The sequence below is a fragment of the Periplaneta americana genome, chromosome 14 (genome assembly GCF_040183065.1).
Source record: "Periplaneta americana isolate PAMFEO1 chromosome 14, P.americana_PAMFEO1_priV1, whole genome shotgun sequence".
NCBI lineage: Eukaryota > Metazoa > Arthropoda > Insecta > Blattodea > Blattidae > Periplaneta > Periplaneta americana.
In genome coordinates this window covers 84324395-85477827 of record NC_091130.1, presented here as the reverse complement: position 1 = coordinate 85477827, position 1153433 = coordinate 84324395, and the positions used below count along the sequence as shown (strand labels likewise).

Here is a 1153433-nt window from a genome sequence, read left to right as displayed (position 1 = left end):
CACATAGGAGTTATTGCAGAAACAACGACGAAACATTCTAATGGGGACAGATGAAAAAGTTATTTATTTCCTTCCACCATGTTAATAATGTCAAAACAAGTGCTTGTACAAATTTTGGCCACTCGAACGTAAAAAAAAAATAATAAGTTTTCCTGAAAGAAAGAAAATACAATTTCATTGAAACAAAATATTGGAACAGATACAACAACTTTTGAGTTATTTTCCAACATATTCCAACATATTCTCTACTGAACATTTGTCATACCATGGGATCGACAGAGAGGTGCAGACGGCTGTCACACATTGGTTCCAATCCCTGGCGGTAGGACACAGCGCTATGAAAGTTGATCCCACGGTATGACAAATGTCTCAATTGCGGTGGGGAATATGTTGAAAAATATCTCAACAATTGCTGTATGTGTTTCAATAATTCTTTCCGTGTTATTGTGTTTTTTTTTCTGTAAACAGTCTCAGAAAACTTATTTTTGCAGCCCTGGTAATTGCGTTCGAGTGGCCAAAATTTGTATAAGCATTTGTTTAGACATTATTAACATATTAACATGTCGGGTTCCTCAAAAACCATAAGTAAGAAGTAAGTAGGTAAGTAAGTAAGTAAGTAAGTAAGTCTGTTTCTCGCCATCCTATGTACGTGTTGAAACCATTTTGTTTTATAATTTTCAATTTTTTCTAATACTGGAACAATATTTAATTCTTCTGCAACCTCTGTATTAGTTTTGTAGTCCATCCAAGGGATAAATCGTAATATAGCGAACGCCAGTAGGGGAAGTTATCCCCACCCATATGAAATGTGTATTCGACACAACACTCGCCTATCACGTAGAGTGTCTGATGAGCTAGTAGGAGAAAAGTGGAAGGAATCGTGGGCGGAGCATCTACGTTCGCTATATTGCGATTTGCCCCATCCAAGTGTAACCTGCTGTTTTTAACTTGTATTTCATTTCTGATGTTCTTATTCTTGATGCATCTGATGCCCTGATGATCCAATTTTCACTGCCGTACAAGAGGGTGGGGAGAGCTAGTGTGTTGTACAATTTCAACCTGGTTTTCTTTGAAGTTTTTTTATGGTTTAATTATGTTGCTTATAATTCCTGTTATTTTCAAATAATTATTTAATTTATGACTGATATATTTTTCTTTTTCATATGAAACTAAATTTTCCAAATAATTGAAAGTACTCACATGTTCTGTTATCTTATTATTAATAACTATATTTCTACCTAATGGGTTAGAACCTTTGAACGCCATTGACTTTGTTTTCTTGTCTGAGATTTTTAATCCGTATTCTGTTATGAAACTAAATTTTCTAGATAATTGAAAGTACTCACATGTTCTATTATCTTATTATTAATAACTATATTACTTCTTAATGGGTTCGAACCTTTGAATGTCATTGATTTTATTTTCTTGTCTGAGATTTTTAATCCGTATTCTGTTATTATTTTGTTTAATCCAAATACAGCGTTCTGCAAATTATCTTCCGTCTCAGACATTTTTGCCTGGTCACATGCGAATAATAAGTTATTGAGGTTTATATTTCTGGAGGGTGGAATACCTGAAATTTCTTCTTTTTCCATGTTGTTATTATTTCGTCCATGTATAAGTTAGGGGGTGAAACCATTCCGGAAGTTAACAAATGTAAATACCTCGGAATAACATTTAGCAGCGATCTCGGCTGGGGGGAACACGTTACTGACACAGCGGGAAAAGCATGGAGGGCGTTAAACTTTGTGATGAGAGTACTAAGAAAAGGCTCTGATAAATCCAAAGAGATTGCATATAAATCACTAGTTCGTCCAGTAATGGAATATGGTGCTGCATGTTGGGATACTTACAGCTTAGAACATATTAAGACACTGGAAAAGATTAAAAAACGGGCTCTCAAGTGTTGTCGTAATAATTTACCATTAAAATGGGATACACTCACGGACAGGAGAACGCGAATTCGATGATGCGCAATATTCAAAACATGCAGAGGTGAGCCTGCCTGGAGAGAAATAAGAAATAGGTTGCAGTCGCCAAATTACTCTTCAAGGAACGACCACTCATATAAATTGAGGGAAAGAAGAAAAAGGACGGACACTGGAAAGTTTCCTTTTCTCAGTCGTACTATCAGGGACTGGAATGCTTTACCTGTAGACTTACTAAAGGCTTTACGTAAGTGCAAGTTTGAACCAATAAATTATTGTCATTTGCGATAGATTAATTAGTTTACGAAATTGTATATTTATTATGTAGAACTACATTTGTATATAGATCTTTTGTTAAATTATTAAGTTTTTGTACTTTTGTGAACAATATCAATAAAGCTATCTATCAACTACTAAAGGCTTTATCATTAACCAAAAATATATTTAAAAATTAGGCTTAAGGACTTTAGTAATAGGCGGTAGTATATTATACACACTATTTAAAGGGTGTAATTGATATATTGTTATTTTAAGTGTTCTATCAGTGAGGAAGTGTGTTGTGTCAGTGAAGTGGCAGTGCAAAGTATTTGAACAGTGAAATGGTTTCGAAGTGTTAGTGAAATCAGGATAGAATCAGTACAGTGATTGAGTTGACAGCGAAATAAGTGTAGTTCCGAAAGGTACTTGTGCAAGTATGAACCTGTCACACTCGTGGGTCTTAGTTCGAACTTAGGGTTAAGATATAAATTAGATTTACTTTAAATGTTATTTTGAGTGATCATACTTAATTTAATTTAGGATGCTCCTTATTATTATTATTATTATTATTATTATTATTATTATTATTAGTATTAATTATTATTATTATTAATTATTGTTTTTATTAGTTGTGTTTATTATTAATTGTCATTATTAAGTGTAATTAGTTACCACTGCCACCCGGTATATACCCATTTGCAGTGTGAATAAATACATGCACACATGTATGTATGTATGTATGTATGTATGTATGTATGTATGTATGTATGTATGTATGTATGTATGTATGTATTCACACTGCAATGGGTATATACCCAGTGGCAGTGGTAACTAATTACACTCAATAATGGCAATAATAAACTTATTAATTAAAAATAAAATTAATAATAATACTAATAATTAGTACTAACAATAATTTATAATAATAATGATAATGTAATAATAATAATAATAATAATAATAATAATAATAATAATAATAATAATAATAACAGGGAATATCCTAAATTAAATGAAGCACGATCACTTAAAACAACATTTAAAATAAATCTAATTTGCATCTTAAACCTAAGTTCGAACTAAAACCCACGAGTATGATATCTTCATATCTGCACCAAGTACCTTTCAACATTACACTCATTTCGCTGTCAACTCACTCACTGCACTGGAACTACGACACATTTCACTGATTCTATCCTGATTTTACTAACACTTCAAAAACATTTCACTGTTCAAATACTTTGCACTGCCACTATAAACCATAAAGCTTCACTGACAGGAACACGTTTCACTTACACAACACACTTCACTGACTCAACATAATTCTTCACTGATACAACACTTCAACAACAAAATATCATTTACACCCTTTAAATATTGTGTATAATTACCGTCTATTAGTAAAGTCCGTAAGCCTATTTTTAAATGCATTTTTAGTTGTTGGCAAAGCCTTTAGTAAGTCTACAGGTAAAGCATTCCAGTCCCTGATAGTACGATTGACAAAAGAAAACTTTCCAGTGTCCGTCCTCTGTCTTCTTTCCCTCAATTTATATGAGTGGTCGTTCCTTGAAGAGTAATTTGGCGGCTGCAACCTATTTTTTATTTCTCTCCAGGCAGGCTCATCTCTGTATGTTTTGAACAGTGCGCATAATCGAATTCGCGTTCTCCTGTCCGTGAGTGTGTCCCATCTTAATGGTGAATTTTTCCGACAACACTTGAGAGCCCGTTTTTTTTTTTTATCTTTTCCAGTGTCTTAATATGTTCTAATCTGTAAGGATCCCAACATGCAGCACCATATTCCATTACTGGACGTACTAGTGATTTATATGCAATCTCTTCGGATTTAACAGAGCCTTTTCTTAGTACCCTCATCACAAAGTGTAACGCTCTCCATGCTTTTCCCGCTGTGTCTGTAACTTGTTCCCGCCAGCCGAGATCGCTGCTAAATGTTATTCTGAGGTATTTACATTTGTTAACTTCCGGAATGGTTTCACCCCCTTACGTATACAATGCGACATACAAGTATATGTTAAAGAGCCGCTCCTCTATTAATCTCAGCTGATTTTATTATTATTATTATTATTATTATTATTATTATTATTATTATTATTATTATTATTATTATTATTACAACGAAAGTGCAGTTATTTCTTTAACACAGGTAGAATATGACATAAAATTTGACAGAATTCGTCACTTCTTTCCTGCGCTCCAATTTCCGTGACATCGCAATGAGAATTTCTACAACTCTCATGCCAGTAAATGAAATTTTGACGTCATGTGCTTGATGCTCATGTCTCACGGTTCAGTTTCATACACAGAGGGTACAAAGGGTTGGGGCGTCCTTCTCAACGTTAAATCACCCTACTGTTGAGAGGGTGACTAGCCCTCTGCCTACAATAAAAGCGCGGGATTGTATATGAATCCCCACGGAGTAATGTGTTGTAATGACAAGTTTTATGATTATTGGAGCAACACGGCACCCACGCACCTGCAGTGGCTGGTGTTCTGCCCCAGAAGTCGTTAAGGGCGACTAAATATGGCCTTCATTGGAAAACATCACGAGAGAAGTAAACTCTGCATCAACAACGAATTGCTGGACCAAATCTTCAGCTTATAATTTTGGACTACAGCCTCTGTCAGTATTTGCGCATGAGCCGTCAACACAAAATTAATAACTGTATAAAATTGACAGGAATTAGGCCGTAAGGCTGTAAAGTCTAATAGTGTCAGTCAGGTTTGTAGCATGGAAGTCATTGAAAACTTAGCGACTCCGACAAAGGTACGAAATGAGGAGCGTTGATTCAAAACGCATTTTCTCCACCATCGGAGAAATTTCTGTTTGAAACGTATTTTTGTACTTTATAATGCGGGATATCGAATACATAAATAGGTTGTTTTCAAATCGTAATTTCTTCTAGCGTATAATATTGTATGGAAAACAGCAGACTGGTTCAGAAAGAGTTTTCTCTGCCAATGTGTTCGGAACAAAGTGCATCTTTACTGCAAGCAGCGCAAAGATCTTGTTTCCTGCTTGCGCATGCGTGATGGAAGTCTGCTGTTGCATATTACTACTGACAATGAGTCATTCAGTCTCCACGTGTTAAGTATTTAGTATTCTGTATGCTACATGCAATACAAAATAAATTAATACATATTATGGACCTAGCGTACACCGTTTGAGCAAGCTCATGTGCAGGTGCAGTTTCTATAAATAATTATTTTGCACAAAATGGAACACAACAAAGATTAAAAGAAATTACAAAACCGCTACAATTATTACAAACAGGTGTAATTACGAAGATAAAAGTAGACACTCATGTCAAGAACAGAATGCAACTTGGAGTGAATAAATAATAATTGAAATTAAGAACGAGATAAAAGGTAAAGGGCACATGAGTACAGAATATGCTTGCTTTATTTTATTAATATCAAAATAACCTAGATCAAAATTTATTATCGAAATAAAGTTATATAACCCAGGCTGTGATTTATTCCAGTGGTTGTATAACATTTAAGTTGAGATAAAGAAACTCGGGTGCTATTTTGGCTAATAACCAGCACACCCTAAAACAATTTTATTAATGAAAATGAAGCAAAGAGCCGGATGGACCCTACGTTGAAAACAAATACAGGATTCCGCACAAGTAGATCATGTGTTGATCAAATTAATACCTTAAGAATAATCTGTGAACAATGCAATGAATGGAAAAGTACCTTATATTTACTATTTATCGATTTTGAGAAAGCGTTTAACTCTCTTAATAGAGATTATATATGGAGAACAATAACAAAATTTGGTGTACCAGAAAAAAATTTGTAGACTAATTAAACTTATGTATGAAAATTATACTCGTAATGTCATACATAAAGGTATGCTGTCAGAAAATATAACTACTACATGTGGAGTGAAACAGGGTTGTATTCTCTCTCCGATCATATTTCTGATTATTATGAATGATATTATGGAATGGTCTGTTGGCAATGTGAGAAGAGGTATAAGATGGGGACTAAATGGTACCTTGGAAGATCTGGATTTCGCTGATGATATCTCTTTGCTCTCCCATAGTTTTGGTGATATGCAGAATAAAGTTAATACTGTACTCTATTAGAAGTAATAAAAGGGGCTCATATGAAAATAAACGTAAAGAGAACTAAAGAAATGAGATTAAATAGTAAAAAGACAGATAAAGTTATAATAAATAATAATAACATTGATACTGTTCAAGAATTTAAATATTTGGACAGTATAATTGACAAGGATGGTAGAGCCTTTGAGGATGTAAAGAACCGAATAAAAAACGAAAATAGTGCATTTGTCCAGTTGTACTCAATATGGAAATCTGATATTATATCTAGATCTACAAAAATTAAAATCTTTAACAGTAACGTGAAATCAGTCTTATTATATGGCTGTGAGACATGGAAAACAAGTAAAAGTATACAAAATAATCTGCAAACATTTGTTAATAGATGTTTACGAAGAATTTTAAAAATTAGATGGCCAGATATAATCACAAACTCAGAACTATGGAAGATAACAGATCAGAAAGAAATCACAATAGAAATCAAAAGACGAAAGTGGAATTGGATAGGGCACACAATCACGAAAGAAGATGGAGCAGTAGAAAGAATGACTTTGGATTGGAACTCTCAGGGTAGTAGAACAAGAGGAAGCCCAAAAAATACATGGAAGAGAACAGTTTTGGAGGAAATTGCTAGGGAGGGGAAAACATGGAGCGAAGTGAAGAAGTTGGCTACAAATAGGGTCCGATGGAGGCACTTTGTGAATGCCCAATGCTCCTCATGAGAAGGTACACGAGTTTGATTGATTGAGATAAAGAACATATCAAATTTCTTCTGGTAGAATAAACATTTAGTTCTTCTTTATATTTCAAACGATTTTTGTGAAGAATATCAAGTGTTTGAGCAAGTTCTTGAAAAAGAATGCAAGGGATCAGTGACATGAAGAAAGTGTTTTTTGACAAAATTTCGGCCTAACAATGTGCACATTAGGTTCAAAATGAAACCAACATTCTGCTATGATGACCAAAGAAAACACTTATTAAAGTATTTTGAATCGAGGTGTGAGAATTGAGAATATTCCTACTGTTAGGTTAGGACGACCCTTAGGACGACCCTTTGCACGTCGGCCTTACTGAGGCCTATTGTACATCCCGAATGTTATGGGTTGAATGAGGATGAGGGTGTACCAGCCCACCGGCAGCATGCGATCCTCACTCGCTCACTCAGTGGGGGCCTCCTACCCTACCCTGCTCTAAGTTCATACCACCAAGGAGACCAAGCAGCACAGGATCCATTCCAACGGCCCTGCCTTCCTTCGAAGCGCCCTTGGAAATGCTTTTAAGGAATTAATCCTGGCAGAGATATTGTGGAAGACTGGGAACCAGGAATGGTTGCTGAAATGACGCCCTCTCCCGTAAGCGGATGAAGACATGCATCTTGACCTGAATATGGCTATTGAATGAGTGAGGAAGATAAATATGATATGAAATCTAAATTCCTTTTCTACACGGTAGGGGACTATGGCAATGAAAATTCTAATCCGGCATTTGCCTAAGTAACTATGGATAACCACGTAAAAACCACAGTCAGGTTGGTCATTCCGGAAATCGAACCCCGGACTTCCCGAATGCGAGATTCCTTCTGTAGTGCCAAACATGCTATTGCGTATTAAGGTTTCAACTGAAAAAAAAACGACTTGGTGATAATTGGATGAAGATAGAAGAGTTAAAACTATTCGCTATCATTCTGCTTCAAGGGAACGAAACTGATGAATCCTTAATTCTAGATTTTGTCGATGATTCTCTTCAGTGTGACTCTCTCCATGAAGGGGAAGTTCTTCATCAAATTGCTTACTTCTTTTATATTTTAAGACCTTTGAAAAGTTCTGATATGGAGTCCAAAAGGCTTTTTCAGTTCAGGTAGGCCTATATCAGTTACTTTCATGGGTACGTCTGAAGGAACGAAGAACAATACATTCACTGTCTCTTCTCTTTAGAATCATGCATACTTCTACTCCGAATTATCTGTTATCGCGCTTTCAATTTCTTACAACTCTTCGAAACCGACATCAAGCACTTCTTTCTATCCCTCATCATAGAACGTCTTTATACTCATCTTCCTATACTGTAGAAATAGCTCGCCTCTGGAATTCGTTACCTAATGAAGTCAGGGACTGCCGGACTTTATCACAATTCAAAATTAAATTGGAAAATTTTGTCTTAGTTAATGTTTTTTAGATATTGCTAGAAGTATTGATTTGTGGTTTTTTTTCTTTTTATTTTTTAATCTAGATTAAAATTGCACGTTTCTTGTTTATGTTAGTTAATTAGTTAGAATAGAATTAATTATGATACTTAATCACTCATTTAGAGTTTGTGTGACTGCAACCTGTGTATATTTTTGTGTGGCTTTACAGTACTTTGTTTATAGTGTTTTTTTCTCTCTCTCTTTATTTCTTGTGTAGCTTTACTTTGTATATAGTGTTTTTTTCTGTTTATTTCTATTATTGTATTTGTATTCCTGGTGTTGTGGAAGAGAAGGCCTGATGGCCTTAACTACACCTGAATAAATAAATAAATAAATACTAAATATCAAATAAAATTGTTCATTTTCCTTTAACTAGTGTTGTGTTATTTGTTCATTTGGATCAAAATGAAAATTTATGCAATAGATTTTGTTTCAGAAAACAATTTCTCCGTCTAGTTGGATCAAAATGTCATTTCTCCAAAATATTTTTCAAATTTCTACTGAAACTGGTAAACTTTTGATGTCACTAATTTGCTATGTAAATTACAGATTAGTTTCTTTCCATGGTCCATACGTTATTTCTATTTTTGTCTGTTGCAGGTTCCAGTTATTTAAAAAAAACCGTTTCCTGAAAAAAAATGCTTCAGTGGAGAAAATGCTCTTTGGATCAGTGCTTCTCAAATATTTTAAAATAATTGACTGATTTTTCTATTATGTGAGCGCATAAAAAATTCTCCTTGCGACGCAAATGTAAGTTTCCTCCTCTGTACGTAAATATAAATTGATCTGGATTTTATTATCAGACTTAAATCTTCAGAGAAATAATATTTTCAATCATGCGTTTCACATATGGGCCGAAAATATTATTTGGTGTTACTCTAAAAATGAAAGAAATATGCCAAATTTCAAAGACAAAAAAAACTCAGACCAATTTCAAATAATTACACTTTGAATAACATTTCCTGAACGTTTCATTAAATCTAAGAAAAACTGCATCGGAAGAACCTGTGCATATTAACATTCTGAAGAAATAGTTTACGACAACTGAGAGAAAGTTGGCGTGTACTTGACATTTAAATGCTGCACCTCAGACACCAAAATGTGGCCGGTCACAAAGGGCTTAAAAATGGCGTAAACGTAAAGAGTGTGGCATTTCTCGAAAGTGCATGCATTATAGTATTTTTAAGCTTAAAATAAAAGAGAAATATATTTTGTACTGTACAACAACTACTGGCAACAAAAATTAAATTACTTGGCCCACTCCCTTACTGTAACTTACTGGAAAATAAAAAAAATAAAGGAATATGAATTAGTTTAAATGTTACTAATAGTTGACACAATATATTACAGAACACAGATTAAAATTGTATGAACATCTGTTGAGAAGCAGCCGAATCGGATCTCTTTTCAAATTTGCAATTACAATAGCATACAAGAGGAAAACAAAAGTTCGGCAGACCGGTATTATAGTTCAGAGACCAGTTTTAAACTAAGTCAGACTTTTGTGAGACCGAAACAGACCAGGGAGGCTAAGCGTTTGGTTTATATTGTTAATAATTCAGTAACAATATGCACTTCGCCAGCAAATTGATACGATACGCCAGCAGCATTTATTTCTCCTTTCATGTGTGAAAATACGGAGGAAAAAATGCGGTACGTAACAATCATTTCTGAACTAAATTAAATGTCCATGACCTTCCTCTGAGGTAAAGGAAGCTCATGAACAGTTTGAATTGAGAGGGAGAATATACTGTAAGAGCATAAGCTGATTACATCAAACTGTTATTCTGACATGTGAAAGACTAAATATACTTTGTATTTGTTATTCATAACTGTATTTAATACCGCATTCAGCTAATTGTGGTTTACCACACAGTTTCATACAATGTTCACTTTGTACAGTTGATACTCAGTCGATTACATGACAACATTTGATAGGATGCGTGTCGCGAAAAATAGAATGGGCAAAACACTTATGGAAAAGATCTTACTACATGCAGCTTCATCATTTAAAAAATATCGCTTGATAAATCACAGAACGTCTGAGGCTATATTTACGTGGTGATTTCGCTGTAGGAAGTTCTGACACTGGCACTCTGCATTAGGAGCATTTGGCTATCCGGGCTAACGTATCACCCTGTCTGCTCTGAGTAAATCGCCAGTCTGGTCGACCAGCTCGGTGCTCATACTTGTCCACCCTTCAGAGAACTTCTTCACCCAATTTCAGACAGCTTGGCGTGACAGGCAATGCTCAACATTCACGGGCAGCATTTCTCTATGGATATCCTTTGTTGCCAGACTCTTGCCCAGAAAAGTAGCACAATGGAGGATTGTGACGCCATCTTGCAACTGTTGCTTCTTTGTTTCGCTTGTGTACACATTGATCACCTTGCCACATAGACAATACTGCCATGTAGCTGTGATAGCTTCAGGGACCTCATTAAAAATGTAGTTCCATTTGTTACTTACTGACTCACCTGTGTATGTAACTAGATACCGTATATTCATATAAGAAACGTGTCCAAAATTAAATCTCATTGGATCACATAAATCTTCTCAGGGTATCTTTATGGCGAAAGTTTTACAGAGCACGACGTAACTACGTATATTCATGGAATTGAGTAGGTCTACAGTATTCGGATGTACTATTACCATATAGCAAAATATACAAAAGAGATGGGAAAGCAAGACCCGCGATATAGCAAGCCGAGTAGCCACGAGCCGGTCTGGAAGTTACGAGATGTTTTCCTACGGAAAAAAACTCGCATTCCTCCAGTACGCCAGTGGCGGCTCGTAGTCAAATGTTCAGGGTAGGCAAAATTTACAGAACATTTTTATGTAATTCCCGCGATTCAATGACAGCTCGCTTTCATCATGCCCCCCGAAAACTTAACTCTTGCTTACATAACAATACTGCTACATCAATGAGCCGTCTCATAATTTGTCGGTTTTTTCTAGTTTATTGTTATACTGTTGTCTTGCAACCCTTGTTGTTCAGACAACATTTCCGAAATTGGATTCAAATTCTTTTCAAGTCTCTTTAGACTTACCGAGTTACAAATATGATCTGATTCCAAGTACCTTCTTTAGATTACAATAACAAACGTGACCACCTACAGCTTAGCTTTAACTTCACTTCCTGTTAGCCATTTATGTGTTTCATACCATACTTACTTACTTACAAATAGCTTTTAAAGAATCCGCAGGTTCATTGCCGCCCTCACATAAGCCCGCCATCGGTCTCTACACTGTGCAAGGTTAATCCAGTCTCTATCATCATATCCCACCTCCCTCAAATCCATTTTAATATTATTCTCCCATCTACGTCTCGACCTCCCCAAATGTCTTTTTTCCTCCGGCCTCTCAACTAACACACTATATGCATTACTGGATTCGCCCATACGTGCTACATGCCCTACCCATCTCAAACGTCTGGATTTAATGTTCCTAATTATGTCAGGTGAAGAATACAATGCATTCAGTTCTGTGTTGTGTAACTTTCTCCATTCTCCTGTAACTTCATCCTTCTTAGCCCCAAATATTTTCCTAAGCACCTTATTCTCAAACACCCTTAACCTATGTTCCTCTCTCAAAGTGAGAGTCCAAGTTTCACTACCATACAGAACAACCGGTAATATAACTGTTTTATAAATTCTAACTTTCAGATTTTTTGACAGCAGACTAGATGACAAAAGCTTCTCAATCGAATAATAACAGGCATTTCCCATATTTATTCTGTGTTTAATTTCCTCCCGAGTATCATTTATATTTGTTACTGTTGCTCCAAGATATTTGAATTTTTCCACCTGTTCGAAAGATAAACCTCCAATTTTTATATTTCCATTTCATAGTGTTTCATACCATGAAGGATTAAATTTTCTTGCACCTTTAGCACTGACTTTATGAACAATAGAGCTTAATGCAGGAGTGGGTCGTCCATTGTCCAAAATACTTCTCTTTTCAATGTCATTACGACGCGAAAACGGACAACGTAACAGTTTACTTATTATATCAGTCATAATATAATATTATTGTTATCACTTACATTAACTATAAATCACCAAATATACGTAACATTAATATACAGTACGTACTTGCAAAAATCACATTTTCTAAAATACACTGTTAAAAAAAAACATATTTTAAAACACACTGTTTAAAAACTGTTATATTACTCGTAACAATCTACGTTCCAACTCGTGAAACTTTCAAACAGAAATTTCGCAAATCGTAGGTGTTCGATAATGCTCGTGGGTTCTCGTTAGGGCAGGCAGAATTTTAGCGCGCTGGCTTAAGCATAGAACGCATGCGCTAAGAAAGCATTTAGAATAGCGATCTCTTTTAATGCTTACTCCAGGGCCAGCTTTGAAGTTACGTGGAAGGTCGGCTAACTTCGCTTCTGCCTACCTTCTGACCAAGAGGAGTACTCCTCTTGCTTCTGACGCATCGTGATCTGTCCAGTGTATTCTTGTCGCATAAATCGAACTGCCAGTAGTAAGCAACGTCCAACTAACCCTAAAAAAATCCCATTCATAGTTAATTGAAGAATTTCTAAGCACCTACAAGAGTATATAATTATATAAGGTTTTCCAAATGTGTTGGGGTAGTTAATAAATATCCACTTTTAGGTTTTTCTAAATGTGTTGAGGTAGGCTTAGCCTACCCTGCCTGCCCTGAGGAGCCGCCTCTGCAGTACGCAGCAGACGTTCCTGCTGGTGCAGTATGTAGCTCGGATAATCTTCTCTCTAAGAGCTCTTGAGTTTCAATCTTGCTCTCGGTGTTGTTCTTGTGGTAATATCATCTTGATGCTGCCATCGTCTGCATATTGGCACGGAACAAATATGTACTCAGCTCTCCTCGCGTACTGTGCTAACCGCATAGATGCTCTCCGGCGGTTCATCAGTGGCGGATGTCCAGGTACTGCCGTCATCATAATATAAATCCCTTGACTACAGTGTACTGAATATGTTCCACCTACTTTACTTTTCAGAAACAGAGTCCGGTCACTATAAAGACCAAAACTAAAAGATGGTCCAAGAAATTTAGTCCATTACGAAACGATACAACACGAAGATCACAGAATGAATGGTTCTGTTAAAATATTCCAAACATTGTGATTTGTATTGTACAACTGTGGTTAATGTTCTGTAATACAGAAAACTTAAAGCCCCAGTAAGAGTGGTAAAAATATTCATTTGTCTTACATACTAGGTTCAAAAAGTTCCCGGAATTTGCTAGTATCATAGAAACAACGTACTTCAAACACTATTCTACAGCATTCCCTTCAAAATAGTTGCCTTCCGCAACAACACACTTTTGCTAACGAGTGTAGAGTTCCTGGAAGCCATTTTGTGAAACCCGTCTTAGTGCTCTCGTCGCGTTTGCGATAACCTCTTCAGCATTGACTCTCCGTCCTTTCAGATGACTTTTCAGACGGGGAAACAGAAAGTAATCAGGTGGTGAGAGATCAGGAGAGTATGGTGGATGATCCAAAGCAGTTATGTTGTGCCTGGCAAGAAAATTCTTTACAATAATTGCGCGATGAGCAGGTGCATTGTCATGCATAAGGAACCAGTTGTTTTCTACCCACTTTTCTGGACGTTTCCTTCTCACTGCGTCCCGGAGGCGACGGAGGATTTCTACGTACAATTCTTTCGTTACAGTACGACCTTCTGGAATGAACTCATGGTGGATAAGACTCTGAGAGTCGAAGAAAACTTCCAACATAACTTTGCCTTCGGAAGTGTCCCTAGGAAATTGTTGCTTCCGAGGAGATGTTTTCGATTTCCACTCAGATGACTGTCGTTTAGGGACTGGGTCGTACAAGTAGCACCAAGTTTCATCACCAGCAATAATTTTGTTTAAGAAATCACCATCTTCATCAGCCATACTGATCATGTCCCTAGCAAGAGTCATTCTTGTTTCTTTCTGTTCTGTCGACAACATTTTCGGAACAACTTCTGAGACACGTAATGCATGTTGAGATGCTTGTGAAGAACATTGTGTACACTTCCGACTGATATTCCGACCTCTGCTGCTATCTCTTTTATGGTTTTACGTCGGTCGTCCCTCACAACATTATGCACACGCTGAGCGATTGCTTCATTTGTTGCAGTTGTTGGTCGGCCGCTGCGTACGTCATCTTTGATGCTATCGCGGCCACCAGAAAAGCGTTTATGCCAGGCATACACTTGAGTTTTTTTCATTGCTGCTTCGCCATATGCTTCTTCCAACAATCTTAATGTCTCTGCAGGAGTTTTGTGTAACAAAACACAGAACTTGACGTTTGTACGTTGCTCTGTGGACATAATTACAAAATGCGACGAACAAACAAAACACTATGATAAACAATTGCCTAAAACTCAAAACCAACAATCGCCATTATCAACAAACTTTAAGGAAATGACATCATGAACGTTACCAACAAAACAAATGTATAATATCCCTTGTTATATATTAATACGAAAAATGGTAGTAAAATTCCGGGAACTTTTTGAACCCAGTAGTATAATACCATAGCTGCGTGACGCGTGACAACGTCGACGCAACAAAGTGGAGCTGAAGGATTCATATTGAATTACCAGGCGGACTTCTAAACGTTAAACATCTATTAAATTGAAAATACTTACACAACCAACAGTGAATCTCAAATTTTATAGCATAGCCTATTAATGAGAGTGTGCGGACAAGAATGTCATGCGAGGACAGCCAAGAGCTGCTTCTTACCTCTACACATTGCCTAGTGTCTCTGAATTCGACACTCTGAGCAAGAGGGCTGAACAACATCAAGCTTCTCACATTTATATCCTGCAATGAATATGTCATATATAGAGGCATAACCAGATATGATTACCTATCTATCGAATTAATATTGTATTTATAATTAATATTATATATTATTAATCTGTATTATGTTCATGGAACAAGCTGAGTCTAGTTGTATCAATATCACGAGGAAATGAAGTCGCCCGCATGAGTAGTCTGTAGTGCACGTGTATAAACAATCTTAAATCACGCGCAGAGGGCCACAATAACATTAACTCTCTCATCACAAGTAAGATGGTCAGAGTAAACAGCACTCATGTGATAAACTTAAAAGATGTTATCCATACATGCCTACTATTGGCTATTGATGACCTCATAGGGTGGAGTTTTTCATTTCCTCGGATAATATAAGCATGGAATTCATTACCAGAGGGGCCTTTTGCTACTGGGAGCTCTACAGTTGAGCTCAGTATTTGTATTTTGTATATATTATAATAAATATACTCTACAATTTCTTCGAGTCATCATTTCGGGACTTAGGTTCCGAACGAACCCTAACATTTACAGTTTATGTGACTACACCACATAAACCATCTTGGTGGCAGCGACGGTGTGATGATGATCGACATATTAACAACTAATTCATCGTAGAGGATATTCTTTTCAACACTTTGCTGTTTTCATCGATACCGGTTGTTCCACGACGAAGAAGTTACAACAGCCCTAGCTGCGAGCCGGTTGTTCCTGCTTCAGCTCTTCCTCTTCGGGGTGCCCGTCACTCATCAAGGTTTCCGGCACTTCCAGCCGTTGGCGACCCGCGTAGCAGCCTCACTGGACGACTGCCCTGACAACCGAAGTCCGAGGATCCACGTTCGATGGGAGCGCGCCTTCGTTCAACAGTCACTAGTTACTGGGTGAGTTTTGTCTACTAGTTCCGAGGAACGTCGTCAATCCTTCATATATCTTCCTAAGATTATAGTATATTTCACAGAATACAAAGGGCCCGTTAGATCTACAACAATGGCAGAACCAAATAATTTGATACCTGAAAATGAAGAACGCATAGCACTTCTAGAAGAACAAATAGCAACTTTGTTAAGACAACGTCAAGTAACAAATGAATTCTCTATTACTGCAGCAGCTAAATTATTTGAGAAAGGTTTCTCAGGCGAACCTTCTACCTTAACTGAATTTATTGACAATGTAGAGGCAGCAGAATCACTTGTTCATGTTGATCAAAAACCTATTTTAGTAAAATACATTTTGGCCAAAATCACTGGTAATGCTAAACGTACTTTGAACATTCGTCCATCCACTATAACGTCTTGGGCTGAAATAAAAGAGAAACTTGAAACTCATTTTTCTGTTCAAAGAACTTTTGCTTACTATACTACTCAATTGTGTCAAGTGAAACAAAAACCCAATGAAAGCATAACTCAATGGGGGGCTAGAGTGGAACAGTTGATTCAAGCCACAATTGATAGTACTGCCCGTTTTACAACAGAGTGGAGTAATGCAGAGAAACAAGGAGGACAGAATATTATTATTAAACTAGGTAGAAATGTATTCATAAATGGAATTTTGCATGATGCAGTAAGAGAAGCAGTTAAAATGGTATCGGAGAAAATGTCATTGAAAGAGGTAATAGATAGAGCAGTCATTGAGGATTGTGACCGTAAGTCTAACGTAAAAATACAGGATAAGGGCATGAATGCCGTACAGAAACGTTTCCCACAGAACGTTCAAGGAAATAGGATTAAAAGAGAAAATGTTCACATGGTGGACACAAAGGGGTGTTATAAATGCAATAAGATAGGACATTTCGCGAGGGAATGTTCTACACCAGTATGTGACTATTGCAAACGCATAGGGCACAATACAAGGGATTGTAGATCAAATAGGGGTGGTCTACGAGGAAACCGAGGATCTTCCAGGGGAAGTAACTCAAGTCAGGGAAACTAGATGTCGACACACCTGAGCAGTCGAGGCTGTGTTGTTGTACTACGCAAGACTGTCAACAACAGCACGCATTTCTAATAAAGTTAGAAAATAAGGACATAAAGGGGATGTGCACTGCATTAATTGATACAGGCTCTGGTCTTTCATTCATACTAGCTGACAAAGTACATTCACATATTTCAATTAATGTTGAACCCATGGAAGTGAAGGGGATTACGGGTAAAACTATGAAAATAAAAGGATGGGTTGATATGGAAATAGCGGGAGTTAAGACAAAATTATATGTTATACCAAAATTACCAAATTCAAACATTCATATGATATTAGGTAGAGATTGGATAAGGCAATCCAATAATGAAAGAATTCCACAAACATACTTAATACCTAAAATGAGTGAAACTATTATCGCATTTCCTACCCAAGAAATAGAAGACAGATATTGTCCTAAACAACAACTTAATGACAGAGTGTATGTCGCGGAAGGTATAGTATCTTGCACGGATAATACATTTATGGTCTCTGTAATTAACTTGTCAGAAAGTGAAGAAACCATAACTGAAGTCCCAGTATTAGAGAAATTATTGTGCAATACTCATCTTAAACCGCTATATGGAAGCGACCAACTAAAACATTTACAGCAAACTATCAGACTAGCACACGTGAAAGAAGGGAAAGAGGAACTATTATCTTTATGTCAAGAATATAATGATATATTCAGATTGCCAGGAGATAGACTAACCGAAGTAAAAGGTTTGGCACATACTATTCCAACTCCTCATATTAATCCGCATAAACCTCTGACATTAAAGAATTATAGGTTACCAAAAGCCCATCAGGATGAAGTACAAAAACAAGTAGAAATTATGTTAGAACAGGACATAATCAAACCAAGTCAAAGTCCATGGAATTTTCCACTGTTAGTAGTACCGAAGAAAATAGATGCGTCGGGGAAAAGAAAATGGCGTATCTGTGTTGACTTTAGACAATTAAATAACGAGACGATAGGGGATAGTTTCCCACTGCCAAATATTCAAGATATTTTAGATAAATTAGGAAGGGCACGATACTTTTCTGCCTTAGACTGTGCCAGTGGATATTGGCAAATTCCTTTAGCAAAGGAAGATCAGTGCAAAACAGCATTTAGTACAACTAGCGGACACTTTGAATTTAAGAGAATGCCGTTTGGATTAAAATCGGCTCCAGCCACATTCCAACGCTTCATGAATACTATTCTCTCACATATGATAGGGACACGTTGTTTTGTTTATGTAGATGATTTAATAATAGCTGGAGAAACATTAGAGGAACATCATACACGATTGCGATCTGTGTTTGACCTATTCCGACAGTATCAAGTTCAGATAGAGCCAGACAAATGAGAATTTCTGAAAGAAGAATTAAAATATTTGGGACATATTATAACCAAGGAAGGGATTAGCCCTGATAATGATAAAGTAAAAGTAATTCAAGAATTCCCTACACCCAAGAATGCTAAAGATGTAAAGTCGTTTTTAGGACTAGCTGGGTATTATCGAAAATTTATAGTGAATTTTAGTAAAATTTCCAAATCTTTAAATGATCTGTTAAAGAAAGGTAAATCATGGCAATGGTCTGAAGAAGAAGAGAAGAGTTTTCAAAGACTGAAACGAGCACTATCGGAAGCTCCCGTTCTTCAATTTCCTGATTTTACAAAACCATTTGTATTAACTACGGATGCTAGTAACGTGGCAATAGGAGCTATCTTAAGTCAAGGAATAATTGGAAAAGATAAACCGATAGCTTATGCATCTAGGACCTTGAATGGAGCAGAATTAAATTATAGCACAACAGATAAAGAGTTATTAGCCATAATATGGGCTTGTAAACATTTTCGACCATATTTGTTAGGGACTAAATTTACATTAGTAACTGATCATCAGCCCTTAAAATGGATGATGAACGTAAAAGATCCAGGTTCAAGAATATTACGATGCAGGCTTTTGTTAGAGGAATATGACTTTGAAGTCATTCACAAAGCAGGAAAGAGAAATGTGAATGCCGATTGTTTGAGTAGACTAACTTTCAATGTAGATGTAGAAAGGAAAACTTTGGAAATGGATGAGGACAGAAAATACAGAATAATGAAAGAACTTCACGAATGTCCTATTGGTGGTCATCAAGGAGTGCAAAGGACTTATGAACGAATTAAGTTATATTGTAGTTGGCCTGATATGTTAAAAGACATTACTAACTATATTAGAAACTGTAAAACATGTCAAGTAAATAAAACACAACAGGTTATTCCTAAGGCACCAATGCAAATAACAGACACTCCAGAAAACGTTTGGGATAAAATAGCACTAGATATTGTGGGTCCTTTAACACAATCACTGGACGGTAATAAATATATATTAACATGTCAGGACATGTTAAGTAAATATATTATAGCAGTACCTATGATAGACATGACAGTAGAATCTGTAACTCAAGCCTTTGTAAATAATATAATTTTACAATTTGGAATATGTCATGTAATTTTAACAGACCAAGGAAGCCAGTTCATGAGTAAGGTATTTCATGAAATATGTAAACTTCTTAAAATTGATAAAATTCATACCAGTGCATATCACCCTGAGTCAAATGGAAGTCTCGAAAGAGCTCACAAGGTGTTGGTCGAATATTTAAGATGTTATTGTACTAAGAAACAGGATGAATGGGACAAGTGGTTGCCATTCGCAGTATTTACTTACAATACTACGCCCCATAGTAGTACGAAATATACCCCCTATGAAGTAATGTACGGAAGGATAGCAAATATCCCAGGGAAGTTACAGAAAAAGGCAGGGATTCTGTATAACTATGATGATTTTGTTGCAACGTTTAAACAGAGAATGAGAATAACATGGCAAGAAGCCAGAGAGTTATTAATCCAGAGTAAGGAACATAGAGTTCAAGAATTCAATGGGAAACAAAAGGAAATAAAGATAACAGTAGGCATGAAGGTCTACGTTAGGAAAGAAAACAGGAAAAAATTGGATCCTTTGTGGGAGGGACCATACGAAGTAATGGGTTTACAAGGAGTAAACGTGGAACTGTGTAAAATAGGAGGAACAGGTCGTAAGAGATCTATAGTGCATATTAACAGAGTAAAAATATGTAAAGAGTAAGATAATGGGACCATATGAAGTAAGGGGTTTACAAGGAGTAAACGTGGAACTGTGTAAAATAGGTGGAACAGGTCGTAAGAGATCTATAGTGCATATTAACAGAGTAAAAATATGTAAAGAATAAGATAATGGGACCATATGAAGTAAGGGGTTTACAAGGAGTAAACGTGGAACTGTGTAAAATAGGTGGAACAGGTCGTAAGAGGTCTATAGTACATATTAACAGAGTAACAATAGTAAAGAATAAGACAATGTTGTTTTGTTTGTTGCAGAGCATCATGCTGATGACTCTCTATATAGCAATGATTCTAGGATACATAGGAGTAAGTGAAGGTATTAGAATACAGAATGACGAAATTTCAGGACAAACAGGTTTATATTTTAATCATGTAAATGATGTGTGGTTTACGCCATACTCTTGGGACGTAATCACGTACGTAGATTTAAAATCTGTGCAACATTTGTATGACACATTGCAAAAGGGCATTACAAGATTAGAACAAGAATGTAAAGCCATAAAGGATTTTACATGGTTTCATAAAACCGATTGTGAGCAAGGGTTGACTGACATAAGATCAAGAAAGTTTGGTGTCCAACAATTAAAAGTCACTCTAGATGAAATTATTGGTCCTAACCAGCAGAGACGCAAAAGATCAATGTTAGGTTTTGTAGGAGAAACATTTCGTATTTTGTTTGGAACCGCAACAGAAGCTGAAATTGAAACCTATAAAAGTAAAATGGATCAAATGCAGGCGGAACAATTAAAGTTTTTGCAATTAAGCTCAGATCAATTAACAATACTGAAGTCTAGTTTGATCAGTATCAACGAAACAGTCACGGAAGTAACGTTAAATGAGAAAGAAATAATAAAGAATTTTGAGACAGTTACTAATGCATGGGGAGAGAAATGGAAAGAAACGTTACATGAAAATGACGTGATAACCAAAATTAATTTGATAATTAAACATATAGAATTAGGATATCATGATTGCTTTGAGTATTACACATTGCTAATAACAATGGTAGTAAATGGAAGACAAGGAATCATTCAGCCGCAGGTAATAACTTACGTAAAAATTAAGAATCTTTTGGCTAATGCAGTTCCCCCAGAATTGCAATTACCACCTTTTTCAAACGATCAGGTTGACCAAATTCTAACTGCAACAATTTTCAAATCTTCTACGTCGATAGTTTATAGGGTAAAGGTACCACTTGTGCAAAGAGAAAAATTCAGTCTATATGATATGATTCCATTTCCAATAAAATTACCGAATAATAAAACTTCAAAATTTATTCAACCTCACACGGAATACATAGCTACAAACGCTATAAAGACAAAATATGCTTATCTAAATCAACGACAAATTGATCAATGTAAGAAGGCAGGACTAAAATATTTAGTATGCATTGAAAATATACCCATAAATTTATTCAATACACGAGACTGTATGACAGGGCTCATACATCCCTCAACTCAAGTTTATCCTGAAGAATGTATAAATGTAGAACAATACATGATGTTAAGCGAAACCATTTGGATTCCTTTGGCACCAAGTAATGAATGGTTGTATGTAACCTCACAAGTAGATGATATAACTTTTGAGTGTGACGATGAAGTGAAGGAAAAAGTGAAATTGTATAAGAGAGGTAAATTGGTACTTCCCATACAGTGTAAAGGAATAACGTCAGTTGGAATGATATTTCCAATAAAACATGAAGTAATGAACCACTCAACAACAGACATTATTCCTCTTGTACCAATGGATATAGATTGTTGTCTCACTAAAATGGAAGAAGAGGTTATTCCAAAAATAAAAATGTCACTTCCTTATCCAAATATCCTTTCATCAACCTCAGACTTTAAGTACATGGGAATAAGAATAGATGACATTCAACAACAAATTAAAAAGGAGGAAGATAAAATAGAATATCAATCTTTCTGGTATTCATACTCTACTTGGTTTTACTGTAGTACTGTGTTTGGAATTAGTATTGCATTATGCTTGTGTTGTTGTTGTTGTTGTTCTAGTTGTCGTAAATGTGGGTTATGGTTATTCAGATATTGTAATTGGCAAGATGCAATTAGGGACTGTAAGAAAGGTTGTTCATCATGCTGCAGGCCTATTATAATTAAAAATCAACAGTATGGACAAAAGACTACTGTTTGTCAAAATGATTCATATACTAGTTCGGAAGATGAACATGAAAATATAAAATTAGAACTAATACCAAAATTAAAAAGACAAGACCCTCTAATAAAGCAACCAATTCGAAACGAAGAAGTATCAGAAATGTTAGAACAGATTAAAGCTCAATCATTAGAATCACTATCATCAAACACTCAGTCACGTAGGATGACAAAATCACTTCAAGATCCAATTCACTGGACAAAAAGAAAAGTTTAACTTCACAAAGATTGTAAAACTTTTAATAAGGAGGGGCGTGTCATATATAGAGGCATAACCAGATATGATTACCTATCTATCGAATTAATATTGTATTTATAATTAATATTATATATTATTAATCTGTATTATGTTCATGGAACAAGCTGAGTCTAGTTGTATCAATATCACGAGGAAATGAAGTCGCCCGCATGAGTAGTCTGTAGTGCACGTGTATAAACAATCTTAAATCACGCGCAGAGGGCCACAATAACATTAACTCTCTCATCACAAGTAAGATGGTCAGAGTAAACAGCACTCATGTGATAAACTTAAAAGATGTTATCCATACATGCCTACTATTGGCTATTGATGACCTCATAGGGTGGAGTTTTTCATTTCCTCGGATAATATAAGCATGGAATTCATTACCAGAGGGGCCTTTTGCTACTGGGAGCTCTACAGTTGAGCTCAGTATTTGTATTTTGTATATATTATAATAAATATACTCTACAATTTCTTCGAGTCATCATTTCGGGACTTAGGTTCCGAACGAACCCTAACATTTACAGTTTATGTGACTACACCACAAATATACTTTGTCAAATAGTCTGAAGAATTAAATAGGCCTATAGCTTGATTACATATCATGAAGATGGCTATTATTTCACATTCTTTAATGCAATGTATACAGGGCTCCTACAAAAGACCTTTCCTTTTTCGAACACATGTAATTTACGTTCTATGAATCTGAGGTGCATGAAAATAGCACCAATGGAAAGAGAAAGTCAAAAAATTTAGTTGTGATAACATTGTTTTCCTAGTTTGTAAAACTGCTTCATAATAGCGCATATAAACAAATTTGTTCATTGTTGAGCGAAATGGCTGGTATGAACAATAGGAAACTTGATTTTCATGTGAACCAGTCGGTTATTAATGTTCAACAGCATTACCGAACAAAGTTTGGTGCAGATTCACCCAGTGGACCTACAATCCATAAATGGCACACTGATTTGAAGGCAAGGTTCTTCGAAAGCGATTGCGATTTCATCCGCACCGACTACAGTTGCTTTAAGCCCTAAAACCAACGACAAAGTGCTACGAAGAAATTTCTGCATAAGTATACAAACATCATCTGACGCCTTACTTTTACTATCAACATTAATGTCTTCTCCAACAAATGCTTCAATGCCTGAATTACAATCTCAATTTTAACACAAGTTTAATACTTGTGCATTCGATATAAACATATCAATATAATATCAGGTTCAAATGGTTACTTCATTATGCTCACAGTAAATTTGTATGACCCAACAGATAAATGTGCCTTGTAAACAAAATCTTCATGTTGAGCATATTAGCACGATATTTCCCAAAACTTTAATTTCGTTTTAATTCATGAAGACTTGTAATTTTATATCTACTTATGTATATTAGTTTAAGCTTTTAACTTTTGACATCGAGGGCATATATAAAAAACTGAGGTTATTATATTATGAATGCAAATTATGGTATCTGATGATGTCACATGTAGTGACGACAACGTTAATACCAACAATTAAATATGTAATATAAAGGTTTTATATCTTATGTATGATATGTAAGTCAGTGACGGAACAACATTAAATTATTTATTGTATTTCAAGGACTTATGTGAAAAACGCTTTCAAAATGAATTGTAATATTAATTTTTGAGGTTATAAGGAATCCAGAAAACTGAAGTTAAACTTATGGGACATATTTGTTTGTCAAGTAAATTATTTATGTGCTTTAAATCACGTTTAAAGAACTATAAACAATCCAGAAAATGGAAGAAGTAGCTATTAAATTGTTGCAAAACTCACAAAACATTTACCATGAGGAAATACAGTCTTTGTCGTCTTTAAGACACTTTTTCTTTATTATGAATTACGTCACAACTTCGTGATTCATCACGTATCCTTTTCAAGTTCACTGGCGTAATTAACAAGCCAAGCTAGCGTAGAACACACAACACGTCCAGCCATTGCACTGTAAAAGGCTAAGCTGAAAATCGGACGGTGACAACTATAATTTGTAACATTTCAACAACGGCAAACCGAAGGAAAACAATAGCCAGGTATCACTGTAACTTATATTTACGTACCATGTTCCATATTGGTAAAGTGCTTCATCATGTGAAAGTGAACATACAAGAACCTTGTTGTAACAACAATGCATAAACAGGTCAATAATGAGTTTAACATTTTAACATTGTACAGTATGTGTAATTTAATAATATTTTAATAATTGAATAACTGAATTTGACAGAATAACGTCAAGCTAACCACAGTGTTCTACAAGATATGGACAATATAGTAGAAGACCAATTAGTTAATAGGTTTTATTGTTAGTAATAATGAGTGTTTTTAATTATCTAAATAAAATTGTTTCTCATGTTATGTTCAAATAATAAAGGGTATACATTACATGTCTCATTCACACAGTCCATGTGCATCTATTTGAATATGTAATTAGGCAAACTTGCATACATTTGAAAATGGCACGTCAGTGCCGAAAACGTTCATGTTATAATTAATTTATATAAAACTAGATAAGCATAGACGGCTCATCTCAATTTAATATATTATTAGTAATTAACAACGTTCAGACTGCAGACTGCTCGGAATATATCGTTATTACAAAAGAAAGAATTTGGTAGAAATAAGTCCGGGCATTGTCGACCTCATGCCAGGGTATTATGCAACAATTGTGCCATGGCCTACACTGAAACAGGATCTGTCAGATAACGAACTGCATCTAGACCCCCAAAATTAATCACAGCGAGGATCAGAAAAAAGGTGATGTGTACACACAGAGAGGGGAAGCATGTGGAGGAGGGTGCTGAAGATGGTTTCCACTCCACCCCTCTTCAAGTATCCCGAGAGTGCCCCAGGGTGATTCCGAGCTAATGTTATTAGTTCCTAGATATCCCTCTCTAACAGCCCCCGCGATAATATTTCCACCCTCACTTCCTGATTCAATCAAGTAACTCTCATCTTCTTCAGCTTCCTTACGGATTTGATTCAGTGAGTTATATGATCCGAGTTCATTTAACTTGTAGGCTGCCTGATGACAGGAGCAATAAACTCCATGCACTCTGGAATGTATCGATAGGGGAAGGAAATTACTGGAGCTGTCTAACAGAATAGTGCTCATTGATTGGTTCGTACTTTTATGTAGGTTAAAGTGGCCTAATTCCGTGATACATTTTTTTCACTGAATGTCACGGAATTGGGTATCTTGCTAGGAAGTTCACCGATGCCTCAAAAGTAGACGAAAGATGCACGCTTTCGAGAAAGATATCTGGCGCTATGGTTGAACGGCAAAGCTTTGACTGACATTCGGTTTTAAAAAAGTATCACGGGATTAGGGATATCACGGAAGTAGGCAACTTTATCTTATTCAATGAGCAGAACTTTTTTTCTTTCGCTAAGCACGAACATTTTCAGTTCTGGTTAGAGATATGTACAGTAGGCCTACATGTTTAGTGTTGGTACAATTCATCTATGACAGTATGTTTGATCCGAATTTTCTCGAATTTTATGTTTTCTCGCGAAAGTCTTCATTTGCGCGTTAAACACAAAACATTTTTTATTTATTTTTTTTTTCTAAACCTTTTGACTTCCTTTTATTTACATATGTCTAGACTCATTAAAGGTACTTTGCCTGCCAGTTAATAGCTCGACCACCCCTTGGGAATACTGTTTTCGGGCTGTATGAACATAAAATAAAAATTTTAATGGTACTTGATACAATGAGTGTTTGTCAAACAACTCTATATTTCAGCACAAAAGAGGGAATTTAACCGTACCGTACTCCAGGTAAAGAATCTTTGCAAACCATTTTCACTTTAGGCCTCCTTTACAGTACATGTTCAATACTTTCTTCCCAAAAAGAAGTAATGTTGTAAAGATGATGCGAAAAACCGAAATAAGCACGTCTTCTCGTATGGTAGAATATCGTAGCCATGGGTTTTATTTAAATGATAATGACATTGTTACAAGCAGTGAGGGAAATGAGACGGTATGGAATACCGCCACTGGTTTCCATGGCCAGAAAACATACCGTTAGTGAAAAATGACATACCGTCACTGAAAAAATGTGATCGTAAAATTTTTTTTATACATTTCTTCACAGCAAAAAGTACTATCTGTTTGCTTCGTAAATCTAAACCACAGCCTTCAGGAACTGTATTCAACGTGTATTTAGACACGTTTATTTGATAAGTTCAACCCCTGGAATGCTTACAATGGTCGTATTTCAAGTATAGAAGGCTGTGGTCTGTAGTTTGTTGTGGCCATTGTTGCCAATTTGGTGACTGTGTCATTTGTTGTTGTATTTTTTATTAATAATTAAGTAAGGCACTTTAAAGCTTTAACATTATTTTAAATGATAAGTCTTAAAGGACATTGTAAAATGATCTAGCAAATAACTGAAGTAAGTTGAAGTTATTTTATTAAGAAATGTAATGTGTTGCGTAAGCTTCAAAGATTCACGTTACTGACTGCATGAAATAATTTATTGTATACATAATTTATATCTATGTTGTAAGGGAGGAGGTATGCCTTTTTTTTAAATCGAGATATGCCAGAGGAAAATCTTGGGGTAGCGTACCGCCTCTGATTTTTTCCCACTTCCCTCACTCGTTACAAGAAGTCTTCCATGAATTCGGAATATACTGCAACTTTTATCTTGCAATTTGTACAATTCACTAATTTCGAGTTGACAGTAAGTTAAGGTAATGGATGTGTTAAGGATTTAATTACATCTTATCATGCATAATTTCCTTGAACTATATATATCAAATATTATAATAATCGTATATTAATTCACTGGATAATAATAATAATATGTATGTATTTATTTATTTATGTATTTATTTATTTATTTATTTATTTATTTATTTTTTTATTTATTCGAGTGACAGGTACATAGATAATTTATCTTTGACCTAAACACAACCTCAAGATTAAAACAATTAACTTGATACAACTTAAAATTAAATCTAATAAAGGAACATAATAAATAATAATAATAATAATAATAATAATAATAATAATAATAATAACAATAATAATATACAATGTAATTAGTGAGTTTTCTATATGTATGTAATGTGTTCAAATTGAATTTCACGTCCTAGCAATTCTGGTAGGGGAGATGTGGTGGATATTACACATGACAGACGTATTATTTTATTGCGACATTATCGTGAAAATTTGATACCTTATTCAACACGAAAAAGTGAAATTTTAAAAAGTTAGGCCTATATGCGAAATTTTAAAAAAAATACCACCATAAAATAGCTACTGAGTTTGTTCACATTTAGTATCTACTAGCAAATTTATCTGGAAAAAATGTAATAAATATTAACGAAATCTTCAATGAATCTTCGTTTGAAGTCGATAACATACACTGACGAAACATTCCCAATCAAAATTCAAGACTTCGTGATTTTTATCATCATCATCATCATCATCATCATCATCATCATCATCATCACCATCATCAATGTTTGGGCCAGTTGGTCCTTTCCGTCTCAGAGAAACTGATCTTCCCATCTATTATAAGGTCTACCTATACTCCGTCATCCAACTGGGGTATAGTCCAAAAGTAATTTTGGTAATCTGTCTTCATGCATACGTTCAATATATTCTTTTCAGTCTTCTTTACATTTATCATTAAGGTTAAAAATCTTAAGTTCAGCACGTATGTCGTCAGATCTCATATTATCTTAGAGAGTAAACCCCGCAACCGATCTCAAGAATCTCATCTCTGCAGCCTCTATCTTTCTTCTGTCTGATTTATTCAAAGTCCAGTTCTCGCTGCCGTAAGTAAGCATAGGGACTGACATAACTTTATAAAATTTAAGTTGTGTGGACTTCAAAGTTTTACATCCTAAGATCCTTCTCATAGTGCCACACATTCCTTGGAATTTATTCACTTTATAAGTTACTAGCTTAAATTACCCGGCGTTGCCCGGGTTTTAAATTTTGATATATTTCTAAATAAACTGTTTGTTAGACTTATCGGAGACCTCGGCAAGGGAACTATATAAAACCAAAACGAACCATATTTACTTATGTTTTCTCCTCCCTAGTGACGAATATTAAAGAAAGTGCCACTAATATCCAAAGAAACTGACTAATCGAAATAATTCCATCTCACCTATGAATAGAGTTTTAACAACATTAAGACCTTATGCTACAGGGATATTTAAGATATTTAACATTGTGACTGATGATAATATTTATCGTACTACGGCATTATGTATTATTAAGCCTTTCTGCCCACAATATATTTAATTTCCTTCAAGGCCAAACTACAATCTGTAACGGATGGATTCTATCAAATACATAGATTTCAGGGTGATTTGCAGTAACGGAGACTATACTCATCAGAATTCACTCTCCTGGAGAAGGCAATGTAGAACACTATCACAACAGAAAATCATATTTTTCTATAAACGGCCAAGTCATTAGTGACCATAACTTATTAATAAGAGACGGGTTAACAGTAACAGTAAAATAGGTTCTATATTATTATTGCAATATTATAATATTGTAATATTATCACACATATTACTATAACTTATAATAATTGCTTAAAATCGAATGGCTATAATAGCAATACGTGGGATAAAAACATCATCTTCTTTCGTTTTTCCAGTTAATATTGCCACTCATATTACGCATCGCATGAGTTTTTGACACAAATTCTTGTTAGTACATAATTTTGGTGAGTCAATATTTCGCAATAGTAGGTCTACTATGCCTATTCAATATTAAGTAAATTATGTGGTAGCAATCCTTGTAGTTTGAAAGAATTCTAGAATTCAATTGGATAAAACAGTCTGCTCACTATCTACAAAACTGCATCGAGGAATTCATAATACGGTCCTGGCAGCGAATAGGGATTATAAAGAATGGACACTGAACGAATTTTCCTGTGTTTTGTTTCTCTGTGCGCCAGCGTATAGTTCCACTTTCAAGCACTAGAGGTTAGTGTAATAGAGCATACGCTAAGATAATAATTGAGAATAGATTTGAGACACAGGATCCAAACATCGCCTACCTTATTGCATAATCCAGTAAAGCTTTGCTTCAAATAAATTCAAGTTAACAGCTTTTCCTTATTTCTCAGTGACAAACTTGTTGTAATAATAATATTATTTTATATTTCAGATATCATAAATTATTTTATAAAATAAAATAATACATTATAAAATTAAGTATCGAATTCGTTTAATATTTGTATATAATATAATATAGGTATATGGTTTTACTTCTCGTAAGAGTTTTGTTTTTCCATTTTCAGCGCTATAAAATCATTACATATTTTAAATTGTTGTTGGGGTCAACGTCTCAACTCTCATTATAAAGGAACTCTAGAGTCTAGACATTACAGTTAATGACGGATTTATTATTTTATGGATCCAATTTATTTTATTTGAGTACGTAATGTGCCTAGATATATTAATTATATGTGTTATATTTCCGCTGTATCGACTGCTAGCTGGTGTGATGTCAGCGCCAACTCTAGGGAGAAAGCAGAATCTCACGCTTTAGCTGGCTTGAAGGTCATTGAAATCAGTCCGGCTACATCAAAGGTACCGACGCGAAGTGTCCATTCTTTATAATCTCTATTCGCTGGTCCTGGACTGCGTAAAGATACTTATTGCATGAATTATTTAGTTTTAGCCTTCGTGATGTGTAACAACAATGTAATTTAATTTCGTGTTAAAATTTCCAAGGCCTCGTGAAAGTCTATGTTGAATACAACAGACAATAATAAAGAACAATTGACTGTAGAAGATTTTGCATTTTAATATAATACATGAATATTTGATCTATTTATTTTCATTTTTTATATATTTAATTAATTTAACTTCAATTTGCACAATTTTAATGTAGCCTATGTTCTTCTCCTGGTTATGAAGGTTAAATGTGCAAACTTTGGCACATATCGGTCAAAGCGTGTAGATTTGTATAGAGAACATACATACATACATACATACATACATACATACATACATACATACATACATACATACATACATACATACATACATACATACATACATACGTACATACCCACATTGAATTTTATATATTAAAGATATCGTTTTTCTGGCAGTATGATAAATTGCACCCTAGGTAACTTGGAGTTAACTTGTTCGATTATTTTGCCTTCTATGACTATTTTAGCTCTTAAATGGTATTTACCTATGAAGGCCATAGTTTTGGTTTTGTTTCATGATTTTTATTTATTTTTTTTTTTACAAAGAATGTGATACGAAGACATAATGGCGAAAAATATCGAGCAATATATTCGGTTGCATACGAAAAGGAAGATATATTAAATATCAGGGATACACCGTCACGTAAAATACGTCACCTATTTTCGGGAATGAAATTACAATTGTGTTGGTTTGAATGTTTTATTTCTTGATGAAGGATGGGTGGAACGGAGAAAAATTCTCTCCGGCACCGGGATTTGAACTCGGGTTTTCAACTCTACGTGCTGACGCTCTATCCACTAAGCCACACCGGATTCCCATTCTGATGCCGGGTTGAATCCTCTCAGTTTAAGTTCCACCTCTTAGATTCCCTATTGCGGCCAACCCTCATGCACTGCGTCACAGATGTGTGACCGTGGCACTATATCCAACACATTAATGTGAATCCGACGGAATGAGCGCCGTCTTAAATCACTAAGCGATTATTTTCGCATATCATGTGCACCTCTGCACATTAATGTGTTGGACAATGTGTCATGGTTACACATCTGTGACGCAGTGCATGAGATTTAGCCACTAAAGGGAATCTAAGAGGTGGAACTTAAACTGAGAGGATTCTATCCGGCATCGGCATGGGAATCCGGTATGGCTTATTGGATAGAACGTCAGCACGTAGATCTGAAAACCCGGGTTCGAATCCCGGTGCCGGAGAAAATTTTTCTCCGTTCCACCCATCCTTCATCATATGATGACGCAGAATTTCTGCATGGAAATACCATATGTATTTCGGTACATCGTAATAATATGTTTTATTTTTGTTTCGTGTACAAATGAAGAGTTTGACTCTATGATAAGAGAAATAATTAATTGAGGGCATGCAATGGTCTATATTTTTTCTTCATATGAACAAATTAGTCCCATCTCACAACAGATATTTCATTAATTCACTCAAAGTGTATCGTAAGTATGCATTATCACTGCAGAACTCGCGATTATATATCAAACGGGTGGCCACACAGATCTGTTGCTGCTCTCGATGCCAAGATATTACTGACAGATGCAGCGCAGCACTGCTAATTTTATATGCAACGTCGAAGCCTTCTTGGCCGTACCAAGAAAAGGTGGCGTCATTGGGCATGTTCATACAAGTTACATTTAAGTAGTCTAGATGCAAAGACTGCCAAGTCCATTTTTTTCGAAAGTGGGCTTAAGAGTTATGCTTATTGAAAATTGTACGTGGAATCCGAATTTGCTATTATTTTCTGTCAAAAGCGGATAGAAATGTGTTAAATTACTCTTTAAAAACAAGCTTTCGTTACAAAGACAGTCACCTCCTAAGCCTATGTATGACAATAGCGGCCAACTTCACGCAAAACCAATAAGAGGCTTGAATGAGGTCATGTGACTGAGCAGGTGGTTGTGGGAGATGAAAGAACATGTTAATAATATTGATTACTTTTTCTTCGATGTAACAATATTGCAAAGCAGTAACTTTACTACCAAAGAGTCAGTGAATTTCTGCAGTGTTTTCTATTTATTATGTGGGAAAATTTTCAAATTAATTTCATGTAGTTACACTAATATAATGTACTTTTCTTAACAATAAATATGTTTCAGTTTATTCTTCAAGAGATAAAAGATATTGCAATTTTTAAATCACTCTGTATCCCTATTCAAACACATGGAGTGTGCAGTCATTTATGTTACAAAAACAGCCAACTCCCATCCTTTGTTACAAAGCTGGTCAAGTTGATTTTTATTTTTAAATTATCTCGTTATATATGGAAGGTGAAATATTTAAATTAAGCAAATTATTTATTCTAAGCTGCCAACACACTATTGAAAAAAATTCAACTTCCTAAGTTTGATTTAACTAAAACAGTTTTCGGCCTCTACTGAAAATTTTTGACAAATGGACACGGTCATTTTTGTAACTGGGCTACTCATTTGTTTATGCCTAACTATTAATAATATTATCATTCGGCTGTGGCTCATAGTGTTGTTATAGTAAGCATTTGAAAGTCTGTCATATTTTGTTTCACGACCTATCGGGGTTATTCGTTAAATGAAAAATCTGGAGTAAACAATAATATAAAACTGAAAACATTCCAAGTCCCTCAGTTCTATTAAGGACAAAATTTATATGTGTGTCTAATGTCTACCCACTTCACTTGTGTGGTTCGAGTTCCGCATACTAAAGAGAAATTGCAGGACTGTGACTCATTTTCTAGTTGCACTCCACTTCGGCGAGCCACGCTATACATGGTGTGTATCTGTGAAGAGTTATGTCGTGTACTAGGGTGAGTGTATATGTAAGTGTTCGTGTAAGTGTAGTGTAGAGAATGGGTGAGGATGATGATGGTGAGGAAGGGGGAAGGGCAAAGCCGGTGCCGGCACATAGTCTACTCCTGTCGAATAGCACCAAGGGGCCACCAGGCTTAACGTCCTGATCCAGCGGACGAATCACTATCAACAGTGCAACATTATCATATGCACTGCGGAGAGATCTGTGATTTAACCCAGGCAATTTAGTGATTAGAAGTTGTGCACCGCGATCTCTCCTAATCCCGAGGTAGAAATTCTACAGTCCACACCTCTGGAGTAACGGTTAGCGCGTCTGGCTGCGAAACCAGGTGGCTCGGGTTCGATTCCCGGTCGGGGAAAGTTACCTGGTTGAAGTTTTTCCGGGGTTTTCCTTCAACTCAATATGAGAAAATGCTGGGTAACTTTCGGTGCAGGACCCCGGACTCATTTCACTGGCATTATCACGTTCATCTCATTCAGACGCTTTACCTAAGCTGTTGATAAAGCGTCGTAAAATAACCTACTAAAAAAATAAGTTCTACTTGAACATTTCTGAATCGAACCCGGCCCGACTGGTCTGGAGGCAGATGCGCTATCATAGAGCTAACTCGGCAGACGGACAAAATATTAAAGTCAAAACATTTCACTGAAATGGCAATGTTAGCAGCAATATCCGCTACTGAACCAAAATCCTATTCTTATCCTTCCCTTCAGTGATCGATTCAGAACACTGAAACGTATTGTTAAAAGAATATATAGAGTGGAAGGCAAGTAATGAGACAGCTAAAACCAGTTACAAATTAAAAAAAATACAAAATAATTGGGTAGACCTACAACTCGCTTTGAGTAGGAACAAAAACAGAACGCGTAAAATAAGTTACAAGCCAAAAATATTACAGCCGAAAAAAAACGACCTTTTGAAAGATTACCGATGTGTACGTATGTGTATACACACAGGTGTAGTATGATGTTCAATTACAAAAATTTTTTACTCATATTTTTAAATTACTCCATGTTTTGGCACTTGTACAGTTGTTGCTTTTCGTCGGACCTCACATGGTTGGGAGCGTCATAATTGGCCTGGTCCATATATAGACTCGGTCTACACTGCATACTAAATCATGAGCACATACTAACACACGCAATCCGTCACCAGAAATCTAATTAACTTCCATTTCACCAGGAAGCGGCTATTAAACGTATAAACAACCAATTTACAGTCCGTTACTGAAACATATGTTCATTAGCGACGTCAGCTGTCGATAGCTGACTTGTGATCACAGTGCAGTTCAGTGTGTGAACTAGACATCCTTCCACTCAAGAATGTCTTGTTTCCTGTAACATGTCTAGTGCGTTGTCGCACTTGAGCTTGGATGGAATGCATTCCGAGGTCGATGGGTTTTTGGGCGGAGAAACTCTAAACTGCTGCTTGCATTTAAATAATGTCAACGCGTCTCCACATAAAATATTATATAGGATTACAGAACAGGAAGATGGAAAATAAGTGCGTGAAGAGGACATAGGTTACTCTTTGCAAATTTTACTCATTTCACAACAGTTTTGTTTTTTATCACATTACATCGTTATTGCTGTTTGTAGATTTTTCTGAACTGGAATACGTCTTTCGCCGTATCGAGTAGGACACCGTTCCGGAATCCGTGGTGAAACAAATGAAAAATGGTATAATTTCAAATACTTACTGTAACAACACTATGAGGTGTTTTCAGTAGCTAGACCATGAACCAATCTAAATTGTATCTATTATAAATGCCGTGTCGCGAAACTCGCAATTACAAATCAAACGAGTAATTGGGGAGGCCGAGACGTAGATGGGACGATAATATTAAAATGAATTTGAGGGAGGTGGAGTATGAAGATAGAGACTGGATTAATCTTGCTCAGGATAGGAACCGATGCGATGGCGGGCTTATGTGAGGGCGGCAATGAACCTCCGAGTTCATTAAAAAGCCATTTGTAAGTAAGTAAGTAAGTAAGTAAGTAAGTAATAATAATAATAATAATAATAATAATAATAATAATAATAATAATAATAATAATAATAATAATAATAATAATAATTTTATTACGATTTCTTTACAATATAGTACCCTTCGCCCCAAAAAAATTTTGCTCCGCCACAAATCTTTATCCTTAACATCTTTTTCAGTAAGATTTCTTCTAGTCATACTTCTTCTGACGTCATTCATACATTGTTCTCTTGTTTTTTCTGTTTTTCTCCTTCTCTCTGCAGCTCACTCCAGTATCACCTTCTGTATTGTTCCATTTTTCTTTCTCTGTTGAAACCATTTTAATTTTCTTTCTTCAATAACTTCAATAACGTTATTTTCTACCTCCATAATTTCTCTAATTCTTTGATTTCTAACTTTTTTCCCTTTTTGATTTTCTCGCTGTTCTCAGCCGAAAGTCCATTTCAGTAGCCAATAATTTGTTTTCGTGTATTCTGTCAAATGTCCAAGATTTTGCCCCATATAACATAACACTTTCTACCAATGATTTAAAAATAGGCTGTCGCCCTGGGTGGCACACTCGGTATAGTTCTGGCCTTCTGTACCCGTGGTTGTGGGTTCGAACTTGGCCCAAGTCTATGGCATTTAAGTGTGCTTGAATGCGACAGGCTCATGTCATTAGATTTAGTGGCATGTAAAAGAACTCCTGCGGGACAAAATTACGGCACACCGGCGACGCTGATATAACCTCGGCAGTTGCGAGCGTCGTTAAATTAAACATAATTTAATTTAAATTTTATAAATTAGAGTTTTTGTTTTATTTGAAATGTTCTTCTCCAAAGAACTGAGTTCAACATGCCAATTATACTTCTTTCCACACTTTATATTTTCTCAATTCCAGTTACACTCTTCCCATTGCAGCGTTATTACTATTTCTGAAGTAGAATATTCTTTCGTCGCACCAAGTAGGGCACCGTTCCGTGATCCGTGGCGAAACAAAAAAAAAATGGTAGAATTTCAAATACTTATTGTAGCAACACTATGAGCTGTTTTCAGTAGCTAGACCATGAACCAATCTAACTTGTGTCTATTATAAATGCCGTGTCGCAAAACTCGCAATTAGAAATCAAACGAGTAATCACAAAAGCCTGTAGCTGCTCCCGATGCCGAGATATTAGCACAGTCTAATATATACAGTCACGAAGCTCAATACGTAATAAATATGCATCCATAGATAGTTGCTAACCACTAGGATCGCTACTATCGCCTCATTATAGACAATGCGAAATAATACCGGCACAGTCTATTGTTCCTAGCACCCTCACAACTCAAGATTCGTGACTGTATATACTAGACTGTGATACTTCTGAGACACGTACAATATACTATGAGTGAACCATAGTGAAAAAATTGTTTGACCTAACACTAGTGTCGGAATATCGCTTCACATGAAAAGAAAATTTATTGTATGCCCTTTATCACTTGTATCTCTTATCATAGAACCACAGTTTCTTGTGAATAATAACCAAAAATTTCTGAGTTATATCTGAGATACACCGGCACGTAGGTTAAATCATCCGGTTTCGGGAATGAAACTACATTTGTGTTGGTTTAAATGTTTCATCTTTGTTTCGGTTTACAAATGGAGACTATAATTTCGGAATCTCGCTTCATATGAAGAAAAAATATATTGGATGCCGTTCATCACTTATATCTCTTATCATAGACTCATAGTCTCCATTTGTAAACAAGAACAAAATTGAAACATTCAAACCGAACAAATGTAGTTGTTAATACGAGACAATATAATACATAATGTAATATAAGCTATATCACTTAAAAGCTTATCATTGGAGTTTTTGAACTGTTTAACACTCAAACAAAATATGTCTATTTCTCTAAGTTATGCAATCTATTACACAACAAATATGAAGAATTATATAAATCGGAGAAAAATAATGGAAATTTTTATTTAATTTTGGAACAACAAATATTATGAGATTTGTAAAAAGCACTATGTGGGACATAATAAAATATTTTATCATGCATATTGTTATCGTAAATAATTGTATTATTTATTAATTTATATAAAACAGTAAAGTATAGCACTTCTTCTGTGTCAAGCAGCAGAAACATTGATACATTACATAATAAATGTATATGTTCCATAGCCCTATTGTGGAAAATAATTCAAACGTTCAAATAAAAATATTGTAGAAATATATATATATATATATTTTTTTTGAACTTCTTCAAGAAATTGACATGTTTAATTGTCATTAGATTCCAAATTATCGAACAGAATTATAATTTTACATGGATATTTTTTTTTGTAAGATAAATCTATTGAGGAGCCACCGGCGTGGCTCAGTCGGTTAAGGCGCCTGCCTGCCGGTCTGAAGTTGCGTTCGGGCGCGGGTTCGATTCCCACTTGGACTGAGTACCTGGTTGGGTTTTTTCCGAGGTTTTCCCCAACCGTAATTTGAATACAAGGTAAATCTATGGCGAATCCTCCGTCTCATCTCGCCAAATATTATCTCGCTATCACCAATCTCATCGGCGCTAAATAACCTAGTAGTTGATACAGCGTCGTTAAATAACCAACTAAAAAAAATAAAAATCTATTGAGGATCCAGCGCCGTAGCGCAGTGGTCTAAGGCAACGGTTCTCAAACTTTCGTATTTCGTGCCCCTTTCTTTTTTGCACTGGTTAATTTTGCGTCTCCCTCACGTATAAGATAGAAAGATAGATGAGAATAACCCAATACGCGGGAATTTAAACTCGCTGCCGATGTTATGGAGTCGCGCCTTATTATGACGTCATTTCCTGTTACCGTAATGTTCGGTGCAGATACGGATGAGTCTCGAACTTTCTGGATTGAAAATATGCGACTATAAAAGCAGCGCGTGTGCTGGTAATTTGTTAGTTGTTCCATTGCGATTATATTGTGAGTTACGTGTGTGAAGTAAATATGGATAATTTTTTAAAGAAGGCAAACGTAAGCGTCAGGACAAAGACGTTTCTATTTCATCAAAAACGCCCAGTAGGCCTACTAGTGCTAATCCTAGGCTATTATAAAATCAAAAACACGAAAATAAGACCAAGCGTTATTAAACTTCGGTTTTACAAGCACTGTAATAATTAGTGGTGAAAAAAACCTCAATTTGTTATTTGTTTCAACTCAGATCGTTAGAGAAACAGAAGTCAAATATCCATAAAGTTCTCACAGTAAATGAGAGAACATTATTGGTTTCGTACAAATAGTCAGATTTAAAGAGCCACATGCTATTGCAGAGCAACTCATTCTACCAGCTGCCATAAACATTGTTTGGTGAAAGGTATGGTAAACAACTTAAGAATATTCCTCTGTTAAACGATAAAAGTTTCTGACGAATTAACTATATGAGCCTTGTTGTCAGCATCTTGGAGCACAATACCACATTACACATTGGACAGTTTTTGGGCTCATGTTCGGTGCCCGTGGCACGATCTCACGTGAAACTTTAAATCAACTTAAACAATATAAAATTTCTGATGCAACGATTGATGCCATAGGATCTCACGTGTTAAAATCATCCTTAGCTATAATTAGTAATCATTTGTACCCAACAAAATTTTTATTGTAAATGATTTCCTACGTTTTTTATCTTAATGTCTTTTTCTTTCCAAGTGTCACAAAATTGTTTTGTTTAATTATTATTCTTTATGAATTGATTAGTAGGCCGATCTATCGAACCCTTATTTAGGGCGGCTTTTGTTTCTACAAATTATCTATCTCTGTGAATATTCAGCAGCAGCTTGAATTTAAGTTAGTTGGAAAATTATTTGACATACAACTTGATGAACCAACAGACAGTAGTAACGATTTCCATTTGATTTGCTATATAGTATTCTGTCAGGTGCTGCAATAAAGTCTTGTTATTTTGCACACTGCTATCGAGTTGTTCTGAATTACAAATGTTAGCTATTGTTAGCACAAACTTGCAGTGGAAAGATCGTGTTGGAATTTGCACTGATGGAGCTCAAGCCATGCCTGGTAGATGTAACAGTTTACAAGCACTTGTGAAGAAAGCATCTCCAGGAGTAATCTGGACACACTGAATGATTCATCGGGAAGTTTTAGCATCGAAATCACTAAATCCAGGGCTAAATTTGTTTTGGCAGTAGTTATTGATGTAGTTAATTATTTAAAAATCAGACGTCTAAAATCAATAATTTTGGCTGCTCTTTGTGAAAACATGGGAGCTGAATATAAATCATTGTTATTTTATTATTCATCCAGATGATTGTCACGCCGTAAGGTGTTCAAGCGCGTCTACGAAATGAGAAATAAAACAGCGACATTTTTGGTCAAGGATGGTCATAAGCATGCGAAAGAATTCTTACTTACTTACTGGCTTTAAGGAACCCGGAGGTTCATTGCCGCCCTCACATAAGCCCGCCATTGGTCCCTATCCTGAGCAAGATTAATCCAGTCTCTACCATCATATCCCACCTCCCTCAAATCCATTTTAATAATATCTTCCCACCTACGTCTCGGGGCCTCCCCAAAGGTCTTTTTCCCTCCGGCCTCCCAACTAACACTCTATATTCATTTCTGGATTCGCCCATACGTGCTACATTCCCTGCCCATCTCAAACGTCTGGATTTTATGTTCCTAATTATGTCAGGTGAAGAATACAATGTGTGCAGCTCTGCGTTGTGTAATTTTCTCCATTCTCCTGTAACTTCATCCCGCTTAGCCCCAAATATTTTCCTAAGAACCTTATTTTCAGATACACTTAATTTCTGTTCCTCTCTCAAAGTGAGAGTCCTAGTTTCACAACCATAGAGAACAACCGGTAATATAACTGTTTTATAAATTCTAACTTTCAGATTTTTTGACAGAAGACTACATGACAAAAGCTTCTCAACCGAATAATAACACGCATTTCCCATATTTAGTCTGCCGTTTAATTTCCTCCCGAGTGTCATTTATATTTGTTACTGTTGCTCCAAGATATTTGCATTTTTCCACCTCTTCGAAAGATAAATCTCCAATTTTTATAGTTCCATTTCGTAATATATTCTGGTCACGAGACGTAATCATATACTTAGTCTTTCGGGATTTACTTCCAACCCTATCGCTTTACTTGGTTCAACTAGAATTTCCGCGTTTTTCCTAATCGTTTGTGGATTTTCCCCTAGCATATTCACGTCATCCGCATAGACAAGAAGCTGATGTAACCCATTCAATTCCAAACCCTGTCTATTATCCTGAACTTTCCTAATGGCATATTCTAGAGCGAAGTTAAAAAGTAAAGGTGATAGTGCATCTCCCTGCTTTAGCCAGCAGTGAATTGGAAAAGCATCAGATGGAAACTGGCCTATACGGACTCTGCTGTAAGTTTCACTAAGACACATTTTAATTAATCGAACTAGTTTCTTGGGAATACCAAATTCAATAAGAATATTATATAAAACTTCTCTCTTAACCGAGTCATACGCCTTTTTGAAATCTATGAATAACTGATGTACTATACACTTATACTCCCATTTTTTCTCCAATATCTGTCGAATACAAAAAATCTGATCAATAGTCGATCTATTACGCCTAAAACCACACTGATGATCCCCAATAATTTCATCTACATATGGAGTTAATCTTCTCAAAAGGATATTCGACAAAATTTTGTACGACGTCAACAAAAGTGATATTCCTCAAAAGTTACTACAGTTAGTCTTGTCCCCCTTCTTAAAAATAGGTACGATTAGCGAAAGAATTCTACAAGTTAATTTTAATGAAGCTCTCCTACTTATTAGACATATGTGAAAAACTTAATTCACTTTATCTTCAACTTCAGGGAAATGATATAAATGTATTTGATTCAAGTGAAAGGGTCAACGCTTTTTGTAAGAAAGATAGTTATGGACTAACTAACACTTAAAACAAAACTGATTCGAGATGTTTCCCACGATATGCGAATTTATCCGGAGTTTCCCGCCGGAAGAGAATGATAAAAAAAAAAGTTTGCTAAATACAGTGGAGAGTCATTTAGAAAACTTGAGCACACTATCCGCAAATACTTTTTTCGGAGAAGATATTAAATTGTGTGACTGGAATTGGGTAATAAATCCATCTGACACATACACTTACCGGTCTATTGCTGCAAGAAGAAAAACATCTGGTAGATCTTTCTTCAAGTAGTTCAAAAAAAGCAAATTTTGTTAGTAAGTCTTCACCAAGTACTGACTTGTAATTATTCTGTTACTAAAGCAAATGCGCTTGGGATACTGTTACTTTTTTCGACTTCTTACCTTTGCGAAATTGGTTTTTCGGCAGGAGCTGCTTTAAAATCTAAATACAGAAACGAACTTCAAATAGAAAATGAGCTCAAAGTGACTATCTCGAATGTAAAACCAAACCTGGACAAGTAGTATACTTCAAAGCAGACACATAATGGTCATTAGATATATGAGGCTATCAAATGCAAAACTCGCCTTATCCAGGTAAAGTGATTTGTCAGAAAATAGGAAAAACCGTTACGGATATGGACAGTTTTACATTTGATGGTAGTTTTCTGAGCTCTATGGAAGAGGAATTAGACAAGTTTTGCACAAACCGACTATAGACCTATCAGTAGATAGAGAGCTGCAAGAAGTACAACATCCCATATGTACAGTAACTATTTTTTTTTTTTTAATTTTGGATAAGGCGAGTTTTGCACTTGATAGTCTCATTATGCCTTAGAAATGTTTTATTGCAATGCTGTCGTTTTGATTATATTTGAAATTCAAAATTTAAATTTGAAATAAAAATTAAAAAAAGAAATCTTGTTTGTTCATTTATTTGACCCCCCCCCCCTAAGGGAGCGCGATACACAGTTTGAGAACCACTGGTCTAAGGCATCAAGTCCAGGACAGGAGTCGCGTTACAGAATGCGCTCTAGTTCGAATCCTCACGGGGAAAGAATTTTCTCGTGACCGTTGCAATGTGATGAATTTGAGGAGCTAAGATAAGTCGCGAAATCCGGTTTCGACAACCTTCTATAACGTCTTGGGGAATCATCGATCTGACCACATGATACCTCCGTTCTAGTTCAATTCAGTTCAATTCAATTTATTAAGCCATTAAACATACAGTGATAGGCTTCGTCAAAATACAGAAGGAAAAAAAAAACATACATTTGAAAATACACATATAATTGAAAACAGTGAAGTTGAACTAGAATGAAAAAAACAAAACATTTTGAAACTCTAAAAATTAATGAAAACACTTCACTCTTAATGTAATATTTGTAAATAAATGTAAATAACTTTATTTATAAAAAAAACAATTTCGTATGAATTTATGTTAAGAAATTCATCTACAGAATAGAAAGGATTAATTAAAAGCCAATTGTAAAATCTAGTTTTGAAACTATTGGTTGGTAACTTACAACATTGACTGGGGAGCTTATTATATAATTTCATCCCCATGACAGAAAAATGTAATCTACAGTATGGAATATTAATTTGTTCATTATTTCTAATTTGATGATCATGTATATTGGCTACTAATGAGTAATTGTCTGTATTCTGTCGAGTGTAAAGGACTAGGTCGTATATATGTATATAACTTTATGACAGTTAATATCTGTGATTGTTTGAAAAGTGGTCGACAATGCTCAAGATAGTTTTATTGACATATATTTCTAATGTCTTTCTTTTGCAAAATCAAGACACTCCCAATTTTGCTACCATTTCCCCAGAAAATTAAAGCTTACCGAATTATCGACTGAAAGAACGAAAAGTAGCTATAGGCTATCTTAAATAATTTTGAGAAACACAAGTCACTAATTTCTTTAATAAATGTACAACTCTTGATAACTTTGTTCATTATATTCGATAAGTTTTTCCATGTTAAACTGGAGTCTATAAAAACATCTAGAAATTTGGTATAGTTTTGTATGTTGTCCTTTTTTATTGCATGATTTATGCTAAAAGTTATATTGATAGTCTTTTCTTGATTGAGCAAAAAACCATCAGATTCAAACCATAATCGTTTACATCTACTGAGGCATGTGGTCATAAGTTCAGCATCCGGCTGGTCTGCCTTGGTCCTTAATCCATGGGCTGTTCGCCCCAAGAATTAACTTAACTTAGAAGTGCAAATCAAGCTTTGAGATATAATTCCCTGTAAAGTTGATTTGAATAATTTCGAGAGAAAAATTATTCCGGGAACTATACCAGACACCGATCCCGAGTAGCTCAATTGGTAGAGCGTTGGTACGTTTAACCAAAGGTCCCGGGTTCGATATCCGTCCGCCGGAACAATTTTTCCCTCGAAATTATACAAATCAATTTTACAGAGTGTAAAGTCCTGATAGCTCTTATTGTTGAATAAAACACACGTGGACTGTAGAATAATGTGCTTTATTGTCCTTGATGTTCTAGCCGCAACAGTACACCATCATCATGTTTGTAGACGCCCTCCTAATGGAGGATTACCAACCCTGAGGTACCAAACTTGGCGAAGTGCCAACCTTTGAAGTTCCAAACATACCGCCCACCTTAAATGTATAACATTTAACACAAAATAGTTACACAAATTGTTACTGAAAATCACTGAAAGTCTGACGGCCCTTGAAAACATTGCAAAATTAACATGAATTAACATTTGGCAACAAACATAATTTACTGATAGGCCGTTTGAATGTTCCATCTTTAGTTCGAATGAATGCTACCCTAATCAGTCCATCCCTTTCTGGGATCACTTCTTGAATCTCTGCTAGCTTCCACTGCATAGGTGGAAGGTTGTCTTCTTTCAGCAACACTACTGCACCTGGTTGGATATTGCCTTCCTTCGTACACCACTTGGATCCCTGCTGCAAGCCATTTAGATAGTCGCATGACCATCTCCTCCAGAAGTCTTGATGCATCCTCTGGATGTGTTCCCAACGAGACAGGTAATTGATTGGTGACGAGGATAGGTCTGATTCAGGAGAGGACATTAAAGGAGTACCTATAAGAAAATGACCTGAACGAAGATAAGAAGGATCATCAGGATCATTTGATATGGACGTGATGGGTCTAGAATTGAGAACTGCTTCAACTTGACATATCAAAGTGTGCAACTCGTCATATGTCAAGCAGTTGACTCCGATGACTCGTCTTAGGTGATGTTTCATGGATTTGACTCCGGCTTCCCAGAGTACCCCGAAATGTGGAGAGTTGGGTGGAATGAAGTGCCAGTTGACTTATTCCTTATCAGCAAACTCTTCTAACGCCTTGCTCCCTTCTCTAGACTTCAATAATTGATGCAACTCTCGTAGTTCGTTCTTGGCTCCTACGAAGTTGGTACCGTTGTCACTGTATATATTTGCACATTTCCCTCGTCTAGCTGTGAATCGTCGCAAGGCGGCGAGAAATGCTTCTGTCGTAAAATCTCTGACGAGCTCCAAATGTATTGCCTTCGTACTAAGGCAACGAACAATGCGATATAGCATTTAACCTTGACATTGTTTCTTGTTGCACCATGTTTCATAAAATAAGGTCCGGCATAATCCACTCTAGAATTTATGAACGGTCGAGAAGCTGTCACCCTTGGAATAGGTAGCTGTCTCATAAGATGTTTGGATGTGCTGGCTCTTTGTTTGAAGCATGGTAGACATTTATGAATAATGGGTCTTACCACACGTCGAATGTTTACAATCCAATATCTTTGCCTTAAAGATGCTATTAAAAGCTGTGAACCCGCATGTAGTAGTCTTAAATGTTCTGCTTCTACTATCAGCCTTGTTATGTTTTGTTTTGGTGGAAGAATAACTTGATGCTTCTATTCATAAGACTTAGAAGAGTTATTCAGTCTTCCGCCCACCCTGAGAATGTTTTCAGAATCCAAGAATGGATTCAGATCCTTCAGTTTACTCTTCATTGGCACTGTAGAAAGAGTATTTAAATCCTTGATTTCCGTCGAGTATTCTTGAAGCTGTGCTTGTTTGATACATGACACCAGTGTGTACCGCAATTCTTCCTTTGTCAATGTACCAATTCTCTTCTTTGCTCCTCTTCTACAATTGTGAACAAATCTGAGACAATACGAGAGTACCCGTTGTAGTCTGTGTAGTGAAGAGAATCTGAATGTAATATCCTCTTGCTCTGTGTTGTCTCTTGCACTGCTAAGTAGAGTTCGTTGTTCTGGCATTGTTGTGAGGGCTGTTTGCAGGTCACTGCAACCACTGAGATGATCATCCATGTAGAAATCTCTTTGCAGAGCTCTTGAAGCTAATGGATATATTTGTGATACTTCTTCAGCCGGCATTTGTAAGCATTGTGTAGCATGAAATGGTGCTGATGATGTGCCTTCCGTTGTCTTACTTGATGCGTCAATCACTCTAGTTTCTCGCTCTTCTCCCGAATTATTGAAAACTGCATGATGTGGAAGGTAACAACTTGCCTTGTGTTCTTCCTCTTTCCTTGTATCTATTTCTCTCATGTGTCCTAACTGCTCATGGTCTGTCATAAATTTACAGTATTCTTCTTGAAGTAGCGGTTGCCCTTGGAAACGTCGCTCCATCTGTTGCAATCTATTATATGCCTCTTGAAAAGATTCTCCTACCTGCTGATGATTTGGATGTCGAGGAAGTCGTACCACAAATCTTCCAGTTAGATCTCTTGTTGTCGTTGCTACAAAATGTTTTTCACATTCTTCTTCTTCTACTGTTCTTGTTCTCTCTGGAATATCTTCTAATTTCCAGAAACGCTGTAGTTGTTCTAAGTTGTCCCTGTTACAAGTAAGAAGTGATGTTACTGCTGTAGTCGAAATAACCTCTGCTTTCGTTGCTTGAATCCTACCAGATAATATCCACCCTAGTTTTGTGTTGTGCATGGATAGCGAGTCGTTTACGTCCACCCATGCTTCTTGTCGCAATATTCGGAAGAATAGTTCAGCTCCTATCAGTAGATCAATCTTCCCTGGTTTGTTGAAAGTAGGATCCGCTAGTTTCATTCCAGATGGGATATCTTCCTTCTTGTATTTTACGTAGACTGCAGGCATCTTCCCCGTGATCTTAGAAATCATTGAGAACTTTGTATCAGCTATGAACTTTCCATCTGTTGATGATAACTGAGTATACACGCAATGTGTAGTTATCAATGGTGTTCCATTTATTCCTTGTATAGGAATTCTTTCCACTGACTTTCTTAATCTCAATCTCTGTGCTAATTCTTCAGTCATAAAATTGCATTGTGAACCACTATCAAGAACACATCTACATTGTTGTAAGTCTCCTTGTGCATCTTTTACCATTACAATGGCTGTCGACAACAATACATATGACTTTACTTCATTGTTGGTGCTGTGACATGTCTGTTGTGTAGTCACGGAATCCCTTTGTTGTGTCTCTGCTCTCTGATTTGGATGTAGGAGTGTATGGTGCTTCGCTCCACACCGTTTACAGGTCCTGGCTCTACAATCTTTCACTAAATGTTGGCCTCGCAAACAGTTCCAACAGAGTCTGTGCTTGAGAACGCAGTTCTTCTTCTCCTGCAAACTGCTACATGAAAAAGCTTGACAATTGTACAGAGAATGTGACTGGTTACAATGATAACATCTAGGTTGTGTCATTATCAATGCTTTATTCGCTTGCTTTCCTCTATCTAACTTTACTCTGTTTTGAGGTATCGAAGTCGTACCCTTTATTGTTTCTAATGCCTGAGATTTATGTTCAAGAAAATCCAATAACTCCTTGAGTGTTGACATGTTTCGATCTGCGCAGCTTAATTCCCATTCGCGCCTACTCTGAGTGTCTATTTTCTCCAGTATCAATTGTAACAATAGTACTTCGTGTAATGGAACCTCTAAAGATAGCACTTCTAAGGCATTCATATTGATCTTTACTTGGCTCACTAATGACCGTAAATCTCCGTGTGATTCCTTGCTGATTGTTGGAAGTGACAAGATTGCTGTCGCATGTTTCAACGCAATAAGTTTTTCATTGTTGTATCTCCGATAAACCATGTCCCAAGCAATTCTAAAATTTGCATCACATATTGTTAGATTTTCTACTAGTTTGTGTGGTTCTCCCTTTAGTGCAGATAATAAATAATGCATTTTTTGAGCTTCTGCTAAATCACTATTTTTTACTATTAGACTGCTAAACGTATCCCTAAATTTGAGCCAAGTGCTATAGTCTCCATTGAAACTAGGCAGACTAATAATCGGCAACTTCATTTTCCCTTCAACAATGGGTTGATTACTCTCTTGTGCAATATTATTACTGCTTTCCATTATTGTTAAAAATCTTGATTTTACTCTATCAAACTGCTCTTCAAATTCTATCCTGTCCTATGAATGATCTTCGTCTGCTATCATTTCTAATTGAACTTGACTTTCTTCATATTTCATTTGTATGCTTTCTAGTCTCATATTTTACCTTGATCAAACCCGATTCTGTTACTTCATGAACCCTTCCAAGAAATGTTTCAAGTCTAGCTAAACTAGCCTTAGCTAAACCTCTCTGATGCATAAGTATCTTTGAATCACTCATGTTGTAATTTATTTCCTACCTTGTTGATGACAATAGTTTGAATCTCACTGCCAAACTGATTGTTAGAAATACTGGCCTCAGTTGTTTCCTTAGTCAACGACCTTCTGTTGACCTGGACGTCTTGATGGTACTGGATTGCAAGCCCTTAAAGTTCAGTGCAAAGCCGCTAGGTGGAAATACTGGATTGTAGCTTCTGTAGCTTGGTGCAAGGAGTTGACAGTCAGGCCGCTAGATGACTCTCGCAGAACTGCCTTTCCTTGTACAATTCTCAGCATTCATCCTTAGCTATATTGGATTTTGATCACAAAATTCACTTTTACGTTTCACTGATTTTTGCACTGTTACCTGTGTTTCCAATGTCTCTAATACTTATCCGGTTCGCGAGGACCAAATGTAAAGTCCTGCGAAGGTCGTATTGATGAATAAAACACACGCGGACAGTAGAATAATGTGCTTTATTGTCCTTGATGTTCTAGTCGCAACAGTACACCATCATCATGTTTGTAGACGCCCTCCTAATGGAGGATTACCAACCCTGAGGTACCAAACTTAGCGAAGTGCCAACTTTTGAAGTCCCAAACACAGAGAGTTATACCAGAAAGCTTGATTTGCATAATACAAGTCCCTGTTCGTGAACAGAAAACCACTATTTAATTCACACAGAATTAGTGTGCACTCAATGTTGGTTGCTTGACGGTTGTCAGCCCACTTTGAGGTTTGTGGATATAGAGGGAAAAAATTGGATCAGCGTTTAGTAGAGTTCCCGGGTAGCTCTGTTGGCAGAGCATTGGTACGTTTAACCAAAGGTTCCGGGTTCGATGCCCGGCCCCGGAACAATTTTTCCATCGAAATTATTTAACTTAGAAGCTTTTAAAGTTATGAAATATGAAATATAGCATATTACATGCATTGCAAATAATATTAGCAATATATTTGGAGAAATACATGTCCTTAGTGAATAAAACACGTAAATATTTAAATTCTGAAATGTAATTTAACTTTGTAATCTTGATATTTTTTCTGATATAACATTTGTAAATGTTTAGAAAAGTGTAGGCTTTTGTCATATCGTTTTATGCTTCACAACATAATGTGTACTCCAGATAACAAAGTGTTTCTTTGTTCTATATTTTTATGTATAATGTATATTCGAGCTTATGCATCTTATCACTGACTTTGCCAAACGATTTTTTCACACTACATTTAATAATAATTCATCATACCGCCTTCCAGCAATTTATTCAATTGTCTTGTATTCGAGACGAAATACTTGTAATTTTCGCTTTCCCTTGAAGAAGCCTATATAATCATTTAAATTGTCTCTTACTTCATAAAATGGTGAACCAGCTAGAAGCTGGGCGTTGCTTTAATGATGCTGAAATCGACTTCTTCGTAAGGGCTTGCGGGCCACTGTTAGATCACCACCGTTGTTAACAAGGGTTTTATTTATATAGAAGATGCTCGGGGACACGCACCCTGATTATTTCCACAATGAGTTTTTTTCTCTGGCGGCACATCGAATTGAAATGAATGGATTACATAATTACCAGTCGATTATTTAAATAATACACATGTTCATCCGCTATACGTATTTAAATTAGCTGCTTCATCAATATGCGAAATAAATTTAAATACTTGATCTATATTAGAGTCCGTCTGCCTTTGTTTTGTCTCAGGATTTGCTTAGCAACTCATTCCTTGAACCTTAAGCAGACATCATTTTCTAAACGTAATTATGTCTTCTTATACGAGTTCATTAGTGCAGCGATATGCACGTTCCCGTCAATTTGTTATTCTCTCAAGCACCAAGAATATATCTTTCAAGCGACTGGTAACAAATATTACGATAAACATAAGAAATATTTAACAGCATTAAAACTCGAACTAAAAAATATTGCTTATTGGTACCTGTAATATTTCATGGAAACCACCGCTAAAATATTATAATATATACAACAAATTCAACAATGAGAAACACATGAGCTGATGTCCTAGCCAACGGCTTACACAGCATCCTATAGAAACCCATACAAGCATAATATTACCGATACGATCAATGCTACCAACACAAAACATCGAGCTTCTCAGAAACGACCAATATTGGGAACATTATTATAAGCGCCGAGGTCGAAAATAATAACAAACCAAAAGACATATCTGGAACCTCGAACGGCTAAAATGCGGGAGGCGAATATTTGAAAATATACCTACGGAGTTTAATTATACAGTAAACATTTCTGTATGCGTAACACCTACTGAAGACTGTTTCTTTGTAGGTTTTCTGTTTTTAATTTTATGAAGTAACTGTATACAGTCCGGATCTTCTTACTCTTTACTCTAAGGGTGAAACCTATCCATTTTCTCCCTATTACTACATATGCTAGCTAATAGTTTATAGTGATATCCTAGTCGTCAGGCTGAATTTTCTTTTCCCAACTTCGTTTCGAATTTTGGTACTGATAAGTACTATAACCACAGTCTAGTATATACAGTCACGAAGCTCAATACATAGTAAATATGCATCCATAGATAGTTGTTAACCACTAGGATCGCTAATATCGCCTCATTACAGACAATGCGAAATAGTACCGGCACAGTCTATTCTTTCTAGCACCCTCACAACTCAACTTCGTGACTGTATATGCTAGACTGTGCTATAACTGAGAGTTACTTTCTAATATTGTTATGTTGACAGCATCATTTGCTTTTGAAGAAACTGTTAACGTTTATGAAAAGAAAGCTGCTAACGTGTGTTATTTGAAATTTGAACGTAATTAATCATTAATAATATTAATGTTGATAAATAATTATAGATAGGCTAATTATAATAAGTAAATAATTTATAATTATATGTAATGATGTTAATGTTGGTGTTCGAAAGGTAGAGTATCTACTGATGGGTTCTCCACTCTTAAAATTGTAATCGAAAAACAGAGAGAATTTAACATGGTTAATGGATACACATTATTGCATTTATAGATTACATTAAAACATTTGATAGAGTTAACAGAGAAATGTTACTTACAGTAAAATTCTACATAATGTTGGAATACCGAAACAAATGATTAACAGCGTATCTAACTTATTCAGAAACAACTTAATATATGTTAAAGTAAACAAAGATCTCTCAGTTTGGAAGCCAATTAACCGAGGAGTATAATAAGGATGTGGACTACACCTTTTGTTATTCATAATTTACATGAATACCATGATTTAAAAAAGGAGACAGCTGCCTAATGGCAATATATCAATTACACGCAGACTTAATTTAGACTTTATGTTATATGCAGATAACCAAGTATTATTTGCTAACTCTGAAAATGGCCTCCGAATATCACTACATAATTTAGAGAAAATGACCAAGAATTATAATATAGAAATTTCATATTGTGATAAAACGGAAGTGTTTGTATTTAAAGGAAAAGATCCTATACCCAGCAAAATATGTCTCAGTAATAAATTATTACAATGAGTGAACAGCTTTAACTACCTTAGATATTCATTATCATTTAGGCCTACACATAATCTTGACATAAAAAATATACCTATCAAATTTATTAAAACATTATGCATAATAAATTCAGTTTTGAAACCATAATTGGTTCATAGGAATGTAGAAATCAGAATCTTTAAAACTCTTGCTCGACGAGTTTTATCTAACGGACGCGAAGATTGGACCATAAAAATATCTAACTCCTCAAGAATAACTGCTGTCAAGATGAAGTTCATGAGACGCACTGCAGAAGTCACAAAATGGGACCACAAAAGATATTATGATATCCTAAATTAAGTCAAAACCGAACCAATATTAGCCTACAATTTGTAAATAGACAAAGGAAAAACTGGGATGGATAGAACACGCACCCCGAAGCAAATCCTGCAGAATGCCCCTCGTGGAAGAAGAGCCGTTGGTCGCCCGACTAAGAGATGGATTGATGTGACCGTAACAGACCACCTGGTCTAATAGGTCTACTTGTTTTGGATGATGATGATGATGATGATGATAAATAATGCAGTAATAATTAATTAATTAATTAATTATAAAAAAATTATAATAATATGAACAATCATTAGAACAATATTTTTATTAATTATACTGTTGGTTTCTATCACGAATGAAATCAAGGATCATTACATTTACATTTTAAAATGCTATTCGGTTTTCTTACTAAACATTTCATTGTAGTTTAAGCAAAATCAATTTTTAGGTGAGGTCTTATGAACCGTAACCTGTTTAGTCAAACCAATGAATTTCACGTTGCCAGACAAGATGCACTTTAATATTAGATCAGCCAATCCATTAGTCATTAATATTAATTAATATTAATCGTTTCAGTACATGGCATTGTGATTTGAGCCGTTCAGAGCAAAAGTCGTGTAAGTCAAAATTGAGTAATGAGGTGTAAAGTAAAAATTCTGTAAAACACAGTGCAAAGTAGCAATTAATATGGCGTTCTTGCTACCCACTGACTACTAATAGTTTAAATAAATTGAATATTAATTGCTACTTTGCGCTGTATTTTACAGAATGTTTACTTTAACCCTCGTTACCCATTTTTGACCTACATAACTTCTGCTCTGAACGGCTTATTTCATCTAATTTCGCAATATCTGGTAAGTTGACTACACTGAATGGACGCCATATTAACGTCTCAAGAAATAATATTTCGTTAACCCCACTATATACGAAAGTTAAATGAAGTGAAAAGAGAAATTATTTTGAACATATTTTCAAAAACTGTTTCAAAAGCAATGGATATAATTATTTTCACTTGCTAGTAACAACATACTTGTAATGAATATTTATACATGCTAATAACGTTACACTTACTTGATTAATATTTTGTGTATTGATAGTGATTTTGGTTTCCAAATAGAAATTAACACAGACGTCAAAATTTCGGACCGTATCGGTTAAATATGACGTCTCTAATTAAGTGAAACCAAACCAAACCGTGTATGGCGCCGTTAAATAAGCAATTTAAAATCTTAATAATTGTTAACAAGTTCTAATATCGAGATATTAAGACGTATGTTTTCTACATTTTCAACATATATTAAATTGGAGAACAGTTTATGTGGCTACATTAAAATGAATAATGTTTGTTAATTTAATTAAAGAACCATTTTCATTTTTAAAAGCCAAAAGTCATCTAAAATGAAAAATATAAACTATAAACTCTCTCTTTCTCTCTCTCTCTCTGGAAATATGAGAGATATCTGCACGAAATAAATATTGAATAGTACTTTGAAATTGGTTAAATAGTTTGATCACAATAAATATCTTAATTCTGTATAACATTTTAAATAGAATTAAAACAACATTGCATTAAGTACCGTACCAATATCTCTGGATAAGGGTGGGGCTACTTGAATCAATTTTACTTCAGTCTCAATTCACAGCTATAGAATTCCCATTTTCAAAATTGGAACATCATTTTACATTGCAGTGAGGTGTTTTCTATTAAGAAATAGCAAATCTAGTTTTCATACGCGAGTATATTCCAAGATAAACAAAATATTATAGAACAAGTCAAAACATTGATTTTTCACAAAAGGTGGGGCAATTTGGATCAGTAGTGGGGCTATTTGGGTTGCATGTTTTGTTGCAACATTGTACTGAAGTGCAAACCCACTATGTTATAAACTAATAAAATCATAATAATATAAAAATATTATAAACTCAGAACATGAAATTACTTATAATATAGGCGAACTAAACACATTTTCCACAAGTAAATTGTTTTCGTCCGGCTGCTCCTATGCACATTTCATGGTATCAGGTTTTGCATGACTGGCATCTTATCCAGTCACCTTTTGTGAACGAATTCTTATCAAAATAATTGCCCCCGCAAAAACCACATGGTTCACTGTCATCTTCAGTCGTTTCTTGTGATGATTCTTCATCTGAACTGCTGGTTTTTACTTTCTTCTTTTTTTTTTTTTTTTTGCAAACTATCTTCTTGCCTTTTGTGGATTAGTTTCTTGATCCCTTAACAGGTGTGCTCTTCTCTAATTGCAACTTTCTCTTCGCTCTGGTTTTCTCAATATTTTCAGAGGATGTCAGATGGGAATTAGCCTGCTTTTGTCTGTTTACATTTTTCTTTATCATATGTTTCACATAATTCAAGTAGCCCCAGTAAAAATTATTCAACTAACCCCATCCTTTGGATTTACGTATAACTCACGTAGTTCCTACGTTTCGCAACAGAATGCGCTAGTTGTACCGTAAAAGAACGAATGGAGTAGTATGTTACTTGACAGCAGATAGGTTATACGGAATAACTACATAATTTTAACACTAAGCCTTATTTACTAACGTTTGAAGATTGTATGACATTAAAAACAAAGCAAATACCGCTTACCTATATGTCTTTGAAGTTCTCCTGAAGCTTGAAAAATGTAATGACTTAAAAACGCTTGAACAACACTGCCAACTGATCTGTACAAGTTCTCAATGGTAATGGCTGCCTGTATGTGCAACAGTTTGTGCGCAGTAGGCCAAATGCTTAAATTGATCCTACTAGCCCCTTGATTCAACTAACCCCACCTTACCCTATATTAACCACATGGAATTTCTCGTTTTCTTGTATCAAGAATGAAGTGAAGATTATGTTATGCCTAATAATTACTGCTATTCAGATCATTTTACATTAAATATTAATTAATGAAATTTTAAAGTATAAATTAACAAATTTAATTAATTAAAATAATTTCTGTAATGCCACTTATTGCAGCTACATTATATGAAACAGGCAAACAAAAAAAATTCTATCATTTTCAAATCTCACGAAACATTTTATAGCTGAATCTCCCTGGGTTTTTGAAATACTGATACTTTAATGCAACGTTGTTTTAATTTTTGTATAATTTTTTAACCGGGATTAGAATTTTTGTTATGAATAAATTATTTAACCAATTTCAATGTACTTTTCAATATTCATTCATTCCACTATAGTAAATCTACTTGAAAAATTTCATGGAAATATCTTTGATATATTCAGAGAAAAGAATTAAATAAAAAGTGTATGCATGTGTTAAAAATGTAGAAAACTCTCGTCTGGGCCCTCTTAAAGTGAATAAAAATTACACTTTTAAAATGTACTTCTTAATAAAAAGAAAGAGTTAAAGCGTATACTAGGCGCCATCTCAATCTTAATAATTTTCCACATTCTGCGCAGTTTGTCGCCAAATTTTAGTAGTTGTACTGTACCTCATTTTCCGTATACTTGTGCAGAGAAAACATTGTTCTTAACAAGTAACTGTGAAAATTGAAAACAGCTGTCGGAGCAGTCTGTTCGTGTATTTGTATCTCTTGGAGCCGCCTATTCGGCGGTAAACGAGTCTGCACAAGGTTGCAAGGGGCTGCCTCGTTACACTGATGGGTGTAATTATTATAATTCCAGTGTTGTTATTATCGGACCGTGCGATGCACCGCCTTCTTTAAAAGGCCATGCAGCTTAGTTACGAAGCAATGGGATGCTGCAGCAGCAGACTTTTAAAGATTTTTCAAACCTGTTTGCCACTACGGCCACCACATCGAAATGCTTGACTACCGAATCTCTGCGTCGCACAAAGTGATGACAATCGTATGTTGTGAATCATTTTTCTGTTTTAGAATAATTTAATGTGACCAGACGTCCCGTTTTCAGAACTTCTTTCCATCCTAAAAATTCTTGTTGGAACGTCTCGTTTTGTTTGAAAGTACAAAAACGAATATTGTTGAACAATGTTCCAAAATGGAATGATGTTGAAATGTGAATAGATATCATTATAAACCTATCTGGGGATTCCAATATTCAAATTCAGTGAGTTTGTTAATGTGAAATAATTTTGTAGTGCATACAAAGTCACTCAATGGAATAGAGAGCAGAAAGATGTCAAAATGAGATGGATATAAATGTTCCATCATTTTCTTCTTTCAACAATTGTCATTCAGAAACATTGCTAAATTAGTATAATTTGTCTTCTCTCTGTCTGGAATCAATACTTCCATTTTTATGTTTAATAAAACTTTATTATACAATTATGTACAATACAGTAGAGCTTAAAAATTATAAATACTGTGCTATAAAAGCACACAACAACATGTATGGAGGTTGCAGTCCTATGACTGTCCTCTGGCAATATGTGAAATAAAACAAAAATTTTATTCTTCAAACAACAGATCTGAATGTTTTTTTTTTCTTTTTAGTCTTCTTATTTGGCGAGGCGGTGGAAGTTGTTCCTGGGATGGTATTAAGCAGGTCAATTTGATGGTTAACCAGTGAGAGATGAAGTCGTATGTAGGAGTTGCGCAAGGTGAATTGAACTCTAGGCACGTGAAGTCTTTGTGTAGGTTGTCATTGCGGATGTATCAGGGTTCATCCGCGATTAGTAGAAGGAACCGGTTCTGTTTTGTCCGAATTCGTCTGATTTGGGAATTGGATGGAGATCCCCATATACCACAGCCATACATCCATATAGGTCTGATCAATGAGAAATATATGTCTTTTCAAGTGTAGCGACAGAGGTGATGAACCCTTCAACAGATGTTTAACTTGATATAATTTATGTCGGAGTCTTTTCACTATGTTGCTTATATGTTTATTCCAAGTCAATTTTCTGTCCAAGTACAGACCTAAGTACCGCACTGATTCGGCATGTGGTACTTATTCACCTTGTAGAGTGATCGATAATTTTCAGTTTTTCTTTTATAGGTGAACTGAATAACATTGGATTTGCTAGGGTTCATTTTAACTTTCCATTTGTTACACCATACATCCACTAAATGTAAAAACTGCTGCAATTTATTAGCTGCCATTTCACATGAATCTTTGCACAGAACAGCAACATCATCTGCAAACTGAGCTGTTGTTAAATTGGCGTCTCTGGGGAAATCAGACACAAATCAAATAAAGGTAAGGTCAAGTACACTACCCTGAGGTACACCTGCTTGAATACTTCTGACCAGGGATACTACATTTTCATACTTCACTGAAAATGTTCTGTTGCAGACATAGGACTGTAGTATTCTAAATAATGTGTCTGAAACTATTGGTTTTAATTTAAACAAGAGTCCCTCATGCCACACTTTATCGAAGGCTTTTTCGATATCTAAAAACAGACCAAGACAAACAGATTTTTCTTCAAAAGTGTCCAAGATAGTGTTCACTACTCGATGTAGCTGCTGCGGGCAAGGATGTGAAGGTCTAAATCCAAATTGAGTGTTGGGAATAGTGGGGTATATTGAATCTAGAAGAGGAAGAATTTTTGCCAGAATTAACAGTATGTAAAGATCAGAGAGAACATAATCGTAGGCTGACACATTGACGGCATTGTTAATTACCGAAGTTAATTTCAAACAAGTTTCCATGTTTTCTTCAATTTCTTGAAGGACAATATGAAACATCTTACGGAAATTCATTCACCATAAAATTGTGTCTAGTAGGCGTGATATGAGTAGCCTGTAAATTTGTGATTTGCGTTATGAGTAATGTAATCTTGCACTGGTTTTTGTAATTTGGTAAACAGTTAATGCCTATGTTATGTATACACTACATCAGAATTAAACAATTTAATTCCTATTTGCGGCAAAAATTAATGTTTTAGGACTAGGAGACGAAATTTTCAGCGAGGCTGTAGCACTATTAAGTCTCCAGTTTTGAACTTTACAAATTGTGGTCACATTAAATACAGTAATTGTTACTGTAAGACGGGACGTTTCATTTCTTTCTAAACTTGAACAGAAGTCTTATAAATGTATGATTTGTTAATTGCATTACAAAAGTAGTATTTTATTTAAATGCAGGTATTTTTTACAGTCGAAATTTAAAATGGACGATATATAACCGACAGACTTTATCTGGAGCTCTCTTAACAGGAACAGGTTTCTTTTACGTGCGGTAAATCTATGAAATGGGACTATCTTTACTTTTCTCCCGTAGGAAGACACGCTGAACACTGTAATAGTAGTAGTAGTAGTAGTAGTAGTAGTAGTAGTAGTAGTAGTAGTAGTACCAGTGAGTTAATTATACCAACTGGCATCTCTCGCATCCTACGTTCCTTGTACATCTATCCCTCCAATCTTCATTTCTTAATCCTCTTCTATACATTACATCCTTCTCTTCATTATTCCAGGAAAAAAACGAGGTCTTCCTATCCGGCGATTGTCCTCATGTGGCCATACCATCTCAATCTTTTAACTTCGATTGTCTCGAGCATTGTTATATCGGCTTCTGCCCTAATTCTTAATTCTTTGTTCCGCAATATGTCCGTTATTCGTAGACCAAAACTTCTTCGCCAATAATCCATTTTCATAGTTATAAAATTTTTAGCGTTACAGTCGCGCTCAAACCTCCTGACGTTTCGCGAAAGCCAGTAACATGCGAGCGCGATGTTGTCACAACTACTCTCTCCGTCTCTGTCTCTCAACGGCAGTACTTTTAAAACTGTGGAGCGCGACCCTTTACTTGAGGTTGGTTTGATAGGGAGATGCAGAAGACTTAATAATAATAATAATAATAATAATAATAATAATAATAATAATAATAATAATAATAATAATATTATTATTATCTTCAGACTGCACCGAATGAAATTAAAAGTCACAAAATATAGAAACATTAGTTGAGTCAGACGTAACTCGCTGAATTTATATCAGTTTTGTAAGTTTTACTTTTATTCGGGTTAATAAAGTTGTCGAATAACACAAAGGCGCAGTTTGATCAAATAAATTGAATGATAGGATTAATTTTAAATAGTAATTTTCTGTACAAATGAATTTATTGAATTAACATGCCCTAAATAGCATTATGTCCATGCTGTCAGAGCACATTCTTACAAAAATAGCGGTTATTATATGCCTCTGTTTCGTTTAAGGAACATGATGAATTAATAAAACGTACCTTTTGTGCTGCAAATTTCTACTCCAGTGGCAGAGCTAATGGTGAGCCAACATCGTCGTCGTCAGCCCCCTCACCATCAGTTTTACTGTCATCTGTGTCACTGTCTTCTTGTAAATTAATGACCACTGGTTCTAAAATGTTTTCTCGACCTAACTCTTTAGCGAAATCTTCCTCTTGTAATTTCACCGCGTGTTTCACGTATTTTACCCAGTCCTCAATTGTCACATTATCAAGTTCCTTATTTACAAGTTCTTCCACATCCGACATTTTAAAGTTTTGTTTCTAGCGACCTCCCTTTTCACCCGGATCCAAATTAGTTCTATAGCATTATACTGGCAATGATAAGGTGGGAGTCTTATCACTTCATGCCCCATTTCATTGGCCAGCTGATCAAGTTCATACATTTTTTCACTGCTTTTGAAAGGCAACACTTTTTCCAAAAGTTCTGACTTAGTTTCTGATAGAGAAAAACTAACACCTTTATTTTTCAGCCATTCACTGATTTCATCTTTTTTAGAGGAGGTATTTGGTGTTCTATTAAAAAAAGTCAAAAGTTCTGTTTTATTTAACGACGCTCGCAACTGCAGAGGTTATATCAGCGTCGCCGGATGTGGCGGAATTTTGTCCCGTAGAGGTTCTTTTACATGCCAGTAAATCTGCTGACATGAGCCTGTCGCATTTAAGCACACTTAAATGCCATCGACCTGGCCCGAGATCGAACCTTGGGTATGGAAGGCCAGCGCTATACCAACTCGCCAACCAGGTCGACTGTTCTATTAATGCTAACGGAATGGTACGGAGCATTTTCCATTATAATTATACTCCTTCCCTCTAGATGATTTAGAAATATGTTTAAGAACCAATCGCGAAATGATTGTGCCGTCATTTCTTCGTGATAATTACTGGTTTTCTTTGATCTGAATACCCATTTACTACCTGTTTCAGCTGAGCCTACATGTCAAACAATAAGTCTACCTCCCTTTCCTAAAGGCACTTTAAGACCTCCATTTCTATTTGAGTCTTGCCAAACATATTTCAGAGAATAATTTTTGTTGAGCCACGTTTCATCAAGGTAAAATGTGGGTCGAGTGTCACCTGATGATCTGATCATGTGCATTTTGCGCAGAAACTTCAGTCTTGCGGCAACAATATCATTCCGTTCCATTAGATATTTTCGCCCATCAATGGTTTTCCTGTAGCGGAATTCCAACCGATTCAATAATCTTTTAGTGGAAGAAACTGAACCTGAGTAATTAATTTTTTTTCTAAGCAGTACGGTTAGTTTGTCAGCTGCAGGAAATTTTCCGTTATCGTTAAAGTAAAAAATTGTACGTCGTACAATGTCTTTTTGGAAGTCGTCTAGATTTGCAACTCTTTTAGGAACATTTACAGTATATGCTTTCTAGGAGAATGGAACAATTTATCGGCACCCTGTGTTTGCGCTCTTTTAACTTCTCTGCATACTCGGGACACTAGAGAGACACCTTAAAGAACATGCCTCGGCAGTCAGTGCTTAACATTTTGAAAAGTTAAGATTTTTACGAATTTCTTCAGAAGAGTATTTCCTAAAGAAATTATAAACACTAAACACCATTTTCCGAATTTTACTGCCATATCTACTCGATCCACCATTCCCACTTGTACTGGGCTCACTAAGAGACATATTAATTGTTTTGAGAATGCCAAATTGCCAACACACGAAAAAGACATTACATTACACTTTCATATACCCTACTTTAAACAGAGCCAACTGTACACAACACCATCAGAAATCGAACTGACATTTCAATTTAGTAGTCTCTCTTCTCTCCTCTCACAAAGAGATAACTCTGTTTATATTCTGAAGAGACCCTATGTTTGAAGCTGTAAGGGCCCTTACACACGAGCGACTTTTAGTCGCCAAGGTCGACTGCAAAAAGCAGTCGGTCTGCCGCCGACATGAGCGGTTCTTCGACGGCAGAAGCAGTCGACATGAGCGACTCTGCAGTCGATACGGGCGTTGTGTGTCGTCGGTTCCGGCGACAGTTGAACTGCAAAAGGTGTGTCATTTTTCACTCGTAATATAATAATGCACGTCGACGAAGAACTAATTTTATTATTTCTTCTCCGTCCTAGAAAGAGACGTGTTAAATGCAGAAAATATTGGAAACATCGAATTCTCTTTCAATGAGCCTTTTTCACGAGCTTTGTGCCTATGAAGATAATTTTCTTCACTACTTCAGAATATCAGGGCTATCTTTCTGAATCTTCTGAGAGAAGGAAAGCTAGAAACATACTGCAGGCCACCGGCGTCATTCGGCTAAGGTGCTCGCCTGTCGATCCGGAGTTGCACTCGGGTGTGGGTTCGATTCCCGATTGGACTGATTACCTGGTTGGGTTTTTCCGAGGTTTTTCTCAACTGTAAGGCGAATGTCAGGTAATCTATGGCGAATCCTCGGTCTCATGTCGTCAAATAACATCTTGCTATCACCAATCCTATCGACTCTAAATTATCTAGTGGTTGATACAGCGTCGTTAAATTACCACACACACTGCAGTCTCAAAAAAGGAGTAACTTATCTTTCTGACAAAGATAAGCTTGACAGATCAGGGAAAGAAAGATGCTGCTAATTTTGTGAAGGAAATTACAATTACTACACCGAAACGTGCCACAAAATAAAAAGAGCCTACATGTCAGCTGTTATAAAGTCTATTCCACTAACTCTTGAGAAAGCTTTGCCTCTTGTTACAAAATAAATATTTTACCTCTAACTGCTGTACAAAGTTTGATCATAATCTGATGATAGAAGGAAACTTATTAAATTTGTTTAATTCACCCCAATAATGCGATAGTTTCCTTTGCACAAATATAATTGGAGCTTGTACACAAAACAAATATGTTACCCTTAACTATCGTACAATTTTGATGAAAATCTGTTTCGTATGAGAAAATGTATTAATTTTATATAAATTCACCCTTACAATGGGTCAGTTTCTTTTACACAAGTATAATGAGAGTTTGTATACAAAACAAATATACTGCCCATAACTACTGTGCAAATTTTAATGAAAATCTGCTAGATAGGAGAAAAGTTATTAATTTCCTCTAAATTCACCCCTTCTCTCAAACGTAACAAGAGTTGCTATACAAAACAAATATACTGCCTGTAACTACTGTACAAAATTTCATGAAAATCTGTTAAATAGGAGAAAAGTTAATAATACGAGTAGTTGTTAGTTTTCTATAAATTCAGCACCTATAAGGGGTAGTTTCCTTAATACAAACGTAATCGGAGTTTGTATACGAAACAAATATACAACCTATAACTACTGTACAACGTTTCATGAAAATCTGATAGATAGAAGAAAACTTATTAATTGTTCTCTAAATACATCCACCGTAAGTGTAGTTCTCCTTGTACCAACGTAATCAGTTTGTATATAAAACAAATATACTACCCGAAACTATTGCACACAGTTTTATGAAAATCTGTTACATAGGAGAAAGTTAATAATTTTCTCTAGATGCAACACATAAGGGGTAGTTTCCCTTATAAAAACGTTATCAAAGTTTGTATAAAAGACAAATATACTACGTGTAACTACTGTACAAAGTTTCATGAATATCTATTAAATAGGAGAAAAGTTATTAATTTTCTCTAAACGCACCCTTTATAGCGGGTAGTTTCGTTTATACAAACGTAATCAGAGTTTGTATACGAAAAATGTACTACTTGTAACTACTGTACAAAGTTACAAGATAATCTGTTAAATAGGAGAAAAGATATTAATTATATCCAGCTAAATGTAATGTTTTGAATCATTGCGTGTCGCTGACCTTAGCGGCTAAAAGCCGTCCGTGTGTAAGCAGAAAACGCTGCCGCCCGTCGCGGGGACCGACTGCAAGACAGCGGCTGCAGTCGGTCTGCCGTCGGGGTCAGCGCTCGTGTATAAAGCAACCGGCGTTTTCCATTTAAATACATTACCGACTGCATCCCCGCGAAAAGTCGCTAAGGTCAACTGCTTTTTGCAGCCGACCTTGGCGGCTAAAAGTCGCTCGTGTGTAAGGGCCCTAAGTTTATGGTTCTCAAAATTCTTACATATAAACATTCCTTATCGCATCGCAGCTGTATAAACATCGTCCACTACTTCATTGCTGGAAGTCAGCACAAAAGCAATGAGACAGAGGCAACTGTGAAGGAAAAAAATTGAAATCTTACGAAATTACGATGAAAACAGAAACAACTCTCTGATTCATTAGAAATCCCATCATCAACATTAAGGACAATAATAAAAAATGTCTGCAGCTGCGACGTCGGAAGGATGTAAGCGCAGGAAAGTGAAGGTGATAAACATGAGGACTTGGAAACACGCACGCGACAAATAACTATAAATTACTTTTTTTCGAAAGAATTGAGTACAGTATATATTGTAAATGTCTTTGACGTACAGTATAGTAATTACATAATGGAGTATGCTGTATTACCTTTCATGAATCATGTATTTCAATAAAGAAAAATGCTAATAGATAATGTATATAAGTCAAAATTAGTATACCCGTCTAATACGCGGTCCCGATTAATACGAGGTTAACACGCGGTCCCGATTAATATGAGGTTTACACGCGGTCCCTTGAACAGCGTCTTATCGGGATTTTACCGTATTAACCCATAAAATTGGAACCACAGGGGGTAGAAATGTGATTTTTGTTTCTATGTGTTCAGAAAACATTAAACATTCATCATATATACATGCAGGCTCCCAACAGCATACCAATTTTCCCAGCGCACTTGTTATTTGATTTTGAGATTTCTAAGCGGCGACTATGCAGTGGGTCTGCGTAGCCCATATGTTGCAACGCAGCACTGCCGCTATTGGCTATCGCCGATAAGCAGACACACCTGCAAACGTCAGGAGGTTTGAGCGCGACTGTAGTTTCCGTTATTTCCCCAATTCAGAACCCTATAGGGCAGTAGTTCTCGAAGTAGGGGTGTAAGGACCTGAGTGGGGTCGCAAGATGATTGGCAAAATAAGATAAAAACAACTTATTAACATGCATTTATTTTGTATTTAGGATTAGAAAACACATTGAACATAAAAATAGACAAAATATATTTTAGTGGTTATAATGCAAAAAATAATTAATACAATAAAATCCTTGCTCTCCAGAAAGCAGCTTTTCAAATCTGGACTCTGTGTTCCATACAAATGTATATACATACATACATACATACATACATACATACATACATACATACATACATACATACATACATACATACATACATACATACATACAATGACGGAAGTAGCCACGAGTTGACTTCTAGCAGAATGTGATGCCCACAAGTGGCGAGGTAACACGTTAAAGTACAGAGTGTCCAACATGCCCGACTGTGCAACAGACCCTAGTTTACCCTATTGTAATAGTTCTTTTTGAGAATTTATTACAATTATACTGACGTGGGCGAGAGAAGAACCGGTTTTGTGCAACAACTTGTCCAGGAGCATTCCCTTAATACGTTGACGCAAAAAACCGATCTTCTCGCTCAGTAAAATTGTAATAAATTCTCAAAAAGAACTATCACAATAATACTCATATCACAGTATTACCATCCTTTACCCTAAATACAAGGTTGCAAACAGTATGCAAAATGTAGCAATTTTCATAACAAACACATGCGCCTACGGATGATGGACAAAAATATGTTTAACTCATCTTGTCAAAAAAAAAATAAACTCACGACCTTTTCGTAATAACTGATATAACATAAGATGTGACTCCAAGATTTGAATCGCGAATTTCTGATCCAGCTGTTAGATTGCTAACCACTACACCACCGAAGACGAGGTGTATAGGAGGATAAAGATAATATTGGCTTTGATGACGTGAAGGATGGCTGTAGTGGTGATGCTCTCTCGTTACTCCAGAGACAAATTGTGTTGAACTTGGCGTATTACAGTTGGAGGTTTTCCGATCACTGATGTTTGAGAGGTGGTACAGACAAGCACGGCCATCTCTCAAGGACCGAAAAGAAGGTTTAAAAAGTCGCGGAACACGGTACTCTTTATCATGTACAATATCTGATGCGGACAGATAAATCAAAGGAATCGTGTAGGAATGCGGGTGCGCACCGACTCGCAGTTTGTCATTGTACAGTTGCGTGTTGCACTTCGCTAGGCGTACTGCCCTATATTTATGGGTGTCCTGTAGCGGATGGCTCATTTCGTTAATGGACTACGCTTTTGTGACATTGGTTTTCGGCTTTGCCTCTCACTACGCACTTGGTTCCTGAAACATGCACTTATCATTATGCTAGTTACAAAGGTTTGAAAGTAGCTGTGCTTCTTCTTTTAGATCTCCAGACTTTGAAGCCAACGTTTAACATCTTCTAAAGTACATTCTGTATTATTTGACGGAAGTTTATGAACTGTTTGGTTATATAGCGTGATAGAACTGATGTTAGCGAGAAGTACTTTAACGAGACAAGTTGAAGAAGAAAACTAGAAGGGTACAAAACTAAATGTTATAAATAGAGCCCGGATGTTTGGCAAAATGCCTTTTTTACTGGGTAGAAGAAAATATTTTCATAGATATGAATGTGATTTGGAGTAAATCAAAGTTATAGGGCCAATTTTTATTTTGCCTAATTTGCTTTTTTAAAGTGTTTCTTACCAATAAATGCCTTTTTGTCATTTAAAAGCAATATTTCTTATTTATTTGCAATTTTCTAATTATTTGTAATGTAATGTGATTGAAATTTAAATATATGAAAGAATGACTCACTTTAGTAACAATAGTAAATAAAAGTAATTTATTTCGGTGCTTAATCTGGTAATAATCGTGCTTTAATAATATTGGTGTAATATGAATAATGATCGATAATCCACAGTTACAAATATAATATTGCCATGTCTTCACGATACCAACAATCAGTTTTATAATTTCAAATATTAAGCCCGTTCTCATAGAAGTTGTCACGTAGACACATTTTAAAATCTTATTGTTACAATTTTGTTCTACACGTGTTTATTATTGTAGAGACAGAAATTTTAGTCAGGAACAGCCAGTTAATGTCGGGTGACAGAAGGTATCAGATCGGCTAGCTAGAATGTTTAAATTCAGTAAACCATTGAAAAGTAAACTTCATGCTAACGTTAATGAATTTGGTGTCCATGTGTTTTCAACCGATGGAACAGTTTTGTTATGTAAGTTTTCTGAAAAGACAGTTAATCACGAAAGAAAGTATTTTATAAGTCAAAATATGTCACCTATGAAGTAAAAATGTGAGTTATGTTGATATAATTTAAATTTATTGCTAAAATATTGTGACAGCGACGTGAGATTCGAACTCACGACCAGCGTCCCGCAAGAGAGCAGATCGCGCGGGCTTCACGGAGCACTGATGGACGGCGTGGCGGAGAGAGGGGAAAGGGCCTACGCGGCGAGGGAGATCGCGCGCGCAGCTGCTTACGGAGTAAAAGGGGAACGGACCTTCCCGACTCTTCCAGAAGCCCGTCGAAGTGGAAAAATCGCGAATTCGAAGTTGCTGTGGTTATAAATTACGGACACGAAGGAGTGTGTGTGTCATTCATGATTAGTTCAGTCAGCAAGCCAGTGAACAGAGCAAGTCAGTCTTGTGTACCGCAGTTCGACTTGAGTGTGCGTCCGCAACTGCGTCAGCATCCGAAGGCCTGAGTTCGAGTGCAGTGGACCGCAGTTGGAGGGACCTGAGTTCGAGTGCAGTGGACCGCAGTTGGAGGGACCTGAGTTCGAGTACAGTGAACTGTCTCTGAAGGTCTGTGGTTCGAGATACTGTGAACTCGAGTGACTGAGATAGAAGAACAGTGAACTGTGAACTGATAGTTCTGATTTGTAAATAGTGCTTTGTAAATATTAGTTAAGATTAACAGTTCATTGTTGTTCGTAATAGTCCAAGTAAATTGTCATAGCCGTCAGTGGAGTGCTATAACGAATACTGTGTTGAGTGAAAATCCTATTGTTGACGAGAGCGTTTAAGGTGAATTGTAGAAAGGAATTATTGTTGTGACGAATAAATTACATTGTTGTTACTAATAAAATTTACAATATATTATGCCCTTTTAAATTTTACAATGCCTTTTTCAAAATTTATTGTGCCCATTTTAACTGTTATAAATGCCTAAACATTCGGGCTGTAGTTATAAAATATATAGTCATGCCAATACTGTTGTATGAAAACGAGGGTCAGCAAGAGTACTTACATCAAGATACAAGCGGAAGCAGTGGAATTCTTTCATCAAGAAGAAGGATGTACAAGACTAGAATACACCTCAAATTAAATCATAATAAAAAGTGACGGAGGATTTGAGGAAATCCCTACGATTGCGTGCAACGTCCATATAGGAATTAGGATAATGGATAAATACAGTTTGCTGTAAGATTTAAGTGTGCCTAATAAATGGAATGAAATAAACTATGAATAACAGTCAAGCTTCCAATAATAATAATAATAATAATAATAATAATAATAATAATAATAATAATAATAATGCATTAAACACTATATGTTATTGAGAGGGAAAGTAAAGAACGGTTTCTGAACCATTGGCTATAGAATTAACAATTATTTCAAACTGGTATAGGCTACTGATTATTATAAGTACTTGACAATATTCCTTAAGTATTGTTATTGTTTCTGCATCTGTGAGTAATGCCAACCTCATATTAACTTTCAGCACCTAGTTACGCATGTATTGTGCACAACAGAAAAATATAATTTTTTTTAAGTATATTGCAACCTCCCCAGATATTAATCAACTCTTCCAGGAGGTAGTGTACACAAACTGGAAGTATTATAACTGTGCTGATTTTAACAGTTTATTCCTTTGATAGAGTACAACTACGTATTGTTTACACCAACTTCTAATGAAGTCAGATCACTTCATATTATGCACAGGAATCATGCCGTCAAGGCACTAATAACGTTCCGTTTACTAACGTTCTGTTTATCAGAATGACCCACTGTGATACATTTTTGGAAACGTCTTGACGAGCTTAATTGAAATATTGAATAATAAAAACATAGTGTCATTTAAATAAAACGAATAATTAAAATAGTTAAAAATGGATGAGAATAGGTTAGCAAAACTCGCTTTTCATACGTTACGCACGTAAAGATCTAAACTGAAACTGAATGATGATGTGTAGATGGCGTGATAATAATGATGGCGATATCTCCATTTAGATTCGCAACAAACTTCAGGACTGTATACTCTAAGTTTGTATAATGTAATTTGACACCCTAGCTGTGTTGCAGTGTCAGTCCTGCAGGCCTACATCAGATCCAGAAGCAGCGCCGTCATTTTCTTCTCCTTCTCTCCTGAATAATTCATCCTGTAACAAGATCCATATAAAAAGCGGTGAATGTGTTGGAAAACTACATACATATAAATTGCGTGCTGACGAGGATGTATGCCACATAATAGCCGAGCGGGTGAAATACGACTATCAAATATCACTCAGGTGACTGGCTGCCTTCATCGATACGGGATGGAATGCCTTACCGGCATCAGTGACAGCCTTCGAGTCTACGCAAGATGCCAGATCCGCTTACTGGGGAGAACGCATTCTTACAACAGCACTGGGGACCGTCTCCTACATTTCTTCATCGGACCAATTTGTCCCCCTCCCCCAAGATTCTAATACGCTTATATACTGTGTATATATAGCCTATATCGACATTTTTTCAAATATTTAAGTCTTCGCAACACTGAATTTTGTGTTTAGCGTGTTTTCCTGAACTTCTAATAGAGCTGCGGTTCATCACCGAGCAGACTGAGGCCTTCACTCACTATATGCCGGGTTCGTTTCCTTGGGCTAGTGATGGCTGTCATGCTAACCACACGATACGTGACACCTAAAGGTGTCCATCATCGTGGCTGAGGGCTTAGTGAATCTAACTCCGAACCCAGCGGGCCCGGGTTCGATCCCCGGTCGGGACAAGTTGGCTGAATATCAGGTAACTTTATCAGGCGATTGGAACCCCATTCAACTTCGCCACTTCCTTTCCTACCCTAGCATCCTTTCGTTCGTCATCCCCTCACTTCTTCTGGTTTTCAGATCGCTCTACAGGCGGCCCTCCGAAGCTGCTGGCTCTCTCGACCGGCCTCCGTGGATTGTATTCAAGTGATGATGGATAGCTTCTGCAACGGAACCCGGGGGGAGGACTTCCGCCTCGGACCGTTAAGGGAGCCTTAGGTGGGGGGGTTGCCGAAGCAGGAGTAGTACATGGACTCTGTTGGCTGTAGGGACCGGTCGTTAAAGGGGTCAAGTGTTTAGGTCGGTGCGCATAAAGGATCGGTGGGCACGCAACTCATCCCATATCGGAGGTGTACAATAGATCTCAAGTCGTAGTGAGTGTGATGTTCCTTCCCTCCCTCCTAAAAACACCTAGAGGTCACCCTGTCCTGCTTGATTCAGGTTTCACTCTTCTACTTTCCCCTCTTACTAAGCTGGACCTATGTATCTATTGGAGGCTGCGTCTATCTTTTGGATTTCTTCTTAAAATGTTATCTGTTCCTCCTATGTAAAAGCTGCTCAATGACTGAAACAAGTGGCCTATTGACTTGGAGCTCACATAATTTCTTCCAAACAGCCCTAAACCTCTCTGAAATGAACACGAGTCACACTTTTTGATATATTTCCCCTCCCTTATTTCTTCACCATAATCATCATTGTCACAGTCATCACCATCATCATGGTGGTCGTTTACGCGAAGCCTGGTAATGGTTTTATGTTCGGTTTCATTCACATGTCTTGGTTTACTTTACCACTTTCATGGCACCAGTCGCCCTGGGCGGCACAGGCGGTATAGCGCTGGCCTTCTGTGCCCGAAGTTTGCTGGTTCGATCTCTACCCAGGTCGATGGCATTTAGGTGTGCTTAAATGCGACAAGCTCATGTCACTAGATTTACTGGCATGTAAAAGAACTGAGGGACAAAATTCCGGTATATCGGCGACGCTGATATAACCTCTGCAGTTGCAAGCGTCGTTAAATAAAACATACTTTAAATTTAAATTTCATGGCACCATTTCATCGACTCCAAATTAATTGCATGGCTAATTCAGACATTAAATAAATAATAGATTATTACTATTATCATTATTTTGTTGTTATTATTATCATCATCGTAATCATCTTCATCATTATATGATATATACTATGAATATACATATATATTATTAATATATTACCACAAACTTAAACAAGCCTGCTTGTCAAATTATCATGCTTATTATACGAAAAATGTGCTATTTTTCTTCCAATAATAATTCAACCTAAGTTTAATACCGAATATAGTCTAGGGAATCGCTTTAATTTTAGTCCAAAACTTTACAATTATATTATTAACAAAATTATCCTCACCTAACATTAACGGATGATTTTGGGTTTAAGAAGGAAATGTACAAATCACTTTTGGAAACTTTTGGCTTACAGAAAAATTGACTCTTAAGAATGCTGTCTGCATTTTTATATTATAAAAGTCTTATTTCTTTTTATAATGTAGGCCTACACTTTTTATATTTTATAACATATTAATGTGTTTAATTTTTAGGCTATAAATTATTTACTTGTGCCTTTTCAAGAACACTCCCGAACACAAGCATTGGCTTTTACGGGAGCGAGCTAATTCTAAATTATATACGAGTAATTTTACATTGTTGTAAAAGAGCTCAATAAATGTATTATTATTATTATTATTATTATTATTATTATTATTATTATTATTTTTATTATTATTATTACATATTAGCATTTACAGCATTAGTAATGGACTTGAGCCATCGGGGTAGCTCCTTCGGTTGAGACGCTTGCCTGCCGATCCGGAGTTGCACTCTGGCGTGGGTTCGATTCCCACTTAGGCTGATTACCTGTGGGTTTTTTCCGAGGTTTTACTCAACCATAAGACGGATATCAAATAATATATGGCGAATATTCGGCCTCATCTTGCGAAATAGCATCTCGCTACCAACCATTCATCGACGCTGAATTTATTTATTTGTTTACTTATTTATTTATTTATTTACTTATTTATTTATTTTGCTAATATTTGTAACATAAAATATAATATAAACAGAAAAACTAACCTCTTAATTGATACAGCGTCATTAAATAACCACGTAAACAAATTAATTAACTTTCCTGTGACTCATAAAATGATAAACTGTCAATATGTTTACTAAATACGGCAGGATATAGTATACGTAGACCCCTGAAAAAATGTCAATCTAATGTTTCAGTTGGAGTGTAGGCTTTCACGGCCGGCGTCAATAGTAGAAAAGTTTTCCGGGCTATGAGGCCGTGGTCTGTTGGTTGTGAGACAACCAACAGACCACGGCCTCATAGCCCGGAAAACTTTTCTACTAATGTTTCTGTAACAAAATACAGGATTATGGAATGATGCGTATGGATTAAATAATTATTTTTATTGTAGTCGGTTATTTGAAGGCGTTACATCAACTGTATGGTTCTCTAACGTCGATAGCGAGACGGTATTGTTTAAATATGTGACGGACTGATATCTGGTTGGGCATATTTTGACCTTTATCCTAAGTGCATTGCGAATATGAAGTAAGTCTATATCAGCTGATTTTAAAGAGCCATAAAATCCTTAGCATGGCTTCTTCCGAGACAGAAACAAGTATGGGTTCCATGTCGTAGATTTACGGCACGAGAAAGAAACTTTTCCCTAATAGAGGGCTCCAGGTAAAATTTATCACAATTTCTCTCCCATTTTGCTCCACCGTTGTGGCTTTGGAATTAGCGAGACTAACTCCGAACCCAGCGGTTTCGGGTTCGATTCCCGGTCAGGATGAGTTGCCTGGGTGAGGTTTTTTCGGCGCTTTTCCCTCTCTCCTATGGATGAATATCAGGCGATTGGAACCCCACTCATCTTCGCCACTTCCTTTCCTCCCTCATCAACCTTTCCTCATCATTCCGTCTCTGGTTTTTTAGATCACTCTACCGGCGGCCTCCCGAAGTTGCTGACTCCCTCGACCGGCCTCCGTGGAATGTAGTTCAGCGATGTTGAATGGCTTCTGCAATGGCACCCGAGGCGGACCTACTCGGGGGAGGAGTTTCACCTCGGACCGACAGGGGGCCTTGTGGGAATTTGCCGAAGCAGGAATAGTATATGGATTCTGCCGACTGTAGGGACCGGTCGTTAAGGGAGTCATGTGGTTAGGGCGGTGTGCGTAGGAGATCTGTGGCATGCAACTCATTCCATATCGAGGGTTAGTGCAATAGATCCCAATAGGTCGCAGTGTTGGGTCATCCGTGCCCTCCTCAGTTAAATTCCATTCTAGTCCATGTTGAATTTCGACGATGAATAATTTCCGCTGTTGACGCCTACATCATATGTTGGATCTTTCACACTGTTGTCTTAGAATCTAGAAATCTACGAAATTTTTGATCGCTCATTAAAGTTCAAATTTCTATCCGATATATTACGTTTCCTGTTAAAACTTGCTGCTCTATTTTTTTTTTCTGTTTACAAATGGGGAGTATGGATCTGTGATAATAAAGATAATTACTGAAGTGCAGCCAATGTATTTTCTCTTTAGCGACATTCCAACGTTAGTTCCAGCTCACAGCAAATTTTTCACTATCGTTTATTCAAAGTGTATCGCAGGTGTCTCTTATCACTTTAACATTACAGGTTACAAATCAAACGAGTGGTAGCACAGATCTATAGCTGCTCTCGATGCCGAGATATAACTGAGAGAGCCGCTCGGCTAATTTTATACGCAACTTCGACTCTCTCATTCCGTCGTAATAGACGTGTTATTAAAAAGGTTGTTCCAATGCGGTAGCAAGGGGAGGTGACGTCATGGGACGTGCTCATAGTTCATAGTTTTGTTACAGTAAGCGTTTTAAATTCTACCATTTTTAATTTTTAATTATGGATCCTGGAACGAGTAGCTATTCTTTGTGTGGGGAAGGACGTCTTGCCTTGAAAATGCATTATGCTTTAACCTGTTGGTACTCGCCGGTAACTTTTGTAACAGATCAGGCGGAAGTGCTTGTTTTCTAGGTATATTTCTGTCGTCGACACTTCCTCGGCTGACGTTCTGCCAAAGGTCATCCCGCCAGGAGAAGCACTGATGCAAGTCCAACATCTCTGTATATCCATCCTGTGCTTACTGAATGAAATACAGTAGTTATAACTTGACGTATGTACCAGATGAAATGTGCAGCTTGTTATTGGTTCCCAGAGTCGACGGCAATTCGGAAGGCGGTAGTCTGCTAGCGTTTGCTTCGAGAGAGGCAGATGGAGAGAGCAAGGCAGCGTACAACATTGCCACATCGTACTTCACGCGCACATACAATATAAATAGCGCAGGAGAGAATTGAAATTATCCAAAGACAATAATGACCTTAGCCGTTGATTACTGTAAGCATGACACCAAACAAACCGTCCTTCCTTCACTAACAATATTCTTTGCACGTTTTTCAATCCCACACCACATACTTCTATAGTCGTTCTTGCGCGTTAGCAACGTTGCAGTCAGCATCAATATGGCCGGCAGCGTTCTGCTCGTCAACGTTTTTAAAATAGTTACACACCTTAAACACTATTTTCCGCGCCTGCCTGTGCAATACTTGTCTTTTTACAGTATCTTCTTCCATTTATTTATCTTACATATACACAGTAAATGTTAGTTTTACTTATTCAATGTATTGAAACACTCACACGTGAACAAAAGAACTCTGAAAGTACTTGTTATAGACTGATTGTGATTGGTTCTACTGTACAAGTTCGTGACGTCACACACCAGAAATGCTACGGCGCGTGTAGTAGCTGACCGCCTTGCGAAATGCCGTCTAGTCTAGGTTCACTTAAATTAACCTTCAGATCAAATTCATTTAGATGTTCTAAATGTAGTGAGTTGGAGACATGACCATGAGGGATTATGAAAAAATTGAGAAAATGGAGAGAAAAAGGAACAAAATAAGGATAATTATAAAATAATAATAATAATAATAATAATAATGATAATAATAATAATAATAATAATAATATCATTATGGACAAGTTAAAAACTTGTCAGCCTATAGCAGTGGTTCCCAATCTTCGAGCATCACTGACCCTATAGAAAGCCCATACTTCATTTTGGCAAATCCCTTATGATGTTTTGCATAATTTAGACCGGAAAATACGTTTTATTTTTTTTTTTAATTTAATATTTCCGTAATGTAGTAAATTAGGCCTAACCATTCTCAATAAATTTTTAGCCGTATTAAATTTTAGGTTTAGCTTTTGAATATAATCTCAAATATCAAAGGAGTTAGTTTGTGTTTTACGTCTAATACCTTTGCTGTGAAAAATGAAACCAGTTTTTAAAACTCACCATGAGATTGTTATTGACATTGTTCATAATGCCTTGCAGCTGTCACTTTTACGAAGCATGGTTGTATTGTAAATACTCGAAGTCACATGTCTGGCTCGACTTTAGGTTTAGTATTTTAATTGTTCTTCAAGAAGACTAGAACAAAATTTACATGTGTTGATGCAAATGGCATTAAGTGTTGTAGGCTACTGTAATAAAATGCATCGCAATACATTAGCGTGCACTCAACAAAAATTGCAATATAGGTAGTCATTATAAGAAACAGAATTTTAAGCTCGATTCAAAGCTTCTATTTTTCCTTTGACGGGCATACCATTTTCAGTTTCTAAGGAGGGATTTTTCATCAAATTGTTTATTTAATTTCGGAAATGAAAGTATTCCATTAATGTTAATGTCAGTGCATCAAGATACTTACTCTTCGAAATTTCCAACTAGGCCTATATCGGAAGAGAGATCGTTATCATTTGTTGCTAGGAAATCACAGAAAGTGAGAAATGAATCGAATTCTCGACTGTCAACTCGGTGAGACAGTAAATTTAATAAAAATTGTTTGCCATTGCATTGCTTCAGTATTATCATGAACGGTGAACACTAATTTGGACTCTGAAAACTGGAATTTTTACAATTTTTAAGCTTCGGTCATATAATTACAAGTAGTGTTTTCTAAGAGGGTTACTGTTTCTATGGCTTTAAAATTTTTTACTTTTTCTTTTTTCAACAGCTTTATGGTTTCTATTGTTTCAAAAAGTCACTTTTTTTTTACAAAAATCTATGATATTAAATTTTTCACTTTTTCTCACCATGATTTCCATGGTCTGTATGGTTATAAAATGTCACTTTCTAACATGCTATGGTTTTTTCTAACAGTGCTATATTTTCTATAGTTTAAAAAATCACTTTTTTCATTTTTTTTTTCAGGAGCGCTATGGTGTTACAAATTTTACTTTTTCAACAGCTCTATCGTTTCTATGAATTTAAAAATTCTTTTTTTTTTTTTCAACAGTGCTATGATTTTAAAACTTTCAAGTGAATAATTTCGTATCACCTCTAAATTTACTGTGGAATATATTTTATTAAGTATGAACGAAGAAATAAGATATCACTAAGATAGAGAGGGAAATTTAAATTAATTTGTAGAGGGCATAAACTTAGTCAAAAAAAGAGACGAAGGACAAGTGACCAACTTTCCTAGAAATCATCCTGAAAATGAAGATCCAGCATATCCGATTGCATATTTAGTTTTATTTCATTTAGACATGTATTTTGAAAAGTAATTGAGGAAAGAGCTGCGAAACTTGGACTCTCACTTTGAGAGAGTAATAGAGATTAAGGATGTCTGAGAATAAGGTTCTTAGGAAAATATTTGCGGCTAAGAGGGATGAAGTTACAGGAGAATGGAGAAAGTTACACAATGCAGAACTGCTCGCATTGTATTCCTCACCTGACATAATTAGGAACATTAAATCCAGACGTTTGAGATGGGCAGGGCATGTAGCACATATGGGCGAATCCAGAAATGCATATAGGGCAGTGGTGGGCAGATCTTGAGATACTATCCGCCACACAGAGGAGAGTTTGTGTGGTAGAGGAATGCACTTCACCCCTTTCATGTGCAGTGGCGAACTGTAAGAGAGACATAATGTAAGTTATGAGCACACATTCTCTCTGCCGTGTGTTAAGTATGCTTTCATCAATGTTTTACAATTAAATTAATTGTACACATTTTATTACAACAAGTTGATATAAAAATAAATGATAATTACCTTAAGATCCATTCTGACTGAGCAATGTCCGAACATTCATTAAAGCTAGTGAATACACTATCAATTGGGAAATACTATATTTTAATTGCTCATCCATCAGATATGAAATATCTTCTATTCTTCTCCCTATAGTTAGTACGACGAGACAAACTGATGAGGAGATATATCACTCGCTACACTTATTAAACATGTTTTAACAAATTCCCCGTCACTAAAAGATTTCAATGATTTTGCGACTTGCCATGCAACTGTGTAACTGGAAAGAATTTCCTTTTGTTTTTGAAACAAGGCATTCGCGTCCTTTCTATTCTGGTTACTTAATATTTTGGTTTTTAATTTTTTCAACCTGCTCCGTATGTTCCGGCCCTATAAATTGAAATAAAGAGAATTAGAAAAGATAGAGCGAAATTTTGTTTAAAAATTTGTGAAAACAGAAAAACGATCTAGCTAATATTATTATTTTAGCTTATTGTGTAGGTATTAAACTTCACTACAATTACTTACCTGCAATTAAGCTGTGATTCTTACGACATTGTTTATAATGTCTGTGTATATTGCTTCTGTGGTTCCTATAACGATTTTGTTGCATAGTAAGCATATCACGTTTTCTCCATAAGCACAACAGAAGAATTTTTCTTCCCAATCTACTTGGAATGGACGTTTATGAGTATTCAACATCACAAAAACAATCCGTCACATCGACTAAGGATCGCTTACAGAGCGGGTGGAAGTTAGTGGGAGGAACGTACACCCTTCCCACTTCCGGATGTGATCATGATTACCAGTTTGCCCGCGTCTGATATAGAGTGTTAGTTGGGAGACCGGAAGGAAAAAGACCATTGGGGAGGCCGAGACGTAGATGGGAGGATAATATTAATTTGATTTGAGGGAAGTGAGATATGATGATAGAGACTGGATTAATCTTGCACAGGATAGGGACCGATGGCGGGCTTATGTGAGGGCGGGAATGAACCTGCGAGTTCCTTAAAAGCCATTTGTAAATAAGTAAATTGAAGAAACAGTATTATAATTTGCAACATGGTATAGGAATTGACTTATTACGAAGAGCATAGTCTATATAGTGTACCGAGAAATTATGTGCGCAGGTTATAATTTCGCTGGTTGTCAGTGACACATTCCGTCAGAATCTCACACAACATCGTTCTGCACATACATAGCAACTTTAAGTCACAAACTGCCGTGCTCTTCGGAAAGAGGGGAAGAAAAAATTCCACTGTGCCGCTGAAGGAATGGAGAGGAGACAACTTTGCACTAGTTCTCAAGACGCCCTGATAGTTGTGAAAGGGCCGCCGCCCAGAATCGAAAAAGTGCTGGCGGGAGTGCTGGTAATTACATTTCCTTGTACTTTGTCTGCAGGAGGGAGCGCGAGATGGCGAATGTTTAATTCTGTTATTTAGCTTCCTCTTCACATCCAGGACAGCAAGAGTGCAACAATCTCATGTTAAAGTTCGTGAGAGTCACCTGAAATTAAACTCCATTAATTTGCGACATACCAAGAACGAAAGACTGCCACGACGGAATTTGTGCCAATATCCTGGAAATTTATTTATTTGAGAGATATAAATTTAATTTAAATAAGATTTCAATATAATCAATTCAATGAATATAATGTGATGAACTGCTATGTCATATATTTAAAGACAATATTTTGTTCATACTCAGTATCTATGAGTCTTATTCTCATATCACAGGGACTGACGCACATAAAATAGTCGTCTAATATACAAGTAACAGGAGTTTCATAGAATCCCTGTAGTTGCTTGTTGCGTGAAGCGTTCATGTTCTCTGTTGGGCGTTATTGAGGTATTTAGATTTTTAAAGAATTGATTGGTTGTTATTTATATATAATGTGAATATGGTTGAGAGTGAAATAAATGTGTTGTGTTACTTAAAGTACAAATGGCTCGCAGGTTTATTGCTGTCCTCACATAAGCCCGCCATCGGTCCCAGTCCTGTGTAAGATTAATCCAGTCTCTATCATCATATTCCATCTCCCTCAAATCCATTTTAATATTATCCTCCCATCCACGTCTCGGCCTCCCCAAAGGACTTTTTCCCTCCGTTCTCCCAACTAACACTCTATATGCATTTCTGGATTCGTCCATACATGCTACATGCCCTGCCCATCTCAAACGTCTGGATTTAATGTTCCTAATTATGTCAGGTGAAGAATAAAATGCGTGCAGTTCTGCGTTGTGTAACTTTCTCCATTCTCCTGTAACTTCATCCCTTTTAGCCCCAAATATTTTTCTAAGAACCTTATTCTCAAAAACCCTTAATCTCTGTTCCTCTCTCAAAGTTAGAGTCCAAGATTCACAACCATACAAAGCAACCGGTAATATAACTGTTTTATAAATTCTAACTTCCAAATTTTTTTGACAACAAGCTAGATGACAAAATCTTCTCAACCGAATAATAACAGGACATTTCCCATATTTATTCTGCGTTTAATTTCCTTCCGAGTGTCATTTATATTTGTTACTGTTGCTCCAAGATATTTGAATTTTTCCACCTCTTCGAAGGATAAATCTCCAATGTTTATTGTTCCATTTCGTACAATATTCTGGTCACCAAACATAATCATATACTTTATCTTTTAGGGATTTATTTCCAAACCTATCGCTTTACTTGCTTCAAGTAAAATTTCCGCGTTTTCCCTAATTGTTTTCGGATTTCATCCTAACATATTCACGTCATCCGCATAGACAAGAAGCTGATGTAACCCGTTCAATCCCAAACTCCCTCTGTTATCCTGAACTTTCCTAATGACATATTCTAGAGCGAAGTTAGAAAGTAAAGGTGATAGTGCATCTCCTTGCTTTAGCCCACAGTGAATTGGAAAAGCATCAGGCAGGAACTGGTCTATAGGGACTCTGCTGTAAGTTTCACTGAGTGAGACACATTTTAATTAATCGAACTAGTTTCTTGGAAATACCAAATTCAATAACAATATTATACAAAACTTCTCTCTTAACCAAGTCATATGCCTTTTTGAAATCTATGAATAACTGATGTACTGTACCCTTATACTCCCATTTTTTTCTAATATCTGTCGAATACAAAAATCTTATAATTAGTCCATCTATTACGCCTAAAACCGCACTGATGATCCCCAATAATTTCATTTACATACGGAGTTAATCTTCTCAAAAGAATATTGAACAAAATATTGTACGATGTCAGAAAAAGTGATATTCCTCGAAAGTTACCACAGTTAGTTTTGTCCTCCTTCTTAAAAATAGGTACAATTGTGGCCTCCTTCCAATTTTCTGGTACAACCTCCTTTTCCAAAATAGCAAGTACAAGTTTATAAATTTCATTAGATAATGCGCTTCCACCCTTTTGTATTAATTGTGCTGGAATGTGGTCGATACATGGAGACTTGTACTTTTTCAGATTATCTATCGCAATTTCGACTTCTGAAAGTGTGGGTTCGAGTATAAATGGCTGAGCAGTTTATATTTGAATTTCGTCCCGTTCGTTTGTATTTAGACTATGTACATGTGTTGTGTTATTAATGATAATTTTTCTTCATTTCTTAATTGCATAATATATGTCATGCATCGGTACAATTATTAAGAATGAAATTATTGTATTTCATCTTCGCATTCCTAACAATCCTACCCATCCAATCATTGCCCAAATTGTGACTGATTCACACGTTGAACGTGTCTCTTCAATAATTCGAGGTTTCTCTCTAGCATAACAGTGACAGTTGTGTCCATTAACACTTCTGTTCACGTGGAACTCAGCTTCATCAGCAATGAGTGTAATGAGAGCAATGAGTGACTTTCCAAAGAGTTGCCGATTATGCTTGGATGTGAACGGTGAGCAGTTTGAGGCAATAAAGTGACTGTGGTTGGTATTGTTGTGTATTGTTCTTTAATTTGAAGAATTGCCTGTCCAACGTAATTCTCATTTCCGGCAACCATATACTGTCATCACACAAAGCGATCAAACCTGTGGTCATATTTCTGATTCATCTTGTATGTTAAATTAATTATTTCTCTCTCTAAATGCTACGCTTTATTAATCACTAGAACCCGCATGTATAGGCGTGTATAACAGTTAAAATAGGCAGGCAAAAATAGGCAATCAAAACGTAAAAAAAAAGCACAATAATCTTTGAAAAAGACATTATGAATTTTAAAAAGGCATAACATATTTCAGCAATAAATTTAAATTATATCAACATAACTCATTTATTTCGTAGGTGACACATGTTGACTTATAAAATACTTTTTTTTTTTCGAGATTAACTGTCTTTTCACAAATCTTACATAACAAAACTGTTCCATCGCTTTTAAACACATGAGCACCAAATTCACTACGTAAGCGTGAAGTTTACTTTTCAATGTTTTACTGAATTTAGGTATTCTAGCTAACCGATCTTTCCTTTTGTCACCCGACAATAACTGACTGATCCTCACTGAAATTTCTTTTTCCTACAATAATAAACACGTGTAACAAAAAATTTTAACAGTAAGATTTGAAAATATGAAAGCAAACAATTGGAAATGCTACGTGATAACTTCTATAAGAACGAGCTTAATATTTAAAATTATAAATTGTGATTGTTGGTATCGTGAACACATGACAATATTATATTTGGAACTGTGGATTGTCGATGATTATTCACATTAAATTACAATTAATTATAAAATTGCAAATAAACAAGAAATATTGTTTTCAAATGACAAAAAAGGGCATTTATTTGTAAGAAACACATTAAAAGGGCATAATAGGCTGAATAAAAATTGGCTCTATATCTTTCATTTACTCCAAATCTTATTTATATTTTTGCAAATAATGATTTACTTCCATTCAGTAAAAAAAGGAATTTTGCCAAACATCAGGGCTCTATTAATCACCCTAATTTATGTATGAATAATAATGATTTTTCAAATTAAAATTAAGCTTAATATTTCGCTAAGTTTTTACACGTTATAAACATTTCAAGAGAATCTTTTCCAAGTCCACCTGATACTAAAATCACAGTTCTATTTTAACATGACCCTCTTGTATAAATATATAAAACACCGTAATGTTGTTGGTCTTTCCTATATAAAAAACGACATCCCGGATGCCTGGGTAGTTTCTTTCAGGAAATGCTGCAATGCACATATCCTCTTAAAATATAAAGAGAAATGACGATGAATCTGCCAACATAATGAGTATAGGTTGCGGATTCCATTTGATCAGCATAACCTGAGCCATGAATGAACTAACGAATGCATTGCGGGTGGCATCGAAGCAACTCCAAAAAGGGGGAATATTGTAATCTTTCTTACATCGTTTCTTGAGTGGTACGCAGAAAATCGTTCCGCGTTAAAAATCAAGAGCAAAGAGATGACTTTGTGGCCGAATGGGTTATTATAGATTTAGGATTGTGTCTGGGAACCAATTAATCAAGGCAAATAATTTAAATTTATCGGAGTGTCCATATCACTTAATGGAGAATAGTTACTTACGTAACAAAGTACTACAGAAATTGATACTTGTACATTAAAGGCAATATCATAGTTGCTACGTAGAATATTTTATTTTCTAATATGCCGCATTTACTTATTTCTTATTAAAATAAGTAACATAATTAATTTTTGTTACTCAGTACGTAAAGTAGTTCCTTTAGAGACAGATAACAGTCCGTAAAATGAACTATTACTTGTAGGAATCAATCCTATAAATTCATTATGAAACAATTTTATTCAAGTGGTCGCCTTAGTAAAATTGATATCGGAAATACATGTTAATAGGCAAAAATAGAAGGCTATGACGTGAAATATGCATAAATATTAAAAATAAGATTAAATTTTGGTTCAATACTAGTTTTAGGAACCACTCTGCGGAGTGTGTACCAAAATAGTATATTGTGACACAAGTGTGGTAAGTGCATTATAGCGGAATCAAGGAAGCAGTTTGAAAAAACGAGGCGAAGCTGAATTTCTTCAGTTTCTGAGATTGTGTTAAGGGGTTAGGTATAGCTTACAGCAGTAAAATGTTTTGGAAATATTCAACAGTTTTTTTCCTCCATTACTGTAGGCTATATTGTACAATCATGATAATTGGTATGTGTAAAACATTGTCCTTCTCCTATATGAAAAAATACTTTTACGATTTAAAAAAAATTATTTATGTATTATTTCATAATTCAAAATGGTGGCAGTTTACTGTGCAGTGACGAAGCTTTTCCCTCATAACTCATAAACTTGTTAACTTTTTCATGTTCTTTCTCTTTTATTTTATTGCTGAAACTCATGTTTACAATACCATGCTCTTTCAACTACATTATTTAATAAATAATATTTTTTATTTTGTGTTAGAAGAAAATACTGATATTTGACCATTTTTTAAAATGTATTTAATTTTTATCAGACAATCTATCAAAGATATAGATCTGATCTTGCACAGTATTGTAGATATGACATGCATAAATACACACAAAAAATTTCACCATAGAATGTTGGATAGTTTTTTACTTATGTGGGAAACGTTTCATCACTGCACCAGAGCGTTTAGAATAGAAAGTGTGGTAACTCGGCAAGGGTCTAATGGGACTTTTAAACCAAGCCCCTACAGTCTCGGCTGCGCGAAACGAGGAAACCGGGGCAAATTGAACGCTGCGCTTGCCGCCATATTGTTGGAGAGCAGACAAATAATAGCAGTGCGTAAATCATGCAATTTAACGCTGTGATGATCTAAAATTGACATATTATGGCCATTTTCGACGTTTAACGTGAAATTAGGACGAAATAAACATATTCAAAGTTTCATTGATATGTGTTAGAACATTAAAGAAAAGAAAATACGTATGCAGCAATTTATAGAAAACATACTGATACATCCATAAATAGGCCTACACAATACACATTATAGATTGTATAATTTTACGATAATCAGAAAATTGTTAGGTTTTAGAGAATCTAAAATTATATTAACATATTAACTCTTAGATCACAAGACATAAATATATGCACCTTGATTACACAAGTTCTTGTTATAATCAAATTCCTAAGTGAAATAAATATGCGATAATCAGTATAGACTTGTTAAGTTTTAGAGAATCAAAAATAAATTATATTACCGGTACTTTCAGACCACAGGACATAGATAATCTGGCAAAATATAATGTGCGAAGGTAGCCAAATTACATTGAATTCATTCTTCAATTAATAAAGGGAATGCTATCAATTATAAAAAGTATCAGTACCTAATACATTGCAAACAATAGGTAACGTGAAGATCTAAAAACTAAACAATCACTTTATGCAAGATAAAAAACCACATACTTTTTATGTGTGGATTTTTTACATATTGTATTTTTATTTTAAATAAATAAAATAGATATATTATCATTGCTTGCGGAGTGATGGTACATAATTTTTATGCACATATGCAATATCAATAAGATGCTATTCCTTGCTTTTGTTAATAAAATATATCCGGAAAAATGTAAAAGAGTTATTTATAGGTGAACTCTGAATCATAAATTCACAAAGGAGGCTTAGCTATTATAGCTATTTATTTATTTATTATCTGTATATTTATTTATCCATATATGGATCTTGAATGAAAGTTTATTATCTTGCAGATAAATTCATTTACATAATAAAAACAAAAAGTTATCTTTCCACTAATGTTTTAACATCTGATGTGTAAGTCTAAATAATTTACTCAGTGGGATTTCTCTACAGTCTGATATACCTGTACTAACAATTAAGTATTCTTTATTGTCGTAAACTACTGATTGATTTTTAATGATATTGATATTGTAACAACAGAGATAATATTATTCGTACCTTTTGCAAATAGCTTGGAAAATTAAACAGGGATGGTATTATCGCCGCGCTCTCATGGTTAACATTCGGCAGGTCTTTGAGCGGCCTCATGCGTTCGGCAGGTCTTTGAAATTTAATTGTATTATTGTTTTCAATTTCTTGTGTCGCGCTCCAATCACTCGCCTCAATTTCAATAATGCAACCAATAAGCTGCTTCAATTATTATTAAATGACACTTACTTGTCTAATCCACGTAGACTAAACCCGAGGTTGCAATGTCTTGTGCTGAGGACTAACATTAAGGTATGTGATTAAAAATTATTATTAAAGAGTTATTATTAAGAGTTAAGAAAGCCAACGTACTCGTATATGAAATAATAATAATAATAATAATAATAATAATAATAATAATAATAATAATAATAGCCATTTAACAATATAACAAACTAGTGCTTATTCTTATCGAGAAAGTAGACGTGACAACGTGACGCTTAGAGTGAAACCTACAGAGCAACAATCGGTCGGCAAAATTATTTTTTTAAACCACACCGCACGTTATTGTATGATGCCGACATGTTAAGCATGAGTCCGCGGCGATAATATATCATCTTTCAAAATTATATTGCCATTACTTTCACACTATTCACTAAAAACACCCGAGACAAAACAAAGGACAAGTATGACAATCGTGTTTACCGCTCTATTTCTACCAGTAGCATGGCGGCGTAAACATGCGCAGACTGGTTTCAATTTTGGACAGCACACCAGCGCTCTGTGTGAGTCTAGTATACTATTATAACGTCTTTGTTTTAAACCCCCTAGTGTCGCCACGGCAATTGAGCGAAACATTGGCGTGGCGATCGTTCTAAGACTGCAGTTTTCCTCTTAATACTGTGGACAGAGCAGGTAGAACTCGTTCTGCTATGGAATTAAAGAGATATTTCTTGTGGTTTTCGGGTGATTTTTATTGTGCCGTTTATGTGAGAGAGTAGTAATAAGCCTAATTATTTTGTTCTTGATGCAAATCCGATCATATAATCTGTAAGGAAGAGACGTTTCTTTTATCCACCCAAAGCCTAGACTATTTTTCAGAACTGGTGTAGAGCAATTCCACGAAGACGGAAAACTGTATGCTCGTTATTATATCTGTAATATCCATTTTTCTGAAGTTTTGATTGTAAGAGCCGACAAATTTATTATTGTCGATAAAGAGGTAGGACTTCCACGCAAGAACTGGCGACCAAAACCGTATACCATAACACATATTTTCCCAAACTTGCCTCGATATCTTAAAAAAAGAAAAGACGATAAAATATTCAATAAGTGGAAATCAATCCTTTCTCATAATAATGTACCCTTACCAAATACCATCTGGCTATGACCAATTCTATTGACGCTAAATAACCAAATAGTTGATTTTTTTAGTTGGTTATTAACGACGCTGTATCAACTACTAGGTTATTTAGCGTCGATGAGATTGGTGATAGCGAGATGAAGCCGAGGATTAGCCATAGATTACCTGGCATTCACCTTACGGTTGAGGAAAACCTCGGAAAAAATCCAACGAGGTAATCAGCCCAAGCGGGGATCGAACCCGCGCCCGAGCGCAATTTCAGATCAGCAGGCTAGCGTCTTAAACGACTGAGCCACGCTGGTGGCTAGTAGTTGATACATCATCATTAAATATCCGAGAAAGAAAATAATTGGATGTGACACCCGAAAATTAAAAGAACACCTTAGCTAATCTTGCGCTTGTGTGCAGTTATGTGCCATTACTCCACACCAGAATGCCCAAAATTATGTCTAGTTACATTGACCGTAATTCCTTGTAGTGAATGAACCCCAGATCAGCATTTCAGCTGTTTAGTGTGTTTCTGAAAATCGATACATTTTTTAGAATCATAAACTATGGTGGGTTCGAGGGAAGTGAAAATACAAAACAATTCACAAGGTGAATGAACGACCTTGCAGATACACTGAACTCAAAGACTCCCCCCTCTGCCCTGTACAAAGGATCCTAGCATTACACGATTTTAGAAAATATATTACACGTAACTGGCAATACACAGATCACGTTTGCCTAAGAAAGAATCCTTGAATTATTTAGAGTGACAATGCAGAGCACTCACGAAATATATTAATTCTTGTGGAATAGTAGATTTAAATATATTCTCACAGAAAAAATTTAACCAGGATCCTCTAGAGCGACATTTTGGAATGAGAAAATGAATATCTTGTGATGATCACCATAGACTTTCTACATCTGAACATTTTTCAATCTATGTGCCAGTTAAAAAATGTGCTGTAATCAAGTGCTAATTGTGAACTCCTAATTGAATCCAAGCACCTAGCTTCTACTTCATTAAATATACATGTTTAATTATTAATTATATTATTTTTAACAATAGCACTTTAGTCGTAATTAACGTAAAAGTTATTTCGGTAACAAAAGTACAGTATAATGCTACTTTGTGTCTAGGCGACAACATAATCTCGTTTACAATTTTATTACATTTGTTTATTACGTTTTCACATCATAAGAGGTTTCTAATCGAGCATATGAGAAAATAATACATCTCATAGGAAAGTTGTTAATTTAGTATTCTCCAATAAGTAGCATACAACTAGTTAATACAGCGCTACTAAGTTTTAATTTTACAAACACAAAATAACCTAGGTATTTCAAAAGATCAGAACTTACATTAGCATAGATATAATATCGAAGCTTAATGTATGAGTCTAAGTTGCACGTAATATTTCTTATTCTCATTAATTACGTATAAACCAGATACATCTGCAATTAATGACTAAATAGTAGATAAAAACTATTGGTGAAAATAAAGTGTCTCCTTTATTATATTATATTCTTTCTTGTGTATAAAAAACTATAATTTCATGTCAATGCGTACTTTATAATGCCATAAAAATGTTCAGTTTTGCGAAGCTGTACTTTTTTTTTTTGCGTATTTCTGGCTGAAGCTGGCACTATGTTCCATTTTTCGGTTAATTATTATATTTACTATTCAGGGTTGTGTTACATAACTCACAATTTGCTAATGTAGTAATATTACCTTTTTAAACAAGTAAAATATTGTAACAAAGTACTCTACAATGCATTCTTATCTAATGGGTTATTTTTTAAAAACCTTTTGCATTCGCTCGAATAGCGATCCTGAAACTGGGGATGGAAAACAAAACTAGCGCCACTCGGAGACGAACCACTGAAGCAGAGGAAGTAACGTCACTTTCCCTTCTACCCGCTCTGACTGCACAATGAACTGAATTTTGAAAAAAAAAAGTGTACTTTTTTTAAACCGTAAAATATATATATATATTTTTTTTTCATATAGCAGAAGGACAGTGTTTTATATATACTAATTTTCATTATTTTACAATATACAGTAATGGAGGAAGAAAATGTTGAATAGTTCCAAAATTTTACTCCTGTAAGCTGTACCTAACCCCTTAAACACTTAACGCATGTCTATCGCACATTATTTTTTGGACGATCGTCATTTAATATTATATGTTTACATTGTATACATTTGTTTGATAAGTAAAATTTTTCCTATAAGAAGGTTATGTACAGTTTCCCTGGAAAAGGATGAGATGATTGAATATTCATAAGTCTCAGATGTAAGACACTGCGCATGATCGGAGACCAGAGCACTGATACACAAGATAACGAATATTGAGTTACTTAAATTCAGGCTATTTGGTTTGTTAGTAGCATCGTTCCGAAATTCATTTCAAAAACTACAAAAAATATGATAATATTACGTAAATAAAAGATAAATATATACATAAATCGTGTAGTTAAATCGACAATGGACCTTCATGACTAGATCGACACTCCGCACAGAAAGGAACACTTTCATGTCGTTTCAATAGCTCAGACGGTAAGACTTCTGCGTGTTGTGTAGAAGAGTGTGAGTTCGATCCTTAGTCTACACAACGATTTTTTTTGGTCTAAATAACGTTGAAATAGCTAAGTAACGTTGAAATAGAGTTTTACAAAGTCCTGAGATTAAGTGTTAATGATCGCAAACAATACAAAATTACAAGTTATAATATTATAAACGTTAATTTAATGAATGCATTTATACACACATATACAATGTAAATGCATATAATATTAAAAACTAACAATTAAAATGAAATTAAAAAATATATGTAATAATGGACAAACTTTTACAAAGGTTTAGAGTCCTTAGGTTAAGTCATTTGTTAAGTAATTATTACAATATTTTATTAACAGCTGTAGCAATGTGGTGTCATAATTTGGGGTTTGTTTACTTAATGTAATTAGATTTAATTTGATTAGTTTCGCAACAATTGGACTTCCTGTTATATCCTATTATTTAGATATTTAATTTAGGGTTGATTTATTAACTCTTACTATGCAAGATGCCTGTTATTTCAATAATTCTATATCACGTTCAATAGTCATTGTCTACACTAAAGTATTATCGTCATCCCTCATTTCTCATCGTAATGGCGAACCGGCGTGACATGAGACAGCGAGTTATAGCTCTAGTTGAGGCTGGATATGGGGCTAGATCTGCTGGCCGTTTGGTCGGTGTTCCTGGAAGTACAGCCGCGAGGTGGGTTCATATTTACCAAAATTTAGGGGAGGTCGAAAATCGCCCTATTCCTGGGCGTTCGCGGATATCTTCATTGGAAGAGGATGCTCTCTTATTCGAGACAGTTCGTCAGGACCCCTTTCTGACTGCAAACGAAATAAGAGCAGCATCTAACTTTCCCGGCTCTTCACAGACTGTGATCAGCAGGTTGAGGAACCCCGGTATTAGGAGCCGGAGGGCTGCGCAAATGGAAATATTGGGGGAAGCACAAGCTGTCGACCATCTTGCCTTCGCTACCAATCGAGTGGATTTCGATTGGAGAAATGTAATTTTCTCCGACGAAACAATCATCTCGAGTGATTACGAAGGTCCTGTTCGTGTCTATCGTGAGGATGGTCTTCGACATGATCAGCGCTATGTGCACCGACGTGAAAGATCGGGGCGCTTTAGCATATCGTGTTAGGGGTTGATGTCTTACGATGGACCTGGCGTTATAGAACGCATCGATGGCCGGTTTAATGTGGGAACTTACGAGCACATTCTGGAAAATATATTCCTTTCCTCCGCCCGAGAACGTTTTCCCGAAGGAACATTGCTGTTCCAGCAAGATAACCATCCCGTGCACTATGCTGCAAGCATTCAAAGATGGTTTCAAAGGAGACCCGAGATCGAAATCATTAATTGGCCTCCGAAGCCACCTGATTTGAATGTCATCGAAAATTTATGGGCGGAATTGAAAAAGAGAGGGATAGCCACCTATGCCCACCGACGCCCTCGAAATCGAGACGAATTGTGGGATCAAGTTGTTGACACCTGGGAAGATCTCGCCGGGGATCAGAACTTATTCCACAATCTCGTGACATCCATGCCGGATCGACTTAGAGCTGTAATAGAAGCTGATGGCATGTGGACAAGATTTTAAGTTAACATGTCTCTTTTTGTTTCTTATGATTTTTGTTTGAGGAAGAATACTTTTAACTTCCAAGTAAGATTTATTTATTTTTTGACGAGGTTCAGCCCACTTGTAAGACCCAGAAATTGGGCATAAATTATTCCATATTTTTCGACAAATTAGACAGTCGAGGAACTCTGAACAAATTAATTACACCTCAATAAAAAAAAAGTTTTACCGGGATCGAACACGAGATGTTTCGGTCATACAGTGGAACCGACACGCTACTATATGAGCTAACGAGACAAGACAGTGACAGCAGCAGTCCAGAATGTAGATCCCTTAGCAGGCATTTGCCATTCGGTACAGTGAAGCAATGATATTTTGTGACTCGAGCTATGTTGTGAAATCCTGGCCTTAAATGGCTGTCTATTCGTGATCCTTATTCTGGTCCTTGTCCTTGTTGTGGTCCTTGTAACAATTCTTGTACTATTTGTCATGTTATATATCGTGACGTCGATATCGAGTGAACCGCGCTGTAGAACTTTAACTTCCGACGACCAAGAATCGTCTCATTCTTTTTCAGGGTAACTGTACGTCGCGTCGTTGCCAAGGTAGAAGGCCTATGTCGGTATTTGTTTTTAACTTACTGCACACTAGTGTGCTAAGTAGCTATAAGAGCACTGTGATTTCTTTTGTTGCATAGCAAACAGAACTTGCGGTATTGCCATCTTAGGCCTACGAAGCATGTAAACAGCAATAGTAAGTAGGGAAAAAAAGAATGATCATCCAGAAATATTGTATGTAACAAGTACGTGAAACATTCAACGCCTCGTATGCTATTACTCACTCGGCTTACGCCTCGTCCATAAACATCAATACTCGTCCGCTAAGACACGTTTCACGTAGCCTACAGTTACATAAATAACTATTGAAGAAGAGACATAAGAGAATATTGAAAAGAAATGACTGACATTGTAGTTGGATGGAGAACATTTGTTCGAACAACTGGATAATACGCACGGTAGAGCAATGTCGGTAGTCGACGTTACTCGCTGGCCACTAGTTACCGGGCCGTGTCAAACAAAAGACAATCGAAATGGTGGTAGTAAAATTCGCTACTATATTCTTAAATAAATCGCTCCATTAGTCAAGTGCAAGGTTTATGCAGTACAACGACGATGTTTTGAATGCACCAAAAGAAAATGCGTATGTAGTAAAATGTTAAAGTAGGTTATGACAACGAAATAAATGGAAAAAAGATGTGTTTCACGGAATATCATTTAAATAACGGAAAGTAAATTTCCGGTTAATGTTCGCCAAAGCGTTAAGTACGTAATTATGACCGCGTTGCAGTTTTATTTGTGGGATAGAGAAAATACCTAACCTTTTACGAAAAAAACGGTTTAGGGGCCATGAAATTATTCACCGCTTTAATTATATTATTGTTTATCAATTTTACGAAACAAAAACTGTCATAAATGCCATGACCGACTAGAAACATCGATACCGAAGAGATAAATCCATTCGGCCGTAATGAAACAAAAGAAAATGCGAGAGAGATTTTAGTTCGAGATAAAATGGACACTGTTAGTAATTGGAGATCACTTGTAAGATCTGTCTTAATCTTCTATGTAGAAATGTCGTCCAAACAAATTGGTGGTCCAGGTAAAAGACATTTAAATAGATGAGAGTAACAGTGGTGCTATCTCTCAGTAATGTTCAGAACGAAGGAGGCAGAGAGAAAAAGAAGCAAATTTCTCCTTCTAACGACACCACAGACCAAAGTTATGTTCTTATATTGGTAAAATTGTGTATTTAGTTAAATTTGGTCGTAACCGTAACGGCACGGTTCAAAGCTACCGTGCTAATTCTCCAGTTTAGTTCATTGAGTTTTGTTGATATCAAGAAGGTCGTGAGCGTTGTTTTGGAGAAAATTGTTGAAATATTGTTTCGGAGACAAGTGAAGACTTTGGACGTTAGAGTCCGGTAAAGGAAAATAGTACCATACGTAAAGTTTTACTTTCCGGAATGGTTTGATCAACGTATGCCAGTAAAATAGTGACATAATATGAAACAAATAGGTATTCATCATAAAATATCTACATTCCACAACGTAAATCTATGTGATAATTTTAGAACACTTCGTAATGAAACGAGAAAAGACACACAAATCAAATTATATGAAGTAATGGCAATTTCAGCATCACCAGACCTCTTTGGAAGTAACATATTGGACATCGAAGAAGAAAGCAGCAGAAATGCGAATTCTTCGAACTGTACTCGGAGTGTCACGAATATATAGGCCTAACATACCTAGGCATATAAGATATTATGTAATTATACTATTAATAATCTAAGAGTCGGCAGTGTCCTGCTGATACTTATCACAATAATGCATATGAACGAAGGATGAGCCAGACTTTCTAAATGTATTAATTATTGGGCATCAGTAGAGCCCGGGTATTTAGGCATTTATAACAGTTAAAATAGGCAGGCAAAAAAGGCAATAAAACGTAAATATAAAGACACGATTATCTTAGAAAAAGGCGTTGTAAATTTTAAAAGGCATAATATATTTTACCAATAAATTTAAATTATATCAACATAACTCACATAGCCTATTTACTTCGTAGGTGACAGCACATGTTGACTTATAAAATACTTTTTTTCGTGATTAACTGTCTTTTCACAAATCTTACATAACAAAACTGTTCTATCGCTTGAAAACATATGGGCACCAAATTCACTGACGTGAGCATGAAGTTTACTTTTCAATGGTTTACTGAATTTAGGTACTCTAGCTAACCGATCTTATACCTTTTGACGCCCGACAATAACTGACTGTTCCCCACTCAAATTTCTTTCTCCTACAATAATAAACACGTGTAGCAAAAAACTGTAACAGTAAGATTTGAAAATATGAAAGCAAACAATTGGAAATGCTACGTGATAACTTCTATAAGAAGAAAGCTAATATTTAAAATTATAAAGCTGGTACCGTGATGAATGACTATATTATATTTGTAACTGTGGATTGTCGATCGTTATTCATATTACACTAATGGTATTAAGGCTTGATTATTAGCAGATTAAGCACCGAAATAAATTAGTTTTATTTACAATTATTAGTAAAGCTATTCATTGTTTCAAGTATTTAAATTTCATACACATTACATTACAATTAATTAGAAAATTGCAAATAAACAGAAATATTGCTTTAAAAGACAAAAAAAGACATTTATTAGTAAGAAACACCTTAAAAACGCAAAATAGGCAAAATAAAAATTGGCCCTATCACTTTCATTTATTCCAAATCACATTTATATCTATGCAAATAATGATTTACTTCCATCCAGTAAAAAAAGGCATTTTGCCAAATATCCGGGCTCTAGTCATCAGTCTGAGAGGCAGCTTGAAGCAGAAAAATATTTTTAAATAGAGATTTTCGTTAATGGCTATGATCATATACAAACCTACTTATTGTGTACAATTTCTGAAGCCAGACGTCTTACTTCTTTGGATTATAAAAGTGATCTTGTCTAATTCTAATGCAAGAAACGGAAGTTTGTGTCCTTACGTGAATGTATATTAAGGGGGGAGACGGATGAAATTTCGACCATTTCTGGTCAAATATACTTTTTCGTTTTAGTGCAAAAAATAAACAAATAACCCTCCAACCTTAGTCTTTGTGCCACCAAATTTTGAGGAGTCTAATTCACTTTAAACTGCCAGTAATGACGTCACATTTAAATGACTGCCCTCTTTAAATACTGCACTATATATTCTTACTTTGAAAATAATTTTTCGACCCCTTCCACTTCAGCACATTTCTACATAGGGGCTATTCAAATTCTAAAAAGTTTTACAATTTTAAAGCTATCACGCTGAATTTTTCTGCGTGCTTTATAAAATATGGTTAATAAAATAATTATAGTACCCGAATTTTTATATTTAGTAATTTTTTGAAATGGGAAATGTCTAACACGCAATAAAATCGCTAAAAATTATGACTTGAGCAGGTAAATAAATGCTTTCTTTATTTCTTTCTTCTTTCTTTCTTTCTTTCTTTTTCTTTCTTTCTTTCTTTCTCTCTTTATTTATTTATTTGTTTGTTTGTTTCTTTATTACTTTCTATCTTTCTTTCTTTCTTTCTTTCTTTCTTTCTTTCTTTCTTTCTTTCTTTCTTCCTTCCTTCCTTCCTTTCAGGACAAATTTTTAAATTATGCATATTCAGTATTTTTCTAAATAGATCACATATTTGTAAAATATATAAATAAGATATCTACGAGGAGATAGATTTTGAAAATACGCCACATTTTCCAAATAAAACTGCTTATCTGTCCATATATGACATTTTGTAGCATGTATAAGTATTCCAAGAGAACACATTAATTAATTCATTCATTCATTCATTCATTACAGATTTCTGCCCAAGGGCAAGTCTTTCACTGCAAACCCATTACTCTCCAATCTTACCTTTTCTTCGTTTTCCTTTTAGTCTCTATATACGATCCATGTATCTTAATGTTGTCTATACTCTGATATTTTCTTCTGTCTCTAACTTTTCTCCCGTTCACCATTCCTTCCGGTGCATCCTTCACGAGGTAATTATTTCTTAGCCAGTGACCCAACCAATTTATTTTTCTCTTCCTGACCAGTTTCAGCATTGTTCTTTCTTCACCTACATGTGCGAAAAATATATTTTCTAGTTCACATTTTGTAGAAGAAGAATTTTCAAACAGTTCCTCCTTTAAATACTTCATTTTGATAACTTTTCAGTACTAGTTTACGAAAAACTGTAGCCTAAACTATTATACCATTCCCAATAAAAGAGCTGAAGTAATAGCTATTAAGGTAGAAATAGCCAATGAGGAAACGTGATGTCGCCTTCATAACATCTATTTGTTATTTTTTATAAGTAGGCTATATAACATTACTCCGGAATCGAAGCTTAGCACCTTATGTAAGACGATGCAACTCCACCACACAGAATCACGGCTTTAAATGGATGACTTCCATCCTATTCTAATGCCGGAAGTAGATGTAGCCCTTCTATCGACCTTGCTTTTAAAAAATGTGAAGACAATAGACCGTGTCCGAGGAACTAATAATCCTGTAAAGAGAGTGCACATGTATTCCTACTCGAATATAATTACAACGCCTGTAATGGGTGGGGCATATGGCACGAATAGGAAAAATCAAAAACATTGAGCTATTCACAGAGGTTGATTATGGAGGCGAACATAGCATTTGAGATGGGCTGTTAGGATGTAAACTAGATCGATAGATAGAGGCAACAAACCTCAGGGTTCTTAGGAGACGAGGAGTTGCAGGACGAATCAGAGATCCCGGAGCCAATTATTGTAAAGAAAGAGAATGCCCGAATTTTGAAAACCGAGATAAGAGATTCCCCGGTTCCCCTTGAAGTGAGAGCATTAAGATTTTGGAGCGCAGTCTTTTGTTTCCGTGTTGGCTGCGGGCTGACACGGGAAACCTTTCCATGCCGCCGCGGGGCTACAAGACCTCGTCAGCTAATGAGACCATCTGCCTCCCCCAAGACGTTGAGAACCTGCAACCCGCACAGCGCGCACTCTAATTGTCTGCTATCCACCATTTTGTTGCACGTACGTGCTATTTTGTATTTTTTTTTTATTATTATCCGTTCAGTTAATAACCGGATGTAGTTAATGTTACATAGGCTATTCGTTTATCAATGTAGGCCTATTTAATTTTATTCACTTTTTGTAAGTGTAAGTTCACTTTATAAATGTTTGATTATTTTCAAGTTCATCTTTCTCTTTTTTATCTCCCAGCCAATCCACATTTCATGCTCCTACATTAAGCCTTTAGTAAGCCTATTCATTTGACGTTATTTTCCGAGATTTTTATTACCTTGAGAGGGCAGATTTTGAGTGGGAACAGGCTGAAAGCCTATCCTTGAAAACGAAAAAGTGGGAGAAGCTATTCGTTTACTGACTTTTATAGTATTTATTTACTTTCATCGTATATTTCTTCACATTGTTATAGATTATTAAAATCCTATTTCAAGATTTTCACGGATGTCAGTGAACATAGCCTATACAAGGTTAGTTAAAAGTCCCGCACCACCTAAATAACTTTTGGAGCATGTGATTCAGTGACATGAAACTTGGTATGTGGGGATAACCATATAGGTACTAAGAACTCAATAATGGTATTACCGAGTTATTTTTACCGGAAGTAACTCCAACTCTCTTATTTTAAATGGACAACCCAACATATATTTTTTTATTTATGAATAGAGCTCATTAAGATCTTTTTAAAAAATTAGCCACACTTGATACTTCTGTACAAATTCAGTGTTGCTAAATAAAAAAAAAATAGAAAAGTGTAGGTCTAACGAATAGGCTAATACGAGTAAAACGCTTCTTTTGTTTACTGTGATTTGACTGTCCTCTGTTTATATTCGTGGAATATAGGTAAAACGCTCCTTTTGTTTACTGACATCTTATTTAAGGAATTGAATGTGACATTCTAGTGTGGTAAATAATCCTGTATGATGTTGAGCGAAAGGAAAAGAATTCAAATTTTAATGATTTTTGGCTATGGAGACAGACAACGATCTCATCGAGAGGCGGCGAATTTATTTAATGGTATGCATCCGGATCGCAATCCAGTTCCACAAACAACAGTGACAACGAACGTAAGGAAATTCACTGAAACTGGAAGTGTAAAGGACTTAAGTTACCAAAATCAGGTCGCTCGAAAAGTGCAACTGATGGTAATACTTCATTGGACGTTTTCCTACGTACGCAAGAAAATCCATAAGTATCTACTACAAATTTGGCGTTAGAATCTAATATAAGCCAAAGTTCCGAGATGAAAATTCTTACAAGCGCCAAGCAACATCCTTATAAAATGCAACTCTTGCAGGAACTTTCAGAGGACGAGGACAGAAGAATGCAGTTTTTTTTAAATTTTATTAACGATGGAGCGCATTAACAACAATCCGACTTTTCTTGGACAAATTGTATTCCCAGATGAAGCCACATTCTACCTGAATGGATTTGTCAACAGACACAATTGCCGATACTAGTCAGAAGTAAATCCACAATAAATGGAACAGAACCACACGCAGTAACTGGGCTGGTATGATTGGTGGCCATATTATTGGTTCTTTCTTCTTTAGAGAAACTCTAAATTTATTCTAATAGATACTTGGATTTGCTTCAAAATCAAGTAGTACCGGCCATTGCAAACTTGTTTCCACATCCAGCCAACCATCGTCTACCCAGAGATGACATCTATTTCCAACAAGATGGAACTCCAGCTCACTATGGATAAAATGTTCGTGAGCATTTAGACCAGGGTTTTCCTCAACGATGGATTGGTAGGAGATATCACATAGAGTGACCAGCTAGATCCCCATATTTGTCGCCTTTGGACTTCTTTTTGTGGGGTCATTTGAAGTCAGTAGTATATCGAGAAAGACCCAACAACTTAGAAGATCTGGAGCATCGAATAATGGAAGTGGTGCAAGATATTCCTAAAGCCTGGTTAAATCATTCCTTAAATGGTTTCTATAATCGATTGACACATTGTCAAGCAGATCAGTTGGGTGTTATTGTGACATTTAGACTTTTAAGAACTTCACTCTTATTTTCTTATTTATAAACATTATGAATATGACTAAGAGTGAAATAAATGTAATACAATGGAAAGGTTCAGAACCACAGTGGGCCAAGCGCCATTTACTAAAACCGTAGAAAACAAGGGTTAAAATGAAGTTATTAACATAATTCAATGGAAACATATAGCAAGTAATATAAAGTATACACATTAAGACTAAATGATATGCCAATCTTCATTAAACTAAGGTATTCACTTAACTTTAACCCTTGCTTTCTCCGTTTTTAATAAATGGCGCTTGGCCCACTATGGCTCTGAACCCTTCAATGTATGTGTTGTATTATTGATTATTTTTCCTTTATTCCATTATTAAATGTAGGCCAATATCATATAGCCTACCTGTACAAATATTTAGAAAGAAATCGCTGTATTTCATCTGAATGATCCATTGCTAAGCAACTGACGTTAGGCGTTGCAATGTAGCCTATAGACCTATAACATTTTAATAATTTGACACTCGAACATAAAAACTTCATGTTTTTTTTATTGGGTTATTTTACGACGCTGCATCAACATCTAGGTTATTTAGCGTCTGAATGAAATGAAGGTGATAATGATGATTGAAATGAGTCCGGGGTCCAGCACCGAAAGTTACCCAGCATTTGCTCGTATTGGTTGAGGGAAAACCCCGGAAAAAACCTCAATCAGGTAACTTGCCCCGACCGGGATTCGAACCCGGGCCACCTGGCTTCGCGGCCAGACGCGCTGACTGTTACTTCACAGGTATGGACTAACTTCATGTTAAAAGCACAAAATACTAGATCAGTGGAAATTGGCTTTAAACTTTTCTTTCCATCATGTTTTCTCACGTAACTTAAAGTAATAAATTAAATTTTAAACACAAAATCTGCGTCTCCAAAAATTATTTTACGCAGAAACTCGAAAAATTTTGCTCATAAAGAATTAGGGCATACATGTATGGAGTTTCTACATTTCACATGGTGATTGTGTTTAGAAAAAAGTTTCAGATTTTCCAACGTTTCAGAACTACTTACAGTGTCTAACGTCCGGTTCCGTTAAATTGGGCCCCTAACCCGTTTTCCTCGTAAATTTGCTGCCCACCACCTGGAGAGTAGTACGTACATTGCGGCCCACCACCTGAATTGTATTACGTGCATTGCGGCTCACCCAATATATGTGTATGTCTTGGCCATGGCAACATTTTCCTTCCCATTTTTCAGACTTAGGACTGTCTACATATGCGCAGTATAGTTAGTTAATGGGGTTTAAAAAAAGGTGCGTCACGTATAATGGCTATTTGTGCCCTTACCTACAATTCATTCAGAAACAAAAACATAAATAATACCATAAGATCAATGCTAACATTAACAAAAACTTTGCCACATTAAACATGAGGTACACAAATAAATGCTTTACCGACAATGTGATTCGTAAAAAACCATAAAAATGGGCAGTTCTTGGACGCTAGCGTATGTGTAGGTATGGTTAAAAATGTGTCATATGTATTTTTCTCGTCAATAAGTTAAAACATTGAACCTTCTCGTCAGTAAGTTAAAATGTAAGATTTTCATATCGGTAAATTATTAAATAATAATATTTTCTTTCAATTAAAATAAACCATATCACTTTTGAACGAATAGAAACGTATAGCATACTGATTCAACGAGTGCAAGTCTAGTGCAGGCTTTTGTCTCGTAAATAAGCATGGTAGGCCTACTTAAAAATTCTTGCTTCTCGCTTACTTTTCTTTTGTTCTTCGATAGCGAGCTCCGCAAAAGTAGCCTGTGTGTCAAATTGAACTTCATTTAAGATTTCTATCAAAAGATATATTATATTAGGGTGGGGAAATGAAACCATCCTGCTTATTTTTGGTTGTAATGCTTCGCAACAGTTCGTAGTTCTTGATAATGATGACGTAAATTCGGCCCAAATTGAAGGTGGAAATGTACCTGTAGAAAGGATGTAGTTGCTCTCAATCCATCAGTTGTTCCACCCAATCGTCATGTGGTTGGTTGGCAAGTAAATAAAAAACGAAGCAATCTTCTACCTCATCAGAGGACAGGCAAGAAAGACAGAAAAGTGATTTTAGAAATTTACTGAGGTGAGAATCTCTATACATTTTAGCTAGACCAAAGTTTTGTATTTTTCTGAACAAAGCTTGAGGGCCAGTTGTTTATCTGCTAGTGGAGCTGAAATATACGTGAAATCCTTACGTCAGAGTGATACAGTACCGTGCCTGAAAGGTAGGGGTCGATATCATATACGGTATCGCATTCTTGTCAAAGCTGCTATTCTGTTGACGAATTCGAATACAGAACTCAAGAAAGATCGATTCTCACCACAAATAAATTAAAAACCATGCATGATCGTCCATTGTGGTAGTAGCAACAGCAGTGACATTAGTTTTTCACTATAGGACTTTCTTATTTATTTAAGATTGTTTCCAACTTCTGAAACTACAGTAAGTTATAATATTCGTGGACACAAGAGAAAGAGACAAGAGTACATTCGAGTCAGAAATGTCCATGTCTTCAGCCTCTCTTCATTTTCATAAAGGTTCCACACTCATATTTGTAACGGAGCGCCGAATGCCTGCTCTGTCAGGGATCGGGTTCTGACCCCGTCCCACTCGAGCGGCACACGTGTCTACTGATGTCTCGGGGAGAACAGCTACAAGATATTCATGAAGACACACAAAGCAACACGTGCTTCATTTCATTCCGCCCGACAATTGAGTGACTTAGAGAGAGAGTGGGCTAACAGGCCCACAAGAACAGACGCGGTCTTGGTTCGCCCATTTTCATTAACCATTTTTAACAAAAGTTAATGATGTAAAACCAAGTAGGCCCTATAGCAAAGGCGAATTGTACAACACTCATAAGTATGCCGGGTTATTAGCAGCGAAATTTACAGTCTACCGCCTTCTTTGAGATCACAGTGATAGCTCAGTATGTATCCGACAGAGTGATATCGGAGAGTTCCCATGTTCGAGACCCGTTTAGTTTATCATTTTTGTTTCAATTTCTTACCGTGCATTATATGCTTTTAACTACCACTGTGTTCATGTAAGGAATTGTTTCTTCTAAGTATAAAGTAATACAAATGTGAGACTTTTATTATTTTCTTAATGCAGCACCTTAATGTGGGCAACTCTATCTCAAACCGGACATAGGGCGATTGATTTTAAAGGATGACTAAGTACACAGCATGGTATCTCCCGGGAAAGGAATGAAGCTGTAGATACGGTGTCGTAGATTTATGACGTAAAGAGACCCTGTCCCTGATAGAGAACTCCAGGAAAAAAATATTGTCTCTTTCTCGTTTTCGTTGAATTTCGACACTAAATAACCTATGACGTTGAAAGCTTGAATGTATTACTACAGGGACATCATTTTATTTTTACTACTATGTCTAATATTAACCTGGCTATACCTTTGGATTAACGGTTGAGAACCGGAAACACCGTTTGCTACCCCCTTCCACGACTGGAGTTCGATGATACTGGCGTAAAATACAAACAAATCACTCTATTAGGTATAGGAGGGAAGAAAAGTAGTTCATTCATTTACGTAAACTAGGAAATATCGCGATTTTGAGTTTGATAATTTTCATTAGGTTTTTGTTTAATCGAAATACAGTACTGTATTAACAATAAGTGTTTTTACTCACGAACTGAGCTATCTTCGGACGTATTCATTATGCAGTGTATATTATATATTTACAGCACATTAGCGTACAATATAGAGAATGAAATTAAATTGAAAAATAATCATAATATGAATATTTAAACACAGTTTTGAAAATGGTGGCCGTTCATTTCGATACAGGCTTCCGTTCTTTTGTGCATATTATCGCACTATAGACTATTGTACCTAATTCAAATTACCAGTTTCGTCCTTGTACTAGTAACTGATGTTGAAATAATTCTGTAACTCCTCTATAAAAGAGTGCCTTATGTACTGTAAATTCAATCTTTACTTCTGTCCTATCTGAAATGATAAAATTACTCAGACATGCTATCTGCTGTCCGTCCAAGTGGTTTTGTCGCAGGGTCGTAGAAAGGGGGGAAATCACGTGACAGTTAATTACTTAACGAGGCCCTTTTATTTAAGTTATTTTAAACAGTTGTATAATATTACGTAGACATCCAGTTCCTAACAGAAATTAATGTTTTCAGAAAAAAAGCTAAGATAGCCCAGCCACTAGCCTTTACAAAGGGGCGAGCAGAAGCGGGTGGTGGTAACCGGGATGCAACGTAGGCAAACGGACGACAGTACTTGTGCGAAAATATGATTCAATATTGAAAGCTCTTTCGTCACTGGAAAACGCGAACATATTTCTGGAACGTACTATACTCACTAACTCAGTACTGTTTACTATGACCGTAAGGCGACTTTGACTGCATAGGCGGCCTTGGTTCTATGTGGAGGACAGTTGGAAGTTTACTAGTAGAGGGGGTGGGAGTGAAGTACATTCAGAAACTCAGGTACAATAATAATTGAAATAAAAATAAAAGGATGTCCCTGTAGTATCTTCACCACTATGCGTTTTTGAAAGATAGTCTATCATTGTATCTTCTTATCATTGTATCATTGTGAGTTACTCGTTTCAGGTAATTAGTAAGTTGTCTCATAAGTAATGTCGGTTATTTAATTTTGGTCTTTTATAAGATTTTAATTATTTTCTTTAGTTGGGCAACGCAATTTAATACATGACGCTAGAATTATTATTGCGTATTGTGAACATGTTAATACAAAGAATATAAACTGGAGATGATAAATATTGAGATTATAATCCTTCTAGAGCACTATTGGAAAAAAGTTATAAAATTGCAGCAGCGGTTCGAAACATAAATTAGATGAAGTCGAGAATTTAGGTGTGGTTAATTAGCGCGTAGTACAGCGATGGTTTCAGCGTTTCAATAATGGAGAAGAAGATATTAAGATTTACAACGTCATAGAAGACTTAATGTATGGAATATTGAAATACACGCAGAGTTTTGTAAGGAAATCCACAAAAAATAGTACTCTTGGTTGTCAGAAGAACCTGGTGCTTCAAAAGGAACAATACATCACCACATTAAGACGATTAGGAAAACATACAGAAGTTGTAGATCTGTACCTCATGAATTGACATGTGAACGGTTTCAACGCAGCGTGAATATATCTTCAAACTCATCGCTAATCTCATGGATTGTACATTTATCAGGAAAATTGTTAGTCTACATGTTATGAAAAATGAGTTATATTACCGAAACCCTGAAAACAGTGGCTCGATTCCCGACAGCCTGCCAAAGTTGTCGTTAAACAAATTCGGTTCAGCCTCAAAATAATGTTATGTGTCTGGTGGAATTTTGAAAATGTGATTCACTGGCAGCTTGTTCCAAAGGACATGCAGTCGCTGCGGATCTTTATTCTCAACAGCTAAAACGAGTTCACGAAGTTTTGAGAGAGATATTTATATGGTATTAATTATTAATTGATAGAAAATTCTCTTGCAACAGAGGCAATGCGTGACCCACATACCGCTTGAACAACAATGGAAGGAAATTCAGAAATTGAGACGAATCGAACTGCTACCATACCCGACATAACTATAGCTCTGAGTACCATCTATTTCGATCCTTGGTCAACTTCTTGCGTCGAAATTTGAAAACCGTTGAAATGGGCATCATAGAATTCTTCGCATCAAAAACCAGAAACTGGTACCGTCGCGGAATGACAAACGTCGCTAAAATGTGGCTGAAGAAGAATCTAATGACTTCGAAGGTTAGATTAATTTCTTGCTACAGCACATACCACCTAAAAATTTTGCTTCAAAACCGACATCACTTATGAGTATTGAGTACGAGGCGCGTCCATAAAGTAACTTTCCCACTCGCCTCACAGCTAGCAAACCATATGTTGTGCGCAGCGAATGCGTGTACGTGATAGAGTAATGTTCTGGCATGGCGCATGCGCTAGCGGGACTTCCCAAGTGCTCTCAGTAGCTTCGTTGCATTGGTTGAAGATGGACGTTCATATTGCAGTTCCCGCCGAGTGTGAAATGCGATCAGTGATAAAGTTTTTGAATGCACAGGGCATAGCGCCAATTGAAATTGATCGTCAGCTGTGGCAGGTCTATGGGCAAGCAGATGGTGCGTTGCTGCTGTAGACTATTTTCAGCAGGACGACAAAATGTGCATGACGAGGAGCGCAGTGGGAGGCCAACCATCATCAATTCATCACAGACAACCTTGTGGAGCAACGTACCATCTGCTTGCTCATGATGTTAGGCCCATAGACCTGGCACCGAATGCTCTCAGTCTCAGTAGCAACTTTATTAACTCCAGGAATAGTACAAATTGACCAAGAAGTGAAACAAAGAAAAACATTCTCCTACGAGTAAAGACGAAAAAACTGCCTGTTAAACCGGGAAGGCTGTCATTCTAACAGTTTGCCTAGAACCACAGACCTATTGCTGCAGTGCTACTGTAGCCTCGTCGTAAATGTTCCGAAGACACTCCAAGCGAGATGGCAGGACGTTGAGGTGGTCCAGGTGCCCCTTCTGCATATGGGGAATCTTGTTGTTCTTCCCGTCATTAACTTTCATTATTTCAATAAGATTGAACTACAAAGTGAGGAAGACGTTGTTGAGCTTGTTGCGTGTCAGCTGAGAGAAAGCTGTTTCAATTGCGGCGATCAACTCATCAGTAGTTTGTGGAGCTGACTGATGCTGGAGAGACTGAATTTCCCGGAAGTAGCCCAGATCTAAAACATTCATATCCAGACTGTTTGGCGGTTGGCACACGAGTTCCAAAGTGATTCCACTGACTGCTGCAGCGTCCATCCAGGTGGGGTCATTGGGAGCGATATGCGGACGCGCATTGTCCTGCTGAACTGACACCTGAATTCTCCCTGTGCGCGGTCCAGGAGGCCATTTTGCATTTATTGCTGGGGTTAATTTGGTGATGAGCATGGATCCACTTTCCAAAGATTACCGCCCCCGTTGCCAAATGCAGCGTGCTGTTCTTTTACTGACATGAAATTTCTCGGCCGCACCTGTTATGGCACCATTCTTCACTAAGTCAGCCGTAGTGTTTTTCAACAGAAACTCCTATAAAGCCTGCCGTTCGTTCTTGCTACCCCTGTCACTCACTACCGCCAGTTGTGTTCCCAGGATGTCCATGTCTGTTCAAACGTACGTACTCACTGCAGGAGTATGCTCTACTAACGATTTCCAGCTTGCTTTGCTACACTGGTTTGTATATAGGACCATACCGGTGAGTTGAAAACCAATACCCACTTTCGGTAATTTTCTGGGTGGTATGTGTTGCTTGTCTCAATAAGATCACGTTATTGCTCTGTATAACCTTGTACACTGATCTACTGTGCTTCTCCTCATGCGTGCACTTCTCTTTTGCCCCGTCGTCTGTAATTACTGTAATACCATTTCGGCGTACCGGACAATTATTATGGGACAGAGGGAGTATTCAATTTATAGTATATAGAATTAATCAGTTAAGCTATACAAAAATATACAATACATAGTAAACAAACTAATTCAATTTACAAGCATATTATAGTTGAGCTATACAAAATTTACATTTCCATGAAGTAAGATAATTCAACTTAAAAGCATAAACAATTCATCAGTTGTATAGAAGGTATGAGTATGTAGAAATTTGGTTAATTCTGTTCTAAACATTTTCTCATGCTCCTCCACAGCTTTAAGATAATTAGACAGTGCATTGAAGACTGTAATACATGGTTAGTGAACTCCTTTTTTTATAACAGCTTCGACTAACAGAGGGTAGATAAAGATTTGATTTATGGCTTGCATTAAAATTGTGAATGTCTTGATTAGTGCTAAATGCATCTGGGTTTTTAATATAAAACATCGTTAAGGAAAGAATATAGGCTACTCACAAAGTAAGGTCAAAATTTCTAAATTTGGAAAATATATTTACATGATGCAAACCAAGATTTCAGGTATAACTCCCTGTAAAGTTGATTTGAATAATTTCGAGGGAAAAATTGTTCCGGAGCCGGGTATCGAACCCGGAACCTTTGGTTTAACGTACCAACGCTCTACCACTGAGCTACTCGGGAACTCTAACCGACACCGATCCAATTTTTCCCTCTATATCCACAGATCTCAAAGTGGGCTGACAACAGTCAAGCAACCAACTTCGAGTGCACACTAACTCCGTGTGACTTAAATTGTGGTTTTCTGTTAACGAACAGTGACGTCACTGTTCGTTAACAGAAAACCACAATTTAAGTCACACGGAGTTAGTGTGCACTCGAAGTTGGTTGCTTGACTGTTGTCAGCCCACTTTGAGATCTGTGGATATAGAGGGAAAAATTGGATCGGTGTCGGTTAGAGTTCTCGAGTAGCTCAGTGGTAGAGCGTTGGTACGTTAAACCAAAGGTTCCAGGTTCGATACCCGGCTCCGGAACAATTTTTCCCTCGAAATTATTTACATGATGTCTTTTTTATGCACACCAGCCATTATTCTCATAGCTTTCTTTTGTAAAACTAAAATATGTTTAGCTACAGACGAGTTGCCATGGAATATCAATTATATTTCATTACAGAATGAAAATATGCAGAGTATGACATATTAAGCATTTTTACATCACGAATAGAATTTAAAGCTCTTAATGCATAACAGCAGAGCTCAATTTAAGAGTAATACATGCTATATGTGTTTTCCATTTCAAATGATTTTCCAACTCTAAACCAAGAAACTTTGTGCTTATAGATTCTTTGAGATGAGTTCATTTTAATCTAACAACTCATTGTAGGAAAACTGAGCAACATTGTGTGTACTAAATGTGACTACACTGGTTTTATCGACATTAAGTGCTAGTATATTTGCATGGAATCATTTATTCATTAGATTCAGCACTGTATTAGAAGTGTTTATAAAGTGATCGTTTTGTTTGCTTGAAATAATCACACTTCTTTCATCAGCAAATAAAATGGGCCTAATATTGATCCTTGGTGAACTCCATGTTCAATATTTCTAAATTTTGATACGTAACTTTGGGACTATTTGGTATATTTATTTCTATCTTTTGTTTTCTATTTGATAAGTAAGATGTAAACCAACTTAACGTTTCATCTTTAATATCATAAAACATAATCAGATGCTTTAGCTAAGTCACAACAAATCCCTCCGACATGTAATTTCAAATTTAAAGAATTTAGTACTTCATCCACCAATCTAAAAGCAGCATTCTCTTTCGATTTTTATTTTCTAAATCCAAACTGTTCTAAAACTAGTATAACCTATTATACATAACTTTCTCAAATACTTTCGAGAATGTTGTTAATAATGATATCGGTCTATAATTAGCAAGAGTACATTTATTTCCCTTTTTGTATACTGGCTTTACTTTGAATCTTTCTGGAAAAATAACACAATGCATTGACAAATTGCATAAATACGAGGCGCATCCAGAAAATAAGTTTCCCTATATTTTTTTAAAAGAACACACACTTTCAGGAAAACATTTATTGGCAACAGGTACAGCAATGTTTCAGCTATTTTTCAACATGACCACCATCAGAATTGAGACACTTGTATCGTGGGATCAAATTTTGTATCCCTCTGTCGTAGAATTCTGCCGCCTGTGAATGGAACCAGCGTGTGACAGACGTCTTCAGCTCTTCGTCGTTGCAAAACGCTCACCGGAGGACAGGAATTTCTTGAGGTTCAAGAAAACGTGAAAATCGCTGGGAGCAAGATCAGGACTGTCGGGTGGCTGATCAAACATCTCCCAGCCAAATTCCATCAAAACAGCTGCTGTGCGCCGAGCCGTATGTGGACAAGCATTGTCATGGAGAAGCACAACACCTGCAGTAAGCATTCCACGCCTCTTGTTTTGAATGGCACGTCGCAATTTTCGCAGTGTTTCACAGTAACGGTCAGCGTTCACTGTTTCACCTCTTGGAAGGAAGTCAATGAGCAGAATGCCCTTCCTGTCCCAGAACACCGTGCACATCATTTTCCGTACCGACCGTCCTTGAATTGTTTGAATTTCGTCCTGACCGGAGATCCACTATGCCGCCAATGCATTGACAGCTGCTTGGTTTCCGAGGTGAAGTGCGAAATCCAAGTCTCATTGCCCGTGACGATCCTGTCGAGGAACTCGTCGCCGTTATCGTGATACCGTTGCAGAAATGTCAGTGCTGCTCCTACACGTTGATTTTTGTGTTCGGCTGTCAGGTTTTTCGGCACCCACCTGGAACACACTTTTTTGAACAGCATGTGCTTAGTGATAATCTCATGCAACAAGGATCGCGATATCAATAATTTATTGATATAAATGAATTCTTCATAATTACTTTTCCACCTTAGTCACATATTTCAATAAATTTGATATTACATCCTTTTTCAATTCGAAAGTAAGTTTCATCTTCGTGAAACTCTATTACATTGGTGTTGCAGAAAATAATTAATGCCACATTTAATATTTGCTTCTTCGTAAATAAATCCTATGTTTCCTTAACATTATTTAGGTTTGACGTAGAGAGAAAATTAAAGAAACTAATAAACAGTGTTAAAAGCGATTGTTAATGTCAATAATTGATGCCCCACAGCCTTATCCACAACCAGTGTCCAATATCCATAAATGCACTGCTTGTGTATCAACCAATGTGATAAACATTATTGACGGTAGCAGTAGTAGTCTAATAGTAGTAGTAGTAGTAGTAGTAGCATTGGTTGTGGTAGTAATAGTAGCAGCAGTATTAGTAAGAATAGCAGTAGCAGCAGTACTAATAGCAATAATAGTAGCAGTAACAGTAATAACAGGAGTAGTCATATAAATAGCAGTAGTGTCTGTAGTACCAGTAATAGTATTAGTAATAGTAGCAGTAGCAGTAATAGCATTAATAGCAATAGTGACAGTAGTAGCAATAGCAACAGTAGTAGCAGTAGTATTAGTACTTAGTAGGCCTAGTAGAAGTGGTTAATAGTAGTAGCAGTGGCAGTAGTAGTACCAGCAGTGGTGGTAGCAGCAGTAGTAGTAATAGTAGTAGTAGTAGTTTTAGTAGCAGAATTAATAATAGTAGCAGTAACAGTAATAGCAGTAATAGTGGTAACAGGAATAGTAGTACCGGAAGTAGTAATAGTAGCATTAGTTAGTTAGTAGTAGTAGTAGTAGTAGTACCAGTATTAGTCATTTAAGTGTGCTTAAATGCGACAGGCTGATGTCACTAGATTTAGTGGCATGTAAAAGAACTCCTTCGGGACAAACATTCCGGCGCACCGGCGACGCTGATATAATCTCTGTAGTTGCGAGCGTCGTTAAATAAACCATAATTAAAATAAAAAAACAGTATTCGTAATAGTAGCAGTAACAGTAATAGCAGTAGTAGTAGCATTAAGAGTGGAAGCAGTAATAGTGGTAACAGGAATATTAGTTGTAATAGTAGTACCAGTAGTAGTAACAGTAGCATTAGTTAGTAGTAGAAGTAGTAATAGTAGCAATAACAATAATAGCAGTAGTATTAGCAGTAAGAGTGGAAGCAGTAATAGTGGTAACAGGAATAGTAGTTGTAATAGTAATAGCATCATTAGTTAGTAGTAATAGTAATAATAGTAGTACTAGTAACAGTAATAGCAGTAGTAGTGGTAGCAGTAATAGTGGTAACAGGAATAGTAGCCGTAATGGTAGTAGCAGTAATGTCAATAATTTAGTCAGTAACAGTAGTAGTAATTAGTGGTCCTGGTGGTAGTTATTAGTAATAGTAGTAGCAGTATTAGCACTGGTAGTAACATCAGTGATAGTGACAGTAATAGTAGTAACAGTAACAGTAGCAGTAGTAGTAATAGTAGTAATTTAACTACACATTCAACTGCAGAGGTTATTCTGTATCGAAATTCTATGTCGCCGAGAAGAAGCCGACAAATTTTGCCTTAGTTCCCTGTTAGGAACATGTTTCTCATATGTGCCGAAAATCTACAACACGGGACTCATAGCTTTATTTACTTCCCTCTGGACTGGGTTCGAACCTGCAAATCTCGGATGTAGCGGTTAGTATTGTAACCACTAATCCACCGCGCGCGGACAGCTCCAAGTCTTATAACCAGACATCGGATTCTAGGGCAAATGCCTATTTTGTTTCTTTAGGAGAAAAGTAAAAATAATGATTAATATTTGTGTTTCATGGAAATTGAAAGGTATTCAAAGAGTTTTATTGTGCCCTAAAATGCCCTAAAACGGTTATTAGAGCCTAATTTGTTAATATTCGCCTAAAAATGCCTAACTCACTGTAAAGTTTCGCATTTTACTCTTACTTTTTATAATTTATACATGCATTCACTGCGAAATTTAAGGCATTTAAAAAGTGGAAAGTTTGCTTCACACCGGCCATGAAACCATTGATAAAGAAACAAAATGTTTTGAATCTCACGACACTCGCAATAGATTTCACCGAATTTAACATGTTTGGAGGCATAAATGCCGACAAAGAACCAACCTTAGTTTTGAAGCAGGCAACAATCACAACATGTGCTGCTACCGATTCAGAGATATACTATACTATAAAAATGACTGTTTTCGGTCTGAAACCGATTAGCTGTACTGCCCTTCAGAGTGTCATAAAATCACAATTTTTGGAGAAAGAGTGTTTTTGAAATATTTATGAAAAGTCGTAAAACTGCGAATTAGTAGGGTAAACCGTTACAAAATATTTAAAAGAATGGCCCTCCTAGTGTTAACGCTACCAGGAAATGCAACAATAATGTGGAACTTTGTATTTTTGTCCAATTGAATCTCAATAACAACGGTTCATTTGAATGCTCGTTAACAGTTGCTCTTTCCCTCACCTTATTTGTGTTGAGAAGTTTTGAGCGGTAGGACGTTTTCCTGTGAAATTTAACGCGATAATGCCGAAAAATATAAGTGCAAAATCTACATTGATCCGGCAATGGCTAACAGAATATTCAGAATTCACTTATGATGGAAAAATAATATTCTGCAAGATTTGTAGCAAACATGTGTGTAACAATAGTTGAAATATATAAATTCTATTAATTTTAATGAGTAGGCCTATAATATTTATACATTGACTGAGCTATCCTGAGGTATAATTCTTTTTAAGACCACTACACTTTAACCTTTTAAATTCCGATAGTTAAAGTATTTGCAGGTCATTAAAATTTTGATTGTTCGAACCCACTAACTTTGTGATAGAAATACGGCAATACAACAATTAGGATTTTATTTTAATTCAGTTCACTTTACATTTTTAGATTTCGCAAGAAAAGAAGTGCCACCTAAAGCAGCATGTGCAAGGAGCGGCTCATAAGGCTAAAGCTCAGCAGAAAAACCAACTGCAACAAACTTTACTAACACAGCCTACTTCATCCAATCTCAGCAGCAATTTCTATGCTGATTTAACCAGAGCGTTTGTTGCTGCTAACATTCCCTGGAATGCAATTGAAAATCCGGTTTTAAGACAGTTTTTACAAAAATACTGCAAACAAAATATCCCATCTGACTCGACCCTAAGAAAAAATTACTTAGACAGAATATACAATGAAACTTTAGCTTCCATTCGGGAGGATATAGGTGATTCTTACATATGGGTCTCTGTGGATGAAACCTCAGATCCTATGAATAGGTATATAGCAAATATGGTAGTAGGAAAACTTAGTCCTGATGGACCTTCGATTCCACACCTCGTATGTGTTAAGGAACTTTCGAAAGTGAATAGCCAAGCCATTGCTTATTTTGTAAATAAAGGCCTACAGTCTTTATACTCAGGTAATATAGACGATTCTAAAGTTCTGTTGTTTTGTACTGATGCTGCCTCATACATGGTTGCTGCAGCTCCACTTCTTAAAACATTTTATCCTAACCTCACGCATGTAACCTGTCTAGCACATGGCCTTCACAGGGTTTCTGAAACAATCCGGAATGAATTTCCTCTTGTCAATTCGTTTATTTCTAACACAAAAAAATGTTTTTGTAAAGCCCCATCCAGGATTTCAATATTCAGAGAGAACTTTCCAGATATCCCACTCCCACCTCAGCCGGTTGTTACACGATGGGGAACCTGGATTCAGTCAGTGGTGTATTATTCTAAGTATTTTAAAGAAGTGGTCACAGTTATTGATAAATTACCTGAAACTGATAGTGCAGCGTGTGTGAAAGCAGTGAAAGATTGTCTGAATGACTCACGAGTGAAAAACGATATTGCCTACATAACATCAAACTTTTCTTTCATACCTGCAAGCATTGAACAATTAGAACGTGAAAAACAATCTCTTTGTAGCCAAATAGCAATAGTAAAGGAAGCTCAAGTGAACATACATTCTGCTTTGGGCGAAACTGGGAAAAAAGTTAAAAATAAGTGGGACAACGTATTAAATAAGAATGTAGGATTTTCATTGTTGGAAAAAGTATCAAGAGTGATATCGGGGGAAAGTGTAAATGTTCCAGTAAGTATTGATGTTTCTATTGTACCTAATTTAAAATTTGCGCCTCTCACACCAGTTTCGGTTGAAAGAAGTTTTTCTGCTTTCAAAATGATTCTCAGTGACAAAAGGAAAAGGTTAACTGTGGAGAATTTAAAAATGAGTAATTTTAATATCAATAATCATTATTTCATTAGTTTCAATATATTAAATTTGTGCAGCTCTGTTTATAAATATAGTATAGTATTCTTTTTTAATGTTTAAACATACTTTTTTGTGCGTATTTTAGTGTATAACTAAAAATTTCAGTGAAAGAAATAAGTATGATACCTTGATGTGCCTAAAATGGCTATTTTCATTAAAATAGAGCCTAATTTTATAAATTTTGAGCTAATTTTAGGCGCCTAAAACTTCAATTTTTAGTGCCTAAAAATCCGATGTCTACTTATAACCCATATTTGTGGCTTAGCTCGCTTTCTCGCTGATCACATATGAATCACGTGCAAACTCGGGCGACTTATGTTGTATCACCAAGGAGTCCAGTGGATGATGGAACCACTCCTAAAAGAGAAGCTGGACCCTTGAATCTTAGATATAAGACCGCTGTTTTCCTAATAATTTATGGCTAGATATTTTGTTCTTGGTGGCATAAATCATAGCTTCTATGCGGAGGATGTGGCGGGAGTGGCAATGAGAGAACACGCCGCTTTCTGTATGTATTCCACCTCGTGCTCTTATATGGTTCGTCATTTCATGCACCACTGCACTGCCTAATCTTTCTTGAGCTGTCTCATATTACTTATGAACAGAGATCATAATAAGGACACTAGTGTGTGTGTGTGTGTGTGTGTGTGTGTGTGTGTGTGTGTGTGTGTGTGTGTGTGTGTGTGTGTGTTGATATTACGGTGAAAGTCTAAATCCATCTAAATCTCGAAAATATAAGTCATTTAAATATTTTACATACCACGCCAAGCATTAAATTACCGCCCTTTAGGAAAAAGATATTTGGGCAGTCCGTTGAAACGATGGAGTGAGACCGTAACAGGCCACCATGCTTAATACGTGATAGGAAGAAGAAGAAAGAAAAATAAATATTTTGCATTTTGATCGATCAATATCCGAAATACTGCGACGTTTTTGGGTTTATGAGGTAATTATGAAAGTTGTTACAATTTATTGGCTATATTTCGAGGTGACTATTAATTATGTGTTGCATTAAAAGCTCTGGGCAAGGATTCATTAAATGATCAATAAAATAGATAAATTTACAATAAAGTACATAAGCAAATTAAGGAGCTCAACAGTTGGTTCAATTTCTTATCCTAGACCAATTTCTACAGAACTGGCAATAACCTTAAGATCTGGCTGTGGGTTTAATTGAAACTGAATATTGCTCAAATTGGAAATTGGCTTTATGGCCCATGTGTGAATATCCCAGGCAGCTCGAGAACTTGTCTATCACTAGTAATTATTTTTAAGGTAATAAATGATCTGCTTATATGATATTCAAATGTAAACATTATGAACTAATTAATTTTTCCTTTTAAACTTTATAATATATAGCCTACATTAATCAGAGAACGTTTATATGTGTGACGAAGGTAAAATGTCTTCATACTTCACGCCATATCAGAAACAAACTCAGGGATTATAAAAGTACCCAAACAGGGTCTCACTCTTTATCTGGGAAGAATAACAAAAGAATCCCGCTTAATCTTTCCGTTGTTATACTGTAACTGGTCTAGTGGTAGACAGCCGATGATGAATTGCACTCAAGATGTCGCGAAGGTCGGCCGAGTGAATCTCCAAATTAAGATCATGTAACCGTCCAGTTGAATCAAGCCAGTCTGTCCATTTAAAGAATGCAGCTGTCTCTAACTTTATTATTATTATTATTATTATTATTATTATTATTATTATTATTATTATTATTTCCTTCTCCTACAGCGTAGCAGCTTCTCGGACTAGAGATTCAGCGGTAGAGATTTCTGTCTACCGCAAAGAGACTGCATATATGACAGTTGTCTTGAATTGCCTCGTGTGTTGCCAGATGCGGAATTGTACTGATGATACGACCAGAGTTCCAATAGGATCGCTGTCTACTGTTCATTCTTAATTCACATACGAAGATGGGAGAACGGAACAAAAACAGAAAAGATGACATGAAAATTATATTTACTTTTAACACGTTACGTTTATATTCGACCTATAACAATAGGAAAAATTAAAGAAATTTCCGGATATTCAAGGTACTAATGATATATATATATATATATATATATATATATATATATATATATATTTGTGCACTTATTATAACTTTTTGTTTGAATAGGTATTGGAATTTTTGTTGAGAATTATGTTAAAACGAGGGACTAACATGAGTGCAGAGATTTGGTGCATGTAACTACAGTATGGTACAAGACACACGTGACATCACAAAATATCCTATGGGATTTTCTTCGTGTTTTCAGCTAGACTCTTCACATACAGCAATTGAAGGGGTCATAGCCATGGTGGCCAAACGCCATACATTAAAAACGGAGAGAACAAGGGTTAAAATTTAGTGCTTAACTTAATTTAATGAAACAAATAGCAAATAATCTAAAGTATGCACATTAAAACTAAATTAATGTCAATCTCCATTAAATTATGGTATTCACTTAACTTTAACCCTTGCTTTCTCCGTTTTTAATAAATGGCGCTTGGCCCACTAGGGTTCTAAACCCTTCAATTATCTTACATATATAGGTCTAATTACAGGTCAGAAACTCAGCAACTTATTCTTCACACACGTTTTATCTCAACTTGAAGTGCAAGTGGCCATTAACCATACTCCGAATTTGTCAAAAGTAACCAGTGATAAAATGTGTTGTATTACCAAAAAAGGTTTCATATGCCGCATATTTCGCAAGTGTTTATCACCACAAGCTATATGGTTAGTGGAAACGCACTGTAGGCCTACTTGTAAACTGTTGCGTGTCTCGACAAAGGCTCTGCACCACTAGCCAATGTATAAGAGTGATGTGAGCATTTCTTTGGTAAAATATCTTGTACTGTGCTCTCTACTTATAATTTATTTTTCTTTCGTGACGCCGCTACGAAAGAAGATCTGAATAGCCTATAATGAGAAATATTAGGCAGTGTGGGAGATTGAGAGATATTGGGTCGAGCTGGACTATTTAAATACAATATGCTGTAAGGTCCATGTGGATACCTTACAGGGAATCGTACGACTCCATACCGCTGTAGAACAAGCAAGTAGCACATGCGAAGAGCTTCACTGTCACTTCTTAATGGATTCGGCCGCGGCCGGCTCTGTAGGAGGAGAGAACGTCACTCGTGCCTTCGCTCCACTTTCCAAAGAGACCATCTCTCTCACCCGTGAAATAATAATTAGGAGCAATGTCCACTTGTCATCTTCATAGGAATGTCTATGCGAATCATTAACTATCTGGGTATAAGCCCTGGGTTTAAGTCATTGGCACCTGACTTACTTACCCTACGGCTTTCAAGGAACCCGGAGGTTCATTGCTGCCCTCACATAAGCCCGCCATCGGTCCCTATCCTGTGCAAAATTAATCCATCTCTATTTTCATATCCCACTTCCTTCAAATCCATTTTAATATTATCTTCTCACCTACGTCTCGGCCTCCCCAAAGGTCTTTTTCCCTCCGGCCTCCCAACTAACACTCTATATGCATTTCTGGATTCGCCCGTCCGTGCTACATGCCCTGCCCATCTCAAACGTCTGGATTTAATGTCTTAATTACGTCAGGTGAAGAATACAATGCGTGCATTTCTGCGTTGTGTAACTTTCTCTATTCTCCTGTAACTTCATCCCTCTTTCTATTCTCCTGTAACTTCATCCCTCTTAGCCCCAAATATTTTCATAAGAACCTTATCCTCAGACACCCTTAATCTCTTTTCAAAAGAATAATAACAGGCATTTCCCATAGGCCTATTTTTCAGAGGCTTATTGTGTCATTTCGTAACAAGCTGTTTTTTTTTTACGGTGATGGGTTGTTAACCCTTCGCCCAACCCCCAAGATGAGGACCACCCTCTATCGGCTGTCCACGACTGTTTATTCAATATATTCGCAGCGACCTCCATATCTGGAGCCGTCTCCTCTGACCGCAACCTGAGGACGCGCCATGCCGTGGTGATTGGGACCCACAATACATGAGCAAAGAAACATTTTGGTGCCATCTTCCTTCAATTTTACCTCTTTTAATATTAAGCAACAAATTGAAACAATAATTGTGTTAATGCGTGAGACAAGAAGCTCTGTTGTCATTATTATTATTATTATTATTATTATTATTATTATTATTATTATTATTATTAAATATATATATATTTTTTTTTGATTGGGAATATGTTAACTAAAAGTAAAGTAAAACTTACAGAAATAAATACTGGTAAAACAATTTACATCAACGATTTTTTCCTTGCTTTGGCCTTAGAAAATCTCAAGAATGTTTGTTTTCAGTGTTACATTATTATTAGAGCACATTAACACAAGTGCATTCATTTTACTGTTCCCAAGTATTGATAATTTAGTATTAGAATTGAAAGCCCTCGTTGTGCAGTGCAGTTAGAAACAGGTAAATGTGAAGAAATTTCTTAACACAATTTCCAAATTAGGGAAAGTATTTTGGAGGTTATCATGTCTAATATACGAATACACTTCAGATATCGTTGTCAATATTTCTAGCTTGACGTGTATCTTGAAATGAGAGCACTCGTTCCTAAAATCATTGTTATTGTCTTATGGATAGCTTTGTGCTGACTTCACCGAAGCTTGTAAATATCTTGGTTTGCCATATCAGGTGATAGAAGAAGAGACAACATTTCAAAGTAATTTGTCACTACCTCATATGCTTTTTTTCTTTTTGACAAGTCAGCTATTAATGAGAAACAGTCGCGAGTTTTGTTCTTCCATCTACTCGTAGAGTGTTCCCAATACCTAGCCCTTCATCATGAAACACTATAGCTTTCCTGATCTGTGTATAATTTGACGTTTCAGATCCACAAATAAAACCAAAATATATTTTTCATAGTATTCGAATTCATCCTTTTTTCATTCAAAAACCCTTCTGAAATTGGAAGTGCTTGATAGCTGCTATGAGATGATTGTCTTTTGTTGTAAACTGTTGCTGCGCTTAGTGATTCTCTCTAAAATAATATATCATCTCAGAACTTAGAAGGAAAAGCAATTTCAGAATTATTAAACTCGAGCTCAGGATCTTGAGCTTCCAATCAAAATCCTGCCTTAAAAATTCTTACTCTTCCAACCCCTAAATTTTTGCGCCCTAAGCATTTGCCCAGTCTGCTCAGCTGTAAAACAGGGTAGTCGTGACGAAGACTATTGGGTTTTCAAATCTTATTGAGCCTTTGTTTCTCTGACAAGAAATCGGTTACAAATACCATCCTCAAGAATGTATCGCTCAAAGTGCAAGAGGACGACCAAGTCCAAAAATTTATACAACAGCATAAGAAATTTCATATAGGCCACTGAATGATTAACTGTTTCTATAGCTTGCACAGCCGCCAGTTAATCGAAAATTAAGTTCCACTACAATGGCTTTCACTTTCTGAACCGATGAAACAGAAATTAGTTATTTCAGTGACAGGAGAGTGAAGGCAAGGGGACAGGGAGACACAGAGGAAGAACCTAACATTTCACTGGGGTATATCGTAAAAAGGTTACCTGCTAGGGATAAATTGAAGAGTTCAGAGCCATAGTGGGCCAAGCGCCATTTATTAAAAACGGAGGAAGCAAGGATTAAATTTAAGTGAATACCGTAGTTCAATGAAAATTGACATATCATTTAGTTTTAATGTGTATACTTTATATTACTTGCTATATGTTTCCATTGAATTATGGTAATAACTTCATTTTAACACTTGTTTTCTATAATTTTAGTAAATGACGCTTGGCCCACTATAGCTCTGAACCCTTTAATTGGCAGTATGATCTGGGAGACAGTGTAGCAAAACCAGACCATGTGAGTTCGAAGTTGTTTTTGTGTTTGAAAGGTGCGTGTATGTGTGTCGTTAAATTATTTATTAACATTGCTACGGTTAAACTATTACCAAAATCTTTCACAGGCCTAACACTCCCATAGGACACTTGGTAAAGATTGCCAGCTGTTCAGTATACTTGCCTTTTTTGAAGTTCATTTAATGCTTTGCCTTCCTTGAGAAGATATTGAATTTTCACCAGTTATTAAGCAGACCCCACTGAATTTTATGATACACATAATAGTTGTAATCCCCTGGTAGAGGGGAAGAGAAGGCCTGATGGCCTTATCTCTACTAGGTTAAATGAATAAATACATAAATAGGTTACTGGGATTATTTTCTCTGGCTTGACAATAATTTACAACAATAAAGTCAAAATTACTGAAAATCTGCAATTGTTCTTCGTCTGGTATCATTTTCTCAGGACTAAATAAAAATGTTATAACATTGTTCATTAGTAGTTTGACATTGCGAGTGAACGTTTTCTTGACATAAAAGCTTATAATTTTTTAAATTTATTAAATGAATATTTTGTAACAATTATCATGATTATTAAATAAAAAAAATACCTAATAAAAATTTATGTAGAAAAATTTCTCCTGCAATGTCAAACTAGGCCTACTAATAAACAATGTGTACAAAATTATCTACTTTTCATAAATAGTTTTTGGGGAAATGATACCTAGCGAAGAACAAATGCAAATTTTCAGTAATTTTCACTTCAGTGTTGTAATTGAAGGGTTCAGAAGCATAGTGGGCCAAGCGCCATTTACTAAAACAAGGGTTAAAATGAAGTTATCACCATAGTTCAATGGAAACATATAGCAAGTAATATCAAGTATTCATACTAAATGGTATGTCAATCTTCATTAGCTATGGCATTCACTTAACCTTAACCCTTGCTTTCTCCGTTTTTAATAAATGGCGCTTGGCCCACTACGGCTCTGAACCCTTCAATTGTTGTCAGTCAAAGAAAATACTTCTAGATACTTAGCGTGGCTATCAATTTAAGTCAGCAGGGTCTGTTTACCGTCGCAGTTTTGGAGAAAATTCAATCCCTTTTCAAGAAGGTAAAGCATGCTTAACAGCTGGCAATCTCTACCAAGCGCCTTCCAAGTGCCTTTACTGTATTACTGTTGAGAACTTAGGAGTGTAACTACAGTACGTATTTCACGACATGTGGCAACTTCGTTCCAATGACGAAGAAAATTCGTCGCTTCCGATTTAGAGACAAAGACAAGTGTTATCCGATACTCAACACCATTGACCTATTGAATTCTGATAGCGCAACGGTTATACGCAAGCTTGTTGCGATGAAAGTGTTACATTCAGATCCCGATGATTATAGTCATTGATTTTATTCGAATGTGTCGGGGATCGAACCACGTTTCTTATTAGAAGAAACCAATAATTCAAAGGCATGTCCTCAATGTCGTTTGATGTCTCCCTTTTGTTTTACATACACTTCACTGAAGAATGTGATAGGCAATGAAGTTAAAAAACGAAGTCGAGAAGCTCGTTCTACGAAGGCGTGACTGGCAACGCAAACCCAGAAATTTATTTGCGAGACACGATACGGCTTGAAAGTGCCATCCACGCCTGCCAACCTATTAACCGGCACATCATGACCTGAGAGTGTTGGCGGACCTCTTCATCAGAGAGACCCACCGCTGTGCAAACACGACAATTAGCAGACCTAAAGGAAAAAGCATTCAACTCCACCGCATTCAGAGGAGGCGGGCAGTCACACGCACAATGTAGCCTAAATAATTATACTCCCAACACAAAACGCAATCTTGTGCTTTAAGTGGCGTACACTTGCTACACTTTTCATGCCGTGAATACTAACTCTATTTCATGTCACGGCATAACGCCATCTCTTCGACGTATATTTGTTTGTATATGAAAATTCACAACTCTCTCACTGTATTATTATTATTATTATTATTATTATTATTATTATTATTATTATTATTATTATTATTATTACACAAAATGATTCGCAGTTCTATATTCGTATATCGGGTGTTCCAAAATCGAGCACACTGGTCACATTGTGTGATTCCTTGATGAATATGAAGACGAAAATATTAATGACAAAATTTCGTCCAAAGAATTTTTAATTACACAATTGGGCCTTATTGCGTAGCATAGAATGTCTTAGTTTTCCGTGATGTCATGATAGCCCACGTAGAGCAAGCATTGTCTTAGTACGTAAAGAATTAAGGTTTGGATTTAAAGCAACGTACGATATCTTGATCTACGATCACAGGAGTAACAATGAGCTACAAAAGTAGTAGCTGTCCACTCAATTTGTTTGTTATAGGGAGAGTTGCCGAAATTGGACCGTTGCCTAAATTGGACCGCAGTTGTATTTCCATAGATAGAAGTATTTGGAGCACTTCAGTTGGTACCACTGCTTGCTAACGCTACCTAATATTCATCTTGAAGTTGAGTGAGCTGCAGCCATCTTAGCGAATAGGATTGCTGTTAATGTGTTTTGGTGTTTTCTCTTACAACTTTTACGCTACGGATCTTAAGTTTCTGTATGCAGTGGAAGTAAGTAATAACAATTTTTATACTATACATTCCAAATATTTTTCATTGCCTACTATCTGCGTGTATTAAAACTAGTTTCTATTTTCATGTGTTTGTTTAGTATCGTCTATTTGCACACGTGAACAAGTTCCTGGATTGGACTGATCCAATTTAGGAAACTGTTAGTATTTTTTATTTTTCAACATGAGTATAAAGCATTATATTAGGGTCAACGTTAAGAAAAAGTAATGTATTGGGGGATTCTGTGTCTTTATGTTTCCAAGATGTCAAAAAGGAGAACCTACCGGAAATGAAATGATACTTTGAAGATGGCGGTAGCAGCATAAAGGAATGGTGACTATGGACTCAACGAGTGTGTTCGCAAGTATGGAGTGCCATAGGCTAAGCAAAGAGACATCCTGATTGTATAAGTCCTTCGGAAGGCAAGCAACCTTGAATTGAGATATGGAAAAATTATTTCCGACCACATTCCCTTGTTTGAAGAAAGGTTTGATGGGTTGACAATCAAAGATGTGCATAAGCTTGCTTTTGATGTCGCAGAAAAATATGATGCTCCCTACACCTTTAACAAGGAGAAAACAAAATGTCGGAAAGAAGTGGTTCTGTGCTTCTATGAAACGAAACTCAAAATTTTCTTTCCGTCACCCAGAAGGGACATCAATGGCCCGAGCTAAAGACTTCAATAGGGAGAGTGTTAATCAGTTTTCCAACCTGGAAAAAACTGTCACAGCAAACACTGTGTTCAACGTTGACGAATCTGGGTTTACAACGGTGCAAAAGAGGCAACAGAACGTTATAGCCCAGAAAGAGAAACTCCAGTTCGGAGCCATAAGTGGAAAAAGAGGTGTAAACACCACAGTCGTCTGTGTTGTCAATGCGGCGGGGTTCTTTACTGCCATTGGTAATTTTCAAACGCAAGAGGAAATCATGTCAGCTTTTTATTTTTTATGTCTACGTTTTCTTACTCACAGAAGTTTCGTAGACACACAGGGGACTTTCCAGTTCTATGTAACATTTTTGCTCTTTTTTTTTTTTTTTTACTTTTATGTGAGTTTTCCTGTAATTTTGTAACCAAGACAAGCAACTAATATAAAACTAATTCAGTGCAAAGAGATATATTCTGAGTGTAACAATCAGTTTGAATGCAATAATGTTTCTGTAATTAACTTATCTTGTTTTTCTTTAATTTTTCATTAAAGTTCAGAGAATTGTGTAACTTCTTTCACCAAATGTTAATATCTGATACATTTTAACGTAAAATTTAGTGCATTAAAGATATTTATAATAAATATCCTTCTTCTACTGATTTGTTTACTATTACTAGTGTATTTTTGAGAGATCCAAATTGGGACACTATGAGTCCAAATTAGGCAACCGGTTTCCCAATTTGGACCAATTCCATGATTTTGGTTTTGCATTTTTATATTTATTAAGAATTGTGTAACTTAAAATATAACATTATAGGATGAAAGTACATAGAATGTAGAATTTACTAGAACATATTTTGATTTAATTTAATCATTATTAAAGACATGGAATTAAAAAACAAACAACTGGTCCAATATAGGCAACCTTCCCCTATTTTTTCAATATATTGGTACAGTCCTGCTACATTGTGCAATTACAAATTCTTTGGACGAAATTTTGTCACTAACATTTTCGACTTCATTTTCGTCCTGGATTCAGAAAATGTAGCCTGTGTGCACGAATTTTTAGACACTTGTATGTCGCAGACGTTCGCCATTCACAACAGGTAAGCCATTCCTTTTTTCGCATTTGCTTATAATTCTTTAAATGTTAATTAATACTTACGAATTTTCTTGTTGTCTGCAGACTCTGCAATATTACGTTTTATTATTTAATTGTATTCTTGATTCTTTGGAATAACTTGGGGCAACGACTACTAGTGTAAATGGGACTAAAATATTACATCTTGAATTTCTATTACCGTTATAATAATAATAATAATAATAATAATAATAATAATAATAATAATAATATTAATAATAATAATAATTATTATTATTACTTACTTACTTACTTACGGCTTTTAAGAAATCCGGAAGTTCATTGCTGCCCACACATAAGCCCGCCATCGGTCCCTATTCTGAGCAAGATTAATCCAGTCTCTACAATCATATTCCACCTCCCTCAAATACATTTTAATATTATCCTCCCGTCTATGTCTTGGCCTCCCCAAAGGTCTTTTTCCTTCCGGCCTCCCAACTAACACTCTGGACTCATCCATACGTGCTACATGCCCTGCCCATCTCAAACGTCTGGATTTAATGTTCCTAATTATGTCAGGTGAAGGATACAATGCGTGCAGTTCTGTGTTGTGTAACTTTCTCCATTATTATTATTATTATTATTATTATTATTATTATTATTATTATTATTATTATTATTATTATTATTATTACTGTATTATTATTAACTTATTTCGGACAGATTTTTTGTCTTTCGTCGAAAGCTGATTAAAATGATGTTGAGAACTCCAGTTGTAGTCAGGAACATACAAAAATCTTCAGACAATGTCGGAGGTGTTGGAAACAGCTTTTTGTAACTTATGTGCAAAGTATAGCCTACTAATTTTACATTATTAGGTAGTCAAAGGGGAGATAGCAATGGCAAAAGAAATTTTAATAGAAAACGGAGCATCTTCTGCGGAACTCTGGTAAAGGGATAAAGGAAGAGACTAGTAAAGTGTTTTGTGTGGAGTGTGGCATTGTGTGGGGCGGAAACATGGTCCGTATGCGGGGACTAAGAAGAAGGCGGAAAAAAGGGAAGATTAGAGACTGCTGGGTTTGTAGTGAGAGAAAACTATGAATAAATAAAAATGAATTATTGTTATTATTTATCACTGTTATTAATTAATTAATTAATTAATTAATTAATTAATTAATTAATTAATTAATTAATTCATTCATTCATTCATTCATTCATTCATGGTGTTCTGCCCAAGGGCAGGTCTTTCACTGCAAACCGAGTTTTCTCCAGTGGTTTCTGTTTTCTGCCTTCCTCTTAGTCTCCGGATATGATCCATATACTTAATGTTGTCTATCATCTGATATATTCTTCTGCCCCGAACTCTTCTCCCGTTCACCATTTCTTTCAGTGCATCCTTCAGTTGACAGCAGTGTCTTCTCAGCCAGTGACCCAGCCATTATTATTATTATTATTATTATTATTATTATTATTATTATTATTATTATATCTTGTTATGAAATTTATTTCACGCAATATGTATAAACACTTGAATGCCTGAACTCTTGCTTCGTCTCACTTGTAGTGAGACGCCGCGCCAGGGGAATGCCCGGTACATAATTACACGCGGATTGTGGCGGGGACAGCGGGGTGGTCACAGGGCCCGACTTCCAAATTGGCGGTTGTATTCCAGTTCCAACAACCTGCACAAAATAACTTAATGAAGCCAATTGCCCCTTCTTCAGAGCTGACGTTACGTCTAAATCGTTCGGATCCTGACCTCCAATTACAGAGGCAAACAAGTGAGTACCAAGACAAATGACTGATAATCTATTGCATGCCGATCCCACCAGGGGCGCCTGTGAGAATTCAGACTCGCTCTTAAGATGATCTGCTAATTTGTCAGCTCGGAGGATGACATGACGCGCATCCGTAATGCGCTCCGATATTGCGGCACTTCAACGTCATTTTCTCATACAGTAGGTAACTTCCAGGCGTTCTTAAATGTGGAGAGTTTCGTCGTAATCGTGGTTGGAAGGGAGACGAAACCGCACTAACAAGTAAGTGCTGCTTTTTCTTGGAAGCAGGTGTCGCATGTTGTGGTTTACATTCATTTCGTTCCTACACTTCGTTGATATTCATATCGTACTGCACATCATTTCATTTTTACGTAAAATAATTTTTTTCCCGTTACCGAGTATGAACCTATGTTCCGGTATCCATGGTGAAACAAGAACTAGAAGAATTTCAAATGCTTACTGTAACAAAACTATGAGCCACTGTCGAATGCTAATGTTATTAGTAGCTAAGGGAACCAGGTAGTGATTAGGGGTCAAATACCCGATGTTTTATTTTGTTTAAAAAAAAAGTCTCTCTCTCTTTTTCTCTTTAAAACAATAGGTATAAATATTGTGGGAGGGGGTATTTTTTGCAGATAAGCCCTTTAAATAGCCTCTTCAAATTTGGCGCTGCATGTAATTCGTACATTATTATTTTTTTTTTAATGCAATTTTCCATAAGTTTACATTTTTGAAACTTAAGTACATTTTTTTCTAAAACTACTGAATCAATTTACATGAAATTTTTAGTATTTTCTGCACCCTGTGTTCTGCATAGTAGACCTACAGGTAAAAAAATATCACACATATAACATGAGAAAAAAATTTATAGTCAGCTCCAGATATAGTGAACCTCTGCAGACTTGCATATTTCGTTCACTATCTCCGAAGTTCACTAAATCCTAAATATCTCTCTCCTAAACTTAAATGACAGTAATGAATGAAATTGCGAACAAGAAAATATAATACTATACAGTAATTAAAATATTTCATTTTTGTGGAATGGATTACACTGTATACTGTTACAGTTGATTTACTTAAACTATGCTGTCGACTCACGTCCGCTTGCAAAAGACCACGTTCAATGTCACTTATAATATTCGCCTTATTTTTACGCTCCGACTTTTTTATACAGTACATTCACTGTTCGAACACTAAAAACAGACTGATAAGATAGAAATGACAAACGCTGTTATGGTGTGACTGCTTACTCAGCCTTGGAATTTCCCGGATCACTTAATGGAAACTGGGAGGGGGTTGATGAGTTTGGAAGCCATCGGAATCTTACCTTCATTTATGCTCTGGACATAATGTCCGTCCCCTTTTAATAAAATAAGGCAGTTTCATTTTCCGTTATTTTGATGCTATCCGTCATAATGGAAATGTTTCTGAGAACAAGAGGCAACCCTTTGACGGTGGAGGATTAGAAATAACAGAGTAGTGTACGTGAGAACAGAATGTCAACCCTTCGACGATGGAGAGAGGCAAGGTCGTCACGCGTTGCCTGGGTTTACAGAACAGGTCATTATTGTCTAGGAATCACTAATCCTACCTTTATCATTTGACTAAAGGCATAAGAAACTTAGAATGTTGTTCTCAACACATTCCTTCAATTTTATACAAGAATTTTATAGAAACTGGGTGACGTATTCTACATGACAGTGTATCCCTTATATGGCGCAGAATTTCTTTTTTTTTTTCTAGTTCGGCCAAAGCTTATGCATTCTAAGCTTATTAATTAAATAGGTATATTTGGTGAAAATTTTATTTTATTGTATTTTATTATTGGTAGCCATGAAGTTATATGCAATTTTTTTTCTGGACGATGTTTTATATTTTTAGCAGTCCGTACGCGTATCCAAATCTCTTGTGCAGTGATCCAGCTGCCAACGTAATAATAATAATAATAATAATAATAATAATAATAATAATAATAATATTTGAACGATAGTAATGGTACACTTTTGGTTGGCACTACCGATGAAGCAAAAGCTTGTGGCCGGGAGTGAAGTTTACATTAAATAATTAATATTACAAGTATAAGCCTGCACTAAAATAATTATTTAATTGTTCAATTTAAGTAATCAAATATATGTAAGCAAAAGTAAAGTGATGAATATCAAAATAATAATACAAGAAATAATAATATAAGAAATACAATGAAATCACATCAGGTAAAACACAGAAGAGTTGGTTAACTAGAAAGTACAAGGGGCGATGGCCTCTTTAAACAATAATAAAATAAAATGAAAAGTGTTAAATAATACAATTGTAAAATAAATACAAAATATTATGCAATAATATAATGGAGTAATATATTATATAGTCTACATAGATGATATTTTAGTTTTATTTGATTTATTGAATTTTGAAAGATTGATAACAAAAAAGTATATATTTTTTCACAAAAATTTCATGTAAGAGAAATAGGGTAAACATTGGTAATTTCGTGGCAGTGCTTATTTCGTGATACTTTTTCTTTGCTCTTTTGTGAACTAACCAATATTGTTACAAGATCCAAATTTCCGCCAAGGGATTGCATATGTTGTCCAGTTTCCAGAAACATACAGCTAAGCTTTGTGTGACTATTGTAGTTGCTTCAGTGAGCTTTTATGTTTGGAGAGAGCAAGTTTTCGTCGACTTCTCAGGCGTACACATTTTGTGAATGTTTGTAATTACATTACAGGCTTATTACTAAAGGTAAGCATATGATAGTTGGTACAAAGATTTATTGTATCTTCATGAAATTTTAGGAAATGTTTTTGGAATTTTAGATATATCTGTAGTCGCCATATAGGCTTAGCTTTACTAATAGAAATCTTAGCTGTTTGAAGCGAAATTTTGTTGAGCATTAAGTGTTACATTTTATACTATTTTAAAAATTGTATTACAATAGGAATTTTAGAAATCTGAAGACAAGATGTGATAACAAAAAAGGAAACGGAGACGCAATGGGTTCAGTGTAGTTTCTGTTTGAATTGTTATCATGCTAAGTGTCAATGATAAGTGCTAGATGACTTACTTGCAAGAATTGTGACAAGGTGGAACATGGCTCCACCTTTTTGGACCGGAGACAGAGGCAGATAATGGGGTGGTATCATACAAATTCACCAAAGAAATAGACATTCAAAAGTACACCTTCGGCAGGAAACGTTATGGCTACTGTGTTTTTCGATTCAGAAGGACTCTTGCTTGTGGACATCATGCCACACGGAACCACCATTAATTCTGACGGGTATGTTGCAAATCTTAAGAAACTTCTAGTTCGACTGAGTCGTGTTCGACGACATCGGGAGAAGCAGGATGTTCTGCTATTGCACGACAACGCACAGCCATATGTCAGTCACAAGACCACAGACCAGATCAGAAAATTCGGATAGACAACACTGAAACATCCGCCTTACAGTCCTGAACTGGCACCGTGCGATTACCATCTCTTTGGTAAACTGAAGGATCCCTTCGCGGAACGAGGTTAGAAGATGACTCCCTTGTGCACGCTACTAAAGAGTGGCTCAGACGTATTGGTCCAGACTTTTACCGTGCTGGTCTACAGGCCCTCGTTCTTAGGTTACATAAGGCAGTTGAAAGGGACGGGGATTATGTGGAAAAGTGACATTTTGTTCCTTAAGGATGCATCTACATTCTGTGAAAATAGCAAAGCTGTAGGATAAAAATATAATTTTTAAACAAACGTTATGCATTACTTTTGGAGTTACCCTAGTAATATGGGCTATAGTAAAGTCCGCAATAAAAGTGTTCACCCTTTCAGGGCAAAGAAGACCCCTTTTCAATTTCAATTTTTACTTTGATTTCATTCTTATTATGTGTTGATATGTATTTCTATGTTTTCTTGGCATGAATATTAGGCGGAATTACTATGTTTGAAGTCTTGTAACAATAAATGAGAATTTCATTTAACTTTAATAAATTTTTCCACAATTCTTCTACCTCTCACGAAATTAGGCTATCAATGCAATATCACGAAATTACCAAGGTTATCACGAAATAACCAACCTTTCAGCTTAAGTTGTAAAAGTGGTTTTTGGCACATATTCAAGAACGTATCCAATCTTTTATGTCTCCAGATTTATACAGCAAATTATCTTCTTTCAGATGAAAAAATCGGAATAAGGATAGATTTACATATTTGCATTTTAAATTAGTTTTCATGAAATTATCACGAAATTACCAATGTTTACCCTATAAGAAAATGAAAACTATCAAAAAAAGGATATATATATAATAGAATACTAATCAATATTTAAAATCAGTTGAAGTGCTTGCTTTTTAAATAATTTTTTATTGGAAGATGCTAATTTTGAATGTTTTTAATGAAGTTTTTATACAATCTCGGGCCGAAATTTGAGCCATGCCTTAGTCCTGCTTCAGAATTGCATTTGGGTTCAAACAAAGGACATGATATAATTGTGTCTTCTTGTACTGTAACCATGGTCATAATAGTTATTATTTTTGTGGTAATATTTTAATAGGGTGTATATGTATATTTGTTTAATATTCAGAACATTAAATTCCTTATATATGACGCTTATATGATAATCCATTTTTTCTTAATACAGATTTTTATTATTCTCCTCTAATAATATTAATGGTATGAGTGAAGACTTCATTGCCCCATTCCAGCCTATAATGCCATATTGTAGGATGGAATGAACTAAACTCAAATATATTTGTCTAATGTTATTTTTTCCATAAAATGTCTTAGTAAAACAAATTTATAAATTGTTTACTTAGTTTTAGACACATAGTTTCTATGACAATCCCACCATAAATATTGGTCTATAACAATAGCTAGGAATTTTACTTGGTTTGATTTTTTTTATTTTTGTGGATCTACAAATTGTTAACTGAGAGCAATTACTGTCATGGATAACTAAATTTTGGTTTAAATTCATCGAAGACAAACCTGATTTATTTATGGTAAACAGTATTGATGTAGTTTTATCAGTATTGAGCGAGAGGAGGTTTGTATCTAGTAATTTAATTGAGTTTGTGCTTATATTTGCAAGTTTGTAAACTTCCTCTCAATCATTACCAGTGTATATAGCAACCGTGTATATAGTCGCTGGACTCGAGGTTCAAAGAGTGAAACTCGACCGAAGACGGTGGACTTTAAAGGGCAGTAAAACTATTAGCATGCTTTCCTCCGTAAGGGAAGTATTATACAGGTACAGGTTCCGTGTCATAGATTTATGGCATGTAAAACATGATCCCTGACAGATATTTCGGCATTAAAATATTTTCTATACTGGATGATTAAGGAGCTCCGATCTGGTTGCGAAAAGAACGATTTGGCCTTAACAGTCTCCCGTCTGATTATACTGAGATCGACGGTAATTACCGTCTTCAGCACACCTGTCGAACTTGTCACTCACGACGGCCAAATTGCTCCAATTTGTGTGCATGTTGCTTACTGTTAATTCCAGTTTTGACACTCTGGATAATGATGCAGTGCGATCTGGTCGTTTCAACAAGCGGCATGGGTTTGATCCTTGACAGAACTCCACAAGCGTGATGGGAAGCTTTCTCAAAGTACAACGATAGGATTATTACAGTTCCTTGAGTGATTGTAAGAGCTTTTCTCTTGGAATCAGGAAGTTCTTTCATTCCCCTTTTCAATTCGTAACAAACACTGACAAAGGATCGCCCATAATCCCAGTGTTGACAACTTTTTCCTTTAATAATTTGAAAGATGTCAGTCGCTGTGATGTTACTAGAGAGTGTGAACCGTATTGTAGCACTTAATATTTTTGTTTGTCGATATGCGAAATGCTGCATTTCTTTCAATCGAGGTTGCATGATGAGTATGGATATAAATAAAATTAAGATATATTTTTGTGCCCAATATACAGAGTGTTAAAAAAAAGTGTCTAATATTTTAGGAGGTGTTAGTATGCATCAAAATAAGAAAAAAAATATCTAATAAACATGGGTCCTACTTTCTGAGTTCTGAACACTTGTTCATAGGAGATGCTCAATGTGACGTCCATTTATGGCAATGCATTTTTTTGCCCTACAATACAGCAGACTACCAGATAATCATACCGTAGTTGATACCCCAGGCATGGAATACTGATACGTCGCAAGGAATACTGAAAACAAACGCTTGGTTGCGGATATGAGCGGGGTTCAGCAGAGATGGTGTTGTGAATTTTTCGTAATCAGCATGTGTGCGCTGATGAAAATTCCCATGCACTTGAAGAAACAAGGCATTCAGCACCGATTCTCAATCAACGTATGGACAGGTATTCTTGGCGAAAGATTAAGGGTCATACGTGCTAGCACAGACATTAACTGGCGCTCCTTATCAGGACTTCTTATTAACGTATTACCTACTTTGCTGGAGTATGTGCCATGTCAGCAAAGACTACAGATGTGGTTCATGCATGATGGCACACCAGCACATTTTTTCCGCAATGAGCGTGAACATCTGACGCTGACATTTCAGGACCGCTGGATTGATTGGGGAGGCCCCACACCTTGGCCTGCTCGTTCCTCAAATCTAAATCCCCTAGACATTTGGTTATCAAGAACAACCAGTTCAGTTTCAAAAAGTGTGTGATTCCTTACGCCGAAGAGCAGAGGAATGCATTGCCATGAATGGACGTCACATTGAGCAGCTCCTAAGAACAAGTGTCCAGATCTGAGAAAATATATGTTGTAGGACCCATATTTATTAAATATTTTTTCTTCTTTTGATGCAAGAATATTGGATACTTCTTTAACACCCTGTACATGCCGATTTAAACAAACATGAATTTTGCAATAGGCAACATTTTGTGAATGCCAAGTCTGAGTAGCAGTCAGATGGTTTGTAGAGGCGGACGACACAAAGCGTGATGTTAATTGCACTTCAAAAGTGCGCCTGCCATGAAATTCCGGAATAAATTTATATATGTTAGGAATGGCTTTTATCTTAAGGCCTGACACAATTTCATTCGTTCCTTCAGCGGCAGGAAGGAGGTAATGTTGGCGCTAGTCGTAAAGTGAGATTGTGAGCTGTGCAAAACTATTTGTCTGCTTTGCTAAGACAAGGCTGCTAGTCTACTGGCATTTTATCAAGACATTGACAATTCTGATTTAATTTAATCCAGCCGACTGTTCAGCATGTAATAGTCTAGTCTTAACATACCAGTAGAGTTAAGAGTATTCACGACTTCAAAAAGTATTTATTATTTTTTTTTTTACAATTTTATATTGTAGTAAGATTTAGATCAAACAAAACGGGATTCGGTGAATTCAGTATACAGATATGAAATATTTGAACAACATATAAAGATTTTCAATCAAGAGCGTCATTTTAATTGGAGGGCAAGATTTTTTGGGAATACCTTTCACATGGCGTATTCCCTCCCTATTACATCGGAAATGAACTATTGTCCATACCGTAAACTTGACTAAACTTGGCCATAAAACAAAAGAAAAGGGGAGGGGAATTGAAACAAATGATATCAGGTGGACTGGACATATTTTTTAAGTTAATTATTTTTTCTCCATATCATAATTAGTTTTGATTATTTTTAAGTCAGAAGTAGGCCTATGTCTGATATCATGTTTCTTTTATTCTACGGTGAGGTTTAGCGCACTTTACAGTATATTTCCAGTTTTCACACATAGGCCTAGCTTTAACTTCTTGTCCTACATATCGATGGCTAAGAAGTGATACCTCATATCTACTTAAATTTTCACACAGAGTTAGTGTGCACTCAATGTTGGTTGTTTAACGGTTGTCAGCCCACTTTGAGATCTGTGGATATTGAGGGAAAAATTGGATCGGTGTCTGGTAGAGTTCCCGGGTAGCTCAGTTGGTAGAGCGTTGGTACGTTTAACCAAAGGTCCCAGGTTTGATATCAGGCCCCGGAAAGATTTTTCCCTTGAAATTATTCAAATTTCTTCTTTTACTTCCTTGAAAAAGATTATATTAAAAACTAATCAATAAATTTCTTCATGCGCTTCTTTCAGCAAGTTGATTTTAAATAATTTAATATTAAACTAATTTCTTCTTTTACTTCAACAAGATTTTATTAAATACTAACCTATTGGAAGGAGTCCATAACTGTACATATTTTTAAGAAGAGAATAAGACTAACTGTGGTAACTTTCGGGGAATATCACTTTTACTGACGTCGTACAAAATTTTGTGAAATATTCTTTCGCGAAGATTATCTCCGTACATAGATGAAATTATTGGGGATCATCAGTGCGATTTTAGGCGTAATAGATCGACTATTGATAAGATTTTTTGTATTCGACAGATATTTGAGAAAAATGGGAGTATAAGGGTACGGTACATCAGTTATTCATAGATTTCAATGGATTAATCTTGCACAGGATAGGGACCGATGGCGGGCTTATGTGAGGGCAGCAATGAACCTACGGGTTCCTTAAAAGCCATTTGTAAGTAAGTGACCAATAAATTTCTGCATGCTCTTCCTTCATCAATTTGACATTCAACAGCATCTGAATAACTTCGTATTGCTCCTCCTTTGGAAGTTCATTATCAACAACTCTTGCACGTAATTGTAATTACTATGAGCACACGTGAACACACTCTTATAATTAAACATGATTGATTCGTTAATCGATTAAACAGACAGGTCCAACATCGATAGAGCGATATAGGTGATGGATGGTGACTTATATGGATTCAGGATGACTGACAAAGCAATTATCTTGTAATGGATTAATTAATAAGCTTGCAAAGAAATCGGCTCTGTTGAGAGAACTTATTTTTTCCCACCCTGAGAACAACTGGTTCTATACCTCTTCTACGCACTCACGTCATGCAATGCATTGAACAGTCTTGCCTTCCGAGAATTATTCTCTTTAGTACAGATTTATTGTGTTGTCTTTTTATGGACTGTACTTCCTGTTCAAGTTGTTGTGGCAAGTTTAGCCTCTTACAGAATTACTGACTTAATCAGATAAAAAACGCAAAACTGCTTATCTAAATTCTCAGCCATTAACACAATATGCGAGGTACAACCCGAAAGTTACTACCGTTCGCAAGTAAGTGATCAGCGTAATTACGTATTTGAATTGCTCATTTCCTGCTATTTAAACAGAAAGTGCAAAAATAAATTTTCAGGGAGAGAATGAAATCACGTTAATCATATTTAAAACAATAATATTACTTTGTTATTAATGGAGAAAAATTCGCTCCGGCGCCCAAGCTCCAACACGGGACCCTCAGTTCTATACACTGGGTGCTCTAATCACTGAGTTATGTCGAGTCTTAATCCATAGCACCAATCTATATAAAGATTAGTCTTAAGTAATTAATTTATATAAAGATTAATCTTTTATCAAACCACCAATCGATTCTTTACATTGGTTTTGGTTATCACATTTTTATGAACAACCATTATCATATTGTTTTCGAGAAAAAAGGGTGATACGGGTGGTATGATATAGCTTAAATGACATAACCACTGAATGAAAACGAAACTGGCGAGATCACATTTTGAGAGTTGACAAGGATAGATTGCCGAAAGAGATTCCAGTATATAAACTAACAATATATAAAAAAAATTGGATAATTCGAGAGCAAGACGACATGTCAGTTCTCCTGAAGACTGGACGGTCCACCTGGATTATCTAAAACACTCACACTCATATTTCACACACTTTTACATTACAGTTTCTTAGTTGGGCACTGTTCACGACGCAAAATTTTTTCTAACGACTCATAACTATGATATTTCGAAGAAACTTGAAGAAAAGCACACACACACACACACACACACACACGTTGTCTACGAACTCAAGTCAATGGAAATAATAAATGTAGCTCTAGTAGTTTCCGAGATACTTACTTCTAAAATTAGGTTGCAGAGGCATGCAGTAGCAATAGACAGTCCTCGATGTGTGAAAAATGGAAAGAAAAATGTTATTTAGATTCTATGCTGATACCACAGTCTAGTACATACAGTCACGAAGCTCAATACGTAGGGAATATGCATCCATAGATAGTTGCTAACCACTAGGATCGCTACCATCGCCTCATTGCAGACAATGCGAAATAGTACCTGCAAGGTCTATTGTTCCTAGTACTCTCAACAACTCAAGCTTGGTGACTGTATTTACTAGACTGTGCTGTTACTGCAAATACACTTTCTGCCATCGTTCAGTGAGCCATAATATCATTTCCTACAATCACAGGAGATATGGCATGCTTTGAAGGTCGCATAGCAACCGATATTTCCTCAAACAGTGTTCTGAAAACCTTCACATTCTACTGGAACACCTTGTATAATAAACGTAGGATCTGTGTTTGTGTGTGATACCTTTTTTCAATTAATTATATCATGGTCTTCGGTCAATTTCGAGAAACACTACCCTACATCAGAAAGGAAGCGAGAGATGAACACATTGGCTACATATCTTAAGATTTTCACGAGAGACTTCCTGTTGAGTAACTTTATTCGTATCTTACACAAAATTTATAACCGACCCAGAATAAGCGCACGTTTAAACACGCGAAATTTAGCGAGTGCAGACAACCAACAAAACACGCCCCCCTCGAGAGATACACCAGGCGCACACAGTGCGAGTCTTATCATTTGAATAATCGTGCGTGCTCGTAATTGGCTTCTCCCGCTCTGCTTTCACTTACGGATGCAATTTATTTCTTGGTACAGGCTTCTTTATGTCCTGGAGGTGACAGTCCAGGAACCACGTGACCTGGTCTCCAGACTTTTGTTTCAGTGCGGATGCTACCATCTGTTCTCCAAATGTGAAATAAAGGCGTACTTAACACAGTTCTTTCTATAACGTTTTGTTCCTTTCACTATTTCTTACTGTTTGTTTTGTTCTGTAGGTCGATTTTAACGCCCGCATGCTAATACAATTAGAAACCCATTCTATGACCCGCCTACAAGCACTTAACCTGCAGCAAGGACTTATTTAACGACGCTATATCAATTTTAACAATCAAACATAAATTAAGAGTGGAGGGGGAACGAAAATAATACCCGGTTTGCACATTCTTCACGTGAACTTCTTCATTTTTATACGACATAAATTAGAAGCATTTTTGGAGGTTTCAATGAAAATTGTACGAGGATTAATAAACAGTACTCAAATTCAGAGATAATTCCTATTTTTATGGACATATTCTTACGCAAAAGTTATAATACAGACGTTTACAGGAGAAGAATGAGCTCAGAAACAAATTCAATACAAGAAATAGGCAAATGAATAAATCAAATGAACGAAAGAAACATAGCAACCAAGAGTAATAGAAGTTACATAGTAGCAAAGAAGGGCAGTAAGGGACATATAAATAATAGTAATGAGTTAAAGGATACAGTAACCAATAGTAATGGAAGACATTGTTACAGTCAACAAGATGAACATAAGATGAAATGTGCAGTGCGGTTCGTAGGTTGCAGGATTTAAATTACTTACTCTCGTCCAACGTGACACCGTCGGTCGTTTGTTTAAGAGGATTCGCGACACGAAAACAACATTCGAATTTGAGATAAGCAGTTGAAAGTAACTAGAACCCTACTGAACAAAATGCGTTCCGGTATTTATTATCACCAGTAAGCGCAGATTCTGTTAAAGCTATCCGAATAAATTTCGTGTATAGTCCTAAGATACCAGCACGTAAATAAGCTAAAAAATTTAGACATATTTACGGACACAATGAGGGAACGTGGGCTCATGAAAATCCACATATCATTATTAAACAAAAAAAAATAATAATAATATGGGTTTACATTAAACCAGAAAAATCCCAGGCTACGACATGCACCATCAGTAATGTCACAAACAATAGTTCTGTACCCTATAGACCTACTGTATTGTTAAAAATCTAGATCATGGATGTCCAAACGCCTATAGAACCAGGAGATATTGCACGTCAAGCATGCTCTGCTAAGGTCAATAACTTTCCATATAAAATAGAAAAAAACGACCTTAAAGAATGTGCGCTGCGGTTTGCTTACGCCAAGGGTTACCTCGTACGAGTTACAATTGAAGGGTTCAGAGCCATAGTGGGTCAAGCGTCATTTATTAAAGGCGAAGAAATGAAGGGTTAAAGTTAATTGAAAACCATAGTTTAATGAAGATTCACATATCATTTAGTTTTAATGTGCATACTTTACATTACTTGCTACAATGTTTCATTGAAATATGGTATTCACTTAATTTTAAGCCTTGTTTTCTCCGTTTTTAATATATGGCGCTTGGCCCACTATAGCTATGAATCCTTCAATTGGAATCTGTGATCTAGATGTATACTTTGACGAAAACTTGTGTTGGAACAGTCAGATTACAAATATTCCAAAAAATGTATTTTTATTTTTCGAGTTCCTAATTCACATAAAACATCTCGTACCCTTCTCTCTGAAAAAAAAATCATTATCCAGACTCTGATAATACTCTTATTTGATTATTGCGATGCAACTTCAAAATTATCCATAAAGCTACAACGTGTCCATAATATATGCATATGCAACATTCGGAAATATGACCATATTTCGCCATACTTCGAACAGCTGTTTCTTCATGACTTGAGAACCGCAGAAAACTACACTCGCTGTGGCTGTTGTATCAAATTATGCACACTATTCCAGTCTATCTGTCATTTTGGTTTCAGAATCTCTCATCTCTTCACAACTTTGGCACCCGGTCTCAACAAGAAAGTATTATTCTTACACCTAAGCATAGAACATGCCGTATTCTCAATCTTCTTTTTAATATATCAAATGCAACCTCTCATGAATTGCATCTTCGTCTCCTCAACTTTCAAAACCACCGTCTGAGTCTGATGTAATGGTTGCTTTACATTTCTGTGGTGTTACAATTAAAATTCCACAGAGTACTATATATAAAAATCTTCTTATTTTATCTAATTAATAAATGTTCTATATTTCTATTAAAGACAAATTTAAACTATATTAAGAGAAGAACTAAGTCACTTTTGGGACGCATTCAGACATAAATGTTGGAACGTTTTCACATTTTTATTCTCTCATCTGAATGAGAAATCAAACATCTGAACATCTAGTTTAAAATACAGGAATCTCTCTAATTTACCTTAATTATTGAATATTCTACATCCTGCGAACATTCAGATTTACTTAAAAATTTCCCTGCGTCCCATTTGAAACCATCAACACTTTTATAGCCAGAACATGGTATCAATTAGTCCAACGTTAATTCCGGCATTCATTCAGCAGAATTCTGAGGTCTTTTCGTAAAAGGAATTAGGTACAGTTCAATAGAAACAGAGAAAGGATTCACGAGGGGAATTTATTTTATTCCAGGTAAATTCCTCGTAAGTTGAAAGCCTACCTACAACCATTTAGCACCTTCCCGCGTACATAATAGCAACTAATTAGTGCAGCCTCCGTCCATAAAATATCAAATATATTTAAATGGCAATAAAAAGAATATTCTGGAGATTGCCACGCCGGTCACGGACTAGCCTGGTTATTCCTCGGTAATGACGACATTGTGCGCACGGACGGGCGGAGGGCGCTCCCAGCTGACACAACTGTTAATTAATCCGTGGAGATGTTCATTCACAAATTCCGGAAATATGTGACCGGAATCCTACATGAATAAGTTCGGTTTTCAGTCTCACCTGCGGAGAAGTTGGATCAGGCACACAAAAGCAGTTTAGCTTATAAAACTATGGACAGTCACGTACTGCGTAGGGAACATCTCGTCACAAAACAATGGCAACGCGTTTCTGTCAAAGATCGCACATTTTTTTTTATGAAACCTGCACTGCAAACTATAGAAGTCCTCAGATTCATGGGTTTGTGTGTTACAGCCGAAGTACTTCAAAGATTAGATAGTGAATTCTGTGCTAGTATTCAAACGAGATACTAAATTTATCCACAAAACAATTGAACTGAGATTGGACATATTTACTTCCGTCTATTAGTCGTAATTTCGGAACAAAGTATTCCCGTAATTATTTATATAGACCTTTTTAAACTAATATATATATACATATATATGTATTTATTTTTATATATATATATATATATATATATATATATATATATATATATATATATATATATATAAGATTGTTAAAAGGTAAATTCCCATTTTGAAATGGTAATAAGTAGGCTTAGTACTCCAGCTACCTAAAGACTGAAGTTATAGACACATTGGGTATATAGTACGCCGAACATAGGTAATGGAACTGATAATGATATAAACAAACAGGTCGTCTATTAATATTTGATGAGAAAAATTCGCTCCGGCGCCGTGGATCGAACCCGGATCCTTAGTTCTACGTACCAAGCGCTCTGACTACTGAGCTACGCCGAATTCAATCCACATCACCAGACCGAACTCCCCTCCTTCGGTGTTTCCCTTTGACTGCAAGTTAGGCATATACGTTGACGTTTTATGTTCAAGTCAACTGCCATTATAAAAGGGGCGCACTCAACTGAGTGACTGTTTGGCTGGAATTCCGTAGTTAGGAGTGACTGGAATCCGGTTTGACTTAGTGGATAAAGCGTCAGCACGTAGAGCTGAAAACCCAGGTTCGAATCCCGGTGCCGGAGAGAATTTTTATCCTCTTCACCCATCGTTCATCATATGGTAATGCAGAATTTCTGCACAGAAATATATGTACTTCGGTTCATCACAATAATGTAATATGCGAAAATAACCACTTATGATTTAAGACAGCGCTCATTCCGTCGGATCCCGACCACTTAGTCATTCGTAATGAGAGCACTTCTGCACATAGTGTGTTGAACATTGTACCACTGTCACACATCTGTGACACAGTGCATGAGGGTTGGCCACTAAAGGGAAACTAAGAGGTGGAACTTAAACTGAGAGGATTCAATCCGGCATCGGAACTGGAATCCGGTGTGGCTTAATGGATAGAGCGTCAGCACGTAGAGCTGGAAACCCGGGTTCGAGTCCCGGTGCCGGGGAGAATTTTTCTCCGCTCCACCCATCCTTCATCTTTTTATTATTATTATTATTATTATTATTATTATTATTATTATTATTATTATTAGAGGAAAGTGCCCTAAATCGGACTCCTCCCCCTAAAGCGGACCCCCGGTCTCCTGGCTCTGCATTCTCCTGAATTCTAGCAGAACTAAGTGTAAATAATAGTTTAGGCTTCTACCACTCTGTAGCGGAGCACACACGTCGTCCGCTTCACTTGTTGCTTATCAGTCTCCCATTACGTGTTTTGACAGTGGAAAAAGTTTTTACATTGTGCTACATTTTTCGTTTTTTCTCCTAGATATTGGCAGGTAAACCACTCGACCTATATATATTCTTAAATGGTAAGGTTTAAGGTTATTTCTTGTCATTAAACCGTTTAATTTAGATGTTTGATTAAATATCTATTGAGTTAACAAAATGTTGGCTATAGTGGCGTAAACCGGACCCCCTTCAGTTGCCTAAACCAGACCCCTTATTTTTTCATGTTTAAAGTCTACCTGTATTTGTACACACTCTTATTCTCTTGGGATTCTGTTCCAAATTTCAAGAGGATAATGGGGAAGGAAGAAACAATCTTTACAGCGTACCATTCAGGGTAGATCCAAATGACCTTCTTCACTCAGTGGTTTCGACACTTCATCGAGTTTGCCAATCTTAAAAAGGAAAAACCTGTGGTGTTGCTCTTGGATGGCCACTTTAGCCACACACAGAATATTGATCTGATCAACTTGGCAAAAACAAATCATGTTACCATTGTGTCGCTGCCATCTCAGTCTTCACACAAACTACAACCTTTGGACAAAACTTTCATGGGTCCCCTCAAAGTTCACTACAGCAAGGAAATCAGGCAGTGGTTTAGGCACAATGAACATGCTGTCAGTGGACGTTCTGTCACTACAGCAGGAAATCAGAGCTTTCCAGAGAACAGAGAAGAATGTGATGTGAACAAACCCCAAGTTATTTGACCCGAATCAACCATCAACATCTTCGGCAGGTCAGGGTATTTCTCTGTCATCAGCTACACTTGACGATCCTCAGGGTTCCACAGCTTCTAAGACAAGCCCGTTTGACATCACTCCCAATCCAAAATTAAAAAAAAAGAGGTTCTCGAATAGGGGGCGAAAGACCTGCAGCTTTACGGTCATCACATCTGCATCTTATAAAACCCAATTGGTTGAAGTTAAAAAAGCTAAAGACGACATGGACTCTGAACAACAAGCACGGAATCGTGCTCAAGGACGCAAAAGCAATCGCGGCCAGGGACGTGGTTCAGCAGTACAGCCTTCAAGAAAAGGGAAAGGGCTCGTGAAAAGCGTCTAAAATTTGAGAAAAATGTGAAAGAATCAAGCACGAAGATGAAAACAACGTGACCACTGGAATATATGAATTGGATCTTTTCTCAGGCGTTTCCTCATCCAAAGATGATGTTTGGTGTGTGTGTTTTGTGACAGCAAATTTTCGGAGGATTCTAAAGGGGAACTTTAGGTCATGTGCGTTATGTCCTGGGACTGAAAAGGACATGAACATGTGCGATTTTTGCCGCTAAACGATTTAATTCTGTTGTACGTTTTGTGTAACTTTTTTTTAAATACATACTATATCTCTCTTTAAAAACTAAAACCTGAATTGTAATATTATACTTATACTTTGTAACTAGATTATGCTTTCTCTCATTTAATACCTTTTCCCAAATTTGTTTAGTGTTATTTTTATTATTTTTACAAGGGGTCCGATTTAGGCAACTATTTTTCAAATCGCCAAAGTGTAAGGTTATTGAAAATAATTTTTTATACTAATTTTTAATTATATTTTCTAAAAGTAAAATGTAAATGGTGCATAACATTATAAAGTAAATATTGCATGCCTTTAAAACATAATTTTTTACTATTTTATATTTAAAAAAAAAATCAAAAACAAAATAGGGGTCCGGTTTTGGGCACTTTCCTCTATTATTATTATTATTATTATTAGTAGTAGTAGTAGTAGTAGTAGTAGTAGTAGTAGTAGTAGTAGTAGTAGTAGTAGTAATTATAAGGTACCTGAAAGTAATATGACCACCGTAATTTGAATTCATTTTTTTGTGACTGTGGTATTCCCTAAATAAAACGTTCGTGTGTTTGCATGGCCTTTGATTCTTTATGCATACACAGACAAATAATTCAAGACTTTTCTTCAAACCAGAGTGCTTTGTATTTTTTTTTTTTAATCTTACATTGTGCAGGTAATAACCCCATATGAAGGTAATATGGCAGAAGATAGAAAATTCACATTGATTTGGAAAGAAAAAAATTTATTGGTGATTAATGAAGTTTGAATTGAAAATAATGGTTATGGTCTTCAAAAAATATTCCCACAAATAATTTGTGACTATATCTATAAAACATTGCAATTTGAAAAAAATGAAGTTAACAAAGCAAAAATGAAAAATTATATTATAATATATACAGTATGTATATATATATATATCAATGGCTATATGTGTGACAAATGAATAAGTCTTTTGTGAGTCCAACACTACGTGCACATCTCAAATTGCACATAATCGCATATCCATGTGGCCATATTACCAGCATCCAAAAAATCAACTACTATATTTTTCAGTTCAATATGAATTCATTTTAAATAACCATAAGATGTCTGTAACTGCATTGAACAAGTTGTAAAATGCTCATAGAAACTATAATTACCAATTGCTTGAAAGGAAATACAAGACAAACTTACCAACAACAATATTACACCGTTTTAATCTGTTGCCACAGATCAAACAAAGAAGACCCGTGGAAGCAGTTTTGCTATTATCCACTAATGTCGCTGATTATGTACACTTCCTAACACGTGGTTCGACATACTAGCACTAAATTTTGGTTGTCATATCACTTAGCTATAGAACAGTAATGCTACCATATGATCTGCATTGGCCATATTTGCATCATATATCTTAATAGCAGTATTTTTAATGTACAAGTGTAATGAGCCACCAGCTAGCTCAGGGCTGGGCATCGGGAGCGTATCCAGACTCTAAACGGGGACGCTTAATAATCATCCGTAACTGAATCATCGCTGCGCGGTGTTCGGCGGGGAAGAAAGGGGATGAAGAGAAATCATATGGCTCCCCGTGAGAGAGTAGAATCCGCTCTGCTGCCCAGCCCTGATGCTAGCTCATGGGAAATAAACGCTACCTACTCCTAGGATGAATCCCTCAGAATTTTCTTTCTTGAATGCATAAGAATATGGATAATTCGATAAAGTGATGGAATCTAGGCCCTGCAGACAGTGTGGTGAAATTCAAAAACACCAGGCGCGAATTAGCTGTACGCCTTGCTCCACGTTACCTTCTTACAACGCTGTAGTCAGTGAGAGAACGTGGCCACCCCTGACGTGGTATTGGCGGTGCGGACGCTCACAATCATGCATACACTAATAAGAGAGAACCTTGCCTATTTAATTATGACGTCCATCCAATTAACCCGGCGGCCCTCCCGCGGCGGGCGACGAAATAAAATAAAAGTAACAGCGACCTGCCTTTTAAACTAGTCGAGGAGGAGCAACACCAATAGTGTGCCGAGCTATAGCGAAATTTCACTACGCGCAGCGGAGCTTGAGTCTGGGGAAGATGTTGCGATGATAATAACCGATAACCTTCTGAAATGTAGAGGAATTTTCCAAAATCAATATTACAAGCTCAAATTTTGATATTTTCTCTGAAATATCCAACATTATAGATTTTCTATAAACAGTATTTATATTGAGGGAAACTAATATGTTTCAGTTTTTGTTTTATGAACATAAAAAAGAAATTTTGTGTAATTCCAGTCTTCTCCGAGATATGGCACTAATACTTACACTCATCAGTATAAATTATTATTACTTACTTACTGGCTTTTAAGGAACACGGAGGTTCATTGCCGCCCTCACATAAGCCCGCCATTGATCCATATCCTGAGCAAGATTAATCCAGTCTCTATCATCATATCCCACCTCCCTCAAATCCATTTTAATATTATCTTCCCATCTACGTCTCGGCCTCCCCAAAGGTCTTTTTCCCTCCAGCCTCCCAACTAACACTCTATATGCATTTCTGGATTCGCCCATACGTGTCACATGCCCTGCCCATCTCAAACGTCTGGATTTAATGTTCCCAATTATGTCAGGTGAAGAATACAATGCGTGCAGTTCTGTGTTGTGTAACTTTCTCCATTCTCCTGTAACTTCATCCCTCTTAGCCCCAAACATTTTCCTAAGCAACTTACTCTCAAACACCCTTAACCTATGTTCCCCCTTCAAAGTGAGAGTCCAGTTTCTCAACCATAAAGAACAACCGGTAATATAACTGTTTTATAAATTCTAACTTTCAGATTTTTTGATGATAAAAGCTTCTCAACTGAATAATAACAGGCACTTCCCAAGAAATTATTATTATTATTATTATTATTATTATTATTATTATTATTATTATTATTATTATTATTTGGAAACGTATTATCTAGCGAAATTTATAAACTTTTACTTGCTATTTGGGAAAAGGAAATTGTACCAAAACAATGGAAGGAGTCCATAATTGTACCTATTTTTAAGAAAGGGGACAAGACTAACTGTGGTAACTTCCGAGGAATAGCACTTTTGTTGACGTCGTACAAAATGTTGTCCAATATTCTTTTGAGAAGATTAACTCCATAGGTAGATGAAATTACTGGGGCTCATCAGTGCGGTTTTAGGCTATTAGATCGACCATTGATCAGATATTTTGTATTCGACAGATATTAGAGAAAAAATGGGTCTATAATGGTCCAGTACATCAGTTATTCATAGATTTCAAAAATACATATGACTCGGTTAAGGGAGAAGATTTATATAATATTTGGTATTTCCAAGAAACTAGTTCGATTAATTAAAATGTGACTCAGTGAAACTTACAGCATAGTCCGTATAGGCCAATTTCTATCTCATTCTTTTCCAATTCACTGTGGGCTAAAGCAAGGAGATGCACTATCACCTTCACTTTTTAACTTCGTTCTTGAATATGCCATTAGGAAGTTCAGGATAACAGAGAGGGTTTGGAATTGAACGGGTTACATCAGCTTCTTGTCTATGCGAATGACTTGAATATGTTAGGGGAAAATCCACAAACGATTAGGGAAAACACGGACATTCTACTTGAAGCAAGTAAAGACACAAGTTCGGAAGTAAATCCCGAAAAGACAAAGTATATGGTTATGTCTCGTGACCAGAATATTGTACGAAATGGAACAATAAAAATTGGAGATTTATCCTTCAAAGAGGTCGAAAAGTTCAAATATCTTGTAGCAACAGTAACAAATATAAATGACACTCGGGAGGAAATTAAACGCAATAAATATGGAAATTATCTATTATTATTGGCTTGAGAAAGTTTTGTCATCTAGTCTGCTATCAAAAAATCTGAAAGTTAGAATTTATAAAACAGTTATATTACCGGTTGTTCTGTATGGTTGTGAAACTTGGACTGTCACTTAGAGAGAGGACCAGAGTAAGAATGTTTGAGAATAAGGTTCTTAGGAAAATATTTGGAGCTAAGAGATATGAAGTTACAGGAGAATAGAAAAAGTTACGCAACGCAGAACTGCACGCATTGTTTTCTTCACCTGACATAATTAGGACGTTTGAGATGGGCAGGGCATGTGACACGTATGGGCGAATCCAGAAATGCATATAGAGTGTTAGTTGCGAGACCGCAGAGAAAAAGACTTTTGGGGAGGCGGAGACGTAGATGGGAGGATAATATTAAAATGGATTTGAGGGAGGTGGAATATGATGATAGAGACTGGATTAATTTTGCACAGGATAGGGACTGATGGCGAGCTTATGTGAGGGCAGAAATGAACCCACGGGTTCCTTAAAAGCCATTTATAAGTAAGTTTTTATTATTATTATTATTATTATTATTATTATTATTATTATTATTATTATTATTATTATTATTATTATTATTGCTACTACTATTACTACTACTACTACTACTACTACTACAACTACTACTACTACTACTACTACTTTTTGTCCAATGACAGGAGCCTTAATTTGTCGTTTTTCGCCCAGACTTTAAGAGTGTGTTCATAGATGTCACTATTGCCGAGAAGCTTAGACTACTTAGTTCATCAGAGATTATCCAGAATCCACCATAGGCGATGGGTCCATATTACACCCGTAATGAATGATTATGGAGAATAAAATTGTTGGGATGCATAAGGGAACCGGAATATCCATAAAAAAACACCCTGAGTTGCCTGGACCACGGTTTGCCCAACACAAATTATAAGTTCAAGTATTTGAATCTGGTCCCCCTGGTTGGACACCATTATGGCACTGAGACACTGTGCATCATGGCGGTTACAGTAGAAATTATTAGACCAATATTTTTCCAACATTACACACGCAACTAATAAAAACAGATGCTTTTAGTTTCTTTTATCGAAATCAGTTATAGGCCTACATTTTTATTATTATAAGAATCAATGAGTGCTTGTCAAATATGACTTTTTCCATTTTAAGCTATATTCAATTGTAATTCATAAATAACACTCTGAATAATAACTAAAAAGATTTGTTTAAAATAATAATGTATTTATAAAACAAATTTAAACTGTGTTGCAGTAAAATACAATCATTCATAATAACTTATATTTCTGCTTATAAGAAGGATTTTTTTTTTCAAAATTATATCAGTAAACATACATGATTTACAGCTCTAATTTTCTAACAGTGTAAATTATAGCAGAAAACACAGTAATTTCTATTTCTATAATGCCGTAACATATATTTTTAATTCCTTCTAGTTCATTCATGCAGTTCTGCTTTAGTCAAATCCGTAAGTTCACTCACTTGTCAGCCAATTCTCCCAGTTCAGTCACTCAGTCAGCTTGCGTCTTGTGAGGATTGCATTAGCTTGTTCACTCTGAGTGATTTTCTTTCCCACCTTATACACCATTGTATCAGCTCAACATCTGCCACCTGATAAATCTCATAGCTCCAATTCCAACATTAAGCTGCTTATGGACGATGCGAGATCGTGCAGTGTAACCCGGTCTGGGGCCGAGTGTGAAGGAGACCTTAATGAAGGGGTGAGCAGGTACAGCACCCTGCCTGCATCCGGGGAACCGCCCGGCCCGGGCGTCTTGTTGTCGACCGAGAATTCATTAATCGCCGATAATCCAGCGGAGACCCGCGGTCAACCAACTGTGAAACTCAGGGACGCAGATCTGTCTGCCATCATTTCTGAACATTCGAATATTATAATTTACAGAAGAAATATTGGCGGAACGTACATAGCAATTTTTGCACGTATATTTCACACCAATTGCAGGATGGATGCTCGTTGTGAATTAGTTGCTTACAGATATTTCTTGGCGATCATTCTGGTTGCCAGAGCGGTGTACATATTGAAACAGTATCGACATAGGACTATGTCGTCCTCCTGACTAGCTATGAAGGATAACTTGGATAGTGACCATAGCCCTAACATAACAGTGCAACTCCATTGTTCTCCTATTTCCCTTGTTATCCTCGTAGTTCTTTTTCTTTTCTTTACTCTTCCTTGTTCTTCTTGTTCCCTCATTCTCGCTGCATTCTCCTTGTTCTCATTGTATTCCTCTTGCTCTCCTTCTATTCTCCTTGTTCTCCTTGTATTACTCTCGTTCTCCTTGTATTCCCCTTGTTCTTATATCCCCTTGTTCTCTCTATATTCTTCTTTTCTCCTTGTATCCCTTTTTCTCTTTGTATCCCCTTGATCTCCTTACATTACTTTTTTATTCTTGTATTACCCCCGTTCTCCTTTTATTCCGCTTGTTGTGCTTATATACCCCCTGATCTCCTTACATTACTCATGTTTTCCTTATGTTTTAGTTGTTTTATTTTACGACGCTTCATCAGCTTCAATGATTATCTAGACCTGAATGATATGAAGGTGATAAAATTAGCGAAATGAGTCCAGAGTACAGCGTCGAAAGTTACCCAGCATTTGCCCTTAATGGGTTGAGGGAAAACCCCGAAGAAAATCTCTACAAGTAATTTGTCTCATCCAGGATTTGAACACGGGCCCGATCATAACACGGTCAGACATACTAACCGTTACTTCACAGAGGTGGAATTTTTCTTATATTTCCTTAGTCCTCATTGTCATTCCCTTATTCTCCTTATATTCTCCTTTTTGACGTAGATTACTTAATTTTCAGAGTGGCGTGATTACAGCCGCGCTCAAACCTCCTGACGTTTGCAGGTGTGTCCGCTAATCGGCGAAAGCCAATAGCAGCAGTGCTGCGTTGCAACATATGGGTTTATATCACCATTTCAAGACAAAACAAAGATCTTCAGCTTGCTGTTCAGTATTGACTAACGAATGTTACAATGAAGTTCTCATGTTAGAGCACATTTTAACTCTTTCAAATAGAGAAAACAATGTGTCTATTCGAATGGGTTTCCTGGAAAGGCAAAGAAAGGTAAAATATTTCTTTAAAATATTAGTAAAATCCTGTGGATGTTTTGTTGTGATATGAATATGTTCATAAATTTGGTAGCCCCTACATCTGTCCAACATAACTACTAGTGCCATAAACTTAGAGGACGCGTTGTTGTGCATCTGAGTGACTCTTTGAGCGTATTCCGAATCTCAGCGCTAAGCAATCTGATGGCATCACGGTGTTCTGAATTTCAGCGATGACATAACTGATGCTCCACCGGTGTCGCACCGGTTCCATCAGCTTGGAGAGGTGGTGGCAGTATCCATCAGCCGCCATCAGTGAATCTGATTGGTTCTTGTATAGGGCGGGAATTAGCAGACGAATGACATCGTGCTCTATTGTAGGTATCCAAAGAGTTTGTAATACTTACTAGAGACACATACCCGTGAGTGGCAGACAAGAAAAATGTCACAGATTGAATCGGCTAGCATCCGCCATTAAAGGGAGTCTTTGCGGCGCGAAATTCGAAAACAGTACCACAATACATTGATGTAACCTGGTGATAGACACTGTTTTAAACATCTTTTACAAAGGATGAGTCTTGATGAAATAAACATGAATGACAGAGGAGCGCTATCTTTATTAAAGTATTATAATGATTCATCTTTGGCGATATTCTAAATAATAAATTAAATCACCATATACGCTCGGGATAAGTATGTGAAATATTGAATAGTGGCAATGTCAACATTAATTTTCAGCATTACTAGTATTGTTTCAAGGACATAATAATGGATATTTACTGTAATATTTAAAATGATCTATATTTCAGTCCTTTCATGCAAAGGAAGAGGAAGGTATATGGGGCTTAGAAAATATTTAGTGGTGAAATATGAGATCATAAAAATTCTGGAAACTGATTTAAAATATAATGAGAATAAATTTTATCACAAAACGACCTATTCATTGTGTAGTTGATGACCATCAAGTTAGAGGTCAGTACAGACTTTTTAATACAATAATTAGTAGCGGTAATAGTAGGCCTAGGAGCAGTGGTAATAGTAGGCCTAGCAGTAGTGGTAATAGTAGGCCTAGAAGTATTAGTAATAGTAGGCCTAGTAGTAATGGTAATAATAGATCTAGTTGTAGTAATAATAGGCCTAGTAGTAGTGGTAATAGTAGGCGTAGTAGTAGTGGTAATAGTAGGCCTAGTAGTAGTGATAATAGTAGGTGTAGTAGTAGTGGTAGTAGTAGGTCTAGTTTTTGTGGCAATAGTAGACCTACTAGTAGTGACAATAGTAGGCCTAGTAGTAGTGGTAATAGTAGACCTAGTAGTAGTGGTAATAATAGGCCTAGTAGTAGTGGTAATAGTAGGCCTAGTATTAGTGGTAGTAGTAGGCCTAGTTTTTGTGGTAATAGTAGGCCTAGTAGCAGTGGCGGCTGATTGACTGAGGCAAGTGAGGCCGGGCCTCAGTCACTTGGCTTAACTGAAATCAAATTTTGTGTTTTTATATAATATATTAGTTATTTGAATGAAGCATATATCGCTGTAGAAGCATTTGAAAACTTTGATGTATATAGAACTGTTTTGCAGTAAAATTTGTTCCTGAGGCCGGGATCGCTCGTGCTGGGTCTGGCTTGTGATGTATGTAAACCTGTTTTGCAGTAAAATTTGTTCCTGAGGCCAGAATCGTTCGTGCCGGGTCTGTCAATGCATTTCATGTCCTTTCGCGCGCTTTGAGTTTACGCTTAAAACGTTGTAGCTGAGGCACAATTCGGCTGGCCTGGTCAGGTTTCACTCGTCCCATCCATGGGCCGGCCTCAAGGGTAGAGTGGGGTGGGAATAGCAGTGGTGACTTGTTTTCCTAACTAGGCCATAAATAACAAAATTCCAGCTCTTTGGCAGGCAGAGACCCACTCTATTCTTTTCCCTTATGTCCTAGTTTATGACATAAGCGAGGGTGTTCTACTATTGTACTTCGTAGTACAGTAGTGAATCTGGGCCAATGTTATATATTTCGGGAAAATATAAACAGAAACAAATGAGAGAAATAATGCTGGAGAAATTAATTCATTGTTAGAGTGTCCTTTTTCGAAAAGAAATAATACTGAAAGAAAGGAAGTTTTAAATAAAGAGAGAGAGTACCGAGATACCTACGACATCGCTGATAATTTTTCTGACACATAATCTTAAAACGCGAGTTTCTATTTCATCCTGGTATGGGCAACATGAATGGTTATGTGGTAATGTGAGGCAAAATAGACTTCTCTTGGCCTTGTTTGTTGCTGTCAAAGCAAAAAAATAAAAAGAAAAGAAAGAAAGGGGAATTTCAACACATAATATGGGTTGCTTCATAACACTGAAACAATCACTGAAACTCACAGCATAACAGCTTATTTGGTGAGTGAAATTATTATTTTTCATTGATAGTAATAAGAATAGACTAATAATAGTAATAATAATAATAATACAGTAATAATATTAGTAATATAATAACAATAATAATTAATATCATAAACAAACATTTCCTATAGGAAGCACTTAAACTATGTAGTTGCATCTGGCCTCAGGATTTCGATCACCGGCCGCTACTGCCTATTAGTAGTGGTAATAATAGACCCAGTAGTAGTGGTAATAATAGGCCTAGTAGTAGTGGTAATAGTAGGCCTAGTATTAGTGGTAGTAGTAGGCCTAGTTTTAGTGGTAATAGTAAGCCTAGTAGTAGTGGTAATAGTAGATCTAGTAGTTGTGGTGATAATAGGCCTAGTAGTAGTGGTAATAGTATGCCTAGTATTAGTGGTAGTAGTAGGCCTAGTTTTTGCGGTAATAGTAGGCCTAGTAGTAGTGGTAATAATAGACCTAGTAGTAATGGTAATAATAGACCTAGTAGTAGTGGTAATAGTAGGCCTAGTATTAGTGGTAGTAGTAGGCCTAGTTTTTGTGGTAATAGTTGGCCTAGTAGTAGTGGTAATAATAAGCCTAATAGTAGTAATAGTAGGCCTAGTAGTAGTGGTCATAATAGACCCAGTAGTAGTGGTAATAATAGGCCTAGATAGGCCATCAGCTATATTTTCACTAATTTCTTTGCATTTAATACAACCAGAAACATACTATACAAAACGAAAATTACATGATTAATTCATTTATTGTGAAACAAAACAGTTTTAGACAGATATAGTCTGAGGATTTTCTTATGCACTCTGCTATAATTCACTGTAATGTGATGGCACCTAACGCTTACATGCTTTGTTGAAATCAACCTTATAAACCTGATTAATGCGTTTCTGGAAAAACTTTATCCGAGAAATATTCCGACATTCTGTCAACACATTCAAAGGAGGAACTGCATTTGGAAATTTTTTCCAAATATTAAGATATGCATGCTTTCCTGGGCATCCTACAGTAGTAGAGTAAGGGAGGGGATTGTGGAATAGGTCTGGTAATGTCGGATAATCTCGGATAACATATTTCTTTTCCATCGAATGGTGCAATCTGATGTGAAAATAATGTATTACGTTCTCTACAAGTAGACGAAATCTGCATGAATAGCCATTACTGTTGAGTGCTTCACTGTGTGTGAATAGCGTGTTTTCAACATTTCTGCAAAAAAAAAAAAAAAAAAAAAAACTTTTTGAGGGTAAGTAATGTGATTTATTCGTTACAAGTTATTCTTATATTTACACAACATGGTGTGCACTGTTTGATATACCATAGATTAGGCTTCTTAATTCTCTAATTGCAGAAATGCTATCGACAACATGTTTCATGCAGCTGGCTTGTTTTACTGTTTGTGAAGAGTCGGCCAATGTCGGATACTAGCTGAGGACAATGTCGGATACTTGCCGAGGGCAATGTCGGATACTAGCCGAGGGCAATGTCGGATACTAGCCGAGGACATTGTCGGCTGTCTTTTAATGCTGCTCGCTACATAAAAGCTGCCTTAAACCCATTTATATGTTTTCTATAACAAACCACTACATTTTTACTCGTGGGTATTTTTAATTAATGTAAGTATTTAATTTTCTAATTAATCGAATATTATGAAGTAACGAATTGTTTCTTCTTCTGATAGTTTTAGATGCCTAAAGTAAAAGAAAAAAGAGATTCAGTCTAAAAAAAATGGAAGTCTGAAGATATGATAAATGCCATTGTCGCAGTACGAGAGAAAAGAATGAGCTATCTTGCTGCTTCCAAAAGATTCAATGTACCTTGATCAACATTATTTGATTATGTACGGTCCAACTCTGAGCCCATCAAAGCCGTTAAATCGAAACTTGGACGAAAACCAATACTCCCAGCTTCACTTGAAGAGAAGCTAGTTGACTATGTGATAATGATGGAGAGAAAATATTTTGGATGAACCAGAAATGATGTTAAAAGGCTTGCATATCAGTTGGCTAAACAGAGCACTATTGTAATAGTTTCCGATATGCAATATATTATTTTAAATGCATTATCATACCTCTTACATAATAATGTCTAATGTATCCGACATTAGCTTCCCATTCTGTCAGTGATGATATTATTTCTGTTTTGTCTTTGCAAGTTATACAGCAAATACATATTATGTAAATTACCTAATACTTATGTACAATCTGCAGGAACCCCAAGAGGCTATTATAATATTAAGTAATTCCAGTTCCATCTTTTTTCAATTACCTTGATTTTGAAACATCAAAATGGTATCCGACAATACCCTCCCTTACTCCAGTTATGTTCGAACAATTATTTGCGGCGCAGGATTTCACCATTTTCTTATTATTTCCCTTCAAGTGTACTTATATTTATTCGTACTCCTCAATAAGCATGAACTGCTTGCACTCCTGGCAAAGCATCAACTCCCTTTAATGGCGGCCGAAAAGCGGTTCAATTTTGTATGCGAAACTAGCGCCGTTGGTGTCTCTAGTTATATATTACAAACTCTTTGGTTGTATCATGGCGGTGTGTTTTGCTGTATTGTTAGTAATGTGCACAACTTAAGAAAAATATGTTAATGGCTTATGAACGAACATGATACTACTGGTTCAAGAAATAAATTGTTTCTGCTCTCTTTTCTTTGAGCGAGATGACAGTATGGAAATGTCACAAAATCTTGCTAGCGTAGCACAATAACAACTTGTACAGCAGCCATGATAGCCATTGAACCTTCCAGAAGTTTTGTTCCTACTCCGCTGCAGCGTGACGTCATTGATGTTCACCGGTCCGGTGATATTAGAAATACGCTGTTTTACAGACAGGTAAACAAAATCTTTACCGTTATGAGTTCTCTGAAACAACAAAACCTGGCCTCACACTCAAAGGAGAACATAAAGAAGAATGGACGGGAATTCTGCCCAGTGATACAGTACGGATGTGCAACCCTCGGTTATTGTAGCATCAGCCGCAAGGCCACCGCTTCGATACCTACAATGATGTCTGATATGCTGTTACGTTAGAGTTCTACTACATTTGAACTGGTAAGATGACAGAAAGGCGTCGATCTAAATGATGGCTTTGTGGAGAAGTAAAGATGGGGAGTCGCTTTTTTAGTGCGGTATATTTATTTCTGTGTCTTTCTTTTCGTCGTGATATTAAAATATGCTCGTAACTTCGGTAGAACCCTCGTACATAAACTTTTTAGTACCATAAACTTAAGAGGAACACGATGTTGTATAGTTTGGGAAACTGTTGCATAGATAGTAAACAACACTATTACGACTTGTTAAACGTGTCGCTCAAATATCAACAAATATAATTTAAATCTTAAATAGTTATATTAAAAGAGTTGAAGTCAGTATCAGAGTATATTTTTCATAGGGGCCTCTTATATGTACAGGAATGCGAACTGCTTCAAACACGTTCATCATCTTCGTCTGTATATGACTTCATTGTTTAATATGGCTCAAAATTTATAGCCACAAACACGTAAACCGTGAACGAACATGCACACACATGGCACATCCATCAGATCGTACCTGGAGAAGATCCGTGGAATGTAAATAAATCCACCATGTTCAACGTGTCTGTCGCAAAGGATGTTCCTTCTCTTTGCATCTTCAACAAAGAAAGTTCCTTTTGCTTGACCTAGCCATGCAAATATACATGTGACTATCAAGTATATATAAATAAATCACAATTCTTAAATTTCCACCCAAGAATTCGTGTGGGAAACTAAACTGCGAAACAAAGACGGGAGAGCAGATGGAATGGATACTCAAATTTAAATTACCACAGATCTAATATTATCGGTTACTATAGCGACAAGGGAAGAAATTATTGTACCTTTTTAATGTTATGTTTTTCTTAAATATCTTTACTTCAGTTTTGTTTGTGCATTACATAATAAAACACTTTACTGAATAATTGTGTGAAAAGATATTTTAAAATTATGCGAAGCAATAATAGTAGTCTGGCTAGAATTCGTCACTGAGCACGTTTTCTTTCCAATTTCTTTTAATTCCGCCGATTCATTTCCATTCAAGGATGAAATGAAAGACATGACTGAACTTTACTAGCTATTTTGTATGCACCTCCACCAATTGTCCGTGGTGGCTTTGTGGTTATTTTCTCAAGACATTTGAAAAGCACACATTTCCTAGATTTCTGGGTCCTTGCACCGTGTCACATATGTAGAAAATTCCACTGTTTCGAAGCTGCATATCAGAGCCATCATCAATAGGATAATAGATATATTCTCTATTCTTTGTAATGAAACCGATAAACTGATATACGATATTTTGCAGCTGCTTACGCATGCTACATAAACAAAAAATTGTTACGAAGGTGAGGTATGTATGTATGTATGTATGTATGTATGTATGTATGTATGTATGTATGTATGTATGTATGTATGTATGTATGTATGTATGTATGTATGCGTATTTAGGGGAGAGTCGGGTAGTATCGGACATCGGGTAATATCGGACAGTGCGTTTCTTTCATCTACCACCATATGGCAGTACCTGAATTACATGATTACGTTTCTCTATGCGACATCACAGAAACGTAACCATGTCAATCAGGTACTATCATCGTGTGGTAGATGAAAGAAACTCACTGTCCGATATTACCCGATATCCGATACTAACCGACTCCCCCCATGTATGTGTGTATGTATGTATGTATGTATGTATGTATGTATGTATGTATGTATGTATGTATGTATGTATGTATGTAGGGTAAGGTTGCGTATATCGCACCACTTTAGCATTTATAATTTTTATTGAACAATACAATTTTTATTTTCTGCATTCCTTTACAGAAATACGTTCCCAGAACATTTAGCGTTCATGTAAAAAAGAATCCTTGAATTTAATTTAATATTTTTTTAAGTAGAATGACATTTTCGAAACACTTGTCAATAGTGCCATGTAGGCAACTAGTTTCCTAAATAGCACCTGCGGTTTCTTAAATCGCACCTCTTTAACTGCAGGGAACAGGATGAAGGAAAGCTTTTAATATTGAACATATTGAACAGTATTTAATATGAATAATCTAATAAATGCAAATTACAAGTTTATTGAAATTAATGAAAGAGAATAACGCATCTTCAAATGAAATTGAAAAAATAGAGCATAAATTACCTAACATTTAAACTTCCTGAATGCGTTTTTTATTGTTACACATTTGCCATGTGCTTCACCAGGCAGTTCAAACTGTAAACTGCGTCACCTTTTCTCCACGATTATCTCGAAGCCACCTAAGAACTGCTTCATGATTTAGCTGTCTGGAATGGTGTGAAGATAGAAACATCTAAAGGCTGGGCCTCTGAGTATTATGATGAGGAAACTGAAATAGGGTCACATCATTTTACCGAGATAATCTAGCTTCTAAATTTTTGGAATGGTTCGTATAGGTGGAAATACAGAAGCAGCACTTTTTCTAGGGCAGGTTTGAGTGGCAAATAAAATGTTTGAGCTATTCGACAAATAGTTCACCCTTGATGTATCCAGAATCAGAGCAAACAAATAACGATCCTGGAAGAACACCAGCTGGTTATGTAGGATGCATTGTTTGACATTTAAAAATTTTTCATAGGTGGCACAAAATATCTGATGCGCTTGTACAACACACACTTGTTGTATTAACGCCCTTTTCACCACTTGATATTGCACCCACCTGATGCATTCCTCGTTCAGTTAAAATTTTTTTGCCTTCTTTTGTACGGCTAGAATTGCTGCAGTTGCTCATATCGCACCGGTGCGAATTAGGCACCTACAAAGTGGTGCGAATTAAGAAACTACGTCATAAGTTATTTCCTTCATTCTAGCCTATAATCACCACATGTTCGAAAATCGTACTAAGTTAAATGTTCTTTAATATTTCTTTAAACCAATAACATCTTAAGATTATGGATTCCTTTGCATACAAATCCGTTATTTAGTTACAAAATGATAGCTAAATATACATCCACCTGAGCGATTACTGTATATTAAATACTCTATCACCACGTTGCTAGCACAAAGAAATGGCAGAAATCAAGTGACATGGTGAAAGTTCATATGGTAGATTGTAACAGTACCACTAGATGCTACACTACTACAGTAACTTGTTTTAAACTAGCAGTGGTGCCATTTAGGAAGCGGTGCGATTTATGCTACTCTACCCTATGTATGTATGTATGTATGTATGTACGTATGTATGTATGTAAGTATGTATGTATGTATGTATGTATGCATGCAAGTATGTATGTCAGGAAATCATTATGACCTAGCAGATCTATTGAGCTTACTTTACAGCACCCATCGGCAAATTTGTACTCACGATGACATCACTGGACGTAAGCCCAATATATGATGTAATGCCAATCGAGAAGTATAGAGCACTCTGTTCCGATTCCAGTGGCGGAGTCTCAACCCAATAATCTGATGTAGACTACAGAATAACGATTTATAGATGGACAGATTACATTTTTTTCACCTTTATTTTTACTATGCCACAAATACCTAGGAAAATACGAGTACATAACAATTTGCCACCCTTAATACAACTCGTAAATTTTCGTCTGCTAGTCACGATATTTGTTTAGATTTTACAAATGTTCGGAAATATATTGAATATACCTATAGGTTTTCAAAATTTATCCGCATATCATCAGCTAAGTACAAGATCTCATTATAACAATTTACTCATTATACCCTACCACAAGACATCTTTATATTCTTCATCCTATACAGTTTCAGTTGCTAGAAATTGGAACTCGCTTCCGAGTGATATAAGGGGTTGTTGGACAATAGCTTCATTTAGGTCAAAATTACATAAATTCTTACTTAACAGATGAATTGCTGATTAATATTTGTTACTTATAATGAAACTAATATCTGTCCATTCTTATTATTATTATCTTTAATTTCTCTAAATAGATTTACAAAACCTCTAATGGCAATTACATTAATATTCTCATTATAGAAATAGAAATATATATATTCTCCCTGTAACATAGTCCTAGTAAGCTTATATTAAATTAATTTTCATCATTTTACTAGCTATCTCAAATATTAAATTAATTATAATTCATTGAATTAAATTAGCTCATAAATTAAGTTACTACTTTACCTTATAGATTTATCTAAATTTAAATAAATGTGTAGTGAAGATTATTGCTGGAGAACCTTTTAAGTGTAGTGAAAATATTTGTAATTTAAATTTATGTATTGTATTGATTAAGGCTGGTTGAGTGGAAGAGTGGAAGAGAAGGCCTTATGGCCTTAACTCTGCCAGCGAAAATAAAACATTATTATTATTATTATAGGATAGCGACTAATAACTCGTTAGTCCACTTAGTAGACTTTTTTAAAGTCATATTTCGAGACCTGTTTGTTACTACAGATACGAGTTGTTTTAAGTTCAGTTTCATTTCTTCTATACATTTTTTCCATCCTTGGAATAAGTCTTCTCCTATTGTATTTCCTTTAAGTACGATGACATCGAGCAAATATTCTTATACAAAGGGATCTTTCGTAACTCCGCGGGTGAACATTACCAGTTCTACTATATCAATATTACCTAAAGCGAGAGATTAGACCACAGTTTGATGTTCCACCTTTGATTTTATTTCTCGTTCAGCTAGTGTTTCAATATCCTTTAACCTCCTTTGTATTATTCGTGTGGATAATTTCATACTGTTAAAACATCATTCGGGATAAATAATGTTAGCAATTTTATTCAGAGATGTTTTAATGAACTGTCTGTCATTATAACACTTCAATGATTTTGCGATTTCCAAAGCAATAACATAACTTGCATGAAATTCCCTTTCACTCATATCTTGTTTCATCACATTTTAGTACCGGAACTATTATTTAAATTTAGTTTTTTTAATGTTTTAATTGCTTTGCCCCATCCAGCCCTACGAAAATAAAATTATTTTTATCCTTATTTTTTACTGTATACAGTTTCGTTTTCGATATGTTCATGCTTACCTATGACTTCGTGATAATCTTATGACGTGTCGTAATGTGGATCGATGTTTGATTTATAAGTGCCTATTAGAATTTTAGAACACAAAGGGCGTTTACATTGCCACCAAATGTACTCGTTCAACAAATATTGTTCCTCCCATTCTTCCTTAAACACATGTTTCCGAACAAACGTTGAAGGTTTTGAGAAAGACGCAATCTAAATCTAATCAGGTAACCCACCATTGATAGATGCTTGTGTACTGGCGTTTAGGGGAGTTGGACGAAAGGGAGGGAGTGAAACAAAGGCAGTTTACTGCGCTGCCCCTACGACGTCACTATTGCTAGTGATCACGATTAAATTTTTGCCGATTCCTGCTTTATAGCTCAAGTGTGTCCAACGAAAGAATAAAGTGATGTAAACACATGCACGTGGCATTAAGATCTCTGATTTCCTCTTGGATGCATTATAGTTTTCTGACTTTACTGATCCTCTTTCCTTCCATAAAATATTCCTAACGAAATGTTAACGTTTTATTTTGTTACATGTTTCTAAGATCGTTTTAAATGTTAAATAAACAAATGTATCAATAAATATATATAATGTAATAAATATATAATAATAATAACAATAATAACAATAATAATAATAATAATAATAATAATAATAATAATAATAATAATAATAATAATAATACTTTGGACCATCCGATTCTGAAATAGAGTGAGAAACTTATTTTTTCTAGACCAATGGGTCTATCATTCCTTTTAAAATGATGTATCTGAAGATAAAAATAAGTTGTGCAATTTCAAATTCGAAAGTGGAAGTGGATGGGATGAAGGGGTACAACAGAAAATTCAATTAGCAGTGATTTTGAACTTACTCTTGAAAACTAAGTCGACATGTTTTTTCTCAAAAATGCTGTCCCCTGTACATCTAAACTTATTCAAGATAGGAAGTTTTGAAATGAATAGGCTACATGGTATAAATATGTACTGTAGCATATATATAGTCCTACAGCTGATGTAAAGAATATAAAAAAAAATATTCTTGTTTGTTCATTGTCATGTGAACAGATCTATTGCTATTGTTAAAATAATATATTGTCAAGAATATATTAAATTTAACAACAAATATTTTACTACACATAATATGAGTTTGCAGAGGTCACAGCTTACCAACACGTGGGGCAGGAAGAACATAATCTGTGGGACTTTGAAGGAATGATGAACACATTTACTTTACAATTATTATTTAGATTATTCCGAATCGAGCTTTACTACAGAAATGGGAGAACTGGAGCCTATGTCAGATTGTGATTAATGTAATTTGCAATATTATCCATGTAAGTACAATAAATTATTAACTACCTTAAAGTTCCTCAGAAGAGTACGATATAAGTCATAATTATTGTATCTAGCCTGTGTAATACTTAGCTAAACATAGCTTACTATACTAAAGGATATTTTGTATGCCCTTTTCACCACGTGCTTCGGCGAAGTGATACATTTCAAATTTTAATTGGCACTCTGTGGTTTACATCACTTTATTATTTCAATGGACGAAGGAGAGGCGCATTCCCAACTCACACCAGCTGACTACACTAAGGTTCGTTGTATGTATATTTTTTTAAATAACACCATTTGTTGCTAGATCAGTTATCCGTGTCGTCAATCGGCATTCGGGGAATGCTAGGTAATGATTATGGAATAGAGATCGAAAGGAATGATATTGATACCTAACATGGGAAAACAGGAGGATTCCAACTGCTATCTTGTCCGACACAAGTGTCACTATGGATTTTTCAATGAAATTTCCAAGGCCTCACCGGGACTCGCACCCGTACTGCTTGCGTGGAAAGCTAAATGTCTGGCCACTCAGCAACAGTTTAGCCCCTTTACCATGCTGCGAATGACATTACCGTTTCATGTTTTTAAAATTCTATTTCCAACTTCAGACAGAAGTAAAATCTCCTTCGAGTGAAAGTATTTGCCTTTGGATGTGCTTTGAGGAATGTCAGAAGATCACAAGCTTATAGTTTCGAAATGTCTCCAAGAACTTCATATCTGTTTCAAATGTAGATTCAGAGAGTGCTCTCTCTTCTTTCCTTTTCATAGGCCTAATTTTAGATAACAGAACCACACTTCTTCCAGAAAATCTAGAGACAATACTCTCTTTCTATTTTAGGCAAGAAAACACTAAGTAGAATTTAATTAATTTCGTGTCAAAAATTATTATTGTTGTTGAGTGTTGAACAGGGATGGAGTTTTGCTTTTATGTTTTTTTTTTTTTGTTATTTATTAATCATTAATTTTTGCTGAACCGTTTTTAGATTTCTTAATTAGACTACAAATTAGTATTTCAATAAAAAAATTTAAAAAATAAAAAAATTAATAAATAAATAAATTGTGTTTTTTAAAATATTCCTAATGTATCAAATAGACTTAAATGTGCTTGTAATAAGCCTATAATTTCAATTAAATGTGCTAAAAATTTTATTTTATTACAAAAGGCTTGAGGTAGTGGCAAACGAAACGTTTTTTTTTTTTCAGAACTTTTATCGTCATATCAACAGACTTTTATTTTCATTCACCAATTAATCGTGCCCTTAATAATTAGAAAGTAACTCCTGCTTCTTATAAAAGATAATGTCATAAATGGAATGGTGCCCCAAACTTTGATGGCACTACAACACTCATTATTTAATACACTAGAAGTACAATGCTCTGAGCTAAGTACATTTAAATAAATTATTTCCACTTTTTAATGCACTTCACAATGAAATATTTGTAGAGATCTTCTTGATTAAAACCTCTGTCAAGTTATTGCTGTCAAGTCCATGTCTTTCAACGCAGCCAATTTGTAGAGCAGGTTTTAACCCGTTTTCCCCTATTTTCAGAAATGCCCTAGTCTCTTTTATTACTGCGTATGAAATGCACATTTCTGTCATGTGTGATATTAGCAGCTTACAGCGAAGTAAACAACTCTGCAGTTAAGTAAAGTACCATATCGTCTCGTGATCAAAAAGTGTGGGTCGCAACACGTTCTGGCCCAGCTCTCGTTATCTTATAGGCGTGGTTTTGATGCCGTAATTAAATTTATTGGTTATTATTTGTAGGAAAATACTCGTAGAGAAATGTAATTGAAATGTTATACTAATGGTAATGATATTGCTGGATATCGGTGGGCAGAGTGACAAATGTTTTGCCCTGAGGAAAACTGGTAAGAAACGAGTGGTGGGCGTAGATGTTTAAATTTCCTGCCGTGGTTTCATTCCTTTGGCAAATTAATTCATTTTCCAAGGATCTTTTCAATATGCTGGTTTTATCATCATTTCCCACGTATACGTTCAGCAGATCGAGATATTTCATAAGCTAGAACTTGAGTATTGAGTACAGTTTGTCGAAAATATATCTTCATTTGACTAAAATCGATCAATGCTGTCTACTTAAAAATAGTTAATAACGTCTAAATACGTGAAATTTGAACGTAGATGTTCACTTCGTTTCTGTCAATACAGATCCTTCCTTTCCCTACTCCAAGCACGTGGCATTCTTTCTAAGAATCCCTACATTAATATTACGTGGGCAGAATCTCAAAATATTGCAGGATAAAGCACTCTGTTTAATTTAATATTTTGTTATGAAATACGGTTCCAATGTTCAAGCAGATCAAGCTTTCAGGTATAACTCCCTGTAAAGTTGATTTGAATAATTTCCAGGGAAAAATTGTTCCGGGGCCGGGCATCGAACCCGGAACCTTTGGTTAAACGTACCAACGCTCTACCAACTGAGCTACCCGGGAACTCTACCAGATACCAATCCAATTTTTCCCTCTATATCCACAGACCTCAAAGTGGGCTGACAACCGTCAAGCAGCCAACATTGAGTGCACACTAACTCTGTGTGACTTAAATTGTGGTTTTTGTGTTAACGAACAGTGACATGTATTATGCAAATCAAACTTTCAGGTATAACTTTCTGTAAAGTTAATTTGAATAATTTCGAGGAAAAAATTGTTCCGGGGCCGGGCATCGAACCTGGGACCTTTGGTTAATTTTTTTTTTTTTTTTTTTTTTTGTTAGCTCCTACGTTTCAGGATCATTTTAAGAGCTATTACATTTTGTTGGGAGAATGAAATGAAATCGGAAATTCATATTTTAGATTCATGGAACAGTTTCTGCAGGAGTAGGTTCCTAGATTTTGGCCTTCATAATGTTTCAACAATGTTATTTTTACTTCTGTGTCATAATTTCCATGTCCTCGTGAAAGTCGATGTTGAATATAACAGACAATAGTAAAGAACAATTGATTGCAAAAAATTGTATTTTAATATTATACATGAATGTTTCATCATATTTAGTTTTAGTTTTTATTTGTTTAATTAATTTAACGTTCATTTTCGCAATTTTAAAGTAGTCTCTTAATAATATATCTCAACTGCGACCGAACACGAGCGCTGCTCATTCGGTCCTCAGACTTTGTTAATATTCCCGTATCTCCTTTTTTATATTGATTGTATTATTTTATTTCTATTTCTCTTATTGTAATTATATTCTGTATTCTGTATATTTAAATTTAAATAATAAATAAATATAAATAAATTTATCTCCAGGTTATGAGGGTTAAATGTACAAACTTTCGCACATATCGGTCAAAGCGTGTAGATTTGTGTAGAGAACATACATACATACATACATACATACATACATACATACATACATACATACATACATACCTACATACATACATACATACATACATACATACATACATACATACATACATACATACATACATACATACATACATAGGCCTACATACATACATACATTCACTTTTATTATTTAAGGATATACACTATATATACTGCCAAAATAATGTAGACAGTACATATCGGTCTATTGAAGAACACATACAGTGAAGTTTAATTAATTGTTATATTTGTATTCTTCATTTGTAAAATACCTTGTTTCTAAGATTAATAGCTTAGTAGTAGAATTATTTGCTTACATTTCGGCTGAACGTGAATGGCAGTGCCAATGAACTTGCACCCAATACACACCAATACACAACAGAGACACAACATAGTAAAGAATTTGTATGGAGCATAGGTAAGTAAACATGTAGGTATAAACAAACGACTGCTTTAGCGTACGTATCTGACAAAGTACCTAAATAATGACTGACTATTCCTATTTTCTAAAAGTTTAGAGTCAGAAAACACATTCTTTTCTCGAAAAACTTTGACTGTTATAGAAAAATATTTTTTTTTTTTTTACTTTTCTTCTTCAGTTGTTTATGCACTACTAGAAGTAATTTTAGCAGTTTCTATCGTTTATACTATGTGTAAACTTCCAAAACAAAAAACTTTACATGTTATATAAGCTTTCAGATGTGTATTGTAGAAATAAAAGCAAGAGCACTATTTTAAGTGAATAGGTCATGTGATCAGAGCTTCATCAGAAAAGAAAATTAGGAAAGTCACTGAAAAAACCGCCGGGAAGAAAACCACTGGGATAACTGCATATGGGATATTTCGACTATATAGAGAAAAATTTGCAAACAATAGGTAAAATTGTTTGGAAATATATTTGCTTAGATTGAGTAATCTGGCGCAATGTTGCTTGCTCTGCATCAGTATAGAATAGGTTCTGTGAAGGATCACGAAATCAGCTGTCAGTATGAAATATAAGGCACAAGATGTAGCTTCCGAAAATAATATAAAACAGGTATTTTCGTCAGACCTACTAGACACGATACCGTGATGCAACACTTCTCATTCGCTAGACCTTTTGAATGAGTAGTAGTAGGCCTAATGGTATTTTATTTAACTGCGTATGTTTTCAGCACCAAAATTCAACTGGGCGAGAAATTATAGACAAATTTTTTTCTGGTGCCTTCTAGCAGAGGCAGGCTTCTTTAGCGTGCCTTAAATCTATGACACAGGCCTCCCATTTTTATTTCTCTTCCGCAGGAAGATATAAGTACCTAAGGATTTTATTGTTCTTTGAAATTCATCGATCTTTCTAGAATTTGAATCCACATACTTTGGACCCAACGGTCAGAATGGTAACCACTACGCCACCAGAAACGACTAACAGTAAGCCTACAGATCAAATGAAGAGTTCAGAACCATAGTGGGCCAAGCGCCATTTACTAAAACCGTAGAAAACAAGGGTTAAAATGAAGTTAGTCTCATAATTTAATGGAAACATATAGCAAGTAAGTCCACATCTGTGCAGTAACGGGTAGCGCATCTGGCTGCGAAACCAGGTGGCCCGGGTTCGAATCCTGGTCGGAGCAAGTTACCTGGTTTAGGTTTTTGCGGGATTTTCCCTCAACCCAATATGAGCAAATTCTGGGTAACTTTCAGTGCTGGACCCAGGACTCGTTTCACCGGCATTATCAGTTTCATCTTATTCAGACGCTAAATAACCTGAGATGTTGATAAAGCACTGTAAAATAACCTACTAAAATAAATAATAAAATGATATAGCAAGTAAAATAAAGTACACACATTAAAACTAAATGATATGTCAATCTTCATTAAACTATGGTATGCACTTAACCCTTGCTTTCTCCGTTTTTAATAAATGGCGCTTGGCCCACTATGGCTCTGAACCCTTCAAATATAAAAATTATTTTTTCTACGATAGTGCGTGAAGTGCAATTTCACGCACTGTTAACAATGTGTGAAGTGAGCCTTTTCATCACCAGTTCATGAAGTGAGTATAGTGTACGTGAAGTAATAATACCAGTGTGTGAAGTAAGCAGTGTGCCTGAAGTAATAATTTGAGGCTATAGAAGAAAAAAACATTTTATGGTACATATTCTTAAAGTGGGTAGTATTTTGACATTCGTGTATTTGAGAAATTCGGCAAGCCTCGTTTCTCAAACCTACACTTCACGAATTTATATCATAAATGACTATTTTCAACCTTCCTTATCGCACTGAATTACTAGTCTATTAGCATATAATACAGTTACAGTTCATAGTAGACACAGATATATTGTAGTTACATTGTAATACAGCAGACCATTCCAAGTGGGCAGCCCCCGTGATGCCCCGTGACTGCTCTGGATTCGTTGGAGCCGTGCCAAGTCCCGGAGAGAGACAGCGAGTGAGTGGGAAAGAGACTGAATATCAATCGCTGAGAGGGTTGCACGCATGCAAGGGGTAGAGTGAGCCATTGAGGTACATATATGGATTGCACATTTTATGAAACATAGGAAGAATTGAAGAATTACAACAATTGGCCATTACAAAATAATGCAACAAAATAAAATTGTCCTTTTTTCTGTAGTTAGGAAGACAATAATGACATTTTTTTTATTTTTTTCCCTCTATTAGGGAATATTGTTTGAGCAGAATGAATGCGTAATACTGCTTCCAACGTAACATCGAACAAGCATGATCTAGTTTTTCTCTTATTCAGGTTCATGACTGAGAATATGTTCGCAAAGGTGTAAACAGGCAAACGTAACAATTAACTTTCATGTCAATGCGTGGATAAACGGAAACTCGTTTTGTTCCAAGTTCTTATAAAACGCAACGAGGCCTCCTGGAATATTGTAATACCTATCTTTCAAAATTGTGTGACACTGAAGCCTATCAATTCTCTGTCTGGAGCCTGCTCAACATTTACAGAAAAGGGCGTCATAAAAATGTTCACAAAGCTCCTACACGCGGTGACAGATTGTTTGTGTAGACAGACTAATTGACTCAAATAACGTTACCAGGAAAGGACACAATAAAATTATCTCTGAAGTTGAAATTATGCACTCCTTTACAAACATTCCTTCCGTAAAAGGCCGGCTGCTTTTGGCGATATCTAGGACAACAATATAGCTTGCATGGACAGCTCTTACGGAACAATGTGATGCCAAAGAAGGGTAAAATTAATTTTTAATGACTTCGTCACTATACAAAAAATACATACATAGTTAAACGGACAGAACATTTTTTAACACTTTAACAAACTTTTTATAATACTTCCCATACATTGTTGACAACTGTTCAAAATAAACTTACTATAACCATTATTTTAATTATATTGTCTTTAGAATACTTAGGCCTAATTAGTTGAAATGATATTTACTCCGTCTTAAGAAAACTGCATTTCGATCTTTAGTTTCGTTATTACTGTCTTCCTCTCTTCGCCGATAATGTGAGCGTGGGTATCAGAATGTTTAACTTCAAAGTTACGCTTAATGTTGTACGTTTTTGCCCGTATATTGATATGGCATATTAATCATTAAACATTGTTGTCATCAGAATAGACAAGATACAAATCCTTCCAAGAGCGGTTAAATCCTGAACCGACTGTCGAACGCACTTCTCTTCATTCTTATTCAAAATGGTTAAGCACAAACGATAGTACACCATATGGATGAATGAATGACTGATGGAACGCATAATCCAGCAATGCCTGCAGAATATCATCGAACAGACGAGAAGAGTTGATTCGTACACGACCACAGCCGCAGCGACAGAGAGGAGTGGGGATCCGCCCTGGACAGACACAGGGCAGCGTCCGGGCGCCCTAGCCCTCATACTCTGTGTTGGAATGGTCTGTAATACAGGATCCGGCAGACAAATGGGAGATTTTAAGGACAGTATAACTCTCACAGAACAGTTGAGGGAAGACTGATTGCGCGCACCTTCTGAGCCAATAGAATGCCATTTAGTTGTTATTCATATTATTATTATTATTATTATTATTATTATTATTATTATTATTATTATTATTATACTTACTGGCTTTTAAGGAACACGGAGGTTCATTGCCGCCCTCACATAAGCCCGTCATTGGTCCCTATCCTGAGCAAGATTAATCCACTCTCTACTATCATATCCCACCTCCCTCAAATCCATTTTAATATTATCTTCCCACCTACGTCTCGGCCTCCCCAAAGGTCTTTTTCCCTCCGGCCTCCCAACTAAGACTCTATATGCATTTCTGGATTCGCCCATACGTGCTACATGTCCTGCCCATCTCAAACGTCTGGATTTTATGTTCCTAATTATGTCAGATGAAGTATACAATGCGTGCAGCTCTACGTTGTGTAAATTATTATTATTATTGTTATTATTATTATTATTATTATTATTATTATTATTATTATTATACTTACTGGCTTTTAAGGAACACGGAGGTTCATTGCCGCCCTCACATAAGCCCGTCATTGGTCCCTATCCTGAGCAAGATTAATCCACTCTCTACTATCATATCCCACCTCCCTCAAATCCATTTTAATATTATCTTCCCACCTACGTCTCGGCCTCCCCAAAGGTCTTTTTCCCTCCGGCCTCCCAACTAAGACTCTATATGCATTTCTGGATTCGCCCATACGTGCTACATGTCCTGCCCATCTCAAACGTCTGGATTTTATGTTCCTAATTATGTCAGATGAAGTATACAATGCGTGCAGCTCTACGTTGTGTAAATTATTATTATTATTGTTATTATTATTATTATTATTATTATTATTATTATTATTATTATTATTATTATTTGATTTTCTTCTTCAGTTGTTTATGCTGTACCACCAGTATTTTTGGCAATAAACTACTATGTACCCTCGTACAAACTTATACATGAGCTGTCCCCAATTATTCAGATATAGAGGCCAATATAGTGTGACTTGCCGTAATCGTAGATATTATAAAAACATTTATTACAGTAAAAAAAAGTATTAAAGTGTTTATACGTAGTAAATTACGCTCTTTCCTTTTGTTGATGCCTAAAAATAGAGAAGGCTGTGTGCGTCTTACGTAAGCGTATTGCTTGCAACATGTCATTACTGACACAGGCCTTGAGAGCGGGAAACCTGTTATTTATCCAAAGATAATTCTATTTTATATTAGTCGGTCTTAATTAAACACGAGGCATGCGCCTGACAGACAGCTAGATCCAATCAACTTGTTACGAGATCTAAAGCAGTCAACTCCATGGATACTGACAGCTGTATTGCACGAGACACATCGGGATCTCATCCCGAGTTCTGCTAATGCTGCAGATTTGTTTTCTTTTCAGGGAAATGTCACATCATTTCTGTGTAACATAATGATTGTCTAATAAAATCATCACAATGTTTTATAGTTGTCGTGTTGTAAAAACTCGAATTCCTTCTGTGACATGAAATACATCCCAACATAGCCTTCAAGTTTTGCTGTGTTGCCATATTTGACTTTCTTGTATAATAATGAAATAAAATTTCCAACATTTTTATTTTTTATAGTCGCTTCAAATTGGCAGATTAAACCACAGTTAATGGAGGCCACGACGTTATGTATTGTGTATATACCTATTAAAAAGTTTTTCATCAGCATCAAACATTCAATACTGAATCGATTGGTATTTTTAGTAGGTTATTTTACGATGCTATATCAACATCTCAGGTTATTTAGCATCTGAATGAAATGAAGGTGATAATGCCGGTGAAATGAGTCCGGGGTCCATCACCGATAGTTACCCAGCTCGTATTGGGTTGAGAGAAAATCCCGGAAGAAACCTCAACTAGGTAACTTGACCCGACCGGGATTCGCACCCGGGCCACCTGGTTTCGCGATCAGACGCGCTAACCGTTACTCCACAGGTGTGGATATGATTAGTATTTATACAGATTCTATGTATACCGTTACTTTAAATATCTTATTTGGCTCTTAAAGGACGCATGCATAACGCTTTGAAAAATTAATAATTATTCATTAAAGAAATTTCCTTTCAAATTGGCACATGCCACATCATAAAGTTAGCCTATATAATTATGTATTTTGTCAAGATATGTGTGTGTGACTAGTGCCTATCCACTTCACTTGCGTGATTCGGGTTCCGCATACTGCGGTTAGAAGGCAGGAACTGTGACCATTTTCAAATTGCATATCACTTCGGCGGACCACGTAATGCATGATGTGTATCTGTGAAGAGTTATGTCGTGTACTATGGTGAGTGTATGTTAAATGTTCGTGTAAGTGTAGTGTAGAGAATGGGTGAGGATGATGATGAAGGTGAGGAAGGGAGAAGAGGAAACCCGGTGCCGGCACGTAGCCTACTCCTGTCGAATAGCACCAAGGGGACGGCCAGGCTTAATGTCCCCATCCGACGGACGAATCACTATCAACAGTGACATATGCCTTCCCTTCATATTTGAGATTTAACCCAGGCATATTGGTGCACAATTTAGTGATTAGAAGTTGTGCACCACCATCTCTCCTAGTCCCGAGGTAGAAATTTTACAACAAAATTCCTGACTCCGCCGGGAATCGAACCCAGGCTGGCTAGTCTGGAGGCAGACACGCTATCACAGAGCTAACTCGGCAGTTTGTGTCAAGATGTTAGATCTATAGATATTATCTAAAATTTCTTTACTCTAATAAAACAATCTAAGAGTATCAGGAACAAAATTACATATAATTAAAATAACGTAATGACTTGAGTAATCAGTGTTATCAGATACGAAGAATAAATAATATATATGTTATTTTCGAAAATTAGAAATATAAACATGTAATATGTTCTATATGCCGGCTAGTATCTCACTACCACAAGGTTTCACTGACATGTATTTTTATTATTTCCTTGAAGTAGTAAGTCTCTTGATTCAATATGTTTTGTAATTGTGTAGACTAGTACCTTATCACTACATGGTTTCATGGATATGATTTTTATTAGGTCTCTTTGTTGTCTTGGTTTAATATATTTTATAGACAGACTAATATCTCATCACTGCATGGTTTCATGGATATGATTTTTATGATCTCTTTGTTGTCTTGCTTCAATATATTTTATAGACAGACTAATATGTAATCACTGCATGGTTTCATGGATATTATTTTTATTATCTCTTTGTTGTCTTGGTTCAATATATTTTATAGACAGGCTAATATCTCATCACTGGATGGTTTCATGGATGATTTTTATTATCTCTTTCTTGTCTTGGTTCAATATATTTCATAGACAGACTAATATGTAATCCTGCATGGTTTCATGGATATTATTTTTATTATCTCTTTGTTGTCTTTTATAGACAAACTAATATATTATCATCACTGCATGGTTTCTTTTTTTTTATTTTTTTATTGTGTTATTTTACGACGCTGTATCAACATCTAGGTTATTTAGCGTCTGAATGATATGAAGGTGATAATGCCGGTGAAATGAGTCCGGGGTCCAGCACCGAAAGTTACCCAGCATTTGCTCGTATTGGGTTGAGGGAAAACCCCGGAAAAAACCTCAACCAGATAACTTGCCCCGACCGGGATTCGAACCCGGGCCACCTGGTTTCGCAGCCAGACGCGCTGACCGTTACTCCACAGGTGTGGACTGCATGGTTTCATGGATATGATTTTTGTTATCTCTTTGTTGTCTTGGTTTAATATATTTTATAGACAGACTAATATGTCATCACTGTATGGTTTCATGGATATGATTTTTATTAGCTCTTTGTTGTTTTTTATAGACAGACTAATACGTCATCACTGCATGGTTTCATGAATATGATTTTTATTATCTTTGTTGTCTTGGTTCAATATATTTTTAGACAGACTAATACCTCATCACTGCATGGTTTTACACATAAATTTAATTATCTTGTTGATGAAGCTTTTAAGTCTCCTGGTTCAATATGTTCATATGATGAAAAATATTCTGTCATGGCATGATTTCATGGACAGTTTTTAAATCTCTTCATTCATTATTTCCAAAACTTTGTATTCCTGAGCAATGTGGCTGTGTTTTATCTTGATGACAGAATTTTTTTTTATCTCTTACTGGTAGTAATATTTGAGCCGTTCAGAGCAGAAATGGTGTAAGTCAAAAATGGGTAATGAGGGTTAAAGTAAACATTCTGTAAAATACAATGCAAAGTACCAATTAATATTCAATTTATTTAAACTATTAGTAGTCTAGTCAGTGGATAGAAAGAAGTACATATTAATTGCTACTTTGCGCTGTAGTTTACATAATTTTTACTTTAAACCTCATTATCCAATTTTGACTTACACCACTTTTGCTCTGAGCGGTTCATTTTAACAACCACTTTCAACTGCATAGATAATTCAGACTCGAAATCCAATTTGGACGAGAAATTGAAGACAAATTCTGCTTCGAGAGCACTGGTTCTTTCACGTGCTGTATGTCTACGACATGACACCCGCAAGTTTACTTCTCTTCAGAAGGAAACCATGCAAAATATTTTATCGTCCTTAAAAATTCATTATCCTCGGTCGGGATTGAACCTATGAACCTCGAACCCATAAGTTAGCATAGTAGTCGCAAGGCCATTATGAAGACTTAAAATTTATTTTCCCATATGGTTAATCTTGAGACTTCAGTTATCCTTCACGTTTCAAAACTCACAAAACAAAATAATAACAATTTGATAGGACTTAAAAGAACAAATTTCGAGGTTAAGATAAAAAAAGAATGTTTCTTAAATTTTACTTATTTGTTTGTACGTTGTTTGTAGGCGGAGTTGTAGTCAGGTGATCTGGAAGCATTAATGACGAGAGAGGTTCAGCAACCTGACAGCCGCACCTCGGGACACAAAAAGCCACACAGCGTTTTTCCAGCAAGCGTCCCATAAACAATGTGTATACATATTTAACTGGCTGCTGCCATTCACAAGACAAGCGCAGCAACAAAAAGAGAAAACTCCCTAGTTTTTAGACTAGCGTAATAGCTAATAAATAGCCGAGTTTGACCGTTATGTGGCGTCATAATTTATAACTGTACACGCTCATTCATTCATCCATTACACGGACGAAATGCTTAGTACGATCTTGTATACATTTGCTCAGCAAGGAAAAAAACAAAGTGCTTAAAAAGTGCAATCTAGTCCGAATTTCAGACAACCTCGATGTAAAGCAACTGTAGTCCGTTTTATTCAGTTTTTTCAACACTTACCTATGAAGATGTAATTTAATAACTGAAATCCTGTTACTAAAGTAGCGCTTTCACAATTACAATGCAAAAAATAATAATAATTCAATCACTAGTCAATAAATGCACAATTTAGTCCTGTAACTAAAGCAACTTTTTAATTATTGAAGCCGTTACTAAAGCAGCGCTTTCACAATTACAATGCAAAAAAAATACTTCAATCACTAGTCAATAAATGAACAATTTAATCCTGTCACTAAAGCAACTTTTTAATAGTTGAACCCGTTACTAAAGCAGCGCTTTCACAATTGCACTGCAAAAAAAATAAATATATATATATATACTTCATTCACCAGTCAATAAATGAAAATTTAATCCTGTCACTAAAGCAACTTTTTATACATCTTGATTACACAACTTTTAACACTGTATCACTCCGGAATATGTATGATAAGACTTTCTTGTGTTAAATTCTAACGTACTTTGTTTACATGTTTCGACCTTTTTTGGGACATCCTCAGAACTGGTCGTTGTTGGTCTTGGCGTCTCTTGTTTTGTTTCCTGTGAGGGTGTGTTCGTGTAGTATAATGTAGAGTCAAAGAGTGTGTGTGTTCTGAAATTGAGTTGTGTGTTGAGAATTTCGTTGGGGTGTGTTTTCGTGTGTCTGTATATTACATATTGTTCTAGTGTGTTTAGTTTCTGGCTTTTTGGTTGGATGCAGTGGCGTATACTGGTTTAAGGGCCTGGGCTACCACTGACCCTATTATTAGACAAAATATATTTTAAAGTCCCTATAATAAAATTCCTTACCTATTTATATATGAATTCCAGACGTCTTGATTGGGACGAAAATGCTTTGATGACTTCGTCATTGAAATTACAGTTGGGCCGCTTGCGAAGTTTCTGTAGAAATGACTTTTCAATGGACATCAGTGCCAAGCCGGATAAACGTTCTTGTGTATGAGTTGATCTACAATAGGATTTTATTCTCTTCAACGCAGAAAATGTTCTTTCTACCGATGCTGACGTAGCTGGTATTGTCACAATTAATGTTGCCAATTTAAGGACTTCAGGAATAACTTGGTTCAGCTGGTTTTCATATATGGCAGATAATATTTCATGGATAGGTTTGTTCGAAAAATCAAAGACTTCCGCTGAATATATTACACTTAATTCATTTTTCAAACGTACTTGATCAAAGTGACTGTTATAGGACTGAAATAATTTGTTTAGTGCCTCATTCGGGAAGTTTTCTCCATAAGCAGAAAATTTTTGAGAATCTAGAAGATATGTGAACTGAAGCTTTCCATAATCAGAAAATCTGTCAGTAATTTCCTTGTGCATACGATCTAGTATGCTGTAGTACAGCTGCCTGTATTTCAATTCATCATTTCCTTTTCTTCGCTTTAATGGTGGTTCCATTGTATTGGCTGAAGAATTTTCATTTTCCATATTACTCCATATGGACGGAAACCCACTACGTCTGAACTCGAATATAGTATTTTTTAACTTTGATACCTCTTGCAAGCAGTATACTATGTCTAGACTTATTGTCTGAAGAATATTGTAGAGCACATCTGTATGTGCGAACACTCTAGCATAGACTTCAAGAAGAAATATATTCTGAAACTGTGTGAATATCCTTGAGCCTGCACAATTACATCATCAACCCAGTTTTCTTCAGAGTCATTACAAATGATATTTTCAAAGAAAGCAGTCAGTTGTTCTCTGTATTCCTTTACTGTATTTACAAGCCGAGATGTAAAATTGCATCTAGTTGGCGCTACTTTTGGGAGTTTCTTTTTCATAAATTCTTGCGTTTTCTGATCTTTTAGGAGATGATGAGAAAAATGCAGCTAAACCCGACAGTGTTTTGAAAAAAAAAATGCGGCATTCTGGAATGGATGAAGTAGTTTGTTGCAAAACTAAATTGAGAACATGGCTGTAACAATGGACAAATAGTGCTTGAGGATACTTTCCTTGAACTTTTGTTTTTAAGTCATTAATATTTCCCGCCATAACTGAAGCACCATCGTATGTCTGTGCAATTAACTTATTGCCGACATTGTATTCTGCTATAACACCTTCCACATCCTGAAACCAAGCAGCAGCAGCAGTTTTGTGAATCCTATAAACCCTTCTTGAACATTGGCAGTACTATCGACGTATCTTAAAACAGTGGGCAATTGACTCTGATTAGAGCAGTCACTTGTTTCATCAACAACAAAGGCCGCAAAAGGTGCTTCTTCTATTTCAGATTTTATGTACTTTATCATAACCCCACTTATAGCAAAAATTAAGTCATTATGAATTGCGGGAGGAGTACCACGAAATACTGTTGAACTCTCAAGATGATTGGCCAGTAAATGGTCAAATTCACTTAAGGAACTTAAATATCCAATATAATTTTCTCTATTGTCTGATTCCACACTCTCATTATGATCCCGAAAAGCCAATTCTTGTTTTCCTAGAAAGCAGACTGCGTTAATAAGACGCAGTAAAATCTCCCGATTTTTTTTCCACAGGAGCATTGTGTTAGTTGATATGCAGAGCTTTTTGCTTATCTAGCTGTAAATCAACTCTTGTCTTCCCAAAGTTTGCAAAGTTCATGCTACTACAAATATGAGCTTTTGATTTGTCGTGTTTTAGGACTGCCGTTCGAAGGGAGTTCGTATCAGAAAACCCCTCTTTTGACCACACATTTGTTTCGCGGCTAAATAACAAACATGGCCAGCAAAATAGTTTAAACAGTTTAGAACTACCACACAACCAATTCCACTTACCATATGATGTTGAAGTGAAATGGCGTGTGTACTCACGCTGTTTTTCTTTTACGTCCATGGACAAATTTAACTCAGGAGTTGGTCTTTCCATTTTCACAATTTCAACTTCCTCGTTGTATGTACGACGGTTAAAAGGCACTTAATAAACCTCCTATTACACAGTCATTTTCAACACAAACCTCTCCAGAAACTTGTTCTGCCATATTTTTCACAATATCACTTAATTGGGAAATTAAAAACTTAATAATTCACAATTAATATAACTCTTAGACACTCGAACAAATCACAAATTTAAAATTCTGCACTGCAAGAACACAATCACATTCCTGAGCTAGCGTGCTAAGCGTATTGCTGCTTCGCGCCTGCGAAGAAACCGATCACGAGAGCGGCAATTCACCCGCCTACACTGCACGATGGAAACAGAAGAGAGCGGGGGGATGGGAGTTGTGCGAAGGACAGCGTGCTCGGTACGGTCACAGGCTACCTCACGTAGCAAGCGGTTTCTCCAGCGATGCTGCCTTGACAACTTGTTTCTTTTCGAAAGCAGAGAGCGCATATAAATCTAACAATTACTTTAATTTTAATTACTGTGGTAAAACTAATAATACAAAATTATTACATTATGTTATATTATAAACTTTTTCTTTTGTAATTTCCTTGGGCTACCGCCGGTAGCCCCGGTAGTCCGCAAAATACGCCCCTGGTTGGATGTGTAATATTTTCATGTCTGTGTTGATTTCTCTGTGGGTGTAGTTAGCATTTGTGATGTGTTCTGAATATGTGGAGTTGAACCCATTACTAAAGCAGCGTTTTCACAATTACAATGAAAAAAAAAAGAAATACTTCAATCACTAGTCAATAAATGAACAATTTAATCCTGTTACTAAAGCAACTTCTTAATAATTTAACCCGTTACTAAAACAGCGCTCTCACAATTACAATGCAAAAAAAATTATATTTCAATCACTAGTCAATAAATCCCGTCACTAAAGCAACATCTTAATAATTTAAACCCGTTACTAAAGCAGCGCTTTCACAATTACAATGCAAAAAATACTTCAATCACTAGTCAATAAATGAACAATTTAATCCTGTCACTAAAGCAACTTTTTAATAATTTGAACCCGTTACTAAAGCAGCGCTTTCACAATTACAATGCAAAAAAATAAAATACTTTAATCACTGGTCAAAAAATGCGCAATTTAATCCTGTCACTAAAGCAACTTTCTAATCATTGAACCCATTACTAAAGCAACGCTTTGACAATGAAGACGGATAAAATAAGAAAATAGTAATGCCTAATATACGAGACTAAAATCTGTTCACTCTAGTGTGCTATACTTTATTTCATCCAATACTGGTATCTAAATTTAACTTTAAATTGTACACCTTTTCTAATGTTGTTTGTGAAGGCAACCTAGGCAGTTGCCTAGGGTGGCAATTTTCTGGGGGGGGGCGACATTTTCTCTCTCTCTCTCTTTCTCTTCCTTTTTTTTTACAGTGAAATTTGTTTTAAAACACTTGTTGGTAAACCTTTTTTGAAGTTTGTTCTTGAACACCTTGTGGCAGTCGGGTATTATTTTGTTATCGCATTGTCGCTGTCGCGGTGAGAGTAAAAGGAAAGTATGCAGCTGCGAATTAGGCCTATATTGTAATGCCGGTATCATGTTATTATACGATCAAACTGCTTAAATTTAACTGTTTATACAAACAAGAATTCATGTTTAAAATCAAATTGGATGTGTGTTTATTAGTAATTTATCGCCATGAATAGTAACCATAACTCTCAGTTACATTTCCAATATAATTATATCATGAACAATACTACGAGTATTTAAAAACGTTCCATCATGTGCACAACGGTATATAATTCTACTCGTATTTCTAGTAGCCCAAAAACTTACAAATCGTCTGAAGTAAAAATTAGCCGCAAACAGGGTTACGGAGTAGCCCAATCCGCCACCTTTGCCCAACCTGGCAATCCTGGTCTGCTCATGATTTGGAGGAGAGGAGCGGAGATTAAGAAAAAGAAGGATAAAGAAGAGCACAAGAAGTAAGAGAAGTAACTGAACATCAGGGGCATAAATAATGAAGATATGTATAAATAGTAGAAAAGAAGCCCAATAAGCAGGGGAAGAGGAAAGAACAGAACAAGACTGACGTCGAGAAACGTGAGTTTGAGAAGAAGAAAAGGAGGAGAAGAAGAAGAAGGAGAAAAGGGAAGATATACGAGAAGTTAAAAGGACAGGAAGAAAAGGTGGCAAGATGGAAGAAGAATAAGGAGACAGAAGAAGAACAGAGGAGAAAGAAAGAGTGGAAGAGAAGAAGTGAAGAAGAAGAAGAAGTAGCAGATGGGCGAAAATGGGATCAAGAGAACGTGAGGAGTGTGAACTTGGAATAAAAGCGCGTAAGGAAGGTTGGAGAGCACATGGGAAAGAAATAGAAGACGAGGACTTATCAAAAGAATCTAATCTATTAGAACAGGCGATCTAGACATGTCGGTATAAACACACAAAACGCCATGTTAACGTAACAATTGTTGTGATTGCCAATTTGTTGGCGGCGACCTTGTCGGTAGCTGTTGTTCCAGTCACGAGTGTGGAAAATAACAACGTGGAATGCTGCTCGGCCTAACGATGGGCTATTCCTGTCCACAAACGACTGTTGCAACACCCCATTAGCCTTCTGATCCTCGTGTGAGCGACAAACAAATAACCGTAGGAATTATGATTCATTTTGCAAACATTCTACTACTTAAGCCAACACTCATTCTGGAACTGCTACCATTTGTACGTTACACCATGCGACGATGAACAATTTTTGTAATATACTTGACTCAAATGAATAAAAAAATCAATAAGCTAGGTCTTTACATAGCATAAATAATTCATGAGCATCTTTTCCCATATTTTCTATTCTTGTCATTATTCTTTAATAATTGCTGTATGCAGAAGTCTGTTCAAATTCCTCGAATTGCTGTTTCACAGAAAAGAATCTGGACTGATTCTCTGCCTTACAAAAACTAACACCTTCCCTTCATGTCCATGTGGAGGGAGAGTTGCCACATTTATGAATAAACTGAAGTAGAAGTCATTGAACGGTCGAGGGTCATTAGGAATGCCACAACTGTGCAGCATGTGAATGGAAATGGACAGAGTTCTTTCAGTAGGAAATAAGTCTGTTAAGTGGGCGTTCAAAGAAGTCCCAGAACTGCACACGAAGAAGTTGTACGAACTATACTAGTGGTCTATACTTCAATTTTTTTGGAAGGTTTCCGTATAGTCATTTCTAAAGCAAATCTAAGGTCGTCTTTACTCTCAATATATTCAATTTTCATCTGTTTTATAAATGTATCACTAAAATTAAGTACAGACTAGGTAAAGAAACGAGAGATGGAGTTCAAATTAATTGCATTTCATAACAAACATGGCTAAACTATTTTCAAAATATGTGGACTGAAGACAAGGAACAATTGCTAGTAACACATTCAAATAATACAGAAACTGAAGATACGGTAACACGATGGAGAACTAATAATAGTTATTAAAAATATAACAAATAATAAGGCCTCACGAGAAGATACAAATAATGTGGAACTGTTTAATTATGCTACACCACTGTTATTACAAAAGATTTGAAGACTACATGGGAAAGAATTACTGTGCCACAGTGAAGTTAATGGTATCGGTATCTAATTCAACAAATTACTACAAACTTTAGTGTTGTTCTTATCAAAACTAGTAAAAAGAATAATTATCATCACAGTCATCCTTTCCTTAATTTTCACTACGATCAGCAGTAAATTTTGCAGTGATATACTGAATTAGATCATTATTTCACCCTTAAGAGCAATGTGACATTCATCTTTGCTCCCCTGGTACTCTTCATTTCTTAATTTCCTTAACACAGTTTGGAGTAGAGATGAACCACCTGCAAGATGCAAGTCTATAATAATTCCAATTCATAAGAAAGATCATCGGAAAGATTGTGAAAATTATAGAGACATCAGTTTATTAAATTCTGGATACAAAATTTATATAAAATATAATTAAGAATAAACTTAATAAACACTATTCGGACAAAATTAGTGAAGAGCAGAATGGTTTCCGCAAGGACAGATCCTGTTGTGATGGTTATTTCACACTCAAAATTCTAGTGGAGATACGCAGGGAATTTAATATGAGAACTCAGTTTTCGTGGATTTCAGAAACGCATTTGACAGAGTTGACAGCAATAGCTTACTTGAAATTCTAGCACAAATTCTAGCACATAATAATATTCCACAACAATAATTTCTATTATATATATATATATATATATATATATATATATATCGTCATTGTTCCTGCAATAACTCATATGTGCAAAATATTAAATTTTTCAGTAGGAAGAGAAAACACATTTAATTTATTCTTCTATGGCTGTAGTGCAAAGGAGATTTTGAATTCTTATATTTTCGAGAGAAAGAAATCGAATTACATGTAGGAGATTTTATTATCTGCTGTATCACTATTTAAGTTATTTAATAGAGCAAAAATCTGAAAATCGATAAATATGTCACATAGGGGTTATTGCCGGAAAAACGACGATATATATATATATATATATATATATATATATATATATATATATATATATATATATATATATATATATATATATATATGTGTGTATATATAAACACTGAGATATCAATTCAAGGTGAAAATTTATTATCTGACTGGAGATCAATTAATGCTGGAGTTCGCCAAGGTTGGGTTTACTTACTTACTTATGGCTTTTTAGGAACCCGGTGGTTCATTGCCGCCCTCACATAAGCTCGCTATCGGTCGCTATCCTGAGCAAGATCATTATATTATTGATTATAATATATATGAAGCAATTTTGGAAGATTGGAAACTGAAGCTTTGCGGCAAAATACCAATAAAGAGTCATTTTCTTTTAGACCCTTTAAAATCAGGATTCAGAAATGGCCATAGCACTTCTACTGCTTTGTTGAATGTTACTGAGGACATACGTGTAGCCATGGATAAACGACAGGCTACTGTACTAGTTTTATTGGACTATAGCAAAGCCTTTGATTCTGTTGACTTCGATCTACTATTGACTAAACTACAAACGCTACACCTTTCTGATAGTGCTATCACCTGGATGTACTCCTACCTTACTGGCCGCCAGCAGCGTGTCATATCTAATAATCGTTTCTCATCCTGGCGTACTGTAGATACAGGAGTTCCTCAGGGATCAGTATTAGGCCCCTTGCTCTTCTCTATTTATATAAATGGAAATTCTAAATCATTTAAGCACTGCAGATATCAAATATATGCAGACGACGTTAAATTGTATATTTCAGCCCATCCTGATGCACTAAATGATAGCATTAATAGTCTCAATGAAGATCTTGATTCCATCTCTTTCTGGTCTCAACAATTTGGGCTTAACCTAAACGCATGTAAATCACAGGCTATTCTGTTCGCAAACCGTAGATTAATTCCTGAAGTCAACGACCTGAATATTCCACCTGTGAAACTGAATAAAACAATCATCCCGTTTAGCTCTACCGTAAAAAATCTCGGAGTGCATTTCGAATCTAATCTCAGTTGGGATACGCATATTAAATATACATGTAAGAAGGCATTCTCTATTCTCCATTCACTAAAAAGATTGTATTATTATCCATCTAAATTAAAACAGACGCTGGTACAGACACTCATTCTACCTCACTTCGATTATTGCGACGTTTTGTTCAGTGATCTCAGGATTGATTCCGCTCAGAAACTACAGCGTGTTCATAACGCGTGCGTCCGCTTCATTTGTAATGTTCGATACTATGATCATATCTCACCTTCTTTCGAGAAGTTATCATGGCTTAGGTTACATGAGAGGAGAAATCTGCACTCACTTTCTCTCCTATATCGAATTACGCACACTTCATCCCCCTATTATTTATTCGCTCGTTTTCATACTCTCTCTCGCTATCATAATATTAATACTCGATCACAACGCGATAACACGCTAGAAATTCCACTTCACACATCATCTCTGTATTCCTCATCTTTCACTGTTGCTACCTCTCGTTACTGGAACTCTCTGCCGCCTGAAGTCAAGGGCTGCAGAACATTGAAATCTTTCAAATCCAAGTTATAAAATTATCTTATGACGAGTTGCCAAACTAACTTACTATTATGACAAGTGTTGTATTGCATGTTTCCTCGTATTCACATTTTTTTTATGTTCTAGTGATATTTAACTTATTTTATATTTTTGTTTTCATATTTTCCGATAACGGTATATCTCTAATGTGATAAGTTGAGCTATATATAATCATAATTTTCCTTACTGTGTGTACTTAAAAATATTGTATTCATTGTATGCTTTGTACTGCACTATTTTATTACTACTAATTATTAGTATTATTATTACTATTAGGCCTGTTATTATTATTGTTATTATTATTGTTATTATCATTATTATTATTACTATTATTATTATTATTATTATTATTATTATTATTATTATTATCAATAATTGTCTTATTTTTTTATACTTTGTATGCCTCATTTATTTTTGACTTGCTGTTCACATTTTATTATGCATTTTTCTTTCTTTCTCTATGTTATATATATGTCTGATTTTTTCTTACTTGTTGTTTACATTTTATTATTATTATCTTGTTCAGTTTTGTGTGTAAAATTGTAGTGTACTTTGTAAATTTGTAGTGTTTTTGTAACGCAGTTTTTACTCCTGGTTGAGTGTTAGAGAAGGCCGTATGGCCTTAACTCTGCCAGGTTAAATAAATCATTATTATGATTATTATTATTATTATTATTATTATTATTATTATTATTATTATTATTATTATTATTATTATTATTATTATTATTTTCAAATCAGTGCTATACTTTTCGCTACTAGCACTTCAGAAGATGATTTACAAAAATCGCTTCATAGTCTCCATATAATTTCTGGTCAATATAACATGGAAATTTCACATGATAAAACAAAAATTATGTAATTTTGTGGAAAGACTCAATTCAAAGTAAAATATGTTTAGAAAACAAAATTTTGGAAAGGGTGAATGAATTGAATTATTTAGGATACAACCTATCTTTTCAGTGTGAAAGGGATATCTTCAAGAAAATCAACAAATGCACTAAAACTATGAGCATATTAAATATTGTTTTCAAGTCTACTATTGTTCAGAAATATACCCGTTTACGTATGTATAACATTCTCGCAGTTCTCTCTTATGGAATTGAGGCATGGACTTTAAGAGTCCATGATATTAGCAGAATCACAGCATGTGAGATGAGATTCATGAGGAGTACTGTGGGATACACTAAATTCGACCACAAGAGGAATGATGATATCATGGAGGAACTCAAGGCCGAACCATAGATGGAATACATTTGGTGATATCAAGAAAACTGGAAAAATCACGTTAACAGAATGAGTAACAACAGATTTCCAAGGGCAATTTTAAATTATCGACCGATGCGGAAAAGATCCATTGGCAGGCCTCAAAAGAGATGAACAGAAAACAAGACCGTAACAGACAAATCGGCTTATTTACGAGTATTTAGCGGCTTTTATTTATTTATTAGTTAGTTTATTTATTCATTTATTTATGTATCTCTTTATTTTTGTGGCTCACTGCTTGCTTCTTCCTTCTCGGTTTCATGACTACAACTTTACGGTTTATAACAAGTCTCCGGCGTTGCTCAGTGGGCTGAGGCACTTGTCTGCCGATCGGGAATTGCGCTAGGGGTGGGTTCGATTCCCGCTTGGGCTTTTTCCGAGTTTTCCGTAAGGCGAATGTCAGGTAATCTATGATTATTCTTCGCTCTCATCTCGCTGTCACCAATCTCATCGACGCTAAATAACCTTGTAGTTGATACAGCGTCGTTAAATAACCAAGTAAAAAAACACAATTGCAATTGCTGTACATAGGCGCGTCTAGGAAATTTCAACGCAAGGTTATGTGTGAAACTTTACTTCTAGGGTGAGTCATCTCTGACAGCCCTACTGAAAATAGACAACTCTGCATTTCACTGTGCGACCAAGAAAACGGCTCAACGCTTGGTGCATTGAGTTTCATGTTTTGCATCTTGATTACAATAGTAATTATATCCATGAGCAGGCTTAAGATAAGATGTGTAATTCCTAAGTTATTGATTGTTGTCAGCTTGCCAGCGATGATATTTTATTATCATTATTATTTTCTTTGCTTATTTTATACTTTATAAAGTATACTTGTATTAAAACAATAAAATTATACCCCTGGCAGGGATGTTAATATGAATTTATGAGAGGCGGATAAATTTCCAACAGGGAGGGAAATCCCCCTGTATTACACCGTGTAGCCACGAAGTGTTCACTCAATGGAACTGCAAGCGGTAGTGATTTGTCATTTAAAATGTTCATGTTCCACAGAACTTTGTCAAATATTCCGTGCTTACCACATTAAAATATGCTCATACATGATATAATATTCCAACCCGTACACTTAAGCTGAAATGGTATGCAGGCGTGCTATTATTGACTTTTGCATTTGTAACCTGAATATGGGTGATGTGTTTACTGAATAGACTATTAGAGAGATTGCATAACTTTGTATAAAGAAGTCACAGGTGACTCACACACATAGTAATAGTAGTAGTAGTAGTAGTAGTAGTACTAGTAGTTGTATAAAGAAGTCACAAGTGACTCACACACATAGTAGTAGTAGTAGTAGTAGTAGTAGTAGTAGTACTAGTAGTAGTAGTAGTAGCAGCAGCAGTAGTAGCAGTAGTAGTAGTAGTAGTAGTAGTAGTAGTAGTAGTATTAGTAATGTCGAGCCTATGATTCAACACTATCTCGCTGTTCTTACATTCAGGCGGTCCGAATTCGATTCCCGGCCAAATGGTGATGGAATTTATGATGGACAAAGCAGACGTTGCAGAGGGTTTTTTCTCACGTTACTCCCTTTTCTCATTTCACCAACACACTCCACCTCCCCCTCATTTGGAGTATCACCTAATAGTAAAAATAGATAGGTTGGTGTGAATTCTTGGGAGCAGTACCTGTCTCCGACGTTGAGTTAGGAAGGATATGTCCTCATCTCACCAAATATCATCACGCTATCAATTCAATAGACGCTGGATATAGCCACTGTTGGGGGAAAGGAACTGGCCACACTACCCCATTATCTCCTGGCCTAGTTGCCTCATGAATGATGCCTTATTGTGTTACTTATGAGTAGGGCCCGAATGTTTAGGCATTTATAACAGTTAAAATAGGCAGGCAAAAAAGGCAATAAAACTTAAAAAAATGCACAATAATTTTTTAAAAAGGCATTATAAATTTTAAAAAGGCGTAATATATTTTAGCAATAAATTTAAATTATATCAACATAACTCATATTTACTTCGCAGGTGACAGCACAAGTTGACTTATGAAATAACTCACATATTTACTTCATAGGTGACAGCACATGTTGACTTATAAAATACTTTTTTTCGTGATTAACTGTCTTTTCACAAATCTTACATAACAAAACTGTTCCATCGGTTGAAAACACATGGGCACCAAGTTCATTAACGTAAGCATGAAGTTTAATAAATTTACTTTGCAATAGTTTACTGAATTTAGGTATTCCAGCTAACCGATCTTATACCTTCTGTCGCCCGACAATAACTAATTGTTCCTCACTCAAATTTCTTTCTCCTACAATAATAAACACGTGTAGCAAAAAATTGTAACAGTAAGATTTGAGAATATGAAAGCAAACATTTGAAAATGCTACGTGACAACTTCTATGAGAACGAGCTTAGTATTTAAAATTATAAAGCTGATTGTTGGTATCTTGAAGACATGACAATATTATGTTTGTAACTGTGGATTGTCGATCATTATTCATATTACAACAATATTATTAAAGCACGATTATTATTAGCAGATTAAGCACCGAAATAAATTAATTTTATTTAGTACTATTGTTAGTAAAGTTAGCCATTGTTTCAAATATTTAAATGCCTTACACATTACATTACAATTAATTAGAAAATTGCAAATAAATAAGAAATATTGCTTAAAATGGCACAGAAAAGGCATTTTTAGTAAGAAACATCTTAAAAAGGCACAATAGGCAAAATAAAAATTGGCCCTATCACTTAGATTTACTCCAAATCACATTATATCTATGCAAATAATGATTTACTTCCATCCAGTAAAAGAAGGCATTTTACCAAACATCCGGGCTGTACTTATGAGGTTCAAACCTATCTTCTGACAGTTGACAAAGCAACAACAAATGAGTGTTTAAAAATGTAAAATAAAAGTCTATTTCGCCTGTCCAATATCTTACAACTGATCATGAAAATTGATACAGACTATTGAAGTCTTATCTTAGAAAACATTGTAGTGGTATCGAAATCTTACATTTGTATTATTTAGATATCTCCCAGATTGCAAAGTCCCAGTGTGGTTTCAGTCCAAATCTAGATTTTTCTCGGCCCACCTCTCGATGAAAATGAGGTGGCAATCTCTAGAAATGGAGTCGATACAACACTTGGCCTTAACCTACGACAAATAAAACAAAAACATTGATACGTATAAACGTTTATGCAGTATGAGGAATTGGAACCCAAGAGTATGGTTTGCGGGTATCTAAGCTTCGCGGTTGCACGGTACCAAGACATCTTGATACTACATGCCTACACGGAATTTTAATAACAGATCTTAATAACGCGCAAGCCCCTTTTTCCTCGGAAAGTTGCTCACAAATACAAACACATTTCTACTTTGATATTTCTGCTGCACGCTTTTTCCTTCCTTTGTGGGCAAAGAGGAGTCATTCAACATACTGAAATGCGCTTAAATCCATTGTGTAACGATAACGTACAAGCTTGCTCTCACAATGGGTAATGCAAAACAAGGAAACGCTAATTAATCTGAGCGTGGGCTTATTTGCTGTGTAAATGGTGCTGGCAAGCGAATGGCCATACCGATGTCACGATCACAATAATTATTAACTTCCCGATTCCATTTTATGGCGGTAATTCAGTAACAAGTAACTCTAAAACGCATGCAGCTCTCCCCTACTGAAACCCAAGCCACTTCATCCCACCCAGTCTTCGAGACCATTTCAAACTTGGTAGAAAACTAGTACAGTAGTCCAAACCTACTGTCAATCTGAAGATATAGTCCGGATCAGCTTACTTAATACCGTGTGAAACCTAACCATTTACCCCCATTACTACATATGCTAGTGAATTAGGGTGATTTTCTAGTTTGAATTTTTTTATTGCGATGTACCGAAGTACATATGATATTTCCGTGCAGGAATTCTGCGTTATCATATGATGAAGGATCGGTAGAGCGGAGAAAAATTCTCTCCGGCACCGGAATTCGAACCCGGATTTGTAGCTCTACGTTCTGACGCTCTATCCACTAAGTCACACCGCATTCCAATTCCGATGCCGGATTGAATCCTCTCAGTTTAAGCTCCGCCTCTTAGTTTCCCTTTAGTGGCCAACCCTCATGCACTTTGTCACAGATGTGTGACAGTGACACATGTCCTACACACTAATGTGCAGAGGTGCACTCATTACGAGTGACTAAGTGGCCGGGATCCGATGGAATGAGCGCCATCTTAAGTCACTAAGTGATTATATACGCATATCATATTATTGCGATGTACCGAAGTACATACCTATGATATTTCCGTGCAGGAGTTCTGCGTTATGGTGGAGCGGAGAAAAATTCTCTCCGGCACCGGGTTTCGAATCCGGGTTTTGAGCTCTACGTGCTGACGTTCTACCCACTAAGCCACAACAGAGCAACAGACAATTAACAATTAGGGCTAGCTGGTATACCGTAGGCCTATAAGCATGTGAGAATATCCAGTAACTGTTATTTTTAACTGGTTTATTTTACAAGCCTTTATCAACTGCGATGGTTATCTAGCGTCTGAATAAAATGAAAGTGATAATGCCAGCGAAATTAATGTAGCCGAATGTTTGTTGGCAATGGGTTGACGGAACACCCCGGAAAAACCTCAACTAGGTAGCCTAGTCTGTACCAACCAAATGTTGCTCTTATTATTCAATTTATGCTTCTGTGTGTGAGTAATGCAACCTTGTATCAACTTTCTATATTTATGCATGCATTGTGCACATGATAGTTTTGCGACTTTTTTTTAATATACTGTACTCACTTACTTACAAATGACTTATAAGGAACCCGTAGGTTCTTTGCCGCTGTCACATAAGCCCATCATGGGTCCTTATCCTGAACAAGATTAATCCAGTCTCTATCATCATATCCCACCCTCCTCAAATCCATTTTTATATTATCCTCCCATCTACGTCTCGGCCTCCACAAAGGTTTTTTCTTTCCGATCTCCCAACACTCTAATGTATATGCATTTCTGAATTCACCCATATGTCCTACGTGCCCTGCCCATCTCAAACTTCTGGATTTAATAAACCATATAGAGTGGTACGATGAAAGGGTAATGGAACGGAGAAAAATTCTCTCCAGCGCCGGGATTTAAACCCGGGATCGGAATCGGGAGATGCCTGACATTTTCTTTGATTGAAAATTTAAAATACTGTTCATTTAATTTTGAATTTCATATTGAAATATCAAAGTCTGGAAGGTATTTTGAAATTATATTTTCGATATTCAACAGAAAACATTCATTCTTGTTTATAGATACAGGTTTTCTTCTTACCTGCACTGTAGGCATCTTTCTCCGATTGGCGGGTAAGATGGCAAATGCAATTAACACATTTACAGATATATGTATTTTGCCTGAACTTGGTTTGATACATGTATATATCAAAATTGACTTAATCTAAAGCTCATGGACACTTTCTCACTCGTTTATCACTACTTAGCAACACAGTCATTGCACATATTTTATTGCCGTGTACGAGACTTGTGAAATCACTTATTGCAGACAATGAATTCAATCCAGTACATTTTTTGTCATCATATTGTTTTAGGAGGCGTTTAAGGATACGGTAAGAAATCCCATATGCTTGCGATGCTCTAAAACAGTTCATACCCTCTGTTATAACATGTTCCATCGCAAGTTGAAGACTGCCCTCAATCCACTGACTTCTATCAGAGGATCTTATGTGATGTTTACACATTCCCTGCAATAAAACAAAAATTAAAACTCTTGCAACAAGTTGCCATCTTACCCCGAAAAAAGTGATCATCTTCCCCAAATATGGGGGTAAGATGCCTAGTGCTGTGACGCAACCTAAGATGACGGTACGAGGTCGTTGGTTGTTAAGAATACAAACTTTAGAAACTCTACAACAATATCCATTACAAAGGTTTCACAGTTATTACCAATTCAAGGATATATTAAAATTGTAATATACCTTTGCACTTATTTCATAGCAGAAAAATGAGCTGTTTTCTTACTTTTCTTCTTCTCACAACAAGAACACGTGGCAAAATGAGTTAGCTTCCACTCTACAGACATTCAACTGTCTCAGTGATCATGAAGACATGCGCATGGCGTTCTCTCTTGGAAGAATGTGAAACTGCAAAGAAATAAGCATCTTCCCCCAATAGCCATCTCCCCCCCGATTCACTCTAATAAAGTGTAAGACTTACTTGTGAAATACATGGAATCAGAACTCAGCTGCACCATGTAATATTAAAGAAAAATCGTTAGTAACGTTTCATTTGTAGTGGGTATCACAGGCCATTGCCGTTCTCAATGAAGTATCGCGGGTCACACATTACTTACTATTTTATGATCACATTCATGAAAGCTTATTTCCTTAAAACAATCTTGCACTGAATGTATGCGCTGTACATTGTGACTGTTATTCTCAGCAATTAAAATTAAGGAAGCTGATAACGAGGTTCACAATTTTGAATAAATTACTAGATACGTGTAAGAAGGAGCCTTAGTTATTATTGGCATTCTCCGAAGCAATTCTGTTTCATTCCCAGAATTCTGGTATAAAATTACCGTCGTTTCCAAAGTCACGGTACCCTTCGTTTTACGTAACACCATTAGAGCGCTTGCTGGTGTAATGATAAATAATCATGTCTTAGTCAATACATGTGATTGGATGACATCGCCATGTATCCGTGAAAGAGATCAAGTCCGGAACGTAATGGTCCATATTTCAGGGATGCACAAACTTTCCAGTTTATCCTACACTAGGTGTCACATTTTAAACGCATGGAATGATTTTTTTTAGTTGGCTACTTAACGATGCTGTATCAACTACTCGGTTATTTAGCGTCGATGGGATTGGTGATAGCGAGATGTTATTTGGCGAGATGAGGCCGAGGATTCGCCATTGATTATGTGACATTCGCTTACAATTCGGGAAAACCTCGGAGAAAACCCAACCAGGTAATCAGCAAGCACCTCAGCTGACTGAACTGCGTCGCTGGCGCATGGAATGTGATCTGACTTAAGATAATAGAAACAAGTTCCTTGAATTTGAACGCATTTGTTGAGAATGTTACGCAACACCGATTTGAGGAACACTAGGTTAACAGACATGGGAAGGCAATAGAGAGATTTTGCTCTAAATTGTTTATTGATACGAGTAAGAATAGTCTTTGCCCAATTACGAGAGATTGGAAACGGTAAAGATCAGTGGCGAATCGTTATATATTTTGTATATAGGATATGAGATTGACGACTGATGATCAAGACAGAAACTAATATTAATAAAAATAATATAATAATAATAATAATAATAATAATAATAATAATAATAATAATAATAATAATAATAGTAATAATAATAGAGCATGCAAAATCAATACAACTACGCCTATGTTAGTCTTTGACTCACCATTCTGGAACTGGCAACTTATTAGTAGTGAAGTTCGATTCTCCTCCCCTTTTTAGTTACGAATATGGCTCCAAAGTCTTTGTACTGCCCGATGTTTACCGATGTTCCGTCGTACGTTTGCACAATTAATTTCTTGCTACAGTTAAATTCTTCTAAATGATCAAATAGACTACAACTTCAGGTATTCTTTCGGCTGTCCTGTCATCTGAAAGTCCTGTTAATTCTTGTATTTATTATAGCTTATTTAATTTATTTTTATGTAATTTTGCTTTTTATTCATTTTGTTTTTTATATTATATCATTTTAAATTATTTAATATTTCGTTTATTTTATTCTTTTAAAATGACCATTGAACTGCATTGAAGGAGGCTATAAGAGTACTTGAAAATTCTTATTGTAGTCTCTGAGAGGGTCTCCACCACCCAGAAACAAGGGTCTTAGTATTAGGATGCATGGACATATTCTCAAACGCGGTTAAACTCAAGGTGTACCGCCTCTCGCACCCTCCCCTGTCCGCTAACTTCACTGGATGGTTCCTCGGAAATTATTTCTGAGCTGTGCAGTGGCGACAACTCACGACAGAAAGTGGAAGCTTAAAGGAAATTAATACGTCGGGACGCATTGAAAATCAAAATCTGTAATTAAAATGTTTTCTATGCTCAGAAGCATGGAATTAAACTGTAGGATCATCCTCATATCCTTCATGGATGAATCGCCACTGGTAAAGACAACAATAAAAATGGAAGAACTGCTTCAGATCGCCGCATTTTGAGGCACTGACTACGATTTATTACAGGATAAGACATTAAATAATATTAACAAAAGAAAAAAAAAACATTAATTTCTTTCCTCTTCTGGACAGACTATAGACCTAGGTTACATCTTACAAGTAAAGAGTCTCTACTTAACATACCTAGTTTCTCCACTAAAGATAATAGGTAATAATATATTTTCTGCTGCAGCATTTGAATTTACAAACTCCTCTTTTTAAAACTAAATCACTATTACACATAACGACTTGCTCGTCTACAAACATGAGGCTTGAAATGAAGTGTCCTGTGACTGTGGCATGTATATGTAGAGCAATGTTGTTCTCTTTCACGTCCGCGTCGCCATCGTGAGGATTTTTCCTTGGAGTGCGAATGTCATTTTGTTGGAGAACGTGCCGCGCTGTTTTAACGAAGCCATTCCGGATGAAAAATGAGGGCTTCATTACCTGTGATTTGCATAGGCGCCGGCTGACTTATAACAAAAATGTGACGCCCGCAGTCAAACATATTAAAATAAAAATGAAATAACAATAATAAAGAAAAACTTTATGGACTGGCTCGTGAAGGCAGTTTGCCACACGAAACGAGTGCGCCATTTTCATCAATTTTAGGTTATTTAAATCGTTGTATCTTCTCTCTCACTTTGTCTTCCAATTGCAATTTAACACAAACTAATGATCTCCTGGCGGCTTCGTGTGCTGCACTCTCTGTATCACAAGCGTCATATCTTAACTAGAACATTTAAAGCGGTACAATTTGTTTTTGTAAAGAGTGTTAATCACTACGCCGTTATACAACTCATTTATTCCTGATCCTTCTGCTATTAATACAGTCCCCCACAATAAGATCACAGAGTTTCAAATACAAAGCTCCTAAAAGTGAGCTTCGCGGTTTCCAACACGTGTAACTTACGTTTAATGAAACTCAGATAATTAAAATTCATATCGATAGACAGAGAAACTCAGAAAGTTTGTTTTAGTACATCACACGTGATAAGATTGCTGCGTACTCGTATTAACTTTGTTCATTGTTGAGACGAAATGGCTGCTATGAAGTAGGGATGGAAGGTTATTCGAAAATAACCGGTTATCTGTTAACCGGTTATTTTAAAATTAATTTAACCTGAAGGAGTTTAACCAATCTAAAACAGTTATTTCTATTTAACAATTTCAAGTCATCAAATAAGTCAGGAAAACAAAATGACACAGTATTTTCAATAGAAATCAAAAAACAATTTGCAATCAACTGTAAACCAGCAAGAAGATAGTTTAAAGAACGTCATTAAATGCTGAAGATCATCAATGACTCCCTAAACAAAATACAAAATATAAGAGGATATGAAATTGCATTTTGGGTAGATCAAAAGCAGCAGGAAAAATAGGATTCAACATTAATAACAGCAAGACAAAGTGGACGATACAGTCCAGAAATACCCTAATATCCAATCAACAGATAGGTTCAGAAAGATTCGAAACCACGAAGGATTTTTAATATCTTGGGTCAGTAATAACCAATGATAAAAAAGAGTGGACAGATATACAGACACGCATGACGAAGGGAAATCAAACATACTTTGCATTATTGGATATCCTGAAATTAAGATTTGTACATAAGAAAACTAAATTTCGAATCTATAAAACAATGATTAGAACAGTACTCTGTTATGGATGTGAAACTTGGGTAATGAATACTAAGATAGAATCGGCCTTAGGTGCATTCGAAAGAAAGATATTGAGGCGGATAGTTAGACCAGTTAATGAAAATGGACAATGGAGGATAAGGTATAACCAGGAAGTAATGGAACAATATCGAGATATGAATGTAGTGACACACATCAAACTCCGAAGATTGGAATGGACTGGGCATATCTACAGAATGGAGAACCAGAGGATACCTAGGAAAATAATGGAGGGAAGGATATATGGTAAAAGACCGATAGGCAGACCGAAGGATAGATGGGCTCATGCAGTGAGAGTGGATGCTAGACAAGTTTTGGGAGTAACGGCATGGAAGAGAACATCACTGGACAGATCTGATTGGAAGAGGAGAATAGAGGAGGTCAAGGCCCGATTTGGGCTGTAGTACCATAGAAGAAGAAGAAGAAGAAGAAGAAGAAGAAGAAGAAGGAGAAATTGCATTTAGTTAATTACATCACGTACAGGATTGAAGGTAAGATAATTAAAATTAACACAAACTGTACAATTATTACAATAATCGTGACTATTATACATTTCGACGGGTAATATATTCTCCTATAACCAATAAATACTTGAGTCAAAGTTTCTCACCGTATGGACAGAGAAAATCTACGACAATGTCAAAGTCCACCTGTGAAAGTGATTGCTACTGGGAAGCGAGAGACCAAATGGGACAGTGATATAAACATATCAATAACCTATGCTTATGCCATTCGAGAAAAAAAAGTTTCTCGCCATTTGAAATACTCCCAATAGGCCTACCCGCAGAAATATAAGCCAACAGACAAAGTCAGCAATTAAGATAAGCATGTATTATTGACACTGATTCGATGTCTAATTTCATTTTGCTATTGTCGTCTACGAGACAATTTGTATGCAAGGTTGACTACATACAGTACAATAGACATAGGGCCGTATTCATAGACATTCTTAGCGCGGGCTTTCGGTGGATGATCAGCGAACTAACGTTCTTCGTATTCATAAACGAGTGTCAGCGATATGATATGATATGAATCCTGTTTAGCACACTCGTAGCGCGGGCTAGCGAAATGTCTATGAATAGCACCCATAATGTCCGACTGACATTAAATCTGAGATAAACTTAAAGTACATTATTTGATTTGGTGCATATTTAGCCCTAAAAAATAACCGGTCGTTCGGTTATTGAGGAAAATAACCGGTTATCAGGTTGAACCGGCAAGCAAAAATAACCGGTAATTAGCCAGTTAACAGCATTAAAATAATCGCTTATCAAAATAACTGGTTATTTTTGCCCATCCGTACTCAGGACAAAAAAGCATACTCTCGCAGAGAGAAAGTCACAGCATTTTGTCCTTTGGTTTTAGGGCCTGCAGTTATCTATCACACTGTCAACTTCGGTATTGGAGCTCCTTGTTGGCACTAGTGGTAGATTTTCGCGCATTACGTGAGAAACTTTCACGGGCACGCAGAATTGTTTCCTCGCGGGCGCCCGGTTGATTTCCTCTTACAAATAATGAATCCCATTGCCTTAAAATCGGAGTACCACTTGCGAATTGTAGGTCCAGTGGGTGGTTCTGCAGCAATCCTTCTTTGCAAATGTCATTGGATACTAATAACCAGGGAACGGATTTATATGGACTAAAAATATATGAAATATGTAAATATATATGTAGTTATTTTTACCAAAATATGGAATTAAATATGGATTTTTACCAAAATATGGAATTAAATATGGACTTAAAATTATAAAAAAATGACTATGTACGTTAAATATTGGTACATTTTAATCAAACTAAACAAAAAATATAATGGACGTACCTTATCTTCCAATGTAGTTTCAACAAAACACAATTTTTATTGTCTGTTACCATAACAATAGGTTACAAACATTTCTTTCAAGTGCTGAAAAGTGAATCTTCTTCTATTGTCTCTGAGGATAGATTTATACTGACTAAAAGAGCGTTCGACGTCACAAGAAGTAACTGGTACATAATTCAATTTCACAATGTCTGCTGGGGATAAGTCCAAGTTAATCTTCACTGTTGATTCACCACTCATCACAGCAACAACCTTTTGTAGTTCTTCATATCCAGGGTTTTTTGAAAGTACAGTGTCCACCTTAGCTCTTACTGCATCTGCAACTTTACCTCTACCACGATTCAGTTGTTCCACAGTACTATTTATAATTTCAAAACTTTCAGATAGTGAAAGGTGCCTATTTTGGAGACTTTTGAGCGTTTTTATGATGCATGAAAATGTATGCTGAATGTGAGCTAAGTCATTCTTCACACTTATGTCACAGGTAACTGTTTTCGCAGTATCAATTGAGACTGCATCTTCAGAGTCCAATGCAAGGAGAACATTGTTAATAGAGTCTATATGTTCGGCATAATATTCAACAGCTTCTAGCCATGTACCCCATCTAGTTAAAATTGGCTTTGGTGGCAATGGAATTTCAGGGTACATTTCTTTCAACACGTTAACTCTACTGGGAGCTTTGAGAAATACTTTTTTCACTGATGAAATCAACAAATCTACTTTAGGGAAATTGTCTCTGACCACTTCTGCCACACGATGAAATGCATGCGCCACACAAGTAAAATGAGTCAATTTAGGATATACAACAGATAATGCTTGTCCAGCTTTGACCATATAAGGGGCAGCATCGCTAATAAAGAATAACACATTATCGTACATAATACCCTTTGGCCACAGGATACCCATAGCTTCGTTGAACAGTTTAACTATAGTTTTGTTATTGCACTTTTCTAGAACATCACAATGTAAAAGAATTCGTTCAGAATATTGTTCACTTAACAAACCGATAACTACATTACCAACAAGTCTACCTTCTTTGTCGGGAGTCTCATCAATGGAAACCCAAATTGAACTATCTTTAATTTCATCTCTTATCTTCTGTATTGTCTCATCGTAGATGGATGGAGCATACGTCTTCCTAAGTGTTGACTCATCCGGGATTGTATGTTGAGTATATTTTTCAAGGAATTCCCTGAAGACCTTATTCTTTAGTTTGTAGAGAGGAATATCAGCAGAGATGAGAGAACGGCACAGGTCGATGTTAAACTCAGATCTTACATTCGATGTTGTTGGTTGTGTTAAAAACAATTGTCTCTGCTTGGAATTTAGTTGTTTGTTGGCCTGATGTTTACTAGTTGTAATGTGTTGTTGCACCAGGAACTTTTGTGTAGATGATACTGCACACTGACACAAATTACAAAATAATATTTTATTGTCAGTTGATAAACCATCTTCTTTAAATTCTGAAATGTAACTTGTTAGTTTTGATTTTAAATTGACTGAATGACGTACTTTTGGCATATTTACCGTCTTTATAGTATGATTTACAAAACTGAACCTATGTGTACTCTGACTGGCATTTAACTGTTGAGCTGCACAACTGAAGTCTGTTAAAAATTTTAAATTAAATTAATACAGTTTTGTAACTTACTTTCCCATTGTTGATAGGACTGCTAATTTTCAAATAACTCTGATGTTAAAGGGATTACTGAACATGTGTTTAAATCTCTATTGTTGAAATGTATTTTTAAAAGTTAATGGAATTTTGTTTTGTTTTATTGTTAAACCTAATATAATATGGACTGTTTTATATGAAATATGGAAAATATATGGAAATTAACGAAAATATGTACTAAACTCTAAAATATGGAAAATAAAAGTAGGATTTTTCAACCCTACACATTGTGAAACATAAAGATAATGCAAAATATAAATTATATTAGCTTTATAAGTAAATATGTATTTACACATAAATCCTTTCCCTGCTAATAACTAACTGGTTGTCATGAAAATCAAAGATGCAGAAAGCTTTTCTGTTCTCTATGGTAGACTAGCAATTTCACCTCAACAATGAACAAAAATGTTATTGCGCTCCAGTGTTACCACATGTGATATACCAGTATTAAAACAAAACTTCATGGATTTGTCTTTGTGTCGGTATGAATTTAAATTTAGAGTTTCAACGAACGTAAGTTTAGTAAGTTATGTATGTTCCAAACCGGAAAGGTCATTTGTGGGAGTCCTTTATTTCACCAACTGTCGTAACAGTTTCATTCATCATTCAACAGTTTCAAACACTTGTACACGTTAATTTCTCATGAACTATTCGTACATCTTTCCATGTACTGTAGGTACAAGTTTGTTCGCATCTTGTACAGCTCTGGACTTAAGGTCAATACTGTTTTGTTGCAATGTTAAAGCTCACTCCTTTATCTCAAAATACAAGATCTTCAAATCTGTTGTACAACGATGCTGTATTAACTACCGGATTATTGAACGTCGATGGAATGTTTTATAGTAGCGAGAGCAGAATTGAAGATTCTCCATGGATCACCACACATTTGCGTAATAACTGGAGGAAAGCTTCGGAAAATTCATATAATTAATGAGCCCAGCGGGATTTGAACCGACACTCGAGCACAGCTTAGATCACGAGTCCATTTCATTATCCTTAAGCCACGGCGGTGGCTCAAATTAAAGTCAGTGTCGATATCCGGCTGTCAGTAATGTAGTACGTCAAAATTTAGACTAATCGACATTTCCTTCTTTATAACTGTAACTCCAAAGACGATTAGTCGAACTTAGGTACTGATATATAATATTTCTATTTAAGAAGACATTTAATATTCCTGTCTCCTCCTCTAGGCTTCCGAAAATTCACAGCTAGTAATAAACTCACTACCAAAAGGAGTGACGAATACCGACCAAAAGGACAAAGACGGCCACGATGACCAGAAAGCGGCAGAATGAAGATTTCAAATCGAGACTACTAAGACTATTGAGTGCCATACATGACAATGCTGCTGCTAATGGATGAAGATGATGATAATAATGATAATGATAATGAAAAGGAAAAGACGATGTCTTCGGTATATCAACTGATCGAATTCTAGACTTTTAACAAGTGCTGTTGATCGATAAAAATATTTAATCGACCGATTTAAAAAAAAAAATTAATATATCGTACTGGAATACACAATTATTGTTAAATTTAACTTGTATTCGGTGATAACACGTAAGTATTAAATGCTGTGTATCTGTATATAATGTATCCTTATATTACCAAACAACTATTTTAATTATATTTGCTAACATATTTATTATGGGACTTATAGTTTATTGTGTCAATTTTTCCGGCAATTTTTGAGACAAACATAAATAACAAAAAGAATGAAGACTCACCTAGTTAATACTGCTTCATCCATGATTTTAAACATATGAGTGCATTCACGTGCTCCGAATTAAGTGCCGCTCTGCGTTTAGTAACAATGTTTCCTGCATCACTAAAAAAAAAAAGCACTTCTCCACGACCATTCAATTTAAATTCTAACCTTTCACAGAGTTTACCTCTCAAATTCTCATATGACATAATGGAGTTTACACTTTTCACAGATCACATAAAACTGATTTTTTTTTTCCTTTATCAAACTAAAAACACAACCTTCATATACAAACTCAGTACAGAAACTGCAACTGCAGTCGAAACAGAAGACTGGCCCCTATTGTAATCGAATTACCAGATTTTAGAAAGAGAAGAAGATAGTTACGTTCTCACTTGCACATAGTGTAGACATGGTTATTTTATAAGGGATGAGGGGAACGTATCCCAGAAAAGTATGTATTTCATATGCTAGAAAGATGAGTTGACAAACAAGGTGGAAGTTTCCTTGGAAAACCATAAAACTTAGAAAGGGTTTCGCATTGTGTTCTCATATCTCTATCTCTTTCTGAAGTTTTTGTACAAAGATTTTCCCTACGCTACCTGCTTTGCAGTTAGAAAATAACAGTACTGTTGTGCTTTTAAGTAAGCAATTTCCGAGAGAGGAATATTGCCGGAATTTTTAGTATGAGTTTGTATTAACAAAACAATAATTAATATCAACTACAACCGATTAATTTTAATGGACTCGATTATTCGATTAACTATTTTTGATCGATTAATCTTACAACAGAATCTCACAACACTACTTTTAACAGGGATTGTTTTTCTGCGTACTACCCGAGAAAAATTGTAACAAAAATTCGCTGGCAAAAGTACAAAACCTCGTAAGTCCTGGGAAACTATTTTTTTTTCAGGAATTCAATAAAACTGTTTGTGTTAAAGTTTTTTGAAATAGGCCTATTTACAAACGTATGATTTATAAAACTATCTTAGAACCAGTTTACAACCTAAGATGTTTATAAAGCATCGTAAAATAACCTACTAAAATAAAAAAAAAATTTCACATCATTTTATGAAACATACCTTTGTTCATATGCCAAGCAAATTTAACATAGAACAATTTTATTGCATTCCTAAAAATGTTGGTCCTAGGACTTACAAAGTTTTGCACTTGCCAGCGAATTGCAACATTGCCCTTATGGCAGTTGCGTCGATGCCACTCAGAATGGATTTGTTATTTAAAGAACTTCATTTGTTCATTCATGGCTCGGGTTATGTTTGTACTAAAACATTAATCTTATTATGTTGGCGGATCCATGCTCATTTTTTGTTAAGCCTATGTGTATCGCAGCATTTCCTGGAAGAAACCATCCACTCATCAGGATGTCGTCTCTTAGGCCTATATAGGCAATTCTAACATTAACGATGACCTAATAACTTAAAAAGTATTAATGAATTTTATAGCTTCTTTATTTCAATGATTTACATCTTTATGCAAGGCGAGCCGTGTAAAAAACACACATGAAACAAATGTGTTAACGTTTGAAAGCTCATACACAAATGAGAGTGATTAATAAATTAGGGTATTATAAAGGCAGAAATAGTTAATTTAATAGAGGTCTATACCTAGCCTAATTCTAAAGTAAAGAGTGTCCCACAAAAAACGCAATATTTAAACTGAGCGCCTCAGTCGGTTTGTTAGGTTGCCGGACCTGAAATTTAATCGACTGTCATCTGTTTGTATTGCGATTAACGATTGTCATTGTCAGTTGTCGTTTATGTGTATTGTTATCAGCTAAAATGGAGCGATATATAGTGAAAGCTCTTAAGTTCGACAGAAATCAAATTCGACATTCTATAGTTCGACTGCTTATGTAGGAAAATTAGACACGCCCCTATACGGGCACTAAGAAATGAGTTTGCCATTTGAATGGGAATTGGTTCTGTGTCTTCTAGTGATACTTCTGTTAAAGGAAAACAGAATATTTTATTAATTAGGACATCCATATCAATCACTGATTTTAAATTAATGAACTCCTCTTTTTCTATTTGAGAATTGTGCTGTTTGTGAGAAGGAACTGTCGAAACCCACTGTGATACTAAAAGCGCATACACAAGTCTCGAGGCGGGCAGGAAATGCAAGTACAGTACTGCATTCCTTTATGGATAACCAATAAGAACATGTATTCATTTCACCTGCCACACCCACTACCCTTATTGGACAGAACTTTCAATTCTGTTTTGTCGAACTTAGAAGAGTTCACTGCACGTAGGATCCTTGCTTCCAGATTCTGAACATGCATTTTAAGTATGGTGAATGTTATGCAGAAACCGTTCGAAGAGGTCGTGTAATTTTAGGTAGGCGAAATGCACCTAACATGTCAACAGTGACAAGGAAATCTGAAGATACAGAATCGACAGAATATATCAAATCACCCGTTCTTCTCGTTCTCGTCGATCAGTATAGAATGTCGCCCTCGTCAGACAGAGCGATGCTACGAGGATGATAACACAGTTTTTAGGGCCGCAATTGCAAGAATTGAATGTGGAAGACATATGATTCCAACAAGATGGGGCAACCAGCCACACTGCCGTTGAAACAACAAGAATGCTGAGAGAAAGATTCCCTGGTCGTCTCATCTCTCGCAACGGCGATCAGAATTGGCCACCGAGATCGTGTGATTTGATATCATGTGACTATTTTGTGTGGGGTGTATGTTAAGTCTTGTGTTAATGTGAACAATCCACGAACCATCCCCCAACTCAAGGCAGAAATTAGACGCGTCATGGGTGAAATTCAGCCGGAACGTTGTTTTAGAGCAGCGGTGACTATAGCGAGTGTCATGATTACATCGTGTAATCACAGACCAGGCCTGCAGAACTCGTAAGTAGGGGAAATATGACGTCAACCTCACTCCACTTCTTTTGGGGATGATCGACTTCCGTGTAGAGTTATTTACCTTCTCTTGTCGTCAAAGGTTCATCAGTGGCGCCATGTAATTTTCAAAAAGTATTGTAATAAATTCATTGCTTTTATAATGCGTTATCTCGTTTCAAAGTTTACAATTATGCTAGATTTCCTGTCGGTAGTTTCTTTGAGATTTCTTTGCGCCTAACCTGTTTTAGATTTTCGAAAACTGTCCTCCTATCATCACCTATGGAAACAAATTTATAGCATTTAAGTAATGAAACTTGAAAGTCACTATTAATTTCAATTCAAAATGAACACAACGAGTGACGTCCTTAATTTTACAGTATATAAATAAATAATCAATATACAGTTCGAACTTACCCGAAAGTTTGTGCATTCCAAAAATGTTATGTTTTATTTAACGACGCTCACAACTGCAGAGGTTATATTAGCGTCGCCGGATGTGCCGGAATTTTGTCCCGCAGGAGTTCTTTTACATGCCAATAAATCTACTAACATGAGCCTGTCGCATTTAAGCACATTGAAATGCCATCGACTTGCCCGCAACCTTGGGCATAGAAGGCCAGCGCTATACCAACTTGTCAACCAGGTCGACTGTACATCCCATAATTCGTAATATGAACTTTGTTGAAATGTGGTTTAATATTGAAATGACGAGTGGAAATAAATTGGATGGGACAAAGTAAACAAGCAATTCTTTCGTCTTCAACAACAAAATAATCATATTCCCATTTCCTTTGGAAGTAGTATTCCTTCACGGGTTTAGATTTTGCCATGTTCCAGTTCTCTTTATACTGCAGTACGAGTATTACTTGTTTGTTTGTTTGTTTACTTATTTACTTATTTTCTTATTTACATACTTATATATTATTTATTTATTTACTTATTTATTTACTTAATTATTTGCTTATTTATTTACTTATTTACTTACTTTCTTACTTACGTACTTATGTACAGTATACGAGTATATATATATATATATATATATATATATATATATATATATATATACATATTTATTTATTTACATATTTATTTATTTACTTATTTACTCATTTATTTATTTATTTATTTATTTACTTATTTACTCATTTATTTATTTATTTTATTTTATTTATTTACTTATTTATTTATTTACTTATTTATTTATTTATTTTATTTATTTTATTTATTTTACTTATTTATATATTTTATTTATTTATTTATTTTATTTATTTATTCATTCATTTATTCATTTATTTTATTTATTTATTTATTTTATTTATTTATTTTATTTATTTAATTATTTATTTATTCATTTATTCATTTATTTTTTTATTTTTTTATTTTATTTATTTATTTATTTTATTTATTTATTTATTCATTTATTTATTTATTCATTGCTTCATTTATTCATTTATTTATTCATTTATTTATTTATTTATTCATTTATTTATTCATTTATTTATTTATTCATTCATTTATTTATTTATTTATTCATTTATTCATTAATTTTTTCATTTATTTATTTATTTATTTATTTATTTATTTATTTATTTATTTATTTATTTATTTATTTATTTATCTGGAGTGCGTTACAATGTTGAATGGCAGCATTGACATCCTGTCATATAGCTATCACTCACTTATCAACGTACAATTTATTAATCGTCCTATTACTAGTAAAACCAGTTAAGACCAGTAATACAAGTTTTGTAAAAACAGGAATTAAAACTTTATTAATGCACGAAAAATCATAATAAATTCTTCAAATATAGTTTTTTTTTTTTTTTTTTTTTTTTTTTTTTTTTTTTTTTTTTTTTTTTTTTGCCTGCATGCAACATTTCGGACTTATTTCATTTTAATAGAATACAAAGCACGGAAAGACAAGTCGGAGACTGTACTTAACTTTACACAAAAAGGGGATTTAATCGGCTTTGCTAGTAATAGGACGATAAGTTATATACATAGGTAGACCTTCTTACATTATATGCACACACATAAGTTATATTTGAAAATTTATTTTACATGTTTTTCAATTTATTTATTTCCCTCATTCATTTTTTCTTACTTTCTAAAGGTATGTTCTTAAGAATTTTATTATCTGTTCATTTGTAATTCTTGATAGCGTATTGTATACCTGCCGCCGCGAATGAATGTTAATGCAGCCGAGCGTAACTAGAACGTCATGACCGCACTGGTAGAAAAGGTGGGCGAGGTAAGAAAGGGGAGTATAGCAGTCGCTCTTAGGAGCTACAGTTCTGCAGGCCTGTCACAGACATTCAAACGAGTACGAGGAGTTTCCTGTACATTGCTGTGTGTGTCATTCACATACTGAAGGCAAGCAGTGGCGGTATCATGTAGCTCTACAAACTGTGTCTCTAGAAGTAGTAAGAGGTGGTTTCGTAAAGAATGAGAAAGAGAACTTTTTGGTTGTTCTGTCGGACTTTGCTCAATTGTTCAATTAGGAGTATATAGGAACATTAATTTCCACGCTGAATAATGTATATTATTATTATTATTATTATTATTATTATTATTATTATTATTATTACTGGCCGCTAAGTATGTGTTTCTATAATTCTTCCGTACGTGCTTGAATATTGATATTTTTAGATCTTCTCCCTAGAAGGATAAAATTATTAGTTTTTATCTCAGTTTTAATCTTCTTAATCTTTAGATGAGGGTAACTATTTATTAGTTATTACTGTGAAAATAGTTTTGTAGAAAAACTGATTCAATATTACGTGCCAACGAACTGTTAAATGCCAGGAATTGACAAGTCTTAAATCATAGCCAGGAAGAGAAATATGACAAAAATAAATGTAAGGAAGTCAGCTACCTAACGGGGTTTGAAATATCTCGTGCTCTAAAGCCTTTTAATAGAACAGAATTTCTCAAAAGAGTAATGATTAAACTAGCTTAAATAACTTGTCCATAAGAAGTTTTTAATTTTGAAAAACTACGAATTTCTCGACCAAGTATCGAGAGAATAATTTAGAAAATTCCTGATTATAATCAAGAGGAAGGTTAAAAAAGAAGCAAGAAAAATCGTATAGAATATTATTTACTGGCTCTTGATGACAGGAGTGACATTACTGATACAGCAAAGCTTGAGATTTTTATCCGCGAGTTTGATCCAGATGTTAGTACAGGAACAACCACTGGTTGTAGTTTTCATGCCAAGTACCTTTCCTCCTTACTTCATAGGCTGTCTGTCGCATGTAATCACCGCTGTTCAATTTTTGGTCAACGTTGCTCTAGAATCGTCGGAAATTTTGTTCAAAGAGTGAATGTGTGAAGACGAAGCAGTGGAGGACATTTGCCTGATATTTTGTTTGATGTTTAATCACAGTCTTTGTGCTTCTTATTGACATAATAATAGTATCACTTTACAATAAATGATGTGCTTTATTATTAAATTATACATTGCGTTCTCTATGTGACACTCATTAGTTAAATGTAGCAATAACAGAGTTTACAAATTAATCCAATTCTCTATAGTGACATAGCCTGTTATCCATTTCAATTTCAAACAACTCATTGGCGTCATATTGATGTCTGAATCGTTTCCACTATCAACTGTATTGTTTGTTGTCTAGAGACTAGGCCTTATAAAATGAGGAAGCCATTGCGAAGTCGTTAACGAGAAGGCTCGCCATGTTAAATTTAAGTGCGGGGAATATAAAGGTAGAAATGAAAATAATATAAAACTTATATTCAAAATCTCAACCAGGCCATGCTCTCAATAACAATAACGAAAAGCATAAACAATATTTCACACAATTATAGGGAGTCAATGAATTCTCAACCCTTTTTTTTTTATTATTATTTTTTTTTTATTTTTTATTTATTTTTATTTTTTTTTTTATCGGAGGCTTGGCAGAGATCTTCTTCTCCATTTTCATTGAACAATATAAACCGGCCTTAGTAACTGAAACGACCTGGATGAATAAATCAGGAGACTAAAGACTCCGATGGGGCGCCACTGCATTTTGCCTAGAACTACGAAAGAAAGGTGTAAAAAGTTGGTAAAAGTTGCTCAGTTGAAGACGTATCTATCACATTCTCCCCCAGGATAAGTAGGAGCAAAGTTGAAGGAAAGAGCGCAGAGCGGCTCTCGTAAGGAATGCAGTGGCGTACAATTAGAGCGCTTTGTCTGGCTGTATCAACTTAATTGCATAATGCTGTGTAAATGTTTCTGACAACAGAATGGGCTTGATGAAGGAGACTGCGATCGCAATTATCCACGCACAGGGGTGATTGCATCCCCCCTTCTCTGGTGCCAATGGTTCGTGGGGGCGAGAAATTTTTACACTACACAGTGCATAAATTTCTCTTTTATAGCACAACAGAAGAATTTATCAACGGTACGTGCCTGCTGCGTAGGCCTACTGTCATCTACTACTCACTGCCGGTAGAGTAAAGTTGCCTAATGCCGTGATACTCCTAATCCCGTGATACTTTTTTTAAACTGAATGTCAGTCAAAGCTTTGCCGTTCGACCATAGCGCCAGACATCTTTCTCGAAAGAGTGTATCTTTCAGATACTTTTGAAACAACGGTGAATTATCAAGCAAGATATCCAATCCCGTGATAATCAGTGAAAAAAACATATCACAAAATTAGGGATATCACGGCATTAGACAACTTTACCCTACTCGTCAACGTAATTATAGGCTACACCATCGACCCAGGTCTATGCTTTTGGAAAAGAATGAAACCGCGTGTGCTAGAGTTACGAAAAGGAGTGCAAGAATTAATATACAATAAAACGTCGTTATAACGAACGCCAGAATAACGAAATATTCAGTATTACGGAAAGCGGCGCGAGAAATAATATACAGTAAAATGTCGTTAATACGAGCGCCAGTATGACGAAATGTTCAGATTACGAAAAGGAATGTGAGAATTAATATGTAGTGAAATGTCGTTATAAAGAATGCCAATATATTGAAATATTCAGTATTACGAAAAAGGGGAACAAGAATTAAAATACAGTAAAATGTCGTTAATACGAGCGCCAATATAACGAAATGTTAAGATTACGAACAGGAGTTTGAGAATAATTAATATATAGTGAAATATTATAACGAATGCCAATATAATGAAATATTCAGTATTACAACAGGGGAATGAGAATTAAAATGTGACCTGTTGCGCGAAAAGGGACATAAAGTCGTAAAAGGCAATTTTACAGAAGAACAAAATAACGAATTTGCGGTGTAAAAACTGCACTTCTATGTTTTGACATCTTGCGCTACCTGTAGGTTTTTTTACATACTGAACTAGGACGTAGTTTTACACAGTGCTTCTTAAATACCTAAATCTTTCTTATAGTTGCTAAGAAAGCAAATGAAAACTTTAATTGCATTTTTCTCGAAAAGTGCACAATGTAATATCAACATTCAATAAATAATATTAGAAACTATAGCACCTAGAACCGTGATTATTTTTAAATGCTCAGAATTTCATCCTCTTTTTGAAGCCACAAAAAAAGAAAAAAAAAACCGACTTTAGGTCCCATTTCCTGCAACTAGTCACAAATACGGTAAAATATAGTTAATACGAGCGCCAATATAACGAAATGTTCAGATTACGAAAAGAAGAGTGAGAATTAATATATAGTGAAATGTCGTTATAACGAATGCCAATATAATGAAATATTCAGTGTTACAAAAGGGGAACGAGAATTAAAATACAGTAAAATGTCGTTAATACGAGCGCCAATGTAACCAAATATTCAGATTACGATACGAGGTGCGACAAAATTAATATATACAGTATAATGTTATTATAACGAATACCAATATCTAAACTGAATAATCAGTATTACGAAAGTATTCTGTATCCTTACCTTTATCCCATATAATTTAATATTAAAATACTTCAATTTACGAACAAATCAGTTGAATATATTTATTTCGCTTCCTTGCCGAAATAATCTACATTTAATTAAAAAAAATTAAATATAGACTACAATTCGTTAGCTAATAGGGATATATTTCATATTATAGTAATACTCTAATTACGTAGTGGCCACATGGTCCATCTAATGTAGTCTAATGTGGATATTTAGAAAAATAAAGCGTGTGAAATGGACAAACGGAATAAGAAATAAGCTGTGCTAGAAAGAGTCCGTGAAGAAAAAATAAATGTTGAAACTGATCAGGAAGAGAAAAATAAATTGGTTGGATCATTGGCTAAGAATAAACTCCCTAATGAAGCATGAACCCGAAACAATGGTGAAAGGAGAAAAGTTCGGGGCAGAAGAAGATATCAGTTAATAGACATTAATATATCTGGGTCGTCCCGCGCCGTGGCGTCGCGGTCTAAGACATCCGTCTTGGACTCGCGTTACGGAATGCGCGCTGGTTCGAGTCCTCATGGGGGAAGAAATTTTCTCATGAAATTTCGGGCAGTGTATGGGACCGGTGCCCACCCAGCATCGTGATGCACTTGGGGAGCTACGATAGGTAGCGAAATCCTGGTTGCGAATACCAGCTATAACGGCTGTGGGGATCATCGTGCTAACCACACGATACCTCCATTCTGGTTGGACGATCGTCCACCTCTGCTTCGGCATGTGGGCGTGAGACCAGCAGCCGGCTGGTCGGTCTAGGCCCTTCACGGTCTGTAGCGCCACGGATATATATATATATATATATATATATATATATATATATATGTATGTATGTATGTATGTATGTATGTATGTATGTATATCTGGTAGTATGCGGAGACTAAGAGAAAGGAGGAAAATAGGGAAGATTGGAGAATGGTGGGTTTGTAGCGAAAGACCTGCCCTTGGGCAGAAAACTATGTGAAAATGAATAATGCACGAATAGTACAGCCCTGGGCGTAAGAAGGGAAGTGAAAAGAACGGAGAAACCCACGACCATGTCCTTTTTGCTTACACCACCTTATAAACAAACGCGCAGTAAGGCTCTGTGCAAGTGTGCATTAGTGGTGGATTTTAGGCGACCAGTGAGTGCCGGTAGTTCGTAAAAACTATGATGCCCGTCTGATACTCGTACAACCTGTCACTGACCTTCCTGCCTACTCGTACTGCTTCAAAACATTACTATCTCAGCCGGGGAATGTGGAGTGTGGAATTAAGGGGTGGTCTGCAGTGACTCAATCGAGTTATTAACGTTCTGGCCTCATGTGGTATGTCTACTATGGTGCACAATGTCTCTGAATGTTATGTCCTTCTCTTTCATGCAGTTCTTTCCTTGCTTTCTCCATTTACTTTCCTTCTACCAATCACAGCTCACTAATTTCACAATATGGCTTCCCAAGCGACATGGCTCCTCCGGTCCTACAAAGTGCTTCATGAAACTTGAATTTTGTATTTTTTCCTCTGACTTCCTCTAAATTTTTCTTTTCTAATGCAATGCAAATTCAGCTTTTATTTTACTTAAGGATATTTTCCAGACCTACATGTAGAATATGCGAAATTTACTACGTAAGTAGAGGTAAATGAACAGGCATGCTTTTTTCTTTAAAAGAATAACTTATTTGGATGTAACGGAATTTCACTATACCGAAGTAATTCCACCTAAGATTTCGTAATAGTGGTATTTTACTGTATTATGGTAGTGTGCAAATTGATTGCAACAAATTTATTCTTTCACAATATAGCTTTCCTTAAGCGCTACATGTTCCAAGTCAAAGTAAAGATTAATCTGGAAGCCTATACGAGGTTCACTTATCTTCCATCATGATTAAGAATGTTTTTAGTTTCGTTGTGAAAATGATTTCAAAATTGAGATTTCATATTCCCTAAAGATATTTTTTCCCATCATATGTTTACGGTGAAAAAAATTGTCTGGTTGCAAACTTCATCAAGTTGCTTACTTCACAGCAAATTCATTAGATATCAACCTTAGAGAGAACCTGTGGTCAATAATCAATTTATTCTAAGACTCAGACCAATTTGTTATTTTACAATAGGTCTATCTGCGTGAATGACAGGGAATATAAAGTTGTGGGAGATAGATAATATATGTCAGAACCATGTGAAATCAATATCACAACCTATCAAGACGTTACCTAATTAAATCTAAAGACAACCACATTGCTTTTAGGATGAGGGTAAAATATAATATTTGCGAGCAAATAGAGAATTAATTAAATTTTTTAACTAATTTCCTGACTACTGTAGAAGCCTATATAATGTAGAATTACGTAAGTATACATAAATCGGTTCATGACGAAATGGTATGCCTACATCTTCTGGCCGTCAAAGACCATTCTTGTCTGTCCTGTCCTCTCCTCTTGCAACATTTTATATGAACAAACAGGATGTCCCAGGTATGCATGTTCACGTATAACTGCAATATTAATTATTAATAGAAAAATTACAAATATATATTTGTAAAGCTGAGGGGAAAAAGACAATTTAATGAAATAAATATTCATTCATAGTATTCTGTCCAGGGCAGATCTTTCACTGCAAACTCATCATTTTTCAGTCTTTCCTATATTGTCTTCTTCTTAGTCTCCGCATATGATTCTTAATGTCGTCTATCATTTGATATCTTCTCCTAACTCGAACTCTTCTCCCGTTCACCATTTCTTCAAGTGCATCCTTCTTACTTATTTACTACAAATGGCCTTCAAGGAACCCGGAGGTTCATTGCCGCCCTCACATAAGCCCGCCATCGGTCCCTATCCTGTTCAAGATTAATCCAATCTCCATCATCATATCCCACCTCCCTCAAATCCATTTTAATATTATCCTCCCATCTACGTCTCGGCCTCCGCAAAGGTATTTTTCCCTCCGGTCTACCAACTAACAATCTATATGCATTTCTGGATTCGCCCATACGTGCTACATGGCCTGCCCATCTCAAACGTCTGGATTTAATGTTGCTAATTATGTGAGTTGAATACAATGCGTGCAGCCTTCATTGGGTAATAATTTCAGAAAGGTATAGCACAGTCTTACCTGTAGATACAAAAAAAAGTACCGATCTCCTGCAGAGTGGATTTATGTAAGCTTCGGAGAGGGCCTACTTCACACGACGAAAAATCTATCTATTTACAACCATTAAGATAGAGTATTTTTACGTTGCACCTAATTTACCCTTGTACATAGCATTATTATAAATTATTTATGACACTTTGTCTATAAACAAACAGAAAACAAAACTAAATTTAAAAAATAAAACAGAGTGGAGTCTTGAACTCGTAACCCCTCGTTTACTACGCAGCCATATTACCCTAGACATGGGTTCGAGACAACAGTCTCATTTGGAACATTGACAACAAATTATTGGAACTCTGCCGCTGCATAAGAAATTCGTTGACATGTAAACTTAAGCTCTTTCGATATCAACCAAAGTTTTCCGAAGAAAACTCTGGGTATGGCAGCCAGTCATTTCTTTTTTCGGTTAATATGATGTAATAGATAACATACAAGTTACAACTCTGTAGCTTGCCCCCCCCCCCCAGTGTCATAATTGCAAGTGATTTTGCCAAAATTCAGTAACGCTACACTCAACAAAACGTCAGAGAATTGACAATTGTTAATATGACATTCGTCAAAGAAAATGTAAGAAACATTTGAGAAACTGAAAGATTTTGTTACATCTTGCACTTTTGTAATAGTAATTAATAAATTCGCTTGTAAATCTAATAGCTGCTTTCTTATCAGGACACCTTATGTATTTATTATTGTGACACTTTAATCTATTTTTGTTTCTGCCATCATCTTCGCATTATAGACGAATATTGGAGTAAATGTCTTTACCATACTCCTCAAAACCAGGAAATATCAGTTTGATATTGGTATATACAGTATTCATATATGTCCCGCTCCGCAACGTCGTGGTAGGCACCATGCTTGAGCTGACGTTACTCAATGGGCGTAAGTCCTCAGGTGGAAGGAATTGACTCATGAAATTCTGAACCCAGTATGGGACCGATCCCCATCCGGCATCGTAATGAATTTGGGAAGCTACGATAAGTAGCGAAATCCAGTTTCGAAAAACACCTGTAATGGCTTGAAGGGGTCATCGTGCTGGCCTCACGTTACCACTGTACTTGTTAGATGATCGTTCAATTTTGCTGAGACACTTAGATGTGAGGCCAGCAGCCTAGATCATATATAACAGATAGCTCATCCCAATGTTAAAATCGGTTGCACTTTGAAGAGAACAACCGCCAGGATCGCCACCCGTCCGCCGTAAACAAACACGAGATGACAGTACAGTCGCTAATGCAATTCAAATGGGAGTTATGACGTGACTTCTTATGTAACAACTAGATGGCAGCATAGTAAACATGACAAAAGGTGTTACCGTCAAAGCCTATAAAGCCGAGTTATCTGGGAATATTATGATCTAGGCCAGCAGTCGGCTGGTCGGCCATGTCCTTTCATGGCCTATCGCGCTACAGATTAAATTAAATATAGTCCATGTAGGACCTATAACATGTTTCAGTGTTCCACGCAACTGCCGACACTAACCCAGAGCATTTGTCTTTGTGGTTCTAGCCTGCAACTGCAATCTGCACGCGCGACGCTGCCGCTTCAACATGGAGCTGTACAAGTTGTCAGGCCGGGTGAGCGGGGGCGTGTGCCTTAAGTGTCGCCACTTCACGGCCGGTAGGCACTGCCACTACTGCAAGGAAGGCTACTACCGCGACCCCACTAAGCCCATCACACATAGGAAGGCGTGCAAAGGTATGTACGATCCGCCACTGAAAGACATTCACCGGATGGTATGTAAAAAGGTATGTATGAGTTTTCGATACTAAAATCTATTACTCTCAAGAACGTGTGAAAATACAAGAGACTTCGCTGCAACAGAAGTATCACTCAAAGGAAGACCTGTAAAAGTATATACGAACAATACTAAACGACATTTCATACAAGTTGAGAGGATGCGAAAACATTTCTTTCCCCTTCTACTTGCCCTGAGTTCGTCAGTAACAGACCGGTAGCTGTTACCTCTTATACCTGCACCCCCTAAGTTGTACACACAAGAAAATAAAATACTATATAAAGTACATAAGTGAATATAAAGTACAGTGACACAGATGTTTGACAATTACATGGTTGAGTATATTTTAGTGTCGTTCTTACAATATTTTCAACTAATAATATTATAGTGAGGAATGTTAGTTTGTATTATGAAGTCAGGGGGGAGTGACACAGTGCAGACTGTCCCATTGTGTGTATTGTAGAGTAGCAACTAGCGGTGGAGAAAACATTTATCTTCTGCTCTAAGTAGCTTTTTAATATGCCAGTTGATATAAACAGCTACAAAATGAAATATAGACGCTTAGTGTAGACTTTCGAAATATAGGTCACCAGTAAACATTTTCAATAATATAATTTTTCACTATGTTGAAAGTTAATTAGGCGAACGCTAGCAAGATCGATATTAGCATCTTCCCCTTCACTAATGGTTGAGAGTGTGAGTAGATGAGAAGGCCTATCAACCAAACTGAAATGGGGAATAGGACGGTATTTGGACGGTGTTCAAATATATAGAGTGAACTGTAAGTAATGTCATTAATTTCAGGGGGATGTTCTTTGAGATATTAAAAAAAGTTAAATACAATTTTGCTCGTAATTGGTTTCTTTTCGAAAAAAAAAATTGTTTTATATGAAACATTTAATAGCGTATTTTGGAAAAACTATTGAATTAATTCCTAATATTCTTAGTCAATTTAAGAGAACAGTATATTATGATAATAAATGATTGAAAGAATGTGCAGGAATTTGATCCGAACAAATGTAAGTTTTCGTTCTACAAAGAAATTTGTGCACTGTGACAACGCTGTGAAGGTTATTTACCGTAAATAAACTGTTCTCGTATGGATAGACAATGAGGAATGTAACATAACGAAATTGCTTTTAAGGATAGCTCGGGAAATTTGAATTTTTGTATGTAAGTTTCTCAGTTATTACTTTACAAATGAAAGTGGGAGGGAACTATTTCTAATTGTCTGAAGGGAATAGTCGTAATACGACAAACAAAGATTTTTGTAATAATTAAAAATTAGATTTGTATAATGTAAAATATTTTTTATTGCATGTGTTCACCAAATATTTAACTAAAATTAAATCGAAGAGTTAAAAAATTTTGTTTATTACTTTAACGTAAAATAAGGAAATCGTATTTTAATTTTTTTCATTTTGAGTTTTAAAGGTTTTAAATTTGTATAACGTGAAATAAACAGCATTATTGTTTACGATCTCTGGAATATTCAATTGAAATATGAGTGTAAAATATTTCTTAATCTTTTGAATTTAGTTTGAAATAAGCGTATATTACTGTCTGTGTTCTCTGAACACTTAATTGAAGATGATTGTAGAGTTTATTTTAAATTTTTCAATATTTTGTTTAACGTGAAATGAGGATTATTAATTGTTCTTTCTCTAATACAGTTTAAACACAGAAATGAAACGGTATATCATCTATATTTGTTCACGAGTTTAAAGACAATGTGCATGGCAATGACCTTCAACAACCTATGTGAAGGGGTTTTTCAGAATAACACAACTTAATGTGTAGCCTACTTCCTGCTGATTGCAGCGTTGCGCGATCTCATAATTAATGCACATTTAAAATGCACGTTTTTCTGGAAAACTATCAAAAATAGCAAAATGGTATTAGAATTTTTGTTTCTCTTCACTGAAGGAATCATCCACCAGAATTAATGACATTACTTATGGTTCAACCTGTATGTAGGCCTACGATTTGCCATTGCTACAAACCTGACACACAGTAAGACGTGAAAACGTATGTACGAGCCACCGCTGCTAAACCTGCATTCACTGTGACGCGTATACAGTTACGAGTTGACGAGATGGCTTGCAGAGTATAAGAGGCGGGAGCTGTTACTTTTATCTTATCTGCGAAACACTGACGGGTGTGACTTCTGCCACACACGTGTGTATCACCCATACACAATGCATTTTCATTCAGTAGCCTGTTTTATTGCGAGTGTGATGAAGTTAATATAACACTACATGACAGTGAATAAGCAGAATGTAAGTACCGTATAGATTAAGGGATAGAATGAAAAATGAGGACATCAGAAGGAAAACGAACATAAAGGACGTAGCGGCACTAGCAAGTAAGCTGTAGTGGAAATGGGGAGAGGGCACATAGCAAGGATGTACCAAGGATGATGGGCATACGCATCAACAATGTGGGACAACCGACTGCGGAAGAGAGGAACAGGGCGTCCGCATCGAAGATGATAAGACGACTTCGTGAATGCAGCGGGGAAAAGGTAGACAGCACTAATCAGAGACAGTGATTGGTGGAAACACATGGGAATAATCTAATCACACTCTGAACACAGTGTTATAGAAGAGAAAACTATATGTAAAGCAAGAAATGTTAAAGTGAAGAGTGCATATAGGAAGTTTAATTAAAGACCATAACGTTAGTAATAGTTAGTATTATCTAATTCATTAAATTCATAGTCAATATTGCAGTAATGGGGTAAGACACTAGACAACAACTCTCATGGATGGACTCACCATGAGAGATCAACGGAGCCACCCTATCTTGAGTAGGAGACCATTACCCAATAGGGACCTACTGGCTCTCTCACACTTTATCAAGAACCATATTCCACAATATTATACTGAGTGAGTTTTATGTCCACCGACAAACTTCAGGGGGTGATTCCTGACTGAAAATGGAGCACAAAGTTCATAACGCCTTCGCAAAACTGCGCTGTAATGGTAACTAAGTAACACTGTTCAGTGTAATTTTATGTTATGAAGAATGGTTTCCCTAGCAACAAGCTTGTTTGTGTGGGAATTCTGTCTTTCAAGGCCTAACAACAATAATTGTAAATACAGCAAAAAACAAGACCGTCCAATAGTAATATACGTTAGAAGAGCGGTATGTTGACGTTTTCATGGTCGAGGAAAAGATTGAAAAAGCGAAACGTAGTTGAGCTTTTTTAATTTCCGAGAACATGAAAACAAACATACCGCTCGTGTATCGTACATTATTTTGTGCGAAGATCGTTTATTACATACCTGAAAGACGAATTTCTAATTAGTTGCAATGAAATCTCCAGCTTGGTTTCTGTTCAATGACGGCAACTTTTAAAAACTAAAATATCTATCTTCAACATTGTTGCTATAAAATGTTTTCTGTGTTTACTATATTCCAGCAGGTCGTGATATGCGTCTGTCTTTTTTTTCCCCAGTCCATAAATGCGAACTTAAAACAAATGGTAAGGTTATGTAATGATTTATTTTTCATTTTAATATTTTAACAATATTATTTATATAACATATTGCAGTAATAACAGCGGCATCTGGAATCTTGTTGATTTTTTCACGGCTTCCTTAATGTAACTTGCATTGCAAATGCAGTAACTTTTGCGGTGTTGTAGAGTTTACTTAATTTTTGCAAATATTTAAAAACAATAATTAACAGTGCAATTTAGGTGAAATTGCAGTGGTAAGTTTCCAATTTATAATTATTACTATGTTAAACGTCTCTAAAAATAATATGTTAAAAGCCTAAAGCAGAAAATGAATATGGCGCTTAAGCGGTAAGAAGAGGGAAATTGTTATGTGTGTTACGTTGGGAATACTGAATGTGGTATTTCACACTTACCGCGTATTGGTTCTGTGCGGAAAACAAGCAAATACATGGGGGCCATAGAAGTAGAGCTCCATGCTTTCATTTTATTTATTTATTTTATTGGGTTATTTTACGACGCTGTATCAACATCTAGGTTATTTAGCGTCTGAATGATATGAAGGTGATAATGCCGGTGAAATGAGTCCGGAGTCCAGCACCGAAAGTTACCCAGCATTTGCTCATATTGGGTTGAGGGAAAACCCCGGAAAAAACCTCAACCAGGTAACTTGCCCCGACCGGGAGTCGAACCCGGGCCACCTGGTTTCGCAGCCAGATGCGCTGACCGTTACTCCACAGGTGTGGACTCCATGCTTTCATGACCTCGGCACTAGAATAAGGTGGTGTGGTCGGCACCACGCCAACCGGCTTTGACATTCGGTGAAAGACCAGGTACTTAACTTCAATCCTAGATCATACATATAACAGTTGCTTATCCCTATGTTAAAATCCGTAGCACTTTGAAGAGAATAACCGCCAGGATTGCTACCCGTCCGCCGTAAACGAACACAAGCTGGCAGTACAGTCGCTAATGCATTGTTACTGTCAAAGCCTATAAGGCCGAGCAATCTTGATATGATTTAGGCTTCATTGAGGCTGAGTGGACGCCGAGGGTATTCTAGAAGTTTCGGCAACAACGAGAAAAATCTCGCCACCACCCGGGATTGAACTCTGTACCTTGCAATCCGTAGCTTGTTTCTCTAACAACTGAGCTATCCTGCAGCCAATCTAGACTTATAAAGTAAAAATTTGTCTTCTTCTTCTTGTTGTTGTTCTACAAACATTACATCTCTCGAGTATTCCGACATCAGTGGAAGCCATGTTGTCACTGTCTGTGGTGTCAACCCTCATAAATATCTTTAACCTCCAGGCTTCTATTGCACGAGCTGTTTTGACAGATGGTGTTTTTACATCTCTGTGAGTGTTTATACCAGCTGTATTTTTACGTTCAAATTTTTACTACTCTCAGATTTTAATTTCATATTATTTTTACGTTCAATTTCTTACTACTCTCAGAGTTTACTTTCATATTATTTTTACATTGAATTTCTTACTACTCTCAGATTTTGCTTTCATATTATTTTTACGTTCAATTTCTTACTACTCTCAGATTTTACTTTCATATTATTTTTACATTGAATTTCTTCTTAGTCTCAGATTTTACTTTCATATTATTTTTACGTTCAGTTTCTTACTACTCTCAGATTTTACTTTCATATTAAAGAAAATATTGTAACTTTAATACAAAATAAGAATGTAATTTTATTGTTTCAACAATAAACACTTTCTATAATTGAACGTAAACACTTCCGTCAACAAAGGGATTTGCACTTCACACAGCAACACAGTATTCGTTATTGCACTCCACAGACTACAATGACAATTTACTTGGATTATTGAGAGCAACAATGAACTGTTAATCTTAACCAATGTTCACAAAGCACTATTTACCAAACAGAATTGTCACTTCTCAGTTCACAGTTCGTTTGCCTGGCTAGCTCTTCTAGCTCAGTCACTCAAGTTCACAGTATCTCGAACCCCAGACCTTCAGAGACAGTACACTGAACTTCGAACTCAGGTCCCCCAACTGCGGTCCACTGCACTCGAACTCAGGACTTCGGACTCTCACACAGCTGCGGACACACTCAAGTCGAACTCCGGTCTCGAAGCTGGCTTCACTGCTACACAAGACTGGCTGGCTTGCTGTCCACCGACTATAACACAACTGCTCAAGTTCACTCGCGTGTTGTATTTATAACTAAACCATAGTTTCTGGAGACTACGATTTCGCGAACAATTGACAGATGCCTAGAAGATGACGCCAACCCAGTCCTCTCTGGATTTCTCCCCTCAGTCACCAGCTGCTTACTTCCCCCTCTCTCCCGCGGCCCAGCATGCCGCCGTTTCTCCTCTCCTCTCCACGTCGCTCGACGCCCTACCAGTGCTCCGTGGAGCCCGTGTCGACTCCCGCGCGACTCTTGCGGGACGCGTGTTCGAGTCTCGATGTGGCTGTCACAATATTATGCTAATGCAGCACATTAGACACTAAGTAAGCGGATTAGGGTACTCCGTCTGACTTATGTCCGTCTGTTTTTGTAGAGGGACTTTCTTTCATATTCCATATCTAATTTACGAGTCAATTATCTGCCCTCCCAAGCCAAAAGGGCGTATCTCAGATCTTGAATATTTTTCAGGATTGAGAATTTAGTGAATGATCAAAGCGCGCCTACTTTTAAAGTTAATTTATTGGAATTTTCGGCATATTCATTATTGAAATATATTCAAAATATATAGAATATAATTTTTAGACTAATTAGCTTACAATTTTATGTACAATTTGAGATACGCCTAGTTTGCTAAGTATTAATATTAATTGTTAAAGATACTGATATGCTTAGCAAATTAGTCGTATCTAATATTGTACATAAAAAACCAGTAAGTGAAATTAATTCTGCTTTATTTTATTAATTATTTTTTTTATTTTATTAAATTACAACACATACTGCATAGCAGTATTGAAAAAAATACTGCAATCTAAAACAAGTATTACCTAGAAAATTAGTGAAGAGACAGGAATTAATTTACCAATCATTCTGTTAATATATTGATGATCAAAGATAAAACATTGAAGTTGAAAATAAATGTTTGGTTATATTTACTAAGGTACACAGTTCACCAAATACTTCTACGTAAATTACTGAGGTAAATAAATTAACTAAATAATAACAAGACACTGAAAAGTTAGTTTATACCAAATAATTGATACTTGAACACAATAAAATTTTAGTCATCATTTACTGTAAGATTCTCCCAAAATGTTAGTCTGTTTTTCATTATTCCACCCAAATTGCAAATTATGGCACTCTTTTTTTAAGCAGGGAATCCAAGGGATTTTCGTTGCTGCTGTGGTAACTGTTCCTTCCTTTAGTTTATTTTTCCAGTCAGGAAATTTATGTTGAATGATGTACCATCAAAGTCATTTTTGTACTGCATACTGCATGATTATCTGGAAACCGATATTTCAACCATATCATGCAGACAGGTTCTTGAATGAATCAGGTTCAGTTTATATTGTGATGAGTAGTCAGACCAAATGAAAAAAATACTGAAGCTCCATTGGCAGTACCTCAGTCTGGTAAGATGCTGCTTTCACTGCATCTACAAGGTATGCAAAATCATATACTTTATATCCACGTCTTTTCACTGACTGTTCTACATTGTGATGAAAGGATCAGCAGCCTGTTTCAAAGTATCTTATCAAAATTTCGTTTGAATTCACAATGTAAATCAAAAATGAAAAGAATGTCCAGTTTTTGTTCTGGGCTGTGCAGTTGTCAAACCATAGAGTAATTTTTGAACAATCTATACTTGAAAAAATTGTAGAAAGTGCTTACGATTTCTTCTTTGCTTCTTTTAAAGAGAGCCTCGTGCCAGACAGCTGCAAACAGCTTGCACAATTTTTGTTTTCTCCCAACAGGAACGAAGCTCTCATGTAGAGAGTCAAACACTTGTGAATATAGCTACCTTAAATGTATCCAGTCTTGGCAACAAGATAACTTTTTGAAGATCTGCACAATAAATTATTTTGTCAAGCTCTTCCATTTTTTCAGCATCTTCTCTGTATTTGGCCCGAGATTTTGATGCTCTCTCAATATGTGTTTTCCACATTTTACAAGTTTAAAAATTAGTGTCCAAATTTTCATTGTGTGGCTATTATTATACACATTGAAGATATCACAATTTTCACATTCCTCGTGCCCCAGTTTAACAAAAGATATGTCCATTTCACTGGCTACCATTCGGTACTTTTCATATGAACATTTGTGATTAACATTCTGAGTAATAAAATCTTGGTGCATGGCAGTCAGATTTATATCACTTGGTAAATAAAGACGATTAGGTGCATGCTCCCTCCGATAATGTACTAAAGTGATACAGTAGGAGTAAATGAATTTATGTTTTTACGAATAATTTCATTGTCCATTCTGTTGTCTCTAAAATATTTGTGCATATGAACTATCAGTCCCATAGTGATAAAAATAAATATTATGTTACTTACGTGGTGATTATAATGGCGTTTCTAAAATAAGATTGAGTAGAATCAATATTCTGCGTCTTGACTAAGATTGAGTAGAATCAATATTCTGCGTCTTGACTACATAACAACTAACAAGCAAATGAAAGTTGAGACATGTTTTCAATTTTAAGCTGGAAAAATTAATCGGAACACACCTTGTATATTAATTTTCATGATCATCAATGAATTAATTATAAGAACTAGGTTTAAACGATGGGAAATAAGCATTCGGGTAGTGGCGATTACATTGCTGAGAACGGATTAAAATACGAAGGATTTGTTACTAATGCAGTTACGTCTAATTTGACTAGAATGGCAAATAGGAAATACTAAGCGAAAAGAACGTATGTCTGAGAAACGGCCTTTTTGCTTAGAAAAATGAACTTCCGCCAAATTCGCTTAGGAATTTATATTAATTTTGAGATACGACTTTCATTAAATCACATTTTAAAGGCACAATTCATTGAGAAACGGCCATTTCCTTTAGGAAATAAATATATTAGCATTCGAGCTATCCAATTATGTCAAAAACTGATTTTCAGAAAATCCTTGAGATACGCCCTTTTGGCTTGGGAGGGCAGATTTATCTTGATGATGGGAATGAAAATAAGAATTTTAGGAACAAATTTAATAGCTTTTTATTTGAAATAAAGAACACAGAATGACCATGAACTCGAAATCTATACTAATATTCTTTTTATTTTGTTTCTTGCATAAGATGAAGAGATAAGTGACATTATTATGTCCGGTACCTGTTAAAATCCTATGTTTCGGAGAAATTAATTATCTTTTCATTGGATTGCATAGGTATGATTTCATTTATGCTCGTCTTTTCAATAATAATTAGCTTAAAAAAATAAAATATAAAGAGTAATATCATTCGCAATATGGTAAAGTAACTGAATTACTGGAAAACTCGTAAAATGTATAGATCCCTAGCAAGAAAATATTTGTCACCTTTTGTAGCATTCACTGTTTTATTTTTCATCATTATCTTCTTCTTCTTTAAGAAGGTCTAGGTCCTGATTTCTAAGTTACAAAACAACTTAAAAATATTGGTATGTCCATCTCTTCCTTAGTCATCTAATCGGCTGGTTCCTCTTGGTCTATGTTGAAGTGCTATTGTACTCATAGGTAGACTCTCTTCTTTATACTGTAGGCCTGTAGGCCTTCTCCTGCATATTTCTGTATCTGTAATAATGTTTACAATCCCAATTGTCGACGGATGTCATTTATTTCTAATACGGTCCCTTCTGGTCACTCCAATCAATGGTCTCAAAAATCTCAATTGAGCGGCCTCAAGTCGTCGTTCGTCATTTTTGTTTAAAACCGAAGATTCACTTCCACATAATAGTGCTGGTTCACTTTTACGCTATAGAATCTCAACAAAACTTTTCTCATTTGTTTGCTAAAGTTTCTTCTTAAGACGAAATTGATATAATTTTATTATGCCTTTGAATATGTTCGTCTATTTTCTGTTTTCTCTCGTTGCTTAATAAAGGGCCCAGATGCTTAAAGGATTTCAGCTGTTCAAAAATTTTGCCACATATAAGTTATTATTATATTTCTTTCAAAAGCCACAGTTTTAGTTCTTTCGATCGATATACGCACGTTGTACATAGCAGCTATGTGTCACACTGTCATGGAAGATCCTTGTAGTTCATCTTACGTGTCCGAGATTAAAATCTGATCATCAACGTATATGTAAATCTAGTCTTTCAGGTGAAGCTCCCTGTAAAGCAGATTTGAATAATTTCAAGGGAAAAATTATTCATCAACGTATAGTTTGTCATTAAAGTTTAGTCAATTACCCGGAGACAGGTTTGAACTTCATAAGTGAAACTAAGAATGCATTACACATGAGGCAACTAAGTCAGGAAATAATGAGATAGTGTGGCAAGTTCCTTTCCCCCCGCTGAATTGTAACATGTTACATTAATCAAATTTCAGAAGTATACAAACTGTTCTTGCTCTGACACATCGTCAATTGAGATGTACTACGTGATGTAGGTTAAGTTGACTAATGCCGTGGTACCCCTAATACCGTGATACGTTTTTAAAAATGAATGTCAATCAAAGCTTCGCCGTTCGACCATAGCGCCAGGCATCTTTCTCAAAAGATTACATCTTTCGCCTACTTTTGAGACATCGGTGAACTTCCTAGCAAGATACCCAACCCCGTACATTCAGTGAAAGAAACGTATCACAGAATTAGGAGTATCACAGATATATAATATATAATTTATTTCAAGAAATAGTCTGCCCAGGCATCCTGGGTTGCCAAAAACACAGAATAACACACATATAAGAATAGTAATGATTACAGTAAGATAGATGAGCCAAATTTAAATGTGAACTAGGAGCTTAAGTTTAAGAAATAATAAATTTGTACATATATTTGTAACAATCACACACTAACGAATAGAAAAGGGGGGGGGGGTATTATGATATTCCGTATAAATGATTTTTCAGAATTGCCACAGACCCTTTAATGGTTGAAGTAATTATTTTTGGAATGATGTCATGGATTCCAAATGTTTTGATAGTGTTTACAGTTGATCGTGGGATGGTGCCCCTCGCTCCGATCATTAAACCATGTACTTCCCAGGTGCCTTCCATCTGATATTTTTCTCGAAAATACGGAATAGTAGGCTCATAAATTTGTTGTTTTTCTTTGTTGACCTCGGATGGTTGGGTCTGGCTCATCTCAAATCTAACAGTTGGGTCCAGTATAAAGCCTTTACTATTAGTCTTGTCTAGAGCCACGATGTCCGCTCTTCTAATTCCGCCGCCTTCAGACGCAACGCAGTGCACCTCTTCATGGACATCGAAGGATTTGTTTCTAAGGGCTTGTGCTATTAGTTTTCGGATGTTATGATGGCGTGAATTTCTCAGGAGTTCTCCATGCTGACAGGATCCTAGGACGTGTGCTAAGGTTTCAATCTCGTTGCAGTATCTGCAACGGAAACCGTCCAAGGATCTCCCATGAAGACTTCTCACTGGTGTTACGTTAGCATTCATCTTAATTGCGTCCCGCCATTCAGAGGAAGATAGACCCTCCTTAGAAAAAATCCATTTATTTCCGGGAGTATATTCTTGAAATAAAATAACACCTTTTCCTTTATGTGGAAGCGCACACCATTTGTCGTACTCTTGTTTCCTAAGATTTTGTCGTAGTTTATGGACATTGATGTTACTTATATCCAGATCTTCAGGTGGAATTTTTAACTTCCTGGAACATACTTTCTTTTCTGCTGCTATGTTCCTTGTAGAAACGACAAGAGGATTGAGGTTCTCAATAATGTGTTGCAAATATTGAGATGCTGTAAATATGCTTCCCATTGAGCTTTGAAAAGGCTGAGACCCTTATATTTACGTTCGGTGTACAACATCGCGTCGGGCGTGTCTCCTGGCAAACATAAAATTTCCTTCACCGAACTTTTAATTAACTTATCCACATCTTCGAGAAACCGGTCATAAAGCTGGTGAAGGGGAGCATTTTGAAGAGGATAAACAAGTATAGGCCAAATATACATATTTAAAACATTGAGTTTTTGTTCTGGTTTCAGAAGATAAGTAGATGTTAAAGCTTGGATCTTATTATTTAAATTATTGATTACTTTGGCAATGTCAAACTTAATTTCATCAGAAAAATTAATCCCAAGGTATTTGATTCGTTCATCTCCATCAATACTATTAACAATTGATCCTCCAAGATTCAATGTCGTACTACTTAATTTTCCTTTCTCGATAACGATGGTTTGAGTTTTAGATTCTTTTAGACTTAATCCGATCTGCTGTAATGACCGTTTTGTCATGGTAAATATTTCAGATGCAGCAATTGTACTTTTAGCAACAAGTGCAATATCATCCGCAAATCCTAATGTTACTACATTATTTAGATCCGATACAAGGTCATATCCAAATTCTTCAGCCACACTAGGCTCGGATAATTCATCAAAAATGTGGTCTATGCTGAGATTAAAAAGCATTGGGGAAAGAGGAGCGCCTTGCATAACCCCTTGTTTAAACGGTATGGGTTTTGTTTTATGGATTCCAACCTCTATCTGGGTTTCATTTCCACACTGTAAATTTATAATTAAATCCTGTAATTTTTGGGGAAGGGCAGAATTGTGAATGACAGATTCCAAATGCCGATGTCCAACAGTATCATAAGCTTTATGCACATCAAGAAACAAGATGGTGACATCTTCTTTTTCAATTTTGGCCTTACGAAGAACTGAATTTAATATAGAGGCATTAATCTGTGCACCAGCAGTAGATACAAATCCTCGTTGGTTTTCATTAAATTCTACGTATTGTTGCATTCTTGAACAAAGACGCCTCTCCAAAACTCTTCGAATTACTGAACAAATGGTTATAGGTCGATAATTATTTGGGTCCTTTTTTTCTCCACCTTTATATATAAGAACAGTTCTAGCTTTCCGAAAAAAATTAGGTACCCAATTGTGTGATAACATTTTAGTTCCTATTAATGCTAAAATTACTGCAACTTTTTCACATTTAATAGTTCGCATCAATATTTTATCTGGTTCTGCAGAAGTGTCAATCGAAATACCTTGCATAGCTTTAAGAATTTCTTCCTTACTAACAGTATCCAGAAATTTGTTGTTAATATCATCTTTGTCAACTTCAGTAATATGGTTCGGATAATTATCCAAGTGATGGTGGTTTACATTATTAAATTTATTATTAAACGTAGTTTCAATCTCATTTACCGGAATACTTAAAGGACATTTCTTTGGTTCAAATATTCGACGAACTGCTTTCTTTCTTTGGTTATAATATAGGAATTGTGTCACCTGGTAATTGTATTACCAACTTTACCCTACAGATCAGCTAGAACCTCAGTCAGAGATATAACGTATAGTAATGTTCCTAATTGTTTTTACGATTAATTCTCAAGCTTTTTTTGTTATCCATTTTCCACGATTTCACTTTACATTAAATAATATTGGCGATAAACCAAGATAATCAAAGATCCATTCAAAATATTTCTTTTTGAGAGTTTATTTATTTTTAATGTTCAAATCATTTTACTGTTGCTTTCATGACAATCTGATCGAAAAATGTAGGTTTATGGAAGGAAAATGAAGAAAAGGGTGTTTCAATTTGATTCTATAGCTGGAAGCAGCCGTGCGTAGACATGATATAGAATGATTTGAACTTTTAAGTTCTAGATATACATAATATATTGTAAGCACTTCGTATTCTAACTGGTCATATGGAAATAAATACATATTTTATCTGACTGTCCAGACACCAAACTGTAAAAGCACAACTCCGAAAAGTTACGCAAGCTCAGGTTTATGCTTGTCATAGAGAAAATGAAGTTATCATAAATTAAATACCGTAATAGTTAGCTGTGACGTCACTAGAATTACAAACAGGTGGCTTGTTGGGAGTGTTGTATTTGCTAGTTGTATTAACATTGGCGGGTCATGCACTTCTTGTAAGAGAGGTTTGTCAAAGGTTTCAGTGTTCTGACACCCTCGCACAAGTCATAACTACCCCACCCTCCTACGTCACAAACTTGGAGCCCAACCCTTCTCATTCATACGAATTCTGCACACAAAGCTCAAGGACCTGTTCGTTCTAAGCTTTTACAGTCTCATCATCAATGCGAAGGGAAGAAGAATAGATTTTCATATTCATTCGTTTTGTCTTCCAAGGTTTAAAGTTGTTCCTGCCATAGTTTCTTTGGTTTCCTCACTCTTTTGGTTCCTATGGGCTGAGGCAGCTGTAAAGATACACTACATTGTTCCATTCTCTGTAAATGGATACCCATGTCTGATCTTTAATTGTATGGTTTCGAGAATTATACTAGTTCCTAATTCCATTAGAATATTTTCATTTCTCATATTATTATTTCAAGTAGTTATATTACCGGTCTTTCTATATGGTTGTGAAACTTGGACTCTCACTCTGAGAGAGGAACATTGGTTAAGGGTGTTTGAGAATAAGGTGCTTAGGAAAATATTTTTTGGGCTAAGCGGGATGAAGTTACAGGAGAATGGAGAAAGTTACACAACACAGAACTGCACGCATTGTATTCTTCACCTGACATAATTAGGAACTTAAAATCCAGACGTTTGAGATGGGCAGGGCATGTAGCACGTATGGGCGAATCCAGAAATGCATATAGGGTGTTAGTTGGGAGACCGGAGGGAAAAAGACCTTTAGGGATGCCGAGACGTAGATGGGAGGATAATATTAAAATGGATTTGAGGGAGGTGGGATATGATGATAGAGACTGGATTAATCTTGCACAGGATAGGGACCGTTGGCGGGCTTATGTGAGGGCGGCAATGAACCTTCGGGTTCCTTAAAAGCCATTTGTAAGTAAGTAAGTAAGTCTATGGCTTCCCAAGTGTCTCATTAGCTTCATTCCTACTCTGTCAATTCGTCGCCTTTGTTTAGTTGTTATCATTAAGTTTTCGGCTCCATAGAGAAATGCTGGTACAATCATTATTTCACAGAGTTTTAGAATAGTTTGTTTTCCCACTTTGTTCAATTTGCTATGTTTAATTATACTAATAAACTAACAAAACTGTTTATTTCAATTTTTATATTAAATGTCGCATCTCAAATAATTAGAAATTATTAACCTGTTTTAGGATTTCATTTTTAATACTTACTTTTCTTCATAAGTAGGCTTCGTATTCCAGCTACCTATAAACTGGAATGAAGTTACCTGATTCGAAGTATAGAGTCATTCCACGTCAAATCGCACAGCAATAAAACACGACCTTCTCGGAAATGGTCGATTTTTTTTTTCATGAATTCCAGACATCAAATAAGGAGACCCGTATTTTTTTATTTTCACAATTATTAATTATTTGTGTAGTTATGAATATTTGAAGTTACGCAAATTATGCGCGCACTGTTACATAAACTCGCTTGGAACTTTGTGTCTACATATAATTGAGATTTTCGGTTTGGCGCATTTGAAAGACGAAATAGAACACTTTTTATTACTTTAGACCTATCACAAATAAATTTAAAATTTGGCCTATTTTTTTAATCATTTCTTTTTCAAAGCAAAATTACTATATTAAATAGCCAAGTTAAAAATCTGAAAAAAATATAGACTTGTTCGCTGATGTATTATCTGTAAACTACTGCATTTATGAATATGGGATCGGCACCCATACATTTATAACAATTTATTTTCCGGAGGCATGCACGCGCTCGCGATGCCCAGCTAATGAACTGCTTGCAATCATAGGCTAGAAGGCTGCCCGTGGAAATTTCCCGTTGCATCTGATGTCACGATACTAATCATCAAATGATTAATACCTTAAGGAACAGTAAATATCTTATCTAAAATTATTTTATTATTGTCTGCTCAGGGGGAAGCCCTTCACAGTTTATACTGTAATATAGCCAAGTGTTTGATAATAGCAAGACTGGGTAAGGCAGTAAACTTTATGGCAGTAAACAGATGGCATGAGAGAAAAATAATCAGTTTGGGTTTGAATTTCGCGCAGTGACGTGACTTCTATACAACATGAGTGATGGTAAAGATCGCGTAATATATAACAAGTGTTTAAATCCATTTACCTTCCTAATCACGCTTTTAAAAAGAAAAGTACACTAAGACGCGTAAGTCGCGACTTATTGATAAAGCTCAATTTAAAGGAGTCTTTGAGTGTGCAAATATGTGATTTGTTCCGTAAAAATCAATCAATTTCCGCATAGGTCAAGTGAAATTATATGTGAAGCGGGTAGTTCTTGTGATATTAATACACATGAATCAAATGAAAGTGCGGACAGAGAAAGTGATTATCCCAGTATTTCTTCTAGCAGTTCTATGGATACAGTGCTAGAAATCAGTAATATTGAGGAATTAAACAAGAGTTTGATGTCAATAGAATCCCCTATCAAGAAAAGAAAGACACAACAAAACGATACCCCCGTGAAAAGTTTCAAAAGTAAAAGGCTCCCTAGCATGTTAAGATTTTTCATGTAGAAGATGCATCATCATCCATTCAAAAGTCAGCCATATTTTATTTTTGACGGAATGCAAAGAAAGTACAACCTGAAAATTACATAGTTATTGCAGACTTTTCTGAAAATTATTAATTTGTAATACAAGATTCAATACAAGGTGTGCATTGGAACATATGCCAAGCCACAATACAGTACAATTTTAATTTTACTTCCTACTTTATTTTATTTTATATTCTCTTATAGGCCTATTAATATTATATCTGAACTGTGACCGAACACGAGCGCTGCTCATTTGGTTTCAAATTTTGTTAATACTACTGCATCTCCTTTTTTTATATTGATTGTATTATTTTATTTCTATTTCTCTTATTTGTAATTATATTCTTTATTCTGTATATTTGAATAAATAAATAAATAAATAAATAAATAAATAAATAAATAAATAGATAAATAAATAAATAAATCCTTTCGTAGTGTATTTCAAAGGAGATACAGAAATTCGTTACAAAAGTAATGTCATCTCAAAAACCATGAAACATGACACCGATCCCTTTCACTTTTTTCAATCCGAAGCAATCAATTTCTTAAAGCAAGAATTCAACGATATGAAAAAAATCATCTACTTTTCCAATGGATCAAGTTCACAATACAAAAAAAAAAGAATTTTAAAAATAATTGCTTACATGAAGACGATTATGGAATTAGTGCTGAATGACACTTCTTTGCAATGTCGCATGGTAAAGGTCCATGTGTTGGCATTGGAGACACTGTTAAAAGACTTGCCAAGAGAGTTAGCCTATACAAGATCCTATAACAACACCAAAAAAACTGTTTGATTAGTCACAAAAAACATTTCTAACGTGTCATTTATATTTTGTCCATTCAATAAGCACAAAAACCACACTGAAAATTTGCAGGCCAGATACCATAATCTAAAACCAAGAACTGGTACATTAAAATTAAATTCTTTCATTCCGTTGTCAAAAACTGAAGATTTAGTAAAACAATTTTCTTTCAAGAAAGAAGGTAGGCGAATGAAAATTTAAAATGTGAATGAAATGAAACATTTGAAAAGAATAATGTACAATTATTTGAAGATATCATAATAAGTAAATTAGCAGTGTTTCCTCGAGTAACTTGATCCGTACTGGGTGTAATGTTGCAACGTTGAGTCAATTATCCAGCGCCGATAAACCTCTTAGCGCGCTTTAACGCTTCCCGTCCACTGCTGCTGCGCCGACCGCTACACATTCTGTCATAAATAATTAAATTTCCATTAAACTATTGGAGATCCCATTCTGATTTTTTCTGGAATTATTAAGAATACTTCAGTGCACCTAGTAGGCATTTTTTTAGATTTTTAATAGGGCTATTTCACATTGATATATAGGTATGTTTTAAAAATTGAATTATAAAAAAATTTTTGAAATAATTATATTAAAATTAGTTAGTAAATATTTAATAAAAGACAGTACTTTAAGCTTTTAAATGCATTTTAAAAAAAAATTTAATATCAATATCGTCAGAAATATGACGCTTTAAATGTTGGATTGTGTGACATTTTTAACGAATTTTAACATGTAATATTTTAAAAATATGTGGACTTAGGAGGAAATAAAAATACACTTGTTGGTTTATGAGACCCATAGAGTTGGTAAAAAAAATATAAACGCAATCAGAAATATGAAGGTCAAAATTTGTATAATTTTGTGCGATTTGACGTGGAATGACTCTATAAGCTTATGTAACGTCACAGAGCTTACGTTTGTATACAAAATAGTTACTCATCCTCTGTCCTCTTCCTCTAGAAAGTCAAAATCGGGACGCAGTCATAGTGAGTAGTCTTATCGATCACTACTCTTACTAGTCGTATTATTTAAATAACTACATCTTTGTTGTTGATTGAAGGTTCATTGCAGAGGTAAAATGCCTTAGGTAAGACGCTCAAGCGTGTAATATTGCAGGACATAGTTGAGGATATTTGAACTAATATTTTCACTGTCAATATAAACAACATTACATAAAAATTGTGTAAAGTAAACGTAAAAATGACAAAAAGAGTGAACTGAAAGGCACTGCAATGTCAAAAGGCACAGAAAGTGTGTTGAACGTAATCAAAAAGAACCAGTACCATGAAAATCTGAAAATTATGAAGGTACTAACTCTACGTTTAGCATGGATTTGTGTAGTCCACTATGATGTTCAGTACCAACATCTTAATTAATAAATTAAATATTCTACATTTTAGGGAATTCCTAGAAAAGTACATAGGAAATTAGTGGGGTTTCAGTGATGAGCGACATGGAATATCATAATCAAACACGAAGAAATATCAGAAAGTAGGAATATCTTGTAGTACATCATGCAATAACGTCATGTGCTATTGAGAGAATTTCCTGCAATGTAAAATAATATCAAGTGACATTCGCATATGTTCAAGTTCCGTAACTTACGAATGCACGTTACTATTCACTGCAAAGATCACGACGAAAATGAACATCACGGCTCAAGCATGTGTTTGCTATTATAGCTTCAGAACGTCGGAAGTTGACTGTACTCCACTAACACGCAGTGACGACCTGTTTGTTTATATCCTTATCCGTTGCATTACCTGTGTTCAGCGTACTGTATACTTAATGTGCATTTAACTTCAGTCTTTAGGTAGCTGAAATACGAAGCCTATTTATAAGTGTTCTTCTTGAGATTCACTTTTAATACTTGTTACCTATTAAAATATAAAACTTTCTAAAACTTCATAACTTTGAAACGTCGAAACGGTATCGTCCGATTGCATACAAAAGTGGTATTTAATGTTCTTTGCTCGCGTACCTCCAAAATATATTTATACCTTCAAGCTGCATTGCAATAATTGTAGGCGAATAAGAATTAACAAAAGACTATGATGATGTTGCAGTACTAAACATATATAGTAGTGTTAATAGTAGTATTGTTATAGACAGTAGTTATTGATGGAATAATAATAATAATAATAATAATAATAATAATAATAATAGTAATAATAGTAATAATAATAATAATAATAATCATCATCATCATCATCATCATCATCATCTTTATTGTCATTGAATGAAAAACTTCACTATGGACGTTGTCAGTGTTACAATCTTAGATAATTATACAAAACATAAAATTTAATTATTAAAATAATGTGGATATTTATCACATTATATAAAATAAAGTTAAAAGTACTATATTTACTAAATAAAAGACAGTATGAAGTACTAATTATCATATGTTTAATAACTAATTAAGTATACTATAACAGAGGTTTAATAATAAGCTTTAAAAATTCTCATAAAGTAGTGCAATTTGCTCTTGTTCATTATTACATTTAAATGTAAATATTAATTGATTCACCACTAAGTTTCATTCAAAATTTCACTACTAAAAAAACATTAAGAAACAACAACCATAACATTTAAAACTAGTAATGATTTACGTAAAATGGTATTTAAGCAACGCAAAACAAGAGTTTTTATTATCGCTGATACTTTTTCAGCTATTATTTTGGCAGTATATTTACAGCCAATGTTCGGTAGGCTTGTATCACTGCGAGTGTTACAATCTACAATATATGGATATTATCACTGAGGTTTTTCCATTCTTCTGAGTTTTTCATACTTTGACGCAAATACCCGTTTAAAATCACAATACAGCACAATATCTGCTTGTCCATGTGCAGGCCTACACATACAGCATTATTTAGGACCGTCGCAACACTTCTTCTTTAGATTTCGTACAGGTGCCCAGAGGTCCATAAAAGATCAAAATGATCAGCCAGATGATGCATACTCCTCACCAATTTAGTCTGATATAAGCTACATTAATGAGTCGAATTGCACCGTGTAGCATATTTTGAATATAGAAAGAAAGCTTTTCCGTTAATTATTGCTACAGAGTACAAGACCATCACATCCCTTCCAATAAATTGCCTTCAAGGTTTCCGTGGGGGGTAATTAAACGCGAGACTAACTAACTTGCGCTGATCGCCTGTCCGGGGCATCAGGGCTGCATAAACTAAATCTGACAGCATAATTAAAGAGCAGGTGCCCCACGGCCGCTAATCCCCATTCACACTTCCGTGCGTGAACGGATGGGTAGGGCCTGCGTTCCGCGGGTCTCTCGCTGCCACATTTGTAGTTTCCTGTTTATCAGAAAGCAACAAATATCGATAAAATCGGTATCGTGTGGATGACACAAGGCTATTTCCTCTTTCATGTTTACTACGCGGTCTTTTCAACAGTTCACTTCTTTATCTTACTGCCAGCGGTTCTGTTAGAAATTATATAAATTGAGGACGTAGCTGCAATAAGGGCCCATACTCCAAAGTGCTGTTCTGAGATACATAAACTTGAAATTTCTAAAGCAGTGCACTAAATGCACTAACAAATGAATATGAAACTGCTGGATAAGAAGTTTTGTGTTTTTTACATAATATAACAGAAATGCTGAAAGCATTTTAATCCAATTTCATATATTTAAAGAGTAATGTATGAAAGTAATGCATGTAATCGGCCCCTTTTCTGGAGAATGTACTTTCAATTAAACAATAAATATAAACTGTGTGTATTCTTTATAAAAATGTATTATTTTATATTTTATATAAAATATACAAATATTATTATATTGAATAAGCAGTCGCGGACAGCCGATGAGGGGTGGTCCTCCATCTTAGGGCTTGGGCAGAGGGCTAACAGCCCATCACCGTAAAAACAGCTTGTTACGAATCCTTCAAATAAGCCTCGGAATGGGACTGATTCTCTGGCACGACCACAGCAAAGGAATAAGATTTTGAGATTTGGTACTTGGAATGTTACAAGTCTATATAGAACAGGAGGGGTAACATTAGTAACAACCGAACTAGCTAGATATACAATAGACTTTGTGGGAGTACAGGAGGTTTTGTATTATGGGGAAGGAAACGATAATCACCAATTAGGAACAGGATTCTTTATTGAATATAGATGAATAAAGTTTATTCATCTATTCTATACTAATAATAAATCTGTAGTCGAAATTGTTCTGATAATTTTCGATTTTCCAAAAATAATTGGTTCTAACATATATAATTAACCACCCTAAAACCGAAAATCGCTTTTTTTTATTTTTGTTTGTATGCCTATCTGTCTGTCTGGATGTTTGTTACCTTTTCACGCGATAATGGCTGAACGGATTTCGATGAAAATTAGAATATAAATTAAGTTCGTTGTGACTTAGATTTTAGGCTATATGACATTCAAAATGTGTTATTTAAAAGGGGGGTTATAAGGATTGCTGAATTAAATAAATCTAAATATCTCGCTTGTTATTGATTTTTGTCAAACATATCACATAACAAAAATTTCTTTAAAAATCATTTCCGATAAGTTTTATTCTTTGAAAAATTTTGATAAGACTGATATTTAATGAGATAAATGAGTTTTAAAATTAAAATAACTGCCATCTAAGGCGGTGTAATGAAATAAAAACAAATGACTTCGTCTATAAGGGGCCTTGGACAACAACAATCGAAAGCTATGAAATATAACCTACAGAGAATGTTTCTGTGTTTGTATGAAGTACTATCGGAAGCTAAATTAACCGATTTGTATAATTAATTATTATTTCACCATTTGAAAGTGTAGTTTCTCTAGATGGACATAATGCTACAATGTTATTACAGTAACTTCTGAGTGAATTGAGGACAGGTAAGATTAAAATAGCTTCTTATGCACAGAAAACTTGATAGGCTATTTTGTAAATTCGTTTCCTGTATTTCTTAAAATAATGTTTATGTAAGGTACATCCGTTATCAACACACTTTTTATATAATATAATAACATATAATATAATATAATATAATATAATATAATATAATATAATATAATATAATATAATATAATTTAAGTTATTTGAAGGGTTCAGAACCATAGTGGGCCAAGCGCCATTTACTGAATACGTAGGAAACAAGAGTTAAAATTAAGTTATTACCATAATTCAATGGAAACATATAGCAAGTAAAATAAAGTATACGCATTAAATCTAAATGATATCAATGTTCATTAGACTATGGTTGCATGTAATAAAAATTAGGAAACATATTAAAGAAATTGTCATTGCACCAAATGAGTGCTCTCTGGACCAAAATGATCGCATTTTAATTATTTAAATACAATTTAAATTAAGTAACATATTAAACGATTTATCCTTCTATCAAACACGAATGTTCCCTGGATCAAATGTCCTATTTTAATTATGTAATTACTTTATATTTATTCCTAACGGGTGCAGCGGAGCGCACGGGTACGGCTAGTAAAATAATAAAATTCGGTTGAGGAGCTTTTATCATCCAGTCTGTTGTCAAAAAATCTGAAAGTTAGAATTTATAAAACAGTTATATTATCGGTTGTTCTTTATGGTTGTAAAACTTGGACTCTCACTTTGAGAGAGGAACATAGGTTAAGGGTGTTTGAGAATAAGATTCTTGGGAAAATATTTGGGGCTAAGAGGGATGAAGTTACAGGAGAATGGAGAAAGTTACACAACACATAACTGCATGCATTGTATTCTTCACCTGACATAATTAGGAACATTAAATCCAGACGTTTGAGATGGGCAGGGCATGAAGCACGTATGGGCGAATCCAGAAATGCATATAGAGTGTTAGTTGGGAGGCCGGAGGGAATAAGACCTTTGGGAAGGCCGAGACGTAGATGGGAGGATAATATTAAAATGGATTTGAGGGAGGTGGGATATGATGATAGAGAATGGATTAATCTTGCTCAGGATAGGGACCAATGGCGGGCTTATTTGAGGGCGGCAATGAACCTCCGGGTTCCTTAAAAGCCAGTAAGTAAGTAAGTATAAAAATATTATTAATAATATTTATTAACATTTTTTAGAACTTGAGATATTTTCCACATAACATAGCAAATAACGAACATTTAGAAAAGTTAGAAATGTTTTCAAAACAAAATAACGAATAATGAATATTTAGAACTTATGAATTTTTTTCACACAAAATAACAAATCACGAACATTTTGAAAAGTTAGAAATGTTTTCCAAACAAAAGAAGGAATAGAAGTTTATCAAACAAGGTAACACATCATGAACATGTTTTTCATACGAGGTAGGACATTATTTTTGTTCATTCCACATCCATATTTTCCACACGATTTCCCTCTTCACCTCTGTCATCACTTTCACTCTCCTCTTCATCTTTATAGTCTCAGAAGCTTGGAAAAGACTTATAAAATGAACGGCTTTCCTCTTTTACATATGGAAAGAAGTCTCTGACATCCTTAACTTTACTTTTCTTCAGTGGAACTCGAGACGCTGATTGAAGATCCAGTCTTGGAGGGCAGTCATACATTTTTAATACGACCTGATGAATCTAGTATATCTCCAGATACCATTATATCAGAGAAATTAATTATTATTTATTATGCGTATATATAATTAATTCTACTTTTCATAGCGAATAGCTTCCAGGTTTAGCCATGTATACTCAGTCATTACTGAGGAGTGCTTCATTATTACAAGATAGTATAATATCGTCATTATTTACATTTGTTACGCATCAGTAGTGTAACAGAAATTTCGAGAAAAATGCAAAAAACTTTTTTTATTTCGTAGCTAATTATTACCTTTTACTTATTTTTTTCCGATTCAATTAAAGATCAAGACAAAATAGTATACCAATTTTTAAAGTCGTAACAAATGTGGAAATATCCAGAAATTAATTTCAAATTTGCAAAAAATGAATGGTTATTGATATCAATTATTGAATTACTTGTTATGATAATGATTTCATTCACAAAATGCCCTAGTATTTATACATTTTTCTGTAAGTTTCATCTGAATCAGATTAATAATAATAATTGTTCATAAAATACATTTATTATTTATTAGATTTGTTTTAAATATGTTTCACTACTCAGAATCCTACTCCTCAAAATCACTCTCATCGTTTTCACATAAAATCTTAATATTAAACCTTTTTTCTATGATATAATGTGTAACACTTTTATTAAGCCGCCAATGCTTATCTACTACAATAGTCATTTACATGAGTAAGATTTTTACATGAACGTTTTCGATACTATTTTTTGTATCATCTTGAGATGCATTATAATTATCAATTAGTTATTAAGTTTGTAAATGATTGAAAACCTAGCCATTGGTGTGTGTGTTCTGTGAACTTCCTTTTCGTGATTGAGTGTGTGAAACATTTATGGATGTCGCTTGTACTTGTGTGTCTACTAGTAATTAGTGTTAATAGTAATACTAAGCTTACTTAATATCAATCAATTTCTAAAATGCAATATAAAACTTATAATATAACAACAATATAAAAATATAAAAACTTTTATAAAAGAACACTTGTTTGGTCGCTTTTGTTGTTCTGTCGTTTGAGTTCTATAGTGTCTTACCGTTGAATAGGGCGACTATAACTGTTCTTTCATTGTTTTGAATGATGACGTTAAGAACTTCATAATACTAAAAACGCTGAATCGTTGTGTAAGAAGCAATTTGTAGAGCACTTGTTTAAATCACTTAGTTTGTTACGAAGTAGACTGGAATAACTTACTAATTATTAGTTTCACTTTTGCACTGTGTGTTGTTGTTGTTGTATAAAAACTTTATCTGCTTTTCACTTGTCAAGTAACCACTATTGTAGTAGATAAGCATTGGCGGCTTTAAAAATTAAATTGTTACACATTAAATTATAGCAGCTTATCGGTAACAAAACAAAAATGAAATTGATTTTTTCTATAAGTTTTACAGATATTACTGATACATGGATCGTAGACGGATACTAAGAAAAAGTGGAAAATAGGAAAGCTAGGAAAATGCTGGGTTTGCAGTGAAAGACCTGCCCTTGAGTAGAATACTATGACTGAATTAATTAATGAATCCTTTCTAAAACTACGAGGCTGATTTGTTCCTCCGTCCTATCTGGCTTTTAAACTGTTTGTGGCGAGAAACAATTTCTGAGAATGCATTCTTCGACGTCGTCTGAAGAAAAGTAAAGTCTCTGAAGAAAGTAGCTTTTCGTTTATGCCTACATACATCCGGAAATGCATGTGCTAAGTCAATTTTATACTTATTCTTATGGATATTTTTAGCCTCTGAATTTGTTGTGAGTATCAGACTTTAGTTCAAGGCATAATTCTGTAGATATTAATATTAAATAAATTAATCTTGTTACTCTAGTATGGCTATTGCTATGCCAATTTAAAAAATATAGACCTATTGATGTAGATATCACTAAATCCTGAAATGTTTATCTGAATACATTTTTATTTGGAAGAACAACAAACTAAATAATGATCAATTATTCTAACACAGACAATTTTGGAGACACACTGCTTATTCTGTGATCCTATACCATTTTACTTACCATACCTTATATTACGAGTATTATAAACAAATGGACGAAAAAAGTTGTCGATTTTAAATTGAAGTTCTGAAGAGAAAACCAATAGAGTGCGTTTCTAGTAAATCACTATTATGTGAGTATATGAGCCGTTCAGAGCAAAAGTGGTGTAAGTCAAAATTGAGTAATGGGGTATAAAGTAAAAATTCTGTAAAATACAGCGCAAAGTAGCAAACTCTCATTACAGAATGTTTACTTTAGCCCTTATTACCCATTTTTTACTTACACCACTTCTTCTCTGAACGGCTCATATAAACTTTAAAGTATTTTCACACTGCTACACCTAAAAATAAAACAATGTTATAGTGTATGGGAGTGTATGCTATACATATATGGCGCATCTATAATGTTACTAGTATTGTCAGAATTTTATCCTGGATGTCAAACGTAATAAACGCATGCACCAGACATTCGGCACGCTGTAAAACGTCGTTTAACAGACAACAGAAACGCGTGGTTTGAGGAGCCACTTGTCAGCAATTGAGTGAAGTGGCTGATGGATGGCGGACACACACGCTAGCCTGTCAACGCTCAAGCACCTCGATAGAGTGTGAGGTCTCTACTTCTACTGTACCTGTGCAACCGACGAAGCTCATTCAGTGATTCCTCAAAATACAAAATAATATGATTACAAACCACGACTGTCTATATGCGAATACCACAAATGCAAGGAATAACAAAAATGTAGGCCTACAGTAAGCGTCTTCTGTAAAAATTAGACACAGGATGTTCATTCATTCATTCATTCATTCATTCATTCATTCATTCATTCAGTGTTCTGCCCAAGGGCAGGTCTTTCACTGCAAACCCAGCGTTCTTCAATCTTTCCTATTTTCTGTCTTTCCTCATATGATCCATATGTCATCCATCATCTGATATCTTCTGCCCCGAAATCTTCCCCCGTTCCAGTGCACCCTTTAGGAGACAGTTTCTTCCCAGCCAGTGACCAAGCCAATTCGTTTTTCTCTTCCTGGTCAGTTTCAGCATCATCCTTTCTTCACTTACTCTTTCCAACACAGCTTCATGTCTTATTCTGCCTGTCTACTTTACACGTTCCATTCTTCTCCATATCCACATTTTCAAATGCTCCTATTCGCTACTCTTCACTTCGTCGTAATGTCCATGTTTCCATCCCATACAATGCTACACTCCACACAAAGCACTTCACTAGCCTCTCCTTAGTGCTTTTTCCAGAGGTCCGCAGAAGATGCTCCTTTTTCTAGTAAAGGCTTCCTTGGCTATTCCTATTGTCCTTTTGATTTCCTGGCAGCAGCTCATGTTACTGCTTATAGTATACCCCAATGTTGGCATTTATTTTCATTCCATACTGCTCACAGCTGTCATTTAGTTCCAATAGCATATCCCTTATTATCATCTCTTCTTCTGCTAACAACGCCATAACATCAGCAAATCTTATACACTTTATTCTTCTTCCTCCTACCATCACTCCTCCCATGTTCTGAAAATAGTTGTTCACTAAATCCTCCAAGTAGATGTTGAACAGGGTAAATGATAAAGGTCATCTTTGATACACTCCTCTCCCTATTTCGCTTCCTTCTGACATTTCTTCTCCTATTCTTACTTCGACCCGTTTCATATAAAGGTTACTGAACAGTCTTCTCTCTTTCCAAACCACGCCAATTTTCTTTAGGATCTCCATCAGTTTATTCCCCATCAATAAACTGTCAAACGCCTTTTATAGATCCACAAATACTATAATATATACACTTCCCTATTCTTCTCTAAGTATCTTTCAACACATTATAAATGGTGCAATAAAGTAGGTTAAAATGAGCAATTAAAGCCTTAAAATGAAAGGACACTAAAATACGGTATTACCTATGTTAAAAATATGACTGTCTCCAAAATGATGTATACTTGTACATATATGATTTTGTAGCATTTCACTTCTTTATCACGTTGCAAATAATAATAATATTACCGCTTATAGCTTGTTTCTTTGCTTTGTTATTAAAGAGACGTGAATAAATGAACTGATTTAATATGCGTCAGAAAAGCAGATATTCCACTTCATTAATTGCATGATCTATGTTTGTGTGTCATCAATTATAATTAAACAAATTGACGTGAAATTGCTATTATTATTATTATTATTATTATTATTATTATTATTATTATTATTATTATTATTTTTATTATTATTATTATTATTGCTATTATGTTCTACTCATTCCGTATATTTTTCTATTTACTAAAGCGACATTACAGGCGATATATTGACTTTCTTATATAGAAAGAGTTTATAATGTCGTTCGAAACATTTTGCTTCCTTTTCAAATTTAGTAATACTGTCACCAATGAATTCTGTAAAAATACAACTGATAATGACGAAAAGGGTTTAGAAAATAAACTTGCAATATTTCTGCACTTGTGTGGAACTATTAAAGAAAGACACTATTACGCAATAAAATTAGAAGAGATGCAGTGATGAGGTCTTATGAGGTACCTCCTGGTAGTTCACCTCTAACATCGACAGTGAAAACTGGATACTGAATACAGTAGATCCGGTAAAAGGATACTAGAACCTGCAGAAGCGTTCTTCTTGACAAATATCAGGATACAGTTTAACACCGTAGTAAGGAAAGAATTTAAAATATTTCATTTAATTGACGAAATAACAGACACAAAATTACAATGATTTTAGCATAGCCTTTAGACCGGATGAAGTCGGGATAACTGGTCAAACAAATAATATTAATTTACAATATAAACCTAAGCGAAGACGTATTGTCGCGTTGGGCTTGCTATGGCCAGATGGTAGGAAAAGCTTTGAGTCGAAATAGGCTTTTTAGCTTAACCTTATAGTAGAAGAAGAAGATGACGAAAAGAGTTCACAAATAGTGTCTGCTAATCACCCAAACAGTGTAAAAACACAGAATTATATCTCAACGAAATGTGTACCTATGCGTAAGTAATAAAATTCTGCATGTAACAATTTTCTCTTAGGAAATAGTTTTCACTTAGGTACGAAATAGGCATATACGATTTCATAACTTAGATTAATAAAATTATTAAAATAAACCGTTGGCTTTGATTTGGTCTAATGAATTTGTTACCGGTAGTCTTTTTTTTATTTTCTCACTGGGGAAATTATTGTGGTGGTGTGAAAACAAATTTCAAGATACTCTCGAAAATCCACTTCTTCCACGAAAACAGTATCATTTTTACGAGGCGTCATGCAAGGGACACCGTTATAGCCAATATTATATAATATCGCGACTAACCATATGCTCGAATAATTAACTGAAGATAACATATTTGTAAACATTATGGCAAAAAAATTAGCCCAGACCTGCCACCTCTTACAGTTTTGGGTTTTGTCTGTGACACCGCAATCATTGGGAAGAGTAGAGAAGCAGCTATAGACCTAACACGCATAGCTATGCACAAAATTAATTAATGAGATAGGCCTCGAAGTAAACCCAAGAAATGTGTTGACATTCGTATTGAGAAAGGAGAACTTGTAGATATAGATGTTAATTGTCGGATAAGAGTATTGAAACACGGAGAATCGTCGGCCTCGGTAGCGTAGTCGGTATAGCGCTGGCCTTCTGTGCTCAAGGTTGCGGGTTTCATCCCAGCCCAGGTCCATAGCATTTAAGTGTGTTTAAATGCGACAGGCTCTGTTAATAGATTTACTGGCATGTAAAAGAAACCCTGCGGGACAAAATTTAGGCACACCGACGACGTTGATATAACCTCTGCAGTTGCGAGCGTCGTTAAATAAACCATTTTTATTTATTTATTTATTTATTTAGTAATTTATTTATTTAGTTATTTACTTATTTAATTATTTACTTACTTACTTATTTACTTATTTACGTATTTACTTACTTATTTACTTCTTACTTAGTTACTTACTTACTTAGTTACTTACTTACTTATTTATTTATTTACTTATTTATTTGTTTATTTACTTACTTACTAACTTACTTAGTTACTTATTTATTTATTTATTTATTTATTTATTTATTTATTTATTTATTTATTTCACAAAATACACAAGCAGTGAAGCTTAAATGTGAAATAAAAACCGTTACCAATTACGAAGAAGCCATTTACCTTCAGAAAGGCGAAAATGTGCAATATCGAACTGGAATTCGTTCATCATGATTCATATAGAGTACAACTACCTTTTTTCAGATTTCCAATACCTTTATTCGTATGAAACAAACATTTACCTAACATATTCTGTTGTCTAGCAAGCAGCAACAAAATACTACAGTATATACCCTGGGGGTCCATGAGTGATATTAAAGGGATTCGTGTGTTTTTGATATTTTAACCAAGTTTAACTTTTTCGCAACATTCTTGCTGGAATGCTATTTGTTTATCTCAGACTTTCGAGACATAGAATTTAACAGGAATGAGTTCGCCTCACGTTGAGACTCCTCTTGGCTTGCATGTCTAGCGGAGGGAGATTTTTAGTTTTAATCTTCAGGATCCAACTTCAGGATAAGACTGAAGCAACAATAAAGAAATTAAGTTTCTGATCTCGGTGAGTTATCAATTGAGAATTCTATTCATTTCCCCACTCTCAGTGACTTTCTATCAAACATAATATTATTATTATTATTACTATTAATACGAGAAAAATTCGTACCGGCACCGGTAATCGAACCCAGGACCTCTCAGCTCTGCGCGCTGAGTGCTCTTTCCAACTGAGCTATGCCGGGACACGATTCACGGCGCCGGCCGAACCCCTCTCGTAATGCTATTACGGCCTTACTACCTGCATTTGAGATGATAAAAGTCATATATGCAGGAGCGCATATTTAAATGACTTAGCTTGAACTATCGTTCGCTAGCTTTGGAAGTATAAAAGATATCTTCGTTGATTGACATTAAAATTAATATAATATTGTCCTTTCTACAATGGAAAAACACAATTGTATGAAAAATCTCTTATTGAAGACAAATAACAGTTTGTCCGTTAAAAAAAATGAAGAAGGGCTGTTAGAATTATAGGAATTATCTTCTGATTCGAGCGCAAAAATCGTTTTCTACAACGATCCAATTTTATCGGATTTAAATAAAATATTGAATGTTATCTAGATCAGTTTAGTTATATCAGAGTACATTTTTATTATGGCCTTGGTGAAGAACAAATATAGAAATAAACTTGACGAGATGGACTTGCGCCTTTGAGTGTCCACAATTGAGCCAGACGTCGCAAAGTAAACAATCCAGCTCGCTGATGACCATATTTTTTTTTATTTAATAGGAGGTTCTTTTACGACGCTTTATCAACATCTTTGGTTATTTAGCGTCTGAATGAGATGAAGGTGATAATGCCGGTGAAATGAGTCCGAGGTCCAGCACCTAAAGTTAACCAGCATTTGCTCATATTGAGTTGAGGGAAAATCCCGGAAAAAACCTCAACCAGGTAACTTGCCCCGACCGGGAATCGGACCCGGGCCACCTGATTTCGCGGCCAGACGCGCTGACCGTTACTCCACAGTTGTGGACGGGGATAAACCATATGGTAATTCTAGAAAAAAAAAAAAGTTTAATTTTTCATAGCAAAAACATCACCAAAACATCAACCGTCCCACTAATGACTTTATGCTAAGTCTAAGATATTGGTTTCATTTTTCAGAGCTAAGGCATAATATAACGTAAAATAACTTTCCATGTATGCATTTTCACTACTTTCAGATCATACTTAAAAACTAAAACTGAAATTTAATATGGCTGTCAATTTATTAAGGGGGTTTAATTCACTGCGGTATGCAAATGTATAATAAGTAGAATATGGTTACCAGAGTGAGTTATACACAACATTTTGGGGTCCGCGAAAATGAAATATGAGCTTTAAAGGGTTCTTGACATTCAAAAGTTTGGGAACCACTATGTATAGCCATAAACAGAACTCGCCTGCAGTACACGAAAAGACTCTGCAAGAGAAATAGATGAAATGATAAGAATGACTTATCCGTAGAGATGCTGGTAAAGCGGTTTCCCATTATAAGACACCAAATTTATTTGTGGAACAACGCAATAATGATAAAGTAAAAGAAAGGAGAAAGAGTGTGCAAGGAAAACCACATACCCACACAAGCCTTTCAATTGTTATGCGAAAGCGTGTAAAATGGGTCATAATTGTGAACAAAGAGTAAGCGAGTAGAGGCGATAAGCAGTGAAGTGTGCGAAGAGCTGGAGGGTGCAGATAAGGCGACGCAAGGCAACCGTCTCGCCTCCATATTCATGCCGCTGCAAGCCACAGATAAACAATGCAACATCGATTAGAAGGGGCTCGGAGATGCCCTGCAATGGCTCTTAGAACATTTTGCTAACAAGAATACCAGTTATACTATGTTGGCTGAGTGCTAAGCATTTAAGCTTCTTCTCCTTGCACTGTTGTTTTCTCAAGTATCGCTACAATTTGTGGAGAAGGACATTACTAGTATATACCTCAAATTAAATGACTTTAAGGCTTGTCACCGACATGCAGACTATACATAGTAGGATATATCGTTCCTCATTACATCGAATCTATAGAAACTAGTAGCTGTTGTGGATGTTGAATTCATTGATTTCAGGCGACAGAGCGACGTTCCGCTCGGTCATTTTTCCACCACCCATTCGTCCTAATTGAGTTTCCCCTCGTCATCACCCGATGTCCACAGGTAAAGCGTCTTCTCGCTGGTTGCCCTGATACGATATAAATCGTCATTTGTTTGCCGGTGAGACACGGCTTCTCCTCAGAGGTAAGGTGCCCATGACTCGCCACGACGGCCCGCATGGCTACTGCTGGAGCCAACCGGTACCACCTCCGAGGAAAGCCTACTTCACATGCGAGCGACAACTAGGCAGAAGAAATTAAACAATGTAGGTTGGAATACAGTGAAATAAAATGAGGAATATAGGGGTTTTCGTGTTTTCCCAAGTCTCTGCAGTTAAATGCCGGGATGCTGTGAGTTACAAACGCCACGACGCACTTCCTATCCAATTCTGTAATTCTTAATTATTGTGTTGCCTACGTCAGCAGCCACCTTTTGGGACATACGAGCCATTTGTCCGAAAAACAGCGTAAAACTAGCTGAACCACCTTCCTGTCGAAAGACAAGAGAGGTATTTGTGGGTAACCGTGCAGAATACGTGGAAACGTACAGGAAGAAAGAAAGAAAGAAAGAAAGAAAGAAAGAAAGAAAGAAAGAAAGAAAGAAAGAAAGAAAGAAAGAAAGAAAGAAAGAAAGAAAGAAAGAAAGAAAGAAAGAAAGAAAGAACTCTTCTCAAACGCCATAAATCTATGACACACCTGCCTTCTAGCTTCAGTTTCTTCCGAAGAGAGCCATGCTAAGGACTTTCATCGCCCTCAGCCGGGTTGGAACCCGTGAATCTCGAATCCAGTGACAGGCAATGTAATATTCCATATTGGTATAGAGCGACGTCTTGATATTATACATTCTTTAATTCATTAAAACTATTTTTGAAAACATATTTTATGGACAAGCATTGTAGCTGTTGCAGTTAAGCTTTCTTGTGTATGTGTGTTTTTTTTTTTTTTTTTTTTTCCATTTCATCAATTAGACTAGAAAATTGCAGCCTATTCCTAAAGTCTGTTTCTTTCTACCTATAACAGAGTATCCTGCATGTGATGGAGAAATCTAACTCTACTGCTTCTATTCTGTATATGTTACAATATTTTAAATTACAATTTTCACAATCATACATCAATATAGAAACAGCAATTACTTTATATAGTCTGATTTTCATTTATTTTCAATCAGTGTCGCCAACCAAGGAACAAAAAATTCCCCTATATCATATTAAAAATCCCCCTAAAATTATTCAGAAAACCCCCTAATTTTTTAATTTGTACTTGGAAAGAAGCAACATAAAAATTAGCAAATGTGATTATACATACACAATTGAATAGAAAAAAATTATCCATACCTCATCAACACTGACATGCAATAGAATAGAATACTAACAATACAATCTTGTCTTACACTGGTAGACGATTTCTTGTGAATTTGATTTTTAAGTGTTTACGTTTTCATTAGTTGCACATTGTGTTCCAATATGGCATCCAAGGAAAAAAGGAAGATAAGTTGAAAAATATTCAAAGCTCTGGGAGACAAACCCATTGTTGAAAGGTGAGTTAATATTTTGTATCGATTTGTGTTACAGAGTTGATATTTAATACCTGGTAGTACAAAAAAGAATTATTTATAGTACAAAAAAAGAATTATTTAATTTCTTATGTGCAAGGATTTTTAATTATTAAAATAAGATATATATCCCAAATATATATATCATTAAAAATTATTTATAAAATAAATTGATAGACCTGAGAATTGTAACATAAAAACATGCGTCATTTTAAATTAATGATTTAATAATTTCTTTGGATTTCTCATAAGTCATCGTCGCATTACGAACCTGTTGGCTCCTTAGCCATTGGGACAACAATGTGTTGCATTTTCTAAGTAGGCCTTTTGCCACAGTACACTGAAAGTCCATAACACTTGCACCTTGCTGAGTGCCGACTTTTACTCGGACAAGCAGACTCGTAATTTACGAGTAGTTTCAAACTAAAATTGTTATTCATAGCTCACGGGACTGGCAATTGTTGCGTTTAATATGTAATATAAAATGAAATCTAATTAAGAAAACATAGATGTGGAATATAAAAGAAATGAAAATCAGTTGTATCAAAAATATCAATTTAGAGTGGGGAAATTTTTTAACTGCATTTTACAGTAATGTTCTGTAGGCCATGACTTAAGCAAGACAAGGAGAAAACGTGTGCAACTCGACGACGGACGGGAGAAAGCGTAATAATATAGGCTAATACGAGTAGTAAAGAAAGCAAGTGAGAAAATATGCTTGTAAGATCATGATGTTCATTGTTGAATTACACAACACAGTAGTTTCACTATAATTAATTTTAAAAATAAATCCTAATGACATAGTTTAGAAAATCATCCCAAAAAAACCCCCTCTAAAATTTATCTTTCCCCTGAAAATACGCCTTTTTATCCCCCCAAACTTCCCCCTCGAAAAGTATTTTCTTCCCAAATTTGGTAACACTGTTTTCAATGCCGTTTCATTATTGTTCTTATTGTTCTAAAGTAACATCAAAAACTTTTTCTTTGCTTTTTTAACTTACTATGTTCTGATTGTACCTATGCAGTGTAAAATATTATCATGGCAACTAAAACTTGCTATTAAGCAAATCCTGCATAGTATAGTCGAAAAACAAGGTACAATAAAAATGTAAGGAAAAAGTTTTTGATGTCACTGTGCTCTGGAGTTTATTCATTTCAATGATCAAGTCTCGTTTCGCATAGTATGAAACGTTATAAGGCATTTAAAACCTTTTATCAGTTCAATTTCTGCATTACGTAAATTTATCATCTTCCCTAGGAATGGTATTGTTTTTTATTTGTTTTTTCATGTTTTAAGATTGGGACCTATATTCTTCTCCAGTACATTCAACATTATAACTTTATGTTTCGAGATAGTTTTCTGATGTACAAAATAGCTTGATAATCTGAAAATAAGATTGTATTTAAAAATAAGATATTAAAAAAAACTTCAGGTTTAATATAAAATTGGGTCTTCGATACTTTCGCTATATCGATACTCTCGATATTTGGAAGTATCAAGAGCAGTCGATACTTTTGGGAAAAAGGACTCGATACATTTTAGTAGTTCTCCTTTTTTTTTTTTTTTTTTTTTTTTCAACTGTGGATTGAACTTCCACTATATCTAAGTTTATGGGATCATGGAGTATATCCATCTCTGTTCTGAATTTTAAAGAAATATGTTCACCAATCGAAAATATTTTCATAACAGTAGGTTGTACAATAACTCTTGCCACTAATCAACTAAAAATTTCAATAGTCGTAGGGTTGAAAAATCACTTATTAGCTGTTACGTAAGAGGAATTTTATTAGAGGTACATTATATCCTAATGTAAACAATGTAATATAGCCACCATCCCACAAAATTGTTCCTGTCAGGCACAGCTGGCGCCAGCATTTTTGGTGTGTGTCCTAGAGTATAGTGCCCAGTTTGTGAGCATGTTGCTAGTGCAGCTGAGAATGGTACCACTTTCTATACATGTCACATCAGCCATTTGCCAAACATAGTTGTCAGATTGACTACGGTAAAGGTAAGACACTAGCACTTAATGTTCCCATTACTTATTTCACACGCCAAAAACGGTAACGCGGACTGTATAAGACGTGTGAATGAATTATTCCTTATGTCTAAAATTAACAAGGTGAAACTAAATTTTTACTCCAAATGTGAAATTACTCGAAAGGTGGATAAAATTGTAATAAAGCACTTCTCAAACAAACACACTAACTTTTAAAGTAAAATTATAATACTGAGAAAACGTATTATCGATAATCTCAGTTAAATGATTTGTCTTTTCTTGCAGCATCATTAATATAAATTCAAGAGAGACGTAGAGACATTGGAAACTTTTGTTTTACGACTCGAATAAAACTAACAATTTTATTGTTTGCTACAGCTCAATTGTGAATACACATACCTATAGTATCTTTTTCTTACAGTCATTGTATTGTACTATTGACACGATATGTTGGGAGAATTCTGTATAAATAGGCTTGTTGTTATTGAATACAATTAGAATGCACTCTGTACAATGAGAACAATAAAATGAAAGTAATACTGTAACACAGCACAGTCTGACAACGGCACTGCAACTGCAGACGAGAAAAGTTGTGCTTCAGTATCGCTTTATCTCGCAGGACGGTCCTGTGGAAAAACTCCAACTGCCTGCTTCAGCGGGTCCTAAATCTAGCGAGCAGAGACGATTTATCAAGGATCAAGAAGACCCTTTCCTCGAACTATCAAGCTGGATTAAAAGGCAGTGGGTGTGAAGTATTTTTAACAGTTCCCACACTCGCCGTCTGGTGTGTATCATTAAAACGCAATGAATGTCATTCCCAAGCTAAATAACGTCTATATTTCTAAGAAATCTTTTCTTCCTTTATATCCCCTACATCGGGGGTGGGATTACCCCGTCACTGCTCTTTATGAATTACTACGAAACGGGGCCAATGAGAACAAGTTACTAGTTGGTCCTTGGAGACCAATTCTGCATAATTATGTTGTTTAATATTCATCTTCTTTTTATAATCTCGCCACGTGTTGTTGCTACGCAACAGTCGCGCTTCATTTATCAACTTGTGGGTCACGATCCCTATCTGAGTTAAAGGCTGAAACAAGTTGGTAATTTAAAATAAATAAGTTGGGCTTTTCAGCAGTATGGTAATAATAATAATAATAATAATAATAATAATAATAATAATAATAATAATAATAATAATAATAATATTTATTTATTCTGAAGAAGTTAAGGCCATCAGGCCTCCTCTTCCACTTAGCCAGAAACAAAAGAAGCTGATACAATTTTACAGACTAATATATAAAGAACGCTAATAAAAAAATTATATAATCATACAAGCACAAGTTGAGTAAAATAATGCAAACATACTAAATAATAATTACAAAATAATATAAGGCTAGAAGTAATATTTTCTTCGTCGATACGAAAGTAAGGTAGGTGTATCAAACAAGTCCCACCTAAAGTTTGGGATCATCTATGTTCTTAATGGTATTTGCAGTGGCGACTCGTGATATTTTTTGTATGTAGGATATGAGATTGACGACTGATGACCAAGACAGAAACTAATAATAATAATAATAATAATAATAATAATAATAATAATAATAATAATAGAGCATATGCAATTAATTTCTTGCTACAGTTAAATTCTTCTAAATGATCGAATACAACTTCAGATATTCTTTCGGCAGTCCTGCTACCTAAAAATCCTGTTAATTCTTGTGTTTTATTATAGCTTATTTTATTTACTTTCATGTAGGCCCTAATTGTGGTTTTCATTCATTTTATTTTTTATATTATAGTCTACCATTTTAAATTATTTATTATTTCGTTTATTCTTACCTTTTAAAATGACCAATGAACTGCATTTCAGGAGGCTGCAAGGGTACTTGAAAATTCGTATTGTAGTCTCTGACAAGGTCTCCACCACACAGAAAGAAGGGTCGTAGTATTAGGATATACGGTCACATCCTCAAACGCGGTTAAAGTTAAGCCATACCCCGCCCTCCACACCCTCCCCTGTCCTGTCCATAACTTTACTGGTAGAAAAAATAGTTTGCTATGATATTTGGATGGTTCCTCGGGAAGTATTTCTAAGGTCTTAGATGTGCAGTAGTGACAACTCACAACAGAAAGTGAAAGTTTGAAGAAAATTATTACGTCGGGACGCATTAAATCTGTAATTAAAATGTTTTCTACCCTCAGAGGCACGAAATTAAACTGTAGGATCATCCTCATATCTTTCATGGAGGAATCGCCACTGGGTTAAATATGGGAAATCGTTATTTTCTATGTTCACAGTTGAGTTACTACTCTCTTCGAAAAATAAATTCTAAATGTATATGTTTAAGATTTCGGTCGTGGTAATTATTTCAAAATTAGTTATCATATGGGCACAGGTTCTAAATAAGCTCCAGGACTGTCTTCACCGTTGTTGATCACAGAGATGTTTGGAGATTCATCACTGTTAATGACTGCTGAGGTTAGATCAGTGACATCATCAGAATTATCAACTTCTGCCTCTTCGTCGGATGACAGGCCTAGTACATCTGCATTTGAACCTGAGTTTCCTTCAATAGGAAACAGGTAATTATAAATTCATGTTCCTCGAATAGGTAAAAATAAATTCATGTTCCTCGAAACCTTGCAATCAAATTATCTGAAATCATTGCTCTGAGCCAAGCGGACGAAAACAGTTCACCAAATCTTGAACGTGTAATCGTTCTGATACTTCATGCACCAAACAAGGCCCACCAATAGAGACCTGCAGTTTTTCTTCACTTTCTTGCTTACTACTCCCTTGCCACCAATTATATCTTATATCTAATTATATTATCTTCAAAAGGAATAAAACAGCTTTCGAAAAATGTATAATACCTGAAATATTAGTTACAAATGGTTGAAGAAATACGTAAAAACTACACTTTCCATAATTAGCCAGACAAACAACTTAAACACAGCAACATACATTGGCGGGAAATCAGTTACAGCTATCATGTGATATTAGCACTGTTAAATGTGGACTAGTAGAGGATCCAATCACTGTTGTCATCTAGCAGATAAGACATAATGTACTTTTAGCACAAGAAGGGGTGGGCCTTGTTTGATACACTTACCTTATTTAGTTTTCATCATCAGAGTCATTCCTCCCAAGACCTTAGCACTATTCCAACAATAAATTTCATAACAATTGCATTTTGCAATGCGGATTCTGTTGCACCATTACGTCTCAAAATATTGTTTCTGTTCACCAATGCATCAGTATTGCAAAGTGGAAAGTTAAATAAACCTAATAGTATTTACAGTTGAGACTGTTACTGCATGGCAAATAATTATAATAGCCTACTACAAAGTTTCTTAACCTTCTTGATGATGAGGCCCCCTCTTCTTCATTTTACTTTAGTACGGCCCCCTGGCCTAAGATGTAGAATATAACAGTGATTCTCAACAGAGAGACCGCGGCCCTTTGGGAGAGCTAAAGTGTAGTTAAGGGATAAAATGGGTGAAATATCTGTTTTTTACATTTTTAAGCAAGAGACAATTTGTTCTACACAGCAATTTCTTGTTATTAGTAATAATGTCCCCTAGCTTAATTAGTAGGCCTATCAGTTTAATACATTTTGAGTTATTACATATTTTTTTATTGCTTGACTTTTTCAAAATCTATATAAGTTACAGGCTTAAAAAAATATACATCATCATTTCATCTTTGACATATATGTTATGATTTAACAGCTCGGCTACAATTTTCATTTTGAATGTATTATAAGTGACCTGAAAGTTACTTAAAAATTAATTTTTTTAGTGTTCAGATAATATATTTTATTTTTTACCTTTCAAAATATTTACTTTATACAAAAAAGACTGCAGTTTTGTTAATCATAATTTCAGGGCATTTAGTTAAAATTTCAATTCCTTAGCATGAAATATTTTGCAAGCCTATAATATGTATTTTAATGTGAGTAAATGCAGCAAAAATAAAACTGTGGAAAAATTACTTTAAAATGCCGATTTCCTGTCACGATAATCCGTTTATTTTTTACCTTTCAAAATATTTACTTTATACAAAAAAGACTGCAGTTTTGTTAATCATAATTTCAGGGCATTTAGTTAAAATTTCAATTCCTTAGCATGAAATATTTTGCAAGCCTATAATATGTATTTTAATGTGAGTAAATGCAGCAAAAATAAAACTGTGGAAAAATTACTTTAAAATGCCGATTTCCTGTCACGATAATCCGTTTGTAACTGTGAAATACAACTAAAGCATGAATTTGGAGGCCCCTTAAGTTGATGAAATTGACCAAGATATAAATACAAGGCCAATGATCATGCAGTGTATAATTTTCTGAGTACAGCTGTGTATTGGATATTCAAATCTACGAAACTTGAGGTGGTTAGATGACATTATTACCATTAGAAATTAAATATTATTATAGTTAATATCATAATGCGTCTATTTTTCATTAATTATACATATTAATGCTATACTGATGATATGAAAGTGAAACGTTTTGAGGCTATGTAAGTAAATGTATAGAATATCTTAATTAGGTCTTCATTTCTATAATTTACTGAGTGACTGCTATATATAACTACAAAACTTAAGTAAGATAATAATATTGTTATTAAAAATCAAATATTCTTATACTTATTAAACCAGTGGGGTTGGGTCTTTTTCATATACTTAATGGCGGTGTAGTGTAGATATTGATAGCCTTCAGTATTGGCTCGAGAGAGCGCAAAAATTACAGTTCCTAAGGAAAGATAAAAAGTATTACTTACTGATAAAATAAGAGGCCTAGAAAATTTTGTAGTCTCCAGATAATTTCAGCAAGATCTCTTAGTAGGATAAAATGATTTTACGCTCTACATTTCAAGTTCTACATGCAGCAGCTATACGAAAATGCTATTGTTCGAAAGCTTAGCAAACCTGACATTTTTTTTTACTTTTGCCTACAATCCACAATGACCTGAAATAGCTACTGCTATCGTCCTGACATTGATACTTGCGTTTTCGCGTTGAAACACAAAAACTGAAGTTGAATAGGTTCAAGAAAAAGTATTTGGCCTAAAAAAATCCATTGAGAGGGAGTATGTTTCATTATTATGGAAGCAAATAACTATCAAAAAGACAAGTATTCTTCATTGAAAATAAATCTGAAAAATTTTTATTTGAACGCCTAACGAACTTAGTTTGCAGCAGAATTTGCTGCACAAGCCACTAGTTATTTTATAATTGAGTGAATTTCATCACAAACTGTTTCATTTCACTTTTTTATTTCAAATTCAAAAACAATATTTAAAAGACACAACTTGCTGAAATTATGTGTATGGTTGTTCATACATGTCACTAGAGTGTTTTTGCTTTGTTTTGTCTTGTTTACTTCACTATTTGATGTATAAATTAGCACAATATATCACACAAAAAATTACACCACTTGCTTCTTAGTTGAGAAAGTCCTCCTGTTTCTTTTTCTTTTATGTTTCTCTTCAGGTATTTCACGCTTTAACATCCAACAATAATCACCAAGCACACTGATGCTCCCCCGTCCCTAGTACCTTCTTTCGAACTCCTGCAGATCCTTGTGAAATCGTTCATCTTAGTCTTAGCTGAAAAAACAGAAAATGTTGATACTCATGTTACAACCAATTTCCTTGTATGCTTCAAGCATGTTAACCACAATGTTTCGGTAATTAGAATCCTTGTTACCAAGAAATTTTAAAACAACTTCACAAAACAACATCCATGCTGATTTCTCCTTTTCATCCATACTGTTTTTAAATGCTGCACCAGACATGTTTTCTTATGTCAGGACCATTAAATATATATCTTCTTTCAATTTGCTTCAGATAGTAGTGGAAATTTCTCACATATATACTTAAAACAGCCTCCTTCCTTATTTAAAGCTTTTACTAGTTGTTTCATTAAGCCAAGCTTGATATGGAGAGATGGCAGCACAATTTTAGAAGAACTCACATGGCTTTGGCACACAACATTCTTACAACCAACTTCCAAATTTTGTCGAGGTGGCCAGTCTTTCATAGTCCAGTGATCAACTCGTGCCCTACTATCCCAAAGGCAAAGAATGCATGGAAATTTGGTAAAACCAGATTGTTGACCCAGCAACACAGTAAGAACTTTGAAATCATCACAAACTTGCCAGTTGTGTTCTTATAGTCTAGTCGCAATAACAGCAGTTGCAAATTTGTGTATGATTTTTTGAGGATCACTGAATAGGCAACGGGCACTGAACCAAAAATGTTTCCGTTATGGAGGAAATCCTTTAAACTTCGCTTGGAAGCATTAATGAATAGTCTCCATTCATTTAGGTCATAGTTTGGAAGTCCAAGTTTTAGCATAAATTCTTTCACATTACTGCAATATACAAGATTATCATCTTCGGAGTAAAAGTATTTAAAACCTATTTCACGTTGTCACTAACAATAGAATGATGTTTGTTTAAGATTTTCTGGTCGCACAGGGATTGGTACAGGTAAAATGGCTGACCGAACAACTGAATACACGATTTGATTTTTATGTTTAGAATCGTACCCCTTCACATCACATGAACAGAAGTAGCAGTCATTACGATGGTTTGACTGCTCTCTCCAAACCATAGGTACTCCAAAGGATAGCAATGGTCTTCTCCAATTGATCAAACGACGGAAGTTCTTCAGTGCATACTTTACATACGTTGTGTGGTGCCCAAGCTTTACTTTGGTGTCCAAGTTTGATTCCAAAATAGGCATGATCTATAATATCTATAAAATCTATAATATTACACCTCTGGTTAGAAAATGTGTATATCCTACATAAGTTATATAACAAAAGTGGTCTGGATTATTTAGACATCCTCGATGCAACATGGTAAATACTTTCTTTCTGAACTAAAAACTTTCAACATTCTATTCCACAATAAAGCTTCAAACTGATTTCGTTTCGTTTCCAGATGAAACGCAGGCTAATGAAATGTGAGAGAAACTAGACGAGTTGAGTTCAGTCTCTCACCAAGAAGTGGCTGACATTTCTATCTTTCACAAATAAAAATAATGACAAGGCTGCACGTTATTTCGCCCTAACTTCCTTATGTTCTTGCACCCCCTATCTGCTAAGAAACATCCAGTGTCCTTGGTTTTCAATATAAACACCTTAAAAATATGTTGAATACATTTGGTTTTCATATCCTAACATACTAACCTACATATGTTAAAGTATTACAGTTTAAATAATTACGCTATAAATTGTCGTAATATATTATAAGAAAATTAAAATAACAAAAAAAAATGGTACGTGATAGGAACTTTTTGGCTTTGAATTTGATTTCAGCATGCTAAAAATACCCTAAAACATTAAAACTTTGGAGGCAGGAATTTCATCGCAGACTAGTGTTATTTTTTGCAAAAAAACATGTAGAGAGATGACCAACATTTCGCCCATCTACTCCCTCAAAATATTAAATTCCCCCTTCAACGTTAAAGAAGGCTGGCGCCGCCAGTAGAGTGAATATACAACGTAGATCTTCTCATACTTTTTACTACAATCATAGTTAAGCCTATTGGACAAAACATCATTTCGAAATTTTATATAATCCCTTTAGATAGAAACTTGACAATTAAAACACAAAAACAAAGCCTTGTATTTAATTGGTGACAAAAAAAGAGAAGAAATTCGGTTTCGACAGTGGTACGTGTGTACAGGTTATCTCACGCGCGCGATGGCGTGTAAACAGAGGCTCGAGAGCGAAGCAGCGCCGCTTTATATCATCCGGTTTGACGTATTCTTGGAATTCCTCGCGTTATCTGTTTGTTCGTGCCACGAGGTGAGGCGCTCGGGATCCTCACACCGGGTGGCGCCCAACAGCTTCTTCGCACCCTCCAAATTCTTACCTCTCACGCTTCCATCCCCACAGGCTCGTAGCTATACAGATATTTGTGTAGTCCTCTTCCCACGTTTTACATTTCTCATTATAGGGGGTATGTGAAATGCATTCTATTTTCGCAGTGAAAGAATTTTAGATCTTAAAATAAATAAACTTCCCAACAATCCAGCTGTATTTTTGCACTCAAGAAAGTTTTAAAATGCTATAATGTGAACAAATCCAAGTAATAACATTTCCAGTCAGCACTCATTAAGAAGAAAATACATAGTACAGTATGGCAGGTCAATATATATACAATTACTGTAACGGAATAACATATGTCTCATGAAGGAGAGAAATATGTTCAAATTGAAACTACAAAATTTCTTTGTTGTTGTTTAGTCAATTGTCCGACGACAGGTTGAACCTCACAAGTAACATCAACAAGGCATCACTCATGAGGCAACGAGGCCAGGAGATAATGAGGTAGGGTGGCCAGTTTCTTTCCCCCTCCAATGCATACATTACCGATTAGCTACATATTCCACTAATCAGACTTCAGATGCATACAAACAATTGTTCTTGCTCTGACACATATCGGCAAGTGAGATGTAGCCTACTGCCTGATCATAGATGTACATATCAGCCAGAATCTCAATCAGAGCTAGGACTCAGATTATGTTTCAAAATCTCAAAGGGCAAAAGTTAATCTCAACTATCAGAACATGTCAGCAAGCGGAATCTCTCTAACATTACAAAGCAATTAGAGAAATTTTAAATAAAAAAAAAAAATATTTTCATTGAGTATCATTTCAAAAAGGAAAGATAATTCCGAATGCAATTTTCTGAATGAACGATTTTCCGAACTGCGTTATTCCAAAATACAAATTTCAAATGGATGGATTCCAGAAATCCAAATTTCTGTACGGAACATTTAATGAATATTAATTTATCCGAATATAACGTTTTCGAAACCATATTCCGATTTTTTTTCCTGAGATGTACCGGTATTATTTTGACTTAATATTCGGCTTTCTTTGACTTTTACTACAAGTCTTTCTGTGGTTTTGCTTTGCCCCCCACCCCCCAAGGAAACGGTTCTCTCTCCGCCTATTTTCACCTTTTACTATAATTGTACAAGTCTGTTTAATATATTTACATCCTGCATACACGAGGCTCCCGGTTCTAAACGACTCCCATAAAAACCTTTCCAATTTGGGCTGACGGAGCTGAACTCGATTCCTGGTGGCCTGGAAAACATTATCGAGAATAACTTGAGAAAGGAAGCACTTATTGTTTGTTCGAGGCTCCTGATCAAGTCCCACCCCAGACTATTTTAAGTCAGAATCACACCTTTCCACACAAATTCTTGCCCTCGTCCCTTCTTTCATCCTATTTTAGCTAATGGAGCAGAACTCGGTATCTGGTAATCTGGAATAAAGTATCAGGAGCGACGGTGAAGCGGCAAGCATCTATTGCCTGTTAGAGTCTCAGGATCAAGATCCACCTGCAGCTCATCTTATGCCAGAAACACCTCAATATCCTGTGTCGTGGTGAAATTCAATTCGGGGTATTGCGAATAACACTCACGCTTCCCAACAACATGCCGTCAGGACCGAACGGGCAATATTTTATTAATCACCTTACAGCTAATTGGTTAGTCTTTTAAATTGAGACAACTCATCCTGCATGTGGTTTACCACGGCTTTCCTAAGGTGCTAAGGCAAATATTGGGATGTGCCATAAAAGCAATAGGCCGCAAACCTACATTTCTCTCCCTTCAGAAATTTCGTCATTTTTTCCAAGTTAAATCCTTTTAAAATATGAGCCTTGGCTTCCGTATATTGCCTTCGGTACTCTGGGGCGAGTCTACTCGAGCGTCACTCGTTCAAATATAAGACTCGGATCCCTTCTCTTACGAGAATTGCGGCGCCCACGCTCCACGCTCGATTTGAGATCCTTTAATACCACAGTCTAGTATATACAGTCACGAAGCTTGAGTTGTGAGGGTGCTAGGAACAATAGACTGTGCCGGTAGTATTTCGCATTGTCTGTAATGAGACGATATTAGCGATCGTAGTGGATGCATATTTAGGCCTACTACGTTTGAGCTTCGTGACTGTAGGTATACAGTGTTTTTCAAAAATACGGGGCATAATTTCTGGTATGTATTTCCCACATGTAGACAATCAAAATAGTTCATTACAACATGTGTCCGGAAATGCTTCATTTCCGAGTTATGGCCTTCACAACATTGAAATTCACCGGAACGTTTTTCTTTCCGCAGGTCGTTGTCATTACAGAAGATGTTCAAAATGTCCACCCCCTGCTTGAATATAGACCTCACATCGATGTCTCATTGACCTGCGAACACGATCCCAAACTCCAGGAGTATTGCGTATGTCCTCAGAACATGCCACAATTCGATTCCGAAGGGATTCCAAATCAGGCACCGGAGACGAATAAACCAATGATTTTAAATGACCCCACAAGTAGAAATCGAGAGGGTTCAGATCAGGTGAGCGTGGAGGCCAAGCAATTGGGCCACCTCTACCTATCCATCGATCAGGAAACCTTCGATTCAGGTACCGGCGAGCCGTAAGACTGAAGTATGCTGGAGCGCCATCATGCAAGAAGTGAATGTGTTGACGATTGATCAGTGGAGTGTCTTCTAAAACATGAGGTATGGTGTTTTCCAGGAAGTTTGTGTACGCCTGCCCCGTAAGTCTGTTTACAAATACATGGGGTCCAACTAATCGATCACCAATGATACTGGGCCACATGTTGAGGGAGAACCGCACCTGGTGGTGAGATGGAACAGTTGCACGTGGGTTTTCATACGCCCATACATGCTGATTGTGGAAATTTGTTATGCCATCTCGTGTGAACTGTGCTTCATCTATAAATAATACAAAGGCAGGAAAGTTCGGATTTACACCACACTGCTGCAAGAACCACTGACAGAACCTAACTCGTGCAGGGTAATCTGCTGGTGACAGGGCCTGTAAACTAAGGTGGAGTGAAAAAATTAATTTTAGAATTTAAATTCGGCAGGGCTTTCAAAAGTTGTCATTTAATGTCAAATGATCGTGTACGAAATTTTTTGGATTTATTTTAATATTTAGATGCGCCCCAGAGGCTTCGAAAATTTCCTTATAGCTAAAAATAAGAAAAATGAGCTTTTGCTTTATTCTTATTACTTAATTGATTATATTATCTCATTTTCAGTTTGAGAGAGGATATGGATCACAGTCGTAGCGAGATATTGGAAAGGGATAAGGGTACCCCAAGTACAAGGAGCACAGCAGAATGCCCAATATCTGACACTCCAGCAAAAATATCAGAAAATGTTCTTCCCACCAGTGCTGATGTACTGAGAAACTGTTAACTGTGAGATGGAACATGAAACTTGATATTCATTCAAAAGAACCAGGCATCAGTGCGTGATATTGCAGAAATAGTTTCCATAGATGTTTAGAAGATGTGGAGGAAAGCATCTATTCCTCACATTACTCACAAACGTGTAGTTGAAACATCATTCAATTACACAATAAAAACAGAAACATATTGAAACCATTCAAAGGTAGAGAAAGTGATACGAATTACAAAACTAAAATTGAAAACTACTGCAAAACTACTAATTCACAATTATTCGATACTGCCTTTTGCAAATGTACAGACTTTTCAAAATGCAAGTGTCCAAAAGACAAAAAGATTCCAAGTAATGAGCGAGAGTTCATTGTTGACTAGAGAACCATGAGGAAAATGGTAATTGGTGGTATTGACCTTAAAATGACCTGGCATATTAAGAAAAAAAGAGGAACGAAAGGTGAAGGAACAAAGGAGATTGGAGGTGAGTGTCAACAGAATAACCAATAAGTATTGCGTCTGAAAACAGTTCAGGATTAGAAGATGGGGAAGGAAATAAAAGTAGAATTAAACCAATAACCTGAATAAAGAAAAATCAAATGAGACTGCATCTTCCAAACTTGGTAAGGCGTGCCCTTTCACATCGAGCAGCTGCCTCTATTGCTAGTGCTCTTTTGCAAGACATTGGCGTTGGATATGATGGTGAGACAAGTAATGTCGATTGTATTAAAGTACGCAGAGAAAGGAAGAAGTTTGGACAGAAAGCTATGGAAAGATTTGCTGAAAATTCCCGCCCTCTTAATGGGTTGTACTTCGATGGAAGAAAAGGTCTTAAAACAGTTCAAATTAAGAAGGGTTACAAATTCCATGCATCTACTCAATTGGAAGATCACTACATACTTGTTCAAGAACCAGATTCAAGATACATAGGTCACATTACAGTTCCAAGTGGTGAATAAAAAGTTATCTTACAAGAGATTTTATAATTTTTCCGTAAACAGAATATTTCCTTAGAAAATCTCAAAGTAATAGGATGTGATGGAACAAATGTAAATACTGGAGTCAAAGATGGAGTCATACGTCTATTAAAGTGGAACTATATCGGCCTTTGAAATGGTTTTTTTGTCTTCATAATAATCACCTGCCCTTAAGACATTTATTTCACAGAATGGATGGTAACACAGTAAACCCAACGTCTCTGCCTGGACCAATTGGGAAAGCAATAAAGAAATGTGAAGATATTTCCCTCATAAAATATAATCGTATAAAGGTAGAGAATTTCCCACACATAGTTTAAGAAGTAATATCTGATCTAAGTACACATCAGAAATACCTGAATGATGTATGTCAAGTTATATTAACTGATGTCTGTTCCACAGAATTATCGAGGAAGCCAGGACCAGTCCTTCATTCCAGATGGTTGACTACAGCAAGCAGGATAATGAGACTCTATATCCGTAAGAAAAACCTTCTGAGAAACTCATAATACTTGCAACATATGTTATTAACCAGTCTGGTTTTCTATTAAAATGAAGCCAAAATCAACAGAAGGTTCACGTCACCTCTGGAAACTGATAAATCTGTCTCGATATTTACCTAAAGAAATAAAGGCCATTATTGATCCAGTTATTCAGAGAAAGAGCTTCTTTGCTCATTCTTAAAACATTCTTTTATCGACAATAACTGATGAGAGAAGAGATATTCAGCAGCTAGCACTCAGAAGAATTATAGCAGCAAGATATTCTTCGAAATCTTTTACAAGGGTAAGAATGTTCCGTGTTCCAGAAGTGAATTTTTAAGCTAAGTATTACACCGAAATCATCCACTGGCAAGAAACACACATGAACCATCAGAACAAAGAATGTAGAGAAGAAGAGGAAATATTACATGTAATTCATTCACGACAGGAGATGAACATTGACATACTCAAATTTCCATGTCACACTCGAGCGACTGAGATTTATGTTCACCTTATAACAGAAACATCCAAAAGTGTTTGTGGGGAAGACAGTCGACATGGTTTTGTTCTTTCAGAATTACAATCAAGGTCTCTAATGAAATCATTCAATACAAAGTCTGAATATACTCCTTGAAATTTGGGAAATAAGTTGCAAAACATTACACAAATTGATTCACTAACTAAATATGGTATAATGTATTCACTTACTCATTTGTAATATCCACGTTTGTCCAAGGGCTGTCATAAGAAAATAATTATTTCATTAAAATTGAATTCTTCTTTTTTTTTTTTTTTTTTTTTTTTTTTTGAAAAATGGGCATTTTAGTAGTAATTACCTAAATTTGTATTTGTAAGTGAAGTATATGTATTAGACGTTTAAAATGACTTGAAATATGCTTTGAAATAGTAATTTGTAGACTATTATAAAAAAATGTTTAACCGTTTGATGTTCCGATATTTGTTCTGTACTTCACAGCGCATGGGGCGCATCAAAGAATTGAGATAGAAACTTGAGATTTTAAATGAATAATAGCTATATCAATACACAACTTTTGCACACCCTGCCGATTTGAAATTCAACAAAAATGTTTCCCTATACTTTTCACTCCACCCTACTGTACACGTTGCACATGATAAGGATACAATTGATACTCTTTCAACAGTCTCCAGACAGTCGTATGAGGAACATAGATTTGCATCGCTACCCTTCGTGTGCTGATTGAAGGAGTCATGTTCACAGCCTCCAGAATCTCCTCCTGTACTTCTGGAGTTGTAGATCTTGGTAGTCCTCTTCCCAAACCAGGAGAGTTAAATTTTCCATACTCTCACAGACGGTAATGGAGACGTACAAATGTCTTCCGATCTGGACATTGTCGCTGTGGGTACCTCTCCTGGTACAAACGACGAGCCAGCGCAGCATTGCCGTCCGCCTTACCGTACATGAAGTGTATCTCTGCCAGCTCTTGATTTGAATACATGTCGCACAGTCTAACGCCTACACAACACTGAATGTAACCTTCGCCTAGGAATGAATTGTCAGAGTGCCCTCTTAATGTCTCCTTTGACGGCAACAACCTGCAGAAAGAAAAACGTTCCGGTGAATTTCAATGTTGTGAAGGCCATAACTCGGAAATAAAAGCATTTCCGGACACATGTTGTAATGAACTATTTTGATTGTCTAGATGTGGGAAATACATACCTGAAATTATGCCCCGTATTTTTTTTAACAACCTGTATATTAGACTGTGTTAATACTGTTTGCGATCCTGACCTGTTGCTGTTCTGTCGTGCTTCTCCCATTAGGTTACTTTCATGTTTTACTTTCCCTTCAGAATTCTCCAATGTTTCTTCAATGGAACGGTGAAAATTGGAGTGAGACTAGTGGCGAAAAGGCTTGGAGCTCATACAGACACTTTTTCTGAGCCCCAATTGAAAAACTTATGTTTTTAAAGTTCTTCAAATATAATGTGAGTTTTAGTATAGCCGGTCACGTCCTGTTACAACAAATATAGTTCGTAAAGGTTAATTTCTTCAATTTGTTTCAGGAAATGTGTACGCTTTCTTTGCAACTAATATTTTCTTCGTAGATTATCAACTATCCAATCAAGAGTAATAATATTCGTGTTTAAGCAAGCACATTCGACTTAAATGTATGCATTTGCTACACTAATCGGGCTTGTGTTGTACATGACATTTCACAATAAATTGGAACACGCCAACGTCAGCTAATCAAATGTCGTCATAGTTTATTTCTATAGATCGCCAGTGGCACTGCCATCGTGATCTATACCAGGCCGTAATGCAGGTTGTGGGACGTCAAATACTCTACAATGATAATACCGGAAAGTTCACGGTAAAAGTGGCGAATGACTCGCCAGTGCTATCTAGTGACAGGGATTGTAGGCAGCGAGGATGATATGACGAATAGCGCGTTGAACTGTGATATGAGCTTTATTCTTCAAAAAAACACATGATGTCCTAAGGATTATTCTCATTATAGTTGTAGCCTACACAGTGTCAGTTAAATGTGAAAATGTTTGTACTATGTTTTGTAAAAAATATGCCTAGCAAAATTTGCTAGACCTTTCTTCAGATTTCCAAAAGATAGAGATTGGCAGTAGTCATGTAAACACCAGTAGAATAGTACTTTTCTGTTACAGGATGATGCTGCTGATGATGATGATGATTATAATAATAATAATAATAATAATAATAATAATAATAATATTATTATTATTATTATTATTATTATTATTATTATTATTATTATTATTATTATTACTGCTTCCACTACCGGCACAAGTTATTAGCGTTTATCTTCTAGGTGTACCATGCTCATATAGGTAAACAAACGCAGACAGACTTTAGTTAATGAGGTTTAATAGGTCGCGTCAGCTATCGCTATTTGCGTCCTTATCTAAACTTCTTTAAAAAACAAAACACAAACGATATCATAAGCAAAATGTGAGCACTAACTAAAAACGCTGTCAACAGTTCTAGACAAACGTTTAAAATTAGACGGATAGAATATATTATGTACAAAAATCACAAAATATATTCGGATTACTTTTGATTATCGGACGTCAATAACCATGATTCCAAACAATAGGGTAAAGTAAAAAATAGGGTGTAATAAATTGGAAAAGTATATCGAAGTTTTAAATCAGTCGTAGGACTGCTAATTTTTAATACTCTGGTTTTAATAACAGACTGAAGATAATAGTTATTCTTTCACTGAATTTAACAGCTCCTTCTTCCGAAAATATGAGTCAAAATATAAGCACACTGAAAGAATCGCGAAGGTCCCAAATAAACATATTAGATCTTGCATTGAGGAAGCTGCGGGTTTTCTGATATTAGACAGAAACGACAGACCATACTCCTCCATCGTGTAATTAGATAGTGCATTAGCAATGACATATTCTCTATGTTAACTGAAACAGTTACTAAACTGCATAAATATACTTTACATTGTTCATATAAAACACAATTTCTTTATAGCCTAGTTCCTCCGTATAAAAATTGAAATCTGTACTTGTTTTATCCAAATAGTGTGTCTTGGGATGCGTAACATAAAAATGTAAATTGTTGATTTTGTGAAGAAAGTGGACTCATGTTTTTTTCATAATAAGTGAGTCAGGTAGTTATTCGGACAAATAATTTGCCTAATCCTATGTTTTAAAGGCATTATTAATATTTCACTAAATTAAGATAATTTGTTTACGATGCAAGAAATCCTAAAAGATAAAAACTGGCTCAAGTGGAGATGACAGCTCTAAACACAGCAAGTCCAAATGGCGATTTAATTAAAATTGTTCAAGATGATGAATTCATTAGTCACAAGTGTGCTTGAAAAGAAGGAAATGGGGTAACGATATTCCAGTTACGATAAACGTTTTGCCGCAACATTCCAATAATGTTCACCTCAAGACGAAAGATATCGAAGAAGAAAATTATGTTTACCAACAGTTAGATCTCTCAAAAATTGACTTCATGAATTTGATATAGGCCCGGTATAAATCGCACCATTCTACAATTAATTATTAAAAATAAAATCCGATATTGGACCATTGAATGAAAAGGTTGTAACTATTATTGTTTAAGATGAAATGCCTTTGAAGAAAAACATAACTTATAATGCTAAAGCAGACACTTTGAGGGATTCGTTTAATTAGGTATAGATAGGCATAATCAACAGACTTCAACGGACGTAAAAATTTCAGAAGTACCATTTGCAAACCAAGCACTGGTTTTCATTATTCGAGGCATGTGCAAAATTTTAAAGCAAACTACGTATAAGTTATTTTCTATCAAATGATACAATGCCTGTAGAAATCTGAAAATCACATCTGCTTGATGTAAAAGATAAAATACAAGATACAGGCTTTATCCCTAAGCAGCGACTGTGCTAGTATCTTCACTGATAAATATTTCAATGTGCTGGTAAATCGTTACATCAAAAATAAAATGGATAATCATTAGCCAAGGAACGAAAGTTTCTAAAGTCATGCACAACTTAATCATAATTACATTTGAAAATACGAGAATTGTTCCATTTCATTTCTACTCCAATAACTTTGTAACTTCTTATTAATTTAAAATGTTGTGAACCTTGTGACTCTAAATAAAACTATTGATTTGCATCTTTTATTGACATCAAATGAACACTTCTCCGTTTTTCCTCTCGTAACCTAGCACGCCGCAAGGAGTGTGTAAACAATCCAAGCCGCTAGATAGCAGCACAGTCACTTTTCGCTGCCGCTTGCAATGCTAAACCGGCAAGCTTTCCAGTATTATTGTTATAGAGTATTTGGTGACGTCACTTGATGAGTCGGGCTTTTCTATTTGAGTACACGGAGCTGAGTGAAATGTATTACTTTAATGCGTGTCGGTGGTCAATTTTATTTAGTGTAATGTGTGTATAGGCCTAAGACACGTTCACTTTTTATTGCATAATATGTTGCAGAAATAATTACAAAACTGTGTTATTTTAATGTGAACGGAGTTTTACATGTTAACATAACCTGTTTGCATCAACATTTTAAGTTTGGAATGGAAGCTATTTTGAGATTTAATAAAGAAGAATTAGCCTATTTATATTGTGATTTTAATTTAGCACATCTATCTTCCTTACTCGTAGATAGAAAATTTACCACAGTCCCTCCTATGAAATTAGTGCACGTGCGGTTGTGTTACTTCATCTGGTAGGTTAGATAAATAGAATTCAATAGAACCCAGTATAGTAAGGAACAAATAAATAATACAATTAAATTGTTATTCAATGTAATGTGTGCATAAGTTCCATATATTTGTTGCATAATGTGGCAGGAATAATTATGAAACTGTGTTATTTTTATGTGAAGAGAATTCATCATGTTAACATAACCTATTTGCGTCATTTTTTTAAGTTGAGAAAGCTATTTTGAGGTTTAATAAAGAAGAATATATTTAGGATAAACTTTAGAACACGGTTATCTTCCTTACTTATAGGTAGGAAATTCACCACAGTCCCTCCTATGAAATGTACATACAGTTATATTACTTACTAGCGCTGAGGTATAGTTCCGGTAATTTCTGAACTGAAAACAGTTGCATTTATTTTTTATGGAGATGCATTTGATCCTCTAAGCAAGGCATAATAAAAGCCTGAACTAACCGAACTATTTAGTATATGCAAGGTGTATGAATACGAAGGGAACTACCTCAGCGCTAGTTTAGCCCTGGTAACATATTAAACTAATCGGACTGGAGTACCGTATGAAACGAATAAATACAATTGAAGTGTAGACAAATTGCAAGTTATACGTAGCGTTATGCTTAATTATAATGCATATGCGAATGTAGAAATAAGGCAAGTACTGATAGAGTAAACATAACCTATAATTTCAACACATCAAAATATGCGTGCGATGCAACTGAAAATTGTTGAAACGTGCATAAATGAATGTGCAAGAATTTCGTAATGAAGCGTGCGTGCTTTATTTCAATTAATTACAATACTAGATACTGTAACAGTAATGAAAACTATAAGGTATAAATTTTCATAATATACTATATGTATCTCGCTTTTAGTTCAAATTGTGTATATTATCAAACGTCGTATTATTTATAATGTAGATTATTCACACATAAAAAGGGTGCAATAATTTAAATTTAATAAAACAAATACGGTAAACTAACAATAATGGATTAGACAAGAGTAACATCAGTAACGCTGCACTTAGGCCTAATCACAATTTACTTTACATGCCAGTCAATGTTTCACGTTCACGTGTATATTATTACCAGTGGCGGCTCGTGGGTATTGAATTCAGGGGGGGCTGCATGCAAAAATAAACCAAGCAACTTACTTTATTTAAAGATTAGTTCCATGCGCCTTGTCTTGTAGGCTGCAAACTTTTTAATCAAACACTTATTAAAATCCGATATGTCGTTTAACATAATCTTTACAATGGAAAACATAGCTAATGCGGTCAGTCTCTCTTCTCTCATCGTATTTCTAAGATAGGATTTTACTCTCTTCAAACACGAAAACCAACGTTCTGGTTCGGAAGTTGACATTGGTATGGTGATAGCTATGCGTAGTAGTTTCACAACTTCTGAAAATGAGACCTGCAAGTTCTCAGATAGAAGAAACTGCAAGAGCTTGACTGCGTCACTGATATTTCTGAATTCTTGTTTCTGATACAACACAGTGATTTTCGTTTTTAGTTTGTCTTTATCGAGCACTGGGAAAAGCTTCACACATACATTTAGATCATTTTCAGGAAATGAACTTTTGTAGCATTCAAATTTTTCTTGACACAGAAGAGAAGATAATATCAGACAATCTATGAACTGGAATCGGGTGTTACCTTGTGCGATAATGAGGTCACACACTTCCTTGGCTGCCGCAACCTTGTCTGAATCCCTTCGACCTTACGACGCTTTTTAGGGTTTTCATTTTCACAGATCTCGCTGCTCAACTGAGCAGTGTTCCGTATTGTCTGTATGGCATTAACAAAGCTTGATATGCAGAGTCGACCTCGGTAGCATAGACGGTTGCGGGTTCGATCCCGGCCCAGGTCGATAGCATTTAAGTGTGTTTAAATGAGACAGGCTCATGTCAGTAGATTTACTGGCATTTAAAAGAATCCTGCGGGACAAAATTCCGCCACACCGGCGACGCTGATACAACCTCTGCAGTTGCGAGTGTTGTTAAATAAACCATAATTTAATTTTTTTATATGCAGATTTGAACCTTAGAAATATCTAACTGGCGATGTTGTAGTTGGTTGTATATCTACATGATACATCAATAAAAGAAAAAAAAAACTGAGCCAGAAATTGAATTCAGGATCTTCAAGAGTACGCACCAGGGCGCTTGCCTCATTTATTGTGATGTTGTTAGATGTTTCAGATTCCATTATGGTTGAAAACATTCTAGCAATGGCTCCTTCTTCTCACGAACGACATTTACTGTTCTTATTTAAAACTCCGTCTTGCTGCCCCAGCTGATGGAATTGTCTTTCAAACACATTAATTTAATATAGACTGTGTGGAGATCGAGAGAAGAAAGCAGGGATACAGGATACATTAGCAAAAAATATGCGAGCTTTGTAGGGTATTTTGTTTAGCGGCTCTTTCCATTATGAGATTCAACTGATGGGCACTTAATTTCACATTTCTCCTGAATTGTTAGGGTACTGAACTGAACAGACTGTAAATATTGTACAGAATTAAACATTGTCGCACTTGTTATACTCACAACGTTAAAGAAAATGTATTTAAAACTGCGCGCTACTGACAAACTGCTGCAAATTTTGCAGCGCCTGGTAACTCTGGATTCATGGCAAGGGGCTAGCAGGGGGAGGGGTAAAACTAGCGCGCAAAGCTTCCGAGACGAGACTGGCAGCTCCAGGGGAGGAAGTGGCTTTACCCTATAGTCCTTGTCTCTGTTTTCGCTGTGTAGCACTAGGGGAGGAAGTGACTTCACTAACGATTGCGTGCTGCAGCTCCGCAGCCCCCCTTCGAAAGCCGCCCCTGATTATTACACATATTTACTGTTTATAACACCAAAAATTCACTTAACCACATAAGGGGGCAATATCTAATCGAAATAAAGGCAGATATTACACATACGAACTTTGCCTGCAACAACGTAATTTTCACGCCAAAAATAATAGTATACCTTAAGTTGCAAGTGAATTGTGTCTCAAGTGTCTCACAATCACTGTTTAAAATTTTACTAACGCAATTGCACTGCATTTCAGAGAAATATATGTTATTTTTCATGCACTGCGACTAATTCATATGGTTGAAAGACCGCCCTTCGCGATCAGCTGTTAAGCGAGTCACGTGGTCTGCCTTACGGCCTGTATTAGATCACGATGGCAGTGCCAGTGGTGGTTAGAAAACAAACGAGGAACGAGGGACTATGCTGTGAAGACATACAACTTTTTGATCACTCTGTACAAGTTCAAAAAAAGCTGATGGTGATTCCATTTGTGGCTGCAGCGAATTTGAAATTCAGTTATATCCCGGAGTCCTGAACGCCGCCCCACTCTGTGGCCTTGGACCTTGACAGACAGTTGAGAGGAGAGCAGCTTCTGCTTCCATTATTTTTCTTAAAGAAATTCCTTCTTTTTCTGTCTTTTTCTACCTCGTTCTCCTTTATTATTTCTATTTCTTTTATTTTCTTCTTCATTGCAAACCATTCACAAGAATGCACTTCAAAATAGTGTAAATTACTGGGACGTTGTCAATATTTTCACAAGTCCAAAGGGAAAGAATTTGGCCGGCAGCTGCTTGCAAAGCGAGGCTCTGCATTTGTTGTGGACCTCATGACACAAGAAAGCAACGTGGTTATAGCAAGACTTATAATCAGGACTAAGATTTCAATGAATTTGCATCTTTTCAGCGTTAAGCTATACGAGTATTTTAGGATGTACTTCTAACGGAATTATCTTTCAATTCTTGTCATATTTTGTGACAAGAGTCGTTCTTTTATTTTAAATCGTTTTGGCATTATTTATTTTTTAAGCAAAAGACAATTATTATATTTAGCAATTGCGTCTACTCCTTACCAGAATATTGTACGAAATGGAAATATAAAAATTGGAAATTTATCTTTCGAAGATGTGGAAAAATTCAAATATTTTGGAGCAATAGTAACAAATATAAATGATACTCGGGTGGAAATTAAACGCACAATAAATATGGGAAATGCCTGTTGTTATTCAGTTGAGAAGCTTTTGTCATCTAGTCTGCTCTAAAAAAATCCGAAAATTATAAATTATAAAACAGTTATATTACCGGTTGTTCTGTATGGTTGTGAAAATTGGACTCTCACTTTGAGAGAAGAACAGAGATTATGGGTGTTTAAGAATAAGGTTCTTAGGAAAATATTTGGGGCTAAGAGGGATGAAGTTACAGGAGAATGGAGAAAGTTACACAACGCAGAACTGCACGCTTTGTATTCTTCACCTGACGTAATTAGGAACATTAAATCCAGACTTTTGAGATGGGTGGGCATGTAGCACGTATGGGCGAATCCAGAAATGCATTTAGAGTGTTAGTTGGGAGACCGGAGGGAAATAGACCTTTGGGGAGGCCGAGACGTAGATGGAAGGATAATATTAAAAAGGATTTGAGGTAGGTGGGACATGATGATAGAGTGGATTACTCTTACTCAGGCTAGGGACCTATGGCAGGCTTATGTGAGGGCGGCAATGAACCTACGGGTTCCTTAAAAACATTTGTAATTAAGCAATTGCCTCTAGACAATTTTTATATTTAGCAATTGCCTCTTAAGTGACGTTAAAGATAACCACTACATATTAAATCCAAGTGGCATTGTTCTTTGTAAGTATGCTCCGTTGTATCGGCGGAAATGGAAAGGAGCTTTTCAAGGTATAAATCTTTATTGATTGGCAACAGACAATATTATTCTCATATGAAAATAATACGAGTATCTACAACACAGACACACTGTTTCATTCAAACATTCGCAACTCGTTTGGTATTTCGGATTATCATGCAAAAGCAAAGATATTTGTACAACTTTTGTTTAATTTTCTAATATTTTTCTGGGCGTAAATTCACGGGAAAAGTCCGTGCAGTAAAAATGTAAATAGTATATTCTAAACACTAATTCAACGTAACGCCATAATTAATAATTTTATTTAAAATTTATCTATTTATAAGAATTAAAGAATCTGAAGACTATTTTTAATATTAATTTGATAACCACAAAAAGTAAATAATAACAGAAAGAGAGAAATAAAGATAATTAACTCAAAAGGACAGTACAGTAACAATATTAAAAAAATACACGTCCCTCTCCGTTAATGTCCCAAAACATATCTAAACTACTGCATTTGGATTATAATACAATTTACACATAACGATAAATTGTATAAATACGAGTATATGTATAGGCCTATATTTAATTTTAGGGTTTTTTAATGAATTTTATTAGTTCATAACGGCATTTTTATTTTGAACTTTTGACCGATTTTCAGGTACTATAAGCCAAAGTCGACTTATGATAGATTCATTGATTGGCTGGTTGAATTATTTATTACAGTGAAGATTAATTAATGATCAGTCATTCTGTAGAACGGTTTAAGCGGACACAACTTTTCATTATTTTGTCTGTAAAACGCGTAGTCATAGATTAACATATCAAACTACTGTTAAAAAGCATATTGTTAAAAAGCTCAGAATCAATATCAGTCAATATTTTTTAGTCATCAATTGTCATGTTTTCGAGCTGCTGACTTGCTGTACTTTACACCGAGACTGTTGTATATGAAGGGTCCAGGGGAAAAACGTGCTAAGTCCAATTTTATCAATTTTTTGTTTTGGATGCCATGTAATATCTCAGGCAATAGAGATTTCAGTGGTTTAATTGTACAGAGTAAAAACTTGATTAAGACAGAAATATTTGAAAAATGATAACTCAGAGACAATAGAATGTAATGGACCTTGAAACTTTAAACTTGCTCTCCTGTAAAAACAGTAAAATGTGAATTAGCATGTTCTTCCCCTGGACCCTTCATATGCATTAACATATAGTACGGTAGCTTCGGACTGAAGAACAAAAACCGAAGCGTGGGAAAATGTGAAATGGACTAGGCTCAATTTTCTCACTCACCAATGTTGCCAATTCAGCGATTTTCCCGCTAAAACTGACATTTTTCAGTGTTAGTTTAGCGGGTAAAATTTACGAAATCTGTATTACTGATATAGATATTTAGGGGTATTTTTAGCACTTACAGCGACAAAATAATCTTATTTTACATTGACAGTATAGCAATTTAGCGGTTTCTGCACTGTTTCACAGCGGCTTTTTAAGAATATTGTTGGCAACACTGCACTGCACAAGCTGCAGAGCTTCTCACTACGCTGTTAAAAAGCTGCAAGACACCGAAGAATAGCAACATAACAAAACTTCGCGAGGTGATGGGAGACGTAAAAATATGAGGGCCCCTTTTCCCTTTTATAACTTTTAATTGCAAATTTCAAGTGATCGTCATGTGTATTTCGGTAGCAATACAATAATTGATTATTTTTATTAACTGTAATAATAGTAATAATATAATAATAAAATATGTAATCAATTACTGATTAACGTGATTAATTTCACTGATTCTAAAATAAATCTCCTGTTTTTCCTGTATTAACTCATAACTCCTGGATATTACAAGTCTGAAACGATGTCGTTCTCTGTGAATAAAACTGCCAGTCCAGACAATTTTTAGCGATGTGGTTGTCATTAACTTCAGTTCCAACATTCGCGTCTCTGCTTCTTTTCAAATGCTTGTTTTGTAATTCATTTAATCTTCGATTTTCCTTTTATATCTCTGCTTTTCTTTTTCCTTCAAGCGCAGCGATAGGGACTTCTATTTCACAACACGATCTCTACCCGAACTTTAAGAAGAACAGAGAATTGCTAACAACAGATGATATTCTTGAAAATATCTCCGTGTCTAACACCTACAACGACTAAAGAAGTTAGACATTTCTGACACTACTCACAGTTCGAGATCTCTGAAAGCAGCAGGATTGCTGTCTAGTTTAGCCATAGGCCTATTGTTTCATCATCACAAACGGCACGGATTAGACGTTCTTGCCTGTTTCGGTTTTCACAAAATTTTATTTGAATTGAATTCTTCTCTCCAGCGGTTTCTAGGTCTGCCAACATTTTGTTTTCCAATGGGTTTGTAACTATATATTTGTAATAGTATTGTAAATGGTTCCATCTTAAACACATATGTAAAGCAATAGTCTCAATATGTATTCGACAGATATTGGAGAAAAAATGGGAGTATAAGGGCACAGTACATCAGTTATTCATAGATATCAAAAAGGTATATGACTCGGTTAAAAGAGAAGTTTTATATAATATTCTAAATTGAATTTGGTATTCCCAAGAAACTAGTTCGATTAATTAAAATGTGTCTCAGTCAAATTTACAGCAAAGTCCGTATAGGCCAGTTTCTATCTGATGCTTTTCCAATTCACTGCAGGCTGAAGCAAGGAGATGCACTATCACCTTTACTTTTTAACTTCGCTCCAGAATATGCTATTAGGAAAGTTTAGTATGACAGAGTGGGTTTGGAATTGAACAGATTACATCAGCTTCTTCTCTATGCAGATGACGTGAATATTTTAGGAGAAAATCCACAAACGATTAGGGAAAACACGGAAATTTTACTTGAAGCAAGTAAAGCGATAGGTTTGGAAGTAAATTTCGAAAAGACAAAGTATATGATTATGTCTCGTGACCAGAATATTGTACTAAATGAAAACATAGAAATTGGAGATTTATCCTTCGAAGACGTGGAAATATTCAAATATCTTGGAGCAACAGTAACAAATAGACTATAAATGGCATTCGGGAGGAAATTAAACGCAGAATAAATATGGGAAATGCCTGTTATTATTCGGTTGAGAAAGTTCTGCCATCTAGTCTGCTGTCAGAAAATCTGAAAGTTAGAATTTATAAAACATTTATACAGTGCGTTCGTAGCTCGGCCGGACAGTTCCGCGGCGGCCTTGGACTGGGTGAAGATTAAAGATTGGCGCGTCTTACCCCAGAGTAGCGCTGTAGCTACCGCTGACGCGCCAGTCAGTCGAATTGGATTTGTCATGAGCAGGGAACGGATTTATATGGACTAAAAATATATGAAATATGTAAATATATATGTAGTTATTTTTACCAAAATATGGAATTAAATATGGATTTTTACCAAAATATGGAATTAAATATGGACTTAAAATTATAAAAAAATGACTATGTACGTTAAATATTGGTACATTTTAATCAAACTAAACAAAAAATATAATGGACGTACCTTATCTTCCAATGTAGTTTCAACAAAACACAATTTTTATTGTCTGTTACCATAACAATAGGTTACAAACATTTCTTTCAAGTGCTGAAAAGTGAATCTTCTTCTATTGTCTCTGAGGATAGATTTATACTGACTAAAAGAGCGTTCGACGTCACAAGAAGTAACTGGTACATAATTCAATTTCACAATGTCTGCTGGGGATAAGTCCAAGTTAATCTTCACGGTTGATTCACCACTCATCACAGCAACAACCTTTTGTAGTTCTTCATATCCAGGGTTTTTTGAAAGTACAGTGTCCACCTTAGCTCTTACTGCATCTGCAACTTTACCTCTACCACGATTCAGTTGTTCCACAGTACTATTTATAATTTCAAAACTTTCAGATAGTGAAAGGTGCCTATTTTGGAGACTTTTGAGCGTTTTTATGATGCATGAAAATGTATGCTGAATGTGAGCTAAGTCATTCTTCACACTTATGTCACAGGTAACTGTTTTCGCAGTATCAATTGAGACTGCATCTTCAGAGTCCAATGCAAGGAGAACATTGTTAATAGAGTCTATATGTTCGGCATAATATTCAACTGCTTCTAGCCATGTACCCCATCTAGTTAAAATTGGCTTTGGTGGCAATGGAATTTCAGGGTACATTTCTTTCAACACGTTAACTCTACTGGGAGTTTTGAGAAATACTTTTTTCACTGATGAAATCAACAAATCTACTTTAGGGAAATTGTCTCTGACCACTTCTGCCACACGATGAAATGCATGCGCCACAAAGTAAAATGAGTCAATTTAGGATATACAACAGATAATGCTTGTCCAGCTTTGACCATATAAGGGGCAGCATCGCTAATAAAGAATAACACATTATCGTACATAATACCCTTTGGCCACAGGACACCCATAGCTTCGTTGAACAGTTTAACTATAGTTTTGTTATTGCACTTTTCTAGAACATCACAATGTAAAAGAATTCGTTCAGAATATTGTTCACTTAACAAACCGATAACTACATTACCAACAAGTCTACCTTCTTTGTCGGGAGTCTCATCAATGGAAACCCAAATTGAACTATCTTTAATTTCATCTCTTATCTTCTGTATTGTCTCATCGTAGATGGATGGAGCATACGTCTTCCTAAGTGTTGACTCATCCGGGATTGTATGTTGAGTATATTTTTCAAGGAATTCCCTGAAGACCTTATTCTTTAGTTTGTAGAGAGGAATATCAGCAGAGATGAGAGAACGGCACAGGTCGATGTTAAACTCAGATCTTACATTCGATGTTGTTGGTTGTGTTAAAAACAATTGTCTCTGCTTGGAATTTAGTTGTTTGTTGGCCTGATGTTTACTAGTTGTAATGTGTTGTTGCACCAGGAACTTTTGTGTAGATGATACTGCACACTGACACAAATTACAAAATAATATTTTATTGTCAGTTGATAAACCATCTTCTTTAAATTCTGAAATGTAACTTGTTAGTTTTGATTTTAAATTGACTGAATGACGTACTTTTGGCATATTTACCGTCTTTATAGTATGATTTACAAAACTGAACCTATGTGTACTCTGACTGGCATTTAACTGTTGAGCTGCACAACTGAAGTCTGTTAAAAATTTTAAATTAAATTAATACAGTTTTGTAACTTACTTTCCCATTGTTGATAGGACTGCTAATTTTCAAATAACTCTGATGTTAAAGGGATTACTGAACATGTGTTTAAATCTCTATTGTTGAAATGTATTTTTAAAAGTTAATGGAATTTTGTTTTGTTTTATTGTTAAACCTAATATAATATGGACTGTTTTATATGAAATATGGAAAATATATGGAAATTAACGAAAATATGTACTAAACTCTAAAATATGGAAAAATATGGAAAATAAAAGTAGGATTTTTCAACCCTACACATTGTGAAACATAAAGATAATGCAAAATATAAATTATATTAGCTTTATAAGTAAATATGTATTTACATATAAATCCTTTCCCTGGTCATGAGGGAAAGACGTCTGTGCGCGTGTTGTGAGTAAAATTGTGTTGTCTCGTGGTGATAAAGTGTCTATTAATAATAGTTTAGTACACTTTAGAACAACGTTTTATTCTCTATGATGCGTATGTGAAATTCTCTTCTGCAAGGAGGTGGCGAAGAAAATTTGAACGTCGGTTTGCAGGTATTCGAATTCCTAGCAGGTCAACTATTCATGACCTTGTCAAGAAAGTCAGACGTACAGGATTTTTTTCGAACAAGAAACGTGTTCATCAACGCCGTGTACTGACAGAAGAGAAGCTTGATGAAGTAGGGTCCCAGTTAGAGCACTCACCCCGCAAATCACTGCAACGTTTAGCACAAGAGGTTAACATTTCCAAGGCGTGAGCTTTTGTGACAACGAAACTTCTGAAACTAAAGCCGTACAGGGTAACTGTATTTCATGCTTTACAACCACAAGATCCTGTAAGTAGGGTTAAATATTGCAATTGGTTTTAGCAGTCCGTTCATAATGGCGACGTGGACCCACTTTTAACATTCTTCACTGATGAAGCATGGTTTCATCTTCACGGTCACGTTTCTACTCAGAACAATAGATACTGAGCAACCGAAAATCCCCATGAACTTCCTCACCAAGCTGCAAAGGTTGGGGATTGGTGTGCAGTGAGTGCGAGTAGAATTATTGGTCCCATATTTTTCGGCACAACAGTTGATTCACACGTTTATGTAACTTTACTGTTGAATATTTTTTTTCCGCAACTAACAAAAAATGAACGATTGAGTGGCTGGTTTCAGCAGGATTCAGCTATAGCGCACACCGCTGCGAATTCTATGCATGAATTGCGAAGTGTGTTTGGTGACAGAATAATTAGTAGAGGATTATGGCCACCTCCTTCCCCTGACCTATCTCCATGCAATTTTTATTTATGGGGAACGTTAAAGAATAAAGAATAAAGTGTACGCATCAAATCCGCACACGTTACAAGAATTGTAGGACAACATCACGAGAGAAATACAGGCAATAAATCAACATGAACTTTTGCGAGTGAACCAGAATTGTTTTCTCAGATATAGAGAATGTGTTCGAGTTAAAGGTCATCACTAGAGACAGGATTTTCATCCACTATCAAATCGTAAAATATGCATGCATCCATGCACTATCAAATAGCCAAATATGCACAATGAGAAGAAAAACATTGAATATATGCACTATCAAAATTGAAACTTACATTTTATTTTCGAATGGCACAATGTACTACTAACAGTCTTCCAAATTTCTAAGATATTGTTTGCCCTTGATCCACTGTGTCACAAGACCTCTTGTTGAACATTTAGTCGGGGGCATTACAACACTTCACAGATCACCACAGAATAAAAATACAGTAGCTAATTCACAAAACACATGTACATGTAGCCTACTACAGATCTACCTATCTACCTTTCAAAATTAAAGGCATGTTACGGGAAGCATGTTAGTGCCATTGTCACCGAACTACAAAGTATGGGAGGGAGCACAAGAGGCATCCTTCTAATAATAATTTTAGCCTCAGGGTAAGACTTGTATAGAATAGAACAGGAGTGTGGAATTTCAGTGTGACAATCCAATGATAGGATTAGCTGGTAAGGTTCAAAGTCCTCAGGTAGAAACCCTGCAAACCGTTAGCATTTCACTTATATTTTTCAGTGCATATATTCAAATATTGTAAGTTCAGAAATACCAAAGTCTACGAGGCAACATTCATAAAATGCAATATCATGCGATTAAATATAAAATATGCAATGAAACTATAAAAATGGACGTAATATCCAACATAAATCTCAAAATATGCGTCATTAAACTTAAAATCTAAAAAACATGCATTATGCATGAATTTAACATTAAAAAAGATCAGAACATACAAATATGCACGGAAAAAGTATACATATTTCGAATTACTAAGCAATGAAACGGATATTTAGCAAGGTTATATAAAACATGCATTTGCATGGAAATCACGTCTCTAGTCATCACTTTCAACATCTGTTGTGACGCAGGCAAACCTGCTGTTAGTAGAGTAGTTAGTGTTCCGTACCCATGACTTGCTGGTCATTTACGTGTAACTCTGGCGGTATGCGCCGATCTTCACCCAGTCCAAGGCCGCCGCGGAACGGTCGGCTGAGCTACGAACGCACTGTATATCACTCTACTGGAAAATGATCTATCGGAAGACTTACGAAAAGATAATGAGAAACCATAGAGACCGCAACCAACCACTATAGGTCCAAGGCTTGACCTGATGATGATGATGATGATGATGATGATGATGATGATGATGATGATGATGATGAATGGAATTGTGTTTCATACATTTTTCCAGTGCTGTTTTAGTTTAGTTAAATAGCCTACTAAACTTTTTTACTCAACTCTTTATCTGAACAGAACTGTTCACCAGTGAATATGAATTTATAAGTGTTGCATTCAAGTGGTATTTAAGCGTTTGAGTTTAAAAAAAAGTTGGAAATAGTGTGAAGTGAGCCAATTGAAAATGAAGATGCAGTAGTACAACGAAGAATAATCAGCCAAGAACTGAATATGGTAGTCTATAATTTAAAATGCAGTACCTACAAATTCAATTAGAATTTCAGGTTATTGTTTTCTCAGTTTCAGATGTTATTAGTCAATAGTACTCTTTATCTCGAACATCCAACTTAAAGGAATTACGCCTCAAAACCAGACATATAACTCCAAATAGCCCTTCATTGATTTGGACAGGAGCCCAGTTTCACGCAATTGGCGACACGCAAGGAGTTTCTAAATCTTCTGTGTGTCATTTTGTCAGAAATGTTGCAAATGGTATAAATAACATCTTATTCTGTGACCTTGTTATGTGGCCTAATAATGTAAGTGAGGCAATAAACAAATTTATTGAAAAAATGAAATGCCATTAGCAGCCTATGTGGTGCAATAGATGGAACGGTGATTAGAAGAGAACATAAACCAACTTTAAATTTGTTGATCGCGATGAGGAACATTCTTTATATATAATGCTGCTATGTGGTCCTGAATTTTCATTTTATTTCTGTAACTCTAATTGGCACCAACTCTCGCAAAGTTATAGAGCTTGTCATTGGTGGTGATCTTAGGCGGAGTTATGGGGAACATGGGGGGGCCTGGCCCCCAAAACTTGGCCGAACTCTTTTTTTTTTCTATTAACATTAGAAATGATAGAACAGCTGGCTACGGACTGGAAGGCCCGGGGTTCGATCCCAGGTGGTGACAGGATTTTTTTCTCGTTGCCAAACTTTCAGAACGGCCCCGAGGTTCACTCAGCCTCCTATAAAATTGAGTACCGGGTCTTTCCCGGGGGTAAAAGGCGGTCAGAGCGTGGTGCCGACCACACCACCTCATTCTAGTGCCGAGGTCATGGAAAGCATGGGGCTCTACCTCCATGCCCCCCAAGTGCCTTCATGGCATGTTACGGGGATACCTTTACCTTTTTAACATTAGAAAATATTGAATTCAAAAGTTTTTCTTGCTTTTGTTTATGATTAAGTTTGTGTGCTTAAACTGACGAATTAATGTCTTCAGATCATGTGTCTGGACTATGGCATTTATTTTAAATTTCTGAATGTATAATAATTTCTATACCTCATTTGAGGAATGGAAGCACTTTAATGTTTTTATGTTTTTTGTAACAACCTGTACTGATATGTTAGAACTCTGCAGGTGTTCAAGCAACCACATGGAGAAATATGAAGAACATACTGCACAACAATGCAGAAAAAAGAAAAGTGATCCCGATATAATGTGTAAACTTAAAGACTAAATTAAATAAAATAATTAGAATTTACATTTCATATATCTTGCTTTTTTAAATAAACAGATCAGTAAATGTAAAATTAGTCCACCGCTGTGGAGTAATGGTTAGCACGTCTGGCCATGAAACGAGCGGGCCCAGGTTCAAATCCTGGTTAACGTTTTTCGATAGTTTTTGCTCAACCAATTGAAGCAGAACTGCTGGGTAATTTTCGGTGTTGAACCTCGAACTCATTTCGTCATCATTAACTCACATATCATCATCCATACAATAGCCCGGGTTAAGTTCACTATGCGGCGTGCTGTACTTGTACAAGACCGCGACCGTTCGACTACTCAGTCATTCACAGAATAGGAGTGGTAAGCACAATAAGCCTTAGGCTGCAGTGCAAGCCTTCGTACAAGAGGAAAAAAAAGTAAAATTGTATATTTTGTTACAATTTTACTTAATGTTTCAATACCTTTATTAAATAATCATATTCCGATATTACCAAGGCCAAGCTATAACGGGGGGGGGGGAGATAAATGATGTCCCTCATAATCTCGTTATATCGGGATTCTATGGTTTTGTTTGCCTCCCCCCCCCCAAGGAAACGGTTCTCTCTCCGCCTATAGTGGTGATTCCAAATTAAACAAAAAAGTCTCTCAGTTTTGCCCATTTTTCTTGTATTAGCTTCTATTTAGTGAAGTACAACAACATTTTCCAAATATAATCTGTATATTTTCCAGCATTTTTTGTAAAATCTTATTTGGTTCACAATTTCATTGATCTTGGCAGCCACATCCTACATTAATCTACTGAAGTAAACTTTTTACTGTGATAGAAAATATATATTTATGAAACACAAAAATGAACTAATGTAGTATAGTAAACTACTGGTGTATTAGAGTTTTATGAAACAGGCCCCTGAACTTCTCACTGGGGTTATGGATCCATTAACACAGCTTCGGACTGGAAATAAAAATCCGAGGCCAGGAAAGAAGTGAGATTTTTATTAGTGCAATTTGCATCGACTACGAAAACAAATCACAGGCCTGAAGACGTTGCCAAGCCGCACCTAATCCCAGGGCTATTAAACCTGCACAGTTATCTTCTAAAAATTCCCCTCTCGTTTTTCGAAAAAATCAAGTTAAAATATGGAAATATGTAGCGGATGTTCGCTTATAAAATTACCTTGAAATAAAGTTGTGTTGGGAAGGGAGAATAAATTTATATTTTCTATTAAATTGGAAGGGGGATTCCTTGATCGAGTGATCCCTTTGTGTACGGCGGGTATCGATTTATTGACAGAGCAAGTCTGCTGAATAATTAGACATGCACGACCCCCGGAATTTGAAATGAGAGCACAGTGACAAAGTCCACCCCCTCCGACCCTCCGTTATGAGTTTTCAGCCTCGGGTCTTGAAAGGAAGAGGGCTGATCAGTATGTCGCACCCTCCCCCCCCCCATCCACCAATCTCTTTTAAATTTAAAACAGATTACATCGCTTGAACCGAGTTCTGTAAGCAGCCTTCCATTTTTCTATACCTTGCTTCGGTTTGAAATTAGAATCTTGGAGATAAGGAGAACGGGCGATACGTTTAATAACGATGTAATCAGGTACCTTACCCCAGACCGTAAGTAACACAGACTCCGAAGATTTAAGCAGGAATATTGAAAAGGTTTCATCCAGTTCCTGGAATATAATAATAATAATAATAATAATAATAATCAACATCGTTATCATTATCTAAACAAGTATGGGTGTGGAATCGAATTATACATGATTCCACACCCAACTACCGAGCCTCTCGGTTTACTCTCTTAGCTTCACATCATAATCGTAATACACGTTCACAGCGCAATCTGTTGCTATCAATACCACGTCATCAGACATCTCTGTACTCAAGTTCTTTCTCAATAGCCATGGCCAACTCCTGGAATTCGCTGCCGCTGGAAATTAGGGGTAGTCTTAGTCCTCAGTTGTTTAAAATTAGGTTGTTTAGAAATATTTTAAATGCACAGATTTAGTTGTTTTAGGTATCATTTTTATTTATTATTATTATTATTATTATTATTATTATTATTATTATTATTATTATTTTAAGTTAATACTTATTTTGTAGGCCTATATATATTAAGTTAATTCTTGTATACCGGTGTGTATTTTTTTCTATGTGATTTGATCCTGGTTGAATGGAAGAGAAGGCCTAATGGCCTTAACTCTGGCAGGAAAAATAAAACTATTATTATTATTATTATTATTATTATTATTATTATTATTATTATTATTATTATTATTATAAAACCCAAGGCTCGTTATGGTCTCAGTGAGTCATTCTCGGTTCACCTATTTTTTTGGACGGCCTGAAGAACTCTTCCCTTGGAGACGATATTGAAGCATGGCTTTTAGAAGTCTATTCCGATTCATTTGTTTGACATGGTTTTTCCACTGCAGCTGGTACTTGTTTATAAACTGTGAGACTGGTTGTAATTGAAGTTCTTGCATGGTATCCTCATTTCTTTTGCGGTCCAAGCTGCTACATCCTGGTGTTGCTCTCATAAATTTAATTTCACATGCCGTTATTCTGCTGATATCCGTACTACTACTACTACTACTACTACTACTACTAATAATAATAATAATAATAATAATAATAATAATAATCCTTAAGAAATAACGTCGGAAAAGAGGCAATGCTTAAAATTTGCAAAATAATAAATATTGAACATGATATACGGGACTCAATTGTGGACAATACATAAAAGTAATAAGACTAAGGGATTGGTGGAAATTGCAGAAATGCATTTCCTGAGAGATCAAGTTGGAAATGTACTAATCATAAAAAAAATAGCAATAAAATTGAAACGTAAAACAGTTGGTGTCACCATATTAAACGCATTGGTAAAGAGAGAATATCAAACAGTATAATGCAGCTTCAAACCAACAGGATTAGATGCCCAAGAAGGAGGTGGGAAAGCCCCTTGTGAGGCGGAAGAACCGTTATTCCATACCGGTGGGCAATCATCTCGTACTCTATGCACTATACAGTAGTACCACAGTCTAGTATATACGGTCACGAAGTCTGAGTTGTGAGGGTGCTAGAAACAATAGACTGTGCCGGTACTATTTCGCATTGTCTGTGATGAGGCGATAGTAGCGATCCTAGTGGTTAGAACCTATCTATGGATCCATATTTACTACATATTGAGCTTCGTGACTGTATATACTAGACTGTGGTAGTACTTGTTTCCAGTCTTCGAAACAAATAAACTGAGGTGCCGTATTGTTGTCCTTTTTATCCTAGGTGGCTCGAAATTCAAAGTTTATTTACCGCTTTAAACATGTCATCAATATGTACAAGTATAATAGCGGAGATGATACACTCTTGAGTAAAAATTTGGACCATGTCTAAATTTCACATTTCAAGAAAATGTCGATTTAGTTCATTGACTGGTTTATTTGATATATTATCAATGGTATGCGTACAAAAGTTAATTTGTTAGATGAAGTAAACACTAAGTAACATTAGAAAAATATAACTATAAACAAAAATGTTTTTCATTGCTCGTGCTGGCACAAAATTACTGTTCATCTTATTGTTAAATGTCAGAACTTCAGGATAAAATCGGACCATGTCTAGTTTATGCATTTCGACTGTTTACAATACACAATTTGCATGTTGCATAATATTAAACTATTAATTTTTAAAAAATTCTTTGCGTTCAACATTTTAATTATTGGTTTCATCAATTTCCTCCCAGAAATCGTCTTGTGTTGCAAGCTTCTGAAAGATGATGTGGTTCACAGATGGTATGTAAGGAAGAAGTTGCTTGAGATCCTTCAGTTTAGCTTTTGTGAATTTTTTCTCTTCTGGATAAAAAATAGTGGGTTTATCCCCACTCTACCTCTGATTTAGGTTCTGGCTGATATGTACATATATTATCAGGCGGTACGTCTCACTTGATGATATGTGTCAAAGAAAAAACATTTCTTCGTATGCATCCGAAATCTGATTAGTGCAATATGTAGCTAATCGGCGATGTGTGCAATGGAGGGAGAAAGGAACTGACCACACTAGTACCCTACCCCATTATCTTCTGGCCTAGTTGCCTCATAAGTGGATCTATATTGATATCAATTGTGAGGTTAAGACCTGTCTTCGGACAGTTGACTAAACAACAACAACCCCCATCTAACCTAATTTCTTGTACTCCCACGAAGTCTATTCTATATCTAGCTAGTTATTTTGCTACTAATGTTACCCCTCCTGTTTTATAAAGACTAGTTACGTTCCACGTACCAAATCTCATAATATTTTATTCCTTTGCTGTGGTCGTGCCAGAGAATCAGTTCCATTCCGAGGCTTTTGTAAGGTTTCGTAACAAGCTGTTTTTTTACGGTGATGGGTTGTTAGCCGTTCGCCCAACCCCCAAGCTGGAGGATCATCTTTATCGGCTGTCCGCGAGTGCTTATTCAATATATTCGCAGCTACCCTCCATATCTGGAGGCCGTCTCCTCTATCCTCAATCTGAGGACGCGCCATGCCGTGGTGATAGGGACCCAGAATAGTATAGTATAGTAGTATTAATAGTAGTCTATCAGTAGTAGTAATGTCAGTGACAACAATTTTAATAGCAACAGAAGCAGTAGTATAACAGTGATAGTTGTAATAATAGTAATAGTAGCAGTCGTGATAGTAGTAGTAATAGAAGAAGAAAAAGAAGAAAAGAGTAGAAACAGGCTGTGAGTCGAAGTGCCGCGCCGGCCCCTGGAATTGAACATCAGGACTTGGAATACGAAATGAAATAGGCAGCATTTGATCAGATAGATTGAAAGTGTCTCCGAGGACCTGCTCTTTCGAACAAGCGACTCCCAGGAAGAGACGAATTAATAACAGTGAATATAAATTACTTAATATCCATGGCATTGTTAATTAAAGTTACAGAAACGTCGAGGTGAACCCCACGAGGGGGCGCTTCTCTTACACTGTCATCACCACAAACAACCCCCATCACCCCACTCGGCGGTGCGACTGCAATATAAGCGAAGTGACTGCGTGCAGGAGTGGCACTTCGCACATGATAAGTCCGCTTGCTTTCAGAACCTTTGAAATATTTGCTGTGAAGCAGAGAAATGATAGTGGCAAATGAAATTAAATTATTAAGGGACTTTGGCGTTGAAATTATCAAAAATAGTTTTCTTTTAGAGTTTTATGCAGTTTAGGGTCCTAAGTGTAATTTAAACGGACACTTCTGTAAGGAACTATAATGGGAGTTGTATGAGTTTTTAGGCTTTCACGATGACTGTGATCGAAATAATTGGGCTTTTGGGTATTCCCACGTGTCCTGGAACTTGACTGAGCTCAATAGTCTAGATTAGCCTCGCGTAACGAGTCCAACAATGTATAGTGTAGGTTTCAGGACACGATGGATTACCCAAAAGCCTAATTCAAACTATAATGAGAGTTATTTCTTGAAACGATTTTTTTAAATAAACAATTTTTTTTCAGATTTCCATGTTTTTTTTTTTTTCAAATAAAATAACTAAATGTTTCAGATTCCACGTATACTTTTCTTAAAAATTGTCACAACTATTACAGCTATTGTTCAGAAAATGTTCACTATGTTAAATTAGTTTATTAGCACCATAATGCTACATTATGAAAATATATAAGAATGGATAATTAACACTATTTGATATTTTACTTACTTATAAATGGCTTTTAAGGAACCCGCAGGTTCATTGACGCCCTCATATAAGCCCGCCATCAGTCCCTATCCTGTGTAAGATTAATCCACTCATCATATCCCACCTCCCTAAAATATTTAATTTTACTAATTGTTTTCTATGCATATATCGTAAAACATACAGAACATTTCAATAGGTCTGTAACTCTAACTACAGACTCTCTGAAGCTTTGTGAATGTCTCCAAGTTTGGAACTAAATATTTAAGAGAGATATATTAGATCGCAATCCACTGTCTTTAACAGCCAGTTCCTCTTTAAGGAAACAGCGGAATACAGCAGACAACAGAGAACTTTCTGTCATTTAAGGGAGAAAATTATGCAAGTAGGAGAACTGGAATCACATTGCCATATTGTTATAGAAAGAACAATGGCAGTAACCTAAGCGCTTATGGAAATCAAACTTCACTGAAAACAGAAAAAGATAAAAGTAATGAATCAAGAAATACAACTTTAACCTCTGGGACCACAATCAGTATATGGAGAAAAGCTTTAAAAATGAATGTTCTTTAATAAAATGTAAATATGAAATATTGTGTCCAGAAAGCTTAATGTAGTCTACACTTGAGCTTTATTACTTCATATTTAGTGTTACAAATATTAGTTAGTTACTTGTTTATCAGATTCTTCTACCATTGGCAAGAAGATAACACTGTTAAGTGTTTGATCTTTTATAAGCTATATTTCAAATGATTTCAACATAGGCTATGGGGTGGGGCAGCATTAGTGAAATTTATGTTAATAACAAAAACTAAATGGCTTTAATTTCAAATATAAAAGGGCTATATCAGAACCTGTAAATTACATAGGATATAAGTTAGATCAGCCTACATGTACAGGGTGGAAATGATATAACTGCGTAAATTGGAGGCAATATACCGTAGTACGTTAAAATAAATAAAAAAAACTGTTATGTGTTTTGTAATTAAGTGAATGGTTAATTAGAAAATTACGCATAATTTGGCAACAGCGTATCGCCGGATGACATACGAATACACACGAACTCAGGTCTTCATAGTAGTATTCCGTCCCTTAGTCACTGCCCTAGAGTTGCCAGACTTCCTAATGGCAGGAAATAACGATATGTGTTGATCTCTTTATTTAATTTGCAAGAAATCCGTCCAATTTATAAAAAAAAAAAATACTCTCTCTTTCGATACTTCCAAAATCTTAGGCTATTATTGTTTTCTCATAGCCTACTCAATAATTTTCCTTTCTGAGATTTACGTGATATAATGTGAGATTCATGAACTTCTACAAATTTAGCAGGTAGGAAGATAATTATTTACAGCAACTGCATAACAAACTTCCCTACAAAATTCGTAACAATCGACCAGACCACTGTGGTAGACTAGTACTAAATTCACAAGGAGTCATTTCAATTTTGCCAATACATGTAGACTAACCAACAACAAATAAACCATTACACTTTCTAATTGCCAAGTAGAGTTATCTACCCAATGTATTAACACAAAATGAACTTCAAGTCTTCCTTTCTAATTAGAGGTATAGACGGCACGCTCAATAAGAAATTTCTGTGCATAGGCTATCTTAAAAAAATATACTACCACCATTACGATCCGAAGATCATCAACTACGAAAACTTAAAAAAACAAGGCTTGGTCACACTTAGCCTAGTACAAGACCAATTATTTAGTCTTGACAGCCCAGCGACGCGAAAGAGGGGATGTAGTAGGAGTAGTGGGGAGAGTTCCGGAGTAGAGATAAGGGCGAGCGGTCAGCATAGGAATGCAGTACAGCTTAACTGTACTGGAAACACATTCGCATGCGTGTCATCCGATCGCTCTGACTGCAGGCGACAGACTAACCTGAACATCCCTTGGCGTAACGTAATGGACTCGCCTGACCCAGGCGCACATTGCCGGCGACTGTCAGGACTAAATAATCGTACTGTAGTTACGAAAGAAATTCAACAGGGGATACGGCTTTTGTTAAGGGGCCATTTGCTGAGCTTTGGCCAATTATTTTTTTTTATTCTTTTAAATAGGATGCCAAAAATCGGCGGTCCTTGAGAAATATTTTATCGCTATATCTTTATTCTAAGTTATAAATTTCGTTGATTATATATAAGTGGTTATTATACTCAGAATACAAATATTATTATAAACTTTAAAGAGATTTTACTGCAGATCAGTGTTTTTTTTATTTTAACTTACCAGAAATAAGATATTATCTTTTAAATGGCTAGACCTAAAGTAATTAAATTTTGCACACATATTCACAACAGGTCTATGAATGCTATTGTTTATTGTTATTAAAATAACATTGACAAAAATACAATATTAGTTCTTCCCTGAAGGAGTAAAAAACTCGTGCTCAGGGAGATATCTAAACACAAAGATAAACACAAAGATAATTTTTTGACACAAACTGGGTCAAGAAAAAAAAATTACAGGAATAAATTAAATTTAAAAATACAATTTCAATTTTAACAATTTAAGTCATACAAATACATATACATATTAAATCAATATATATTCTTTAAAAATTAAATTCCTAACGCTATTTTTTAAATTTCTGATACTAAAATTTTCCAAATTTGGGTATTTATCAATTATTTTATTGTATAACCTTGGACCAAAATAGGTACCATGGCTCAGAGCTGTGCTTGTGAAGCACTTTGGTTTCTCTAGTCGTATAAAATCGGATCTTTTAGTTCCATATTTATGATGATACAATTTGAATTTATTACGGTTTTTATGTATGAAGATTAATAAGATAATATAATAAATCTGTTTAATTTTCAAAACATTAAAATCAGTAAACAAAAGCTCAGATGAGTAATCAATTGATATTTTAATAATTCTTTTCTGAATAAGTATTAGTGGAGTGAGATTAGAATTACAAGCATTTCCCCACCCTAAAATTCCATACTGGAGAATGGATTGAAATAAACCAAAATAAATAAGACGTAAAATATTAATTGGTAAATATGACCGAAGTATAAGAAAGATATAAATTGTTTTACATAATCTATTGCATAAATATGTAATATGTTTGTTCCATCGTAAGTGTTGGTCGGTTGTAATGCCTAAATACTTAACTTCTGAGGATTCGGTTAATATGGGACATTCACAATTTTGAGAAGAACAATCTGAATGATGAATTTTGAGCCTAAAGGAAGATTGAGGAGACTGAAGACCACTGGACCTTAGTGAAAATGGAACAACAGTTGTTTTGGATGTGTTTAAGGAAAGAGCGTTTGAATCAAACCACTCTTTAATTACCTGTAATCCATTATTCGCATTAATATAAGTGCCTTCCCAAGATTTTTCACCAAAAAGAATTACGGTATCATCCGCATATGAATATATAACCCCAATATATTTGCGTAAATGAGTTAATAACAATTCATTTATATAAATCAAGAATAAAATTGGACCCCTACTTTTATGTTTTGAGTAAAACTAAATTCATTATCAGTTTTAGTTACTTGATTTCTGTTATTCAAATATGACTTAAATAAACTTAGAACATGACCATTAATGCCTAACAAGTTTAATTTCTCTAATGAAATATCATGATTAACGGTATCAAATGCTTTTCGAATATCCAAAAATATACCCAAGCATTTATTCTCTCGGTCTAACTCACATACGATTTTGTTTGTAACACATGAAATAGCGTCATCTGTGCCAAGTTTATTTTTAAAACCGAATTGATTTGAAGAAAGTATGTTATATTTGTCCAAATAATTTAATAGACGACTTTTTATGCATTTTTCTAAGAGTTTAGATATACATGAGAGTAAAGATATTGGTCGGTAATTGTTCATGCATTTTTTATCTCCTGATTTGAAAATAGGGACAATTATAGCATTTTTCAATTTATGTGGAAATTTAGCATGTAAGAAGCACAAATAAAATACATGAACAAGCGGTTTAGCCAAGAAAATACTGAACAGTTTAAATATTTTGGAGGGTATAGCATCTTCACCAGGGCTTATGTTATTTTTTAATGAGGAAATATGTTTAATTATTTCATTTTATGTTACAGGGAACAAAAACATAGAAGACTGTAGTTGTTTCATATTATTACAAAAATTACCACTCTTCCTAGTTCTTATACTAGAAGCAATTTCAATGCCAATATTTGAAAAATAATTGTTAAACTCCTGAGCTATTTCAAATTTGCCCGTAATTAATACACCATCTTTCTTATACAATTCCGTAATATCGTCTTTCACTTTCGGTTCTAAGTTAGTTGCCTCTCTAATTGTCTGCCAAAATTTTTTAGGGTCACTTCGATTATTTTCTAGTTTTTCGGAATAATAGCTAATTATCCTGGATTTTATAACATTTGTTAGAATATTTCGATATTTTTTGTATTTATATTTAAGTTCAGTATTGAAATGGTTCTTTATGTACTTTCTTAGCTAGTTTATCTCTAGTTCGTATAGACCTCACGATACCAACTGTGATCCAAGGCTTTATTTTTTTATATTTACTACATTGTTTAATAAATTTATTCGTAGTATTTTTACTAATAACCGTATTCAAAATTTTATAAAAATTATCAAGACTAATATCAGGATTCTCTCACTTAATAACATTATCCCAAGTTTCATTTTTTATGTCAGATAACACATTTTCATAATCTATTTTTTTAACACATGTAGATAAATCATATTGCACAAAAGTAGTGTTATTAATGAAGTTAATGAGAGCAAACTTACAATAATGATCTGTCAATGCACTACAATAGACTCCAGAATCAAAAGTGAGAAAATTTGTACAACTTAAAAAAAAAATATGATTAAGACACGATAACGATAACTGTCTAGTGATTGCATTTAAAAATTTACTAAAACCAAATTCCTGTAGAATATCCATATATTTGAGGCCAAAATTGTCTAGCCATTTTTCTAGGATTTTAATATTAACGTCACCAATGAGAATGTGTGTTTTAGAATCGTTATACCGTTGTAAATGACGTTCTAAATCATATAAAAATTCTTTTTTGCTTAAGTTAGGGGATCTATAAATAGCTGTTAAATCAAAGGACATATTATTGAATTTAAATTTAAAATGTAAACTATTACAGTTTACGATATCTGCATCAATTAATGCTACATCAATATTGTTTCTGAAGTACACCACTAAACCATCACATTTATTATATTTACAAGGTTTAACAAATTTTCTATACCCATTAATGTCAAAACCTAAATCATTATTAAGCCATGTTTCCTAGAGTATAATAATATCAAAAGTAAAAGAAAACTGTTGTAACAATACACAGAATTCGGAGTAGTTTTTATTAATGCTACGGATATTTAAATGAAATAATTTTAAATTGAAAAAGGAACCATTGTTAATATAATTGCAACAAGAATATAAATCATAAAATATTTTAGAAGGGCTGTTGTTAATATAATAACTTTCAAGAAAGTTAAAAACGTTATTGTTGTTATGATCCATGATGATAGTTATATATAATATTACATGCAACTAGGCCTAATTCAAATGTAGAGGAAAAAGGGATTCAAATTCACAAGTTATCCAAATCATTGTAATGCTACATTCATTTACGCATATGATTATTATGAAGAAAACTGTGAATTTTATTATGTCGGGCAATGAAGTTGAAAAAAAAATAAATATTCAGAGTTATTTTTTTTAAATAATGAAGTATACTGACCGGGAAGAAACCAATGCAACATTTGATGGGGAGTCTTAGCTTCATTTAAACCAGGGCTTCACAAATGCTCAAAATTGCACGCGCGCAAATAGCCGTTCAACGGTGCGATGCACGGTGAAACGAGGAAGTACTGCTGTGAGGTGTCCAAATACATCTTCCGCGATTATTGCAGTAAGTCTGGGAGGCGGAAGTAGACGGCGAAGCCTGGGTCGAAAGGTTACGCAGTTCAGCGATCGATCTTATCTTGTTCTAATCTTCAGAATAGTGCTGATTAGATAGATAAAAATTACGTTTGTTATGTTTGTTTGGGCTACATTAGATAAATAAAATCTTAGGTCTCCACAACTAATTGTGTGGTATCGATCACTGAACGGAGCTTAACTTTGTTTACTTTAAGTGCTCAACTTGTATATGTGAACGATTTTTTTTCTGTCCTCAAGTGTACAAAAACAAAATTGCGGTCGAGTATTTCAGATGCTAATTTAAACCATATTCTCAGGGTTTCTGTCAGCCTACTATTGCTCCTGATATAACTGGTATCATCGCAAAAAAAAAAAAAAACAACAACAACGAAAGAAACATCAATAGACCACGTTTACTGTTATGTTTCTGTCAATAAAAAAAAAAACATTTAAGTTACCTCAACACACTTCCTGTCAGTTATTACTTAATAAAAACAAAAATTGTAAATAAATATGCGACTTACATTTATTTATTTGTTCACACCTGTGGAGTAAGGGTCAGCGCGTCTGGCCGCGAAATTAGGTGGCTCGGGTTCGAATCCCGGTCGGGGCAAGTTAACTGGTTGAGGTTTTTTCAGGGGTTTTCCCTCAACCCAATATGAGCAAATGCTGGGTAACTTTCGGTGCTGGACCCCGCACTCATTTCACCCGGCATTATCACCTTCATTTCATTCAGACGCTAAATAACCTGAGATGTTGATACAGCATCGTAAAATAATCCAATAATTTTTTTAAATAAAATAGATCTATAAATTGTTTTAAAATAAAGAATACAAGAAACTTTGTGTGCACATATTATGTCAACATACAAATTTAAAAAAAAAAAAAAAAAAAAAAAAAAAAAGTGAACACGTATTTTAGCAATATCTAACTGATGTAAAATTTTCAAAAAGATATAATGAAAATTTTAGAAATTACAAAAATTCAGTAGTGCGTCATTTCAATTTAGCAAACAAATTTTGTAAAAGGTAAGAAACTAAAGAGGCAATGAGCGAGAAAAATATTTTTCATAATTTCACTTCCTAAATGAACTCACTGCTGATACCGGCTTCCTTCTTCGTACGATAAAATTTAAAGTCTGTGATGTCAGAATCATAAAGAAGCCGTGTGCTGACCCTGCCACAGGAAGTGACTGTTGGGACACGTTGAGGTGCCTGGCGGAATGCTACTCAGCAGTTTATACCCCATTAAACTCTGTACGGACTGCGCCGCCCCTGCTGAGAATGTTTTAATAAATATGGTTTGTTCAGCACGGCTTGACAACGCATAAGCGTAACACAGACTAGAATGCTCGCATTCAGTCGCCTACTGAACACACGTCACGTTCAGTTTACATGACGCAGAACGATCGACTCAACTGTATGATAGCCATACAAACTGGACGCTTGATCAACAAGGTGCCTGCCTAAATGATTCTTCGACTGACTGATCTATGAACCACTGGTTGGCCGCTTGATCTACTGACTGAGGCGCCAATTGGCAGATATCCAGCTGAGCCTTTGATCGGTCGATAAACGAATCACTTGATCGAAAAGGACGATCAATCCATCAAGAGACAGCTTGATCGAAAAGGACGATTGACCTATCAACTGACTATTCGAATGATGATTACGAAGGGCCCACGAACTGACCGTTAAATTGAGAAATACGACTGATCCATCAACTGGCCACTCTATTGAAAATTGCGATTGATCCATTAACTTACTGCTTGATCGGGAATTGCGATTGATCCATCAACTGACCACTTTACAAAGAATTACAATTGAACCATCAGGTGATGACTTGATCAAGAATTACGACTGATCAATCAACTGACCACTTGATCGAGAATTACGATTGGTCCATCAACTTACCACTTAATCAAGAATATGGTTAATCCATCAACTGACCACTTGCTCGAGAATTACATTGATCCATCAACTGACCACTTAATCGAGAATTATGATTGACTCATTAATTGAACACTTGATCCAAAATTACGATTTATCCATCAACTGACCACTTGACCAAGAATTATGATTGAACAGACCACTTCATCGAAAATTATGATTGACATATTAACTGATTCAGACTTAAGAGTGACCCATCAACTGACTACTTGATCGAGAATTACGATTGATCCATCAACTAACTACTTCATCGAGAATTATGATTGACATATTAACTGACTACTTGATCGAGAATTACGATTGACCCATCTACTGACTACTTGATCGAGAATTACGATTGATCCATCTACTGACTACTTGATCGAGAATTACGTTTGGCCTATTAACTGACTACTTGATCTAGAATTACGATTGATCCATCTACTGACTACTTGATCGAGAAATTATGATTGGCCTATTAACTGACTACTTCTTGATCGAGAATTACGATTGATCCATCTACTCACTACTTGATCGAGAATTACGATTGGCCTATTAACTGACTACTTGATCGAGAATTACGATTGATCCAGCTACTGACTACTTGATCGAGAATTACGATTGGCCTATTAACTGACTACTTGATCGAGAATTACGATTGATCATCAACTGAGAGTTTGATCGAGAATTACGACTAATCCATCAACTGAGTGCTTCTTCTTTAAGAACAACAGATTCATCAACTGATCATTTAATCGAGAATTACGACAGATTCATCAGCTTACCACTTGATCGTAAAGAGTGACTGCTAATCAACTGATAGTTTGATTGGCCAGCTGACCGATCGATCAACTCACTGCTTGGCCTTAAAGGAAACCGATTTGTCAATTGTTCGCTTCATCAATTATCTGGTCGACCCGCGAAATGATCGATCGACCAATAAACTAATCTTTTGGTCGAAAGCGACGATAGATCATCAAACGAATATTTGGTTGACCAACCAATCTACATTGTAACTGCTTGGCCGATTTACTGAGTAACTGACAGATCGTCTAAACATTTGACCGAACGATCTATCGATAAGCTTTAATGAAACAAACGAATGAACTGTTGACCGATCTATCAACTGACTTCTGAACGCCCAAATGGTTAGCTGTCTATAGGTACCGTAAATTAATAAAAATACCAGCCAAATGACTGCAGATCCCAGTAGACTAATGAGCCCTGTATACCTTGCTGAATTAAATACTTTACTTTTGTTCAGTACTCCTATATATGCATACATGCATACATACATACATACATAGATATTCTGCCCAAGGGTAGGTCTTTCACTGCAAACCCAGCCTTCTCCAATCTTTCCTATTTTCTGTCTTCCTCTTATTCTTGGCATATGATACAGTTATCTTAATGTCGTCTATCATTTGATATCTTCTTCTGCCCGAACTCTTCTCCCGTTCACCATTCCTTCCGGTAAATCCTTCAGACGACTGTTTCTTCTCAGCCAGTGACCCAACCAATTACTTTTTCTCTTTCTGGTTAGTTTCAGCATCATTCTTTCTTCACCCACTCTTTCCAACATAGCTTCGTTTCTTATTCTGTCTGTCCATTTCACATGCTTCATTATTCTCCATATCCACATTTCAAGTGGTAGGCCAACTCCTATAATTGTCTATTTATGTTTACAGTGGAAGCTCTTAAGTTCGACATCCTACAATATTCGACTGCTTACGTAAGAGAATTAGACACGCCCCTATGCGGGCACTAAGAATGGGTTTATTTTATTGGGTTATTTTACGACGCTGTATCAACATCTAGGCTATTTAGCGTCTGAATGATCTGATGCCAGTGAAATGAGTCCGGGGTCCAGCACCGAAAGTTACCCAGCATTTGCTCGTATTGGGTTGAGGGAAAACCCCGGAAAAAACCTCAACCAGGTTACTTGCCCCGACCGGGATTCGAACCCGGGCCACCTGGTTTCGCAGCCAGACGCGCTGACCGTTACTCCACAGGTGTGGACCATTTGAATGGGAATTGGTTTTGTGTCTTGTAGTGATACTTTGGTTAAAGGAAAACAGAATATTTTATTGATTAGAACATCCATATTTAATCACTGATTTTAAATTAATGAACTCTTCTTCTTCTATTTGAGAATTGTGCCGTTTGTGAGACGGAACTGTCGAAACCCACTGTGGTACTACTGTAGAAGCGCATACACAAGTCTCGGGGCGGGCAGGAAATGCAAGTACAGTACTATATTCGTTGATGGATAACCAATAAGAATTTGTATTCATTTCACCTGCCACATCCACTACCCTTATTGGACTGAATGTTTCAATTCTATTCAGTCGAACTTAAGAGAGTCCACTGTACTTATTTAATTTAGAATCGGAATAGTTATCATGAAGCTTTTCGATAAAAGTAATAAGAATATTGTCCTTTTCAGCAGGGCAGACATAGCAATGTTCCTTTAAAATAATATAAGAGAAAACAGTTGTCGCTTCATTTATCTTCATAATCATTTCCTCAAATAAAAATAATAACTTTTAAACATTGTGGATAGTCTAATGAAAGACTGATGTCTTCCCTATGCACAGTGAGGGTTTTTCACAAATGAACACGTTATTTGAGAAACCCCTCATATCGAAAATCTTAAAATTTTCAGGAGAGATAAAAAACTAAATATTTCCTATATGAAAATAACTTAATGGAAATATATATTTTTCCCTTAGATTTACGGTGTAACTACATGTTTCAAGTTCATAATTGAGGTTTTAACACAAGTCAGTTCCTCAGAAAAATTATTTAAATATTTGGGACATGAGGGCTTTCTCAAATAAAAGATTAAATGTGGGAAGTTATGTCATTATTATTGAAGTAGAATGCGATTGAAGGTATTGTATTGTTATAAAATATCAATACACCTATTATATGGGGTACAGCAATGGGATATGACTGTTTTATAGCCCTGTTGTGGGACACTCAGGACGAATTAAAAGAAAACACAGATACTGGAAGTAATCTAGTACAATGAAATTTATTAATGTCTGTTACTTTTTAAAAATTACATTTCGTAAGCAGTCTCCACGGCAACGAATACATTCCTGCAATCTGCTATGAAAGTTCTGCATAACTCGCCCCAATAAAATAGGTTCGATGGCACTAATTTTGTTCCTTATGTTTTGTTCCAGCTGGATAATGAAGCGAGGCTTGTTGCGATACATTCTACTTTTGAGATAATCCCAAATGAAGTAGTCAGCTGCAGTCAGGTCAGGAGATCTTGGCGGCCAGGCAATGTCTCCAAATCGTGAAATTATTTGTCCTGGAAACTTGTATCGCAGTCAGTTCATTGAACCATGAGCATTGTGCGCTGATTACTTCCTATGGAATTATCTCAAAAGGAGGGTGTATCGCAACAAGCCTCGCACCATCATCCAGCTAAAACAAAACATAAGGAACGAAATTAGTGCCATCGAACCTGTTTGGGGCTAGTTATGCAGAACTTTCATAACAGATTGTAGGAATGAGTTCGCTGCCGTGGAGGCTACTTACGAAATGTAGTTTTTTAAAAGTAATCAAACATTAATAAATTGCATTGCACTAGATTACATCCAGTATGTGTTTCCTTTCAATTCTTCCCGAGTTCCCCACAACAGGGCTGTAAAAACCGTCATATCCCACTGCCACACCCTATATTTTGATGTCTACAAAAATTATTGGTATCAGTCAATAATACTGTGAAAAAAAAGTTGGTTGATAAGAATTTTCTATTAATCATCCTTAGGTAATGTCTTACTACAGCACTGTCCAGTTATATCAAATCATACAAATGCTACCAACATATAAATATGTAACTTTTAACATTACTTATTTACTTATGGCTTTTAAGGAACCCGGAGTTTCATTGACGCCTTTACATAAGCCCGCCATCGATCCCTATCCTGTGCAAGATTATTTCAGTGTCTACAATCATATCCCACCTCCCTCAAATCCATTTACGTCTCGGCCTCCCTAGAGGTCTTTTTCGCTCCGGCATCCCAACTAACAATCTATATGCAATAAATTCTAGATTCGCCCATACTGTTACATGCCCTGCCCATCTCAAACGTCTGAATTTAATGTTTCTAATTATGTGAAATGAAGAATACTACAACTTCATCCCTCTTAGCCCCAAATATTTTCCTAAGCACCTCATTCTCAAACACCCTTAATCTATGTTCCTCTCTCAAAGTGAGAGTCCAAGTTTCACAATCATAAAGAACAACCGGTAATATATCTGTTTTATAACTTCTAACCTTCAGGTTTTTTTAAAGCATACTGGATGATAAAAGCTTCTCAACCGAAAAATAAGAGACATTTCCCATATTTATTCTGTGTTTAATTTCCTCCCGAGACATTACCAACATATAAATATTAAATGTTGTAACATTTTGAATGCTATTCCAAAATCACGGAAAGTAATGTAATTGAGAAAACCCTCATGTCCTGTAATTGAGGGGTTTCTCAAATATATGTATTTTTCAACAGGCTCTATATGCTACAAGAATGGCGCTAAACTTGAGGAGTTTCTCCATAAAACGATGTATCGACCCCTAAAGATATTATATGATCCTTATCTCAATTTTGAAAAAAAAAAATGGACATGAGGGGTTTCTCAAATAACCTGTTCAAATAGGCCTATCGCAAGGCTTTAAGATAATGGGGCAAGAATCGCAGGGGAGGACGATGTATTCGGAAGATACCTCCTGCACGGCTCGCCTGCTTGTCAATTCTTCTTCAACTGCTCGTTTTCAGAATTCAAAAGGGAAGCAGGGCGAAACGCTCCCGGTTGCTCGAGCACCCTTCAGCTCATTCATGTCTCGACTGATCCCGGCAATTACACGGCCCTTGTGCCCTTCAAGAGAGTTGCCTAATCCTCTTGAAATTGTATTAATTATAACTCCGTGTCTCTTACTGCCTCCTTACCTGCGGACGATAGCGCAACTCTGATATGCAAGATTCCCTCCCACCTCCTGTCTGAGATCATGTTCTTTACTGAAGACTTTCCTCAAGTGCTCAGCATAGTCCTCGAGGAAGCGAGCATTACTTGACAATGAAGCAATGGTAGAATGAAATTCGCAACTAAACCCACACAAGACGCGTAGTTGTCTAACCAATTTCAAGATTTTCACACAGTGTTTTAATCGGTTATTTAACGGAGCTGTATCAACTATAAGTTATCCAGCATTGATGAAATTATTGGTAGAGAGATGATATTTTGTCAATAAGAGTCCAAAAATTCGCCATGGCATTACTTGACATTCGTCTAATATAATAATAAATTGTTTTATAATTTCATTCAACAACTTATCAATTAATACAGAAAAAATGTTCTATTATTTCACATCACAAGATTATATATCCACAAATATTTACGATTTCTTTGAAAAGCATCTTCAGGTAGAGAGACATAAATTGACAAATTGAGCATAAGTTAGGTGAAATACAAGAAGAATATATATATACACACATTATAAATAAAATCAAAACTGTTTAAAAACTATGATATAAAATGTGGTTCTAAGTCATTTTAATATGATAAAACAATTTGTAAAATTTTTTAAACTAACAGTCATGTGAAGTGGTGAACACACTATTTGAATCTTTTGAGGTTAGGCTATATAACAAGTTTCAATCATAAAATTGTATGTATGGATTGATAATTAAAATTTAAAACCATTAGTGATACCATGTTCAGAAGAAGAGGTTACAATTATTGGTATTCTGTAAGTTTGTTAATCAGTCACTCGAATCGACGAGGCATATGTATATGATTGAAACTTGTTACATAGCCTAATCTAAAAAGATTCAAATAGTGAGTTCACCACTTCACATGACTGTTAGTTTAAAAAGCTTTACAAATTGTTTTATCATATTAAAATGACTTAGAACCAAATATTATATCATATTGTTTTTAAACAGTTCTTATTTTATGTATAATCTGTGTATATATTTCTTGTATTTCACCTATGCTCCATTTGATAATTTATGTCTTTCCACTTGAAGATGATAAAAAAAAAATAGAAAATATTTGTGGATATATATTCTTGTGATGTGAAATAACAGAAAATTGTTTCTGTATTAATTGATAAGTTGTTGACTGAAATTATAAAACAAATTATTATTATTATTATTATTATTATTATTATTATTATTATTATTATTATTATTATATATTTCAATTTGTCTGAAATATAAACCTCAATATAACTTTAAAATTCGTTTAATAGTTTGAGAAAAACAGGAGAAAGAAAAATCAGGTAATCAGCCCCAGTGAAGTTCGAACCCACGCCAGAGCGCAGCCTTGGAGCGAGATTTCAGCTGGCTATCCCTACAAAGTCATATTTATACAACAATTTGTAATGCATTTGAATATGAGATTGGTAATCAATTTAGAATGTTGAAGAATATTCATATACGAGTATTACAACAGTATTGTAAAATCTTTGTTAATGTATGTAATTTTTGCTTGCAATAATAAACTTAAACAAAAAAACTGAAAATAAATTATTAGTCTATATTTCGTGCAAAAAATAATTCCGGTATAAATTGACTTGTATAATGAACAACATCCAACCGGTTGATATATACAAAAAGAGAGACAGACAGATGGCATTCTGAAACTAATGTTTCGATATTAGTGACGATGAAAACTTTATTTTTCCACTAAAATATGTATTTAATTGGATTATTATTACGTCACCACAATATCTTCTCTTACACTTCATAAGAAAACCCGACGTCGTTTTATGCTGGACCTCTTCTATTCAGGAGTAAATTATAACACACTCATGTTTCCCTTGTTTCTTTTTCTTCTTATCTTATTCCTTGGTCGTACAGCACTCAGGCGTCCACCTGCATAGTTTACCCACGCAGTTTAGATAACGTGTGAACTTGTACCCATAAACAGATGCCTTAAATGTTCAGGAGCTCTCAAGTTGTATGTACTGATGCATGACTTCATCAGAACATGATAATTATGTGCAGAAATTTATTTTTCCTGTTGATGTTGCTTACAAAAGGGATAGTCGGTGATGTCCATAGCTTACATCGTATCGTAGATAAAAACACATAGGGTGCTATTCATAGACATTTCGCTAGCCCGCGTTACGGGCGTGCTAAGCTAGCCCCGGCTATCGACTGGTTACTTGTACGGGATTCATATCATATCGCTAACACTGGTTTATGAATACGAAAAACGTTAGGTCGCTGATCATCCACCGGAAGCCCGTGCTAAGAATGTCTATGAATACGGCCCATAAAGGCATAAGTGTATTTTATGAACTTTTCAGGAGAACAAACTAAAAATCGTCTTTTCTTCTTTTTATTGTCTCACTGGGTTTTGAAAATACTTTAAATGTTCTAATTAAAATGTCTTTGAGATATTTTTGCAAAATGTGGTTTTCTATATTTTAAGATATTGAACTTAATCACTTACGTCCATATGTGTTTTTATCAACATCTAAAATCCTGCACTTATATCTCGGGCATTTAAAATTGTGGTTAAAATTATTTTCAGTTTTCCTCTTTCACTTTCTTTTTCATAATACCTAATACGTAGCCTACATGGTGGAGAAATACTTTCTGTTATGGTTTAAATATTTTCAGCAAAAGTCGTCTTTGAAAAACTAACTGAAGGTTCTATTTTGTCTGTAGGCTAATTAGAATAAAAATATAAAACATTTTATCCTGTTTTAACTTTTCGTATTACTTTTTGTAATGAAGTTGTGTAAGGAATAATCTGTCTGGATACAGAATTGCGCATCAAATATCATTCTTATAAGTTGTGAAAGGAACAATCCGCTTAACATAATTGCGCGTCAAAAATTACTCTTAAAAGCTGTGAAAGGAACAATCCACCTGTTCACAGAATTGCGCATCAAACATTATTCTAAAAAGTTATAGAAGGAACAATTCGCTTGTTAACAGAATTGCCCATCGAACATTATTCTTAAAAGTTGTCAAAAGAAGAATCCGCCTGTTTATAAAATTTCGTAAACAGTCCAAAAAATCGCAAAGGCCTAGTATGAAACAAGAAAAAAGATAGTCTAATTCGATACTTTTTGCCCAATCTCGAAATCCTGGTCCCAATACACCATTTGCACTGAAAAGCGCCACGACAAAGGTGCACTTGTTCTATTGCTGCTCTGAGGTGGCGTTTCCCCCGCTCAGCCTCTGGCATGCAGCTAACATCGACTGAGTAGGGCGCTTTATCAAGGAAACCGACCAACGATTACAGAAAGCAATAGTAACAATTTGCTCTTGTGCAATCATCTCGCAGCGCGCTGTTTGCCGAGGGGCGGATGTGTGCCCCCTCGAGGGAGTGGGTTAAAATAAAAGGTCATCCTCTTTCTTTCCCACGTCTTCCAAGTGCGTTACAAGCGCCTACTGTCGATAAACATCCGATTTCGTAGCGTAAGCCGCGATTGCAATATATCCTGCTCACGGTGGGAATAATTTGACAACAATAATTTCATTTTCAGTTTGTGTAGAAATTTTTTCTTTATCTTAGAGATATCAACAAATGTTAATTCCATCTGTACCATTACAGATATATTGCTTTTTCTGACATCAGCTCTTTCTGTTAGTCCTGCCGTATTTTTCTGTTTCAATAAGGGCAGGAACGATATTTTTTATATAAGAAACTACATTAATTGCTGTTGACGTAATCATATTCAAACCCGACGATTATCATAAAGATTATAATCATCACCACCAAAACTTATTCCCCTTCCGACATAAAAGTCTTTCCATTTCTGTTGTATTTTTGATGTGAAAACCTTTTGTATAACAGCAATGTCAATGTCAAGGGGAAATGAAAGGAGAAACACTTTTAAAAGTACGAGAATACGCTACATTTACAAGGGAATCTGTGGCAGAGAAAAACTGAATTTGTGAACTCCAAGCCTGTTGGTCACTTGTCTCACCCAGAGTTTCGCCGTTCCACTGAAGAAACTTAGAGAATTTTGATGGGGAAAGCCAAAAATGGAGATAACCTAATAGCTACCACATGAGGGGGAAGGAGAAGCATGACAGAACAGGAACAGGTCAAGATCACCGAAGATGTTATAACTCGGACGGTAAGACCACAATTTAAGTCACACGGAGTTAGTGTGCACTCGAAGTTGGTTGCTTGACGGTTGTCAGCCCACTTTGAGGTCTGTGGATATAAAGGGAAAAATTGGATCGGTGTCGGTTAGAGTTCCCTAGTAGCTCAGTGGTAGAGCGTTGGTACGTTAAACCAAAGGTCCCGAGTTCGATACCCGGCTCCGGAACAATTTTTCCTTCGAAATTATTCAAATCAACTTTACAGGGAGTTATACCTGAAATCTTGATTTGCATAATACACGTTACTGTTCGTTAACAGAAAACCACAATTTAAGTCACACGGAGTTAGTGTGCACTCGAAGTTGGTTGCTTGACGGTTGTCAGCCCACTTTGAGGTCTGTGGATATAGAGGGAAAAATTGGATCGGTGTCGGTTAGAGTTCCCGAGTAGCTCAGTGGTAGAGCGTTGGTACGTTAAACCAAAGGTCCCGGGTTCGATACCCGGCTCCGGAACAATTTTTCCCTCGAAATTATTCAGATCAATTTTCATCGCCTTTCTGGTTACAACAATCGACGTAAAATTAATTTCAATAACTGACAAAGCGATCTCGTGTGTACCACTGCTTTGAAACATTTAGCATTCACAATACGTTGAATTTGGGCCATTATTTTCTGGAACTGTACATCAGCCATTGAAGTATTTAGTAACATGGCCTGCAGAAGTATTTACAGAAAACCACTATCATTTTCATTAAAACTTCTGCATTTCATAATAAAGGCATCGACCGTCGCTTCAGATATTCCCATCTTTTCTTTTTCAGTTCTCCCTAGTCCATTTTTTCTTATTGAACAGCGAGTTCTGTATATCTATCGGCAACCATTCGTCTGACACGTTCTACGCCTTTATCTTTTGAATTGCCATAACACAAAGTACTCATACATAGCTATAAAAACTGCTGCGGCTATGACGTCAACCACGTACTTAGTACTGCATTATGGTTGGTGCAGCAAGTTACGATACCACGGCCAGCACACGCTTTCAAAACAACTCAAGTCCATACAATTCGCCATTCAAGCGGAATGGAAATACTTTTCAATACAGGAATGCACTTATATGGGACACGAGATTTCAATCAAGTGACCCACAATATGTTCCGCTTAATGGAACTTGATCATATATTTTCATCACACCCGGGACCCGCACATATTCATATTAATTAAGAATCGGAGGGTGCTGTCAGAGGGGCCACGCCGCGCCGTTCGTCGTCCTTAAACAACAAGGAGACATACAAGCTGGTTACAATGAATTTTGATAGTTATACCTACATAAGTTATTTTTTTCTACTTAGCTCACCAAAGAAGTGTCTGTTGTGAGCTGTCCTAAGAGTACGGAGAATCATGGATCTGTTCAGAGTCCTATTCGACAAAATCCCTCCTGTGGCTGGGTGGTCTGACCTCCAACCTATCACGCAGGCGGCCCGGGTTCGAGTCCCGGTCAGGTCTGGGATTTTTCATTGAAACATCCATAGTGACACTTGTGGCGGACAAGGTCGCAGTTGGGATTTTTCTCGGAGTTTTTCCGTTTTTTCCCATATTCGGCATCTACATAATTCCGTCATCAATTCTCCATTCCATAGCATTCCCCGATGACCAACTGGCGACACAGGAGGGTACAGGCCTAGGGGTGAGGGAGGGTTGCCTGCTAGAAACGTGGATACGCAGCGAACTTTAGTGTAGTCAGCCGGTGTGGATTTGGAAATGCGGCTAGCTTGAGGGTTAGAGCAGCCATTTCATTCCATTCTTATTCGTCTAAAGTATGAAATAATAATTGTAAAGTTATCAATGTAAGATCTAGGAATTGTATTGTGTCATAAAATAATACAGGATGTCCCATTTATCTTGTGCACCTATTATAACTTTTTGTTTGAATAGGTATTGGAATTTTTGTTTTTGAGAGTTATGTTAGAACGAGTGGCTAACATGATTGTAGAGATTTGGTGCATGTAACTACATTATGGTATAAGATACACGTGACGTCATCAATTTTTCAAATAGCACTACATACTTTAATCATGTTAAATTGATTACACACATTAAGATGAGTTCAAAAATGTATCACAGTGTCACCTTTCCAATCAATAACAACAACAAAATGCAAAATGAATGCAATCAGAATGTGCCATTTGTTGTGGTGTCCCATGTGTCTTGTGCATTTACTTATACAAAACGAAAGACGACTGACGTCCGTACACGTCGTGTGTTTGCTGTCTTAACATGTAAATAAACCACAACAACTGTTGACGCCATAATCCAGGTACAGTGGCCTGCACATTCTCCGGACCTGTCATCACTCGACTTCTTCCTGTGGGGAACTGTAAAGGACAGTGTGTACCAGAATATTCTGACAACACCAGACGACATGCAGCAACGCATTCGACAGGCTTGTGTGTCCATTCAGCCAGCAACATCCCTGGCAGTGATACGGTCTTTCGGGGAACGCCTTCAAATGGGCATTAATGTGAATGGTCACCATTCGGAACATCTTCTGTGACTCTAAAAGCATAACATTATCACAACAAGTACGTTTTTGTTTCGTTTTGTTGTTATTAATTAGGAAGCTGACATTGTGATACATTTTTGAACTTGTCTTAATACCTATCCAAACAAAAATGTTATAATAGGTGCGCAAGATGTATACTAATTTTGTAATTTTTGTTGCTATTAAGTCGTCTCATGAGTATCAGTTTAGTGTTTTGAAAATTTTAATGGTTTTCTTCAGTTGGGCAATGCAATTTAGATGACGCTTTGGTTATTATTGCGTATTGTGATGTTAATACAGGGAATATAAAATTGAGGTGAAAAAAGTTTGAGGTTAGGGTCCTTATAATTCTCTACTGGGTACAAGATTATAAAGCTGCTCCCATGGCTCCAAGAATATGTGACGTCAAGGGTGAAGATGTCGTTAGTGAGCGTGTAAGCAAAACGATGGTTTCAACGTTTCAGTAATGCAGGACGAGACATTAAAGATTTACAACGTCCTGGAAGAGCTGTCTGGACTATTGAGAATACACGCAGTTTTTCTTTTTAAATCCACTCGTTGGTTGTCAGAAGAACTTGGTGCTTCAGAAGACACAATACATCGGCACATTAAGATGCTTAGAATATCATACAGAAGTTGTAGATCTGTTCCTCATGAATTGAAACCTGAAGAGACTCAACAGAGAGTAGATCTATCGTCAGCTTATTGATAATGCCATGGATGATAGATTTATCAGGAGAATTGTCACATGTGATGAAAAATGGATATATTACCTCAACCCTGACATCTCAAAACAGTGGCTCGATCCCCGTCAGCCTGCCAACGTTTTCGTTAAAGAAAATCGGTTCGGCCCAAAGTAAAGTTAAGTATGACAGTTTGAAGAAGTGATTCACTGGGAGTTTGTTCCAAACGGACATGCAGTCGACGCGAATCATTATTCCCAGTAGCTGGAATGAGTTTATTACGTTTTGAGAGAGAGGTACCCGGTATTTGTTAATCGAATTAGAATTATCTTGCAACAGGACAATGGAGACCCAAAGTACCTCGAACAACCATGGAAAAAATGTAGGAACTGAGAGGAATCGAATTGGTATCACAACCGACATGTAGCCCTGACCTTGCGCCTTCAGATTATCATCTTTTTCAATCTATGACTCACTTCCTGTGTGGAAAAAATTTCCAAAACTTTGAAGCCGTTGAAATGGGTATCACCGAATTTGTCCCATAAAAACAAGAAACTAGTTCCGTCACGGGTTAATAAACAGCGCTCAAAGTTGGCTCAAGACCATAGAATCTAATGACCTTTACTTCGAAGATTGGATTACTTTCTTGTCACAACACACTCCAACTAAAATTTTGCTCCAAAACCGACATTACTTATCAGACTGTATCTGTATTATTTAACGGTTACAAATGATGTCATACCGTAATTTAGCTCTCTTCCAAGGATTTGAAATAAGTAAGCACTGTAGTTAGTAACCGATGTCTATCTGACAGTATTTTGCATCTACATGTAGTGTGTTCTAACCCAGCGATGCCCAACCTTAACCGCAAGAGGAGTCGGCGGATTTACCTCCACCCTCTCTTTCACAAAGCTACTACGCATTCATGTACTCATGACGTCACAAACTTCTCTTATTACAGTGGCGGCTTCAGTTAATTTCAATGTCATTATTTTGTGATGGAAAGAAAATCAAATAAGCATCTTGAACACCTTTTCTGTTAGTGGCTTTGTTGGCACTGTTTACTTCCAACCAGTTCGTCAATGTTTGCCACAAAGGCTGAACAACAGAGTCTTAAAAGGTAGACCGAATGTTCGTGCCCTATTCTGTTACGAGATTGGCTTTTTATTTGATTCATTCTCGAGAACATCTGTTCGCAGATATATGTGGAACCAAAGATTGTCATTAAATTCGCAGCAAACATTCGCAATCTGGGAAATGTTTCCCTGGGTAAAGATTTAAACAAATCCCAACCTTCTTTCTGAGAACATTTCGTGGCTGTAGAATTCTGCAAAGCAACTAGTTCCATTTGCAGATCATGCGGAGCATCTTTGCAAGCAAAATTGAACGGGTTGTTAAAAAGACTAATTTTCGCCTCTATTGTTTTCAAGTCTCGAAATTTGGACTCGAAAGTGTCATGTAGTTCCTTTATAATTGTTACATATTTTTCTAACAGAGTGACATTTATTGTAAAAATTGATTCCAAGGAATGAAAATGATATAAGTCGCCAGTTTCCAGTTGACTTTGCCATACTGTTAATTTTGTCATAAATGTATTCACTGCGTTAGATAAACTAATTACGTTTTTATCTTTCCCCTGCAAACTCATATTTAGGATATCAAGGTGATGAAATAGATCGGTCGAAAAAGCCAGGTCACACAGCCATTCTTCTTGAGTTAGTTCTGGAACTTCATGGCCCTACAAATAATAAATATTATAAATTATAACAAACCAGTTATATTTTAGGGGTACGTTATAATGGATACTAAATATGAGTATTTTACATTTTTATGCTTACTTTTTTTTTCATGAAGTTATTTTCGAAGTGCCGTTTAATATTATATCGTGAAACCCACGATAAATGAGTTTTGCAAATAAGACACTTGACCGTCGTTTCCTCTGCAACACAAAAATATTCTTCCTCCCACTCTTTCTGGAAAATGGTATGTTTGGTTGCCTTGGAACCTGCCATTACAGTCAGCCGCCCCTGAGTGAATAAAATTAGGGGAAGTGGTTCATCCACGGTCATGCCTCCAAACGAAGGAGGTGGGGTAAAGCCACGCTGTGACGTCATTAGCTCTTATGAGAAGGGGTTGGGCATCGCTGTTCTAACCTATAGACCTATAGATCAGGGATACAGAACTGGCGAGAGAGGGATGGAAAGCATGGGGAAAGCGTTGGTTCCCCATCCACAGTCCACAGTCCACCGGCGTTGAATGACGTCACTGTGAACCGTACCCAATCACATAACACAGACACTGAATACAAATCCCTTCCCCTACCAAGTCAATGACGCGGGGATGGAAGGAAGGGATGAGTGACGTATTCCGATGAATGACGCAACGCCACAATTGGCGCCTGGTTTAGATGTTGCCCCTCCCCGGTTAAAAATGTATCCATTTATTCCTTCTCTAAATATGGGGTAAGCTGCAAATCTAATTAACTTACTTAACCATCACTTTCACTTCTATTACAGTCCCACATAATTAAACCCTTCACTTAAATATATTCTAGAAATTGCCAATAGCACTTAAGGGAGGAGGTGAAATTTTGGCCATTTTCGATCAGAAATCGCACTTTTTGTGTGTGAAATATGAATAAGCAATCTCTTATTTAGCTCTATTCGTTGATAAAGTTTCAGTATTTTGCGGCGCTTGAAAATATAAAAAACACATCAAAATTAAATGGCTGCAGTTTTGAATATGAATACCATGCGAACTTTAAAAGCTGTTCTCTCACATTTTTTTCCAGTAGATTTTCTCTTGTTCAAAGTGTAATTACTCGCACAATTATTGTATGTTCTATGAACTGTGGTTAATGAATTCCAGTTTCATTTTTTTATAGAGTTAACATTTTTAGTTAAAATAAATAGGACGTACTAAGTTGACTCTAAAAAATTAAACTTTCAAAATGCGTGAATAAGATATATTTTTTCATCATACCTAGGTTCAAATTTGAAAATTTGGACTCTATATTTTTATACACATATCATAGATGTTGTAACACAAAATTCAGGCATGACAGCCCTACTTAAATTTTGCATTTTGAGGTAGATTTTGAAAATATGGATATATTAATTTGAATAAGTCATTATTCAGATGAAAATAATGAAACTTATGTGGATTATTTTATATAGCAGGAGGATTGTGTGTACAAAAATATGTAGCTTTAAATTGTAGAAAATAGAAACTGCATCTATAATTCACTTTAAAATGATCATTTTTCTTTCACAGACTTCTTCACCTGAAGACAAATATAGACCAAATCTTCTAAACATTGTGACTTTTCATGTACTTATCCAGCAATGAAAAAATTCCTGTCTAGAACCTTTGTGAATAATGCATCGAGGTTTTCACGTTCATTTTGAGCTAAAAATATGTAATTTTCTGGTCAGCTTTGAAGGCAGAAAAATTCCGCAAATGATGTTCATATTAAAAGTACTGTACACGAAGTAGATGAAAGGAACAAATCATTTTTAAAGTTGTTCTCAGAAATCTCATTGCAAAATGTTTGTTGTTCACAAAACTTATTTCCGAAAAGTCCACATTTCATTTCTATGTTATATTGCTACTGCTTTTGTTTTACGTTGAATAACGTTATTATCCGAGGGTCACAAGGACGAAACAAACAGATTTTTGCGTGACACTGACGCCACTCCGCCTATGAATGGTAATAACTTAATACTTATGGCGTAAGTTTATAAGAACTCATTATATGTAGGCCTAAATGAAAGAATATTTAAAGACTGGTCCATCAAAAAATGATGTTTATTTTCTTTTCCTTGCTTAAACAATTACCAAAAAACGTGTAATATATTTTTTTTCTTAATTTATAGACTTTAACCGCTTGCTACGGCTAAATCTAAAAGTGGACTAAGAAATACTGCAAGTGAAATACGTTAATAAATGCGATATTTTCAATCATGCAATCCGTTTTGACTAATCTCTTACAGTTTTGGAGTTACGACTATTTTTGTTTGGTTTAAGAAACTGCTATGCTGACATCATGGTCTGCTATATGAGACTTTAAAGAAAAAGAAACATGAAGAGAAAGGTAATTCCCAATCTTGTAGTAATGTACCCAAACCAGTAAAGACAAATGCCGTATACATACGTGACTATAAACAACGCAAAGTTCAAGGGAAAAACGCTACAAACATCTACGTCAACTCTCCCTACACTATTTTAATTTCAGGGAAAAGTTGTTTGAATAATAATAATAATAATAATAATAATAATAATAATAATAATAATAATAATAATAATAATAATAATAATAATAGGCACGACAGCCCATGAAGAACTATGACCGACCAGCCGGCTGCTGGCCTTACGTCCACATGCCGAAGCAGACGTGGACGATTATCCAAGCAGAATAGAGGTATCGTGTGGTTAGCACGATGATCCCCGTAGTCGTTATAACTGGCTTAGTTGTTTGAATAGAGAATCTATATCGTCGTTGTTCCTGCACTAACTCCTATGTGACATATTTATGGATTTTCAGATTTTTGCTCTATTAAATAACTTAAATAGTGATACAGCAAGTAATAAAATCTCCTATATGTAATTATATTTCTTTCTTTAGAAAATTTAAGAATTCCCAGTCTCCTATGTACTACTGCCACAGAATGAATAAATGTGTTTTTCGTCCTACTGAACAATTTTAAATTTTGCACATAGGAGTTATTACAGGAACAACGACGATATGTAATGTTATTGAACGTTAGTCCTGGAACGAAGTTTCCTATTTTTTTTAATTACTGTACCTGACTACATTTCGAAATTTGATATAGCATTTCCTAGTATTTGTTTCAGTTTTAATCATACTGACCTCCAATCCTCCTTCCACTTTTGTTTGGTATCTGTCGTCACATAATTGAAACGTCGAGAACAAATTGTTATGAAACAACGTCGATCTTCTTTTATCTTGGGGTCGACCACAATGTAATAAATGAAGATCGGCGTTGCTATGAGCTTTACTACAGCTCCAGTGTAGTCGTGAGTCAACAATGACGGAAGGGGACAAAACGACAAAGGGGGAAGAGATCACATGTCCGAGGGGATGAGGGATATGTTAATAAAGTGTGGCAGTTTCTTTAATAAAGAGCGGCCGGCCGGCGCGGCGCGGTGTGCCAGTGGGGTTCGTGTTGTGCCGGGGTTTCCACCAATTACAGCGTGTGACGTAACAAGCACCTGGCAGGCGTATGATGTTTTGATTAATTAACGTGCTTCTACATAATGGTAGAGATTAATGCGTTCCTGGTAGACCATTAAACTGCGGGGTGGTCTTTTACTTTTTACGTAAAAGGTGGCCAAACTGTGGCCACAGACAAGCACGCTTCGAAACTAAACCCAACGGTGTAATTTGTTTTACGCTTTTCCTTGTAAAGGGCAATCACAACGAAAACGTTGTGGGCAAGTTATTTAATGTAACCAGTCACAATGATTTTCATTAAACATTAACATGAGAAGTTAACGAAAACGTGAACGCAGAAGCTTGCAAATTCCAAAAATTGCTACAGAATGTTTCTCAGTACTGTAAATTCCTTGTAGAGAAATTATTGACACATATAGAACGTTTGCTGGATTTGCAGTGAAAGACCTGCCCATGGGCAGAACACTTATGTATGTATGTATGTATGTATGTATGTATGTATGTAATAATAATAATAATAATAATAATAATAATAATAATAATAATAATAATAATAATGATTTATTTTAGCTGGCAGAGTTAAGGCCGTAAGGCCTTCTCTTCCACTCAACCAGCAAAAAGTGTATATACATATGCATGAACTTACAAAGAATCCAACAATTTGATTGAGATGAGAGTTACATGTATACAGAAGTTATTTACAAATTAAACAACAAAATACTATGAACTATTAATTAAACACTGAAATAAACTGTGTAGCAGAATTAAACTAAAATACATAGAATGTTAATATATTTCAAATAATATTAGATAATAGAAAGAGATTATTACGAGACAATTAAAATACAGCACAATCAGGATGATGTCTAAAGAAAAAAGTAACAATGTAGTCAGTGATAGTTTAAATCAGTATGATTGGAGCGAAATGCTAATAAGGTTATCTTTTAAGCTGTTCTTAAAGGTGTATGTATGTATGTATGTATGTATGTATGTATGTATGTATGTATGTATGTATGTATGTATGTATGTATGTATGTATGTATGTATGTATGTATGTATGTATGTATGTATGTATGTATGTATGTATGTATGTATGTATGTATGTATGTATGTATGTATGTACGTATGTTTTTGTGCCTTTTTTGAGCAGCATGTTCCATTACAAATGAGAAGCAATGCTACAGGCCTAGGTTTACCTTCAAGTACATTAACGATTTACATTATATATTATTACGTTGCTATTCTACTGTAGGTTAAGTATGTCTAATTAATTATTAGTGTAGTTCATCTACGATGTGTTACTGTCAAGATAATATTGTTACTTCTTAGTATAACTTATTTCCCTATTCCTAACATATTAAGTACTAGAACCTATTTACATATTCTAGCTTTTAAATATTTACAGTATTTACATATTTACTATTTTTTTGATGAGCCTATTTTCAAATAAATTATATTCTCTAATATTCTAGCTTATTTACAGAATATAATTAACCTATTCGACCTATTATCACTTAATTTTGACTTTTAACCTCTTTATCTTCCCAAATAATTTATCCTTATATATTAGCCAGCTTATTGTAGTTGTTCAAAGTCTATACTATTTGCAAACTTTATAAAATATTTTTATGGGCCTAACTTTTCACTAATTTTGCCTTGACCACAGGTCATTTCCCACCACATTTATTTTATGTATAGACTGACTTAGTGTTCCTCTTTCCTTTCCTAATTTCGTAGTCATGTATGTATGTATGTATGTATGTATGTATGTATGTATGTATGTATGTATGTATGTATGTATGTATGTATGTATGTATGTATGTATGTATGTATGTATGTATGTATTTATGTATGTATGTATGTATGTATGTATTTATGTATGTATGTATGTAACGTTTCTTTTTCAACATTAGAATTGTTGACAATAAAAAACCATAGTACGTATTGTCTTCTCCTTGAAACATCGACTAGCCCTATAGGCTTCAGGCAAGACAAAATATATTCTTCCATGTATAGACTGTATCAGAAATACGGCTATACGTTTGATTGCATTGTGTGATGACAGTCTTGTTGTTACAGGAGATATGACATTGCTATTCGAAAGGCAATTCTTCAAATTAAACAAGTCACTTACAACAATGTCAAAAAATCTGAAAGTTAGAATTTATAAAACAATTATATTACCGGTTGTTCTTTATGGTTGTGGAACTTGGACTCTCACTTTGAGAGAGGAACATAGGTTAAGGGTGTTTGAGAATAAGGTGCTTAGGAAAATATTTGGGGCTAAGAGGGATGAAGTTACAGGAGAATGGAGAAAGTTACACAACACAGAACTCCACGCATTGTATTCTTCACCTGACATAATTAGGAACATTAAATCCAGATGGACAGGGCATGGACAGGGCATGTAGCACACGTATGGGCGAATCCAGAAATGCATATAGTGTGTTAGTTGGGAGGCCGGAGGGAAAAAGACCTTTAGGGAGGCCGAGACGTAGATGGGAAGATAATATTAAAATGGATTTGAGGGAGGTGGGATATAATGATAGAGAATGGATTAATCTTGCTGAGGATAGGGACCAATGGCGGGCTTATGTAAGGGCGGCAATGAACCTCCGGGTTCCTTAAAAGCCAGTAAGTAAGTACTTACAACAATACTGACCAAGTCACTTTATTGCCTCAAACTATTTACCATTCACATCCAAGCGTAATTCGCAACGCTTTGGGAAGTCATTAATTGATTTATGAAACATGTCCATTGGAATAGGAGGAATTTCTTTCTCAGTTGCTATTTTCAGCATGTCGACGTCTTGCTATTTCCCTGCATAAACCTTCTCCATCAAATAATCCCACAACCAATAGTCACAGACTGTGAGATCAGGGGAACGGGCTGGCCATTCTGTCGGTCCTCTCCCTCCTACCCACGTATTATACAAATCACGATTCAAAATTTCCCTCGCCGCAATAGCATAGTGAGGAGGCATGCCATTCTGTTGGAACAAGCAATGTCGTGTTCAGCACTTTGCATTATAGGCACCACAATTGCATTAAGTATATTACAATATCAGCATTAACAGTCTCATCGCAAGATTCTAATTCCTAACAATCCTTCCCATCCAATCATAGTCCAAACTGTGACTTTTCCGCATCTATAACGTGGTTCTTCAATAAGTTGAGGCTTGTCTCTAGCAAAATAATAACAATTGTATCGTTTAATATGTCCGTTCACATTAAAAACAGCTTCATTAGAAAAGTGTCATTTTCTTAACCAATGTTCGTCATTTGCATATTCCCTTACAACAAATTCAGTTATTTGAAGAATTGATTTTCCAACAGTAATATCATACTTCCTGTAACAGTAACACTGCCATCACACCATGCAATCAAACGTATAGCAGTATTTCTTATACATCCCGTAGTTCAGCTGTCATCAGCACAGTGCACCCTCGGACTAGCGTCTCTTGCCCGAGGATAAAACATTGTACTAGCGTGCAACTGTGGCTGCAGTTGGGTAAGCTTTCTATCCCTCCCTTCTGCATGACGGTGCATATTCCAATACACTCCTTACACCTTACCCATTTCAGCAAGTGCTGACGACCACTGCCGCAGTTGAATTCGTGGTCCCGAAATGGGTTCTTAAGGCCACATGCAGGCGCGGTTCCTGTATATTCGCGTGGTCGCATGTGCACACCCTAAATATTTTACGCTCACCATCTGTTTTGGGATTCGATTAAAATTTTAAAATATTTTGCAATTTAACAACATTTTTACAATATTCCTCGTTCGATTCCACGCACTATGGCAGGATCCATTTCTATTCCAATCACTATAGGGCTCGCAACTTGGGACTATGCGAACATATTTAGGTATGTTTGCGGGCAGCGGGTAAAGGAGGGGTAGTACAGCAACAATCCTCATTCAATCGCATCCCTTGCCAGAATCTCCTGCGCGTACGCAGCTTCTCAGACGCGTTTGGCATGTATTCCCTTCTCCCTACACTCCCCTCACCCACATTCACGTGTTTGAATTTTACACTTTCTAGGGTTCGGTTGGCAGACATGGCTCCTTGCTTGCGGGAAGTAAGAAAAATAATCACTTTCATACATACTTTCTTCAGTGTATTGGAATAAATCTACAGATATTACTTCGTGGCCGATTGTACTAATAAAACTATGCTTATTTATGTAATAGAAAATTTTTAAAATACACTAGTGAAGTTTGGATGTCAGACGAACATTATATTTTCTTTTTAAATATAACAAGTTTTGACGTAATAATTGTCATAGCCATTTCAAGATGTCAATGTCACAAACTGACAAAATATAATCAAAGTCACATGCAGCTTAGCGTGGTCTGTGCTGGTGTTGTTTGATGCTTTCTGGCAAATAGTATTGTTTACATTGTGATAGTTTTACGTGTAATAAATTAATAATGAATTCGGTTCAAAAATTGAAGAAAAAACATTTCGGTAATTTAAGTTTGGAAGAAAAGTTGGAAATTAAAAGTAGGGGAAGACCCCACCTTTAATAAATTTGATTCAGACGAGCAAATGCAATGATAGAGATATTAATAGAAAATTCAATCCTGAATTTTATAGCAAATACGAGTGGCTCTGTGGTTGTGAAATTACGAACCGATTGTACTGTTTTCCTTGTTTGATGTTCGCGAGTGAGAAAGATGGCACATGGACAAATAATGGTTGTAGCGATGTCAGGCATTTGAAACAGAAAATTACAAAACACGAAATGTCTAAAGCGCACAAAAATGTACAGCTAGAATTGAGTGTTTTAGGTAAATATGAGATAAGGCAATAATTGGACACTGCTTTTCGAAGAAATATTCAACATCTAAATGAAGAAATAACAAAAAATAGATACATATTGTCAAAAATTATCGATTGTATAAAGTTTTGTGGTGCTTTCGAACTGGCTCTTAGAGGACATGATGAGTCGGAGGGGTCAGTCAATCCTGGCATTTTTCGGGGACTAGTAGATTTTACTTCAGAATTGGACTCTGCTTTAGAGGAATACTTGAAAAACGCTACAGTATTCAAGGGTGCATCGAAAGAAATTCAAAATGACTTTTACTGCAGTGCATATTTGAAGTCTGCCAGGATGAAATAAAGGCCGAAATCCAAAGTGCTGATTATCTTTCGGTAATTGGTGACGAAACGACAGATGTTTCATCAATGTTTCAAATAATGATCGTGTTTCGATACGTACTATCAAGTGGCAAACCTGTAGAAAGATTCTGGACTTTCTAAATCCCTCGCGACAGAACGCACCAATGTTGTCCGCATGTGTGAAACGAACATTGGAGGTTGATGTTTCTGACAAGAATAATGTAGTAGGACAAAGTTATGATGGAGCTAACGTCATGAGTGGTTCTCGGACTGGAGTTCAAACTCTAGTAAAGCAGGATTATCCTTTTGCTTATTATGTGCACTGTTATGCACACAAACTCAACCTCATCATGCCCCATGCTTCTAGCCAGAATAAGGATGTAAGGATATTTTTTGCTGACTTGGATGAAATTTCAGTTTTCTTTTCAAATTCGCCCCAAAGAGTCGAAGTTCTGAATGAAATTGTAGGGAGAAGACTTCCTAAAGCTTCGCAAATAAGATGGAATTTTCATTCTAGGACAGTTGAAATAGTACATGAACACAAGGACTCTTTAATTGAGAGCCTTGAAAAAAATCGAAGAAACAAGCAAACACAACCCTACAATAACACAGGCAAGAGGAATGCGACTGAAAATGGAAAAATCAGTATTTCAGTTTTGGCTACAGATTTTTTATTTAATAACGCCGCACGTTGATATGCTTTACAGCCAACTACAAAAAAGAAACATTGACTCAGTGTCAGTTCAGACAGCAGTATCTTGTTTCGAAGATGCTATAACGACCATCAGGGATAAGATTGACAGTGTTGCCAGCCAGCCTGAATTCCAAACAGGAGCAGAAAAGCGACGCAAAGAGGATGTTAAAATAACAGAAATGTTGCTGCTAAGGAAGTGTGCGACGTCATTATTAATCAGGCCAAAGAACGTTTCTTCTTCACCGGCCATATTGCATCACCAAATCTATACGCCTCTGAAAATTTTTCTAAATTCAACCATGCATTTCCAGAAAGATGTCTCCAGGAGTCCTGTGACGCATATCCTTTCATCGAGAAAACAAGGCTAAAAACTGAATTGGAAGTAATCTATATGCGGGAAGATTTCCGAAATGTGTCTGCTGCTGTAGATTTGTTGGCATTCTTAATTGAAAACAACGTGCAAAGAACATTCAGTGAAACTTTCAAGCTCCTTAAAGTTCTCATGACTATGCCTATGACAACGTGTGAAGCGGAAAGATGTTTTTCAACATTAAGTCGCGTTAAAACTTTTCTTCGCAGCACAATGTCGGAGGAACGTTTAAGTGCATTGGCCATGTTGTCGATCGAGAAGGAACTGGTGAGGAGCATGAAAAATTTCAATGAACGGGTGATCGACACATTCGCTGAGAAGAAGGACAGGAGGATTAACTTTATTTACCGACACCTTATGTAAAGGTATGTACTACAATCATTAGTTATTATAATTTTGTATAGAAGGTAATACATATGTGCACACCCAATGTGAAAGCTCACGAGCCGCCACTGGCCACATGCTTTATGAAGAGGATTGTTTTTTTTCTTTTATCGTCGAAATTTGTTTGAGAACATCGTACAAACTATTTCACCTGGGAGTGGTCTGAGTTGACTAAGACTGTATCCTAAATATTCTGAATGATTTCAGCACTCTTATGGAGGTTACTTTTTTTTAAGAATTACATTTCTTTATTATGCTTTCATGAACTTTGGACAATTCTCGGTTAGTAGTAAGCACATATTCAAGGTCTACAGTTACTGTTAAGTTTAGCGTACGTGAACGATATCGCAGGTGGGAAGATAAGCCTGCTTGATCAATATTTATTTACTTATTTATGCGTACTCCCCTTGTGTATGGAAATGGATTCGTTCACATTGTTGACTTTATCGGATGTGACGTAAGAACTTCCATGGCGATTAATATAATAAACATAACAAATACGAAATACAAAAATAGAATAAATAGTCTACATCTTAAAATAAAGTACAAATCAGAATAAAATTAACAATAAACACTACTGAAAAATACTTAGGTCTGCAGAAGAGTCGAAAAATTACATAATATAATAAAAGGGATTTATGCAAGATGGTTTTCAATCTGTTAAAATGTTCAGCATGTGCCTGTTATAGCAATTTACTGAACACAGCACCTGCAACAAAAACCATTTTTTGATTTAGAAATATAATTACATCTCGTGCTGTGATTGTGAAGTTCAGATCTAATATAATTTTATTGTTGAATTGTTAAATGTTGAGACTTTCTTAAGACCTAATATACAGTTAAGTATGTAATTTACAACATTTGACTTTTTTATGAATAAAGATACATTTTCCTCGGTGGGACTATTGCGATGATCGTTCAACGATGATCTTGCAACGATAATCGTTGAGCACTTTTCTTTGTAATTTCTAGAGTCGCGGCAGTCGCTCGGAGGAAAAAAGCTCCATAGAAAATACAAAGGAATAGTGCTCAACGATTATCGTTGCACGATCATCGTTGAACGATCATCGCAATAGTCGCACCGAGGAAAACGTACCTTTAGAACCTACAATATGCATCGTAAGGAAAACTTGTCAGTATTCGTATTGCCACTTTTTAAAAATAACTTTGGATACAGCACTGCTATTCTCTTCCCCATATCCGAATACCCTAAGACAGTGGCCGACAGCACTCGCTGAAATGTGCAAAGGGTAAGCGGTGCTGTCCCTGTGTACCGTCATGCAGCAGGAAGAGGTAGAGAGCATACCCGCTAGCAGCTACGAGTGCACCATGGTGCACTGTGTTCTCTGCGGGTAAGAGACGCTAGCCCCAGGGTGTTCTGCGCTGATGACCCCTGCCCTAAAACATTACACTATAATAAAACGCATAATATGAGTTCTTAAAAAATGTTTGAGGCATAAGAGATTTTAACTGTCTTGAAAAAACAACTTACATCTCTTTCTTGGGAAATAACGAGCATGTCCAAATATCAGCCGTTCCATCGTAGTTGAAGCATGGCCTTGTCATCTCGCGCAGGTTACATGGGTTGCAGCACTTGGAAGTCTTGCGGAGTAAACACATTTTCATCTACAGCGCATCCAAGGTCATGCTTCAACCACCGTGGAACGGCTTATACCAATTTTTCGCTTTAAGAAAATAATACGGGAAACGTGGAAACCCTGAAACCGATTTTTTCAGCAACACAATATTTTACTATATAATTCCTTAAGTAGAATTTTTAAATAAGCAAGATCGATGACTAGGTTACCAGGTACTTAAGCGAAACAGACAGTCATAGCCTAATCTTGAAAGAAAGGTTTCACGAAACAAGGTGGACACCGTCGTCACTCATGGTGAAAGCCATGCGATGACCAAACTTCATTTCCTTGCCTGCAGCCTCCCTTTCTGTGAGGAGCCACTGAAGCATGCCACCATCCACCTCAACTTAGCATACAAAGCGATCACGAGAGTCTTCCTGGCAGGGGATAATCAGCTCTCAGCAAGTCAAGTGACAAGCAACCCCACACGGGCTCGCGAGATTCATCCGACACGTCATTGTTTAAATTGTCGTTATCTGATACATGTAACTAACAATAACGTGAACTGGTACGGCCACATATTTGTACGGCTGGCTTGGAGCAGGTGGCGAGCTGTGAAGAACCGTTCACGCCTGCTTCCAGATGACCGAATAAAATTACCATCCAAATCTAAGAAGCAGCCCACTTGGGTAAGTCCGTCAATATGCTTTCGACTTCAAATAGCAAGGCAATTCATACAACATCACACCTTCAGAAGCCAATCTCGGTGGTCTAGTTATTAACATGGGACAGCGTCACTGCCTTTTGAGCTAGAAGCTTTGAAAGTGCCACAGTTAATTTTACATCTTCCTCGTTTGAAAATATGTTTATTAAACTTAGAACTTCACTATGCAAATATTATAACCGTATATCAAGTGACTCATGCTGCAAACAATTATGCAGTCTTCTCTCCTCACGAATGCATTACTTCAAATAAACACAGAATTCTCACTTTTTATTACTAGCTGAAGATTCCCATATAGGGTAAAGATCTGTTGCATTCAAGTAACATAGCTTACAAATATAAATGTTCGAATGTGAAAAGTTTAGACTTTTATATATGTCGTTTAAAACATCTAACCAAATTTCATTGGCGTTCAAAATATTTAATAACTGCCGGTATTTCATTTAGAATTCAACGCATTGGTAATTAATTCAATTGCCATTCAAAACATCTCGTGATTTAATTAAATCGATTGTCGTCCAGTTCAATTCGACTGCCGTTCAAAATATTCGTATCTGAAATTCAGTTATTATTCAAAACATATAGATCAAGTGAACATATGCTCACTAATTATATTTCCATTCAAAATATGTAGTTATCAGGCTCAATTAAGTTATTATTATTCAAATAATGCTGTGATATTGTTACAAATTCAATTGTCACACAAAATATCTCGTCATTAATTCTAATCGATTGCCGATTAATTCAATTCGACTGTCAAATGTCGTGTGAAACATTTGATAATGAATTCAAATGTTATCCAAATCATGTGGTAAATTTTCATTGAAAACATCTGCTCACTAATTCCATTGTCATTAAAACACCAATTCAATTGTTATTCAAAACATGCAATGCAAAACATGTGGTACATGACCAACATTCAAAACATCTCGGTGATTAAATCAAGTCTACTGTGAACTAATTATGTTCGACTGTTTAAAACATTTGGTACCATTAACTAATTAAATTATTATTCAAAACATGTTATGACTAATTCAATAATTATTTAACCCTCTGGTAATTTATTCAATGATTACTCAAAACATGTGATGATTAATCCAATTGTTATTTAAAACATCTGGAAATTAATTCAAATTTACTCAAAACACGTGGGAATTGTCATTCAAAATATATGGCAGCTAATTTATGTCTTTCAAAACATCTCGTGATTAATTCAAATTTATTGTTGATTATTTCAATTCGACTGGCATTTGGAATCTCTAGTAACTACGAGTAATTCAGTTACTGCTCAGAACGTGTCATGACTAATTCAGTTGCCGTTTAGTGTTACGTTGTCATTATCAGTCAAGTCCATTGTCTTTCAAAACATAGCCACCTTAATTTTCATTCAGAAAATACAGTTATTTCGGATCGAGTGTCGATTAATTTAATAATATTCAATTGGAATGTCCTAAACATCTGGCAACTCTTCAGTTCCAAATATAACATCTGGTAATTATTCAATTGTAATTATAAATATCTGTTACGTTTGCATTTGTAATTCGATATATTATATGGTAATTCTTCAGTTGCAGTTCAAAATATATCGTAAGTACGTAATTCAATTTTCATTCAAAACATCCCGTGACTAATTCAATTTGATTTCGGATAATTACGTTACAACGTAAAGTGTTGCTTTGTAACTCTTCAGCAAGCCAAGTGAGTCCATGCCTTACATGCAGCAGATACTGCCTGATGCAGTATTAGTCTACAGATCAAAGTTCTTCAGGGTCTACTCTAAACGTAAATGTTGTACTACCGTTTGGAAGTAATTCCTCATCCCTTCTGCCTGTAGTAATCCCCTATGACAATAAGTCGAAACAAGCGTGTTTATATTGTCTACATGCCTAGCTAATGAGGCAAATTGTAGCACCACAGATAATTGTATCAAGAGCGTACTCGAATAGTCTGATATACGTGCTACCGAAGTACAGATGATAAGCTATGTTTGAAAGCTGATTTTCTTTGTTATGTTTGCATTAGCAGATAGTCTTCAGTAGCAAATCTTTAAAGCGTGTGAGTTTTCATTTTGTCATTATTACACCATGTGTTAAGAAAGTACTGATACATCTACTTTGTGATACATTTAAGGCAAGTGTGTATTTTGTGCACCTCAATAACGAAACATGGTTTCTCTAACGATGACTCTTCCTTCTGAAGTATGTAACACTGCATTTATTTTCCATGTAAGATTTGCAAAGTCCGTTAGAGGCAAAAATAAGTTTCAAATTCCTTTGTGAAACCACATCTCGTCTTATGATTTGCTAACCGCACAGCTATTACTGTAAGGCAAAGATAAAATCTCTGTTTACATACAATTTAGGCATACAGTAAGCAGAAAAGTAAGTTAGAGTTGCCATGATTCCTTGACCTCGGCACCAGAAGCAGGTGATGTGTTCAGCAACAATCGAAGCACCAAATTATTTTATAGGAGGCCTAGTGGACCCAGAGTTCATGGCGAGTAAATGTTCGCCACTCAGGATTGAACTCGAGAGGTATATGTAAAAATCATAAAATATTTGGAAGAACTCTTCTCGGGTTCTCAGCTAGGTGTGTTGGATAGTTGCTTCAAAGCTTTCGAATGACTATCTCTGCCATCTTCTTCAGGGAATGAAGTGTCGTCGGCTCTTCTGTATAGGGCGAGGGGAATTTTGGACCAAGAGAGTCCCCCTTCTGAGATCCGTCACCTACGCGAGAAGTTCCAACAGAACAACTTCGGCAACAGGGATATCAGTTTGACCCTCAGAAGGGCCTTCTCTGACAAACCACCCGCCGAGGAACAAGAGGAGACGAACGGCATAGCATACATCTCGTTCTATGGTCCCTTCTCGGGCAAGATTAGCAGACTGCTAAGAAAACACGGGATTAAGACCATCCACAAGCCGCCCTCAAAGATTCAGAACTTGATGTACAAAATACATTGTGAGTGGAAAATGCTACATTGGGCAGACGGGACGCACCATTATGGGTCACTGCAAGGAACATCAAACCAGCATAAAACTGTATTACCCCGATAAGTCGGCAGTAGCGCAACATAACCTGGAAACGGGCCACAAGATATATTTCGGCGCCACTACCATCTTGGACAAGACATCAGGTTATTGGGACTTGGTCATCAAGGAAGCCATCGAAATCCAGCTAGATGGCAATCATTTCAACAGAGACGGGGGCCTACAGCTGAGTACAGCAAGGAAACCTGCCATCAACACACTTCGACCACCAGCACACGGCAGGCGATCAGGATCAGGAACAAACTCCTGATTGGCCACATGGTTCGACCAACCAGAACGCGATTGGCGGTTGGGACAAAGAACTAACAGGAAGCCCTACTGACGTTTATATACCGGCTAAACATGGTCCCATGACACTTCATTCCCTGAAGAAGATGGCAGAACTACTCATCGAAAGCTTGGAAGCAACTATCCAACTCACCTGGTTGAGAACCCGAGAAGAGTTATTCCACATGAAACGCAAGTAAAGCCTCAAGTCATACATAAAATATTTGTTAGCAGTTTGTGCAGCCAAAATATAGTCAGATTCGTCAACTCAAGCAGCTGGGCACATGTGAAACTGGATGATATGTGTATGGATGTGAAGACAGCTCTTCTGTTATGCCCATTTCTGACACCAATATTTTGTTGTGCCCCTTTCTGACACCAATATTTTGTTGTACTATATTAATTCAGACACCAATATTCATTATACCATTTCTGACACCATAATTTATTGTTAAGCCCTATCATATCTGACACCAGTAATTTGTCGTGGCGCTTGCCGCGACAAGGGCGGATGGCTTATCTTCGAGATAATCGCGAGTTATAATCTCTATCAAAATAACACAAACTAATCAAGCACTGCGTATACTTTATAGACTGTTCTTTCTTGTGGATAGGAAGGATTCCTACTATGAATGTGATCTCAGGTTTTCGGAGTAATTGCAAGTGTAGAAATTCACTAGTACTACGTTTATTAATAAAAATATCAATTTACTACAAAATAAAATATTGAGTATTGACTGATTTGGAAAGTATGAAAATTTCTGTTAATTCTGAAATACCAAGATAACTAGTTAAATGAAAAGTTTAAAGAATTATCTGATGATTTTACTTACAATAAATATTAGGGCGAACCCTAATGCTGTCCAAAGGTGGTGCCATATTCGATGCCATTTTCGGAACTTCTTACTGGACGTCGGGAGCGCTACTCCGTGACCGCAATCTTCACCAGTAACTAATGACCGCGTTTTCGACGTTTCATGTCCTTTTATAAACTCTTGAACCGCGTCCTTTGTGACGTACCAAAGTGACGCCACTTAACCCGCGGATCCTCTAAAAGGAAGGTGTTGCACTCGCCAAGCACCACACTTCTAAGTAACCATTCTTTATATCGGCGTTTCCGGTCGTTACTTAAAACAATATGGACTCAAGGAACTTTCACGACTGAATCTGTTTTTGACTTGACCAATGGAAATTCAGAGTTTAAGAATCATCGTCAATTAAAATGTCTCGTTAGGGAAGCTATATCTTCGCTAATAAGTCAGCTGAGTTCGCGATAAACTGCAAGATGCAAAACGTACGCGTTTCTGCATGTTCAAGGATTGGACTGTGGTGACGTTAACTAAACTGTGCTCTGTAATCTGTCGAAACAGGAAGTGAGATCTCGCATTGTAAAGCATGTATTAATAATACTATTTCGTTACTTTAAATTAAAATGAAAATATATTGCTTATCATAATCCCTGGGCACAACACTTCCATGCGAAGTGGTGACACTGGTGGATAAAAAATGGTTTGGTTGTCGGATTACGTTCTGTATTAAAAATAACAACTTTACCTTTGCACTAAAATTAAACCATTATTGAAACATTGCTTTGTGCACATTACTTAAATATTTCCTACACCCAAAATATTTATGCCATTCATGAGTTACATCAGTGAGTTGAAGAGGAGTTTGTTGGTTGACTGTACTTACGATGGAGGCTATTGTAGCAGAACTATGAAACGTACCATAGTTCTTATAGAATAACTTGTAGCCAAGCAAAATGGTTCTAACTCCTAAACCGTAAGAGATGGATAAAAACTGATTGCATTATTGAAAAGGTCTCATTTGTTAGTGTGCATATCCTACTTACAATATGTCCTGATTCAACTTCTATGGTTTAGCCATAGCAAGCGATTGGAATTCTGTAAAATTAGGAAAAATATTACATGTTTTTGGGTTATTGTTTTATTATTATTATTATTATTATTATTATTATTATTGTTATTATTATTATTATTATTATTATATTGTTTTATTTAATCTGGCTGAGTTAAGACCATAGGGTCTTCTCTTACACTCAACCAGAAATAAAACTACTAAATAAATAACATTACAAATATAGTACCATGTTGGGAATAAAATAAACATCATTATTGGATTGACCAGTCTCCACTCTTTCATTTTCGTACAACATGTTCCTATAAATATTCCATAGGAGTTAAGTTATTAACATCCAAAGATGAAGTTGCTTCAATGTTAGCGAAAATCTGTTTCATCCTAGTGACCCTCGAATAATGTCATTTATAGTTAAAACTGCGATAGTATCTCCTTTGACCACAAAAAATTGCAACTCGGACGCGACGGGATTTGAATGAACTGCCCATACAAAAAACCTTCAAGTAAATTACCGTGTTGTGTGGTCCATGTGCACTCGGCATCAGCCTTCCAAATTGGTGTGAGAATTCAGGTGATCAACCTAACAATTATTTATAGCCCCGCGTTCCGGCCACGCATTAATTGTTGTGATTGGACAAACGTTAATTAACTTCATCCAGATTTCTCTTGTGTTAAATTACTTAGTTACGAGACAACACACACAGTCCACCTGGAACATTTCTGTTTGGAATCGTCTTTCAGGTTAAAAAATAAAATAAACTCAACGGGGATAAATGCTTCTTCTAATTCCAGTTCTCCTCTGAAGAATAAGAAGTGGAATTCGATTCCCGGTAAGAGATTGAAGATTATTCCCACTCAGAAGGAATGAGTGAGCGATTTGGTCGAACTATAGCTTTTGAGACTCGCCTTTGGAAGATCCCGAGTTCAAACCCCGTGGCAGGCCAATCTAACTGGGATTTTTCATGGTTTCTCTCAGTCACAAAGGCAAATGCCGGATTGGAAATTTGCATACCATGATTCATCACCAACTGAAACATTAATCAAAAACCTAAAATGAGTTACATGTACAGAAATCATATATAATAGAAACAGAAACTCAACAATAGTAACAACGGTCTCCTGGTATACTCAAGGATCCTAAACATGCGATATAACCACAGATGTTAAAGCGTATATACAAGGTGGAAGCGATATAACCTTGCGCATTGAAAGGAGGGATAGATTACATGAAAATAAACAAAACATCTATTATAAGTTTTGAGATTAAGTATTGCAAAATCAAGTGATTGCTTTGGCCCTGGTTTTTCTCGACCAATTTTAAAATCTCTTCTTTGAAAACAATTTCATCAAGTCATTGTCGACCCCGATTGCGAAATTTTGGAATTACGCTGCCTGTGTCACTGACCAGCTAGCACACAGCAATGAGTAATGAATGAACGAATGAATGCTGGGTGTAGGACCCCCTCTACAGGGGTGGCTCATGGGTACTTGCTTGGTGAGCCAATCCAAGCGAGTTGTAGATACTGTAGTGTCACGGTTTTTAACCGTGTTAAACTTCAGTAGTCTGAGCACTTTGTCCTTTGGTCCTTTTATGCACTGTCCACATATTACTCACACCAGCACTTTGATAAATACTGAGATTACTATTTACAATATTTTAACTAGCACTTTTACAAACACTGACTTTACTATTTACAATATTTTGACACGTAGGCCTACCTATGTTTGGTATTTTCAAACTAGCACTTTCAAAATCACTGAGTTTAACTATTTACAGTATTTAATTTTCTACCGTAAATATTTCTGCACAGTGTTGAATGGCACGTGAGTTTCATTTCGTCTCTCCGTAAATTAAAATCATGTCCAGAGATTTCAAATTAGAAAATCTGGGCATTGCGATACTCTAAGTTGAATGGCAACTTCAATTAAGTTCGAAACACTTACTTCCACTAGATAGGCCTATTCACGTAATACTGGGACAAGACGACCTTGACTACCAATTATACCCTACCCTATCGAAAGAAAGTCGAGAACAGCTGATCAGTGTTGCCAAGTCTAGTATTGTTAGTCAGGCAACATATTTGCAATACTTTTTATTTAATTTACTTGTTATACTTAATATGATCAATTCGCTCTGCAAATCTGCAGGGTTATTTCAGTTCTACCCTGTGAAATGAGTATATCTTGAGTTTGTTCCTTGTTGTCTTACTCGGTTGTGTCCCGCGATGCTGTCTACATGACCATGGCCAGCTTGACAGTATGTACGCGTAAGTGTTGACACATGATCCTCAAAACGGCGAGGACGAAATGGGGTAGAGTCCAACTCTTGAAATACAGTAGATGATGACGATGATATTGATGTTGATGATGATAATAATAATAATAATAATAATAATAATAATAATAACAGGCCCAAATAATAATAATAATAATAATAATAATAATAATAATAATAATAATAATAATAATAATAATGTGCAGTTATATCTCCACATTTTAAAATGATGGACAGCCCTGGTGCCCATCTGAATATTAGTATTTGCATAGTATTTATTGTTACATACCACAATACAAAATTAATATACAGAACATAATATATAGCGCAGACCAGTCTGAGCAAGCTTGTGTTCGGGGGCAGTTCCTATTAATAACTATTTTCTACTAAAATAGAATAGCCTATAACAAAAATTCAACAAAACTGTATATTATATTATACTTCGGATCTCTGCACATTTATCTTGTATCACAATCATGCATGAAGTATACTATACTCTTAGGACTCAGGAGGATAAAGATACGCCTCCAAGACCACATAAAAAGGTTATCTCATACAGTACAGAGTGCTTCATAAGAGCCTACACCTGCGATGAGATGAGATGATGATGAAGATTTGTTGGGATACCATAGGGGAACCGGAACTGCCGGAGAAAACCCCTGCGTTACCTGGACCACGGGCTTGCCGAACACAAGTTATAAATCGGAACTACACCGGGGATCAACCCGGGTCAACAGAATTATCAGTCCAGCGCTCCAGTCATTAGACCACTATGGCGGCTATTATTATTATTATTATTATTATTATTATTATTATTATTATTATTATTGAGCTTATCATTATTATCATCATCAGATATCATTATTATTTTTGCAGGATTAATCATCCCCTTTAAATTGATGTATCTGAAGATTGGGGATGCAATTTTAAATTCTAAAGAGAAGGTGGGATGAAAGAGAAAAGAGAAAACTCATTCAGCAGTAGTTTTGAACTTCCCACTTGAAAATTAAATTGACATGTTTTTTTTTTTTATCAGAATTATGTTCCCTGCACATCTAAAATTGAACACTGAGAATTTTTGAAATGAACACACTGTATATTTTTTCACATGGGCAGAAATTGTTTATTCATTTTCCACATAAATTGTTTATCAGGTGAAATTACAACATAAAATTTTTATATAAATAAATCAAAAGCACGTGAAATTGGCACTAATTTGATAATCGCCCAGCTATGGGTTTCTTCCCTGTGTTAAAGTTTATCGTTAGTAATCTTTTAATGTCACTTTTAATGGACGGACTCCTGCGGTGTAGAGCCAGCACGGCTCCGATTCTGCACCCTGGCTCATTGACAACGGGAAGACATCCGTGATAACGACGGGATTCGAACGTACGGTATTATAACAGACACGTCCTATTACTTTCTACATGTCACTCAACTCCTCTCATCTGAAACATTTCTTAGTGCCTCAACAGCTGTTTAATCTCAATTTCGCCTGTAGTTAGACAACCCATTCATCACATTCGTATTGACATGAAGTGATTAAGAATTGAATACGCCGAAACAAAGAAGCAGCGCGATAGGATCGTCGGCGGTCATGTTCCATTATAACAGACAATGTAAACGTCTGTGAGTCGTGTACAACAATGAGAAGTTTCTTTAATGGCGATGCTGAACTGCAAGAAGTATGTATGTTATGTTATATTATGTTATGTTACGTTACGTCACATTACGGTATTGTTGTATGTATGTATGTATGTATGTATGTATGTATGTATGTATGTATGTATGTATGTATGTATGTATGTATCTATGTATGTATGTATGTATGTATAATCACAATTTAAAAACAAATAGCCTTCGTTCTCATCCTTAGAAACACGGTGTCTGTCTGTGTATTTTTTTCTATTTATTTCTATTATAGTATTTGTATTTCTGGTGGTGTGGAAGAGAAGGCCTGATGACCTTAACTACACCAGAAAGAATGAATAAATAAATAAATAAATAAATAAATAAATAAATAAATAAATAAATAAATAAATAAATAAGTAGTAATAAATAAATAAATAAATAAATAAATGTATGTGATCCTGGTGTAAACAAAGTAAGCTATTCGCTTTACTGGCAGACTGATTCCTCGGAACAACTGTGTAGCATTGCATTTGAAATATAGTCCCAGAAGAAAAGTATTTAATTGAAACTTTCGTTTTTATCTACATGGAACCAGTAATTTACAGTGGCTAGTTGAATAGAAATTGTTATTGGAAAATCTCAACATGAATGTAGATACAACTAATTTAGTTATGATTATTGGCGAGCGTCACCTTTGAGGAATATCTGCTGTACAATACATTACACATTTTCATCAGGGTTGCCAGGTCGTATGATAATATTATCATTTTGCACAATAATTTCATCCAACAAAGGATATGCCATTATGGTATTAAATAACCTTCCTAAAATAAAATAATTGAGGATCAACTTTTCACATTATAATTATATATATATATATATATATATATATATATATATATATATATATATATATATATATACATATATATATATGGACATCATTTTATTTTTACTAACATTTCTAATATTAACCTGGCTATACCTTTGGATTAAACGTTGAGAACCGATGCTACCCCCTTCCACGACTGGAGTTCGATGATACTGGCGTAAAATAGAAACATATTACTTTATTAGGTATAGGAGGGAAGAAAAGTAGTTCATCCATTTACGTAAACTAGGAAATACCGCAATTTTGAGTTTGATAATTTTCATTAAGTTTTTGTTTAATCAAACTACAGTACAGTATTAACAATAAGTGTTTTTACTCACGAACTGAGCTACCCATTCGGAGTATTCATTATGCAATGTATATTATACTGTCTAGAGCACATTAGCGTACAATTTAGAGAATGAAGTTAAATTGAAAAATAGTCATAGTATTAATATTTAAACACATTTTTGAAAATGGTGGCCGTTCATTTCGATATAGGTTTAGTTCTTTAGTGCATATTATCGCACTATAGACAATTGTACCTAATTCCAATTAGCAATTTCGTCCTTCCTACTAGTAACACTCATGTTGAAATAATTCTGTACCTACTCTCTAAAAGAGTATCTTACATACTGTAAATTCAATCTTCACTTCTGCTCAATCCGAAAAGATAAAATTATTCAGACATGTTATCTACTGTCCATCCAATTGGTTTTGCCGCAGGATCGTAGAAAGGGGGGAAATCAGGTGGCAGTTAATTAATTTACGAAGTCCTTTTATTTAAGTTATTTTAAACAATTCCTAACAGAAATTAAGGTTTTCAGAAAAGAGCTAAGACAGCTCAGGCACTAGCCTTTACAGAGGGACAAGCAGAAGCGGGTGGGGGAACCGGGATGCGACGTAGGCAAACGGACAACAGTACCTGTGCGAAAATATGATTCAATATTGAAAGCTTTTCGTCACTGGAAAACGCGAACATATTTCTGGAAAGTACTATACTCACTAACTCAGTACTGTTTACTGTGACCGTAAGGCACTTTGACTGCATGCGCGGCCTTGGTTCTATGTGGAGTGGGTGGGAGTGAAGTACATCCTAATGCTCAGGTACAATAAAAATTGAAGTAAAAATAAAATGATGTCCCTGTATATTATATATATATATATATATATTTATTTATATATACATATATACACAGTGAGTTTTAAGTCCACCGACAAACGTCAGGGGGTGATTCCTGACTGAAAATTGACCACAAACGTTTATATCACCATGTGTCCAGAAATGCATAGTTTCCACGGTAGATGGCACTGAAGAATGACATCAAACAAAGAGCCCTGGCACACAATACATGGCCTGAATGCCATCCATGTCATAACAGTTGTTCAAACTAGTCTCCATGGGATGCAATGCACGCTTTCACACGTCGCATCATGGATTGCCTTAGTCGTTCGAATGTTCCGGCTTGCACCAGGGTTGTTTTCAAAATTATGGATTACATGTTCCTTCACATCTCGTGAACGCACAGAACGCGACTGCCCTGCACGTTCATCTGTCTCAAAGGACCCATGCTCACACAAACGCCGAAAAATGGCTCCAAATGTTGTGTGATGTGAGTGGTGCTGTCTGTCAGGGTACGTTGGCTCGGTACATCCGTGCTGCCTCTCGAACGTTTCCACCTGCTTGGCCATACACGAACATCATCTCAGCTTTTTCCTGGAATGAATACCGGACCATTGTGCTTCTACGTTGCTTAAATCACACTATTTGCAACACTGCAAGTTATGAGAGAATGTCGTCACTGCCATCTACCGTGAAAACTATGCATTTCCGGACACAAGGTGATATGAACTTTTGTACTCCATTTTCAGTCAGTAATCACCCCCCGAAGTTTGTCGGTGGACTTAAAACTCACTCTGTATATATATATATATATATATATATATATATATATATATATATATATATACATATATATATATAGAATGATTCAGAACTTACGTTACAGAAGAATACAGTAGATAAAGGGTACTAAAATAAACATTTTTCATTCAGCAGTGGGTGTTCTATCTCGCACTAGTACGGCGCTTCACCTATTTCAATGTTGTGGCTGGTAGCCTATAATTCATTCAAGGTCTCTGATGAGTAAACTTTCAATGTAAAACAACGGACAATGACGCTTGACAACTTGTGCATTTTTTCTTTCCCTATGTTAATAATATCAAAAGAAGTGTTTATACAAATTTTGGCCATCCGACCGCAATTACGAGGCAGTCCAGGAAGTGATTTTCCTGGGGTCTGTTTACAGAAAAAAGCACAATTACATGGAAAGATTTATTGAAACAGATACAGCAATTGTTGCGCTATTTGTCAACATATGCTCCACTGGAATTGAGACATTTGTCATACCATGGGATTAATTTGTGTATCTTTATGTCATAGAAGTCAGCCGCCTGGGATCGGAACCAGCGTTTGACGCCATCTGCACCTCTCTTTTGATCCCATGATATGACAAATGTCTCAATTCCGATTGGGAATATGTTGAAAAATAGTTCAACAATTGCTGTGTCTGTTCCAATCAATTTTTCCAATGAAGTTGTATTTTCTTTCTGTTAACAGCTCCTGGCGAACTTATTTTTACGGCCTTGGTATTTGCGGTCGAGTGCCCATATTTCGTATAACACTTCTTTTGACATTATTAACATAGGAAAAGAACAAAAATAACTTTTTTTATCTCCCTCCATCAGAATATTTGCTTCTTAGAGGGATGATGTTACAGGAGAATGGAGAAAGTTACACAACGTAAAACTGCACTCATTGTAGGCTATTCTTCACCTGATATAATTAGGAACATTAAATCGAGACGTTTGAGATGGTCAGGGCATGTAGCGCGTATGGGCGAATCCTGAAATACATATAGAGTGTTAAGTGGAGACCGGAGAGAAAAAGACCTTTGGGGAGGCCGAGACGTAGATGGGAGGATAATATAAAAATAGATTTGAGGGAGGTGGGATATGATGCTAGGAACTGGATTAATTTTGCTCAGGACAGGAATCGATGGCGGGCATATGTGAGGGCGGCAATGAATCTTCGGGTTCCTTAAAAACCATTTGTAAGTAAGTAAGTATACTTATGTGAACTGGCTATGCGTTGTTGCCAAACTATTCAGACTTTCAGCCTAATTTTCTGATTTACAATGCACTTAATTACAAGACGCATAATAGATGTTTTATTCATTTTAATATATTCTATTGCCCACTTCGACGTTCTATATTAACTTCATTGGCTTTTAAGAGTATTTTTAACTCATACCAATTATACGTTTATTCTAACAACCGAAGTTTTCTAAACATCGTGTTTGTAAAACAACTGTGAAAAAAAAAATTCTGCTTATGCCTCTGACATATCATTTTAATGTGACAGTCTCGTACTGTATCACGTGACACTTGTAAGTAATGTCGAGTAACCAACAATCATCATCTTCGTTCGCGGAAGAGCACAGTTTCTTTTGTTTTTGTGAGGAAGAAAAATTATAACGGTTGGTGCTTGGTGATGAAAAGGATTAATACCCCTAATTTCCAGGTGGTAACCAACCAGTTATCTTCACATTTTTGTGCTGTGCCTATTCATTCAATGTTCTTAAACACCAGTGAAAGGCAATCCCATATTCTGTACGAAGCTCTTCTACACTCAAGGCCTTTCAGCTTTATTTTAACAGTGGGCCGTGTGGCTGAGGTTGGCGTGGCGTTGTGAATTATGGTAAACTAGGCAGGTGACTCGATGCTGCTTTACTCCCGGCACTTAACGGGACATCATGGCAGGTGTTTTGTTAATTTGAATCAGTATTAGTAGATAACAAATGACGGCCATACCACCCCCAAAGCGGGTGCGAGGGTGACGTCACAGGTGGGCGTGGCCAAAGTATTACGTCATAGTGGGCGTGGCCAAAGTATTCCGTCATAGTGGGCGTGGCAAGTGACGTCATGGGCGTGGCTAAAGTATGACGTCGCGGAGGGGGCGGGGGGCTTAAATTATGACGTAGGAAAGGGGCGTAACTTAAATTACGTCAAGGTAAAAGTGCGATGTCATGCAGGTATGTAATGGCATGACATGTTTATCTCCTCAATGTGGAAATTATGACGTAGGAAAGGGGCGTAACGTCATAAATGGCAATCTAAGAGTTCAAGGTTAAAGTATGACGTGCAGGTATGTAATGGCATGACAAGTTCATACATGTTTATCTCATCAATGTTGCTATGTGTGCAAATATAATGCTGAGTCATATCCGGCAATTGTTCTCAGGTGAAAGACACAAGTTCATACATGTTTGAAAACTGCTAGGTGTGCAAATATTATGCAAGGTCACATCCGGCGAGTGTCCAAGAATTAATCTATCACACTTAAACATATACATTCCTTTTACTTAAGATTCTAATGTAATGGTAATTTAATTGATTGGGGAATGGGTGTTGGAATGTGGGACATAAATGTATAAAAAATTAATGTAGCACACTTGTTGTGGCTGAAGTTGGAAATGGGGGAGGGGGGTAATAATTTGAAATACACACGGCATAACTTAAAGTGTGACGTCATTCACAAGTGCAGGTTGGGGCGTAACGTAATAATTTGAATTACATATGTTCATACAAGTTTGTATAGTTGAAATACACAAGTTCATACAAGTCTGAGATTTCATCTACACAATGATGTGCAAATATTATGCAATCTCACATCCGGTGATGCAATTGCTGAGTAATAACAGAAGCATGTTTTTGAAGCAACGTGTCATATTACACAAATATTGCATGATGCAAATAAAATGCAAGCTGTTAATTCACATCCGGTGAAGACGCAAGTGCTGAATAATGGCCAGCTGTCCAATGGATGTCCTGAAACTGGTTGTACTTTAAGCCAATTGTTGAGTAATTGATAAAAAATACTAAGATTCTAATGTACTGGTAATTGAATTGATAAATAGTAATGGGAAATGGAAATTGGAATGCGGGAATTATTGATGTCGTAAATGGTTGTACTTTAAGCCAATTTATAAAAAAAAAAATTAATCTAGCACACTTGTAAATTAAACACATACATTTTTCTCATATTATTCCAATATAATACATTTTGAGTGGTTTGTTTAGCATATTTAATTTAAGCCATACATTATTACCACGTGTTATATTACACAAATATTGCATGATGCTAATAATATGCAAGCTGTTAATTCACATCCGGTGAAGACGCAAGTGCTGAATAATGGCCACATTATTATTATTATTATTATTATTATTATTATTATTATTATTATTATTATTATTATTATTATTATTATTATTATGGTTCCAATTTAATACATTTTGAAGTAACATTTATTGGATTGATTAATAATTTAATACATTTTGAAGTAACATTTATTGGATTTATTTTAAGCCATATATTATTACCGAAGCACTTCGTAATATAGTAATTCCTTCATCTTCTTCTTCTCATTATTATTATTATTCGTCATAAAGAAGATTAAAGTGTGACGTTATAAATTTGTAATTGAAGTTGGAAATGGGTGAGGGCTGTTTATAATTTGAAATACATACGGCATAACTTAAAGTGTGACGTTATAAATTTGTAATTGAAGTTGGAAATGGGGGGGGGATTTGATAAAATTCTAATGTAATAGTAATTTAATTGATAAATAGTAATGGGTAAGGGAAATTCGCAAGTGTTAATTGAAATTGGAATGGTGGAATTATTGATGGCGTAAATGGTTGTACTTTAAGCCAATTGATAAAAAAATTAATCTAGCACACTTGCAAATTAAACACATACATTCTTCTCATATTATTATTATTCCAATGTAATACATTTTGAGTGGTTTGTTTAGCGTATTTAATACATTATTACCAACATTCAGAATATGACATTATTATTTAGTAATAATAATAATAATAATAATAATAATAATAATAATAATAATAATGATTTATTATAGCTGGCAGAGTTAAGGCCGTAAGGCCTTCTCTTCCACTCAACCAGCAAAAAGTGTATATACATATCCATGAACTTACAAAGAATCCAACAATTTGATTTACAGTAATTGTAGCAGATAAATCAATGTAGATGTATATGTTGAAGTGTGCAAATATTATGCAAGCTTGCTGAATCACTTCCGGCGACGATGCAATTGCTGAGTAATGATAAAAATATGTTTTTGAAGCACCTGGAATGTGTTATATTACGCAAATATTGCATGATGCAAATAATATGCAAGCTGTTAATTGACATCCGGCGTCTTATGTTACACAAATATTTTATTGAGTACAAGTAAATAATAGCTATCTGCTATGTGTGCAAATATTATGCAATGTCACATCCGACGATGAAATTGCTGAGTTATGATAAAAAACATGTTTTTGATAATGACCTTGGAGGTAATATGGCTGGATGATGAGGTGAATTATTTAGAAGTGTAATGAAAGAAGTATTGCAGTTTGGAATAATTGACATTGAACAAGTTTAGACAGCAGTGGGAGGGGGGCAAGATGATGAATAATACGCTCGAATTTATACAACTATTACACTATCATATATTTTATAAAAGATCTTTGTCAAAAAACTTTGGTAGTGTAATAGCAGCCATAGCGTTAATAATGTCTCACAATATTTATTTTTTATTTTAATTTAGATGATACTGCATCACCAGTCTCGGTTTTAGCTGAAGAAGAAGAAATCGCACAATTTAAATGCTCTGAGTGTAAAAAACAGTGACCATGATGAAGCGTGGTGAATGTTAAGCTTGATTATGAAGAATGTTCGAATTGTAATAAATGTTCTTTTTGGAAATAGTTTTGCACTGTAATTTCTTCTATGTCTTAACCATCCATTTCCATCCCACATAACCAAAGGGTTGGGTTCGTTTAGAGAATTAACCTATAACACTTTCCTTTCAAATATTAGTAATCCTTTTCCAATATTAAGAATTGGTATATAGGTCTTCAAATATTAATAATCCTTAAGAATTGGTGTATAAGTTGAGATTATTCTAAACATATATGTTACCAGAATATAACATAATTCCAGTGGTAGCTTATTGATTTGGGGGTGGTGGATTCATTACATGTTTGTATGATAAAACCTGAGGATGATTGAGAGAATGTCAATGATTAAACTGAATCTAGTCATTGGGGATGGGGATGTGCTTGGTAAAAGAAAATAGTAACAACATAAAATTATGCGTATATATTTATTCATAAAAAGAAATACAATGCATTGAGTATTGAAATATATTTTCAGTTAGTAAATCCCAATTGTGATAATGTTTTCACCAAAATTGACATTATTACCCACATTAAATTCATCAGAATGTGACATTATTATTATTATTATTATTATTATTATTATTATTATTATTATTATTATTCCAATTTAATACATTTTATTCATAAAAAGAAATACAATGCATTGAGTATTGAAATATATTTTCAGTTAGTGAATCCCAATTGTGATAATGTTTTCACCAAAATTGAAGAAATTTTACATTGTTTCTGCAATGATAGAAGCACATGTTCCTTTTCTTTTTAACATAAATAAATTAGGAAAATCAATTTCTTCCAAATTATACACATAACTGATGATAAATAATTGTTCCAAGAATTCTTTGTATAAACACAACCAATACGATGGCGCCAAGTGACGGAGTGTTTTCAGCATCCTTGCTGCAAATTGCCATGGAGACGGCGAGTTCATTTAAAATGCAGTTGTTTGTCCAAGCTTCTCGGAAGCCATGTACATCATAATAAACGTTCTGAAAAAAAACGGTGTAGCATCATACATATTGTAAATTGTATAATGTCACAGAACATAGTAACACATACTTACATTTTTAAATACATGAAAACACTTTATACATAATCCAATAGGAAACCTTGTACATCAATGAACGTCCTGAAACAAAATAAAAATGTGTAGCATGGTACTTATTGTAAATTATGTCCACAGAAAAAAAGTAACACATACTTACATTTTTAAACATATGATATGAGTTAAAGCACTTTATACATTATCCAATAAGACACTTTGAACATTGTGTTCGAACAACGCTCTTACACCCTTTTTGCACGCATCTCCTCCTCCGTTTCAATGGGATATATTGAACCAAATGATTTATACGATCATATCGAGATTCTCTGCTGTTATATGTAATCGGAGAACACGTTAGTCTCACACCCGCTTTCTTTGTGATAAACATTGCAACTGATACGAAAATGGCATTCTTGCGACATCTATGTTACAACTTGTCAAAAATCGTAATCTTGTGACATATACGTTACAGCTTGTCGAAAATCGTAATCTTGTGACATATACGTTACACCATGTCGAAAATCGTAATCTTGTGACATATACGTTACAACTTGTCGAAAATCGTAATCTTGTGACATATACGTTACAGCTTGTCCAAAATCGTAATATTGTGACATATACGTTACAGCTTGTCGAAAATCGTAATCTTGTGACATATACGTTACACCATGTCGAAAATCGTAATCTTGTGACATATACGTTACAGCTTGTCGAAAATCGTATTCTTGTGACATATACGTTACAACTTGTCGAAAATCGTAATCTTGTGACATATACGTTACAGCTTGTCGAAAATCGTAATCTTGTGACATATACGTTACAACTTGCGAAAATCGTAATCTTGCGACATATATGTAGCAACTTCGACATGTTGTTGCATTATCGCCACAAGAATACGATTTTCGACATGGTGCTGCATTATCGCAACAAGAATACGATTTTCGACATGGTGTGGCATTATCGCAACAAGAATACGATTTTCGACATGGTGTTGCATTATCGCAACAAGAATACGATTTTCGACATGGTGTTGCATTATCGCAACAAGAATACGATTTTCCACACGTTGTTGCATTATCGCAACAAGAATACGATTTTCGACATGGTGTTGCATTATCACAACAAGAATACGATTTTCGACATGGTGTTGCATTATCGCAACAAGAATACGATTTTCGACAAGCTGTAACGTATATGTCACAAGAATACGATTTTCGACAAGCTGTAACGTATATGTCACAAGATTACGATTTTCGACAAGCTGTAACGTATATGTCATAAGATTACGATTTTCGACATGGTGTAACGTATATGTCACAAGATTACGATTTTCGACAAGCTGTAACGTATATGTCACAAGATTACGATTTTCGACAAGCTGTAACGTATATGTCACAAGATTACGATTTTCGACAAGTTGTAACGTATATGTCGCAAGATTACGATTTTCGACAAGCTGTAACGTATATGTCACAAGATTACGATTTTTGACAAGTTGTAACATAGATGTCGCAAGAATGCCATTTTCGTATCAGTTGCAATGTTTATCACAAAGAAAGCGGGTGTGAGACTAACGTGTTCTCCGATTACATATAACAGCAGAGAATCTCGATATGATCGTATAAATCATTTGGTTCAATATATCCCATTGAAACGGAGGAGGAGATGCGTGCAAAAAGGGTGTAAGAGCGTTGTTCGAACACAATGTTCAAAGTGTCTTATTGGATAATGTATAAAGTGCTTTAACTCATATCATATGTTTAAAAATGTAAGTATGTGTTACTTTTTTTCTGTGGACATAATTTACAATAAGTACCATGCTACACATTTTTATTTTGTTTCAGGACGTTCATTGATGTACAAGGTTTCCTATTGGATTATGTATAAAGTGCTTTCATGTATTTAAAAATGTAAGTATGTGTTACTATGTTCTGTGACATTATACAATTTACAATATGTATGATGCTACACCGTTTTTTTTCAGAACGTTTATTATGATGTACATGGCTTCCGAGAAGCTTGGACAAACAACTGCATTTTAAATGAACTCGCCGTCTCCATGGCAATTTGCAGCAAGGATGCTGAAAACACTCCGTCACTTGGCGCCATCGTATTGGTTGTGTTTATACAAAGAATTCTTGGAACAATTATTTATCATCAGTTATGTGTATAATTTGGAAGAAATTGATTTTCCTAATTTATTTATGTTAAAAAGAAAAGGAACATGTGCTTCTATCATTGCAGAAACAATGTAAAATTTCTTCAATTTTGGTGAAAACATTATCACAATTGGGATTCACTAACTGAAAATATATTTCAATACTCAATGCATTGTATTTCTTTTTATGAATAAAATGTATTAAATTGGAATAATAATAATAATAATAATAATAATAATAATAATAATAATAATAATAATAATGTCACATTCTGATGAATTTAATGTGGGTAATAATGTCAATTTTGGTGAAAACATTATCACAATTGGGATTCACTAACTGAAAATATATTTCAATACTCAATGCATTGTATTTCTTTTTATGAATAAATATATACGCATAATTTTATGTTGTTACTATTTTCTTTTACCAAGCACATCCCCATCCCCAATGACTAGATTCAGTTTAATCATTGACATTCTCTCAATCATCCTCAGGTTTTATCATACAAACATGTAATGAATCCACCACCCCCAAATCAATAAGCTACCACTGGAATTATGTTATATTCTGGTAACATATATGTTTAGAATAATCTCAACTTATACACCAATTCTTAAGGATTATTAATATTTGAAGACCTATATACCAATTCTTAATATTGGAAAAGGATTACTAATATTTGAAAGGAAAGTGTTATAGGTTAATTCTCTAAACGAACCCAACCCTTTGGTTATGTGGGATGGAAATGGATGGTTAAGACATAGAAGAAATTACAGTGCAAAACTATTTCCAAAAAGAACATTTATTACAATTCGAACATTCTTCATAATCAAGCTTAACATTCACCACGCTTCATCATGGTCACTGTTTTTTACACTCAGAGCATTTAAATTGTGCGATTTCTTCTTCTTCAGCTAAAACCGAGACTGGTGATGCAGTATCATCTAAATTAAAATAAAAAATAAATATTGTGAGACATTATTAACGCTATGGCTGCTATTACACTACCAAAGTTTTTTGACAAAGATCTTTTATAAAATATATGATAGTGTAATAGTTGTATAAATTCGAGCGTATTATTCATCATCTTGCCCCCCTCCCACTGCTGTCTAAACTTGTTCAATGTCAATTATTCCAAACTGCAATACTTCTTTCATTACACTTCTAAATAATTCACCTCATCATCCAGCCATATTACCTCCAAGGTCATTATCAAAAACATGTTTTTTATCATAACTCAGCAATTTCATCGTCGGATGTGACATTGCATAATATTTGCACACATAGCAGATAGCTATTATTTACTTGTACTCAATAAAATATTTGTGTAACATAAGACGCCGGATGTCAATTAACAGCTTGCATATTATTTGCATCATGCAATATTTGCGTAATATAACACATTCCAGGTGCTTCAAAAACATATTTTTATCATTACTCAGCAATTGCATCGTCGCCGGAAGTGATTCAGCAAGCTTGCATAATATTTGCACACTTCAACATATACATCTACATTGATTTATCTGCTACAATTACTGTAAATCAAATTGTTGGATTCTTTGTAAGTTCATGGATATGTATATACACTTTTTGCTGGTTGAGTGGAAGAGAAGGCCTTACGGCCTTAACTCTGCCAGCTATAATAAATCATTATTATTATTATTATTATTATTATTATTATTATTATTACTAAATAATAATGTCATATTCTGAATGTTGGTAATAATGTATTAAATACGCTAAACAAACCACTCAAAATGTATTACATTGGAATAATAATAATATGAGAAGAATGTATGTGTTTAATTTGCAAGTGTGCTAGATTAATTTTTTTATCAATTGGCTTAAAGTACAACCATTTACGCCATCAATAATTCCACCATTCCAATTTCAATTAACACTTGCGAATTTCCCTTACCCATTACTATTTATCAATTAAATTACTATTACATTAGAATTTTATCAAATCCCCCCCCCCATTTCCAACTTCAATTACAAATTTATAACGTCACACTTTAAGTTATGCCGTATGTATTTCAAATTATGAACAGCCCTCACCCATTTCCAACTTCAATTACAAATTTATAACGTCACACTTTAATCTTCTTTATGACGAATAATAATAATAATGAGAAGAAGAAGAAGAAGAAGCAATTACTATATTACGAAGTGCTTCGGTAATAATATATGGCTTAAAATAAATCCAATAAATGTTACTTCAAAATGTATTAAATTATTAATCAATCCAATAAATGTTACTTCAAAATGTATTAAATTGGAACCATAATAATAATAATAATAATATTAATAATAATAATAATAATAATAATAATAATAAGGTGGCCATTATTCAGCACTTGCGTCTTCACCGGATGTGAATTAACAGCTTGCATATTATCAGCATCATGCAATATTTGTGTAATATAACACGTGGTAATAATGTATGGCTTAAATTAAATATGCTAAACAAACCACTCAAAATGTATTATATTGGAATAATATGAGAAAAATGTATGTGTTTAATTTACAAGTGTGCTAGATTAATTTTTTTTTTATAAATTGGCTTAAAGTACAACCATTTACGACATCAATAATTCCCGCATTCCAATTTCCATTTCCCATTACTATTTATCAATTCAATTACCAGTACATTAGAATCTTAATATCTTTTATCAATTACTCAACAATTGGCTTAAAGTACAACCAGTTTCAGGACATCCATTGGACAGCTGGCCATTATTCAGCACTTGCGTCTTCACCGGATGTGAATTAACAGCTTGCATTTTATTTGCATCATGCAATATTTGTGTAATATGACACGTTGCTTCAAAAACATGCTTCTATTATTACTCAGCAATTGCATCACCGGATGTGAGATTGCATAATATTTGCACATCATTGTGTAGATGAAATCTCAGACATGTATGAACTTGTGTATTTCAACTATACAAACTTGTATGAACATATGTAATTCAAATTATTACGTTACGCCCCAACCTGCACTTGTGAATGACGTCACACTTTAAGTTATGCCGTGTGTATTTCAAATTATTACCCCCCTCCCCCATTTCCAACTTCAGCCACAACAAGTGTGCTACATTAATTTTTTATATATTTATGTCCCACATTCCAACACCCATTCCCCAATCAATTAAATTACCATTACATTAGAATCTTAAGTAAAAGGAATGTATGTGTTTAAGTGTGATAGATTAATTCTAGGCCACTCGCCGGATGTGACCTTGCATAATATTTGCACACCTAGCAGTTTTCAAACATGTATGAACTTGTGTCTTTCACCTGAGAACAATTGCCGGATATGACTCAGCATTATATTTGCACACATAGCAACATTGATGAGATAAACATGTATGAACTTGTCATGCCATTACATACCTGCACGTCATACTTTAACCTTGAACTCTTAGATTGCCATTTATGACGTTACGCCCCTTTCCTACGTCATAATTTCCACATTGAGGAGATAAACATGTCATGCCATTACATACCTGCATGACATCGCACTTTAACCTTGACGTAATTTAAGTTACGCCCCTTTCCTACGTCATAATTTAAGCCCCCCGCCCCCTCCGCGACGTCATACTTTAGCCACGCCCATGACGTCACTTGCCACGCCCACTATGACGGAATACTTTGGCCACGCCCACTATGACGTAATACTTTGGCCACGCCCACCTGTGACGTCACCCCCGCACCCGCTTTGGGGGTGGTATGGCCGTCATTTCTTATCTACTAGTATTACAATACCTTCCATTTGTTACTTCTTGTTTCTGGTTGAACAACGTGGCGTAATTAAGATTCCGGTCATATCACTCTAGTTCCATGTCTTAGAAAACATACCATTACCACATATCTTCAGTTCATGTATAAAAATATTATAGCTAGAAACTGGAACAACATGAAAAAAAATCTTCTCAAAATATTAAATTTATTTAGGCAAATTATGAAGATATGAAACAAATAGTTAACTGCTAAACTAGTTGCAGCAGGTTTACGTGATTCTTCACAAAATAAGCTCTAGAGGTCCATAGTTTTGCCTATATTTAATATGCTACTAAGTAAAATACAATATATATGCGTAATTAAACAAATTTTGAACATCGTCAAGTCCTTAACTAAATGCAAGAATTAGATATCGGTATCTCAAGGGAACAAAAAAATAGTTCTTACAATGGCTAGATTCAACACTTATTACTATACGACAAAAGTAACTTTTTTCTGGCAGAATATTACATTTGTTAGTTAATATTGTTTTGTACTAGAAAAACCCATGAAGTTGCAAAAGGAGAAGAAATTAGGTAGAGAACAAAATTTATTGTTAAAACCAGCTTAAATCATTAATTTATACCACATAAGTAGACAAGACTTCCACTGGATTCGAAAGAATGAACAAAGGTGGACTAAAAACCATGTATTTTACTTTGGCTTCTCGATTCATTGAGGTTATGAGTTCAATGATTCTAAAGGGAAATTAGGAGAATTCCCTTACCCTTGGGAATCTGGGAATGCTGTTGGAATCGGTGGCTTGGATGCTTCCTAAAAACATCTCTATTGCATATTTATATTGTCTGGAAATCGCAGTTCAGTGTTAGTTATGGAAAAATTAATGGAGGGAAAAATCGTGAGAAAAAATGAAAAGATGCGATGATATTTTCCGAAATATGACAATTTTACCAAAGCATAATGCATTATTTTTGTGCTGTTTTCATTCTACATACTATCTTGAATCTTGAAAATCCTTCTTCCTATACCTTTAAAAATCATGATTTACCATATGAAAGTTCTTATTTTTTCCTGTCTCTAATCATCATGTTTAAATTCTCGAGGATGGCAGAGTTGTGATGTTTCTGGGTATGCCAGTTGATTTTTTTTTTTATTTAATCTTTTCATCTTTCACAATAACTGCAGAATAGCGATAACACAGACCTCGAAAATTTGCCTATTCAAGTCCATTATTCTTGGTACAGCACGACTCAGTTCCACACAGTATCCGAGAACTATATGTGTAAATTCAGTGGTGCACAGTGTGATAAGTACCACGTCCTGTAGTGTACCGAGTGCTCGAACTTAGCGCCGAAACTAACCAATTTTAACCTAGGCACCCTTTTGCGTATTTCTTCCTTATTATTATTATTATTATTATTATTATTATTATTATTATTATTATTATTATTATTATTATTATTAATGAAACGAAAACTTTTGTCATTTCCTACTCACGAAAAACTACTTTCTTAAAATTTAATTATTCTCTCAATAACATCAGTATAATTAAGAAAGAATGTATTAGAGACCTTGGTGTTTTACTTGAATCTAAGTTATATTTTCATTATTATTATTATTATTATTATTATTATTATTATTATTATTATTATTATTATTATTATTATTATTATTATTATTATTATTGGATAGAGAAATTAATAAAGATTTTTGTCGTTTGTAAAGAGGCGGTGAAATTTAACTCCTCCAACGTTTTGGAAAAGCTAGTGGTTTAATATTCACAGTATGTTGCTAGCGGCCTGGAAGATTTACGTTGGTTCGTTATGCTTGGATAGTGAAACTAATAATGGCTTAGTTATTATTTTATAACTTTTGCAACCGAGTGATGAATTCAACCTCACCAACGTTTCGGAACTACGAACTAGTTTCTACTTCAGATTATGTCACTAAAAATAGCCTACGGAAGTCTGTCTATTCTTTCCTACTAGGTATTTGCAAAATCGTCTACCGTGGCTTCATTGGTTTTCAGTCTACAATATTAAAGTTAGGACATTTTATTCAATATAATGAAGGCATATTGACATTGTTGCAGACACCATGATTCTCCATGTCATCTCTGAGAAATAGCCCTAACAGCAACATCTGCACATACCGTCTCAAACTTCACTGTCGAAAACTTCATTATACAAAGTAACAAGGCAACCCAGAGTGGATAACTACCGACATCTCGCCTCGGAGTTTAAAGCCTCGAAAATTCCTCTCAAAGCCGTTCTTTTCTTTCGCGGCTCAATAGATTTAAATCACAGACAGACGCGACCTGAAATATATATTGCCCATTTCCCCGACACTAAGAGATTGCAAAAAAAACAAATTATGTAGCGAGGAGAAAAGAGTTTCAGTCCTGCAAAAAGTATTTATGTGTCAGCCACATGCGACTCCCTTCGGTTTTGGGAGACGTGGTTCGCTACCCGCATGGGAATTTACCAATGCTTGTACTTTCGTTGTTAAAATGCTAGAGTAACATTCAAAAGACGGGAACCCATACTTGCACACATACGAAATTTCAAACTACAATACTACGTACTTCGGCTACTGTATTTCAATCTGTATAATGCTATGGTAATATTTACTTGTGGGCCGCTTTCAAGGGCAGCACTATTTATGAAAACATTGTCTCATTTCTCGTTTCGATGTTACAGTACGATTTAGTCCTGACAGTCCCCGGCGATGTGCGCCTGGGTCAGGCGAGTCCATTTAATTACGCCAAGGGGTGTTTGAGTTAGTAACTCGCTTGCCTTCGAAGCAATCGAATGTCATGCGTGCGGTAGAGTGGTGTGTTACCAGTACAGTTAAGCTGTACTGCATTACTTTACCGACCGCTCGCCCTTATCTCTACTCCGAAGCTCTCCCCACTACTCCTATTACTTCCTCTCTTTTGCGTCGCCGAGCTGTCAGGACTAAATAATCGGTCTGTACAAAGTAAATTGAGTCAGAGGTTGGGGTAACTTTGTACATGTTCTTAATTTCATCTCAAGCGGCTGATGTGGCATATGTTGCAATAATTTTGTATAGTTACGTAACATATTTCTTACACAGAAGTGCTGTGGAGACCTGGAAAAATCAGTTACTTGAATCGTTATTAGGAAGGGTATAGGTACCTTTTCCTTGATTTGTAACAAGTTCTGAGATGACTTCACTTTTCTTTTATTTCTGCGTCGCTTCACTTGAATGACACTTTAACCTGCCATCGATATATGACGTTCTTCTCCTCAACTTTCTTTCTTATCTCTGGAGTGTCAGGTATATTTACTGAATTTGTCATGTTGTGAAAACCTCTCTCAGGGATATAGAACTGGCGAGAGAGGGGTGGAAAGCATGGGGAAAGCGTTGGTTCCCCGTCCACAGTCCACTGGCGTTCAATGACGTATCTGTTGCCCGTACGCAATCACATAAGAGAGACACTGAATATAAATCCCCTCCCCTACCAAGTCAATGACGCGGGGATAGAAGGAAGGAATAATTGACGTATTCGATGAGTGACGCAACGCCACAATTGTCGCCCTGTTTTCCAAACCTGCTCTAACTGCTCATGCCTAACGAAGAAGTATTTATTAGTGATGTAAAATCCTCTTAAGGACAGCCATAGCGTAAATATTAAAGTTTGCAATGAAAATGCAACGGAAATCAGTTACGAAAAACATATGATGCATACCGAGTAGTCACCATCTTTTATGAAGACCAAAAATGCGATCCCAAACTGACTTGCAAGATCGCGTTTTCCAGTACCATTTAAAGGTTTCCTCTCCGTTTATTTATTTATTTATTTATTTATTCATTCATTCATTCATTCATTCATTCATTCATTCATTCATTCATTCATTCATTCATTCATTCATTCATTCATCTCCTCTTACGTGATAGCTATTAGGTTACGTCCATTTTAGACTTTCTTCTTCAAAATTCTCTAATGTTCCTTCAATGGAACGGCGAAAATTGGTGCGAAACAAGTGATCAACAGGATTGGGACTCACATAGCCCCCTTTTCTCAGCTCCAATTTCCCATAGAAAGGCGCGTTTTTTGCGAACCTTTTAAATGTTTAGCCTTCCATCCATTCATGCGATATCTACAATTCCAAAGATTTAATGATATTAATAAATTAGCTTTAAAAACAACATTACGAATTTCAAACTATAACATAGAACTTTTCATAATACTTATTGGAATTATAACTTAATCCAATAGAATTTTGTCGAAAGAATACGCAGTTTTAATGCTTGATGTTTTCACATCTTACTCGACAATCCGATTCTCGTGGAATTTTTTATTTATTTTCATTTTTATGCGAGTAATTCTACTTCATTTTATTATGTATCTAAGGAGATATGTTTTTGTTAAATCTACTGGGTTATTAGTTGTAGGTTAAGCATTACTGTGAAATTATTGTTCTTTAAAGAAGATGTAGATTTGTTATTTACAAGCTGTACAGTTACTTCTTTACTCCACACGCCTATTCTTTCTTCCTGTTTCCAAATACATACATTTAATTTATATCTCCACGGCTACGGAAGAATGGAGCACAACCTTCCTACTAGACATCCCCAATGGGGCGCACTCGAATTGCATGCGAGATCAGTGCAGGTCATAAAAGTAAACATTGAATTGCTTTCGGGGATTTCTGAACACACACTCGATTTGCATGCGCGCGATCAGGTATTGTGACTGGCCATTGTACGCATACAAGTCAAGGAGTCAACTGTGTCTGTTCATTCGCGCAACAAAAGAGGGTGAGTTAAAGTACTGTGTATGTTATTATTTTTTTCAGTTTTATTTATTAAAACAATAGCCTCTGACAAAACATGTTTAATTTATGTAGATTCAACTGAAGGACGATTCAGTCATGAAGATTGCTGTCAATGCTATGATGAGTGAAAAAATAAGACACTAATAGGCCTAGTAATTGACGGTTTTTAATTTTATTTCCAAAAGATTGTGCCTGATAATAAGGAAAGATGGTCGTGTTGAACGACACTTTGTAAGACGCACATAAAAGTTGATGACCAGTGTGTTATAATAAAGCGTATGTTGACCATAGCACGAGAAAGACGAAACTTAAAACTGTGAAATAACGACATTCCAGTTCCTAAGAAAAGTATGTTGTCTGTGTTTGTCAGAAACTAAAAATTACATTTTTTTTTATCCATAGCAGTTTTACTTAAAATAATTACAATTTTTTACTAAGTTATTGTACCAATTATATATATATTGAAATTAGGACAAATGTTTATATGACTTTTTTGCTCTGAATATCTTCGAAAATAAACTCCGTAAGGGACGGTAAATCCTCACGAATCACCCTATATGTGTGTATATATATATATATATATATATATATATATATATATATATATGTATATATATAATTTTTAATATTTTCAATACAGTGATTGAATTACAAAACTGTGAAATAAGGAAATTATATACAACTAGATTAGCAGAAGCTGCTACAGTCCAAAGCCTAAAAAATGGGAAAATGCTGCTCCCAAATTTATACCTGTGAACGTGATGGCACGCAATTCGGTTACCTCTCAGTAAACTGTGTACGCAGCTGTTCGTTTTTTTTTTCACCCTCGCACGCAATTCAGGTTCGTCACCCCAATCACTATGTTACGTGTATACGTTTACGGACAGTTAAGTCCGAAAAGCAGAGGGGTGCAGCTCATATTGGAGCATTTCTTACATGAAATAGAAAGACATCTTCCGGCATCTGCATTCAGTAGATTGCAAACAAATCGGATTCTGCTGCAAACATGAAACCCCTGCGGTGGTTGAGTGGTCAGACCTCTGACCTGTCACGCAGGCGGCCCAGGTTCGAGTTCCGGACAGGTCTGGGGTTTTTCATTTGAAAAGTTCATAGTGACACTTCTGGCGGACAAAGTCGCAATTGGGGTTTTTTCCCGGGGTTCTCCCGTTTTCCCCACATTAGGCATCTACATCATTCCGTCACCATATCTCCATTTCGTCATAATTCCATAGCATTCCCCGATCACCGCCTGGCCTAGGGATGAGGGGGGGTTGTCTGCGAGACATCTGGGTACGCAGCGAACCTTAGTGTAGTTAGACGGTGTGCGTTTGAGAATGCTCCTAGCTTGAGGGTTAGCGCAATAGACCTTAACAGTCGCAGTGCTGGACCATAGTGCCTCCCTCCTGTAAATTCAATTCAATTCATTTGAAATTTAAATTTTAACGTTTGAGTTCACAGACCACAGTACCAGTAGGATACTATACTATTCACGTTTTTTTTAATGTGTGTTAAATATGTCCTTTTATTCTACTCAACAGACGTTTAGGTAAGGAATTACTACTGACGTAATGCTGATTATACAAATGGAAATGTATTTACTGAAATTATAAATTATAAATTATTATTATAAATTATTGTGGTGAAGTTTTCATATATTATGACTGAGCTGTTGGTACATACCGGTAATATGTGTTATTTATTAGGGGTGTCAGAAAAACCACGACAATGTTGTCTATTATTTCAGCATGTCACAGAAAACCAGGGACAGAATATGCTGTGCCTAGTTCTCTAGACTCAATTAAATTACTATAGACGAAGATCACAACACAAAATAGAAGCTGTGTAACCCCTTTTGATATTATTATCATGAAACATGTATACAGTTTGTTTGTCTATTGCGATATTAGAAGGTACAACTAATCGTATTTTTCAGTGTTAGGTTCACCTAAAAACAAAACATTGTTGTATTATCCTCTGTAGGTCCGAATACGGATGTAACTTAAAGAATTACATTAATAATATTACATATATCTCAACATCTTTCGGGAAGGGAAAAATGCCAAGTCCTGGTCATTTCTGTTTGAGCCTACTACACATATTATGTATTTAATTCTTTCGCATTTGTTTGCTTAAAGCGTATCAATCTTTTCACTTTAAAATAAGCTCAGCCATAGCAGCCTATATGAAAGGTTCAACACAATAATTCTGATTATGTTTCATTTATATTTATAATTTCAGTAAATGCGTTTCCATTTATAATACAACTAAGTATCAACTCCTTATCTGATAGTCTGTTGAACAGAATAAAAGAACAAGTATAAGACATTTCATCCCCTGAGAGTTATAAAAAAACATGCCCATTCCATTCCCTTCCCAATCGAAATAGGCCTATCAAGCTGAGAACTATCGACTATTGTTACCGACTGGTGGGCTGGGAAAAGGAGGATAAAATTATAATATAAATGCTAATGGTATTATACATTACAATACTTAATAAAATTGTCTAGTATAGAAGTAAATTTCGTTACCGACACAGCAAGAGAGGTGGATGGTAAGACAGTAAATGATGTTACCGAGTTCTGATTTCAAAACGCCCACAGATGGCTACACGGTCGTCCTGGCATCTTACGTTTGCATCGTTTAAGCAATGAGCTGCACATCTTTCCGTGTGCGATCTGTGCCGAAAAGAGTATCGCTATAGGTGATAACTAGACATCGGATTTTTAGGCACTAAAAATTGCAGTTTTAGGCGCCTAAAATAAGCTCAAAATTTGTAAAATTAGGCTCTATTTTAATGAAAATAGGCATTTTAGGCACATCAAGGTATCATACTTATTTCTTCCACTGAAATTTTTAGTTATACACTAAAATACGCACAAAAAAGTATGTTTAAACATTAAAAAAGAATACTATATTATATTTATAAACAGAGCTGCACAAATTTAATATATTGAAACTAATGAAATAATAATTATTGATATCAAGATTACTCATTTTAAGTTATTGAAATTCAGTTCCATGCTCAGACTTTATTATAATTATCTGCACAGTACACCACCAGAATTTTTTCTAAATTCTCCACAGTTAACCTTTGCCTTTTGTCACTGAGAATCATTTTGAAAGCAGAAAAACTTATTTCAACCGAAACTGATGTGAGAGGCGCAAATTTTAAATTAGGTACAATAGAAACATCAATACTTACTGGAACATTTACACTTTCCCCCGATATCACTCTTGATACTTTTTCCAACAATGAAAATCCTACATTCTTATTTAATACGTTGTCCCACTTATTTTTAACTTTTTTCCCAGTTTCGCCCAAAGCAGAATGTATGTTCACTTGAGCTTCCTTTACTATTGCTATTTGGCTACAAAGAGATTGTTTTTCACGTTCTAATTGTTCAATGCTTGCAGGTATGAAAGAAAAGTTTGATGTTATGTAGGCAATATCGTTTTTCACTCGTGAGTCATTCAGACAATCTTTCACTGCTTTCACACACGCTGCACTATCAGTTTCAGGTAATTTATCAATAACTGTGACCACTTCTTTAAAATACTCAGAATAATACACCACTGACTGAATCCAGGTTCCCCATCGTGTAACAACCGGCTGAGGTGGGAGTGGGATATCTGGAAAGTTCTCTCTGAATATTGAAATCCTGGATGGGGCTTTACAAAAACATTTTTTTGTGTTAGAAATAAACGAATTGACAAGAGGAAATTCATTCCGGATTGTTTCAGAAACCCTGTGAAGGCCATGTGCTAGACAGGTTACATGCGTGAGGTTAGGATAAAATGTTTTAAGAAGTGGAGCTGCAGCAACCATGTATGAGGCAGCATCAGTACAAAACAACAGAACTTTAGAATCGTCTATATTACCTGAGTATAAAGACTGTAGGCCTTTATTTACAAAATAAGCAATGGCTTGGCTATTCACTTTCGAAAGTTCCTTAACACATACGAGATGTAGAATCGAAAGTCCATCAGGACTAAGTTTTCCTACTACTACATTTGCTATATACCTATTCATAGGATCTGAGGTTTCATCCACAGAGACCCATATGTAAGAATCACCTATATCCTCCCTAATGGAAGCTAAAGTTTCATTGTATATTCTGTCTAAGTAATTTTTTCTTAGGGTCGACTCAGGTGGGATATTTTGTTTGCAGTATTTTTGTAAAAACTGTCCTAAAAAACCGGATTTTCAATTGCATTCCAGGGAATGTTAGCAGCAACAAACGCTCTGGTTAAATCAGCATAGAAATTGCTGCTGAGATTGGATGAAGTAGGCTGTGTTAGTAAAGTTTGTTGCAGTTGATTTTTCTGCTGAGCTTTAGTCTTATGAGCCGCTCCTTGCACATGCTGCTTTAGGTGGCACTTCTTTTCTTGCGAAATCTAAAAATGTAAAGTGAACTGAATTAAAATAAAATCCTAATTGTTGTATTGCCGTATTTCTATCACAAAGTTAGTGGGTTCGAACAATCAAAATTTTAATGACCTGCAAATACTTTAACTATCGGAATTTAAAAGGTTAAAGTGTAGTGGTCTTAAAAAGAATTATACCTCAGGATAGCTCAGTCAATGTATAAATATTATAGGCCTACTCATTAAAATTAATAGAATTTATATATTTCAACTATTGTTACATACATGTTTGCTACAAATCTTGCAGAATATTATTTTTTCATCATAAGTGAATTCTGAATATTCTGTTAGCCATTGCCGGATCAATGTACATTTTGCACTTATATTTTTCGGCATTATCGCGTTAAATTTCACAGGAAAACGTCCTACCGCTCAAAACTTCTCAACACAAATAAGGTGAGGGAAAGAGCAACTGTTAACGAGCATTCAAATGAACCGTTGTTATTGAGATTCAATTGGACAAAAATACAAAGTTCCACATTATTGTTGCATTTCCTGGTAGTGTTAACACTAGGAGGGCCATTCTTTTAAATATTTTGTAACGGTTTACCCTACTAATTCGCAGTTTTACGACTTTTCATAAATATTTCAAGAACACTCTTTCTCCAAAAATTGTGATTTTATGACACTCTGAAGGGCAGTACAGCTAATCGGTTTCAGACCGAAAACAGTCATTTTTATATATCTCTGAATCGGTAGGAGCACATGTTGTGATTGTTGCCTGCTTCAAAACTAAGGTTGGTTCTTTGTCGGCATTTATGCCTCCAAACATGTTAAATTCGGTGAAATCTATTGCGAGTGTCGTGAGATTCAAAACATTTTGTTTCCTTGATCAATGGTTTCATGGCCGGTGTGAAGCAAACTTTCCACTTTTTAAATGCCTTAAATTTCGCAGTGAATGCATGTATAAATTATAAAAAGTAAGAGTAAAATGCGAAACTTTACAGTGAGTTAGGCATTTTTAGGCGAATATTAACAAATTAGGCTCTAATAACCGTTTTAGGGCATTTTAGGGCACTATAAAACTCTTTGAATACCTTTCAATTTCCATGAAACACAAATATTAATAATTATTTTTACTTTTCTCCTAAAGAAACAAAATAGGCATTTGCCCTAGAATCCGATGTCTGTTGATAACAGAGAAAATGAGAGCAGTTACTGGAGTCATTCTGTTCTCCGAAACTAGAAATGGTTGACAATGAAAAATCGCATAGAAATTATACCGTCAATGTGGTTGAAGGATGCATTGGAAGGAATAGTGAACGGGAGAAGAGCTCGGGTAGAAGAAGATATCAAATAATGCACAACATTAAGATATATGGATCATATGCAGAGACTAAAAGGAAGGCAGAAAATAGGAAAGACTGAACGGAATTTGATAAGTTGCAGGAGACGGGAAATGTTCGGGATAAAACCTAAATAAGAGTGATCGAATACTTAGTAACCGAGGAGACTTTGGTTGACATTGATTTTTAAATAGAAAATTCCCCTATCAAATCTCCTCGGCACGTATCTCAAGAAACTAGTGTTTCGCATGGTACCATGCCAAGGATTGCAGCGTTATTATAATAGAAATAGGCTAATATGACATTTCTGTAACTCAGAAACAACTACCTGATGATCTTGAACAGAGAGGCAATTATGCACATCTCAAAATATCTGTATTTAATAACATATCATGGAAATTGTTTCATTAACTAGAATGATAAGCTCGATTTGCCAGCATGTCTGGCTTACCTGCCGATATTACTACTGCGTAACGGTTCAGTGCCGATTGAATCATCCAGTACTTACTGCTTTCACTCCTCATGTGCACAAAATAACCGTTATACTGTACAAATCGAGCTTTCAGGTATAACTCCCTGTAAAGTTGATTTGAATAATTTCCAGGAAAAAATTGTTCCGGGGCCGGGTATCGAACCCGGGACCTCTGGTTAAACGTGCCAACGCTCCACCAACTAAGCTACCCAGGAACTCTACCAGACATCGATCCAATTTTTCTCTCTGTCCACAGACCTCAAAGTGGGCTGACAGCCATCAAGCAACCAACAGTGAGAGCACACAAACTGTGTGACGTGAATATACGTCACTGTTCGTTAACAGAAAACCACAGTCCAAGTCACACAGAGTTTGTGTGCTCTCAATGTTGGTTGCTTGACGGTTGTCAGCCCACTTCGAGAACTGTGGATACAGAGGGAAAAATTGGATCGGTATCTGGTAAGTTCCTGGGTAGCTCAGTTGGTAGAGCGTTGTAATTTTAATAAGTTTACCTATTCGTTATGTACGTCTAGTATATTTATACAGAAAATTAACTTACTTCATTTCACTGCCAAATGCAGCAAGAACAGGTAGCTTATTCGCAGACTTTCTTGAAACACGTATTGCATAAATCTTGAGTCTTGTTTCCCTACATTAAATGTAACTGACCAATGGTTGTTTCGCCAATGACATTGTGAGCATAGTATGAGTTGACGTTTTCTACTATTTTGATCCTTTACGCTTAAATTTCCCAGAAATAGGCTAATTATTATAGGTGGTAATTCTTCATGGCATGTTACGGGGATACTTTTTTACCTTTACATTTTAAAAATATTAAAAAATTCACATTTTGTAAACGTCTTTACATTAAAGTTCTCAGTTCCAACAAATATTTTGCATAATGTTTCCAGCGCGTTTACGGTTTAAAAGTATCTTATTACTTCAATTATCAATAAATAAAAAACCTTGAAGAAATGGATGTTTGGCAACGCTGTTACCTAAGAGGTTACGTCCATTTTCGACTTTTCCTCTTCAAAATTTTCTAGAACTCCTTCAGTGGAGCAGCTTAAACCGGAGTGAGACTAGTGGCAAACAGGCTTGGAGCTCACATATTTAGTTTCTTACAGCCCCGAACCCCTTGCAAGGACGCGTTTTGCGTACCTTTTAAATTTGTCCTCCCAATTCTCTTCTTTCTTTCTTTCTTTCTTTCTTTCTTTCTTTCTTTCTTTCTTTCTTTCTTTCTTTCTTCCCTTAGATATCATTTAACCCTGAAGATGAGGAAGCTGTTACCGTAGGTCGTACGGCCTGTATATCGTTTTGCGAAGCGTATCGTGCAGCAGGCAGTGTTTCTTTGCCTCACTGCTTCGGAAAAGGAGTGCAAGTGATATGAATTTACTGCGATGTTGTAGTTTTTCTACTAAGTCGATTCCCCACTATACTAATGGAAATACCGCTAAAGCAAAATGGCAAAGGAAAATTTACTCTGCGATGGTGTCATTGAACACTTTTCACTCTGTATATCCTTTGCTTCTAACCTCGCGTCGCTTCGTCGTATTACTTATGATTGGATGACTAACACACGTTACACAATAATCTTGTCTAAAAACTGGAATTCTATTCGCCAAATTTATTTTTAGGGCGGGGTTATACCATTCCCACAATTTCTCGCGAAACATTTATTTTTCTAGCAAAATATTTTTCCTCCGATGGCTGATGAGTTTAAAAGACTAAAGGAAAACATTTTGTGCCTGTAAAAGTTATACTTACTTACTTACTTACAAATGGCTTTTAAGGAAACTTACTTACTTACTTACAAATGGCTTTTAAGGAACCCGAAGGTTCATTGCCGCCCTCACATAAGCCCGCCATCGGTCCCTATCCTGTGCAAGATTAATCCAGTCTCTATCATCATATCCCACCTCCCTCAAATCCATTTTTATATTATCCTCCCATCTACGTCTCGGCCTCCCTAAAGGTCTTTTTCCCTCCGGTCTCCCAACTAACACTCTATATGCATTTCTGGAATCGCTCATACGTGCTACATGCCCTGCCCATCTCAAACGTCTGGATTTTAAGTTCCTAATTATGTCAGGTGAAGAATACAATGCGTGCAGTTCTGTGTTTTGTAACTTTCTCCATTCTCCTGTAACTTCATCCCGCTTAGCCCCAAATATTTTCCTAAGCACCTTAACCTATGTTCCTCTCTCAGAGTGAGAGTCCAAGTTTCACAACCATACAGAAGAACCGGTAATATAATTGTTTTATAAATTCTAACTTTCAGATTTTTGGACAGCAGACTGGATGATAAGAGCTTCTCAACCGAATAATAACACGCATTTCCCATATTTATTCTGCGTTTAATTTCCTCCCGAGTGTAATTTATATTTGTTACTGTGCTCCAAGATATTTGAATTTTTCCACCTCTTCGAAGGATAAGTCTCCAATTTTTATAGTTCCATTTCGTAGAATATTCTGGTCACGAGACGTAATCATATACTTAGTCTTTTCGGGATTTACTTTCAACCCTATCGCTTTACTTGCTTCAACTAGAATTTCCGCGTTTCCCCTAATCGTTTGTGGATTTTCTCCTAACATATTCACGTCATCCGCATAGACAAGAAACTGTTGTAACCCATTCAATTCCAAACCCTCTGTGTTATCCTGAACTTTCCTAATGGCATATTCTAGAGCGAAGTTAAAAAGTAAAAGTGATAGTGCATCTCCCTGCTTTAGCCCGCAGTGAATTGGAAAAGCATCAGATAGAAACTGGTCTATAGGGACTCTGCTGTAAGTTTCACTAAGACACAATTTAATTAATCGAACTAGTTTCTTGGGAATACCAAATTCAATAAGAATATCATATAATACTTCCCTCTTAATCGAGTCATATGCCTTTTTGAAATCTATGAATAACTGATGTACTGTACCCTTATACTCCCATTTTTTCTCCATTATCTGTCGAATACAAAAAATCTGATCAATAGTCGATCTATTACGCCTAAAACCGCACTGATGATCCCCAATAATTTCATCTACGTACGGAGTTAATCTTCTCAAAAGAATATTGGACAAAATTTTGTACGACGTCAACAAAAGTGATATTCCTCGAAAGTTACCACAGTTGGTTTTGTCCCCCTTTTTAAAAATAGGTACAATTATGGTTTTACATAATTCCAAAATTTAAAAACACTTACAAATGAATTATATTTTATACATAAAATCAAAATGTAAGATTTGTGGAAAATTCTGACGTGATAGGGACAAACTAATTTCATATTCGTAATCAGCGCGAAAACCTTGACAAGAAACACTGTTTAGTATAGAGTCAGAAAAATCCATACTGACCGGTGTTATGTTCAGTACGCAGAAGTTCGCCGTATTCACTCGTGAGCTACTACTTCCCCAAAAACTTTATAGGATGACGTCCACATTGTAAAGTGCAACATACTGTCATATTTCACTTGTTTATTCTTGAACTTTGTAGTGCTTCTGTAGTCATATTTGTTGACAATTTCAATGAACCGGACTTCTATATCCTGTGAGAATGCAGAATTCTTAGCTTGTACTAGACCTGTGCTCCATGTTAGGACATGGATCAGTCAGGTGGATTAAGCCATTTATCAGGATTCTAACAAGAATGATGCCCGTCTCAGTTTCTTTTTGTTCATAATAATATGAAGAAGAAGGTTGGCGCAACCTTTATTTATGAAATCATGTTCATCACCAGCAAAGAAAAATGTTCAAACTGTACTAAGAATTTCGCTAATTGTAAATGCAATAACAAATGTGAGGATGAAAGTGAGCCAAGTGCAAACTCCGTCCTCCAGGTGATGTCAGTACGCACATTGGGAGCAGGCCGAACGTCTTATTGCCCCTCGGGGACTTCGCGCGGGTGTTGAAAGGCAGACATCCCCAGCGTGCAGTGACCAGAGACTTGCTGAGCTTGCAGGAAGGTCCGACTCATCCCTCTCTGTCCTTCTTTTTCCTTTTCCTTACTCATTCTCCTTCATTCACTTACAGAGCTTTTTTTAATACAAGTTTCTAAAGTTAAGTTCATCACCACCTCCAGCACCATCTTCAAATCACCACCACAATCACCACTTCCAAATCACTATCGTCAACATCATCATCATCATCATCATTGAGATCATCATCTCCAGTACTATTTTGACACCATCACCACCTCTAGTAGCATTTTCAAATCACTACCACAATCATCATCTCCAAGTCACCTTCACTATCATCAAGGGCTCGGAAGTTGAAGACCTAAAAGTTAGTATTGCAACAATTCTTTTCATGTTATCGTCTGGTTTACACTTATTTGGAATTCAAAGAGTCTTTGTTCAACACATGGTATTTCAAATGAAAAGAATTGCTTGTTGTGTAAACCGCGTCACAGATTTTGTTACTTGTGGGAAGGGTACTGTAATATTCTTTTTGTTTACGTTTATTGTCGAAAAATTGTGAATAGATTTCGGAGTCAATGTTCACCAGGCGTAACAAAGTACCTAGTGATAACGAGGATTCTACCTGACATGAGATAGAGGGAATGTTTTCTTAGCTTGAACTATACTACGGTGCAATACTAACTTTTAAGTCTTTAACTTCCGAGCCCTAATCATCTCCTTCAAATCAACATCACCATCTTGAGATCATCACCACTTTCAATACCATAACGTCGTTGTTCCTGCAATAACTCCTATGTGACATATTTATCGATTTTCAGGTTTTTGCTCTATTAAATAACTTAAATAGTGATACAGCAAATAATAAAATCCCCTATATGTAATTATATTTCTTTGTTTCAAAAATGTGAGAATTCACAACCTTCTATGTATGGCTGCTATAGGATTAATAAATGTGTTTTTTCTTCCTACTGAAAAACTTTATACTCGTATTTTGCACATAGGAGATATTGCAGGAACAACGACGATATTCAAATCACCACAATCACCATCACCACCTTCAAATAACTATCACAATCTTAAGATCATTACCATGTACACCACTGTGTTTAAATCATCACTACAATCATATCCTATAAATTACTATCACCATCACCATCTTGAGATCATCACTATCGCCATCTTCAAATCATCATCACTATCACTATCTTAAAATCATCACCACTATTACCATTTTAAAATAATCATCACTATCATCATCTTAAAATCATCACTATTATTATCTTCAAATCATCACTATCCCATCTTCAAATCATCATTACCATCACCATCTTGAGATCTTTACCAGCTCCAACACCATCTTCAAGTCAACACCACCTCCAGCACCATCTTAATATTACCACCACCTCCAGCGTTGTCTTTAAATCACCACCAAAATCACCACCTTCAAATAACCATCACTACCAGCACTTTCAAATTACCATCTCTATTTTGATATAATCACTACCAACCGCGTCGGGTTGAGGGACTGGCTGATATGTATATATATTATCAGGCAGTAACTTACATCTCACTTGACGATATGTGTCAGAGGAGGAACAATAAACTATGCATCTGAAGTCTCATGTGTGTAATATGTAGCTAATCGGCGATGTGCGCAATGGAGGGGTAAAGAATCTGGTCATCCTACCCCATTATCTCCTGGTCTAGTTGTCTAATAAGCGGTGCCTTGTTGGTATCACTTTTGAGGTTCAGACCTGTCTTCGGACAGTTGACTAAACAACAACAACAACACCACCACCAACCTGCACCGTCTTGAACCCACCAACACCATCATCATTTTGATATCACTACCACTACTACTGCACAGTCTTGAAATCATCGGTACCATAGTGAGATCAACACTACATCACCATCAGCATATTTTTGCAGGCGTTGAACGAATTTTTCAGTTGACATAAAAAAAAATCCCCGTCACATCATCAAACCCATTATGTTCGTCATCATGAGTGCTCGTCTTATAACGACAGCGATGCAAAGTCTTTCGGTACGAGATTAATTTGTGCTTTAACATTTCAATACATTTTATTAGCAGCCTATTAGGCCTACTCATATTTGCCTTCCCAAGCCCGAACGTCGTGTGAACACAAGTCTTCAATTATAATATTGATAATGGTGAATTTAAGGATATGGAAGCTTTGGGTTTGAGGCGTGTCATCAATTTTTAACGTATAATATGTACCCTGCCTGCATGAGTCCATCTGTTACGGGCGTGAACAGGTGTGGTCAAGAAGCAGCAGGATGTTCTGGTTTCTTTTACTGGAGAGCGGGTGCGAACAGTCTGCTGCTCGCTTACTGATGGAAGATCAGAGTCAAAGAGGCGAATGTTCGAGATCAACTCGCACAGAGTTATCAACATTCCAGCACTGAAAAATAAACACTTGTTCGACTATCTTTCGTAAGAAACTAAACAAAACACAATAGAAGAGAAGCTAAATAACATTAAAAGTCATAACATTTATATCAATTTTAACAACAAATGTAGGTTACAAACAATTGAATAGAGATTAATGTTACGTTTCATTAAGTCCTCGTCATGCAGACGAAACATTCTTGCTAATAATTTATTCACTTCGTAATAAATAATTTCGCTACTTAAGAAGTCGCAATGATAGGCCTAGGCCTATTTCGTTTGTAGTGTATTTCACTGAACAACCATGCACAATGCACAAGACTCAGTACAATACAATAATTCACAAGCGGTCTTACTAATAAACCGTGTATGGTTTTTATACGAGACTTATGCAGAGTTGAGACGGAAAACGTTAGAAACTACTAATAAACCATGCATAAGCGATGGTTGTATAAACGGTCTGTAACTATACAATAGGAATTTATTTGCAGTAGTTATATACACGAAACCCCTTGTTTAAGCGTTGTACATAGAGAAAAAACGGCAGTCCCTCTAACAACTGTTCGTATCGACTGTCATTTTATGATGATGGTTGCCTTTTAACCACAGAAGGACAAACCAAAGAGCATAGAATAATAAGAATAATATTGCTGTAGCTTGTACTCTTTGTCCAAAATATAGTGTGGTAATCGATCAGAGCCAGTTGTACTATCGATACTTAACACGGCACACTAGAGTGCTCTACCGGATGCAATAGAAAACCTCAGATATTTTATACCTTTCGTAATGAAGTAATGACGAAACTATGAGGTAGCTGTGTAACAGTTATACTGTTATACACTACGTATGTAGTGATTGTTAGTAAAGAATTGAAACACCACTTATAAACGAGCTACTCATTGTATAAGCAAGACAGTTAAATGTCTGTATATAGAGTTTTTATAAGCAAGACCGTAGGAATATAGTAATAACCACTTTCATGTGTTAGCTAACATAAGTTGTAAATTAGGTACCTAGTTGACTATTTCCACTTTCATGTGTTAGCTAACATAAGTTGTTAATTAGGCACCTAGTTGACTATTTTCAGCTTTGTGTCAGCCATCATCAGAACTAGTGAGGACCTTGACAACTGAAGAACCTGAAAGAAGCAAGGATCTTCCTAGTTCTGATGATGGCTGACACAAAGCTAAAACTAGTCAAGTTCGTAATTTACTATTTAGTTTTTATTTTAACACATGGAAGTGATTATTATAACTATATTCTTAAATGAATTAAAAGTGTGTAATCAAGATGTGTAAGTAATAATTAACTTGCGTCCTAATGAGAAGAAGATATCTTCATTTATTTTATTGAGTATAAAATAGCTTCATGCAGATGAATTATTATATCTGACTATTTTCCACGTCCTCTCAACCATATGACTTATTTCAATTTCTTTTAATTTCTTTTTAAACAAATACTCTACTACATATGGTGAATTCAGTTTTGGTTGACCAACGAGAAAATCGATAGAATAATATCGGCCCTTCCTCGTCCCAAATCTGAACTCGTTAGCTTTTTCTTTTTTTCTTTTCTTTTTTCCTTCCATTTTTTAAAATAATTTACTTTCACTTTTTTGATAGTAGTAAATCTGAATGTTTCCACTTTTTGCTAGCAATCTTGACCTCAAGATTGTACTAACATGTTGAAATCCCACTGGTTGTTACAATATTCTACAATCACAACAAATGCAAGATTACACATAGAGTACAAGAAATTCAAAATGCTAATTGTATTTATTTTTTTATAAAATATTAGTGTTAATAAATAATGTTAACACTAGTTCATGAATAACAAGTTCAACAAATTCACTTCTTAATTGTTTTAATAAGACCATGAAGTAAACTTCAGCTAACCAGTTTTTTTTGTGACAAATCACAGCCTTTATAATGGAAAACTGCATTTACACGACAACATGAAATTCTACTTCTGAAATTATTCAGAATATCTTTGGTAACATCAGTTCCCAAATTTGAATGCCTAGATAGAGAAAAGTTTTCAATTTTCATGTTATATAGTTTGTTTGATAGTGTGTTGCTGCTCTGAAATATTCGTACATTTCACTGGGCTGTTAAAAATAATTTCAGTTGTGGGATGCTCAGAAATCAGAAAATCGATCATCACATTGATCCAAAAGAATGTTCAACATTGACACAGAAAACTGAAAGCCAATTACATGGTTTTGCCTTCAACTGTTTTCATGAAGACAATGTAGAAAGTTTCCATTGACAATGTTGGATTTAAAAATCTTCAGTCGGCTTATGACCCATCTGCAGCATGTGTGAAATGATTTGTTTCGGATTCATTTCATATGTCCGTTAAACGGCGAGTAACAAGGGGCGTCATTTCAGTTTTTGCTTGGGGAGAGGGGGGAGGACAAGATTTTTTTAGGGGAGACCTTATAGCAGGTATGTCAATTGATGCCCACAGGAGCAAGCGCGCGCTTTAGAGCAGAAAGGAAAGAGACAGACGAAAGAGGTGGTATATGCCACTTGGTCGAGGTATGTTCAGGGATGGCCAGCACTGATTCAATAGATAAAGGGAAGAGAACTTCTTAAAACTGTACCCATGTTAATTTTTAGATTTGCCTGAGAAGTATAAGTGCATTATAAGAATGTAAGTTTTAATTTTAATGCTCATTTTTGATAACTTTGATTTTTTTATTCAAAAGAAATATTTTCTCAACTTTTCGTATAAAAAATTGAAATTTTCAGGTATAAGCCTATTTATTTAGTAGCCTTACAGAATGTTTTCATAAATCCAATATACCGTATATACGTATTACTGAAGATAGTGTATTGAAAATCTTGAAAATATTCGCTTGGAAATTGTTTGTAAGGAAATGAATTAACAAAGCAACTACTGTTACATCATAAGCAAAAGATACATGCCCATGTGTTGTAATAATGTCAGCTCTATAGCTTCAGCAGATTTCGAGAAAATAATTTAATATTCTGATGATAGGAAGTTGCTCACAAATATCACCTTAAAAGCATAATGCGATAAGAGTTTTGTTATGTAATATTAGTTACACTTAAAACAGATACAGTACCTAGGTAACTTTGCTTTGTACTGTAATATTGTTTTGATTAGTTTATTGATTACTTTTGTAAGGCTAAAGATACCATCAATATAAATTCCAACTTTTCATGTCATACTCAATCTCTTTCTTTGGAATATCACTTTCTTTATGAATGATGTGTTTCATCCACTTAATACAGTATAATATTATACTACTATGGAATTTAAGTGAATATTCCTTCTTAACTCTCTATTATGTTATTAAGATTTAAAACACAAGTGCAATATTAAGAAATCAGTGTTAGTACTTTTGTTTTACAGACAATATAGATAATATTAAACAGAAAGAAGCCATATAAAAATAACGACATAAAATTTCACGTTCCGTTTGAAGTTTGTGCACCACTGTTTTCTTAATCCAACAGGTTGCTTATTCATATACACAACCCTTCCTCTTTCCATACTTAGCGCTTACTGCCCGCGCACGACGTTAAGATCAGAAAAATGCGCTTGCTTTGACATCACTGCCTTATAGGGTATTTTAGAGTAGGACATATCGTTTGGCGTACTCCCTCCCTATTTCCTCTAAAATGAACTATTTTCCATATTGTAAACTGGAGTAAACTAGACCTCTGGGATTAACTCGACCATAAAAAGAAAAGGTTTCAAAGCGAATGGCATTGTTGCTTTGAGATATTGAATTTGTTTCTTGTGATTGGTTATGAAGCTAAATTGTAAAAAGTATATCTAAAATTACGGATTTCACTTGCCCAAATTCTTTTACAGGCGAAGTCAAAATATTTCCCTTTCCCTTTCCAGGGGTTACGCCATGAAACAAAATTTTAGTTTTAAAAATTAATGCAGAAACATTGCCTGTAAATCCATTCTAAAGTATAATTCAACATGTTTCATTGTACATATGCGCGTTTTTTATGGTTTGCAGTAGTATCGACGTATTGTCTCCAAAGCTTTAAACAGGTCGTCGGTTATTAAGAAACCTGATGACACCTCTATGATATACAGAATGTCCCATTTATCTTGTGTACGTATTGTAACTTTTTTGTTTGGATAGATATTGGAATTTTTATTTTTGAGAGTTATGTTCGAAAGACGGGCTGACATGAGTGTAGATTTTTTGGTGCATGTAACTGAATTATGGTACAAGATACACGTGACGTCGTCAGTTTTTCAAACAGCACTACATACTTTAATAATGTTACATTAATTACACACATTAAGACGAGTTCAAAAATGTATCACAATGTCACCTTCCCAATCAATGACAACAACAAATGCAAAATGAATGCCACAGAATGTGTCGTTTGTTGTGGTACCCCATTCATCTTGTGCATGAATTTACACAAAACGAAAGACGACTGACGTCCGTACACGTAGTATGTTGTGTGTTTGCTGTCTAACATGTAAACAAACCACAATAACTGTCGACGCCACAATCCACTAGTGGCCTGCACGTTCTCCGGACCTGTCGTCACTCGACTTCTTCCTGCGAGGAACTGTAAAGGGTAGTGTGTACCAGAACATTCTTACAACACCAGACGACATGCAGTAAAGCATTCGACAGGTTTGTGTTCATTCAACCAGCAACATGCGGCCAGTCATACGGTCTTTCGGGGAACGCCTTCGAATGTGCATTAATGTGAATGGTCACCATTTGGAACATCTTCTGTGACTCTCAAAGCATAATATTATCACATTGAAACTACGTTTTTGTTTCGTTTTGTTGTTGTTATTCATTAGGAAGGTGACATTGTGATACATTTTTGAACTCGTCTTAATATGTGTAATCAATGTAACACGATTAAAGTATCTAGTGCTATTTGAAAAATTGATGACGTCACGTGTATCTTGTTCCGTAATGTAGTTACATGCATCAAATCTTCACACTCATGTTAGCCCCTCGTTCTAACATAAAGCTTAGAAACAAAAATTCCAATACCTATTCAAACAAAAAAGTTATAACAGGTGCAAAAGATAAATGGGACAGCCTGTATATAGTAAAATAAATATAAAAATCGATATAAAAATTTTGTAAAGATATGGATTTCATTCACATAGTATAGTCTACTTCAAATAATAGTAAAAAAAATACTGCCAATTCTGTCTAGAACTACTATAAGCCTGGTCTTCGTATATTTATTTTATACTCCGAAAAAAAATATATCATTTTTCTTTATGCTATGGATTAAAACACGAGAATTTCTAGCGGGACAAGGTATTGCCGTAAGATATGACAGTGCCACAATTTTCTGAATGAGCTCAAAAAATATTTCCTTCCTTAAGCGTTTGTAAAACTGGAATATTTCAATATTAAAGGAGAGATAACATATTTTTTATGTAGTTTATTTATTTATTGAGGGGGCTCATTTTATCCCAACCTTAACCCTCTAAACATCTCTCTTCTCAAAATTCGAGAATACCGGGACGTTACTCCCCAGGTGGAGTGGTGCCTTGGATGATTGGGATGTGCGCAGTGGAATACTTACAGAATAAATAGTGTGAATTTATAATAAAAAATATAATTAACAAATAATGAATAACAAATACATAAATAATTCAATGAGAGAAACACACAAATATGAAATTAAATGAAAATGAACGATATGCTAAATTAACCTCAAATATAACAATAAATAAGTTACAGAACCGTCGAAACTTTAAACAATATGGGCCAATATACTTGCAAGTCATAATTCAACCTAATTGACAAATTTCAAATAATAGATTCCTAACCTATTAAAAATATCTGTCCACTGGAACATTCTTACAACATGTCCAACAACACATGAGCCTTTAATATGAATATCCAGCCGTTACCACAACTCTCAGTAAATGCCCAATTAGATTTTAAGTTGCCATAAAAATGCAAGTAATAAATTCAAGATATATGTATATTGACTCGATACACTACAAAGAAATAACCTAATGTGAAACAGTCACACACCTAATCAATATGCACATACTGTAATTAATTAAAGATTGGATCTTAATTACACACAGTAACAATGTCTGTACTATCACGATAAACCTGATGCCCAAGAGAGACAGAGAGAGAGAGAGAGAGAAAGAAAGCGAGTAATATACAAACGACAATAGTTCCGAATTCGCGTACTCATTTAAATATCAAACTGGAATTCAATAGACTCAAAATTCATAAATAGAATAGTGTAGAAAGTCATGATAATCTATTTGAAACAGACTGTACTAGAATAACCAAAGAGCAATTTGACTGCAGTTTCATTACATACACTATTACGATATAGCCAATGAAGATCATTAATCACCACAATTTCGCCAGACTACCTTGGAACTTCAATTTGAGGTAACTCACCATAACTATAAAACCTCACGCAATGTCTAATACACAAACCAAGACATTATCACTAGCGAATCATCTCCGTATCCAATTCACTAAATATATCGTAAACAAATGTAAGGAAATACCAAAATAACTTCGTAATTTTAACTTAACTACTCCATGATAAAACCAATACAACCTTATACTTCACAACTGAATCCCGGAATGAAGTTAACTGTCAGAGATGTTCTCCAAACAACCTTCCACATCGAGCGTACGTTCCTAAGTAAAGTTAATTATATCACGATTCTCGGAGCAACCTTACACGTCGAGCGTAAGTACCTAAGTGAAGTTTACCAGTCGAAGACTGGCTCCTGAGCGAAGTTTACTAGACGAGCGCGGATTCCTAAGCGACGTTTACTAGACGAGAGCGGATTCCTGAGTGAAGTTGATCTACTACTAAGCATAGCCAAGAAATCTCGGTTCCCTCTCTCTCTTTTGTTTAAAAAAAAATACTAGCCGGCCAATGGGTATTTAGGTGAGAAAGTAAGAGGAAAAATGGCGCTATCGATGAAATACTATTGAAGTGAACTCTGTCGGCAAGATGGTGCATTAGATGGTTAACTGATGCGTCGAGATCGGCTCATTATTTATTTATTTATTTATTTATTTATTTATTTATTTATTTATTTATTTATTTAACCTGGTAGAGATAAGGCCATCAGGTCTTCTCTTCCCCTCTACCAGGGGATTACAACTACAATATTAAGAATACAATTACAATTATAATTACAATTAATATTAAATTTACAGATACAATAAAAATCAAAGTACTAATAGATTAACTGATTAATAAAAGCTAGAGAGTTTATTGTAAAAGTTAAGGAGAGAGAAGCATTTCTTTTATTGATTAAGTACAAATTAAACCTACTCTGCGCAGTAAGAAAATGCTTAATAAGCTTGCTTTTGAACGCTTCTAAATTCCGACAGTCTCTGATGTCACTGGGTAGGGTATTCCACAAGCCGAGAGCGAGATTGTATATGATGATAAATACGATGATGTCTTATGTGTTGGTGTGATACTCAATAATTTCTTTCTTAAACTCAGGGGAGTGGGTAATTGCTCTTTCCTTCTCCCTGGAATGTCGCCTTTGGCGAGTGAAATGTTTAAAACGAGCTCTGATCGCTTCTGTGTTGGTTGGTATACATTCACTTCCTTTCTTAAAAAAATATATCCTCTTAAAAATGTTCCTTTTCTATAAGCATTTTTTTTTTTTTCAGAAAAAGAGAGACTATACACGCATCAGAGAGTCCGTGCCCGAACTAACTACGTAGTGTGCCGCACACTGCAATTTTCTCAATCCGAGTTCACTCGATTTGTAGCCTGAAATTCCATAAAGTATGTAAGTTACATGATAAGCTTGTTTCTTGCGCCTCGACCTTCACAGTGTATTCTTCAGTGCAAACAGAGGGTTGGCCCCCATTCCTACCCATTCTCCCACGCCACGGCCAGCACGTTCTGAACAGACCGCAGTCCGTCCCGTCCGCTTCACACCGCTTCCAATTTGTCACTGCGCTCTTTTGTGCGAGATAAGTCCGACCGGCGACAATCACAGCCGGGCAACCGAGAGTTTTAAAACTTCGCTCTGTTGAAAAGAAACACATCTTACACAATGGCGCCGCGGAAACAAGATAATTTCACGCCTGTGTCGCATTGTTCTTAACAGAGCGGTTTTAGAGTTTGTGCGAAACCCACTGTCAGTGGTCCCTATATATATCGCCTGTAAATCTTTGGAGTAAAAGGCATGCGTTTGGTACTGTTCGGGCCAGAAAACCAACGACCTTGAAATAATTCAACTTTTAAAATATGTTCATGTTCATCTCCTCTACTACTGTGGGAATGGGAAAACAGTAGTGCACTCTGTACTGGGAACCAGACTCTAATCCCAGTGATGTTGATGGACACTCATCCTTCCTGTTACATCCATAGACTTCTAAGGCCCTATTCATAGACATTCTTAGCGCAGGCTTTCGGTGGATGATCAGCGAACTACCGTTTTTCTTATTCATAAACCAGTGTTAGCGATATGATATGATATGATATGAATCCTGTTTAGCACGCTCGTAGCGCGGGCTAGCGAAATGTCTATGAATAGCACCCTCGAGTCTATAGCAGGCATGCCCAGCCGGGGAAGATCTAGCCTTCAAACGACGTAAGACAGTGACGTAGAATATCTTTTATGCGTGTGCCTGCATGATATTCTGAGATTCTACTTCGTTTGAAGGTTAGATCTGTCATGCCTGATCTAGAGCAACCGTAGCGAAAATGTGATCGTGCGCCGAACCACTGTGTAACGTGCAATGTGCATAGCACCTATAGAGGGAGGCGGACACTCGAAGGGGAAGTGAAGCAACAGTCTGACTTATTAACGGATTTTCATTTTCCTTGCGTCAAGCATTTAAATGTAATTTTATACAGTATAAGGTTACAAACTAATGTTTAGTACGTGTAACGAAGAAAGAAATTAATAAGAAAACATAGGACACATTATCGCAACCTAAAATTAACTGTCTTCAGAATGTGTCTGTGACAGAGTTTAAAAATCAGGAATTATGTCACTTACTACCAGTTGTAGTTGATCACGGAGGTACGAGTATTTGTCTGTCAGTCGTGATCTAAATTTGGTTTTTACTTTTTGCATTGTTGAAAATAATTTTTCACAAACGTAAGTTGTAGCGAACATGGCTTCAACAGAGCAAGCTAAAGAACGAGGCTTCGGATATTTAATTTTTGGCAAAGATTTTAAAAGTTCTTGTCAAGTCCTTACATCTAGCTTTCATTTAACATCACATTGTAAATGTGTGAGCTAATCGCATTATTCATACATCTGCTGAAAAAGGATCGACGTACAGAGATGATGATGATGATGATGATGATGATGATGATAATAATAATAATATAATTATTATGATAATAATAATTATAATAAAATAATAATAATAATAATAATATTTAACCTTGTAATGTTTCATGAGTAACATGTAGTATAATGCCGTTTTATGTTATACAACCATTTTCCTCGTAATAATTGTGATCAAATCATACATTTAATATTCTCATCATATTGGCAGCAAAAAAAATACGTCCTCCCATCCTGCTTGAAATTTTCGTTTTTGTAGAGGTAGGCCTACATGGTTTCGAGAGAGATATTGCGACGATACGCCACTCGCAGGTCAGAGACAAATACAAATGGAACGGAGTTTGACTCCAGTGAATGAGAGGGTGGGGATTGGGGGAGGTAGGAGGCAAGAAAAATGCATAGCTATCATTGCGAGCCACAATGTGCTCGTGAGTCGCATTTTCGCCACGGCTGCTCTAGAAGGTAGAATAAAGGTGCTTCAACAAAGCACACCACAAGAAATTGTTTTTGTTCACTCTGCCTGGAGTTCATTGACCCTGCATTGTTCCAGATATCCACACCTGTGGAGTAACGGTTAGCGCGTCTAGCCGCGAAACCAGGTGGCCCGGGTTCGATTCCCGGTCGGGGAAAGTTACCTGGGTGAGGTTTTTTTCCGGGGTTTTCCCTCAGTCCAATATGAGCAAATGCTGGGTAACTTTCGGTGCTGGACCCTGGACTCATTTCACCGGCATTATCACCTTCATCTCATTCAGACGCTAAATAACCAGAGCTGTTGATAAAGCGTCGTAAAATAACCTACTAAAATAAAAAATTGTTCCAGATAATATGATTTTGGAAATATGATTTTGAGATAGTTTTCCCTTCGGTACTCCCGCCTTTTCTCTAATAGTCCTTTAATACTAGTAATGCCCCACTTTGATTATTGTGATTTTCTAATGACTCATCTCAATGTCAACAAGTCGCAAAGATAACAACGTGTTCATATTGTGTTCGCTTCGTCTGCGAGTCCGTCGCGTTGACCACATTACCCCATCCTTTCAAACTCTAAACTGACTGCGGATTAATGAACGAAATTTTCTTTTCCTGTTCTCATTTTCAAGTCCATCACACTCTACATCTACCTTGCTTCCCGCTTCAGTTACCTATCACTGTATCACAATCTATATACACGCAAGCAAAATAGTCGTATACTAGCCATACCAACACATAAGACATCATCGTTTTCATCATACACAATCTCGCTATCCCGCTTGTGGAATACTCTACTCAGTGACATCAGAAATTGTCGGAATTTAACAGTATTCAAAAAAAAACTTAATCATTTTCTTACTGCATAGAGTGCAATGCAGTAAACTGACAAGGAGAGAACACGCTCTGTATATCACCGAATTAAATCAGATATTGTGATACACTGTTTAAAGTCATACCTGGTATGGGTGGCTAATGACCCCTCGCTTTGGAAATATTGGCTATTGTGTATGACATACTTCCATTAGGTGCTTAATAGGGAAGCATTAGACTGTGTAACGGCGTAGCTCCTGTGGTTGGATGGTGAGTTGTCATCCAGGCATCCCGAGTCATTTCATTTTTTAAAGCTTGATATTATTATTATTATTGTTATTATTGTTATTATTATTGTTATTATTATTGTTATTATTATTATTATTATTATTATTATTATTATTATTATTATTATTATTATTATTATTATTATTATTATTCACATTCAGTTGTCAGTTCCTATATTCAAAGCCATGTTGAAATATGCGTGGTATGCATCAAAATTAAGAAACTAATGAGAAGTGTTTGTGAATGTGAAAGATATGTGTGTGACTGTGGACAACCTTCTTTCATTTGCTGTGCATGGTGCAGGAAATATTTATGTTTCGTGTCTTTTTATGACATCATAATGAATCGGGTACAAAATGAAATGGAATAACTGCTACAGAAATAGAACAGACACCAGTGACACATCTTACCTTCCTACATGAGCAGTATTTAATTGTTTATCCTTTTCAATACAATGTTAGTTAATTAATAATTTGTTTAAAACATGATGAAGCATTCAATACATTGAGAAATATGATATGGGTATGTAAATAGATAACTGTGATCACAATATTAATCACTATTAAAAGAAAAAAAATATAGGACCAGTTAAGATTCGAACACAGGTTGCCTGGATAACAACTCAGTATCCAACCATATGGGCTACGCTGCTACACAGTCTAATGCTTCCCTATTGAGCACGTAACGGAAGTATGTCACAAACAATATCCAATATTTTCAAAACAAGGGGTCATTGGCCACCGATATCAGGTATGACTTTAAACATTGCGTCTTGTACTTTCATCTCACACAATCTTATTCCATTCGGTGATATACAGTGCATGTCCTCTCCTTGTGAGTATACTAACTTATTGCAAATATTTCGAAATTGTTACTGTTTTGTTTCTGTTTACATTTGTACAATCGGTTACTTATTTCTAGATATTTAGACAATTTCTTTAATCACTAATATATTAGGCAGTCAATATATTGCATTAAAACTTTTTGTGTCCAACATGGTCTTATCTTTTTACTTGTATTTTTTTTATTCCCCTCTTTCTGCATTTTTTCATTTGTGCTTTTTGTATTTGTATTTGTAATTTCATTTATATTTCTTATTTACTTCTTCTCTCTCTACATTTGTTTTTTGTATATGTCTATTTGTATTCTGGTGGTGGTAGAGAAGGCCTAATGGCCATAACTCCGCCAGAATAAAATAAATAAATAATATCCATTTCGACTTTCACAACACAGCATCCTGCAGCTATTACCAGGACTTCACATCTGACCATTTAGGCCTACTTAGATTACACAAAGTCGAGGAATAAATATATTTCACTTTCAGAATGTGTAATAACTATTATGGAAAAGTTCTGCATACATATCAGGAAATCTAAGTCTACACTTCTTTTCCTAAAGTCCACACCTGTGGAGTAACGGTTAGCACGTCTGGCCGCGAAACCAGGTGGCCCGGGTTCGATTCCCGGTCGGGGCAAGTTACCTGGTTGAGGTTTTTTCCGGGGTTTTCCCCCAGTCCAACATGAGCAAATGATGGGTAACTTTCAGTGTTGGATCCCGGACTCATTTCATCGGAATTATCACCTTCATTTCATTCAGATGTTAAATAACCTGAGATGTTGACAAAGCGTCGTAAAATAACCTACTAAAAAAAATCTTTTCCAAAAACGACAGTTAGCCATTCTTATTAGAAAGGCACTTTCAATCGACATGCCGCAAACGTTCCGCTGGTGTGCCGCGAGAAAATAACAAAAGTAGAAAACGTTTGAATAATGCAGAATTGCAGATTCGCAGATTCCCACTGCGAAAGGAAACATTCAGTATACTGAAAAGTATTATTATTATTATTATTATTATTATTATTATTATTATTATTATTATTATTATTATTACTTAGCGTCAATGACATTGATGGTAGTGAGATGGTATTTGACGAGTTGAAGCCACGGTTTCGTCATGGTAATACCTGATATTCGTCTTAGAGTTGGGGACAACTTTGAAAAGACCCAGCCAGATAACAATCAGCCCAAGCTAGAATCGAAGCCACGCCCGAGTGCAGATCTGGATCGTCAGGCAAACGCGCTAATTACTGGGCTACGTCGGTGGCTCAATGTTTTTCTTTTTATTGTTGTTCATTATTGAAAAGTGTTCTCAATGGAGGGCATAATTCAGGAGAATCACAATACTACCTAGTGTGTTAAGTGTTTTGAGTTACCTGCAGCGTTGTTAAGCCAGTGTAAGAGCACTCTTCAATAATGAGAACATTAAAAAATAACAATTACGTATATTCAGAATTCTGTAAATATAAAGCTTATTGGAATAGAATGTCCGGCACATGTATTAAAATATTTAAACTATACAACACAATACAGACATATGGGCACTAGACAATGAAATGCTTGTTCTCAACTACTATTTTAAAATATAGGCTGCACTGTAATGATTAGACATCGGATTTTTAGGCACTAAAAATTGCAGTTTTAGGCGCCTAAAATAAGCTCAAAATTTGTAAAATTAGGCTCTATTTTAATGAAAATAGGCATTTTAGGCACATCAAGGTATCATACTTATTTCTTCCACTGAAATTTTTAGTTATACACTAAAATACGCACAAAAAAGTATGTTTAAACATTAAAAAAGAATACTATATTATATTTATAAACAGAGCTGCACAAATTTAATATATTGAAACTAATGAAATAATAATTATTGATATCAAGATTACTCATTTTAAGTTATTGAAATTCAGTTCCATGCTCAGACTTTATTATAATTATCTGCACAGTACACCACCAGAATTTTTTCTAAATTCTCCACAGTTAACCTTTGCCTTTTGTCACTGAGAATCATTTTGAAAGCAGAAAAACTTATTTCAACCGAAACTGATGTGAGAGGCGCAAATTTTAAATTAGGTACAATAGAAACATCAATACTTACTGGAACATTTACACTTTCCCCCGATATCACTCTTGATACTTTTTCCAACAATGAAAATCCTACATTCTTATTTAATACGTTGTCCCACTTATTTTTAACTTTTTTCCCAGTTTCGCCCAAAGCAGAATGTATGTTCACTTGAGCTTCCTTTACTATTGCTATTTGGCTACAAAGAGATTGTTTTTCACGTTCTAATTGTTCAATGCTTGCAGGTATGAAAGAAAAGTTTGATGTTATGTAGGCAATATCGTTTTTCACTCGTGAGTCATTCAGACAATCTTTCACTGCTTTCACACACGCTGCACTATCAGTTTCAGGTAATTTATCAATAACTGTGACCACTTCTTTAAAATACTCAGAATAATACACCACTGACTGAATCCAGGTTCCCCATCGTGTAACAACCGGCTGAGGTGGGAGTGGGATATCTGGAAAGTTCTCTCTGAATATTGAAATCCTGGATGGGGCTTTACAAAAACATTTTTTTGTGTTAGAAATAAACGAATTGACAAGAGGAAATTCATTCCGGATTGTTTCAGAAACCCTGTGAAGGCCATGTGCTAGACAGGTTACATGCGTGAGGTTAGGATAAAATGTTTTAAGAAGTGGAGCTGCAGCAACCATGTATGAGGCAGCATCAGTACAAAACAACAGAACTTTAGAATCGTCTATATTACCTGAGTATAAAGACTGTAGGCCTTTATTTACAAAATAAGCAATGGCTTGGCTATTCACTTTCGAAAGTTCCTTAACACATACGAGATGTAGAATCGAAAGTCCATCAGGACTAAGTTTTCCTACTACCACATTTGCTATATACCTATTCATAGGATCTGAGGTTTCATCCACAGAGACCCATATGTAAGAATCACCTATATCCTCCCTAATGGAAGCTAAAGTTTCATTGTATATCCTGTCTAAGTAATTTTTTCTTAGGGTCGACTCAGGTGGGATATTTTGTTTGCAGTATTTTTGTAAAAACTGTCCTAAAAAACCGGATTTTCAATTGCATTCCAGGGAATGTTAGCAGCAACAAACGCTCTGGTTAAATCAGCATAGAAATTGCTGCTGAGATTGGATGAAGTAGGCTGTGTTAGTAAAGTTTGTTGCAGTTGATTTTTCTGCTGAGCTTTAGTCTTATGAGCCGCTCCTTGCACATGCTGCTTTAGGTGGCACTTCTTTTCTTGCGAAATCTAAAAATGTAAAGTGAACTGAATTAAAATAAAATCCTAATTGTTGTATTGCCGTATTTCTATCACAAAGTTAGTGGGTTCGAACAATCAAAATTTTAATGACCTGCAAATACTTTAACTATCGGAATTTAAAAGGTTAAAGTGTAGTGGTCTTAAAAAGAATTATACCTCAGGATAGCTCAGTCAATGTATAAATATTATAGGCCTACTCATTAAAATTAATAGAATTTATATATTTCAACTATTGTTACATACATGTTTGCTACAAATCTTGCAGAATATTATTTTTCCATCATAAGTGAATTCTGAATATTCTGTTAGCCATTGCCGGATCAATGTACATTTTGCACTTATATTTTTCGGCATTATCGCGTTAAATTTCACAGGAAAACGTCCTACCGCTCAAAACTTCTCAACACAAATAAGGTGAGGGAAAGAGCAACTGTTAACGAGCATTCAAATGAACCGTTGTTATTGAGATTCAATTGGACAAAAATACAAAGTTCCACATTATTGTTGCATTTCCTGGTAGTGTTAACACTAGGAGGGCCATTCTTTTAAATATTTTGTAACGGTTTACCCTACTAATTCGCAGTTTTACGACTTTTCATAAATATTTCAAGAACACTCTTTCTCCAAAAATTGTGATTTTATGACACTCTGAAGGGCAGTACAGCTAATCGGTTTCAGACCGAAAACAGTCATTTTTATATATCTCTGAATCGGTAGGAGCACATGTTGTGATTGTTGCCTGCTTCAAAACTAAGGTTGGTTCTTTGTCGGCATTTATGCCTCCAAACATGTTAAATTCGGTGAAATCTATTGCGAGTGTCGTGAGATTCAAAACATTTTGTTTCCTTGATCAATGGTTTCATGGCCGGTGTGAAGCAAACTTTCCACTTTTTAAATGCCTTAAATTTCGCAGTGAATGCATGTATAAATTATAAAAAGTAAGAGTAAAATGCGAAACTTTACAGTGAGTTAGGCATTTTAGGCGAATATTAACAAATTAGGCTCTAATAACCGTTTTAGGGCATTTTAGGGCACTATAAAACTCTTTGAATACCTTTCAATTTCCATGAAACACAAATATTAATAATTATTTTACTTTTCTCCTAAAGAAACAAAATAGACATTTGCCCTAGAATCCGATGTCTGGTAATGATATAAGCTTTGAAAGATTTTTTACAGGCAGATTTTATTTAATGCAAGAACGAATGGCTTTCACTTTTCCTTGCAGTTGAAAGGTTGGTACAGATGAGCCGTTCATAGCAAAAGTGGTGTAAGTCAAGATTGAGTAATGAGGTTTAAAGTAAAAATTCTGTAAAATACAGCGCAAAGTGGCAATTAATATGTCCTTCTTGATATCCACGGACTATTAATAGTTTAAATAAATTGAATATTAATTGCTACTTTGCGCTGTATATTACAGAATGTTTACTTTAACCCTCATTACCCATTCTTGACTTACACCACTTTTGCTTTGAACGGCTCAGATATAGCCTGCAGAACGTATTTTTTTACTGTCATGCTCATGATCCATGGGGTGGCATGTCATTGTGAGAGTACAGTTGGTTTCGTAAGAAATTACATTGCCGCCTTTCTCATTCTGTTTGTCGTGAGTCATTGCAATCAGCACACGTACTTGATATCCTGTGAGTAAACAAGTATATTTTATTTATTTCCATTTATTTATATATGCATATTTGTGTTAGTGTTAATTTAGATGTTTTATAATTCACACTAATGAGGAATACGTCTGAAATTAAGAGCACTAAGCGTTCCTTCAGAACGTTTTATAGAGAAGTTCGGAAAGGAATACTTTCTTATTAAAGGGAAAAGAACACTGGATTTTGCAAACTGTTAAAAAAGTATAAGGACAGATAGAACTCGATTCTTTCAAAAGCACTATAATAGCAAAATGTAGGGCCTACATGGAAAATATTTAATTATGCAATCAAAACAGGCCTTCAAAATAAAAATCGGGCATAAAACATGAAAAGAATTTAATCGGGATTTGTGTATAATGTTGGTACATCCCTTTCAACGGTATTTCAAAACGATTCTTGAAACAAGTTTTCTTTTGATACGTTGCGAATGTGCCTTGTAATTCGGTGCATTGAATTGTGAAGGAAAGTATTTTATGTAAGTGCGCTATATTTTTTTCTTTTCTGCTCACACACAAATTATCTTATATTGTTAAAACTTGTACAGTATAATGTAAATTGAAACATGTAACGTTAGGCAATTATTTGTTGTACTAGAAATGCACTGCATATATTATACAGGGTGTTTCAAAAATAGAGGGCATAATTTCAGGTATGTATTCCTCACATGTAGACAATACAAAAAGTTCATTACAACATGTGTCCGAAAATCCTTGCTTTCCGAGTTATGGCCCTCACAACAGTGATATTCACCGGAACGTTTTTCTTCCAGCAGATATGTGCCGTGACAGAAGATATTAACAGAGGACACTCTGACAGTTGATTCCGAGGCGAAGAGTACACTGAGTGTTGTGTTTGGCGTTGTACTTGCGACATGTACTGAAAGCAGGAGCTGGCAGAAGTGCATTTCATGTACTGTAAGGCGGACGGCAATGCTGCGCTGGCTCGTCATTTGTACCAGGAGAGGTGCCCTAATCGATGGATAGGTAGAGGTGGCCCAATTGCTTGGCCTCCACGCTCACCTGATTTCAACCCTATTGATTTCTACTTGTGGGGCCATTTAAAATCATTATTGTATTCGTCTCCGGTGCCTGACATGGAATCCCTTCGGAATCGAATTGTGGCAGGTTGTGAGGAAATACGCAATACTCCTGGAATTTGGGATCGTGTCCGCAGGGCCATGAGACATCGATGTGAGGCCTGTATTCAATCAGGAGGTGGATATTGTAGCAGGAGCTGGACATTTTGAACATCTGTTGTAAAGACAACTACCTGCGGGAAGAAAAACGTTCCGGTGAATATTACTGTTTTGAAGGCCATAACTCGGAAACCAAGCATTTCCGGACACCTGTTGTAATGAACTTTTCGTACTGTCTACATATGGGGAATACATACCTGAAATTATGCCCTCTATTTTTGAAACACCCTGTATATGTAAACTTGAACATTTATTTCGTGTTCTACTGTGACTGAATGTTTACATACTGAGACAAGGAGTAACTGCATTCTCAACCTCCCATTCCCCTCGATCTACACAATACAATGGTCAGTACGTTCGTAACTTAATGCGTTTCGGTATCCTGCGCCGCAGTCTGATGGTAACTATTTTAATAATTAAACCGAATGTTTAGGGACCTACTTGAAGCCTAAAATAGAAAAGTACAAAACATTATTTGTTAACTTACACCTGCTTTATAATATTCGCCAGTACATTACATTACAAACAAGTTTATGACGATGTTTTTCTTCTTCTTATAAGTAGGCATACATCTTAACCCATTAATGCCCAGCGTATGATTAAAAATACGGGGTGAGAAATATTTTTTCATTCATTTCCCTTTGACTTCAAGTTAACAATTTTTTTCACGTAGGCAGTACATGGATGTGGTTTAAGATTCAGGCATTGTTGAATACTCTGTGATCGTTTCTCATGTCGGTATGAGGTTTCCAGTTTGGATCTTAAAGGAGAGAAAACTTTGATTGGAATAAATGTACTTGTTTTCAATATAAATTTTATCATGGATTATGAAACTAGTGCTAATATTACTTGTTAGGTATACGTGAATAATTCAGGCCATTTGGTGTACATGTATCTTTGTATAGAAGCATAGCAATTTCAGTTTCTAAATATGGTGTGATATATCATACGCTGAGCAGTAACGATATCATTTTCTGTATGTTATGTTAGATGAGTTCTCCTTGGAGCATGTGTGAAATGGACGGCAAAAAACCTACAAACTATAAGTCTAGAGCAGAGGTGTTCAAAAGTGGAGTTTTAACTCCAACCCCTGGAAAGAGGTGAAAGGGGTATACTACGGAATACTGATATTATTATCATTTCCGCACAGGGTGAGTGGGTAGGCTACTCGAGACAGTGATGGCATTTAGCTTACTGTTGTTTATTACACAATTCGAGAAACTTTAAAATATGCCATAATGAAAAATTATCCATATATCATAGGATCTATGGAAGACATGTATCAATACCTTGGCATTTTGCTTTTGTCTGGATATCTCTAATTGCCTTCGCGAAGAATGTACTGGGAGATTCGTCCTGATAGCCATAACATTCTAGTTGCAAACTGTATCACCAGAAAAAAATTTGAAACAATTCATCATTTCCTTCATTTCCGTCACAATAACACAATTGACAAGAATGATAAAATATACAAACTTAGGCCCCTCTTCAATCGTCTAAATGAAATGTTCCAGAACATGGTTGACATTGTTCCAAATTCATATTCAGTTGACGAAGCAATGGGACCATATTTTTATCATCATAGTATCAAGCAATTCATACCACGAAAAACAATCAGATCTGGGTATAAGCCTTCGTGCTTGACGACGCCTGCAGGGTACCTTATAAAGTTCGAACCGTATACAGGGAGAGTCGAACGAGCACCAGGGGTGACTGTAGGATATGCTATTACATGGATGCTTTGTGTTGGATTGCTACCTGATGACAGTAAACTGTTTATAGACAATTATTTCACTTCCTTTGGGTTGTTGTAAAAATGTTCAACAGTAAATATCATGTGCTTTGGAATTAGAACAGCTGATAGAATTGAAAAGGCACCTCCAAAGGATCTGAAAAAAATCCGCTAGAGATACTTGCCATGCCATCAAAGACACATCTAGTAATCTGACGATGGAATGACAATGTTCAGGTCACTAACTTATAGCAACAAATGCAGCAACACTAGATGTAGTTTCTTTAGGCTCATGCTCACGGTGGAGAACTAAGGATAAGAGAAAAATCATTGTTCAACAACCGAACGTTATAAAAATGTATAATGCGTGTATAGGTGGTGTGGACATGTTTGGCAAATTGAAAGGACTGGACTATGGTCCAAGAAATGATACTGGCCACTTATCAGATTTTATATCAACGGATCAGTAGTCAACTTGTGGATGCTTTACAGACAATATCAGAAGGCAATATCTTTGCTGGAATTCACAAGACAAATTGTAAAGTCATTGCTTGCAACAATACTAATGGGCATTTCTAAGACTGTAACACCTAAAGTTAGAAACAAAGTTCTCAATGAAATACGTTATTATAGACTTGATCATCTAGTTGACTGCTAAAGCACTCGGCGCAGATGTGCTTACCGTGGGAAATGTGCTAAATTTTGTTGCGTCAAATGTAATGTTGACCTTCATCCTGGTACTTGTTTTCTAACATATCATATAAAATGAAGAAAACCGAAAAAAAATGTTGTTGAAGTATCTAAAATAATAATTAAAGTGATTATACATGGATATATTGTTCAAATATTAATTCAAAATTATTTCTTACATTATAGGGGGCCTATCAAGTATTTGCATGAAACTGATATTGTAACTGCCCAGCGTATGTTATATCATACAGGTCATATCTACTATACCGGAAGAGACAAAATTGTAATTTTTGTGTATTTGTACTCAATAAGGTGTAACAATTATAATATTATAAAATTATATGATTATGAATTCCTTTTTTTTACCTGGGCATTAATGGGTTAATGTGTTATAAATGTATACCTACAGTATGAGATTAGCTTTTGCATTTTATTTATGTGGACTTCCACAGCCGTAACCGGCGGGCGTGGAGAAAAACGCGTTACTGGATATGAAGGTACACGCGTGAAGAATTCCTGGTCGCGATCACTTTCTCCGGGCCGAGATGGAACTCTGATATGCTAATGAGATGGACGGAGAGGAATGCATCAAGAAGCTTGTGGAGCACAAGTCGTTCAGAGTCGGCGATGCATATAGAAACCGAGATGTTCAGAGAAAACCCGTTCTTACAATAGACATACTGTGTATGTACTGAGTGTCTGCAATACAGTGTTCCGAGATTCCAACTACGTATTCCTGGGATATTTTCAAGCTGAAATCTTGTCATTAGCAAGAACCGATTCGCAACGTTTTGTCGAAAAAAAAAATCAGAAGAGAAATTGAGCGAAATCTTCGACACCTCTTTAGTTCCTATATTCATCACTAGAGGGCGGATGTTGATGACCTAAAAATCTACTTAAAATGATCATTAAAATGCCCTTAAACTAATGGAAAAATGACATGAAATTAAAAGAAAATGACATTAAATATTATTCACCGTACTCGCACCACTAACTTCTTAAAAATTAGTCACCTTGTTTCAATGACTGCCCTGCAAATCTCGTAGAGAGGAAGCAACTTCCTGAAATTAGGCTAAGATAAAGTAAAAGAACATGCAACAAAATGAAGGTTTTAAGGGAAAACTATAGATTTTAATGAGAGTTTACAATGTGTTTCAATCAGGGTTGATCCATGTCACTGCCTTCATTCTCCGTCTCTTCCCGCGCTTTACTTTTATTACCAAATCTTCCAGATGAGGGAGTGTGAATGACAAAACAAATTGTGGGCGCAGCGTGCATTCTTGCAATCTTTGTGTTAAAAATACTGTCTACTATAGTAGACATCCCTCTCGAACCATGTTGAGGACACAACGTCCTGTCCAGGACATGGTGAAAGTTTCCCCCTTTCCAAACATAAATTCTAAAGACATCCTCGTGCCGACAAAAGAATAGTAGCGGTCAAAGTCCTCACTTAAACTAAACTGCTGACAAGCATTTTATATTACTTCTGTTGTGTGAAGTGAAACCTTCAGTGGAATGAGGGATGGACTGTTCCAAATTATAGAACTCAAACTTCATTGTTATTCACTTATTCAGTAGGTAATTACTACTGACCTATTTATTAGAAAATGATTTAACAGACCTATCGGTAAAGAAGAAAGTAAAATGCATTCCAAATGACCTAAAAGTTCTTCAAAGTATTAAAAATGACCTATTACTTCAAAAAACGTAAAAAAATAAAAAAAAAATGCAATATAAGAAACAGTTGATATTAACATAGAAAGGATTTCTATATTAATAGGCATCGTCCTAATGTAAAAAAATAAGAATTTGACTTTTCATCAACATCCGCCCCCTATTCATCACCAAAAGGGAAAATGCCCAAACTACACGTCAGAATAGTCCACAACTGCTGCCTCCCTTATTCATTGTTCTATGCTATCAGAGACATGTCATCTTGGACGACTTGCTCTTGTTCTCCTTCTGCCGTGTGATCCACTTCTCAGTCACTGTTCTATCTTTACTTCTCATTATTGGCCTTCTGCATTTGTCATATTCTTCTTTTTTCTGTAAAACCTTTACATTTCGGAACCCGTAAGGGGGTCACTTCGCTGCTCGCCGTGTTCGACTTTCACGTTATCTACGTTTGTTCATAGAGCAGTGAACGATCAATGTCAATGCCAATGGGGGGAAATGGGAGGAGAAACGTTTAAAAGGTACGCGAAAACTCGTTCTTGCAAGGGCATCATGAGCTGAGAAAATCTGAATATGTGAGCTCCAAGCCTAAAGCCACTTGTCTCTACTCAGAGTTTCGTCGTTCCACTGAAGGAATGCAGAGAATTTTGAAGGGGTAGCCGAAAATGGGCGTAACCTAACAGCTACCACATGACGGTGGAGGGAGAAGCTTGACAGAACGGCATCAGGACAGGAACGCCTAAAGATGTCAAAAGACTGCACATTGACTAGGATTGCCGTAGTGCTCGCAAGAGGAGGGTTCCACCGAGTGACACTCGAGTGAACTCTCCCGAAGTGTAGATGAGGAGGCGAGACCTGGTATGTGAGCTGTGCGAGAGGGAAAAGAGAGTTTGTTTCCTGATGGTTAATATTATACAATCTACCGACACTGAAGTTCATCTTAGTCTAAACCACACCTTCCCCCTAATTTTCAAAAAAAATATTTCTTAAAACGTTATTTTATAGCTTTACGATACCGAGATTAACTACCGGGCGAAAACAAGAAAAAAAAAAAACCTATCGAAAAAGGGAAGACGAGGTAAAAAGAGTTAGAAACTCCAAAAACGTCCGGAAAAAAAATCGACAACATTCAGATTGCCGCGGTGACGTTTTACGTAAAATGTGTGATTCAGTCGTAGCGTAATCCCGGTGATATGTATTTTTTTATTATAATTTTCAGAATCCTTCACTACTTCAAGAGTTTCCCTTTAAGTACAATGTGTCCGGCTTATAGGCCTAGGTTTAACATTACAAACTTTTTTAACATTCGTTGCATCATATTCCGATACAAAATTTATTTCATATTATGATTAGTAGATATCTTGAAATTTATTAAATTTATGATTGCAACACTGACAACAATTACAACAATGATCACATAATCAAAATGTGCAAAGATTGAGATGTGGACACCACAACAAAAAGTTTTCTGTGTTCTTGGACTGGCTGAAACGAAATCTGTGAAGAGTGTACAACGAAATGTTCGCCGTGAATTTAACCTTGGGCGTCACAACGATGTTCCCTCCTATGTGAGCATTGTGAAATGGGACAGACAGTTAGGAGAAACTGGTTGTCCTTTGTACATTCGTGGGAACCATAGCAGCGAAAAATGTGGAAAGAATTGGTACGGCCTTCGTAAGAAGTCCGAAGAAGTCAATTCGACGCACCAGTGTAGAGCTCGGCATTCCACGGTTCATAATGTAGCCCACAAAAGATTACGTCTACGGGCCTACAAGATTTAGTTACATCAGCGAATCTGTCTTGATGACAAACGTAAACGACATACGTTTGCTGCAGACATTCTGAATAAAATTGAAGAGGACGGTGCTTTCCTGGATAAAGTGTGCTTCTCTGATGAAACAACTTTCCACGTGAGTGGGAAAGTTAACAGATATACTGTAGGCTAAATGTCTTATCTGGGGTAATGAGGTCCGTGAGGTCGAAAGAGACTCGCCGAAATTAAATGTGTGGTGTGCACTATGAAAAATAGGATAATATACCCATTTTTTCTTCGCTGAGAAAACATCGACAAGAACAAATCATTTGGATATGTTTAAAAATTACGCTGTGCCTCAATTACCTCTTGGAACCATTTTCCAGCAAGACGGGGCATCATCCCATTTTGCGGTCCAGATGCGAGAATTTTTGAACGAGTTCCCCGGTCAATGGATTGGAAGAGGAACCAAACCACTCTCTTGGCCTCCACGCTCCCCGGATATGACCCCATTGGACTTTCTCCTGCGGAGAACTTAAATCCATTGCGATGAAAGATTTATCAAGCCATCGCCAACGTCAAACCGCAAAATGTTGCTGAATACCTGGATGGAATGTAGGTTGGACATCTGCCAGGCCACTGCGGGTGCACATGTTAAAATTATTTCAAATGTAGCCTATCGTAAATGGCATGACTTTCTCTATCAGACATTATAAGTTTTTTCATTGAGTATGGCTTACTTTAAAACATACACTCGCTTAAAATATTAAACCCATAGGCCGTACACGTGATCTTATTTTTTATTCATTTCATTTTATCGACAGTAATCTCACTAGAGGTTTTGATTTATCTAGAGAAAATCAAAACCCGAGTGGGATTTTATTGACTATTACATGATTAGAAGGAAGTAATAATGGTTTTATTTTCCCCGGCAGAGTTAAGGCCATCAGGCCTTCTCTTCCACTCAACCAGGATCAAATCACGTACAGAAAAATACATACCGGTATACAAATATTAACTTAAAAATAATAATAATAATAATAATAAACATAGTTAAGTAAAAAAGAGAGATTGAATACATATACACAATCAGTATTAACTTTAAAATAACAATAATAAAAAAATATATAGGCTTAATAAAAAAGAGACTGTACATTCTAGAGACATACATTCTAGTACACAGTATTAACTAAAAAAAAAGAATTAATACATATGAATATAATCTCAGAACTAAAGGAATAGTAGAATTAGTATTATCAGCACAGCACGTGTTACATTGAGACAATGACAATTACCTATATATAAGTGTTAATGGAAAAATAAAGTAATGACTGTGTAAAATAATAATAGTAATAATAATAATAATAATAATAATAATAATAATAAATAAAAATTATACCTAAAAACTAATTCTTTGCATTTAAAATATTTCTAAACAACCTAATTTTAAACAAATGAGGACTAAGACTACCCCTGATTTTCAGCGGCAGCGAATTCCATGAGCGGGCCATGGCTTTTGAGAAAGAACTTGAATACAGAGATGTCTGATGACGTGGTATTGATAGCAACAGATTGTTCTGTGAATGTGTATTTCGATTATGATGTGAAGCTAGGAGACTAGCCGAGAGGCAAAGTAGTTGGGTGTGGAATCATGTATAATTCGATATAGCAGGCAAAGAGAATGTACTAAACGTCGATCTTGCAAGCGGAGCCAGGAGAGATATAAAGATTAGAAGAAATAAAGTACTCTAACACAATAAAGTAATAAATTGACTTACTAAAATTCTATTTATCTAATATTAGCTTCATCAAAACGTTTGAACGGAGCCGCCATTTTCATTTGACTATGCGGTAAATAAATGACGATCGCAAAGTAGTTTTATAGTACTGTATAAAATGTGCAGTTTGAAATGTTGGCAAACAAATAAACAAATGGTAGGGAGGTGATAAAACAGAAGAAAATATATAAAGATTAGAACAAAATAAAGTATTCCAATAGGCTACAATGAATTAGGTATTAATTGACTAACTAAAATTCTATTTAACTAACGTTAGCTTCACCAAAACGTTTGAACGGAGCCGCCATTTTTAGTTTACTATGCGGGAAAAAATGACGATAGCAAAGAATGTTTTATAGTACCGTAAAGAATTATCATTTTCAAATGCTAGGGAAGTGATAAAAGGAAACATGTCGGGGAAGTGATAAAAACAAATGCTGGGGAAGTTATAAAAACAAAAAATGCTAGGGAAGTGATAAAATTGTAGCGATAAACGGCCATGATTGGTTGAAACACGTCCTTTCATACCGTTTTATTGGTAAAAAGTAATACGACGTAGTAAAAATGTAATAGTCAATGTAAATGTATTAGAATAATTTTGTTTGCGTGAAAAAATATTCTAATCGATATATTCGACAGGTATGATTATATTGATCTGCATACATTTCTCTTACAGTAATGTCCCCTTTTATGTATTAGTAGGCCTAGTGGGTGCAATTTGTCCAGTAAATCTGCAAATTTTACTTTCAAAAATGTTTAATTAGTAACCATGAATAATAAAATTACAAACTTAATTGCAAAAACTCAGGCAAATTGATGCTTAAATTCAGGGGAAAGTGAATGTGCTACACCTACTTTTGGTTCCGTAGCGGCCTACATCATATATACCCAGATTACTCGGCCTTATAGGCTTTGACGGTAACAACTTTTGTCAGGTTTGTTATGCTGCCATCTAGTTATTACATAAGGAGTCACGTCATAACTCCCATTTGAATTGCATTAGCGACGGTACTGCCATCTCGTGTTCGTTTATGGCGGACGAGTGGCGATCCTGGCGGTTGGTCTTCAAAGTGCAACGGATTTTAACATAGGGATGAGCTATCTGTTACATCTAGGGTAGCGGCTAGGAAGGGCACAAAATTAGGGAGATTACAATAGTAGTACTTAGTAATAGTAGTTGTAATGTTGGTGACATAAGGGAGGCTAGTATTAGTAGATCTCTATCTACCCTGAGCACCGTGCTAATTCTCTCAGTTGTTGACACGTTACTGCTTGGTGCAAAGCGGCTGCCCCATCCGTGTTTCTGCACAAGAAACCGAGGCAGGATGTGAACCTGAAGCTCACTGCTGCGGTGGTGGCGGCGGCATGACTTTTGTTGCATCTGTTGCTGCATAATTAACTGGATTTTATATCTGCAACAGAACACCTGACGCGGGAGCAGCCGGCGTTGCAATAACGCTCAGGATGCCTGCGCCTATGCCTGTGCCTCTGATTTCTCCTCTATTTCAGAGCATACTAACCCAATGGTATACAAATTGTGAAACACGTACTGCTGTCCAGTAGTTTGCCAAGTTCATTGTTCGTATAACTATAAACAAGTATGATAATGTGAGAAGAACCGCAATCAACTCCAGAATCTGTAAAGATATTTACTGTAGGTCTTGCCGTCGTGTGCGGAAATTTAATTCCATAGACTTTTCGGAACTGAATACAAATTTCAACGTCAGAAGATTGGTGTCGCTTAAGACTGAAATGTGATAAAATATGAAGAAAATGTAAGCAAAATATGAAATCCATACCTTCAAAATATGAAGAGAAAAAGTTAAATTACTGAAAACTATACGATACGTCATTTATACTCCGTGTACTCTAAACCTCATACTGGTTACTCTGTGTCCCTAGGCCGAAGCCTGATAATGATATATGTTCATACATTGCGCAAGTATCTTTCAGCACTACACTCATTTCGCTCTCAACTCACTCACTGCACTGGAACTACGACACATTTCACTGAAACTATCCCGATTTCACTAATAATTCAAAAACATTTCAAATGCTTTTCACTATAAACTATAAAACTTCACTGACACAAACACTTCTTCACTCATACAACACTTCAAATACAAAACAACAATTACACCCTTATTACTCCGGAGAATCGTATTTACTATATTAACCTAAAAATCGCTACCCTAGATTCTATTACAAGCATATTTTAGCACGATCGCTATAACTTACGCCCTTCCACTGTAAATTTAATTCATTTCTCTGCCACTATAACTCTCAAGAATTGGAAATTTATCCTTTGAAGAGATGAAAAAATTCAAATATCTTAGAACAACAGTAATAAAGAATAAATGACACTCAGGAAATTAAACGCAGAATAAGCCTAAATACTGTATGGGAAATGCATCTTATTATTCGGTTGAGAAGCTTTTGTTGTCCAGTCTGCTCTCAAAAAAAGCTGAAAGTTATAATTTATCAAGAAATTATATTACCGGTTGTTCTGCATAGTTGTGAAACTTAGACTTTCAATTTGAGAGAGGAAAAGAGATTAAGGGTGTTTGAGAATAAGGTGCTTAGGAAAATATTTGGGGCTAAGAGGGATGAAATTACAGGGGAATGGAGAAATTTACACAATGCAAAACTGCACGCATTATATCCTTCATCTGACATAATTAGGAACATTAAATCCAGACGTTTGAGATGGGTAGGTCATGTAGCACGTATGGGCGAATCCAGAAATGCATATGAGGTGTTAGTTGGGGACCGGAGGGAAAAAGATCTTTGAGGAGGCCGAGACGTAGATGGGAGGATAATATTAAAATGGATTTGAGGGAGGTGGGATATGATGGTAGAAACCAGATTAATCTTACTCAGGATAGGGACCGATGTTGGGCTTATGTGAGGGCGGCAATGCATCTCCGAGTTCCTTAAAAACCATTTGCAAGTATTAACATATCTTAATTAACGGAATAACATTGAGATTTAACTATGCATTCATTTGAAATGAATCCCGAGTGAACTCTCCCCAAATGTAGATGAGGAGGCGAGACCTGGCCTGTGAGCTTTGCGAGAGGGGAAAGAATGAACCATCAGAAAGAGAGTTTGTTTCATGATGGTTAATATTTTACGATCTATCGACACCGAAATTCAACTTAGACTAAACCACATCTTCCCCCTAATTTTCAAAAAATATTTCATAAAACGTTATCGTATAGCAGTGATGTCAAGTGATGCCCATAGGAGCAAGCGCGCGCTTTAGAGCTAAGGAGAGCCTGAGCGCTTTACAGCGGAACGGAAATAGACAGACGAAAGAGGTAGTATAATGCCGCGTGGTCGAGCTATATACAGGGATGGCCAGCACTGATTCAATGGATAAAGGGAAGAGAACTTATTAAAACTGTATGCATGTTAATTTTTAGATTTGTCTGCGAAGTATAACTGCATTATAAGAATGTAAGTTTTAATTTTAATGTTCATTTTTCACAAGTTTGCTTTTTTATTCAAAAGGAATATTTTCTCAACTTTTTTTTTTTTTACAGAAAGTGAAATTTTCACATTTGTTTATTTAGTAGCCTTACAGGTACTAAAACAATGTTTTCGTAAATCTAATATACCGTAAATACGTATTATTGAAGATAGTGTATTAAAATGTTTGAAAATATTCGCATGGAAAATGTTTGTTTGATGTTTGTAAGGAAATTAATTAACAAAGCAAATACTGTTACATCACAAACAAAAGATATGTGCCTATGTGTTGGTAAAACGTCAGCTCTATAGCTTCAGCAGATTTCGAGATAATTTAATATTCTGATAACAGAAAGTTACGCATCATTATCACCTAATAGTAATATGCGTTACAAGAGCGGTATGTTGAAGTTTTCATGTTCGAGGAAAAGTTTGAAAAAGCGAAACGTAGTTGAGCTTTTTTAATTTCCGAGAATTGAAAGAAAACATACCGCTCGTGTATCGTACATTATTTTGTGCGAAGATCGTTTATTACATGCCTGAAAGAGTAATTTCTAGTTAGTTGCAATGAAATCTCCATGCTGGTTTCTGTTCAATGACGGCAAATTTGCAAAACAAAAATATCTGTCTTCAACATTGTTGCTTTAAAATGTTTTCTGTGTTTACTATACTCCAGCAGGCCATGATATACGTCTGTCTTCCCCCCCCCCAGGCTATAAATGCGAACTTAAAACAAACGGTAAGGTTATGTAATGATTTATTTTTCATTTTAATATTTTAACAATATTATTTATATAACATATTGCAGTAATAACATCGGCATCTGGAATCTTGTTGATTTTTTCATGGCTTCCTTAATGTTACTTGCATCACGAATGCAGCAACTTTAGTGGAGTTGTAGAGTTTTCTTAATTTTTGCAAATATTTAAAAAACAATAATTAACAGTGCAATTTAAGTGAAATTGCAGTGGTAAGTTTCTAATTTATAATTATTACTATATTGAACGTATCTAAAAATAATATGTTAAAAGCCTAAAGCAGTAAAATCAATATGTCACTTAAGTGGTAAGAAGAGGGAAATTGTTATGTGTGTTAGGTTGGGAATACTGAATGTGGAATTTCACACTTTCCGCGGATTGGTTTTGTGCGGAAACCAAGCAAATACGCACGATCTCGCACAAAAGCATAATGCGATAGCCTAAGAGTTTTATTATGTAATATTAGTTACAGTTAAAACATATAGGCCTACCTAGACAACTTTGCTTTGTACTATAATATTGTTTTGATTACTTTTATAAGGCTAAAGATACCATCAATATCAACTTATCATGTCATATTCAGTGTCTTTCTTTGGGATAACACTTTCTATATGTGTTAAATTCACTTAGTATAGTATAGTTGTAGTTATTATGGAATTTGTGTGAATATTCCTTCTTTACTCTTTATTATGTTATTAACGTTTAAAACAAAACTGCGATATTAGGCTATGAAATAGGTGTTAGTACTTTTGTTTTGCAGACAATATAGAAAATAACAAACAGAATTAAGCCATATAAAAATAACGACATAAAATTTCACGTTCCGTTTGAAGTTTGTGCACCACTGTTTTTTTTAATCCAACAAGCTGCTTATTCCTCCTAGCATACCTAGCGCTTAATGCCCGCGCACGACGTCAAGGTCAGAAAAATACGCTTGCTTTGACATCACTGTCGTATAGCTTTACGATACCGAGATTAACTACGGGCGAAAACAAGAAAAAAAAAAAGCTATCGAAAAAAGAAGGAGGAGGTATAGAAGAGTTCACAGACACCAAAAACGTCCGAAAAAAATAATAAGATCGACAACATTCAACTTGTCGCGGTGACATTTTACGTAGAATGTGTGATTCAGTCGTAGCTTGAACACCGGCGATATATATTTTTTTCGTTATAATTTTCAGAATCCTTCACTGCTTCAAGAGTTTCCCTTAATTCCTTCCCTTTAAGTACAACGTGTTCGGCTGATAGGCCTAGGTTTAACGTTACAAACTTCTTTAACTTTAACAATACTAATTTTAATAGCATTATATATCTCGCCATTTATTGCTAGCAGGACAACGATATTGAGAAAAGAGGAAGCTGGTTGACTGTAAACCCAATAGCTGCGCTCTCTCGAGTCCTTGCCGTTGTTCTGGAACATCAGCTCCTCATTAATTCGTCCGTGAGAATCCAGGAATTGACACGTCGGTATTTATGGAAAACAACTTCTGCTCTCGTCGATTTCAACACGCTACAATTCGCTCGGAGTGAAGGAAATTCTTTCCGACATATTTGCTTTTGCGTTCCTTTTGTTTCTGGGGTAATTATTGAATCCGACAGAACACGTTGGGGCCACGCGTGCGGGCCGCAGGCCACAGGGGGATCCTGTTCGATAAAACAAAAACAAAGACACGTGAAGATCAAAGAACGGACTCCGTTCACGCCCGGGGGCGCTTGTACGCGAAATTGTTGCCAGACAGTGCGGGCAATGGATGCCGACGCGTAGTGCCGAGCGGGAAGTATTACGATAATGCGTTTGCAAATTATACATACAGCGCCGTGCTGGGGGCTAGATCTCAGGCAAGGGCGGTGGACTCTTCCCACGTTCTTCCTCACAGCCGACAATGTCAACGTACTTTTTTTTACCAAAGAAGTCACGCCGAAGACAGGGGTTCAACTTCATCGAGTCAAAATTAAATCTGTAGTCGAAAAAACAAAATTTTCATTCCCAACATCACAAATACAGAGTGGAAGTAATAAAACTGCAGGTTTTAACAGTTCATTCCTTGGATAGACTAAAATAGAGAATTCTTAATACCACATTATTCCTATATATATATATATATATATATATATATATATATATATATATATATATATATATATATATATATATATATATATATATATATATATAATATGGGCGGCCGGGTAGCTCAGTTGGTAGAGCAGCTGGCTACGGACTGAAAGGTCCGGGGTTCGATCCCAGGTGGTGACAGGATTTTTTCTCGTTGCCAAACTTTCAGAACGGCCCCAAGGTTCACTCAGCCTTCTATAAGTACCGGGTCTTTCCCGGGGGTAAAAGGCGGTCAGAGCGTGGTGCCGACCACACCACCTCATTCTAGTGCCGAGGTCACTGAAAGCATGGGGCTCTACCTCCATGCCCCCCAAGTGCCTTCATGGCATGTTACGGGGATACCTTTATATATATATATATATATATATATATCAGAAAAAAATTATTTCCCCAAATATTCACACTATTTTACTCGATAAGTACTATCGATAAATTATGATTTTTTTTTTACTTTATCAATACAGAAACTAGCAAGGAATAATTTATCCCTTTTGAAGTTTTCAATAAAAGGAACGGTTTTCTTGCAAATTAAATAAAACGATTAACGCCTATCGTTATTTTCTGACATTATAAGAAGTTTTGCAACCCTGCTGCGGTTGCTATTCAAACAGAGTGCGTGTGTGTATTCGTAAGCCGGCAGCGTACTGCATCGGACTAATTTCCAAATTAATGAAACACATAATTACAAAACCTACAATAGTTTATTTTATTTATTTTAATGTATTCTACTTCTCTCTTCAATCTGCACAGTTGTATCATTTCCACCCTTATAAAACTCCTCAGTAGCCGTGGATCTGATCTAATGTATGTACAGTGGTGGCAAAAAAAAAAAAACCCGGACTGACTTTTGTAGCTGATTTCAGAGCCTTGTTCACTCCAGAGCACGATAGACTGGTAACTAAGACTTTCGTGGTTCGAATCCTGCCTGGGAAGGAAAGTTTTCTTTGTTCCTTATTCAAATGTATTCCCAATATGTTTCGATTGCTGGTGTTTGGGGAATAATAAGTTAATTAAGTAGTAAAATATCGTTGCAATCGAAAAGTATTGAGCATAAATTTGAATAAAAAAAGTTTCCTTCCCAGGCAGGATTCGAACCACGAAAGTCTTAGTTACCAGTCTATCGTGCTCTGGAGTGAACAAGGCTCTGAAATCAGCTACAAGGGTCGGTCCGGTTTTTTTTTTTGCCACTACTGTACATATATTGGAATATTTCTTAACAAGCAACGTGAGAAAAGTTTCAGTGGCGATTAAATACGAACAATTGGTAATGCTGGTTTGATCGTGTTAAAGAAAATGAATGGACTCTGAGGAAACATTACCATAGCTATCTTCTCATCACAAATGTGACAGATTAGAATGTCTGGTTTGTTTCGTTAGAAACACAAAATACGAATAGTGCTAAATAATAATAAATGTTAAATGTTATGTTTTATTTAACGACGCTCGCAACTGCAGAGGTTATATCAGCGTCGCCGGATGTGCCGGAATTTTGTCCCGCAGGAGTTCTTTGACATGCCAGCAAGTCTACTGACATGAGCCTTTCGCATTTAAGCACACTTAAATGCCATCGACCTGGCCCGGGATCGAACCCGCAACCTTGGGCATAGAAGGCCAGCGCTATACCAACTCGCCAACCAGGTCGACCATAATAATAATAATAATAATAATAATAATAATAATAATAATAATAATAATAATAATTTGTTACTACATTCACGTTTGAGATGTAAAGGTGTGCTTAATTTTCTGTAAAAAATTAAAATGTCAGTATACGTATTTATCAATAATTTATCCATTTTGAATCTTGCGTACACTACTTTTAACACTTGAATATAAGTAATTGATTAACTAGTGGACTTACTCGTGTTAATATGTAAGTCTGTGCGGTTTACAGCTGTTTCGGTGCATCATCACACCATCTTCAGAGCCTACTAGATCTCGGCGTCATCTCGAACTTCTCTGCCTGTTATGTGGGTGCGTTTGGTTGTTGAAAGGTGTTGAATAGTGGAGTCAAATAGTATGTGTGTACTCAAATTTGTCTGTGTTGAGAATTTGATCAGGGTGTGTTTTAGTGTGTTTGTATATTTCGTGTTGTTCTAGTGTGTTGAGTTTTTGGTTCTTGGGTTGCATGTGTAGGATTTCCATGAAAACAAAGAACACCTTAGATACAAAACTTAAAAAATCATCACACAATATATGAATGACCCAAAAACAGATAAATCGTTACGAAAAGCTAAATTTGAACACAAAAAAATTTAAAAACTGGGAAAGAAACTAAAACAAAATGAAATAATACACGTTAAAGCCGATAAGTCAGACTCTATAGTATTAATGAAAAAAGAAGAATACATTAACAAAACCTTAGATTTCATTACCAAAAATCAAATTACGGAATTCAAGGTTGATCCAACTGAACAGTACCAAAAACAAATAAAACAGGCTATAAAATCAGCTCCTGGCTTAATATCAACATCAAAATCTTATAAATACATTGACCAAAATCCCAGTATTCCTGTCTTAAAAACTCTACCAAAAACTCATAAGCCAACTCTGTCTAAGAGACCAATAGTCAACAGTATGCACGCTCCGAACCACAAAATTAATAAATTCCTTTTACATTTCCTAAAAAAGACTCTACCTATTGATAATAAATATACTTTGTTAAATACACAACAACTATTACAACGTTTAAGAAAATTAAAAATCAATAAACAAGATAAACTACTTTCCCTTGATATTGAAAATCTTTATACCAACATCCCCGTTGAAGAAACTATTCACATTATTACCACAAAACTAATAGAGCTCAAACTTGACCCCATTTTAGTAAAACAACTAGAAAACCTGTTACATATCTCCTTACAACAAAATTATTTCACCTTCAATGAGAAAATATATAAACAGGTTAAAGGTTTAGCCATGGGTGACCCTTTATCCGGCCTTATGGCAGAAATCTTTCTACAAAATTTAGAAAATAAAAACATCCCTAACATACAAAATCAGCATAACATAAAAAATTATTCCCGATATGTAGATGATACCCTAATCATACACAATGGCACATCATCTTCTGATTCTATAGTTACTTCATTCAATAAATTACATCCTAGCCTAAAATTTACATATGAGGAAGAAGTGCAAAGAACAATCAATTTTCTTGATTTAACTATTAAAGTAAACAAATCCAAACTCGCCTACAATATTTACCGAAAAATTACTTCAGTTGATTATACTATACATAAAACATCTAACCACCCATATTCACAAAAATTATGTAAATTTAGGTATCTCATTGACCGCTTAATAAATACTCCTTTAAGTCAAACAGCTTATACAAAAGAAAGAAAATACATAATACAACTCGCCATAAACAATGGCTTCAACAGAAACACAATTGAAAACTATATTCGAATAGAATCAAGAGACTAGGAAATAAAAATAAAACCTTCACCACATTACAACCCACAAATCCAAAAAAAGATATAATTAGATACCCAATGACATATTTTGGAAAAATTAATAATCATTTAACTTCATTTTTTAAAAAAGAAAATATACATATTACTTTCAGAACTAACAACAAAATAAATAGCATCATTCCCAACAAATTGCGTAAAACGAATAAATTCTCACAAAGTGGTATTTATCAATTAAAATGTAAAAATTGCAATAGAAAGTACATAGGACAAACCAAACGGAATTTCCATATTAGATTTAAAGAACATAAATCAGACTTCCATAATAACAGGAATAAATCTAAATTTGCTGCTCATCTTATTGATTCAGGCCACGAAATTAATAGTATACATAACACCTTAAAAATTTAAAAAATAGTAAATAATTCCCACCTTATCAACACTGCAGAAGAGTTTTTTATTGTAAAAAATCAAGACCCTAATAATCCATTACTAAATGAGCAAATACCAAATTTACGTAATCCCCTATATCACTTAATAAAATAAAATATTATCGAACAGTCACTCCTGGCATTCCCTCTCAGTTATCTGTCCATACATCATCACTCAGTCTAAAACATGTAACGTCGGGTGAAACACGCCTCCTTGTCTGGACGTAAACAACTGAACAACTATGTAAGTATAAATATAATAAACTTTTTAAAAAACGCTGAATCAGCTCACAACCTTTCAAAATTAATAATAAGCTATTAACTTAAATATTTTCAGACAAATATGGCATTCACCACGACGAATTAGACTGCGTGCTCTCCTACCAACAGCATTTGCATCACAGATTTTTCCATCCCTTTTAAATTTATACATTATATATAACATTTTAACATAGTTAATATCAAATTGTACAAATTTAATTTTAATGATATGACCTAATGAGAATATTTAGCCTTAATTGTATAAGGTTAATATCATGCTGTGCCTTCCTTGTTTTATACACTTACGAGAACCTAGCATCAGTGTTCAGCTTTACCATGTACAGTTTACCTCAAGAGGCACGAAACTTATATACTTGTAAATGCCAGCACGTGCATTACTTACTATATCATTAATTGTTAGATCAACTATCACCTAATTTAAAATTGTTTGCATCTCATGCACCTGATGATGACTTTTTAAAGTCGAAAATATTAGTGACTTTGTAATAAATATTGTGATGTAACAGATTATCTGACCTCACAAACTGAAAAGTGTATTTGACTGAAAATTTATTATATATAATTATTAATAACATTTGAGAGAATTAAGATGCCGTTAAGCCCCGAGAACGCCGCTAGAGCAGTCATGTTGGAAAAGGATGACCGTAGCTTACATTATGTGGCTCAAGTGTTGCATACATGGCCCGGTAGCTCTAGAAGAGTATCTGGAGCATGTTGACGGACATTCCTTCCTAAAATGTCCCACAGATGATCAATTTGGTTAAGATCCGGTCTGCGTGATGGCCATTGCATGAGTTGGATCCCTACTTCATTGAAGTCCTGGAGGACATATTTTGCCACGAAACTGCCACCAATAAATGATGCAAAAGGAAGAACATGTTGCCCAAGAATTTCTTCAATGTAGCGATGGGCAGTGAGACCCCCACCCTCCATAAAACAAGGTTCGTTCATGCAGTCAAACTTGTGTCTGGCCACACCATCACTGAACCGCCTTGAAATGGTGTCCTTGTTGAAAAGTTCCACACTCTATCTCTTCCATCTTCAGATCTGAGACAGAATCGGGACTCATCTGAGAACAAAACTGTTCCCCACTGTTCCTCAGCCCATTCCTGATGTTCCCTTCCAAACTGTAAGGGAGCTTGACGATGTTGTCTTGTAAGTTCTGGGCAAGGAGCAGGTTTTCTGGAGATAAGGCCAGCATCATGTAACCTCCTCCTCACAGTCCACTCACTGACATTCACACCTCGCACTTGGTCTAGTCGATTTCTGGCTTCGAACGCAGTAGTGTGGCGGTTACGTAGCATTGAAAGCGTGAGAACTGGTCATCTATAGCAATAAGTTGACCTTTTTCTACCATTCCCGGTCTTCGAGAACGTGAACAAAGTTCCCTGTACCTTTGCACTGTATGTGAAACCGTTGACGGAGTTGTATGCAACACCTGAGCCACATAAAGTAAAATGCGGCCATCCTTCACAAATGCGATTGCTCTAGCGGTGTTCATGGGGCTTAAAGGCATCTTAACTCTCTTAAATGTTGTTTAAACTGAGTTCAATATCACATAATTCTATTATAAGTAAAAAAAGAAAACTATAGTGTAGTAATTTTGTTTTAGCTGCTTGTGTTTAGGGTTGTAAATTTTAATGGCACAGCAATAAATATACAGTATCGGACAGGAAGTGGCAAAGATGGTGTCACAAACGACCCAATGGGTATCTTTCCTTCCCAAAACATGAATTAACACTTGCCTAACACAAACAGGTCCATAGAAGCACATAGAAAGGTTATAATTTGTATTATGGTTTGTTATTTCAAATTTTTTCAAGTGTTGCGGTTTTTTTTTTTTTTTTTTTTTTTTTTTTTTTTTTTTTTTTTTTTTTTTTTGCTCGGCAGTGTAGTTATAAATCAAAACATTTTCTAGTTTATTACAATGTTCCTTCAGTCAAAAAAACCTATGAGTTATGATTTAATGCCAATTCCTAAGCCTCCTAAGGAATGGACAGTGGATGAAACAGAACTAACAAGTCCTTCTCCACACGAGGAATCTGAACCCTCATATTCAAACACTGATCCAAGTTTTCCAGGGCCAGAACCAAATATACCACACTGTACTTCGCAATGTGAACTAAACTATCTGATCTGAGACATCAATCTTTCTAAAGATCAAGCGGGATTATTAGGTTCTCGTCTTCAAGGGTGGAATTTATTACAAGATGGTGTTAAAGTGTCATATCGGAAACGCCAGCAATCACTGACACATTTTTTTATGTGAGTAATTAGTTAACTTACCGACTTACCGCAGTGATGTACAAGGTCTTCTGCAAGAACTTAGAAGTAGTAACAAACAACCTAGCGAGTGGAGACTATTTTTAGATTCATCTAAGATAAGTTTTTTGTTGCATAATGGAAATATCTACCCATCAATATCCTTAGCCTATTCTTTTGGCATGAAGGAAACATATGAAAATATGGATGCAATATTAAAACTAACAAATTATGCAAAATATAGCTGGTAGATGTACGGAGACCTCAAAATGATTGGTATACCTTTAATCATGCAGTCTGGGTTTACAAAATTTTGTTGTTTTCTTTGCGAATGGGAAGCCGAGCAAAGGATAAACATTACAACATTGAGGATTGGCCCATGCGGGGGGGGGGGAAACTTAATTCCTGGAGAGAAGAGTGTTAAGAATCACAAGATTCTGTTAGCACTGTAGCATATAAAATTAAGATTGATAAAAAATGTTGTCAAGGTTTTGGATAAACATGGTCAGGGTTTTGCGTACTTGAGGAAAAAATTTCCTAAACTCCGTGATAGTAAGTTAAAAGATGGTATATTCATTGGGCCATAAATCCGAGAGATCATTCATAATAACTTTGTGGAATTGCTAACAAAAAAAAAAGTGCATAGTTAGCTTTCAGACAAGTAGTATGCTCTAATTTTCTTGGAAATGTGAAAGCTGATAACTACAAGGAACTTATTAAAAACCTGTTGAAGTCTTATCAGCGTGTGGGGTGCAGTATGTCCTTGAAAATCCACTTTTTACTCTCGCATTTAGACTTTATCCTCCCATGTTAGGGCGCGGTTAGTGACGAATGTAGTGAGAGATTTCACCAGGATAAGTTATTTCTGTCGTGAAGAGAAGGTATGCAGGAAAATCGGTACAGAACATGTTAGCACCTATTGTTGGAACCTGAAGGAAACGTTTTTGGTGGCAGTTACAAACGAAAGAGTTCAAGAAAAAATGTTGAAAGTGTGAGTAAAAATGTGCTTTTTCCAATTTTTTTGCATGAAGTTTCTTTCTAGAGCAATTCTATATTTTTTATTTCATATTTATTTACTTCAATATTTAAATTTCATTTCATGAGCAAAGAAAGAAAAATGATTTCAAATTTCGGTGTAGTATTATAAAGGAAATTAAATTTATTTTAAAAATGAAAATGAAAATCCCGGGGAAAACGAGAGCATTTCCAATTCCAGATTTGGATTCGGCGGGGTCGAATTATAAATAATCACTTATTTTTGTACAGTGTAATTGACGACAATATTTTTTTGTGATAATTGTCATCGCGGGCTTGTGATTACGATGTAACTATGGATAAATCCTTAATAAAGAAAACTGTCAAAAATAAACATGCAATGAACGGGAACAGTGATAAATTTGCTTGGTTGTAGTAGTGGCAGTGAAACTAACAGCTCATGTTCATCATCGCTCAAGTAGGGATGTAGTCGTGCCAAGGTGGGCCAGGGCGTCGCCCCGGCACTTTTTTCTGTAACCTGGGAGCGCCCTGCTTCTTTATTTTTACTTTTTAAAATAAAAATTGTCTTATTTGTTTCTTTCTCAACTTTGTATTTTATTAGTATGAATTAGTAGTAAATAGCAACGGCAATACTAGCAGTAATAATAATAATAATAATAATAATAATAATAATAATAATACAGTACTTACCTTCGCACTTCAGCCTACACAAAACACCCCACCTTCTTATTCGGCCCTTAACCCGCGCTTTTAAGTCTACATACTGTTAAAATACCCTACCCTTCTACTACACCATCCTTCATCAGTCGACTCTAATTCTAGAAATTTTTGCTGATCACTTTAAAGTATTTTCTTTGGTACCTATATTAAAGTCTCTGTGACTGTCATTCTGATTACAGTACAGCTCATGCATTAGCCTATGTCCAGACACTCTCCCACGCTTCCTACAGAGCTGCGCATGATATCGGATGAGTCTACTTACTAATTACAGGGGAATGGGTTAGCCTTTGCTTTGAACTCAGTACACACGCCCGACGTTCCCTTCTACTCCTACCCCCTAGACAGAAACGTTCCCCTACTGCGCATCGCGAGTGTCTTGACAAAATGCATGAGCTATAAGTGTTAAATGGAAAGCTCTTGTTCTGATGATGTGTCATTAGTGTAAATTGTCCACAGCTGTGGAGTAACGGTTAGCGCGTCTGCCCCGAAACCAGGTGGCTCGGGTTCGAATCCCGGTCGAGACAAGTTACCTGATTGAGGTTTTTTCCGGGGTTTTCCCTCAACCCAATATGAGCAAATGCTGGGTAACTTTCGGTGCTGGACCCCGGATTCATTTCACCGGCATTATTACCCTCGTATCATTCAGACGCTAAATAACATGAGATGTTGATACAGCGTAGTAAGTTAGTAAAATATCCCACTAAAATAATAATTAGTTTAAATTCATATTTAATTCGTCATAAAAATGTGATTATTCATTGTAGGGCTCACTGTGATGAAGTTTGTTGGAGGAACTTCTATTGGAGTGCGTTGTAGGTGGGTTAGTAAAATACCGAAGTCCTTTAAACAACCAAGGGCTGCCAATATTTAAGTTTATTAATCAATCTTGAAATACAAGGCGTAGTACAAGTGATGAAATGAAAATGATGATGATTACTCGTAGCCAAGTGGGCCACTCGTCGTCCTCCTCCGAACTTCTGCTTACTGCAGAACTACTGCAATAGTAATGATAAGTGAATGAGATCCTCCAATGATCACAGCGGCTTTTTATGGCCTGCCCATAGTGACGCTACGATGACCATTGAAGTCCGCGTGATCGCCTCTACTCCACGCCACCCCACGCTACAGTATAATCAGTGCAAGGACTGATTCTGGACTTTGAAAGATAAGCCCTCAGTCATTAATACCAGTACATACATGACTTAATTAGTAATTATCGGTCAGATCTGCACGAGTTATGAGGATGGAATACATTTTAGACTTACATTGTTAACAATGTTACTCTTAACATCAATTACAATCATATCAATTATAATCATATCAATTAGAACCATACAAATTATAATCAGCCACCGGTCGGTTAAGGTTAAGGCTGTTAAGGCGCTTGCCTGCCGGCCTGAAGTTGCGCTTGGGCGCGGGTTCGATCCCCGCTTGGACTGATTACCTGGTCGGGTTTTTCCGAGGCTTTCCTACCATAAGGTGAATGCCAAGTAATCTGTGGCGAATCATCGGCCTCATCTCTCCAAATACCATCTCGCTATCACCAATCTCATCGACGCTAAATAACCTCGTAGTTGATACAACGTCGTTAAATAAGCAACCAAAAACAACTATAATAATCTCAATTATTACAATCATACCAAATTATGTTCCTGCTGTACAATAAGTGGCGCTTATCACATCACATTCCAGAAACGATTTTTTTAAAGAAGTACATACCGATACTGTAAATGTCTTTGACCTGTTACATAATGGTGTATAAACTACTATCCTCGAAAGCTGTAATTCAATAAGAAAATGATAATAGAATTACTGTACATTAAGTCAAAATTAGAATACTCTCCTACTACGCAGATGTTGTGAATACGCGGTTCCTTGAAGAGCGTCTTGCCGGAGTTAATAATAATAATAATAATAATAATAATAATTATTATTATTATTATTATTATTATTATTATTATTAATAAGCTTTTCGCGAAGCGACTTGGTACTACTTTATTTACGACTACACCCCTAGCGTCTACAAGGATCAACAAAGCGTCAAAATAACCGGTAAAATGGATAATGTAGTTTTCAAGCATTCTGGATTAAGCACTTTCAATGGGTATTTTATAAAAAATCAAGCCATATTACTTTTTGTAAAATATGAAAATATTTTTTATAAACAGTAATTCAATTTTTCTCCGACTTTTGTACAAAGTCCTGCCCCTAGTTCGTAGTATTTCAAAGCAGTCGGCGCCAAGCGCTTATGTCTGTATGGATTACTAAAATACAGCGGGTTGGGCCATTGATTGGGGCTCGTTATCCTCCAAATTTTGACGTGAGTGAGAACTGTGAGAAAATTTTGGAGTCCTCTCTTCGGAACATGGTTCATGCAATATATGTATGTATATATGTATGTATATATGTATGTATGTATGTATGTATGTACGTGTGTATGTAGAAATCAGTTTTATTACATTAAAAGGAGTAGCAAGCAGTCCATTTAGTCCACATAGGCTATAGCTGTGCTCCTGTTCAGGTTGTCATTGCTATTCATCCTTCCCACTAATCTCTATGATCAAGTTAATGTTTCGTTTACGATTCGCTTATCCTCCAGTCCGTGATTCCAGCCCTGGACACATATTTGCCTCCCTGCGTTCCCACGCTTCTAGCGCATGGTTTGTGTTGTTAATGCAACCTGTAATCGGATGGATATTTCCAGCCGCCCTCCTTGTTTTTTACATCCCGTAAAACGCATTTCATCACGATATATTCAAATTAATTCAGAAGCTACAGTCTCGCGTTTTTTTTAAATCTCTGCTCATTGTTTTTCACACATAATTCATTTCCATACGAATCTGCTCCCAATTCAGATTCTCGGCTTAAAGAAACAACAGACGATAGAAACTTCTGGATTCAATTGTTTTCTCGAAAATTTACCAAATGAATATGATCAGACATAGCATTGTGCATGTGCATTATTTGGGCTTTTTCTTCTTCATTAATATAAACTTTTGGACTGATACAGAATAATGAAATGGAATACAACGAAACAGTGAAGAACAAATTGAAACGGAGTAAAAGGTAGGCCTTATTGATTGGAATTGAGCAGAGTAAATTCCAATAAAAGAATAGAATATAACGTAACGAAATCGATTAGATTGGAATGAAGTTATGTGCAATAGGGTGAAGCGGAATGGAATGAAATACAATGGAATAAAATGGTACGAAAAAGAACATCAATCAATCTTCTTAATGTATCCAGCTGTTTGCTAATATCAGTTTTTGTTTTTCACGAGAAATGAGGGGTATTTTGATCGATGTTCATTATGGTTGCTTGTTGCTAGTAGCCAGAGTTAGAGTGTAGTCAATATAGATTAAAAAGATTAAGTAGGATAGAATAGAATGCAATAAACTTCACGATCTTAAGTATAATACCACAGTCTAGTATATACAATCACGAAGCATGAGTTCTGAGGGTGCTAGAAACAATAGACTGTGCCGGTACTATTTCGCATTATAATAATAATAATAATAATGATTTATTTTAGCTGGCAGAGTTAAGGCCGTAAGGCCTTCTCTTCCACTCAACCAGCAAAAACTGTATATACATATGCATGAACTTACAAAAAATTCAACAATTTGATTAAGTGAGAGTTACATGTATATAACAGTTATTTACGAATTGAACAACAAAATACTAGGAACTATTAATTAAACACTGAAATAAACTGTGTAGTAGAATTAAACTAAAATACATAGAATGTTAATATATTTCAGATCATATTAGATAATAGAAAGAGATTATTATGAGACAATTTTGAAAATGCAGCACAATCAGGATGATGTCTAAAGAAAAAAGCAACAGTGTAGTCAGTAATATTTTAAATCAGTATGATTGGAGTGAAATGCTAATAAGGTTATCTTTTAAGCTGTTCTTAAAGGTGTTTGTTGTCTTGCAGCCCCTAATACTTTGTGCCAAGGAATTCCAATGACGCGAGGTGGATATTGTAAAAGATGAGGAATAACAAGATGTTCTATGAAGAGGTATATTTAGCGTGCCACAGATAAGTGATCTGGTATTTACGTCGTGGTTAGAATATAGATAAGAGAAACGAGACGAAAGGTAATTTGGTGTTGAGGTGTGCAGAATTCGAAAGAGTAAAGACAAAGAGTGTAAAGTTCTGCGTTCTTTAAGTCGGAGCCACGAGAGACTTGCGAAGGACGGTGATATATGATCATATCGTCGGATGTTGCACACGTATCTGACGCACATATTCTGAGCTCGCTGTAACTTGACTGACAGTTCAGAACTTAGATCACTTAACAAAACGTCACAATAATCGAAGTGCGGCATTACTAGGGTTTGTACTAGGGTAAGTTTTAGTTGCTGGGGCAAGAAGTTTCTCAAGCGACTCAAAGAGTGAAAGGAGGAACAGATTTTTTTTATCGTTTCTTTAACTTGAACATTCCAACTTAGATTATTATCGAAAAAGAAGCCAAGATTTTTTACGACAGATGAATAAGGGATTAGCGTGTTGTTAAGGGTAACAACTGAAAGATTACTGTTATTAAGGGAGTTAACTAAACGCTTATGTCCAATAATTATGGCTTGAGTCTTACTTGGATTAAGTGCGAGTCCGAAATTGGCCGCCCAAGTGGAGACAGTGGCTAGGTCACAATTTAACTTGTCAATCGATTCATTGATCGTATTGGGTCTGGAATGTATGTAAAGTTGTAGGTCGTCGGCATAGAGGTGATATCGGCAATACTGTAAGTTCTTTGATACGTCATTAATGTAGATAGAGAAAAGTAGTGGTCCTAATACGGAGCCCTGCGGCACTCCCGCCTTTGTGTATCGCCATTGGGAGAATTGATTATCAAGTGAAACACACTGTTGGCGGTCCCGTAGGTAGGAGTCCATCCAGCTCAAGGTATTGTCTGACAGGTGCAAAGCCTTCATCTTTGCAAGAAGCAAGTCGATATCAACAGAACCAAAGGCATTGCTGAAATCGAGAAGAGTTAGTGCCGTTACTTCACCCCTATCCATAGCTTCACGGATGTCCTCAGTCACTTTAAGTAGGGCTGTAGTAGTGCTGTGTCCATGCCTAAAACCCGATTGGTAGTCATCGAGGAGTTTGTGTTCGTCGAGATAGTTCGTAAGTTGTCCGTGTACAATATGTTCTAATGCTTTTGAAAGAGTGGGAAGAATTGATATCGGTCTGTATTGGTTTACTGTAGAAGGTGTGTTAGATTTAGGTAAAGGTTTTACTAATGCCATTTTCCAGAGTGAGGGGTAGGACCCAGTCATAATAGATGCATTGAATATATGGGTGACGGTCGGCAGAATCGCATCTATTATTTTATACAGGAGAGTGATATTTATATTGTCTACACCTTGGGCTTTAGATTTCATACGTCGCAGCGTCTTCATTACGTCAGTCGGGTTAATGTATTTAAAGAAGAATTTATCCCATACAGGTTGGGGGTAAGATCTGAGAAATTCAAGAGTCTCTTGTTTATGTAATGGTTCAGGTGGAGCAGTGACGAAATGTTCATTTAGACTATTGAGTGACAAGTTGATATTATCTACCGGAGGCTTTGCTTTTGTTAGACCCAGGTTATTAAGGTTACGCCACAATTCTTTCGCACTGACCGAAGGTAGAATAAGGGAATGTGCATGGCGTAATTTAGCATTTCTTACTGCTTGATTACATTTATTTCTTAAAACTTTGTAAGTATTAAAATCTAATTCGTCCTTGCTCCGTCTGTATTTACGATAAGCAGTGTCTCTGTCTGTCATGAGTAATTTTATGGCATCGCACATCCAAGGCGCAGGGCGTCTACCAACTCGTCTGGTTTTCAAGGGTGCGTGTTTATCGTATAACTGAATTACTAGGTCGTTAAATTTTTCGATTTTGTCGTCAATGTCTGGTAAATTCCACACTTCAGTCCAAGGCAGGCTAAGTGCATCATTGATTAATTCATCATGCTCAATATGCTTCAAGTCACGGTATGATGTGATGTGAGGTTTATATTTTGGACAATACAAGGAATATTCTAGAAAGATTATGTCGTGTGCTGAGATACCCGGCGCTGGTAGTTGTCCATTCGTTAATGCTAGCTGAGGATTAGTCGTGGCAATAATGTCAAGAAGTGTGTCCGATTCCTGGGTGTGGTGGGTAGCTGCGGAAGGAAGGATGGATATATTGTAAGACTCAAACATGTTCTTAAGTTGAACTGTAGCGTAATTACTTGAATTTAATAAGTTTGTGTTGAAATCGCCTAAAATAACAGTATGGTCATAGTGAGGCACAAGATTAAGCAAAGGTGTTTCAAGATCACTTAAGAATCCTGATTTAGGGGGTTTGTATACAACTCCAAGGAGGCACTTTTTGTTGCTTGCACCGACTTCGATGAATAGATATTCAGGATGTTCTAAGACTTCATTCGAAGACTGGTAGACAATTTTAAACGGTAAGTCCGATCGCACATATATCGCAACACCACCTCCGCGTTTACCGATTCGGTCATTTCTACAGAGGGTGTAATTATCTAAACTTACTAGAGAAGATGATAGGGAAGGCTTCAGCCACGTTTCAGAGATAAGAATAGCGTGAAGAGACAAAGGAGAGAAAATAGACTGAACTTCATTGAAATGACAGAGAAGGCTTTGAGAATTTATGTGGGCTACTTTTAAAGTGTTAGGATGCGAGCTGAAAGACGATTTTAACAGGGCACTGGTCGAAGGGACAGGTAGTGGGTTAGGGGTGGCTGGGGTGGGTGGGGGTGAGGCTGTGGAAGGGAATTCAGAAAAGTGAAAGTCGTTTGTGTGAGGGGCTGCAGACAGCGAGTCATTCACCTCGATGCAGTCAATACTGACAACTTACAGAAACTAAATTAATATAAACTAATAGTAATGCAATAATGGCAGAGATTAATAATAATATTTATATGATAACAGTAAAAGTGAATATTGCAATCCTACCACTAAAAATTGAATTACGAACTAAGGAAATGTGGTAGTGTATGATGTTATGACCTAGTGCTTGCATATTAACTACGGCAGATCAGAAGCTTTTACAACTTTGTGTTTTACATTCCCAATTTTAACAAAAATAATACCGTCTGTGGTCCAGACATTAGTCAGTCCATATCTCGTGATGCAGTCTTTTAATAGTGCATGCCGGGATTGCGTTAAGTCCTCTCTCAACGTTACACCTGAGTTTTTTAACAATTTTTTATTAGTGAACACTTCTCTTCTTTTTCGGTAACTTACGAATTTTACGATCACCGGCCGAGGTCGGTCTCCTTGCCTCCCAACCCGGTGACTCCTATCGATGTCGCTCACCACCAGGTTGACCCCGACTTTTGCCGCGACTTCGATGGCGATCTGGTCTGTGTCCTCGTTGTTGTTTTCCGGGATCCCAAATATACGGAGACTCTGCCGGCGCTGATATTGTTCAAGAGCATCCTGTTTGTCTTCTAACTTTCTTTCTAGGCTGGCGATTCTTTCATCCTTCTCACGAAGGGATGCCTCCAGCTTTTCGATCACCTCCGTGTTGCGCGCGAGAGCAGACTTCAGCTCCGACACTACAGAGTCCTTGATGAGGTTGGCAAGACCCGCCAATATGGTGGGATCGCGCCAAGACTCCTCAAACACACGCTTCACACAATCTTCAATGCTTTCCTCCTGTTGCCTGCTTTTTCCACGAACCATGATAGCAGAAATTATCAAACAACACTGGTAGAACAATAAATACAAAAAATAATATACGAAATGCGGGTACACCTCCAGAAAAAATATGCGAATGCACGAGCTCAAACTAGCGTTGCTACTCACTGTCCGCCATGACACTGCAAGCATTGTCTGTAATGAGGCGATATTAGCGATCCTTGTGGTTAGCAACTATCTATGGATGCATATTTACTACGTATTGAGCTACGTGACTGTGATAATACTTTGTATTACTTCATAGAGATCAACCGTGCCGGACAAGTTCGAGAGAGAGTGCTTACGACATAAGAGGCATAGCATCGTCAGGACATAACGATCAGATTTTGCTTTTTTTATTTGTCCTTAAATTCTTTTATAGCTGTTAATTAACTACATTTTTCTTTACTGTAAACAGTAGAACTTGATACTGATGTTACAGCGACACTTACGTCTATGTCACGGTGAATTAATACTAATATTAAGTGATTGGACTGCAGAGTGAAGATGGCAATGCAGCGACCAAATCAAGTTATTTCATTTCATTCAGTTATAATTAATTATTTTCCATTCTTTTGTATCCTACTTCATTTCATTAAATTGTGCTCTGTGCCATTTCATTATATTTTGATAATTTCCACACCATTTCTTTGCACGAATAATTTATCCCATATCCTCCCATTGTAATGTACCATTTCATTGGATTTTGATCTGTTGTATTTCACTTTATTTTAATTCATTTCACTCAATTGTAATATATTTTCATTTCACTCTGTTCTTACCTAATTAATTCTATGTTTTTTTGTTTTTTTTTAGTAGGTTATTTTACGACGCTTTATCAACATCTAGGTTATTTAGCGTCTGAATGAGATGAAGATGATAATGCCGGCGAAATGAGTCCGGGGTCCAACACCGAAAGTTACCCAGCATTTGCTTATATTGGGTTGAGGGAAAACTCCGGAAAAAACCTCAACCAGGTAACTTGCCCCTACCGGGAATCGAACCCGGGCCACCTGGTTTCGCGGCCAGACGCGCTGACCGTTACTCCACAGGTGTGGACAATTCTATGTTTCCCGATTATATTCTGTTCCGTATTATATTATTTATTTATTTCTTATTCAATTTTATGTAATGTTATGATGTACCTCTTACGTAATGCGACGACGCATACATTGCTACGCGACGCCCGGATCCGGAATTTTGCGACACTTAGAAAGACATACGGTGAAGTCATGTGAGGTTAGCAGGACACCGGACAGAACTAAAGTTCGTAGTTATGCGTTTAGTTTACCAAAACTTCATTATTTTTCTTTGATCAGTATAGTAACTGAATTATACGTTAGATTTAATGTTGGCGTTTGTATGGATTCAACTCATAGTGGTGAATTAACATTTTGACTATATAAACTCTTCCAAATTACTCAGAAGCCGAAAATGGAACACAGGTAACAGAAACACGAGGACAAAACCTACAACGCTATAAATCTGCTAGAAAAGGCTGCTGAGTAGTCCTATGTTTAGGAAGCAATGAAATTAGGACGTGATGTCACTGTTGGCATTTTCAGGTAGTCGTACTGCACCTACGCACAAGACAATACAAACATATTGTTGTACTATATTCATGTTTAATAGATTTCCAGACAGTTATGGCCGGTTTGTCCAAGTATTGTTAGAATACTTAACGACTGTTAAACCTTCAACAGTTTGTTAAATACAGTTTTTCCATTTTTTCAACACCAGTTTGGCTTAACAGATTCTTAACCGTTTGTTAACTTTAAATGTAGGATTTCAGGCCGTTAACTCATTTAACAAACAGTTAATCATGGCGGACAACACCACAGCTGTTCAGACAAAAGTTGTGAAAGTAACATGTTATGTTTCTCTTTGAGGAATGTTTAGAGTAAGGGACGGTTTCACCAAGCTTCAGTAAATCAGTCCAAATGAAACATTAACTAGTACTGAACATTGAAATATTTACACGATTACGTTTGTATGTGAACTGTGTCCGTAGAGTTCAAGCCTAGCAGCTATATGTGCCTCGTCGCGCTGTTTACGTCATGGTACCCAGATGGAGTAGTCAGTAGCGTGTTGGCTTGCCATCCCAGGGGCCCGTGTTCGGTTCTCGGCGATAACTTTTTTTTTTTATACATGTTACCTTTCTTAATTTTTATAATTTTGTGTAGTGGAACTTATTATTTCGCAACTCTGCCTCCCCTAGGAGAATTTAAAAAGCTCTTGGGAGATCAATTTTCTTCCCGAAATAAAACAAAGATAAACAAACAAATTAAAGAAAAATAAAAGAAATACACATGTGGATCTAATACATTGTCCACATGCCATCGGCGTCTATCACTGCCTGGCATTTTCGGGGCATTGAGTCCACCAGATCGCGGAAATAGTTCTGGTCCTTAGCGAAATCTTCCCAGGTAACCAGAACTTGATCCCAGAACTGATCTGGATTTTGAGGTGGGATGTCTCGATATTTGTCAATCCTCTTTTTCATGCTTTTCCGTGAACCGTCTTTATGGCGGTGTGCGCGGGGTGATTATCCTGCTGGAAAATTAAATTTCCATCGGAAAGAAAACGATTATAAATTCCAAGAATCCAGCTCTTTCGCTTCTGTTTTAAAGCCAGTGCAAACATATCTTATCGCTAGCTATAATATAATTCTAATAAATGAAAGTTAATATACCAATTAAGTTTTGTTATGTTTGAATGCACATTATGTATTAATTTACTAATATTTCTTAGGTACCGGTATGTAGTTATAATAATCACTTTCATGTCTTAAAATAAAACTCAGTTGTATGTTACCTAGTTGAAATAGGCCACTTGTTCCAATTCACTAGCTACTATTAACTCTAGATTCTATGTTACTAGCTCTTCAACTATAGCCGATGTCAATAGTGCTTCAAAATACGCAGTGAGTAAATAATAAAATGTTTCAGCAGCAATTACTTCTTTAGGATGAAATTACATATAATTTATACATGAACCTAAATTAGAGAATTTTATATGATACGGAATTCTCCTCGGGGTTTTCTGTAAGGTTGACTACACACACATTCGTGTAATTATTGTCACCTGGTGGTCATAATGCTGAGATTTTTCTAAACAGAAATTCATATTTAGCATTATAAAATGTAACCATACATAATAATTATTATTATTCAATAGCAGTCAATGCAACTTTCATTTATCAATTCTCTGTACTGTATGAATCATGGCTACTATAATAGGTTACGATTTCACACATGTTTCATGACTTACTCCATATTACAGAATTTAAATAATAATATCAGCCAATAAGAAGTTGTCTTATATATGCAAAATCATTACCAACTGCTGTTTAGTAGTTAGAATAGTATTAACGACAGTTAAAGTTAAGTGTTGGTTATTTTAAACAAAATTATGTTGGAAAAATGGAAAATATCTTAACAAAACGTTAAAAATAAACCAGCTGTTAATTTAGCATTTGTTAAGCCAAATTAAACATTACTTGGAAAAACTGGCCATTAGTATTAATATGTTATCTTAATGGAATTAATAATTTACATACGGGAATCGAACCCCGTTCGATGGATTTGTATTAGGAACGATACCTCTTGAGTCAATGAGAAACAGTAAGTGATATGGCCATTTATTTCAATAAATACATATTTCTTCACTTTCATATCGTTACTAACATTATAGTAATTGCATCAATGTTTTTCAATGCTCTGTACTGGATCTTTGGTTACATGATCGTCTTTCCCGAGATGCGTGCGGTGTGAACCAATGACATTATAGTTACTCGTACTTACCTAGACGCACAGCCAGCGCTGCTGTGCTGTACAAAATTGAATCCGTTCGCGAATCATCATCATTGTGGCAAGTGTGGCATTTAGCAGCTGGTTGTGATAGGAGTATCCAGTGTATCTGATGAATCTATCATAATGATGCATTCTTGTAAGCGTGTAAAACTTTTAACTGCAAAAATCACTTCAGGAAAGGCTCCAGCAATATTTTTCATGCCTAAATACCGATATTTAAATGCTTCTAATAGTTTGACGTTCAGTTAATCCGGGCACTAGATAACACTTCAATGTATATTGAATTATTCTACCAGCGTGTGCAAGAAAAATTGACACTCAAACTATTTCGGCAAACATATTTGTGGTTTTGTAATTTTCTTAACTTCTATCCGTTTTTCCTGTCACTTTTTCACAATAACGCTTGCATAGTATTTAATATATGAATATCAAGGGAGTTGTTAGTTTCCACAAAAATACCATAATATAAAATTATTTATTAGAGTATACATATATATATTATATTGTATTTTATTTCAACTGCAGCTGGTAGGCCTTCGTATAAAATTTTATTAATGCAATGCAATCCAGTTGTATTGGTTTTATGACTCGTAGTGTGTAGTTATTAATTATCTTGGTGTAATTTGACTCTTTATTATATTGTCATACAATATTAAGAGTCCGGATACTTATACAGGGACATCATTTTATTTTTACTAACATTTTTAATATTAACCTGTCTATACCTTTACAGAACCGGAAACACCGCTTGCTCCCCCCTCCAAGACTGGAGTTCGATGATACTGGCGTAAAACACAAATCACTCTACTAGGTATAGGAAGGAAGAAAAGTAGTTAATCCATTTACGTAAACTAGGAAATATCGCGATTTTGAGTTTGATAATTTTCATTAGGTTTTTCTTTAATCAAAGTACAGTACTGTATTAAGAATAAGTGTTTTTACTCACGAAGTGAGTTATCCATGCGAACGTATTCATTATGCGGTGTATATTATACTGTCTACAGCACATTAGCGTACACTGGCTCGCAAAACTTTTGTCCTATGAAATAACGTGGAAGTGAACTATGGGAGACGTTATGTTGGCAATATACCTACATACCCCACTCCACATGTTCTGGGGAGGGAGGTATTCGAATTCTGAGTCCTAGGTATATCGAGCTAATCGAACCCAAAACATTTTAGAGCAATAACGGTATATGTAACCTACATAAATGAAAACATTAAGTCAATTTTGCAGCGAAATGTTTAAAACATATTGTTTATTTATCTTGAGTATTATAGAACATTCCAGGATAATTTTTCATCTTTCCTGCACGTATAAATACAATATAACATCAGTTTGTAATAACTGATCTTTCACTCGTCCCATGGGTTCCAAAAAGTCGTGATCTCAATCATTGGAAAATGTTTGGGCCGAAGTTCAGCGCACGGTGAATGATACCCTGGATAACACAGGATCCCAAACGTCACAACAGTTATGGGAAATACTACAGGATGCTCGGGATGATGTATTTACGTCTGAATGCTATATAAATGGGTTGGTAACTTCCATGAGAAGAATAGACAACATTATACGATATGATGGTAACTGGAGTGGCTATTGATTATATTAATCAAAACAAATTAAAAAGGAAAGCTGTATTTCATTTATTAGCTACCATTCTTCATTACAAAAATGTTTCTTCATTAACAATTAAATTGACGAAAATTTAGTTTTCAAATAAATGTCATAAACCCAGCTGGAGTGCAAAGAAACGAAATAATGAAGTTTATCTCTGGCATACTATAATTTGATTTTACTTGAAATTAAAAATTTTCACTAATTTCCTCTCCGTTCTATTATTTATAAAAATATACAGATGGAGAAATGTTTTGCATGTTCTAAATCAGCAGTCAGCTAATATCATGTTTGGTGTTGAAAGCACAGACATTTGCTATTTTCTATATGATTTGTTTATTTTTTGTTCGTTACATCCACATTTTCGTTCCGTTACTATATGAGAGTCAATCTGCATACCTATTTTTTGTGTGAAAAATGTAAATTAAACTGCATATCCCACGGGATACAATTGACAATTAAGGTTTAAATTATAGACAGATCCATAACAATTTGTCTTAATATAATTATTTAGACGATTTTTTTAGAATATTAATCTGTCGATTGTTAGTGCCAGCTTTAATTAATGTAATTTACGTAGTGTTATTTCTATGACAACAGTCAAAGAAAATAAACTATACGCGCATCATAACGCAAAGAACTGTGGCTAGAGGAGGATCTACAATATGTCATGTTTATTCAAATATGACACACTCTTTCAGTTTAGAATCAACTAGCTTACGTGTCGTCAACCTTCTTGTTGTGAGGAGGGGTGGGTCATGGTTGGTTACCTGCAAGGAGACTACCTGCCGACTGGGGTGAGTACAAATACCAACTTAAGAACGAGGAAAACTCTACAGTATATCGGACAAAAGTTTTGCGAGCCAGTGTACAATATAGAGAAAGAAGTTAAATTGAAAAATAATCATAATATGAATATTTAAACACAATTTTGAAAATGGTGGCCGTTCATTTCGATACAGGCTTCAGTTATTTTGTGCATATTATCGCAATATAGACTATTGCATCTAATTCCAATTGCCAGTTTCGTCCTTCGTACTAGTAACTCATGTTGAAATAATTCTGTGACTACTCTACGTACTGTAAATTCAATTTTCACTTCTGCCCGACCTGAAAATATAAAATTACTCAGACATGCTATCTACTGTCCGTCCAAATGGTTATGCCGCAGGATTGTAGAAAGGGAGGAAATCACGTGACAGTTAATTACTTAACGAGGCCCTTTTATTTAAGTTAAATTAAACAGCTGTATAATATTACGTAAACGTCCAATTCCTAAGAGAAATTAATGTTTTCAGAAAAGAGCTAAGACAGCCCAGCTTTTACAGAGGGGCGAGCAGAAGTAGGTGGGGGAAATCGGGATGCGACGTAGGCAAACGGACAGTACCTGTGCGAAAATATGATTCAATATTGAAAGCTCTTTCGTCACTGGAAAACGCGAACATATTTCTGGAACGTACTATACTCAGTAACTCAGTACTGCTTACTATCTGCGGTCTTGGTTCTGTGTGGAGTTGGAACTTCATTAGTAGAAGGGATGGGAGTGAAGTACATTCAAAAACTCAGGTACAATAAAAATTGAAGTAAAAATAAAATGATGTCCCTGTATTTGTGACATTTGTAGCTATGAACTTATTGGTCTGCTAGCTTGAGCTGTCACAGAGATGGTGCCGCGCGAAATGTTCTAATTGCCCGGTCCTGTATGGTCTGCTCTGCTACTGGTGTAGGGGCTTGGTGTGAACCAAGTCTCTTACTCTATGAACAAAACTAATCTCTCCTGTGATGTCAGTCTTTTGGCGCGTAGCTTAGACAAATGACATAGAAAGACCTCCAATTCAATATATACTTTCGAGGGGCTATTGCAACGATCTTAAAGCTAAGCCAATGTGGAAAAAATCGGAACTACATCTCAAGTTACAAAGCCCGATCGGTATTAAACATTATGATTACTGGTATTTTTCATATTACTGACCAAAGGAATGTAATGATTTATTGTTTTAAGTGAAAGGTTTAACCATAATATACATATGAATATAATGGTTGAAGATTAAACTGAAAACCGCTGACAGCATAATCCTCTGCTATCAATGGGATGTATATTTCATATTCAAATGCAACAAATTTGTCAATATCTAATCCCTGACCAACTGAGCAAATTTGGCTAATACTCGTATATCTACTTTGACTCTGACTGAAATTGTAAATCAGCTATACGAAAAAGACGATTTCATAATTCAATAATAATGTTAATATAAAACTAACAAATAATGGACATTCATAATATGTAGGCCTATAATGTTAGAGGAAACACTTCTTCCGGGACCGGGTATCGAACCCGGGATCATTGGCTAAGTGCGTCAACGCTCTACCACTGGGCTATCCAGGAACGATACACAATCTTGCTTCAATTCTTCCCTTTAATGTCCACATACTTCAAGTGGGTTTGACAAACGCCACTGGCCCAACATAGAGTGCATACTTATACTGCATGACTTTTAATTGTGCTTTCATGTTTAACGCACAGGCGCATTATTATCTGATCTAGGCTTACAGGTTTAGCTTCCTGTAAAACTGGTTTGAATAATGTTAAAGGGATACCGGGTTCGATACCCAATCCCTGAATAATATTTCCTTTTAACATCATTCAAACCAGCTTTATAGGAAGCTAATCTGGAAGACTAGATCAGCATTCATAACATGTGTTTGAAACTCTCATATTGGCAACACTCATAAGTAGACAACGGAAAAAAGTCAAATGAAAGTCATGTTTACGGTTTGCAAGTACTGTACGCATAGACTATGGCATGAGGTGTGCATGCATCCCAAGTAGGTACAACACGGTACCATCAGCAGAGAGCTTTACGCGAACACCGAAAACAACTGCCAGTCTGCGTTCTCAGTGAGCCCTCATCCGTACGTGAACATATTCATTTGTGGTCAGTGAAGTGATCATAATGCCGAAGACATGTTAAAAAACATAGGGTGTATTCTTTAATACAAGAATATGGTGTCCACATTTTTAGTAGTGATACTGGTGAAACAATTAAGTGTCAGTTATGTATGAGTGCATTAAAAAAGATAACAAAACAATCGATAGAATATCACTGTAATACACAGAAACACATGAAAAATGTTGCTCATATGTTAGAAGAAAATAAGAATTCAAGTTCAAATTCCGCCTCAAATATGAAATATGACTTTTGCCAGGATTTGTGTCGAATGATAAATTGCAATATTCCATTCAAAACGTTGAACAATCCTCACTTTACAGGGTTTATAGAAAAGTACACATAATATGCCATTATAATAGTCATATCAACGTACAACCAATATTCAGTGATTATTCTGTGTGTCAATTTACATTTCCCCCGGCCTATACCTACTATGCTTACGTAAACAACAACCCTCTGACGAGACAAATTAGTCGCGTTGTAGTTACCTTCACATCCGAATGACTTTTTTCCGCTGTCTATTTATAATATAACCAATTTCTTCCCATCATTCCCATCGCAACACAGCTACCACACTCCGATCCAAAGCGGCAAACTAGGAAGGATGCAACTTTCAAGAGTTAAATCCCTCTGGCGCTTAGTAGCTTCTTATCGTGGCGTTGCTCAAGCTCAGTATATCAACAATGTTACGAGTTTCATTTAATATTTAACCTTTGAAAAGACATTTCCTTATTTGAAATAGATTTTTTTGTTTTAGTTTATAGTGGAAGTTATAGCCGATAATACGTTCCCAAATTGAGACATACAGACAATCGGTAAATTTTATTATATGAGTAATACTCCTTTATCAGTATCACATACAGTTTGTAAAGTTTACTGCAGTTCTTTTAAATTGAAATATTTGCTTTATTCTATCAGAACAATGCAGTGTAAATGCTTTTATTACAGCCATCGGTAGCTTTAAATTGTTTTCATGATGCATACCTGCGTCACTCTTTTCTCCTTTTAGCCTATAAGGGAAGTTACAACATACAATGCACTCTTAAATCAAGATTTGCAGGTAGTCAGAAACTGATATGTGCAATATTTCTTTATCAGCGTGTAATGTGCTCTCATAAAGTTGGTTGTAACTATTCCAATTAAAAACTTTTCTCGATGCGAGGGCAAGTAACTTGCTATGCTTTTCATAGCGATAGCTTTCAGCTGTTATCATGATGCACGTGTGCATCGTTTGTTTCTTTTCTTTACTACATTAAAAATTAGAATAAGAAAAACTTAAAATCCGTCAGCTGCACTTCTGTGCAAGATATATTTACAGAGGGAGAAATGTAAGCCAATAGAGTCTCTAATATTGTGGGGGAGATATTTGAAACTGGAAGTGTTAAAAATACCCAAGCCACTAGAAGAGGTGCAGGAGAAGTAAACATTTACACTGAAAGTCGTTCTAGGAATACGATCAATTTAACTTTGGTATCACATGTTCTTTTTTCTTCAGCTTTCTTCTTTTTTTTCGATATATTATAATGCGAAAAACATTTCTTGATTACTTTGGGATGTACATCTTATATTTATTTATTTCACCATCGGAATTCAGTTTCTTTTATTTATTGTTTGTATTATAATTTATCAATATTTTGTTCTTCACCTCCTTTCAATTCTGTCATTTATAGAACAACCTCCAGTTAGTTCTCCTGAAGAACTGTGTTTCTGATAATCGTTTATCGCTCACTTCCCTTCTTTAGCGAACTAATTCTCCGCACTTTAGATAAATCACAGTTCGCGTAATTCAGCTTTCATGTTTCAATCTTGTCTGAATTAGGTAACGTTTGCATTAATTAACATCTGAATTTTAACTTTCCCATTACTCCTAGTAGTCTATAGAGAAAGCATTTTAATGCTGCAAAAATCGAGTTAGAAATATCCACGGAAATACAAGTTTTGAGCAACCTCTATTTCGAAATAAATAGTTTCACGTATGAGCACTTTTTCCGTTAACTACTGGCTGTTCATTTCAAAGTGTGTCATGACGTCACTGTTGATGAGTCAGCGATTTGAAGCGAGTTTCAGCTTTTGTGTCAGAGAAGGTGCCTATTAATCAAGGCGTTCAATCTGGACTTGAGAACGTGTACGGTATAACTTGAACGTCGTAGCAACAGATGGCGGTCTGTACGGTCTACCATAACCTCCTTCAAACTGAGTTTTGCGCGGCCAAGTCGTACGCAGGGTATTTGTTATCATCGGTTGCGTACGGCAACATTCCACAATACAAATCAAATGCTCCGTGTCCATATTGACCGTCCAAGTTAATGTCAACAAATACGTAAGTAATCGTCTTAACCCTCTCCCCATATCCCGACAGTAAGAAAAAACTCACCTCAGTACATGTTTCGAAACAGTTCACATTTCTGCCACTACCGGCGTTACCGTACGTATCGGTAAGTACTCTTCTGAATGAATGCCGTACTTCTTAGGCAACTTCTCTGGCACGTAAGTAATACACCTCTGCGGAAGCGTAGGAAGATTGAATTCTCTAGGCTCAACGACTAGCCACATGACGGCATACAGCGAGCCATGACACACTTTGAACTGAACACCCAGGAGTGTATGGATTTCAACGTGAAATGTTTATGCTCCAGGCTCAAATTAATGAAATGTTACGGAAGATTCAACATACGACGTCAGTTGCTTAGCAACGGCAATGAGTTATGGCACGCTATTCTGACGTTGCTTCCTGATCAGAATCTTGCAATGATATGAGGTTTTCTAGAGAGAAAGAATTACTTTCTTGCTTGAATTAAATTTCTTATTTCTCTTATCGCAGACACATATTAAAGGAAGTCGACCTGATTGGCGAGTTGGTATAGCGCTGGCCTTCTATGCCCAATGTTGCGGGTTCGATCCCGGGCCAGGTCGATGGCATTTAAGTGTGCTTAAATGCGACAGGCTCATGTCAGTAGATTTACTGGCATGTAAAAGAACTCCTGCGGGACAAAATTCCGGCACATCCGGCGACGCTGATATAACCTCTGCAGTTGCGAGCGTCGTTAAATAAAACATAACATTTAACATTTAACATATTAAAGGCTCTCCTAAAACCAATTCAGATTAAGCTCAGTACCGGTAATTCCATTGTAAGTACTTGTACCAGTGGCGCAGTCAGAATTTGGTTTTGGGATGGGGGTTGATTTTTTTTTTTTTCAAAAACTGACTATAATACAAACGGTAACAAAACTTTAATGTGTCATTACTTACAAAGTTTCAATGAGACAGAATTTCTCATTGGAATAAACTGATCCCCAAGCCATTTGCTGCTGAGTCCACATGGACACAAATGTAGCACTTGCTTTTTCGGCAACAATGCAGTTATGCATATGCGCAATGCGTTATCACGATATGCCAGTGCCATAAAAAAACAACTTTTGAGTTTATCTTACACACCAAGTATCGCTTATTGTTCTGATGCATAAACATGACTTGTAAATTTTTCTCGCTGCAGTTCCTTCGATATGATTATACATTAGGTTTAATTTCAACGCACTTCTTCTAATGTAGGGACGTTTAGAATTCAGCATGCTTGGTTTGGCAACGCTATACGCTGTACTCTAACCTATTTCGTAGGTAAAGAGTTCCTTTGTTTAGTCTTAGCGGTAGTGTATAGTAGCGCATTTGCTTTTTTGTATAGTGGTTAGGGTATTGACGTGGTTTCAATGTAGCCCGAAAGCATTTTAGCGAACATATTTTAAACAAATGCTCTTAGGGATATAATTGCGTCTGTTAACATGTTAATATTTTATAAACGAGAGCTTTTTTAGAGTTTTACGTAAGTGTATGATACTGTCGTCCTACGTCGCATCCCGGTTTCCCCCACTCGTTTCTCCTCGTCCCTCTGTAAAGCCTAGTGGCTGGGCTGTCTTGGCTCTTTTCTGAAAACATTACTTTCTGTAGGAATTGAACGTCTATGTAATGTTTAGAACTGTTTAAAATAAATAAAAGGGCCTCGTTAAGTAAATTAACTCTAAAGTGATTTCCCCCATTTCTACTACCCTGCTGCATAACCACTTGGACGGACAGTAGATAACATGTCTGAGTAATTTTATCTTTTCGGATCAGGCAGAAGTGAACATTGAATTTACAGTGCATAAGGTACTATTTTATAGAGTAGGTACATAATTATTTCAACATGAGTTACTAGTACGAAGGACGAAACTGGTAATTGGAATTAGGTACAATAATGTATAGTGCGATAATATGCACAAAAGAACTGAAGCCTCTATCAAAATAAACGGCCACCATTCTCTAAAATGTGTTTACATATCCATATTATGATTATTTTACAATTTAATCTCATTCTCTATATTGTACGCTAATGTGCTGTAGACAGTATAATATACACTGCACAATGAATACGTCCGAATAGATAGCTCAATTCGTGAGTAAAATCACTTATTATTAATACAGTACTGTAAACAAAAACCTATAATGAAAATTATCAAACTGAAAATCGCTATATTTCCTAGTTTACGTAAATGAACTACTTTTCTTCACCCTATACTTAGTAAAGTGACTTGTTTGTATTTTACGCCATTATCATCGACCTCCAGTCGTGGAAAGGGGTAGCAAACGGTGTTTCCGGTTCTCAACCGTTAATCCAAAGGTATAGCCAGGTTAATATTAGAAATGTTAGTAAAAATAAAATGTATTTGAGGAGCATGGGATATCAAGAATAGGTAAGCACAGATTTAAATTTTCATTGCAGTGTTGCCATGCGACGAAATGAAAAATATTTGTGTACTGAAATAAAAAAATAAAATGCGACGAAATGACCGACGGCTATATTTATTTTATTATACTTTTAAGCCGAACATAGTGTATTTCAACCTACTGTGTTTCTTAGCTAGTTCCTTGAGCACATCATATTCAGTCACAAAAATTTTCTGACATTATGTATGTACAGCTGTCAAAAAAAAAAAAAAGTGGCCGCACTCGTGAACAGCGAATATTTTCAAAGTCCACTTCGGGTCGCGGCGATGTTACACGTTGCATGTGCTTGTACAAGCAGTTCCGGAACTATGAAAGTGTTCCATATCTGCTCCTCGCAGACCAGCGGTAGAGTGCTTGTTTAATGATTCAAAGGTTCTGGGTTCGGGCCTTCTTCAAGTTTTCATTTTATTTTTTAATCGTTCTTTAGCGATGTAAATGATATTCAAATTATCATTTATATCCAGTTATCGTTCTTGATGGATATCACGTTATTTATATTTTGTTATCGTTCTTTAGAGATATGAATAAAATTCAAGTCATCATTTGTATTCTGTTATCGTTTTATAACGATATGAATAATAATTATTACTATTGTAGCTACAGTATCTCCAATGGGGGTTAGCCCTATTTTACATATGTATGTTAGGGCTATAGTTTTATACACAAAAAAGATAAACGTAAAGAGAAATGGAAAAGAAAATTAAATTAGCTTACGCGATGTAAACAAAACATAAACAATCCGTAAATCAGGCATTGCGATTGTAAAACAAATATCAGTTATCAATTTGAAACTTACAAAAACATTAATAACACACATACGTAACACTTCTATAACACAAATATGCAGCTTTCCGTACCATACATCATTAATTAATACACAATAGTCACACAGACACAATCAAACTATAATTACGACATTGCGACGACATCAAGCATCCCATAACTGACTCACATACATAACAAATCAAGCATCCGTTGCAACACATACTTCAACATAGTAACCACACTTTTAAAAGTTACAAATTTGGCTCCAAGAAGAATAAATAGAACACTGTTACTAATTACTATTCTTCTACAATTTCTTAAATACATCTGTAATAAATCTGTGAAATTCCGATATGAATAATATTCACGTTTTTTATATTGTTATCGTTCTTTAGCGATATAAATAATATTCAAGTTATCATTTATATTGTTTTCCTTCATTAGCATTATAAAATAATATTCAAGTTATTTATATTGTTATTGTTCTTTCGCAATATAAATAATCTGTATTTTATGTAAGTAATTATTATAACACAAATAACCATCTTTCTTTGTAAAATAGGTTATTTTATTTAGATAATTAAATAAGTATTATATAATATCTTATATTAATTAAACAAACCGATATTTATCATTTATATTGTGTTATCGTTCTTTAGTGATACTGTATAAATAATATTCAAGTTATTTATATTGTAATCGTTCTTTAGCGATATAAATAACATAAATTTAATATTAGGTTTGGAAAAATCCAGTTGCATAATACTGCTATTAGTTTTTCTTTTTGTATTATTACATTATACTATCTTGAACCACAATAAAATGAAAAGGAGTAACGAGGAATTGAACCTGAGACGTTGACATCTAAATTCCGACGTTCGTCCGCTGAGCTACGAGGGCAAAAGTGTGGAAACATTTTCGGAAAAATTGGCCCAATCACACTCTAAGATTTTCTGATGATTCGTAGAAGCTAGTCCAGGATGCGGGGGGGCAAAGGCTAATTGAGATTTCCCGATCTCTGATAGGGTCAAACATCCTGATATAATTAATATTTAACCCTTGCCGTGATTTCGGTGAAGTCCGGAGGGCCCAATTAGTCAAATCCATTCCCCTCATCTCCACGCTTGGGCCCCCTGGAATTTAATAAGATGCGAAAGAGATAGTGGTGTGCGGAAAGCAACGGGATGTTACCGCATTTAGGCCTATCCTTTCCAAGAAAAACTGCAAACATGAACAAAGGAAGCTTTTAATAGAAGAAGAAGAAGGATCTTCTGCAGACCTCTGGAAAAAGAACTAAGGAAGAGACTAGTGAAGTGCTTTGTGTGGAGTGTGGCATTGTATGGGGAAGGAACATGGACATTACGACGAAATGAAGAGAAACGAATTGAAGCATTTGAAATGTGGATGTGGAGAAGAACGGTGCGTGTGAAGTGGACAGACAGAATAAGAAATAAAATTGTGTTTGAAAAAGTGAGTGAAGAAAGAATGATGCTGAAACTGATTAGAAAGATAAAAAGTAATTGTTTGGGTCTCTGGTTGAAAAGAATAATGGACGACATTAGGATATGTGGATCATATGCGGAGACTAAGAGGAAGGCAGAAAATAGGAAAGATTGGATATTGCTGGGTTTGCAATGAAAGACCTGCCCATGAACAGAACACTTATGTATGTATGTTCAGAATGCCTGGAATATCGTGTCTAAGAACAGTCGCTATTTGCAAAGACTAGTCAATTCCATGCCCACTCGACTGCAAGATGATCGAGATAAGAGGAAGATAGACTAAATATTGAATTGTGGCTTTTTGTTTTGTTTTTTGAACGCTTAATTGTTTGAATGTTTTAAGGCCGACGCCAGTATATTTGTTTTGTTTATGCCACGAAAGATATTTTTATTGAGAATAAAATCTTTTTTCTTTCCATTTGCAGCCACAATATCATAATGATAAAGTCATGGCATAATATATTAATGAACCTGATGTTAATTACTAAAATAATCGTAAAAGAGAAAGGAGCCATTATGTATAGTTTGGCTCTCTCAAAAACATAACAAAAAAGAACATAAAAAGCACGAGGTTGTAGTCGAACGCAGGACCTCATGAATAAGAGGCCTGAACGCTACCATTACGCTATCGAATCACAGAGAGAATACTTCAATTATAACTGTAGATATCAGGCAACGTGGTGCAACAACATGTAACGTCGCCTGTCTCCGAATTGTAGCGAAGATACCCGAAGGGAACTTTGTTTCAGGAGAGCGGCCACTTTTTCTTTTGACAGCTGTAGAATTGCTACTTTAATGAACAGGTTGCGTATTATTGGAAGTACAGTAAGTCACTGTTATAATGTTGCAGAGCTTCAATAGCGTGTTTTTTTCTTCCCCTGAGAGGTTCTGTGGAATGTTTACCTCCTCGCTGTGCCAATGCTTTTATATCTATACTAATAATAAATCTGTAGCCGAAATTTTTCTGGTAATTTTCGATTTTCCAAAAATAATTGGTCCTACCATATATAATTAACCACCCTGAAACCGAAAATCGCTTTTTTTAAATATTTGTTTGTATGTCTGTCTGTATGTTTGTTACCTTTTCTCGCGATAATGGCTGAACGGATTTCGATGAAAATTGGAATATAAATTAAGTTCGTTGTAACTTAGATTTTAGGCTATATGGCATTCAAAATACGTTATGTAAAAGGGGGGTTATAAGGGGCCTGAATTAAATAAATCGAAATATCTCGCTTATTATTGATTTTTGTGAAAAATGTTACATAACAAAAGTTTCCTTAAAAATAATTTCTGATAAGTTTTATTCCTTAAAAATTTTGATAGGACTGATATTTAATTAGATAAATGAGTTTTAAAATTAAAATAAGTGCCATCTAAGGCCGTGTAATGAATTAAAAAACAAATGACTTCGTCTATAAGGGGCCTTGGACAGCAACAATCGAAAGCTATGAAAGATAGCCTACAGATAATGTTTCTATGTTTGTATGAAGTAATATCGGAAGTTAATTAACCGATTTGTATAATTATTATTTCACCATTGGAAAGTGTAGTTTCTCTAGATGGACATAATGCTATAATGTTATTACAGTAACTTCTGATATATAATATAATATAATATAATTTAATATAATATGATATATGATATATATGATATGATATAATATAATATAACATAATATAATATAATATAATATAATATAATATAATATAATATAATATAATATAATATAATATGTAATATTATATAACATAATTTAAGTTATTTGAAGGGTTCAGAACCATAGTGGGCCAAGCGCCATTTACTGAATATGTAGAAAACAAGGGTTAAAATTAAGTTATTACCATAATTCAATGGAAACCTATAACAAGTAAAATAAAATATACGCATTAAATCTAAATGATGTCAATCTTCATTAAACTATGGTTGCATGTAATAAAAATTAAGAAACAGGTTAAAGGATTGTCATTGCACCAAATGAGTGTCTCTGGACCAAAATGATCGCATTTGAATTATTTGGATGCAATTTAAATTAAGTAACATATTAAACGATTTAACCTTCTATCAAACACGAATGTTCCCTGGGTCAAATGTCCTATTTTAATTATGTAATTACTTTATATCTATTTCTATCAGGTGCAGCGGAGCGCACGGGTACGGCTAGTATTCAATAAATGTGTAAAGAAAAAAAATAATTATTAATAATACAACATAAAATGCATTTTAAATTTCTTTCATTCTCAATCATATTCACAATTCTTACAAATAAGAATCAGTTCCTTAAAAATCAAAATTTACAATAACAGCCAACCGAGAGCATAAACTTTTCACCCAATTACAGGAATCCTGTGAGTACCCTGTCACTTTTTTGTCTACATAAAGCAACTGCTTACCAAAGTACACGAGGTGGAATCATTTTAGTATCAAAGTAAGATTCTTTATTTGCAATACAAGCAAGCGATGGTAATATGGTCCCGTTCAAATCAGGCAATGTACTCCGCCATGTTTCTTATTATATGTAATAATAGTAAGAATGAAATTGCATAGTCCCTACCAAATATAATTGAAGGGTTGAGAACCATAGTGGGCCAAGCGCCATTTACTAAAACCGTAGAAAACAGGGGTTAAAATGAAGTTATTACCATAATTCAATGGAAACATATAGCAAGTAATATAAATTATACACATTAAAACTAAATAATATGTCAATCTTTATTAAACTATGGTATTCACTTAACTTTAACCCTCGCTTTATCCGTTTTTAGTAAATGGCGCTTGGCCCATTATGGCTCTTAACCCTTCAATTATCTACAGTATTATATAATTTCCTCTTTTTTCTCATTTCGAGTCGAGTTTCTATTGCCACACGCAAAAAACAACCACAAATCTCACGAAGAACCACAGAGTGTCGCTTTTTTTTTTTTCAAGGATTCCCAGCAGTAAATGGAAAGTAACATAAAAACAATAAATTGCTATGTACGCAAGTTTGGCTGGGCAGTAAACGATTCAATGTCGGTATAATAGTTGCAAGAAATGGACTAATAATAATTAATAATAATAATAATAATAATAATAATAATAATAATAATAATAATAAAATCATTTGCAACATAATAAAGTAACTTATCTACTGAAGAGAGGAGTACATTAAGAATGCCCTTTATCACCACCATGTTCAACATCTACTTGGAGGATCTGGTAAATAACTGTTTTCAGAACATGGGAGGAGTGATCGTAGGAGGAAGAAGAATAATGGTCATAAGATTTGCTGATGATGTGGCGTTGTTAGAAGAGAGGAGATGATACTAAGAGATATGTTACTGGAGCAAAATGACACCTGTGAGCAATATGGGATGAAGATAAATGCAAATAAAACGAAGACCTTGGTCATAAGAAAAAAAATGAAGAAGGTAAATTTGCGAATTCTAAATGAGGCAGTAGAGAAGTGACAGGCTACAAGTAGGCCTACTTGGGGTGTACTGTAAGCAGTAACATGAGCTGCTGCCCCAGGAAGTCAAAAGGAGGATAGCAATGGTCAAGAAAGCTATCAATATAAAAAGGAGCATCTTCTGCGTATCTCTGGAAAAAGAACTAAGGAAGACATTAGTGAAGTGCTTTGTGTGAAGTGTGGCATTATATGGGGCACAAACATGGACATTACGACGAAATGAAGAGAAGCGACTGGAAACATTTGAAATGTAGATATGGAGAAGAATAGAGCGTGTGAAGTGGACAGACAGAATAAGGAATGAAGTTTTGTTGGAAAGATAGGGTGAAGAAAGAATGATGCTGAAACTGATCAGGAAGGGAGAAAGGAATTGGTTGGGTCACTTGCTATGAAGAAACTGTCTTCTGAAGGATGCAGTGGAAGAAATGGTGAACGGGAGACGAGTTCGGAACAGAAGAAGATATCAGTATATTAGTATAGATATAGATTAATTACGTTTTTTTTTTTCGAAAATTCATAACAAATTTTATTATCTACAAAAATCATTACATTTAACTGCATGTTGATCATTCATCTCGCATAGCCGCCTTAAATAAACGAAGAGATATTTATTTTATTTATTATAATGTCTTGGGCTGCACTGAAATTAAACGCATTATTATTTTAAAACTTATATATCTCGTTAAATATAAGTCATATCAAACTTTTCCATGGGAGAAAAGTCGGAAATATTTTTAAAGAAACATATTGTTATATTTTACTAAAAAATCAATAATAAGGAAATGTTTCGATTTAACTTCAGGGCCCCTTACAAGCTTCGTTCAAGTGAAGTCTATTCTGAATGCAATGTAGTTTAAAATCTAAGGGGAAGGGAACTTATGTTACATATAGAAATATGTTCAGCCATTATCGAGTGAAAAGGTAACAAACATACAGACATACAATCAAAAATGTCAAAAATGCGATTTTCGTTCTTAGGATAGTTCATTGTACATGTTATTATTTTATTTTTATACAGATAACTGCCTTATTCAGTTTAAGTTCCCTGTAGATTGTCGTGAATTAAAACGAGCAATCTAATTAGTGCAAGTAAAGAAATAGGTTTGGAAGTAAATCCGAAAATACAAAGTATATGATTAGGTCTCATAACCAGAACAAAGTACGAAATGGAAATATAAAAATTGGGAATTCATCTTGGAGCAACAGTAACAAATATAAATGACACTTTGAAGGAAATTAAACACAGAATAAATACGGGAAATGCCTGTTATTATTCGGTTGAGAAGCTTTTGTCATCCAGCCTGCTGTAAAAAAGCTGAAAGTTGGAATTTATAAAACAGTTATATTAGGTACTAGTTCTGCATGGTTGTGAAACTTGGACTCTCACTCTGAGAGAGGAACAGAGGTTGAGGGTGTTCGAGAATAAGGTGCTTAGGAAAATATTTGGGGCTAAGAAGGATGAAGTTACAGTAGAATGGAGAAAGTTACACAACGCAGAACTACACACATTGTATTTTTGACCTGACATAATTAGTAACATTAAATCCAGACGTTTGAGATGGACAGAGCATGTAACCCGAATGGGTGAATCTAGAAATGCATGTAGAGTATTAGTTGGGAGGCTGGAATGAAAAAGACCTTTGGTTAGGCCGAGACGTAGATGGAACGATAATATTAAATGAATTTGAGGGAGGTGGAATATGATGGTAGGGACTGGATTAATCTTACTCAGAATAGGGACCGATGGTTGGCTTATGTGAGGACGGCAATGAATCTCCGGGTTCTCTAAAATCCATTTGTAAGTAAGTGTAAATAGATAATTTTGGCCATGTTTCACGTAAGAGGGATGCACCATTAACCGAATATAATCACTCCATGGATTCTGTAGAGTAAACTGGCGCAAGATATCACTCGGAGAGAGGAGCCTATTTCCTTCCCTTCTGCAAGCTAGCTAGCGAGCGAGCGGGCGATAGTTGAGTTCACAAAGCTTGTTGTGTTCCCTCTTCCACACACCCTTCCTTTCGCGTTCTGACTAGGCTACTCATTGAATTAAGCAGCTATGACGCTAGTTGTGTAGAAGATTTGTTTTGTGACTGACTACAGATTCAACGGACGGACCTTTATTGACTTCTTGATTATCTATAAGTTATTTATTAAAGTGAGTAGACCATTATATTTATTGGTTTATATCCTATCATTGAAAATATACCTAAATATTAGACATTTTGGTCTCAACTTGACAAATGTTTTCAACTCTGTTTGTACAAAGTCATCTTCAAGACTACTACATTCCAATCTCAAAATGCAAATTTCAAACCCGACAAATCAAGAGAAAACCGTGGTGGGCAATGTGGTCGGATGAAATATTTCATTGTGCAATTCATGTAGTTACATTTGTTTATTTTTCTTTTATATTTTTGGAAAATATAATGTTCCATTTATCGAAGAAAGAATAATACTGAAAGTGGACAGGAAGAAAAAATGAATTGGCTGAATCACTGATCTACTGAAGGATACACTGGAAGGAATGTGCAAAGTAGTGAAGTTAGGAGCAGAAAAAGATATCAGTTCGTAGACGACATTAAGACATATGGTCTTATGCGTAGACTAACAGGAAAATTGGAGAATTCTGAATTGCAGTGAAAGACCTGTCCTAGGTCAGAAAACTATAAATGAGTAATGTCCCACATTTCAAAGGATTTAAAATCTTTTTTCTTTCTTTTCTCTTTCTTTCTTTTTTCTTTCTTTTTCTCTTTCTTTCTCTCTTTCTTTCTTTCTCTCTCTCTTTCTTCCTTTTTTCTTTTTTTCTTTATTTCTTTCTTGTTTTCTTTATTTCTCTCATTTATTTATTTCTCTCCTTTTTTCTTCCTTTCTTTCTTTCTTTCTTTCTCTCTTTCTTCCTTTCTTTTTTCTTTTTTTCTTTATTTCTCTTTTTCTTTATTTCTCTCTTTCTTTCTTTTTCTCTCTTCCTCTTTCTTTCTTTCTTTCCCTCTTTCTCTTTTTTCTTCCTCTTTATTTCTCTTTCTTTCTTTCTTTCTCTCTTTCTTTCTCTCTCTCTCTTTCTCTTTCTTTCTTTCTTTTTTCTTTTTATTTTTTTCTCTCTCTGTCTCTCTTTATTCTTTTCCTTCTCTCTTTCGTCCTTTCTTTCTCTCATTCTTCCTTTCTTTCTTTCCCTTTTTTCTTTCTTTTTATCTCCGTTTTACCTCCCTGTAGTTCCGACTTACAGACCACTGCGGTGTAGTGGAAAAATGGTATTGCGTCTGAATTCACACCTAACATCTACATTTTTTATATAGTATGGGGGTCACTCTGAATGTGGGATTGGCAAAACGCAGGACTACCGCACAGACATCACAGGACAATTACAGGACAATGGACAACCGCCCAGTCCCTTAGACAGAAGATCAATTTCTTCCATTACCTAAATCGGGAATCGAACGACGGACCGCTTGGATGGGCAGCGCATACGCTACCTCAAACCATCACGCAGTCATTTCTAGAGCCTGAAACCATTTTCGATTTGTATTGTTTAGTTCAGGTACTTGATCACACGTATTGTCAGAGTAGTCTCTCACTCTGCTATAGTAATGAAATTGAAACTATGGTAGATAGATACATTGCAGAGACTAAAGGAGCATTCATTTCCAACAATGTCATCGTTCATATACACCACTTCAAGGATTGGACCTATATTGTCACATCATAAATTGCTTTTGTCATTAATTTGGGACAGAACTCAACTGTCTCTTCGATATTGCCAGCATTTGTAAGACTTCTGACACACGTCACGACGTAAACAGTTTTCTCACCCCTGTGCTACATTAAGGATACAGTATTAAAATAATTTGTAAACTGGCAGCAACCCTCGAAGCATTCTTGGAGGATGTTCACCCCGGCCGCTGCCCAAAAGGGAAGCGTAATGGGCCCTTCGCTTTGAACAGAAATAACTTTTCCTACAATCCACTTAACTTCGTTGTTTGAGGAGTCTGTAAAATTCGATGCAGTGTTTGTTTGTGTTAAGTGACAGAAAGAAAGGCTTCTTATAAAAGAAGAGCTTTCGTAATGGAATGAGTTCTCTGAACACTTATTGTCTTGTGGCTTTTACTGGCGCCGCAGTCACAGAGGCCGCTATTGTTTGACATTCCGTTATCACTTCGTCTACGTGAATTTTAATTTACCTTCACAGTTAAAGCGATCTAATTTTTTTGTCAGTAAATCTGAACCAGTGTCAATAACTGGTCACTCCATGGGAAGGCCATCAGTTCTCTTAGTTATGTAGAGACTAGAATCGAGTAGGCCTATGCACCAAAACAAGAAAAAAAAATGTCTAATAAACATGGGCCCTACAACACATGCTTTCTGAGATCTCAACACTTGTTCATAGGAGGTGCTCAATGTGACGTCCATCTATGGCAATGCATTTTTCTGCCCTACAATACAGCAGACTGCCAGATAATCATACCATAGTTAGCACCCCTGGCATGGAATACTGATACGTCGCAAGGAATACTGAAAATAAAAGTTTGGTTGCGGATATGAGCGGGGTTCAACAGAGATGGTGTTGTGAATTTTCGTAATTAGCATGTGTGGGCTGATGAAAATAATCATGCAGTTAAAGAAATAAGGCATCAACACCAATTCTCAATCAACGTATGGACGGGCGTTCTTGGTGATAGATTAATAGGGTCATACGTACTACCACAGAGACTAACTGGGGCTCGTTATCAGGATTTTGTAATTAATGTATTGCCTACCTTGCTGGAGAATGTGCCATTTCAGCAGAGACTAAACATGTGGTTCATGCACCATGGCACACCAGCACATTTTCTCCTCAATGTGAGTGGACTCCTGACGCTGACATTTCAGGACCCCTGGATTGATTGGGAAGACCCCACACCTTCGTTCCTACTCGTTCCTCAAACCTAAATCCCCTAGACTTTTGTTTACGGTAAATTTCAAAGAATGCGCGATTCCTTACGTCGAAGGGCAGAGGAATGCATTGCCATGAATGGACGTCACATTGAGCACCTCCTACGAACAAGTGTTCATAGCTCAAAAAGTATGTGTTGTAAGACCCATGTTTATTAGACATTATATTCTTGTTTTGATGCATACTAGCATCTCCTAAAATAATGGGTACTTTTTTTAAATACCCTGTATATATAAAGACATCTAGTAAGGGTTTTCTACAAGACACAGCACACTAAATAAATAAAAAAAATTGTATTATAATTGTAATTATAACTATTCCTATCATTGTTATTCTTATTTAGAAAGAAAGCTACACTTGTGAAGCTAATTTTAATCAATGATCAATATGCAGATACAATATGAAGTTATTTAGGTGAACAGATGATTTCGTAAAATCTGAACAGAATATTTCATTACGTCTACAACAGTAAGATTTCAAATCTTTAAAGGAATTCCAAAAGATTTAAAAACCTTTAACAGAGAATTCTGGAATTGTTCCCCTTGCTCCAAACAAACGTCCGAAGACTTCAAACCAGACCTTGTATGTGATAATAATTTCTGAAGTATTGAATTGTATGCTTTTAAAATGTCTTCTACTTCTGATTGAGATTCTGGCTGATATGTATATCTACGTATTATCAGGCCGTATATCTCATTTGACGATATATGTTAGAGAAAGATCAATATTGTTTGTATACATCTAAAGTTTGATTAGTGAAATTTATTAGTAGTCAGCGATGTATGCGATGGAGGGAGAAAGGAACTAGTCATCCTACCCCATCAAACCTGTCTTCGGTTAGTTGGCTGAACAACAACAAATGGTCTTCTTTTTTATATAAAATAAAAATACAACTACGAAAGTGCAAAAGTGCCCAAAAAATCTAAAAAAAATGCTATTTAAAAAATATATATATATATATAATTTTATTGGGTTATTTTACGACGCTGTATCAACAACTAGGTTATTTAGCGTCTGAATGAAATGAAGGTGATAATGCCAGTGAAATGAGTCCGGGATCCAGCACCGAAAGTTACCCAGCATTTGCTCGTATTAGGTTGAGAGAAAACTCCGGAAAAAACTCAACCAGGTAACTTGCCCCGACCGGGATTCGAACCCGGGCCACCTGGTTTCGCGGCTAGACGCGCTGACCGTTACTCCACAGGTCTGGACCTATATATATGTATATAGGGTGTTTCAAAATACGGGGCATAATTTCAGGTACGTATTTCCCACATGTAGACAATCAAAATAGTTCATTACAACATGTGTCCGGAAATGCTTCATTTCCGAGTTATGGCCTTCACCGGAACGTTTTTCTTTCTGCAGGTCGTTGTCATTACATAAGATGTTCAAAATGTCCACCTCCTGCTTGAATACAGACCTCACATCGATGTCTCATTGACCTGCGAAAACGATCCCAAACTCCAGGAGTATTGCGTATGTCCTCAGAACATGCCACAATTCGATTCCGAAGGGATTCCAAATCAGGCACCGGAGACGAATAAACCAATGATTTTAAATGGCCCCACAAGTAGAAATCGAGAGGGTTCAGATCAGGTGAGCGTGGAGGCCAAGCAATTGGGCCACCTCTACCTATCCATCGATCACGAAACCTTCGATCCAAGTACCGGCGAGCCGTACGACTGAAGTGTGCAGGAGCGCCATCATGCAAGAAGTGAATGTGTTGACGATTGATCAGTGGAGTGTCTTCTAAAACATGAGGTATGGTGTTTTCCAGGAAGTTTGTGTACGCCTGCCCCGTAAGTCTGTTTACAAATACATGGGGTCCAACTAATCGATCACCAATGATACCGGCCCACATGTTGAGGGAGAACCGCACCTGGTGATGAGATGGAAAAGTTGCACGAGGTTTTCATACGACCATACATGCTGATTGTAAATTTGTTATGCCATCTCGTGTGAACTATGCTTCATCTGTAAATAATACAAAGGCAGGAAAGTTCGGATTTACACCACACTGCTGCAAGAACCACTGACAGAACCTAACTCGTCCGTGCAGGGTAATCTGCTGGTGACAGGGCCTGTACACGTTGCAAATGTTAAGGATACAATTGATACTCTTTCAACAGTCTCCAGACAGTCGTATGAGGAACATTGACTTGCAACGCTACCTTCGTGTGCTGATAGAAGGAGTCATGTTCACAGCCTCCAGAATCTCCTCCTGTACTTATGGAGTTGTAGATCTTGGTCGTCCCCTTCCCAAATCAGGAGAGTCAAATTTTCCATACTCGCACAGACGGTAATGGAGACGTACAAATGTCTTCCGATCTGGACATTGTCGCTGTGGGTACCTCTCCTGGTACAAACGACGAGCCAGCGCAGCATTCCCGTCCGCCTTACCGTACATGAAGTGTATCCCTGCCAGCTCTTCATTTGAATACATGTCGCACAGTCTAACGCCTACACAACACTGAATGTAACCTCGCCTCGGAATGAAATGTCAGAGTGCCTTGTTAATGTCTCCTTTGACGGCAACGACCTGCGGAAAGAAAAACGTTCCGGTGAATTTCAATGTTGTGAAGGCCATAACTCGGAAATAAAGCATTTCCGGACACATGTTGTAATGAACTATTTTGATTGTCTACATGTGGGAAATACATACCTGAAATTATGCCCCGTATTTTTGAAACACCCTGTGTGTATGTGTGTGAATATATATATATATATAAGAAAGATTGGAGAAAGCTGGGTTAGCAGTGAAAGACCTGCCCTTGTACAGAACACAATGAATGAATGATATACATATATTATCTTACAATGATCTGACAAGTTCATTCCATATTGGTCTTAGACGGGAGGAACCGAAGTTCGTTTGGAAAAGTCCGTTCCAGCATAAAGGGGGTGGTAGGTTGTTCAGGTTAGGCGAGAGCTTACAAATTAGTTTTCGCGTCAATGCATCCCCTTTATGCGAAATGAAACTAACCAATCAGCAATCAATCTCTTTCCGTTGAGTAGCACTCAGTGTCGGCACCCGTTTCATGACATAAATTCCTCGCAAAATAGAATATTCGCTCAAATTAAAATTATTAATTTTATATAAACTCCTAGAAGTCTCAAATTGTATTTTATAAAGTCCTGAATCTCTATCTTTTAGCACTTATAAATCCATTCCCTACTAATTATTTATATTACCCTAGTAAAAGACTCTGGCATATTTTTACTGAAATATTGAAATAATTCATGAACATACAGTACATAGGTAGCAATTTAAATATCATTTGGTTGGACTCCGAAGTCAGGTGGTTATCATGGCGCAGATTACCTCTTAAAACAATACAATAAATACAAGAAAAACAGCATTGTAGGTCTAATGAACGCATATCTATAATTTTGCATTTCCCTCTGATTCATGTCAGGACCTTCTCCAAGAATACGAATTCATCTGGGATTTACGCAATGCATTCACTTACCGATAACTTTGTTGAGCGTTCCATTCGGAAAATAATTACTCACACAGTACAAATTGAAACATTTATTGTCACTTGTAGAATTTTTCTATGCAGCAAAGTCGGTAAGAAAGTAATTTACATGAGTTACACATTTACGTAGCAGTTTCATCGCTGACTTATTTGTCCTATTTTTACTGTCCCATTATAATAAGTACCATAATCCTGCAGTTTCAGTATTGCGGAAATATAAGTGTTTAATACAGGGACATCATTTTATTGTACCTGAGTTTTTTAATGTACTTCACTCCCAACCCTTCTACTAATGAAGTTCCAACTGTCCTCCACACAGAACCAAGGCAGCATACAGTAAACAGTACTGAGTTAGTGAGTATAGTACGTTCCAGAAATATATTCGCGTTTTCTAGTGACGACAGGGCTCTCAATATTGAATCATATTTTCGCACAGGTACTGTCGTCCGTTTGCCTACATCGCATCCCGATTTCCCCACCTGCTTCTGCTCACCTCTCTGTAAAGGCTAGTGGCTCGGCTGTCTTAGATCTTTTCTGAAAACATTAATTTCTGTTAGGAATTGGACGTCTACGTAATATTATACAACTGTTTAAAATAACTTAAATAAAAGGGCCTCGTTAAGTAATTAACTGTCACGTGATTTCTCACCTTTCTACGATCCTGCGACATACATTTGGACGGACAGTAGATAGTATGTCTGAGTAATTTTATCTGTGCAGGTCGGGCAGAAGTGAAGATTGAACTTACAGTATATAAGCTACTCTTTTATAGGGTAGGTACAGAATTATTTCAACATGAGTTTCTAGCACGAAGGACGACACTGGTAATTGGAATTAGATGCATTAGTCTGTAGTGCGATAATATGCACAAAAGAACTGAAGCCTGTAACGAAATGAAGGGTCACCATTTCCAAACATGTGTTTTAATATCCATATTATGATTATTTTTCAGTTTAACTTCATTCTCTATATTGTACGCTAATGTGCTGTAGACAGAATAATATACACTGCATAATGAACACGTTGGCATGGATAACTCAGTTCGTGAGTGAAAACAGTTATTGTTAATACTGTACGATACTTACTTACTTACTTACTTACTTACTTACTTACTTACTGGCTTTTAAGGAACCCGGAGGTTCATTGCCGCTCTCACATAAGCCCGCCATCGGTCCCTATCCTGAGCAAGATTAATCCAGTCTCTACCATCATATCCCACCTCCCTCAAATCCATTTTAATATTATCTTCCCACCTACGTCTCGGCCTCCCCACTAACACTCTATATGCATTTCTGGAATCGCCTATACGTGCTACATGTCCTGCCCATCTCAAACGTCTGGATTTAATGTTCCTAATTATGTCAGGTGAAGTGTACAATGCGTGCAGCTCTGTATAACTTTCTCCATTCTCCTGTAACTTCATCCCTCTTAGCCCCAAATATTTTCCTAAGCACCTTATTCTCAAACACCCTTAATCTCTGTTCCTCTCTCAAACTGATAGTCCAAGTTTCACAACCATACAGAACAACCGGTAATATAACTGTTTTATAAATTCTAACTTTCAGATTTTTTGACAGAAGACTAGATGACAAAAGCTTCTCAACGGAATAATAACACGCATTTCCCATATTTATTCTGCGTTTAATTTCCTCCCGAGTGTCATTTATATTTGTTACTGTTGCTCCAAGATATTTGAATTTTTCCACCTCTTCGAAGGATAAGTCTCCAATTTTTATAGTTCCATTTCGTAGAATATTCTGGTCACGAGACGTAATCATATACTTAGTCTTTTCGGGATTTACTTTCAACCCTATCGCTTTACTTGCTTCAACTAGAATTTCCGCGTTTCCCCTAATCGTTTGTGGATTTTCTCCTAACATATTCACGTCATCCGCATAGACAAGAAACTGATGTAACCCATTCAATTCCAAACCCTCTGTGTTATCCTGAACTTTCCTAATGGCATATTCTAGAGCGAAGTTAAAAAGTAAAGGTGATAGTGCATCTCCCTGCTTTAGCCCGCAGTGAATTGGAAAAGCATCAGATAGAAACTGGTCTATAGGGACTCTGCTGTAAGTTTCACTAAGACACATTTTAATTAATCGAACTAGTTTCTTGGGAATATCAAATTCAATAAGAGTATTATATAAAACTTCTATTCTGATTAAACTAAAACCTAATAAAATTATCAAACTCAAAATTGCGATATTTCCCAGTTTACGTAAATATATGAACTACTTTTCTTCCCTCCTATATCTAATAAAGTGATTGGTTTGTATTTTACGCAAGTATCATGGAACCCCAGTCGTGGAAGGGGTAGCAAACGGTGTTTCCGGTTCTCAACCGTTAATCCAAAGGTATAGCCAGGTTAATATTAAAAATGTTAGTAAAATAAAATGATGTCCCAGTATATCTGATACCGAGAAAATGGTTTTGGTCTTGTTCTGTCGCGACTTTTTTCTGCTGGGAATCGAAGCATTTTTCGCCGTATTTGTGACAAAATTCTGCAACTTCACCTGCAGCGGACGTTAGAATAAATGAAAGGAAATGTTTAAAGAAGAAAAAATACTGGCAACGAGTCAATTAATGTGGCCAGGACCACAGTTTTTTTTCTTCAATTTTCCTTGCACATACGAAGATTTATTCATTCGTTTAAAGCGAAAGCAGTAAGATTAGGAAGACTTTCCTGCAATGAAACGAGCCGCTTGCAGGTGTAACCCAGTAATAAGGAGCTGTGATGGAGATCAAAATTGCCCTCTTTTTTTACCGGCCAAATTTCCCTTTCACTTTGCGCCACAGCGCGACACGCATCATCTAGTACACGCGGCTTCTTCTCTCTTTCCCTGCATCCCTTTTGAAAGATTGACTCCGCTGTGTTACAGCAATACTGACGCAAGTGCGGTTTGTTTCCGCAAAATGAAGAGTGATGACACAATTTTCGCACACAGGTAGGCGAATATTTCATTACCATGCCAGAAAAGACGCAATAACAATTATTTCGCAAGCGTGTGTTACTTCTCGTGTAGAACTCTTACGATACGATGAAACCAAAACGCACACAGCTTCGCAAATTGAAATGTTTACTTCATTAGATTTTAAGAGAAATTGGCGTCCATTGGGGGTGGGGGCAAGGGGGTGGGCCTGAGCTCCCATCTACAAGTCTACATTTACTTTTTAGGTTGATTTATTTATGTAAAAAATTAAATTATATATGTTGGAATTGCCTGTAAATCATTATTAAGAACATTGAATATCATTATCTTATTTAGCAATTATGTTGTAGGAGAGATGAAAAGACTGGCCTTGGCAGAGAGAGCTTTAGGAAAATTTTTTTATGCAAGGGAAATCTACAAATTGCCTTTTTTCTGATAAATATTCGTATTAGAGTTGTTTCCAAGAAAAATTGCATACAGCAGTTTAACAGTTTTACCTTTATTTGGTGTTTCCAATTCAATTTGAAACTTTGACTCTGTTTCACTCTTTGTATACTTACATTTTATTTTTAAAGTTTACTCGTTTTCATTATTTTCGTTTAATTTAAAACCCATTACTTTCAAGTTATATTGATAAAAGTACGTTTTTTCTTTCGTGTACAAATGTTACAATTATATTTTTTGTTAATTATTTTTCAGTCATATTTTATCAAAACTTGTGCTTCAAACTCTTAAAATATGTAATAATAATAATAATAATAATAATAATAATAATAATAATAATAATATAATAATATAATAATATATTACTTACAAATGGCTCTTAAGGCGGGCTTATGCGAGGCGGCAATGAACCTCCGAGTTCTCTAAAAGCCATAAGTAAGAATTATACACACACACACACACACACACACACACACACACACACAGGAATCAGTTCTATAGGTCATTTTCAGCAAAAAAAAAATTCATATGAACATAGGTCCGATAATAAATATTTAATTAGCTACAGCCGATCTAGTCCTGAGAAAGTAGAAGCTGTTGTGAGTAGAATGATAGGAACTCAATTAAAATATAGAAAGATTATTTAAAAGAAATACAGTATTGTATTAAGGAGAAAATAAGTATAACTTGGTTACAAAGCAGATTTTTTACTATTCCTTTTCCATTTCAACGCACTTGGCAGCATGGATATGAATCGTGCGTCCGTATGCTCTTCGAATCGCGCGCGCTGGGCTCTTAACGGAAGTTGGGGGAGGGGAGGGTCAGAGTACGATGAGGCCGAAGATCGTGCTCGCGCGACTCCGCGCGCTCATAACTCGAAAAGTACGCGTCGCAGACGAGTAGGGTAAGTGGCGTTCAATACAGATTCATTTGTTCTAGAATTATGTCTATCCGATCTTTCCTCAGAGGTGACATTTCGGAGTTGGATGTAACGAAAAATGTGTAACTCAGAAACATCGTTGCCACCGAGTCCAAGTGGAAACTGCGTTGTGTACAACAAAGAGAAAGGATGAGGATAGGCTACATCACGTGAACTCCTTTGACGTAATTCTAGGGCCTGAACCTTGCTGACCTCTCCGTGGAAGAGTGCACCACTGATATTTTTTAATTTATAGCCTTTACAGTGTGGTCAATTGAAACGAGTGGAAGAAACTGGAATGTGGCATAACCACTCGGACGGACAGTAACCTAATTATATAATTAAAATATTACGTCGACAGAACGTCATTTTAACTGGCATTTAGGCTTAGTACTGATATTTAATATAGAGTTTCGGTTTTCTTTCCTTTCCTGCATTTGGCTTCCTTGTGCTTCCCCTTATCTCTCGAGTTCAGGCATTGGTTTGTGACTGACTCCATTCACTCTGTCCTCTTCTTCATCCAGAGCTGGCTTGTTCACAACTCTATCTGGATCGCCAGCAAAGATGCATCAGTTCGTAACTGACGTCATCCTTCTAGTTTTTTTCTTGTAACATCTGTTATTTACTAGGCGTATTCATTTTTTACTGTAGACCTATTACATATTTAGTTTGTATTGTGCGTACTAGATTTATGTTGTCGCCTTAAAGTTTCTTGTGCTGATGCATATTATGCCATTGTACAGACAGCGGCAAACAAGACTTGACCCTGATAATGCGCTCTCTCGCCGCCAGTCACTCTGCTGTCTGGCGGACAGCAACTGATACTTTATACGGATAAAACTTAAGGATACTGAGTCCTCGTGGAACAGATCGTTACGATAGAATTCCTATGATAACCGTGTTGAAGATTTTTGACTTCGAACTTCGCATGAATCTCGTCCACATATCTTTGTAAATTGTCTTTCTTATTGTTTAAAAACGGAGCCCGTTTCACTCTACTTCTTAAACAAGTCAAGGACATATTGCTCAGACCAGGCATGTTCAGCGCGAGCATTTCTAGTCATTAAACGAGGTGTTACAGTGACGTAGAATATCTTTTAAACGTGTGTCTTCATGCGATTCTGAGATTTACGTCATTGCTGCACCACCTTTAAAGACTAGAAATGCCCGCGCTGAACATGCCTGGCTTAGACGGCCGGGTAATTTCCGAAAAACGTAGGCGGAATTTGTGCGGTAATTTCTTACGAGGTCTCAACAATATTCGTTGTTCAATAGTGTAGCTGACTATGGTAATTTTGGACTACAGCGGGCGACTTTTTGTAAGAACACCAACGAAACTGGCCACTGTTTGGTGATCTGAATCCAGTTGTGCCTCTCCGCAGACTAGCATCACTATGTTTCCTCGTCCGTCAATTCCTAACGGTGAACTAGCGAGCACGTTACCAGGGTCAAGTCTTTTTTGCCGCGCTCTGTAATATTTTGTAATGATAAATGGCCATTCTAATTCTAGTTACGTCCACCGTTGTGGTGTAACGGTTAGAACGTCTGACTGTGAAATGAGCGAGCCGGGGTTCAAATTCTGGTTGAGGCAGAATTGCTGAGTAAGAAGGACATTACGAATTTTATTCTATTTATTCTTCATGAGTAGACTTCGTTGAATTGCCACACGCAGCATGCAATCAGGTTGCCGATGTACGGTAGTATAGAAGAGGTGAGCGGCCTCCAGTTCTCGTAGTATAAGCATTTCATGTTAAGATATGTAAACCGGTCCAAATAGATAGAGCAGCTACAGCTAATGTACACCTATGTAAGCACTTGTTTTTGCATTACTGTGGTTGGAATAGTCAAAGCTTAACATCTCTTCAGTGCAGACAAGAATTCAATCAAACATACTACAATGAGAGTGTTGCTGTTCCAAACAATTGCCCCTGGAATATCCTTACCCCCGCAGCCAATTTGACCCGTTGGGAAACGTGGTTGGATGCTGTTAAATATTATTCAGAATATTACGGCAAAATAATAAAGGTAATTGAGGCATTGGATAGCACAGACAGTTCCGCTGTTGCAGCTGTAAAATCATTGCCTTCTGAACAGTTATTGGAAGATATTCTGTTCATTGATTCTAATTTTAAAATCGTGTCCAAAAGCATCACCCTGTTAGAGTCGTCTAAACTACAACTCTCAGAAGCCCTTAATATAGTGGATAAGGTATCACAAACCGTTATACAAAATAACAATGCATTAATTTCAGAAAAAGTGAAATATAACTTGAGAAACGTTATTGTTAAAAATTCTGCCTATTCACAACTTCGTATTATAAATGATGTACTATCGGGTCACGACAAGACGTCTGAAGTTGGTGTACTAGAAAGTAGTGGCTTTCCGTTCTTCAAATATGCACCTACTTTATCGTGTGATGTTGAACTACATTTTTCCAATATAAAAACTGTTTAAGTGACCATCGGAGTCGCTCAAAATACTGTATACGTAACTCTTCACTGCAATGCACATATTCAAGGATGATGTGAGTGTATTGCATTAAATTTTAAGAGTTAATATATCTCACTACAAAATAATTGTGTATTTACATGTACAGACATTTCCTACTTCAATGATCATTCATTATATTTCTTGAATGCAGGATACAGGTTTTATTGTAACCGCAGTATACTGCTCAATGTTTACATTAGAGGCATACTCCATCCGTTACACGTCCCCTTCTCATACAGTCTATACCGCGTGCGTAGTAAACCTTGCGATTCTCGTGGCAATTCCACGAAGTTTATTTATGAGTAAGCTCATGACTTCACAATCTAACCTTATTGGCATTAATAAAAATCAAGATTTGGTAGGCCTAATATGCTAACTCAGTACCGAGAGGAAACGGCGTTTTAACAAGCTATTATATTGAAAAAGTGGAGGTTATAAATTCTGATAAATATATACCAAAAATAATTTTCTGACTATTAAATCCTTCTACATACACTGGAATGAATATAAACAAATGGTAAATATTGTGTGAAAATCTCAATTTTACTATTTTTTAGGATTACGACATTTTAATCTAACGCCATCGAAATAGTTATTTGAAGACTATACCAAGATGTACAGACATCTCCCAGTTCTTACTTATGGCTTTTAAGGAATCTGCAGGTTTATTGCCGCCCTCACATAAGCACGCCATCGGTCCCTATCCTGTCCAAGATTAATCCAGTCTCTACCATCATATTCCACTTCCCTCAAATCCATTTTTATAGTATCCTCCCATCTACGTCTCGGCCTCCCCAGAGATCTTTTTCCCTCTGGTCTCCCAACTAACACTCTATATGCATTTCTGGATTCGCCTATACGTGCTACATGCCCTACCTATCTCAAACGTCTGGATTTAATTTTCCTAATTATGTCGGGTGAAGAATACAATGCGTGCAGTTCTGCGTTGTGTAACTTTCTCCATTCTCCTGTACCTCATTCCTCTTAGCACCAAATATTTTCCTAGGAAACTTATTCTCAAACACCCTTAATATCTGTTCCTCTCTCAAAGTGAGAACCCAAGTTTCACAACCATACAGAACAACCGGTAATATAACTGTTATAAATTCTAACTTTAAGAATTTTTAACAGCAGACTAGAGGATCAAAGCTTCGCAACCGAATAATAACAGGCATTTCCTATATTTGTTCTGCGTTTTATTTCCTTCCGAGTGTCATTTATATTTTAATTTTTCCACCTCTTCGAAGAATAAATCTCCAATTTTTATAGTTCCATTTCGTACAATATTCTGGTCACGAGACATAATCATATACTTTGTCTTTTCGGGATTTACTTTCAAACCTCTCTCTTTACCTGGTTCAAATAAAATTTCTGTGTTTTCCGTAATAGTTTGTGGATTTTCTGCTAACATATTCACATCATCCGCATAGACAAGAAGCTGATGTAACTCGTTCAATTCCAAATCCTGTCTATTACCCTGAACTTTCCTAATGGCATATACTAGAGCGAAGTTAAAAAGCAAAGGTGATAGTGCATCTCCTTGCTTAAGCCCACAGTGAATTGGAAAAGCCATCTCCCAGTTGTAGCAGATTTATTTTCTAATTCATAATTACAAGAATGAGACGTAGACTTTCGAACCCTAATCGCTATATGTATCAATATCACAGTTTAAAGAATGATATTTTTAAGTGATTTTATATCCTGACATTAGTAGGCCCTACTTATTAAACGCACATTTTTTCCAATGAAATGTTGCAGGAGTTAACGATATGTAGAAATTTCCGTGCAACGTTGCGCAAGAAAACTCTGAGGTCGCTCAAGCGGTACAGGATGAACCTCGCCTCGGGGTAATCGAGATTTGAGTGTATCTCTCAAATTGACGCCTTATCAACCAGGCTGCGGAGGACGTATTAAAACCGCGTCACGTGTACCGCCGGTAACTTGTTTCCGAGGCGGGTTCTGTACTCCGCTCACGTCCAGATTACGTCTCGTTCCGAATTTCACTCTGTTACAGAAGTTCGCTTCGCAATGTACGGGGAGGCTAGGGGGTATAACCACTCATCGGTACACTTGCACTTGTGCGAAGAGGTTGGCTCTCTCCGAGCATCGTCATTGTCACTCCAGATATTGCTACATAATAGCTTGTGCGCTGGAGTAAGCTTTGTAGCTTGAGGAGGTCTTTAAGAGCTTAGGTACAGCTTAAAAAAAATTAAATCATTTTTAAAATATGCACCAACTATTCAAGTTTCTTTTGATTAAACAAATATTTCAATACATGTATTAGTTTTAAAGTTACAAATTTTAATGCAAGACGCTACACATGGTGCCACATTTCATAATTATTTATTATTACATCTTAACGCTCTTCTCCCGCTTTCCATAATAAATCTGAAACTACTGAACAAAATTTTATGAACGTTATGCATGTTTACACACACACACACACACACACACACATATATATATATATATATATATATATATATATATATATATATATATATATATATATATATATATATTGGGTGTTTCAAAAGTTATGGTAAAAATTTTATGGATGAGAAGTAAAATACTTCCAGTAAACATGGGTCCGCTTATGAGTCTTATTAAGTAAACAGAAGATGTCTTTCTTGGAAATAACGAAACCTCGTTTATTGCAGGCTTCTTTTATTTTCACTTAACTGTACTTAGCATTGGAAAGGGTCGTAATGTACCTCTCCCAAAAAGACTCTATTTTCTTGGAAATTTCTGCTGAGAGTCGCCGTGCACTCTAACTATGAGATCACTCACTACTGTCTGCCACCTCGCGCCACAGTTCAGCTGTCGTGTGACTCCTGACGCACATGATGTCATTCAAATTCGTTATCAGAGATCGGAAACAACCCTGTAGTGATACCTGGCCACGTTATAAACGATGCTTTTAGAGATGAACTGAAAAATTTTAATATTTTATACAACATTTATTAATACAGGGTGCGTCAGAAAGAACGGATGGATTTCACATGGCAAGAAAATTGTAAAGATTCATCAAATCAAAAATTTATTGTTATCAACATATTCACCAATACATGCAGTTTATTTATGTAAAACAACATTATCCATATGATGTCCTTGGCTTTCAATACAGGCATCGAGGCGTTTTCTGATGTTCGCCATCACTTTCACAGTCATAGCTGGTGCAATTGCCACGATTTCTTCACGAATCGCTGTCTTCAGTTCGTCCAGTGTATGTGATCGATGTTTACAAACTTACGCCTTCAAATGGTCCCAAAGAAAGAAGTCGCAGGGCGCGAGATCTTACCGTAGCCTCGGACAATCTCAGTGCAATAGAATTTCGTCCAGGTGATTTCTTCTTTAATGTTGAACCTGTGATACGAAATGAAGCCTCCCACCGCAAAATTGTATTCCGAGTTGGAATCCTAGCGTGATATCCGATGTCGAAATGAGTCCTGAGTGGCGATCACAGACTCTTCATTTTTCAAAAATGTCTCTACGATGAAAGCACGTTGTACACCAGACAAACACCATGTTCTCAACTGAAACTGCATTCTCTGGGTGACCCAACAGTCGTGGTCCCCCTCACTATATCTCTCTCCTCGTTGCGTATCGATAGTTTGAAATCCATCCGTTCTTTCTGACGCACCCTTTACTAATCAAATCAAAATGACATGACTATGTAGAAGGGATAGAATCACGTAGATACCCCAAGATATTCCAGTAATACAAAGCCAAAGACCTGAGAACAGGACGACGAACAGCTGTGTAGCGGAAAGATAAATCTGTGCGTCCACTACGTTTCGTCCACTTTTTTTTTTGTCCACCGACACATTTGTCCATTTCATGATTCGTCCATTACGTTTCGTCCACTGACCATTTAGTCCATTTTCATGCTTCGTCCATTATGTTTTCGTCCACTATGGCAAAAAGTAGACGACTTAAAATATATTTCATTTAGTGAAAATGTAATTTATTTAAATTTATATGTATTGTTGAATGTGCATACTGTTTGTATTATAAACATGATTAGACATGAACAATTTTTCCTTGAAATTATTCAAATCTGCTTTACAGGAAGCTTCACCTGAAAGACTAGATTTGCATGATTAGACATCATTTTCTTCTTCCTGAAGAATTTCAGCAGGGTTAATTTTTAATCTATACGAAATTTCTCTCAGATATGTTTCCTGCCGGCCGTCGTTCTTTTAGTCTTCATACTTTGTACCTATTTCCCTAATGCATTCATGATTATTGACGCATGTCTGTCTCACTTAATGGTGCACAGACTCGCGTGTGTCCTCCCAACAATTTTATTGAGTAATCACCTGCTCATTTGATTGCTGTTCATCCAGCAAAACTTCAAAAAAGTTCCAAATTCAATTCTGTCGATACTCACATGTCAAATAACTTCTTCTTCCATCTTTGCTCACTAAGTGGAAGTGGTAGCAGTACCCATTATAATGTAACATTGGTTGTCTCCGACGTGTATATACAGCCTCTGCCATAATTTTTAATATCCAAAAATAGGAAACATAGTATATATTCATGCTTTTTAATATTCAAATGAAAATGAAACGTATCTAAGAAACAGACGACATTGATGACAATACTTTCTGTTGTAATTGTAAGTGGAAATTATGTATTCTAAGATGGACGAAAGGTTATGGACATAAAAGATGTGGGTAAAATGTATGGATGGACGTAAATTTTATGGGCCAATCGGTTGTGGACAAGAGAACGTGGACGAAAGGTAATGAACGAAACAAATTGTGGAAAAAAGGTAATGGACGAAAGACCCGCAAACCAATCTGTGGCCGCCCTTGAAGGCGAAACGGTCTAAGAAGACCAGAACATGACAATGATAATATCTTAACCAGTACGCTATTACTTGCCCCAGAGAATTAATTTATATGTCGTAAATCTATGACAGGTGACCCATAGTCTGCAAGTGTTTGGGCCCTCGACTCTCTTACCTAATGGCTAACATGGTAACAATAAAATTATTCTCTCGACGACGACTTTATTGATATGGCAAGGAGAATAGGAGGAAATGGAGGAAATTTGTAATGTTGGAGGAACCGGGAGAATCCTTAGAAAATCCCTCATTCCCCGGTCATGTGCACCAGTCAGCGTCGGAAGTCGGACATGTGTGTACGGAACTGTAATTCCTCACACCGAGTAATGGAGCGGCGTGGAGCTACCAAAGGAATACAACTCTACGCACATCATCCTGTTGCAATGCGATAGGTTACTTATTTCAACTTACGACGTCGCGGAGGATAATAGTTGCATTAATTTGCGTCTATGGTGCAGCGGAGAGCTTGAGAGCCTTTTGCTAAAAAACAGAAAGGCGAGTAAACATTTAGGAATATAAACGATACGTCAATTAGTACTTGCAAGTGGCAATCTTCCCATTGACACCCGATGCCAGGCCTCGTTAAAACAAGTTTTTCTTCTCCGGAGAGACATCAGGGTTTGTAAGATATAACTAGAGACACCAATGGCGCTAGTGTAGCGTACAAATTTGAACCTATGTTTGGCGGCCATTAAAGGGAGTTGATGCTTCGCCGGGAGTGCGAGCAGTTCATGCTTATTGAGGAGTACGAATAAATATAAGTACACCTGAAGGGAAATAATAAGAAAATGGTGAAATACTGCGCCGCAAATAATTGTTCTAACATAGCTTACTATTGTAGGATGCCCAGGAAAACATACATATCTTAATATTTGGAAAAATGTTCTAAATGCAGTTCCTTCTTTCAATGTGTTTACAGAATGTCGGAACATTTCTTGGATAAGATTTTTTTTCCAGAAGCATATTAATCTGGTTTATACGGTTGATTTCAACAATGTATGTAAGGGTTAGGTGCCATCATATTACAGTAGATTATAATAGCAAAGTGCATAATAAAATCCTCAGACAGTATCTCTATAAAAGTGTTTTATTTCAGAATAAATTACGGTAAATCGTGTAATTTCCGTTTCGTACTTCTAGTTTATTCGTGAAAATATAGCTGATGGCCACAAATTTATTACCACCACCACAAATTGCCTTGCCATCACTACTACTAGGCCTACTAATACCAAATACTAGGCCTATTAATACCAAATATTAGACCTACTAATACCATTGCTACTAGGGCTACTAATACTACTACTACTAGGCCTACTATTACCACTACTAGGCCTACTATTACAATCTCCACCACCACCACCACTAGGCCTACTAATACCACCAATTCTAGGCATACTATTACCACTACTATTAGGCCGACTATTATCACCAATACTAGGCCAACTATTACTACTAGGCCTACTCTTACCACTTCTACTAGACATTTTAATATCACAAATACTAGGCCTATTAATTCCACCAATACTAGGCCTACTAATATCACCAATACCAGGCCTACTAATACCACCAATACTAGGCCTACTCCTACCACTACTAATAGGCCTACTAATATTACCAATAGTAGGCCTACTCCTACCAATACTAATAGGCCTACTAATATCACCAATACTAGGCCTACTCTTACCACTACTAATAGGCCTACTAATATCACCAATACTAGGCCTATTATTACCACTACTACTAGGCCTACTATTACTACTACTACTAGACCTCTATTATGTCACTACTACTAGGCCTATTACTACTACTGCATTAAAAAGCCTGTACTGACAGCTATACAATTAATAAATTGTTTAATGATAAAAATTTATTCTTGTTATGTTTCAAATCAGGTTTCCAGAATTTTGATGATCTCATATTTCACCACAACATTTTCTAAGCACCATATATCTTTCTCTTCCCTTGCATGAAAGGACTAAAATATAGATTATTTTAAATATTACAGTAGATATCTATTATTGTGGACTTAAACAATACTGGTAATACTGAAAATTCATGTTGGCATTGCCATTATTCAATATTTCAGATACTTATCCCGAGTATAAACTTATATGGGTGATTGAATTGATTTTATACTATCGCCAAAGATGAATCATATAACACTTCAATAAATATAGCGCTCCTTTGCCATTCATGTTTATTTCATCACGACTCATCCTTTGTAAAAGATATTTAAAACAGTGTCTATCACCAGGCTACATCAATGTATTGTGGTACTGTTTCCGAATTTCGCGCCGCAAACACTCCCTTTAATGGCGGATTCTAGCCGATTCAATTTGTGACATTTTCCTTGCCTGCCACTCACGGGTATGTGTCTCTAGTAAGTATTACAAACTCTTTGTCCTGTTGCAATGCGATAGGTTACTTATTTCAACTTACGACGTCGCGGAGGATAATAGTTGCATTAATTTGCGTCTATGGTGCAGCGGAGAGCTTGAGAGCCTTTTGCTAAAAAACAGAAAGGCGAGTAAACATTTAGGAATATAAACGATACGTCAATTAGTACTTGCAAGTGGCAATCTTCCCATTGACACCCGATGCCAGGCCTCGTTAAAACAAGTTTTTCTTCTCCGGAGAGACATCAGGGGCGGTGCAGACCCGCAGTAAATTATACGTGTGGGTTTATATCGCATTCAGCAACCACCAATTTAAATCCTGGAACCTTTTAGCACCAAGCCACTAAAAGCTCCTTGAATGACAACATTCCTGTTGTTAACTTTGGGGTTAATGTCGCTAATACAGCCCTCTTAACTCTCTCACAATAGACCCCACTTCTACTTATTTAACAGTAGTATCGACCGAGGTTAAACACACACCACGACAATAATTGACAACATGATTATTATAGATTTTCAGGTGATTTACATGCCACATATATAAAGATACCGATATAATTATTCTATAGTTAGCATTGCACCTTCGTTATAAACGAAAGCAAAAGCGGTTGCCGTGGAAAAAAAGAGTAGGCCTATATTGGTTGATAAATAGTTACGCCATGTATGGTGATAAACAGTTTAGTTGATCTATATTGTGAATTTTAAAGAAATTGTATCAGATATAAAATCTGGTCCACACCTCTGGCCGCGAAACCAGGTGGCCCGGGTTCGATTCCCGGTCGGGGCAAGTTACCTGGTTGAGGTTTTTTCCGGAGTTTTCTTTCAACCCAAATATGAGCAAATGCTGGATAACGTTAGGTGCTGGACACCGGATTCATTTCACCGGCATTATCACCTTCATCTCATTCAGACGCTGAATATAACCTAAGATGTTGATAAAGCGTCGTAAAATAACCTACTAAAATAAAAAAATATAAAATCTGATTTTGATGGAACTGAATATCGGTCAGTGCTAAAATATTTTTTTTTTTTTTTGCTCGACAAGGACATTTATTTGAATATGGTAGGTACGCTAAGCGGCTGGGGGGATCATCGTGCTAACCACACGATACCTCCATTCTGATTGGATTCGTCCATCTCTGCTTCGGCATGTGAACGTGAGGCCAGCAGCTGGCCTGTCGTTCTGGGCTCTTCAGGGGCGGTGGCGCTATGGATTATTATTATTATTATTATTATTATTATTATTATTATTATCATTATGTTTAAGGATGTTTGAGAATAAGGTTCTTAGGAAAATATTTGGGCTAAGAGGAATGAAGTTACAGGAGAATGGAGAAAATTACACAACACAGAACTGCGCGCATTGTATTCTTTACTTGGCATAATAGGAACATTAAGTCCAGACTTTGATATGGACAGGGTATGTAGCAGGTATGAACAAATCCAGAAATGCATATAGTGTGTTAGTTGGGAGGCCGTAGGGAATAAGACCTTTGGGGAGGCCGAGATGTAGATGGGAGGATAATATTAAAATGGATTTGAGGGAGGTGAGATATGAGGATAGGGACTGGATTAATCTTGCTTAAGATAGGGACCGATGGCGGACTTATGTGAGGGCGATAATGAACCTCCGGTTTCGTTAAAAGCTGTAAGTAAGTAAATATTATTATTAGGTACACAGAGATCATTGTCTTTCGTACGTTGTCATAAAATATTGGGTTGCGGAATTTAAGATCGACCTGATTTTGTGACCACTTCAAAAATATTGGTGCCGTGCATGGTTTTATTATAGAGGATCGACGAATTAGTTTTAGGTATATGTCTAAGACTGAAAATTTCGTATAAACGTGTCTTTCACATCATACATTATGATTTGGGTATGGGAAAATTACCTGAAAAATAGATTCCTAAGGGTGCTATTCATAGACATTTCGCTAGCCCGGGCTACGAGCGTGCTAAACAGGATTCATATATCATATCGCTGACACTGGTTTATGAATACGAAAAACATTACTTCGCTGATCATCCACCGAAAGCCCGCGCTAAGAATGTCTATGAATACGGCCCTATGTGTCTGAACACTGATTAAAAATGACTCAGAGTAACAATTTTCAAGTATAATTTTCGCACCTTTGAAGAGATTCTTTTAAAATTTTGGATCATATTGTAACTACGAACGAAACATGGATCCATTATTACGATCCAGAAACAAAATAACTATCAAAAGAATTGGGACATTATGGTTATTCATGTCCAAAGAAATTTCCCATTCAAAAATCGAGAGGAAAGGTTTTCGCATCAGTTTTTTGAGACAAAGATGCAATATTTATAACAGACAACTTGGAAAGGTAAAAATGTGAAGGACCATATAATTTTTCATTATTAACTAAGCTTTGGAAAAAGTTGTTGGGAAATATCGTTGAAAAATCCCCAAAGGTATGTTGTTCTTACAAGATAATTTACCTGGTCACAAATCCCTGATTGCATTGCAGAAAATTGATAAAGTCGGCTTTGAATCGATTGATCATTTTCATATTCGCTAAATTTATTTCGAGAAAAAGGAAAAAAGTTTCCATCGTTTGAAGCAGGAATAACTTCTCCGGGAGAGTGGTTTACAGACGAAAAAAAAAAAAAAACAAACAAACAAAAAAACAAGAAAAAACAATTTTTTGAAAAGCTTGGAATTGCTTTATAACCGATGTGCTAAGTTAAATAATGATTATATTTAATAAATAAATTGTGAGGTATAACAACTTATCCATGTCAGGTCAACAAATTATCAATACCACAAAGTGTTTCGAATTCATATTCCTGCCGGAATTCTCTACTTGCCTAAATTGTTACCTCACATACATACAGCACACAACAACTCTCAACAGGGGATACACTCCTAGGGTAAAAAAAAAATTGATTTTATATTTTTTTATATTCATTTAATATCAAATCTTGGCTTTAAAGATAATTGCAAAAAATTTTGCGTGGCATTTTTTCTTACATAATAAGATTAACAAACAGTAGTCCTATCTTTAACAGATATTAAAAAATAAATTAATGAAAAATGTCCAAAAAAATTAAATATACAAATAAAAAATTTGTCTTCTTCTTCTTCTTCTTCTTCTTCTTCTTGCAGTTCAGATATTCTAACAGCTGAGCTAGGACTTTAATATGTTTATTTTAAAGCAAAAAATAAATACTAAAAAGTATTAAACATTTGGGAGTAATTTTTAATTAGCTCTTGGTACAAATTGTAATATGAAAATTATGAAAAATTCACATGTAAGGAAAAATTTTTTTCTTTTAGATCGAAAAGCAATTTTCAAATAATAAACATATAAAATTCCATCAAAATAGGGCTTAAAGATATGGAGTAATATCATTAATAAAACATAGCTATATATTTTTAAGGGTTGAAGGTGTCTGTGACCTCTTCAGCTCTTAAGCTTGTTCATACGGCCGACAATCTAGTCTAGAGACTTGGATATCTTTGTATACATACTACTGGATGATGTAAATAAATCATGATATTATCATAACCGATCATTTATCATGTCTATAGGCCTACTGTTTGTTTTCGAACTACCTTGTTGAAAATTCTTGCGTAGATAATTATTTTGCGTAATTTCGTAATAAGGGCGCTGCGTGCGCTAGCTAATTTCAAGGACTGAGATACCTCTAGTTATAACTGGCAAAAAAATAAAGCTATTTCATGTACTACATATCTCGTAAACGAACTTGACATGCAGATACTGAGTGTCAAGAAAATTCGTTCGGTATTTAGGACAAAAGAATGTAGACTACAAATGTACCTCATTCTGCTTCAATGCACTGTTGCGACTGGGCGTGAATCGCGCTCATCGCTCGGGAGAGTTGCACGTGGCTCTTCTTTATGCGGCGTGCAGCATTCAAAATTCGGTCGATTAGCGCCTCTCCTGTTTTCACCTTCCTTTGGTATACCAAGTCTTTCATCCAACCTCATAGACAGTAAAAACTCTTCAATATGGTACTCTTCTGTTCGGAAAGCGTCGTTCATATTCAGCGACGGCACGCAAGGAACTTCCATCGCACAAACCATAAACATACACAATATCGGCGTATTCTGCAGTCGAAAATATATAAGGTATCTTGAAAAACACAACACTTCCGATGACTGTACCTGTATAACTACTGTACTGTAAGTAGCTGACTGAACTGCTGTGAACTGATAAGCGATACTGTATTTGTGTTATGCGCGGGATCTGTGTCACTACATCAGATAAGGGCAGACGATTGGACATTTGTAATGTCCCATCAGCCGGTTTGTGAGGTGAATTAACTTATCCACGTCGCTCACAATGCAGATTCCAATGTCACGTCATTCATTGCGATCCGTGACCTTGTCTCACATCTCACGTCAGCAGCATAACGTTTGATTCACATTAGGGCGAGACGTTTTACCAAAAAAATGCATCTAGCTCCGCCATCGTTCGAAAACGGACCTATGTTCATATGAACTTTTTCACTCAAAATGGCCTAAGATATCGTATACCGTACTATATTTTTTATCTTTCCTCGTGAATCACTCTGTATATTAAGGATGTGAAACATTTATTCTTATTAAAATAATATATCCTAAGCTGTAGCATCACAAGCTTTGTCTATATCGTACTCTACATAACCAAGAAGAAAATTTTGTGAAGAAAAGGTAGGAGAAAACAAATACGCCGAAGATACTTCTAAACTTCTGTCATAAGAACAAAACAGGTTAACAATAGTGGCAAATTCCATAAAGTTACATATTGATGATGGTGATAGTGATAATGATAGTGAACGCTTTTCTACATAATGGTCGGAAAAACTCGTAGGAATTTAACACAAAATTCGTCTAGCTCCATTTACTTGAGGAACTCTTCGATTTAAGACTGTCTGATGAAACAAATGGACGAGCGGCCAGTTACAAAGCTGCCAGCGTGGCAGTGATCACTTTTCTGAATTGAGAGCAAGTCGCTGACTTGGATTTAAGAAGCTTTCCTTGCACTTTGCTCTAAGTAATTGTCATCTATTCCGCCTAGGCCCACTGAGAGCCATTACAGACATGCACTGCACTACATCTTCCAGCGACGCAGTGTTGGAGATGGACGAGGGACTCGAACTTTTAGTATACATATAGTTCTTTAATTCCAGTTAGAAGCTTATAACGTCCCAATGAACTTGTATACAGTATATCGTCGTTGTTCCTGCAATAACTCCTATGTGCGAAATATAAAATTTTTCAGTAGGAAAAAAAAAAAACACATTTATTTATTCTATGGCAGTGGTACATAGCAGATTGTGAATTCTTACATTTTCGAAAGGAAGAAATATAATTTTTATATAGGAGATTTTATTATTTGCTGTATCACTATTTAAGTTATTTATTAGAACAAAAATCTGAAAATCGGTAAATATGTCACATGGGATTTATTGCAGGAACAACAACGATATATAGGCCTATATATGGAAACGCCTACATATTTCTTCTGCTTTAAAGCAATATGCCTAAAAATTGGTCATTATGTTCCTCAACTATAGAGACTATTAGCGTATTCTGAATCTCAGCGGACCAGTGGAAATCAATGACATCACGCTGCAGCGAAATACGAACAAAACTGCTGGAAGGTTCAATAGCTATCATCGCGGCTGTACAAGTTATTGTAGGTGCTACTCTAACAAGATTTTGCGAAATTTCCATACTTTCATCTCCCTCAAAGAAAAGACAGAATAAACAATTTATTTCTTGAACCAGTAGTAATATCTGGTCCTTTGATATGTTCCTTCATAAGCCATTAACATATTTTTTTTTTTACGTTCTGCACATTACAAACAATACAGCAGAACATACCGCTATGGCAACAGTGCACGATATCATTTGTCTGCTAATTCCCGCCATATACAAAAACAAATCAGATTCACTGATGGCGGCTGATGGATAGGCTACTGTCACCAACTCTGCAAGCTGATGGAACCGGTGCGATAACGCTGGAGCATCAGTGACGTCATCGCTGTAATTCGGAACACCGTGATGCCGTCAAATTGCTCAGCGCTTAGATTCGGAATACGCTCTATGCAAGGGAGCCAGAACTTGTATGAACATGCATATGTTTAATTCTATTCTAATCATCAGGAAACGAGAAGCAGTTCCCTAAGTCTTCGTATCTGCCTCCATCCAGTTTAGAACATTGGAATAGAATGTGTGAAGAAGGTTCTTCTTCTTTACCACAAAGAGTATACACGATCTCATTACTGATACTCATTATTTGCATTTGGCGTCGGTGATCTGTCAGTATACCTGTCACCGTATCTGCATTGGTATTTAGTTCCAGAAGATCCTGATTGAAGTCAAAAGCGTGGTGTCTTAATGAGGAATTTAACGTTCTTTATTCAAACGACTTCGGAAATTCTTATGAAGATTTTCCTTCGGTATTGGAATCCAACATTTATACACAGTAGTAGTAGTAGTAGTAGTAGTAGTAGTAGTATCACAGGTAGGAAGTTCGTACCAAAGCAGTAGATTTCAGTTGAATACAGCGAGGGCTATAGATATCACCCATGCCTTGCATTGCTGCCGCTCGCTACAGGTGATACACAGTATGTTCACAAACAGCTCATACTGGCATTTTGTGGAGCTGTGTAGAGTCGTGAATAGTTTGAAGAATATTGTTAATTTATATTAATATATTAGATTCTGTAACAAAGTGAACTATTCTGTAGTTATTGCATTATTTAGGTAATGTAAATATTTTGCATGATTCCAAAAAAGTAAAATCATTTGTTATTAAACAATTATGCAAACAGGAGTGTGTAACACGTTTATTTCCCCCCCCCCCCCCAATCATTCTTCGTTAAATGTTGACGTCTCGTGCTGCTATGCATTCGGTTGCGTTACAGTCCAAGTTCAACATCGGAATTACGATACGAACTTCCTAGCTGCTATTACAACAGGGACGAAAAAAATTTCTTGAAAACAATTATGGGTTTAATATTATGTGCCACATACGAGGTACACTGATAGATTCACGAATAGTTGTTTACCTGATGATAGTACGATAGCCTATACTGTATCATATTTTAGATTTGCTCCGTTAACGTCTTGTGACATAGAACCAATATATTCAGAGTACAAATATTGTTGTTTTTTTCTGAACCTGAAAGGAGTATTTATTTTCATAAAATAAAAATGTTCATTGTTATTTGTTGTAATGAGGCTAGAATCATTTGTATGTTATTTTTATGTGTGGGTAAATTAACTTAAATTGGGAGTTACGAACTTTATGATTAAAAATTATAATTTTTCTACTTTATTTTATTGTTCTAAGGCTGTGGACGATTGGAGCACATGTTTGGTTACCACCCGCCTGTACATGTTAGTCGGTCTGGTTCACTGACATTGAGAGACGCTACATTACGTTTCACTCTGTAGAGATATAGTCCAAGGTCACATAACTTAACAGTTTTCATACCAACTTCCTAGCTTTAATTATTAGTAATAGTGGTAGTATTAGTAGTAATTAGTAGTAAGTGCATTATAAATAAACCTAGGCCGTTGTAAACTTGCACTTGACAGTTGTTAATTCCGTTCGCACTGTGTGGTAGCCTTCTGAACCAATCGGCAAGTAGCATTTTCTGTCAGCTACTTATGCTGCTACGCGGTTTGCTACATGCTGTTACATGGTGTTATTATCACGAGCGTAATTTGTATGTTAGTGTTATAAATATATAAATAATTTGTAGCGCTACTGTTTTATGTCGCAAAAAAAAGACGTCGTTCAGAAAACGGTAACTCACGTAAAAGACGTCGTTCAGTAAACGGTAACTCACGTAAAATACGTTCAGAAAACGGTAACTCACGTAAAATACGTTCAGAAAACAGTAACTTGCGTAAAAGACGTTCAGAAAACGGTAACTCGCGTAAAAGACGTCGTTCAGTAAACGGTAACTCACGTAAAAGACGTCGTTCAGAAAACTGTAATTCGCGTAAAAGACGTTTTCAGAAAACGGTAACTCACGTAAAAGACGTCGTTCAGTGAACGGTAACTCACGTAAAAGAAGCCATTCAGAAAACGGTAACTCGCGTAAAAGACGTCATTCAGAAAACGGTAACTCACGTAAAAGACGTCGTTCAGAAAACGGTAACTCACGTAAAGGACGTCGTTCAGAAAACGGTAACTCACGTAAAAGACGTCGTTCAGTAAACGGTAACTCACGTAAAAGACGTCGTTCAGAAAACGGTAATTCGCGTAAAAGTCGTCGTTCAGAAAACTGTAACTCACCTAAAAGACGTCGTTCAGTAAACGGTAACTCACCTAAAAGACGTCGTTCAGTAAACGGTAACTCACCTAAAAGACGTCGTTCAGTAAACGGTAACTCACCTAAAAGACGTCGTTCAGAAAACGGTAATTCGCGTAAAAGACGTAGTGAGTATCCCTTTGCGTAAATAGTCAGGCGTCAGAATTGATGTGAATGATAAGAGAAGGACATTTTCCATATATATGGGAGTCCCTTCATTCCTGGAGATTATGTAATACAGCGAACATAAAAAAAAAAAAAATTAAGCCTCTCTAAGGGGACAGTAATAAAGAACGGAGTTATCTAATATTTATCATTTGAAACAATGGAGCAGAATAGCAGATTCCGCGTAAGTTAAGGCAGCTGTTGTGCAGTCAGTGGTCATTGTGGCAACGTCGTATTTCTCGCTACCAACATTACGCAAAGCTGTCAGGTGCAAGGTTACAACGGCCTGGGCATAGTAGTAATGGTGATGGTAGTACTACTAGTAGTAGGGTCTAATAATGGTGATGCTGGTGGTAGTAATTTAGTAGTAATAGTGCTACTGCTTCAGTAGCAGCAGCAGCAATACTAGTAGAAGTTAGAGATGTCATTTCATAAAATTTCCAACTACAGTGGTTACACAGTGTTTAAATTCAACGTGGACCACAAATGGCACACGAATTTTTCACGAAGCCCTATATAATGAATAGGATTCTTTTATCCTTTTACTTGTCATCAACCTACAACATGGGATCCACAATTTTATTTTTATCCCGAAGGAAGCCAAGCTAATTATTTAATTGCTCTTTAAAATCATCGCCTCGGTCGGGTTTCAACCTGCGAATCCCAGATCCTACGTCCAGTATTGTTACCGCGACATCACCACTTATTGGAAAATCAGTAGAAAGTTCTGGTCCAATGTGAGAAATTGAGGGCCTTTCTTTGGTCAACGCTGTACTCTCTTTGTGAAAACACGACCTTCAAAGAAATTTTCGTTTCAGTCACTGAAGAATAAGCAAATAAAGTCTTCAAATCAGTTTAGTGCATCCAGGTTGATCTTAAAACATCTACTGGGATGTAATCTTGTTCTGTAGGCCTAATAATCGGTTATAATTTTCCGTCTTCATGTAAGTTGTCAGGTTCGCCTTATGTCTTTAAAATGTTTCATGATAATCATAGCGGAGGACTAAGCAAGTGAGCGCACTGAAAGTTAAGGCTGGTCCACAATAAACCGGGAAAGGAAACGACTACGAGAACAAGAACGGAAATATTGTTAAAATAAATATATTTAAATGTGAGCATTTACAATTAACTTTCACGTTCGCGTTCCCGGCCTCCGGCAAGCTTCTCGTTAATTGTGAATGCTCACATTATTTCCGTTCTCGTTCTCGTTCTCGGTTTATTGTGGACCAGCCTCTAAACATTGCACGTATTTAACTTTACTAATTAGTAATTTCTCTACCGAAGGAGCAGCATTCTATTTGCTATTCGTCGAACTTCCCATGTTGCAGAAGGTCCTGGGTTATTGGCCCTAGCTGTACTCGGCGTTGTTGTACCCGGGGGACTGCCATGGTGTTACATTATATAAGATAGAGCCGCGCTTAATGTATCTGATTGAGATAGAGCTGAACAATGCAGTTGTGGGGGTAGCGGAGGCACGGACCTTATCTACATCCCAGCGCTACTTTCAAACGAATTACTTTCACTTTCTCATTATACGAAGTGAACAAAAAGTATTGTGATTTTAATGAAAACACGCGTTTTCAGCAACCCTGACTGTGCAGCTCCACTCCCTGGAGTGCTGAAGAACTTTGTATTACAGTGTAGAAAGCAAGATAGGCGCACTTGCGTGGATAGCGGTCAATGCGCTTGCAGGTTGTGTCATGACTTATGGCGATGAAGTTTAAAGTGGAGGTGAAAATCCTTCAAAACTCGAAAGAGAGAGAATGCTGGGAATCCCGCATTCATGGCATGTAACAGTCTGTCCCTGAATAAGAGAACTCCAGAGCAAAAAGTCCCGACCAGCTACTTGTCTTGTCAAGTTATCTACTTTACATTCTTATATATTTCCAGGACGTCTTTTCAGACCAGTACACCGCTGTGGAGTAACGGTCAGCATGTCTGACAGTGAAACTAGCGGACCCAGGATCAAATTCTGGTCGAGACAAGTTACCTGGTTGAGGCTTTTCCGGGGTTTTCCCTGAATCCAGTAAGAGCAAATGCTGGGTAACTTCTGGCGCTGAACTCATATCGCTGGCATTATCATTTACCACCTTCATCTCATTCAGACGCTAAATAACCATAGCTGCTGATAAATCGTCGTAAAATGACCAACAACAATCTCTTCAGATTGCAGTTGTCTATGAGAAAATGTGTGCAATAAGAAGACAGATACGGAGCGAGATGACCTGAGTGGTAAACGCACTGAACTTCGTTTGCGAAGGTCCCGGGTTCGATCTCCGATGTCGACCAATCTGGTCGAGAATTTTTCTGTGATTTTCTTCGACTGAATATAATTAATTTTAGTTAAACAAAGATGAACGCAGAATTGTACCCCAATTACCACGAAATAATAGACATTGTATAGGGAAGACCAGGTAACTTGATACCCTAAGGGTGAAACCTAACCATTTTTCCCCCATTACTACATATGCTAGTGGATTATGGTGATTTTCTAGTTTGAAGGTTGAATTTCCTTTTGCCAACTTCGTTTCGAATCTCGGTACTGACAAATACTACAACTGGTAGTGTTTTTGTAACTGTTATGTTGGTGTTACTGTCGTACTCGTTTTATGCGGCGTCAGTACTGGCGTTATTGAAAATTTAATAGAAATAGGTTTCTGAGTCGGTTACTGGAAGATAGTGAAATTCGAACTTATTAATAATTAATTAATATTAGTATTAATATTAATACATAATAGTTATTTTATGTGTTGCGTTGTGATTATAATTCAAGAATAGTCAGATAAGTACGAATAAATATAATATACTTGGGCGTGATAATGCACGTGGGTAATCGATAGAAATATTATTTCACATTTTAATGAATTTCTTTCGTGTTTAGAATTTTATTACAATGTCAAAAAAAAATGAAATAGTGTGGCAGTGACTCCTCCAAGGAAGGAAATGTGTGGCATTCAGAGTACGCTTCAGAAATCTGTAGTTCACATTTATAATGAGTTGAAGAAAGAAGATAATGAAGAAGGAATTATGCTAACGGAGACAGCAATTACAACCAGAATAGCAAAAGTATTAGGAGTAAGTATTCTTAAGCATACATTTCAAAGTGGTATTCAGTTTTAGGAGTTTGTACTAATAATTTCATGATTGTGGTCAAACAAAACCAATTTTTAGGTTAGGCCTAGATGTTTAATGAAGTCAGTGATTTTCATATTGCCAAACTAAATACATTTAAGATACTGTAATACTGCAGTAGGTGATAGCTTAAATACATTTACAAATTAGACGAACAAATAATCAAACAGCAAGAAAGTAAATTTCCAGTTTTCTCTTTTGGTATTAAATTAACCGTTCAGATCACAATTTACACGCCACATAGGCCGAAGAAAATACAAGTCATATTGTAATTATTAACTTGATATTCCAGCAAATATTACGTGAATGTTGGCCTGTTATGGTGCTTAAAAATAATTCAGTTTTATATAATAACTATATAACATACTCTATAAAGCATAGGAACGTTGACTCTGGCTGAATAATTTATTCATGACTGGTCTAAGTAATATTAAATATGGTGTTTCTTCAGAAAAGCTACCCCATCCAAAGTACTTGTTAAGATATCACTCGAGAGGACGAGAACGCACTACTGGGAAACTAACCATTTCTCTTCGTCCTGGACCTCTCGCATGTTATATTGGTAATTAGTAACAAGTTTGAGGGAGGGACTACAACAATGCATTAGAATATACAGGTAAGTGTCAAAGGATTTTTGTGCTGAAAGTATTTGTGGCTGTGCACTAAAACCACGTGTTCATCACTATGTAAATATCACAGAAATCAATTAAACAAAATAAAATTATGCCTTCTTTGATGTAGCTTTTCTGGAGAATTACCTAAATATTAGCCTACTTAAACCTATCGTAGATCCAACCTAACATGTTGATCATTTTCTATTCATATAGCTGTAAATGTTGGTATCATGCATGAATTTTATGATATAACAATTTTTAGAAGTGTTATGTTATTGTTATTGCAGCTTGGCTTTACTACAGCTAGGAAAGTGATAACAAATTCACAGAAGGGGACCCCACTTGTGACACCAGGAAAACATAGACTACGTAAACATCCAGTGACTGATGCTGATGATTTTACGAAAGATGCAATTGCGAGATTTATTTATGACAAGTTACATAAAGGTAGGGAAGTTACAGGAATTATTGTGTTGATTTATGCAATGTAATTCTAATATTAGTCATATGTATAAAAATATGGCATAATTTTCATTTATTGTTACAGGGGAAGTACTAACAGCAGCAAAAGTTCTGGAACATATGAATGATGATTATGAAATATATTTATTTAGAGGATCCTTATCATCGGTGAAAAAAAATTTTGAAAGAGATTAAATTTCTATGGAGCAAAAGTGATCCTTATGCACATGTACGAGAAAGTGATGTTATTCGTTTTTGAGAGAGTATAGAAGAAATGTGGAGCGTGAGAACCCTAAACCCGTAGTATTCTTGGATGAGACTTGGATTTTCATGAATGGTAAATTTCAATGTATTGTGAGACATTGAGTGATTGAATTTTTTACTAACAAACAGGTTAACACTTATGTGGAATATGAAATTGCAATTAATATAGGCTACTAGTAATGAATTCAGGTGGGAGCAACATGTTTTGCAATTAATAGTTTCATATTATAACTAGAGGTTAGTTATAAAATTCTTGAACGGTTTTCCTGTGTTTAAAATTTTAGTGTCTCTTAGAGTTTCAATGTGAATTGCTTTTCTCTCTCTGTTTTTTTAAGTAGGATCACCCACTTATTCATGGAATAAACCAGGTGAAGTTTCCAGTGACATGAATGGTGTTATTCGTAGACCAACAAATGAGGATGGAAGATTAGAAGCCGGAACGAAAGGTGGATTTATACTCGGTAAGTTATATTGATTTATATTTTACATAAATTTGGCAAGAGTAATTTTTTTAAATCAGGGTACAAAAATATAAAAATTGGTGACTAAATAAAAACGTGGGAAGGCCTTTCACCAAAGAGGATCACATGTCATGTTATGTTATGTTTTGTAATTGCAATAAAAGAATAAATCTGTTTTATTTTCTTTATTTAAATGCTGTGAATTCATGTGACGTAATTATATGCCCAGGTATAATTTTTATTGCAGGTGCTGATTTAATTTTTTCATGCAATTGAAAGAAAAGTCAGGACTACCATAGTGCTATGAATGGCCCTGTAGTTGAGAAGTGGGCGCAAACACAGTTGTTGACCTGAGAACATTAGGGCAAAGCATTATTGTCATGGATAGTGCTGCATATCATAGCAGACTTGTGAAAAATCAGCCAACAACAAAATGGAGGAAAGAACAGCTACTGGTGATTGCAACTGAATATGATAGATTTGTTGTACTAAATGATGAGAGTTGATGGTGTGAAATCACCTTTTGATATTACATTACAATATTAATTTCCATACTTTACAGTTATTATTATTATTATTATTATTATTATTATTATTATTATTATTATTATTATTATTATTATTATTATTATTATTATTATTATTATTATTATTATTATTATTATTATTATTATCATCATCATCATCATTACTACTACTACTACTACTACTACTACTACTACTACTACTACTACTACTACTACTACTACTACTGCAACTGTTTCTCTTATTTCTCATGATTAGGCATACTTATAGATGTTACTTTTTTCTTTCAGGTGAAATTGAATCTACATAAGAATCCTAAGACAACAGAGCCTTGCCAATTACTGTCCTGAAGCGGCCTTGTCTTATGTGTTGTGTCTATATACAATTAATTCTTTCAGTTTCCCCCCCCCCCTTAATGTAATGAAGTTGTTGGTTGATTGATACCCAGTGTTCAGTAGTTGATGTCATTTGTTATCTTGCACTCCAATATTTAACTGGATGATTGAAAGTTGTGTAAAGTTGGACAGTCAAGACAATGATCCATATCTTCATTGAGATTTCAGAAATGGCACATGGGAGATTCTGAAATATCAGTTCTTTGTAAATATTTGAGACAATCATGGCCTGTGATAATATGAGTACTGCCACTGTAGATTTTCATAGAAGTTCAGTTATTAAATTAGGTGTATTATTTTTACTATGTATTGTACTATATTTTTGTTTCGCTTAATTGATGAATTATATATGCTGTAAATTAAATAGTAGACTAGGCCTATAGCTTAACTGATGAATTGTATGTGCTGTTAATTAAATAGTAGGCTATATACCACAAGTGATGAATTGTTTATGCTTGTAATTTGAAGTAATTTGCATGATATGTATTATCAATTTCTGTATATTTCAACTGATTGAATTGTTTATACTTTTAAATTGAATTAACTTGCTTGCTATGTATTATATTTTATAGCTTAACTGATGAATAATTGTTTAGGTTTGTCAATTTAATAATCTGAGTGCCATGTACTTCATATTTTTAGTAGAGCCACCAATGTAGCTTAGTCGGTAGACTCGTTGGCCTGCAAATTCAGAGCTGCACTCAAGGGTAGGTTGGAGCCCCCATTTGGTCTGATTAGTTGGTTTCTTCTGAGGATTTTCCTCCATCGTGGAGCGGATGCCAGATGGCCTATTGCAATTTTTTCATTTGCTTTAGAATCATTCCGATTTTTGTTACCACATTGTCATGTTCTGATCTTGTTATTCTTTTAACAGTGTGGTAAGATGCAGGTATTGATAACCTTACAGTAATTTTGCTACCTTTCAGCTACCTCATTACCTCCCACACCATAAAGTTCAGGGATCCACTGAAGTACCAGTCGTCGATGTAATTCGACCATTTTGCTTAAAATTTTAGAACACTGTAAAATATTGAGATTTCTTGCTGTTACGTCCAATACTGTAGCAAGAATATCTTATTTTGAATCTGATAGTATGACAGCTTCTCAGATTTATGAAGTTGATACTGGAGATTTTGTAAGCTTAAAAGTGTATCTAATTTTCACTACCAAAATTAGTCAGTGTTTGAAGTTAGTTAGTGGCGTTTAAAAATGGCGCGTCAGCTACTATGGCTATTCGCGCCCTTATCTAAAATCTTTCACTAAACAGAAACACAATACAATAACCAGAATGTTTAAAAGAACTAAAAAGCATTGTCAAGGTTAACATAGGGCAAACAAGTGTTTGAATATAATTCCCTGTAAAAGGAAATGTACTGGTATTGTACTAAAATACCACTACATCTATGGCTTGGTAAACAGGATCCATCTATAAAAAATACTGTATGTAGTCACTCACTGACCAGATCATTTATCGTTTCTAATGATTTTTAAAATGTCTGGAGAAGTATCACATTTCTTAACATCATCTGTTAAAGTTAACTTATATACTATTCATTTTGAAATAACTTGGGATTGTGTTTTATTAGTAAAGTTTCTCTTAATTGAGCAAGTTTGAGTTCTCCAAGTAGAGTCAAAAAGTCTGTTGGGATTTTGGCTCAGTTTATTAATATTTGTGGACTGTGATTTTTTGTTCTAGATAACCATATTATCTGCAAATGATGAGATTATCATAAGATCTATTTCTTTAGTCAGACCATCGACATTAATATTGGAAAATGTATTCCTGAAAACAACAATGTGGGAAGCCCAGATGAATCTGTCTCTATTTACATATTTGTGACAATGAATCAAATAATCAAGTCACTGACCCAGTGTAACACTTTATCATGGACACCCTAAGTTTGCAATTTCTTAAGTGATTTATATCTACAGAGTCATATGATCCTTGAAAATAAATTAAAATTGCTAAGGTATTTTGTTTTCTGTTTAAAATATCTTTAATATCTTGACTAAAATTTAAAATCTGTCCATTTGTTGAATGTAATTCTCTAAAGTCAACTCAATAAGATGAAAGTTAGTTACTAGATTCCAGGAACCAATTCAATCTATGAAATCATCTCTTCCATAATTTTGGCTATCATACTAGTAAGTGGTATCTGTCGATAACTCGAAAAGATATTAGTTGAATAATTGCTTTTCAAAATTGATGTTATGATAGATTTTCTCCAGACAGATATTGTATTTTAGATGAGATTACAAGATAAAAGTAGTGAGTTTGCTTGTTTGCCAACATGATTAAGAAAATCAGCATGTGTATTGTCTGGAGTTGGAGATGTTTTGGGTCTTATGTTATTAAATTAATAGTAATATTCAGTTCTTGATTAAATATTGTTATATAAAGTAGATTGTAAATTTAATATTTCTTTCAGTTTTTCCTTAATAGTCTGACGTACACAGATAAAACTAACAACCACACCACCAACTAATCTAATAGAAATTAAAATATAATTAAATGTAGAAAAAGTAATTAAAATTATAAATATACGTAATATACCATAACCCCCTAATTTCAACAATATACTATTTTACTCCCTTTTACAGCTTGTAGATAATTATTAATTATAGTTATTACTTATTAGCGTAATATTTATTGAACTTATTGGCTATTTCACTTCGTTTGAAAGATGTTATTGTGTACAAAAAGCATTTTTGGATGATCGTTTAATGTATAAATCTATGATTTCTGGCCATCTGTTCTGTGTAATCCATCTTTTGTATAGAATTAATAAAATACTCTTTTGGTAGTAATTATTTTATTAATTGAGTACTTAATTTTCACCAGCTGACATTTCTTGAATCATTTGTTTTTCCTTATTTAAATTTAGGACACAAGAACCAAAAAGAGACTTCACAGTTACGTATCATACATTTTTTCAATGACAGACGTGGAGATACAGAAATAATAAGTGTAAGTGTAACATTACTAAGCAATTTACAAACAAATGAAATCTTTAAAAAGGTATCTAGAAGTGAAATTACTTATGGCTTTTAAGGACCAAAATTATTTTTGTAAGTTGATTTATTATTATTTCAGTTTTAGCCTATTTGTATTATCCATTTCCTTACTAATTTCAAAAGATAATCAGAAGTTCATTCGAATTCCAACCAAAAGTCAATTGGTTATTAATTTATCTACCTTTAGGAAGTACAGTATATGTACGCTGGAATCCTTGAAGTGAAGTGACAATAATTTAATTGGTCTTGGAACAGATTTGATTCTTGAATAGTATATTATATACTATACTTTGTTGTATATTTACGTCTAGTAACCTATTAATGCTAATACTAATAATAATGTAAAGGAATAAAAGAATAGAACATAGCAATACACTTCTCATGTGATTCATTTCCTCCATTTCTCATATGTTCGCCTACGAAAATATATTACAAATTATTATTGAAACTATTTAGAATAACCTTCCAACATAAAGGTAAAGTATGGTGAGTAAAGAAGTCATTCAGTACATAGGAACGTGATTTTACTACATGTGGTGATATCTGGTAACAGTTGGCAACACTGACAAGACGGAAATATTTGCTGTTTGGGAACTGAGGAACTGAACTTACGTGATCCTCACTATACACTTGGTCAAAATGAAAGTGGCCGGCGTCTGAGAGACTAAGTTCGAAATTGAGTATATTCTTTTAGTAGTTATAATGGGGAACACAACTAAAAGTTTCCGAGAAAATAATTCATATACGAGATTTAAAACAGACAGATCGTCCAGAGTGTTTAAACAGTAAATATTATAACAAAACACTAACAGGTTCTCAAGTGGAATATAACTACCATTGCTAGTTACAATGCCATTCTGACTGCAGTAAAACTTTTAGAGTAATATATAGAGCGATAGCTAAGAATTCATGAGGTTGTAAGTTAAAATCTTTGTGGAGTTACTAAACTTTTGATGCTAGATGGAAGTAACGCTAAAGACGACAATTAGGAGCTTTCATATTAAAATGCTGTGTTAATTATTTTATTAATCCCTGCTGCTTTGCACTCTTTTGCCTAAGTAAGATTCAGTAAACATGTTGACGGTTAAATAATTGGCAATCACTAATTTGGAAGTTGTGCTACAGGGATTATGATTATTATAGTAATCTAAATCCGTGATCATCAGCGCCTAAACGTAGTAATTGTAAACAAGAAGAAAAACCATAATTCTGATGACAAAATATATGCTGATTTCCTGGAATTATTATAACCACAAATTTTTACCAATTATGTAATTATTTATAAGTAACATGAATTAATATAAGCACAATTATTTGACTATATTACTCTAAAAGGGGTTGTAAAAATAAAAGAAAGGACAAAGCAAAAAATTCTCTACAGAGATTCGAAGCATGCTGTGGAGGTAGCTCAAATCAGCGCTTTGTATTATGGAGTTCACTAAAGCGGCGCACGGTAGTGGTAGTGAATTGCGCGCCCACCCGAAGGGACTTATAAATTAAAACAACTCACCGTATAAAGAGTGATCTATGCCGCTGCATCATGCGCCATCACTGCTGCTGGTCACTGCGAGAAGCGTTTCCGCGTTGACGACCGGTGCGCGTCACACGTCTGATTTCAACTAGTTTCGGTACTTCTGATGAATCAGAATAGGGTTTTATTGCTAACATTCCATTAACTGGAACCACACAGTGAACACTTCTTGTTCCGGGAACAGTCTTGAGGCCGGCAAATCTTTGAGGATTTAGATTTTGTAACTACTTCATGTTTTTCAATGGATGTGAATGACACACTAATTCCCTGTATATTGTATTTTGACCAACCATACAGTCCTTTAGGACTTGAAATTAGAGTTCCTGGCTTTTGCAGCGAGTCGCTTAATTGTACCCCTTATACTGTCACTAGGCCCTTTACCGTGACTAGTTCCAAAGAAATGCCACTCCGCAGGTATTTGAAAACCGTGTTCATGATTGAGTAGATTAACGGAGTTTTTTCGTTCTTGTATTCGCTAGCTGCTCCATCACTGAAATCATATAGGCTATTTTAGATATTTCGGTATGTGTTTGTTTCAGGTGTTCTATCATTTTCCTTTAAAAACATGAACTGTTGCACTATCGTGAACTAAGCATTCCGAAATTATTGAAAAACAAAGGTTCTCTAAATAATTACCATCAACTGAATTTCTGTAATATACTGTGAATGGGTGTATTGTTGCTTGAGAAGTACTCCAGTGATGACCTTGTGTAGCATCCTGAATAATGAAACTGTAATTCTCTGAAAAATCACCAATGATAATGAACTTACCGGGCTTTATTTCATTTTTCAGCTACTTTAAATAATTTGCTTGGGACTTTGCAATGAAGTTGTGTATAGTATCTTGAATTTTTTAAGCCAACCAATGAAGTTATTGATGAAATTTACACAGTCACTTTTCACTAAAATCATATTGGCCCTGTTAGTTGTCGTCCATTCCTTGTACTAAATTTCTCTGTAACAATGACGTCAATATTTCTGATAGATTTCTGATAGATACATTTATAGTTCCTTACGTTCAGGAGCATATGCTTCTTCACTTGTTGAATTTTCCGCCTCTGTTCGTAAACATTCTTCTTCGCTTGTTGATTTGTCGATCTTATTTTCAGTCCCAGCAACTTCACTAATTATTTCAATTTTTGAAATCTTATGGCAAAAGCGTTCTCAAATAGCATCTCCTACCACTAAATGCGGGGCCTTCTTACACGTGCTACTTGTCAGTTTTCTTTTACAGACTTGTGACGAATGTTTTTGAAGTCCGAAAGTGTTGCAACACCACAGATGACTCCAACTTTTCGTCTTTAATTTAGGCATATTGAACACAACTTACAATGACACAACAGATCAAAATCGCCGTGTAAACTGAAGAGAAAAAATTACAATGATAGAAGAGAACAAAATCACCCTCTAAACTGAAGGGAAAATGTTGCGCTGAGATTATAACAGGAAGAGAACAAACTCTCACTTGAACTCTATGTATTAGCATACCGTTGAGCGGATGTCGCAATATCTGGAATTTGTCACATCGATCGCTAAGCACGCGTGTGGGTGTCTGGTATGAGCGCGTGACGTAATACATTGCACGCGACTTTGATCCTGAATGGCAGCATTTGCAATTCTGGTTTATTTAATATTTCCCAAAGTATTAGAGATCCCATCATAAAATTTTTGTAATAGATTAAGAAATTGTTTATCTCACCGTAAAAAATAAAGCATGGTAAAAAAAGTATTCGATTTGAAAATAATAATATATCTTTAATTTACTGTAAGTTTTAATACATGCTCGAAGTAAAAATCCATAATAATTTAGAAATAAGTTTAAATATATAGAGTCATCATTGTATTGGCACAATTTTTACGTTGATACAATGAAGCATGTAATTTTAATAATATTTTTAACAATAGTCTACATATCAACTCCCCGAATATTTCACCCTTCATTAATTTTCAATCATTGGTGAGATGAAGTTCATGTTAGGCCATTTAACTATTTATTATTATGACATTCATTTACTAAAAATACTGAAAGAATCCAGAACTTGACGTTACAAATTTTAAAATTTTGTATGAAATGACCCAACTGTAAACTACAGAGAGGTCGAGATATGACCTAGGAGTTAAAGAGACTATAAATACTTCATACAATAATGCAGATGTTTCTGCGAATCTATGTCTCAAGAGAGTGAAGATGTTTCTGCAAATATAAGTCGTACAATAATGCACATGTTTCTCCGAATCTATGTCTCAAGAGAATGCAGATGATTCTCCAAATACAAGACATACAATAATGCATATGTTCCTGCAAATCTATGTCTCAAGAGAATGCAGATGTTTCTGCAAATATAAGTCGTACAATAATGCACATATTTGTGCGAATCTGTCTCAAGAGAATGCAGATGTTTCTGGAAATATAAGTCATACAATAATGCACATGTTTCTGCAAATCTATATCTCAAGAGAATGCAGATGTTTCTGCGAATCTATGTCTCAAGAGAATGCAGATGTTTCTCCAAATACAAGTCATACAATAATGCACATGTTTCTGCAAATCTATGTCTCAAGAGAATGCAGATATTTCTGCAAATCTAAGTCTTATGATAATGCAAATATTTCTATAAATCTATATCTCATAAAAATGTAGATGTTTCTCCAAAAGTATATCTTATAACATAACAGTGCAGATGTGTCTGCAGATCATTATCTCGTGAAAAAAATGTCTTTCTTTAGGACAGTATATCGTGAGACTGCAGACTTCTGCAAAGGAAAACGTGTCAAACTCCAGGACGTATTGCAAGAATCCAGATGTTTATGTGTGTTATCATCCATTAGACTTTAATATACATTATGTAAAGAATGACTCGTATAACTACATAAATATCTCTATAGTGAGAGTATAGATGTTCTTTGCAAATCAGCATCTTGTTAAATTACAACTGTATTTGTAGACTGTCGCGAGAGTACATACGTTTATACAAATCAATATCTCGTTGTTTTGTGCAGATTAGTATGTTGCAAAATACACAAGATTTTGTACGTCAATGTCTCGTAAAAATGTAAGTAATTGTAACTCGTAAAAGTACACATTTCTCTATAGGTCATAACGCTGAAAATTTAGATATTTCTGCACACCAATATTTCGTGAAAATATATAGCTATATTTCTGCAACTTAAATGTCTCGTGAAAATGCAACGTTTCTTTATTGTATTGTATTTATTAACATTCCATGGAATTCGTATATTGCTTCACAGCTAGAATATGGAACAAGTCAAAATACTTAATACTACTATAAAGTTTTAACTTATAGTTACAGTCTAGTTGAAATATACACAGAAGAGGTTTACAATATAGTCTACTAGTACAACACAAAGTTTTAGTATCAATTTCATGAAGCGTTGTTGAATGTCATGAATTCACCTACAGAATAGAAAACGTGAGAAATTAGGTACTTTTATAAGTCAGTATCTACTGCAATATAGATGTTTTTGCATAGTGTCTAGTAAAGACTATAGATGAGTCTGCAGATCAACACTTTGTGAGAAGGGATATTTTCCTACAGGGAAGTTTCTCATTAAAGTGCAGCGTTACGATATCTAATTGAAACAAAATAGAAAATTGGATGGCAAATTCAGTAAGCCAAGAGATCTCAATGCAAAACAAATATTATGGATCACAATGTTGAACTCTGACTAAACTATGAAAACCATAAGTTTGACGGAATGCGATTCCTTTGAGAAGAACCGCATTAGTAAAAAATTACCTTATTTTAAAGTTTAAACACTGATAGACGAATTTAACACACTGCTCCTTTAGGCATTCACAAAGTGCCTTTACACACAGAATGCATATTAATGCAATTGTCTTGAGGGATTTGCACATTAAGAATTGAAAAATTCTGCCGTTTCTATCGTATGAGGCTGTAATTTAAAAAAAAAAAAAAAAAAAAAAAAAACGTGGAGCGACTTTCCCCTTCGACGCAAGGGGAAGAAATAGTGGGCTCGACAGACCATTGAATGTAGTTAAGCAAATAATTCTACTCGTATGTACGCCTATATATAGGTAGAAATACAGTCGTGATCTTTAAGCTTTCAATTGTGGAACTTCTACCTGAGATGATTACTCAAAACTAGAGCCAGTCTCGCAAAAGACAATTCATGTAACAATTCGTCTGTAGAGTCCAGCTGGGGTTCAGTCAGCTACCGAGTTTGGTCTCTGAAAAATCCTGTGACGTTTCAGTCAGATTTCACGATTTCCTCCACCCGTTTCTGATGATCTCTCTGTAAAGGCTAGTGGGTGGGCTGTTTTGCTCTTTCCTGAAAATATTTGTTGTACGGAATTGGAAGTCTACGTAGTATTATATAACTGTTTAAAACAATTTAAAGAAAAAGGCTCCATTAAGTAAGTAAATGTGACGTGGTTTACTCCCGTTTCGACGCCTTGTGACATAAGCACTCGGACGTACAGTAACTATATGACTGCCTCATTAGTCGTCATTACGCTTATTCCAATGCACTTCGTCAATTTGATACGAATTTCAATTGTCTTGGCTGAGCTCGTGCAGAGGATTAAAGCTAGGAATGCGACCACCTGTTGCAGCTGTTATCGTGCACCATGCCGCGCATGCAAAGCTCCAGGCGGATCCTTATTGTTTTCAGTCCTGGATGACACATCTCTGAGAACTCATTTAAAATTCTCGGTGACTTTACATGAGGAAATAAGCGTGATACGAGCAAGGTCCTGCATTTTCCAGGAAGAGTCTCACAAATCGCGTTGCGGTGTCAGCAGCTGTCGGCTGATGCTTAATTTCGCTCCTCACTAAGTTAAGGGTTCGACCTACAAGGCAGGCTTTTGAACTCAGTTTGATCGTGGTGTACTCCTGAAACTTTATGGAGAATTTACGGGTCGTCATCCTTCGTCATCTGTCCGCCAAAATTTCACTGGATTTCTACTTTAGTATTGGATTAGGTGTATTTCTAGATGGACTCTTCAATCTCTTGCTATGGTTCTGTTTCACAACTTCGTTTCATTTTGATATGACTTTTGGCCCTCGTAATTTTCCGCTTTCTTCTCGCGATGAAGGCGCGACTCTGGTGTTTAATCCTATGTCATACAGCCCTTCTTAACTTATCAGTCGTATCAGGCTTTAATGGTGTTGTGTTGTCTTGTTTTGTGATGGAGCTTTGTAATACTTTGTACTGAAGTGTCTTTTCGGTGTAATGCACGATCGTCTATCACGTAACATTGTACGAATAATTAGCTGTTCGTTTTATGTGGGTAGTGGAATAAAGTGACAACTATGGTCTTAAAGTGATACTTAAGGATATTGAGCAAACTTTTGAAACATAGCCTATTAAAGGAAATTTTATCTCCTATATCGAAAGTTGTACTTAATATTTTTGTGTAACTGTCCTAGAATACGTACTTACTTATAAATGGCTTTTAAGGAACCCACAGGTTCATTGCCGCCCTCACATAAGCTCGTCATCCGTCCCTATCCTGTGCAAGATTAATCCACTCTCTATCATCATATCCCACCTCCCTCAAATCCATTTTAATATTATCCTCCCATCTACGTCTTTGGGACCAAAGATCTTTTTCCCTCCGACCTTCCAACTAACACTCTATATGAATTTCTGGATTCGCCCATACTTGCTACATACTCTGCCCATCTCAAAAGTCTGGATTTTATGTTCCTAATTATGTCAGGTGAAGAATACAATATGTGCAGTTCTGCGTTGTGTAACTTTCTCCATTCTCCTGTAACTTCATCCCTCTTAGACCCAAATATTTTCCTAAGAACCTTATTCTCAAACACCCTTAATCTCTGTTCCTCTCTCAAAGTGAGAGTCCAAGTTTCACAATCATACAGAACAACCGGTAATATAACTGTTTCATAAATTCTAACTCAGATTTTTTGACAGCAGACTAGATGACAAAATCTTCTCAACCGAATAATAACAGGCATTTCCTACATTTATTCTGCGTTTAATTTTCTCCCGAGTGTCATTTATATTTGTTACTGTTGCTCCAAGATATTTGAATTTTTTCAAAAATATAATAGAAAAGTAACAACAAAAGGCAAACAATAAAGAAGTAACAACAAAGAAATTAGGTCTATGAATGTAATACCAAAAACCAACTAGACAGAAGGAAGAGACTACAATAATTTATATAAATGAGAGAAAGAGAGAAGAGCAAATCGAAATCAGGAGTTGAAGGAAAGAAAAGGAAGAGAAGACAATGACAAATAGGAAAGAGAAGACAAACGAATAACACGAGAACACAAGTAAATATGGTACATCAGGTTTAACAAGCGCAGACAGAACAACATGTTCCCTCCCATCTCATCCATATAAAACGTGTATTCTAGTTTTTGTGAGTTCTTTTTTTATACAAGTACAGTACATGTGAAAGTTGCTGTGGGTCGATAGAAGGAGCGTTATTAGGTTCAATTCCATGTCAGACGGTAGCATGAGTGAGCAATTTAGTGAAAATCGATTCTCTATTATAAGAGCAATTGTGTTCCCTTTCACTAGTCTTGTCAGTCTGATTTTATCCGCTGTAGTTTAGTGTAGCTTTTCTCTTTCCACATAAAACTAGCCGGTATTACTGAATATAAATCATTGTCACCACCACCACCACCACCACCACATATTACATCAGAGTTATTTTGTGCAGTGAGCTAAATTAAGATAAGTCAAATGCAAACGAGCTTGAAGGTATCGAGTGAAATATTTATAATAAACAGAAGTTGTAAATAATTTATTGGGTAATAATTTATTTAACGACATTTTAAGTACAGCGGCTATTCAACATGTTCCAGGAATGTGGACAAATATTTGCCCGGAGCTCTAATATATCAGGGATAGAGTTATTTTACTTGCAATAAATCTATGACATGGCCTCCCAATTTTACTTTCCTTCCCGAGGAAGCATGGTAGAATTTTATTACCCTTTGAAATTCATCGCCTTCCAGCCTGTTTGAACCACGAATCACGGGTCCAAAGACTAGGAGCTTCATCTCCCTTCTGGAGGAAGCCATGTTAAGGTGTTCCGATATATAGGGTATATAAGTTACATATTTTAATGCAATATAATCTAATAATTTTATTTAGAGTTCAGTCTAATTGACTTATCACAGTTTAAAATCAATAACACTTACAAATGTAAATGATCATTGAAAATTATACAATTGAAATGCAAACGTTTTCGCCCTTTGGGCATCATCAGGCATTTGACTCACAATATCTTATACAATTTTTACCATATCTTTGCTGTGAAATGCGTAACAGATAATTGATATTTACAATCTTGTGTGTATTAATAAACAACTATGACCATGGTTAACTCTATGAATGACAACGTGAAATTTAAATGAATATAGATATTAAAATTATATGTCATAAAATTGTAACTAAAATGTTGTATTGATATTATATTTCTTAATTATAAAATTGTGATCATTAAAACAACATAATGAAAAAGATATGATTCATATTAAACTTCATACTAGGCCAATGTACTTCTATTAGTTAATTGTTCGTAGTGCGAGCATTGATCGCTAATAGAAGTATATTGGCCTATTCGAAATTGTTTACCAATCTCATATTCAAATACATATTACAAATTGTTGTATAAATACAATTGTAACTGGGTCATCGCCGAAAAAGCAAGATACTTGAGGTCGGGTGTGGCCAATAATGAAAACTGGATAGAAGGAAAAAAATAAAAATAATCACAACTGTGATTAAACTGTTAACTGTAATTATACATAAAATTGAAAAAGAATAAGAAAAAACAAAAACAAACAAAAAACTGTACAGCTGTCAAAAAAAAAAGTGGCCGCACTCATGACCAGCGAATATTTTCAAAGTCCACTTCGGGTCGCGGCGATGTTACACGATGCATGTGCTTGTACAAGCAGTTCCCGAACTATGAAAGTGTTCCATATCTGCGCCTCGTAGGCCAGCGGTAGAGTGCTTGTTTAATGATTCAAAGGTTGTGGGTTCGGGCCTTCTTGAAGTTTTCATTTTATTTTTTAATCGTTCTTTAGCGATGTAAATGCTATTCAAATTATCATTTATATTCAGTTATCGTTCTTTATGGATATCACGTTATTTATATTTTGTTATCGTTCTTTAGAGATATGAATAAAATTCAAGTCATGGATTGTATTCTGTTATCGTTTTATACCGATATGAATAACAATTATTATTATTGTATCTCAAATCGTGGTTAGCCCTATTCTACATATGTATGTTAGGGCTATAGTTTCATACACAAAAAAGATAAGCATAAAGAGAAATAGAAAAGAAAATTAAATTAGCTTACGCGATGTAAACAAAACATAAACAAACCGTAAATCAGGCATTGCCATTGCAAAATAAATATCAGTTATCAATTTGAAACATACAAAAACATTAACAACACACATACGTAACACTTCTATAATACAAATACGCAGCTTTCCGTACCATACATCATAAATTAATACACAATAGTCACACAAACACAATCAAACTATAATTACGACATTGCGACGACATCAAGCATCACATAACTGACTCACATACATAACAAATCAAGCATCCGTTACAACACATACACTTCAACATAGTAACCACACTTTTAAAAGTTACAAATTTGGCTCCAAGAAAAATAAATAGGACACTGTTACTAATTAGCCTACTATTCTTCTACAATTTCTTAAATACATCTGTAATAAATCTGTGAAATTCCGATATGAATAATATTGTTATCGTTCTTTAGCGATATAGATAATATTCAAGTTATCATTTATATTCTGTTTTCCTTCATTAGCATTGTAAAATAATATTCAAGTTATTTATATTGTTATTGTTCTTTCGCAATATAAATAATCTGTATTTTATGTAAGTAATTATTATAACACAAAAAACCATCTTTCTTTGTAAAATAGGTTATTTTATTTAGATAATTAAATAAGTATTATATAATATCTTATATTAATTAAACAAACCGATATTTATCATTTATATACTGTTATCGTTCTTTAGTGATACTGTATAAATAATATTAAAGTTATTTATATTGTAATCGTTCTTTAGCGATATAAAAACATAAATTTAATATTAGGTTTGGAAAAATCCAGTTGTATAATATTGGTATTAGTTTTTCTTTTTGTATAATTACATTATACTATCTTGAACCACAATAAAATGAAAAGGAGTAACGAGGAATTCGCGGGTGCTCGTGTAAAGGGGGTTAAGTCAAATTGTAAGGTATGTAAACTTCTCTCCTTTGGTACTGAATAAAACCCCTTTGTCACAAAATAAGGAGTACTGTAACTACATCATAGATGGAAGAATGATTTAACCCCTATAACACAAGAAAAAAGTAATTGTGGATAGTTGAAATCTGTACTTATCTCAGTTTAGCGAAATCATACTTAACCCCCTTTACACGAGCACCCGCGAATTGAACCTGAGACGTTGACATCTAAATTTCGACGTTCGTCCGCTGAGCTACGAGGGCAAAAGTGTGGAAACATTTTCGGAAAAATTGGCCCAATCACACTCTAAGATCTTCTGATGCTGATGATTCGTAGAAGCTAGTCCAGGATGCGGGGGGCAAAGGCTAATTGAGATTTCCCGGTCTCTGATCGGGTCAAACATCCTGATAGAATTAATATTTAACCCTTGCCGTGATTTCGGTGAAGTCCGGAGGGCCCAATTAGTCAAATCCACTCTCCTCATCTCCACTCTTGGGTCCCCTGGAATTTAATAAAATGCGAAAGAGATAGTGGTGTGCGGAAAGCAACGGGATGTTACCGCATTTAGGCCTATCCTTCCCAAGAAAAACTGCAAACATGAACAAAGGAAGCTTTTAATAGAAGAAGAAGGATCTTCTGCGGACCTCTGGAAAAAGAACTAAGGAAGAGACTAGTGAAGTGCTTTGTGTGGAGTGTGGCATTGTATGGGGAAGGAACATGGACATTACGACGAAATGAAGAGAAACGAATTGAAGCATTTGAAATGTGAATGTGGTGAAGAACGGTGCGTGTAAAGTGGACAGAGAGAATAAGAAATAAAATTGAGTTTGAAAAAGTGAGTGAAGAAAGAATGATGCTGAAACTGATTAGAAAGAGAAAAAGGAATTTGTTGGGTCTCTGGTTGAAAAGAATAATAGAAGACATTAGGATATGTGGATCATATGCGGAGACTAAGAGGAAGGCAGAAAATAGGAAAGGTTGGAGATTGCTGGGTTTGCAATGAAAGACCTGCCCATGGACAGAACACTTATGTATGTGGGTATGTTCAGAATGCCTGGAATATCGTGTCTAAGAACAGTCGCTATTTGCAAAGACTAGTCGATTCCATGCCCACTCGACTGCAAGATGATCGAGATAAGAGGAAGATAGACTAAATATTGAATTTGGCTTTTTGTTTTGTTTTTTGAACGCTTAATTGTTTGAATGTTTTAAGGCCGACGCCAGTATATTTGTTTTGTTTATGCCACGAAAGATATTTTTATTGAGAATAAAATCTTTTTTCTTTCCATTTGCAGCCACAATATCATAATGATAAAGTCATGGCATAATATATTAATGAACCTGATGTTAATTACTAAAATAATCGTAAAAGAGAAAGGAGCCATTATGTCTAGTTTGTCTCTCTCAAAAACATAACAAAAAAGAACATAAAAAGCACGAGGTTGTAGTCGAACGCAGGACCTCATGAATAAGAGGCCTGAACGCTACCATTACGCTATCGAATCACAGAGAAAATATTTCAATTATAACTGTAGATATCAGGCAACGTGGTCCAACAACATGTAACATCGCCTGTCTCCGAATTATAGCGAAGATACCCGAAGGGAACTTTGTTTCAGGAGAGCGGCGACTTTTTCTTTTGACAGCTGTACATAGCCTATACATAAACATACTAAGTTAAGAATACGACATTGTTAAAGTGACAAAAAATAAAGGATAAGTATTTACATGGTTATTTTAAAAACAGTTCAAGCACTTGTTCTTTTAATAATGTATTATTTAATCATTTTAGTTTAGGATTCCTCTTTATAAAATCATTATACTGTCTTGGACCATAGTTATTAGAACTGTGCCTTAGACCTGCTTCAATCTCACATTTTGGTTTAATGAGGGGGAACGAAATACTGTATCTTCTTGTGTTGTGACATGATCGGATGATATAAATTTAGCTTGATAAGTTATTTATAGTAATTCAAAATAGTATACATATAAATTTGCTTGATATTCAGAACATTAAATTCTTTATATATGAGATGAGTTGAATAATGAAGTATTCTTCATATATATATATATATATATATATATATATATATATATATATATATATATATATGTGTGTACTAAGGACGTATGAAGGTCGTCTTTAGTTTTTTAAATCATATACTCTACTATTTACAGCCATAACTATGAAAATAATATTGAGGGAAATAAAAAGATATTCATCGTGATAAATATTCACGAATAATTTGAGTTTTTTAGTTTTCACGATGACTACGATTAGAATTAGCTTTTTGGGTATTCAAGTTCCAGGACACGGTGGAATACTCAAAAGCCTAATTCTAATTCACGAATATGTACGACAAAGTTGCTCAATTTTCCACATTGTTGTACGGAATGTGATGTACAAGTTCCGTGACAAGTACAAGTACAAGTTGGCCTGAAATTTAGGTAGCATATCCGATAATGTAAATTGAGTTAATAAGGGCAATTTAAGGCGGAATAGGTTAGGTTAGGTCTTGTTTCTATAGCTTACTTCTAGTTAGGTTGGTTTTTGTTTCTGTACCTTAGTTTTAGTTACGTTAGGTTAGATTTGCTTCTATGGCTTACTTTCAGTTGCGTTAAGTTAGTTTTTGTTTCTGTAGTTTACTTTTATTTAGGATATGTTAGTTTTGTGTCTGTAGCTTACTTTTAGTTAGGTTAGTTTTGCTCCTACATTTTACTTTTAGTTAGATTAAGTTAGTTTTTGTTTCTGTAGCGTATTTTTAGTTAGGTTAGGTTAGTTTTGCTCCTACAGTTTACTTTTAGTTAGGTTAGATTAGTTTGTGTTTCTGCTGTTAAGTTCTGCGTTTGGTTACCTAGAGTCACCAAGCATCCCGCAACAGTGTAGTTGCCTTCTGTGAGTAAGGCAGCCAACATGCCGAAACAAAACAAGAACCAAAAAGCCAGTGTAAATAATTTTGTTTCTACTGTGATTTATTGTATTACTATAATTCCTACCATTAATTAATTAATTAATTAATTAATTTATTTATTTATTTATTTATTTATTTATTTATTTATTTATTAAATTGTACTGACATACACAGTATTCAATTGCAACGTTCACTAGTAAATTAAGGATTACTTTATACAATCTGACATTAGATACGGTAATACATGGAGACAAAAAAATGACCTACAAACATTTCTAAATGAACGAAAGTTGAAACAGCAGGACCGAAATATATTTTATAAATCTCAATATTAACCCATTTTCAATTAAGGACCACTTTTGCAAAACTTGCTCAAAGAAAAAAAAAATAATAAAAAAATAAAAATAAAAAAAAATAAAAATAAAATAAATTTTACAGGAAACACAAAAAACTGAATGGAGACAAGTAGGTTATAGGCGCAACGATCACACTTTGACACACTACAATAAAGAGAAATAATTCAATTTTACTAAGATGCCTTTAACATCGTGTAGAGGCCTGCCTTATGTTAACGAATTCAGCAAAATCTCAATTTTTCAAATTTTGCAGTTAGCAAGTTTTGCAAAAACGGTTCTCAATTGTGAATATTCAAATTTCAATACTTTCAGTAACATTATTTACCACAAAACTCATCTTCATTTTGATTAGGGCCTAAATAACTCATTAAAAACTCTGTAAGTAAGAGAAAAATGACAGTAGGTTTTTACTTTTGGGATGAAAAATATTTTATGAAACAGAAAGTATCTAGAATCTTGGTGCGTTTTACTTATTTTGAGAATAACCTTCTGTTGTCCATAAGGTGGCTTTAAATAAATATTTAGTTTGTTATTAAATCTACGTGACAGTATATTTTGTACGTGAACACAGTTCTTATTGTTCAGTAGTGATGGGCGAAGTTGTTCTTTTCCCGGAACAGTTCCGACGGTTCCGGTTCCGAAAAAATACTATGTTCCAAATAACAGTTCCGAAATAACAGTCACCAGTGGTGATGAGTCGGAGTCGTTGAGTCGTTCAAACGAACGGTACAGTACCCTCCCTCTTCACCATAGACAAATAACACCATGCAGCTCACACTGGAGCACTCATAGGCATGACATAGTACACATTCTTATCTATAGATGGCACTGCAATGCACATTCGAATCGATTTTGGAAAATTGCTGTGCATGCGGACAGAACTCAAAAGCTTAATGTTAGTAATTACACAGCTGTTGACTACAAGGACAGAATACAACACTTTGTTTTCGTACATAAAGTTATAAAGACATGGTAGCCAACTAAAAAAAAATAACATAACATTTAAAACATATGGTATGTAATTTCTGTTCTCTCTATTACATAATAAAAAAAAAACAAATCATTAATTTTTATTTTTACTTTTCTTAATGCACAGTTATAATAATAATAATAATAATAATAATAATAATAATAATAATAATAGTAGTAGTAGTAGTAGTAGTAGTAGTAGTAGTAGTAGTAGTAGTAGTAGTAGTAGTAGTAGTAGTAGTAGTAGTAGTAGTAATAATAATAATAAATATTACAATTTCATAAATAAAAAAGATATATATTGGCAGTACTGAAACCTGGAAACCCCGCAGTGGGTTAGTAAAATGTTGGAATCGCATCTTTACCAAAGTGTAATTTAAACTTCGCATTAAACCTCGCTCTCCAAATCAGTACTTATATGGGTAGTTTCCAACAAATAATGCTACAACATTTTTGTCGTTCTTTGATAACAGAGAAGATAGCACAAAAACTTGTGCTTGTCAGACTTAACCTCAACAAACGACATACAGACATTGTAACTAAACCACTCATTACCATTTACGACTTTAACCTTTGTATAGAATCAGCTGATCAATGAATTAATAATAGTATGCGTACTTTATGACTTTGTAGAATGTTTATAAAACAGAATTAGTCAACTAATGGTGAAATAAACCATAAAGCGGGAATCAATATTACAGATTATTGAATACTTACTATAACATTACAGATGATTGGCCAGTCTTACAAATGTTGATATTAAAGTTCGCGCCACCGCAAGGATTTCAATGTCCATGCGCCCCCCTCCAACCACGTGAGAGTTTCAAGTACAGTGTAACTGCAGCTGTCGTTGGTTCATCGGAACAAGCTCCGACGTTCCGACTGTTATCTCGGAGTCGGAACATACCTTATGCGGTACTGCGAGCCCGCAACAGCTGGGCAAGTGAGCAGCTCGGAGTCGGAACACTGTTATTTCGGAACAGGAGGTTCCGACCTACTGTTCATTTTTGCAACAGTTCCGAGGGAGTCGGAACATACTTTGTGCCACGCGGTACTGCGAGCCCGCAACAGTTGGCAAGTGAGCAGCTCGGAGTCGGAACACTGTCATTTCGGAACAGGAGGTTCCGACCTACTGTTCATTTTTGCAACAGTTCCGAGACCGGAACAGTTCCAAAATAACTGTTGTGTTATTTTTTACCCATCTCTATTGTTCAGTGCCTATACAGGCAGTCACACGAATAAGCAGATATAAACACGCGAAACGAGTGGGAAGACGGCCTCATTACAGAATTGAACAGATCTGATTCCCAGATCGAAGCTAGTATGATCCTTGTACACCTAACTTGTGCTCAAAGTAACGAAACTCAGGACTCTAGTTATGTTAGATTTGTTTCTATGGCTTATTTCTACTCAGGTTAGATCAGTTTTGTTTCTGTAGAATTGTCTGAACTTTTATCACAGCAAACAGTATATAGGCCTATAAAATGAAACGATCATAGTAATCCATCTCCAAGGACTGAAATCTTGACTCGTTTTGTGTGCAGTCTCCTGAGGGTTACTAGTTGAGTGAGGAAAAATATGAAGTTCCTTATTGTAAACCATTCCTATTAACGTTATGGAAACAAAGATTTTCACGATTCACGATATGTAGACTATAATTAACGCAAAAATATATATATATATTTTTTTTCATATTTTGTACGATGTCCCCCACTTCATTAATAATTTCTTTAATTACCACTGAACGGAACTTACTAGATATTATAAGGAGGCAACATTGAACAAGAAACGCCTGAAAACTCAAGGCACTCATTCCATCAACATTCCAGGATTCTTAAGGGCAAGTGAAATCTCCAAATTCCACTCTTGGCGTCAATGAATTCGAGAAGCCATTTTTTCGAATGTACATAGTGAAAGTATTTTTAATCTTGCTATGTCTAATTACTTTTATATGTGTAAATTAATGTTTGGAACATGTTTCAACCATCATTATTGCTGTCTACTTAATTTGTGTTTTTTTCGCAACTTCATAGATTTTTCATCCTACAAAGAATATTCACCACAGAAGGTGTAATCTTTTGCCAGAAAATATAAAAAAAGTTACTTGTGCTATATTGTAACCAGCAAAACTTTTTTTTGTTCTCTTTGAGTGTGAAACAAAACATTGAGTTACGGTATTTATTATTTAGTTCTTGCATTCAGGTAACGATTGTATGATGCTGAAAAATCGTTCAATTGTGCATATTTATTATATGTTATTTAGTAACATATTAAATATAGACAAACTTATAGATTTATAAAGGCTCATTTTCTAAATAATGATTTAAATCTGCTCCAAATAATAATAATAATAATAATAATAATAATAATAATAATAATAATAATAATAATAATAACACTGTAACTTTTAATTCAAACAACAATAATGTAATTTTTATTTTCACAACAATAATCACTTTCTACAATTTAATTTAAACACTCCCGTCAACAATGGGATTTGCACTCCACACAGCAACACAGTATTCGTTACAGCACTCCACAGACGACAATGACAATTCACTTGAATTATTGCGAACAACAATGTACTGCTAATCTTAACTAATGTTCACAAAGCACTATTTACAAAACAGAACTGTCAGTTCTCAGTTCACAGTTCGTTTGCCTTAGCTAGGTCTTCTAGCTCAGTCACTCAAGTTTACAGTATCTCGAACCCAAGACCTTCAGAGACAGTCCACTGAACTTCGAACTCAGGTCCCCCAACTGCGGTCCACTGCACTCGAACTCAGGACTTCGGCGACAGTCCACTGAACGTTCACACAGCTGAGGACATACTCAAGTCGAACTCCGGTCTCGAAGCTGGCTTCACTGCTACACAAGACTGGCTGGCTTGCTGTCCAAAAACTAGCAACGACTACAACAACTCTCTTCGAAGGCTGCTCGCTTTTTATAACTTAAGCCATACTTTCCAGAAACCACGATTTCGGGATCATTCTCGTTACGACAATCAGTTCGCCTGGCTTCCAGCCCTTTTCCTCGCACCACACAGCACATGCCCTAGGAAGTAGATGCGTGCGCAACTTCATTTGCCGCGTCGCCCGATCCTTCCACGCGCGCCCTGCCCTCTGTGGGACGCGTGATCGAGTCTCGACGGCTGTCACAATACTTTATTGCCAGAAAAAAGATACATATTGATTTTTGTTTTATATAAGAACTCTCTAGCACCCCCAGAAAGAGTAAGTTACATACTCGTGCTCGGGGGGTATTCCACATAAGTTAATGTCGAAAGCCACTATAAGGGCAAATATTCACGAAGACTGAATGAGAAAGAGATCCATCCCGGGTCCACATGTTTTGCAGCTAAAAGCTGTAACTCTGAGTCAACACGGAAAGTCAGAAAGTCAGTAAGAGAACGAATAATGCGAGTCTCAATGCATAAATAATAAGGTGAATAGAAAACTTAACTACTCATTTGCTCTGGCTACAACGACAAGATAAGGTTTACGAATTGCTGTCTAGAAAGGAGCGCGGAAAGGCGATCTGATGTTCTTCGCAGAGTTCTTATCAGAGGAATCTCCTCATGCAGCTGACACCACGATCCATCGGGCTGTCGTTGCAGGCTCGCTGTGCAACCGTGCGTAACATTTTACAAGTCTAATCTCAGCCGATGAATAATCAGTGCCCCTGCCCCTATACAAATGCAACGTGACGCGGCACCAAAAATGGGCTCGCACCATCAGCAGAAGTGTTTATGAATTTGCACACGACAAAACCTGCGGGCTTAATCCGTTAGGTACGAGCGACCCATAACTTGCACATACCAAATTTGGTACAATGCTTGTTTGAGATTTCATACAAAGCGAGAAGACAGATCTGATTGGAATACTGGTTTTCGCTATTAATAATTTGCTTGTGATTCCTATCGGCTTAATTTATGTGCAGTGGCTGTGAACACATCCCGGCCTCGCAGACGACTGTCAACCACAAACAGCTGATGATTTAAGCAGGTAATTCCTTGAACTTTTTATGGCATACACTGCATTTTTATTTTCGTTACTATAATTTATAAGCTTTGTGCTAAGTAGAAAGATAAATATCGAGTCTGCAGGCGAGTCTGTGTAATTCTTCTGTGGTTCGTGCCTCGATTAATCCCTCCCTGCGAAAGTAAGCTTACAGTCACTCAACAAGCTCAAACATCTCTTCTTAACACCACAACACAGACATGACAATGGGTATGGCTTCTCAGAGGAACTGAGTTCGAGTCCAGCTGCATAGCAAGTACACAGTTGGATAAATTGACTCGTGGATAGTAATATGGACAAAATTCATCGGACAGTTAAGGATGTATGTATCACTGAAACAGACGGATAGGCAGAACAAAAGAACTGCGTGCTGTTTCATAACCGGGATTCTGAAAACTTATATCGGATGTTCCTAAATTTTCTGACGGATTTCACTCATAATGTCAAAAGTATTAAAAATAGCAACTTGCGGTTTTATGCATTGCAATTGTCAACTCAAAAAATGTCATTCACTTGTGATCCCTTCAATATGGACTCTTCTAGTTCAGTGATGTCAAAGCAAGCGCATTTTTCTGAGCTTGACGTCATGCGCGGGCATCAAGCGCTATGGAAGGAGGAAGGACTACGTATATGAATAAGCAGCCTATTGGATTAAGAAAACAGTGGTGTACAAACTTCAAACGGAAAGTGAAATTTTATGTAGTTATTTTTATATGGCTTCATACTGTTTGATATTATCTACATTGTCTGTAAAACAAAAGTACTAACACAAATTTCTTAATATTGCAGTTATGTTTCAAACGTTAATAACATAATAAAGAATTAAGAAGGAATATTCACATAAATTCCATAATAGTACAACTATACTGTACTAAGTGAATGAAACACATCATTCATAAAGAAAGTGATATCGTAAAAAAGAGATTGAGTATGACATGATAAGTTGGAATTGATGTTGATGGTATCTTTAGCCTTATAAAAGTAATCAATAAACTAATCGAAACAATATTATAGTACAAAGCAAAGTTACCTAGGTACTGTATATGTTTTAACTTAATATTACATAACAAGACTCTTATCGGATTATACTTTCAAGGTGATAATGGTACACAATTTCCTCTCATCAGAATATTAAATTATTTTCTCTAAATCTGCCGAAGCTATAGATCTGACGTTTTTACAACGCATGGGCACATACCTTTTGTTTATGGTGTAACAATAGTTGCTTTGTTAATTCGTTTCCTTACAAATATTTTCCATGCGAATATTTTCAAAAATTTCAATACACTATCTTCAGTAGACTAATACGTAAAAAAGGTAAAGGTAAAGGTATCCCCGTAACATGCCATGAAGGCACTTGGGGGGGGGCATGGAGGTAGAGCCCCATGCTTTCCATGACCTCGGCACTAGAATGAGGTGGTGTGGTCGGCACCACGCTCTGACCGCCTTTTACCCCTGGGAAAGACCCGGTACTCAATTTTATAGGAGGCTGAGTGAACCTCGGGGCCGTTCTGAAAGTTTGGCAACGAGAAAAAATTCTTTCACCACCTGGGATCGAACCCCGGACCTTCCAGTCCGTAGCCAGCTGCTCTACCAACTGAGCTACCCGGCCGCCCTGACTAATATGTATTTACGATATATTATATTTACGAAAACATTGTTTCAGTACCTGTAAGGCTACTAATAAACATATCTGAAAATTTCACTTTTGTATAAAAAAAAGTTGAGAAAATATTCCTTTTGAATAAAAAAGCAAACTTGTGAAAAATGAGCATTAAAATTAAAACTGACATTCTTATAATGCACTTATAGGCCTACTTCTCAGACAAATCTAAAAATTAACATGGATACAGTTTTAATACATTCTCTTCCCTTTATCCATGAATCAGTGCTGGCCATCCCTGTAAAGCTATAGCTCGATCAAGCGGCATAAGCTTATACTACTTCTTTCGGCTGTCTCTTTCCTTTCTGTGTAAAGCGCTCAGGCTCTCCTGAGCTCTAAAGCCGCCTATGGGCATCAGTTGACATGACTGCTCTAGTTGCTTGTAGGGTTTGTAGGTGGTAGTAAAGCTTTCTTTATGTATTTCGTAGGCTGTACTCCCACTACATCTCTGATTCTTCGTTTCAATTCTTCAGTGTTCGGAATTTTATTTGTGTTCACTTCGTCCTTCATGCATTCCCACAAGATGAAATTTTGTCATCACGTTCGAGATGCTGCAGCAACTAAAGTTTAAAAGAATAGAGCCGAATTTTTTAAAAGTAACACTTTATGAACTGTAATTGGTAGCGTACTAAACTCTCAGGATGACCTCCGAATCAACATTTTTTGGAATTCTCTGGGATTATTCGCAGACTCTTAAGATAACTTCATCACTTATACCAGGCCATCCACTTCTTTTCTTGTCAAGAATACTACTAGTATTTCGTGAACTTGTACCAAGCCTTAATGGTGTTTGGTGTTTTCCGCTGGTACGTCGTTTTTAAGTTTCTTTCTATTTGAATTACAGATTCCGTCATTGTAGCACTTATGGCGTATGGGTGAATCCAGAAAAGCATATAGAGTATTAGTTGGGAGATCTGAGGGGAAAAGACCTTTAGGAAGGCCGAGACGTAGATGAGGGGATAATAATAAAATGGATTTGAAGGAGTTGGGATATGATGGTAGGAACTGGATTAATGTTGCTCAGGATAGGGACAGATGGCGGGCTTATGTGAGGGCGGCAATGAACCACCGGGTTCTCTAAAAGGCATTTTTAAATATGAACTTAAAAGCAACCACATGAAATGAAATAAATACGCAGTCACAGTGAAAAATGTTTTGCCTACCTTATGAATATCATTAAAATAAATGTATTATTTGAAAATTTGTAGGTTATATAATAATGTAATTCAGGTGTTAAGGTTTTTCCATACACTTTCAATTGAAAAAACAAAAATAATTTTATTAAGAAAATGTATTAGTATAAAATAGTAGCTACTCTTGCATCTGTTGTTCATAATAATTGCATTAAAGGCATTATAAAATAATAAAATTGTTACGTAAATAAAGGAAACAAATTGTAGCACACAGTAAATGTATGTTTTCATACAATTTTATTTTTATCGTAACATGAAATCATAATTCAGAAGTGTTGGTAGGATGATGAGTGGATGATAGGTTGACGTCACTGATTCCGGCTCAAACTGTTACATGTAGGACATTACCTTAGTCACATCTTGATTAGAACATGGTTCAGTTGTTTTCATCTACAGCATTGTAATTAAAGGTCTTTAGTTTTGGTCCGAAATGTGCGGAGGCAACAGAAGAAAAGTAAGACAAACGAGAGGATTACGTGTTCAGGAGAATAAGTTGACGCAGATCCCTTGGAAGCTTGAATTTTAACCTCCTGAGACTGAGATTTTTTATGCATGTTCGCGAAATATAAATGTTAGTGATATTAAAGGCACGAAGAAAATTGTTTCGTCAACAACTATTTTTTTCCTTTACGCAGTTTTGCGCGAAAGCATGTATCATATGTGATACATTGGGTCTGTGGGAAGGCAAACCATACAGAACTTGAAATAGGAGCATATAATATTTTATTGAATATAAATGGAGTACATTATGCAATATTTACTGGAAATAAGTGTATACACTTTCTTATAATATTAAATGATATATAATTAACGCTCTTTATAAACATGAGCCATAACTCTTCTTCTAAAATACAAACACAGTAGGTGTGAAAAACAAAGTTGTAAATTGGAAGGATTTAAAGTTTTGTTACTTCATATGAAAATTACGGAAACAGTTTCTTTCTGTAGTGAAGCAAAGAAATACTTTGCACTGTGTACATCTGATATATGTCACAAATGAGCACCCTGGAAATCTACATCTTGATCTACTCTTCTGTTGATTGTGCATCATCTCAGGCATGTGAATTGCATTTTGAATTCTTGCTGCTTTAGGTGGTAGAGATTGAGTAGCCCTTCGCTTCCTTTTGGAACCAGCTTGTTCTACATCATCTTCTTCTTCAGCATCATCGCTTTCTTCCTCATGTTCCTGTTGAACCTCTCTTTCCCTTTGATAATAAATCAAATTCTCTGCAATTTCCATCTTGAACAGAAAGTAGGACAATATATCTTTGCTTGGCCATTTGTTTAATTGAGCAGCATATCTGTACTCAATCCATGCAGCAGCTACAGCTAAATAAAAAAGTGGTGCAATACTCTCACAGTCCATTTTTTTTCTGTTCCTCATTGCATACTTGCTCAAGATTCGATCCAAAAGATCTACACCACCCATATTTGTGTTGTACATTTTTACGATATATGGGCGTGGAACTTGGATGTAAGCACTGTCTTTCTTAGACCATCGCCTGCATTCTTCAATGGGTGAAACACCGCAGATTGTTGAGCCTAGATAAATTGGTCTGTTGGCATACCACTTAACGATTGACATTTTATCATCCAGCCTCACAACTTGATCATGGCAGCCTCTTCCTTCCCGTTTCATTTCATTATCTCTTTTCAGTTCGACAGACCTTGGGATTCGGTTTGACATGATTGTCCCAGTGCAAAAAATATTCCTATGTGATAGGAGAGTTTCAAGGACGGGCACTGAAGTGAAGTATCTATCTATGAAGACAGAAGAACCTGCTGGTAAAGAATCACATAATTTTAGGACGACTCTTCCCCCTACATCTAGTTTCTCAGGTACTGGAGCCTTTCCTAACACAATCTCCTTGCCTTTCCCTTCATACATTAAAAAATCTAAGGGAAGCCCACTTGTTGTCGTCATAACGAAATTTTTCAATTCTACAGGCTGAGGCTTACCCCTTACAAACTGCTTCATTCGAACTTGACCATGGAATGGTATCATTTGTTCGTCTATTGAAATCTCTTTCGGTCGAGGATTTTCAAGGCAAGCATTTCTTACCCTCTCCAACATAGGCCTCACTTTCCAAAACCTGTCTTCCTTTTTGAGGTCACTGACTGCATTGTCATCAACAATTTTGAGACTATTCCTTAATGTGTAAAATCTATCTCTCGAAATATTATCTGCAATCAAGGGGAACCTAGTCCTACGATCCCAGCACATACGGATTTTAGGGAATCCAACCAGAGCTGCAGCAATGCTAGCACCCCAATACTTCCTTATTTCCGGTCCATTAGTGTTCAAGGATCTACCCTTTAGTAAAACATATTTTCTGTTTGAAAACTCAGCCATGTCCTCAAAAAGTCATCCTTTAAATAACGTTCAAAGTAAGAAAATGGTGTCTTCACTTCTGGAATTTTGGAAGATCCGGCAGATAAACCAGTACTAGAGGTTTGGTCCATTTCTGGTAACACAAGAAACCTAAAACCAAATTATATTTAATAAGACAATGTTTACTAAATTGTTTAGATCATAAAAGAAGGTTTCACTAGACCAAAAACATGTAGGCCTACAGAACCTCTAAATCAAGATAGATCAGTAGGAGCCAACGAACTACTACTGATGGAACAAGAACCCTATTCCAAAGATTTCAGTCGCATATAATCTTAGACTTGGCGTAGCTATTCAGAAGTCACTCATAACAATTAAAATTCAAGTTTCATAACTCACTCATTTTTATGGCGCCAACGTTGGGAAGGATCTCTGCTACTTCCGGCTTGTCCAGGTGTAATTGGAGTAATTTCACCTTCTGGCACATCATTGTCTTCATCTTCATGCAAATCATCCAGCAATTCATTAGGTTCTGGAGCCCTAATATCTGCCTCATTGTCGTCATTTTTCAACTTCAACATCAGAATTGGTGGGGTCAATTTTGTATAGAAGTTCTGTAATTTCATTATTAGACAGCCCTAAAAAAATAGAAACAAAAGCTATTTAAGATAGGCCTATTCTTGTTTCAATATCGTTTATTATATGCATATTTTAAAGTTAAGTACCGTTAGTAATATTTCACGTTGAATATATATAGAATCAGGTACTCTGCCCAAAAGCAGTACGTTCCTTAGGCAAGGCCGTAGGGATGTGAACCACGACCCGCCCTAGGTATACTAGGCAATAGTGATACTGCGATGGTTTGTCTATCGCTTCCACAGTATGAAAATAAAGGAATCACAGAACACAGAGTCCTGTTGATGGAAGATTAAGTCTTTCATTGCCCACACTGGGAATCGAACCATGGACAGTTGGGTTGAGAAGACCACATCGCTATCCATATAGCCAGAAAGAAGGATGGCATAAATAGAATGTATCAAAATTAATTTAAACAGAAGATAAATATAATTTACCAAAGGAACGTTTTTATATTGTACATTCACGCTATCGGTATGGAAAGAATGGCATTACCCCAATGTAGCATATCTAATACATCGAATAAATACATACTTGTGCGCAACTGCATTTTACAGAATCAATATATCAAAATGCATATGGTTTCTGCATATAGTTAACAACATCTTTAGCATAATTCAGTTTAAAATAACGAATATAAAGTATTACTAACCTGATTTCTTAGGAATCACAGCTGCTTCCTCCATTTCGATGAAGTTACAAGTGTGTCTGCCATCTGGTGTGCAGTCAGAAGTAAAAACAAATGATTGTCGTATAGCGCGAAGTGTATAGAATAAGATACAGTAGGGGTTCGTGCACTCTCTTACGAATACAGCGCGTAAAAAAATAGAAACCTATTGTATCACATATATGATACAGTAGGTCTTAGGAGGTTAAAGGCGATTCTTTGCAGTACAAAGAATTGGTTAAGTCCTCTTTTATCTGCTCGAGATTGCATTGTAGCAGCGACGGTTTCTGGAATTATCCCCATTGTTCTGCTCTCCTAAATTTATGCGGCGCCTCGAGTAAATTTCATCGCATTATTTACTGTTTGCGCAGGCAGAACTGAAATGGCGGGAAATGCGGGGCTTCTCTTGTTACCTGCATCGTGAGAGGAGGGAGCATCTCTAGACGGCAGTGTGCAACCAAGCTACACGTTAACAATATAATCTTGGAAGAAATGGTAAATGCAAAAATTGTGTAGTAGATCAGGACTGTCACTGGCAGAAACCTGGACACAAATTTCAACGTCACATTGCACAGTGGTCGAGGAACCCTGAAAACCTGACCAAACCTTTTTCGACTACAACGAGTTAAATTGATCAGAGTTTTCGAGACAAGAATAATATTTTAGAACAAAAATAAGAAAAAAAACTTACATGAATAATGATTATAAGGGAGTACATACAGCTTCAAGGAGGCAAAAATTTAACATTCTCAGTATTATGATTTGCAAGAAAAATTACGAAATAAGCATATGAAAGTCCCATCATTGTACTTTATATTAAGAGTTATTATTCATTGTTTAACTTGCCTGTTAATACATGTTTTAATTTTTAAAAAATAGCGACTGAGTTCTATTCCAAAGTTTGGTGTATTAATTCTAACTCGACTAAATTTAAACTTTTCCACGTTCTGTTTTCTTCATTTTTAAGCCAAAGTATAGGCCTACAAATCCAATTACCGTTCATGCTTCTAGGGAAATATACAGGTTTGTTTCAAAAATACGGGGCATAATTTCAGATATGTATTTCCCACATGTAGACAATCAAAATAGTTCATTACAACATGTGTCCGGAAATGCTTCATTTCCGAGTTATGGCCTTCACAACATTGAAATTCACCGGAACGTTTTTCTTTCCGCAGGTCGTTGTCATTACAGAAGATGTTCAAAATTTCCATCTCCTGCTTGAATATAGACCTCACATCGATGTCTCATTGACCTGCGAACACGACCCCAAACTCCAGGAGTATTGCGTATGTCCTCAGAACATGCCGCAATTCGATTCCGAAGGGATTCCAAATCAGGCGCCGGAGACGAATAAACCAATGATTTTAAATGGTCCCACAAGTAGAAACCGAGAGGGTTCAGATCAGGTGAGCGTGGAGGCCAAGCAATTGGGCCACCTCTACCTATCCATCGATCAGGAAACCTTCGATCCTAGTACCGGCGAGCCGTACGACTGAAGTGTGCAGGAGCGCCATTATGCAAGAAATGAATGTGTTGACGATTGATCAGTGGAGTGTCTTCTAAAACATGAGGTATGGTGTTTTCCAGGAAGTTTGTGTACGCCTGCCCCGTAAGTCTGTTTACAAGTACATGGGATCCAACTAATCGATCACCAATGATACCGGCCCACATGTTGAGGGAGAACCGCACCTGATGATGAGATGGAACAGTTGCACTTGGGTTTTCATACGCCCATACATGCTGATTGTGGAAATTTGTTATGCCATCTCTTGTGAACTGTGCTTCATCTGTAAATAATACTAAGGCAGGAAAGTTCGGATTTACGCCACACTGCTGCAAGAACCATTGACAGAACCTAACTCGATCGTGCAGGGTAATCTGCTGGTGACAGGGCCTGTACACGTTGCAAATGATAAGGATACAATTGATACTCTTTCAACAGTCTCCAGACAGTCGTATGAGGAACATTGACTTGCAACGCTACCCTTCGTGTGCTGATAGAAGGAGTCATGTTCACAGCCTCCAGAATCTCCTCCTGTACTTCTGGAGTTGTAGATCTTGGTCGTCCCCTTCCCAAACCAGGAGAGTTAAATTTTCCATACTCGCACAGACGGTAATGGAGACGTACAAATGTCTTCCGATCTGGACATTGTCGCTGTGGTGCCTTTCCTGGTACAAACGACGAGCCAGCACAGCATTGCCGCCCGCTTTACAGTACATGAAGTATATCTCTGCCAGCTCTTGATTTGAATACATGTCGCACAGCCTAACGCCTACACAACACTGAATGTAACCTTCGCCTCGGAATGAACTGTCAGAGTGCCCTCTTAATGTCTCTTTTGACGGCAACGACCTGCGGAAAGAAAAACGTTCCGGTGAATTTCAATGTTGTGAAGGCCATAACTCGGAAATAAAGCATTTCCGGACACATGTTGTAATGAACTATTTTGATTGTCTACATGTGGGAAATACATACCTGAAATTATGCCCCGTATTTTTTAAACACTCTGTGTAATGTTTTTAATCTGCATTTAAAATTAAGGAACCCATTATAAAAGTTTTTTTGTTAATTAAAACTTCTTTCTAGACAATTTATCCAACATAACAGAATGATTCTGGTACAGATTGTAGATAGTGTTCATGTTAAAACAGAAAAAAAATTAAGAACTTTCGCTTAAGTAGTTTCAGAGATATAATTAACAACGTATTTGGAAATTGCAGTTGACAGAAAAACAGAGTAAAATTTCTCCTTCATAATTTAAAAAAACAGAGCAACATTATGCATAAAAGTCGTAACTTTGAAAGTAATATTATATTATATTATATTATATTATATTATATTATATTATATTATAATATATTATATTATATTATATTATATTATATTATATTATATTATATTATATTATATTATATTATATTGTATTGTATTATATTATATTATATTATATTATATTATATTATGTTATGTTATGTTATGTTATATTATATTATATTATATTATATTATATTATATTATATTATATTATATTATATTATATTATATTATATTATATTATATATTATTATATTATATTATATTATATTATGTAAATAACTTTTTAACAAAATGTGACTGAAGAATTGGGACACATATTAAAATTATTTTAAAAAATAAAATATTTTAAGCTGTAAAGGTGTATCTACTCCTCTTAAATATATTTACACTTTATGTACATATATTCAGAGTCATCTACCAGTTGAGGGTTATTTCAGGGGGCTAAGCACAGATCGGGATAATTTCCTTTTCTTATGTTTTTGGGCCATCTCTGTAGGTCGAAATCTTTGGGTCGCTTGAGATCAGCAGTCGAAGGAGCACATCTCTCATAGTGTCCTCTATTGATCATTTTCGAGAATAGTGCTCTCGGTACTCTTTTTATGCGCTTGTTTCTTGCCTCTTAGCCTCTTACGACAACTGCCTCTTACGATAAAAAAAAAATACTGTGAGGAATTGTAAAGGACCTATGAGCCACTTTCTTTTGACAATTCGGTCTCCTTTCGCCTCCCAGAGAATCTGTAGCATCTCTTTTCTTGTCGTTTTATAGGAAATGTCTGTAAAAGATACGAAAAACTGTATGCCTAGAAAATAAGTAAACTGCATGCTCGATGACGAGGCCTCACAAAAACGAGCAAGTTTTGTTTAGTGATTCTAAAAAAGAAGAAATTAAACTACTTTTGGAAAGAGAAACTGGAGGGCATAAGGTGGCAGTCAAATTAAATCTATAATAAAAATAATAAAATTACAACCTACTTCCAATAGTAAATTTAAATTGAAACCATTCAGGGCATATAAAGATATGTATTGAAAACATACTTACTGGCTCTTGAGTCTTGGAACTTCGCAGTTGCTAACTTGAAAAATACGGCTAATTGTGGCGCTCGAACGACCTTCTGAAGTCTCTGATGGTCTGACTGTGAATTCCATGGCTATCCAGGTAGTTTAGAACACCCCAGGCAATTGACTCCTTGATTGTTAACTCGGTGACAGGTTTTACCACGTTAGTATTTTGAGGTTTCGGCCAGGTTTTCGGGGTCTTTGGACCACTGTGCATTGTTGACATGTAACACCATCATTTAACACAGTAGAAGTTAGATAGTTAACAATGAATTTAAAAAGAAATGTGCAAAGGGTTCTCTGACTTTTGACAAAACTGCTTTTGCTGAAAATAATATTCTTTTAATGTCTTGTTTTCCAGTATATCACTTCATCTTCCTTTTGATCTTCTTAAGATATATTTTTCATTGTTAACCGAGGCTTAAATTCTAGGGTTTGGCCTGGTCCTGGTGTATTCCTTGTTATTAAATCTGAATGTTCTGCGAAAGTGGCCTAGGACTCGTATTACGGAATGCGCGTTAGTTCGAATCCTCAAGGGGAAAGAAATTTTCTCATGAAATTTCGGCTCGTGTATGGGGCCGGTGTCCACCCAGCATCGTGATGCACTTGGGGATTTACGATAGGTAGCGAAATCCGGTTACTAAAGCTAGCTATGACGATTGGGAGGATCACTGAGCTAACCACACGATACTTCTATTATGGTTGTATGATCGTCCACCTCTGCTTCGGCATTTGGACGTGAGGTCAGCAGCCGGCTGGTCGATCTGGGCCCTTAAAGGGCTGTAGCGCCGCGGATCTTTTTTTCGGTTTAAATCTGAATAAGATAGGCCTACTTTGGAAACGTTTAAAAACTTTTGTACGATTCATACACTGTTCCTTAGTTGTATTTTGTGAACTTCAAGTAGGGTAGGGTGGGGTTAGTTGAATCAAGGGGCTAGTAGGATCAATTTAAGTATTTGGCCTACTGCGCATAAACTGTTGGACATACAGGCAGCCATTACCAGTGAGAACTTGTACAGATCGGTTGGCCGTGTTGTTCAAGCGTTTTTAAGTCATTACATGCATTTTCCAAGCTTCAGGAGAACTTTAAAGACATTTAGGTAAGTGCCATTTGCTTTGTTTTTAACGCCATACAATCTTCGAACGTTAGTAAATAAGGCTTAGTGTTGAAATTATATAGTTATTCCGTATAACCTATCTGCTGTCAAGTAACATACTACTCCATTCGTTCTTTTACGGTACAACTAGCGCATTCTGTTGCGAAACGTAGGAACTACGTAAGTTATACGTAAATTCAAAGGATGGGATTAGTTGAATCATTTTTATTGGGGCTACTTGAATCATATGAAACATATGATAAAATTTACTTTTATTAGTTTAAGATGGTAAGAAAATATAAACGGAAGGAAGCCTATTTACACTGGAAGGAGGAAGATTTACGGCAAGCTATATCCAGTGTTCGTAATGAACAGTTAAGTATTCCAGTGGCGTATACTGGTTAAAGGGTTTGGGCTACCACTGACCCTATTATTACACAAAATATATTTTAAAATCCCTATAATAAAATTCCTTACATATTTATGTGAATTCCAGACGTCTTGATTGGGACGAAAATACGTTGATGACTTCGTCATTGAAATTACAGTTTCTGTAGAAATGACTTTTCAATGGATATTAGTGCCAAGCAGGATAAACGTTCTTGTGTATGAGTTGATCTACAGTAGGATTTTATTCTCTTCAACGCAGAAAATGTTCTTTCTACCGATGCTGACGTAGCTGGTATTGTCACAATTAATGTTGCCAATTTAAGGACTTCAGGAATAACTTGGTTCAGCTGGTTTTCATATATGGCAGATTAATATTTCATGGATAGGTTTGTTCGAAAAACCAAAGACTTCTGCTGAATATATTACACTTAATTCATTTTTCAAACGTACTTGATCAAAGTGACTGTTATAGGAATGAAATAATTTGTTTAGTACCTCATTCGGGAAGTTTTCTCTATAAGCAGAACATTTTTGAGACTCTAGAAGATGTGTGAACTGAAGCTTTCCATAATCAGAAAATCTGTCAGTAATTTCCATGTGCATACGATCTAGTATGCTGTAATACAGCTGCCTGTATTTCAATTCATCATCTCCTTTTCTTCGCTTTAATGGTGGTTCCATTGTATTGGCTGAAGAATTTTCATTTTCCATGTTACTCCATATGGACGGAACCCACTACGTCTGAACTCGGATATAGTATTTTTTTTTTTTTTTAACTTTGATACCTCTTGCAAGCAGTATGCTATGTTTAGACTTATTGTCTGAAGAATATTGTAGAGCACATCTGTATGTGCGAACACTCTAGCATAGACTTCAAGAAGAAATATATTCTGAAACTGTGTGAAAAAATTAAAATATCCTTGAGCCTGCACAATTACAGCATCATCCCAGTTTTCTTCAGAGTCATTACAAATTATATTTTTAAAGAAAGCAGTCCGTTTTTCTCTGTATTCCTTTACTGTATTTACAAGCCGAGATGTAAAATTCAATCTAGTTGGTGCTACTTTTGGGAGGAAAATTTAGTTAAACAATAACATTATCTTGTCAAGATAAAATTATACATATGAATAATTTTCTATTCCACAAATAATACCCCTAAGATGATTAATACTATTTTTTTTCTATTATATTTATACTATTCAATTCTATAAATTACTTCTCTTCTTGTTCATAAATTCCTTCAGTTTTCTGATCTTTTAGGAGATGATCAGAAAAATGCAGCTAAACCCAACAGTGTTTTGAAAAAAAATGCGGCATTCTGGAATGGATGAAATAGTTTGTTGCAAAACTAAATTGAGAACAAGGCTGTAACAATGGACGAATAGTACTTGAGGATACTTTTCTTGAACTTTTGTTTTTAAGCCATTAATATTTCCCGCCATAACTGAAGCACCATCGTATGTCTGTGCAATTAACTTATTGCCGACATTGTATTCTGCTGTAACACCTTCCACATGCTGATACAAAGAAGCAGCAGTTTTGTCCGAACTGACATTTGTGAATCCTATAAACCGTTCTTGAACATTGGCAGTACTGTCGACGTATCTTAAAACAGTGGACAATTGACTCTGATTAGAGCAGTAACTTGTTTCGTCAACAACAATGGCCACAAAAGGTTTTATGTTCTTTATCATAACCCCACTTATAGCAAATATTAATTCATTCTGAATTGCGGGAGAAGTACCACGAAATACTGTTGAATTCTCAAGATGATTGGCCAGTAAATGGTCAAATTCACTTAAGGAACTTAAATATTCAATATAATTTCCTACGTTGTCTGATTCCACACTCTCGTTATGACCCCGAAAAGTCAATTCTTGTTTTCCTAGAAAGCAGACTGCGTTAATAAGACGACGCAGTAAAATCTCCCGATTTTTTTTTTTTTCACAAGAGCATTGTGTTGGTTGATGTGTAGAGCTTTTTGCTTATTTACCTGTAAATCAATTCTTGTCTTCCCAAAGTTTGCAAAGTTCATGCTACTACAAATATGAGCTTTTGATTTGTCGTATTCTAGGACTGCCGTTCGAAGGGAGTTCGTATCAGAAAACCCCTCTTTTGACCACACATTAGTTTCGCGGCTAAATAACAAACATGGTCAGCAAAATAGTTTAGACAGTTTAGAAGTACCACACAACCAATTCCACTTACCATATGATGTTGAAGTGAAATGGCGTGTGTACTCACGCAGTTTTTCTTTTACGTCCATGGACAAATTTAACTCAGGAGTTGGTCTTTCCATTTTCACAATTTCAACTTTCTCGTTGTTATGTACGACGGTTAAAAGGCACTTTTAATAAACCATCTATTACACAGTCATTTTCAACACAAACCTCTCCAGAAACTTGTTCTGCCATATTTTTCACAATATCACTTAATTGGGAAATTAAAAAAAACTTAATAATTCACAATTAATATAACTCTTAGACACTCGAACAAATCACAGATTTAAAATACTGAACTGCAAGAACACAATCACATTCATGAGATAGCGTACTAAGCGCATTGTTGCTTCGCGCCTGCGAAGAAACCGATTACGAAAGAGGCAACTCGCCCGGCCTACACTGCACATGGAAACAGAAGGGAGCGGGGGACGGGCAGTTGTGCGACAGGACAGCGTGCGCGGAACGGTCACAGGCTACCTCTCGTAGCAGCGGTTTCTCCAGCGATGCCGCCTTGACAACTTGTTTCTTTTCGAGAGCAGAGAGCGCATATAAATCTAACAATTACTTTAATTTTAATTAGTATGGTAAAACTAATAATACAAAATTATTACATTATGTTATATTATAAACTTTTTCTTTTGTAATTTCCTTGGGCTACCGCCGGTAGCCCCGGTAGTCCGCAAAATACGCCCCTGAAGTATTCGTTGGGCTGAAGAAATATTCAAAATTTCATTTACAACCCTCCAGAGACGCGTCCGGAAAGCTAAAAAATTTCAAGAACCTGGAATGAGGACACCTGTTAAGGAATCAAGAAACCAATCCACAAAAGGCAAGAAGCTGGATTGCAAAAAAAAAAAAAAAAAAAAAAAAAAAAAAAACAGCAGTTCAGAATGAAGAATCATCTCAAGAAATGACTGAAGACGACAGTGAACCATATGGTCTTTGCGGGGTCAATTATTTTGGTAAGAATTCTTTCACAAAAGTTGACTGGATAAGATGCCAGTCATGCAAAACCTGATACCATGAAATGTGCGTAGAAGCAGCATGACGAAAACAATTTACTTGTGAAAAATGTGTTTAGTTCGCCTATATTGTAAGTATTTTCATGTTCCGAGTTTATAATATTTATATTATTGTGATTTGATTAGTTTATAACATTGTGGGTTTGCATTCCAGTACAATGTTGCAGCAAAACATGTAATCCAAATAGCCCCACTACTGATCCAAATTACCCTACCTTTTGTGAAAAATCAATGTTTTGACATGTTCTATAATATCTTGTTTATCTTGGAATATACCCGCGTATGAAAAGTAAATTTGCTATTTTTAATAGAAAATACATCACTGCAATGTAAAATGATATTCCAATTTTGAAAATGGGAATTCTATAGTTGTGAATTGAGACTGAAGTAAAATTGATTCAAGTAGCCCCACCCTACCCTATATATTTTTAAATCTTGTTACATATATTGCAATATGAAACGGTTTTAATGAATTTTTCTTAATGTTGATTAGTTTTTGACTAGTTTTCTTGTAAAGTATTGACTTGGAAGAAAAATTTGATCGTGTACAAACAGCTTAAGTGTTTACTGATGTAGATTTTTTAAACTGTGTTTTATTTAACGGCGCTCGCAACTGCCTCGGATATCAACGTCGTCGGTGTGCCGGAATTTTGTACCGCAGGAATTCTTTTACATGCCACTAAATCTAGTGACACGAGCCTGTCGCATTTAAGCACACTTAAATGCCATCGACCTGGGCCGGGATCGAACCCGCAACCTCGGACACAGAGGGCCAACGCTATACCGCCTGCCCCACCGAGTGCGACTTACTCATGTAACGTTAAATGTTGATAAGTAGCAAAAATAACAATTAAAGAATTTGTTTCATATATAGAAAATAGAATACCCTGCCACGTTGTGAAATAAGTCTGGAATGTCTCTGGTCCTCACGCCTTCGCATGCTCAGAGAATACACTTTATGTAAACAAGACTTCTTAAAAATCTACCATTTTTCACTTGAGTGTGACAAGCAGAAAAGCATTTCCTCTCCTCTTGCTGTGCCTAATCCATTAGCCTTCGCTTACATTTGAAAATAGCCATGTAGTTGTGTTATTCTTTCAAATTCGTGGAAAATGAACATTAATTTTCGTCGTGAAAGGGACAAATTATGCTTTGTTACAGTTGTTGACTTGGACGATCTTGACACCAGAAATACGCACACGGATTAAAGTTTGCACTCATTTCAACCAGTTTATTTTTTCAAGAAAGTAATACTAAATTCTGTAGCATTTATTGGTTCGTGACAACAGCGAAGTCATATATTAAGGAGCAGTTTCAGAATAAGCAGTTTCTTCTAGCACCTTTCGACGAATGCCTTAGAGCGTTGACTTTCCACGCCGAAAACTTGGATTAATACTTTGGAGAGTTCAAATGGAATAAAATTTGTGCTGGGCATACATGATGTTTCGTGGAAATTTTATCGAGAGATACTACGGTTTCCTTTATCATTACCATATTCTTTTAATGATCACGATCCTACTGAAACGCAAGTGCTAGTATTCGAACAGTCACTTTCAAATGCGGACAATGGAGCAATGAAACATTCACCATTAAAATGTTTATATTAAGGGGACGAACTTGTTATTGTCATACATTTTTTTTAAATTCCCTTGCTTTTATAATAAATATCAGTTATAGTTTTCAAAAATACATTTTTAATATTCTTCAAGAAAATTACGCTGTAATCTATAAGACAATTTAGTTTTATAGTCACTTAAAAATGGAAACCATATTAAGAACTAGTTAATTTTTTAGTTGGTTATTTAACGACGCTGTATCAACTACTAGGTTATTTAGCGTCGATGAGATTGGTGATAGCGAGATGATATTTGCCGAGATGAGGCCGAGGATTCGCCATAGATTACCTTGCATTCACATTACGGTTGGGGAAAATCTCGGAAAAAATCCAACCATGTAGTCAGCCCAAGCGGAGATCGAACCCGCGTCCGAACACAACTTCAGACCGGCAGGCAAGCGCCTTAACCGACTGAGCCACGCCAGTGGCTGACTAGTTTAATCTCATCACCTCCCATAGAGCAGATAATAGCCTACATAGAAATATATCAATTGAAAATTCATACAAATTATCTAATTTTTAGCGTATCGGTACTATCGTCCTATCAAACATAGGTCTAAGCATTTCAATTTAGAGATGAAATTAATAAAATACAGATTTATCTGTCATCCTGCCGTTCATTTCGGAGAAACAATTCAGATACTCTCATGGCTAAAAATATGATTATTTTTTATCTTTTTATTTTGCAGTTTTGTTGAATTTTTTTATAGGCATTCTATTTTAGTAGAAAATAGTTATTAATAGGAATTGCCCCCGAACACCAGCTTGCTCAGACTAGTGTGCGCTGTATATTATGTTTTGTAGGTATATTAATTTTGTATTGTGGTAGGCCTATGTAGCAATAAATACTATGCAAATACAAATATTCACATGGGCACCAGGGCTGTCCAGCATTTTAAAAATGTTGAGATACAACTACATATTATTATTATTGTTATTATTATTATTATTATTATTATTATTATTATTATTATTATTATTATTATTATTATTATTATTATTATAGTCCATATATATTATTACTATTGTCCATTTATATCGGAGAATTTTATTATTTCCATGAAGCTACAGCATATCTGGCACTTGAATTGAAATATTATGTAGGCCTAAGTTCTTAGAGTAAGCGTACTTACAAAAATATATTTACAGATGACTGATAGTGTATAACTGATGCAGATTAAATTTTACATTAGACAATACTGTATAGTGGTATACAGTATATGCTAAGGTGTCCAGATGTCCCAATTTGGCCGGGACAGTTCTGGTTTTCAGAGTCATGTCCCTTTGTCCCCGCCAGTTCGGCCGGGACGTTTGAATGTTCCGGTTTTCTCAAGTCGAATGAAATGACCAATGATTTGGGATTGTACTAAATGTCACTGTTTAACTTTCAACACCAGTGAATAGTTACGAATAAGTATAGACAGAGTTGAGAAGTTAGCGTTAAGTGGATGGTAAAAAAAGAACCTCGTGTTGTGCGCTTAAGACTCTTCGTTGCAATAGTATAAATATAATAATCTATGTGTGGTGATCAGTAGTAGCTTGCATAATCACTAACGACTGTATTACCACAGTCTAGTATATATAGTCACGAAGCTCTGTACGTAGGGAATATGCATCCATAGATAGTTGCTAACCACTAGGATCGCTACTATCGCCTCATCACAGACAATGCGAAATAGTACCGGCACAGTCTATTATTCCTAGTACTCTCAACAACTTAAGCTTCGTGACTGTGGTATTACTATGACTATGCGTATGTCTATATTCTAAAACTATGTCTAGTCATTCAATACTGTATTGTGTTCTGTAATATTTTTTGTGTGTCATCAATTACACAGTGGCTTTGAATGTAGAGGAGTACTATTATTTATTTTTTTAAATTCATTCTGTAGTTAACTTCAATAATATAGTGCACAATAATATTACTCTTGAGCATTGCTGGATTACACTGTGTATAGCATAATTATAATTATTACTGACAGCAATAAATGTTCAAACTACACATTTATAAATGGACGTAATATGGACATTATCTCACATGATAATATTTCTCGCATTTCATCATGTGAACCCAATAATAGAAATGAGTCACTAGTAAAATTCCTAGCATGTTACACAATGTTTAATATAAGTTTTACAATCATAACATTATTCGCTCATAAGTTGATGCCCCTGTAAGTGCAGAAGCATAGAGGAGGCAAGAAGCAGTTATAGCCGCGTGTAGAATAACATGTGTAGCCTACCTGGTTGATAAAATTACCGAGAGGAGAGGTTCATGTGGTGCAAGTAGTTACGCATTTGGTCTTACCTTCGACTCTGAGGAATATGGTTACCTTTTATTTAATATAGGTAGTAGATATTCTTCACTTAGTTACAATTTCGATCTTTCCATAATGGTGTTTTCTTTTAAATATCTACTTAATTTAAATCTAAGTGATATTAAAAGACGTCGCAAGGTATTTTTTTTGCAAATGTCGTTCTGTTAGCACATCTGTAGGTGAAAAGTATCTGTTCGATCGTTGATGCACGCCCGTGGACATGAAACATTCGGACTCCACGACGAAATACAAATTATTCTCGCTACAGTTTCATTTTTTATATCTTCGTTCATGTTTTATACTTATTGTTTTTTTTTATTAGCTACCTTCTACGGACCACTTTTCTGTCAAGTTTAAAAATTCTGGTTAATTATGTCATCTCTCATTAACAAAAATATTACATCATTGTATACTTATATATTTAAAACTAGCTGTTGTGAATGTCTGGGAAAAGTCCCGCCAACTTTAGTCCGCTATTTCTCTTGGTCCCGTTTCATTTGTGTTCGGATTAGCCTGTGAATGGACCGGTCCTTTAAGGTTTTCATCACATTGCTGGATTTCAACTTCCCAAAGTCTCTAATAGACAGGCTGACCAGACGTCCCCGGTTTTGAGTTGCTGTACCCTGGGAGAAAATGCCCCTTTTTTGTCCCCGGAAATTAATTTTGTCCTCAGAAGTTTTGAGTTTGTTTCAGTAATATACTGTATTACACGTTAAATATTTTAGTATCGTGATGAAACTGCTCCGATTCATGCACATTTCTGAACGGTTCTCGGTACGAGACAGAAGAACCAGCGAGCACAGTTTTAGTTATTCTGTACTCTTTGAGAACATAACATCTTTGTCTTCATTAGCGTTGCCGGGAAGTGTTAAAACTGCCGCAGTGTCAATTTTAAGTAGTTCACAAAAAATTAGGAATTTTGTGACGAGCCAACACGTGAAAAGAAGTATGATGCTTTTCAACATTTGAAAGAAAAAAATTCTATTCCATTTGAAAATCTTCTCAAAATAGTGTCATTAATCATGTGTCTTTCAGTCAGTAATTCATCATTTGAAAGACTTTTCTTCACAATGAACTCAATCTGAACTGATGAAAATTCAAGAATGAATATTGAAACAGTTAAAGCTTTGTTACAAGTGAAAACAAACTTTCATTTGTCATGTGAAGAAGTTAGTGTGAAGCTGTATGGAAATGAACAGATCTTTAAAAAGATACATTCTTCAGATAATTACCTGTAAAATTTGTATGTTAGAGTGCAGTGTGCACAATATTATGTGAAAGATGTCCATGCCTGTGTCAGTACTAAAATTGAATTCTTAGGGCCATATTCATAGACATTCTTAGATCGGGCTTTCGGTGGATGATCAGCGAACTAACGTTTTTCGTATTCATAAACCAGTGTCAGCGATATGATATCATATGAATCCTGTACAATTAATCAGTCGATAGCCGGGGCTAGTTTAGCACGCTCGTAGCGCCGGCTAGCGAAGTGTCTATGCATAGCATCCTTAGTGACTATAATTATGTATAGGAGTTAGGTGTGTCCATGCAATTAATTAAAACAGTTAAGATACTCTATAAATTTAGTGTGCGAAGTATCATTGTATCTACTGTTACATGTATTTTATGCAACATTTCAACGGAGAGTGAATAGATAAGCGTTTGTGGTTTTCTTGAAATTGCCGATGTCCCCTGCTGGACCATAAAAAATCTGGTCAGCCTAATAATAGTTCATTAATATGATTATTTATGTATTAATAATAATAATAACAATAATAATAATAATAATAATAATAATGTTCATTTTCGTCGTCATCTTTGCAATGAATAGTAACGTGCATTCATAAGTTACGGAACTTGAATATATGTGAATGCCACTTGAAATGTCTTTATATTGCAAGAAATTCTTTTAATAGCACGTGATGTTATTGGTGCATGATATAGTACAAAATATTCCTATTGTCTGATAATTTTTCAAGTTTCATTAGGATATTGCATATGTCGCTCATCACAGAAACCGCACCAATTTTCTATATACTTTTCTAGGGTTTTCTAAAATGTAGATTATATAATTTATTAATTGGGATGTTGGCACTGACTAACATGGTAGGCTACACAAATCCATGCTAAACGTCGAGTTAATATCTTCATAATTTTCAGATTTTAATAGCACTGGTTTTTTCGGATTATGTTCAACACACTTTCTGTGCCTTTTGGTATTGCAGTGCCTTTCAGTGCACTGTTTTTGTCATTTTTACGTCTATTTCACACAATTTTTATGTAATGCTGTCTATACTGACAATGAAAATATTAGTTAAAATATTCTCAACTATGCCCTGCAATATTACACGCTTGAGCGTCTTACCTAAAACATTTTACCTCTGCAATGAACCTTCAATCAGCCACAAAGATTTAATTATTTAAATAATACGACTAGTAAGAGCAGTGATCGATAAGACTATACACACTATGACTGCGTCCCAGTTTGACTTTCTGAAGGAAAAAGGCAGAGGATGCGTAACTAGTTCGTATACGAACGCACCTGTACCTGCGCTGTGACGTCACATATACTTCGAATCGGGCAACATCATTCCAGTTTATAGGTAGCCGGGTCATTCCATACAACATTTTAAGAATATGCCAGTGATGTCATTTTTTTTTAGCTTTTAATATAATAATGTCATTATGAAAATAAATTAAACTGCCAAGTATGACCGCCATAATATTTTAGTCATACGGATGACTGAAAAATGGGTGGCAGTTACATCCTATCCATAATTTGAAATATTCTAGACATCCTTTATGAAGTGGAAACTAAAGAGACGCCATTGTAAACCTGAGCAACCATATTTTAATATCTTAGGGATGCTATTCATAGACATTTTGCTAGCCCACGCTACGAGCGTGCTAAACTAGCCCCGGCTATCGACTGGTTACTTGTACAGGTTTCATATCATATTTATGAATACAAAAATAGTTAGTTCGCTGATCATCCACCGGAAGCCCGCGCTAAGAATGCCTATGAATACGGCTCTTAAAGACTAATTCGAATAATATTAAGGGTTGATCATAAAAACACCTCATTGAAAAAAAAGAAATAGTTTTATATTTGAATGCACCAATTTAAATTAATGCGAATTTCATTCGTATTGATGAAAATCTTATTCTTAATCCGTCTCTCAAGTTTTATGACATAACCTAAAAAAATGAATAATTAAATTAATAAAATTATCAGTTTTTATTCCGACCGTTGAAAATCGCTTGCTCTGTGTGACGGTCGCAGCGCTCGCGAGACTTCATTACGATGAGTATTCTCAAACGTCCGTCTCCCTGACATTGATCGCGCCACATTCTGTACGACTGGAGAGCCTACCTGCTGAGCTCCTTTATTCTGGTGAGTTATTTTTATTAAAAACTGACATGATATTTAAGTCAGCATTCTGAAATTTTCACAGTGGAATCAATATACCCTAAAGAATTAAACACATGTTTTTTCGTCTGTAAAAATGAATTGCATTTTGTGTTTTAGATTATTTTAAGTTATTTTACTGCGGGTAACTACTTAAAAGATTATACATTTTTTCACTTTGAGGTAATTTATAAACAAGGCTCTCCTCTTTCGAATTGCATTGAAATCACTTTTCCATCTTCTTTTACATAGTAAGAAAACTTCAATGAATGAAACCGTGTTCCTTGCTAAACCAATATTTTAAATGCTGATTGCTGCCAAACTATGAAGTATATAAATATAATATTGCGTGAAATTCATATTTAGAACATACAAAATAACATACTACAATATTTTTAACTTTTGAGACATCATGGTTCAAAAGCATACTTTTTTGCATGGAATGACGCAGCTGGAATATGAAGCATAATAATAATAATAATAATAATAATAATAATAATAATAATAATTGCGGCTATATAATACACTAACATAGACTTACTGTCAACATAACTTTCGATGATCTGTTCTCTTGATCTGTCTCTTCCTAAATATTACTTACTTACTTACTTACTTACTGGCTTCTAAGGAATCCGGAGGTTCATTGCCGCCCTCACATAAGCCCGCCTTTGGTCCCTATTCTGAGCAAGATTAATCCATTCTCTATCATCATATCCCACCTGCCTCAAATTCATTTTAATATCATCTTCCCATCTACGTCTCGGCCTCCCTAAAGGTCTTTGTCCCTCCGGCCTCCCAACTAACACAATATATGCATTTCTGGATTCACCCATACGTGCTACATGCCCTGCCCATTTCAAACGTCTGCATTTAATGTTCCTAATTATGTCAGGTGAAGAATACAATGCGTGCAGTTCTGTGTTGTGTAACTTTCTCCATTCTCCTATAACTTCATCCCTCTTAGCCCCAAATATTTTCCTCCCAACTAACACTCTATATGCATTTCTGGATTCGCCCATACGTGGTACATGCCTTGCCCATTTCAAACGTCTGGATTTAATGTTCCTAATTATGTCAGGTGAAGAATACAATGCGTGCAGTTCTGTGTTGTGTAACTTTCTCCATTCTCCTGTAACTTCATCCCTCTTAGCCCCAAATATTTTCCTAAGCACCTTATTCTCAAACATCCTTAACCTATGTTCCTCTCTGAAAGTGAGAGTCCAAGTTTCACAACCATAAAGAACTACCGGTAATATAACTGTTTTATAAATTCTAACTTTCAGATTTTTTGACAGCAGACTGGATGATAAAAGCTTCTCAACCGAATAATAACAGGCATTTACCATATTTATTCTGTGTCTAATTTCCTCCCGAGTATCATTTATATTCTTCCTAAATATTAATTTTGTGGAAAAAAAAAAACTACTGAAAACACTGCATCGCTATAGCCTAATATGTACATACAGCGAGCAGCTGGTCTGCAATGTTGTTTTTAGTTACTTTTATTCAAAGTCCTTGGTGAACAGTAACAATATTTGATTTTGCGCCTGCCTGTGGGGATAACGTGTAGACTAGACCTACACACCAGATCTGATAGGAACATTCTGGGATTAATCCCATGCGTTCTTTATAGTGGGAATCGTAGAAGCTTATACTTCAGAGATATTAAGCGTTTCAACACGCATCGCGGAAGGATGTCGCAAAATAATATTTTCTCAGAGAACTACTGACAGGCTCGGCAGGACTGCCTAGCAACCATTCGAAATGGACTGAACGCAGTCACATAAATTCAGCTCCCAGCGGGTTACGCAGTCTTTCGTCGTGCCGCCATTGCATTCGCACCGTAACGTGACATGGCCGGCTGTATTTCATAACAGCCAATTAACTGCTGTCTGCTTCGACACTTCGCGGTGTGGTAACGGGTGCGTAGCAAAGCGCGCGCAAAATTCCGCAGCTATCAGGGATTGGAATGCCCTACCTGCAGACTTACTAAAGGCTTTACCAGTAAACAGAAATGTTTTTAAAAATAGGCTTAAGGTCTTCACTAATAGACGATATTATAAAATGGTCGTCATTTTTAACATTTATAGTGAGTGAGCAGAGCGCGCGTAATAGTGAAAATGTAGTGAGCGATAGACTGTATGCAGTGTGTTGTAGTGAAAGCTCAGTGAGCTACAGAACCAGTTCAGTGAGTTACAGAGTCCAAATATGAGTTAGATTTGTACTTAAAGTGAGTTCTAGTGAATAGTAGCGTACAATACAGTAAGTTACAGACTTGTGTAGTGCTTTGTAGTGAAACTGCAGTGAGCTACAGAGTGAGTTCAGAAAGTTTTAGTGACTGAGTAATGAGTGCAGTTAATGTGTATAGGTCTCGCAAGCAGGGATTACCGACGACAGGAATGCGAACGAAACAATTCGATAAAGAAGAGCGGGCGACAGAAAAGATCACGAGATAACTTGAATGATATTATAGAATCAGTCTTGTATTGTGATAGTTCAAATTCAAATTCAAATTTATTTACAGTTACATTACGGTTTTAGTTTCAGTTCCACTGCATGTGAATATGTGCTTTATTCCAAGTGCGTTTATTTTATTAGATTGTTAATGGAGCATTCCCCTCGCAGAATATCATTATTTTATTCGTAAATATAATGTTACGAGTTTAATTCGCTTCGAATTTCTTCTTGCTACGCTCTTCATTTCCACAGGCAATGTCCCGATCTGTTCATCTTCTTGGAAGAGACAGTACTTCCATCGGCGTGCCTACATACACACGTCAAAACAGACAGTAATGCCACCACTGTTTTTCGATAATCGTTCCTTGCGCGAGGTATAGTAGGCCTAATTATAGAATATACAGGGGAATAGTGAAGAGTATATACGTCTAAGTACAGAAGTAAAATATATCTTCTTATGAGCAAGTCTTTGTTGTATAATATTCTCTTTTCGTTATTATTATTTGCTGGAGTTGACTTGTATTGTTTAGGCTATATTCATACTCTGTACTTCTTTAGCGTTTCTGTTATACCATAATTTTTCTGTAACTATCATCCACACCTATGGAGTAACGGTCAGCGCGTCTGGCCGCGAAACCAGGTGGCCCGGATTCGAATCCCGGTCGTGGCAAGTTACCTGGTTGAGGTTTTTCCAGGGTTTTCCCTCAACTCAATACGAGCAAATGCTGGGTAACTTTCGGTGCTGGACCCCGGACTCATTTCACCGGCATTATCATCTTCATATCATAAATTTTTAGTAAATTCGTCTGGCTAGCAGTGCATGATTCTGTACAAATTGCTGTGCACTTTACTGCGGAATCCTGACCATTAGTTACTCAGCTGAGTGCGCTCCTTGTATAATGGCAGTTGACTTGAAATGTAAACGTCAACGTATGTGCCCAACTTGATCAGGCCACAAAAGGGAAATAACACTGTAGGAGGAGAGTTCGTTCCGGTGCTGTGGATTGAATTCGGCGTACCTCAGTGGTCAGAGCGCTTAGTACGTAGAACCAAGGACCCGGGTTCGATCCCCGGCACCGGAGCGAATTTTTCTCCTTAAATATTAATTGTCACTATAACAGATATTATTGTGTTGGACCAATTAATAACATCTTTAGTAAATTCATTGTATATAAGGGTTAACATCGGAAAGATCTAAAATGTTGAGGTTGAGAATAATTGTTGGAAATCATACTTAAATTGTCACAAATGTGGTAAAATATAAGTCTGAAAAGATGTTTTTTTTTTTATTTTTACAGTTTTGCATTACAGTTTTGGGATGCCGAAAACGTATATGGCGTATGATCATATAAGCAAAATGGTGTGTGCGAAAAAGAACACAGTAATACAAAAAAACTGTGGTTTCAATACATTATGCAAAATTACAAGAGTTTTGTCAGATGACAAGTGCGATTGTGATAAACTTGATGTAGAAATGGATGATGTGAAATATTTTACATATGCAAGGAAAAAAAAACATCTTTTCAGACCTATGTTTTACCACATTTGTGACAATATTTAGGTATGATTTCTCAACCTCACCAGCATTTTAGACCTTTCCGATATTAACCCTTATATGCAATAATTATATTGTCTTGATTTTATAATAAGTACGCAATAATCGTATACAAAAAACGAAACGTGCTTGCTTCGGCGTGTGTCAAATTTGCTTCTGCTGCCTGTACTTGAAACGCCGAATACATTCTGTCCGGCGTCGTATGTTCACCTCAAACTAATACAGATATACCAATGTCACGGCCCTAGTTATGAGCGACCAAGCAATCTAAACACAACAGTCTAATTTACTTTGTGCGCACGATATAAGTAGAAGACGTCCAATTGGTGATACCCGCTGCCTCCCCCCCCCCTCCCAAAATAAGTAAGGCGATAGGACGAGAAAATATTTCATTAATCACATGTCGGATACACAACAGACTTTGCATTTCAAAATTTTTATCCAATGAAAAAGAAAGGAGATGACTTTATTTTTTGTTGCAAGTTATAACATGTGCCTAACGTTGTATTATTCAAAAATTGAGTATACATTCGGAAAACGTGCGAGAGTATCTTACCTGAACATAGGATCCGCGCATGGGCCGTGGGCTGTACAAGACGGGGACGCAGTAACATTTCCAGCTTTAATTAAAGCAGACTGATATGATGCCACCTCGCTCTGATGCAATTAAGTTCCACTTTGGACGTACCGTCGCCCCCATATTGCATTAGTCTGCCGTTTAAACATTTCATTAATAAATGCCACCTGCACATACTGCAAATGTGGTTTAGAAATTTTGTTCTCTCATTAAGTCGCACTTAGCCAATACAAAGCGATGACACGTCTACCAATATTCTTCAAAGTCTTTAAGTCTTCCTTTATCCGTTACAGAGATTGTGTTTTAATTATCTCTCCCCTCTCCAATCTTGTCTGGCAGTTAGACTAATAACAACCAAAGAGAAGCGAAGTCGATTCCAGAGAAAGGAATTTAGTCAAGATCAGCTTACTTAAAACCCTATGGGTGAAACCTAACCATGTTCCCCTATTACTACATATGCTAGTGAATTTTAGTGTTTTTCTAGCTGTCAGGTTGAATTTACTTTTACCAACTACGTTTCGAATGTTGGGTACTGACAAATACTACAACTGGTAGTTATTTACTAACTGGGAGCAATAATTTCGGTTTGCAATATAGGAAACTGGTGAAAATGCAAGTAAGGAAATACATTTTTAGGTTAGGTCTCACATATCGTAAAAAATAATATGCGAGAAGTCCAGAAGGAATTCATTCCTTTCATTCATTCATTTTATTCCATAGATCTTACATGAGCAATGAAGCTTTAAGATGTGGAACATGTCAACATTTTACAATATTACAATTACAATTTTTACAAATTTTTATAGTTTTACAATTTAGTAATTTTCTACAATTTTTACAATTTTGTACAATTTTTTTACATTTTTTTTACATTTTGGCGAGATGTAGTGAGATGAGATGAGGTCCGAGGATTCGCCAAAATATTACCCGGCATTTGCCTTTTCGGTGGGGGAAACCTCGGAAAAACCCAACCAGGTAATCAAATCAAAGGGGTTGATGCCAAGGACTCGCCATAGACCATCCGGCTTCAGTCCCACGGCTGGGGAAAACCTCCGAAGAAACCAAAGTCCAAAGGGGGATCCAACCCAAGCCCGAACGCAGCTCCGGATCAGCAGCCCAGCGAGTCTGTCGACTGAGCAACATCGATGGCTCTACTAAAAGTATACAATACATAGCCAATCAGATTATTAAATTTACAAACGCAAACGATCATTCATAAGTTGAGCTATATTATAATACAAAACAATTTAATTAAATTTAAGGCATAAACAATTCAACCAGTTGTGATATACAGAAATTGATAATACATATCATGCAAACTACTTCAAATTACAAACACAAACAATTTATCAGTAGAGCTATATAGATTACTATTCAATTTAAAGCATATACAATTCATCGGCCAAATCTATACAAATATATACAATACAAAGTAGCATACTTTCGTTAAGCTATACAAATTTGTGCAATTAATATCAAGTAGATTAATTCAATTTATAATCATAAACAATTCATCAGTTGAGCTATACATATTACCATTCAATTTACAGTAGGTCTATATACAATACATCAGTAGAGCTACACAGACTAGTAATCATTTTAAGAACATATACAATTCATCAGCCAAACTATACAAACATATACAATCAAATTAGTATTTTCGTTAAGCTATACAATTCATATGAAGTAGATTATTTCAATTTATAAGCATAAACAATTCATCAGTAGACCTATACAGTATACTATTCAATTTACAGTACATACAATTCATCAGTTATGCTAAACAAAAAATACAATACATAGTAAACAGATTAAGTCACTATAAAAACATATTTTAGTATTATTTCAAAAATTATTGAATCATTTAAGAAACGCCTCGCAACATAAAGATGAGATGTGGTAAATATAAGCAAGATATTGTTATTGTTAATAATAAATTATTATTATTATTATTATTATTATTATTATTATTATTATTATTATTATTATTATTATTATTATTATTATTATTTTGTTTGAAATCTGCTTATATAATTTTTCATTTTTAATTTTATTGTGAGCTATTCTGTGTTGCAAGGCAAACCCAAAATATTGGGTCAGACTAATATAGTAAATTTAATATTTCAGTACAGTACGTAGCTTTGTGATTTTACCTTCTTTGGTGATCTGAAATTAGTTGGCAACACTGAAGAGACGGCCAAATTACACTTTCAGGAACTACATTTACGTGATCCTCACTATAGATAGGCTACTTCTCGTCCGTAGAAACTGGATACGCATACCAATATCTGTAACCATGATGCGACTCTGCGTTGCTTCGAGCTGTGATCTCTCTCCATCACTAACTCATCATCTGTTCATGAAATGAGCGTAAACTGAAGAGAGAAAAAATCTAAGTAGAATTTTAAATGTGAGATGAGGATATAGTAATACGGTCTAAATTGACGTGTTTTTGAAAATAGTCATTACATTTTCACCATACTCTAAGTATAATCGTCCTCCAGTTCATGCAGAAGTCTGCCGAAAATGTGTTTCAGTTAGAACTATGTTATTTTCCTCAGATCAAAACTATTATTATTATTATTATTATTATTATTATTATTATTATTATTATTATTATTATTATTATTATTATTGAGATTTTTATACAATATAGTAGTTATCTTTCATCCAAAGAAATGTTGCTCCTCCACAAATTTCTGTCCTCAGCATCTTCAATAAAATCTTTCCTAGTCTGTTCCTTCTGACTTCATCCATCTATTGTTTTCTTTGTTTTCCTCTTTTCCCCTTCTCTCCACAGTCCACTCCAGCATCATCTTCGATATTCTGACATTTTTAAACTTGTTTACATGTCCAATCCATTTTAATCCTCTTTCTTCAATTACTTCAAAAACATTTTTTTCTACCTCCATAATTTCTGTAATTCTCTGATTTCTAATTTTTTTTCTCTTCTTGATTTTCTCGCTGTTCGCCAAAAGTCAGATTTAGTAGCCAATAATTGAAGACCTGAATTGACAAAAATCCCAAGTCCAATGAAGTAAATTGTTCATGAGAACAAGAAAACTACACAGACTTGCCTCATAAGAGCAAAGAAATAAATATTTGTATGATTAAAAAATACAGGATTAGAGTCGGATTTGGAATATCTTATCTTACAGGATGGTAGCCTATGCAAAACACAACATATGTCAGGTAAAATGCCAAATTCGGTGAATTTTGGAATTGGGATGATTGTCAATTCAGATCTTCAATTCGTTTTCATGAATTTTGTCTTTTGTCCAAGATTCTTCCCCGTATAACGTAACATGTTGTATCAATAACTTATAAATAAATTAGTATTTTTGTTTCGTTTAAAATGTTCCTACTTCAAAGAACTGAATTCAACACGCCAGTAAACCCTTCCTTCATTTATTATTTTCCAATTTCAGTTACACTCTTCCCATCAGCGTCTAATTGGCCACAAATATTTAAATTTATTGACCATTTTAATTTCTTCTTTTCCAACATCTACTCGTACCTTTGCTTCATCTTTCATCTTCAACAATATTTTGTATATCAAGGTCCGCCGAGATGGCTCTGTGTCAGCTCGTCTGCCTCCAGACTAGCTGGCCCGGGTTCGATTCCCGGCGGGGTCAGAAATTTTCATGTAAAATTTCTACCTCGAGACTAGGAGAGGTGTCCACACCTGTGGAGTAACGGTCAGCGCGTCTGGCCGCGAAACCAGGTGGCCCGGGTTCGAATCCCGGTCGGGGCAAGTTATCTGGTTAAGGTTTTTCCGGGGTTTTCCCTCAACCCAATACGAGCAAATGCTGGGTAACTTTCGGTGCTGGACCCCGGACTCATTTCACCGGCATTATCACCTTCATATCATTCAGACGCTAAATAACCTAGATGTTGATACAGCGTCGTAAAATAACCCAATAAAAATCAAAGCGAGGTGGTGGTGTACAACTTCTAATCACTAAATGATGCACCAATATGCCTGGGTTAAATCCCAAATTTCTCCGGAGTGCATATGAAGAGAAGGCATATGTCACTGTTGATGGTGATTCGTCCGTCTGATGGTGTCGTTAAGATTGGCGGCCCATTTGGTGCTATTCGACAGGAGTGGGCTACGTGCAGGCACCGGGTTTTCCCTTCTCCCTTCCACACCATCATCGTCCTCACCCAGTTCCTACACCAGTGGTTCCCAACCTTTTTTGACTGACGACACACTTTACTGAATGCCCAAGATATCGCGCCACACTTATTTGTTTTTATTAATAATAATATAATAATAACAACCTGTGATTTTCTTCTGAATAAAAAGGTGGTGAAACTCTGTGTAAATTATTCTATAGCGGACGGGAAGATGATTACTGTTCACTGCACGGGAATTTTATCGTTTTTATCCTCCTTTTCGTCCAACTAAGACTTTCAAGGTCTAATCGCAATTCAAAGAAAAATTATATTAAAAACATATTTATTCACACATATTTCGCTTGCATGATGAAAAATGCAAGAAAAAGTGCCGGAACGCCATTCCAATACGTTCCGCCAGAAAAAAAAAAACACTGATAACTTCTATGTAGTGTCGGACATCCGCTGTTGTAGGTAGATCGATGTTAACACGCAATCGAAAATTTTGAAAAGACATGCAGCAACTTGAGTGGAATTAGAAAAAAAAAAAAAAAAAGTGTCTGTAAAAAATTTCAACCTATCTATGTTCGAAGTCCGATAAAAGATTTTTACTATAGTTTTTGAAAATTCGACTACTTAAATTAATGTGAAGTCTGCGCTTGGTGAGTTGCACAGAATTTCTTTATACGTGGCCTTATATTTGACAGGACACGTAAATCATCTTCAAGATGCAGCAGTCTATTCCTTTGTTTCGATTTCACTATTTTTTATGGTAGAAAATGCAGATTCCTACAAGTATGACTTTGAAAATGGCAGTTCTAAATGTCTTTTTAGTTTACTGGGCACCATCGACTGATTTGACAAAACATCTCCGCATATAAGACACTCGGGATTTTGTTCATATTCATCTCCACGCCACGTAAAACCACATTGCAAGTATTTATCACTATATTTACGAAACACATTACGTTTCTTTGAACCCTGAAAGGAATTTTCGCGCACATTATTTGAACTAGCACTGCTGTCATCTAATTCTAAACCAGAACTTCATTGAGATTGTCTTTTTCGAATTAAAAATTTGTTCATGATAAAATCTAAATAAAGCACTTTTCATAAAATAGTAGCACTGTCAATGGCTCACATGTATATAGGCTATACTGAAACTGACCAATATATTCTGACGATTCTATTGTTTATTACTATGTGGGAAGAGTCAACGAATTTATTACTAAGCATTGTTGTAGGTGTTCACGGTTCATTGGTAAAGTCTGTTTCAAAATAAAATATAACATATAAAAGACTTTGTTGTAAATAAAAAAAATGCGTTGTAAAGAGACTTTCTGGATGGCATAAAAATTATTTTTCAATTCCAAAATTTCGCGACACACTCCATGGGACTGCGCAACACACCGGTTGGGAACCCCTGCTCTACACTACACTTACACATACTCGTCTTAGTAACTCTTCGAAGATACACATCATGTACTGCGTGGCCCGCCAAAGTGGTGTACAAATTGAAAATGGGTCACAGTTCTGCCATCTATCCACAATATGCGGAACCCGAATCACGCAAGTGAAGGGAGTAGGAATTAGACACATACAAGTTTTGTATATCAATTACTTTTTGAGGATAACCAAGTCATAATTACTCAGAACATTGAATATGCATCATATAGGAGGAACTAGTAATAGACTATAAAACTGGGATTGAATAATAATAATAATAATAATAATAATAATAATAATAATAATAATAATAATAATAGTTGTTATTGTTATTATTATTATTATTATTATTATTATTATTATTATTATTATTATTAAATTTCTTCTCTTCTCCTCCTGCTTGTTCGGCAGACACGCTTTGAAGACTGAGGAACTACTTTATCACGTGTCACGTCTGTGACATTACTCATTCTTCAATCTTAGATATAGCATTATTTGTTCTGTATCGTAAGTTAAGTTTAAATACTTTTCACACTAATCATATAACACAATGACATGTAACCTTTCATTTTCTCATTATACAAAATGTAATTCAGGAAGTATTGAAATGCTTCAAGAAATTAATTTATGAATTTTCTAGAAGATAGACGTATTCAGTATTCCCTACACCGAAAATGTGGTTCTGGGCACAACGCCTGTCTGTCTGTGTACAGCGATTAGAGCCTAAATTACTTAACGGATTTCGTTCGTTTTTATTATCTAGGGGTCAATTTTTTTAGAAGCGATTCATAGACAATATAATACATAATTAATAAATAGGATTGGCTCTTCATTTGAAACCAATCAAATATAATGGTAACACGATCCAAGACAAATCCAACGTTTTATTCAATGATTTCTTGTATTGCATAGAATAAACTATGAAAAACACTCGCAAAGATCGTTTCGACGATAGAACTTCCGACATTCGTAAATAGAAAAAAAATATTATAAATGACTAAATTTACAATATACACATAGGCTATCTTACGCAAATTATACACAGGCAATTACGTTCATATACAGTATAACTACGTAAAATATATAAATTTGTGTACCATAAATTACGTATGTTCTATATTTACTGTACAAATTAATAAAATAATATGTACAATTAACTATTTATACCAACATAAAAAAATAAAATATGTAAACATGAGCACAGTTAAATACATCCCATGTACTAAAATTTGTAATGTATGTAAATTTCTGCACAATTAATTACGTGTATCTACTTAACACCTAATAAACATGTGCACAATTTTAACTACATATATCCACTTAAGACAATTATAAAATATACAAATATCTGAAAACTTAATTGCATAGTTATATGTGCGTACTTAAATGTATATAAATTTGTGACCAATAATTACAAATATATTCTTATTATATATATTTACATACTTTTATAAACATGCTAAGTTCACAAATTTAAATGTTCTATATGTGCTAAAAGTATGTAAATTTGTGCACAATTAATTATATCTAAATAAATTTATAAAGCCTTTAAATTTGTGCACGACTAATTATGTATGTACACTTAACAAATTTTTAAAATATGTACACATATTTGCCTATAAACAATTAGGTGTATATACTTAACAAGTTGATATGTTACGTGAATTTCTGCAGAAATAATTACGCATAAATTCGTAACAGAATTAGTTAGATAAGTAAATTTGTGCACAATTAATTAAGCCAGATTTGTAGACAAATTACATAATTACATGCTCTAGAAATTTAAAAAAATGTGCAAAATTTTGCACAAATAATATGTTATCCTTTTAACAAACTTAAAGATTATGTAAAATAAAATTGCGCCCAGTAAATTACATATAGGCTGTACTGTATTCTGTACTTAACACATTTATAAAACATACCTATAAATTCTTGCATTATCAAGTCTCTATATGTAATTAATAAATGTAAAAACATGTAAATTTGAGAAAAAAATAATCATACATATAAAAATATATCAAATCTATGAAATATGTAAGTAAATTAGTGTAAAGTGAATTACAGTATATACCTATATAAACTACAGTAATTTCCCATAACTATGGTCCAGGCACCCAACTTTGGTCCAAAACGCATTATGTACTACCCTAGATCATATATGTAACAGATAACTCCTCGCTACGTTAAAATCGGCAGCACTTTGAAGAGAACAACCGCCAGGATCGCCACCTGTCCGCCGTAAACGAACACGAGATGGCAGCACAGTCGCTAATGCAATTCAAATGGGAATTATGACGTGACTCCTTATGTAACAACTAGATGGCAGCTTAGTAAACCTGACAAAAGTTGTTAACCTCAAAGCCTATAAGCCCGACATATCTGTTACATATATGATCTAGGGTACTACTTAGTCCTTCAAGAGTTCGGTGTTTGCCATTTAAGGCGCCACTGTCATGGAATTATGTTCCCCATAGATGCTTCTACCTACCATAACACGTAGCAATGATACGGATTCTTAACAAGGTCAGTGTACATCGTTCTATTGAATGTGTGAAGACACGAATTCATTCAGTTTATGATTGTCTGTTTTATTAAGTTCTCCTTTAGAACTGGTACGTTATAGATATATGATTCTTTTTACAATTAAACCTGAATATATAGTGTTTACTTTCACGTAATAATTACACTGGCAGAGGTTAAGGACTCTGCGTGAAAAATGTTTACCTCAAGGCTAGAAGTCAGTCCTCAACTATGTACCATAATTTTCCGTGGACCATAGTTGTATTTCATTTTGAAATATTTGTTTCAATAAAATGTGATCATTGTGATTATTTACTTCTGCAAATACGGTATCTCAGTATACAGTATTCTAAAACACCATTTAACATATTAGTCAAGTAAACAAAGAAACAGACTGTTCCAGCATCAATGGTACTAGCACGAATGATGGTCCGGTAAAACGAAAACTTCAGGGTAGAAGGAAAACAACCGTCCCTTTGAGTGACTATGAGAGCGATGAAATTGAATTGGATACAGATTATGATTCAATTTCAGAATTACAAGAGAAGTGGAGATTCAAAGGATCGAAATAAGCCTAATGAATGTAGTTCTCAGTACGATAAATAAACATTATCAGTGAATTTATTTGCATAGTATTTTGCTAAGAATGTGTTAGTTTATTTTGATTCCGTACTTTTGTTCTTTGATATACACTCACCTGCAAAAAACCGGGCCAATTACATTTTCTTTAAATTTTTTTAAAATTGTAGGATTTTTAAAATAATTGTAGGTGTGCTGAGGTTCATTTAGTTATTCATTTATTTTGTGATACGTAACACTGTAATACTGAATACGTAATAGCCAACAATGATCTGAAAAGAAGATTCGTTCTTCTTGTAATATTGTGTGTAAACTTCTCGGACTCATTTCGAGCTAAGCTGAAGATGTCTACAGACTGGTAAGCTCTTTCGAGGCAGTATTGGAGTACTTCATTGTATACAAATGTCACTAAGTCCTACCGATTTAGCAAAAGTGGTTGCATTGATACAAGGTGGGAATAGTCAGCGTTATGTGGCTGCAGTTCTTGGGATTCCTCGATTGACCGTACACCGAGTGTACCATCGCTTTAGAGAGACAGGAGGTTATTCCAGGAGACCCGGTTCAGGGAGAAAACGAGTAACTTCGGCTCGTGACGACCATTTTATTGTCCTAAACACATTAAGAAATCGCCATTCCACAGGTACTGAGACCAGAAGAGCCTTCCAGAAAATAAGACAAGTTAACGTGAGTGAGAGAACTGTAAGGGGACGTCTGGATGAATGTGGGCTGATTCCAGAAGACCAGCTAAAGGCCCAGAATTGTTCCAGCACCATCATGTTGAACGATTACGTTTTGCTCACAATCATGCTAATTGGAACCTGGGGGAGTGGCGACGAGTGCTCTTCACAGATGAATCGAGATTTAGTTTACAGATGGACATGAAAGAGTGTGGAGAAGAGAAGGAGAAAGCTTTTCTTCATGTTCCTTCAGTTCACGTGTCAGTTTCCAAGGTGGATCAGTAATGGTATGGGGTGGCATTTCGTATGAAGCTCACACAGAACTTGTTTTCATTAATGGAGGTGCTTTGACTGCTCCAAGATACATCGAAGAAGGTCTAATTTAACATATGATGCCATATTCCCCACTTATTTGGTGAAACGTTCCTGTTAATGCATCACAATGCACGCCCTCATGCTACAAGAATCGTGGATGAGTTCCTTCACGACGTTGGATTGAATAGGATAGCATGGCCAGCAAGAAGTCCTGATACAAACCCTATTGAACATGTGTGGGGACTGCTAGGGAAGCAAGTTAGAAGTCGCCTAACTCCTCACAGCAACTTTCAGCAGCTCCGAAATGTTCTAAGTAAAGAATGGAATAGAATCGACCAGACATACATCCAGAATCTGATCGAAGGGTTGAATCGGCGAATGATAACAGTCATACAATCATACATTCGCGGGGAGGTAATACCCGCTATTACCAACATCTGGGTGGCCACAAAATCAGTTGAACATTTGGAAGAAAATTGATATAATTTGTAAGTTTTTACACGTTTTAATTATATCCATTGTTTGGCGTTGAAAATAATAGCGCAAATGATAATGAAGAAGTTTTTTTTGGGGGGGGGAAGCAATGTTCTCTTCATTTTTCATAAAGGATTTTCTGATTCTCTCCTCATAAAAAATTGAGAAACTTTAGATGGCCCGGTTTTTTTTTTCCGGTGAGTGTAGTTGTTCATTATTGCAGTAAAATGACTTTCAGATTTCACTTTTTATTGAGTGTTTATGTAATGTGTACTAATAAAAATAATCCATGTACTTTTCATTTATTTTTAATATTTCTGTGCTAGATTATGTTTCTACCCTTAAATTAGAAACTCAATGTATTGATTTACGAATAATTACAGCTTCAGCTATAGTCCATTCATGCTTTCAAGCATGAATATATGAGTGGACCATAGTTGGGCAACTCAGAATACAACTATGTACCAATGATTATTATTTTTTTAACACTTGTAATTAAATAATTTCAAACACACATGTCAATATTTATTTAATATAAACTTACAAGAGTCCGAAGCCAAAATTTCACTTAATCTGGATGAATAGTACTGAATATACAAAGAAAAATGTGACAAATGTGGACCATAGTTAGGGGAACCTACGGTACCTCTGATCGATATGTACATCTATTATCGGGCAGTACAATTAATTGTTGTATACATCTTAAGTCTGAATTAGTGAAATATGTTTCTAGAGATGTATGCAGTGGAGGAAGAAAGAAACTGACCAATCTACTCATTATCCCCTGGCTTAGTTGCCTCTTGCGTGATGCTTTAAGGTATCAACATGTCTTCGGACAGTTGACCAAACGACAACATATATAAACTAAAAAATATTACAAAATATCTAAATCTGTGTACAATTACTCACATATACATAAATACTTAACAAATTTATGAAATAATTTTGTCCACAGTTATTAATTAGTTGCATCTCCATAGCAAATTAAAAAATATGTAAACCTTTTCGTAATTAATTACGTATATAAACTTATAAAATATTAATTGCATATGTTATTAAATGTATCTAGTATAATGCATTATGCACAAATTTAGACTTTTTAATGTTTTAAACATTAAATACGTCTAAATTTGTGCACAATTAATTACATATGTACAATTTAAACATGTCACTGTCTGCAACCCATAAAACAGAATAAATTATGTTGTGTACCAATTGATATGCATAAATATCCCATCTCCGCCTCGTTATCCCACTCTTAATATTCCTGGCGTCACACGTCCCGTTACAATGACTCTGAATTAAGACCATTACGGAGATGAATATGCTCCTGATAAGGCGCAGCCCAGAACTCTCCAGTGTCCGCTCTTATAATTGGATCTGTGTTACGTGTTGTTGTACATGTACGCGTATTAATGAGACTTGCTGGTGTACTTCATCACTGCGACGTCTGAGATTATTGTGACGCCCGCAAGAATTACACAGGGTGCTCGAAAATTCATTGCACCAATAATTGGATCGTGAAGATAGCTATTAGCAATAATCTGTTTATATTTTAGCAATAATGATGATGATAATAATAATCATCATCATAATGCAGTAAAACTTGTCAAATTAATTAATTAAAAAAATTCATGATATTGAGAAATTTCCACTATTGAAAAAGTAAAATAACTAAAACTATGTTATTTTGACACGTTTTACTTGTTTCGAATTTCTTAATAATAAGGATAATTTTTAAATAGAGCATTTTTATACAGTAGTACTTATATAGAAAGTTATTGAATACTCTGTAATATTTTACATCATGGAAATTGAGGAAGAAGAAATCATAAGGAAATAATTTGTCTGAAGTATGTAATATTAGCTCTATATTTCAAAATTTTAAAGCAATCTTAAATTTTTGTGTGCTTCCCTGTCACTTTCTCAATTGTATTTTCTTGATATATTTTTACATCAGTTGTGAGTTGAAGTTGTTGAACACCATCTTTCACCTTCCACACCTGTTCTGTTGCGACCCCACTTGTAAAGGAAGATGAGAGCATTGATGACGAAATTTCTGCAAAGAAAAACTGCGTAGGAGAAGTGTGCAATAACAAGTCATGAGTTGAGAGGCAAATTGTCGTAAGGCCTAGAAAAATAGAGTAGATTATCAGATGGCTGTATTTTTAGCCCGTCAGGCGTTCACGAAAAATTATTAAGTAAAATATATGTTAACATAGCTGTCCGTGTTAGTTGTACAAAATGTCCGCTGTTGAGAATGTATTTTCACATAAGAGGGCATGTCATTCTGCAGGGGAATTTCAAAGCGTCTCCGCTATTCAGAGATATTCGTTAAGGAAGTTTCACTGTAATAATAATAATAATAATAATAATAATAATAATAATAATAATAATAATAATAATAATAATAATTTTGTTAAGAATGTTCAACAAAGGTTCTCCTCCATTCATAAACGATCTTCTACCGCCATAGGGCTCTGTTCATGGTATCTTCCTCACATAGGCCATCTCCCACCATGCTTCCTCGCACACCATCCATTCAGCATTCTCTTGGTCTATTTTTTTCCTATTTTTCTTTACGCCTCCCAAATTAGTAACTTTCTTGGTATTCTATTTCCTGACAACACGTTTTAAATGTCCATAACATCTCAAAAGTTTTACTTCTATTCGCTATACTGGTATTTGCTACGGTAGCTTTGAACCGTGCCGTTACGGTTACGGCCAACTTTAACTAAATACACAATGTCGCCAACATAAGGACATGGCGTTGATCTGCGGCGTCGTTAGCAGGAGAATTTTTTTCTGTCTACCTCCTTCGTTCTGAAATTACTGAGAAATAGCACCACTGTTAGCGACAAGATGTATTTGCGTAAATATTACGAGTAGATTACGTGTCTTAGATGAGAGGCTGGCGACAGGAACAGTTTTGCTGTGGTGCACGCTCGGATCTCTCATGCAGTGGCAGCGTGATCTTTACTTGAATTTATTTCCGTGTGTACATTACAGATCAAATCAAAAATATCACTTCTTGCCCCGGTTACACGTCTTGCATGTACGAAGGTTACGTATGGTTAGTTTAGCTTTTTATTAACCAAGTCTGCGCATACGCAGACAGCCAAGATGATCCTGTCAGTCATGGTCCTTATGATAGTTTTTGTTTCGTAATATTCATAAACAATAATATGATGAAAGCGGTGAATAATTTCATGACCGCTAAAAGTTTTCTTCGTAACAGACAAGCTATTTTCTCTAGACCACAAATAAAACGCCAACGCGGTCATAATAACGTGCTTAAAGGTTTGGCAATCATTAACCGGAAATTTATTTTCCTTCATTTCAATGATATTCCCTAAGACACCTATTTTCCCCCTTTATTTCGGTGTGATAACCTACTTTATGCTCGACCATGCCGAAATGTAGTAATTATACACCTGGTAGTAGCCCTTTAATGCACCTCATTTAAGTACACCTATTCATTATAGTTCAGTTGTTCAGCCAATGAGAAATCACCATTGTACCATTATAAAACCGCAAGTATCGATTATTCTCGTATATGCAATCGGAAGATAATTAGCGAACCGTCACGGAGGCTGGAAATCCAATACTGCCGCAGAAGGTTATGTTCTGTTACTATAATAATTAGCGTTAATTGTAAATAATATTCAAATAAATTCGTCATCTCGTTTTTCAATTCTAAATCAATTTCCAGGTTATATCAATATTAATGTTCATGTTATTCTCTAGATTATATTAAGGTCAATGACATTCGTCCCTCGGAAAAAATCAATACTTTCGCGTCTGCGCACATCTCACAATTTAGAAGGTCAGTTCCTCTCGTTTCATAAACAAACATACTCGCGTCTTAATTACTACCATTATAGGCTCGTTGCATAATGTACTATTATGATATTACTGCATCTGCATTTTCTTTTGGTGCATTCAAAATACCACCGTTGTACTGCACAAACCTTGCACTTGACTAATGGAGTGAATTATTTAAGAATATAGTTGCGAATTTTACTACCATCATTTCGTTTGTCTTTTGTTTGACACGACTCGGTACGGCCCGGTGACTAGTGGCCAGCGAGCAATGTCGACTGCCGATGTTGTTGTACCGTGCGTGTTATCCAGTTGTTCCCTTCTATTGTTTTTAAATGTTGCTGTCAATCTGTATAACGTTCCTTATTCTAGTACAGCATTTCAAATTTCATATTTTTGGGATGTTCGTTCTGACGTCTTCTAAAAGTCAGTTTCTACCACCATTAATCTCTCAGCTGTCTGTCTTGTTCACTATTCATATTTCGACATCATAATAACAGTGTCTGGAATATTAAAGTTTTAGTTGTGTCTACATCAATACGTATGCTCTCTTTCAGTTTCTAAACTTGTTATTGCAATTTGTCCAATACTAAACCAAGATATTTAAATATTAAACATTTTTAATTTCTTCTGAATCACGTGTTAAGTGACCTTTCATATCCAATATCAAATTATTCAATTTAATCGACATGTATGTGTAATTCCCTCCTTCCATATTCTTCTATCAAATTTCCTTGTTATCCACACACACACACAAACACACACACACATACACACACAGTGCGATCAGTTTTGCTTTCCGCCGGAGAGTTTTGTCTATGGACGAGCGCGCCGCTCGTTAGCAGATTAGCCAATTAGTCGGGTCTCGGTGATTAACGGGAGGATAAAACAATAAAACAAACCAACCATACACCAATACACAAACAAATTTAGGAGGCTCATTACTTACCAAATTATCAAATAAGGTGTTGAAACTGTCCGCCTTCATTCTCCACACATTTTTAGCATCTCTTTAGGAAATTATTCATCACTTGCTGTAGTTCATTTTGAGAAATCCGGACAATTTCCTGACGAATATTATCTTTGAGTTCTTATATGGTGTACGGGTTCGTCTTGTACACGGCATTTTTAATTTACCCCAGAGATAATAATTGCAGGGTGTTAGATCCGGGGACCGAGAGGGTCACAAATCCCTACTAATAAGTCTCTCTTGTGGAAACACATTGCGAATTTCTCTCATGCAAATATTCGCAGTCTGAGCAGTGGCAGAATCCTGTTGAAAAAACGCATGATCACGCTCCCTGTCGGTTAATTCTCTGAAAAAAAAAAAGGCTTAGTATGACATTCACATAATTATCAGAATCAACTGTATTCTCAAAAAAAAATGGTCCTATGATTTCACCACTGATGGCGCAACATACACCGATTTTGTCATCATGGATGGACACTTCATGTACGAAGTCAGGTTTATCAGTACTCTAGTAACGATTGTTTTGAGTACACACAATCATGGAGGTGGAACCAAGCCTTGTCCGGGAAGAATATTAAATGTGGGTCTGATTGTCAATTAATATTAAATGTGTATCTTTCTCTCTTTCTCTCTCTCTCTCTCTCTCTTTTTTTTTTTTTTTTTTTTTTTTTTTTTTTTTGCTCTTGTGTGTTATTTATTGGTTTGAATTAAATTACTTACTGTATTTAGTAAACTGTCCTTGTAAATTTTATGTTATATTATTGACTAAGACGAGACCGTACACTAGTCTGGCTCTTACGGTAGTGGCTAGAAAAAAATGTTTGTTTTATAAATTTAATTTGTACTCACTAGCTAGCTAGTTAAATAAATAAATAAATTTGTCCATTGTACACATTTTCCAGAATGCACTCACAAATTGTGCGCCTACGTACGGGGTCACCTGGCTGAAGAACATGTGTCACAGTTACTTTATACAATTTGAAGTCCAGGAATTTAGTAGCCTTTTGTACAGACGCATATGAAAGTCACACTTGTTGTACAAGACGACGAAGAGATTTTCTAGGAGAATTTTCTAAACGATTAGGGCCTACTAATGTTTTGTAATCTTTCTTCGATGAGAACCCTACGCAGCTTTTTTTTAGGCTGAATACTTCCAGTTTCCTGAAATTTATGATAAAGATTATTGACTGTTTTACAATCTGGAGTGTCTACACCCGGGTATCGTTTTTGAAACCGTCTTCGAACTTTACGAGCTGACTGAATTAACACATGTGAATCATAAATAAAGACACGCTGTGCCGTTGTAAATTCACGGGGCATAATACACTTTATGGATACTGTCGAATTAATAAACGAACAACGCACACCCGGGGACAGCTGGGCTACGACTGCGACTGTCAGCAAGTTTCAACAATAAGCAAGTAGGCTTGCTACTCCCGTCACTGCGCGGCAATGAGTGGGTGCTTGCTCATAGAAAAAAAACCCGCGCAGCGGGAAAAAGCATAAGTGATCGCTAGAAGTCAATGACGGAAGTAGCCGGGGCTACTTCCGTCATTGACTTCTAGCAGAATGTGGTGCCCACAAGTGGCGAGGTAACACGTTAAAGTACAAAGTATCCAACATGCCCGACTGTCCAACAGACCCTAATTTACCCTATATATATACAGTTTGAACATTATATACGTCTTTTTCTCAGAAGTAATATTTTTGACTTAATGAATTTTTTTCTTATAAACTGACGATATATTTTAAATAATACTGGAGATAAGCAACAAGTCCACACCTGTGGAGTAACGGTCAGCGCGTCTGGCCGCGAAACCAGGTGGCCCGGGTTCGAATCCCGGTCGGGGCAAGTTACCTGATTGAGGATTTTTCCGGGGTCTTCCCTCAACCCAATACGAGCAAATGCTGGGTAACTTTCGGTGCTGGACCCCGGACTCATTTCACAGGCATTATCACCTTCATATCATTCAGACGCTAAATAACCTAGATGTTGATACAGCGTCATAAAATAACAATAAAAAAATAAGCAACAAATTTATAAAAGTCCTTCAGAAGTGTTAAATTCTTCTACCAAAAGAATGCCATCTTGATTTAACAAATATTTATGAGTATATTGGTTTCAAAATATTTATAATTATTTCACATATCTACTTGTAATACGTTTCATAATAAAATTGTTGCTATTATGTCATACGCCTTTAATAAATCAATAAAATTCACTGCTAGAGTTTCTGATTTTTCTCGACATTTCTCAATAATAGTAGTATTAGGTAATAATAATAATAATAATAATAATAATAATAATAATAATAATAATAATAATCCATCATCATCACCATCATCATCATTGGCGCTACAGCCCTTGGTGGGCCTGGGCCTCCCTTAGTAATTGTCGCCATTCGTCTCTATCTTGTGTGGCAGCCTTCCAATTCTTGCACCCCAACTTTCTGGCATCCTCTTCCACTCCATCAATCCACCGCAAGTGCGGGATAATAATAATAACTTGAGTAAATCCGTTTACTCTTTTACAACAGTCTTCCTTAAAATGTTCCTCTTCACTCAAGCGTCTTTAATAAATTATTTTTATTGCATTTCTCGCTTCGATTCTACTTCAAATTCTTGGAAAGTGTCTTCATTTCTTATATGATATTGTTGTTTAAGAAAATAATTTCAGCTGCTTTCAATCTACGTCTAGGTCTTTGAATGTGAATGCAATTACTAGTTAGTAGGCCGAGTACTGGTAGCAACAGAAGCTCTGAAGTGCCGAGATTATTCAGCATCGAAATTCAACATGGGAAATGATACCGATAAATTTTACCTGTAACCGTCTGTCGTCTGAAATAATAATACCGCTTCACTTCCTTCTCAGAGAAGCCATGCTGAGAATTTATTGCCTTTTAAAACACATCACCTTCGGCCGGGTTTGAACCTGCATACCTCGGACCGACTAAGCCACTGAGGACGAGTTTAAAGACGATAAAATGACGTTATAACGAACGCCAGTACAATATTCAGCATTATTAAATTTCTGCCCCTTGCCTTTTTCCCCGCATAATTTAATGTTTTAATATATATATATACTAATAATAAATCTGTAGCCGAAATTTTTCTGGTAATTTTCGATTTTCCAAAAATAATTGGTCCTAACATATATAATTAACCACCCTGAAACCGAAAATCGCTTTTTTGACATTTTTGTTTGTATGTCTGTCTGTCTGTCTGTCTGTATGTTTGTTACCTTTTCACGCGATAATGGCTGAACTGATTTCGATGAAAATTGGAATATAAGTTAAGTTCGTTGTAACTTAGATTTTAAGCTATATGACATTCAAAATACATTATTTAAAAGGGGGGTTATAAGGGGGCCTGAATTAAATAAATCGAAATATCTCGCTTATTATTGATTTTTGTGAAAAATATTACATAACAAAAGTTTCCTTAAAAATAATTTTCGATAAGTTTTATTCCTTGAAAAAGTTTGATAAGACTGATATTTAATGAGATAAATGAGTTTTAAAATTAAAATAACTGCCATCTAAGGCCGTGTAATGAATTAAAAAACAAATGACTTCGTCTATAAGGGGCCTTGGACAGCAACAATCGAAAGCTATGAAAGATAGCCTACAGAGAATGTTTCTGTGTTTGTATGAAGTAATATCGGAAGCTAAATTAACCGATTTGTATAATTAATTATTTCACCAATGGAAAGTGTAGTTTCTCTAGATGGACATAATGCTATAATGTTATTACAGTAACTTCTGATATAATATAATATAATATAATATAATATAATATAATATAATATAATATAATATAATATGATATAATATAATATAATATAATATAATATAATATAATATAATATAATATAATATAATATAATATAATATAATATAATATAATATAATATAATTTAAGTTATTTGAAGGGTTCAGAACCATAGTGGGCCAAGCGTCATTTACTGAATACGTAAAAAACAAAGGTTAATATTAAGTTATTACCATAATTCAATGGAAACCTATAACAAGTAAAATAAAATATACACATTAAATCTAAATTATGTTAATCTTCATTAAGCTATGGTTGCATGTAATAAAAATTAGAAACATGTTAAAGGAATTGTCATTGCACCAAATGAGTGTCTCTGGACCAAAATGATCGCGTTTTAATTATTTGGATGCAATTTAAATTGAGTAACATATTAAACGATTTATTCTTCTATCAAACTCGAATGTTCCCTGGATCAAATGTCATATTTTAATTATGTAATTACTTTATATTTATTTCTAGCGGGTGCAGCGGAGCGCACGGGTACGGCTAGTGAATAATAATAATAATAATAATAATAATAATAATAATCTATACTAATAATAAATCTGTAGCCGAAATTTTTCTGGTAATTTTCGATTTTCCGAAAATAATTGGTCCTAACATATATAATTAACCACCCTGAAACCGAAAATCGCTTTTTTGAAATTTTTGTTTGTATGTCTGTCTGTCTGTCTGTCTGTATGTTTGTTACCTTTTCACGCGATAATGGCTGAACGGATTTCGATGAAAATTGGAATATAAATTAAGTTCGTTGTAACTTATATTTTGGCATTAAAATACATTATTTAAAAGGGGGGTTATAAGGGGGCCTGAATTAAATAAATCGAAATATCTCGCTTATTATTGATTTTTGTGAAAAATGTTACATAACAAAAGTTTCTTTAAAAATAATTTTCGATAAGTTTTATTCCTTGAAAAAGTTTGATAAGACTGATATTTAATGAGATAAATGAGTTTTAAAATTAAAATAACTGGCATCTAAGGCCGTGTAATGAATTAAAAAACAAATGACTTCGTCTATAAGGGGCCTTGGATAGCAACAATCGAAAGCTATGAAAGATAGCCTACAGAGAATGTTTCTGTGTTTGTATGAAGTAATATCGGAAGCTATATTAACCGATTTGTATAATTAATTATTATTTCACCATTGGAAAGTGTAATTTCTCTAGATGGACATAATGCTATAATGTTATTACAGTAACGTCTGATATATAATATAATATAATATAATATAATATATAATATAATATAATATAATATAATATAATATAATATAATATGTAATATTATATAATATAATTTAAGTTATTTGAAGGGTTCAGAACCATAGTGGGCCAAGCGCCATTTACTGAATATGTAGAAAACAAAGGTTAAAATTAAGTTATTACCATAATTCAATGGAAACCTATTGCACAGGATAGGGACCGCTGGCGGGCTTATGTGAGGGCGACAATGAACCTTCGGGTTCCTTAAAAGCCATTTGTAAGTAAGTAAGTAAATGTAAATGATGTCAATCTTCATTAAACTATGGTTGCATGTAATAAAAATTAAGAAACATGTTAAAGGAATTATTGTCATTGCACCAAATGAGTGTCTCTGGACCAAAATGATCGCATTTTAATTATCTGGATACAATTTAAATTAAGTAACATATTAAGCGATTTATCCTTCTATCAAACACGAATGTTCCCTGGATCAAATGTCCTATTTTAATTACGTAATTACTTTATATTTATTTCTAACGGGTGCAGCGGAGCGCACGGGTACGGCTAGTATATATATATATATATATATATATATATATATATATATATATATATATATGCCTATTTTTACTAATGGCGAGTACTTGACTTTTAGTCATTCGACTATAAGAAGCTACTTGTGTAGACAAAATTCATATTTCAATTTAACGAATTTCATTTTTACGTATAAGCCAGTATAATGAAATAAAAATTTAGTTCCCTTTCCGAAAAAAAAGCACTTTTTTTAAAGAAAAATATTTTAAGTATATGGTACAATTCGTTAGCAAGTAGGAACATAGTTTATATTATAATAGTATTGCAATTGCATAGTGGCCTCATGGTCACTAAATATCTAGCTAATGTACTATTTCTACCATGATGCAGATATTTCTTAATTTTGTATTAGTTTTTTCAAAGAGTTATTCCCTTATTCTCACCATTTCTACCAATCACAAATCCAGTGGCGTGCGGTGACATTCATCGATACCCCAGCAAAAAAAAAAAAAAAAAAAAATTTGTTTGACATAATAGTGAATAAGTGCAATATTAATCATCTTAAATATATTAATATAAATATTTAAAATACTTACATAATGCAGGTATGTTATGGGATAACCGTACGCCAGGAATGAAAGTGCTGTTTTGTTACTTAATGGTGAACTCCATTCTCCTGTCCTGCACAGCAAAGAAACCTACAGTCCTTTCGAAGAATGTGTCCTTTTGCCTGATTTCTTCAAGAAGATCTGCTTCAATTGACAGTAACGCCAGATTTGATAGTCTTTTTTCGCCAGTCCTGTTTCTTGAATATGTTTTAATTCGTTTTAATGCTGAGAAAGACCTCTCGACTGAAGCTGTTGATACTGGTATTGTACATATTAGTGAAATTAACTTTGAAAGCTGTGGAAAACATGTCGAAATGGATTTGTCTGACATTATATGTAATAACTCAAATGAGTTTTTTTCTTTAAAATCATCAGCAGCATAGAACACAGTTAGCTCATTTCGCAACCTGACTTCCTCAAAATGGTTACCATAGGCACTAAGTAAGTTAGAGAATTCAATCTGTGGGAACTGCTTTTGATAAATGTCATATTTTCCATTCTCACTTGATATTAGTCCTAAAAAGCCTAAGCTACCATAGTCTTGGAATCGACTTTCTAGATGGCTGTCAACATTGTCAAATATTTCATAATATATTTGTTTGTAATTCACATTTCTTTTGCATGGTTCTCCGACTTCATCTGCTGTTTCTGCAAAAACAGTTTCAAATTCATTTCTCATGGCTGATATGTTTCTGCGAGTTTCATCTACTTTATTCCTACAGAAGGCAATGTCAAAAGATTTGCTTTGAAGAATGCTATATAGAACACTAGTAAATGCAAATATTTTGTCAAAAGTTCTCAGCAGAAAACAGAAAGTGAAGTCTCTCAAATTTAGAAGGTAACCCTTTACAGGTGCCAAAATATCTTTCTCAATTTCACTTGAATTGTTTAACATTGCATCAAACACCTTATATAAGTCATTTCTATGGACATAGACTGTATTTACCAATCTCTTTGTATAATTCCATCGAGTTAGTGCAACACTAGGTAGCCTCCTCTGTAGAAACGCATCTAGGAACTTGGTTCTCTTGGGTGACCGGGAGAAGAAGGCAGCAATGCCACTCAGAGTACTAAAAAAATTTTGCATTCTTTTATGTTATTGACTGTGTTTGATAGTACCAAATTTAGACAGTGCGCATAACAATGTACAAATAACGCCTGTGAATGTGTCTGTTTAATAAGTGCTTGTACCCCGTTTATACGACCTGCCATTCAGGCCGCTCCATCATAAGACTGTGCGATAGTTTATCATTGCTGTCAAATTCCGTCAAGTATTGTCTTATTAGCTCAGCAATCTCTGGAGCTGTGCGATTTTCACTTACATCTTGAAAGCCAATAAACCTTTCTTTTGTTTGGCCATTATGTACGTATCGGAGTACAATGGAAAATTGTGCAGTATTAGAGACATCTGTTGTTTCGTCAACTAAAACTGCAACATAATTGGCTAATTTTATTTCTAATTTTATTTCTTCTAATAAAGATTTGGCTACTGCTTCTATTAGATCATTTTGTATTCTATTAGACACGCCTTTGAATACTGTAGAGGTTTCTAAGTGTGCTTTCAAGAGGGGATCGTATTCTGCAGTATATTTCAGAAGTTCAACATAGTTACCCCTATTAATGGAAGTACTGGATTCATCATGGCCTCTGAATGCAAATTCTTGCTTGCTTAGAAAACACACAGCATGAATAAATCTCTTAAGGAGTTCCCTGTTTTGCTCAACTTTCTTATTATGAAAAGTTATTTCATTTTTAAGCTGGTCACTTAGTTGCATGTCAACCCGAACTCTTCCAAAAGAGGTAATTAAATAGGATGCTTTAATGTGCCCAACAGATTGCTCATGAGAAACTGCTGCTTTTGTGAAGCTCCCTAAGTTAATGTAACCTGATTTTGTCCAGCTGGTATTTCTATCTTGGCCAAATAACAGACAATTCCAACAAAATAGAGAGTTATATTTTCTGCTTCCAGCTAGCCATAAATATTTCTCATAAGAAGAAACTGTAAAATGTCTGGTACAATTTTTAGATTTATGTACCAAATCTGGCAACTCAGGGGTTGGCCTACCTTCCTGTATAATGCTCTTCTTTTCTTGAAAAGGCCTCGTTGAAAACGGTCGCTCATGTAGCTTCTCAGTTATGCACTCCAATATACTTATTTTTCATATAAATTACAAATGTTCTTAATAAAATTAATATAACAACTATAATATTTCAATGACAATGCCACAAAGCGAACTGCATTAACTACCTTTAACTACTTCGCGACATGTGTAAATTCTAATCGTAAACACAATTCAAATTGTAGTTGGCCACGCTTACCAAGTTAACAAACTGAATGCAATAAAAGTCAGTCCAGAAATAACTACATTATAAAACATATTAAATAAATTAACTATGTAGGCCTACTGTTTATTAACAAGTTTTCATTCCAGCTAAAAGGTAACTTCCAAGTTGATACGAGTAAAATATGTTCAATAATATTATCATCAGTATTTTTAAAACCTTCCGGCTACACTATTGGCTATCCTGATCTGATCAATTCACCATTTATACCTCTATGGCTCCACGCCAACGAGCTAGAGAAACTCTAGCTCGTTGCTCCACGCGCTAAGAACAGTGAGCTCTCACTGGCTAAGAATTCTGACGTCACCTAACGCCAGCTTGCAGGATTTCTTACATTATACACGACAAACCCCCTCTCACTCTCTTTCCCGCAAATACAACCGAAATATAGAGAGCGCATGCGCTAACTCAGCAAATTCAGTATTGCTGGGTCTGGCGAGCTCTCATCTGACAGCACATCATAGTGGATTCGCGCGTGGGAAATTCAAACTAGATTTATGCAACAATGAATATAGTATAGTAAAACAACGGTGTATAGAAATTACTTACCCCAGCAGTGCTGGGGTTGCTGGGGTTCACTGCACGCCACTGCAAAAATCACTAATCTCACAATGTGCATGCCACAACATGGCATCTCTTGTCCTACGAAGTGCTTCTTAAAACTTGAAGTTTGTACTTCTACGCCTTTCTTTCAACGTTTTATTTCTAATGCAATGCAAGTTTAATTTTCTCGTTAACATGTTTCAGCCTGCTATCGGCCATATTCAGAACGGGTTGTTGCTGGTCTTGGTGCCTTTTGTTTCTGTTTCCTGTGGGGGTGTGTTTGTGTAGTGTAATGTGGAGTCAAAAAGTGTGTGTGTTCTGAAATTGAGTTGTGTGTTGAGAATTTCATTTGGATGTGGTTTTGAGTTTCAGTATTATTCGTATTGCTCTAGTGTGTTTTTGGTTGGATATACAGACACATAAAAACACATCGAAATGAAATTCTCAACACACAACTTAATTTCAGAACACATAAACTCTTTGACTCCACATTATTCTACACAAACACGTCCCCACAGGAAACACAAACAAAAGCGCCAAGACCAACAACAACAGTTCTGAAGATGGCCGATAGCAGGCTGAAACATGTTAACATGGTAATTTAAAATTCAACACGCGAAAGACACATAATACGTTTTCAGAAGTGATATAGTATTAAAAGTTGTGTAATCAAGATGTATATTTTAATTTTATTTGAGGACATTTTCCAGATCTACATGCGAAATATTATGCTGAATTTAAGGCGCAAGTGTAGGTAAATGAACAAACATTTTTTTTTCTTTAGAAAAAATAACGTATTTCGATGTAACGAAATTTCACTATAACGAAGTAATTTCAGAAGTAGCTAGAGTTTCATTATTCTGATATTTTACTTTAGTAAGACGCCTAGAAAACAGTACTGTGTCAATCAATCAATCAATCAATGAAATCCTTTGTCTCTCACTAGAGCAAAGGACAGCAATAAATGTTCTCCACTTTGCTCTATTTTTGGCCAGCAAGTTTAGATGTGACTAGGATTTCCTAGTCTCTCGCATCTCATTTTCTACCCCTGTCCTCCAAGTTTTCCGAGTTCCATCTAAGGATTTCCTTTCATTGTGTTCTCTTTTCTCAGGCTGTGTTCTACCCAGTTTCATTTTCTACGCTTTATTTGTAGAATTACTGGCTTCTCTTGTGTTCTCTGTGTAAGGTCTTACTTAGTGATGGTCCCCAGTCAATAAATCTAGAGAATTCTACGGAGACAGGGATGCACGATGACTTGGAGACTCCTGGTGATTTCAATCACTACTGTGTTAATAATGTCAAAAATGTGCAGTTACTATGTTCTAGAAATATGGAGTCCTGACCAAGTTCTTGAGAATTCCCCACAAACGGACAGCTGGCACATGGCAGTGACTGTATCTGCAGGAGGCGTAGATAATGTAATGCGGAAACGGGAATGTTCTGGGAAAACCTGCTCTTCGTCGTTCTGTACCGCACAAATTCCGGTGTGTAAAGTCATTCCTGGCTTCTGTTTGTGCTGCATCAGGCCCACACCTGGGGTGCCACAAAGGCAGCATTCCCTCGTAATCTGGTGTGCGTATGTACGGGCACGACGCACCACTGCGTTCTACGTGCTCACGCAATCCAACACTTTACTAGTCACTTCATTCACAATTGTACTCTGTTCTCTGCAGTGTCATAACCTTCCTCAGGGATGCCCAATATATACTGTATCTTGCTGAGAAAAGACATACTTTCTTTCTTGTACACTACAATTATAATTGAAGGTTTCAAACCAGAAAAGATTCAGTCTTGGAGATATTGAAGGTTTAAGTGTAACTGCGAACGGTTTAATTCACCCATCCATTTATTATAGAATCATATCTTAATGTGTATTGTCCGCGCAACTTATCTAGGCACTTGGGTTCCTTAGTGCTCTCTCGCTGCCCCTCTCCTTCCCTCTCCTGCCATGCTACCGCTACAAGCAACCTCGCTACACCCCGCTGCCCCGCTCTTTTAGCTGCCCAGATAAGTTGCTGTAGCCAGTGTTCTAGACATAAAATGACATACAACAGATTCATCTGATTACTCAAGATAGGGATATCCTGAACTAGCACTAACAGATAGCGCGCGTGTACTTTGACAGATGCGCTTTGCGTGTGCATTTGTTTTCCAATATATAAACATTGAGGATTTACGTAGTGTATTAGTATATTAAATAATCATAAAAACAACTCAAAATGCCAAATTTTTGTTGTGTTCCTATATGTAAAAACCAGGGAAAGCTTTTTGTCTTTAATCAGGTCCCGAAAAATTCTGAATATATGCTTTGAATCTTAAAAAATATAACCAATTAAGTTGCGCCTATTAAACAAAAAGAACTTAATTTATTTAACTAGTTAAATAGCTAGTGAGTACAAATTAAAGTTATAAAACAAAAATGTTTCTAGCCACTACCGTAAGAGCCAGGCTCGTGTACGGTGTGGCCTTAGCCAATAATATAACATAAAATTTACAAGGACAGTTTACTAAATACAGTAAGTAACTTAATTCAAACCAATAAATAACACACAAGAACAAAAAAAAAAGAAGAAAGAGAAAAAAAGAGACAAAAACACATTTAATATAAATTGGCAATCAGACAGAAGCCAGTGATATTCAATAACACATGAATATAGTGGATAGAAATAAAAGGTAAAAAATACACACATTTGTTAATGTATATCATGAATAATTTTATAAATTTCTTTTTTAAAAGCTTCAATTTTAAAATATTTCAAATTTGGGAAATGGTTTGTAGTTTTATTACAAAGTCTTGGGCCGAAACTAGCACCATGTTTAAGAGTTGCACTTGAGTGACAATAGAGTTGTAAAAACAGCATGAAATATGAGCAAGTGAACGCAGAGGGTGAATAGTTGTGATTTAAATAGGATCTAAGTCTAGTTTAACATTTTAAACTCAGGTTATTATTATTATTATTATTATTATTATTATTATTATTATTATTATTATTATTGTTATTATTACCACAGTGTATTAAGATAGTGTATTAAGATAGTGGAACGAACATTTAATACACATGGCGAAGTGCATCAACATTGATTAAAAATGCAGTAATCATAGATTACGAAACGACGGTTAAACAGTAGCCGTGGTTAAAATGTAATTTATGTGCACCATTCATAATCACCGATTACTAAAACATGGCTAGCTGACACCTCATTTAACCAGAGTAAAGTCTATGATGTTACATTGTTTCTACAAAATGACTAAAGGAAAGCATCCATACCGCTGCAAAGATAATAGTCAACGTCTAAAAACGACTGCGCTCACTATGTTTTACATCGAAATGAACGTATCTTACATTTTCGCGTTTCATTTGTTTGCCTTTGGGCGCTGTTATATTTGTGAGTTCCATTTCTTTGTTTTTCAGTACTGTTAGGTTAAAATCGTACAAAATGGAAAATTGAATCCAAAAATGATTATATCCCAATGTTAGGTTGAAGTATCGATAGACTTAATTACTAGATTTAAATGTAGGCCTATTATATAAAAAGATGGAATATCCATAAAGGAAAAGGATGCAGAAAATTGGTAGGAATGTGTGTACGATCTTGGACTACACCAGGGAATTGTGCATTATCCTAAGATCCATCCATAACCTCTCTTTGTTCAGCCAGTGACATAGAGAAAGAGATACCGGTATTCGAGTATTCCCTCTTAAAATACAGAAAATAACAGTTACATAGAATCGTAATATAAGCAGCCGATCCGTAGGAGAAATATGATTGTTCTTGTGTTATTTCAAGTAATCCATTTGTAGATTTTGATAAACGAAATCCCTCCTGAAATTTTCTGTCACCTAATTCCTCGTAAGAATTCTCTCTTTCCACTAAAGAACCTTCACGCTCACGCTCTATCCAAGTAATTCAAGTACTGCACAATAATAATCGTCTTCGAAATAATCACCTGTGGTTCTGGCCGCCATTTTGCTTTACTTGCTCTACTAATCGCTGGTTATCTCCTTTAACCGCTCATATTTGGCCGGTTAGAGATTACTGTGGTTAACCTCCTATTTAAGTCGTAACCGAGGTCGATCCACCGTAAAAATGCTTAATCAGGGATTAGGTGACAATTTTAACCGATGGTTACACTAACCGACGTTGATGCACGTGGGCAACAGCAGAATACGTGCGCTTAACCTTCAGACTACCAAGCTCTAAGACCAACACCAACTACCAAGCGGGGTCAGCCAAGACCCCGAGGAGAAATTGTTTTAAAAAGAAGAATGAAAACAATTTGTAATAAAATACTTAAAGAAAATTATTAAAATTGAGGTGTGTTTTTGTGTGTCTGGATATTTCATATTGTTCTAGTGTGTTTAATTTCTCGCTTCTTGGTTGGAATTGTAATATTTCCATGTCTGTGTTGATGTCTCTGTAGGCGTGGTTAGCATCTGTGATGTGTTCTGCATATGTGGAGCCATAACAAAATTACAAAACACCTCCACATATGCAGAACACATCACAAATGCTAACCACACCTGCAGAGACATCAACACATACATGAAAATACTACACATCCAACCATAAAGCCAGAAACTAAACACATTAGAACAATAAAATGAAATATACAGACACACAAAAACATACCCCAATGAAATTCTCAACACACAACTCAATTTCAGAACACACACACTCTTTGACTCCACTTTACACCACACGAACACACCCTCACAGGAAACAAAACAAGAGGCGCCAAGACCAGCAACGACCAGTTCTGAAGATGACCCATAAAAGGTCGAAACATATAAACAAGGTACGTTAGAATTTAACACAAGAAAGTCTTATCATACATATTCTGAAGTGATACAGTGTTGAAAGTTGTGTAATCAAGATGTACAATAATTTTTCACACATGAGTTTTACAAATATATAACAAATAGTTGAGATATATAATCATATATCACAGTTTGCTTAGAAATTGAATATACTATTATTAGAAGAGGCTTGCTTCTAACAAACAATATTGCATAATTTTGAAATAATCTTAGTAGTATTATTTTGAGGCTTGCAGGATAAGAACACTCTCATTTTGCACATTCAACGCAGACATATCTCCTGTGTTCTGAGCATGCCAGTTTGTTGCACTTCACACAATACAAAAAACAGTTTATATCATCACCTCTTACAGCCATCCCTATCACAATGACAAGAAACGGCTATAAAAACTTACAAACGTGCTTGTATACCTGGTGTTACTAACCACCCCACAAAGCTCGTGAAACGTGTGTACTGCTACACACTGAGGAGTGGAAACTACTCTAAGTATAGTCGGTGACTACGAGAAGACGAATGCGGATTGAGCAAAAAGGGCAGTAATAGATAACGTTACGCAACACGTGCAATACTTGTACTACTAGTAAGCGGAAACATTATTTCCGCTTACTAGTAGTACAAGTATTGCAGTTGTCGTAACATTCTCTATTAATTACCATTTTTCCTCACTTCGCGCTCGTCTCGTGATGAATAGACTACCTTTGATTTGAGATCTGTTGAAAGCCAACCAAAGATATGACAACAAAATAGTCCTGTGAGCGCAAGGTAATCTATTTTTTCCCTCACATCTTAACGATTTGCATTTGACTTAATTTTCTTGAGCACACACAACAGTGTGTCGAGTGCTGTATTCCATTGCTTTTATTCACATATGCCGCGTCGGATGAGTCCAATAACTCGGGTAACTCACTGAAATGTTACAATATGTTTAGATTATCTGATCGTACTCTATCCATTGAATACTCCTCCTGGAAGGTGTTAGCACATCATCCATAGCTGCTCCTTAAAGTACCGACGAACACCTCTACACGTTCAGTTTAACTCTATTAGTATATCCTTCATTCTGCATTACTGATGCTCGAACATGAGGAAATCCGGACCTCCTTGAGTACTGGCCGTCATTAATCATTCCAGCCCACACACGATCAGTATTGCTGTCAGTATTTGTTAATATTGATAATAATATTGACCGTGTAGGGTCTGCATAATACTTTCACCATCTTATCTATTATTTTACTTTCACTTATATTCTCATGAGTTCCCGTTAGTTCATTCTTATTATGACTCGTTCTTTCTTATTTTATTCTTTTCATTTACTACTATAACATCACTTTGTATTTCGCTATTCCTTCCTTACACATACTGTATAACCTCACTTCACTACTTATTTATCTATTTTTCCTTCGTACCGTAATTGTTACTACATATACAACATTATCCACAATACAACAATATTGCTATCATTTCATACCTTGCTCCGGCCACACCACATAATTTGTTTCCATTCGTCGCCACTCTTCACCCTCTTTCTCCTCCTTTCTTCCTCTTTCTCAAATACTTTTGCTCGAAACTCCCCACTCCCCCTGCTTTCATTTCTTTCCTATTTTCCTATTTTTTTCTTCGTTGCCCCTTCATTTCCTAGTATTTAAGTTTCATAGTTTTATCAACTCTCAGTGAGCTAGCTTTTCTTCTCCTTAATTTTCTCAATATTGCCTATGCTTTGAATTCACTCGTATATACATAAAATGTGTTTTTCTAGGTATAGCACATATAGATTTAACAGTGCCATAAGAAATCTATATATAGACACAAGAAGAAATAATTTAATCAGTGGCCATGTTTAGAAATTAGCAGCCTCAGACAATTTGTAAAACAAGAGAATATCAGGTTTTGATTTAGTAACCATAAATGACGTTCACTTGCATTGTGAAAGACTGCTAATTTCTAAACATAGTCCACTGATTAAGTTATTTCTTCATTGTTTCTATAAGTAGGTTTCTTATACAAATTTTAAATCCCTATGTACTATACACAGAAAAACATCCTGTATTAATATAAGACAGGGGTTCTCAACCTTTTGAAGACTGTGAGCACAGACCCAATGTAATACTAAATGATCCAGCACCATGAAACAGAATAAGTTCAATAGGCCTATGTGAATACATATATATATATATATATATAATAAAAAATAAACTTATTTATTTTTAAAAACACTCACCAGGATAATGATGTCTTTTAACTTTAATGTTACTCAAAATTTCGGTGATATCCAAGGAGAATTTGCTTGTACCTACACATACACAGTCCTATGTGAATTAGTTATTCGCGATCTTCCCTTGTTCTTGAGGTATTTCATAAGTGAGAAAGTTTTTCACTTAGATATGTTGTCACGAACATAGCCAAACATTTCAGAGAAACAGTCCGCAACATTTGGAGCCTTTCGTAACTTCTGCTTCCCAAAGGCTATAAATTTCTCCTTTTAAGGCAAATATTTAATCGCTAAGGAGGACTGGAGATCTATCAATTGAAGTTCCATATGAGCAGCTATATTATTCTTTTGAATAATTTTTATTTCTCTCATTAATTTTACACTTTATTTAAAAGGGTTATACATCATGAAATACGAGAAGGCCTATCAGGTCTTTAACATATTATAATGGATAGATAGAAACACTATTTATTTCGGCGAGTACTACAATGTTTGAATTGAAAACAGAACCTCAGGGACATTCATGTTCGCGAGTACATTTTAACTATCATGACGAGAGCACCAGGTTGAGAACGCCTGACGTACATACGAACAAAATTCATCCTAGTACACGTAATTCAGGAGAAACATTTTACGCACATGCATTGACGCATTTTCGTAAAAATATCGAATTAAATGTTTTGCGACATCATAATTTCTTCTTACACTTTGAATTATAACATACTTGCACAAACAGCGCTCAACGAGCGCGCGCGCTCCTTCGGAGCGGGAGAGTGATGTTTACCGCTCGCCGAATCGGAGAGGAAGAAATGTCAGAATGACATAGACTTGCTATAGGTAGAGGAGAGGGAAACGAGCACTCAGCTATCTAGTGGAGTGCAGTGCGTATTCTCAGTAACTGTTTCACGTTGCTTACCTACTGCTACAGTACAGTATGGAGGAATCTAAAGGACGGAAAAGTGGTGATCAGGTAAATTCTTTCAATGTTGCATGGTAAAATGCTTATTTTTTCATAGCTGCTGGAGTAAATACTCAGTGCTTTATCTGCCACAACATTTTGAAAGGTAGAAAGAAACATAACATAATGCGTCATTACGAGTCCAGACATAAAGATACTAAATATATTAATCTTCAACAATTTAAATATCTCTCTTCAGGGAAAAGGACAGCTTAGTGTTATATGTTTGAATAAATTACGGGATTTCAGTCGTAAACTTTTCGTAAGTCAGTTTCGGGAAGGTAATATGGCTTACTTTCGAACGATAGAAACTGTTCGTGATGAAGCCATGTTAAACGATTATGTACAAATATTAATTGGAATTCAAAATGTATTTAATTCTATGTTCCAAGATCTTGTCTTAAGGTCCACACCTGTGGAGTAACGGTTAGCGCGTCTAGCCGCGAAACCAGGTGGCCCGGGTTCGTTTCCCGGGCGGGGCAAGTTACCTGGTTGAGGATTTTCCCGGGGTTTTCCCTCAACCCAGTATGAGGAAATGCTGAGTAACTTTCGGTGTTCGACCCCGGACTCATTTCGCCGGCATTATCACCTTCTTCTCATTCAGCTGTTGATAAAGCGTCGTAAAATAACCTACTAAAAATCTTGTCTTAATCGGAAAGAAGTTTAAAGTTATCATAATAAATTCCTTCAACACCAGTTGAAACAATGTCATATACGTTACAGGTGGGCCTGGTTGGCGCAGTTGGTATAGGGCTGGCCTTCTATGCCAGAGGTTGCGGATTCGATTCCGGGCCAGTCAATTGCATTTAAGTGTGCTCATATAACCTCGGCAGTAGCGAGCGTCATTAAATAAAACATAACATTTAACGATTTACAGCTCGGACTTATTGATCTTCAATATGGCCTAAGAGCTAAAGGTCGTTTGAATAATACTACTAGGCTGGTTGAGTTTTACAAGACTAAACATTAGCAATAATATCCATGACTACACAGGGTGGCTGTGAAAATGATTGCTATGTGTGGGTCAACATTTATATTTGTGAGCAACTATTTTCTATAATCAACATTAATAAAGGCAGGCATCGAACATCTGTAAATGATGTTTCATTACGATCAGTAGGCTACTGTTTCTTTCAGCTGTCAACAGCATAAAACCTCGTTTTCATGTACTGATAAATAAAAATATATCTAACAGAATGTTATTGTAGATTTAAGTATGTATACAATTTATATTATTTCTGTAAAATAAATATTTCTGTATTAATTAATAAGTCCAAGATAGTTTTGCAAACACTGAACGGTAATTCATTTCATAAACACTCGTAATAGTACTTCCTTTTGTGTACATTTTGTACGAGATCACCCCTTCTTCCAGTCCACCCTATACAGAGCGCAGCTAATATCTGCATTCCGCTCACGAGTTGTGAGCCGGGTCGGAGAGCGCAAACCTTGTGCAGGCCTGAATTATAACAAAATAAGAAAAGACCCAATCATTCATAATGTTCTGCCCAAGGGCAGGTCTTTCACTGTTCACCTAGCATTACACGATCTTCTTTATTTTCTGCCTTCCTCTTAGCCTGCGCATATGATTCATATCTATTAATGTCGTCTATCATCTGATATCTTCTTGTACTCTGAACTTTTCTCCTGGTCACCATTTCTTCCAGTGCATTCTTCAATAGGCAGTTTCTTCTCAGCCAGTAACCCAGTCAGTTCCTTTTTCTCTTCATGATCAGTTTCAGCATCATTCTTTCTTCGCTTACTTTTTCTAACACAGCTTCATTTCTTATTCTGTGTATAGGCCTATATATGAGAAACATAGTTTTGGAAATTAACTTTTTTTTTGTTCGTATCACTGCATCTACTAAGAAAAGTTGTGAAGCAATATTATAGTATTACCACAGTCTAATATATACAGTCACGAAGCTTGAGTTGTGAGGGTGCTAGGAACAATAGACTATGCCGTTACTATTTCATATTGTCTGTAATGAGGCGATATTAGCGATCCTAGTGGTTAGCAACTATCTATGGATGCATATTTACTATGTATTGAGCTTCGTCACTGTATATACTAGACTGTAGTATTACTGTGTCTTTCTCCCACACAGATTGTGATTATATGCATTTTTAGCTTTCACTCTGAAATACCCAAAATTCTGTTTCTGGAAGGAATATATCTTACTTGCTTAATGAAGGACGAAAGAAACATGTGGAGGTGAGGTGAACAAAACGATGAACTGTTACTGAAACAGGCAGTTAGTTCTTTCCGATGACGGCAGTAAATTCGACACGGAACTTGCGTGGAGTTCAATTTGGCGTGTCTTATGCACGCCAAGGTTAATTAAGCCATAACGCCTTCCCAGAGCTCGAAAATCGTAAATCACAAGTCGAGTGAGAGCTTTCTAAATTTCTGGGGCCATCGCATACAGATTATCTTATAATGAGGTCCGGATGGAATTAGAGACATTTCGATGCGTGTAATATAAATAGGTCAACGGGATGTATATCAAAATTAGTTGTGAACAAGCTACCTACATTAAGGTGGGCGTTTGAATGAGAGCTGGACAAGTTGTCTGCTGTCAGAACTGTATCTTACAGCGTGTACGCCTTCATGTTAGAATGCTGAGCACACACTTTTCAAGTTTCTTTCCCCCCTTCTCTTCTACTATACAATATTAAGCCATTCAATAATTCTTCTGTCCTTGGCAATACTGAATTGAAACCAACACAACCACTATACATACATTGTGTACAGCCACAGCGAGTTTAAAAATTTCATTTGTTCTGCTGACTGACTGACTGACTGACTGATTGAATTGGTAGGTAGTTGACTGGTTGGTTGGACTGTGGATGAGTAGGTGGGTTGGTTTGATGCTGACTGAATGGTTCACTGATTGATTGATTGATTGATGTATTGATTTGATTGATTGATTGATTGATTGATTGGTTGATTGGTTGGTTGGTTGGTTGGTTGGTTGAGTTACTGAGCAGTTGAATGGCTGGTTTGTTGGTTGGTTGGTTGGTGACTGGATGGTTCACTGACTGGTTGGTTGAGTTACTGACTAATTGAATGGTTGGTTGGTTGGTTGACTGACTGGATGGTTCACTGACTGGTTGGTTGAGTTACTGAGCAGTTGATGGTTGGTTGACTGACTGGATGGTTCACTGACTGGTTGGTTGAGTTGCTGGCCAGATGACTGGATGGTTCACAGACTGGTTGGTTGAATTGCTGGGTAGTTGACTGGTTGGTTGACTGACTGGATGGTTCACTGACAGATTAATTGAGTTGCTGGACAGTTGAATAGTTGGTTGGTTGGTTGACTGGCTGGATGGTTCACTGATTGGTTGGTTGATTGGTTGACTGGTTGGTTGAGTTGCTGGGCAGTTGACTGGTTGGTTGGTTGACTGGATGGTTCACTGACTAGTTGGTTGAGTTGTTGGACAGTTGACTGGTTGGTTGGTTGACTGGCTGGCTGGCTGGGTGGTTCACTGACTGGTTGATTGAGTGGCTGGCTGGGTGGTTCACTGACTGGTTGGTTGAGTGACTGGCTGGATGCTTCACTGTTTGGTTGCTTGAGTTGCTGGGTATTTGATTAATTGGTTGGCTAATTAACTGGCTAGGTGGTTGACTAGTCGGTTCAGTTTCTGGGTAGTTGACTGAATGATTGAATGAGTTGTTGGGTAGTTGACAAGTAGGTTGGTTGACTGGCTGGATGATTGCGACTGACTGGTTGGTTGAGTTGCTGAGCAGTTGACTGGTCGTTTGGTTAGTTGACTGACTGACTTGTTGGTTGAATTCCTGGGTAGTTGACTGGTTGTTTGGTTGGTTGTCGTTGTTTATTATTCCAATATATGAATTTACATCAGCTCCATGATGTTTGCGTCGTCCATGTTTCTGACAATTATTTACACGTGTTGCTATGATAATTCTTAACATGAAGTTGTGTAACTGCAATATTACTCAAAGTATTACAAAGTATATTCGTCGCTTTGCTGCGTTTGTATGTGACTGAGAGTGAAGATGAACTGTCAGGGCCTAGGCGAGTGAGATAGGATGTGTTCCAACAAATCGAAAAGGACTGGTGCATGAGTCATATCATAGCAGATGAATAAGTAGTTGCGATTAAAATATTTTGAGAATATAAAGGCCATAGAAAGAAATAGGTTTATTAACAAATCTAAAAAATAAACTCTTTCCTATGACACTTCTCTTTCTTCTATAATTGAAATTAGTGTAAATCCTCTAAATAAACGTCTTACAATAAGTGTGTTCTACGTTTAACATATACCTGCTGTTGTGTTTATGAAGCTATAGCAGTCACATTTTTCCCATGGTTACAGATGTTGTTGACAAATAATCATGGAACGTTACATCATTTCACAACGCGTAGAAAACATTAAAATGTATTATTAAAAAAAAAGTCTTCTGTTCGCCGAGCATTTCGTACATTACGTGAAGTGTACGGTGTGTGTACAGTAAGATACCTTAGTTTTCGAATGACCCTCGTATTTCGATTTCAGAAAGTCTTTCGAAAGAACTATGTAGCCATTCCCGTTTGCTTTTTATTTTCGGATAAGATGGGACAAAGTTGCAGGTAAAATATACACGAACTGGCGCAAGATTGTGTGTCTGATAGGGATTATATAGAATGTGTGAATTTTTTCCTGACATAAATAACGACTAGAAATAAGGCGTGTTTATGAGCGCATGATCCCGCGTGCCAATTCTGCGCAAATGTCCAATTAGTCTTGACTTCCAGCAGTTGACACGTTCTTACATCATCCATCTTTCTGTCTCAAACGTAAAAATATCTCTTGCGTACAATACAGCAACTCATCTGTGTACAATACAAACACGCCGTGCTGTCAAGCTCTTCAACGGACTGTCTCTAAGTTGGAGCTTGAGATGTATTTACAACGGGAGGGATCGCTGTCATCAAGTTTCCATTGACGTCATTATAGGAGGAAAAAAACGTTTCGTTTTTGGATGCACTTTCGTTTCCAAATGAAAAACATGTCAGTTTTGTGAAAATAAAAATCACTGTATTGTGTTATTATTCCGTAACGACTTCAAATAAGATACTAACATTATGCAGTTCTTAAATAACTTAATTATCTGCCTGGAATTTTAACTTGTAAGTATTGACTATTACAACACATGTTTCAAGATATGCACATACGCTATGCAAACACACTACTACTACTACTACTACTACTACTACTACCCCAATAATAATAATAATAATAATAATAATAATAATAATAATAATAACTAAATTTCAATTTTATATCTTTGCATAATATTTTAAAATTTAATTTTATTATTAATATATTAATACAAAATTCGTCTATGAAATAACATCACTGAAATATCGACACAAGGGAATCTGATGAGTAGGACTTTGATGACGAATAAATTGTAAAAAAAAATCCCTAAAGTAAGGCATTTGTGACATAAAAAATTAAATAAAATCATTGAAAAATGACCTAAACATAGACTCTATATTGTGAATTTGACACAGCATGAAAAGAGTTCTTGTACTGTTTAATATATTTTATGCTAGTAGGCCTAATAATGATTGTCATTATTGAATTCTAGTACCAATATTGAAGTGTGCTTTATTTATTTGTCTATCCACCCAACCATCCATCTATGTATTTACTTATTAACAGTATTTATTTATTTATTTATTTATTTATTTATTTGTTTATTTATTTACTTATTTATTTTTATTTAATTATTTTCTATTTTAATTTTTATCAATTCTTATAAATATTTGTATGACATATTCATAGGCGGAGAGAGAACCGTTTCCTTAGGAGGGCAAAGCAAAACCATAGAATCCCGATATAATGAGGTTACTTCCCTGTTATAGCTTGACCGTGGTACTGTATATCGGAATATGATCATTTAATAAAAGTATTTTTGGGGTGCATGTTTCTTATAGTGTTACATCCATATCCACGATGTTTCGGACCGAGTTGTATAGGGCTTCAACTGTAGGTCTATTACAAATTATAATACGGCATAACCATAGGCAGAGTTATGGGAGGGTATGTGGGAGCATTGACCCCCCCCCCAAATTTGTCTGAACTATTTTTTTCTATTAATATTACAAAATATTGAATTCAAAAGTAACCGAATACAACGAAAATATCTTTAAGAGAAAGAAATACAAAAAAAAAAAAAAATTCTTAACAAATATGTCATAAAACACTTCATTTATCATAAAACATGTTAAATACTAAAGCAGCTATGTCTCTGGCTTACAAGAAAATATACAATTTCATGGTGATTGATAACACTGAACAACAAGAATTTTGCTCCGACTTAAAGCAATGTGTCCCTTATGGTTTGGCGTGCGCTGAATCCGAAAATGCATCTTTTTTTCTTCGTATCATGTAAGATTTTTAAGATATACTATGATTTCACTTTTCGATAAGCGCTCCCCCAGGAAACATCTGGAGCGGTTTGGGGATTGTAAACCAAAACAAAATCTACTGAATTTTATGAGTTTATGACTATTTCCGGTTTCTTATGGTTGTCGGCATGTTCTTTTGTACTTGTAATAAATAAACAAAATATTGGTTCCTTCTATTCAGTAAATTGCATGACAGTTCAAAGTGAGGTCTACGCATTGAACAAACGAGGTTCTGGTTTTCAGTATTTAAAAGAAATGTTTACCAGTTTGAGTGAAGGCAAATTAAAAGAAAGCAATTTCATCGATCCACAAATTCATAAAGTTATGGCTGACTCTTTGTTCGAGGAATAACTTTTCATTACAGAAAGAATGGTATGGCGCGCTTTCAAAGATGTTTACTCAAATTTCATTAGAAATTCTAGAGCAGACATCGAACCTGTGGAAACCACGTTATGTGCATATTATGAGAAAATGGAGTGCAATATGTCTCTCAAAATACACTTCTAAATTCTCATTTATATTTCTTTCCTCCTAATCTTGGAGCGGTAAGCGACGAGCGTGGGGTAAGATTTCATCAAGAAATATCTGAAATGGAAAGGCGATATAAAGGAAGATCACAAGATTTTTCTCATTATACGTATGAAATGTTTTTATTGTTGTTGTATGTTTTTGTGTTTTAAACTATGTAACATAATTTTTGCATCCAGTACACATTTTGCAAGTAATATGAGACATTTTGAATCTCTAGTCTGTTGTAATTTTATCAGTAGCAGTGAAATATAAAAAAGAGAAGATTTTTTTCATAAAAAATCCGTTCACTTTCTCCGGAAAATAGTACGTGATGGGGCAATTTGGATTTCAAATTCAGATTTAGGGCACACATATTAGTAATATTCACCTATTTTTATTTCGGAGCAAGACAAAAAGTAAAATTTGTTGTTCAATGTAATTGCCCTTCCTTACAGTACTATTTTTGTCTCCAAATATGACAGCCCTTTAAATCCAAAGCCTGTCAGCAAATGTAGGCCTATATTATAGAAATGGAGACAGAACCCTTGGTTGAAGATTTTCGTGTCTTGAATTATTGTTATATGTTTTTTTAATAAGCTTTTAGCAACAAAATAAGCGTTTGTCTGAAGTAAAAACCAGAAGAATAATCAATGCTACATTTCATGTTATTTAAACAGCCTCATAATTACGAAGTATGATGGGATGGAGCAGAATGACTGCCCGCTGCGGCTGAAGGTCGCATGCCGATGTTCTGATTTGGTTCAGTCAACACAATTAACATTGAATGAAGCAAGATTTTAATCTGCCTTACTCAGGCTGTAGGAATTTATATGACGATAGAACGACCCCAAATTAAGTTATGTAACAATTGAGATCACTATCATCAGACAGATACACGGATCAGTGGCTGTCACATTGCACTCACTTCAAGATGAGCTAAATATAACAAATTCCGCATCTCTTGTGACCTCTTCGATCGAATCATCGGCATTTATGTTGTAAAATTAGGTGTTTTATTTTATGTTTTATTATTATTGTGTTAAATTGTATTGTGTATTCTTATTGTATTGTGTATAAAATTGTATATGTGTTGTAAATTGTATTATGTATTGTAAATTTTATTGTGTATTGTTTATCATTTTATTGTGTATTGTTAATATTGTATATACCACTGCCACCGGGTGCTTGCCCACTTGCAGTGTAAATAAATACATACATACAAATTTCTGTATTAATAGTACATCCGACATCACCATATGTATGTGTAACCCTGAAATCCAATTACTAAGGACTCTATGTAAAGTTGTGCAATTCTGTTAACAATAGGCAGTGTCATATATACCATAGAATATAGATGAACAGTTCATCTTTCACCGTCACATCTCTAGAAGTTACTTTGTTTGTCACACCACAAATAGGAAATTCCCATTAATCTTCAGTTGCTATTAGAATTATTTCAATTCGAATTGTTCAAATTTGAACAATCAAATTAATCAATATATTCTAACGTTGATATAAATACGAACTTGAAAGGAATTAACAACCAGTTCAAATTATCCTGCAATTCTGTTTCAGAATGTTAGTTTTGAACGATTTTATGCATGAATGTGTGTTTATTCTTTTTCTGTTTTGACCATTTGTGACGAAAGCTCATTTTTATCATGATTGTTAAAACCAATTAAAATCAAGATTAAAACTAACCACTTGTCAAAATCTGCCAACTTCGCTGTGTTGTTGCTCTCTTCATTTAGAAGTGTACCTATTTTAATGTTTCCCTTGTAAGAGATCAGAAAGAAAAAAGAGTTGATATTAGAGGAGAAAAATTCGCTCCGGCGTCGGGGATCGAACATGGGTCCTTGGTTCTGCGTACCAAGCACTTTAACCATTGAGCTACGTCAAAGTGCAATCCACAGTACCGGATCAATGGTTAGAGCGCTTGGTACGTAGAACCAAGAACCCGGGTTCGATCCCCGACGCCGAAGCGAATTTTTCTCCTCTAATATCAATTGTTATCGTAACAGATGAATTCTGTATGATCAAAAATTAATCTTTACATAGATTCTTCGAGCAACAGTGCATATTACTGTGGAATCCCGGCCACCAAGTCATTCAACTGAGTGCGCTCCTTGTGTAATGGCAGTTGACTTAATATAAATGTCAACATTCATGTCGAACTTGGAGTCAAGCCACAAAGGGAAAAACACTGGAGGAGAGGGATTCGATCCGGTGCTGTGGATTGAACTTCGGCCTAGCTCAATGGTTAGAGCGCTTGGTACGTAGAACCAAGGACCCGGGTTCGATCCCCGGCGCTGGAGCGAAATTTTCTCCTCTAACATCAATAATTGTTACAATAACAGATGTAATCTTTACGTAGATAAGAAAAAAAAAACTTGAACACAAACCCATCGGTCGATACTGAGAAACGTTTTTCTGGAACGAGGTTCGATTTACGACAAATGGGTTGGGGACAACTCGTCACAAAGTTGCTCATAGAGACAATTCGTCATATAATTAAAATTCGTAACAGTGTACAACTGGTCACATGCTAATATTGGTCACAGGAACAATTCGATAATATTGGCGCCAAGTAAATATACATCAATGTGTATGTTGTACTAAAATGTTAGTCATTGTGTACAGACATCTTTACAGCTCAAAAAATTGTTTTTCAAACAATGTATAACAACGAATAATAAATTTCGTAGGCCTACATCAAGCCAGCAGCCTGAAAATAATTTGTAACTATGGCGGATGAAATCCTTTTCTAAAAATTTGAAAGAGGTCATGACAAACTAATATATAAAGAATAGGCTATATGTTCACGAGACACAGAAGAGCTGCAAAATGTTACCATTATTCAAAATGAGTTGGAGCGGATTAGAATTAATTGAAGTCAATAACAAAATTATAAAAGAAAACAGATGAAATTGAAGAAGTGAAGAGGAACATTGAGATATTAGAAAGAGATCACTCTCCTACCAAAAAGAATTTAAAGTACGTTGACAAAATCGCCCTGGGTGTCGCAGTTGTGCCCGAGGTTGCGGGCTTGATCCCGGCCGGGGTCGATGACATTTAAGTGTGTTTAAATGCGACAGGCTCATGTTAGTAGATTTACTGGCATGTAAAACAACTCCTGCGGGACAAAATTCCGCCACACCGGCGACGCTGATATAATCTCGGCAGTTGCGAGCATCGTTAAATAAAACATAATTTAAACTTTTTAAATTTCACTACATTAATTATCTCCAAATTTGTATAACTTTCTATCATTGTTCTGAATCCTTGTGGTCACCCTCATTAGATGGTGAATGATTTTTAATAAATTTTTCTTTTGTTAAGACATACCTGGCTTGGGACTGTGTCTTTCCTTCTGGAAGCTAGAACTTAAGATTTGTCATAAAATATTGCTATGTCACAACCTTTTCCAGTTTCATTAAGGCTATGTAATATTTGTAGACCATTCTCAGAATTTGCTAGAATCTGATGGTCCACAGAGACTTATAGAATTGTAAGTCACTACTGTGCATTGTTAAGTTGTATGCCGGCAGTCAGAATAGTGGTCTCCAGTCCTCACTGAGAACATTTACATAGCTAACATCATAAAAAAGAAGATATAAACCATATCATTGCAGAACCACTATATCAATATTATTTATTTGCAACCAATTCATTATTGATTCTGATGTCTGTTTGTGTAGCCTACAACATTACGCATTTTCTGTGGTGCTCCATCGTTACGTATTAGTAGGGAACGGATTTTTATGTTGGGAAAAAAATTTGAAAATATTTCGTTATGTTATGTAGTAAAAAAAATGGAAGATATGTATAAAAATTGTAAAAATATTTTGTTCCAATATTACAAAATTTTAAGTATGTATTGTTAAAAAACCTGTGTACTCCCGGTGCTAACATACGGTTGCCAAACCTGGGCCCTCACAGAGAGGCAATAGACGAAAATCGAAATATGCCAAAGGAAAATGGAGAGGAAGATAGTTGGCGTTTCACTGAAAGACAAGCTCTCCAACAAGGCACTGCAGAAAATTACAGCTTCTGAGAACATCACACAAAAAGCCCTCATAACGAAGTGGAAGTGGGGTGGTCATGTAGCAAGGCAGCAACAAGGCAGATGGGCGCGAGAAACCACCATGTGGGACCCGTACATAGGAAGGAGAACACAAGGCAGGCCAAGAAGAAGATGGGCAGATACATTCAAGCAGCAACTGGGAGGGAACTGGTCCATCGCCCGCAACAGGAACGAGTGGAGACATAGTGAACAAACTCATATAGATCTAAAATTTGACAAACTCCAGTGTATCTCACATAGTGAATGTGAATGTAAATACTGTTCACGTGAAATGGCTCATCATGTGAACCACAATCGGTTTGTGATGGAAAATTTTGAGATAGTCTTCATTCATTCAGGCAATGAGTTCGTTTTCTCCAAGTATTTCGGAAACTCTACGATTTCTGTTTCACCATTGCTTCATTATCGTCTTATTGGCTCTGTAACTTACTCTGTATTTAAAAATGTTATAAAGAACAGGATATTCACTCTGACGGGCGTTATTGGAGCCGTCGTCGCATCTTCACAACCACGTGTTGGGTCAATTACAGAGATGCGATCGCACGTCCGTTATCTGGACGTGTTACGACCGCTCCAGCCTGTCACTCAATACAAGGGCCGTATTTAAATTTGATTACGTGTTAAAATTGGGCACTACACTACATAAAATACAATCCAATGAAGCGACGCCCACGTTTATGATAAGTTAATAATAATAATAACAATGCAGCGTACAATGAGCCGCTCGTTATGCGGGCCGCGAGGAACAATGGCACAAGGCACTCTCTTTTGGTTCGATACTGCTTCCTTCCCCACGCATAGAGAAGGTGAGTGTGCCAGATCATACAGGCCTGCTTCTCTCGGAAAATGGAGTCTTCCAATCAAAGTCGCACCAGGTTTACGAGATAGAAACCATTAATTGAAAATTGGTTCGATTCCAACATACTTATCTTAAATCATTCTAAAACTACGGTTGTACCATTTTCGTTAACATCTGTTGGATGAAATCTCCTGATTAGCTCTTGTGTTTAAAAATTCATACATCCAATTATTCTTCTAATAGTTGTAACTGTCCTATTCTAAATGAATCTCCTCAAGTTAAATATCTCGGAATAATAATCGACCAACATTTACGTTGGGATAAACATGTTCTTTTTCTGTGCAATAGATTAAGACAAATTATTGACTATTTTGTCACCCTACGAAATTACTTGACTTTACAACTGATTTACCTCGCATTAGTACAAGCTATGTTACAATACGGCATTATAGGATGGGGTAGTGCTTATAGTACCTCCCTCATGCCAATAAATCTGCTACAGAAAAGAATAATAAAAATATGCCTTAATAAACCTCTTGATTATCCTTTAGAGCTGCTGTATTCAGAATTTAAAGTATTTGACTTCCATTAAATTGATAATAATGTATTACTGAATTTCGTACATAAAAAAAGAAATATATTTAATTTATATTCACATAAATATAAAACCAAAAGATTAGACGATATATGCTTCCTAAATGTACTACAACTTTAGCATATAATCACAGTAGCAACTCAGTCCAAGGCTTTGTAACATGATAATAGATAAATTCCCAAACGTACAATTTGCTAATGCTCCTTATTTCAAAAAATCTATTAAAAATCGCTGTTAACAGAGAAAATTTAAAGTTCAATTATTGTGATATCTGTGTTTCTTCTTCTTTTCCTTCTTCTTCTTCTTCTATTACTTTTTTACTCTGTTATTCAATAAAATGTCTTATTATTAACTTATGTGGAATGCCCCATGAGCACGAGTACGTAACTAACTCTTTCTGGGGGTGCTAGAGAGTTCTTATATTTAAAAAAAATCAATATGTATCTTTGTTCTGGCAATAAAATAATAATAATAATAATAATAATAATATTATTATTATTATTATTACTATTATTATTATTATTAATATTATTATTATTATTATTATTATGTGAAAAGGAATCGCGATTTGTTCACAATTGAAGACTACAGGGGAAAAACTTGGGTTAGTATTCTTCAAATTTCTTTGGAACTAATGAGGTTGTTATTTTATACAGTTAAACTATACAAATCTACACTACCTAAGCTATTACATGACATCTAGAACAGAAAATAGATCATTTTGGACTTATCAAGTTTTCCTCCTGTGGTCTTCAATTGTCTAACCTCTTTTGAAATATTCCTCCATACTTTCCTACCCTTAATCCTCTTTCCCCATCCTTTCACCCTCATCATTTTCATATATTCTAGTAGGCCTACATAGTCTACCATCTTGATCGTGGTCTTCCCTTCTTTCTGTCTGAATACACAGAACTGTCCTCTCGAACTTGCCTAATTTTGAGTGTCTATGAAAAGTAGACCAAACATCAGGGAAATTGCTATCTTTTTTATTGGAAACTTCAACTCAAATATTTTCATCACAGATGTGGATGGCACTGATGATTGTTTTATGTCGATGGGGAAATTATGTAACATAAAAATTGCCCATACACGAAACAAATTGTTCAAGAAAACAAGCCACCGACAAATCTAAGCGACATGAATTTACAATTGAGGTCCTAGAGCACATTAAGAAAACCAAGACTTTTTAAGCTTTTCTGGCAAGGCAACTTTCCATTTGTCTGGGAGGGTTAACCGACAAATATGGGGCTCTCTAAACCCTCGTATGGCAATGGAACATATTCGATATAGCCGTCAACGAAATGTTATATTGTGATCTTATGCATGATATGATAATCGGATCTTTCTTTTTCATTGAGTCTACTGCCTTAGCATCTCATATCCCAAACATCCTTACAATCCCATGCTTAAAATAATAATCACGGACAGCATAAACTTTTCACGCAATTCTATAAGGATTCTATGAATTCTTCGTCTCTCTCTTATTTTTCCCTTCTTTCTTTTTCTTCTTTCTTTCTTCCTTCCTTTTATTCTTTCCTCTCTTTTTTTTAGTTTTAGTTTTTCTCTCCTTGCTTACTCCTCAGCTCTCTTTTCCTAGCGTTTACATAAATCTGCCTATGGTATAAATTCATGCATAGTACATGGACTAGATCATTCAATTCATCTGTGCAGAGTGTTTTTGAAGTGTTATATTGTATATTTCCTGGAATCTTGTGGCACGTTACCACTCCTGGATTCAGTTCTCTTGTTTCCAGTCTGTGCAATGTTTACGAATCGTGAATAAAAGCTCTCGATACATTTTACACCATCTTGTTAGTTAATTTTCCGTACACCAAAATAAATAATCCTTCCCGGATATGAGCAAACACATTCAACGAAGTATCACTTATCAGTTTACGCGAGACCATAAAAGCTTCTCCTGCGGAACCCGTGGCTTGTGGGCGATGTATAAATTCTGCTTCTTGCGATCAGAGCATTCCGTACATTTATCCTACTATCTATCATTTTGTTGGTTGTACCCTAAATCATATATACCCAGATTGCTCGGCCTTATAGGCTTTGACGGTAACAACTTTTGTGAGGTTTACTATGCTGCCATCTAGTTGTTACATAAGGAATCACGTCACAACTCCCATTTGAATTCCATTAGCGACTGTACTGCCATCTCGTGTTCGTTTACGGCGGACGGATGACGATCCTGGCGGTTGTTCTCTTCAAAGTGCTACCGATTTTAACATAGGGATGAGCAATCTGTTATATTTGTGATCTGGGGTTGTACTTAGATCCTTTCATGACATCTCGTTGTTTCCCCTTTTTTCCCTTCTTTTTTGTATTTTCATTTTAGCGGCTCATATTCTTTTTACAGTCTTACGACTGCTATTATGAGGTTTGGTCTTAGCCACGTTTAACAGTACGGACATCTGTATCGTATACTGTAGTCTGGTTTGACATAGATTACGTCTTTTCTTGTATCCAGCATGGACACCCGTTCCGGGGGTTAAACAAAAAATGGCAGAATTTCGAATGCTTACTGTGATAATATGAGTGATAGTCGAATGCTAATGGTATTAGTAGTTAGGGCATGAACCAATGTAACTTGTGACCACAAATTTTGTCTGAGATTAGCCGTGCCGCCCATTCTCTCTCAGTAATATCTCGGCATTGAGACCAGCTACAGATCTGTATGAACCATAGGCGAAGAGAGAAGTTTCTTTGGGGGGGAGAGCAAAACTATAGAATCCCGATATAATAAGGTTACGGGGGACATTATTTACCTCCTCCCCCCGTTATAGCTTGACCGTGGTACAGTGTATCGGAAATATCATAATTTAATATAAGTCCACATCTGTGAAGTAACGGTTAGCGCGTCTGGGCGCGAAACCAGGTGGCCCAGGTTCGATTTCCGGTTGGGGCAAGTTACCTGATTGAAGTTTTTTTCGGGGTTTTCCCCTCAACACAATATGAACAAATGCTGGGTAACTATTGGTGCTGGACCCCGGATTCATTTTACCGGCATTATCACCTTCATCTCATTCAGACGCTAAATAACCTAAGATGTTGAAAAGCGTCGTAAAATAACCTACTAAAAATCATTTAATAAAGGTATTTTCGGGGGCATATTTCTTACATTGTTACAGCCATATCCCGCGATGTTTCGGACCAAGTTGTATAGAGCTAGGAGTGTAGCTATACCACAAATTATAATAGGGCATAGGCTAACTTAAAACAATCTCCCTATTTTTCTCTGTCATACACAAATACATGCACTACGTAACAGAGCCAACAGAAACTTTTTTATCTGAAGTTTACCTTCCTGAAGATATTATATGGAATGCAAATTCTAATTATTTTACTTAACCCATTACTGCATAGCGTCCTATAAATAGGATTTGCGTAAAATACTGATTTCTATGGAACTTTTTCTTGTTTAGTACAGTTGGAGGCACTGTTTAGAAGGTAAATTATTACATTGTATTATGGTGTTGCAGTGTTTGAATTCCGCGCGATCATTTATTCATACCAGCTAATTTTTTACAAGCTGGCAGGAAAACAGTATTTTGTGACGCACCGCGTGTAAGTTCATTCTTAGTTACCCTTAATGGTGGTACAGACTTCTGATTTTTATTTTCACATAATGAGTTAAATACTTCAGTTTTCATGTAGTATATAACAACAATAAAATTTTCTTATATGTTGCTAGGTACAAGGTGAAATAAAGTGCCGTCCTAAAAATAGGACGCCATGCAGTGTGCACTCCTGTAGTATTCTTTATATTATGTATATGGTTTCCATTACATTGTTTTATTTCCAGTCTAACCGTGAGTGAAATTCTGGGGTCAATGGAAAATCAAAATAATAATAGTGAGGGTCTAATATATGTAACCCCTGCATAAGTTTCCCATGATACAGATAAAGACAGTGATAAATCGGACGACGAGCATGAGGCTAATTTGAATAATCTTGGCAGTAAAATGCTACATAGTAAAGCGGAATTACAGAAAAAAATATGTAATGATGATAATAAAGATGACATTGTTGATGAAAGTAAGTCAGAGTCTACTAACATAAAAGCTGCAACAAATGATTTTGAAAGTATATTAGACAAAAATGAAGCTGGGGTTTCTCGCACAAGTAATTGCCGTCCGAAAAGAAGGAAGCTAATATATGAAAATTTCCAAGACAGGGAAGGTAATTCCAGGCTAGAAGGCCATCGTACTACTACAACTACAAGTACTATTATTACTACTACAACCACCAACGTACCGAGCCGTGGCATCGTGGTCTAAGGCATCCTGCCTCGGACTCCCGTTACGGAATGCGCGCTGGTTCGAGTCCTCATGGGGGAAGAAATTTTCTCATGAAATTTCGGCCAGTGTATGGGACCGGTGCCCACCCAGCATCGTCATGCACTTGTGGAACTACGATAGGTAGCGAAAATCCGGTTTCGGAAACGAGCTAGAACGGCTGGGGGGGAATCATCGTGCTAACCACACGATACCGCCATTCTGGTTGGAGGATAATCCACCTCTGTTTTGGCATGTGGACGTGAGACCAGCAGCCGGCTGGTCGGTCTTGGCCCTTCATGGGCTGTAGCGCTACGGATTTTTTTTTTACAATCACCACCATCAGCACCAGCGCTAGCAGCAGCAATAACAGCACCATCACTAGCAGAAACAGCAGCATCAGCGTTGGCAGTACCAATGGTAGCAACAGCGGCAACAACAGAGTGGTGGTCCATATTCGCTTATTTTCTTGATGTTGCCGTGGTAAATGCTTGGTTTCTGTACAGAAAATTGAAACCTCAAAACTCTTCAGAACCGCTCCTCAACTTTTGCCGTCTCCTGGCTTTTACAGTACTGAAATGGCATGGGATGAGTTCCCACTAAGGAAAAAATGTTCCCATTCCATCAGGAGAAATAAGATTTGATGGTCAACACCACTGGCCAATTGAAAATGAATCTCAGCGAAGGTGTGGTAATTGTACAGGGAAAGCAAAGTTCATCTGCAGCAAGTGTCTAATTGGACTCCACCCTAAATGTTTCTACCCTTACCACACAAAATAGTGTTGTACAATGTGTAGGCTTGTGTGAGAAGGGTAGCTGAACAACTGATTCTAATATGTGTATGTATTTGCTACATAATAAACACATAAATACTATTTGAACTACAAAAAAGGGATTATTCTACACAACTACTGTATCACTGACCATTATGCATAGCGTCCTATTTATGGGACGGTCCTTAATTTTTAAGCCAGAAAGTAAATAAAGTTAAAAATGGTAAGAAAGCATTCTTAAGTCACCAACTAGCAAACTTAAACTCAGAAACGCATTTTTCAGTCATTAATAACTTTATGCAGTAATGGGTTCTGGTCTGAAGTTTACACATTATACCGGGATCACTTTTCTTTTTTCTGCATTGTTCTGCAGTGTGTTATTTATATTTCTCTAAGTGGCGGCCTGAACACCTGCAGACTTCTAACACATGAGTACAGGCTGTTACAAAAGAAACATTACAGTGCTTCCATTCCTCAAATGAGGTATAGAAATTATTATAAAACTTACTTACAAATGGCTTTTAAGGAACACGCAGGTTCATTCCCGTCCTCACATAAGCCCGCCATCGGTCCCTATCCTGTGCAAGATTAATCCACTCTCTATCATCATATCCCACCTCCCTCAAATCCATTTTAATATTATCCTCCCATCTACGTCTCGGCCTCCCCAAAGGTCTTTTTCCCTCCGGCCTCCCAACTAACATTCTATATGCATATCTGGATTCGCCCATACGTGCTATATGCCCTGCCCATCTCAAACGTCTGCATTTAATGTTACTAATTATGTCAGGTGAAGAATACAATGCGTGCAGTTCTGCGTTGTGTAACTTTCTCCATTCTTCTGTAACTTCATCCCTCTTAGCCCCAAATATTTTCTCTGTTCCTCTCTCAAAGTGAGAGTCCAAGTTTCACTACCATACAGAACAACCGGTAATATAACTGTTTTATAAATTCTAACTTTCTAGAAATTATTATACATCCAGAAATTTAAAATAAATATTATAGTCCGGACACATGATCTGAAGATATTAATTCGTCAATTTAAGCGCAGAAACTTAATCATAAGAAAGCAAGAAAAATGTTCTGAATTCAATATTTTTCCCCATGCCCCCAAAACTCTGCCTATGGTCCGAAAACTCATTTGATTTGTAATCGCGAGTTCTGCAATATTAAAATGATAATAGACACGTATGATACAGCTGGATTTAATTTAATTTAATTGAATTGAGGGAGGACACTACGACCTAGCACTGCAAACTCATCCCGAGGCCAGCTCCCTTCATACGTCGGCTGCCGACATTCTGGGAACATTATTGAATGATAACACAATGGAGAAATGTTGACAGAATGATGTAGATGTCTAATGTGGGGAGACTGGGAACCCCGAGAAAAACTCCAACTGCAACCTTGTCCGCCACAAGTGTCACTAGCCTATGGATTTTTCAATGAAAAATTCCAGGTCTGACCGGGGCTAAAAACCCGGACCGCCTGCGTGACAGCTGAAGGTCTGACCACTCAGCCACGATACACTCTGAGTGAACCACAGAGAAAAATTTGTTGTGAGCTGGAACTTATTTCGGAATGTCGCTACGCCCTTCACTAACTATTTCTCTTATTTTAGACTCAGACTATCCATTTGTTCGCCGAAAAGAAAAAATAAAACATTCAAACATTCAACGCGACTGTGAGTGACGCATTCTACGGTGCCGATAAATCCCTGATACAGAGCAAATTTTTTCTAGCTGAAGTTGAGTTTAAAGTAGTCAGAATTTGTGTAAGTCACCGTTGAATATTAATGTATTTTAGGAAAACTACCAAAAAGGTATAAATTTAGAATGCAAGAGATTAAGTGTCCCAGCATGGCTCAGTTGGAAAGAGCGCTCAGCGCGCAGAGCTGAGAGGTCCCGGGTTCGATTCCCGGTGCTGTAACGAATTTTCTCAATTTAATAGACATTTCTTTTTCTTGTTAAGGGGGATCTCTACAGCTAACAGAGTCCATATACCATTCCTCCTTCGGCAACCGCCCCCCCCCCACCAAGGCTCCCTTAACGGTCCGAGGCAGAATTTCTCTCCCGAAAAGGTCTGCCCCGGGTTCCGTTGCAGAAGCTATCCATCATCACGTGAATACAATCCACGTAGGCCGGTCGAGAGAGTCAGCAGCTTCGGAGGGCCGCCTGTAGAGCGATCTAAAAACCAGAAGAAGTAACGGGATGATGAATGAAAGGATGATGGGGAGGAAAGGAAGTGGCGAAGATGAGTGGGGTTCCAATCGCCTGATAAAGTTACCTGATATTCATCCGTAGGAGTGAGGGAAAAACCCCGAAAAAACCTCACCCAGGCAACTCGTCCCGACCGGGAATCGAACCCGGGCCCGCTGAATTCGGAGTTAGACTCGCTAACCCTCAGCCACAACGGTGGATCTAATAGACATCTAATTGACGTATTTAATTTCCGTTATTAGGAGTTGTTTCCTTGTAAACTCCAGCTCTACAGAATGTGTACAATGTGACACCTATATGTAGACAATCATTTGAAAACAGCGATAAAACTTCGCGTTCACATATTACATCATCAAACTCATTCACAGCATTACAAACAATTTGTCCACAATAGTGTGCAATTACAGTTTGCTCACTGTTACCAGTCCATAAAGTGAACATTAAACAAAGTAGTGTGTAAAAAAGTAAGTAATCAATTTACGCACTGCCAAAGAAAATGCAATAGGTATATGCAATGTACAAACTTCATTCAGTAAGAAATTAATGCATTACCTTGTTATTTCATGACGTATATATTAAATGTAACACAAATAAATAACAATTTTAAGGGGTTAGGTGCAGCTTAAAGCAGTAAAATTTTTGGAAAATTGGTATGTGTAAAACACTGTCCTTCTGCTATATGAAAAAAATACTTTTACGATTAAAAAAAATATATATATATATATATATATATATATATATATTATTTTTCAAAATTAAAAACGGTGGCAGTTCACTATGCAGTGATAAAGCGTTTCCCTCATAACTCATAAACTTGTTAACTTCTTCACATTCTCTCTCTTTTATTTTATTGCTGAAACTAATGTTTACAATATCATGCTCTTTCAACTACATTCCTTCATAATTTTTTTGTGTTAAAAGAAAATACTGATATTTGACCATTTTTAAAATTAATTTATTTTTTATCAGACAAGTGATCTTGCATCATATTGTAGATATGTCATGGATAAATACACACAAAAAAATTTCATCACATAATGTTGGATAGTTTTTTAATTATGTGGGAGAAGTTTCATCACTGCACAGTGAACTGAATTTTGAAAAAAAAAAATAATAATAATTTTTTAAATCGTAACAATATATTTTTTTTCTCATATAGCAGAAGGACAGTGTTTTACACACACTAATTTTCATTATTCTACCTACAAGATACAGTAATGGAGGAAAAAAATGTTGAATATTTCCAAAATTTTACTGCTGTAAGCTGTACCTAACCCGTTAACATTCATAGTTACATTTTAGTCCTTATTATCATGAAGGAACTTCTCATTATTTTTGTTACACTGCATCGGTTGACGCACGATCCGGCAATTCTTGCCTTGACTTCTTCTATCCCGCTTTTCACTAGATGACGTCACCCGCTCCAACTCAAAAGTCGCGTTAGATACATAAAATGATATATCCTTCGTCTGTCGATCGCTGTTTACTTCATTGGAATATGTAGTAGCCTATAGTTTACAAATTATAGGCGCGAAAAACTCGCCTCAAAATGTACAGCTGTACTTTCTGGGATGGCAGCCTCGTACTGGACCGAAAATATGGACGTATCCACGTCAAAATCGAACAAAAAGCGAAAGAGAAAAAGGAATTACAGCGCAGAAGCTACTGGACTGCTGATATCAACAAGTCCACGACGATCATGATGATAAATGCACGGTTCACGAGGGCGCACAACTCCGACGAGTGGTCAAGATCACATCAGGACCACTTAACTCCTCCGCCTCGAAGAAAGGAACGCGGATTTAAGACCATCTGGAATAAGTGGCGAAGAGAAGAGTTTGTTGAGCACGCCGCCGGCCGGTCGAATTTATGTGATTCCCACGCGTTCGTAATGAATGTATGAGCTCCAGAGGGGCGTGACACCGACACCCCCGTCAACATATTATCATCTTAAGAAGCCGCCCTGCAGTTGTGGGTGTGCGAGCAGATACACTTGCCGCGTTCCGTAACATGGGCGCGCTTCCAAACAAACCCAATTTGCTACACGTTCTGGAGGGAACTCAAATTGTACGGGCCAGTACGGGATGAAAGACCGCTCAAGAAGGCTATCAAATTGGTCCAGTTATGATTGCAAAGAAGTCATGAAAATCTCTTGTGGCAACATTCGTTACAGTTGCTGATAGAACACAAGACCCTTGTGATGATATTCGTAACGACATTGAATAAGTTCAATCGTAGATCTTAGAAATAAAAACATTTCTTTTGACGAACAGAAGTTAATAAAAGAAACCATTCCAACGGGAATAAATCAATATTAACAGCAGTTTTCATACAAACTTTACTGCGGAAACTTAATGCTTGAGTGTAATGCGTTACGTAGGTAATAAGTCAGTTCCTTTGTCATGTTGCGAATGGTACTACTGTTCTTACAAGGGACGCCTCCGGGTCTGAATACTCGAATATTAATTATCTCCATAAAAGAAGTCACGAAGACCAAGCATTCTCATATTCACTAATGTCTGTTGATGGTTCTTCCTGACGTGATTGTCCAATTTCATCGCTATCTTTCTCCACATTTTGTTGTACCTTCAAACATATTTTCCCGAAAGTCCAACGTGATTTCTTCGTAACAAATAAGGAATTTTTTCGAACTTCTTAACTATTAGCGTTTCAAGCAAATTGACAACTGCTTCATCTACAACACCAGGTTTCTGGTCATTTTTAAATTTCCGTCCGAACTTCTGTTGTAGAAGTAGAACCAAATTCCAGTGATAAATATTGCAAGTCTAGGCCATTTCCTTGCATTCACCTAATTAATTGTAAACTACGAAATTCCATAAAAACTACAAATCAAACTTTACGTTCCATGTTTCTGCTTACTGTTTGTAAAAAAAAATACATTTCAAGGCAGCGCGGACATTTTGCTCCCAGCTAATGCTCTAGAACTCGGTGCTAATAACATCTTCACAGTCTCGACCTGCACAGAAGAGAAATGCCTCGGTTGTGTGTTATTATGAATTACTGTGATATATCTGCATCTGCGCACACTTGCACTTTTCAAACCGTAATATGGGGGATGCAGCCTTGTTACATTCTTTCAAAACACACCAAAAGTGTCATTGCATTTTTGAACTTTAGATCGCATTGGAGACTACACGGTTGACTTGACAGAAGAAGACTACCGCCACGAGACTCAGCGCCCTTAAATTATTAAGGTGAGTCAAGTTTCATCTGTGTTCGAGTGTTGAGACCCAGAGGCACCCAATGTTAGTTTATTTCCTTGAAATGGTGTCAATACATACATACATACATACATACATACATAGGCCTACATACATACAGCCCGCACCTGTGGAGTAACGGTCAGTGCGTCTGGCCGCGAGACCAGGTGGCCCGGGTTCGAATCCCGGTCGGGGCAAGTTACCTTGTTGAGTTTTTATTCGGAAAATGGTTATCTAAGGATGTGTGTATCTCCAGAGCCCAGTGAGATGGTGCACCATCCTGTTGGATAATGATACCTGGTTGGAGATGCTCTAGTTGCGGGAAAACAAATTCCTCTAGCATTTCCAGGCAAGTATTGGTGTTAACAGTCTCTTCAGCGAAGAAAAAGGGACAAATGATTTTATTGTGCATAATACCGCACCACACATTAAGTTTTGGACTATAGCGATCAATTTTTCGAATCTCGCGAAGCTTTTCAGACCCCCAAATCCGACAGGATGGATTGGGAGAGATGGCCCAATCCCTTGGCCACCACGATCACCCGACATAACCTCCTTGGATTTCTTTTTGTGGGGTTCTCAATATTCAAGTCCTACGACAAAATTGAAGACGCCATCGCATCAGTTACTGTGGAGGTACTACAGCGAACATGGCAGGAAATCGATTATCGCCTTGATATCCTAAGGGCGACAAGGGGGCACACACAGAAGTGCATTGAGATGATAGAAACAAAACTTTCAGAGATTCTCTTTCACATGAAAAAAAAACAGAACTGAGATACCTCATTTCATTATTTAGTTATTTACATCTGAAGTTGTAAAGATAACTTATGGACATGGCATATATATATAAATATATAAATATATATATATATATATATATATATATATATATAGAGCCTATAAATTCATCCAAACTTACGTGTATAAAATGGCCGGTAATTTTATTTACCAGAGTTGACAACCCTAGACACGAGACATGATCATATACTTTTTTCTTCGGGGTTTACTTCCAAACCTATCTCCTTACTTACTTCAAGTAAAATTTCCGTGTTTTCCTTAATCGTTTGTGAATTTTCTCCTAACATATTAACGTCATCCGCATCACCAAGCAGCTGATGTAACCCGTTCAATTCCAAACCCTCTTTGATCTCCTGGACTTTCCTATTGGCATATTCTAGAGCAGGGATGCAAAACTGTGCTACAATTGTAGCAGTCGTCACAAGCCGGAACACGTAACTCATCCCTTCCCTTCAACCCTATCGTCATTGGGCACGGTAGAGGGAGAAGAAATATGTATTCAGTGTGCTTGCCAAACGTCACAGACACGTCATTGAAGGCTCCGGCGTTGTGGATGGGGAAACAAGCTCTTTGCCCATGCTTCCACCCCTCTCTTCCCCAGTTTTGCATCCCTGTTCTAGAGCAAAGTTAAAAAGTGAAGATGATAGTGCATCTCCTTGTTTTAGCCCACAGTGAATTGGAAAAGCTGGCCTATACGGATTCTGCTGTAAGTTTCACTGAGACACATTTCAAATAATCGAACTAATTTCTTGGGATTACCAAACTGAATAAGAGTATTATATACAACTTCTCTCTTAACAAAGTCATATGCCTTTTGAAAGCAAGCGATGTCAAGCAGTAAAGGGTGGTTCACAATAAACGGGGAACGGAAACAACGAGAACGGAAATAATGTTAAAATAAATGTACTTAAATATGAGCATTCATAGTAGTTAATTGTGAATAATCACATTTAAATACATTTATTTTAACAATATTTCCGTTCTCGTTCTCGTTGTCGTTTCCGTTCCCGGCTCATTGTGAACCGGCCTTCACACTCTCGTTACATGCGAATACGCGGCACGAACGACGGCATTATATCCGTGGAGCGGTGTATCAAAATAAAACGGCAAGCAGTCACTGTCCAACACGTTATTCCACTGTTGCCCGCGACAGTACGAAACGTAACAAGATCTCGATAAGTGAGGCCGGCCCACTCAATAGAGCGGGCAGCCCTCAATGCGTCCTGTGAGCTTGAACCCTCCACATAGCGCGTCCAGCGGGATTCACGACTGGGCTTCGTAATCTGTATCCACGCAGTTATTACCCTGCCTTTCCCACCTTATCGTCCTGTTCTTCATGTTGTTTAGAGCTTCCTCTAGTCGTCCTTCTGAATTAACTCATCATCAACTACAATCTCGGTTTGCGTCCGTTTTGGCTCTTCCTTCCTCCGAATTATATTAGTGTATAATTGCTTAAAATTTTTGTGAAGAATAGTTCCATCTTATTGTTGCATATCTATTCGATTTTCTATTTGACTAAGGCCCAATTGTATGATCGCGGAATATATCTTGGAATATTTATTCGTAGAATAGTCTAACTATAGAATTAATCGACAATCATTTAAAATGGACCCAACACGTTAATTACCTTTGTAATAAATTACATCAAATAATAGGCTATATTATTTTGTTTTATTGAGGAATTAATTCTCAATAAGTTTATAACGCACAATATATTTAACTTTATTTCAGTCGGTAATTATGTATGGAATTATAGGCTGGGGTAGCTTATTTAAATCCAGTTTTAATCCACTTTATTTATTACAGAAGAAAATAATTAAAATATGTCTCCATAAACCTACTGATTTTCCATCTCAAAAATTGTTTTTAGACTTTAATGTTCTTAATAAAGTTCATACATAAAAATCGAAATAGTTTTGAATTGTTTTCTTATAGTTATGAAACAAAAGGTATGAATTCTTATAGATTGTTTGAACCAAAACGCAACACTGCTATAGTATTTAATCATAGTAGTAATTTAGGCCCAATAATGTATAACAAATTTATATTTAAATATCCTAATCTTGTCAATTCTAATAGTTCTAGTATTAAATTTAAAAAGTTATGTATGGATTTTATAAAAATTGAAAAATTGTAAATTTAAATTTATGTATTCCTGTTGAGTAGTAGACTTAAGACAAATTGTATTATATACTTCTTAATTTCAATTCAGGAATCCGTCCCTGAGCACGAGTTCTACTCTTTCAGGGCTGAGCTAAAGTTTTTCTTTTTATATTATATTTTATGTTTCAATTATTAGTAAAATAAATTAATAAATAAATAAAATGGATTATCATGTTATCTATTTCTTAGTTTGTCGAAATAAAATAGAGGTTGGCAGTATTTGTGGATGGTGTTCTGTTTATAAAGTGTAGCTATTCAAAATGTATTTCTTTTTATTTCTGAACCTATTATATCGGTATATTGTTTACGGAGTTTATTATAAAGAAATGAGTGACTCCAAACGATTTCTATTTGGCTATTTTGCGAAGTTTTATCAACTGCTAAGGTTATCTAGCGTCTGAATGAGATACTGATGGTACCAGCGAAATGAGTCCAGCGGCGAAAGTTACACAGCATTTTCTCTTAATGAGCTGAGGGAAAACCTCGGAAAAAATCTGAACCAGGCAACTTGTAGTCTACCAACCAGGATTTGAACCCGGGCACGCTAACCGTTACTCCACAGCGGTGGACTAAACGAATTAGAAATCAAAATTATAACATAGAAGCTATTTGAGATAGTGATTGACCGATAGTGAGAGGGAAAGGAACTGACGCCATAATCTCTAATCAGAAAGCAAGAGCTTAAAATTCTGCAGCTACGTTATTCAATGCTCAGACAAATACCCACAATTCTGTTTGAGGTTTTGGCTGATATGTACTGGCAGTTTATCTCACTTGACGATTTGTGTCAGAGGAAGAATTGTATACATCTGAAGTCTGATTAGTGTAATATGTCACTAGTCAGCGATGTATGCAATAGATGGGGAAAGGGACTCGCCTCCCTACCTCATTATCTCCTTACTTAGTTGCCTCATGGGGGAAACCTTATTGGTGTCACGTATGAGGTTCAAACCTGTTTTTGGACAGTTGACTAAACAACAACTAATACCCACAGGAATGCAGAACTCAATACTGATATTACTTTATACTTAATACTGATAATACGTCATGAATTTTCTTGACGTTCAATTTCAATAATTTAAAAATTACAATTTATTTACTTACTTACTTACTTACAAATGGTTTTTAAGGAACTCGAAGGTTCATTGCCGCCCACACATAAGCCCGCCATCGGTCCCTATCCTGTGCAAGATTAATCCAGTCTCTATCATCATATCCCACCTCCCTCAAATCCATTTTTATATTATCCTCCCATCTACGTCTCGGCCTCCCTAAAGGTCTTTTTCCCTCCGGCCTCCCAACTAACACTCTATATGCATTTCTGGATTCGCCCATACGTGCTACATGCCCTCCCCATCTCAAACGTCTAGATTTAATGTTCCTAATTATGTCAGGTGAAGAATACAATGCGTGCAGATCTGCGTTGTGTAACTTTCTCCACTCTCCTGTAACTTCATCCCTCTTAGCCCCAAATATTTTCCTAAGCACCTTATTCTCAAACACCCTTAACCTATGTTCCTCTCTCAGAGTGAGAGTCCAAGTTTCACAACCATACAGAACAACCGGTAATATAACTGTTTTATAAATTCTAACTTTCAGATTTTTTGACAGCAGACTAGATGATAATAGCTTCTCAACCGAATAATGACACGCATTTCCCATATTTATTCTGCGTTTAATTTCCTCCCGAGTGTCATTTATATTTGTTACTGTTGCTCCAAGATATTTGAATTTTTCCACCCCTTCGAAGGATAAATATCCAATTTTTATATTTCCATTTCGTACAATATTCTGGTCACGAGACATAATCATATACTTTGTCTTTTCAGGATTTACTTCCAAACCGATCGCTTTACTTGCTTCAAGTAAAATTTCCGTGTTTTCCCTAATCGTTTGTGGATTTTCTCCTAACATATTCACGTCATCCACATAGAGAAGAAGCTGATGTAACCCGTTCAATTCCAAACCCTGCTTGTTATCCTGAACTTTCCCAATGGCATATTCTAAAGCGAAGTTAAAAAGTAAAGGTGATAGTGCATCTCCCTGCTTTATCCCGCAGTGAATTGGAAAAGCATCAGATAGAAACTGGTCTATAAGGACTCTGCTGTAAGTTTCACTGAGTGAGACACATTTTAATTAATCGAACTAGTTTCTTGGGAATACCAAATTCAATAAGAATATCATATAATACTTCCCTCTTAACCGAGTCATATGCCTTTTTGAAATCTATGAATAACTGATATACTGTACCTTTATACTCCCATTTTTTCTCCATTATCTGTCGAATACAAAAATGTGATCAATATTCGATCTATTACGCCTAAAACCGCACTGATGATCCCCAATAATTTCATCCACGTACGGAGTTAATCTTCTCAAAAGAATATTGGACAAAATTTTGTACGACGTCAACAAAAGTGATATTCCTCGAAAGTTACCACAGTTGATTTTGTCCCCCTTCTTAAAAATAGGTACAATTATGGACTCCTTCCATTGTTCTGGTACCATTTCCTTTTCCCAAATAGCAAGTACAAGTTTATAAATTTTGCTATATAATGCACTTCCACCCTCTTGTATTAATTCTGCTGGAATTTGATCGATACCTGGAGACTTGTACTTTTTCAGATTTTCTATCGCAATTTCGAGTTCCGAAAGCATGGGTTCGGGTATAAATGGCTCAGCAGTTTGTATTTCAATTTCGTCCCGATCATTTCTATTTGGCCTATGTACATTTAGTAGTTGCCCAAAATAGTTTTTCCATCTCTTTAGGATTGATGCAGAGTCTGCAAGCAAGTCACCATTCTCATCCTTGATCACGTTTACCCTTGGCTGATATCCGTTCTTAAATTCCCTTATCCCCTTATATAAATCTCTAATGTTTTTATTGTTACTATTTGTTTCTACCTCATTCAGTTTTTCCTTCAAGTAACCTCTCTTTTTATTCCTAAGTGTACGACTTGTTCCCGTCTTTCATTGAAATAATTATCTCTCTTCTCCTCAACTGGATCCTGTAAGAATTTCAATTTTGCCTGTTTCCTTCTTTCTACTACCATGCAACAATCTTCATCAAACCACGGTTTCTTTTTCTTAGTTTCATAATAACCTATGCTCTGCTCAGCTGCAATTTTGATACTATCTCTGATATTTTCCCACACGCTGTTAACATCTAATTCTTTCTCAACTTCGTCGCAACTTTCTAAAGTGGCAAACCTATTCGAAATTTCGACCTGATAATTTTGCTTAGTTTCCTCGTCCTTTAATTTCAAAATAATGAATTTAGTAATATTAACTTGTTGCTCTATTCGCTTGGCTACTGATAGTCTTTCTCTTAATTCTCCAATTACCAAATAATGGTCAGAATTACAGTCTGCACCCCTGAAAGTTCGAATGTCTACAATACTAGTATGTCTCCGTTTATCTATCAAGATGTGATCTATTTGGTTGTGTGTCAATCCATCTGGAGAAGTCCAAGTATATTTATGTATATCCTTATGGGGGAATGTTGTACTTTTGACAATTAAATTTTTCGATGTGGCGAAGTTGACTAATCTAACTCCATTGTCACTACTAATTACGTGTAGGCTCTCTTTTCCAATAGTTGGTCTAAAAATATCCTCCCGTCCTACTTTAGCATTGAAATCCCCCAATAAAATTTTCATGTAATATCTAGGTAACTGATCAAAAGTATGTTCCAATTCCTCATAGAAGCTATCCTTTATATGGTCGTCTTTCTCTTCTGTAGGGGCGTGAGCATTTATAACTATGATGTCGCACCATCTACCCTTAAGTACTAAATATGATAACCTGTCACTGATAAATTCGACCTTTTTTACTGCTGATTTTATTCTTTTATGAACAAAGAATCCTGTTCCTAATTGGAGATTATTGTTTCCTGCCCCATAATACAACAAGTAATCTCCTATTTGTGATATGCCAGTCCCATCTAACCTAACCTCTTGCACTCCCACGAAGTCTATTCTGTATCTAGCTAGTTCTTTTGCTACTAATGTTACCCCTCCTGTTCTATAAAGACTAGTTACGTTCCAAGTGCCAAATCTCAAAACCTTATCCTTTGCTGTGGTCGTGCCAGAGAATCAGTCCTATTCCGAGGCTTATTGTAGGGATTCGTAACAAGCTGTTTTTTTACGGTGATGGGTTGTTAGCCCTTCGCCCAACCCCCAAGCTGGAGGACCACCCCTTATCGGCTGTCCACGACTGCTTATTCAATAAATTCACAGCTACCCTCCATATCTGGAGGCCGTCTCCTCTATCCGCAACCTGAGGACGCGCCATGCCGTGGTGATAGGGACCCACAATACATGGACAATTTATTTACAATGATGATAATTTGAACTAGTTTTACGTGTCTTTCATGCGTTTCAAATCATCATTGATTGTTAAAACGGTGTATTTTTTCAGTCTGAATCTTGCCAGAAGTTTTTCATCGCATACTCATTTAATAAATCAGATCTACTGTCCGTTACTCAGGAGAAGACGAGGGGCAAGAATGTGACCTTCTTGACTATTGCTGTTGATTATTATAAACATCGCTCAGATAAGTATCCCAGTATCCAGGTTATTACTCGTGCAGGAAACATGAGTAACAATGCCTATGGAAATTAAAGCTAAGTTGAACAGAAGGAGACCTAATATTTCCGCTTACTACATTACAAATATTGACGTGTTGTCGTACGTTATCTGTTCACATCCCTTCCTCTTCAGTCCGCTCTCGTCTTCTCCTGAGTCACCGACAGTATGTCTTATTTTATTTTGTTTCTGCGTTCTCAAAAATACATTATATAGTAATTCAGCATCACTATCAGAAAGATTGATGTCTGATGCTGCTGCCATTTTATAATTTTTTCTCTAGATAAAAATTTAACAGCGTGTGATGAAGTTTGTTGGAATAACTTCTATTGGAGTGCGTTGTAGGTGAGTTAGTAAAAGACCTAAGTCCTTTAAACAACCAAAGGCTGCCAATACTGAAGTTTATTAATCAATCTTGAAATACAATGCGTAGTACAAGTGATGAAATGAAAATGATGATGATTACTCGTTGCCACGTGGGCCACTCGTCTCCCTCCCCAGCACTGATGCTTCTCCAACTATCGCCGCGCCGTTTTATCGGTTCGCGCCAGTGACGCTACGGTGATCTTTGAAGTCCGCGTGATTCGCGTCTACTCGATGACGTACCCACGCCGTGGCCAGTGCGATGATCTGCCTTTGGAGTTTGACAGATAATCCTTTAGTCATTAACCCCAGTACACACATGACTCAAACTATAAATTTTAGGTTAAGTCTGCACGAATTGTGATGATGGAATACATTTTAGATTTGCAGTATTAATAATATCATTCTAAACATTAATTACAATCATACCAATTATATCCGCTTGTCACAAGCGACTGAAATGCACTACCGAGTTGGTACAACACATTTCTAGCGTACGGTAACTATGGAATTAAGTTTAATAGGACTTTATTCTGTGTTAGTACAGTTGGACCGAAGTTCGTTAGAATACGTGCGTGAAGTGCTTCCATTGTCGTCTGATGTTTCTTGAAGAATATCTATTTGAGCATGAAGTGATGTTTAGCTTTGAATTGCTTTTACTATGTATGACCTTTTGCGTATCTTAAGCGTCATCATTATCATCATCATCATCATTTTATATCGAAAATATCATCGACTGAGCTCCAACTATTTCTGGATGAAGGGGCTTAAATAATAGAAAATTCAAAAGTTAGGGAGAACAAGATGATTGACTGTTTTCTTGCGTGATGGAATCTCAATAGTCCTGTGTTTGTGATTCAATAAGCCATGCTTACCTTTCTTCTCAGAACTCTCACGTGGCTCAGAGAAAGATCCTGCTCACAGATGGCAGGACAGCAGTAAAACGTATTGGAAATGCAAATGACTTATTACACGTGTTTCAATCAAGCTTGTAGGTCAGTGCTCCTCAGGTGCGAACTTCATTTAAATGGATATATAGAGCGAGTCTCGGGCCTTTCGTAATCTGCATTTGTAACACACCCTCGCGAAAACAACTTCGTTAAGTTTTGGTAGCCACAGACTTGTTACTATGACGACGACATCTACTCCTAACGACGAACGTAAAATGAGCCGCAAGTACAGGCCCTGATTCTCACCTCAAATTCGATCAGTTTTCAGTTACATTAAATCAATAATAGGAATATAACAAATTAAGAAATATTGTCTGATAATACATACCCTTATGTTCAGAAGCCAAACTGGTAAGTAAACTCAATTCAAACTGGTAGGTAAACTCCAGTAGTTTTTTTTTTTTTTAAGGCATATTGCTTCCGTTAAGTTCAATGTTAATTGATAAATGAGTTCCATTCAGTCAATACTTAACATTAAAAACACAGTAAAACATGTTATAATAACATTTAAACAGGTTATTGTGTTTTTAATATTAAGTATTGACTGAATAGAACTCATTTATCAATTTCCAGTAGTTTTGTAACTTACTTATATGGTTAGAAAATGTATTAAGGGCGAACTTAATCAAAATCTGTGACTTTTAGTTACACCATATTCATGTTCTGTACGTATACTACATATAAAAAAAGCTTTATCTATTCTACATTCACTAAAGAGATTGTATTATTATCCATCTAAATTAAAGCAGACTCCGGTAGAGACACTCATTCTAACTCACCTCACTTCGATTATTGCGATGTTTTATTCAGTGATAACAGGATTATTCCTCACAGAAACTATACAGGATGGAACATAAGATAGTAATTAATTGTAGGATGTGATTCCTTAAAATATAACGAACAAAAAAGTCTAATACTATTTTGCTCGTTTTTTGCGAGGTTTCTGAAGAAATAATACTTTTATGCCGACATTTCGATCGCGAATTTTACGAATACTGTTTAAAATACGGTTTAATTTATTGTATAACAGCGAAGAGAACGTTTGTTATGTTCATGTTGCAGCAGTATTTTAATTAGAAAATTCACTGATAACGAATTAATCGAATGAAGAAACATTGGAAACATTGATTGTCGAGTCACTTACAGATGATCTAAAAATCTGGCATCGCTGTCGAGACGGCAGAGGGTTTGCGCAGTACTCGTAACTGATCAGCTGTTATGATGTTGCAGTTTTTTCTGTTCATTGATTATTGTACTAAAACTTTTAAAGTGTGTTAACTTTACCACCTAATTTCTAAATTTTAAACTTATGTTTTCTTACTTCCCAGTTTTTCAGGTATGAAAAACTTATAGCCTTAACAATTAAAAGTGTTTACTTTTTCAATTAGCTATATGAGAGTCCATAATTATTTGTTATATCTTCTTAAATAACTATGACAAACATTTGGAATGAAAAGGCAGGCAAGTATGATTTGAGACTTTCACAGCGATGAAAGTCGTGCGAGATTTTTTTATATTTACGTTGAGTCCCAGATGTAGAGACTTCCGAAGTTTGGAACCTAAGTTATCTGTCGCCTCCATCCTCAGCGAAGACGGGGAAAGCAACGAGGAAAACTCTGCTGGATGCTTTATCAAATGCTATTTGACAGAATTGAACCTGGACAACTTTTCCTACCTTGTCTGGTACTGGTGTCGACATACAGAGTGATTCACGAGGATTTACCGTCCTTTACGGAGCTTATTTCCGAAGACATTCTAAGCAAAAAATGTCATACAAATATGGGTCCTATTCTCAATATTTACAGAATTACGTTTCGTTTTTAGAACGCATTGCTGTGAAAGCGTGATCTTGGTCAGCGTGCAGTCAGCAGCCAGCGCGAGTGCTACGGAAATCAGATATAGCCGTATGCAGTTACGTAGAGTGACGAGTGCCGTTCACAAGCGTGCGGCCAAATGTGCTCAAGCGGACGGCGACATTTTATAAAATGTGTTGTAAACTCTCCAAGACTGTAAATTAGGATGCAAAATTGAACTGCAAATAGTTAAGTCGGTGGAAGTGGTGTGATTTGTAATAATTGTCGTGATAAGTGCTTAAGAATAATGTAATTTTCTACTTAAAATAGAAAAAGATGTCTGTACGAAGTAACTAAGAGGTTCACAGCACATTTTTAGCTTCATAATATTTGCTGATAAAGAAATAATACTTCTGAATGGTTCATTATCTATTTGTATTATTCTTTAGTCTTCAAACTAAAGAAAAAAAGTACGTATTTTACAAACAACTTTAAATTAGTGTAACTCTGAAAATATTGAGAATAGGAACTATGTTTATACGACATTTTTTTCTCAAACTGTCTTCAGAAATAAGCTCCGTAAAGGACGGTAAATCCTCGTGAATCGCCGTGTATAGTTCCAAAAGTTGGATGTCTCTAAATCTAGAATACGGTGCAAATACCCAAAAGTTCGCGCCAACAAAGTAGACAGTTTCAGCATCTGCGTTATTAATTTTGGTATGTAAATGGTGTTTTAACTGCTTATATTTTACATTAATTGTGGTTTGTCGAATGACCGATACTGGCTGCGTATCACTCATAGCAAGCTGTCTGCGATCGGCTGGGCCGAGTACTGGATTGCTGCATTGCTGTTTCGCGACAATATATTCACTCAGTTAAGTGACGTCACATGACACATTACATTAATTGCAATACATTATAATACATTGTATTGCATTTATTGTAGTGTATTCTATATTGTGTACATGTAAGAGTATGTATACTCCTGTATTATACACTTGACCGTTACAGCCACTTGTCGATGTATTAACTGGACTGAGAGGAGCTGCAACCTGGCCGTGCGTCTGTACAGAATGCTTATTAACAATTTTCAGCCATCAATCACATCAGCAGGGAGTCTTAATAGACACCACTTGCCTCAGAGCAAGAGTGGCATTAGGTGGCTTTTCCCTTTCATAGATATCGATTCTCATTAACAATTACAGTATATATGCAGACATTTCAGACCGAGGCATTCACCATCAACACCTGTTGCTCGCGTGCCTAATAGTCGGTTGTCTTGTTCCTTCACTACCAGCCAGATGAAAGTCATTCAAATCACGACTCGTTCGCTGCAGAATTTGATTAGAAGTTATCGTTGACCGATCCTCAGATTCGTACTGTGAAAGACATTTCCTTAGAATATTTCACTTAATAAAGCTTCAATGAATTAGCTACTTAACGTTTTAATTGACCATATCAGTATCTGAAGTTCCTCTCAGTTTCATAGGGCTACATGGATCGCGTAGTCAGAAAGACATTGATAATCACATGTGCAGTATAATTATTATATCACCTACTATTATCTGTATAAAGCTTTATCTATTATCACTGTGATGTACCGAAGTACATATGGAGTTTCAGTGTAGTAAGTAATATATTATGCATTAAAGGGTGTAATTGACGTTATGTTATTTGTAGTGTTGTATCAGTGAAAAAATGTATTGTGTCAGTGAAGTTTACTTATGTCAGTGAAGTTTTGTAGTTTATAGTGGTAGTGCGAAGTATTTCAAAAGTGAAATGTTTTTGAAATGTTAGTAATATCGGGATAGTGTCAGTGAAATTTGTCGTAGTTCCAGTGCAGTGAGTGAGTTGACAGCGAAATGAGTAGTGCTGAAAGGTACCTGTGCATGTATGAACATAATATTATACTCGTGAGTTTTAGTTCGAACTTAGGGTTAAGATACAAATTAGATTTACTTTAAATGTTATTCTAAGTGATCGTGCTTCATTTAATTTAGGATGCCCCTTGTTAATATTATTACACTATTGTTATTATTTTATTATAATGTATTAGTATTTAACTCCATATGTAGATGAAATTATTCGGGATCATCAGTGTAGTTTTAGGCGTAATAGATCAACTATTGATCAGATATTTTGTATTCGACAGATAGGCCTAATGGAGAAAAAATGGAAGTGTAAGGGTGCAGTGCATAAGTTATTCATAGATTTCGAAAAGCATATGACTCGGTTAAGAGAGAAGTTATATATGATATTCTTATTGAATTTGATATTTCAAGAAACTAGTTCCATTAATTGAAATGTGTCTCAGTGGAACGTACAGCAGAGTCCGTATAGGTCAGTTTCTGTCAGATGCATTTCCAATTCACTGTCGGCTAAAACAAGGGCTATCACCCTTACTTTTTAACTTTGGTTTACTTTTTAACTTTGCTCTAGAGTATGCCACTAGGAAAGTCCAGGTTAACAGAGAGGGTTTGGAATTGAACGCGTTACATCAGCTGTTTACCTATAAGGACGACGTGAATATGTTAGGAGAAAATCCACAAACGGTTAGGAAAAATACGGGAATTTTACTTGAAGCAAGTAAAGAGATAGGTTTGGAAGTAAATCCCGAAAAGACAAAGTTTATGATTATGTCTCGTGACGTAAATATTATACGAAATGGAAATATAAAAATTGGAAATTTATCCTTTGAAGAGGTGGAAAAATTCAAATACCTGGGAGCAACAGTAACATATATAAATGATATTCGGGAGGAAATTAAACACAGAATAAAGATGAGAAGTGCCTGTTATTATTCGGTTGAGAGGCTTTTATCATCCAGTTTGCTGTCAAAAATTCTGAAAGTTAAATTTATAAAACAATTATATTACCGGTTGTTCTTTATGGTTTGAAACTTGACATCTCACTTTGAGAGAGAAACATAGGGTAAGGATGCTTGAGAATAAGGTACTTAGGAAAATATTTGGGGCTAAGAGGGATGAAGTTACAGGAGAATGGAGAAAATTACACAACACAGAACTGCACACATTGTGTTCTTCACCTGACATTATTAGGAACATTAAATCCAGACGTTTGAGATGGGCAGGGCATGTAGCACTTATGGGTGAATCCAGAAATGCATATAGAGTGTTAGTTGGGAGACCGGAGGGAAAAAGACCTTTAGGGAGGCCGAGACGTAGATGGGAAGACGAGATTAAAATGGATTTGAGGGAGATGGGATATGATGATAGAGGCTGGATTAATCTTGCTCAGGATAGGGACCGATGGCAGGCTTATGTGAGGGCGGCAATGAACCTCCGGGTTCCTTAAAAGCCAGTAAGTAAGTAATTAATGTATTAGTATTATTTATTATAATCATTATTATTATTATTATTATTATTAATTATTATTAATTGTCATTATTGAGTGTAATTAGTTAACACTGCCACCGAGTATTTACCCATTTGCAGTGTGAATAAATACATACATACATACATACATATTTACCGATTTTCGACGGGAACTAAAATCCATGCGAGTTCCCCTTCCTTTTCATAAATTTGGATTAAATATAATGCGTTCAGCTATTAAGAATCAACATCGTAAGATTCTCGTCTACTTAGTCTGTTATTGCACCACCTTCTGAAGATTATGAACCAACACTAGGCACAAGTAGTCTCCCTAGTCATGCGGTGTGCATGATGAAAGACAGCAGGAAAAGAGCAAAGCAAGAGATATGCATCTCTTCCTTGTGCGAGGGAGATATGTCTCCCCGGTATTCGAAGCAGGGTATGTTTTGCTTGTAGCTAGTTACGTTAATAGGCCTACTTGCGCCCAGACCAAGAATGTCTGTGAAAAATATGAAGTGATTAAAATGAAATTCGGTGAAAGAAGAAATCTTCATCAGTATGAGATGCGGGCGAGCCTGACACAATCCTCCCCCCTTTCTTTCCCTCCCAGTTCACCTGATTTCGCGTCTTGTGATGCGCGCCTATCAAATATCCCGGAACCCCGTTTCCTGTGCTGAAAGGAACATCCGACCTGTTTTCGGGGAAATAACAAGAAACGACATTCAGCGAGTGTTCGAGAAGCGACAGGAAGGGTGCGAACCCTCTTCCAGTTAATTCAAGGCAGTCAATACGTCGATGATGCATTTCGACAAGCCTGTATGAAAATCCATTCACATCTACAGTATGTACGTACATCTATACATTTATTTTTATAACACTAGCATAGTAAATTGAGCAAGATATTTCTAGGGCCAGAGAGTCCATTTCAGATACAACCAAAGTGACAGGGGACTGAGGAATCCCTACGATTGTATGTAACGTCTACCGGTATATAATAATTATGCTACACTGATTTCGATAAATAAACAGAATTTGCTGTAAAATTTAAGTGTGTCAATTAACGGAATGAAATAAGCTATAAATAACAGTCAATCCTCCAATAATAATACAGAATTAAAACATAATGTAATCTTCTATTAAGAGGACAAGTAAAGAAGTTCTTTTGAGTCACAGACAATTAACAATTAACTTTCATACTGTATAAAATATCCACTAAATATTATTTATTATCCTATCCATCTCTTTGTTAGTACAGCTGGCGCCAGCGTTTTTGGCGTATGTCCTAGAGTATAGTTCCCAGTTTGTGAGCATGTTGCTAGTGCAGCTGAGAATGGTATCACTTCCTATACACGTCACATCTGCCATTTTCCAAATACAGTTGTCAGACTGACTGCGGCAAAGGTAAAACACTAGCACTTAACGTTCCCATGACTTATTTCACACACACCAAAAACGGTGAGGCGGACTGTAACGCTAAGCTTGTATTAAATTTCTATAGTTAAACATGTATTGTGCATAAGTCAAAGCACATTATTTTTTAAAAACATATTGAAACCAAATATGGATTATAATAAACTTTTCCAAGTATGTTTATATATGTGAATTCCCCTTGTGTATAGGAAAGGACTCGTTCACAGTAAGTTTATTGTTTATATATGACGTGAGCATTTCCATAGGGAGCGAAGCCTCATGACGTCAGTATAGTTTCTGTTCCACCATATCTTTTTATTTGTTTTATTAATGTAGGTCGAATAGAGACGTCACACGTGAAAATACAATTGATACCAAGATCAAATCGCAGTACTGCAGTTCAGATGAAATGGCATCTTAAAGCAGATTCACAAGAAAGAAAAATTAATCAAGTTTCTGTAGAGTCTTAAAGAAAAGAAAAATTTGGGACAAGTAAATTAAGACATAACAACAGTTTTGAAGATATAGTCAACACTTTCTACATTAATTACAGCCCGGAGTTTTAAGGTCCTCTAAACCCACGTTTTAGGCGTCTGATATGCTTAAAATAAGTTTTGTTTTTAGGTTCTTTGTGGCAAGGTTTTGGAACAATAAACCACTAAAATTTTCATTTTCCCCATTATCTATTAACTTATTTTACGAAAGCTTGCCTTGTCAATAATATAAATGTCAGAAACACAAGCAGAACACGTTTGGTGCTCTTGGTCTTTGCAGTTGCATACATGCATACATAAGTGCTCAAATTTGCTGGCTTGCACTATTTTCCCTTAACTCATAACACATTTCTGAATGGAGAATAAGTTCTCTCAACTGAACATGAGTCCATTTGAACATACTTCATAGAAGCTAATGTTGCAGGTTCCAGGATTAATTTTCTTGAAAACTTATCTTCATGTAGTATTGTCCTCAAAGCCAGAATTGTGTTGAAAAGTCTCTGCAGCTTCGAAGCACATGCATCTCCTGGTCCGGGTACTTCTTTTTTGGAAACATTGCCCAAATCCAGAGCATCTTTCAGTGAAAGGATTGCTCTTTCCAAGCGGAGGATAGCTTGTGGTAAATAACAGAAATTTGCTATCATATATGCAGGGGAAGCAAAAATAGAAGAATCCTCAATTGATTTATAAGTTTTGGTGATGCAGGAAGCTTCTGTTTTTTTTTCAAGTAATTTACGACTCTTTGTTATAGCCTAGCTTTCAATTCAGAAAATAACGTTTAACATTTGAAAAAAGAAAGTTAAAAACAGCGATTTATGATATTTTAGGTCGGAGCATTATATTTGAGAATTTTTAGGTTAAATGAAATTAACATATTTTGCTCCAGTAATTATGAACCTTATAATACAGTGTGTGTGTGTGTATATATATATATATATATATATATATATATATATATATATATATATATACCCTAAAAATGTCCCGTTAAGGGCAAAGGCCTCCTCCCAGAGGGAGAGCTCTATTTGTCTCACGCGGTGAGCTACTCCGCGTAAGAGATGTTTATAACCTTGGAATTATTCACTTGGTTCACATTCTGCACTGTTTGGTATTGTTCGCTTGTTTTTGTCGCACTGGTTTTAGTCGCTGTTCATGTCTTCTTAGGTTTTTTCCAGTCTTCCCTATGTCTTGCTCTGCTTGACCAATGGCTTCCTACACGTTCACTGAAGAGGTCGGCCCATCTTCTTCTTGGTCTTCCGCGTGATCTCTTGCCAATGCGGGGATCCCATAGTGTGACTTTCTGCGTCCATCTTCCGTCTCTAAGTCGTGCAACATGGCCTCCCCACTTCCATTTGGTGTTGGTGGCTTGCAGTGCTGGATCTTTAATTGCTGACATCTTTTGTAGCACTTCGTTTGGAACTCTGTCCCTCAGTGATAAGCCTAGTATCCTTCTCAGCATCTTTCTTTGGCATATTTGGAGACTGTTACGGAGTTTGGCAGTAAGAGACCATGTCTGACACCCATATAACAGTACAGGAGTTACGCAGGTCTCCAATATTTCTATTCTGAGTTTCTTGCTTAGTGTTCTCTCCAGTACGATGAACTTGAGAATCCAGAATGCCTTCCACGCGAGAGAAATCCTTCGTTTTATTTCCTTCTCTGTCTTCTGGTGAAAGGAGACTAGCTGTCCTAGGTATACTTATTCAGATACGTATTGTAGTTCTGCACCATCAATTATTATGGGTGACTCCGGCCCGTTTGACATTACTTATGTCTTGGTCATGTTCATCAGGAGGCCTGCTGATCACACACACACACACACACACACACACACACACACACACACACACACACACACACACACACATATATATATATATATATATATATATATATATATATCCTTAAATTAATATTATGCCTATGAATGAGGCTGATATGTAAATCTATTATCAGGAAGTACATCTCACTTTTCGATATGTGTCAGACACCGGCGTGGTTCAGTCGTTAAGGCGCTTGCCTGCTGGTCTGAAGTTGCGCTCGGGCGCGAGTTCGATTCCCGCTTGAGCTGGCTTTATTTCCGAGGTTTTCCCCAACCGTAAGGTGAATGCTGGGTAATCTATGGCGAATCCTTGGCCTCATCTCGCCAAATACCATCTCGCTATCACCAAACTCATCGACGCTAAATAACCTAGTAGTTGATACAACGTCGTTAAATAACCAACTAAAAGAAACTATATATGTCAGAGGAAGAACAATTTATTGGTTGTATGCATCTGAAGTCTGATTAGTGTAATATGTAGTTAATCGGCGATGTATGCAATGGAGGAGGAAAGGAACTGGCCACCATACCCCATTATTTCCTGGCCTAATTGCTTCATAAGTGGTGTCACTTGTGATGTTCAGATGTCTTCGGACAGTTGACTAAACAACAACAATAATACATTAATTATATTGCTAGAAAAAAATGGTCAAATCTTAAGAATCCAGACCCTAATTATAATCATTAAAAATATGTAAGTAGACGATCTCAGCAGGCAATAACTTAATCAGAGTAAAACATTTAATAACTACAATATCATTATTATTATTATTATTATTATTATTATTATTATTATTATTATTATTGAATATAAAATTTATTGAATCTTATTTTATCTGAAGGTATATTAGGGCTGTAATTAAATCATACATTGGCTTATTATAGCCTTATACAAATACTTAAAAATTTACTTACAAATACACACTGAGCATATTACTCAGTAAAACACACGTATTTAATAAAATATACGTAGGACATAAATACACAGACATTACATAAAATATATACATATGACATAAAATACAGTTATTACATTAAATTTGTATGGCATAATAAAAATCATAGTTATATTATATATAAATACGTAGATATGAGATAAAATAGACATAATACATATAAATAGATGCACAATATATGAAACACAGATATATTACATAAAATACTTCCCCAGGACATAACACACACAGACTTGTTACATAAAAAAGTATTTCATAGAAGCGCACATATTACTTTTAAGGACGTATGTGACATAAAAACAGAGAAATGTGACGTAAAATCATATATATATATATATATATATATATATGAAACAGTGACATTACAGCTATTATTATTATTATTATTAGTAGTAGTAGTAGTAGTAGTAGTAGTAGTAGTGGTGGTGGTGGTGGTGGTGGTGGTGGTGGTGGTGGTGGTGGTGGTGGTGGTGGTAGTGGTAGTGGTAGCCTCCTTTTATTGCAGCCTGTTTTGCCCCGTGGCATGTTAGTTTAATAATGATAAAAACCTGAATATATATATATATATATATATAATGAACACATTTATAACCACAATAATAAAGAGCGATATTAAAATACAAAAAATTACACGGTATTAAACGTGAAATATTGATATAATGCGCATGGCAGGAGAAAACACTGTCTCTGTAAATTATTGTACAAATCTCGGAACGTCTGAAGTTGATGTTGACAATGTCGATGATGGTGGGATTTGTAATGGTGATGGTGATGATAGTGCAAGCGGTGGTAATATGGGTGTGGAAATTATTCTGAAAGTGGTGGTAACATTGTCAATAAATTTGTGGTACTGGTGATGTGGTGACAGTGACAGTAATAGCGGTGGAGCTGGTGATGATAATAATGACGTCAGCGATGATGGTGGTGGTGAAGTCCGTCCTTGTTCCGGAGCAGGTTTTGGCTGGTCTCCGGTCGAAATAACTTATCGGGGAGGGGAGGGAGACCTGCCCGGCAAGAAGCCGCACTGTGTGGCCTTTGTTAATTGTCTTAATTGAGTCCTGTTAGATCAGGATGGAGATATAAAGATAAAATCTCCCATTAATTAAGATCTCAATAGATTAACAAAGTGGTGCGCTCGATCGCTCCTCGATTTAATTACGCGGCTCGGGAATACGCTCGTAGCTCTGCGTTTTAATTGAGATCTGTACACGGCATGTAAATATAATCACACTTTTCCCCGTTTTATTCTTTCAATCCTTCAAATGCCTTACCTCACTTCTGGCGCTACTACCATTTCTAGGAAATCTTCCTACATGGTTGTCCCATAAAGCTCTATCACTATTAGTCTATAGTTCGACAGAATTTGAACCGGGGTTTAAAGAGTGTGAAAACAGTAGACTATAACCATCACCATAAGGAATGCAAATATAGCAATTGAACGAGCAAAAAAAAAAAAAAAAAAAAGTATCTTCCATTATCGACTCTCCATCCTTTAAATTTGCTCCAAAAAAGAATTGTCAAAATTTGTCTATATAAACCTTTTGATTACCGAACAAAATTAATTTTTCAGGAATTTGGTGTATCAAATCTAGAACAAATTTATAAACAAACATTGCTGATTTACTTTCATAAAAACTACAATAAATTTAAATTTGATCCTCACGAATACCATACGAGACAAAACTACAGTTTCTTTCTATATACTTCCAAACGCCACACAACTGCTGGATTAAAACAGAACAGAGACTTTGGACCCAAAATATAATGCATTAATTAGTGCTTACCCTGAGCTAAGTACACTTAACACACATAGATTTAAGAAACAAATCAGATTAATTATTTAATTGTTTAAGCTAATTGAGTTAAAAATTGATACAAATATTTATGTACTTTTTTATTTTCTATTTGTATATAGACCCTATTATTACATGCTGTATGTATTTTACCATTTATTAATGTTATTATGCTCAATGAACTCTCTTAATTTTGTGATATATTTTGTATAACCGATCTGAACTGCGCCTGAGCACGAGCTTCTGCTCTTTCGGGCTGCAATGCCCAATATAGCTCAAGGGTAAAGTATTAAATAAAAAAATTAAATTAAATTAAATTAAATTAAATTAAATTAAATTATATATGGCAGGGTTGACATTCAATGCTAGGACAGTTGTGTACTGTACTGCTAGAAATCAGCATTCTGGAATTTCTATTACAGGGGAGAATTAAAACTTATTTTCTTGTTGTAGAATTTAAAAGATTGTGTAGGCCTACACTTTTGTTGTTTCAAGTAGTGACCATAAGCAATATAACTTCTTGTGAACAACTGGTGTTGGTACACATTTTCTCTTTTATATTAAAGCAAACCTTCGAAACATTACGAAGAATAAGTAAATAGACTTAAGAGATTAGAGCTTACAGCATTACATTTTTTGGAAATATTCATCATTTTTTCCTCTATTACTGTATCTTTTACAATAATGAAGATAGGTATGTGTAAAACGCTGTCCTTCTGCTATATGAAAAAAAAATTTGCAATTAAAAAAATTATATATATATATATTTTTTTTTTTCAAAATTTAAAATGTTCGCAGTTTACTGTGCAATGATGAAGCACTTCCCTCGTAATTCATAAACTTGTGAACTTTTTCCTGTTCTCTCTCTTTTGTTTTATTGCTGAAACTCATGTTTACAACATCATGCTCTTTCAACTACATTCCTTAATAAATAATATTTTTTTTATATTGTGTTAAAAGAAAATACTGATATTTGACCATTTTTAAAATGAATTTATTTTTTGTCAGAAAATCTATCAGAGGTAGAGGAGTGATATTGCATCATATTTCATTGGGTTATTTTACGACGCTGTATCAACATCTAGGTTATTAAGCGTCTGAATGAAATGAAGGTGATAATGCCGGTGAAATGAGTCCGGGGTCCAGCACCGGTAGTTACCCAGCATTTGCTCTTATTGGGTTGAGGGAAAACCCTCAACCAGGTAACTTGCCCCGACCGGGATTCTAACCCGGGCCACCTGGTTTCACGGCCAGACGCGCCGACCGTTACTCCACAGGTGTGGAGTGCATCATATTGTAAATACGACCTGCATAAATACACACAAAAAATTTCATCACAGAATGTTGGATAGTTTTTGAGTTATGTGGGAAAAGTTTCATCACTGCACAGTGAACTGGGGGGGGGGGGGAGAAAAAAAATGTAAATCCTAAAAATATTATTTTCATGTAGCAAAAGGACTGTGTTTTACACATACTAATTTTCATTATTGTACAAGATACAGTAATGGAGGAAAAAAATGTTGAATATTTTCAAAATTTTACTGCTGTGAACTGTACCTAAACCCTTAAACAAATAAATACAGTTTACTTCTGCGTACGTTAGACCAGTTCATCGCAAGTAGTAAATTGAATATACGAGTGTCAACCAAAGATATATAAATATGTAAGCAGTAGTGATAGCAATAGTAGTGGTATTATTAGTAATAGTAGTAGTAGCAGTAGTGTTGGTGGTAATAGTAAATGTAGTGGTATTAGTAGTAGTGAAAATAGTAGTAATAGTACCGGTAGCAATAGTAATGACAGTAGAAGTAGTACTAGTGCTAGTACTATTAGTAATTGTAGTAGTGGTAGTCGTGATAGCAGTAATAGTAGTAGTGATATTGGTAGTAGTAGCGTTAGTTTCAGTAATAGTGTTAGGAGTAGTCGTACTAGTACTATTAGTATACTATTACTATTAGTATTAGGTGGTAGTAATAATAATAATAATAATAATAATAATAATAATAATAATAAAATGTAAACAACAAGTAAGTAGAAATCAGATATAATATATAACATACAGAAAGAAAGAAAAAAGCATAATAAAATGTGAACAGTAGGTCAAAATAAATGAGACATACAAAGTATAAAGTATAAAAATAATAAGATAATTATTGATAATAATAATAAAAAATAAGAATAGTAATAATAATAGTAATAATAATAATAATAATAATAATGATAATAATAATAATAATAATAATAATAATAAAATAGTGCAGTACAAAACATACAATGAATACAATACTTTTAAGTACACACAGTAAGGAAAATTATGATTATACTCGTATATAGCTCAACTTATCACACTATAGATATACCATTTTATGCGAAAATATGAAAACAAAAATATATAATAAGTTAAATATCACTAGAACATAAAAAAATGTGAATACGAGGAAACATGCAATACAACACTTGTCATAATAGTAAGTTAGTTTGGCAACTCGTCATAAGATCATTTTCTAACTTGGATTTGAAAGATTTCAATGTTCGGCAGCCCTTGACTTCAGGCGGTAGAGAGTTCCAGTGACGAGAGGTAGCAACAGTGAAATATGAGGAATACAGAGATGATGTGTGAAGTGGAATTTCTAGCGTGTTATTGTGTTGTGATCGAGTATTAATATTATGATAGCGAGAGAGCGTATGAAAACGAGCGAATAAATAATAGGGGGATGAAGTGTGCATAATTCGATATAAGAGAGAAAGTGAGCGCAGATTTCTCCTCTCATGTAACCTAAGCCATGATAACTTCTCGAAAGAAGGTGAGATATGATCGTAGTATCGAACATTACAAATGAAGCGGACGCACGCGTTATGAACACGCTGTAGTTTCTGAGCGGAATCAATCCTGTGATCACTGAACAAAACGTCGCAATAATCGAAGTGAGGTAGAATGAGTGTCTGTTTTAATTTAGATGTAGTAGTGGTGATGGTGGTAGTAATAGGCCTAATAGTAGTAGTGGTAATAGTAATGGTGGTAGTGGTGGTAGTAATAATAGTAATAGAAGCAGTGTTAGTAATGGTAATAATGATAGCAGAGTGCTGGAAGCAGTAATAGTAGTAATGATAGTATATAGCGGTGGCGGTAGTAGTAACAATAGTAGTAGGTAATACTAGTGGTAGCCACCGGCGTAAGTCAGTCGACTAAGGCGCTTGCCTGGCGATCCAAAGTTGCTCTCGGACGCGAGTTCAATTCCTCCTTGGGCTGATTATCTGCTTGGTTTTTTTTTCCCGAGATTTTCCCAAACCGTGAGGCGAATGCCAGGTAATCTATGACAAATCCTCGGCCTCATCTCGTCAAATACCATCGCGTTATCACTAATCCCATCGACGCTAAATAAACTAGAAGTTGATACAGTGCCGTTAAATTACCAACTAAAAAGTACTAGTCGTGGTAGTAGTAGTAATAGTAGACCTAATATCAGTGGTGGTAATAATGGTAATAGTAGTAGCAGTAGGCCTACAATAATTCTAGTAATAATAATAGGCCTACTGGTAGTAACAGTGTTTGCAGTATACTGTTTGTAACAGTAATAGTGGTGGTAATAACACCAATAGTAATAGTAACAGAAATATTAATAGTAGCCTACCTAGTAGTAATATTAGTAGAGTAATAATAATAGTAATAATAATAATAATGTTAGTGGTAGTAGTGGTACTGTAGTGGTGGTAATAGTATTATTTTATTTAACAAAGCTTTCAACTGTATGTATTATTTTAGCGTAGAGATTCAATAAGGGCCAGAAATAGTTCACAAATCTTGACTAGAGCCCTCTTTCAGGCACTCTTTTTCACCTGACGTAAATATACGACACAGATCTCCCAGTTTCACTTCCCTTTCGGAAGAAATCTCTCTTTAAAAACCAACGCCCTTGGCCATGAACCCATGATCATTATTTTAATAGATCCAAAGCTAGCATGCTAATGTTAGACCACCGAGGATGAGTAAAAGTTCGTATGACACCATCTTGTGTTGGAGTAGTGACAGTAATAAGGAAATAGTCATAATATATTATTTTTGTTGGGCATGGGTCCCACAGTGCTTTGGCTGCCTGTACAGTGCACATATCTCTGCTTGAATGTAATCAAGGGGTAAAATATTTAAGGAAGTTTAAAAGAAGAGCAGGTAGGTCCGGCATGTTTGTACAACATATTGATTGAAGAAGGCAGAACATACACGCGACCTCAAGTGTAACCTGCTGTATAATACATTACTAATTGCTCGGGTAAATGCAAGAAGACTGATCCCAAAATATGGTTGGTTGCCTACCACCACACGAGCGCCTTCAGTCAATTTAATGCACCTGGGGTTTTACAACACTGCGACTTAGTACTATCAGTCTAGTATATACAGTTACGAAGCTCAATACGTAGTAAATATGCATCCATATATAGTTGCTAACCACTAGGATAGCTACTATCGCCTCATTACAGACAATACGAAGTAGTATCTGCACAGTCTATTGTTTCTAGTACCCTCACAACTCAAGCTTCGTGAATCTGTATATACTAAACTGTGGTACTACTGTATTATAACTAGGGAACGCATTTTTATGTGCTAAAATTTGTAATGATTCATTTAAAAAATGGAAAATATGTATAAAAATTGTAAAAATAGTTTGTTTCAATATTACAAAATATTAAGTACCAATGTATTATAAAAAAATCACTCACTAATCATGTTGGGACAGTGGTGGGTTCAAATAGCTCGCAGTTGCAGTGAACAATGAAGGCTTTCTCCAAGTTTTCTACCACAAACCGATTTCGGTTGTCTCGGAACAATGCACGATACCGGGAGAAGGACCGTTCAGCGTCACAAGAAGTTAGTCTAGTCTTGCATATTTCATCACTGACACACAAACTTTCAATTTCACCAACGTCTTCACGCCCTTTCAAAACTTTGGCAACTTTCTACATAGTTTGAAATGGATATATTTGTTTTCAAACACATTTTTAAATTTGTGTTTAGTATGTTCTACTTTGCGACCTTTGAGTGAATGAATTTTTTCTCAATGCCGTGAATCCAGAAACGATTAGGGAAAACACGGAAATTGTACTTGAAGCAAGTAAACACTGAAAAGACGAAGTATATGACTATGTCTCGTGACCAGAATATTCTACGAAATGGAATTATAAAAATTGGAGATTTATCCTTCGAAGAGGTGGAAAAATTCGAATATCTTGGGAGCAACCTTCGAAGAGTTGGAAAAATTCAAATATCTTGGGAGCAACAGTAACAAATATAAATGCCACTCAGTAGGAAATTAAACGCAGAATAAATATAGGTTTTGCCTGTTATTATTCGGTTGAGAAGTGTTTGTCATCTAGTCTGCTGTCAAAAAATCTGAAAGTTAGAACTTATAAAACAGTTATATTACCGGTTGTTCTTTATGTTTGTGAAATTTGGACTCTCACTTTGAGAGAGGAACAAAGATTAAGGGTGTTTGAGAATAAGGTTCTTAGGAAAATATTTGGGGCTAAAAGGGATAAAGTTACAGGAGTACGGAAAGTTACACAAAGCAGAATTGCACGCATTGTATTCTTCACCTGACATAATTAGGAACATTAAATCCAGACGTTTGAGATGGGCAGTGCATGTAGCACGTATGGGCGAATCCAGAAATGCATATAGAATATTAGTTGGAAGGCCAGAGAGAAAAAGACCTTGGGGAGACCGAGACGTAGATGGGACGATAATATTAAAATGGATTTGAGGGAGGTGGGATATGATGATAGAGACTGGATTAACTTTGCACAGTAGGCCTATAGGGACCGATGGCGTCTTATGTGATGGCGGCAATGAACCTGCGGGTTTTTTAAAAGCCATTTGTAAGTAAGTAAGTATGCATCTCATGAATTTTCTGAGTTACCAAGTTGGTTGATGTTTCTAATTTCTTTATAAAGTGACTCAAATAACTCAAATTTCTAGATATGTAAGATAATTATTTTTTTAAAGAACTGTCCTTAAGTAAGTTCAGACGAATATCAATGGATGAAGCGCCATCCTCATTTAGTTCATCTAGGCATATAATTGATTTAAATATTTCAAAACTGTCTGCATAATACAGTACCTATATTACTGCTTCTAATCATGTCCCCCAACGAGTACTATGGGTCTAAATGGAGATGCAAGATCTGAATTTTTGGCTTTGAAAAAATAAATTCTTATTAGAGCTTTCACGAACATTTTTTCTTTTGCCGTTTAAAATAAATTTGTCCACTTCAAAATAAGGTCCCTGAGCCAAATAACGCCATATATACCTTGACGCCACCCTATTAAAATTTGTTAAAGACACAAGTTTTCGGTAGTGCATACTGTAGCCTGCATTCGCTTGCAATCTAATGATGAAATGAGTTACTAGCTGTCCGCTGACATTTACGAGTGACATTATATTCCATCATTTTCCTGTTGTGTGTTGATAGTGAATGCCTGTTCTTATATGAAGGTAAGAGACAATATTTTATTTTGTGTGTTGAGCAAATAATAACTATTATGCAAACCTAGTCTTTCAGGTGAAGCTCCCTGTAAAGCAGATTTGAATAATTTCAAGGGAAAAATTGTTGCGGGGCCGGGTATCGATCCCGGGACCTCTGGTTGAACGTACCAGCGCTCTACCACTGAGCTACCCGGGAACTCCACCCGACACCGTCTCAACTTTTCCCTTTATATCCACAAAACTCGCGTGGGATGACGAAACGCCAGAGATCCACAACGAGTGCACACAATCTCTGTGTGACTTGGAATTGTGGTTTTCTGTTAACGTACACAGTAACGTATATATTATGCAAACCTAGTCTTTCAGGTGAAGCTCCCTGTAAAGCAGATTTGAATAATTTCAAGGGAAAAATTGTTCCGGGGCCGGGTATCGATCCCGGGACCTCTGGTTGAACGTACCAGCGCTCTACCACTGAGCTACCCGGGAATATATACGTTACTGTGTACGTTAACAGAAAACCACAATTCCAAGTCACACAGAGATTGTGTGCACTCGTTGTCGGTCTCTGGCGTTTCGTCAGCCCACGCAAGTTGTGTGGATATAAAGGGAAAAGTTGAGACGGTGTCGGGTGGAGTTCCCGGGTAGCTCAGTGGTAGAGCGCTGGTACGTTCAACCAGAGGTCCCGGGATCGATACCCGGCCCCGGAACAATTTTCCCCTTGAAATTATTCAAATAATAACTATATTAAACTATATATTTTCGTGATCCTTAATCATTCTTCTATGTATAGAGGGTATTTGCTATCTATAAAATTTGAAAATGTTAGAGAAACAGGCATGTCATGTTATCAAGTACTCAGTAGCGCTTTAACGCCATGTGGCGCTAAAGGTAACAGACAAAATTTTAGGTTATATTAGTAATAAGGCTGACAGTACAGCATCAGTGTGAAAACATCAGGAAAATCACTAAGCTGTCATCTTACAAATGTTCAGAATGTGCAGCGATGATATTGGTTCAATTGCTTATCGAACTCTTATTTTTTTTTATTTTACATAACTTAATTTTTTTGTTTTACTTATTGGAAAACTTACTTACTTACTTACTTACTTACTTACTTACTTACTGGCTTTTAAGGAACCCGTAGGTTCATTGCCGCCCTCACATAAGCCAGCCATTGGGCCCTATCCTGAGCAAGATTAATTCATTCTCTATCATCATACCCCACCTCCCTCAAATCCATTTTAATATTATCCTCACATCTATGTCTCGGCCTCCCTAAAGGTCTTTTTCCCTCCGGCCTCCCAACTAACACTCTATATGCATTTCTGGATTCGCCCATACGTGCTACAGGCCCTCCCCATCTCAAACGTCTGGATTTAATGTTCCTAATTATGTCAGGTGAAGAATACAATGCGTGCAGTTCTGTATTATGTAACTTTCTCCATTCTCCTGTAACTTCAGCCCGATTAGCCCCAAATATTTTCCTAAGAATCTTAATCTCAAACACCCTTAACCTATGTTCCTCTCTCAAAGTGAGAGTCCAAGTTTCACAACCATAAAGAACAACCGGTAATATAACTGTTTTATAAATTCTAACTTTCAAATTTTTTGACAGCAGACTGGATGATAAAAGCTTCTCAACCGAATAATAACAGGCATTTCCCATATTTATTCTGTGTTTAATTTCCTCCCGAATATCATTTATATTTGTTACTGTTGCTCCAAGATATTTGAACTTCTCCACCTCTTCAAAAGATAAATTTCCAATTTTTATATTTCCATTTCGTACAATATTCTGGTCACGAGACATAATCATATACTTTGTCTTTTCGGGATTTATTTCCAAACCTATCTCTCTACTTGCTTCCAGTAAAATTGCCGTGTTTTCCCTAATTGTTTGTGGATTTTCTCCTAATATATTCACGTCATCCGCATAGACAAGCAGCTGATGTAACCCGTTCAATTCCAAGCCCTCTCTGTTATCCTGGACTTTCCTAATGGCATACTCTAGAGTCTAGAGCAAAGTCAAAAAGTAAAGGTGATAGTGCATCTCCTTGCTTTAGCCCACAGTGAATTGGAAACGCATCTGACAGAAACTGACTTATACGGACTCTGCTGTACGTTTCACTGAGATACATTTTAATTAATCGAACTAGTTTCTTGGGAATACCAAATTCAATAAAAATATCATATAAAACTTCTCTCTTAACCGAGTCATATGCCTTTTTGAAATGTATGAATAACTGATGCACTGTACCCTTATACTCCCATTTTTTCTCCATTATCTGTCGAATACAAAATATCTGGTCAATAGTTGATCTATTACGCCTAAAACCATACTGATGATCCCCAATAATTTCATCTACATATGGAGTTAACCTTCTCAAAAGAATATTGGACAAAATTTTGTACGACGTCAACAAAAGTGATATTCCTCGAAAGTTACTACAGTTAGTCTTGTCCCCCTTCTTAAAGATAGGTACGATTATGGACTACTTCCATTGTTCTGGTACAATTTCCTTTTCCCAAATAGCAAGTACAAGCTCATAAATTTCTTTATATAATGCGCTTCCACCCTCTTGTATTAATTCTGCTGGAAATTGATCGATACCTGGAGACTTATAATTTTTCAGATTTTCTATCGCAATTCGGGTATAAATTGCTCAGCAGTTTGTATTTCAATTTCGTCCCGATCATTTCTATTTGGCGTATGTATATTTAGGAGTTGTCCAAAATAGTTTTTCCATCTGTTCAGAATTGAATGAGCGTCTGCAAGCAAGTCACCATTCTCATCCTTTATCACGTTTACCCTTGCCTGATATCCATTCTTGAATTCCTTTATGCCCTTATATAAATCTCTAATGTTTCTATTTTTACTATTTGTTTCTACCTCATTCAGTTTTTCCTTCAAGTAATCTCTCTTTTATTCCTATGTGTACGATTTGCTTCCCGTCTTTTATGGAAATAATGATCTCTATTCACTTCAACTGGACCCTGTAAGAATTTCAATTTTGCCTGTTTCCTTCTTTCTACTACCATGCAACAATCTTCATCAAACCACGGTTTCTTTTTCTTAGTTTCATAATAACCTATGCTCTGTTCAGCTGCAATTTTGATATTATCTCGGATATTTTCCCACATGCTATTAACATCTAACTTTTCCTCAACTTCGTCGGAATTTGCTAATACGTCAAACCTATTTGAAATTTCGACCTGATAATTTTGCTTAGTTTCCTCGTCCTTTAATTTCGGAATATTCAATCTTCTAATATTAACTTGTTGCTCCACTCGCTTGGCTACAGATAGTCTTTCTCTTAGTTCTCCAATTACCAAATAGGTGGCGTTAAATGGACAACTGTTCCTAATAACGCCAGTTTAACGCTATTTTGTAAAGATAAGATTACAGTTTCTATTTCATAATTTTCATGTTTCTACATAACTTATTTCCAGAGCAAAAGTGACTGAAGTGTTAAGGTGGCGTTATTTGGTACGTGTACCTTATAAGGTGCGTACCTGTTCACACGCTCTGCAAGACAGCATGCGCGGTGAAGATCACGACGCAGTGTATTTAAGAAGGAAATTCACATTGTGTTTTCATTAATATGTAGTAGGTACAAGTTTTTGGATTGAATTAGAAAATTAGAACAAAGAAAAAATAACAACTTACGTATTTATAGCTAATTTTTTTAATATATGTATTTTATGTAAAATAAAATTTCATATGTAATTTACAGTGTTCTAATTTGGAATTTTTGTCTTAGTTAGCTTACAGTATTTTATCTATAAGCAAAAAGTATATATTATGTATTTATTTACATAAAATCAATTCCCTATTTGTATCTGTTCGCGACTAGATTCAGCGACCCTAGCAGATGGAGAAGGTCAGTCTTGTGATTTTTATTTTCCAGCAGTCAGATTTGTGCCGTATCTGCTGAAGACACACTGCTGCGTTTCTTAATGTCTGACATAAACATTGCCGGTAGAGGAAGGGAGAAAGAGGTTGTTATTCAATCAATGGCAGAAGTCACATCCCAGGCTTATCTTGAAGTTAGGCGGAGACAGAGCGCATTATTTCGCCCAACTTCAAGACAAGCCTGGGATGTGACTTCTGCCATTGGTTGAACAGCAATTATCCTTCTCCCTTCCTCTTCCGACAATGTTTATGTTGTCTGTCAGATATTACAAAAAGTAGTAGGCCTATAGTTCAGCAGTTCAATTATTATTAGCAGCGTAACTGATGAGTGAAATGCTTTCATTACTACTAGTTGAGTAGAAGGGCCTTCCTTTTGCCATTCAACATTTCTCTTATCAGCAGTGAAGTGGATGAGTTCGCTATCTCGAATTCTTTAATGGAAAAGGATATAAAATTTGAGAAAAATTCATGATTTTTTTTAAACAAAATTCCTTAAAATATTCCCTTTCCACTTTGTTTCCCGATTTATTTTATGCCCCAAAGTGACCCAGAGATGGCATGCGACGCATTTTTAAATGATATGACACTCACTGATTCTTTAACTTCATTAGTTTGTTTCTGTAAGTCATATTTTCTTACATATTGTTATGTTAAAACCAACATCTTGATGAATATTAATGCTAAATGCATGATTTTTTACAGACATTTATCGCTGCATTTTAGATAAATTCTCTGGTTGAAATCTTACTATCATGAACTGTTATAAAAATGCTTAATGGACCATTTGACAATAAGAAAATAAAAAGTGTAAGTCTCAATTTTCATATTTAAATGTTAAATAACATAATTTTCTCTAGCGAATTTGTAGAATATTCTATTGTCAACGCAATGCTGAAAAAATGTAACTAATATGTTTAATAGAAGTGAACTTGTGAAACTTTTCATAAAAACATTTAATTTTGGAATAAAAATCCAAATTTGTGTCCCCAAATTTTTTTTTGTGAAATATGAAATCAGAATCACACTATTTGAGCAAAGTTCAAAATATCTACCAAAAATTAAATTAATATGTTCTAAATTTTAAAATCGAAATTGTATACCTTCTTCCCTTAAGGATAACAAGTACAAAAAGTAGACAATAGCAGTTGTAACAATACTTGCACTTCTTGTAGTAGAAGCAATGGTTAGTGGCAATATCAGCAATAATAATAATAATAATAATAATAATAATAATAATAATAATAATGATTATAATAATAATAACAATAATCAAATCATCATATCACTAAGAGAAGACCGCAATTTGACGATTATTCGGAAGAGGTGTAGCTTCGACTTCGTCATAGCTGGTTAAGTAAACAGAAATGACAGAGTTTCTAAGGTTGTAAATAACTTTGTCTTAAATCGTCGGTCAGTCACGTGGATTTAGCTATTTGTAACGACATCGACTGGTAGAGTACATTAACTGTGCAAATCTGGCTTTCAGGTATAGCTCCCTGTGAAGCTGATTTGAATAATTTCAAGGGAAAAATTGTTCCGAAGCCGGGTATCGAATCCGAGACCTTTATTTACATTAACTGTCACTTATTATCCATCCGGACGTCTGGACAACCGTAAATCAAAATGGAGCAAGAGCACTTCATCTCGCGGACGCCGTATTTTAGTTTCACCTGTTACATTTATATAGAGACAATATAGTTACGTGCTATCAAAATATATCTGGATATCATACTACGAGTATTTCATAATTATTTTCTTACGTTTAACTGGTAGACGTAATGTAGCCTACATTAAAGCAAAGAGCTTAATTATAATAATAATAATAATAATAATAATAATAATAATAATAATAATAATAATAATATTTATTAATACTATACACTTGAGCTACATTAGGCATTGCAGCCCGAAAGAGCAGAAGCTCGTGCTCGGGCGCAGTTCAGATCAGTTATACAAAATATATCACAAAATTACGAGAGTTCATTGAGCACAATCACATTAATAAATGGTAAAATACATACAGCATGTAATAACAGGGTCTATATACAAATAGAAAATACAGAAGTACATGAATATTAGAGTAACAATTTTAACTCAATTAGCTTAAACAATTAAATAATTAATCTGATTTGTTTCTTAAATCTATGTGTGTTAAGTGTACTTAGCTCAGGGTAAGCTCTAATTAATGTATTATATATTTTGGGTCCAAAATTTCTGCTGTGTTTTAATCCAGCAGTTGTGTGGCATTTGGGAGTATTTAGAAAGAAACTGTAGTTTTGTCTCGTCTGGTATTCATGAGGATCATATTTAAATTTATTGTGGTTTTTATGAAAGTAAATCAGCAATTTTTGTTTATAAATTTGTTCTAGATTTGATACGCCAAATTCCTGAAAAATTAATTTTGTTGGGTAATCAAAAGGTTTATATAGACAAATTTTGATAATTCTTTTTTGGAGCAGATTTAAAGGACGGAGAGTCGATTTTGCCATTCCTCCCCAACCTAAAATACCATACTGAATTATTGATTGAAACAGAGCTAAGTACACAGTACGCAGAACATAAACAGGTAAATAAGAGCGTAGAATGGAAAATTTGTGGATTGTTTTACGCAATCTGTTACACAGAAAGGAGATATGCTTGTCCCATTTTAAATGTTGGTCAATAATAATGCCTAAATATTTAACTTGTGAGGATATACTCAAAGCGTTACATGAGCAAGTAGGTAGGTTACAATCATGTATAGTTATACTTATATTATTATTTATTTCTAGTTGCTCAAGGCCATGTGATGTTAATGAAAATGGTATTAATTTTGTTTTAGAAACGTTCAAAGAAAGTAAGTGAGCATCCAGCCATTCTTTAATAATATTAATACCACTGTTAGAATTTTGATAAGTTTCATTCCAACTCGAACCGCTAAATATAACCACAGTATCATCAGCATAAGAATACAGAGTACCAGAATATTTCTCAATGTCAATTTTAAGTAAATCGTTGATATATATTAAAAACAAAACAGGACCTAAAATCGTCCCCTGAGGTACACCTATATCAATGTTACGTGATTTACTAAGGTGATCATTTATTTTAGTTGCTTGAGTTCTGTTACTTAAGTAAGATTTAAATAATTTTAAAGCAATTCCATTAATTCCTAATCTATCCATTTTATTCAAAAGTATACTGTGATTGACCGTATCGAAAGCTTTTTGTAAGTCTAGAAAAATTCCTAGACATTTATTTCCTACATCTAATTCTTGAATTATTTTTGAGGTAACTGCCATAATAGCATCATCAGTGCACAAATTTTTTCTGAAACCAAATTGATTATTATTTAGTAGTTTATTTTTTTTCTAAAAATGTTATTAACCGTGTTTTTATACATTTTTCAAATACCTTAGAGAGACTGGGTAATAGTGAAATGGGTCTGTAATTATTAAGATTACTTTTGTCACCAGACTTGTGAATTGGTATCACCACAGCATGTTTTAGGGCTGAGGGAAATAATAATAATAATAATAATAATAATAATAATAATAATAATAATAATAATAATAATAATAATAATGATTTATTTTAGCTGGAGATACACCTTGAGATATGCACAAATTAAATATAAAGGCAAGTGGTTTAGAAATAGCTTCGATAATAAGTTTCAGGGTATTTGTTGTAATACCATCAATACCAGGAGCCACATTATTTTTTAAACTGTTTACAATATTAATGATTTCACATTCGTTTACAGGAAACATAAACATAGATGATATACTTTTATTATAAAGCTTATAGTGATGAGTACCAAATACTTTCTTTTTTATATTAGATACGATGTCATGACTTACATTAGGAAAATGATCGTTAAATTCATTTGCGATAGTTTCATTATTTTCAATTGTTATTCCATTTCGACTTATAATTGTCTTTAATATACTATTTTTATTACATTGGGTGTCAGTAGCTTCGTTTATGGTCTTCCAAAATTGCTTTGGATTATTTTTATTTTTGTTAAATTTTTCAGAATAATATTTGATTCTCTGATTTCTTATTACATTAGTGAGAATATTTCTATATTTTCTGTAGTAATTTAATAAAACATTGTTTTGTGGGTCTCGTTTAACTTGCTTAGCTAACTTATCCCTAGATCGTATTGATTTAACAAAACCTGTGGTAATCCAAGGTTTAATTTTTTTGTACTTACTTGAGAATTTGAGAGGGACATGATTAGAATATTTACAAATTAGGTTACAGAGTATTTTATAAAAATTATCGAAACATGTATCTGCGTCTTCATTGTAGAATATAGATTCCCAATTAATATTATTAATATTTGATATTAGGCTTTTATGGTTTATAATTAGCTTATAATTGTCCGAAGGTTCAGTGGCTTCTCTGCTAATACTTTTATTACTGATTGACAACAATGCAAAAGTCATATAATGATCTGTTATTGCGCTTGCATATACTCCAGGTATAAAATTTAAGTTATTTCCCGTTTTTAGGAAAATATGGTCAAGACATGAATTGGATGATGGACGAGTAATGGAATTTAAGTATTTCACGTATCCATATTCATGCATGATATTTAAATACGTGTTGCCAAAATTATCTAATCTATTTTCTGAAATTTGAATGTTTATGTCACCAAGAATAACATGGTTGTTTAAATCTTTGTATATTGACAAGAAGCTTTCAAAATTTTTCAGAAATTCATTTTTGCATAGTTTTGGAGATCTGTAAATTGCAGTTAGGTTAACAAGAGTATCATTAATAAGTGTTAATTGAAAATGTATAGCGTTGCAATGGGAAATGTCAATATCACTTAAAGACACTACGATGTTTTCCTTGAAATATACAACTATACCATCACATTTATTATACTTATTACTTTTAACAAATTTTTTATAACCATTAATATCATAGCCAGAGTCATGATCAAGCCAGGTTTCAGTTAGAACTATAATATCAAAGTAAAAGGAAAAATTATTAAGTAAAACACAGATTTCGGAAAAATTTTTGTTGATGCTACGAATGTTTAAGTGAAATATTTTAAGATCTGATAGAATATTGGTAATATACTCATTGCAGTGAAGTAAATCGTTAAAAACCATTGTGTTATTATTGTTATTAAATTTGCACTGATGGATTTCATTTAATATAGTATTACTAGCCATTTAAGTCAATTATATTGTATAATTAACCGTGGTTACCGACACAATAGTATTTACAAATTATTTACATCGTCAACATTAGTGATTTTACTCACGGGGCTGGCTTCATCTTTTCTTGCAAATATCTTACCGTCTCTTGTCCATACAAATTTATAATTCTTCAGTCGTGCTGCAGCCCTTGTCTTGTTCAAAAGGTCTCTGGTCACTGCTGTCAGTTGGTCACCTGCTGTGATTCTTCCTTCCGGAAGTTCCCTGTTGACTTTCTTTGTCGCAATCCCAGGGCCGCTGTCGTCTTTCTTGGCCTCGTTCCTGAACAGCTGGAGCCATTCATCACGACTTCTCCTCTTTGTGAAGCGGATGACAATAGGACGCGTCTTCCCTGGCCTGGATGGTATACGATGTGCTATGCTTACATCATGTTGCACCAATTGGATTTAAATATGCCGCTACAACTTGACAACACTGTGCAAAGGACCATGTGACCTGTCGCACTTCCTATTGTACAATGCACTTAGGTATCTCTATGCTGCCCTTTGTATTGCTGTCACTCAAGCTGTGGAAGGGCTCTCAGGGAAGCAGTTGATCGCGAATGCGTACCAGAACAATGCGAAATTTCAATCGGCCGACAGAGTGGGGGGATATTTTGTAGAAAACCATTGCAGTCGTAACAGGATGTATCTTAATTATAGGTTCGCTTTTCAGAGAACAGTAAAACGAGGCAAAAATCCTAAGAAACGTAGGACCGGAAACGAACAGTTTCGGAGATGTCATCACTGTGGCCACCAATTGAATACATCTTGTACATTTGCAATCACATTTCTTACCTGACAGCGCATCTCCTTTTTTTTATGAACTACGTGATGTTTTGGATGATGTACCTCTTTGGAAAGACAGCTGCTGTGATACAAGCATAACGGAGCACCGAATTTGGAGAGTCCTTACGCACAAGCGTCCACAATACTGTAAGTGTATCGGCCATGGCTTATCAACTCCATGGCCCCCCAGGTTCCCCGATTTAAATCCTCTCTTTTTTGTTATGGGATATTTGAAATGTTTCATGTATTTCAGCCTCTTGACAATGTCAACGAACTCCGGAAATGCATTGTCAATAGTTGGCAAAACATTAGAGAATATCCGAACGTGTACAATTGTTGATGATTAAACATGCTGATGGTTGCTTTATAATTAACAGTGGTCATATTGATCACATGTTATAACTGTCTCTTCCTTCAATTATGTTATCCAGAGCACCTATATTGACGAAATATAATAAAACCCTATAGATTTCGGAAACGTCTTTTTTCCGGACCTATGTTTATTAAGATTCTATACCTTGTCTAATTGTTTTGTACACACTCCTGCAGTTTGTACATAAAATTGTGAAACGTCCTGTATAGAGGAGTCACTTGTCTCTGATAAAGCTTTATTTCTTATGTTACAGCATGCGACTGCCACCCCATCGGCGCGTCGGGCAAGACCTGCAACCAGACGACGGGGCAGTGCCCCTGCAAGGACGGGGTGACAGGCGTCACGTGTAATCGCTGCGCCAAGGGTTACCAGCAGAGCCGGTCCCACATAGCGCCTTGCATCAGTAAGTGTTACATTTTGTATCCTTATGCTAATTAATACTGATGGTTGCATTACATTCGGCTACAAGAATACTGACGAACATTACACTAAATTTGTGAAGTTTTCTTAGAAGTAACGTCCGGCTATCATCTTATGGCCAACTAAAGTCAGTTACTCTTTTTCAGTGGTTCCCAATCTGTGTTTCTTAGATATCTGGAGGTCTGCGAGTCTTTTGAAAGAGATAAGCGGAAACAAGGCATTATTTGAAATGCTTTAATTAAAACTTAACTTCATCATGCTCTCTTATTTTTCTCCGCTTATGGGGGGTGCGGGGGGGAAATATATATATATATATATATATATATATATATATATATATATATATATATATATATTTTATGCTCGACCATGCCGAAATGTAGTAGTAATTATACACCTGGTGGCAGTCCTTTAATACATGTCATTAAAGTACACCTATTCATTAAAGTTCAGGTTTTCGATTATTCTGGGATATGCAATCGAAAGACAACTAGCAAAAGTCCACACCTGTGGAGTAACGATCAGCGAGTCTGGCCGCGAAACCAGGTGGCCCGGGTTCGAATCCCGGTCGGGGCAAGTTACCTGGTTGAGGTTTTTTCCGGGGTTTTCCCTCAACCCAATACGAGCAAATGCTGGGTAACTTTCGGTGTTGGACCCCGGATTCATTTCACCGGCATTATCACCTTCATATCATTCAGACGCTAAATAACCTAGATGTTGATACAGCGTCGTAAAATAACCCAATAAAATAAAAATAAACTAGCAAAACGTCGCGCAGGCTGGAAATCCAATACTGTCGCAGAAGGTTATGTTCTGTTACTATAATAATTAGCGTTAATTGTAAATAATATTCAAATAAATTCAATTTGTCATCTCGTTATTCAATGTCGAATTCAATTTCAAGGTTATATCAAGTTTACTCTCTAGATTATATCAAGATCGTCGACATTCGTTGCCCGGAAAAAATCAATACTTTCGCGTCTGCGCACATCTCACAATTTACGAGATCGCACAAGGTCAGTTCGCTCCCCAGTCACATAAGAATAAAATGAATACTTATGAATGATTTCAAGTTAGAAATATGGTCGAGCATAAAAAGTCGTATGAAACTTGCCTATAATGGTAATTAAGACGCTCGTATGAAAATTATGAAAATCGCTTGCGCTCGTTTCATAAACATTCTCGCGTCTTAATTACTATCATTATAGGCTCGTTGCATAATGTACTATTTTAATCAGACTTTTGAGACAGAGTTTAACAGGAATAGGACCGCCTAAGGACTTCACTTGACTTGCAAGGCTTTTCTGCCTATGTATCTCATGAACTTCTCCTGACTGGCAAGTATTTCCTACCTATCTGATAATTTTGGTTGTTTAAATTCTCTAACTCCAGTTTTCAGAGTACAACTTTAACAGTGCTCAGCTTTCAGGATAAGATTGAATCAACGTACGAAGTATTAAAGTTGAAATCTCCCTGACTTGTTGTCAATCTAGAATTCAATTAGGATTTCCCACTCTAAGTGACTTTCTAGCAACAAATAATGATGAACTCTTGCCCGATATAGGGCAAACATTGGTAATTTCGTGATAATTTCATGAAAACTAATTTAAAATGCAAATGTGTAAATATATCCTTATTCCGATTTTTTCATCTAAAAGACGATAACTTGCTGTACAAATCTGGAGACATAAAAGATTGGATACGTTCTTGAATATGTGCCAAAAACCACTTTTACAACTTAAGCTGAAAGGTTGATTATTTCGTGATAACCTTGGTAATTTCGTGATATTGCATTGATAATTTCGTGAGAGGTAGAAGAATTGTGGAAAAATTAATTAAAGTCAAATGAAATTATCATTTATTGTTACAAGACTTCAAACATAGTAATTCCGTCTAATATTCATAGCAAGAAAACATAGAAATACATATCAACACATAATAAGAATGAAATCAAAGTAAAAATTGAAATTGAAAAGGGATCTTCTTTGCCCTGAAAGGGTGAACACTTTTATTACGGACTTTACTATAGCCTATATTACTAGGGTAACTCCAAAAGTAATACATAACGTTTGTTTAAAAATTATATTTTTATCCTATAGCTTTGCTATTTTCACAGAATGTAGAGGCATCCTTAAGGAACAAAATGTCACTTTTCCATACAATCCCCGTCCCTTTCAACTGCCTTACGTAACCTAGGAACGAGAGCCTGTAGACCAACACGGCAAAAGTCTGGATCAACACGTCTGAGCCACTCTTTAGCAGCGTGCACAAGGGAGTCATCTTCTAACCTCGTTCCGCGAAGGGATCCTTCAGTTTACCAAAGAGATGGTGCCACGGTGCCAGTTCAGGACTGCAAGGCGGATGTTTCAGTGTTGTCTATCCGAATTTTCTGATCTGGTCTGTGGTCTTGTGACTGACATATGGCTGTGCGTTGTCGTGCAATAGCAGAACATCCTGCTTCTCCCGATGTCGTCGAACACGACTCAGTCGAACTTGAAGTTTCTTGAGATTTGCAACATACCCGTCAGAATTAATGGTGGTTCCGTGTGGCATGATGTCCACAAGCAAGAGTCCTTCTGAATCGAAAAACACAATTGCCATAATGTTTCCTGGCGAAGGGTGTACTTTTGAATTTATATTTCTTTGGTGAATTTGCATGATGCCACTCCATTGTCTGCCTCTGTCTCCGATCCAAAATGGTGGAGCCATGTTCCATCTTCTTTTCACAATTCTTGCAAGTAAGTCATCTAGCATCTATCATTGACACTTAGCATGATAAAAATTCAAACAGAACCTACATTGAACCCATTGCGTCTCCGTTTTCTTTTTTGTTATCACATCTTGTCTTCAGATTTCTAAAATTCCTATTGTAATACATTTTATGCTATTTTAAAAATTGTAACACTTAATGCTCAACAAAATTTCGCCTCAAACAGCTAAGGTTTCTATCAGTAAAGCTAAGCCTATATGGCGACTACAGATGTATCTAAAATTCCAAAGACATTTCCTAAAATTTAATGAAGATACAATAAATCTTTGTACCAAATATCATTTGCTTACCTTTAGTAATAAGCCTGTAATGTAATTACAAAAATTCACAAAATTTGTACGCCTGAGAAGTCGACGCAAACTTGCTCTCTCCAAACATAAAAGCTCACTGAAGCAACTACAGTAGTCACACAAAGCGTAGCTGTATGTTTCTGGAAACTGGACAACATATGCAATCCCTTGGTGGAAATTTGGACCTCGTAACACCATTGGTTAGTTCACAAAAGAACAAAGAAAAAGTATCACGAAATAACCACTGCCACGAAATTACCAATGTTTACCCAACTTTGAACTATAAAGAACATCTTTATTCACAACATTAAAATTAAGGGAATATTTTCCTTTCTGAAAAAAAAAAAAAAAAAAAAAAAAGTGGACAAAGTGTTGGTGACAAAAAAAATAGTTGGTCCGTCAAAGAAAAAGAGAAGATGTTATAATTATCTTCTGATTGGAGCATAAAAATCGTGTTTCCTAAAAGGACCCTGTTGCAATCTTAGTTGTATGCGCACGACATGTATCCCGATGTTTTTCCAATTGCAATATAACACTTAAATGTCATCAACCTACTGTACTTGTGTCCAGTGAACATGTTCTGTTATGGTAGGCCTATCCCTAAAAAAACTAATATAGAGTCAAATTTAATATTGAGCTAAACTTTCAACATAAATTATCTTTAGTTGAACCAGACTTCTCAAAACTGACAGCTGCAAGGTAATATCGACCATCCTATTAATAATTTTATGGTAATTATAAGATCTAACTTAATTTTTTTCTCAGAAAAACGTGATAGAACGTAAAATATTTATGTATATACAGATTATATTGAAATGCTAAAACTAAAATTTAATATCGCATCCAATTTATTAAGGATGTGTAATTGACTACATTATGAAATATTAATTCAGTAGAGGATGTTTACAGGCTAAAATTACATAAAACATTTTAGGGGGTCCGCCAAAATTAAATATGAACTATAAGGGGTCTGTGACATTTGAAAAGTTGAGAACCACGCTCTTGATATTTATCTCACACTCAGTCATGAATACGCCCAACACTACACAATTTGTGAACCTTTCCTCAGTATCAGTTGTCATCTCATGGACGATCGATACCGTTATACTTAATAGGTAGCTCTTGGGCAGCTTAAACTAGGAGATGAAAGTACTCTCCACGCAACTTATCTAGGTAGCTGGGTTCCCTAGTGCTCTCTCACTGCCCCGCAGCTATAATGACGGTCATGTAAGAACAGCTCCTAAACAGCAAATATTGCCGTCTTGTTAGTGTTGCCAACTTTTACCAGATATCACACGATCCTACGTATTAAATTTTATTTATTTCTAGCTAGTTAGTGACTACAAATTAAAATTATAAAACAACAATGTTTCTAGCCACTACCGTAAGAGCCAGGCTCGTGTACGGTGTGATCTTAGCCAATAATATAATATAAAATTAGAAGGACAGTTTATTAAATAAGGTAAGTAACTTAATTCAAACCAATAAATAACACACAAGAGCAAAACAAAAATAGAAGAAAGAGAAAAAGAGAGAAATAACACATTTAATATAAGTTGACAATCAGACAGAAGCCAGTGATATTTAATAAAAACATGAATATAGTCGACAGAAATAAAGGGTAAAAATACACACATTTGTTATATTATATATTATGAATAATTTTATAAATTTATTTTTTAAAAGCTTCAATATTAAAATATTTCAAATTTGGAAAATTGTTTGTAATTTTATTATAAAGTCTTGGCCCGAAACTAGCACCATGTTTAAGAGCTGCACTTGTATGACATTTAGGCTTAACTAATTGGTAAGAAGACTTTTGTCTTCGAGTACGATATTCATGTCGATTAGATTTATGTTTTATTTACTTATGATTATTTATTTACCGTACTTTATGTTGGAAGGTTATTCTAAATAATTAAATAATTTGTAACATATTTTCGTAGGCAAACTATACGACAAAGGGATCAACATGTCTGGCAATATGAAATTCATTGGTTTGACTAAACAATTGACTCACGAGACCTAACCTAAAAATGTATTTTGTTTGACATGATTATTAGTACTAACTCCGAAAACTTACCTGACTATGTCTTGAATTATAACCACAACGCAACACACAAAATAACTATTACGTATTAACTTTTTTAAGTTGGTTATTTAACGACGCTGTATCAACTACTAGGTTATTTAGCGTCGATGAGATTGGTGATAGCAAGATGGTATTTGGCGAGATGAGGCCGAGGATTCGCCATAGATTACCTGGCATTCACCTTACGGTTGGGGAAAACTTCGGAAAAACCCCAACCAGGTAATCAGCCCAAGCGGGGATCAAAATCGCGCCCGAGCGCAACTTCAACCCGGCAGGCAAGAGCCTTAACCGACTGAGCCGCGCAGGTGGCGATTAGTATTAATATTAATTCCCATTTCAGTTTGGATGATAGGCCTTTCCCCTCTACTCACACTCTTTACCATCAGTGAATGAGAAGATGCTGCTGTCTATCTCACAAACGTTCAACTAATTGACTTTCAACACTCTAACAAATTGCGTTATTTAAAATTTGTACCAGTAATCTATATTTCGGAAGTCTACACTAAGCGTTTGTATTTCGTTTTTATTGCTGTTCAAATCAACTGGCGCATTAAAAAGCTACTGACATCAGAAGATAACGTTTTCTTCACCGCTAGTTGCTACTCTACGGCATACACAATGGGATAATCTGCACTGTGTCACTCCCCTCTGACTTCATAATACAAACTAACATTTCTTAATTTAATTAACTATTATTAGTTGAAAATATTACAAGGACGGCACTAAAATATACTCAAAATGTAATTGTCAAACATCTGGATGGCTATATTTTATATTTACTTATCTACTTTATTTAACATTTTATTTTCTCGTGTGTACGGCTTGGAGGGTGCAGGTATAAGAGGTAACAGCTAACATCTCTGTCGCTGACTGACTCAGGGGAAGTAGAAGGGGAAAGAAATGCCTTCTCATCCTCTCAAGTTGTATGAAATGTCGTTTAATACTGATATTAATTAAGTAATTATTAGTATGTTCAAATTTCTCTGGCTTCCAGTAACCGGCTCAGAAATCTAGCACAATTTTAATTTCATGAAACTCCAGTACCGACAAATAGGCTATATCGATATTTGTCTCAGCTGCCAACATACCAGTTACAAAATCACCACCATTTGTAGTATTTGTCAGTATCGAAATTCGAAACGAAGTTGGCAAAAGAAAATTCAATCTGCAAACCAGAAAATCACCACAATCCACTAGCATATGCAGTGATGGGGAAAAATGGTTAGGCTTCACCCTTAAGGTATGAAGTAAGCTGACCCGGACTATATCTGCTAGTTACCTGACCATGGCTGCAGCAGTTGTACGTGCAGTTACAAAAACATCATTCGGTATTATCAGCGCATTCCATTGGATATGGTAGGTGAAAATGTATTGATTCACAAAATAACAAATTAATATAAATAAATTACATTCTTCTTCGTCTGCCTACAATACAGTATAATCAAAACTCCAAATATTGTTCACTCTTTCTTATCGTTTACGCAGTCCGCCTGGTTGGCGCAGTTGGTATAGCGCTGGTTTTCTATGCCCGATGTTGCGGGTTCGATCCCGGGATAGGTCGATGGCATTTAAGTGTGCTTAAATGCTACAGGCTCATGCCAGTAGATTTACTGGCACGTAAAATAACTCCTGCGGGACAAAATTCCGGCACACCGGCGACGCTGATATAACCTTTGCAGTTGCGAGCGTCGTTAAATAAAACATAAGATTTTTTAACATAATTTACGCACTAGGTAGTCAAAGTCTGGCAGTCATTTCATACCCAAGTTAAAATTCGCCATGAAAATGCCACCGTTTATTAGGCCTACATACTATATTCACTTTTTCAATATCCGGCTGTTATTGACTCTTGGTGCTTTGTGTAATACTCGGTTATGAGAATATCTCCGAATATCCAAATCAAGCTTTCAGGTTTAACTGGCTGTAAAGTTGATTTGAATAATTTCGAAGGAAAAATTGTTTCGTGGGCGGGTATCGAACCCGGGACCTTTGGTTAAATGTACCAACCCTCTACCAACTGAGCTACCCGGGAGCTCTACCAGACACCGATCCAATTTTTCCCTCTGTATCCACAGACCTCAAAGTGGGCTGACAACCGTCAGCAATGTTGGTTGCTTGACACACAACCTTCATATACAAACTCAGTAGCCTACAGAAACTGCAACTGCGAAAGTACAGAAGTCGAAACAAAAGACTGGCCCCTATTGTAATCAAATTACCAGATTTTAGAAAGAGAAGAAGATAGTTACGCTCTCACTTGCACACAGTGTAGACATGGCTATTTTATAAGGGATGAGGAGGACGAATCCCAGAAAAGTACATAATTATTTCATATGCTAGAAAGATGAGCTGACAACAAGGAGGAAGTTTTCTTGAAAACCATAAAACTTAATAAGGGTTTCGCATTGTGTTTCATCTTTCAATAGAGGTAGACTAGGTCACTGTCTTCATATCTCCATATTTTTGTGAGATGTTTGTTCAGAGATTTTCCCTACGCTACCTGGTTTACAGTTTTAGAAAATAACAGTACTATTGTGCTTTTAAGTAAGCAATTTCCGAGAGACAAATATTGTGGGAATGTTTAGTATGAATTTGTATTAACAAAATAATAATGAATATCAAATACAACCGATTAATTTTAATCGACTCAATTATTCGATTAAATATTTTTGATCGATTAATCTTACAACAGAAATTGATCGATCGATTAAATCCCACAACACTAGTATTTCAGGGTCGGGTACATTAAGCATGTTAGCATATCTTATACTAAATGTGTTGAGTTTCACAAAACGCTGTTTAAAAAAAAAATAAATACTTGCACAGAAGAGATCGAATAAAAAACGAAAGCACAAGAAATAAAAGGAATAACAAGAAGACAAATACTGACCACAATAACTGCAGATAGCCTGGAGGAAGAGTAACAAAAACTTGCGCTACGAACGAATGTGAATAAGAGAAGTGGGGAAACAAAGAAAAGGACTGCGACACATTCCAACCACGGAAGGACGTAGTCAAGCAGGGAAGAGGACTCGGTGTATTTATTAGAAGTACATAAACAGACACGTTAAGTTTCTATAGAGTAGAAGAAAGGATAAGCAATTGAACAAAGTGGTAAATCTGAGTAAATTAATGCAGTCCACACCAAACGCGATGCCATAACTTTGTGTGCCACAATGAAATGTTCCGTGAATGAAGTCAGCTGTTACCTAACAACTAATATTTACGAACCTATTCTAATAGTCACATATATCTATGCGTTACAAAAAATAATTCACTGCTTAATTGTCGTTCTGTGCTACAAGCAATTGTTTCGGGCGTGTCCTCATCTGCCTACGCATTAATTAATATTAAAACGTTAAGTGAATTCATGTCGACAAGACCAGGCCAGAGAAACGCGGCTAGACATATGTTAATCGTCCCACATTACTTACACATTGCCGATCGTTGGTCAAATGTGTAGCCGCAAAAAGTCACAACCAACTGGAGGAGTTTTGCGGTCGTGCACTTTCAAATCCGTACCCCTTCTCCAAAAGAATCATTGCTAAGACATTCCTCATCACAGATTACAATAATCTTTCAGTAAAAGTCTGTTTGTATCAACGCTTTACAACTCAATTTTTAGTCGGTTTATTTATATATTTTAATAGATAGAGTCGTACTTTCGGCATAATCAACAGTAACTTGCAGACGAAAGAAACAGTTCCAGATAGTTGAAACATAACATTGCTTACATCTACAATTTCCGTAATATTGTAAAATGCCTTCTGAGTCAGTCAACCAGAGATAAGTCGTTTTAAGGCATTATTTTCAAAATCAAAAGTTTCTCGAGGCAGCTTCTTGCATATCGTCGTTGTTCCTGCAATAATTCCTATGTGCAAAATACACAATTTTTCAGTAGGAAGAAAAAACACATTTATTCATCCTATGGCAGTGGTACATAGGAGACTGTGAATTCTTAAATTTTCGAAAGAAAGAAATGTAATTACATATAGGAGATTTTATTATTTGCTGTGTCACTATTTAAGTTATTTAATAGAGCAAAAATCTGAAAATCGATACATATGTCACATAGGAGTTATTGCAGGAACGACGATATTCTAAGATCACTAATCGTGTAATCTTTCATTTCGGAACGTAAAAGTAAACCTTCTTCTTAAGACCATAAGAGTGTGAACAGCTTGTAACCTCAATTTTTCATTTCGTAACAATATAAAGTTGTTTCAAGGACAGTCCAGTAAATTATAGCATAACGAATATTTGTCACGATTACAGTCATGATTTCCTCTTTCATGATTTTCACTTGAGGAATTGAAGACAACCAGTTAAACCTCCTAGTGCCCTTTTTTGATATTTTCTGGCAATTATTACTCGAGACTAGTAAGTTAAACCTTATTTAACAATGCTTGGAAATAAAACTATCGATGTGGAAAATATGGTATTAAATTTCTCAATAAATAAACCATCCTTGATAGTTTGACAGCAATATGATTAACGTGCTCTTTCCAGGTTAGTGTGAGATTTAACGATACTGTATCAAATAAGTATGCTTACTAGGTTATTTAGCGCCGATGGAATTGGTGATAGCGGTATAGTATTTGGCGAGATGAGGTCGAGAATTTGCCACGTGATTACCTGACATTCGCCTTACATTTGGAGAAATTTTGGAAAAAAAAGCAGATAATTAGCCCAATTTGGAATCGAAACTATGTCCGAGAACAGCTCCGGATTCAGTAACTATGCTATGAAACTTGTATTACAATTAAAATAAATAGCTTTTAGAGCTTGTTACACGAGATGTAAGGAGAAAGTATTGCGATAGTGCAGATAAATTTGTCCCCAGATTTCCAAAAAAATATACATTCTCCGCATGCTAACAATGTCCTCAGCAGCAGAGTCTTTATATCTGTCTGTGCATTTGATCTTCTGTTAACGAGGGGTCATACTTGACCGAAATGCTGTTTGACTTTTCATAACGTTTGTTCAATATGAAGAGAGTGTATAAAGAAGTAAATCAGTGAAATAAAGAAGCATCAAATACATGTTATATATTACAAAATGTTAACTAATACCTCATCGTTACTGTTGGAATTGCCTACATAAAGAGACATCATCCCGGATGGCTGGGTAGTTTCATTCAGGAAATATTGAGATAGTACACATTGTTGTTGTTTAGTCAACTGCCGAAGACAGGTCTAAACCTCATAAAAGATACCAAGAGGGCACCACTTATGAGGCAACTAGGCCAGGAGATAATGGGGTAGAGTGGTCCGTCCCAGGATCTGTAGAGTAACTTCACGCATATGGGGGGAGTCTATCTGGGACGGAGTGTGTTGCGGACAGCATCAATTCGAAGCCGCTAAGGGGTAAGATGCTCACGGTAGAAAGTAAAATAGAGTTCAGATATAGGGAGGGTCACATAAGAACAGTTCCTAAACAGCAAATATTGCCGTCGTGTCAGTGTTGCCAACTGTTACCAGTTATCACACGATCCTACGTACTAAATTACTTATTTACTTACCGTACTTTATGTTGGAAGGTTATTCTAAATAATTCAATAATTTGTGACATATTTTCGTAGGCAAACTATATGAGAAAGGGTTCAACATGTCAAGTATTTTGTCTGGCAATACGAAATTCATTGGTTTGACTGAACAACTGACTCACGAGACCTAACCTAAAAATGTATTTTGTTTGACCACATGAAATTATTAGTACTAACTCCGAAAACTTCCCTAGCTATAGTCTTGAATTATAACCACAACGCAACACATAAAATAACTATTAATATTAATAAGGAAGACTGTTGTACCTTGAAACACTTTTCACATTTTATTTTATTTTTAATTTTGGAAAATTAAATTTTTTAAATGAAAAATGCTTGAAATAATTATTGAAGATTCTTTTACAACTTCTTGTATGTATTTTCCTATTTTACAGATCTATTAAAGATGGAAAAAATAAAATGACGAGATATGTAATGTGATCAAAGGTACAACAGGTTCATGTACCTTGAAACATACCCTCTTGTAAGTTGGAACACATGGAATATAGGTGGGAATATAGCTGTAAAAACTGATAATCATATTCAAAATGTATTTGCAATCATAATCCAGAGCAGGTTCTCTGTTTGAGATTTTATTTCCTGGAAGAGCAATAACTGCTTCAGCAGCTTTCTTCAAGGTAGCCGATCAATTGAGGGCCTCTTAACTCCAGACTTACTTCGTGACATGATCTTAAAATAAAATAAAAACAAAAAACCGATAGTATCATGTACCTTGGAACATGCTCCACGGTACAAGTTGTTTTGTGTTCAAAGGTACAAAAGTACAAAAGGGTGCACTTTTAAACAAATATGGCTCCCGAAACTAGAGACTAGAATAAATCATGGATATTAAAATATGTTATTACTCACCAGATGATAGGGAACACACTGTACTTGATTGATAGTAACAAATACAACCTGGTTTTTTTGTTAGAAAACATATATCAACGAACGAAATGTTTATTTTTGGTACTAAAAAAAATATTTTTTTCCACAGAACTCACACTTTGCATTAAATCAAACCGAAACTACGACCAGAGCTACTTAGCGGCTTTCTCTACAATCTATTTCAGTTTGAGTCCTCTAGGTAGCAGCAAAAATTAAAAAAACAAAAAATGTTCAAAGGTACACTATGCTAAAGGTACAACAGTCTCCCATACTGATATTAATTAATTATTAGTATATTTAAATTTCACTTGTTTCCAGTAACGGCTCAGAAATCTAGTACAATATTAATTTCATGAAACTCCAGTACCGACAAATATTGTCGATATTTGTCTCAGCTGCCAACATACCAGTTACAAAATCACTACCTTTTGTAATATTTGTCAGTATCGAATTTCGAAACGAAGTTGGCAAAAGAAAATCCAATCTGCAAACCAGAAAATCACCACAATTCACTAGCATGTGTAGTAATGGGGGGAAAATGGTTCCCCTCCCTGCAAACGATTGTTAGCATCGTTCAACTAACACCTCTCTCCAGAGCGATCATTGGTGCTAGCCCTCTCACGTACCACTTGCTCAGAGATCTCGTTTTGTCCTTCTACTCTACAGATCCCTGGGATGGACCATAGCTACATATTACACTAGTCAGACTTCAGATGCATACAAACAATTGTTATCCCTCTGACACATCGTCAAGTGAGATGTACTGCCTGGTAATAGATGTGCATATGAGCCAGAATCTCAATCAGAAGATGCGATACATATAACCTCCTAAATATAAAACAAATAAGGATGAATCCGCCAACATAATAAGCACAGGTTGCGCATTCCATGTGATCATTTGGTCAATGTTGCAGCAGAACCACAACCAGAGCCTTGAATGAACAAATAAAGCTCCCCGACCCAGAGGCGACTAGGTGATACTTTTTTGTATGTAGGATATGAGATTGACGACTGGCGATCAAGACAGAAACTAATATTAATAATATAATATTAGTAGTAATAATAGTAGTGGTAATAATAATAATAATAATAATAATAATAATAATAATAATAATAATAATAAGCCTATGTTAGTCTTTGACTCACCATTCTGGAACTGGCAATTTATTTCTAGTGAAATTCGATTGTCCTACCCTTTTTTAGTTGCGAACAAGGCATCTAAGCCATTGTACTGCCCGATATTTACCGATGCTCCGTCGTAAGTTTGCGTAATTAATTTCTTGCTACAGTTAAATTCTTCTAAATGATCAAATACAACTTCAGATATTCTTTCGGCTGTCCTGTCATCAGAAAGTCCTGTTAATTCTTGTATTTATTAAAGCTTATTTAATTTATCTTTATGTAATTTTGTTTTTTTATTCATTTTTTTATTTCATATAATTTTAAATTATTTATTATTTCGATTATTCTATTCTTTTAAGATGACCAGTGGACTGCATTTAAGAAGGCTACAAGGGTACTTGAAAATTCTTATTGTAGTCTCTGAGAGGGTCTTGATCACCCAGAAACAATGGTTGTAGTATTAAGATACGCGGTCATATCCTCAAACGCGGTTAAACTCAAGCCATACCCCTCCATCCGCACTCTCCCCTGTCCCCTAACTTCACTGCTAGAAAAAACCGTTTGCTGTAAGATATTTGGATGGTTCGTCGGAAATTATTTCTGAGCTGTGCAGTGGCGACAACTCACGACAGAAAGTGGAAGCTTAAAGGAAATTATTACATCGGGACGCATTAAAAATCAAAATCTGTAATTAAAATGTTTTCTATCCTCAGAGGCACAAGATTAAACTGTAGGATCATCCTCATATCCTTCATGGAGGAATCGCCACTGCCCCAACCAAAGAACGCACTGCGGAGGGCATCGACGCAACCCCGTAAGGGGCAATGCTATAATCCTTTTTATTTTTATCGAGTGACACGCAGAAAAACGCTCCACTTTGAAAGCAGCACATCGGTATAGTTCAATAATAAGAAATACAGAAATATCGTGGAGAGACAGGATGTTATGATTTACTGTGAAGCCATAATAAATTTTGTGCCGATTTCTTGAAAAAGAAGAAAAAGAGAATAAAACCATTTTGGCTTATCAGTAAGCAGAAGCTTTGTTTGGACTTATCCTCAGGTTTAAAGTGTTCTTCATATGAATATTTCGACGCGTCTGGTTTTGAATATGAAATTACGGGCTTGCTATTCAGACATAAGATTGTTTCATAAAAAAGGCTTAGGCTATAGACACGTCCGACCAAGACAAAACAAAGGAACTAAAGCATACAAAATACATTACCTATGATCCCTTTGGAAACGACTCTTACTTCTCTTTAAATATTATCTTTTTATGCTTCATTAGGTAATAAACCATGGGCTGAAATGCATTAATGACAATATATTTACTCCTGTTAAAGACTTTGTAACACCGAGTTATTGCGTCGTAATGTGTTACCAGCTCCATAACCTAATCACGGACGTCTTGTTCATTTGTAGTTTATCGATTTCTATTAATATTCATTTCGTTTGTTACGTCCATTACTTTTCTCATTTGTTTCGTTCTTCACTTTTCTCGTTTGCTTCTGAACAAATGAAAGCTACAAATATTAGTTTTCACTTGTTTTCATTTGCTTTCTTTTCAAATGAAACCAACAAACATAATTTTCAGCAGTCATTTATTAGTCATAGCGTTGCCTCATTGCCTCTGTGGTGTAGATGTTCATACCAGAACGATGCAGCGGTTCCCATATTTTATTTGTGTGACCTTAGCTTAGCAAATGGTATGTGGCTGCTTTGTCACTTTATTACTTGTAACTGAAATTATAATACAAGTCATAAAGCTCTCACGAAACTAAGAAGGTCCGAATAGAAGAAACTGCATCTAATAATAGCTACCCCACATATTACAGATTTGAAAAATCTCCTAACTGGTGGAATTTGGAAATGAGATGAAAATAGACAATTTCGAACAAAAGCTTTGCGAAAAAAAATACTGCAGTGACGCAAGATGCAATCTTGACAAAATTAAACAATAAATAATTTCATCCTTTTTCAGTATAACAACAGTTTCCAAAATTAAAAAAAATTAATGGATTGGGCATGTCACAAAGCTTGACAAAAGGGGAAAATTAAACAAATAATTTGAAGAATATCAAGCAGGAGAAAAACTTTCAGACTGATAAAATGATGATTTATAAAACAATGTCAAATTTCTCCAAATTATTAACTTAAAAAACTAACATAGAATATTATGCTGTGAATTCAGAGCCAATGGCTTCAAAAGTTTATAACTAGAGAATGTCAAAATATGCCTGCATTCAAACTATAAAACATGCACGATCAAGCGAAAAATACATTAAAATATGCACTTTCAGTTTTGTTCCAAATTTCTTATTTCACTTCACATTTTTTTGCACATTTAACAACTAACAACATTTCTAAATTGATTTCTGTGAGGTACCTGCGCTTGTCAGTCAATATGTTTTTGTTGGCAGAGAATGATCTCTCTACATTGCAAGAAGTCACGGACGCGAACTTGAATGACCCTTTTTTTCTCTGTTATTCAGTTTTTATTTCTTTTCCTTCTTTAATCCTGATTCCTGAAACTAAAATGAGGGTTATAAAAATCGAGAAACTGAGGTGTCCACTCAAAACCATTAAAACATGCATTTAAACTGAATATAGTGTATATTATACCCATGATTAAGCTAAAAGTTGCTTAAATATGCATTATGCATGTTTTTATCCCCAAAAAGGCCAAAACATGCAAATATGCACGGAAAAAGTACACATATTTGGAACCAAAAAGTAATGAAATGGATAAGTTCTAAGCTTGAGCTATATCCCATGTTCTTATAAAAACATGCAGTTGAGCTATTCCACCTCAAATCGACCGAAATATAGAGAAAATTGACCTTACAATTTATAAATACAATGAAACTTTTTTGTACGTAGAGAACTGTGATACAATGCTTTGTGCAAAGTCTGAGGCATCATAACTTCATAGTATTTAAATTTAAAATATTTAAATTTATCGTATTTTCATAAAATTAGCAACTTTAAACTGTTGTAGCTCCGAAACCCTTTCACCCAATGATCAAAATCTTGGTTTATTTTGATGCTGAGAAATTATAGTTTATATTGACATATAAACAGATTTTCTTACTTTTTATGGAAATGAAGAAATTTAGATTATTCTTCATTAAGACGCCTTTGACCACGAAAAAAATATTTTTTAAATATAGGATTAGATTCCGCATTGAAAATACAAATAAACACATATTTTTTACTGATGGTATGTTGATAAGAAAGTATTGAAAATATCAAATAAAGAAATTAAATAGTACGCGCGTGAACTAGCCAACTGACTGTGAGACGGGAGCTAGCCCAGATAAGCAAGGCCAGGAGACAAACACGTGATGTTTCGTCTAGTAGCGCATAGCTGGGCTAGCTTTATCACAAGTTTTCATAAACACAGGAGTAAAATGACGCCCAACGCTCGCTTATCTTCAGCTCTCGGCCAGTGCGTGCGGTATTGCGTCGTTCAAGTCCAGGCGTGTGAAAATAATTTATTTAATACCCTCGAAACTTGTTGCCATACCACTAAGCAAACAATGCCGAATCCCTCTTAATAATGCAAGGTTTTTTCTCAAAAATTTTTTTACATTTTTACAAATGGCCAAAAAGCCTAAAAGTAAGTAAAATCAGATTATCTGTCTCTCTGTGTACAATAAAAATTAGGATTACTTCTTAACATAACATACCAAATTTCAGCTTCAAAATGAGCTCCCGTTCAATGTTCTGAAGTAAATGGTTCCAGAGTTCTGAGCGCTGAAAGAGGCTTGTTTTTATAAAATACGCTAAATTTGTCGCTCAACCATACGAAAACCGTTTGACTTTCGATACTATATTTTTGAAAATGCACTCTCCTCAGCACCTTGTATAAATAGGGAAAAAATTAGAGTATAAAAAATGCGAGGTTTTTTACTGATCGATTTCATATGAAATAGCCCATTTGCATGGAATTCTCGTCTCTGTTTATAATGCTTTATTATAAGAAGTGGGTGCAATCATAACTAGCTGGGGGGAGAAACTGCATTAAATTAAATAAATTGTTTCCTGAATTTGCTACTTAGAACCACAAATTTATTCGATAACTCTAAAACAATATAGCCTATAACGCTTCAATAGAGATGTATTTGTTTAAGTTATTCCTACTGGAATTTTCAACATTGCAGCAATTCTGAATGGGAAGTATAAATAATGTTAAATAAAGAAATATTCCTTACAGTTGAATTGCATAGTAGACCAAATACTGAAACTTTGTGTGTGAATGACCAAATACAAAGTTTTTGGCTCGAGTTTTTCGCCGCTGTCAACTTCCTCCTGCGTAAACGATACGACAGAAGACTGAATGAACTCTCCATGCGTTTAGTTGACCCCTCAGACCATATTCAAACCCTGTGACTGTAAGACACTACAACAAGTAAACAGGCCTATGAAGGAAACAGTGCACAAACTAGAAAACTTGGGCAAATAACCTATAATGAGAAACGTAGCTATACGCGAGGAATATTCAGTTCTATTGGTTCTCGAGTGATATTATCGATTAATGAAATGGATTGTGGAGGAGACAGTTGTGTGATGTTGCCATCACAATAAGTTTGGGCGCTAATTAAAGACCTCCCCAGAAAAAAGATGTAACATGAAATTAATGAAACATGTAACTTCGGTGGAAAAAATCATTTTGAAGCATTCATTTGTAACGATAAATTATTGCTTCAATAGTAGAATGAACTTGTATCCTTGATTAATCGAATGATTCTGCTAGTAAATATAGGCCTAACGAAATATGCCCCTGAAATTATTTTCCTTTCTCCTGAAACGTGTATTATGGTTTTGTTGGTTACACCCTTATTCAAGGGAAGTCCAATTCTAATATCGCAAGCATATTTTGCAATGCTGTTTTGTGCGTGTATATCCAGGAGCGAAAAAAAAAAAAAAAAAAACTTGGAAAATATGTCTGTAAAAGCTTGGAGCAGGCAGCATAGTATAGTCTCGGATAAGGCGTTGCCCTGCAAGACTGAAGATCACTGGTTCGATTCCCGGTATCGTCATGAAATTTTCTCTATTGATCTAATCCTAACAGCCGTACAGCCACAGAATCACTCACTTTCTAACAGAAATGAGTACGAGGGTGTTTTACTTGTGAGTAATGGCGGCAAGTACGTAGAACTGACATCCCTACTATTACTAATGCCTATTGTGTGCAAATGTGATAGCCTTAACCTCCCACTGCCCGGTGTGCATCCGTGAGCACTAACGGAGACAACTTAACTCAGACGAAAAGTAACAGAGGATTTAAGGAAATCACAATGATTGTGTGAAACGTTAGACTGGAGTAGAAGCAATAAAATACAGCACGTACTTTCTTCAACATTGTACTGTAGTGTACTTTGTTTGACATTCATGTAGGATATATAACTAATACAGAGGGTTGTTTGCGATCTCTGATAACGAATTTGAATGACGTTGTGTGAGTGAGGAATGACACCGACAGCTGAATTGCGGCGAGAGGTGACAGACCAGTAGTAAGTGATTTCATAATCAGAGTGCAATGCCCAAGAAAATCGAGCCTTTTTGGGAGGGGTACATAACAACTCTTTCCGGTGCCAAGTACAGTTACGTGAAAATCATAGGAGCCTGCAAAAAACCTGGTTTCGTTATTTCCAAGAAAGGCATCTTGTGTGCACCTAATAAGACTGGAAAAGCTCGGATGGGATTAATTCCAGAGTGGAAAAAGCAAGCAAATCCACCCCCGTCACAAGTCGCCGCACCTCACGAGATGACACAGATTACTTTCATTCGAGTTTTACCAATTTTATTAAGTACACAGAAGATGCCTTTCTTGGAAATAACGAAACCTCGTTTATTGCAGCCTTTTTTTATTTTCACTTAACTGTGCTTGGCATTGGAAAGGGTCGTAATGTACCACTCCCAAAAAGGCTCGATTTTATTGGGAATTTCTGCTGTGAGTCGCCGTGCACTCTGACTATGAGATCACTCACTTCTAGTCTGTCAACTCGCGCCACAGTTCAGCTGTCGTGTGACTCCTGACGCACATGATGTCATTCAAATTCGTTATCAGAAATCAGAAACAACCCTGTATACCAATATTTCCATGACTATTGTATGGAAATCTTCGTAGAACAATAATTGGAGGGAGAAGGATTGCGTGGAAAACTATTTACACTTCTGTTTATATGATACCACGAGCAACATCATCGTATTGCAAGGAAATGGACAGTTTATCCGGATAGGGTTTCGCTTGAACGTTTTATATATTTGAAAAAAGTTTTGAGTTACCAAGCTTCAAAGCACACGTTAGTGCGATTACGTCCAAATAAATCAATTGTGAATGGTTGCATTTAATTAAATAGTTTATAGCTTTCACTCAAGTGTAGAGATAATAAGTTTTACGTAAGTATACCCTAAGAATGAAAGAATGGAGAAATGTAGACCTATAGCATGGAAGGAAAAACAATTTGTACGAATATTTTTTGTTGAATGTTATTGTCGATTAATACATTTAATTGTAGGTGACAGTTCATTTTGTGTTTTTGTCGAGGTAATGCGTTTTGTTTCCATTCTGATCACGAAGCTTGGGCGTTAATATTGCAGTGGGATTCTGCAGTGTTCCTCTGTTCCTTGTGAATATCTTTAAAGGACGAACACTCCAGAAAAATACAATAGTTTATCCGTCGCTTCGATTCGATTCTTGCTTGAACTTGCATTATCGTGGAATTCCTGCCTCTTTATTGTCTGAATTATTCGCTTAGACATGAACTAAAATATGAAACTCTGGAACTGCCAAGTTTCTAATTTTATGTCGTTACGGTTCGATCTCTGTGAATGTTCCATTTATGGGGTAATTTGTAAGTTTGCAATGCGAAGGATCAAATAAACGTAACCAGAGCTCATTAAACTTTCTTTCCAGCAATGACAGCAGGAAGGAATCTGGGTAGCTGCGGAACACCACGTAAAAGCACACTGTGTATGTAATTAGACAGCGAGCAGTTCAATTCATATTTACTACATCGACCGTAACAGCTATTATCTGTGCATTTCGAATTGGCGGATCAAGGTCACGTACAAAAGTACAGACCGATTATTTAGTCCTAACAGCTCAACAATGAGCCGTTCAGAGCAGAAGTGGTGTAAGTCAAAATTGAGTAATGAGGTTTAAAGTAAAAATTCTGTAAAATATAGCGCAAACTAGCAATTAATGTGTCCTTCGTGCTATCCACTGACTAGTAATAGTTTAAATAAATTGAATATTGAATTGAATTCTTACTTTGCGCTGTATTTTCCAGGATGTTTACTTTAACCCTCATTACCTAATTTTGATTTACACCACTTCTGCTCTCAACGGCTCATAGGAGTAGTGGAGAGAGCTCCGGAGTAGAGATAAGGGCGAGCGGTCAGTAAAGAAATGCAGTACAGCTTAACTGTACGAGACACATACCGCTCTACCGCACGCATGACATCCGATCGCTCTGAAGGCAAGCGACGGACTAACCCCAACACCCCTTGACGTAACTAAATGGACTCGCCAAACCCAGGCGCACATTGCCGGCGACTGTCAGGACTAATAATCGTACAGTACCAACTACGTACGAGTCACTGAACTGAAAACTGTGAACAGAAGCACTGATAATTCCGGCTGTCCCACCTGACGTTAGTTGAGGAGAATAGTCCAGTTTTGGGGTAAGGACACGTGGAAAATGCAGTCTATTGCTTGACCTTGAGCCGCCAGTTCGAAGTGCACATATAATAACTACCCGCAGTGCCTCATATGATCGGCAACCGCATGATACTAAATTTTTCAGCTTTCAGTTTTTTGTGTTAGCAAAGCACACCAAATAGCACAAAATAGACGACTTTTTCGGTCATTGTAAACCCACATGTTGTATTTCCTCCAAAAATTAGCGTAACTTCACTGATTACTGCTTGTATTCGCCAGGGTTTGAACCTAGATCTCCATGACAAGTTAATAATAATATTGAGGTTTCATGTTTTCTTGTTCACAGAAATCCCCAAGATTTCCAACACACAAGCGACGGCGGGGAGTGACGAGGGTGGCGGCGGTGCAGGAGGAGGTAGGGTTGAGTAGCTGCAGTTACCATGACAATGTCCATTGTTTGTACGACTTAACATAAAAGCAACACATTAATTGGCGGCTCTCACTCGCCGAGTGGTGTCGTCCGTTCTGTGGCGGTTTTTCCACTGAAATCTATTACATTACATTGTCATTGTTACTACAGTCTCTTCATCAGTAGCCCTAAATATAAAAGTATATTGTACTGCTTTTTTTCAATTTTGCGTAAGCTTGCTAAATAAGCTACGGTATTTTTTTTATTTCTTTCTCCACTATATCAAAGGTGTTTAGGTAAAAGGGCTTATCTCACAAAAGAAAGATTTTGTCTGGAACAACAAAAATTAAATTTTAACACATTATTAGTTACCCAGAGGTTCCCAACCGGTGTTTCGCGACACACTGGTGTGTCGTGCAGCCCCATGGAGTGTGTCGCGAAATTTTTAAATTGAAAAATAAATTTAATGCCATCCAGAAAGTCTCTTTACAACTCATTTTTTTAATTTACAACGAAGTCTTTGATATGGTACATTTTATTTTGAGACAGACTTTACCATTGAAACGTGAACTCCTGCAACACTGCTCAGTTTAATTTTTCTGCCTGATGATAATTCAAATAAAAGTGAACACTGCAAAATGCTTAGTAATTATTCGTTTACTCTTCCCACTTAGTTTAGAAACGTCAGAACATATTGACCAGTTTCAACGTATACGTGTGAATAGGTGATAGTGCAACTATTTTATAAAAATTGCTTTTTTTATATTTTATCAGGCACAAACTTTTAATTCGAAAAAGACAATCTGCATCAAGTTCTGGGTTAGATAACAGTAGTGCAATTCAAATAATGTGAGAGAAAATTCCTTTCGGGTTCAAAAAAACGTACTGCGTTTTGTAAATATAGGCCTAGTGATGGTTTTACGTAGCGTGACGATGAATATAAACAGAATCTCGAATGCCTTATATGCGGGAAAATTTTGTCAAATCAGTCGATGGTGCCAAAATAAACCAAAAAAAAAATGTTATTTTATAACTGCCGTTTTCAACATCATAATTGTGTGAATCAGCATTTTCTACGATGAAAATAGTGAACTCTAAACAAATGAACAGACTGCTGCATGTTGAGGATGATTTACTTGTTGGTCTGTCAACCATAAGGCCACGTATAGGGAAACTCGTGCAACCCACCTAGCGCAGACTTCACATTAATTTAAACTGATGGGTTTTCAAACACGATACTAATAAAAAATCTTTTATCGAACATCCAGCATAGATAGGTTGGGATTTTTTATATATAACTTCGTTTTTTTTCTAATGACTAATGCCACTCAAGTTGCGGCTTGTTTTTTTTTTTAGAATATTCGATTGCGTGTTAACTTCGACCTATATATAACACTGGATATCCGACATTACAAAGAAGCTGTTATTAGTGCCTTTTTTTTCTGGCGGAACGCGCTTGAATGACGTTCCGGCACCTTTTTCTTACATTTTTCATCATGAAACCGAAATATGCGTCAATAACTGTGATTTAATATAATTTTTATTTGAATTCCAGTCTTAGTTGGACGAAAAGGAGCTTAAAAAGACAAAATTCGCGTGCAGCGAACAGTAATCATCTCCCCGATCGCTATAAAATATTCTACACAGAGTTCCACCACCTTTTTCTCCAGAAGAAAAGCACTGGTTATTATTATTATTATTATTATTATTATTATTATTATTATTATTATTATATTATTATTATTATTAATAAAACAAATAAGAGTGTCGCGATATAGTGGGCGTTCAGTAATGTGTGTCGTCAGTCAAAAAAGGTTGGGAACCACTGAGTTACCCTAATATGATATTATAGCAAGAAAAATACGGGTGTAGCGCTCTGATACCTCTAGGCCTATATGTGCACCCCGATGACTTCTGAGTTATGGGGGCATATTTCATTACGTATGCTATCATAACATAGGCGCAAACTTAGCGCTGGTTTCGAAAGAGAAGCTGAACTATTTGTGAGGGAAAAATGGGCTTTATAAATTATTCTGAGTTTTTTTAGCTTAATTTTTACTTTATGTCTCATGGCTAAAAAGTAGATAAGAAATGATGGGAACCTCCTGGAGTTAGGCTGGCTAAATGGAGGTAGGGGGTTCCATGTGACGTCACAGGTGGGCGTGGCCAAAGTATTACGTCATAGTGGGCGTGGCCAAATTATTGCGTCATGGGCGGGGCTTAAGTTATGACGTCACGGAGGGGGTGGGGGGGCTTAAATTATGACGTAGGAAAAGGGCGTAACTTAAATTACGTCATAAGAGTTCAAGGTTAAAGTGTGTTGTCATGCAGGTATATAATGGCATGACAAGTTCATACATGTTTATCTCCTCAATGTGGAAATTATGACGTAGGAAAGGGGCGTAACGTCATAAATGGCAATCTAAGAGTTCAAGGTTAAAGTGTGACGTAATGCATGTAATGGCATGACAAGTTTATCTCCTCAATGTGGAAATTATGACGTAGGAAAGGGGCGTAACTTAAATTACGTCAAGGTTAAAGTGTGACGTGTGGGCATGTAATGGCATAACAAGTTTATCTCCTCAATGTGGAAATTATGATGTAAGAAAGGGGCGTAACGTCATAAATGGTAATCTAAGAGTTCAAGGTTAAAGTGTGACGTGCAGGTATGTTGTGGCATGACAAGTTCATACATGTTTATCTCATCAATGTCGCTATGTGTGCTGAGTCATATCCGGCAATTGTTCTAGTTCATACATGTTTGAAAACTGCTATGTGTGCAAATATTATACATCCGGCGAAGAATTAATCTATCACACTTAAACACATACATTCTTTTAATGTAATGGTAATTTAATTGCTTGGGGAATGGGTGTTGGAATGTGGGACATAAATGGATAAAAAATTAATCTAGCACACTTGTAAATTAAACAGGATGTGGCTGAAGTGACGTTATAAATTTGTAATTGAAGTTGGAAATGGGGGAGGGGGGGGTAAAAATTTGAAATACGAACGGCATAACTTAAAGTTTGGCGTCATAAATTTTTAATTGAAGTTGGAAATGTAATAATTTGAAATGTACATGTTCATACAAGTTTGTATAGTGGGGGGGGGGGATAGACAAGTTCATACATGTTTGTATATTTGAAAGTCAACGTGTCATATTACACAAATATTGCATGATGCAAATAATATGCAAGCTGTTAATTCACATCCGGTGAAGACGCAAGTGCTAAATAATGCCCAGCTATCCAATGGATGTCCTGAAACTGGTTGTACTTTAAGCCAATTGTTGAGTAATTGATAAAAAATATTAAGATTCTAATGTACTGGTAATTGAATTGATAAATAGTAATGGGAAATGGAAATTAGAATGGGGGAATTATTGATGGCGTAAATGGTTGTACTTTAAGCCAATTGACAAAAAAAATTAATCTAGCACACTTGTAAATTAAACACATACATTCTTCTCATATTATTCCAATGTAATACATTTTGAGTGGTTTGTTTAGCGTATTTAATACATTATTACCAACATTAAATTCATCAGAATGTGACATTATTATGATTTAGAGCAGTAATTGTAGCAGATAAATCAATGTAGATGTATATGTTGAAGTGTGTAAATATTATGCAAGCTTGCTGAATCACTTCCGGCGACGATGCAATTGCTGAGTAATGATAAAAGCATGTTCTTTAAGCACCTACAACGTGTCATATTACACAAATATTGCATGATGCAAATAATATGCAAGCTGTTAATTCACATCCGGTGAAGACGCAAGTGCTGAATAATGGCCACCTTATTATTATTATTATTATTATTATTATTATTATTATTATTATTATTATTATCGTTCCAATTTAATACATTTTGAAGTAACATTTATTGGATTGATTAATAATTTAATACATTTTGAAGTAACATTTATTGGATTTATTTTAAGCCATATATTATTATCGAAGCACTTCGTAATATAGTAATTGCTTCTTCTTCTTCTCATTATTATTATTATTCGTCATAAAGAAGATTAAAGTGTGACGTTATAAATTTGTAATTGAAGTTGGAAATGGGTGAGGGCTGTTTTTAATTTGAAATACATACGTCATAACTTAAAGTGTGATGTTATAAATTTGTAATGAAGTTGGAAATGGGGGGGGGGAGGAAATTTGATAAAATTCTAATGTAATAGTAATTTAATTGATAAATAGTAATGGGTAAGGGAAATTCGCAAATGTTAATTGAAATTAGAAAGGGGGAATTATTGATGGCGTAAATGGTTGTACTTTAAGCCAATTGATAAAAAAATTAATCTAGCACACTTGTAAATTAAACACATACATTCTTCTCATATTATTCCAATGTAATACATTTTGAGTGGTTTGTTTAGCGTATTTAATACATTATTACCAACATTCAGAATGTGACATTATTATTTCGTAATACAGTAATTGTAGCAGATAAATCAATGTAGATGTATATGTTGAAGTGTGCAAATATTATACAAGCTTGCTTAATCACTTCCGACGACGATGCAATTGCTGAGTAATGATAAAAATATGTTTTTGAAACATCTGGAACGTGTTATATTACACAAATATTGCATGATGCAAATAATATGCAAGCTGTTAATTGACATCCAGCGATTGTTCTCACAGCGTTTTATGTTACACAAATATTGTATTGATTACAAGTAAATAATAGCTTTCTGCTATGTGTGCAAATATTATGCAAGGTTGCTAATTTTATATCCGACGATGAAATTGCTGAGTAATGATAAAAAACATGTTTTTGATAATGACCTTGGAGGTAATATGGCTGGATGATGAGGTGAATTATTTAGAAGTGTAATGAAAGAAATATTGCAGTTTGGAATAATTGATATTGAACAAGTTTAGACAGCAGTGGGAGGGGGGGCAAGATGATGAATAATACGCTCGAATTTATACAACTATTACACTATCACATATTTTATAAAAGATCTTTGTCAAAAAAAAAATTTGGTAGTGTAATAGCAGCCATAGCGTTAATAATGTCTCACAATATTTATTTTTAATTTTAATTTAGATGATACTGCATCCCCAGTCTCGGTTTGAGCTGAAGAAGAAGAAATCGCACAATTTAAATGCTCTGAGTATAAAAAAAAGTGACCATGATGAAGCGTGGTGAATGCTAAGCTTGATTATGAAGAATCTTTTCGGAAATAGTTTTGCACTGTAATTTCTTTTATGTCTTAACCATCCATTTCCATATCACATAACCAAAGGGTTGGGTTCGTTTAGAGAATTAAACTATAACACTTTCCTTTCAGATATTAGTAATACTTTTCCAATATTGAGAATTGGTATATAGGTTTTCAAATATTAATAATCCTTAAGAATTGGTGTATAAGTTGAGATTATTCTAAACATATATGTTACAAGAATATAACATAATTCCAGTGGTAGCTTATTGATTTGGGAAGCGGTGGATTCATTACATGTTTGTATGATAAAACCTGAGGATGATTGAGAGAATGTCAATGATTAAACTGAACCTAATCATTGGGGATGGGGATGTGCTTGGTAAAAGAAAATAGTAACAACATAAAATTATGCGTATATATTTATTCATAAAAAGAAATACAATGCATTGAGTATTGAAATATATTTTCAGTTAGTGAATCCCAATTTTGATAATGTTTCCACCTAAATTGAAGAAATTTCTTCCAAATTATACACATAACTGATGATAAATAATTTTTCCATACCCTTTGTATAAACACAACCAATAAGATGGCGCCAAGTGACGGGGTGTTTTCAGCATCCTTGCTGCAAATTGCCATGGAGACGGCGAGTTCATTTAAAATGCAGTTGTTTGTCCAAGCTTCTCGGAAACCATGTACATCATAATAGACGTTCTGAAAAAAAAAAAAACGGTGTAGCATCATACATATTGTAAATTGTATAATGTCATAGAAAATAGTAACACATACTTACATTTTTAAATATATGAAAGCACTTTATACATAATCCAATAGGAAACCTTGTACATCAATGGACGTCCTGAAACAAAATAAAAATGTGTGGCATGGTACTTATTGTAAATTATGTCACAGAAAAAAAGTAACACATACTTACATTTTTAAACATATGATATGAGTAAAAGCACTTTATACATAATCCAATAAGACACTTTGAACATTGTGTTCGAACAACGCTCTTACACCCCTTTTGCACACATCTCCTGCGACTTTTGAATGGGATATATTGTACCAAATGATTTATACCATCATATCGATATTCTCTACTGTTATATGTAATCGGAGAACAAGTTAGTCTCACACCCGCTTTCTTTGTGATAAACATTGCAACTGATACGAAAATCATAATCTTGTGACATATACGTTACAACTTGTCGAAAATCGTAATCTTGTGACATATATGTTACACCTTGTCGAAAATCGTAATCTTGTGACATATACGTTACACATTGTCGAAAATCGTAATCTTGTGACATATACGTTACACCTTGTCGAAAATCGTAATCTTGTTGCGATAATGCAACACCTTGTCGAAAATCGTAATCTTGTGACATATATGTTACACCTTGTCGAAAATCGTATTCCTGTTGCGATAATGCAACACCATGTCGAAAATCGTAATCTTGTGACATATACGTTACACCTTGTCGAAAATCGTAATCTTGTTGCGATAATGCAACACCATGTCGGAAATCGTAATCTTGTGACATATATGTTACACCTTGTCGAAAATCGTAATCTTGTTGCGATAATGCAACACCATGTCGGAAATCGTAATCTTGTGACATATATGTTATACCTTGTCGAAAATCGTAATCTTGTTGCGATAATGCAACACCATGTCGAAAATCGTATTCTTGTGACATATACGTTACACCTTGTCGAAAATCGTAATCTTGTGACATATATGTTACACCTTGTCGAAAATCGTAATCTTGTTGCGATAATGCAACACCATGTCGAAAATCGTAATCTTGTGACATATATGTTACAACTTGTCGAAAATCGTAATCTTGTGACATATACGTCACAACTTGTAGAAAAACATTCTCGACATGGTGTTGCATTATCGCAACAAGATTACGATTTTCGACAAGGTGTAACATATATGTCACAAGATTACGATTTTCGACAAGGTGTAACGTATATGTCACAAGAATACGATTTTCGACATGGTGTTGCATTATCGCAACAAGATTACGATTTTCGACAAGGTGTAACATATATGTCACAAGATTACGATTTCCGACATGGTGTTGCATTATCGCAACAAGATTACGATTTTCGACAAGGTGTAACATATATGTCACAAGATTACGATTTCCGACATGGTGTTGCATTATCGCAACAAGATTACGATTTTCGACAAGGTGTAACGTATATGTCACAAGATTACGATTTTCGACATGGTGTTGCATTATCGCAACAGGAATACGATTTTCGACAAGGTGTAACATATATATCACAAGATTACGATTTTCGACAAGGTGTTGCATTATCGCAACAAGATTACGATTTTCGACAAGGTGTAACGTATATGTCACAAGATTACGATTTTCGACAATGTGTAACGTATATGTCACAAGATTACGATTTTCGACAAGGTGTAACATATATGTCACAAGATTACGATTTTCGACAAGTTGTAACGTATATGTCACAAGATTATGATTTTCGTATCAGTTGCAATGTTTATCACAAAGAAAGCGGGTGTGAGACTAACTTGTTCTCCGATTACATATAACAGTAGAGAATATCGATATGATGGTATAAATCATTTGGTACAATATATCCCATTCAAAAGTCGCAGGAGATGTGTGCAAAAGGGGTGTAAGAGCGTTGTTCGAACACAATGTTCAAAGTGTCTTATTGGATTATGTATAAAGTGCTTTTACTCATATCATATGTTTAAAAATGTAAGTATGTGTTACTTTTTTTCTGTGACATAATTTACAATAAGTACCATGCCACACATTTTTATTTTGTTTCAGGACGTCCATTGATGTACAAGGTTTCCTATTGGATTATGTATAAAGTGCTTTCATATATTTAAAAATGTAAGTATGTGTTACTATTTTCTATGACATTATACAATTTACAATATGTATGATGCTACACCGTTTTTTTTTTTTTCAGAACGTCTATTATGATGTACATGGTTTCCGAGAAGCTTGGACAAACAACTGCATTTTAAATGAACTCGCCGTCTCCATGGCAATTTGCAGCAAGGATGCTGAAAACACCCCGTCACTTGGCGCCATCTTATTGGTTGTGTTTATACAAAGGGTATGGAAAAATTATTTATCATCAGTTATGTGTATAATTTGGAAGAAATTTCTTCAATTTTGGTGGAAACATTATCAAAATTGGGATTCACTAACTGAAAATATATTTCAATACTCAATGCATTGTATTTCTTTTTATGAATAAATATATACGCATAATTTTATGTTGTTACTATTTTCTTTTACCAAGCACATCCCCATCCCCAATGATTAGGTTCAGTTTAATCATTGACATTCTCTCAATCATCCTCAGGTTTTATCATACAAACATGTAATGAATCCACCGCTTCCCAAATCAATAAGCTACCACTGGAATTATGTTATATTCTTGTAACATATATGTTTAGAATAATCTCAACTTATACACCAATTCTTAAGGATTATTAATATTTGAAAACCTATATACCAATTCTCAATATTGGAAAAGTATTACTAATATCTGAAAGGAAAGTGTTATAGTTTAATTCTCTAAACGAACCCAACCCTTTGGTTATGTGATATGGAAATGGATGGTTAAGACATAAAAGAAATTACAGTGCAAAACTATTTCCGAAAAGATTCTTCATAATCAAGCTTAGCATTCACCACGCTTCATCATGGTCACTTTTTTTTATACTCAGAGCATTTAAATTGTGCGATTTCTTCTTCTTCAGCTCAAACCGAGACTGGGGATGCAGTATCATCTAAATTAAAATTAAAAATAAATATTGTGAGACATTATTAACGCTATGGCTGCTATTACACTACCAAATTTTTTTTTTGACAAAGATCTTTTATAAAATATGTGATAGTGTAATAGTTGTATAAATTCGAGCGTATTATTCATCATCTTGCCCCCCCTCCCACTGCTGTCTAAACTTGTTCAATATCAATTATTCCAAACTGCAATATTTCTTTCATTACACTTCTAAATAATTCACCTCATCATCCAGCCATATTACCTCCAAGGTCATTATCAAAAACATGTTTTTTATCATTACTCAGCAATTTCATCGTCGGATATAAAATTAGCAACCTTGCATAATATTTGCACACATAGCAGAAAGCTATTATTTACTTGTAATCAATACAATATTTGTGTAACATAAAACGCTGTGAGAACAATCGCTGGATGTCAATTAACAGCTTGCATATTATTTGCATCATGCAATATTTGTGTAATATAACACGTTCCAGATGTTTCAAAAACATATTTTTATCATTACTCAGCAATTGCATCGTCGTCGGAAGTGATTAAGCAAGCTTGTATAATATTTGCACACTTCAACATATACATCTACATTGATTTATCTGCTACAATTACTGTATTACGAAATAATAATGTCACATTCTGAATGTTGGTAATAATGTATTAAATACGCTAAACAAACCACTCAAAATGTATTACATTGGAATAATATGAGAAGAATGTATGTGTTTAATTTACAAGTGTGCTAGATTAATTTTTTTATCAATTGGCTTAAAGTACAACCATTTACGCCATCAATAATTCCCCCTTTCTAATTTCAATTAACATTTGCGAATTTCCCTTACCCATTACTATTTATCAATTAAATTACTATTACATTAGAATTTTATCAAATTTCCTCCCCCCCCCATTTCCAACTTCATTACAAATTTATAACATCACACTTTAAGTTATGACGTATGTATTTCAAATTAAAAACAGCCCTCACCCATTTCCAACTTCAATTACAAATTTATAACGTCACACTTTAATCTTCTTTATGACGAATAATAATAATAATGAGAAGAAGAAGAAGCAATTACTATATTACGAAGTGCTTCGATAATAATATATGGCTTAAAATAAATCCAATAAATGTTACTTCAAAATGTATTAAATTATTAATCAATCCAATAAATGTTACTTCAAAATGTATTAAATTGGAACGATAATAATAATAATAATAATAATAATAATAATAATAATAATAATAATAATAATAAGGTGGCCATTATTCAGCACTTGCGTCTTCACCGGATGTGAATTAACAGCTTGCATATTATTTGCATCATGCAATATTTGTGTAATATGACACGTTGTAGGTGCTTAAAGAACATGCTTTTATCATTACTCAGCAATTGCATCGTCGCCGGAAGTGATTCAGCAAGCTTGCATAATATTTACACACTTCAACATATACATCTACATTGATTTATCTGCTACAATTACTGCTCTAAATCATAATAATGTCACATTCTGATGAATTTAATGTTGGTAATAATGTATTAAATACGCTAAACAAACCACTCAAAATGTATTACATTGGAATAATATGAGAAGAATGTATGTGTTTAATTTACAAGTGTGCTAGATTAATTTTTTTTGTCAATTGGCTTAAAGTACAACCATTTACGCCATCAATAATTCCCCCATTCTAATTTCCATTTCCCATTACTATTTATCAATTCAATTACCAGTACATTAGAATCTTAATATTTTTTATCAATTACTCAACAATTGGCTTAAAGTACAACCAGTTTCAGGACATCCATTGGATAGCTGGGCATTATTCAGCACTTGCGTCTTCACCGGATGTGAATTAACAGCTTGCATATTATTTGCATCATGCAATATTTGTGTAATATGACACGTTGACTTTCAAATATACAAACATGTATGAACTTGTCTATCCCCCCCCCCCCCACTATACAAACTTGTATGAACATGTACATTTCAAATTATTACATTTCCAACTTCAATTAAAAATTTATGACGCCAAACTTTAAGTTATGCCGTTCGTATTTCAAATTTTTACCCACCCCCTCCCCCATTTCCAACTTCAATTACAAATTTATAACGTCACTTCAGCCACATCCTGTTTAATTTACAAGTGTGCTAGATTAATTTTTTATCCATTTATGTCCCACATTCCAACACCCATTCCCCAAGCAATTAAATTACCATTACATTAAAAGAATGTATGTGTTTAAGTGTGATAGATTAATTCTTCGCCGGATGTATAATATTTGCACACATAGCAGTTTTCAAACATGTATGAACTAGAACAATTGCCGGATATGACTCAGCACACATAGCGACATTGATGAGATAAACATGTATGAACTTGTCATGCCACAACATACCTGCACGTCACACTTTAACCCTGAACTCTTAGATTACCATTTATGACGTTACGCCCCTTTCTTACATCATAATTTCCACATTGAGGAGATAAACTTGTTATGCCATTACATGCCCACACGTCACACTTTAACCTTGACGTAATTTAAGTTACGCCCCTTTCCTACGTCATAATTTCCACATTGAGGAGATAAACTTGTCATGCCATTACATGCATTACGTCACACTTTAACCTTGAACTCTTAGATTGCCATTTATGACGTTACGCCCCTTTCCTACGTCATAATTTCCACATTGAGGAGATAAACATGTATGAACTTGTCATGCCATTATATACCTGCATGACAACACACTTTAACCTTGAACTCTTATGACGTAATTTAAGTTACGCCCTTTTCCTACGTCATAATTTAAGCCCCCCCACCCCCTCCGTGACGTCATAACTTAAGCCCCGCCCATGACGCAATAATTTGGCCACGCCCACTATGACGTAATACTTTGGCCACGCCCACCTGTGACGTCACATGGAACCCCCTACCTCCATTTAGCCAGCCTAACTCCAGGAGGTTCCCATCATTTCTTATCTACTCTAAAAATATAAAATTATGTTTCTTAATTTTACTGATACTTAAAAATAAAAGTGACACCTCCTATCTACAAAAATGATCGTTTAGTTTAACTACACCATTATTTAGATTAATTACATTACTATTGTGTTCACAGAATTGGACAGTTAACTAATATTTTGTCCTCGAGTAGAATATCTTGAAAATAGAAACATTATGAAAGTTTTGTCTAATTTGGGAAAAGTTGATTTTTAAAACAGTTTCTTGATTGACCTGTAAGTTTGCAGATACGAGGTATCACTTCTTAGTCATCGCAATGTTTCTGGAAATGGGATAGTATGAGAAAAGTGCTGTTCTATTCATGTGCAGTTTTCTATTCATCCGTGTCTTTCACACTCCCACTCCCTCCCACTATAACGATTTCGGAAGACTTATAGCTAAATGTTACAACTCTACATAAAGTAAAGGACCGCAATCTCGTCTAATGGCAGCTTTGAGAATGTATTATGATAATTCTTGGCGCCACGACCCTTTTAAGGGCCAAGACCAGGGATGCAAAACTGTGCTACAATTGTGGCACATGTCACAAACCGATACGTGTGACTCATCCCTTCCTTTTACTCCAGACGTCATTGGAGATGGCAGAGGGAGAGGAGATATGTATTCGGTGTGCTTGCGGAACGTCACAGATACGTAATTCAAGGCCGAGGGATTGTGGACGGGGAACAAACTCTTTCCCCATGCTTCCACCTCTCTCTTCCCTAGTTCTGCATCCCTAGCCAAGACCGATCAGTCGACTGCTGGCCTTACGTCCACATGCCGAAACAGAGGATGGAGGTATCGTATGTTTAGCACGATGATCCCCTCAGCCGTTATAGCTGGCTTTCGTAACTGAATTTCGCTACCAATCGTATCACGATGCTGGGTGGGCACCGGTCCCACACACTGGACGAAATATCATGAGAAAATCTCTTTCCCTATTAGGACTCGAAGCAGCGCGCATTCCGTAATGCGAGTCCTAGGCCGGATACGTTAGGCCACGACGTCACGGCGCGGAACTTTAAGAATGTATTATATTGTCACATTAAAATATAATTATATCACTAGAGCATGCGCATTCATGTTTTCCTAGCAGCGTTAAGTTGAAATATTTTCCCGAGGGAAGAGTTTTTGCGGGTCAATCATTTGGGGGAATTTGGTGAAACATTCGGGAAAGTCTAGGTAAATGAAATCGTTGCATAATGCATAACCATTCAAAATATCAAATTCTATTTCATGTTTTTCCGAACTGACGTATGATTTCTTTTATTTCTCGGAAATTCTGAAGTTTTTATTTCATACACACATTCCTAATAGAGATGAACAACGATCGAGAAAACGAGACTAAAAGCGCCCGCAAAGCCGAAAACCCTCACGACAATGTTGTATTACGTCGCGTCCTTGACGTAAAGACTGGTTGTGAGTGTTTCGAGACTCGATATTGATCATCTCCCGAAGTCCCGAAGTCAGCAGTTGTTTATATCTGACTGAACTTTTATCTACTTTGGCAACTGTTATATATGTATAAACAATCAAGTAGCCTATTTGAAACATCTCTACCTTCCAGTGTATAATAATCCGTTCCCCAGTCTTTATTTAATTACTAGGCCCTTATCAAAAGGCTAGGAATTTTCTTTTCATATGTTTAAGATCAAGTGTGCAATCTCAAGTAAATAGATATTAATGTCATGTTTTATATTTCTTAGAAATGCAAATTTATTTGAGAATTTTTTTTTTTTATTTATATAACCATAAGTAATATCATATAATAGAACCAGAACATTTTGATAACTAAGATATTGCTCTATTTTGTCTTTTTGTCTCATTTAAACAATTATGTTATTTATTTCAATGATGTTATTCAAAGTTACGAAATCTTTCCACGCCGACCAAATGCTATTTCGAGAATGACGAGCAAGACTCGAAGCGCAGCGAGAATGACGAGCCGAGACTCGAAATACAAATGCAGCGAACACAGAGAGCGAGAGCGGCAGTTAATTTTGTTCATCTCTAATTGCTAATAAAATTGTTCACGTAATGTTTCCTATAACTGACTTCGGACATTCAAGAATTCAAATTCTCATGCAGATTACGATGACTATTTCGATAAAGCATCAATTCGCTGGACAGTTGAATTTGGACAATCAGAGACATCTATCACTTCAATATCGTCGACTTTGTATTATCACTTTTGTCTTATCGCTGATGCTTTCCCAATTGTTTCGTGCTTCGTAGACTACGTATGTGTTTAGTAGGCAATGGGAATTAATACAATGCGTTCATACAAACCAATGATGATAAGGGACACTATAACCTAAGTTAATAAATCAATAAAGCCGGAACTAACCAATCAATATCAATTTTCTCAGAATTAAGTACACTGAATAAATTTACTTCTACGGAATATTACTTCCATAATAATATTGTAATGACATTTCAATCTTTTTAAATTTCATTGTATTATAGCAAAAATAAACGTTTCTATTATTGTGTTCGAGTTAGCTCTGTGGTACCGCGTCTACCTCCAGACTAGCTGGTCTGGATTAGATTCCAGATGGGGTCAGAGATTTTCATGTAAAATGTCTACCTAGGGACTAGAAGAGGCGGCGGTGCATAACTTCTAATCACTAGATTGTGCACCGATATGCCTGGGTTAAATCCCAAATATCCTCTCCGCAGTGCATATGAAGGAAAAACATACACATACACTCACCGTAGTACACGACATAACTCTCCACAGATACACATCATGCATAGCGTGGCCAGCCGAAGTGGTGTGCAATTTGAAAATGGGTCTTACCCTGCCAGCAATGCCAAGACCTTTACACTTCATATCTGAATAAAGCATATGGTCTGGCGTGTCCGTTGGGAGCTGAGGAATTTGTTTTAGGACACTTTTGATAAGTTTATCACTGTCTTAAAGAAATTTAACTGGGATTTTGTTCGGCGATCTGTGTTTAAAACCAGAAATTTTTGTTCAGATTTCAATACGAGTGTAGAAGCCAGTAAATCCAGTTTTTTGTGTAGATTCTCAATTATACCTTTTGAATCAAAATTTAGAAATTACATCATCAGGCCACATATTGGTATATTAACATCAATTTTAATAGCAATTTTTGTTAAAAAAATAGGAAGAGAACCATTACACTACTCAACAAATTTGAACTTTTTTCCACAACATTAATAAAATAGGCTGATCTTAACTAATTGGCATGCACTGAACACGAAAATGACGGTGAAAATGTCGTAACACGCCACGTTTTTGTGTTATAGATACAGTATTTACTTGATGCATTGAAAAATCAGGATTTCTGACCTATTAAAAATTAATTTGTTCTCAAATTTCCAAGGGCAGCTTAGATATGATAAAACTGATACATTAATAACTGACCAGCTATTAAGACGTATAAAGACCACTCTTCATGCAATAAAATAGAGAAAGATAGAAAGTACCTTAATTTTTTCTCTTATGAGAACTGGAATCTTCCCTTTTTAAAACCAGCAATAATCGCCCATCATCGCTGGATCTCATCTTCCTTGATACCGTTGCTCCATTGTAGCAATGTCTTGGTGAAATCCCTTTCCCTGTCTACAAGTTCTCAGGAAAGAAGTCCAAATATAAATATAAGAAGTGACAGTGACATACGGCAGCCCATTTTTTTTTTATAGTTTCTTAGTAGCGTCTCTATTAATTGGCGATAATTTTCTGCCTTGTTATTCCCTAAAAACCCTTTGACGGCAGATGCAAAAGATTTCTATGTTGGTAATTTCTTAGTGTTAAGTCTTTTCTCACTCTGAGAGAGGAACATAGGTTAAGGGTGTTTGAGAATAAGGTGCTTAGGAAAATATTTGGGGCTAAGCGGGATGAAGTTACAGGAGAATGGAGAAAGTTACACAACACAGAACTGCACGCATTGTATTCTTCACCTGACATAATTAGGAACTTGAAATCCAGACGTTTGAGATGGGCAGGGCATGTAGCACGTATGGGCGAATCCAGAAATGCATATAGAGTGTTAGTTGGGAGACCGGAGGGAAAAAGACCTTTAGGGAGGCCGAGACGTAGATGGGAGGATAATATTAAAATGGATTTGAGGGAGGTGGGGTATGATGATAGAGACTGGCTTAATCTTGCAGAGGATAGGGACCGATGGCGGGCTTATGTGAGGGCGGCAATGAACCTTCGGGTTCTTAAAAGCCATTTGTAAGTAAGTAAGTCTTTTCTAAAAACTGCTGTCCTTCAAAAATGTTCTAATATGTGGACCGACAAATATGACTTCTATTAAATTAACATCACTGATTTTAGGAAACAGAGTCTTTAAGTATTGAAAGGCTTCTAGAGCTTTCAAAAAAATTTTCACTAGCCCTAATTTTATACGCAGTGGAGGAAGAAGTACTTTTTCACTTCGCACTAGCGGAGGATATTTAATATTATGCTCACCAGGAATATAACCATCTCTGATAAGTCATTTCTTCACCACATAATGTTGTGCTGTTGCTCGACTATCCCATAAACATAAAAAACAACATAACTTAGTAAACCCTCCTTGTAATCCAAGCGACAAAGCTATTACTTTCAAATTCCCAGAAATTGTCCGGCGATGTTCATTATAATTTATTGCATTCAATATTAGTGACATTTTTTCACAAGTTTCTTTCATAGCGACTGAATAAATCACTGAAATGGAAGGTTTCGTATTGCCATTGTGTAGTAAAACTGCTTTTAAGCTTAGTTTTGGTCAATCGATGAACAGTCTCCATTCTTCTGGATTATATTCAATATCTAATTTATCCATCATCCCGTTCACGTTTTTGTAGGCACAAGCAAAATTTTCCATTGCAAAATAACTAGTCAAGCAAAATTTTCCATTACAAAATAACTACGGTAGTCAGCTTATCGTTTCGTTTTCTGAACACTGAAATCTTGGTATCTTTTGCTAGTAAGTTTCATTCTTGTAATGTAGAGCCTAATAGTTCAGCGTGTTGCTTGAAAAGACCTAAATCGCTAACTAGGTCATTAAGTTCTGCCTCTCGTATCAGATGTGTTTTTTTATGATGTTCGGGAATGTAGGTTTGATCAGCGGAAGTTGAAGTGTAGTCTAAGGATTCTGATATTTTGTGTTCCACTGGAATCTGTCATCTTCCCCGCTGGGCGGAGGGATAGGGGCAGGAAGTTAGGGAGAATGTGGCACGAGTCTTATGGCTGATGGGAGATTAGGATACACAATTTTATCTTTAGTTTTCCTTGAAAATCCCTCTGTTTTGTAATGTAGAAATAACAATCTTCCAAATGACTGGTAGGCTGTCGTCAAATCATTGGAACAGCAAATGACATGTTATTTTTCCACCGCAACCAATCTGTTAACTTCACGTAACACGTTATACAACACATGTGTGGTGCTCAATTTTTATTTTGTTTACCCACATGACAATAAAAATACAAGTAATATGCCATTTACATTGTCTATAATTGAACGACATTGTAATTTCAAAAGTAATTCCCCACAAACACAGCACAAACTATTTGGAGAATTTTTAAATGAACGACAATTGCGATCCATTTAACACTATTACCAGAATAACTAGTACCGCTCTCAACACTTCCACAATCAGAACTATAGTCGCGTTGCTGTTATTTCCGGCGTGACTCCTCCTCTTTGCTTACGTCTTAGGAAGTGAAGGCTCTATAAAGTTTAGGTAAGTAGTATCGTTCGCCATTTTTGTTCTTTCGTTGCCGAGATACCAGACGAAGAATCTATTTGCTGCACAATTAAACATTATCATGTCGTAGCTCCTATGATAATAAATCAAACGCACTGTAATTGAACAAATAATTGAGTGGAAAATAACGTCCTCGTGTGGTTTCTGCGAACACCAATGAAAGAACCAAAATGACGGGCGATTATATTAAGTATTTATCGAGCACTTAGGAAGTGCGAATGACAAGACGCATACGTTTAAATGTAGCTGACCTGCAACGTGATTGACTGCCGGAGATAAGAGCGACGGGACTATAATCGCTAAATTGTTAATTTCTTGTCTCACAATACCATCCCATCGCATCTCCTCATACTCATCTTCTTTCACAATAGCCCTGCCAAGACTCTGGAATTCGCTACCTGCTAGCATCAGGGACTGTCGAAATAAAATTGAATTCAAACGAAAACTTACTAGGCACTTGGTCAGTAATTGATTACTTGTAAATAGTTTCTTTAATCTATGACAAAATATTTCAATATTCAGTAATTTCATCACTATACAATTTTGTTATTCTAGATTTAATTTGTAATTCAGTAAATATAACATATTCTTTGTTTCTCTATGATAAATTATCTAGCTTTAATTATTCAGGTAATCTTTTCGTACTTTGATTTTATTGTAATTGTAAATTTAATACTAACTGTAATATTATTTGTAATTGTAATTGTAAATTTAATACTAATTGTAATTTTATTGTTGATATTGTAGTTGGAATCTCCTGGTAGAGGGGCAGAGAAGGCCTGACGGCCTTATCTCTGCCAGGTTAAATAAATAAATAAATAAATAAAATAATAAATACAATACAACAGCAAGTGTATTTCCTTTCCCTTAGTCAGTTACAGCCGAATGTGACCTACCCTCCGTGCAGTCGCATAGTAAGGGTAATAAAACAATAAACTACCGCGAAGGGTAACACTCATTGAACCCACAAAAGTGAATGTATGTTTCAAATGATACCTTAAAAGAACGGAAATTATACATATAATTGTGTACAAGATCTAGTTTAAGGAAAAGAATCTCTTTCAAAGTGGGTAGATTTAAACACTATTTTATACGATTCGCTAACTAAAAAATATAGCTTTCTGAAAAAAATGTGACATGTAGGCACTTTTTCAATGTCATATTCGTAATCAGGATATACAAATTACATAATAATAGTTATTCTTGTCCATGTTATGAAAACCTTGTTGAGTAGTGTTATTAGAAGTTGTTTTATGTAGAATAAGCAGCATCTTACTTTTTAAATTATTTCCGCCTTTTCTAAGTGACAATTTATGATAGTAAACAATAATATCATTCGCTATATGATAAATAAGCTGAATTTTTACGAAACGCGTAAAACGTGTAATGATAAACTATGTGTCGCTTCGTGACGCTTATTTTATTTTACTTTATTTTATTATTTTTTTTGCAGCTTTGAAAGTCATATTAGGCCTATACAAAAATAAACAAAAGAGACCTGAGTCCGCACTGTAACACAGTACCGCTCTACTTGCAACAAGAATATTGCATCGTGTCTAGACTACACAACTTTCCCCGTCGCTTTTTTCTTTTAAAGCTTGACCCTTCCAATTTTTCGTTATCCCTCCTGAAAACGTAATATTCGAAAGAAGAATTTTGTGGTGGCTGATGTGTCGGAAGTAAATCCACTTGGGACTATTTCCTCAGACCGGAGGCAGTGTCTGGCAGCTACAAAAAGCCGAAAAGGGAAGAAAAATTTCATTAGCTGCAACAAGGCTGCATCCGAAAGCGCGACTATATGTTGGGTCTCGGGGGAGCAGTTTTGTTATGGCCTTCCCATTTCCCGAGGTCCGTAACCTCGTAATACAGTAAGAAGTCGAGGATAGGAATAAAGAAGCGCGAGGCCGCCGATGATTATATCCAAACGTGACCCGACCACCGTATGCTGCGGCATCTATTGCAAGAGCGACGTTAGTCGTTCTTTTGTTTTCCGGGGATTGGAGAATTGATAACAGCCAATTCCTATAACGGACTCTTGATGGCATCTGCAATAATGGCGTGACTGGGGGCAGTTTACATCGCTATTTCAATCACTGCTTCCAATTCCCAACTCCCAGGCGTTACTTTTCAAAGCGGAGTGAAGGCACTTTATCTTGTTTCTCTTCCACACACTGAATATCGTCATGCATTCTAGAATTCTGCATAGACAGAGTGAATGGCGAATTTGATTTCCAGACCGCTTCTCGGCAACGCGGCCCTCCGATTAGTTCACGTGATCTGTACTTCCATTCTGGCACAAGAACTATAGAAAAGCTTACGACAGTCATAAAAAGAAAATATTTCCTGGCGACTTTAAAGGCATAAAGATACCGCAATGATGTGAATAACAAAGTTATATAAAGCAGGGCAAACGAGAAAAGCTTTTTCTAGTTACCTCGAGGTGATAGTGAGAATACATAGAATACGAATTTATTTACTTGTACAGGGACATCATTTTATTTTTACTAACATTTCTAATATTAACCTGGCTATACCTTTGGATTACGGTTGAGGAGGAAAGAAATGTAGCTCATCTATTTACGTAATCTAGGAAATATCGCGATTGTCAGTTTGATAATTTTATTATAGGTTTTTGTTTAATAAAAATTCAGTACTGTATCAACAATAAGTGTTTTACTGACGAATTGAGCTATCCATTCGCACGTATTCATTATGCAGTGTATAAGCTTATTATACTGTCTACAGGACACTAGCGTACAATGTAGAGAATGAAGTTAAATTGAAAAATAATCATAATATGGATATTTAAACACATTTTTGAAAATGGCGTCCGTTCATTTCTTTACAGACTTCAGTTCTTTTGTGCATATTATCGCACTATAAACTGTTTACCTAATTCCAATTACCAGTTTCGGCCTTCGTACTAGTAACTCATGTTGAAATAATTCTGTACCTACTCTATAAAAGAGTACCTACCTTACGTAGTGTAAATTCAATCTTTACTTCTACCCGATCCGGAAAGATAAAATTACTCAGACATGTTATCTACTGTCCGTCCAAGTGGTTATGTAGCAGAGTCGTAGAAAGGGGGGAAATCACGTGACATATAATTACTTAACGAGGCCCTTTTATTTAAGTTATTTTAAACAGTTGTATAATATTACGTAGACGTCCAATTCCTAATAGAAATTAATGTTTTCAGAAAAGAGCTAAGACATCCCAGCCACCAGGTTTTACAGAGGGGCGAGCAGAAGCGAGTGGGGGAAACTGGGATGCGACGTAGGCAAACGGGAGACAGTACCTGTGCGAAAATATTAATATTGAAAGCTCTTTCGTCACTGGAAAACGCGAACATATTTCTGGAACGTACTGTACTCACTAACTCAGTACTGCTTACTATGACCGCGTACGCGCCCTTGATTCTGTGTGGAGAACGGTTTGAGGTTTACTGGTAGAGGGGGTGGGAGTGAAGTACATTAAAAAATTCAGGTACAATAAAAATTGAAGTAAAAATAAAATGATGTCCCTGTACTATTTTACTTACAAGTGATACACGTGATGTTAGATTTATTATTATGTAATATAAACAAGAAAGAGTGTTTGTAATGCAGTACCTGCCGGTATTTTTTCTCTTCGTCTTCCCCAATACTTATGCCAATAAAATATTTAATGCTCCACAAATAAAAATATGAACACTGTCATGAAGTTGCCACATATTTTTTCACAAAGATTTACTTGTTCGTGTTCCTAGTTATATTTCTGTCTAGGTTACATAACCACATTCTTACCACATTATACTTTACATTCGATCTCGGCACACATTTTATAGGCAAGTTTTGCATATGAAATTGAAGCTATGTGCGTTATTTTTAGAGGATCATACAAAGTGTACATCTTGCTTCGGGAATTCTTTTGTGTGTTATTACAAGGCACCATATTTTTTGGTCATAGTGAAATTGAAGGGTTCAGAACCATAGTGGGGCAAATGCAATTTACTAAAAAACGTAGAAAGCAAGGGTTAAAGTTAAGTGAATACCATAGTTTAATGAAGATTGACATATCATTTAGTTTTAATGTGCATACTTTATATTATTTGCTAATTAATTCATTGAATTATGGTATTTATTCAATTTTAACCCTTGTTTTCTCCGTTTTTAATATATGGCGCTTGCCCACTATGGCTCTGAACCCTTCAATTTTACTATATTTATTACACTTACTCTTCTAAATGTACAATAAGGTTCAAAAAAGAATGCGCCGGCGACAAATGCGCAAGTTCCAGAAACAGAACAGTGAGCATGCCCATCTGCTTGAAGCTCCAGTTCACAAGATGACATAATTAAACCATGTAAATGTGCTGTATTTTGTTCTAAAATATGTTATAAAATAAAACGAAGGGTTGATTCTAGCGGCATCGGGGCTTCTGAAGAGTGAAATTGCAATAAAATTGATAAATACTAAATCTATCGAAACGGGGTACAAGTTATCGAAACGAAGACGAACGAGAAAGCTACGTAATACGGCGGAGTAAAGTATGAGCCAGTGTAGTGTAGGTGGCTTAAGCATAGGTCTAAACCAGACAGCGTTGTTTGTGGTAGGTTTGAATCTCTGTTAGTCTTAATTTTTTACTTTACAGATTTACCATAATAAGTTTTTATAAACACCACTTACACAAGTACCAAGTGGCGACATCGCCTGGAAGTCGATTGAATGTTTAGTAAATAGCACAACCCCTCCCCCGGGCAACACTCCTTTCTGTTAATAAAACCGTCTGCATTTAGCCTATGTCTGATTTACAGTTTTTAAAAATATGTTTAACTACAACATTAAAACTTGTTACTATTGTAAACATTAATTTTGTTCTATTTCTTTTAGTAATGGCAATACGAAAGTGATACTGTTTACCATTCTACAGTTGATACTAGAGTTTGGCTTTCTGTATGTTTTGTTTACCTACATTCTTCAACTGTGCCGGGAAGCGAACCTACAACCTCTTATTCCGAAATCAGAAACCTTATCCCTACACTATATCACGGAGCTGCCTTTGTTGCATTGTAGACGGATCACTATCAGAGAATCAGCCAGAAAAAAACCTCACAGCATTGCCTTTGAACGCAATGAGTTTACTCATGTAAACCTGACTTAAAAACTTCACAATTAAATCACCAAGAATCGGCCCAGTCTTTTTGAACCCAATTGTACATACCTAAAATACTATATTTAAGCAAAACAAACACGAGAAATAACATGACATTTCTATCATTATGCGAAATATGACAATAATCACTAAATATACCTCCTCTGTCGAAGAAATTACGATATATGTATCAATATTCAATACTGTTAAAAAAATGTATGTGACTTTTGTTTCAGTCAATTTGTCGATTGCTTCGCAACTCCAATATTTCTGTATTTTCACTAAGATTATGAATATTGTGTATACTTAATTTTACTATCTCTGCAGCTATCGAAAAAATATCGATTTCTGTAGCCGACTGCAGCAAAGATTGTAACATACAACATATCCACCGTTGTGGAATAACGAATAGCATGTCTGAGAATGAAACGAGCAGACCCGGGCTCAAATCATGGTTCGGACAAGTTATCTGGTTGGGATCTTCCGGGGTTTTTCCTCAACCACTCGAGAATTATATTGCTGGATAACTTTCGGCGTTTGACCTCGGACTCATTTCGCCCTAATTAATTCACGTATCATCATCATCATTATCACCATCATTATTATCATCATCATCATCATCATCCATGTCATAGCACGGGTTGAGTTCATGGTACGACGTGCTGTACAAGAGCACGGCCGCTCGGCTACCCTATCATTCACAGAATAGGGGTGGTAAGCATAATAAGCCTCAAGCTGGAGTGTAAGCCTTCGGGTCTCTCCTTCGTACAAGAGAGAAAAAAACATACAACATCCTTCAATGTTTGTTGCAGTATGTTATGTATGAACCGGAGGCAATATTTTGATGCGAAGAGGTTTTGGGGAACCAGTAGAGGACCACAGTGAATTTAGTGTGAATTGTTTGTAGAAAGTGTGGTTCCCTATACCTAATATAGAGGAGCTTTTCTGCCTTCTCGAAAATACCCACTGACTGTCGCACAAATCTTCGTGGCGGACAATGTAGGAACTAGTGTCGTGTATTTCAAGTGTATGTTCGGTTCAAGTTTGTCGAGCGTGACAAGAACCGAAGTATGCTTTGAAGAAGCGGATCTGTATAGCACGCCAGAACCTGCCGTTTCAAGCTCGCTGGCCTCTTCTTTCTCCCCTCCCCTCCCATCCCTTCATGCTTTTAGCTGGGTATGGATTTTAGAAAAAATCTTGTGAAGTTTTATTTATATGTAAGGACAGGTAATTTTTAATACAAAATAATTATTAAACATCGACAGAAAAATATAGGTACATATAGGTAAATCACAGGGCCAGAAGGCTTGCACTGCAGCCTGAGACTTATTGTGCTTCCACTCCTATTCTGTGAACGATTGGGTAGCCGAACGGCCGCACTCTTGTACGAGTACAGCACGCTGCACCGTGAACTTAACCCGGGCTGGCTATTGCATGGATGGTAAAATGTGAATTAATGATGGCGAAATGATTCCGAAGTCCAACACCGAAAGTTACCCACCAATTCTTCTCCAATTGGTTGAGGGAAACCCCCGGATAAAAACCCAAGCAAGTAACTTGTCTTAACCAGGATTTGAACCCGGGTCCGCTCGTTTCATAGCCAGACGTGCTAACCATTACTCACAGCGCTGGACACGAGTCGGCTTAATCTTGTTTCCTGCCTGCTATCCCTGGCCTACTATGAAGCCTCCGACTTAAGCAGGACTTAAACTGAAAGAAAAGTGGATATAAATGTGTACAAAATAACAATAATTCTGTGGAGTTATGGCGTAAACTGATATGTACATTTTCCTTGTGTTACAGGAGAGCAGTTTTAAAGTTTATTCTTTCATGAAAAATCAGTGATACATTAGAAGAAATATATTTTTATTAGCATTAGTATTAGCTACTAATGGATGTAGACATACCATATTTTCCCATGACGTAAAGATAAATATTTGTAACATATTTAGAAAGTAAAATATTTTTTGTCAGACTTGTATTATCAGCTTCTGCCACAACACTACAGAATTCATTTCTGTTAACCAAACTTTTTTTTTTTTTGTAGATACTATATAATCTGTCTCAGTTCCATTTTATTCTGCGTAATACAAAAAATCACGATGAAATTGTTCATTTAGCTTTTGACTGGAGCGCTATGATGTGTTGATATAAAATTTATAGTAGGTATTAAGGTTTTACCAAAAATTGTAATTCATGCATCGTTCCGAAACAAAATGACTCGTAGACATGAAAGATCAGCAAACAGTTTACGAAAAATCGCATCCACACCGGTGGAGTAACGGCTAGTGCGTCTGGCCGCGAAACCAGGTGGCCCGGGTTCGATTCCCGGTCGGGGAAAGTTGAGGTTTTCTCAGGGTTTTCCCTCAATCCAACATGAGCAAATGCTGGGTAACTTTCGGTGCTGGACCCCGGACTCATTTTACCGGCATTATCTCCTTCATCTCATTTAGACGCTAAATAATCTAAGATGTTGATAAAGCGTCGTAAAATAACCTACTTAAAAAAATCGCTGTACGGAGAGACAGGCAGAACGCATGTAGAAAACAATTTTTCTTGAGTCAATGCTGCTGAAAAGTGGATTTCGGTGAACATATCGGAATCCATTTTTGCAGCATCACAATGATTCCTCCAATATAAGCATACGTGAAGTAATGGATATTCTGGCTCATTTATAACAAAAAATACGAGCGTATATCCATTTGAGCATACGTAAAGTCATCGAGATTTTGGCCGATTTATATCAATGCGGGTGTGTATTCATTTGAACATAATGAAGCCATGAATATTCTGGCAAATTTATAATAATGTAGCGTATATTCATTTGAGCATACGTGAAGTCATGGGGATTCTGGCGCATTTATAATAATGCAGCGTAAATTCATTTTAACATATATTTAGTTGAACATAGATCTACATGAAGTCATGGAGATTCTGACATATTTATAACAATACGAGTATAATATATACATTTAAACACACGTGAAGTCATAGAAATTGTGAGCCATTTGTAACAATACATGTGTATATTCATTTAAACATATGTGAAGTCTTGGAGATTCTGGCTTATTTATAAAAATATGGGCGTATATTAATTTTAAAGATGCTTTATCTGTTTGTGAATTTAAATGTGAACATGATTTTATCTTTCTTCGAATTATACTGTGTATACATTTTCTACAATCGTTAACGCTACGACTACTAAAATCACGGATAAATGATCAAAATAAATACAATTCAGCAGAAAGCTATAACAACATAGTATCTCGTATAATAATGAACATGGGGTAGAAACTGATTTTGAGCAAATATATATTATTAATTGCATTACAAATTCTAAAACATGGTATTTTAATGATGCGGGCATATTTAATGAAATGTAAACACTAGGAAACGTTCAGCAGCTGCCCGATTGAGTACACAGTGGAGACATCTGTTGGGCAGCCCTGCACTCTATATCAGCTTCAACTGTCATTTTCCTTCTTCTTAATGGAGTGGAATTTTAATGAAGCTATTACCTCGCGGGACACACCACCGTTTAATTGGTTGGCCAACTTTTTCCATAACATTTTATAACTCATGTCACAAGACCCTCTTTTTACATTTATACTGGATTCTCGCTTCTTTTTAATCCCTTTTCGTGCCACACATTTCATAAGAGAGTTCTTACGTTTAATACGAAAGAAAAAGTATATATGGGAAGGAAGAAAAATTAAAAAATCAATTTAAAACTTTTAATTTTTATTTTTATTTCTGAAGACCTTTTTTATTAGGCTGCTGCTAACCAAATAACTTGAGGAATAACGGTGAATTCCGAAAGCGTCTCGCAGCATTAATTCCTTTTATGCTTCCAATTATATCTTGATTGGAGACACTGTTTTTTCTTAATCGATGTGCATAGCTATAACTCATTTATTCGCGCCAATTAAAAAAAGGAGATACATAAGAAATTTTCTTTTATATTACGGTTGAGGAAAAGCTTAAGAAATGTGATTAAAGAATTAAACTCGTAATATATTAAAGCACAAATTAATATTTTACGGAGATCGAACTTTTTAATTTGGCTGCCAGCTGTCGGACAAGATGCTCAGGCAGTAGAGGGTAATACTGTGTTCCAGTCAGTAGCTAGACTAAGGTTACTCAAGGACTGTAATTATTAAACTGAGAATATGATCAAAATAATTAAAAAATAAAAAGATATTGAAGCCAGCATGTAAACGAACAGCAGAGATCAGAATTCCTCAACGTACCGAACAAAAGGAAAGAAAAATACCGGAGTCATAAGGTTGATATATACGTTCTTGTTCATAACAATTCAATTGTTTTTCATGGCATTTCTATTTGCAGTTTATTTCCTTCGACTACTGTTCAGAAGACAAAAATGAACCTATTTGCTATGCGCCCAAATAAGTTGAACTTTCACTTTCTGAATTTATAAAACAATAATATAATTTCAAAATTATACCGTAATTCTTTTTGGTGAAAAATCTTGGAAAGGCACTTATATTAATGCGAATAATGGATTACAGGTAATTAAAGAGTGGTTTGATTCAAACGCTCTTTCCTTAAACACATCCAAAACAACTGTTGTTCCGTTTTCTCTAAGGTCCAGTGGTCTTAAATCTCCTCAATCGTCCTTTAAGCTCAAACTTTATCATACTGATTGTTGTTATCGAAATTGTGAATGTCCCATATTAATCGAATCCTCAGAAGTTAAGTATTTAGGCATTACTATCGACCAACAATTACAATGGAATAAACATATTACATATTTATGCAATAGATTATGTAAAACAATTTATATCTTTCTTATACTTCGGTCATATTTACCATTTAATATTTTATGTCTAATTTATTTAGCTTTATTTCAATCCATTCTCCAGTATGGAATTTTGGGATGGGGAAATGCTTGTAATTCTAATCTCACTCCACTAATACTTATTCAGAAAAGAATAATTAAAATATGCTTTAATAAACGAATTGATTACTCATTCGAGCTTTTGTTCACCGATTTTAATGTTTTGAAAATTAAACAGGTTTATTGTATTGCCTTATTAAACTTCATACATAAAAATCGCAATAAATTCAAATTGTATCATCATAAATATGGAACTAAGAGATCCGATTTTATACGACTAGAGGAACCAAACTGTTTCACAAGCACAGCTCTTAGTCATGGTACCTACTTTGATCCAAGGTTATATAATGAATCATTGAAAAATACCCAACTTTGGACAATTTTTAGCATCAGAAATTTAAAAAATAGCGTTAGGAATTTAATTTTTAAAGTATATATATATATATATATATGTACTTGTATGAGTCAAATTGTTAAAATTGAAATTGTATTTTTTAAAGCTAATGTATTCCTATAACTTTTTTTCCTTGACGCACTTTGTGTCAAATAATCATCTTTGTTTGTGGTTAAGTATGGGTTTAGATAACTCCCAGAGAACGAGTTTTTACTCCTTCAGGGAAGAATTAAGACTGTATTTTTGTACATGTTATTTTTCTAGCAATAAACTATAAACAATAAAAATATATTTTTGTCATTATAAATTATACGAAGTAAACTGGATGTTCCTGCATCAGTGTCAGAGTGAAAGGTTGTAGATTTATTCATTGCTGCCATTTTCACGAACACACAAATTCCACAATTTGGGACATCTGGCCGACATCTACGGTTGACCACTAGGATCCAGAATACAAAGCAGAGGTTAAATTAAAAATCAAATATGTTTGCGGAGAGAATAGGAAACAATGATAAATTTACAAAATAAAGTACAATTTGATTTCGGAGAAACAATGAAGAGTAATGAAATGCAGTAAAAAAAATATTACGTAGTATTATACAAGCGATTGTGTAAAATGAATAATGAATCTCTCAATACCATTAGAAAAAATTTGTTAATGTCCTCATTAGAAAACTTAAGAGAAAGGAGAATGGTTTTGGTTAACTTAAATGAAGTTCCCCTAGCGCCAAGAAGAAGTCCTTTCACTTCCCATGTATTAATATTCATTTTGTATCTCTCACTGAAGTGAGGAATACATGGGCAGAGTGGTTCCTGTATTTCTGCTTGCATAGATCTTTCTTTCACCTTCGTTTTGTTCTTCATGCTATCTTATACAAACTCAACAACCGCAAAGGAATACTAGCAATAATATTTTCTTCACTATCACTACTCTTTATAATATAAATTTAAACAAAATTAACAACAAAAATTACAAATTTCTATTCTTATTATTTTATTTTACTGGTAAATTCTTGCTATGGAAATCACTAAAACTTACAATCACCGCTTTCTGGAAACGTATCTAAATACGGTGCTTATAACTAGATTTTTTACAGTTCAACTTTTCATCATGCATTTAAAAAAAAATATATGTTTTTTTTCTGTAAATATTGGAATGGTGATAAAAGAAATAGGAATGTATATGTAACTCGTGACTAAATGGTGCTCTTGTTTACTCTTGCTATGCTCGAACCCTAATTCAACCGACTCGTGAATATGCACCTCTTCAGTCACTTGGTTACATAAATTACTATTTCGTTACGACGAATGCAGTAAACGTGTATTCCGCTAAAATCTCGAATTCTATTTTTCATAACATTACAGTACTTCATTCTACAGGGACATCACTTTATTTTTACTTGCATTTTTATTGTACCTGCTTTTCTGAATGTACTTGACTCTCACCCCTTTCACTAATGTCCTTGCTAACGTTAGCCACACAAACTTACGGCCGCTGTTGCTAGCAGTGAAGCAACCAGTACAGAGTACAGTGTGTTTCAGAAATATGTTGCATTTTCTATAGAAGAAAGAACTTATATTATTGAACTTTATTTTCATATGGTGTGCTAAGTCCACACGGATAAATTCAGTTATGCTACACAAGTGAAGATTAGAGTTACCGAAAGTACGGTACCCTACAATATGGTACGGTACTTAATAGCATTAATAAATTTAAACAAGAGTTTTGTTTTACTGTTTGTAGTTATGAAGGACGATGGTGGAAACTGGAATTAAAATATAAACGAATGTGAACAACAGTTTTTTTCACGCCTTTCTTATTATATCATTATGGAATATTTTCGTAGAAATGTCGTTAATCTGATAGGTAAATTTAGAGCAACAGGGTGTACAGAAAGGAAGAAAAGTGTAAGATAACCAACAAAGGTGACAGAAGATGCTAGAGAAAGGATGCAGCGAAGTCCTAATAAGTCGGACACGAAGTCAGTTGTAGAAATTGGGGTTTCTTACGGAAGTGCTCACAAAATTCTCAGGAGTAAATTAGGTTGGTAATATGCTGAATAAAGTAGACATTACATAATGAATATAACCGCCTGAAGAGTTGACTTTGTGAAAAATATATATATATATATATATATATATATATATATATATATATATATATATATATATATTTTGTTACTACTCTACTGTTTTTTTTTAAATACCGTAAAAGTAATGATCAAACTGAAAATCGTAATAGGCCTACTGTATTTTCCTGTAACATAAATGGATACACTACTTTTCTCTCCTTTTATACCTAGTAAAATGATTTGTTTACATATTGCACTAGTAAGACCAAACTCCTGTAATGGAAGGGGGGTAACAGTGTTTCCGAGTATAGCCAGGTTAATGTTAAAAATGTTGGTAAAAATAAAGTGATGTCACTGTATATATTCTCGTACTTACATGCATGCATGCATGCATACATACATACATACACACACATATATATATACATAGTGTTCTGCCAAATGGCAGATCTTTCACTGCAAACCCAGCTTTCTCCAATCTTTCCTATTTTCTGCTTCCTCTTATTTATTTATTTATTTATTTATTTATTTATTTATTTATTTATTTATTTCTATTGACTGAGTTAATGCCATAAAGCCTCCTCTTCCACTCAACTCTCCGCATATGATCCACTTACCTTAATGTCTATCACCTTCTTCTGCCACGAACTCTTCTCCGTTCACCATTCCTTCCAGTGCATATACAGTGCATCCTAAAGAGCGATCTGAGAATACTAAAGAAGGGCTGCTCGAACTATCTGGAGCCTCAGTATGATGCAGTTGAGGTGAAGGGCAAGCTTTTGTTGCTAACCATTAATTTCCAGAGAAAATAATTTATTGTTTGACGATATTTTAATAATTTTGTGTCAATGATAATTATGTATCGATATGTCAATAGCTTATGTGTTGATATGTCACTAACTGTGTCGATGATAATTATGTGTTATGTCATTAATTATCTGGTGATCATTATGTATCAATATATATTATTATGATGTACCGAAGTACATAATGTATTTCCGTACAGAAATTCTGCGTCATCATATGACGAAAGATGAGTGGAACAGAGAAAAATTCTCTTCGGCACTGGATGTTAGATGTATGACAGTGGCATGAAGATAAGCCATTAGAGGGAACCAAAGAGTTGGAACTTAAAACTGAGAGGATTCAGTCCGACATCGGGATGGGAATCCGGTGTGGCTTAGGAGCGTCAGCTCCTAGAGCTGAAAACCCGGGTTCAAATCCCGGTACCGGAGAGAATTTTTCTTTGTTCCACTCATCTTTCATCATATGTATCAATATGCTAATAGCCGCTTGTCGATGATAATTATGTATTGATATGTTAGTACCAGTGTGTTGATGATAATATTGTGTTGGTAGCTTATTAATTTTCTCTCGATTATAATTATATGTACATATATCAGTGACTGTTTGTCGGTGAAATTCAAATTCAAATTCAAATTTATTCACAATTTAGATTTGAAAATGGTACATATGAATAGATACCCGAAATGAGCATATGCTCGTGCTCGGGTACAGTCCAGTAGAGTCTACATAAATTTTACAGACATCAATAATGATGTTGATGATAGAAATAATAGTAATAATAATAATAGTAATAATCATAATATAATAACCGTGACGGAGATAATACAAAGATAATAATACAAATTAATTAATTATTTAATAATAATAAAACAAAAATATTAACAATAATAAAATAAAATACATGTTAGTAACTGTGTGTTTATGATATGTCGGTAACTCTGTTTCGATGATAATTGTGTGTTGATATGTCAGTAGCTGTATTTCGATGATAATTATGGGTTGATATGTTACTAACCGTGTGTTGATGATAGTATTATGTCGGTAGTTCATTAATTATGTCTCGATTATAAATTAGTTATTGGTATAATAGTGACTGTATGTCGATGATAATAAATGTGTTGATATGTTAGTAACTGTGTTAATATGTCAGTAACTCTGTGTCGATGATAATTTTGTGTTGGTATGTCAGTAACTGTGTGTCGATTATGTATTGATATGTCAGTAGCTGTGTGTCGTTGAGAATTATATGGTGATATGTTAATACTTATATTTGTGTCATTATATTAGTAGCGTGTCGATGATAATAATAATAATAATAATAATAATAATAATAATAATAATAATAATAATAATAATAATAATCTACCGATATGCCGACGATTACGGCTCGATAATTATTATGTGTCAATATGTCAACTCTTATGTGTCGATTGCTCGTAATTATAATATACCGAAATGCCAAAGAATGTGACCACGATAACTATGTGAATATGTGAATGATTGATTACTTGTAGATGACTATATCGATATGTCAGTGATTGTGTGTCAATGATAAATAAACTTTCATGTGTGAATGAACATGTGTTGTTCATTATGTATCGATCTCAATGATTGTGTGTCCATGATGTAAATAATTATGGATTACATGTCGATGACTGTGTGAATGTCGGTGTATCAGTGAAAACACTGCCGCCGCGGTGCGGACAGCGCAATATCAGTGGTGTTCAATGTGTGTGCGTGGTTCAGGCATCTGCGACTGCGGAAAATTTGATTACGAGGGGGAAGATTTATGACAAATGACGCAAACCAGCGATACATTAAAATGTATTTTTGCTAATCGATTTTTCCCCACGCCTATTAATTTGTAGTTACGCTCGCTTCATTCTTGGTTTATTGATACGCACTGGTTAACTTATGCTTCAAGTCTTATAGCAGCGACCAGAGCAGTTGTAAGCAAAAACTATAGTATCTTCAAGCTTTGAAGACTTCATTCCCTATACAGCGTCAGCCTGATCGCTATTCTGTTCTGAATATTTCTTTTATTTGGTCCTTAACAATACAGAAATTGTTAAGATGCCTATAGCAAATCAGATATATCTGTAGAAAAGTTTTCTCTATCATGCATTCTTTGAAACGCCTGAAAAATTTCCTTCCTACTAAACTCAAACAAATTCTAGTACAGACCCTTGTAATGCCTCACTTTGACTGTTGTGATGTTTTATATAGCGACCTAAGTGCTAAACTTTCTCAAAAACTTCAACGTGTACATAATGTCTACGTCCGATTTATTTTCAATATCCGCCTACATGATCATATATCGGAATATTTTCTACGACTCTCCTGGCTCCGCTAGCAAGATCAACGTTTAGTACTTTCTCTTTGCCTGCTATATCGAATTATACATGATTCCACACCCAACTACCTTGCCTCTCGGTTTACTCTCCTAGCTTCACATCATAATCGTAATACACGTTCACAGCACAATCTGTTGCTATCAATACCACGTCACAGCGGCGGATTTTCAGGGGAGGCAAGGGAGGCCGTGCCTCCCCTAATATTTTACCAGAACACAATATGGCAGTAATAATTTCAGCTGAATTAAGATCACAGACAAGTTATAGCAAGTGACGAACATTTTTCCTTTTATATTAATTTTACTATTCACTGCGACTAAGATGTAAGTTACGTAAAATCGACCTCATCCAGTTGGTGAAGCCCGCTCGCTAAACTGTAGACAGTGTTGTCAGATCTTTAAAAAATATTTCCGGAGGTTGTAATGAAAAAAATCCGGAGATTTGTCCACAATTTCCGGAGGCACTTTCGAAAATCACATAAAATGTTATTTTAACCTTCTATTACAAAACATGAACCTATAATAAAAAGATTTCTACTTTAATTTTTTTAATCACCAATTTGATTAGTAGTTACCACCTTCTTTTCCTCATAAATGTTTCTCCAGACCAGATATGTTCATTTTTACGTGTTACATATTTTATATTTAGGGAAACTTTAATAGTCAAGTTATAAAATATTAACAAAACTTTAACTATATAATGTTCATCTATCAGTTTTAATGTATGCCAGAGATTGATTTTTCTAAAAAAGTAAATGATTTCCTACATTAAAAAATCCGGAGATTACAACATTATTTCCTATTTTTCCGGGAAGTTAAAAAATTCCGAAGATCTCCGGAAATTTCCGGAGACCTGGCAACACTGCCAGTGTTGTCAGATCTTTAAAAAATATTTCCGGAGGTTGTAATGAAAAAAATCCGGAGATTTGTCCACAATTTCCGGAGGCACTTTCGAAAATCACATAAAATGTTATTTTGACCTTCTATTACATAACATGAACCTATAATAAAAAGATTTCTACTTTAATTTTTTTAATCACCAATTTGATTAGTAGTTACCACCTTCTTCTCCTCATAGATGTTTCTCCAGACGAGATATGTTCATTTTTACGTGTTACATATTTTATATTTAGGGAAACTTTAATAGTCAAGTTATAAAATATGAACAAAACTTTAACTATATAATGTTCATCTATCAGTTTTAATATATGCCAGAGATTGATTTTTCTAAAAAAGTAAATAATTTCCTACATTAAAAAATCCGGAGATTACAACATTATTTCCTATTTTTCCGGGAAGTTAAAAAATTCCGAAGATCTCCGGAAATTTCCGGAGACCTGGCAACACTGACTGTAGATAGTACAAATAATTCGTACTGAAAAATAACAGATAGCGCTATAACCTGTATAGTAGACATCTACAGCCTGCAGTGTCTATGCGAGAGCGGGAGAGACGAGTCGGCTACATGATGCTACTCCCCGGTAACCATGACAACAGCAGTTCAACCAATGAGATAGCTGGTTAGAAGAGCGTTTAAACTTGATAGAACGCGCGAAGGGAGCCGATTTGGAGACGTCCTACCCACCGCTGACAGTTGTAAATACTGCTTATAGTCACGGCTGGTTTCGGCTGTATTGGGAAGCTCTCTCTCTCTCTCTTTCTCTCTTCTTGGTTTTAAAAAATTGAGTCACGTGTTGTTAGTTTTCTCTCCCTGCGTAAAAGTTTTCATTTATGTTGTTAGATTTTCTCTTGTTTGCGGGTGTTCTTGTTATTTTATTCTTTTGTGTTACGAGATGTATTTATTTATACAGTATATTAAATATATCGAGAGTTTAGAAACAAATTCAGATTTGACTCTAGCTTCTTCTACTAGCAGTTATTCAGTATGTTGTGACCTATTTGATCGGTTTGCGAAGAAAGAGGAACGTCCAGTTAATTTGCTGTAAAATTAGACTACCGTATGTAATAGTAATGAACAAGCCCCGGATTCTTAGGTTCGAATCAATTTTGTTGCTATCTCCTTACTCTCGAAATATTGCTTTTCTTATTCGTTTTATGTAGCAAAGCGTAACATTCTTAAATTCAATATGACCTAAAAAGACCTAATTCGTAGGTTAGGACTGGGAGTGTCGTAAAGAGAGACAATCTTTACCAAGCCGTCGTAATATTTTAATAGTATGTTGTTTATTTTTATTTTTTTGCCGTAAAATTATATAAATTACTAAACATAAGATTTAAAATCCTAAAACATAAATTGGAAAACCTAATTTTAATTTCTTACAACCTATAACTTCCTGTGCTTGGTAGTGAGGTACGTCACAGGCTTTATATTTTTATATCCTCATCATTCACGTCTTGGCCTCCCCAACTTTCAAACCCACCGTCCGCTACTGCCACGTCATCAGACATCTCTGTACTCAAGTTCTTTCACAATAGCATGGCCCGCTCATGGAATTAGCTGCCGCTGAAAATCAGGGGTAGTCTTAGTCCTCAGTTGTTTAAAATTAGGTTGTTTAGAAATATTTTAAGTGCACAGAATTAGTTTTTAGGTATAATTTTTATTATTATTATTATTATTATTATTATTATTATTATTATTATTATTGTTATCATCATTATTATTTTACAGTCATTACTTTATTTTTCCATTAACACTAATATCTATTTAATTGTCATTGTCTCAATGTAAGACGTGCTGTGCTGATCATACTAATTGTACTATTCCTTTAGTTGTGAGATTATATTCATATGTATTAATTCTTTTTTTTAAGTTAATACTTGTATACTAGAATGTATTTTCCTGTTTGTTATTATGTATTCAGTCTATTATTTATTTTATATATATTTATTATTATTATTATTATTATTATTATTATTATTATTATTATTATTATCATTATTATTATTTTAAAGTTAATACTGATTGTGTATATATATTCAATCTCTCTTTTTTTTAATTTATTATGTTTATTATTATTTTTAAGTTAATATTTGTATACCGGTATGTATTTTTCTGTATGTGATTTGATTCTGGTTGAGTGGAAGAGAAGGCCTAAAGGCCTTAACTCTGCCAGGGAAAATAAAATTATTAATATTATTATTATTATTATTATTATTATTATTATTATTATTATTATTATTATTATTATTATTATTATTATACCATTCGGATTCTAGGGATGCAGACAGTTTCAGATTTCTCATGACAATACAGATAAAATAGCATTAATTTCCATTGTTATTGTTATAAATAAAATAGGATTCTCTACAACGGAAGACAATTATAATTTAAAAATCCATTGCAGTTATATATATATATATATATATATATATATATATATTCATTTATAGTGTTCTGCCCGAGGGCAGATCTTTCACTGCAAACCCAGCATTCTCCAGTCTTTCCTATTTTCTGCCTTCCTCTTTGTCTCCTCATATGATCCACATATCTTAATGTCGTCTATCATCTGATATATTCTTCTGTCCCGAACTATTTTCAGTTCACCATTCCTTCCAGTGCATCCTTCAGAAGACAATTTCTTCTCAACCAGTGACCAAATCCTTTTCCTCTTTCTGATCAGTTTCAGTATCATTCTTTATTCAACCAGTCTTTCTAACACAGCTTCGTTTCTTATTCTGTCTTTCCATTTCACACGCTCCATTCTTCTCCATATTCACATTTCAAATGCTTCTAGTCGCTTCTCTTCACTTCGTCGTAATGTTCATATTTCTGCTACACTCCACAGGAAGCACTTCACTAGTCTCTTCCTTAGTTCTTTCTCCAGAGATCCTACCTGTAACTTCCGTACAATGCTTTATAAAAATCTGTTAGATAGGAACGAAGTTATTATTTTTGTCTAAAACCACTCCCTGTAAAGGGGTAGTTCCTTTTACACAAACATAGAGTTTGTAGACAACAAAAAATACGTGCTACCTATAAGGTCTGTACAAAGTTTCATAACAATTCGTTAGAATGCAGAGAAGGTATTAATTTTGTCCAGCTAGATTTGCGGTATTGCACACAGTGAGTCGGTTTAAAAATATTCTCCCATCTTACTTTAGCATTGAAATCCCCTAATAAAATTTTCATGTGATATATGTTGTTGTTTAGTCAACTGTCCGAAGACAGGTCTGAACCTCACAAGTGATACCAACAAGATACCACTTGTGAGGCAAGAGGGCCAGAAGATAATGGGGTGGGTGGCCAGTTCCTTTCTCCCTCCATCACCAGATGAAGGTCGTTCGTACTGTCTTAACTCTTTCTTTGGAAACCGGTGGTCTGCCACTGCTTTTACCTTTATGAACGGAATCTCTATTCCATAGTTAATATGGGCAGCTAATTTTGATGTGAATGCGTCTATAAGTTCGATCGAGTACTATCCCAGAACGTCGACCGACACATTTTCAGGCGCTTATAATTTCTAAACTACATTAAATATTCCAATGAAGTAAACAGCGATCGAAAGACGAAGGATCAACATATCCAACGTGGCCTTGAGTTAGAGCGTATGACATTATTTAACAATATGTGGTATGTGGGAAATTGAGGCAAGAAATTGGCGGGTCGCGCGGCAGCCGAACCAGTGTAACTAGAGAATGCGAAGCGCTAGAACGTTCGGAGTAGTGCCAAACGATTCGTAACGAACCCCTGCTACAATATTAATTGAACAACAGATAACAATCGAGGAGTTAAATAAGAAAAAATTGCGAGCGATGTGGAGTGAAGAGTGAAAATTCACAATTTCGACGCATACAGTATGCAGCGCAAATGGGAGCGGGCGAATAAGCAACGGATACATTACATTGAACTTCCCATCCCGAGGGACGTATTCACACATTCACACACAAAAGTTGCGGCTCTCTCTTCGATACAACCTATCCTCATTTTTTTTCTGCTTACAGTGAGATCTATGTGTGCGATTCGAGGGTAGGTTTCGACATGAGTTCATTACCAGTTCCCTTCTTAATTCATTACTTTATTTTTACAATAGATTAATTTTGTTGTAAAGTCCATATTCAGTTTCATTCCCGTGGCTTCATGCTCCCTCCCCACATAAATATTTAAATGAACAGGTATTGCAACATTATTTTAATTATGAAACTAGAATACTTATGTACTCTTCTGATGTAATCAAGTCTACAAATGTGCACATATCTTTACTGTTGAACTGGTACCCTACCTTCAGTAGACCGTTCCCCGAGGTAGTTTACCAGCGCCTCATGCGGCAATTGTTGTGTCTGTTCCCCTTTAATAATGTATTTAATTTGACGTCAAACTCCACGCAGTTCACGGAGCAGTTATTTTGTGACATCGGGCTCAGATTTACAACCAACCGCGAACAGATTCCAAGACCACATTCAATTAAAGTACATTCGCTAATTTAGTTTTAAAAATGCAACGGAACATCAACATTAAACCACAGAATTCTTCTCAGCACACATGGACAGCCAGAGCGACCCTTTCCTATTCTTATCGTCTTCCGTGCAGGTGTAAGGAAAGAGAATTGTGTCGAAACAAATCGAACTCGGACTTGTGTGAACTAGTACATTTCAAAGACAAACAAATGTGATAGAGCAATTAAAACAGTAATTACTGTAAGGGGTTAGGTACAGCTTACAGCAGTAAAATGTTTGGAAATATTCAACATTTTTTTCCTCCATTATTGTAGAAGGGCCATTCCATGACGTCAATTCAACACAAAAAAGTGGACCTTCCAACCCGACCACCTCAAATTTTCATTAAATTTGGTGGGATGGTAAAGAACCTTAAGTTAATTAATTATGTAAAATTTTATCCCTCAATAATGCACGATATCCATACAGCAATTCTGTCAATATGAGAAAAAATGTAAAAATGTCGCATACTACGTCAACAAAAATAATTCATAACTTCTCTTCTAATTGAGATAGAATCTTAAACTTGGGCTTATTTTAAAGCTAAGGGATCATACGTTTCAATAAAAATGGGTTTGCATCAAAGTAATGAATTCTTTATTGAATGGTCACGTGAAACACATTTTAACATTGAATATCTATAAATGCGGGTCATAAATTATTTCGCGAAAAATGTATGTTATAGAGGTAAGAGTATTCTCCCCTTGGTGCAAGTTTCATTTTGGAAACGTTTCAGGAATATCAGTAAAAAAATATATCAGTATATTGGTTTGTAGCACTTAAACCAATCTTACACCAACACTGCATGCGCGCGAGTTCGTACTTGTTTGATTATCTGCGTCGTCGATCTGTCAGGCCGTCATAAGTGGCAGTTTATACAGTCTTCAATTTATACTAAACGTGCGATCTGTTTCAAGTGCAGTGTCGTTAGTTTTTGTAGTATGTGATAGTTTTGTGCAATGTAATGGAGTCGCATTTTAAGTTATAGGCCTATGTTTGCTGCAATCCCTTCGAGAAATCAGGGCATTGTAATTTGAGGAAAAATTTAAGAAGTGTTATATCGTGGATACTTAATGTATTTCCTGATTTAAAACAGGAACAAAAGATGTGCCCTATGTGTCGCAAAAAAAAATAATATGATGCTATTACGCAGAATCCTCAGAATGACTCTAGTAATGAAGAATACGTCGATTCTACAGAAAATGTAAGTTAATTAAATACAAGTCTTTTTGACCAAGGTGTGTTCCTTATTAAACAAAAAAGGCTACAACAAGAGAAAACTAAGAGACAGAAATTTGAAAATATTGTAAAAGATAAAGTCTTCGATATTAAAGACCCGAGGAACCAGGACCTTTCTGATTCTGAAATTTTTTCTCAGTTGCAGGAAAATTTTCAAAATTCAGGTAAAAGTGAGAAAATTACCATTTTAACACTACTACCGGTACCTAAAAGCTGGAGCGTAAATAATATAAAAAAGAGTTTCTTTCAGCTTTCGAATATATAATTCGGAAAGCAAAAGTCCTGGCAAAGGGAAAGGGAATTTTGTGTTCACCAAATCCGAAACCTGGAAAACCTTTGCTCGCGGCTGTTGCCGGTAAAGTCAAAGAATTCTGTTGTTCTGACGAGATAAGCAGAATGATGCCTGGTAAGAAATATTTGTTGTGATTAAAGAATCAGGGAGTAAATCACATGAGCAGAAATGAATTATATGCAGTGTTTAAAAATTCTAACCCTGAAATGAAGGTAACATTCTCCAAATTTTCAGCTCTTAGACCAAGAAATTGTATTCTAGCTGGAGTTAGTGGAACTATACTTTCTGTGTTTGTGTCCTTATCAGAATGTAAAACTTATGCCGGAAGCAATTTATTAAAGTTTCAGGTCTATGTGGATTTCTAGAAAATTTTTCTTTATACCTTCCAACTTATCAACATTTCTTGGCTACTATGGTGTGCAATCCTCCTCATATAAATTTCTTGTTCAGGAAATGTACAGAATGTCCTGGACCATTCAAAATAAGAGAGGGTTTAGAGAAATGTTTCGAATAAAACTTCAGTGAATCAGTGACCTACAAGCAGTGGATGACGACTGACCGATCAACGCTTGAGACCATAATGAAAAACACAGACAAATTTTTCGACTGTCTCTTGGAGAAACTTGGTGATTTACTGACTCACTCATTTATATCATCTGAACAAAGTAAGTTTCTACGTGATATGAAATCATTTCTACAGCCATGCCAGCTTCTTGTGTTATGCGACTTCGCTGAAAACTATTTCGTAATCGAAGATGAAATTCAGTCATATCACAGGACTAATGTGCAGACAACCATTCATACTTTCGTAATATATTATAACGAATCGTCATCCGATACGATCTCTATTAAAAATCTGGTAATAATTTCACACAGCCCGAAATATGACACTGCAGCTGTACATCTGTTTGAAAAATATCTAATGGAGTCATTAAAACAAACATTTGTAATTCACCACAAAAATTATGTATTTCTCCGAAGGATTCTCTGCTCAGTATAAAAGTAGGAAAAAATTTCCTGAACCTCACATTACATGAAGAAGATTTTGGATTTCCAACAGAATTGCATTATTTTTGCATATCGCATAGCAAAAGAGCATGCGATGTTGTAGGTGGGACACTTAAAAGGTTTGCGGCTTGTGCTAGTTTGCAGAGATCATCCAATAAACAAATAACTACACATAGGGAATTGTACGACTGGACAAGGGATCATCTCCCAAACATTACTACCGTTTATGTGACTGAAAAAGGCTATACTGAAGAGGAAAAAATGCTTGCTCTTCGATTTGCAAAATCCACCACAGTGCCTGGAACACAAGTTTCATAGAGTCCTGCTGTTTAGGATAGGTATTATACTTGCTAAGCAGTTTTAAAATGCAGCTGAATCAACGCAGCATCCTATCTGGAAAGATGATCAGGCTATTTCATCTGAGCAATGAAAGATAAGCATTTCTTACAGAACTTCAGGTTTAACAAAATCCATGTGACAATAATTTATTTGAGGTAATAATTAAAAAAAAATCGAATTATGTACTACATGTTAAATTACATATTGACATTCAAGAATATGATCAAATATAATTAAATACAACGAATGTGTGGGACATAATTATCGTGACTTATACGGTTAGCTTACGCTTGCAGTGACATAATAATTTTTATCTTTGTAACCTATGATGATTCCAAGTTGAAACTTATTAGTTCATTATATCACTAATTGAGGCGTACTATATATTTTTTTGCTTAAAATAGAACCCCCGCATTTTTAAATATGAATATATGAAAATTGTTTCACCATGCTTTTTTAGTATAATTGAATACATGCAGAAAACAATATAAGCAATAAACACTGTCACATATTAAGAATGTATCACCCAATTTTTGTAAATTTATCTGAAGACGTTGAGATATATAATTTTAATTGAAGTGGCATGCTTACAAATATATGATTTTTCTTCATGTTTGAAACGCCACTGACAGAAAACGAAAAGCACAGGACATATGAAACTCGGCAGTTTTAGTTAGCGTGGCAGGTAAAACAAACCCTCAAATTTTGAAAGAAATCTGAGTCGGTCGGGTTGAGCGCCTTGTTGATTTGATATGGAAAGACCCAGAAGATACAATAATGGAAATTGATATGTGTAAAACACTGTCCTTCTGCTATATGAAAAAAATGGTTTTACGATTTAAAACAAATTATTTGTAGTTTTTTTTTTTTCAAAATTAAAAATGTGCAGTGATGAAGCGTTTCCCTCATAACTAATAAACTTTTTAACTTTTTCATGTTCTCTCTCTTTTATTTTATTGCTGAAACTCATGTTTACAATATCATGCTCTTTCAACTACATTCCTTAATAAATAATATATATATTTTTTATTTTGTGTTAGAAGAAAATATTGTACTGATATTTGATCATTTTGTAAATGAATTTATTTTTTATCAGACAATCTATCAAAGACAGAGAAGTGATCTTGCATCATATTGTAGATAGAGTAAATTAGGGTCTGTTGGACTTCTAGCAGAATGTGGTGCCTACAAGTGGCGAGGTAACACGTTAAAGTACGAAGTGTCCAACATGCCCGACTGTCCAACAGACCCTAATTTACCCTATGACATGCATTAATACACACAAGAAATTTCATCACAGAATGTTGGATAGTTTTTGAGTTGTTTGGGAAACGCTTCATCACTGCACAGTGAACTGAATTTTGAAAAAAAAAATGTAAATAATTTTTTTAAGTCGTAAAAATATTTGTTTCATACAGCAGAAGGCAGTGTTTTACACATACTAATTTTCATTATTATGTAAGATACAGTAGTAGAGGAAAAAATATTGAATATTTCCAAACTTTCAATGCTGTAAGCTGTACCTAACCCCTTCAAATAAATAAGGGACTAGTATGCGTTTTGTAATTAAGTACATGGCTAATTAGAAAATTAGGCTGAAAGTTTGTGTAGTTTGGCAACAGTGCTTTGTACGAAAACTCACACGAACTCAGATCTGAATAGCAGCATTCCGTCCCTTTTTCACTGCAGTAGGTTTGCTAAACTTCCTAATGACAGAAAAATAACTGGACGTTTTAATATTTTTATTTAATTTGCAAGAATACCGTACATTTTAATAAAAAAACTGTAAAGTCCTTAACAGTTTCTCTAATGATAAGAGTAAAAGTCAGAATGCTTATAGATAGTTCTTATCGAATAAAACGTACTCCACATTTAGGAGACAATTACTTTTTTTCTGAGAAAAATATTCATTTGGGGCTAATATGGTATTAGAATTTTTTGTTGCAGGTGTATTCTATCAAAGGAATATGCTGTTAAAATTTGCAGCTATATTACTTCCACTCTGTATAGAAAAAAGGTTTCTATATATAAAACTTCACTTTTCACAGATTCGCAGATAAATTTTGTAATGCCACGCATTGAAAATATTTTAGGAAATTGGCCAAATTGTTAATTACTGGTGCATAATATGTTTCCCCTAACCCACGTTTATACAAGTTTGGTCTTTTGAAGTTCCCTTTGATTTGAAATAGGTTTCTGATTGAATGCGTTTTAGAATGGAAATAATTATGTGAACTGATACTTCAAAATCCAATATCCTCCTTCCGCCGGGTTCGAACTCAGGGTAGTTGAATCAAACAGCTAGTATAGCAACCACCAGACTATCCTTTCCCCGTATCTTATCTCATATTACTTTTCCCTTATTTTCTATGGGGAAAAAATGCGCGCATTTCCCAAGATAACTCAATCCACTTACTACACTGTAATAGTTATATTTCTACAATTTGGAATTTCTCATTAAAGATCTTTCCTTCTCCACTCTGTACTAGAGTAGTGATCGACAGAATTTTTGTCATCACACTTCTCTAGCTGAAGAGGCGAATTGAAGCCGAAACAGAGAAAACGCAAAGTAATAAATAAGAGTTTACACTCTTGAAAATACAAGTTTGTGTTTTCGCAGATCTTTGCCAAAGGCTTGATCCTTTGACTGCATTTGGTATTATCCTTTGCAATCTTTGGATCTTCCAAAGGCTTTGGTCTGTGATACACAAAATGGGATGATATTCTTTGACCCAATTTGCGACCCAGTTTTCGAACTAGTCGGTTCTCATCAGCAGGACGAAGTAGTCACTATTCTAGGACAGAGTGGAGAAGGAAAGATCTCTAACGAGAAGTTCCAAATTGTAGAATTTGATACACCTCCACAAATGCTATTGCTTTGGCTTTTGACCTACGTCTTTGCTTTGCAAAAGTTATATTTCGTTCCTTAACTGTTATGATCTGAATAACTGGGCGATTAAACCTTCAACATCGCTCATTTATGTTAGCAGTTACGGTAATTGCTACTATGTAACATTATCTAAACAACGTTTGTTTAGTTCTTAAAATCCGAAGGCGATAGAATAAAAATATTTAGAATTTGTCAGCTGCTAGTAGTAAAAGAGCACCAAAAGAAAGTGTCACTCTAGCGAACAAAAACTGTTTATACGAGTGTAAATATAGTTTCAGTATTGCATACAGACAGACTCTACAGTTCATTCTTACACGTATTCACCTTCTTGTAAGCTAATATCTGTAGGTACGCATGATGAAGCAGTGCGTAGAGACTCCCCCACTCCTTGAACGAGACGGTCTCTTGTTAATGTTGTAACCAAGTAACCTGGATGCGATATAATACTGTATATTACGTTTTGGGTGAGCGCATCTCCGTCTAGAATGTTTGCATCTCATTGTTTAACAGAGGTACACTGCACACGTGGCGATCTCCACTGTATCTCAGCAGCCTGAAGGAGGTAAGTTACAAGTATACAGTGCCCGCCATTATAACCGAGGTATGTGGGTTCAGACGCGATAAGAATACCTAGCGTGGCTTCCTTCGAAAAGGAAATACAGCTGGTATCATATCCATTTACGGCAAGCAAAAGTTTTCTGTTCCTGAACGATAGCCTTCAAGGCAAATTTATTTCTCACTTAAGTCAGCTCCGTTGACCATCGCTATCATTTAAGTATAATCGAGTATAGTGAAGGATGTCCATCTGAGAATGCAATCCTCTGACTGCCAGACGAGACGAGACAGGGAATATTCGAGTGGAGGCGTTGGCAATGAAACAACCATATACATACAAAGCTGTAATGCGCATCGAAACGCTCTTCTATTTACCTACCAGTTATCCATCTAGCCGATCATCAATCCATCCACCCTCCTACCTATAGTAGGCCTACCTAAGTCTGTCTATCCATCCCTTACCATTATCGTATGGTATAGAAATCAGGATCTATATTCTTGAATATACATCTTGGCTACACACGTTTAACACTTCTATCACTAAAGATTTCGTAAATTTGTTTCATAAACAACTTTCCTGAGTTGATTGAAGCTACGATGTCAATTTACCTTAGTTAATGACAAGTTTCGCCTTGATTTCAGCCATCTTCAGATTTCTAGTTAGATCCTTGCTTGTCTCCGGTTCTTCTTTTGTTACCTTGATGATGGCTGCGTTTATGATCGATGGTATTGTGTCAAATAAAATGTGTTCTGAAATGTAATTGTATTGATATGCTGTGGATGTGTTTTTGTATGTCTCTATTTATTGTTGCATTGTTTTAGTGTGTTTAGTTTGTGGTTTTCCGGTTCAATATGTAGGATTTTCATGTTTGTTTCTATGTTGCCGTAGTTGTGTTTGGAGTCGGTGATGTGTTCTGCGTATGTGGATGTATTCTATGATTTGATTATACTTGTGATGTATTCTTTGTATCATGTTTGAAATGATCTTCCAATTTGTAAGAGGTAGAAATCGTTACAATTAACTCCTGTTAGGTCAGGCTGTATTTCTTTGTTTGCCTTGTTTGTGTATTGATTAATCTGTGTACCATTCAGGAAATTAAATTACAACATTGCATACAGAATACAAAATACACTACAAAAACATCTCAACACACAATACAATACAAACAAACAAATACAACCTAACAGGAGTTTACAAATTAACATACAATAATTGTAACAACTTCTACATCTTACTAACTGGAAAATCATTTTAAACACGATACAAGGAACACATCACAGCTATAACCAAATCATACAATATAGACATGGAAATCCTACATATTGAACCGAGAAACCACAAATTAAACACACTAGAACAAGCGTTTTCAACCTGGTGCTCTTTTAATGGCATTTGGTGTTCTCGTCATGCGAGTTAAAATATACTCGTGAGCACGAATGCCCCTGAGGTTCTGTTTTCAATTCAAACTTTGTAGTACGTGCCGGAATAGTGTTTCTATCTATCCATTATAATATGTTCCAGACCTGATATGCCTTCTCGTATTTCATAGTGTGTAACTCTTTTAAATCCAGTGTGGAATTAATCAGAAAAGTCAAAATTATTAAAAAAAATAATATGGCTGCTCATATGGAACTTCAATTGATAGATCTCCGGTCCTCCTTAGCGATGAAATATTTGCCTTAAAAGTACAAAATGGCTCTAAATACTGCGGATTGTGTCTCTGAAATGTTTGGTCATGTTCGTGACAACGTATCTAAGTGAAAAACGTTCTCACTTATGAAATACCTCAAGAACAAGGCAAGATCGCGAATAACTAATGCATAGGACTGTGTATGTGTAGGTACAAGCGACTTCTCCTGGGATATCATTGAAATTTTGAGTAACATAAAAATTCAAAGATATCATTATTTTGGTGTGTGTTTTAAAATAAATTTATTTATTTCTTATTTTATTTATGTACTCATATAGGCCTATGGAACCTATTGGATTTCATGGTACTCGCTCATTTAGTACCTATTACATTGGGCCGATGCTCACAATCTTCCAAAGGTTGAGAACCTCTACACTAGAAAAATAAGAAAATAAATAGAGACATACAAAAAAAAATCCACAGCATATCCTCAACACACAATTAAATTTAAAAAAACACACCCTATTTGGCACAACACCACCGACATAAACACACCCATCACCAAAGAAACAAAAGAAGAAATCGGAAAAAAGCAAGGACTCGTCAGAAATATGAAGATGGCCGATATCGATCCGAAACTAGTCATTAATTAAGGTAAATTACCATTATGCATAATAATCCATGGCTCTATAGCCCTTTAAGGGCTCAGTCTGACCTGTCGGCTGCTGGCTTCACGTCCAAATGCCAAAGCGAAGGTGGACGATCATCCAACCTCAATGTAAGTATCCTCCGGTTAGCACGATGTTCCTCCTAGCCGTTATAGCTGGCTTTCGTAACCGGATTTCGCTACCTATTGTAGCTCCCCAAGTGCATCACGATTCTAGGTGGGCACCGGTCCCATACATTGGCCGAAATTTAATGAGAAAATATCTTCGCCCCATGACGACTCGAACCAGCACGCATTTCGTAACGCAAGTTCTAGATAAAATGCCTTAGACCACGACGCCAAGGCGCGGGACTAAATTACCATTATAGTTAAATGAATAAAGGAAAGTTGTTAAAAAGAAATTTACGAAATCTTTAGTGTATCATTATTCTGTTCCGATATAACCTTTCTAGGGTTCACTTGTAGACATCGATAAACTAATAATGGAATGTTTATGCATCTTTTCTATAGGTTGCAATTTTCGCTGGTATTCCAGTACAAGTATCACATCTTCAATGTGAGTCACCAGCTTTCAATTGCCACCAAAACGTCGACCATAATTATGTGGGAAAGAAGTAATAAGATGCGAAGTGGTAAATAGCATTAAAATTATTGCAGACGTTTATTACAGTTGAACAACGATAGAGAAAGCAAAACTAACAACACCCCCAAAGCCGGAAACTCACACGACAGTATTGCCCACGTCGTTGACTACTTGTGGGTAACTCAAGCACATCGGTAGTGGTCAACTCTCGAACGTTAAGCAGCCTTGAATCGTCACAGTTGTTTATACCAGACTGAACTTTTATCTGTTTTGGCAACTGTTATATATGTATAAACAATCAGTTAGCCTATTTGAAACATCATCTCTACCTTTCAGTGTACAATAATCCGTTTCCCAATCTTCATTTAATTACAAGGTCCTTATTAAAAGGCCAGGATATTTTTTTTCGTATGTTTGAGATCAAGTGTACAATCTCAAGAAAAAAATATATAAATTAACGCTTTATTTAACGTTATATTTTATGTTTTTTAGAAATGCAAATTTATTTGAGGTTTTATTTTCTATTTATATAACCATGGTAATATGTGATAATGGAACGAGAACACTTTGGTAACTATGATACTGTTTTTTTGTTGTATTTTTGTGTCAGTTAAACATCTCTAATGTTATTTATTTCAATAATTTATGTTATTCAAAGTTACGAAATCTTTCAACGCCGACCAAATGCTATTTCGAGAATGATGAGCAAAACTCGGAACGCACGAGAATGACGAGACGAGACTCGAAAGACAAATGCAACGAACACAGCGAGCGAGAGCGGCAGTTCGTTTTGTTCATCTCTAAAGTTCATAGTTTTAGGGAAGTTTTTGAATTTAGAAGGCATTTAGAAAAATATAATGAAATATACAGCGTAATGCTAGATTTTCAAAAACAAGTGAGTAGAGACATCTAACTTCGACGCTATAACGTGATATTAAAACTGACTTCAATATTTCATAAAAGACGTTAAGATTATCAAAAACGCGATCCTACAATAATAAAAAATACAAAATAAAATTATATTTAAATAAGTTATATAAAATTATTTGCGCACTTCTACCGCATCGGGATTATGCAAGCTCTAACCTACACATTGTGTCACATCATTGAAGGTATGGAGCGACAACATCTCAAGAAGTGCCCAGGCCTTCACTGGTTATCGAAAACTAATCGTTACTGGAAAGCAAGAGAAGTTGGCTTCTCTCTCGTTGTGTTGTTTGTTGATCAGTTATGTTCATTTGTTAACAGATTACAAGTCATTAGAATAAATAAATATAATTATGTGCTGGACCGGGATGTGCCTCATATCTCCAGCTGAAGTCAAACTGAAAGCCTATAGTGTGTGAGGCTGGATCAATGTGCCAGGCTCGTCTTTCATGTCCGCATAATCCGGTCACGTGAGGTAACCTCTAAATCCGCCACTGGTCCGCTAATGTCCTCAGTTAATTATTCAGACTCTCTACCAAGATTACAGTAGGCCTACCTTTGTCCGCGGCGGGCCTGTGCTTAACTAATAGCCTCGCACCACTTGGTCGAGGAACCTAACGCTACTATTCATTTTGCTTATGTCCTGATCAGGTAGCTGTTCCTGTCACTGGAGGTAGAGTTGTGTGCCTTCATGTTGAATACCATGACATTTTGGTTTTATATTATGAACAAATATAATAGAAATTAAAATATATTTTGTAAGAATTTAACCGTAGTCCGGGTCAGCTTACTTAAAACCCTAAGGCTGAAACCTAACCATTTTCCCTCCATTACTACATAAGCTAGTGAATTATGGTGATTTTTTTAGTTTGCAGATTGAATTTTCTTTTGGTAACTTCGTTTCGAATTTCGGTACTGAGAAATATTACAACTGCTAGTGATTTTATAACTGTTATGTTGGCAGCAGTGACAAACGTTGTCGGTAGTTTAAATTTTGAAAATTCAAATTGTTCTAGATATCTGAGCCCATTACTGGAAGCTAGTGAAATAGGAATAATTAATTAATATCATAATAGTTATTGTATGTGTTGCTTTGTGTTGTCGTTACAATTTGAAGTTTAAAGTCAGGTAGGCTAAGTGTAAATAAATATAACATATTTCGTATGATACATGCCCTTGAGTAATTAATATAAATACCATTTCATATTTTAATTAATTTCTTTCGTGTTCAAACTTATGCTACAATAATGGAATAAATATTTTAAAGCATACATTTCAAAGTGGCATTCGTTTTCGGAATTCATACTAATCATTTCACGTGATCAAACAAAATACATTTTTAGGTTAGGTCTCGTGTTTCGTAAACTGTTTAATCAAAGCAATGAATTTCATATTGTCAGACAAAATACATTTTAATATTAGATCATACACTAATCTACTAACTACTAACATAATGTGCGAGAGGTCCAGAAGAAAAATATACTCTTTCACAAATTATTGAACCTTTCAGAAAACACCTCCCCAACTTAAAGATGAGACGTGGTAAATAAGCAAAACATTGTTATTGTTAATACTATATTATTATTATTATTATTATTATTATTATTATTATTATTATTATTATTATTATTATTATTACACTGGGTGATTTTATCCTCTTTTGGCGATATCTAGTATTAGTTGGCAACACTGAAGAGTCGGCCAAATTAGTCTCTTAAGAATTATTCTTACGTGATCCTCAGTAAGGGAATTCGGGGGAATATGGGCACGTGGGGAATATGGGCAATATTAAGTTTTCATGTCAAAACTCTTGCAAAGAATTATGTTTCTTCGCTAATAACGGTTGTATAAAGTGAGAGTATCGTAATGGTTGCTGTACGATGCGCGCTATGCAGTACTGTCTCGTAATGTTGTTAAAACAGCCATCTAAATCGTGAGTATTGACTTCCAAGTATGCTAAATTTTCACAATGCTTATTTTAGATATGTTATATGCAGTAGATTACACATGAACTTTAGAAAATAGTTTAAATCTAATAGTATACATACAAAATACACATCTTTAACTGCCGTTTTATTGAGTCAGAAGTTGTTTTGTGAATAGTTTACGGTAGTGCCAACTGTTCAAAGTAAACCCTACATGTCGGGGTAATATGGGCGCTAATGTTCGGGGGAATATGGGCAAGCAATACAGTTCATGAAAATGACTCTTCAATCTTGATGAAAATGGCCTACAAATGATAACAAGAGCGAAATATGTCATTGCACCCAAAGCACACAAAGTGGTGCATTGCATTTACTCTAAAGAAAAGGGAAAAACCATTACCCTTGTGGCCTGCTTCAATGCAGCAGGCAACTACTTTTCTCCAAGTATCATTATAAATCAAGTGAGGACAATAATGACTGAAAGAAGAGCTGCCTGCTGCCAGTAAGTTGTACTCCAACAAGCAGTCTGCCTACATTAACGGAGATACGAGGTATAATCATTAAATTCCGAGACCTGTCCCATAAGTGGAAATAAAACTACCTCATTTAAATGTGGCTGCCATCACCTTCAAGGTAGTCCTCTTGGGCAGCTATATACTGATCCCAACATGTCTGCCATTTTTGGAATACCTCCTGGAAGTCGCGTTCTTGAAGCCTGTCAAGCACCTTCTGCGATTCGCGTTAGATCTCCTCCACAGTGCTAAAACGGTGACCCTTTAGCTTGAATTTCATCTTCGGAAAAAAAAAAAAAAAGTCGCAGGTGTCCAAATCTGGTGAATACGGGGGTGAGGAACGACGACCATCTCATTAAGAGTGCAAGACTGGAGTGTTGCGAGAGCTCTGTGAGCTGGAGCAGTGTCGTCATGGAGCATCCATTTGTTCTTTGTCCAGAGCTGTAGTCATTCATATTCAAAATGGACATGAGGATCATTATGCACAATTTGTCGAATTTTTTCGAAATTTCGCCAGTGTTGCACGTGCGTGGTCGACCTGGCATCTCGTCGTCCTTCAGCGATGTTTTGCCATTTCTGAAGCACGAGTGCCACTCAAAACATCTCGCCTGAATCACTGCTTCATTCCCGTAGGCTTGCTTCAACATTCCATGGGTTACGGTTGCCGATTTCCCAAAGAATTTGACGTTGGCCCTCTGCTTCAGTTCCGAGTCAATCGCATTTCGCAAGTGCGCGGATGCACGTGCTAACAAAACCTTGTGTAACACAGGTTTCAATGAAGAGAGCGCTTCGAAACTTCGTATCTCGTCTTTTCAAGGTCGTCTAGTGTCACTGCTGCGCACGCGTGTCAATCACGTGATCCCTTCGCCCACAGCAGAAAAATCTCGGAATTTAATGATCACACCTCGTATATTTTTTTCTCAATAATCAAGAACTTCTTTGCTTATTTCAACATCAATAAGCATGCATCTGCAATTGTGATAGTAGATGCACGTGATTCACATAGTTGTAATCCTGACACTCTTAACTTTGCAGTAGAAAATGGATTATGCATGTTTTGTCTTCCTACACATACCACAGCCTGGCTTCAATCAGCAGATAGTGGTCTGTTTGGTCTTCTGAAGAAAGCTTACAACAGTAGTACTACAGCTTTCTTCAGGCAACATAGGAGACATTTTACGAAGGTCGAGTTTGCTTCCGTTGTCAAAGAAGCATGGAACAGATGTGTCAATGTATGTCTGCTGTAAATGCCTTCCGAGCTTCAGGCCCTTTTTCACTGCACATGAGTGTCACTCCTGATTATGCTTTACATTGGCACTGCAGCATCAGGTGACAAACCTACAATTCATACAATTGCTTCAACTGATTCAAATGTATTAGAATCTCCAAACGTCATTCATCGCCAAAGAGTCACATCATCTGCCAAAGGCGTTACGCAACAACCATCACAAATTGCATATACAATATATAATTTAATACAGTTATATTTTCAAGTATTTTAAGTGTTTTTCACTTCTTTCAGTTGAATATGATTCACATCATTAATGCCCATTTTACCCCCACACTCGGGGGAATATGGGCAAAACACATTAACTTGCATTTTCCAGTTTTACGTGTATACAATTAGGAGTAAGCAGTTAGGATTCTTATATAATATAGGTAAATAGTTAAGAAACATATCCCAGCTGTAAAATTATTTATTAGAAAAACCCGAGAGATATTGCACCCGAAATACTACTAAGGTGCCCATATTCCCCCGACGTCCCTTATAGTCATCGTCTTCTTTTTTTCCTCGAACGCCATCCTCACAAAGACATTTCCGCTCGCAATAAAAGTGTACAAAATAAAGGAACGTTTTATTTATGATAAGTGCGTAAACTAAAATGATAGGTAGAGCCATAAAATCATTTCAAACATTATGAGGTGGAAAGGATTAATTCGTTTCTCACTCGTTTCGTTACCATTGATGAAACGGGTCCACTATGAACCAAGGAGTAAGCGGCAAAGTTTAGTGTGGAAACATCCATCATTGACAGAAAGACTGGACTTCTGCAGAAAAGTTGATGACACTATACATATTTTGAAACAGTAAATTGCGATAGCTAAAGAGAAAAAAAAAATATGGAGAAAATGTTTGCTAATATGAAATCCACACCTTAAAATACGAAATTTTCTTTAAAAATATTAACGTATCCTAATGCAGGAAACAGGACGCGAAATGGAAGTCCGTTAGCGTCGCTAACCTCAATACGAGCACGCCCAAAATTCAGCTACAAATTCCAAACTTAAGAGCCGCTCAAAACGAGATGTCATAAAACAAATAAACAAATATCAATTTTAAACATACTGTAAGCCCTCCCATTTTAAAAACTGACTCTTCCCACGCATATCTATTGGTCGATTTGTTGCGACACTTCATGCAAAACATTGTCAACAGAGTCTATCCGTAAAGAGCGGTACATCTGGAGATGGTTTAGAGAGAGTCCTTATTCCTGAATAATAAAGAGAACCGACGACCAATGCGATACTTTTAAAATTGAAAGTTGGATATGTCGGAGGTGTCAGTTAGATGTAGAACTATTGTAATGGCTGTTGTAAACTCCCCTGAGTTGTAAACCTGTTTGGATCCAACAGCTAGCATAGCAACCACCAGACTACCTTTCCCCCGTACCTTATCTCATATTACTTTCCCCTTATTTTCTACGAGGGAAAATGCGTGAATTTCCCAACATAATTCATTTCACTCCATTTCGTACAATATTCTGCAGTTATATTATTTCCATCCTGTATAGAAAAAAGGTTTCTGTATTTATAAAATTTCTTTTTCACAGGTTTGCAGATAAATGTTGTAATGCCACGCATTGAAAATATTTTAAGAAATTCGTGCCTTGGCCGAACTGTTCATTAGTGGTGCATAATATGTTTTCCCTAACCCAAGTTTATAAAAGTTTGGTCATTTTGAAGTTCCGTTTGATTTGAAATAGGTTTCTGATTGAAAGCGTTTTAGAATGGAAATAATTATGTGATACTTCAAAATCCAGTATCCTCCGTCCTCCGGGATCGAACCAGGGAGTTATAATTATTTGCACATTAAAACTTATATTGGCACATAAGTGATGCTTTATGTGCATATATTATACAGCATACCAGTTAATTATTTATTGTTAATATTGTATCTGACTCAGAAATATTTCTTTACTGTCTTGTTACTGCCTTGTCCTCTTAATACTACATTCTGTTTTAATGAATTATTATTATTATTATTATTATTATTATTATTATTATTATTATTATTATTATTATTATTGTGGAATTGTCTGTTATCCATAACTTATTTCATTCCATTCATTACACACACTTAAATTGTACAGGAAATTGTATTTATTTATGCTAATTCCATTACCTTTATTCCCGTATAGACGTTCCACGCAATCATAAGGACTTCCTCAAAACCCCCGTGACTCTTTTTGTTCTGTTTTGTTTTGTTTCCTTAGTCAGGCTTAAATTCACAAATCTCTGTTATTTCCAGAATTCCGAACACAGCCTTTTTTAGTTCATCGGTACATTTCGTTAATTGCCATTATATTTCTTCACTAGCAATTAACGAAAATGACTGCTGACTATAGTGATCTGTACCAGCCTTCATCACTGTCAATAATAGTACATTATGCAACGAGCCTATAATGATAGTAATTAAGACGCAAGTATAGATGTTTATGAAACGAGCGCAAGCGAGTTTTATAATATTCATGCGAGCGTCTTAATTACCATTATAGGCAAGTCTCATACGACTTTTTATGCTCGACCATATTTCTAACTTGAAATTATTCAGATGTATACATTTTATTTGTATCTGACAAGATCGGAAGTGACCTTGTTCTAGGTCGTGAATTGTGAGATGTGCGCAGACGCGAAAGTATTGATTTTTTCCGAGGAAAAATAATGTCATTGACCTTGATCTTGATGTAATCCCGTTAAACTTTATATAACCTTGATTATTGAATTCGACATTGAAAAACGAGATGACAAATTGAATTTATTTGAATATTATTTACAATTAACGCCGGGATAAGTGGTTCTCCATTGTCTGCCAACGGCATTTGGCGGAGGAGCAGACAATGGTAGGCTCAATCTCTCACCTAGGGTTAGGAAATTAACCCTAAAGAGGGATATGGAGAGGGGGACTTCAAAGCCGTAGAGAAGGCAATCTCCCTAGGACAAGGAAAGTCCAAAATAATATCCCCCCCTCCGCACGGAGGTTCTGCGGAGAGGGCCAGTAACCCACCCACGTAAAAATGAAGCTACTTGTAGTGCCCATATTAGCCTGGGAAATGGATTGAATCAAAATATGACGACCATAGCAAAGAAACCTGGAAAATGCAAATGGATATTGGATTATCTCAAAGTTTCTACCTGGAATGTAAGAGGAATAGCAAATAAAGAATCTGAACTGGCCAAAATCTTAGAAGATAAACATATAAATGTAGCTGTGGTGACAGAAACGAAGAAGAAATTAAAAGGATCTAAATATATAGGAAATTATGCCATGTTTTATAGTGGTGTGAATCAACACAGTAGAGCAGCAAAGGGAGTTTCAATATTGGTGGATAAAAAATGGGTATCGAGAATAAAAGAATGTCAATACATCAATGAAAGAATTATTACAATAAAATTAAAACATGATAGAGGCTACCTTGTAGTAATAGGTGCTTATGCTCCAGAAGAAGAAAAAAAGGAGGAAACAGATTAATTTTATAAAAATCTTCAAATAATATTGGATAAATATAATTCAAGATATAAAGTTTTGCTAATGGGAGACATGAATACAAGAGTAGGAAATACAGGTATACCGAATGTAATGGGAACATGTGGAGAAGGAGTAAAACACTCTAATGGAGAAAAGCTGATAGAGTTTGCAGCTTTTAATGAATTAAGTATTTCCAACACATTCAAGAAAAAGAAAGATATACATAAATTTACTTTGGCAGCCAGAGGCTGTAGATCTGTAATTGATTATGTGATTGGAAACAAAAAAATAGCAAAACATATAGAAGATACAACGGTTAAAAGAGGTAGCGATATAGGATCAGATCACTTCCTGGTTATTTCCCGCATAAAACTTCTAACAAGATGGAAGAAAGAAAGAAAGAAAGAAAGAATAACGCAAGCAAGGAATAAGAACGAAGAAGTATATAAAGTATATCTTTTAGAAACTGAAAGCATAAGAAATCTATATCAAAATAGAATTAACACACATCTCCAAGATCATACCACAAGTGATAATATAGAAGAAGAGTGGCAAAACATAAAGAAAATAATAACAAAGGCAGCAAGTGAATCTGTGGGATACAGGAAAAAGTATAGAAAGAGAAAAGGATTAAAGATTTGGACAGAAGAAATAGAAAGTTGTATAAAAGATAAACAGAAAAAGTATGAAACATATTTAAACAGTCCCACAGAAGACAATCGGGAAGAATATAAAAAAGCCAGGAATGCAGCAAAGACAATTATAAAGGAAGCACACACAGAGTCTTGGGAAAGGTTTATTGGATACATTGAACATGATTTGCATGGTAGGCAGTCATTAGCCTACAAAGTAATAAAAACACTCAATAAGAATGAAAGAGAAAATATACAAATAAATGCTATAGATAAACAATCTTGGATAGAACATCACAAAAAATTGTGGTATAACGAGGAAGAATCGCGAACAACAGATAATTACGCTTGCAAAGAAGTGGACAGTCTCACCATAGAAGAATTATTGGAAGCTTTAAAACGATCAAAAAGTCGGAAAGCAACTGGTCTTAATGGTATAAATACAGAATTACTAAAATATGCAGAAATATTATTTCATCTCCGCCTTCTTCATCTGTACAACATGTGCTGGAAACTCGGACAAATCCCAAAAGAATGGTACCAGGCGAAAGTCATCTCACTTTACAAGAAAGGCGATAGAACAAATCCGAATAATTACAGAGGGATAAGCCTGCTAGATACCACTTACAAGATATATGCAAGAATGCTAAATGAAAGACTAAAGAAAATAGCCGACCACTTGATATCAGAAGAACAATTAGGATTCAGGAAAGGAAGATCTTGCATGGATGCAGTTTTCACACTCAAAAGAATAATAGAAGAAAGAAGAGAGTTTAATTGTGAAACACATTTAGCCTTCATAGATCTGGAAAAGGCCTTCGATAATATAGATAGAAAACTACTACGGAATATACTTATAAGAAGGGAATACCCGAAACACCTTGTGGAAGCAATTAAATCTCTCTACAAAGAAACCAGCATATGCTTAGTGATAGGAGGAAACCTGACAGAAGCGATTCCCACTAATAAAGGCGTAAAACAGGGCTGTAGTATCTCGCCGACAGTTTTTAATATTTACATTGACGACATGTTTAGAACATGGAAATCTTATGTTAATCCAGGAATATATTTAAAGAACAACACTTTCTTGAACTCCCTTTTATATGCTGATGATAAAGTAATTACCCAAGACAGTGAGGATAAATTACAGAAATCAATTTATGTTTTAAATATAATAACAAAAGAATATAATTTTAAAATTGCAGCTCAAAAAACCAAAACAATGGCATTTAAAGGAAAATACCCAATAAGGACAAAAATAGTAATCGATGAAATAGTCATAGAACAGGTTAAATATTTTAAGTACCTAGGATGCTACATTTCATATGAAGACCTGGATAAAAACTTAATAACTTTCGAAATTTCTGTGGAACAATCCATAGATCTTTAAAAAACAAAACAAGAAAAGATACACGGATAAAATTTTTCAATATAATCGCAGTACCTATGCTAACTTATGGAAGTGAAGCCAGAATAATGGCAGAAAAAGATAAATCAAAAGTCCAGGTAGCAGAAATGAAATTTATGAGAAGTACACTAGGATGTACAATACAAGATAAAAAGAAGAACATGGATATACGGAAGAAATTAGAGGTGGAACCATTGCTGGAGAAATTAAAGAGAAATAACAGAAGGTGGTGTGAACATCTACAAAGGATGCCGAATTACAGACTGCCAGCTTTAGCAATGGGATATAAACCAAAAGGAAAACGAGATGTAGGAAGACCAAGAGCGAAATGGGCGCCGGAACAGGTTCAACATGAACCTAATCCTTGAAGTGAAGAAGAAGAAGATTAACGCTAATTATTATAGTAACAGAACATAACCTTCTGCGGCAGTGTTGGATTTCCAGCCTCCGTGACTTTTCGCTAATTCTCTTTCGATTGCATATCCGAGAATAATCGATACTTGCGGTTTTATAACAGTACAAAGCTGACTTGTCATTGGCTGAACACCTGTAAGCTGAGTTGTCATTGGCTGAAGACCTGTACTTTAACGAGTAGTGTACTTTAATGACATGCATTAAAGGGCTGCTACCAGGTGTATAATTACTACATTTCGGCATGGTCGAGCATAATAGTATTTTATGAAACTAGTTTATAATGTTATAGTCTACTTTATTGAATGAGTTTCCTAATTTTGAAGACTGAAATAATTGTACAACAATATAAACTTTGCCCAGCCCCGGAACAATTTTTCCCTCGAAATTATTGAATATAAACATGTTTTATAAGATATTTTTTTCTACGGCAGCATTATAAAATAATCAACAAAGAAATACCATACCAAATTTTTAATGTCGGGTAACTTAAAATCATGACCTATGAAGAATGAGTCGCTATAACAGCAAATATTATTGCACGGAAAATAGTTTACTAATATTATTCTTATGCAATTCTAACATTAAAACATGCTTGTTATTATGCTGTCAATTCTGTAAAATTGGCCTAATTCTCGCACTGGTGCTAGAAAAGATTACCTAGCATCTAATATTCCATGACGTCATCATCACCTTCACAACACAATTTTATACAAAGTACCTGTAAGAAAAAGCTTCAAAACAACAACAAAATAACATTGTCTTAGAAACGGTTACTTAGCAACAATGCAATATATTACGTCATATCCAGTACTCATGTCTCTACTACGTCATAACATTACATTTTTTAAATTTATAATAGTTTTCTTTTACATGTATTAATGCTAGAATAGCATAAAACTTTGTAAATAGAGAAGCATCGTGCTGTGAACTCTGGTTGTGTCAAATCGTGTTCTATCCAGGTATAATGTAATGGTGAAAAACAGTGATTGTTGCAAACCGTGTTTTGTCCACAACGACTTTTTGACCATATTGGTAATCCTGAAAATTTTAAACTATAAAGCTTATTAAACTGATCATTCGATCAGTGTGCAATGAGCATATTGTCGACGGAATCTATAAATTTAATATTGTATGAAATTGTGTTTCACAGTGGATGAAGGTGTAATTGAAGGGTTCAGAACCATAGTGGGCCAAGCGCCATTTACTAAAACCGTAGAAAACAAGGGTTAAAATGAAGTTATTACCATAATTCAATGGAAACATATAGTAAGAAATATAAAGTACACATATTAAAACCAAATGATATGTCAATCTTCATTAAACTATGGTATTCACTTAACTTTAACCCTTGCTTTCTCCGTTTTTAATAAATGGTGCTTGGCCCACTATGGCTCTGAACCCTTCAAGTGTAAGCAAAAACTCAAGAGGAAGTCGAAGAAAACATAAGAAGAAGTCAGCAAGGCAATTGCAGTCTGAGGCGAGTTGTGTATTTAATGATAAAAACAAAATACTAACAAGGAAATTCTTTTATTTCCTAATGTCATTACCAGAGTGTCCGAGGCGAAACAGAATGACGTTTTGAATTTATTAAGAAAGAGGTTTGGCAATAATAGGAGGAGTGAAGAAGGATTAAATTATTTCACTAACGTTCTAGATACATCAGCAGCTCGCAGTGAGAATGAAGATAATAATGTTGGATCGTGTGATTGCTTGGAGGAAGAGTGTGGTATGAGCAGATTGTAATGGCTGTTTTAAACCAGTGAGTTATAATTATTTGTACATTAAAACTTATATTGGAACATTTTATTATTTTTTCTTACTAATTTGTGCTCTTGTATTGACGTTAAGATGTTATAAATTTTGTAAATGATCTGTGTATCTGCAAAGTGTCCCAAATTGATGTATACACATTTTGAAACATTATTTCTCAGCAACGAGATGAGACAGAAATACGATTTTTGCGGTTTTGTATTCCTTAAATCCGTAGGCCTACATGTTCAAAATGGCCCCCTTCCGCCACAGTACACTCCCAACAACGACGTATAACAGAGCGACATACCAACTGGATTGTTGCTAATGGAATATCATTACAGGCATGTTCAATCTGAACTCGTCCACACCTGTGGAGTAACGGTCAGCGCGTCTGGCCGCGAAACCAGGTGGCCCGGGTTCGAATCCCGGTCAGGGCAAGTTACCTGGTTGAGGTTTTTCCGGGGTTTTCCCTCAACCCAATACGAGCAAATGCTGGGTAACTTTCGGTGCTGGACCCTTGACTCATTTCACCGGCATTACCACCTTCATTTCATTCAGACGCTAAATAACCTGAGATGTTGATACAGCGTCGTAAAATAACCCAATAAAAAATCAATCTGAACTCTCAGTTCCTCCAGCGTTTGTGGTTTTGTGGCGTACACTATAACCTTTATTGACATTGACATGTAAGTGAGCTGGAGCCCCGTCTTGTTGAAAGTAAAACACATTTTCATTCTTAAAGAGGTCATTAAGACATAGAATCTTGGTATCCAACATTTGCACGTATTTCTCACCCGGGACAATCGCTTCGAAGAATTATGGCCATATTATTCCTCTGGAAAACAGACCACACCATACCGTTATTCCTGGAAGATTGACAGCCTTCTCTTGAAAGATGTGTGGGTTTTCGTTAGCCCAATACACATAATTGTGCCGGTTAATTGTGCCATTAAGTTTAAATGTGACTTCATCTGACCAAACAATTCTGTCTTGAAAATCATCCCTTTCAACACACATGTTCAAGAACCACTCTCAAAATTACAGTCGCCTATCTGGGTCGTCGTCATTTAGTGCGTGGACAAGTCTTGGAATGTAAGGCTTTCATTTTTGAGCTCGCAAGATCCGATGAACACTGGATTTGCTGATACCAATCTCACGAGAACATTGCCTCATTTACTTCTTTGGGGATTGCAAAAGCCTGCATGAGTGCTTCAACATTCTCGTTATCGGTTGAACTTTTTTTTCTTCCGCACCGCTCTTTCAACAAATCTTGAACCGTTCCGTCGACCTCAAACTTGTCTCGGATTCTTGTAATAATTAATCCTGTTGGTGGTTGTATTCCAAATTCAACCTCCAACGTCGTTGAACCTCAACAATTTTCCACTTTCCAATAACATTTCAGCATCCACTTACGTTCATCGAACGATAATTGCACCGCCATGCTTGTTTATAAACAGACGAATATGTTTCCATGCTTTCCACTGCCTTCTGAATCATAAACCGCAAAAATCGTGTTTCTATCTCATTTCTTTGCTGTGAAATAGTATTTCAAAGAGTGTATACATCAATTTGGGACACTCTGTATTTAGATATTAATGATTCTGGTTTAATGTGACATTATTTTTATATTTTATTCTATAAACTTCACGATGAACTGTATTATGTCCAAAGAAAGTCCCTAATTTCTAGGGACTGAAATGTGAAAATATTTCATTTCACATAGGCCTACTATCCAATTTAGCATGTATAGAAATTCAGAACTTTTCTTTCATAAATAGCTGTCATGGTTTAGGTGTATTTTGTTTTTCGTGTCTCCTATAAAATTTTATTTTATTTGGACATAATATGGTTTTCAATGATGCTCCTCGAAGTAACACGTGTAGAACATTCATTATAAAACTCTTGAAAATTAGCGCGTTCGCATAATGGCAAAAAGTTACTTTTTAGTTGGCATGGTAATAATTTACGGTACTGAAGCAATGTGGCATATTGTGAATGATTTTCTGTAACAATAAAGCTATTTATAATACTGGTGTATAAAAAGCAGTGTTATTAGTCCAAATTAATAGAAACCGTGGCGACGATTGTCTGGAGGTGAACTATACGTAAAAATTCCGAAACTTGAAGTGTTCCCCTTAAGATACAGCTGTGCCAATTACTGTATTTTCTTCTCTCTATAATAAAACTATGGCATAGGCCCTGAACGACAAATCTGAAAACCAGCAGGAAAATCCTCTCTCTCTCTTTCTCCCTCTCTCTCTCTGTCTCTTCTCTCTCTCTCCCTGTCTATGTACAGTATATAATACAACCTCTTTTGAGTTTATGAATTCAATATAAATCAAAAATAAATTCAAATGCATTCGAAACCCGTGAAATAAAATAGCACATGAAAAGAAAACGTTGTTAATAGTCCAAATTTCATAATTAGAGGGTATTACATTGAATAAGGATTACATACTTGGAGTTTCTTTTTCCTCCTTTGAAGTCGTAAGAACTACAATCCCTTCCCCGACGTAAACCGTTCATTAAAATAAAACGGTAGTGTTGGGAGGGGGCCGTAGTAACTTACCAACATCATAACGAAACATGCCCACAAATTAACCTAACGACTGTAAAACACTTCGCCAGTGAAACGAGGGTATTATAACATGTACCTCAGACCGCATTGTTTCCTTCTGTAATGGAAAGCATGATACCAACATAAACATAAAATACCGCATGAGAGGTTCTCTATAAAAATAATAATTTATTCCAAGCAGACGAAGTAATTTAATAGCTACTTAAAATATGAGGAAGTTTTAAATAAAAAATAATAAAAGCATGTTGCGTGAGACACTCCAAGTCGTACACCTCGCGGGGTAGAGGGGGGGCCTGTAGGGATTTTATACTTTATAAAATCTTCGTGTATATGAGATCCATTGTATACACGGGAACAGCAGCTAAAAGCTCCTAAAGCGACCAATTAGTGTAGGCCATGACTTACAAGACGGTGCTGCCTCTACGGTACAATCAAATTAGCATGGAACTTCTGCTCACAAAGTTTTACAGCTAATTATATGATATCAGTTGTAGTATAAACAAGGCTCCTCGTTTTTATTTATAAAGCGCGGCCTCACTCACGTAATGGAGTAACTTTTTATCCTCTTCTTTTATGTAGCTAACTTCACAAAGTCTCTACCAAGTCAAAGAACACCCATTTTTTTCTTAGATTAAAAGATTGAAACTCATTTAGAGGTACAAAATATGTTTCCAGTTAATACATTAAGCGCTTTAATGCTATCATGTACTTAAATTTTCATGTTGCAAGAGATTTTAAATGCGTTTTGGTCTGCTGCAGAATACATCAATAAACATTACATAATAAAGAAACATTATGCCTGAATTTAGCATTACGATTAGCGTACGTTTATTATTATTATTATTATTATTATTATTATTATTATTATTATTATTATTATTATATCAATTCTCCGCTGTGACTTAAAATGTAACGTACAGCTGTCAAAAAAAAAGTGGCCGCACTCGTGAACAGCGAATATTTTCAAAGTCCACTTCGGGTCGCGGCGATGTTACATGATGCATGTGCTTGTACAAGCAGTCCCGGAACTATGAAAGTGTTCCATATCTGTGCTTCGTAGACCAACGGTAGAGTGCGTGTTTAATGATTCAAAGGTTGTGAGTTCGGCCTTCTTCAAGTTTTCATTTTATTTTTTAATCGTTCTTCAGCGATGTAAATGGTATTCAAATTATCATTTATATTCAGTTATCGTTCTTTATGGATATCATGTTATTTATATTTTGTTATAATTCTTTAGAGATATGAATAAAATTCAAGTCACCATTTGTATTCTGTTATCGTTTTATAACGATATGAGTAATTATTATTATTGTAACTCCAATGGGGGTTAGCCCTATTTTACATATGTATGTTAGGGCCATAGTTTTATACACAAAAAAGATAAGCATAAAGAGAAATGGAAAAGAAAATTAAATTAGCTTACGCGATGTAAACAAAATATAAACAATCCGTAAATTAGGCATTGCGATTGCTAAACAAATATCAGGTACCAATTTGAAACATACAAAAACATTAACAACACACATACGTAACACTTCTATAACAAAAATATGCAGCTTTCCGTACCATACATCATAAATTAATACACAATAGTCACACAAACACAATCTAACTTTAATTACGACATTGCGACGACATCAAGCATCCCATAACTGACTCACATACATAACAAATCAAGCATCCGTTACAACACATACACTTCAACATAGTAACCACACTTTTAAAAGTTACAAATTTGGCTCCAGGAAGAATAAATAGGACACTGTTACTAATTACTATTCTTCTACAATTTCTTAAATACATCTGTAATAAATCTGTGAAATTCCGATTTGAATAGTATTCACGTTTTTTATATTCTGTTATCGTTCTTTAGCGATATAAATAATATTCAAGTTATCATTTATATTCTGTTTCCTTCATTAGCATTATAAAATAATATTCAAGTTATTTACATTGTTATTCTTCTTTCGCAATATAAATAATCTGTATTTTATGTAAGTAATTATTATAACACAAATAACCATTTTTCTTTGTAAAATAGGTTATTTTATTTAGATAATTAAATATTATTATATAATATCTTATATAAATTAAACAAATCGATATTTATCATTTATATTCCGTTATCGTTATTTAGTGATACTGTATAAATAATATTCAAGTTATTTATATTGTAATCGTTCTTTAGCGATATAAATAACATAAATTTGATATTAGGTTTGGAAAAATCCAGTTGCATAATACTGGTATTACATTTTCTTGTTGTATTATTACATTATACTATCTTGAACCACAATAAAATGAAAAGGAGTAACTAGGAATTGAACCTGAGACGTTGACATCTAAATTCCGACGTTCGTCCGCTAAGCTACGAGGGCAAAAGTGTGGAAACATTTTCCAAAAAATTGGCCCAATCACACTCTAAGATTTTCTGATGATTCGTAGAAGCTAGTCCAGGATGCGGGGGGCAAAGACTAGTTGAGATTTCCCGGTCTCTGACCGGGTCAAACATCCTGATAGAATTAATATTTAACCCTTGCCGTGACTTTCGGTGAAGTCCGGAGGGCCCAATTAGTCAAATCCACTCTCCTCATCTCCACGCTTGGGCCCCCTGGAATTTAATAAGATGCGAAAGAGATAGTGGTGTGCGGAAAGCAACGGGATGTTACCGCATTTAGGCCTATCCTTCCCAAAAAAACTGCAAACATGAACAAAGGAAGCTTTTAATAGAAGAAGAAGGATCTTCTGCGGACCTCTGGAAAAAGAACTAAGGAAGAGACTAGTGAAGTGCTTTGTGTGGAGTGTGGCATTGTATGGGGTAGGAACATGGACATTACGACGAAATGAAGAGAAACGAATTGAAGCATTTGAAATGTGGATGTGGAGAAGAACGGTGCGTGTGAAGTGGACAGACAGAATAAGAAATAAAATTGAGTTTGAAAAAGTGAGTGAAGAAAGAATGATGCTGAAACTGATTAGAAAGAGTAAAAGTAATTGGTTGGGTCTCTGGTTGAAAAGAATAATAGACGACATTAGGATATGTGGATCATATGCGGAGACTAAGAGGAAGGCAGAAAATAGGAAAGATTGGAGATTGCTGTGTTTGCAATGAAAGACCTGTCCATGGGCAGAACACTTATGTGTGTATGTATGTATGTTCAGAATGCCTGGAATATCGTGTCTAAGAACAGTCGCTATTTGCAAAGACTAGTCGATTCCATTCCCACTCGATTGCAAGATGATCGAGATAAGAGGAAGATGGACTAAATATTGAATTGTGGCTTTCGTTTTGTTTTTTGAACGCTTAATTGTTTGAATGTTTTAAGGCCGACGCCAGTAAATTTGTTTTGTTTATGCCACGAAAGATATTTTTACTGAGAATAAAATCTTTTTTCTTTCCATTTGCAGCCACAATATCATAATGATAAAATCATGGCATAAAATATATTAATGAACCTGATGTTAATTACTAAAATAATCGTAAAAGAGAAAGGAGGCATTATGTATAGTTTGTCTCTCTCAAAAACAGAACAAAAAAGTACATAAGAAGCACGAGGTTGTAGTCGAACGCAGGACCTCACGAATAAGAGGCCGGAACTCTAGCATTACGCTATCGAATAACACAGAGAATACTTCAATTATAACTGTAGATATCAGGCAACGTGGTCCAACAACATGTAACATCGCCTGTCTCCGAATTGTAGCGAAGATACCCGAAGGGAACTTTGTTTCAGGAGAGCGGCCACTTTTTCTTTTGACAACTGTACCTACCTAAAGTCCACACCTGTGGAGTAACGGCTAGCGCGTCTGGCCGCGAAACCAGGTGGCCCGTGTTCGATTCCCAGTCGGGGCAAGTTACCTGGTTGAGGTTTTTTCCGTGGTTTTCCCTCAACTCAATATGAGCAAATGCTGGGTAACTTTCGGTGCTGGACCCCGGACTCATTTCACCGACATTATCACCTTCATATCATTCAGACGCTAAATAACCCAAAATGTTGATAAAGCATCGTAAAATAAACTACTAAAAAACTTACCTAAATTCGCGATTGGCCCATGTTCGATTCCCTACAAAGAGATGGAGCTACATATCTTTTCCAGAGGGATTGGGTATCTGTTCATTATCTTAGGTTTATTCTATGTTGTCTAAAGCAGTGATCTTACGCCATGCTATTGACAGCGAAGCTAGTTGTGATTTTATGCAATATTAACTACAACCACACAAACTGTTCAATTTACAAAATAAATAAAGTGAGCTATTTCAGTTTTTGGGTCAGAAAATGAAGTATTTTGTGTGCAATGCAGAGAACGAAAGTTTAGCTCATATAAAATTATTTTACTGATGAAAGCCTTGTAAACGATAGTTAAGGAAAGCTACAAGTAATATGGTGTTAAAGAACTTAATTTTCCCGAAATGTGTAAACCATGTGATGAGGAATTATGTACCATATTCGTGGCTCCGAATTTTTTTTTACGTAGAACAGGTCTTTCCTCCCACCGAGAGTGAACACCCGTTCCGGCATCTTTGGTAAAAGGACAGATGTTAGGATTTTAAATGCTTAATGTAACAACTAGAGATGAACAAAAGTAACTGCCACTCTCCCTCGCTGTGTTTGTTGCATTTGTCTGTCGAGTCTCGTCTCATCTCGTCATTCTCGTGCGCTTCGACTCTCGCTCATCATTCTCGAAATAGCATTTGGTCGGCGTGGAAAGATTTCGTAACTTTGAATAACATAATAATAATAATAATAATAATAATAATAATAATAATAATAATAATAATAATAATAATAATAATAAGTGGCGCTACAGCCCGTGAAGGGCCTAGACCGACCAGCCGGCTGCTGGCCTCATGCCCACATGCCGAGGCAGAGACGGACGATCATCCAACCAGAATGGAGGTATCGTGTGGTTAGCACGATGATCCCCCCATCCGCTATAGCTAGAAATCGCAATAGAATTTCGCTACCTATCGTAGCTCCCCAAGTACATCACGATGCTGGGTGGGCACCGGTCCCATACACTGGCCGAAATTTCATGAGAAAATGTCTTCCCCCATGAGGACTCGAACCAGCGCGCATTCCGTAACGCGAGTCCTAGGCAGGATGCCTTAGACCGCGACGCCACGGCACGGGACGAATAACATACATAATTGAAATAAATAACATTATAAATGTTTAAATGAGACAAAAAGACAAAACAGAACAGTATCTCAGTTAGCAAAATGTTCTGGGCCTATTATATGATATTACCTATGACTGTATAAATAGGAAAGAAAACAATTCTCAAATAAATTTGCACTTCTAAGAGACATAAAACATAACGTTAATATATTTTTACTTGAGATTGCACACTTGATCTCAAGCGTATGAAAAGAAAATTCATAGCCTTTTAATAAGGGCCTAGTAATTAAATAAAGACTGGGGAATAGATTATTATTATACACTGATAGGTAGAGATGATGTTTCAAATAGGCTACTTGATTGTTTATACACATACAGGGTGTTAAAAAAGTATCCAATATTTTAGGAGGTGATAGTATGCATCAAAATTAGAAAATAATGCCTAATAAACATGGGTCCTACGACACATATTTTCTGAGATCTGAACACTTGTTCATAGGAGATGCTGAATGTGACGTCGATTCATGGCAAGGCAATTTTATGCCCTACAATATTATAGCAGACTACCAGATAATCATACCATAGTTGACACCCCTGGCATGGAATAACGATACCTCGCAAGGAAAACTGCAAACAAAAGTCTGGTTGCGGATATGAGCGGGTTTCAGCGGAGATGTTGTGAATTTTCGTAATCAGCATGTGTAGGCTGATGAAAATCCCCATACAGTTGAAGAAACAAGGCATCAGCACCGATTCTCAATCAACTTATGGGCAGGCGTTCTTGGTGAGAGATTAATAGGGCATACGTGCTACCACAGAGATTAACTGGGGATCGTTATCAGGACTTTCTTATTGATGTACCATCGCGAGGGGTGACTTTGTGCCAGGAGGGTGACTTTGTGCCATTCGCGTATTTCATAAAAAAAACGCAAGAGAGTAGTCTTAAAACCGTCACAAGGTTTTAAAGACTACTAAACGTAAGGAAGTAGATTTTAAAGGTCTTAAAGACTACTTCCTTACGTTTTTTTATGAAATCCGCGAATGGCACAAAGTCACCCTCCTGGCACAAAGTCACCCCTCGCGACGGTATTAAAACAAATTTCAAAGAATTCATGATTCCTTACGCCGAAGGGCAGAGGAATGCATTGCCATGAATGGACGTCATATTGAGCAACTCCTATGAACAAGTGTTCAGATTTCAGAAAGTATGTGTTGTAGGACCCATGTTTATTAGACATTATTTTCTTGTTCTGACGCATACTATCACCTCCTAAAATATTGGATACTTTTTTTTTACAACCTGTATAACAGTGCCAAAGTAGATAAAAGTTGTCAGATACAAACAACTGTGCCGATGTGCTTGACGTTCGGGACTTCGGGAGTAATCAATCTCGACGAATCGAAACACTCACAAGCAGTCTTTACGTCAACCACGCGACGTATACAACATTGTCGTGCGGGTTTTCGGCTTTGCGGGCGCTGTTAGTCTTGCTTCCTCGATCGTTGTTCACCTCTAGTAACAACACTGTGACAGACAGCCGAATGATGTTATAAGTTAGATCATGAACTAATGTAACGTTTGTCATCACGCCCAATAACGCCACCTTCTCTCGCTATGAACTTGAGGTCACCGAAGTTGCATGTAAAATTTCTGTGCCGCGCGGCCTCTCTCAGTGATAGGTATATCGACATCAAGAGCGGCTACAGACCTGTGTAATCCCTCGTTTTATTTGTAATCGCGAGTTCTGCAACATCATTATTATCTTCTTGAATCCATGAATTAGGTCGTTGACCTATTACGTGTTCATTAGTTGTCCAATTATCTTTTTATTGGTCTCTTTAAAGACTTCAATTATAAGCAAGTATGAAGTGATCAAGTCTTTCAGTCTTCAATCGCATCCAACTGAAGAAAATGTGTTCACCCCTAAGAATCTCTGCAAGTGTTTCAATGTGTAGTTTCATTAAGAACATGGAGCAATCAGTCAATTAGTTTGAAAGTTACACTTACTATACTTCCAGTTGTTGGTATGAAAATTATAATGCAATAAGAGATATAATAAATATGTATTTTAACAGGCTATTTAATTACATTTTATCAACTGCAATATTATTTAGCGTCGGTGGAATTTTGGTAATAATGAGCTTCTATTTTGGCAAGATAAGATAGAAAACTCACTATAGAATACCTGACATTCGCCGTACAGATTGGAAAAACATGGAGAAAAATCAAAGCAGATATCAGTCCAAGCAGGACACGAACCCGTGCCTAACCACAGTCTCGGTTCAGCTACGCTACTGCTTATTACATCCTTAGAGTGTGAAATGATAGGTTTTGAGGTGTGCTTCAAACTTCGTTCTTTTCTTAGAAAGTTGTCAAGTCCAAAATTAATAGTACGAGTAATTACGATACAAGGTTGGGAATTGCTTCTTGCAAAATCGAGGAAAAGTTTGAAAAACGAGCAGAGCGAGTTTTTCAGTTTCCGAGATTTTGTAATGCACTTCACAAACGTGTATTGTACAATATTTTTTGCACGATAATATTTAAAAAAATTGCAAATACAATATATTCTGCATTGAAAATTTACAGCAATATTATTCCAAAGCCTTCGCAAAACTGCACTGTAATGTAACTAAGTAACAATAAGTGCGGTGTAATGGGTCTATTTCAGTATAGTTTTATGTTATGAAGTATGGTTTCCCTAGCAACAAATTTCTGTGTGGAAATTCTAACTTTCAAGACTTAACAACAATAGCTGTAAATGCAATAGGAAAACGAGATCGTGTAAAAAAGTGTCTTACGCACTTCGAAAGAACAACTTCTATTCTTTACATTCTATAATTTCGAAGCTAAGTGATAAGCAGTGCAGACGAGACACCACGATGACCCCACATCTTTGGAGTCGCATTCAGTTTCTTGGGTTTAAAAGGTAGAAAGAGAGAAAATAGAATTCTGTAAAGGATTTGTTTCTTAACAAGTGCTTCAAGCGAAACGTTTATTATATGAATTACTTTCCTTAAAATCCTTCGCAACGTCAGGGAAGTTCGCTTAAAGATATAGACTGGTTCACTTCTCCGGCATCTCCCTCCTGATCCCACACAATCTCAGAGATCTGGTGGTTCAATTTCCACTACAATTAAGCCATCTGTAGCAACACTGTTCACTGCCTACGCTACACAGCATGCACATCTGCTGTACTGTATTTCGGCTTCTGAATTTTGAAAATAGCCTATACTTTTATCACTAGAGATCGGCACAATACGAAGAAAATTTTGCCAAAATATGAAATTTATTTTAGCAAAATATTAAAAAATGTGGTATAAATATTCCAGTGCTAAAATGTCTTGGTTCCATTAGGAGCAGGTTTATATAATTATTAGAAAAAAAGTAGGACTATTTAGAGACCTAACTAATGTTTTTTTCTATATGTAATATAGTACTACCAAATAAAATGCAATAAATCTTTATAATTAAACAGTTTTTCAGCATCATCAAACCCTCACCTGAATGCAAAAACTAGATAACTCAATTTTTTTACACTGCAGAAAAGAAAAAGTTCTTACATTGGCTGGACTCAACGCTAGTTACAATACAACACAAGTAACTTTTCTACAGTTTTTGGCAAAAGATTGCACCTTGTCAGTTAATATTGTTTTGGAAGCTAAAGTTGTAAAACAAGAAAGAAATTAAAACATTAATTTATAGATATATTTATAAATAGACGTGGTAACATTAAAAGGACTTTCTCTGGAGTCGAAAGAATGAGCAAAGGGGAAATAGGAACCATTTATTTTGTTTTACTTTCTCGAATTCTGCGAGCTCAGTGATTCTAAAGAGGAATTTGGAGAATTTACTTGGACTCTCAGCTTTCAAAAACTAGTTGTTAAAAATTCATGAACTTTCAGAACGTCTGGAAATTCAAACGTTGAGAGAATGTAAAAATGGAAATAAACACAACAGGAGAAAATAACATCCCAAGATCTGTCAAATAATCCCAAGACCACCTTTGTGGAGTGAAAGAGATGACAGAGCAATAGATCTCAGTGGACTCTGTGGCTGTAGAATGGCGAGACGTGCCATCGCAGCCGTCTACATCAGGGTTGGGCACCAAGAGCGGATTCTACTCTCTCAAGGGAGCAATATGACATCCCTTGAACCCCTTTCTTCCCCGCCAAACACCGCGCAGCGTTGATGCCAGGACGGATGAATATTAAGCGTCCCCATTTAGAGTTTGGATTCGCTCCCGGTGCCCAGCCCTATTCTACATCGACTCAGACGTGAAACTGGGTACTGTACAACATCAGACGGGTCAATATGGTCACCAGGTTCCGGTGGTGCCCATAAAGACTGATCAACTCACGCTGGCAAACGTAGTTCTACGTCCATAAACTCTCCGGCTCATTTCACTAGTGAGGCGCTGGAGGTTTCAGTCGGTTATATAACGAACTGGGTTGTCTAGCGTCGGTAGAATTAGTGACATTGAAATTGTATTTAGCGAGATGAAGCCGAGAATCCGCCATGGAATTACAGACGTGGGAAAATTATTAGCAATTTGACGATTTTTGAGATATATTTTTATAAAATTAGTCTCTTCAATTTAGGCTACAGTTGAAATTTTTGGATATTTCTATCTATTATAACAACAACAACATTTTGTAAAAAAAATATTTCACAAAAATCGTCAACTTTAAAAATAATTTGTCCAAGTCTATACTTGAGACTAATGTTACAGTTAGGAAAAAACTCGAAAGTGCCCAATCAGATAATATGCCCATGCGGGAATCAAACTCATTTCCCAGCGCAGCTTCGGATTAGTAAGCAAACACGCTACTGCCTGAGCTACGCTTCTTCCCTAACTTGTTATAAATTATCTTTTGTTGTTTTCTAATGCCAGGCGTTTGACAATAAAGTCATTTGACCTCTTGCACTCCAATATTTTTCAAAGATATTGTCATGGTCAGCCACTGAAGTACAGATTTTGAAGTGTTCCGAACCCATTTCTTGGTTTGAGTTGCACAATGGGCAGTTAGGGGACTGATATATTCCAATTCTATGCAAGTATTTGGCCAGTCATGGCCTGTTGCCAATCTAAATGCAGCTACAAACGATTTGCGTGGTAAATCGGGAATTAATTGTGGATTATGATGCAGAGAGTTCCATTTTTCCCTTGAGATTGTCTTATCAAATTTTGTTTGTTGAAGTCTAAGTATACAGATTTAATAAATCTTTTCACAGAGTAATATGTAGATTTAGTAACAGGTCTGTAAGTAGCAGTGCTGCCCTTCTTTGGTAAGGCATCCGCATTCTCGTTTCCCAGGATTCCACATTGGGATGTTATACATTGGAGTACAGTTCTTTTGTCATAAATTGTAAATGTAATATAAGTCTCAGTATGTAGTTGAGGAAGATAGAAATTAAAATGCAATAGTGATTATGCATGTGATCTAGATTTCAGCATTTGTTATAATAAACAAAAACTTTTCTTATTGAAATATTGGAGATACTTGATGTGTTACTCTTTAATTTTCATTTTTACATTTTGCATTTTACATACTTATTACATTTAATAATTTATATTTCTATTTTTGTATATTTTCATTCTTATTTTTCACTTTTATTTATGTTTTTATCTCTTTCTTTTTCTTTCGTATGACACAAGTAGGCCTAACTTCAATGTTGTACTGTCTATTGTAACTGAGGATTTTTGTAGGATTTACTCGAACAGAAAAAAAAAAACTCTCTTCTGTAAGAGTTGTAAAATGCAGTAGTTATGTAATATGGAGCTCTTTATCAGCTACAGGAAAGAATCGGTCACAAAAATCAAGAAGAAGATGAATGTCAAACACAGATAAATCAAGTTGCACTAGGAAATTATCGTCGGGAATAAACTCACAAGCAAAACATTCTGATGGAGGCAGATAAAAAATTAAACAATTTTTTCCTTCACCATGTTAATAATGTCAAAAGAAGTGCTTATACAAATTTTTTGCTACTCGGTCGCAATAACGAGGCCGTCCAGAAAGTGATTTTCCCTGGGGCCGTTTACAGAAAAAAAGCATAGTTGCATGGAACGATTTATTGAAACAAATACAGTAATTGTTGCGCTATTTGTCAACATATCCTCCACTGAAATTAAGATATTTGCCATACCATGGGATCAATTTTTGTATCCTTAAATCGTAGAAGTCTGCCGTCTGGGATCGAAATCAGCGTTTGACAGCCGTCTGTACTCCTCTGTCGACCCCGTGATATAATAAATGTCTCAATTCCGGTGGGGAATATATTGAAAAATATCTCAACAATTGCTTTGTCTGTTTCAATAAATTTTTCCAATGAAATTGTGTTTTCTTTCTGTTAACGGCCCCTGGCGAACTTATTTTTTACGGCTCTCGTAATTGCGGTCGAGTGTGCAATTTGTATAAGCACTTCTTTTGATATTATTAACATGGTGGAAGAAAATAATTATTTAACTTTTTTATCTGCCCCATCAGAATGTTTGCTTGTCAGAAGTGTTCATATTTCCATACTGCAGCACTCAAAACAATTTTATACGATACAATACGTTAAAACGTTGATCCTTTTCCGTTGATAAAGTACCAGACAATCGCAGTTTACTGTAAAAAGTCATCAAAAACACATTGGCTGCACAATTCTTGCAAAAAACATTAACTCGGAAGTCATTTCATTCAAACCAATCAGTATTCAAGAGAGAGAGAAAAAAAGCTGCCCCTTTCCTTTCCTTCGAAATCACACATAACGATAATTCATTAGGGCTTACAACCCCTCAAGATAAACCTGGATACGATTTGCATTAGACTAGCCATTCCGTCAAGGGAGGAAAAGAAGCGAGTCGAGACAAACGACTGATAGAAAGCGAATGCAATGAGCATGAAATTTAGCCCTTCCTCCGCTCTAACTGGTTTATAAAAGCTTCGGGCTGAGTCTTGTTTTATTGAATGAATATGTCGACTTGAGCTTGCTAGGTAATTATTCTTGCTCGGTAAATCCCCCGTTTGGCAAATCCCTGCACCGCACTGAATAATTCCGCACTTGGGCGGGGGAAGGGATTTGCTTATACAGTACCGGGGACATAACTCACAGGCTGATCGCCAGAAGAGGATTCGGCCTGAAAACGAGAATCGAACGGTTCGCGACACCGTCATAAACAGCTAGCCTACTTTAATCACAGCGGCAGACTACTGACACTGATAAATCGACATCTGTAAGACTGCACAGAAAGCACAGATATGGGTTCCAATTCCAAGCGCACCTAGAATACGCATGTCTACTCGACGTCAATATGTTGTGCGGTATTGTCTTAAATTAATGCTTGGCGCCATGCTGATATCATGTAACATTAGTTCCACAGTTTACACCTATAAATGGCGCACTGTTAGCCAATCGGCTATAGTTTTATGTGATTGTCCTATGTGGTACTAAAACATTAGTATTGGAGAGATTGTACCTAGTTAGGCCTAGTAGCTATGAACCCAACCTGACGTCTTTGAATGAGTGAAGTAATTAATTAATGAATGAAAGGAAGGAGAAGCGGGAAGAAAATCAATTAAAAGTTAGGTCTACGCGATAATCCTATCAGGATTAATAAAAAAAGCTGCCCTAATGCAATTCTTGATACATATCGTCGTTGTTCCTGCAATAACTCCTATGTGACATATTTATCGAGTTTAAGATTTTTGTCTCTATTAAATAACTTAAATTGTGATACAGCAAATAATAAAATCTCCTATATGTAATTATATTTCTTTCTTTCCAAAATGTAAGAATTCACAATCCCCTATGCACGACTCCCATAGGATGAATAAATGTGTTTTTTCTTCCTACTGAAAAATGGTATATTTTGCACATAGAAGTTATTGCAGGAACAACGACTGTATACTGTATAATAATTGTTATTGGAAGCAATTATGCGATTTCTACATAAAAATTAAAAAGATTACAGCAGTTAAGAAATATCGTAATCAGAAAGAAGTCATGCTGATCGTTCAGGCTCAAACCCGCTTTCAAAGGGGGGATATTTTATCGTGATCTTCAATTGATCTTTTTGGTAGTAGTGTTGCGAGAATTATGATGGTTAGATAACTATAATGATAGAATAACTTGTTAATGTAATTACTTATCTTACCTTTATACAAACACTAGTGGCTTGTGCAGCAAATGTTGCAAACTAAGTTCATTAGACGTTAAAATTAAAATTTTTCAGATTTATTTTCAATAAAGAATACCAGACATTTTTTAAGTTATAATGAAACATACTCCCTCTGAATGGTTTTTTATGCCAAATACTTTTTTTTTAATCTATCCACTTTCAGTTTTTGAGTTTCAACGCGAAAACGCAAGTAACAATGTCAGGACGATCAGTGGGTTTTTCATGTGGGAGTAGAGCAATAGCTATTTCAGGTCATTGTGGATTGTAGGTGAAGGTTAAAAAAATGTCAGGTTTGGTCAGGTTTGCTATGCTTTCGAACAATAGACATAGCATCTTGGTATAGCTGTTGCATGTAGAGCTTGAAATGTAGAGAGTAAAATCATTTTATCCTGCTAAGAGATCTTTCTGAAATGATCGGGAGACTACATAATTTTGTAGGCTTCTTATTTTATCAGTAAGTAATACCTTTTGGTCTTTCCTTAGGAACAGTAATTTTTGCGCTCTGTCGAGCCAGTACTGAAGAGAATGACGCATATAAATACCTACACCACACCACCATTAAGTATATGAAAAAGACCCAACCCCACTTGATTAATAACTATAAAAATATTTGATTTTTAATAACAATGTTATTATCTTACGTAAGTTTTGTAGTTTTATATATATATATATATATATATATATATATATAACTACAAAACTTACGTATATATATATATATATATATATATATATATATACACTAACTTATATAGCCGCCACTCAGTAAATTATAGAACTGAAGATCTAATTTAAGATATTCTCTACATCTACTTACATAACCCCAAAACGTTTCACCTTCATATTATCAATATAGCATTAATATGAAATGAAAAATAGTCACATTATGACATTAATTATAATAATATTTCATTTCTAATGGTAATAAGGTCATCAAACCACCTCGAGTTTTGTAGATTTTAATATCCAATATACAGCTGTACTCAGAAAATTACACACCGCAGAATGAGACCTGTAAATTATGTTTAGTAAGTCTTGAAGTTTTTAATAATCAATTGAATTTGAGCTCTAAATATGCCAGTAATCTTGCAGGTCATGGCCTTCTTGTAATATCCTATTGTTTATTGTAGTGTGTGTTTTGTTTTATGCCGAAATGCAATTAGTTCTCAAAACTGACGAAAATGTATTTTGGAAAAAAGGAAAATTATGTAGGAAAACTAACACTTTACTGAAAGTTACCATTTTTATGAAAATCCTTGGATGCCAAGCTACAAAATGATGGGTCATTCATTAAAATCCGATCAGCCGTTTTCCCGTAGTTTGCATTACCAGTTCAAATTATATAAATTTTGATGGAAGTCAAATAGTACGTACTAGATAAATTATATTGCCTTCTTCAACAGTAATTAGAAATATGTAAGAACAATCATACAACATCTATATAAAAAAAAAAGTTAGTGGCGTAATATATGAGGGCTATTCATAAAGTAACTTCCGTTTTCATATAGAGCGCGCGGTAATAGGCATAGCGACGCCGTCTTTTAAGTAATCGTTGCTTAATTCAGTTCGTTTCGAGCAGTGGTACACAGAGGATCATATGGATGTTACTCCTCGCGTGTTCAAAATGTGTGCTCTAATCGAGAATCCCGCCAGGAGGCAAAAACTGCAAGGCGGCTGAAATCCATCTTGTTCAGCTCTGGGATGTTTTTTTACTCCTGCTCGCATATTGCACAACGTACTGTGTTCGAACTGACAACTTTCAACTGGGAAGTGTTTGGTCATCCTCTCATCCTCCATACAGCCCTGATTTGGTGTCTAGTGATTACCATTTTCTCATTCACATGAAAAAGTGACTTGCATTGCAGCGCTTTGATGATTACGAAGATTTGCAGTCCAGCGTCGTAGGATGATTTCATTTACAGGCGGGAGGCTTTAATGACTACGGTATTCAAAACCGCATTAAACACTATGATAAGTGTGTCTTAATTTAACCGGAAAAATAAGTCGAAGTTTGTAGTTTCAAGCTGTGGTAAACAAATCCTGTAACCACATTGCCCTTTTCGTTACAATAAAATGGAAGTTACTTTATGAATAGCCGTCGTACAAGTAAGTAAGAATGTTGTTCCAGTAATTACATGTAATCCTTGGAATCTTGTCGCAATAAAAAAAATGTTGATTCCTGTTATACTGAGGCTGTAATAGTAAAAGGTGCTTCTACATATTCGTAGGCTTCTAATCCAGTAAAATGAATTAGTAGTATTAAAAATAATTAATTAATATAATATAAATAAAAACAAACTAAAACTAATTTATTATAATTTTCAGATTATACAACTTGCTTCTTATTTAAGATAGATTGAATAATCATTACTTTTTTAATGCATGAAAATGTGTTATATTAACAAATTTCTATACGTGTCCTTGCAAGGGACTCTGGGGCTGAGAGGCAGTGTCTATGTGAGTTCCAAACCCCTTAACCACTTGTCTCACTCTGATTTTCACCGTTCCAGTTGTAGGAATATTAACGAATATTGAAAGGGGAACACAAAGTGAACCTAACCTAATAGATATCACATGAGGGGAGAATATCGAAAGCTCCAAAGTACAGAAGAGGATCGACCAAGTTGATTTTTGTATAATGTTTTAGACATATGCAGATACCATGTTGGGGACACTGAAAACGTGGAAATTTCGAATTTTACAGCGTTACACTTTTCCTTTATTCTTCGTATAATAAAAATGTAAAATAGAAGAACTAAAAATGCATAACTTATATGAAGTTTCTAATATTTTATTGTCACGTTTATAATGTGTACTAAAATCCACCGGTTAAGGCGCTTGCGCTCGGGCGCGGGTTCGATACCCGCTTGGGCTGATTACCTGGTTGGGTTTTTCCGAAGTTTTCCCCAACCGTAAGGTTAATGCCAGGTAATCTATGGCGAATCCTCGGCCTCATCTCGCCAAATACCATCTCACTATCACCAATCTCATCGACGCTAAATAACCTAGTAGTTGATACAGCGTCGTTAAATAACCAACTTAAAAAAATATGTACTAAATGTGATGAAGTCCGATTACATTACTGTTGGTCATAAAACAACATATTTCTTAAATTAATGCATATTAAATAAAATAACGGAATGGAGATTTTTTTTTTCAATTGGAGCTTGCTATGGACATTATGATGAGATTACTTTCAATAACTTTCCAAGTAGGAGTTTCCTATCTCATTTTCTTCTCCTTTTGTTCAGAAACTACAAAGCTTGACGACTATTTTGTAGAAATTACAAACTCTTTGTGTAACTTCCTCTTCGGAATCGATAGCTATTTCAACAAACTCGAAAGTAACTCTAGAAACCCTATCTAGAAACATCAGAACAAATGAAAGATATTATTTCTGAAGAAGGGAAAATATGCCACGTTTTACAGAAGTAAAACGTGAAATTCGCTGCAGTCAAAAGCTATACAAAGAAAATAATGAAGTCAACAGACCCAAAAAACTTCCTGGATCGAAATGGAAAAGAAAGGAATGGGATATTTTGTTATAAGAACGAATATAATTTATGATAATCTTTACAGACGGGCTGTCTCTGTCTTCAAAAGTTACCAAAGAACATAATTACTTTGCCAGACATCTGTGAAGTATCGACATTCTTTCATCTTCTTGCTGCATACTCGGTGAATAGAGAAGAGAAGTCTAAAACATTGTAATCCAGAAATACTGGAAGGCTACTAGATCGCTGAATACCGACCCACATTTTAAAGCAGATTAACCATTTCAAGAAATTTCTTTTTGAACTTATTTTTTGTTATTAAAGTTTGTAAAACAGAAACCAAATAATTATTTTTCTAAAATGGAACAACGTTTCCCATGAGAACAAACGTACGGGCTATCAAACCAAACACTTAGGTGCACACATGAATATAGCGCGGAGCGACTTAATAGACGGGACAGATGAATCACAGCCTGCCACATAATACTACTGAGGAGAGGTCGAATGTCAACCTACTTCATTGTGCGACACCAGAGGGCAGCACGCTTCGTGATCCTGCACCCAATAAAGCTCCAGACGATGTACAGTCATGCCACATTATCTGAGATTCGCGAGCAGATATAGACTCGACACATTGTGCAGGCGCTGTTATCGGCCCATCTCCAGATCCTTGTCTGCTTTCCCCCCACTCCTTTACTGTACCGGGTGTTCATGATACCTACATATTATTTGGTACGTAGTTTACTACACACTCTATCTCAAGAATAGTTCAGCATCAGTGCCATGCAGTAAATTATAATTTTGGGATAAGAAAAGATTGATAGGTCAGGACAAAAAGGGTGTAAAAGAGTCAATTGAAACTCACCAATGACGTAATCATCCAGCTGTCTATTAATCTAAATTGGAAAAATCATATTAAAGGAATTACCCCCATTATTGACTGCAAACTGAATTCAGCATGTTTTGCTATTAGATGTATGCAAAAGATGGTGAATATCAATACCTTAAAAACAATATACTTTGCATACTTCCACTCGGTAGAGTTTTGGAATAATAACAGTATATTCCTACTACAAAAAAGGGTAATTAGAATAATAGTAGGTGCCAAATCTAGGGAATCGTGTAGGACTATTTTCAAAAAACTACAAATAATGTCCATAGCTTGTTAGTACATTTTTTCATTAATAATCTTCCTCGTATGTAATCCTGAAAACTTTGTAACTAATTCAACAGTTCATAGCATAAATACACGTCAAAAATGACTTTCATACTCCATCGGCAAGTCTATCGTGCTATCAAAAAGGAGTGCGTTATATGACAGTAAAAATTTGTAATAGTCTCCCTATCGATATAAAAAATGAAAGTCAAAACATAAGATTATTTAGGACCAAATTAAAGAAGTACCTACTTAATTTCTCACACCTTCCATTCTATAGATGAATTCATGACATTCAACAACGCTTCATGAAATTCATACTAAAACTTTGTGTTGCACTAGTAGACTATAATGTAAACCTCATCTGTATATATTTCATCTTGATCTAGACTGTGACTATAAATTAAGACTTTATAATAGTATTAAGTTTTTTGACTTGTTCCATATTCTAGCTGTGAAGCAATGTATGAATACCATGGAATGTTAATAAATACAATACAATACAATACAATACAATACAATACAATACAATACAATGTTTTCTCAGAATACAGGTAGACCTACTGAGCCACAGATGCTATGTGTTTACTTTTTTAGCTTTGTTCCCTGTTGTTTGTTTCAAATAAATTTTTCCTCAGTAATCTGGACTAGTACATAGCTTTTTCATTTTTATTTATTATCAGGTTTTACAATGTATCATCCTGTACAATTTCATTATTCTATAGCCTTTCTCCATTATTCTTTGTTCTCCCATACCCCATCTTCCCATCTCTTTTCTCTTATTGTCCTACTAGTGTATAACTTAATGTTAATCAATAAATCAAAGTAAGCTATTAATGTTTTCAATTGGTTATTTTACTACGCTTTATCAATTGCTATGGTTGTCTAGCGTCTGAGTGAGATGAAGGTGATAATGCCGGCGAAATGAGTCCAAGGTACAGCGCCAAAAGTTACCCAGAATTTGCTATTAATAGTTGAAGAAAATTCCCGGAAAAAACCTCGATTAGATAACTTGTCCTAACCAGTATTTGAACCCGTGGCCGCTTGTTTCACGGTTAGATATGCTAACCGTTATTCCACAGTGGTGGATGCGAATAATGTTGTAATGAGTGTTTTCTGAACAATGTTGCAATGGCGATAGTTATTGTAACTTATAATAAATCGCAACAGTTGATCTCGGAAATTCCATACCAATCCACAACTAGGTTGACGCTTGAGTAGAAGGTATGTGAGCAAGTTGAAGTAAATGACTAGGTAGGTTGGAAGGCAGGCAATAAAAAAGGTATAGTTCGGGTCTTCTTACTTTATACCGTAAGGACAAAACCTTACCATTTTCTTCTTATTACTACATATTATTCTAGTGGATCATAGTGATTTTTTAGTTATCATGTTACATTTCCTTTTGCCAACTTGATTTAGAATTTCGGTACTAACAAATATTACAACTGACAGTTACTTTCTAACTGTTATGTTGACAGCATCGTTTGCCTTTGAAGAAGCTGCCAACGTTCATGAAACGAAAGTTACTAACGAGTGTTATTTGAAATTTGGGCGTAATTAATAATATTAAGACTAATATGTTAAGAGTAAAAGATTATACGGTAACAATTAATAATAAACAGTATACATTGTAGAACGGCATTCGATTTTTGAAATTCGTACCAATCATTTCATGGTGACGTACAAAAAAAGTTTTAAGTTAGATCCCATGAATCATAAACCAAACTAATTAATTTCACGTTGCCAGATAAAATGATTTTAATATTATATCAATCAGTAATAAATTAAATAATGCAAATTATTATTATTATTATTATTATTATTATTATTATTATTATTGTTGTTGTTGTTGTTTAGTCAACTGTCCGAACACAGGTCTGAACCTCAAAAGTAATACCAAGAAGGCACCACCTATGAGGCAATTAGGCCAGAAGATAATGGGGTAGGGTGGCCAGACCAGCTCCTTTCCCCCCTCCATTGCATAGCCTATATCGCCGACTAACTACATTATACATTAGTCAGACTATAAACACACACAAACAATTGTTCTTTCTCTGACCATATCGTCAAGTGAGATGTACTGCCTGATAATAGAGATACATATCATATTATTATTATTATTATTATTATTATTATTATTATTATCATTATTATTATTATTATTAATGTTGCACAAATAGGGTGATTAATAAATGCGGAGAGTATAAGACAGAATAGTTAATTTAATATAGTATACTTTAATTCTATGGTAGTTAGGCTTAACTGATATTGTTTTTCAAATGAATCGAATTCTGTAATGGCATTATTATCCATTGCTATTTCAAACAACTCATTGGCATCTTATTGATGTGTAAATCGTTTGGACTATAAATTACATTGTCATCTCGAGCCTAAGTCTAATGGAATGAAGAAGTGATTATGAAGTATTTAACGAGAAGGCTCCGCCTTGTTCAAATTAAATGCGGGAGTATGAAGACAGAAATAAATAGTAAAATATTACACATTATGGGAGAGAAACACATATTCTTTTTTTTTTTCCGAAGTACATGATTGTATCCCTCTGGCTACAAATGTACCGAGGGAAAAGTTATGTTTCGATCCCGTGGTGTATATATTATTTATTCCACTGTCATTTATTTCTGAAATTCTTATTATTGAAGTTCGCTGGAGCTGTTTTATTGAGCGCATATACTTGGTGAACAATAAGTATGGAATATTGTTAAAACTTCTTAAATTTTAATTTTACAGAAAAAAAAAAGTCTATACAAAAACTGTTAGAGATAAACCATACAATATTATGCCAGTGTACGAAAACATAGGCCCTACAGGGTGTGACAGTACACTATTTTTATGGCATTCTATATTACAGGTATGCTCAAAATTGTAAAAGCCCCGATTACACGGATGATGCTGCACTGCATAACACACACTGTGTACGGACTGGGCTCCGCAACTACATTGCAGCACCGCCCGTAGCATAGTTCTTACACTCTTACAAATACGGATAATAAACTGAATTTGAAAACGGAAAGAGTATACACTGCAATATTCAGTTATTACATTATTTATTATATTTAATATAGTTATGATATAATAATATCATAGATAATAACATTTTCGTATTCCACCATATAGTCTACTTTGCGGTCTATTCAACATCTGTATTCTTTTCTGCAAGTAATCGGGAATCTATTTCCAACGAATTTACTGCAATGCGCTAAAGATGCTCATCTGTTAATCGGGACCTATGTTTGGATTTAGTAACCTTCATTCTCGAAAATAATTGTTCGCACACATATGTCGAGGCGAAGGTAGCTAACATAGTGGCAACGAATAAGCTCATCTTGTAATATTTAGTTTTGTTCATTTTTTAAATAATTCTATGCTTGTCAAGTCATATTCTCTACATTTAGTTCTGGATTCTACGTTACTTAGTACATCAATTAACTCGTCCTGGAACTGCACTCTCACGGATTGTACTAAATTTATGAAAAGATTAACAAAAATACTAATATCACTCTCCATACGCCTAAAATCACTAAAACTATGTTCTGTGAATTCACATTTGAACTGTTGCAGTACAGAAACATAATTAACTATATTTTGTTCAGGCACCATACATCTCTTTACAAGTTCACCATCCGTGAAGGGTTTTAGTGCCTTAGCTAATTTCCAACATACTACATAGGCTAACTTGCTCCAAAACATAGACTCTGAATTATTCGACTCTCTTCAATGTTTGGCCTTTCATGAAGTGCTTTCAATTCTAGAAGCTGTAGTGTACGTTGCATCCCTGAAAAATTATTTTATCAAAATATCTATTTCTGCTGGAATAAAATCACCACAATAACAATCATAATAGTAATAATAATAGGTCTAATAATAATAATAATAATAATAATAATAATAATAACAATAATAATAATAATAATAACGTTGGTATATGAAAATAGGCTATATTACAGAAAACAGCTTCTCTGTCACTTCCGCATGTTCTGGGTAGCAGAGCCTATAATTTAGTTTTATGTTGCTCAGTAGTATTCTGACAGTACCTTACAATATAGTAATCACTTTCCATTTTCACCGAACGTACAACAAAAATAGTCTTCCTCCCACACTGTACGGAATGATCGTTTGCTACAGAAGGTTTTGACTGTGTCATTGTCCCGCACTGTTCGTACGTTTACTAAGTACTTGAACTGCCTTCTGCAGCCATCCGTCGAGCTTCGAACGGGGAACAGCACGCTCTACATTCGAAGGTTGTGGTTACAGAACGTAATCGGGAGTCAGAGAATGAGCATATCTGCTATATTAAAATGTACATATTCCGAATCTCCATTAAATTTTACGTATGAATGCGTAGAAACTTTACCAATTCTCCCGTTTCTTGTCTCTTAACTATTTATTAAACCTGTTTCTTGGACTTCAAATTTGAGACAGATAAGTAGCCTACATATGTAAAATCATGTTGAGTAGGCCATAAAAGTAAACAAAACACTATGACTAACCAAACTCTATCACAGACGCTCAAAATGAGAACATTCACAGCCAAAAAATATCCCAGTCTATCATGAAAATAGTCCTTTGTCTTCCTCACAGTTACAGAACTATTCTGTTCCATCTCATATTTACCTAGTACAATGGATTGTTTTCGTGATAGACTGGGATACTGTTTGGCTGTGAATGGTTCTCATTTTGACTATCTATGATAAAGTTTGGTTAGTCATAATGTTTCGTTTAGTTTTATGGCCTACTTAACATGATTTTACATACTTACTTATTTGTCTCAAATTTGAAATTTGAACAAGTTTAATAAATAGTTGAGACAAGAAACGGGAGAGTGGGTAAAGTTTCTACGCATTCGTACGTAAAATTTAATGAAGTTCGAAATATGTTAATTTTAACATAGGGTACCATTTAAAAAAATAGTTTACTATTACACCTGTATGTCTGAATAACTAACTGTTTTTGAACATTGGTATAATATCGTATGGTTTATCTGCAACTGTTTTTGTATGAAACGTTTTTTTTGTAAAATTAAAATGTAAGACGTTATTAACAATATTCCATACTTATTGTTCATTCTGTATATAGATGCAAAGGAAATGCCATAGTAACATAATGAAATGTTTCATTGTTAAGTTATTTCTCTTCCTTAGAGAGAGAAATAGAGAAATACTACTTTCTCTCCCCACGAAGAAATTGTTTATTGATGGCTAAGAAGTGATACCTCGTATCTGTAAATATGCAGGTGAATACATTATTATAATGCATTTTTCTCAAAATAGACAAACTTTTATATTATGTTTCTGCTTTGCAATATCTTCTACTCGAGGACAAAATATTAGCTAACTGTCCAGTTCTGTGGACATAATAATATTGTAGTTAAACTAAATGAAGGTTTTTGTAGATACAAGGTATCACTTCTTAGCCATGGATATTTCTCTCCCGATTTTGGTAACTTAGGAACAGACATTTACTCCCGGTCATGGAAAAAAGAAATATCGAACTTTTATTTCAAATCCCAAACATCTTTACAATAAGAATCTCGAATAGCATAAACGTCTTACGCAATTATATAGATTCGATTAATCTACTGCAGCGGTGACCAAAACTCGAACAGCAGTGATTACATGCGACAGACAGCCAGCCTATGAAGTAAGGAGATGAAGGAAAGGTACTTGGCATGAAAACTACAACCAGTGGTGGTTCCTGTATTAACATTTTGATCAATCCCGCGGATAAAAATCTCAAGCTTTGCTGTATCAGTAATATCACTGCTGTCATCAAGAGCCAGTGAATAATATACGATTTTTCTTGCTTCTTTTTTTAACCTTCCTCTTCATTATAATTAGGAATTTTCTAAATTCTTCTCTCGATACTTGGTTGAGAAATTCGTAGTTTTTCAACATTAAAAACTTCTTATGGACAAGTTATTTAAGCTATTTTAATCATTACTCTTTTGAGAAATTCTGTTCTATTAAAAGGCTTTAGAGCACGAGATATTTCAAACCCCGTTAGGTAGCTGACTTCCTTACATTTATTTATCTCATCTTTCTCTTCCTGGCTATGATTTGAGACATGTCAATTCCTGGCGTTTAACAGTTCGTTGGCACATAATATTGAATCAGTTTTTCTACAATATTATTATTAAATGAATAACTAATAAATAATTACCCTCATTTAAAGATTAAGAAGATTAAAATTGAGATAAAACCTAATAATTTCCTTCTAGAGAGAAGATCTAAAAATATCAATTTTCGTGCACGTACAGAAGAATTATAGAAACACATACTTGGTGGTCAGTTATAATAATAATAATAATAATAATAATAATAATAATAATAATAATAATAATAATAATAATAATACATTATTCAGCGTGGCAATTAATGTTTCTATACAGTATACTCCTAACTGAATCTTTGAGCAAAGTAAACATATTACATTTTGTCGGACAGAACAACAAAACAGTTCTTCTTCTCATTCTTTACGAAACCACCTCTTAATGCTTGTAGAGTCAGAGTTTGTAGAGCGACATGATACCGCCACTGCTTGCCTTCAGTACGTGAATAAAACATACAGCAATGAACAGGGAACTCCTCGTACCCGTTTGAAAGTCTTTGATTGCACGATGTAATCACGACACCCGCTTTGGTCACCACTAATCTACTGTCACATTTATATTTTTCCTCTTATTTAAAACTTCAGTGATTTCATTTTGTCTGCACAAGTAGGCCTATCCCAGTTCTGTCTCTAAAGTGCTGAAAGTAACTGTGGGCGTAGCTCAATTTCTTCTCTGATTCTATCGAGTTTTTACTCCTCTGACCAGCGAACGCAATCACTATTCGTTCTGTAGTCAATACAAGAGTAACAGTGCCACCCATTTATCACGCTATTCCTATGTAGAGAAATTAAAACACAAATAAGCACGTAATGCAATCGTTTTGAGGAACGAGAGAGCGCTGAATTATGAGTCGTCATAATTCAAGGTGGTTTGCCCAGGAGGGACTGAGGCAGAGAAATGAATGGGATGCAGTCGAAGAGTAACTTACATTTTGTTTGTGTTGTTTCGACGCAGCAACTTGTTTTACGATGTTACAGATCATAAAATCTTCTTCCCTATGGTTCTCCACCCCTCTAGCCTATGACAGCACCCCCGAAAATTTTAAATGAAATGAAACGAACTAGGTTTTTATCTCACGCGAGAGACTGGCAGAACACAACGTAACTATCACATCGACAGCAGGACTGCAGTGCAAGAGCGGACCCGGTGCGGGTTTTTCCTGAGGCAATTACGGACGACTGCAGGGCGAGCTTTCCATCTCGGCGAGACCGCGATAAGCGAATTCCCGGAGCTCTCCTGTTTATGTTTCACGAATAGGTCAAATTTATTCAATATTTCCCCTAATAACAAAGAATTTGGTTAAAAGAAGTTAAGGTAAAAATATAGTGAACGAGCGTCGATAATCCTAGGCGTAGAAGGCCAGCCAGATGCACCTGCTTTTTGTGTACCTTTCGGGACCATGTAACTGAGAAAAAGTTGACGCCTGGGGCGAGACCCGATTCCTTAACAGATGTTTGTGTGTAAATTTGGTGACCGCTGGTTTATTTTTGCGGTGTATTTTAGACTAAATTCCGTTTTGGTTGTCTCATCTCATTTCTTCCTCCCACAAGTGTTATTAAGTCATGTAAGACCGTACAGTCGCAGAACTGAAGGACATGCATCCACACCTGCAAAAAATTATGGCGGTTTCGTTCCGTATCTGACGGTAATGTAAAAGATGTACACTTACTTTGACTCCTTTATTTCATACCAACTTATATTACGAGTTTATTTACTTGTATTTATTTAATCAGCTTCTTTTGCTCTTTATTTTATCTATTTACTATTTTTATCACTTCTGCTTTTCTTTCAATTCGTTTTCAACTCAAGTGGGTGATCACATATGAAACTACATTGTACGTAAAGATTATTATTTTTTGGTCCTACAGAATACATCTGTTATGGTAACAATTAATATTACAGGAGAAAAATTCGCTCCGCCACCGGGGATCGAACCTGCGTCCTTAATTCTACGTACCAAGCGCTTTCACCATTGAGCGACGCCGAAGTTCAATCCACAGCACGGAATCGAACCCCTCTCTTCCAGTGTTTTCCCTTTGTGGCCTGACTCCAAGTTGGGCACTGTGGAATTCCGGCCACCAAGTCACTCAACTGAGTGCGCTCCTTGTATAATGGCAGTTGACTTAATATAAAATATCAACATACATGCCCAACTTGGAGTCAGGCCACAAAGGGAAAAACACTGGAGGAGAGGGGTTCGATCCGGTGATGTGGATTGAAATTCGGCGTAGCTCAATGGTGAGAGCGTTTGGTACGTAGAACCAAGGACCCGGGTTCGATCCCCAGTACCGGAGCGAATTTTTCTCCTCTAATACTAATTGTTACCATGACAGATGTATTCTGTAGGACCAAAAATAATAATCTTTACGTAGATTCTTCGAGCAACAGTGCATATAACTGGACAGATTACTGTGCATATTACTGTGGAATCTCGGCCATCAAGTCACTCAACTGAGTACGCTCCGTGTATATTGGCAGTTGACTTAATATAAAATGTCAACATAATGCCCAACTTGGAGTCAGACCACAAAGGGAAACACTGGAGGAGAGCCGGTGCTGTGGATTGAACCTCGGCGTAGCTCAATGGTGAGAGCGCTTAGTATGTAGAACCAAGGACCCGGGTTCGATTCCCGCTGCCGGAGCGAATTTTTCTCCTCTAATATTAATTGAAACTACACTGTGTTGATTTGCATGACAGGGACTTATGGTTCTTTTGGTTTATGTTGGCACAAACGATTAAAAAGAGACAAACTTTTCACCAGCGACCTGCTTTTACTCCTATTGAATTACAATGCAAAACCTTAATTAAGAATGAGGATTTTCTGAAATAAGTAAGCAATGTTGTCACACATTCTTCTTAGCCTACGCGCCGCTTTAATCAGTCAGTTGGTGTGTGCACACTTTGAAACAGACTCTAAGCATCATGAATCCGAAAGTGCATAATAAAATTATATGGTATATACTTTTTATTTAATATTCTATGCTTTTAATTGTATTTGTGTTTTTTCAAGCCGGTATTTGAAAAAAAAAGTATACAATCAGATGGTAGAGATGGCTCCGTCACTGCTGCATCCAGAAGCCACATACCACGGGTTTTCCCTCTGCTCCAAAAACCCGACGGGTTACGGCAACGATTATAACCAGGCTTAGGATCCGGGACACTTTAGCAACGAATGTACGCACAACTTGACTATAGAGTTCCTTGAACATAGTAGACAGACATACTGTGAATGTAAACGACGTCGTCAATGTGCTGCATTATATTCTACTGTTAATAGTACAATCTAGTGATGGTGGAAAATGAAGTAGGATACATACATCAGAAGTTTTATGTCCTCAGCGACGTTGAAGGTGTTAGGGTTACAATGAACAACCATATACCTACTTTCAATTAGTTCGAAAAAACTGTTCACTATGAATTGAAAATGCACTGTGACGGCCTGAGTTAGTTTCGTAGGGAGAGACGGAAGAATACTGTACCTCTGATCACGAACCGGATTTTACACTAACGCACAGGTAAGCAAAACTCAATGCGCCACCTCACTCCATCTCATAGACAAATAACAGATAGATATGCAGCTCAATGCTAAAACAATGCCAACATAGGCTGCCAGGACGACCGTAGAGCCATCTGTAGTCTTTTGTAAACAAAACGGTAACAGCATTTTTACCACCCACCTCTACTGCTGTGTCGGTAACTACGTTCACTACTATACCAAGCCATTCCATTTACTAGTACAGAATGAATTATTTCTTTCAAAACATTTCACTTTTGGTGGAAATGTTTGAATGCAAATTTTATTTTTTTTTATTGTATAATATACAATATTGCATATATATCTTGTAAAAAGCGAAGGTCTATTTGAAAAAAAATCACTACAATGTACAGAACTATTTATATTGCATTTTGATTATAATTTTATCCTCCTTTCCCAGCCCACCTGCCTGTAACAACAATCAATAGTTCTCAGCTTGGTATTTCAGTTTGGGAAGGAATGGAAAGGGAACTTTTAGGGATTTAAATTTCCTTCTACATTTTTAAGCTAGCGACTTAATTTCTGTATTCAGGAACCTCTTGTTATTAGTATTAATGTCCGTAAGTTCCAGCAGTACCAGGTGAAAACTTTAGAGTTTATTATTATTTTATTTTCACCTATTTTAAAACATATCTATTCCTACAAAATATGTTACTGGTCTGATAAAAAATGGACATGCATATGTCTATGATACATATAATTTAACAGCAGATCCATAATTTGAATTTCGAATGCAGAGAGTTAAAAATCTTTAATTCAATTTTTGTGTCTGACTAAATATTTCACATATTAATTTTGAAAATATTTACTTTACCCAAAAAAAGTCTCAGCAGTTTTGTTAACCATACTTGTCAGAATATGCTGTAAAAATGTCAACTTTTTAGCATGAAATCTGTTGAAGCTTATATTATTTGAATCAGGAAATGGAGTAAAAGTAAAATGCGAGAATGACTACCATCACAAAAATCTATTTGTAATTGTGAAACTAAACTAAACCATGAATTTTGAGAAAGATGATGGTTATAAACTTGCCCCACATAAAAATGAAAAGTCACGGATAATTTTAATTCTGCAAATTGCATTTTTCTCGAAACCTAACCAAAATTTCACTCATCTCCCTCCACACATCCATACTACCCTCATATTTCACACAGCCGCCTCCTCCTCTACAGCACAATATGGATCGGACAGAGCAAGCGTAGTTACAAATGAACACAATAGACACAATAGTGTTCCAGAAATATTTATTTGTAAAGTAACATAAAAGAATGTTGAAGAAGCACAAAGAACACAAAATATATTGTACAGGTATTATTACTAAATTATCAAAATAATAAGGAACAACTCTCAGTGATCATTATTACTATTATTATGCATTCGTCTGGCTTTTAAAAGCCACTTTATTCATGCACTAACAGGGCACACTCTGTGAGTCTCCGTAGTGATTCTTTTACATTTACATACTTCTATTAATATCAGAAATACACAGTACATTGTCGATTACACAGATCAATTAGGGATTACATTGCTAGATAATTGATTTACCTATGTATGAATTGGTATTTATATATACGAGGTAGAGTGGAAAGTAACGCACAATAATTTTTTTCTGCATTGGTATTCCAGCTGGGATGTTCACATTTCACCGAGATATTGTTTGAAGTTTTCGCTACAGACACAATTTCTTTGCATGTGCAGCTCTAGCAAGAGAAGCATGAACTACGCAACAAAGATGGCGCGCATGTTACTGTCGTCAACTTGTGAAGAGCAGCAAAGTGTTGTGCGATTTCTATTGGCTAAAGGAGTGAAATTCAAAGGGACATGTGTGGCATGTACAGGGAAGACTGTATGAACCTTAGCAATATCTCCAGATAGTGCTCATTCTTCAGCCTTTTTCCAATATTCTAAATGTTTGCTGGTACTGCTAAGTCTACAGCGCAGATCCTTACCATGTTGTGGATATACTGTGACTCCATTGAAACTGTCGAACGGGTATCAACCTCAGTGACAAAAGCAGATGTGTATATCGACCTATCTTCCAGGAGTCCTGAAACATTAAACATCAAGAGCATAAATTGTAAAGTTGGGTTATACTGTAAGTATATGCCAATCAAGGGTGGATTTAAAAATAGCCAACAAGGGCCATAACCTAAAGCAGCAAATTTCTTCTCTCTCTATTCAAATTAATTTACTCTCATATAACCACACTTTATGCAACTGGTCATAACAGAGAACAACGAAAACTATTAATAAGGTAGCCATAGTTCAACATCAAAGACAAAGCAAGTTGCAACATTTCTCCACACTGTTTAAGGGCAGTCATGAGCATGTGGAATCTACAACTAACATTTTTTATCACTAACTACCATAATATTGAATTGAAGTCAAAATCTTATGGATTCTAATTAATGGCACTTCATTACATTTACATTACTAGTTTGGTGTTAGAAATTCTTTTAAACCGATAAATTTTCCAAGGCCTTGCTGAAACACTACTGATACCAATGTTTCCAAATTTTATCACTCATGAAATAGGTTCAAACCTATATGAAATTCTAGAATCATTTTGGTGAATATTTAGCAATGTAATAATTGTGTTCTTAGGAAAATATTTGGGGCTAAGAGGGATGAAGTTACAGGAAAATGGAGAAAGTTACACAACGCAGACCTGCACGCATTGTATTCTTCACCTGACATAATTAGGAACATTAAATCCAGACGTTTGAGATGGGCAGGGCATGTAGCACATATGAGCGAATCCAGAAATGCATATAGAGTGTTAGTTGGGAGGCCGGAGGGAAAAAGACCTTTGCGGAGGCCGAGATGTGGATGGGAGGATAATATTAAAATGGATTTGAGGGAGATGGGATATGATGATAGAGACTGGATTAATTTTGTTCAGGATAGGGGCCGATGGCGGGCTTATGTGAGGGCGGCAATGAACCAGCAGGTTCCTTAAAAGCCATTTGTAAGTAAAAATTGTTTAAATTCGTATACTATACAAGTGTTCAAGATTATAAACCATTTTAACACATTTTTCTCAGCAAAGTACAATGTTCATTGTGAGGAAATGAGATATTTATGTCGAAGAATGTTTATTTATGTGCTACTTCTGTAATTTCACTAGAAAACAAACTGATACAATGACATGCTATATGAAAACAGTAATATATGTCTGGTGTTGGTGGGACTGGAATGTGTTCTTTGGCAAAGGAGGAGGGACACAGGCCTGTGGACTTTCTTTGATAGGTTTTTGAGGGTTGTAGGAATTTGAGGTCTTTTTGAGGAGACAATTGGGTAAGTTCATTTTCTGGTAAAAGTCGTATAGTTGATAGAATGGATGAAGGATAAGAAAGTTGTGCTGATGAAGGGTAATTCGATTGTGAGTCTGAATGTGCGCTTGTGATTGATCCATCCAAAGATGGAACTGCCGACCAGTTGAGACCTTTTCTCTCTTTTGTTTTAAAATCAGTCTCTGAAAAGTGACGACTGCATACTACTCTGTTGAACAGTGTCGTAGCAGTATGTTCGGTATAGGTTACACCTATACTTTCTGCCCAATGTACAGCCCTGTAAAATGTAGAAGTATTAATTAGAATTACCAGTAAATAGAATAGGCCTACTCTAGTATCACACAACCTTGGGTCTATTATATATTCTGGGGCATTTAAGAACTACGAATTTTATGATACTGTTCGAAACTCTAAGTTCGTGTATCATACAGATCGAGTCTCTTTCTAGGTCTATGATTATGTAACTAGCAAAATATGCAATTAGGTAGTTACTTTGTAGAATTTCTAGGCATTTTTGACAATGCCGGCTTTGTTTTCAACAACAATTTGTGAAACGGGAGTAGTCCAAGTTTGTACATGCAAATGCAAAAAGACTGTTGCGCATTCTCAGATACTTTCATTTCAAGTAGGGTTGTCTAGTGACAGTACTAAATAAGAACCTTTTTTTTTTATCCATTTTTATATTTAATATGGTATTTTTCCTGAAAAGCTACACCAAAAGAGACACAGTTTCCTCTTGTTTCACTGGATTCTGTGTGATTTATATAGTCATAAACATGTGATTTTAGTTTCCAAGCACAAATAATTTCAAAATAAAAATCCTATGACATCTCTTTATACTTATGTATTGTTGTAGCTCCTCCCGTATTTGTTACTAATTTATTGCCAACATAACATGTGAGAGGCCAGACTTAATTAGGTTACTAGGGAAATTGTCTATTTCTCTAGTATTGCGTTCTTAAACTCTTTAGTGTTATACTTGTAAGAAGTGGAGAGACGGGCTATAACAATGCATTAGAATATACCGTACAGGTAAGCATTAAACGATTTTTATGCTGAAAGTATTTGTGGCTGCAAAATAAAACCACGTGTTTTACATTATACTGTATAAATCTCACAGAACCTGTGAACCAATAGAAGATTGCACTTTATTTGGTGTAGCTGATCTGGGCAACTACTATTGATATTGTTATTATCACAAAACATGTTTGGCTACTGCAATATTGCACAGCTAATCACGTGCTTAAATGTTAGGTTAGGTTTTAGCATATAAAAATGGACTCGCCTAAAAAAACATTGCTGTATTACTCTCTGTAGGTACAAATACAAGAGTAATTTAAAGGAATATAGATTAAGTAATCAATATTACTAACCTCAACATTTTTCGGGAAGTGGAAAAATGGTAAGTCCGAATCCCTTCTATTTGACCCCAGACAACCAGGCACAGAGCAAGTTTTTACCCAGGTCTTCTGGGACATGCTGGAATGACAGACAATACTACAGTGATATTTCTTACATCCCTAATAAGTAATTAAATAATAAATACATATTATGTTAATCAGTTAAGTTAATTAAACATATTATGTGTTTAATTCTTGCATTGTTTGCTTGAAACGTATCAATCATGTCACCTCACAATAACTTCAATCACAATGTGTTAAAACTACATCACAATAATTATTCACTTATATTTATAATTTCAGCAAATAAATCTCCATTTGTAAAATAATAAGTACTAAATATCACCTCCTCAGAATAGCATAGGTGAACACATGTAACACACGTTAACAAAAGACACGAATACATAAATAAACAACACAATAAGTGCTCATTATGTTTCATTTATAATCTCAGATCTCCACTGCAAAATAAGTACGTAAATATCATCTTACCTCAATAGAAGAAAACACGTGTAGCACAAAACTTCTGAGTAATATCACCCAAACCACGTTGAAATAGGAATGAAAACACATACCGGTACGCAAAACATCGACGCAGAATTCGATTTGTTGATTTGTTTGCCATCTATTGAGGAATTATTGAAGGAACGAGGACTTATTGCTTACCAATGTCGGTAGATGTCTCTCAGTTCACGTTGTAAATAACTCAAATCAAGTTGCACCCCCCTGCTCCATCTGTACTCCGTTGCACTGTAAGTTCACTTCATTCTTAAGTTGCCTCGGATCCTAAGCCTGATTTTAACCCTAAGTCTAGTCCATAGAAATGAAAGGGCGAGTATTTCCTTCTCTTTATAAGAAGTCCTACGCCAAATTAAACCAAATGGATTTTAGTTTTGATTCAGCGGATAATGAAGTTCTGGTGGAATATCCGCGAAATTATAGCAGGGGAAACTGTAAATAATCTAAAAAACTGCTCCAGTAATGTCTTTAACCTTAGATTACTAAACTTCTGTTGCACGGACATTTTTACCAAACATTTGTTTCAGAGAATACTCAATTCATGCAGACAAATAATTAATTAAAATACAAACTGCTGAGCCATTCATACCCGAACCCACACTTTCTGAAGTTGAAATTGCGATAGGAAATTTGAAAAGGTACAATTCTCCGGGTATCGATCAAATTCCAGCAGTCCGCACCCGTGGAGTAACGGTCAGCGCGTCTGGCCGCAAAACCAGGTGGCCCGGGTTCGAATCCTGGTCGGGACAAGTTATCTGGTTGAGGTATTTTCCGGGGTTTTCCCTCAACCCAATACGAGCAAATGCTGGGTAACTTTCGGTGCTGGACCCCGGACTCATTTTACCGGCATTATCACCTTCATTTCATTCAGACGCTAAATAACCTAGATGTTGATACAGCGTCGTAAAATAACCCAATCAAATTTAAAAAAAAAATCCAGCAGAATTAATACAAGAGGGTGGAAGTGCATTATCTAGCGAAATTCATAAGCTTGTACTTGCTATTTGGGAAAAGGAAATTGTACCAGAATAATTAAAAGAGTACATACTTGTGCGTATCTTTAAGAAGGGGCAAAAGACTAACTGTAGTAACTTAAGAGGAATATCATTTTTGTTGATTTCGTAAAAAATTTTGTCCATTATTCTTTTGAGAAGATTAACTCCATATATAGATGGAATTATTGGGGATCATTAGTGTAGTTTTAGGCGTAATAGATCGACTATTGATCAAATTTTTTGTATTCGACAGATATTTGAGGAAAAATGGGAGTATAAGGATACAGTGCATCAGTTATTCATAGATCTGAAAAAGGCATATGACTCGGTTAAGAGAGAAGTTTTATATGATATTCTTATTGAATTTGGTATTTCCAAGAAACTAGTTTCATTAATTAAAATGTTTCTCAGTGAAACATACAGCAGAGTCCGAATAGACCAGGTTCTATCTGATGCTTTTCCAATTCACTGCCGGCTAAAGCAAGGAGATATAGGTACCTTTACTTTTTAATTTTGCTCTAGAATAGCAGTTCCCAAAGTATGAGTCGTGACCCTCAGGCGGGTCGTGTGAGAGGTTGAGAGAGGTCGCGAGATGATTTACAAAATAAGTCAAAAAGTCTCTTATTAACATTTATTTTGTATTTAGAAACATAAACAATATTGAACATAAGAATACAAAAATGTTTCAGTTATTATAAAGTAAAAAAAAAATAATTAATGTAACTAATATGCCTGTTTTTTTAGAAAGTAGCTTCTCAAATCAGGACTCAGCATTCCATACACACACACTGATATTTTAAAGTTCAAGGAAATTTCTCACTTTTGTTTTGATGGTGAACATAGATGAGAAACGGTGTTTGCATAAATACAAGGTTGCAAATGTTAAAAAAAATTGAAAATTACGTATTTTTGCAAGCTCGATGTATTCTTACATTCTTTTAATCCAAAATTAGTCTACGCTCTGCTAAAAGAGTATAATTTAGACATTCCATTTTTAGGTACATATTTAAATGAGATTATCCTTCATATTTTCTGGAATTTCAAACAGTTAAGCGCAACTGCCTAAAAGCGGATTCATCATCTTTGTGATCCTTGTAATTGTTTTTAGTTTCTTCCGAAATGTACTCAAAAAGTTGTTAATTAAAATTATGGAAACTTGGTTGCATGTCGCAAAAACATAGTATTTGCCTATCATATTATATAGCGAAATTTTCCATGAGCTTTTCAATACACTGGAATGAATCAAATATATTTTTGTCAAAAGATATTGACCAGAAATCAAGTTTCTTTGTAAAATCATTAATTTTATCTCTGGCTGTTATAATGTTAACATCTTGGCCTTGGAAATTATTATTCAAAATACGTTCAGTCCATTTTTATGAAAGGACTGGGCTAATAGTTTTTTATCCACCGGTCTATGGATTGAGCTTGTTTCAAGTGATATTCACAATAACACAAACTTTTAGACAAGGATTGTCATTGGTTTGGAAGAAAAGAAGCTTAAAATATGCTTAAAAAAATCATATTCGTATATAATATATGTGCAAATAATAAAAATGGCCAAATGGACTGAGTGAGTTTTGGGATCACATTCTTCAATTGAAAATAAGTTTGCATATATCCCGATTTCTCGTCTTCTATGTTAAAAGTCAGGTATATTAAGTTCTGTGTTTAACTGTAAAACTCTTTTCAACACATTACCCCAAGAAAGCCAGCTTCCGTGTGATAAAGTATTTTCATTTTTCACAAATTTTGTTGTAAATACGAGTTTGCAATGTCCTTTCTTTGATGAAATTTACCATTTTGTATTGAACTATTACCGCAACGCCACGGTGGTATTGGTTTGAAGTACTAGAAATGATGTTTACCTAATATTTCGTGTAATTGTTGCACTATATATAATTCAATTTGGTCATAATTTGGGTAGTATACACTGATTTTGAGTAACATTATTTTTTTTTTTCGATTTTTCAAGAAGGATTTTTATTTTTCGAATGGGGTTTAGTATAGATACGGCGGGGGGGGGGGTCGTAAAAGAAAGTCTCTCCCAAAAGTGGCTCGCGCCATCAGAAAGTTTGGGAACACTGCTCTAAAATATTAGAAAAGTCCAAGATAACACAGAGGGTTTGAAATTGAACGGGTTACATCAGCTGCCTGTCTATGCGGATGACTGAATATATTAGGAGAAAATCCACAAACTATTAGGGAAACCACTATTATGGAATTTTACTTGAAGCAAGTAAACAGATAGGTTTGAAAGTAAATCCCGAAAAGACAAAATATATGATTATGTCTCGTGACAAGAACATAATACGAAATGAAAATCTAAAAATTGAAAATTTATCCTTTCAAAAGGTATAAAAGTTCAAATATCTTGGACCAACAGTAACAAACATAAATGACACTCGGGCGGGAGGAAATTAAACGCAGAATAAATATGGAAAATGCTGTTATTATTCGATGCTTTTGTCATCCAGTTTGCTCTAAAAAAAACCCTGAAAATTAGAATTCATAAAACAATGATTACCGGTTGTTCTTTATGGTTGTGAAACTTGGACTCTCACTTTGAGAGAGGAAAAGAGGCTAAGGGTGCTTAGGAAAATATTTGAGGCTAAGAGGGATGAAGGTACAGGAGAATGGAGAAAGTTACACAACGTAGAACTGCACACATTGTATTCTTTAGCTGACATAATTAGGAATATTAAATCCAGACGTTTGAGATGGGCAGGGCATGTAGTACGTATAGGCAAATCCAGAAATGCAGAATGTTAGTTGGGAGGCCGGAGTGAAGAAGACCTTTGAGGAGGCCGAGACGTAGATGAGAGGATAATATAAAAATATATTTGAGGGAGGTGAGATATGATGGTAAATACTGGATTAATGTTGCTCAGGATAGGGGCCGATGGCGGGCTTTTGTGAGGGCGGGTTCCTTAAAAGCCATTTATAAGTAAGTTGTAAGATGTTTTCTTAAACAAGAGAATGTTATTTTAAGACTTATTTCCAATCATTTTAACAGGTTTGCTTCTCTTATAAGCTCTACTCCCATTCACAGAAGCCTTTTACTTGAACAGTGGCTTTGAGAAATGACTATTAAATGACTAGATTAATCATCGATTAATCGAGTTTTGATCGAGTTGAAAAAATGTTTTAATATACTGTAATACAAAATTATTGTTAAATTTAACTTGTGTTCGGTGATAAGCATAAGTATTAAATGTTGTATATCAGTATAATTTTATTGTATCGTAATATAACAAAACAATTATTTTAATTGCTTAATTACTAACATATTTATTATGAGGCTTTTAATTTATTATGTTAATTTCTCAGGGAATTTTTGAGACACATAAAAAGTATGAAGACTCACTTAGTTAATGCTGCTTCATCCATGATTTTAAACATGTGAGTGGATTCACATGCTCCGAATTAAGTACTGCTCCAGGTTTAGTAACAATGTTTCCTGCATGACTAAACATGAAAAAACTTTTTTTCTGTCAAACACTTCTCCACGATCGTTCAATTTAAATCCAAACGTTTCACTGAATTTACCTCTCAAATTCTCAATCGACATAATGGTGTTTACACTTTTCACAAACCACAGAAAACTGATTTTTTTTCTTTATCAAACTAAACACACAACCTTCATATACAAACTCAGTACAGAAACTGCAAGTGCAAAAAGTACAGCGGTCGAAACAGAAGACTGGCCCCTATTGTAATCGAATTACCAGATTTTCGAAAGAGAAGAAGGTAATTACGCTCTCACTAGCACACAGTGTAGGGATGAGAGGGACGAATTCCAGAAAAGTATGTATTTCATACCCTAGGAAGATGAGCTGACAACAAGGTGGAAGTTTTCTTGGAAAACCATAAAACTTAATAAGTGTTTAGCATTGTGTTTAAACTTTCAATAGTGGTAGACTAGATCACTGTCCTCATATCTTCATCTCTTTCTGAAGTGTTTGTGCAAAGATTTTCCCTAGGTTACCTGGTTTACAGTTAAAAAATAACAGTACTATTGTGCTTTTAAGTAAGCAATTTCCGAGAGAGAAATATTGTCGAAATTTTTAATATGAGTTTGTATTAACAAAATAATAATTAATATCAACTACAACCGATTAATTTTAATCGACTGGATTATTCGATTAAATATTTTGATCGATTAATCTTACAAAAGAAATTGATCGATTAATCGATTAATTTCCACAACACCACATATTTCTAACCAAAATTATGGCACAAATATGAAAAGTTCTTATGGTCCTCTTAAGTAGGGCGTGAAATGTCAAATTCCTGGTTCATATTCAGCATTTTTGTTTTATCACCATTTGGTGATATTCGCTGATAACTAGAAAAGTTTTGCACTGCGTTATAATTAAACATTCGTCTGTCAGATGATAAGAATATCATTTCAATTTTCAAGGAATTTAACGTTGATCCCTGGCAAGTCAAGTAGCTGGATTGGGTTGGTTTGCTATATCCCGAGTCAAAATGCCAACTTTTCAGTTTCCTGCATCTACTCATGCCTTACATAGCGATTGTCGTAGAGTTTTCTTCTAAGTGGAGGTAAAACTTCAATCCCAGTGTGACTTGGCACCAGGTGACATATGGCTCAATGGTTTGAGTGCGATGCGCTGTCTGGGTGTGACAAGAAACAACTCAGACGTTGCGAATTCGATTTAATGACGCTCAGTCATAACAAGAAATACTGTGACTGACCTGCTAGTAAATCATTGTATGTTGGAGCTGTCCGAGCTGCTCGTTACAACCGTGCGAACTCAGTCGGCTCTTCCACGAAGCGGGAGGCGCCTGTTCGAGATGCACCTGAAGCAACGCAAAAAAAAACAAAGTTGTAACAGGGCGCCATGTATTGGACGTTTTGACTCGTGTCGACGCAGTTACAGAACTACATAGATAATTGAATACCGAGATACAGAAAAGATTATCTGACAGGTGGCGTGCTACACTTGGGTATATATTCAATAGGACAGGGATTCAAACATCGAGACTATTACTTCATGGAAATTATACACAATTTCATGTTATAGCATCATGAAGATAGCTCTAAGCCAGACATGGGCATTATGTTTCCGCACGGGCATTGTATACACCATCCCTTCATTTCTCCCTCCACAAATATTCTGTTTGCGTGTGCATACAGTAAGCAGAGGTTGAACTCGGTAACATAACATTCTAATCAGGGGTGTGTAAAGTGGTGGAATATGGCGAATAAATTGCATGTTTCGTTTTACTTAAAAACATGGGAACAAGGCTATAAATTTTGTTAATATGAATAGGCCTAAAGGTAAAGTTCAATGCCTCAACCACAAAATTTACATAGGTCTCAAGTGCCAATGCAAGAAGTACTGTTTAATAGTGAATTTCACACCGACCAAAACACAAATAGGAATTCCGGTATAACAGAGATAAAAGTACTTTGTGTTCAAGAACCTAACACAAGACATAAGCTAGCGTCTGTTTTCGGATCACCAGTTTATGAAACGGATGATAATGATCAAAGAACTCGATCGGCCATCATAACAAAATACAAAAATACTTTAAAATTATAACAGTTCTGTACACCAGATCTGGTTCTGGTAAACATTATTATCAGGGAAAGGATTTATATGTAAATACATATTTACTTATAAAGCTAATATAATTTATATTTTGCATTATCTTTATGTTTCACAATGTGTAGGGTTGAAAAATCCTACTTTTATTTTCCATATTTTTCCATATTTTAGAGTTTAGTACATATTTTCGTTAATTTCCATATATTTTCCATATTTCATATAAAACAGTCCATATTATATTAGGTTTAACAATAAAACAAAACAAAATTCCATTAACTTTTAAAAATACATTTCAACAATAGAGATTTAAACACATGTTCAGTAATCCCTTTAACATCAGAGTTATTTGAAAATTAGCAGTCCTATCAACAATGGGAAAGTAAGTTACAAAACTGTATTAATTTAATTTAAAATTTTTAACAGACTTCAGTTGTGCAGCTCAACAGTTAAATGCCAGTCAGAGTACACATAGGTTCAGTTTTGTAAATCATACTATAAAGACGGTAAATATGCCAAAAGTACGTCATTCAGTCAATTTAAAATCAAAACTAACAAGTTACATTTCAGAATTTAAAGAAGATGGTTTATCAACTGACAATAAAATATTATTTTGTAATTTGTGTCAGTGTGCAGTATCATCTACACAAAAGTTCCTGGTGCAACAACACATTACAACTAGTAAACATCAGGCCAACAAACAACTAAATTCCAAGCAGAGACAATTGTTTTTAACACAACCAACAACATCGAATGTAAGATCTGAGTTTAACATCGACCTGTGCCGTTCTCTCATCTCTGCTGATATTCCTCTCTACAAACTAAAGAATAAGGTCTTCAGGGAATTCCTTGAAAAATATACTCAACATACAATCCCGGATGAGTCAACACTTAGGAAGACGTATGCTCCATCCATCTACGATGAGACAATACAGAAGATAAGAGATGAAATTAAAGATAGTTCAATTTGGGTTTCCATTGATGAGACTCCCGACAAAGAAGGTAGACTTGTTGGTAATGTAGTTATCGGTTTGTTAAGTGAACAATATTCTGAACGAATTCTTTTACATTGTGATGTTCTAGAAAAGTGCAATAACAAAACTATAGTTAAACTGTTCAACGAAGCTATGGGTATCCTGTGGCCAAAGGGTATTATGTACGATAATGTGTTATTCTTTATTAGCGATGCTGCCCCTTATATGGTCAAAGCTGGACAAGCATTATCTGTTGTATATCCTAAATTGACTCATTTTACTTGTGTGGCGCATGCATTTCATCGTGTGGCAGAAGTGGTCAGAGACAATTTCCCTAAAGTAGATTTGTTGATTTCATCAGTGAAAAAAGTATTTCTCAAAGCTCCCAGTAGAGTTAACGTGTTGAAAGAAATGTACCCTGAAATTCCATTGCCACCAAAGCCAATTTTAACTAGATGGGGTACATGGCTAGAAGCAGTTGAATATTATGCCGAACATATAGACTCTATTAACAATGTTCTCCTTGCATTGGACTCTGAAGATGCAGTCTCAATTGATACTGCGAAAACAGTTACCTGTGACATAAGTGTGAAGAATGACTTAGCTCACATTCAGCATACATTTTCATGCATCATAAAAACGCTCAAAAGTCTCCAAAATAGGCACCTTTCACTATCTGAAAGTTTTGAAATTATAAATAGTACTGTGGAACAACTGAATCGTGGTAGAGGTAAAGTTGCAGATGCAGTAAGAGCTAAGGTGGACACTGTACTTTCAAAAAACCCTGGATATGAAGAACTACAAAAGGTTGTTGCTGTGATGAGTGGTGAATCAACAGTGAAGATTAACTTGGACTTATCCCCAGCAGACATTGTGAAATTGAATTATGTACCAGTTACTTCTTGTGACGTCGAACGCTCTTTTAGTCAGTATAAATCTATCCTCAGAGACAATAGAAGAAGATTCACTTTTCAGCACTTGAAAGAAATGTTTGTAACCTATTGTTATGGTAACAGACAATAAAAATTGTGTTTTGTTGAAACTACATTGGAAGATAAGGTACGTCCATTATATTTTTTGTTTAGTTTGATTAAAATGTACCAATATTTAACGTACATAGTCATTTTTTTATAATTTTAAGTCCATATTTAATTCCATATTTTGGTAAAAATCCATATTTAATTCCATATTTTGGTAAAAATAACTACATATATATTTACATATTTCATATATTTTTAGTCCATATAAATCCGTTCCCTGATTATTATAAATGCTATCGACTCTAATTTGGACCACAAAATAGAAGAAATAACTAAAATATATCAAGCGGTAAATGGGAACCCTCTACTAATCATAGGGGACATAAATGCAAAACATACAGCATGGTCAAATCCAATTACTGACGACCGCGGCAAAAAATTGTATGACTTTTGTTCTATCAGCAACCTTATCATCCTTAATGAGGGCAACACGCCAACATATAGACGCGGAAATTCTATTAGTTTTATAGATCTGAGTGTATGTAATTCTATAATGTTACCATATATTACTGACTGGAGAGTGAGCGACAAGGCTCAGACCACAGTCTGATTGTTACTAAAATAAACACATCATTAAATACATGTGGTAACATTGAGGGAATGTATTTAACAAGGAAGTATAGAACAAAAATGTACTGTGGGAACATTAAAAAAATCAGCTATTCGAAAACTCGAACCAGTATCAGCAGAGCTACAAAATGTTAATAATTCTTCCGAGTTAAATATTGTTACTAAAAAACTCACGGATGTTATAGCAAGACTTTGTGATGCCCATCTACCAAAACTAAGCCAGAAACCTTTGAAGAACTACTGGTGGAACACTGAACTTACAATAATGAGAAAACGTGTCCTCGCATGTCACCGAAGGTATAAACGAGTTAAGTGTGACCTTCTTCGTGTGAAGTTTGAAGAAATCTACAACAAGGTAAAATCTCAATATAGATTGATGATGTCGCAAGCGAAAGCAAACAGTTGGAAAATCTTTTGTTCTACACAAACAAACCCCTGGGGTATTGTATATAAACACTCTTGGAAGCCACAAAATTTTAATAAAGTGCTAACAACACTGGAAACGGAAAATGGACCCACTATAAATGCAAAAGTCACTGCAAACGCCCTGGCTAGCAAATTTTTTTCCGGATGACACGGAAGATAATGATGTCCAAAAAGTAATTCGTGCAACAACAGATGATTTATACTTCACACCTCGTGAAGTGGAACGCATAATTCTGAAGCAAAATGATCTTAAGGCTCCGGGACTTGATGGACTATCGCAAATGTTGTCAAACAAATACATTTCTCACATCCTTCACTTCTATTAAATCTGTATAATAAATGTTTGGAGCTCGGGGTTTTCCCTGATTGCTGGAAACTCGGTGTAGTTAAGGTAATACCGAAATTTCAAAGTAGCAACAAAATTACTACCTCTTCCTTCCGACCAATCATCTTGCTGCCTGTGTTGGGAAAATGCCTAGAGAAACTCGTCATAGATCGCATTATGTATCACTTACTAAGCAACAGTTCCCTCAGTGAACTTCAGTTTGGATTCATGCCTCTGAAATCGACAGAATTGGCAGTTTGTAAAGTTGTAGATTGGATACAGGAGGTACACTCAAACAAATAAATTGGACTATTAATCTCCTTGGACATATCAGGTACGTTTGACAATGCCTGGTGGCCAAAAATACTCCATCAACTAAAACTTAAAAAAATGTCCTAGAAATTTATATAGAATAGTTAAAAACTATTTCGAAAACCGCAGAAGTCAGCTCACCATAAGCGACGAGACCATTATCAAGAATGTGACGAGAGGATTTCCACAAGGATCAGCATGCAGTCCAGGTTTCTGGATTATACTTTATGATGATCTGCTACAACAACGACTCCCTGAAGGATGCACGCTGCATGCTTACGCCGGCGATGCTCTAATACTTGCAAAATCAAGCACATTTAGGCACTTAGAGGACATAACCAATGAAGCACTAGCTGACGTCCACATGTGGGGCAAGACAAACAAACTCAACTTCAATGCGTCCAAAACATCAGCAATGCTAACTACAAGAAAAAGAAAAGTAGAACCGATAAGCATCTCTATGGATAACACAAGCATTGTACTAATTGATGAACTTAAGTACTTAGGCATAGTCCAAGATAAGAGCCTGACTTTCCGTCCACATCTTCAACACATTGCTGGTAAGGCTAACAAGCTACTTTCTGCTCTCTCCGCTGCAACTAGACCCACATGGGGCCTTAACTCCTCTATTATGTTATGTTATGTTATGTTATGTTATGTTATGTTATGTTTTATTTAACGACGCTCGCAACTGCAGAGGTTATATCAGCGTCGCCGGATGTGCCGGAATTTTGTCCCGCAGGAGTTCTTTTACATGCCAGTAAATCTACTGACATGAGCCTGTCGCATTTAAGCACACTTAAATGTCATCGACCTGGCCCGGGATCGAACCCGCAACTTTGGGCATAGAAGGCCAGCGCTATACCAACTTGCCAACCAGGTCGACAACTCCTCTGTACTAAAGATAATATATCGGGGAGCAGTAGAACCTATGGTTCTGTACTGTGTGGCAGCATTTCAGCATATATTACAGAAAAAATGGGAGCAAGAAAAACTGTCTCAGATTCAACGAGGATAACTCTTACGAATCATCCGAGGATATCGTACAATATCTCCTGCAGCCTCTCAGGTGATAGCAGATATTGAACCATTATATTTGGTTGGTGAATTTAAAGCAAACATCAGCAATATAAAACAAGGCCGAAAAATCCCTCAGTTTTTGACACATCTCCGTGTAGAAGAACCAGCAAATCCTCTCCAGGCAGGGCATCCATTTTTATACATACCCTGTCTCAAAGAAATTTGTGATGCAGATTCCCATGACTGTTTGATCTATACAGATGGATCGCGTTTGGATAAGCTGTCGAATCAAAATGCCAAAGTAGGCTGTGCCTTTGTTGCCTACAGGAACGACAGCGAACACACCTCAGCCATCTTCAGACTCTCCTCAGAGTGCTCAGTGTTTCAGGCGGAACTATTAGCTTTGCGAGAAGCAATCAAATGGTGTAGTCAGTCTGGTTACAGCGCTTGCGTTCACAGTGACTCGCAGTCAGCAGTAATATCAATTAATGATAAATATAACACTAACATTATAGCCTCAGAGATAAGAACTTTAATAATGAAAAGTGTCGTCCATATTTGTATAACTTGGGTCAGAGGGCATACTGGGATAGTTGGAAATGAGAGAGCCGATGAATTGGCAAAGATGGCAGCCAACTCTGATGTGCCACTGTCGTATAATTTATGTCCATATCATATATAAAACAAAGTAGCCAAAGAACATTATATGCAAGAATGGAACGAAAGATGGGTCAATAGTGATAAGGGAATTCTTACAAAAGAGCTGTATTTTCCAACGGTCTATGATAGTAATAAATGTAAAGTAATAACGCCAAATTTCGTACTGACACAGTTTTTGACTGGGCATGGAAAATTCGGGGAATACTTAAATAGATTCCATATTAAAGACGATGCAACTTGCATTTGTGGGGAGGAATCTTAAGATGTCAAACATGTATTATATGATTGTCCAGTCTTTTGCCGTGAAAGATACAAGCTTGAGTTGTTACTGAACACTTTAAATTATACATTTACCAAACCGTTAACCAATATCCTTACCAACTCCAAATCATATAAGTATTTCATGTCCTTCCTGAATAGAATATTCGTGAAACTGTAAAATGTTAAATTATTCCGGGGGGAAAAAAAATCGTATTAGTTCTAATCAATTATAATGAAACTGTAAGTCTTCAATTTCGCATACTATAATATTGTACTATTGGTTTTAATTTTTATTTTAATTAGGCATTTGATTTCTAATTTTGAGCCATTTCTTGTAATACCTGATTATTGCCAATTGTTGTTACTAAATAATGTATTTAATTCGTAAATTTTAAGCCATCTCTTAGTATAGCTATTTATTGCTTCTAAAATAATATGTTTAATAGTTATTATATATATATATATATATATATATATATATATATATATATTCTTCCTATAACCATTATATATAAATATAGAGACATGCCTTGAGGCTTTATGAAACGATCCATTCTTTCATTAAGGTGCATTCTTGCACATAATTCATGTGAATTGTAACCTTGACCACAATTTTGTATTATAATTTTATTATTGTTTACTGCTTATAAAATATGTATCTTGATACCAACTATAACCCTAATATACCTCAGGGTGAAATAGGGCTTATTAAATTGGATAATTAAAAAATGCCTCAACTGTTCAGTTGAGATTTATATAAAACATGATTTCAGACGACACTTCAATCCTGAACGGAAGAAGGATTTTGGCGAACATAAACTTATAAGTAAGAGTTTAAAATGGGAATCTTAAAAATGATTTATATGAGGCTGAGTCAAAAAGTAACCTCAATATATAAATAAAAATCAGACTCACATAGTAGATCGTAAAAACACACACACACACACACACACACACACACACACACCCTCTGTATAACACTGCGTACTTTTTTTTTTTTGCTAAAATTCACCTGATAAAAAATATTGCGTGTACACGTCTAACATCCTATCATATCGCAACTGCTTTACATTTATGTCAGTGATGTGAAAGCAAGCGCATTTTTCTGACCTTGACGTCATGCGCGGGCATCAAGCGCTAAGTATGGAAGGAGGAAGGATTATGTATCTGCATAAGCAGCCTGTTGGATTAAGAAAACAGTGGTGTACAAACTTCAAACGGAACTCGAAATTTTATGTCGTTATTTTTATATGACTTCTTTCTGTTTGGTATTATCTATACTGTCTGTAAAACAAAAGTATTTACACCAATTTCTTAATACTGCAGTTGTGTTTTAAACGTTAATAACATAATAAAGAGTTAAGAAGAAATATTCACACATATACCATAGTAATACAACTATACTGTACTAAGTGAATGAAACTGCATTCACAAAGAAAGTGATATCCCAGAAAAAGAGATTGAGCATGACATAAGTTGCAATTGTTATTGATGGTATCTTTAGCCTTATAAAAATAATCAATGAACTGATCAAAACAATATTGTAGTACAAAGCAAAGTTACCTAGGTACTGTATATATGTTTTAAGTATAACTAATATTTCATAACAAATCTCTTATCGCAATATGCTTTTAAGGTGATATAGGTGAGCAACTTCCTATTATCAGAATATTGAATTATTTTTTCGAAACCTGCTGAAGCTATAGAGCTGACGTTTTTACAACACACGGGCACATATCTTTTGTTTATGACGTAACAGCAGTTGCTTTGTTAATTCATTTCCTTACAAACATTTTCCATGCGAATATTTTGAAAATTTTCATTACATTATCTTAAGTAATAAGCACGTATTTACGATATATTATATTTACGAAAACATTGTTTCAGTACCTGTAAGGCTACAAAATAAACATATCTGAAAATTTCATTTTCCTATATGAAAGTTGAGAAAATATTCCTTTTGAACAAAAAAGCAAACTTATGAAAAATTAGCATTGAAATTAAAACTTACATTCTTATAATGTATTTATACTTCTCAGACAAATATAAAAGTTAACATGGATACAGTTTCAATAAGTTCTCTTCCCTTTATCCATTGAATCAGTGCTGGCCATCCCTGTATGTAGCTCGACCAAGCGACATACTGTATACTACCTCTTTCGTCTGTCTCTTTCCTTTCCGCTGTAAAGCGCTCAGGCTCTCCTGTGCTCTAAAGCGTGCGCCTATGGGCATCAGTTGGCATGACTGCTCTAGATGGACATATGCTGTATGTCATTGTGGTAACTCCTGAGTAAATCGAGGACTGAGAACAAATGCACCATAATCTAGGATTAAAACAGATCCTTACGCAGAGAAAACTGGATATACTGTCAAAACTAAAGGTGAATGTGCGATATGTACTGATATCTTAAAATTATTCTTGTATTCAGGTCTAAGAGTAAAAGTATTCTCAATTGTGCTATTTCCGACTCGTCTATTTTGTGGTAAGTAGCATAATATACAGGGAAGTAATTATATAACAGACAGTCTATAGTAAATTAATGTAGACTATTATAATGAAGTAATTTTGATTTAATTCATTTTATGTAATTTAGCTGTTATTATCATGCAATACTCTATAGAATTGTTATATCAATTCTACTTTCAAGCTTTGTACTATACTAGATCTAACATATAACACTGAACAACAAATTTTTATTTTTTGTCTTGCTCCGAAATAAAAACAGGTGAATATTACTCATATTTGTGCCCTAAATCTCAATTTAAAATCAAATTGCCTCATCATGTACCATTTTCCAGGGAAAATGAATTGAATTTTTTTTATGACAAAACTTATTTGTTTTTAATTTTTCACCGCCACTGATAAAATTACAACACACAAGGGATTCAAAATGTCTCATAGTACTTGAAAAATGTGTACTAGATACAAAAATGTTGTTACATAGTTTAAAACACAATAACAATAAAAATATTTCATGCGTATAATGAGAAAAATCTCGGAATTTGAACTTACTATTTAAAAGAATTTTCTAGATGACTTCTGTTTATAGTTAGACCCGGAACTGTATTTTACAATTAACCAAAAATAGTCTGCAAGCATGCGGATCATGATCTTCCTTTATATCGTCTTTCGATTTCAGATATTTATTGATCGAATCTTTTCCTATGCTTGTCGCTTGCCGCTCCAAGGTTAGGAGAAGAGAAATCCAAATGAGAAAGTAAAAAGTTCATTATGAGAGACATATTAGACCCTATTTTTTCATATGCACTTAACATGGTTTCCACAACAAGTTCTATGTAGTTATCTGCACTAGAATTTCCAATGAAATTTGAGAAAATATCTTTGAAAGCGCGCCATGCCATTCTTTCCGTAACGGAAAATTTTTCCTCAAACAAAGAGTCACCCATAACTTTGTGAATTTGTGAACCGATGAAAATGCCCTATTTTAATTTGCCTTCATTCAAACTGGTAAACTTTTCTTTTAAATATGAAGACCACACCTTTGTTTGTTCATTGCATAGACCTCACTTTGAATTGTTATGAAATTTACTTAATAGAAGGGACCATATCTGTTTATTTATTAGAAGTAGTAAAGAACATACCAACAACCATAAGAAATCAGAAATAAGTCATAAACTCATAAAATGCATTAGCTTTTGTTTTGGTTTACAACCCCCAACCCGCGCCAGATATTTCCTAGGAGAGTGCTTATCGAAAAGTGAAATCATACTATATCTTTAAAAAAAACCTTACGTGATACGAAGAAAAGAGACGCATTTTTGGATTCAGCGCACATCAAACCATAAGGGACACATTGTTTTAAGTCGGAGCAAAATTCTTGTTGTTCAGTGTAATTGGTCAGCGTCTGAAAGAGAAATATATTTGCAAGAAATGAGTACTGTTACTATCAGCTGAAAAAAAAAACACTTCCAATTAAATGATAGACTAAGTCTGTCATGAAATTTAAATTGTTGCATAAAATTGCATTCATGTATTCATTTTTCACTAAACTATACCATATTTGGAATAAAATGTTGTAATCTCTTATATTATTTAAAAAGTGTGTTGATAACGGATGTACTTCTATAGATAAGTTTTTACTAGTTTTAGGGACTCTCCAATCTCAGAGTGGATAACTTTTCCAGCAGCGCAACATAAATCCTTTTGGCTCTTTAGCCCATTTTTAAATGCATTTATTGCATATTTGATTTATTTTACCTATTTGTATACTCTTCAAATGAGCATAATCATTAGAACCTATTACCCAAAATTAGTCATGTTCAATTTAAACTTCTTCAACAAAATAAACGAAGTGTAAATCAAACCAAAAGCCCCACACTCACTGCATCTCCACTAACAGGCAACAAAGTCTGAATGCTGTTTGCCATGGTCCTTGATAGAGCAGGGCAAAATCGCGAGATAGCATTTAAAATATAGAACCTACAAAATGGGACACCTTATTTATTAATGTCCGACGTGCACTACAAAACATGGTGAAACTTTGATATCCTCCTGCACGACACACAGGAGAAAAAACGTAATTAAATAATTGAAAATATCAAGATTATAACAAACCACTCTAGAGACATGATGTGATCGTTGAAAAGGTTATATACTTAATAGTTAACAGTTCTGTATAATACTGCAGAATATTCTAAACTGAATAATTAGCAAAGCAACTTCTTTAGCACAACTTGTGGCTTGTGGGACTTCTCAAACCCCGCCCTTTACCGTCTAAGCGCGAGTCCTTATATACTGTCATTTATATTGTTACAAAAGCAACTAACAATAGATATATCAGTCAAAACAACCTCATACAATACCAGAGGGAACTATGAAGTAATTACATAATTAAATTGGCTACATTTGGTAGAGGATAACCCGAATCACGCAAGTGAAATGGGTAGCATTAGATACACACATTTAGTAGAGGAAGCATCCGTTTTTTGTATACGCATAAATAGTTTAACAGTTTTCTTACTCGAAACTGTATTTAAATAATTAAAATACGATCATTTTGGTCCAAAAGCATACATATAATGGTGCAAGAATATTTCCTTTAATATGTTTTTTTTTATTGATGTTGTATCCGTATAATTAAAATACGATAATTTGGTTCACGTTCGTTTATGGTCCAAAGGATAATTATCTAATTATAATTAGATTAACATGTCTCTAAATTAGTTTTGAATACAATCTTTAATAAATAACTCCAAACTTGGATTGGGTATGAACATAATTTTTTGTGTTAGCCTCAATGTGCATCATTGTTTACGTAAATAAAAACGAACTAAAATTAACATGGTAAATAAATACTATTTTAAGAAACACAGAAAACAAATATGGGTATATTATACTCACAGAAACGCTCCAGTGAACTCCACGGTAAAATATTAACTTTTACTCTACCTATATGTTTTATTGTATTTTTGGTCCAGGGAAAATACTCGTATTTTACAACATTGTAAAAATATGATTACGTTTCTTGGAAAAAATAAATTAAAATGTTGTATGAAATTAGTTTAAAATAAAGTTTAAGTATACACTACATGGCTCACCCAAATAGTACGTAATTAAGTAATAAAAATTTCGATAGAATATCAACTTTTCTTCATACCATTTCGTGGCACTTTGTAAAATTACTCGGATAATCTAGAAAATAATATTTGAAGGCATTGTAAATTTGTGTCCGGTAAATTACGACAGTGGATAAGTAAACTTCAACATTTCGGACTGTTTTGACCAACGTAAACTAGTCAAATATGACACAGTATGAAACAAAGGTATTTTTCTACGACAGTGTGTAAAATTGCATTTTACTCAATGTTACCAGTGCCTAAAGTGAGTCTTTAAAACACCAGTGCGTAAAAAAGTAAGTAATCACTTTAGATACTGCCAAAGAAAATGCAATATTCAATGTACAAATTCCATTTATTATGAAATTAATTCATTAACTTGATATTTCACGAAGTAAATATTACACGTAACGCAAATAAGTAACAAATTAAACATTCATATTTACATTTTAGCCCGTATTATTCTGAGGTTACATGTAGTAGTCATTGCTTGCATTGTTTCAAGGATCTGAAGTAGGTAACTTTATTTTTCAAGACTATGATCACATGGTTACTTATTTATTTATGGTTCTGACTTCAGAAATGTAATTCAGAAAGGTGTCCACAACGCTGCGTTAAAATCAATAACTTATTAACAAAATTTTCTGGCAATAACTAGGTCCATTAACATTGTAAACGTTAAAATTAACCCGGGAAGGTAAACTTTACAGTAACGGTAAGCAGTTGAGTCATCATTCACAATGGAAACTTGACGTTTCCATAAGACCAATACAATCACGAAGCTTGAGTTGATGAGGGTTAGGAACAATAGACTGTGCCGGTACTGTTTCACATTGTATATGATGAGGCGATATTAGCGATCCCAGTGGTTAGCAACTATCTATGGATGCATATTCCCAAAGTATTGAGCTTCGTGACTATATATATATTAGATTGCGACGTTACCATAAGATCATGAAATATATTCGCAAACAGATGACTACAACACAGAGAAGAATCACACGAAAGTGCAGTCGAATATTTCATGTTCGTATAAAAGATTTACAAATGTGATTTATTTATTTGTTCCACATATGGTTGGCCACTACAAATTAGTATTTAGCCTAGATAATGTTAATATTATAGGTTAACTGAAATGTGAATATGACAAAATAAATAAACAAAATGCATACTCTTGTAGTACATATTAATGGCGACTATCTTCCATATACATATTTTCTTTCACTGTAACTTTGCCACAGACCTATCACGAATGATGTGGTTTGTCATACAGACAGCGATATGACTGGAGGAGGATTAATATTTCGCCAAACAATGCCATTTTATTTTATTTGTTTCTTTCAGCTTTCTCAGCGCTCTTTTTTTATGCGCTTTCAAAGAGTATTTTTGTTTCAACATAGTCTAGAACGTCACCGCAAACGAAAAACTTGAAGTTTGCAAGCTTCTGTTTTCACACTGCCGTTCACTTCTAATGTTAGCATAAATACGAAAATCATTGTGAATGGTTACATTGAACACCCTGACTGCAAGCTTTGGAGTTCGTCTACTTCTCATTTTCGTTTAGACGGCCATGAAATCGTGACCGTGAATAAAACAAGCTGTGATTCCGTGTATACTTAATTCATAATGGTTCTGAATTTAGACGCCCATGAAGTCATAACCTAATAACCTCTCAAACTTGAAATATTTATTTAATGTAAATTTGTACTACCGTAAAAAAACATTGCAAGATACACACTCGTAAAGTTATCTTTTTGACACGAGTGTAAAGTTTGTGAAATGAGGAGAAGCCGAGATTCCCAACTTTACACTCGTACCAAAAAGAGAATATTTACGAACTTGTCTCATAAATAACTACTTTTCATTCGATACCTTATGTGTAAATCTGCCGGGAAATTTTAAACTGCCCTTTAATAAGAGCTGTTCGCTATAGATAAGTCCGACAAGACTAGTTTCACTGTCATATCACTAATAACTTGTAGGTTACGTTAAAGCAGTGGTTTCCAACCTTTTTTGACTGACGACACACCTTTCTGAACGCCCATTATATCGCGACACACTTAATTTGTTTTATTAATAATGATAGAATAATAACAACCAGTGCGTTTCTTTTGGAAAAAAAAAGGTGGCGGTACTCTGTGTAGAATATTTTATAGCGATCGGGCAGATGATTACTCTTCACTGCACGGGAATTTTGTCGTTTTAAGCTCCTTTTCGTCCAACTAAGACTGGAATTCAAAGAAAAATTATATTAAATCATAGTTATTCACGGATATTTCGGTTTAATGATGAAAAATGTAAGAAAATGGTGCTGGAATGCCGTCAAGCGCGTTCGGCCAGAAATAAAAAAACACTAATAACAACTTCTTTATAATGTCGGACATCCAGTGTTATAGATAGGTCGATGTTAACACGTAATCGAATATTCTAAAAAAAAGAAGCAGCAACTTGAGTGGCATTAGTCATTAGAAAAAAGCAAAGTTATGTGTCAAAAATTCCAACCTGTCAACGCTGGATGTCCGATAAAAGATTTTTATTATAATTTTTGAAAAGTCACCAATTTAAATTAATGTGAAGTCTGCGCTTGTTGGTTTACACAGAGTTTCCCTATTGCCTACATGGCCTTATGGTTGATATATCAACAAGCAAGTCATCCTCAAGATGCAGCAGTCTGTTCCTTTGTTTAGATTTCACTATTTTTATGGTAAAAAATATTGATTCACACAACTATGACATTGAAAACGGCAGTTATAAATATTCTTTTTAGTTTATTTCGGCACCATCAACTGATTTGACAAAACATTTCCGGATATAAGACACTCAAGATTTTATTTATATTCATCGCCACGCCACGTAAAACCATATTAAAAATATTCATCACTATATTTACAAAACGCAGTACGTTTTTGTGAACCCTGAAGGGAATTTTCGCTCACATTGTTTGAATTAGCACTGCTGTCATCTAACCCAGAACTTAATTCAAATTCTATTTTTCGAATTAAAAATTTGTGCATGATAAAATCTAAAAAAAAGCAATTTTGATAAAATAGTCGCACTATCACCTGCTCACACGTATATACTGAAACTGGTCAATATGTTCTGACGATTCTAAACTCTGTTTATTACTGAGTGGAAAGAGTAAACGAATTAAAGCATTGTTGCAGTGTTCACTTTCATTTGAATTATCGACAGGCAGAAAAATTAAACTGAGCATTGTTGCAGGTATTCACGTTTCAGTGGTAAGTTCTGTCTCAAAATAAAATGTACCATATCAAAGACTTCGTTGTAAATTTAAAATATACGTTGTAGAGAGACTTTCTGGATGGCATTAAATTTATTTTTCAATTTCAAAATTTCGCGACACACTCCATGGGGCTGCGCGACACAAACTACAGCCTCAAAGCATGTGCTACATACTGTATTTGTTAGATCCAATCGCAGAGGACGGTTCATTCCAAACAGACAAATAAGGAAGGTGCTACATGAACCAGTGTTGCTCGGAACAGCATATGTATAGGTCGCAAAGTTCAAACCTTTTTCTGCGAATTCACGATGGGGTAACGGAGACAGCTCGCAAGGACTATGCTGTCGTAAAATGGGTTATGCGATTCGCCTGTTTCCTCGCTCTTTTTATAGTTGCGTCTCTGAAATCATTATTATTGTTTTCTATTTCAGATCGAGACCAGTGTGGAAAATGCAGAGCTGGGACAAGGCGCTTAAATCTCAACAAGTACTGCAGAAGAGACTACGGTAGGTTGGCAAGCTGTGGAAGGAGTTCGATACGATAAAACGCTTACGTCAAACGTTGACTTTTAGCAAGTCAATTCTTGAACTAACTTAGGGGATTCTGTACGAGACGGACACATGGTGTTTTGGAGGAAAAAATTGCATAAATGCATGATTTTTTAGTAGCATGATATTTAAAATATGACGATTTATAATGTAAAAAAGATATTTTTCTGGACAATCCAATCACTTGAATAGGTAAAAAAAAAAAAAAAACTGGAAAAAGTAAATATACAATTGAGGGGTTGGCTGGAAGAAGGGCGTCAGGGCCGCCGACAGGATTTATGGGCCCCTGTGCAATATTGTGCTTGGGCCCCGTTGAAAAAAAAAAGTTAAAATGACTAGTTACCAATTATTCTGACGATAATAATTATTTGCAAAATAAATAAGAGATAACCTCATACATAGATACGAATCTAAAAATATACACTTTTGTTACATTGAAAACTTTTAGTAAAACTTCACATTAGCACAATATATTACATTCATCACGCTTCTTTTTCAGTAGTGCCTACATAATATGTTTCGTGACGAAACTTTCGTCTTTTTGTTGTCGTTTCTTTCGTTTTGTTTTCATAAAACACTATTCTTAAACAGCTGTAATTTCTGACTTGCATTCGAACATCAACAAACAACTCTCCTTGACTTCATTGATGCAAAATCAATTATATCATCAAAATTTAAAGACCTAGCAAGATCGCTCTCCAGACCAAGGAGGCCAAGGTTACTCAGTCTTTCTTGACACATAGTTACTCTGAATACATTTTTATTTCCTTCATTTTGTTTGAAGTTGGTGTGAAATTGAGCGTTGCTAGTGAAGGTGCAGAAAATGAACCAATCTCAAGCCCGTCTGCTCAGGTTGTCAAAAACGAATACAGTTCATGCTTAGAAGTGAATTCTGATGGTTGTGCTGTTTGGCTGTTTAGAAAAAAAATGCTGATAACAGTAGTAGGCTATTGAATCAGAATAAGCAAACAATAGCAAAAAATTATGTGTTAATATGTGCACGTGAAACAAATTTACCTACACCAGTTCCTAACTCTGAGTCATGGCAAGTAACATGCGACATTGGAAAACTAAAAAGTGGCAGACAAATTGTATTATTGAATGTATTGTTCGAAAAAGTACCCCCAACCTACCTAATAACCGTCTAAGTGACGGAACAAGACCCTTTACAGTATTATTTTCAGAACTCAAGATTGGGGAATGTTCCCAGAGACTGGCTAGTGTGGAGTGAAACAAATCAGTCACTGTACTATTTTCCCACACTCCACACTTACCAGTCTCTGTGAACACATTCTCAATTCTTCAGTTTTTAAAATACTATAATACTGTTTTTGGAAAGGCTCTTGTTTTCGAACAACACATTCAATGACACAATTTGTCAGCTACTTTTTAGTTTTCTAAGGTCGCTCAATTTCACACCAACTTCAAACATCTCCTTAATATCTTCCAATTTTTCTGTCTCTTCTTGCGCGTCTCAGCTCCCGACTTATGCTTCTACTTGTCCATTGTCCACTGGTAACACTAATGAACAGAATTTACTAGAAAAACGACAACAAAAAGACGAAAGTTTCGTCACGAAACATACTATCTAGGCCGTACTGAAAAGGAAACGTGATCCTCCGGCTTGGATTTGGGAGAGTCCACTAGCATATTGCGGTGGGCCGGCAGGGGTTGGTAGTTAAGAGGACAAGCCAATTGAACGTGTCCGACGGGAATATATTTCAGGCAAATTCCGGAGGCCTTAAGTGTCGTGTCTATGATTGTTAACGTGAGAAACCGATAGTCTATTATATAAAAGTTAAACATTTACATAATGAAGTGGTAATTTGTATTAGTTCTACTATTGTTGGTTAATATGTCAGATTCATATAACAAATGTTCTTACAAAATTTTATAGTACCGGTATCTGTGAATAATTCGTGATAATAAAAAATAATCAGACTCACTTAATCTGATGGGCCCTTAGTGCTCACGGGCCCATATATATTTGCGCCCTTTGCCCTCCCTTCTCGTCGGCCCTGAAGGGCGTAATTCAGAAAACATAGTTTTGAGATAATCAACAAAAACTATCTGTACCCTTGCATCTCTTGCTGGAATAGGATACTATTCATATACGTATATTGTAGGCCTGTAGGATAAAACATTCTCTTGTGATTATTAATGAGTTCCATGGTTAATGTTCAAATATTGTACGAGAATGAAGCATTCAATTTTTTTAATTACGTCCTTCTTTCATAGACGAGGGTTCAAAATACTGCAATACTGTTAATTTTTCTATATTTCTATAGCAGAGACTAGATATAGGTCTATACTACAATAATGAAGATAATTACAATGTATATTCTACAAAAAATATATAGATGATGTTCGTTTACTAAATTGTTATCACAACATTAAAAATAATTAATCCCCCTTATTTCACATTATCATTTTAACTGAAAGTACCTAGAATATAGGTTACAAACACTATACCACTTCAAGTGATCTAATAGCCTAACATAAACAACATCTAGAATCTTGTGAGGCCTATTGGAGTGTTTGCCTCTCATATCTCTCATTACTGTGTCACCTAGTTTCACTATATTTTGTACAGTTATCATTCATTTCTTAGATATTTTAAACAATGACAGAATGAAGGACTTTCATAAAAATTCTTCTCAGTCATGATACTGTATACCCAAGAACATTCTCGGTGCTGTGGTTTTAGAGTTGTTTGACGTTGCTTAATAGTCCTCCTCTCCAAATATCCCATAAGAAATGTATTCTGTTGGTTTTTGATTCCAGTTTCCCAAAATCCTCAATGGAAAATGGCTTGTTTCTCTGTAGACATCTCATATTTCTTCTGGCAGTAACTAGCTCAAATGTTTTGCTGCTAAACTGTCAGAAATATGGCCGTACCTAAATGGCTGACTGCTAGCCTGGATCTAATATTTTATAGCACTGCATACGCCTATAGCCCTATTATTAGTAGCTTATATTCATTCTCCTTTGAAAAAAGTAAATAGTAATAACTTACTGACCTATTTGTGTAAGCTTTTTCATAATTTCGTCGTCGCTTGCTAGATTATTCTTTCATAGTTTGTTAAACCGTTTCCGTTTTCTACCTTCCCGTATGTAATTCATTTTCACTGATACTTTCAACATCAGGAAGGTTATACGAGCATTCGCTTCCAATAGGCGAAAGATAGAATAGATCAGAACATTCGTCAGACAACACGAACACTCTTGCAATTACCTTCGCCGGTCCTCGAACCACAGTAGTGAGATGGAAGACGGACGCAATTCAATAATACCTCTCTATTGAAATCTATTGGGGGTAGAGGTATAAGATTGTGGTGGTTGGTAGAAACGCCACCAAAGAACGCATACAGCCATTTCACGGATAAATGCCGTAATTCGAATTACGCCCTTCTTCCAGCCATCTCCTCAATAATTGCCCTCTCTTCTAAGCCATTCCTTGTCACAATCCTCGGCCTGTCGCTTAACTATCCCCTCTTCTAACCCACTCTAAACTTGTTACAGTTCTCGTCCTCCTGTTACTTATCTATCTTCTCCTCTAACATTCAAAATTTGCCACAGTCATCCGTCTCCTATTATATTTCTATCTTCTCTTCTAACCCACTCTAACCTTGTCACAATCCTCGGCCTCCTATTACTTAGCTATCCCTTCAACTAACACACTCTAATTTTGTCACAGTCATCCGCCTCCTGCCACTTAGCTATCTCCTCTTCTAACCCATTCTAATCTTGAGATAGCCCTCGGTATCCTGTTACTCATTTTTAACTCACTCTAACTTTGTCACAGACATGGCTTCTGTCATTTTGCTATTACTTCTTCTAAACCACTATAATCTTGTCAAAGTCCTCGGCTTCCTGTTACTTAACTATGCCTTCATTTAACCCATTCTAACTTTGTTATAGTTCTCGCCTCCTGACACTTAGCCATCACCTCTTCTAAACTACTGTAATCTTGTCACAGTCCTAGGCCTCCTGTTACTTAGCTATCTCTACATCCAACCCACGCTAACTTTGCCACAGTCCTCGCCTCCTGTCACTTAGCTATCTCTTCTTCTGACCCAAACTGCGTAATCTTATTACTGTCCTCGATCTCTGTTATTAGTAGGGGGCGGATATTGATGATCTAAAAATCTACTTAAAATGATCATTAAAATACCCTTAAACTAATGGAAAAATGACATGGAAATAAAAGAAAATGACATTTAAATATTATTCACCGTATTCGCATCACAACTTCTTCAAAATTAGTCACCTTCTTTCAATGAATATCCTGCAAATTTCGGACAGAGAAGACAACGTTCTGGAATTTAGCTAAGATAAAGGAAAAGAACATGCAACAAAATGAAGGTTTTAAGGGAAAACTATAGATTTTAATGAGGGTTTACAATGTATTTCAATCAGGGTTGGTCCATGTCAGTGTCTTCATTCTCTGTCTTTTCCTCCTTCCGCGCTTCACTTTTGTTACCAGATCTTCCAGATGAGGGAGTGTGAATGACAAAACGAATTATGGGCGCAGCGTGCATTCTTGCAATCTTTGTGTTAAAAATACTGTCTACTACAGTAGACATCCTTACCGAACCATGTTGAGGACATAACTCCTGTTCAGGACACGGCGCAAGTTTCCCCCCTTCCAAACATAAATTCTAAAGACACCCTCGTACCGACAAAAGAACAGTAGCCGTCAAAGCCCTCACTTAAAATAAGCTGCTGTCAAGCATTTTCTATTACTTCCGTTGTATGAAGTGAAACTTTCAGTGGAATGAGGGATGGACTTTAGAGTCTGTTCCAAAGTATAAAACTCAAACTTCACTGTTATTCACTTATTCAGTAGGTAATTACTACTGGCCTATTTGCTTAGAAAATTATTTAACAGACCTATCGCTAAAGAAGAAAGTAAACTGCATTCCAAATGATCTAAAAGTTCTTCAAAGTAAGAAAATTACCAAAAAATGCAGAAAAAAATGTAAAAATGACCTATTATTTCAAAAACGTAAAAAATTGCAAAAAATGAAATATAACATTTTTTTTGCGTTGATATTAACATAGAAAGGATTTCTATATTCATAGGCATCGTCCTAATGTAAAAAATACGATGATGACCTTCATCAACATCCGCCCCCTAGTCATTAGCTATCGGCGCATGTGGCCACTTTGTGCAGGATACCCCGATTGTACGGTATAGTTATGATCAAATTTTAATAATTAAATCATGAGCAGTTCCATGTAATATGAAACATATAGGCTATCATGACACATTCATAACCATAACCAATGCTATTTTTCTAGCGAAACGCGCCGGAACAGCGTTCCGGAATCTATTTGTTATATTGTTCATCATGAAACCGAGAAATAGGCTATGTTAATATTTGTTTTTAACATGACTTCCGTTTAGGCCTTGTAAGTCTTAAAATTGAACGAAAAGGAGGTTAAAAACGACAAAATTCCTGTGCACTGGACACTGATCATTCTTCCGATCGCTGTAGTTCTACCACCTTTTTCTCAGAGCATATCTATTTATATTCTACGACTACAGTCCTTGAGCTAATTAACCCTTAGACAGATTATTAATATTTTCCAGAGGTCCGCAGAAGATGCTCCTTTTTATATTAAAAGCTTCCTTTGACATTGCTATCCTCCTTTTGACTTCCTGGCAGCAGATCATGTTAGTACTGCTTATAGTGCATTCCAAGTATCTGAAGCTGTTCACTTCCTCTACTGCCTCATTTAGTATTCGCAACTTTACCTTCTTTATTTTTCTTCCTATGATCATGGTCTTAGTCTTGTTTGCATTTACCTTCATCCCATACTACTAACAGCTGTCATTTAATCTCCAGTAACATATCCCTTAGTATCATCTCCTCTTCTGCTAACAACGCCATATCATCAGCAAATCTTATGCACTTTATACTTTTTCCTCTTACTGTCATCCCTTTTATGTTCTGAAAACAGTTCTTCATTAAATCCTCCAAGTAGATGTTGCACAGGGTAAGTGATAAAGGGCATCCTTGTTGTACTTCTCTACCCATTTCAATTCCTTCTGACATTAACTTCTATCATGCCCAAGGTTGCGGGTTCGATCCAGGGCCAGGTCGATGGAATTTCAGTGTGCTTAAATGCGACAGGCTCATGTCAGTAGTTATTAAATAAGTATATAATAAATTTCAATCTTAAGACATATCAACTTGCAAATGTTTATTTGCTATTTAATAACAACATATGAACGTTTTCGCCGTTTAGGGCATCTTCAGATATAACAAAAACATGTAATCTGGACCTATAATAGTAAATTATGCAAATGACAAGGAGTAGAGGACAATATATGTAATACATGAGATTCATGAGCTTTATGTAAAATATGACATAATACAGGATGAATATTGAGATGATCTTTGGATTTTAAAATTAAACTGGACAAACATTTTTACATATAGCTCATGTTACAATTAATATACAATGATTAAAATTTGTCAATGATGTTAAAATTTAAAATTTATAATGATGGTAATAAAATGCTTTAGAGTAATCATAGCTGAGAATTGTCGTAAGTTACAAGATAGTTTGCGTAGCTGATGTTCGTGTGTTTTGTAATTGTTTCATCTGAAAATTGAGATGGAGAAATAATAATAAATGCAAAAAATATAAACGAGTTATTATATAGAGACGCAGATAATTATATTATAAAAGTACTTACTAAAAAACGTTCATTAATGAACTAATGTTGTTTATGTTAAAGAATTGCTATTAGGTGTAATTAGATTTGTTGAGATATTTGCCCGTTGAGTATGAATGTAGTGGAATGTACGAAGATTTCGTAATGAATTTTTTTAGTCATTCACTGAAAATTAAATAGAGAAAATCAATATTATATTTCGTAGTAATTAGTAATAATTAGATGAGCTATAATACCAAATATATGTAAGTGAATTTAAGGCAGCAGTAATAATTATTATAAGATTACTTACTTAAAGAGGTCGTTGGCTTTTGAAATGGATGTTGTTTGACGGCAGTGACTACTCTAATTTGATGACATCCTATTACGTGTCATCAGGTTTATTGAAATATGTAAATGAAGATGTTCTATAAATAGAAGAATATTAACTATTAATATGCTTTTCAATTTTGGCCTAGCTATGGGCAACCCTTTATCAGGAACTCTTACCGAAATCTTCTTACAAAACATAGAGGATAACAAAATCAATGAAATTCTAAATAAACATAGCATTAAATCTTACTATAGGTATGTAGATGATACAATCATAATTTATGAGAACACTACAATAGATAATTCCATTCTTGATTCATTTAATAAACTACACAAAAATCTAAAATTTACAGTTGAACATGAAATAAATAACTCGATTCCATTTTTAGATTTAAAAATAATAAAACATAAATTTGAACTGAAATACGATATCTATTGAAAACCAACACATACAACACATAGTATACCCGCAGATTCAATAAATCCCCAAAACCAAAAACAAAGTATGTTTAATTACCTAATAAATAGATTAACACAAATACCATTATCCAAAAATAAATACAAAAAAGAAGTACAAAGAATTTTAGACATTGCAAATGATAACGGATACAGTAAAACCCTTATTCGAAAATTAATTCGGAAAAAAGAAAACAATAGACAACGGCAGATAAACACTACCTTAACAAAAACAAACAATAATAAATCAAAATTTTGGTCAACACTCACTTACAACAAACACATATCTAATAAATTAAAAAACTTATTTAATAAAGAAAATTTAAACATAGCATTCAAAACAAATAATAAGTTAAACAACAATATCCATAACACATTAAATCCTAAAGATAAATTAAATAGTAAAGGCATATATATGCTTAAATGTCACACATGCAGTAAGAAATACATAGGTCAAACCAAACGTAATATAAAAACAAGATATAAGGAGCATGTTAACGATTTCAAAAATAATAGAGAAAAATCAAAATATGCAACACACTTAATTAATACTGGACATGAATTAGGTCATTACCAGAATACATTACGTATCTTAAAAACATACAATGATAATAAATTCATAAATGCAGCAGAAGAATTCTTCATTGCCTACTACCATAATAAAGATCATAATATAATTAACGAAAATTTATTAAACTTTAAAAATCCACTGTATGCAATTTAAAATATACCTGTTCACATTGATCTTGATACGCCATTCAAATAGTTCCTTTCATATTCTTGCGCCGCTGCATACCTCAATACACACGATTATCTAGGCCTCAGTTCTCTTAAAACCACCAACACTCCAACACCAGCACACACAAATGTAAGTATTTGAATGCCGTCAAATTCATTAAAACAATTACATCCTTCCCTCATATCAAAATTGAAAAGCACATTAATAGTTAATATTCTTCTATTTATAGAACATCTTCATTTACATATTTCAATAAACCTGATGACACGTAATAGGATGTCATCAAATTAGAGTAGTCACTGTCGTCAAACAACATCCATTTCAAAAGCCAACGACCTCTTTAAGTAAGTAATCTTATAATAATTATTACTGCTGCCTTAAATTCACTTACATATATTTGGTATTATAGCTCATCTAATTATTACTAATTACTACGAAATATAATATTGATTTTCTCTATTTAATTTTCAGTGAATGACTAAAAAAATTCATTACGAAATCTTCGTACATTCCACTACATTCATACTCAACGGGCAAATATCTCAACAAATCTAATTACACCTAATAGCAATTCTTTAACATAAACAACATTAGTTCATTAATGAACGTTTTTTAGTAAGTACTTTTATAATATAATTATCTGCGTCTCTATATAATAACTCGTTTATATTTTTTGCATTTATTATTATTTCTCCATCTCAATTTTCAGATGAAACAATTACAAAACACACGAACATCAGCTACGCAAACTATCTTGTAACTTACGACAATTCTCAGCTATGATTACTCTAAAGCATTTTATTACCATCATTATAAATTTTAAATTTTAACATCATTGACAAATTTTAATCATTGTATATTAATTGTAACATGAGCTATATGTAAAAATGTTTGTCCAGTTTAATTTTAAAATCCAAAGATCATCTCAATATTCATCCTGTATTATGTCATATTTTACATAAAGCTCATGAATCTCATGTATTACATATATTGTTCTCTACTCCTTGTCATTTGCATAATTTACTATTATAGGTCCAGATTACATGTTTTTGTTATATCTGAAGATGCCCTAAACGGCGAAAACGTTCATATGTTGTTATTAAATAGCAAATAAACATTTGCAAGTTGATATGTCTTAAGATTGAAATTTATTATATACTTATTTAATAATTTACCAGGCATATTGATATATAAAATGAATTGTAAATCATGTCAGTAGATTTATTGGCATGTAAAATAACTCCTGCGGGACAAAATTCCGGCACATCCGGGGACGCTGATATAACCTCTGCAGTTGCGAGCGTCGTTAAATGAAACATAACATTTAACATTTAACTTCTATCCTGACTTTGACTCCTTGTTTCAAATAAAGAATACTGAACAACATCCTCTCTTTCCAATCCACATTAATTTCCTTTAGGATGTACAGCTGTAAAAGCCTGTTCTGGTCCACAAATAGGTTACTATATACACTTTTTTTTATTTTTCTCGAGGTATTTTTCGCCGATTGTTCGTGGCAGTCCAATTGCATTTCTCGTACTTTTTCCCTTCCTGAAGCCAAACTTCTCTTCTTTCAACTGTTCTTCCATCTTAGAATATAAACGTCGATTCAGTATTTGCAGGAGAATCTTCGCTGAGTGTGATGTCAGGCTGATAGTCCTGAACTCGTTACATAGCTTGGCATTATTTTTCTTCGATATTGGCAGCAACATTATCTCCGTAAAATCTTCAGACTATTCGCCTTTCTCATATATTACATTTGTATAACGCACGTAATCTGGCCAGGATCCCAACTCTTCTGTAACAAAGGTTATTTATTACGAATGATTTTTAGAGAACCCGGAGGTTCATTGCCGCACTCACATAAGCAGATTAATCCAGTCCCTACCGTCATATCCAATCTCCCTCAAATCCATTGTAATATTATCCTCTCATCTACGTCTCGGCCTCGCAAAGGATATTTTCTCATATCTCCCAGCTAACACTCTGTACGCATTTCTGGATTCATCCATACGTGCTACATGTCCAGCCATTCTAAAACGTCTGGATTTAATATTCCTAATTGTGTTAGGTGAAGAATACAATCTGTGCAGTTCTGCGGCTTCATGGGAATAATACATTCAATAAGAGTATTATATAAAACTTTTCTCTTAACTGAATCATATGTCTTTTGAAAATCTATGAATAACTGATGTACTGTGCCCTTATACTCCCCTTTTTTTCATATATCTGTCGAATACAAAAAAATCTTATCAATAGTCGTTCCATTACGCCTAAAACCATATTGATGAACCCCAATAATTTTATCTACACATGGAGTTAATCTTTACAAAAGAATAGTGGACACAATTTTGTACGAAATCAACGAAAGTGATATTCCTCTGAGTTACTACTGTCAGTCTTTTCCCCCTTCTTAAAAATAGGTACAATTATGGACTCATTCCATTGTTCTGATACAACTTCCTTCTCTCAAATAGCAAGTACAAGCTTATAAATTTCACTGGACAATGCTTTTCCACCCTCTTGTATACATTCTGCTGGAATTTGATAATCTTTTCAATCGCAATTTCGACTTTAGAAAGTGTGGGGACGAGTATAAATGGCTCAGCAGTTTGTATTTGAATATCGTCCAATCGTCCATATCATTTCTAATTGACGTATGTACATTTAGTAGTTGCCAAAAATAATTTTTCCTTCTGTTCAGGCTGGAATGAGAATCTGCAAGAAAGTCACCATTTTCATCCTTGGTCGCATTTACTCTTGCCTGATATACCTTTTTAAATACTTTTACACCCTTATACAAATCTCTAATGTTTTTATTATTACTATTTGTTTCTATCTCATTGAGTTTTTCCTTCAAGTAGCCTATTTTTTGTTCCTAAGTGTAAAACTTGCTTCCCATCTTTCATTGAAATAAATATCTCTGTTCGCCTTGACTGGATCCTGTAAGAATTTCAATTTTGCATGTTTCCTTCTTTCTAGTATCATGCAGCACTCTTCATCAAACCACGGTTTCTTTTTATTGCTTTCATAATAGTCTATCCTCTGCACTGCTCTGCTGCAATTTTGATATTATCTCGGATATTTTTGCACACGCTATTAGGCTTAATATCAAATTCAACTTCAATGAACTTTCTAAAGTGACAAACCTATTTGAATTTTCTACCTGATAATGCAACCTAGTTTGCTCGTCTTTTCATTTCGGGATATTGAATCTCCTAATATTAACTTGTTGCTCTACTCGTTTGGCTATTGATAGTCTTCATCTTACTTTTCCAATTACCAAAATATAATGGCCAGAATATAATGACAGTCTGTCCCTCTGAAGGATTGAAGACCTACGATATTAGTATGTCTTCGTTTACCTATCAAGATGTGATCTATTTGGTTGTGTATTAATCCATCTGGAGAAATGCAAGTAGGCTATATTTATGCGAGGATGTTTTACTTTTCACAATTAAATTTTTGTTGCGGCAAAGTTAGCTAGCCCAACTCCATTAGGCCTATCATTACTAGCTTCGTGTAGGCTCTCTTTTCCAATAGTCGGTTTCCAATAGTCACCCAATTGGTGATTATTGTTTCCTTCCCCATAATACAGGAAGAAATAATCTCCTATTGATGATATGTGATATGGCATTCCCATCTAACTTAACATGGGAATACATCCCATGAAGTCTATTCTATATCTAGCTAGTTCTTTTGCTACTAATGTTACCCCTTGTGTTCTATAAAGACTCGTGATATTCCAAGTACCAAATCTATAATCTTTTTTCTTTGCTGTCGTAACTCAACAAAAAAGTCAGCCACATTCTGAGGCTTATGCTAGGGTTTCGTAACAAGTTCTCATTACCATTGAAATATCGTCGTTATACATTGTCACTGCTACTAGATAATGTTGCGCGTTTTTCAGTTATTGTCTGCTATCAGAAGCAGGAAAAGATATCAGATGCTAAAACGTCTTTGATCAGATGTTAGGCAACATTGAGATATACGAATCGTATGTGGAGATGCAGGAGGTGGAAAAGAGGGAAGATTGAAGAATGTTGGGTTTGTAGTGAAGGATCTGTCCTTAGGCAGAAGATGTGAATGAATGAATGAATGAATGAATGAATTAATTAATTAATGCCCGTAGCGAGTGGAGGTGCCATCATTGGACATAGTCACACACGGTGGCATAACTACTCGTACTAATAAAATTAACATTCGGCTGTGTCTCATAATGTTGTTACAGCAAGCATTTGAAATTCTGACATTTTGTGTTTCGCCATGGATCCCAGAAAGGGTGTCCATACTCGGTGAGAGGAAAGACAATGTAAAACAAAATGCCTTAGCCTGGAATTCAAACGGCCTGATTCCAAATTGAACTAATTCTGCCATATTAGCCTCAACAAGTCAACAAACTGAAAAGAACGTCAAACGCGCCTAAATTGTTGCGCAAGCATACATAAAAGAGGAGGGGGACAGAAATAACAGTGATGTCTGTGTTGCGGCTGCAACACACCTACTGCTCTTACCTGTTGATTCTCCTCATTGTATCCCATTTTCCCTTACAAGCTCCACTAATTTACAGAGTAACAGAATAAATCATTGCAACACATCGTCCACAATGGCGCTGTCTAATTAAGCGTCCCCTGACCAATTAATGAAGCGAGCCATCTGCTGGCCGAGCCACGCCCGTACAGACATGTTCAATCAGGCAACAAGCAAGCTTTCATCTTAAATTAAACCTATTTCAAGAAGTTTTGAATTTGTTCCCAGATGTCAAACAAACCGGACAGCAGACGCTATTATGAATAACAGTGGGCGTACGTCTCAGAGCATCAGATTTATATGTCTAAGTTCCGGGTTCATATCTCAGTGAGTGCAGTTTGAGGCTCTTTATTTAAAAATTCGTATTTCGATATTTATTTAGACCTAGTATGAAAAAAGTACAGTTTAACTAAATAAAGTTATGAGATGAATTATTATTATTATTATTATTATTATTATTATTATTATTATTATTATTATTATTATTATTATTATTATGTTAATGAAATAACCTTATTTAAACATAAAGGGGATATTTATAATCTTGAAGAAGCTAGATCTAAGACTGCCAGATGCTCCGTTATGAATGGTAGGAGGATACAAATTGTTCCATTTTCGCTATTCGCCTAATTTATGATTAGCATCAGATACACAAAACTGTTCATGTCTTGAATTCTTCAAAGTCTACAGCATGGGTGTCCAAACGTCTATAGAACCAGGAGGTATTGCACGTCAAGCATGCTCTGCTAAGGTCAATAACTTTCCATATAAAATAGGAAAGACGACCTTAAAGAATATGCGCTGCGGGTTGCTTACGCCAGTAGTTACCTCGTACGCGTTACAATTGGACATCTATGGTCTACAGCATGGAAAGCGAGAGAATAGAAGTAACTACTTTAACAATTTTGTAGTATCCCTCTTCTCAATATTTCTTTAAAATATACAATACCATTGTCTTCCTCCTCATATCTAAAGCAGCGTATTGAAATCACTTTTGTTCCAACAATCACACTTAGTCGTGAGAACATAATCGTCACCACTATTCGACAAAGAGTTCCTTTTTTTCTTTTTTCGAAGAATGTGTAATCCTACCTCTCTTGAAATGTTTCTGTCATCATGTCTGTCTTGTGTTATTTCACGATTCTTGCTAAAAAAAATCACATGTTTTGTTCATTTGAGATTAAATCTCCTCGAAATTCTCCTATACATTTTAGGGCTGAACACATATAGTACATAAAAGATTACATAATAGGCCTACTCTTACTCTATCGAAGTAAGTTTTATACAATTAGAAAGTTTCTTTCTATGAAGTACGTTGATTCGTGTGTGAAACGTTGAATGGAAGATGTAGGATTCCCAAATTCTACTTTTAAACACAGAGTAGTTTTATTTTTGTGCACCTTCATTGCATTGGTGCACAAGGAGAGCATCAAATGCAGAATAGTAGAAAAGTATGTCTTCTACGTATTATTTTATCTCTTGAGACGAGTTTATAAACACGTATCAAAATGAGTGATGCTTCTTCCCTTCAACTACTTCCTTAAGTAAACACACGATTTGCTAGTTTCTGATCGTTTGTTTTTTTTACGTCTGTTAACAACAAGAAAAGAAGCTGCTGTTATTCTATGCATCAGTGCATAACTTATAAGTATTGTGTAGTGTGCTAGCTATGGATTTAGAGAAATAATACGACATTGCTCCTGTAAGATTAAAGTCTGTTCTTTCAGTAACTCTTACTTCTCCACAGAATGGCCTATACAGAAGATTCCAATGATTATTGGAGCAAATGCATAAAGCCTACCTTTTAGAAGTATGGCAGGAACACCCATATATAGGCCTACTCTAAAATTAGACTTTACACTCTTTTAAGTTCTTAAATGTAAACATCGCTTCTGTAATCAACGAGTCATGTTCTTGAATGAGAATGGAAACAAGTGTTTGTATAAATATTCAGAGAGTCTCTGCAAGAGTTGGAATCATATTTACATAATGTAATTCATGACACCACTCTTTATACAAGTATGTGTCATTTTCTGACAAGATCTGACTTCTTTCTAAGGTACTTGTTGTCTTGAAAAGCCTGTTTCATGACACCTTTACAGAAGTTCACTGCATCTTATACTTAGTAAAGTCTTTGCAGAGAAAACTCACCTTGATTTCCGGATATTTCCCAACATTTTTTCTGCAAATTCTGCGTAATCTCAACCCATAATGATTTTTCAAGTAATTAGATAATTTATAACTAGGGCTCGGAAGTTGAAGACCTATAAATTGCCTAAAAAGACCTTTAAAAAAACCTGATCCAAATTAATTAATAATTTCAGTTTCAATTAAATATTTTATGAATATAATGTTTCAAAAATACAAAATTCTGGTGGTATGCAACATACAGAGCGAAAAATGAGTGAAATGCTTCTTCTTTCAGACATTACATATTTTTAGATTAACATAATTTGAAAAAGTAATTCCGTGTTTGTTAAGAAAAGTACTTGGAGAATTTAGAATGATTTTTGCCACCTATAATGAATTCAGCGAACCCGCAACGGACATCCTGGAGAAAGAAATCGAAAGTACTATAACTAGAATCATATCTGGCTTAACCACACTAAGGTTACAGAAATTGGACTTCGGAAACTTTACCTCAGTTAGCATTGCAGTGTATCACAATAGTAATCTCCAGATTCTTAGGTGTAAAGATCGTCAGTTTTCTAACAGCACGTTGCGAAACATCGAGAAACTTCTCTCCACATCAACGGATGTCATTGGTGCATAGCCTACTTGAAGCAAGTGAGATCTCGTGGTGAATTGTAAAAACGGCAGTAAAAATGTACTCGAAATAAGCTGAAGTTGCAAAAAAAAAAAAAAACAAGTCATTAAGACCTAAAAAAAAAAGAGGCAAAAAAGGACAAATAAAACCCACAATTTTCTGGCCTACAATGACCCAAAATGAACATATATTATGTTGGGTCTCGTCTTCGGACACTCGAAAAAAAAATGTATTTTTTCTCAACTTCCGAGCCCTTTTATAACTATTTCTTGCATTTCCTCTATAATATTTTCTTTTTTGTATCTTCATCATATTGTTTCTTCAGCGAACATTTCACCTTGTCCATTAGGGTGGAGTGAAAAGGTATAGGGAAAAATTTTTTATTGAATTTCAAATCGGCAGGGTGTGCAAATGTTGTTTATTGATATAGCTACTATTCATTCAAAATCTCAAGTTTCTATCTCAATTATTTGATACGCCCCAAATGCTGTGAAGTATAAAACAAATATCGGAACATCAAAGAGTTAAACATTTTTATAGTAATCTACAAATTACTATTTAAAAGCATATTTCAAGTCATTTTAAACGTCATTTTAAAGTGTATGTATCAGCACTTCACTTACAAATCTAATTTAGGTAATTACTACTAAAATACCCACTTTTCAAAGACAAATTAAATAATTCTTCAGTTTTAATGAAATGATTATTTACTTATGACAGCTCTTGGACAAACATGCATAATAAAAATGAGTAAGTGAATAGTTAGTGATACAATTTGTGTAATGTTTTGCAACTTATTTTCCAAATTTCAAGGAGTATATTCAGAATTTGTATTGAATGATTTCATTAGCGACTTTAGTTGCAATCCTGCGACAATAAAACCATGTTGACTGTCTTCCCCACAAACACTTCTATTATAAGGTAAACAAACATATCTCTCAGTCGCTCGAGAGTGACATGGAAATTTGAGTATGTCAATATTCATCTCCTGTCGTGAATGAATTACATCTAATATTTCTAATTCTTCTACATTCTCTGTTCCTGGTGGTTCGTGTCTCTGTGTTTCTTGCCAGTGAATGAGTTCAGTGTAATCCTTTGCTTCAAAATTCACTTCTGGAACACAGAACATTCTTATCCTTGAAGACGAATGCGGAGAATGTCTTGCTGCTGAGTGCTAGCTGCTGAATGTCTCTTCTCTCATCAGTTACCATCGATAAAAGAATGTTTTCAGAATGAACAAAGAAGCTATTTCTCTGAATAACTGGATCAATAATGGCCTTTATTTCTTTAGTTAAATATCGAGACAGATTTATCAATTTCCAGAGATGACGTGAACCTTCTGTTGATTTTGGTTTCATTTTAATGGGAAACCAGACTAGTTCATATTATTTAATAACATATGTTGCAAGTATTATGCGTTTCTCAGAAGGTTTTTCTGTACTGATGTAGAGTCTCAATATCCTGCTTGCTGTAATCTGGAATGAACGACTCTTCCTGGCTTCCATAGTGATAATTCTATGAAACAAACACCAGGTGATACAGCTTGACATATATCATAAAAGTATTTCTGGTTTGTACTTAGATCAGATATTACTTCTTCAACTATGTCGTGGAAAATTCTCCGTCTTTATACGATTATATTTTACAAGGGGAAGATCTTCACATTTCTTTATTGCTTTCCCAATTGGCCCAGGCAGAGACATTGGGCTTACTGTGTTACCATCCAGTCTGTGAAATAAATGTCTTAAGGGCAGGTCATTAGTATGAAGAAGACAAAAAAAACCATTGCAAAGGCTGATTTAGTTCCACTTCCAATAGACGTATGACTCTACCTTTGACTTCAGTGTTTACATTTCTTCCATCACATCCTATTACTTTGAGGTTTTATAAGCAAATATTCTGTTTATGGAAAAATGATAACATCTCTTGTAAGATAATTTTTTATTTACCACTTTGAACTGTAATGTGACCTATGTATCTTGAATCTGGTTCTTGAACAAGTTTGTAATGATCTTCCAATTGAATAGATGCCTGGAACTTGTAATCCTTAATTTGAACTGTTTTAAGATCTTTTCTTCCATCGAAGTACAACCCATTAAGAGGGCGGGAATTTTTAGCAATTCTTTCCATAGCTTCCTGTCCAAACTTCTTCCTTTCTCTGCATACTTTACTACGATCGATGACATTACTTGTATCACCATCATATACAACACCAATGTCTTGCAAAAGAGCACTAACAATAGAGGCGGCTGCTCAATCTGAAAGGCCACGTCGATCACATTCCCTTGCCATGTTTGGAAGATGCAATCTCATTTGATTTTCATTTATTCTGGTTGTTGCTTTAATTCTACTTTTATTTCCTTCGCCATCTTCTAATTCTGAACTGCTTTCAGATGCAATACTCATCGGATATTCTGTTGACACTCACTTCCAGTCTCCTTTGTTCCTTCACCTTTCGTTCCCCTTTTTCTCAATATGCCGGGTCATTTTAAGGTCAGTACCACCAATTATCATGTTCCTCATGGTTCTCTGGTCAACAATGAACTTTCGCTCATCACTTGGAATCTTCTTGTCTTTTGGACACTTGCATTTTGAAAAGTCTGTACATTTGTAAAAGGCAGTATCGAATAATTGTGAATGAGTAGTTTTGCAATAGTTTTCAATTTCAGTTTTGTAATTCGTATCACTTTCTCTACCTTTGAATGGTTTCAATATGTTTCTGTATTTACTGTGTAACTGAATAATGTTTCAACTACAAGTTTGTGAGAAATGCGAGGAATAGATATTTTTTTCGACATTTTCTCAACATCTACGGAAAGTATTTCTGTAATATCACTGATGTTTGATTCTTTTCAATGAATATCAAGTTTCATGTTCCATCTCACAGTTGACAGTTCCTCATTACATCAGCATTGGTGGGAAGAACATTTTCTGATATTTTTGCTGGAGTGCCAGATATTGGGCATTCTGTTGCGCTCTTTGTACTTGGGGTACCTTTACGCCTTTCCAATATCTCACTACGACTGTGATCCATATCCTCTCTCAAACTGAAAATGAAATAATAATCAATTAAGTAATAAGAATAAAGCAAAAACTCATTGTTCTTATTTTTAACTATAAGGAAATTTTCGAAGCATCTGGGATAAATCCAAAAATTTCGTACATGATCATTTGACATTAAATGACAACTTTTGAAAGCACTGCTGAATTTAAATTCTGAAATTAATTTTTTCACTTCACCTTATTGTCCATGTTGAGAAACTTTCCAAAGCTACATGAAGGTCCTTCTGCTTTAATATAGGAACTATTTCATCAGCAGCTATTGCTTCTCTGTAAAAAATTTTATAATAAATTCAATATATTTTCATTTTGTATGATTCTCCGATAAGCACGTTGTAATATAATAATATTGAATTAGGCGAACCGTCTATACTTATCTAGTTTATATTTGAATTAAACATTAACGTTTTCGGCACTTATGTGCCATTTTCAAATGCATGGAATTGCCTTATTACATGTTCAAATAGATACACCTTATGTGTGTGAAATATATGCTATGTACCCTTGATGATCTACCATCGTTTACAAAATAATATATAAATTAAATTAAAAACACTTGCTAATAATTAAAATCTATACTAATTTACATCTACAATAAAAGTCCCATTGTTTTATGTGACAATATGGTTATCTTGAAGTTGTTATCACATGCAGTTCCTATATTTATTAAATGTTTTTTTGAGTTGCACTGTGTTGCACGTATTAAAATGTTAAAATTTGTTTGTTATATATTAACACACCAAGGATTCATGTTGTTTCACTTACGCAAGTCGAAGCACTGTACCACGATGAAATGTTGCGTAATATCAGTTGCATTGATGCTTGTTATTGTGTTCCTTCGGTTTGCCAAGGTTGGATGTTACAAATTCATCATTGTCATCATACGATTGTCAGTTAAGCCTTTTACACTGCGAACATAAAATAATGTTGTTACGTGTGTGAATATACTAGTGTTTAAATGCATTGATTGAAAATATTAACTTACTTACATTGGTTGGACGTGTTGTGTGCTCGACGTTAGTCAGGCTGTTACTGAGAATCGTTCAGCGCTCACAATAGTTCTTATTTTAATGAACGTCTGGCGGAACCGGAAGTGATGTGGGGGTAGGGGGATGTGATGTAATATTATGGGATGATGTCCGATTTTCCGAGATTAATTTAAACAAATTGAATAGTGGGTTATTGGGATTAACTATTTGTTCGTTTAAAAGGTGTTTTCCTTCGTTGAAATTCTTTGCAATATAAAATTGCTCTGCACCGTCTATTAAGGGGCTGTTAATGGCTTTTATAACTTTTAGTGTATCTTTTATATTACATAATTCATGTCCTTCTTCTATGAGGTGATGGGCATATTTCTACTTGTTTCTATTGTATTTAAAATCTGTAACGTGTTCTTTATATCTTATTTTGAAATTACGGCGGGTTTGACCGATATATATTTTGGTGCAGTTTTTACATTGCAATTGATATATACCACTATTTAAGAGGGGTTCAATATTATTGGTTCTATTGGGGATTATGTTATGAAGCTTGTTGCTGGTTTTGAATGCTATGTTGATATTTTGTTTTTTGAAAAAGATATTGATTTGATTGGAAATTTTCCCGAAATAAGTCATGGTTTGCCATTTTTTGTTCGGTTTTGCATTTTCTGGTTCTAATGTAGTGTGTTTTTTCTTAAGTAATATGGCTTTTCTGTTTTTAAGTAGTTTATGAATTAAGTGTTTTCCATAGCCATTTTCTTTTGCAAGGTTTTGAATATAATTGAATTCTTTTTTGTAGTTACTCTTGTTCATGGGTATCGTAAGTAAACGGTCAATAAGGTACCTAGATTTGCTGATTTTGTGTGTTGTGGGATGGGTGGAATTATTATTGATGGCATGTGTAGTAGCTGTTTGTTTTCTGTGTATATTGAAGTCTATTTTGGGAGGTTTTACAGTAATATTTAGGTCTAAAAAGTTTATACTATTATTAACACTTGCTTCCAATGTGAATTTTAAATTTTGATGTAGGTTACTGAATTCTTGACATAACCAATTTATACACAAATATCCCCCTCAATGAAACTATAGACATCATATCCACCAAACTACATGAACTTCAATTACATAGTAATATAATACAACAATTAACAAACCTCCTACAAGTGTCATTAAAACAAAATCATTTCAAATTTCAAAAAAGGTTTTACGCTCAACCTATAGGACTGGCAATGGGAGATCCCTTATCGGGTTTCTAATATATTTTTACAACATATTGAAGAAGAACACATTAGAACCCTAAGTAATAAATTTCATTTCGTCACATACACTAGATATGTGGATTATCTATGAGGAAAACATTAATCAGGATACAATGATACTACAAGAATTCAATAACCTACATCAAAATTTAAAATTCACATTGGAAGCAAGTGTTAATAATAGTATAAACTTTTTAGACCTAAATATTACTGTAAAACCTCCCAAAATAGACTTCAATATACACAGAAAACAAACAGCTACTACACATGCCATCAATAATAATTCCACCCATCCCACAACACACAAAATCAGCAAATTTAGGTACCTTATTGACCGTTTACTTACGATACCCATGAACAAGAGTAACTACAAAAAAGAATTCAATTATATTCAAAACCTTGCAAAAGAAAATGGCTATGGAAAACACTTAATTCATAAACTACTTAAAAACAGAAAAGCCATATTACTTAAGAAAAAACACACTACATTAGAACCAGAAAATGCAAAACCGAACAAAAAATGGCAAACCATGACTTATTTCGGGAAAATTTCCAATCAAATCAATATCTTTTTCAAAAAACAAAATATCAACATAGCATTCAAAACCAGCAACAAGCTTCATAACATAATCCCCAATAGAACCAATAATATTGAACCCCTCTTAAATAGTGGTATATATCAATTGCAATGTAAAAACTGCACCAAAATATATATCGGTCAAACCCGCCGTAATTTCAAAATAAGATATAAAGAACACGTTACAGATTTTAAATACAATAGAAACAAGTAGAAATATGCCCATCACCTCATAGAAGAAGGACATGAATTATGTAATATAAAAGATACACTAAAAGTTATAAAAGCCATTAACAGCCCCTTAATAGACGGTGCAGAGCAATTTTATATTGCAAAGAATTTCAACGAAGGAAAACACCTTTTAAACGAACAAATAGTTAATCCCAATAACCCACTATTCAATTTGTTTAAATTAATCTCGGAAAATCGGACATCATCCCATAATATTACATCACATCCCCCTACCCCCACATCACTTCCGGTTCCGCCAGACGTTCATTAAAATAAGAACTATTGTGAGCGCTGAACGATTCTCAGTAACAGCCTGACTAACGTCGAGCACACAACACGTCCAACCAATGTAAGTAAGTTAATATTTTCAATCAATGCATTTAAACACTAGTATATTCACACACGTAACAACATTATTTTATGTTCGCAGTGTAAAAGGCTTAACTGACAATCGTATGATGACAATGATGAATTTGTAACATCCAACCTTGGCAAACCGAAGGAACACAATAACAAGCATCAATGCAACTGATATTACGCAACATTTCATCGTGGTACAGTGCTTCGACTTGCGTAAGTGAAACAACATGAATCCTTGGTGTGTTAATATATAACAAACAAATTTTAACATTTTAATACGTGCAACACAGTGCAACTCAAAAAAACATTTAATAAATATAGGAACTGCATGTGATAACAACTTCAAGATAACCATATTGTCACATAAAACAATGGGACTTTTATTGTAGATGTAAATTAGTATAGATTTTAATTATTAGCAAGTGTTTTTAATTTAATTTATATATTATTTTGTAAACGATGGTAGATCATCAAGGGTACATAGCATATATTTCACACACATAAGGTGTATCTACTTGAACATGTAATAAGGCAATTCCATGCATTTGAAAATGGCACATAAGTGCCGAAAACGTTAATGTTTAATTCAAATATAAACTAGATAAGTATAGACGGTTCGCCCAATTAAATATTATTAAATTCAATATAGTTTTGCTTTTAGGATGAAATGTTGTTTTTACACTCTTATCAACCTCCATGAACTGAAATACTGTATTATTACTTACCACGTCCATCCTATTGTCAGTAAAAAATGTAAAACTGTATGTACCCTGTCATTATACCATCACAATAAATTCCCAATTCACTTTTATTTATTTAATGAAGATCGAATTGTGATTTTTCTCGAGTCACTATTAATATTACATCACTGTTACACAACACACCACTTTTATACAGGGTCTTAATAGTATCCAATATTTTAGAAAATGATAGTATGCATCAAAACAAGAAAATAATGTCTAATAAACATGGAGCCTACAACATGTACTTTCTGAGATCTGAACACATGTTTATAGGAGGTGTTCAATGTGACGTCCATTCATAGCAATTCATTTCTCTGCCCTACAATACAACAGACTACCAGATAATCACACCGTAGTTGACACCCCTGGCATGGAATAAAGATACGTTGTAAGGAATACTGAAAACAAAAGTTTAGTTGCAGATATGAGAGGGGTTCAACAGAGATTATGTGAATTTTCGTAATCAGCATGTGTAGGCTGATGAAAATCCCCATGCAGTTGAAGAAACAAGGCATCAGCACCGATTCTCAATCAACTTATGTGCAGGCGTTCTTGGTGATAGATTAATAGGGCCATATGTGCTACCACAGAGATTAACTGTGATCGTTACCAGGACTTTCTTATTAACGTATTACAACAAATTTCAAAGAATGCGTGATTCATTACTCCGAGGAGCAGAGGAATGCATTGCTATGAATGGACGTCACATTGAGTACCTCCTATGAACAAGTGTTCAGATCTCAGAAAGTATGTGTTGTAGGACCCATGTTTACTAGACATTATTTTCTTGTTTTCATGCATACTAGCACCTCTTAAAATATTGAATACTTTCATTTTAACACCCTGTATTCATTTTGTAATATACTAGTTTCCTCTTTTGGATAATAGAGGTGTAATTTTATAGCGTCATACGAGTCACATGATTATAATCGCACAGACTGACGAATTAATAACTTCTTGACAGGACAACGAAATCTGTACAATTCCATATCCTTTCCTCGATGGAGATAGTCTGAATTCTAGTTTCACGGACACAGAAAATCTTTGTGTGTTTTCTCTAACACTGGTACACAATGAATTATAGACAATCAACTTGGTAACACAGGTCATTCATGAAATTATGTCATACCAAGGGTACTCGATACATTTAGTTTCAAATCACTGCTTCTAAACTCTAAGACATCGTAACTTTTCTTTGTTTGATTTCATAAGCCCTATGGCACAAAACAATGAAGTAATCTTTGATGAAGCAAAATTGTATATAATATTAAATCTGATTTATATAAGTTGAAACAGTATTATAACACCATTTTGAACTATTTACCCGTAACATTATGAGAAGTGGTGCTTTGGGACTAACCAAGAGCTTGTTAATATTATTATTATTATTATTATTATTATTATTATTATTATTATTACGGCTCAACGCTTGGTCGCACTGAGTTGCTTGTCTTGCGTCTTGATCATAGTAATAATTATATCCATGAACAGCCTTAAGATAAGATGTGTAATTCCTAAGTTATTGATTGTAGTCAGCTTGCTGGGGATGATAGTAGGCCTACAGAAATATTTTCTTTGCTTACTTTATACTTATAAAGTATGTATACTTGTATTAAAACAATTATATTTTGTGAGGGGGATAGAAGTTATCCCTGGCAGGGATGTTAATATGAATTTATGAGTGGGGGATAACTTTCCAACAGGGGCGAAATCTCCCCAATCCTCCCCGTTAATTCGCACCCTGTCTGTAATAATATATTTTGTTAAATAAATTGAAATTATGAAAAACACCGAAGACAATAAAACTAGATACTTCTTACGCATTATGAGAAGCAAGATAGGAAATTGAACTTTAACAATAAATTACTAAAAAATAATTAGACTACATATATTTTTAGCAGGATAAAAATTTAATAGTCACAACATATCAATGACGTAGCCTATAACAAAAAGAGGTATCCTAATTCAGCTAACAAACATCTTAATTGTAAATTAGATATGTTTTGTGAAAATTAAATAATAAATAAAAATAGATAAATAAAAATAAGTGAAGATGGTTAATGAAATTTTCCCTAAATATGGAGCTGGAATCATTATACATACTGATTACACGTAAAAAGGACTAATAAAAAAAGAACAGAGAAAATGAGAAAAAAATCAGAATCACTGTTATCACTGGCATAAGTCGTCCTTATAATGTGAATACTGTGAATTCGTATTCGAGTTCACGTTGCAGTGTAATTACAGAGTGTGATCTTGCAAATTTCAATATACAAATATTTTTTGCTGGAGACTCGCCATTTTATTTTTTATTTCTTAGAAACAAAAGTACAAAATTTCGAACAATTAACACATTGCGTAACAAAATTAAATTTGAAAAGATTTTTTATCTTATAAGCAAAATAATATATCTGTAACTTACCAAATTCCCTTCATATTCAGCTAGCTGCCTAGCAATAATCTGAAATTCAACAGGTTTTGCATATCTGATACTAGTACATGGAAATGCTGCACTAAGATTTAAATACATATGGATTTATAGATTTCCTATTTTTAAATGGTCCATACTGCACGTCTATACGGTATTATTGTATCTACAGATATGTTTAGGATTTGAGGCTTTCCCGGCGTTGAATATGGCATAATTCTTCTCGGGTTCTCAGCCAGCTGAGTTGGATAGAGGTACGGTATGTTCTCTTTCATGAAAGAATAATGCAAATTAGTGTTGAAGGCAATTTAGATTCTGTAGGAAGATAAGCATAAATCAAAATATTAACATGAAACTTAAGAGTTTCTCGATTTTGACGAATGCAATAACTGTATTAACATTATAAACGTGTTTCATGCGTTATTTTTGTACGGCAGCATTATAAAACAATTAATATAGAAATAACATCACATTTGTAACGATGGGTAATGTGATATTATGGTCTATGTAGAAGGCAGTTGTTATGACAACAATAATTATAATTATGGTTTATTTAACGACGCTCGCAACTGCAGAGGTTATATCAGCGTCGCCGGTGTGCCGGAATTTTGTCCCGCAGGAGTTCTTTTACATGCCAGCAAATCTACTGACATGAGCCTGTCGCATTTAAACACACTTAAATGTCATCGACCTTGGCCGGAATCGAACCGGCAACCTCGAGCATAGAAAGTCAGCGCTATACCAACTACGCAACCGAGGGCGACTATGACAACAATGATGTATTAAATATTATAGCATGGAAAATCGTTTAATAATGTTAACTTTATGACACATAATAAAAGTATGACGTTTTAGTTGGTATGATGATATCTGGTATTGCATATTATGCACGATTTTCACTGACGATAAAGACTGTTTATGCAAACCTAGCATTAAAACACGCTTGTTATGACGCTATAAATCGTGCACAATTATTGGCCTAATTCTAGCACTGGTGCCAGAAAATTTACCTAAAAACACAATTTTATATAACGTAGCCTGCTGTACCTGTCAGAAAAAGCTTCAAAACAACAACAAAATAGCATTGTTTTAGAAGCGGTTATTTAGCAACCATGCAATATATTACAATATATCCAGTACTCATGTCTACGGCTATGAAAAGGGAGCAGTTAAAGCTAGTGATAGTACCGAGTATAGCTGCGGCGGGTAGAATGGGGTGAATTTCTCCTACAAGTCGACGTAAGCAGCGATACAGACTGTAATCGTTGGGTTTGTTGTAGAGCTTTCTTTTATTGTTTCTTCTTGAATTATTGTCGTCTATAACGCAAGTTCAGAAATTTGTCTGTATTTAGTGTTTTAGAATATTACAACCTGTCGACCTGGTTGGCAAGTTGGTATAGCGCTGGCCTTCTATGCCCAAGGTTGCGGGTTCGATCCCGGGCCAGGTCGATGGCATTTAAGTGTGCTTAAATGTGACAGGCTCATGTCAGTAGATTTACTGGCATGTAAAAGAACTCCTGCGGGACAAAATTCCGGCACATCCGGCGACGCTGATATAACCTCTGCAGTTGCGAGCGTCGTTAAATAAAACATAACATTTTATTACAACCTCTTTTCCATCTTTCCCTCTTCAGACTTAATTAGCTGCCGCCCAGTTAAAATTTCTTGCAAGGATTCGCGAAACGATAGTACTGACAGATTTCGAATTTGCACTTCTGCATTTAGGCTACTATTAATGCAAGGGACATAGCTGCAACTCTCCTCACGATAGTTGCCAGAAGCCGAGTTGCTAGTGACTATATTGTCTATTACCTGCGGAACAATTTCGTCTCTTCTCTACTTACTCCAGTTGTCTTCCTCGTTATGAGGAAGAGGGAATGTTGTTAGTTGTAGCAACGTCGCATTCTGGCTCTGTACCTTCCACGTGCTTTACTAGAGATGTCAGAAGTCCAATCTTTCTCCGACCACTGGATGTTGTCTGTTATCTCCGAAACATCTTGAATTCGAGGTTCCTGAATTAAAACTCGACCATAGGCGATGGATATTAGTATAAGGCGACCAAATCTTTAGAGTGCTTTATTCAGGAAGGAAGTAAAGCTGTAGAATCCGTGCCTTAAAAAAACTGTTCCTGTTGTAGTGCTTCAGGCAAAGACATTTTCTCGTCCACGTTGGATTTTGACACTGAATAATGTCTGCAGATGAAAAGTCGTTAAATTAAAATTACTACTAAAACTACTACTAGGATATTAATAATAATAATAATAATAATAATAATAATAATATAATAATAATAATAATAATAATAATAAAATAATAATAATAATAATAATAATAATAATAATAACAACAACAATAATTGCCTCTGATTGACGTTCTGGTTGATATGTACAGGGACATCATTTTATTTTTACTTGCATTTTTATTGTACCTGCATTTCTGAATGTACTTCACTCTCACCCCTTCACTAATGTCCTTGCTCCCGTCAGACACACAAACTTACGGCCGCTGTTGCATTCGAAGTCTTCAAGCAGTGAAGTAAACACTGCAGTATATAGTGTGTTTCATAAATATGATTGCGTTTTCTATAGAAGAAAGAACCCATATTAATAATATCGTACTAAAAAATTATATTCAAGAAACGATACATTCAACTTCAGAGAATATGCTTCAAAATGTTTTTAATAATATGCGTACTGAATTGAAGCCTGCATTGTAATGAACGGCAACCATTTTCAGCAACTTGTTTAAAAATTCAGATTAGCTTTTTTTGAATTGAGGTGGCTAGAAGCAAAGGAATGCTAGTGACATTTGTAATAACATGAGTTAAGTGCATCCAATGTAAGCAAAAGTATCTAAAATTTTAGTGGCAAAGGGATATTTTAATCGCATCACACATTAAAATTTAAACAAAAAATTTCACCGATTTTACGAAAGCTTAAATATTTAAACCCCATTTTTTCAAAAGTAACATAAGTGCACTTACAGCCCTTTACTTATGACCCCCTCAATTTAAATGCACTCTCTATATTGTATGATAACATAAATAATTAATATGCTAAATAAAGTAGACATTACATAACGAACATAGCCGCCTGAAATGTTGAGTTTTTTTTTTTAAATGTTACTACTCTACTGTATTTTGATAAATTCCGTAAAAGTGATGATCAAACTGAAAATCGTAATATCGTATTTCCCTACAACATAAATGGATACACTACTTTTCTCTCCTCCTATACCTAGTAAAATAATTTGTTTACATATTGCACTAGTAACATCAAACTCCTGTAATGGAAGGGGGAAACAGTGTTTCCGAGTATAGCCAGGTTAATGTTAAAAATGTTGATAAAAATAAAGTGATGTCCCTGTATATCTGTTATCAGGCAGTAGCCCTACATCTCACTTGACGATATGTGTCAAAGAAAGAACAATTATTTCATGCATCTGAAGTCTGATTAGTGTAATATGTAGCTATTTGGCGATGTATGCAATGGAGGGGAAAAAGAACTGGCCACCTTACCCCATTATCTTCTGGCCTACTTGTTGGTATCACTTGTGAGATTCAGACCTGTCTTCGGGCAGTTGACTAAATAATAATAATAATAATAATAATAATAATAATAATAATAATGACTGATGATTCGAGTTCAAGATGCCATGCCTATAGCCACTCATAGGTCTAAACATCGGCGGATTTGCAGTGTTTATTTGTACAATTCTCTCGAGGACCTTCGTACCACATCTCGCGAAAGACGCAGTCAACAATTTGTCGTGGCGGGGCACAGAGTTGCGGGGATATAAATTAACCCCTTGTCAAGTCGATGAGTGAGGCGAGGTTTCCCCACGAGACGCTAGATGGCACTCGAACTAACTGCGCGCTGAGAGGTGGTGCCATAGCAACCAACACGTTACAGTCCCCCTAGTAGCAATTCCATCTGTTTGTACGAGAATCTGTATTTTCCAGTCTTTTTTCTAAGTATTCCCGTGGGGTTATTCCCTTACATACCAATTTCCCCCGCACCCTGAGACGTCGTTTTTCTTCCGTCCTGTCTGTGTATGCTGTTCTTCTACCATCTCCCAAAATCTTACTGAGAATACGGAGCACACAATAACTGTGTTGTTGTTGTTCATATACGGAAAGTCCCCATTTCGAATCCAGACAGTTATTACAGCGCTAAATTATTGAGATTGTTCAATCCCATTTACAAGGCCAACTAAGTGCATCCACTCAGCTGATGGTTTCTCATGGCAAGACACATCCTCTGACATTCTTCGGTCCTCTAGCCGAACTGGTTCTGTCAACAAAGCGGCAGACCAAAAGATTTAATATTCTAGTCCTTATAAAACATCGTGCGCAGGATTTTTAAAGGAGAGGGCTTAAAAATTCAAGATAATAGATCGAAAGAGTAAGATTTTTCTTATATTTTCTCGAACTTCCTAACTTTTTTATATTATTTTTCTCGCATAGTATTATTAACGAATTGTAATGAATTTACTTAATTGCGTTCTACTAAATCTTCCTCGATTGGGGGTGGAGGATAACCCCCAACCCTTTCCCTGTGCGCTATTCTGTCCATGTGAATGGAATTTTTAATCTCCGAATAGTTTCTTCAACTGCAGGCAATTATTCTGCTTCATGAATGAATGAATGGGAAAACATTTTAAAGGTACGCGAACGCGTGTCCTTGCAAGCGAAATTGAGGCTGAGAGGAAGTGTGTGTGAGCTCCAAGCCTATTGGCCTCTTTTCTCACTCAGATTTTTACCTTTCCAATTAAAAAAAAACATTAGAAAATTTTGAAAGGAGAAAACTAAAACTGGAGTAAACAAATAGCTACCACATGAAAGGGGGATATCGTAAGTATGACAGAACAGCAGCAAGGCAGAGTCGCTGAAGATATTAAAAACATGTGTAGTAAGTGGGGTGAGGGAGAGAACCCTAGTCTTTGCAAGAGAAGGTATCCGAGCCCTTGCTCTGTGCGTGTAACACTCGAGTAAACTTGCCCTGAAATACCTAAGGCGACACGCAAATATCAAGACTTCGACTTTTTTGAAGGCTTTAATTCGGGAAATGCCTGAATATGTTATGTTGGGGAATATGTAGGCTGTAGCTCATTTCTTTAGGGTTCATTGCGACATTCGCCTTAGCGCCTTAGGAAAACCACGAAAAACTACAGACAGGAAGAGTTGTCTTAAATTAGGAGACAGCCAATTGTCTGTGAGATAATTCCAATAAAATTTGGTCCACTCGGTCCTGAGAGCATAATATGGGGAAAGTTGTGCATTCCTATCAAGAAGAAAAAGGAATGTGTGTCTCTGGCTTAGAGATTGCTTGGAAGTGGGGCATGTTTGCCATCGTCACTCTGAATATAAGTACAGTAGTTCAGTTACTGATGGCAACATCCGTTGTTCTGGATGCCGGGCTAGTCAAGAAACCTTGTGCAGCCCTGTCAACCAATTCCAGAATTTGGTGATGTGTAGGAATGAAGGATAGGCTCCTTGGTGTTTACGTAATAGTCCGGATTGTAGTTCACCACAAAACAAGATATTGGGATGTTTGTGGCACAAGATGAGCTGGGGATGGATCCTGATCCTGAGACTCGGAAAAGGTTTCTGTTGTGTTTCGGGTCGCCAGAGACAGAGTTCAGTTCCGTCAGCTCAAAGAGGATGAAGGAAGGAACAAGAGTAGGGAATAAGGGCAGTAATTATGGCGTGATATGGACTGGGGGTAGGATGTTTCAGGAGCTCCTAACAAGCAATGAGTGCTTGTCGCTTCTCTTGGAAGTTCAATATGGATTGTACATTTTTCCTAGAATCCTATATCAGGAACAGGGTTGTTTTACATGCCGTAATTCTACAATCCCCAGCTATACATACTTTACGGGGGAAACCATATCAAGAATTTTATCAACCTCTTAAAAACTATCGCCATCTTCCGGGTTTGAACCCGTGAATCTCAATTCCAACCAGGGTTGCCAGATTTTAGACATACCAAGGAGCGACATATTTTCTTCTTTATATACAGCACTTACATTTTGTTAATAAAAGAAAAAAGGAATAAAAATTATCCGTCTGCATGCAGTTGTAGTGATTAATATGAATCTCAAAATTGAAATTTTAATAAAAGAACATACTGTAAGAAACAATATTTATCTGCTAACTTACAGCCAAATAAGTATTGTTTTCTACTTCTATATCACGTTCCTCTCGCATCTTTCTCAAGGGCTTGTGACAGTAATATGTTATGCCAAATTATTAACTTAATGATTTAACAGTAGTTCTGTCTCATAGGTGTCCCAAGCTGTTTATTATTGATTGTAAAGCACAAATTCCAAAAGATGGCATCACATGTCACAAAATACATTAAATTTCAATGTTTATTAATTGATTACAATGGCATAAAATTTATTGACATTTAAATTCGTATTTATTTTGTGACTTAGCATATTAGTGCTCCAAGCCCACCATTTGACATACAGTATACATTTTAAGAGTTTATATACGTATTTATCACTGAACTTAGCATTTTCAACAAGCTTTTTCATTTTCTGTACCAGGCATTTCTGATGAACGTCTCTTTTTAAATGTTTAGAAATATCATATTCACCACTGAATTCGCTGTCACAAACCTTACACTTGCCGAAATATTCGTTTTTTCTAATGTGCAAATGTACATTGTTACGAAAATTAATTTAAATTTAATGTAATTATATGGACTTGGAAGGAAATAGTTACTAGGTAATGAGAAAATTATACAAGTGATGTTAATTTTCTGAAGGAGGGACTTTTTGCTTCCCGGCTCGAATCGAAGTGAGACTCGGGATTTTTATATGGAAATCGGGACATATCCCGCCAAATCGTGACATCTGGCAACCCTGATTCCAACAGGTTACATGGTATAACTGCTCGACAACCTGAGGACAATGTACTTTTAATCTCTCAGTAACTTTGAGAATGTCGGAATGGCTCCTGGATCCACTTGACCTCCTTTCTGGGAAGTAAAGACTGATGGACCACATTATATTCTTCTAGTGTCGTTAAGAGTTGCTATATTTCGGTTATCTCGATCATATAGACCAGCGGTACTCATTACGCAGCCCGCGGCACTCGAGGACATGTATTGTGGCTCTTGGAATAATTTTACTTTCATTACACATCTAAATTCTAAGTATAATTAATATATCTTTATTGAAATTCTACAAAACTTTGGATATTCCTGTATCATTCCTAGCAATGAAGTGCAGTAGCGCACATGTTCAACAATGCATTATATTATATGTCTCTGTTCAGCCTTATTGGTTTTGATGAGATGTACGTTTGTTTGGCAGACTGTTTGAATTTGTTCTTTGTCGTCGGAATCTTTCAAAATGAAATACATATTTTTCTTAGTTTCTGTGAACAAAGGACTGAATACTCGGTTACTGTTACACTCCTCTCCTATTCAGTTGAACAGTTAATTGATAGTGGTAAAGAAACAAATATCAAAAGTCCTTCAATAACTGTCTATTCAAAAATACAACATATTACATAGGTTACATGAACATATTCTGACTGGCGCTTTCGCTATTATAATAGCATCTTCAGGTCAGACTTGCGTGATATTAAGCTTTTCATATAAAGACATAGATGGACAAGTAACGTCGAAATGTGTTGAGGTACATGACGTAAAGATATAAAAATACGATGGTAAGAAAAGTAAAATTTGACTTATGAACAGTCTAATATATATATATATATATATATATATATATATATATGACAGTAAAACCTTCATGAGGTCTAAATAATTAATACATAAAAGTATTTGACATGTGTGCAGCTTATAGATCAAAATTTGTTTAAAAAATTGAGGTCTGCAAGATATATATGCAGCTTAAAATAGAGACACAGACAGTTAAAAGAATAGCAAATTAAAATATTGTTTTGCATCAGTCATCACGACGTGGCAGCACATTGTAAAATCTGCAAAAATCAATAATAAATTTTAGTGAAGGGACCTGTATAGAACCAGAAAGAGAAATGAAGTGACGATAAACTACTTACAATGTGCTGCCACGTCGTGATGACTGATGCAAAACAATATTTTAATTTGTTATTCTTTTAACTGTCTGTGTCTCTATTTTAAGCTGCATATATATCTTGCAGACCTCAATTTTTTAAACAAATTTTGATCTATAAGCTGCACACATGTCAAATACTTTTATGTATTAATTTTTTAGACCTCATGAAGGTTTTACTGTCATATATATATACATATATATATATATATATATATATATATATATATATATATATATATATATATATTTTAGACTGTTCATAAGTCAAATTTTACTTTTCTTACCATTGTATTTTTATATCTTTACGTCATGTACCTCAACACATTTCGACATTACTTGTCCATCTATGTCTTTATATGAAAAGCTTAATATCACGCAAGTCTGACCTGAAGATGCTATTATAATAGCGAAAGCGCTAGTCAGAATATGTTCATGTAACCTATGTAATATTTTGTATTTTTGAATAGACAGTTATTGAAGGACTTTTGATATTTGTTTCTTTAAATTTGTTAACTTGTCGGACCAACATGCCTTTCAAATTTTTTAACGCCATTCAGGCAAAAATGTTTCACTCTTGCTTGAATATAACGACTAAATTATATAATACAATAGCAAACATTAAGTTTAATAAACAATGTTTAGCTCACAGGGTGATTCCTAAATATGCCACTATTCATATAAAAGCTAACAACTTTGCTTCTAAACGAACAAAAGAGCAAGCACAAGTATTACGTATTAATAATGAAATTAAATTCTTATATCGTAAGAAAGAGTACTTGAATAGAAAGCTATATCAAACACCTTGCAGCTGCACAATATTTTGGACCCATATGGGACCTTATTCAATACCACCTTTCTGAAAAACTTGAGATCATTATGGCAAAAAAGCATGACGTTTTACGTAATAAGCTGGATTCGTTCTTAAAACAAAATGAAGTTGTTCACAATGTGAGTACCCATACGGCACAAAGAACCATTAATCTTTCCAATGTAGCTTTCTCTACTGATGAATTGGACATTCTTAACAAAGGTTACAAGTTTAATTACCCTCCACACAATTTGGACAATACTATTGATAATTTGATCATAGAGACTGAACATGTTATTCAAAATTGTGAACATAATTGTAAAGACTATCTGAGATACCATACTTCTAAGATTATTCAGAATTACCAAAATGATCCCAACACAAAACGACAATTTAAAGAAGCCAAATTAACCCATCAGAAAATTACTGCACTTAATAAAAAACTCAAACATAATAATTTGGTCCACACTAAAGCTGATAAGGGCAATGCCGTTGTGATCATGGAAAAACCTGATTACGTTAATAAAACATATGAATTCATCGCTAAAAATAATATCGAAGAAATTAATTCTAACCCCATTGATAAACTTCAGAGATCTATAAAATCAGCCATAAAATCTGCTCCGGATATCATAAATGAGAGAGATGCACACAAATATATTGCTAAAAATCCTAGTTTACCAACCCTTAAAGCTTTACCTAAAACCCATAAAAAGGATTTATCTATGCGTCCGGTTGTCAATAGCGTAAATTCATCTAACCACAAAATTAATAAATTTTTGTTGAAATATTTTAAACAAATACTTAAGATGGATAATAGATATTCTTTGAATAATTCCCAACAACTTATTGAAAGATTACAACGCTTAAGTATTAATAAATCCACTAAACTTGTCTCTTTGGACATCGAAAATTTATATACCAACATTCCACTTGATGAAACTTTAAAGATAATTTCAGAGAAATTGCGCAAACTTAACACCGATGAAAAAATCATCAATCAACTAATGCAGTTGCTTTCTGTTTGCACTAAACAAAATTACTTCCGTTTCGACAATAAATATTTCTTACAAACTCGAGGTGTAGCAATGGGTGACTCTTTCCGGTTTTTTAGCCGACGTATTTCTACAGAGCTTGGAAGACAAACATATCGAAAAACTTGCTGCTAAACATAACATCATTTCTTACAACAGATATGTTGACGACACCTTGTTAGTTTTTGAGAGTCATGCTGACACCCATGAAGGTATCTTGCATTCCTTTAATAGTTTACATCCTAACTTAAAATTTACCATAGAACTTGAATGTAACAAATCTATAAATTTCTTAGACTTGAAAATTATCAGAAAACATAAAAGTTTCGATTATGATAGCTTTAGAAAACCCACAAACACTACCCATACTATTCACTGTCAATCCAGCCATCCCCAGTCTCATAAGCATAGTACTTTCGTTTTCTTAATTGATAGATTGCTGAATGTCCCCCTTTCCAAGAAAAACTATTTAAAAGAATATAAATATATAGTAGGACTTGCAATAGAAAATGGATTCAATAAAAAATTGATAGATAAACTTCTTTCTGAAAGAAAATCTCTTTTAAACAAGAGTTCAGATATTACGCTCACGCCCTTGACTGATACTAAAAAATCTAAATATTGGAACACAATGTCTTTTTATAATAATGTATCATACAAGTTGCATAATTTTTTCAAAAAAGAAAATGTAAAGGTCTCTTTTAGAACAGGTAATAAACTTAATAATGTTATTTCAAACAATATTTGTAACTTTGATAAATATGCCAGTGGTGGAGTGTACGTGCTGCATTGCAAGAATTGCCCAAAAAAGTATATTGGCCAAACCAAAAGGAATTTTAGGACTAGATATTCTGAACATAAAACAGATTTTCGTCACAATCGTAATAAATCCAAATTCGCAACCCATTTGATTGAGAACAACCACGAACTTCAAAAAATGTCCGACGCTTTACAGATTTTAAAACCCATCAGTAATGGAACCTTTAATTTAGTTGCTGAAGAATTTTACATAGCTAAATCGCTTAATAATACTGTTTCATTAATTAATGAACAATTACCTAGTTCCGGTAACCCGTTATTTAAATTAGCCAATGGAAACTCTTCTCACTGCGGCACGTACCCCCCTCCACTTACGTCATGACGTGTTTTTTCATACTGTGTTATTGCACCAGTCACTACTACGCCACAGACCAGGCAACATCACTTTCTTTTATTACGCCAAGACCAAAGACCTTGTAAGTAGTTTATCGTCACTTCATTTCTCTTTCTGGTTCTATACAGGTCCCTTCACTAAAATTTATTATTGATTTTTTGCAGATTTTACAATGTGCTGCCACGTCGTGATGACTGATGCAAAACAATATTTTAATTTGTTATTCTTTTAACTGTCTGTGTCTCTATTTTAAGCTGCATATATATCTTGCAGACCTCAATTTTTTAAACAAATTTTGATCTATAAGCTGCACACACACGTCAAATACTTTTATGTATTAATTTTTTAGACCTCATGAAGGTTTTACTGTTATATATATACACTGTTCATAAGTCAAATTTTACTTTTCTTACCATTGTATTTTTATATCTTTACGTCATGTACCTCAACACATTTCGACGTTACTTGTCCATCTATGTCTTTATCACTGATACAGACCTACATGCAGAACCATCCGTCCGCGTCGTTTGCATGAATTCGAATTCCCTTTCATCACAGTTGAGCGTACAACATTTTAATGCGAAGTCTCGCTTTTTTTTTATTTCTCTATCCTGCTATAATGTAATTATCTATTATCTGTCATGTCAAGTAGTAGGCACGATTTGCCTGAGTGAAATCGTTACGGATAGGTCGAAGGCCCATAGTGGAAAATGGAATATTGATACAGTAAAATCTGGCTGAAGTGGAACCTGAATAAACCGGAAATCTACTTTAAACGTAATTTTTCTCTGGTCCCCTGCATTTTATGCAATTTAAAACGGACACCTAAACGCTCAAACTGAACATTATTGCCAGTCTAACAAGAGAAAAATCATTGAATAAAGCGGCATTCCGACCAGTATAATGAATGAAATTAAATCAGTATACTGTAGAAATGGCAGGCAAGAAATTGTACTATTCACTAGCTTTCTGAACAGGTTGTTGGATGTGAAGCAATGCTTGTTCTGTGGTGCTAAAAATATAGGACTGCACTGATAACCTTGAGCCGCTGACATACCCCGTTACAACTGTGGTCTGTTCGTGTGGTTGTAATGTGAGTGTTATTCTCCAGTTTGTTAGTGACAATAGCAGGGGGGAAACAAAACTTTTACCCTAGCTTAGATTAAAAAAATCAATCTCATAAAAGCAAGTGATATTCAGAAGTTATCTATTCTGTAATTGGAGGAATTTGCATTAACCACAAATACAGTAATTCAGATCTACAGTAGGGGTCTACTAGGCCTACTATGTCTTTCACCAATTATATGTGTAATTGAGAAGGTTTTAATAATAGGCTTAGTAAAAGTTATGAAGCAAAAACAATGGAGGATTTTTGGGGGAAATAATAATAATAATAATAATAATAATAATAATAATAATAATAATAATAATAATAATAATAGACCTACTGTACGGTTTTATAACACTGGAATGTCGACTTTTCAATAAATAACTGTTTTCGTTCTGCATGGCGGAGTTATGTGGTGGCATGGGGGAGCACTGCCCCCAAACTTGTTTGACCTCTTTTTTTTTCTGTTATTCTATTGAATTCAAAAGATGTTTTTTGCGTTTGTTTATGATTAAGTTTCTGTGCTTAAATTGATGAATTAATGCCTTCAGATCACGTGTCTGGACTATAATACTGTATTTATTTTAAATTTCTGAATGTATAAGAATTCATATACCTCATTTGAGGAATGGAAGCACTGTAATGTTTCTTTTGTAACAGCTTGTACTCATGTGTTAGAAGTCTGCAGGTGTTCAGGCCGCCACTTGGAGATGTATGAATAACATACTGCACAACAATGCAGAAAAAAAAAGACTGATCCCAATATAATATGTAAACTTAAAGATGAGATTAAATAAAATAATTAGAATTTACATTTCATATGATATCTTCGGAAAGTAAGCTTCATATAAAAAAGTTCGATTCCCGGTCGGGTCAAGTTACCTGGTTGAGGTTTTTTCCGGGGTTTTCCCTCAACCCAATATGAGCAAATGCTAGGTAACTTTCGGTGTTGGACCCCGAACTCATTTCACCGGCATTATTACCTTCATCTCATTCAGACGCTAAATAACCTAAGATGTTGATAAACCGTTGTAAAATAACCTACTAAATAAAATATAAAAAAGTTTATATTAGCACTGTTACGTAGTTTTATTGATGTACGCATGTGTTTCTGTACGAGAGAGAAAAAGAGGGAGATTGTTTTAAGTTTATGTCCTATTATAATTTGTAGTAGACCTATAGTTCAAGCCCTATACAACTCGGTTCGAAACATCGCGGATATGGCTGTAACATTGTAAGAAACATACCCCCCCCCCCGAAAATACCTTTATTATATGATCATATTCCGATATACTGTACCACGGTCAAGCTATAACGGGGGAGGAGGTAAATGATGTCTCCCATAACCTCGTTATATGGGAATTCTAAGGTTTTGATTTGCCCGCCCCCCGAAGGAAATGGTTCTCTCTCCGCCTATGTCGTACTTTATTGTATTGTATATTGTAATTACATGTTTATTTTTCATCAGAGATTGTTGAAAATTTAAAATTTCAATACGTATACTGAAATAGCAGCACAGGAGTATAAAAATCAGTCAACTTTGCACAAAAAGGAAACCTCGCTAAAACAGGAATTATTTCTTATCTTAAGCACTTTCGATTTAAACAGGTTTTACTGTATATGAGAAGTGATGCTGAAAGGTTAATTTGGATGGCAACGGAGGCGGGTCGTGTCCTTTGAAATTGATAGTATCCCAGCATTCGTCCGGACGGACTTCAAAAATCACGAATAACCCGTCAGGATAGCCAGAGCCTGGGATTGAACTCCTGACACTCCAACTAAAAGGCGGTAATGATAATAATTATTACACCTTACTCGGTAATCTAGTGTCTTGCTTTCAAATATTATATAAAATTATTTTGTATGTAATGTAAGATATTCCTACACTGTGGAATAACGGTTAGCACGTCTAACTGCGAAATGAGCGGTATAAGTTAAAATCCTCGAAGGAACAAGTTACATGATTGGAGTTTTTCCTAGTTTCCGCTGAACCAATTGAAGCAGAATTGCTGGGTAACTTTCGGCTTTGATAGAGGTCTCCGTCGAAACTGGGTGATGAATCACGTGAATCACGATACCTACAGAATTGCGGTCTTCAGGTCAATATAAGATGCAGCAGGATGTAGTGCCGTGACTTGCATATAGATGGCATCTGAGAAGACTGCAGAACTCTCAAGGTGACGAAGGGGCTCCATCGGAAATATGTGTTCTGTAGCTGAATCGACAGATGGTACCAAACAGTGAATAACGATACTTAGAGGAATGTGATCCTTTGGACTTAGAATAAACATCCCTATAAAAAGGAGGAGCTGCGGTACAAACCTTCAAGCCCACCTCCGTAATAAAAAAACCTGTAATATATACAGGGTGTATTGAAAATGGTGGGCAAAACGTCAGGTATGTAGAGAAGGAAAAAAAGTTTCATTAGCATGAGTTCGGAAATGCTCGGTTGCTACGTTATTAGCAGTGAGGAACATTCTGCAAGCTTTTGTTTTCTGGAATTAAATGCGCAACACGTGTTGATGGCTCTCCCCCACATTTCAGTCTTCGTAGACACCTTGACGCACATTACCTTGGCCGAAGGATAGGGCGAGGTGGACCGATTGCTTCATCCCTACGCTCACCAGATCATAATCCATTGACTTTTGCCTGTGAGGGCTTGTGTATTCGACCACTGTGAATGATGTAGAAGCTTGTCAGCGAATTCCGGAATGAAATATCCCAGGCATTTGGGAGAATGTCCGGATGTCAATGAGACAACGAGCTGCGGCTTGTATTCAGGCAGAAGGAGGACATTTTGAACAGTCATTAGCTGTATAACTTCTCATTATTTATTATTATTATTATTATTATTATTATTATTATTATTATTATTATTGTTATTACTATTACATCATAGGCGAAGTTATGGGGGGCACTGCCCCCCAAACTTGTCTCAACTCTTTTTTTTTTTATTAACGTTAGAAAATATTGAATTCAAAAGATCTTTTTTGCTTTTGTTTATGATTAAGTTTCTGTCCTTAAATTGACGAATTAATGTCTTCAGATCATGTGTCTGGACTATAATATTTATTTTAAATTTTTGAATGTATGAACATTTCTGTAAGTTTCCTCATTTTGGGGAATGGAAGCACTGTAATATTTATTTCGTAACAGACTGTACTCATGTTTTAGAAGTCTGCAGGTGTTCAGGCCGCTACTTGGAGAAATATGAATAACATACTTGTCAACAATGCAGAAAAAAGAAAAGTGATCCCGGTATAATGTGTAAACTTAATGACGAGATTAAATTAAATAATTAGAGTTTACATTTCATATGATATCTTCAGGAAAGCTTAAAAAAAAGTTTCTGTTAGCACTGTTGCGTAGTTTTATTGATATGTGTGTGTGTGTGTGTGTGTGTGTGTGTGTGTGTGTGTGTGTGTGTGTGTTTCTTTACGAGAGAGAAAAAGAGATAGATTGTTTTAAATTATGCCCTATTATAATTTGTAGTAGACCTACAGTTCAAGCCCTATACAATTCGGTCCGAAACATCGCGGATATGGATGTTGTTGGGTCATTGGTAGCTCGATTGATGGTTAAAACACACGTGGACTGTAGATTTAATGTGTTTTATTGTTTGTCGGTCTCTTGCTGCAACAGCATACTTCCATGACACTTACAGACGCTAACATAATATGAGGCAGAGTTGCCTACCTTGAAGTCCAAACAGAAACTGTAAAAAACATGACCTGACCTCCAAAAATACCTTTATTAAATGATCATATTCCGATATACTGTACTGTACCACAGTCAAGCTATAACGGGGGGAGGAGGTAAATGATGTACCACAGTCAAGCTATAACGGTGGGAGGAGGTAAATGATGTCCTCCATAACCCCGTTATATGGGGATTCTATAGTTTTGCTTTGCCCTCCCCCCCCCCAAGGAAACGGTTCTCTGTCCGCCTATGCTATTACTGTTATCATTTATATATTTACTCTGGTGGAGTTTGGGCCATCACGCTTCCCCTTCCACACCATCAGAAATGCAATAAAACTACAAGAAAAAATATACATTATGATGCAATTAACCTAATGTAATAACGTGTGACAATGAATATGACATAAAAAAACAACTAAACGTAGAAATATAAATTGAAAATAATAAAATTAGTCTAACATATTAAATTATGCAAAAAAAAGAAAGAAACAAGTAAAAACATAAAATTATACAACAAACACAGACACAAAATAACAGTGACAATCATCGTCATTATTATTAACAAAGAGACAATAGGCTGTTCTAGTATCCTGGTACAAAGACAAAAGAAAGGGTTAATCTAACAGAATGACATTATTGCCAAAATACTAAAGATAAAAACTTCGGCATAAATCTAGCAACTTCTCAGAAATGGATTTCGTGAAATAAAATATACTTTTCTAGTTTACTCTTAAATAGTGACAATGTATGGCAGTCCCTGACGTCATTATTATTATTATTATTATTATTATTATTATTATTATTATTAAGATCAATATACGTATTTGCACAGGATAGTGTATTTGTTTTTAGATTGCTACGCCATTGCATAAAAGTCTGTCTTACATTAAGTGGAAATTGCTGTAAGTTTGCGTGAATGGTCCCTACGGAATAGAAAGTAACAAGAAGGAAGAAGAAGTCTTAAAATGGAAAATCCCACTTGGAGATCAGGACAGACAGGGACGATCGGAAATTCTAAAGTCTCTCATAGTTGTTTCATGTTACGGCGATGACTCCCTTCCCCTCGGGGTCCTGACCTTCAACCTTCCTCCACCTCGCAATTCGTTTTCGCTTTTTATCGTCCATTCCGCTGCCCCTAACCATACGCTTTATACCCCTATTTCCTCATTTCAACTCCATTCCCCATCTACAATCTATTTTTTTTATTATCTTTGATTTGTTTCTAAAAAAACATTTTGGCGGTGCAGATCTATGTTTTTCACCTCAGAGCATATTCTCCGTATAAAGGTAAAGGTAAAGGTATCCCCGTAACATGCCATGAAGGCACTTGGGGGGCATGGAGGTAGAGCTCCATGCTTTCCATGACCTCGGCACTAGAATGAGGTGGTGTGGTCGGCACCACGCTCTGACCGCCTTTTATCCCCGGGAAAGGCCCGGTACTCAATTTTATAGGAGGCTGAGTGAACCTCGGGGTCGTTCTGATATGTTCCGTTTATCTTCGTAAAATTCCCAACTCTCTGCTGTTAAGTGACTATTTTCACACAGACGAAGTCTGACACTCTAACGGCTTTTTCCAAGAGGAAAGGCATTCGAGTCCCTGATGTTGATTTGTGTTGGATATCAAGCAGATTTTCACTTTATTACTCCACTGAAGTGATGTATTATTGAACAAGTGCTGTTAATAAATGAAACGATTGGCAAGCACCATTTTTAACTTGGACGTTTTAGTGGGCACTAGGGTTGCCAACTGTTTTTGAAGAAAATACGAGAGACTCGGCAATCTGCAATATTTCACATACAAAACTGACAATTTAGTCCATTTAGGCTTAAATTACGAGTATTTTGAGACATTTTGCCTCGCGTAATAGTTTCAAACAAATTGTAAACATTCCCAGCATGATTAGTTGGAGTCGAGTGTGATTTGCAGTTCTGATTTGATTAGATGTGTCGTGCTCCTGTTTCGAACATCTGTTCACTTCCTATTCATAAGAGAAAACACTCGCTGCACGAACTTTGCTGCCTCACCAGTTTTTTTTTTTTTCTGAATTTTTAACTTTTAACATTGTTTGATTTTAAACTGTGAACCCTGAAACTATTCCTGGCATTACCTTCTACAGAGACTGCACTTTTCAGTGCATCTCTGGAATAACTGAATTTATAATATAAATCACCTTCGATCATGAACAAAATAAATGTTTCAAATAGATGTTTGCATTATGCAAAAATAAGTGAGAAAATGCTCGAAGAGAATAAAAATACGGGAGTCGGGAAACTGTTAAAAGTTAGGGCTAAATACGTAAGATCCTGGGAAATACGGGAGAGTTGGAAACCCTAGTGGGCACCTATTCGGAAAAAATGTCCGTCACTATTTTTGTAATATTCTACGCACATATTGCTCCTTAGCAACCTGCAACATATCATTGCTCCCTTAGCTGCAATGAGCTGATTAGGATGACTTTCATTGAAAAAGTGTGCATACCTCTTGTTGTGTAGTCATCTGCCACTAAATCCTATCATCTTCAGAATCTCAATTCTCTCATTTTCTGTTAATACATCTTGTTTTATGTTGGTTTCATCAATGAAACTGCTTTAATAAGACAGGGACAACAAAATGGACTAGGCCTATATCAACAATTAAATTACAGTAGAGCATCGATTATCCGAAATAATTTGGGACGGGGGTTGTTCGAATAATTGATTTTTTGGATAACCGATCATTTACGAAAACAAATTGTGCCGGGGATGAAGGAGCAGATTGAAACAAAGAAACACTGATATTAAACACAAAACCGTACATAGAGTATATATTTTGTATCACACGTCTTATAAAATAACACAGAAAACTGACTAGCCTAGTTTGAAAAGTTCAAAACGGTCATTAAAGTAGGCCTACAGTTTAGGAAAAGAAGTCCAAACTTCCCCCCCCCCCCAAGAGCTGAGACTTGTTTTTTATTTGCCGCTAAATCTCGCAAACAGCGCTAGCGAAACTTCTACATGGCGCGCGCGCGCAAATTCAAATTTTCCGAGTGGAACGCTTTCGGTTAACCGATGTTTCGGTTGATTTGTATTCGAATAATCGATGCTCTACTGTATTACCATATTAATCATAACCATAATGCTTCTGTACAAAACAAATGAAATATTATACATAAAAAACATGCTCTTCCAGATTATATTAAAAAATTATATGGTGTCATATAAAATATAAGGTCTGATGACGACATAACTCCCATAATACTCGCAAAAATATTTTGTTTCCATAAAATTGTAAATTTCTAAACACAGGATTCGACGTGTGAGAGCTTTTAGTCCCAAATCCCCTCATTCAGTTTTAATTGCACTTATGCGTTATTTTTTGAACCCTTGTATAATAACATTATATCACATTTATCAGTAAAAGAATAAACTTTCGACGGAAAATAAGATTCATGCACGTTGTTCACTGAACAATTAATAAGAATAAACATGTAAATAATACATAAATAAGAAACAAGTGAAATAAGAAGCAGTGACGTATCTTCTGACGTGCTCTCTATTAATGGAGTCTCGTATACTTGCAGCCATCCTGGGCAAGGTGCTGGAGCGTGAGACGGTTGAAGACTGGGTCAAGTTCTCCATGAGCGTGCAATCAGTGTACAAGCGGGCACGGGACTCCAGACTGCGCAGGGGAAACACCTACTTGTGGGTGCACATGAAGGACCTGGCCTGCAAGTGTCCCAAAGTCAAAACCAACAAGTAAGTTCACAGGGCAAGTGACAGGACTGAGAAAATAAATTGCAGATATTCCACAAGTTCCAATATTTCAGAATTCCAATGTCAAATCCACAAGGAAGTTTCAATTTGTGAGTGCTAAAGAGTGTAAAGAAGTTCCCAGTTTGAATTCCCACAGAGTCAAAATCAACAAAAAAAAAATTAAGTTCCAATTTTCAAGTGCAGAACTTATTTATAAATTCAAGCTTTAAGTGTCCCAACGTGAAAGTCCACAAAGAAATTCAAATTACGTTCCATGCTCCCAAAATCAAAACTAACAAGTAGGGCCTAAGGTCCATTTGATTCTATTATAATTATAATTGTAAATTGAATTTAATTGTAATTTTAATTTTAATCGTATTCTTGATTTTATAGTTGTTATATCCTGTTAGACAGGAAAGGAAGATCTGTTGGCCTTATCTCTACCAAGTTAAATAAATAAATAAATAAAAATAAATAAATAGATAAATAAACAGATAGATAAATAAATAAATAGATTAATAAATAAATAGTAAGTGACATAAATAAATATATAAATACTACGTTGCGTATGCCAAAACTTATGTAGCGTAAGTTCCAAGTTCCATGTGTCCCAAACTCAAAACCGATAAGTAAATTCCAAATTATGAGTATAAAAACGAAGAAGTATGTTGTAAGCTGTGAGTACCAGAACTTACTAGTAAGTTAAAAGTTGTAAGTAGCTAGTAAGTAACTAGTTAAAACTAACAAAATTCCAAGAACCAAAATTTATGAACAGTTTCAAAGTTACAAATACTCAGAAGTCAAAATCAACAATAATGTTTCAATTTTCAAGTACTGGAAGTTAAAAAATAATTACGTACCTACCAAGTTACAAATATTTTAGAGTAAAACCAAAAGTAAGTTCTAATTTACAAATTCCAAAAGCTAGAAATAAGTTCAAAGATTTCAAAGTTCTAAATATTCCATACTGAAATAATGTTTTTTTATTGATTAATTTATATACCGAACTCTTGATTATATGTATGCAATATATCATCTCACTTAGTCCATCTTTTGACACACTTCTTAAAAATGACTTGTCACCAGGTTCACTTTAATCACTGTTAAATTTATTCCCTCATTATCCCGATAGTTCAAAGTTATAACCCTATACACATTCCTCACTTATATTCCTCCACATCCCGAACAGAAATCATAAATAAACTGCTTTACATCGTCTCATATTTATTCATTCTAACCACGCAGACATACTTTGTTACCTGTATAAAAGTATGTAAGGGATAAATAACAGCAGTGGAAGAGAATACATGAATTTAAAAGCGGAGTTTCAAAACAAATCACAGTTATTACTGTTCTCAATGAGCTGAAGAGAGGCCATTTGTAGTAATTCAATGGTGTTTGGAAGTACGCAGTAAGACAACAGTCGTCATTTTTAATATAAGTGGGAGAGGTCTGATATCACGCTGTTGAATAAAACTGATCACAGTTTAAAGGAATCTTTTCCTCCTCCTTTTCTGTTTTAATATATTACTTCTTATTCCTTTTCTTCCTCCATTTAAAGTATTCATATGAAGAGATTAACTAGTAAGGCTTAACACGTTTCTGTTTCTTTATTTATTTATTCTTTTACATTTCTTCACAGTGTTCGCCGAGTTAGCTTTGTGGCAACGCATCTGCCTCCAGACTAGCTGGCCCGGGTTTGATTCCCAGCAGGGTCAGAAATGTTCATGTAAAATTTCTACTTCGAGACAAGAAGAGGTGGCGTTGCACAACTTCTAATTACTAAATTGTACATCCAAATCTCTCCACAGTACATGCACAGAGAAGATTTTTTTAAATTTTATTTTAGTGGGTTATTTTACGACGCTTTATCAACATCTTAGATTGTATTTAGCGTCTGAATGAGATGGAGGTGATAATGTCAGTGAAATGAGTCCGGGATCCAGCACCGAAAGTTACCAGCATTTGCTCATATTGGGTTGAGGGAAACCCCCGGAAAAAACCTCAACTAAGTAACTTGTCCCGACTGGGAATCGAACCCACCTGGTTTCGCGGCCAGACTCGTTAACCATTACTCCACAGATGTGGACTGCAGAGAAGATATATGTCACTGTTGATAGTAATTCGTCTGTTGGATGGGGACGTTAAGCCTGGCAGCCCCCTTGGTGCTATTTGACAGGAGTAGGCTACGTGCCGCACCAGGTTTCCCCCTCTCTCTTCCTCATCTTCATCATCATCCTCAACCTTTCCCTACATCAGTGGTATTAAATCTACACGTACTCCCAGGGATACACCGAGTTGTTTCAAGGGGTATACATATGCGTATGTAAAAAAAGCTAATATATTTATTTTATTATACTTGTTCATAATAATTACTGCAGAGTTTACATATATTTTTTTACAATATCAACTCTTGTTTTTCCTTGCTTCAGTACCGGTAACATTTTACATGATACATTACTCTTATTATTATTATTATTATTATTATTATTATTATTATTATTATTATTATTGTTATTATTGCATCGATAACTACTGTATGTACCAATAATAATAATAATAATAATAATAATAATAATAATAATAATAATAATAATAATAATAATAATAATAAGCCATCGGCGTAGCTCAGTCAGCTAAGGCACTTGTCTGCCAATCTGGAGTTGTGCTCAGGCGAGGGTTCGATTCCCACTTGGGCTGATTACTTGGCTGGGTTTTCTCCGAGGTTTTTCCCAAATGTAAGGCGAATGTTGGGTAGATAATCTATGGCGAATCTTCGGCCTCATCTCATCAAATACCATATTGCTATCACCAATCCTACTGACGCTAAATGACTTAGTAGTTGATACTATGTCGTTAAATAACCAACTAATAATAATAATAATAATAATAATAATAATAATAATAATAATAATAATAATGCTCAGTTGGTAGAGCAGCTGGCTACGGACTGAAAGGTCCGGGGTTCGATCCCAGGTGGTGACAGGATTTTTTCTCGTTGCCAGACTTTCAGAACGGCCCCGAGGTTCACTCAGCCTCCTATAAAATTTAGTACCGGGTCTTTCCCGGGGGTAAAAGGCGGTCAGAGCGTGGTGCCGACCACACCACCTCATTCTAGTGCCGAGGTCATGGAAAGCATGGGGCTCTACCTCCATGCCCCCCAAGTGCCTTCATGGCATGTTACGGGGATACCTTTACCTTTAATAATAATAATAATAATAATAATAATAATAATAATAATAATAATAATAATAATAGTAATAATAATAATATACGAAGATAAAAATATGTATTTTGGGGATACATTAGCAATAAAGATTGAATATCATTGACCTACACTGCACTTACACGAACACTTACAAATACAGTCACACTAGTACACGACATAACTCTTCACAGATACACATCATGTACAGCTGTCAAAAGAAAAAGTGGCCGCTCTCCTGAAGCAAAGATCCCTTCGGGTATCTTCGCTACAATTCGGAGACAGGCGATGTTACATGTTGTTGGACAACGTTGCCTGATATCTACAGTTATAATTGAAGTGTACTGTGTGTTGTTCGATAGCATAATGGTAGCGTTCAGGCCTCTTATTCATGACGTTCTGCGTTCGATTACAACCTCGTGCTTTTTATGTCCTTTTTTGTTCTGTTTTTGAGAGAGACAAACAAGACATAATGGCTCCTTTCTCTTTTATGATTATTTTAGTAATTAACATCAGGTTCATTAATATATTATGCCATGACTTTATCATTATCATTATGATATTGTGGCTGCAAATGGAAAGAAAAAAGATTTTATTCTCAATAAAATATCTTTCGTGGCATAAACATAACAAATTTACTGGCGTCGGCCTTAAAACATTCAAACAATTAAGCGTTCAAAAAACAAAACAAAAAGCCACAATTCAATATTTAGTCTATCTTCCTCTTATCTCGATCATCTTGCAGTCGAGTGGGCATGGAATTGACTAGTCTTTGCAAATAGCGACTGTTCTTAGACACGATATTCCAGGCATTCTGAACATACAAACATAAATGTTCTGTCCATGGGCAGGTCTTTCATTGCAAACCCAGCAATCTCCAAGCTTTCCTATTTCCTGCCTTCCTCTTAGTCTCCGCATATGATCCACATATCCTAATGTCGTCTATTCTTTTCAACCAGAGACCCAACCAATTCCTTTTCCTCTTTCTAATCAGTTTCAGCATCATTCTTTCTTCACTCACTTTTTCAAACACAATTTTATTTCTTATTCTATCTGTCCACTTCACACGCACCGTTCTTCTCCACATCCACATTTCAAATGCTTCAATTCGCTTCTCTTCATTTCGTCGTAATGTCCATGTTCTTTCCCCATACAATGCCACACTCCACACAAAGCACTTCACTAGTCTCTTCCTTAGTTCTTTTTCCAGAGGTCCGCAGAAGATCCTTCTTCTTCTATTAAAAGCTTCCTTCGTTCATGTTTGCAGTTTTCTTGGGAAGGATAGGCCTAAATGCGGTAACATCCCGTTGCTTTCCGCACACCACTATCTCTTTCGCATCTTATTAAATTCCAGGGGGCCCAAGCGTGGAGATGAGGAGAGTGGATTTGACTAATTGGGCCCTCCGGACTTCACCGAAAGTCACGGCAAGGGTTAAATATTAATTCTATCAGGATGTTTGACCCGGTCAGAGACCGGGAAATCTCAATTAGCCTTTGCCCCCCGCATCCTGGACTAGCTTCTACGAATCATCAGAAAATCTTAGAGTGTGATTGGACCAGATTTTCCGAAAATGTTTCCAAACTTTTGCTCTCGTAGCTCAGCGGACGAACGTCGGAATTTAGATGTCAACGTCTCAGGTTCAATTCCTCGTTACTCCTTTTCATTTTATTGTGGTTCAAGATAGTATAATGTAATAGTACAAAAAGAAAAACTAATACCAGTATTATGCAACTGGATTTTTCCAAACCTAATATTAAATGTATGTTATTTATATCGCTAAAGAACGATTACAATATAAATAACTTGAATATTATTTATACAGTATCACTAAAGAACGATAACAGAATATAAATGATAAATATCGGTTTGTTTAATTAATATATTGCGAAAGAACAATAACAATATAAATAACTTGAATATTATTTTATAATGCTAATGAAGGAAAACAATATAAATGATAACTTGAATATTATTTAAATCGCTAAAAAACGATAACAATATAAAAAACATGAATATTATTCATATCGGATTTCACAGATTTATTACAGATGTATTTAAGAAATTATAGAAGAATAGTAATTAGTAACAGTGTCCTATTTATTCTTCTTGGAGCCAAATTTGTAACTTTTAAAAGTGTGGTTACTATGTTGAAGTGTATGTGTTGTAACGGATGCTTGATTTGTTATGTATGTGAGTCAGTTATGGGATGCTTCATGTCGTCGCAATGTCGTAATTATAGTTTGATTGTGTTTGTGTGACTATTGTGTATTAATTTATGATGTATGGTACGGAAAGCTGCATATTTGTATTATAGAAATGTTACGTATGTGTGTTGTTAATGTTTTTGTATGTTTCAAATTGATACCTGATATTTGTTTTGCAATCGCAATGCCTAATTTACGAATTGTTTATGTTTTGTTTACATCGCGTAAGCTAATTTAATTTTCTTTTCCATTTCTCTTTATGCTTATCTTTTTTGTGTATAAAACTATGGCCCTAACATACATATGTAAAATAGGGCTAACCCCCATTGGAGATACAATAATAATTATTATTCATATCGTTATAATACGATAACAGAATACAAATGGTGACCTGAATTTTATTCATATCTCTAAAGAACGATAACAAAATATAAATAACGTGAGATCCATAAAGAACGATAACTGAATATAAATGATAATTTGAATATCATTTACATCGCTAAAGAACGGTTAAAAATAAAATGAAAACTTGAAGAAGGCCCGAACCTACGACCTTTGAATCATTAAACAAGCACTCTACCGCTGGTCTACGAGGCGCAGATATGGAACACTTTCATAGTTCCGGAACTGCTTGTACAAGCACATGCATCGTGTAACATCGCCGCGACCCGAAGTGGACTTTGAAAATATTCGCTGTTCACGAGTGCGGCCACTTTTTTTTTGACAGCTGTACAATGTGGCCCGCCAAAGTGGTGGACAAATTGAAAATAGGTCACAATCCTGCCATCTATCCATAATATGCGGAATCTGAATCACGAAAGTGAAGTGGGTACCAAGTAGGCCTTAGATACACACACATTTCTTCATAGTGTTACTGGTAGGCGTATCTTAAGTGCATATACACATATTATTATTATTATTATTATTATTATTATTATTATTATTATTATTATTATTATTATTATTATTATTATTATTACAGTGTTATTAAATGAGAGTTGATTGTTATTCATAGCTTCATTCCGTTCATTACACATCATGTAAACCTTAGGTATAGCAAATTGTACAGTATTAAAATGTATTTATCTTAATTCCTCTACTCTAGTTCCTATATACACGTTATACTCCTCAAATCCTATGTCACTTTTTTAATTAAATTAGGTCGTGGGAGTGTTGTTCAGTAAGTCTGAGTGATGAACATCGACTGAACATTTCCAGTGGATGCTGAGCTCTGTAACACCCACTTTGTCGTGACTTCAAGAAACTTCAGCATTCTGAATGTTCCTTACAGCTCATAAATGTGTGGTATACCTCTTGCAACTTCTTTCTCAAGCAATCCAAAATCGTGTTTTACAGTCGGATTTCTCTATTCCTCCTCTCCACTGGCATAGTTCTATAGTTCTCTTCTAGCAATTAATAATTTAGTTATTTCTTAATATATGAATTCAACTTTATTTGCTGGTGTCACGATGTCCCTGTATATTTATGTTGCTGATGTCCAGAAGACGTTGTTAGTCAGAAATTTGTCCATTACACTCTTCTGTTCATATTGTTGTTCAGTTTCGTAATTGAGGCACCTAGTTTCATAAGAGCCTAAAGCACAAGACGACAATTTTTTAGTTATTGTAACAACTGTGAGCAGTATGGAATGAAGATAAACGTCAACAAGACAAAGACCATAGGAAGAAAAGTAAAGAAGGTAAACTTGCGAATTCTAAATGAGGCAGTAGAACAAGTAGACAGCTTCAAATACTTGGGGTGTACTATAAACAGTAACATGAGCTGATGCCAAGAAGTCAAAAGGAGAATAGCAATGGTAAAGGAAACTTTTAATAGAAAAAGAAGCATCTTCTGCGGACCTCTGGAGAAAGAACTAAGGAAGAGACTCATGAAATGCTTTGTGTGAAGTGTAGCATTATAGGGGCAGAAACATAGACATTACGACGAAGTGAAGAGAAATGTGGCTATGGAGAAGCATGGAGCATGTGAATAAGAAATGAAGTTGTATTGGAAAGAGTGGGTGAAGAAAGAATGATGCTGAAACTGATCAGAAAGAGGAAAACGGATTGGCTGGGTCATTGGTTGAAATGAAACTGCCTTCTGAAAGATGCACTGGAAGAAATGCTGAATGGGAGAAGAGTTCGGCAGAAGAAGATTTCAGATGATAGATGACATTAAGATATGTGGATCATATGCGAAGACTAAGAGGAAGACAGAAAATAGGAAAGATTGGAGAATGCTGGGTTTGCAGTGAAAGACCTGCCCATGGGCAGAACATTTATGTATGTATCTATGCGGAGACTAAGGGGAAGACAGAAAATAGGAACGACTGGAAAATGCTGGGTTAGCAATGAAAGACTTGCCCTTGGGCAGAACACTATGAATGAATGAATGACTATCATTTATGCATGCTGTTTCCATGTAGTAGGCCTATTCATTTTGTGAACCAGTAATTTATGTGCTTTAATGCTTAGCTGAAATATAAAATAAATAAGACTCGCCTTCCTGAAAACTTGTATGAAATTCAGTTCCAGAAAGGCCCAAAGCACCAGGGGCTATTTTGCGGGCTACCGGGGCTACCGGCGGTAGCCCAAGGAAATTACAAAAGAAAAAGTTTATAATATAACATAATGTAATAATTTTGTATTATTAGTTTTACCATAGTAATTAAAATTAAAGTAATTGTTAGATATATTTTGTGTAATAATAGGGTCAGCGGTAGCCCAAACCCTTTAACCAGTATACGCCTCTGCAAAGCACAGTGTGTGCATTTTCAATTTCATTTGTCTCCAGCACTGCCAACATAAACATACTGTATCATATAATTTTCCTGTAATATATAAAACACCATGTTTAAATTCTGTATTGAAGGGGGATACTATGTTGGTGGAACCTTAGTAAGACAGATTGGAGTTCATAGCATGTGTGTATATATTCCTACAGATAAAAGTGGAAAAAGAAAGAAGAATGCAGGCCAACGAAAAAAAAAAAAAAAATCAAAATATGCTGGCTGATACCTGTCCTGAACAGAATATGAAAATGATGATCATGTTGCTATTTCACTCCCTTACCGAGTCTGGAGCCTTTGACGAAATTATTCGCAAGTTTCTTGTGCCTGGATATAGCCTACATTTTTGTCCTGTCTTTCTGGTTTTGAACAGATAGAAAAAATTAAGAGAGAAACAGTTTCAGTACTTAGCCAAAATGGTTGGTGTGACGTGATTAAAAAGGCCATACTGTACGCCTTTCACTGTTAAAACGTCTAAAGAAGACTTTAAAGATTTTGCAGTTTTCACTTATGTGACCAACAAACAAAAGCTTTCGAAAAGGGGCTCGAAAATACTATACAGAGCAATGACAAGATAAATTTTTCTTGTTGTTATCAACACCAGTTCCACTTCAAAGTGGATTACAATATCGAATACCAGTATCATGGGAAATAGCCAGTTTGCTGAAGGATGTGCGAGGTCGTCCTACGGAGATGAAAAATATTTTTAAATATGCTGGAAAATCTTCCTATAAAAAAATCCATATGCAAGGGAAAACTTAAATGTTAAGTGAGAGATCTCATGAAACTGTTGGTGTTCATGCCTGAGAAGTAAAAGATATTTTTTCATAATCTGCCACCAACTGTGAATGAACCTGATGATATTGAATGTGTATAGATAATAATAAGACATATTATTAAATTGCCTGAGTCACTAAAACTATTGCAGTTTTATTTTCCTAATATGTTTGTACTTCAAAAAAAGAATCAGAACACACAATGAAAATTTGTATTTCCATAAATTAAAATTGAAATTTTCATAATGAAACATGTACTCACTGATTCTATGGCACGACCAAATCAAAGGAATAAGGTTATGAGATTTGGTACTTGGAATGTAACAAGTCAATATAGAACAGGGGGGGGGGGGGTAACATTAGTAGCAGTTAAGATTTTCTAAAATAATGTTGCATTCTTCAAGAATGTGTGTAATAAATTTCAGTACTGGTACGGTACTGTATTATAGACTCAAATGTGGCTTAACTGTGAAGTTATAAATTTCTCTTGTGAAAATTTTACTAATGAGACTTAACTCGTTTTTCCCCATATAGTCTTCAAGTTCTATTTCATATGTTATTGAACGTCATTTCAGTTACCAACTCGTTTTTCTCACATATGTTTTCTCCTTCAGATTCCCATAAAAACATACAAGTGAAGCTTTACTTTAGAATATTTTTCTACAAAAATGTTTAACTTTCTAGAATATTCTGTTATGAAAGTTGGGTAATTTGCTATGAGACGTCGTTGCACACAGACCAGTTTTACACTAAACCTAAACATACCTTATCTAACCTTTGATTACTTATTGCTTAAATAACTACTACAGGGTTATTGTAAAAGTAGTCTATATGTAATGACGTCTCCTAGCAAATTACCTTAAGTTGTAACACACAGTGAAATACACAAATTCGTATTTCAAATGTGTTATACTGTAGTCTGCTGTACATAAATTTAGTTTTTCCTTCATCAACCTTAAGAACCAAGTGTCCAGTTTTACCAATTAATTTGTGAGCTAATTTTATGAACTCTTCTTTACTATATGAATTTATGTATTACAGGTACTATAAAATTTATATTTTAAGTCGCAATTTCTCATGAGGATATCTAAATTAGTTGCTCCTTTCATACTGTACCGGTACTTATTTCCGACGATTTTCAATTAACTTAGATGCCTAATTCTGAATCTGGAAATTGTTTATCTTATTTCTGTTTAAATTCGTGTTAATTAATTTTCCTGTTTGATTTACCAGTATTCTTTCTATAGGTATATATTGTCGGTTACTGTTATTGTTGTAGCTGTTGTTCCTCCTGATGCTGATTCTGTTGCATATTTTAATGGTCCTTAGATAAATACCATGAGATTAAGTTTCAATGAAGTGTCTACTATTAGGCCCTACTTTTCTTTGGTTTAATTCTCCAAGTTCTATATAATTTAGATTTAGACACTTGAGGATATTTGAAGAAGTTCTTTTTCCAACATGAATGACCATGTCTTCTGTGTGGAGTTTAAATTCATTATGATCCCCTGTTTTGAACATGAGAATTGCTTTTGCTCCTTTCTGTTTAAATGGTGTTAATGGATTTTTCTTGTTTGATTGTTCTTTCTGAAGGTCATTTCTGTTGTTATTGTTCCTGCTACTCATCTTAATGGTATTTAGATCAATTCCTTGTTACAATGAAGTGTCTATTATAACTTTTTTTTGTTCACTTCTCAAAGTTCTGTATAATTTAGATTTTGATACTGAAGTATATGTTGAAAATGTTTATTCCAATATTAAAAGCTTGCCGTAGATGATTTTCAATTAATTCAGATGTTCTGTTCTGAATAGGAAATCGCAGTTTGCTCATATTTTTTTTTAAATTCTTGTTAATGGATTTTCTTGTTTGACTGTTCTTCCTGAAGGTCATATCTGATCCTGGGAAAGGAGAAAGAAGGGGACCATCCAGGACTGACTGTGAGTCGACGTTCGATTGTCATCGAGTGGAAGGATGAATGGCACAGGCGGATGCGGCGCTTCCAGCATCGGTCACGCAAATGCAAGTAAAGGAAGAGATCCATGCAGAAGTTACGTACTTTTTATATACACTTATGTTCATGTCGAAATCAGTGTCATTTTTCGATATTCTGAAAGTTTCTTAAACTACAAAATGGAGGAAGTTATCGCTAATTGAGATTGAACTGACAACGTAACAAAATACTTTTACAAGAAGTTGCGAGTGTTTCTAAAAATCCTTATCAAGAGGCTAGACAGGTCGAAGAGACGAGTAACAGTGGTTGTGGTGGGTGAAAGTTACCAGGACGTGTTTTGGAAACTGCCACAGAAGACGTGTGATGGAGAGTGGCTTATGGATGAACCTGGGTTTATTTAAGTTGCATCAGACTGTATGATACTCTACGCCCCTCTGTCTCTTCCCAATTATGTTATTAGTAATTTATTGTTCAAAGTCTGATCTTAAGATTTCTTTATAATATAGTTTCTTCTTTCGATCAGACAAAAAGGGGTGCCGGTATGCATAGAGCAACTGTATAAAATACTCTTGGAGAGAAAAAAATGTGCAATGCAATCATAAACCTGGTTTGTGTTTCAACTTGAAAAATGCTTATGTTTTCAAACCAAGCTTAGCAATTTTGATCGCAAGGTGGTTTTAATTGATTTTAACCATCCTCGTCAAAATGAATTTTGATCTCAAGTGATCAAAATGACAAACTATGTATATATGGAGATAAAATTATTTAAAAAGTGGCACTCAGAAGGAATAAGTTATACACTAATTTAATTTAATATAACATCTAAACAGTAACATATAATTGGCACACATTTTTTGTATCTGATCCAAAAATCTATTACAAAGTTATTGCCAAATCTACTACAAGAAACAGAATAAAAGATAAAAGCAACAAATCAATTTCTAAAACTGAAATGAGCTCAGTCTTATTTGACTTCTAGATTCATAATATCAGTTAAGAAGATCCTGCAATTTAAAAAAAAATAGAACTATAATTAATTGATTAACTAGTGGACTTACTAGTGTTAATTATGTAAGATTTGTCCGGCTTACAGCTCAGAGCCTACTAGATCATGGCGCCATCTCGAACTTCTCTGTGCTGTTATGTGGGTGTGTTTGATTGTTGAAAGGTGTTGAAGAGTGGAGTCAAATAGTGTGTGTGTACTGAAATTGCCGGACAAATCTTACATAATTAACACTAGCAAGTCCACTAGTTAATCAATTAATTATATTCAGGGGTAAAAGTAGTGTATGCAAGATTCAAAATGGAAAAATAGAACATTCAATTAAGCTAGTACCGTTAAAATATCTCAAATATAATTTTTTAAATTTTAAACCATCTTTGACCACTACCCTAGTTAACTTACAGATTTAGTGGCTTCTTTGCCAACTCTGTTTCAGATAAGTTTACAATTAAAAATTCTTGTAGGATATATACTATAAATCCTTCAAATGAGGTTAAAAACAGAAATAGCATCTAATAAGGGAACGTTCAACACAGGAAGATTGGATAGGAATTTCAAATTTTGTACATTGAAAGGTCACATTTATAACAAATTTTCTGCGAAAAAAAATTTTTCGAAATCGACCTCTAAGACAGTTAAACAGTATTTGAAATATTAGTAGTACTTTGGTAGTTTTTAGCTCTGATGTTGTCACTTGGAAGAAGGCAAGCTCTGTGTAGTACTTGTGTCGCGAGGCAATGGCGGGTAAGTACGGAGTCTGATATTGAACATAACAGTGTACTGTAGCTATAGAGCTGTAGGTTTAATTTGAGAGAAATTGAATACCATACTAGTCTGACTGTTTGCGTGATGAAATCCTTCACCATTTACACTCGAGAAATTACTAACTTGAATTAAATTATGTTAATCAATTAAAGAAAATCTCAAGTTACTATTGGAAATACTGCTTACTTATTACTTACAGTATTTCTTTTTGTGTTTCAAAGAGAGAGAATTACATTGATGCATAATTCCTAAAATAAAGGAAAGTCATCAATTTGCCTTGTTAGTAAATGAATAGAACATTTACGTTGTACAGTACTTAAAATAATTTTGAGTTTTGAACGTAACTTCACATAGATACATGTATTGAAAATTACTTTAGATTCTTTGAAGAAAGTGTTTATTTTATTTATATAATTGTTAAATTTATTTTACATTGAACACAAGAGTCATACCGGTAATATGAAAAATATAACACTTAGTATTTGTTGAGTCATATCATAATTGATTACTACAAATTTTATCATCTAACCATAGGCACTGCCCCCCCCCGCCCCCCAAACTTGTCTCAACTCTTTTTTTTTCTATTAACGTTAGAAAATATTGAATTCAAAAGATCTTTTTTTCTTTTGTTTATGATTAAGTTCCTGTGCTTAAATTGATGAATTAATATCTTCAGATCATGTGTCTGGACTACAATATTTATTTTAAATTTCAGAATGTATAAGAATTTCTACACCTCATTTGAGGAATGAATATTTCTTTTGTATCAGCCTGTACTCATCTGTTAGAAGTTTGCAAGTGTTCAGGCTGCCACTTGGAGAAATATGAATAACATACTGCAGAACAATGCTGGAAAAAGAAAAGTGATCCCGGTATAATGTGTAGGCTAAACTTAAAAAAACGAGATTAAATAAAATAATTAGAGTTTACATTTCATATGATATCTTCAGGAAGGTAAACTTCATACAAAAGAGTTTCTGTTAGCACTGTTACGTAATGGATGTGTTTCTGTATGAGAGAGAAAAAGAGGGAAATTGTTTTAAGTTATGCCTTATTATAATTTGCAGTAGACCTAACCTACAGTTCAAGTCCTATACAACTCGATCCGAAACATCGTGGATATGGATGCAACACTGTCAGAAACATGGCGCCGAATATACCTTTATTAAATAATATTTCGATATACTGTACCACAGTCAAGCTGTAATGGGGGGAAGAGGTACATGATGTTCCCGTAACCCCGTTATATGGGGATTCTATGGTTTTGCTTTGCCTCCCCAAGGAAATGGTTCTCTGTCCGCCTATGCATCTAACATAATTTCTCCTGAACTTCGTACCATCCTAGCATATGTTCTTATGGATAATAGTTTAAAATTACTGGTTCTGAACGTAAAAAGTGAGCCATTAAACATATTACAGATTAAAAATATACTATGTAGAATTTGTGCTTTCATCACTGCATGGTTTTCTTCTGTTTATGTTCAGTGAGTCTGTAGTGTATATAGACAGCCAGAAGATATGGAAGGACAGAATAAGAGAACTAAAGAAGTGATAGTGACAGGTTCTAAGAAAGACGAACCTGTGTCGGTGGGCTTTGTATTGTATTTGTGTACTTATTGTAAAATATACTGTTACAGGTTTAATTTGTGAGACCATTAAAAATACCTTACCAATTTAATGCAGGTACTATGAGTTTAATTCCAAGAAATCAGTTCATATTTTGTTCGTAACGATGGACTCTATTTAACTCTGCATTTACAGATGTTGAGTTGCAGCCTTGTTTCTCCCTCATCTCTGCCACACTCAAAAGGCTCTGCAATTACTATATTCACAGCGATATTCGAAACATTGTTTTAATACCTTTCATATTATTTTCGAAACTTTTTTTTGCACAACATCTTACACTAATAAGATGTATCAGTGTGCAAAATGTGAAGGTTCTTTTCAACCTTCCAGTGTTGAATGTTCTCTTGTAAATGAACGTAAAATTACCGAAGTAACAAGTGTGAAAACTAATTTCAACAAATAAAATGTATGCATGTTACAGTATACTACGTAATTTTAGGGCAATTGAAAGTAAACAAAGAACTAACACATTACGCATTCTAGTTTTTACAAATACATTAAAATTTTGAGTATCATCAAAATCACAAGTCACAAAGCATTCTTCTCAATTTCAAATGATATACCGTAACAATTAAAAAAATAAAGTTGTCTATGTACCGGTATCTTTAAAAGATATAAAAACAAGAGATGAAGAAACTGTTGCTTTTCATGGAACAGATCAAATGCCCTAAACTTTCAGTTTAAAATAAATATTATTTCACAAAAGTAAGCTATATTTATGATTTCAGGTTAATCATTCTCATCTGATTTGAATTGATCGGTACCTGAGAAAAAAGATCAGTGAGTTTAATTAAGATTATGTCTAGATCACACTCACACAATAACTTAACTAATAGATAACAAAAGTCATTAATGCATAATTATGTAAAGAAACTCCGAAGGAAGGAAATTTGTCATAAATCTCGCAATTTATCTCCATAACTACGGTAATACCACAAAAGATATCTGTGCCGATATTATAAATATTCACATTCTGAGTAATTGGTCAAATAAGCAGATACAAATTAATATTTGATAATTTTTTTATGGTACCATGAAATAAATTTATTTTTTTGTTTTATTTTGAAGATGCTATTAATGTTTACATGCATTTTTATTCCAGTGACGGATCCAACGACAATTTTATATTCTTTATATAGTGTTCTTGTAAATTTAACCTAAACAATATTTATTTTTATTGCATTTATAAAACGAAAACAATTGCGAACCTTACCTCACACATGTTGATCTTTGTATAGAAATACAAATATATATGTTTGTATTAATTAATATTTTCTGGTTGTATATGAAAGTACGTATACAGTTCATTTACCTGCATTTATTTTTTTATGTACCGGTACCGATATCTCCTTTCTTCGAATTATATTTCCATACACAATCTCTACCATCTGCTTAATCTTCTTAATGAAATTTATGTCATAATTCATTCAATAAGAAGTTTAAATCTGTATTCATAAAACTATGTCCACTGACTATTTTAAAGATGTGGTTTCTGCATTTTAATTCAATTCCTCTACCAGTGCTGCTGTGAGAAAATACAACTTTTCAGACAGAAGTAGTACCCTAGATACCAGTGTGTTTGGAATGAAAAGTGCTGTTTTCAATTGAGTGTTGTTTGCAAATCATGCTATCCGAGAATTGACTCATGCAAAATTTATTTCATTAAACACAATACCTACAGTACCAGTATATTACTTTCTCAATTTAATCTGTTTAGTTTTTTTGGTTTACAATCGTATTATATGCAAATTTATTTTGTTGTCCCTCTCCTCAGACGGGGTAACTGAGTTTTTATGATAATGGCATTATGCGTTTGAAACAGGATTTGTAATATTTTACTTCAAGTTACAAAATAATATCAGTGAATTTCTGTTTTGTCAAAACGTGCACAAAAGATTTGTGTAATGCATTAGCACCATTTGCAAAACTCTCCATGCATTCAAATGGACTGGAAGAAGCGAAAATAAGTTGTCTCTTATACATATGTTGTGAATTGAACTCCTAGTCTAATTCAAAGAAGGAACTGTTTTTCATAAGAAAGTGGCCTCATAAGGATATTTTCAACTAAGACAAACGTCTATTCTGGCATTTTATCATGAAGCAATTTGTTGTAGACTGTAGGATAGACACAGTGTGTCAATTCATCTTTGTCATATAATTGTTACATTAAATATTACCGCCCTTCCAAATAATATTACAAGGGCCTACTCCAGCCAAATTTGTTCGAAAAAAACAATAAAATATTTATCTAAAATTGATTAAATGTTATATGTCATTCAAGGCTTTTACAGCATTAAGTATATTGGAGTTCTTGTATTGCAATCTGATGGAAGAATTTTTCTTACATAAATGCTGTCTTTTATGAATGGAAAGCTATACAATTTTGAAGAGGTTTAGTCCCCAATGTCAATGTTTTTGAGAGAGATCTGCAACTCTTGAAAATAATCGAATGTATTTCTTAGTCATTAATCTTTTTTAAATATTAATTTTGATATAATAAACATTTTTTAGTTATATGTAAAAAAAAAAAAAAATACTGGTACACTCAAATCATGAAGAAGATCTCAGTGTTGCTACATGCAAGATTTCTCATAATATTCTTCTTACCAATACTGGAAAAATATTCCAGAGTTTTTAAATAAGAATAACAGTACTGGTACAATAAACTGAATAAATGTCCACACATGATATTATACAATAAGGACTGCTTATATCAAAATTACACTTATTGCCAGCTACAAGGTGAAAAAATAAAAAGATAAACCATAATTTTTAAAAATTAATTTACAGAACAAAAACAGTCTCAAATGAAATAACACGCATACAATTCTGAAGAAATTCACTAAAAATATACAATTCAATTTTAAAATGAAACTGTTCTGCTCTCGTTATGAAATAGAACTGTTTTGCTCTTAATAGGCTATGTAAGAACATTATTTTTATAATAACAATTTGACCGTATTGCTTAGTGAAAACAAAATGCACGTGAAATAAATGTAACCACAAAATTAATTTAAATGTGATTATCAGTTTCATTATGTAACCAATCCAATAAGCTCATTACTTGAAAACGCTCTTTCTTCTCGAAATTTAGTGTTATTTTGTAGAACAGTAAAATTTACATAGATTTTGATGAAATATGTCATACAACATAACTACCATTATGTGAATTAAAGTACACTTGTGCACCTTATTACATTCAACCAATAAAAAGGGAAATGCAGATATAGACTCTGATATCACATTTATAATGACTTAGCCAGGGACTCATTGAACTATATAAATATGCTGAAAACATCTTCCAGCAGTACACGAAGCAAGAACTCAAGATTCTCAAATATTGATTATATGTCACTTCATCAGGAAATAGAATATAATGATTATTATATTTCCTTTTAAAATTATGTCTTCAAGAAAGGTACTGCATTGCAAAGTGTGCATAAAGAGATGTAAATGCTGTACTTAGGACTGGAGAAGTATTGAATCTTTAATTAACTTGCTGCATCGAACCAAGTATAAACTGTTTCTAGATTGAACCAAGTCTCAGAAATGTTCTTGGTAATAATTAAAAGTGAGTTTTTGTGTGTGAGTGTGTATGAATGATTTTGTAACATGAATGTGTACAGCGGCTTACAAACTGTCATGTACGAAAAAGATAAAGTAAACCTGTACATTCACTTGCAGTCCAGTTTGAAATATAGAAGTTTACTGTGTAATGGTTGTGACAAAGTATTATATAGCTTAAGAGTTAAGGCAACTTAAAATATAAAAATATATATTATATATAAAAGTGAATGTGCATGGTGCTCCAAATGGAAAGTACAGCTTGAGGTGTTCACTTTGCAAGACAACAGGGTGGCCAGACGTTTGATGTACAAACAAAATTAATTTGTGAAATAAGTACTTACAAAACTAAATTTTAAAATTATCTTGTTTGGACGTATAATAGTTACTCTATAGTATAATACCGGTAATGCATGATAATACCAACAGAAGACTCTCAAATATTATATTTTTGGTTTAATTGTTGTATGTAACAATACTTTACATTTATATACGTTTGTTTCTATGCATTATTTTCACAGGTCGAATGTGCTAAATAACAAAATGTTTTATCTACAGCAAAGAGGAGGCTCATATTTAATTTACTGTAAGATGAAATAAATTCTTTATTCTCGATAACAGGATGCCGTTACCGTAAAAATAAACACTCAAGAAAATTTATTTTTCTTTTTAAGCAGAATTCTTCCATTCCATGTATAGTAAACGACTCCACAACTAGGTATCAGTCTTCGAAAAAGTATGCTTTTTGACATATTTACAGAAATGGAAACCATGCAAGAGATCTATTTCCAGTGACTCACTATTGTTGTTTTTCCCTTTGAAATGTAAATACTATTACAATGAAATTCAAATGCATTCTTCACATTAAGAAAAATGGTGAATTTTGAAAGAGAAATCTCTAAATTGAAATTAATTAGCTGAAACTTCAAGAATAAATAATTCATAATTGAATTTGGAAGCATACACTGTATTGTATGCATTGTATGTTGCAGACATTGCTTCTATTACAGTACAATAATTTTAATTCTTGAAAACTTGTAGGAAAATTCGTTGCTGTTATCAATGCTAGAAATCTTATTTGCAGTGAAGATACTACGTACATCAAAAGTTTCTTTTATAATTGCTATATATATATATATATATATATATATATATATATATATATATATATATATATATTTTTATTAGTTTTAAGCAAACTGTATTAGTGCCATAAGAAATGGACTCATAAATGCAAAAAAATGGTCATGCATAGCTTATTAATATCTTAAAGAGAAAATTATTATTGTCTTAAGCTACAGTTATTCACTTGATATACTAATAAACTTCGTCATGTAGGCAAGGTGCTAATTACCGGGGGTGAGGAGGGATTTTTCCTCTGTTAAAAAGTTATCACCCTCTCATAAATTCATATTAACATCCCTGCCAGGATAACTTCTATCCCCCTCACAAAATATAACTGTTTTAATACGAGTATACTTTACAAAGTATAAAGTTAAGCAAAGAAAATAATATTGATGTATTATCATCACCGGCAAGTTGACAACAATCAATAACTTAGGAATTATACTGGATGTTCAGTTCAAAATGTGTCTTGGCTCGCTGCATGCCGTCATGTGGCTAGCTGATGAGCCTAGAGAATTCAATCTTCCTACACTTCCGCAGCTCAGGTGTATAATCTAAGAGGCAGAGAAGTTGGCTAGCAAGTACGGCGTTCATTCTGAAGAGTACGTGCTGATACGTACGGTAACGCTGGTAGTGGCAGGAATGTGAACTGTTTGGAAATACGTACTGTCGAGATATGGGGAGAGGGTTAAGACGATTACTTACGTATTTGTTGACATTAACTTCGACGGTCAACATGGACACGGAGCATTTGATTTGTGTTGTGGAATGTTACCATACGCAACCGATGATAACAAATACCCTGTGTACGACTTGCCGGCGCAAAACACAGTTCGAAAGAGGTTATGGTAGCACACAGACCGTGCAGACCGCCATCTGTTGCTACGACGTTCAAGTTATACTGTACACATTCTCAAGTTCAGATTGAAGAACGCCTTAAATAATAGGCAACTTCTCTAACATATAAACTGAAACTCGCTTCAAATCGGTGACCCAACAACAGTGACGTCATGACACACTTTGAAATGAACACCCAGTATACCGTATCTTATTAACTATTTTTAAAAGTGTGATCCAGTTACAGAGGTGAGTTTATTCATTACTTTATTATTCTTACTTCCAATGTTTACATTTCATCATAGTAATGTCAACAACAGCAATAATAATAATAATAATAATAATAATAATAATAATAATAATAATAATAATTTTATGTATGGTATTCTCTATCTAGGATTTTATCCCCACATCATCAGAAATCTTAATTCACACCCTGCGTGTAGGCAATATTACTTTAAATTATAATATTGATTATGGAGAGTAATATTCACATTACGAAACGCCGTGAAACAATGTTGGACTGGAGATATTATTGGAATAATCCAAAACAACGTTGAGACATTCAACACAAACAAAATTATGATGAACAGCAAATGATGATGTTTGTTATTCCTCGATGTCAGATCAGTTCCATTAGCGGTGGCAGTTCTAGTGTTTCAATTATTTCCCAGAGGTTCTTTAGAAGAAGTTTTTTTTCAAGTAGATGTGTGCAGTCCATTATGTGTTAAGAATTGGTTTCTGGTGTTTTAGTTTTGCAACAGGGAAACTTTTCTCTCCATGGACCAAATTAATTTCTTTGATATGTACAGTTTTTATCCTAGATAAGGCAGTCTGCTATTCTTCAGTTAAAGTCTGTATGAATGTTCTTCAATGTTAGTCTACTTTCATGCTGTGGTTGTATCATCCATATACAATTTTTTTTTTTCCTAATTTTGTTGAACTGTATTCCTCTTGTGTTAAAAATTTATATTTTCGAAGATCCTTAGTACAACTATCCTTGGTTAATTCATCAACCTCTTCATTGCTCGTCAGACCAACGTCTGCCTCTTTCCTTCAGTAATTTTTTTAGAGAAATAATTTTTTTTAGCGTTTAGATATTAGGAATAAGTATAAAATTTTAATTAATTTAATCATACCTACTAAAGTGATGAAAGATGTTCATAAAAGTGAAAAAAGTCACACAAAACTTAAGATTACTGAAGGGCACTCTGAAGACTTAGTGTAGAATATTTTTACAACTAAATTAATACCGTATTATAATTATACTATATTAGAACTTCTCAGACTATTGTATGGTAGTGAAGCCTGGACTCTCAGAAAAAAAAAGACGGAAACAAACTGAAAACAGTTGAAATGAGATTTTTCAGAGGAAAACATACACACTTTTAGACTAGAAGAGATGAAAGAAGATAAAAAAAATGTTTGAAGTGAAACTAGTCAATTACAAACCGAAATTGTATTCTGAAACACAAAATGACTAAAATAGTAGCCTAATGATTTTACAAACCTATGTATTAGGCTAGAAATGAAAAGGAAGGTCTTTGGAAACAGTAGTAGGTAAGATTAAAAGAAGCCTTAAAGACTAAACCGTATAATTTATAATAGCAAATATGTTTCTAAGTTTGAATCTACCTTAGTCATCAGGTGTGAAAGAAAGTAAAGAGGAAAAATATTCTACTCGTTAGGATTTAGAAGTTGGTAACGACTTCAATCTTTCAATTCTTCTTTTCACACAAAGACTAAGATAAATATAAAAACGTGCAATAACATAGCTACTTAACTAAAATATACGTACACATTCATACTTTCCCTTGACATGGAAAATAGGAAACGTTACTGCCATAGCCAAACCAGAGAAAAATCCTATTTTACCATCCAGCTACAGACCAATCAGCCTATTAGATTTCTTAGGAAAAAGTGCTAGACGCCTAATTCTTACAAGGATAAATCCAATGTTACAAACATCAGAAAGAGTTCAGCATGAGCAGTTTGGATTTAAATCTCATCATGGTACAAAGGAAACTCTTCACAGATTAATTACTTACATCCAGACTGGATATAAATTAAAAGAACATAGCCTACTATTCCAACATTCCTTAACATAGAACAAGCATTTGATACAGTCTTATGGCACAACAGACTTATCTATAAACGTTTTAGACTACAAATAGCCTACCTAATGTTTATGTAAAATTCATAATATATATAACTACAGTATCTTCAAACTAGAACATTTCAAGTTCGATAGGTACTTTTTTCTCCGAACCACACATCATCGAAGCAAGAGTCCCACAAGGAGCTGTACTATTTTCAATATTGTATTCTATATAATATGTACAAGATTTAAAAATTCACCCAATGTGGCACTTTGGAATGTATACAGATGACACAGTCATTTATACTATAAGCAAGGATACTTGTAGAATCTGCAATATTACAAATGCAAAGTTCATTTATTCTACTAACTCAATGGTCCATAAAACGGAGGCTTAAAATAAACGGAGAGAAATCACAAATGGTACCAAGTCTTCATGAAAAGATTCCCACTTATAATGGAAATTTTGTATATATACAAAATCAAGCAATTTCATTCAGCACATGTGCAAAATACCTTGGTGTTCACCTGGATAACTTTTAGACAACATATTGTCACTATTAGAGATAAAGCATTTCAGTGATACATATCACTTTATCCAGTATTTAAGAGCCAGATTCCAATGAAGACGAAACTACTGCTGTATACTGGTACATCACTAATTCGATCCTTCATGACCTATGCATGTGAAATTTGGACAACAGCTCATAACATCACCTGAAACGCTTAGAAGGAATACAACATTCTTATGTAGAACAATAACAGGTGCAGACTATCATATTCGAAACGTTCAACCTTATGGAGACTTGGGGATCATTCAGTTCAGTGATTATGTCTAAATAATTAGACAAAAGTTCATCAATTCTCTGAGAACTCATCCTAATCCATTATTAATGGAACTCTATGAAGAATGTCAGAACTCATCAAGTAACATAATGGAAACGATATAGCAAACAGTAACACATCATCCTTTGCTTATGGTGAAGAAGTTGGTTAGAATTTCTGTTAAATTTTTATTGTAGCTTGTGGAAAAGGCAAGTGCCCAACAGTGACCTGGTACTTGTAGGATTAAATTTCTGGGGAAAAACAAAAAAGATAGACACAACCTTCAAAATGTGTGTCCTCAACGATCCAAAGTCCTCTGGAATCTACCAAATTTAAGCAGCAGGAAGTAATAAATTATTACCGGTATTGAATTATTTATACATTTTTCGAAGATAGTAAAGTTTTCAAATACTAGGAGTTGTAACTTCGAACATATTAGTTTTTTATTTTAGTTATCTTCCTCTTTAAGCAATCATTTAAGTCACAATGCCTTACACAGATCATAACTTAGGCCAACATATATTTATACACTTCACACACATTACCGGTACGGTACTCCGAAACACAAATGTTTGTTTCACGGATTATTTCAGGGGGAAATGAAAGAGCCTTGATCTGTAAGTAGGCTACATATCGGTATTGTATTGATACTAGTATATTACATACAGTAGCCTTCCAAAATAATTATGTTATGAGAGCTAAGAAAATATTATGAGAAGAGGTTAGGTACGTTGTCAATTTCCATTCCTGAAAATAAAACAGATTGCATTCTTTTGTCACGAGAAAATTTAAACGACATTTTTCTGATCCCGAGTTACCTGCAACAATAAGCAAGGCGATGGAATTAATTTACTTGTGATTATATGCCAGCGCCTTAACTGAACTACCTATTTTACACAATGTGATTCAGAGACTAAGAGACTAAGCATACCGGTAATCTTACTCAAAGAAGAAACTTTTCCGCAAGGTCAACAACAGCTTGGATGTCTACAGGATGTACTGAGATATTATAAGTCAATACATTTAGAATTCTGGACACATTCTGCCACAGTTTTCTTCTTAAACTGTCAATATTGATATCAATTGCCAAATTAGAGAAAGATTTATAAAGAAAATGTTCCTTTTTGTTTTTTTTAATGACATAATTGCAACAAAATATAACTATTATAATTTTAATAGAATTCAATTATCAATCCTCACTGTCGGATAGATACATTTTGAGGAAGGTATCGTATCTAGCTACACACTTTTAATATAAATTTTCATTGCTAATCAATGGGGGCTTTTATAGTTTTTTATTAATTACATAATTCTACCAATAAAATGTACAATTTATCTTAATTCATCTTTCACCTGATTTACATTCTACACTATGTTTTCAGGTACATACAAAGAGGAGCTGTACCTGAGGATGGTTAAATGTACCTATTGAGAAAGGAAGTTAAACACAGATTTAAACATACAGCATGCTGGTACCGGTAATTTGTTTCGAAATAAGTCATAAGTGGTATTTAAATAGACAAGAGGGAATACTCATAGATAGTGAAAATTATCGCATTCTAGCAAATATTCTTCGAAAGAAATTAGGAATATTTATTTTTTAGTTTCTCTAAAACTGGAACATTTATTGTTAGTTACTTTAATACTATTGGGACACCCACACGAAAATGGAAGAAATCCAAGATCCTTAGCATTAGCTAACAACAACAACAACTTTATACACGAGGTAGTTTAAGGATAATGTCTTCTATTAGTAAACTAAATTTCAGAATTTTCATCATGAGGAAACAACAACTCGTGATAATGTTAAGTTCATTTAAATACTTGAAATCAATCATAATCTTTGAAGTCAACTTTTCACGTTCAAATTGGCAACAAAAAATTTCCTCCTAATATACACTACTCGAAAAAGTCGAAGGGACAAGTACATTATTTGCTTCAGTTTATTATTGATGGCAGTAAAGTGGATATTACCTTACCTAAGAAATAAATTACCTTGACTAACAAACAAATCAAGTAAATTCAAATGATTATTTTTATGTTTTGTGTTGAAAACTGAACAATAACTGAAATGCTGCATGTTGAATAAAATGTTAGAAACATTTTGATAGGAAAAAATTGAATAATTCCATACAGATTGAAATGAATCCAGTTATTAGTAACGAGTATGACCTTTTCGTGCATTTACACTGCTTGGCATCGACTCGGCATGCTTGAAATCAGATGTTCAATGTCTTCTTCCAGAAGATTATCCCAAGCCTGAATTAGAGCAGTCTGGAAGTTTCCAGTGTTCTCTATATTCTCCATACGTGGTGTTACAGTCCTCTGAAGTTGTCCCCATGCATGTTATATGAGATTAAGATCTGGGGACTGAGCAGATCAAGGCAGTACAGAAATCTCTGCTTTCTGAAATCATTCAAAAACCACTCGAGCAGTATGAGCGCGGGCATTGTCATGCATAAGAATTAAACTTTGTCCTGGGGCATTAGCAAATGGTATCACAATTGGTTGCAGAACAGAATTTAAGTACACGTTATGATTCATTGTCCCTTCCAGAAAAACGAGCCGTGTTATTCTGTCCATCATTACTCCTGGTCATACCTTGACCACACCACCTCCTTAGCTATGGACTTCCTGAACATGACGAAAACTGTCTGCTAACCCAAGTTGACACCAAATCCTGATGCGTTTTCCATTAGGGTGAAAGCATAATCTAGACTCATAAGAAAACATAACATTAGTTCATTCTTCATAATCCCAAATGACATGTTTTGCTCATGTTAGACTCGCTGCCTGATTTCTTTCTCCGAAAAGCTGATACTCTAAGAGGGCGTCGAGCGAAGAGTGATGCTTCATGAAATCTGTTTCTTATAGTCTGATCACTTACAACAACTCCATGAGTGTACTGGAGGACAGATACAACTTGCCAGGCAGTGATAGTCCGCTGACACTTAGTACGCAGAATCAGAATTCGATTCTGTTGTGCTGTTGTTTTTCTTCCTCGGCCTTGATGACGTTACTTAACCTCACCTAAAACTTGATAACATTGCCATAATCGGTTCATAACATTCAGTGATGTGTTCAGCACTCGAGCAACACGAGCCTGGCTTTGCTCACCTTCTATCACTCCAACAGCTCTGAGCATTTCACAAGTTGTGAAATGACGACGTTTCATGATTAAATAAAATGACTTCATACGATTCCAGTAAGAAAACAGGAAGATACCTTAAAAATGTCACATTTAAGAACCAACCATAAAGACCTTCAACAAAATAATATCTATAAAATGCTATAAAATAAACAATTAATTGTTCAAAATGTTGTCATGGCAACGCAAAGTAGTAAGTATTTTTACTTATGTTATAATCAGAAATGTAGATAAAATACACAAGAAATGTGGCACAAGTTCTAATTGTCCCTTAGACTTTTTTGAGCAGTGTAGTTCGATTCATAATTGAGTTTTTCTTTCCCAGAATCACTAGAAGTTTTAAAAAATCGTAATAAACAAGATTTTTTTGCGTCTTGAAGCACTCTGTTACCTCTAGAATTGATGTTTTACCATCGCAAATGACTTTTACATATCTTTAATTGAATAGTCTATGGTATTTTTTTCTTACACTTCTCAGCTTGTAAAACTTTCGGAACAAAGCCTAAATTTCATCGGAGTATGTTGTAAGTTAGGGCAAAGTTGAATTTTTAGACGCCTGCAGTTACCACAACTACAAATAGTAATTAATATGAAGGGAGGAGGGGAGGGGAACAAAAGAGATTAGGTACTGAGGATACCAACCATATTAGAACAGTAGAAAACAGGTACCGGTATTCTAAACTGTTAAACATTTAAAACAAAGATTGAAAAACCAAAATTTTCACGTAAAAACTGACCTAAGAAACATATGTTCCATTAGTTACTGCTTAAACTTGATTTACAAACAGCTCATAAAAAAGTGTTGTTACTGCAACATCAAATTTGAATTGCACTGCATTGATCAAAAACTGAATTACATGGCCTCCCCAATACATAATCTTCCTGGTTTCATAGAACCTCACTGCACATTCCTAGCTGTACGTGTTCTGAGAATCAAGGAAATTATTATTCATTGTACAAAGGCATATGTACTTGATTTGGTGCATACTACTTGAAGACTGTAGATATTAATCGGTTTTTCATTATTATTTTAATGATGATAACGCTACAGTCCTTAGTTTAGTTACTGCAGAGGACATAAGTTGTGCAGAGTTATTAGAAGAAAAATATTCACTTAATTAGAAACACAGTTATATGTAAAATTTTAGATTTCTCAAACATCTGGTCACCATGATTGTATTCTAATAAGACAACAACATTCACAGCCATTGAATTAAAAATGGGTTTCAGAAGATAACTACATACATAGAACATAGTCAACCTTGCAATTATTCCTGCCTATAAGTTTTCTATGCATTATAGCAGTCGTGAATTTTTCAAGTTTGATATGTCAATGTCATGTATCTATCAAAGACAAGATGATTTCCTCAGGTATTGTCCAATCTTTGACTTTAATTAATTAGTAATTAATTATTGTTAAGGCTGTCTGATCTCTCATTTTTAATTCAACTGTATGAATTAAAATGAAAGTACATAATAATTTAATGCTGTAGCAATCCTGCGAAAGAATCAGCATAAGAGCACAGCCAATAAATCAGATTGTATTCTACAGCAGTCTTTACATTGTCTTGGAGAGAGAACATTAATTTGTTTATTGCCAAGAAAAAATTTAATTAAGGAGAAATTAATATATAAACAATTGCAATATAATGAAAAAAACTCTGATTTGTGTAACCAGTGCGAGGAGCATCTGATCTCAGTGTAAAGCAGAACAAAATATATTGTAAGCCATAAAAGAGAGAGCCTGTTTTACATGCAAGAGAACATGACGTGGGTTCCACATCTTCGCAGTCCATGGCCCATAATACTCACCTGAATGCTTTTCTGTTCATATGTAAATACTTAATATGTTTTCATAGCATCAGCATCATATTTTCTGTCACATATATCTGCTTGTATTTATTTTTTAACTCATTTTATTGCCTACTAACTTCCATTTTGAGCACAAGAATCCGTGGGAAGATTCGTCTCAATTGAAAAGGCATCATCCAGGAGTTGAATAGTACAAAGACGGGAGATTCATACTAGATTCGTTGCTTTTTTTTATCATCGCATGCAAGAAGTATGTGTGAGCACCTTGTACAGTATTAATATTGCATCCTTTCTTCTGATAACACAAGTTCTGTGCCCAAACTTCGTGCAAGTTCCTAAACTGCTACTGCGATGCCATAATAAGAAGTGACGTCACTGTTTTTGCTATACAGAGCTGTCAGTAATTTTCAAGAAAAACTCGCAAGCCCGGGTTTTCATGAAGGCTGTTAATTAATTAATTAATCAGTTTTAATTTTTTTAACATCTCGCTTCTTTCTGAGGATGTTGTAAAGTCACAATATTAAATGTATTAAACATGTTATCTTACAATTTTAAATATATTTTTGCATGTTTATAAACCTATAGAACACTTAGTTCTCTTCATCCCCCATTATTATATCAGGAACAATATGGGACACAACCGGTTTTGTATTAATGACTGACACAGAAAGAAATTTGTAGAGGTTGGACATTATGTCACTTACATTTGTCTTGAATTTATTTTTATCAATCTCAGTCCCACGACATCAAATATTCCTTGCAGTTTTATAACAAACTATTCTTACTTTAAAGGTAATTTTAAAACCACTCAGTTAAAATATGTATGATTGATTAAATCTATTAACTGACAGCCCTGGTTTTAATATTTAATGTAAAACAATAAAACCTCTCCATCATTAACCAAGAGAATATATGTGATGTTTCAATGTACTTACTATGTGATTTCTAATACTAGGAAAAGTCGATGTAAGATTTTTAATCCTTTTCTGTGAGTTGTTGCATATGTATGTGTAAGATACTAAGTGTATAGAAACCAGCTGTTCCCTTCATGTCTTATTTTTGAGTACATATCAGACAGATATACAAAACTATGAAATGATTAAACAATTGTTTATTTGCCTTCGATTTATTTAAGATATTTTAATACTCATGTACTGTTATCGAATTACTAAATCTTCGAAGGAATATTTCTCCCCTTTCAATAACGAGACGAAGATGTGAATTTTCATAGTTCACCTGTGGACATTTCCATCTTAAGCTGAAGCAGGTGAAAATGTATCTTCCATCGTGAACTGTAGACTCCATCTCTAGCTTCCAATCCACAAGAGGGCTCAGTACAACAACATCACTCCAGCTATCCTAATACCGCAGAAATACAACAGAAGGCTGATCGGTGTTTTCTAATTATTGTATATGTGGCACTAAGTAGCGTTAATAATTTAGATTTGTGGCTAAGTCAGACTATATATTATTAACATGTACTCCCTTCAAGCTATGGACGTGTGTTGTAGCAATATCCCTAACTGTGCATGTCGCCTAACATAGTATATTTGTTATTTTTTATTTATTCTGTGTTGAAACATACAAACAGAGTATTGTAATTTATTTGTAAAATGTATCTAGGATAGAATAATTGTATCACAACTGTACAATATACATATAATGTGAATTTAATTAATTACTTGATTTTACTGTTCTGTTTAGTGTTACTGCCTCCTTAATCTTTCTAGATGAGGATGTTTTTCAACTAAGTAATTTGCTCAAGAATTCAAAATGGTCTGTGGATGGATCACCAACGTCAGAATTTGTCACTATTACCGGTATTTAAATAAATTAAAATAAACAAGGAATTAACTACTAAAAGAAACAGCAGCAGTCTCAACCCAATTTTATCTGGTGAAAAAATGATTTTACATTACATAGAAAATGCTTTATATTCATCAGCAAGCAGCCTTAATAAAACTTCTCCAATATGGATGACCTTCTCAGTGACATAGAATTAAGTACGGTACCCACCAACCAATAAAGTAACTGAACATAATAAGATTCAAAGTAAAAATCATTAGTGTTATACAAATAATAGACAAGACTGTTACATTCAAACATACCAGCAACTCAATTTCAAGCATTAAAACATAGGATAAGGACAAAACAATGAATAACTGCAACAAAATAAATATATTATATTATTTAAAGAAGTCTTGGAGCAGGTATGTAAACAAATGGGGCATTCCATGTCAATTCAAACAATGTTGCTTACTATGAGCACAAAAATGTTAATGATTTTAAATTGAGGTGTATATAATTTTGAAAGAACTCATTACCCACAGCTTTTAATATTCTGCAGTGCATTATATTTAAAGTTCAATATAATTAAAGTTGCGAAGGATTTCTTTTTACAAAAATGTTAACATCTCTCCTAATAATATTAAGAACTCAGAATCATGAATTTTGTATATCATTAGAGTTTGTCATTCCAAGTAAAGTTTCACACAAACCAATTTTCCATTTAATATTTAACAAATGCGTGTATTTATATAAGGTGATGTAAGACACGATAAGTGTACATATTCCTTTTAACAGCTGAGATAAAGTGACGGAGGATTTTTAAATCTCATTGATTTTGTGATTACATCTTTATTTTTTGGGGTTATTATTTCATTAATTTTATATTAAATTTAATTTTAATGAGATGATTAAGAGGAATACTGTAAATGATACTAATATAATATCCTATTCAAGAGGTCGTGAACTGAATTGTATAGTTCTGAACTGGAATGATAATTTAATATAGGCCTAGTTTTTCTTGATAATATGGATAAATATTTATTGTTCGAAGTGGTTACAATGAAGACGATAGGTTTATTTATATAGGTGAATGTTAGTGACGGTTATTTTTTATACCTTCAGAAGAAATTACTTTTATATATTACTAGGCCTATATATTTTGTAGACTTCATACATGTTTGTTAAGGACTTGTGAAACTTACGAAAATTTTATTTCTGAGGAAGCAGAATATTATTATTTTCTTATTTTTTAGTGCATATCTTTTATTGAACTTCTTTGTCTTTTATAATTTTAAGTGTTCCAATGTGTCGCTCACAATAGTGAAATAAGAATTTTTTTTTTTTTTTTCATTGTTCTATATACACTTTTAACACTTACATAAGTTAATTATTGATTAACTTTTTATCTTCTTTACTGTGTTAATATGAGAAAATAACCTGGCTGACTAGTTTCGAAGTGATATTCTTCATTCTAGGAAGCCTAGTGAAGGTCCCGCGCTAACTTCTGGTTTCCTTGTTGTGATGGGGTATGTTCATGATTGTGTCGAAAAGGGATGAGTGTTTTGAAATTTAGTTGCGTGTTCAGGATGTGCTGGGGGTGTGTTTTTGTATGTTTGTAAATTTCATATTGTTCTAGAGTGTCAAGTTTCTGGTTTTTGGCTGGATGTATAGTATTTTCATGTCAGTGTCTATGTTGCTGTAATTGTGATTGGAGTTTGTGATGTGTTCCGCATAGGTTAAATTGTTGTGTAGTTTGGTTATGGCTGGGATATGTTCCTTGTAATGTGTTTGAAATGATCTTCCAGTCTGTCCAATGTAGAAGTCATTGCAACTATTGCATGATGTACACCTGTTGTTTGTGTGTCTTGTCTGTGTGTTAAGATGTTTTTGTAGTGTGTTCTGTGTTCTGTATGCAATATTGTATTTTAGTTTCTTGAAAGATGATGCAATCTTGTATTGGCCTTGTTTTCGTATGTTAGTGTGATGTACAGTATTTGTTTTGTTCTTGTATTTGTGTTGTGTTTTCTTCTTTGCGTTTAGTCTTTCTTATGATGTTGTCTATTACGTTGGGGTTGTATCCATTTTCCTGTGCTATGTATCTGATAGTGTGTATTTCTTCCTTATAGTCTTGTTGGCTCATAAGAATGTTGATGAGTCTGTGTATCATGGATTGGAATGCTGCATGTTTGTGTTGTGTGAGGTGATTGGAAGTATTGTGTATGTGTGTTACCGTGGTACCGGTAGTGGGTTTCCTGTAAGTATATTTTGAACACATGTTTTTGTTGTTGTGATGTCTAGAAAATTTATTGATTTGTAGTTTTTTGTTTCTAATGTGTAGTGTAGTTTTGGTTGTATTTTGTTTATGTGTTTGTGTACGTTTTCAATCACATATTCTTTTCGACACAATCATGAACACACCCCACCATAACAGGAAACCAGAAGATGGCGCAGAACCTTCACTAGGCTTCGAGCAATGAAGAAAATCACTTTGAACCTATCATCCAAGTAATTTCCTCGTATTAACACAGTAAAGGAGATATAAAGTTAATCAATAAGAATATTTTGTTTCATATATAATTACTAGATAACATGTAGCCTACAAGATTACATAAATGAAGGAACTGTACATTGCCTAATTTGCAAACAAATATGTAAATCTAATCATTCAGAAGAGAGAAGAAAATATTGACACATAAGTATACTGTAGCATCCTCTCATCCATCAAATTTTAATAACTCAAGCAATGTTTTACCCAACAAAAACATTATTGACACCTCAGCTACACTTCAGCGGAGCTTCCAAAAGCCTTTCGAAACAACAAATCAAACTTCTGTAGTTAACAGCCAAGATCCTGTTCAGGTTTTCCAACAGAGCGAAGATATAACATCTAATCTAGAAAACACTCAAAATGAACATATAAGTTTCCATTCTATGAAAGAGTGGGGAAAAAAAAGGTATGTCACAGCCAGTCTGTAGGAACGAATGAAGATTCTGAAGGAATTTTTGCACACAGCAAATGACTGAATTGCCAGGACATGATCGAACTCGTGAAGTAAGTAAAATTAATAATAAATGAAATGAAATAGCCCAATATTTCCCATGAAGGGCAAAGGCCTCCTACCCTTGGGTAGGGTTAGCTCAGTTTTCCTAACTTGGCGAGCTACTCCATGAACCTAATAATAAATAGCATTATAAAACAACATCCAATCCACAAAGGAAATCTAAAGGCAGTGAATGGAAAAATAAGCAAAAATATGAGTATGAACTAGCTCATTATCAATTCTACAATCAAATTTTAAATATTTGAATTCACAAAGCTAAAGGTAAGCCTACATGTAAAATCTCGACACAACTGGGGGTAACTGAACATTCTGAGCTTGTTTTTAGTGTGACTATTAAACTTTTACTACGTCATACTAGGTAATTTTGATCAATAAAACACTACGAAAGGACGTGTTTCAGCTAATCACAGTTGTTTATCACTTCCCTAGAATTTGTTTGTTTTTATCACTTCCTTGGCATTTGTTTAGTTGTTTGCCAACATTTCAAACTGCAAATTCTTTACTGTCCTATAAAACATGCTTTGCGATCGTCATTTGTTTCCCGCATAGTCAACTGAAAATGACGGTTCCATTCAAACATTTTGGTGAAGCTAACATTAGTGAAATAGAATTTTAGTAAGTCAATTAATATCTATTTATTGTACCGGTATTAGAGTACTTTATTTCTTTTAATCTTTATATACTTTCTTCTGTTTTTATTACCGCCCTATCATTTGTTTCTTTGTTTGCCAACATTTCAAACTGAAGGTTCTTTACTTTACTATAAAACATCCTTTGCGATCGTCATTTGTTTACCGCATAGGCAGTCAACAGAAAATGGAGGCTCTGTTCAAATGTTTTGGCGAAGCTAACATTAGTGAAATAGAATTTTGGTAAGTAAATTAATATTTTATTGTATTAGAGTACAGTACTTCATTTCTTCTAATCTTTATATACTTTCTTTTAATCGTGTAGTAGTCAATTAAATCCCACTCGAGTTTTAATTTTCTCTAGATAAATCAAAACCTCTATAGAAAATTCCACGTTAAGAAAAAAGCATTGATTATATAGGCCTTGCCTAACACATTGTAGAAGATATGTGGTATGTAGGCGTTTCTATGGCAACTGATCATTTGATGGAATAGCACCATATGCTCAATGCTTTTTTCTTAACGTGAAATCCTCTTTAGTGAGATTACTGTTGATAATAGCTTCCCACTTTCTGATGAGAATGAAAATGCCATACAGTTTCCTGAAGATATAGTGATTACTGAGGATGGTATTGATAAAGTATTATTTGACATTAAAGTTGACACTTTCCCTGGACCAGATGAAATAACAGTACTGTACGAGTTTTAAAGCACCTCAAAGCTTACACTGCTTGCAAACACCATGCTTCATTTTAATCGTGTTCCAAAGTTCATGAAGTCAGCACGTAATACTTAAACGAGGCGACGTGAATAATTTAAAACACTGGAGGCCAATTACTATTTACTCCGTCATTGGAAGAGTCGCTGAAAGAGCCCTCGATACTAACCTTCGATTTTATATTACCATATAAATGCTCATCGAAAATGTTTTATTAATATACTCGAGGCTCAAATCAATGCATTCTTAATAAATGGCTGTCTTTAATCATCTAAACTTAATAAAAAGGATTGTTGTGTCGTGTTTCTGGATGTGTCTAAAGCCTTTGATTCTGTTGACCACGAACTTATTCTTAGAGCTCTTAAAACATTTGGTGTTCCACAGAGCCAATTCAGACTTAATTATTGGGTCCTTAATAACTAATAATACAATTCAAATAGAAAAAAACCAAACCAATAAGCGTAAAACGAGGCTTTGCTCAAGATATCCATTGTCCCCAATAATTTTCTGTTTGGTACCGGTACTGAATTGCTTCTAGGAAATTTAATAGACATAAAACTAACAAATAATCATGATTTTACACTTTCCAATGATCTTCAAAAACCTAAATGCATTCGGATCATTCTACGGAATTAAGGAGAAAAGCATTACATTTTAACATTATCGTTTTGTCTGAAATTTCCATATTTCCTTAAAGTACCATACAAGCAGGGCCGCCGAGAAGGGGGGGGGGTAAAGGGGGCAATTGCATATGGGCCCGTCAGATTAAGTGAGTCTGATTACTTTTTATTATCACGAATTCACAGATACATACCGGTACTATAAAATTTTGTAAGAACATTTGTTACATGAATCTGACATATTAACCAACAATAGTAGAATTAATACAAATTACCATTTCATTATGTAAATGTTTAACTTTTATATAATAGAATATCGGTTTCCCAAGTTAACAGTCATCGAGTTCACACCTGTGGAGTAACGGTTAGTGTGTCTGGCCGCAAAACCAGGTAGCCCAGGTTCGATACCCGGTCGGGGCAAGTTACCTGGTTGAGGTTTTTTCCGGGGTTTTCCCTCAACCCAATATGAGCAAATGCTGGGTAACTTTCGGTGTTGGACTCCGGATTCATTTCACCAGCATTATCACCTTCATCTCATTCAGACGCTAAATAACCAGAGATGTTGATAAAGCGTCGTAAAATAACCTACTAAAATAAAAAAAAATAATAAACAATCATCGACACGACACTTGAGGGCTCCGGAATTTTCCTGAAATATACTCCCATCACTTGTATCGAATATGTTCAATTGGCTTGTCCTCTTAACTACCAACCCCTGCCAGCCCACCACAATATGCTAGTGGACTCTCCCAAATCCAAGCCAGAGGATTATGTTTCCTTTTCAGTAGGGCCTACATAGTATGTTTCGTGACGAAATTTTCGTCTTTTCGTTGTCGTTTTTCTAGTAAATTCTGTTCATTGGTGTTACCAGTGGACAATGGACAAGTAGAAGCATAAGTCGGGAGCTGAGAAGCACAAGGAGAGACAGAAAAACTAGAAGATATTAAGAAAGGGAGTAGAACTTTGTTTGAAGTTGGTGTGAAATTGAGCGACCTTGGAAAACTAAAAAGTAGCAGACAAACTGTGTAGTTGAATGTGTTGTTCGAAAGCAAGAGCCTTTCCAAAAACAGTATTACAGTATTATCAAAACTCAAGAATGGAGAATGTGTTCCCAGAGACTGGCTAGTGTGGAGTGAAACAAATCAGAGAAAATAGTATAGTGACTGATTTGCTTTTCTCCACACTAGCCAGTCTCTGGAACACATTCTCCATTCTTGAATTTTGAAAATAATACCGGAAAGGCTCTTGTTCCGTCACTTAGAAGGTTATTAGGCAAGTTGGGGGTATTTTTTCGAACAACACGTTCAATGATGCTTACAATTTGTCTGCCACTTTTTAGTTTTCCAAGGTCGTATGTTACTTGCCATAACTCAGAGTTAGTAACTGGTGTATGTAAATTTGTTTCACTTGTACATATTAACACATCATTTTTACTATTGTTTGGTTGATTCAATACTACTGTTATCAGAACTTTTTTATAGACTGCCACAACCATCAGTATTCACTTGTAAGTATGAACTGTCTTCATTTTTGACAACCTGAACAGATGGGCTTGAGATTGGTTTATTTTCTGCACCTTCACTAGCAACGCTCAATTTCAGTGGCGGCTCATACATATTTAATGCCTAGTGCCAAAATCAGTGGTAGATCCAGGATACCCTAAGGGGAGGGTAACTCTTTTTCCTACTATTTCCTCCCTGGATCCGCCTATGGTCTAAACCAAAGACAAGAAATAAGCAATAATAATAATAATAATAATAATAATAATAATAATAATAATAATAATAATAATTAGAGACGAGAATTCCATGCAAATGCATGTTTTTATAGGAACACAGGACATAGCTCAAACTTAGTACAGTACTTATCCATTTCATTACTTTCCGGTTCCAAATATGTGTACTTTTCCCTTGCATGTTTGCATGTTTTCGACTTTTTAGGGATAAAAACATGCATAATGCACATTTAGGTAACTTTTAGATTAATAATGCATATAATATACATTACATTCAGTTTAAATGCGTGTTTTAATGGTTTTGTGTGGACACCTCAGTTTCTCGATTTTATATCCCATATTTTAGCTTCAGGAATCAGGATTGAAGAAGAAAAAGAAAAAAAAAACTAAATAACAGGAAAATTAAATAAAATTTTAAGATTTTCACAATAAGGTGTTAGAGGACCTTTCCCTGGACGGAAGTCCACTTTTATAACAATTTACCGACGACCCTCTATACACTGCGTGTCATAAATGAATTTATTACGTTGGATATTTTGAGAATAGGCCTATTAAGTAGAGAGGAAATTTAGAGGGTCAAGGAAATTGCCGACAAATAATTTAGGTCAAAAGCATCCTCTTTCAGGGAGGTTGTAAATTCTCTTCCTTTTCTAGTACTAGTAGCAATTTAGATTCTTCTAAAATTGGAATCATCGTTAAATTGTGTTTGCTGTGTGTGAATATCGTAAGTTGGTGATGTGCTTGTTTATTCTGTTTGCGCGTGTTAATGTGGTTCTAATATGTTTCCAATTTAAAGATTCCAAAAGTGTACTCTTTGCACAGTGGATTACTGTAAAGGAAAAGATTTTATTAGGTCAGATGAGGATGTCGTATTTTGCGGCTGTTGGAGTAAAGAGTTTTAACTCTTTTTTTAAAAGCAATGTTGTTCTGTTTCCGAACATTTTATATGACAATTGTTCTTTGTAAAAAAATTTAAAAACTTTACAAATGTAATCTCCATCTTACGATGTTTGGTGACGTATACATGCCCGTTGATGTGACATATTAATGAATTTAAATACTATTATAGTCACAATCATGCCATGGTGTGAAAGAAAAATTTCACAACTTGTTTAAAATAATTATTAAATTACGATGTCCGTTTTTAAATCGTATCTAGGTAACCGTAAGGTCTATTATAATTTCAGATGAAATGTACTAAAAAATTTCAAGTCGACCAGCATGTCGCATCTGTTTCACATATTGCAAGAATGCAACAAAAGAAAGAATCTGCAAATAATTTCATAGATCCCTCAGTTATGCCCGTGGGAAAGTGGATGTAGCGGCGAAAAACAAATTGGACAGGGTCATAAATGCTAACCCGGACTGCGGATTCTTTTGTTCAGTGAAGAATTTGACCTGACATTGTCACAAATATGTTCATTCAAGTTTAAACCCGCAACTTCTTGCAATATAGAGAAGTCATTCTCTGCCTACAAAAACATATTGACTGACAAGTGCAGGAACCTCATAGAAAGCAATTTAAAAATGTTGTTAGGTTTTTAACTGTGCAAAAAAAGTGAAGTGAAATAAGACATTTGAAACAAAAATAAAAGTGCATATTTTAATGCATTTTTCGCTTGATCATGCATATTTCATTGGGATTTTATAGTGCATGAAATTCTTGTCTCTAATAATAATAATAATAATAATAATAATAATAATAATAATAATAATAATAATAATAATCACTCACCAAAATTTATACAACTGGAGCACTTGAGCACTTTTGTTGACCAGGTTAATACGCTCGATAGATAAAACCCATTCGCTGATTCTTCTGACTTAAAAATAAATCCATCATTTTTGTGTTGAAGTTGTCTATTTTGCAAACAAAACTCCTCAGATTCATCGTGCCCTCTTAGTGCTAAATCTAGTGCCCCACAAAATCATATGCAATTTATTATTAAATTTAACACATATCTGTTTTTATCAACTTGCTCGTTGTGTTTTGCAATCGCAAGTCTGTAGTGTGAATTTAACTGATTTTCAATGTTCGCTTTACCCAGCATAGACAAACTGAAGACGTTATTTATATTAACCTTTGACTTATGATGTGTTTTTATTTTACCCCATAAATGTACTAAATCTGTCACACCCACTTTTGACCAACTAAGTTCACCTCCGAACAGAACACACGGGAAACAGAAGAACGCATTTTTCACATCACATCCACACAACCAGTTGCTTTTTAAATAAATATCTGGGTTGAATTTGCGAGATCTGTTACCTTTAGCACTTTGCTGCTTTTGATGAATATTTAAGTGCGTGTAGGTCTGCCTAATTCTTTAACACGAAGTTTGTTATCATATGTTAATGTTGAAAACGGAGATTTCAATAAAGCGCCAACCGAATTCATTTTTTCACAGTACACAACACGATAACACGACCACTATTACGATGACAACCTCACGACTTAACACGTTCACACTACAATTGGTACTTTGTAGAAATAATAAAGTGAAAACTTTCTCAAGCCAAGTTTTCAAGAAACCGGGAGAGATTTTATTATCTTATTGTTGCAGTCTTTGCTCTTAAGAAACTTGTTCCGACAAAGTGGAAGGACAGACAGAGCGAGAGGTAGTAAGGGATTGGCGTAGAAAATGGGGATGTATACAGTTTTACAAGCATTGCAAAAGCCAGCGGCAAATTGTGCCTGGTATGTTTTAGATCATGCTTTAGATGCTGAAAAGGATGAGCGAACATGAAGATTGCGCACGCATCCCATTATATTTCTTATGGGATGTAGTGCCTGGCACAGATCCATCCTCCAAACACTGGTTACAATGTGTTTCGCTGCAAAGATCATATTGACGGTAGAGATTGTATAAGCGTAACTTGTTTCTCTCAGGTTTTGAGCAGAAAATATGAATTCTCCTTTTCCTTCTGTATTCTGGTAGTGCCATGGCACAACGGCACTACCTCTAAAGCCGCCCCTGCTCAATTTCACACCAACTTCAAACAAAATGAAGGAAATAAAAATGTATTCAGAGTAACAATGTGTCAAGAAAGACTGAGTAACTTTGGCCTCCTTAGTCTGGAGAGCGATCTTGCTAGGTCTTTAAATTTTGATGATATAATTGATGATTTTGCATCAGTGAAGTCAAGGAGAGTTGTTTGTTGATGTTGGCCTGCAAGTCAGAAATTACAGATGTTTAAGAATAGTGTTTTATGAAAACGAAATGAAACAAACGACAACGAAAAGACGAAAGTTTCGTCACGAAACATACTATGTAGGCCCTACTGAAAAAGAAGCGTGATGAATATAATATATTGTGCTAGTGCTAATGTGAAGTTTTGCTAAAAGTTTTCAATGTAACAAAATTGTATATTTTTAGATTCATATTTGTATATAGGGCTATCTTTTATTTCTTTTGCAAATAATTATTATGGTCAGAATAATTAGTAACTTGTCATTTTTAACTTTTTTTTTCAACAGGGCCCGAGCACAATATTGCACAGGGGCCCATAAATCCTGTCAGCGGCCCTGCATACGAGTATACATAAAGTGAACTTTCAAAGCATTAATATCATTTATTCTGAAAATACGTTATTCTTGTATTTTTCCTCGAGTTAGTTTGATCATTTTTAACGCTTGCTACGTTTGTTTTTTTACAAGTTTACTCTTTCAGTGTGCAAAATTGTCAGGTTCGGAGATTTATATTATATATATAGGCTGATCATACAACCTGGTTTGAAGGTCCTATCCTAGTGCCCTGGCCAGTTTGCGAATTGTCCTGAGAAAATAATATAACAAAGGAATAATTAATCATGGGCATAAGGAAGGGAATAATAAACTACTACAACTACAACTACTACTGTTATTACCACTACCACTATTATTGTACATTATCGTGAATTGGAGGGGAGTAAAAATAGAAGTTTATAATAATGATGTGGCAGTAAACTATACACTATAGTCCTGTCGCTCTTATTTCCAGCAGCCAATCACATTGCCGGTCAGCTACATTTATTCAGGGGCGTATTTTGCGGACTACCGGGGCTACCGGCGGTAGCCCAAGGAAATTACAAAAGAAAAAGTTTATAATATAACATAATGTAATAATTTTGTATTACCGTATTAGTTTTACCACAGTAATTAAAATTAAAGTAATTGTTAGATTTATATGCGCTCTCTGCTCTCGAAAAGAAACAAGTTGTCAAGGCGGCATCACTGGAGAAACCGCTGCCGCGAAGGGTAGCCTGTGACCGTTCTGCTCACGTCGCACAACTGCCTGTCCCCCACTCCCTCCTGTTTCCATCGTGCACTGTAGGAGGGTGAGTTGCCGCTCTCGTGATCGGTTTCTTGGAAGGCGCAAAGCAACAATATGCTTAGTATGCTAGCTCATTAATGTGATTGTGTTCTTGCAGTGCAGTATTTTAAATTTGTGATTTGTTTGAGTGTCTAAGAGTTATATTAATTGTGAATTATTAAATTTTTAATTTCCCAATTAAGTGATGTTGTGAAAAATATGGCAGAACAAGTTTCTGGAGAGGTTTGTGTTGAAAATGACTGTGTAATAGAAGATTTATTAAAAGTGCCTTTTAACCGTCGTACATACAACGAGAAAGTTGAAATTGTGAAAATGGAAAGACCAACTCCTGAGTTAAATTTGTCCATGGACGTAAAAGAAAAACTGCGTGAGTACACACGCCATTTCACTTCAACATCATATGGTAAGTGGAATTGGTTGTGTGGTAGTTCTAAACTGTCTAAACTATTTTGCTGGCCATGTTTGTTATTTAGCCGCGAAACTAATGTGTGGTCAAAAGAGGGGTTTTCTAATATGAACTCCCTTCGAACGGCAGTCCTAAAACACGACAAATCAAAAGCTCATATTTATAGTAGCATGAACTTTGCAAACTTTGGGAAGACAAGAATTGATTTACAGCTAGATAAGCAAAAAGTTCTACACATCAACCAACACAATGCTCTTGTGAAAAAAAAATCGGGAGATTTTACTGCGTCTTATTAACGCAGTCTGCTTTCTAGGAAAACAAGAATTGGCTTTTCGGGGTCATAATGAGAGTGTGGAATCAGACAATAGAGGAAATTATATTGAATATTTAAGTTCCTTAAGTGAATTTGACCATTTACTGGCCAATCATCTTGAGAGTTCAACAGTATTCCATGGTACTTCTCCCGCAATTCAGAATGACTTAATATTTGCTATAAGTGGGGTTATGATAAAGAACATAAAATCTGAAATAGAAGAAGCACCTTTTGTGGCCATTGTTGTTGATGAAACAAGTGACTGGTCTAATCAGAGTCAATTGTCCACTGTTTTAAGATACGTCGACAGTACTGCCAATGTTCAAGAACAGTTTATAGGATTCACAAATGTCAGTTCGGGCAAAACTGCTGCTGCTTTGTTTGAGCATGTGGAAGGTGTTATAGCAGAATACAATGTCGGCAATAAGTTAATTGCACAGACATACGATGGTGCTTCAGTTATGGCGGGAAATATTAATGGCTTAAAAACAAAAGTTCAAGAAAAGTATCCTCAAGCACTATTTGTCCATTGTTACAGCCATGTTCTCAATTTAGTTTTGCAACAAACTACTTTATCCATTCCAGAATGCCGCATTTTTTTCAAAACACTGTCGGGTTTAGCTGCATTTTTCTCATCATCTCCTAAAAGATCAGAAAAACTCAAGGAATTTATGAAAAAGAAACTCCCAAAAGTAGCACCAACTAGATGGAATTTTACATCTCGGCTTGTAAATACAGTAAAGGAATACAGAGAACAACTGACTGCTTTCTTTGAAAATATCATTTGTAATGACTCTGAAGAAAACTGGGATGATGATGTAATTGTGCAGGCTCAAGGATATTTGTATTTTTTCACACAGTTTCAGAATATATTTCTTCTTGAAGTCTATGCTAGAGTGTTCGCACATACAGATGTGCTCTACAATATTCTTCAGACAAAAAGTCTAGACATAGCATACTGCTTGCAAGAGGTATCAAAGTTAAAAAATACTATATCCGAGTTCAGACATAGTGGGTTTCCGTCCATATGGAGTAATATGGAAAATGAAAATTCTTCAGACAATACAATGGAACCACCATTAAAGCGAAGAAAAGGAGATGATGAATTGAAATACAGGCAGCTGTACTACAGCATACTAGATCGTATGCACATGGAAATTACTGACAGATTTTCTGATTATGGAAAGCTTCAGTTCACACATCTTCTAGATTCTCAAAAATTTTCTGCTTATAGAGAAAACTTCCCGAATGAGGCACTAAACAAATTATTTCAGTCCTATAACAGTCACTTTGATCAAGTACGTTTGAAAAATGAATTAAATGTAATAAATTCAGCAGAAGTCTTTGATTTTTCGAACAAACCTATCCATGAAATATTATCTGCCATATATGAAAACCAGCTGAACCAAGTTATTCCTGAAGTCCTTAAATTGGCAACATTAATTGTGACAATACCAGCTACGTCAGCATCGGTAGAAAGAACATTTTCTGCGTTGAAGAGAATAAAATCCTACTGTAGATCAACTCATACACAAGAACGTTTATCCGGCTTGGCACTGATGTCAATTGAAAAGTCATTTCTACAGAAACTTCGCAAGCGGCCCAACTGTAATTTCAATGACGAAGTCATCAAAGTATTTTCGTCCCAATCAAGACGTCTGGAATTCACATATAAATAGGTAAGGAATTTTATTATAGGGTTTTAAAAATATATTTTGTGTAATAATAGGGTCAGTGGTAGCCCAGACCCTTAAACCAGTATACGCCACTGCATTTAATCGTATGCGTCTTGTGATTCACTGATGATGACGTTACGCAATTCCTAAGGCTCGATAAATACTTAATATAATCGCCCACCATTTTGGCTCTTTCGTTGGTGTTCGCAGAAAGCACATGAGGACGTTATTTGCTGCTGAATTATTTGCTGAATTACAGTGCATTTGAATTATTTTCATAGGAACTACGACATGATAATGTTTAATGGTGTGGCAAATAGATTTCTCGTCTGGTAGCTCGGCAACAAAAGAACAAAAATGGCGAACGATACTACCTACATAGACTTTATAGAGCCTTCAGTTCCTAAGACGTAAGCAAAGAGGAGGAGTCATGCTGGGAATAACAGTGTCGCGACTATACTTACAATCGATCTGCATCATGGCTATAAAATTGTAGTTAGACCACTGACCAACGAGCTAGAAAGCTAGTCTTCTTTCTACAGACTGACAGTGAAACTATGTCCACGAAAAATCTATATGACAGTGCTAATCACGTATTTATGCTCCATGGCATTGCATCATCATTTTTATACAATGCTATTCGTCCATTCTAGTAGTGAGTCAAGTGCTGATTATGTGTGCAGACAGTTTTGCTTCAGTTATAATTCTGCTTTGTTTTTCTTCCTGCCATGCCTAAAAGGAATTGCAAGTTCACTGATGAACTACAAAGGGACTTTACTTTTCTTAAAAGACATTGTAGTGAAGTTGATTAGGTGCTGTGTGATTATTGTACCTTAGTTTTCTCTGTAGCACATGGTGGGTGGTCAGGGGTGGTCAGGCATTACAGACCACTTAATTAAAAAGTGCTAAGCATAAAGCTGGTTTATACAAATCTGGCTTTCAGGTAGTAGCTCCCTGTAAAGCAGGTTTGAATAATTGCAAGGAAAAATTGTTCCAGGGCCGGGTATCGATCCCGGGACCCTTCGCTTAGCATGCGAATGCTCTTCCGACTGAGCTACCCCAGGAACTATACACGACACCGTCACAATTTTTCCTTTTGTATCCACACGACTCAAATGAGCTGACAAGACGCCAGAACTCAACTATGAGTGCACACAAATACTTGTGTGACTTAAATTGTGGCTTTCTGTTAACGTACCTCCAGTAACGAATGTATTATACAAATCTGGCTTGCAGGTAGTAGCTCCCTGTGAAGCAGGGTTGAATAATTTCAAGGAAAAATTGTTCCAGGGCCGGGTATCGATCCCGGGACCCTTCACTTAACGTGCGAACGCTCTTCCGACTGAGCTACCCCAGGAACTATACACGACACCGTCACAATTTTTTACAGGGAGCTACTACCTGAAAGCCAGATTTGTATAATACATTCGTTACTGGAGGTACATTAACAGAAAGCCACAATTTAAGTCATACAAGTATTTGTGTGCAGTCATAGTTGAGTTCTGGCGTCTTGTCAGCTCATTTGAGTCGTGTGGATACAAAAGGAAAAATTGTGATGGTGTCGTGTATAGTTCCTGGGGTAGCTCAGACGGAAGAGTGTTCACGCGCTAAGCGAAGGGTCCCAGGATCGATATCTGGCCCCGGAACAATTTTTCCTTGAAATTATTAAATAAAGCTGGTTTGTCAGCAGCTGCAGGTTGTTCTTCATTAGCTGTGTATTGTACTTCAAAAACAGTGATCCTGTAGAAAAGGACGTATGAGTAGCAATCGTAGCTAAAGAAGTAGCATTTGGATTCCATTCCAATTCGCATGCTATAAGCTTCAGAACCTCTGATTGTTCTTTTAAACTTATTTCGAAACTTTTTGCACCAAAATTTTCACTTGTCAGAACAAAAAGTTAGGCTACTGTCTTGAACGTAATTGGATACATAGTAATTGATGAACTTAAAGAAATGTAATTTTGTCACAATTAGAACAGACACATCGAATAGAAAAGAAATTAAATTTCTGCGAGTTGTTGTGAGGTATTTATGCCTGAAGATGGAATAAAGATTAAACTTCTGGATGTTGAAACACTCCCTGGTGAGACATTGGAAATAGTGACAGAATCACTTAATGGCAAGGGTTACCATGCGTCTGGCAAAAGGAGGACATGTCCTCTTTTTTAATTATTTTATCCTGTCGGCAGGCATTTAAAAAACATTTGAAATGTCCGGCATTTCACATTTCAACTAGAATTAATATGAATATTGAACAATGTGCGATATTATGGATATAATATCTATACAAATGGTGAAAATCTATGAAAGAATTTAACTGCTTTCAATGGTTGAAGCTGGAGCATATAAAAAACATAAAATATGATTACCTATTGACATGCATTGAATTCTTAAACTCTAAAAATGTCACTATTCATGACTCTAAGCTATTTTATCAATTTTATTCCGCAATGTACAAAGATATTCCAATCAAATTAATTTGGACAGAGTCACAACTTTAGATAAACAATGGTGCAAATTCTTCAATTCCAATACTTCTGCGAGCACCAGAACTTTCTCAGAACTTTTAAAAATATGCAATTCTATTTATTTATCCCAAGTCACAATGGAAGTGTTGAGAGAGTATTTTCCATAATATCTGCTCAATGGACAAAAGAACGAAATCGCATACTAACGGAGACAGTCAGAGGTATCACCATGGTGAAATATAATTTCAAGGACATGTTCTGTGAACAGTTCCATAGTTATTTGTTATAAGATAGAAGTTTGTCTCTTCAGGCTCTTGTGCACAAAGTGAGCTCCACCGATAAGTAGGGTACATATACTGATCCAGCAATTAGTGAGAAAACTGACTAAAGTGAGCCATTGTTTTTATATTTAATTTTGTTCATACCAATTTTTAAAAAGTCCTCCTTTTTTCAGCAATGTCCTCTTATTTTAAATTCCAAGTCCTCCTACAGAATTTCTTCTCATGGTAACCCTACTCAACGGCATCTTTAAGGGACACAAAATTGACTACTAAAATTGTCGAATTCTGTGGAGATAAATGCAACACGAACTTTTGAGGTATAGAATGCCAAGGTGAAAATAATGTTTCTGCACATTTGAAGAAAGGCTTGGGGAGAAAAATTGTTGATGTTGGCTGTGGGGCATACATAGTCCACAATAATTGTCTTCAATTTGCAGTAGATGTTCTTGCAATAGACAATGAAACTTTTATCGTGAAATTGTACAAGTTTTTTTTACATTTATAGCATTCATGTATCTCAACTGAATGATTTTTGTGAAACACAAGAAATTACTCAAACATGGAAATACAAGATTCTTGTTCCTCCTCTCAGCTATTGAACGATTTCTGCATATGTATGAAGGCCTAAAGTCGTACTTTTGTTCACTAGACCACTGTCCAGTGATTATAAGGAATCTTTTTGACAGCGAGTGTGGAGAAATGTATCTGTGGTTTGTGCATGGACAGCTCTGTCTCTTCAATGAGACAATTCTGGCAATGGAGACAACGAAGACAACTGCAACTGAAGTGACCATTGAGCTTGAAAAACTGAGGAAAGGCTAGAAAGTAGATTTTTGACACAGGGAGCCAAAAAGTTATTAAAGTTACTTGAAGACGAGGAACAGATTAATGGCACAGTTTTGATGCAAGAAGTTACTGCCTTTTATGAGAGATACATCTCTTACATTGAAATGTGACAAAACAGCTTCGGTGAGGACACTAGATCTTTTGCTTGGGTCAACAATAACACCTTATCATGGCATGATGTAGAGAAGTATGCAGAAAAAGTTAATGAGGCATTTGGTTTTGAAGCTATAGATCTGGATAATCTTTTTGATGAGGTGGTGTGCTAAGAATAATTTTTTAAAAGAAAATAGGAGCGAAACAGAAGAAAATTTGACTAGTGAAGAAATATGGGTTGGATTGTCTCCCATTACAAGAGCCAAAAGATAAATTTGTCTAACTTCTCTCGACTCCTAGGATACATATTCTGTCTTTCTGGTACTTTTGTTTCAGTTGGAAGAATACTTTCAGTGATGAACATTATGTGGGCAGTCCACACCTGTGGAGTAACGGTCAGCGCGTCTGGTCACGAAACCAGGTGGCCCGGGTTCTATTCCCGGTCGGGGCAAGTTACCTGGTTGAGGGTTTTTCCGAGGTTTTCCCTCAACCCAATATGAGTAAATGCTGGGTAACTTTCGGTGCTGGAACCGGACTCATTTCACCGGCATTATCACGTTCATCTCATTCAGACGCTAAATAACCAAAGATGTTGATAAAGCGTCGTAAAATAACCTACTAATATAATAATATGTGGGCAGAAGAAAAAGTAGAATATTGGAGTCAAGTATTACAAGGTATTGTAAAATTAATATTGATCTCAGCTGCACACAGTTTTATGACAAAATCAAGAATAACATACAGTTGTTAAAGAAGGTTCACACAAATAATAAATATGAGTGGTATACTAAAAACAGTGCAAGACATATTCTGAGCGTCATTTAAAATAATTCTTAACCTTCATCAACAATCGTAAAGTCTAAAAACTATTTTTAAAGTAGAACAGTTTTATTCTAAAACCAAAAGAAACATTCAAAAAGTACATAGGTAATTCATAAAATACTTACAATTTTTTAAGTTTACAGTAAACCTATTTTGTTTGCTTTCCTTGCAAGAACCTGCTTAAATGTACAATTGTTCTGATGCCGATTAATGAATTTGAACTTAAAAGTCAATATTAATATAATTTTCATATCAGTGGTTTTGTGTAGAATTACTGAACTTTGCAACCTGAACACGTGAATATTGAATATCTCCCAGAAAATAAATATACTTATATACAGTCAGCATACCGCTCTGGGGATATCAAAGTACAGTGAGCCTACAAATAGGTTATTTTGTACGATGTCTGGAGATAAACTGAGTGCTCTGGGTATGCTCCTGAGAGACATTCCGAACTTTAATGAAAAGATAAGGGATAAGTTCGTCGAAATTTTCATACAGGCATCTACACTAACGGTATGTTCTATTGGTTGCTTAAATGCTTATTTAAATGTTTAGTAACATTTTATAAAAATGAAAACTGCACACCCGAGACGAAAAGTCACGAGCTGCTACTGGAGGCATGCATTCTGTTCGTGTCTGCGAGTCTCATCATAATCTGCAACTGATGACCACGACTCTATCAGAAAAAAATATTTTAAGTATATTGTACTACTTATCTACTTACTGGCTTTTAAGGAACCCGGAGGTTCATTGCCGCCCTCACATAAGCCCGCTTTGGCCCCTATCCTGAGCAAAATGAATCCAGTCTCTATCATCATATCCCACTTCCCTCAAATCCATTTAAATATTATTTTCCCATCTACGTCTTTTTCCCTCCGGCCTCCCAATTAACACTCTGTATGCACTTCTGGATTCGCCCATACGTGCTACATGCCCTGCCCATCTCAAACGTCTGGATTTAATGTTCCTAAATTTTAAGTATATTATACTAGAAAATATTGTAAGTTTCATCGATTTTCAAAATTATATGCTCTATAGTTGTTCAAATTGTCCTGGCTAAAATCACCTACACAACTCTCTCTAGAAAATGATTTTGATACAGAAGGCAATATTACCTACTAACAGTGGATCTTTGATGATAATGTGGGGATCATTTCAATAACAATCACTGTAGGAAAATTCTTTGTGAAAAGTCTGCAGATCATCTAAGAGCCTACATCATTCATTACACAGCAAAGTCTCAGTACTCACATCTCAGAATATTATATTCAATACTCGTATTAGTATTTAGTGTTACAAGAAAGTGAAGCAGTTAAATTACTGGACTTTGAAGAAAATGTTGTATGCCAAGATGCTTTGTTGTGTATTTTAACAAAACATATTATAATGAAGTTATCAGAGCTCATTATTTAAGTTTCTGTATAATAAATGAAACGCTCTACAACTCTTACAATAAAATTCACTGTCTCTTGAAATGTATTTTAGAACATTTGGTAATTTTACTGTATAATTGTCCAGTTCCCAGTACAATATACAGAATGAACATTAAATAATGTCATTAATTTCAGGGAGTTATTATTTAAGACATTTCAAATAAAAACGTTTAATACAATTTTGCTCGGTTTTGCTTCCTTTTCGAGATAAAAATTGTTTTGCGTAAAACATTTTTTCATAGTGTGTTCTGGAAAAGACCTTGATTTAATCCCAATATGCTCAGTTATTTAAAGAGAGCAGTGTATTATGATAATATATGATTGAAAGAGTTTCAGTTTCGTCCTATAAATATATAGAAATTTGATCCGAACAAATGTAATATTTTAAAATCCATTTTCGGAAAGAAAATTTAATTTGTTCGGATCAAATTTCTGCACATTTAAAAGACGAAATTGAAATTCTTTCAACAATTTATTGTCATAATACACTACTCTCATAAATTGACTGAGCATATTGGGAATTAAATCAATGGCTTTTCCAAAACACACTATGAAATGTTTCATCTCGAAATTTTTATCTCGAAAAGGAAGAAAAGGCATGCATTAAATGTTGCTGTTTTAAATATCTCAAAGAATAACCCCCCTGAAATTAATAACATTACTTATTGTTCACTCTATATAAAAACTGCAAAATCTTTTTGAATGTGTGCAATCATAGGCCTAAAGCTGATTTTAATATTTTTACAGAGTGAAAATTTCTTTGCTACCACACATGGCCAAGGCCAATGTGACGGTACTGGATGCGTAGTAAAAAAATTGCAACTCGTGTTAGTCTACAAGCAGGAATTTCAATCACATTTTAACACCAGAATATTGTATAACTGAGCTAAAGAGTATATTACAGGCATTATTTTCTTTCATAAAACTGTTAAAGACATTCAGACACATGCCAAAACACATGGAAACATGTTTTAATGTTGCAAATGTTCCTGAGAGTCACTAAAATTTGCTCCTATAAACACACAGCAGAACTAATGACTTCAAAATGAAGAGGGAAGTATGGTAAGGGTGACAGATGATTTGATTACAGTAAACAGTGCTGAGAAATATGTTGCAGCATTACTTATATGATAATCATTGCATTATCTTAACTGAAGAGACAGACATTGTTGTTAACTTTATTATCAGGAAAAATGACGATGAGCCTCTTCATGGTCACAAACAGAGGATACATGTTTCTTCGTCTTCATCACACTTCATCAGTTTATTTATGGAATTATGAACCACACTATGGTTTAAACTTTCAATTACACAATTATTATTACTTATTTACTTATGGCTTTTAGAGAACCCAGAGGTTCATTGCCGCCTGTCATTGGTTCCTAACCTGAGCAAGGTTAATTCAGTCTCTACCATCATATCCCATCTTCATCAAATCCATTTTAATATTATCCTCCCATCTATTTTTTGTTTCAGCATTTTAAAAATTGATGAAACACTAGTTTAAGATATGTAACTATTTCTCCAAACCAGTTCGAGCTCAAAAGGCTAGGCGACCTCTCTTCTCATATTGTACTGATACATTTTGCCATGATGGAACCTATATCTAGTTTCGAAACTTTAGTTAAGTTTCAGGACATGGTAGAATACGGTATCCAAAAGTCTATTTCTGATCACATTCACTGTGAAAGCCTAGAAACACATATATTTCTCTAAACCTTAAGCAATTGTTACGTGAATTCGCAAAGAATAATTATAATTTTCATTTCATTGTGTTAAATTGTGTAAAACATAAACTACCTACTAATACTTTTTTTTTTTCTTTCGTTTGTTTGGGGTCCACTTTTTTCATTGAATTATGACCCAACAACTCTATTAATGTCATGCCATATTTTCATATGCAGTTCCACATGTTTTCATAATTTTTTTAAGTGAGTGACCAAAAGGGCATAAATGAGTACCGGTAAGTATTTTTATAAAATTGAAAATTCTATATATTGACGTCTTTATAAAGCCAAATAATTTTTTGTACCAAATTGAATGATTTTGTATAATAAAATAAAATAGTTATGGCAAATTATCGGAAACAATTCCAATAAAAATATTAAAAAAAAAATAAATAAACTCCGAAGCTCTTATCTGTAAATCTATTCACAATATTACATTGATATTTTGAAATTGCTCTTACTTTACTGATAGGCCTATTTACTTCCAGGGAAAAAATTATCCAATTTGAAGATGATGAAGTGGAGAGGGTGTCCAGATTTGTTTGAATTGACATGGAATGACTGTAATACATTATCGAAACTATACAGAATTACATGCAAATAAACATTACTCTTTGCTTGTGTACATTGTGGTCTACTGAAGATGGATAAAGAAAAGATTGAAAGCCCAAAAATGAATCTTTTTATAAAATTAATTTTTTTCCATATGTAGGTAGGCCTACTGTTAAATTTATAAACAAAGTTATCAGTTATCAAGTTAATTGAAGGAAAACAGAATTGTTAAAAATATACAGTAATAGCCTATTCTATATTCCAGTGCATGGATCATGTTCATATAGGTAATGTTGGAAGACAGGAACAAAAGTGGTCAAACTAGTTTCAATCTTTGATTTTTGAAAGACGTCATGAGACCAGAATCTTGTATAGGCCTAAAAGTAATACGATGACTTCAGTACATTAGAGAATTATATAAAATGTTTCACGTCCTTTGAAGATTTCCCATACCAAACCTGTACTATATGGCCACACAAAACATCTTATTTTACAATTTTCAGCTCAGAGTGATCTAATTGTTCTCCAAAACTGTAATATTCCCAAAATTTTGTAATGGTAATTTTTCTTCCATTATGGAGAAAGGACAGTTGACTAAACAACAATGGAGAAAACTGATGAAGAAAGAAAATATTCTAAACCGAACCTCGAACACCAGGCAAAGAAAATGAAGGTATACTCTGGTAAAAAGTTTCCTCTCACCTGTTCAGTTTGAGTTCCCATTTCTGACTTCGACAAGAGAAAAGCTGATTCCCGCAATGTGTTGGCAGTTGTGAAGAAGGTGACAGAAGATGGCTTCTACTAACTCGGGACTGTGAATGGAATCCTGAAGCAGCTTTATTCGAGGTCGCAGTTCACAGTATGTCCAAAGGAGTTGGGGTGACTTAAAGATGTCCCATTCAGAAAACTGCACTTCGATCAGCCACCAGCTCTCAGTCTACAGGAGGCTGCCAAAGGTTCATTAGGTGCATGTGCAAGACTAAGTGGAAAAATATGAAGCTCTTTTGTGTGACAAATAAAATACAATGTCTCCCTTGTTGCGACAAATAGGCCACTTCGACTTTTGGTAAATTCATTCATTCATAGTTTTCTGCATAAGGACAGGTCTTTCACTGCAAACCCAGCATTCTCCAATCTTTCATATTTTCTGTCTTACTCTTAGTCTCCGCATTTGATCCACATATCTTAATGTCGTCTATCTTCTTCTGCCCCGAACTCTTCTCCCATTCACCATTTCTTCCAATGCATCCTTCAGTAGGCAGTTTTTTCCCCAGCCAGTGATCCAACCAATTCCTTTTTCTCTTCCTGACCAGTTCCAGCATCATTCTTTCTTCACCCACTCTTTCCAACACAGCTTTATTTCTTATTCTGTCTGTCCATTTCACATACTCCATTCTTCTTCATATCCACATTTTAAATGCTTCTAGTCTCTTCTCTTCACTTCGTCGTAATGTCCATGTTTCTGCCCCCATACAATATCACACTCCACAAAAAGCACTTCACTGGTCTCTTCCTTAGTTCTTTTTCCAGAGGTCCGCAAAAAAAGATGCTCCTTTTTCTTTTAATAAGTGTCCTTTGCCATTGCTGTCTTGGCAGCAGCTCATGTTACTGCTTATAGTACATTCCAAGTATTTGAAGGTGTCCACTTGCTCTACTGTCTCGTTTAGAATTCGCACATTTACACTACCGGTCAAAAGTTTTCGATCAGCTATGAAAACAACTATATACTTTATTTCAATGTACAAACACATCGGAAAAACTAAATAGACCAACAAAATAAATATTTTCTCTCTCTAGCATTATGATATGACAGAATATTCAAAACGAAATCCCTGTTTTAACCACAAATCCATAGTTGTGATAGGTGATCGAAAACTTTTGATTTCCATATATTCTATTTTTAATCTTCCTAGGAGGGATATTAGTATTGTTTATTTATGTCACAAGACTAGCTTCAAATGTGTACCTTCTTTATTTTTTCTTCCGATAACCATGATCTTCGTCTTCTTTGCATTTATCTTTATCCCATACTGCTCACAACTGCTTTAGCTCCAGTAGCAATTAATATTTTTAGACTTTTTATTTTATTTATTTAATTATTTGCATATTCAATTATTATAATTTAAGGCCATTTTTGAGGATTTAATTTAACTTTCTCTACAGAGTGCAGCCGTTCGATTACCCAATCATTCACAAGAATAAGAGTGGAAGCACAATAAGCCTTAGACCAGTGTTTCGCAACGGGTGTGCCTTCACAAGATGAAAAGTGTGACGCAAAAATTAATTGAAATTAAAATGGTGTGTTGACAAAATGTGCCCAATTCCCAAATGTGTTGTGTGTAGTGAAAATCTCAGTAATGCTATGATTCCCAGTAAATTGAAACGACATTTGGTAACAAAATATTCTTTTCTGTCAAACAAAGATGTAGCCTATATTATTATCATCGGTTGTTGGAACAAAATAAAAAAAACAAGTGACGCTCATGACGATGTCGTTACAGGTTTCACAAAAAGTGCAGGAAGCTAGCTATAAGATAGCTGAACTTATCGGAAAAAAAAAAAAAAAAAAAAAAAAAACATAATAGTTGAAACGTTACCTCCAAAACTGGCTTCAGCAAAATAAGTTTCAACTGAATGTTAGTAAGACTGTTTACTGTTGTCACGCCAGGAGAAGGCGGCTGAAGTACTTAGACGGGGCGGAGGGGAAACAGTCGCGCATGCGCACCGTGCTGTTCACTGCAATATTCCTGTTTCACAAACATCTACTACACGTATATTTGAAAGTGTCTGCGGGTCTGTGAAATAATAGTGGCGTTTGGTTGTGTTTTATTTGTTTCAACAAGAATAGTTTCAATATATCGCAAGTCTTTAATAATAGGTTTTTTTTCTGGTGTTAATATAGTTGATTATAATACAGTTAGTGGAGTTTTTATTATTGTATAGTGGTAGTTTAGGCTTACATAGCGGTTTATTAATTGCAAATAATTGTAAATATGTCGACAAAGAGGAAACAAGGACTGACAGTCCATAGCGGAGAAAGAAATATTATTGCAAATGTGATAAAATGCTGTGATGAAGAAAAAGAACAACAATGTCTTAGCATTCCTGTTACGAAATCTGCAGAAAGGGCAAAAAAGTATTGTAATGTATCTATAAGAACGATACAGCGTATAAAGAAAGAAATGAAAGACTGCAAAGAAGAAGAAAGTGTTTTGTCGACACCTGGAAAAAAACGGAAACGTCCAGACTATCGGAACGCAAATGTAGATGACTTTGACCGGAGAGTGATAAAGGACATAATTGAGGATTTTTATCTGAACAAGAAAGTAGTACCAAGCTGCAAGAAACTTTTTCCTGTGTTAAAAGACAGAATTGATTTCAAATGGAAGGCGACAACATTACGACGAATACTAAAGGAAATGGGTTTGAGATGGAAGAAGTGTGCATCGAGACGAAAATTTTTAATTGAAAGGGAAAACATTGTAAATTGGAGGTGTAGATACCTACAGACAATTAGAAAGCTTAGGGAAGAGGGTAAACCAATCTTGTACCTGGACGAGACATGGGTAGACACCAATTTAACGTTTCGCAAGTGCTGGCAGCATAAAGACGTTACGGGAGTTTTGACTACCGTTAATGCGTCTAACAGACTCATTGTTGTCCATCTGGGTGGGATTAATGGCTTTGTTGAAGGATGCGAATTAGTATACAAGGCGGGGACAGCAACAGGCGACTATCATGGACAGATGAACTCTAACAATTTCGAAAAGTGGATGATTGAAAAAGTTATTCCCAATCTGTCTACTCCATCTGTAATCGTCATGGACAATGCGCCCTATCATGGAAAACAATTAGATAAGGTACCAACCAAATCAGCGGTAAAAAAAGAAATGTTGGACTACCTGCGAAGGCATGGAGTGCCATGTGAAGAAAATATGAGGAAGTTCACTCTTTTTTCGTTAATTGAACAAATTCGTCCTAAGCAAAAAGTGTACCAAATAGATACGATATTTGCAAATCATGGTCAACTGTCGTCAGGTTACCACCGTATATGTGTGACCTAAGCGCTATTGAATTAGCTTGGAGTAGTGTTAAGAACTATGTAAGGTCACATAACACAACGGATGATATGTCACTGAAAAGATTGCAAGAACTTGTGCAAGAAGGACTCAAATCTGTAACTAAAGAAGACTGGACTGGATACTGTAAACATGTGAGTGATATTGAAAACTACTACTGGGAGAAAGACGCAATAATGGAGGACGTTATAGACGAGTTCATCATTAATGTTGGCGACGCGGACACCAGTGACGATGACAGCAGTGATGAGAGTGATGATGACAGCCATAACGACAGCAACACCGAAGATGAAGATGAAGAATCTTTTATGTCTGACTTCGTTCCCCTGTAGCCAGGTAAGTGGACTGACGTTTTCAGGTCAGAGTGTAGCGTGAAGTTCCCCCGTCCCGCCTATCCACTCCACCCGCCAACTCCTAGCGCGAAGACAGTACATACTCTTTAACAATAGCAGCGATCAAAATTCTACTTAGGCCTATATCAAAATCAATAATAAAGACATAATGGAAGTTAAAAATACAAAATTCCTAGGCATCTGGATTGACTCTACTGTAACCTATCCAGTAATTGTTTCACTTTGTATGATTCACACATTGAATATTTATCTAAGAAGAATCTAACTCCAGACACTCTTAAACAAAAATGTTAGAAGTACATTTTTCGAGTGTCACTATAATAAACATTAATTAGAAAGAAAACTGCACACGCTTCAGGCTCTACTTCCTCACACCACAACAATAACACGTGGTCTGTGGCTTCTGCTTGGCTTGAGAATGGTTACAACCTCTAAGGAGTAATGGATTACGTGACTATTATGCTTATAGCAGTGGCGGCTCGTAGTCAAATGTTCAGGGTAGGCAAAATTTACAGAACATTTTTATGTAATTCCCGCGATTCAATGACAGCTCGCTTTCATCATGCCCCCCGAAAACTTAACTCTTGCTTACATAACAATACTGTTACATCAATGAGCCGTCTCATAATTTGTCGGTTTTTTCTAGTTTATTGTTATACTGTTGTCTTGCAACCCTTGTTGTTCAGACAACATTTCCGAAATTGGATTCAAATTCTTTTCAAGTCTCTTTAGACTTACCGAGTTACAAATATGATCTGATTCCAAGTACCTTCTTTAGATTACAATAACAAACGTGACCACCTACAGCTTAGCTTTAACTTCACTTCCTGTTAGCCATTTGTGTGTTTCATACCATACTTACTTACTTACAAATGGCTTTTAAAGAATCCGCAGGTTCATTGCCGCCCTCACATAAGCCCGCCATCGGTCCCTACACTGTGCAAGGTTAATCTAGTCTCTATCATCATATCCCACTTCCCTCAAATCCATTTTAATATTATTCTCCCATCTACGTCTCGACCTCCCCAAATGTCTTTTTTCCTCCGGCCTCCCAACTAACACACTATATGCATTACTGGATTCGCCCATACGTGCTACATGCCCTGCCCATCTCAAACGTCTGGATTTAATGTTCCTAATTATGTCAGGTGAAGAATACAATGCATGCAATTCTGTGTTGTGTAACTTTCTCCATTCTCCTGTAACTTCATCCTTCTTAGCCCCAAATATTTTCCTAAGCACCTTATTCTCAAACACCCTTAACCTATGTTCCTCTCTCAAAGTGAGAGTCCAAGTTTCACTACCATACAGAACAACCGATAATATAACTGTTTTATAAATTCTAACTTTCAGATTTTTTTACAGCAGACTAGATGACAAAAGCTTCTCAATCGAATAATAACAGGCATTTCCCATATTTATTCTGTGTTTAATTTCCTCCCGAGTATCATTTATATTTGTTACTGTTGCTCCAAGATATTTGAATTTTTCCACCTGTTCGAAAGATAAACCCCCAATTTTTATATTTCCATTTCATAGTGTTTCATACCATGAAGGATTAAATTTTCTTGCACCTTTAGCACTGACTTTATGAACAATAGAGCTTATTGCAGGAGTGGGTCGTCCATTGTCCAAAATACTTCTCTTTTCAATGTCATTACGACGCGAAAACGGACAACGTAACAGTTTACTTATTATATCAGTCATAATATAATATTATTGTTATCACTTACATTAACTATAAATCACCAAATATACGTAACATTAATATACAGTACGTACTTGCAAAAATCACATTTTCTAAAATACACTGTTAAAAAAAACATATTTTAAAACACACTGTTTAAAAACTGTTATACTACTCGTAACAATCTACGTTCCAACTCGTGAAACTTTCAAACAGAAATTTCGCAATCGTAGGTGTTCGATAATGCTCGTGGGTTCTCGTTAGGGCAGGCAGAATTTTAGCGCGCTGGCTTAAGCATAGAACGCATGCGCTAAGAAAGCATTTACAGTGCATGAGGGTTAAGTTGGCGTGATTTCTACTATCCTTGTCTGCGGTCCTTGTCTATCGACTGTCAACAGATGTAAGGGGGGAAAGGTTTTCTTTTGTAGAATTCTTGGAATTCCCTTCCCTCCTTCTCCCTTGGCCCTTCTAGAACACACTTTTGCAAACCCAATTAGTGGGTCTCTCAGTGGCGTCTTGGCGTTGTTCGAGTTCATTTATTCAGTAGTGTTTTGTGAATAGTGAATAGTGAAGTAAGTGTGTGTCTCGTTGTGTCAATTTAATATAATATAATATAATATAATATAATATAATATAATATAATATAATATAATATAATATACAATAATTCACAATTTAAACAAAATGTTTTCGGAATTGCATGGTTTCCCTGTTATCTTAAACATTGTAATGTGTGTTGTGCTCTTGTTTTTAATAATCATGGTAGGCAATATGGGAAAACGCGGGAAAGCCTTGAAGTCGGACAGTATGAACATGGTTATTAATGTACACAAATTCTTTACTGAAGAATATGAGGCACTGAAACGCGGAAAGCAAACAATATCTGTGTCGAGTGTTATCGAAAGAACTGCTGCAGCGACAGGTATATCGTCTCGTAGTGTTAGCAGGATTTAAAAAAAACAAAGGGAGGCACTAGAAAGTGGAAGTGTTCTGCGAACTCCAGGAAAGAAACGCCCAAACAGGACCCCTCAGAAAACTGCAATTGACTCATTTTCTGCCGCCGCTATAAGACGAGTAATTTATTCTTTGTATCGGACTGATTTTTTGCCTAGTTTGAAGGATATAAATGACGCATTAATTAAGGAAAGCTTATTCACTGGAAGCATATGGAGTTTGAGAGAAATTCTTAAAAAAATGAAATTTAGGTATGTTAAAAATACTCAAGGCAGAAAATTTTTAATGGAAAGGTCAGATGTTATTTTAAAGAGATTTAAATTCTTAAGAAAAATGAAAGAATTACGCGCCACTGGACGCGCCGTTGTTTATCTAGTCGAAACTTGGGTTAATGTGAACCATACGAAAAGCAAAGTTTGGAAAAGCGATGATCACGAAATTGACTTCCCACTTCAAACCCCAATAGGAAAAGGTCAACGGTTTATTATTTTACACGCCGGATGTTCGACAGGTTTCATTCCAAACGCGCTTCTAACTTTCAAATCTAAATCAACTAAAGACTACCACGAGGAGATGGACAGCACTGTATTTAAGAACTGGTTCATTAATCAATTATTACCAAACATTCCTCTCAATAGCATCATTGTAATGGACAATGCCCCCTATCATTCAACAGAACTCAATAAGGCACCAATTTCATCAACACCGAAATCTGAAATGCAGTCCTGGCTTCGTAACAATAACATTGAATTTGATTTACGATCCACGAAACCTGTATTATATGAACTTGTAAAAACTAAAAAAGATAATTTCAAAACATACGAAATCGACCAAATTGCGACAATGCACTCCCATACTGTAGTGAGACAGCCACCATACCATTGTGATTTAAACGCGATCGAATTAATATGGGGGCAGGTTAAAAATGACGTTGCGAAGCGTAATATTTCGTTCAAAAGTAAAGATGTGAAATTGTTGTTTGAGAGCGCTCTTGCAAAAGATAATTGGAGAAAGGCCTGTGAACACGTGGAAAAAGTCGAACAATTTTATTGGGAGAAGGACGGACTAGTAGACGAAATTAGCGATCGATTCGTAATAAATTTGGACGACACGGACACGGACGAGGAACTTTCTGGCGGAGAGGAGTCAGAATTTGAAGAGGAAGAGAGTGCCGCCGCTGCTAACTCCTGGTCGCTGGAAGGAGTGTCGACCATACCGCCGTCACCATAAATGAGGGTAGAGAGAGATGGTGAGTATTCTTTCTCTTTCTAAAAGGGACTAGACAAGTAAATCCTCATGGACTGTAGAATAGCGATCTCTTTTAATGCTTACTCCAGGGCCAGCTTTGAAGTTACGTGGAAGGTCGGCTAACTTCGCTTCTGCCTACCTTCTGACCAAGAGGAGTACTCCTCTTGCTTCTGACGCATCGTGATCTGTCCAGTGTATTCTTTCTTGTCGCATAAATCGAACTGCCAGTAGTAAGCAACGTCCAACTAACCCTAAAAAAATCCCATTCATAGTTAATTGAAGAATTTCTAAGCACCTAGACAAGAGTATATAATTATATAAGGTTTTCCAAATGTGTTGGGGTAGTTAATAAATATCCACTTTTAGGTTTTTCTAAATGTGTTGAGGTAGGCTTAGCCTACCCTGCCTGCCCTGAGGAGCCGCCTCTGGCTTATAGACACACTATATCTTCGTTATAGAATAATTAGAATAAAATACCTTATTGTTCATTCTTCATTGCGCACTTCTGCCGAAAATTTGAAACATATAAGTTCACATAATTACAGTAGAACTCCAAATATCCGGATCGCTAATTTTACGTTTCAGAACAGTTTGATGAAATTGTTTATTCAAAGAAAGTTGCATGTGTTTAGGTTTTTTATTTCGTGTATTGTACTATAATACATAAGGAAAGTCCTATTCTGTATGGAATATGAAGAGTTCTTATAATTTTAACCCATTTAAAATTCTGTTTTGTTTGAATATGTGTAACTTTGTTCATTATAAATTGTAGGCTTATAGTCATTTTGCACTTTTAATACATGCTGTAGCTTATTACTGTTGTTTCTAGACTCTTTTCATTTTTGACCCAATTATCCGGATTCCTATATATCCGGATCATACTACCCCTTATTAGTCCGGATAATTGGATTGATTGATTGATTGATGGTGTTTAAAGGGCGCGTCAGCGTCTATGGCTGTTTACGCCCTTGAGCAAGAGTCAGTACAACAACTCATTTAAAAACTGGTAGACGTAAAAGCGACATCAATTAAAATCTCGGTGTTAAAACCGGAAGGTACAAAAAATATACATATATATCACTAGGAAGTCGGTTACTAAAACCGTCACCAGATGTAAAATGTCTGGTGACCAGAAATATTAATACATAAAATGTAATCGAATATAAAGGTCCTAGTACAGAGCAGGTAAAATGTAAATAGCGGGTCCCCTAGATGTAAAGAGTCTAGGGGTCGATAAAAATTAAATGACGGTGTCAAGACCTGTACTAGATAAAAACTTTAAAACTGCGTTCACACGATTAAAATCGTTTCCAAGAGCGTCACGCAGCGTGACGCCTATCGCATGTTGACGTCGAGAGCGGTCGTATTTCCTACAGTGCAATAGCACATGTTCCACAGAAACTGGAACATGGCACGCGTCACACACCGGTGGAGGTTCACCATTTAAAAGATGGCCATGTGAAAAACGGCAGTGGCCAATTCTCAACCGCGTAACTAAAACTTCTTTGCGTCGTGACGCTCTTTTAGACGAATCCCATTCCCGAACACTTTCCTTTATCATTCGTAATTTATTCCCTTGTTGTGCAGACCATTCCTCCTCCCACTGCCGCCAAATTAATGTTTCAAAGTGTTGAAGACGTCTCGCCACCTCTCACGATAATACACCAGTGTACTATTCAATGCTGCGTCCTTGGCTGCAGCATCTACCTCCTCATTTCCTGGAATCCCAACATGGCCCGGGATCCACACTACTCTGACTTCGGAACCCGTCGACAGGAGGGAGTGGAAAAGAGCCTGGGTTCGTAGAATAAGAGGATCGTCAGAGTAGAAGCACTGTAGAGACTGAATGGCTCTTAAAGAATCGGAGCAGATAAGATATCTGCTCCGAGGTTCCTGGTTAAAAACAACAATGCCCGGTAGATAGCATATAACTCCACACTAAAAACACTGATATATGACGTCATCTTAAACTTATACGTTTGACCATTTGCGATGAAGGAGCAACCAACACAATCATTAACACGGGATCCGTCAGTAAAAATTAGGCTAAAATCAGGGAATTGTGATAGCAATTCATTAAAACGTTGTCGATAAATAAAAGAGGGTGTAAAGGATTTAAAACTTTGGCTCAGGCATAAATCAAATAGGGGACGAATCATAATCCACGGCGGAGTGGGAGGGTGTTGAATTCCCAAACTGTTGGGAGTGTGATGTCCAGATCAGAGAGAATGTCCCGAAACCGGACACCAGCTGGACGAGGATGCCGTGGGTTCTCTCTGTACCGGTAAGCAAGCGGGGAGTAATGAAAGCTATCGAATGTATTGTGCTCAGGTTGTGTGAGCAATTTTAACCCGTATGCGCACAACAAAATATTTCGTCGCCGATACAGAGACAATTCCCCAGACTCGCAGTAGAGACTCTATCCGACTAGTTCGGAAGGCTCCCGTTGCGAGTCTCAGACCTTGGTGGTGTACTGTGTCTAATATTCGAAGTTTCGATTGTCTTGCCGAGCCATAAATAAAACATCCATAATCAAGTCTTGAACGTATAGGCTAAGTACACGATACAAACGTAAAAGAATGTTCGGTCTGCACCCCAGCGCACCCCTGACAAGAGGCGAAGTATATTTAAAGATTTTTTTGCATCGCTGTCGTAAGTCCCGTATATGTGCCTCCCAAGATAGCTTATAATCAAAGATGAGTCCCAAAAATTTCGCAGTGTCTGTATATCGTAAATCCCTCCGTCGAGACGTAGATCAGGGTGGGGATGTAATCCACGTTGATTATAAAAATGAATGCATTGCGTCTTCTGAGTGGAGAACTTGAAACCATTGCGACGAGCCCAATCAGACAATACGTTGATGGCAAGTTGTATTTGTCGTCCGATAGACGGCAGATATCTCGAACTATAATACAAACTAAAATCATCCACGTATAGGAGAGCCGATACTCGATGGCCTATGCTGTCGGCTATACTATTAATCGCAATGGAAAATAGAAGCACACTCAATACAGACCCCTGCGGAACGCCATTTTCTTGGAGATGAGCAGTGGAAAGTGTGGTACCTAGGCGAACTCGGAAATACCGCTCCGCCATAAAGTTGGCAATAAAAGATGGGAGACTTCCACGAAGGCCCCAGTTGTGGAGAGTTCGAAGGATTCCATACCGCCAAGTGGTATCGTAGGCCTTTTCGAGATCAAAGAAGACAGCCACTAGATGTTCCTTCTTCAGGAAAGCATCTCTAATGGCACTTTCCAGGCGGGCTAAATGGTCTATAGCAGATCTGTGCCTACGAAAACCACATTGAATCCCGAATAATCGGTTTTCCGATTCGAGTACCCACAGAAGGCGTTTACTGATCATTTTCTCCATAACCTTACACACGCAACTCGTTAGACAAATAGGTCGGTAATTAATAGGCAACGATGGGTCCTTCCCCGTTTTTTGGACTGGAATTACTATGACCAATCGCCAAGAAGAAGGAAAGATCTCTTCAGTCCAAATTCTGTTATATATCTCTAAGAGGAAGGACTTACCAGCTGGTGGTAAATTGCGTAGCATTCGGTTATGGATATTGTCGGGACCTGGGGAGGTGTCAGGGGATTTCTCAAGTGTCGCCTGCAGCTCAGCGGACGTGAACGGTGCATTATATGGTGTCACATTATCAAAGGTAAAACACAAATTTTGTTCTTCTGCAGCTGTTTTGTGTGTTAAAAATCCTGGGTCATAATGTGCTGAGCTACTTACATGGGAAAAAGTAGTAGCTAGGAGCTCAACTATTTCTACGGGATCTGTAGTTATATCTCCGTTATTAACCCATTACTGCATAGCGTCCTAAAAATAGGACGTGCGTAAAATACTGATTTCTATAAAACTTTTTCTTGTTTACTACAGTTGGGGGCATTGTTTAAAAGATAAATTATTACAATGTATTATGGTGTTGCAGTGTATGAATTCCGCGCGAACATTTGTTCATACCAGCTAATTTTTTACAAGATGGCAGGATAATAGTATTTTGTGACGCACCGCGTGTAAGTTCATTCTTAGTTACCCTGTAATGATGATACAGAAATCTGATTTTATTTTGAAATAATGAGTTGAATACTTCAGTTTTCATGTGGTATATAACAACAATAAAATTTTCTTATATGTTGCTAGGTACAAGGTGAAATAAAGTGCCGTCCTAAAAATAGGACGCCATGCAGTGTGCACTCCTGTAGTAGTCTTTATAATATGTATATGGTTTCCATTACATTGTTTTATTTCCAGTCTAACCGTGAGTGAAATTCTAGGGTTAATGGAAAATCAAAATAATAATAATGAGAGTCTAATACAGTATATGTGACCCCTCCAGATGTTTCCCATGATACAGATAAAGACAATGATAAATTGGACGACGAGCATGAGGCTAATTTGAATAATCTTGGCAGTAAAATGCTACTTAGTAGGAAAGCGGAATTACAAAAAAAATATGTAATGATGATAATTAAGATGACAATGTTGATGAAAGTATGCCAGAGTCTTCTAACATAAAAGCTGCAACGAATGATTTTGAAGGTTACATTAGACAAAAATGAAGCTGAGGTTTCTCGCACAAGTTATTGCCGTCCGAAAAGAAGGAAGCTAATATATGAAAATTTCCAAGACAGGGAAGGTAATTCCAGACTAGAAGGCCATCGTACTACTACAACTACAAGTACTATTGTTATTACTACAACCACCAACGTACCGCGCCGTGGCATAGTGGTCTAAGGGATCCTGCCTGCGCTGGTTCGAGTCCTCATGGGGGAAGAAATTTTCTCTTGAAATTTCGGCCAGTGTATGGGATCGGTGCCCACCCAGCATCATCATGCACTTGTGGAGATACGACAGGTAGCGAAAATCCGGTTTCTGGGGGGAATGATCGTGCTAACCACACGATACCGCCATTCTGGTTGGATGATTGTCCACCTCTGTTTCGGCATGTGGACGTGAAACCAGCAGCCGGCTGGTCGATCTTGGCACATGGGCTGTAGCGCTACTAATTTTTTTACTATCACCACCATCAGCACCAGCGCTAGTAGTAGCAACAGCAGCACCATCACTAGCAGCAACAGCAGTACCAGCGCTAGAACAGAAACCGCAGCACCAGCGTTGGCAGTACCAATGTTAGCAACAGCGGCAACAACAGAGTGGTGGTCCATCTTCGCTTATTTTCTTGATGTTGCAGTAGTAAATGCTTGGTTTCTGTACAGAAAACTGAAGCCTCAAAACTCTTCAGAACCGCTCCTCAACTTTTGCCGTCTCCTGGCTTTTACAGTACTGAAAAGACATGGGGTGAGTTTCCACTAAGGAAAAAAATGTTCCCATTCCATCAGGAGACATGATTTGATGGTCAACACCACTGGCCAGTTGAAAATAAAACTCAATGAAGGTATGCTAATTGTGCAGGGAAAGCAAAGTTCATCTGCAGCAAGTGTCAAATTGGACTCCACCCTAAACGTTTCTACCCTTACCACACAAAACAGTGTTGTACAATGCGTAGCCTTGTGTGAGAAGGGCAGTTGAACCACTGATTCTAATATGTATATGTATTTGCTACATAATAAATACATAAATACTATTTGAACTGCATAAAGGGGTTATTCTATTCAACTACTGCATCACTAACCACTATGCATAGCGTCCTATTTATGGGACGGTCCTTAATTTTTATCCCAGAAAGTAAATCAAGTTAAAAATGGTAAGAGTGCATTCTTAAGTCACCAACTAGCAAACTTAAACCCAGAAACGCATTTTTCAAGTCATTAATAACTTTATGCAGTAATGGGTTAAGAAGACCCGGAATAGCAGAACTACATTTCCCCATTACGCGACGGACTTTGTCCCAGACTACCTTACCTGGGACATTCTTCGTTAAAGATGAAACATATTTTGTCCATGACGCCTTTTTCGCTTCAGAAATAATAAGACGTGCTCGAGCACGGAGACGTTTATACTGGACAAAATTATCTTGGGTTGGATGACGACCGAAGAGGCGAAGGGCGCGTTTCCGTTCGCGGATAGCTTCCTTGCACGCTTCTGTCCACCAAGGCACAGGAATGCGTCTTGGTCTACAGGATGACCGGGGGATGTTCAATTCGGCAGCCTCAATCACCTTCTTTGAGAATTCCTCAACCACGGAATCCACAGTATCATATTCACGTTCAGTGAATCTCAAGGACTTCGAAAATCCAACCCAGTCCGCCTTCTTTATAACCCAGTTAGAAGAACGAGACTCCGCAGGCCGTTTTGCGGAAAGACGCACTCGAAGAGGGAAGTGGTCGCTACCATGAAGATCACGGATGACCGACCATTCCAAGTGCGCAGACAAAACTGGGCTACAAATGGTGAGGTCTATCATGGAGTATGTACCATGGACCATCGATAGATGAGTGGCCTCGCCTGTGTTAAGAACAATAAGATTCAGGCGGGTACAGACTTCTACTATTTTTCGTCCTCTGTCATCATCTGTATTGGAGCCCCAGTTATGGTGAGAAGCATTGAAATCTCCGACAAGAAGAAATGGGGCGGGCAATTGTGCGGCAATAATCTGCAAATCCTGTTCCGTGAATGGTAAATCGGGAGGAAAGTATATAGAAGCGACAGTAAAAGAGATAGATGGTAAGGTTACTCTGACAGCTGTAAGTTGGTGATGGCTACGAATATCAATGGCAGAGGAATGTATATTGTCTCTAGTCAGGATAGCACACCCTCCATTAGCTCGTACACCGGCTAGAGGATCATACCGGTAGACTTTGTAGTCCCGAAGACTCAGAGAATGTTCGGGCAGGAGGTGTGTTTCCTGAAGAAAGATAACTGAAGGTTGTTCATGATAGACCAGTTGCTGTAGTTCCGCATAGCGGCTGCGAACATCGTTCACGTTCCATTGTATTATATCTGTGAACATAACAGTTTCATGGTGGTTTCACAGGGGATCGGTTCTTCTTCCTTTCTTTGACGCCACTCGGTTTTCCAGACTGCTTACTGATAGGCTGTGGCGATTCGCTCTCCGTACGGCGGTCTCCAGACCGGGATCGAGATCGAGACTTTCCTCCGATCGGGTTGTGCGACGTCGAGACCTCCTGTCAGGTTCCGGAAGAGACTGACGGACATACGGCCGGATGGTAAGGCCACAGCTATCATCTGTCTCTGTCTGGGTGGCGCAATCGACAAATGTTTGTGTCGAGGATTCGACTTTTCCAGAAACTGTAGCGGCTGTGAGAGGTGGCGTTTGTGTCGATGCATCAGTACCTTGGATTGATTTATTAACGACTGACGCATACGTAGGTTTGTTGTTTTTCTTTTTGTCATTGTAATATTTCTTCCGCGCCTCGAAAAAGGTAAGATTTTGTTTCACACGAAGTTCCTGTATGTCTTTCTCCTCAGTGTATCTCGGGCAGACTTTTGAGTTTGATGCATGGTCCCCGTCACAATTGACACAATGGTCGGCGTGAGAACATGGAGAATCACCATGATCAGACTCGCCACACTTTGCACAAACGGTGGTATTTGTACAACGCTTTTGCGTATGTCCGAACCGCTGGCAGCGGAAGCACCGCATAGGTTTCGGCACATACGCACGGACAGGAACACGTTCATACCCGACGTTGATAAACTCTGGGAGAGACGGAACTTCGAAGGTCAAGAAAATTGTACGCAGAGGGAACGTCTGTCCATCCTTCTTACCAGTTAGTCGGTAAGCTTTGGAAACAGACTGTTCCGCTAACTCTAGTTGAATTTCTTCGTCAGATAAACCATCTAGAGCTTCCGTACGAATGACTCCCCGTGTGCTGTTGAGCGAGGAGTGACGTTCAACCTTAATAGGATAACAACTTCGCCTCTAATAGAGTCTCACTCTGTTTCGGATTTAATGTTTCTATGAGCAGACTTCCATTTCTGAGGCGAGTTGCATTCTTGACCTTTTCTACCAACTGATCGAGAGCGCGCTTGATGTAGAACGGGCTGATGTTCGTCATCATCTTTTCGGTGCTGTCAAGGGTCATGTTGAGATATCTCGCAGGCGGCACAACAATCTTTACTAAGTCGGGATTAATCATAATGGCATCAACCACTCTCCGTTTCTTTGAATTACTAGTTTGTTGAGTTGAAGGAAGGTTGGAGGGCGAGGACATTTTGAACTGCCCCCCCCCTACGGAACCGTCGGCGTCAGCCTGCCACCGGGGGGGGGGCGAAAGAAACAGACACCGAAATATTCTTCGCGGTCTGTGCCGGCCCCTACCACGGGAATAATCGCCCGTGGCTCCCCACTCTACACTGAACACAACCACCAGACTACTCGGCTAACTCCGACCCACCTCCCAAAGCCGGAGCAATCCGAGATCGCACGCAGCTTCAGGGGACTTGTGGTTGATTACACTGCGACACCCAAACGTCAGCGGTAACACGTCGGAGCGATATATCCGCCCCGGCGAGCAGAGTCGGTCACCGGGACGTCTAAATCGCCCAGGGCCCCCATGGGGGCTCTATGTGAGTGTACTTGACGTCTGGTCCGGGTTCGGCACCTAAACTTGCATATAGGGGCAGTATGAAAGGTCCACTATTGCTTCGTTGCTGGGCGCCCTGTCGGGCCACACAAGTTGGAAGTCGCGCTCGAAACCGTAGGACAGGACCACGGAAATAGGAAAGATCCCCGCTGGTGAGACGGGAGTTATAAGCCTAAGAACCTTAACCTAATAATGAATATAATGAACTAGAAGAGGAAGAATAATGTAGCCTCACCAGGCATTAACAAATCCCGTCATGATGGCGGACGTGGCGAAAACTAACAGCGGGGATGGAGAAGTGAAAATGGCTGTGATGATGTGGTGGGCGTTTCGCATGCAATGGTGGCCGGCGTAGAGAGATAGAGTGATCAAAAAGACGAGAGAACGAAAAGGGGTGGTTGGTGATAAGACGAAAAATGGCCGAAAAGAAGAGCACGAGAGCCACCATTGCACCCCCCCCCCCCCGGTCACCAACGTGGAGGATCCCACCTCGACCGGCCGGATAATTGGAGTTCTACTGTATTTCATATTTCTCTGTAATGTCACTGTCCATAATCGTTCAATATGTTCGGAGCTGCTCGGAGGAGTTCAGGAGCAGTTGGGTTGAGGTCGCGATTCGAGAAACAGAAGCTTTATACTATTACTATATTATATTCCCTGCTCTCTCCATCCCTTAGAGCAGTGATGTCAAAGCAAGCGCATTTTTTCTGACATTGACGTCGTGCGCGGGCATCCAGCGCGAAGTATGGAAAGAGGAAGGGTTGTGTATATGAATAAGCAGCCTGTTGGATTAAGAAAACAGTGGTGCACAAACTTCAGACGTAACGTGAAATTTTATGTCGTTATTTTTATATGGCTTCTTTTTGTTTGATATTATCTATATTGTCTGTAAAACAAAAGTACTAATACCAATTTCTTAATATTGCAGTTGTGTTTTAAATGTTAGTAACATAATAAAGAGTAGAGAAGGAATATTCACATAAATTCCATAGTAGTACAACTATACTGTACTAAATGGATGAAACACATCATTCATAAAGAAAGTGATATCCCAAAAAAAGAGACTGAGTATGACATGATAAGTTGGAATTGATATTGATGGTACTTTAGCCTTAAAAAAAAGTAATCAATAAACCAATCAAAACAATATTACAGTACAAAGCAAAGTTGCCTAGGTGCTGTATATGTTTTAAGTGTAACTAATGTCCCATAACAAAACTCTTATCGCATTATTCTTTTAAGATGATATTGGTGAGCAACTTACTATCATCAGAATATTAAATTATTTTTTCGAAATGTGCTGAAGCTATAGAGCTGACATTTTTACAACACATGGGCACGTATCTTTTGCTTATGATGTAACAGCAGTTGTTCTGTGAATTCATTTCCTTGCAAACAATTTCCATGCGAATACTTTCAAAATGTTCAATACACTACCTTCAGTAATACGTATTTACGGTATATTAGACTTACGAAAATATTCTGTAAGGCTACTAAATAAATAGGCCTATATCTTAAAATTTCACTTTTCTATTAAAAAAAGTTGAGAAAATATTTCTTTTGAATAAAAAAAAATCAAACTTGTGAAAAATTAGCATTAAAATTAAAACTTACATTCTTATAATGCACTTATACTTCTCAGACAAATCAAAAAATTAACACGGATACAGTTATAATAATTTCTTTTCCCTTCATCCATTGAATCAGTGCTGACCATCCCTGTATATACTACCTCTTTCGTCTGTCTCTTTATTTTCCGCTGTAAAGTGCTCAGGCTCTCCTGAGCTCTAAAGCGCGCGCTTGCTCCTATGCGCATCAATTGACATGACTGCCTTACAGTCTTACACCACCAGAACTACCACGAACCCTTCGGGTACGGCCAGACGAGCTGTAAATGTCGCTGATTTTCTGCGACAAATATAGCTGGAATTATAGATTGCATTGTGTCAAATGCAAGCGGCCAGACGGAGCCGTAAATATAGCTTATGAGGCGTATTCCAAGGTCGTGTCGCAACTCGAATGCGCCTGGGTCCATTTCTTCTGCTATAAATACTGCTGCTGGTGGCCAGAAGTAGCTACAATTACTGCTGCTGAGGGGCCACAAATGTAGCCGCGTTCTGAGTTTGGTGTGTCAGTATGGTTGTCATTTCGACATATTGCAGCCAGGTCATAATTTCTTGTAAACTGGAAATATTTGACTTCTCTGCCTTTGGTTTTCTTGGTATAATTGTTGCATCCGAACACGGCACAGTCTGGCAAATCACACATAGGAAAACCTGTAGAAACTCTTTTTTATATGTATTTCGTAATTTCAAAATAATAATAGCAAGCGATGATCAGCGATGGAGCCTTAATAAACTGATACTCGTGTGTCTCTTTCTTCAACGAAAAACTTTTAAGTTATTTAAATATACTGTAAAGTTATACTACAAAACATCCCATTCTCAATAGACTATTCGTACGTAATAGAATAATCCTTTATTTAAAAAAATAATTCTAGAAACGACTAGTAATAATAATAATAATAATAATAATAATAATAATAATAATAATAATAATAATAATAATAATAATAATAAAACTTAGGGGCAAGTGTCTGACATGTTAGGCCTATTCAAGATCAATTAATTTTCCCCCTTAAACAAATTAACAATTGTTAGTTACTGGAAAGCCTAATTATAAAATCAATATTTTTAAACTTTAAGTTTACTTTAATACAAGAAGTCAGTGCGCTGTGTGGCCTTGTACAGCCCTGGCGTTGTACTCCGCCTGTGACCCGGATTCGAACCACTTACGGCGAGAGTGAGAGTGTCTACCGCCAACATGGACTTCGTAGATAACCCGTGGCCCGCGCCATTTTCCGGCTCTCTAACTTTGAACCTGACCCAACATGTCGATGCGGCAGTAACAATGCGGCTGCCTTACGTCACGATGCCCCGCTTCATATATTTATGCTAATACGACGTCTATTGCCATAATATTATAGTAATGCTTGTTACGCTTTCTTGTGTCTGATTTCCCCAGCCATTCTACACGCCTGCTCTTCCGCCTTCCATTTATGTAACAAATTATTTACGTTTTAATTTAAAATATGTTCAACTGTTTTGCCTGCTTTCCAATAAAAGAAAATATTACAGAAAGGCAGTGCCAACGTATCTAAGTGAGCCGATAGATAGAGGGGTTCGGCTGTCAGAAGTTCCTACGACTGTTGTATCATATAACTCTTAATATATCTACAATATTATAATAGATTATTCCCCACTGAAATTAAAGTGTACATCTGGTTTGTCTGTCTATTCTTGGGGATATTCAGGTCTCCACTGCCTCTTGTACGGTAGTTCATTTTTAAACTGGTTTATTTTAGGACGCTTTATCAACTGCGATGATTATCTAGCGTCTGAGTGAAATGAAGATGATAATGTCAGTGAAATGAGTCCAGAATCCAGAGCCGAAGTTACCCAGCTTTTGCTGTTAATGTGTTGAGGGAAAACCCCGGAAAAAATCTCAATCAGATAACTTGTCCGAATTAGAATTTGAACCCGGGTCCGCTCGTTTCACGGTCAGACATGCTAAGTGTTACTCCACAGCGGTGGACTAGTTCATTGTTATCTGCGGTAGTCAGTTGCCTTGCATTTTTGAAGTGCATGATCAATGTACTCGTATTCTGTAATGCCTGATCCTGATGGTTTAATTTTCAACTTCGAGTTTTTCTTTGATGTAAATACGTCTATGTGGATGGGACATCTGATAAGAACAGCGTTATGTTAGATGCGAATGTAGATTTAAGCTCAACTCACACGGACCACAACTTTTCGATTATTTTGCAGTTAAGTGTGGTTGTGCTCTGGGCTGTCAGGAATTAATATGGAGGCAGATGACAGTAACTCACACGGACCACAAACTGAAGTCACTGTCGACGTCTGTCGTTATGTGTGGTCGGCATCTCCACAGAACAACGACAGAATTGTCGTTGTCGGTGGTCGAGCACAACTCACACCGACCACTCGCCACCGACACCGCATCCTACCTACTTAACATTTTTCCATATTGTTGCCGTTGTGTTGTATTCATTTTAAATACTAGAACAAAAGTTTGATTTTCTTTTTGACAATATATTTTTATGAATAAAATTAATCTGTGGATTAATTGAATTATGTTTTATTTAACTACGCTTGCCTTGTTATATCAGCGTCGCCTGAGTGCTGGAATTTTTTCCCATAGGAGTTCTTTGACATCCAGTAAATTTACGTACATGCCATCAACCTGGGCCGGGATCGAACCCGCAACCTCTGACACAGAACGTAGCACTAAACCGATTTCACCACCCAGGCCGACTTAATCTGTGGAAAGAGGACGCCTACTCTTCTTGTAGATAGGCCTATCGTATTTGAATGTGACACAAAAGTTGAGAATTTCATTTCCAATAAAAATACAAAAAATATAACATACAAAAATCTACACCTTTAATGACCAAATGAAAATATATACATACAGAATGAAACTCTAAAATATTTTTTCTCAAAACATCATTTTGGACTATGTGCCTTTTTCCCATAGTAGTACTAACATTGGTAATTGTAGTGGTAGTAATGGTAGACAGTGGCGGATAGTACTGGTAGTAGTACTGAAAGTGGCGGTAGTAGTCGTAGTAGTACATATAGTGGTAGTAGTATAGCAGTACTGAGAGTGTTGGTAGTAGTTATAGTAGTACTAACAATAGTTGTAATAGTAGTCATAGAGTACTGACTGTGGTGTTTGTAGTGGTAGTAATAGTAATCATAGTAGTAATGACAGTGGTGGTAGTAGTATAGTAGTTAGTACTAGCAGTAGTGATAGTAGTAGTGGCGGTGGTAGAAGTAGTAGTAGTAGTAGTAGTAGTAGTAGTAGTAGTAGTAGTAGTAGTGGCTGCGTTTATGGCTCAGTATAATCCGCTGGTTTTCCATTACAGCTGTATGCCAGCCAGGTCGCGATGGAATTTGTGATGGAAAAAGCACACGTCTTAGAGGAATTTTTTCGGGGTACTCCCATGTCCTTTCACTTCATCAACACTCTCCACCTCTTCCTCATTTCATAAATTATCTTAAATAGTTAAAAATAGACTGAGATGAACTCTTGGAGGTAATACGGGTTTCCGATGCTGATAGAGGAAGACATTGGGACTCCGGACCCTGGAACTTATCAGGTACTCCTCTGGGGATAGGACCTGGCTGCGTTGAAGCAGGTTAGTTAATCTGTCAGAAGATTCACGATGTGACCCCGTCCATCTGTCTGACTTGGACAATCATCACATAAGGGCGCACAGAGAGCAAATTTAAGCCTAAGTGTAAGGATCCTTCCTGGGTTCGACCCTTAAAAAGCGAGGTGAATGGCAATAGTACAGTTAGTTTCACTTCTTGAAACCGAGCGATATCTGTTAAAATATCACTGATAGCGATCGGAGTACGATTTCCGTATGGATCATGGAGGAATTTGTGGTGGACAAAGCGGGCATGAGGGCTTTATATCGGGGTTTTCCCGTTTTCCCTTACCATTATCATCATTACATCAACACTCCACAATCACCCTTACTCTGCGAGGTCTCGAGCCAAGCCTCTAGATAGAACTTAATTAAAAATGGTTGGATTTAATTTTAAATACCACTGAGGAGCATCATTGCTCTTATCTCACAAGCAAACATGCTGATGGGGCAGATAAAAAAGTTAATTTTTTTTTTCCACTATGTTAATAATGACAAAAGAAGTGTTTGTACAAATTTTGGTCACTCGGCGATAATTACGAAGCCGTCCAGAAAGTGATTTTCCCTGAAGCCGTTTACAGAAAAAAACACAATTTAATGGAAATATTTATTGAAACAGATAAAGCAATTGTTGCGCTATTTGTCAACATATCCCCCACTTGAGACATTTGTCATACCATGGGATCAGTTTTGTATCCTTGTGCCTGGAATTGGGTCCTGCGCCGTGGCGTCGTGGTTTAAGGCATCCTGCCGCTGGTTCGAATCCCCATGGGGGAAGAAATTTTCTCACGAAATTTCGACCAGTGTATGGGACCGGTGCCCACCCAGCATCGTGATGCACTTGGGGAGCTACGATAGGTAGCGAAAATCCGATTTAGCAAACCAGCTATAACGGCTGGGGGGGATCATCGTGCTAACCACACGATACCTCCATTCTGCTTGGATGATCGTCCACCTCTGTTTCGGCATGTGGACGTCATGCCAGCAGCCGGCTGGTCGGTCTTGGCCCTTCATGGGCTGTAGCGCCATGGATTTTTTGTGCCTGGGATCGGAACCAACGCTTGACAGCAGTCTGCACCTCTCTTTCGATTCCATGATATGACAAATGTCTCAGTTCTGGTGGGGAATATGTTGAAAAATAGCTCTACAATTGCTGTGTCTGTTCCAATAAATTTTTCCAATGAAACTGTGTTTTCTTTCTGTTAGCGGCCCCTGGCGAACTTACTTTTTTACGGGCCTCGTAATTGCGGTCGAGTGGTAATTTGCATAAGCACTTCTTTTGACATCATTAACATGTTGGAAGAAAAATATTTAACTTTTTTATCTGCCTCCATCAGAATGTTTGCTTGTCAGTCACTGACTTGATAAAACACCAATTCTAAGATAGGAGTTGGGCAATAGAACTTAGGTCGCAGTGCATAATCGTTGTACTATTCTTTCTTCACAAAACAAAAACTAGTGAGGTGTAGTAGGTCAATTAGTAAGTGATGTTTACATGGAAAAGAGGCAGTCTTCACGCGGTTGCATTACCGATTTCTTCGTCAGAATAAACAAACCACGGCGCTATGGTGCAACAGACAATAATTTTCTGGGTGTCTGGCAGCTGATATGAAAGTCTGAAGCCGCAGAGTGGGGCACGGAGAGTTCCAGTCAGTCAGTCGCTCACGAGACCACGTTAAGCACCGTCCAACTACAATGTCGCTCCTGCACAGCCTGGTTCTGGTGGCAATGGTATCGACGGCGACCCTCGCGGCCTCCTCAAAGGTACGAACAGCACTTAGACTGTTGGATAGCCTTGAACACTTTCCTAAATCACGCCTAGGGTGTGGAACCTCAGCATAGGCGAAGCTTTGTGATACAAATTCTGAAATTTTAACGACTTTGCTAATAGGCCTACTTTTAAAAGAAGATATTTCAGAAAAGCTACACCAAATGAGGTACAACTTCATTTTGCTTTACTGGCTTCTGTGAGATATACATGTAGTGATAAGCCCACCACTGTGGAATAATGGTTAGCATATCTAACCGTGAAACGAGCGGCTTCAAATCCTGGTTGGAACAAGTTGCGTGGTTGTAGTTTTTTGCGGTTTTTTCTCAACCGATTGAAAGCAAATGCGGGATAACTTTCGGCCCTGAACTCTGCGCTCCTTTCGCTGGCATTATCAACTTCATTTTACTCAGACGCTAGATAAGCATCGCAGTTGATGAAGCGTCGTAAAATAAACCAATAAAGTATATATAATATATAAACACGTGGTTTTAGTTTGCAGCCACAGATACTTTCAAACTTTAATATTTACCTGTATATTCTAATGCACTACTGTAGCCCTCCCCCCACTTGTTATTAATTACAACATAACATACGAAATTTCCAGTACGAATTACTAAGGAAATCATCAGTTTCTTAGTATTGCGTCGTGAATCTCTTGAGTGTTATATTAGTAACAAATAGGGCGGAGGTGCTATAACAGTGCATTAGAATATGCGATTTTTATGTTCGAAGTATTCGTGGCTGCAAACTAAAACCACTTATTTACCACTATATACATTTCACACAAGCCAGTGAAGCAAAAGAAGCTTTCTTTGGTGTAGTTTTTCTGGAGAATTAATTTGTTAAATATTTTTAGCATACAGATTACACTGAACAACAAATTTTTACTTTTTGTCTTACTCCGAAATGAAAATAAGTGAATATTGCTAATATCTGTGCCCTAAATCTGAATTTAAAATCCAAATTGCCCCATCACGTACCATTTTCCGGGGAAAATTAATTGATTTTTTTTTTCACTGCTGCTGGTAAAATTACAACGGACTAGGGATTCAAAATGCCTCATAATACTTGAAAAATGTGTATTGAATACAATAATGATGTTACATAGTTTAAAATACAACAACAATACAAATATTTAATGCGTATGCTGAGAAAAATCTCCAAATTTGAACTTACATTTAAAAGAATTTTCTGGATGACTTCTGTTTATAACGAGACCCGGGATTTCCTTTTAAAAGGAACCAGCAATAGTCTACAAGCATGCTGGATGACGATCTTCCTTTATATCGCCTTTCCATTTCAGATATTTCTTGATGAAATCTTTCCCCATTCTCGTCACTTACAGCTCTAAGGTTAGGAGGAAAGAAATCCGAATGAGAATGTAAAAAGTGTATTTTGAGAGACATATTATACCTCATTTTCCCATATGCACTTGACATGATTTCCAGAACGAGTTCTATTTAGTTGTCTGCCCTAGAATTTCCAAGGAAATTTGAGCAAACATCTTTGAAAGTGCGCCACGCCATTGTTTCTGTAACGGAAAGTTTTTCCTCAAACAAAGAGTCAGCTATAACTTTGTGAATTTGTGGACCGATTAAAGTGTCCTCTTTTAATTTACCTTCACTCAAGATGGTAAACGTTTCTTTTAAATACTGAAAATCACATTCTTGTTTGTTCATTGCGTAGACGTTATTTTGAACTGTTAAGAAATTTACTGAATAGAAAGGACTAATATCTACTTATTTATTAGAAGTACAAATAAAGATGCCAACAATAATAAGAAACCGGAAATAAGTCATAAACTCATAAAATGCATTAACTTTTGTTTTGGTTTACAACCATCAACTTGCGCCAGATGTTTCCTGGCGGAGCGCTTATCGAAAAGTGAAATCATAGTAGCCCATATCTTGAAAACCTTACGTGATACGAAGAAAAGCGATGCATTTTCGGATTCAGTGCACACCAAACTATAAGACATACATTGTTTTAAGTCCGAGTAAAATTCTTGTTGTTCAGTGTTATTTAACGAATCTGTATCAACTGCGAGGTCATTTAGTGTAATGCGAAATGACATTTGTAAAGGATTCGCCATGAAATTACGTGATGTTTGACTGACAGTTACATAGATTCGTCCAGTGACGTCATAACTTCTATGATAGTATTCGGTTATATACAGATAACAATAGTTGCAGATTAGATAACGCCCGTCTCTTATTCGCTTGCAATTGGATATCAATTTATGTGGGATTCGAACCCACGTCCGAGCACAGCCTCTGATCAACTCTCTGTCGTCTAAACTGCGCCAGTGGCTTTGATTTCTAGCATGATATTGCCGTGTATCGCATTTTCTAGGACATATTTTATATTAATTTCTCCCAATGGCGATGTACAAAGGCGGGAGTGCCGCAGGGCTCCGTATTAGGACCACTACTTTTCTCTATCTACATTAATGACGTATCAAAGAAATTACAGTATTGCCGATATCACCTCTATGCCGATGACCTACAACTTTACATACATTCCATACCCAATACGATCAATGAATCGATTGACAAGTTAAATTGTGACCTAGCCACTGTCTCCACTTGGGCGGCCAATTTCGGACTCGCACTTAATCCAAGTAAGACTCAAGCCATAATTATTGGACATAAGCGTTTAGTTAACTCCCTTAATAACAGCAATCTTTCAGTTGTTACCCTTAACAACACGCTAATCCCTTATTCATCTGTCGTAAAAAATCTTGGCTTCTTTTTTGATAATAATCTAAGTTGGAATTTTCAAGTTAAAGAAACGATAAAAAAAATCTGTTCCTCCATTCACTGTTTGAGTCGCTTGAGAAACTTCTTGCCCCAGCAACTAAAACTTACCCTAGTACAAACCCTAGTAATGCCGTACTTCGATTATTGTGACGTTTTGTTAAGTGATCTAAGTTCTGAACTGTCAGTCAAGTTTCAGCGAGCTCAGAATAAGTGCGTCAGATACGTGTGCAACATCCGACGATATGACCACATATCACCGTCCTTCGCAAGTCTTTCGTGGCTAAGACTTAAAGAACGCAGAACTTTACACTCTTTGTGTTTACTCTTTCGAATTCTGCACACCTTAACACCAAATTACCTTTCGTCTCGTTTCTCTTACCTATACTCTAACCACGACGTAAATACCAGATCACTTATCTGTGGCACGCTAAGTATGCCTCTTCATAGAACATCTTGTTATTCATCATCTTTTACAGTATCCACCTCGCGTCAATGGAATTCCTTGTCACAAAGTATTAGGGGCTGCAAGACAATAAACACCTTTAAGAACAGCTTAAAAGATAACCTTATTAGCATTTCACTCCAATCATACTGATTTAAACTATCACTGACAACATTGTTACTTCTTTCTTTTAGACATCATCCTGATTGTGCTGTATTTTCAAAATTGTCTCATAATAATCTCTTTCTATTATCTAATATTATTTGAAATATATTAACATTCTATGTATTTTAGCTTAATTCTGCTACACAGTTTATTTCAGTGTTTAATTAATAGTTCATAGTATTTTGTTGTTTAATTCGTAAATAACTCTTGTATACATGTAACTCTAATCTAAATCAAATTGTTAAATTCTTGTAAGTTCATGCATATGTATATACTCTTTTTGATAGTTGAGTGGAAGAGAAGGCCTTACGGCCTTAACTCTGCCAGCTAAAATAAATAATCATTATTATTATTATTATTATTATTATTATTATTATTATTATTATTATTATTATTAATGTTTTGTGGTCTATATGGAGGTTTATCTACAGAGTGTATTAGCAATATCAGGTAACTATAAAAAAATATTATTTTTGCGTAAAGATTTTAATATAAATCAACTCTTTTATTCTTCATTGTTACCGAATTAAGAAACAATTATCTTGGCGATTAGACCTTAGTCGCTCCATTCCTAGCGTGAAATGCCGATATCAAGTTGCTCTTTTACCTTGAAAGCTATATCATTATTTCTTAAGAATGTCTCCCATTTTAATGTACAAATTGAGATAATTTTAGTTTTATTTATAATCCGTGGCGCCACAGTCCTTGAAGGGCCCAGACCGACCAGCCGGTTGCTGGTCTCACGTTTACATGCCGAAGCAGAGGTATAGCTCGCGCAAGGAACGATTACCGAAAAGCAATAGTGGCGTTGCTATCTTTTTGACGTGTGTATGTAGGCACGCCGAGGGGGCGAGAGATGCCGGCCGATGGAAGTACTGTCTCTTCCAAGAAGATGAACAAATGAGGACATCGCTGTGGAATAAAGAACGTAGCAAGAGAAAAATTCGAAGCTAATTAAACGCGCAACATGTGTTTACGAATGAAATAATAATACCGTGCGATACAAGACACTTATTCACATGCAATGGAACAAACTAAAGTCATAATGTAACTATCACAACTGATTCTATCGATGTCATTTCTCTTCCGACCGTACTCTTGAATGTCATTCAAGCTATCTCGTGAGCTTTCCTGTCGCCCGCTCTTCCTAATCGCATTGTTTCATTCGCATTCCTTCCGTCGGTATTCCCTGCTTGCGAGACCTATAAACCAGAATGGAGGTATCGTGTGCTTAGCACGATGATCCCCCAAGCCGTTATAGCTGACTTTCGCAACCGGATTTCGCTATCTATCGTAGCTATCCAAATGCATCGCGATGCTTGATGGGCACCGGTCTCATACACTGGCCGAAATTTCATGAGAAAATTTCTTCCCCCATGAGGACCCGAACCAGCGCGCATTCCATAACGCGAGTCCTAGGCACGATGCCTTAGACCACGACGCCACGGCGTGGGAATTTACTTTCTATTTTCGTCAATTTTATCAACTACGATACCGTACTAAATACACAGAGTAATTCACGAAGTTTGCTCTGCATTTCAGAAACGTAGGCTATGTCTCTATTCATTCTGAGCGAGTAAAAAAGTGAGGGATTAATTTTGAATCCCTATAATTGCGTGAAACGTTTATGTTATTCGTGATTGTTATTGTGAGCATGGTTGGGATTGTAAGGATCTCTGGAATTGTAAACGAAATTTTGGTAGGCTATTGCTTTTCATTTCTGTCTTTATACTCCGGCATTTAAATTTAACAAGGCGTAGCCTTTTCGTTGATTACTTCGTAATCGCTTCCTCATTCCATAAGGCCTAATCTCGAGGCAATAATGTAATATTGATAGTTGAAACCAATCACACATCCATATGACGCCAATAAATTGTTTGAAATTGCAAATACAAAAAATAATATCATGTCATCACAAAGAACTGGATTCGTTTAAAAATCAATACCACAGTTAAGTACTTTATACGAGTAATTATACTATTTCTTTCTTTATACTCCCCGCATTTATTAATCGTCCCATTTCTAATATAAAATGAATTCGTTATGATGTCGCATTCGTTTGTTTCCCTTTATGTTTTATCGTGGTAGGCTGAATTCGAAACTACATCGTTTCAAACACATCATAATTTCAGTCATCCAAGACGCACCTTATTAACAGAAAGTGTGACAAAATTTCTCGACTGTCTAGCATATAAACGTTTCATGTTAAAATATAATGTGAATATTGCTCTATTTTCCAAAGATCATTATGTGAAAGCAATTGAAATCTTAAGAAAAGATGTACATCAGGAAATTTGCTAAATAGGAGACAAAAAAGAAATGTAAGGTTCATAACTTATAGAAACATTATCTCATTAAATTAGAAATGCAGAACGTTGAAAACATTATACCACAGTCTAGTATATACAGTCACGAAGCTTGAGTTAATGAGGGTACTAGAAACCATAGACTGTGCAGGTACTATTTCGCATTGTCTGTGATGAGGCGGCAGTAGTTATCCTAGTGGTTAGCAACTATCTGTGGATGCATATTTACTACGTATTGAGCTTCGTGACTTTATATACTAGACTGTGATTATACCTTGAATGTTTACATCATTTTTGTATATGTCAGCCTAAAGAATTATCGCTATTTTATTCCATAGAACATAAAAGTAATATATGGTGAGTGGAAAGTTTGCATCTGGTAAAGTATGTCCTCCCTGAGCAAGGTGGCGTTTATGGAAAGATTGAAAGAACTCCACTTCTCGTCTTTGACTTTACGCGGCTGGCCGCAATACAGAACCGTGCGGATGAAACAGCTGATCGTATTGCACGTCAGTGAAAACAATAAAACTGAAAGTCTACTCTACTCTACACGTCTACACCAGTCGTCGGCAAAAGTCAACGTAGGTGACGTCATATGAAACGCAGCCCGCCTTACAAGACGAGGGGCGGTAGAAAGCAGTAGGCTCTGGGGAGGAGAGGACTGAACCTCACCCGTATAATCTGGAAATAATTAACCAAACTACGTTGAAATCTGGTTCTCAATCATAAGTTGCAATTTGTAATTGCTCAAATAAATGTTGGTCCGTCAATCGGGAGCGCGCTTTACATTTAAAGTATTTAATTTTTTTGTTGTTTTATATTGTTCACATATATATGTCGAGTCGAAAATATAAATAAACCTAGACCAAAATAACCAAAGGAGTGGATATTTTGAATTGCAGTGAATTTTTGGGAAATTTTTAAATCTGAGCAATTTTCCCTTTTTTAGGCTTCTTTACAAAGTTTCAAAATTGTATAATATCAAAAAATAATATTCAGCAATGCTTTTTTCTTAATCAGTATTAATATTATGGCAAAGTACACGTGACAATAGATTTTTCTGTAATGCCTCTTTATGGTGGTAATATGAAACCCTAGTTGTTTAGAATATAACAAACATATCGTCGTTGTTCTTGCAATAAATCCTATGTGACATATTTATCGATTTTAAGATTTTTGCACTATTAAATAACTGAAATAGTGATACAGCAAATAATAAAATCTCCTATTTGTAATTATATTTCTTTCTTTCGAAAATGTAAGAATCACAGTCGCCTATGTACGGCTGCCATAGGACGAATAAATAACCTAAGATAAATAAATTATATCACTGACACCACAAATCAATATTTTATTATGTTAAACTACTTAAGTATATTTACATTCAAAATGCAACAACATCACTATTCAAAATCAAGTGTTTAAGTCCTACTGAAAAATGGTATATTTTGCACTGCAGGAACAACGACGATATTACATTTTCTTCCTGTGCACAACAAAAGAGTTTCTCTTCCCATTCTTCTACAAATATTAGTTTCGCTAGAGTCTTTACGTTTAATAGTTTGGAAACAGACATCCTGATCGCCAGTTACAACTACTTGTCTATGTACTCTCCCTCTGGAGCTGCCCCTGCAAAAGTAAGTGCCGCTTGCTGCAAGAAACACTATGATTGAAGCTGGTGTCGCTGCTAGCACACAAACAGTTGCTTGTTCGTTGCAGTGTGGTTAGTTTTGTATGTAGAGATAAGTATTCCTTCCGTTTGTAACCAGAACTTCGTTAATCTATTGTACAGAAGTCTGGCTTATAGTGATGTACTGTATACCTATTCGGAATAATATCTATATTCGTAAGAACATTATTTTAATGAAAATAATTATATCAGGATTAATCTAAGTGAGCAAACTTCGTAAATTTTCCTGCGGGTTTAGTTTTTATCAATCTGATATTAATTTATTGATTTATAATATTAGGCTTATACACTTTTAAACATTATTTTACAGGTATTATACTTTTTTATTTTAATGTTTCCTTTTCAAAGTTTGTGTCCAAGTTTCAGAGCAATAAAAATAATATTTTCCGCTCTACTTCTGAAGAAATTAACCTGTGTATTTTTCCGTATATTTAACTTTATTATTATAGTACAAATTTAGGAAGAGAACATTGTGGTACACGCAAAATCGATTTCGAGTTTTTTCTGGAAATAAACATTTTCAGCATCCTTCATACCGGAAAAGTAATTTTTGCCTTTCCATCTGTCTCTGTATACCTATTTTGCTTTAACTTAACGACTTGAAAGTAACCTAAAATTATTCAAAGTAGAAAAAAAGATAGAGATGGTCATTTGAGTTGTGTGGAAAATTAAATAATCGTAAAGGTAGCAAGAGATAAGTTTCCAATTGGAAATATGACTGTTGTGGATGTAGATAACTTTATTCACGCACTTTATGGACATTCACATTCGAAGTATTTCTCATCAGGATGCTGTCAGCTGGAAATAGTCCTCATAAAAAGATTTTTCCGTCCTTTCTGCAATATGCTGTAATATCTTTCTGTATTAATAGAACCTATATCAAAGAAAAACTGAATATCCCCCGGAATAAGGGTATATGGTCCATGGTTTGTGTACGTATTTATACCCTTATTCCGGGGGTATTTAACTTACTTTCTACACGGGAAAACATGGTGTTAAGTCAGGTAGCATGTCCATGGTTGAAGGCACCTTCTCGCCTAACTTGACAAAATGTTATTCACACATTATATTCACAATACTGATATGATGTATTAGTCATTGCCATTATAACTAGGGCCGTGACATCAGTATATTTGTATTAGTTTGAGGTGAACGTACGACGCAGGACAGAATGTAGTCGGCATTTCAAGTGCAGGCAGCGGAAGCGAATTTGACACACGCCTAAGCAAGCACGTTCCGCGTTTTGTATACGATTATTGCGTATTATAAAATCAATCATTGTATATAAGGGTTAATATCGGAAAGGTCTAAAATGCTGGTGAGGTTGAGAAATCATACTTAAATTGTGGTAAAAAATAAATTTGAAAATATGTTTTTTTATTTTTTTTTTTTTAGAGTTTTGCATTAGAGCTTTAGAATGCCGAAAAGATATAAGGCGTACAATTTTGCTTCCCCTATATTTAACTGTTACATTAATTTATTTATCACATCTATTCCGTACCTTACTTTTCTTACATGTTGTTTGCCTGGTTTCGGTTCCTGCTGCAATAAACAACAACATTCATTTTCAAAGTTTCAAATGAAAATGACCGCCGAGTGTCGGATAATATAACCTTGTATGTGGAAAAACTGCGTTCAACATCGGCTGAACCAAGGGCGCATATGTAAAATATTTCACGTCATCCATTTCCCCCGTTAAAGTAAGTACAGTGCATATCCCTTTCAGTCCTTCGGTAAAAAATCTTGGCATTCACATGGATAATAATCTCAACTGGGACATGCAAATCACAGAAACCTGCAGAAAAGTATACTCTATTATCCATGTGCTAAAAAGGATAAATGTTCATCTTCCCTCTTGCTTAAAAAAGTCCCTTGTGCAGGCCCTTGTATTTCCCTATTTTGACTATGCTGACATTTTACTGACTGACCTTTCCAGTTACAACAAAACGAAACTTCAACGTGCTCATAATTTGTGTGTACGTTTTGTAAGCAATGTTCGTAAATATGATCACATTACCCCATCCCTGGAAGCAATAGGTTGGCTTAAACTAGATAAGAAAAGAAATTTACATTCACTTCTCCTTCTCTTCGAAATCTTGAACTCTTCTATTCCTTCGTACCTGTCGTCTCGCTTCACTTACCTTTCTTCCCACCACAATCTGAACACACGCTCTCGCCATGAAACAATACTAACAATACCATCCCATCGCACCTCCTCATACTCATCCTCTTTCACAATAGCCCTGCCAAGACTCTGGAATTCGTTACCTGCTGGCATCAGGGACTGTCGAAATAAAATTCAATTCAAACGCAAACTTACTAGGCACTTGGTCAGTAATTGAGACTCGTTCAGACATGGTTTCTTGTAAATAGTTCTCTTAATCTATCACAAAATATTTCAATATCCGGTAATTTCATCACTATAGAATTTTGTTATTGTAGGTTTAATTTGTAATTTAGTAAATACAAAAATATTCTTTGTTCTTAACTTCTATGATAAAATGTCTAGTTTTCATTAATCAGGTATTCTTGTCGTACTTTAATTTTTATTGTAATTGTAATTGTAAATTTAATATTAATTGTAATCTTATTGTTCATGTTATAGTTGTAATCCCCTGGTAGAGGGGCAGAGAAGGCCTGACGGCCTTATCTCTACCAGGTTAAATAAATAAATACTAAATACTACTAAATACATCAAGTTTATAACAATCACACTTGTCATCTGACAAAACATTTGCAATTTTGCATAATGTATTGAAACCACAGTTTTTTTGTATTACTATGTTTATTTTCGCACACACCTTTTTGCTTATATCATCATACGCCATGTACGTTTTCGGCTTTCCAAAACTGTAATGCAAAACTCTAAATTAAAAAAAAAAAAAAGAAAAAAAAAACATCTTTTCAGACTTATGTTTTACTACATTTGTGACAATTTAAGTATGATTTCCAAGAATTATTCTCAACCTCAACATTTTAGATCTTTCCGATGTTAACCCTTATACACAATAATTGTATTGTCTTGATTTAATAATACGCAATAATCGTATACAAAACACGGAACGTGCTTGCTTCCGCTGCCTGTACTTGAAACACGTCGACTACATTCTGTCCAGCATCGTATGTTCATCTTCAAACTAATACAAATTTAGGCCTACCGATGTCACTGCCCTAATTATAACATACTTCACGTAAGCTAACGTAGTTCATACTACCACGGTACCACGCTAGTAGCTTGATCCCATGTCGTCAATGAACAAAGTGAAGATATTGTTACTTGTACTCACATCAGATTCTGGGATACAATGCACAACACCGCTGACAACCGTTGGTAGAGGAAATTACAGACTCTTCGATAGTCTAGCTGCAGAAGATGCTGTGTCACTTCGAAACAACAGCGATATATATATATATATATATATATATATATATATATATATATATTACACATGATGAAGATAAGTGCAGCAGGTATTCAGGAAGTGCATTCTAGCTTTCATGTCAAAAGCTTCTGTCGCTTACCCCGTAAGTGTTTTACATGGATGGCTGTTCAATTGAGAAGAGGATGTTCACGTTTCGTGACTCAGCACAATGCGGCAGGCATTCTCATCTCTGACGTTTGCTAATTGGTTGTCTTTTGTTACCGAGCAGAAGAGATGCCAGTCCCCCGCCATAGCGCCTCAACGCATCGAGAAAGTCATAGCAGAATGCCAGGACGAAATCAAGTTGGCCATCCTGCAAGGTAAGTACTCACACCAAATAACAATTGCAGCTTTCCCCTTGAACTATTTGTAAACATGATACTTCATTATAAAGAGCGGCAGATGGGATGAGATTTCACAGTTCAGATATGTTTGAAATAAAGAACACTTTACACAGAAATGATTCAAGTTAGAAATATTTCCCTATTTAACATTAGAGTTCAGAAATATTTCCAATTATAAATCTTACGGGTCACAAATATTTCTAATTACAAACTTTACAATTCAGAAATAATTCCAATTAGAAGCCTTACAGTTCACAAATATTTCCAATTTGGAACTTTATTAGAATTCATAAATATTTCCAATAGTTAACGTTGAATTTAAAAAAAATAGTACACAAAGCCACAGGTCAGAAATATTTCTAATTATAAACCTTACAATTCATAAATATTTCTAATTAGAAGCCTTACAATTCACAAATATTTCCAATTTGAAACTATTAGAGTTCATAAATATTTCCAATAGTTAAAGTTGTACGGTAGTTTAAAAAAATAATACACAATGACACAGATCAGAAATATTTCCAGTATGTGAAGTCATAGTTCAGAAATATTTTAATATTTAGCGTCATAGTTCATGAAAACCTTCCACCATGCAACGTCATAGTTCAGAAATCTTTCCACTATGCCATGTCATAGTTAAGAAATACACTATTTACAGTATGGGACTTTTTTCTCTCTTTTACGGAGAAGGGACCCAAAGGGTTACACTTTAGCCTGAGGCTTATTGTGCTTACCATTCCTGTTCTGTGAATGATATTTGTAGCCGAACGGTTGCGCTTTTGTACAAGTACGGCACGTCGTACCGTAAACTTAACCCGGTTATGGTATGGATGATAATGATGATGATAATATGTGACTTCATGATAGCTAAATGAGTACGAAGTCCAACACCGAAAGTTATCCAGCAATTCTGCTTCAATTGGTTGAGGGAGAAACCCCAACTAGGTATAACATGTCCCAACCAGGATTTGAGCCCGTCCCACTCGTTTCACTATCAGACATGCTAACTTAGTCCAGGAAATAATATTTCCTGTATGAGACGTTATAATTCCAATATATAACATCAAAGTTCAAAAATATTTTCAGTGTGGGACATCATAAATCAGAAATATTTGTATAAATTTAGTCGCCATGAAAGCAATCGATTGCTGGATTGTATGATTTGACATCACATCGAAAACAATATTTGCTTTCGCCACAATACTGTTACTGCTCGCTGTGATGCAGTTTTCTGTGCAAAACCCCGAGGACCAAGATTAGATTTCCAATAGAGAAATGGAGATTATGTCCCTTTCGTCTGGACTTGATAAGTATTTCATATCGTGTGTTCGCCATGTTGACAACATAACTAGGGAGTTCACCCACTTGTGATTGAATAAGTTGATTCAAAATCCTAACAGTGAGGACTAATCTACTCAAACTCGAGCTTTGGAGGTAGATAATTATAAACTCCTAGGGACGAGAAGGTCAATTCCAAAAGAAACACAAAGGTGTTAATATTTAACTTAATACAAAAGACCAGACATAACGCATACAAAGTTTTGCAAAAGAAATAAGAAGGAAAGGGTAATCGAAAGGAACCAGAAACAGGCTCAGTGTGAATTCTTAGCATGACTTAGAAATGAAGCGAGATAACTCTGTTTCAGCTTCATGGCACGCAAAAGCCTATTCCTGCTTAAAAGAGTTTCAGACAAATTTACTAGTCAGCCGTTTTCCGTCCCCATTTTTTAGATATGTTTGCGGACCCACGTTTCGATTCAGACTGTACGTTTCAGTGTGGTGAAGTCCTGTGAGACTGCAGAACGTTTGACGATCAAAACGGAAAGTGAAGTGAAAAATATAAGGCCGGGAAAAATAATAGAAAGGTTGCAGTCAGTGTATTTGAGACTGCATAGCGAACGAGTCCTTCACATTAAAAACACGTAATCTGTCTGAAGTGATTTCAGGGATCTTATCGTCCTCGGTGGTCTGTGATTACATGAAAATAGTTGAATCCGAGGTTCGCTGGTTGAAACACGAGGACGTTGAATTTAAAGGGTGATATAATCTTGAAAATATTTTTTTTCTTCTGAGAAGAAAGTAAAGCTGTGGATTTCGTGTCGTAGATTTTCGGCACATATAACAATCTAGTAGGCTAAAGGGCTCCAGGAAAAAGTGATGGGGGATTCATGGGAGTCTTATAATTTGGGTGAAACGCTTATGCAGTTCGTGATTGTTATTGTGAACTTGGATAGGATTGCGGGGAATTTTGATATTTGGAATTAAAGTTTGATATTTCTTTTTATTTCTGTCTTTATATTTCTCATATTTACATTTAACAAGGCGAAGCCTTCTCGTTAATTACTTCATAATTGCTTCCTCATTCCATGACAACAATGCAATTGATAGCTGAAACGATTCACAATCAATGTGACATCAGCGAATTGTTTGAAAATGTAATGAATAATAATAATAATAATAATAATAATAATAATAATAATAATAATAATAATATGTTGTTGCATAGATTTAGAATCATTTCCATTGAAATAAATTTTTCAGGGAACAAAGAAACTCAATATGCTTGCAATAAAGAGTACTGAAATGAATATTCGTATGATTAAAAATACAGGTTTAGAGTCGGACTTGGGATATTATTTTTTGCAGGTTGGAAGCCTATGTAAAACACATTTGTGAGGTAAAAAGTTAAATTCTATACATTTTGGACTTGAGATGTTTGTCAATTCAGGTCTTCAATTATACTATATTAAGTTAACTATTTCTCTCTCTATACTCCCCACATTTATTAATCACCCCTATTTGTGTACGAATCATAATTAATTTATTATGGAGTCGCGTTAATTTGTCTCTCCTTCATGCTTCATCACGGCTGGCTGGATTAAAAAATCCTTTATTTTAAGAGCATCTTAATTTAAGTAATCTAAGGCCTACTGTAATTTATGACGTGACCGTATTAACAGAAAGTATGACAAGATGTCTCGAATGTCAAGCGCGGAAACGTTTCATGTTAAAATTAGCCATTTCTCATTCACGCTGAATTTTGACGCTAAATAATCTCTGCGGTTGAAAAGATTGTTAAATTTAACACTGCTACGTGCTGCTCCCATGAGTTTATTCTGTCCACACATTCCGGGCTTCTGAAGACAATGAATACAGCGGAGCAAAAGATCGAGTCCTGAGTCAGAACAGTAAGTTCTCAACTCTCACTATTATATTGGAGAATGAAACGGACTCCAAATCAAGCTTCGCTCGAACAACAATGTGCCTCTCACTGGCATCCAGAGCAGCGAGCTCTGCTCTACTTCTGCTCGCACTCTCACCGGCGTTTAACATTCGTGTCCACAAAGTGACCAATGCAGAACTCCTCTCCATATTAATTTGAATTGCATTTCGGGAGGGAGGCACTACGACCCAGCACTGGGAACCTTTCAGAACTATTGCGCTAATCATCAAGTTAGACGCATTCCCAAACCCATACCGGCTGACTACACTAAAGGCTGGTCCACAATAAATCGGGAACGCAAAACTACAACGAGAACGGAAAATGTGTTAACATCAATATATTATTTTAAATGTGAGCGTTCACTATTAACGAGAAGCTTATCGGAGCCAGGGAACGGGAACGTGAAGGTTGGCGAAGTTTTAACTTTGCCGTTATCGTTTCCGATCACAGCTTACTATATTCACCCCGTTGTCATCATCAAGCTATTTAGTCGTCGTATATTTTGTAGCAAGGAGACTGTGACATAATTTCTTCTTCATCTCTGTTTCTAACTAACTCAGAAGTTCACTTTCAATATAGGCTGTATGTGACCAGCTACCACTTGAATTGAATTCTTAAACATTCCGTGCCATACATTTAGAAGTTTGTTAACCTGTGTTCATGTTGGCTGGGTTGTACTCATGAGAAAATTCCATTGGTCAGTTATACAGAAATAACTTCAGAATGTGTAATATCGACTTTACATATCGTTATTGACATACATATTGATATGCATAGCCGTTGCCGTTCTCGGTTTATTGTGAATCAAAAATCTTCACGTTAACGTCCTCCGCTTCCCGTTCTCATTCTGGTTCTCTATCCCGGTATTTTGTGGTCCAGCCTTAAGGTTCGTTGCGTACTCAGCTTTCGAGCAGGCAACCCCATTCGTGCCTAAGTCGTGCGTCCCCAGCCGGATTCGGGGAATACTATGGAATTTTGACGGAATGGAGAAATTAATGTTAACGGGATGATGTACAGTAGATGTCTAATATGAGGAGCGGGAGAATCCTGAGAAATACTATAGCTAGACTCGAACTCGGACCACCTCAGGTTGAACATCTGGTCATTCAGCCGCAGTAGGGTTACATTTCAACCTAACTTACTACTTAAAATATGAGATCACTCATGTGGTGGCTACGTAAGTACAATGAACATTGCGGGGATGGAGGGATTCTGGCCTGTAGCCTGTAAGTGGCGCATTGCTCTACTTCCAGAGTTGAATTTTGACGTGGGTATGAATGGTCAATTAATATTTTTAAATCCTCTTATTCGAGAATCTAAGTAGTGAGGAAAGTGGTCAATAGGCTTGTAGTTCACATTATATTTTGTTTCATACAGTGTCGCATTTTACTTGTTTACCTTGATCAAATTGGTCTCGAAAGTAGAACTTTATGGTACTATTTTACTTTACTGGACTCAACTTCCAAAGCCTTCAAATTCCAATTCCAATAATAGATTCAGTAAACAATTTGAATTAATGCATCCTAAACAATTTCAATTGCCTTTAAAACAACGCTCATGGCATTCTTGATAGTATGTGTGTGTATTTATTCACACTGCAAATGGGTAAATATCCGCTGGCAGTGGTAACTAATTACACCCAATAATGACAATTAATAATAAATAAATAATAATAATAATAAAGTACAATTAATACTACTATTACTATAATAATAATAATAATAATAATAATAATAATAATAATAATAATAATAATAATAATAATAATAATAATAATAATAATAATAACAAGGAGTACCCTAAATTAAATGAAGCACGATCACTTAAGATAACAATACAAGTAAATCTAATTTGTATCTTAACCCTAAGTTCGAACTTAAACCCACGGGTTACATATATGTTTATACATACACAAGTAGGCCTACCTTTCAGCACTACACTCATTTCGATCTCAACTCACTCACTGCACTGGAAATACGTCACATTTCACTAACACTATCCTGATCACACTAACACTTCAAAAACATTTCACTTTTCAAATACTTCGCATTACCAATATAAACTATAAAACTTCACGGATACAAACACACTTTACTGACATAACACACTTCTTCACTGATACAATACATCAAATAACAAAACATAATTTCACCCTTATTATTCCGTAGAATCGTACTTACTATATTAACTTCAAAATCGCTAGGCTAGACCTTATTGCAAGCTATTTTAGCATGTTCACTATAACTCGCACTCTTTCACTGTAAGTCAATCTCTTTTCTCTGCCACTGTAATTCTCAGAATTTTCTTTGAAGCTCACTGCACTTTCACTACAACTCACTGCACAGTGCACACCCAATAAAAATCATTGGAGATTCACTATGTTTCTCTGCTTACTCACTATATTTGTAAAGCAACAAAATAGTGTGCATAATATACTACCGTCTATTTTTGGTTATTGGTAAAACCTTTAATAAGTCTGCAGGTAGAGCATTCCAGTCCCTGATAGTACGATTGAGAGAAGAAAACATTCCAGTGTCCGTCCTTTGTCTTCTTTCTCTCAATTTATGTGAGTGGTCGTTCCTTGAAGAGTAATTTGGCGGCTGCAACCTATTTTTTTCTCTCTTCAAGCAGGCTCACTTCTGTAGACTATGTTTTGAACATTGCGCATAATCGAATTCGCGTTCTTCTATCCGTGAGTGTGTTCCATTTTAATGTTAAATTATTACGGCAACGCTTGAGAGCCCGTCTTTTTAATCTTTTCCAATGTTTTAATATGTTTTAATTTGTAAGGATCCCAACCTGCAGCACCATATTCCATTACTGGACGAACAACTGACTTATATGCAATCTACTTGGATTTATCAGAGCCTTTTCTTAGAACCCTCCATCCTTTACCCGCTGTGTCAGTAACATGTTCCTCACAACCGAGATCGTTGCTAAAAGTTATTCCTAGATATTTAAATTTGTTAACTTCCGAACGGTTTCACCCCCTAACGTATACAATGCGATTATTGTATCTCCTTTTCTTGTAAAACTGACGGCTTTGCTATTTAGAGAATTTATTTTTATTTTGTTGGCCATTGCCCAATCATTTATTCTATTGAGATCATTCTGAAGAAGAGTAGTATCTTCATGACTTTTTTTTCCCCTGTATACGATTCAGTCATCCGCGAATAAGTGAACTCTGGACAAGATGTTAACTGGCAGAGCATTTACAAAAGCCAGAAATAGAAAGGCCCCAAGACGCTCTCCTGTGAGACTCCGAAAGTAATTTCAATTGGGCTCGATAATTCCTCTCTCACTCGTACTCTATGAGTGCGATAAGTTAAAAATCCCTTGATCCACTGGAGTACTCTGAAGTCAACCCCCGTTGATTGTAGTTTAACCAACGATATGTCGTGTGGATTACATCGAATGCGCGTGAAAAGTCAATAATAACTGCATCTACTTGGCTATTTGAATCTATTCCGTCTGCTAAATCCTGACATAGAGTTACTAATTGACTCTCACATGAGTAGCCCTCCCAAAACCCATGCTGACAATTATGTAACTAATTTTAATTATTCCAATGCTGCCTTAGATATGCTGAAATCAAGTGTTCCATCTGTTTGCAAACCACAGAAGTGAGGCTGTCTGGTCTGTAATTTTTTGTCTGTGTATACAGAAAACCCACAAGAACAACAACAACAACACACAACACAAACAAGCTGCATTCCGAACAATGGTACACAGACTACTCAACATACCAATGAACCAACAGGATTACAACGAAGAACTAAACACAATCAAATACATAGCACAAGAAAACGGATACAACCCCAACATAATAGACAACATAATACGTAAGAAAGAACAAAACCACAAAAAACAGAAGAATACAACACAAACACAAGAACACAAAAAATACATCACACTAACATACGAAAACAAAAACACACATAAAATTGCAACCTCATTCAAGAAATTAAACTACAACATCGCATACACAACAAATAACACTCTACAAAAACATCTCAACACACAAACAACACAAACAAACAAATATCACCACACAGGCGTATACAAACTCAAATGTAACACCTGCAGCAACTTCTACATAGGACAGACAGGCAGATCATTTCAAACACGTTACAAAGAACACATGACAGCCATAAAAAATTACAAAACACCTCAACATATGCAGAACACATCACAAATGCCAACCACACCTACAGAGACATCAACATAGACATGGAAATACTGCACATCCAACCAAAAAGCCAGAAACTCAACACACTAGAACAATATGAAATATATAGACACACGAAAACACACCCCAACGATATTCTCAACATACAACTCAATTTCAAAACACATACACTTTTTGACTCTACACTACGAACGCACCCACACAGGAAACAAGAGGCGCCAAGACCAACAACGACCAGTTCCGAAGATGACCGAAAATAGGTCAATAGGTCGAAACATGTTAACAAGATACGTTAATATTTAACACAAGAAAGTACTTATCATACATATTTTTATTTATTACTCAAAACATTATTATTCATTACATAAAACATTTATACTGGGAAAAAAATTGTACTCTTTTAATTTATGATTGGATAACAATTAACATTAATAAATTACAGAAATTAAAACTATATTTTGTGAAAACAATCAGATCTCTGTTATATCATTCTTCATGAAAGGCCAATCTCACTTGATGTTATATGTGGAGGATGTCTACTTCGAATATGACGCGGATTAGATACCACTTTGCGTACCTTCTGTTTTGGTGTATTTTCTTGGTTATTTCTGAAATTAATAGTTACATATATATTTTTTGTTGTTATTTGGCTATTATAATTTCAATGTCGCTTGTATTAGGCCTACTTAAATGTATTTATATATTTTATGTTGTTTATATTGTGAATTTTATTAGTAACAACAATGTAATTTATTCGCCACAACAATAATTCCTTTCTAGAATTCGCCTTAAACGCTCTCGTCAACAATTGGATTTTCACTTAACACAGTATTCGTTATAGCACTCCACCGACGACAATGACAATTTACTTGGACTAGTACGAACAACAATGAACTGTTAATCTTAACTAATATTTACAAAGCACTATTTACAAATCAGAACTATCAGTTCTCAGTTCACAGTTCTTCTAGCTCAGTCTCTCGAGTTCACAGTATCTCGAACCACAGACCTCCAGAGACAGTTCACGGTACTCGAACTCAGGTCCCTCCAACTGCGGTCCACTGCACTCGAACTCAGGTCCCTCCAACTGCGGTCCACTGCACTCGAACTCAGGCCTTCGGATGCTGACGCAGATGCGGACGCACACTCGAGCCGAACTCCGGTACACAAGGCTGGCTTGCTTGCTCTGTTCACTGGCTTACTGACTGAACTAATCATGAATGACTGGCCGAGTTCGCTGGCGCTTCTTCTTTTATAGCAAAATCATAGTTGCGAGAATTTTCTACAGGTGTGTAGAGAATTATCTGGATATCTCCACTTCGACGCACTTCTGGAAGAGTCGGGAAGTTCCGTTCCCCATTCACTGCGTTAAGTAGCAGCTGCGCGCGCAGCCTCCCCTCGCGTGTAGGCCCCTTTCCCCACTACTCCGCCGCACGCCGTCCCTACGTGCTCCGCGCGATCTGCTTTCTTGCGGGACGCTGGTCGTGAGTTCGAATCTCACGTCGCTGTCACAATATTATATTACATTTTAAAATTAAACAAATAACTACACAATTAAACATTCTGGTTTAAGAAGCAGTTTCCTGGAAGTGAAGGTAGACATGAAATTATTATTGACGAATAAAAAATGTATACTGTAATGAGGGTTTGTAAATGTTATGAACACATGAAAAAAAGGCTAAGTGGAAAACGAAGGGATTGAATATAATAATCATCCTACGTATTGTTTGGCTGTCCTATATATACGCGAAACTTTCTTCATTGTGTAAATTTTTGTCCATCGCATTGCTATTGTTGACATTATAGCTCTGTGAAGCAGTAAGTCACCTAATTGAAGAAATTTGCTGAGATGCTGAAAATTTTTTACTGAAGTCAAGCCTTCTTTTCAAATGCTGCCTGTTTGTCCTTTCCTTCCTCTTCATTAAAAAAACTTCAATTGTAATTAACTTTGTGGTCAACTTCACTCTGTTTCCTTATTATAAAACAAAAACCAACATTTGTCTTATTTCAGGGATATAACGGTGAGCAGATAATTTAATGGTAAAGAAACCATATTCTTGGAAGGAAATTCACTGTAAAATTATAAATTGTTTAATGCACAGTTTTAATTTGTAATAGCTTATCGAACCTCACTAATTGCATTGTAGATCACATGTTACGACTGAGGTTAGGTTCATTACATAATATAATAATTACGTTCCTGGGATTGTTTCTTCATTATTTTCATTATCGATGAAGTAGGAGGAATGTAATCTTCAGGATAGTCAACAAGGAACGCATTGTCAGAACTTTGATGTCACACTTTCATTATTCTGATAGCTGTTTCTAATAGAAAAAAGTACAGGTATACTGATATTTGTTTTATATTATCAATAATCTGAACATATTACTCATATAATAACAATATTACTAATAAAATATATCATGCTTAGCTGTGTATAACACGGATTAAATTCCTGGATTTCTGCGAGAACTCTGTCACATTGCTAGTTCGTTCATTTTTCAACAAATGATGCTGAAATATATTTATAAGCTAGACAGTATTATGAAGAGTGATTACAATGAAAAACACATTTTTTCCAATTTTGTTAGTTAGAACCTTGTCAAACCAAGGCCACAAGTAGTAGTAGTTACGTAAATAATCTCTGATACTTACTTGTTCCAAGGTCCCTTGCTCACATACATTTAGTTTAATATCATTGTTCCCTGCATGGTTACCAAGTTTTCAGAATGTTAATACGGGACGAGATGAGGTCGAGCCTCGAGGTGTGATGTTTATCGAAAGAAAAGTGCACTTAATTTGAGAGAACCCCATATGCAAACCATGTCATATTATTGGCATAATTTTGTACATATCCAAAATCAATCACATTGAATTAACAAGTAGCTTATTTTATTATAATTTTATTACATTGAATTTATATAAAAACAATTGATATGGTTTCGTGCTACTTAAGTTATTAAAAAAATAACTGATTTCTAATAAAAAGTACACCTTTTATAAACTAAATGTAGTTTTATCATACTTCTGTATAGTAACAAAATACGAGTATATTACTCGTATCATTACTGATATTTTGTTCCTTTCTTTTTTAGCAAAGCTAGCAGAGTAGAATATGCCTTAATTGCTTAAAAAAAGATAATTATAATTATAATTTAACTTAACTTGGACCTCAACTTTTGTGAGATCTGCGGAATATCTGTTCCTTTTTTCCTTCATCATAATTTTCTTAACTGACATAAATCAGAAGCGTGCAAAAACAATGCCGTGTGCATTACTTATCACTTGATATTCTTTCATTTTATCTGTAATGCGATTATTTAACATGTGATATGATACTCGTACAGTAAGAAAATACATGGAGTATTATAAGAAAATTAATAAAAATGGCCATTCTTTTACTAGTCTGTAAATATGGAATTTTGGACGTCCCGTATGGGGTCAATAAAGGACAAAATTTTATAGTCTCGTATACGCTATGTACGAACAGCATTTCCAATTCCCTCGTTCCAATTCATTCTTAATGCCATGTTTTTATACCTCTGACTGAGGTTCTGGCCGATAGGCTCATCTACATACTCGTATTATCAGGCAGCACATCTCACTTGATGTGTCAGAGGAAGAACAATTTGTTGTGAACATCTCATGAAATATGTTGCTAGTCAGCGATGTACGCAAAGAAGGAAGAAAGGAATTGGCAACCTTAACCCATTATCTCCTGACTTAGTTGCCTCAAGAGTGATGTGATGTCTTAATGGTGTCATGAGGTTCCAACCGATCATCGGACTGTTGACTGAACATACATGTTTTTAGATTGATTGATACGTAAGGTAGCCATGCCGCCGTGTACAAAACAACGAACAGTAAAGTAGTTCATGCCTGTTGAGTAACGGTTAGAGCGTCTGGCCACAGTATAGAGAACATACAGTAGGGACAATTCTTTTCGGCACCTTTGATGTTGTTGGTACTAAAATCGAGCTCAGCAAGGTCTAGTTCTCAATGAATCCAACTATGTCGCTAGTATCGGCAGAGCTGACAGCTGAGCTAACGTTCAGCTGTTCAGATCACATTTAGACATGTTAAACTATTGTGGTTAAACTTTCATATGTAATAACTGTTGTACTCCTTCGTTATATAGCGATATTTGTTTTATAATGTACGTCTAATGAAAATTTACTTTTTCTTTTCAAGTTACATATAAAATTCCAGTGTTCATGATTGAAATAAAATAATATACTATTAGCGAAGTGCGTGCTGTTTTATTCTGTATCACAATATCCATTGCATTTTGTCTTGGATCACACTATGTTGTAAAATACATACACCAGGGAAACATTCAATAAATAAACAAGAATTCGGGTAGCTTGTAGCAATTAAAAATGTATGTTCACTGTATACCAGTACCTGATTGTAGGCCAAACTACGTACCTCGATATACAAAGTGGGCCTAATAATTATCTACCTTAACTATTATATGTAACTACATAATATTTAGTCCAAAACACAATTTACAGTAATAATACCAAAATACACACGACAATTTCAGTGTTCATCAACGAAATGAAATAAACTTTTAGCTAAGTGCTTATGTTTTATTCTGTATCTTCATATCCATTGCATTTCGTCTTGGATCATATGTTGCAAAACACATACACCAGGGAAACTGTCTTTACACTGGTTTATGTCGATTTGATTTTATTCTGTATGAATTATTGTAATGGGAGAAATACTTGTGTCTCTTTTCCCAAGCGAGCAGATGTTCCGTAAATTGTCAATAAATTATTGCAAAATGTTTGTGGAAACTAATGCCACTTTCCCCAAGCATTGCAGAATTGTAGGCCTAACTACCTGGGTGTACAAAGTGGGCCTAATAACACTGCGAACAAATTTTAACTTTTTTTTTCTGCGCTGATCATGTGATACATGTTTTTTTTATATAATTTGAGCCTCCTGAATACGAAAATGACAAAAACCGTTGTTGCTTACGGTTTTTGAGAAATTTTAGAATATATATCTATTCAAAATACTGCTTTATATAATAATAAGGTTAAATATTCACTGTTTAGAAGATTACAGCTTTCTTTTTCTGCATTTTCTTTTATACTGGACATGAAGTAAATCACGAGATAAAGTTCAACAATAGTCTGCTAGCATATTGGTACTCCACTGTCCTTGGTATTTTCTTTTTCTCCGTAGTTGAAATTTCTTGATGAAAGCGCTCATCATGCTCATCACTGAAATCGTCATAATTCTCGGGGAAAAAGTCAAGATGGGAGTGAAGGAAGTGAATTTTCAGGTATATGTTACAATCCATAGATGTTGATAGGGGTTGATGTATGATAGTAATTATTTACTTCAACTATTATAACACATAACTATGTATCCAAAACACAATTACAATACTAATACCAAAATACATACGACAGTTTCAATGTTCATCATTGAAATGAAATACTTCATTAAACAAGTGCTGACAGTTTTATAGGGAATCCACAACACATCTAATTATCCAATAGAACACAAACGTGCAGCATTTTGGTCCATGGTATACAAATTAATCAACATACAAATGACCCAACAATGAGGAAATTTACATTATCAAATACACAGCATAAGAGAATGGATACACTTCAACATAACAGACTACATCATAAAAAAAGACGAAACATTACCACTATTAATACTATGACCACAAGAAACAAACACCACACAAGAACACAAAAAAATACATCGCGCTAACATATGAAAATATAAATACACACAAGACTGCATCTTCTTTCAAAAATTATAATGTAATATTGCATACAGGCCAGAAAACACACCATGGAAACTTCTCTACATACAAGATAAATACTAATAATAATTTTATTATACATTTCAGTTAAATCTCTTTTAGGTTTTGATACATGTACTGATTCTCTCATAATACTGCTTTACTTGCTAATCCTGTTAAGGTGTTTTGTGACAGTGAATGATTTGTTTTTTTATCACCATATTTATAATCTTCTGTAACACTACCTCTAAGAGAAATTTTCATCGACATTGCAGCTACAAACTGTCGAACTTAAAACCTGAACTGCTAATTTCACTTTCATTTTTTCTGGATTTGTGGGATGCATATGTGAATCCGTTAATTTAGGAGCCAATCTGTTTGGCAATGCTTGGTCTTTGTTAAAAAATTCCACAATATATTGCCAAGAGGTCGTCTCCCCTCTGAAGTGAAAAGTGTTGGTTAGAAGATTATTTCTTGTCGCCTTCATAAGATGTGGAGTGTCAAACATATAAATTATTTCTTCATTCTGAACTAGAAATACTGGTTCATCCTTGAATAAGGTATTAGCTAGCTTAATGTTTGAGGCTCCCATGTCACTAATAACTATTCTAACTTTCAAACCAATAGCATTCACTTTTGAAATAACCGTGTACAGCAAATCTTTCAGTTTTGAGGCTGAACATGTATTATGAACAAAGAAATAGGCAAGAGGCTGATGCCAGTTGTAATATATACCTTTCAGCATGAACACCAAAACATTTAAAGCTGGCCTAAAACTTTTTCCTTCCCCCAAATCTTCAAATCCCACCACCTCATCTTTCCCTATGCAATAAAACAAATTAGATTTTATGGACATTTCATCTAAACAAAGGCAACAATTTCTATCAGCGTCACAAAATGTAAGAATCTTTTCTTTGAGAGCTTCAAAGATGAAATTGTTTAAGCCAGCTTTAAAATCTATACTTTCTGTGATCCTGTTCAAGGTTCTTTTCGTTGGCAATGTAAATATTTTGGACATACCTCTGTAAGCTTTAGGACCCATAAAATATATTTTCAAACAAGTGTTCAAAAATTCTTCAGAGTATCTTCTTTGATGGGGTGTCTTGTTATGAAGATCGGCCTGCTGTTTAACAAAATCAATACATTTTTTAGGGAGGAATTTCTCGCATAACACTTTAAAGTCTTCACATGTAACATCTGACAATACAGATTTCTCGTTATTGGTTTCAATTTGTTTTTCCATTTTCCTATTTTTTCTCTTTAAAGTACAGATGCTACGTTTTAGTTTTCGCTTTCTAGGGGTATTGGAACTGAGCACAGTTGGTGTTTGTGTGTTTACATTTGTCACTGATAATGAACATTCTTCAGATCTACTCCCTTTGTTGTATACATTCGAAGGTCCAGGTAGATCTACATCTAGAAATAAGAGATGAATTGTTATTTAGGTTAACTCACAGAAATGGAATTGTTTTCACCGACAAGTTTGTAAAAACTTTCACAATTGCCAAAAATTTATACTAACCGGAACGTGTAGGTTGTACTGCACTCTCTTGAAATTCTGGTACAATGCGGAATGGGCCAGTATGCGGTCCTCCATCTAGAAATAAGAGATGAATTAATTGTTATTTAGGTTAACTCACAGAAATGGAATTGTTTTCACCGGCATCTTTGTAAAAACTTTCACAATTGCCAAAAATATATACTGACCAGAACGTGTAGGTTGTACTGCACTCTCTTGAAATTCTGGTACAATGCGGAATGGGGCAGTATGCGGTCCTCCATCTAGAAATAAGAGATGAATTAATTGTTATTTAGGTTAACTCACAAAAATGGAATTGTTTTCACTGACAAGTTTGTAAAAACTTTCACAATTGCCAAAAATTTATACTAACCAGAACGTGTAGGTTGTACTGCACTCTCTTGAAATTCTGGTACAATGCGGAATGGGGCAGTATGCGGTCCTCCATCTAGAAATAAGAGATGAATTAATTGTTATTTAGGTTAACTCACAGAAATGGAATTGTTTTCACCGGCATCTTTGTAAAAACTTTCACAATTGCCAAAAATGTATACTAACCAGAATGTGTAGGTTGTACTGCACTCTCTTGAAATTCTGGTACAATGTGGAATGGGCCAGTATGCGGTCCTCCATCTAGAAATAAGAGATGAATTAATTGTTATTTAGGTTAACTCACAGAAATGGAATTGTTTTCACTGGCATCTTTGTTAAAACTTTCACAATTGCCAAAAATTTATACTAACCAGAACGTGTAGGTTGTACTGCACTCTCTTGAAATTCTGGTACAATGTGGAATGGGCCAGTATGCGGTCCTCCATCTAGAAATAAGAGATGAATTAATTGTTATTTAGGTTAACTCACAGAAATGGAATTGTTTTCACTGGCATCTTTGTTAAAACTTTCACAATTGCCAAAAATTAATACTAACCTGAACGTGCATGTTGTACTGAATTATTTCGAAATTCAGGTATGTTTAGCACTGGAACAGCATCTGCAGTTAATCGGGATACTTTGGAAGTGCCTTTTTTTGTAATCATTTCTTGTGGAAAATGTAAACTGCATACACTATACATTGAGCCATTAAGATCCCTCATAATCCGGAATAAGTATTCACAGCCACATGCTTGAACCCATATTTTACATCTGAAATTAAATTGAGTATGTATTAAATTGAGTGAAGAAGAAGTTCGTAATTTTTTTAAGATATGTGATCATCTCATTGTACTTACCTATCTCTGTCTTTTGGAAAACGAAATAAGCTTATATTTTGACTTAGGTTCCTTTTATTATTGCAACAAAATTTCACAGCGCAAATACCACCTCGTGTTGTTGTTTTCTGAGTATCCATTTTCTTTGAGATTGCTGCCACTTAATACCTGTGATCAGAGATAATCGGGAAATAATGTAGCTTAGGTTAATTTCGTTTCATTATTAGACAGCAGTGAGTAAGAATACAAAGGTTGTATGTCAATGAAAAACAAATGTTGTGAAGTGGCGAAATGGGTTTTATCTTGTCACAATGCTCTGTAGTTTTTATGAAGAGTGTTTTTGAAGTTATTTAACGACGCTGTTTCAACTACTAGGTTTTTTTAGCATCGATGGGATTGGTGATAGCGAGGTGGCATTTGACAAGACGAAGACAAGAATTCGCCATTTATTACCTGAATTCGCGTTGCAGTACGGAAACCTCAGAAAAAACCCAACAAGGTAATCAGTCCAAGCGGGGATCGAACCCACGCCCAAGCGCAACTCCGAATTTAACGGTTTCAGTTTGCGATGAAGAGTAAGTTACACCAAGACAAATCTGGCAGTACCAATAACACACACTTTTTTTACATTCTTTTTGTACATACAATCTTTGTGCTCTTAGCCATTATCATTATCTATCATTAATATTATGTCGCTAGGAAGTCAAAAGACTTATTGTTGACGTTCATGTTCGCACTTCACCGCAACGGACGCCATGATGTACTACGTTGTACTTGGATCAATTCTACCAACATAAGCCTCAAACAGTGACTTGAACGTTAGCGTCAATTAGTGAATATTTTCATGATGATTGCATACGGAAGTAATTATTATTATGGTTATATTGCCATTCCTTTGCCTTATGTCTTTCAAATTGTTAAAAGATGAGTAATGTAATGTTTTCAGTTAATATTAAATTATGCCAGCACTGTCGTACATGCAGATCCATCTGGTGGAGGTTTCAGATAATACACCCGGTTTTGTGACATGCGCACTCAGAATTTGTTCCCACGAAACAGCTTATATGTCCCTACTGTATGTTCTCTATACTGTGGTCTGGCCGTGAAACCAGGTGGCCGGGTTCGATTCCCGGTCGGGGCAAGTTACCTGGTTGAGGTTTTTTCCAGAGTTTTCCCTCAATCCAATATAAGCAAATGCTGGGTAGAGCTGAGACGAGATGTTATGGCACTAACCTGCGCGAAGTTTTTAATTGCCGGCCAGTAGGGTAGAGGAGTGGGTTGTTTGGGTTACGGTTCTCAAGCTCAGAGCGGCAGGCATATTCGTTTCATCTCTTTCTAAAAACATTCGTCTTATCTTAGTATCACCACTTTCCTACTCAACAGTCCGAAGGTACCTAACGGAATTACGCCCGCTATTCCATCCTAATATTCTTATTCTCCGTCCGAATCAGACGACTGATCTGTGCTGGAATCAGATGTCCCTAAGTTTATGGAAATGTTCTCCAAAATACTGTCCATCACGTGCTCACTTTCAATGTAATTTTCTTTACTTTCTTCACATAATCATACACTGATATCCATTTTTGGACGAAGCGATTGCAGAGTCGGCCTCTGCTTATGCGTAGCGTAGAAATTATGGATGAGTCTTCTTAAGACTTCCTCATCAAAACTGTCTACAGCTGCAACAATCTTCTTCTTCGGCTGTGATTTTTCCGGACTGGAGAAAGAATCTGCTGTTCCTGCCTCAATATTTTTCCCTTCGTTCCTGATTCTTGCCAAGGTTCGCTTTGAAATAGCAGTGGCAGCCAGTACTCTTGCACACACGCCTTTCAATGGAATTGATATTCCATTTACAGCCTCTTCTGACATGAATTTCCATACATTGTATGCTATTTCATGTCCTTGATTATGAACTACTCTATGATTTCACACCTTAGAAAATGCCATAATGAGGCGCTCAGAAGGACAATGTTTTCAGTATTAGCAATAGCAATAGTAGCAGAACGATCTGAACACTCGGAATGCTAGTAACCAACTAACCCAACACCCCTCCAGTTTAGTGTGAGGGCGAGTCCAAGCAAACGAACTAAAATGCGTCCCTCGCGCCGGTGCCATAACTTCTCGTCCAGGTTCTAACTTTCGGTGCTGGACCCCAGACTCATCCCACCGGTATTATCACCTTCATCTCATTCAGACGCTAAATAACCTAAGATGTTGATAAACCTACTAACCTACGAACAGTAAAGTCAGGACGAGTTTCACTCCGGGTATAGAAGGCGACTGGAAAATGACCAAGTGACAGGCAATTACAAAGATAAATATTTACAACAGTGTGACAGTTTTCTTGACAACATAAGAATACTTCAAGAATAGAAATAGTTGTTTCTGATTTCACTTACTTATTCTGTGTGTTTATACTTTCTTCTACAGAAGCGCTAGACGAATTGGAAGTGTCTACAGACGCCCTGACGTCACGAACTAAGCGCGAAGCGTTTTCAGAAGACGAGAAGAGGATCGCTGGGGTGAGTCAACATTGAAATGGAATCATTTCTCGTGAAGGATATTCAAGAACCTTGTAAATAATGGAAGAGACAGAACACCGTAAATTGAGAGGTTTTTTTTTAGTAATATTGAATCAGCGTACTCACAAAGTGAAGGTTCTTTTGCAACATAGCCTTTTAAACTAAACTTTGCACATAATACGATCTAAGCGGAAATGACTTATTTTTCCAATTAAGATTTTCTCAGTGCATCAGTATTGAAATTATAGTTTCTACAAATTTTGTCTTCTTCAGAAAGAGTCTTTTTTAATAAATATGTGACCACAAATCATAAATGTATGCAATAAGAGCCACGCATACATTTTATTTTCCGTAGAAAATGGACTATTTCAGTGGGAATAGAATACAATAAAGGATGAACAAAAAGTATGGAATATTGCTAATAACCTCTTAAATTTTAGTTATACAAAAAACGGTTTATACAAAAGCTGTTGCAGACAAACGATAAAATAAGATACCAATGTTTCAAAAAAATTAGTTAGTAAGGTATACAGAGTGTGGCAATAAACTTTATTTTTTTTAAATGGCACGCTATATTAAAATTTACAATTCTGAATCTCCATTTAATTGTACATTTACATATGTAGAAATTAAACCCATTCACCCGTTTCATGTCTTTTAATTATTATTTATTAAACTCGTTTCAAATTTGAGACAAATAAGTAGAATACAATACAGGATGAACAAAAAGTATGGCATATTGCTAATAACTTGTTAAATTTTAGTTATACAAAAAAAAAAAGTTTTATACAAAAGCTGTTAGAACAAACCATAAAATATGATACCAGTGTTCCAAAAAAGTTAGTTATTCAGGTATACAGGATGTGACAGTAAATTTTATTTTTTCAAATGGCACCCTATATTAAAATTTACAGTTCTAAATATCAATTAAATTGTACGTATGAATATGCAGAAATTAAACCCATTCACCCTTTTCATGTCTTTTGATTATTTATTAAACTTGTTGAAGACTTCAAACTTGAGACAAATAAGTAGGTAAAATCATGTTGATACCTCTGATTGAGGTCTGGCTGATATGTATATCTATTATCAGGCAGTACATCTCGCTTTGACGATATGTGTCAATTGTGTCAAAGGAAAAACAATTGTTTGTACGCATCTGAAATCTGATTAGTGGAATATGTAACTAATCGGCGATGTATGCATTGGAGGGGGAAAGAAACTGGCCACCCTACCCCATTATTTCCTGGCCTAGTTGCCTAGTTGAGTGATGCCTTATTGGTGTTACTTATGAGGTTCAAACCTGTCTTCGGACAGTTGACGGAACAACAATTTTATTATATTGAGTAGGTCATAAAACTAAACAAAACACTATTATTAACCAAACTTGACAACAGATTCTCAAAATGAGAACCATTCACAGCCAAAGAATGTCCCAGTCTATCACGAAAATAGTCCCTTGTCTTTCTCACACTGATCTGATCTGTTCCATCTCATATTTTTTACAGTAGACTTTTTTCGTGATAGATTTGGACATTCACATTGTTTGGCTGTGAATGGTTCTCATTTTTAGCATCTGTGGTAAAATTTGGTTAGTCATAGTGTTTTGTTTACTTTTACGGCTTACTCATTATGATTTTACATACTTATTTGTCTCAAGTTTGAAGTCCACGAAACAAGTTTATAAAACGGGGGAATGGGTAAAATTTCTACACATTCATTCATAAAATTTAATGGAGATTCGGAATATGTAGATTTTAATATAGGGTGCCATTAAAAAAATAAAGTTTAATGTCGCACCCTGTATATCTGAACAACTAACTTTTTTCGAACACTGACATCATATTGTATGGTCTATCTCCAACAGCTTTTGTATAAAACTTTTTCTATTGTGAAATTAAAATTTAAGCAGTTATTACCAATATTGAATACTTGTTGTTCAGTCTGTATACATGTTCATAAAACTAGCATGCGTTTATTTCTTTAAGATGCAAATAAATGTCACATAAGTAACATTACAGTAGAGCGTCTCGTTTAGGCACAGTGAAAACGTAAACAAAGTGCATTTATCGTGTGGCGGGAGGACGAACCGTACGATAAACACGAGGGATGCACAAGGTTTTAGTTACAACATTTATGGCGGAGCATTAATTGAAATTATATTTTCCAAAAACACACAAAACAAAAGAACACAAATTGCATAACGTTATCATATACACATTTTAACGAACAAGCAGTTGTAACGTTGAAATACTCGTAATTCAATATAACAAATCAAATTTTGCCACTTATATGATGTTGCTTTCAAGCAGCATTTTTTTCGGTCATGAATTTCATTCTCTGTATGACTAACTTAATATCACCGTTTTCTGTGGCCGAATTAGCAAAGCTACAGTACTGTAATTATGTTTCGGAAATAGTGTTGTCACTTCAGATCAATATACTGTAGTTTTGTTAATTTGGTACAGAAGACGGTGATATTATGTTAGTCATACAAAGAATGAAATTCATGACCATAAAAATTTCTGCTTGAAAGCAACATCATATAAGTAGCAAAATTTGATTTGTTATATTGAATTATTTCAACATTACAATTGTTTGTTTGTTAAAATGTGTATATGATAAGTTAACGTCATGCACTTTGTGTTCTTTCGTTTTGTGTGTTTTTGGAAAATATAATTTCAATTAATGTTCGCCATAAATGTTGTAACTGAAACCTTGTCCATCCCTCGTGTTTATCGTACCGCTCGTTCTCCCCCCACACGTTACCCGCACTTTCTTTACGTTTTCACTGTGCCTAAACGAGACGCTCTACTGTATTTGAATCCAGTTTTATTGGTGTGGCAGAAGTGCGACTTATTCTCGTAGCGAAGTTAAGAAATCAGGGTCTTTGCCTTCCTGCGCTACATAGAATGAAAATTAGTATTTTAATTAATTTTAGCGGTCAGTAATTTGTTCTTATTTGCCATAATTGTCATCTCTTTTAGTTATTTAATTACATTACGTGATATGCAAATGTATGTCACAATAATTTGTAGAAAATGACCGCAACGAACTGCAGGCAAATGCCAGCGAGCGTTTACTGTCGGTTAAGCAACTTAATGTAATGCATGTTATAGCACCGTGTCATTAAAACTGACGTTTCATTACACCGGATAACGGCCATAATTGAAGCATGTGTATCTTACAAGAGATTGCAGTGTTGAGCACCTCATTACAGTAATGCGAGGTGTTTTTACTTTGATGTTAAAATTTTATAGGGGCTATTAAGATTAAAAAATGCCATACTTGCATCAACACCACGTCCATTGGCATTCTTTTGCTAACAAATAAAAGAATCGGAATGAAAACATACTTAGAAAATCAGTCTGACATTCTGCTGTATGGAATAATGCAATTATTTTAATTTTATTAATGTGACTTGTTTCAATTTAAGTTATGGAAAATATATAGTTTTTGACGTTTATTCTTCAATATGTCTTTTCTTTCGTCCCAGAAATAAGCGACATAACTTCAGGAATGTGTTCATCATATGTAAATAATGAAAACAGTTTATAAGCATACAAGTTCGGAAATGTTTAGTTTCTGAGTTTAGCTTTCACAACACGTATTACTAAGGTGTTCGAAATGTCTCGTTGCCCGCAAGTACTTTAATGGAAGGTATCCTGGTCAGTGGATCGGGAGAGATGGATCAATTGCCTGGCCTCCATGCTCGCCTGATTTAAACCACTTGAATTTATACTTGTGGCGTCATTTAAAAGTACTGGTGTATTTCGGTGCCACATGTGGCCAATCTCTCCAATCGAATTATAGCAGATTGTGAAGCAATACAAACATTCCAAGAATTTGTAAGAGTCTTCGCGAGGCCATGAGACGTGTATGTGCGGCCTGTTTTGAGGCAGGAAGTGGACATATTGAATATCTTCTCTCGGGTATTATGAAGAACTAAATGTCATAGACCACCTCCGGTAGATAAAGACTTTCCGATTGACATCTAGAGAACTAAGCATTTCCGGACTTGTGTTTACAGTGTGGAAGTGAAATAACCCTGCAAATTGAAAGAGACGATAGGGTACACTTAAAAGAATAGAAAATCTACTTACGTTTTTTGAACAAATGTATAGTTAATTAAAAAATTAAATTGAAAGTTTCAGCAGTCTGGCAACATCGCCGCTAACACACTGCTCTTTCTTCTCGTAATACAGATGTAAGAGGTCAACGAACTCAGATCTGTCTCCATAGGTGAACGTCTCTCTCTCTCTCTCTCGTCCACGATATCGAAATACGTCAGAGAAATAAATTATTATTTTTAGATTTTCTATCGATATGGACAAAAGTCGCGATCCTACTCCCAGTAGTTACCGAATAAGAGGGTGTTAAACATTCGGGGGTAAAAAACTTTTTTCTGAGAAAACTATGAACTTTTCATCAATGTACAGTAGTACTACACTTTTTTGTTACATACAACATGAGTTATTCGCTCTGAAAATTTGCAGGGTTATTTTACTTCCATCCTACATTTAAACTGTTTTCATTGTTTACATATGAGGAACACATTTACGAAATTATGACACTTATTTATGGAACTGCCTCTATAAATGATGTAGATAAATTCGGTCGAAATATTTTGTGAGTTCATGATAGATGGGTTCAAGCAATTTTAACAATAAACACGTGTCCGATAATTTCAACCTTCGTCGTTGGGAGGTATCGAAGTCGTTAATATAGTATACGTCTCTTTGAATAGGCTTTGCTGTCTGAGACTAGAGTCTTGAGTTTGGTTACCTAAAGCCTCCAAGCGACCCGCAACAGTGTAAGTACGTATGGACTATAGATCGGCGTCAGCCAACTCTACTAGACAGTTCAAGTCTGCTGTCCAGCGAACATGCGAAAACAAAACAAAGCTGGGCGCTTTGAGATCAGTGCCCTAATAGGAGAATTTGGTAGCGAGCACTTCATTATGAAGGAAGAACATGCATTTTATCAGAGAGAAAGATAATTTTTTTTATTTCAAATACTTAAAATGTTTACAGTCATTCATCGTAATGTATAGAGACTCTTAAAGCACGAACTTGTAATTTGTTTTATTTTAAGTTTGTGCTGATATTTATGTTTTCATTTGTTAATTTCAACTTTTAATAAAATCTTATTTTAAAAATCAGAGATGCACAAATTCCGGATACCATGTAGCCATGGCGACTAAAAATTATTATGTGGTGCCTGAATTGTTCATTATGTTCAAAATTTTTTAAGACTTCGGTTTCTTTTATGTCACCATGACTAATACATAAAGTTAAGAAAAGCGGCCGTAGAAAGAGATTCGAATGTGCTTCTTAGATTAATATAGTTATAAATTTTGTTGCTCATCTCAAGATAGTCACCACAGTCTAGTATATACAGTCACGAAGTTCAATACGTAGTAAATATGCATCCATAGATAGTTGCTAACCACTAGGATCGCTAATATCGCCTCATTACAGACAATGGGAAATAGTACCTGCACAGTCTATTGTTCCTAGCACCCTCACAAATCAAGCTTCGTGATTGTATATACTAGACTGTGTTGTCACTACATAGCTTCAACGGACAGCACAGAGCGTCTATGAGAGAGTGTATTTGTATTGCATAAATATTTAATATTGTTTAATATATTTCAGTAAATGTATCATCTTAGCTCGAATGGTTTTCTCAATGTGTGCGCAAAATGTGGTGGCCACCGAAAATAAAGAAGAATGACTGTTGAAAATGTTGAGTTTTGTCTAACCGTGGTAAAAAAAATTATATCTTTTATTGCATATTATGCTGCCCCTTAATAAATACTTCGTTATTATTGTTGGTATTTCGTACATGAGTACTATTCCTATTGTACACCGACTTATACACATAGGTACATGAACAGATGTAAAAACACAGTACCGGAGCGTGGAGGGAGAGACCGCAAAGTGAAACTAGTATGATCGAGGTATACCTAACTTGTGTTCAAAGTAACCAAACGCAGAACTCTATTATGACGAATCATATGCGGAAGGGAGGGAATTCAGATGTTTACAATTCTTAGACTAAAACTTTAACAGAAAAGCGAAGACAAACTAATATCGTAGAACTCAGAAACTAAACAAAAGTCAATATAGCCTATTAAGTTTTCCATAGAGCATTTCAAAATTCAAAATTGAGTGATATTATTTAAATTACACTAAAATTAAGTAAACTACAGACTTTTTCGTGTGCAAAAAATGAAAATAATATAGTCATAAAGATCTTCATTCATTCATAGTGTTCTGTTCAAGGGCAGGTCTTTTACTGAAAATCCTTCTCCAAACTTTCCTATTTTCTGCCTTCCTCTTAGTCTTCGCATATGATCCATATACGAGGGGGGAATCAAATATGAGCCGGAATTGTTCTTTTTTTATTTTATTGAATCAACCAAAACAAAAAATACACCCACCTCATTTTTCTACATAGTTTCCTTTTTCTCCTCCAGATAAGTTTTCAGCATAATTCTTTCTCCACCCACTATTTCCAACACAGCTTCATTTCTTATTCTGTATGTTCATTTCACACGCTCCATTCTTCTCCATATTCACATTTCAAATGCTTCTATTAACTTCTCTTCACTTCGTTTTAATGTCCATGTTTCTGCCGCATACAATGCCACACTCCACACAAAGCACTTTACTAATATAAAGGCCTTATTTTTCTTTTATAGTTACTAACTCTTCAACAACTTTATAAAAAAAATTTTCTTTTTGAAATTTTATTGCTATCTCAGAACGAAGTTAAAGCACACCCAGTAATACATAAAGAGGAATATAGAGGTCAATCTAAGAGATTCCTTAACAATAATAAACATGTTCACTATAAGTGCAAATTACGAAATGATATCAAGTTTTTTTAAAGGGCAATTCATATTATAAAAGCATATCTTCAGGTAGTTTTCGTTGAAAATAGAGTAAACTAGACTTTTGGTCAAAATCATGATGTTGAGCACCAGTAACTTTATGAGATGATCCGCGGAATTTTTTCACTAACAAGCAAACATTCTCATGGGAACAGATAAAAAAGTTATTTTTTTCTTTCGCCATGTTAATAATGTCGAAAAAAAGTGCTTATACAAATTTTGGCCACTCGAGCGCAATTACGAGGGCCGCCGAGATAGTAAGTTCCCTGGGGCCGTTACAGAAAGAAAACACAATTTCATGTAAAGATTTATTGGAACAGACAAAGCGATTGTTGAGCTATTTTTCAACATATTCCCCACCGGAATTGAGACTTTTGTTATACCATGGGATGAACAGAGAGATGCAGACGGTGTCACACAATGATTACGATCCCAGGCGGCAGACTTCTACGACACAAGAATACAAAAATGATCCCAGGACATGAAAACTGTCTCAGTTCCGGTGGGGATTATGTTGAAAAATAGCTCAACAATTTTATTGCTGTATCTGTTCAAATAAATCTTTCCATAAAATTGTTTTCTTTCTGTAAACGGTCCCAGGCAAACTTACCTTTGGGACGGTCCTCGTAATTGCGCTGGAGTGGCCAAAATTCGTATAAGCACTTGTTTCGACATTATTAACATGGTGGAAGAAAAAAACCTTTTTATCTGCCTCCATAAGAATATTTTATTGTAAGCAAGATATACAGAGTGAACCATAAGTAATGCCATTAACTTAAAGAGGTTATTCTTTGAGATATTTCAAATAAAAATTTAAATCAAATTTTGCTCGTTTTTGCTTCCATTTAGAGACAAGTATTGTTTTATATTAAACATTTCATATAGTGTTTTTGGAAAACCACAGACTTAATTCTCAATATGTTCAGTCAATTTAAGGGAACAGTATATTATGATAATAAATTATTGATATAGTTTTAGTTTTGTCCCTTAAATGTGCAGAAATTTGTTCCGTGCAAATGTAACATTGTAAAATTCATTCGCAGAACGAAAGATTATATTTGATCCGATCAAATTCAATTCGAAGCAACAATAGACTTTCACAATGGCGACCAATTTATAGTGGAGTACGACAAAGCTGTGGTTTTTCACCACTTCTGTTCATTATACTCGTATATATAAACAGAATCGTTCTGCACATTTAAAGTGCAGAAATAAAAATTATTTCAATAATTTATTATCATAATACACTGAGCTTATTGGGAATTAAATCAATGGCTTTCCCAAAACACGCTATGAAATGTTTCATATAAAACATTTTTTTTCGCGAAAAAGAAGCAAAAATGAGCAAAATAAAGTTGTATTAAACTATTTTGTGTGAAATATCTTAAAGAATAACTCCCTGAAATTAATAACATTATTTACAGTTCATTCTGTTTATTCAGAAACAAGCTGAACTCCTATTTCGTTATGCAACTGTTTATTTCTAATAAAGCAAAAGACTTTAGCAGCCAACAAATCTTGTTATAATAATAACGAATATTCTACGGTACAAAACTCTCCTGTTGGAATGTGGAAACAATCGTGTGATTATTGTTAATAATCGCTACATTCCATGTTTTCCTTGAGTTGTAACTTATAAGATCTGCCAAAGTAAAGATAATTGAGAATAGTAAAAAAAAAAAAAAAAAAAAAAATCCTCGTCTGGTAACATTCCCAAAAGTCAGCCAGAAATATTCCCAAATAAACTTCTTCCCGTCGAATATTTCTTTTGGAAATAATCCCACACGCTTCTGTATGCTGACGACCTTCAATGCTACATCTCTTCCCGCTTAGACCGAGTAAACGACGCTATACGTACCGGTAGATAAACTGAACGAAGACATTGACTCGATTGTGACATGGACAAAGAAACTCCATCTTAAAATCAATCCTGGAAAGACACAAGCAATTATATTAGGACACAAACGGCAAACCGATTCTGTAAAACATCTCGACATTTCAGTTCTTCAGAAAAAAATCTAAGCATTCTCACGGATAATAATCCCAACTGGGACATGCAAATCACAGAAACCTGCACGAAAAGTATATTCTATCATCCATGTGCTAAAAAGGATAAATGTTCATCTTCCCTCTTGCTTAAAAAGTATCTTGTGTAGACGCTTGTATTTCCCTATTTTGACTATGCTGACATTTTACTGACTGACCTTTCCAGCGACAACAAAAGAAACTTCAACGTGCTCATAATGTGTGTGTACTTTTTGTAAGCAATGTTCGTAAATATGATCATATTACCCCATCCCTGGAAGCAATTGGTTGGCTTAAACTAGATAAGAAAAGAAATTTACATTCACTTCTCTTTCTCTTCGAAATCTTTAACTTTTCTATTCCTTCGTACCTGTCGTCTCGCTTCACTTACCTTTCTTCCCACCATAATCTGAACATACGCTCTCGCTATGAAATAATACTAACAATACCATCCCATCGCTACTCCTCATACTCATTCTCTTTCACAATAGCCCTGCCAAGACTCTAAAATTCGCTACCTGCTAGCATCAGGGACTGTCTAAATAAAATTGAATTCAAATGCACACTTACGAGGCACTTGGTCAGTAATTGAGACTCGTTCAGACATGGTTTCTTGTAAATAGTTCTCTTAATCTATCACAAAATATTTCAATATCCGGTAATTTCATCACTATAGAATTGTGTTATTCTAGGTTTAAATTGTAATTCAGTAAATACAAAAAATATTCTTTGTTCTTAACTTCTATGATAAATTGCCTGGCTTCCATTAATCAGGTAATCTTTTCACACTTTGATTTTTATTGTAATTGTAATTGTAAATTGAATATTAATTGTAATTTTATTCTTCGTATTGTAGTTGTAATCCCCTGGTGGAGGGGCAGAGACAGAGAAGGCCTGACGACCTTATCTCTAGCAGATTAAATAAATAAATAAATAAATATTACTACTACTACATCTGTTTCTATTAGAGGGAGATAGAACTTTCATTTCTGATGGTAATCGAACTCCGTACTGTTATAGGCAATTGGTAAACAGACTGATGCCAATTTATGCACATCAAGAGAATTATCTCAAAAATTGAAGTAGGTCTTCCTTTACAAGCCAAGTAAATTAGCAAACACAATGTTCTTCTCAAAACCGAAGGACATCGCTGTTACGCATGACCTGACATGTCTGTCTGTCTTGTTACAGTGTCTCCTGCAGTGCGTCTACAGGAAGGCCAGAGCGGTAAGTACCTTCACCTACTAGAAAGTGCAAACAAGCTTGCATAAGTAAAGATTGAGAGGATAGATTACATGGGTCAGACCTCATTACTACCGACACGTCCGCGCAACAAAATAATTCTATTTCCTTGCGAAACAACAATTATACTGTAAAAACTGCATGGCATATAAGCATTAAGATGAGCAGAAGAGGATTGCATCATCAGTGTAGAGTTGATGCGTGTTATTAAGTATGTCATTTTACCACAGGAAAAATAAACGTAGCTGTTTATTATGTAAAATGTCAAATCAGAAAAAAGAAACAAATTAGATAAACAGCTAAAAATAAAGGAGGAAAGTAAAAAATACATGAAAGCCTATATACATATACATATACATACATACATATATATATATATATATATATATTATTTATATTTATATATACAGAGTGAACCGTAAGTAATGTCATAAATTTCAGGGGTAATTCTTGAGATAATTCTAACAAAAAGTTTAATATAATTTCGCTCGTTTTTGCTTCCTTTTCGTCTTAAAATGGTTTTATATGAAACATTTCATAGCGCGTTTCGGGAAAGCCATTGATTGAATTAATCAAATGTGCTCAATGAATTTAAGAGAGCAGTGTATTATGATAATACATGATTTAAAGAATTTCACTTTTGTCCTTTAAATGTGTAGAAATTTTATTCGAACTAATGTAACTTCTCGCTCTGCAAAGAAATTTTACAATGTTACATTTGTTCGGATCAATTTTCTGCACATTTAAAGGACAGAACTAAAATTCTTTCAGTAATTTATTCTCATAATATAGTACTCTTAAACTGACTGAGCATATTATCAATAATTCAATAAATGACTTTACCAAAATACGCTATGATATGTTTTAAATAAAACAATTTTTATCCCAAAAATGAATAAAAAACGAGCAAAATTATATTCAACTTTTTTTGTTTGAAATATCTCAGGGAATAAACCTATATACAGATAGATCTGTAGATACAGATAGGAAGGACAAATACAGGACGGAAGTATAAATAGGGCAAATGGACAAACAGAGTGAATAGATGGATGGATGGATAGATAGATAGATAGATAGATAGATAGATAGATAGATAGATAGATAGATAGATAGATAGATAGATAGATAGATAGATAGATAGATAGATAGATAGATAGATAGATAGATAGATAGATAGATAGATAGATAGATAGATAGATAGATAGATAGATAGATAGATAGATAGATAGATAGATAGATAGATAGATAGATAGATAGATAGATAGATAGATAGATAGATAGATAGATAGATAGATAGATAGATAGATAGATAGATAGATAGATAGATAGATAGATAGATAGATAGATAGATAGATAGATAGATAGATAGATAGATAGATAGATAGATAGATAGATAGATAGATAGATAGATAGATAGATAGATAGATAGATAGATAGATAGATAGATAGATAGATAGATAGATAGATAGATAGATAGATAGATAGATAGATAGATAGATAGATAGATAGATAGATAGATAGATAGATAGATAGATAGATAGATAGATAGATAGATAGATAGATAGATAGATAGATAGATAGATAGATAGATAGATAGATAGATAGATAGATAGATAGATAGATAGATAGATAGATAGATAGATAGATAGATAGATAGATAGATAGATAGATAGATAGATAGATAGATAGATAGATAGATAGATAGATAGATAGATAGATAGATAGATAGATAGATAGATAGATAGATAGATAGATAGATAGATAGATAGATAGATAGATAGATAGATAGATAGATAGATAGATAGATAGATAGATAGATAGATAGATAGATAGATAGATAGATAGATAGATAGATAGATAGATAGATAGATAGATAGATAGATAGATAGATAGATAGATAGATAGATAGATAGATAGATAGATAGATAGATAGATAGATAGATAGATAGATAGATAGATAGATAGATAGACAGTAGGGTGGTCAGGTAGATAGATGGATAAGTGGAATGATGAATGGGAGGGTTGATAGGTAGGTATATAGGTAGATGTAGATAGTGTATATAGACGAGGAGGGGAGACCTGGCATGTGAGCTGTGTGATAGAGGAAAGAATGAGCTATCAGAAACAGAATTTTTTTCGTGATGGTAAAATTATACGAATCTACCGACACGGAAGTTCATCTCAGACTAAAACCTATCTTCCCCCTGCATAACCATTGGTGATATACTCATGGCACATGATAAGGTCACAGGACAGGTCTTGCCTCCTCTACTGTACAAATGAATGGGTGGAGGCAAGGAAGGTCAGATCGGGACTCCTCTGTGGGATGAGAGAACTCCTCTGGTCACCTCTCTATGTGATTCTTCTCTGAGCTATCGCTTAATTCTTTTCCTGCGCCCATTCCGTATTGTAGTTCGTTTCTTTCTACATTTATATCAGATTCAGGTGGGTACTTTCTGTATTATGCTTTAATACATTAGTTAGACATCTGGCTTTTGAAGGAAGGAAAGGAATGATAAAATGAGTGGCTTCTTTCTAAGGCTGAATTTTCCTCTAAGAAGTCAAAGAGCTGGCTGGCACTTATGCAACAAAAGAAAGGTAGCAAATACTGACGTGCGACGGAGGGAATAAACGGTGTGTAGACGTAGAAATAGAAAACAGAGAAAGTTGGGAAGTCACGTATTTGCACAAAGAATTTATAATGCTGAATCTTGACTCTGACAGTAAGTCAGGCATGGTGCATCTGTTTACGTTGAACACGCCACCCTTACCTCTATTTTGTCAATATCTACTGAAGTTTGCCTTCTAGCGAGTACTAAAAAATGGAATCCACAAGAGAATAAGGCCTATTCATGCAGTAAGAAAAATATGAAGAACAGATATTTACAGATTAAAAATATATAGACCGAAATCGATGGTGGAAGAGAGTATTATTTTAGGCTGATGGAAACCACGAATGTTAGGTAATAATGCAGGGTAATAAATGAACTTCTTTATCCTCCTTATTACTTATTTGTAATAGGTGTCTTACCTTCCCCTGTAGCATCCTCGATGTAACGAGTTATGTAACAGACCACTTCAACAAGCAATTGCGTTCAGGTAGCCCGAGCCGTGGCGTATGGAGGTCATAGCCAGGGCTGTCCACACCCAGTTTCCAGTACACAAGGATAGGGCACGCCTTCAGGATCACATATTTAATAATTCTGTCCCGGATGGAAGATAAGGATATAAAAACGGAGTGTAGTACAACCAAATTATACAACGCTGAAAGGTTCTGAAGTTACTGACAACGAAACGTCCGGTCAACAATCTCTTTCGTTTAGGCATATATGCCTGTCTGCTTTCTTTATACTGGGATCTTCGTTTCCTCAAAGCTTAAGCTTCAATATATTAATGGAAAGGATCCCGGGTTGGAGGCTAGTGAGTGGTGATTCTAATTTTTCGTTACATGAAGCATAAAGTATTTTCGTCTTTCAAAGAATCGATTTTGAGATTTTCGCAGAAATACCAGATTTCTCATCATTCCGCAAACTTTAGGAGATATTTTTTGGCATTAGTAGCGAATGGAAAAGCAGAGTGTCTTATTGTTAGAGGTTATTTTGGTTTCTGCTGTAAACATATAAACAAATTTGTTACGCGTGAATGAACAGTTGTTGAAAAGTCTACCTGATATACACCGTGTCCCGCTTAAAACACCAATAAAATAAATGGCTGTAACTTAAAGGCTCGTCTCCACTATTAAACATTTAACAACAAAATGTTAAATTGTTTACCGTTAACATCCCAACATGCTGATTAAACATGTTAATGCTAATTTCATTTAACGCTTTGTCCACACTGTTAAACATGTTAAACTTGATTTTTTTTTGCGTAGTTCATCATAAACACTCTATGAGATTTTAATGTAGATAGTGTCTTATTTTCAAACCTTGGATAATGAATTCAGATGTTGATTTGACTTTTGTAATTGACTCTACTGCTTGTTACAAGGCCTTGAAAAGGAAGAAAATGAGTATGTGGGTGCGGCAATATCTTAGTAAAAGACACTATGCAGAAGACATTCTAAACGAGTTGGAGATTGATTTGGATTCAAAATCTTGCTGAGAATGTCAGAACACGATTTTAATGTAGTGCTGCAAAAATACTTCCTGTTACATCAAAGAAAGACACAATTTAAGAGGAGCCATTTCATCTCAATTAAAAAAAAATACAGCGCGATTGATTGACTATGATGGGACCTACGATATGATAAATGTTAAATGAACGGGTAATATCGTATAATTATTTTTTCTGAAGTTTTACGAACATTAACATACATCACCATCATCATACGACCATTACTGACGTCAACATAGCATTAACGTTTAGTGTACGATTAGAGTGCGAAAACTCTCTATTGCATTCTCGAGAACAATTTAGTAATAATTCCAGTTCTCTAAATCAGTCGGCCTTCTTTGTTTTGTTTCTGTGATCTTTTGCAGACACATCCCACAAACAAGGCCTTTCTATCAGTGCATTAATTTTATTCTAACGTATTTTCTTTCGTCCACTCCATTACTTCGAACAACTTACAGCCAACACCAAGGACCAATGATAGTATAAAAATCAACGAGTTACATAATCTTTCTAACTCGTTGATAAAAATGATCAAGATAACCGCCACAAAATCGGAAGTTAGTTGTTGCTATGGAAACTGTACGAACTTTGCCGAACTGTACCGACGCTGCACGAGCAAATGAATTGACTTGACGTGTTTTCCATTGCTGTTGGAAAACACGCCAACATGTTAAAAGTGTTAATTTCAACATACTCAGTTGAGACTTGAAATGTCCATATACATGTTAAATTCAACATGTTATATTTAACATGTTGTTTTTAAAGTTTAATAGTGGAGACGAGCCTTAAGATATACACTCCAAAGATAAATAAATGTACCTGGGTTTGGTAGTGCAGATCTTGCAATTTATGTAACAATGGTTGTTAAGAAGATTGAGAACTGAATAAATAATAACAAACTGTAAAATGAAAATTCATAGCTCTAATGGAAAACATATTTCATTGAAACAACATTTTCTTATACTTTAAGAGATGAAATTTTAATCTTCGGCACGGCAGATGCCACGCCTACCCAGGTATTTCTCAGCATATCAATAATGACATCATTTTTAATCGCAATGCGGATTCTGCACTTCAAATCATAGAGGTCAACCACTGGTGTTCTATACAATTGACCCTTTACGAATCCCCGTAATAAAAAGTACAAGGGTGTTAGATCTGGTGATCTTGGCGGCCAAGCTATGGTTTCGGTTCCTCTACTAATTCATTGTCTCGGAGAGTTGTCTTTAAGAAAACTGCTCAAGCTTCCACACAGCTCTAGGTTCAAAGAATTAACAGTTTATTATAATTTATTCATTTATAATTTCCGTGACAACCATTGTTACATAAATTGCAAGATCTGCACTACCAAACCTAGGTACATTTATTTCTCTTAGGCGTAGATATTTTAAGTTATAGCCGTTCCTTTTATTGGTGTTTTAAGCGGAACACAGTGCATTTTAATATTTTAAACGCAGATTTGAGTTAATAAAAAACTGAAATTAGAAATGATTACAATATACCAGAACAGATTTATGTAAATATATGTGAAATTGATTACATATAGCTGAAGTATATTTAAATTGTAGAATGTGTAAATGAATTTTAGTCAGTCATCCATCGCTGAATTATTATCATTTTAAATTTATTACAAATCTTGTTTTATCGCTATGCTACAGCTTGTCAAGTGTTTCCTCCAACGTAGACAATTTAGAAGACTATATACGTTCTGTCAATTGCTGTAGTTATTTTGAATACTTAACATGAATAATATCACAAAAAGAATAAGGAAAAACAAAGGACACGAGTTTTGAACACAAAATCTCTTTATTACCAACCTATTACCAGAACTAATCAGAGGAATGGACGTGGATTAACTGAAGATGCTGCAGATAGAAACTTTCGCTACCAGTATTTTGGAAATCGTTGAGAGTTGTATAATTAGACTTCACTGAACTTTTTCTTACAACACTAAATTCCAAGCTCATGAGATTCTGCGAACCCAATAGCGTAGCGTAGCCTATATCCTCATTTTAAATACAAACCTACATGAAACAGGGACTGGCTTGGCTTTTCGAGGGCCGGACCACGGAACCTTGTATAGGCCCACCAACTTCTTATTACCGATTGGAGGTGAGGTCGCTGCTTTCGCTACAAACAGGAAACATGCAACGAGCTTGGTAGTTCGGACTCCTGCCGTCGGTAGTTGGAACTTGGTTGGCCTATACTTACAATTAGGCTCGCGCCATATATATGCGATACTTATGCAAATCCGATAGGTCTTCAGAGTGACGTTCGTGAATCCGATGCTAGCAGGTGGGCCATTCTGCCTCAGCCCTGACAGAGCCAGGTCACATCCGCAGAATTGTACTTTCATGCTCAGAAATGCCTGGAAAATATAAACAGATCACTTGCGCTCCAAGCCTACTGTTAGGAACAAAACACGCCCTCGGTTATGCTCATTTGAGTGTAAGAGAAGAACTTTAGGCCTTAACTCTTCCAGGTAAAATAAAATTTATTATTATTATTATTATTATTATTATTATTATTATTATTATTATTATTATAAGTAAGCACGACAGACTCAGTGGCGGACAGTAGGAAAGGAGCTAGTCTTTGCGTATTAGATACCTCTTCAAAGACTAACTGCTTTCCAACTGTCCGCCACTGGGTCTATCGTGTTTACTTCTGAGGATAACCGCGGGCATGTTCTGTCTAAAACAGTAAGCTTGGAGCGCAAGTGATCTTTCTACATTTTCTGGCCGTTTCTAGCTTGAGCCCCTAGCCTCTAGGACCTGAAGTCCCAAACCCTTCTTATATCAGCATCGGAAACCCGTACTATTCCCAAGACTTCACTCCAGTCTATTTTTAACTATTGCAGATGACAGGTGAAATTATGGAAAGTTAGAATGTATTGGTAGAATGGTAGAGGGAAACGGGAGTACCCCGATCAAAAACTCTGCAACATTTGCTTTGTCCACTACAAATTTCATTACGACCTGGTCGGGGATCAACTCGGGCCGCCTGGGCGCTAGAGTTTGAGCCACAGACGCGACATGAAAGAGGGATACATTCAGAGAGAAATAACATAGAAAGACCTCCAACTCACCTTCGAGAGGCTATTGAAGCGATGTTAAAGCCAAGCCAATGGTGGCAAAAAATCGGAACTACATCTTAAATGACTGGAATGCAATGTGGTTAAATAGTACAAATGGTGAAATCACAAAATCACTATATTTTCCCACAGTTAAAGATAGACTAACCGTAAAGAATTATGAACCATCTTACTTATCCACGCAATTTATGACTGGACACTGAAAATTTAATTCATATTTTGAACGTTTCAAAATTGACAACCCAAATGGCTCTTCATGTCCCTTTGAAAACCTAACACAAACAGCCGACCACCTGTTATTTGAGTGCCCACTACAAGAACGCAAGAGATACCGGCTAGAAACCCACCTTAGCATGTGCGATACAACTTTCTCACCACCAATTACAAAAGTTCTTCTGAAGCAATGTTGCATAAAGGAATTTCACATATTTATTACAGGTGTATTTAAGACATTGTAGAAAATAACAGTATTTAGTAATAGTGTCCTATTTATTCTCTTGCAGCCAAATTTGTAACTTTTAAAAGTATAGTTATCATGTTGAAGTGTATGTGTTGTAGAGGATGCTTGATTTGTTGTGTATGTGAGTCATAGTTGTGGGATGCTTGATTGTGTTTGTATGACTATTGTGTATTAATTTATTATGTATGTTAGGGAAAGTTGCTTAATTGTGTTATAGAGTACCGCTATAAGAAATGTTTTGTTTATGTGTTGTAACTGTTTTCTGTATGTCTCAATTGATGACTGATGTTTGATTTGCAATCGCAATGTTTAAATTACGGATTGTTTGGGTTTTATTTTCATTGTGTAAGCTAATTTATTTTTCCTTTCAATTTGTTTTATGCTTAGGCCTATTTTTGTGTAAAATTATAGCCCTAGCATACATATATAATAACTCATGTTACACATCCCGATCGGTATTACAGGTATGCATTATACCTACGTACAAACAGTATTGTTACTAGCATTTTTGTATTACTTTCCAAAGAAGCGTAAGATTATTTAAAATGGAATGTTTAACTACAATATGTATACCACATATGGTTTTCGATTTGACATATGGATATAAGTAAAATGGTTGAACATTAAACTGAAAATCATTGATAACACGTTTCCTCTCCCACCAAATCTGTTCACAGCAACGGACTGTGTCTTTAATATTCTAACATAACAGGTTTGCCAACATCTAATTACTGAACATCTGAAGAAATGTGGCTAATACAGCTACTTTGTATTCGACTGTAATATTGTAAATAGACTATGTAAAAAGACGATTTTATAGTTCAGTAATAATAATAATAATAATAATAATAATAATAATAATAATAATAATAATAATAATAATATCAACGTATAAAACTGAAAAATCTTGTATATGATGAGTATTCATAATACAAAACTACTTCACATACAACTACAGATATTACACCAAAACCCAGGACTTGTCCATGGGATCACCCATTTCTAGCATATTAGCAGAAATATTCATACACATTATAGAACAGACATGCATACTAAACAAAGAGAACAAATACGCAGACAGCATGATATATTGCTACAGATACGTAGACGACATATTAATACTATACAGGTACAAAGGAAAAAAAAAAAGACAGATACAAAACCTACACCAACACATAAACAAAATATATCCAAAACTACGTTACACATTAGAAATCGAAAACAACAAATCCATAAACTTCCTAGACATCACAATAACAAATACACCTTCAAAAACTACAGAAAACCGACAAAAACAGCCACACACAAACACAAAACATCCAATCACCCAACACAACATAAACATGCTGCATTTCGAGCCATGATACTCAGACTACTCAACATACCAATGAGCCAGCAAGACTACAAAGAAGAAATAAATACCATCAAATACATAGCACAAGAAAATGGATAGAACCCAAACATAATAGACAACATAATAAGAAAGACAAAACATAATTATAAGAAACATAGAAAAACAACACAAACACAAGAACAAAAATAATACATCACATTAACATATAAAAACGAAAACACACACAAGATCGCATCTTCATTCGGGAAATTAAACTACAACATCGCATACAGAACACAAAATACTCCACAAAAGCATCTCAACACATAAACAAACAAATAGAACTTAACAGGTGTATACAAACTCACATGCAATATCTGTAACAGCTTCTACATCGGACAGACAGGCAGATCATTTCAAACACATTACAAAGAACACATCACAGCCATAATCAAATCACACAACACATCCTGATACAAAGAACACTTCATAAACTCCAACCACACCTACAGCAACATAGACACAAAAATGGAAATTATACATATCCAACCGGAAAACCAGAAATTAACAACTCTAGAACAATACGAAATATACAGACACACAAAAACACACCCATAACAAATCCTCACATAACTGAATTTCAGGAGATACACCATTTGATTCCACATTACACAACACAACACAAACGCATACCCCAGCAAAACAAATGAAGAAACCGGAAGACGCAAGGACTTCACTAGTTCTGAAGATGACTCCTAAGCTGAAAGTAGTCAACTAGGTATTTATAAACTTAATACAATATTAACATGTATTGTATTGTATTGTATTGTATTTATTAACATTCCATGATATTCATACATTGCTTTACAGCTAGAATATGGAACAAGTCAAAAAACTTAATACTATTATAAAGTCTTAATTTATAATCACAGTCTAGATGAAATATATACAGACGAGATTTACAATATAGTACAACACATAGTTTTAGTATCAATTTCATTAATTCACCTACAGAATAGAAGGCGTGAGAAATTAGGTACTGCTTTAATTTCGCCCTAAATAATCTTATGTTTTGAGTTTCATTTTTTATATCGATAGGGAGGCTAAAAAAAATTTACTGCCATATAACGCACTCCTTTTTCATAGCACGATAGACTTACCGATGGAGTATGAAAGTAATTTTTTTGACGTTTATTTATGCTATGAACTGTTGAATTAGTTACAAAGTTTTCACGATTACATACGAGGAAGATTATTACTGACAAACTATGGGCATTATTTGTAGTTTTTTGAAAATAGTCCTACACGATTCCCTAGATTTCCCACCTACTATTATTCTAATTACTCTTTTTTGTAATAGAAATATACTGTTACTATTTGTGGAATTTTCCCAGAATATTATTCCAAAACTCATTACCGAGTGGAAGTATGCAAAGTATATTGTTTTTAAGGTATTGATATTTACTGTCATTTGCATAGATCTAATAGCAAAACAAGCTGAATTTAGTTTGGGGGTAATTTCTTTAATATGATTTTTCCAATTTAACACATTATCGATTTTTAACCCAAGAAATTTGGTTGTTGTTTCTAATAGGGAGTTATTGTTAATTATTGCGCTAGAAATTTGCGAGGTTGAATTTGGACAGGATTTAAATTGAATTATGTTAGTTTTGTTACAATTTAATACCAATTTATTGACTGAGAACCAGTCACATATTTTGAAGAGAATTTCCTCTGTTGAAGATTGGAATGTGTTGTAGTTATTGGCTGTAATTACTGTACTTGTGTCATCTGCAAATAACATGGGATGACCTACATGTGAAAGTGACCATCATAAATTATATTCATCAGTGATATAGTGTTAAAAGTTGTGTAATCAAGGTGTATCATAATATCTGTTTAAATTTGTCATATTGGCAACACTTATAACTAGACTTCGTTGAATTGCCACACGCAGCATGCAATCAGGTTGTCGATGTACGGTAGTATAGAGGAGGTGAGCGACCGCCCGGTCTCGTAGTATAAGCAGTTCATGTTAAGAGTTGTGACCGGTCCAAATAGATAGAGCACCTACAGCTAATGTATACCTATGTAAGCACTTGTTTTTGCATTACTGTGGTTGGAATAGTCAAAGCTTAACATTTGTTCAGTGCAGACAAGAATTCAATCAAACATACTACAATGAGAATGTTGCTGTTCCAAATAATTGCCCCTGGAATACCCTTACCCCCGCAGCCAATCTTGACCCGTTGGGGAACGTGGTTGGATGCTGTTAATTATTATGCAGAACATTACGGCAAAATAATAAAGGTAATTGAGGCATTGGATAGCACAGACAGTTCCGCTGTTGCAGCTGTAAAATCATTGTCTTCTGAACAGCTGTTGAAAGATATTCTGTTCATTGATTCTAATTTTAAAATCGTGTCCAAAAGCATCATCCTGTTAGAATCGTCTAAACTACAACTCTCAGAAGCCCTTAATATAGTGGATGAAGTATCTCAAACCGCTATCCAAAATAACAATTCACTAATTTCAGAAAAAGTGAAATGTAAGTTGAGAAACATTATTGCTAAAAATTCTGCCTATTCACAACTTCGTATTATAAATGATGTACTATCAGGTCACGACAAGACATCTGAAGTTGGTGTACTAAAAAGTAGTGACTTTCCGTTCTTCAAATATGTACGTATTATATCGTGTACATTTTCCCAAAATAAAAACTTTTTAAGTGACCATCGGAGAAGATTACTTTGCAGTCGCTCAAAATGTACGTAACTCTTCACTGCAATGCACATATTCAAGGATGATGTGAGTATTTACATTTTAAGAGTTAATATATCTCACTATAAAATAATTGTGTATTTACATGTTTAGACATTTCCTATTTCAATGGTCATTCATTATATTTCTTGAATGCAGGATACAGGTTTTATTGTAACCACAGTATACTGCTCAGTGTTTACATTAGAGGCATACTCCATCCGTTGGACTCCCACTTCTCATTCAGTCTATACCGCGTGCGTAGTAAACCTTGCGATTCTCGTGGCAATTCCACGAAGTCTACTTATAACCAATTTCTTCCCATCATTCCTACCCGAACACAGCTGCCACATTCCGACTCAATGCGGTTAACTACGGAACTTCTATGAGGACGACACAAGTTCCATCATAAGAGTTAAACTCCCCTTGATAACATCTGTGCTCTCCAACTAGAAATCTAAGCCCGCTATGTATGTGACCGCTCGCGCGTGATGGGAATATGTATATTCCCACCATGCGCTCGCGTACCTTCGTCCCATACCGAAGGCAACACGCCACATTTGTATCATAGCATGACGCGCGGTCGAGTTGTAAGCAAGTTGTGTAATTACATTTCTTCATCCTTGATACGAATATCAAGGGAGAAAGCGGCTCTGAGATGTTACTCTATTGGAAATTTCCATCCAGATATTCCCTATGACGCTAATAAAAAAAAGAAAAGAACTTGCATGAAAGTGGGTTTTGAAACAAAAACGACGCTTTTACATAACCGTGTATCGTGCCAGCAGCGGGCTGGTTGGAAGGCCGAGCTCCGTCGGGAAGCGGCGTAAGAAAGTATCACTTCATTTGTTCTAATTTCATTGGGTACACATTGGACGTATGTAGGTCTGCAAGACATACTTCATTCTTTCAGCATACATCTTAACATGTTCTTTCATAGGAAATTAATCTCGTCCTTGTTTACGGGGTGTTTCAGTACTCAGTTTCATAAATCACTGAATTTACCTCCTACCATGCTCGTCACATACTAATAAAATGATCTGCTTGTAGTGTAACTCTGGACTACTCATGCAAGTTCATATTACTATATTATACTATTCCATTCGACAATTTTCCATTAATTCTTTAACAACTTTTTTATCTCTTATTACGGAGAAATTGTGATTCTGTAAGAAATCGTTTCCCAAATTTTCGCTGAAATTCACGTTTTCAGCATGGTTTTTGATTGCAGTCCTTCCGTCTGTGTATAAAAGTCTTCCGAACTGCTACTGAGGAGATTTTGTGCATGTTCAATATATATATATATATATATATGTGACTATATTTGAAGGGTTCAGGGCCATAGTGGATCAAACGCCATTTATTAAAAACGGAGGAAAAAATGGTTAAAATTAAGTGATTACCACAATCTAACGAAACATATAACAAATACTATAAAGTATGCACATTGAAACTAAATGATATGACAATCTTTATTAAACTATGGTATTTACTTAAATTTAACCCTTGCTTTCTCCGTTTTTAATAAATGGCGCTTGGCCCGTTATGGCTCTGAACACTTCACTTATCAGGGAAAGACTTACATGAAATATAAACATTTTGCACAAAATTAAAGGAAATTTATTCAAAGACTAAATATATAGGCTAGTTTAACTTCAAATCATCTTTATATTTTTAAATTTCTCTGTGACATTAGGGCGTTATCTCATGTTGCGATATACGTTATATAAACGAACTAGTCGACCTGGTTGGCGAGTTGGTATAGCGTTGGCCTTCTATGCCCAAGGTTGTGGGTTCGATCCCGGGCCAGGTCGATGGCATTTAAGTGTGCTTAAATGCGACAGGCTCATGTCAGTAGATTTACTGACATGTAAAAGAACTCCTGCGGGACAAAATTCCGGCACATCCGGCGACGCTGATATAACCTCTACAGTTGCGAGCGTCGTTAAATATAAGATAACATTTAAACGAACTAGTAGGCCTATATTCCCTAAAAGAATAATAATATTTATTAGACTTATACCTTGGATAACAATTCTTTAAACAAAGATTTTAATCCTCTAGGACAATATAAATTTCAATATTAGAGTAAAGTAAGCATTACAAAAGTAGTAAGTAATCTCTTAAGCAAAGAACTTGGTTCTCGAAGATAACACTAGGTAACAACCAACGAGATAGAAAGAGAAAGATATAGAGTGGTCATTGCGCCGCCATGTTTGAAGAAAATTGAATGACCGTCTGCCATGAACTTATGCGCCCAAAACAAAGTGGGCGTGGCAATAAGTGACATTATAGAATCGTCAGCTGCCAAATTTCGTTTGCATAAATCAGGACAGAAGGAATGCTTAAAAGAATAACCTAAGCAAAATTGTCATGTAGTATGACAAGAAGTCCTAGCAAATATACTGAAGAAAATGTTAATATTCCTAGGTTCTTTTAAATGCTACCTGCAAGATTGCCTATAAAATGAACTAATATGATTCGGATGATTTTATTACATTGTTTTCCCAGTCTCTACACGTTGCAAAATGATTTATTATACCATAAGCTATAGAATGAAAGTAGGCCTTTACTGTAGTAAGCAACCTTTGTGCGAGATCGTGCGTATTTGCTTGCTTTCCGCACAAAACCAATACGCGGTAAGTGTGAAATACCACATTAAGTATTCCCAACGTAACACACACAACAATTTCCCTCTTCTTACCGCTTAAGCGCCATATTCATTTTACTGCTTTAGGCTTTTAACAAATTATTTTTAGAGACGTTTAACACATAATAATTATAAATTGGAAACTTACCACTGCAATTTCACCTAAATTGCACTGTTAATTATTGTTTTTAAATATTTGCAAAAATTAAGTAAACTCTACAACACCACAAAAGTTACTGCATTTGTAATGCAAGTAACATTAAGGAAGCCGTGAAAAAATCAACAAGATTCCAGATGCCGATGTTATTACTGCAATATGTTATATAAATAATATTGTTAAAATATTAAAATGAAAAATAAATCATTACATAACCTTACCGTTTGTTTTAAGTTCGCATTTATAGACTGGGAAAAAAAAACAGACGTATATCACGGCCTGCTGGAATATAATAAACACAGAAAACATTTTATAGCAACAATTTTGAAGATAGATATTTTAGTTTTTAAAAGTTTCCGTCATTGAACAGAAACCAAGCTGGAGATTTCATTGCAACTAATTAGAAATTCGTCCTTCAGGTATGTAATAAACTATCTTCGCACAAAATAATGTACGATACACGAGCGGTATGTTTGTTTTCATGTTCTCGGAAATTAAAAAAGCTCAACTATGTTTCGATTTTTCAATCTTTTCCTCGAACATGAAAACATCAACATACCGCTCTTGTAACGCATATTACTATTACCTCCAAGCTTGTAACGTGGGTAAAACATGACCAAACACGCTTTCAGTTTTTTTTTTTTTTTTTTTTGTTACAGTAGAGTATAATTATCGAAATGTGAACGTGAGGCCAACAGCCGGCTGGTCTGTCTGAGCCTTTCAAGGGCTGTGGCACCACAGATAATTATTAGTGTATAATTGAGCACCCACGTACAATAACGGGGTAAGTAGTTACGAAATATATTCATACTACCCCATTATTGCACTTGGGTGCTCAATTATGTTCTTTCATGTCCTTCCAGTCAAAATACTAACAACAATACGACCTATCCCAGAGTTTTGCGTTATTTTGGATGCGAGTGTCGAAATACAATTTTAATATTTGATTGCTATTACTAGGTTTGAAACGGAATTGTAACGGTTTTATCCGTATTTAGTTTAACTTTATTACTAGTGAACCATTTATTTGATTAATCGTTTGTCTTCGAAATAGGCCTACTTTTTATAAGCTACAGCTCATCGTCTTCTTCTATAATCATTGAGGACAGAAGGAGCAGAAATAAAGGATGCCGGTGTCGAAATACAATTTTAATATTGTATTGCTATTTGTTTTTCACTGGGTCTGAAACGGAATTGTAGTGGTTTTATCAGTATTTCGTTTAAGTACATTAGCAGTGAACCACTTATTTTGTTTATGCCGGGCGTTGTTACAAATTTATGCATGAAAAAAATGCTGCTAATTAACAAAACTATGGACTTAACTTCATAAAATTTACATGAAATATGATATATCAGTTGTCTTTTTCCTTTTGACATTGCACTTATATGCAGCACACACAACAGCCATGTTTTTTCTTCGTTTTTTTGTAGTTCTTACCTCCGTTATACAACATTGTAAGCAGACGAATTTTTACAAAGGTGGGCGCTTAGTTCAGATCTGCTGTGTTTCGCGGTGGCACCGCAAAGAGCGCTGTATAGGACAACATGGCCACTCTATAGTCTTCTCTTTCTAACTCGTTGGTAACAACATTTGTATTACATTGATACCAACACTTGTTATAACCTAATTTGAGTGTGATGATTTCAAATTTGAAAATAGGTTTTCTCTGTAAGCTATAGATTATTATTATTATTATTATTATTATTACTATTATTATTATTATTATTATTATTATTATTATTATTATTATTATTATTATTTGGAATTCAACATTTTAATTTTTAACCCTAATATTCTTCAAAATGCAATCAAATTCAATAATTGAAAGTCGGATGTCAAACTTCGCTACCATCTTGGCAAAGATATTCTTTATGTATTCGTAAAAACGTCTAGATATATCACAATATGCATTGTAATTTGAAAATATGGCAAAATAAAATAACTTTTTTGGTGTATTAAACTTATGTTTAATAAAGGTATGTTTAATACAGTAAAATATGATAAAATTTTCAAGCGTTTTCCTTGAAAATATCTACATATAGAAGGCAGGTAATGCAAGAAAATGTATACAGATGGGATGAGAAGTCCAATAATGTTTAATTTAGGCAAGAATTTGCGCTTGTGGCTCTTGCGTTTGTGGACTTGCTCAGAGCAATATCGTTTTATGTTCCAGCCGTAGTCTGCCATCATATTCTTATTCTATCGCCCTTGAAACGCTCTTCCATCGGCTTCGGGTCTTGATGGAAGCGCTGTGACAACTAATAGCCCCGTGGTTCTCGTGGAATTGATCAAGGTGACTGTTCAGGAAATGGATCTTTACACTCACGTTGTACCCAAGGTCACGGAAAGCGAAAAACTTACTTTCAACCACAACCACATAGTTGTCCGCCATAATTTTCGACACCAAGAATTTTTTTTATAACTGCCTTATTGCATTCTCCTTGTTATTCATCTTCCTGGCAAATTTTTCGTCACGTAGAAAGTCACGAATTTGAAGGCCATAGAACACGCGTGCAGAGCCCATTTATTGTCCTGGTTACCATAGGTACACCTCACAAGCGTTGTTATATTGCGCCTTTGGCGAGGAAGTGTGAAGCAGACACATGCTTAACAGAAGGCACCATGCTTATTTACAAATTTTATCTCACTGAAAAAGTTATCATCACATTTTAAAAACGCCAAAATATGCGTTTTGTTAATCAGAACATATTTCACATTAAAACTGTAAAGATAAAGAAAATTATGTTTGTAAAACATAAAAAGTGTTTATTTAGGTTAAACTTCAGCGTCGTTGTCCACTCAATCCCAGTGTAAATACCAATGAGTGTCCTTTCCTACAAAATTCTAAAGTTTCAAATTGCATGGTTACTTTAGCATGTACAGGAAAATCGATTTCAGATTAAAAATCAGCAATGAAAAAATACATGTAAACAGTTTAAAACTCTCATGTAACACAAAATAAGAAAACATGTGTTGCCCAGTGGTAATTAATGTAAATTTTATTCATAAAATGACATAAATCCAGCAAAAACGCTAATTAATTTCAATAAAAAAAAGAGTTTACTTCTTTAGGATAATTAATATAAATTTCATTGTTTAAGTGAAGTAAGCATAGTAAAAGCAGTAATTAATTTCTTTAAACAAATCATTTAGTTGTCAAAGATAATACACAGGCCTATAAGGCGTAAAAATTTCATTGTTAAAGTAACGTAAGCATAGCAAAGAAGGTAATTAATTTTTTTAAACAAAGAATTTACTTTCCTCATTGTTAAAGTAACGTAAGCGTAGCAAAGAAGGTAATTAATTTCTTTAAACAAAGAATTTACTTTGCAAAGATAATTAATATAAATTTCATTGTTGAAGTAACGTAAGCGTAGCAAAGAAGGTAATTAATTTCTTTAAACAAAGAATTTACTTTGCATAGATAATTAATATAAATTTCATTGTTATAGTAACGTAAGCCTAGCAAAGAAGGTAATTAATTTCTTTAAACAAAGAATTTACTTTGCAAAGATAATTAATATAAATTTCATTCCTAAAGTAACGTAAGCCTAGCAAAGAAGGTAATTAATTTCTTTAAACAAAGAATTTACTTTGCAGTGATAATTAATATAAATTTCATTGTTAAAGTAACGTAAGCCTAGCAAAGAACATAATTTATTCCGTTAAAAAAATAATTTACTTTGCATAGATAATTAATATAAATTTCATTGTTGAAGTAACGCAAGTCTAGCAAATAAGGTAATTAATTTTTTTAAACAAAGAATTTACTTTGCAAAGATAATTAATATAAATTTCATTGTTAAAGTAACGTAAGCCTAGCAAAGAAGGTAATTAATTCCTTTAAACAAAGAATTTACTTTGCATAGATAATTAATATAAATTTAATTGTTAAAGTTACGTAAGCCTAACAAAGAAGGTAATTAATTTCTTTAAACAAAGAATTTACTTTGCAAAGATAATTAATATAAATTTCATTGTTGAAGTAACGTAAGCGTAGCAAAGAAGTAATTAATTTCTTTAAACAAAGAATTTACTTTGCAATGATAATTAATATAAATTTCATTGTTAAAGTAACGTAAGCCTAGCAAAGAAGGTAATTAATTTCTTTAAACAAAGAATTTACTTTGCAGTGATAATTAATATAAATTTCATTGTTAAAGTAACGTAAGCCTAGCAAAGAACATAATTTATTCCGTTAAAAAAATAATTTACTTTGCATAGATAATTAATATAAATTTCATTGTTGAAGTAACGTAAGCCTAGCAAAGAAAGTAATTAATTTCTTTAAACACTGAATTTATTTTGCAAAGATAATTAGTATAAATTTCATTGTTGAAGTAACGCAAGCCTAGCATAGAAGGTAATTAATATCTTTAAACAAAGAATTTACTTTGCATAGATAATTAATATAGATTTAATTGTTAAAGTTACGTAAGCCTAGCATAGAAGGTAATTAATTTCTTTGAACAAAGAATTTACTTTGCATAGATAATTAATATAAATTTCATTGTTAAAGTAACGTAAGCCTAGCAAGGAAGGTAATTAATTTCTTTAAACAAAGAATTTACTTTGCATAGATAATTATTATAAATTTCATTGTTAAAGTAACGTAAGCCTAGCAAAAAGAAGGTAATTAATTTCTTCAAACAAAGAGTTTACTTTGCAATGATAATTAATATAAATTTCATTGTTGAAGTAACGCAAGCCTAGCAAAGAAGGTAATTAATTTCTTTAAACAAAGAATTTACTTTGCATAGATAATTAATATAAATATCATTGTTAAAGTAACGTAAGCCTAGCAAAGAAGGTAATTAATTTCTTTAAAAAAAGAATTTACTTTGCATAGATAATTAATATAAATTTCATTGTTAATGTAACGTAAGCCTAGAAACGAAGGTAATTAATTTCTTTAAACAAAGAATTAACTTTGCATAGATAATTAATATAAATTTCATTATTAAAGTAACGTAAGCCTAGCAAGGAAGGTAATTAATTTCTTTAAACAAAGAATTTACTTTGCATAGATAATTAATATAAATTTCATTGTTAAAGTAACGTAAGCCTAGCAAAAAGAAGGTAATTAATTTCTTTAAACAAAGAGTTTACTTTGCAATGATAATTAATATAAATTTCTTTGTTGAAGTAACGCAAGCCTAGCAAAGAAAGTAATTAATTTTTTTAAACAAAGAATTTACTTTGCATAGGAAATTAATATAAATTTCATTGTTAAAGTAACGTAAGCCTAGCAAAGAAGGTAATTAATTTCTTTAAACAAAGAATTTACTTTGCATACATAATTAATATAAATTTCATTGTTAAAGTAACGTAAGCCTAGCAAAAAAGGTAATTAATTTTTTTTAAAACAATGAATTTACTTTGCAAAGATAATTAATATAAATTTCATTGTTAATGTAACGTAAGCCTAGCAAAGAAGGTAATTAATTTCTTTAAACAAAGAATTTGCTCTGCAAAGATAATTAATATAAATTTCATTGTTAAAGTAACGTAAGCCTAGCAAAGAAGGTAATTAATTTCTTTAAACAAAGAATTTACTTTGCAAAGATAATTAATATAAATTTCATTGTTAAAGTATCGTAAGCCTAGGAAAGAAGGTAATTAATTTCTTTAAAGAAAGAATTTACTTTTCATAGATAATTAATATAAATTTCATTCTCGAAGTAACGTAAGCGTAGCAAGACAAATGTAATAATTTCATTAAACAAAGAATTTACTCTGTAAGGTAATTAATATAAATTAATTGCTATTGTAAAGTAAGCGTAGCAAGAGACATAGGGTAAACTAGGGTCTGTTGGACAGTCGGGCATGTTGGACACTCTGTACTTTAACGTGTTACCTCGCCACTTGTGGGCACCATATTCTGCTAGAAGCCAATGACGGAAGTAGCCACTAGTGGTGCTATTTCCGTCATAGACTTCTAGCAGAATGTGGTGCCCACAAGTAGCGAGGTAAGACGTTAAAGTACAGAGTGTCCAACATGCCCGACTGTCCAACAGATCCCAGTTTACCCTAATTAATTTCTTTAAACAAAGAATTTAGTGCTCAAATATAATTCGTATAAATTTTATTATTAAAGTAACATAAGCCTAGCAAAAATGTAATTAATTTCTTTATGCAAAGAATTTAGGCCTTAAAGATATTTGATATGAATTCCATTGTTACTGTAACGTAAGCCTAGAGAAAAAGAGAGTTTATTTTCTTACACAAAGAATTTAGTTCTCAAAGACAATTAATATATGTTTTACTATTAAAGTAACGTAAAAGTAGAAAAGGGTAATTAATTTCTTTAAACAAAGAATTCAGTTCTCAAAGATAATTAATAGGCTTACAAAATTGCTTTGTTAGAATAACATACGCGCAACAAAGAAGGCCATTAATTAATTTAGGCAAAATTCAGTTGTTAAAGATAATTAATATACAATTTAATTGTAGAAGTAGTATAAGCGTAGCAAAGAAAGCTATTAATATCCTTAGGCAAAGAATTCTCAAATATAATTAATATAACATTTCATTGTTAAAGTAACGTCAGCTTAGCAAAACGAAACATTTAGTTCTCAAAGATAATTACTATAAATGTCATTGTTGAAGTAACGCAAGACTAGAAAAGAGATAATTATTATTTTGTATATTTTTTTCTTTTCTACAGACTAATTTCTATTAGAATTTACATTTCTTTCTCTAGACAGGTAGTTTAAAATCAAGACACTACTCTAAATGTGTAAATTTGGTTTATATTCTTAACAGTAAAGAGGGAGAAAGTTTTTAAAATGCTCAATACTTGAATGAACGAGTATATCTTGAAGATCAGGATGATGATGATGATGATGATGATGATGATGATGATGATGATTATGATTATGATTACTGTAATGGTTTCAAAATTATGCATATGTTATTTTTTCCTTAAAGTTCTGCTTTCTTATTAAAATAGAAAAAAATAACGAAATCATAAGTTTGGTAGCTAAAACATTCCTCATTCTCTGCCACCCACTCAGTCCATTTCATAGTTATTGTTATTCTTCTACATGTCGTTCATTCCAAGTATCTTCTAGGGTTCCCTCTTCTGAGATTCTTTTGACATGTCCATGGCACTCAAGGTTTTAGTGTGTGTGTGTGTGTGTGTGCGCGCGCAACCTGCTGAATTTCATTGTACAATATCTCTAACACCCTTTTAATTCAAATTTTTATTTTTTAATTTAAATTTAATCTCGCTTAGATCTCATCGCTCATAAATGATTATTAACTGAAAATTTTAATTTTTCTTCAATCGAATTCTGAAATGTTGATTCAGCAAGGCACAATGAATATTGGAAAGTTAAAATATCTCTCTTCCTGTACTGTTGGCGACACTGTTTATACTAATAATTTTGTATATTGACGATAGGTGGACGCATCAGGCTTCCCAACTCGGGACGGCTTAGTTCGTCTGTATGCCGAGGGAGTGCAGGAGCGAGGCTATTACACTGCCACCGCGCAAGCCAGTCAACAATGCCTGCAGACAGCACATCAACGCCGTCTTCGCTCGCAACCAAGTGAGTAATTTTATTAATCCAGTTAGCGACAGTGATTTTCGGGTTTTGTTGTTAGAGTAACCAATTTCGCTTATTTCACTTCTCACTTTCTGCACATTACAACATTAATATAGACTACTAAATATTATGTTTCCACGATTTTGAATTAAATGGTACGTTCTGAGAGTCACTGCATACCGTTGATCACATTTTGCAATGGCTTGTGTGTGGTGTATGTGTGTCAGAGAGAGAGAGAGAGAGAGAGAGAGAGAGAGAGAGAGAGAGAGAGAGAGAGAGAGAGACTGTCTAGTATAGGGTTACCAGATTTTTTGGTCACAATCCGGGGATACTCGAAAGAATTTTTATTTCGTTAAATCATTGATTATAATTTGGACTTATTACCATTACATATCAATTTCATTATGTATTTCTATATTTCTCTGCATCATCTATCTATTAGTATCCCTTGACGGATGGGGCACGGGCTGGGAACTTCCTTCGCACGTACTGTAGGTCACTTGGGTGGTCCCATTGTATTACCCGGAATGGAATGGTATGCATGTCCTATGGCTCCCCTTGCAACAGATTTTCCTGCAGGCCGCCCCCGAACTCCCTTACAGTCTGCAGACTCTCTTTTACTTTGCCATGTAGGCATCACCGCAGTTCCTCAACCTCGGTCCTACGAGCTACTTTGAGTCCCATGAGAGAGCTCAGCAATTCTGCTTCAATTGACTGAGGGAAAACTTTGGAAAAAACCTCAGCCAGGTAACTTGTCCTAACCAGGATTGGAACCCGGGCCCGCCCGTATCACGATCAGACATGCTAACAGTTATTCCAAAGCGGTGGACTTTCTGCACAATTAATTTTTATATGGAAGTTCTTAGCACTGTTTAAGATTAACTTCACCAACTCTATTGATATACTGGGGACAGAACATCTAGAAGCTTGGAGACGGTTACTTTTACTGTCCGACCACCCCCTCCTCCCGCACTAGCAGGTATACGGTACCATTCAGCTGCAAAACATTTTCTGAACAGATGTTATTGTATTGTGAGAGCGCAGCTGGATCAGTGAAAGTAGATGGTCAACGTTTTCAATTTGTAGTGCAACGAACAATTCTGCTGTGTGTGGGATCTTCTTTAGTGACGTCACTAAAGCCTCTAGTTGTTCTGTCTCCGGTATAACTTAGATTTTTTAGGTGATCAACATATCCATACACGAGAACATTGGGCTCCTCAGATGCATTACAGCCAGGCATCAGGCATACATGAAGTCAAATCCACCAATTTTCGCAGCTCTACAAAGGAACAATAGCTTTCTGAGAAGTGGGGATATGTTTCCGTTAATCTCTCTGATGTGAAAGGTTTCTTACGTTGGAATCCCATTCATGCATTTTCTCCGGTGAGATGCTTAAACGCTGTCTGAGAGAAAACTTCGGATAAAATCCCTAAACAGGGACGGATTTACATTTTTATAATATTTATGAATAGCATTTCTAATAACGATTTGATTGATACCATATATTGTCAAATCTCTCTCTCTTTACAACCTTCAGTTTCGTTTGAATGCCTGGGTATATTGATATAATTCACAAAGAAAATGTCCGAATTAAAGAAAATTAAAACCAGGGACATTCCGGGGACATCATAAAACATCAGAGACTATCCCAAAAATCATACACGAAGTTAAATCCACTAGTTTTCATAGTTACACACCATGTGACTCATAGTTTGCGGGTTCAAAATCAGTCAGAGACGCTGGAATTTTAAAGTGTGGTGACAATCATTAGCGTGATTTCTTAAAAAATGAAAGCAAAACTAGCAGTTCCCTGCTGTATTTAAATAACGCTGACCCAAGATAATTATCAGACAATTGTTCCTAGGTTTACCAAGTTTTCTTTCTTTACAGAAGTCTCTGCAGATCAAAACTTGAAGTAATCAATTTCACTGCAGGATGTTACCAGAGATAAATGATGCCAGTGTAATTTTCTAGTTCACCAAATCCTTTAATTTTTTCTATTAATATAAATCAAATGTATAAGTTACACGTCAAAATGACAAATTATTAAATCTGTCTTAGACATGGTACACAATATCATTTACAATAACAAATATTAGTAGGTATTATGAGACATATGGTATATGCAAGCATACTAATCACAAATAAAGACACGGCATATAATTATGTAGTAATATTAATACTACTACCACTACTGATACTACTACTATCTACTTACTTACTTGCAAATGGCTTTTAAGGAACCCGGAGGTTCATTGCCGCCCTTACATAAGCCCGCCGTCGGTCCCTATCTTGTGCAAGATTAATCCAGTCTCTATCATCATATCCCACCTCCCTCAAATCCATTTTAATATTATCCTCCCATCTACGTCTTAGCCTCCCCAAAGGTCTTTTTCCCTCCGGCCTCCAAACTAACGTTCTATATGCATTTCTGCATTCGCCCATACGTGCTACATGCATGCTCATCTCAAATGTCTGGATTTATTGTTCCTAATTATGTCAGGTGAAGAATACAATGGATGCAGTTTTGCGTTGTGTAACTTTCTCCATTCTCCTGTAACTTCATCCCAATAGCCCCAAATATTTTCCTAAGAACCTTATCCTCAAACACCCTTAATCTCTGTTCTTCTCTCAAAGTGAGAGTCCAAGTTTCACGACCATACAGAACAATAGGTAATATAACTGTTTTATAAATTCTAACTTTCAGATTTTTTGTCAGCAGACTAGATGACAAAAGCTTCTCAACCGAATAATAACACGCATTTCCGATATTTATTCTGCGTTTAATTTCCTCCCGAATATAATTTATATTTGTTACTGTTGCTCCAAGATATTTGAATTTTTCCACCTCTTCGAAAGATAAATTTCCAATTTTTATATTTCCATTTCGTACAATATTCTGGTCACGAGACATAATCATATACTTCGTCTTTTCGGGGTTTACTTCCAAACCTTTACTTACTTCAAGTAAAATTCGCGTATTTTTCCTAACCGTTTGTGGATTTTCTCCTAACATATTCACGTCATCCGCATAGGCATGAAGCTGATGTAACCCGTTCAATTCCAAACCCTGCCTGTTATCCTGAACTTTCCTAATGGCATATTCTAGAGCGAATTTAAAAAGTAAAGGTGATAGTGCGTCTCCTTGCCTTAGCCCGCAATGAATTGGAAAAGCATCAGACAGAAGCTGGCCTATGCGGACTCTGCTGTAAGTTTCATTGAGACACATTTTAATTAATCGAACTAGTTTCTTAGGAATACCAAATTCAATAAGAATGTTATATAAAACTTCGCTCTTAACCGAGTCATATGCCTTTTTGAAATCTATGAATAACTGATGTACTGTACCCTTATACTCCCATTTTTTCTCCAATATCTGTCGAATACAAAAAAATCTTATCAACAGTTGATCTATTACGCCTAAAACCACACTGATGATACCCAATAATTTCATCTACATACGGAGTTAATCTTCTCAAAAGAAAATTGTACAAAATTTTGTACGACATCAACAAAAGTGATATTCCTCGAAAAGTTACTATAATTAGTCTAAAAATAGTCCCATTCCGAGGCTTATTGTAAGGTTTCGTAACAAGCTGGAGGACCACTCCTTATCGGCTGTCCGCGACTGCTTATTCAACATATTCGCAGCTACCCTCCTTATCTGGAGGCTGTCTCCTCTATCCGCAACCTGAGGACGCGACATGCCGTGGTGACAGGTAACCACAATACATACATACATACATACATACATACATACATACATACATACATACATACATACTACTACTACTACTACTACTACTACTACTACTACTACTAATAATAATAATAATAATAGTAATAATAATAATAACAACAATATGTCAGCAGGGAGATGGTGAACTAAGTATGTTAATCTGTTTTACAATTCTGGATGAAATAAACCGAAAATATTACGTAACTTGCTTATCCACGAATCCTGCTGACAAGCCGAATGTACCTAACGTTGGAGATCGGCTCTGCTCCGACTTCAGAATCTCAAAATTCCTCGCAGTCCCAGTCAATGGAATTAAAACGCCTAGTTGTTGCTTTGACGCGAAACTAAATGGAGATCACAAGGCCTATTAACACAGTAATGTTAACGTCCGCAAAAAATACAGGGCCCGGCAGTTGAATCTGAGGAATTTCAGAATGCTGTTCTAAAGTGACTACAGGTTTTTTTCTCTCTATGAGGGCGGGAGGGGAGCATCCTTACGCACTGTGACCTGAAGTCTATTGTGCGCCCCTGGGAAATGTTGCAAGCCCATCGACCCCACCTACGCCGATTCGACCTAACCACTAACACACTGACGATCAGTCCCGCCATCCTTCAAATCCGTGTACCATTCCAAGCCAACAGCTCCCCTACATTCCCCCTTCAAATGGTCTGAGGTAAGCGCCCTCTCCCGTCTCTTTAATGGTTTGAGGTAAAAGCCCCCCTCTCCCGTCGGAAAGGGAGTGAGTTCCGCTGACTACAAGGTTTAGAAATATATATAAAAACAGGATATGACTTGAACAATGCAATTTATTGGCATTTTATTATTTCTTGAAAATGTTAAATTTCAAGTGATCTCTTTGGTAACTTATGATTTGTTGCAATCTTATCCGGAAATTCTTCATGGTACGTTGGTTCTGATGTGTCTGGCAGAAATGTAAAATGAAATGGGAGTAGCAAGAATTAAAGTTGTCTAGGCACTGTATGAACGGCAAATACACAGTGAAAAGAAGACTATGGTGAAATTGGTAACATTAATCATATTTTAATAAGATGCTTAAGGAAACAAATGAGAAAATGAAGAGCCACGGCCCGTGGCATATGGCTTCTATTGCATTCAATGAAGAACACACAATTTGCAAATCTCTTAAAAACACACAGTTAATAAGTAAAATGAAATTATGAAACTCATATCAGTGTTATTGCCTAACATACAGAGTGGCCCACTTAACTCTTTCATCTCCGATAGCGTGTGAAATATTTCAGATATGCACAAACTGACAATTACAAGTTAAATTACATCGAAGGGGAAATCTGATACAGGTAATGTATTTTTTGTACATTACATAATCTTCAACATATTAGTGTCAACTTTCTTTTTTTAAGTGGGAGCCAACTATGTTTTGTATTGTAAATGTTGCGTTAGCTCGGTCTAATAACTGATTACTTTACTGATTGTTTGAATGTCACTGGTAAGAGTAAACATAAACAATGTCTGACCAAGGATCGAACAGAGGAAGGACAATTCTGTTTAGAATGTTGCGTCAATTAAATCGCAATCTCAATGTACTGTACCTTTTAATAGCATGGAAATGTTGCACATGGTGAAGTGAGACATACAATAAAAAATAAACAATTATTCTCGAAAAACAAAACACAAAATCTCCGGTGTACAATCAGATTTCTCGCCGTTGTCTTATCGTTCAATTGTCCAGTACAGAACTGAAGAAATAAGAGTTGTATTGGGTAGTGTACAGTACTATGGGTGTGTTCGATCTTCAATTACGTTAAAATTATGAACTAGACATAAAGAAGGGTGCGTCAGACATTTTATGTTTACTCTTACTGGTGACATTCAAACAGTCTGTAAAGTAGTCAATTATTATTAGAAAAGCTAACGCAACATTTACAATACAAAACATAGTTGATTCCCAATTAAAAAAGAAAGTTGACTCTAATATCTTCAACATTATTTCATGTACAAAAAATTAATTACATGTATCAGATGTTGCCTTCGGTGTAATCGGTGTAATTTAACTTGTAATTGTTAGTTTGTGTAGGCTATATCTGAAATATTTCACACGGTGTCGGGTTAAAAGAGTTAAGTGGGCCACCCTTTATACTGAGGATTAAGACTTTGGAATCAATTAGTAACACAGATTTAAAATGCAGACCAGCACGGTTGAATATGACATCTATAAATAAATCGCCACCACAACAACAAAAGCAGATCGTATGGTGTGTTGTTTCTTCTAGAGTCATCATTGGTTCCTATTTTTTTCAAGCTGAAAATGAGAGAGTTATTACAGTGAATGTTGAAAGGTATCGTCAAATGTTATAGATAATATTCAGAGACGCACTGAACAGGATTTCAACTAGACTGAGCTACGGCCTATACTGTCAGAGACACACTGCGGTTGTTGTGAACTCTTTTCCCTGGACGCTTTAATTTCTAGGTTTGGCGATATCAATTAGTCAGCTCGATTCCCAGACCCTACAGGTTCTGAGTTTTTTATGTGGCGATACCTCAAAGAAAGTGTGTTTCAAACCAGACATCATTATATCCAGGATCTAAAGAATAGGATACAGGCAGAAGTCCCAGGTTTATTGAAATGTGTCATGAATAATTTCCGGGTAAGATTGCAACATATCATTAGATACTCAGAGGATCACTCGAAATGCATAGTTTTTTAAATAATAACATAGCAATAAATTTCATTGTTCAAGCTATTTCCTGCTATATTTTTATATTTCTAATCTTGTAGTCACTTTAGAACAGCGTCTTGAAATACGTCAGAACCACCTGCCGGATTTTGTATCTGTAATGCAAGTAAATAAAAGTAATTGAAATGTATGAGATTAAGGGTGTTTGAGATTAAGGTTCTTAGGAAAATATTTGGGGTTAAGAGGGATGAAGTTACAGAAGAATGAAGAAAGTTACACAATGCAGAACTGCACGCATTGTATTCTATATCTAATATAATTAGGAACATTAAATCCAGACGTTTGAGATGGGCAGGGAATGTAGCAAGTATGGGAGAATCCAGAAATGCATATAGAGTGTTAGTTGGCAGGCCGGAGGGAAATAGACCTTTGGGGAGGCCGAGACGTAGATGGGAGGATGATATTAAAATGCATTTGAAGGAGGTGGGCTATGATGATAGAGACTGGATTAATCTTGCACAAGATAGGGCCGATGGCGGGCTTATGTGAGGGCGGTAATGAATCTGCGGGTTCCTTAAAAGCCATAAGTAAGCAAATAAGTACGTAAATAAAATGTGTACCAGTCAGTACATTAGTGAAAACCTGGCATAATCAGTGTTCAATTGCTTCTTTCAGGTGGAAAGCAGTCATGTGACTTGGCCTACGAAATATTTGAATGTATCAGCAACAAAATTTCAGAGGTAAGACATATTTGTAGTACATGAAAAAAAAAAAAAAAACAAAAACCTCGTAAATAATGTAACTTTTTGTAACAATTTAGTGGCGGTCGGTGTTATGCTTTTAACTCGTGTTCTCAACCCTGAATTTATAATGGCAAATTTCCCATTTTTTCCAGTATTGCAGCGGTGCAGACTGAGCATAAGATGAATCACCACGGCGTGCACACGAGATCACCATCCTCACATCTGCATTTAGAAACCACCACACAATTCAAACTACAGCTTGCCGTTTTTTAGTCTTACTATGTATTTGTAACATGAACAAAATACGGAGGTACGATAATTTCGAATGTTGTGAAGTGCAAGGGTTCAGCCGTCTGTAACGAAATGCTGAACTGCTTTTTATTCTTCCCTCTTTAATATGTATAATTTACGTCTGATTCGGAAGAAATCTTAAATATAAAATGGCGATAGGCGTTATTGTTGCATAAAGCTCGTTTTGTGTACCTTTAATACTATTTTTTAAAATTAACAATAAAAGTTAAATTTATAGAATGGTTGTTTGTTTCACTCATGAAATACTATTTAAATTTAAGAAGATAAGGAACTAGAAATATCGATTAGATGAATTTAATAATTTATTGAAATGCATTCTCTTAGCAGTACCCGGTACTATTGAAAATGTCTCGAATTTCAAAATATATTGTTACTCTACTATGCATACTGTATGCTCAATACGAACTTAAATTACAGGATGTTTCAGAAATACTTTGACAAACCTTGGGGGCATGTTCCTCACAACAAAACAAGAAAAAAAGTTCATATAAACATATGTCCGAAAATCCTTAGTTTTTTATTTATTAAAGAAATAACATAATGAAACATCTGTTAGATACTGTCAACTTCGTAGCAAGTGTTGCAACTTTAATCAATTCAGAAACTCATAACAATGAAAGTTTACGTTCAACGTTCAACACCATTCGAGGTACAATCCAACAACTTAAGTTTGTAACCGATAATAATATTAATTTTGTTGGATAATCGAATGATGTTATCGATACAAATCTGCTGATGCACCCATTGTATTCTAGATGGCAATGTGTTGCCAAGAAGACTTGTTTACTGGAGGAGAACATTTTGAAGATTTGTTATGAGTTTCTGAATTGAAAGTTGCAACATTTGTTACCAAGCTAACAATATCTAACATATGTTTCATTATGTTCTTTCATTAATAACTAAAAAACTAAGGATTTTCGTACATATGTTTATGTGAACTTTTATTCTTGTTTTGGTGTGAGGAACATGCCCCCAAGGTTTGTCAAAGTATTTCTGAAACACTCTGTATAAAATTATTGCATGACAACTGTTTAAAAATAGAGTTGCAATATAGTTGCGATAAAATGACAGTATGAGATTTTTTGGGTATTTGGATCGTTTTCTTGATTTAGATGCACCCAACGTTTCAGAGCTACACATCGGCTGCATCATCAAGGAAGCTCATCTGCTTTATTTGATATATTCATTTCTTCTGGCAGAGTTAAGGCTATAAGGTTTTTTCTTTCACATTAACAGAAGTGACAGATAAGCATATAAATGACAACAACAATAGCAGGCGTAATGTTAATAGTAATACTTACATATAAAATCATTTTTTCAATAGGTTAATGAATTTATATAATAAGGCAATATTGACTAATTATGAGAGTTTCCATATACATAATTTTATTAAGTAATTTGCATAAGGAACAATTTACAATAGAATGTGCCGCAACGAGACACTAGTATCTTAATACCTTTGGACGGAGTGAAGCCGCTTTGATGGACCTGACGCCATCTTGTTGCTACCAAAACATTTCAAAATAGTTATTACGTTATAGGTAGAAGATCTTATGACAATAGGAATTCCATATGTCTCTAATTTCCTGGAGGAGTCACACTTTCTTGTATGTTTCGTAATACAGAATCGCTAGGCACGTATTTTTAGCAAATATTGTAAAACTGTCATCGATAAATCACATATATACAGGTTATTTAAATTGACAGCTCTTCAAATTGCAGTATGGTATTTAATAGGTACTCTGGGAGGTTAAAAATAATAATGATTAAAAAGGAAGATAACAATTTGACCTTATTTTTCTATTAGTCCAAAAAAATGCTAACCCATAATAATTACCTTCATAGGTTGATCCATTTGCTTCGATTTAATAATGTAACTTGTTTCTTAACGCATATTATAATTCTCTTCCTTTTGCCATTATTTCGTATAGTAGATGTCCCGGTTTTGTTTAGAGAAAAATGAAATACCCTTAACCATATAAATTTTGATAGGCTCTTCGTTTAAGATAGTATATAATTAGATTATAACGGCGAACAAAAGTGAAGCTTTATTACCAAGTGGGTCAAGTTAGATCTCGACTGGAGAGAGTGATCTAAGATCCACGAGTTAATGAAGCTACTTTTGTACGAGTTGTATGCAATACATTGTTCGTTATTTGCCGAAAATTAGAAAATAAATTTATAAATTAAATTAGCCGTATTAAGGGGGTCCGGATAGGTCCTAGCTTACCAATGTTAAAAGTGCGTACATATAATTTTCTTTTTCTGAGACTGTTATAATTATAATCTTGAAAAAATATGAGTTGCATGATGTACCTTTCTGATTGCTTTAACACAGGGATTTCTTTAAATTTTATGTATTTCCAAAATTGAAAATAGCACGCGACACTAACTTCCAACTTGGGTTGTTAGGTTAGCTTAGCTCGTAACTGCTAAGTCTACAAAGCATAAGTCTGATTTAGTGATTGTAAAAATTAATTACAATAATATCAATACATTAATTCTTTCTCTTAATCAAACTAATACGTGAACAATACGAATCTAACCGACTAACCTGAGCTAAATCATTCATTATTATACCGTAATAAGTACATTCCACACATGCATATTTACCTGTGAAAAGTTTCCAGGAATTTTCTTTGAAAATCTGTTTCTGCAGCCATATGCAGCACATGTAGGCATCTTGAAATTAGTTCATTCATGAATTAAAACAACGATGCAACACCACAATCAACAGTCCATGTGCTAAGCGGGACCCAATGTTTTGGTAGCATAATGATGGCGACTGTCCACAAGAGCGGCTTCACCTCCAAGCTGTTCTTGTCTACTCTATGTCTTCTGTGCTCGTTGATGTGCCACTTAATTTAAAAGTAGGACTATAATGCTACACTTCAAAGTTAATACATAATTTATATCCTAATTCTACTTTATACTAGACCTAAATGACATTGCATACAGACTCTCAGAATAACCTATAAAAACTGGCTAACACTCACAGATCAATTCCAAGTAGAAGTATGATACTTCAGGGATGGTGGAGAATGAACATTTGTTGTATTCATGGTAAGGAAAACAGGACTCTCCACGGCACCGTCTCTTCACCAAATACTTCACATGGTCTAATCAGTCTATTTGGACCTGAAGTCTACGATGCTGAAAGCAGAGAAAAGAAGCAATTTCATAGGCTATACAAGTACACCAGATGTAATTAATTAATTTATCACAAGCTGACATGGAAATTAGTTGCTATTCAGAGACTAAGTTCCACATCAGAATAGCTCTGGAATCATAGTGCGTGCTTTGTTTACACACATGCGCTTTATATAGATAAATTCAAAGTCCTGTCTTTGGAAAGGGAAAAAAGAGCTAGGTTATATCACTAAGCCATAGGGGCATCTTAGGGAATATGTCGTTTCGTGACATATACGTCGCTTCTACGACTTGACTTTATCCTCAGATCTCGATGCTTAATATTTCTCCGTGTGAATTGCGCATTAACCGGAACGACACTTAGAGAAATTCACAGTACAGAAAAGCAACCATTTTCCGTGTCAAATGGTGTATAATTTATTATTGCAGTCTAACTATAGTCAAGGAAGAAACACTTAGGGTCAATTTCTAAAACGAGGTCTAGACCACGGCCATGGTTTTAAACCGCATTTGGATTTATAAAACGAGGTCTTTTTCATTTTTCTGAGCCATGGGTCGAAACCATGGTCTAAAGCGGAGACCACGGCTGGGGTAGGTTTAAAACCTCGGCTTCATGTGTACAAGATGGAGGTAGATGATCAGCTGGGTGATTATAGAAGGAAAATTTGTGATTACAAAAATATTAAATCTCGGATTAGAGTGATGAGAGACAGGAATAATCCTTTGTAACTATAACGACGATAATTTCATGCGAATATTTTCGATTTTCGAAGGAATCAACGCAAAATTTAGCGAGAATGCTAAATAATAATCTGCAACGAAATGCAAGAGGCGCCACGTTGACAATTTTTTACACCTTCTTGTTGCTTTGAGGGACGTAAGATATAGGCCTAATATTTTATACTAATTACACCTTTATGTCTATAAGACGATATAACCAAATTCTTAGTCTTTACAGTAGTTCTGGACATTTTATTTAATATTCGAATATAATGTGGGCCGACAAGAATATGTATGAAGCAAGCGTGATTTTGTATTCTTATTTTAAGTTTTATGCTACTGGGGCTTTCCACGTAGTAGGCCTATTATATGTAAAAATAGAACCATATCATATTTGAGTTTCAATTGCAACTTTAATCCAGTTAATATTTAGGTTATTGATTCGTTAGACCCGGGTTTTCAAGTAGTTAATGTTGGCAGTACCTATGAACAAATGATAAACTACAACATAAACGTTCGACTTGTGCTAATTATTTGGGAAATATAATTCTGGTACCTAAAAATCAGATCCCTATAATTAATGCTAGTAATTTAAACGCATATATATTCTGTAAATTAGCAAACATAACAATACCTTAGCTGAGAACAAAAGAATGTGACTTACTGGAATTCAATAAAAATATTAATCCCGATGTTCATTTCTTTCTAATATCGATTGTTTACAAGAATAAGAATCGATTCTTAGCTGCGTTGCCATATATAAAACCCACGAACCTCGGTTTCTTCTCAAGCCGCGTCTCGACTTCGTTTTAGAAGTCGCATAAGGATTCAGACCTCGATCGCGGTTTAAAAGCCGAGGTTTGAAACCACGATTTCGTCCGTGTTTTAGAAATCGACCCTTAATGTCGTAGCCATCTTCCTTGTCTTACCTAATTTTATTGTAAGTAATTTCGTTAAACCTATTTCTAGAGTAAGTTTACATCCCGGAGTTGCCAGCTGTTCTATTCTGATCCTTGAGGAAGTGTGTGGTTCAGTATTCCGCCATTGAGGTTGAACGTGATTCTCTCTCTCTCTCTCTCTCTCTCTCACTCTGTGTGTGTGTGTGTGTTGAAAGAGATATTTCTTATTTTTTTACACTTCTTTCATCAATATCCTCGTCACTACAATAAGACTCACTTCAAAACTGAAGCGAGTGCTAGGATCATTTAATAAAACTGTGGTCTTTTATGAACAAAGATTTTTCACAAAGTAGTTCTTTTAGTTTAATTTTGGAATGCGTATTCCATAAAAACGGGCGCTGTTGGAGAGGTGACGTTCGGGATTTTGTAAAGAAAATTTACCAACAAATGTGTCATTATTGATTTGTTTCGTAACATTAACGGTTTGGCTGTAATTTAATTGAAGATCGACAATAGAGTGTCTGACAGGAAGATATGGCAACCGTGCATCCAGTAACGGTAGTAGCAAGTCAGGAGCAAGACGTGCGGGAAGGGGGAAATGTACAACCACCAATGGACCTCTGTAACGCGATGTTGCCATCTAAAACACTATATTCCCCGAGCAGACCAATCCGCCATGTTGATTCCCAAGCGAGTGACGTGACGTGATGTCTGTGTGGCGGAAACAACAATACGGAAAGTAAAAGATCTGACATGTGGATGCATTTTAGTGTTAAACATTAAACTAAATATGCTATTAATTTTACGCAATGATTTGTTGTGCGGCTTCCAATTGTAAAATAATTGTAGGCATGGAGTCTATACTCTACAAATTGAAGGATACAGAACCATAGTGGGCCAAGGCCATTTACGTAGAAAACAAGGGTTAAAATGAAGTTATCACCATAATTCAACGGAAACATATAGCAAATAACATAAAGTATACTTACTTACTTACTGGCTTTTAAGGAACCCGTAGGTTCATTGCCGCCCTCACATAAGCCCGCCATTGGTCCCTATCCTGAGCAAGATTAATCCAGTCTCTACCATCATATCCTACCTCCCTCAAATCCATTTTAATATTATCTTCCCATCTACGTCTCGGCCTCCCCAAAGGTCTTTTTCCCTCCGGCCTCCCAACTAACACTCTATATGCATTTCTGGATTCGCCCATACGTGCTACATGTCCTGCCCATCTCAAACGTCTTGATTTTATGTTCCTAATTATGTCAGGTGAAGTATACAATGCATGCAGCTCTGCGTCGTGTAACTTTCTCCATTCTCCTGTAACTTCATCCCTCTTAGCCCCAAATATTTTCCTAAGAACCTTATTCTCAAACACCCTTAATCTCTGTTCCTCTCTCAAAGTGAGAGTCCAAGTTTCACAACCATACAGAACAACCGGTAATATAACTGTTTTATAAATTCTAACTTTCAGACTTTTTGACAGAAGACTAGATGACAAAAGCTTCTCAACCGAATAATAACATGCATTTCCCATATTTATTCTGCGTTTAATTTCCTCCCGAGTGTCATTTAGATTTGTTACTGTTGCTCCACAAAGTATACACATGATATGTCAATCTTCATTAAACTATGGTAGGTATTCACTTAACTTTAACCCTTGCGTTCTCCGTTTTTAATAAATGGCGCTTGACCCACTACGGCTCTGGACCTTTCAATTGTACCATTTTCCTGCTGACAAAGAAAGAAGAAATAAGTGGCTCATAAATTTGAGACGCAAGGATTGCACGCCAACAATAAATAATTACCTTTGTAATATAAGTATGATTCAACATATTTTATGGTGAAATATTCCAAGAAATGGAATGTGATTTAAATATTTGCATTCAATAGTCATCAGGGGATTCTAACTGCATTCATTGAAACATTTATGCAGGCTGCACTACTTCATATAGAGAGTTTAATTCATTGTTGTCACTGATAGCTAGTCTAGTGGTTAAAATGCTGGTCTTTAAGTTGGATCACATCAATTTTATTAGTTGCAATAGCTTTCTACCTTTAAATTAATTGATTAATTTCCATTGAAACATTAATATATTGATATAGTATTTACTTTACTTAATAGCCTATTTTGTAATAAATTAATTGATCGAAACATTAATACACATATGGGCTACTCTACTTTAGGCCTATACATTTGAATTAGATACTGAATTAATTAATTTTAATCTAAATATTAACACACATAGAGTCTACTTTACTTTATATTTTATATTTTTAATTACTTCATTAATTTTCACTTAAATTAATGCACATAGGATTACTTTACTTTATATTTTTAATATTGTTTCATAGTTTAATTCTTACACATGGCTTTACTTTACCATTGTATTTTCTTATTTCACAGGTAACTATAGTGAAAGCGTACTGTCTCCCAACCTCAATCATGCATCCATAATCTCATCCTTGTACACGACTTCTTGTTAAAATTGTTATGTTGCCTTAACTGTGGGATTAAAAATGACGAGTTGTTCTGCTTGCATAATAAAGTGCTCTATTGCCATCTAATCGCTTTCATTTGTATGAATATAATATCAAAAGTCGTTCATGAACGATCATAATTATACTATACTTTTATGTTTAATTTCCCTACCTGCTTAATCTCTCAAAAGGACCATATTTGTTTCTGTTTCACCCGTTAAAATAAATATGAACTATACCTCATCATCTGTCTCAAGAAGTAGGCATTTCAAAAGGCTCAAACCACGCGGCAACTAAACTGTTAAAACTGAAACCTTACAGAGTCAGAGTAGTACAGGAATTACAGCCATGTGACATCATCGAGTGAATTTCTGTAATTGAGCTTTACAGAATATTGGTGACGGTACAGTTGATTTCTGACGAGGCGTGGTTTTATTTACACGGTTATGTCTGTACGCAAAAGAAGAGATATTGGAGCCTCGAAAACGCACACAAAATTCACAAAGTTTCATTACACAATACAAAATATCGATGTACGGTGTGCTGTCACTACCGGAAGAATAACAGGGCCCATATTTTTTGAGACGACAATAAATGCAGAGAGGTACCGCGCACACAAACTCTAAAATTTATTTCCGTTTTTGTCAGATAACGAGAGAGAATAAGGTAATTTCAACAATATTCCGCCACAGTCCATACTGCTAACGTTTCTTTGAACGATATGAGGTAGGTTTTATAATGAAATAATTATTTTCAATGTCCGTGAAGGGGATGCTGGGGAAGAACACATTATGAAGCAACCCAACAGAGGGAAGAAAAAAAGATTGAAAATTGGAACGTGCAATGTACAGAATCTTCTGCAAGCGGTAAGTTGGAAAACTTGAAGGAAGAAATGAGAAGAAACAAAGTAGAAGTGAGATGGAAAAATAGTGGTGATTTGGTGAGTGATGAATTTAGGTTGTTTTATTCAAATGGTAAATGCAAAGGAAGTCATGGTGTTGGTGTATTACTGGGACTAGGTGTGAAAGATAAAGTGATAACAGTGCGTTATGTAGATGACCGGATGATAATGGTGAGACTACAAGAATAGAAAATGGACTTCGTACTAGTGCAAGTTTATATGCCACATAGTGGATTAGCAGACGAAGAAGTTGAAAAAACTATGACAAGATAGAAGAGATAGTTGAGAAGGAGAAGAATCCTAAACCTAATGGGCGACTGGAACGCAGTGTAGGAAAAGAACAAGATGGAAGATCAGTTGAAAAATATGGACTGGGAAAAAGATATGATAGAGGAGAATATTTGGTGAATTTCTGTAAAAGAAATGCAATAATTTGTTGGAAATTTATTTAAAAAACATAAACGAAGAAGTTGCAAACGGACATGCCCAATGGACGAAAACAGATATCAGATAAACTATATAATGGTACAGGAAAGATTCCGAAATTGCTTAAAGAATGCAAAGACTATACCAGTAGCGAATATTAACTCAGATCATGTCCTGCTGATAGGCAAAGTAGATATTCAAGCAAATTTTCAAGAGAAATCCGCTACATTAGAATCCATACCTGAGAATATTATTGAATACTGAACTCATTTAAAAAGTTGTATACAGACAACAGCAGAAGAAACAATAGGATACACAGAAGGTGTCAGAATTAAGAAACCTTGGGTCACGGGGAAAATGGTGGAGAAGATGGAGGAAATGAAAAAAAAAATGGAAAAACAACACAGAAGGAGATAGAAAAAAACTACTGGAAACTAAACAACGAACTAAGAAGAAAAACTGATAAAACAAAGGAAGACGGATGAAATTGGAATATGAAGAAATAGAGGAACTACAGTAGAGAGAAAAGAAAGATATGAGTTAATGTACCGCGAAGTAAAATCTTTGGACTTCACAAATAAGAACAGGAAATCCATGTGGTTTCTAGAGGGCATCGGAAACAAGGAATACTAGACAGATGGACGAAATATGTAAAAGAGTTATATGAGATAAGGAATCGTTGATATGAATATGGAAGACGAAGAAGCCGAATCAAAAGACGAAAAAGAATTTTCTATTTTAAGGGAAGAAGTTGAACTAGCGCTTAAGGAAATCAAGAATGGGAAAGCAACAGGAATCGATGAAATCCTCATCGAATTAGTGAAATGCTTGGGTAAATACAAGAGGGAAATTCTATAATTATGCAACGAAATATACGAAAAAAGCGAATGGCCTGAAGATTTTACGGAGACAGTGTTGCTTTCAATACCGAGGAAAAATATTTCCAAGAAATGTAATGAGTTCAGGACTATCAATCTGATATTGCACTCGGCGAATATTCTCTTGTGAATACAAAATCGACGTTTATATTCTAAGATGGAAGAACAGTTGAAAGGAGAGCAGTTTGGTTTCAGGAAGAGAAAAGGTACGAGAGATGCAATTGGACTGCTGCGAACAATCGGCGAAAGATACCAAGAGAAGAATAAAGAAGTGTATGTAGTATTGGTGGATCCAGGAAAGGGTTTTGACAGAGAGATCTGGAATAAACTGATGGGGATCCTAAAGAAAATAAATGTAGATTGGAAAGAGAGAAAGCTGTTAATTAATCTTTGTATGAAACAACGAGTCAAAGTCGGGATAGGAGAAGAAATGACTGAAGAAAGTGAAATTGGGAGAGGAATACTACAAGAATGCCCTTTATCACCTACCCTGTTCAACATCTACATGTCCATACCTGTGGAGTAACGGTCAGCGCGTCTGGCTGCGAAATCAGGTGCCCCGGGTTCGAATTCCGGTCGGGGCAAGTTACCTGGTTGAGGTTTTTTCCGGGGTTTTCCCTCAACCCAATACGAGCATATGCTGGGTAACTTTCGGTGCTGGACCCCGGACTCATTTCACCGGCATTATCACCTTCATCTCATTCAGACGCTAAATAACCTAGATGTTGATACAGCGTCGTAAAATAACCCAATAAAAAAACATTTACATGGAAGATTTAGTAAAGAACTGTTTTGAGAACATGGGAAGAGTGATAATAGGATAGTCCAGAAGGTTTTTCCTGTAGGCTTAATGTTTTCCACTGTGTCGGCAAACTTATTGATTTTGTAAGTCTCATATTTTCTTCGGATAGCACGTTGATACCGATAAAAAGTTCTTTTTGCTTGATGATCCGCATAAAGCTGCCACCGTTTTCGAGCTTGATTTTTGGCTTTAAGAAGACGTTTTAGTTCAGTACTACCGTAGATGTTATCTGATGTCTCAATAGTCAATGTGGAGGACGAATCATCGAATGTTTCTATGACAGTGTCAGAAAATATTTGTATAGCAGTGTCTATTTCAGAAATTTTCAAAGTCGGTAGATTACCCGGGATGATTTGGTGCAAGCGTTTCGTGAAGAAATTCCAATCTGTAACTTTCTCTGTAGAAGGTTGACTTAAGATCATATGAAAGGGGGCCTTGAAAGTCAAAAGAACTGGAATATGGTCAGAGTCGAGAGCGTTTAAGCAGATTTGTTGTACTGGAGAGTATTTTGTGTTATATAAACAAATATCAAGTACATCTGGATGATGAGTGGTTATCCAGGGAATTCTCGTTGGTTCTTTAGGTCCTGTAATTGAATAATGATATTGATTTGAATGTAATAGTAAGGTTTCACCTTTCGAAGTATTTAGTCTGGAATTCCATGATTAGTGTTTAGCATTGAGGTCACCACAGAAAATGAAATGTTTGTGATGTGTGATAAGCAGGGTCAGGTCATTTTTATTGAGTTGAGCATATGGCTGATAATAAACATATGCTATTAGTATTTCTGTTCCTTCAAGCTGGATGAATATACCAGTGGCTTCGAGAGTCTGAAAATTTGGAAATATGGCTGTTCGATATGGCATGGAGTTTTTAATGAGTATAGCAGTTCCTCCACCAGGTCGGTTGATTCTGTCTGTACGGATAACAGTATAGTTGCGTATACGAAACTTCATGGTGGGTTTTAGATGGGTTTCACTGATACATGCGAAGTCAATATCATAATTAAGGGGCAAGGCTTGTAGTTCGTAAGTCTCGTGAATTATTCCGTTTGCATTGAAATTTAAGATGTTTAAACCTCTGTGTTTGGAGAGCATTTAGAGGTCTTTTATGGATTGTTGTAATTGAAAAGATTAATGAAACCTTCAATGAATATTATTAACTTGGATATTGAGACATTTGCATTTTGGATTTTATGAAAAGTTGTGCGGATAAGCTGAATTGTATGTTGAATGTTCAGTGAGCGTAAGATGTTAACAATATCTTTGAAGGAGTCTGATATTGATTCTGATGATGTTGATGTTGCACTTGGAGTATTGAACGTTGACTGGAAAGCTTTGGTGTTGCCAGGATTAGCAAGTAAAGGAAAGTCGCTCTGTTTCCATGTTGGTGGAGTAGAAAGTTCTTCGGAAAGAATTCTCCTGTTCCTCATCTTCTCTTGAAGTTCCGCTTTCTTCTTTAGTTGAATGGGGCACTGACTGTAGCTGGCAGTATGTGCGCCGTCACAATTTGCACATTTTGGGATATGGACAGGACCTTTCAGAGGACATTCGGCGAATAAGTGATTATTTACACATTTAACACATCGAGTAGGCAAATTACATCGACGTGAAGTGTGTCCAAAACCCTGACACTTATGACATTGTGTAATATGTGGACGAGGTCTATATGACTCAATTTTTACGATATGATTGTTAATATCTTGCAATTGGTATATGGTTCGGGAGTGTTCATTATTTGGAAGTGTAAGTATCCAGATGGGAATGGGACGTCGTGTCGGTATGCCATCAGTGTCGTAGCAAGGAACAGTAATTTGACGAATGTGTTCTATTTGAAAATCTAAGAGTTCAAATTCTGTTTTGAGAGTAGCAGATTCTACAAAAGCTGGAAGTCCTTTCAGTACTACTTGTAGTAATTTAGTTTCCCGAGGTTCGTGACAATAAAACTGAAGGTTTTCAGTTTGCAAGATATTATATAACTTGTCATAATCAGCACGACAACTAGTTAAATATTTAATTCCTTCAGCAGAGTATGTGATTTTCAGTGGCTGGCTAAGTAGTGACTGCAGTTTTTTATTATTTGCAAAGAAATTTCTGGCTGGGATATTCTTCACAATAATTGGCGGCATTCGAGTTGATTTGGGTCTAGGAAAATCTATGTTTTTGTTATCTTTTTGGTTCCCTACTTGAGGATTATTTTGATTTGGTGGTGATATGTCGGTATCCATTTCATGGACAAGAGGATCGAAAACATTTTGTTGTTTGGTATCCGGATGAACTAATGTTTCATGAGATAATGTTGTTTGTGTATTGGAAACTGAAGAGTTTGGTTTGGCTTTGTCCGTATTTAGTTTCTGTTTCTTAACGACATGATCTCTTACTTTACTTTTACTTGAAGTTGCGTTTTTCGCGGGATTAATTTGTTTGCTAGTTGAATTGGGTACGCGAGTAGGATCACATAATGTAGTCATTGTAGATGTAGGGGTACTACTACTTGTTACAGATGTTGTGGTTGTTGTCGTATTTGAAGTCACTATGTTAAATACACCAGGTTGATTTTCTATTAGACACCAGTCTTCAGTATTTTGAGTCATTTTAACAGGCACCACGCTTGGCTCCGAGAGCCAAGCTAAAGTAATTACTACACAATCACTCGATTATGATCGCCCACGTAACACAAAATGATAAAGAAATAAAGTTATAACTTAAACACCACACAATGTCGTTAAACTGTTAGATAATAATATAATTCCACTAAATATAACTTGAAAAAACTACACAACTACGTAAACACAAAACAGGGCGGAGCACTGTTCGATAAGATGCTTCTCCGATCAGCACTCGATGCGAACTAATGGCGATCTCAAAGTCAAAGAAAGAAAAGCCGATTAATAACACTGCGAAGACTGGCAGCACTGACCATGCAGTGCCCCTATCTCATGAGGAAGTTGCACAATTGATTACTAGATGGCAGATGTGGTGCAGTAAATCGTATAATAAAGTATATGCAACTTTCGAGAATACGATTTTTTTTTACATTATCTACCTACATTTTTTACCATCACGTAAGTACAAACAAGAATCTGAAAGACACTCGTGGACTATTGCTTGTCTTCCATTGGTATGTATAAAAATGATTTTGCTACAACTTGTAAATAAAATGTAAAATGAACTTACATAGAATTCATACCTTTATAATTAATGTAACTTCCTCCAATTATTATTATACAACAATTTCTAAGCCTTAATTGCATACGTGATTAGTAGGTTCTTAGTACATCCATACTGACTTAAGACACCACAGGTAAATCTCAAGATAAGAGAGCATTCATGATGTTTCTATAAGTTGAAGATTACTCTCTCCTGCCGGGAATCGAACGCCATTAGTCATCACTGTAGCACACATAATATTTATGCGAGTACTTCACACTAGGGTTCTAGGGTCAAAGATGTAGTGGAAGCAATTGGTTTAGGGTGGACTCCTGCAATATGGGGGTTTATGCATTAAACCAGCTCCATGTTCATCAGAAAAAGTCACTGATAATATCTTAAGCAGTAGTCACAAAACATCACAATTATTGACGTAGTGTTTATAACATCCGCTCGACACAGAGTGAAGGCTAGAAGTAGAGTTGGGTCGATTCGTGAACGAATCGTTCATTCGAACGACTAACAATAAAGAATCGTAAGAATCGATTCGTGGTATCAACGAATCGTCGTTCAAAAGAATTGCAACGAATCGGCATGGTATCGTAACCCACGAATCTATTTACTTGTTTAAGGTAACCTGTCAACAGTCATTTCCGAACAGTGCCGAATGCTCCCGAGCGAGCAGATAAAGGATTTACGTTATTTTAACAAAGGTTGGGTTAAATAGTGATATAGGCTAGATGACACACTAACACGCAGCTGATAATAAGAAAAGACTTCTAACCCTTATGGAACAAATAGGCCTACTATATAAATGATTAGAGAAAAGGTTAAGTAGGAATCAGAATATTGCATTTGTTAAGTGTGAAAAATAATGAACACGTACTTGAAATTTGTATAGTTAAACAGAGATGTAATACAAAAAATGTACTTGATAGTAAGGTTCAGTTGATAAATTATAATTAGGAAACACTATCTTGGACAATTTTGTAGACTAATGGATGGTTCCAGCCAATGAGAAAGAGATCATCCAATGTCTCGCCTTTCATGCCATCTATGCGAGAGATGTAGAACGTTTTTGTTCTACCCGGGTTTGCAAAGGGAAGTGTCCTGTGAGTCGTTCGTTGACGATTCAAAAGAATAGTTGCAATCGCAGACTGGAAATAATCATGAACGAATCGTTAGAATCGATTCGTAATGTGTGATTGAATCGTTGGAATCGACTTCTGAAAAAGAATCGTGTTGTCCAACTCCAGCTAGAAGTGGAGCTTCATTCATTCTAGTGAGCGAGAACGCAGTGATTGATTTTGAACTCTATCTCAACCTTCAGCGTTCATAACAAATAAAAACGAGAGGAAGAAGAAATGAAAATCTGTTTAGTTTTTATATTTGTTTCACCTGTATTCGTTTATTTTGTAGTTTTTTTCATTCAATTGCCTATTTTTTACTGTTATACTGGAACATACATCTTACCTCACTAGATTTTCAAAATTAGGGGTTACCTCATAACTAATATGTAGCTAGTCGACGATGTATGCAATGGAGGGGGAAAGGAACTGGCCACCGTACCCCATTATATCCTGGTTTAATTGCCTTACAAGTGGTGCCTTGTTGGTATCGCTTGTGAGGTTCAGACCTGTCTTTGGACAGTTGACTAAACAACAACTCATAACTCAATAGTCAATTGTGGATGAAGGCTAACGTCTCTGAAGGAGGTTCTTATTCGTGGTTTTATTAAGTTCAATTTTTAAAAAATGTTCACAAATGTAATTACGCACTAATATAACTACGATTTTGGAAGCAAATGACCTGAGAAAGAGGTAGGGTAAATCAGACAAATATGGGCATCATCAGTCATTTTACTCTGTATCTTGCACTTGAGTAATGATAACAGCTTGAAAAGCTAAAACATATTAGAGTATATCTATTTAGAAGGTATAAAATTATCCTTTTATGTCGTATATAAGTTTATATGCTTTTTACTATAAGCTTACAAGTGCCCATATTATCTGCACTATGAGGATAATATGGGCACATATGTTGGTAATATGGGTAGTATAAGAACTAAATGCATTTTAAATTTTCAAGCATATATTTAAAATACAAAATATTTGTATTTAATGCTTCCTACACTAACCATTCATAGAACAACGTTATTGGTGAAGTAACAGAATACTGAACAAATAAAAAAAACTAATATTTAAGTAAACACTGAGACTACTTTTAACACATTCAATGAAGAAGAAAGACTATGAAAAATACTTTAAGTAGTGACAAATGTTATTTCAAATGGTATAAATCTCTAAAAGGCTAAGAACAAAAGCAAAAGAAGCCTAAATAATGTTCTAAATTTATTTTGTGAAGTCATCACAATCACTTTCAATTTCAATACATTATTCATTGTACCAAAAAGCGCATGATCCTTCACACTGTAGCCTACTCACTTTTCTTTATTTTGCTCAGTATAAAACTCTCCTCCACATACAAGACAAATGCAAGAAGCATATCTTGTTGAAGAAGATGCGTTCGTATTCAAGCGCTTTCATGTTGTTGATTTTCTAAATTTATTGGCTCTTGTTGCCACTTTTTTGGTAACTTCAGACAAACAAATGAAAAAGAAGAAAAGATTCTAGCTTTTGTGGAAGACAACAATCCATTTCTACAAACCAAATTTTGTATATAATTTATATTATAATCATTAAAATTATAGCAATTACTATACGACTGTCTTGGTATTGAGAAGGAAATTATAAAATCATCGAATTCCATATTTTTAAAAAATTGGAATGAAAAGTTAGGGTAACTAGGACTCAGTATTTGACAATAATTTAGATAATTAAGAGTATATGAGTAATTTTCAATTATATACATTACATTTATCTCTTAAAATTCCATTCTATAGAAAAATATTAATGAACAATTTAAAAAATAGCATTCAATGCTTGTGCCCATATCCTGAATGACAGTGCCCATATTTTCCTTAGTGTATTATTTCAACATGTGGTCAATCTGCCAAGCGAGTACATGCTTTAGAACCCCCCCCCCCATATGGATTTAAATCTACCATTCCCGCCTGTAAAGTTTTTCGGTTTTACTCACACATTTGTGGCTGTCATTCCTTAAGTAAATAATGTAAAAATCAACAACAGCACTATTTTTGCTGTGTTTCAAAATGTACTAACATTCATAAATGAGGGGCTTAGAACAAAAAGCAGGTAAGTGACGGAAACCTAGTTTTGAGGAAATTACAGTTAAAGTTCTACATGCAATGAAATATTATACACTAGTTTGGTGAAATGATGCCCATATAGCAGCACTGCACAGTGTGATCACTTACCTGATTTTATCCCAAAGAAACATCCTTTTGGGCTATCACAACACGCACTTACCTCATTTTTTTTAATAATGTCACACCTGCTTTTTGTTCTAAGCCCCTCAAATGTAGGCCTATTTGTAGTGTTCACATGTCCAGCAACGTCAACAGCAGCATCAACACCAGTCATTCTACTTGTTCGCCACCTCAGTTCAGGTTTACCAACATTCTATCTGATGCATAGTAACTCACGAAGTATTAGGGTAACATAGGCATTACATTAAAACTGCCCATATTATCCGAGTGCCCATATTTGCCTGATTTATACTATTGAGAGTGGTCAGTATTTTTAAGTAGGCCTACATCCAAACCAGCACAGTCGTTTGCTTCTTACAAAAGTTTTGTTTTGGAGATCAGGAACTTCAAATTGCAAGTTTGCATAAAACAATTTTCCCTTGAATTTATTCCAGTAAGCTTTGCAGGGAGCTATACCTGAAAAAGCCAGATTTGTATGATTTTCCATTTGTTTGAAAACAACCAAATCTCTAAATTCTATAATTAAAAATTTCAGGATGTCGCAGTATTTACTAATTGTTGTTTCAGGAATTTTCTTAAGTGACTGCAGACATGAAAATGATGAATCTTGGAACGGACTCCAAGATATTTTCATCAATTTTCATATTAAGTAAGTGTCAAATTTACCTGGAATTAAGTAATGATCTTTGTAACATGACACACAATGTCAATGCATTTTACTGGTGTTTACACTCATTAATATTTTAGAACACAATAAATATTTCACGTTCTCGTTTTGACTACAGATTTTATCCTTCAATTTCGCTCTAAATACAAATTTTTGCGATTTTGAAAACGACATTTCAGTAGATAGTGCAGGACTAATCTCTACACAGCACACACAATCTTGAAACAGCACTGATAACAGAACGAGTCCGCCGCTAATATTACTGTCTAAACTCTAAGCTAAGCGAAGGTATGTTGTGACGTCTTACTTATGCTGGTCTGGGTTCAGGCCCGTTTGGGGTCACTCCTCGCGAGATCACATTTTGCGATCGGTGCACCTGAATGATTAAAGCCGATTGGAATTAATCGAAGACAACAAAAGCAACGAAAGATGATAGTTCTTGTTAGAAAGTTGCATGTTCAAGGGATAACAAGTAAAATGATAGATATAATGGAAAGAAGTAAAATGGTAGATATAATGGAGGAAATAGGAAGACTAAATAAAGATACAGCATTGACAGAAATGAAGAAGCAGAGGAGTGAGTCAGTGGTAGTGGTTCAAGGTGTTGAAAAATATGTGAGTGCAGAGAGGGATTTAAATAATGATTAAAAAGAAATTAAGAAAATATGAGAGAAAGAGGGCCGGAATAACTGGACTGGTCGGATAGGGAGGAGTGAAGAAAAAAACAATACTTAAAAAGGATGTCTATACATTGCTGTTGTTGAATCTCTGTCGTTAAACCGTGATGATCGACCCTCTCTTGGTACATAATGAGGTCAAATTAGTTATCTGATACAGCCTTACTATTCCAGGAATGTAATTAGCTGAGTTGAGTGCGAGAGCGGAGCAAGTGACGGATGCACTCATAGTCAACAAGAAAAGGTGCTGGCGATCCCTTCACTAAGTAACTGCCAATTTCTTCAGCATACTTACTTACTTACAAATGGCATTTAAGGAACCCGGAGGATCTTTTCCGTTCTCACATAAGCCCGGGATTGGTCTGAGCAAGATTAATCCAGTTTGTACCATCATATCCCACCTCGTTCAAATCCATTTGAATATTATCCTCCCATCTATGTCTCGGCCTTCCCAAAGGTCTTTTTCCCTCCGGCCTCCCAACTAACGCTCTATATGAATTTCTGCATTCGCCCATACGTGCTACATGCCCTGCCCATCTCAAACGTCTGGATTTAATATTCCCAATTATATCAGGTGAAGAATACAATGCTTGCAATTCCGCGTTGTGTAACTTTCTCCATTCACCTGTAGCCCCAAATATTTTCCTAAACATCTTATTCTCGAACACCCTTAGCCTCTGTTCCTCTGTCAAAGTGAGAGTCCAAGATTCACAACCGTACAGACCAACCGGTAACATAAAGTAAGTGTTTTACAAATTCTAACTTTCAGGTTTAACTTTAACTTTATTTAAGTCACACATAGTTACTGTGCACTCAATGTTGGTTGCTTGACGGTTGTCAGCCCACTTTGAGGTCTGTAGATATAAAGGGAAAAATTGGATCAGTGTCTGGTTTAGTTCCCGGGTAGCTCAGTTGGTAGAGCGTTGGTCCGTTTAACCAAAGGTCCTGGGTTCGATGCCCGATCCCGGAACAATTTTTCCCTCGAAATTATTCAAATCAACTTTACAGGAAATTATACCTGAAAGCTTGAATTGTAATTGTTTTATAAATTCTAACTTTCAGGTTTTTTGAGAGTAAACTGGATGACAAAAATTTCTCAATCGAATAATAACAGGCATTTCCCATATTTATTCTGTGTTGAATTTCCTCTCGAGTGTAATTTACATTTGTTACTGTTGCTCCAAGGTATCTGAACTTTTTCACCTTTTCAAAGAATAAATTTCCAAATATTATTTTTCCATTTCGTACTATGTTCTGGTCACGAGACATAGGCCTAATCACATACTTTGTCTTTCCGGAATTTATTTCCAAACTTATCTCTGTACTTGCTTCAAGTAAAATTCACGTGTTTTCCGTTTGTGGATTTTCTCCTAACATATTCACGTCATCCGCATAGACAAGAAGCTGATGTAACCCATTCAATTCCAAACCCTCTCTGTTATCCTGGACTTTTCTAATGTCATATTCTAGAGCAAAGTTAAAAGTAAAGGTGACACTGCATCTCCTTGATTTAGTCTGCAGTGAATTGGAAAAGCGTGAGATAGAAACTGACCTGTACGGACTCTGCTGTATGTTTCTTGTGCATACTAATCGTTATTATATTTCTGTCTCTGTATAATGTCACAGTTTGGGGCGACAGGGAAGAAAGAAAGCAAAAGGTAGTATTAATCTGTGAGAAAAATATATTTAAATCTAAACTCTTATCTTACACCCAGGCAAGCAGAAAATGAAGGCGACAATATATCTTTTGTTTTGATTTTTAGTACCCTGACTCTCACGACAAAGACAAGCCACTTGAAACTCAGTGGTCAGTCACCGGGAGAGACATTTAAAGCCACACAGTATTTGTGTGCACTCACAGTTGAGTTCTGGCGTCTTGTCAGCTCATGTGAGTTGTGTGGGTATAAAAGGAAAAATTGTGACGGTGTCGTGTATAGTTCCTGGAGTAGCTCAGTCGGTAGAGCGTTCGCGCTAAGTGAAGGGTCCCGGGATCGATACCCGGCCCCGGGAACAATTTTTCCTTGAAATTATTCAAACCTGCTTTACAGGGAGCTACTACCTGAAAGCCAGATTTGTATAATACATTCGTTACTGGAGGTACGTTAACAGAAAGCCACAATTTAAAGTCACACAGTATTTGTGTGCACTCACAGTTGAGTTCTGGCGTCTTGTCAGCTCATGTTAGTTGTGTGGGTATAAAAGGAAAAATTGTGACGGTGTCGTGTATAGTTCCTGGGATAGCTCAGTCGGTAGAGCGTTCGCGCCCTAAGCGATACCCGCCCCCGGAACAATTTTTCCTTGAAATTATTCAGACATAAACTGTTTTCGCTGTAAGAAAAATCATTATGTAAACATAAGCACGTTGCTGTCATACCCGTGATTGCCTCCCAGTCGAAACACTACATGACGCAGGAAAATATAGTTCGTATTTGGAAACCACAATCTTGTATTATTTGAAAATAAAACATTGAATCCTAGTTGTTAAATACGATGAAACATTTAACTTTACTCATATGTAAAGCGCTATGTAAAAGAAAAGCTACTTTTATATTTTGTTATGTACTATGAATGCGGATGAATACCAACAGTAATACCAAGGTAGTCTCTTCTTGTAACAACATGGATAAATATATATTTATCCATGGTAACAAGCTGGCGTCACTTGAGCTCGTAGCTGTTCACGTAAGAATGTGGTACTGAAGCATGGCTTTTGCATCGCCAACTGTCCATCGTGAAGGCATAAGACTTAAAAATAATTTAATTACAGTAATTATAAAGTAAATGTTTCCTAAGTAAGCGAATGCATAGTAGTGAGGTTGGACCTGCTTGCCGAGTAACGGGAAATGTTTAACATGAAACAGAATGTATAACAGTAGGCGGGAACATGTACTGAGAATCTATGGCGCCAAACTGCGGCCAATGAAGCCTCACTTCAGTCACGTGCTATTGTTTACATTAGGGTTTTTCTTACAGCGAAAAGATTATAGGCCTAATGCAAGTACGGAGACTCAAGTGAAGCCTTCAAACCACACGGTCGGAGTTAAAAATCGTGCATAAATAATATTATCTCTTTTGTATGTTGATATCTCGTACCGTATGAAAACCTAACCCCATGTTTACCTCAAACTACAGAAATGAAAATCGATTTTAAAACCATTAATTTACGAAAGGTAAGTATTGTATATGCCTGCTGAAAGTATGCGTGACGATTACAATCACTGTCATCATCACTGTCATGACTCCGTTTCAACCTTTATGTGAAGTTACAGTCTCACTTCTCGTTCCTAACTGATATTTATAAGTTCAAGTTGGAATGCAAGTACTCCTCGTTTTATGTAACCTATATCTGATTTTCCGAAACACTAAAATCTGTCAAAATAACAGTCTCGACCTTCAGCGGTCACTTCAGAAAAGGGTTATGCTTTTCCGAAACTGATTTTATTCCCCATAGTTTTCGGGTAAATATCCCCTCATTTCAGCTGTGACCAGCAACCCGACAACTTTAATATATTCACCTTTACTTAACGACAGACCATAAACTGCTCTATCCATTGGTAAATAATAGGAAACCTGCCTGTTTGAAATTAGATCAGTCAATATTCTGTCTCCGAGATATGAATGTATCAGAAATGTCTATGTTACTGCCACTGTTATATGATACCACGGCTTGAGACGCTTTTATCGTGAACAAGAGGGTATCGAAGGTAGACCTACTTCACCTATCAACAGAACAAATTTTACAATTCGTACGTGACAATGAATGGAGCGTCGCGATCCAAGAAGTAGAAAATATCCTGCTTGTAAAGTGATTGTATTCAATGAAAAATGGTGAAATCTGTAGCTTTAAAGAGATTTAAAGTTGCAAAACAGACTATACAGAAGATTATTTTTGAGAAATAAATATTATAATAATGTCCTGCAATAATGGTTACTGGTCATCATCATCATCATCATCATCATCATCATCATCACCACCACCACCATCATCATCATCATCATCATCATCATCATCATCACCACCACCACCACCACCATCATCATCATCATCATCATCATCATCATCATCATCATCATCATCATCATCATCATCATCATCGTCTTCGTTGATCTTTCAAACATATGGGTCACTGTAAATTTGTTCTGGCCTTAGAATTCATCCATCACTCTCTTCACTGGTCAGCCCTACTTTCTTTGAAGTATATTTATTAATTTTGACACTCTTGATTTGGACATTCAGTTTGCAATTTTTTTCTTTAGTTATTGCTATTGCCTCCAAATGGGTATTATTTCTGTGTGTGTATCTAATTTCTACTCACTTCACTTGCGTGATTCAGGTTCCGCATATTGAGGATAGATGGCACGACTGAGATCCATTTTAAATTTGTACACCACTTCGGTGAGCCACACTTTACATGATGTGTATCTGTGAAGAGTTATATGTGGTGTATTAGTGTGAGTGTATGTGTAAGTGTAGTGTAGGGTAGTGGTTCCCAAACATTTTTGATCGTGGATCCCTTTCGACTCGAAAAAAGATTTACGGATCCTCAAATTAAATCAAATTAATCGCTAAATTAATATAGATATAAATTTAATATGCCTCCATATTTATATTCTGTACGTACGTATTTAACATCGACAACATGTCTACAACTATATTAATTACCATGCACAGCCATGAGTTCATAAAAATGGAGTGGTATTTTTGTCAGTAAATACATACGTAATTATAAAACAATTACTTTCAAATTGCTAATGTGAAGAATGGTGTCGTTTCCTCGTTTCGCAACTCACCCGCCATGACGCCTTTGTAGCATATTTATTGTCGGTTTTCTTACTTTTCATCAACGTATTCTGATAACGAATTACGTTGAAAAAAATGTATGTTCTTGACTCTTGTTCTTATATTCGAGGTTATTTGTTTCCAAATATCTACGCAGTTTTGCAGGCAATAAAGAGCTGTTTGTTCTTATTTGTTAGGAGAGAGGGAGAGAACATCCCACGCACTACGACCTGAAGTCTATTGTTTACCCCCGATCCTCTACGCGCACCGAACTAACCACTTGACCCCCTTAACGACCGGTCCCTAGAGCCAACAGAGTCTATGTACCACTCCTGCCCCCGATCCTCTACGCGCACCGAACTAACCACTTGACCCCCTTAACGACCGGTCCCTAGAGCCAACAGAGTCTATGTACCACTCCTGCTTCAGCAATTCCCCCCCCCCCCCTCAAGACTCTCTTAACGTTCCGAGGCGGAAGTCCTCCTCCGAGAAGATCAGCCCCGGGTTCCGTTGCAGAAACTATCCATCATAGCATGAATACAATTCACGGAGTCGGTCGAGAGAGCCAGCAGCTTCGGAAACTTAACACTTGTTACATGGCACACAAAGGGCGTCCGGAGCAATTTTATTGTTGTATACGTAATATGAACATTAAAATTTTTCGTAATATTAAATTAATATTATCATGTTCGGAATCAAAGGCACGTGGTTATTAACACACAGTTTAACACGAACACCTAACATAAGCCTTCTCGTACTGATGAATAAAAACTGACTTCACATTTCCCAATAAAAGTAGCGTGCACAACAATGAACGAAATTCGTTTATTTTTAAAAATACGTGTCAAAATTTATTGCTGACTAAATAACATTGCCAATCAAATTTATTTTAAAATTAAGACATAGGCTAAGTCTCCGAGCGCATTTACAAAAACTTATTCTTACACTGTTGGTCTCGAGAGAAAAAACTGCAAACATTCGCACACACTAAGCAGATAAGAACTAAGTAATAATTCAATAGAATTGACCACCTTATAACTGAAAAAGAAAATCGTGTTCTTTTACAATAGCTCGAAGACTAGCTCACGCTAGAGTGAGATCTGGTCATCTATCTTGGCGATATGCTTTCACAAGTGCAGTCGCGTACAGTAAGCTTACTGTCGAGAAAAACAGTAGTGATATATGTTATTCATTTCAAAATAATATATTACCAACCGCGGATCCTCTGATAAGTGTTGGCGGATCCCCAGGGATCCGCGGAGAACGCCTTGAGAACCACTGTGTAGGGATTGGGTGAGGATGAAGATGAAATGGGAAGTTAGAAGGGGGAGCTCAGTGCCGGCACATAGCCTACTCCTGTCGAATAGCACCAAGGGGGCCACCAGGCTTAACGTCTCCATCCGACGGACGAATCACTATCAACAGTGACGTGATTTCTCTTCATATGCACTACGGAGAGATTTGGGATTTAACCCAAGCATGTTAGCACAAATTTAGTAATTCAATGATTAGAAGTTGTGCACCGCCACCTTTCCTAGTCCAAAGGTAGAAATTTTACATGACAATTTCTGACCTCACCGGGAATCGAACGCCAGCTAGTCTGGAGACAGACGCGCTGCCGCAGAGGTAACTCAACTGATATTACTTTCTATTCTTGCAAAATGTTGTAATTTGATTTAATTATTCTAAGTTTTCATAATTCGAGTCTACAGCACTGCAGGACAGGTATAGCGGAGGATGTGATAGAACGTGATAAATGAACCATTGAAGTAAGACTTAATAATTTATAATTTAAAGGAAGGTGCCTTAATATACCACTAATAACTTATATTTTAACATACAATGTGTGTATAAATTTAAATGTCGATTTTTTAGACAGAAAAAGAACACAATTATTATTTTTACTAACACCGCGCATTTTGGCTTATTAGCATGTGCGCCTCTGCTTGCTTTTGTCAATTATGATGAATCCTGTTCTGAGATTGGGACACCAATTAGGTCGGTCGGATGACATTAGCTCCGTATGATAGAATGACATCAGTATGGAAGTAGGCAGGATGGATGAAGATGAAGCTGATAATGACAGCGATATGAAGCCAGGGCGCCGAAAATTACCCAGCATTTGCTCTTAATGTGTTGAGGGAAAACCCGCGGGAAAATCCCAGCCAGGCAACTTGTCTCAACCGGGATCGATCCCGGGCCCGCTAGTTTCGAAATCAAACACGCTGACTACCATGACCACTAGTCCAATGTGGTAGACATAACACTGTTATAAATTATTACCGGTACAGCTATTTCACGTAAATTTGGTCAGAATTAATTTTAGTAATTTATAAGTGAAGTCAAATGTCATAAGTTTGGGATTATACTCTAGAGAGGGGTTCCCAATGTACACTGGTGTTCGAAGATATAACCTACATTTTTCTGACAGTATAAGCGAACTTTCTAACCAATAGGTGATCCTGTTATTGGGATGGGCAAAAAGTATCTGGGAAAATGTTGATATAGATTAAGTATAAATAATTTTTATCGTAATTAACAGTATCAGTAGTTTCCCGGTAATTATAGTTCCCCCCCCCCATCATTAAAGGGGGATAAAGTTATGCGGTTATATTTGTGTACTATTGACAACACTGACTGTAATGTTTGCCATCTATTCGTAGAAGTAATAACTAAAGAAGCCACACTTACATGAACAAATTATCTATCACTATCGATTAGTCTGGTTCAAGTATCTTTGAACGTCAGCGTACATGTCGCGATGCCCTGGGGCGTCGCCGGTCTTGACCGGGGCGTTGCGGCTATAAGAAAGAACTAACACTTATAATGTTTAGTAATAAATCCTTCTTATTGATTCAGTTCTGTAATTTTATTCTAATTTTGTATTTTTACATTTAAAGGAATACAAGCTACTGACATAAATGACCGTACTATTTTATCTAAAACAATACCACTACCAATCATTTTTTTTTAAATTGGGTGCAGTGGTGTCGGTCAGGAAATGGAACATTTGAAGACTGGCGCAGTCTCGAGGATTTTGGGAATCCTTGCCCTAGAGCAGTGGCATTCAATTTTTTTTTTTTTGCAAGCATACACTAACATACATTTCCTTTTACCTCCGTAACCCAAAACTACATTACAATTATTATATAAAAGTAATAATAATAATAATAATAATAATAATAATAATAAATGGCAAATTTATTTCCTCTCTGTGATTGTGAATAAAATATTATGTTGTCTGTAGCAACTCGGCAGGACTTGTATCGATATTGCATATAAAGTTGTCCGCCCTTGTGGGTCGGCAAGGCCGCTCGCAGGGTTATCGATGGTTTTCATCTCGGTAATTATTAGCCGCGATGCGCATTGTGCTGCTATCACCACCTTCATCTCCAGTTAATGAAACAGCACACGCGATGGCGTGCCTGCCGTTGTTTATAGTAATTCATTTAATTGATTCGCTGATCCCCTCTTTCTCTTTCATCAATCGAGTCTCATTTGTTTGTTGCATAATCTCTGAGAGCAGCAAGACAGAGTTTCAGAAGAATGCAAAAAACATTGTCATGATGAAATAATAATAATAATAATAATAATAATAATAATAATTATTATTATTATTATTATTATTATTATTATTATTATTATTATTATTATTATTATTAAAAGTTATGGCATTTTAGGAAAGTATCCCATGCGATTAAAGATAATAATTAACAATATAATTATAAAACAAGTCATCCACTTAAATTATTTAAATTATAGTATAACATATGACAAAGAAGAGGAAGTGCAAAATAAACTGAATAAATTTCAATATATGTACGGTGATATAAAATAATCTCTGGCAAGAAAGACTAGAAAGGATACACAACTTAAATCAAATAAAGCCACGGTAGTACCTATGCTGATGTACGGATCTTAAAATTGGTCACTGAATAGATCATATAAAAGGAAAATTGAGACAGCCAAAATGAGATTTCTAAGGTCAGTTCCAGGCTATACTCGCCGAGATGAAATTAGTAACCTCACTGTTAGAAATGGATTGGAAATATTTTCTTTCTTTCTTTCTTTCTTTCTTTCTTTCTTTCTTTCTTTCTTTCTTTCTTTCTTTCTTTCTTTCTTTCTTTCTTTCTTTCTTTCTTTCTTTCTTTCTTTCTTTCTTTCTTTCTTTCTTTCTTTCTAAACTTTACTATACGTGACTTTATGCTCAACCATGCTGAAATGTAGTAATTATACACCTGGTGGCAGCCCTTTAATGGACCTCATTAAAGTACACCTATTTATTAAAATTTTACTATACGTGACTTTATGCTCGACCATGCTGAAATGTAGTAATTATACACCTGGTAGCAGCCCTTTAATGGACCTCATTAAAGTACACCTATTCATTAAAGTTCAGGTGTTCCACCAATCAGAAAATACCATTGTAGCAATATGAAAGCGCAAGTATCGATTATCACGGAGGCTGGAAATCCAATACTGTCGCAGAAGGTTATGTTGAAGAATCGATCCAAAATAAAATTGAAATCTCAAATACAATATTAAACTCAGTCGAAAAAAACAACACACAAATTAACATCAGTTCACCGTCATCTTCCAGCCTTTCACAAACCACATTCCCGCAAATTCATTTCACCAATTGCACAATAAATTACCTATATTTGAAATAAAGTCAGTTCTGTTACTATAATAATTAGCGTTAATTGTAAATAATATTCAAATAAATTCAATCTGTCATCTCGTTTTTCAATGTCTAATTCAATTTCAAGGTTATATCAAGATTAATGTTTATTTTACTCTCTCGATTATTAATATCTTTAATGTTCTCTCGATTATTCAAGGTCAATGTTGACATTTGTTTCTCGGAAAAAATCAATACTTTCGCGTCTGCGTACATCTCACAATTTACGAGGTATTGCACAAGGTCAGTTCCGCTCCTCAGTCAGATAAGAATAACATGAATACTTATGAATAATTTCAAGTTAGAAATATGGTCGAGCATAAAAAGTCGTATGAAACTTGACTATAATGGTAATTAAGACGCCCGTATGAAAATTATGAAACTCGCTTGCGCTCGTTTCATAAACAAACATACTCGCGTCTTAATTACTACCATTATAGGCTCGTTGCATAATGTACTATTACGTAACTGTTAGGTAACTATATTTTAATTGTTACGTGAATGAATCTAAATTGTACGTTATTTCACGTAAACTGCTATGTAAACATTCTTAAACATTGTTAAATGACTGGAGTTCGATATGTTCAAATAGTACAAAATGCCACATCATAAAATTATTTTAATTCTCTATTTTTAAAGATAAGCTAAATTGAAATAACTATGAACAATCGCAAGGATCCACATCTTTATGAGTGGACACGGAAAATTCAATTCATATTTTGAACGTTTCAAAGTTGAAAGTCAAAACGGCTCTGCATGTTCCTGCGAACACCCCATACAAACAGTTGACCACATTGAATGTGCGTTGAATGAACGCAAGAGATACAGGCTAGAAACTCATCTTAGCATGTTCAATGTGACTTTTACAACATCAGTGACAAAAATAGTTCTAAAACAATTTTGATTAAAAGAGTTTCAAAAATTTACCTCTGTTATTTTTCTATACTTTGTAGGAGGTAATATTCTTCAATTTAAGTAGTAAGACTGTTCTGTTTATTACTCATGTGCCTGCTTATGTGTAAAACTACAGCCATAATATACGTTTGTAAAATAGGGATATAATAATAATAATAATAATAATAATAATAATAATAATAATAATAATAATGATAATAATAATAATATTAATGACAAATATTTTAAAAATTGTTACGTATTATTATGTGGATGAACCAAAGTTGTACGTAAATTGCTCCGTAAATGTGCTGAAGTTGTTACTTGAATGCACCAACATTAGTATGCGTGAGTTCTACGGCGATTAACTTATAATCACAAAAATACGGGAGACTTGGACACGATAAAATTTAGCGCAATTTTTTTGGATGTCAAGTTAAGATTTATTGATGTATCGTAATGGTTTATATTAAATAATAATTATAAAAGTATCTACTTAATTACAATACAAATATGAGTTAGGTCAGAATATTGAGTAGGCCTACAATAATTTTAAAATATATGTACAGTAGGCCTATGTCTCTTAGTTTTAACTTATTTGTATTTGTTAATAGCATTTCGCAGAAAATTTAATTTTTATCTTGGTATGCAAACTGAAAAAAAGAAAAAAAAAACTCTTTACAATCATACGTGCATACAGTTACACCAAACACAGGTCTACAAGTTCAGAAAAACAAAATTTCTGTACTGATTGGTACCTAGTAAACTATCGATATTAATGTCAGTTTATGCACAAATATATTTAGCGGTTATTATTATTATTATTATTATTATTATTATTATTATTATTATTAATATATTATTGCTATTATTATTATTATTATTATTATTATTATTATTATTATTATTATTATTATTATTATTATTGTTAGGTTACATAAAAAATAGCAGTTATGATTGATAAAGAAAAATACTAGAGGATTAGGATAGACCCTATCAGTACGAAAGCCGGAACGATAAAACAGTAGATAAAATAAGGGAGTTTCCGGAAAATATGGGAGAATTGGTCTCTCTAGTGACTTCAAGTAAACTCTTCTCTAAATGTTTTAAGTATTAAATGAATGAACCTAAGTTGTACGCGGTTTCACATAATTTTGTTACTTAAATAAATTTAATTCTTACGTAATTGGCTCTAAATTTTAACTGAGTTTACGTAAACTCTTAATATTAGTGAACGTTACGTGAATGTACATTAACTGTACATGAGTTCAAGTAAACTGTTATGTGAATGGATGCAAATTTTAATGTTAATTAGGCCTAAACTAAACTGTACATGAGTTCCATTAAACCAACCATGGGGAAAAATGGCTCCGAAGGGCCACTGCACTCAAAGCCTCCTTACCTCACTCCACTGACCATCTCCTCCGCCTGGTGCTTCGTTGACACGCTTCATTCAGTGGCGGGTATGGCTTCGATCTCGGGACGTCAGTTTCAGGAAGAGTGGCAGAAAGAGTTTTTTATTACTTACAAAAAGAAAAATGTCTGCTGCTTAATATGTGGGTTTAAAATTGCGCATATAAAACGCTTCAATATTAAACGCCACTTTGATCGAAAGAATAAAGCGGACTTTGGTGATCTTACGAGTATTTATTTACAATTTTAAAAGCTATTTTCGTAATATTTTAGGAAAGATAGAAACCAAGATAATATGTTTATGGTATTTTCAGGATTTAGTTACCTAAGCTTATTATATTATTAAGTACCTATCTGGAACTGAACTTACTTATTTAAAACTTTGAGTGCATATTAGGCCATAGTTTTTATGATAGTATTCCACACTAGGGTTACTCAAGGATTACTTTTTGTGATTTCAGCATAGGCCTATAATTATTTCTTTATTGTGTTTAACGAATACTGTGCCTGAAAAATTATCATCATTATTATATTTTTATATGATTTTCTTTTCATTATTCGCAAGTCAGTCAAGTCCATTGTCAATAATAATATTATTATTAATTATTTTATTATAAAATTATATTTGTCAGCAACGTTTTAGCAACAATTCTACTTATCTATTCATATACGTAGTGTGAAAATAAAGTACCTTGTATCAGATTGTCATTATTATTATTATTATTATTATTATTATTATTATTATTATTATTATTATTATTATAACAATAAACATTGAACTGTGTCTTCTTTTTCCTTTCCCATAGTTTCAGCATTTGATTGACTAAGAATGCAGCAATCATTGTCTGGAACGTAATCTAGTGCTGATTCAAGCTACAGCCTACCGACCTTGACCTCAAGTCAGATGGTAGGACAACAATTCAGATAACACATTGACATATACAAGAGCACGAATAATATTTCCAGAAGGCAGTTTTCACGCAAAGAAAACGCTTGTCAGCATGTGTCCCGAAGCTGCTAAAGTTGCCTCACAATACCGCGTAACTAACAAAATGTAGTCAACGGCAGAGTTCCAATACCGCGTAAGTGACATGGCCAAATGTCTGCGGCCATGATCATCCATTTTCACTCAGTTACAAATTAGTTATGCTATTTCATAGCCATACACCACTTTTCAAGACTATTGCGTTATTTTTATGGTTTTTATTCGGTTTTTTCCTTCTCCTGTAAAATTACATTTTGTCAGTTACGCGGTTTTGGTTCTTAAGCGACGATATTGTATTTAATATGTTTTCAAGTTGAATGACAATGGAGCTTAGTTACTTTCTTTAGTGTTTTTAAAAAGAAATAATTGATTATGTTGATTATTATATTGTGTTTAATATGTTTTCAAGTTAAATGACAATGGAGCTTATTTACTTTATTGGTTTTAAAGAGAAACAATATATTATGTTGATTATTATAATGTTTAATATATTGTACAGTTAAATGACAATGGAGCTTTGTTTTTTCTTTATTGGTTTTAAAGAGAAACAATTTATTATGTCGATCACAATGCAGTTCAAGAATTTTTCGTGCACATGATAAAGGAATGGTTATACAATTGAAGAATATATAATTTGCCTAATGACAGTAGGTGGCTGTAATAATTATTGTATGACACAAGTAGTTCATATAAACAAAAGATTGTAAAGATTTTGAAAGAAGAAATAACAGCGGGGAAATTACTGATGCGCAAGGTGTGTCGAATCCACCACTGCACTTGAATTAGCAAAACAACTGCGTCACCCCTCGCCTGCCAATCGAACGAATGTGGGGTGAGTAGGAATGTTCCCTCCCTACTTTGCTGATAGTCCCCATAGCTGCATTAAACTCTTAGATAAATGTATGTTAATTGTGTAAACTGTATGCGTTGTTAATTCCCTTCAATTGTTACGATAATGCACACAAACTGAGGTGAGTTCACATGATACGTTGCGTAAATGTGCTTAAAATAGGCATTACGCGATTGCACCTAAATTGTACTGAGCCGTCATAAACTGTTATAGGTATGTCTTCTTTCCTGCCGGGAATCGAACTCGTGTCTGAGAAAATTGAGGTCTACGTTATCCACACAAAGAAAGTACCGTTAAACATTGAACTTATAACAGGTCCGTTTTCTTCTTGGGTTTCTTGACGTTAACTGAAATTAAAACATCAAAGAGGGAGAGACTCAAATCCATCGATGAAGAAATTAGACTTGCAGTGTCAACGATTCCGCCACGGATCAACCACCTATGTGCAGGCCCAAGTATCACATTGAAGATATGAGTAGAGTTATTTACTTTAATATTAGTAACAGAAACGTGTATTTTCTACATTGAATTTCATAAATTGTTAATAAATGCAAGAGTCTATTTCTGTCTTGTAATAATAATAATAATAATAATAGTAATAATAATAATAATAATAATAATAATAATAATAATAATAATAACCAATGCTTTTCTTCTGGAGAAAAATGCGATGGAACTCTGTGTAGAATATTTTATAGCGGACGGGGAGATGATTACTGTTCACTGCACGGAATTTTTTTCGTTTTTAACCTCTTTTTCGTCCAACTAAAACTTTCTTGGATTTAATAGAAGTACTTATAAGTTTCAGTCTAATCATCAATTTAAAATGGATGTCCAGGCGGTTTTCCACCAATGCGTCTCGAAGGCGCTGATGAAGTCGAGCAAAAATTGTGTGATGAGAGTGATTTCTGTTTTTAAACTGTTGTTGGTACATGTGGAGATCTCTTCTTCCGTTTCCGCGAGCCTCCTCATAACACATTACCATGTCGGCTAATTCGGGAAAAGTGTAGACATCCATTCTCAATTGATGATTAGACTGAATTGAAAGGAAAAGGTATTGAGTATTAAACGTAAACAAACAACAACAACACTTCTCGTCTCTTACAAACATCTCAACAAACAAACAGGGGTGCACACATTAGCATACATTGACGTACGCACACGCAAAAACATTTTCAACGATAACTTCGAAACGACGCGTCAAAAGACACAGGTTGTTTAACAAAAAAGGTTCCTTATTGTTAGATCTATCACCCCTCAGAGTTTGTTGCAGAGATTTTGAATCACCCTGTATGTAAGTAATGTTGTTGATAATAACATTGCATCTTTAATCGAAAATTTCACTCAACATAGGAACCTGGACATAAGTAGACGAAATATGTGACACAATTAACTCAACAATAGCCGTTACGAAAGTAAATAAAAATAGGCCTATAGGCCTACTTTCATTTTCTCTCAGTTTATAATATTATACGAAATAATTATAGATATGCAATAATGTATGTATGTACTTTCTTGTCTTTTTAAGACAAAAACCCTAGAGATTAAGGGTATCTAAACGAAAAATTTCTAAAATCAACATAATTCTAGCCTTAAGGAAATAAGAAAGGCAAAAAGACTGCAATTTTCTAGGAATTATTTTCTTTTGTGTCTTCGCAAACAGCTTAAACGCAAAGATATTAGATGCTCATTTTCCTTGAAGGATATATAGCCAAGAGTGATACATGCAGGAGAATGTTTCAACAACAGGAAAAACAAAAATATTTTGCAAGTATAACAATAATAATAATAATAATAATAATAATAATAATAATAATAATAATAATAATAATCATAATAATAATATATCTTATTATATTATTATATAATAATATAATAATAATAATAATAATAATAATAATAATAATAATAATAATATTATTATTATTATTATTATTATTATTATTATTATTATTATTATTATTATTATTATTATTATTATTATGGCATTTTACATGTGATACTATGCTAACAGTACAACACCACTGTCCTTATTTGAAGAGAATATTACGTCCGTCCATGTACTCTGGTGTTTAGATCATTATTTTGAAATTTACAATTCACGTCTGCATGCTTGTCCTTCATCTTATCTCTCTGTGCATCCAGAATATTTCCAGAGAATTTGAGTAAACTAACTCTGAGCAACACGCTCGGAATTCCTCCATAATTTGCACATCCAGCGCTTTCTCTTCGTGTTAACATCATTTGTATCTCGCATTCATCTGTTGGATGCTTGATGTTAATCATGTCGTAACACGGGAAGCGATAACTCATCCGCGAGTGTTTTTAATCGTTGTGAACACCGCGCATGCGCACTCCACACAACATATGCTTTAGATGTTTGTCAGTTATCCTGCAATTACTTTACGGAGCTTAATTGCCCGAGAAAATAAATAGTAAAAAAAAGTAAACAACTTTTGTGAGAAATGTACAACCACAACAAAATTATATTATACCTTTCCAACCTCAATTTCAGAAAAACTAACTTTAATTTCGGAAAAGCTAACCTCAATTTCGGAAAATGTATATTCACTTTCGGAAATGATACAAAACTCATAAAAGAATGAAGGCAATTTTGGAATTTATGATTTTTCTAATTTTTTCATCTATATAGTAACACTGGCCTATATTTCTCTTATACGAAGAGGGGCCCGAAAGCTTGCATTCTAGCCTGAGGCTTATTGTGCTTATCACTCCTATTCTGTGAATGGTTGGTAGCCGAACGGCCGCGCTCTTGTACATGTACAGCACGCCGCACCGTGAACTTAACCCGGGCTACGGTATGGATGATGAAGATATGTATATTAATTACGGGGAAATGTGCCCGAGATTAAGCGCCAAAAGCTACCCAGCAATTCTGCTTCAATTGGTTAAGGGAAAACCCCGGAAAAAACGCCAACCAGGTAACTTTTCCCAGCCAGGATTTCAACCCAGGCCCGCTAGTTTCAAGATGAGACGCGCTAACCGTTATTCAACAGCGGTGGACATATATTATATTCTGTACATGCTAAAATAAAATTGATTATTCATAATCTCTGAAGAGAACAGAAGTATTGTAGCTACACAGCCATTCAATGAACAACTTTCCCCTGAAAATAGCCTATTAGTTTACATGACAACAAGAATTGTTATGATTATCGTCATTTATATTAATGCAGTACAACTATACCAACATCCAATTTAATACAATATTAACCAAAATATAATAAAATATAATAAAAAATTAAAACAATTAAAGCAATATTAAAGCTTTCTGAGACTAGATTTATCATTTCCGAAATTCAATTTCCTTTTCCTAAAATTAAATTTACACTTTCCGACCTGTATATTATTATTATTATTATTATTATTATTATTATTATTATTATTATTATTATTATTATTATTATTATTATTATTATTATTATTATTATTTTCGAAATTTAAATTATTTTCTCCGAAATGGTATGCACTATTTTCGGTTATATTTGAACATTTTCCGAAAACGAGATTGAAAAGGCATAGACTAGACATGCACACCTCATTCAACTCATTCAAGTGTACGGAACATATGGAGGGAGAGAGAACTGCTACCATGTTTTCTTGAACTCAGCACAGCGGAAGTAAGATAAAGAATCAATGAGGAGCACAATTTTGAATATTTTGTAGATATTAAGGTGTGAAAGTAAGCTCTTCTGATAGTCTGTACTACGCTCCAACTGCCTTTTAACCAAGAATTGAAATTGTAGAGGCTGAAAGGACGAGAAGACGTTTGGAAGTTATGGCGAGACGGTAAACTGTTTCTTGGCCAGGTTTTGGTACTCCGTCACTAGAATGTTCCAATTCTAGTGACGGAGTACCAAAACCTTACTCGCGCGGTTTCGCGACCAGAGCGAACCGATACCTTCCACGTATTCCCGAGGGATCTACTTTGAATCCAACTAACATACGATATCTCTGTCTACAGTCTAATGTATGACGTCTATAAAATGAAAAAAAAAAAAAAAATACTTCACTAGTTCAAAATCTTTATTTCAAACTTTCTTGAGCCAAAACTATTCCCTCATCACCACATGAACTCTATTGACGTAATTCTAAATCTGAAACGTCGAAAAAAATTTAATAACAAGATACGTTTGCAAGACCACAAGACGGCGAACGCCTGAATCCTTGTAGCACAATAAATACACGAAGACTTCACGTGATCTCATGGTCATAAATTGAGTCAACTTGTAAACAAATCGGACTAACATAACTTCCTTTGTTTTAACACAGCTTTGAGAAGAAAACTACAAGATTGCGGATTCAGTCACTTCGCATCCTGATGACGTGATCACATGACATTTGTCCTCAAACGTCGGAACACGACGATCAAGAGTTTCCTCGGTGCTGTCTTCCGCGTCTGTGAGGAAGCAATTACAGGCATTAAATCACTGGAAAGAATGGACACATGTGTTACCGCGTCCTTATTGCTGCGAGCAATTCGGAAGTCTTCCTGGTGCGAACGCCTTGAAACAGCACCTACTCATCGCATCGACACCTGCTCTACACGAGCCTTCGAGAGAAATGTGGAATCCGTTTGTATGGGTCACTAAAGTCAGACAAGTGACCAATGCAGTGGATTTCAACTCCACATTCCAAGTTCAAACCTCAGAATCTACGCAGTAAGACTTTCGTTGGGCAGTCATAATTGAACAGAATCTAGATGTATTTTTTTACGTTGGAAAAAAAATTCTTCGTTCAACACTTAATTCTATTCTCAGATCATTTCTACCCAAGTCCGAATTTATTACTATATCTCAAAATAGACTGCAATATATACTTAAGGAAATGTAATATAACCAATACTAATTTACACTGCTACACATTACATTTTGTCTCCCTCATTAAAAGCACTCTGACGCCTTGCAGACGTCGGTGTCCAGTCCGCGGTTGGTTTCGAATTGCGTGGGCTAAACTGGGCTAAGGGCGATAGATCCTAAAGGCCGATAAAGGTCATCATGGCTTCCTCCGGGAGAGAAGTAAAGTTGAGGATGTTTACGGCATTTAATAGAACCTTGCACAGGGCGTCATGCAATAGTTCTGTTTTTCAACCATTTGAATTTGGACACAGCAGCTGAAAACTCAGATAAACACAATTCCACTGCTACTACGCTACAGCTGTTACTTCTACTATCACCATTACCATTACTAACACTACTATTACCACCACAATCACTAAACCACCAATATCACTACCACCAACACATCAACTAGCACTACCACTACCGTCAACACCTCAACCACCATTACGACTACCAAGTAGGCTTATTATTGTCGCTCCACCACCGCTGTTACGAGGCCTACTACCACTGTCATCACTACCACTATCACTGCCACCACTACAAACATCACTGCTACTAGGTCTAGTACCACTGCACTGCTACTAGGCTTACTACCACAGCTACCACTGTCACCACCATTGCAACTAGGCCAACTACCATAGCTACCACCACCACTGCTACTAGGCCTGCTACCACAGCTACCACTGTCACCACCACTAAAACTAGGCGCACTACCACAGTTACTACTGCCACCACCAATGCTGCTAGATCTACTACAACAACATGCACTAACACCACCAATGCTGCTAGATCTACTACCACAACATGCACTACCACCACCACTGCTTCTAGGCCTGCTACCACAGGTACCACTGCCACAGCCATTACTACTAGGTCTACTACCACAGCTACCACTACCACCACCATTGCTACTAGATCTACTACCATAGCTACCACTGCCACCACCATTGCTACTATACCTACTACCATAGCTACCACTACCACCACCATTGCTACTAGACCTACTACTACAGCTACCATTACCACTACCACTGATACTAGACCTACAACCACAGCTACTACTACCACTACCACTGCTACTAGACGTACTACCACAGCTATTACTATCACCACCACTGCTACTAGGCCTACTACTGCAGCTACCACTGCCAACATCATTGCTACTAGATCTACTACCACAACTACCACTGCCACCACCATTGCTACTAGACCTACTACCACAGCTACCACTGCCACCACCATTGCTACTAGACCTACTACCACAGCTACCACTGCCACCACCATTGCTACTAGACCTACTACCACAGCTACCACTGCCACCACCATTGCTACTAGACCTACTACCACAGCTACTATTACCACTATCACTGCTACTACACCTACTACCAGAGCTATTACTATCACCACCACTACTACTAGGCCTACTACTGCAGCTACCACTGCCACCACCATTGCTACTTGATCTACTACCACAGCTACCACTGCCACCACCATTGCTACTAGACCTACTACCACAGCTACCACTGCCACCACCATTGCTACTAGATCTACTACCACAGCTACACTGCCACCATCACTGCTACTAGACCTACTACCACACCTACCACTGCCATCATCATTGCTACTAGACCTACTACCACAGCTACCACTGCCACCACCATTGCTACTAGACCTACTATCACAGCTACCACTGTCACCACCATTGCTACTAGATCTACTACTACAGCTACCACTGTCACCACCATTGCTACTAGACCTACTACCACAGCTACTGCTACCACTACCACTGCTACTAGACTACTACCACAGCTATTACTATCACCACCACTGCTACTAGACCTACTACTGCAGCTACCACTGTCACCATCATTGGTACTAGATCTACTACCACAGCTACCACTGCCACCACCATTGCTACTAGACCTACTACCACAGCTACCACTGCCACCACCAATGCTACTAGATCTACTACCACAGCTACCACTGTCACCACCATTGCTACTAGACCTACTACTACAGCTACCACTACCACTACCACTGATACTAGACCTATTACCACAGCTACTACTACCATTACCACTGCTACTAGACCTACTACCACAGCTATTACTATCACCACCACTACTACTGGCCTACTACTACAGCTACCACTACCACCACCATTGCTACTTGACCTACTACCACAGCTACTACTACCACTATCACTGCTAGTAGACCTACTGCCACAACTATTACTATCACCACCACTACTACTAGGCCCACTACTACAGCTACTACTACCACCACCATTGCTACTAGACCTACTACCACAGCTACTATTACCACTACCACTGCTACTACACCTACTACCAGAGCTATTACTATCACCACCACTACTACTAGGCCTACTACTGCAGCTACCACTGCCACCACCATTGCTACTTGATCTACTACCACAGCTACCACTGCCACCACCATTGCTACTAGACCTACTACCACAGGTACCAATGCCACCACCATTGCTACTAGACCTACTACCACAGCTGCCACTGCCACCACCATTGCTACTAGACCTACTACCACATCTACCACTGTCAAAACCATTGCTACTAAACCTACTACTACAGCTACCACTACCACTACCACTGATACTAGACCTACTACCATAGCTACTGCTACCACTACCACTGCTACTAGACCTGCTACCACAGCTATTACTATCACCACCACTACTACTAGGCCTACTACTACAGCTACCACTACCACCGCCAATAATGTGACAATGTTTTAAGAATCAACATTTAATTAATACGGTACGGAAAAGACTGATTTTCAAGAAATGTACGATTCTCACTTTCTGAGAAAGCGAGCAAGTGACATTTTTTTTTTTCAAATATAAATATACATTTATTTCAATAATTAAATCAGGAAACCACAAAATACATATTAAATGTAATAGAAAGAAAGGCGTATTAAAAACTATTATATACCTGAAACAAGAATGAACAAGTCAAATATTTAAATAAATACCGAAATACTACATTAATTAAAGAACTTACCCCGAATGAGCAAACGCTCATGGTCTGGAGTTCAAAACTTTAATGTAGATAAGCAGAAAGAAGGAGACAAAATAAACAATTAATACAAGCAATAAAATAGCACAGATTACAAAACAAGAACCTATATTTTGATAAAAAATTGAAAAAGAGTATAACCAATATTAACAAGTAGGCTACATAAGACTATTATTTGCAGTTAATTACCTAATACTATGTTAAGTTCTCTTAATAATTTCTTTAATTTTCAGTTTAAATTTAATCATACTTATGTTTGGTCTAGTTTCTAATAGATGGTGCTTTTTGGTATCAATTGTGAAGTTCAGACCTGTCTTCGGATAGTTGACTAAACAACAACGGCAACATGTTAGCTAAAATAGAATACTGAGAAATTAATTTGTTGTGTAGTTTTAAGCCAGTGGTACTCATTACAAATTGAAAGAGAGCCAAAAATGAGAAGTAGTAATTGCCGAGAGCTGCAATGCATTTCACAATATTGAAGTTTAACAAAATGCGCGGATTTGCAATAATAATAAATACTGTATTATTATTATTATTATTATTATTATTATTATTATTATTATTATTATTATTATTATTATTATTATTATACAAAATGCGCGGATTTGCAATAATAATAAATACTGTATTATTATTATTATTATTATTATTATTATTATTATTATAAATATAACATAACAGAACTAACACAATATATTGCTGGTATTTTGAAGATGAAGAGCAGATTATGCTACTCTTCTGCAAAATCATGCCAATACGAGCATATTATTTGTTGTTTTATTTCACCTGTACCATGTTTTTAATTTGGAAATTTAGGAGATATATTTCCACATACAGCTAGAAGACACTCCTTAAGAATCTCTGAATCTGTAAAAGGATTAATTTCTGTTCCGTGATATGATGCTTTTGTTGTCAATTCGTTTTTATGTATAGTGGAATACATTACTTCCTATCCAGATATAATGGACATTTTTAGTTTTTCTGTCCTTGATTGAGAATGTTTTGTATACCCAATATCAAAATTTGAATGCACGGAATTGTAAGGTAAAAACATTTATAAACCCTTTATTATAATTATCAAGACGTAGTAAGAGGTTCTGGGAAATATGTACATCTATTACATCAGGCAATATATATCTGACGATGTGTCAGAGGAAGAACAATTGTTTGTATGTGATTAGTGAAATATGTTAGTAGTCAGAGACTATACAATAGAGGGGAAAAGGAACTGCCTTCCCTACCCCATTATCTCCTGCCTATGTTGCCTCATGAGACCATGAGTCATGCTTATTGGTGTCACTAATGAGGTTTCAATCTGTCTTCGGACAGTTGACTAAACAACAACATAATACCCCTGATCACGTAAATAAATATATATATATTTATATTTATATTTATATTTATATTTATATTTATATTTATATAGCCTATATTGGGAACGACCGCTAGATGGAAGTACAGTTGTTCATTGCAATTCAAATGAGAGTTATAACGTGACTTCTTGTGCAGTAGCTAGATGGCAGTACAGTGAAATTGATAAAAGCATTTATGGCCGAGAAATCTGTTATATATGTGATCAGAGATAATAGGTCTACGTAGGTACAGAGACATGACACTACCCTTTTTAAAAGAAAACACATACGTGCCGTTGTTTAAATCCATCACTGGCAGTAATGATGCAGGGTAGCCAAAGTTTTCTCCAGTTGCACATTATTACAGAAATATATATATATATATATATATATATATCAAGAAAAGAGTAGGCCTTGTAATATTGGTTCAAGAGCCGCAATAAGTGTCTGTGGCAGCCGCATGAGACCCGCGGGCCGCGTAATGAGTACCACTGTTTTAAGCCATAGTTCAAACCATTTTTCATATCAGCAGCCGTTGAGCTTTTAGATTCTGTGAAATGAAATAATATGTTTCTTCTCGTATTATAATTATAATAATGTGTTGAAATTTGTCTTGTAGGTATGAAAGAAAGTTAATAATACATATTTATGTATCTGCTCCAATTTGAAAATGTTAAAATCCAAATAAAGTTGTTTAGTAGGGTAATCTATAGACTTTTTCACACAAATGAAAAATGATTTCAAATTACAACTGAAATGAAGAAAAATCCACTTTTTTTAAATTTGATATTGAAACAGTTCGATACTACCCCCTGATCAAGGCAAAGGAAATTGTTTTTACAAGCATAGACTAACGTTTCAAACAGTATTGCTAAGAGTTCCATGTGGTACTAGAGGATGGTTGGCCGTGGAACATTACAGATGTAGTCATATTTGTTTAAACATATGAAGGAAGTCCAAGATGGTAAGAATATTTGCTTGATGTCGCGGATATGTGGCGGACAAAATAAGAATGTCATAATTTCAAGTATGTTCTTATGTGCTGGACGTTCCACAAATAGATCATATATATTTTTAATAAGGACATTATCAAATGGATGGAATACGACACTGTTCATGTTCATACAGATCACAGACGGGCAAAATGTGTGTTGCAACGGAAAACAAACTCTGTGATCGCCGTGAAGTCAAGGTACCCCCCAAGCGAAGAACAAAACCCAGCGTAGATGTCAGTGCTGTATTTCTTGTTATCCACACCTTGTCATTTTGTTTGTCACGCAGACTGCATCAATTGAAGGTTTCAGAGCCATAGTGGGTCAAGCGCCATTTATTAAAAATGGAGAAAGCAAGGGTTAAAGTTAAGTGAATAGGCCTACCATAGTTTAATGAAGATTGACATATCATTTAGTTTTAATGTGTACATTTTATATTACTTGCTATATGTTTCCATTGCATTATGGTAATAATTTCATTTTAACCCTTGTTTTCTACGGTTTTAGTAAATGGCACTTGGCCCATTATGGTTCTGAATCCTTCAATAGCGACTTACATTTTGCCGGCTTCTGATAGAAAGTTTCAGCAAGTCAATAAACCTCTTCGATCTCTCAGGCTGGTAAGTCTTGGTAAATGGCGTCAAAACAAAGAAAATACCATATGACTACAGGATTTCAACGATTTTCAGAAATCAGTGATAAAAACAAGAAAAATGATTATAATGAAAACAACGTTAGATGGCTAAACAATGTCTGATTTCAATACGGGAAAGAAGACAAAGAACATATTTACTATGATTCCTCTGAATAAGAATTTCTGAAGTTTCCACTACAATAGAGGTCATCTAGAAATTTTTCAGTTGAACATACGCAACTGAAAGTTAACGGAGGAGAAGAGAGAAACAGAAAAAAGAATTAGTGGCAGTGTAAAAAACGTAAAATTAGTTAAATAGTATGTTTCATTCAAGAAACGGTTTGGAACATTGTTGCTAACTTTTATGCAATATACAGTGCATTGTTCAATCTTTAAGTTTTTCAAGGGAATTTCAATACTCTATAATTTTGTTCAACATCATCATCATCATCATCATCATCATCATCATCATCATCGTCATCATCATCATCATCATCCAATTTAAGCACTAGACATAGTGGTCTCTTGCGGTCTCAATGGTCTCATGCCATCTTTTTAATGGTCTTCCAACAGATCGTTGTCCAGAAGGACGGTTCTGTCCAGAGGCTATATAAGGTGGCAGCCCCACCACTGGACTCACCTGGCGATAGTCTTGTAAACTATTCTGTGAAGTATCAAATGGTATAATTTTGTCATTAAAATAAATTTAAATAGTTATTACAATTACCACAGTAGCTTCTGATGAAACGTTTTAACTCTTAAGCTTATTACCTTCTGCAAATCAAGATTTTCAGGTATAAGTAAAGTTGATTTGAATAATTTCAAGGGAAAAATTGTTCCGGAGCCGGGTATCGAACCCGGGACCTTTGGTTTAACGTACCAACGCTCAGTGGTAGAGCGTTGGTACGTTAAACCAAAGGTCCCGGGTTCGATACCCGGCTCCGGAACAATTTTTCCCTCGAAATTATTCAAATCAACTTTACAGTGAGTTATACCTGAAAATCTTGATTTGCATAATACACGTCACTGTTCGTTAACAGAAAACCACAATTTAAGTCACACGGAGTTAGTGTGCACTCGAAGTTGGTTGCTTGACGGTTGTCAGCCCACTTTGAGGTCTGTGGATATAGAGGGAAAAATTGGATCGGTGTCGGTTAGAGTTCCCGAGTAGCTCAGTGGTAGAGCGTTGGTACGTTAAACCAAAGGTCCCGAAATTATTACCTTCTGTTTCAGCTAGAGCCAGAGAACATTATCTCCGAAAAGTATAAATTCTCGCTAACAATATCAGTGATATTTTTCTAAATCACACTGAAATGTCTGCAAATAAATTTTCTACATATTTTAAAAATATTAAAAATGTATCTCTACAAACAAATGAGCAATAATTAAATAAACAACGGTATTCACCTTTTTTCCTTCCTCCTGTAAAATTACGTTAACGTTAACTGATACACTAGTGTATATTATGAACGATTTTCACTAACAACGAAAACTGCAGGTGTAAAAAAAAAGGAATTTTAATTTTATTTCAATTAACAAAATAATGTAGACCTACTTTTATTTACAATAGGTAACAACCACTAAGGGTGCTATTCATAGACATTTCGCAGCACGCGCTACGAACGTGCTAAGCTAGCCCCGGCTATCCACTGGTTACTTGTACAGAATTCAAGTCATATCTTATCGCTAACACTGGTTTATGAATACGAAAAACGCTGATCATCCACCGGAAGCCCGGGCTAAAAATTCTATGAATACGGCCCTAATGTACGAAATGATAAAAAGTGATAACTAGAGACGAGAATTTCATGCACTATTAAATCCAAAATATGCATGCATTCATGCACTATCAAACTACGAAACATGCACGATCAAGCGAAAAATACATTAAAATATGCAGTTTCATTTTTGTTCCAAATTTATTTCTTATTTCACTTCTTTTTTTTCCCCCAAAGTTAACGACTAACAACATTTATAAATTGGTTTCTGTGAGGTTCCTGTGCTTATCAGTCAATATGATTTTGTAGGCAGAGAATGACCTCTCTACATCGCAAGAAGTTATGGGTACAAACTTAACTGAACATATTTGTAATAGTGTCAGGTCAAATTCATTCAAGTTTTCGTCACAAATAACCGAATTCACTGAACAAAAGAATCCGTAGTCCGGGTTCGCGTTTATGACTCTGTCCAGTTTATTTTAAAGAAGTTTTGTAATGTTTTCCGTAGAACAACTGTCATAGAAAATATTCGGAAACAGAATAGCAGTGCTTACCGCTTTACTGCTGCAATCGAAGAATACGACATCTCTAAATGATCTAATAAAATCCTTTCCTTTAATCAACTGTGCAAAGAGTACACTTTTCGAACCTTTAATTGGAGGCACATTAGAACCACATTAACACACGCAAACAGAATAAACAAACACATTAACCCACATACGAGGTTCGCACACACTGCAAAGATAGTTTAGCGAATGATTCCAATTTTAGAAGGATCTATATTGCTACTGGTACTGGAAAAGAGAGTATTTACAACCTCCCTGAAAGAGGGTGCTTTTGACTTAAATTATTTGTCGGCAGTTTCCTTGAACCCTCTATTTTTACTTTTTACTATTTTCAAAATATCGAACGTAATAAATCCATTTATGACACGCAGTCTGTAGAGGGTCGTCGGTAAAGTGTTGTAAAAGTTAACTACTGTCATTGGTAAAGTGTTGAGCTCCCGTCCAGGAAAAGGTCATTTTCTGTTATTTAGTTTTTTTTTTCTTTTCCTTCCTCAGTCCTGATTCCTGAAGCTAAAATAAGGGATATAAAAATCAAGAAACTGAGATGCTCACTCAAAACCATTAAAAAATGCATTTAAACTGAATATAATGTATAGTAAATGCATGATTAAACCAAAAATTGCTTCAATATGCATTATACATCTTTTTATCCCAAAAAAGGCTAAAACATGCAAATATGCACGGAAAAAGTACACATATTTGTAACCGGAAAGTAATGAAATAGGTAAGTACTAAGTTTGAGCTATGTCCTATGTTCCTATAAAATCATGGATTTGCATGGAATTCTCGTTTCTGGTGATAAAAAAGTTACCAACAAGCTCGTCTTTTATTTCTTAAGCGTTTATGTTAAAATTACAGTTCTCACATTTTTCTTTAGTAGTACTACTAAATTATTATTTTTCTAAATGTTAAACTCAGGAAGGGGAAATTGCCTACCTAATTGACGTCTCAGTATGACGACGTTTTCTAATGGTAATATGTGTTAAATTATAAAATATATGCTACGCTGAAGAAATATGAAGAGCGAGTACGCAAAATGAAGACGTGTGGTCATGCGATTTTAAAACACAACAATGACGATGCTCTCTATAGGAAGGCGTGTGTTGCTGCGAATATAATTTCATATTTCCAACTTAATTGCGTAAGGAGCGAAACTGACAAGGTCAGCACCCACCTTTCTTCTTCCTAAATGACCAGGAGTCGTGCTCAAATGTGCTGGAGCCACTCGGGCTAAGTTATGTTAGCCCGCCCGCCGTTTGTTCCGGCCTTGGCGCCTGACGTCCAGCCTCGTTCCACATATGCGCCGCGCCGAGTCTCTGAACTCGTGAGGACGTTGATCCGATCCGGCATGCGATGCGATTGATTTCGTATCCGACAACAAAGCCAAGTGGCTAATCCGAAGGCTGCTCGAGATGAACAATGACAAAATGAAGCTGAAACAAAACAGAACCGCGCACCGTGACACCGGATACGGATCCTACGTGATTCGTAAAACGCTGCCGTTTCTTCTTACCTTTATTTTTATTTTTTCCTCTCCCTCTCAAGCGACTTGTGATGTGGAGCCAACCGCATGGAAAAGGTCGTCTTTATGTGCATTCGTGAGTGGGACTAATTATTACCCTGCTATTGCTGTGCTCACACGGTTATGCCCAACGCAGCCATCAAAGAAAAAAAAATCCATCTTCTCCACAGAACGATAGCCTGTCAAACGGAAAGATATGATGGGAGTATAGACTACTGTTCATATGTAGAGGGTGAGAATGAATATAACAGTCTCTTCTATGCCTACTTACTTTACAATTTATAACTCCTTAGGCGGTGACGTCACTACATCCGCGTTTCCTATTAACCAAGTTGTTTGTCGCTACCATGTTTTGTTAAAATGGTGCTCATCGTTACTGCAAACTGCAATTAATTGATTTCAATGGTCATGAGAAACATTTCCATGCCCAAAATGTAACGGTATGGTGCGCGGTTTCATCAACTGGATTAATCGGCCCATTCTTTTTTGAGAATGAGGCCGGAAATGCAGTAACTGTTAATTCAGTGCGATATGTTGAAATGATACTGAACTTTTTTACACCACAACTCGCCCAATTTCCAGTGAATGATAACATACTGCTTCAACAGGACGGAGCAACAAGCCACACCGCAAGAATTTCGATGGATGCTGTGAATGCTTTGTTCCCGGGCCGCGTCATTTCGGATATCGCTTGACCACCTAGGTCACCTGATTTAACGGTATGTGATTTCTCTCTATGGGGACAGTTCAAAACGAAGGTCTTTTGGGGGCAATCCACTCAGAACAATTCCAGCCCTAAAACAACGTATACATACGAGAAGAGGTCGCTGGGATACCTGTCAATATGCAGAGAGGGATTATGCAACAGTTCGTGGCCAGACTCGAAGAATGTGTGCGTTTCAATGGAGGTCACTTGGGTGACGTAATTTTTAAGAAATATTTTTGTGTTGCAAACCTAATGGTTATTCATGTACTTGTCATTTCTACTCATTAAATTGATATAATAATAACTTTTCATTCTCTTTTGCGTCTTGAAATCTTTCCGTTTGACTGGCCCATCTTGTATTTAACACCTACAGTACATGTTCGACAAAATATACCTAGAGAAGCATAAAGAGATGTATACAGGATCTGTGGACCTAGAAAAGGCTTTTCACAGAGTGGTCTGGAATAAACTAATAATAATAATAATAATAATAATAATAATAATAATAATAATAATAATGATAATAATACATTTATTTATACTGGTGGTGTTAAGGTCATCAGATCTTCCACGCCACCAGAAATATGTATACATGCAGCGAAAAAAAAAAAACAATAACATTCATTCAAACAAAACAAGAAGGTTTATGGAAAATGAAATTATAGTTTATTTAATGACGCTCGAAAGTGCAGAGGTTATATCAGCGTCGCTGGTTTGCCGGAATTTTGTCCCGCAGGAGTTCTTTTACATGCCACTGAATCTAGTGACATAAGCTTGTCGCATTTAAGCACACTTAAATGCCATCGACCTGGACCGGGATCGAACCCACAACCTCGGGCACAGAAGGCCAGCGCTATAGGCTACCAACTCTGCCACCCAAGGCGACAGGTTTATGGAGATCCTGAAGAAAATTGGTATCGATTGGAAAGAGAGAAGACCATGAAGACTATGAAAAGAGAAGTAATCGACCGAGTATCGTGAATGCAGATCTGATTCGTTTGATTGACGAAAGAGTTAGAGCAAACCGCAGGTTCGCCATGTCGGAACTTAGTGAGGATTTTCCGCAGATTAGTCGTACTCTTCTGTACAAAGTGATTATCGAAGATTTGGGCTACCGGAAACTTTCTGCCAGATGGGTACCTAAACTCCTTTCTGAGGAACAACAGGCTCAGCGGATGGGAGCAGCATGGGAGCAGCACTGTCCTTTCTTGAGCGTTTCGAAATAGAAGGTGATGCTTTTCTCCATCAAATTATGACAGGAGATGAGACTTCGGTGCGGTATGTGAATGCAGAAACAAAGCTTCAATCACTGCTCCCTCAATGCTCACTCCCCGGAAAAACCCACAAAGTGTCTTAAAACATTTTCCACGAGGAAACTCATGGCAACTGTCTTCTGGGACAGAAAAATAATTTTGCTAGTGGAGTTATTGGAGAAGAATGCCACAATTAACGCTGAGCGTTACTATTAACACACTAACAAACTTGAAAAGGGCCATTCAAAACAAACGTCGTGGCATGTTGAGCTCTGGGGTGATTTTCCTGCATGACAACGCCCGGCCGCATACAGCGCGTCGTACTGCGACCAAACTGCAAGAGTTCAACTCCCTATAGCTCAGATTTGACGCCTAGCGATTACCATCTCTTCATGCACGTGAAGACATGGCTTGGGTCGAAGCGCTTTGACGATGACGAAGAGTTGAAAACCAGCGTCGTAGGTTGACTTCTGTTGCAGGCGGCCGAATTCTACGATCGCGGAATTTCAAAGCTCGTCAAACGCTACAAGTGTCTCAATGTGACTGGAAACTATGTGGAAAAATAAACTAGAGTGTATACTTTCAAATGTATTGTAACCCAATTCCGTAACGCCATACACAGGTTTGTAAAAAATAAACGGAAGTTACTTTATGAATAGCCCTCGTATTTTTATAATTATGCAAACATACTAGAACTTCTTAAGGAAACAATTATTGCTTGAATAAAAATGTTACATTGAACTGAGACATTTAGTTGCAAAATCAGATACATCATTGAAACATAATTTTTCAGTATGAAGGAAAAACGTTTGCAAGGAACCAAGGATTTGCAACCAATACCATTTTTGATCATACAAATCCATATGATGTACCTGGTTTGGAGAATAACAGTGCTATAGCAGTTGTAGAATCATATGAAAATATGAAATATAACATTAACTCATTTTCGAAAAGAAAAAATGATGTATCTGATTTTAGCTGAGTATCAATTACCGGCAAGTAATATTTGCGAAACGATTCAATCTGATTCCATATATTGGGCAGTTGCCTCTTTCAGGTAGGCTTACAAACGCAATGAAGAACATTAGGAATTACATTAGTTCAAGAAAATTCTTTCATAAAAATCGACGGATAAGTAGATTATTCATGGAAATATGTGCTCTCTGTACTTGTACCATTTAAAGTACGTTTGATTACTGGTATTTTACTTGTCCATTTAAGTATATGCGTTTGTGCTCAGATTTTTAGGCCAGAAATCTAGCTCAGACATTCGAAATTCAGTATTACTTCGAATCTATTACAGTACTTTATCAGTAAATGCTTGGAGAAAGCTCAGCATTTAAGACCTCAGCAACAAGGAGACTCTATTACTATTGGGGTTTTTCCCGGTACGTTCATAACATTCATTGTAGACAAAATAACTAATATACTAATATAATAATTAAATGTTTCCAAGGCGTGCCAGGACAAGGAAAGGGTATCCAGTTATAGTAGGCTGAATTACAATACATTGCATATACAATAAAATAACACCGTAAGACACAAGTTATATATTTTAGAAGCACATGAAAAGTGCAATAATTTGAATTTTTGAAATACATATAAAATGTAATCTCGTTTAAACAACGTAAATTGCTGGAATTTAAACACCCTTTTGTTTTCTCTATTTGGTGCGCTAAATCGCTGTTAGTAAATTTAATTATATGAAATAATCTAACTTTGATAAATGTCATCAATACTATGTAGAGATTCTACATCAGAGCAACAACCCTCTATAAACTTGACTTCAGAACACTGCAATAATAGCTGTGATCCAAGAAAATTTAAATATACTTTTGGGCATGTCCGTCATGAGTATTTTTTTCACATTCAAGTAAATACTCATGACGAATGTCAGAATATACATGTAACTTGAATTCAGAATTACAACCGTAATTTTTACTAATGAATTCTTGTTCCTATTAATGCACTATCTTACAAATGTTTTCTACATAGCTGGCAATTAGGCCTATTTCTCAGTACTCGCAACTATTGTGTGACAGATCCTTTCTTCGTGTACTGATGACCCATTTCCTGCACCAATTAGAAGAACGAAAGTAAATGTTATTCGTTCATTCATCCACAGTTTTCTGCCTAAGGTCAAGTCTTTCACTGTAAATCCAGCATTTTCTAATCGTTTCTATTTTTGCCTTCGTCTTAGTCTCTTCATAGAAAACGTTATAATAGACACTAGTAAATAAGCAGAACAATAAAGTAATAAGAGAACAAGACCATATGATACATTCTTCGCACCTTTTAGGTTCCTTCGGAAATCGGAAGAAACATAATTCAATTTTCTTCATTGTTACTACAGTTAAATGCAGAGCAATAAAGGACTTTGGCAAATCTTATTCTTTGACACTGTTTAAAACAATCATTCAAATATAATAGAGTAAACATTGGTAATTTCGTGGCAGTGGTTATTTCGTGATACTTTTTCTTTGCTCTTTCGTGAACTAACCAATGGTGTTACGAGATTCAAATTTCCGCCAAGGGATTGCATATGTTGTCCGGTTTCCAGAAACATACAGCTAAGCTTTGTGTGACTATTGTAGCTGCTTCAGTGAGCTTTTATGTTTGGAGAGAGCAAGTCAGCGTCGATTTCTCAGGAGTACAAATTTTGTGGATGTTTGTAATTATATTACAGGCTTATTACCAGGGAAAGGATTTATATGTAAATACATATTTACTTATAAAGCTAATATAATTTATATTTTGCATTATCTTTATGTTTCACAATGTGTAGGGTTGAAAAATCCTACTTTTATTTTCCATATTTTTCCATATTTTAGAGTTTAGTACATATTTTCGTTAATTTCCATATATTTTCCATATTTCATATAAAACAGTCCATATTATATTAGGTTTAACAATAAAACAAAACAAAATTCCATTAACTTTTAAAAATACATTTCAACAATAGAGATTTAAACACATGTTCAGTAATCCCTTTAACATCAGAGTTATTTGAAAATTAGCAGTCCTATCAACAATGGGAAAGTAAGTTACAAAACTGTATTAATTTAATTTAAAATTTTTAACAGACTTCAGTTGTGCAGCTCAACAGTTAAATGCCAGTCAGAGTACACATAGGTTCAGTTTTGTAAATCATACTATAAAGACGGTAAATATGCCAAAAGTACGTCATTCAGTCAATTTAAAATCAAAACTAACAAGTTACATTTCAGAATTTAAAGAAGATGGTTTATCAACTGACAATAAAATATTATTTTGTAATTTGTGTCAGTGTGCAGTATCATCTACACAAAAGTTCCTGGTGCAACAACACATTACAACTAGTAAACATCAGGCCAACAAACAACTAAATTCCAAGCAGAGACAATTGTTTTTAACACAACCAACAACATCGAATGTAAGATCTGAGTTTAACATCGACCTGTGCCGTTCTCTCATCTCTGCTGATATTCCTCTCTACAAACTAAAGAATAAGGTCTTCAGGGAATTCCTTGAAAAATATACTCAACATACAATCCCGGATGAGTCAACACTTAGGAAGACGTATGCTCCATCCATCTACGATGAGACAATACAGAAGATAAGAGATGAAATTAAAGATAGTTCAATTTGGGTTTCCATTGATGAGACTCCCGACAAAGAAGGTAGACTTGTTGGTAATGTAGTTATCGGTTTGTTAAGTGAACAATATTCTGAACGAATTCTTTTACATTGTGATGTTCTAGAAAAGTGCAATAACAAAACTATAGTTAAACTGTTCAACGAAGCTATGGGTATCCTGTGGCCAAAGGGTATTATGTACGATAATGTGTTATTCTTTATTAGCGATGCTGCCCCTTATATGGTCAAAGCTGGACAAGCATTATCTGTTGTATATCCTAAATTGACTCATTTTACTTGTGTGGCGCATGCATTTCATCGTGTGGCAGAAGTGGTCAGAGACAATTTCCCTAAAGTAGATTTGTTGATTTCATCAGTGAAAAAAGTATTTCTCAAAGCTCCCAGTAGAGTTAACGTGTTGAAAGAAATGTACCCTGAAATTCCATTGCCACCAAAGCCAATTTTAACTAGATGGGGTACATGGCTAGAAGCAGTTGAATATTATGCCGAACATATAGACTCTATTAACAATGTTCTCCTTGCATTGGACTCTGAAGATGCAGTCTCAATTGATACTGCGAAAACAGTTACCTGTGACATAAGTGTGAAGAATGACTTAGCTCACATTCAGCATACATTTTCATGCATCATAAAAACGCTCAAAAGTCTCCAAAATAGGCACCTTTCACTATCTGAAAGTTTTGAAATTATAAATAGTACTGTGGAACAACTGAATCGTGGTAGAGGTAAAGTTGCAGATGCAGTAAGAGCTAAGGTGGACACTGTACTTTCAAAAAACCCTGGATATGAAGAACTACAAAAGGTTGTTGCTGTGATGAGTGGTGAATCAACAGTGAAGATTAACTTGGACTTATCCCCAGCAGACATTGTGAAATTGAATTATGTACCAGTTACTTCTTGTGACGTCGAACGCTCTTTTAGTCAGTATAAATCTATCCTCAGAGACAATAGAAGAAGATTCACTTTTCAGCACTTGAAAGAAATGTTTGTAACCTATTGTTATGGTAACAGACAATAAAAATTGTGTTTTGTTGAAACTACATTGGAAGATAAGGTACGTCCATTATATTTTTTGTTTAGTTTGATTAAAATGTACCAATATTTAACGTACATAGTCATTTTTTTTATAATTTTAAGTCCATATTTAATTCCATATTTTGGTAAAAATCCATATTTAATTCCATATTTTGGTAAAAATAACTACATATATATTTACATATTTCATATATTTTTAGTCCATATAAATCCGTTCCCTGCTTATTACTAAAGGTAAGCATATGATATTTGGTACAATGATTTATTATATCTTACAGAAATTTTAGGAAATGTTTTTGGAATTTTAGATACAGCTGTAGTCATCATATAGGCTTAGCTTTACTGATAGAAATCTTAGCTGTTTGAGGCGAAATTTTGTTGAGCATTAAGCGTTACATTTTATACTATTTTAAAAATTGTATTACAATAGGAATTTTAGAAATCTGAAGATAAGATGTGATAAAAAAAGAAAAGGGGGACGTAATGGGTTCAGTGTAGCTTCTGTTTGCTTTGTTATCATGCTAAGTGCCAATGATAAGTGCTAGATGGCTTACTTGCAAGAATTGTGACAGAAGATGAAACATGGCTCCACCATTTTGGACCGGAGACAGAGGCAGACAATGAAATGGCATCATGAAAATTCACCAAAGAAATAGAAATTCAAAAGTGCATCTTTGGCAGGAAACGCTATGACTACTATGTTTTTCGATTCAGAAGGACTCTTGCTTGTGGACAACATGTCACACGAAACCACCATTAATTCTGACGGGTATGTGGCAACTCTCAAGAAACTTCAAGCTCGAATGAGTCGTGTTTGACTACATCGAGAGAAGCAGGATGTTCTGCTATTACACGACAACGCACAACCATATGTCAATCACAAGACCACAGACCAGATCAGAAAATTCGGATAGACAACACTGAAACAACCGCCTTACAGTCCTGAACTGGCACCGTGCGATTACCGTCTCTTTGGTAAACTGAAGGATCTCTTCGCGGAACGAGGTTAGAAGATGACTCCCTTGTGCACGCTACTAAAGAGTGGCTCAGACGTGGTGGTCCAGACTTTTACCGTGCTAGTCTACAAGCCCTCGTTTCTAAGTTATGTAAGGTAGTTGAAAGGGACGGGGATTATGTGTAAAAGTGACATTTGTTCCTAAAGAATGTATCTACATTCTGTGAAAATAGCAAAGCTGTAGGATAAAAATATAATTTTTAAACAAATGTTATGCATTACTTTTGGAGTTACCCTACTAAAATAGGCTGTAGTAAAGTCCGTAATAAAAGTGTTCACCCTTTCAGGGCAAAGAAGATCCCTTTTCAATTTCAATTTTTACTTTGATTTCATTCTTATTATGTGTTGATATGTATTTCTATGTTTTCTTGGTATGAATATTAGACGGAATTACTATGTTTGAAGTCTTGTAACAATAAATGAGAATTTCATTTTACTTTAATGAATTTTTCCACAATTTTCTTCTACCTCTCACGAAATTATCAATGTAATATCACGAAATTACCAAGGTTATCACGAAATAACCAACCTTTTAGCTTAAGTTGTAAAAGTGGTTTTTGGCACTTGTTCAAGAACGTGTCCAATCTTTTATGTCTCCAGATTTATACAGCAAATTATCGTCTTTTAGATGAAAAAAATCGGAATAAGGATATATTTACAGGTTTGCATTTTAAATTAATTTTCATGAAATTATCACGAGATTACCAATGTTTACCCTGATTACTTTACGAAATGCCACACGTTCTTCAGCACTTACAAGCAAACATTCTGATGGACGCAGATAAAAAAATTAACCTTTTTTCTTTCACCATGTTAACAATGTCAAAAGAAGTGCTCATACAAATTTTGGCCACTCGACCGTAATTATGAGGGACGAAAAAAATAAGTTCGCCAGGGACCGTTAACAGAAAGAAAACACGATTTCGTTGGAAAGATTTATTGAAACAAATACAGCAATTTTTGCGCTATTTGTCAACACATTCCCCACTACAATTGAGACATTTGTCATATCATGTGATCGACAGAGAGGTGCAGACGGCAGTCAAACGCTGGTTCCGATCCCAGGTGGTTGACTTCCACGACATAAGGATAGAAAAATTGATCCCCTGGTATGACGAATGACTCAATTCCAGTGGGGAATATGTTGACAAATAGTGCAACAATTGCTGTATCTGTTTCAATGAATCTTTCCATGCAATTGTGCTTTTTTCTGTAAACGTCCTCAGGGAAAATCACTTTCTGGACGGCCCCGTAATTGCGGTCGAATGATCAAAATTTCTATACGCACTTCTTTTGATATTACTAACATGGTGAAAGAAAAACAATTAACTTTTTTATCTACCCCCATCAGAATGTTTGCTTGTTAGCAGACGTTGGCGGGTAAGAAGTTGAAGTTGGTCGAGGCGCCCGATATGTATCAGGCCTGAAGGCGTGATTGATGACGTCACAACACACTGCTGACCGTGATAGCTGTTACCTATCAATTACAAGACGATAAGGAACGAATCGTCACTCAAATATGTGCAAATTGAATATCTGTTACATTAAAATAATCAAAATTATTAATTAGGCCTATTTGTTAATTCAATTTGTTTGTTTTTTCCTTGTTAGGAGGGAGGGAAGGAACATCCCACGCACTATGACCTGAGGTCTATTGTATACCACCCGATATGTAATGATTTGCTTGCCCACCGATTCTCTACGCGCACCGACCTAACCACTTGACCCCCTTAACGTCCGGTCCCTACAGCCAACATAGTCCATGTACCACTCCTGCTTCGGCAACTCCCCCCCCCCCCAAGGCTCCCTTAACGGTCCGAGGCGGAAGTCCTCTCCCGAGAAGCTATCCATCATCACTTGAATACAATCCACGGAGACCGGTTGAGAGAACCAGCAGCTTCGGAGGGCCGCCTGTAGAGCGACCTGAAAAAAATTATTTGTTAATTCAATCTGTTTGTTTTAACATTGGGATTATGTTAATTCGTCTAGCATATGATAATAGTCTTATTCAATGATACTTTCCAAATTGGAAATAACGTTCCCTAATATAATTATTTTTCAAGCTACAAACGAAAAATACTTACGAATTATCTGGATCGAATCCTAATCATAAGTCTCTAATTTCAAGGAATATATGGCAGACCATGTACAGTATTGGCAAAAAAAAAAAAAACGGACAGACGGAATAATCGAAGTCCCCGAAATGAGCCACTGCGCATGCCACGCCCGCATTCACAAGATAGCGAGTAACCTATTGAAATTGTTGTAGTTTCGACTGCTGACGTAGCCCATTTCGAAAGCCATTAGAAAATAAGCTGGTAAAATTCATGTTCTGGGAATAATAAGTTAATTAAGTAAGGTACACTTACCAAATAACGCCACCTTAACACTTCAGTCACTTTTGCTCTGGAAATATGTTATGTACAAATACGAAAATTATGAAATAGAAACTGTAATGTTATCTTTACAAAATATCACAATGAAAATGGATATATTATACACCGAACAAGAATTAGAGCTCAAATAGGAAAACTTTGTAAACAGGCGTTATTAGGAACAGGCTGTCCACCTATTTTCTAGTAACCTATATACTTATAATTATTAATGAAATATTTTTCCTAAGCACCACAAATTGAACTAAGCAACTAAATTTGAGTTTCTGTTAATAAAAGATACAAAATCACTCAATACTAATGAAAGATTCTTGATCTGAAACTGAAACACCAGATGGATTAGGAAAATATGTTTTCCAGTGACTCCTTACTTTAAAAAAAAAAAGAGACAATGTGACACAGTAGAAAGTTTATTAAACACAAAAGCATTTACCTTAGTTTAATATGAATGTTTTCCAATAAGTAAAACAAAAAAATTAAGTTATGTAAATTAAAAAAAAATTAAGAGTTCGATAAGCGATTGAACCAATATCATCACTGCACGTTCTGAACATTTGTAAGTTGAAAGCTTAGTGGTATTCCTGATGTTTTCACACTTATCATGTAAATAACTCGCACAATATGAACATAATGACATGTTCTCAACGCGATCTTCTTCACATATAAAACACATCCAACTAATGATTGCACTTTATCCATTTGTTGCAGCTCATGTGTTGTATTACTGGAAAGGCAATACAGTGTGATTCCGTAATTATCAGTGGCACTTGTAATGTTTGCGTCCAGATGAGATGATGCTCCATCAAATATCAACATCACCTCTCCTGCCACCTTATATCGGGCGAATTGATCGAGCCAATGGACGAATACAGCAGTTGTCATAGAGCCCTTGGCACTCATGACAGTCTCTGTTCCAAGAGGCATATCTGTCTCCCACTCCGGCTACAAACGTTGGCTTTTGAAGATAACCATACGTGTACAAAGAGCATTACCGGTAGCGCATGTAACAATACATTTATTGTGACATTTTCTGCGTGCTCAGATGCAACCAGATGCTCTTTCTTGCACCTCTTCTAGCCAGAACAGTCTGCTGATGCTGTACTGTCAGCCTTAGTACTAACATAATCTAAAATTTTGTCTGTAGACCTTTAAAGCCACATGGCGTTAAAGCGCTACTGAGTACTTGATAACATGACAAGCCTGTTTCTCTAACATTTTCAAATTTTATAGATAGCAAATACTTCCTACACATAGAAGAATGCTTAAGGATCACGAAAATGTATAGTTTAATATAGTTATTATTTGCTCAACACACAAAATAAAATATTGCCTCTTACCTAGATATAAGAACAGCCATTCACTATCAACACACAACAGGAAAATGATGGAATATCATGTCACTCGTAAATGTCAGCGGACAGCTAGTAACTCATTTCATCACTAGATTGCAAGCGAATGCAGGCTACAGTAGTGCACTACCAAAAACTTGTGTCGTCAACAAAAATTAATAGGGTGGCGTTAAAGGTATACATGGCGTTATTTGGCTCAGGGACCTTAGTAAAATATCGCAGGATTCGAACCACGAAAGTCTTAGTTACCAGTCTATCGTGCTGTCACTGTGAACAAGGCTCTGAAATCAGCTACAAGGGTCGGTCCGGTTTTTTTTTTTGCCACTACTGTACTTTATCATCTCACTTACGTCATTAAAAGAACAAATTCTTGAATCAATTACCAACTAATTATATATAATTACTCGTTCCTCTGCCGGATTCTGTAAATAAATAAATAAATAAATAAATAAATAAATAAATAAATAAATAAATAAATAAATAAATAAATAAATAAATAAATAAATAAATAAGTGAATGAAATGAAATTATATCTTTCACAGATCTAGGTATTTTCCAGGCTGTCATTAAGCTCTGTGACAAGCTTGATATGTGCTTTTACGCGTCTTATTTACAGGACATCACATGTCTATCAGGAGTTTGGTTAGACATGACACCAGACGAACACACATGGGATTGGAAGTCAACACGGCATCGGGTCTGCACTAAGACACCATAGACCATCACATTGATAACGGTGAACTATACGTGCCTTAGATGAGGTTCTAACACGTGACATGCAGCATTAAGGCTATATCTCAATCATTAGGTATGCCGCGGTCAGAAAACCAGGAATGTGACAAGTGAAAATTACGGAGTGATCTGATAGTTCTAACAGCAAGAAAATGATGTAATGACAGGAAGCAGCACATTACAGTGTTATTTCATGTGACGAAAATGAACAAGACGCGTGTTTATGGAGACGTAAGAATTCACCGTTGTGCAATTAAAACGCTTAGATATGCCTAGCATCGCTAGTAAACAGTAGCCAGACGACACAGGTGGATGGGCACAGAGATAGCGACAATTAAGTTCAATAATGTGCAACAGATTCTTATGTTGCGGCGGGGTGTTCTGGCGTGAGCACGACAGTAGCTCCTCAAGTGTGAAGACTCCGTATCTTGGTGTGCATCTTTCTGCCGTATTAAGCGAGACCTTTGTTTCATATCAAAATATACTTCAGGCCTCAGCTCATCCTTTAGCGAGATTCTCGAGCTCCGATTGGTTGAAACATGGCAACATGGCGGATATCCGCAGTCATCATCACCAAGATAGGCCTGTAGTAGATATATAACCCCGGGTGACCTGCAACAGCACCAGTGCAGTGTGAAGCTGTGAGCACCGCCACGTTCGAGATGCATGGGGTGAGTTCATCAGCAATTACACACCCGATGCCAGAGTGGACGAGCAACGCGTTTCAGAATTCATCGCTAATCTTGACGTGTGTTAATTACATAATTTTTAAAGCCAGGTGGATTACACTAATCTTGCATCATGTGTGGATAGATAGATACACTGAGGAACTGTTACGTAGAACCATGGTCATGGGTTCGAGCCCCACATCTAACATCTCATATTCATCAAGATTCTGATTACAATGAAGCAACCTGGTATTTAATAATAACAATAGTAAACACAATTTTTTTGTACAGATAAGCAGAATGCTGATTATTACCAAGTCTGATACGCTGATTACGAATATGTAATCAGATTTTATCCATGACATCAGGTTTCTGAGCACTTTAACGAACTTATATTTTATCAATAGCCACATATACATACAGCGCTTCTTTGGTTTCCATCCATTATATCAAGAGTTTCTTCGCTTTACTTACCTGATTTGTGATTGTTGATATCTGAAAAGTTAAGAGGATGACTGGTAATGAAAATAAGGCTGTATTTTATTCAGTTGAGGTGCAGAGATTTCGATAGTAGTATGAATTGTTCTGTGTGAAATTATGAAGAAAGAAAGGCGTAGGTGTAACAACTCTCCGAATACTTTTTTATTTTACACAGTGTCCCAAACGTCATGGTGGAGTTTCAGAGGATCATATTTTTTGAATGAATACAGGTTTAGGCCTAAATGGTGCCAAATGAAAATAAAACTCAGAGCTTTTCGTCTGTACTTTTGAGGCTCTGAAGGAGACAAAATGGAAAGAATGCAATAATTTTCATTGTTATAATTAATTATACAAGATGGATATACAAAGAAAAGTGCAATGTGTTTTGTGGCTAGCAAAATTTGAGTCTGTGACTCGTGTACGACGTGAATTTCGTCGCGTATTTAACGAAAAACCACGCGAGAATAACATTAAAGAAACGTCTTCATCTGACTCCTTATAAAGTTCAATTGTTACATACATTTCATCCAGATGATTATCACAAAAGGTATGAGTTTGCTCTATGAAGTGTTGATTTCAGATGTTCTAATTGTCGGACACATTTACGAACTGATTTCTTTGAGCCCTGAACAAAATTAATGTTCTTCGGATGGATTGTACCTTTTTATTATTTGTCCATGGTCTTCCAGTACGCTTTTTATTCCAATGACGAATGTTATTCTCGTGTAGTTCTTCGTTAAATATGCGACTAAATTCACGTCGTACACGAGTCACAGACTCAAATTCTGATAGCCACAAAACACATTGCACTTTTCTTTGGACATCCATTAATTATAACAATGAACATTATTGAATTTGTTCGATTGTTATTATCTTTTGTTTCCTTCAAAGCCTCAAACTTACAGACGAAAGACTTCGAGTTTTATTTTCATCTGGAACCAATATTATATTTCTTCCTCTATTCATTCAAAAATGTAATCCTCTGAAACTCCACCATAAAGTTTGGGACACAGTATGTATGTGTCAATCTTACTACGAAATTTCAGAGGCGGCCAATTTCTCAACTTTCCAAAATAGCCAATAGATTTCATTTCAATTGCGATCTTGGAGAATCAGGTGGGACGGGAATAGGTAAATTTTATCCATGGGCTATTGGTCTTAAAGCTGAAGGGAGATTAAGATAATGAATGAATTATTATTTTTATAGAAAATCCGGTTACACTAGTTAAACAGAAATAATAGTCATCTTGCCACACCATTAGCACACCGAAAAGTCAAGTCATCTTTCTTGCCCTTTAACCGCAAATAGAGGATGCTACAAAACATAAGAGACAAATTGTTTCAAAGCGACTCCTGCCTTCTGCGACACAAATGTAAGTAGTCATTTACATAATATAATATTAAGAATATTTTATTTCCAGTTTTAACACCATTATAATGTTTAGGCATTCTATATTACATATTAACAATGTGAAATTGCTTAGTTAGTATCAAAATTTTCAGAAGTGTAATAAGTGCAATAACTGAAAATCTGAGGATGCTGTTGAAAAATGGGTTTCATTTTCGGATCCGGCATGGTAAGTATGTGGATAATCACAATGTTTCATTTCTGTACAATTTTTTTAAATTGAAATTTCTTGACTAGTGTAATCCTTCATTTGTTAGGGAAGGTTAGGTAATTGTATATGTCATATAGGCCTATAATGTCTTTTTTATTTTTCGAATAAATGGACCAGAAACAAAAGCTTTGTTACTGTATTATTATTAAGCTCAAATGGTAATTTTTATGCTCGTCTTAATGAATATAGCAAGGTAATCTACAAACAAACAAACTTCAGCTATTAAATTTAATTTAAATTTATACTCTTAAGTGAAACGGTTAATCTAAAATGTAGGCACAAAAAATCTATCACTCTGTCATAACGTCACGAGATCCCGCCATGTGTGTGTATGAAGATATTTGAAGCACAGGTATGGTTGTTGTCGTTTACTCAACTCTCCGAAGAGAGGTTTTAACCTTGTTATAAGTGATACCAATAGAACATCACTCATGAGACAACTAAGCCAGGAGATAATGGGATAGATGTGATATTAGATTAAAATTATTCTACGGCTACAAACAACTAGGAAGGAAGAAAGAAAAAGCACTAGAAGATAGACTGACAATACAAACATACATAAATACGTACATGCATGTATGCATGCATACATACATACATACATAAATACGTACATGCATGCATACATACATACATACATACATACATACATACATACATACATACATACATACATACATACATACATACATACATACATACATAAGATATAGTTGATAACTAATTGAATCACAAATGTGAAGGTGAAGTTCTAAAGTTCTAAATGATAGGACACTATGACACTACATTTCCCATCGATCTCCGAGGGTCAAATTATGGGATGAATCATCAGTTGTAAACTGCATAAAACAGAGAAACGTGAAGGATGCACTTAAAGATCACAAAAGTTATTTTTCGGGATCTAGTTATATAGGTAAAAATTCTAATGCTTAATGGATGGATATATGGTACGTTGAATAGAATTATGAGTAAAGGTAAGTTATATAGTCAATTTATACATTCCTTCATCTAATACATGTAACTATTTGAATAATAATAATAATAATAATAATAATAATAATGATAATAATAATAATAATAATAATAATAATAATAATAATAATAATAATAATTTTTCCCAAGCGTTAAGACTAAATGCTCCCTTTTGGGGAAGCACTGAATGTGAACTGTCGAACCATGCTGTTTCTTCAGTGGTCATGGGAAAGATCAGTGTGATTTGCACGAGTTTCACTGTCTTTGACAAACGATTCACTGATTTTAATGTAAGTTTAGGTCGCATTTGTAGAATCTTTCCGGTTTAACAAAAAATTCAGTTCAAGAAATAGCAATTCCTCAGAGTCAGTTCAAACATGCGAAAAGCTGTTTTGAATTCACTTTCAGATAAGACAATGTCATCACACAGCCTGATGAAACATGTTAAACGAAAGGAGGAGAAATGACTCAAGAGAATACAGTTACGCCTTTCTCATCTCTCCACCTCATAGTCGGTTCAATTGCCCATTGTCAGTAGTTACTCTGCAAGGATAGCCTACACCACTATTCTTCCCAAAAGTATCTTTACATTATGCAGCCTTTCAAACAATTCTATACGCTCTTACCACGATAGTCAATTACACTAGGAAAGATTCGCGAAATTTGCATTACTGAATGAAATTCAGGACCCATAGTAATAACACAAATATTTTACACAATTTTATAGAGACGGCTGCTTGTTAGAGCCTTAGTATACGAGCCGCGGTGCATAACCGAAAGAAATGTTGCAAAACAAAGTTTAATTGGAGAGAAATCGTAAAATATTTTGTTCAACTAACTATAAACATCAGAATTCTTCCGTTGTTTTCCAAGTAAATTCCGCGCTTAGCTATAAAATTTATAGAAATTATTCTACTTTGTGTCACAGTAACAAATTAAAATAAGAACATAAATTGAAGGGTTCAGAACCATAGTGGGCCAAGCGCCATTTACTAAAACCGTAGAAAACAAGGGTTAAAATGAAGTTATCACCATAATTCAATTGAAACATATAGCAAGTAATATAAAGTATACACATTCAAACTAAATTATATATCAATCTGCATTAAACTATGGTATTCACTTAACTTTAACCCTTGCTTTCTCCGTTTTTAATAAATGGCGCTTGGCCCACTATGGCTCTGAACCCTTCAATTATTATTAGTGTTCTTTGTTTTATTTCAGAGGCCACCAGCGCGAATTTTATTGCTTCTGATGTAATTAACACATGTTTCAAGAATCATTTCTGTCAGCCTTGGTAGCGTAGTCGGTATAGTGCTTGCCTTCTGTGCCCGAGTTTGCGGGTTAGATCCCGACCCAGATCAATCCCAAGTTTGTTTAAATGCGACAGGCTCATGTCAGTAGATTTACTGGCATGTAAAAGAACTCCTACGGGACAAAATTCCGGCACACCGGCGACGCTGATATAACCTCTGCAGTTGTAAGCGTCGTTAAATAAACCATGATTTATTTATTTAAGAATCATTTCTTGATAACGAGTATCACAGCAAAATAAACACAGGGCAGAAATTTACGGAAATTCACGTCTCCATCCTCACTGAAGGAAGTTAGAGTTGTTAATGTTTTCGCAATTTAATTTCTCGAATTTTCTTGAAGGTCGATTGTGAAGAAATGGATTTCAATTCCGGATATGATGAATACATGACCTCAGAAGTTAAAACTTTCTCTATAGTTCATATCACACTATCACACAATTAACTATATAAGCCTATTCTAGTTTTTACCCAAGGACAGAAGTGATCCTTACAAGAAAATTGTCTACGTATCTATGATTTTCCTCAAACTAGGAACTTTATACTCTTACTCCATTGACCTCGGGCCATATATTCTCCAGTGTTTAACTTTCTGCTCCTCGTATTTCGCCTGATTACGTCTATCCATGTGTTAACAACTCCAGTATGCTTTCTTCTCCTTACGGACTAGACGACTAGAGGAACTCCGGGTATTATGGAATATCATTTTTGTTTTTGTTAAGCATCTAAACATTATTGACACAAAATTAATAATTAGTGAATATGATTTGCTTAACTTCTTTTTAGTTGTTTGCCATAGCATCAACTCAATAAATTATTTTTATATTATGTAAATAACGACCAGTATAAAAAATGTACATTTTTCGAGTAATATGGTATACGAGGGTAATATGGAATACAACAATTTTTACCTGGTAATCTTGACTTTTATTTAAAAACTGTTACTTAAAGTGTGTTAAATAGTCGGAAAAGCCTAAAACTTTAAATGAATTCTTGAAATAACTAAAAAAAAAAGTAGACGGTCATAATCTAATCGAAGCCAAATGCAGTGGTTTAATGTCCGTTTCCATTAATAGATTTAAAAAATAATATTCCTGTATAAGTACCGTTAATAAAATGACTCATGTCAACTTATATTTTTCTTTCGGTTAATAGGCCTATGAGATATAAGGTTATAAGTGAGGACAAAATGGAATATGGAATACTGGTATTCCATCTTACCCGCAAAGCCATTTTGTAAAATAAACATCTATAAAATGATCGCGGAAAAAACATAAAACATAAAACCACTGAGATGATAAAGATTAACTACTTCATTACATGGCGTATTTCGTTAAATTGTAAATTACATGAGTAGTAATCATCTACTAATATCAGATTACCTGCAAAAGTTTAGAAAACAACAGAACATAGAACTGATTACTAACAAGTTATTACTACAACTCAAGCGAGACTGCAACCGTAGCGCCAGGAAGATCATATGAAGTAGTTTTCGTGGTTCCCAGTAGGTTGTGACGTTTTACAGAGATGAAATATAACTATTTCACATTACTCGAATATTCTATAATATCCAAAGTTCCTCTATATTTTGTATTTGCTTAGCAACCTAACTCTCTAAAATTGATAAGACGTGACCATATCGTCTTAACAGTTGTTCTATTTTTCGTAACACGTGTTCCTTAATACCCAGAAGATTCATCTTATTTTCTTTAACTTGTTTTACGCAGTCTTGAAACAGGTGTAAAGTTCTTTATATAATCGATATCTCTGATCATAATTTATATCCGTCATGCTGTATAATAATAATAATAATAATAATAATAATAATAATAATAATAATAATAATAATAACAATAATAATAATAATAATAATAATGAATAGTAATAAATTTCTAACTGATTAACACAAATTATCTCGTAAAAGACACAAACCGCCTCATTTTCTCTTATCAATTCAGCATACCCTAATTCTATTTTGGACAGAGGAATAGAAATTCATCTCCATTCTAAACAATCTACGTTTGTCATTGGTCTTTTACACTTATTCATATTCTCTGACGTTTTAATCGTTGGTTTTGCGCCATTTTGATTAGGCCTACACAATCAGGAGGTCCTAATAATATTTTTTAAAATCTAGTGCTGACTTCTATTCGAATGGGTTCAACATTCTAACGTAGAAAATGTAGTTATTGATCCTGATGTGCCAATGTTCAGTTTCTCATCACTACTAATATGACACTTAATTAAATTATGTTTAACAAATTTTCAACTCTTTCCAACCTCTGAAAGAGACGTTCATGAGTGTCACACATTTATTATCTTCCTCATTACAGGTTAAGTATATAATTGACCAACTACGGTAGGTGACTGGAGTATCAATATCGAACAACTTGTGACAGTGTGGGAAAATTTATGGCTAAGGTTCGTCAGTTGAGGGGGGAATTGGCCGAAGGGGAGGGAGCCGATGGATAAGGGAAAGATTTATTAGTGTTGCAATGAGTAATATTAACATTGAGCGAATGATATAATTAGGGGATAATGTTCTTTTTTTGTATTTACTGTGTCTTTTGTATTTTATTGCGTGTATATATTTTTATTTATATACTGTATTACCTTTATATTTATTATTTGGATTATTTGGTGCAGCTTCAACAAGAAATTGAATTCTTTATACTGTATATATGTGTGTGTGTGTGTGTGTGTGTGTGTGTCACTGTGCGTGTGTGTTTTTCATATCTCCCTTTTATTTTATTTGTATTATTTTTGTGAAATTTGGTATAAAGTTAGATTAGTTATAATAGTGGTAATCAATGATAACGGTAGTAATAATAATAACTATTGTTTCACTATTTTATTATTAGTAGGTATTATTTCGTTTTGAAGACTCAAACTGTGCATAGCTATAGCACGAATGGCCGTACGAGCTCGTGCGAAGGATCTTGTATACAATGAGTTTGTGTAATTTATTATGCATCAATAAATGCACTTATCTATCTATATAATTGAAGTAATTACGGATGTTATTAATTAACAGCGCATTTATCATTGGAGAATAGGTTAAAAAGAACATTTGCCTTGTGAAACATCTGAAGGGCGAAACGGTAACCAAGTGAAAACAACTAACAAACAGTAAACATTGCTATTTTGTGTGTAATAATTGTCCATCATAAAGCATGTTGCATAACATTTTCTAATGTGTCCATAAAAACGTAGTTAGCGTCCTTCTAATGAAGGCTAAATGCCTTTTTTTCTTCCGTTTTTACTTCGACATATACAGAAGAATATGTGCGTCAAGTTTTTACCTGGGAATTCAATTAAACAATTATGAGTTAATAATAGACACAAAACAATAGGCCACAAGTCATTTGCGTTTTAACGATATTAAGATCTATTAACCTTTACGGTGGTCTCGTGACTAGAGCGCTGGACTTATGATCTTGTAAACCCGGGTTCGATCCCCGGTTTACTCCAAATTTTAACTTGTTTTGGACAAGCTCGTGGTTCAGGTAACACAGATGTTTTCTCCAGGAGCTCCGGTTCCCTTGTGACATCCCAACAAATCTTCATCATCATCTCATCTCTTCGCGGGTGTAGCGTAGACCAGCCTCCTATGACTCTATCGGTAAATTGGTCTACACAACTGGCTTCATGGGTGAATGACGCACAGCCAAGTACCTGCCATTAGTTAAAAAAGTATATTAAGATTTGTGGCTCCGATTAAGTATTTGGCTGCGAAACATTGCGGCACTAAAAAAATCATCATGTCTCCTTCATTGGTCGTCAATGAGATGGACAATGCTTAAGAGCAACTTCGACGTTGCGTTATAGCAACAGTGGTGCTTTCGAATCCTATTTAGTGAATGGATGTTTCTTCTTTGTAAATGTAATATTCCTATATTGTCTCTAGCGAAACTCAGCTTTATGGCAATGCATTCGACTAGAGAACAAGAAGTTCATGATAGTCTTATAAGAATGTTCAATCACTAAGAGGATATGAAGGGTTCAGAACCATAGTAAGCCAAGCGCCATTTACTAAAACAGTAGACAAAAGGATTAAAATGAAGTTATTACCATAATTCAATTGAAACATACGCAAATAATATAAAGTATACACATTAAAACTAAATGATATATCAATCTTTATTAAACTACGGTATTCACTTAACTTTAACATTTGCTTTCTCCGTTTTTAATAAATGGCGCTTGGCCCACTATGGCTCTGAACCCTTCATATTTTCTCTACAATGGCTGGACTTGAAGTCTATGTTGAGCAGTACCATACACAAATGAACAAGATGGGATTGTGTAATGGACATGAGAAATACCTATAGATTTTGTGAGCAACCTGGTTTGTTATCTATGAATATCATTCAGTTAGCCTCAAAAGACACTAATTGTTTGTGACATAAATCTGAAATATAGAATACCACCAAAGGAAGTGTGATGGTGTTATCGACGGAAATTGTGCCCCTAAGAAAGGAAGGCACAGTATGGGTTTCTGATGAAAACCTTAAAATGTAGGTTTTCTGAGCTAGAACAAGACAGGGAATGTTATTTCAATTGTTTAGTTTATGACATTAAACTTCATAAAATACAAATTAATATATGCTTTGTTATGGGTTTTGTTTTGATTGTTAGAACTATGTTCGATGAGTTTACATTGCCTTCGATATATTTTTTTGCCATTTAAACAATAGACACAAATTTCTAATTTAGGTAAAGTAATTCCCATTATAGACCATGGAGGACCACTGGTGGACGTGTGACTGTGACATGAGCTGACCCGGATTCAAATCCTGGTTGAAACAAGTTACCTGGTTTAGGTTTTTCCGGGGTTTCCCTTCAACCCATCAAGAGCAAATGCTGGGCAACTTTCGGTGCTGGACCCTGAATTCATTTCGCTGGCATTATCACCTTCCTTCCATTCACAGCAGTTGATAAAGAGTCGTAAAATAATCAATTAAAACATTTTTGGTGGAAGTTTAAGGCTCACACCTGTACAGAAAATCGGCATTAAAGGCAGTAGGAATGTCAGTCCTACCTGCCCGCCGCCTTTACAGCCAAGGAAATGTCCCTGATATTAATTTCAGTTAGAGGCGAGTATGCCTCTTGACCATAATGCAGCTGAAATGATTAGATCACTGGAGGAAATCCATGACCCTTCGAGATTTGAACAAGCGATCTTCCAGCGTGTAGCGTAGGCTGTATATTTCCTTTGACATTGGATCAAAAAACATGTTCTTCCCTTACTTTATTTATTTATTTTTGCATATTGTCTTCCAGAAAGTAAACAAATCTGTTATTTCATTTTGCTGCTAATCAACATGTGAAGAAGAGAGTGAGTTAATGATATGTTTGTCATTATAGTTTGAGAAACAGAAATTTCTTTACTTGCCACTAGTCGTCGCCACTTTTGGTCTAACAGCTACCGTGTTTGTGCCGAGATTGATGAATTTTAAAAGGTGATAAAAATCCTTAGCATAGTACCATCTGGGAAGGAAATAAACTTGTTGATCCCATACCATAGATTTATGGCAAATTAAAAAATCCTGTTACTGATAGAGTGCTACAGACAAAATTTGTCGGCAATTTCTCGATCAAGTTTAATTTAAATGTCGAATAACCTCTACAATTTAAAGCGTCATTAAATGAAATACTCTTATTTTTGTCAATAGTCACGTGTAAAGTTTGCCTCTTTGAGAACAGGTCAAACATGAGTACAGTTCCCCGTGACTCTTAGATCAGGTGGACCGCTTCGGCGAGCAACACGATGTCGTCTGTCAAACGTTTCATACCTACATACTTTTCCTTTCCCTTTCGGCCAGCATTTTAAAATTTGCATGGGCAATATAGTAATCATTCAATCTTATGTCATGCTGTATCTAATTTATGTCTGTATTAGCCACCGGCGTGACTCAGTCGGTTAAGGCTCTTGTCTGCCAGTCTGAAGCTGTGTGGGGCGCGAGTTCGATCCCCTCTTGGGCTGATTAACTGGTTGGGTTTTTTCCAAGGTTTTCCCCAATTGTAATGTGAATGTAAGGTAATCTATGGCGATTCCTCGGCCTCATCTCGCCAAATACCATTTCGCTATCACCAATCTCATCGATGCTAAATAACCTAGTAGTTGATACAGTGTCGTTAAATAACCAACTAAAAAGTCTGTATTTATAAAAGTCTTCCAGAACGGGCGGGTGTTCTATATTTTGCAGTACCTATTTGCTACATTTTTATTTACTAAACTAAAATAAATATTTCAGCTCTGAGTTGTTTTGTTTGGTGTGATGCTGTGACTGAAAGGGTTAATGTGTGCGCAGGTTTGGTGCCTTCTGAGCTGCTACTTGCTGAGCGCGGCGACGGCGACGCCCGCAAGGCCCTCGGCGCTGTCTAAAGCCCCGCCCGTCGCCGCCTCCGAGCGATCTGATTTCTTGGACATTCGCAATAGCGGCGCGTATCGCTTTGCATACTCCACAGGTAAGCTACTCTGTGCCACATATAAAGAAATATATTGCAAATTTCTTAATAAGTTTAGAATAAAATAATACGCAACAATTCCTTTGAGCACTAAAGACCAATAAATGGATTTCTTAATATCCTACATGTTAGTTTAGAGGGTGACATAATATAAAAAGGTACTCAAATAACGAAATAATGCAAGAGTTCAATTATGATTTTCTAAAACGAAAGTAATGAACTACGGAATATATTGTAGAAATGTTGTGTACACAACTTATTATAATTAACAATACATTCCTAGAATTTGTATTTTATATACGTACAGTAGTTCAACTCATTATTTGTGTATAAACATCCCCTTATTAAACGACCGTCCCTCTAAAAGATCAAGTTTACATGGAACAATCAGTGATCGTTCAACTGTATTTATCTGTATAATAAAATCAGCTGAAATTCACCCACCAACGCACAAACCGGCGTTGTAAGTTCGGAATATAGTTATATCTAGGCTTGCTAACTTAACGAAATTGAAACTCTCTTCTTGAATATTTGCAGGGGACGCTGGACGGCATTACCACAGCGCTGTGGCCACCCCGGACAACACAGTGAGTGGACGCTTCGGGTACAGAGACCCCAAGACGGGCGGGAACTTGGAGACGATATACACTGCCGGGAAGCGAGGCTTTCGGGCTCATGGGAAACACATCCATCGCCACATGGACCTCTCGCAGACCAAGAACCCCTACAACCCCCCGGTGTCACCGGACTCGCCTCTATACAATCCCTCGTACAGCACTTACTTCGATCCCAACGAGGACCCCAGCTACAGCTTCGGATTTAGGACGCCGGAGTACAGCCGGAGCGAAGTGTCCAACTCCAGAGGCGATGTGACGGGACGCTACACTTTCATCGACGACGTGGGCGTGCCTCACAACGTGGAATACGAGGCAGGTTCCAGGGTTGGCTTCCACGTGAAGACTCCGTACCCAGACTCGTCCCCGCTTAGCCCTTCAGTGTTCTTCGCGGGGCCACCGGCGAACAAGAAGGGCAGCAAGCCTGTGCGCGGGCACACCGCCATACAGAGGGGTAAGGACGGGTCTTACCGCTTCACTTCAGCTGGACCTGACCAGCGAAGGACTGAAGTGAGTGACGCTACAGGACACGTCAGAGGATCCTACACTTACGTTGACGATAAGGGCGTGCAGAGGACGACGCAGTACATCGCAGGACCCAACATAGGGTACAAGGTCATCAACACCCAGAGCGGCAAGCCTTTTCCAGTGTATCCGTACTTCCCGTACATCCCGCCCTTCAAGGAAACAGGTGACGACCCTCTGAAAGACCACGGGATCTTCGATGAGTTCAATGGAGCCGAAAGCGGGCATGGAGGGAAGCCCTCTGGCACCGATTCGAGCTCTGGTGGAGGTATTGGCGGCGGAGGTATCGGAGGAGGTATCGGAGGAGGTATCGGCGGAGGAGGCATCGGCGGCGAAGGCGACTCGTCGGAAGACAACGGCAATAAACCGGCAGGCACCGGGGGTCACGACACTTCCAGCGAAACCGAGGATCCCTGGCCCAGCGACATCTTCGGGCCCACGCCTCCTGGCACAGCCTCTTCTCCCAAGCCTGGCAACTTCGACATCTTTGGCACGCCCAGCACGCCAAGTAGCGGCGACAAGGACGAGGACGATGACATATTCGGCCCCGAGGACAAGGTACCTCATAAGGGTGACGGGTCCGATTTCCTGGGCACGGGGTCATCTCCGCCATCTAACATACCCTACGGTAACTGCTGCAAGCTGGGTCCCACCCGCCCTGCCACTGACCGAAGACGCAGCAGAAGACCGGAACTCACACAGACCTACAGTCATGCGGAGGAGGACTCCGACGATTTTGTGGGGTTCCCCCCCGGAGTGCCTGTGAGGGCCCATGTTCAGTCCATCGATCTTAAGACCTTCGGTTCTAGACTTCCTCCACCGGGCACTGCAATTGATCTGCCAGATCCCGTGAAGTCGAGAAGACAGACAAGCAGTCTGGATGATGCGACGAAACTAGGCGGCGAAAATGTAGAATATACAGCGTCTATCAAGCCGAGGAGACAAGCAAGTAGGTCTGATGAGTCTAACAGCTCCAGTAAGTCTGTAGAGAGCGTCGTGGTGGATCATCCAGATGATATCATACCAAGAAGACATACAAGAAGGCTTGGGGAGTCCAATAACTTTAATAACCCTTTGCAGGAAGAGTTCGTAAACCATCGAGAGACCATCAAGCCGAGCAGACAGACAAGTAATGTTCAGGAGTCTAGTGACTTCAGTAATTCTGGCCATGAAGGGTCGGCAGATGACTCAGAGACCATCAAACCGAGAGGAAAAGCAAGTACGCTTGAAGAGTCTAGCAGCTTCAGAATTCCTGTCCAAGAAGAAGTAATAAATCATTCAGAGACTGCCAAACCGAGACGACAGGCAAGTAGACGTCATGAGTTCAGAAGAATTCAAGATCAGATGTCGGCAGTACAGTTTCTAGGGCCCAATAAATTAATAACACAAACTGGAAGCCCTGAAGTTTCTAGAAGTGCAAGCAACCCCACCGAAGATACGGGTGTAGAGCACACAGACAGCTCGACGCTGAGAATACAGGCTGAAGAAAGTAAGTCAACAAGAGTAGAAAATAGTCAAGAAGTTACAAGAGCACAGGAAAATGGGCAAGAAGTATCTAATGAGTCCAGGGAACATACTAGTAATTCTGTGAAGCTGAACATGAATCCTGTTCAGGACACGGTTATATTCGTAGATCATCCAGATCGTAGTAATTATAGAGCGAAGGAGAGTAGTTCAGAACAGCCCAACACAACACCCACGCAGGAGGAACCATCGACCCCGAGGCCCCAAGAACAGCCTCCCAGCAGTCAGTGATCTTCAGTTTGGAGGCCGGCGAGTCGACATGCGTGAGTTACTAACAGACTGAGAATTAATAACTAATGAATGATTGTTCGTTTTATTTGCCACTAACGCGTTATTTCTAATTGTGTGACAGAAATCAGAACAAATCGAATTTATGTGAACAGAAAATCAATGCATATTCATCGTTACGAAGTGAACTATCAATTTCAGTATTAAATCATTTTGCGTACAAAACATAATCAAGGAATGAAATAAACCTTTTACTGAACGAATCTCCTTTTGAGAACATGTAATATTGATTGTGTTAAAAATTAACATTCATTTATGAATGCCAAGAAACTAAGTGAAGAACTCAAACCCACAGTTTTTGTTTACAATCTTTATAGTGATCACTAATCACATAGAATGTTGGACAAGCAGCTGTTCCCGCGGTAGACATGAAGAAACCTGATAGACGCTTCCAAGCCAGTAGTCAGCAGTACGAAATCTTGTTCAGGATACGAAGTCAGGAATCATTTGTTACTGATTTAGATGCATTCCTTAGCCTTCGATACCTCTGAAACGATCTACTATAAAATTTTCGAAATCATCATCTTTTCTATTTTCTATTCGTCTCTTTCTATATTGTCTGATTATTTTCTTGTGTCTACTCATTTTTACATTCTGTGATCTTCAATAATCGAATATTTCATTCAAAACTGAGACTACATTTACTTCTATCACTTCCCTCTTTTCCCTGTTATACACTCAAACTTTACTCCTTTCACTAGTCATAAATTTTGTGCTTTGAATGACCAGATAATAATAGGTCGAATTTACAGTTATGGTTAATAATTGACTCCTTATAAGTTCCGGACTTATGGTACCTACAGTCGAACACGATATCAAGAAAATTAAAGAAAATGCACGAAATAACACCACTAGGAAGCAGTAGTAGTTTGTTTCCCTGCACCACTAGATGACAATAGAAGTTTAATTGGGTCCCACTTATTAATTACTCTCTTCTACTACTAGGTGGCAGTAGTAGTTTAATTGGTTCAATACACTGCTCTGAATTGGTTCTCTGCACATTTATTTATTTCCTATTATTTCATCATCTCGCTATTTCCACTGTTGTTATTAGTGTATATTATTCCTTGTTGTTGATGTTATTGTTCCATATAATTAGTTTAGTTACAATCACGGAATTCTTCTTTTTATTCTATATATTTCACTTTACAACAGCTTATGACATCTTGTGTTCCGTCTTTATATTTCGCACCGACCTCACTGTCATCGATCAGCGAGACAGACTAGCTGTTTGTAACGATCCCCATGTAGGTTTTCACCTGAAGACGAAGAGAGATCCACTCTTCGAAACGTTGCGTTATAATTTTGAAAATTAGCAATGGAAAAAGTCCAAACAGCTCAACCATTAAACAATTCACCGTTGCTCTCCTCCCTTTCATTCAGATCAATCCTTATAAGTTGTTACTATTTTGAGACGTCCCGAATCCTTTAGATAGAGTATCAAAACTAAGTGCACTGGACTAATAAGTATTTTCTTCAGAAAAGCAGCTTAATAGTATAAAGAGTTCTCTGATAAATGTAAAATGTCAAGATTACATTTTATAAATCCATAACTTTCATTAATGTTTTACGGCTTTTGTGTACGTGAAAAGGGAAAAGCGTTGTTGACGGACTGGAGTACCGGCCAGTGCAGAACATTTGGTAAGCTATGGCCTTTCTTCTCTCTTAAGATAGTTCGTAAATGTATAAGCGTTGAAATGTACTTCTTCTTCTCCTGTGCCATTTTCGAGAGTAAATCACACCGTGTGCCGTTTCCGAATCTTTGTTGTTTATATTATTAATTACAGAAAAGAAGGACGCAATTCTTACTACGTAATATTAAGAATTCTGTACTGTAAGCCAGTCGCGGAACTAAAGGACCAGAATATCTAGTAGGGTAAACTAGGGTCTGTTGGACAGTCGGGCATGTTGGACACTCTGTACTTTAACGTGTTACCTCGCCACTTGTGGGCACCACATTCTGCTAGAAGTCAATGACGGAAATAGCCCCACTCGTGGCTACTTCCGTCATTGACTTCTAGCAGAATATGGTGCCCACAAGTGGCGAGGTAATACGTTAAAGTACAGAGTGTCCAACATGCCCGACTGTCCAACAGACCCTAGTTTACCCTATATACCCAAAGAATTATCTTTAGGGTGTTGTATAACTTGGTGATATTTTTCAGGGTCATTTCGGTTTAATTACGTCACTTATGACAATTATTGAAACAATCAATTCCTATCTGTTTGCCTTTTAACGGAGTTAAAGGAACTTATCTGTTCAATGACAATGTTTTACGTATGATAATTGTACTATGCATGTCAATATTACTAAATTATTTTCAATCGAATAAAATATTGCGATAAATAAGTCTGAAAATACTGAGTCTCTATACCGATCCTACATTGAAGTTGTGGTCTTAATAGTACAGCATACAGTGCATACATTTATGTTTGTACGCTCGCGAAAGTAGAGTGGAAGCGGCAGTGCACAACGCAGCTGCCCACACTCCCGCACTGAGCGCTGCGTTCTGAGTCAGGAACACTCGAGATAAACCGTAAAACGAACAGGATTTTACAATTTGAAATTGTGAAAGTGCTAAAAAGAATGCTTACCTTTCCAAACACGATGTTGAACGTGTGAAAAATAAAATTAATGCACTGTATGGCACTCATAAAATACTGAACCAGGTACCTTCTGTTGTCAAAGCAACGTAATAATAATGCATTTATGCCAACTGTAATATGAGAAGTTTTCTTTGAATATTAGCGAATTGTTATTTTTAGGTTATATTTTAGTTGTTCAGATCTTGAGATTAAATATAAAATATTCATCGTTAGGGAACTAACGAATATATATGGATTCACTTCGAAACATCATGTCGCCATTTTGCATAGAAGCATAAAGCAGTTGCGACATGATACAACTAAACTAAAACCGATCTAGTACTCTTCCTCTTGTTTTAATACTCTCTGCTTTTTTATTTCTCCATTCTAATAAGATACTCTTGCCGTTTAACACGTGTTTTTATTTGTCCATTTCCATGCATTTCATGCTTTTCTAAAAATTGTACACTCAAGTTTATAAGATTCTTTTCAGAAATATTTATTTTCCACGCTTGACTCGCTCACATAATCCCCGAGATATGACCTTCGAGTCGAGGTCGTGCCAAACTATTAACCCTGTAATTAAAGTTTCCTGTTAATTGTGCATTGTTATTCAATCTTTCTACATCAACTGCAGGTACTCATTTCCTCGTTGCATGCCAAGTTTCTCTTCCTTGTTTCCTTCTTATAGCATTACTTGAAGAATGTTAAAATGAGATGAGCATAAATTCAGAATGCGTTCCAAGAAAGAAATAATGAGAAAGAGTAATTTCGTGTGCACTGGACCTCTCAGAAAACAGCGAGAGCGGAACTCGCAGATTTGTTTGATAGTTGAAGAGCATACGGATATCGAATTCATGAATACCAAAACTAGCAGAATTTGCATTTAAATTTTACACACATCTCCAAACAATTTTGTATGATCTAATCGGGATAATTTGTTGAACATTCCACAAAAACCAACAAGGATTTTTTTGCATTTACAGACTGTTTAAAAGTACTTAAGAAAAAAAAAAAACAAATCTGTATATTTCGTATTGTTCTAGTGTGTTTAGTTTCCGGTTTTTCGATTGGGCACTGGAAGACGCAAGGAGCTCAGCAGTTCTGAAGATGGCTCCCAAGCCGAAACTAGTCAACTAGGTATTTATAAATTTAGTTCGATGTTAATAAGTGAAAGTTTGTATTCATAAGTGATATAGTGTTAAAAGTTGTATAATCAAGGTGACGTATTAAATTTCTGGGTAAAATCTGCATGCATGCCTTGACTTCAGATATGTTTGCAGAAGGTTCGGGGAGACTACTGTGATAGAAATAATGTGTAATCTCATTTTGTTCAATTTTTTACATACGAGGTTACTGTTCAACACCATCGATTTATAAAATGCTATATTTAAGTGAAATTAGCTAAAATTTTTACGAAGAACTCACAAATAATATATGAAAATTATATCTTATTTACACTCAATATAATTAAACTAAACAAATCAGCTCGTCTCATTAACTAAATTCAAGAGATTTTGACTAAATATCAACTGTCAAAGAGTTTATTTTTATTTTATAATGGGTCATAAGCTCAGAGTCTGGGAAGTGATTGTCAAACTAGAAGATGAGATTTCTATCAGCCTTTGTCAAATAATTTATGTAACTGGTCAGGTATTACATTACATCAATGTAGGTCTATTTTCTAACTTATTGAACGAAATATGAAAGACGTTTAGTGCAGGATACGTGGCATATAGGCTAATCTTGACGAAGTGACTAGAAGATATTCGACTCCATATATGTTACAGATAAAAAATTATAGCTATTACTTTACGGATCAAAACTTAACGACACGATGTCATTTGTAAAAGCATACAATGCCACCAATTATGACTTCTTCACTTTCGACATCTTACAGATTTCTCACACTCTCTCTTTACATTACTTCTTTTCGCGTCAGGACTTTGTATTACTATGTATTCAGCACTATCTGAAATGTTCTCTTTCGATTTTATAACAAGGAACAAGCATTTATTTCCAATGCTTCTGTCTGATGGTACAAATATTTTACTCGTAATACAGGTAGCACATCTCTCCATTACGATGTGTGTTTCTACGAAGTTCCATGGTCTTCTTAAAAAATAGTCTATGCATAAACAAAATAATTTTAAAATGAAAGATTATCATGTATCTATTACTGTCGAGAAAACATATCTGATTTTACTAATTTGTTATAAAATTGGAATTTATCAATTCTAAGTTTTGCAAGTACATATGCGGGTCTTTAGTTAAACATGTAGGCCTATATGGTAAAATTTCACTTGGACAGAAAGTTCAAATCAGCCTAGCATAGAAATCACCCTCTTAATTGTCAAAATATAATTACTAATAATTTATTCTGTATTTTTACAATTTACTCGTAATAAAAAAAGAAAGAAAGAAAAAAAAGCACGCTAAACTCTCTTTCGTAAAAACAAGGAAGGGATATTTAGTTAGATTTATATTTTTCAAGTACACAAATATTTGCTCAATATAGAGTGTCTAAATCTTAAAACCGTTGTCACCTTTGTAAAATGCAGATACATGTATTACTGTACGTTCATATTTTGTATCGAGTGATCAATCATATTTTCAAACCTATTTTTATTAAGAAGAAAAATAAACTGTACCAGTCTGTCAACTACCTCTCCCCTTCAATTCGATTGGTATTGTCAGTGGTTGAGCGTCGACCCCTGCTAATTTGGTTGGTACGGTAGGAGCAACAACACAGTAAGTGGCGAAGTGAAAAGATGGGTATGTTTGTTTACCTTCAATCCCGTGCTATAAAGCTTAAAAAAAATCAAAATTGCTCCATCACGTACCATTCTCCGGGGAAAATGAATTGAATTTTTTATGACAAAACTTATTTGTTTCTAATTTTTAACTGCTACTGATAAAATTACAACACACTAGGGATTCAAAATTCCTCATAATACTTTCAAAATGTGTACTGGACACAAAAATGATGTAACATAGTTTAAAACACAACAAAAAATTAATTAATTCATGTATATAATGAGAAAAAACTCGGAATTTCAACTTACATTTAAAATAATTTTCTGTATAACTTCTGTTTATAACTAAGCCCGGGACTGTATTTTACAAGGAACCAAGTATAGTCTGCAAGCATGCTGGATGATGATCTTCCTCTCTATATCGCCTTTCCATTTCAGATATTTCTTGATGAAATCTTTCCCATGGTCGTCGTTTACCGTTCCAAAGTTAGGAGGAAAGAAATCCAAATGAGAATGTAAAAAGTGTATTATGAGAGACATATTACACTCTATTCTGTCATATGCACTTAACATGATTTCCACAACAAGTTCTATGTAGTTATTTGGCCTAGAATTTCTAAGGAAATTTGAGCAAACGTCTTTGAAAGCGCGCCATGCCATTCTTTCTGTAACGAAAAGTTTTTCCTCAAACAAAGGGTCAACCATAACTTTATGAATTTGTGGACAGATGAAAATGCCCTCTTTTAATTTTCCTTCACTCAAATTGGTAAATGTTTCCTTTAAATATTGAAAACCACACCGTTGTTTGTTCATTGCATAGACCTTACTGTGAATAGTTACGAAATTTACTTAATAGAAGGGACCAACATCTGTTTATTTATTAGAAGTATAAAAGAACATTCCAACAATCATAAGAAACCGGAAATAAGTCATAAACTCATAAAATACATTAGCTTTTGTTTCGGTTTATACCCCCAACCAGAGCCAGATGTTTCCTAGGGGAACGCTTATCGAAAAGTGAAACCATAGTGTATCTTAAAAACCTTACAAGATACGAAGGAAAGAGTTGCATTTTCGGATTCAGCGCACATTAAACGATAAGGGACACATTGTTTTAAGTCGGAGCAAAATTCTTGTTGTTCAGTGTAATTGGTGTACTATCACGTTTTACTGAACAGCTGAACGACTCGCTGATGCTGGTACATCCAAGTCATGTGAGTCAAATAGAAGCTAGTCTACAGGTCGAACTGGATTGCAGCCACGACACAAACCACAGTAATTGTGCGCTGGAGATCCACTGCAGGAGAGAACGATTACTTCACACACCGACAAAACAATTTTTTAAAGCAATAGATGGAAATGTCTGCCTTTTTTCTTTCCTCTACCAAGAAAGCGCTGGTAAACTTTCCCTGATATATTCATAACGAAAAAACAAAACAAAATTATTATCATGAATTATGCGAAATTTTCTTCCCATTTTAGACTTAATAGTGCCATGAGTTAGATGAGGTCTTCTAGATCGTATTTTTCCATTTAGGAGATGTTAAAAAACTTATCTAGAAAGATTCCTAAGTCCTGCATTTCACTGACATATATTAATCAATAAATTATATCTATATATGGAAAGTTTATCGTTTAATTATATAAATTCAGACAGAATGCACACATAAATAAACTATCAGTGCCCAATAAATTCACAAAAGTGTTTATTATCAATTTAAACAATAATCGTAATAATACCAATACTGGTGCACCTTGGATAAGTGAAAGTGAAGAGTGGACATAAACGAACTAGCCATGAGGGAATCTTCAACAGAGTTACTACTGCAGACAATTTTAAGAAGAATGAATGGGCATGAAAACTCCTGCCATGTGTTTTCTATTACGAATTCATGTATGTTGTTCTTCGAATTTTCAAGTACTCAGTTTATCATTGCGCCTACCTTGTAGCGCATTCTGTACTTAAGTTATTGTATGTTTATAACTGCAACAACTATTTGTAGATATGTTAAATATATTTTAAACGGAAAATATTTTAGCAATATTAATTAACTGTACACCTTCTTCCTTATCATCCCTTTTCTCATTTTAAGAATAAACAAATGCTTAATATTATTCATCAGATCATCACTTTGGAATATTTTCTTGTTATGGTGAAGAAGATGTGCGCAGAAAATATACGGAAATGCTGAAAGAGTGGTGAGAAATACCGAATCCAAACTATCGAAATGTTCCGTAGTTTTCCATTATTACTTATCGAGGGACTGGAAAAAATTCGATGTTTCATTTGGGTTTAAAATGGACAGAGAATAAGTTTTCCATAACGACATATGATTTCAAAATAGCTTTAAAAAATCTTAACTACACCCTGCACCAAATTCCAGCGTATTTCAATCTCTGTCTTGACGAAAACAATAAATATGTGTAACAATAACAAAGCATGTAAGTCACAAACGTAAGAGAAAAAAAAATATAACTAAGTCTTCAAAACGAAGAATTAAAGTGAGTGCACATAAATGATATCAACATCACAGCATGTATTATTAGAAAAATCGATCTTCAATAACGTTCAACTATTTTAATCACCATGATTTATCCCCATATCTTGAAAACGATAAGTTGCAGGATGTTGGTCACAACGAATGCTGTTACCTTCAAAGCACCTTCCGTCTCACACCATGGAGGAATGCATTTCTCCAAGGCTGCTTTATGGATTAGTCGTATTTAATCTCGAAACTACTCAGAGCAAATGTAGCTAGTTCGCCATTTTGAAAAAGGCTAATCATGTGGTTGTGTTGATTGTTGGAGTCACATGAGGCCATATCCGTGACGTATTTGCACACCCACTCAAAACTCAAGTGTGGCTTATATATAAATTGCACCATCGGACAGACGTCTTTGACGGCCCTTGCAAGGTTTCGTACAGTAATGCGAGTTATTTTGGGTACTCATTATGCAGTAAATTGATTAAATGTCGTTCTAATGGACTTAAGTTTACATCAAAGTAGTTTTTTTCAATCGGTTATTGAACGACACTGTATCAAATACTAAGTTATCTGAGTGGAATGCTGACAGAGAGATGAGACCAAGATTCACCATAGATTACCTGATATTAACCTTACAAATTGGGAGAATCTCGGAAAGGAAAGCAACCAGAAAACCTGCCCAAACATAATAACCCATATTCTTGCGCAGTCTCGGATCAGGAGACCAGCTCTTTTTCACTGAGCTACGCCGGCGGCGAACATATTACCATGGCACCTAAAAGCTTATATTAATGTTCACAAGGGAACGCATTTTTATGTGCTAAAAACTCGAAAATATTTATTTTCTTATGTAGTAAAAAATGTAAAATACGTATAGAAATGGAAAACATGTACGAAATTGTAAAAATTCTCTGTTTAAATATTACAAAATTTCAAGTATATATTATAAAAAAAATCTGATGCTGATATTTCTCTACATGCAACTTGGAAACTATTTCATTTTGTCTAGCACATCATGTTGATACAGTGGTGGGTTCATATAGCTCGCTGTTGCAGTGAACAATAAAGATTTTCTCAAGTTTTTCACCACAAACCGATATCGGTTTTTTCAGAACAATGCACTATACCGGCAGAAGGACCGTTTAACGTCATGATAAGTTAGTCTTGCATATTTCGTCAAAGGAATGTCGCTGACATACAAACTCTCAATTTCATCTATGTCTTCTTGCCCTTCCAAAACTTTGGCAACTTTACACATAGTATGAAATCCATAATTATTTTCAAATACAATTTTAAATTTCTGTTTAATAGATTTTGCTTAACAGTCTTTGAGTAAATGATTTTTTTTTAATGTCATGCACCTAATTAATTGTCTCAGTCAACAAGTTAATTTACGTTTGTAATTTCTTTATAGAGTGACACAAAAAACTCAAATTTGCGGATATTTAAGATAACTTATTTTTTAAAGAACTGTCCTTAAGTAAGTTCTGAAGAATGTCAATTGATGAAGCGTCATTCTTATTTAGTTCATCTATCACTGATTTAAATTTAAAAAAATTGTGTGCATAATACACTACTGCTTCTAACCATGTTTCTCAACGAGTAACTATGGATCTAGGTGAAAGTTCAAGATCTGGATTTTAGGCTTTGAACAAGTCAATTCTTGTTGGGGCTTTCACAAACACTTTTTTGTCGTTTTAAATTAGAGTATAAGGTCCGTACCTGCTCACCTAATCTGTTTAAACAAGTTACATGTATCATGTTTGGGAAGCTTACAGAAAGGCCTTCTGCTGCCTTCTTATTATACATAACAGCAGCTATAAGCAGGCTTCGGCCTAGGGACACAGAGGAACCAGGAGTAGAAATGATGTCATGACCTGTGTGGACGGATGACTGCAACAGCACAGATGTGTCCGTAATGTACATTACCGTTGTGTGTATTGCTGCTCGGCTGCGGTACGTGTAGGCCTAACAGGCTTCGGCGTAGGGACACCTGATTGAAGGTTACACCTCACGTTAATACTTTAATGGTAGACCTACACTAGGAATGTACTGTATATACTGCATCTGTACAGAATGAAATATGTTTTGTGCTGTACTATGACGGATGTTTACATGTTGAGACACGAAGTAACAGCGCGCTCCACCTCCCACTCCACTCGACCAACACAAAACTATCTATCCGTGCGTTCTGAACTTCGTGGGTTTCTGTGCCCAGAACCGAAGCCTGTCCATAAGTAAGAATAAAACATTATCAAATTTGATCCCATTCAGCCACAACAACATACTGCTGACATTCATTGAATAAGCGAGCCATCGTTACAGATTTGATGCTGATATTTCTCTACATGCCACTTGGAAACTATTTCATTTTGTCTAGCACATCTATCACAACATTTTCCACTTTCCTACCGCTTGAGTCCGGTGTTTCGTCCATGCTTACCCATATATATATATATATATATATATGGTGTTTAAAAAATACGGGGCATAATTTCAGGTATGTATTTCTCACATGTAGACAATCAAAATAGTTCATTACAACATGTGTCCGGAAATGCTTTATTTCCGAGTTATGGCCTTCACAACATTGAAATTCACCGGAACGTTTTTCTTTCCGCAGATCGTTGCCGTCAAAGGAGACATTAAGAGGGCACTCTGGCAGTTCATTCCGAGGCAAAGGTTACATTCAGTGTTGTGTAGGCGACATGTATTCAAATCAAGAGCTGGCAGAGATACACTTCATGTACGGTAAGCCGGACGGCAATGCTGCGCTGGCTCGTCGTTTGTACCAGGAGAGGTACCCACAGCGACAATGTCCAGATCGGAAGACATTTGTACGTCTCCATTACCGTCTGTGCGAGTATGGAAAATTTAACTCTCCTGGTTTGGGAAGGGGACGGCCAAGATCTACAACTCCAGAAGTACAGGAGGAAATTCTGGAGGCTGTGAACATGACTCTTCTATCAGCACACGAAGGATAGCGTTGCAAGTCAATGTTCCTCATACGACTGTATGGAGGCTGTTGAAAGAGTATCAATTGTATCCTTATCATTTGCAACGTGTACAGGCCCTGTCACCAGCAGATTACCCTGCACGAACGAGTTAGGTTCTGTCAGTGGTTCTTGCAGCAGTGTGGCGTAAATCCGAACTTTCCTGCCTTAGTATTATTTAAAGATGAAGCACAGTTCACACGAGATGGCATAACAAATTTCCACAATCAGCATGTATGTGCGTATGAAAACCCACGTGCAACTCTTCCATCTCATCACCAGGTGCGGTTCTCCCTCAACATGTGGGCCGGTATCATTGGTGATCGATTAGTTGGACCCCATGTACTTGTAAACAGACTTACGGGGCAGGCGTACACAAACTTCCTGGAAAACACCATACCTCATGTTTTAGAAGAGACTCCACTGATCAATCGTCAACACATTCACTTCTTGCATGATGGCGCTCCTGCACACTTCAGTCGTACTGCTCGCCGAAAGTTTCCTGATCGATGGCTAGGTAGAGGTGGCCCAATTGCTTGGCCTCCACGCTCACCTGATCTGAACCCTCTCGATTTTTACTTGTGGGGCCATTTAAAATCATTGGTTTATTCGTCTCCGGTGCTTGATTTGGAATCCCTTCGGAATCGAATTGTGGCATGTTCTGAGGACATACGCAATACTCCTTGAGTTTGGGATCGTGTTCGCAGGTCAATGAGACATTGATGTGAGGTCTGTATTCAAGCAGGAGGTGGACATTTTGAACATCTTCTGTAATGACAAGGACCTGCGGAAAGAAAAACGTTCCGGTGAATTTAAATGTTGTGAAGGCCATAACTCGGAAATGAAGCAGTTCCGGACACATGTTGTAATGAACTATTTTGATTGTCTACACGTGGGAAATACATTCCTGAAATTATGCCCCGTATTTTTAAGCACCCTGTATATATATATATATATATATATATATATATATATATATATATATATTCCACAGTTTGCTCTGCTCTTTCCTAGCATTTCTTTGTAACGCAGAGACATAGGTTTTTCTTAATGTTGGTTCCTCTGGTGTTTTAAAATTTGCGTATTTTGTAAGAAACTTTCTAAGCTCTGAATTTTTCAATTGGAAGGAAATATCATGTGAAAGGAAACCTTATTCAGAACTTTTTTAAAATGGAGTATGTGAAGAGGAAGCTGATTCGCCTAAAAGAACTTGTCTAGAGGTTGCTGCCATTCTATGTTTATTAGCGGCTTATTGCTGCAAGACTTGAGATCGCTGAATCGCATTTACAGATTTCCCACATTTTTTATAGAATAGAAGTGTTCCGTCATTTATAAAATTACATTAAATTCACCAACATATTGCTGCAAACGGGAATGAACACTTCACTTCACTTCACTTTATACATTATATCACCTATCACTTACAAACGTTGTGAATGAATCAAGCCAATGCCCTTGATTCTACAGTCAGGCATTGGGATATTCGAGTCGAAAACATTGCGTTAGCCGTCATTTCATAGATAAGAGATTACCCTTCGAGAGTGCGAGACAATATGTCTAGTCAAGGTCACGGCGCAATATTTTTAGGAAAGAAATTAATTCACATTGTATTTTCATTAATATGGAGTACGTACAAGTTTTTGGATTGAATTAAAAAATTAGAAAAAAGGAAAAAATAACAATTTATGTATTTATAGCCAAGTTATTTAAAATATGCTTTTACGTAAAAATATTACAGAAATATGTATTTTTATGTGAAATAAAGTTTCATATACAAATTACCATGTTCTGGTTAGGAACATGTGTCTTAGTTACAGTCTTTGATCTATAAAAACAACTTATTTACATAAAAATCCGTTCATTAACGATTACATTTACTTTGTACAGAGGCAACTTTCGCACTTCTAACACGATTTAAATATTAACAGATAGGTAATCTATTAATATTACCTCTTATTTTCGTAAATTTACAGTGTAACATGTCTAGAATATGCCATTAGGACAGTTCAGGATAACAGCGAGGGTTTGGAATTGAACGGATTACATCAGCTGTTTGTTCATGCGAATGACGTGAATACGTTGGGATAAAATTCACAAACTAGGCAAATCACTGAAATTTTACTTGAAGCAAGTAAAGCGATAGGTTTGGAAGTAAATCCCCAAAAGACAAGGTATATGATTATGTCCCGTGACCAGAATATTGTACGAAATGGAAATATGAAAGTTGGAAATTTATTCTTTGAAGAGGTGGAAAAATTCAAATATTTTGAAGCAACAGTAACAAATATAAATAACACTCCGGATGAAATTAAAAGCAGAATAAATATGTTGTGTTATTATTCGGTTGAGAAGCTATTGTCATTCAGTCTGCTCTCAAAGAAGCTGAAAGTTAGAATTTATAAAAGATATTATATTTTTAGTAGGTTATTTTACGACGCTTTATCAACATCTTAGGTTATTTAGCGTCTGAATGAGATGGTGATAATTCCGGTGAAATGAGTCTGGGGTCCAGCACCTATAGTTGCCCAGTATTTGCTCATATTGGGTTAAGGGAAAACCCCGGAAAAATCTCAACCGACCGGGAATCGAACCCGGGCCACCTGGTTTTGCGGTCAGACGCGCTAACCGTTACTCCATAGGTGTGGACACATAAAACAGCTATATTACTGATTGTTCTGTATGGTTGTGAAACTTGGACTCTCACTTTGAGAGCGGTACAGAGGTTAAAGGTGTTTGAGAATAAGGTGCTTAGGAGGAACATTTTTGGGACTGGGAGGGATAAAGTTACAGGCGAATGGAGAGTGTTACACAACGCATTGTATTCTTCACCTGACATAATTAGGAACATTAAATCCAGACGTTTGAGATGGGCGGGGCATGTAGCAGGTATGGTCGAATCCAAAAATGCATATAGTGTTAGTTTGGATGCTGGAGGAAAAAGGACCTTTGGGGAGGCCGAGATGTAGATGGGAGGATAATATAAAAATGGATTTGAGGGAGGTGGTATATGATGATAGAGTCTGGAATAATCTTGCACAGGATAGGGAACGATGGCGGGTTTATGTGAGGGCGGCAATGAATTTCCGAGTTCCTTAAAAACGATAATAATGTAAATAAAATGTAAAATGAAATAATACTAGACAATCTGAGTGGAATTCTAGCCATTGGCGAAGAAAGATTCCCAAAGAGAAAATTCGAGTATAACCAGAAAGCTTTACCGAGGTTGTTGACAACGACGAAAACGATGCCGATGTCGATGACGATGATGGTGATGATGTAGTATAAACATTTAAAATCAGACATTCAACATGTATATCTTTCTCTTAGATAGGAAGGATACAAAATCTTACACCGCAGCCTTAGGTTTATTGTGCTTAAACTTCTATTCTGTCAATGACATTTGTCGCGAACTGTCCTGCTCTTGTACAGCCAGCGCAATGTATAGTTGAAGGAAATAAACTCGTCGTATCTGTTCCCTCCTCCTTCGAGCAAACCACACGGGGAATTGAAAAGAGTTGAAATGATCTGAATTTCAGGAAGGAGGCACTACGACCCAGCACTGCGACGTTTCATTATTTATTTCCCTAATCCTCAAGCTAAGCGCATTCCCAATCCCACACGGCTAACTATACTAAGAATCGCTGCGTACCCAGGTTTTGAGCAAGTAAACCCTAAAACAACTCCTTCCTTGCGTCGCCAGCCGGAATTCGAGAAATGACGAAATGGAGAGATGTTGAAGAAATGTTGTAGATGCCTAATATGGGGAAATGGGAGAACCCCGAGAAAAACCGCAACTGCGATCTTATTCTCCACAAGTGAAATTTTGGATTTTTGAATGAACGCAGACCGTCTCCATGATAGGCTGAAGATCTGACCATTCACCCACCTCAGGGGGTAACCACACTGCAAATAAAGAGCATGTGACCTTGCGTAACTGTTCACATTCCCCAACAATACATTGCGCTGACTTTAGTATTAGTATTAGTATTTATTTATCTAACCTGGTAGAGATAAGGCCATCAGGTCTTCTCTTTCCCTCTTGTAGGAGATTTAGGAGATTACAACTATAATATTAAGAATGGAATTAAAGCTATGTGTACGGCAAACTGTACTATGAATTCATTTCAGGATATGATAATGACATGAATAAGTGATAGTGAAACGAATCCATGAGCCAACGTCGAAAGTTATCCAGCAATTCTATTTCAATTAACTCAGAAAAACCTCCAATCAGTACTTGAACCTGAGCCGCTCGTTTCACAGTCTAGCATGCTAATCGTTACTCTATAGCGGTGTACCACGTATTTATTCCTTTTTTTATTTTTTCTATTTTTGGAGAGAATTTCAGATGTATCACATGTAGGTTCCACCTAGGATTGCCAATTGTCCCGAATTTTTTGCGGATTGTTAGAAAATCAGTTCTCTGTGCAGGAAAATTTCTTTTCAGGATGCTTAATGTCCCGAATTTTGTTCATTGCAATACGAATTATATTCTGAAGTTTCATATTTATATTTCATTATTAGAGATCCGACGTAGTTTGCAATGGCTTGGTTATAAATCAGCATTTGAATAACTTGAGTGATTCTGATGTGCATCTCTTTAAGAAGGAAGCACTGAATGTGTATCAGACGGCCATTGACTATTTGCAAAAATAGTTTGATTACGATTCTTCACTTCTTAACACAATTACTTCTCTAGGCCTTAATGATACTTTCACATTCAGTGTCTTTATTGAAATTGTGAATGTACTGCATGTTAACATAGAACTGGACTTTGAAAATGGTGATGCTTTGTACCAAGAGTATTGCCTATTGAAAGAGATGATGCCGATACTGAAAGATGTGCCAAATCCTCAAGAAAGCTGGGACACTGTTTTGAAAACACTTAGTGAGCCAAACTTAAAAAAATTGCTGAACACATACATGCGTTTCCTATTAGCAGTGGAGCACTAGTAGTGGTGTTTGTAAAGACTCCGGCAAGGACTGCACTATTCAAAGAAGAACTACCAGAAATTCCCCTTCCACCAGAGCCTATATTAACTATTTGGGAACCTGGATCAATGCTACACTCTACTACTGTTCGCATATTGAAGATATTAAGAAGGTTGGTATTCTGAGTTATGTAATTTCATCATCATCATCATCATCATCATCATCATCATCATCATCATCATCATCATCAAATTTTTGGGTCTTTCAGTTATCTAATTTAAGTTTAAATATTTGTGTTTTTCATTGATGCATAGAGCCAAGTTTCACTATAAATACAGTTCTATAATTTAAATAGATGAATTACATAAACAAACTAAATTGTAAGTGTTTTCATGCACTACACTGTATTTAGTTTACATATTCCTTGTTTACCAGATAAACAGCAATTTATTTTTATGATTTTCAATAATAAATATCTTGAATATATTGAAATACTAGATTTTAATACTAGGAGGCAGGCCTACAATGGTCCTTATTTTCTTCATAATTAATTTATTATATGTTTGTTCTTAGGTGCTTCATTTACTGAATCCAGAAGATGTGGCCTGTATTAATTCAGCAATATTGGCAGCAGATGATGTAGGAATTCAAAGTGAACTGTCATACATAGATGCACACATCAAGACATTTCCTGAAACAATGAACAAACTTGAGGAACGTGGTCTTCCGCTGACTACTGCAGTGAGTTTGTTGAACATTGTCACAACTGTTCGGAATTATACACCTAAAGAAATAGCAGCTTTTAAGTATTGTCTCCTAAATTCATGTGAAGTTGAAAGAACATTCTCTGTTTATAAGAACATACTTGCTGATAACCGAAAGAGATTTACATCTGAAAATTTGGAGAAATATATTGTAATCTGTTGTAATACCAATAAGCAATGAAGTATAATGTTAATGCAAATTTACATCCTCTAACATATGGACGAAACTTATTGAGTCATTACTTTATTGTTGCAAAATAAAATACTTTTGACTGCATATTTTCAAGTTTTAATGTATAATTTCTTAATTTTTTGAGCATATTAGCATGCATATTTTCACGATTTTTAGTGCATATAAATCCGCAGCCTAGTAGTGAGTGTAGGGACATCTGCAGTATATGAACCCCTGTGCTTTTCAAAATGTACAGACTTGTGGTATGTTCTTTAATATATGGTACACCGCTACATCCAAGTAATATCACCGAGGTAATTCTAATTCATTAATTGAGCGTCAACTTACAAGTGTATTGACATTGAAATTCATTATAAGTTTATGTAGTTTTTTATTTTTCTAATGTATCCTGAATTTCCGTTCTCTAGAGTTGGCAACATTAGTCCCACCACGTCTCTTACAAGGCACTGCTTGCAGTCACATGCTTCTCGTTACATGAATTCCGGAATGTGATCTTCACTTCGCATCCTGCAGAGGTGCTCACTAGGCATAACGTCACGCAAGAAATGACATCTCTCCGCATGCACACACAAACACATACAATGCAAGCAGTTTTTATTAAAGGAAGTTCCTGGTTACCGTAGCCAGCCTGTTGTTTTAAACGACTTTATTACAAGTTGGGGAACGTCTCAGTATCCTGATAAACATTTTATAAGTTTGCATTAACTGCATAAGTTGATGGGCATATTTCATTGCTAGCAGGATGTAAATACCAACGACCTTAAGTACGAGACTTCTTTCAATTGAATTATGAATCCGTGATAGCTTCTGTGGTAAGTTGAAGGGAAGCTGATGATATTTAAGAGTATCTAATTACACTGAATAACAAGAATTTTGCTCCGGCTTAAAACAATATATCCCTTATGATTTGGTATGCCCTGAATTCGAAAATACATCTCTTTGTTCGTATCACGTAAGGGTTTTGAGATATATTATGATTTCACCTTTCGATGAGCGCTCCCCCAAGAAACATCTGGCGCGGGTTGAAGGTTGTAAAACAAAATAAAAGCTAATGCATTTTATGATTGTATGACTATTTTCGGTTTCTTGGGGTTGTTGGCATCTTATTTTGTACTTCTAATAAATAAACAGATGTTGGTCCCTTCTATTCAGTAAATTTCATAACAGTTCAAAGTGAGATCTACGCAATAAACAAACAAGGGTATGGTTTTCAGTGTTTAAAAGAAAAGTTTACCAGTTTGAGTGAAGGTAAATTAAAAGAGAGGATTTTCATCGGTCAACAAATTCGCAAAGTTATGACTGACTCTTTGTTTCAGGAAAAACTTTCCGTTACAAATGAAAATTGGCATGGCGCGCTTTCAAAGATGTTTGCTCAAATTTCCTTGGAAATTCTAAGGCAGACAACTACATCGAATTTGTGGAAACCATGGTAAGTGCATATGAGAAAATGGGGTGTGTTATATCTCTCAAAATACAATTTTAAATTCTCATTTGAATTTCGTTCCTTCTAAACTTGAAGTGGTAAGAGACGAACATAGAGAAAGATTTCACAAAAAAATATGCGAAATAAAAAGGCGATATAAAGGAAGATCATCATCCAGCATGCTTCCATACGTCCTGGGTCTAGTTATAGATGGAAATCATCCAAAAATTCCTTTTAAACTGTACGTTGAAAATCCGAGATTTTTCTCATTATACACATGAAATATTTTTATTCTTATTTTTTTTTTGTGTTTTACACTATGTAACATCATTGTTGTATTTAGTGCACATTTTTCAAGTATTATCTATTTTATTTTTTTATTTTATTGGGTTATTTTACGACGCTTTATCAACATCTAGGTTATTTGGCGTCTGAATGAAATGAAAACGATAATGCCGGTGAAATGAGTCCGGAGTCCAACACCGAAAGTTACCCAGCATTTGCTCGTATTGGGTTGAGGGAAAACCCCGGAAGAAACCTCAACCAGGTAACTTGCCCAGACCGGGATTCGAACCCGGGCCACCTGGTTTCGCGGCCAGACGCGTTGACCGTTACTCCACAGGTGTGGACTTCAAGTATTATGTGGCATTTTGAAACCCTAGTCTGTTGTAATTTTATCAGTAGCAGTGAAAAATAAAAACAAAAAAGTTTATTCATTAAAAAATTCAATTCATTTTCCCCGGAAAATGGTACGTGATAGGGCAATTTGGATTTTAAATTCGGATTTAGGGAACGCTTATTAGTAATAGGCTATTCACCTATTTTTATTTCGGAGCAAAACAAAAAGCAAAAATTTGTTGTTCAGTGTTATTTAACAAATATTAGACCTTTTGACACAGTTTTAATATGAAAATTTAAAAGACGAAACTCCGTAATCTTATGTTTTATATGTAATGTGTGAATGTATAATACCACATCGCTTGAAATTTGCGGTGGACAAAACATATTCAAGAAAGTTGTCTTGGGTTACTTCCGAAACCCTCTTTCATTTCACCAACACTCTCCACTTCCCTCTCATTCCATCAATAATGAAACTAAACCGGGTGATGTGTGGCGGTAATACGAGTTTCCGATTATAATCTAGGTCAGGCATGGGCAATATGTTCTCGCACGGACACTGTATGCACCATCCTTTCATTTCTCCCTGCACAAATATTCTACATGTCTGCTTGTACTTTATGTAAGCAGAGGCTGAACTCGGCACAATAACGTTCTAATCAGGGGTGTGTAAAGTGGTGGAATATGGCTATTCTGTTATTATGAATAAAAGTGAAGTTCAATGCTTCTAACATTATTTCAGACTATACTTCGATCTTGAACATAAGAAGAATTTTGACAAACACAAAGTTATAGGTAAGAGTTTAAAATAGGATTCTTCAAAATGGTTTATAATAATAAAGCAATATGTTATTTTAATGTAATTTGTTGTGCAGGTTTAAATAGAAAGGAAGGTTTTCAAGAGTCTGCAAGAATAATTTGTTAATTAAAAAGCCAACCCACAATCACTACTAGCTGAAAATGCAATCCGATAAATTTATCGCATTTGAAACACATAGGCGAGTCACAGGGAACAATGTCCGTTTTAAAATGTAAGGTAAAACTGGAAAAGAATTGTGTCAATTATTACATAATGAAAAATCTCCTAACTTACGAAATTTCGCTAAGATGCTCGTAATATTTGAATCCACGTATGTCTGCGAACAATTTTTTTCTAAAATGAATCGGATGAAAAATATTGTGAGTATACGTCTAACAGCCTATCATCTCGTAACTGCTTTACGTTTAAGTAGTAATAGTATTCATTCTAAAATAGACATACTCGACCTGACCAAACACTATAGGCGATCTAGAGCTCATAAGTGATTATTTATAATGAGTGCTAAACCATAGTGATCGTATACCATAGTGATCGTATGAATGCATATATTACGTATTTGAATTGATTTGAAATGTTTAAAGTCAAGATATACCGCATTAGCTTTGTACATCCCTAAGCGAAAGAAAATCCAAGTTCATGTACGTAGTTACCCGTTGATGTAAACACAGCAGCTACGCCCGAAATATTGTGGAAGGAGTGAATTCGATCATCTATACCTCCCTTCCCTTATGTTCATGCCTGATCTAGGTTCTAAGGGCTGGGTGTTCCGGGCTGTGGACTCGGGCTTGACAGTATATGATGGGACCTTGTCTTCAGGGCCCAGGAAGGATGGCTCGTCGGATTCACGAATGCCACCTGGACCATCCGTCGGACTTAGACAATCATTGCATACCTACTATATAAGGCGTACAATGAGCCTAAACGGCTCAAGTGTAAGGATCTACCCCGGGTACAGTCTTCTTGAAATCAATCAATCAATCAATCAATCAATCAATCAATCAATCAATCAATCAATCAATCAATCAATCAATCACATCGTCTGTGCCTAGAACATACTTCATAACGAATTCACCACGTTCACAATTTCTTATTACTTTGTACTTATAACTCTCCGACCACCACTTTAAGAATTACAGGGAAACAAGTTTCTATTATGGCAAGAATGATTCAAGAATGGCTCGCGTCGCTGCTCATCTCTTGGACGTCAGGAGATCAAAAATCAGTTTATTTGTTGTTTTTTTGCGAAATATGTAAATTTATTTATTTATTTATTTATTTTTATTTATTTAATCTGGCGGAGTTAAGGACAACAGGCATTCTCTACCACACCATCAGAATACAAATAAACATATAGGTACAAGTATAGTACCATAAATAAATTCACTCGTGCTAGATTATCATACTACTTTGCCTTCCTGAATCCTTCACAAACCATCGCTTTGGTTTCAGTTACAAGAATGACCATTACATTGCAGCCAACAATATAATAAAATAGCAAGCACAGTTTGATCTATACCTAAACAGAGGTGAAAATATACGCCTACCGTGATATCACGTACGTTTTGGAATTCCATAGGCCTATAGAAAAAATAATTGAAATAGACTATATTATAGGATATTATTATGGATGGCTATGCGGTCTAAGGCGCGCTCCCCTTTAGCGGCGCGGTTCAAAGATTCGTTGGTTCAAATCCTACCACGGGCATTGATGGATGTTCTTTGTTACTGTTATGTCCTGTGTGTGTCTCTGTGGAGGCCTCTATGCTCCACTGTCCCTCAGGCTAAGGGAGGCTTACATATGTGCCGGTGTCTAGTGTCTACAACGCCATAGCATCGCCCCCTCCCTTACACGGAATGGTGTGTAAGTCCTACAACAGTTGGAGGTTAAACGAGAAAAAAAAAACTATATTCGTAATCCATTAGAATGTTAACAAAGTCGTGTATATTCATCCAATTAAATTCCGAAAGAAGTAACGTACAATAAAAATATATATATTGAATGTTTCCCATTAGTAAGAGAGACCATACCAAAATCAGTAATGGATGATAAACCTGAAAGTAGTAATACTAGCAGTAGCAGTAGTAGGCTATTATTTTATTTAACGACGTTTTTCATAAGTCCAATACGAGTTTCACAGGTTACGTTCTATTTCACGAATATAAATTATTGGAATACTAATTTATTTCAGTTAATCCAAATATTGTCAAACTCATATAAATATGACTGCGTACACAAAACAAAAGAACTCCTTGTTACTGAAATCCAATTTTTGGTATAATAAAGACAAGTCAGAATGTTTTTACGTTGTATAAAAATCACAAAATGAACAATTAGAATTGAAGGGTTGAGAGCCTTGGTGAGGAGAAAACAAGAGTTAAAATTAAGTGATTACCATAATTTAACGAAACATATAGCAAGTAAGGTAAAGTATGCACATTAAAATAAAAATAATGATATGTCAATCTTCATTAAATTATGGTATTTACGTAACTTTAACCCTTGCTTCTACGTTTTTAATAAATGGCGCTTGGCCCGCTATGGCTCTGAACCCTTCAATTATTTCTTTCGGGAAAAATATCTTTAAGAGTAGGCCTATATGAAGGGTTCACAACTAGAATGGACTAAGTCCATCTGGAACAGTTCTGATATATTGAGTCTTAAAGTTCCTGGCTCACGCTGAGCAACCTTCACCTTCCATAGGAAATGCTGCCCTCTTTGTAGTAACAAATGAGTTATGGACTTTGTTTGTTATGGCAATGAATAAATCTAAGTTTTCTTCATCCGAGATTGTATTAATCCACAAACTGATCACTGGTGGACTTGGTCCATTCTGGCTGTGAGCCCCTCATATAACCCGGAAACGGTAAATATCTCTGCAAGTATGACACGGTGCAAATACCCTAAATTTTCATACCTCGCTGAAAGCTGTGAAAGTCGCAAATCATTAGGCAATGATCTTCTTCTTGGCATTCATAGCTCACCTTCCCCAGATGTACCGGGAAGCAGATTTCCGATTTGCATATCACAAGGTTGGCATTCCACCTCATATTAAATTACATTTGCAAACAAATCTGTCTGCTAATGCGCAGTGCTCGACATTCCAAGTGCTTGACCCCGGCACTAAGTCAGGATTAACAGTCAGATGCACTAAAGAGTCTGTTAGTACTACCTTGAAACTCGTGATCTCTCCCTGCTAGGACGCAGTCGCTGGCCTCTAATTATCACATGTTAATAACGTTGATCGTTACGGCCCTCCACGACATTCGAGATCGTTAAACAACCTCATATTTTTCTCACTCATGCAGATTAATTTAACGCCAGTTTAATTGAATGCAACTTACAGTCTGACTTTTTATAATTATTTTTATGTACGCGAATACAAGAGAGTTCGCATACGGGACTTTTAACATACTTAATATTTCACATAAGTAATTTCACATAAACACCAATTCACATATTACATTTCACTTACGCTACATCCCATATACCATACTGTTAAACAAGTTGAAATTGACCCAATTTGAAATACCTTGGAGTTGTTATTGTATTCCATATTTGCAATGTACAAGCTGTCCTATTTATCTACCCAAAATAACTTTATATGCAAGCACAAAATGAAAAATTTGTTTTATACATACTGAAATAATACTGATAGAGAGGCAACCTTGTAGCACAGTCTAGTATATACAGTCACGAAGTTCAATACTTAACAAATATGCATCCATTGATAGTTGCTAACCACCAGGATCTCTAATATCGCCTCATCACAGACCCTTTTCCCACGAGACGATAAAATGTATTGCACTTTCGATATCGTGTTCTTTTGAAAAAATTAACACCTTCCTTCCACTATTGAAATATGAAATACATAATGTTTATATATTATTTTATGCCTTACGGCATGTATTAGATCACGATAGCAGCGGCACAGTCTATTGTCCTAGTACTCACAGCGCTCCAAGCGGCTAGCAACTATCGCGGGAAATGCAAAAAATCATCCCAAGCTTCGTGACTATATATATTAGACTGTGCTTGTAGTGTTATTTAATAACGAGATACGAGTGTTAACACTGTTTCTTTAAATGGCACTATATATTTATTATTCAGTATTTCAATTAAGCTCGTCAAGACCTTTTCAAAAATGTATCACAGTGGGCCATTATAATAAACAGAACGTTAATAAACGGATCATTATTGGTGCCTTGACGGCATGGTTCTTGTGCATAGTATGAAGTGGTTTGACTTTAAGTTGGTGTAAGCAATACGTAGTACTTTGCAGATGATATTCAGGGTCGCGTAACCCATTACACGTGGCTTTCGTTTCATTCCGTTGAATATTTTTTTTTATATTTTTATTAGGTTATTTTACGACGCTTTAACAACATCTTAGATTATTTAGCGTCTGGATGAGATGAATGTGATAATGCCGGTGAAATGGGTCCGGGGGCCAGCACCGATAGTTACCCAACATTTGCTCATATTGGGTTGAGGGAAAACATCGGAAAAAAACTCAACCAGGTAACTTGCTTCAACCGGGAATCCAACCTGTGCCACCTGGTTTCGCGGCCAAACGCGCTAACTGTTGAACACTGATGACTGAGTGAGTGGTCTGTGCTACATTTTTTTTTACTGTAACCAAAGCTACATGGAGTGGGTTACGCGAAGCTGGGTATCTGCAATGTAGGCCTACTACGTATTGTTTATACCAACTTAAAGGCAAACCTTTCCTTTGTACATACTATGCAGAGGAACCATGTCGTCAAGGCATCAAATAACGTTCCGTTTATTAAGTTCTCGTTATTAAAAATGACCCACGTGATACATTTTTGAAGAGATCTTGATAAGATTTATTGAAATACTGAATAAAAAAGATATAGTGTGATTTAAAGAAACAATGTTAGTATTCGTATCTCATTAATAAATAACGCTACGAGGTTACCTCTCCATCAGTATTATTTCCTCATTTCGATCGTAGACCTTTTGTATGAAATAATTTTTCATTTGGCGTTTGCGTACGAAGCTATTTTGAATGGTGAAGATAAATGGGACATTCTGTATATAATTATACAGAGTGAACTTTAATTTGCTCGCAGTATACATTTTACACAGGTACCTCCGCAAGCTGCTCTATGAGTATTCTGGAGAGTGGTTCCTCTTAATGTACAATTGCTTGTCGTTTGACTGTAGCGATTATCTTCCTTGCATTCACCTCATCTGGGGTAGGTGCAAGGTTGTTCTGTGATGTTTGTAATACTCTTGTCAAGTGCCCATCCGTAAACTGATCGACCTCTACATATCTCCTTGTGGACACAATATATCCAGTACGTCTTTCCAGTATCTCCATTGTATCTTTGCTTATGACAGAGGTGTTCTCCGTACTCAAAACATTTCCTCTGCGCGACATATCAATAAATTCTCCTTCCATTTTTACAATTTAAATGTCCAACATCAAAAATTTATTTCTGTGCTAAAAATTTAAAATCGAGACAACAATACCATGGAAATGCAAACTCATGTATCCATTGGTTTTGACAGTTGCAAAACATATGTGAAAGCATATGGCAATTCGAATGTGAAAAGGCGTGCAAAAGGAGTACACCAAATGTCGTATCTGAAGTGGAGTCTACCAAAAGTGGTATGCGAATGGAGTACACCAAATGTCGTGTAGGCAAATAGGGGGTATACGGAATGACATTATGTGAAGTGATATTATGTGAAATGTCGTGTAGGTCAAATCCTGTATGTGAAAACCCGTAGATCCGGCTGAACTACATAAATCCAATAAACGTTTTCACAGTCTAAGTCTCGAATGATATTTTCTTATTTCCTGCTAACCATCATTATTTGCTACTCCATAGTCTACTGGATATTCAAGGCCTACGATAAAGGACTGATTCTAGTGATCAAGGTGACAGCAGATCAATTTCAATATACGACAAAGCGATGGTGAGTAATTTTGTGGCGGAATCTTGAACAACTCACCACCATTAATTTGATGAAGGTGTTTCAGAAATTCGTCTTTAGATACTGCGTTAGATGTCTGATTTATATTAAAATTTAAATGTCATTTGCAAATCATAAATTATAATACAATATGTTCTAAAAATGCCGTCCAAGAACAACACTTTAGGACAGAGAATGTAGTAATGATTAATTGAAATATAGACACTAACACTAACAATCGCTCGTTACGGAGATATCGTTGTTTGTATTTTACAGTCAAAATGGAGCACATTATCAAAATAAATGAAGAAGTGTTAGGCCTAATAATATATGCTCTTTCTTGTCCACATTGACTTGCAAGACATCTTCCTGCATAATGTCTCGCAGTGACACTGGGGCTTGGATCCAGGTTAGGATGCATATCACAGTACTCTGCTACTCTGTACTCCATCACGATACTTATGTATTTGAATCAACTTGCGTTTCAATGAATGAATGAATGAGTCAGTGAATGAATGAAAGGGGAAATGGGAGGAGAAAACTAAAAGCGAGGCTGAGAAAAGCTAAGTATGTGAACTATAAGCCTGTTGGCCACTTGTCTCACTCCAAGTTTCGCTGTTCCACTGAAGTAACTCTAATGTTAATGTTATGTTTTATTTAACGACGCTCGCAACTGCAGAGGTTATATCAGCGTCGCCGGATGTGCCGGAATTTTGTCCCGCAGGAGTTATTTTACATGCCAGTAAATCTACTGACATGAGCCATCGACCTGGCCCGGGATCGAACCCGCAACCTTGGGCATTGAAGGCCAGCGCTATACTAACTCGCCAACCAGGTCGACAAGTAACTCTAGAGAATTGACATAACCTAATAGCAACCACATGAAGGGGGAAGGGGGAGAAGTATGACAGCAACATCGGGAGAAGATATGCTGGAAGATATAAACTTGCACATTAAAAGGTATCTTGAAGGCCAGCGCTATACCAACTCGCCAACCAGGTCGACAAGTAACTCTAGAGAATTGACATAACCTAATAGCAACCACATGAAGGGGGAAGGGGGAGAAGTATGACAGCAACATCGGGAGAAGAAATGCTGGAAGATATAAACTTGCACATTAAAAGGTATCGTGTCCTTTCGCAGTGCAATAGAAGTCGAGTAAGAAGAACATTGGTCCGTGGCCCATTTCTTTCAGAGCTCATCCCGACTTTTATCTTAGCACCTTAGGAAACCCATAGAAAAACCATAGGCAGGATGGGTTACTTACATTCAAAATCACACAAAATCATAAAATCTTTAATACTATCTTGTCTCGGCTTTCGAGGGCCAGACCTGGGACGGAACCATGTTCATATGGACGATTAAATTGCACTGGGAAATAGTAAATTACACTGCAAAGAAACCGGACGGTTAATCACTTATCATGTAAACTGCACTGGATGACCGAAGAGAAGAAGATATAAACTGCACTGAAGCTCTGAGCTGATACATGTTGTATAGACTGTACTAACACTTCAGTTTATTATGTGTGCCCATTATGAAACACTTGTTCAACACTAATACTGTATTATATGACTTCAGTTTATTATGCGTGTCGATTATCAAAGATTTGTTCAACACTAATACCGTAGACCTACTTTATGTGTGTCGATTATCACTTGTTCAACACTAATACTGTATTATACGACTTCAGTTTATTATGCGTGTCGATTATGAAACACTTGTTCAACACTAATACTGTATTGTACGACTTCAGTTTATTATGTGTCCCGATTATGAAAGACTTGTTCAAAACTAATACTGTATTGTACGACTTCAGTTTGCTATGCGTGTCAATTATCAAACGTTTGTTCAACACTAATACTGTAGACCTACTTCATGAGTGTCGATTATCACTTGTTCAACACTAATATTGTATTGTACCACTTCAGTTTATTATGCGTGTCGATTATGAAACACTTGTTCGACACTAATACTGTACTGTAGGCTACTTTGGCAAAGCTAGAACATGTATTTTTTATGAATCTGAATCGGTCAATTTTTCCTTCCTGGTAATCAGAAATTTGTCTTTCAACGTAAATTTGTTTCTCCTTAGTGTGTGAATTTTTTCCTCTATGTGGTGTACTGATGCTATTGATCTTTATGTAAATTTCGGTCTGAAGACTGATTAACTGGTCCACAAAAATATGTATAGAGGGATGAGAAGAATTAAAGGAAGAGTTGAAATGCGAATGAAAAGATTCGCACCCATTCGTGTCCACAGACTGTGCTGCCCACATATTCGGTGGAAATGGCGCAACATCATCAATGTAATTGTCAACTAAATGAGAAGAAAATTATACTACAGACTCAGTTTGAGGTTATATGGGAATCAAATCATGCACAAACGCATTTCCTACTTCATCCGAAAGCAGCCCGACACATAGTGTAATCACTGTCCAGTGATAGAATCCTTGTTTTTGTATTCACACGCCAGACCTAACTCTTTTTTTTTTTTCCACCAGGAATTAGTTAAGTGAAACCTGCACAGAAAAATTTCATTATTTGTCCACACGTTTTTCACAACATGAATAGCTATTTTGGGACCTGAAAGTACTGTAGCAGCTCAAATTTCTTACTAAAGTTCTCTTCACATTTGCTACAAATGGCAAGAAATGCTTTTCCATAAGAAGTTTTACTTTTATCGCGAAGTAAACATAGCACTAAAGGAATATAGTGACCGTTAATGAAGCCATGAGTAGTAAACAGTTGGCAGAAAAATTTAGCACAATCATTGAAAATTCCACCAACATACACTGAAAAAGAGTTTAGTAAAAGCACCAAATTTGTATGACAAGTAAAAATGACCACACCGCTATCCTTGTCATTGTGCAACTCTTTTCCTTTATTAGTTACAACGCGCTTTGAAAGAATTTCAACGTGAATTGCATTACGATTGCTTGGTAATTCCGGATATATCTTTCTGCGTGCATTATACGCATTTCTCCTTATTCGATTTAAATCATTATTGTCAAGAGAATTATTACTATTGACAGGAAGTTCTCTTAAAATTGTCCGAATCACTTTGCTTGGCTGCGAAGATATATCTTCCGTTCCTTTACGTTTTTCAATAACACTTACAATTTGGCGTTATGATTTCTTCACTTCTTTATCAAAAACAAACATCACTACATCAGTTTCAATACGCAGCAAAAGTTTACGTCATGGAGTCAGTTCATGAAAACAAACTCTATCAAATTCAAGCAAGGCGATGTATCGATTGTCGAGAGTATACAGACCTGGAAAAAATGTTGGGCAAAACTTAATAATAAAATGAAAAGTGCAATTTACCACATGCAAAATCAGTGCACTTTACATACAGGGAGTTTTGACTTCCAGTGTAATTTACCACCGCTCGCTCATACCGGCGTTTTGTGTGCCCTATACAGTAGGTCCTACCTAGGGATATTAATACATAGCGTTGAAACTCTGTTTGTAAAGAAAACCGAAAGCGGTTATCATGGAAAAGAGTATTTGTTTCATAAATAGTTATTCCATATTTCGAGACAAAAGTTTAGCCGATTGTAATATATTATGAATGTTTATATTTAAGTTTGCATTGTGAATGTGATCTTAAATCACAGAATTCGGACTGCACTGAAAGCTAAACTAAACGTGCTATGAGTTCATTAAATATTTTGTCCAAGAGTGTTGCACAGTTGCCTGGGAGAATCTGACAGTGGCGGAATATCGGATAAAAACGCGATCTATGAAAATCGCACGCAGAGACTAAATACTAAATGGAGCAAAATTAAATAAAATAAGTAACATTACAGTTGATATACTAGTAGAATGTAGAATAGATCAAAATGAAGTGCTAAATCAAGGGATATTCAACTTCTCAGAAAAACATTATTCTACTGCAAGGATTTTAATATATTTTTTAGGATTTATTCCATATGCTAATATGTGTCCAATATTTCGTGGAAAAATGTTTGAATACTATATATATATATATGTGTGTGTGTGTGTGTGTGTGTGTGTGTGTGTGTGTGTGTGTGGAACTATCTGCAGAACTCTAAAAACATGAAACTAGGAAAGATACAATAATCAAATTTTATAAGGTTATAGTTGTGACACTTCTAACTTACGGCAGCACGTATTGGGTTCAGAATACTTCAAGGAAAATAATAATTAAATCAGCAGAGATTAGACTTTAAGAGAAATTGGGACTATACATTAAATGACCATATCCATAAAGATGACATTGGAAGTTAATTTAGATTTTTAATATCCAACACAAAATAGATAAATTTAAGCAAGACTGGTTCCAAAAATATCGAAGTCTGTCTAGGCTACCTAGGCTACGTTGAGAATTATTCTTTGAGGTGGAACAGGCTTATAACCTATCCTTATATTAGGAGAATAAGAAGAAGAAGGCTTACTTTTGAAGAAAAAATATTTAAATTTCCATTCACTCAAATGCTAAAAATTAACTGTTTTACTCAATTTATGTTTTAATTCCAGTTTCTTTGTACTATTTCAAAGAAAACATGTAGCTATGAAAAGAAATCGGTCCCTTTTACCGTCTCTAGATTAGTTACTCTGATACAACTTTTTAAATATAATACCTTTTAAATATTTAAAAACAGTTACATAAAAATCTCTGTCTGATATGATATTAACGATAATGCTGAAAATTGTCCAAGCATTTATTGTTCATCCTCTGTAAAAATTAAACAAATTCGTTGAAATTGGTTAAAATTTGTTATAAAAAGTACCAGTTTGCTTTGAATACATAAAATTGAATATGTGAGAAAAAGCGACAAGTTTCACAACTTTACACGCCTCTATAACACAAACAAGGAAAATGTTTTATTACCAATTTATAGTTTGAAATGGGATAAATATTTTGATATGTCAAAGTAGACATCGTAAGTCACCCATTTCTACACAGAAAAAAATGTGTCTAATTTGACTCCGAAATTTAATTTCAGGTGTTGATTGTCCCCTTAAAATGGATAAGTGATGCAAAACTCACAAAAAGGAATTTATTATAAATTCAAGGAAGTAAAGTGGAAATATTATGCCTGAAAAGCGTTTGATAGGGACAGTCTTGGAATGGATCTGGAAGCCAGTTCCCTATAAGACGAAAGAACAATAACAATACGTAATCCCAAGGTCATACATATTTTTAGACGATTTGCAAGCAGCGCTTCTGAATCAAATTCCGACACGTGAGACATGGCTGCACCCCGCCGCAGTGGGCGTGAAGGGGACCAAAGCAGCGCGGAATACAAATGGAAATATTTTGTTGCTGTACCTGTCACTTCCCTTTTGACATTTGGCACGATCTCATTACGTAAAACGGTGCTTGAAAACGGAGACAGGATGGCCCGCAACCCATTCATCAGGAGCGGCAAGGTCGCCACTCCAGAATCTCAACAAAAAACAGCTCCTTGACCCTTAGTCAACATATCTTCACCTCAGACAAAAAAAAGTTGAGAGCTTCGACTTACACGAATATTCCAATTAACTAGGCGAGAAACGCTGCAGCCGCTCTTCGTCAGTCAAATTTCACCGTACATTGAAGCGTTAAGCAGTGATTCGACAAATTTAACTTCGAATAATATTCTTCTTCTTCTTCTTCTTCTTCTTCTTCTTCTTCAATAGCTCTATAGCCCAACGTGGGCTCTGGCTTACTCAACGATCCGCCTCCATTCATCTCTTCTTTTCGCTTTCTCCCATGAACCAGATATACGTAACCTTTCATATCCTCCAAGATACCTTGGAATCATCTTTCTCTAGGTCTACCTCGTCTAGCCATCCCAGTATTCTTCCATCCAACATATGTTTTGGGAGTCTTTTATCGTCCATTCTATGCACATGTCTCAACCATGACAGTCTAGCTGACTTTATAAATCTGACAATGTCTTCGCCCTGTAATGTCATGTTTATCTCATTATTATTACGAATTCACCAAGTTTCGCCTTCTTTCACTGGGCCATATATTTTCCTTATGATTTTCCTTTCAAATCTTCGCAGCAATTCCAGATCTTCTGATAATAGAGTCCATGTTTCCGCACCATATGTCAATATAGGCCTTATTAGAGTTTTGTAGAGTATAATTTTAGATTGTATAGACAGTAAAGAGGACTTCAAAAGTGGGAGATTTGCATTGTAAGCCTTGTTGCTATTCATCACACGTTGTTTTATATCTTCTGATATATCATTTATACTGTTTAGGTTTACTCCAAGATATGAAAAGTTTGTGACTCCTTCAAAATTGTACGTTTTAATCTTTAAATTCTGTACTTTTTGTTTGATTCCAGTTGATATTTTCATATATTTAGTTTTCTCCTAGTTTACTGCTGTATTCTTCGATTTTTGTGAACATTTCTACAAGTGCTTCTCTATTACTGGCAATAAGAACAACATCATTAGCGTAGGCTAGACATTGTTTAGATTTATATAATATAGTTCCTCTGATTACTTCGAACAATATAATGAAGAGTAAATTTTAAATGTAGAATAAATAATACACAAGATTGTTCAAAATAGGTGATAATAGGCTCCTATTCCTAAAATAGGATATTATCTCTAAAATAGTTATTTATTGGTACTACAAAACTTAACCAGGCGCTTTTAAATGACCTAACATAAATTTTGGATTAAGTTTCCCAACTTATATGTACAGTGAGGGATATAATTGAGCGGGTGAAAATCTTTCAAGATCTGTAGTGCGATTCATAAGAGGCTTTAGATTTAATACTAATATTTAAATAGAAAAGCGAATATCTCGATCACGTACCACTGTGGTATTCTTTGACAGAAAAACTCGAGTAGCTCAACCTTTATGTCCCTCACTCGACACAGGAATAAAATAAGCAAAAAGGACTATGTCTGATCTCTAGATATATTTGTAATATGTATGTATTTGTAATTAATAGTACCGTCAACCGGGGTGACTTTGACTCATTTTCAGCACCTTTTTCCCTTTAAAACATTTTTATTGCGGGAAAAGTATTTCTGTAAATTTCCAGAATATTATTCTCAAACTGTTTATTCTCTAATGAATAATTAAAGTAATTTTTCAAAGTTATTGAACTGTCGTAAGTTCACATTTTTTTTTTCCAAAAAATGGGACAATCTCACCTCGACCACGGGTGACTTTGTCTCGAATCTCAAAAACCACTGAATATGTCTTTACAGAAAATAGTGAGACATTGTCACTCCTATATTATCATATAAAAATGAATCTCAATAAAAAATGATAATTTCTATGTATAAAAGATCATTTTCAGTAGGTGAAGGATATAAACGACGCGAACAATAAAATTGAATGAAAATTCAATTTATTTTCATATTTTAATGTAATTCGAGGAGTACAAAAGCAGCCACAAAAAACGCGGAAAACAAACAATAATAAACGATTTGAATAATTTCGAGGGAAAAATTGTTCCGGAGCCGGGTATCGAACCCGGGACCTTTGGTTTAACGTACCAATGCTCTACCACTGAGCTACTCGGGAACTCTAACCGATACCGATCCAATTTTTCCCTCTATATCCACAGACCTCAAAGTGGGCTGACAACCGTCAAGCAACCAACTTCGAGTGCACACTAACTCCGTGTGACTTAAATTGTGGTTTTCTGTTAACGAACAGTGACGTGTATTATGCAAATCAAGATTTCAGGTATAACTCCCTGTAAAGTTGATTTGGATAATTTCGAGGGAAAAATTGTTCCGGAGCCGGGTATCGAACCCGAGACCTTTGGTTTAACGTACCAACGCTCTACCACTGAGCTACTCGGGAACTCTAACCGACACCGATCCAATTTTTCGGAACAAGACAAAATTAAAAATTTGTTGTTCAGTGTTATCAGACAGTAATCTCACTTGGCGATATGTGTCAGAAGGAGAACGTTGTTTGTATACATCTGAAGTATGATTAGTGTAATATTTAGCTAGTGGGCGATGTATGCAATGGAGGGGGAAAGAAACTGACCACCCTACCCCATTATCTCCTGGTCTAGTTGCCTTGGTGTCACTTGTGAGGTTCAGACCTGTCTTCGGACAGTTGACTATACAACAACAACAATGTACTTAATAGCAAAGCAGGGTTCGATAGTGTCGAATATACAATGAAATAATAATAATAATAATAATAATAATAATAATAATAATAATAATAATAATAATAATAACACTTTTCTTATGACAAATCAGTCTGAGAATAAAAACAAGTGATTATTCAATGGGATAATCATGCATATCCAATTTACTTCGTCTGGGTGACATCTTGTAAGATACCAAATTACAATGAATATTAAGAGTAGCGAGCCCAAGTTCGAACCTCCTACGGTGCGGCGTAACATATGCTGGCGCGTCTTTAATCCGTGTTAAAAGTCCTGTTAACATTGGACCGCACTTCTGCGTCAATAAATCAGAACCGGATAGACCAGGGCATTGTGTTTATCCGCGGCGTAACTACATCATTTGCCCCTCGCACAGTATCATTAGGCATTGTCAACACATTTGCTCATGTCAATGGGGTTACTGAAAACACACGCAAGGCGAACTGCTTGATGGGGAAGGTTTCTGAGAAGTTTCGAAGTTGACAACCATGATCAGAGGACCGGCGAGGTGTTGTCTGTAATTTTATTGTAGGTGTCAAATGGAACGCTTGAACAAATGATGACGCCTTAAACAATGAGAGATTTGCATACATTATAATACCAATACGCGGCACCTCGAAGTTGTTGCTACGGTGCTTGTGGGAAATCATGGACCGAAATTTCTCAAGAAAACTCTCACGTTTAAGGAAATCTAAAGCCTACTAATTTCTCAAGAATGTCCCTACTTCCCGCCAATTATAAATTAACATCGTAGTGAATGCAGTCTTCAAGGAACCTCAAGGTTTTCATACAGATCCACCATTGAACTTTGACCCGAGAGAAATACGTTTAGTTGTCACTCCTACAATTTACAAGTAATATTATGTAAAATACGACACATACAATACTTGCTCATTACACGCGTTTCACAAAACAATATTCAGTCCCTTATCCATGCCGAGAATAATATTACTGCTTGTAGTTCACTTCAATAACTATTATTCAAAAGGCATGAGACATGACTTAATGGACTATGCATTAAATAAAAATATAAACAACATAGCCTAACCGTAAGTAATGTTATTAATTTCAGGGGTTTATTCTTTGAGATATTTCGAACAAAAAAGTTTAACACAAATTTGCTCGTTTTTGTTTCCTCTTTGAAATAAAATTGTTTTATATGAAACATTTCATTGTGTGTTTTGACAAAGCCATTGATTTATTTGCCAATATGCTCAGTCGTTTTAAGAAATCTGTATATTAGGATAATAAATGACTGAAAGAAATTTAGTTTTGTTCTTTAAATGTGCAGAAATTTAATTTTAAATGGTACATTTGTTCGAAAAAATTTTCTGCACATTTAAAGGACAAAACTAACATTCTTTCAATCATTTATTATTAAAATACACTGCTGTCTTAAATTGACTGAGTATATTGTGAACTCGTAAATGCATGGCTTTCCCGAAACACTCTATGAAATATTTCACAAAAATCAATTTTTTTTCTCGAAAAGAAAGCAAACGTGAGCAAATTCTATTGGGCTATTTTGTTCAAAATACCATAAAGAATCCATGTATTGTAGGCCCCTATCACCACGGCATTGTGTGTTCTCAGGTTACGGATAAAGGAGTCGGCCTTCAGATAAAGAGGGTAGCTGCGAATATATTGAATAAGCAGTCGCGGACAGTCGCTGAGGGGTGGTCCTCCAGTTTGGGGGTTGGGCTGAAGGGCTAACAACCCACCACCGTAAAAAACGGCTTGTTACGAAACCTCTAAATAAGATGAATTTGTGGGAGGTGGGATATGATTGTAGAGATTGGATTAATCTTGCTCAGGATAGGGACCGATGGCGGGCTTATGTGAGGGCGGCAATGAATCTCCGGGTTCCTTAAACGCCATAAGTACTATTATGTAAGTACAGTAGAACCTCTGTTATCCGTGGTAATGAAGAGGGTGGGCTGAACGGTTGATCGAAAAAATCGGATAATTTGTACTATGGAAGACTTTCATAGATTAAGTGTTGAATAATGTAGTTTCGTAATTTTCTCCGTGGTCATGTGTTTTAACACATTAGATAGTGCGTCAGAAGTTTTAAGTATAATAGCTCTGTTGGAAAGAGTGGGTGAAGAAAGAATGATGCTGAAACTGATAAGGAAGAGAAAAAGGAATTGGCTGGGTCACTGACTGAGAAGAAACTGCCTATTGAAGGATTCACTGGAAGGAATGGTGAACGGAAGAAGAGTTCGGGCAGAAGAAGATATCAAATATTGGACAGCATTAAGGTATATGAATCATATACGGAGACTGAGACGAAGGCAGAAAATATGAAAGACTGGAAAATGCTGAGTCTGTAGTGACAACACTATGAATGAATGCATGTATGTATGTATGTATGTATGTATGTATGTATGTATGTATGTATGTATGTATGTATGTATGTATGTATGTATGTATGTATGTATGTATGTATGTATGTATGTATGAATGTATGTATGTATGTATGTATGTATGTATGTATGTATGTATGTATGTATGTATGTATGCCAATGACGGGTTTCTAAGGGTCAAGGAAACTTCCTATAATGGATTTCTGTGGAAAAATAGGAAATGTATAGGCCTCATGTTATAGATTTAAGTAATTTATACACTTTATCCTTAATTTTTATTAAATCTCGCACAGTTATAACTACAATCTCGTATATCGATGTGAGATGAACTACAGTTCCTCTTTTCCAAAACCACTCAATTATGTGCACTTCTCTTCGATACGTAGCACAACATGTATTCTTTTGGCACTTCTGGAAGAAGTTTTGCAGAGAAATTAAACATATCACTCGAACAGTAGATCATAAAGTGTAAAGGCAAATGCTTGTAATATCACTCTCTCTATAAAAAACGTACTAATGTATTGTGCAGTATTCAATATTTTTTCTGCAACAAGAAGGAGAGAATGACATACGGATAATCCAACAATCGGTTAATAGGGTGACGGATAATCGGGATTCTACTGTATATCGCAAAGAATAAGCCCATGAAATTAGGGGAGAGTCGGGTAGTATCGGACATCGGGTAATATCGGACAGTGAGTTTCTTTAATCTACCACACGATAATAGTACCTGATTGACATGGTTACGTTTCTGTGATGTCGCATAGAGAAACGTAACCATGTCATTCGGGTACTACCATATGGTGGTAAAAGAAAGAAACACACTGTCCGATACTACCCGATGTCCGATACTACCCGACTCTCCCCTAATGATATTCCACTCTGTATATACGGAGTAAACGGTAACCACTGCATTAAAATGAAACTGGAAATAGTTGATGAGGAGAGGTTTGAAAAATCTAAATAAGTTTTTTTCTAACATTCACCGATTTAGAGGAAATCGTTACGTTTCTACGAAAAATTTGGCAACAACACGGCTACTGCACGGCAAGTGCGGCCGCCATTCCTTATCTTCTCCTCTCATTCTGTTGTACTCAGTCACACGCATGTGATACTACGCTACGTTGCAAGATTTATTTTAACGATTTTTGCAATTATTCAATTTTGTAAATTCATGGATAAACGATTTAATTAAAAAAACTCAAGACAGTAACTATTCAGATTATTTTTACCTATCTGCATGTATAGCAATCAGTCATTTCTCTCGAGCAGGTGCCTTAATAGAGCGCTGCAAACATTGAGAAAATACTATTTTGTTCCTGCTTAACGGTGATTCATCGAAGGAAAAGTGTAATAAAAGTTTTGTTATATTTAACATGTAGAATCGCCTCTTAAATTTTGGTGCACCGGTCCCCTTTCATCTTGTATATATATACAGTGCGTTCGTAGCTCGGCCGGACCGTTCCGCGGCGGCCTTGGACTGTGTGGAGATTGGGGCGCCTGCCGCCAGAGTTACACGTAAACGACCGGCAAGTACGGAACACTAACTACTCTACTAACATTAAGCTTACCTGCATCACAACAGATGTTGAAAGTGATGACTTTCAATTCGAACACATTCCCTATATCTCCGAAAACAATTCTGGTTCACTCGCAAAAGTTCATGTTGACTGATTGCCTGTATTTCTCTCGTGACATTGTCCTTAAATTCTTGTAACGTGTGCGGATTTGATGCGTACACTTTATTATTTAACGTTACCCATAAATAAAAATTGCATAGAGATAGGTCAGGGGAACGAGGTGGCCACAATTCTCGACTAATTATTCTGTCACCAACACACACTTCGCAATTCATGCATAGAATTCTCAGCGGTGTGCGCTGTAGCTGAAACCTCTTGAAACCAGCCACTCAATCGTTCATTTTTTGTTAGTTGAGGAAAAAAAAATATTTAAAATCGAAGTTACATAAACGTATGATTCAACTGTTATGTCGAATAATATGGGATCGATAATTCTACTTGCACTCATTGCATACCAAACCCCAACCTTTGCAGCGTGGTGAGGAACTTCATGAATAATATGAGGATTTTCGGTAGCCCAGTAAGTTATCTATTGTTCTGAGTAGAAACGTGACCGTGAAGAAGAAATCACGCTTCATCAGTGAAGAACGTTAAAAGTGGGTCCACGTCGCCATTATGAACAGGCTGCACAAACCAATTGCAATAATTAACCCTACTTACAGAATCTTGTTGCTGTAAAGCATGAACTACAGTTACCCTGTATGGCTTAAGTTTCAGAAGTTTCGTTGCCACAAAAGCTGACGTCTTGGAAATGTTAACCTCTTGTGCTAAACGTCGCAATGATTTGAGGGGTGAGTGCTCTAACCGGGACCCTACTTCATTAAGCTTCTCTTCTGTCAGCACACGGCGTTGTTGAACACGTTTCTTGTTCAAAAAAGATCCTGTACGTCTGACTTTATTGACAAAGTCATGAATAGTTGGCCTGCTAGGAATTCGAACACCTGCAAACCGATGTTCAAATTCTCTTCGACACCTTCTTGCAGAAGAGTATTTCACATACGCATCATAGAGAAAAATACGTTGTTCTAAAGTGTACTCAACCATTATTAATAGACACTTTATCACCACGAGACGACACAATTTTACTCACAACACGAGCACAGACGTCTTTCCCTCACGACAGATCCAACTCGACTGACAGGCGCGTCAGAGGTAGCTACAGCGCTAATCTGACGGCAGGCGCGCCAATCTTCAGCCAGTCCAAGGCCGCCCGGTAACGGTCCGGCCGAGCTACGAACGCACTGTACATACGTACAAACATATACACATAGACCATTGTGCAACATTTTAATACACATTTTTTGTTCATTTCTACATCGATTTGACCTAATATACCTTACTGTTAGTAAAATTTATAATAGTTTTCCGTACACATAAGGCTAAAACTGGAAAGTTTGAAGACCGAAGTCTCTAATAGTACGTACAAGAATATGACACTAATACTACAAGGCACATAACAAGTGAAGGGCGCTAAACCAAAACGTTGTAAGTGCGAAACTTCCCGAAATGCGTTTTATTCGTTCTTGACATTGTAAGTACCGTCCTCCACTTGCACTAGCAAAGACGACGAGTTTGGAGCGCTCCTTCAGAGAAAAAATGTGATGTGCCAACCAGAACGTTTCAAGTGCCAATGCAAGTAGCTACCACGTTGCGTTCTTAAGCCTGCAGCTATGGCTGACCAGGAAAGCTCTGTGTCTCTCCATAGGGGAAAAATCGTAGTTTAAAGCCTAATTCATGGAAGAACGTGCGGAAATTGCAGAGAAATAGTGGAATGCCGCACACAACAATGAAAAATAAACTCGTCTCATCTCCAAAACAATCGACTGAGTTAAGGACAATGACTCGTATACAATGTATACAAAGTCAGCCATGATGTTTGCTTACATGTCCATTACTACACTACTGCTAGTATACCTACATTGTTTACTGATTATAATGGTTAAATGCGAGACTAAACAATTTTAATAATGATTCTTGGAATCGGAGTAGGTACAGAGGATACATTCTTTGGTATAATTTCAACGTTTTCAATAGCAGTTTATAGTAATAATAAAATATCTCTGTTTATATCTTGTGTTACAGTTGTCTTGCAAGTGTCAATTTTCCTGCAAGGACCTAACTCTTCCAAAAATCCAAACCAGGTAAAAAAAAACCATTGATTTCCCGAGACCTTGTTGAAATAATACCTAATAATAGAAGTCGCAATGATAAGAGGATATGATGGATATAATTATATAATAATAATAATAATAACAATAATAATAATAATAATAATAATAATAATAAAATTACAATGAAAGCAGTAGGGATAGTGTAGTGGAAAAAAATTCTAACTATAACAATAAATGCACTATGGAGAGAAGGCATATGCCACTGTAGATAGTGATTCGTCCGTCGGATGGGGACGTTAAGCCTGGCGGCCTCCTTGGTACTATTCTACAGGAGTAGGCTACGTGCCGGCACCGGACTTCCCCTTCTTCCTTCCTTACCTTCATCATCATCCTCACTCATTTCCTACACTACACTTACAAGAACACTTACACATACACTCACTCTAGTACACGACATAATTCTTCACAGATTCACATCATGCATGACGTGGTCCGCCGAAGTGATGTTCAACTTGAAAATGGATCATAATCCTGCCATCTATCCGCGGTATGCGGAACCAGGAAGTAAGTAGGTATTAGATACACACACAATAAATTAACAGTTTGTAACGTTTTATTAGATTTAATGTTCGTGATTTATTGGCATTACAGGTCTATTTACACGAGTTCTGAGTTTACTTCTACTGTTATGGCGATTGGCAGGCGGTATCAATTGGAGACCGATTATTTGTATAGCTATACTGCTTTTCATTCTTCTGATGCGCAAATTTATCAGTCGCTTTCGAATTATAGTTCTTTATTTTGTGAATGCAGTCCTTGTGAATATAAAGAACAGCCAATGAATTTAATTTTTCTTGCGTCATAGTGTTTCTCAAAAAAGGTTTTATGCACTTAAGGGTGCTGAAACAATGCTCTGCTTCGGTAGTAGCCACAGGGTTACAAGAACTATTTCTAACAACTTTGTTACTTCCTGGAGTGTGTCTGTAAGATCATTTTTATGGAGCAACAAAATTAACGCATTATAGGTAGATACGTTCCTGAACGTTGGATTAGAGTATAATGCACTTAGTTCATTTCTAGGCTAAGCATTTCCTTATTCAGCATATTGCATTGCGTAATAATGGTTTGAAGCATTGATTCAGGAAAATTATCACAATTTAATATGGAATTTTTTGGAATAAACTATCGAAAATGGTTAAAAAAATTCCCTAAATTTGGAATCTGTCACTTATTTGACACGTTATCATGTCACACGCTTCTTTCGAATTGACACAACACCTAAAGTTTTACATGCTGTAGCGTTGTTAATACATGCTGTAGAATTTTCATGTGATTTTACTCTCTGAAACAAAAATGCTTTAAATCTGTACACCCCTTTAGTCCATAGAGATTCGCCTCCACAAAGCAGACAATAAAACCAATATAACGATTTTCGTTTCTCACATGCCGTTAAATATATATATTTTTTTTCATACCACTCAGATAAAATTTTTCTGTATTTCTTTCCGTCCTGTTGAACGATATTAATACTTTTAGTAACAACGGTTATTAAAGAAGAAAAATTCGCTCCGTCGCGACGCCGGGGATCGAACCCGAATCCTTGGCGCTGGAGCGAATTTTTCTCCTTTAATAACCATTGCTACCATAACAGATAAATTCTGTAGGACCAAATATTAATCTTTAAGTGAGTACGTTTAGGCTGAAAAGGTTCTAGAGCTTTAATTGTCAATTTATCTTCTAATTTTAACCGCGAGAACGGAGTTTGAATCAAACTGTCTACTGTATTCATTCCTTCAAACAGTTTTGCACATTTTACAATACCTTTACTTAATGGTGTAATGTTATACACACTTTTGTAAACGTACTTATCCATATTAAACGCTGTACATTAGGGTGAAGTGAACCTATACATGAAATTGTTTTTATCTGTTTTCTAAATGTAATAGTTGCAAAAATCTGTATTTTTTACTTAACTTAGGAATGTGAAAAATATGGAATTTCTATATTTAATTTTTGAGGTGTCCTAAGGGCTTTGAAGTTTCTTAAAATTATCATTTTTTGCCTCTTTGTATATTTGTTCTATTATTTTGTTTTTCATTACATAACTCATGAATTGCTGTAAAATCACATATTTAAACTTTATTTGGAAGACTCTAAATTGGGGTTGCAGTATACAGTATTTTTGAGGGGATCCAAAGGGACAAAATATATAGTATTTTACATAAAATATGACAAAAATTTCATTTCAGCCTATTTATTTTTTTTTAGTTAGAGTTTAATCTTGTTTTCTTTTTCATTTCTTTCTGAGTGGTAACTAAATCAACAGGTCCAATTATCATCCTTCTTTCTGTTCTTTGCTCTAGTAAAACATTATTTCTTATTTTATCACAATTAAGCCTACAGTATTATTTTTTTTCATTTGCAACTGTATATATATCAAATAGTTTGTTTGCGTCTTCTTTGAATTTTGCAATGTTGTCATTTTAGTTGTCGTCGTTTCTTACAAGGCTTCATTATGTTTGTGTATTGATCATGGTAAGCACGAATCAGTTGTAATATTCTTGTATGACTGACGTTTGGAATTTATGCTTTTACCTGGATATCTTAGTTTTGAAAGAAACTCTGAAATCTCTCCAACAGTACATTCTTTTGATATGAAGTCAGATTTTTATTCATTTTTGACTCATAGATAATATTTCATTACGTCATGATAGATAGGTAGCTGTGATGGATTCAGTCCCTCTGGCATTGCGAATATAGGGTAGAAGGTCAGATTTCGTGTATTAATAATAGAGATTTTCTGATTTAAATGCCCTGCAATATAAGAAGAATGAATTTCAATTAACTTTATTATATTAATTATATCATACCTAAGAGTTTTGTGATTATTCTCAATTTTCTTATAAATTAAGGTTTCTTAGACACTTAAAAATGAAACAACAGGAGATCAAAAATATGCACAATCTTTTAACATGTATTTTTAACATGTCCCTGGTATTCTGTTCAGATTAAATCATGGAGAATGTTCTCTCGCTAAAAAATCTGAACCTCAAAATTTTGTGAAAATTTAAAAAAATATGATGCTCTTGGGGCACCTCTAAACATTAAACTAGACAAAATATATTTTGCATTATTCTTTATGATATCACCCCACAACATTTTCCTGGTATTACATTTTTATTCCATAAACTTCATATTTTCACTCCACCCTACTGTACATACACTCACACGCACTTTACATTGAACTTAATGTATTATAGAACTTCAATTTTAACAGAATACTAGGCCCCAAGTAAAGCTAGAAGACTGTGAGGGAGATGGGGAAAGGGACGGGGAAGAACTGCTAGTGTGTTACAGTCCAATCTTTAGTGCTAAAATGAACTACGTACAGGGCGGACTCTCACGGGCCCAGTCAGTCCATTCTCTCGCAAAATTGCGTCAATGCATTATTACATATATTGTATTGGAAACGCATTAAGAAAGATGATTTTAATATGAACTATACTGCACTATATTGTAATTTACGTTCTCAAAAATGGGAACCGGAACCGGGTCCCAATGCCCCTTAAAGACGAGCCGCCCCTGGCTGTGTCCACCACAACTACAACTCCGTCATCGTCTTAAGATTTGAAATCGAGTCCACAGGCGTTGTATGCTACCGCTCTGCTAAATGAGCTACTAAGACCAATGTAGAGGAAGTAGTCTAATAGTCCGCCTTGAGGGAGAGGTAAGGACTGAGGACTTATCTCGCATGTAGGCCGCTTGGGTGGGCCTATTGTACTACCCGGAATGGAATGATGTGAATGTCCTACGGTCCTCCAGGCTACAGATTTCCCTGCTGCCCACCTCCGAACTCTCCTACAGCCTGCAGAATCCCTTTTATCTTTCCATTTAGGCATGACCGCGGTCCCTCAACATCAGTTTCACGAGCTACCATGAGTCCCAGAGAAGAGTCCACGGTACATAACACTACCACCAGCAGCTAATGACCACACACAAATGGGTTCAAGTTCCGTGGCGGCCAGCAGTGAACTCTACATCGGACGCAAGCCCGAAATATGTGATGATGAAAGGAGATGGTGATGAAAGAGGGGGAGTGTAATTATGATGGCGAAATGAGTCTGAGGTCAACGCCGAAAGTTACCCAGCAATTCTGCTTCCGAGGCAAAACCTCGGGAAAACTTCAACCAGGTAACTTGTCGTAATCAGGATTTGAACCCAGGTCTGCTTGTTTCAGTTTATACATGCAAAGTGTTATTACATCACAGTGGTAAAAGATGAAGTAGTAGTGCCAGTGATAAAAGTATGGGTGGTAGTGACGGTGGTAGTAGTGAAAGTATTTTTTTTTCTTGTTAGGAGGGATGGAGGGAACATCCCACGCAATACGACCTGAGGTCTATTGTACACCCTCCTATATGGGATGAGTTGCGTGCCCACCGATCCTCTACGCGCACCGATCTAACCACTTGACCCCCTTAACGACCGGTCCCTACAGCCAACAGAGTTCATGTACAACTTCTGCTTCGGCACGCCCCCAAGACTCCCTTCGGTCCGAGGCGGAAGTTCTCCTCGAGAAGGTCTGCCCCGGGTTCCGTTGCAGAAGCTATCCATCATCGCATGAATACAATCCACGGAGACCGGTCGAGAGAGCCAGCAGCTTCGGAGGGGCATCTGTAGAGTGATCTGAAAACCAGAAGAAGTAATGGAATGATGAATGAAAGGATGATAGAGGAGGAAAGGAAGTGGCGAAGATGAGTGGGATTCCAATCGCCTGATAAAGTTACATGATATTCATCCATAGAAGTGAGGGAAAAACCCCAAAAAACGTCACCCAGGCAAATCATCCCGACCGGAAATCGAACCTGGGCCCGCTGGGTTTGGAGTTAGACTCGCTAACCCCTCAGTTACAACGGTGGACAGTAAAAGTAATACTAGCCTACCTATTTTATTTAATGTCGGTTTGAACTATGGAGGATATTCACCGTCGAAATTAGAAGCCATAAATTTTATCTGTAGCCCTCTCCCAGCGACAGGATTCCCTAAATGTACGACATGTGACTCATAGCTTTACTTCCTTCCCGAAGGAAATCATACTAAAGGCTTTTATCTTTCTTAAAATTAACCTTTCCTGATTGGATTTGAACCTACATACCTCGGATTCAACGAATAGAATGGGAGCCACTACACGACTATAGTGTAAAACCCAAAACATTTGGAGGAAAAATTATCAACGTCATTAAGTTTATTACTGTAAAAATGCATAGATATGTAAAGAATTCAAACTGACCCTCTCGAGTCTGTGAGCATGAATAATAATCTATTTCGGTCACCAAAGTATATTTGTACATAGTAAGTTGACCGTTTGCTGAAAATATCGAAAACCAAGCTTCAAAGCTTCTGTCTGATTTTCCAAGGTGACACATCACTCGTTTTGTGTTTTTTTCCCCTCATTTTCGTCTACAATATCCTTCACAATCGAACTGCTGGCAAGTCCAGTATCCGGTTCTGCAAGAAGACACAGATGAGATCGTTTGCATATCCGGGCAGCCTGCAGTCAGACATCTCGTTCACAATAATTCAAAGATAATGCCCACGACCTACAACTTCGCAATAATGACTTAAATCAACATCCCGCAGACATGGACATTCCGCTAAACGCTGCTCCATTTACTGAACAATGTAGTCTACTTCGGTTTTCAAAGAATTTCCTGAGGCTTAAATACAACTACCATTTATTATCGCGTAATTTTCCCCTTTTTTCCTGAAAATTCTGGCAAAAAAGCACCAGGAGAGGATTTTTCGAGTACATTTTCTGAAGCGGTGTATAAAGTAGTCTAGGTGTTTATAAACGTAAATATAATTCCATTATGGGTGTTACCTCTAAATCACGGATTCTTTTATCTGGCGGGAAAATTGAGGGACACCGAAGATATGCATAAACAAATAAATTTAAAAGACAGGAAGAATAGAATATTAAATTAGTACCGGTAACTTATTATTTCAAATAAAAACATGTTACATACCCAAGTTCCTTTAAAACAGTTGAACCCACTGTGGACACGCAATGACCTCATGTTTTCTCTCCCTCCCTACTCTACACTCTGTTCTTACAACTTTAATCGGCATTATTCATTACTTTCATCAGTATTGTCACTGTTTACACATATATCTGATTCAGATAACGTATCATCTTGTTCATTTTCACTATTCCACAACACGTCATCCTCGGATCGATCAATAGCACAAGAAATTGCTGTTCTTTTTAAGCTTTTATTAATAACTTTTATTATTATAATATTATTATTATTATTATTATGATTATTATTATTATTATTATTATTATTATTATTATTATTATTATTATTATTATTATTATTAACTTCTAAAGAAGAAAATATTTATCACTTCTAACACTGAATTTTCTGCTTGTGCGTACAGTCGTACCGAAAAACACTAAATAGAAGTGGAAATAAGGCTATAACTGTCTGCCATAAAACAAGATACAAAAATAAAAACTGGCTTAAAGAAACAAACACATTCATCCCAATGAACAGAATTCTTGAGATTCTACCTTCCAAATGTACAGTATGTTAATTTTTAAATACTAGTAATACATGATAAATTTTGTATCATAAAGATGATTGGTTGATATTTTCTTTAAGTTGTCATAAAATTTCATAATGTTTGTTATGATCAGGAAGAGAAAAAGGAATTGTTTGTGTCACTGACTGAAAAGAAACTGCCTACTGAAGGATGTAGTGGAAAGAATGGTGAATAGAAGAAGAGTTCAGAGCAGAAGAAGATATCAAATAATGGACGACATTAAGATATATGGTTCACCTGCGGAGACTAAGAGAAAGGCATAAAATAGAAAAAGCCTGAAGAATGCTGGGTTTGCAGTGAAAGACCTGCCGTTGGGCAAATCACTATGAATAAATGAATATTGTTTATAGACAAGCAATAATTTCAATAAAATTAACAATGCAAAATGTGTATTCTGAACACATCTCAATTTTATAGTTACAGCAACATTATTATAAAACAAAGAAAATGGATTGCAATGGATCCACGGTTACAGTATAGATTAAAAGGGTTTCCGCGGTGGATAATGTTTAAGATACAATGTGTTAGAGGAACTTGATAGATGAATATTTAATGCATTCGACCTGAAAAATAATATAACATAATTTACACTATATTATGAAAAAGAAACTTAACAATAATATTTCTAAAAATGCAAATCTTCCCAAAACAAGAATACAATTATATTCGTATCTTTCAGAGTAATCAAGTAGAAATGTGGCCCAGTTTAAATCTTTTCTACGCATGTGCTGTCACGTGATTCTGTGAGCCAATCGAATTCTATCGGTCACTGAATGATAAAGCAGGCAAATCACGTGCATTTTGATTACTAATTATAACATAAACTGCAATTTTAGTTAATAATGCATGCAATTTGTCTTATTGTGAAGATATACAGAGATTTTTTGTAAACTTCAATACCTTCTTAGCCACAGGCGTAGCTCAGTCGGTTAAGGCGCTTGCCTGCCGGTCTGAAGTTGCGTTCGGGCGCGGGTTCGATCCCCGTTTGGGCTGACTACCTGGTTGGTTTTTTTTTCGAGGTTTTCCCCAACCGCAATGTGAATGCAAGGTAATCTATGGCGAATCCTCGGCCTCATCTAGCCAAATATCATCTCGCTATCACCAATCTCATCGACGCTAAATAACCTAGTAGTTGATACAACGTCGTTAAATAACCAACTAAAATAAAAAAAAATATCTTCTTACGCAACATAACATGAAAAGTTTAGAAAATAGAACTAAATCAATGAAACTTTCAAGCATTAAAAATGGTAATGATTAATAAACAATAAAATAATGGGACTGTTAACGGACTTTATACATTTGGATAGTCATATTTCACAGTTCATTTATCAAAAATTTGTAAAGAAAAGTGTATTAGAATAAAACAAATTAAATGAAATTTTGAAAATAAATCGGTCTCGAAATAATTACCATAACAGCACACACTCCTTAAGGTCAATTAAATTATCGGAAAACTATTAGCACTCGTTGTATTATAGATGATGATAACTATCCAAAAGAGAGATTATTTCTTATTCTTTTTGTTTGATTTATAATATACTATTTTCTTTCATTTGTATCTCAGCTGAACCTACATATATGTTCTTATTTTCTGTCTATTTTTTAAGATATGATGATTTCAAAACGTGAATAACCTCAATTAAACATAAAAAAATTTAGTTAGAAGAATGGGCAGGCATTAAGATCTTGGAATACTTTTTAATCATTTATTTGACGACACTGTACCAACTACTAGGTTATCTAGCATTAAAGCAATTCAATTCTAAAAATCCTATTACTTTATAGACATAATCAGAAAACAATATGCAGTAATATAAGTATTATGAGAACTATTTTCTGATTCGTTCATAATTCTTCATTCGACATGTAAACATTTCCAAACTAAAATAAATGAATATGAATGGTTAACAATTTTACTAAGACTTTCACATCTATAATGCGTACTTTGGTTGAATGCACTGTAATAGTGCTTTAATAGGGACAGTTTTCTAGTCGGTATAAGCTTAGTGTAATTCTACTTCAACGTATTATATTTACTCAATAATGCCTAATATTCTCTAAATGATTTTCATTTCATATAAAACAGCTGTATTAGTAAAATTTAAAATCACATTCAAATGCAAAATGACTATTGTATATTAATCTTGCACAGCCCTTTATATAGCTCATCTAGTCATTAGACAGAGCATTCTTTCATGTACCTCACACTACCATCCTTTTACAGAATTTGAATCATGGAAAGGAATATTAATTTATTTCAAGAAAGTACGAGTATATTTTCTAGCACAAAAAATGCTTAAATATCACTTTCAAAATTATTTAAGTTCACAATAATTGAATGAAAGGTGAGCTACATTATTTCTACGGTACTTCCAAAATAAATACTAATGATTTGTATGATACGTATCTCTGCTGAACCTGCAGTTATATTTTTACAGTAGAGCGTCTCGTTTAGGCACAGTGAAAACAACAAAATGCAGGTAACGTGTGGAGGGAGGACGAGTCATACGATGAACACGAGGGATGCATAAGGTTTTAGTTACAACATTTATGGCGGAGCATTAATTGAAATTATATTTTCCAAAAACATAAAACAAAAGAACACAAATTACATAACGTTATCATATACACATTTTAAGAAACAAGCAATTGTAACGTTAAAATGATTCAATATAACATACCAAATTTTGCTACTTATATGATGTTGCCTTGAAGCAGCATTTTTTTTACAGTCGTGAATTTCATTCTTTGTATGACTAACATAATATCGCCGAACTGCACCTGAATAAATTGAACTTTGAGAAGAGATAATTATGTTTAGGAATTAATAGTGTTGTTACTTCAGACCAATATAGTCCACTATAGGTTTGTTAATTCGGCCACAAAAGACGGTGATATTATGTTAGTCATACAGAGAATGAAATTCGTGACTGTAAGAAATGCTGCTTTAAAGCAACATCACATAAGTAGCAAAATTGTATATGTTATATTGAATTATTTCAACTTTAGAATTGCTTGTTTATTAAAAGTGTATATGATAAAGTTATGCAATTTGTGCTTTTTTAATTTATGTGTTTTTGGAAAACATAATTTCAATCACCGCTCCGCCATCAATGTTGTAACTAAAACCTTGTGCATCCCTCGTGTTTATCGTACGGCTCTTCCTCCCCCGCCCCCCAACACGTTACTTGCACTTCGTTTACATTTTCACTGTGCCTGAACGAGACGCTCTAATGTAACTTCATTTTTTTTTTAAGATATGACAATTTCAGGATGTAATTCTGCTTTAGGACTAATAACCTCATATTTCAACAAAAGAAAAATTTTGATTACAAGAATGATAGGAAACAGTTTGTTCAGTAGTTTATTTGACGACACTGTATCAACTATTAGGTTATCTAGCATCGATATAATTGGTGACAGGGAGGTGGTGCAGAGGATTCATCATGGGATTACAGGATATTCTTCTAATAGTTGGGGAAAACCTCGGAAGAAACCCACCCAGATAATTAGCCCAAGCAGAAATCGAATCCACGCCCGAGCACAACCCAGGCAAACGCGTTATCTCCTGAGCTACGCCTGTGGCGAATAGCTCTTGTTAATGATCCAACAGTTGGGTACCATCTCGTCTTCCTCTGCATACTGTGACGATGTAGCCGTAGCTCAGGGATTCAAAGGGCCTGCACTGCGTGCTTTCAAGAACCCGCACACAATTTCCTTAAGAGCGAAGATTGTACTTTATCTTGCTAAAAAGCGAACCTTGTTGGATTTATATTGCTTGTGGTATGAGCACGTAATACAGACACTTTGACATCCCAATGGTGTAGCTGATACGATGCTTCGAAACATTTAATATTTTTACGTCTATGATAGGTGAAAGAACCGAAAAATCTCGCATAATCGTAATGTAACCAAATGCCACCTAGCCTAGCCTAGTTTGACCTGACCTAACTCAACAACACTAGATCAAATCAATAATTTACCTTTGAAGGGAAACCAGAAGAAGTCGGAGATGTGAGAAGCTACTGTATACTTTTGATTCTGGAAAATTCTTCGTAACTGATGAAAATAAATGTTCCTCCATCGTCTACCTTTCCTGCCTATGGAATCGATACATTGGATGTTTCAACATCTATGGCGAGATGTAATAAACAAAATCGACAGGTGCATAGCTTTACTATGCTGCATATCTTTCAGTAGAACTTTGTGCGATCAGCTCTCGACAGATGCATGTTGCATATCATTACGTAGAAACACGTGAGGGGCGATTACTTTTCGACAACGAAAGGAAGGGGAATACAAGGAGAATATAAGAAGCAATAAAAAGAGAACAAGTGGAAGACAATGGAAAACAAAGAGAATATCAGAAGGAATACAAAGAGAACAAGTAGAAGATAAGGGAAAACAAGGAGAAGACGTGGAGAACAAGGGAAACACAAAGATAACAAGGGAAGACAAGGAGGAGAGGGGGAAAGGAGGAGAAAAAGGAGAATACAAAGAGGAAAGGTGGAAGAGAAGCACAACAAGGAAAAGACAATGAGACAATGGGAATACAAGGAGAGCATTGAGAAGACAAGGAAAACTAGGGGCCGGGAAGGAGAACTAAGGGAAATAAGAACAAGGAGAACAAGGGATCAAAAGAAGGGCAAGAGGATGATCAGAATAGGGGAAAGACAAGGAGAATAAGGGAAGTAGAGTTAGAATGGAAAATATAAAAATAATAAGAGGGCAAAGAGAAAAAGGGAAATAGGTCTACAAAGAGGACAAGTGGACAATGAGAACGAGAGGAATACAAGGAAAAATGAAAACTACGAGGAAAGCAGGGGGAATACAAGGAGTAAAATGAACAGACAAGGAGAACAAGAGAAATATAAGGATAACAAGGGGAATACGAGATCAACCGAAATCAAAAGAGAACATGAAAAACAAGGAGAACAAGGGAAATACAATGAGAACGAAAATGCAAAAGCGAGAGGGAGTTGTATTTTTATGTGACAGTCAAATCCTAAATTACCTCCTCCCCATATATAGTGAGGAGAAAGGTGTACTTCTGCGTAAAAACCGAAAAGTTCCACACGACCACAAGCTAGCCTCTCCTAACCTAACCACTCACTTCCTTCTTAAAGGAAACCAAAGAATTCCATCACTTATGAAATTCACCCCTCTTCAGCCGTGCGAATTTGGACTTGTAAGTTAAAAACTAAGAGGTACAAATGGTTCAGAATCGAACCACGCCCCGTGAGAACCGTTTCAGTGCTCTGGATGCAAGGACGCCGGACTACGCAGAACTCCGTTTAGATGATGCTTGAATTACCATACAGGTTGCAGTTCTTGTGTTAAGCGGACCAGAGCAGAGCGAGTCAATAAATGCAAGCGGCAGCGCGGCGCCCTTGACAAGTCATCCTGTTATTAACTGCTCTCGCTTTTTCAGGCGCTTAGTAAGAGCTTCTTGCGATACGCAACCCGCCCGCCTGCCCACACGGATTCCCATTTCATTTGCATTAATAACTAAACCTCGGACTGTTATGCCTCAACCCATTCGAGTTCTGCATTGTTAGTCTGGACTGGACTTTTCAAATTGCTTTTAACTTTGTCAGCTTATAGAATATAAAGAAAAGGTATTACGATGCTGCTAAACTATATTTAGAAATGTTTACGGTTCTACATGTTTTCAATATAACGTATTAAGAAAAAGTTGTTTTTGGCAAGTTCTTTTTGCTTGTATAGAGATTCTTCTGAACGAATTCTCTCCATACAGTAGTGTCTGCAAGGGAATTACTCTGGGCATGGCTTACTCGATACTAGATTGTAATTAATTTCGGGAGGAGTGCACCACAACCCAACACTGCGACCTTTCAGGATCTATTATGCTAACACTCAAGTCAAGTCAAACCCACACCGGCTGACTACACTAAGGTTCGCTGCGTACTCAAGTTTCGAGACGACGCACAGTGTGCAATTTTCGCAATCTAGGTGGACAAAAATCAAATTTCGACTTGTTTAGTTAGACATAAGTGAATATGAATTCATGTTATTTAACATTTGGAGAATGTTTTGAGTAATAGTTTTTACTGTTTTATCAGTAGCAAGCTATATTTAGAAGGGTATGAACATTGAGTTCTTCTTAACATTTCTCGCTCCGGTTCAGCCGTAGACAAAGAGGCTTACTACTGTATGTGAGTGAAAAAGAGCCAATTGTCATTCATTCATTCATTCATTCATTCATTCATTCATTCATTCATTCATTCATTCATTCATTCATTCATTCATTCATTCATTCATTCATTCATTCATTCATTCATTCATTCATTCAGTCATTTATTTTATTCCATAGATCTTACATGAGCAATGAAGCTTTAAGATGTGGAATAAGTCAAAATTTTACAATATTACAATTACAATTTTTACAAATTTTTACAGTTTTACAATCTAGTAATATTCTACAATTTTTACAATTTTGTGTAATTTTTTACAATATTTTGGCGAGCTGTAGTGAGATGAGGTGAGGTCCGAGGATTCGCCAAAAGATTACCCTTTGGTTGATTGCCTTTTGGTTGGGGAAAACCTCGGAAAAACCCAACCAGGTAATCAAATCAAAGGGGTTGATGTCGAGGACTCGCCATAGACATCCGGCTTCAGTCCCACGGCTGGGGAAAACCTCGGAAGAAACCATTCAATGAGATCAAAGGGGGATCCAACCCAAGCCCGAACGCAGCTCCGGATCAGCAGCCCAGCGAGTCTGCCGACTGAGCTACATCGATGGCTCTACTAAAAATATACAATACATAGCCAATCAGATTATTAAATTTACAAACGCAAACGATCATTCATCAGTTGAGCTATATGTATAATACAAAACGAGTAATTTAATTAAATTTAAGGCATAAACAATTCAATCAGTTGTGATATACAGAAATTGATAATACACATCAAGCAAACTACTTCAAATTACAAACACAAACAATTTATCAATAGAGCTATACAGATTACTATTCAATTTAAAACATATAAAATTCATCGGCCAAAACTATACAAATATATACAATACAAAGTAAGCAGATTAATTTAATTTACAAGCATACTTTCATTAAGCTATACAAATTTGTGCAATTAATACCAAGTAGATTAATTCAATTTATAATCATAAACAATTCATCAGTTGAGCTATACAGACTACTATACAATTTACAGTAGACCTATATACAATTCATCAATAGAGCTACACAGACTAGTAAAAGGTAAAAGGTAAAGGTATCCCCGTAACATGCCATGAAGGCACTTGGGGGGCATGGAGGTAGAGCCCCATGCTTTCCATGACCTCGGCACTAGAATGAGGTGGTGTGGTCGGCACCACGCTCTGACCGCCTTTTACCCCCAGGAAAGACCCGGTACTCAATTTTATAGGAGGCTGAGTGAACCTCGGGGCCGTTCTGAAAGTTTGGCAACGAGAAAAAATCCTGTCACCACCTGGGATCGAACCCCGGACCTTCCAGTCTGTAGCCAGCTGCTCTACCAACTGAGCTACCCGGCCGCCACACAGACTAGTATTCATTTTAAAAGCATATACAATTAATCAGCCAAACTATACAAACATATACAATCAAATTAGTTCAATTTACAAACTTATTTTCGTTAAGCTATACAAAATTGTACAATTCACATGAAGTAGGTTAATTCAATTTATAAGCTTAAACAATTCATCAGTTGACCTATACAGTATACTATTCAATTTACAGCACATACAATTCATCAGTTATGCTAAACAAAAATATACAAAAATATAGTGTTGTGAGACAAGGAATCTGTTCAGATAGGTACGTTCTTACTAATGTAACTTCAATTGCAAGTTTGTAAACTATTATTCTTCTTACAGAAGGGTTTAAGTTTAACAATTGAAAAAAAAAAAAATATTATTTTAAAGTTCTTCAAATAGTATATCCGGTCACGTCCGGTTACAGCAATTCTTTTACCATTTAATACAGCATCATTTAGAGTGTTCGATCCTTGTTTTAAAGTTTGGGCGTTCTTGCGCATTTATCAGTAATTAATTTTTTGTCAGTGGTGGTGCATACGCTAACTGTTCCATATTTGGCTTAACAGAAGAAAAGAATCATGGAATAAGGAAGTTTTTAATCACTTGTGAGTGTTTTAGGCCTTCAAAATTATTCACATCAGGCTAAAAATGCATTGGACACATTTTATCTAAGCTTAACAAACGTACAGTGAATCAGAACACAAATCACTAGCTGGACAAAATTAATAACTTCTCTGCATTCCAACGGATCGTTATGAAACTTTGTACGAGTACATGTCTTACAGATGACACACATGTTTTGTGTACAAACTCTGATTACGTTTGCACAAGAAAAATTACCCCTTTAAAGCAGGTGAATTTAAACAAAATTAATAACTTCTATCTAACAGAGTTTTATGAAACTTTATATACAGTAGAAGTTTATTTTTTGTCTAGGAAGTCTGATTACATTTCATAATAGAAACTGCCCCTTTATAGTGGTGCTTTTAGACAAAATTAATAATTCCCTTCTATATAGGCCTAATATATTTTTATGAAACTTTGTACAAAAATTAAGCCTACAGGTACCATACATATGTAATCAGAATTTGTACATAAAAATATATGCTACCTGTAACTCCTGTACAAAGTTTCATAAAAATCTGTTACGTAGGAGAGAAGTTAATTTTCCGTAATTGCACTCCCTGTAAAGGGATATGAAACCGTAAATATAGTTTGTACACAAAAAATATATATTCTACCTGTAACTTCCGTGCTACACTGTTTCATAAAAATCTGTTAGATAGAAGAGAAATTATTATTTCAGTCTAAAACCATCCCCTATAAAGGGGTAGATCCTCGTACACAAATATAGTCAGAGTTTGTAAACAAAAAATATGTGCTATTTATAAAGTCTGTACAAAGTTTCATAACAATTCATTGAAATGCAGAGAAGTTATTAATTTTGTCAGCTACATTTGCGTTATTGCAGACTGTGCGACGTTCAGGAATGCTGTGGAATGATGACGGAGTAGATAAATGTCGGAATTATGTAGATGCCTAATATGGAGAAACGGAAGAACCCCGAGAAAAAAACCAACTGCGACCTTGTATACGTCACAAAATAATGTCACTATGGATTTTTCAATGAAAAATCCCAGGTCTGACTCGAACTCGGACCGTTTTTGTGATAGGATGAAGCCACCGCAGTGGTTACTCGGTACTGATTAGTAGTAGCATTTTATTTAATGATGCTTTCAACTGAAGAGGTTATTCACCTCGAAATTCAACGTGTGTGAGAAATAGTCCACAAAATCTCTCTGCAGTCTGTAATACAGACAGGGTTCTTTTACGTGTGTCTGGACATGGGCCTCCCAGCTTAACGTCCATCTCAGAGGAGGCTATGCTAACACTAAGTATATTTAGGGTGACCAGTTTCGCATCGATAAAAAAGAGAACACAAAACTTAAAAACGGAGGACATTGTCCGAAAAAAAGAGGACAGAGAATATGCACAGTAGAGGCAAAAAAAAAAAAAAAAAACGGACAGACCCTTGTAGCTGATTTTCGATTGCAGCGATATTTTACCAGAACATGAATTTTACCAGCTTATTTTCTAATGGCTCTCGAAATGGGCTACGTCAGCAGTCGAAACTACAACAATTTCAGTAGATTACTCGCTATCTTGTGAATGTGGGCGTGACATGTGCAGTAGTTCATTTCTGGGACTTTGATTATTCCGTCGGTCCGGTTTTTTTTACCATCCTGTACTTATATTTAGGCTTAGGCCTATATTATACTTTAAATTACGTCAATATCTATTTTATTACAAAATATTTACAGTACAAAGTTAGGCGTTTATCGTACTTAAAAGTACGTTAATATCTATTTTATTATAAAATAATTATGATAAAACTTAATAATAATAATAATAATAATAATAATAATAATAATAATAATAATAATAATAATGATTTTACAGTTAGTTACATATGAAAGTCAAGGGAACTGTAATATTAAAGAGGACAGAAAATATCTATTTAGATTTAGGCTTAGGCCTATATTATGGTCCTGCTTAAAATGCTGTCAATATATATTTTATTACAGCATACTTAAGAGAGAGAGAGAGAGAAATAAATCGTCCGGCCTTAATTAAGGATGACCACTAGAATCCGGAAATTGATACCAAATAAATATAATTAATTAAATAAGAATATTGTTATAAAAATAAAATGTAATAATTAAGCACCATTGATTATCATTATAAAATAAAATCTTAGAAGACGACCTTAAAATTATACTTATAAATAAAGGATTTTAGTTAAAATTAGCATATCCTTAATTAATACCTTCCGAGTGGTATGAATGAAATTGTATAATCTGCAGGGAATCTTTAAGAATTTGCGAGATGATTTTTTGAATTTCAAAATATGGCATTGATAATTGTTTAAAAAAATATATGTAAATTTTGGTAAAGTACTCCGAGCACCAAAAAATAAACCTGTCACTGACCAATTGAAGAGAGGGGTGTACTTGGCACTAAGGTAGGGAATACAAGGCTCATAAATGATCCTCTTTTCATGATCAACCTGATGAGCTTGGTTTAGATCTCTCTTTATGCGTATAGTTGGATCTATGATAATAGTCTTTTGCTGTTGCCTGTTTATTGCTATTATATCCGCTCTTCTGTGAGAGTCGTCTTCAGAAATACAGTGGACCTCTTCATCAACTTCCCAACACTTGTTCCAAAGGAGACAGGCGATAGCTCCACGGACTCTATGATGCCTGTTGTTACGCAATAACTCTCTTTCCGACAATAGCCCAACACGTGGCCAATATAAAATATAAAATTTTTTACAGTTAGCTACATATGAAAGCGACGACCGTAACAAATAGGAGCAAAGAGAGTTATGATCGTTGGCAAAGAGTATAATCCGTCGATGCTACTGTCATCTATTGGCAAATTACTTGAAAAAGGCGTCAAATCATATAATTTCAAAATGTCAGGCATACAAGTTACGAAAAGGAGAACATTTCTTAATTTTTTTAAAATTCTCCCGGATCCCGGACAGAGGAGGACATGTCCGGACAAAAGAGAACGTCTGGTCACCCTAAGTATCACCGACTTTAAAACTCTATCAACATCGATTGCATTTGAACCTGCGAATTTCGAAACAAAGGAATGCGATACATCACCAAGGACAAAAATAAAATTGATTCTACTCAAGAGGGCTAACAGTCTTGACACATGTAGGATTAAGATGTGCTTGGTGCACCCAGACAGTTCACCTGTTGAGCTTTTTGACCGACAATATTTTTTACTATCGTTATCCGGTAAGTTTTTCCAGAACATAGTAAACCTTGCCCCATAGGGGATTTATGGCTTAAATTAACGAAATAATGAATGAATGAAATAATTAAATCATGCATGAATGAATGAATAATGAACAAATTAAATAAAGAATAAATGAATGAATAAACAGCTTCAAATACTTGGGATGTACTATAGGCTAAGCAGTAACATGAACTGCTGCAAGAAAGTCAAAGGAGGATAGCAATGACCAAGGAAGTTTTTAATAGAGAAAGGAGTATCTTCTGCGGACCTCTGGAAGAAGAACTAATGGAGAGACTAATGAAGTGCTTTGAATGGAGTGTGGCATTGCATGAGGCAGAAACATTGACTTTGAAGAGAAGCGAATAGAAGCATTTGAAATGTGGATATGAAAAAGAATGGAACGTTTGAAGTTGACAGACAGAGTAAGAAATGAAGATGTCTTGGAAAGAATCGATGAAGAAAGAATGATGTTGAAACTGATGAGGAAGAGGAAAAGGAATTGGTTGGGTCAACGGCTGAGAAGAAACTGCCTACTGAAGGATGCACTAGAAAGAATGGTGAACGGGAGAAGAGTTCGAGGCAGAAGAAGATATCAGATGATAGATAACATTAAGATATATGGTCGGCCTCGGTACCGCAGTTGGTATAGCGCTAGCCTTCTCTGCTCTAGGTTGCGGGCCCAGGTTGATGGCATTTTAAATGCGACAGGCTCATGTCAGTAGATTTACTGGCATGTAAAAGAACTCTTGCGGGACAAAATTCCGGCACACCGGCGGCTGATAATATATAACCTCGGCAGTTGTGAGCGTTGTTAAATAAAACATAATTTAAATTTTTAAATTAAGATATATTGATCATATGAGGAGACAAAGAGAAAGGCAGAAAATAGGAAAGATTGGAGAAAGCTGGGTTTGTAGTGAAATATCCGTCCTTGTGCAGAACACTGAATGAATAAATGAATGAATTATTAAATGAATTAATTAATAATACAATAGTTAAATAAATAATAAACGAATAATGAATAAATGTGTAAAATAAATATGTCAATTCTTAAACAAGAAACAAACAAGTACCGTATACAAACTAGCAAACAAGCAAACAAATAGATAAATGTATTAATAAAAATAAATAAGTGAATAAGTTAATAAGTGAATAAATGAATAAATAAAGTAATTAATATATATATATATATATATATATATATATATATATATATATGCCACTTTTAAATGTGAAGTTCAATTAATGATGAAACATATTACGAAGTATTACAATATATGTGTAACTACTGTAATAATGTATATTTATTTTGTAAAATAAATTTTATTATACAGTATCTACTTAAATCGTAAAATATATCTTCTATAATATTGAATCAAATATTTTATTTTTGGGATTATTCTATTATAATGTAGAAAACAAAAAGGTACCTTCTTAATAAGATGCATGTGAAATTCTTTCATTTAGGAATGGTTTTTAATATTCATTACACACATACAAACACACCCATCCCCTTGCCAAGAAATCTACAAGAGAAGATACACTACACTACAGGAAGACCCCCCTGAGTGAAGTAACAAAAAATCTGAGAGAAGAAAGTCTTGCGAAGTGGGAAAATCAGTGGAAGCTAGCAAAAAATTGAGCGGAAACAAGAAGATATTTTCCACAAGTCTCGCAGAAACTAGTACTGAACATACTTATTTCGGCTGGACTTACAACCATGCTAACCTGGTCATGGAAGAATCTACGCATACTAATATAGATTCCGCATCGTACAAGGCTCAACGTGCAGTTGCAATGACAGTGACGAAACAATAGACCATATTTTATTTGAGTGCACGAAGTACAACACTGCCCGAAACAAGTTGAAAAGGATCATAAATTTCAAAGAAGGAAGGTGGCCACCAAACAGGACTGATCTCATTATCAAATACTTAAAGGAATATTGTAAATTCATAAGAGAGGTAGATTTAGAAAGTTGACAAAATGTATAACACTAGGTAAATATAAATATGGAGAATCGTCGAACAGGTTAATGTAATAAAAATATAAAATAGGATTTTAAAGTTATATAGAAAAAGAGTATACAAAATAGATTAACAATGAGTAATAAATAGCAATATATTACAACATATTAAATTTGTCACAATAGGGGATTGAATTAAGTAAATGTAAATGCACAATATAGGAACAAATCTAAAATACAATATCAGTACATCTAAAAATAATGTAACAAGTAAATATATAGGCCTACTATGCAAAGAATGATTTGAGTCATCTAGATTCAAAACCCTCCATAATACTCAAACTTGGTTTTATAGGAATTACAATTTTTTATATTTCCATGAAAAAATCAGGTTGTATCCAGAATATACGGCTTATGAACATTATCAGGTGTCAGGATGAGTTTTAGAAAAAGAATCTGAATTCTATATATCAGTAAAAGAGCTACATAGGCGTTTAAATTGCATAGGCCTACATAGTGGGTTTTGTTCCTAAATTGGTGAGATAGGGGGTTTTGAAACTTAACTATGGTTCAAGGTTTTGAGATTTGGTACTTGGAATGTTACAAGTCTATATAGAATAGGAGGGATAACATTAGTAGCAAAAGAACTAGCTAGATATAGAATAGACTTTGTGGGAGTACAGGAGGTTAGATTAGATGGGAACGGCATAACACAAATAGGAGATTATTTGTTGTATTATGGGGAAGGAAATGATAATCACCAATTAGAAACAGGATTCTTTATTCTTAAAAGAATAAAATCAGCAGTAAAAAATGTCGAATTTATCAGTGATAGGTTATTGTATTTAGTACTTAAGGGTAGATGGTGCGATATCGTAGTTACAAATGCTCATGCCCCTACAGAAGAGAAAGACGACCATATAAAGGATAGCTTCTATGAGGAATTGGAACAGACTTTTGATCAGTTACCTAGATATCACATGAAAATTTTATTGGGGAATTTCAATGCTAAAGTAGGACGGGAGGATATTTTTAAACCGACTATTGGAAAAGAGAGCCTACACATAACTAGTACTGAAAATGGAGTTAGGTTAGTTAACTTTGCCACATCAAAAAATTTAATTGTCAAAAGTACAACATTCCCCCATAAGGTTATACATAAATATATTTGGACTTCTCCAGGTGGATTGACACATAACCAGATAGATCACATCTTGATAGATAAAAGAAGACATACTAGTATAGTAGACATTCGAACCTTCAGGGGGGCAGACTGTAATTCTGACCATTATTTGGTAATTGGAGAACTAAGAGAAAGACTATCAGTAGCCAAGCGAGTAGAGCAACAATTTAATATTAGAAGATTCAATATTCCGAAATTAAAGGACGAGGAAACTAAGCATCGTTATCAGGTCGAAATTTCAAATAGGTTTGCCGTATTAGCAAGTTCCGATGAAGTTGAGGAATAGTTAGATGTTAATAGCTTGTGGGAAAATATCCGAGATAATATCAAAATTGCAGCTGTACAGAGCATAGGTTATTATGAAACTAAGAAAAAGAAACCATGGTTTGATGAAGATTGTTGCATGGCAGTAGAAAGAAGGAAACAGGCAAAATTGAAATTCTTACAGGATCCAGTTGAGGCGAATAGAGATAATTTTTTCAATAAAAGACGGGAAGCAAATCGTACGCTTACGAATAAAAAGAGTGGTTACTTGAAGGAAAAATTGAATGTGGTATAAACAAATAGTAAGAATAAAAACATTAGAGATTTATATAAGGGCATAAAGGAATTTCAGAATGGATATCAGGCAAGGGTAAACGTGATCAAGGACGAGAATGGTGACTTGCTTGCAGATTCTCTATCAATCCTAAACAGATGGAAAAATTATTTTGGACAACTACTAAATACCCGAACCCACACTTTCTGAAGTCGAAATTGCGATAGAAATTCTGAAAAATTATTAAGTCTCCAGGTATCGATCAAATTCCATCAGAATTAATACAAGAGGCTGGAAGCGCATTATTTAACGAAATTTATAAGCTTGTACTTGCTATTTGGGAAAAGGAAATTGTACCAGAACAATGGAAGGAATCCATAATCGTACCTATTTTTAAGAAGGGAGACAAGACTAACTGTAGTAACTTTCGAGGAATATCACTCTTGTTGACGTCGCACAAAATTTTGTCCAATATTCTTTTGAGAAGATTAACTCCATATGTAGATGAAATTATTGGGGGATCATCACTGTGGTTTTAGGCGTAATAGATCAACTACTGACCAGATATTTTGTATTCGACAGATAATGGAGTAAAAATGGGAGTATAAGGGTACAGTACATCAGTTATTCATAGATTTCAAAAAGGCATATGACTCGGTTAAGAGAGAAGTTTTGTATGATATTCTTATTGAATTTGGTATTCGGAAGAAACCGATTAATTAAAATGTGTCTCAGTGAAACGTACAGCAGAGTTCGTATAGGTCAGTTTCTGTCAGATGCTTTTCCAATTCACTGTGGGCAAAGCAAGGAGATGCACTATCACCTTTACATTTAACTTTGCTCTAGAGTATGCCATTAGGAAAGTTCAGGATAACAGAGAGGGTTTGGAATTGTATGGGTTACATCCGCTGCTTGTCTATGCGGATGACGTGAATATGTTAGGAGAAATTCCACAAACGATTGAGGAAAATACGGGAATTTTACTGGAAGGAAGTAAAGAGATAGGTTTTGAAGTAAATCCCGAAAAGACAAAGTATATGATTATGTCTCGTGACCAGAATATTGTAAGAAATGGAAATATAAAAATTGGAAATTTATCTTTTGAAGAGGTGGAGAAATTCAAATATATTGGAGCAACAGTAACAAATATAAATGGTACTCGGGAGGAAATTAAACACAGAATACATATGGGAAATGCCTGTTATTATTCGGTTGAAAAGCTTTTATCATCCAGTCTGCTGACAAAAAATCTGAAAGTTAGAATTTATAAAACAGTTATATTATCGGTTATTCTTTATGGTTGTGAAACTTGGACTCTCACTTTGAGAGAGGAACATAGGTTAAGGGTGTTTGAGAATAAGATGCTTAGGGAAATATTTGGGGCTAAGAGGGATGACGTTACAGAAGAATGGAGAAATTTACACAACACAGAACTGCACGCATTGTATTCTTCACCTGACGTAGTTAGGAACATTAAATCCAGACGTTTGAGATGGGCAGGGCATGTAGCACGTATGGGGAAATCCAGAAATGCATATAGAGTGTTAGTTGGGAGGCCGGACGTAGATGTGAAGATAATATTAAAATGGATTTGAGGGAGGTGGGATATGATGATAGAGAATGGATTAATTTTGCTCAGGATAGGGACCAATGGCGGGCTTGTGTGAGGGCGGCAATGAACCTCCGGGTTACTTAAAAGCCAGTAGGTAAGTAAGTAAGTAAGTAAGCAAGTACTATGGTTCAAGGTTCAGAATATAGTGGAGATTGAAATTCAAAGGAATATATGTGAGGAAAATAAAAGAAATGAATTAGTGACATGGTTTATGGACAAAATTTAAACAATAATGAATCCAACTTTTTGTCATCTCATCATATTATCAAATAAACTAAATTATCTGTACGGTTGAAAACACAAAATTTACATGTTTATCAAGATGTCATCTTGAGCTCCTTCACAAGCACAATCGTTATAAAGAGTCTCAGAGTTAATTTTTTTCCATTTTGTATGATATTAACATGAGTTTTTATTTCTGTATATAAAAAAACGTTTACAGCGTTGAAATTTGAAATACCAATTGGCTGTAGCTTTGTATCAAATAGGCCTAAAGGTACATGATTTTAAACAACCTGAACTCTGTCTTTTTTCAAATCTAAACCACAAAGAAAGGAATTTCGATATACAGGAATTAGGGCACCACCAACAACGAATGTTGTATTTAAATGTAATCCTCTCTTTGAATATTGTACACGAGTAGTCTTTACTGTGGACACTTGCAATGTTGTAGAATAAAATTATCCTGTTGTATGTCTTTAGACTGATAAAATCCTTATGGAACTTCATTATATCAGTCATTCGTAATGTAATACATCAGAATATTTTCGTCTTGTGCTTAATTTGGAAACTGTGGGAGAATACCTGTAACAATTAAAATGCCAAGGAATTAGTGTATCGAAGTTGACTGCAATAACAGTACATAAAAAAGGAAGTAAGGAACTTGGAAGCTGTGTCAAAAGGCTAAGTTTAATTACCTTTCTTGGCGCATTCCGTTCCTTTTCCACCTTCCTGTTTGTCTCTGTCGCTTTCTGGATCTATCCGGTGGGACAAGAGAAGCATGTGCACTAAATTCGCTCGTGTTTTACTGTGATTTGCTACGAAAAACACAACTATGTTTTCACAACAGGACCGTATTTAAGCTACAACAGAATGCATGACGCCATATTGGCAATTGACCGCATCCTCATCACCGATAGAGGATTTTGTTGATAGAGGATTTTGAATCTAACAATTTTGTAAGTTTTACATTCTATAGGGGATTTTAAAAGTAAACTAAATTTTCATCGCTCTATTTCAGCCCAATTGAGTTGGCTTTCAAATTAAATATTTATACCGATGTTAGAATTCATTATACAGATTCAAATGTATAAAAACATGAAAATGTACAAAAATTGCGTTTAGGGGGTTTTGAATCTAGACGACTCATTTGTACGTTATTAAATTCTAGTCACAATAGAATAAAACTATATATTTTGAACTATAACATTGTCTCATCTCATATGATTGTAAGACAATTGTAATCTTGTAAGCATAAACAAGACATGTAGTATTACTTATGTAATGGAGGATGTTGTTCAATAAAGATCCAATAAAAACACACACACAAAACTAACCTGCAGTTATTAAATTATCGTCAAACACATGAAACGTGTAGGGGAGAGTCGGGTAGTATCGGACAGTGAGTTTCTTTCATCTACCACCATATGGTAGTATCTGAATGACATGGTTACGTTTCTCTATGCGACATCACAGAAACGTAACCATGTCAATCAGGTACTATCATCGTGTGGTAGATGAAAGAAACTCACTGTCCGATATTACCCGATGTCCGATACTACCCGACTCTCCCCTAATACGAAACTATTGTCATCTATGGGACACTCCTTTTCTTGTGTCACAAATGGATTTTGGACGCAGACAACATAAAGCAGATTGATATAATTATCTGTCGTCATATGTTGTTAACTGTTGTTTCTTTCGCTCGCTACCAGAGCGGCGCTCAGCGTAGAGATTCATAAGTTATAACGTGTTCGCATTAATGTCATTTCACAAGTTTGCTTTTTGTGCAGTTGGAGACTTAACTCGTGTTTGCATATTCGAAGATGTAGCAACGTTATAAAACAGCAAGTTGGCCGTTATACTTGCTCCAAGGCCAGGCAGGAAATACAGATGCTTATGCAAAACCTGCGTGGATCTAAATTTCAGTTCGACAGTTAAGACAAGAAATATATTTCTTTTAATCTTCAGGCTAATGACGGCCGTATTTCACCTTTCCTTGAGCGAAAATATAAGTTGACATGAAGGTCCATTTTATGTTCTTGTCTATTTTTTGTGTTGATTCCATTCCAACAACTGTTTCCTTCTAATTTAATTTTTGTTGATAAACTATGAAGTAATATTTGAATTCTAGTTAATAATAATAATACTTAGAACCCGGAAGTTCATGCCCTGAAAGATTATAAATATACATACAAATATTCCTTAAAAAGAGCAAAATGTATGAATAAATGAAGGGTTCAGAACCATAGTGGGCCAAGCGCCATTTACTAAAACCGTAGAAAACAAGTGTTAAAATGAAGTTATTACCATAATTCAATGGAAACATATAGCAAGTAAAATAAAGCATACAATTAAAACTAAATAATATGTCAATCTTCATTAAACTATGGTATTCACTTAACTTTAACCCTTGCTTTCTCCGTTTTTAATAAATGACACTTGGCCCAACTGTGGATTTGGACCCTTCAAATATGCACTAACAAAAGATAAATTAATTTTCCTATATCAGTATGAATGCTAAGGAATATGGACTTACATTATTCCTTAGAAATTGATACAAAGGTGTTTCCGTTGTCTACAATCAGTGAAGAGTTGCAATTCATAACCAACGAGTGTCTGAGGTTTCCAGTTGAGAAATTACGTCTATTGTCCCTGAAGATGCTTTTGCATCGTGAAAACTTAATTTCACATCACACGAAATTATTGGGGCATATTTAAATTATATTAATTTTTCCGCAGACAGTGATAAATCTTTTAATGCAACGGCGATACTTCCATCAATATATATATATATATATATATATATATATATATATATATATATATATATACATATATATATATAATTTTTTTAATTCTCTAAATACAAATTTAAATGCTCCAACTTATAACAATGTTCATTGTTCAGAATAAGAGTGGAATAACGATAAAGGAATTAAACTTGTGGTCTCGCTGAGTTTTCAATTTACGTAAAGATTAATTTTTGGTCATACAGAATATATCTGTTATGATAGCAATGATTATTAGATAAGAAAAATTCACTCCGACACTGGGGATCGAACCCGAGTCCTTGGTTCTATTGGTTCTACGTACCAAGGGCTCTAACCACTGAACTACGCCGAAGTTCAATCCACAGCACCAGATCGAATCCCTCTCTTATAGTGTCTTTCCCTTTGTGGTTTGACTCCAAGTTCGACATATATGTTGACATATTAAGTCAACTGCTATTATACAAGGAGCGCACTCAATTGAGTGTCTTGGTGGTCGAGATTCCACAATAATATGCACTGTCGGGCGAAGAATCTACGTAAAGAATTCAAGTCATTTCCCACTCTGACTTTTTAGCAACAAATGATGACGAGCTCTTGGAAATATAAAGAATATCTTGCTTCTTTAACATTAAAATCAAGGATTATTTTGCTTCATGCATTTGTAAAAGCAATTGGGCGAAAACCCTTTCTGGTAATAAAAATAATTTGTTCTTGAAAAAAGAAGAGAATCTGTTAGAATCATCTTCTGATTGAAGCTTAAAAAATTGCGTTTTTTACAACAATCTTGTTGCAATCTTAGTTGCATGAACGACCATGTATCACATGTTGTCTGAATAATGTAATGCAACACTTAAATATCATCTTGTATACTGACGTTCAAAGATATCTATCTAATCGATAGTGATCGATAATTTGTTGGTGTAAGCACAGTCTGTGTAAGTGTGGCTTCTTTAGTTATTACTGCTATGAATAAATGGCGAAGATAATAGTCAGTGTTGCCAATCGTACACAGATATACCCGCATTATAGAATTCAGTTCTTCGTACCATTCTGCTGATTGTAAAACAAGACTGGAATTAGCTGGAAACCGCTGATATTGTCAGTTATGAGAATAATGTATGCTTGATCTACATAATCATTTTCCCTGACAATTTTTAACTGCCCCAATAATAATGCCACCTATTGAGAACTAGCGGAACTCTTTCAAAGTTTGTCAATTTTTTTATATCTTTGATTCCGACTTATCCCATGGTTGGAAAGTTCGCTTACACGATCATAAAATCGTAGGTGAGATATCTTTGAACGACAATGTACTAACTTGGTCTTATTAAAGAACAAAATAAAAGTATAATATTGAGTAAAGGGAGCCAGGTAGTGATTTGGGGTAAAAAATCCGATTTTTTATTTTGTGTTTAAAAAAGGACAAACTTTAGTCCTTAATATTGTGGTGGGTACTTTTTGTGCAGCTAAGTCCTTTAAATGGCCTCTTTAAATTTGGTAATGCATGTAATTCATACATTCCTTTTTTTTAAGTGCAGTTTTCCGTAAGTTGACAATTTCCAAACTTAAGTGCATTTTCTCTGGAACTACTGAATCCATTTACATGAAATTTTTACAGTGATTTATTCAGCCTATGTTCTACAAAGTAGACTTACGGGTTTAAGAATATCATACATGTAACACGAGAAAAAAATATATGCACTGAAAAAATTACAAAAAATATTAAACAAAGTTCAATATTTTTTCTGTTTGGCTAGGGGTGAAGTATTTAACTAAATTTTGCTTTATCCAAATTTAGACGGGATCTCCATACCTGTACTCTTATGATCTGATTTTGATATCTCGATCAACAAATGGACTTCAACAGGAACTTTCCTGCTTGGAGAATTATTGTAGTCAATGGGGCATGATTGTTAATACAGACAAGACCAAGACAATTACTTTTAAAATTGGATCTGTATATAGCAGGGATGATACATGGACATACAACGGGCATATATTAGAAAATGTGAAACATTTCATATATTTAGGGGTTACTTTATCAATGAACGGAGGATGGACTAAGCATGTTGACATAACGAAACACAAGTGCTGGGTAAAGAGTGCGGAGGTATTGAAATTGATCAGTAAAGTGCCAGATATTTCTGCAGCAACATTGAAGCTAGTACAGGGACATCATTTTATTTTTACTAACATTTTTAATATTAACCTGGCTATACCTTTAGAGAACCGGAAATACAATTTGCTACCTCCCTCCATAACTGTAGTTCGATGATACTGGCGTAAAACACAAACAAATCACTCTGCTAGGTATAGGAGGGAAGAAAAGTAGTTCATCCATTTACGTAAATTAGGAAATATCGCGATTTTGAGTTCGATAATTTTCATTACGATTTTGTTTAATCAAAATATAGTACAGTATTAACAATAAGTGCTTTTACTACGAACTGAGTTATCCATTCGGACATATTCATTATGCAGTGTTTATTATACTGTCTACAGCACATTAGCGTACAATATAGAGAATGAAGTTAAATTGAAAAATACTCTTAATATGGATATTCAAACACATTTTTTAAAATGGTGGCCGTTCATTTCGATACAGGCTTCAGTTCTTTTCTGCATATTATCGCACTATAGATTACTACATCTAATTCCAATTGTCAGTTTCGTCCTTCGTACTAGTAACTCATGTTGAAATAATTCTGTACCTACTCTATAAAAGAGTACCTTACGTACTGTAAAGTCAATCTTCACTTCTGCCCGACCCGCACAGATAAAATTACTCAGACATGCTATCTACTGTCCGTCCAAGTGGTTATGCCGCAAGATCGTAGAAAGGGAGGAAATCACGTGACAGTTAATTACTTAACGATGCCCTTTTATTTAAGTTATTTTAAACAGTTGTATAATATTACGTAAACGTCCAATTCCTAACAGAAATTAATGTTTTCAGAAAAGAGCTAAGACAGCCCAGCTTTTAAAGAGGGGCTAACAGAAGCAGGTGGGGGAAATCTGGATGCGACGTACGCAAACGGATAGTACCTGTGCGAAAATATGATTCAATATTGAAAGCTCTTTCGTCACTGGAAAACACGAACATATTTCTGGAACGTATTATACTCGCTAACTCAGTGCTGTTTACGCTATGGGTCTTGGATCTATGTGGAGGAACTTCACTAGTAGAAGGGGTGGGAGTGAAGTACATTCAAAAACTCAGGTACAATAAAAATTGAAGTAAAAATAAAATGATGTCTCTGTATATAGATCATCTTTGTTGTATGGGGCGGAAATTTGGGGTTGGGAAAATACGAGAAAGCTAAATAAGGTACAAACGGACTTCCTGAAACGAATACTTGGAATTGGCAGAAGCACAGCATAATTGCGGGGTGCTAAAGGAGTTTTGGCTTCAAAACGAAGTAATTCATATGAAAGTTAGGGTAATAAAATACTAGTTAAAAATTATATTTGGGGATCAGTCGCTTCTACGGTCGATTTGCTACAAAGTTAAACAAAGAGATGGTTGGGAAAAGGGGTGGGTTTATAAGCTGCAGATGCGGCTGCATCGTACAGGAATGGAATGGGTGTGGGAGAAAAGCGAGAATAACAGAAGGAATGTATGGTGTAATGTGAAGATGGGTTTAATTGATATCGAGAGGCATGAGATTGAGCTCCAATGTTCGGAAAAGTCCTCACTACATTTACAATCAGATCTCATGCTTAACTAGGGGAGGTGTGACTACATAAATTCTTGTAACAAAGACAGCAGAGCAGGTTTAGCGTGGCTAAGATTGGGGGCATGGAAGGGTAATAAAATTGTCAACGAAGAAGGAGAGCGCCTTTGTCCGATTTGCAGAGAAAAGGACTCCTATAAACATATTTTATTACAGTATGTCCAATTGAAATATGTACGGAGAAAATATGTACCACCCTCGATGCTAAGTCAGAATAGGAGTTCGCTTGCTTGCCTTGACCTCATGGGGAATAAAGAATACGAAGAAAAGATTGGCTTGTTCCTCTTGAAGGCGAGAAAGTTTAGAACTTCAGCTGTTGAAGTGTGTGACACGAACTGAGGAAGGGATAATAGTATCTACCCAACTATACACTTTTATGTCTGTTTTAGGTTAGGATATGTTATATAATATGTTTTGTTGTATCATTTTCATTTTAATATGTGTATTCTTTTAGAGAGTGGTGCATGTAATCATAGGTGGGATGGGGGGTGAAACCTACAAAGTAGGACTTGTTTTAGGTACAAAGCACATACGGTCAGAAGATCCGTGCATTGGATTTTAGAGAAAATTATGATAATATAAAAATCTGTGTGTATAATATTACTCTAAATTTTGCTTTATAATTTACAATATACATTGCTTTATAACTTAAAAGGATCAACGCATATGAGTGAAGATTGTGGCAAGTAATGTGCACCTGAAGAATGAGGTACATTTAGTGAAGTGGGAAAACAGGTTATCAATTAGGGTCTTTCTTTTGCACTTTGTTACGAAACTAATTAGTTGTATTTTATACCACTGAATTCAGAATGATTGATTATATAACCGTGGAAATTTTTATTCCATTCCGAACACTAAAGGCCTGGAAATACTGAACTAAAACTTTTGTACTGAAATTATTTAATCGCAATGGCATCACTACCCACTCCCTTTAAACTAGAGATTTAGAGTATTTGCAATGTTGAACCGGACTTTCCAAACCGATAGCTGCAAGGTAATATTAAGCCTTCCATTAATGAAATGTGTTCTATATTGTCAGTGAAATGTGTCATAGTGCCAGTACAGTGAGTGAGATGAGAGTAAAGTGAAAGATTATTATCAGTACAAATGTGATACTTATGTAGGGCTATTACATATGTAAGTTGTAATGTAAAATTAGGTTCACTTATTAATTAGGTTATTTTATGTATTATTATTAATTGCAATTTTTGTGTATAGTTGTATTGTGTGTTCTAATTGTATTGTATATATAATTGTATTTTGTATCTAATTGTATTGTGTATTGTAATTTGTGCCGAGGTCATGGAAAGCATGGGGATCTACCTCCATGCCCCCCAAGTGCCTTCATGGCATGTTACGGGGATACCTTTACCTTTTCATTGTTTATATTGTGTATACCATTGCCACCGGGTGCTTGGCCATTTGCAGTGTAAATAAATACATACATACAATAAATAACTCTTTGGTAAGTCAAAAGGAACTTATTTTAATTTTTTCCCAGGAAAACGGATAGGACACAAATATGTTTCTATTTATGTATTTTCACATTATGTTCAAAAGCTAGAACTAAAATTTAATATCGCTACCAATTTATTAAGGATGTTTATTTCACTGCATTATGCAAATATTTAATGAGAAGAGCATGTTTACGTACCTAAATTATGTAAAAAATTTAAGAGTTCCTCGAAATTAAGTATGAGATTTAAGGGTCCATGACACACAAAGGTTTAAACCACTTGTATTACAGAACCATCAATATTTTAGATTTGCATTTTGTGAATGTCCTGTTTCGAAAATACTTATTATCTTTGAAAAAAATCTTTGGAACTCTACCATGCAACCTACGTCATTCATTTAGCATTTTGTATTATATAGCCTAGGGAAAAAATCATGTAGGAGTCGTTTTCTGTTATTCTCTTGAAACACAAATCAAACCTTTTCTCTAACAGAATTATTACATGTTATCTATCGTAGATGATGAAAACTTGTGTATTCATTGGAAATTTCGAAATCGACTTTTTGTAGCATCAGGATAATTAATTTTCTTACATCGTACAGCATAAAAAAATATCATACCCGGAAAGCAGCAAATTTGGCCATCGCGATTGCCCTCCCTCGTGCTGGTTACGAAGACTGAGCAGTGTGGGTCATTCGACGAACAAAAAACTACGATTAATAATAAGAAAATTATTCAATATAAATATTTCATTGGTGAGTTAGCAGACACAAAGTCTAGATCTACTTTCGCCTTTTACCAATAGGATTCTGCAATAACACATACAACCCACTATTAAGTGGACGAATTTCATACAGTGTTAGAGAATAGAATTGTCGATAGTAATGTGTGGCTTCCTTGATCCACCGACCTAATCCAATATGTATTTTAAAATAAGAGGAAAAAAAAATCACATACATATATGAACTGAAAAGCGGCATCCGAAAGCTATCGCCTCCATTTCTCAATCAGGAATCGATACGTCATTTCTTAAGCAGATGCAAAAATGTTTTGCAAAGGAAGGCAGACAATTTAAAAATATCATTTCTCAATTTGTGTGCATAAGTGATGCTTGAACTGCTTAAATTTATTACTATTTTCTATTAATCATCTCCGTAATCAGGGTGCGAGAATCCGCCGGTACGTAAAGTTAGCCCCACTTTTCGGGCGGAGATATTTTAGTCACTCGTTATGCCTATACAGGGTGTTAAAAAGTATCCAATATTTTAGGAGATGCTAGTATGCATCAAAACAAGAAAATAATGTCTAATAGGTATACATAGGTCCTACAACAAATACTTTCTGAGATGTGAACACTTGTTCATAGGAGGTGTTCAATGCGACGTCCATTCATGGCAATGCATTCCTCTGCTCTTCGGAGTAAGGGATGACACACCCTTTGAAATTTGTTTTAATACGTTAATAAGAAAGTCCTGAAAATGATCCCCAGTTAATCTCTGTGGTAGTACGTATGGACCTATTAATCTATCAGCAAGAACGCCTGCCCATAAGTTGATTGAGATTAGGTGCTGATGCCTTGTTTCTTCAACTACATGGGGATTTTCATCATCCTATACATGTTGATTATCAAAATTCACAATACCATCTCTGCTGAATCCCGCTCATCTCCGCAACCAGACTTTTGTTTTTAATATTTCTTGCGATGTATCATTATTCCATGCCAGTGGTGTCAACTACGGTATGATTATCTGTAGTTTGCTGTATTGTAGGGAAGATAAATACATTGCCATGAATTGACATCACATTGAGCACCTCCTATGAACAAGTGTTCAGATCTCAGAAAGTATGTGTCGTAGGACCCATGTTTATTAGACATTATTTTCTTGTTTTGATGCATACTATCACCTCCTAAAATATTAGAGACTTTTGTGACATTCTGTATAAGAAAGTATCGTCTGTTTCCGATAGCCCATGTCTCTCCCTGAAATTGAAACCATCGTCCGCTAATGTGGCGATTCTCGCCGATGAATTAGGCGTGTAACATTAAATTGTGAAGTACTAGCTGGCATCATGTGCCGTGCTAACCACAGACCTAAAGAGTCCAGTGTTTAGAAGCGTCAGATGTGGTGATATGCCAATTACAGTGATCAGCGCAAATTGTTTCGTTAAAGGTTACTTGAATCGTGCACCAGGAAGATATGTCGATCGAACGAGATTACACACAAGTGGATCATCCTTGGGACCAATTTGGTTCGGTGCCAGCTTGTTTGCGTAACTGCGGCATTCCAGAGACTATGTACAAGAGCAACCGGATCTCAGCCCTGAAGAAGACCGCACTGTCGCACATGTTTACTCAAATGAAAAATAATTGAGAAATTCTTTAAACCAAATAATGAAAAGACACACCCTTCCCTCAATGGCGAGTTGCTTCAGAGACATGTGGCTTCGTCAGTTGTGCTTAAAAAAAAAAACAAGCAATTAACTTCAAGTAAAATACGTTGGGTAACATCTCAATAATTAATACATGCGACATTTTCTTTCATACAAACACAGGTTTTCAGAGAATGCCTCCGAGGTCTGGTGGTCAGGATGCTGGCTTCCAGATCTGATTCGATTGCTGAGCTCAGTTCTCGGTGAACTTTCATTGAAGAAGAAAAGTGTACTGAGTATCTAGAGCCTCTAAATTTGTATAAATGTGAGTGTGATTGCGTGTGTGGACAGGTTATTAATTAACTATTTTCCAAAAATACTGTATAAAATATAATATATCAAAACTATCACTGGGCAGAAACCTCAACACACGTTTCAACGTCACATTGTTGACATAGAACGCCAAGTTAATACAACCAGAAAGCACTACGAGATGCTAAAGTGTTAACAATGAATAAAAAAGACAAGAAAAAGATGTTTTCAAAAGTAACATTGCACTGAAAATTGACTGAATGAACTCTGGACAAAAAGCTCAGACACTTCGAATCTTATATCAAGAAATTGATCTTTTTATGGAAAGAAACATCTTTGCGACTATTGTTGTACGAGTTATGACGTCATAGAGTAAATTTTAAATGACACTCTATATCTTTTTAATATCATTCGAAAAATTATAATTATGGTTTTTTGTATCGCTATGTAGTACTTCGTTTGCTATAGGGGAGACTCGGCTAATTCCGCAGTATTAAGAAGTAAATCTATCATATTTTTATCAAAATGTTTATTAAAAAATATTATCAAGGTATATAAACATGGATGAAACCTTTCATTACCAAATGAGATAAAGAGACCTATACAAATGCAAATATATTTAGTTGTACATGCATTACAGTTGAAAAAGAACAACTCGAGTAATTCCGCAACAGTGCGGATAAATCCGTAATAGAACTTGGCTAATTCCGCAGTAGTAAATAATTATGAAATACACTATGAAAGTAACATAAAAGGAACAATTTGTATGTAACAATGCTCACTTTCTTCACAGCTGCGCAGCAAAACACGAAAAACAGCCAACTTTCGATGTTTCACTGTATTGCCGACAGAAATGTCGAACAATATCCTGGATTTTTTTCTATAGCACTGCAGAGGATATGCCTCTTATTGACAGCCTCTCAAAACTTACGTTCATGCTATTGCAAAGCCGCAGTAAAATCATATATGAACTACTGCGGAATTAGCCGTGTTTTCCCTATACAGAAGGACTACCATTATGGTTACTATGGTAACAATTTAATTGTTGATACAATTTGTTAATCCCTGTGTTATGAAAGCATTTAGTTAGGCATAATAAAATTGATAAAACAACATAAAATATACATGTTCTTAACAGGAAATTATAAAATTGAGATTCTGATGATGATAGAATTTGGTGGTAGAAGACGTGGCACAGCAATAGGTAGCCTATGCACACTTTTTAACGAAACATATCCAATCGGCCATCTTTTTCTCAGTCGACTGTGAGTAGGATATACCTCAATGTTCTCCTTTTCTGTTAAGAACATATTGTTTTATGTTAATTTTGTCAACAAAACTTTTTTATAACACAAGGACTAACAAAATGTATCAGTTTATACTGTTACCAAAACTATAGGGTGTGATTTAGAAATGTCTTCGATTGCATCATAACTCTCACATCAATAGTCGCAAAAATATGTTGCCTCCCTAAAAATATTCCTTTATTAAATAGGACGTTGCATGTGCCTGAATCTCTTTTTGTTCAAAATTCACTCACTCAATTTTAATCGCAGAATGTATTACGGAAATTTGATATTCGCAAGAAACTAGTTCCATTAATTAAAATGTGTCTCAGTGAAACTTACAGCAGAGTCCGTACAGACCAGTTTATATCGATGCTTTTCCAATTCATTGCGGGCTGAAGCAACGAGATTCACTATCACTTTACTTTTTAACTTTGCTCTACAATATGCCATTAGGAAAGTTCAGAATAACAGAGAGGGTTTGGAATTCAACGGGTTACATCAGCTTCTTGTCTATGCGGATGACGTGAATATGATAGGAGAAAATCTACAAACAATTAGGGAAAACACGTGAATTTTACTTGCAGCAAGTTTGGAAGTAAATCCCGAAAAGACTAGGTATATGATTACGTCTCGTGTCCAGAACATAGGCCTAATTCGAAATGGAAATATAGAAATAGGAAATTTTATGCTGGAAAAATTCAAATATCTTGGAGCAACAGTAACAAATATAAATGACACTCGGGAGGAAATTAAACGCAGAATAAATATGGAAAATGCCTGTTATTATTCAGTTGAGAGGGTTTTGTCATCTAGTTTGCTATCAAAAAAATCTGAAAGTTAGAATTCATAAAACAGTTACATTACCGGTTGTTCTGTATGGTTGTGAAACTTGGATTCTCACTTTGAGAGAGAAACAGAGATTAAGTGTGTTCGAGAATAAGATTCTTAGGAAAATATTTGGGGCTAAGAGGGATGAATTTACAGGAGAATGGAGAAAGTTACACAACACAGAACTGCACGCATTGTTTTCTTCACCTGACATTTAGGAACGTTAAATCCAGACGTTTGAGATTGGCAGAGCATGTAGCACATATGAGCGAATCCAGAATGCATATAGAGTGTTAGTTGGAAGACCGGAGGGAAAAAGACCTTTGGGCAGGCCGAGACGTAGATGGAGGGTAATATTAAAATGGATTTGAGGGAGGTGGGATATGATGATAGAGACTGCATTAATCTTGCACAGGATAGGGACCGATGGTGGGCTTATGTGAGGGCGGCAATGAACCTGCGGGTTCCTTAAAAGCCATTTGTAAGTAAGTATAGAGTTGTAATATTTCATAATAAGCTCATAATGGTAAGCTACGGCGACCCATTCCGAAAGCAACGGCGATCCTTGTTTTGGTTGCGATCCATAGGTTAAGGATCCCTGGACTAGTGTGTAAGCAGAGATTGTAACTGTGCGTTCGTGAGTCGCCACCAGATATCAGTTCAGTAATCAAATTCCAGTGGTACGAAGTTGCCCTCCGTGAGATTCACTATCGGCCAAAATTTTCGATCAGCTAAGAAAACAACTAGCCTATATACGTACTTTAGTTCAATGTGGAAACACATCGGAAAAACAAAATAGACCAACAAAATAAATATTTTCTCTCTCTGGCAATATGATATGATAGAATATTCAAAACGAAATCTCTGTTTTAACCACAAATCCATAGTTGTGACAGGTAATCGAAAACCTTTGACCGGTTGCGTATACGCATGGCGATCCGTTTTCATTTGACTGCCCCTCATATATTTAACTTTGCTCAATTAAAGGAATCATGCCTAATTAAAAATCCCTTTAATTGAGCAAACGGAATATTATATTATGTTAACAATGTTGAAGTCAGTTGCCATGGTGGTGTAGTGGCTAGATCGCTGGACTTACAATTGTTTGGACCAGGGTTTATAACTTGTAATGGGCAAGCCCGTGAGTTTTCTCCGGGAGCTCCAGGTTCTCCAGTGGCATTTCAACAAATTTCCCTCACCTCACCTCACCTCACCTCACCTCACCTCACCTCACCTCACCTCACCTCATCTCATCTCATCTCATCTCATCTCATCTCATCTCATCTCATCTCATCTCATCTCATCTCATCTCATCTCATCTCATCTCATCTCATCTCATCTCATCTCATCTCATCTCATCTCATCTCATCACAGATGCAGCGTACACCACCTCTTATTGCGCACCCTGGGCAGCGACTCTGTTGGCAATTTGGTCATGATCAACATAACTGTCTTCATAGGGTGAATGACGAACAGTCAAGTGCCCGCCATTAGTTAAAAACAAAAACACTATTGAAGTCTGTCCCCCTCGCGTATGTGGTACCTAAGAGGTTACGTCCAATTTCGGCTTCCCCTTCAAAATTTTCTAGAGCTCCTTCAGTTGAGCAGCGTAACCCGGAGTGAGACTAGTGGCCAACAGGCTTGGAGCTCACATATTTAGTTTTGTACAGCCCCCAACCCCTTGCAAGGACGCGTTTTGCGTACCTTTTAAATTTGTCCTCCCAATTCTCTTTCGATTTTTCGATTTTTCGAAGTCTGTATCACTAGTTCACTACTGTACGATAATGGATCAAACTTATCACGGCTTAGATGGAGAAAACACTGACTATATTTTTCACCCATGCAAGATCACGTGATTGTACCACGTCCGACTCTGATATGCGTCTTTTTTTCTTTCGAAATGAGTTCGATGTTCCTACAGACTTCATCCTCGCCACTTTGTAGAGGTTTCCTATCAAAAGATTTCGCCTGCAGTAACGTATTTATGTTGCAATGAACGGCAATACTATAATTTCATCGAGTTTCATAATTGCTGGTAACTGTAAAAAGGGGGTGGTTCCAACAAATTAGGTCTTTTAGATTCTGACAAGCAAAATACATAATTTATGTAATAACCTACGAATTAGGTCTTCTAAAATCCTGTAAAATTTAAATAATGTTATTCGTTGGTACATGAAACGAAAAATAAAAGTGATATTTCGAAATTAACGACATGTAGTAATAGAATAGATTCGAACTTAAGAATCCCGGGCTTGCTTATAAATCTAAGAAAAATTTCCATAATTATGTTTGTTGATTAAAGTATCTCATCGTCTTTAATTAATTTCTTTCAATCCACAAAGTAATATGCAGACCACTTCTCATTTTCCTCCGTGAATCCAAACAAATTTTGACAATGTTTTCCTCGACTCTTGACTAGTTCTCTAGACCAGGCCTGCACAAGGTTTGCGCTCTCAGAGTCGGCTCAGAGCTTGTGAACGGAATGCAGATATTGGTTGCGCTCTATATGAAGGTGGACTGGAAGAAGGGGGTGATCTCGTACAATATGTACACAAAAGGAAGTACTAGTACGGGTGTTCATGAAATGAATTCCCGTTCAGTGTTTACAAAACTATCTTTGACTATTATCTATACTAATAATAAATCTGTAGCCGAAATTTTTCTGGTAATTTTCGATTTTCCAAAAATAATTGGTCCTAACATATATAATTAACCACCCTGAAACCGAAAATCGCTTTTTTGAAATTTTTGTTTGTATGTCTGTCTGTCTGTCTGTCTGTATGTTTGTTACCTTTTCACGCGATAATGGCTGAACGGATTTCGATGAAAATTGGAATATAAATTAATTTCGTTGTAACTTAGATTTTAGGCTATATGGCATTCAAAACACATTATTTAAAAAGGGGGTTATAAGGGGGTCTGAATTAAATAAATCAAAATATCTCGCTTATTATTAATTTTTGTGAAAAATGTTACATGACAATAGTTTCTTCAAAAATAATTTGCGATAAGTTTTATTCATTGAAAAATTTTGATAGGACTGATATTTAATGAGATAAATGAGTTTTAAAATTAAAATAACTGCCATCTAAGGCCATCCGTCTATAAGGGGCCTTGGACAGCAACAATCGAAAGCTATGAAAGATAGCCTACAGAGAATGTTTCCGTGTTTGTATGAAGTAATATCGGAAGCTAAATTAACCGATTTGTATAATTAATTATTATTTCACCATTGGAAAGTGTAGTTTCTCTAGATGGACATAATGCTATAATGTTATTACAGTAACTTCTGATATAATATAATACAATATAATACAATATAATATAATATAATATAATATAATATAATATAATATAATATAATATAATATAATATAATATAATATAATATAATATAATATAATATAATATAATATAATATAATATAACATAATATAATATAATACAATACAATATAATATAATATAATATAATATAATATAATATAATATAATATAATATAATATAATATAATATAATATAATATAATATAATATAATATGTAATATTATATAATATAATTTAAGTTATTTGAAGGGTTGAGAACCATAGTGGGCCAAGCTCCATTTACAGAATACGTAGAAAACAAGGGTTAAAATTAAGTTATTACCATAATTCAATGGAAACCTATAACAAGTAAAATAAAATATACACATTAAATCTAAATGATGTCAATGTTCATTAAACTATGGTTGCATGTAATAAAAATTAGAAACATGTTAAAGGAAATGTCATTGCACCAAATGAGTGTCTCTGGACCAAAATGATCGCATTTTAATTATTTGGATGCAATTTAAATTAAGTAACATACCTATTAAACGATTTATCCTTCTATCAAACACGAATGTTCCCTGGATCAAATGTCCTATTTCAATTATGTAATTACTTTATATTTATTTCTAACGGGTGCAGCGGAGAGCACGGGTACGGCTAGTTAATTAATAAAGAAGTATTTATTTTACAGCTATAATAGTAACTATATTGCTACTTAAATATACAGTATCATTTTGTTATATTTTTATTTATCAGTACAACAAATCGGGGTATTATGCTGTTGTCAGCTGAAAGGAACAGTACTGACCGTAATGAAACATCAGTTACAGATGTTCCATGCCTGCCTTTATTAAAGTTGATTATAGAAAACAGTTGCTCACAAATATAAATGTTGAGCCAAACACAGGAATCATTTTCACAGCCAGCTTGTGTAGTCATGGATATTATTGCTGAGGTTTAGTCCTGTAAAACTCAACCAGGCTAGTAGTATTATTCAAACGATCTTTAGCCCTTAGGTCACATTGAAGATCATTAAGTTCAAGCTGTAAATCGTTAAATGTTACGTTTTATTTGACGACGCTCTCAACTACATAGGTTATATCGTACACTTAAATGCCATCGACCTCGGGCATAGGAGATCAGCGCTATACCAACTGTGCCAACCAGGTCGACCTGTAAACCGTATGATACTGTTTCAACTGGTGTTGAAGGAATTTATTATGATAACTTTAAACTTTTTTACATTTAAGACAAGATCTTGAAACCTAAAATTAAATTCAATTTGAATTTCAATTAATATTTGCACATAATCGTTTAACATGGCTTCATCACAAGCAGTTTCTATAGTTCGAAAGTGAGCCATATTGCTTTCCCGAAACTGACTTACGAAAAGTGTAAGTTTACGACTGAAATTCCATAATTTATTCAACATATCAACAATGAGCTGGCCTTTTCCCTGAAGAGAAATATTTAAGTTGTTGAAGATTAATAAATTCTAACCTACCATACCCCATGTAATAATGCAACTTTCAACTCCTGAACCATTTTTACTGCGATCTTCACCAACAAAACCATCGTATCTGTATGTGTGGACTAGTAATGACGTATTATAATTTATGTTTTTCCACTCTTTCAAACTTTTGTGGTGATAAGGCACTGAGTATTGAAAAAATAACTATTTTCCCATGCAATATTGAAAGAATTTGCCTGATGATCACTTTTCCGTCTTTTTATATTCCTCCATTATATAGCAGTAGATGGGCAAAGTGAAATAGCTACTGATCCAGATAGCTGCGTGGACTATCCTCTACCTATAGCAGGTCTACGTCATTTCGGCGTACCTTTCCGGTGAGCTGTTAGACGACTCTTCCGCTCCGAAGGAGCGGCCGCGCTCAAAGAGCGCCGTTTGTGCAGGCCTGCACTAGACACTTTTGTCTTCTTACTACCATAAAGGTGTAATTATTAATTACGTATTACAATTACTTGAAAGCATAAGCATGGTCTGTATCTAGCTTGAAAATTGCATAGTATTTACTGGGATAGACAGGTAAATACTTTTACAGACTGATTAAACTCAGTAAGTACTAATTAAAACAGTACTTCCTTAAAGTTGCAGTAGGCCTACTTACTAAAAATGATAGCACGTACTGAAATGTAAAATTAATTACATATAGTACAATGTGTAAATGATACCATTTGTACAGATTCTTTGAGTATATGCTTCAGAATGTTATTGATGTCGAAAATAGGAGTGTTTAATGGTTACATCACATCAAAAGTAAACTTTGAAATAGGATCTTGAGCTCCAAAAAGCTTTTTCCCATGCCCATTTTCCGAAGTCGTTTAAATTAAAATTATGGTTCATTTAACGACTCTCGCAACTGCAGAGGTTATATCAGCGTCGCCGGTGTGCAGGCATTTTGTCCCGTAGAGTTCTTTTACATGCCAGTAAATCTACTGATATGACCCTGTCGCATTTAAACACAATTAAATGCCATCGATCTGGACCGGGGTCGAACCCGCAATCTCGAGCACAAAAGGTCAGCGCCCGAAGTCGTTTATCTTGTGCATCTTGAACTTCAAGTCTTCTCATGTCTAAACTGAAAATATATTCCCTCACCAGATGTTATTACACCATATTAATGCCATTCGCTGCATTCAGAGTGCATGCAGGCAGTTCTACATAGCTGTGGACCAGCCTCCTCCTCTAGTCGTCGATCGGAGAATAATATTATTGATGAATGTGAAAACGAAATGAAGAGATTCTAACAGAAAGATGTCCATGTCTATATTGGGGAAAAGGGAAAGTCCCGAAATACCCCAATGGCGTTCTTGTCCGCCACAAGGTTTGCCGCGTAAATCACATTATACATACTTTATGTAAATTACATGTCATAGAAACACTAATATTTTACGAGTATGCGGAGTAATAAATTAATTTCATGGAACTAATTACGCAAATATGGCTTTCAGGTAGAAGCTCCCTGTGAAACAGTCTTGAATAATTTCAAGCCAGATTCGCATAATATATTCGTTACTGTAGGTACGTTAACAGGAAGCCACAATTTAAGCCACACAGAATTTGTATGCACTCAAAGTTCGGTTCTGTCGTCTTGTCAGAACATTTGAGTTGTGTGGATATAAAAATGGAAGAATTGTGACGGTGTCGTGTATAGTTCTGGGGTAGCTCAGTCGGTAGAGCATTCGTGTGCTAAGCGAAGGGTCCCGAGATCGATATCCGGCCCCGGAACATGTTTTCCCTTAAACTTATTCATGGAGCTAAATTAATAAGTTATATACAGTACTCTGCTCTGTGCTTAAGTGCCGTGTTTAGAAGTAGACTACGTTTAATTATCGAGCTACAAAATGTAGGCTACATTTCGAGCAGTTTTTATATGTAAGTTTTGTGGTAATAAATGCAAGTTCGTCGTACTTGATATGCAAAGGTCTTTCTGCATACGACATGTCGACTTCAATTTTTATTTATAATAAAGGATCTTACTAACTTCAAAATTACTGATCATAAACTATTACTGAAAGCTTTGGAACTATACTGTGAACTGTGAACCATCCTTTGAGATTCTCTAGACTATCAGATTACAATATGATCACGAACACTCTAGAAGTGTGTCCTATAAGAGAAAGGTACCGCCTCTGGGAATGTGTACAGAAAGAGTTCTCAAAAGCACAACAAATTTTGTGTTTTCTCTTTTAATATTGGGCTCTGAGAATAGAACTTCTTCTGTCAGCGGATAAAGAAAAATGAATGAAGTCAGCATTACACACAAAGATATACCATAGTGATATAAAGAGTTCGACAACAAATATAAAGACAAAAGATGCCGATGGGAACATGTTTCAGAGCTAAGGAGGACTGGAGATCTATCAATTGAAGCTTCGCACATATAGCCATATTATTCTTCTGAATGATCTTGATTTTTCTGATTTAGTCCACATTGAATTAAAATGAGTTATGTATACCATGAAGTACGGGAAGGTCTATCAGGTCTCTAAGATATTATAATGAATGGATGATAATGCTATTTTTTCTGGCTTATATAACAGAGTTTGAATTGAAAAAATGGACCTCAGGATGTTCGTGCTCGCGAGCACTTATTTATTCTCATGACAAGAGCACCAAATGTCATTGAAAGAGTATCATGGTGCTCAACGCCTGATCGACAGGTTCTTTCTGATACACCGCAGGTGAGCTAAAACTTGGGGATGAAGAACGTCCCAATACAGTCGAGTATATACAGTACGGTAGCCTATCGTTCTTTCCCTGTACTAGGAAACGAGTACGTGTCCTTGTAGTGCAGTGGGCGGGTCTGCTTCACTTTCCCCGACCTTGGGCGGTTCATCTTGACGCTAGAGCATTCCTGGCCGAACGGAGCGTGATGTTCCCCGCTACGAATCGTTTATTAAGAACACAGTCTGTCCGCACCTTAGCCATGTCACTTTTCTAGTTCATTATCAGCTTACTAAGGTTCAACGTAGATCTAATCACCTGACAGCTTTTTAACTGGCGGAATCCTCTCTCTCTCTCTCTCTCTCTCTCTCTCTCTCTCTCTCTCTCTTATTTTCTCCCCCTTTTCTGTTTTCCCATATTTTCCAATATTCCATTTTCCCTCAGTTGTCTCTTACGCTTCGTCCTTTTTCTTTTCCTCTTTTTTCCTCTTCTCTTTTGTTCTGTTTTCTTCTTTTCATTGTGCATTTACAGTACTTTGCCTCCCAGCTTTTCTTTTCCTCATCTATCTGTTTCCTCTTATTTCCTTTTTTATTTCCGTTATTTCCCTCCTTTCCATCCTCCTATTCCTTCTCCTCCCCTCCTAAACATCATATATTTTTGTGTTCACAATATTTTTCTATCAAGAAATGGATTCGTAACACCTCAAAATCTGTGCTTCAGTGGCTGACCATGACAATATCTTTAAAAAATATTGGAGTGCAAGAGATCGAATGACTTTATTGTCAAACGCCTGGCATTAGAAAACAACAACAAAAACAATATTTTCTGTCTTTTACCTCCTTATACGAGCAATATAGCAGCCAATGGCACCGTCATCACAGTATAAGGAAGTGTATAGAACAGGCAACTGTTAAATTACAAACGAAATAAATAAATAAATAAATAAATAAATAAATAAAAATAATTGTTAGACTAAAAGATGAATAACAGTCAATGAGCCCAAGTAAATACACGTAAACTTCATTAAAAGGAAAAGTCAATTGTCTGCCTATGTTCAATCATGAAACTATACCACATGATAATAACGCATCTCGGCATGACACTGGGGGGGGGGGGGTAGGACAGGTGAATTTCCACGAAAGTGCGATTCGTTCAATTTCAGGTATGGGAATTGCCACAAAGTCATACAGTAGAGCGTCTCGTTTAGGCACAATGAAAACGTAAACAATGTGCAGGTAACGTTTGGGGGAGTAGGACAAGCAGTACGATGAATACGAGGGATGCACAAGGTTTTAGTTACAACATTTATGGCGGAGCATTAATTGAAATTATATTTTTCATAAACATAAAACAAAGGAACACAAATTTCATAACGTTATCATATACACATTTTAACAAACAAGCAATTGCAACGTTGAAATAATTCAATATAACATACCAAATTTGATACTTATAAGATGTTGTCTTCAACCAGCATTTTTTTACAGTCGTGAATTCCATTCTCTGTATGACTAACATAATATCACCATACAGTACCTGAATATTATTGAACTTGCAGAAGAGATAATTATGTTTAGGAAAGAGTGTTCTCATTTCAGACCAATATAGTCTACTGTAGTTTTGTTAACTCGGCCACAAAAGACGGTGATGTTATGTTAGTCATACAGAGAATGAAATTCGTGACCGTAAAAAATGCTGCTTGAAATCAACATCATATAGGTAGCAAAATTTGATTTGTTATATTGAATTATTTCCACTTTACAATTGCTTGTTTATTAAAATGTGTATATGATAACGTTATGCAATTTGTGTTCTTTTGTTTTGTGTGTTTTTGGAAAATATAATGTCAATGTTGTAATTAAAATCTTGTGCATCCCTCGTGTTTATCGTACGGCTCTTCGTCCCCCCCACACGTTACCTGTACTTCGTTTACATTTTCAAGCTCTACTGTATGTGAGTTACCAAGAAGGAATGCGAATACGTGAGTTGTCACAAACTTATAACTCTAAGTCAAAATTTCCCCTCCCACTTTGAACAGATTTGTGACAGCGCAATCAGCATGATAGGGTGTGGTTAAAAATATTGCTTTAATATTAAAAAATTCATTAACTTAGAAGCGGATGCTGAATGTAGTCCTGTCTACACATTAAAGTATTGAGTCTTATTTTGTTTCTAATGTCTTGTTCCTATGTGACACTTTCTTAATAAATTTGTCCAAAGGAATAGTCATGTATGGCCTTTCCTATTTTTTTTTTAATAAATGAGCTTTGTTCCTTAATGCAATTTGTTGATTACCACTTCGTATTTTTACATAAATGTTCGTCTGAAATGTTTATCACTTCAAGAAAGTTGATCATATGGGAATGATGGTACAAGTTCCAATTCAAATCTGAACGGAAAGACTGGCGGGCATTGGTGGTATATAATTAATTACAACTAGCGTAATGAATAACATGACCACATTTTCGGGGGGAAGTACTGTCTTCACTTATATAAATGTCTACCAAATGGTCGCTATACTTCTGCAGAGCAATATAATTAGATTTTATTCCCATATAATGAAGATAAATATTAATACACCTACAAATGAGATTATAGATCCATTAAGTCCTCGACGAAACAATGATTCAATTCTTCTGGATGAAGAAATTGCAGGCCATTAACGTTAGCTGACCAGAAATTTCGAAGTGAATGACAAATTTAGAAGAGGCGACAACTCCCATGTCAGATATCCCTCCGCCGCTAAGTTGGTAGCTTTGTGTGGCAATTCACACCTTCCTCCGTCAGTTATTTTGTGACATTTTACATACGTCCATTTTACAAATGTCTCTACTTGTTGGAATTTTGTGGCAATTCAGTCGATGCAATCCTGCAATCGTGATGGAAAGAAAAGAGAACTACTCAATTATGTTACGTTATTTAGTTTCCGCAAATAAAACAAATATTACACAAAATTAACAAATAGTGTTACATAATATGAAAAAAAATTATCTTTCTAAAAAGAATCATGACTATCTCTGCATTCAATATAGTTAAATGGATAATAATTTACACATTCAAATCCAAGTTGTGAATTAGTTTTGAATTGGTAACTTTACATTAAGATTTGGCGCGGAACTTTAACTTGCGTTCTCGTGAAAGTCTGCGCTTGATGGTTCCCTGCCTAACGTCTCCAACAACCCTGTCATCTAGTGAAGTTTCTGCATTACTGCGTTCTAGCGGGCGGAATGTTAACTACTGAGTCAAATTGAATTCGGCCTTTTGTACAGTGTTATATGGACGCAGACAGTGCCACACAGAACTGGCTCCAAAGTTCGGAGAAACGCTGCAAGAGTATGTCCCGATCTGTGCGCGCGCTCGTTCAGCTGAAATATGAATAAAATATGTAGAAATAAACTGTTACAACTGCTTTTTAAGATATTATTTTTTGCTTCTTTCATTGGTGATGCCATGGCACACTGGCACTGCCCAAAAGTCGCCACTGCAACACAGTATCTTTCGCTACTTGCTTTGAATCGGTATCTGTCAAGTCCTGTATCTTAACGTCTAGATCTCCAGTTTTCAAGTCGGACACTTCAGTTAAAATCTCGAAGGGCTCAAATGGAATGTTTGGAACAGAAACGGCATTGTGAAAGTTTTCTTGGAGGGCATGTAGCACGCATGGGCGAATCCAGAAATGTATAGAGAGTGTTAGTTGGGAGGCCGGAGGGAATAAGACCTTTGGGGAGACCGAGACGTAGATGGGAGGATAATATTAAAATGGATTTGAGGGAGGTGAGATATGATGGTAGACACTGGATTAATCTTGCTCAGGATAGGCACCGATGGCGGGCTTATGTGAGGGCGGCAATGGACCTCCGGGTTCCTTAAAAGCCATAGGTATACAGATAGCTTCCTTAGTCTTATATTAGGGGTCTATCAGATTACAGAGCCGATACAAAGCTCCGATCTTTCAGAATCTATGAGATGGCGCAAAAACCCTAAATTTCGCACCACTCAGGACACCGTGAAAATTTTAACGAAAAACGTTCTTATGGTTCACATTCGAGAAATCTAGTCACACTTTCTGTTAACCTAGTGGCGTCATCAATTACAGTAGGTTACTCCTTGGATAACTGAAATGATATGTTTAAAATAAAATAGTTTCGAATCCAGCAGCTGTTATAAAACGTAAATGGGAAAAAATTGAATGTGACATCATAATGAATTAATTACTTCTCGTACACAAGTGGGTGTGATTAATAAATACGGGGAGTATGAAGACAGAAATCGTTTAACATAGTTCTAAGTTATTTAAATGTGGTATTAATTTTCAAATGAATTCAATTTTCTATAATTGCATATTAATTTATTACAATTTCTAACAACTCATTGGCGTCATATTCATATGTGAATCGTTTCGACTATCAAATTGAATTGTTGTCTATTGGAATGAGGAAGCGATTATCAGGTAGTTAACGAGAAGATTCCACCTTGTTAAATTTAAATGCGGGAAGTATAAAGAGAGAAGTGAAGGTATAAAACTTTTATTTCAAATCCCAATCATCCTTACAATCCCAACCACGCTCACAATAACAATCGTAACAATCGCGAAAAGCATACAAATTTCACGTAATTACAGGGATGCGATGGATCCCCCAGTGATGTAAAACCGTGGGAATTTTCTCATTTTTGTGGGATTTTTATAAGAAATTTGGAAAATAGGAAAATGGGAGAAAATACAGACAAATGGAAATTCTTTGAATCAAATTTAATAGAATTAAAAATAGAAAATAATGTAGCTATTGGAAATTGACACATATAAGTTTAGTATGTTTCTTAAATGTATATTATATAGCCTATATATAAGGTGTGGACAAAACAACTGTGTGTATTTAAAAATATATTGTGTACACTGTTGCAGTACAGGACATATTATTTTTATTTGTTATTGTCATATTAATAATTATACTCTATACTTTTTATATATTATTAAAAATATTTTCCTTTTATTTATTAGGTAGATTATTTGCTACTTTATTTTTGATTTTAGGTTCGGTAGAGATGGAAAACTGTTAAACGAAACTGACAGAATCTCAACTTTCCTTTAATTAAAAATATCTAAGCAATATTGATCACAATGTTACATGAAAATTATTAAAGCATACAATATATTATTTTAGCTTTTGTATGAAATAAATTATTATTAATACTACATTATAATTAATACATATATAACAACATCAATAATATTAATATATAATAATATTATATATTATAGGCCTACTAATAATAATATTATATATTATAATAATAACAATAATAATAATAATAATAATAATAATAATAATAATAATAATAATAATATGTTATTATTATTATCATCATCATCATCATCATCATCATTACTTTTTTGTAGCAGTATCTTTTTCTTTTTCATTTTGCTTTTACTTAAAGTTGACGGCTCTATTAAATAAGTGGGTGAAAATGCGAGTGCTTGTATATTATGAAAGTGAAATAATGTGTTATGATGTGGGAGAAAATGTGGGAATTAAATATTTCTTTGTGGGGAAAAAATGGGAAAATATAGGTGCCTTTGTGGGAATTGTCACTGAAAAAGGTTGGCAACACTGGAACCCCATACTATCAGTTTTTAAGATACAGGATTTACACATGTTAAAAACATGTCAACAGTTTTGAAGTTGCATTGTCGAGTGTCCAAAGTTCAAAATTTACATCAATGTTGAGTTTCGTGAGTCTGTGGTACCGACTCATCATCTCTAATATGAATTGCTCATCCAACAGATCGTATAGTCTCACCTGTCTGCCATTAAGTTACAGAAGTGACTCTGACGGCCATTTTCTTACTATTTACATTGTTCACTAGTGTCGTGATCTAATTACAATTCACGCAGTTCCTTGAACTTTGCTGTAACTGGAGAAAGACAATAAATAATAAGACGCTTGAAGCTATGTGCATTGTAGAACAAGGTATTCAAAAGTACGCAGCTCCTAACAATACAATGCGTGAATGTTTCAGGAAATAGCAAATATTATGTGGCTACTAAAACATGTATGGGAGGTAGTCTAAATGTCACACTTCCTACCCCAAGAACCGAGTCTTTCAATACTGGTACTTCCTCAAAATAATTAAATTTACCCTATATCAAACCAACCGTTATTTTAATACACAGACGACTGTGGCGTACGTACTCTTAACACAGCTTGGAAAGCATCGTGACCTGCAAAGCACAAAATATACTTCGAGATAGGGCATAGCATAGAAGTGTAGGGTGAGAAAAGAAGTCCGTGTACACTTAGGTCATTCAAAATGGATCAATGCTGATTTCAAATTTTAATATTGATAAATAGTGGCCGATAAATTTCACCTGAACCCTTCCCGTTCTGGACAGGGTCCTTTTACGTGCCCTATAGCCATGATTTCAATATAAGGGACGCTATGCTAACTATTTTTTATCGTATTTAGATATTCATGGTCTTGACCGGGTTTGAACACACATGCCTTTGATACAAAGAGAAGCCCACAGCTGTAGTGTAACGGTTCAAATCCTGGTTGGGAGAAGTTACCTGGTTGAGGCTTTTCCGAGATTTTCCCACAACCAATTGAACCTTTCGGTTTTCAGCTTCGAACTAATTTCGCCATTATACTTACAATACTCACACTTCCGCTGTTTCATCTTTATCTCCATTTATTTCCCATATTTCGGGCTTGTGTCCGATGTCGGATGTAAACTACAGTCGGCTGCGGGCCACTACCGATCTTGGACTCCGTCGTACGTGGTCATTAGTTGCTGGTTATAGTGCCATGTACTGTGGGCGTCCCCCCTGAGACTTGTGGTAGTTCATGGGGCCGCGGCGATGCCTACGTGGAAAAGTAAAAAATTATTTTGTAGGAGATTTCGGGTTCTGGAGCGGCCCGCAGGGGAATCTGTAACGTGGGGGCCTTAGGCAGCTTAGGGCATAAACATCATTCCATTCCGGGTAGTGCAATGGGTCCACCCAAGCGGTCTACATGCAAGGGAAATCCCCAGCCAGTGGCTTTTCCCTCAAGGGGGACTGAGAGAATATATCGAATGGGAAATATAATAGATAAGCAAAGATATTTAGACATTTTCACGTAAATACAAGGTGGGCCAAAGAAATGGGAGATTTTAATTTTGTTGTTAGTAGTACATGGATTATTTTAATAGGCTTGGATTCATTGTCATTGTTCAGTAGGGTGGAGTGAAAATATGAAGTTTATGGAATCAAAATAGATCAGGGAAAAGTTGTGGGGTAATATCATAAATAACAATGCAAAATATATTTTCTCTAGATTAATATTTAGAGGTGTCCCAAAACTATCATATTTTGAATTTTTCACAAAATTTTGAGGTTCAGACTTTTTAGCGAGAGAACATTCTCCAGTGATCTATTCTGAACAGAATACCAGCAACATGTTAAAAAATACATGTCAAAAGACCGGTATATTTTTGGTCCCCTGTTGTTTCATCTTGAAGTGTCACAGAAACCTGAATATATAACAAATTTGGGAATGATCACAAAACTCTTATGTATGATATAATTAATATAATAAAATTAATGGAAATTCATTTTTCTTATGTTAAGGGTATTTAAATCAGAATACCGTATCTCTAATTAATATAAGAGATCTGACCTTCTACACTGTATTCGCAATGCCAGAGGGGCTGAAACCATCACAATTATCTACCTATCATGACGTAATGAAATATTATCTATGGATCAAAAATGAATCAAAATCTGACTTCAAATCAAACGAATCTACTGCTGGAGAAATTTCAGAAAGAGTTGCTATCAAAACTACGGAAATGCAGGTAAAGGCATAAATTCCGAAAGTCAGGTATACAAGAATATTAGGGTACAACTGATTCGTGCTTACTATGATCAATACACAAACTTAATGAAGCCTTGTAAGTAACGACATATTGATGACAGCTAAAATGACAACATTGCAAAATTAAAAGAAGAAGCAAACAAACTATTTGATATATATGCAGTTGCAAATGCAAAAATATTTAATACTGTAGGCCTAATTGTGATAAAGACCGCCGTGTTCCAAAACAAGAAAGAATGTTTTACTAGAGCAAAGAAAAGAAAGAAGGATCATAATTGGACCTGTTGATTTAGTTACCACTGAGGAAGAAATTAAAAAGAAAACAATAATAAATTCTAATTAAAAAAATAAATGGGTTGAAATGGAATTTTTGACATATTTTATGTAAAAATACTATATATTTTGTTTCATAAATAATACTGTATACTGCAACCCCAATTTAGAGTCTTCGAAATGAAGTTCAGATATGTGATTTTACAGCAATTCATTAGCTACGCAATAAAAATAAAATAATAGAACAAATATAAAAAAATATAATTTTAGGAAACTTCAAAAGCCCTTGGGGCACCATAAAATTTAATATAGAAACTCCATACTTTTCACATTCCTAAGTCAAGTGAAAAAATATATTTTTGCAAATATTACATTTACAAAAAAGATAAAAAACAATTTCATGCATACATTCACTCCACCCTATTGTTCAGCCTGATTGTTGCAATTTATTAAACGTACAGCATCGGACTGGGGAGCAACGAAGGTTTGCTAGAAAATTTTATCGAAATGGTTAATGGCAGACGCTGCTAGTAGGGAGTTTCGACGCCACTTTCAATTCCGTCGTCATAATTCTTTGCCCTCTTCACATGCGATTAAAACATGGAGTACTGTATTTTCCAAAGAAATTATTGAGTCATATTTCCTTGAGGATGGTTGTGCGCAAATTGGCAAACTGTTAATCCAGTTTGTTATGTGATAATGGTTCAACATTTTATTTGGTCAATTGAGAAGAAAATTCTCGTATCAACAGATCAACTTGGTTTCGGCAAGTTGGTGCAACAGCACACACTAAAGCCATCTCTATGACGAAAATCCAAAATGTATTTGGGATTCATGTCATATCGAGAAATGAGACATTCCCTGGCCTGCACAATCCCCCGATTTAAGTGTATGTGATTTATTTGTATGAAGTGTCTAAAAAGTAAGGTATATGTAAACAAACAGCGAAACATTGAACAACTGAAGATAGAAATTCGTGAAGAAATTTCAAACACCACATTGGAAATGTTGCAAAGTGTAATGAGAAACTTCAAGGAGAGATTACAAGAATGTACGCACGTTGGTGGAGGGCATTTGAAGGATGTCATTTTCAAGAAGTAGTGGTTAAATGGAAATGGCAAACTATATTCTATATTTTCACATAATAAGAGTTAATTTAATACAATACATTCCACTACGTAAAAATATTCCGTTCTTTTGGCTCATTCTGTACCCGTTTTTAGCATTCCTCATAACCAGAAATTGTTTCTTAGCACGTTGCCTGTTTGCATAAAGGACTATCTTCAAAGTCTGCCTGTCTGTCTAATTCATTATTTTATGTATTATATTTCGGTTTCTTTTCCTACTTCAACTCTCAGAAGTCTTCAGTATCTCATGAAACGATGAACTGTAGAACCTCTAATACTAAATATGTGAAAGTATAATAATATTCTAATAAAATAAACTCATTGAAGAAATATAGCCGGTAATTTAAAGAAGTTCAAGAATTTAGTTATAATAATAATAATAATAATAATAATAATAATAATAATAATAATAATAATAATAATGATTTATTTTAGCTGGCAGAGTTAAGGCCGTAAGGCCTTCTCTTCCACTCAACCAGCAAAAAGTGTATATACATATGCATGAACTTACAAAGAATCCAACAATTTGATTAAGTGAGAGTTACATGTATACAAGAGTTATTTACGAATTAAACAACAAAATACTATGAACTATTAATTAAACACTGAAATAAACTGTGTAGCAGAATTAAACTAAAATACATAGAATGTTAATATATTTCAAATAATATTAGATAATAGAAAGAGATTATTACGAGACAATTAAAATACAGCACAATCAGGATGATGTCTAAAGAAAAAAGTAACAATGTAGTCAGTGATAGTTTAAATCAGTATGAATGGAGTGAAATGCTAATAAGGTTATCTTTTAAGCTGTTCTTAAAGGTGTTTATTGTCTTGCAGCCCCTAATACTTTGTGACAAGGAATTCCATTGACGCGAGGTGGATATTGTAAAAGATGATGAATAACAAGATGTTCTATGAAGAGGTATACTTAGCGTGCCACAGATAAGTGATCTGGTATTTACGTCGTGGTTAGAGTATAGATAAGAGAAACGAGACGAAAGGTAATTTGGTGTTGAAGTGTGCAGAATTCGAAAGAGTAAAGACAAAGAGTGTAAAGTTCTACGTTCTTTAAGTCGGAGCCACGAGAGACTTGCGAAGGACGGTGATATGTGATCATACCGTCGGATGTTGCACACGTATCTGACGCACATATTCTGAGCTCGCTGTAACTTGACTGACAATTCAGAACTTAGGTCACTTAACAAAACGTCACAATAATCGAAGTGCGGCGTTACTAGGGTTTGCACTAGGGTAAGTTTTAGTTGCTGGGGCAAGAAGTTTCTCAAGCGACTCAAACAGTGAATGGAGGAACAGATTTTTTTTATCGTTTCTTTAACTTGAAAATTCCAACTTAGATTATTATCAAAAAAGAAGCCAAGATTTTTTACGACAGATGAATAAGGGATTAGCGTGTTGTTAAGAGTAACAACTGAAAGATTACTGTTATTAAGGGAGTTAACTAAACGCTTATGTCCAATAATTATGGCTTGAGTCTTACTTGGATTAAGTGCGAGTCCGAAATTGGCCGCCCAAGTGGAGACAGTGGCTAGGTCACAATTTAACTTGTCAATCGATTCATTGATCGTATTGGGTCTGGAATGTATGTAAAGTTGTAGGTCGTCGGCATAGAGGTGATATCGGCAATACTGTAAGTTCTTTGATACGTCATTAATGTAGATAGAGAAAAGTAGTGGACCTAATACGGAGCCCTGCGGCACTCCCGCCTTTGTGCATCTCTATTGGGAGAATTGATTATCAAGTGAAACATACTGTTGGCGGTCACGTAGGTAGGAGTCCATCCAGCTCAAGGTATTGTCTGACAGGTGCAAAGCCTTCATCTTTGCAAGAAGCAAGTCGATATCAACAGAACCAAAGGCATTGCTGAAATCGAGAAGAGTTAGTGCCGTTACTTCACCCCTATCCATAGCTTCACGGATGTCCTCAGTCACTTTAAGTAGGGCTGTAGAAGTGCTGTGTCCATGTCTAAAACCCGATTGATAGTCATCAAGGAGTTTGTGTTCGTCGAGATAGTTCATAAGTTGTCCATGTACAATATGTTCTAATGCTTTTGAAAGAGTGGGAAGAATTGATATCGGTCTGTATTGGTTTACTGTAGAAGGTGTGTTAGATTTAGGTAAAGGTTTCACTAATGCCATTTTCCAGAGTGAGGGGTAGGACCCAGTCATAATAGATGCATTGAATATATGTGTGATGGTCGGCAGGATCACATCTATTATTTTATACAGGAGAGTGATATTTATATTGTCTATACCTTGGGCTTTAGATTTCATACGTCGCAGCGTCTTCATTACGTCAGTCGGGTTAATGTATTTAAAGAAGAATTTATCCCACACAGGTTGGGGGTAAGATCTGAGAAATTCAAGAGTCTCTTGCTTATGTAATGGTTCAGGTGGAGCAGTGACAAAATGTTCATTTAGACTATTGAGTGACAAGTTGATGTTATCTACCCGAGGCTTTGCTTTTGTTAGACCCAGGTTATTAAGGTTACGCCACAATTCTTTCGCACTGACCGAAGGTAGAATAAGGGAATGTGCATGGCGTAATTTAGCATTTCTTACTGCTTGATTACATTTATTTCTTAAAACTTTGTAAGTATTAAAATCTAATTCGTCCTTGCTCCGTCTGTATTTACGATAAGCAGTGTCTCTGTCTGTCATGAGTAATTTTATGGCATCGCACATCCAAGGCGCAGGGTGTCTACCAACTCGTCTGGTTTTCAAAGGTGCGTGTTTATCGTATAACTGAATTACTAGGTCGTTAAATTTTTCGATTTTGTCGTCAATGTCTGGTAAATTCCACACTTCAGTCCAAGGCAGGCTAAGTGCGTCATTGATTAATTCCTCATGCTCAATATGCTTTAAGTCCCGGTATGATGTGATGCGAGGTTTATATTTTGGACAATACAAGGAATATTCTAAAAAGACTATGTCGTGTGCTGAGATACCCGGCGCTGGTAGTTGTCCATTCGTTAATACTAGCTGAGGATTAGTCGTGGCAATAATGTCAAGAAGTGTCTCCGATTCCTGGGTGTGGTGGGTAGCTGCGGAAGGAAGGATGGATATATTGTAAGACTCAAACATGTTCTTAAGTTGTTATAAGAGTTATAATATTGTTTGAGAAGGAAGCTGAACATGGTATAGGTAATACAAACAAATATTTTGTTCTTCACATAATTCTAAACTTCAGATTGCCTCTAGAAAAACAAAATTAAAGTAGTACAGAATAATAATTTTACCTGCAATTCTACATTCAGCAGACACTTAGATTTTAACAAGAGAAAAAAACTAAGCAAAATCTATTTCCTCTTTCAAAATAAAATTTTGAGAACGATTCTTGAAGATATCTAAAAAGATTAGGGAATTAAGAACTAGAGTCGCGCACAATCGGTTACTAAAAATATAAATTATATATTGCTACTGAACGCCTGGCGCTGTAATCAGTATGCAAATCTCTTCCGCCTCACGGAGTGTCTCAGATTCGGTTTGAATTGTTTCTTATTCTTTGCGGGTAGACGGCAAAGGCAGATCACATTGAGTCATGCAGAAGTTCCAAGAGCCCTTGCAAGGACGCGATTATCACCGTGTAGGCCTATTTAATTGATAATTATTCTTTTCTCACTAAACCAATCAATCAATTGATCAATCAAGCAATCAATCAATCAATCAATCTATCAATCAATCGACTCACTGATTCATTCATTCATGGATTCATTGATTCATTCATTGACTGATTTAGTGATTCAATGATTGGTTGATTCATTCATTATTTGATTAATTGATTGATTGATTGATTGATTCATTCATTCATTCATTCATTCATTCCAGTTGGTATCGTCAAGAGCAAAACATACCTTCTCAAAAATTATTTATTAATAAAATAATGCATCTGCTTTGAGTAATTAAAAGACATTAATAACTACTGTTTTAGAGGTATGCATTTTGAATTTAAAGTGTAAACGTTACAATAGAATGTACTGTATGTACTTATTTTCTCTTCTATTTAGTAAGTAATTGTAATTTATTCTATTCTTGCATTCCTTTACACAACAATTTCATACCACGCATTACATTATTTCCTTTGTTGTTACCAGTATTCAATTATTCATCTATATATGTTATGAAGATAAGTGTAATGAAGTATGCAATCAATTGTAGGCCTATAGTCAGCAAATACATTTTTTAAATTACATAAGGTAAATTTCCTTCAATTGTCACTCCGTTTGTGTACTCAGAAAATGTCAGTGTTCTGTCTAGCCTGCAAATCATCAGGGGCAACCGGTTGAAATTCGAAAATTCGGTCGGATGCTCTACCTTGACGGATGCTCTTTGACCGGTCGAATAAAAACCGGTTGTAAGCCCTATTCTGCAGCTCTCTGTTAAGAACTCTCTAGAAATCTCCAGGTGTAGTGGAGCTGATCGACGTTCGAAGACTGCAATGGCTTGATCATACTCACACAAGTCCCCTGCGAAGAGCGATGGAGAATTACCCAAGAGGTAGAACACCATTTGGTAGACCGCGATTCCGATGAAAAGACCACGTGGACAGTGATTTACGACCTGTAAGAGACCATCAAGAAACAGTTGAAAACAAGAGTCACGGGGGAGCTTACGGTTTGTGTGGTCATAAATGAAGGTTATGGACACGATTCTCTTTCATAACTTGAAACACGGCTTTTCGATAGAAGAGAAAGAAACAGAAATGGATGAGGTAAGAGGGAAAATGAGACATCTCACCTCTACAGAAATAAATTAACTTAGAAGCCTGAATATATCTTATTTTCGAGGCATTCTTTGTCAAATACGAAAACAATATTTTTCTGCGTGGGAAACAGTCTAAGAAGCCGTACCGAAACTTTGAAAGCAGTATACTATTTGTTTAGCTGCAGGCAACAGACATTGCTTCAAAGGCCACACGGAACAAGTGACTGTCAAACCCGCGGGTGCAAGTGAAACCGTAACAAATGTCGTAATTAGAGAGCGCACCAATTATTCAGGTAGGCAGGGTCATCTCTAGCTTAATTATAACTGTAGCAGCTGGGATGGCCGGGTTCTCCGTGTACTTGACATTTCAGTTGTACATACTGTACACGCGTGTTACTGTTTATTATCTCATTATATTGAATTTAAATCGAAAACATCGGAATGCTGCAAAACGTCTTTTTGACATCTGCACGTTTTTACATTTTCGGTATGTCGTTTATCTGCTCGTGCGTTCAGGGGTTTCTTGCGAACTAGTGAATGCTTTTATTCATATTTAGTAGGTCTGTCTGCATAGCACTTCGTCTCAGGGATATTTTAACCAGTTGTTTAATGACGCTGTATACTTATCAAATGAGAAGTTATTTAGCGTCAAAGCGATTGGTGACAGCGAGATGGTATTTGGAGATATGGGACCAAGGATTAACCATGGATTATCTGACGATGATTTTGGCAAAGAATATATTTTGAACGTATTTCCGGTGATTAATATTTAGATAGCTAGAGCTGTTCGAATCCCAAGAAAGTAGAAGCGTTTGTGAGCAGAATTAAAGGTAATTAATTAAAAACACACTGAGCGTGCTAGCGGGAGGTCCGTGGTTCGATCCCAAGGGGCGGCAATCCTAACTGAGGTTTTTCATGGTTTCCTAAGTTATTTCCAGGCAAATGCCGGGATTGTACCTCTTGAAAATCCGGACATGGACGGCGATTCTTCCCTTAATCATTTCATATGTGTGAGTGAATGGTATGCAATGTCTTAAATGTTTGCGTTGTATCAAAGGTGGCCCTGATATTGAGCTGATCCCTCATCTGGAGAGCCCCTCTATGTCCTTGTGTGGTCAAAAACGTATTGTGTGACCCAATAGAATAATTCTTCTCCTGACAGGTCGCGACCCTGTAAGGCCCATGTGGCGTGGATCATATAAATAAACCTAAAAAGGGAGAGGTTCAACTAAGCTAAAAAAGAATTAAAAATATACAGAACGATCATTAAAAAATGTTGCATTAAAGAGGAAATAAGCATTATTACTCGAACTTGGAGTCAGGCCACAAAGGGAAAAACACTAGAGGAGGGGAGTTCGATCCTGTGCTGTGGATTGGACTTCGGCGTAGCTCAATGGTGAGAGCGCTTGGTACGTAGAACCAAGGACCCGGGTTCGATCTCCAGCGTCGGAGCGAAATTTTCTCCTCTAATATTAAAAAAAGGTTTTGCTTTCCCACCGTCTCTCTTTAGCGCACTTCGACTTGGATATTTTCCTCATAACTGGAAGGTTGCCGAAATTATTGTTCTTCACAAAACAGGTAAACCTTCGAACCTTTCTTCAAGCTACCGTCCCATCAGTCTGCTTCATTCTCTCTCCAAGATATTCTTTGAAAAATTAATCATTAAACTTCTATCTGCATTTGCAATTAGCAATTTGGAATTAAAAACATCATTCTACATCTCATCAACTTCTACATATAACAGAACACATAGCTCAAGTTTTCATAGCCAAGCAACATACCTTAGCAACATTTCTCGACTTCACACAAATTTTCAAAGGCGTCTGGCGTCTAGGACTTCTCTATAAGTTACATAAAATTGGCACTCCAGATTACATTTAAAACACAATTCACAGTTTTCTGACCGAAGGATCCTTCGTAGTAAAATTTGGAAACGAGAAATCATCATCTAGGAGGATCAACGCTAGAGTTCCACAAGGGTCAGTCCTTTCTCCTACCATTTTTAATATTTACATTTCTGATTGTACTACAATACCTTACATCAACATTTCAGAGTAGGTAGATGATACAACTGTATATACAACTCACTCGGACATCCTCAATACTAGACAACTTTTACAACCTGGTTTAAAACCCATAACTACTTGGCTTAACATCTTGATTACACAACTTTTAACGCTGTATCACTTCGGAATATGTAGGCCTATGATAAGAACTTTCTTCTGTTAAATTTTAACGTTCCTTGTTAACATGTTTCGACCTATTTTGGGTCGTCTTCAGAACTGGTCGTTGTTGGTCTTGTCGCCTCTTGTTTCCTGTGAGGGTGCGTTCGTAGTGTAGAGTCAAAGAGTGTATGTGTTTTGAAATTGAATTGTGTGTTGAGAATATCGTTGGGGTGTGTTTTCGTGTGTCTGTATATTCATATTGTTCTAGTGTGTTGAGTTTCTGGCTTTTTGGTTGGATGTGCAGTATTTTCATGTGTGTTGATGTCTCTGTAGGTGTGGTTGGCATTTGTGATGTGTTCTGGATATGTGGAGGTGTTTTGTAATTTTGTTATGGCTGTGATGTGTTCTTTGTAACGTGTTTGAAATGATCTGCCTGTCTTTCCTATGTAGATGTTATTGCAGATGTTACATTTGAGTTTGTATGCGCCTGTGTGGTTGTATTTGTTTGTTTGTGCGTTGAGATGTTTTTGTAGAGTGTTGTTTGTTCTGTATGCGATGTTGTAATTTAATTTCTTGAATGAAGTTGCAATTTTATGTGTGTTTTTGTTTTCGTATGTTAGTGTGATGTATTTTTGTGTTCTTGTGTTTGTGTTGTATTCTTCTGTTTTTTTGTGGTTTTGTTTTTTCTTACGTATTATGTTGTCTATTATGTTGGGGTTGTATCCGTTTTCTTGTGCTATGTATTTGATTGTGTTTAGTTCTTCGTTGTAATCCTGTTGGTTCATTGGTATGCTGAGTAATCTGTGTACCATTGTTCGGAATGCAGCTTTTTTGTGTTGTGTGGGGTGGTTGGATGTGTTGTGTATGTATGTTGTCGTTGTTGTTGTGGGTTTTCTATATACTTTGAATGTGTGTTTGTTGTCTACTTTTGTTATTGTGATGTCAAGAAAATTTAATTCAAAGTATACATCAACACTAAATTTAATCTGGCGTATTCAAGACTTTTAAAACTTTATCCTATTATTAACAGAAAGTCATCTTTACAAAGTAATATTACAGTTCTATTATACACTTCATTACTACGCCTTTTGATCACTTATGCATGTCCAATTTTGGGTGATGCAGCGTCAAACAAAATTCTAACAATATAATCTTTTCAAAATAAAGTACTACGAGCTGCTGTTAATGCACCTTGGCTTGTTCGAAATACACAACTACATAGAGAACTGGAATTATACAGTTCATTATACAAGAATTCATTCGTAGGCAGGCAAAATCTCACATCTTTACAATGTCTCTTTCTTTTCTCTCAGGAAAAGATCCATTCAAGCCATAAGAATCAAGAGCAGTCTTTCACAACTGACGTTCTACTAGACAACTAGACTCTTGAGATTCATCTGATGAAGACCACATAATTTTATAAATTTATCAAATAATTATTTTTAAACATCATTTTTCTGTCACAGAGAGACCTATAAATTGGTTGAATTCCTTCTTGTTACTTACTTATTGTTATGTTATTCTTTTCTCATTCATCTGTAAAGCGCTACAGCTCTGAACGATCTATAAAAACTATTTTAAAATATATTACAGGTAATGTTAATGGTAAATAAGAATAATTATAAGCGTATTTCATTAACATAATTCTAAAAAAATGACACAGTTAATGAATATGAAAAAAAAAATCTGCCCAATAGTTTAGGAGAAATATCTGTACACAAAGATAGCAATTACATGCTCTAAACTACTTTTTCGGGATCAGAGATGCTGAAAACGTTAATTCCTAAAAAAAATCCAGAAAGAGAATTTTTGGCATTACAAAACATCCTCTTATAGTTTGTACATTGAAAAAATGAAAATAATACAATGACGGGAAGTGAAGTATGTCAATAAGCAAACAGCGCTTATAGCGCCACATAGCGGACGTGCCTTCGGGTGAAGAAGAAGCTCCATTAACAAAAAGGGGACCATTAAACTGGAAATACCAGGCAGACAGAAAGCACGTGGACAAGCATGTGCTACAGTCCGCTCTGGAAGACGAGTCAGGAAACAATCAGAAAAATTACTGCAATTCTAACAGCACTTCCGTTTGCAAAACAATCATAATTGCTTCAGTTTATGATTTGCATACTCGAGAAAATAAACAATTCCAGGAAAAACCAAAGTAGCAGAAAGATGGGACATAATTTCATGCAGACCAGAAGTAATACGAGTAAAAATGAGAGCCGATGACGTCCTAAAGAAAGACATTTTCGCCCCCCGGTGCGTAATTATAGGGCAGCGGTCGTGCGGCTGGAAGATCCTGCTTCTCACGCCTGCACGGCCTCCTGAAGCTACGGTGAACTGGGGGACCACACGCCCATGTATCGACCAGCCATTGTTTTCTCGACTTGCTTCGCAACCCTGTTGCTATAGATTCCGAAGCATAATGTTACATAATACATGTGAAAAAAATAATATGCATAACCTATTGCGTAAAATTCGTACGTATTAATATTGCTTGTAGATATCTTGTCCTTAAGAATAACAAATGAACTTACGTCAGTATTGGTAAAATTGATACTCTCAACGAAGCAAATATGGTAGTCAGAAGAGATCATGAAGAAGTCTATGTCAAATTTGTTAAAATGGATATGTAAAATCTTGTATGCAGTGTCGGAAAATATCAAGTCTACGGTACTGTAAATCCGGAGAAGAGAATAATAAAATAGAACAATCTGGGAGAACTTCCAAAACTGATAGAGTTCATAACTGATAGAAATAATCATTACAATGCGATGATGAAGACTTATCTGATATGTTTATGTAGTAATTGCTTTACATATCAAATAAAATTAAACCGTCGAGAGCCGAATGCTAGTGTTGGCATTAATGTATATTGGAGTTATTTTCCTATATGCAAACCTACAACAAAGGTTATCAACTTTACTACCACCACCAATACTATTGGCTTATCCTATCACATTTACTGCTTTTTTACTACTATTCCTACCAGAGCTTATAGGAATACTGTTTTCAGTATATCACTATTCTATTACCATCAATTCTAATAGGAGGCCTATTACTATTACCACTTCTTTTATTATTCCTGTTTAAAATCTTGCTATATTATCATTATTACTACTGCTGTTGCCCTTGCAACTTGTGGTTCCTTTATTATGCTCCTTGCGAGCCTACCTCGACTCTCCCTTGTTCTCTAGTTTCGCCCACCACATGGTAAATCTTAGGCGCAATTTACACAGAGAAGACGTGGCTCGGATATCGGGCGGAGACATGATGACTTTTCGAGTCTCTTCCATGTAAACAAATGTATCAATGCACACAAGAGAGGACGGAATGGGGGCACGCCACTTCGAAGTCAGCGCTTCGCCTCTTTCGAGTCACGAGTGACCCTTGAAAGCGACATGTGGTGTCTGACTGTGAAAGAAAATTCGCGCCGATTTTGAATTTGATATTCAATATGTGAAGAAATGGTGTTATAGGCCTATTGTATATTTTATTTTTTATTTTCGTAGGTTATTTTACGACGCTTTATACTTTTTCAGGTTATTTAGCGTCTGAATGAGATGAAGGTGATAATACCGGTGAAATGAGTCCGGGGTCCAGCACCGATAGTTACCCAGGATTAGCTCATATTGGGTTGAGGGAAAATCCCGTAAAAAACTTCAACCACATAAATTGCCCAGACCGGGAATCGAACCCGGGCCACCTGGTTTCGCGGCGAGACGCTCTAACCATTAATATAGCATAGAAACATTGATGGGACATTATATACAAATTCTGGAAACGGTCGGGATACATGATCAATTCTTTCATCGCATCTTCTACTCCAAAATAAATGAGAACTCGCTTTGAATATCTTACAACTTTGCGGAATCAACATAAGACTTTATTATCTATTCCTCGTCACCGTACCTCTTTCTATTCATTCTCCTTCTCCATGTCAGTTTGTCCCCTATGGAACTCTTTACCTCGTCATGTCAGGATTACCGAACAGTTAATCAATTTAAATTAAGAATTAAAATTACATACTTTTACATGGAGTGTTAGCCGAATTTAATAGGTTGTTCTAGGTATTTGTATAAATTGTCATTTAGGCCTATTATAAAGTGGCAATCGGATATAAATTGTAAATAATTATGTATCATGTTTAGTCAATATTTCATTATACAGTATGTAAGCTCCTTAATGTGCATGGTAACGATTTTATATATAAATATTACTACGTTTTATTGTTTCATTGTATAGGCTATATTTCACTTCTGGTAGTGTGGAAAAGAACGTCCCATGGCCTTAACTCTACCAGAATAAAAAATAAATAAATGCATGCATAAATAAGTGCATAAGTGCATAAATAAATGCATAAATGAATAAATAAATAAATAAACTTGCATAAATAAATAAATGAAACAAATAAAAATAATTATTAGGTTATTTTACGACGCTGTATCAACATCTCAAGTTATTTAGCGTCTGAATGATATGAACGTGATAATGATAGTGAAATGAGTCCGGGGTCCAGCACCGAAAGTTACCCAACATTTGCTCGTATTGAGGGAAAACACCGGAAAAAAACTAAACCAGATAACTTGCTCAGACCTGGATTCGAACCCGGGCCAAATAAAACGAATTAAATGAGGTATGGCATACATTCTTCCTTTTTTCAAACCACTAAGGGTGCACACAAAATCTTATCAGTGTTTTTTAATGTTATCAAATTGTACGAGAGCCAGGGCATCCTCATCGTCTGAAGAAGACATTACGAAAGCTGTGCGACGCGCAAGTGTCGCAAGGTTTTTTGGCTCTTCAGTATGCTTTGCTCACGTCATGTCCGCTTCATGTCTCCGCCCGACGTCCGAGCCACTTCCTGTCTACGTCTTCTCTGTGTGAATTGCGCCTTAGAGAGAAGACGGTTATCCGCCTTCCTTCCACCCTCACCGCCCTTGTTTGAGAAAAGTGAGTACGGCCGCCATCCAGGTAGAAGAAACACGTTACTCACAATGTTAGGCTACTCTAGTTAAGTTTCTGCAGCTTAACAAGTATTTATATTTCGCGAACTTGAAGCCACGGTTCCGTTGGTCCACGTCGCGCTGTGTGATATCTTATTCACCGAAATGAGAAGCCAGTCTTAATGAAACTTGATTTATTTAAATCCTGAATTGCCGGTTCTGTGGTGTACAATTCCCTTAATCTGAACTACATGTCAGTTAGGGACTAAGTCAGGGTTTGAACCCAAGACTTGATACATGATGCCTGTTGGTCGGTTATTACAACTCCGACGACAACTAAACGAAAGAGGGCGAGTAGCTCAAAGCCCTCGGTTTTATTCAATTCTCCCAGGCTTGGGTCACGTGTCAATTTTGGTGTCAAACTTACATGGTCTGACAGAATGACGTTGCATATTGACGTCATGTCCCCGTGATGGTATGTCATCTTATTTGAGTCCAGCTAGGGTGAACTGTGACTCGTACCCTCGTGAGGTGATAAGACGCATGACTTCAAGTCAGGGGTTATTGTCTTAATGATAAAGCACAGACTATATGTCTGGCCAGAATAATTCGTATGATATTAACATTAAATTAGTAAAACCCTTATATGATATTACTATGAACTTATTAAAACCCTAAGTTCTGAGCCTCTGGGGCTCGTAGCTCGACCACTGGGGTCGGGATACATAACTCTCTTACCACTACTACAGTATTATTACTACTTTCACCATTAGAAAGTTTATTATTACCACCACCACAAGTACCGCAAGTTCTACTACTATTACTACAACCACAACAAATTCTACTACTGTTGCTACTATTATCACCCACAAATTCTTCTACTATTATTAATACTACTACTACCACTACAACAAATTCTACTACTACTACTACTACTATTATCACACGTTCTACTACTATTACTATCACCACAACAAATTCTACTACTACTACTACTACCACTACTACTACCACCATTACAGCAGTTAATAGTGCTACTATACTACTACTTCTGTTATTAATATACAAATATTGCTACTAATACTACATAATAATAATAATAATAATAATAATAATAATAATAATAATAATAATAATAATAATAATAATGATTTATTTAACCTGGCAGAGTTAAGGCCATACGGCCTTCTCTAACACTCAACCAGGAGTAAAAACTGCGTTATAGAAACACTACAAATTTACAAAGTACACACAAAACTGAATAAGATAATAATAATAAAATGTAAACAACAAGTAAGAAGAAATCAGACATAATATATAACATACAGAAAGAAAGAAAAAAAAGCATAATAAAATGTCAACAGCAGGTCAAAAATAAATGAGGCCTACAAAGTATAAAAAAATAAGAATTATTGATAATAATAATAATAATAATAATAATAATAATAATAATAATAATAATAATAATAAATAGAATAGTAATGATAACAATAATGATAATAATAATATTAATAATAATAATAATAAATAAAATAATAATAATAACAGGCCTAATAGCAATAATAATACTAATAGTAGTAATACAATAGTGCAGTACAAAGCATACAATGAATACAATATTTTTAAGTATACACAGTAAGGAAAATTATGTTTATATATAGCTCAACTTATCACATTAGAGATATACCATTATCGGAAAATATGAGAACAAAAATATAAAATAAGTTAAATATCACTAGAACATAAAAAAAAAATTGTGAATACGTGGAAACATGCAATACAACACTTGTCATAATAGTAAGTTAGTTTGGCAACTCGTCATAAGATAATTTTCTAACTTGGATTTGAAAGATTTCAATGTTCGGCAGCCCTTGACTTCAGGCGGCAGAGAGTTCCAGTGACGAGAGGTAGCAACAGCGAAAGATGAGGAATACAGAGATGATGTGTGAAGTGGAATTTCTAGCGTGTTATCGCGTTGTGATCGAGTATTAATATTATGATAGCGAGAGAGAGTATGAAAACGAGCGAATAAATAATAGGGGGATGAAGTGTGCATAATTCGATATAGGAGAGAAAGTGAGTGCAGATTTCTCCTCTCATGTAACCTAAGCCATGATAACTTCTCGAAAGAAGGTGAGATATGATCATAGTATCGAACATTACAAATGAAGCGGACGCACGCGTTATGAACACGCTGTAGTTTCTGGGCGGAATCAATCCTGAGATCACGGAACAAAACGTCGCAATAATCGAAGTGAGGTAGAATGAGTGTCTGTACCAGCGTCTGTTTTAATTTAGATGGATAATGATACAATCTTTTTAGTGAATGGAGAATAGAGAATGCCTTCTTACATGTATATTTAATATGCGTATCCCAACTAAGATTAGATTCGAAATGCACTCCGAGATTTTTTACGGTAGAGCTAAACGGGATGATTGTTTTATCCAGTTTCACAGGTGGAATATTCAGGTCGTTGACTTCAGGAATTAATCTACGGTTCGCGAACAGAATAGCCTGTGATTTACATGCGTTTAGGTTAAGCCCAAATTGTTGAGACCAGGAAGAGATGGAATCAAGATCTTCATTAAGACTATTAATGCTATCATTTAGTGCATCAGGACGCGCTGAAATATACAATTGAACGTCGTCTGCATATATTTGATATCTGCAGTGCTTAAATGATTTAGAAATTCCATTTATATAAATAGAGAAGAGCAAGGGGCCTAATACTGATCCCTGAGGAACTCCTGTATCTACAGTACGCCAGGATGAGAAACGATTATTAGATATGACACGCTGCTGGCGGCCAGTAAGGTAGGAGTACATCCAGGTGATAACACTATCAGAAAGGTGTAGCGTTTGTAGTTCAGTCAATAGTAGATCGAAGTCAACAGAATCAAAGGCTTTGCTATAGTCCAATAAAACTAGTACAGTAGCCTGTCGTTTATCCATGGCTGCGCGTATGTCCTCAGTAACATTCAACAAAGCAGTAGAAGTGCTATGGCCATTTCTGAATCCTGATTGTAAAGGGTCTAAAAGATTAAATTCTATTAGGTAGTCTGACAACTGCTTATGAATGATGCGTTCCAGGGCTTTGGATAAAACGGGAAGAATGGAGATTGGCCTATAGTCTTTTGCAGAAGTTGGTGAATTTACTTTAGGAAGTGGGCGTACCAAAGCTGTTTTCCAGAGTTGCGGATAAACAGACGTGATAACTGAAGAATTGAAAATATGGGTTATTACAGGAAGCACGATATCAACTAACTTATTGATAAAGACTATGCTTATGTTGTCAGAGCCTTGTGCTTTAGATTTAATGCTTTTAAGAGCCCTTCTTACTTCAGAATCAGTAATGTGCGAGAAGAAAAATTTTTCGCGAGAAGGAGGAGGATTAGCTAGGAGAGTATTAATTGTATTTAGTTTTGACTGTTTTTCAGGTCGTATAGTGGGAGGTGAGGTAAAGTACATATATTACTGTTATTCTTACTACTGTAGTACAAGGGTAATTTCCTTTGGAGCCTATTGAATTTTTTATTCAAGAACGTGATAAAAATTCCTAATCACTACTGTACTGTATTTCAGAATTTTCCTCTTCATGTGCTAAGATCTATGTGTGTGTTTTGTGAACATATAAGTATACCCAGTCCTTATGGAAAGGAGATGGACCTCTACTATCCTATCGGGACTGCAAATCGGTTCTATTGCTTTTACAGGTGACACTAAAACACAATGGACTACGCTCAGGGTATATTTAAAGTGTTTTCATAACTTCGAGGGTGGCATGTGAGCTCTAGGAGCAGAACGAGAAGACAAATACAGCAGTGGCTTCATCTGTATTCTTCTGCCTCAGATGCACTTGACATTCATGTCAAATACCCCAGTCTTGTTCTTAACTGTTTTTCGCCCCTTACAGAATTTCTTTCCTCAGCATAACTCTTTAATGAAGAGCGACTTCTTGTAGGACATCTGACAATATCAGGCGCATCGGGTTACATACAGATCAAGGACGTTAAAACGTTTTACCACAAGACAGCATGTGTCTCAAAGCGAAGTGGTATAGAGGATGAGGGAAGTAATGAGCGAACACTGACATGGAATTCACTTAATTCCTTGTGAACTACAGAATGCAAGACATGCTGAGTCATTGTGTGCATATCAAATGACGGGAACGGTACTGTTCCGTTAAGAATGACAACTCTACTTCACTGACAGAAACATGAAGGTTAGAAGACTGAATCTAATTACATTTTCAGTCTAACACCATTGTATACCTATGGCTAATTCTATTACAAATAATTTAAAGAATGACACTTCACTAGTGTTTAATGGAATTACATCTAAAACATTAAAAACTATCGTACAATCAATCGCTAAATCTCTTTCTCATACATTTAATCTGTGCGTATTAACAAAAAGTATTTCTTAAGGAATTCAAACAAGCTATTTTTATACCAATATTCAGAGGCGGAGACAGAAAAAAAAAGATAATTATAGACGAACATTTCTTATATCCGTTATTTCCAAAATATTATAAAAGTTTAACAAGAAAAGATTTTAGAACAATATGACCTAATATCATGTAAAAAGTTCGGTTTTCGTAATAGTTTTAGTACCGAGAAACTCATATTCAATATTACTTCTATAATTATGAAAAATGATGCCTAGGTATATTTCTAGATATAAAAAGCAATTGATAAGTTAATCATGATACTCTAGAAACATTAAGTAAAGTTCAGAACTTGTTTCGTTCTTATTTAAGGCTACGGATTTGTGAAATTTCTCATTTCTACATTTTTACATCAATTAATCTGAAAATTTTACCACATATTTCTTACAATGTGAACACGTAATACACAAATTTTTACTTTGATATTTAATTCGTTTACTTAGGTTTATAATTAATTTTTGTTCTTTTCTTTAATGCTGAATTATAATTGTCCCAATTTTCAAAGTTTATATAATTTTCTTTATATTTATATTTAATTTATCCCTCACAGATGTATGTCAATTACGACACATGACAATAATTTTTTAAGATTAATTTATTTATCCTTGGTGAAAATTGTATTACGTTATGACTAGGGACCGGATTTTTATGTAATATCAAGGTGTGAAATATGTACATATTTATGTAAGATAAAATAAGCTGAATATGTACCAAAATATGTAAAATCATGACAATATTTAATATCAATATCTGGCAGATATAGGATAGGTAGGACTCTCCAGTTGTGATTTCATAGAGCACCCGACTTTTTTGCCGCACACTTGACACATTACTATTTTTCCATTTGTAGTGAAAGCTTCGTCCATCGCAATCCATGATTTTATTTTTGTCATTAGAGTTGAAGATATTGGGGCCATTTCAGTTAGTTAAAAGCAGTAGATAAACTCACTTACACTTTATACTATAAGTACTAAAACTAGAGAACTGAGTGAAACGAATGACACAACAATATTGGAAGCACTGTTTCGCTTTACTGGATTAGGAGAAAATAAGAGGAGATGTGGGACACATGCATTTTAGCTGATCCCTGTAAGAAACAAATTACCTACTAAAACCTCAAACTAATAGGCATTTACAAACTGTTGTTTGAAAAGCGACATTCCTGTCTCATTCAGAAGGGTAGGATTATTCCAGCCGAGAACCACACTTCCTCTTGAAGGCGAGAAAGATTAGAACTGCAGCTGCTGAAGGCTGCGACGATTACTGAGAAAGGGATAATGTATCCACCCAACTATACACTTTTAGGTCTTTTAAGTTAAGATATATTACATAATGTGTTTCATTGTGCCATTTCCATTTTAATATGTGTGTTCTTGTAAACAGTAGTTGGATGTAATCATTGGTGGGGGGGGGGAATCTACAAAGGAGGACTTATTTCGGGTACAAAGCACGTACGGTCAGAAGACCATGCATTGGATTTTAGACAAAATTATGATAATATAAAAATTGTATGTATAATATTACTCAATATTAATTACTTTCTAATTGCTCGGAAAATCCCATTTCCGTATACGTCTACTAAATTTAAAGCAGCCACTGTCGGTTAAGGCGCTTGCCTGCCGGTCTGAAGTTGAGCTAGGGCGCAAGTTCGATTCCTGCTTGGGCTGATTACCTGGTTGAGTTTTTTCCGAGGTCTTCCTCAACCATAGGGTGAATGCCAGGTAATCTATGGAGAATCCTCGGCTTCATCTCGCCAAATACCATTTCGCTATCACCAATCTCATCGCCGCTAAATAACCTCGTGTTGGTAAAGAGGTCAAGCAATAACCTGAAAAATTATTTATTTTAATCTTTCAACATCTTTCCAGTTTGTTTCTTTACTCCAGCTTCTTTACAAAAGTCGGCTACTTTATTGCGGCTCATGTCAGACTTGACACAAGGTTTTCCCTGGAAGGATTAGGAAGAGGTTGGGTAAGGCTGCAAATTGCATGGGAACGCCTTGTTAAGACGTGTGCAGAACAAATATAGTTCGAGACAAATCATGTAGTCCTCGTCCCATTCCACCGCATGAAGGCAACGCTACTTTCTGAGTGATTTTTACAATACAATGTAGTTGTATGAGAAAGGTTGCCTTTTGTTCACTCATATTTACAGTGGGGGGTATGGGATGAGTGCCTCTGTTACTTCCTGGAACTAAGAACGTTATGTTTCGTCCCGAAATATATCCTTTCTTGGGTAAGTAAAAAGGCTTTTTAATTGTAAACTGGTAATTACAAGATTCGCAAAGATTTGTTATTTATATACGGTTAGATTGAAAGGAACATAATATGTAATTGCATAAAAATCCGGTCCCTAATTATGATATTGTCGGTTAGGATAGTGTTTCTAAATCCGTAAGAAAGCCACTGGAATTACTTAAAAAGGGAAAGCAAAATTTGTTTGAAAAAGTCTATTGATTACTCTAATTAACTTCTTTATTTGGAATTTAACGTTTTCAAGTTAGAGCAAATATACTGTATAAATATACATTATTAACTTTCTTTAATAAGAACAAGAAAATTTTAAACACATACTGCATATTATTATAAATGAGAAGGAATATATTACATGCCACAAAGTCCAAAAGTTTAACGGCTGCTGGTAAGAAACATGACTTCAACTATGGCTTAAAGCTATTATAATAATTTAATTTCTCATTACTCTGATATTATAAAATTTAAGTACAATCAAATTTAAATTTAAAATTAAAGACATTATTTAAAAAATTAACATAGCCGTAAGTAACACTTGAAATAAATATTATTAATATATAAATATTAGTTGTCAAGTCTTTTAATTGTAATTACTTATTATATTATAATATCATTTGTAATCTAAACTATTTTCTTTTTATTACTTAAATTCGTTTATTTTTTCTTTGTATTGAACACGAGCGTTAGTCGTATGGGAGTGAATTCATTTAATTAAATTAAATAATCTATTTTTTTGTTTTAGTATTTGTAATGTTTTAAACGAATTTTTTATATATCAAATAATTAAGTTATTGCATTCTATTCTTTTATTTTAAGATTCTTTTCAGTACTGCTTATGAAATGCTGTGTAAATTAAATAAAAGAACAGGTACACCAATTTCTCCACTTTTCATATCATTCGCAACTCAGCAACTGAATAGAAATAATAAAAAAATAAAACTTCGCACAGTAACTAATAAAATATTGTACCCAGCTCTTTAAAATCTCACAAGAAGACGATATGTATTGATGTTGCAGGTCAAAATGTCTCACGAAACGTTATCTATCTGCACCAAATGCAATGAAATACAACGTTTTGCTCTGCAAAAAAAAAAAAAAAAAAAATCGTTGCCAGACAAAATGCTGCATTTGGTGTGCGCCCGGCCTTACAAGATAAGATTAGAAATAAAGGAGGTTGAATCCTTAACGTCACACTAGCACCCACGGATCCAGCTCCGACTCATTTTTAATTTTTATTTATTTACATTTTTATCTGCAGAAGTTAATCAGTATCTGTGTAATAATTGAATAACAATGAAATTATGGATTTAAAACAATCTGAAAGCATCATATTTTATTTAACAACGCTTTCAACTCCAGACTTTGTTCATCGTCGAAATTCAACTGATGCAAGAAATGGCAGAACAATTTTGCCTGAAGCCCCTTACCAGAAACAAGGTTCTTTTACTTGCCGTAAATCTACGACACTGGACCTACAGTTTTAATTCTTTCCTGTAGGAAGCCACGCTAATGATATTGTCGTCATTTAAAATTCATGGTTCTCGACCTGGTTGGAACCGGCGAACCTTGGATTCAACGCATAGCATAGTCACCACACTTACGAGTTAAATGGAACTAGGTAGTTCTTCCTATAATATAAAATATTTCTCTTTGAAGTTAAAAACAATCTCAAAAACGTCAGAATAACCAAACTGTGGTATGGAAAAGGTATTTTGAAGTGCTTCTCGAATGTGCTAAGCGGTATTGGTGATTTTCAAGCGTTAGATCCGATGAGATTTCCACAATTAAAAAAATGTTCTCCTTTTCATTTCATACAGACTTGGACCATTTGACATTTTCTACCCCATACAATGCCACATTCCACAGCAATCACTTCATTAGTCTCTTCCTAGTCCGTTTCCCAGAAGTCCACAGAAAGTGCTCCTTTTTAAATTAAACGTTTCCTATACCATTGGACCTTCTGGCAGCATCTTATATTACTGTTTGTAGTACACTCCAAGTATTTTAAAGTGTCAACTTGTTCTACTGCCTCATTTAGAATTCACACGTTTACTTTCTTTATTATTCTTCCGAAAACCATGGTCTTCGTTTTGTTTGCTTTATTATCTCCATCCAATATTGTTCACAGATGTCACAGCTGCAGCACATCCCATATTTTGTCTCATCTTCTACTCATCAGAAAATCTTACGCATTTTATTTTTTTTCCACTTACTTTCACTCCTCTCATGTTCTGAAAACAGTCCTTCACTAAATCATCCAAGTAGATGTTGAACAGGGTAGGTGATGAAGTGCATCCTTGTCATACTCCTCTCTATATTCCACTTCTCTTTGACATTTCTTTGCGTATCCTGATTATCACTCTTCATGTATTATATGTATATATGCATATATGTATATAATATATACGTATATATACTCATAATATAGGACGTAAATATATTGTGTGATTTCTTGTATTATTTAGGTCCTATATTACGAGTATACTGTATACTGACAAATGAGGAAAGCCAGTTGTTTCAGGAAAGTTTTCTAAGGCGTACTTATTAATTACTGCATATATGGAAAAATTACTACTTTCGGTTGCAAATTTCATTTATAAAAAGACATACTACTGAATAGATAGAGGAAGGAAGGCCTTTTGTCCAGTATTATTAATGGTGTTTCTAAACCATAAATGCCTAAATGTGAAAAGAGGATGTAGGCCTATGTATCGGTGTTTTATTGATCTTGAAAAAGCATTCGATTCTATTAATAGAAAAAAGCTTTGGTTCAAGTACGAAAAGATGGCGTTGAACACAAAATTTAAAGAGAATACGAATGCATTGTATAGTGGAATTGGTTTCAGAATTAAATTAACAGATGCAACTGTTTTAAACAAATCAAGTTAGAGGGGTAAGCCAAGGTTGTAATCTGAGCCCGTATGTATTTATTATGCACATTAACGATATATTAGATAATATTAGTGAAGAGAACTGTCATTGACTCTCCATTATAATGTGTCAATTCTGGGATTACTTTTTGCTGATGATTGCGCCCTAGACTCATTTATCACAGTAGGTTTACAGAAGGCTATAGACGAAATTATGCAGTTTTCTTCCACTGGGCCTTTATAATTAACGAGAAGAAAACGAAAGTGCTAATATGCAAGAATGGAGGAGAGCGAAGTAAAAGAGAAAAGTGCTATTTAAACAATATTCAAATTAATAGCGTGACCAAATTTATATATTTAGGTGTAATATTAGATAGAAAGGAAAGGGACGAGAATATTGTACGAAATGGAAATATAAAAATTGGAAATTTCGCCTTTGAATAGGTGGAAAAATTCAAATACCTGGGAGCAACAGTAACAAATATAAATGAAATTCGGGAGGAAATTAAACACAATAAATATGGGAAATGCTTGTTATTATTCGGTTGAGAAGCTTTTATCATCCAGTCAGCTGTCAAAAAATCTGAAAGTTAGAATTCATAAAACATTTATATTACCGGTTGTTCTTTATGTTTGTGAAACTTGGACTCTCACTTTGGGAGAGGAATATAGGTTAAGGGTGTTTGAGAATAAGGTTCTTAGGAGGGATTAAGTTACAGGAGAATGGAGAAAGTGACACAACGCAGAACTGCACGCATTGTATTCTTCACCTGGCATAATTAGGAACATTAAATCCAGATGTTTGAGATGGGCAGGGCATGTGGCACGTATGGGCGAATCCAGAAATGCATATAGAGTGTTAGTTGGGAGACCGGAGGGAAAAAGACCTTTGAGGAGGCCGAGACGTAGATGGGAGGATAATATTAAAATGGATTTGAGAGAGGTGTGATATAACTATAGAGACTGGATTAATCTTGAACAGGTTAGGGACCGATGGCGGGCTTATATAAGGGCGACAATGAACCTCGGGGTTCCTTAAAAGCCATTTGTAAGTAAGTGAGTAAGTAAGAAAGTAAATAAGTAAGTAAGGGATATGGAAAGAACGAAATGAAAATATCCTAAATAAAGGAAACGTAGCACTAACAGCAATATACAAATATTTAAATAAATGGCCCGACATAGGTAGCAATAAATTAAATGATATTTACAGAGCGATGATTGAAGCAAAGACACTATATAATGTTGAGATATGGGGAACTTACTTACCAGAAGTAAATATATATAGAATAAAATCTAAATTTTGTAACAAAAATTTGGGGATCCTATGGAATGCCACAAATATAGCAGCCAGATTGGAAATGGGAGGGTAGTAGGGGAACGTTATAAGTTAGGAAAGTTAACTTTTGGGTTATAGTGTATAGAAAGAAGAAAACGATATCTTGAAAAAATGTTTAAGATACCACAAATGATGAAAATTGAGTCTAATTGGATAAAAGGATTAGAAAATAATGTAAGCAGTTTAGTACTAAATTGGTTATGGCAACAAATTGGGAAATAGGCAAAATTATAACGGAGAGGAGTAAAGATAGTGAGACAGAAAATCTTTAGTAAGTTGAATGGTTTAATATCATTAATAAATTACAAAGAAATAGAAAGTCATATGAGGACAGGAAGAATATACAAAAGTTAACAACAGGGAAGAAAGGATGGGACTAGTGTGGAGGAGATTGGGAATTTGGAAGCTAAAAAATTGAAGAGGAGACGAAGTAAAAGACATATTCTTTACGTAATAAAAAAGAAGATGCATAACACATTCTGCTATCTTGCCCAGAAAGTGAAGGAACAAGAAAAATTTTTATTCATGAAACATTACTAGAACTAAATGTAAAAATAGCATTTAGGAAAATGTATAGAACAGTAAACGGAAGGAAAATTGAGGGAACTCAGAAAATGTTTGTATATAGTAAAGAAAAATTGGGAAGGAAAGACTAAAGTATAACATATGTACAGCTGTCAAAGGAAAAAGTGGCCGCTCTCCTGGAACAAAGTTCCCTTCGGGTATCTTCGTTATAATTCGGAGACAGGCGATGTTACATGTTGTTGGACCACGTTGCCTGATATCTACAGTTATAATTGAAGTATTCATTCTGTGATTCGATAGGGTAATGGTAGCGTTCAGGCCTCTTATTCATGAGGTCCTGCATTCGACTACAACCTCGTGCTTTTTATGTTCTTTTTTGTTATGTTTTTGAGAGAGACAAACTATACATAATGGCTCCTTTCTCTTTTACGATTATTTTAGTAATTAATATCAGGTTCATTAATATATTATGCCATGACTTTATCATTATGATATTGTGGCTGCAAATGGAAAGAAAAAAGATTTTATTCTCAATAAAAATATCTTTCGTGGCATAAACAAAACAAATTTACTGGCGTCGGCCTTAAAACATTCAAACAATTAAGCGTTAAAAAAACAAAACAAAAAGTCACAATTCAATATTTAGTCTATCTTCCTCTTATCTCGATCATCTTGCAGTCGAGTGGGCATGGAATCGACTAGTCTTTGCAAATAGCGACTGTTTTAGACACGATATTCCAGGCATTCTGAACATACCCACATACATAAGTGTTCTGTCCATGGGCAGGTCTTTCATTGCAAACCCAGCAATCTGCAATCTTTCCTATTTTCTGCCTTCCTCTTAGTCTCCGCATATGATCCACATATCCTAATGTCTTCTATTATTCTTTTCAACCAGAGACCCAACCAATTCCTTTTTCTCTTTCTAATCAGTTTCAGCATTATTCTTTCTTCACTCACTTTTTCAAACACAATTTTATTTCTTATTCTGTCTGTCCACTTCACACGCACCGTTCTTCACCACATCCACATTTCAAATGCTTCAATTCGTTTCTCTTCATTTCGTCGTAATGTCCATGTTCCTTCCCCATACAATGCCACACTCCACACAAAGCACTTCACTAGTCTCTTCCTTAGTTATTTTTCCAGAGGTCCGCAGAATATCCTTCTTCTTCTATTAAAAGCTTCCTTTGTTTATGTTTGCAGTTTTTCTTGGGAAGGATAGGCCTAAATGCGGTAACATCCCGTTGCTTTCCGCACACCACTATCTCTTTCGCATCTTATTAAATTCCAGGGGACCCAAGCATGGAGATGAGGAGAGTGGATTTGACTAATTGGGCCCTCCGGACTTCACCGAAAGTCACGGCAACGGTTAAATATTAATTCTATCAGGATGTTTGACCCGATCAGAGACCGGGAAATCTCAATTAGCCTTTGCCCCCCGCATCCTGGACTAGCTTCTACGAATCATCAGAAAATCTTAGAGTGTGATTGGGCCAATTTTTCCGAAAATGTTTCCACACTTTTGCCCTCGTAGCTCAGCGGACGAACGTCGAAATTTAGATGTCAACGTCTCAGGTTCAATTCCTCGTTACTCCTTTTCATTTTATTGTGGTTCAAGATAGTATAATGTAATAATACAAAAAGAAAAACTAATACCAGTATTATGCAACTGGATTTTTCGAAACCTAATATTAAATTTATGTTATTTATATCGCTAAAGAACGATTACAATATAAATAACTAGAATATCATTTATACAGTATCACTAAAGAACGATGACAGAATATAAATGATAAATATCGGTTTGTTTAATTAATATAAGTTATTATATAATACTTATTTAATTATCTAAATAAAATAACCTATTTTACAAAGAAGGATGGTTATTTGTGTTATAATAATTACTTACATAAAATACAGATTATTAATATTGCGAAAGAACAATAACAATATAAATAACTTGAATATTATTTTATAGTGCTAATGAAGGAAAACAATATAAATGATAACTTGAATATTATTTATATCGCTAAAGAACGATAACAATATAAAAAATGAATATCGTCGCTTAAGAACCAATACCGCGTAACTGACATTTTTGGTCAAAACTGTTTTTTTGCACAGATGGTACCTCCACTGTCATCTGCATGCATTGACAAGCGCGGGAATTTGATTGCATGAATGGTCTGCGTGCGAAGGAGGGGGGGTACAATACCGCGTATCTGAAGTCAGGAGAAGTCTGTAGGAAATACCGCGTATCTGACAACAGATATTATGTCTACTCCCTGCGCGCCCTCAGTACGGAAGCTGGTTCTCGTTACTGCCTTGTAAAATTGTATCAACAGTGTGTAATATTCTGAGAAGATTAAAGAAGTGTTCAGTTTCAATTATTTAAAAGGTAAATATAATAGAATTATTTCACTAAAGTCAATTGAATGTTAGTTGAGCTGATTTGCCGCAGAATCTTACTGCAAGTTCATTCACTGAAATATAGTACATTTAATATTTTATTATTATATAGGCCTACAAGAAAAGAAATGGACAATGAATCAGACGACATTCAGTTTAGCGAGAACGAAATCCTATCTGTGCTATGTTCTGCATTCAAGACGGGACAAACTTCTTTGAACATTAACAAAGGTAAGGCATAAGAAGTATCACAGTTATTAAACGTTTATTTTTCTTGAGTTACAGAATCATAACAGCAAACTTAATTTAAGTACTTAATATAAATAATCATGAATGGGCCGCTGAAATAATTTGCGCTACATTTAGTGGTGCTGAGCTTGGTTCCTTCCATTTCCTCCGGTAGGAGGAAGATCTAAATTGATGATAATATTTACTGCACATGTTTTTAAGCCATTTATATCACATTTATAAACACTAGTAATCTCATCTTATTCGTAGGTGTACTGCCTGATAATTCAAATGCAAAAGAAAACCGTCCTTCTGGAAATGGGCTGCTGCAGATCAGGGATTGATTATCCGTCCAGTGTTACCGGTAATGTTATGGTCGTATTATGCAGTCTGGTATGATTTAAAGCAACGCTATTAAAATAATACAGCTAGAAATAGGATAGGACAGAAACTGAAGACAATATCATGTCAATGAAGGATCTACACCAAATTTCGGAAGCGTCTTCATATGTAGACGACCCCGAAGAATTTGTGAGTGCTACTTATTCTACATCTTTACATTCGTCAGAAAAAGGTAAAGAGAAGAATCTACAAGCGTTTCATGGAAATTTGACAGAAAAGAAAAGAAGTTCAAAGCCACAAAAGGGTAAGTGGAAGAAAATGAAAAATAGAAAACTTAGAATGGAAGAGGAAGCTTATCTTAGCTACAAGAGATCGAAAGATGGCAAAGTAACACATGATGATAAGGAAAGAGATGCAAGGAATTTGGGGCCAGAGTGTAGTTATAAAATGTGCCAAAATTCGAAAGTAATGGGCTGTAATTTAATTTCTAATGAGAGAAGACATCTTTCAGGCATTCCGTAAATCTATGACTTGGAAACAGAGGACCGTTTACATATCAAATCTACGAAAGGACCTAACAGTACAAATTCTGAATCGAGAAGAAAGAGAAAATTTGTCTACAACCTAAAAGTTGATGAGAAAAAAATTCAGGTTTGCAAAAAGATGTTTCTGTGTACATTGGGAATTAAAGAATGAACTGTGCAATATTGGTTAGCTAATAGTACTGATGACGTCCCTTCAGTAAAAAGAAGTCATGTTCTCGTGCAAAAGCACAGAAAAAAAAAAAGCATTAGTAGCCTGCCTAAATTACCGTCACATTACTGTATATAGAACCTATTGTGCCATAGTTATTATGATTGTATTCCACACTAGGGTTACTCAAGGATTAGTTTTTGTGATATCAGCATAGGCCTATAATTATTTCTTTATTGTGTTTAACGAATATTGTGCCTGAAAAATTATCATTATTATATTTTTATATGATTTTCTTTTCATTATTCGCAAGTCAGTCAAGTCCATTGTCAATAATAATAATAATAATAATAATAATAATAATAATAATAATAATAATATTATTATTATTATTATTATTAATTATTTTATTATAAAATTATATTTGTCAGCAAAGTTTTAACAACAATTCTACTTATCTATTCATATATGTAGTGTGAAACTAAAGTACCTGGTATCAGATTGTCATTATTATTATTATTATTATTATTATTATTATTATTATTATTATTATTATTATTTACTTACTTACAAATGGCTTTTAAGGAACCCGAAGGTTCATTGCCGCCCTCACATAAGCCCGCCATCGGTCCCTATTATTATTATTATTATTATTATTATTATTATTATTATTATTATTATTACAATAAACATTGAACTGTGTTTTCTTTTTCCTTTCCCATAGTTTCAGCATTTGATTGACTAAGAATGCAGCAATTATTGTCTGGAACGTAATCTAGTGCTGATTCAAGCTACAGCCTACCGACCTTGACCTGAAGTCAGAGGGTAGGACAACAATTCAGATAACACATTGACATATACAAGAGCACGAATAATATTTCCAGAAGGCAGTTTTCACGCAAAGAAAACGCTTGTCAGCATGTGTCCTGAAGCTGCTAAAGTTGCCTCACAATACCGCGTAACTAACAAAATGTAGTCAACGGCAGAGTTCCAATACCACGTAAGTGACATGGCCAAATGTCTACGGCCATGATCATCCATTTTCACTTAGTTACAAATTAGTTATGCTATTTCATAGCCATACACCACTTTTCAAGACTATTGCGATTTTTTTTATGGTTTTTATTCGGTTTTTTCCTTCTCCTGTAAAATTTATATTTTGTCAGTTACGCGGTATTGGTTCTTAAGCGACGATATTATTCATATCGGAATTTCACAGATTTATTACAGATATATTTACGAAATTGTAGAAGAATAGTAATTAGTAACAGTGTCCTATTTATTCTTCTTGGAGTCAAATTTGTAACTTTTAAAAGTGTGGTTACTATGTTGAAGTGTATGTGTCGTAACGGATGCTTGATTTGTTATGTATGTGAGTCAGTTATGTGATGCTTGATGTCGTCGCAATGTCGTAATTATAGTTAGATTGTGTTTGTATGACTATTGTGTATTAATTTATGATGTATGGTACGGAAGGCTGCGTATTTGTGTTGTAGAAGTGTTACGTATGTGTGTTGTTAATGTTTTTGTATGTTTCAAATTGATACCTGATATTTATTTTGCAATCGCAATGCCTAATTTACGGATTGTTTATGTTTTGTTTACATCGCGTAAGCTAATTTAATTTTCTTTTCTATTTTTCTTTATGCTTATCTTTTTTGTGTATGAAACTATAGCCCTAACATACATATGTAAAATAGGGCTAACCCCCATTGGAGATACAATAATAAAAATTGTTATTCATATCGTTATAAAACGATAACAGAATACAAATGATGACTTGAATTTTATTCATATCTCTAAAGAACGATAACAAAATATAAATAACGTGATATCCATAAAGAACGATAACTGAATATAAATGATAATTTGAATAGCATTTACATCGCTAAAGAACGATTAAAAAATAAAATGAAAACTTAAAGAAGGCCCGAACCCACAACCTTTGAATCACAAACAAGCACTCTACCGCTGGCCTACGAGGCGCAGACATAGAACACTTCCATAGTTCGGGAACTGCTTGTACAAGCACATGCATCGTGTAACATCGCCGCGACCCGAAGTGGACTTTGAAAATATTCGCTGTTCACGAGTGCGGCCACTTTTTGTTTTGACAGCTGTACATAAGAAATATTAATTAAATGGAAAGAGTTTTTGTTAATAAATGGCTATAATGATTATATGTAGTATGGAATATATAGTAATAGCACAATCTAGTATATACAGTCACGAAGCTTAATACTGTATGTAAGAAATATGAATCCATAGATAGTTGCTAACCACTAGGATCGCTACTAACGCCTCACCACAGACAATGCGAAATAGTACCTGCACAGTCTATTGTTCCTAGTACCTTCATCAACTCAAGCTTCGTGACTGTATATATTAGACTGTGGTGCAGTCACGAAGCTTGAGTTGATAAAGGTACTAGGAACAATAGACTGTATATATTAGACTGTGGTGCAGTCACGAAGCTTGAGTTGATAAAGGTACTAGGAACAATAGACTGTGCAGGTACTATTTCGCATTGTCTGTGATGAGGCGACAGTACCGATCCTAATGGTTAGCAACTATCTATGGATGCATATTTCTTACATATTGAGCTTCGTGACTTTATATACTAGACTGGGTTAATAGTTATGAAAAGTAACATTTAGTTAAGGGTGGTTTCCTGGAAAACAGAACTGTAACAGCACCACCATTAACGAATGATACACAAATTATACATGATTTTGATAACAAATACACAATACAGTAATGGTGTTTCAGTTGTGAGTACTGAAAACATTTTGGTACCCATCTCTAGAGCAGTGGTAGGCATTTCGTGACTCGCGAGTCAACGTATTAATACACAAGCAGGGTGGAGGGGTAAGGAATGATCTCCCTTCCATTAGCCATCACTTGTTCATTCAACGTTAAGGGTACACTGATGTGAAATTTGAAATTTCTAAACTATTCTATGTAGATCTCTGAAATTTTGTACAGTTGTCCTACTGTATACAAATAGTCCGTGTACAAAGTTTCGTCTCATTTGATGCAGAAATACATGAATTATTAATAATTTTGTAATTTTAAAATGTGTAAATTTAGCTTTTCAAAAATTGCTACTCCTCCCACAAATTCAAATATTTTGGCCTGAAACTTTGTCTACATACTTGTCAGACCCTCGGAAATAAAACTTACTATACAATTTTTCCTTTTATTCTACTAAAAATAAAATATGAAATATTTTATGCACTAAAGTGTAAACACGGAAAAAAAAAATCAACTCGAGCATAAAGAAAAATTAATATTAAATAAAATATGAATGTTTTGTATAATCCTGATAGTAAGTTTTGTTAAGAACACATTCAGAAACCTCTACAAAAAAATCATGCATGTAGTACAAAATTTGTAGGAAGAGTAGCATTTTTAGCAATGCAAAATTTACAAAAACTGAAAGTGGAGAAAATTGACTTCAAAGTTTGGGATGATAATAATAAACAAGAACTCTATCTTTTTGATTTTCTAGGCATTTTGAGATATATAGGCATTGCTTATTATAGACACAACTTACTCTTATATACACTACCATGCAGTGCACACCTGACCTGCACTAGTAAATAATGATGACGACTGAAAAAAAAACATGTAAACTTATGAAAACAAATCACTATACACTGTAGACACTATTATAACACTAACAATAAAACTGTTAGAAACTTGCAAATATTTCTTGTATAACAAAACAAAAACCAAGCATGGAAAACACGTTCTTATGGCTACTAGCAACAAATGGAATTTTTCTTTAGACAAGAGTTGTGGTCTCCTTGGTAACTGAATATTTTTCAAAGGAAAGCATCCTTTGAAGTGACATCTGTTGGATCCTATGAATAAATATTTCGAGAAGTCGAGAAGCTACACTGTCTGAATTGGAAATCTAATGTACACAAATGTTTGTGGAAATTGCAACACCAAGAAAGATACATGTGACTGAAATGAAATTGATACCTCAGATTAGGTACATAACAATATACAAATGATTAGAATTACAGAATTGTACCTGATCTGTGACCGTGAGATTTCAGTATGTTGTGAAGCTTCCATGCGCTGCAATCAGAGCTTCTAAGCGTCGTTGCATGGAATCAAAGAGAGACTGGATATGTTCCTGGGGAATCTCCCTTCACGCAGTTTGTATGCGAATTCACAAAGAGTCAAGGGTCGGTGCTGGAGGACCATGACGAACAAATTGCCAACCAACCATTTCCCAGACATGTTCGATGAGCGACATGTCTGGCGAACGTGCAGGCCAGGGAAGAGGATACCCGTCGTTCTTCAAAGAAGGCTTGCACAATCCTCGCCACATGTTGCCTGTCATTGTCCTGCTGAAATATGGCATGTGGAGTTGCCTGAAGGAGGGGCAGTACTTCGGGCTCTAAAACCTCCCTAATGTAGCGATTGCTGTTCAGATTGCCCTAAATACGTAGAAGGCGAGATCGCATATTGTATCCAATGGCGCCCCAAACCATCACACTAGCGTTTCTCCGCTATGCAGCTCAACAATGCAGGCTCTCAGATTGTGTTCACCACGGTAGGGTCTAACATGTATGCAACCATCATTGTAGGACAAGTAGAACTAGTATGACTTGTCCGAAAACACTAAATTTTGCTACTCAGCACGCCAGTGACTGTGTTCACGTGCCCATTATAGTCTGAGACGTTGGTGGTTTCTGGACAATGGAAGCCGACGCAACGGCATGCGAGCCACTAGTCCATCCCTCAAAAGACGGCGACGAACGACGGCAGATAGATCAACACCCGATGTAGTACTCCAACGTCGACTCAACATTGTGGATGAAGCTGTATGGTCCGTGACGACCAAGAGGATAAGATGGCGGTCATCCTGTGCTGTGGTCACATTATGTGGTCCAGTACCCGCTCGTCTCTGCGTACGACCCTCTTCTATCCACTGGTTCCACACACGCGTCACTGTCGTAGCAGCATGTCCTGTATGTGCCGAAATGTCATGGTATGACAAACCTGCTTACTGGAGAACAATCATTCCCCCCGAACTCATTCACGTGCTGATATTGCGGCCTTCCTCGTCGACGAGGCATACATACACTAGATTCACGTTTCCACTTCCTTTGGAAGCTCTGCACTGACTAAACAAGGCATAACATTAACCTTGCTGGTGAAACAAGAGACGTCACTGTTGAGCCTATGTGTACGCCATTTCTCTGGAAATGTAATCAATTATTGCTGATACACTGTTCTACACATCTTCCGAGATTGGAGTCGTTCGGGCCATTTTTTCTTGGTGTTGTCTTTTCACAAACAGTAGTGTAACAAATAATATATAAAATACTGCATAATTTCCACAATCATCGCAGAATTCAGAGTTGAGGGCGTGGACGGGGGATTTACATTACCAGTCAGAGCGCGCAACCTTTTAGAAATGTGGCCCAAAACATCTGATAGACCGATCGTATGGCCATGAAAATTGGCAGAGGACATCTCTACACCATGGACAATTTTTTAAAGATAAAAACAAAAAATCAATATTTTTGACCAAAAATGACAAAATTTCACATCAGTATATTCTTAAGCAGTCTGGGTGTCCTCCCCTCCCTCCTTTCCCTTTGCTGTGCATTGCAGGCTGCATTTTACATGACGTAATCTTTGTCGACTACTGATCTAGAGCGAAATATAAAGAAGGCTGGATTCTTTCTAGTGAGTACAATTATTATAAATTAGTGATATATTTTAACTTTCATATAACTTTGAAATTTCGATTTTCGTATACATACCACATTTTAAGAAATAATTGGACTAAATGTGTAGCTGATTTATATAAATTTGGGCAAAGTTTATTAAATATATTTAAATCTAATATATTAATTTTTTTCCGAGCCGGAAAGGTATGCAGACTAAAGCAATCACCTTAGGCGGCGCGATCCGAAGGTTCGTGGGCTCGAATCCAGCCTCGGGCATAGATAGATGTCTCTTGTTAATATTATGTCCTTGATGTGTCTCGGTGAAGGTCTCTACAATCATCTGACCCCAGGCTAGCGGGGGCCCACATAATATTATGTGTCGATATCTAGTGTGTGTGTCCCTAGAATTGTTCCTTCCCCTACGCTAATATAAGACATCTATAACAGGGGAGGTTAAACAAACAATTAGAGAAAAATATAACCCTTTATTATTTGTGTGTGTTTAATTGACTGTTGAGGAATGTAATCTATAAACAGAAAGAACTGAATCATTAAGAAGCGCTTAAAACATATCAGAAATACGCATTGTATTCTTCACCTGACATAATTAGGAACATTAAATCCAGACGTTTGAGATGGGCAGAGCATGTAGCACATATGGACGAATCCAGAAATGCATAAAGAGTGTTAGTTGGGAGGCCGGAGGGAAAAAGATCTTCGGGGAGGCCGAGACGTAGATGGGAGGATAATATTAAAATGGATTTGAGGGAGGTGGGATATGATGATAGGGACTGGATTAATCTTGAACAGGATAGGGACCGATGGCGGGGTGATGTGAGGGCGGTAATGAACCTTCGGGTTCCTTAAAAGCCATTCGTAAGTAAGTAAGTAAGTAAATAAGTAAGTACGTAAGTAAATATGATCACATTGTCTGCTACACGTTTGGCTGGAAGCTTAGGGAAACATGAGGCCTTTAACCTGACCAAGTCAAAAATAAGAAACTAATTACGTCACGAGTAGACCTACCCTGGGCTAGACTAACGCATCCGTTTGTACTGGAAATAGGGACATATTACGTCAAACATCTAAGGAATTCAGACTATTAAATGGCGGTTTGAGCGATCCGCCTGCCCGTGTTAATGCAGATATTCTCAGAAATACTTGACATTCAGTCACGGGCCAGGTAGCACGCATTGCGCTGCCAAATTTGTATCCGTGAATGGAAAATTACTAGACTAGCAGGCAGGCGATAAGTGGACTCACTCTATAAATAAAGTCTTGTGTTAAATCCACTCGTTGCAATCTCAAATCTCGCCTACAAGATGAGGCCAGCTTGTATGCAATTACGATAGACATGCCTCAATTATTCTCATATCGCCTTGACTCAATTTTTGACATTAAAATTATTGTTCACATTAAAATGTGATACCTGCCAGACACTTTGTGAGTTTGTGTTATCTTTTGTCTCGATCTGATAAGATCTGTTGCTATGATTAATTCCCAAAAAGAAAAATGAACATAGTGTACTCATGGCTCTTGTCTTGTAGACTGAGACAAAACAATCCTAAGGAAGGTTTCCCACTGGAACAACTCCCAAACGCAACTCAACTGTACTTCAACGCAACTGAAGTTACTAATAATTAGAGACGAGACTTTCATGCACTATAAAATTCCAAAAAATGCATGCATTCATGCACTATCAAACTATGAATCATGCACGATGAAACGAAAAATACATTAAAATATGCACCATCATTTTTGTTCCAAATTTCTTATTTCACTATACATTTTTTTGCACAGTTGACAACTAACAACATTTATAAATTGGTTTCTGTGAGGTTCCTGCCCTTGTTAGTTAATGTTTCTGTATTCTTGCAATATGTGAAGCAGATGCGATATGCTGATCGACTTGAAATCTTTCAGTACATTTTATCTGAAATTATAATAGATCTTAAGGTTACCTAGATATTATTTTAAAAAGGACATCATAATTTAATTATTTTAAAGAAGTATTGTAATGTTCTACAAAAAAAAAACTGGCATAGAAAATATTCGGAAACAGAATAACAGTGCTTACCTATTTACTCCAACAATAGCAAAATACGTCATCCCCATTTGATCTAATAAAATTATTTCCTTTAATCCACTGTGCAAAGAGTACACTTTTCGACCCTTTAATTGGATGTATATTAGAACCACATTAACAACGCAAACAGAATAAAAAACACATTAACCACTTACGAGGTTCATACACTGCAAAGACAGTTTAGCGAATGATTCCAATTTTAGACGAATCTAAATTGCTACTACTACTGTAAATGGGAGAAAGAGAGTATTTACAACCTCCTTGAAAGAGGGTGCTTTTGACCTAAATTATTTGTTGGCAGTACCCTTGAATCCTCTGTATCTCCTCTTCACTACTCTCAAAATATCGAACGTAATAAATCCAGCAGGCTGTAGAGGTTCATTGGTCAAGTGTTGTGAAAGTGAACTTCCTTCCAGGGAAAGGTCCTCTAACATCTTATTGTGAAAAATCTTTTATTTCATTTTTCTGTTATTTAGTTTTTCTTTCCTTTTGCTTCTTCAATCTAGATTCCTGAAGTTAAAATAGGTTAAAAGTTAAGTTAATAAGTTAAAATAAGGGACATAAAAATCGAGAAACTGAGATGTCAACTCAAAACCATTAAAACATGCATTCAAACAGAATATAAAGCATATTATATACAAAATTAAGTTAAAAATTGCTTAAATATGCATTATGCAAAATTTTGTCCCAAAAAGGCCAAAACATGCAAATATGCACGGAAAAAGTACACGTATTTGGAACCGGAAAGTAATGAAATGGATAAGTACCAAGTTTGAACTATGTTCTATGTTCCAATAAAAACAAGTATTTGCATGGAATTCTCGTCTTTACTAATAATATAGTAATGCGAACAAGATGCATACGTTTCCACTCTTTCAATCTAAACTCAACTGCGATTTCTGTTGATCAACTGGGTTGATCAACTCGGTTGGGTGTGTTGTGTATTTGGTGACTGCAGTTGACTGTTGTTGTTCGTATGAACAAAATAGCCTGCTCAGAAGCCGAAGATGATATCGAATTTGCAGTCACTATTTTCAAAGTTGCTCTTGGGCGAACAGACATAAATCTTCAACTCAATTAAACTGCAACTACAACTCAGTTCAATTCGATTCAGTTGCGGTTCCGAGTTACTCCAGTGAGAAATACCTATAAAGATCGCATATGAGTATCATGCAAGGTTCTGCAAAACGAGAAGGTTTTAGTCCGCTACAAATAGCAATGGATTTCATAATCTGTAGTATTTCAAGTTTTTAATGTTATAGTTCCTATTATTGGCAGATACGTTCAAGTCTACAGCTGTATTACTCTATGTTAGATGTATTCGTAACCACTGAATATTGTTGAGAAGCGGGAGAGGTTGAAGTGTTGCCTTGAAACTCAACGTTTTCAGAAAGATTTTGGGAAAGTACACTAAGTCAATAAGAAAGAAACAATGGTTAACCACTTCAATTCTGAAACAAAAATAAAAGTTACAGAGGACTCATCGAATCCCTATAATTGCTGGAAACGTTTATGTTGTTCGTCATTGCTATTATGTGCACGGTTGCGATCCTAAGGATGTTAGAAATTTAAAAAAAAGTTTGATATTTCTTTTCATTTCTGCCTTCATACTTTCTGCATAATATAACATGGCTAAGTCTTCTTGTTAACTACTTCATATTCACTTCCCCATTCCACGAGTCTTAGAATTTGGTAAGGGATTACCCGACTTTCGCCTTACGATTGAGGAAGATCTCGGAAAAACCCTGAAGAAGTAATCATCGCAGTGGAAGAACTCCAAAATGCGTTTTAACGTATTCAGTTGCAATCTCACACATACCTCCAGAGCCAGAAGCCTCCTGTCACGGCTTCCTATTCATTACCTAAACACATCCTCCCCTCCCAAAATTAAGATGTTCTTTATACATCCTATATAGCTCACTCTTAGTATTTCTCACATCCCTGGCTGTAGTAAAGACGTTCTACCATGTTCTGAAGGACAAAACCAAAAGTGCAGCCCCGCTTGATACAATTATGCCGACAATGAGACGTAGCGGTAACGATCTTCCGAGACAGCTTCATAAATAAGGACTGCAGCACTCCGCATCCTGAACCTGGCTTCATGTCGAATGTCTGAAGGACTCAACATTCGCGCACATGTTCCATCAAGCGGAACAAGTCCGCGTGGAATTCTTGTCTGTAACGCATTCAAGAGGCATCCAGTGTTAAAATGTTAAGAAAAAGTTCCCGTATTTGATCCAGGAAACGTGAAATAAATATGCATGAAATTACCAACAAAAGTTACGTAACAGTAGGCCTAATTATTGAAGTAGCAGTAGGTGGTAGTAACAACACTGGTGATAATTTTAGTAATGGTAGTAGAGGTAACAGAAATAATAGAGATAGTAGTGGAGATATCAGCAATGAGGGCACTCACTGGCGTGGTCTAGGTAGTGAGCGGGACTCATATTCCGTGGCGTGGGCTAAATCCCGCATTGACTGATCATTTGGTTGTTGTCTTCCCAAGACTATCACAACTTTAAAGCAAATGTTAGGTAATTCCGGATTCATCTGATCAAATATAATTTCGCTATCAAAAATTTCATCGATGCTAGAAAATCGCATAGTTCATACGATGTCGTTGGACAACCGATTAAAATAGTGGTACTGATAGTAGAAATAATAATAATAATAATAATAATAATAATAATAATAATAATAATAATAATAATAATATTAATAATAATCCGTGGCGCTACAGCCCGTGAAGGGCCTAGACCGACCAGCCGACTGCTGGCCTCACGCCCATATGCCGAAGCAGAGGTGGACTATCATCCAATCAGAATGGAGGTATCGTGTGGTTATCACGATGATTCCCCAGCCGTTATAGCTGGCATTCGCAACTGAATTTCGCTACCTATCGTAGCTCTCCAAGTGCAGCACGATGCTGGGTAGGCACCGGTCCCATACACTGGCCGAAATTTCATGAGAAAATTTCTTCCTCCATGAGGACTCGAACCAGCGCGCATTCCGTAGCGCGAGCCCTAGCCAGGATGCCTTAGACCACGACGCCACGGCGCGTGACTAATAATAATAATAGTAGAGATAATAACAGAAGAAACAACTGTTAGTAGTAGAGGTGATTATGATAGTATTAATAGGAGTAACAATATTATAGTAGTACAGACGACAAAGCAGCAGTAGTATAGGAGTAAAATTGTCTGGATGTCCAAGAATATGAGATTCGTTTAATGATAAAGTCGTTAATTGTGTAATTAAGATGATTAATTTTAAAATATACTTGGTTGTAAAATATGGGTGAAATGACATTTTGTCTGCTTCCTATTTATGGCAAATTAAATTATCAATAAATTTCTAATGCAATTCAAATGAGCAATAGCAATAACTACCACCTGATCGTCATAGTAATAATAATAATAATAATAATAATAATAATAATAATAATAATAATAATAATAATAATAATAATAATAATAATAATGATAATAATAATAAATCACAAACCATTTGTAATTGTACATAAATTAAAATATAAGGAAAAGAAGCAACATACAGTGTTAATTATAAAACACATGCCGCAGAAACAGACTTGTCTGATAATAATAAGAATACTATTAAGGGAACAATATTTGGATAAAGCATTTAGAAAAACAATATGTCCTATTTAATATGAATCTAATGACTAAAACTCGTGTTCGGTGGAATAACTGAGCATAGAGTAGCTAGATAACTGTTTATGAAGAAAAGGAACATACGAGTAATATCACAGTCTACTCCTATACAGTTACGTGAGCTCAATACGTAATAAATATGCATCCATATATAGTTGCTAACCACTAGGGTCGCTAATATCGCCTCGTTACAGACAATGCGAAATAATACCGGCACAGTCTATTGTTCCTAGCAGCCTCAAAACTCAAGCTTCGTGACTGTATATACTAGCCTGTGATAATATCTTACTTAAAATGAAAGTAAAACTCATGTATTATATTCAGTAAGAATTTAATATTAGTTGGAATTCAGAATGAAAGTTTTGTAGGCTAACTTGAAAACAAAATAGAGTAAACTGAGAATCAAATTAATTAAAATGAAGTACCGTTATCACAAATTCACTATACAGTAAATTAAATTTAACATATTAATTAAAATTATGTATTCCAAATATCTCCTGTTTCTAATTTGGATTTAGGCCTATATGTTGTAATATTTTTAGATACCTATACTTCAAATCATATCATTTTTAGTCCACAATTATGACTGTATTTCTTGCTAGCAGTTGTGACGCATTTTGCCTTTTGAAATAAAATATATTACTTATTTCTACTTGTAAGATTTTTTTGTTAAAGAAATTTAATATGCTTGTTTAAAAACTTGTTGCAATTGAATTTCGTTTTCGACATCGCAATGATTTCACATTATTCCAACTGTGCCAGCTTCAGTGATAGTAGTACGAAACCTCCAACCAGACCGCAATGGATTGATTCGATATATGCGAAAAGTAAACAAGCTCTCCACCCAATACTCCGTTATCAGTTAACCTGTATCTCTCCGACCGGGACCTGAACTTCGAAGTCTAGTAATGACATTACCGGAAGTGTTTCAGTAACAATGGTAGTCATACCATTAATATTTTATTAGGAACAGTTACGGTAGTAACTACACTGTTCCGCGCAGTAGCTGCGTTATATAAGGCGTCATGTCTTGTACTAGCGATATCAGAGGAGAACTGGTTTGAGTGCTTATAGGGAAAGAAATTTTCACATGAAATTTTGCCCAGTATATGGAACCGTTGTCCATTAAGCACCGTGATTAATTTGGAGAACTACTTTGAAATCCGATTTCACAAGCCAGCTATAACGGCTGAGGTGGATCAGCTAACTAACAACACGTTACCTCTGTACTAGTTGGATGATCGTTTACCTTGTTGAGACTAGCAGTCGACTGTTCGAACTTGGCACTCGATGGGCTGTCCCGCTAAAATTTATAATGATGCTTTAAATAATGCATGATTATAATAAAATAGAAAATCCCATAGATAATAATTTATTGATTACTTCCTACCAATGTTGGCTGCTTAAAAAAACAAAACATAAAATAACAAACATAGTATCTACCTACATACAAATATTCAAGAAATTGTTATAAAAATGAAAATTAGTAGTAGAAGACAATTTATCCTTAACATATTAAACTAAAAATTAGAATACGATGAAAGAGTAATGGAACGGAGAAAAATTCTCTCCGGCGCCGGGATTTGAACCCGGGTTTTCAGCTCTACGTGCTGATGCTTAGTGGATGGAGCATTAGCACGTAGAGCTGAAAACCCGGGTTCAAATCCCGGCGCCGGAGAGAATTTTTCTCCGTTCCATTACTCTTTCATCGTATGATGACGTAGAATATCTGCATGGAAATATCATATGTACTTTGGTATATTAAAATAATATATATGATATGCGAAAGACGGCGCTTATTCCGTCGGATCCCGGCCAACTAGTCACTCATAACGAGTGCACCTCAGCACATGTGTGGACTTCAGTCCTACGTTCATAGACATCTATGACGTAGTGCAGAGGGCGGCTACTAGAGGGAACCCAAGAGTTGGAACTTAATCTGAGACGATTCTGTCCGACGCCGGGGTGGGTATCCGGTGTGGCTTAGTGGATAAGGCATCAGCACGTAGAGCTGAAACCCCGGGTTCAAATCCCGGCGCCGGAGAGTATTTTTCTCCGTTCCATTACTCTTTCATCGTTTGATGACGCAGAATATCTGCATGGAAATATCATATGTACTTTGGTACATTAAAATAATATAAAAATTAGAAGTCAACTGACTCAAATATTAAATCCAACTGTCCAAAAGTAGAATAACCGATCATCTTTTTTTTTTAAATTATATTATCTTAATGGATTTAATTTTTATACTTATTTTTGAATCTATATTAACAGTAGAAGCAGTAACTCGGCAAGTTGAGCATAGATCCTTCAATCCAATTTAATTAAATAGCAGTTTCCTTGAAGTAATATTATAGGTCTTCACGTAAATTACCGATATTTCCGTAATAAAAATCCTTCAAATTCTTATTCTCTTTTCCTAAAGAGTGTGATGCAACCATTGAAATACAAAGAAAATCTGTCCTAACAGTTTAAGAGAAAAACATGTACAGTACATACTCTTATAAGATATGCTGAAAACACATTTCCATTGAAATATGGAAATACATTAAATTATGTCAAGGCAAGTGGAGTAACATGGACGATTCATTCCCCAACGCATCTTTTCTATTTGTGTCGGTTCGTGTTTTTTTAATTCTTAATATTAAGAAAGAAAAAAAAAAAGCTTTTTTCGTTCTAAATATTAAGAAATCCTCTGATTGAAGTTCTGGCTGCAGTGCATCTCACTTCAAGATATGTGTCAGAGGAAGAAGAATTGTTTGTATGCATCTGAAGTCTAATTAATATATTTTACGTAGCTAGTCGGCGATGTATGCAATAGAGGAGGAAAGGAACTGGCCACCCTACCTAATTATCTCCTGGCCTAGTTGCCTCATAAGTGATGTCTTGTTGGTATCATTTGTGAGGTTCAGATCTGTCTTCGAACAGTTGACTAAACAACAACAATATTAAGAAAATTAACAACAGCTGCAAGAAGGAATTTCAATCCATCCTCCATGGAATTTGATGCAACCAGTTTTAGATTCTTGAACATACCCAATTCAGCAAAACAAAAGAAGATCATCATCAATCTTGCTGTTAGACGAGAGGCTCAAATTGCTGTGTATTCATTCCAACCTGTTTAAAAATGTTGCATCTGTAAGGAAGTGTATGCACTGCGAGGTGTAGTTCATCGGGCTGAATTGTAACGCAGCAGCAAAAACAAGGCGTTGCAAGGACGACTACAGTTTCCGAACGTAATAAGCGAAGAGAGGCTGCAAATTTATTAGGCATTTCAACATTTGACTTGTACCTTGCAGTAATTGCTTCTTTGTTATAACCGTAAGGTTCTCTCGACAAAATGTAAAAATAGCAATTTTAATCATCTTTTTTATCTGTTTGTTCGAAAAAGAAGTTAGTTCATTTGCAATTTGTTACAAACAAGGGCAATGTATAATATGATTGTCTCCGAAGCTTTACTTCTGTAATATTATACTTCATTTTACAATAAGTACAAAAACAACAAGACATTACTGTGCAAAATGACTTTCACCCATTTCCATGACAACATTGCAATTTGTCAGAGTGACAGATCCCTATGAAGGCAATGGGCTTTTCCAACTTAAAGTGTATGAAACCGCTATTCTTGCATAAATTTTGCCATGAAAATAACAAAAGTATTAGAATGACGTAACATCTGGGCTGTATGCCGCATGAGACGCTACTTCGATCTGAAATATTGCCCCAGGGGGTTCGCAAAAAATTTCAAGGTGTTCGCCAAAACTTTTTCCGTAATGGCGGGTTTCCAGTTTAGGTCTACTTTATTCATTTCAGCGGCATTATCATAATAATAACAATAATAATAATAATTATTATTATTACTATAATTACTATTATTATAATTATTATTATTATTTTTATTATTATCATCATTCTAAAATTAAATTAACCCTATAATGGCCCTTGTTACATATGTGTAACATTGGGAATTTATCACATTATTTCCAAAATAAATTAATATTTACCGCGAATGCCAGATTTACAATTATGTAACAACGTTAGGAATGCGTTTGATTTCGCTACAATGGCAATTTAGTCTGCCAGATTTTTTGTGTTCTAACAATACTAACAACAGTACCGCGACCCGACTAAGGAACGGTTACATGGCGGTCAGGCCTTTGATTTTAGATATTAATGTGGAATTTCAACAAATTTATATTTCATTTTGTATTTTCATCAATAGCCTACCGTAATTTCACACAACTATGGTCCAACATCACACCACTTTTTAGATTTCCCATTGTAATTTCCAAAATATAGCTATTCGAAATATTTTTTTTACTGCTATCAACTGCAGAAAGATCAGGATTTAATATCAGACATTTGTTATTCCAGATGTAGTTTATATATGGAATTTTTTTTTATGAAGTATGGACTATAGTTGTATTATGAAGTCACAATTATAGTCCATCGAATATTTCCTAATATAAATCTATGTCATACAGCAGTCAATAATTTTTAATATAAAATACAGATTGTCGGAATACAGTAAGAAAAATTCTTTATTTCTTGATTTTAACACAACTGCTTATTCTTTAAGAAAAATACAATTTGTATCAAATAATAAAATCAATGTAAAACCAAAACAAATTCAAGATAACCATTCTTAATCAAATATTCTCAAACAGGTACATAATCAATTGGTAATTCTTTTGTTCAACTCCATAGACCCTCAAGTTCGCACATGGAAAAATCTTTCTTTTCGTACTTTGCTGCTTTCGCTTACTCATAGATCGTTTAATATCCTTTTTATAATAAAAAAGGCAGTCTGCCTTGTTTGGCCACTTCCATATGTTTCCAGATCTGGTCATGCATTTTATATATATGCCCCATTGGTCTCCACTTTCATAACTTTCCCAAGCCAGTATTCTCTTTCATAATCAGAACTACAAACTCCTCGCTTGCAGGGAGATAATCATCATTCTGGACCTCATGGCTTGATGTATCTTCGAAGTTTCTTCAATATCTGACAAGTTCAATGAAGCATCTGATGCCAAGGAATATCCACCTTCATCTTCTTCGATAGAACTCTCTACTGCCTTCGCCTTGCGAGAATCTTTCTTTCTACTCGAGCAAATTGCAATTTTTGAGGTAGATGGTAATGAACATTTTTCAATCTTCTGCTGAAATACTTTTACCTGGCTCAACATCAAGCTGCTTCTTTCTCTCTTTATTGATGTTTCTTGTTCTACTGCTTGATTCCTTGTCATTTCTATATATTTTATGAATGAGTCCGAAACAGCACTTCCTTCTGGGTTCCTGACGTTTGGATCAGAATATGATGGTAGGCATTCTAAATCTTTCGCTGCACAAAGAGGAAAGATTTCAGTCTTCCTGAATTCAGCTTGCAAACTGGCTTGCGACATCGGAAAAACTTTATTCAAGAGCTTATTTAGCAATGAAGGAAATACATTGTTGGGGACTGTTGGCATGCTTCTTCCATCTGGTGTCACTTTTCACTCATCAAGTATTTGTCACCAGAGATATTTTAATGGCCCAAAACAAGCTATGTGTGGTGGTTGCATCAGATAGGTCGCATTTGGAGGCTGCAAATCCTGTGATAATTCATTCTTGTGACATTCTAAAAAGCATTCCGCCCAACGTCTTCCAGATAGGTTCTTAGTGAATTCTGGTACTTTGCGGTCTTAGCTACCCAGGTAAATTTTCACAATACACCTAAGGTCGAATAAAGTTATCGGAAATACAAAACTGGACGTGGTTATAGCATGCTCGACGAATGCGTCACCATATGGCTTATAGGACCTTCCTGCCACCTTTCTACTGAGAATTTTATTAGACAACTCCATCAGAAACTATAAAAACATTGTGTAATGTAAGAACCGAAACCAGAAGTCGGAACACAACTATGGTCCGCAAAAATGATAGGACCATAGTTGAACTCCAAGTACCATTTTCTATTATTCTTCCAATAAATATGAAAATACATATGCATCTGTAAAAATATTCCTTAATTGTATGTAAGCACTAAATTACCTGTCATGTAGATAATCAAGACTACAGAACTGCTTGTTGTGGTAACCGGTGGCCGAGAAAGTTTGCAGCTGACGACGTAACGTGCAAAACATAACTCCAATTGACAGTTGACTTACGAAAAAACATGGCAGTCAGGGTGCGTTCCATAAGCCTCACAATATTACTCTATCTATGCTATCTACTTCAATATTTAAGTAATCACTATATGTCACTAGGAATTCAGATATCGATGTTTTCGTGATCGCGGGTGTTTGGACCATAGTTGTGGCTTAGGACCATAGTTGTGTGAAATTACGGTACTTCTTCTTTCCTTATGGCAAATGCAGTAAGTTGTCAGTTGTGTATCAGAATCGTTTCCGTTCACATTAATATAGATAACTGGCTGAAAAGTGGAAGTTTGAAAGGAAAACAGGGTTTAACAAAATTGCAAGTTAGTGTTGTGTCAACAGGTCATTCAGCTTCTAGTGATGTGTGTCAATCCGACAAATGTGAACAGTGTGTAAAGAAAAAAAAGTACGATGATAATTACATTAGGTTTGGATTTTCATATATAGGTGACAAGGACTGTCCAAGACGACGGTGTGTTGTTTGTGGCAACATTCTTGCTAACAGTAGTCTGAAACCTTCTCCACTTAAACGCTATTTAGAAACTAAACACCCTACCCATGTAAACAAATCTGCTGATTTTTTTAAACGAAAAGCTAACTACTTTTGTATCTGGTGCAAACAGTGACAATGAGAATGCTCTTGAAGCGTCTTCTCGCGTTAGCAACAGAATTCGTAAAATTGCAAAACCTCATTCAATAGCTGAAGATTTAGTGCGGTCATGTATAAATGATGTAGTAAAGTGCATGCTTGGAGAATCTTTCACAAAATACTCAATATGGTACCACTGTCCGACAATACGATCAACCGCCGGATTAAAGACATGACAAATTATGTCGAAAATGAAATTTTGAAAAAAGTTCGTGCCAGTCCTTTTGCGATTCAACTTAACGAATTGACTGATGTCGCCAATTTTGCCATTTTGTTACTTTTCGTCCGTTATATTAATGGGGAGTCTGTAGAAGAGGAGCTACTATTCTGCAAACCCTTAAAAGAGAGAACTACGGGAGGAGATATAGGCCTATTTAAGTTTACCGACGAATACTTTTCCGAAAATTCAATAGACTGGAGTCGCTGTGTAGGCATTTGTTCAGATGCTACGAAACCTACGACAGGTTGTTATGCTAGGTTTGTTGCCAAAGTGAAATCGAGCACCGAACGCTTCTTGGACACATTGTTGCATTCATAGACAGGCTCTTGTTTCTAAACGCATGCCCGATGGATTGAAATGTGTGCTGGACGATGCAGTTAAAATAATTAATTTTATTAAGGCTCGCCCTACAAATTCTCGCACCTTTGCAGTGCTTTGTGAGGAAATGGGAAGCATTTATAAGTGTTTATTGTCTTACACTGAAGTTAGGTGGCTATCGCGAGATAGAACTATTCCCGGACTGTATGAGCTTAAAGACGAAGTTTACATTTTTCTCACCAGCCATGCCTTTCACCAAGCAAAGTGCATGGAAGATGAAATCTGGCTTCAGACTTTAGTGTAATTGGCAGATATTTTCTAAAAAATTAACAGTTTAAACTTCTCTCTCCAGGGGTCAAATATAAACGTTTATATTGTGCAAGACCGTACAGAATCATTAATCAAAAAACTTAACTTTTGGGAAACGTGTTTCAATAGCAATCAAATCGAGTGCTTTGATACCCTTCACGACTTCCTGGTGGAAAATCATCTTTCTTTGGACGAAAATGTCAAGAACATATTTAAAGAACCTTTGAAGGAACTTGGAAAACCTTCAGAGATTATTTCCCTGCTATGTCCAATAATAACAATTGGATTCGCAATCCCTTCGAAGAGTCAACAATTTTTGAATACACATTAAGAGTAGATGAAAAAGAGCAGCTTCTTGAAATTTCCACTGGTTTTCAGTTATAGAAAAGATATAAATCTTTGTCATTAATTGGTTTTTGGTTTAAAGGAGTTCCCAGTGTTAGCGAGTAAAACCATAACAGCTTTATTATCCTTTTCATCCACATATTTGTGCGAAAAGTCGTTTTCTTCATATGCCTATTTAGAAAATAAATACAGAAATAGACTTACTGCTGAAAGTGATTTGAGACTTTATTTAACTTCTGTAGTTCCTGACTTCTAAGCTCTGTGCCATGAAAAGCAGGGCAACCTTCTCACTGAATTCCAAGGAAGAGATGAGTAATTACAATGAAAACTTGTATTTGTTATTGGAACTAGGCCTAAACGTTGTGTAACTTTTAAGCCGTAACTAGAGTAACTATAGGTTTTAACCGTTAAGGTTTAATTTAATTTAAGGTTATTAAACATTTGGCTTGGAATTAAATTTTATGTATGTTTACGGTATGTATATTTAAAAGTCAGTGGTTCACCCAACTCAGATCATTGTGCAAGGGGTTCGCGAGTCGAAAAAGGTTGGGAACCGCTGTGCTAGAGCATTGCCTTGTTTAAGAGGTACATGTTGTGAAAGCCTCAAAACTCGGTGTATTCTTTTTAGAAATTCAAAGCAGAGTTCATCTTTCATGGTACGTCCATTTCGGACAAGATTTAAATACACATTACCTTTATAATTGTCAAGCAGCTCCACGTTATTTTAATAGGATCTACAAAGAAAGGATATATATATACATATATATATATATATATATATATATATATATATATATATATATATATATATATATATATACAGGGTGTTTCAAAAATACGGGGCATAATTTCAGGTATGTATTTCCCACATGTAGACAATCAAAATAGTTCATTACAACATGTGTCCGGAAATGCTTTATTTCCGAGTTATGGCCTTCACAACATTGAAATTCACCGGAACGTTTTTCTTTCCGCAGATCGTTGCCGTCAAAGGAGACATTAAGAGGGCACTCTGGCAGTTCATTCCGAGGCAAAGGTTACATTCAGTGTTGTGTAGGCGACATGTATTCAAATCAAGAGCTGGCAGAGATACACTTCATGTACAGTAAGGCGGACGGCAATGCTGCGCTGGCTCGTCGTTTGCACCAGGAGAGGTACCCACAGCGACAATGTCCAGATCGGAAGACATTTGTACGTCTCCATTACCGTCTGTGCGAGTATGGAAAATTTAACTCTCCTGGTTTGGGAAGGGGACGACCAGGATCTACAACTCCAGAAGTACAGGAGGAGATTCTGGAGGCTGTGAACATGACTCTTCTATCAGCACACGAAGGGTAGCGTTGCAAGTCAATGTTCCTCATACGACTGTCTGGAGACTGTTGAAAGAGTATCAATTGTATCCTTATCATTTGCAACGTGTACAGGCCCTGTCACCAGCAGATTACCCTGCACGAACGAGTTAGGTTCTGTCAGTGGTTCTTGCAGCAGTGTGGTGTAAATCCGAACTTTCCTGCCTTAGTATTATTTACAGATGAAGCACAGTTCACACGAGACGGCATAACAAATTTCCACAATCAGCATGTATGGGCGTATGAAAACCCACGTGCAACTCTTCCATCTCATCACCAGGTGCGGTTCTCCCTCAACATGTGGGCCGATATCATTGGTGATCGATTAGTTGGACCCCATGTACTTGTAAACAGACTTACGGGGCAGGCGTAAACAAACTTCCTGGAAAACACTATACCTCATGTTTTAGAAGACACTCCACTGATCAATCGTCAACACATTCACTTCTTGCATGATGGCGCTCCTGCACACTTCAGTCGTACGGCTCGCCGGTACTTGGATCGAAGGTTTCCTGATCGATGGATAGGTAGAGGTGGCACAATTGCTTGGCCTCCACGCTCACCTGATCTGAACCCTCTCGATTTCTACTTGTGGGGCCATTTAAAATCATTGGTTTATTCGTCTCCGGTGCCTGATTTGGAATCCCTTCGGAATCGAATTGTGGCATGTTCTGAGGACATACGCAATACTCCTTGAGTTTGGGATCGTGTTCGCAGGTCAATGAGACATCGATGTGAGGTCTGTATTCAAGCAGGAGGTGGACATTTTGAACATCTTCTGTAATGACAACGACCTGCGGAAAGAAAAACGTTCCGGTGAATTTCAATGTTGTGAAGGCCATAACTCGGAAATGAAGCATTTCCGGACACATGTTGTAATGAACTATTTTGATTGTCTACATGTGGGAAATACATACCTGAAATTATGCCCCTTATTTTTGAAGCACCCTGTATATACATATATATAAATCTGTGAGAAATATAAAGTATAACTTATATAAAATAAAATATATACCTCAGTCATATAGTATTAAAAGTTGTGTAATCAAGATGTATTAACTAAAATCTTTGTTTAATTACGTTAAAATTGCCAAGGAACTCAATGTACAGCATACGGTTATTCTAAAGTACGTTATCATTTATTAATGGTAACAAGTTTGTCAAATTTTTAGATTCCACAAAAAATAAAAACATCAATTTGTTCGTAAAGAAATGGGACTTTATTGAAACACGAAAAATTAAATATGACCACCACTGTGTTGTTTAATGAGAAATAATCTCTTCTAAGCTGTAAAAGGCATTGGTAAGCACATTCCTAGGGATGTTTTCAATGATACCCGACATTGACTCTATCAGTTCCTCACATATCTACTAGGAAATACCTTTTATTTTAGATAACCCCATAACCATTAGCTAGCTGGATTCATGTGTGGTGACCTAGAAGGCCAACTGTTCGGAAAATGCCTACTAATTACACTATCACTAAATGTGTTGCGCAATAGTGTTTTTACATTATTGTGTATATGGGATGGAGCGCCGTCTTGCATGGAAACAATGTTTTCGATTTTATGATTCTGTAACGCTAGTATGATAGGCAGGGCATGTAGCACATATGGGCGAATCCAGAAATGCATACAGAGTGTTAGTTTGAAGATAGGAGGGAAAAAGACCTTTGAGGAGGCCGAGACGTAGATAGAAGGATAATATTAAAATGGATTTGAGGGAGGTGGTTTATGATAATTAGGTCCATGACATCGGTATATTTGTAATAGTCTGAGGTGAACATACGACGCCGGACAGAATGCAATCGGCGTTTCAAGTACAGGCAGCGGAAGCGAATTTGACACTCGCCTAAACAAGCACGTTCCGTGTTTTGTATACGATTATTGGTTATTATAAAATCAAGACAATAGAATCATTGTATATAAGAGTTAAATCGGAAAGGTCTAAAATGTTGGTGAGGTTGAGAATAATTGTTGAAAATCATAATTAAGTTGTTACAAATCTGATAAAACATAAGTCTGAAAATATGTTTTTTTTTTTTTTTTTAATATTTAGAGTTTGCATTACAGTTTTAGAATGCTGAAAACGTATATGGCGTACAAGTTTTCTTTCTCTATCTGTTACATTAATTTATTTATCACATATATTCCGTACCTAACTTTTCTTGCTTGTTGTTCGCCTGGTTTCCGTTCCTGCTGCAATAAACAACAACTTTCATTTTCAAAGTTTCAAATGAAAATGGCCGCCGAGTGTCGGATAGTATAACCTTGTATGCGGAAAAACTGCGTTCAACATCGGCTGAAACCAAGCGTGCATTAGTAAATTATTTCACATTATCCATTTCTACATGAAGTTGATAATATACGCACTTGTCATCTGACAAAACTCTTCCAATTTTGCATAATAAATTGAAATCACCGTTTTTTTGTATTACTGTGTTCATTTTCGCACACACCTTTTTTCCTTATATCATCTTGCAGAGCATTCACTTAGGTTTTCAAAATGCCATGAAATTGTTATGGCTATCATTTTCATTTGAAACTTTGAAAACGAATGTTGTTTATTGCGGCAGGAACCGAAATCAAGAGAACAACATGCAAGAAAAGTAAGGTACGAATAGATGTGATAAATAAATTAATGTAACAGTTAAATGTATGGAAAGCAAAATTGTACGCCTAGGCTATACGTTTTTTGGTATTCTAAAATTGTAATGCAAATCTCTAAATATTAAAAAAAAAAACATCTTTTCAGACTTACGTTTCACCATACTTGTGACAATTTAAGTATGATTTCCAACAGTTATTCTTAACCTCACCAGCATTTTATACCTTTCCGATATTAATCCTTATGTACAATGATTGTACTGTCTTGATTTTATAATACGCAATGATCGTATACAAAACACGGAACGTGCTTCCTTAGGCGTGTGTTAAATTCGCTTCAGGTGCCTGTACTTGAAACGTCGACTACATTCTGTCCGGTGTCGTATGTTCACCTCAGACTAATACAAATATACCGATGTCACGGCCCTAATAATGATAAAAACAGGATTAATCTTGCACAGGATAGGGACCGATGGCGGGCTTATGTGAGGGCGACAATGAATCTACGAGTTCCTTAAAAGCCATTTGTAAGTAATAAGTAACGCTGATATTGCAAAGTTTTGCAACATTTGAATATGTGGCTGCCCGGTTAGCAAGTGTTTTTGTTTGTCCATTTTCAATTTCTTCATATAATACGGTTTATGAAATGTAACCTGGAACGACACCAGACAGTACCTTGATATCATGTAATCCTTGTTGCGTAATTGTGTTCAGATTATCTTCTGCCCATATCCTGCAATTATGAATGTTAACACCTCCGTTCAATTTGAAATGTGCTTCATCTGTCCACAAGATATTGTCTAAACATTCAACGTTGCTAACCTTTGCAAAGCGAAACTGACACGATTTATGTTCTTTGAGTTCAAAACTCATTTGTATTTTATAGGGATAGAACCGAAGCTGTCTTCTCAGAATTCGCCACACTGTTCAATAACTTATGTCTAGAAGCTTTACAACTTTATTAGAACAACAAACTTTATAGTCTGAATTTTCACGAACTATCTAGGCTTCTCGTGAAATAGAGCTACTTTCACCTCGTTTTCTACTAATTTTAGTCTACCCGATCGCTTTCTACCGGCAACTGAACCAAATTCCTCAAATCTGTTCAATAACTTATGAAATAATTTTACAGAGCAGGATCCGTCCATTTTTCAATCCATGTAATGTTCGATATATTCTCAATGCATATGCATGTTGTCTATTGCATTTGTGATAGCACTGAAGGAGGCCAATTCTAACTCGTGAAAGGAAAACCATTCTAAAAATAATTATTAAAATTATTCTCCTACAACTGTCGTCTCTATTCTGAACAACAATTGAAGGGCTTAGTGGAAGAAGGGGGTATCCCTCAAAAGTATGTTGTTGAGATATTTAGCATTTTGTTAGATTCTCTGTAACTTAAGGAAAATAATAAGAATCACAAAGTCTTTTGGGTAATGTAGAGCATAATATCTTGATTATTATTGTTATTGTAGGAAAATTTCACTTATGATATACTATATTTTACAACAAAGAAAGAAACAAACTTTGAAAGGTATTAATCAAAAGACACTTAAATAAGATTCATTTCTTTGTCTGTTGAGTCAACTGTCTGAACCTCATAAGTGATACCAACAAGGCACCACTTATGAGGCAACTAGACCAGGAGGTAATGGGTTATGATCATTGTTCTCTACTTCACATGCATTATCTGATTTCAAATTTAAATAAAAGTTGTGATGAATTGGAGATATGAACTTTAATATGGACAGTATGTCAGGACGCTAAGCAGCTTTGATGAGCATTCCATCGGGGTGCTTTGGTTTCATAACTGTGCTTACTATACAGGGTGTTAAAATATCCAATATTTTAGGAGGTGCAAGTATGCATCAAAACAAGAAAATAATGTCTAATAAACATCGGTCCTACAACACATACTTTCTGAACACTTCTTCATAGGAGGTGCCTAATCTAATGTCCACTCATCGCAATGCATTTCTCTGCCCTTTGGAGTAAGGAATCACGCACTCTTTGAAATTGACCTGATTCCTTTATGTGTCCCCATAACAAAAGTCTAGGATATTTAGGTTTGGGGAACGAGCTGGCCAAGGTGTGGGGCTTCCCCGACCATTGCAGTGGTGTGTGTCATCGTGTATGAACCATAATCTGTGTCCCCATAACCAAAAATCTAGGGGATTTAGGTTTGGGGAACGAGCAGGCCAATGTGTGGGGCTTCTCCGACCATTGAAGTGGTCTTGAAATGTGAAAATCAGGTGTTCACGCACATTGTGGTGAAAATGTGCTGGTGCGCCATTGTGTATGAACCACATCTGTAGTCCTGCTGACATGACACATTCTCCAGCAAGGCAGATAATACGTTAATAAGGAAGTCTCTGTGGTAGCACATATGGCCCTATTAATCTTTCACCAAGAATGCCTGCCATACGTTGATTGAGAATGGGTGCTGATGCCTCGTTTCTTCAACTACATGGGAATTTTCATCAGCCCACACATGCTGATTATGAAAATTCACAACACCATCTCTGCTGAACCCTGCTCATATCCGCAACCAGACTTTTGTTTTCAGTATTCCTTGCGACGTATCATTATTCCATGCCAAAGGTGTCAACTACGGTATGATTTTCTGGTAGTCTGCTGTATTGTAAGGCAGAGAAATGCATTGCCATGAATGGACGTCACATTGAGCACCTCTTATGAACAAGTGTGTGTTGTAGGACCCATGTTTATTAGACATTATTTTCTTATTTTGATGCATACTATCACCTCCTAAAATAGTGGATATTTTTAACACCCTGTATTTGGTGGCTTTTCTTTTCCTGTATGTTAGTGAACACTTTAGCAGACATTACTTTGTCTGTGCGTGTAATATATTCTTGTCCACTGTTTCGTGCCTTCTGTCTGCTGTTGTCTTTCCATTTTATGGATTTCTTTTCCTCTTTTTGCTATTATTTGTCTTATTTTCACCATTTCGTCACTTACAAAAACATTAGTATGGTCAACATCCGCCATGTTGCTTGGAAACTTATTGTATCAAAGCAGTATTCTCCCATTGGTCAGTTAGGTAAACAGCTGGAAACAAGGTTTCAAGGAACTGTGGGATACCTCCTTATTCCATTCAGAATTTTGATACAACTTACAAAGCCCTTTCATATGTTCATATTTACTTTAAAATGGGACTATACCTTACTTAAATAGCACATTAAACTAACAATAGATGGACTCAGCTTTCATAATATGGACTTAGTTCATTTTTTACCAAAATGTGGGATACCCCCTTATTCCACTCACCCCTTCAATTATTGTTTATACAACCGTGACACAGTTACCATAGCAACGAAACACGCATCGATTAAAAAAACCTAGACCTTCTAAACAGTAATAATACTTAAATGAAACCAAACCTGATATGTACAGAAGATACATCTGTTTTAAAATGGGAACTTACTTTTGAATACCTTATATATCTACTGCAGCACAGCAAATAACGAACACACTTAGAAAGAGTCTTCGACTCTTATTCCTCATTTCCACGTTGCTGTAGTAGACACGCTCATTTGGTTTATAGGCGGTTAGTTTTGTAATTCACGTCGACTCAATAATTAAATGGTAGCGAATTTAACCAGATTGGAGCTGTGAATTTGGCCTATCGCATGTCAAAGAATTGCATCTATTGAACCAGATGTCGAAGGACGCAGAAAATATTCGATATCCACAAATAGACCAAAGAAGCCACTTTTTTTTGTTGAAAGCGAATTGCAAGCAACGACTACATTACAGTCACTAGACGTCCCCGTTTTCCGGGGACAGTCCCTGCCTAAAATATATCCCCCAGATGTCCCGGCTTTTACTTTTTTCTTAATTCGAACATTTTCTTTGCGAATTATATCAGTAGTCCCAAGACTCTAAACCAGCGTTTCTCAAACTATGGTCCGCGGACCACTTGTAGTCCTCGAGGTCTGCCCTTGTGATCCTTCAAAAAAGGCAGAAGAAAAAATAAAATTTAAACGGATTGTGTATGACTCTATAGCTGAAAATCTCAGAGTTTGGAAATGACACATGGCAATCGCCTTTAAATTTTTCTCTCAGTACTGACATTTTATGAAATTTATTACCCTATACGTCTACTGACTTCCCACTATACTCTCAACAACAAAAGAGGGATTTAAAGCATTATGAACGTGGTGTTTCTCGCCATCTTTTCCCTGCACATCTGGCGCCGCCTCTGTAACCTAGCCAGGGACCACCAAATTCATAACAGAGGACCGAACCTTTTCATGTATTTATGACTTTCTTAATAGTTTTGCCAATACCCAGTCTGCATATTGAAATAGTCACGTACTGTACGTCGTACACCTATAATACAACTCTCAGGTCACAATTTGAAACTTATTTTTCAAGTAAATATGACGAATTTTCATGCGTCCGTGGTCACTTTCATTGTAATATTGAAACAAACAAACTTTCATTGAGTGAAAGAGAACAGTTAATTGAACTCTCGAATGAGACCGGACTTACAATGAAATTCCAAGCGGAAGGTATGGTTAATTTCTGGACTTCATCACAAGTGAAAAGAGAATACAGTGAATTCTACAATGGTGCTTTAGGGATTATAATTCAGTTTGCTTCTACGTATCTGTGTGAGAAAGAGTTTTCACCACTAACTCTAATAAAAATAAAGTAGGCTACCGAAATCGACTCGATGTATGTGACAATCTCCGACTTAAGCTTACCAGCATACGTCCAAATATAGAACAACTAGTGGCTTGTGCAGCAAATACTGCAAACTAAGTCCACAAGAAGTTCAAATAAAAATTGTTCAGATTTATTTTCAATGAAGAATACCTGACATTTTTAAAGTTATTTGCTTCCATAATAGTGAAACATACTCCCTCTGAATATTTTTTATGCCAAATACTTTTCCTTGAACCTATCCGTCTTCAGTTCTTGAGTTTCAATGCGAATTCGCAAGTAACAATGTCAGGACGATCAGCGAGTTTTTCATGTGGGAGTAATGCAGTAACTGTTTCAGGTGATTGCGGATTGTAGGTGAAAGCTAAGAAAATGTAAGGTTTGTCATGCTTTGAACAAAAGACTTGGCATCTTGATATAACTGCTGCATGTTTCGTGAACAACCCTGAAATGTAGAGGGCAGACTCACTTTTTCCCACTAACAGATCTTAACTGATGTGATCAAGAGACTAAAAAATCTTGTAGACCTCTTATTTTATCAGTAAGTAATACCTTTCGGTCCTTTCTTAGGAATTATAATTTTTGCGCTTCCTCCAGGCAATACTCATCTACCAAATACTGCTGGATTAATTTGTGTAACAATGAATGCTATCCCGTATTTTCTGTAATATAGGCTGTTGTGAGGAATCTATTGCTGAGATGCGGAAAAGGAGGTGAATGATATGGCAGTGTTGTAGAATCTTATATGCGCCCTAAATAAAATTGTCCATCGTAAATCGTTAGCAGTTTCAGTGTTTCATTCGCTGCTGGTTGCGGGAAATAAACTTACTCATCAATGTAGTAAGAAGTGAAATGGCATGCTATTTTCACTACAACAAAATATGATTGGCAGCGATCACAAATAATCTAATCGATTAAACCAAAGAAATGTGAAATTAATTTTGATGTAGTTTAAAGACGCAGCTAAAATAGGAAGCATGACTCAATTGCTACCAAGAAAAATTACAGAATCAGACATATATATATATATATATATATATATATATATATATCACACCGCCACACCCACACCACTTGATTAATAACTATAAAAGTATTTCATTTTTGTTACCTTATGTAAGTTTTATAGTTTTCAGAAACATATATATAGCCGTTACTCAGTAAATTATAGAAATGAAGATCTAATATAAAATATTCTTTCTCTGCGTCTACTTACATAAAACCCCAAAAGGTTTCACTTTCATATCATCAGTATAGCATTATGTGTTGCATTAACTATAATAATATTTCATTTTTAATGATAATAATGTCATCAAACATTCTTACGTTTTGTAGTTCTTAATATCCAATATACAGCAGTTCTCGGAAAACTACAGACCAGAGAATCAGATCTGTAAATTATTTTTTATACGTTATCAAAAAATTACACAAATGAAGATCGACATATTGGCATTATGATGTGAAAGAATCTGAGCCATCTGAACTCTATGTCAGCAATCCTGTAGCTCATGGCCTTCGTGTAATAGTCTATTGTTTATTGTAGTTTGTGTTTTATTTTATTCTGAAATGCTATTACGTAGTTCTCAAAACTGACGAAAGATGGATTTTTGAAAAAAGAAAAATGATGTAGGAAAATTGACATTTCACTGAAAACGACTATTTTTCTGAAAAACTTTGAGTTCAAAGCTTCATAATGAGGGGTCATTTATTAAAATCCGTTCAGCCGTTTTCCGGTAATTTCCATTACCAGTTCAAATTATATATATATATATATATATATATATATATATATATGTGTGTGTGTGTGTGTGTGTGTGTGTGTGTGTGTGTGTGTGTGTGTGTGTGCAGGAATCGGCAGTCTCATCCATCTTATTGATATGAGTACCAACATTTATTTATTTTTTTTAGTTAATAAGTTAAAGATTATCTAAACTCTAATAGCCTTAAATTATTAAAGAAGCAAAAATGAATTTTCTTCTATTAACATTAGCTTAATTAGTTAATACTAATATAAAATTAATTTAATTTAATTAATTTTAATTAATTAATTCTATTTTAAAATATAAGTATAATGATATTAAAATATGCTACAAAAATGATAAATTTGCTTTTGAGGGGAACAAGAGTAAGGTGGTCCGCGGAACTGTTCTGACTTTAAAAAGTGGTCCCCACTTCAAAAAAGTTTGAGAAACGCTGCGTCTAAACCAATCTGGAGATCATAAAGGGAATATCTATGTAGTAACCATGGATGTTGGTAATGCATACTTGTTAATTGAATCGTTATTCGTTATCGTCAATCTAAATGTTATTCATGAATAGCCTATATCGGAATATGAATTCTGATGCTTTGTTCAAGCATTGCACTAGAGAAAATATATTAATGGTATTCTAAGAAATATTACACATCAGAGAGATGAACTGAAACATATTCCTGTTTTTTGAGAAAACTATTGTCCCTTTGTGGCGTTACGAAAACTGGTAGATTTGACTTTACAAGCCTAAATAGCTGGCAGTAATACAACTGTGGAGCGAATGTTGTCTTGCATGAATTTGTCCTGGTCATCTCAAAGATCAAGTTCATTAAAAGAGTCGGTGAAGTCAGTCTTAACAGTTACGAGTATTACGAACTTCAATATGACATGCAAAAAATTTTCAGGAAAAGTGAAGAAAGAAACGTTCTGCGCAATATTCATGTTGCAGAAATGAAAAAAAAATACATCACGAAATTGAAATACAGTTGTATAATTGCGTATTATACTCAATGCTGTTCTTGGAATTGCCTCCGAATTCTGTCCAAAACGTAAATC

At 35.6% G+C, this 1153433-nt stretch overlaps 3 protein-coding genes and 2 long non-coding RNA genes across 6 annotated transcripts; 4 read left to right on the top strand and 1 right to left on the bottom strand.

The window, feature by feature from the left end:
• The first annotated feature begins 209547 nt into the window (after positions 1 to 209547).
• LOC138713529 (netrin-3-like) lies at positions 209548 to 804567 on the top strand. The gene is made up of 6 exons (XM_069845701.1): positions 209548 to 209732; positions 602710 to 602859; positions 623598 to 623666; positions 740715 to 740789; positions 785381 to 785555; positions 796413 to 804567. Exons 1-6 carry the CDS (start codon positions 209585 to 209587, stop codon positions 796552 to 796554), a joined length of 759 nt encoding a protein of 252 aa, XP_069701802.1. The 5' UTR covers positions 209548 to 209584; the 3' UTR covers positions 796555 to 804567.
• Positions 459456 to 464673, top strand: LOC138713530 (uncharacterized). The gene is made up of 3 exons (XR_011335887.1): positions 459456 to 459621; positions 459722 to 460816; positions 461177 to 464673. It is a non-coding gene; the product is annotated as an uncharacterized lncRNA (long non-coding RNA).
• Positions 804568 to 860451: 55884 nt separating the features above from the next.
• Positions 860452 to 930141, top strand: Obp73a (Odorant-binding protein 73a). Its single transcript, XM_069845700.1, has 7 exons — positions 860452 to 860611; positions 871632 to 871722; positions 890090 to 890181; positions 900296 to 900331; positions 922323 to 922470; positions 929543 to 929607; positions 929763 to 930141. The coding sequence occupies exons 1-7, from the start codon at positions 860543 to 860545 to the stop codon at positions 929781 to 929783; spliced, it is 522 nt and encodes a 173-aa protein (XP_069701801.1). The 5' UTR covers positions 860452 to 860542; the 3' UTR covers positions 929784 to 930141.
• Positions 886825 to 888355, bottom strand: LOC138713528 (uncharacterized). 2 transcript variants are annotated; one of them, XR_011335885.1, is made up of 4 exons: positions 887681 to 888355; positions 887380 to 887594; positions 887195 to 887269; positions 886825 to 886899 (listed from the first exon to the last, which is right to left on the bottom strand). It is a non-coding gene; the product is annotated as an uncharacterized lncRNA (long non-coding RNA). The 2 variants fall into 2 exon arrangements; XR_011335886.1 differs by lacking the exon at positions 886825 to 886899 and adding an exon at positions 887010 to 887084.
• Positions 930142 to 989085: 58944 nt separating the features above from the next.
• Positions 989086 to 1003003, top strand: LOC138713526 (AF4/FMR2 family member lilli-like). Its single transcript, XM_069845699.1, has 3 exons — positions 989086 to 989119; positions 999815 to 999971; positions 1000509 to 1003003. Exons 1-3 carry the CDS (start codon positions 989111 to 989113, stop codon positions 1002863 to 1002865), a joined length of 2523 nt encoding a protein of 840 aa, XP_069701800.1. The 5' UTR covers positions 989086 to 989110; the 3' UTR covers positions 1002866 to 1003003.
• The last annotated feature ends 150430 nt before the right edge of the window (positions 1003004 to 1153433 follow it).

What these genes read in the sequence shown, in the direction of transcription:
- Obp73a (XM_069845700.1), top strand. Translation starts at nt 860,543, where the DNA reads ATGTCGCTCCTGCACAGCCTGGTTCTGGTGGCAATGGTATCGACGGCG. An exon ending in CCCTCGCGGCCTCCTCAAAG is followed by an intron (nt 860,612 to 871,631) that starts GTACGAACAGCA and finishes GTTACCGAGCAG; the next exon opens with AAGAGATGCCAGTCCCCCGC. An exon ending in CCGTCTTCGCTCGCAACCAA is followed by an intron (nt 922,471 to 929,542) that starts GTGAGTAATTTT and finishes TGCTTCTTTCAG; the next exon opens with GTGGAAAGCAGTCATGTGAC.
- LOC138713529 (XM_069845701.1), top strand. Translation starts at nt 209,585, where the DNA reads ATGGAGCTGTACAAGTTGTCAGGCCGGGTGAGCGGGGGCGTGTGCCTT. An exon ending in GTACTGCAGAAGAGACTACG is followed by an intron (nt 740,790 to 785,380) that starts GTAGGTTGGCAA and finishes GTATACTTGCAG; the next exon opens with CCATCCTGGGCAAGGTGCTG. An exon ending in CCCAAAGTCAAAACCAACAA is followed by an intron (nt 785,556 to 796,412) that starts GTAAGTTCACAG and finishes TTCTTCCTGAAG; the next exon opens with GTCATATCTGATCCTGGGAA.
- LOC138713526 (XM_069845699.1), top strand. An exon ending in TCGCTTTGCATACTCCACAG is followed by an intron (nt 999,972 to 1,000,508) that starts GTAAGCTACTCT and finishes GAATATTTGCAG; the next exon opens with GGGACGCTGGACGGCATTAC.